Genomic DNA, 922,500 nt, shown 5'->3' on the forward strand with positions numbered 1-922,500 from the left:
GGACATTTCAGATTATATTTAGCCAGTAAGGTTATACACATTGTATATTCATTAACCGCTCGTCAAATAATTACATTATTGCAGTTGTATTCTGCATAGTGTTACGTATTCTTCTCAAATTGTGTTTGGTAGTTCAATCGGTCAACATGAATTTTATATGCCTTGTTGAACAAATTACAGATAAAAATAATTCTGTTGCATTGTTACAGAATTATGGCATTCTCTGTAATCCGCGTAGATGTTAACGCGGTCATGACATGATTTTACTAATGGGTTCATAGGATCGGTGCACGTACTCAAGGGATGGCTACAGGGAGTTCAAACAGCTGCAACTAGAAACATTTATCATTAGTTCAAAATTTCCTTTCTACAAAATGGTTTTTTTCATTTATTGTTGGGCTTTGGTTAAATTTTGAGAGGAAGAATTAAAAATAAATCAATACAGTAGTCAACTGGTGCAAATACACATGAGAGGTGTGCGCTTGTTTATTACTTAATGAACAATCATCAAATATCAGATAGAAAATACAAACCAGCAAGCCTGGCATAACTGTTGAAATTGACAAAAGCATATTTTCAAAATGAAGAATTATATCGGCTGGATACTACCTCAGCATTGGTTATTTGGAGAGTTTTGTAGAGAAACAAAGGAGTGCTTCATGTTCGTGATACCAGGTAGAAGTGCTGATTCATTGCTATCATTGGTAACTAATTACATAAGAGCAGGCTCTTATGCGTTACTATTATTTCAGGCGAATAGGATTCATAATCTGCTGGGAAATTACATTTCATATAATTGTGAATCGCTCAGAAAATATTTTTGATCTTCAAAAATATATACACATATACACACACCCCCAAACATTTGAATGCATGGGGAAATTGGAGAAGAATTGAATTAAGAAGCAGTTCAACAGCCAAAGGCAAAAGATCGATTTGTACCTGACAACGTGAGTTCATGTGGCGTCAGCGTAATACTGAGCATGATTTATTTAAGAATTTTGCCGACCACTTTATTCCAAATGTTTTCATTCAATATTATCAGAGCTATATAATCAATTTTTTTAATTTATTCGATATAGACTGGAGTGGATGTACATGTTTAACTGAATCGTTTAAATTATTTAATTTTTTCTGAACAGTAAGTATGTAGAGGGTAAAAAGAAACTGTTTGCAAAATAAACATCTAATGAGCCCTTATTGAGAGCTTTTCAACGATATATCATAAGCGGTATTTATTTTCATCGGTTTCAGAGTTATAGCCAAATGAAATTTTAGTTAATGAAATATTTGGATGTTACAAGGGGAAGGCACATCGGTTCAAATCTGACTTCCATTCTTTTTTAACAGTTTTTGAAAATTTTTTTTTAATTTTGATATATTGATTTGTTATAATAAATTAACCTATGATTGTAAAAAAATGTTACTAAAAAATGTAAACGTATCCATATATTGAATACTAAAAAGGCTACCTATATGATAAACTGAAGTCAGTGCACTGGTTTTCAATCAAATTTCCAGTGAAATTTGAATGAAAACCATTGATAAAACCATGAATAATGCTTTACCCTTCTTTATCATAATTATAAAGTGATTAAAGTAAAAATGTTATACATGCAGATATATATACTTTTATATTTTGATATATAACAACGATTTGCAATTAATTCTTATATTCAATGCATATCTAATTAGAACTGATAGCATTTTGTTGGAATAAGGAAACAGGAAATGTAAGAAGACTACATAATGTAAATTGGAGCATAAAATTGGTAAATAAGTACAAACATTCACATAAACAAACATTAAATAAAAACAGTTTTATTTTTATGTGACTGTCCTTGAACTGATATTTTCAACAAAACAATTAAATCTTAAGTTTTTCATTTTACAAATAACAAATTATGATGATAATATCAATTTTTGAAAATATAAAATACTGCTTGTCTGTGTTTAAAACAAGTTATCGCATGAATATACATTCCGTGTAAAATTTTTGAGCCGACTCAGCTTCACACCCACCTGAAAGCTGAACACTTTAAACTGGAGCTTACTGCTTCTCTTATCGAAGAAGATTTCTAAAGAGATAATCAGAATATCTCATACAACAAGAAAAATAAACAAAGCATACAAACATAGTTCTAGCTATCTGAAATTAACACATTGTTGTTTTTTGGATCGGGTAATTAGAATTAAGTTTTAATTGCATCATTTCTCTCATCTCACTGAGAAGTTTAAAATATGTTAAATATCCATTGGTCCCATTTGGAATTAAAATATATAAGTGAATTGAAAATATATATATATATATATATATATATATATATTGTCTTCAGTCATTTGACTGGTTTGATGCAGCTCTACAAGATTCCCTATCCAGTGCCAGTTGTTTCATTTCGGTATACCCCCCACATCCAACATCCTGAACAATTTGTTTTACGTATTCCAAACGTTTCCACATGCTAAACTATTATAGTTTACTTATCTTGTTGTGCATTGCCATTTTGGGAAAAATACACTTGATTTACAAATTGATATTTATATGATTTATGTGTTTTAGTAAACATTACATTAGTTTGTTATAGTTTATATCTACCCTCTATGATACATGAATATTTGTTAAATCTGGTACTTCAAATACCTTTAAATTGATTAATATTACTAGTCTTCACTAATAAATCAAAAATTCATAATTAATTTTCTTTTTATTATTTTCTATTAAGAAATATTTTGAAGTCTTTTTTTAAAAATATTTTTGAATTCTAACCTTCTTTTACATCTTCCAATAAATTCTAATTTGTTATGCAATTTTTTTATACTTCTTATCAAGTTTATCAATATCAAATTCAAAAATAATTTGTACCACCTCTGGTAAACTTCAAATGCATGAATTATGATTTAACAGTATGTCTGCAGCAAATACACTTTACATAACGAGATAAATTAAAACTAACCTTTAGCTACTGACTTATTAGCAATAATTACTAAATTAATTTTATTCTTTTTACTAGAATCAAATTAATTTAATTAAGAAATAAAGTTTTGTAAATTCATTAAACAACAGAAACATAATTTACTCACCCAGTACATATCCCAATTTGCAGAATAATTGGGGAGCATTGTGTATTATTTTGTGCACAATCTTTCTCCTACTCATATATATATATATATATATATATTTTTTTTTTTTGCTTGTATATTTTAAATTCTATTAACCCTTTGTGGTCGGATGACGTATTTAAAATTACCCCACTGAGGTTGGGTGGCCAGTAGTACTGGCCGCAGCCATTTTACCTATCAAGTCAGAACTGTTTGCACAGTCGTGTTCCTCACAGCTCAGATGGCCAGCAGTACTGGCCAATCAAAACATGCTGCTATAGAAACAGTGTATTTCTTTTGTGTTCTGTGATTAATGTTGTAACCTAACGGACAGCCTTTTAACTAATTGTGCAGTGTGTTTCCCGATCTTTTTTTACATTTCCCAACACAGGCTTTTAACAAAAGACTGCACTGTTTGTAGAGATAGAAGACCTGAAGGAGAAAGAAAATGAAGCAAATTTTTTACAAGACCTGTCAGAAACACCCTGGACTACACATGGGTGAATGCTTTGAAAAATACCATTCTGAAAAATAAACCACAATATAGCTAGCAAGTTAAACAAATGTGCTGGACAATTTTCTTATACTTCAAAGTTTCTTTTTAAATATTATTTTATTATGTTATATTCAGTAAAGTAAAAATTAATCAAAACTGTTTTAAACTATTCTTTGTCAATAAAAAAAAAAATGTAAATATTATTGTAAAATTAATGTTGTTTTTTTAATTAAATGCCCTATGTAAATATTTAGGAATGAATGATAAACAATTCTGAGCTGGTGGGGCAGAGCAGTCAGGATGGCAGTTGAGCCAACAACGACAGGTAAGTGGCCAGTCTTGCTGGCTGTCTGAGCTGTGAGCACTGTTAGTGCTGTATATATTGCAACAAACTGACCGAGAGCGGGCTGTGGCCAGCTATACTGGCCACCTGACCACAAAGGGTTAATATAAACCACCTAGCACAGAATATTGAGATAAGACATGTCTTATCTAACTTTATCACATCAATTTGTGTAGCAAAAACTTAGAATAGCATCACTACAACAACCTTCCAAATAATATTTTTTAAATGGGAGCAGAAAGTACGATTCATTTTTTCCAACTGTTTTGTGAAAAACAGCTACATGAGGAAACGTGTAGAAAAAACTACAATACATAACACAAAAAATGTCTTGTCTTTCATCCCAATAGTTCTAGTTTGAATCCTGTTCACCTCTTGGCACTTTTCAATCGCACTGAAATTGGACTCTCTTAACTGGTTTTAATTGGGCATTATAGCCTATAGCTGCTAAACCTATAAACATGTTAAATTATGCATATAAACATGCTAAAGTAAACATATAAAAATGTTATGAAAATCACATAAAAATTGTTTGAGAAATTTATCATTAAATCGCTTAGTTAATGTAACCCTTTACAACCTTATGGTTCTGCATTCTATCTGGAATGTCTTGGGCATCCTATAAATTGAAAAGTGAGAAGTAAACATAAACATGAAATCTATGCTGATGTCAGAAGCCACATTTTTAATAGACTGGTTACTATACAGAACACTAAATTTAAGCAAGTGAAAGGATTTTACCTTATCTAAAATTTTATTGGATTACTAGGTTTTTAACTTCCAAATTATAAAGACTATATCTACTGCTACTTTGCAATAAATATTCTATTAGAAGTTGCTATACATAAATGTTGTGCCCAACAGTATGAAATCTTACTTACAAAATTTTGTAAAAACTGGATAATGCACTTGGCCCAAAAACATACAAATAAAGAGATAAAATATTAAAAGGTTGAATTAAAACAGGATGTTATCATACAGATATTTTTCAACAAACTAGTTTTGAGAATATGAACAATGATTTAAACTAATTTAAAATTGCTCCTATCTGCGCATATAAGTGAATAAATAATAAAAGTTCACATTACTGTTAATTTTTTAAATTAACCAGTATTTATAACTAAAGTAGATTTGAACGTGTAATTATTCAAATAATAACGTAAATAATGGGAAAACTCATACATATGTAAAATTGGATTGCAGAAGGTTAATCAGCTAAAATCATTTTAGACATATGAATCATCAACTTAGGTCAAACACTTTTAAAACAGTATATATAATTTCTATTACTAACAAATTTAACAAAGCAAGAATGTCACACACAATTGTAACAATGAACAAGAAAACAGATACAACCAAAACTAAATTCAGAGGATTCCTTTTTACTTAAGAAAGCAGAAATGATTTTCTAATCAACCAATATTAAATTACTGACTTTGTAAACAGATATGATTATGTTACTAAACACGTCACAACTCACCAAAAAATACAAATGATAAAAAAATCCCCATTCAATCAGCAGTTAATGGTGGATGACATGCTTCATAAATAAGAGACTTAGCAAGATTTTTACTTAATGCTAATCTTATTAACTTTGTTTTTTCTGAATTATTTGATGAATGTTTTTTAGAATCAATATCTTTACTTTCTATTGTTAATTCTTCTAAACAAGATAATAGTTCACTTGTATCTTCTGATGATAAAATCGGAGGATCTTGCGAATCTAGAAGAGGCAATGCATCCATCAGTAGAGTTAACCAGAAGCTAGAAAAGTTAAGACAAAATACATTTATATTTCAAAGTCTGAATAAATTGCATAAAAAACCAAGAAATAAATAATTAGTACATTTCAAATTGCGGTAACATTCAAATCCAGGTAGACAGATCTTATAGCAGATGAATTGGTTTGTGACTGGTGAAAAAAAAAAATCACACTCAATGATAATTTTTAAAACTTTTGTTTCGTTAAGGAAATTCTAAAGCTTGATGATAATTATATAGGACTACTAATGACACTGCTACTGTTGATAGGGATGAGTGCAAGGTGGTTTTTAAAATTTTGCAGTTATACATTTGTAGAATATTTGAAATGTATTGAACAAAGTTAACTTGTAAAAAATTCAACTTTTGTAGATCATCTGTGAATCCTATTATCTTATAGCATTTAATTGTATTTTACTTCAAATCACTTATGGACACATCAATAAAATAGCAGCTTAATAAGAATATAATAATCTATATAATAAACTTTATTCATTCATCATCAGTTATATAAAATACTGTAATATTATGTAATGCATTACCACTGTTGAATGTAAACATTTATAATCGATTATAGCCCTATGGATTCGTGAAGCATAATATTACAAAAATCGGTAAGTTTTATATTAATCTTGTTAATTTGATGTGTACATAGGTGGTTTTTAATAGTTAAATACAGTAAACTAGATAAATTAAATTTGTCAGAGTTAGTCGTGAAGGAGTTTAGGGAAAATTGAGAATGGATCACTGTAACAACTCATTAAATTAAATAGAGCTCAAAACAGGGTGTCAAGCCTGAAAGAGAATTTGAAATCTGGCAACCCTTATTATTTATTATAAGGGTAACACTTACTGGTAGTACTGGTATTACTGGTCTTATGGTAACCAGTAATAATTACTTGGAATTATCTGGCTCACTTTCCAGGTTGTTCTTGCCAATATTTTACAAGCTACAAATTTTTATACCACATTTTTATATAAAATTTTATGTGGTGAATTACTCTTATGAAAATACCATAATAATTTTATAGCATATCTATACTCTATGTAAATTATAACAAGTAAATTTAAACTTAGTTCTAATAAACTTACTATTTTGGACAAAGTTTAGATGCAAACAAAGATGTTAACAGAGTAGCTGCTTCCCTCAATGCTCCATTTCTATAAAGCTGATGAAATTCACAATATTTACCTGAAAATATTCAATAATTATACAATAATTAGTGGGATAAAATTATTTCATGGTTTATTACGGATTTGTAACATTTTTAAAGATGAATTCATTGTCTATGGCTGCTGCATGAGGCAAGTTCAAAAGATTTGCCGTATGCAATAGAGATATGGTTGCCTCACAAGGCAGAGCAAACCATACTGTAAAATGATTATTTAGCTCCAGTGGCCAAGAATTTAAATCTTGTAGCTATCCTGGACCGAAATGGTTTCTCGAAAATTTCTGTACATTTTCTTTGTCAGTTTTAGTCGATGAGTATAATGTCATCTCTCGGCATTCAAATAAAATTTAAAATACTTCAATGTATGTTTTTTAATTGCTTAAGCCAGAATCAATGCTTTCATTTAGTTTTTTCTTAATTACATTATAAATTAATATAAATAAAATTACAATAATAGCATGTGAATCATGAATATGTTGTCAAATGACTGATGAAACTGGATCGCTTGTTACACAGGGTAGCTGTGCGCCTTTACAAAACCTTTAGGTTTTGTAACGTATGTAAGTAGTAAAAATTCAACAGAAATCTGATTACTTCATAACAGCTGGTAATTATAAAAATGTTCATATAATTGTATTAAAGTTATCTTACTTATGTGTTTATTCTGCATGTAATTCAAAATCCCCAACTTCTTTGTTAATTATGGTGGAATGGGAACAAGTAAAATGTTAACTTTAATACAAGTTTATTTTTGAAATTCCATTGAATTGTAATTAAATATCTTTTAGCCTTCAGAATATGAAGAATGCAACCCGATTAAGAATAACTGATTTTTTAATGAAGCAAAATAAAAAATAATACTGAACAAGATCTTACCAATGGTTTTGAAGAAAAAGCGAAGCAGGAAATGGTATGAAGTCCATCAATGAAACAATTTATTTACAGAAGAATAAATAATACACCTTCTACTGAAAGCCATCACTTTGATAGATTTTCTAATATACTGGATTATCAAATGTGTCAATATAGTGTGGAAATAAAAGTTTCAACTTTTATAATGCGCAACTTAAATATTTATGCAAACTCGCGTAATACTTACAAGTGAAATTTACATCACACAGAAAAAAAAGAGGTGTTTTTACAACACAGAATCACTGTATCTATTTATTCTGGTACAACAGTTAGTGGTATTTAGTTAAAAATAGAATAATACTGCTGCTAACATCGTAAAAATATAATAAAACATTGTAACTGAAATAGTCCTTAAATGATTACATACAGCTAAAAATATTCTTCAACTTTCCAACTCTACTCCCTCACCTCAAGCTTTATTGACTGACATTATTAGAGCATACCAAAAAATACAATTTACTCTTGATCATCTTAAAAGCAATACTGAAAAACCAATTATAAAAATCAAGGATGTAGAACATAATATTACATATCCTGAAAACAGTTTCAGCTTTTGAACTGAAATAGCATTTTTAAAATATATTAATTGAAATAAATTGATTTAAGTTTGTAAAATATGTTTAAAATTAAAAAAAAAAAAAAAATAATTTTGGTGTATAACCAAAGAGTTATACAATAATTAAGTTAAGAACTTTTGTTATAGTCTGTAGATAAAATTGTCATAATTTATCTGCAGATAAATGTAACTATTTTCCTAAAAAAGAAATTGGCAATTTTTTTTATAGAATTGCTAGTTCCTTTATATGTTCTGTAAAACAAATACCAGAATGCCCTAGAAATCTGAAATTTGGCAGATAGATTTTCAATTAACTCAAAATCGACACATAAATAAAATAAAAATTTATTTTATGGTGCTGTTCTGATAAAAGGTGTTAAAGCAATTCTTTAAAATGAGTTTTAAAAATAATTATTTTATATACAACAATCTTAATATCTAAAATACACACCTAAAAATGTTAACCGGTCACTGATTAACATACATGATCCAAGATTATCTAGTAAATCAAGAGAATGAAAACTTCCTTCTTGTGTATAATGATGAAGTAATGAATCAGCAATATATGTTGCAAATCCAGGATCTTGTGATTTAAGAGCCCAACATAGAGCCTGACCAACACATTTTCTCTGGAGACAACGCATACCTTCTACTTTACATATACTATTTACTGAAAAAAAAAATGTTAACAGAAAGAAAACAATAAATAAACCGACAAAAATGATGATGTGAAATATAAATTAACAGAATCTGAAGAATTTTACTACACAGATAGTAAAGTGATAAAAGATGGAAAAGGTAGAATAGATTTAAAATAAAAATAAAAAAACTAGTAAAAGTTAACAATTTTACACATAAGACATGTAAATGGCAAAATTGTACATAACGAAGATTAGATTACACAGGAGTTTAGGTGAATAGCCTTAAATTGTGTCACCACTGCTCAAGCACTAGAGATGAAGGGTCATTAAGAATTATATTCTTGAGTAGCAATTTACTATTTCAGTTTCCAGCCTCTGTCTATGACAGAAACTTAATTTTTAAAATTCATGGTTCTGTCATCAAAATGCAATGATTATTTTCAATATACTTCAAGCAATATCAAAATGCTAGGGTCCTAATAAAAATACAATTATGATAAAAGTAACAAAATTGTGAGCTGGAAGTTCAGCTAAGAAATTTAAACAGTCCGTAGTGAAATTTGCAGCATTTAAACATCACAAACACTGAAGAAGTGGGACATATGTTTGTAACCCAGCTCTGCAACATTCAGCCAGTAGGCAAGCTTATCAAGGGGAGAATTTTACATATCATCAACCATGTCTTGTTAATGAACAGTTTTCAGTGTACTGGTTAGATAACAAAACTCATGAAGAAAGCTTCATAAACGACAACTCGAAAGTCAAAATGTAAATGTTTATTGTTGCAAATTTTGGAGTAACAGCCAAGAACTCTTTGTTAGAGGCAAATGGTGGCAATCACATCCAACCATGTAAAGATGTCCTAAGAGAAAAGTATGACACTTCATGGACAGTATATTCACCCAACCTTGCTGGTTGTATTATTTTCTGAGGTGTAGGAAGAATGAATTTTTGCAATCATAGCCTGAAGAGAACTGACAAACTGAATTTAATACAAAATTGCGTTACTCACCTTGTCATTATCACCTGAGTGACGTAGAACTACAAGATAAGAATTTGAATGTTATAATTTTAATGATTCTTAGTGATTTAAAAATTTTACAAAGCTTAAAAAACCAAGAGGTAATTCTGGTATAATACCTGGCAACTTATTAGTATGTAATGAGGTATGATGTGATTTTATTTCTGCAAAATAGATATGATTGAAGAATTGATAAAAACAATCATGTGGCAAAAAAAAAAACATGTAAGTAGGTTACTTTCATGATGGTGCTACATAAATTATACTTAAAAAGCTAAACTACACTTAATCATAAGTTATTTTACTGATACAGAAGATTTCAAATATACATATATATATATATGTAGTTCAACCCTCTCTATGAATCATGAGATCTTGCCAATGGTGAGAGGGCTTGAGTGCTCAGTGATACAGAGTAGCTGGACCGAAGGTGCAACCAAATAGGAGAGGTATCTGTTGAGAGCCAGACTAAGGAATGATTCCTGAAAGGGCAGCAGCTCTTTCGGTAGTTGTTAAGGGCACAGGTCAGGAGGACTTAAACGGCCATATCGACATCAATCATTCTTCTGAGTACTGTGCAGCTAAAAGCAATGGAAAACTACGGCTGTTTTTTTTTCCAAGAAAGTGTAGCTCTCTGCATTTTCATTTAACAAAGATGGAGGCACCTTCCTTGGTAAAATATTCCGGAGATAAACTAGTCCCCTGTTTGATTCTCTAGATGAGACTACTAAGGAAGGATCACCAGAAAATTAAAAAATAATATTTTACTAGTTGGACCGTGGAATGTTAGAAGTCTAATAAAGCTTGGTATATTAGAAAATTTAAAGAGAGAAACAGGCAGGTTAAATGTAGATGTAGTGGGAATTAGCAAGGTTTGGTGGGAAGAGGAAAACGACCTTTGGTCAGGTGATTTTAGAAACTCAATGTCAAATAAAGGGCAGGCAGAAGTAGGTTTCATAATGAACAAGAAGATAGGGAAGAGAGTAGAGTATTTCAAAAAGCTTAGTGAAAGAATCATTGTAATAATGATAAAATCAAAACCTAAGCCAACAACAATAATTAACATCTGCATGCATGCAAGTACCCATGATGATGATGAGGTAGTGTATACGAAGAAATTGACGAAACAACTAAACACATAAAAGGGGATGAAAATTTACTAATAGTTAGAATGCAAGCATCGGAAAAGGCAAGGAAGGAAATGTTGTGGGTGAATACGGGATGGGCAAAAAGAATGAAAGAGGGGACCGACTTATTGAGTTTTGGACGAAGTATAATTTGGTAAATGCCAAAACCCAGTTTAAAAATCATAATAGAAGAATGTACACATGGAAAAAGCCTGGTGGTACTGCAAGGTATCAGGTAGATTATATCATGGTTAAACAAAGATTTAGAAATCAACTAACGATTGCAAAGCATTACCTGGTGCAGACACTGATAGCGACCATAATTTAGTGATGATGAAATGTATATTGAGGTTTAAAAACCTTCAGAAAAATCTTTGAAATTTAGATAAGCTTGAGAAAGAGGAGGTAAAGAAGATTTCTGAGGAGGACATTACAAGAGGTCTGAGTAAAAGCGATAAGGTAGAAAATGAAGAAAAACAGGAGAATGTTAAAAAGGAAATTCTTAAATCAGCAGAAGTGAATTTGGGTGGAATAATGAGAACTGGTAGAAAACTTTTGATGTCACAGGATATATTGCAGCTGATGGATGAATGTAGAAAGTATAAGAGTATAAGAGTATAAGTAGTTACCAGTTGCATACTTTGGGAAGCATGGTATATGAAAATCTATAATTAAAAAAAAAACAACTAGTAAACTTTGTTATCTTTATTTACAGTAACAGAATTTGAACAGTATACACACTACTACATAATTCTGAAATTTAACATAAATTAATTTTCCATATTTGTTTATTTTGTCACGCAAGAAGAGAATATCATAAAGGTTTTAAGAATTAAGTATTTTATTTATTCTATAATCTTTTTAATTAATCTTTTATTTATGTTCCCTATACAAAAAAAAAAATCATTATATTCATTCTAACTTGCTACTTAATCTGTTTTAATTTTTTTTCCTAAATTCTGCTACAGAATTTTTATTAGCTGGAATAAAAAAAAAAACTTTAATTTTCTCATTATTTTTATTATTTATCTTTATATCTAAAAAGAATTGACACATCTGTTATTATTAGTTTCAAATAAAATTTAATTCATCATTACATGGATTTAAAATTATTAAAATATAATTTTTAAATAAATGTTTAATTTTTATTTTAGAACGAAATATTATTAAAATCCCATCTAATATCTTAACCTTTACTAAATTATTGTAATTACTAAAATAATTTTGTTGTGAACATAATGCTCTCAATTACTTTTTGAAACCTACAATGAAGGTATGTATCTGAAAGCCAACATTTTTTTTTTTGTTATGTTAAAAGAAAAGATACTTTCTGAGTATAAAAGTATCTTTTATTAATTACAAGTTCAATGAAATTTTCCTTTTTTACGTAAAAAAAAAGAAAAAATTCACCTACTAATGTACATATAATGTAATACATTTCCTATAGAATGCCATCATAATCTGCATTGATCTAAATAGTCCCCACTGAATATAGAGTGATCTAGATCGACTTGAACATGAAACTGAAGACTGTGGGAGATGTATACCTTGCTGACATGACACTCAATGCCAATTTCAAGCTTTATTGTCATTAATATTCACCCAAGTGTTTCCATTCAGACTTCAAAATACTTCTCTTCACTATAAAGTAGTATGAGAATTCAAAGAAAAGAAGCAAGAATAAGATTATGGACATTGAAGTATTGAGGATAATCATGGAAGACTTTAACATTGATGCTCAAACAAATCTGTATGCACTTCATTGTATTTAGATTCAATTCAACTTAAACTTCATGGCGATGCAATTGCCAACCACACTAGGAAACACACCCAACCTTTGCAAGAAACATCAGCATCAGTCTCATGCCATGTATAAGTTACCTTATGTACCAATGATCCATTCTTATCAACAGCTTTCTCAGCCCAGAATAAATAAGCCATTTTTTCAAAACACATTACTCTCTGAACAAGGTTTCTGTAGGTGACCAAAAAAATTTCTCTAAATAAAAAGTTATTAATCCGCTTACCAACATCTTTTCTTTTGGAAAATTATTTCCATCTTCAGGGACATATTCTAACTAATTATATATATAATAATACTTCACATATTAAATGAGTTATAAAAATAAAAAATATTTAGAAAATAAAATAAAAAATAAAAATAGATAATAAAAAAAAAATATTTGTGTAAATATAACATGACTTGATTTTAATAACTGATGATCAATTGTTATATTTATACAAATATTTTTTTTTTAACTCATTTAATGTGTGATGTATTATTATTATTATATGTATAATTAGTTACGATATGTCCCTGAAGATGGAAATAATTTTCTGAAAGCGCTAGGATGTAAATTTTTATATTTACATATATACCAATGGGCCATGTTAAATAAAATTAATCTAAATCTCTCTAAACCTAAATTCTGCCTGTCACTGGTTTTTAAAATCCAACAACATGTTGTATTCTATACATAAAGGACCTGCATCCTTGGTTCCGACACAGCCCTTTTTCTGCTATTGCTATGTTACAGTTAGATATGCACACAGATACACACAAACCTCATTTTGGATTAATAGTTCATAACTTCCTGTTAATAACAACTTTTTTCTGGTCCTACCAAAAGCCTACAAGCTTTAATAGCTATTTTTTCAATATTCTCCAATAATGTTGAATTTTTCATTTTTAGAAAATGAAAAATGGAAACTGAATGGGTAAAGCCATAAATTACCACTTCTGCATGGGTACAGTTTTGTTTAACATTTTGCAGCTGACAACTATAATGCTTAACTACAGGATTTGGCGCAGTGAAGGTAACACTGCACGAGTACAGTATTTTTGCTGTTCATATTTGTTGTTGCTTAATATTAATAAATCAGTTAGCTAAATAAATGTCAACAACAGTCTCGGCAAAGAGATGCTCAACAAACCATGTGTACCTACAATATACCGTTGATAGTATAATTAAAATGTTATATATTTAAAATGCTTATCTTTAGCTGGTAAGCAAAGATCAAAGGAGTAAGCAAGTAGATATGATTTGGACTGTTTTATTTTCATAATCTGCCATCTAGAAGATTAGATTAGTGTGACAAAGGTAAAATTAAATACTCTTGTTTATAAACGTTTAGAATACCTAATTATTCCACTTTTCAACTCATATTGATGCTTTTCTTCATGCCAGTGAAGAAATGTAATGGCAGAGTTTAACAATGCTTTGTGTAACTATATATAACTTACAAAAATTTAATCAAAAAATGAAAGTAAACTTACCATGATTCCTGTTTATCTTTAATATCAAATTGCCCACAATAATACAATAAATTGGTTAGATGAGTTGCACACCAACCACTGTCAGACATAAAGTGAAGCTTTTTCATCACCTGTAACAATGTCAAACTCAATTTTTATAATTTTAAAATATCAGAAAAGCAATACAGAATAATAATAATAATTGATTAACGAGTATATTGCTTGATATGAAATTAACTTTAACTCAACAAAATGTTTTGTTTTTATAAAAATTTACAGAAGAAATATCTTTAAAAAAAAATGGGTAAACATTAGAATACATATGTAGGTCCTGAATTCACAATATGATTAGATTAAAACAGTATTTATAATAAATATATAAATAAAAATACAAAACAGAAAATAAAACACAATTTTTGTAATCATATTCATAATCTTTTTTGTAATATTATCATAAATTTTATCTAATCATTCCTAATAAAATTTTTTCATAATTCATAATTTCCTATTACACTCATTAGTGTCAGTTGGACCCACAAGAGTTTTAGCTCCATGGAGGCTATGTAATCAGATAATAACCTCAAGTGTTCAATGTAATAAACTAGAACTAATCTCCAGCGGTCAACCATGAACTATTTTTGCCTAATTTTATCTAATCATTCCTATTAAAAAATTATTATTATTTTTGCTTTTCTCGGAAGAGTTTCTTATGTTTCTACTTTGTATTTTTTCTCTTCTATTCAGAAATAAAGTGGTTTTCCCAAGCCTCATCATACATAACAATATAATTAAGAAATTTTCCTCGCTCTTTTCCAAAAAGAAGAAGCAAAACAATTGACCACATAATAATTTACCTTAAGTTTTGGCATAAGGTGAGGAGCTCACCTTGTATATTTGTTTTTGAACCTTAATTTCACTTTCAGCATTTCAAAATTACTCGGCACAAAATTCTAAGTTCTGTAACAGTTGTAAAGTGAATTTTCATCAACTTATCCTCACCAACATCAACAGTTATCCTATTACATCAAAAAAATGAACCTCCAAAATATTGCATTCTAAAACAGTCAAAATTGTTTCATCAAGTAACTTCAAACGATCTGAACCACCAAATGCCTCAATACAAAGATTTGAATTAAAGCTGAGATCAAATGATTTGATTGTTGGGTCTGTATAAAGTAAAACAGCAACCATTAACTGGTACCATGTATCACAATGTGATTTCATTTCATCAATAATGCCATCATCTCCACTTACAATCTGTAAATAATATAAATTCCATAAAACATTTTCCTTTTTCTAAATTAATAATGATAAAAATTAGTGTTTATTGATCACAAAAATAAAATTTATATAATACATACATGTTATAAATGTTTCTTCAATGGTAATACCATTATTTTGAAAAACACGATAATATAAAGATATGATAAAACAAATTAAAATAAATTGCATAAAATTTAAAAATCTCATGCAACAACTGTCACAATTAAAGTGTTCTTTTAAAATTGTACAGTGAACAAGAAGTGAGGAAAGTATCAATTTTATTGTTCTTATTAAAATAATAATTTCTATTATCTTTTCTGCTATTACCTTTCTTAGCTTCATTCTTTTATATGGTGACACGTTTTGGAACCAATCCACTGTCAAAACTTATTACTTATAGTGTGATAAGTTTTCTACAATACAGTTTTATAGTGCAATACAGTAATAATAAAAGAATGAAACATTTTATCTCTATCAATTTTGCCAAAAAATAAATTATTTTTGTTTTTATAAATATAAAATTTGAGTAATCCAATTCATTAATTTCCAAAATACAATAAAAATTTTATAATTTTTTTCCGTAGGATTGAGAAAAATAATATTTTAGCATATGAAAGCAATAAAATATTTACTGGTTCTATGTTTGCTTTTGATATTTATACTAATCTTAATAATTTCTCAATAAATTACTGATGACGGTAATTTATTTATTAATCAAATTTTATGGTTATACATTTTTAGTTTTTGTAAATGATTACAGAATATTCTCTCAATTATTTAAAATCAAAAATCATATAATTGCTTAACTCCTTCTTCATAAATAAATTTATTACCACATATTTATAACCTTTCAACTATATATTTTGATTTGCTTGCTGAAGTACATTAGAAGTGCATGATTAAATTGATGATTACGTTGATCCAATTACAGACTAGTCCAATATTAAGTAAATTATATCTAAAATAGGATTCTTTAAAAACTAGTTAAACAAAAAATATGAAACAAAACTACCTTCATTATAACAGTAAGCTGAGGGCTTGAAGAAAAAACACCAGCTTCAATTTTACTAGTTACATTTGTCTGCCATGTATGCCATCTTGTCTTGAATTCTGCAGTAGACAAACCACCATATATCTATTAAAAAAAAATCAGTTAACAGGATAGTGTCCAAATCACTAAAACCAAACTAAAATTAATAAAGAAAAAGGTAGAATTCATATAGCAATATAAAATTTTAGAGCACATATTAGAATTAGCTTGCGAAATTAAAATCTGACAGCCTCCATATGCACTAGATTTGGCAAAACATTTTCACAAATACAGGTTATTTATTTCACCACGTATGATGAACTGAAGGATGCAGTGATGTTGCGTGGATCAAGGAAAGACTGCCAGTATTCTTCATTGACTGAAAGAAAAAACTGGTTTACCATTGAAAGAAATGTGCAGTTGTAAATTGTGATGAAAAAAAAAGAAAAAAAAAGTAAAATATATGTAGAAAATAAAATGTACTTTGTACCGTATTTGTTTCATTTGACTATCTCTTTTCAATTGTGTTATGAGTGACTGTGCATTAATTTTCAGCACTCCTCATATAGATAATAATGATACAAGTGTACAAAAAAGATTCTCTGATAATGATGAATGTTAAATATTACAACGTAAACCTGCTGGTTGCTGAAAAATATGATATTCACTTAAAACTCTTTTAAAAATCTCACTTAAAACTCTTTTAGTAAATAATATTTTAGATTACAGTGAAAAAAATATACTAATTTTATTCTTTACTTTCATCAAAAGATCGTCAGTCACAATGGTGAATAATATCAAGATTATGATTTAAACATTGAAATTTCATACAGTGATGGAGCACAGTTGCACTTTCAACAATTAGAAACAGAAAAAATCAAAAATGTTTCTAGAGAAAGTTAAATGGTTTAGGAAAAGAAACCAGAAACTGTATATTTTTTTAAAAAGAAATAGTTCAAAAGAAAAATAAATCTGATTTATTCTAGGTAACCGTGTCCTAAGAATTGAGAGCCTAGCTACAGGCAACAGGTGTATCCCCTGGATTGTGGATGGGGGAAAGGCCATCAGTATAATGGGTAGCTGTGAATAAGGGGTGTCCCAAATAAGCATCTTGGACAGGCAGCAGCAGCACCTGTGGTATGGTGGGATACTGTGACCTTCAACCTCCTCGAACACTGGTCCTGACGATAGTTCAGAAGTAGATGTAGGGGTGACCCACCTGGGTACTGCCAAGAGGGAGAGGCAATGTATCTAAAAAATACCACTAAGCTGAAAAAGGTCTTGTGACATGGCGAGTGTCAGCTGCCAGTAAATAAATCAACATCTCCTTCAAGCGCAGTGACAAGGGTAGTAAATCAGGGGCAGTGCGTAAAAGGACCTGACAGGAGATAAAGGAGAGTGTGGAGAGGGTGGAGGCATTACATGTTAGAATCATACGACCCAGGTTATCAAAAGTCTATGCAGCAAAGGTGGGATGTGTTGAAGAAAATATGGAACAGTTCTTAGAGAAACTGGAAAGCTGCATAGACAATAAGGAGACAGTAATATCAGGAGACAGAGAGAAATGGAATAGAGAGGTATTGGGACCACATAGATATGGAGGAAGAGGTGGGAGAGTTAAAATAATGATATAGATTTGTGAACAGAATAACTTCATAGTGGGTAACTCATGGTTTGAAAAGAATAGAAACAAGGTTATGAGGTACAGATGGGGAGAGAAAAGAAAAAAATTGGTAATTGACTATGTGTGTTAGTTGAGAGAGTGAGAGAGAGAGATAAGGAGGGACCTAGTGGATGTGAGGGTGGTGAGTGAAGAAATAGTGATTGGAGTAGACCACAGGTTGGTAATGGGTAAGTTTAGATTTGGCAAAATTCCCAGAGTGAAGGTTATGAGGGGAAAAAATTAAAGTGTGGAAGTTGAAAGAAAACAACAAAAGGGAAGAGTTTAAAGAAGAGAAAAAGAAATGCTTACCTACAGTAGAAATAAGAGAGGTGGAGGAAGAGTGGGAGTGCTTCAAGAACGCCATATTGGATAGCAGAGCAGATATGTAGTAGAACCAGTGGGAAAAATAAACGAAAGGAAAAAGTGGTGAATGATGATGTAAGGACAGCAATTGAAAAGAAGATAGCGTGGAAGACATGGAGACAAAACCATAAAAATGAAGACAGAGATAAATGTAGGGAAGCTACATTTATGAATGTAAGAAAGTTGTAAGCAGAGAGAAGGGCAAATGTTGGAAAGAGTTCACAGAAGAGCTGGAGAGGGACTCACAAGGGAATAAGAAAATGCTGTTTGGTGCCATTAAAAGTAAAAGAAAAGGGAGAGATGCGCAAAGTTTATTAAAAATAATCTAAAAAACATCTAATAGTAAGAAAGGAAGAAGTACTTTTATATGGAAAGAATATTTTGGTGAACTCCTAAACCCAAATTGTTTGGAAGAAAGAAAGGAGGAAAAGGACAAAACAGGAGCAAGTGGCGTGAGGTCAGAAGAGGGATGTTATATAATAAAGGAATGTATGGTGCACAATAAATCTGTAGAGTGAAGAAATTCAGAAATTTTGGTATGAAGTTTAGTGCTGAGATAAGTACAGTGATTGTGCAAGACAGAAAAAAGGGAAATTCAATGGGCATAACTATGAATGGTAGAAAAATGGAAAGGGTAAAAGCGTTTACTTATCTGGGAACAGTTTTTTCGAAGGATGGGAGAATGGCTGAAGAAATAAGTATACGAGTACTGAAGGCAAGTGGATTTTATCAGAGTGTAAGAAGTCTAGTCTGAAACAAAGAGGTACCTTTGCAATGTAAGAGTTATGTGTAAAGCATACTTTGTACCAATTCTTACCTACACGGAAGAAACCTGGACAGGGTCAAGTAGAGGCAACAGAAATGAAATTCAAGAGAAGCATGCTAGTGAAGACCAGAAGGAATAGGGTAAGGAGCAGTTATCATTAGAGAGCAACTGAAATCAGGAAGCCTTGTCGAGTCAATTGGAAAAATCAAAGCTCAGGTCTTTTGGATATATTGAAAGAGGATGGATGAGGGAAGATTACCAAAGAGGATGATGCATAAAGAGGAAACAAACAGAAAGACCAAGGGTTAGACCAAGAATGAAATGGATAAATACAGTGATGGAGGAAGTGCATAAGAAAGGTGATGTGGTGAGAGTAATGGAAGAGAGATGGTTCATGGATGGAGGCAGATGGAGAAATTTTGTAGAAGGCCCGACCCAAGGAAACTTGAATCAAAGGGAGCTGAAAATGATGATATTCTTCAGAAAAGTATACATGTTCTTAATGTGGTACTAAATATGTACATTAGAACAAAGGTTTAAGGACTGTAAATAAAGATAATACTATCTGTAATTTCAGCAGGTTATAGTTATATGTAAATAAAATGTATTCCTAAATAGGAAAAATCTTAATTAATGACCTGATTTTTAAATTAAAATGATGTTTAGCTGCGAGCTACTTTAAATACAAAAAAAAATCAGTCCAAATAAATAAAAAAGCTGAATAAACAAAAATGATTGTGAACTATGCCTTGTTTTAATAAAATTTCAAGAATAGTTATTTTTAAATATATATGCAGAAAATATTTGATGAATGTGAATTTGGTTCTTGACGATTAATGAAATAATTAATTACTATTCTGTTAACATCAGAAGTGTTACAGTTCATAGTGTAAATCTGTATACTATAACTTACTTATACATTTCTAATTGGTTGGTAGGCTTTCATTCACTAACAAACTCCAAACACCATCTCTGTCGAGTTCTCACCAACAAGGGACTATAACCTTCACCAACCATTGCTCTTCATAAAATAAAGTACTCCTACTAACTACAAATATAATTTTGGGAAATGATTCTCAGTAAATTTCAAGAATATTGACATGATTTTATGTAATATATGTCTTACATAATACATTAATAACACATATTATAAGTTGTTATAAATCTTTGATAACATGAAAATACAAATTTTTAAAATAAAAATTTGTTAAATTATCAACAGCCAAAAGAAAAACTGTAATTATTACCAAATACATGCAAGTTTTTAACTGATCTAGCAAAAATAAAATACAACTTTGAATTCTTCCCATGAATTTTTTTAAGGTTAAATGATTGTGCACACTAAATTAAAAAAAAATTTCACTCAAACATAATTAGTTGTATGCATACATTTATATAAATCGTCACATATGTTCTCCATATCAGATTTTACATTGTTTAAAAAACATAAAAACCAAAAAACTGAGCATTTAGCAAAACTTCATGTTATTTATAAAACTGTGCATGACAAATTTATAAACTGAAACAGAATATGATTAAGTTTTGTGATTAAAATTAGCTTCTAACATGTAAAAAGTTGTGAAATGAAAAATTAACAATTTATCGTATTCTTTTTTATATGAAAACAAATGAGATATTATGAAGGACAGCTGAGAGGTTTACAGCCTGACACATAGATGGTGCCAGCAGGTCTAACTTCTTACTGGCATTCTAAATAGTACTATCCATTGCTAGCTTGTACACCAAATTTCAGGATAGTAACTCTGTTAGTCTATGTTTGACAAGCTACTGAAAATTACAACTTTGTTACTTTCAAGAAAGTGGAGAATCACTATGACAGTGCATCCAATACATTTGTCAATCGTCACAACAAGTAAAATCAATGAACTAAAGTTCCAATTGCTTTCCTAACTGCCTTATTCGACATATTTAACACCCAGTGACTATCATCTATTTCCTAACCTCAAAAAATGGCTTGGTGGATAATTTGAGAACAATAAGGAAGTCACTGATGCTATAAATGGGTATTTTGAAGATGCATTAAAGCATCATTATGAAAAGTGTGTTAGTCTTTGTGGAAATTAAACTGAAAAATAAAAGCAAAGAAGTCCAAAAAACCTGTTGCTTTCTTTGTCAGGCCAGAAACATTTCAGCCCACCCTTGCATGTACTGCAAAAAGATTAGTATATTTATTTTTAATTTCTGTTCAAACATGTCATCATAATTGAAAAGAGGTGTCTTAAAAATAACCTGATAGAAAAGGGCAGACAGAATGAGAGGGTCAATCTATTATTAACACATAACTGGCCCTCTTACTGGAAGTTCAGTAAGATCCACAAAATCTCATATACTAGAATGCCTCCTACTTTTCTGGAAAATGATTACCAATGTAGCGACACCAATCAACATTGTAGTCAGTGGATTAACTAATCAGCTTGAAATCTTGAAAACCTCCACGGATACTGGCCCAAAAGCTTATAGAGGATTTTAATACCAAACAATAATGGCAGATCTCATGGAATGGAAACTACAGCTGCCAATGGATAAAGGCAAACCATTATACTTTATAAACTTAAATTAAAATAAATAATAATGGTATGAATTAAAATGATCAACAGGTTACCGTATAAACAGGTAATGTACGTAACACAGATTCCGCTTGAAGAAAGACATTTTTATCAGCATCAGAATGTAAACGTAGAAGAGCCCGAGCAACTTCAACACTACCTTGCATAATGAGTCCAATAACAACATCCCAGTAATCATTATATCTTAATTCAGCACCCGGGTCTAATAGACCAGTTAATATTCTACCAGCAGCTCGCTCAGTATCTGGGAAATGGAAACGAATCCATTCCAACAGGTAGGGTAAAACAACATTACCTAAAAAAAAAAAAAGAACATGAATTCATTAAACATTAGTTTTTAAATGAATTGAATTAGCATAAGTTTTTGTACAGTAAAATCCCAACGATTCAAATGGATAAAATTGATGAAAAACAAACAAACTGGTATTAATAGAAAGCATGCTTTACTTCAAAATCTGTAACAGTAATTGCCTACTGACCAAATACCTGAATGATAAATTACATCTTACTGTATTATTAATGTATCTAAAATATGATATTGACTATTTTCAATCCTCTTAAATTAGTCTTCATACATATATTTAGGCTTTATGAATTTCTCTATTTGATCAAAATAAATTGAAATTGGATATAATAAAAGGAAAAATAATTAATACACAGAGATTTTTTAATTTCAGTAGATATCCCATGGGACCATATCAACCCTTGTAAATATGCTAATCAGATCCTTCTATTAAAGAGCAAAGAAACGGGAAGTAGCAACAATATTTCTCCAGTGTTTTATAAACTTAACATCGCACCTTTATGTGTTGTTCAAAATGGCTTAGAGGTACACCAAGTGCTTCTGTCCCTTTGGTACGAAAAAAATTCATTGCAGTAAGTAAAACTGATATTAAAAAGTATGTCAGTTGTACTAATGGTTTCCCTAGCATCAGTCATGGTTATGATTTCTCTGCCTGTAAATTTCATGACCACATTCACTGTTATTTACCATAAATCTATTTAACTGTGTGCCCATCAGATTGATCATATGGGTTCATGTTTGTAATCTTAAACCATAACTTTTCATAATTTTTTTATTTTATCACATTTTAAACATTCTAAGATTCACTGACATAGTAAATAATAACAGTTTTTAATGTATGAAGTACTGAAATGTTTTCCTTGAGTTTTAAAATATTTTCAAAAATTACTGAAATCACAGTTACTGAACGCTTAAATTGCCTAAAATATGCCTAGGTTAAAAGTTTCATAATAATTCAATAAAACCAGTTTTATTGAATTATTACAGGTTTTGAATTTAAAAAAAAATCTTTTGTTCATGCATATCATTATACCATGGGATTTAATGGTTCAAATCCATATCATCAAAATAATGATTAAAATCTAAATTAAAAAAAAAAGATTTAACTTCATTTAATAACATTCTATGTATTTGTTCCATTCAATAACACAATAAATAATTTACTACTTTTCCTTCAAGACCAACTAATTCTTACATATTCAACTCATTGTTATTTTAATTATCTTCATCTTGAAATAAAGGAAAATTTCTCCTGGTTGAAAATTATTACAAACAACATTGTTAAAAGATACATGGATATGATATCTTTTTCCTTTTCATAAGAAACAATGCAAATCATTATGTTTATATCACATCATGCCTTCATCAGGTCATATGAAAACTGGCCATGGTAAATACACAGATTCCAACAGATTATCAAAATTGAACAATAAAGGGTGGTATTTTGGTGTAAATAATTTGTATTTGTTAATGGCTGTAAATCATAACAGTCAAAGTCATTTAAAATATAAAAAAAAAGAAGAGATTTATTATTTTTGTACCTTTTATCAATTCTAAATCTTTTAAAAATTGTTTAATAAATATATTAGTGACGTATTTAAAAAATTAATTAATGGATATAAGATAAAAATGCGTAAACCTCTTTCCTTATTTTAAGATAACGGTATATGCAGAGAAAACATAGGAATATACACAATGAAATATAATAATAAATGAATTAAAAATGAAAAAATATAAATAAATATGAACTGAACATTCATTATCAAACCACAATAGTACAACAGTAAACATAACCATTAATATTGTTACTGTATTATAGACTGCCAAATCAGATGACTGATGATTTAGGTGAACAGTTATGTACATAAACATTATTTAGTTCTAAAATGCTATCCTAGTGTTTCACTTACTGTCAAAATTACTTTTAACTGTTCATCTAATATACAAATAAAAAATCAGTTACTGGTATCTTTCCATGCCTAACTAGAATAAAAATGTGTTAATGTAGAATTAATCTTAACTGATAACCATAAAGGGCTGAAGTTTTAACAATAACAATAACAATAACGATTTAAAAAAAATAATCTGTTCACCACTAATACATACACATATATATTAGGCGTATATTCATTAACACTACATTAGATTTTAAAAAAGGAAAAAAACAACCTCCAAGCATTAATGCACAGTCCATATACATTAGTACATTGAATAAGAATACTTTCAATAACAATAAAACAAAATCTGATAAAAAGAAGATCAATACATTTCTTTATTTAAATTATCTAATATCTCCTTAAGAAAACATGAAATTGTTTCGCTAATAACTGGTGAAGTACTTTCTCACAATTTCCATCTGTGCACAACTTACCTTCCAGGTTACCATTATTCCATTTGAACTATTTTCCTTCTTTATTCATCTAGTTTTCAAGACCTGAACTAAGGTATTAAGCAATAATCACCACACATACATGTTACTGTCCTAATCAGATATAGTGTTAACATAACTGTGAATAGTATATTTTCTTACTTAAAAAAATTAAACATGTGAAGATAGATAAGGTGTACGGAAAAGAGATGTGCAAAAGATAATGCCTCAAGTTAGCAAGAACTAAATTCTTTACACTTTTCAGTATATAGTGTTGTTGATTATTAAATTTCTTATATTAAGTTAATGTTTGTCACAGTACTTTTTTTAGAAAACTTATAGACCTGATATAACTTTAGGCTTGAAAGCTGATTTACATAGAGTTCACCAAATTAACACAATAAATTTTATTTGGATATAAAATAGTAAGGTACTGTCATTGTTTAAAGTAATAAGGAGAACTGCATCCTAGTATAACATAAGCAGAAACAAAGATATGAGTTTAAGGATATAATGAAAAAAAAAAATGTAAGAGTAATGTGAAATCTATCTAACAAATATAATAATGGTCATGAATTTTACGTAATGCTTTGAAGGCTATTTAATTTCTAAATAAGATAATATACACATTAATGTTAAAACACACGTTTATGTAATTAAGTTCAACAAACCTGGTACAGCATCAACATATAAAATTTCACATAAATGCCAAATAAGTTCTATGTTATAAAATATTGCTATGTAATCTTGTTTTTTATCAGTAGTTAATAATTCATCAGTCATTTGAAGATTTTCAATACAAGCTCTAAGAATTGATCTGAAAATAATAAAATGGATTTTTAACTCAGGAAATAATTTCAATAACTACTACCAATTAAATAAATGTATTAATGTGATGTTAATGATTAAACAATTACCTAATTAGTAGTTATATTCCAATTTGAGAATATAACCCGCTACCTCTTCAGCAATTAGGACCATCCACTTGCCGAAGTTTACAAAATTATTTTCTCTGGGAGAGAGGGCAATCATTACATATACACATACATAGACTCCTGTTCATCAAAAAATTGTCAATCTACAGAACAAAATCATAAAAAGAAAAAAAACCTAAATATTTTATACCTTTAATTAAGTAAAAATAACTAATCATCACATCTGAAGGTTCCACAACACCTCTGTCTCGAAGAGTAGTATCCCAGAAACTGAAGGATGTAAAGTAATGTTAATGGTCAAAACCCCATTCAATGAATTCTTAACTCATAAATCACAAAAGTTAATAAAGGTAAGTGCAATTCTTTATATATTGGTTATTTTGGTGGCAAATGACCATAGTAGCCAACATGCCATTTGTAATATACAAGATAAGTAATAAAATAAGTAAAACATAAATAAGGGCAACATAAAGAAGGTTAAACATACTAGCCAATTTATTCAAATTTAATATTTATTTTCTTAACTTCTTTTAATGTTAAAATTAATCATGAAATTGAAAAAAAATCAATAATAATAGAATAATTTTTTTAAAATCTTTGCATTTTTCCAATCCCCATACCTTTTTAAATACAAGGGAGGGGTAAAAAGTTCTCGGCCTCATACAGAGATGGCATTAGTATGCTTAATTTCTCAACAGCATCGTATGAATTCATTCTTCATTAGTTTAGTATAAGAGTTTCAAGTCGCTGCATGACTTAGTAAAGTATTTACAGTCCATCAAGGTGGAGAATTAGGGAGTTTTCTGGAAAATTTACTAGGAAATTCATGAAGTGATTAAATACTTTTTTCTGAAAGGCTTTAAGAGAAAGGAAATTAAAGAAGAGCTTGATACGACGTTGGAAAACTCTTCTCCATCTAATACAACAGTTAAAAGCTGGGTCACAAAGTTTTAAATGGGTTGAACACACATTCGCAATGAACCATGTAGGGCGGCCCTTCTCAAGCGATTATGCCAGAAATGATTAAAAGGTGGATAAAATTGTTTTGGCAGATCAACGAGTGACAGTGAACGAGTTAGCAGAAACTAGGCATGTCAAAAGAACATATGCACAATATTTTGCAAAGAACATTTGAGCATGAACAAGTTGTGCAGTAGATGGGTGCCGTGTTTTCTCATGCTCTACTAAAAACAGTGCTGAAAAAAACATTTCAAGCGACTGTCTCAAGCTCTTTCAATGTAATCCGGAGGAATTTTTACGTCGACTTGTGACAGTTGATGAGACTTGGGTTATCACTACACTCCCAAGACAAACGGCAGTTAAATGGGTTGAAAAAGGTCAACCTGCTCCAAGAAATGGGAAAATGATTTTGTTTGTACAAAATAATTATGGCAACTGTTTTCTGGGATGAACATGGAATAATTTTCATTGATTATCTTAAACAGGGTGAAACAATAAATGGTGAATATTATGCAACCCTACTGCACCATCTTGGTAAAGAAATTAAGGAAAAACATCTGCATTTGACAAAAAAAAAATGCTTTTCCATCAAGACAATGTGCAATTTCAGTTCAATCACTGAAATGGGAATAAAATCAATGAATTATGGATCGAATTGCTCCAAAACTCTCCATATTCACCTGATCTGGCCGACTATCACTTGTTTCCTAACCTAAAATAATAGCTTGGAGGGAAGAAATTTTTGACTAGTAATAAAATTACTGCTGCCGTAGATGGAGTACATCAAAATGTACCCAGAAAAATGTTATCTTCTTATCCAGGCCTGGAACTTTTCATCCTGCCTTCATAAATTATTAAATGAATTGACAGTTAATAAATACCAACTACATGAGACACGAGATGCAACATGATATAAATTAAAATTTTATTCAGATTAGAACTTAATTATAGATAAAAATGAAATTCTTCCTCACTATATCCAGAGAAAAAAAACTGTGAAAATCTTGATCAGAGAAGGATACTAACAACAAAATTAATAAAATAAAGAAAAGTATTCTAAGTCTATATTAATGTGTAAAAATATATATATATATGAAAACAGGAGTCAAGAATGTATGTGAATATAAATAAATAAATAAAAACTGCACAAAATAAATAAAAAATTTTGAAGGTAACATAATTGAGATTATATGAAAACAAATTTCTAAATGTGAAACAAGAATGAAAGAAATTCATGGAATTTTAAAATAAATATTTATAAAAATTCAGTATAGTAATATTTCATTAAATAAATAGTTTAATTTTAAATAATCTGGGAAGATTAATATTTACATATTTAACATTTATTTTTAGGCTGATCTAGAAATTTCATTAAAATTTTTATAATTACTATATTCAAGAAAATATATGACTTCCAGTTCAGTTACATGAAAAGTTTTTTACTTTTTAACTACAACTTAAAAATCTAACAATAATCATGTTTTAAACAAAGAAAATTATACAAATTTTAAGAAACAAATACAGTTTTTTTTTTCTAACAATGCAACATTTAAAAAAAGCAAAGTAAAAAATATAAAATTAAAAGAATCACTTAGTGTAAAGTTATTATATCTAAATTTATAATGTAATATAAACATATTTTACAAAATGATTGAAAAGATTAGAGTTGGCGACTTAAGTATTTAGGCAGTAATATAGGAATGACATCTTTATTCACAATCTGAAAAACCATTTTGATTCATGTATTAAACAGAATGTTTAAGGGATATTTAGTGTAGCTTTATTTAATCACGACAGTGACACATTAATCATGACATAAGTAACTCCATACAACGATACATTCTTTTTTCTTATAAATAAGCACAGGTGTACTTATAATCCTGGTATGATTTTCTTTTAGATGAGTTAAAATGCTAAACTTGGATACCAATTCATACTGTGCATGCTATAACTATTGTACTACATTAGAAAGACTCTGAAAAAAAAGAATCATTTCTAGTAAAATAATCTGGGTTTGACATTAACTAATACTTGTTTTTAGATGTAACGCAAAATTATTAAATTTTAATCTGACTTCATATATTACAATAAGACACTAACACAATAACCAACTTAACTTAATTAAGTTGTTAATAAAAGAGTGATGATTAAAAATTGAATAGCAAAAATAAAATCAGAATAAAGTAATAACTCTAGATGCAAGATGTAGAAGAGAGAAATAAAAAGTTATTCACATTTAAATTTAAAAAAAATACAAATAAAATAAAATATTAAAATTACCTGTACTGACGACTCAGTTTTAATGTTTCGGGTCTACTAGTCTTGCTTGGAGTTAATTTTTGACCAGACAGGAAAGTACCACAAGCCTCATTGACTATTTTTCTAATAACTGGTTCAAATAATATTGAATCAGGTCTAACCTGATGGACTTTAGCTTTAAGTGGTGCAAATCCACTTGGCTCATCTGTAAAATTAAAACAAAGAAAAAAATAATAAATTGAAATATTTATGTCATTTTATTCACATATTAATAAAAATTATTTTATTGCCGACATCCATGATGGAGTGGTAGCAACTCTATTTTTCATCTGAAAGGTAATGGATTCAAATAATAGTCAGGGTTGGCATATTTCATATGCTACAAAATTCACGTTTCATAAGTAACTATAATCAGGCAGGTAACTCTACTAATTTACTAAAATCTATAAATAAATACTTGATACAGTTCAATCTATGAATTTGTTTTTTGAAAAATCAGAAGAAAATCCAACTACTCTAGTGTGTTAATAGGATTCATATACATAATAGGTTAATCAGAATCCATATAAACAACTATACTGTAAGTAATTTAAATTTATTACAACCATAAAACTTTAACATTATTTTTTTATTGCATCTCAAGCTGTTACAACAACTTCTATTAAAAGATACAGCCCCCCCCCCCCATCACCTTTCAGGGACTCTCAAACTGAGAGTATAACAGGTCTTATAACCTTAGGGATCCTTAGCTGATTGTAACATTATCAGACTGAAATGGTATCTATACTAATACGTAATAAAAATGAACTAATGTATAATAAAATAATGCATAATGTTCTGATACATATACTATTTACTATTCTCTATAAAATTCTAAATTTAGAAAAAATAAAATTGATGTAAAAATTATTATTTCAAATTATGGCATTAATAATAATAATAATAATGAAAAAAAAAGATAAATAAATAAAATTAGTTCACAAGACACAGTAACAGGACCACAGGATAATTTATGATGACAGTTACATTTTTTGACAATTGAGGATTGTATTTTTGGTGTTTAAATATTCAGTCAAGTAATGATCTGAGTGCATAGTCTAATTGAAGTAAGATGTAGGAAGAGTTTTTGTGTAAAACCTTCGTTGTTAGAGGAAGGTGCAGGGAACTGCGCTTTCACAAAGAAGATCTTTGTAACTTGATAGTTGAGGGTAGTAAGTTATGAGGAATTTGCAACACTTGTTTTGTTGGCATGAGGATGGTATTTTTGATGTTTAAAGACTAAATTAAATAATGATCTGAGTTTATAGTCTAACTGAAGTTAGATATAGGAGGAGTTTTTGTGTGAAACCTCTGGTGTTAGAAGAAAGCATGGGAATCATGCTTCTGCGAATCAGTTAATTTGATAACTGAGGGTTGTAAGTTATGATAGGTGGTCATGGTTGGAAGAGGGAAAACGAAAGTGATAAAAGGTTGTGTAAATATACTGATGGAAATGTCTGCCAAGGATTTGCATACGTGGCATCCTGACAGAGGCCAAACTGATGACTGTGTTGTGTAATCAAGTTTAGAGGGTCTAAAAGATGACATCTGGTAAAGCCCATCACGGCTAAGAACAGAGGGGGTGGTATAGTGACTGGGATCGTCACAAGATGGATTTCTTCCCCAAACAGGGGTAAGGATGACAGTTTCATTTTAAACCCACTCCAAAAAAAAAAGGTGTTTTCCAAAGCATTAAAGGGAAATAAACTATGATGTAATTATTGCAACCAACAGATAGTTTTATATACTTACTGTATGTAACATACAATGAAAATAGATCACGATAATGAAAAAAAAAAAGGATTAAAAATAGAGAAAGTACAATTCCAGATTTATTTTTCATTATTTATATTCAATCTGATATTATATACCTTGAATACATTATATTGGGAACACGATATTTCTGTACTGTCTTAATGACACAGTTTGGTGCAAGAGATCAGACCTGTGGAAATCATGCAAGTGGGAGTAATAAATAACCCCTATCCATCACACCTAATCCAGGACTTCTTAGTCAAACATGCTATTCCCAGTAATGGATTGTTGTTTCTGGAAGTTGGTGCAGAAAGTGCCCTCATTTGACAATTAGGAAGAAATAACAACATGACAGCACAGTTGGTAACCATTCAAGAGAGGACTGCAAAAAATATGTTTCCTGCATTCAAGGACCACTGGAGATTGAATGCATGGACTTATAAGGGGCTTATTTTAAAGGAGTATAAGATTGGAAACCGCTATCCAAGCGTTTTTACTTTTTCTCAAAACCTATTGCTGCATATGTTTTGAACAGATGCCATATGTTATTATTTATTAGAAAATAGGATCTGTTTCACATTAACTTTATTATAGTACTACTGTTAATAATTTATACACAAATCTTACCATTGGAACTACCAAAGTTGACATGATTATATGCATCTATACCAAATTGTCCAATTCCACACCACTGCAGAGTTAAACCAGCTCTATCACAAATATCATCTGGTATTAGCTGTAAAATATGATAACTGATGATAAATAACAAAACAACAACAAAATTAAAAAATAAATAGTTCACAACAGCTGACTTTGCTATATTAATAAGACAGCTTTATTCAACCTATTAATAAACTCAAACTATTAGTAAATAAAATATTGATGGTAAATATTGATTACATTCTATAATTTTTTTTTTAATTCATGTTGAAAACCAATAAATTTCTTTTCTGAATGGAAGACTTTTCTTCTCTGTTCAAACCTATTTTTATCTTCTTATATTCTGTAATTTTACAACATAAATAACAAAATTCTTATAACAATCTACAGAATGATAATGTTTTTAGCTTTTACCTTCCTACATATCATATTTTTTTTTACCTTTGTTTCACACTTATTTATTTTCAAATTAAATTTCTCTCTATCAATGATGACAGATCATTTAGCATATTTGTCAAACTCAATTATAATTTTAGCAAAAAGGAATATGTTTTTTTATAAAATATTTACACTTACAAAAAATGTTTAATATAATTATCTGACTGCTTTCAGAGTCACTTCTCCATCATCGGAGATTATTTGAAGTTTTTAATTTAATATTCATGTATATAAGTTTTTATGAATAATTATAATTAAACTGAAGTTAAAATTGTTATATTCATAATAGTCAATTAATAAAATAAGTTAATAAAAATGTAACATCATGTCCGTAAAATGCATACAACTATTATGAGATATGAAATGAAATAGTTCTAACCTATTGATTAATAATTATTGTATAATTATAAATTCCCAATAACAGTTAAAAGTGAATCCAGAATACCAACATATCTTCTAACAATATTTATTGCTGCACTAGTTCAAACCTACTTTTATTGTACAGTTTACTACAAACATTTCTAATAGAACATCAATAAATCAATCACATATTTTATAAAAATATAATAATCACGCCTGCTTTATTAAAAATTATTGAGGAATCATTTGAAGAGGACCTTCACTTGGTGGACAATTAAAAGCTGGTCCTAATTCTTGCAAAATGTCTATGTACTGTTCTAAATAAATATTGTGTAACTGATTTTCATTTGGAGCACAAAGAATTAACCCTATTCACATATTGACAACTCCTGAGATCTAATATAAGACTAAATTTAAAAAAAATATATATTGTTGCCACATAAATGTTGAGCTTCATATTGGCGAGCGCAACAATAGCAGTATTCAGATGTCAGAGTGAGAGTACAGCATTATGTATGCATCTGCACAGTGCTACTTCCCACAAAGTTAGCTGACCATGTAAATCTCCCACCACACCAGTGCTGTGGCCCTACCTTTTATAGCCAGGCACCTATAAAAGAGTGAACGGCAAAACAAATTGGGTTGCGTGCACCTGCCTCATCGAGGACTCTTCAAAAGTATTTGTTGTTCAGGTTCTGAAGGGTGTGTAGCAAAGGAGTGGCAATGACTGTTGGTCTGCTTACTTAATACTCTGATATTTCTTTTCACGAACAGAGTATTTGCGTTGTATAAAGTCTTTTTCAGTGCTATTTTTGAGCTGGTGGTCGAGTGTGTACCTTCCCCATTTCACAATTTTGATGTTTCAGAACTGTTACAACAGTTTTGCGCCTTTATTGTTTAGACAGTTCATCTCCGTTTCATGGGGATTCAGAGTTTTGGTGTACATTTTGTTCGAGCACCCACCTCATCGTGGCGAAAAGAGTGGTGACACCTGGCCGTAAGTCCCTGTTATGAGCAAAGGAGAATACAGAAGGTCTCCAGCTGCCCATGGCTTGCTGCGTATAGTCATCATGCTTGTGGGCTTGTGCTGAACACTTTCTGGATAAAGGAATACAATGGCATTTCTGTTTGTATACTGTTAGGTCAGGAAATCTCCAACCATGAGTAATTTAGAAAGGTAGGCAAAAGGCCTGATCAGAGGAGGGGGGCCGGAACATTTTCCTTCGACCTTCTCAAATACTGGTACAGACAATGATGGTTTAGAAATGGTTGTCGGGGTGACCAACTAGGAAGGTGTACACCCAATAGTTGAAGAGTTTTCACAAGCTGGGGGCAGACCTGGCAGCTGTGCCCCATTGGCCCATGATGTTTTGGCAGAACTAGATGGCTTGGTTTCCTATTTAGCATACCCCAAAGGAACCAGTACAGCTACTAAAGAGAGATTATTGTCTCATGTGGAATTCTTCCAAGCAGCTTTCACAGCTCTTGTGGAAGGTTTCGAAAATCTTGCCTCAAGACCTAAAGAAATAACTGTAGCTCAGAAACCGGCCCCAGCCCCAATGCAACTGCATAGGTATGCTGAGGTGGTCAGGGGCAGACATGAAACCAGCCAGTCCTCTAAGAAATCTGAGGTTGCGTTTGTTAATAGGGCAGAGAGCTCAACTGTGTCCAGCAGTCAGCTAAAGAAGGACCTCCAGGTTGCCCTTTGGGGTGTGACTGGAAAGGTCTTAAAATCCAAAATACTAAAAAGATCAATAAGGGGTTAGTTGTAGTAATGGACAATAAAGAGACCATTCAGGCAATCCACTGCGGTTAAACAACTGAATTTAAAGGTAGACCCAAAAAGAATGTGTGGGCCCGCATTACAGTCTATGACATAGCCCGCAGCCTTACTGATGAGGATGGCTTGTCCCTCATTAGGAAGTAGCACCTGATTTGGAAAAAAAACACCTTCTGGCGGGACTGTAAGCTGGTCTTTAAAACAGGCAGGCGTGATACCCAAAATATCACGGAGTCTTTGAGGCAGGTTCTAGTCTCTTTCAAACATTTATGTCCGCGGACTGAGTGTTTATTGATTTTGGGCCCTGTCGAATAAATGAGTATGTGGATGTCCAAAGATGTTTAAGTGCTGCAGATATGGTCACAGGGCCAAATTTTGTAAGTTTGACTTGGTATATGTGTGGTGATGAAGGCCACAAGCATGACGATTGTTCACATAGGTCCCAGGCTCCAGCCTGTGCTAACTGTAAGATTGCATAGGAATCATGAGCACTTAGTTGTTAATAAGGAATGTGACTGCTACATAAGGATCATTGAGCTATACTTTAACTCCTTAGATGGTTAGGTTCGGTCAACTTAATGCCCAGGGTGCTTATGTAGTCAGCGTTAAGTTAGGTGAGGTTGTAGAGAGACGGAGCCTCAATGTTGAAGGATGCTGTCCTTCTGCAGCACCCATATGTAATTAGGGGTGATTGCCAGGTTTTCATAGCTGGAAAAAGTTTTATGTAGAGCATACCTGCATGTCTGCTATTCTGTGCAGGAAGTCGCTTGAAAGTGTCTTTATACTGCAGGTTTCTGACGCACATCATGTTGTGGTCAGGCTTGCCGTTTACGGACAGAACCTTACAGTTGTTAGTTCATATTTCCAGTACAGAGATCCATTGAGCAATATTTAGTGAAGTGGGATAGAATCCTTGTAATGGGTAGTGGTAATCCAATCCTGTGGGTAATGGTCCAATCCTTACTGGTACCGATGTTATTGCGAAGTCGCTTTTCTGGCACAGTGGAATTACTGATCATGGCGGTGACTTAATTGAAAGTTTCGTCGCGCAACATAATTTTGAGGTTTTTAATGTTGCAGACCAGTTGGCTACTTACGTCGGTATGGTTGAAAAAAAGTCCTTCTTAGGTACAAATATTGACATTATCATTAGTAGGAACACCCCTGGCAGGATCCTTAACTGGTATGTGGTCGACGACTGTTCTAGCGACCATCGGTTGACACTTTTTAAGATAGCGATTGAGCTGCGCGATGGCCATGAGAGACACTTTCTTGTTTACCAGGGGCACTTCCTGCGTAGAAGAGCGGACTGACCGAAATTCTCCTCTTTGTTGAACTCCAGACTGGAGATTTTTCTCGAGACCGTGACGGCCTGTCATTAGATGTCCTGGCAGAAAATTTCACTTCTGCGGTGGTGACGACGGATGAAGCCGCCATTCCCAGAAGCACTGGCCGGGAATGTATATCTGGTTGGTAGTCTCGGAATCTAACAGTAATGAAGCAGTCTGTGAATGGACTCAGAACGGCTGCAAAACGAGAGGGTGCTCCAGATCGGCGTGTAGCCCTGACTGCTGATTACTGCAAAAGGAGGGTAGGTACCTCCATAGCATTAGGTTCTCCAATCGTAATTCCTGGTGTTCCTTCGTTCGGGAACAAGGAAATACAGATCCTTGGGGTGTTGTGTATACGGTCCTTGGGCATAAGCGCAGGAAAGATGTCCTCTTGTTAGCTTTATCGACCCACGAAGGTGTAGTAATTGACAAGGCCTGTGTCTTTGATATTTTGAATGATTTACTCTCAGATGACGCAATGGTGGGTGAGGTTTTATACCTCCAGCGTCTCAGACGGAAACCCACCGGGTTGGTCTAGTGGTTAACGCGTCTTCCCAAATCAGCTGATTTGGAAGTCGAGAGTTACAGCGTTCAAGTCCTAGTAAAGCCAGTTATTTTTACACGGATTTGAATACTAGATCGTGGATACCGGTGTTCTTTGGTGGTTGGGTTTCAATTAACCACACATCTCAGGAACGGTCGAACTGAGAATGTACAAGACTACACTTCATTTACACTCATTACATATCATCCTCATTCATCCTCTGAAGAATTATCTAAACGGTAGTTACCGGAGGCTAAACAGGAAAAAGAAAGAAAGCGTGTCAGACGGGAAGTCACGGCTTTCGACACCGACTTACAATCTTCTGAGATCACTGAGGCGGAGGTGCGTTAAGTGATCTGCAGTATGGCACGGCACAAGGCCCCCGTATATGATTGTATCACGTTACAGCTCCTCGTCCGAGCGCTTCCAGTACTTCTTGGTTCTCTAACTAGAATTAGGTTGCTCTTCGCCAGTCATTTTCCGACATGTTGGAAGCGTGGAGATTTGGTATTGTTTAAAGGTGACGATAAAGATCCTACTGTTAGTTCTTCTTACCGTCTACTAACGCTCTTGCCTGTGATGCGTAAGGTTTTTGAGAACGTCCTATATTTGCGTATTTATGTTAGATTGGTCACTGATCATTTGCTAATAGATAACCAGTATGGCTTCCGACCGTGCAAGAGCACAGAGGATGCCATACTAAAGGTGATGGATGTAGCTTCCTTTAGTTAATGCAAATATGTATAAGGGATTTTTATGGACATGCGCGGGGCATTTAATAACTTATGGTGGTCCTCTTCCCTGTTTCAGATGAAAGAGTATATGTATATACTCTTCAGCATACGAAATGAATTAGAAGTGTTCTCAAGTTATTTTAGCCATCGGACTGTTTCCCTGCGTGATGGCGACTCGGAGGTTCTTAAGACCCTAACTGAAGGATGCCCTCAGGGCAGTGTTCTGAGTCCTCTTCTTTAGATTATAGAATTCGATTCCATGTTGCGTTTGATGTTGCCATGTGGTTGTCGTGTCATCGCTTATGCTGACGACACGCTGCTGTTGATTGAAGAGGATTCGCGTAACGAAATAGAGTTCCGAGCTGCTCATGCTTGTGAGACACTCCGACTGTGAAGTCTCCAACATAAAATGATTTTCAACCCAGAGAAAACCACAGTAATGTTGCCTAAGGGCTGATTGGCTGCTTCCAGACGAATCCGGGTTCAGATGGCTGGTCTCCCCACTCAGTACGTTACGGCCCAGAAGTACGTGGAAGTCCAGTTCTCATCATGATGATAATTTTCAGTTCAAGTAACATCAACAATATGTAGCAATAAAGGCCGTTGATTTTTTTAAAATGAAATTCGTAGTCATTCATCCCGATTGGGGGTTGGTTGAATTACCGTACCCTGCGCATCCTTTACAAAGGTGTCAGTGAAGCTATTATGCTATATGCTCACCGCTTGGCTTTTAGGGCTGTTAGGTGTTACGCGGACATTTTGCTGCGGACCCAGCGACTTCTCTTGCTGTCTGTTATAGAACAATCTTGCGGGAGGCAGTCTATGTTATAGCCGGAGTCAAACCAATCTTGGCTAATGAGTGTAAGGAACGCTACATTTCAAAGATAAATAATCAATTGACGTTAGAACGAAAGCAGCAGATTGAAGATCCGGGCCTTGGGTCTGGCAGGTCAGGTGGGACGAACCCCCACAGGTTGCTACATACATGGTATATTTCCTAGTGTCCGATTTAGGTGCGATTAGATGGGTTTCCCTAATCGGTATATCACACAGTTTCTCTCCGGGCGAGTTTGGTTAGGTTTCGTTTGGTGGATTCGAGTCATGTCCGGATAGTGGGACTGATGATACAGTGGACCATGACCTCTATGTCTGTCCTCGATACGAGGTCGAACGTTCACGAGCTGTTAAGGAACTTGAGAGAATACATTACTTTCTGGATATCCGTATTAACTGGATGATCCGCGAGGAGTATTCTATAGTGACTGGTTTTCTTCGAGCCCTTGAGGTATGTAGGTCCGCAGAAGGAGTTTAATCGAGGTATTTGGTCATGACAGGATCCGGGCCTAGGCATTGGATTGATTGGAGGTAGGCGCATTGGCATCGTGCCACGGTTATATTGGTATAGTTTGTAATTCATTTGGGGCTTCCACTGGCGGGGATGGCCGCGCTGTCAGGGTATGGTAGCCGATGCAACTGGGGAAGTGGCTTTTTTCCGCCGCTGGCGCTCCTTGATTATGACTTGGTAATGCCGGGTGAGACTCCATGGTAGGACCGAGTGGGAGTGCGGGATTTATCCACGGCTCCTGCGCGGACTGCAGTGAGGTTATATTCTCATTGTTAGGAGATTTGGTCAGCTTATCGGGTGTAAGTCTGAATTTCTACCTTGCGTAAAACATAATTTTTATTGGTTTGCGTGTAGCATTGATTTGACTTGCAACTCGTTCGTTTTCTAAGGAATTCACATTCATAAACGGTGTTGTCAAATTTAGACTAAGCGCGGGGTTCGCGCTTCCGCGGTCTCGATTAGTTAGTTTGAGAGAATCACGTTAGGAGATGTCCATTTGAGAGCTACATGAAGGTAAAATTTGATTTGTATTCTACTGTAATTGTCTGCCGTGGCCTAGCTGATGACTGTGAGATATAATCAGTTAGAGGGTCTACAAACGATCTACGGTAAAGTCCCTCAGGTCTCGGAATGGAAAGGGTGGTGTGGCCACCAGTTCACTATGGTTCACCACAATAAAAAAATTCAAACATAAGCTTCTACAAGAAAAATTCTCTGGAGATTACTCTCGGAACATGACATTAAATAATCTTAGTTGTTTGTATATTGTGTTTGACAACCTGTGAAGCTCAGCCACACACAACGCATGCAACCACTGAGGCTCTTGGAAGTTGAAATTTTAATATATTTCAACCTACATTTACCCATTGGGTTGGTCTAGTGGTGAATGTGTCTTCACAAATCATCTTATTTTGAAGTTGAGAGTTCCAACATTCAAATCCTAGTAAAGGCAGTTGTTACTTTTATAAGGACTTGAATACTAGATCATGGATACCAGAGCTTTTTGTTGGTCGGGTTTCAATTAACCACACATCTCAGAGATGACCTGTATAAGACTACACTTCACTTACACATCATTCTCTGAAGTAATGCCTGAGGGTGATTCCCAGAGGCTAAACAGGAAAAAACCTCTATATTTAGTACCTACTCTTAAAAAAAATAAAAAATTCATAGGGTAATTTATCATTTTTAATGACGCATTTCAAGTGATAGCATGACTAAATTTTTTAAAAATACTCTTATTTTATGCAAGAAACAAATCCAGAAAAAGCAACTTTTACGGTGTCTTTCACATTAACAGAAGACATTCAGAATCTAGCATATATATTTCTATCATTGCTTGACGTCTGTACATATTAATCTCACAACTCAGAATGATTAATTGTAGGGTGTTGAAATTTTGGATTTAGGACTGTTAAACATTGAGTTGTTCACCTTCCTTTTTTAATTGTATAAATTTGACCAAAAGTGCCCAAAAAACGGCAGTAATAAGCCATTATTGAGAGCTTTTCAACGATTTAAGTACTTATTTTCATTGGTTCCAGAGTTATGGCCGAATAAAAGTTTAATTAATGAAATATTTGGGTCTTATGGGTCGGCACATCGGTTCGAATCTGACTTCATTTCCTTAATTTAAATATATTAATAATTAAGAACCTCCAATTGTAAATAAAAATATTCCAATAAATAATAATAACAATAAAATAAATAAAATTTTACGTACTTTTCATTTTTTTTAAATGTGAACTGTAATTTAATAGGTCCACAAGTTAGTCATGTGGCTTCCATGTCAGATTTTTTCCAATTATGATAATTTAACCTTTTTATAAATGCAATGACATAATTTTTATGTATTTCTGAACCTTCTTTCTGATAAGAATGTTCTTAAAAATACACTGCAGTTCAGATTTTTTATTCTTTTACTTCAACAAGTATGCTTGCGACAGGGCTTGATCTAAGGTATCTGTACCAAGATGAAGGAATGCATGACGTACAGCAACCAGCATTTTAAGTGCATTATGATGCGCTGAAGAGTGAGTCACATAACCATAATCTAAACAGGAACGAACTAAGGAATAATAAAATCGCAACATATATGACTGATCAGATCTCCAATTGGTGTTGCTAAGAACTCTTAGCATATCTAGAAGTTTCATACTTCAGGCAAGAAAAGATTATAAATTTTGTTTACTCAGATGAAGAGGTGAAGCCAGTAATCTGGACCAAGCTTCAAGGTGAGATACAGTGTTCCGTAGAAGTCTCTTTGCTGTGGTTGTTGAATGGGATGTAATATAAATAGCAAAATCAACAAATAAAGAACATGAAACAGGTGGCTGCACACATTTAGTAATACTGTTGATGAATATACCAAAATAAGGTGGTGTTTAATACACTTCATTCTTCAAAGTAATGCTACTTGATAAAGAATCTCCAACACAAACAGGGAATGTTCAGTTATTTAAGAAACCCCTAATAAAAGCAAGCATATTGTCCTTGAACTCCATTCTTTAATGGTGTATAGAATACCACACTGCCAGTCTGTGTCGAACACCTTCCTGACAACAATGAAGATAACGACGAGGCGCTGGCAGAGTAGGAAAGCGTTTTGAATAGCTGTTTTCAGCAACACTAAATGATCAATGGAAGATTGTTCTTGCGCAAACCACACTCCTGTTCTGGAGATATAAGGCCATGTCCTCTTTAAGTAACTGCAGTTCCACATTCTTTCCATCACTTTGCATAAAATGCTTATCAAGAAGGCAGGGCAGTAGCTTGAGAGGTATGCTTTGTTGGGAAGACTTGTGCAGAGAATAAACCATTATAAATACACAACAGATGTAGCACCGAATTGGAAGGTGATGGCAAACTGAGACTAATGTTGTCAGAACCAGGGGAGGCATCACTTGTGTTTTTTAGTGCGTGTGACAATTTGTTGAAAGCAAATGGAACATTTAATTCACCAACCGAATCATCAATGCTTACTTTCATCTGTTTTGTACATCCGAAATTTGTTAGTGTATGATGAGGTGATACCAAACAGAAACTATCTGCAAAGTTAGCTGCAACTGTACAAGCTGATGAAAGAAGTTCTTTGTGAATAAGCCCGAGAATAGATTGATTCTGTGGTCTACAAATAGCAAGCAGATTCTTCCACACAATAGACGTGGGAATAGTGTGTGAGATGATGTCTATGTATTTCATCCACGATTTTTCATCGAATACTCAACTAAATAAGAAGAGATTATTTGGATAGTTTATCTTCATGTTTAAGGTTTATTATTTTTTTTTGATCCTTTTTTGTTTTTTAAACAATTGATTTTTTTATATAGTTAGTTTATTTTTTTGGATTTATTTATTATAAATCCTATCCCTATACTAGAGCTAGCTTCTAGCCTTATGGTACAAATTTAGATTTTCATTTGAAGGTCTGCGGTTAAATTTATGCAGTTCCTGTCATTGTTTCCTAATACCGTTTTGAAGTCATCATTCCACGAAGGAATGGAGGAACGGTCTAGGGTTTCCAGATGTTTGTGTTATGTAACTACTGTAATTTTCAAATAGTGGTTTTTTCAGATGGACCACCATTAATAGAATTTTTTAGAGGATTTAAAATTTTGCTCCCACAAAAATCAGAGAAATATAGGACCACCTCTGTAGAGCCCATGCACACAGAGGCTAGAGCTATATACAACTGAGTTTGCCCAGGTGCCCAGACAACATCGTTTGAGACTCACTAAATAGAGCCATTCACCCATCAGCATGAAAGTTTCCACCTTGAGTTATGGTTGCATTTTGTGAGATGTTGCAATATCAAGTGTAAATATGAGAAGAAACTGTGTAGCATGTTGTGTAGTTGTATATGGGTAGAGTATATCTATGTAGTGTATGTGTACAGTGTAAAAAATGTGTATAATGGCAAGAAAAGCTGAAGCTGCAGAGATTAGGGCCATGGGGACACCAACCCCCAAAGTCTTAAAGAATAAGACTCCCTTTGGAGACAGCTGATGCTGTAGATTGACAAAGAGTAAGCGCATTGTAGAAAACCATATAAGTTTTTTAAGGATTTTCAGTATAAATCATGCAATGAATTAAACACAGATGTTTTATGTACTTAATTAGTTTCCTAATGTAATTAAAATGCATTTTAATAAAATTGTTTTATATCTTCCATTGAATATATTATTATGCACCAGAAAAAAAATTTAATACCATATTTTTACTTCCTAAGGAGTTTGAAATGCACTAAATTCAAACTTTTTTTTAGGTTTTGAAAAAATGTTCTTACTGTTAACATTACAAAAGATATGGATTCTGTATCCCTTAAAATCTGTAAAGAAAACTTTCTGAGGAACAAATGAAAGCAAACACAGATATCTTATATCTTATAATATTATGAAATTAATACAAAATTATTAAAATACAAAATTTACTACTTAACAATAACTTAATAGTAATTATATAGTGACAAAATGTAACAAGTGTTTTAACATGTCTTGCAATTCAATGTGATACACACATAATATTAAAAACTTAATAAATTTTAAATGATGCAAAGTATTTTATTGCTCTTTGACAACCTCAACATAATTTCCTTGCCTTATTTTCAATAGTAGTTTTTACTGTTTAAATGTCATTAAAAACAACCAACAATTATAAAAAAGTGTCAAAATTACTTTGGCAGTGATGACAGGTTAAAATACCTAAAACATAAATAGTAAAATCATTAATAACAAGAAGTAGAATGATATTTTTCAAACAAGTCTTATATGGAGTTACAAGATAACAGAGAGAAATTATATAATAACTACCCACATGCCAATCATTCCTTTTTCTCATTTAATTCATTTGTTGTTTATTCTTTCTTACTGTTTATGTTATTTTTTGTTTGATTTTCTGTAATATGAACTTTATAATGTGGTAGTTTTATTTATCATTTCATTATCTTGGGTTCTATTCTTATTATGATAATACAGCTTGTTAATTATTAATTTCATATTTCTGTTCTTATTTTCTTCTCTATTTTCTGTGCAGGTTGTTCAGTTTATTCTATTATGAAAAGGAAGGAATATCTGCTTTTTAGTCTTGTTGAATTATGAATTTCACTCATCATGTGGAGGGGAGAGCTGTCCCAAATAATAACACATAAAATGTATATTGTTAGTAGGGGATTTTGTACATACAAGCAGTTGTGATAAGTATAGCGATAGCATGTACAGAAAGCACAGCTGGCTGATATTTTGGTAATATGTATCTTAGTACAGTTCCAAGCCCTTTAGGGAGGGTTGTATGTCTGTGTGGTAACATACTTAACTAGCAGACCATAAGTTATGCATATGAAACACAGCAAATCTGTGAAGAAAAAATAGCTGAAACTGAAGTGAGTGGTGCATATCATAAAAGTATCAAAAGACTCCAGCAATTTGGAATTTCATTAATAAACACACACATATACATATATATACATACACATATACTAACAAGAAATATTTTACTAAAAAATATTATCTTTATTAATCTCTTGGGTTAACCAATCAACTATACAAACTTACTACACTATCAAATACTTACAAATACACTATTTTTCAGTTAGAATTCTCTACGCTTCCTCTGGTGACAATACACATTCACACACATCATACAAAATTCTCTTACATATTCACTCACTTATTTCTCACATACTCTTACAGTATGTAAGAAAATTTTGTATGATGTGTATATGAATGTGTATTGTCATCTGAGGAAGCTTAGAGAGTTCCAATGAAATGTAGTGTATTTAATTTATAAGTTTGTATAGTTGGTTAACCTAAGAGATTAATACAGATAATATTTTTAAGTAAACTATGTCTTATTATATTTAATTCTATCCAATCAAGAGGAAAATAAACTTAAATTACATTTACGTTTATATATATATATATATATATATATATATATAGTGTGTGTGTGTAGGTTATTTTTCTACTACATAGTAAATATAAGTATAAATAAATGTGTAAAATAAATAGGTTAAATATAGCTACATCTAAACCTAGGTGATAAGGCTTGAAAATGTTTATGAATCTGAAATTACTTAACAAATGAGTATAATTGCTAGTAATATATTACTCTTAAATTCTGTATAAAAAATGTACTATTTAGTTCAATAACCAGTTATCAGTGAAAACCCTTTCCTGAACAAACATTCTTATTACAGTTACTGTTTTATTAATTAATTATAGTTATTGTCTCTTTCTTTCTTTTTCCTGTTTAGCCTCTGGTAATTACCGTTTAGATAATTCTTCAGAGAATGAATGAGGATGATATGTATGAGTGTAGATGAAGTGTAGCCTTGTACATTCTCAGTTCGACCATTCCTGAGATGTGTGGTTAATTTAAACCCAACCACCAAAGAACACCGGTATCCACGATCTAGTATTCAAATCCATGTAAAAATAACTGTCTTTACTAGTTATTGTCTTTATAGTTATTGTCTCTAATTTCTACTTACACTACACATGCTAATCTATTATAGTTTACTTATCTTGTTGTGCATTGGCAGTTTTATGGAAAATTTTCTTTCCAATAATTAAAAAGTTAGTTTGCCATTTTGGCAAAAATACACTTGATTTACAAATTGATATTTATATGATTTATGTGTTTTAGTAAACGTTACATTAGTTTGTTATAGTTTATATCTACCCTCTATGTTACATGAATATTTGTTAAATCTGGTACTTCAAATACCTTTAAATTGATTAATATTACTAGTCTTCACTAATAAATCAAAAATTCATAATTAATTTTCTTTTTATTATTTTCTATTAAGAAATATTTTGAAGTCTTTTTTTAAAAATATTTTTGAATTCTAACCTTCTTTTACATCTTCCAATAAATTCTAATTTGTTATGCAATTTTTTTATACTTCTTATCAAGTTTATCAATATCAAATTCAAAAATAATTTGTACCACCTCTGGTAAACTTCAAATGCATGAATTATGATTTAACAGTATGTCTGCAGCAAATACAGTTTACATAACGAGATAAATTAAAACTAACCTTTAGCTACTGAACTTATTAGCAATAATTACTAAATTAATTTTGTTCTTTTTACTAGAATCAAATTAATTTAATTAAGAAATAAAGTTTTGTAAATTCATTAAACAACAGAAACATAATTTACTCACCCAGTACATATCCCAATTTGCAGAATAATTGGGGAGCATTGTGTATTATTTTGTGCACAATCTTTCTCCTACTCATATATATATATATATATATATATATATATATATATATATATATATATATATATATATATATATATATTTTGCTTGTATATTTTAAATTCTATTAACCCTTTGTGGTCGGATGACGTATTTAAAATTACCCCACTGAGGTTGGGTGGCCAGTAGTACTGGCCGCAGCCATTTTACCTATCAAGTCAGAACTGTTTGCACAGTCGTGTTCCTCACAGCTCAGATGGCCAGCAGTACTGGCCAATCAAAACATGCTGCTATAGAAACAGTGTATTTCTTTTGTGTTCTGTGATTAATGTTGTAACCTAACGGACAGCCTTTTAACTAATTGTGCAGTGTGTTTCCCGATCTTTTTTTACATTTCCCAACACAGGCTTTTAACAAAAGACTGCACTGTTTGTAGAGATAGAAGACCTGAAGGAGAAAGAAAATGAAGCAAATTTTTTACAAGACCTGTCAGAAACACCCTGGACTACACATGGGTGAATGCTTTGAAAAATACCATTCTGAAAAATAAACCACAATATAGCTAGCAAGTTAAACAAATGTGCTGGACAATTTTCTTATACTTCAAAGTTTCTTTTTAAATATTATTTTATTATGTTATATTCAGTAAAGTAAAAATTAATCAAAACTGTTTTAAACTATTCTTTGTCAATAAAAAAAAAAATGTAAATATTATTGTAAAATTAATGTTGTTTTTTTAATTAAATGCCCTATGTAAATATTTAGGAATGAATGATAAACAATTCTGAGCTGGTGGGGCAGAGCAGTCAGGATGGCAGTTGAGCCAACAACGACAGGTATGTGGCCAGTCTTGCTGGCTGTCTGAGCTGTGAGCACTGTTAGTGCTGTATATATTCCAAACTGACCGAGAGCGGGCTGTGGCCAGCTATACTGGCCGTCTGACCACAAAGGGTTAATATAAACCACCTAGCACAGAATATTGAGATAAGACATGTCTTATCTAACTTTATCACATCAATTTGTGTAGCAAAAACTTAGAATAGCATCACTACAACAACCTTCCAAATAATATTTTTTAAATGGGAGCAGAAAGTACGATTCATTTTTTCCAACTGTTTTGTGAAAAACAGCTACATGAGGAAACGTGTAGAAAAAACTACAATACATAACACAAAAAATGTCTTGTCTTTCATCCCAATAGTTCTAGTTTGAATCCTGTTCACCTCTTGGCACTTTTCAATCACACTGAAATTGGACTCTCTTAACTGGTTTTAATTGGGCATTATAGCCTATAGCTGCTAAACCTATAAACATGTTAAATTATGCATATAAACATGCTAAAGTAAACATATAAAAATGTTATGAAAATCACATAAAAATTGTTTGAGAAATTTATCATTAAATCGCTTAGTTAATGTAACCCTTTACAACCTTATGGTTCTGCATTCTATCTGGAATGTCTTGGGCATCCTATAAATTGAAAAGTGAGAAGTAAACATAAACATGAAATCTATGCTGATGTCAGAAGCCACATTTTTAATAGACTGGTTACTATACAGAACACTAAATTTAAGCAAGTGAAAGGATTTTACCTTATCTGAAGGGAAATGGATATTTATTAATGACTATAATCATTATTTAATGCCATCCACTTTTTCTTTTTTATAACAAGATATTATGTAACTGTAAAAGGAACATACATTAAATTATAGAAAGAAAAAAAACTCAAATATGAAAAATGTTGTTCTAATGGTCTAAAACCTTTTGTTAATATAAATAATCCTCAAAATTACACCTAGGAAGATTATTTATGGATAAGAGACTTTATACTCTTGATTGCCAGAAATATGGTTTTCTTAGAAATTCTCAAATTGAAAAAAAATTCATGTGAAACCTCCCTTGAGTACTTTTACAAAAAGTATATGTACATTTACGTTAGATTTTCACTCATATAGCAATTACTGGCTAATTCAGATAATACTTTAATTGATGGTTGATGAAAGGTTTTGACAGAGGTAAGAAATATGCAGTGTATTTTCAAAAAAATAATCCAATAATAACATTAACCTCATTACTGAAAAAAGTAACATTTTTACAATAATTGTGTGAAAATTACTTTAAAGTACTAAAAATATACTTGGCAATCCACACGTAGATTAGTAGTTCTGGTCTTTAAAATCTAATTCTTTGGAGTGGAAACGGGTCAAAATTTTATTGGATTACTAGGTTTTTAACTTCCAAATTATAAAGACTATATCTACTGCTACTTTGCAATAAAGATTCTATTAGAAGTTGCTATACATAAATGTTGTGCCCAACAGTATGAAATCTTACTTACAAAATTTTGTAAAAACTGGATAATGCAGTTGGCCCAAATACATACAAATAAAGAGACAAAATATTAAAAGGTTGAATTAAAACAGGACGTTATCAATACAGATATTTTTCAACAAACTAGTTTTGAGAATATGAACAATGATTTAAACTAATTTAAAATTGCTCCTATCTGCGCATATAAGTGAATAAATAATAAAAGTTCACATTACTGTTAATTTTTTTAATTAACCAGTATTTATAACTAAAGTAGATTTGAACGTGTACTTATTCAAATAATAACATAAATAATGGGAAAACTTATACATATGTAAAATTGGATTGCAGAAGGTTAATCAGCTAAAATCATTTTAGACATATGAATCATCAACTTAGGTCAAACACTTTTAAAACAGTATATATAATTTCTATTACTAACAAATTTAACAAAGCAAGAATGTCACACACAATTGTAACAATGAACAAGAAAACAGATACAACCAAAAATAAATTCAGAGGATTCCTTTTTACTTAAGAAAGCAGAAATGATTTTCTAATCAACCAATATTAAATTACTGACTTTGTAAACAGATATGATTATGTTACTAAACACGTCACAACTCACCAAAAAATACAAATGATAAAAAAATCCCCATTCAATCAGCAGTTAATGGTGGATGACATGCTTCATAAATAAGAGACTTAGCAAGATTTTTACTTAATGCTAATCTTATTAACTTTGTTTTTTCTGAATTATTTGATGAATGTTTTTTAGAATCAATATCTTTACTTTCTATTGTTAATTCTTCTAAACAAGATAATAGTTCACTTGTATCTTCTGATGATAAAATCGGAGGATCTTGCGAATCTAGAAGAGGCAATGCATCCATCAGTAGAGTTAACCAGAAGCTAGAAAAGTTAAGACAAAATACATTTATATTTCAAAGTCTGAATAAATTGCATAAAAAACCAAGAAATAAATAATTAGTACATTTCAAATTGCGGTAACATTCAAATCCAGGTAGACAGATCTTATAGCAGATGAATTGGTTTGTGACTGGTGAAAAAAAAAAATCACACTCAATGATAATTTTTAAAACTTTTGTTTCGTTAAGGAAATTCTAAAGCTTGATGATAATTATATAGGACTACTAATGACACTGCTACTGTTGATAGGGATGAGTGCAAGGTGGTTTTTAAAATTTTGCAGTTATACATTTGTAGAATATTTGAAATATATTGAACAAAGTTAACTTGTAAAAAATTCAACTTTTGTAGATCATCTGTGAATCCTATTAACTTATAGCATTTAATTGTATTTTACTATAATTTTTCAAGTCTCTGTATAAAAATATTTCAAATCACTTATGGACACATCAATAAAATAGCAGCTTAATAAGAATATAATAATCTATATAATAAACTTTATTCATTCATCATCAGTTATATAAAATACTGTAATATTATGTAATGCATTACCACTGTTGAATGTAAACATTTATAATCGATTATAGCCCTATGGATTCGTGAAGCATAATATTACAAAAATCGGTAAGTTTTATATTAATCTTGTTAATTTGATGTGTACATAGGTGGTTTTTAATAGTTAAATACAGTAAACTAGATAAATTAAATTTGTCAGAGTTAGTCGTGAAGGAGTTTAGGGAAAATTGAGAATGGATCACTGTAACAACTCATTAAATTAAATAGAGCTCAAAACAGGGTGTCAAGCCTGAAAGAGAATTTGAAATCTGGCAACCCTTATTATTTATTATAAGGGTAACACTTACTGGTAGTACTGGTATTACTGGTCTAATGGTAACCAGTAATAATTACTTGGAATTATCTGGCTCACTTTCCAGGTTGTTCTTGCCAATATTTTACAAGCTACAAATTTTTATACCACATTTTTATATAAAATTTTATGTGGTGAATTACTCTTATGAAAATACCATAATAATTTTATAGCATATCTATACTCTATGTAAATTATAACAAGTAAATTTAAACTTAGTTCTAATAAACTTACTATTTTGGACAAAGTTTAGATGCAAACAAAGATGTTAACAGAGTAGCTGCTTCCCTCAATGCTCCATTTCTATAAAGCTGATGAAATTCACAATATTTACCTGAAAATATTCAATAATTATACAATAATTAGTGGGATAAAATTATTTCATGGTTTATTACGGATTTGTAACATTTTTAAAGATGAATAAATTGTCTATGGCTGCTGCATGAGGCAAGTTCAAAAGATTTGCCGTATGCAATAGAGATATGGTTGCCTCACAAGGCAGAGCAAACCATACTGTAAAATGATTATTTAGCTCCAGTGGCCAAGAATTTAAATCTTGTAGCTATCCTGGACCGAAATGGTTTCTCGAAAATTTCTGTACATTTTCTTTGTCAGTTTTAGTCGATGAGTATAATGTCATCTCTCGGCATTCAAATAAAATTTAAAATACTTCAATGTATGTTTTTTAATTGCTTAAGCCAGAATCAATGCTTTCATTTAGTTTTTTCTTAATTACATTATAAATTAATATAAATAAAATTACAATAATAGCATGTGAATCATGAATATGTTGTCAAATGACTGATGAAACTGGATCGCTTGTTACACAGGGTAGCTGTGCGCCTTTACAAAACCTTTAGGTTTTGTAACGTATGTAAGTAGTAAAAATTCAACAGAAATCTGATTACTTCATAACAGCTGGTAATTATAAAAATGTTCATATAATTGTATTAAAGTTATCTTACTTACGTGTTTATTCTGCATGTAATTCAAAATCCCCAACTTCTTTGTTAATTATGGTGGAATGGGAACAAGTAAAATGTTAACTTTAATACAAGTTTATTTTTGAAATTCCATTGAATTGTAATTAAATATCTTTTAGCCTTCAGAATATGAAGAATGCAACCCGATTAAGAATAACTGATTTTTTAATGAAGCAAAATAAAAAATAATACTGAACAAGATCTTACCAATGGTTTTGAAGAAAAAGCGAAGCAGGAAATGGTATGAAGTCCATCAATGAAACAATTTATTTACAGAAGAATAAATAATACACCTTCCTTCTACTGAAAGCCATCACTTTGATAGATTTTCTAATATACTGGATTATCAAATGATTATCAAAAAAAAAATAATAATTTTGGTTTATAACCAAAGAGTTATACAATAATTAAGTTAGAAACTTTTGTTATACTCTGTAGATAAAATTGTCATAATTTATCTGCAGATAAATGTAACTATTTTCCTAAAAAAGAAATTGGCAATTTTTTTATAGAATTGCTAGTTCCTTTATATGTTCTGTAAAACAAATACCAGAATGCCCTAGAAATCTGAAATTTGGCAGATAGATTTTCAATTAACTCAAAATCAACACATAAATAAAAAAAAAAATTATTTTATGGTGCTGTTCTGATAAAAGGTGTTAAAGCAATTCTTTAAAATGAGTTTTAAAAATAATTATTTTATATACAACAATCTTAATATCTAAAATACACACCTAAAAATGTTAACCGGTCACTGATTAACATACATGATCCAAGATTATCTAGTAAATCAAGAGAATGAAAACTTCCTTCTTGTGTATAATGATGAAGTAATGAATCAGCAATATATGTTGCAAATCCAGGATCTTGTGATTTAAGAGCCCAACATAGAGCCTGACCAACACGTTTTCTCTGGAGACAACGCATACCTTCTACTTTACATATACTATTTACTGAAAAAAAAAGAATGTTAACAGAAAGAAAACAATAAATAAACCGACAAAAATGATGATGTGAAATATAAATTAACAGAATCTGAAGAATTTTACTACACCGATAGTAAAGTGATAAAAGATGGAAAAGGTAGAATAGATTTAAAATAAAAATAAAAAAACTAGTAAAAGTTAACAATTTTACACATAAGACATGTAAATGGCAAACTTGTACATAACGAAGATTAGATTACACAGGAGTTTAGGTGAATAGCCTTAAATTGTGTCACCACTGCTCAAGCACTAGAGATGAAGGGTCATTAAGAATTATATTCTTGAGTAGCAATTTACTATTTCAGTTTCCAGCCTCTGTCTATGACAGAAACTTAATTTTTAAAATTCATGGCTCTGTCATCAAAATGCAATGATTATTTTCAATATACTTCAAGCATTATCAAAATTCTAGGGTCCTAATAAAAATACAATTATGATAAAAGTAACAAAATTGAGAGCTGGAAGTTCAGCTAAGAAATTTAAACAGTTCGTAGTGAAATTTGCAGCATTTAAACATCACAAACACTGAAGAAGTGGGACATATGTTTGTAACCCAGCTCTGCAACATTCAGCCAGTAGGCAAGCTTATCAAGGGGAGAATTTTACATATCATCAACCATGTCTTGTTAATGAACAGTTTTCAGTGTACTGGTTAGATAACAAAACTCATGAAGAAAGCTTCATAAACGACAACTCGAAAGTCAAAATGTAAATGTTTATTGTTGCAAATTTTGGAGTAACAGCCAAGAACTCTTTGTTAGAGGCAAATGGTGGCAATCACATCCAATCATGTAAAGATGTCCTAAGAGAAACGTATGACACTTCATGGACAGTATATTCACCCAACCTTGCTGGTTGTATTATTTTCTGAGGTGTAGGAAGAATGAATTTTTGCAATCATAACCTGAAGAGAACTGACAAACTGAATTTAATACAAAATTGCGTTACTTAGCTTGTCATTATCACCTGAGTGACGTAGAACTACAAGATAAGAATTTGAATGTTATAATTTTAATGATTCTTAGTGATTTAAAAATTTTACAAAGCTTAAAAAACCAAGAGGTAATTCTGGTATAATACCTGGCAACTTATTAGTATGTAATGAGGTATGATGTGATTTTATTTCTGCAAAATAGATATGATTGAAGAATTGATAAAAACAATCATGTGGCAAAAAAAACATGTAAGTAGGTTACTTTCATGATGGTGCTACATAAATTATACTTAAAAAACTAAACTACACTTAATCATAAGTTATTTTACTGATACAGAAGATTTCAAATATACATATATATATATGTAGTTCAACCCTCTCTATGAATCATGAGATCTTGCCAATGGTGAGGGGGCTTGAGTGCTCAGTGATACAGAGTAGCTGGACCGAAGGTGCAACCAAATAGGAGAGGTATCTGTTGAGAGCCAGACTAAGGAATGATTCCTGAAAGGGCAGCAGCTCTTTCGGTAGTTGTTAAGGGGACAGGTCAGGAGGACTTAAACGGCCATATCGACATCAATCATTCTTCTGAGTACTGTGCAGCTAAAAGCAATGGAAAACTACGGCTGTTTTTTATTCCAAGAAAGTGTAGCTCTCTTCATTTTCATTTAACAAAGATGGAGGCACCTTCCTTGGTAAAATATTCCGGAGATAAACTAGTCCCCTGTTTGGTTCTCTAGATGAGACTACTAAGGAAGGATCACCAGAAAATTAAAAAATAATATTTTACTAGTCGGACCGTGGAATGTTAGAAGTCTAATAAAGCTTGGTATATTAGAAAATTTAGAGAGGGAAACAGGCAGGTAAAATGTAGATGTAGTGGGAATTAGCAAGGCTTGGTGGGAAGAGGAAAACGACCTTTGGTCAGGTGATTTTAGAAACTCAATGTCAAATAAAGGGCAGGCAGAAGTAGGTTTCATAATGAACAAGAAGATAGGAAAGAGAGTAGACTATTTCAAAAAGCTTAGTGATAGAATCATTGTAATAATGATAAAATCAAAACCTAAGCCAACAACAATAATTAACATCTGCATGCATGCAAGTATCCATGATGATGATGAGGTAGTGTATACGAAGAAATTGACGAAACAACTAAACACATAAAAGGGGATGAAAATTTACTAATAGTTAGAATGCAAGCATCGGAAAAGGCAAGGAAGGAAATGTTGTGGGTGAATACGGGATGGGCAATAAGAATGAAAGAGGGGACCGACTTATTGAGTTTTGGACGAAGTATAATTTGGTAAATGCCAAAACCCAGTTTAAAAATTATAATAGAAGAATGTACACGTGGAAAAAGCCTGGTGGTACTGCAAGGTATCAGGTAGATTATATCATTGTTAAACAAAGATTTAGAAATCAACTAACGATTGCAAAGCATTACCTGGTGCAGACACTGATAGCGACCATAATTTAGTGATGATGAAATGTATATTGAGGTTTAAAAACCTTCAGAAAAATCTTTGAAATTTAGATAAGCTTGAGAAAGAGGAGGTAAAGAAGATTTCTGAGGAGGACATTACAAGAGGTCTGAGTAAAAGCGATAAGGTAGAAAATGAAGAAAAACGGGAGAATGTTAAAAAGGAAATTCTTAAATCAGCAGAAGTGAATTTGGGTGGAATAATGAGAACTGGTAGAAAACTTTTGATGTCACAGGATATATTGCAGCTGATGGATGAATGTAGAAAGTATAAGAATGCTAGTGATGAAGAAGGTAAAAGGAACTATAGACAATTAAGAAATACTATAAGCAAGAAGTGCAAATTAGCAAAAGAAGAGTGGATTAAGGATGTGTTCAAAAGTGGAAAGAGAAATGATCATTGGTAAAATAGACAGAGCACAGAGGAAAGGTAAGGAGAATTTTGGGGTATAAATTAAAATCTAATAATGTGTTAAATAAAGATGGTATACTGATTTATAATATGAAAGAAAAAGTTGATAGGTGGCTGGAATATGTTGAAGAGTTATACGGAGGAAATAAATTAGAAACTGGTGTTATAAAGGAAGAAGAAGAAGTCAAAGAGGATGAAAAGAGAAATACAATACTGAGATCTGAATTTAATAGAGCATTAAAAGATTTGAATGGCAGAAAGGCTCCTTGGATAGGCAGGATACCTGCAGAATTACTGTGCAGTGCAGGTGAGGAAGCGATAGATTATACAAATTGACAATATTTACGAAAAAGGGGAAGTTCCGTCAGACTTCAAAAAGAGTGTTATTGTCGTGATACCAAAAGAAAGCAAGAGCAGATAAATGTGAAGTATAGAGAACAATTAGCTTCACTACTCGTGCATCAAAAATCTAGAATTCTGTACAGAAGAATTGAGCAGGAAATGGAAGAAGTTTAGGAGACGACCAATTTGGTTTCAGGAAAAGTATAGGCTCAGGGGAAGCAATTTTAGCACTCAGATTAAAGTAGAAGAAAGATTAAAGAAAAACAAACCAACATACACAGCATTTATAGACTTAGTATTTTAATATTGTTATATAAAAAAAGCAAGAAAAAAGAATTATGTTCTTGATTAATTTTTCATAGTAAACTGATACACTATTTTATCCAATATCCTAGAAAATTTTGAATAGCTTGTGGAACTTAAATAATTCTGAACTCGTAGATATACACATCCTTATAGATGAAGTAATAACACCACAATAAATAACAAAACCATTAAAAAAAAATCACTTGCTAATAAAAGAATAGGGAAATAGTAAATAATGATTAGACCTAATAAAACAATTCTCAGTAAAATAAAAAAGTTATTAATTACCAATATCTGGCAAATCTCTATCAGCAGCAATCTGTATAATTTTAAGTGTTCTACTTTCTGAACCACGTTTTAGTCTAGGTAGAAGTAATTCAAGACAAGCTCGACCTTGTGTTGGACAATGATCTAAATATCTCACACCAACCTGCCATAAAGAATTATGTGACATTAACAATGATCCATATTCAATAATAAGGTGTTCATCTAATCGACTGAAACAAAATCATACAAAACATCTTTTACTCTTTTAACACTGCGGGGAAAAAAAAAAGTAAATTTCTAAATACAGTAAGATCATATTAATTTTATCATGTAGATTTAATGTATAACATGAAACATAAGGTTAGGTAAGAGGTCTTTGTTAAATTTATAAAGATATCAGTATTTCAGATATTGTTTCATTGAATGACTAATATTTGGAAAAGTAGTTACCAGTTGCATACTTTGGGAAGCATGGTATATGAAAATCTATAATTAAAAAAAAACAACTAGTAAACTTTGTTATCTTTATTTACAGTAACAGAATTTTAACAGTATACACACTACTACATAATTCTGAAATTTAACATAAATTAATTTTCCATATTTGTTTATTTTGTCACGCAAGAAGAGAATATCATAAAGGTTTTAAGAATTAAGTATTTTATTTATTCTATAATCTTTTTAATTAATCTTTTATTTATGTTCCCTATACAAAAAAAAAAATCATTATATTCATTCTAACTTGCTACTTAATCTGTTTTAATTTTTTTTCCTAAATTCTGGTACAGAATTTTTATTAGCTGGAATAAAAAAAAAAACTTTAATTTTCTCATAATTTTTATTATTTATCTTTATATCTAAAAAGAATTGACACATCTGTTATTATTAGTTTCAATAATAAAATTTAATTCATCATTACATGGATTTAAAATTATTAAAATATAATTTTTAAATAAATGTTTAATTTTTATTTTAGAACGAAATATTATTAAAATCCCATCTAATATCTTAACATTACTAAAATAATTTTGTTGTGAACATAATACTCTCAATTACTTTTTGAAACCTTCAATGAAGGTAAGTATCTGAAAGCCAACATTTTTTTTTTTTTTGTTATGTTAAAAGAAAAGATACTTTCTGAGTATAAAAGTATCTTTTATTAATTACAAGTTCAATGAAATTTTCCTTTTTTACGTAAAAAAAAAAGAAAAAATTCACCCACTAATATACATATAATGTAATACATTTGCTATAGAATGCCATCATAATCTGCATTGATCTAAATAGTCCCCACTGAATATAGAGTGATCTAGATCGACTTGAACATGAAACTGAAGACTGTGGGAGATGTATACCTTGCAGACATGACACTCAATGCCAATTTCAAGCTTTATTGTCATTAATATTCACCCAAGTGTTTCCATTCAGACTTCAAAATACTTCTCTTCACTATAAAGTAGTATGAGAATTCAAAGAAAAGAAGCAAGAATAAGATTATGAACATTGAAGTATTGAGGATAATCATGGAAGACTTTAACATTGATGCTCAAACAAATCTGTATGCAATTCATTGTATTTAGATTCAATTCAACTTAAACTTCATGGCGATGCAATTGCCAACCACACTAGGAAACACACCCAACCTTTGCAAGAAACATCAGCATCAGTCTCATGCCATGTATAAGTTACCTTATGTACCAATGATCCATTCTTATCAACAGCTTTCTCAGCCCAGAATAAATAAGCCATTTTTTCAAAACACATTACTCTCTGAACAAGGTTTCTGTAGGTGACCAAAAAAATTTCTCTAAATAAAAAGTTATTAATCCGCTTACCAACATCTTTTCTTTTGGAAAATTATTTCCATCTTCAGGGACATATTCTAACTAATTATATATATAATAATACTTCACATATTAAATGAGTTATAAAAATAAAAAATATTTAGAAAATAAAATAAAAAATAAAAATAGATAATAAAAAAAAAATATTTGTGTAAATATAACATGACTTGATTTTAATAACTGATGATCAATTGTTATATTTATACAAATATTTTTTTTTTTAACTCATTTAATGTGTGATGTATTATTATTATTATATGTATAATTAGTTACGATATGTCCCTGAAGATGGAAATAATTTTCTGAAAGCGCTAGGATGTAAATTTTTATATTTACATATATACCAATGGGCCATGTTAAATAAAATTAATCTAAATCTCTCTAAACCTAAATTCTGCCTGTCACTGGTTTTTAAAATCCAACAACATGTTGTATTCTATACATAAAGGACCTGCATCCTTGGTTCCGACACAGCCCTTTTTCTGCTATTGCTATGTTACAGTTAGATATGCACACAGATACACACAAACCTCATTTTGGATTAATAGTTCATAACTTCCTGTTAATAACAACTTTTTTCTGGTCCTACCAAAAGCCTACAAGCTTTAATAGCTATTTTTTCAATATTCTCCAATAATGTTGAATTTTTCATTTTTAGAAAATGAAAAATGGAAACTGAATGGGTAAAGCCATAAATTACCACTTCTGCATGGGTACAGTTTTGTTTAACATTTTGCAGCTGACAACTATAATGCTTAACTACAGGATTTGGCGCAGTGAAGGTAACACTGCACGAGTACAGTATTTTTGCTGTTCATATTTGTTGTTGCTTAATATTAATAAATCAGTTAGCTAAATAAATGTCAACAACAGTCTCGGCAAAGAGATGCTCAACAAACCATGTGTACCTACAATATACCGTTGATAGTATAATTAAAATGTTATATATTTAAAATGCTTATCTTTAGCTGGTAAGCAAAGATCAAAGGAGTAAGCAAGTAGATATGATTTGGACTGTTTTATTTTCATATTCTGCCATCTAGAAGATTAGATTAGTGTGACAAAGGTAAAATTAAATACTCTTGTTTATAAACGTTTAGAATACCTAATTATTCCACTTTTCAACTCATATTGATGCTTTTCTTCATGCCAGTGAAGAAATGTAATGGCAGAGTTTAACAATGCTTTGTGTAACTATATATAACTTACAAAAATTTAATCAAAAAATGAGAGTAAACATGATAGTAAACTTACCATGATTCCTGTTTATCTTTAATATCAAATTGCCCACAATAATACAATAAATTGGTTAGATGAGTTGCACACCACCCACTGTCAGACATAAAGTGAAGCTTTTTTATCACCTGTAACAATGTCAAACTCAATTTTTATAATTTTAAAATAACAGAAAAACAATACAGAATAATAATAATAATTGATTAACGAGTATATTGCTTGATAATGAAATTAACTTTAACTCAACAAAATGTTTTGTTTTTATAAAAATTTACAGAAGAAATATCTTTAAAAAAAATGGGTAAACATTAGAATACATATGTAGGTCCTGAATTCACAATATGATTAGATTAAAACAGTATTTATAATAAATATATAAATAAAAATACAAAACAGAAAATAAAAGATAATTTTTGTAATCATCTTCATAATCTTTTTTGTAATATTATCATAAATTTTATCTAATCATTCCTAATAAAATTTTTTCATAATTCATAATTTCCTATTACACTCATTAGTGTCAGTTGGACCCACAAGAGTTTTAGCTCCATGGAGGCTATATAATCAGATAATAACCTCAAGTGTTCAATGTAATAAACTAGAACTAATCTCCAGCGGTCAACCATGGACTATTTTTGCCTAATTTTATCTAATCATTCCTATTAAAAAATTATTATTATTTTTGCTTTTCTCGGAAGAGTTTCTTATGTTTCTACTTTGTGTTTTTTCTCTTCTATTCAGAAATAAAGTGGTTTTCCCAAGCCTCATCATACATAACAATATAATTAAGAAATTTTCCTCGCTCTTTTCCAAAAAAAAGAAGCAAAACATTTGACCACATAATAATTTACCTTAAGTTTTGGCATAAGGTGAGGAGCTCACCTTGTATATTTGTTTTTGAACCTTAATTTCACTTTCAGCATTTCAAAATTACTCGGCACAAAATTCTAAGTTCTGTAACAGTTGTAAAGTGAATTTTCATCAACTTATCCTCACCAACATCAACAGTTATCCTATTACATCAAAAAAATGAATTACCTCCAAAATATTGCATTCTAAAACAGCCAAAATTGTTTCATCAAGTAACTTCAAACGATCTGAACCACCAAATGCCTCAATACAAAGATTTGAATTAAAGCTGAGATCAAATGATTTGATTGTTGGGTCTGTATAAAGTAAAACAGCAACCATTAACTGGTACCATGTATCACAATGTGATTTCATTTCATCAATAATGCCATCATCTCCACTTACAATCTGTAAATAATATAAATTCCATAAAACATTTTCCTTTTTCTAAATTAATAATGATAAAAATTAGTGTTTATTGATCACAAAAATAAAATTTATATAATACATACATGTTATAAATGTTTCTTCAATGGTAATACCATTATTTTGAAAAACACGATAATATAAAGATATGATAAAACAAATTAAAATAAATTGCATAAAATTTAAAAATGTCATGCAACAACTGTCACAATTAAAGTGTTCTTTTAAAATTGTACAGTGAACAGGAAGTGAGGAAAGTATCAATTTTATTGTTCTTATTAAAATAATAATTTCTATTATCTTTTCTGCTATTACCTTTCTTAGCTTCATTCTTTTATATGGTGACACGTTTTGGAACCAATCCACTGTCAAAACTTATTACTTATAGTGTGATAAGTTTTCTACAATACAGTTTTATAGTGCAATACAGTAATAATAAAAGAATGAAACATTTTATCTCTATCAATTTTGCCAAAAAATAAATTATTTTTGTTTTTATAAATATAAAATTTGAGTAATCCAATTCATTAATTTCCAAAATACAATAAAAATTTTATAATTTTTTTCCGTAGGATTGAGAAAAATAATATTTTAGCATATGAAAGCAATAAAATATTTACTGGTTCTATGTTTGCTTTTGATACTTATACTAATCTTAATAATTTCTCAATAAATTACTGATGATGGTAATTTATTTATTAATCAAATTTTATGGTTATACATTTTTAGTTTCTGTAAATGATTACAGAATATTCTCTCAATTATTTAAAATCAAAAATCATATAATTGCTTAACTCCTTCTTCATAAATAAATTTATTACCACATATTTATAACCTTTCAACTATATATTTTGATTTGCTTGCTGAAGTACATTAGAAGTGCATGATTAAATTGATGATTACGTTGATCCAATTACAGACTAGTCCAATATTAAGTAAATTATATCTAAAATAGGATTCTTTAAAAACTAGTTAAACAAAAAATATGAAACAAAACTACCTTCATTATAACAGTAAGCTGAGGGCTTGAAGAAAAAACACCAGCTTCAATTTTACTAGTTACATTTGTCTGCCATGTATGCCATCTTGTCTTGAATTCTGCAGTAGACAAACCACCATATATCTATTAAAAAAAAATCAGTTAACAGGATAGTGTCCAAATCACTAAAACCAAACTAAAATTAATAAAGAAAAAGGTAGAATTCATATAGCAATATAAAATTTTAGAGCACATATTAGAATTAGCTTGCGAAATTAAAATCTGACAGCCTCCATATGCACTAGATTTGGCAAAACATTTTCACAAATACAGGTTATTTATTTCACCACGTATGATGAACTGAAGGATGCAGTGATGTTGCGTGGATCAAGGAAAGACTGCCAGTATTCTTCATTGACTGAAAGAAAAAACTGGTTTACCATTGAAAGAAATGTGCAGTTGTAAATTGTGATGAAAAAAAAAGAAAAAAAAAGTAAAATATATGTAGAAAATAAAATGTACTTTGTACCGTATTTGTTTCATTTGACTATCTCTTTTCAATTGTGTTATGAGTGACTGTGCATTAATTTTCAGCACTCCTCATATAGATAATAATGATACAAGTGTACAAAAAAGATTCTCTGATAATGATGAATGTTAAATATTACAACGTAAACCTGCTGGTTGCTGAAAAATATGATATTCACTTAAAACTCTTTTAAAAATCTCACTTAAAACTCTTTTAGTAAATAATATTTTAGATTACAGTGAAAAAAATATACTAATTTTATTCTTTACTTTCATCAAAAGATCGTCAGTCACAATGGTGAATAATATCAAGATTATGATTTAAACATTGAAATTTCATACAGTGATGGAGCACAGTTGCACTTTCAACAATTAGAAACAGAAAAAATCAAAAATGTTTCTAGAGAAAGTTAAATGGTTTAGGAAAAGAAACCAGAAACTGTATATTTTTTTTAAAAGAAATAGTTCAAAAGAAAAATAAATCTGATTTATTCTAGGTAACCGTGTCCTAAGAATTGAGAGCCTAGCTACAGGCAACAGGTGTATCCCCTGGATTGTGGATGGGGGAAAGGCCATCAGTATAATGGGTAGCTGTGAATAAGGGGTGTCCCAAATAAGCATCTTGGACAGGCAGCAGCAGCACCTGTGGTATGGTGGGATACTGTGACCTTCAACCTCCTCGAACACTGGTCCTGACGATAGTTCAGAAGTAGATATAGGGGTGACCCACCTGGGTACTGCCAAGAGGGAGAGGCAATGTATCTAAAAAATACCACTAAGCTGAAAAAGGTCTTGTGACATGGCGAGTGTCAGCTGCCAGTAAATAAATCAACATCTCCTTCAAGCGCAGTGACAAGGGTAGTAAATCAGGGGCAGTGCGTAAAAGGACCTGACAGGAGATAAAGGAGAGTGTGGAGAGGGTGGAGGCATTACATGTTAGAATCATACGACCCAGGTTATCAAAAGTCTATGCAGCAAAGGTGGGATGTGTTGAAGAAAATATGGAACAGTTCTTAGAGAAACTGGAAAGCTGCATAGACAATAAGGAGACAGTAATATCAGGAGACAGAGAGAAATGGAATATAGAGGTATTGGGACCACATAGATATGGAGGAAGAGGTGGGAGAGTTAAAATAATGATATAGATTTGTGAACAGAATAACTTCATAGTGGGTAACTCATGGTTTGAAAAGAATAGAAACAAGGTTATGAGGTACAGATGGGGAGAGAAAAGAAAAAAATTGGTAATTGACTATGTGTGTTAGTTGAGAGAGTGAGAGAGAGTGATAAGGAGGGACCTAGTGGATGTGAGGGTGGTGAGTGAAGAAATAGTGATTGGAGTAGACCACAGGTTGGTAATGGGTAAGTTTAGATTTGGCAAAATTCCCAGAGTGAAGGTTATGAGGGGAAAAAATTAAAGTGTGGAAGTTGAAAGAAAACAACAAAAGGGAAGAGTTTAAAGAAGAGAAAAAGAAATGCTTACCTACAGTAGAAATAAGAGAGGTGGAGGAAGAGTGGGAGTGCTTCAAGAACACCATATTGGATAGCAGAGCAGATATGTAGTAGAACCAGTGGGAAAAATAAACGAAAGGAAAAAGTGGTGAATGATGATGTAAGGACAGCAATTGAAAAGAAGATAGCGTGGAAGACATGGAGACAAAACCATAAAAATGAAGACAGAGATAAATGTAGGGAAGCTACATTTATGAATGTAAGAAAGTTGTAAGCAGAGAGAAGGGCAAATGTTGGAAAGAGTTCACAGAAGAGCTGGAGAGGGACTCACAAGGGAATAAGAAAATGCTGTTTGGTGCCATTAAAAGTAAAAGAAAAGGGAGAGATGCGCAAAGTTTATTAAAAATAATCTAAAAAACATCTAATAGTAAGAAAGGAAGAAGTACTTTTATATGGAAAGAATATTTTGGTGAACTCCTAAACCCAAATTGTTTGGAAGAAAGAAAGGAGGAAAAGGACAAGACAGGAGCAAGTGGCGTGAGGACAGAAGAGGGATGTTATATAATAAAGGAATGTATGGTGCACAATAAATCTGTAGAGTGAAGAAATTCAGAAATTTTGGTATGAAGTTTAGTGCTGAGATAAGTACAGTGATTGTGCAAGACAGAAAAAAGGGAAATTCAATGGGCATAACTATGAATGGTAGAAAAATGGAAAGGGTAAAAGCGTTTACTTATCTGGGAACAGTTTTTTCAAAGGATGGGAGAATGGCTGAAGAAATAAGTATACGAGTAGTGAAGGCAAGTGGATTTTATCAGAGTGTAAGAAGTCTAGTCTGAAACAAAGAGGTACCTTTGCAATGTAAGAGTTATGTGTAAAGCATACTTTGTACCAATTCTTACCTACACGGAAGAAACCTGGACAGGGTCAAGTAGAGGCAACAGAAATGAAATTCAAGAGAAACATGCTAGTGAAGACCAGAAGGAATAGGGTAAGGAGCAGTTATCATTAGAGAGCAACTGAAATCAGGAAGCCTTGTCGAGTCAATTGGAAAAATCAAAGCTCAGGTCTTTTGGATATATTGAAAGAGGATGGATGAGGGAAGATTACCAAACAGGATGATGCATAAAGAGGAAACAAACAGAAAGACCAAGGGTTAGACCAAGAATGAAATGGATAAATACAGTGATGGAGGAAGTGCACAAGAAAGGTGATATGGTGAGAGTAATGGAAGAGAGATGGTTCATGGATCGAGGCAGATGGAGAAATTTTGTAGAAGGCCCAACCCAAGGAAACTTGAATCAAAGGGAGCTGAAAATGATAATATTCTTCAGAAAAGTATACATGTTCTTAATGTGGTACTAAATATGTACATTAGAACAAAGGTTTAAGGACTGTAAATAAAGATAATACTATCTGTAATTTCAGCAGGTTATAGTTATATGTAAATAAAATGTATTCCTAAATAGGAAAAATCTTAATTAATGACCTGATTTTTAAATTAAAATGATGTTTAGTTGCGAGCTACTTTAAATACAAAAAAAATCAGTCCAAATAAATAAAAAAGCTGAATAAACAAAAATGATTGTGAACTATGCCTTGTTTTAATAAAATTCCAAGAATAGTTATTTTTAAATATATATGCAGAAAATATTTGATGAATGTGAATTTGGTTCTTGACGATTAATGAAATAATTAATTACTATTCTGTTAACATCAGAAGTGTTACAGTTCATAGTGTAAATCTGTATACTATAACTTACTTATACATTTCTAATTGGTTGGTAGGCTTTCATTCACTAACAAACTCCAAACACCATCTCTGTCTAGTTCTCACCAACAAGGGACTATAACCTTCACCAACCATTGCTCTTCATAAAATAAAGTACTCCTACTAACTACAAATATAATTTTGGGAAATGATTCTCAGTAAATTTCAAGAATATTGACATGATTTTATGTAATATATGTCTTACATAATACATTAATAACACATATTATAAGTTGTTATAAATCTTTTATAACATGAAAATACAAATTTTTAAAATAAAAATTTGTTAAATTATCAACAGCCAAAAGAAAAACTGTAATTATTACCAAATACATGCAAGTTTTTAACTGATCTAGCAAAAATAAAATACAACTTTGAATTCTTCCCATGAATTTTTTTAAGGTTAAATGATTGTGCACACTAAATTAAAAAAAAAATTCACTCAAACATAATTAGTTGTATGCATACATTTATATAAATCGTCACATATGTTCTCCATATCAGATTTTACATTGTTTAAAAAACATAAAAACCAAAAAACTGAGCATTTAGCAAAACTTCATGTTATTTATAAAACTGTGCATGACAAATTTATAAACTGAAACAGAATATGATTAAGTTTTGTGATTAAAATTAGCTTCTAACATGTAAAAAGTTGTGAAATGAAAAATTAACAATTTATCGTATTCTTTTTTATATGAAAACAAATGAGATATTATGAAGGACAGCTGAGAGGTTTACAGCCTGACACATAGATGGTGCCAGCAGGTCTAACTTCTTACTGGCATTCTAAATAGTACTATCCATTGCTAGCTTGTACACCAAATTTCAGGTTAGTAACTCTGTTAGTCTATGTTTGACAAGCTACTGAAAATGACAACTTTGTTACTTTCAAGAAAGTGGAGAATCACTATGACAGTGCATCCAATACATTTGTCAATCGTCACAACAAGTAAAATCAATGAACTAAAGTTCCAATTGCTTTCCTAACTGCCTTATTCGACATATTTAACACCCAGTGACTATCATCTATTTCCTAACCTCAAAAAATGGCTTGGTGGATAATTTGAGAACAATAAGGAAGTCACTGATGCTATAAATGGGTATTTTGAAGATGCATTAAAGCATCATTATGAAAAGTGTGTTAGTCTTTGTGGAAATTAAACTGAAAAATAAAAGCAAAGAAGTCCAAAAAACCTGTTGCTTTCTTTGTCAGGCCAGAAACATTTCAGCCCACCCTTGCATGTACTGCAAAAAGATTAGTATATTTATTTTTAATTTCTGTTCAAACATGTCATCATAATTGAAAAGAGGTGTCTTAAAAATAACCTGATAGAAAAGGGCAGACAGAATGAGAGGGTCAATCTATTATTAACACATAACTGGCCCTCTTACTGGAAGTTCAGTAAGATCCACCAAATCTCATATACTAGAATGCCTCCTACTTTTCTGGAAAATGATTACCAATGCAGCGACACCAATCAACATTGTAGTCAGTGGATTAACTAATCAGCTTGAAATCTTGAAAACTTCCACGGATACTGGCCAAAAAGCTTATAGAGGATTTTAATACCAAACAATAATGGCAGATCTCATGGAATGGAAACTACAGCTGCCAATGGATAAAGGCAATCCATGCGCAAGAGCTGGGCTTTAGTTTATCAAGACAATTATGGTGTAGAATTAATCATATAAGAATTGGGCATGGTAATGTAATTACTTTTTGAACAAATGGGACGAGTTACCTGCGGCTGGTTGTGAGTGTGGTGAGTCACTCCAAACTGTTGAACATCTAATTAAGTACTGTCCACAGCGAGCATACAAAGGAGATCCACAAAATGTATATCAAGCTACCTTACCTGGGCTGAAAAAACTCGATATCAATTTTTAGCTATATTGAAATTTATAACTACACCCATATAAATATTATATATGCTCCGATATTATAATTGTTTGAATATTTAAGTGAGAGTAAGAGGTCTGCCCTCTTCTCCCTGGTAGATCAGACCGCCCACAGCTACAATTTAAGCTAATGGCTTAAGAATTGATCATTGTGATCGCTACAGGAACCAGGTCTAAATCTCATTGTTGTGAAGAATATTTTCTTGTGGTACGCATTACTACTGAATAGACTCGTATTAAAGAGACATTTACAATCACTCACAGCTTGTTTAAAGTCCTAGTAAAGCCAGTTATTTTTACACGGATTTGAATACTAGATCGTGGGTACCGGTGTTCTTTGGCGGTTGGGTTTCAATTAACCACACATCTCAGGAATGGTCGAACTGAGAATGTACAAGACTACACTTAATTTACACACATACATATCATCCTCATTCATCCTCTGAAGTATTATCTAAACTGTAGTTACCAGAGGCTAAACAGGAAAAGCAAAAGCTTGTTTAAAGTATTAAACTAAGCACCAAATTTGTGCTTCTGCGAACTGGGTTAGCTAGTTACGAGGGCAACAATGTAGGACAGAGGAGATGTCCGAAAGAACCCTACAGTGAAGGTGAAGACCAAGTCAAAACTCACTGATGTAAATGTCTACTGAGACATTTATATCAATGGCATCCCAACTGGGGCCTGACTGGTGACTATGATATGTAATCAGTTAGAGGGTCAAAAGACAACCTCCATTAAAGCCCATCAGGGCTAGGAACAGCGGGGTTGGTACGGCAACCAGAATTGTCACAAGGCAGATGCTTCCCCTATGAGGGTTGGAATGTTTGAATATTTAGTTTTAATATTTTAGACACAACTCATCTATGTACTATACGATAAATAAATAATACTGGAAGTTCAAATTGTTAGAATCAGATGTTCATTTTCTCTTCTCTATTGTTTAATATTATTGGCAGTTTTGTAAACAAGTGCATTTATGCTACAACAAAACTTCAACTTTTCATTCAATCATTTTTGACTTGAGGAGGAAAATCCCATCTCCTATACATTAACAAGTATACAATTCATTTCATAACAACTGAAAACTATTTAAACAGATGAAACTTGATGGCTCCTGTTAAAAGTGTCTTGCAGTGAACTTGTTACAAACTATGTTTTTTATAGTGGACTTTATAAATTTAAATTAAAATAAATAATAATGGTATGAATTAAAATGATCAACAGGTTACCGTATAAACAGGTAATGTACGTAACACAGATTCCGCTTGAAGAAAGACATTTTTATCAGCATCAGAATGTAAACGTAGAAGAGCCCGAGCAACTTCAACACTACCTTGCATAATGAGTCCAATAACAACATCCCAGTAATCATTATATCTTAATTCAGCACCCGGATCTAATAGACCGGTTAATATTCTACCAGCAGCTCGCTCAGTATCTGGGAAATGGAAGCGAATCCATTCCAACAGGTAAGGTAAAACAACATTACCTAAAAAAAAAAGAACATGAATTCATTAAACATTAGTTTTTAAATGAACTGAATTAGCATAAGTTTATGTGCAGTAAAATCCCAACGATTCAAATGGATAAAACTGATGAAAAACAAACAAACTGGTATTAATAGAAGCATGCTTTACTTCAAAATCTGTAACAGTAATTGCCTACTGACCAAATACCTGAATGATAAATTACATCTTACTGTATTATTAATGTATCTCAGCTAAAATATGATATTGACTATTTTCAATCTTATTAGTCTTCATACATATATTTAGGCTTTATGAATTTCTCTATTTGACCAAAATAAATTGAAATTGGATATAATAAAAGAAAAAATAATTAATACACAGAGATTTTTTAATTTCAGTAGATATCCCATGGGACCATATCAACCCTTGTAAATATGCTAATCAGATCCTTCTATTAAAGAGCAAAGAAACGGGAAGTAGCAACAATATTTCTCCAGTGTTTTATAAACTTAACATCGCACCTTTATGTGTTGTTCAAAATGGCTTAGAGGTACACCAAGTGCTTCTGTCCCTTTGGTACGAAAAAAAGTCATTGCAGTAAGTAAAACTGATATTAAAAAGTATGTCAGTTGTACTAATGGTTTTCCTAGCATCAGTCATGGTTATGATTTCACTGCCTGTAAATTTCATGACCACATTCACTGTTATTTACCATAAATCCATTTAACTGTGTGCCCATCAGATTGATCATATGGGTTCATGTTTGTAATCTTAAACCATAACTTTTCATAATTTTTTTATTTTATCACATTTTAAACATTCTAAGATTCACTGACATAGTAAATAAAAACAGTTTTTAATGTATGAAGTACTGAAATGTTTTCCTTGAGTTTTAAAATATTTTCAAAAATTACTGAAATCACAGTTACTGAACGCTTAAATTGCCTAAAATATGCCTAGGTTAAAAGTTTCATAATAATTCAATAAAACCAGTTTTATTGAATTATAACAGGTAAAAAAAAATCTTTTGTTCATGCATATCATTATACCATGGGATTTGATGGTTCAAATCCATATCATCAAAATAATGATTAAAATCTAAATTAAAAAAAAAAAGATTTAACTTCATTTAATAGCATTCTATGTATTTGTTTCATTCAATAACACAATAAATAATTTACTACTTTTCCTTCAAGACCAACTAATTCTTACATATTCTACTCATTGTTATTTTAATTATCTTCATCTTGAAATAAAGGAAAATTTCTCCTGGTTGAAAATTATTACGAACAACATTGTTAAAAGATACATGGATATGATATCTTTTTCCTTATCATAAGAAACAATGCAAATCATTAACTTTATATCACATCATGCCTTCATCAGGTCATATGAAAACTGGCAATGGTAAATACACAGATTCCAACAGATTATCAAAATTGAACAATAAAGGGTGGTATTTTGGTGTAAATAATTTGTATTTGTTAATGGCTAATGCTCATAACAGTCAACGTCATTTAAAATATAAAAAAAAAGAAGAGATTTATTATTTTTGTACTTTTTATCAATTCTAAATCTTTTAATAATTGTTTAATAAATATATTAGTGACGTATTTAAAAAATTAATTAATGGATATAAGATAAAAATGCGTAAACCTCTTTCCTTATTTTAAGATAACGGTATATGCAGAGAAAACATAGGAATATACACAATGAAATATAATAATAAATGAATTAAAAATGAAAAAATATAAATAAATATGAACTGAACATTCATTATCAAACCACAATAGTACAACAGTAAACATAACCATTAATATTGTTACTGCATTATAGACTGCCAAATCAGATGACTGATGATTTAGGTGAACAGTTATGTACATAAACATTATTTAGTTCTAAAATGCTATCCTAGTGTTTCACCCACTGTCAAAATAACTTTTAACTGTTCATCTAATATACAAATAAAAAATCAGTTACTGGTATCTTTCCATGCCTAAATAGAATAAAAATGTGTTAATGTAGAATTAATCTTAACTGATAACCATAAAGGGCTGAAGTTTTAACAATAACAATAACGATTTAAAAAAAATAATCTGTTCACCACTAATACATACACATATATATTAGGCGTATATTCATTAACACTACATTAGATTTTAAAAAAGGAAAAAAACAACCTCCAAGCATTAATGCACAGTCCATATACATTAGTACATTGAATAAGAATACTTTCAATAACAATAAAACAAAATCTGATAAAAAGAAGATCAATACATTTCTTTTTTTAAATTATCTAATATCTCCTTAAGAAAACATGAAATTGTTTCGCTAATAACTGGTGAAGTACTTTCTCACAATTTCCATCTGTGCACAACTTACCTTCCAGGTTACCATTATTCCATTTGAACTATTTTCCTTCTTTATTCATCTAGTTTTCAAGACCTGAACTAAGGTATTAAGCAATAATCACCACACATACATGTTACTGTCCTAATCAGATATAGTGTTAACATAACTGTGAATAGTATATTTTCTTACTTAAAAAAATTAAACATGTGAAGATAGATAAGGTGTACGGAAAAGAGATGTGCAAAAGATAATGCCTCAAGTTAGCAAGAACTAAATTCTTTACACTTTTCAGTATATAGTGTTGTTGATTATTAAATTTCTTATATTAAGTTAATGTTTGTCACAGTACTTTTTTTAGAAAACTTATAGACCTGATATAACTTTAGGCTTGAAAGCTGATTTACATAGAGTTCACCAAATTAACACAATAAATTTTATTTGGATATAAAATAGTAAGGTACTGTCATTTTTTAAAGTAATAAGGAGAACTGCATCCTAGTAAAACATAAGCAGAAACAAAGATATGAGTTTAAGGATATAATGGAAAAAAAAAAATGTAAGAGTAATGTGAAATCTATCTAACAAATATAATAATGGTCATGAATTTTACGTAATGCTTTGAAGGCTATTTAATTTCTAAATAAGATAATATACACATTAATGTTAAAACACACGTTTATGTAATTAAGTTCAACAAACCTGGTACAGCATCAACATATAAAATTTCACATAAATGCCAAATAAGTTCTATGTTATAAAATATTGCTATGTAATCTTGTTTTTTATCAGTAGTTAATAATTCATCAGTCATTTGAAGATTTTCAATACAAGCTCTAAGAATTGATCTGAAAATAATAAAATAGATTTTTAACTCAGGAAATAATTTCAATAACTACTACCAATTAAATGTATTAATGTGATGTTAATGATTAAACAATTACCTAATTAGTAGTTATATTCCAATTTGAGAATATAACCCGCTACCTCTTCAGCAATTAGGACCATCCACTTGCCGAAGTTTACAAAATTATTTTCTCTGGGAGAGAGGGCAATCATTACATATACACATACATAGACTCCTGTTCATCAAAAAATTGTCAATCTACAGAACAAAATCATAAAAAGAAAAAAAACCTAAATATTTTATACCTTTAATTAAGTAAAAATAACTAATCATCACATCTGAAGGTTCCACAACACCTCTGTCTCGGGGAGTAGTATCCCAGAAACTGAAGGATGTAAAGTAATGTTAATGGTCAAAACCCCATTCAATGAATTCTTAACTCATAAATCACAAAAGTTAATAAAGGTAAGTGCAATTCTTTATATATTGGTTATTTTGGTGGCAAATGACCATAGTAGCCAACATGCCATTTGTAATATACAATATAAGTAATAAAATAAGTAAAACATAAATAAGGGCAACATAAAGAAGGTTAAACATACTAGCCAATTTATTCAAATTTAATATTTATTTTCTTAACTTCTTTTAATGTTAAAATTAATCATGAAATTGAAAAAAAATCAATAATAATAGAATAATATTTTTTAAATCTTTGCATTTTTCCAATCCCCATACCTTTTTAAATACAAGGGAGGGGTAAAAAGTTCTCGGCATCATACAGAGATGGCATTAGTATGCTTAATTTCTCAACAGCATCGTATGAATTCATTCTTCATTAGTTTAGTATAAGAGTTTCAAGTCGCTGCATGACTTAGTAAAGTATTTACAGTCCATCAAGGTGGAGAATTAGGGAGTTTTCTGGAAAATTTACTAGGAAATTCATGAAGTGATTAAATACTTTTTTCTGAAAGGCTTTAAGAGAAAGGAAATTAAAGAAGAGCTTGATACGACGTTGGAAAACTCTTCTCCATCTAATACAACAGTTAAAAGCTGGGTCACAAAGTTTTAAATGGGTTGAACACACATTCGCAATGAACCATGTAGGGCGGCCCTTCTCAAGCGATTATGCCAGAAATGATTAAAAGGTGGATAAAATTGTTTTGGCAGATCAACGAGTGACAGTGAACGAGTTAGCAGAAACTAGGCATGTCAAAAGAACATATGCACAATATTTTGCAAAGAACATTTGAGCATGAACAAGTTGTGCAGTAGATGGGTGCCGTGTTTTCTCATGCTCTACTAAAAACAGTGCTGAAAAAAACATTTCAAGCGACTGTCTCAAGCTCTTTCAATGTAATCCGGAGGAATTTTTACGTCGACTTGTGACAGTTGATGAGACTTGGGTTATCACTACACTCCCAAGACAAACGGCAGTTAAATGGGTTGAAAAAGGTCAACCTGCTCCAAGAAATGGGAAAATGATTTTGTTTGTACAAAATAATTATGGCAACTGTTTTCTGGGATGAACATGGAATAATTTTCATTGATTATCTTAAACAGGGTGAAACAATAAATGGTGAATATTATGCAACCCTACTGCACCATCTTGGTAAAGAAATTAAGGAAAAACATCTGCATTTGACAAAAAAAAAATGCTTTTCCATCAAGACAATGTGCTCTGCTCACAGTTCAATCACTGAAATGGGAATAAAATCAATGAATTATGGATCGAATTGCTCCAAAACTCCATATTCACCTGATCTGGCCGACTATCACTTGTTTCCTAACCTAAAAAAATAGCTTGGAGGGAGAAATTTTTGACTAGTAATAAAATTACTGCTGCCGTAGATGGAGTACATCAAAATATACCCAGAAAAATGTTATCTTCTTATCCAGGCCTGGAACTTTTCATCCTGCCCTCATAAATTATTAAATGAATTGACAGTTAATAAATACCAACTACATGAGACACGAGATGCAACATGATATAAATTAAAATTTTATTCAGATTAGAACTTAATTATAGATAAAAATGAAATTCTTCCTCACTATATCCAGAGAAAAAAAAACTGTGAAAATCTTGATCAGAGAAGGATACTAAAAACAAAATTAATAAAATATAGAAAAGTATTCTAGTCTAATTAAGTCTATATTAATGTGTAAAAATATATATATATGAAAACAGGAGTCAAGAATGTATGTGAATATAAATAAATAAATAAAAACTGCACAAAATAAATAAAAAGTTTTGAAGGTAACATAATTGAGATTATATGAAAACAAATTTCTAAATGTGAAACAAGAATGAAAGAAATTCATGGAATTTTAAAATAAATATTTATAAAAATTCAGTAGAGTAATATTTCATTAAATAAATAGTTTAATTTTAAATAATCTGGGAAGATTAATATTTACATATTTATCATTTATTTTTAGGCTGATCTAGAAATTTCATTAAAATTTTTATAATTACTATATTCAAGAAAATATATGACTTCCAGTTCAGTTACATGAAAAGTTTTTTACTTTTTAACTACAACTTAAAAATCTAACAATAATCATGTTTTAAACAAAGAAAATTATACAAATTTTAAGAAACAAATACAGTTTTTTTTTTCTAACAATGCAACATTTAAAAAAAGCAAAGTAAAAAATATAAAATTAAAAGAATCACTTAGTGTAAAGTTATTATATCTAAATTTATAATGTAATATACACTTTTTTTACAAAATGATTGAAAAGATTAGAGTTGGCGACTTAAGAATTTAGGCAGTAATATAGGAATGACATCTTTATTCACAATCTGAAAAACCATTTTGATTCATGTATTAAACAGAATGTTTAAGGGATATTTAGTGTAGCTTTATTTAATCACGACAGTGACACATTAATCATGACATAAGTAACTCCATACAACGATACATTCTTTTTTCTTATAAATAAGCACAGGTGTACTTATAATCCTGGTATGATTTTCTTTTAGATGAGTTAAAATGCTAAACTTGGATACCAATTCATACTGTGCATGCTATAACTATTGTACTACATTAGAAAGACTCTGAAAAAAAAGAATCATTTCTAGTAAAATAATCTGGGTTTGACATTAACTAATACTTGTTTTTAGATGTAACGCAAAATTATTAAATTTTAATCTGACTTCATATATTACAATAAGACACTAACACAATAATCAACTTAACTTAATTAAGTTGTTAATAAAAGAGTGATGATTAAAAATTGAATAGCCAAAATAAAATCAGAATAAAGTAATAACTCTAGATGCAAGATGTAGAAGAGAGAAATAAAAAGTTATTCACATTTAAATTTTAAAAAAATACAAATAAAATAAAATATTAAAATTACCTGTACTGACGACTCAGTTTTAATGTTTCGGGTCTACTAGTCTTGCTTGGAGTTAATTTTTGACCAGACAGGAAAGTACCACAAGCCTCATTGACTAATTTTCTAATAACTGGTTCAAATAATATTGAATCAGGTCTAACCTGATGGACTTTAGCTTTAATTGGTGCAAATCCACTTGGCTCATCTGTAAAATTAAAACAAAGAAAAAAATAATAAATTGAAATATTTATGTCATTTTATTCACATATTAATAAAAATTATTTTATTGCCGACATCCATGATGAAGTGGTAGCAACTCTATTTTTCATCTGAAAGGTAATGGATTCAAATAATAGTCAGGGTTGGCATATTTCATATGCTACAAAATTCACGTTTCATAAGTAACTATAATCAGGCGGGTAACTACTAATTTACTAAAATCTATAAATAAATACTTGATACAGTTCAATCTATGAATATGTTTTTTGAAAAATCAGAAGAAAATCCAACTACTCTAGTGTGTTAATAGGATTCATATACTACATAATAGGTTAATCAGAATCCATATAAACTATACTGTAAGTAATTTAAATTTATTACAACCATAAAACTTTAACATTATTTTTTTATTGCATCTCAAGCTGTTACAACAACTTCTATTAAAAGATACAGCCCCCCCCCTCCCACACCTTTCAGGGACTCTCAAACTGAGAGTATAACAGGTCTTATAACCTTAGGGATCCTTAGCTGATTGTAACATTATCAGACTGAAATGGTATCTATACTAATACGTAATAAAAATGAACTAATGTATAATAAAATAATGCATAATGTTCTGATACATATACTATTTACTATTCTCTATAAAATTCTAAATTTAGAAAAAATAAAATTGATGTAAAAATTATTATTTCAAATTATGGCATTAATAATAATAATAATGAAAAAAAAAGATAAATAAATAAAATTAGTTCACAAAATACAGTAACAGGACCACAGGATAATTTATGATGACAGTTACATTTTTTGACAATTGAGGATTGTATTTTTGGTGTTTAAATATTCAGTCAAGTAATGATCTGAGTGCATAGTCTAATTGAAGTAAGATATAGGAAGAGTTTTTGTGTAAAACCTTCGTTGTTAGAGGAAGGTGCAGGGAACTGCGCTTTCACAAAGAAGATCTTTGTAACTTGATAGTTGAGGGTAGTAAGTTATGAGGAATTTGCAACACTTGTTTTGTTGGCATGAGGATGGTATTTTTGATGTTTAAAGACTAAATTAAATAATGATCTGAGTTTATAGTCTAACTGAAGTTAGATATAGGAGGAGTTTTTGTGTGAAACCTCTGGTGTTAGAAGAAAGCATGGGAATCATGCTTCTGCGAATCAGTTAATTTGATAACTGAGGGTTGTAATTTATGATAGGTGGTCATGGTTGGAAGAGGGAAAACGAAAGTGATAAAAGGTTGTGTAAATACACTGATGGAAATGTCTGCCAAGGATTTGCATACGTGGCATCCTGACAGAGGCCAAACTGATGACTGTGTTGTGTAATCAAGTTTAGAGGGTCTAAAAGATGACATCTGGTAAAGCCCATCACGGCTAAGAACAGAGGGGGTGGTATAGTGACTGGGATCGTCACAAGATGGATTTCTTCCCCAAACAGGGGTAAGGATGACAGTTTCATTTTAAACCCACTCCAAAAATAAAAGGTGTTTTCCAAAGCATTAAAGGGAAATAAGCTATGATGTAATTATTGCAACCAACAGATAGTTTTATATACTTACTGTATGTAACATACAATGAAAATAGATCACGATAATGAAAAAAAAAAGGATTAAAAATAGAGAAAGTACAATTCCAGATTTATTTTTCATTATTTATATTCAATCTGATATTATATACCTTGAATACATTATATTGGGAACACGATATTTCTGTACTGTCTTAATGATACAGTTTGGTGCAAGAGATCAGACCTGTGGAAATCATGCAAGTGGCAGTAATAAATAACCCCTATCCATCACACCTAATCCAGGACTTCTTAGTCAAACATGGTATTTCCAGTAATGGATTGTTGTTTCTGGAGGTTGGCGCAGAAAGTGCCCTCATTTGACAATCAGGAAGAAATAACAACATGACAGCACAGTTGGTAACCATTCAAGAGAGGACTGCAAAAAATATGTTTCCTGCATTCAAGGACCACTGGAGATTGAATGCATGGACTTATAAGGGGCTTATTTTAAAGGAGTATAAGATTGGAAACCGCTATCCAAGCGTTTTTACTTTTTCTCAAAACCTATTGCTGCATATGTTTTGAACAGATGCCATATGTTATTATTTATTAGAAAATAGGATCTGTTTCACATTAACTTTATTATAGTACTACTGTTAATAATTTATACACAAATCTTACCATTGGAACTACCAAAGTTGACATGATTATATGCATGTATACCAAATTGTCCAATTCCACACCACTGCAGAGTTAAACCAGCTCTATCACAAATATCATCTGGTATTAGCTGTAAAATATGATAACTGATGATAAATAACAAAACAACAACAAAATTAAAAAATAAATAGTTCACAACAGCTGACTTTGCTATATTAATAAGACAGCTTTATTCAACCTATTAATAAACTCAAACTATTAGTAAATAAAATATTGATGGTAAATATTGATTACATTCTATAATTTTTTTTTTAATTCATGTTGAAAACCAATAAATTTCTTTTCTGAATGGAAGACTTTACTTCTCTGTTCAAACCTATTTTTATCTTCTTATATTCTGTAATTTTACAACATAAATAACAAAATTCTTATAACAATCTACAGAATGATAATGTTTTTAGCTTTTACCTTCCTACATATCATATTTTTTTTTACCTTTGTTTCACACTTATTTATTTTCAAATTAAATTTCTCTCTATCAATGATGACAGATCATTTAGCATATTTGTCAAACTCAATTATAATTTTAGCAAAAAGGAATATGTTTTTTTATAAAATATTTACACTTACAAAAAATTTTTAATATAATTATCTGACTGCTTTCAGAGTCACTTCTCCATCATCGGAGATTATTTGAAGTTTTTAATTTAATATTCATGTATATAAGTTTTTATGAATAATTATAATTAAACTGAAGTTAAAATTGTTATATTCATAATAGTCAATTAATAAAATAAGTTAATAAAAATGTAACATCATGTCCGTAAGATGCATACATCTATTATGAGATATGAAATGAAATAGTACTAACCTATTGATTAATAATTATTGTATAATTTGTTTACATAGGATATCATTATCGAATTTGACTTGTTTGTTCATTAATTTATTATTATTCAAATATATATGAGATTTTTCTAATATGCTGGTTTTATGTTGATTGTTAGTGTATTCTGATATTTTAATAAATTCGTTAGGGTTACAATTATATCCAGTTTCTAAAATGTGTTTAGCAAAAATAGTTTCTAAGATGTGTTTCTTTACTATTTTTAATTATACAATTAATATATAAAAGACAATAAATTTATAAAAATAAAGGATGCTACTAATAAAATTAAAAAAGAAATAACATCTAACAGTAAAAAAAGCAAATACATATTCGAGGATAAATACATCAAACAATATAATAAAACAACTAATACATATGCTCCAATATTAAAAGCACTACCTAAAATTCATAAAGACAACATGCCTATAAGACCCCTTATAAATTACGTTAATACACCTACCTATCAATTAAATAAATCTTTATCCAATACATGAAAAGAATACCTTAAAATTGAGAACAAACACAGTTTAAAGAATAGTTATGAATTAATAAATATAATCAATAATAAAATAATACAACCAAATTTATAACATTAGATACAAAATATATGTACACAAACATTGATACTAATAAAACCATACATATAATTAATAACAACTAAATCAGAAATAGACAATAAAATACATGAACTAACAAATTTATTAGAATTATGTATGAAATATAACTATTTTAAATTTAATAAGTATTATAAACAAGAAGAGGGTCAAGTATGGGATCTCCACTATCCGTTATTTTAGCCAATATCTTTATGAATGAACTAGAAAACACCCTGGTATCCAATATAATCAATAAACATCAAATTATTTTATATAAAAGGTACAGAAATGACATTTTAATAACATATAATCAACAATTTAACAACAAAGAAAACATAATAATTGAAGAAATGAATTCCTTAAATAATAATATTAAATACACTTTAAACAGGGAAAATAATAACAACATTAACTATATAATAATTTCCAAATTTGGACATTAAATTTAACAAAACTCTTATTACTGATAAAATCGATACAGACATATATAGAAAGCCAACCAAACAGGATACTATAATATATTTCACATCTTTTCATCCTTGGAGTCAAAAAATGGCAACCTTTAATTCATTAATTTACAGAGCAGTAATACTTAAAACAATAATATAAAATTAAATAACATTAAACATACAGCTCTAAATAATGGATATGATAACTTAATACATAAATTATATACCAGATTAAAAAATAAAATATAGCACAAAAATAAAATATATACAAGAGCAAAATAAAACTAACAAGTAGCAATGCAATAAATGAATACGCTAAAATTGAATACAATATAAATTATAATAAATTTAATAATATATTTAAAAAATTTTAATTAAAAACAGTGTATACAACAAATAATAAGGATCCTTCTATAACAATAAATCATGATATTAATTACAATTTAGAAAAACAAGGAGTGTGTATTCTTAATTGTGAAAACTGCGACCTAAAATATATCAGAATGACAAATTGTTCATTCTCCATAAGAATTAAAAAACATATTAATTGTGTAATTAAAAATAATAAAAATAATAGCATAAAGATCTAATTTTGCTAAACACATTTTAGAAACTGGATATAATTGTAACCCTAACGAATTTATTGATTAGAATACACTAACAATTAACATAAAACCAGCATATTAGAAAAATTTCATATATATTTAAATAATAATAAATTAATGAACAAACAAGTCAAATTCAACAATGATAGATATCCTATATAAACAAATTAGACAATAATTATTAATTAATATATTAGTACTATTTCATTTCATATCTCATAATAGTTGTAAACATCTTACGGACATCGACTATTATGAATGTAACAATTTTAACTTCAATTTAATTATAATTATATATTAAAACTTATATACATGAATATTAAATTATAACTTTAAATAATCCCTGACTATTGAGAAGTGACTCTGAAAACGCCCAGATAATTATATTAAAAATATTTTGTAAGTGGAAATATTTTATACAAAAAATATATTAATACCAACGGTGTCACATGTTTAGAAAATTAAATAAAAAGGAATATGCACATCAGCAAATTTTAATATATTCATTTTTTTACTTTGATAAATTACTGTGCTTCTTACAAAACTGTTTTAAATAATTTATTACCTCTTCTTCAAACAAGCTGCTAAAGTAATGTTGATAGACTAAATTTTTTACACAAGAGAACTTTGTTTTCTACTTTAATACGTGGAGTCTGCATGATAGAATCCTGTTTAATAAATTATAACAAGATTGTAATTTTTTTTTTTTCAATTAAATTAACTGAGAAATATATTAAGTTTAATTGATAAACAAAATATATATATATATATATATATATATATATATACACTCAGAAACATGCAGCTAAAAAGATAAAAAGCAATAAATTATGTTTATGTCTTTAGGTGGTGCTGCAATCTGTTGGGTTTTTTTTAATACAAGTTTTATTTCCTGCAGTAGGAGAATGAACAAGATCTGACTATTTTTTTATTATGTAACAGAAATCTGACACTTATAAGCAAATTTGGGAAACCTGTCAGGCTTGAGCTGAGACCAAAACATTAAATGTGCTCAAGAACATTGACTACAAAGTGCACTTAAATGTAAATTTAATGTAAAAATATGAATTTTTTAACATTATAAGTGATTTTATTTGATAATTATTCACTTTTATTTTAAAACAGATTTTAACATTTGCACTAAACAAATATTCAATCCATTTGAAGTGACCCACGGATGGTTGTTTGACCAATTAAAAAAAATCGCAACTTACCCAACTGTTTCCTACATGTCTCAGGACCTTAAAACGATTTATTTTTTTATTTTTTATTTACGCAGTTTAACTGTGGCGGCCATTTCTGTTATGGTATGCACACCTATTTTTGTGACTGTAAGAGTTTAAAGAAAAAATCATAACTAAACAACTATTGGTCTTGGAAGGATGAAACAAAAAGATTATAAAGGTAAAAGATTGGTCTAGTGGTTTATTTATCTATCTCTTTTCTTTCTATGAGAAAATTACCAATAAAGTTGAACATGAAAAACTGTGAAATTTCACTTTTGGTAAATTTTTCTCAAGAGGCAGTGATGGTGGTATACACGGTTTGAAATTTTTTTTTATATGTAGGTATATGTTAGTAGTTTTACCAAAAATAATATTAATGGTGATATACTTACCCCCTAAATTTTTATGAATTTTTGAAAACTAATATTTTTTTAAAAATTCAAATTTTGGCCTCAAATAACTTTAATGGGACTGGTGATAAAAATCTCAAATTTGCACAACTTCCCGTGTTTTTGTACATGTTTATGGAAAATAAAAAAGTTTCTTGTGTATTGTAATAATAAAAAAGTTATAACCTCTCAAAAATCATGAAAAACCTATTAAAAGTGATACCATTTTGACTCGCTAAATAAGTCCTCCAAGGGGGTTTCTTGTCTTCTTCGCACTTTAATATTTTTATACTTATTATACTATAGTTTAAATAGACACTTGTTTGGACCATTCAACTGTAGTGTTCATGTTATAACAGGCACTTGAAGTCACTTCCAGTCAGGAAAATTCATGTTGCAACATGCTCTTTTATGCTTGTTGCATCATTTTGCATTGCAGTTTGTAATGTCAGACTAGTCCGTCTGACATTAGTCAGTGACCTGTTCATATCTTTACAGAGTGTCTCAAATTTCATCCTTGTTTGGAACTGTTTATTTAATAAATAAGTTTTACTTAATAATATTATATTAGCAAATTTTAAAATCAGTTAAATTTTTACAGTATTTTCAAATAATTTTACATAAAACAATGCAAGACAATGTTCCATAGGAATTTATGCGAATGAAGAGTGTCATAAAACAGTGTATGGTACAGTGCCAAAAGAACTCATTAAAATTTGTGAATTTAGTGACAAAAACCAACAACTTATTTTTTTACATGAGATGTCACTAGTGTTTGTAAATATGAAAAATGTTTTTGTCAAATTCAGTCACCTGTATGGATAGTTCTGTTGTGATCCTTTCAGAACTCATAAAAAAACAGTTAAGAAAAACTTAGGGCAAAAAACATTAGAGCAAGCTCTCAAAGAACACATTTTTCCAAATTTAAATTTAGTTTCTGGAAAGTCTCTTTATGTTAATCGTTTGAAAAATATTTTTTCTCAGCAGGACAAAGAACTATATGAATGCGAAGACCAAGAGCGTACACTGCCTTACATTACAAAATAGAACAATTGGATGCTGCTTGAAGCATTATGGTCACATCACTACCTACAATGACGAGTCATTCTCATACAATTTCAAGAGAATTATCAATAGATATCACAGCTTTTGGATAACCACACTAAATAAGAAACTTGCATTGCTACAAAAACAGCTATTTCATTGAATAATTAAAATTTTGCTAATAATTAAAATATTGCTAATAATAATTACAATTTTTTTTCAACAAAAATAAACCATTGTAAAAATAAAAATGATTTCTTGAGGAAAGATATAGGCTACTCATTGAAATTTAAGTTCGGCTAAGTTTTACAAGCATTTTTGAATCAAAATTCTATTAGTTACTGATATTAGTTAAGTTATCATTATATTACAACTTATTAATAAATTTAAAAAATTGAAAACGCCAACTTCAACAACATAGATAAAAAAAAATATATAAATATGTAAAGTGCAAAGAAGACAAGAAAACCCCCTCAGAGCACTTATTTAGTGAGTCAAAATGGTATTGCTTTTAACAGGTTTTTCATGATTTTTGAGAGATAACTTTTTTATTAGTACAATACACAAGAAACTTTTTTATTTGCTATAAACATGTACAAAAGCACTGCAAGTTGTGTAAATAGAGATTTTTGTCACCAGCCCCATAAGAGTTATTTGAAACCAATATTTGAATTTAAAAAAAAAAAATAGTTTTCAAAAAATTTAGGGGTAAGTATAATACTAACATACCTACATATAAAATTATAATTCAAACTATGTTTGTCATCGTTGCCTCTTAAAAAAAATTACCAAAAGTGAAATTTCACAGTTTTTCATGTCCAACTTTAGTAGTAATTTTCTAATAGAAAGAAGAGAGATAGGTAAATAAACCGCTGGACCAATCTTTTACCTTGAGAAAATATGATTAAATTGCTTGTTTCATCCTTCCAGGACCAATAGTTGTTTAGTTATGAATTTTTCCATAAACCCTTACAATCACAAAAATAGGTGTGTGCACCATAATAAGAATGGCTGTCACAGGTAAACTGCTTAAATAAAAAATTTTAAATAAATTTTAAACAATAAATCATACTAAAAGAACCAGATGATTGTTCAAAGAATACCTAAATGTAACCACTACAAGCTTAGTAAAACTAAGCTTATTTAGGCTCAATAAAACTATCAGTAATCAGTAGATACATAGTCAACACTACTTTCTAACAGCTATTTTGTGATAAATTATCACAATTCAAAATCTGGATAAAAATATTTTTTCCTATAACCAAATTTATGATATTATGGTAATTATTTAGAAGGATGATGTATATTCAAAAGTCAATAATCTTGGCATATGTTGTTGTTTTCATCATGCTGATTGTAAATATACAAAAAAGTGTCACCTTATTGTAGTTTTTGACTTATAAAAAAATTTACAATGAAAAATCAAAAAATTACACATTCCCTTAGCAGTGAGGGTAATATTTTTAATTTGTGTCAATACTCTTACGTTTATGTTTTTTCTTTTTCATATAATTTTAATCTGATGTTTCTTATTGATTTTTAATACTTCATTAAAATTTGAATCGACTTATTTCATTTATGACAGATTGTAATAAAACATTAATGTGATTTCACTGTAAAAATGAAATTAAATAAGTTTCTGAACTTTGTACAATATTAGCAAACATCCTAATGCTTGCTAACCTTGTCTAATTAATCTTAAATATTAATTTGGCACTACCACTCTGCCATGAAGGTCAGAAAATATTCAAATATAATAAATAATATCAGTAGCCAATAAAATAATAATTTTAAAATAATCTGTAAATATTTGTGAATGAATAAGTACAAATTAAAGTTAAGCAAAAACGTCAGGCTAATCTAAGTGGTAGATATTTAATAACTCATTAAGAGTACAATACTTTAGCAGAAGGAACATCAATTACTGCTTCTAAAGGGAATTTTTGATTAACTGATTAAAATACTTCTTATATTGTTGGATAATTTATTAACAGAAAAAACTCTGTTAAGGTCCTTTCTTAGAGAAACAATCTTTTCACACTTAAAAAGAATTACATTTTCAATTTACTAAAAATTTGTCTACATAAATCTTTTATAAGATACATATCTTTCTAACTATGTAAACCAAAGAGCAAGCAATTCATTTTTTTTTATCTTGAAAAATTAAATCAAAATGTAATATGTTAGACAGGAATACATAAAGGTATAATATAAATACTTAACAATGATGATAGGCTTAGCAGCTGATTAAAGATGTTTCAATGTGAAAGAACAGAGTTTGATGTTATTGTAAAGAAGATTAGTTCAGTCATCCCACAAAAATGTATCTCATCTAACTTTTATCATATCCAGAAATTTTATTATGTACTATAGGTATCAGAAATACTACTTTTGTCATAAACAGAAAATGTATAAATATAATAAAAGGTCTATTTGGGAAACAAATTTTAACAGTTTTACCCACATTTAAAGTTAGGTAATTACTCAAAAAAATGAATTAGTTTTTGAACTGCTAAAGCATAGTTTTCTAACCCTGATAAGTAATTTACCTACTAATATAAATGTATAAATCTGCGAAAAACAATGAATACTTTTTTCCAAATAATTACATTTTATTTCTTGGCATATTTAAATTTTGTAATAATTAACAAGAAAATTTAATAAAACGTTAACAGTTCCATTAAAACTGCTATTTAAAATGTACCACACAATTTTATTTTAAAAAAATCAAACAAACTTTTGTAAAATTTATTTATTTCTCTTAAAGTAAAATGCATTATAACATAAATCTCACACTAAAAGAAACATTACTAACACTCGCACTAATCAGTTAATAATATAATGAAACCTATTTAAACCACGAAAGCAACCCCTAAAATAACACGAACCGGCAAAGGTTAGTTAACCTCAACTGATCAGTTTTCCCGACTGCTCGAAAGTTTAGCAAATAAAAACAGAAAATCCGGAAAATCGGAAGGGAACAGAAATGATGGTTTTTAGGATGACTCTGACTTGCAATAAAAATAAATAAATAAATCACTTAAATCACTTACAATCGTGTGCTGAGAACTATCCTGCTCTGCCATCCCAGTAAGAGTTTTATCAAAATATTGAATTACCATTTAAAAAATAGACCTGGTAAGTCTACGGGATAAGACCGATTTTCAGGACAGCTATTACGTTTAATAGTGAGATATACTCATTAAATTACAATATAATAAACACAGCGAAATTCGTTTACAAAACAGTCAAGAAACAGTAGCGCTTGTGTAAACTCTCCCGAGAAAGAAGAGAACTATAAGTATAAAATTAAGTACAAGCGTACTTAATTTTCTACGCGTTCACCACTAGATCAACCCGATGGGTTTTTTACTAAGTACTGCATATATTGTAACTTTTTCCCCATTTTTTTAACAATTTTTGACAAATTATTCATTTAAAAAGTTTCACTGCTACTTAACTCACAAGCATAGTAAATATATAATGGTTTAATAATATACATATTATGGACATTTAGTACATCTATTCATTTATGTAAAATACAAATAAATGTTTGAAATTTGGTCCTTCGGAATAGTGAGTAGAAGATATCACTGGTAGATATGCAAAATTCCTATGACTTCAAGGAGAGAAAGCTCAATAGCAATTAATTCTTCTATATTATATTTCTTGTTGGCAATCTACAACAGTTGCCGATCAGTGATACAGGAAAATTAATTGTTTTGTACTGTCTGAAAAAAATGACTGAAAGGAACTCAAACGCAGAACTTCCAGATAAAAGGCTTAGACGCTACCACTCCGCTACAGAGATTGCACATAAACATGGTATTTTAAATAAACTTCATTTTGTTTGCAGTTTTCTTTCCCTAAGTACTGTCTTTCTTTTTCCTATTTAGCCTCCGGTAATTACCGTTCAGATAATACTTCAGAGGAAGAATGAGGATGATATCTATGAGTGTAGTCTTGTACAGTCTCAGTTCGACTATTCCTGAGATGTGTGGTTAATTGAAACCCAACCACCAAAGAACACCGGTATCCACGAACTAGTATTCAAATCCGTGTAAAAATAACTGACTTTACTAGTACTTGAACGCTGAAACTCTCGACTTCCAAATCTGCTGATTTGGGAAGACGCGTTCACCACTAGATCAACCCGATGGATTTTTTCTTAAGTACTGCATATTTTGTAACTTTTCCCCCCTTTTTAAACACAACGGCGACCAGTAACCGCCTGGAAGACGTAACTTCGATCGCACCCGTGTGTCGTGGCGTAGAAACACTCCCCTGTCTTCGGACTCTTCCTTATGTCCGTCCATCTGGGTCCCCCTTGGAGGCAAACCGACAGTCCCTTCTGGAATACCAGAAAGCCCCTCACCAAGGAGGCTACCCAACCCGTTCCTATCCTACTCAGGGTCCGAGTATACACCTCATGCACCCTCCCCCCCTGTACAGCGCGCCCTCCCATCACACTTTGAGGGTCCTAAATGCTTCATCGCATGTTTTGTAACTGAATTCAGTTTTCTTTTCGTATTGGTTACTGTCATGAATTTTCAATCAGTTTTAGTTTACATGCCACTCTTACGTATGTCATTCATTTATACGCTTAAAAATGAAGCGCAAAAAATAAAACAGAAAGATAAATATACACGGATATTCAACATTTATTTTTATATTATTCAACAGGGGCTGGTGTACTCTGTGCATTTTTTTTAATTGGTCGAATTTTCTGCTCTATGCTTATATTTTAGGTACATATTAAAGAATACGATTCTGAACGACTTAAGCCGAATGACTTTATTGATCTTATTAATAAAAGTGGTATGCATTTATGTGGGTTTGTATGTGTATCTTCCACATACACCTTCTACTAAACCACAGAACCAATTTCAACCAAACTTGGAATAATTACTTACTAACTTCTACATTAACATTATATTATGATTCTGTGACGAGTTATTCATTTAAATAAGTTTTACTGTTACTTAACTCTCAAGCAAAGTAAATAAATAATATATAATGGTTTAGTAATATACGTATTATTATTATTATTATATATATATATATATATATAGACATTCAGCAGATTTATTCATATATATACAAATAAATGTCTGAAATCTGGAACTTCGTAACAGTGAATAGATATGCTGAATGCCCATAATTGACTTAAAGTAGAGGAAGCACTTTTATTAACATTATTACTTATTAACTGAGCAAAAATAATGTAGATGTTAGACATTTCTACCTTAACCACTGTGGAGGGGCCAAGGGTGAGAACACTATTACATTTTGTAAACTTGTATAACTTCCTAAAATTTCTGCAAGATTTTGGACCCTTCTAAATCATTCTGCAACATTATAGATCATTTTTTTATTGGAACTTCTACAATAAAATGAAATTTTTGTAGAAAATTCTGGAGCTTTCCTGTAATAGAAAAGATTCGAAAGCTTTTTACTAATGTAAAAGGTGAGATATCAGTTGCTTCAGTTTGAACGTAACAACGCAAAAATTAAGATCCAAATGCGAGGTATAAAACTTAGTTTCTTGATAGTGAGTAAATTCAGATTTTAGTGTTTAGTAAAATTATCAGCCTCAGATTCGAAGAATCTCAGGATAATAATTCTCATAATAACAATCTGATGAGAATAATCTAATTCTGTCAGATTCAAGCTGTAAAATGTACAGTTGTATTAATCATTGTTCTGTATATTGTTTAACAGTTTAAAATTCAGTTATTTCTTCAAACTCCTCGCGTTTTCATTCAAACTATATTATTGTAGGTCTAATAATATATAAACTATATATTTACAAACTGTTTATATTTTAAACCTGTTTACAAACTATATTTGTAAACAGGCCAAATTTTAAAGCTGAATTAAAAAAGAATACAATTTATGAAATCTTATAACTAATTTGATAAATCAGCACAGAAAGGAAATTTATGTTTGTTGTGGAAAGTTAGCGACAATTTTTGTAAAAAGGAAGTGGATGGGCCTATGAAGAAATTGTAATCCTGAGCAACGCTGGGTCGTGTGTTCTTTTAAGAATAGATACTTTATATGTTAAGTTGGTATAATAAAATACAGCTGGGAGCGTAGGACCTTGTTCAGAACGGAATTAGTGTCTGACGAAATCCTTCGAATTGTAACGATTGTTTTGATTTTAGGTTAACTTTTGTGATTTCTAGTGTATTATACTTTGAAAATATAATACGATGAATGCACCTCCAACATTTGAATCATTTTTGCTTTTTGAGGGCGAAAAAAAGTAAGTTTTTGAGGTATTTTTTCCCCTGGTGCTTAATTAAATTTATTAGATTGTAAGAAAATTTAAGATAAACATTAAATTTGGGAAATAGTTAATTATTGTTGGTTAGAAGCTATTAAAAGCTGTTTTCATTATTCCTATCTGTTGAATTAAATTTTCATTTATAATTTAAATTATCAGTATGAGTAGATTTTATCTATTTATTAATTTCTGTTACGGATGTAACGATCACAAATACAATAAATTTCTGTAAACACCAAATCATTTTGTAGGATTTAGAAATCTTATCACTAATTTGATAAATCAGCACAGAATTAATTGGAATTAATGTGGGTTAATTAAGCGCTCATCTTGCTACCTGAGTTCTTAAAATAGCAATATTTAAACCCCCAAAGAAAGTTACAGTTCATGAATATGTGTATCTAAATATTTTTTACATTGCTAAAATTTTTATCATTTGATGTACGTTTTTTTTTAGGATTATAAAAGAACTTGATACAAAAGTACCAAATGCTGCTATATTTACCATAAATAAAGAGGACCACACCCTTGGAAATATGATCAGAAAGTAAGTATGGTTAGTTAGAATTTGTTTTATATTCACTGAAGTTTATTAAAAGTAAATGTCAGTTTAATAGTAGCAAATAATATAACATAAAAGAATTAGGACTTTCTTATGAATATAACGATTATTATTGATTCTGCTTGCACTTCTGGGCAATGTCCAGTAAATTTTATGCCATAAAATATTTTTTGTATGTACCAAAACTGACCTCACTTTACTATTATTTTCTAATAATGAAATAAGACTAGTTAACTATTCAACATGAATTAGATTTGTGGTTCAGTTTTAAATCCCAGAAAGGCAGTAGAATGCTTTGTGTTAATCATCACTTGCTAATTTTTCAGCCTAAAATTCAATTAAAAAAAGTAGCCCACACCTTTCAAAATAGATTCATAGTAATTGGAGGGTACATTATACAAAAATTTCATTTTTAAAGTTCCACAAACAGAGATTTTTTGTCCAATTTGGTTTTAAAACAATTTCCTCACTGCAGAATTTATCTCTACATTACAGCTAAAGTGCTGGCCTTCAAGTGTTTCTATAATTTTGAAACAGATTATCACTAGTAGCCAGGTTTGGGCTATATGATGTATGCTGCAGTACTGAAAATCTGGGGGTCAAATTGCATCTCTTGTATGATGCGTGTTGTTCATGTGTTAAGCAGTGTTTGATATTATTCCATTCTTTTCTTAAAAGAGAAGAATAAAGCAAGAGAATTCTTCTCTTTATGTAGTAAGAGTTTTAAACATTCAGAGTTTATTAATCTATTAAAAATCTGAAATGACAAATTTTAGAATTCCTAATAACAGTCAAAATTGATCTCAGCAGAAGCCTGAGTTTAGTTTTCCTTTTTGTTGAGTTGATTTCCTTATGGTAGAATTCCATGGACTGCCTTTTGTTTTTTAAGGCAAGATTGCGGACCTTTGTCTTTAACTCATATTTTTCTTCAAATCATTTCAGAAGTTCTTGAGAGATCTTAACTATTTCAGTTTTCATGTTATCAGAAGCTTGAGCAGTATTCATCTGGCACAAATCTGTGAAACACTCAAGAAATTTAAGTGATCCACTCTCTTTAGAAATTGTAAATTTAACGGCAGTTTCTTTTTATTTGAAGTAATATGGTTTTTGAAGATCAGTTCTCCAATGTGAGCTTTTTCTTTTTCCATGATTAGAAATTCAATTACAGGATACTGTTTGATCTGAATGTCTACACTGTGCCTTCTGAAAGTGCACTGAGCAAGAAATGAAAGCATTGTGTTCTCTCCTTCAAATCTGATGATGGAAAGTATGATACAACTACATAGAACCAGTTTTATCAAGACATATTTGACCAAGAATATTACTGTGGAGGCAAAACTTTTCAAGTCATTCTAATAAATACTTAATTGGATTAGGTTCATTTTTAAAATAATTGTCTGATTTTACTAATTTAGCATGAGATAACAAAGAAATGTTAAATTTAATTAATCATAATATTTTTAACACATACTTATCATATATTAACCAATCATAATGCCTAGTATTTATATTTTTCATCTTATCCATTTTTTTTCAGTCAGTTGTTAAAAGATCCTAATGTGCTATTTGCTGGTTATAAATTACCTCATCCTTTAGAACATAAATTTGTACTTAGAATTCAGACAACTGCTGACCATTCACCACATGATGCTTTGATGAATTCAATTACTGATCTCTTAGCTGAATTATCTTTATTTGAAGAGCGTTTTAAGGTATTGTAAACTTTACATATTTATCTTCCTTCTAATTATTCTTAATGTTATGGAAAGTATTTAAAAGAATTATTTTATTAAAAGTTTTTTTTTTTTTTTTAATATGTTGTATTAATGATTGTTCTTTTTTAAATGTAATGAAAAAGTCTTGTAATATGCTTTGGATGGTGATTGCTGTTTAATAAGGGGTGCTTATAAAAGAACTCCTTGGTTCCAAAAATTGTAATGGATCTGACTTTTATATTTATGTTTATTATTAAATTTTTCATCACAAATATTCATCATGGCTGGCACCACTGTGTGACCTGCACTGCCTATCTGGTTGCCAGCTCACTGTGTCATTTCAGCACAAAGATCAGTGTTTGATTTGTTGAATCAAAATAAGATCGGTTATCACAGTTCAACGTAATTATTAATGTGAATATAGTAGGTGCTTTGCCTACGAATAAAACAATACTCTAGTGGTTAATTAATTTAAGAAAAGAGGCACTGTTTTGAAGACGAAGTCACAGGCAGGCTGTCCGTATCTGAACAGAATGTGGAATGGATCTGAGCTTCTTGTATCTGTAGCCCAAAAAAGTCATTAGCAAGGTGCAATTAAGAATTGGAAACATACCTAAATCTACAATGTACAATGTGGTGCATAAGTATTAGACTGTGGGTGTATGAGATAAAATTTTACATGAAATCAAACCCAAAGTGAAAAGTTTGCAGTTTCGACAGCTTAATGCTTAACATTTATGAAAATGAGGACTATTTGAAAAATGTCATGTTTTTAGAAGAGGCAATATTCAACATTAGTGGGTCAGTAAATTGACATAATTGCAGGATTTGGAGATCAGAGCCATTGCATGAAATTATGGAACATCAATGTGACTCTCCCAAAGTCAATGTTTGGTACAGGTTAATGAATGACTGTATTGTGGGCCAGTCCTTTTTTATAGAAAGTCCAATTAATGGGGTTATTTTCTGCAATATGCTCTTTCTACAGATTGACGATATTGAAGAAGAAAAAGGATTAATTTTCAATGGCTAGATGGTGCTGCACTGCATTACTGCAATTGTCACCATACTGCAATTTTGGTTTCAAAACAGGTAGATTGGAAGAGGAGGGCTGATCACCAAGAAGCCCAGACATGACCTCACTACATTTCTTTTTGTGGGGGCATTTAAAAAAATGATTTTTTAAAAATATATTTTAGTAAACAATAAAAATATTCAACAATTGTGTGTGTGTATGTATACACACACACACACACACACACATATATATATATATATATATATATGTATATATATATATGTATGTATATAAATGTGTGTGTATATCATAAAGGACTTTTACCTCTATATTGGTTTAAAAGCAGAAAAGTAATTTTCACATTAATTACATTAAAATATTAGTTTATTCTTTGTATAAGACTTTTTTCTTGGCTTGCTCAGAAAGTTGAGTCTGTGAAGGTAGCCAGGTGGGTGGCCACTTTTCTGGAACAATTTAATTTAATGTTACTAATATGTGACTAAAATTTGATTAATTTTTGTTTTACAGGAAGCCATCAAGGAAAAGAAAGAAGGACTGGATTAAATTTAAAAAGTTAATATTTTTAATATATCATAAAAAGATGAAAAATAATCCTGACAGGATAAAAAATCTGATTGTATATTTTATATAATTTACTGATTAAATTGTAATTTTAACCAATTAAACAATGATATAAATTAAGAAATTGTATATTGTTTTTTTTTTTTTAATTATGGAAATCAGTATTAAAATTTGTTGCTATTTTTTAACATAGATCTAAAATCTAATATTAGATTTTAGTACTGGAATTATTACTATTTATAATATTGATATATTTTCAACACATGACTGCTGAGAGAGGCTTGTGACATCTTCCAGGATAACATTTTCCTAGTTGAGTCACCATTAATTATATTCATCCACTATTTAAAATTTTAATAATTTCTATTCTATATCATAACACTTTTCTATTTAACCTTTACACAATTTTATCCAAATTGGAATTGTTAACTGAAAAGGAAGAATGGTTTTGTTTTAACTTTTTCTAGGAAAAATGATTTAAAAAATTATCAAAATTTAATGGATACCATCTATTTGTAAGTATTCTCTATGTTTAGTTTGTATTTTTAATTGATGTAATATTTATAAATAAAATATTTGTGCATACATCTTACATTTTATTTATTTTGTATTGATAAATCCAACTGCCACTGTCATCTAATACAATTTAATTATTTTATATATTTTCATAGGTCGTGCCCAGTAAGTAGTGATAGGATTTTTCTCTAAATTTTAACATTTTTTATGTTAATTCATGTTAAATAAATTTGGGAGGTCCTAATCATTTTGGATGAGAAATGGTTATTTGGCATTTACTTGTTCAAAATGAATTTTACAAAAAAAAAGATTTAATAATGTAAATTAATAACCTCTAGTCATAAATATATTTACCCATGGAATGATTATGATTACTCTTTGGTACAGCGGATTCGTCAGTTAATCTCTCGATCCTTCTTTCTTTTGCCATAATTGCAAATAAAATATATTTTCAGATCTACATAAAATTACATTTTCTAATGTCAATCTTAAGTTGTCTTATCTAGAGAATAAAATAAAAAAATTATGCTATTTTCAAATTTTAACAATGGTATTCAATAAAATTATAAAAAGGAAACACTTTTTACCTTTTGTGATTTTTTTTTTAAATTCATCGTTCTCTAGCTAGATATAAGTTAAAAATGTGCTCAGCAAAAGGAAGCAGGAATGCAATATGGCTAGTGCATTGTGTGTTAATATTATGCATTGCATTGCATCGCTGTTAATGATGGAGAATGACAAGTCAGAAGGTGTACATGATACCTCTACCAATTATCATTATACTGTAACTTACTATCTATGCAATATCTCTAGTCAAATATTAAATTTAATTAAAATAATGTAGCAGCAATTCTGATCACTATTTTTATTTCATTTTTCCTGTACTGACATTTTGAGATTATTCAAGCTGTCTTTCTCACTAGTGTAATTATTCATTCTGCATTTACCGTACTGAATTATTATTATTTGTTGATCTCCATGATGTAGAGGTAGTGTCTCGGCTTTTTATCTGGAGATCCCTGTTTGAATCCTGATAAGGCATGGCATTTTTCACATGCTACAAAATTCATTTAGCATTCATCAAGTAACTGTAAGAGGGTTTAAACCTACTGTTACTATAAAGTAACTTATACCAGCAGTATTGTATCTAGATGACTAATGTATAGAGTGATAAAGACATGGCAATAACAAAAACCCAACTACTAATTTTACATATCTACATAGAGTACTTATGAAAAATGAACAAAGAATAGTTAAACAAGTTTCTCTTTCTTTTTATACAGGCATTTTTCAGGATACATCCTAACCCATAGGGAAAGACACCCACCATGTGACAGTTGCAGTCACCATGCCACTCTTTCTGTACCTAGACCATATGGCCTTTACCAGAGGTAATCTTCAAAACCTTGGCAAAAGACATCTCTCAGCCTTGTTCTTGCTTCAGTCATGATGCCACTGATGGGAATGCCACATGTGACATTCTGTTGGTGTACTACTATCCCTAAAAAAAACAACAAAACACATCTTGCATTAGTCTTAAGCAAGAATAAGTAAACAAAGTAAGGAAAGGAACTGAATTCCACGCCTATCTCAGGGTAAAAAAGTGAGTTTAACACGCATCTACAATAAAACAAACCAACAATAAAAACTTAGGAACTACAAAACAATCAAAAGAACCGTGGGAAAGCCCAGGCGGCACCCTAAACCCAGAAAGATATTGCATCATGTACTTATTTGGTTGAACCAAGAGGCGCCCTGGCAAACTAACAACCAGGAAAGAGACCTTGCGTATAACATCTGCCTTCTGTCTCATCTCATCTGGCCAGCCATAAAGCATTACCACGTTTTTCAATTCCCCGAACTCTGTCAGAAGTTAATTCCCCTAACTTTTTGGTGACATAACACTCTGATGCAATCAAGTCTGTCAGTTTCACACCCACAATCACCAAGATCACCTATTGTGAAATTGTATGCTAGGTAAGTTAGTCAGTAATGTTATATTATTACTTCTACATTTTGTCAGGTTGCTAGTCTTAACAAAGTGGAGGCCATTAAAGTCACCATCTCATACAGCCTACACAGGCACCTGACTACAACATAAAATGTTGAAGTAATATTAAATTTCATATCGCTGCTTAATTTGTTGTATCCTAAAAAATGCCAGTAAGAAAAGAAAAAATAACTTGGTTAACTATTTTTTTCAGGTCTTCATAATTATTCTAGGTAGATATGTACAATTTGTAGTTAGGTTTTTTGTTTTTTAATAATTTTATTTTCCTACTGTGGAAGTTGGTGTTGATAGGGTAGAATGATTTCCATAACATGGCTCTTTGAGCACATTTAAAAGAGGTATTTTTTAAGATTAAAATGTTTCACTTTTACTTTAAAAAAAAAAAATTGTTTGGAATAATAGTTATAGATTAATGATTAAATCATTTAAATGGCTGACAACTAATATTTTAAACATGATTTATTTCACAAAAAATGTTAGAATAAACAAGTATACCAAATTTTAATAGACTTTCAATCTATCCTTGAGGTATGAATCTCAGCTTTATCATCAAACAATGAATAACAGAAAAATATGAAAATTTAGATTCACATGTTTACAGGATCTTTTTTCTTAATTTAACAACCTGATTTGGTTCCCAAAATTGTATCATTTATTCATGAGTATAAACAATCTGTTATTCATAGTGTATGAATACATCTTATATGCCAGTTTCAACAAAATTTCCCAACATATTTGCTTTTACCTGTTTCTATTTTTAATACCACATAAGTTGTCTTTGATATTAATTTGAATATAATCTCGTTTTGTAGTTTTAATAAACAATTTATGAAAAAATACTAATCCTTAGGTTTTTTCAGTACAGTTTTTTATTTACTGCTGTAATTACGTAGTTACAGAGTTTCTGAAACCTATATAAGAAGTAAAAAATAATATCAAAACAAAACAATAGCCAACAGCTTCAGCAAAAGCAATGCTGCATTTAGCTGATATCAATTTTTGTTGTGCAGGTGACTTATAAAAAGAAGAAAATACTAGTTCTTTTAATATGCAAATAGTTTGGCATGAAAATGATGTTGTCTCATTCAAAATATTACACTATAAAACCTTACCTAGCGGTCACGGAGTCAAGAATGTTATTCTGAATTCATTCTGTCTGCTGTTAGAGATTTAATAACAAATATAAATACCAACAAAAATAAAAAGAATCCAAAGAATATCACATTCATCATTAGTAAGCTGTTTATGATTTGGGCAGCAATACCAATTTCAAGAGAAATTCAATGAATGAGAATGTGACAACACAGTTATAGATATATTGTGAAATCATCAAAAGTAAAAAACTTATTTGTTAACCTGGTGTGTTCCAAAAAAAAGCAAAGACAATTCTGTTATGGTGACTGACCCACTGATGCCCTCCCTCATTCCTCTTATAAGTGTTTTGCAAAGCAACTACAATCAGAACGCTTCACGAATATTGGGTGAATGTAACTATAAAGTTGAGAGAGAAAGAACCTTAGCTTCTTGTTCAATTTTCTTAAAATTATGCAGAACATAGATAAAATCAAATCTATATTACCTGGAATAAATTTAAGATGCCCCAGAAATATTAGAAATTTAGATGCCCCACAATATTTTCAGCACCCATCAATGAATGAAATTCAGTAACAAAAATAATTAATTTCTAGCTCATCTGAGATCTATGTGATCTTTTCCTTAATGGGCCAGGAGCATTAGACAAAACAGGAGATTTTTTGTAAAAAATTGTACCACTCTGTAACTCAGCATGATAATGTAATCGATTAAAACTAACATTTCTAACAAAAAAGTAACATGAATCAAGCTTTGGAAGTAGTTGAAAAGGGGGGAAAATTGAAAAAATGACCTGAGTGATATGTGAAAATTGTGTATAGCTTGGCCAGAAATCACTTTAGAAAAGATATCATAGTAAAAAGTTTTAGGTAATTGCTTAACTTATAAACTGAGACGTAGATAACAATTTCGTAATTAGGTCATGTGCAAAATACGAAAAAATAAACCTGACATTTGACAACCAGTAGCTTTCTTTTTTTCAAAACACTTTAAATTTTGGTAAAAATAGCGAAAAAAAATTGTGCGAAAAGTATCCCTGGGCTGGATGCTGTAAGTTAATTTGTTACTGCAAAATAAACTCAAAATAACCATAATTTTTGAGCAAAGAGGAATTTCTGGGTCTACATGCGCTAAATTGAAGGAAGAGACAAAATGTAACTTTGTCTTATCAAAAACATTATTTTTCAGCTCATTTTTTATCCTTTATTAATGTCTACAAAATTTTTCAGTATTCTAAAATACAATATCTCTGTGAAAAATGCATATATTCAAATGAAACCAAACCCAAACACATCTGAAAGCACTTTTTTTACTTTTAATCTAAGCTTTGAAACACTTTAATAGGTTTAGTAGTTAGAAATATTTGCCATAATGTGCTTTTTATTACAGAATTCATATCTCAAAGTTTAATTTACATTAAGGGCTGACATTTACATTAATTTGATGTGTATTTCAAATTTTCTTTTGTGAAATTGTCCAAGAAACAGTGAACTGACCGCATGATCAAGTTTGCACTAGTAGCATAGCACAGCATTCATTGTATGCTTCAAGGCTCTCGAGTGTTCGCAAATAAGTGACCACAGGCTTCAAACTGTTGCAGTGATTGATATCTGTGGACCTAATCATTGAAAGCTGATGATTCTTTTTTTAAAGTGAGGTAGCGCATTGAGATAAACAGGAAAAAGCATAAAAACATGTAAATTACAACCTTTTCTTCATGACATAAGTCATTTTTATTATTTGTACTCATAATATTTGCAATCATCATAATATATACCAGCTGTAAACTACGATTATGTTGTTTTTTATACTATTAACATATAGAATGACTGATTTGTCTGAACTCATATTGTTTACAAAACAATGAAATATGCATAATAAATATTATAATTGAATTTTAGCCGTTATTGCATGTAATCTATTTTGTACGATGTAATCCAATATTACTAACAATGTCATTTTTGTATGTAATAAAAAAAGAATTTCAACAGTGAAAGCAACGTGAAATGAAAATATTATTATAACCGATTGAAAACTTGTTTTTATTTTTCATTACATATTATTATTCAGTTTACTCACCTGTATATAGTAGAGTGCTGTATTCACATGGGATGCAATAATTATAGACACAAAATGGAAAAAACAGAATATTTGAAATAACTATTTTTTGGGCTTGACGATATACCACATAAGCTTGAAGCCTGTGTATAGAATATGGAAATGGAATTTCCATGAAGACCAAGGTGCTACCCACTATGCTGCGAATATATCATTGTTACATGTAGTAACAATGATAAAAAAAACTCAATGCATGTGTTTTTACTTCTTACTTGCTTCACTTCTTGATTGCTTCAAATTTGACTGCATTGCTTGATGCTTAACAAGTTCTCTCTTGTCCTTGAGTATTACTGGGAATGCCTGGCTATGCTAATAGTGCAAACTTGATTATACGGTCAGTTTGCTGTTTCTTGGACAATTTCACACAAAAAAGTTTGATATGCACATCAAATTAATGTTTAAACATTACTTAATGCCCGCTCTAAATGTCAGTCCTTAATGTAAATTAATTTTGGAGATATGAATGTTGCAATAAAAATCACATTATTGCAAATATTTTGGTTACTACCAAACCGCCTTTTGATGCTAATTTTAAAAGTAAAAAAAGTGCTTTCAGGTGCATTTAGTTTCATTTGAATAAATACATTTTTCGCAGAGATATTATATTATAGAAAATTGCAAAATTTTGTAGACATTAATGAAGAATAAAAAAAATGAGCCAAAAAACAATGTTTTTGATAAGGCAAAGTTCATTTTCCCTCTTCTTTCAATTTAGCTCAAGTAGACTCAGAAATCCTGTATGCTCAATAGTTATGGACATTTTGAGATTTTTGTTTTACAAAATGCTCATTTTGCAATAACAAATTAACTTACAGCATCCAACTAGGGGATACTTTATGGACAACATTAGAGCTATTTTTCCCCAAAATCTAAGTCCTCTGAAAAATAATATAAAAAAAAACTACTGAGTCCCAAATGTCAGGTTCATTTTTTTACGTATTGCACATGACCTAATTATGGAATTGTTATCTACGTCTCAGTTTATAGTTTAAACGAATACCTAAAATCTTTTACTGTGACATTTTTTCTAAAGTGATTTCCAGCCAAGCTATATGTGATTTTTGTTGGTCACTCGAGCTATTTTTTCAATTTTCCCCCCTGCAAAACCTGATTCATGTTACTTTATAGTCAGAAACATTAGTTTACATTTTTTAAATCATAATGTCAAGTTACAGATGGTATGAATTTTTCTGAAATCAATGTCTAATGGTCCGTTCTATAAAGGAAATGGGAGAATTTATTTGAATTTTATTCAAGAAATATTTCATTCATATTTTTTTTTTTATTCATTTTATTAATATTATTTTTAATACAGATATTATAATTTCTTAGTTACAATTCCGTTTATTATTCTATACTTAAGAATACATAACTGGGAAAAAGTAGCTGTTGAGATTTATTTCAAAACAATTTCGTACTTATTTCTGATATGATGTAAAAAATTAATATTAATTTATCATCTAATTTAAATTACCACAATTTTATAATTATTTACAATAATCTATAATTAAATTAATTCATACACTTACAATATATACTACATAGTATTATAAATACATACACAGTACGTATTATAAATAAATAATTTAAAGTAATTAACAGAAAATGTTACAATTAAATAAGTAATTTTAGTAATGTTTATTCAAATAATTCATATTGAATAAAAAAAATAACAGTCAATTAATTCTTTTTTTATAATAGTATATTGGACATTTATGTACTTTTGAGCATTCAAAAATATTATAGCAAGACACGACACACACATAAAGAAATCCTTGCACTAAATAAAAACTACGCCAATCTCATAAAACCTGCAGTAAAAATTGTTCTTAATCAAAAGAGAGCTATGTGCTTTCACTTTGTAGCATTGAGGTGGCAAAAAATTAACTGATGTGCATTACTATCTTTTTTTAGAAACTTTGACAAAATATATTTTTGTGATCCAAAAATGAAAAACATACCAATTAACATTAAACGTTTTTGAAATTTGGGGCTTAGAAAATCATATCTTGGAAAATTACAAAAATGTATGATACCATCAATTAAATTTGTAAATTCATTTTCTTTTTTAAGATATGAATTCTACACTCATTTCAGATGACACAATTGTTCCTAAGTAATTTGAATATGACTGTTGATCAATCAGTGTATTGCAATTAAACTTTAACACATGCCCTATACTATGATGGTTAATGAATTTTCAACATTTTTAAAAATAGTTCATTTCATTTAAGAGATGTATGTTTAAAGTAAGGTCCAGTTGTTAATAAAAAGTGATTGATAATAAATAATAAGATTGTGTATATGCAAGTCTTCAATTTGTATATAGGTTGTTATGACCACTAGTTTGTCAGCAGTCTATTTTTGGCTTCTTGTGACAGTAATCAATGATAGCTAAAACAATAAATAATTTGCCAGTATGAAGAGTTATTTTTTATTTGATATCAGGAAGCAAATTCCTTAGTGCTTGTGGAATTACTGTTAAGAATTTTATTTATGGAACTTAACACCAGGCCTATGGGCCTCATTAAAACAAATTTTATTAGCATTAAATTACATTTTTCTAAATTTAGTAAATATTTATGCAACTGTGTAAAAATGATACCTTTCATTCCTGTAAAAAAACTGCATTTTTCTACTACGATAGTCAATTACAAATACTTTCATGTTCTGGTAGTAGTAGTCATTATTGTGGCAAATCAGTCTTGCTGTGATTGGTTTTTAGTGATCATTGTTTATAAAGAGGGTAGTAATTAACATGAGTCTTTCATTAAATATTGAATTTTTGTAATATTGGCAGTTTTTTTATTAATATATAAATTTCTGTGCATTTTTCATCTTGTACTTTTCTAGTATTGTTAATAACAATACAAACACAAATAAGAAACAAATAAATTTGGAACATTAATTTATTTTTATGTCAGAGAAGAAAAAGTTTTTTTTACAATGTATTAGGATAAAACATTATGCATCATTTATGTGATCTAATACTTGCCAATGGAGTCCAATCTGAGATATCATTTTGAAGTGAAACATTCTAACCTTAGTAAATTTTATGCAAATGAAAAGCAACAAAGTTACGCAAGCCCTTAGTGACGTTTGTAAATAAGTGGCATTAAGGTTAGCGTAAATCACAAGATATCCCATGGTGGCAGATTGTTTACAGAAGAGTGTTGAAAAATAAATTATTGCCATTACCGAATTAATTCCCGATAAAAAGTAAATAAAAAAACAGCAATTGTATGACTATTCATCACAGAATGACTGATAATATGTTGCAGAAAATATCTTTGAATTTGTCTTACTAATTTACTACTGATGAGAGTACAGAAGTCAAATATATTGTTTAAGTTGTAAAACTCTTAAGATGGGATAAATGAAAAATTTGAGATAATAGGGGAGCAAGCTAGTTTGCATCCAATAAGAGGAAAAATATCAAGGAATGAAGTAAGAGATATATGCAAAAAAAAAACTGCGGTTAAATTTTCATAATATAGTAATAAGTTAATTAGTCTTACAGAAATGTGTACAACAGAGTCAAAGGCAAGGAAATGGTATCTTCCCAAATCTTTTCAATGTAGCTGTGAAAGAAGCTTTCAGAGAACAAAGAGTTTAAAGAGAGGTGCAAATTGGAAGGGAACTAAACATATTGGCATTTGTGGATAATGTAACAATTATGTCCAAGACAATGAAAGATTAGAAGATTAGTGGAAACATTCATTAACCAAAGAAATTTGGCTAATTGTGAATGAAGAGAAAACTGAAATAATTCATTTCAGACACAAAGTAACTAGGGAGATAGAATTATTAATTACAAAATAGTAAATTTGACAGTATGTGTGAATAGGTTTAGTACTTTGGTCTGATTATCAATAATATAAATTCAGAAGATTAAGAGATCCAGTCAAGGTTAGTAAGCGCCATACATGCCTGGGTATGTGCAAAAAACTGATATCTACAAAGTCGTTATTTTATATGACAAAAGTGAAGGTATATAAAACTATCATTCAACCTGTTCAGACATGGGCAGTGAAACGTGGGTCATATCAAAGAATAATGAAAAACATCTAGTAGTTTTTAAAAATAAAATATTAGGAAAAATATAGGGTCTCATTAAAGAAGTAGAAGTATTGAAAATAAGAAAAAAACAGAGAACTAAGATGGTTGTATGAAGATCCTGATATTACAGCTATGGTAAAAGCAAGAAGGAACAAGACTAATAAAAGTAATGAGGGCTACACCGAAGTGAAGAAGACTGCTGGGTGACCAAAATTAAGGTGGTATAACCATGTTGTAAAGGATTTAAACCAATAGGGAGATGGAATTCACATGGCAGATGGCAGAGGGATGTGGAGAAATCAACTGAGATTTGTGGTGCCCTAGTAGTAATAGTTCGTACTGATGGTGTCCCATCTGTGTGTCTAAATATTATACTACAGTACCTAGGTAAATTTGTAACTGAATTATAAATATATTTTTAATTTCACTTACTGTTAATATATTAATGCACTATTGCCATCTCTTGAGTAATGAATTATGATTCTAAAACAATTCAATAATATTTAATATTTCTCATCTGGTACGTGGCTATTGCCCTCCTAAAATTGTGGTACACCAACTAAAAGCCAAGGGTTATGGTAAGCCACGAGCAAGAGTTAATTGCTCATGGTAGCTGATGTATTAAAAATAAAAAAATCATAGAAAAAAAATAGTCCTTAATTCTGTATTCTCAATCAATTTTTCAAGCTTTTACTGTTTATAACAAAACTGAGAAAAAATTAAAATCTTTTATTTTTCTTAGATAGCATTTTGAAAATACTTCATGGATATAAATAAATTAAAAAAAGAAACAAAACATGCTTTTGTTTATATTGATATGAGAAGAGAAAAAATTATATTTTTTCATTTAAGAATAAAATAAAAAAAGTAGTTAAGGGCATTTCTGTACTAAATATAGTTATCTGTAATAATAAATTTTGTACAAAGGATCATTTATAGTAAAAAAGTGTAATTTTCTGTTACCTTTCCAAGATAAGAAACATACTAGACTACAAATAGTTAAACAGTTTAATAGATTAATCAGTACATTTTTCTCACCAAATAATTACAAAATTTCTACTTTAATTTTTATGATCAATACTCTCTGTTATTTACCTTGTGAAAATTATTAAAAAAAAGTAATATTCAATGTAATCAACATTATAATATTAAAAATAATCCAATAAATAAATTCAACAAAAGACAATGAATATTAAAAAGTATCAACAAATATTAATAACGGCATTTTTTTCACAAGCAGCAATTCAAACCCTGTTAAAATAAACAATTAATTATTATTAAAATAAAATTAACAATAAATGAGTTCCATCATCTTTTAATGGTCTACGTGTAGGGTTATCTAACCCTACATGATGATCTTGGGCAAGGATTTTGATCTTAATTTCTGAGAGATGACACTAGCAATTCCTGTGTGGTTAATCATTTCTTCCATTTAACTCTTCTTTATTTTTCAATTCCTTTTCTTTTCAAATAGGTAAAATGGGAATTCGATCAGCAGCTCGACTGGCACAATCAGGAGACCTTTAGTGAATGGTGGTCTGGAACTCTTTATTTCCTATATTGGGATGGCACAAAGAGCCCAATTAAAGGCTAGGATATCTATCAGGTGAACTACAGCATCCTAACCCTCTCAATAATCTAAAACTAATCTACCTGATTAAATATGTACTCTGACATTCTAAATACGAAAGAATCATAAACCGATTTAAATATAAGTAACTGGTTTCCATTTTATTAAATGACCAAAATGCTATAAAAGTCATTTAAAATGAGATCTGTTAAATAAGACACCAGTTAAACTTTCCAAATTCCTGGCAGAAATACACAGATTTTTATATAAGGACACAATATATCATACTAAATCAGGTTTTTTTTTTGGATTAAGCGAGAAAGAATTTGGCACGATTTTTATGGCAAGATAGAAGTAACTTTCACTAATTCTGCTTGAATCATTTAAGATCACAGTTTAATAAACCTAGTCTATTATTAATACAACTAGGCCAGTGACAAATTTCAAGAATTTATAAATGCTAATGCCAATAACAAGCAATATTTATGTGTAAAATATATTAGTTTGTCTTGTTGTATTGCTTCCTATGATATTTACTGTAAATGCAATATATTGGTTGGAAATGGAAGGACCAAATTCCCGCATAACTGATACAATTATTCACATACTGGTTGATATAGAATTATGTACCATACACACTGTGCTGTTTATTTATAAAAACAAAAATAATGAAAGTTAATAAATGTAAAATTTACATTTTCTTTATTCAGGTACAGGATAAGTATACATTAAAAAATAAATTAAAATTATACAAAATCTCAATTCAATGTTTTCTACGATAAATGCTGCCTAGAAAATTAAACACAAGCAAGAAACTAACACTGCGTTCAATATTATACTAATGCATTGGAGTACAAATACTAGAGACAAATTAATCAATATTTGACAATAGCTTGACCGCAATTAAACAGTGAGCTACTACCCTATGTAAGCATAATTAACATCCCTTTCAGATAGCACCAATAAACTAGGACTATTGTTTTTCCAGTTTCATTCACTGCAAAAAATTTTATTCATTAGCTGCACTTAAATTTAAATAAAAAAATTACATTATTCAGAATTAATTCTTGGAAATAAAAACCATTTAACCCTTATGACTTAGCAGTTACTGAACTGAAATATTTATTCAAATTCTGTTTATATTAACAGATACAACAGCCATCAACTTATAAAATTTTAATACTAATTATATTGTTAGAACATCCTTACGTTCTCTATATTTTGAGCTAACAGTCCCAAAACTAATGGAAAGAAACAACCTATTTATTTATACCATAAACTATAAGTATTGTTACTACACTGCAACTATACAATGTCTTTAAATGGTTCATTAGTTTGAAAATTTGCAACCTACAAATATTGATGTTTTAAGTTTGGTTTTTTTTTTTAAACTAGTATGTGAAATTTCAAATTCCACTGATTCCAACAAGTGGAACTGAATTAATACAGTTCAAATTTACTTCAAGTAGAAATTTCTTAGCTATACAAATGGGAGAGAATAATGTAATTAATTAACATTATTGTAAGTTTTACTCGACTAAAACACTAATATAATTTATTCAACTTTTTAACCAATAAAAATTTTTATTTGTTACTAAGTAGGTAAATAACAAGATACATAATTATGAATTAGAAAAATTAATTTTAAGACCTAAAATAACCAAAAAATCTCTTTCATGTGAAACACCTATATGATTTTCATCAATAATTCATCTTAAGAGTAAAGCGGTAAAATTTTATAATATAATCAAATGGACCAGTGAATTTTTCAAGTATTTTAAGCATTACAGGAAATACATTGAATTCTTTCAGAGGTCATAAGACATTAAATAGATAGTAGTCTCAAACTGCATATTGAGAATAAATTTTGATGTTAAGAAGCTCACTTTATTACTATTATTAGGTGTGTTTCATGCTTTTATGTTACCGATATAAATATGAAATTACTGTGATGCAGTAATACCAATAAAAGTAATTTGCTTTCGATGTTCCTTAAACAAACTAATCTGTCTTTTTGATGATGATACTCTTATAAAGAATCCTATAGTTTATTTAAATGATATTAGAATCTTATTATATTTTATTATTTAGTAAAACGTTTTTCTTTTAGCTTTTTTTTAATAAAAGCAATTTATAAAAATGTAATAGTTTATTTTATTTTTATACTAGTAACAACCGAAACTAGAGTCAATGATGGCGATAATGAAAAATCAATTTTGTAGAGTGAAAAAAATGCTAAACCTAACTGGGATTTAACTCAAAATACTTTAGGATGAATGAAAGAAATACTAACACACACTTTCACAAAAGTCAGTAACAACAGATACTAGACTGTTACGATTGATGATAAGGAGAAATTCATTTTTCTGCATGTAAAAAAAAAAAACAAGCCTGACTAGAATTTAACCCGGAACCTTCTAACAAAAAGCAGAAATGCTATCACTATATCACAGTGGTCAGTAATAAAATCATACATTTTAAACAATACTTGTTTTGAACTTACAATTGCTGCAGTAGAATTTGTTAACTAGACTGATTTCATAACATGTCAACAACAAAAGTAAACATATTTTTTGAAATTTAGTTTTACTGTTATTCATTTCCTACTAATTCTATAGAATAACATAATATCTGTGACTATTTTACAATATATGTTTTCTCAACAAAAAAAATTCAAAAATATCTGTAGGTGTAATAGTAAGTTGTAAAACATGCCACAACCTAAAAGATTGGTGAATGAAATATTTTCAGATTAAATAAATTATCATTTTAATTTTTATTAAACTTTTGCATTAACGACTTATAGTTTTTATGTTTAATTTGACAAATCTTGGGAATTTTCAGAAGTAATAATGACATGAGATATACACCATTTCAATAATGCATTAAATTAAGTTCTCATGGTTAGAAACGGGATAATCACGAAGAATTTTATTACAGCGTAATGTCATTAACCAATCATTTGGTACAAATTAGGAAAAAAGAGCTTCTAAATATCCACTACTGTGAAGTATTGTTTAAGTATGGAAAGCAAATTATATTTATGTCCTATGCCATATTAACTAAAAATAAAAATAAACCACATAAGCTGATGATATTAAAAGTACAATGTTCAATACAAGACTCGAAGATGAGATTAGATAATAGATACATATTCAACAAACCTCCTGCTTCATAAAATTCAAATCAATTAGGCATTCTTTTATTACATGAAAAGAATAAAATTTGTTAAGCTTTATAATTTTTTCATAGTTCATTTATTATTTCCTCTCTCCAGTAACAAAAGACCTACACTCAATTAAAATTATCCTACTTTTTTGGGTAAGAAAAGAATTTGTATTTATTCTATCTCTCTCTCTCTCTTAACCACAAACCAATAACCAAATAACAGCCATTTAGATAGTATAAATAAAATAACATAAATCTTTTAACAATGAAGTCTCATACATATATGTATAAAAAATTTAATACTGATGGTGTTGCAATCTAATTAGGACTGCTGCTGCCATCTAATGATAAATAATTTCTATCAAAGAATAACAATCAAGTTTTAATTTATCCGACAAAAAAAAAAAACAACAAAAAACAAAAAAGACACTTTCTTTTTAATATTTGTTTTGAATTATATCTCTAATGATGGATCCATGAAAAATATGTTCCAGTATAATTAGCATAAAATTTTGGCAATTTTATATAAGTATGCTGTTTTTTGTTTTTAATTGCTTTTTTTAAATTTATTTTAATTAATATAGTGAAAATAAGTGGCAGGATGTTATATAAAAGTTTATTTATCAATGAATATATACTGAACTAGCAAGAATGTTATGTACTTGTATACCTAAACAAAAATTTTAATTTCTTAAACTTCAGAAATTACTAAAATAATACAGTCAAAGAGAAACAAACTACAATGTTTTAAATAATAATAACAGAATCCTTTTACCCATAATACACTGATACACACACAGAGGAGCTTGGTACTAAAGATAGACAAGTCCACTTTTTAAGCAGGTTTTATAATGGATTCCTACAATGTTTTAACCATATATTTTTAATAAGTTTCAAAACCAGGCAAAAATGGAAGAAAAATGGTTTATTTTAAAAACTCAGACAAGTCCATATTCAATAATTTTTTGGTATGTTCAAGTCCACTTCAGCCAATAGACTATTAACTGAAGGTCAACTGATTGAGTGAAATTTTTTTATTAGAGGTTAGGTGTTTCTAATGGGTATACATTGTTATCGTTTATCTATTTTAACTTTTAACAATCTTTATAAAATGGATAATGCTACTCTGAAATGTGATAACCACTTTACAGGCAAAAGAACTGAATTTTTCTAGAAGATGTTGATCAAAAGGTGAGTTGTTATGCATTACATGTTTAATTTATTATTGAAATTTAAATTGATGTTTTTAATCAGAGAAAAAGGATTTTTTTTTAATATCTTTACTTTACTGAAGGTGGAAAATGTAATAACAGTTATTATTGTAAATACAAAGTTATAGGATTTAACTCAAAATTCACACTGCATAACCTTTCCTAACCTTTAATAGCTATGTACTGTGTTATTGCAAACTTAATTCTTTTACAAAAATAATTTGCTTTTTACAAAAAGATAATTTTACTTATTATATAGTATGTGTTCAGTGACAATGAAAATAAAGGTTATATTTAGTTTAAAATATTCAAAAAATGAAATAGAAAATTATAAATGTTGACTAAAATTAGTTTTAAACTAATATATCTGAAGTTGACTATCTATGTTATTTTTGTTTTGAATTTGCATAAGTTATTACTTTCTTCATTTTTCTATACTGCAGTAATTTAATAAATTTACTTTTTCAATGTTTCAGTTATTCACTTACATGAATGTAAATTTACCCTTCTTGTTGCTTTTTATTCCATAAGATAAAAAAAAAAAAAAAAACAGGAAGCATTACTTTTAAAATTTATGATAAATATTTACCAGTTTTAAGCAGAAAAAGAAATGAATCCTTCATCTGATACAAGTAATTCAGTAGCATTCAAAAGCTGTTTTAATATTTGTCCTTCAGAAAACGATTTGTCATTTTCAGTGTTTGGTATGGTTATAATTTTGGAATGAAATTACTCTTACTAATATAACAACATTCTTATCATAATTTTTAGGAACAAGATAAATGTTTTTAGAATCAACTTTGAAAAAGCTATTATGATGCACATTTTCTATACTATGTGATTTTATACTGTGTGCATTATTGTTGATAATAATTTGATGTATAACTGGAACTAAAATATTTAAACAATCTAGAGGAGGTGTAACACCATCACCAACATTCATCTGATCAAAGATGACACTCATTAAGTAATGACACCATCAATTTGCCTTCACAATTATGTATTTCGACTTTGGGTGGTGTTTTGACTACTCCTAGGCTTTTATGTTTTTCAGTTTTATCTTCATCATTAGAACTATTTGTTGATAAAGAATTGCTTTGCGTATCGTCATCATATCATTATTTTTATTGATCTCTTATCTTAGAAAATCAGGAACAATAATCGTTTCATGTGCAGGTAAATTACATTTACTTTGTAATGAATGAAAGAAAGAACAGGCAGATATGCAGAAAAAGCTTTTTTAATATTTTAGGTATTATCAGTTTGAGTGTTCCAGCATTTAAAGAAATGATGTTAAAATTCCGGTTTGAAACTAGAGGGGTAATCGAAAAGAAAAGCATTTTAAAGATAAACATGAATCTGTTATAAAGTTCATTAAAAAAGTTCTAACCTCATGAATTGTATTATGGTAAAATTAATAGTATGGGTATATCTAGATTGAGAACTTAACATCAATAAGATATATAGAATTAAAAATAATTTAGTTCCTGAAATGCAGATAGTCATAGAATCATATTTTAGAAACAAAGTTTCTACATCAGTTTAACATGGTTTTTTATGTACCAAGTTTTGACTTATGTTCAACCTGTTTGTATTAGATGAAAGGATTAAAATAAAAATAGTGAAGTTAAAAACAACAGCAACTTTTAAACAAAAAATTGCTTCAGAAATATTAAGCAATTTTTTTAAACACCTGAAAAAAGTGAGGCAGGATTTTATGACAATTTCATTTGATAAATAGAAAGACGTTTTGTTAACTAAGGTTGTACATCAAATTGCATATTATAATAGACAGATTTATGGCTTTTATTTAGTAATTGTTATTGGGTCATCTAATAGCCAGATTAACAAACAATGTTTCTGATTTATACTCGAGGAAGGAGGAAATATGAAATGCTATACCGTCAAACTAAATAGTTTATAATGAACTTTGTAGCAGAGTTGAGGGTGGTTATCTTACTCCAGAAATAACATCAATAACCTCATGGCTTATGCGTGCTTTGGATAATATAACAATATTATGATGCTAATTATGCTAGGAAAATGGTTAATCAGGTACTTCCAACTGCTGCAAAATGTTGAGTTGGTATTTCCTGTGATCAGATATTCTTTTCTTCCATGAGATAGAGAGTTTAGTTAGATCAAAAAATACATGAAGTTAGATTATAGAAACTGAAGAATACCATGTGATTTGTTTTAATAACACGGAAAAGTCAAAATTATACAGAAAGGCTTTTAAGTGTATGACTGGCATGATGAAGCAAGATTTAATGTAAAAGGAACTGACCAAATTCATTTCTAGATTTCTTTTCTTATGTAAAAGAATCATATTAATATGAAACATATTTAAATAAATGGAAAATTAAATTTCAGTTTATATTTACAAACAAAAACGTTGATTACAATACTGACCTTTAATTTCAAGTTAGTTAATCCAAATCTTCTACATATACAGAATTAAATAAACCCCCAAAAAATTAAGATGTATTCCTTGCTAGAAAGAACAATTTTGTAGCTGAATAAAATTTAGATAGATATTTACATAGAAGTGAAGAAGAATTCGATAATTATAACGTATATCAAGATAATAGTGAATGTTAGTTCTAATTGTGTAACTATAAATTATGAGGATGTTAGAATAGTTGTTAAAAAAAATTTAAATGGGAATTGTTATTTAAGAATTTTTTTAGATTTTTAAAAAGTATTTTTTTTTCTAATTACAAAATTTTCTTCAAATGAGTGTATTTTTGTGGTAGTGTTCTTAAAATAAATTATTCTAGAATATTTTAAAAGTTACAGTTTTAGTTTCAAAAGTGGATTAGCCTACCTACCCCTTGGTTACAAAGATGGAAATGTCTAATATTTAAACTCAAATTACAAAAACACAATGCAATGTTTGTATATGAATTACACAATACATTAATATTATTAGTATAACACTTATACAAAAATGTAATGTCTTTCTCTGAGCCACATAAAAACAAGATCCAGCTTTTTGGCTCTCCTGAAAAATTTTGAGGACATGTTCATCTTTGAAATTAAGCTCTTCTTATCGCATAATTTTATAATAAATCTTTCTTATCCCCTTGCACATGAAATTTATTACTATTATTTCTTTAACAATATGACAAAATAAAATAACCTGAGCCACAATAAAAGATAAAAATTTTTTTAAAAAAAAGTAAATTTCAATTAACCCAATTCAAACAAAAAACTAAAATAATCATAACAATAACAAGCTTATTCAGATATCTAATTAATCTACACTCATTAGTATGATAATATAAATTTGCATTAACACTTAAATTAATTTTTTATATTAAAAACTATGTTAAAAAAGTCAACAAAAATATAATATCATAAATTTTAATACCATACCTTAATATTTTTATAACTAACATAAACATAAAAATACCTTTTTTTTATAAGTCCATTATTAATAAAGCACGTATCAATGAAATCAGTAACAACAAAATCCAACAGGTACTTTATTAAAAAAAAAAAAGAGTATCACAACCTTTCTAAAAATGACCATGATGTATTTTTATTCAGCATCAGTTATCTATACATTCTTTACATCTGTTACCTGAAAAAAAAGGAAAAGACATTAGTGTTCAAATTACTTTTTGAAACACGGCTAATCTTTATTAATATAATTTTAGAGCTTTTATACCACAATCCTCTAATAAGTTTGGGAACCATTTTTAAATATCAAATTTTTTATGGTCCACTTGACAAAGAGATGGAAGGACTGAATAAAATGATGTTTAATGTTTTAAATTAATTAAGCAACCTAAAAAATTAAAATGAAACATTTAAGACATATAAACTATGTTTTGATATATGAACACTGATTTAAAATTTGTTTTTGTCAGATAATGACGAGTAGGATGTGACGAGTGTAAATGTTTTGTTTTTTATTGACATTTTTTTTTGTCTTCAGTCATTTGACTGGTTTGATGCAGCTCTCCAAGATTCCCTATCTAGTGCTAGTCGTTTCATTTCAGTATACCCTCTACATCCTACATCCCTAACAATTTGTTTTACATATTCCAAACGTGGCCTGCCTACACAATTTTTTCCTTCTACCTGTCCTTCCAATATTAAAGCGACTATTCCAGGATGCCTTAGTATGTGGCCTATAAGTCTGTCTCTTCTTTTAACTATATTTTTCCAAATGCTTCTTTCTTCATCTATTTGCCGCAATACCTCTTCATTTGTCACTTTATCCACCCGTCTGATTTTTAACATTCTCCTACAGCACCGCATTTCAAAAGCTTCTAATCTTTTCTTCTCAGATACTCCGATCGTCCAAGTTTCACTTCCATATAAAGTGAGACTCCAAACATATACTTTCAAAAATCTTTTCCTGACATTTAAATTAATTTTTGATGTAAACAAATTATATTTCTTACTGAAGGCTCGTTTCGCTTGTGCTATTCGGCATTTTATATCGCTCCTGCTTCGTCCATCTTTAGTAATTCTACTTCCCAAATAAAATTCTTCTACCTCCATAATCTTTTCTCCTCCTATTTTGACATTCAGCGGTCCATCTTTGTTATTTCTACTACATTTCATTACTTTTGTTTTGTTCTTGTTTATTTTCATGCGATAGTTCTTGCGTAGGACTTCATCTATGCCGTTCATTGTTTCTTCTAAATCCTTTTTACTCTCGGCTAGAGTTACTATATCATCAGCAAATCGTAGCATCTTTATCTTTTCACCTTGTACTGTTACTCCGAATCTAAATTGTTCTTTAACATCATTAACTGCTGGTTCCATGTAAAGATTAAAAAGTAATGGAGAAAGGGAACATCCTTGTCGGACTCCCTTTCTTATTACGGCTTCTTTCTTATGTTCTTCAATTGTTACTGTTGCTGTTTGGTTCCTGTACATGTTAGCAATTGTTCTTCTATCTCTGTACTTGAACCCTAATTTTTTAAAATGCTGAACATTTTATTCCAGTCTACGTTATCGAATGCCTTTTCTAGGTCTATAAACGCCAAGTATGTCGGTTTGTTTTTCTTTAATCTTCCTTCTACTATTAATCTGAGGCCTAAAATTGCTTCCCTTGCCCCTATACTTTTCCTGAAACCAAATTGGTCTTCTCGTAATACTTCTTCCACTCTCCTCTCAATTCTTCTTAGAATTCTAGTTAAGATTTTTGATGCATGACTAGTTAAACTAATTGTTCTGTATTCTTCACATTTATCTGCCCCTGCTTTCTTTGGTATCATGACTATAACACTTTTTTTGAAGTCTGATGGAAATTCCCGTTTTTCATAAATAATTCACACCAGTTTGTATAATCTATCAATCGCTTCCTCACCTGCACTGCGCAGTAAATCTACAGGTATTCCATCTATTCCAGGAGCGTTTCTGCCATTTAAATCTTTTAATGCTCTCTTAAATTCAGATCTCAGTATTGTATTTCTCTTTACATCCTCTTTGACTTCTTCTTCTTCCTTTATAACACCAGTTTCTAATTTATTTCCTCCATATAACTCTTCAACATATTCCAGCCACCTATCAACTTTTTCTTTCATATTATAAATCAGTATACCATCTTTATTTAACACATTATTAGATTTTAATTTATGTACCTCAAAATTTTCCTTATCTTTCCTGTATGTTCCATCTATTTTACCCATGTTCATTTCTCTTTCCACTTCTGAACACTTTTCTTTAATCCACTCTTCTTTCGCCAGTTTGCACTTCCTGTTTATAGCATTTCCTAATTGCTATAGTTCCTTTTACTTTCTTCATCACTAGCATTCTTATATTTTCTACGTTCATCCATCAGCTGCAATATATCGTCAGAAACCCAAGGTTTTCTACCAGTTCTCTTTATTCCGCCTATGTTTGCTTCTGCTGATTTAAGAATTTCCTTTTTACATTCTCCCATTCTACTTCTACATTTTCTACCTTATCTTTTTTACTCAGACCTCTTGCGATGTCCTCCTCAAAAATCTTCTTTACCGCCTCTTCCTCAAGCTTCTCTAAATTCCACCGATTCATCTGACACCTTTTCTTCAGGTTTTTAAACCCCAATCTACATTTCATTATCACCAAATTATTGTCGCTATCAATGTCTGCTCCAGGGTAAGTTTTGCAGTCAACGAGTTGATTTCTAAATTTTTGCTTAACCATGATATAATCTATCTGATACTTTGCAGTATCGCCTGGCTTTTTCCATGTGTATATTCTTCTATTATGATTTTTAAATTGGGTGTTGGCAATTACTAAATTATACTTCGTGCAAAACTCTATAAGTCGGTCCCCTCTTTCATTCCTTTTGCCCAGCCCGTATTCACCCACTATATTTTCTTCCTTGCCTTTTCCAATGCTTGCATTCCAATCCAACTATTATTAAATTTTCATCTCCTTTTACGTGTTTAATTGCTTCATCAATCTCTTCGTATACACACTCTAACTCATCATCATCATGGGCGCTTGTAGGCATATAGACGTTAACAATTGTTGTCGGTTTAGGTTTTGATTTTATCCTTATTACAATGATTCTATCGCTATGCGTTTTGAATTACTCTACTCTCTTCCCTATCTTCTTGTTCATTATGAAACCTACTCCTGCCTGCCCATTATTTGAAGCTGAGTTATTATTGACATTATGTTTTCCTTAACATTCACATTGGTATTGGTAATTTTCAAACACGATGGATTTGATAATTGGAGATTATTTTTAAATTTAACTTGATTGTGGAGGAAAATGCATCTTCACACACATATACTAAGATGTTATAAAAGGGAATTGCAATTTTAAAGGTACGGTTGAAATGGTTAGATATGTATTTTGAAACTATACATATTTTAAAACTGTATTAATCTTTTTCTGAACAGATTCATTTTAAAAATGGCATATTCTGAAGTATCAATTAAGTCTTCAATATTTCAGTAGTCACATCATTCTGAAATAGGTTCACTACATCTATAGTTCAAAATTAATCTGAACCTTGTAAATATAAATACAATTCATTGAAAATATACCAAATATGTGAGCTTCAAAACAAACTTTCCAGCATTTTTTTTATCAGTATCCCAAATAATTGGTTTTCAAGGGAACAAATCTTCATTTCATTATTCCATATATCATGAATGAAAACCATCAGTTGGGGCAATCCTTGTAAGTCTATAAATTCAAATAATTGTACAACAAAAACTGCTCAACACTCAATTTCTCTTAAACACACAACATTTGGCCAGTTCTTTGTGCAAGGGTAAGTATAATATAACTGGGACACTATCTTTTATTTGTTGTAAGTATTAATGTTTAGGAAATTAAGCAACCTTTACTAATCTACAAACTAAAAAGATATAAAATGTCTAATGCGTTTTTATTTATGATAGTGAAATGAAAGAGCTTATTTTTTTAACAAATTTAATTCTGTTGCTCTTAAAATTCTGTAAAGGCTAGTTTTCAAATGTATTGTAGAGGCTATTTTTTAAATGTAGATGCTTTGTATCAATATACTTGAGTAAATTATTTGAAATATACTCTTGTTTGTGAAAATCTCTTAATGCACAATGTATTGTAGATGTGCATCTCCTTTGCTACTATTCTGTGTTAACCCAAACTGGAAATAATTGGAATCACACTTCTCACTATTTTTATAATTGAGAATTAAGTGAAAGTTTTTCATTATTTTCGTTAATGACTGATTTTTACTTTTCACTTCTACTTCAACAGCCTTCGCTTTAAATGTATTTTTTATTTAACACTTATCGATTATTATAGTAAACTAAATAAAATAACTGCTTTTTTCTTTGTTTGTCTTCAGTCATTTGACTGGTTTGAGGCAGCTCTCCAAGATTCCCCATCTAGTTCCCTTTCATTTTGTTATATCCCCTACATCCTATATCCCTAACAATTTGTATTACGCATTCCAAACGTTGCCTGCATGCACAATTTTTCCCATCTACCTGTCCCTCCAATATCAAAATCACTATACCAGGATGCTTTAATATGTGACCTATAAGTCTGTCTCTTCTTTTTTTAACTATATTTTTCCAAATGCTTCTTTCTTCATTAATTTGCCGCAACACCTCTTCATTTGTACTTTTTAACTTTTAATTTGTCACATTTGTCATTTTAACATTCTCCTACAGCACCTCATTTCAGAAGCTTCTTATTATCTTTTCTTCTCAGGTACTCTGATCATACAAGTTTCACTTCGTATAAAGCTATGCTCCAAACATATACTTTCAAAAAATGTTTTCCTGACGTTTTATTTAATGTAAGCAAAATTACTGATGAAATTAGTTTTTGATGTAAGTAAATTATATTTCTGACTAAAAGCTTGTTTCGCCTGTGCTATTCGACATTTTATCCTGCTCCTGCTTCATCCATCTTTAGTAATTCTACTTCCCAAATAACAAAATTCTTCGACCTCCATAATCTTTTCTCTTCCTATTTTATATTCAATGGTCCATCTTAATTATTTCTACTATATTTCATTACTTTCGTTTTGTTCTTGTTTATTTTCATGCAATAGTTCTTGCGTAGGACTTCATTCATGCCATTCATTGTTTCTTCTAAATCTTGTTTACTGTCAGCTAGAATTACTGTGTCATCAGCAAACTGCAGCATCTTTATCTTTTCATCTTGCAATGTTACTCCGAATCTCGATTGTTATTAACTTCATTAACTGCTAGTTCTATGTAAACATTAAAAAATAATGGAGTAAGAAACTTTCTTGTTGACTCCCTAAAAAATAAATTTGTTATGATTATTATAATTGTAATTGTTGTTGATAATAATATTAAGTTTCAAATAATTGGTTATATTTGTGGTATTTTTATTACGGCCTCTTTTTTATGTTCTTCGATTATTAATGTTGCAGTTTGGTTCCTGTAAATGTTGGCAATTGTTCTTCAATCTCTATACTTGAACCCAACATTTTTTTAAACACTGAACATTTTATTCCAGTTTACGTTATCAAATACCTTTTCTAAGTCTATAAATGCTACCTATATTGCTTTGTTTTTCTTTAGTCTTCCTTCTACTATTAATCTGAGCGCTAAAATTGCTTCCTTTGTCCCTATACTTTTCCTGAAACCAAACTGTTCTTCTCCTAAACTTCTTCCACTCTTCTCTCAATTCTTCAGTAAAGAATTCTAGTTAAGAACAGTATTTATTAAAACAAGATACTAATTATTAAAGTAATAAAATAACATTTCATTTAAAATAACAATCAACAGTTAGAAAATTTTCTTGTTAATGTTTAATAAGTTGTGATACATTTTTTCCTGGGCACACAAAGAATTGTTGCTATCAGAGCCTGGACACAATATTACTATAGTAAACAATTTAGATTTACAACACCAAACTTAAATATTAAATATGGTAATATAAAACAAATAAAATCAAAAATAGAACAAGAAATAACTCAATGAAAAATGTTCATCATACACTATAATACATATGTGAAGTGCTTATGCTGTATGTTAAAGGCAAAATAAAACCATAATAAAATATAATATTTAAAATCTAACTTAAAACAACAAATTTACCATCTGGCATAAGCCAAATGGCATAAATAGATAAAATATATAAAAGTAATAATTAAATATTTGAATACAAATGCATGGCCTTAAGAAATAGTAAGACAACTGATAACATTGTCTTAGTGTTGCATGAAATATTTCAAATGTTAGTACCTAATCAGTATTAATGTTAGTGACGAAAACACTGACAATGCTGCAAAGGCGAAACATATAAGTTCAATTGCCAACCACACAAGAATTATCATGTTCAGAATTTTTTGTATAAACTGCAGCATTAGGATTCATGCTATTTGCAATATTAAAATAACTTTTCTTGTAAGATAACCAGATTCATATACATTTTATGTTATTGACAAAGACTAAAGTAATAATTTACCAGAGAAGGCTGCCAAAGGGAGTAATAATATCAAGTAACAGTAAAAACTGGAGGTAATTGTATATTTACAGACAAGAAAAGGTAATGAGCTCTGATGCCTAGCAGGGCAGCAGATCTCAGCTGCTCCTGATATTGATTAAGATTTGGGTTGGAAATTACAGCATCAAACGTCAGATGATTTGGTTGCAGTTTAATGCGAGCTACATAGAAGCAGATTATTTGTATCAGAGATGGCTCACCACTACCTACCACCAGTAGACCTACCATGGGGCTTGAACAAAATGCACCTGTAGAACAAATGAATGATAAAAAATGTAGGACAAATAAGAATGACGTACTACATCAAACATCCTAAAAACAATGGCTTGTGTGGATGAATAAACCATGCAGCCATTGTCCAAGCAGGAATGGACCAGAGCTCAGTAGAAGGGCAACATCCATACTCAATCAGGTTCCCAACAAGTATTAGATACTTGTGATACACTAATCTGATTTAATCAAATATGAAGAAGCGTTACTTTAGATGTTCACTTAGCAAATACTGAAAAGTAATAAGGAGAAATAATCATTTTTGTGTGTACATCAAAAATTCGCCATTGCAGATTTCAATAAAAAATATTCAAAAAATTTTAAAGTAACTTTAAAATTTTTATGCTAATACCAAACATCCAGTGTGAAACTCATTAGATAGTCATGACCCACTCTTTGGAAACCTTAGTGCTACAACAATGTTATTAACATACGAGTATATATATTGAAATTTATTCAACCTGGTTTACTTATATAAATGTTATTATTTTTATTTTCCATGCAGGTTGTTATTAGCCTACAAGACAAATACAAAAGATAATAAATATTAAAACATTATAATATATTTTACACAACTATTGTTTTCTTAAAGCTACTTGTTATAGATAGATTAGAAGCATTATGAAAACTTTATAAATTTTACCCATTTTCTGAGTCCGGTGATGAAATTTCCTTACATCTTATATCAATAATGCATTATTTCTAACTTTGAGATGTAAATTGTTGATGGTGAGAAGTAAATTTTTGTTAACATTTAGGGAGGGAGTGATTCATTGGAAGCAAAGACAAAAATAATAGACTTTGAAGTTTTATAATTTAAAAGTTATAAAATTAAAACTGTACCACTGTTAAGAATATGAATGTTAACATTACATTTTTTCCAGAGATGAAAAATTTTGAAGACAACGATCAGGAGTAGAACTAAATTTACATGCATTTTAATCGTCTGAGATTTTTTAAAGATTAAACTGCTGTTATAATAAACATTATACAAAAACGCCCTTGATCTTGATATGTAACAAAAGGAATGATCTAGTAACTGTAAGAAAAAATTTAAATCTAAGTTCTAAAAAGCAAAAAATTCCTTTAAATTAAAAAACGACTTAAAACTTCAAAATGGGTCAACATAGTTAGAAAATATTTTGAGTGCAACAAAAAGAAGATTAAGCATCTAAGGATGAAAATGTTCCATGAAAGTAAAAAATATAGAAGTGACAACCATCTATCAACAAGTGCTGCAGATCCATAGCCTTTTATTTTATATTACAATTTGATTTCTGCAATTATAAGAAATTTGGATATCATCTTCTCTCAACTTATGGCTGCAGAAAAGAACTTTGAAAATAGTCTTTAGTTCCAGAAGAATCTTTGGCCTTTATCCCTGGAGTTCATGTATGCACTAAGGAACGAGATTCGAGAATCCAATTTTTCAATGGCTTGGTGTGTTTGGTACACTGTATCTTCCACTAGAACAATGATTCACAACCAAACATTCTTAACCTCTCAAACTTGCTACATAATTTATAACAGTTCAACTAAACAGTTTCCACCAAGAACTTAAACAACTTTTGGTACAGTAGAATCAGTTCATCTGATTATGTTGATGTAATTTTCTATCAATTTTTATTCTAACTCTATTCTTCTTCTATTCTATTAATTTAAAGAAAAATTATTTTCAAAATCCTTCATTTTAATTATTTCCTTAATATATTCTAACCTTTGTTTCTTAATACTTTTTGTAGTCTATACTTTCTTCCATTATTACATTAAAACTTTAATAAGGTCACATTTATCAAAATATTCTAGGTAGCTTTATATTTTAAGCCATATGTATTCATATTTAATGTAATTTTACGAACAAGTCAAAAATAAAAAGAATAAAAAATTAACAAGTTTTTGTCATTCCTGTATTGCTCTATAACATTAAGAATTGTGTATTTGGTTAAAGACAGGAAAGCAAGACGTAAATAGCAGCAATGCCCATTTTTTTTTTATCTGTTAGAGACTACTTATAAATGGGTAGGACTACCCAAGAAGTTAAGACTATTAACAATAAAATTAGGTGATATTGAGGCAGATAACATGAATATTTAATATGAATGATGAGCTTTAGAAAAAATTCAACAAAAAGCTCTGCTGTACAAACAGAATGAACATATGAGAGGTATTCCTGAACTAGATGGACAGAAGTTATTTAATTGGAATTGGTCTAGCAAAAAGGTTTGGTGTATTGTAAAACATGATGACAATGACCGGCATGAGCAAGTTTTTTCACAAACATTACTAGACTTGTTACAAAAAAAATTACATTGGAAACGTGAAAGTAATTAAAGAATAATTTATACATACTTCTATCAAGATACTACTCAAACAGTTTCTACTTTCCCTTTCCGCCTTTCTTGTTCCTTATCCTTACTACTATTATTGTTATTAATACTACTACTGCTATCTTGTTGTTCAGGAAAATTACTACTGAATGAAGTTTCAATACTTGAACTACTACTGCTAGGCATATTTAATGTTGTATTACTGATGGCTGCTGATACTGATTCAACTTGTGTTTCAACTGCTGAGGATGTTGATGCTGAAGTTAAACTATTTCTCTGCAACAATAAAAAAAACAAAAATGCTTGAAATATAAATTAGATCTTATCTGAAGTTCCATTCAACATAGATGATGTGCAACAGATCTAAACAACACTAATTAAACAATTTCATATTTAAACTACATAAATTTCAGAAGTACTTTTGACATACAGTCCAAAGCTGTACTATTAGAACCCATAATATTGAAACATAAAAATGTAAGTATTCTATTTCTAAATACAGTGTTTTGCGGTTATATAGCCTAAACAAAAGCCTTGCAAGATTGAAAGGATTAGATAAATAGAAAATTATAGAAAGATTGATTTATATATTTCTATTTCACTAAAAATTGGCTACACCTATTAAGTTTGAAGATCTTTCCTATATGTTCCACTACTCTGGGAGGAGAGTAATATATTTGAGTAGGATACCCATTTATTTGTCCCAAAATTACAGAAGAGCTGTATAAATTTTCATTAAATGGATATTTATCAAATATCCATATCTCAATTTCGCAAGTGAAAAATTTTAGAAAACAGATTGACAGACAAGATATTAAAAAACAATATTTGCTTGAATAGTAGTACTAGGTATGGAATTAAAAAAAATATATATTTATAGGACATAATCGTGAGATGCTAATAAAAGTAACAATAATTAAAATAAATTTCCAGAACTTAATTTTGAAAATATAATTTGGAATTTCTGAAGCTCTATAACAATTAACAGTCAAAATAATTTAATAAAAGAATCATATGGTTTTCTTCTTCCGCAATATAAGTAATTTATAAGCACATTTATTCAATAAATGAGAAGATATAATTCAGAAAATACTGATTATAAAAGGGACGTTTTATAATGCTCTTTCTTATTTTTAAAATTCTACTTGTTTTATGATAAAAAGAGATTAGATTTGGGTTTTACTGTTTAAATTTAATATTTGCAAAATTATAAAATGTAAAATTAATAAAAAAAAAACAAATAACTGCATAAAGAACCACATACATATATTATTTTATAGAAAATTAAATAAAAATGTAAACAAATGAAATTAAATGAAAGCCTTTCATAAAAAAAATCTGTTTTAATACATGAACCAGGACCAATGGAAGTGAAAGCGAACAATTAATAATGGGAAAAATTCAGATAAAATCAAAAGATAACAAAATTCAGATAAAAACACTATACTATTTATTATGAAAAAACAGCTTTTATTTGAAGAGCTTTAACTAACACATGATTAGATGTAATCTTGTGTAATGTTAAATTTTGTTATTTTTAGCATTTTTATAATGATTTGCAATTTATTTGGATAAACTTGTTAAAAAATATGGAAAATTACACAAAAAAAGTAAAGAGAGAGGAAAACTTGGTCATATTAAAAGTTATAATTTACCTAAGCATAGAATACAATACAGATCTTGCACTTGTCTTTAAAGCTGTTTTGCTGCAAAGTAATTGCATTAATTTCTAACAGATGGCTAATATTCCATCCCACTTTTAATAGAAAGTAGGAAATTACTTACGTTCAGAAAAATTCTGAAACTATAGATATAGAAACGGTTTTTAAATACATTTAAATATAACACAAATTTCTTGTATAATCCTCAATGAAGTTATGGAACTTTAAAACTGCATGATTAGGAAATTAATGAGAAATAAACTACTTTTCATGCATATTGTCACAATTTTTATAGGTTTCCTTAAAATAAAGTGGACCAAATGTAATTTATAAGTTGTTTATAAAACATACATTTTCAAAACTACCTTATTCTTTCACAATGAATAAAGCAGACTATTCTCATAATACTATCATATTAATAAATTGTGAAAATTATATTAAAAAAAAAAAAAAAATCATTACAATTTTTTCACTAAGTAGTAGTGTGGATTTAATAACTTAGAAAACATAACATTTAAAATATTGCTCTAAGCAGCACGTATGATACCTTAGTTGTAATATCTTCTAAAGGAATTTCTTCACTACGAGGACGAGGTAATTTAGGAGACCCTTCACGTGATCTTGGAGTACCACCTTCAACGCTACTTGTATTACTACTTCGTCTCTCTTTATCCTTCTCTCCTTAAAATAAGACAAAAAATAAATAAAAATTAATTCAAGTACTACCGAATAAATATACTACTGTACTTAGTTTCCTTACTTTAAAATACTTTTCTGGAGAAGGTCTTGATAATTGTTAGATCATTTTTACAAATATTTTTAAATCTTAGGGAATTCTATTGATTAATTTAAAAGTAAACAAAGTAACTTTAAAGCAAAGAGAATCAGGTATAATGGTAAACGAAATGGAGCAAAAACACATTCAGCTACAAATAATATTTTAATGAACAAATTAAATTAGTGCTACACTAACGCTCTCAAAGGAAATAAGTACTCAAGAAAATCTGATTCTGGAAGTGGAAAAATATTTTAAAGGGATTAATTACCAAACCCAATACCTTGAATGTCACTTAGAAGATAAAAATGGCATGCCAATATTTAGAAAATTAAGTTAACAGTGATGTGAATATAAGAAGATTTTTTGTGTAAGAAAAGGAATTTTAAATCAATTTAGAAGACAAGTTGGATAGTACAATACTAAAATAATAGATGAGGCTACAAGTTAAGACTTCAGAAGCTGCAGACTACTAAAACATTAGCTAAAATAACAGTAAAGTGAACTCTTTGCTCTTTTGACATCCATTCTGACAGTTAATCGCCGGTCGTACCACATCATGTCTCTGATTTGCTCAACACTGTTGTCACTTTTTGATGAGATTAATCTGCAACTGATTCCTGGCCATCTGAAAATGCTTTAAACCACCTAAAAACTTGGGCTCAATACAGAGCCCAAGTTTGTTTATGTCTCACGTGACAACAATAGACTAAAAATATTAATACCTAATATAAATCAGTTGTTCACACAACCATATGTTTAGTAGTAACTTTAAAATGTTGCCACTTTGGCTGTAAAAAAAAACTAACCTCATTACTTTATTTACAGACCTCATGTATATATAACTCAACTTGATCCACCCAAGTACAGAATTAAATAAAGTAAAATGACACACACCTTATTTTTTTGTAGTATCTACAATAATACTTTCATAGCAACCTACATCATCAGTTGTAGTTCTTCTTCATAAAATGTTTATTATCAAAGTACATATTAAACTCAAAATTATAATTAAAATATATAAAATTTATTATACAAGATAAAAAATTAAAACATTTTCAAATTTATAATTTTTAAAAAGAAATATACGAAATGTTCAAAATTAATATTAATTCAAATTATTGAAACTAAAAGTTACATATATAAAAATATGATGAAGTCAAATGATAAAATAAAATTATATAGGATAAAAACAAAATATATACTCCTTGTTTGGCCAGCTAATACTATAGTACTGTATGAATAATTAAAATTTATGTATTAAATTATCTTATCTGAAAATGTGCTGCCATCTATTGCCGCCCTTACAAGTGTGTCATCCTCATAATCTGTTTGCAAGTTCATGAAGTTGAATCTCTTCTTGTATTTATTTATATAATATTTTTCCAAAATATCTTTATTTATTATTATTATTTTTTATATCTCCTTTTTTAATTTCTAATATTTCATAATTAGTTTCAATAATAGAATGTTTATTATTAATGAAGTGGTCAGCAACATTAGAGAAACCCAAATTTTTATTTTTGTAATGTCTAAAATGCTAAAGAAATCTGGCTTTAAAAAATCTATTAGTTTTACCTATATATATGTGACCACAATCAATTTGTAAAATTGTAATTTTATTTTACAAATTCCACATAAATTATAAGAATCGGTATGATTATTGGTTTTTAACTATTTTATTATATGGTTATTTGTTTTATATACAAATTTAAATTTATTATCATAAACATTTAAACTAGAGTTTTACTACTAATTTTTGAAATTTGTTTTTTATATATATATTATCAATTAATAAGTCACTATATCAATTTGTTTTATATTATTATTTATTTCTATGTTTAACTTATTTTTATTATTTTGTGGGTAACTGATTATTCTATTAACCATGTTTGTATATGTGTTAATTTTGTGAGACCAAGGATGATTTGAATTTTTATGAATTTTAATATTATTGGCTGTGGGTTTCCAATATACTGAATTTGATTATTTTTATTAATTTCAATACTAACATATAGATAATTTATTGTTCTATTTATGTCTATTTAAAAGTGAATTTTAAATCACTACAATATGAACTGAGTTTATTTAAAATTATGAGGTGTTCAAAACATATAACGGGATTATAAATAACAAAAATATCATCAACATACAGAGTCAATAACAAGACATTATGTGTATGAATAATGCCAATAAATAAAACACTTGTCATTAAACTTAAAGTAGTTTCGTTGGGATACATTTCTTATAATATTGATTATGTTATCAATAAATTTAGGATCTTCATGATTGCATATTAATTTATTTTTTATTATGTGAATTGTTTTCTCAATAGGTATGCTAGGATACATGTTACTTATACCATAACTTACCATCCTAGTTTTTGCTCCAATTGTTAAGTTTTTTAATTTATTTACAAATTCAATTCCATTTTTTGTATTATAATAAAAATAATTCATTTTTATCCTAAGTATTTTATCTGTTATTTTAGAAATAATATACAATGGAACAGATGTAAAATTAATCAGAAGTCGCACAGAGATGCAGAGTTTACGTATTTTTGGAAGTATTGTTAATCTTGGGGCAAATGGTTCAAAAGGGTATATAATCTAGAGTGATATCTTAAATTACTGATACGGTTAAAAATATTTTGGTATTTTGTTATTAAACTTTTAGTTATTTTTAAAAAATTTTTAGCGGGGTTATTTATTTCTTTGAAATTATTTTCTATTATATATTGTTTCATCAGATTTTAATATAATGCAATTATTTTCATTTAATTTATTCTTCAAATGGTGAATTACTTTTTTACTATTATCAATATATTATATATAACAGTGGTTTATGGATCAAATTTTTCCTTTTATTACAATGAATTTTGCTAGTAGTGACATTACGTAATTGTTCTTTATCATTAGTTTTTATTTGATTAATATTTATTTCAGAATCAACTACAATATTTTTGATGATATTATTCTTGTTATTAACATTTAGATTAAATTTAAAAGCATTACCCAACAATAAATTGTTCTATATCATCAAAGTCAACATTAGTTAAATTTATCATATCAAAACTAATAGTATCAGCACATGATCCTGACTCCAGCTGTTCATCGAGTTTATTTTTATGAATTTCAACATTAGTTATATATAATTAACTTATATACATAATAAAAATTAAATGTCCTAAAATTTATACTAATTGAAGGTGTGTACTATATATATATAATTCAGTATATCAAATTTCTTTTAAAATATGCTAGTTTGATTTCCTGCTTCATTTTAAACCTTTCTGCAAAATCTTTTGTTTTTAATATATATTTATTAAATTGAGGATTTTTTGTTTATCCTAGCATATTTAGGAATTACATTTAATCTAAGGCAAGTTTTATTAAAATTTATTAAGTATATTATATTATGAAACTTAATATGCAATTTATAAAACCTAATGATAATTTTGCCAGGTTATATACAATAATTATTAGAATGGAGGTGATATGGGTCTTGAAAAGATAGATTTAAAATATATATATATATATATATATATATATAATATATATTTTAAATTTTATTAATATAAACCACCTAGCACAGAATATTGATGTACCACCTAGTATATCAATATTTTGTACTAGGTGGATTATTTAAATAGAATTTAAAATATAATTTAATAGTACAGAGGAATAATATGGATATTAAAGGGATTAATTTAAGTAAAAATTATATTGAATACATAATCTCAATTATTAAAGTGTTTTCTTAAATATCTTTAACAAGAAAAAAAATAGTAAAATAAATGGTATACAAACACATAATAATTCAGAATGAAGGGCAATTTATTATTTATAGAAGAAGACTGTATGATTTTTTTTTAAATTAATAAATATGATAAAAAAACTTTTTAGTATTTCTTTACAAATACATTAAATTTAAAAAAAATATACTGTAAAATGAACTTTTTGAATAAATATAGTTGTAAACGTATTCGCATGAATGTACATCACCTCTGACAATAAAAGGACGTTTCATCTTTATATATGAGATTAATGTAAAATATTTTACAGATGGGTCCCAATTAAATTTCAAAAGAGCTAATTTTTCATTGCTTCTAACACCATACCCTAAATTTAACAAATTAATAGCAATTTTTATTTTACTAATAAAAATTATAATATACAAAATAATAATATTAATAAAAAAGATTTAGTCTATAATAAAATAAATACCCTTAAGGGAAAAGAACTTTAATAATTCCAAATAATTAAATGTTGTCTTTTTTCCTTGACGCTAAATGAAGTTTCATGGACCACTTGCACTTAAGTGAAAATCCTGTCCATATATCCAAAGGAAACTGTTAGTTAAATGCGGAAAGCAACTGCTCATATAAATGTATATTAGAAAACTTTTGTCAGACCCATAACATACATGCCTTCTTATTAGCTACAAGATTTTCTGAAACATGTAGTACTGATGAAGTCGAGAGTTCTAAGGTTCAAATCCTAGTAAAGGCAGTTACTTTTATAGAAATTTGAACATCAGATCATGAACATGGGTGTTCTTTGGTGGAATGGTGACACATTTCTGAAATGGTCGGCCTGAGACTGTACAAGATTACACTTCTTTTACATTCATACATATTATTCTCATTCATCCTCTGAAGTAATATCTTATGGTGGTTCCAGAGGCTAAACAGAAAAAGAAAGTACTGATGACTATGCAGAAAGTACATTCATCAACAAAAGCTCAGCTGCATTAGTCAAAGAGATGTTTAAAATAATTTATATTTCTTATAATCCTACACAATAGAAATTTGTAAACGAACAATCAAAGACAGACAGACTCCAGAAAATCAAAAGAATTGGAAGTACCTGTATCAATAAAAAGTACCAGAAAGATGGGCAGTGGTGGATTGCGTCCAATAAAGTTATGTAAAAAGAATTAGAACCCATCACTGATACCATGCACGAGAGGAAACTAGGATTCTTTGGACATATCATGAGGATGTAAAATTCAAGACTTCTAAAACAGCTAGTACAGTACAATCTCAAATTGAAGAACACCAGGACAGGATGTACATGGATCAGAAAAATAAGAGAGGATCTGAAGTATATTGGTCTACACTAGAAGACACCACCACAGATAAAAAATTAAAGAAGAAAACCAACTCGCTTCACACTCAGAACATAAACATTTAGGGCACAAAGATCATAAAGTATGAAAACGTACTGGGAGGACCGCAAGGCCTAAACAGTCTCATTGAAGAGATTTGGATAATGGATTGACTAAAGTGATCCTATGTGGTCATAAATAATAACAGAAATTTGAAACAACTTAATAAATGTTTAATAATATTTTAACATGGACTCCTTTTGAATAGAAAGATTATTTTTGAATGAAATTATGAATAAAAAATTTTTGAATAATTTAAAGATTTGTGACTTTTACCCATAAAGATGAATCTAAACTCGACTAAAATTATGATTAGAATACAAAAAAGAAGAGCTAAAAGGTTCTGCCACAGGCTTACATCAGGTAACTTTTTTTTAAGTAAGCTGAACATATATCATGAACATTTTATTCTTAATAAAAGCTGAACATTTTATTCTTATCCAAATATATGTTTCAATTATTATTATTATTTTTATTTTGAGGAGAAAGTTTTTCTTATTGTCCCACAGCAAATATTTAAAACAATGAAAAAAATACATATCATGTAGATGATTTGAAGATATCTTTTAGTTGTCTTTATCCCTACTAGAAACCGAATTTTAATAACGTAATGTTATATCCCCTGAAATCATTCTGTTATTAAAAAAAAAATATTTTTACACAACACTTTAAGAAAACTAATTCCAAAATTTTGAAGTAACAAAATATATATTTTGGAATCTTAGAGCAGCCTTTGTTTATGTTTGCCTACATTATTTCTATACATTCCTTTTCTTTATTTTATCAAAGGGCATTTTATTCCTTCTAAATTTCTACCAAACAGCTTTTTTCGTACAGGTAGGTATAAAAACCTACCTGTATTAAGGATATTTATATTTTAAATTAAAATAAATCTATAATTTGATTTAAAATTAAATATTCATAGTAATTAAATAAACAAAAACCATGATTTATCTGCATTCCATTCAATGTGTATACAAATGTGTTTGCAAAATAATATTCAATAGCGGCATCTGAATTATGAATTATTTTGCAGTAATATTTTTATATGTAATGTATTTACCTAACAAGATTTCATGAGTTTGTATTTAAATAATTAATATGGATTTAAACACTCATATTTTTTATCTTAAAATTTGTTATTATATTTATAATTTATCTTACACCAACACGATCTATAAAATGTATTTTTATGTACCAATAATAAAGATTTATTCATTTAAAAAAAAAATTAATTTAGTAATTAAAAGAAATATCTACACACTTGTTTTTGGACTGGACGGAGGTTTGACAACAGCTGCAAAACCTGGTGGCCTATGGTTTAATAATGATCGACCTGAAGGAATTCCTGTATTAAAAAAAAATATTATATTATTAAATATCACAAAATATAAGTTTACCACAGAGGAATATTTCCTTAATTCTTTTCCTAAAAAATATATGAATAAACTATTTACTTAAGAAATAAATATAAACACAATTAGGCTAGGCATAGTACAACTGTTTTAAAAGGTAAGATGTAAATTAGTTTTCCATGCCATGATTGTTTCAACTTGTGAAACAAAATGCTTGTATTAATTTCAAGAAGTTTCTTCTTTTTGTCATATTTATACAGTTCTACTGATTAATACATGCTTATTGTTCATTCCGTTGCAGTAAGATTCAAAATCATGTTTTATTCAATATGATAAAAGAGTCCTGACTAACATGGCAAAATTGTATCCACTACAAACAAACTCATTGTGCAATATTGGAACATCTCATGGAGTAGAATCCTGTAAATTGAAGGGGATGAAGTCAGTTAATTTCTATAAATTACTGAAGTTCAATGTAAGCTGTTGGTATTAATTAGCAGTTAATGATCATAGCAGTCGATGCTATTTAATATTTATGTATGCATATTAACGCATAATCATAAGTGACTGCATTCAACCTTTTGAATCACGAATCGCCCAAAAATTGACAGTTAAGAATAACAATCCTGTGCATGGAAAGAAGTAATGGCATTATGTAATACTCTCTTTAGAGCAAGAGAGAGTCAACATCTGCCAACCATTTCATGAGCACAGATCATAAATCTACTAATGACATAACATTCTTTAAATACTTGATATTTTACACATACTCAAAAAATCTGATGTGGACACCACATGACTTCCTTGTACGTCTATTAAATTACATATATACATTTTTTGCTGCACTTCATTTAAACTTATTTCATTTGAAAGTGATTCAATCCTCCAATTCTTTTAATGAAGTAGACAGTTACAAAATTGCACTGTGGTGGACACATACTGCATCATTTTTTTTTGTGGTGTCCATATCAGCATTTTATATTAGTTTATACATTAATTTTGTTTCACGTCGCTCAAGTAGTTATGTGGTGTAAGTGAAAACATGTACCCATATAACCATGCATACACTGGTTCGAATCCGACTTCATATACATATATATTTTTTTAAATTTAAATATATTGTTTTATTAATAATTGTTAACCTCTGTAAACATTTCTGAATTAAAATGAAAAGTAATTAAATTTTATTTCACTAATTATCTCTGATTTTTTTCATATTATTTTTTTTTATTGTTATTATTAAATTATTATTTATTGTACAATTTTTTTTCACAATCAGAGGTTAATAATTATTAATAAATCAACATATTTAAATTTAAAAAAATATATGTATATGAAGTCACATTCAAACTGATGTGCCTTCTCCTTGTACGATCCTAATATTTCATTAATTAAAATTTTATTTGGCTATTACTCTGGAACCAATGAAAATAAGTACCACTGATATATTGTTGAATATCTCTCAATGAGGGCTTATTATTGCAGTTAAGAAAAAGTCCAAAATTCAAATTTTTTGATTTTTTTTTTGGTCCTGTCAATTGCAATCAAAGGGGAGGTGTACAACTAGATGTTATAACATTCCTAAATCCAAAATTTCAACAAGCTAGGGCTAATCGCTTTTAAGTTATGCAAGATACATATGTATGTATGTATGTACAGACGTCATACCAAAACTAGTCAAAATGGATATTTTGTTGAAATCTGAAATTTTTTGTGATCACAATACTTCCTTTACTTCATACAAGGAAGTAGAAAGGACCACATCTTAACACAGAAAATATTCTATAATTACAGAGCCCCAATTTGAATCTAAACACTTTTTGACCACATTCTACATACATGCCTGCCTAATTAAAAAGCAACCACCAGGAATAATAACAGTACAAGTCACTGAAGATGGTCACAAAGATGATTGAAACATTTTGATAACATTTTATCACTTAGTTATAAAAAACATTTTATTATAAATTTTTTTTTGGGTTTGTTAGACAAACTCATTTTTTTTTATTGTTATTGCTAAATAATTTATATTCCTGAATACACTCTACATATATTTAGATCCTTATCATTTAGATTCCATCCTAAAATCAGTCATACCATGGATTTTTACAAAATTACTTTTAAATGCATTACAACACATCTAAAAATAATCTCTTAAGATTCTCAGAAACTTAAAAATAAGAGGAAACCATAAATATACATATACATAGAGTTAATTTTACTTATACTTATTTCTATTTACTATGATGATGAGCTGACTGTCTTAATGCAAGCAAGTTATATGTAGGAGGTGAGGGTGTTGGTTGAGCATTACTAGGCAATTCCAATAAACGAGCAATTTGGATCATCTTTTTCTGCCTTGCCTTTAGTCTACCTTTTGTTAATCTGAAAAAAGTTAAACAATTCATTTAATAATTTGCATAAAACATTTAACTAAATAAAACAAAATAAATAACTGTAGGTGTAAAAAATTACAGTATAAAAATATACAGACAAAACAATCTAATGGTTGCAAACTAAACAAATAAAAAAGTAGAATCCATATGTTCAGACATGAAATCTTAATGATTTCTTTTTTCATTCTGCAAAGAGTTCTTTTAACTTTTAATTCTTACTATTCTTTATCTGAATATTAACAAATGCATTGTTCTTTATTTCTTTAGTCTTGAAATCTAAGTCTTTAAACAATATATCAAATGTTTACTAGTCAGAATTTAAATGGTGCACGAATTCTAAAATATTAAAATAATATGTTTTTCAATTTAAATAAATTACAGTCTAACCTATAAATATTTTGTTCACTTCATTATTTATATAACCGACAATTTTATACGATTCATTAGTGAAACAGTTAAAATACATTATAGATCAAAAGTTTAAATGGTATCAGCTACATATTACTGGTCAGTAAGTAATAACCAATGGAGAGGAAAACATAAGCTTAACTTCTTTGAATAACAATGTTTTCTAAACACGTCGTTGGCAAATATTGTTTTAATCTGTATCCTTTTATTTTCCAGGATGTTATTTCAAGATATAGTGGAAATCTCAGGTTGTAAGATGATGCATTTCATCATCTTGAACAATGTTATATTTTTTTTGATACCTTAAATCCATACTACATGGTAAAATTCAATAATAATTAATCTAACAGATAAATATAACTGATAATAAAGTAATATGTTAATATTTTTGTAAAATAACTAAACGCACTTAAAAAATAAAATATGTGAATAAAATTTTTCTTAAGATATAAATAATAAAAAAAGAAAATGAATAAACACCTTTGTTTAGCAGCCATACAACGTATATGATCATCAAAAACAAATTTTGCCGCTATAAGAGGGCCAGTAGTAGTATGGTGAATTGTGATGTGCAAGCATCTTGAATCATCTTTATCACCAATCACCTGTAAAAATAAAGCAAGAAAAAAATAATTCTCCTACATTTTAAACTTTCATGCTATAATTAATTAGTTTTCTTCTTTAAATAATTTTCTTATTATGCTTAGCAAAAGTGACAATGGACTGTGACTAGTAAATTAATAAGTCATTAAAGTATTCCTGTAAAAATCTTTTTGTTATTATCTGGCCATAAAATAAAATTTAATTTGCATGTAGTTTATGCCATTAGCATCTACACTGAACATATTTTTATTATTCGAACATAGAGTATTTGATTTTTGAATGTTTTTTTTTTTTAATATTGTTTTTAATATAATTGTATGCTTTTCACTATGGATTTTAAAGTGCTGTTTACAAGGTTAGAAATGGTGAATTGTTTCAAACTGGGAAGAATAACAACTGAGGACAATAAAATCTGGACAGTTATAAATTTAGACTGGTAATGACCACATTGAAAAAGGGTATGCTATTTTTTGTAACTAACTGGAATATTAGAAGGGGATTTTTTTGTTAAAATTTATGTTGTTTGATTTGACTGATAAACTGAACATTTATGAAATCTGTGCCATGGCCAGTTATGAAGAAAAACACACATGTGGACGTGTGAAATAAGAACAGAAACATTTTTAAATATTCATAATAAATGACAAGACACTGGTGTACAATTATAACATATAAATCAGAATGTAATCATTACACAAGTGAGAAAATCTTTTCTTGACCAAAAAACAACAAACTAAGTCATTCAAAATCAAAGTCATGCTCATTGTTACCTTAACATTTTTGTTTTACATCAAGAATTTGACAATGTTGCAAGAACATTATCAGACAATAAAAAATTTTACTTCACAGTAATACAGAATTTGTAAAAGACAATAAGAGAGAAGGAATCAGAGGGAAGCAACAGTAGTTCATGCTTGTTCCTTCTGCTCATGCACTGTTCCTTATCGGTGAGTTTCTGCTAAATACATTACATTTATAATTTTTCAACTCTCCTATTCACTAAAATTTGCTCCTGTAAATTTTCTTTTGTAAGAAATTAAATTTAACGATGGGAATGTAACACCAAACTCCATTCATTAAAAAAAAACAAATTTAATATATACGTCTCTGTAAAAATAAATACTCGCCACTTAATTACAAAAATCCAGCAGCAAAGAATAATTGTTCAAGTACTGTGAAAGTGGGGGGATAAAACATTCTCTGACACACTTGCATTCCATTCCTTCTTATATTTATATCATTACAGTAATCTAAAATTAATTACAACTTCATAATTTAGACATGTACTAACACAGGTAAACAAAAACAACATGATAAATCCTATACACTGAGGTATGAAAATACAAAATAAATGGAAACAACCATATCATACTCATTGAAAACACACACACACAAACTCAGTATCTGCATTGAACAGTGAGGGTGAAACACCACCACAGTATTCCCAATAATATGAGAGTTTATTGTGTTATAATCTTTGAAAAATGCCTAGGTGTCAGAAACACAGACGACACTTGTACAAACCGCTTTAATATGGATGATAATGATAAGAATATTTTGAAAAATATAATTGATGGAGATGAAACATGGTTTTCTATGATCTGCACAGTAAACATCAGTTGTCATAATGAAAACTCAAATACTTATTTCCTTGACTCCCAAGAGGTTCCACATGGAGTGGAACTTCAAGGAACTGCTGAGTAGGCAAATATTTAGCTCTCCTCTGTGCAAAGTTGTTTGCTACATAATGCAGTTGCTATGAAAATAAATTGTTTTTTCTTGCCATTTTTCATATCCTTTATTTTTTCCATTCTAGGTTCTGTGAGTGTAAATCAGTCTCTGCTAAACCATACTGAATGAAGATTCCAAGTCCATTAAAATTTGAATAATTTTGGTGTGATAATCTGGTAAAGGATGGCTGTGAACTTGTTCCTGTCCTGTGGCAGCACAGTAAGACTTAACAAGTAAAGTCTAGCTTATCAAATAAAGCTATACTTTCTAAAATATAAAATCCTGTTAAATACATCTCACAGTTACCCCGTGAAATTAGATGACTGACTCCATCTGCAATGAAGTGAAAAGAGACTCACTCTGAGCAGCGGGCATACATTCTGACTGCAATTCTTTGGGAAATTAGATTATTATAACTTAGGGCAGCAGATAACTGATGAAAAATTTACATTTTGCAATGCTACAAAAATTGTTTTATCTCCCGATAAAAAAATATCATTGTAATAGGCTTAGACATTTACAGAAACCCTTGCCCATCCCTGGAATTGTGCTGGTATGTTAGTAACCATATTAACTACAAATTCTTCAACAAGATATCCACTGGAGGATATCTTTGAGCATTACTGAAAGCCTTGGAATGAGAGATAATGAGGATTTCCTTGAGTAAGTCTTTATTTTCCTGACATTGATATCAAAATTATAAATACATGATGCGATTAAAAATTATAAATAAACATAACTAACATTTAAGAGTATATCTAAGTGTATACATGCAATTATTTTACACTTTGTCCAACTTATGATGAACACAGTTTATTTATTTTTTATAAATTTATTTCACATTTAAGTCTTTTTCCTCATATCAGTTAGGAAATTTAGGTTGGCAGTCAGTTAGTTTTATTATTATTAGAAGTACCTTCTGATGCTATTTTTAAATCCTTGGACTGGGTATTATTACTTGAATGCCTATTTATTTCTAAGTGTAAAGACGTGTGATGTCTAAGGCTATATTTCATACAGTCTTGTTTAGAATTACAATTACTAACATGATGTCCAGAATGAGGACAATTAATGCATAGTTTGCGTTCCTTCATGATATTCTGTTGTTGCCTATGTTGAATTTTGAACATTTAAATAGCGGGTGTGGTTTTCAAACAAAACACAATCAGTTACTTGTTTGGTTTTGGTTAAAAATGAATAATTATTGACAGATTTAACTTCAGAATTTATATAATGACCTTTAGGTACTGATTTTGATAAACCAGGGTGTGAATTTCAATGGCCTATTCCATGTTTGTGATCGCTCACATTGAATGATTTTATACCTCAGTGTCTGTCTTCAAGAAACGTACATAAATCATCTTGGATGCTATACATGGACCACTATTTCAAAGCTCCCATGATTTTTCAGTGGATATATCCACATTTTGTAATAAAATATGACTAATGAATAAACCGTGCAGCGGAACAGTTACTTCCTTCAATGCCTTAATTGCATTTATATTACCCTTAATATGATTTATAAGACGACCTAAGTCAGTAGCGGACTCCTTAAGTAATGCAGGCATCGAAAATAACGCCTTGATACGTTCTTGAACAATAATTTGAGAATTGTTACAACGTGAGTAAATTAAATCCCAAGTGACATTAAAATTATCACCCGTTCATGATTTTTTTTACAAATGATTTTTGATTTGAGTTGATTTTTTTAAAGAAAGATAATTTTTAATATTGCATAGAACCAATTTATGAAATAAATAAAAATTTGCATTAATTCAAACACATATTAGAAAAATCTGTTTTAAAATTAAAAAAAAATTAATTAAAGAACATTATATTGTCATGAAAATATTATATGGTGACAATATCTTTGAATATTTTAAAAAATATCACTTTTTGGAAAAAAAAATTAAAATCTATTTTAGCCAGTTTGACAAAAGTTAACCCAACCTAATAATTATTTTCACTTAGGAAAAAACATAAATATTTCAAGTTGATAATTTTAAATAGAAAGATTTATAAAATGTATAATGTAACTACAATATTCACAAAACCATATACGTCTTTTAAAGAGGGAAAATGAATTTACAATTATATAACGAAATAATATATATATTAAAAAAACATCTGATCGATAGGTCAAAACAATGAATGGAAAAATTTACAAAATTCAATTAGTAGTTTTATTTTTTTAAATTACTTTTATGGGTGGAGGATGCTTGAAAATTTTTTTTCAATTTTCAAAGATACTTTATATTTTTTAAAGCTAAAAAAATTTCTTAAAAATAATGTATTTTAAACAGAACAATGAAATTGAAATACCTCCATATCCTGTAAAAATCCAGCCATCTTAGCGACACCCCAACCAAGCCGCCTATTATCTGGTTCAACTAATATAAGCTGTGTAGAATCCATTACAAGAAAACGTCTCATTTTTGTACCATCTTTATTTACAACAGTGCAAGCAATTAAATCACTGTTATTTAAATCTAATACGTTATCAACTTGAACACAAGCATTACGATTTGTTAATGGTAATTGTGATTCAGTTTCTCCAGCCAATGTCAAGCTTAATTCACGTACCAATAAAAATACTCTTATTGCTCTTCTTGCTCTTTCAACCTAGTAAAAATATTTTTTATATAGAAATTACACTTGTCATAAAATCAGTAGCAATAATAATAATAATGGTATTTATCATGAATGTATAAGGATTCATATTTTCAACTACAAGTACATACATATTTTCAACTACAATTAACACTTATTACTTATAGAATAATAGAAACTAGGCAAACAAAATAAACAGTAAACAAGAAATGATTATAGAATTAAGACAGACTACGAATTTATAGATAATTTATATATATATATATATATTTTTTTTTTTAAATTCCAAAAAGTTTAATTCAAAATAATAAGTAGAAAAAGGAAACACAAAATATATACAATAACATAACAGATATTAATAACGTAATAACTCACACGTAATCAAAGATACTACATCCCGATAACTTACAGACAACAATACAGTGGGCACATTACTAGTGTGGTCATGAATGACACAGGCTCACCAACCTTAAGGAGAAAAATTTCCCAGCGGTCTTTACTTTAGAGATATCCCTTGTATATTTCTTATATTAAAATTACAAATATTTCAATTTCTTTTAAAATATCTGTCACAATTGATTACTGCTTCATAAATAAAAATAAAATTTTTAAAAGATTGCCTAGGTATTCTAAATTTCCTTATTCTTTACCGTATTGTCTAATAGCATTTTACTGTACTATAGAAAAAAAACTTTTTCTATATTTTGTTTACATGGTGGTCTTAAGTAAGATTATCAATATATAATACACTGCTCTTGTCACCAAGCCTAATTATTAATATTATATTTAAGCTTTTTTTTCTATGTAATTTATACAGTCATTCCAAGAGGGGTTATGATCGATCATTACACCTAAGAACTTTACTAATGATAACTTTATATAATGTTATTACCCACCATGACAATATCATTTTCTTGTTTGCTGTAATTACTTTTAAAACTTATAAAATTGGACTTGTTTTCATTTACTACTAAATTACAAGGGAAAGTTGAATTTATATGTATAAAAGTTTCTACTAAAGTACTTAAATTAGAACTATTACTGGAGATTATCACAGATGATGATGATAATAATAGAAAAAATATTCTTCTTACAAATTTAAATTTGCAAATAAAAAATAAAAACCATGAACAAGAGAACTTTATGTTCATAAAATATTATAAAGAAATTTAAAATTGTTATACTGACTTATATTCTTTCAAAATATCTAAACAGATTTTTCTTTATCAGCCCATAATCAGTTAGAGTTTAAATATTTTTACTAGTTTAATAATAAATTAAATTAATAATTGTAATCTCTACATCACTTTAAACTTGAAGTGATCACAAGAAACTCTTAAATGGGGAGTTATGTTTAATTATATTACTTGGCAATTTACTTATTAATAGATAATAAATCCATGAAATAGAGTAAATGAAGTTTAAATCACTTATATAAACATTAACAAAACTTATTAAAAGATGTAACATGCTGCTAATATCCAATAATAAAATAATATAAATTATAGATTATTACCTCTCCACAAGGTAATCTCCTTGTAAATTCTATACCAGTCATTGGAGTTCCTGTTGGTGGTAACAGTACATTAGAATCCATCATCAACCATTCAACATTTAATGGTCGCTTTTTCATGTCTTCATATTCATCTTCAAACATGTCAAGAAAGATATCTTCACTCTAATATAAAATAAATTTAAAAAAAAACATAAAATCAGACAGTTTCAATTTAATAAATGATAAAAAAATTTCATAAATATTGTCTTGATTGATGTAGATTTCACACTACTAAGACGTGTACTAATTGATTAGGTTAATAAGTGGAAAATGACAGCAAGTGGAAGAATACTACAGGAAAGATCTACAATCAGATGAACTGAGCAAATTAAAAAAAAAAATAAGGACCAGGAGGTTTAAAAATATTAAAATACAATGAGAAAACTAAATGTGAGGAAAAGATATCAACATAGATAGCTATAGAAAAGAACTGATAGCTATACTAGAAGTAGATACAACTTAAGAATAAAGGGGAATAAGTAAAATACATTAATTAGCGGTCATCACTCTATAAAGTTTTAAGTACTTTGTAAGAGCAAAGTCTGAAAATGCCGTAACTATTGTAAAGAATAAATAAATAACATTCCATGACATGCATCACTTACAAAAATAAAGAATAATTAAATGGTTTCCTTTGCGTTCTTCACTGGACTGATCCAAATATAAGCATATAAGGTTATATATAAGTATATAAGGCTCACTGAAATTCAGGTAACATTCAGCTCTATAAGTGATACATTACTCTATTTGTCACAGGTGGTAGTCATAAAATGAATATGATGACACCCAGAGAAGGCATATTTTCTGAGCTTTACATTTGGGTAAATCATAAGAAAGACTGAAAAAGATAATTTAAAACTATGAATTAACAAAATAAAAACACTGTAATAAAACCTTACATAAAACAACATTATATACACCATCTTTACTGACTAGATAATAAATCTGAGGTAATTTGAAAATTATTAAAAGTTTCATTGCATAATAAAGCAAATATAAGATAAAGGCCTAAACATGTATCAAATTTATAAAAATACAGATGTGATTCTGGAAAATTCTAAAATTTGTGTTTGTAGCCCTCCAAGTGTCAGCAATAAATAACTTATAGAAAACAGCTCACACCATCTTGACAATAAGTTATCATGGATACTGGAAGTCATGTGCAAAATGTTTTTACCATCAAAGCTTTTTAGAAAAGTTTTTGTTGCTGGTTTAATTTAGCATGCTACAATCATGAATTGTCAGCACATGCAATTAACATATGGATATTTAATTTTGAAAAAGCAGGTTCAGCAACAAAAAGAAACCTCCAGGTGGGTTGTGGACTGTTCCAATAGCAGAAAATATTTAGAGCTTTAACTGCTGTCATAAGAAGCCCACACCGTCCAATTTGTTGTCATGCAGTGTCTTTACAGTCGCAAAGTTCAAGTATTCAAAGAATACTGTTGCAGGACTTACTTTACCATCTGTGCAAGTTTCAGATCAACCAGGAACATCACAAAATATAGCATTAATTCTGTGAGCAAATGACTGTAATGATAAAGGAAGACAATGACTTTATTAACAACTGTGGATGTTGGATGAAGTCAATTTTCACCTTAATGGATTTGTTGATAAACAAAATTCTTGTTTTTGGGCCACAAGAGAACCCTACACAGCTACACCAGCACCCAATACACAGCAACAATGTTACAGAGTGTGTTAAATCATCATATGGCATAAAAAATCTTTCCGACTGAATATATATTTAAAAAAAAGAGAAAATAATCTTAGCTAGGTAAAGCATTAGCCGTGGAAAGAATACAATTTAGAAAATAGCTAAAAGAACTTGATATCTAATGGACTAAAGAAGGAAAAAAAGCAGATCATAAAATTATGCCCAATGAGGAACTTAAACAAATTTTAGCATATTAATATCAAACACCATTAAGAACAAATAAAAATCTAAATACACAATATTTTCTAAAATAAATACAAGAGTGAATCTAATCCACACAATTTTTAAATTATAACTAAATTTTGTATATCACATATCAGAAAGTGTTCATTTTCAATGTAGAAACTGCATACAATTATTAGCGAGCAAAAAATAAATGATTATAAAACAAAAAAGAAGAGTGCTTCCAGCTGCCCATGAAGGTTAATATATTAGTGAGTACAACGTGATAAACAAATGAAATGAATATTGAGAAAAGACAAATGTAGTAAATACAAACATAAAATAATTAAAAAAAACAACTTATAAAAAAATAATTAATCTACTATTACCTGTGTAATACTACATATAAAATCCTGAAATGTATTATTTACAGGTGATATCGGTTGATTAATAGGAGAAGAAGATGAAGAAGAGGAAGAAGTTAAAGTTTTCCAGCCCTTTGAGAGAGAAGTGTAAAATTTAAAAGGTAGATAGAGCATAGTCTGAAAAGAACATTTTAAATCTAGAATTTCAAAACTTAAATTCCTAAACCCTCAATGATTAAAACCTTAAAATGATATAATACATTAATGCATGCAAATTAAAAATAAATAAATGAATTGAAACAAACTTATAGAAATTTGTGTTACTAGAAACAATACAAAAAAAAAAACAAAATAAAAATAAGTTAATGAAGACTTACAATTTTTTTTAATTTTTAAAAGTTTTAAAAATATTGCTGAAACCCCTTCTATAAAACTTCTTTCAACTGCTTTATTGTATTAGTGATGGTTTTCCTTTTGTTAAAAATTTCAAACAAGAATCAAGTAAATATCAGCTGGTACCAGGTTGGGAAAGCAATGGTAAATGATCCGTTAAATGTAAAGTATTTATTATACAGCATGACTCACATGCTGATAACATTTTAAGAACAATGTATTAAAAACATGAAGAAAGTTAGATCATTAAAGAAAATATCGTGACAACCTAAAACTGATGTTATAATTTTTACAACTATTTCTATCTACAATTTTCTTCTATCACTTTGAAAACAATCAATTTTTCAGCAGTTTTCATGGCAAATGAATGCTGTAAATGAAATCATACTTACATAATCCTCACAAGAATGCTCGTGCCACTTGTAAACTTGTTTATTCATTGCCATCTAATGTCAATTATTTAAAAAAATATTAATGCCTCTGACATTTGAACATTTCAATAACAGAAATATTTTCAGATACAAGTATGTCAAATGCATGATACATAAATACATAGCTGTTACTATGATTGTAGAAGAAACAAGAATATAATACATCCACATTATGGCTATTTCAAACAGATGGTATTAACACTAAGAAGTAATTTAAGCTATCATATTTAAATACTTAATATTTTATCTTTAAATAATCTTTTTAATAAATCCATAATATTTTTAGGCACAATTTTTGTTTACCTTACATATAAATGGTTTGTCTTTAGGAAGAAGAGAATATTTCATAAGGTGAAATTTTTTTATTAATTTCATCTTAAACTATCTGATATTTATGGGATATTATGGTATTCTTTAAAAAAAAAAACCTTCAATTACCTTTGATTTGATACAACAGGTATAAGAAAAAACTACATGAGAAATACAGTTATTTTAAATTAGTAATATTTTAACAAAATTTGAAGAACCTTCCCATTTAGGGATTAAAAATATAGAGTAATGAATGCAATTTTCGAATAGAAGTTTTATTTATTTCTGAAATTTCTCAATATAGTGTTGAAAATCAAGAGATTTGAGCTACTTTGTCTTGTAAGGACTTTATCTGAGAGCATCTGTTCATAGTTAAGAAAGCCTCAGCTATGTTTCAGCTCACACTGATTACAACTTCTAGAGCTACTGCGTAAGTTATACTTCCTAGATAGATACTTCTAAATGGAAATACCATTCCAGGGTGGGTGACAATTTCCCTTAAGACTTAGCCTGTTTAGTATGTGAAGGAAAGGCAAATTCATTCACATAATTGAGCTAATCAATTTTAGAATTATACATCAGTAATAATATGTTTACAATGACGTTAAAAATTTTCCAATCTCCCAAGGAATTATATGTAGAAGAGCACCAACTAGCCTGAGAAGGAGCTTTGAAGTATGGTTTGTAAACTTTCTTTTACTTAATTTTTTCTTACTGACAACAGACTAACACTCACAGCGTTTCTACCCCACTTTTTAAAATGATTTCTATAATTTATCCAAAATGCCAATTCTGATTGGGATTTGGATTTGAATTCTGACTGAGATTATTAAATGTAAAGCTACCATTCTGTTGCATATGTCTCTTGAACCCTTCAATAACACAGGGTTTTCTTAGCTTATTATGGTCACACACCCACAGATTTGTGCCAAGAATGGGTACCTGCAGAGTTACTATATGTAGAGCTAGTGATAACCATGCAGTTAGTTTCAAAGGCTCTTCTGATGAAAATATTCAAGAATTCAGTTTTAAAAAAAAACATTCATCCTGACAAGGTGGATTATTGGGTGAACTGAAATATTAATTTTATTGAGGCTTAGTATATAAATACCAAACAACCACAAAAAATGCTAACCAGTAAGCAACAGTGACCAAGTTATGACAATTTTCTAACTATAAATTAATATAGACATTAAAAGAAATTTCTTAGAGCACCTGTGAGCACTTAAGAAATAAGTCTGGGATATATTTTAGCTCACTCTGATCACAAGTTCTGGAAATATTGTCCAGTTATACCTCCTAGACTGATTCTTATAATGTTAATGATGCTACTGCTTGCAGTCTGGAATTCAGGATTAATTAAACATTGGATTTTAAATAAGATAAAGAGATAGATGGATACATAATCACATAAGGTTACTTTTTAAATGTGTCTTGAGAATTATATTTTATATGATTAAAAAGCATGCATGTTTAAATTTTGAACTACAATTCAGTGAAGATAAGTAAAAGTTGTGGGAACAGAGCATACAAGATTACTGGCATAACATATATCTGCTGTAAAGATGTGCTGTTGAAGTTCTAACTTGGAAAATTTACTAAATGATGAGAATCATTATTTCAAAATCATTTAGAATAAAATTCTATAAAAATCAATTACACTGTTTTCAGCAAAGAAGTTACTAAATTTCAGGGAAAAAATGGAAACATTACGCATTCTCCAATTATTCAGAATAAAACACCATGCATTCATTTACAACTAACACAATTAAATTATGAAACTTCAAACAATAAATTTCTGCAACAAATTTCAGGTAAATAAATGGTATCTTACAGGATCAAGAACCTCTATTTAACCATTAATAGTTAAATAACAATATAAGTAAAAATAAAATAAAAAGTAACCTTATAAAAATTCCTGAGAAGTGATGTACTTTCTTCTTTAGCTCCAACTACTGCAGCTAGATGACAATCGTGCAATAAACTTGTGCCATCTAGCACAACAAGCCGTAGTAAAAATGCTATTGTTAGTTCCAGAGTTACTAACCTTACTCCACAACCTAAAAATAAATTAAACTGGATACAATAATTTACTTCAAAAACTATAACTAATAAAATCAGCAATCATGAGAGAGAGAGAGAGAGAGAGAGAGAGAGAGAGGGGGGAGAGCGAGAGGGGGGGAGTGGTTAAGTCTTTATGTTAAAAAAGTAGGTAGTATTCCACATATGATTACAGGAATACAATATAGTTCCAGAGCACATCTTAGTGGTATTTTTATTATTCACATACAAACTGTTATATATTGGGAAAAATCTTGATAAATTAAATTTAAGATAGTACAGTTTGAAATAAGTAACTTTTTTTTTATAAAATAAATATAAATATTTTCAAAGTAATTCCCTCTCTAATTGTTACACATTGTTTACATCTTTGATATAAGTTTTGGGACACCTTTTCTGGTATGCTACAGCTTAGCTGTCCTTTAATCACCCAGGTTGTTTGAGAAAACAAAAGGTGACTTGCAAGGGCCAAATCTGGAGAATGTTTTTGGTGACTGCACTAGCTTTTTGTGCAAAAAATGCCATATGTGTACAGAAGAACGGGTGGGGTGTTCATATGAAGCTCAGTTAATTACATCAAGAATATTTTTTTAATGAGCAGGTCTTTCTCAAAAATAAAAAACCTACATGAGCACTTGCGGTTACACAAACTATTATCACCTTAACGGTCTTTAAAACCTGTAGCAGTTAATGTACCACTCCTTTCTAACTTAAAATAAAAACTGATTATTGTTCCTTGTTCTATTTTAATTTTTTGACAACATGCTGTGAAACACCTTTATTATTTAATATAATATTATTTATACTAATATTTTTTCTATTATTTATATAATGTGAACACATTATTTAAGCACTGTACAGAAGGGTACTAAAATTGGACTTTTAGATGAACTTGATTAAGTACATGCACATGTAGATGTACTTGAACATGTACAATTATATTATCAGTAATTGTAATAGATCATTACTGAAATGAAATACGTTTATTTCAGTTAGTGAAACGAGAAGGAAAAACTATTAAATATTTATAAATTTAATAATCAAATATTATTAAATTAGATTATCAACATTAGTTATCAATCTGTGCCATTGTAGACAGACAAGTGATGAGTGTTTGATGATTTTTAAGGCACTTGACTTAAGAAAGTGGCATATAAACACCAATTTAAAAAAAAAAAGTATCACTTCTACCTAGGTATAGAAAATAATTAAAGAAGTTTATGTTGTTTAGTGTTTTACGATTTACACAATGCTAAGAGGTTTAAAAGGCTATCAGGAGCCAGTTGATAATAACACAGTCATTATGTTCAGTGATATCAATTAGTGATGCTCATGTGAGAAAAGTTATCAAAATCATAAGTATCAGTCAGATTTCAATTGACCAATGAGATCCTGACAAAAAATTGTGAATGTAATGCGCTACAGCTGAATTCAGATTGAGATTGATGGAATAGAAGAAGAAAGATTTAGTATTGTAATTCCAGAAAGTATTGATTAATATCTAAGGATATATTCATCACGTAAATCATAATATGGTTATGGTTATGCATGTTTGTTATGGGTATAATATTGATAACAAAATTCAGCTGTTATGGTGGAAGCAGGTATTCATAAATGTAAAAAAGCTTATCTTGTCAATTTAAAACATCAAAGTTATTCTGATAGTTTTTTTCAATACGGTCAAAAATTTTTACCAGAGAAAAAACTATACACAATGATACTGTCAGCTAAGTGATACGTGCATAAGAAAATGTAAGTATAGAAAACCTTGACTGTGAAAAACACTAACAACTAGGCACTAGTGCACAAATAATGGTGTGATGTTTTGTAAGAAATATCAAAATTACTTCCTCAATTTTTACATCCCCTTATCCTTTACAAGCACCTTTTTTTTTAAATTCCAAAGTTGAAATCCCCACTTGAAGGAAGATCATTTTTGATGATAGTGCATATATAACTGTGTGTAATCGCAAAACACATTTTAAGAATACTTCCTGAAATAGAGGCATCAATAGGAAGATTGGTATCTGCCATCCATATGAGTATGGATGGAAAGAGTTACAGGTAAATAGAAAAAAAAAGTTTAGGAACTTCTTAAGTAAACTTCTTCTAACTTTGTTCACTAGATAATAATTAATAGTGTGTTGTAAAAAGAACTGTGAGCTCAATTTATGATCAGAGAGAAATCAATGCTAAAATTTAATATTCCACAATTGTACAACCATCCAAAATGAAACCCACATCTAGTGCGATGAACCTGTTACAGAGTAATTTACTTTGTAACAGAAATAAATCATTATTTACTATTTTAAACTAAAAATGTGGAATAGACTCATTCACATATAATTTATCTATAAATGTCAATAAATAATAAAATAAAATAATCAAACATAATTACCAGGTTGACAGCTGAGAGTAATAATATCGATTAATTTTTCAACAAGCCAAGTATTATAACGCTGCTTAGCTTCAACATTTTTTGAAGGCAGTAATATTGTATCTAACAGCTCATAATCAACTCCAGGGTTATGTGAAATAGCGTGTAGAAGGCATAAGGCAAATAATGCTGAGTAGTCGTTTTCAAGACATACAAGATAACTTGTGATAGCTTCTAGGAATACTGGTACCACTTCTGTACAATATAGCATTATATTACCTGTAAACTTTAACTTGATAACAAATACAGTATTTATACATATAATTTTACTGCAAACCTTATACGATTAGAAATCATGTAACAGTTCGGTTATGGTTATTACAAAATTCATTTTACTGAACATTTTATACTAAAATCCTTAAAAACAATTAAATTAAATTTTTTATTATTCAATAAATATTTATAAGTAATATGTTATCTTAAAGCAAAACAACCACTTAAATCATTAAAAATTATATCCTAAGTAAAAAGTAATAAATTTTACTGTTAATAAAAGACCTTTAAATAAAAGATTATTGTGAAAAGCAAATAGAAATAAATATTAATATAAAAACGAAATAACCAAAGAAAATTTCATAATAGTGTTAATGCAATAAAAGTGTTCTTAACTTGACCACAAAAGTATAAAATTTGATTATGTGAACTCTTTTAGATGCATGTTTGTTTTGGACAAAACTTGAAAATTTCTTTATTACAACTTTATTATTTTACATATGACATTAGATATGTCAAATTTTGAAAAATGCAAAATGGTGAACTAATGAGAAACACTGTTTTGTTCAACTGAAAAATTAAAATTATTTGAAACCTTACAAAGAAATATGAACTAAAACATCATGGAAAAGTGTGGTTTAAGAATGTGGATAAAAATTAAATATTTCTATAACAGATTGTAATAAAACAGTAAAAAGATTTAAAAGTTATTCCATTATTTTTTAAAAAAATATTTTTTAAATGATAAAAATAAAAGAATTATCAAACCTATTTATCCATTACTATATACATTCTAAATCGCACTGCATAACCTGACATTTTTGAAGAGTGCTTTAGAAGGATAAACAGAGAGAAGTTTAATATTTTTAATGACCGAAATGATAAATATACTTATTACTTTCTTCAGGGCACAGTAGTAGTAGCAAGTTAAAAGTCTTCCGGCTACAATCCTATGATCATATACAATACAAATTCCAATATAACTGTCATCGCCAATGACCAAATTTTTAATCTAATGTTAGTGTCATGAGATTTAAATTTTATTTCTTAATATCATATTTTATAATAAATAACATAATTTTAGTTTGTAAACGTATAATATATAATTTGATTAAAACTTTCAGAATTTATAAAACAAATACAAATAGTTGAATGTATAAATAATTTTATCGAAGATTTTGTTCTTGACTGGCAAATACATTTTTCAAAATGCTTCATTCATAACATACTATGCAATCAGGATACTATGTTAGGCTGAATTATAGAGCCACATACGAGGTGTGTTGAAAAAGTAATGAGAGGTTTGAAATTTCGCAGGTTTTATTAGTCTGATTCTTGGAATTTTTTATTGCTGTATTGGTAACATGTCTGAAAAGTATCTGTATATTTTTAGCCATATTGGATGTTTAGTCTGTTGTCAGCTGTCAAAAGGATAACACGTGTTTTGATACAATTGGAGATTTTTTATCTGTATAAATAATGGATCAGAGAATTTGTATTAAATTTTGCAATAAGAATGGAATAAAGTGTAACAATGTTTTAAAAAAATTGTTAAATATTGCTTTTGATGAGGGCTATGAGTAAAGGTTTCCAGGTTTACGAGTGGTATAAGCATTTCCAAGAAGGTTGTGTAGACGTTGAAGATGACGAGCGCCTCAGCACATCAACAACTGATGAAAACGTGAAAGAAATGATTATGAATGATCACTGAAATAGTCAGAGAAGTCGCTGATGATGTTGGGATATCAACAGGTTCATGCCGTGAAATTTTTTCGGATTTTTGGGTATGAAACATGTGACAGCAAAATTTGTTCCAAAATTGTTGAATTTCAAACAAACTCAGCGGTGAATGGAAGTTGCTAAATGAAGTCAACAACGATGCAGAACTACTGAAACATGTCAACATAGGTTAATGGATATAATGTCGAAACTAAGACTCAATTATCCCATTGGAGGCATTCTGGATCACCAAGACTGAAAAAAGCTCAACAAGTACGGTCGAATGTGAAGGTTATGCTCACCGTATTCTTCAGTTTTAATAGCATAGTGCATCATGAGTTCTTGCTACAAGGTCAAACGATAAGTTCAATGCCATTTGCGTGAAAAAACATCTGGATTTGTGGCGAAACAATTCATGGCTTTTGCACCACGATAATGTGCCTGCTTACACTTCATTGCTTGTTCATCAATTTTTAGCCAAGAACAACATTGTAATGATATCCCAGCCACCATATTCGCCAGACATGGCCCACGTGACTTTTCTATTTCCAAAAATAAAGAGAACCTTAAAGGGCTGTCATTTTACAAGCATAGATAAGATTAAAAGCGAATAGCTGAAAGAGCTAAACACTATTCCAAAGACCGAGTTCCAGAAGTGTTTTGGGGATTGAAAAAGCACTGAAATAAATGGATAATATCTAATGGGGACTATTTTGAAGCGGATAACATTAATGTAAATGAATAAATAAAATTCTTTCAAAAAAACTAAAATTCTATTTTTTTTTTAACACATCTCGTACAAAAGTGGGAACGTCCAAGACAAACAGTGGCTATGTTATTTATTACATGTTACTCTGAATAAAAAGAGCTAATCCTAACATTACAAAAGCTTAGAAGATAAAGAAATATTTGACAATTTTTTTGTTTGTTTTTCACATTAAAAATATATTTCTTTTTGTTTTAAAATATGAATTTATAGCGTATCCTTTTTTTCTTTTTCTCCTTATCCAGAATCCTGGGCTAGATGTAATCTAGTATTCTGGACAGTTACCCTGTTCTAATTTTCTACTATTCTTTCTCTATTACCCTTTGTACTTCAACACTCTCTTAAACTTTATCCATAAATCTTTTTTCTTGATCTCTTCCTTACCTCTCAATTAAAAATTTTCAGTACAGCTCTTTTTTTCCTACTTCTCTTAACGTGTTCATACCATGTATGTCTTGCATTTCCTGTTCCTACCTTGTTATGCTTTCTGTGTTTGTTATGTTAGGAATATAGAAGGTCTCCCTTCGATATTCCTAACAATATTCCTCTTTGTCTTGCTTATAATGTTTTAAAGAGGTATCGTTTTCATTCAGTGTAGTTAGTCTTCTTAATGTCTTTTTGTAATTGAAGCCTCTGCATTGTATTTAGAATTAGAATCGTGTACTGAATTATAACCTATACAACATTATATTTCTCTTTTTAATGGCTTTGCATAAGATTCACAATTCAGCTTATGCTGATTGAATTGATAACTTTCATATATAACCATAAAAAAAATAAAACCAACAAACTAAATTTACAAACATAAAAAACACATCACCAGCAATCATTATTCAAATAAAAAAAGAAAATCACTTAAAATATTATTTAAAAGCAAAAATATAAGACTTCTTTAAATCTAGTTTGAACTTTAAATAGTTTTACGGTCTTATTAAAAATCTTAATATTACCTTAAATCTTAATATTTATTTATTTTTAAGACCTTATTATCTTACATGTCATGTATTTATTTATCTACCCGTACTAACTCAATATCCAAATATTTAAAAATTAATTCAACTTCCAGGACTTTAGCGGTTTTAACTTTCCTCTATGTCACTCTTTTCTGGTTATTACAAATGTTTTTTCTTTAATTACTTCATAACTTGTGCTTTAATCCATTCATTTCATACACTAAGGAATCTAAAGTTATTTCCTACTTTCACTCCATATAATTCTAATTTAAGCTTTCACAAATGAATCTATCCTGATCTTTTTTCATTTTGAAATCATAATTTACAACATTTTTTGATAGTAAAAGGTTGAAATAAAAAAATAATACTTATAGTGATTGTTTACAGTTGCTTATTTAGACCAGAAGCATTTACAACTAGAAGTAAATATAAGAAATCTTTTTTTCTTTTTTAAGGGAATATAAACAAAAAAGGGGTGATATCTTTTCCTGTTTTAATAAAACAATTTTATTTGAGTTTGTTAAAACAAAATAAAAATGTTAAACCAATGACTGAAAGAAAGTACGTATATAATCAAATCAACTGTTGAAAGCATCACTAATTATTAATATTCATTAGAACAGGCATGTGTACCACTATCCTTACTGTTATATAAAAACAGATAATTACTAGAAGCATATTTTTATTCATATTTCTTGGTAAGGCAGTGCTCTTGAGCAAATGATAGAAGCCTTTCTCAATTGTAATGAGTTGAAAATAATTCTATTTTTCAGACTGCCTGTTTAACCAGCTTGGCTAAAGTATTATTCAATATTTTACTTAAAAGAAGGATATGCCGAGGAAAATGCATAATTATAAAAAAATGTTTCACGTTGAGCATGGATCATGGAATTAATTATTTTCATGGGTATTTTTTTGTTTATTTTACATTTTAAATCGCCTACTGAAATCAACATTGGGGATGATCAGTTGGCTTATAACAAAATTTCCACAACCTAATTGGGAAATGAACCTGGAACTTTAGGCACAGCAGGCAACCACAGTATCTATGATCTGTACTACTGAGGTAGTCAAATATATTGTATTTTATTTCTAGAATCTTGAAAAACATAATAATAAATGGCATTCTTTACAATTGTTATATGTCCATAACAGATTGAAAACATCTGGAAATGACATTTTGTATAATTAAGTATATAAAATAAGAATAACATGTACAAAATAAAGCATTTTCCCAGTGAAATCAAATATGAAAATTAATAAAAGAAACATAACAAACAAAGCATGCTAAACTGAATTAAAAAAGAAAATAAAACAACTTAAAAAAAATAAATAAAAAGCCTAACATCGTAGTATTACCTTGAGCTAATCTCTCCTTTTCCTCATCAGTGATATTTAGATTTGTTGGTAATTTTGGAATCTCCTGTACAATGGTATCTGTAATATTAAAGGTTTACTTTTAATAGATATAGTAATTAAACCTGAAAAATAAATAATAATATATAACGAAAAATTTAATCACTTTTAAACAAAAATCCCCTGTTTACTTAAATGGATTCAAAATCATAATTCATTAATTAAATCTTGTAGAATTAGAAATAAATGGGAATCAAATTAATCCCAGAAACAGCGAGATTAATTTTTCAACAATTGCTACTAGTCTGCCATTGTTTTTCTTTCAGTAGTTAACTTTTCTGATTCAAAATCTACTTAATATAAATTTATCTCAAAAAAAAAAAAAAAATATATATATATATATATATTCAGCTAACACGTACGATATTAATTTCACTTATACATAAACAGAGATCTTTTTCATTTGTTTCTGATAAATGTGAAATCTACTAAACTAATCATTAAAAATTGTTTTACGAGTAAGTAACTTTCTTATGAATCCCCTCACAGTAATGTTTACCATTTTTCAAGCCTTACCAATCTCACCACTATATAAATCATAAATAACCTAGAACTTCTTTTATTAAATTTGATGTCATTGTCTATGAAAGATTAATTTGTATTACTGTCAAAATATAAGTAAAAACAAATTACTTTGAAAATAAAATTAAAGGAAATGATATCTATTTACATATTTAACAAAGTTTTGATAATTTGAGGAATATTGAATTTCTATATAAATACTCATTTCTTCAGAAAGTTATCATGTTTTACTAAATTTGGTAGCGACCCGTGAAAACTCATCCTCATGCAAGCAAAGTAGCATTCTGTGGATGGAAGTTTCATCAGGATGCCATACACATGATTGGCAAAGGTTTGCTTTCAATTTGGTAATAATATTTTTGTACAACTAGGTTGACGAGGTCACAGATAGGTAGAAGAATTTCTAGATCTACTAGAATTTTTTTATAATAGATGTGAATCTATGCCTGAGATTTCTCAAAGACTTTAAGAGCAACATATATGCTTGGCTCAAAATTGAGTTCAACTCTCAAGAAATATATTGTGTTTCAAATCAGCTTTTGATTATTACCCTGAAATTAACTACCTGATTTTCAAAGATATTCAAACAGGTAACATGATTAATGTATGCAACCACTGCAATATAAAAAATGGAATGATGATACTGCTAAACTTTGCTGTGCTGGGAGCACAATAGTTCTTGGACAACTTCAATATCATCCTGATTTCATAAGAAATTTTATTTTGGAAACACATCCTTTATCTAAACATTTTAATTGATTTGGCAAGTTGTGAATATCAATAACTCTGAGAGAAATAAGCCCACACACAATTACTAAAAAACTATTTCCAATTTTTTTAATTTTAAGTACATATAACAAAGGTGAAGTCATGATGAGGGATGCTCGTTAGTTTATAATTGATTACATATATATATATATATTATTTCCTTGTGTATTAAGATTTAGTAAATCATATTTTATTAAATCTCCACTATGCTTTAGATAGGTGAAAACAGAAATAAAATGAGGAATATTCTGACTGGCTATTACTGCATTTCCAAAGATCTTGAATTTATAAACACACCTGTCAGAGTTCACAGCGTAGACTTCAGCATACAAGTAAGTATAGTGTTTTAGTTTGGTATATATTTATTTACAACTTTGTTTAGAAGCACAATTTTAAATAATTTTTATTTATCTTTTTATTAAAGTTTCTATTTCTAAATTACTAGTATGTTAACCAGTTGTAGTACAAGAATATTTAATAAATTACAATTGGGTGATAGACTGTTTGAAAAAAATCTGGAGCATATGAATTTATTAACTGCAGTGCAATAATACTGTTTTGCAATTAAAAAAAATGGAAGCTAATCTAAGTAATTCTTTTAAAGTTCTATCTTTAAATAATAAAAAGTGAAATGGCAGATCATTATAAAATGATTGGCAAGAATAAATCTTGATCACTTCTTAATGATAATGTAGACCCAAACCACCTCTTTTAACTTTCTGATTTTTATGAAACTAATTATGCTTTAATTTATAGCTGTTTCTATTGAACAGAATCCAATGTACTTGTCCTGGAATTAATCTTTTTTTAATATAAAAATATTATACTAATTCATTTTTTAAACCCTTAAATTCAATAAAGAAATAAAAATACAACTCCATAATAAAATAAGCCATTAAAAAAAAAATGCAGTAAGTTTAAAACAGCAGTAGCAAAAAAACCAAGATAAATAAAAGAAAAAATTAATTTTTGTTTGTATCCTGAAATATTCTTCAATGTGTTTCTCAAGATTCTAAATGCTGATAAATGCATTGAAATCTCAAGTTAGTGTCTTACTTTAGAATAAAATAAATCTAAACTGATCATCTAAATATAAATTTGTAACTTCTATATTTCACTAGCACACTTATACATATTTAAAAATAGGCAATTTATTTCATAAAAACAAATGATTTGGTCAAATCAGAGTCTCTTCACTAATAATAATTAATGAAATCATCTATCGACTGTTCTTGACTTATAAAAATTAATTTAAAGAAGAAAAATTCTACAGATAAACAGTTTTTTGTTTCTCCCTCTAATATGTTAATTTTTATTTCCAAGGTATCACAATTATTAAACATATTTATCATACAATTATTTTTTGGAGTTAAAAGTACATGTTTTTTTATAAATTATATTTTTAGAATTTATCTATTTAATTAAAACAATTATTTAAAAAAATTTCTTTCAAAGTATTTAAAAGATTTAGTAACCTGACTATTTTTTAATAAACTGGATGGAAAACAACAACTTTCTGAGTCTAGAGAACAATGCAATATATATATATTAAAACTAAAGTTTTATTAAAAATAAGCTTGCTCCTCCACCATTTTCTCTCACAGCCTTCAACTTTTGGGAAAGCTATTAATGTCTGAAACAACTTACTGCCAAATTTCATCTTATATTAACATATTTCTGAGATGAGCTAGCAAAGTTACTAAGAAATAATTTACTACCATCATTATTACATCACCAACCTCCATATTTTTGCGCTGCAACTTTTCGGTTATCTACTTTCATTTAGTGAAAACTGCCTTATTCTAATCAACACACTTTTTTTTCTATCACTCACATAAACCTTTAATACAATAATTACACATGGTGTTAGTTATACACCCTGTAAAATAACTAAAAATGTAGAATTGAAAGGATAAAGATTATCTTTCAAATTCGTAAAAGTAATTATACAATTACATGACTACATTTAATTTAAATTGTTGACAAAGTCTGAACTGAAAGCTATTATACTAAATACGTGCATTTAAAATCTATGAAAACTTTTACAAGTTTTAAAAACATATCTTATTGTTACCATATTCTGTTACATACTTAGAATGAATTAAAAAAATTTCTCTTGTATCAAATACATCAATAAAGAGGAAAAATAATTTGATCTGTTAACATAAGGCAGTGTATATATAATAAAATGTTTTACAAAGAAAAGAGTACTATTTGTTATCTACATTCTTACAGCTGTGATGCATATAAAGCACAATAGGCACCAGTCAAGTTGCTTTCAGTCATTACTTCTGTTTATTATATAGCCGATCTCTGTGGTGGCGTGGTAACATCTTGATCTTTTGTTTGGAGGTTCTGGTTTCAAATTCTGGTTAGGCATGGCATTTTTAATACACTACAAATTTTCATCTAGTCTAATGACTAAAGTAGTTGAGCCCATAATCTCAAAAAAACCTGTATAGTCTGTACAGTCAGTCACTGTGTAAAGAGAATAAAGGTGTCACCACTTTTAGGGCTGGTACTTCAGTCGCCTAGGCATGTGATATTTAACTACATGTAAACTTAGCTCAGGACAATGGAAAATCACTAAACTCCTGACTTTCCCTATTCAGCCTGGTATGAAGTGCTATTAATTTTGAGAATGATATGTAATTTTTAGAAATAATTTATGTCAGATTAGCTACAAACATTAAGACTACGTATAACACTGAAAAACATAATACACTGGTAAATAAAATTCTTTTAAGAAAAAAATTATTATTTTCTAGTAAAAAATTTATATGTAGTACCAATTGTAGGGCCATTTGATACACCATCTAAAGATTCTTCTAAAGACTCTGTCGGAGCAACAAATCCTGGCTTAAGACATGGAGAACCCTAAGAAAGACAACAATTTATTTTTAATAACTATAAAATATTTATATAATCAAAGCTGAAATACAAATGAACAAATAATTTTAAAATAATTACCCAGCACAGTCAGTTTGAACAGAAATGTTTTCTCTTCAAACTAAAAGATTTTTTTCAAGAAAATACCTTTCTCGATATAAAATGAATTTTACAAATATTTAAAACAGAAGATAATAAAAATTTATATTTTGAATATTTTCAGTTGTCTGTCAAAATTTTATATTTTATTGATTTTTAATAGTAAAAAAAAAGAAAACTTTTTAATGACTAATTTTTAATACTGCTTTTAATTTTTATCAGGGCTTTCACGGTGACCACAATTTCATTAAATGAGTAGTAAATTAAATTTAAAAAAAAATTACTAATTTATAAATCAATTATTATAAAAATGATTTTTATATAAACTCAATTTTATACATAAAATTTAAAACGCAGTATTACGCCATTATATTTAGAAATTTCTTGTCTTAAAAGTAAAGTACATTGATTAAAAATCTAAATAACAATATTTTGGTTTTAGCAATGAAAATTAAATTAATTCATCAGTTTTAGAAAAAGTCATGTTGTAGAACAACAGTTTAGGTATTTAACTAATTAGTGTTCCAAGGTGTAAATTTTACACATAGAATTAAAAAAAAATGTAAATGAAATTTTCAAAAGATGAGTTCTTATGACTAACCGTATTCCATATCAGGAATTTCTACACAAATCCTTCATTATTTTCTTATTGGACGATCATAACATACATGTTTAAGTGGACTGTATTAGGTGTCTGAATAAATATCACTGGATGCGTGAATCAACAAATCTTTTATTCTATTATAAATTTAATGTTTCACATTGTTGTGTCGTATCTTTATAAAATGATATGAAGAAATATGTTTTTGTTATAAAGTTGTGTGAACAATATATAAATAATAATACATATATTAACATCATCTGTACTTGGCTAACTAGATTAACTTGAAAAAGAAGAAGATAAGACTGTACTAAATATAAATAATTAACATATGAGCTGAACCCAGACAGGCAGCATATCAAACATACCGCCCGCCAAAATACATCGTATTTTTACAGAAAGCAAAATTCTCACTGCATCACAAAGTCTGCTTCTTAATAATACTTTAACATATTGTAATAACTTTAAACACAGTTCAAAGCAAATATGACAAAAAGAAAAAACAAAAGACCAGTTAAAGGGTAAGTAAATACACAAAATAGGAATAAATAATCTTGTTTCCTTACAGGAAGCGGACATATTTTGACAATAGGTCGTTTAAACGTTGCACCTTGAGCTGTTCGAACTGAAACCACTCTTACATGGCCATCAGCACCTGAGTGAAGGTCTTCAATTACCGCTAATTTCCATTTTAACATTGGGAGTTGATCGTCTTTGATGAGAACGACTTCACCCTTTCACAGATTTGGGTTGGGATGATGACTATTTTCCTCGCTGCTGCAAAGATGTCAAATATTCGGTAGACCATTTTCGCCACAGTTGTCGAGTGAGTTACTGGACCAGTTGCCATCTACTTAGTCTATTCACATGCATATCACTCAGGTCAGGGTTTGGGAGGATGGTGAGAGGTTCTCCAACCAGGAAATGGCCAGGAGTAAGGTAGGAATGATCTGTAGGATCATCTGATAATTTGGACAATGGCCTAGAATTTAAACAAGCTTATACTTGCGTAAGTAATGTCATCATTTCTTCAAAAGTTAGACAATTATTACCAGCAAGGCGACTAAGATGGCATTTCATTGCCTTGACTGCACCTTCCCACATGCCGCCAAAATGGGGTGCGCTAGGAGGGTTAAAATGCCATTGACAACAATCCACTGACAAATTCTCCAAAATAGCTGTATTATTATTTTTTAGCATGGTATATATTTCACGAAGCTCGTTAGAGACACCGACGAAATTTGAGCCGTTGTCACTATAGATATTTGCACAGATTCCTTGGCGTGACATGAATCGACGAAGAGCTGCTAGGAAAGCATCTGCAGTTAAGTCACTTACGAGTTCCAAGTGAACGGCGTGCGTAACAAGGAAAACAAATACTGAAACGTAACATTTAATGCGAAATTTGCTGCGACGCGTGCCAGATTTTATGAAGAATGGGCCAGCAAAGTCCACACCCGTGTTAAGGAAGGGTCGTGTAAGAACAACTTGCTTGCTACGTAGACTTCCCATGAGCTGGCTATGTGGTAATGCTGATAACCGAAAACAACGTGTACATTTATGTAGAATGTTTCTTATAATCCTTCTCGTCGAAGGTATCCAATAGTTGGATCGAAGTCAGCTGATCAATAACTGTGGACCAGCATGCATAAGTCGTTTAGGCTCTTACTCAATTAGTAGTCGCGTAAGATGATGATGCGGTGGTAAAATGATTTGATGTTGTGTTTGAAATGGAAGCTCAGAATTTTGTAGCCTTCCTCCAACTCTAAGAAGACCAGCGTTATGAATGGGTGCAAGTCACGCATAGTTGATTTAGTAGCTAATTCCCGTCCACTTTCCAAATTCGTGAGTTCTTGGGAATAACAGACGCGTTGAGCTAATTTTATGCAAGTGTTTAAGGATGTTTTTAATTCCTTAGTAAAGAGTGGCCCAAAATTTCATGAATTCTATGAACCTTTACAATTTTTTATAAAACAAAGACAATATGCAATCTTTCGCTGGACTCGTAGAAGAGAAGATGATTCCTTCAAAATGTCATCTGAGCAGGTGGATGCTACAAAACTTACGGTAGGATGCATTTTAGGAACATCACTAAGTAAGGTTGCTGCAAATGTAAGTGACAGCCATTGTGATGGGGTTTCTGTCAACCAAGACGGACCATGTCACCATAACTCATTATTTATGAGTTCTTGAGGAGTGACTCCGCGTGACACCATATCTGCAGGATTGGATGCTGATGAAACATGATGCCAGGTGCATTCCTTTGTTAAATCTTGCACTTCACTGACACGATTTGCAACGAATGTCTTCCATGTAGATGGAGACCCTTTCAACCGTACAAGTAGAATGCTAGAGTCTGTCCATAGATGTATCTCATTTATATTTAAATCAATACTAGCCTTGACCTTAGCAATCAAACGAGCCAACAAAACAGCACCACAGATCTAAAGACGATGTAAGGAAACTTGCTTGAGTAGTGTCACTCAAGATTTCGTGCAAAGTAAATTAACGACAACATTTCCATCAGAATTGCAGGATCTGAAGTAAACACAAGCACCATAGGCTGCCTCAGAGGCATCTGAGAAGGCATGCAATTGTATGTGAACAGGATTCTTTATCATAATCAATCTATCAATATGAATTTCATTGAGCCGTTCAAGCAAATTATAAATGAGTTCCCAGTCTTGCTGTAAGTTCCGAGGGAGGATATCATCCCAATTAAGATTAAGTTTCCATAACCTTTGCATCAATTTTTGCAACGAATTACTGTAGGAGCCAATAGACCAAGTGGATCAAATATGGACAAAATGGTAGCAAGGAAAATTCTTTTTGTAAAACTAGTTGGCCGAAATTGTTGATGTGATGAGTTAGTTCCACTAACAATTTGGAGGTGATCCTGTGCAGGTTGCCATCGAAGGCCCAACGCCTTTACTGTAGCATTGCCATTGACGTCAATGCTGAACTGGTTTTCTTGAAATTCACGAGGAATTGTTTCCAGAAGTTGAACACTATTGGAAGCCCATTTACGAAGCTGAAAGCCACCACTCACTGGCGAGGAGAGATTGTAGTTCAGAGACTAATTTGACAGCCGAATCTAAATCACATGATCCTGAGATGCAGTCATCAACATAAAAGTCATGTTTTAAAATACTTATTGCACCCTTGGAATAGTTACATTGTTCATCATCCGCCAGTTTCTGTAGACATCCGGTTGCAAGATATGAGGCTGACGAAGTGCTATAAGTAACTGTGTTGAGTTGGTACTCGTGTATTTGATCTGCTGGGGAATTGCGCCACAATATCCATTGGTAATCATAATTGCTAGGATGTATTCTAACCTGTCGATACATTTTATTTATGTCTGCAATAAATGCTATCTCACGAGTACGGAAACGTAATACGATTTTACAAAGATCCTGTTGAACAACGTGACCGACTCTTAAAATATCATTTAACAAGATGTTATTAGATGTTTTACACGATGCATCAAATACTACTCTAGTTTTAGTAGTAGTACTGTCTTGTTTAAAGACTGCATGATGTGGCAGAAAATATGTGGGTTGACCAGTTGATGGAACGGGTTGCATGTTTACGGTACCCTAGTTTACGGTATTCGTAGAGAAAATGATGATATTCATCATGTAGTTGCTTGTCTGAAGAGAGATGACGTTCAAGTCTAAGGAGGTAATGAAGAGCCGTTGATCTGGATTCCCCGAGAGTTGAAAGATTCTGCTTTAGGGGTAATTTGACCACAAAACACCCTTGGTTATCTCTTGACGTATTAGCAATGAAATGTTCTTCACATTCCCTTTCTTCACTTGACTAAGCTGGAGTATTGATTTCCTGAAGTTCCCAAAACATTTGGAGCTGATCATTGATTGAGTTGCACTGTCGAGCGAAAAAACCATGCTGTGGGAATGAAGTTGCCTTCTCATCTGGATTACAAAATTCACCACTGACAATCCAGCCGAGTTGTGTTTTTTGTAAAACAGGGTATAAATCCGGACGTGTTTGTTGTTCCATTAACAATATTTTCATAAAAACCTGTGCCCCAAGCAGCAAGTTGATACGCTGTGGTACATTAAATCCTGGGTCCGCAAGTTCCATGTCAGGAGGGATGTTCCAAGGATCGTATTTAATTTTACTGGAAGGGAGATCCGTGGTAACCTTTGGAAGTACATTGATCTTCATAGAAAAATTTGATTTTAAAGAACGGATTTGTACATTAACATTATATTTGGACTCATATGCCAAGTTATTGAATGATTCTATTGGGACAGGATTCTTGAATCGTCTAAGTTGCAATTTCTGTACTATATCTTCAGTTATGAGGTTTACCTGTGACCCATTATCCAAAATAGCGCGACACGTAATGTAATTGCCATTTTCATCTTGCACATTAATCAAGGCAGTTGCAAGCAACACTTGTGTTTGATTACCAGGACTAACATAACTTTTTATTGACTGATCCGATTGATTAGGTGATTTATTTGCAGGGGTTTGTTTACTAGAGCCAGAAGCCTGATGTACCTTTGAGTTGTCAACCCTTTCCCAATGAAGGGATGTATGATGACCCTTGTTACATTTGAAACATAAGGTGGACGACAGACAATCTTTAGACATATGACCTGTATTGAGACAATTCAAACATAAACGGAACCTTTTGACTCGATTCAGTCTCTCTGACGGGCTGAGTGAGGTATACTTATGGCATTTGTATAATCTATGAGTACCCTTACATAAATTACAAAGGGATGAACTAGTAGCTACCATTGAATTTGTCTTATTTAATTTGTTATAAGAGTTTTTTAAACTAAATTGGTTTACTGTAGAAGGAAATCCCTGATATGTTTCATTATGAAGTACCTGCTCTGTTTGGCATTAATGTCTTAAAAAGGTTATAAGAGAATTTAATGTAGCGATCTGCTCTATTTTAACGGATGATTCGAATTTAGAACGCGTTGAAATATCAACCTTGCTTAATAATAATTAAACCAATAGTAATTCATCTAAGTTTACCTCTAAATTAAGCGCCTTAATAGCATCATAATTCGTTAGAACTTCATTAATTAATTTACGCAATTGATGAGGATTATTCTTGATAGCTGAAGGTAAATTCAATAGCGATTTAACGTGACTTGTGACTATAATTCTTTTGTTATTGTATCTCTCACAAATGACCCGATAAGCATTTTTTAAATTTGCATCAGTAATAGGAATGTTTTTTATTAACCCATGCGCTTCCCCATGAAGTGCAGACAACAAATAGTGAAATTTTTGAATGTCAGATAATCCCTCATTTTTTACTACCAATGATTCGAAGATGTCTCGAAAATGATACCAGTCCTTAAAGTTACCTTGGAATGATGGAATATTTATTGTTGGTAATTTTATCGGTTGGATTTTCCCATCTGAGCTGGATGTGGAACTACTGGTCCTACTACTACTACTACTAATTGCCCTTTGACGGACGATCGTTTTTAGTTCAAAGTTATCACTATCATCCTCACTGGCCATTATGACAAATAAGGAACAAGGTAACAAAGGAAAAATCTAGGCAAGTAAATAACGACACTAAGTGATAGCAGCTAATTAGACTAAATACCAAATTAAATTACTGATTTACTACTTATCTTGCTTTGTAGACAAATGATGTCATCGGTGATAAGTGTAATTGTAGTTTTGATAACACAAATAAATCTTTAAATTATTGTTACATAAAAAATGTACTGAGCACCAAAAAGACAACTGTCTTTTTTTTTTTAATATAATAATCGAAGAACACATTTTATTTCATCAAAAACTTAGAAACGTCTCACGCACATTGTATATTATAAAAACACAACGAATATTCACGCATCCGGCACGCGAAGAGGACCAAAAATATGGACGATCATAACACACATGTTTAAGTGGACTGTATTAGGTGTCTGAATAAATAGCACTGGATGCGTGAATTAACAAATCTTTTATTCTATTATAAATTTAATGTTTCACATTGTTGTGTCGTATCTTTATAAAATGATATGAAGAAATATGTTTTTGTTATAAAGTGTGTGTGAACAATATAATAATAATACATATATTAACATCATCTGTAGTTGGCTAACTAGATTAACTTGAAAAAGAAGAAAATAAGACTGTACTAAATATAAATAATTAACATATGAGCTAAACCCATACAGGCAGCATATCAAACACTAATTACAATAATAATTTTTACAAACACTTAAAAATCTTATGCAGTTAATTTTTATACCAGTTAGATATCATGTTTTACAGAAATAGAAGTTGTTAAACTAAGTAGAAGAAATATGACATGAATATTAAAAAATAAATAAATAAAAAAGTTAAATAACCTGAGAATTTTGTTGAGTCCAATCTGAAGCAGTGAGCATATCAGCAGTACCTCTTAAAATAATTTCAGCCAACACATTTACTAGTGGTCTTTGAGAACTAATAAGGAAAACTTGTGATAAAAGGAACAGACTAACAACACTACTCATTTTTGGCCTTCCATCCTGGAAAAAATATGAGAAAATAACAATAATGATATTTTTAATTAATAGATTACCACAAACTGTTTGGCAAAATGATTTGTTATCAGCGAATTTCTCAGACCTTAAATTATATTTATCAAAATCTCAATTTTTTTCTTCACAATACTGTTGGGATTCTCTTATGGAGTTTCCATTAACTGAAATCTACCTTAATCACCCTACAGAATTTCTTATAGAAATAAAATAACTTTCTGCAAATTCAATGACAATAAAACTTATACATCTAATGGACAACAACCTGCATAAAGAAGAAAATGACAAAGATGAAAACAATCTTGATGATATACAGGTGTATCACGAAGTTCTCCTGGGACTTTCATAACCTATTCTACTCGTGAAAATAATGGAAGAAGTTCATACAAACATATGTATTAAAATGTTTTGTTTGCGCATTACAGCAAGTGAAAGATTTCAGCTACCCTGCTGAAATGGGGTCGTACTGAAATTTTTAGGATGTTAATTACATTTTAGGATGTTTAATCGGGGAATTAGTGACTTCTTATGGTTTTTGACCTGAAAAATCAAATAATATTGGTCCCAGAACTGTACATGCAGTAGCTTTTGAGAAACCTGGGGTGAAAACCAATAAATTGAGGTAAAAAATATGTTTTTATGTTTGACATATAATAACTTTATTAAATAGGTAATAAAAATTATAACTTTTTAATGAAACTTGTAGAGAATTTAATACTGAACAAAATGGTGTAAGATAAATTGAATAAAACAATGAAAAGTTAGAGAAATTTAAAATTTATTTAGAAAAAATACACTAGACCAAAGTGCATTGTACGTACTAGTTTATAATAAATGTTCAAAAATGAACCTGCCATTTTCAACATATTTCTTGGCACGTTTCTGCAACTTTTTTCAGTTCTTCAGGGCTGTTCTTAAGTTGCTCAGCCACATCCATTATGTGAACATACATTCCTCACAAGAATGTAGTTTTGTTTTGTATACAAAATTTCATCCAACCCTAGATGTAAAAATCTAAGGTGACTGATAAATTTCTCAGAAAAATGATGATTTAAGTGAGTAGAAATGGCACAAGAGAAGTGGGGAGATTACTATCATGCTGGAAGTATACTCTGCATCTCAGTGCTAAAAGAATATCTTCAAGCAGCTGTAGCAATTCTTCTTGAAGAAAGTAGCATTTAAGGGACAGGTAATATGAACAGTTCAAAGGGCTGACTGTGAAGAAGGCCACAACATACACTGACACTAAATCCATGTTGAAAACTGCCTTCCACCATTCATGAGAATATACTTCTGCTCATATATGCTTATTGCATAAGTTGTTGATACAATCTAAGTTAAATATGCCTTGTCAGTAAATAAAACATACTTTAGAATTGTCAGTTTGTATTATTCCACCAATTGCAGAACTGCAAGCAAAGCGAACTGCTTCCTGGGTCAAAGCGAACTGACTGTTTATGATAAGGATAAAACTTGTTTTTTAAGTATACTCCAAACCATTGAATGTGAAATTGAGATCTGCTTAGAATGTCGTGTAATGACACCTGGACTGCGCTGAGCTCCATCGATAATAATTTCATCAATAACAGCATCTTGTTGGATAAATCTTTCTTAGCTGGTATGAATACTAGTGAACCTGTTTCCCGAAACAGGCAAAAGTCACGCTAATTGTTTTGGGATCTGGAATCCTGCAATTCGGAAAATATATTTCATATTTTACTACAGCAGCTGTAGCATTACCATTACACATACCCAAAGCAATTACCATATCAGCGTATTCCTCTGTTGTAAAGTACAACATTACTTCAACGGCAAACCAATCACGTTCTAACTAAAATTCACAGTAAACCTTCACTAATGACAGCACAGTTCACAGTTCCCGATATACTTCATGCACCTTGCCAACTTTGAAATAATAATTTTCCAAACAATTTATTGTATTTCTGTCATAATAAAAAAATTGTAATAAAAAAATAAAAAATGATAATAAAAAAATTATTATCTAAGAAATTTTTATTTATTTATTTTTATTTTACAATTGTTGTGTAAAATCCATTTAAAAGTAAATTTTGTTTTCATAATTTTTCTCACGACCAAAAAAGAATTTGGTTTTTGTTTACATTAAATAAGTACTTTTCTGAGAAATGTAGCAATAGTGTTGCTAAATAAAATTCTAATTTTTTAACATTTCTTGTTTTATTCAACTTACACCAATTTTTCAGAATTAAATTAAATTCTCTACACGTTTTACTTAACGTGTTATGTTTTTATTACCCATTTAACAAAGTTACTGTATATGAAACATACAAAACAAGGTTTATATATATATATATATATATATATAGAGAGAGAGAGAGAGAGAAAATATATATATATATATATAATCATGCAGAAGGAACAGAAAAATTTACAAAAATATTGACCAACTCGCAATAAATATATTATGTCCATTTTGCTTCAGATATATGTAACTGACATGATAGTACTGCACATATATCATGTTAACTAATAACAAAGTTATAACTTTTCTCATTTATAAGGTTCCAGAACCTTATAATCTTATAAGTAATATTTAAGTATTACACATATTTTATAACATATACAGTAGTTTTTGTGCACATCACAAAAGTAAGTGAAATTACATTGTATTCCATAATGCTGTAGTGTAGTTTTATGAGTACTTTCATACTTACTTAAACTAACAATGTACAAATTATACAGTGCTACATATAACATTTTTTATTATTAAATTGGACAATTTGTCAATTAACCCAAAACTGGCTGGATTTTATGTGAAATCCTTTAATTTTGATTGGTTTTATACAAATTTATTGTGGTATAAAGTTAAGGCTTTGCTAATAATAAATGAGGTACGAGTTTTTTAATATCTGAGGTGACAACACACCACCTCTGAAATTAGCTCATTTACGAGAATTTTCTACATCTTATTCTACAATTTATTTACCACATAAACTTGTTTCAAATATTAGGTTATTACTTTTTCAGCATCTCTGAAACATTAAAATGTAAACATAATAAAGTTTCAAATAAAATGTAAACATAATAAAGTTTCAAAATAATCTATCAAAAAATATAAGTACAAAATAACTGTACTGACCTCTGAGAGACCAGGCAATAATGAGAACACATAAAGTGGAATGAAAAGTCTATTCAATAAGTGATCAGTTAAAACTTCATTTAAATCTTCTATATTTAAACTGAGAATATCATTCAAATAATGAAGATGATCCAGATGTTCAGCAACCAAATCAGCTAACCGATTCTGACTTAAATGACTGCTTGAAGAACAAAAACAAAAAACAACAATTACACTATCAAATGAAAACAGACATTTTTAATAAATTAACAGTATATGTAATGAAACATGAAACTAATAAATTAAATAACGGCTAACCTTTTACAGTTTAACCAGATGTTTATATTTACAAAATAGTAATATTTAACCATTATCAGTTTTTTCCAAAATGTTAGAAAATATACTTTTTATTTTAATTTTTCATTCTGACTTCCTTGTACAAAGTAAATGAAGTATTGTAATTGCAAAAAATTTCAGTTTTCAGATTTCAACGGGAATATCTATTTTGACCATACCTGAATCCATTTTGACTAGTAGTAATCTTAACTGCAGTAATAAGCCCTCACAGAGCTTTTTAATGACATATCATAAGTGGTACTTATTTTCATTAGTTCCAGAGTTATAGTCAAATAAAATTTTAATTAATGAAATATTTGGATCATACAAGGGAAGGACACATTGGTTTGAATCAGACTTCATCTCCTTTTTTTAAATTTATTTTTTTAACGTTTTTAATTTAATAAATTGATTAATTAATAATTATTAACCCATGATTGTAAAAAGATTTTTACAATATATAATAATTCAATAATAATAATAATAATAATAATAATAATAATAATAATAATAATAATAATAATAATAATAATAATAATAAACAAATATGAAAAAAAATCAGAAGTTATTAGTGAAATAAAATGTTATGTACTTCTAAAATGCTGTATATAATTTAATAGGATTATTACGTATGTGTATATATAATGGACTTGGTGAAACATCTGTTATTTAATATTAATTGAAAATTATAATTTAGAATTGTACTATATTTGGATTTCTAGTTTAATTTCTTTTTTTTTTTTTTGTCTTCAGTCATTTGACTGGTTTGATGCAGCTCTCCAAGATTCCCTATCTAGTGCTAGTCGTTTCATTTCAGTATACCCTGTACATCCTACATCCCCAACAATTTGTTTTACATACTCCAAACGTGGCCTGCCTACACAATTTTTCCCTTCTACCTGTCCTTCCAATATTAAAGCGACTATTCCAGGATGCCTTAGTATGTGGCCTATAAGTCTGTCTCTTCTTTTAACTATATTTTTCCAAATGCTTCTTTCTTCATCTATTTGCCGCAATACCTCTTCATTTGTCACTTTATCCACCCATCTGATTTTTAACATTCTCCTATAGCACCACATTTCAAAAGCTTCTAATCTTTTCTTCTCAGATACTCCGATTGTCCAAGTTTCACTTCCATATAAAGTGACACTCCAAACATACACTTTCAAAAATCTTTTCCTGACATTAAAATTAATTTTTGATGTAAACAAATTATATTTCTTACTGAAGGCTCGTTTAGCTTGTGCTATTCGGCATTTTGCTATTCGGCTCCTGCTTCGTCCATCTTTAGTAATTCTACTTCCCAAATAACAAAATTCTTCTACCTCCATAATCTTTTCTCCCCCTATTTTCACATTCAGCGGTCCATCTTTGTTATTTCTACTACATTTCATTACTTTTGTTTTGTTTATTTTCATGCGATAGTTCTTGCGTAGGACTTCATCTATGCCGTTCATTGTTTCTTCTAAATCCTTTTTACTCTCGGCTAGAATTACTATATCATCAGCAAATCGTAGCATCTTTATCTTTTCACCTTGTACTGTTACTCCGAATCTAAATTGTTCTTTAACATCATTAACTGCTAGTTCCATGTAAAGATTAAAAAGTAACGGAGATAGGGAACATATCCTTGTCGGACTCCCTTTCTTATTAGGGCTTCTTTCTTATGTTCTTCAATTGTTATTGTTGCTGTTTGGTTCCTGTACATGTTAGCAATTGTTCTTCTATCTCTGTATTTGAACCCTAATTTTTTTAAAATGCTGAACATTTTATTCCAGTCTACGTTATCGAAAGCCTTTTCTAGGTCTATAAACGCCAAGTATGTTGGTTTGTTTTTCTTTAATCTTCTTCTACTATTAATCTGAGGCCTAAAATTGCTTCCCTTGTCCCTATACTTTTCCTGAAACCAAATTGGTCTTCTCCTAACACTTCTTCCACTCTCCTCTCAATTCTTCTGTATAAAATTCTAGTTAAGATTTTTGATGCATGACTAGTTAAACTAATTGTTCTGTATTCTTCACATTTATCTGCCCCTGCTTTCTTTGGTATCATAACTATAACATTTTTTTTGAAGTCTGATGGAAATTCCCCATTTTCATAAATATTACACACCAGTTTGTATAACCTATCAATTGCTTCCTCACCTGCACTGCGCAGTAATTCTACAGGTATTCCGTCTATTCCAGGAGCCTTTCTGCCATTTAAATCTTTTAATGCTCTCTTAAATTCAGATCTCAGTATTGTTTCTCCCATTTCATCCTCCTCAACTTCCTCTTCTTCCTCTATAACACCATTTTCTAATTCATTTCCTCCGTATAACTCTTCAATATATTCCACCCATCTATCGACTTTACCTTTCGTATTATATATTGGTGTACCATCTTTGTTTAACACATTATTAGATTTTAATTTATGTACCCCAAAATTTTCCTTAACTTTCCTGTATGCTCCGTCTATTTTACCAATGTTCATTTCTCTTTCCTTATTTCTTAATTTCTTTCCTTAATTTCTTATTAATTCTATTTAATTATTCTGGAATTTCTGTTTAATTTTATCTGCATTAAAGTTAACTACAGAGTGACTGAAAAATAGACTCTCACAAGAACAGCATATACACTGAGGCACACAGGCTCGATGTTTAATAAATTTCAAAAAATTCTTATCTTTTAGTTCATTACGCCTCTGACATTGTCGGATAATACTCTCCCTAAGTTGGAGTTGATCATCATTTTGTTTATTTGTTTTTTGTTGCCGATCATTTAATCGCTCTTTGGTTTGATACAATTTGATCAATTAATTGTGATCTGATCTTAATTTGTGTACATGTTCTCTAGTTTCAGCAATTGTGTAACTGTCCATTTTATTAAAGAATTGGAGGATCGTTATCTCACTTTCAAATGAAATAAGTGTAAATGAAGTGCAGCAAAAATGTGTGTATATAATTAAGTAGGTGTACAAGGAAGTTATGTGGTGTCCACATCAGACTTTTTTAATTGTTATAAAGTTGTTTTCTTTTTCAAAATTAAATTAACAAGATAAATATCTAAAACAAATAATAAATTATAACTAAACACTGAAACATGGCTATAATAATAATTATTACTAATGTAGTACAATGAAATGATTCAACACTGCACAAAAAAAATTTCAAGATTTATATATTTGTATATAAATACAGTATTTAAAGCAGAGATCTTATCCTACAAAGAAGGCCATTAATCTAATAAAAAAAAGTCAAATCCTGTAAAAAAAAGGAGATTTTATATATATGTACTGAAAAATAACAATAAAAAATCAAAAAATTGAAGAACAGGATAAGTGCAGTAGAACATAAGGAGGCAGATTATTAGGCAACTGTCACTGTAATTTTGATAAAAATTACAGATTGTAAAAAACCATGCAGTCATGTGGCAGGAGCTGTTTAGCAGACATCATGAGTGAACTTCAAGATAGAATATTATGTTTTATTTAATTACTAATAAACATTTTCTTTAATGAAGAATTTAATTTATTTATTTCATAAGATCTGCTGCTTAAATCAGAATAATTTTGAAATTGTGTTTAATATTTTATAATTTTTTTTAATAAAAATTTAAATCCACAATTAAGATTTTTCTATATGTCCTTCAGTAACATAACTGTACCAGTGAATATTATTTTTATTTTATCAAAGCTGGGAAAAAATGACAATGTATTCTATATTCATATATATATAGTATGTATGAAGGTAGGGTTTTGAGTATAAAGGAAGACTCCATCTTAAATGTTACGACCAGCAGATATACTATGAAGTACATCAATATGAAGCCTATGAAGTACTAGAGAGGCTACTCCTCAGTAATTATGTTTTGGGAGTCTTTTATAACCTCAGAAGTGTGAATTACTGACTAATGATTAGAAAATGACCAGATAATTATCTAAACTATAAAACTAATGCATAATTAATCTCTTACACTAATCAGTTAGCCTGGATTGCAGTCACAGTTAATAAATACTTAATTTAAATAAAAGTATGATCACTACTGATTTAGTATAATATATGTTGCGAATTATAAATATTAAGACAATAGTTAATTCTTATTATTAATAACAGCAGATCACAAGATTTCATTTTTTAGAATTGCTATTATACCACCACTGACATGAAACATATATTTTAACAAGTGGGATGAAACAGATAAAATGAATGGTGACAAGTGATATGAAGGTTCAACTTTACTTGAATGGCATCTCAGACGAGATCAGCTTCCTGTCAAACCCTCAGAAAAGAAATGGAAAGAGGTGCCAAAAGAAAGAGGAAAGAGGTGTGTGAAAATATAAATAGAAAGATTTTTTGGAGCATGTGAAAAAGACTGCTCCTGACTGGAATTCAAAGCCAGAACCTTCCAGATGAACAACTGGTACCATACCATTCAGCCATTCAAGTAGGATGTTTAAAACAGAAGTGAACAAATTGATCCGATGGCTCTCTCACAAAAGTGAATCTACAAAGGAAAAGTAACAAGCATTCAGGTAAAATACGTAGTTGTTAGGGTTTTAGAACAGAGATTGATGGAAGTATTACAGAAAACAAAAAAAAACACTTTCTCTTGCTGACAGGTTTAGGGAATGATACAAGCTTCTCAACGTTTTCAAAAATCAGTGTGGCCAAGGAACACTGCCTGGTAAATATTGACAGGCCATAAAAAATCCAATCATTGGTTATGGAAGATAAGTATTATTCTTGATCATACTTTATGAAGAGTATTAAAGGATTGTGAAGCTGATGCTTGCCAAATTCTTTGATTTTTCACAAGTGAAGAAAACTGTTTGAATATTTTCATGGAAGAATGTATGGAACTAAATGGAATGTAGGGAAACATATTGAATCAGAATAAAGTGATAGTATTATCCTGATAAGTTTTTTTTTGTTTGTTTAACATCCGATCTACAGAGGATGAGATGAATGTTTTGTAGCGTGTATGAAAAGTGCCATGACCGGCATTTGAACCCAGGACCTCAGGGTGAAAGGCCGAGATGCTACCACTCATGCCACGAAGGTTGGCACCACCCTGATAACTAACATTATTGATCAATGATTTTATGCCAATTATCTTAAAAATATGGTTAAAAAAAAATTGATTCCCATCCAGGAATTAAAGAACGATTTGTGAACAGATACAAGGTTTTTAAAGGTACAACCTTTTTTTCACCTCCGGGACCCCAGTTAAGTATTGCTTCAGAGGATGAGATGAATGATTTTGTAGCGTGTGTGAAAATGCCATGCGCCTGACCGGAATTCGAACCCAGGAAAGGTCAAGATGAAAGGTCCAGATGCTAATACTTGCGCCATGACACTTTTAGGCTTTAAAGGTACAACCTAGCCAATACCTACAATTTTACATCATAAGGAGGTATCAGACTGAACTACAGCAGATGACTGAAGAGAAAATAAAAATTTAGACAAAAGCTGTTTGCTAAAGATTAATCCATTTAATATATTAAAGAAAAAAAAAAAAATAACAAGAAAAAAGATAACAGTACTCACTCTGCATCATTGCGAACACATGAATCCAGTTCTAGAACATGATTTCCAATAAACCATACAAGATTTGAAAAATATGGAGCAGCCGTTTTATTTCTAATAAATTTTAACATGGATTTATCTTCAACTTTATATACATTTAATGTTAGTGTTCGAACTGCGATGCGAACCATTGATTCAGGGTGTTTAAAAAATTTAATCGCTTCAGTATATAAAGGAAAATCATTTGTGTGCTGTAAAATAATAAAAAATAGAATATAGCGGAATAAAAAGTCCAATAAAACTTAATACATTTTAAATCCTGGAAGTAACATAAGTTGATATACTGCAGAAATGGTGATGTCAGTATTTCAATACTTGACATCATTTAATGGCTTTAAATTCAGTTATCAGTAAATAAATCTCTTTACCAAATATTTATAAAAAAAGTAATTTAAAATTTTTATACTTTTTTTTATTCACCAAAGTTTTTGAGTGCATATTATTAATAGTGTCAATGCCAATTAAATCAAAAGTGAATGAAAGTTAAAATTACAAATTTTAATAAGAATAGAAGGAATTTTTAATATTACAGTATAGTATTTGCAAAGCTAAATATTAAGAAAGTAATAAATATAAAACAGCAGATACAATCCTTATACAAAGTTTATTACCTCCCTTCTAATTCTTTCCATTTTTCTCATCCTTTTTTCTTTGAATGAGTACACTGAAATTGAGTCAAACACTATCCTGGTTGCACCTGTGGCATCATGTTACCTCTTTCTAGTCAGTAGAGGGTAAGAGACTACACAATTTATTCATGTAATAAATTATTCATTTACTGGTTATGAATGCTAGTAATAGGTAAAGAAAATAACAACATATCCATGGTTTATTACGCTACACCAAAACAATGAATTACAAGTACAGTTATATTTAATAATAAACTTTTTTGTATTTTATAAAATGGGAGTATGCAAATGATTAATATTCTTTCTGATTAATACAATTACTTTAATTAATAGATAATTAACACCAGCATCAATTAATTAAAATGCATTGTTTTTAGAAATGAAATTACACAAAACTGATTTTATTATAATTTATTGAAATAATACATTTATAAAAGTTTTCACTAAATCACTATACATTAATATAAATAAATAGAATAATATAAGTTTAATTACCTCATTATAAAAGAAATGAACAGTATGAGCATTGAGTTTCAATGATAATGTCTTTAAAAATGATATATAATATGCCATAACCTCTTCATCAGAGAAATCAAATTTATGTACAATTATAAGATTTACATGATTATTGCTTAACAAATAATCTGAAAGGAAAAAACATTAAAAATATATAACACAAATATACACACAAAAAAATCATAAATCACCTGAAAATTACTGTTTATATAACTTCAAAGGAACATTTTATGAATACAGATATAAAAGAGAATCTACAGATGAAAGGAACGACAGAATTGTATGGCACTTATAACGCTAATGGTGGCTCAAAAGCTAAATACACATGCGAACATATATGCATAGAAAATAAAATGTATAGGATTATAAATAATTTAATTGATGTTCAATAACATTTATTTACATTCAATCCGAAAAATCCTTTTTTCGGATTGAAATAAATAAATAAATAATTTTATTTCATTGTAAGAAAATACATTATTTAATGCAGTTTTATTATATGGACATAGATGAATATTATTTTTTATTGACCAACAAAATTCTTATAAGAAGATAATTTAATGATAACAAAAATCAGAGTTTATTATCTTATAATAACCAATAATTTAATAAAGAAACTGAATCTTTTAAAAATATCAATTTTTATAACCAACCTGTTTTCCAAAAATAAAGAAAAATTATAAATATATATAAAAAATTTAATTTTGTTAGGTTTTGGCATTTTGGCGCAGTGATCAGTATGATGATGAACTTTTTGAATTTGCAAATATATATATATATATATATGCACAGTTGAATAGGATATTTATTGATTGGCTTATGTCCTTGTAACTGCAGAATAGTTGTATAATTTTTCATTAGCTAGATATTAAATTATTTATTTCAATTCTATAAATGATGGTTTGAAAAGCTCAAAATGGTAGGCAGTATATGCAAATTTTTTTTCTACTAAAATTATCTGAAATTGATCAAATTGAATATCTGGTGATATAAACAAGCAAAAAATATGAAATATAAATGTTTGAAAATTGTTATAAAACAAATGCATTCTACAATTCCGTAACAGTAATACCAAAAAAACTTATAAAATTAAAAAAATTATTTAACGAATTGGTAAATATCAAAATTACTACCAAGAGGTAATTTATAATAAAATTAATCAACAGAAATTTTTTAGAGAACGAGTTTGAAATTGAATTTACAAAAAAACAAAAAAAAACTTATGTTTGTTTTCTCATTTTCTAAATTAATAAATATGGATTATATAATTATTTTTTATACAAAGATGACTAATTCAATACATAAATTTAAAGCTTGTTTGTAGGAATACAGTAGAAAATTTTGTAGCAAATGAAAATTGTCAATCCAAGCAAGGAATCTCTAGATGAGACTGTAATGTTACTACACAGATAAAAAACTGCCATGAGAATTAGGATTTTCTCCTTCCTTATTACTAATACTACTTATTACTCTTTCAATAGATATAATGAAATAATTTAGTAAAGATTCACAACAAATGTGAAGTATTTTCCTGCTATTTTAAATATTTAAAATTTTAAAATCTTAATTACTAATAGTCTTTTTATATTTAAATGAATTAAAAATAATAGCCATACAGTAACAAAAAACCGGTTTTGAAAACTTAATAATGGCATTTTAACTTCTTATTCTCATGGAGATTAAGAGGACTAGTAAAATCCTAATTTATCTTTAAAAACAAATTTTCTCTCTTTGCGATGAATCAACAAAAAAAAAAATCAATATTTAAAACTGAAGAAACACTAATATTTACAAAACTACTGTTAAAACACTAATATCTAACAATTTAACAAAACATTACTTTTCAATAAATAAAGTTGTTAGAATAGTTATACAACAATCAGTACTACGCTATTAATGAAATTAAATAAACATACTTATGTGCACATTCAAAGTGATTTTTTTTTTTATCTCTAAGATAAATAACATTTAAAAGCAATATTGAATATATTAATAGTAGTAATAATAATAATAACATTGAAATGCCTACTCACATAATGATGTTTCCTTACGAATATTTTCAAACAATATATTTAATGTTTGTAAAAGCTGAACACAAACATAACTACCGCATTTCTGTTTTAATATCTTTAAAAAAAAAGATAGCATATTCTTCTCCAAAAAAAAGCTGAAACAAAAAAGAAATGCTTATCTAATTTTTAATCTCAATTTTTCTAATAATAATAAAAAGATTCTTTTTTTAAATCCAAAGAAAGCATACAAGTTCAAAACTGAAAGATATAACTGAAAAGAAAGTGGATCAAATTTTAACTGTCTACTTAACAATTCTTCTAGATGATCTGATGTGACAATAAAATCAAGTTATTCCTGAAAATGGCAAAGCCATTCACAAGAATAATAAACAAGGAATCTCATGACAGGCTTAGATAGTTGGAAGCAATAGTATATTATAATCTTTAAGCCTGAATTTTTAGGGATACTTTCAATCATATAGTAAAATTCTATCTAGCTCCTCTCAGGGGAAAAAACAAAATCATACATAAAAACAATCCATAATATCGTTAACAACTAAAAGAATCTCTTCAACATTCATAGAAATTTTAGATATAATTAAATTAACATCCTCAAACTTAATCTACATAAATAAATATCTGGTATCCTCAATATAAAAACATTACTACGGTCAGAAATACACCCACAGAACCAATAAAAGGAATGATAGAATTAAGGCTAAGGAAAAGGAGTGAATGGTGAGTAAGGACAATATACCCATTAGAGTCAGGATAGTTTATTGTCTTGCACAAATGTAAAATACAATATTATGGATGTTACGAATGACACAACTATAATGTTTTAGCATAAGAATTATTCTCTCATCTACTTTTCATAAGTCGGGTCAAAAATTTCTTAATTATTTTAATGAAACTTATGGCATGTAATATCAAATAAGGACTAAGTACAAATTAAATTTCACCTAGAAATTCTCTCTAGGATACTGCCTTTTAACAGGTTGTTAAAATTAATCCTTCTGTCCTAACTTGTACAACAGAAAGTGGCATTAACCACATTGTAAGTTTTCACAGATAATTTAATAAATTACATGAATCTGGTTGAAAACATGCCTCTTGCTGTTTTCATCCTAATATTTGAAAAAAAATGTGTCTTGCATTTATAAAGATGTAATAATACAATATGGAAAAATTTGGAAAAAATGAATTTTTTTTTTGGATGCAAGTTAACCAAAATATTAAAACAATTTTTTTTTTTTTGCTTTATACTGTATACACTCGTCACATTTCTTATAATAGCAATATTTCTCTTTGATTAATTTTTAAAGTTTTATGTAATCATATAAAGAGAACATTTCAATAATAAAATGAATGAATAATAAAATGAATGAAATAAAACATTTTTATAAGATTAACACTGCTATAAAAACTAATCTCAATAAATGTATGTAATTAAATCTTTCCTTAAACGGTATGCATAATTAGAATTAAAACATATTAATATTATCAACATTTTTTGAAGATAAAAAAGAAAGATATTCGTGAAAATGAAAACTAAAGTCTGTATTGTTTTTCTATTAAAGTGTTATTATTAATAGATAAATATTTTTAAAAAACTATTTCAATTTTACTTATTCTATTATTTGGGTTATTATTATGCTAATAAAAATTTATAGATATAGATATCATAAATTTATACAGATATCATTTACAGCAGTATATAATTCAAAATGTCAAACATTTTTTTAATAGCAATTTATTTTATTTTCCTAATGTTTATGTTCCAATCTGTTCAACTAATGAACGATAAGCAAAGTAGATATTAGGAAAATAAAATAAATAGTAACAATTTGTTATAATAAAAATAAGATTATTTTTATTCTTGAACAATATACCATATATTAACAATACATCAATTAACAAGCATTGAAAAAGAAAAAAAATTCTCCTCTTTATATAGGTACCATTGTTGAATCATAAACTTTATATCAATAACAAATCTGTAGCGTTTGTTCAGTACATCACCCACTCTGTCTTCAGGAATCTATTAGAAGTCAATTTAGGTCAATTTGTAATGATTTGATTAAAAAACTAATTAAAATTATACTATTGCACATATATTTATTCACAATAGCAACTACAGAATGATACCTAAGTACAATTACTTTATTTATTTCTTTGGATGAAATATACATTTTGTAAAGTGAAAAACATTTTGCTTGACCAGGATTCAAACCTAGAACCTTCTGGATAAAAGCCAGACACTATCATTCCACTGCAGAGGTCAAAAAATTATATATATATATATATATAATTTTTCTAAATAATCTTATAAAGAAAGTTTTTCCAAAAACGCAGTAACACATAGGAAAAGCATACCCCCCCCCCTTAAATTTACCAAAGCAGAAATGAAAAGAACAATCTTAATATTACATAAGCAGTACATTAATATATAAAAAAATTGTTGTTTGTAATTTGTGTCTGTGAGCCAGTCAAAGACTCTGATTACTTTAATCATTCATTCCAAAAAGAACAGTTGTACTTTTGTATGTAATGATAAAATCTACAGTTAGTTTATTGATAAATTAAATAAACAGTCTAATAAAATATAGATAAACTTCCTTATACATGAAGAGTTTGCATGATATTAAGACAACATTAGGCAGACAAATGACCTTGGTAGCTCATAGTCCAGACTGAATGATGTAATTCAAAGAAAAATGTTTGAAATAATAATTATAGCTATCTTTGCTTATTAGTTTAAACTTGTTATTAAAGATTTTTAATAACACTGTGATAAAATGCATATCATCCCACAAAAAGTGTAGCAACATAACCCAAAAGCAAATGATTAACATATTTCAAGGAAATCAAGTCTTTAGTCTTCAAAGACTCTAGTATAGTGTTTTCTAGATGGGAGCTGTAGGTTCTTAGTTCATAAAGTGTCAGATACATATAGCTGGATTATACTGTAGATTTGGCTGGCTAGGATGTGTTGTAAAAATTAGAACAATAATAAGCGATCAAGAGTTCAAATTTCACTACTGTAGCTAGATCTCAATCGATCAATTTTCACACAAGAAGGCATACATTTAACTTCTTCACATCACCATACAAAATGCTGATAATATATTGACAAGCTACCGATTAAATATTAAGATGAATAAATATTTTTAACACACAATGAAACTGTAGTACTTAAAAAAAATGATTGTTCCAATTACTTCCTACATAAAATAAAAAATTAAAAGTAAATTCTGCATTTGTATTAACATTAAAATAAATAACATTCAAAACCACAATAAGCTAGCAATTCTAGATGAGTAATTAAATAAAACTAGCATATTATTTTTAATAGATGACAGCAACATGATTTCAAAAGCCTACAAGGTTACTATAAAATATATAATTATTTTCCTTTCACATAAAAAAATTCTTTTTTCAAGAAAGCTTGCATCAATACACATGAAGAAACACTGACATAATGGGATTAAATAAACAGATATAAATGAAATCAAAAACTAATGAATTCAAACAGTGTAAGATAAAGTATTTTCTTTGTTGTTAATATGGAATGAACATAACCTTTAGTAGTAAACCGAGTAAAGAAAAGAATGCAAGGTAGAGGGATATAAATGGAAACTGCTGGATAAAAAGTAGTTAAAAATAAAGTACGGAAAACTCCCTTGGCTGCATTTTCAAAAAAAATTATCAGTTAACTGCACAACTGAAATGTGTTGTAAAACTGCATTTATGACATACTACAGGTACTATTTTACAAATTAAATAAACATTTATATAAAACCAAATAATTTTATAATTAACTAATTGAATTTTTAATTATTTCATAAAGTTCTGAATCAGCAAGATTTCTCTGAATGACGAAATCTAATAAAAATTTTTGAAGCCAGTATACAACACTTTTTAAAGTTTACATCAAGTCAAAAATCAAAATCATCTACCAGGGCAAAAAAAAAGTTATTTCTAATTACACTTTCAAATTTGATCTAAATTAATTCAACATTATGTAGTTCTGAGTACATATACATTAACAGTGATTTACATTATACTAAAAGTATTTTCTGAAGAATTACATTCTACAATTGAGTCCTTAAAAACAAAAATCTACCAAAATCTCAAAATTAAATTTTAAAAATTCATAATTTTAAGATATTCCTATTTAACTACAAAAATTACACAACAAAAGTAAAAAAAAAAAAAAAAACATTATTCCCCTCTTAACCTAATGGTTCTGCAATACCTACGACATTAAAAAGAAGCATTTTGTAAATTTCAACACCAGAGCCACATTTAATAAAAATCTGGTACCTGCAGATCAATGAAGTTAAAAAAAATATATGGATTGTTGTTTCAATATATGTTGTGGGTATTTTTATGCTAAGAAACATTGTTGATACCAATAAAAATTACAGGTCAAAAATAATAATCATAATAATGATAAAAAAACAAATTTATTACACTAAATTTAAAAATGGAAAACTCAAAACCATTTTCAAAAAAAATCTAAAACTACACGGTCATTTTAATTGTTAAACAATCACCATCAGTAGATAATAAGAAATTAGTATCAAGTATGAGGGTCGTTCAGTAATTAAAGGGATAAATAAATGTATGAAAGTTATTATTCTTTCAATGACAACAAACTAATGCTGTTTTTCAATCCTGGCTATGTTGAGGCATCTTTCTGTGGACTATATTATTCCAGTAATAAAGAATTATTCAACTCAGCGTCTGAGCCAATCTTGTACAGCATTATTGACCTGTTAATTGTTGCTGAACATGGAGCCATGTAAAAACTCTTTTAGAGGACCAAACAAAAAATAATGTTTGAGTAAGATCAGGAGTAAGGTGGATATGCCAAAACCTCACAAGCAAACTTTTGAATAGCTTCTCATTATTTTGACTGCTTGGGAGCAGAATAATGTCTGCCATGCAGAAGAATTACGCCTTTTGAGAGAAAATTCCCTCATTATTACGGGTTTCATTCAATTAATATAAATGAAACTACCTAAGGTAATTTAAAAATAACTACTAAAAACGGTGCAGTATTGTTTTAGACAACCAAAGTTGAAAGGGTTTCTAAGTGTTATTTATCATATTATTGGGTTTACTCACTGTTTAATGAAGACTGTTTAACAATAAAAATGGCAATCTAAGTTTAGACATCAAATCAGTTTTTGAATATTTTCAAATTACCTCAATAATCTAGTCATCATAGTTTTTTCTTTATTTACTATTAAAACAATGGTTATTACTTTAGAGATATTAGTGAAAAATAAATCATACATAATAATAAATACGAAAAATTAAAATAATGATTCAAATAATTACTCAATTTTAAATAGAGTAATTAAATGAAATTAAACCGTGAAAAAATGATTAGATTATAAATAATGGGAAGTATAATTTTATATTAAAAAAAAATTTTAAAACTATCATATATCACTGTATGTAATTTTTAAATAGAGTAAATTGTGATAAGGTAAAAATAAATCTTGTTTACCCATGCAAGCCAAAAATTTGATTATAGATACATTTTATAGAAATAAACATTTTTTTATATGATGCAATGAATCATTCTGTAAGACAATACAAGTTATGAAAATGAATGATGCAATAGTCTAATTTATAACAATTTTTTAATTAATTACCCTTAAGAATAAAAACATCATTTGAACAGATATTTCTTATTTATAATAAAATAGTTATCTTAAAAAACAATTCTAAACGGTGGCTCAATTTCAGCACGTTTGAATCAGAAGTATAATAATAAGTAATTTTTTTAGGATTATCAGTGACCGAGTATTTCTACAAGTATATTCATTTCTGTACTCTGCTAATCTTTTAACCTCATCATAATTACTACATCCTACATTCATAAATCAGCTTATTATTTAAATCTATATGCCTTAATACATGCCCACCAACCTAATTTTGTTTCTTTACAGGAGTCTGCCACAGATTTTCCTCCTCTTCTATTCAACTGAAAACTTCTTTATTTTGTACTTTGTCAACCCACCTAATCTTCAATATGATCTGATAACATCCCATCTTTAAGTTCTTTATCTTTTACATTTCTTATTACCCATGTTTTGTTACCGCTAAGTGCAAGGCTCTGCAGAAGTATTTTTAAATCTAAATCTTTGATTTAGTTTTAGATATGAATTGCATACTGATAGATTTCTTTTCAGACAATTATTTAATATAAATATATTAATATTTATTGCATATGTTTTACATAAATAAATAGTCCTAGAATGCTGATGAAATAGAAAGACACAGCTAAAAAATTCTAGTTATATTGCAATGACTATCTCAGATCAACATAAAATTATTGTTTGGTAAAAATATTTATAAAAAAATATACAGAATTTTAGTTTTCCTCCAAAAATCTTTATTTATTCAAATATTGATTTTTTTCACCTTCAAAGTACTCCTTTTCAGATATAATAGACTTGCACCTACACTTTTTCCAATCTTTGAAGCACCTCTTGAACGTAATATCTGGGATGGTGTTTAGCTCCTTCAGTGATTCTGTCTTTATCTCTTCAATGTTGGCAAAATATCATCTTTCATGGCTCTTTTCAACTTGGAAAATAGGAAGAACTCACAGGAGGCCATACATGTCCAGCAAATACGGAGGCTGAGGCATCAAAACAGTATTGTTTTTGGCCAAAAATTCATGAACATGCTGTGTGAGAAGGTGTATTATTGTGGTTCAATTGCCATTAATTGTTTTGCCACAAATCCAGGCATTTTCTATGGATTTTTTCACGCAAACTGTGTAGAACTTCCAGGTAGTAATCCTTATTAATCCTTAAATAGTGATTTGGCGATTGTCCATAATCATTTCTTCATTTTTTCGATGTTGTCATTCGTTGTCGTCATCTTCCATGTCTTCACAACCCTCTTGGAAATGTTTGTTCCATTTGAAAATACACTTTATTCATAGAACTACCAAAAGCAACATTCAATATCTCCAATGTAGAGCTGTACTTTATTCCATTCTTATAGTAAAATTTAATGTAAATTCTTTGTTCCATTTTCCCACAAGTTAAAAATCAATGACCATACCAAAACACGTGTAACCTTTTTGACAGCCAACATTAACTACGCTTTCAATATCACTACCAATGTAAACATATGTCAGGGACAAGTGTACCAACATAACAAAAAGAATTGTGACAATTGGATGTGTACAGCCTGGGAAATTTAGAAATTACGCATATTTCGTTTCAAACCTCATACTGTAAAAAATGATCCTAATTCTAAAAATCAGTACTGTACAAATATAGATTTATTAAATAATGTAATAGGATTTGTTTATTTTGAATATTTGATTTGTTACATTAATAACTGTTAATGGAACGATAAACTTTCATGCCAAATTCGGATCAATAAAGTTTCTACTACGTACAGCGTAAATAAAATAGTTTATTGAATAGTTAATGTTCTGTTTAATTTTCTGCAAGTATTTTTTTCACATGAAAAAAGATAACCATCTATGAGCACATAAATTAGTTGCGTTTAGACACATGTTCAATCAGTTTACTATTAAATAAAGTGGAACACAAAACAAAGAACTAGATATTATCTTTCAAATAGCAGTGAATAACGATTATGAAAAAGGAATAATAACGAAACTATTTTGAAAGATAAAAAAGGGATTTTTAAAAAAAATAAATATAACATAATTATAGCAATTACAACAAATAATATCAAATTTAGAAGTAATGTAGAAGAAAAGGTCAATTAAACCAAAAATGGAGTATAGCAATAAAATTTGAATATAATATGACATGATATACAGGACAAATATACTGAAAATTTAATGAGCATATAAGATCAAATAAACACAAGATAAAAGATTGAAATTATGAAATAATAAAATCCATAAAAATATTACATTTGCATAAAAAGGAAAACTTTAAAATATTCTAGAAAACATGAAAATATTCAAGCTAAAATTTAAGGGCAGGCAATAATTAATGAACAAATAAACACTCAATCTGAAGTAATATTTAACATTGTTAAAATGAAAAATCATCATTATTTTCAAGAAATTTTATAACTGTTTAAGTAGGAGGGACAATGACAGTAGTGATGGGGAGTGGAAGGAGCTTATCATCATTATTTATTCGATAATCCCAACTCAGGAAAACTCCTGGCAAAAGTAGTTTTGAGAATAGAGGTACTCTGAAATACGTCAACTATGAATGTTAGAGTGACAATGCTAGGAAGGGCAGAAAATAACACTCAAATCAATTTTAAGTAGAATTTAAAAATTGCATTTTAAAATTCCTAAATATGTATAATGTAAATGTGTAATACTATTTATTAAAACTTTAATTTATTAGTTAATGCCCCTATAAATAAAAATATAAGTAAATATTAGAAGGATAACAATATAAAAAGTTAACAAACTGGATGAAGACTTATGTTTTTGTAAGTAGTAATGTACATATTGTGTGGTAGGGATATTGGAATTCCAAGGCTGGGCTGTCTGTATTTACAATCAACTTTCAAGTAACTTCTCGCTAAAATGTTCTATTTTGTAAGAATATGCAGTTTACTGTTTTTGCATAGAAACCAACAGTTTACTGTTCACACAGGATCCTTTTTTTTAATCATCTCTAACGACTGATGACAAAAATAGATCTACAGCTAATGAAATACTCTCACTACTTCTTTTTATTCTGTATTCATTAGATATTCACAATGATCATTGTTTTTACAAACGAGTTCATTTGATTCAAAAAAGCATTAAAAATGAATAAAATTTAATAATGAAACAAATGCACTTACCTATTTCTATATGAGTTAGAACCACACGTAAAATTCTTTCACTTAAGGTTTTTTTATGTTTATAAAATTAAAAGAACTGAAAATTTTCCAAATAAGTGAATGTAAAGAAATCACAGCACAAGTAAAAGTATAATCTTCATGTATGAGAGGTTCAAAACCCAGACAGATCAATTACAAGTTAATGCTGATGGGTTATCAATGCAACCGAAAAGAAAAATTAACGTAAAACACAGACTACAAGTACATTCACCATATAAAGAGGAGACACGGATGTTGATCTAATACCTACAGAGCCACATTATTTCAAAATCGATGGAATACAATCAAAATCAATCATATTTTTATACTGTGAATTATCATATAATCTGTCAGCTTTTTAAAGAAAATTAAGGTATATTAAAAATAGATAATATGAACTTATACTTACTCAAAAACGCTACTATCATTTTGGTCACCCCAAATTAATATCTCTGCAATAGAACGTAATGTTTCAACTAATAAACCTCGATTGTTTTCTGATACAGTTTGATTTTTTGATAAAACATTGTATAAATACCTGAATAGAAAAAAAATTAGAAACAGCTTAAGTAAACAATAAGCAAACATTACAATGTACACAACAATACACACACTGTAAAATTAAGTAGGAATCATAATTTAATTTTTAAATGGTGTGTTAAGAGAGGAATCTAACATACACTTAAACATCAAGTATTTAAATAATTTAATTTACTCGCAGTCAATTAGGATCATAATCAGGTACAACAAAAAATGCCACAAGCACCTTCTTACTACAACACATCAATTTCATAATTACCAGGTATATGAATTTTTTATTTTGATCAGTACAAAATATAGTAATTTATTTAAAAGTCATATAAAAATTCATTAAGTCAACAAAATTCATATAAAGTCAAGAATTGGTAGCTAACAAAAGAGACTGTTCTGATTCACAAGTAATAAAAGAGATTGCTCTAATACTTGCATGAAATGATCAAGAAAACCAAAAGTTAACTGTTTGGAACTTTATGATGTATGTATGAAGCAAAGGAACGATAAACGATTTACACATAACTTTACAGAAGGGTTGCATGTAACACAAATATCGCTTCAAAGATTTTTTTAAAATTAATAGATTAAGTTTTGTACTTTTCTATCTGTACTCAAACTATGTTAAACAAACATTACTAAACGTAACTTGACATCATTACTGTTTAAGACTACTACTAAATGAAAAATGTTAAGCTTAAAATATCAAGAGTAATTAATAATAAATAATACATGTATTTTTTTCTAACCTGCCAAAAACCATAAAGACTAGGTACTTGTTGGTTAGTGTCCCACCTAATTTATTTTTTATTATGGGCACTGATAAAAAAAAAGATAAAGACTAAAAATCTTATCCCTCCCAAGAACCATATGAGTCAATCCATTTGGTGTCCCAAAAAAACATAAGCCGATTGCTTGACCAATTAAAAAAAAATTTTAACTTACCCACTTGTTCCCTCATGTTTCAGGACCTTAAAACTATTTTTTTTTAAATTTTTTATTTAAGCAGTTTACTGTAGCGGCCATTTTTGTCACGATGTGCACACCTGTTTTTGTGATTGTAAGGGTTTACAGAAAAAACAATAATTAAAAAAATATTGGTCCTGGAAGCCTGAAACAAAAAGCAATTTATTCATATTTTCTCAAGGTAAAAGACTGGCTCAGTGGTTTACTTACCCCTCTCTTCTTTCTATGAGAAAATTACCAATAAATTGAACATGAAAAACTGTGAAATTTCACTTTTGGTAATTTTTTTTAAGAGGCAGGTATGGCATACATAGCTTGAATTATCTTTTTATTTGTAGATAAATGTTAGCAGTTTTACCATAAATAATATTAATGGTGATATACTTAATCCTAATTTTTATGAATTTTAAAATCATGAAAAACCTGTTAAAAGTGATACCATTTTGACTCGCTTAATAAGTGATTCAAGGGGGGTTTCTTGTCTTCTTTGCAATTTACATTTTTTTAATATATTTCATCTCTGCTCTATCAGCTGTTACCTACTGTTTATATATTATTGAATCTGTTTACACATCATAATCTTCAGAAAAGATGAATATGTCAAACACTGCCTGCTTACCTCGACATTTGGTGCACACATTCATCATACAGTTGTAATTATCCTTGTCACAGACAAAGATGTCTACTATGTCCTTACAATCGACATTAAGTTTGGGACTATCAATTAACACTAAGTTTAGGAGTTTGATGTTCTGGTGGTGGGGCAGACACAAACTGTATGAGTTCTGGATGCACCAGCCAAGATACACCATTTTGGATGCAGAACTTAGATCTTCCAATTTTTTTCTCAGGATTTTCACTTTTAAAGGAGTCATACAATTCATCTAAGTTTATCAGAACAAGGTGCGTCTGCATCAACACTTTCCATCAACACGCGTGCTCAGCGCCCGCTCTAGGGGCGGGCAACCCGGACATTTGTAAATTTGGGAGCAGCATTTTGGCTGCAAGTAAGAGATAAATATTGACGTGTTAAATTAATAGAAAATTTCACATATCAATTTTTTCATTTGCTAAAAATTTACAGTGTATAGCGTATTTTATGTCTAAAAACTAACAATATTTACACTATTAACGAAAAATTTACGCAGAATTTGTAAAGATGCTACTTGAACTTGTTTGAATATGCATATACTTCTCTGAACAGAACAGCATTACCACATGAGAAAATCGCTGCTTCAACTTGTGTTTGAACATGCATAGATTTGCTTATTACCTCTACAGCAGTTTCATTACACAATAGCATTATTCTTGCTATTACATCGGTAGTGATAACAAGTGGAAATATATAAAATTTATTTCTGTGCGATTTATTCATTTTTAAAGGTAAGTACATCTATAATTAAGCTGTTGTTTAGTTTGATAGATACTAGTTTATTGTAAACTGATTATCGAATTGAAACAATGAAAGTGTTTTTAAATAAAATAAATAATTTATTTATCCAAAAAGGCTGTTTATTGAATCAATAAAATACTGTATCAAATTTGAACGTATTCGATATGTATAATTATTTATATTTTTGTTTTATGAAAACAATTATTTGAATCAATAATATATGACATTTATTAAGTTCATTGGTTTGATAAAACACATTTTACAATAATATATCTGAATAATTGAAATGAATAAAATCTCAAAATCAAGAATTGTAAAATTTTGTTTTATGACTAATTATGATTTGCTGAAATGTTATAATAAAATACATAAATAATAACACTAGACTTTCTTTACAAAAAATATTTTTTCTTTCTTACAGGATACAAAAAATATTTTGTGTCGTGCATAAATATTTTTTATGTCGATTGATGATATATAATTTTGAAGTTATGTTAATTATGATTTTGGCTTATTTAGAACAAGGATATCTCTTATTATTATTTTTTTTTATATTATTTTATAGTTTACATTGTTTAATTTGAGTTATGTGCATGTCTCTTCCAGAATGTTCCATAGTCAAAGAAAACTGTCTGGTTACCAGTATAAAAAAAGAAGGCTGGAAAAGGAAGCCGAAAGACAAAAACAATCTCGAGTGTTAAAAAGTTATATCCAGAGTTGTACCAAAACAAATGAAGACTCTGAGAATCCAACATCAAGTCTGGTTATAAAAGAAAATATGGATCGCCAGAGGATGATGATGATGACAAACAAATGGACAAAGTTTCTAAACTAATTGGAACTGATGACACTCTGACTCTACCATCACCAGATGAAAGCACAGAAAAAATTGACACCAACATAACACCCACAGAAAGCGTTCTACAAACTTTGAGTACAGATCCCGCATTGTGGCCAAGAATTTTGGGAGATGTCAAAAGAAGTTTTTTAGTAAGACAAAGTCCACCTAAACCATTGCATAATTACAAATTTCCTTCTAATGACACTGTTCAATATTTTAGCGCATATTATTATACATGAGTTTTAAGCAATGGAGAGCAAGTTTTACGGGACTGGCTAGTGTACTCTCTTTCACAAAACTGTGTTTACTGCTTCTGTTGCAAAATTTTCAGCTGTATAGTTAGTTCTCTTTCAAAGGATGGTTTTAAAAGTTAGAAGCACCTCAGTGAAACTTTAGAAGAGCATGAAATTTCCAAAAATCATGGCTAGAAATGAACCAAAGGTTAAAGTGTTATAAAATGATAGATGCGGCTGCTTAAAGAATTATTAATGCCGAAACAAATCATTGGAACAAAGTACTTCAAAGAATTGTAGCAATTACTAAAATGCTTGGTAAAAGTGGTTTGGCTTTTCAAGGTACAAGCAACAAGTTGTTTGAGTATAATAATGGCAATTTCTTAAAAATAGTTGAGTTGCTATCTGAATTTGATCCCATTATGAAACAGCATGTCCATAGAATGATCAAAAAAGAAGATACTAAAATAAAATAACACATTTTTATTAGCAATTAAAATTGTAAAATGGTTAACAATTTGTGATTAGGTACAGATATTTCTTAATTAATTTCTACTGTTTTGTACTGCTTGATTATCAATATTATGTTATGTTACATGTTTCTTTCTATATATATGCTTTTATTAAAATTGAAATAAAATGATTTGATTTTTATTGAAAATAAAAAATATGTACCTTTATTTAAAAAATAAAATATATATTCTTAAGGGACGGCAATTTGTCTTTTTGTCCGTGGCAATGTAACCGCTAGAGCAGGCGCCGGCATGCTAACACAATCCTTTTTACCAGGACACAGCCTGCTATTATCATCTTCATAAAATAACACAACTTTTTTAATTCCCATAAACACCTACAAAAGCACTAGAAATTGTGCAAATTTCAGATTTTTATCATCAGCTCCATCAAAGTTATTTGAAGTCAAAATTTGAATTTAAAAAAAAAAAATTAGTTTTCAAAAATTCATAAAAATTTAGAGGCAAGTATGTCATCATTAATATTATTTATGGTAAAACTACTAACATATACAACTATACATATACTACTACATATAAAAAAAACAATTCAAACTGTGTATGCCATCACTGCGTCTTGATAAAAATTACCAAAACTGAAATTTAACAGTTTTTCATGTTCAACTTCATTGGTAATTTTCTCATAGAAAGAAGATTGAAAGGTAAATAAACCACTGGACCAATCTTTTACCTTGAGAAAATATGAATAAATTAATTTTGTTTCATCCTTTCAGGACCAATAGTTTTTTAGTTATGATTTTTTCAGTAAACCCTTACAATCACAAAAATACATGTGCGCACTGTAACAAAAATGGTCGCCACAGGTAAACCGCTTAAATTAGAAAAAAAAAAAAATAGTTTTAAGGTTCTGAGACATAAAGGAAACAAATGGGTAAGTTTCAACTTTTTTTATTGGTCAAGTAACCACCCTTGGGTCACTTCAAATGGATTGACCCGTATATAATTTGTAGGACTGAAGTAATTGCCAGTTTCCTTTTTTCACATTAATATGTCAAGCCCCCATAATCCAATCTATAACAGTAAAACTTTACCAGTAAAACCTTCACCTGCTTATTAGAGAGAATGGCTGCAAAATAAGTAACATTAATGTGAGAAAGTAATTCTGATTATATTGCCTTGTTACTACAGGTGCTTTACATTCATCATAGTCATAATAAGGCTGGGATGGATGTATCGTAATAAAAAGGCTGGGGAAGACAAACAATGCCAAAGATAACATACTTCTTTCTGAAGAAAAAATTTTTTTTTTCTAAATAGAAAAAAGCTTATAAAAGATTTTACTAAAACTTAATAAATAAGGGCTTAATAAACAAGGTTTATTTATTGGAGTAGATTTAATAAATAATAAATATCTAACTTCTAAATTAATTATTTAATACATCAATACAATTATTTATATTAAAATACAAACATTTCACTTTTAAATAAAAAAAAAAAAATTGAAGTGGCTTTTGTTCAAAAAATAAATACTTTGCTGTACTTATAAAAAATACTTTAATGTACTTTTACTGTAGGCTTATCACTTACAAATTCATTTAATGGTAAGATTTTAAATTCTATATAAGCATACAACTCGGAAAATTCAACATAAATCAATCAAAAGACTTAACTAATTAAAAGTGAGAAAATATATTTTAAAAACTGTTAGGAGAGCTAAGTACAAGTCAGAATGGCAACACATTCACACAATCTTCCATAGGGCATAATAAATTAAGGCTAACATAGAAAAGCAATGAACTGCATGAAATAAGATTTTTACAAATACCTATTATTGTAAACCTGCGTATAAAACTTGCTAATTTTGTAAAGTTATTTTTTTTGCAAAAATTCAAAAGTGATTACTTAATGTTGAAGAAAGGTATACAACATATTTTACTGAAGTAAAATAAAAACACCCATATATTATAATACTCTATTATTTAAGTTTGATTGATTTTCTAAAGGATACTTAATATATTATGAAATATCATACAATCATAAATGACACATGAATGTAAAAAAAATGTAGTATAGATATTGCATTATTTATGTTTAAAATAACTAATTTAAGAATTAGCCAAACATTAAATAAACAAATTTAAAATAATTTATAAAATAGTAAGGTTATAACAACCTAGATGAAAAAAACAATACAAACTACATAATTCAACACCAGACGATGTAAAGACAAAGACTATTATGTAAAATGGATAAATTTAAAATTAATTTTTTGCGTACTTACTTTAAATGTTCTAAGGAATGTGGGTTTTTAGGTTTCCACAATACACCACCAAACCAGCTTTTACTTCTGAACATTTTTTGAGCGATTATAACCTGAAAGATAAACAAGCTACGTTTTTATAGTCAACAAATGTATTATTTAACAGTAGTATTAACAAACATCATAATAGATTCAACATTTATAAAATAAATTCACAAACATAACCTATCAAAATACATATAACTTCTATTCATGACTGACCCGTAATGATAGAAGTAGAGAATCGGACGCATAGGTAAAATTCGCTACTAACGGTGAACTTCCTAACTAGTCTTGGGCGGTTTCCATGACGATCTTTAAATGTTTTAGCAACTTACAAACTTTAAGGAATATAAAATAACAACTTTACTTTTAATAGAATTTATAAAAATTTAAATAATTAATCATGTCTGAACATGAGTGCACCTGTGGGCCAGTAGATGAAAGTCCAGTAAACTGTAGTAATGCAGAAACTGGTAAAAAACAAGTTACATTTGGAGACTTTTCAAAGGTAAAATCTCTTTAAAAGCAATTTTTTAGTACTGAATGATAAATTTAAGTAAATGTTAGACATCAAGAAACAGATGAAAATATTTTTTTTTAGATGTATTTTAGTGCAACATTTACAGCCTTCAATTTAAAAAAAATGAATTAGTACCAGGTATTCTGTAAAATGGTTATAATTTTAATAAAATTAATAAACTAAACTAATAGTTTAGTTTTAACTTTTTCAGAATTTTATAAAAATTTGTGAGATTTTAAACATTTTAGTATGTTTACCTTGGAAAACAACAAAGGACTTAAGAAATTTAGAATAAATGCATTTTTAAAGACTACCTATTTTTAATCAGAAAAACCAATGAAAATTTTGTTATACTGTAATTTAAACATCATTTTTGTTAGAATAAATATCAAGTAACATACATGATAATTTTATATGTGATCATGTATAAAATTCAAACTACAATAAAAAAATTATTTTCTCCATATTTAAAAATTCTGTATGATTTTTTTTGCCAGGTTTGGCCTCCATAATTCATTCATTAGATGTATATGAAAAAATATCCAGTAGGAATGTTTAATATACAAATATATCAATCATTTCAATAAAAAAAAATGTAAATAAATGTTATGTCTTTTAATTATTTTAATTTAAATATGTTTCTTTATTAATAAGCCTATTCAGAGAATTTACAATTTTCTCTTGTTTGTAAAAGGTGAAATAAAGTTCTTAACCAGCCAATAATTAATGAGATGAGTATAAGTGCAACTGATAAACCTTGGTAGGGCAGTATTTGGTAATGTTGGCATTACTTTGTATTACCTTCCCCTCAACTCTTTGTATTGCAGCATTGAAATAAAGAAAGATGAAATAAAGTAAAGATTCTTTATGAAACAATGGAACACTATTATAGAAATATCTTACAATGTATTTTATATATTAATTTATTTATAAACAGAGTTTGTTTACTTTTGTCTTCAGGGCTGTTCTAAATTGTCTTAATGTGAATTTGCATGAAAAAAAACATCATACAACAGTGGATCTGTTAAACTGGCTCAACTTGTTACTAGTTGGAATGAATGCGTATCAATATTTAGTTGGGGGAGGGGGTGTATAAGTTTGTTTGAAATAGTAATTACCTATAGTTATCTTTATAATTTCATCTATTCCTAACTAGTCCAACAAATTTAAGTTCACATGTTTAAACTATTAAACAAAAGTAATTAATTGTTATAATATTAAGAATGAAAGTAATAATGTACTATGACAAATTATTTTTGAAAGTAATAATGTATACCTTTCTATTCTCTTCACACTGTAACTACTAAATTCTTGGACTTAGCCAGTACCTGTAATTAAACTAGAGATGATCAACATGTTGAGTTCTTATCTAACTGGTTCTAGAATTGATTCCAAATAACAGTTTTTCAAAAATTTCATTTCAGCTAATTAATTATTTTCAAGTGATTAACAAATATTGTCACTGCCATTAATTAATATTTTTACACATACAACACATAATGTCACATTATTATACAAGTGGTTAATGGTAGTAAATATTATACAGGAATATACCACATTTATAAATAAATAAATGTAGTACAAATATGAAGAAAATGCTGTTAATATAAATGAATATCTAACAAAAATAGTTGGTAATTATTTAGGAAGATAACAGCCATTCCAAAGTCAATAATCTTGACATATGCTATTTTTGCTGGGCTGATTGTAAATGTACAAAAAATAGTTTTTTATTATAGTTTTTGACTTAAAAAGATTTTAAAATGAAAAATCAGAAAAATAATATTCCTGTAGCAGTAAGAGTAATATTTTGAATTTGTATAAATGCTTTTGTGTTTACATTTTTTTGTTTCTGTATAATCCGTATTTGCTGTTTATTCATTGACATTTGTATAGACTAATTTCAATTAATTGTCGATTGTAATGAAACATTAATATGATTAAATTACAAAAATTAAATGAGTTCTGAACTTCTTTGATATCAGCAAACCTAACGCTTGCTTCGCTAGCTAACCTCGTCTTATTAACTTTAAATATTAAATTGGCCTATTGTTAGACCAAATCAATAACTATACAGTAATCAAAATCTGAAAGCAATGTGTAATATTTGTATAGTACTGAATAACAGATGTTTTGGTGAGGATACTGTGTTAACTTAGAGGGATGTAGCTCAGTTGAAAGACGCCATATTGATGCTTTTTTGATACTATATATGAGTCATTTCCATTAGAATAGGGTATATAAAAATATAATTATTTGAAAACTAATGTTTGTGCCAAAACTGACTTTATTCCTTTATCATAGTAGGAAAAAAAAATCCATCAGTATTATTACAACAAAAGATGGTAAAATTTAAAAACTACGATAGAGCAACACTTTTCTTGTTTATTGGTGATTAACACGATGACTATAAAAAGATACGCCAAGATTATTAACTTCTGAATGTAGATCATCTTTCCAAATAATTATTAAAAAATAAATAAAACAATCACTATATTTTAAATCAGAAAAATATCAGCAAATTTTGGTGATTTTTAGAAGTTTAATGAAGTGTATTGATAGATGCATAAAATGTTGTCAGTTTGAGTACTGATCTCTAAAAGTCAATAATCCTTTAAAAATGTTTGATTATTTTATCTTTAATCCTGATTATTTTTTCTTTAATCCTGATTATTTTTTTAAAAAATTCATGTATAAAAAAATTCTCTCTCCCTATCTCTTTCTCTTTCATCCTCTCCCCACACACACATCTCACAATAGTATGCAATGAATTTTGTTGCTAGGGGAGTTTTATCCACACTACCTCATGAAAATCCTTTAGTCCTAAAGGAATGTTACAAATAAGGCATGATCTGTGATGAACTAGGCTCCCTTTATCTGTTTCATGCCTTCCTTCGTAAAAATTCTTGAAACTTTTTCATTCTATTTAAAATTATAAATTTTTAAAACCAAAAACTGAATGAAATTTTATAAATACAACATTTTCATCAATTTGTTTCAAAATGTTTTCAGCCAACCTTCAGTGATTGGTGTTGCTGTTTTACCTTGTCAAGAAGATTTGTGATGTGGAGGTCATTTCTTGACCTCACAATCATAAAAAGCAATAATCAAAAATACTGAAAATTTTAACCACAGACAATTTAATAAATCCATGTCACCTAAAGACCATGTAGAAAAGCTCAATACTATAAAATAACTTGCTCATTCAAACAGACATAATAGCACACTCACCGACACATTCCTACAAAAAATAAAAAAAAAATAAAAAAAAAAAAAATATGTCACATTAACATATATATAAACAAAGACAGAGGAACACAAAACTTCTGAAATTTATAAACTAAACTACTTCTGCCACAAATAGGATGCAGCTTCAACCAAAGATGCAATAACCCAAAGCCCTACGTGACAACATCCACCAACCAACTCATAGCTATAAAATAACAAATCGACAAGATTAACAATTTCCTTGGAATTATTCACACACATGCGCGCGCACACACTTAAATGTAATTAAATGCATAATATAAAGTATTACATTAACATTAACTGCGCAACAATAAAACTAAATGAATAAACAAAAAGAGAAATAAAAAAAGAGCAGCAGTGAATTACATTAATTGGTATTAGGGTTAGGCATTAACTGGTTAGGGTATTAGAACAGAAAACCCACCGTGTTGGTCTAGTGGTGAACGCGTCTTCCCAAATCGGCTGATTTGGAAGTCGAGAGTTCCAGCGTTCCATTCCTGGTAAAGTCAGTTATTTTTACACGGATTTGAATACTAGATCGTGGATGCCGGTGTTCTTTGGTGGTTGGGTTTCAATTAACCACACATCTCAGGAATGGTCGAACTGAGAATGTACAAGACTACAGTACTTCATTTACACTCATACATATCATCCTCATTCATCCTCTGAAGAATTATCTAAACGGTAGTTACCGGAGGCTAAACAGGAAAAAGAAAGGGAAAGGGTATTAGAACAGAACAGCAGTACCGGTTATTGAATTTTGGCGGTGGGAAGCGCGACTGAAAAGTTTCGAAGTAAATTATTAAAAACGTTATAATATTATAAATATTGTTTTGTCATTTAAATAACATTCATTGCCGACAGAAAATTCTATTTAAAAAAAATTCAGTAATTAGGAACCTGAGCCATAATAATATAAAATATAACTCTCGCGCAGTTCAATGTTAGAAGACCAAGACCAACTTTTCATTATTTTATTTTGTTTTCTTTTGAAAAATTTTCCACTCGCTCACCACTGTGACTCACTTAATTAGCGCATATGAAAAATACACCACTACACAGTCAACATAAACCTTAGATAAAACACATACCCACTTATCATGATTCTTAAAGTAGGTAATTTTGACCTACTGTAACGCGACGTGAGTACGCCGAAAAATATTGCTAATAATAGATACTGTAGATAAAGAAAGGTCAACGTTTCAAGTTACAGCATCATAACGAACTACGCTTCTAACTTAACCCGTTCAAATTTTTTCGACCTTAAATTGAGCGTAACTCGAACGAACCAATCAATCTTCATCAAATTTTCATATGAACCTTAGATTCACCGCTAGAGCAAATCTAAATTAGAATGAAATTGATCAAATAGTTAGAGATTTTTGCAACAATATTTTATACATAGGCCTATAAATAATTTCGTAATCCTCAGGCCTCAAAACGAAAGCAGTTTATTTTCACCCTTACTCTCACCATGCGACTGAAAGTAATACCGTACTTTTCTTCGAAAAGTCTGTAAAAGTCTCTGAAAACTGTGTTCGTAATTTTAATATTTACATCTTATCAATGATATGTTTTGTAAATATTAAAAGCATTAGTATTTCCAAATACACTATTCATTCAAATAGTTGTGTAGCACAGATTATGGTCTTAACTGCTTAATTAAGCTGTTCACTTTTTCTGGGTTTTTTCGCAGAAACTTATTAATCTACTTAATAGTTATTCTGGTTGTGAAGGTGAATAATGATAAAAAAATGTACTAACTAGTTGTAATGTGCTTAAATTTTGTCGAGGAAAAAAATTTGGAAGTCGTAAAATAAAATTGGACATTTATCAACAATTAGTACAGCCGCAATACTGAATACGCAATCACAACGGTGTTCTTAACGTGCTCTCTGTTGACTGGTTACGTTATTTACAAACTCTTTAACAATCGAAAGAATTACAAAGCGATTAAAATTCACCTATTACAGTTGTCAACTGAATCTCTATTAACAACATTCTGTTCAATCTAACCAAATTTTAGGTGTGAATAATAAATTCGAAAATTTTGCAATTTTTTTTAAAGAAAAACTAAGTTAAACAAAGCAAGAAAATATCGCTAAAATTAATAAGTACGGGGGAAACAATAAGTAACTATAACGTTTACGAGAACACGATATTAGTAGTTTCAATGAATTTATGTAAAAAATCATTCGTTATATCACATATAGCAAAAAGAAAAACAGAGTAATTTATGGTGTTTGTCTTGATGTTATATAACAATCACATTATTATTATTATCCATTCAACGACCCCAGGTGTACTTGAACAAATTAGGAAACACATTGGTTGTCAAAAAAGTAAATAATACGTCTTGGAAATTTAAATATATTTAATTATCAGCCTAAAACAAACTGTACGTCTGATTGGCACATTTGAAGTAAACTTTTGTAAAAAAAATCTTGCATTAAATATTAAGTTGCCATAACTGGATAGTTCTGATGGTACAAAAAAAAGCCTTGCTACCTACGTATTTTGTCCTGTTCCGGGAAAATAAATGGGAATCTGAAAAGTATGCCGTATTACACTGTTCTATGCTCTCTACATGAAGGGATTTAGTTTTAATAGTAACTATAACATAATTTTACTTACTCTGTAGCATTACTTTGCTTATTCGAAAAAAATTATTAAAAAATTATATTTTTTATAACGATAATTTTTCATATTGCAGGTCCAGCAACAGTTACTTCGATTAAGTATAGTCGGATGGCTAGGTAGTACAGTCTGATAATGAAACTAAATTTATTTTATTATTATTTACATATGTATTTTTCTCTATTATTATTATTATTATCATCGTTATTATTATTATTTACATAGGAAGTAATGGGAGAAAGTGGAAAAGATGAACCACCATTTCTAACGTTACCAGGGGATAATATTCCTTCGTCGACATCAGAGGGCGATGTTATGGGTCCAATTGGTCCCTGGGCAACCGGAAGAGTTGACTGGAGTGCACTTGCTGGTTTAACAGGAACGAGGCCAGTTGTTGATCATTATTCAATTACAAGATTTAGTCCAGCTGAATGGAGAAAACATAACAAAGATATTTTATGCGCAGCTGCCGAAGATCAATATAGATCCAATTTGTAAGTACGTGGTATATTACTATATTTAATGTTTTCTCTCTTAAATCCCTTCTTTCTCTCTCTCTCTCTCTCTCTCTATATATATATATATATATATATATATATATATATATATATATATATATATATATATATATATATATATATATATATATATATTTATAAAATCTTTTCCTTAATTTGTGCACGTTGTAATCTGTCTACTAGTGAACAATTAGCAACCCCCCACGGTCCCAATGAGATGAGAATGATGATGATATGTATGATGTATAAATGAGATGTGGTTCCGGACAGTCTCTGGCCGATCATTTCTGAGACGTGTGGTTAATTGGACTTCAGTCATCAAAGTACACCGGTAACAATGTCTAGTATTCAAATGCGATAAATGATAAATAAATATATAGCAATTTATTAAATATAAGTTACCGGTCATTTTATATATTCTCCAAATTAACATCGTATTTTACATATTCAAATAAAAACTCAATTATAATTAGTAATTAATTACTGAATATAATGCTTAAATAATCAGAACATTACTCTTGATTAGTCGAAGTTAGCGAGCAGTAGGTTAAATCTGGTCATTTCCACCGGGTTGGTCTAGTGGTTAACTTGTCATCGCAAATCAGCTGATTTTAGGAGTCGAGAGTTGTAAGGTTCATATCCTAGTAAAGGTTACTTTTATACGGATTTCAATGCTAGATCGTGGATATCGGAGTTCTTTGGTGGTTGGGTTTTAATTAACACTTCTCAAGAATGGTCGACCTAAGACTGTACACGACTACACTTCATTTACATTCATACATATCAACCTCTTAAGTAATAGCTTACGGTAGTTCCGGCGGCTAAACAAAAAAAGAAGGAAGGTTATGTTTGGAAGTTTGTTAATTGCGTGTACTTACCAATCGTACCTATATCAACGTAACCTTTTTTTGTTGTTTTGCCTCCGGGAATTACCGTTCAGGTATTACTTAAGAAGATGACTGAGGGTGATATGTATGAGTGTAAATGAAGTGTAGTCTTGTACAGTCTCAGTTCGACCATTCCTGAGATGTGTGGTTAATTGAAATCCAACCACCAAAGAACACCTGTATCCACGATCTAGTATTCAAATCCTCCGTATAAAAGTAACTGCCTTTACTAAGGACTTGAACGCTGGGACTTTCAACTTCCAAATCAGCTGATTTGGGAAGACGCGTTCACCACTTGACCAACCCGGTGGGTTAATATCAACATAACCTAATCAAACATAAATCCACCCTCGTTTCGCTCGCTAACCTCGTCTAATTAACGTTAAATATACAAATTATGTAAGTTTGTTGCTATTATTATGCACATTAACCGGTAATTATGCATTATCACCGGTTTAATCAAATTAATGTAACTATGAGAAAGAAGTAAAGTCGATAGATGGGTGGAATATATTGAAGAGTTATACGGAGGAAATGAATTAGAAAATGGTGTTATAGAGGAAGAAGAGGAAGTTGAGGAGGATGAAATGGGAGAAACAATACTGAGATCTGAATTTAAGAGAGCATTAAAAGATTTAAATGGCAGAAAGGCTCCTGGAATAGACGGAATACCTGTAGAATTACTGCGCAGTGCAGGTGAGGAAGCGATTGATAGGTTATACAAACTGGTGTGTAATATTTATGAAAAAGGGGAATTTCCATCAGACTTCAAAAAAAGTGTTATAGTTATGATATCAAAGAAAGCTGGGGCAGATAAATGTGAAGAATACAGAACAATTAGTTTAACTAGTCATGCATCAAAAATCTTAACTAGAATTTTATACAGAAGAATTGAGAGGAGAGTGGAAGAAGTGTTAGGAGAAGACCAATTTGGTTTCAGGAAAAGTATAGGGACAAGGGAAGCAATTTTAGGCCTCAGATTAATAGTAGAAGGAAGATTAAAGAAAAACAAACCAACATACTTGGCGTTTATAGACCTAGAAAAGGCTTTCGATAACGTAGACTGGAATAAAATGTTCAGCATTTTAAAAAAATTAGGGTTCAAATACAGAGATAGAAGAACAATTGCTAACATGTACAGGAACCAAACAGCAACAATAACAATTGAAGAACATAAGAAAGAAGCCCTAATAAGAAAGGAAGTCCGACAAGGATGTTCCCTATCTCCGTTACTTTTTAATCTTTACATGGAACTAGCAGTTAATGATGTTAAAGAACAATTTAGATTCGGAGTAACAGTACAAGGTGAAAAGATAAAGATGCTACGATTTGCTGATGATATAGTAATTCTAGCCGAGAGTAAAAAGGATTTAGAAGAAACAATGAACGGCATAGATGAAGTCCTACGTAAGAACTATCGCATGAAAATAAACAAGAACAAAACAAAAGTAATGAAATGTAGTAGAAATAACAAAGATGGACCGCTGAATGTGAAAATAGGAGGAGAAAAGATTATGGAGGTAGAAGAATTTTGTTATTTGGGAAGTAGAATTACTAAAGATGGACGAAGCAGGAGCCGAATAGCACAAGCTAAACGAGCCTTCAGTAAGAAATATAATTTGTTTACATCAAAAATTAATTTAAATGTCAGGAAAAGATTTTTGAAAGTGTATGTTTGGAGTGTCGCTTTATATGGAAGTGAAACTTGGACAATCTTAGTATCAGACAAGAAAAGATTAGAAGCTTTTGAAATGTGGTGCTATAGGAGAATGTTAAAAATCAGATGGGTGGATAAAGTGACAAATGAAGAGGTATTGCGGCAAATAGATGAAGAAAGAAGCATTTGGAAAAATATAGTTAAAAGAAGAGACAGACTTATAGGCCACATACTAAGGCATCCTGGAATAGTCGCTTTAATATTGGAAGGACAGGTAGAAGGGAAAAATTGTGTAGGCAGGCCACGTTTGGAGTATGTAAAACAAATTGTTGGGGATGTAGGATGTAGAGGGTATACTGAAATGAAACGACTACCACTAGATAGGGAATCTTGGAGAGCTGCATCAAACCAGTCAAATGACTGAAGACAAAAAAAAAAAAAAAATGAGAAAGAAACAGTTAATAAAGAAAACAGTCGTATAGATTCAGTATTTTCTTTTTACCAACTATCCCTTATCTTGTGTCTTAAGTAGAAAGTTATAAATCCAGAACGGATTGAGTTTTTTTAAATAACTGGCAAATTTCATTTGTCAGTAATAATTAAAATAAAAATATTATGTTTGAATTTTAATCAATTATCACCTGTTTAGTGATATTCAAGCAATATCAATTGTTTGCGTTGTACTCATTAATTTAATCATGTAATGGGGTGATAAAATCAGGCACGAAGTTATTTTGCAATTTGAGCGTGAACTCCGAATTAACATTATAACCAACTATTCAAAACTTTGATCTTAAAAAACAACGTGGTACTTTGTTAAATTAAAAGCTAACCATTTAAAGCAATAAAAAAATATTTCTTAATATTACAGTGTAGCCTGATTACAATGCATTATATAGATGAATTATTATTACAATTTTCCTATGAAATTACAATACCGCTCAACTGGAAGTGTGTGAGTAGTTGAACGATAAAACTACTATTACCCGAGCGCCTGTTTACTTAATAAAGTAGTTTCAAGTCTATGTCCATCAGGGTCTCCGTTATTTCATTTCGATTTAAAGTTGTTATAGTCAAATTCCTACTGCACTGACGATTTCAGCGATACTCAAATTATCGCAATATTTCAGTTAAATACCGGAATGACCTTCTTTTGAAAAAAAACTCAAGGGTGTTTTAAAAATCGTTTAACTGAACTGATACTCTGCAGAGTAATAAATAGGGTTAAACGAACACGTTAAAATAATATTTTTATCACAGTCTGTTAATTTTTTATAGCTGTCTAAATTTTACTTTCTCGAAAATCTCATGAAAAACGTATCTTTTCTTATTTTCACACTAATTTAAAGAAAACTGTAAACGACAAATCAGCTATCGCTGACTGGACAATTAAGATAACCGTTGTATAGAATTTACAAACATAAAATTTCGGTATTTATTATTTTCTTAGAGAATATTACTTAAAAAACATACGCCAAATTTCATTGCAATGATTGAATTCTTTCTGATATACATATCTTATTAAAAAGAAACTTGCGCAGTTTAGCGCAAGAAGACTCAACTTTTCGTTTCTGATTCCCTCACTATTTTGCAGTCAGAAAAGCACCGATTGCAGTGAGTCACTTTGACTCACTGCGTAAGCTTATATAAAAAATACACCACACAAAGTCAACATAATAGATAAAACACATACCTAGTCATCATGACCCTCGAAGTAGGTAACGCTACCTACATACACCGAGAAATATTGTTAAAAATAGATACCGTAGATAAAGAAACGTCAGCGTTCCAAATTAGCAGTGTCATAACGAACTACGCTTCTAACTTGTCCCGTTAAAATTTTGTTGACCTTAAATTGAGCGTAACTCGAACGAACGCACCAATCTTCATCAAATTTTCATACGAGCAACCTCATTCACTATTAGAGCATATCTAAATTACAATGAAATTAATCCTGTAGTTTTAGAGATTTTCGAACCACAATATTTTATACGTAGGCCTATAAATAATTTTGACCCTCAAAACGGAAAGAGAATTGATTTTCGCATCCTATTCCCACCAAGCGGCTGAAAGTAATACCATATTTTCCTTCGAAAAGTCTGTAAAAACACAAAGTGGTGGACAGACGGATGAGAAGGTATTCCGAAGGCTTATGTTTGTAGGAGTTTTTTTTTGTTTTGATGTTCGTGTGTATAAGAACACACTACCGAAATATTGTACGATATTTTTATACAGTCTCCATGTTCTTAAATGGATTCCAATGAAAATACTACTAGGATTTGACTTTATTCAGATAAAATTTTTTTTTTTAAATTATTTTAAAAAAGGTTAATTTTTAACATGTGTAGATTATGGTAGATTTTTTCTGAGAATCTTAATTTTAAAATTCGGCCTAACTAAAACTGAATTTTTAATTATTTATGAATAAATTATTTAATTTGTTAATTTTCATTTTAAGCAATTTTCATTATAGTTTTATCAAAATATTTCAATTTTTGGAGAATACAGAGCCTTTTACATAAAATAATGTATTTTCGTATAGAAATACTCACAAATAAGTAATTTAAATTTGCGTGATTCAACAAAAAACTTTTGTATATTGATTTTTAGAATAAACATAATATAAATGGGAGTTATCAGTTCGGATAAGTGGAGAATGTTTTTCACTACATAATAGGATTGAAATGGTGTTGTCAGATTATAACAGTTGTGTAATACCTTTACATAATTGATACGACTACTATCACTAGTTATTTTATTACTGTCTGTAAATATCAACTATAAATACAGTGTAATTTTACAAATAGTGCTTTAAAAGCGGTATGTACTTTGCTGCTACATCAAAGATCCCGGGTTCGATTTATAACCTTAGTAGTTTATGAAACTTAGTAGTAATAAATAAAGTAATAATAAATAAATAAATAAATAAAAAGTGGAATGTTTTTATTTTAAACCTTATTTAATTCGATTCAAATTTACAACTGTAATACCTCTTAAGTTACAGATGTTGCTAATAATTGGATTGGACAGTTGGGAAAGTATTAATAATTATAAATAAAAGAGCAAAATAAATTAATTTCAAGAAACTCAGTGTTTAGGTTATAGTTATAAGAGGAACAGATTTTCTTTTAAATTTAAAATAACATAATACGATCATTCTACAAGGTCTGTTCTCAGAAAATAACCGAATTTCGTTTTTTTAGTATTTATTATTAATTTTACAGATTATTGGCCCTTGTCTAAGTATTCTTCACTACTCACACGCTTTTCTCAGCGGTGTTTCTTCTTCGCAACGCAGTCCTGGATAGCTTCATTTGAAATTGCCTTTAAGGTCCGAGACAGATTTGCTTTAGTATCATCAATATTCTCAAAACGGCGTCCTTTCATCACCGATTTTAATTTCGGAAGTAAGAAAAAAATCGTTAGGAGCCAGGTCTGACATGTAGTGAAGTTGAGGGAGGACAGTGGTCTGATTTTTTATACAAAACAGACGGATTGACAAAGCCGAGTATGCGGGCGCATCGTGCTGATGAATGAACCATGAGGTATCGCCACAATTCCGGTCTCTTTTTGCGAATTTTTTCACGATCTTGTTAGAACGATTTGATAGTACGCACGGCTCACTGTTTCACCTTGAGGGAAGAATTCAAAATGCACAGTTCCGTTAAAATCGAAAAAACAGAGAGCATCACTTTGACATCGAATCGAGACTGACGTGCTTTCTTGGGGCGTGGAGAACCTTTGCCGATCTATTGTGATGATTGAACTTTTGTTTCGATGTCGTTGCTGTAAACCTAGCTTTCGTCTTACATTATGATCCTTGCATGAATGTTTCATCGTCATCGGCTTGTTCAAGAAGATGCCGACAAACGTCCATTCGATCTTCTTTATGCTGTTCGGTCATCAAACGAGGAACAAACTTTGCTGCAACTCGATGAATGTTCAGTTTTTCCAGTCAAAATGCCATGAAACGATCCAATCGAAATGCTAATCTCTTCTGTAAATTCTCTGACAGTCAATCGGCAAATTGCACGCACCAGATGGCTGATATTCTGAACGTGGGTGTTATCAGTTAAAGTCGAAGGCCTTCCTGGTCATCTTCGATTGACTGATGACCACCTTTAAATCGTGAAAACCATTCGTAAAGTTGGGTACGACCCAGTGTGTCATCTCCGTAAGCTTGTTTCAAAACTTGAAACGTTTCTGCGAAAGTTTTACCCGGTTTCACGCAAAACTTTACGTTGTATCATCGCTTCCGAAAATCGCACATTATAAAAATCGTTATTAACACTGAAACACGTTGCACTTAAATAACATTAACACGAAAACCGAACGAGATATCAACAATTCAACAACACGTAGTTACAGGGTTGGTTACGTAGAACACAATGCAGCCAACCGCAAGTCACTAAATATCTCCGGGTGCGTAATTAAAAATTTTCCGTTATTTTCTGATCAGACTTCGTATTCGGTTATTAAACGATGTTACTGTTTGCTTTATATTGAAGTAATTAAAAAAAATTCATAATTTCTTTTATAAAAAGAAGATAAAAACATGGAATATCTTATTTTATTACGCAAAATAACGTTCCTATTAACATACGCAACTTTCTTTAATCACAGACAATTTAAAAATTTAAATAAAAATCAGTGGTAAATTAAAGAAAGATGCTCTGTTTTGATTACAAGAAACTAAAACTATTCTAGTTTTAGACGTCAGCCTAAAATAAGCAATAAAGTTTTAAAAATATCTCCCATTAACTATTTTTCTTGTTCTTGCCAAAGTTTAGTTATTTTAGATCCAAGTTTTTCAGTCATCAACCGTTTTTCAATTAATACTTATTTCATATGTTTATTAAAAAAAAACAAACAAAATAAAAACCTAGTAAGCTTGTTTTGTTAAGCTATTTTGAGAGTATATCTAAGCCGATCGTAATAACGAAATTAATATTTATTATTAAGTGATGGATGAAGTAATATTTTTGAGTACAGAGATAAAATAATTAACCAGCTCCGGCTATGTACAGAAATTTGAAAGAAAATGATTAAACGGTGCATGGTATTATAAGAACATTTGATATGCAGGCTATGTGATCGTTACAGAATTTTTTTCTATTTTAGCCTTTATTTAAACGTATTTTTTTTTAAATATCCATTAATTCACCTCGTAATGGTTCCTTATTATTCAGCTGTTTCTTGTTATTCAGCTTAATAAAATTTATTATTCAGCTTATTAAAATTAACATGCTATTGATTTTTAAAAATTACCATTCCTGAACGAAATAAAATACTATAAAACATACAAATCCGGTGAAGAGAATGAGAAATTAAGTAGTTAAGAAAACGAGTAATTAGGATTTTCTTTTTGCGTAATTCATATACTTGTAAATTCGAGTTATATTTAAAAAAGAAAAAAAAACAAAAAGAATACGTTACTTAATTTATATTTGATATTGGGCCCATCAATCAATTAAAAATAAAAAGAGATTTTGCAAAGATATCTGTATCCAGCTGACAAAAAACGTATACCTTCAAAAAGAGACAAAAATGTCCCCAGGTCTAAATTGTAATACTTTGAAGAAGTTACATTGATAAACATAATTTTTATTTCCTAACATTTTATACATGATTTTCATATGTTTTTTGATGCTTAAAACGAATATGAACTCTGAATCTTTTTATCACCCACCATTTTTGAAAAAAAAAAAAAAATTAAAGGATTTTTTTCATTTTTCAACCTATAGTTAGCATTTTAAGCTTCTATTTTGCATTTTGTTAGCTTATTTTTTATTAACATAATTTTTAAGCTATAAATAAACAATATTAGACAGAGAAATAAATCATATCACAGTCACATATTATGACATGATCTAATACTGAAGAGTGAGCCTTCATGGACAAGATTAATCATGTCTGTGCAGATCAAAACAAGTAGCTGAAAACACAGCTGTGTTGTTTGTATTAAGCACTGAATTTAGGAATGAATTAATTTTGTTCTGTCTTATTGCTGTCTTAAGTTTGTTAACAGTACAGTGTTATAATGCCTCGAAATTGTGTAAATGATGTGGATGCCTTTTGTTATGTTTGTGGTGAGTCTACCGTAAAATCAAATAGAACAAAACATTACACTTTTAATTAAAAAAGCATATAATTTTTACTTTTAGTGTAAAATTGGTGATCAGGATAAGACGTGGGCTCCTCATATAGTATGCACTAATTGTTCTTTATATTTAAGAGAATGGCTGATAGGTACACGGAAGGCTTTGCCATCAAGCTAGGACTAATGAAAAATTTTGTAAAAGCAATGAAGAAGGATATTCTCGGATTTCTGTACATCAGGCAGAAATTTCCGAATGTAAGTGAAAGAGAAGTTAAAGAAGGAATATTTGTTGGTTCTCAAATGAGAGAGTTTGTCAAAGATTATGTATTTAACTCGGTGTTAAATAATGTAGGAAATGCAGCTTGGACTTCATTTAAAGACGTTTGCAAAACTTTTCTCGGCAAATAAAAATCCGAGAATTACCACGATATTGTTAATCAATTTTATACTTCATACAGAGCTATGGGATGTAATATGTTTTTGAAAATACATTTCCTCCAATCATATCTGGATTTTTTCCCAGACAATCGGAAACGTAAGTGACAAACATGGTGAACGTTTCCACCAAGACATTTCGGCGATGGAAAGCCACTATAAAGGGAAGTCATTTGGTTAGTTGACATTTCTCCCACCACCACCCCATTCGGTCGCCCTAGAGCATAGACCAAATGTTCCATGTCAAAAAACGGCTACTGTGCCTTTAAAAAACGGTATAGCGACCTCGATCCTATCTGCTCCTAATAAGCTACCTAACTTGCGTGAGCGAACTAAGCAGGGTGCCGTACAACACCCGCTTAAGTGTCCCAGTCGCTCACTTGTCAACAATAAAACTAAATCGGGGAGGCGCACCCCTTGTTACAATTAAAACTATTGAAGTTCTTATATCTAAAAGGCAGCAATTTAGGCTGCCACGCCTCGGTCGCTGTATGCCACCTAGTACCTGTCCACCATTTAACAGCGCTTGGAGCTAGTTTGGCTGGTGGCCAGCCATTACCTCAAGGAAGGATTCCTACAACAGAGCTTAGGAGTCATTATTACATTACACAACCCTTAAAATTAACGATGACGGTTGAACATAGCAACCTCATCGAGGAACTCCCACACGGTCCGACAATGCGGCTCTCGCCACATTGACTCGCCGTTTGTGAGCGGCCAAGTTTCCCCCCCGACCTCTAAGTTCCAGGGTGGCTCGATCTCTGCCCCCCTCCCCCAAGAGCAGGGCAGTCGAACATCATATGCACGTTCGACTGGACCTCCCCGCAGACACACAACTCATCAGCCACCAGGCGAAACCGAAACAGATATTAGTTCAGGTTTACATGGTTGGTGAGCACCCGGGCACCCGACGCCCTTAAAAACGAACTCGAGGCATACCATCTCCCCAGATCCTGTATAAAACTATACAAGGATCTTCCCTTAGTCGAGGTGTGCCATTCAAGCTGCCATGTCTCCATCGCGAGGCTCCATAGCCTCTTCCGCAAACGGGAGATGGGCAACTGTACGAAATTTTGTTCCGGTGGATTGTGATCACTGTTCCGCTCCGGTTCTAGCCCGGCTCGAAACCGCATCCCAAATGCCTCGGCCTCCCGATTAAGAACATCTCTGTTCTTCGGAGCATCTGGAAACAGAGTATCCAGGAACGCCCGGTAAGTCGCCACAGATGTTACAGTGTGGTCACGACCACCTAACCCGCACCGGACACTATAAAGGGAAATGGTCCTCGAGGATGATACCGGCCCTCAAGGATGATCCCGGCCCCTCGAGGATGATCCCGGCCCTCGAGGCGAAGAGAACCTTGTCGTGATCGTGCGGAGCGAGGGATGCTTAACTTGCGGAATGCGTTCGACTGAAGATTCGACTGTCCGACGCGGACGTAACTCCCTGAGGAGTCCTCGTCGGACAGTCGAATCTTTAGTCGAACGCATTCCGCACGTAGCCTAGGCGTTACTAGTAATAGTAACAGTAGAATCGAAAATGAAAACAATCGTACGAAAAAAAATATTTTTAATTCTAAATAATAAAATTTCACGCACCGAACTCTTCTAGCTTATTCGCTATTCTTTGACGAGCCAATCAGAAAAAGTTATATGACGTCACTCGTGTACATTAGGATAAAATTAAGAATAAATCAATTTATTTAACATTCTCCAATTTAAGGTAATAACAGACAAAATCAACCACTAGTTAAGTTATTTTTTTTTTAAATTCAAAAATAAAATTCTTGTTTTTGTAATCATTATTTATTGAATTATTAATACTAATTACGTAATAATGAATAATAACTACTGAAACATGAAAAGTGTAATAAATTAAAAGTGCATAAATAAAAGTATAGATTCCGTGTTGTCCTATTAAGTACGTGTAAATGTTTTTAGGTTCGGTAGTAATGAAGCCTCGATCTCCAATACAAGCTTTTATTTTAATTTCACGCACCGAACTCTTGTAGCTTATTCGCTATTCTTTGACGAGCCAATCATAAAAAGTTACATGACGTCACTCGTGTAAATCAGGATAAAATTAAGAATAAATCAATTGCAGAGAAAACATTTTTAAATTGTTTTAATTAGCCTGCGTTAAACAAAAAAACTGTTTTTTTAAATTGTTTGTTGTTATACATTCTATACCAGTATTTTTTCCCCTGTTTAATCTCCGGGAATCACCGTTCAGGTATTACTTCAGAGGATGATATGTATTAGTGTAAGTGAAGTGTAGTCTTATACAGTCTCAGGTCGACCATTTCTGAGATGCGAGTTTAATTGAAATCCAACCACCAAAGAACAGCGGTATCCACGATCTAGCATTCAAATCCGTATGAAAATCTGTATCAAATCCTTTACTAGGATTTGAGTGTTGGAACTCTCGACTTCAAAATCAGCTGATTTGCGAAGACGCGTTCACTACTAGACTAACCACCCCGGTGGGTTTATATCAGTATTTCTTTTATTGTTATACTTAAAATATTAGTAATTCTCCCTGACGATTTTACGCCAAGGTTGTGGTTGACGTTGCTTTTGTTTTAATTCTTTTTTGTAATTTTTTTAAATAAAAATAACTTTTTTATTAATATTGTAAATATTTGGTTTCTGCTACACGCAATACATTTTGCATGGTTTTTGTTTCATAGTACATTATAAGTGAATAAGTTTTATTTTTTGTAAAAGAAAAATATTTAAAAAATCTAATATTTTTGAATATTACAATGATAAGTTTTGATAAATGAAAACGTATATTTAAAAACACCTTTATACTTAAGAAAACTAAAACCATTTTTACTTTTTCTTTAACTCACAATATTTTTTTTCATGTTTGTCCCCAAATCTTGCGTCCTTAATTTTACATTTTCTGATATTGCCGATTGATGAATTTTGCACACTTACTAAGGTCGGGTGACAATAAAATATTCAACCATTACTTTTGCAAAATCCCCCGTACGGGGGTAAATTAAGGGTGTGGGTGTAAGTGTAATAATTTAACATACTTTCTGACATTGCTCATTGATGAAAATACTGTATATGTTTTGGTAATCTTTATAGACAAAGAGGCGCATTTCCTTCCTTGTGTTGGAGTTCTGTTTTCTATGAGTTAGAACGCCCCAATGTTCCTGTAGCCCTGCAGGCCGTAGTACGTGACTATTTGTCTAATCGTACGACTCTGTTTAAAGATGTGTACTTAGCTGTGGAAAAATCTTTCACCAGGGGAAGCCCGCAAGGTTTTGTTTTCGGTCCCTTGCTGTGGAACCTGGTATTTGACGGGTTTCTGGGGTTGACATTCCCCGAAGGGGTCATGGCCCAGGCTTTTGCCGATGACTGTCTCTTTTTAGTTCGTGGTATTTCACGAACGCAGCTGGAAAATCGAGCACAAGCGGCCTTTCAACCGCGGGGGGCTGGATGGACATTCAAAATTTAAAGATTTCTGTGCCCAAGACGATGTTTATGCTTCAAGGTTGCAGAAAAATTATCGTACAGTCGAAACCTCCCACATTAAGTATAAAGGCTGTGTAATCAGCCGAGTGAGAGTTCATAAGTGCCTAGGTGTTTTGTTTGATGAGAAGTTTCTGTTTAGCAACCATATTAGGCAAGTAGCGGCGCCGTCTCAGTGATGCACAAACCTCTTACGTGGCGCTCGTTTGGGCGCATAGGTTGGGTATGAATAGAGCACTTGTTCAAAATTTAAGGAGTGCCCAGCGCAGAGTTGTATGTACTGGTGTTTTAAAACATCCTACGAGGCTTATCACCATTTTGGAAAAGGCTCTCTCAATCGATTTATTAGTGAAAATTCGGGCAGCCATGTGGAGATTACGAAGAGCCGGGAGGCCGAGGTATTTTTGATGCGGTTTCGGGCCGGACCATTACCGGAACGGAACGGTGATCGCAATGCACATGATCTTAATTTCATTCAGTTGCCCATCTCCCGCCTGCAGAAGAGGCTACAGAACCTCGGGATTGAAGTATGGCAGCTGGAATGGGACCCGCCGACTAAGGGAAAATCCCTGTTAAGAGTTTGTACGAGATCTGGGAGATGGTTTGCTTTGAGTTGGTTTTTAAGGGCAATAGGTGCCCGGTGCTCACCAATCATGTTAATTTGAACGGTTGCGTTGTTCAACCGACATCAGTAGTTTACTTAAGGTAAAGACTCTCACCGCACTGCTATGGGAAGCTAACCTAGAGACGTATGGCTGACCACCAGCTAATTAAGGCTCCAAGCGCTTTAATATGGTGGACAGGTACTTGCTGGCATTCAGTGACCTATGGCAGCGAATTGCTGTCTAGATGAAGTAATTTTCAATTTATGGATATCATGTATATTACTAGTAGTTGATGGGTGTGCCTACCCATTTTAGTAAATATATGACAGGTGAGCGGTTGGGACATGTAAGCCGGTGGTGTATGGCACCGCGCTTAGTTCGCTCACGCTATTAGGTAAGCTAATAGCGTGAGCTATTTAGCTTACCAGTGTCCTACTTAGCTACCAGTGTCACTTAGGACACTTACCAGTGTCCTTTAGCTACCAGTGTCCTAAGTAGGACACTGGTAGCTAAACTTTTTCGAGGCTCAGTAGCTGTTTGTGGCACAGACATTCGGTCTTATGCTTTAGAGTGACCGGATGGGGTGGTGGCGGGAGAAATGCCAAGCAAACCAAAAAATGTAAACTTTTGTAATATATGATAATAATTTGATTAAAGTATGATTAAGTATATAGCAAGTTTTTAAAAATCTTGAAAAAAATTTATAATATTATTATTTGGCATATCTTTAAATTTTTCATTCAAAAGAATAATTTATAAAAATAGTTATTAAAAAAAAAAAAAAAAAACACGACTTCTAATTGCACACATCTACGTATAATTATGAAAAACAAACAAAAAATAATTTTCTTTCTTTTCTCATAGGTATTTTTTCCGGATAAGAAAGTTAGTCAGCTTGAAATTTAATTTTAAGTGTACATTCTATGTTCTATTCGGTTAGCTTACAGTCGAGAACATTGTATATTCGGGTGTCTGTTAGTTAACAAAGTAGAGGCCATTAAAGTCACCATCTCATACAGCCTACGCAGACACTCGACTGCAACATAAAATGTAGAAGTAATATTAAATATCATATCGCTGAATTACTGTATCTTGAAAGAATGCCTGTAAGAAAAGAAAAAAAATTAACTATTTTTTGTTCTTTTTCTTAATTATTCTAGATAGATGTTTACGATTAGAAGTCTTTTGATAATTATTTTATTTAGCGCTTTTTTGTTGTTTCCATAACTTTACCACTCAATATAATAATAGTCAACTAGATTCGATACTGGTATAAGTTTGAGTAGAAATATGAATCTTAATGATAATGAGCATACATATGCTAGCTGTAATGCATTCCAGGTTACTTTTGCTGATTGTGATGGTGACTTTTCGCTAATCTCGAGAACGATGAATTTTTTGAAAAAATTACAAACACAAAAAGTGTTTCTTTTTTATAGTTTTATGGAATACAGTCATTAAAATGTGAAAATTGAGGAATTTTGTCCCTCAGTGTAATGCGCCCCCTCTTCTAGATAAGACAATTTACGATATACCTAGAGAACGATGAATTTTTCGAGATTATAAGAGGCAAAAAATATTTCTTTTTTGTCGTTTTATAGAATATCATTATTAAAAAGTAATTTTTTAATTTTATCCCCTAGTGTAACACACCCCCCTTTTTGGTTACGACAATTTAAGGTAGCCAATGCTACTTTCAGATGAAGATCTATTATTACCAAAAAGTTGTTTGTAATTGGTTGAATCTTTAAGTTGCTGAAGGGAACAAACACCCAACCAGAGATACAAAACAGTTAACCACATTACAACTCCTCTTACTTTAATCTGGTAAAAATGATGAATTTTTTCTTCCCAAGCCAGTATTAACAAACTAAACATTAAATTTCTTTAATGCAGAAATAATTACAATTTCAACAATATTTTTTTTTTTTTTAAGTTCGGTTAACTTTACTTAACGATTTAACAAATATATTTTATTGCACAAAAAAGCCAAACACAGCAATGTGTGTGTGTGTGTATATATATATATATTTATATGTTTATACATATTTAATCTTAAGACTTACCTATGAATGCTAGTCTGTTGATACAGACTAGCATTGATGGTTGGGTTTCAACTAGCATTGATGGGTGGTTCTTTGATGGTTGGGTTTCGACTAACCACACCTCTCAGAAGTGTCTAGCCTGAGTCTGTTGAAGACTACACATTTACTGGTACATTTACAATTACATAACAGACTGTGTACAGATGTCTTGGCATCACAGAATACTGTACTGTAACATAAATAAATATTGGTATATATAAATAAATTAAATACATATAAAAGTTAGGTATTAGGAAGTTTATTTCAGTTATATTCCCAATAATTGAATTTGTACAAAAAAAACATGAAGTAGTGTTTTTATCCAGTTACATATTACTATATACTACTTGGATTAGAATGTGTGTTCGTCAATGCTGCAGAAAAGCCAATTGATGTTTATAAATAAAAAAATATTTGATAAATTAATAAAACAAATTATACTTCAAAATATCATCTTACCACATATTTTTTTGATTACACCTAATATATAAACATATCATATAGTTTATAATTAACAGCTCACATTATTAACATACATATGAGTATTCTTCAAAAAATGAATATCTTACTAAAAAGGTATCTGGTCCACGTACTCAGCATAAGACAGCGTCTTAATTTACTGTACTTGATGAATATAGTAGGAAAACTTCTGTTTAATACCTCTGGATGTGGATCATTTATAACCTAACATTACTATTTCCTCAGCAATACATTTCAGTGTTTGCCATTTCTAAGTATTACTAATATGTTAGTTTTAATAGTAAAGTGGTATGAATCTAAATTTTATGGATTTTTGCTTACATTGATTACCTAAATACTGAATTCAAAGATTGTCATTTATTTTAAATATTTTTTAAAAATTAGCATACTTTTGTTTACGTAAATAATTTTTGTATAAATCGGATGAAAAAAGAAAATATCAAAATATTTTCATATTTGTTTTTTTTTTGGTAATTTAAGGCTAATTTGAAAATTAATGCATTCTTACTACAGTTGAAAAAATGTAAAAGTTACGAAGTAAAATATTTATTAAAAGAGGTTGATAAAATTATCATTTTAGAATAAAGGAAAAATTTTAAATACATATTTATAAGGTTAAAATGCAATATACATATATACAATTAAGTAATAAATTAAAAAAAACTCTTGTTAATAGGAATTAAAAATGAAACCCTACAAATGCACTAATTAGGCTTATGTAGTCAATGTGGGATGTCATTGTTCACATTTGTCATGATACAGGTAAAATATATGTAGACAGTTCTAATAAAATACTAATTCTCTTGTTTATGTGACATCAAATTCCACCCAGTCAACTAGTGAAGGTCAAAATGATTACAGTAATTCTTTGTTACTGTATTTCTTATCATCTTTAATAGTGATATAAAAATGAAATTTTATCATAACTGTTTTAAAAAAATTCAAACAATCTACCAAAATAATGGTTTCTTTTATTAATACTGACTGTTATATAAAAGTATTTTGGAATCAATCAATACTCGGACATAGACGTCATCACAATAGATATTTAAATATTGGATTATTTTTTGAAAAAAAAAGTTCAACTTAAGCAATAAAATCTATAGATGATTGCTGGAAGCTGTTACAATATGGCAAGCAATAAAATATTTGTTATGGGGTAGATTGAAATTGAATGACTAAACTACATCTGATCAAAAATAATTATCAAGAAATTCATTCTGTTTTCTTATTTTTTCAGTTAAAATTTCAATTTTCTTTTTGTTACAAGTTTATAATCAACATTGTATTTTTCTAAATGCTCACAAATTCTAAATTCTGTGAATAGTAACTATTGATTTATTGTTAATCATGGTTTATTTATAAATAACACTCTAAAATAATTATATTTTTGTTATTATTTATTAGTAGTCTAACAGAAAGTGTACTTGAATTGATGAGTTATAGAGGATAAAAAAGATCTGTTGAAAGAGGAGCTGTCATGTAGTTGTAGGCCAAAGCTCAAATGAGTTGTAATACCAACAAAAAGAAAATAATACCTTCCCATATTCAGTAATACCCAGATTAGCAAAATAGAAGTTAGCTTTTTCAACTCAAAATCTATTTTTGTTATACAAGATTTAAAAATTTCAGGCTGTTTCATGTTTTAAAGCAAATTATTTCATGTTATCATTGTTGTAAGCAAATATTCAAATAGAAAATTTTACAAGAAAATAAAATGTATATTTAGTTAACAATATTATTAGAATTTTATTTTGTATTAGTTAAGTAGACTAAATATTATAGTGTATTTGAATTTAAATATTTAATAAAGCAATTGATATATTGGATAAACAATTTTATCAAAGTAGACTTTACTTAATGCTATCTATTTATTTGCATAGACAAACAAATATTATATTATGTGAAATTCATCTGAATATTTAAAATACTACTAATTTTTTATTTATGTTTTGAATTTTAAATGCGTATATACTTTTATTTGACATAGTTCTATTGTAACCGACTCATTTATAAAAAGCGATTTTTATTATGATTTATATATACATTAGTATTATTACACTAGTAAAATAATAGATGTTACAGTTCAATCTTAGTACGGCATTAATTATACTGCTTACTCTTTTTTTGAAAACAATAAATCAATAAAAATAATAAAAAGAGATAATTCTAAATTTAGAAAGTGGATTGATTTTGTTTATTTATTATTTTTAATTTAAGCACATTTTCTCATGCTCATCAATGAACTGATTAATATCTTTGTTTTAATTGATTAGTTCTCCGTGTGTAAGTATTCATTCTAAAAACAGGTTAATCTAATACTAATATCATTTTACTTCTACTTCAAACTAATTTATAAAATTTACTGGTTGCTAACTCCTGATATGTAAAAAGTCGGAATAGAATCAACAAGGATGGCAACTTCTGTCCAACTTATGTGAAGGATTTATTGCCATACTTTCTTTACTTATCTATTATAATTCATGTTTAACTAAGATTTTTATCTAGTTAAATTTCATTTTAACAGAATTTTTTATGAACGGTTTATAATTTAATTGAAATTACCTTATATAGCTTGTTCCAAGATGGGAAAGACTGAGCTTTATTCTTTGTTAGTTGCAGCTTATACTTAAGTTTGTATAAATGTAAAGTTATTGATCAGTAATGTATTGTTCCCATCCTGGATAAAAATGAACAATCTCCAATGGAATAACAGGCAATATGGGAACTATAAACACCGCTATCTAGGATGGGACTTGAGGTATGTAAGTGTAGCTTGTATAAGGTCATCTGTTTTGTTGCAGTTACTTAGTTGCTCTCTCTTCATCTTGCAGTCTTTTTTTTTTACTTTTGATATTCCTTCTTTACCATTTTGGATCTTTCGAAGAAGCACAGACTGTACAACTTCATGCTGAGAAGCCAGATTCATGTGATTGAGTATCTGTTATCCACTCTTTAAATTGTTTCTTATCTTGTTATTGCCCAACAAATGTAATAGTTGAAGCATCTGTTAGAAACATAGTTTGTTTGCTTAACTCCTCTTAAAATTAAAAATTTTATAACATTTTCATGTTACATGTTTAGGAAACATGTAACTGTTTTTTTAGATATGTCAGTTCAATAATTTAAAATTATAAACTTAGTTGCTGTTGATTTACATAATTGTTTTTTAATGTGGTAGTTACTATGAAACAATGTGATCACAAAATATATTGGATTTCAATTATGTTTGTTTAGTAAATTTTATTTTTGTGTGTCTGAACTAAAAAAATTGCTAGCAATAACATTAGCTATCACAGTGAGAGCAATACAACCAATCACTGAAGAGCTGAAGTCATGTTTTCAATTACAAGAGTGACTGAAATGTGTTTGCAAACTTTTACAAACATTGTACTTATTAAATTTGGCTTGGTTTGCTATTTCAAAAAGGTTTATAATTTTCAAATTAACAAAGATAAAAAAATTATAAGAAGCTAATATTTTTTGAAACAGGGTTGAGCTGTCAAGTCGTCAAGCAATGCAAACAATAGCAGCTACCGCAGATAAAGCGCAGTACAACAGTACAGTTCGTTTAGGAGAACGTGCTCATCATATTCATAGATGGAAAACTGAAATTGAACAATCTATTTTTGATATGATTTTAGAATTAGAATTACTTGAAACACAAAGACGTCGTATAAAACAAGCAAAATCAGTTCATGTTATTGTTAAATCTATTAATAGTGAATGTCTTTCAAGAAGATCATTACGTATGGAACCAGATCTTGTAAGAGACCTGGTTGAGGAAGAACTTATTAAGGTAAAATGTTGTTACGATAATAACAAGGTTTTTTCTTATTAGATATTACTATTTCTTTTAATTTAAATAAAAATGTAATATTTTTATAATAATAATAAAAGTTAGAAAACACATTTTTTGATGGTAGGATTCTCTAGCATGGAAATGGCTGATTTGAAATAACTTCACAAATACAAAGTTGTATGTTGAAACTTTTAGGTATAAAGCAAGAGTCTTTTTATGAGATCAAACTGCTCTAGATTTTAGATGTTCCGGAAAACTAGAAAGCAGACAGTAAAATAATTTCTTATATTGATTTGTAGGAATAAATATTATTCTGTGGACTGTGGTGAAAGCCAGATTTGTTGCATATGAGATAAAAAAAATTATTACTGAAACTGAGGACTTTTCTGCAAACTTTTTCTTATGTATAAAAAATATACATTTCTTTAAAGAAAATTGACAAAAAAATTGTGGTATTAATGTAAAGAAAAAAGAATAAAAGCTCACATTTTTTCAATAGAAATGAAGATATAGTATGTGTACAGATGAAGATGTAGTATGTATCACTGCAAAAACAGATGATTTTACGTTTTATAATATTACAGGATGCGAATCTTATGCCAAGATTTTTCACCCAGGTAGAGACCTACCTGCTTCCAAATACTGTTTAGCTGCAGCCAATCCTATAAAATACTGACCTATCACTTACTTTCCAACAGTCTATAAGAATTTTACATCCTGTATGCCAAAATTTCTGGGCATCTAGAGCGGCTCCAAATTATTGCAGAAGAGCAGAAGGGTTGTTGGAAGAACAGCAGAGGTGGCAAAGAGCAGTTTGTGGGGGATAGTGTTCTCTCTGCCTTGGGTAAAACGAGTCTGTGCGATCTTTATACAGGTTATATAGACTATAGAGAAGCCTTCGACTCTGTGCCGTATTCCTGGCTCGTGGACGTGCTTGTTTTGTATAAGTTTGACCCCTTGGTTGTGGAGTTCCTGCGATGCGCAATCGATAAATGGTGCACCTGTCTTGTGTTAACTGTCCCTAAAAACAAGAGCCCGAGAACATCGGCAAGATGGGGTGATTCGCCAAGGCAATATTTCAGGGTGATGCTCTTTTTGTGCTCTGGTTTTGTATGGCGCTGAACCCTTTGTCCAACATCCTGAAATTCTCCAATGAGGGCTTTGCAATTGTTCAATGTGCTTGTAGGTACCTCATGTACATAGATGATACAAAACTTGTTTCTGTCACCAAAAAGGGTGTCCAATGGTTTGTTATGCTGGTTGAGAAATTCAGTGTCGACATATGTATGAGGTTTGGCTTAGACAAGTGTAGGGTTAATGCCATAAGAAAAAGAGTTCGGTCGCAGATGGGTGATTGTAGTGTACCGATCATGGATCCCTGATCGGTGATGATAGCTATGCAGCGTGGGGAAACCTACCGGTATCTTGGCTTCATTCAAGATGTGGGAATCAGCCACAACCATGCCAAGGAGGTCTTTACATCTGGCCTCAAGGCTCATGAGCGTGCTGTCATGAAATTGCAATTAAGCGGGGACAATAAAGCGAAGAGCCTACGCCGTGCCACTGGTTGCCTACAGTTTTGAAGTTCTGAGATAGACGTGAACGGAACTTGAGAGGCTTAATCGCCTTCTTAGGAGTGAATTCACCGGGCACTGAGCGCATCAATTCCTTGCAATTATAAAGCTCGCTTCCATCTGTCCAAAAGCAGGGATGGAGGAGCTGTTTCAGATTTCCTTGAGGTTCATGTGAAACAACTGCACAACATTTTCAACAGCGAAGTGAATCCAGCGTGCTTCATCGGGAGGTGGTGAGAAGAGGTGAAAGTCTGACCCCACTCCGGCAATGACTATGCCCCCTTGGACGAGGTTCCCGATGAGAGACAGTAGATGGATGCATGGCGTGCAAGTGAGCTTCCTGGGAGATTTGCCGCCTCCATACTGGATGAGGGGGTTGACTTTTGCTGCCTTCTTTGCGTGGCTGAAGGACACCAAATTGTATGCTGAGACTGACATATTTGCGTTTGCAATCCAGGATTCGGTAATCAGCACGCTCAATTATCAGAGGTACATAGTCAAGGACCATACCATGCTCGTGGATAATTGCCATTTGTGTGGGAGTAAGAGCGAGTCCGTGGAGCATGTGATTAGCGGCTGCCAGAACCTAGCCTCAAAAGAATACACGTCCTGCCACAAAACGTGGCTCGCATTCTCCATCAGAGGCTGACTCTGGACTTGGGACTTCTTGATCTGTCTGTTCTTTACTAGAACTATGCTCCTCTGTCCATGTTGGAAAATGACTGCTATAAGATTTATTCCAATTTTGTGGTCCTCACTGATAAGCCTGTGGTCCACAATCCAGATATTTTTGCGATTAAAAAACAGGAAAACATCACGTGGATCATTGATATGACGATACCACTGGCCTCCAACATCGAGACAAAATATGGCAAGAAGCTGTTGAAGTAAAAGGATTTGACGGATCAGGTCAGGGAGGTCTGGACCCAGCAAGAGGTTATAATAGTACCCACTGTCATCAGCGCACTGGGAGAGATTCCGCATTCACTTCACAGGTCACTCAAGGCTATTGGCATTCAACCTCACCTCTTTCTGCCAATGCAAAAAACAGTGATTTTAGACGTGTGAATTGGTGAGGAAGTATATAACTTCCAAACTTGGTGGATGATGAACCTGGAGCTCTGACATATGCCAAGTTGTGATTGCCACAAAAGGACAAAAGGATATGTTGATTTTTCTTAGTTTTGCAATAGTTTTAACCCCTTGCTTTGCTTCCTTGAGGCAGGTGGGTCTATTTAAGGGTAAATAAAAAGTGACCATGATATAATAATAATTTAATTAAGTCTCTTTTTTAAAATAGGAATTTGTTTATGAAATTCCTATATATAACATTTCCAATATATAACATTTTTGATACTTAGAATCTCTGTAGTTAAATACAGACTACATTGCTGAAATTGCACTGTATGTAAATTATACTCTATTTTTTATCAACTATTTGACTGGTTTAATGCAATTTGCAAGTTTCTGTTTTATGCTAATCTTAGTCTTAAAAAAATATTTACATAATACATCGTGAAATTAAAATAAAATATGTAAATATAATTTTAATGTTTGATATTTATGTAATTTATTGTTTTAGGAGGCAGCTCTTATTAAAGAAGTTTGTGATTTAATTGACAGAACTACTGTTCAAATTGAAGAACAACTTGAAAGGAATAAAGCTATAAAAGCTAGACTTGAAGATGACTGGTCTGATAAGAAGGAAAGCTATGAAATTGAAACTTTGAATGTTAAATTAAATAACAAATCTCCACTAGTAATGTTTAAACCAGGAGCCACAAGAATTCCAGACAGGTCATACAATATATATCCAAATAAATCTGAGTATACATAAAACTAAGGTTATTTTCTAAAATTCAAGGTGATGCAACACACCTGTTCTCTTTGCCAAAGATGAAATATCTTATTTTTAAGTTAACATAATTTATAGTGTAAATGCAAATATTCTATTATATCTCTGTTTGAAGCAATTGGAACAAATTCATTGGTTGATTAGGTTGGGTATAAGTGCATACATAACCTGCCAGCTGTATTTCATTGTTTTGCATACATCCAATGTTCAAGGTGCAATTTTTTCAAAAACAACTACATCTTAATGTGATTTTTTCTTAATCTACAATTTTGCAAGTACCAGTTCAGTAGTAGCTAGTATAAAATTGAAACATTATGAGAAATGATTTTATCTCAATTTTTGGTTTAATAAACTTATTGGTGTCACAATGAATCTCAAAGCTTGAACTACGAAGGCTAGTAAGGTGTTTACTATCCAAACTGAAAACATTCAGCTTAGTTTTTACGTGGAGAAGCAAATTGCTTTCTTGTAAATATAGTTTACTATTATTTTATGTTACTGGTTGGTATTATGGATTACTTTTAAATATATGTTGTTTATGCTTATAAACAACTTTTTATTTGGAAAAATATAGTTAAAAGAAGAGACAGACTTATAGGCCACATACTAAGACACCCTGGAATAGTCGCTTTAATATTGGAAGGACAGGTAGAAGGAACAAATTGTGTAGGCAGGCTACGTTTGGAATATGTAAAACAAATTGTTAGGGATGTAGGATGTAGAGGGTATACTGAAACGAAACGACTAGCTCTAGATAGGGAATCTTGGAGAGCTGCATCAAACCAGTCAAATGACTGAAGACAAAAAAAAAATGCTTATAAAAGATTCAGAATTTGCCATAAAATTAAGTTAAATATTATGGTGTTATGGTTTAAATGTAGCCCTATTTTCAGCAAGTATTATAATTATGTCAACAGATAAACACTACATGATAAATTAACTAATTATAATTGTTGACATATATAAACATAGTTTTTAATCTTAACATGATTTTAAAATAAATATTTTTGACAAGCCAAGTATTATAACTCAGGAAATGAATCATCGTTCTTAGAATAGTGAGTTGATGAGTTTCTGTTGATTGAGAAAAGATAGTCACATTTTATAATTAGTTGCATGTTTTTTAGTGTTTTATAATTATGAGTTAACTTAGGTCTATCATAAAAATACAAAAAAAAAACTAAAACAGCAAGCTCGAGAAATAATAAATAGTTTGTATGAGTTTATGAAACAAGAAAGCAATTTATTTCCAGTTGAAAAAGGAAGGTAACATCCGATTCATATTAAAATGTGAAGAAAGAACAGTAGCTGCATGTGGGGTGTTGTGTTCCCAAATCCAAAAGTAAGAAAAGGGAAAAAACGATTCTAGAAAAATTAGCCGAAAATTGATTTGCATGTTATATCATTTTACGTGTAGGCCTACTATTGTACAATTCCCAGCATCACATAAGTGCTTCTATAATTCTTCTCACATTTACAATTTTGAAAACAACATATTTTTTTACAGAAAGTAATCAGGGAACCAATTAAATTTGACATTACATTGAGGTGATTAAAATTCAAAAAATTGTGTCCTGCAATCCAATAAGAACAGTGTAATACATCTTCTGAAGGCCCATTCAGTGTTGGATAATGAAGCAAATGTTATGCTAAAAGGATAGTAGAATGATTCAAAGTTTGGCTATCGTTGTGGCATCTAGCATCAAGATTGATTGGTGCTACCTGTACATTAATTATTTCTGTACGAGGAACAGCACATCAAAATATAGATGCAGGAACCTTGTTCATTCACAGCAGTGTATGCCTTACACTATTTTTTTTTAATAGAACTAATTAAGTAGATTTATATTTAAAGAACAATTAATTAATAACAGAATCCTTATCCGGTGCCTCTGTCAAAGTTAAAGACAACTATGATATTGCTAGGCTAGGTATTCCTAATTATGTTGAGATAAAACAAATAAACAAGAAATATCACTTAAAATATTCTTAAATTTTTTTATCAATGTTTAAATTTGTATTACAGTGTGGAACTCCACCTAACCTTTGCTAGGGGGTCTAAATTTGATTAGGTAAATCTTATCATGTGATGACAGTATGAAGTATTAACTGTTTATGTTGCATTTAGGCTTTTATACACAACAGCAAATCTATTCAGTAACACTAAAAAAGAGATATATGATGTCATGGCCAAGGGATTAATGTGGATAATTAAGGAGAAAAAGTTTTATAGGTTTTCCTTCTGATCAAAGTTTTAGCAGATTTATAATAAAATTCAGCATAAGTGAAATTGACTTAAATCTGGCAAAAAATCTTCAGCAAATTCTTGATGATGCAACTGGAACTTTGATGATTGCAAAGTACTTGTTAATTAGAAAATAATCTTGCTAACAAATTTATACCAGGCAATGAAGGAGTAGTATAGTTAATCTATAAATGCTAATATGATGAAGTAAGATCCTCCATGTGACCTTTTGTTATAACTTAGCTGAATGCATTTTTTGTTGTCTTTAACCAGCCTACACTCCACTTCTTATGTGAATCTTATCAGTTTTGACTATCAGCCATAAGTACAAGCTGAAAAGTACAAGCTGAATTATGTACTATCATGGAATGTAAGTTAAATAAAAATATTGCAAAATTCATAGTTATTGGGATCCTTAAAACTTTTTACAAGGTAAAAATGGTCCAGTTTTACCATTATTATTTCAGACTTAAAAAATAGTTGTGCTAATTCTGAAGAAACATCTTAAGTATAACAAGCAAAAACCCTGTTAAGATGTGTATTATTTCAGTTAATAGTTTAGCTAATATTATTATCAGAATTAATTACTTAATAAGAATTTATATTATAATCAAACTTCACTTTGCATTTAACTTAATGCTTGCTTATTTATTGTTAACATTTTTCTTTAAATATAATGCTCATTTCACTTTTCTAAAAAATATCCTCTCATTTCTAACTCTTCTCTGATTGCCACGTTACTCCCTATTTTAAACTGTTTAAACTTTAACAAATTAGAGCATTTCATAGCTTAATAAGCTACTTCTTACAAAGATAGGTCATTCTTATATAAAGGTTTCTTTTAACCATGTTGTATTTATCAGAAATGAGATAGATCATATTTTTATTATGGGTTTACCTTTACAGAGATCTGTAATTAGTGATTTTCTATGATAGAGTGTGAAATAATGTGACAACTTTTTTTAGGTTTCTTATTGTATTTTATAGTATTTATAAAATAATTTTTATAAATACTATAAGGTTATTGTATTGGTAGCCTTAATTTTTTTGATTTTAGCTTTTTGGTGTAATTTCATTTTGGTTTGTACTGAATTCTGAATTTTTCTGTTATCCTACCATACATAACATTTGGATGAGTCCTGGTGTCAAAGTAAATAGTGACATGCAAATTCAAATCAATCTGTCCATACCAAGGAGGCAGATGTCTATTGATATACTCCTTATGTCTATTGATTTTCTTTAATTTAACTTCCCATTTCAATTGTGTATAGACTCATTCATGTTACTTAAAATTCACTATTAATGAGAAACATTAATTTTCATTTAAAATAGGACTTTTAAATTTTAAAGAACTTCAGATTCACACTTGGCTCCTGACTATTCAGCGGCTCTGCACACAGCATATAAGCAGGCTCTGTGCCACTTCATTCAGGCAGTCCTCTTCCACTTTACTACTAGTCTCCAAGGACTCAACAAGTCTTCTTTCACTCATTACATGATATATTAATTACATATATTAATACAATAAATTTACATAAAGATTCACAAATTAGTAATGTTTACAATTTATAATTAAAATAATTATAATCGCAAGTACATAAAGACTTTGGTGCTGTTTCTTTAAATAAAAGTCTTTTTTTGACATTACATATTATGCTTCTATTCTTGTGCTAGACATATCCAAACCAGTTGATTATTAACTTCCTACCATGCATTTTACTTCAGCATCCTTTTTAATTTCTTGTAAAGGAATTATTGTGATAGCTAAAAATTTCAGTTTTCAGATTTCAATGGAAAAATCTATTTTGACTAGTTTCGGTGTGACGTCTGTATGTACGATGTACGAGGTCTATAAATAAAGTAATGGTTCAGAAAAACTTTTTATTTACAATCAAATTCGAAATAGTCCCTTGGAAGCCACACAATGCTTCAAATGGTTTTCCAACTCCTCATAGCAGTGTTGGAACTCAGAAACTGGAATATCCTTCAGATGGTCAGTTACATTAATTTTAATATTTTCTAGTGTTCCAAAATAGTGTCCTTTGAGGTGTTTTTTTAAAGAAGGAAACAGGAAAAAATCGCAGGAACTCAAGTCAGGTGAATAAGATGGTTGAGGAACTGCAGGAATGTTTTTCTTTGCCAAAAACTCATTAATTGAGAACTCAGTGTAACAAGGTGCATTGTCACAATGCAGCATCCAGTTGTCTTTGATGGCTGGCCTCATGCGGGCAATTCTTTTCCTCGGTCTGTCAAGAATTTCTCGGTAAACATATTGATTTACAGTCCGTCCTGTAGGGAAAAACTCCTTATGGACAATCCCATTACTATCTTGATTTGATCAAGTTTGAGTTTGAAGTGTGTCACTCCTTGCTGTGGTGTTTTGTTTCTGGGTCATACTCAAATATCTAAGATTAATCACCAATAATAACATTTTTTAGAAAATCAGGATAAATTTCAATTCACTATACAAAATTCGCTCAAAATTGTTGTCATTTTTTGACGATAACGATATTTCAGAGCATGGATTGTTCGCAACTGACTTCCAGCCATCTGAAAATTAGTCTCATTACTCAACTTACCTCATATATATTAGACCTCATATGTATGTATGCATGTAAGTATTTATCTCGCATAACTCAAAAACAATTAGTCGTATTATGTTGAAATTTTGGATTTAGGATTGTTGTATCATCTAGTTGTGCACCTCCCCTTTTGATTACAATCAACTGAACCAAAAGTGTCCAAAAAAGCCCAAAATCCCCCAAAAATTGAATTTTGGACTTTTTCTTACTGCAGTAATAAGCCCTCATTGAGAGCTTTTCAACAATATATCATAAGTGGTACTTATTGGTTCCAGCCAAATAAAATTGTAATTAATGAAATATTTGGATGTTGCAAGGGAAGGCAGATCAGTTCAAATCAAACTTCACCTACTTTTTTTTTTAACTTTTTTTGTAGTTTATTTTTTTAACTTTTCTTTTAATTTAAATATATTGATTTAATAATTATTAACCCGTGGTTTAAAAAAAAATATGAAAAATAATCAGAAGTTATTAGTGAAATAAAATTTTATGTACTTCCAAAAATGTGTATAACGTAATTTGATAGGTATTATTACATATGTGTATATGTAACAGATTTGGTTAAATATCTAATTATTTAATATTAATTGAAAATTATTATTTAGAATTCTATTATTTTTGGATTTTCTAGTTTAATTTCTGTTTAATTTTATCTACATATCTACATTACAGTTAACTACAGAGTGACTGAAAAATAGACCCTCACAAGTACAACATATACACTGAGGCATACATACCCAATCATTAATAAATTACAAAAGATTCTTAGCTTTTAGTTTGTTACTTCTCTGATTGCAAACATGCGTATATGTAATTTAATAGGTGTACAAGGAAGTTATGTGGTGTCCACATCAGGTTTTTTGTTTCTCTTGTAATTATTGTCATATTTCTGACAAATTTTATTTCTATTGTTTGATACTCTTATTACTCTCTTCAATGAATCTGGGTCAGAATTAGTATTATGTATATCTTACACAATTTTCTTCTTATTAAGCTTTATCCTAAATCAATTTTTACCCTCTAAATAAATGTTCTAGCAATTTTCAATTTTTTCTAGTTCAGTATTTCATCCTTTGATACTAAAACATCATGCTTGTTATGAATAAAATTATTTTCTACCACTTCATCAATGCTTTTCCATTTAATTCATTTTATTATTTTAACAACAATCTTTTTTATTCCACACTAATGCCATTCTTTAAAACTTTCTTTCCATATACTCAGTTGACTTTCTGTTTCTGCACTTTTCCAGACTAAAGTATTATTTGCTAACAGTCATGCTTTACTACGAGTATAATTTCTCTCTAGATTATATTTTAAATCTCTTTTGTGTATTACATAAAAATTTTAAACTAAATAAAATATACTATGTATTTATAAAATTTCAGCCAATCTACACCAAGTGGTTGGGAAGATAACTGTAAAGATATTTTACAAACTGCTGATGCTGTTAGAGCACAGTCATGTCAACTACGAGGATTATTAGATGGACCAATTCTTTCTGATTGTGTCAGAGATTTAAGAGCTCAAGCTGATAAAGTTGACAGAGCATTAGCCCAAAGAGTTGCTGAAACTGATTTATGCCGTCAAGCACTTGAAAATGAATTACTAGTAGTAAGTAAAACTACTACTACTCATATTATAATTATTATATATGAATATGAATGATAGTTTGGGAGATAGTTTAGCAATATTTCTGCCATCCTCTGTGGCAAAGCCTTTCATATGGAAGGGTGTCTAGTTTGAATCTCAGTCAGACTTGAAATTTTTTCTCAGGCTAAATAATTAATTTCTTATGATTACTATCATTAACTGTAACTGGGTCTAGTATCTATAATTATTAAAAGAATAAATAAGAATTAGTTAATAATGCATTTGATATTTGAGGGAGCCTCAAATACCATTACAGTTAGTTTAGCTGTTCATAGTTTCATAGTAATTATTAATACATCTGGATAGGATAACTGTCATATAAGGAACACAGTGTATTTTACACTGATTCAGATCTTAGGTGATCAAATCTGAGAACCTGCCAAAAGCTGCAGTAATGCCAAAAGCTGTAGTTAATTGTAAATATTTCTTGAGGGAATACTAGATAATGTTTCTAGTAATAATTATAAATAATATTGTTGCAGAGAGTATGAATTTAAAGGCTAATATCATTAATCTAGAATGTTTCTTAGAGGTTCTTAATTTACAATGTTGTTTTAAAGTGAATGTGGACTTGGACTTAATCTATTGAAAGACTACTACTACTTTTTATCATGTCATTATGAGATTGTAACAAACTATATATTAGTTTACTAGGAAGAAAATTCCTACCAGGATCAGCTTTTCCTCTTTATAGTTAATAATTACACGCTTGGAAAGATTTATGGGAAAATAGCCCTTAATTATACCTGATTTAATTAGAATATAAAAATATCACTAGAGTAGATTTCAAAGAATCAAATGTTGTTTTGACAGTGCCACTTTCAAAGATTTTAGTTAAACAGTTAAACAATAATGTTACTATTACTTTTAGTACCATTAATTGGATATAAAAAAATGGTTAACTGGTCATTTGAATTACTTATGAATTGTATATTTTGTCTCTTACCCACTATAGTTAGTCCAGAAGTTGACCAATTATAAAAATATAGTTATAATAATTTTTCACTACCATTAATTTCACAGTCACATTTTAATTAAAAAACTTAATTATCTTAAGTAGCAAGATGTACTCTTTAGATGAATAAAACAATGTTAAATACTTACAGAATTGTTTTAATTTTTTATTTAAAGGTTAATCGTAGGATGGCGGAGATTGAAAATCTAATAAAAGAACTTAAAGCTGGAATACGTGGAATTGATTACACACTGAAAACAGCGCAAACTCGTTTAGATAATAGACACAGACGTCCACGTATAGAAAATATAAGAGATGAAGTTCAATATGGGTAAAACTTATTCAAGTATTAAAAATTAAATTTTTGTGATCTATTATCTAAAAGCATCAAACTAGATACAAAGCAGACCAATAGAAAATATAATTGTTATATGTCCCTACAAATCATCCTTAATGAACATAAAGAAAATTATTCATAATTCTTTTACACAAGACATTATTACTTTAAATAAACTGAATTTTGAACATCCCATCCTTCTGTATTTTAATATGTGAGGTGCGGAGGTTAAAACTACTTCTCCAACAAGCTATAACTCCTGTTCATTCAGTTCCTTGAAGATTTCCTCTTCGGTGCAGTTCAGCAAGTCCCTGCACACAACTACACCTTACAATGTATTTAGAGTTCGTCTGATGATACTTAGTACCTAATGATGAGTTTGTCTTATGATACTTAGTGTCTAATGATGAGTTTGTCTTATGATACTTAGTGTCTAATAGTCTAATAGTCTAATAATCTTCTTTGCCTTTAGCAACTGAGGATTGTAAATCGTTGACAGTTTCAACGAACAGTACTACTGCAGTCTTCAGTTGAAACTTAATTCAGATTGTCTTCTCGTCCAAAAATTCAACACTCTATCTTCCTCTTCTCCTCTTTGTGAAATCAGAGACTTTCCAAGACAAGAGGGTATGGAAGTAAATGTGTCTATAACCTATTGTGTTGTCAACCAATATGTCTTAAGGTGCGAATGGAGAGATGGTTGGGGGTGCCCTGGAGGATAGACCTGACTGGGTTCCCCCAATCAGCCGCTTCCTACAAATTTAATCTGGGCTGGGGAGTCAGGTACTGCCTGAACCACGATACAAACATCCCAGGCCTGGCACATAGCAGTAAGGGCCCCGATTCACTTATTCAAGAGACAGTTTACCAAGGGCCAAAGTGACTGACTCATGCTGGACGGCGCAAGACTCAGCAGACCAAGCTTATAGCAGCCCACCCTCAATGCGGCTAGAAGAGGGATGATAGCAGCCCACCCTCAATGCGGCTAGAAGAGGGATGAGCACCCCCCATCCGCCCTCCGCCCAGCATCGGCATCACGGCCATGGCACCTGCCGTCGCTGCAAACAGCGAAACCGGAAGCACAACTGCAAATCCCTCAGACAGTTCGTGACCGCCAATTCCGTACGCCGCAGGGGAGCTCCTGAGCAAGACCACTGCCCTGTTGGCCGACATAAGTGAAGATACCGAAGATTGCACAGACGTGAAGTTGGATTTGTTCGGGGCATAATTTTTTGTTGTTGAGGTTGTAGGGACATCAACTGCTGCAGTCATTGGCCCCTTTACACATAAAAAAGATATCCCCTTCTTAGGTGAGGGATATTACCCTCAACAATTGACGAGTCTATAATCAGAGTGAAATCCCTTTTTTCATGGTCCTCCATGTCCTCTCCTCTCAACATCATTGCCGTTTCCAAGCAGACCAACAACTGCCCCACCTTCAGGAGCCTTTCACTGCCAAATCTGCGACTCTTGGTGCCACTTTACACACCGCCTCCGGTAATTTACTTTTTGGCCTGGTGATGTCAAAGACAACCGCAAGGTCCTTCTCTCTTTCTGTAAATATGGAGTCCTTTAGCTCCATTATCATCTGGAACCACTCTTTCTGCCACCTGGCCACCACTAAGGCATCAATTTCATCGTTCTGAACACCCTCCTCTAGCTGCCTCATCAATTTCTCACTATCAGCCACTGACCTGGTTTGGCATGCAACCTCTTTGGCCACTTTCTTCTCAAAAGGATTTTAATCAACAAAAGCCTGAAAGGTCAGTAATACTATCCCCATATGCCAGCGAGTTCCTTAACCTAAGATACTTAGTTCTGACTTGCAGAGCCTTATGACTGAAGACGCCATTCACAAAGATTACCTGAGCAGAACAGAGCCCAGTCCAGGCTTGAAAGATCAACATTCTGCCAGTCCTAAGCATAAAGGGGGACACCACTCCTCTATAAATTCAACAAATTTTTAAACTGATAGATTGTTTTTTAAACAGTTACAAAGTTATTATTCCTGATCCAAATGTATAACTCAAGAAAACTGCTAGCAATAACATCAACTGGTACTAGAGTGAAAAGCAGCAGAACTAATTACTGAAGGTTACCACAAACATAATTGAAACAATTATGAGGTATTTAATATATTTAGTTAAATGTAATAAAAAAAGATTAAAATTACACACTTTAACAAAAGATTAATTTTTAACTTCATTTTTTCCAGTTTGATCGACGAAGTAAAGTCAACAGCAGAACACGGAAGTACATTAAAACAACAATTACAACAAGCTGAACAAGCTTTAGTTGGATTACAAATTGCAAGAGGTGATTTAGAACGTGAAATTCAAATTAAATTAAAGTCACTGTACATTGACAAAGAGCGTTGTCAAGAAGTAAGATGTCAATATCCATCAGTAACTGCTTTGTCAGGACATTAATTTAAAGATACTCTAATTTTTAAGTGAAATTTTTTAATGGTTATTCAAACTATATAATATTACAGTTTACATTTTAACCACATTATTAACTGCTTGTCCTTATGTCTTTCTATATTTATGTATATGTGGAACCAGTTCAGTGTAATAATTCTAATCTAATTGTCTTAAAAATATGTGAGTTTTATATTTGTAAATGGTTTTAACTTCATTTAGTTAAGCAATATATTTTATACCTGTTTTTTATGTCCTCTGATTGACTACATTTTTATATCTGTACTTTTGTATTGCAAAATAAAACAACTTAGAAGTTTTAACGGAAGTATTATGATCGCAAAAAATTTCAGTTTTTAGATTTCAACAGAAATATCCATTTTGACCATCCTGAATCTCCCTGAATCCACTGAAATTAATTAATTTTAATTAATGAAATTAATTAATTTTAATTAATGAAATTTGGATCTTTCCGATTTATTTTTTTAAATTTAAATATATTGATTTATTAATAATTATTAACTTTGTAAATAATTTTTGTAATAAATAATTCAATAATAACGTTATTAATGAAATAAAATTTTATGAACATTTAAAATTTTTCTCATTAAAAATTGTAATAAATAATTCAATAATAACGTTATTAATGAAATAAAATTTTATGAACATTTAAAATTTTTCTCATTAAAAAAAAAATGTGTATATATAATTTAATTAGGTGTACAAGGAAGTCATGTAGTGTCCGCATCAGATTTGGTGAAACATCTGATATTTAATATTAATTGAAATCAGATTTGGTGAAACATCTGATATTTAATATTAATTGAAAATTATAATTGAATCTTGCTAGTGAGAAATTCGCTAAACAGGCTACACTGAACGCCTATTATAATCATGCCTCCATCTTCGTTATCATTGTTTTTTGAAGTTATACTTATTTTATAAGGAAAAATATTATAATAATAATATTAAATATTATAATTTTTTTTTTTTGTCTTCAGTCATTTGACTGGTTTGATGCAGCTCTCCAAGATTCCCTATCTAGTGCTAGTCGTTTCATTTCAGTATACCCTCTACATCCTACATCCCTAACAATTTGTTTTACATATTCCAAACGTGGCCTGCCTACACAATTTTTACCTTCTACCTGTCCTTCCAATATTAAAGCGACTGTTCCAGGATGCCTTAGTATGTGGCCTATAAGTCTCTCTTCTTTTAACTATATTTTTCCAAATGCTTTCTTCATCTATTTGCCACAATACCTCTTCATTTGTCACTTTATCCACCCGTCTGATTTTTAACATTCTCCTATAGCACCACATTTCAAAAGCTTCTAATCTTTTCTTCTCAGATACTCCGATTGTCCAAGTTTCACTTCCATATAAAGCGACACTCCAAACATACACTTTCAAAAATCTTTTCCTGACATTTAAATTAATTTTTGATGTAAACAAATTATATTTCTTACTGAAGGCTCGTTTCGCTTGTGCTATTCGGCATTTTATATCGCTCCTGCTTCGTCCATCTTTAGTAATTCTACTTCCCAAATAACAAAATTCTTCTACCTCCATAATCTTTTCTCCTCCTATTTTCACATTCAGTGGCCCATCTTTGTTATTTCTACTACATTTCATTACTTTTGTTTTGTTCTTGTTTATTTTCACGCGATAGTTCTTGCGTAGGACTTCATCTATGCCGTTCATTGTTTCCTCTAAATCCTCTTTCCTCTCGGCTATAGAATTACTATATCATCAGCAAATCGTAACATCTTTATCTTTTCACCTTGTACTGTTACTCCGAATCTAAATTGTTCTTTAACATCATTAACTGCTGGTTCCATGTAAAGATTAAAAAGTAACGGAGATAGGGAACATCCTTGTCGGACTCCCTTTCTTATTACGGCTTCTTTCTTATGTTCTTCAATTGTTACTGTTGCTGTTAGGTTCCTGTACATGTTAGCAATTGTTCTTCTATCTCTGTATTTGAACCCTAATTTTTTTAAAATGCTGAACATTTTATTCCAGTCTACGTTATCGAATGCCTTTTCTAGGTCTATAAACGCCAAGTATGTCAGTTTGTTTTTCTTTAATCTTCCTTCTACTATTAATCTGAGCCTATACTTTTCCTGAAACGAAATTGGTCTTCTCCTAATACTTCCTCCACTCTCCTCTCAATTCTTCTGTATAGAATGCTAGTTAAGATTTTTGATGCATGACTAGTGTTCACTAATTGTTCTGTATTCTTCACATTTATCTGCCCCTGCTTTCTTTGGTATCATTACTGTAACACTTTTTTTGAAGTCTTGACGGAAATTCCCCTTTTTCATAAATATGCTCTCTTAAATTCAGATCTCAGTATTGTTTCTCCCATTTCATCCTCCTCAACTTCCTCTTCTTCCTCTATAACACCCTTTTCTAATTCATTTCCTCCGTATAACTCTTCAATATATTCCACCCATCTATCGACTTTACCTTTCGTATTATATATTGGTGTACCATCTTTGTTTAACACATTATTAGATTTTAATTTATGTACCCCAAAATTTTCCTTAACTTTCCTGTATGCTCCGTCTATTTTACCCATGTTCATTTCTCTTTCCACTTCTGAACACTTTTCTTTAATCCACTCTTCTTTCGCCAGTTTGCACTTCCTGTTTATAGCATTTCGTCTGAAACCCAAGGTTTTCTACCATTTCTCTTTATTCTGCCTAAGTTTGCTTCTGCTGATTTAAGAATTTCCTTTTTAACATTCTCCCATTCTACTTCTACATTTTCTACCTTATCTTTTTTACTCAGACCTCTTGCGATGTCCTCCTCAAAAATCTTCTTTACCTCCTCTTCCTCAAGCTTCTCTAAATTCCACCGATTCATCTGACTCCTTTTCTTCAGGTTTTTAAACCCCAATCTACATTTCATTATCACCAAATTATGGTCGCTATCAATGTCTGCTCCAGGGTAAGTTTTGCAGTCAACGAGTTGATTTCTAAATCTTTGCTTAACCATGATATAATCTATCTGATACCTTGCAGTATCGCCTGGCTTCCAAGTGTATATTCTTCTATTATGATTTGGCAATTACTAAATTATACTTCGTGCAAAACTCTATAAGTCGGTCCCCTCTTTCATTCCTTTTGCCCAGCCCGTATTCACCCACTATATTTCCTTCCTTGCCTTTTCCAATGCTTGCTTCCAATCTCCAACTATTATTAAATTTTCATCTCCTTTTACGTGTTTAATTGCTTCATCAATTTCTTCGTATACACACTACCTCATCATCATCATCATGGGCGCTTTTAGGCATATAGACGTTAACAATCGTTGTCGGTTTAGGTTTTGATTTTATCCTTATTACAATGATTCTATCGCTATGCGTTTTGAAATATTCTACTCTCTTCCCTATCTTCTTCTTCATCTAATGAACTGACTAATTTGACTAATTTGTTTGTTATGAATTCCCGCTTAGATGTTGATGTTGTAATTTCAATCAATTCATCATCCAGCATGATTCGTTATTGGTTATAAGCAAGTATACACTGCTCATTGAACACATGTATTATTTTGTTATTTAGTTCTCTATTTTTTATTGTAGTACGTTTTCAGGACGTACTATTTACTGTACATTCAATTTTGAGTGTTTTATGAAAATCGTTAAACCATTGTTCCCGAAATTTAAATTACAGACGCTTGACATAAAAAGAAAAGGTAGCAGTTATAAATGTCTACGAAACAGAAAACTCAGCATGCGTGATATATTGGGTAAACTCAGATAAGCAATATCTTAAAAAGCAAACTTCATAAATTAAAGTCATTAACTGAATATGGCAATCGGTTAAGCAAACGTTCATTTCCTAAACCGCCAGGCCTATCGGTTGTCAATTTGTTCACTTATGAGAGGTTTTGCAGGGATCATCGTAATAACATTCCGGTCTCTGAAAAGTTGATAAATAAGAAATCCCTAGAAATTGCTTAAGAACTCATTTACGATGAGTTTAAAGCATCAGGAGGTTGGTTAGATAAATTCCAAATTAGACATAACGTTTCATTTAAAAATGTTTGTGGTAAAATGTCTGGGAGGCTCTTTTTAGATGAGAATTTGGTATCTGGAAAAGTTAAATGAAATATGCATGAGTTATAATGAAAATAACATTCTTAATCGGGGCGAGACTGGGCTTTTTTCCGGGCTTTGCCCAGTAAAACAATGTGTTGAAAGAGGAAAAATGCACAAGAGGGAAGAAACCAAAAGAGACTGACTGTTATGTTGTCTCTGAATATATTAGGTGAACTTGAAAAGCCATTAAAAATTGGTAATGCTGCAAAGCGACGATGTTTTAAAAACGTATAAATAAATTATTCAGTCGTTTTAATTAGCAATTAATCTTTTTTAAATTTTAATTTACATGAAATGAAAACGTAATACTGTTGTTCTATTCAAAATGGTTTTTTTTTCTGTACGGTAACTGAACATAAAACTGTATTCACACTTTTCTGAATAGCAGGCGCCTCGAAATAACAGACGGTATTGTAAATTACTTACCTTACATAAAAAATTCAAACTGCAACCCAACAAATTCAAACATCAAACAAAAACTATTCTCCTCTTAAATTCACATCAACAAGCAGGTACTCCCCATATGAGACAGTTTAAATTGATGATACCAATACACGTATTCATTTTAATATAAATGATAAAATAATATTAAAAAAAAATTAACTTTCTAAAAGTCTATACGTTACCTAAGTATTATTAGTGCAGACGGTATTTATTTCGGGTTAGACTCTTTCTAAGTGATCGCTAATTTTTGCTTTAATGCCTCCGTAATGTCATCAAAAATGATCATTTCGTTGTGCGGCAGTTGAAAAAGATGTTCTTAAAGTTTTTTTTAAAGAAAATGTAAAAAAAATCGCAAAAATACCATTTTTTTCTCCTGTTTCCTAGATAACTCTATAATGAACTGTTATTTTAGGGAAAACATCGAGAGAGAAAAAGGTTTTGTTAATAAATTTTACACACAATATCATCAGTTGCAAATCGAAAAATACGTTATTATTGATGTAAAAATAGCAATAACTGTCAAAAAAATGAAAAAGAGTGTACAAGTTTTTTGGGACTTTTTTCGAGTAGTTATACATAGAACCTACATATTTTGCCTCAAACAATTTTTTGATATGATAAAGCAACAACCAAAATTTCAACAAAATCGGTCTGACAGTTTTTGCACAATAATTTTGCAATCCAGATTTTCATCAGACGCTAAGTCTGATGAAGAATTTTGTAAAAGCATTATTAGATAAAGATGGCATTAAATATTAACCTGAAGTTTTTTCACAATTAAGTGAAACCGCATTAAAAGAGGGAATATTCATCGGGCCACAAATAAAATTTATTCGTGAAAATATATTTGACAGCAAACTGAATCCTAAATAACAAGCAGTGCGGACGTCATTCAAAGATGTCGTTACTAGTTTTCTTGGAAACAAAAAAGCCGAAAACCATGATTAGCTTATAAATGAACTCTTAGTGAACTAAAAAAAATCAGACGGCAGAATGTCGTTGAAAAATTAATTTTTAAGTTCTCATTTGGACATTTTCCCTTTAAACTTTGTGACATCAGCGACGAACAAGTAGAAAAGTTCCACCAAGAAATATTTCAGGTGGAAGAACGTTATCCAGTCAGGATGAATATATGATGAGTGATTATTGCTGGGTGATGAAGATTCCGGTGAACACAAAAGGAAAATAAGAAAAAGAAATTAAGGTAAATGTAAATATCTGCAACATAAAGGTAGGAATTTTAATTGTAATTTTTTTTTTTTTTGAGGTTTTTAGGGGCATTGACTACTTTGGTCATTAGCCCCGTCAAACTTCAAAAAAAAAAGAAAAAAAAAAGGTTCACTAATTCACATTTAGATATAACTTTCGAATCTTTATGTTTAACGCCTAGGCTTTCCTTTCTTGCACCGTTTTTCCATTCTTCGAACGGCATCAACTTCTGACGAGAGTGTGTCTGAGGCCTCAGACACACTCTCGTCAGAAGTTGATGTTCTTCTTCTCTTTCTGACGCCAATGACGTTCGCCGGCTTACATCAGGTGATGAAAGCTTAGTAGGTGCAGTTAGCATCGTTGCTATTGAGTCTAAACTCGCAAGCGATGCGTTTTCGGCGGCTGATAAACTGATTTCAATCTCTAAGGCTGTGCTTGGGCCGGCTGATATAGACGCTCTCACCGCGGCTGCTCTCTGAGCTTTTGGAGGCTCTATGCATACAGTTCTATTATCGTCTGTGTCTGGTGCTTTCTCAATAACGACTTGCACCTCCATTTCGGTAGACCGAGACTTAACAATTTCCTTAGCCTTTTGAGCGGATGCGCAGTCTCTTCACTGACTCCAGGCCCTTACACACCGAGGTTTTCAGGGCTCCCATGCGCCGAAAAACACGGGCACCTTAACTACATGCTTGCCATCGCGGAGGGCATGTGGACAGCGAAAGGCCTTCGTTACACCTGCAAATAACTTCGACCGTGGCCGCCACATCGCCAGCTCTAAAGGTGGTATCAATCCATGTCCTTAATCGTTAAAAATTTTGTTCCTGCAGGTGGCCGCGAAATCCAATCCTTAAATTCGGCCTGTAGATATAATTCGGCCGAAAATGAACATGTCCGAGAACAACACTCGGAACCCCGTTAGCCAGCTATAAGTATTGTACGTAAGTACAGCTGTTACCGCCCTGAACGTGGAACGTAGATGTTGTGTTCCGGACGTGGGGATTATCTACCTCAGGGATTATTATTATTATTATTATTTAGACATGTATAATGCATGTCTGAAGGCTGGGTGTTTTAGCGCCAGGTGTAAGGCGTCTTGTGCTAATTCCCAAGGGAAAATAAAACCCAGAGTCGCCGTCCTCCTACCGCCCATTGTGTATGCTCGACACAACTGGGAAGGTATTGGAGAAGTTGTTAAAGAAAAGACTGGTTACGGCGATGAATCAGGCAGTTGGCCTGTCACCTAGCCAGTACGGTTTCCGGCAGGGTCGGTCGACCCTAGATGCAATTCAGGAGGTTATTAAGGCAGTACGGCGAGCAGAGAACCACAATCATTTTTCGCGACGTGTGGTCCTATTCGTTACGTTGGACGTAAAAAACGCTTTCAACTCCGCACGGTGGAGCGATATGATTCGGGCCCTGGAGCATTCGTTACATGTGCCTCAATACCTTCTCAGAATGGTGGACGCATACCTGAGGAACCGCGGTCTCATTTACGAGACGGCGGCAGGCTGGCGTAGGAGTACGATCACGTCAGGGGCGGCGCAGGGGTCGATTCTCAGCCCCGACCTTTATAGAACGCCGTCTACGATGGCTTGCTGAGGCTGGAGATGCCTGAAGAATCTGCCTTGGTTGGGTACGCTGACGACGTTGCGCTACCTGTCGCAGACCGCGACACTCCAGTCGCGACTGAGCCAACCGAGGCTCAGTCGAGCCATGCACAGAGTCGGTGCCTGGTTGGACGACCGTGGATTGTCTCTAGCCCTCAGCAAAACGGAGATCGTAGTTCTCACGAAGAAGCGTATCGATACCCTTCTTTCCCTGCGGGTCGGGGTAGAGGTTGTCGAGACCAAGCCGGCCGCAAAGTACCTCGGTATGATGATCGACCGGAAACCCAGCTTTGCTGAGCAGCTTCGTACACCCGCCGACAAAGCTGCAAGAGCCGTAACTGTTCTCAGCCGGCTTTTGGCGAATGTCGGCGGACTGAAGACCAGCAGACGGCGATTGCTGATGTCCACGGTGCATTCCATACTGTTTTACGGGTCAGAAGTGTGGGCCCAGGCATTAAGAGTTGCGAGAAACCGGAAGCGGCTCGCGCATGTGCAACGCACCGCAGCCTTGCGAGTCGCTTCCGCGTATCGCACGGTCTCTGAATCTGCAGTACTTGTGGTCGCCGGCGTCATACCCATTGCTACTTTAGCAACGGAGCGCCAGGCGATCTACAAGAGACGACGGGCAGGCGAAGACCGGGTGACCATTGCCAACAAGGAACGCACTCGCACGTTCCTCGAATGGTAAGAGACCTGGGACCACGAGACCAGAGGACGATGGACCGCAAGCCTTATCCCTCTAGTCAGACCGTGGACGGACGACCGCATGGAGAGCCGGAGTACTACATGACCCAATTTTTAACGGGTCACGGGTACTTCCGCGCTTACTTCCATGTGATAGGGAAAGCGCCGTCCCCCGACTGCCTGTATTGCCCCGGTGTACGGCACGACGCTGAGCACACCTTTTTCAAATGTGCTCGGTGGAAAGACACTAGAAGCGGATTTTGGAGCACTGAGTCCCCACAACGTGGTTGCGATGATGCTCCGTGACCTGAGCAGCTGGGAGAATGTAGCCCGATTCGTCGGCAGCATTCTCAGGGCCAAAAAGGTTGACCTGGATAATCCTGAAAATTCGGTAGCGCCTAATCAGGCTAGTATAGGAGGAGTCGACCGGAAGTAATGTATTAAACGGTTCCGGGTCGAGTCCTGGTAGAAAGGGGAGGTGGTTTTACTCGGTAGTCTGCTGATAGTGATCGGATAATACCATCAGCGGGAGCCCGACAATCCGTGCGTAAATGCATTTCCACCTCCCTCCTCAAAAAAAAAAAATTATTATTATTTAATAAGTTTTTCAATATTTTAAAAAGTTATAACTAAAAATCTGAGGGTGATGAAGAAAATCTGATTTCATTTAAGATTCAGCATAAAAAATACATTCTAATTTTTCTATTTTTATTTCAGTTCAAATTATTATTTTTTTTTAACTGTGTTATTGAAAATAAATGTTTCTACTTGTAGTGGAATTTTCACTTCAAAAAAATATTTTATTCTCATACGTACAACTTCAAAGCTTCTACAAAAAGTTTATAAAATAAAAAAAATATATATTCTTTAATGGAAACGTACATTTCCTTTTATTTTTCCTTAAACTGATTCCTAAATAAATATGAAATAAAAAAACATTTTCTGCCAGAACAATTAATTCTAAAAATTATGAAAGTAATTTATTAAATTAATAAAAGTTAAAAATTAAATTAATCTATTTAAGTTTTAATTTCATCTAATATAGAAAATATTGAAATATTTTTGGAAAAAAAAATTAGAGTAGGTTTAAATTGAGATTACAGAAAAAACACATAGGCAGACATATAGAGAAAAACTGAGTTCCACGTGTTAAAAAAAACTGTTACTAAACTTTATAAACAGTGGATATCCGAGTAAAAGATAATGCGACTTCTTACGTAGAAGCTTAGTTATGATTGGTTAATATATTTTTGCTATCTTAACTGTTAGATGAAATAGTTCCATATATAAGGGTTCAATCTTGTACGTAAGTATATTTAATTTTTTGGTAAGTACTTATTAAAAATAATAATCATATGTTTTTTAATTTCATAAAAATACATATGAATTTAGTTAATTAAATATTAATTTAATAATTTATAAATTTTATAATACCTTATACCTTCGCACACCTTAAAAAAATCGGAATTAAAAAAACCCGAAAATGGATTTTAAATATTTACGTGAAGAGTATTTGCAAGCCCAAATCTACTGAATATCTCCTTTAGTATAATCGGTGTTAATTAAAGAAATGTTACAATAATTTTTCAATTTGTTTTTTTAACTTTCTTCATCCCCTTTTAAGATCAAATTTAAAAAATTAAAAAATTGGTTTATTCATATGAAGATTACAGTCACCAAAAATTAGGTTGATATCTTCATTTGTTACCCAGAAATTAAATAGAAAAAAATAGGGTTTTAAAAAAATTCAAACATTTATTTTTAATCCTTGAAACTCGGAATATCAAAAAAATCTAGAAATTGGTTTTTAAATATTCACATGAAGATTACACGCACAAAAAAATCATGCTGATATCTTAATTTGTTACCGAGAGATTAAAAAAATAGTTTCATTGTTACATCACTCCTTTTAGACTCGGAATTTCAAAATCGTTTTTTATTATTTTTTTTCCTTATTTTGTTCATAAAAATGCTACTAACTAAAATATTCACCACATTACACAAGCATTTATTCAAGTTCGTATTCTTTCATTATCATAGACCGGCTTCAATACGATATAGAATATACACGCTTATAATAATAAACAAATTGCTAATAATTTTTTTTTTTTTACAGAATACACGAGGAAAATTTATGAAATATCAACAATGATATTGGATATGGATTGTACCGCCTCGCTAAATATTAATTTATTTTAATGAATAAACATTCATTTGTATCATCATTACACAATTTTCAATAATAAATTTTATTGCAGAATTGTAAATATTTGGGTAGTTTTTAATATCAACTGTTTCCTTTGTCTGTACATTCTTTCCTTTGTATTCGTGCGCGCGTGTGTGTGTATTTATCGGTTACACGCTCTTTTTTTAATACCTTAACGATACTATTCTCGTGATATGCATTAGCCAAATATATGTGATGTGGATTAAAAAACGTAAATATTCTTCGGTTGAACTACTCTGTACAAACTTCTCCAGTACGATAATAATCAATATAAATCCATTTATTACAGTAGACCCAGAAAACTTTACACCGGCCAATCCTCTAAGAACCCCTCCACATATTCAACCGGAATGATACTTTCTAATTGCATACGCTATCCTTTGATCTATTCCAAGAAAGTTAGGAGGAGTAGTGGCACTAATTATATCGATCGTAATCATTATATCAATACCGTTATCGATAAAAAAAAACTTCCAAACAAGATCGTTTTACCCGATCAATAAAATAATATTCTGAACGCTAATAGGTTTAAATTACCGACATGAATTGGAGCTCGGCCGGTTGAAGAACCGTATATTTTAACTGGACAAATCTTGACGACAGTTTACTTCTCGTTTTTCGTTATAAACCCGCTTACAATTAAATTTTTAGTTAAAATATAAGTTAATAAGCTTTAAGCAATATAACTTGAAATTATATAAAAGTATAATATACTATTAACTTATATAAATACCTTAAAATAATGAAAAACAAAAACACCCTAAAAAAAATAAAAAATAAAATATAATTCAAAGCAACAGATAAATAACTCCTTCAACATAAATATATTAGCTTATCGTAACGATAACGAGGAAAAGAACCGCGAACTCAAACAAAAAATAAATAACAAAGATAACCTTAAAAAAAAAATTTATACAATCACCACCTAAAAAAATTAAACAAGATAAATATCTTATAAACATTATATTTCTATACTCGGACAAAAAAATAAAGAAAATCTAAAAGACCTATACTCAACATTAAAACCAGAAACTAACTCTGATTCACCTTCAGAAAAATCAAATGGAGAACGATTAGTCTCAGCTAAAATACAAGAAAGAAAAATTATAAATAAAGGTAAAGAAAAAAAACAAACAAACTTTTATATAATGGGTTTTCCTATCCCTGCTATCTCTCACTTACACAAAAAGCAACAGAACTTAGTGTATCCAAGTTAAAGTGCTATTGCTTTCAGAACTTCATAAATATGCCATAAATATTTCTCATACCGAATCCTGCTCAATAGAAGTTACGTATTTTCATAAGACTCCTTTATGTGAGCAGCATATGTTAATGGTGTTGATAGGTATTTATTTTCAATGTGAAGTAGAACAGCTTTCAAACTAAGCTTTGACGAGTCAATAAAAAGCTGTCGTTCGTCAGGATGGTGCATATCTCCCAAAGCTTCCAGTAAACAGTCCACATCATTACATATAGTGTATTAAGTCTACATACCGAGAGAAGAAATGTTCAAATTCTGACTGTCTGTCATGGAAAGCAGTTATTTTAGTGTTTGGTTTAAAAGATGCCATCAATTCAGTCTTGATGCCAATATTTCTGCTCGATTCTTTGATAAATTAAGATCACGAACCAGATCATTTAATTCTAATCGATTAATTAAATCGGATTCAGTAAATCTATTTTCTAAAAAGTCTGGATCTCTTTCTTCATCACCTGATAAGTCAGCACAAGTTCGACATTTTCATCGTCATCTAAGTTTCATGTTTCTGGTGGTACTGGAATTGGAAGCTCTTTGCTATATGGCACTGGCCGCATGGCAGAGGGAATATCAGGGTATTTAACATTACATCTAGTTTTAGCTGCTATTCCAGATATCTTTATTACACAAAAATAACAGCGTGTGGTGATCCTTCGGTTCTCTCCAAACCGAAGGATTGCAAATGGCATGTCAAGATCCATTTAGCCAACCGGTCAACAATGTTACCCAAGAAGCACAGCAAATATGAAGAGCCCAAGATTTATCCTGATCGACTAATTTACATCCAAAGTACAGTTCATACGACTTTTTTATCGGTGAACTTATATTTCTTTTCTGAGACTTCAACGTTACCTCACCACAGAGTAGCAGAAATTGTTTGGATGATTAATGCAACTACAAGGCATTATTAATATATTATAATAAATAATATCGTTTAAAAATTAACACTTTATAAATACACTAATTTAATAAACATACACTCACTTTGCTGAACAGAATATACCTGCAAATTCAAAAGCCAGCTACATAGCTGCATGTTACACACACAAGAACCTGCACTTGAATGAAAATTAAAAATATTTTTCTAGTCTGTTTGACAATTTGTAAGTAAATATAACTAATGAGCAGATAATATGTTTATTGTAAGATGAAAATAGGAAAATGAGTCACATTCTTGTTCATTTTATTTAGTGTGTAAATAATAAACATGATAACTAATGTCCAATAAATCAATGTGACAACAATTAAAAGGTACTGCAATAAATAAACAAAAGCTATTTAGTTGACAAATATTATAATAAAATGCATTCACAAAATGCTATGCTTTGAAGCATGATATTACCTGAAAATAAGATTGGTAATTACAAAAACATTAAGCCCGATAGAAAAATTCTGATTTCATATATAAGAATCAGTTATTCACTCTCATCTAACAAAATCATTGTTGATCAGTGTAATCTAATATGCAACAATTTATGACTTGTCACTGTTTGTGTGTGAGTATTGACACTTCAGGTTTAGGTGAGGGGTGTTAACGAGAGATTTGCCCTGAGTGAGGCAGAACTACCATAACCACTACCTAATTTAATGATTGCTGATCTAATTAAATGCCGATCTCTGTGATGGAGCGGTAGCATCTTGGTTTTTCATCCGGAGGTCCCGGGTTTGAATCCCAGTTAGGCATAGCATTATTCATATGTTAGAATATTCCATTTCCATGTCCCACGCATAAAAAAAATGAATTAATTAGACACTCATGAGTGTTTTTGTTATGATTGTTCAACAGTGGGATAATAGAAATATTATATTATTTAATTACAATTAGTAAATTGATTAATTCTATATAAATTCAGCAGTTTCAAAAGATAAAAATTTTAAGCAATCGTGTAACTGAAAAGTGGAGGAAATCAAAGAAAATAATCTTCTTGTAGATGATGAGATATTCATTAAGTTACCATGATTGTAAGTAATTATAGTTTATTAATTATGTATATTTATGTAAAATGCAGCAGATTGAAGTAATATTTTGGTAATGATGATCTATAATGTATTGTATAACGAAAATCCAATCAAAATCCTAAAATTTTTGGCCGTTTCATGAGTTGTGATTTTTCAAAACAGCTTTATCCCCAATTTTTCCATTTTTAACCCCAAAACACAATTATAACTTTAGATAAATCGTTTATATAAAGAATCATCGACGTCACTTTGGTGACGAGCATCTTGCTGCGAAGTACAAGTAGTTGGGCTGTCTGGCCTGAGGCCAGTGTGAGCGATCGTACGCTTATAACCTATGAGATCGTTTACAGAGGCGGTCTAAGAGCTCCAGATTCGGGTTGCTATAACCTAAGAGGCCTGGATCAGCATAGGCTGTGGCGCGAGTGCCTTGCAGGAGTTGAAATGGTGCATGGGTAGGAGGTGGAATTGAAGGCTGAGCAATTCGGTCAGGCCATCAAGACCGGCTGCGATAGGATCCTTTGGCAGCCTCGACCAATGGACGGACCCTTAAGCGGTGGCCAGTCCACTGATCAGACAGTGCCTGGAGCCTGGAGCAGGTGGAACCTGCGTCTAACAGACGGCATGTTATTAATAATAATAATAATGAATTTATTTCCAATATCTTCAGATATTTTACAATCGTTCATTATGATCATTTATTATAAATATTATGTAGCCTATTTAATCATTTACTCAAAAAGTTATTTTCACTATAGAAAGGATTGTTTGGTCATCTATAAATATTTAAATTAAAAACCGATTCTAAATTTCAGTTAGACAGAACTACTGACTTTTTACAGTTTTACTATGTATTCTACGTTACAGTACACTAATAGTATAGATTTGACTAAAAAAAACAGCCATCCCATACAGAATTTAGCACAGTTTAACTAAAATATATAATTTTCTATAATATATTACTGCAGTTCCTCTGTAATAAATATAAACCAAGCTATAGCAACAGTGTAAAGTTCTACATTAGGCAAACAGGATGTAGTATCAAACAATGAACAATAAAGACCAAAATCTCTTTTACAGTGATATACAGGCAATATTAGCTAGCCACATCATAGAAAAAGTCACAAGTACTATTATAAACAATCTCAGTTCTGTGTATACTCAAAAAAGGATAAACTTAGTTTAGTGAAACATTGTGAATACAATATAAAAAACACATAAAATTAAACATTAAATTAACAGACCATGTTGATTTAATAGACTATTAAATCATATCCCATGTAAAAAATTATCAATACCTGTGGCTATTGATACATGTGAAATGATACCATTAATACCATTTATAATGAATAGAGGATGGAAAGTGGCAAACATGGTTGAGAGAGAGAGAAGGAGGGAGAAATTATGTAAAAAAAATTCAGGCAAAATATCTTCTTTCTCTGAATTTAAAGAAATTGTTCGACGTATAACTCTCACTTTTAATTATCATGGATAACATCACATGTAATCCAATGAAAATTATATAATACAAAACTTCATCCGAAAGGTTTTATAAGTTGGTTTGATTGTTTTTGCACAATCTATAAATGCAAGTAAAGTAATGAGTGAATGCGCTTCATTTGTGCATCTAACACATGTTACCGTGACTAGAGTAATCTGAATAATATACTTACTTCATTGTCATCCAAACTTTGACAGTCCTTATTTCCTTATTTCTGTGCTGTGTATGTCATAAGGAGGCAAGACTTCGCACGAGCACGGAACTGAAACAACAGTACAGCTGTTTTTTGCACTGCAGTCTAACGTGTGACGAGACATGAATTCATCATTATGAACGGGAATCAAGAAGACAGCATAAAGTAAAAGCGTAAGAATTTACGGGGCAAAAATTTCCGAAACCGAACATCGGAAGAAGAAATCATGATGACAATCTTTTGGTATGCAAACACCTCGTTTTTTGTCGATCATCTAAAAAAAATCAACGAATAATAACTACCGCATACTTCTGTGACGTGCTTATTATTAATAAAGTTAAGCCAACAGAGTTGAAAAAACGCCCTGGATCTCAGCGCAAAGGCCATAATTCTACTTCAATATTAACTCCAGATTATTAGCAGACACTATCTCCCAAAGCGGATTAATGCCTTATCAGTTTACACTATTAATTCAAATAAATATATCCGATAACAATTTCAGCAAAAGTATATGACAGTATGAATATTTAAAATTATAAACTTCTAGAAAGAAATATATGTTAAAAAATGTAATATATTGAATTATGTACAGTTTTTAAAAAAATTGAGTAAATAATATGAATTATATAAAGGCTAGAAAACATTGTCAGAAATTTGTTGATCGTTGTACAGAGTTCAATAGATCAACTAGATCAATAGATCGATAGAAGTTCAATAGAAGTTCAATAGATCGACTAAATACAATAGCATATTCTTTTATGACGACAGTAAGCAGCTAATTACATCGTTTACTCGGGAAGGTGTATTGATGTAAAACAATTACATTCTCTCAATACAAATTGGAATAATCAAAACAAATAATTAATACATTTTTCAACGTAAACCGTGGCAGTTCTTCGTAGCTACAAAACTTTTCTTTTATTACACTGATGAATTTTAAAAAGATGTGTATGAATATCTATGTATCCTACCATCTAATATATAATATCTATAAAAGTAATTGATTTTTATAAGATTTTCGCCCCTGCCAGCATATAAATGAGATCGTGCAGGGAAATATAATGTTCTCAAAATATTGCTATTGTATAATGAAATATTTTACCTTTTGGTAATTATATAACTACGTGACATCGTATCGTCCCGTAACTCAGAATGAATTAGGAATTACGAATATAGGTTGGCTGTCATTGTTTTACTAAATAATGACTTATGTAAATGAATTGCATACTCTAATGTTAAAGGGCGTCTGTTTGTATGAGAAATTCGTTTTCTCTCTGGATGCGCATTCACTTTATATTTTTACTCTCCAAACAGAAATATTTAAAAACATTAAATATTCGATTACCATACCTTTTTACTTTAAATGAATTTAATGTTTTAACTTTTTTCAAAGTTATTTTATTTTATAAGTAATGAAGTTGATGCACTAGTTTTTCCAATTTGCGTCCGTGAACGGAATATTTCAAAATGTGTCACCGAAGCGAAATATGTCACGGGTTATTTCTTTTTGATTAAAATTACAACAATAACCCTAACACAGAACGTCAATTTCAAAATTTCATGAATTTGCACGAGTATAAATTTGTACACTCTCCTTATAAGCGTATGGATTTTAAAATAAGTTAATTCCTTTTCTAGTGCTTCTTTTATTTCTTCTCTACTTTCGGGAAAATAAATCCAGTCTGCATCATACGAAATATATTACAATACATTAAATACTGAATTTTAATTTCTTTTAGTAAAAATTAATCTACTTTAGCCAAAAAAAAAATTAATATTATGTTCATTAATTTTATATCCAAATACTGTATATACACAAGTGAATGTATTTAAAATATATATTTTAGATTATAACGGATAAATTACAAAAAAAAAAAATTATTTCGGTGTCGAAGACAGAAAATCATCACTCTACTATTATGATTTGATATTCTACATGATTTACTTTATCTAGAAAAAAAGTTGTACACTAACAACAAAAATGTATCCTAATTATCACATTTCAAACTATTTTAACTCTTTTTTTTTTTTTTAATTAAAAAGTAACCGTTTCAAAATGGTTATTATAAAACTTCTTTGGTCATTGATATACTCCAAACTTATCAGCATTTATTTTTTTTTTTTACTAAAAAATTCATTTAAACTACTATCCGGGATAAAATTTAAAGGTAAATAATATAAAAAAAGAACAACTCATATATATATATATATATATAAACCAAAAATAAAAATAATAAATTTAACAAACAAAGAGGATTGTAAAAGGCTCCTTCTCGGATAACAAAAAAATAAAATTTTTTAACGAAATTCGTAACAGTATTAAAAGGTATCTAATATACCAAACTTCTAAGTAATAAAAATACCCGGTCCACAACTTCTTTATCGTTACCCGGGATTCGACGAATGTTCCTGGGCGATTTAAATTTAAATCCTGGGCTGGATCTAAATGCACCTTTGGCAAGCCGAAGGAAAGCATGAGGTACAGCATCCGGCATTTTAAACACGGTATGACGCGCTGAAGAGTAGACGACACAACCGTAATATAAAGGATACCGAAATAAGGAATAATAAAAACGTATCGTACATGACCGATCGGCTCACCAATTAGTATTGCTAAGAACTCGCGGCATATCTAAAAGTTTGGAACATTTTGTTTTTAATTCTTTCATGTGTTTGACCAAAGTAAGGCGGCTATCAAAAAATAAACCAAAAACTTGATAAGTAGTTAGTCGGACTTTTTATTTTTACGTCGGTGAAATCAACTAGAACGATTACACAAGGCATTTTGATCATCGTATTCTATTTTTGTTTCGCGTCGATTTCAGCGGCAGTTCGCGGAAAATGGATCCGATCGGGAGCTTTTTCCGTTAACCTTTGCAGAACATAGTCGACTGTTTTACAGACGATAGTTCTATGTAAGCCACAATCTTTGCTGATGCCGCTTTGAAACCCCGGATCAAGAAATATTTTCATCTTCTGATAACAATTTAATCCTTCACCCTTTCCTTTATTTACCTCAGACAGAAACCGATTACATAAATATTCAACCGATTTTGTTTGAAGCAAAGATATTCTTTATATCTGCTAGCGCCGAAAGGATCTACGCTCTATGTAAATTTGCGATTACGCATAACTCATCCATTTTACAACGCTCAGCACTTGATTCTACTTTTTAGATCGATCTGAGTTAGCGTTAAAATTTTTGTAGTAATTATAAGAAGAAAAAAGCTTTTATTCGCTTCCTTTTTAAGTATTTACAGATACTAAAAAGTATTTTACAGAAAATACTCTTCAGGACGGTAAATACTCAAAAATTTATAAAAACCAAAAAATGTTAAATTTTTTTTTATTAGAAGATATGTACTTCATCGGTAGACATGTACTGCCCGTATTTTATGTAAAAGATGTTACATTGCGTGGAATATTATATTTAGCATTCCTGATGCTGAGTATATATATAAAATTTTTAAAACTTTACTGAATGACCGAAAATTACATTTTTGAAAAAATCTTTGTATTCATCACAACTGAATTTTCAAAACATACGTAGTCAGTTTTTCTTAATTTAATAAATATTACTAATACTGATTGTAAATGCCATGTTGTTTCATAAAATATCGATCATTGACGTTTCCAATAATATTTGATGTAACATTGTACAGCAAATATGATTATGCATTCGTATGTATGATTAAATTCCATAAAGCATAAATTTTTAGATGACCTGACATGAATCACGAGTTACTTCTAAAACTGGTAGAGCCATCCTCAAGAATAACAAACATTCCGTGCCGCATTTACTAAGAAATGTGAGGACTGAAATGTTTCCTGTCGCCTTATTCATCGCGTCAAACATATCAGCATGCCGAGTCCGCACAAAATATCAACTAATATTTAGCTGACAATGGACTTTCAACTGTGCTCCGTAGGAGTCGCGGCTGTAGAGCTAGGTCACTTTCATATCTGGAGTTTTCGCCTAATTAAGGTCATATGATTGTTAAAAATAATTGTTAACGATTAAAAAATAATATTTAAAAAAAAAAATTTTTTTCAAAAATCCACACCAACCTCCAAAAAATTCTGTTTTAGTCTTCTGCTATGTTTTGACGACACAGGTGAGCGGTAGAATTAAATAAATGAATAATACTTAAAGTGTAAAAAAGTAACTTGGTGTGCCCGGATTTCGAACTCGATCAACCGGTCGACTCGGTACCTGCGTTAAGCCTCGAATGTCACTTAATCCCACCCTTCCGCTATCGTTATCGTTCTGCCGTTTCTGGTTTTATGTTTCTTTTACTTATTTTAGTTTTCGTTTACATTATAGTCGGATCAGCTGTTTTAAGTTTTCTTTTGTACTTTGTCTCCTTTGGTTTTTAGTTTCTTCTAAACTTTAAAAAAAATGTTTAAACCGGTGGCTTTCTTTCATTTATGTGATACTTTAAGGTTGTTTCTTAGCTCTTTTTTTGTGAAGCCTCTTTTGGTTTTATAAATGTTCAACTCTGCGGTTCTCAAAAATACATTTTTTAAAGTCTATATTGTTAAACTTTCTTTTTAAAATTTTGATTTTTTTCATTATATCTAACGAAAATTATTCGCAAACTTTGTTAAGTTTGATAGTAAATGAATAATTTCAAGATAAATTTAATACAATTTAGAAATCAAATCTAATAACCCAATAATTTCATTGCAAAATCAATTTTATTTCACCCAAATCGGTTAAAAAAGTTTGGAAATATTTTAATATCTCCATCATAATATTAAAAAGTCCATCTGACGTGTTTTCTTTTTCTGAACGGGTAGGTACAGAATGCTCTTAATTATTAATTCAAATGTTAAATACATTTAGAAAAAATAAAGGAGTCAGAACAATCGACTAATAAAATTTTACGATGAGAAAAGATGCTAATCGAAGGATCGAAAACTGAGTTTTAGATTTTAAATCTGTTAATCCATATAGCTAATTTTTTTCTGCAATCTTTATGAACGTCTAATTTTTGTTAAAAAAAGTGGTCACTTATACTTTTAAAAATAACAATATCTACCTTTACCAAACCGGACAACGGAACTGTTTTCGTTTATAACTCGATACTATATTTACGAGAAAGGATCTTCTTATGCTATCGTTTTAATAAATTTCCAAATCATTTGAAAAATCTTCCAACCGATGTATTTAAAATAGAATAAGAGACTTTTTTTTACGGGAACGTTAATGAATTTTTAGATAATATTAATTAAAAAAACAACAAAAAACACCATTTATCTGTTTCCCGTTCAACGTGTACTAAAAGATGCGCTCAAAGTAATCTTTAATACCGAAATTTTAAATCATTTTGTAGTAATCTTTTATATTTAATGTATATTATACTTTAACATTATTTCACGCGTTTGTATTTAAATAATTAATTTGGATTTCAAACACATCTATTTTTTACAGAATTTTCGAAGAAAATTACGGTTCTAGTTTCGGTTACATGGTGAGTGTGGGATTGAAATTGAATTTTCTTTACTTTTTGAAATATCAGGAAATTTAATCGAAAAAGTAGCAGAAGAAAATAAACGTTAGAGAAATTAAAAAGACAGTACGAATAAACTGCACAGAAACATAACGCAAACAAAAGAATTTGGAAGTTTATTAAAAAAAATATTTGAAAATGCGCTAGATTTTAATCAGTATTAAACGAAACAATATGTTCAAAATTACAATACAAAAGAGTTAAATATTTTAGAAGTTCTTGTGAGAGTCTATTTTTCAGTCGCTGTAGTTAACTTTAATGTAGATAAAATTAAACACAAATTCAGAATAATTAAATAAAATTAAACAGAAATTGAAATAGAAAATCCAAAAATAATACGATTCTAAATTATAATTTTCAATTAGTATTAAGAAATCAGATGTTTCACCAAATCTGTTACATATACACATGTGTAATGGTGTGCCTATTAAATTACACATACACATTTTTAAAAGTACTTAAAATTTTATGTCAGTAATAACTTGTGTTTTTTTTTTTATTATTGAATAATTATTTATTGTATTTTTTTTTTTTTACAATCACGGGTTAATAATTATTAAAAAAATAATTATAATTAAAAAAAAAAAATTTTTAAACAAAAGGAGATGAAGTCTTATTCAAACCTATGTGCCTTCCTTTGTAAGCTCCAAATATTTCATTAATTAAAATTTTATTTGGCTACAACTATGGAACCACTGAAAATAAGTACTCCTTATGATTATTACAGTTGAAAATCTCTTACGATATATCGTTGAGGGCTTATTACTGCAGTTAAGAAAAAGTCCAAAATCAAAATGTTTTTGGATTTTGGACTTTGTTGAATACTTTTGGTTCAGTCGATTGCAGTCAAAAAGGAAGGTGCACAACTAGATTTTACAACAGTCCTGTATCAACATGCTACGTTTTGAGTCGTACATAATCGTTTTCGAGTCGTAATACGTAGGTACGTATTTGTACAGACGTCACGCCGAAACTATCAAAATGGATTCAGGGATGTTCAAAATGGATATTTCCGTTGAAATCTGAAAACCGAAATTTTTTGCGATCTCAATACTTTACTTCGTGCAAGGAAGTAAAAAGGACTATAAAAACACGCACGCGAATGTGCTTTTATGTATACGTGCAATCATCACGATATCATGTGCTGTTGAAATTATATATATATATAAATTGAATATTAGATAAAATTAAATAACTGAAAGCCTTACCATTACCCGTTCATGTACCGTTGGCAATGTTCTTCAGCTAATACATACAGGTTAATTTTAAAAGTCGCTTTCATTTATTATATTGTACATCGTAAGTTATCACGATTAATAAAAAGAAATCACAACAAAAATATCGGCTAAACTTTTGTCGAATAAAAAAATTAATAATAAATCTGACCATCTAAAATAAAATCCGACCGTTTTGATCTGCAGAATACATTAATATAAGTTAAAAAAAGTGCCAAAAATTTGTAAAACTATTTCGTACTGAACGATACAGACAATTTACCTTTCTAAAATAGATACCTAATTTATTAATCACGAAATGCAGACAGGCAAAAGATTTCGTTATTAACAGAAACGTAACTTTTAAAAAAGTTCTAGTTTCGGTTACATGGTGAGTGTGGGATTGAAATTGAATTTTCTTTACTTTTTGAGATATCAGGAAATTTAATCAAAAAAGTAGCAGAAGAAAATAAACGTTAGAGAAATTAAAAAGACAGGAATGTACAGATATTCACGAAAAATATAACAAACTTTCAGGACTTGTTCTAACACTGTAGGCACAAAACAACTCAGCTTACCGGTCTCAAATTAAGAAAAATACACTTATTGTATTTAATATTGTATTTAAAGGAAAACATTCAACGTGGTTCTAGCATTCCACATATCGGTTATCTGTTTAATACAGAGTGATTCATCAAGTAAATAACAAATATTTAGGACGTGAAATACCGGTGAAAATAAAATTTATACTAATATATGTTTGGAAACGCTTCGTTAACGAATGTCGGTTGGCGAAAGATTTCGCCCTGCTTTCTGTGCCTTCCATAAAATTAAGCTAGACTGTAATACTGGGATCCAAATTAAGGGAGAAGTTGTAGTTTTATATGAAATCTGACCTGAAAAATTGAAAAACGTAGGTCTTAGAATTGTATTTTTTGAGAAACTGTGTTTTTGAGAAATTTGGTGTAAAAAAACAAAAGATTGTAGTTGAAAAAAAACACACTATTTTACGTTTGGTTTAAAATAACATTGTTAAACGGGGATAAACACATTAAGGTTTTAAACAAAATCTGTAGAGAATTTGATTTCGAGTAAAACAGTACGAATAAACTGCACAGAAACATAACGCAAACAAAAGAATTTGGAAGTTTATTAAAAAAAATATTTGAAAATGCGATAGATTTTAATCAGTATTAAACGAAACAATATGTTCAAAATTACAAAACAAAAGAATTAAATATTTTAGAAAAATAAACGAAATAGAAAAAAAAATCAATAAAGCAATAAATTAGTTATTTTTAAAGCTAATTAATAATTAATTTTATTTAAATTTATTTAGATTCCAACGATTAAGGTTTGCATTTGAATAGCAGTAAATATTTATTGCTGTTAACATTTTGTTTCGTTTAAATGCCTAGTTAAAATCTTCCACATTTTGAAATATTTTGGTTTAAATAAACTTCAAAATTCTTACATTTATTAAAAAATAAAAAATAACTATTAATTTGTACACATACAACTTTACGTGAGACTACATCATCGTCGCTTCTCCTTTAAAACCATATATATATATATATATATATATATACATATATATATACATATATATGTACATATATATATATATATATATATATATATATGTACTCACGAAATTCCCTCTCTTTTCTATTTCACCTCTCCCCCTCCATTCCAATTCCATTTCGGTTGTTAATAATACTCTAGTCAATTCAACAAACTGAATATAACTGTCTTTGATTTAGCTTATCCCTTTTATAAAACTTACTAGTAAAACCACTGTCACACGTCGTATTTATTTATAAATAAAAATTCTTGTTCAAGATATGAATATAAATATTTTAGACGACAATAAACCGACAAATGAATATTTTTAACCGCCTTACATATAAATGGTTTTAAATCCTAGATAAATAAACACAATACGGTTCAAATTGAAAATATTTCATGTATCGACCGTATTTTCCTTAAAAGTAACAACATAAATACCGTTTTGAAAACGGAAAAAACAGATCGCTTTTCCACAGTGCATACTAATGTAGACAAACCAAACAAGCTTAAAAGTAATTCGACCATCACTAACGTAACTAAAATTAATTATGAAAATTTAAAATCGAATTTAGAACAAGAAATATAGATCAGCATTTACTCTAATAACTCGGATAATATAGCCGACTCGGTGAAAACTTTCACTACCACACTGACAGAATACATAAGAGATTACGCTTATACATTTATGATATCCCGTAAAAAGCAACCGCTTAAAAATGGACAACCCCACGCACAGGAAAGAAAGACAGTAGGTTTACCAAAAAAATTAAACAACCGTTTAATATCAAAATGAAAAAGAACTATAAAAAATACATTTATTTTGAATAATGTAATTTCAAAATAAAAAATTGAGTATTTTAATAATAAATCTGAACGTATAAGGTAACGCAAAGAAACCTTGCAAATATATTACCCAAATGATAAACCCGATAAACGGTGAACGTCAACCGAAAATCGACTCTGAAATCTTAAACGATCACATTGTGAGAAGTACGCCAAAAAATTATCGAACGATAATATAAATATTAAATTTTTTATATAAATATTACATCGATGACATCATGTCCTGCAGCTAGATTCGCTACCGAACCGCTGATACTAATGAAATCTATAATACATTATTCGTAATTTAAAAAGTAATTTATTTATCGCCAAGAATAGAGAATTGATCTGGAATCTGTCTGAATAAAATTCAACTTTTATTGTAAATCTATGGGAATCCACACAAATGCTAGACAGTTTTTTTTTATCCGCAGAGGAGCACATCTGCCATTTCAGTTTAATAAATTTATCAGAATAAAAAATGTATTTAGGAAATTCTTTTTTAATCATAGGTCCTAAGTCATTTTTTTTTAACCGTGTTCCTCAATCAGATAACGTACATAGGGAAGTGGTGTTTATAATTTCGTTGGCATGTTAAAATATCAATTTTCTTTTGTTATTTATTAATTTGTTTTTATCCAGATTAATTTTTAACCATTATTATTATTTATTTTTCCATGAAAATAAGTCATTACTTTAAATTATCTCAAATAAAAATATTAATTTTATAATTTATCAGAGAACAGAATAAATTTTTCCAAACATTTTTTACAAAAATACTCAGAAAAAAATTATTTCATGAATTTTATACGATCGCTTACTTAGTGATATCGTTAAAAATTAGTCTTATCGCTTGAAACATAGGTATACACTTTTACAGGTTTGAGAGTAAATAAATTAGTTTATAGTATCTTCTCTACGTTCTACTGAATGTAGCAAATTAGACGTGCATTAATAAAAAAATATAAAGAACACAAAACAGAATGAACCTTTTTAAACCTCCTCGTGGAAACTGAATTATTACGTAAAGTTACGAACCGCACCAAACAAATCTATATTTTAGGTTATATCGATGCTGACAAACCGCGATAGACAATAACGTATTAAAAAAATACCGGTAAGGAGTAACAAATCGACTCGCCCGGTATATTACTGCACTAATGCAATCGCACACGTTGCAGTAAAACTTACTGCTACAAACAGCAGCTAGGATAGCTCTTATCCCGAACATAATACAACAACGAATTTTTAACCGTTGACCTAACTTGCATTTCGAAACGGAAGCGGTTTATTGCATTGTTTCTCAAGCTGTGGAGCGCGCTTCGTAGGGGGGCCTGATAACATTAAATAAGAGCGCGAGCATATCGAAAAGAAAATATTATTAAAAAAATGTATTAATTTGCCGAAAGGAAAGCAAAATAAAATACATTCTTACATAATAAATAATAAAATATACATTTACACTGATATAATACATTTATAACTAGTTTAATAATTATTAGCGACTCCCTTGGGCCCGTCTGGCAGAGTTAAGTTTTTTAAAGGAAGGTTTAATATTCTTCGAAACAAACACTCTTCTTTTTTCTATATTTAGCCGAGATTTATATTTTGCCTTCAAAGCAGCCACCGCAGAAAATCCGGTTTCGCTAAGGTAGGGTGTTGAAAACGGTAACCGTACACGAAACGCTCTTGTTTTTTGTACAAAATCCATCTACCCCTAACAAAATTCAAACAGCGATTTTTAATAGATTGTCTTTTGCTTACGCCACTTTTTACGAAGACTATGAAGATTTCTTCGGCATTTGAAAGCCCTTAGGTAGTATTTTGGAACGGATCCCTAAGCTACTCGTAACTTGCTATCGAGTTTTCATCAGCAAGAAAAACTTTTTAAAATTCTTTGTCGGCACGGCTAAATGATTTTCAACGGTTACAAAAACAACTTTTAAATTTTTTTCTTCGGCCCTGTAAGTTTTAACACGTTCATTCGCATTTACAAATATTTCTAGATCTTTTTACTTTAAATTTCTGCTCCGCTATTCCAATTTTCTACAAAAACATTAAATTTATCACTCGTACCAAACATATGTGTATTTCCTCCGTGGAACTGAAGATTCAAGGTATTTAATTTCTCAAATATATCGACCGAGTAAGTCAGTTCCATCGTAAATAAACCATCTCGAAACTTCTCGGCTTCCGGTCGGTTTTCCTCTTCTACAAAAATAGTGATTTTATCTCTTAATTCATAAACACGTTGAAAAAATTTCCTGTGTGATAAACATATTGACCCGCAATGAAATAGTAACGCTGTGAATGTACTGCGGCCGTGTCTTTACGAAGTGCAGAAAAGATTCTTGATTTTAGGGGTTAGCACAATATTCAGACCGCGAATCATTTCTTTGGAAACCAGAGCTTCTCTGCGGATCATTCAATATATCCAGACACGCTGTGGAGATTTTGTTTCGTAAGTACTTTGGAATCTTAGAGACACTGAAGGAGCACCATCGGTGCATATTCCGACGCAATTTTTCTACTCTACGTTTGCCTCGTTTATAATATCATTTAAAATAGCAAATAATGCGAGCGCTGTTGCTTCGAGTTCTATCGGTTTGCATTAAAGGTGTTCTTCTACCGTTGACATACCATCACAAAATCGCAACATAGTCAACGAAATACTTTCTGCTATTTATCGCTATCTGTTATCTCATCAAACTGAATTGAAAAACGTTTAGTCACGCGACTTCCCGAAAAGCTGATGCTGTACATCTTCAGCTACATCGCCGATTCGACGGGCAACAGAGTAATTTGATAGAGGTATGGACTGTGATTGTAAGTTTTCACCGATGGTGTGAGGCTTTACATGAAACTTTGTAAGAGGCAAGTACGGCTTTTTTCACAAGGTATTTTTTACAACGATATTGTTTTTCATGATTTTAATTTTAATCCGAATAATTCTCGAGGTTTGTTACCGCACTCGCTATGAAGCGTTTCCAAATGTCGTTTAAGTTTATTAGGTGTCATGCTGACTGCTGAAAACCATTTGAGCAAATGACACGCACGGCTTTTCTTTTTTATTTACTTCAGTACTAGTAAATCCAAAATTTAAGATTTCTTGAGAATATTTTTTGATTTTATTTTCAGAACCACCCTCCTCTGTGCACCTGTTGATGCTTCAATATCGTCTAATGCTCGCTTACGCCCGCTTAAAAATTTATCCGTGATTCTGTATAAATTTACCGCCGTGAATATTTTATATCGTTAATCGCAATTAATTCGCAAATTACAGCATACGCATTCACGATAGATTCGAATAGCGATATAAGGATCGACTCGACCGAGACCGGCTGGAATCGAACGAGGTGCAGCATTTATACACGTTTGCGCAGACGTTCCAGAATTTTCGAGACGAATCGGAACTTATCGCGAAGTCGCGAAAATATCCAATATGGCGGACGTATGACTGAGAGCAATAGAGAGGCATCGATTCTGGTTTTGTCAATGCAGCGGGCGGATCGGAGTCGGCAAATATCAGTAAACTTACTTATTCTTGGCAATTTGTAAGGTTTATGTAATTAAGGTCGTGTGTAGCTTTCATGTCAAAATACATATTTATTGTATGAGAGGGGTGATGAAAATTATGATTGAAATTTGGGTCGCAAATACTGAAAGGTTGAGAAACGCTGTTTAAAGTAGTAAACCGATAACACAAAGAAAATAAATATTTCTTACATCAGTAACCATTTTAGAGCCGTAACAAAATAATAAATACAGTATTGCGAATCACGTACAAACTACTGACGCATCGTTATTTGTAATGTACGACATTATTTGTGATTACGCTTGACATGCCGACACCATCAAACAAGTAACGTAATAACATGTATCAAATTATTTTTAATTTATTTTTTGTTATCAAGATTCATTATAAATTATAAAATATTTAATAAAGATTACGAAATTCAAATAATGTGCAAACTACTTTAACATCATAAAAATGATTTACTATAATACTTTTGAAAATAATAACTATTAAAAATTAAATAATAATAATAATATGTGTGTGTGTGTGTGTGTGTGTGTGTGTGTGCTATACTGTAAAAATGATTACTATTTTTTCACTGAAATTTCGATTTTCTTTTATCTTCACTCTCGTGAAGAAATTAAATATATATATATATATATATATATATATATATTTAAGACCTTTGATGTAAGATGTAGTAAGCAAGCACGCTTTCTGTGACACCGACGCAGCGATATTACATTTTTATTGTTAATTACACTTCGATTTTTAAAATTCTGCTTTAAATTAAAATAATAATATTTATCAAAGTAAGTAATATTAGTAATATTTATCAAAACAAAATCTAATGTGGACACCACATGACTTCCTTGTACATCTATTAAATTACATATACGCATTTTTAAAAGTACATAAAACATTATTTCACTAATAACTTTTTTATCGTATTTTTTTATTGTTATTATTGAATTATTATTTATTGTATTTTATTTTTTATAATCAGAGGTTAATAATTATTAATAAATTAATATATTTAGACTAAAAAAGTTAAAAAAGGGAAGAAAATGATGCAAACAAAGAAAGGATAAAAAGATTACGAGAAGATGATAAATATAAAGAGGAAGAAAAAGTTTAAGAGCGGATGATGAATATAACGAGAGAGAAAATTTGAAAACTGGAGAACGTGTACGCAAATTAAGACCAGAAGAATTATATCAAACCAAAGAGCGATTAAATGGTCGGCAACAAAAAACAAATAAACGAAATGATCGACTCCGACTAAGAGAGTCTGACAGTATCAGAGGAGTAATGAACTAAAATATAAGAAAATATTTTGCAATTTATTAAAGATCGGGCATGTATGCTTCAGTGTATATGTTGTTCTTGTGAGAGTCTATTTTTCAGTCACTCTGTAGTTAACTTTAATGTAGATAAAATTAAACGGAAATTCAGAATAATTAAATAAAATTAAACAGAAATTAAAATAGAAAATCCAAAAATAATACGATTCTAAATTATAATTTTCAATTAGTATTAAGAAATCAGATGTTTCACCAAATCTGTTACATATACGCATATGTAATGGTGCCTATTAAATTACACATACACATTTTTAAAAGTACTTAAAATTTTATGTCAGTAATAACTTCTGATTTTTTCTTACTATTGAATAATTATTTATTGTAATTTTTTTTTACAATCACGGGTTAATAATTATTAAAAAATAATTATAATTAAAAAAAATAATTAAAAAACAAAAGGAGATGAAGTCTTATTCACACCGATGTGCCTTCCTTTATAAGCTCCAAATATTTCATTAATTAAAATTTTATTTGGCTATAACTATGGAACCACTGAAAATAAGTACTCCTTACGATTATTACAGTTGAAAATCTCTTACGATATATCGTTGAGGGCTTATTACTGCAGTTAAGAAAAAGTCCAAAATCAAAATGTTTTTGGATTTTGGGCTTTGTTGAACACTTTTGGTTCAGTCGATTGCAGTCAAAAAGGAAGGTGCACAACTAGATTTTACAACAGTCCTGTATCAACATGCTACGTTTTGAGTCGTACATAATCGTTTTCGAGTCGTAATACGTAGGTACGTATTTGTACAGACGTCACGCCGAAACTATCAAAATGGATTCAGGGATGTTCAAAATGGATATTTCCGTTGAAATCTGAAAACCGAATTTTTTTGCGATCTCAATACTTTACTTCGTGCAAGGAAGTAAAAAGGATTATAAAAACACGCACGCGAATGTGCTTTTATGTAACGTCACGATAACATGAGCTGTTGAAATTATATATATAAATTGAATATTAGATAAAATTAAATAACTGAAAGCCTTACCATTACCCGTTCATGTACCGTTGGCGATGTTCTTTAGCTAATACAAACAGGTTAATTTTAAAAGTCGCTTTCATTTATTATATTGTACAATCGTATAAAAAGAGATCACAATAAAAATATCGGCTAAACTTTTGTCGAATAAAAAAATTAATAATAAATCTGACCATCTAAAATAAAATCCGACCGTTTTGATCTGCAAAATACATTAATATAAGTTAAAAAAGTGCCAACAATTTGTAAACTATTTCGTACTGAACAATACAGACAATTTACCTTTCTAAAATAGATACCTAATTTATTAATCACGAAATGCAGACAGGCAAAAGATTTCGTTATTAACAGAAACGTAACTTTAAAAAAAGTTAGATTAGAACTTCAATAAATATTGATACACGAATTTATTAATAAGCAGCAATTATTAGAGCACATATAAATAGAAAGTTTAGTTTACCAAAGAATCCGCAACCGTCTTCTAGTTATCGGTACTTTTTTGAAAGCAAATTGTTTTTATAAAATTATCTATAATAAATTTTATTTAATTTAAATTAAAATAACAGGAATAAAAATATGTTTGGCTAAGTTAAAAAAAAAATATTTTTTAAAGCCTTACAAATTGTGCAAATGATAAAAACGTTTAGTTCATTAAACTACCATAATTCCTGCTAATACTTGTAATTAATCGCAATATTTAATAGCGTAATATTTTTCTTAATACAAAATACTGTTATTCAAAGAACTTACCTAGTTACATGTAGAATTCGTCGTTTAGATTCTCATAACATTTGATAGTAAACAAAATTTGATACGGTTTTAAATACGGTACTACATATCGTAAAGAAATACATATTATTACTGTATTTGACAACGTTAATCGTAAATAACACTTACATTAGATTAATAAGTTATCAGAAAGAAAATATCACATAATATCCTATATAAGTTTTGTTTATTTTCACTATATCGCCGTATATAATGAAAGGAGCTAATAATATTATAATCAAATATAATTTTTTATCAACGTAGCACCTAGTTTGACACACCAGTTGTTTTGACGAACCAGGTCGAAGGAGGAGAGCGTCGAATGCACTCATAGCAACTAACGCTATCTTGTGCCATTTCTATATACACTCCCTCTCACAATCAAAATTATGAGCAAAGTTATCGGTTAGTAATTTTTTTTTTCACTCTATGTTTGTTAAGAAGCCATCTTTTTATTTAAATTGTTAGGCTTTTTTACTTCCATGTACGAAATAAAGAAAGTATTGTGATCACGAAAAATTCCTGTTTTCAAATTTCAACAGAAATATCCATTTTGACTAGTTCGACGTGACGTCTGTACATACGTATGTATGTATCTCGCATAAATCAAATACGATTAGCCATAGGATGTTGAAATTGTGGATTTAGGACTGTTGTAACATCTAGTTGTGCACCTCTCATTTTGATTGCAATCGACTGAACCAATAAAGTCCAAAAAATTTGAATTTTTCTTAACTGCAGTAATAAGCCCTCAATGAGAGATTTTTAACGATATGTCATAAGTGATATTTATTTTCATCGGTTCCAGAATTATAGCCAAAAGAAATTTTAATTAATGAAATATTTGGATCTTACAAGGGGAAGGCACATCGGTTCGAATTCGACTTTATTGAATTTTTTTAACTTTTTTTATTTTAATTTACACGGTCTTAATGTGATGAATAAAACTGATACCCGGATAAGCATATTACGCTACAAGCTGAGAAGATTAGATTTTCAGCCTAAGGGTAACGTTTTTTTTAATTGATAATACCCAGAAAAACATTAAACATGTCAGCAATCGTTCAAGCCAAGAATCGGACCCAAAACCCTCAGTATATCATTCGGTTTTTCTGTTACGGAGATGACAAAATAGATTAAAAAAATCCAACAAAATCCGAAATCCGACTAAATTTAATTCCATATTATTTAATGAACTTTCAGTTTATTTTTTTGATTATTTCATTCATCGAGAGCCATGTATTATTTAAGAACGACGAAATATATTTTAAAAAATTTAAATAAAATTAAATTAGGATTTACACGTGTAATAAAGTGTATTAATAAATAGATCTGTGGGTGTACAATATCCATTTGATTTTGATATTGCAGACGGGCTTAACAGTAAAGTACCGAAATCGGCTAGATATGATAACTTAGAAATTCTGATTTAATACTAATCTTTGTTCTTTACGTACCATTTGTAGTTTTTATAATCTGTCATAACAGATGTGGCTTTGTTATTTTTCTTTTTGAGCTGATAACTATTAAATTAATTAGAGAATGCGCTATTATAAATTTTCCAGATCCTAACCGAGTAACGAATCCGGAACATTTAGTCTAGCAGGAAAGCAACTACCTCTCTAATATTGTAGAGGTCACGTTACATGTAAAAAAAAAATAATACTATTTTTTTTTTTAATCCCTGATTTCATATTTAGACAAACACAGTAATAGTTAATAATAAAAAATGTACGCGTGGGTGAGGGTCCGTTATACATGTACTATATGTACTATAGCTTGATTACGTATATAAACTGATTATTAGGTGTAATTAAATAATAAGTGAAAATCTCGATGTAACCCCTTTGTGTCTGGTTGGCTATTAGAGTAATACGTACATTTATAGTGTAAGTGAAAATTTATTCTCATTAATATAAGTTCCGCAAGATTGATAATAAATTTTAAAAATAACAACAGTAATTTAGTATTAGACAACGCCTAATTTTTAAAAAAACTTGATGGTGAAAGAAGCAGTTTGCGAACTAAATTTTAGATGGAATAATTTTGTTGTTTAAAAGTGTGGTTGTTGTGTCTTACGGGCGACGGTCGTTTGAGGAGGGGGGGAGGGAAGGAAGACAAACGTCATGATGGTAAACTAAAGAAATACAGGCAGTTGTTTACTCTTGCAGTTATTGGCGGGAAATTGTCGGACATAATTACTCAATTCACCGTACCTTTAAAGCCTCTAGCGAACAGTGTTGTTTAACCTAGCCTAATCAACGCATACATTGTACATCTCTATTGGTATATTCCTTATTACTGATTAAGGTAAGTTTTATTTGCTTTTCTAATATTAGAATTTTTTAAACAATTATTTGCAGTTATTTTATTCTTTGTTTATATTATTCAAATAAAATACGAGTAAATTAAGCAATATTTTTAACAAAAATTCTTTCGTATAAAGATTAGAATTACTGAACAAGAAAGCACTTCAGTATAATGTAAATACATCTTAAATAAAATTTCACATAAACACATACACAAAATATTTTATTAAACCTCCCCTTTGAGATTATTGAGTGCCCGATAAACCGTCTTATTCTGTTCGTTATTTACACACAACTACTGTCATTGTATTTACTAAATTAGTATCTACTCAATATTCCATTTTAAAAATATTTATTAATTAAAAATGTTAGAATCCAGTTTACATTTGTTTATTTTTACGAAATAAATTAATAATTATTTATCTTAATAATGTATCTAAATAGCAGTGAAACTGTGTCGAAAAAATAAATAAAACGAATCACGTTATATATTTGTTATATATATTAGGTTATTCGACCATTAATTAAGAAGGAAAGTAAAATATATTGTGTATCAAATTAACTGTCTCATATAAGAAAAAAGTATTTCACGAGGAAAAAGAGAGTTTTTAAGTATCGAATTTAATATTTCATTTTAGATATATTAACAAGTTTTAAGTCGGGTAACGAGAATGAAACGTGCTACGCAAGAAAAAATTTGCATCGGTATCGTTATCAAAAATATACTCTGATTTACTGGAGCTACTGAGTTCGATTCCCAAGTAGCTTACCGTTTGTTCACCGATCTCATTCGTGTCGTTAAATATTCATAAATGAATAGATTTAAGAGGATAGGTAGTTTGACGAACTTATCATTGTTCTGTCACTCAAGAAAATATTTTTAAATAGCGAAGGAAATAGTGAATATTTGTAAATAGTGATATTTTTTAAATAGTGCTCTCTCTCTCAAAAATTTGAAAATTTTATCTGATTTAATTTTTGTAATTACAAAGGTTTTGCTATAACAAATTTTGAGTGAGAAAAAAAAATTATATTTATATAGAACAGTATATTTCAGTATTTATATATAATTAAAATTGTGCGCGCGCGCTTCGGTTACTATACAGAGAATACTATTCTTAATAGGGAGGGAGCTTGTATATGAAACAATTCTAACATTTTGTGATTGACAAATGCTATGTTGCCATTTATACTGATTTTTTTCCTCCCCGTTGACTCTTTACCTGCCAAAATCGGCATCTCTTATTTTACTCCGTTGCGTTTGACTTATTCAATATACTTTTACATAATAAATCTTCCAACCAGTAAGGAAGATGAAAAAAAAAAAAAAAAAAAAAGTCTGTCTTAAATTCTCATTCAACAATATGGTTGTATAATGATTTAGTCGTTTATGTAGTAGTGTTAAAAAGTTTAAAAAATCATACTTAATAACTTTTTTGTTTATGTTAATTTTTTAATTTGTATAATACAGTTAGTAAAATGATCACTGATCTTATACATCCGATCTCCTGATTAACCAGACCTACATATTTTATTTATCCGTAAAATTTACATAAATCATTGCTTGATTTAAGTATTCGAATTATCAGAGAGATTTTCTTGTAACAAAATTCAGAAATAATTTGTGATTCAAATTAAATATAATCTGAGATTAATGTTTATTAAAACGTCGATTATTCGGACCTCCATATCTCAAACATTTTGCGACTTAAAAGCGATGACAAATCTAAGAGAACTTTAACAAATCTTAAATAACCTTTTTGTTTATGGTAATTTTTTAATTTCTGTAATACAGTTAGTAAAATGATCACTGATCTTATACATCCGATCTCCTGATTAACCAGACCTACATATTTTATTTATCCGTAAAATTTACATAAATCATTGCTTGATTTAAGTATTCGAATTATCAGAGAGATTTTCTTGTAACAAAATTCAGAAATAATTTGTGATTCAAATTAAATATAATCTGAGATTAATGTTTATTAAAACGTTGATTATTCGGACCTCCATATCTCAAACATTTTGCGACTTAAAAGCGATGACAAATCTAAGAGAACTTTGACAAATCTTAAATAACGTTTTTGTTTATGGTAATTTTTTAATTTCTATAATACAGTTAGTAAAATGATCACTGATCTTATACATCCGATCTCCTGATTAACCGGACCTACATATTTTATTTATCCGTAAAATTTACATAAATCATTGCTTGATTTAAGTACTGGAATTATCAGAGAGATTTTCTTTTAACAAAATTCAGAAATAATTTGTGATTCAAATTAAATATAATCTGAGATTAATGTTTATTAAAACGTCGATTATTCGGACCTCCATATCTCAAACATTTTACGACTTAAAAGCGATGACAAATCTAAGAGAACTTAGACAAATCTTAAATAACGTTTTTGTTTATGGTAATTTTTTAATTTCTATAATACAGTTAGTAAAATGATCACTGATCTTATACATCCGATCTCCTGATTAACCGGACCTACATATTTTATTTATGTAAATTTACATAAATTATTGCTTGTTTTAAGTACTCGAATTATCAGAGAGATTTTCTTGCAACAAAATTCAGAAATTAATTATAATTCAAATTAAACATAATCTGAGATTAATGTTTATTGTCTATTATTCGGATCTCCATACCTCAAACATTATGTGACTTAAACGCGGTGAGAAATCTGAGAGAAAAATAATTATTAAAATGCTGAAAAAATCGCTTGTTGAACCAAGACTCAGATTTAAACAAGTTTGTATTTATAACGAAGTTATTAGTTATGTAATTTCACAACCGATGGTAAATAAGTTAAATGTTAGCGCATTACGCCATTATCACTCCTTCATTCTCCTTCATTCGAGATTTGTAGGATATGAGAAATACCAAATCTTGCTGGGATTAAACCCAGAACTTTCCATTGACGCTACTACTCTCTCCGTCGTACGTGTTTCCTCAGCATCATTCAGGAAATGCTATTATTCTGTTTTATATTTGGGCTAGTTATAGGCTGAAATTTTTTCATTGTATTTTATTCATTTATTAATTATTAACTCGTAACAAAAATAAAGCTAATTGGCCAACCCGTTAATTTAAATAATTATCGATTCCTCGACTGTTCCGCTCACAAAATCGTTTTTCTGCATTTACACTCTCAGGCTGTTCCTTCATAAAAATAAAGATTATAGGAAAGTAATTTGGAAGTCATAAAATCTTTGTAGGCATTTTATTAAAAGTGAATTAAACTTTAAAAATTAATGATTGTCTCCACCAGTAATATTTTATGGGGCCCGGTGTATATGATTTTTTTGGCATCTTATAAAATTGTCTTTTATAAATTTTTTATTATTATCATTTTTTTAATTTCAGAAATTAAAAAATAATAAATTGTATTATTTTCTATTGTTATATTTATCAGAGACATGATTAGTCATAAATGTCCCGCAGGGTTGAACAGTCAGCAGCATCCGTGCGAAGTTAGGTACGGTAACTAATTGTACTATACTGCATCTTAAATGAAAAATAATATTATTGTCTCTTTTACCTCATACGGAGCGTGGGAACGCATGCGCAAGTAAGGAGTATTTCAGACTCTCTTTTGTAAAAAGAGTAGAAACTCTTTCTTTTGTAGAAAGAACCGGTTATAAATATTCGTTTAATTTACTGAGATAATTTTTTAAATCATACTGAAACCATCGACAAAATTGCTCGCCGACGCGCTGTCCACAATTACCGTTGCTATGAGACGTCCAAGCTGTTATAGGTTAAACTATAACTGCCAACCCGTACACGTATTGCGTAAAGCACATTTTAACTGTAATATTTATTTACGAGTTACAACACACTGAATAAAATAAATCGTTCTGTTCATTTGTTTCTCACGCCCTCAGGTTTTTTGATTTTACTTCTTTATAATTTTTATTCATTTATTTTATATTTTAAATACACGTATAAGCAACATAGATGTAAGCTGGTGTCGAAGCCCATAATATCGAACCTTAGTTATTCAATATATAAGCGATTTCAATATATAAGTGTTTTTTTTTTTTTTAATTAGGTTTAAATAAATTTTAACTTGATTAGTTGATATGTGCTGAAGTATTAACTACATTAACTTACTGATAAACTTAAAAGAATAGTAATAAAAAGAACATGTGATTTTTAATAACGATCTAACAAAATAATTAAACAGTTTAGAAATATGTAATTTTAGTTTGTTTTCACCGGCTGATTTTATTTGTTTAATTAGTTTTTTGTTGTCTCATAATAATTATACGTAGATGTAATTATTGAGAAAAATACTAATTCTAAACCGAGAAATGAACCTGAGACCTTTAGTTTACTCTTTTTTTTTTAATATGTGAAACCTGGCTAAAAAAAATTGTGATAAGGTGTCCGAATCGAGAATCAAACTCGTGACTTTCAATATATCACTCGGTTTATCTTTTGCGTTACCGAGGTGACAAAATCAGTTACAAAAATTCAATGAGACGCGAAAAATTTTATAAGTTACTTTGTGATCTCTAAGTATAATTTTTGAATTAAATCGGTGCTAAATATGTCTGCGAGTTCGTGTTCGTGCGCGTATTTGTATTATAGACGGGCTGGGATCTACTTTGAAATACGGTAGTCGGCTTCATGTGATAAATTTAGAAATAATCGTTTTATATTTGTATCATAACAAAGAAATAAAAATTACTGCACAACTTAAACGAACTGAACTCGTGGGATAAGTAAAGTACGATTAATGTGTTAAAAACAATTATTTTAGATAATTTAAACTCTTTAATCGCATGTCAGCAGTCAGGGGCCGATTCGTTACACACTTCCTGGATCCAAACCGAGAATCGAACTCGAATCTTCGACAAGTACGCCTGTACCATCGATGTGGTGATAAATTAATTTCTAGTTTTACTGATTTCAATCCCTAGCAATATTTACAATTTATAAAATAATATTGCTTTCCTAACCTACAAAATTTTATTCTAAAATCAAGTCAGATTCATGCCACTACAACTTTTTAATTAAACTGTTCAATAGTCTAGAGAAATTATTTTTTTTTTAGATATTTTTATTTTTTCATTTACAAAGATACTACTAAAAAAAGATCTTAATCAAACCACACTGTTTTCATGTAACCCGACACAACACTTCAAAGGTAGAGAAGCAGCGGTTCATTTTTCTTAGTGTATTACTAATACAGCAATATAAACCTCTTTTTTCCTTGATTTTTTTTTTCTTTCGTTCATTAAAACTAATTTTGTAATTCACAAACAATTTTAAATAAAAAAATCATTATCAAACTGTAAAGAAAAGTTTTTGCTGGAATTACTCGTACGCATTTTACAAGTAATTCACCGTAATTTTACTACTTTAAATGTATAATCTTTATTTTTTAACTCGCTAGTTCGATTTTTTCTACAAAACTGTTGTTCGTTTTATGAAAAAAAGATTACGATAACATTTGTTATTAATTTTGTAAAAGTGCTTTTTAAAAAATAAATAATTATTTTGATATAGGCTTAATTACTGTACATTCCACATAGACTGGAGACTGTGTGTAATACATCGTTTCCTGAAGAAAGAGCCCATTAATTTGTCGCATTCTTTCTTATTTATGGTTGTGGTAAATGTAAACCGTCTGCAGTATAGGTATCACTATTAAGAATTACTTTCTTTGATAGTAATGATGCTCGGTATATACAGCCTTCCTTGCGGTGAAAAAAGTGAAGGTGTTATTTGTACGACCTCATATCATTTTCGTTTTCAAAAGGTTAGTACATCAGCTACATAAAGAATCTAACGGGAAACGGCTCCCTCCTAATTCTACTTAGCGAATTCGCTAGCCGTAACTCTATAACAAACTGCTTTCGGACTTATGTTTTTAGAACTTCTCTTCTTAATTTCAAGCTCTAGAATCGGTTCCCAAATTATTTCTTTTTCTTTCTGTATCATTTTGTGTAGGTATATGTATATATAATTACATAAATTAAAATATAAAATCTATAGTTTACATTTTTTATTGTTGTTTTTAAAAACATCATTTACGGGAAGATATTTTCTTAAATAAAAGTTTATAAATTCAATGCGTTGATGAACTTGAACGTTTAGAAATATCTAGATGGGATTGCTCTCCTGTCGCAGTGAGAAATATAATTTTTTTTATTTTATGAAATAATTTAATCGGTACACGGTTCATAAAAAATATGTCAGATTAAAATTAAGTTTGATTTGGCTATATTTATTCCTTATAATATTTAACAGAACTACGATCGGTATAAATATGCTGAAGGTCCGATAACGAAATTATTGCTGCAGTGCATTTTTAGTAAGGAATTAAATGATCTTTCGACCCCTCATAATTTGCGGGCACCCACACGCACCAAAGAGAGAGTGAGAGCATGAGCGAGAGAATTCTAGCGCTGTCTGAGGTAGACTACTGTTTAAGACAAGGGGTGATGATACTAACTGTGATGTTACTGTTGCTTTCCAAGAGCGACTCTTACTTTTATAATTGTGTTCTCTAAATAAGTATACGTTTTCATACTAAATTTTTACAGTATTTTGTATTTCATTTTATTCGCTAGTGAAATATTAAATCTCACATTTTAAAATATTTAAACGTTAGCAGAGTGATAAATTATAATGTTATTACTTGTATTTACGAGCGTAAACAGTAAAAAAAAAAAATTTTTACTGTAGTTAAAATGTAGTACTAAGTACTACCGGGTTCGAATTCCGGTCAGAATTGGCTTTTTTATACGTTTTATTAAAATTTAAAAATAAAAGTAAATGAACTGGATGTCGGTATATTGTCGATTCAAATAAAAAAATAAAAAAAACGTATTAGATATTAATATATATAAGAAGAATTAACAAACATAATATGGACGATTATTAACCGTTGGTAGCCGCTTTATTATGGAGACAACACCGCCCTTCTGTCGCCGGTTTCTCGCCGACAGACTAATCGTAGAGCGTTAGAACAGCCTTCAATAAACACATGCTTTACACGCTACAATATAAACTCATATTTTGATAAATAATTCAACGATTCTATAATATACATTATATTAAATTAAATTAAAAATTCCAACCGCGCCTGAGATTCGAAACCGGGACCTTCCGGACGAAAGATCCCACCTAACGAGGTCAGTCGGCACACTATTTAGTTGTCTCGATGCTTGTTGAAGTATTAAACAACATTATATTTTTTGTACTTATAAACATAAAAGGATTACATAAATGTAGGAATGTAGGTTTTTTTATAGCGTCTAACGCAATGTTGTATTTATCTGGCCGTCTTACTTCTATGTATTAGAACCTTAAATTTAATCGAGTTAATTACAAGTTTTACCGATTACTTTTTTTATCCTTTAATGCTTTATTTCATTTTATAACATTCTATCGTATTAAAAACTGGCCGACCAGTCGATATATTTGTTAGCTTCTAAATATGCTGGTCCCGGGTTTGATTCTCGGCAAGAATTTGGCTTAATTTTTAAATATCTCATTAATTTCATCAACCTCATATTCCTTAAAATATACGTGTAGGATATTACGAGGTCGTATTGTAAATAAAACCGGAAAAATTTATCTGTTATTATTTAATATTAAAATTTTACTTTACAAAACGGATAAACTATCGTAATATTTTTAATATGTTTATTAAAATTAAAGGAGATTAGTTATAATTTTTATAAAATGTAGTTAGTATAAAATAATAGACTAATCTTAATTTAATTTAATTATACCGAATGTCTACATAAGAAATAGGACTACTAACAATGTTACTCGCATAGCAATATTGACCGTTACACGGTTGTATTTAAATTGTATCGCGTGATGTAGTACTGGCCTACGGTAGCCAATCAGAACGAAGGAAGCCACCTGCGTTTGTAACCCCTCTCTCACCCTCCCAACATCGTCGCATTAGTCACCGACTGACAAATCTCTTATTTGTTGTGTCCAGCTACTAAAAAAAATTAAACGAAAAAATTATTACCTCTAAAATTCCTCTTTACAAAATAGTCCTCTTTCAGCGTATATCGATACATTTTTACTAATTATCATATTTATCATCGGCTATTGAACAACTTTTTTATTTATTAAAACATTTGTTACTATAAAAAAAATATTTTATTAATTTATCATTAATCATATCGTTTTAAACTTAATCTGAATTTTTTTTAAAAATATAGCGTAAATAATATATTTACAATAAATTAAATAAAACTGTACCTTCAAAACTAAAGTGATATACCGATAGCGCACAAAGAGGTGATGAAGCTTTCTATTATTTAATCAAATCTAATTTCCGTCTTGATAGAACTCCGCGTGTACATGTGTTCATCAGTAATCAAAGAATTGAGACGCACGTGCACATGTACACGCGCAAAGGGAGAAATCTGTTACCAGATTTTTGCTTTTAAATTTTAATTAAAATAATAAATAGCGTTTACTTCTTAGCAAATGTTACGCATTTGTAAATCTCAATGCACGGAAACATCAGAATTTTTAATTTACTAAACAATTTACACGAATTACATTTACCGGTACAAAACAAAGTTCTGATAGCCCATTTTAGTATTTTTTTTTTTTACTTTTTCAAATAATCATAAAACATAGTATTATATTTTATTTTAGATAGGGTATTCATAAACGTAATAAATGATAACGATGATGCAAGGTTAGCATTTCATTAAAACGCTTGAAAGAAACACAGTGTGATTTGACTCGCTGTAATGAAATCGGTTTAGTCGTCTCATGAAAATTTGCTACTTAATTAGACGGTCCAAACATTTTACATAATGTACTACAGAGATGTTACTATTAATGGGAATAATATTTATACAATTAGCAATGTTATTTCTTATTGAGAAGTGGATCGTACAAACTTTTTCTTATTTAAAGTTTAAAGTTAGGATTTGCACGGCGGGTCGGTAACTTTATGTAAGAATTCATTTTCCACGTGAATGTTTACAAATGTTTATTCTGTTTTGTGATTTTGTTTGTTGATTTATGCACGTCCAAGTCGGTGATACAGTGAAATGTAGAACAGAGACTACAATTTAATTTATACTCAAATTAGTGACAGCGTATATCTAAGTAGGTTTTCAAACAATGAGTTATTTTCAATTGCAGTATCTGTAATACCACTAAGTTAGCAAACGTATCAAAGTTCTGAAAAAAAGTTGTTTTTTTCTTCGTATATTTCTGTAAACTATGTTTGGAAAAATTCTGTTTGTTTTTCGATAAACGGTAAAATTCTTATTTTTTTACGTTAGGGAAGGTAGGCGACTGCCTACGGCGGCAAAATTAATTTTTTAGTAAAAAAATAAACACAACTCACAAAAATATATTTCGATTACTTGAATCTAGAAAATAATATTATTTACTATTTATTAATAGTTTTGTTAATTTTTTAAAAAGAATATTTAAATCATCTCTGAAAATAGTAGGTACTAGTTTTAGTTGTTAACTCGTTAAAAAAGTAATTTTTTTTCTCGATAAAACAATTTTCCGTAAATCGTATTAGTATTATTGTCTTAATTCAGTTATATGCCATTTTTCTGGCTAACATGGTTTTTTTATAATTCTGTTTTTTTTTAATTTTTTTTAAGCTTGGGGGGCGGAATTTTTGGGGTTTGCCTACGGCGGCAAAAACGCTAGGGCTGACCCTGCGTGTTTATCTGTTTTAATTTGACGCGTTAACTTTATTCTCATATAAAATGGAAGAGTAATAATTCAAAATTAATCGAGATAAAAGCTAATTAATAAATAACAAAGGAAAATTTATATTTCAAAAAAGTCGATATTTTAACGCGCCAACAGGAAGCGTTTACACCGCTTTTAAGGCCGTTATCACAAGATCTGACTGACAAAAACTGTGTTAAAAAACTTGGCACTTAATTAAAACCCGGAACCTGTAGGTGAAAGGCAGAGATGCTACCACACCGTCAGGAATATCTATGATATTGTTTTTTCAAAGAAATCTAACAAATCATATACATCTCCATTTTTACTTTCCCGTTTAGATAGCGCTATAGGTATAGAAGAGAAAGTATTGTAATCGGTCCGATTTGGAAATACGCGGTTTTCACTGGATCTTGACATTTTGATACCTAAGGAACCGAATAAACCAAAAAGCTGGATGTAAATTTTTCGGATGTGTTTGGGGTCGGCCCCTAAATTACTTTATATCTCCAAAACTACTGGACCGATTTTGACCAAATTCGGTCAGATTACTTTTATATATGAAGCATTGATTTGACTACTTTAGAGTTATTTTTGTGGGGGTTGTTTTGTAGCAAGTCTATAGCAAAAACCACAACCATTTGATGATTTCAAAGCAAATATTCGTTTTATTATTTATGGAATTCAATCTGATTTAGTGAACGAATTATGCAAAATTTTGATATAGACTTTGGTTATGTCATGCAAAGCCGTGGAGGCCATACGATTGATATTGATTTTTGGACATAATGTAACATTGTAAGCTTCGAAATAGAACACGATTGGTTGATATTAGACGTATTTTTTATTTTATAGAAATTTTACTTTTTGCGTTGAAAATGAAAAAACCCTATATACAGACAGGATATACAAATAATATAAATAAAAGGTTAAACTAAAAATTTTAATTTACTAATTATCGGCTTAAATCAGTCACAATTTTTTAATAACAATACATTAGTTCGTCCAGCGACCAAGTGGTGGCCTGTCCCAATCCCCCGTCCACCGTACGGAGTCTGAAAGTAATGATGTTTATTAATTAAACAAACCATTTGGCGAACGTTATTAATTAAACTCTTTGAATCGGTATATCAATATATAAAACGTGTTTTGTGAATACAGGGAACCGTTTCATTTCTCATTCTATATTCCCTAGTATGCTTGAAAAAAGGTTTTTTTTATTGAAATTTTTTTGTTATAATTGTTCGTACAAAAGTTATGTATATATATTAAAGAGAGTTCATGAGCAATTACAAAACTAAGATATATAGTCTAAAATTCATTTTATAATTACACTGCTACTTGTGCTAGAAAAAATAAAGTTTTATTAAAACGGATAATAGTCAAAACAAACGCTATTATATGTAAAGATTTCAAGAAGTGATAATGTATAGAAAAACTATATAACAAAAAATCTTGTACGTGACCACTTCGTAAACCAGCGTTGGATGCACTAATTTCAAAGCTAAGTAATTGATATGTTATAGAAAATAATTTAAAAAAAGTTAATTAAATTTATTTTAAGTAAAGGTTATATTTAAAAATAAAAATTCTAATTCAAATTAAATTAACTTACATCTTGCATTCCTATTTTAATAAAAGAAAAAATATTTAATTAAAATTAAAATTATTGAGATACTTCTTTCCATGCAGTGTAAACATTTTATTTGCTTTACTATGCGCGCGTGTGTGTGTGTGTGTGTGTGTGTGTATGTATGTATTCAAACATAATGGACGCACACTTAGATCGCATAGACAAAAAAACAAGAGGAATAAAAGAAGTGAACAGATTTGTTAGTTATTTATAATAAATCGTTAAATCACAGTCTGCTTACACCCTAACATCTGTCTCTCTCTCTCTCTGCACAAATATATATATATATATTAAAACGTATGAACACTTGTTACATGAGATACAAAACATCAACCTTGACTTGTTATTAGTAATATACTGGACAGCTGTCGTTATTTTGTCTATGACACAATGTTAAATGATTTATGTGTTTATTGGTTCTCTTACGGTTTCACTTCTTTTTTTAACGGTATAGTTTGTTAGTTGCTTTATATCTTCCTTTGCTAATGTATTTAAACCGGTCGTATTCTTTCTAATAAATGCAATAACATTTCTTCAAGGCTTCTTTTTCCTTGAAAGACATCTTTACCACCATTTGAATTATTAAAAAAAAAACACAATCATTTCTTTAATCTTTTCTCTGTAAAATATTTTTTTCAATTTCGGACAATTTCTTAACTAATAACAGGGGATGATTTTTAAAAATAAAATATTACTTGTACGTATATCCGTTTCTTACCCTGATAAAGAAAAAAAATATATAGCGTCCCTAAAGTCGCTTGACCGAGAATTGCAGTATTTTAAAAGCTGAAAACAATACTTGTGGTTTTAAATCGACAATTTTTTATAGATAATAAAATCTTTTATACTTTTGTTAAAAACAAAAACAAGAATTGCTCAAAATGCTCCCCATGTACTCGTACTTCAACACATTTTTACAGCGTTTTTTTACATTTGTATCAATCTTTTGTACAAATGTTTGTTTCTGTTTAACACTTCTTCATTTTCTGGATATGGCTGGAGTTTGAGGAAATTTTTCTCCTAATTGCTGAACGACTTCATCGCTATGGTCTTCCACCATTTTAGGAGAAAAACGTAAGTTAGTTTATATTTCGTGGTTAATTTACAGATCAACACTGGTAAACATGAACAGTGAACTACTTAGTCGCATGGGAAAATGAAAACAATGTAAGTAGTGTGTCATCAACCTAACAAATATGAAATTTTTTAAACGACATTCGTCATATGACATAAAAAATATAAATATTTTATTTCACCGTCAAGCGACTTTTGGAACACTATATTAGTAATTAAAATTGATTATTATTATGAAGAAAATGAACTGGTATTTGGAGCTGAAAACATTTGGCTATATATATATATATATATATATATACAGGTGTATCACGAAGTTCTTCCGTAACTTTCATAACATATTCAAGTCGTGAAAATAATGGATAAAGTTCATACAAACATGACTTAAAATGCTTCGTTTTCGAGTTACGACTAGTAAAAACTTGCTCGGATTTCAGCTACCCGGTGAAATGAGGTCGTACTGAAATTTTTAGGACGTTAATTAAGGAGTAGAATTACAGATTTGTTATGATTTTTAACCTAAAAAATGGAATAAAATATGTCCTAGAACCGTATTTGCAGTTTTTTAGATATCTGTGGGGAAAACAAATAAATTAGGGTAAAAAACCTGTTTTTATGTTTGATGTACAATAAGTTTATTAAACGGGGTAATAAACCATGTGTATATATGTATGTGTGTGTGTGCAGATGATCCATTTAACTCGACAACCACTGACGTGATCTGAACAATTCTTTTACCGATATTTTAATTAAACCGAAAGAATGATTTTAATTAGAAATTTATCCAGGTATCTCCATTATCGTGGAAGCTTGAACTTTAAACGTAATTGCGGTAGTATTTTATAGCGTCAATGTTTTTACGGTATAGTTTTAGTCGTTGAATAAATAATTTCCTAACGAAAAGCTGCGTTATTTTACATGCTGAAATTTAAAGGTGAAGATTATATTTATTTTAATAGTTTATTTATCAAAGTCGGGTAAATTGTTCTTGTGATGTAAACTATTAAAGAAAAAACCGATGCGGGCACTACATGACTTCCTTGTTCGACTATTAAATTACATATACGCATTTTTAAAAATTGAAAAGTACATAAAATTTTATTTCATTAATAACTTATTGAATTCGAATTTATCGTAAAACACTTTACAATTAAAGATTAATAATTATTAATAAATTAAATGTGAACTTTATTTTTATAATTAACATTATTACAATCGGTATACTTCAACTAAAATAATTAACTTTCCACATAATTTTGCGTATATGTTAATGATAAGTTAAGCAGGACGATGAAGTGCATCGAACGAGTACTGCAATAGAACTTTACTCGATGAGAGTCTATTCAGAACTGAATAATTATTCTGTACACTTTGGATGCAGTTGCATCGGTAGATTTCTAAATATTAAGTGATATGAAGCACACGTGGCTTATGGAATGCAGTGCGTCAGGAGTTTACGGTAACATAACTTCCCCATCCCCAAATCAAACACCGTGGGTTTGATTATCAGGCACAGGTGTTTTTTCCTATAAATATTTCAATATACAATACAATAATAACAATTACAATTAATATACAGTATAATATTATTACCCAAATCGATATATCAGCTGTGACCGTGTTATTTTTCATATTACTTTTTTTACAGATATTAAAAGGAAGAGTTTAAAGAAAAATAACAGTTTAAGTCTCCAAGATTTAATTCATAATTTTAGTGAAAAAAATCTTGTCGAAGGTAGATGTGCTGAATATGGAAACAGATTTAATACGTAGAATGGAAATTCATTCTTTAGGAAAACTGTTGATCACTTAAACAAAATTATTCGAAAACGACGGAGTATGTTTACGCAAAATAACTGAAACTAAAGGAATAAGATAGCGTCTAATGATGCTTACAAACTATTCGGGAAAAAATATAAAGTTAAGTGCAATATTTCATCACGGGCAGTCAATGAAGAAGGACGATCATACTAGCACGATCAAAATTGGATTAAAGCTAATGATTCATTTATAGCAAAAAAAGGTTGGCCACGAAATTCCAAAAAACGTTTACGTTTTAGTTTTACAACAAATTTGCTTTTTTATTAGATAACTGAATACAATCGACGAAAAGTTATTAGCAAACGGACGACAGATACCGGAATTATTATAAACATAAAAATAAAAACAGTTTCAATTTAACGAATGCACAAAAAACAAAATACAGATGATATCAAAACTCCCTAAACAATAAAATTGTTAAGGTTTCGATGAGAGTTTGTTGTCGATTGAAAACATCGAAAATCCAAATTCAACAATTTATTTAATTATAGCACTTCAAAAAGATATTGTCCTAATTAAAAACGTACAGTTATGTATAAAAGGCGTCATAATAATTGTTATAACGTAAATTGAAAACATTAAAAATCGAAAATGCAAAAACTCTTGCCGGCCCAATATCGTACTTTTAAGAACGAATTTGAACGAAACTTCAATATTTTACGCTTACCATTATCATTTATTGTTCTACGTAAATGCACTGCGATCTCAACAGTAAGTTCAACTTTGTCCGTTACGGGGAAAAAATTCTATAAAGAACAATAATCAATTTCTGATTTCAATAAAAAGATCAGTGTTGATCAAATATCAATATCAGGGGCAGTACGGGTCGATGTGACAATTTAAAGTGAATGTTACACACCTTAATATGCGAATTAATTATCATTTATCTAATTATACATTTACTAATTATACATTTACTAATTATACATTTTTACTAATTGTCTATTTATACATTTATCATATATTCCTAACGGTTAAAATGTCACATAATATTAATCGTATGTATTTTTACCTTTAATAAAACGGTTCCTTGATATTTTGAAAATTCAAAGTGATGAAATCATTTCTAATGTCACCTTCACTCTAAAGTATCATAACTTCCGGTATCGCCTCTAATTGTGTATTAATTAGCTTGGAAAATGTTAACTTACTGAATAAATATTAATTATTAATTATATTTCAATTTTGTGCACGAAATTTACGTTTTGTTTTGCTATTTTCAAATTATACAACATTTTTTTCTGGAATTGAATTAATTTTTGAAACAAAGAAAATTACGAACCGTTAATATATTTTTTTATCCGATTAATTATTTTCAACGATTGAATCATTTGATACTGTCATGAATTAAAAATAATAATCAAAATTTTTTTCATTAACTTTAAACATCGTTAAAAATTAAGAGATAAAAATGTTAAGTATATTTTCAAGAAAAATTCGAAAAAAATATATAAAATAAGATGCACATTATTTTGCATGATACTTCCGAATTGCATAAAATTATTTTATAACGTACAACTTCTTATAAATGACTAATTAGGATTAGAAATAGAGAATGATCGCTCGTATGATTTGCATTGTGAATTATCACCTTTGAAAAACAAGTCAGGAAGTAGAACACTCGCTTACAGATCATTAATTATTACGATTTATGAAGTCGTTTAAAGTATGAAATCGGGCCGGCAAAAGTTTTTGAATTTTCGATTTTTGATGTTTTCAATTTAAGGCGTAAAAATTATTATCTCGTCTTTTATACATATCTGTACTTTTTTAATTATAACGATATCTTTTTGAAGAACTATAAATAAATAAATTGTTGAATTTTGATTTTCGATTTTTTGATGTTTTCAACCGACGGCAAACTCTCGTCGAAACCTTAACAATTTTTTTATTTTGGGAGATTTGATTACACATTCACATATGTAATAATGCCTATTAAATTACACATACGCATTTTTAAAAGTACATAAAATTTTATTTCACTAATAACTTAAGAATTTTTTTATTGTTATTATTGAATAATTTATTTATTGTAATTTTTTTTAAATCAGGAGTTAATAAATAAATCAATATATTTAATTTTAAAAAAAGTTAAAAAAAATAAAAGGAGATGAAGTCTGACTCGAACCGATGTGCCTTCCCCTTACAGATCCAAATATTTCTTTAATTAAGATTTCATTTGGCCATAACTCTGAAACCGTTGTAAACAAATACCACTTATGATATATCGTTGAAAAGCTCTCGATAAAACCTTATTACTACGGTTAAGAAAAAGTCTAAAATCCAAAATTTCCTTGGATTTTAGGTTTTTTTGGATACTTTTGGTTAAGTCGATTGCAGTGAAAAGGGGAGGTGCACAACTAGATTTTACAACAATCCTACATCCAAAATTTCAACATACTACCGCTAATCGTTTTCGAGTTATGCGATATACGTTTATACATATATACATACGTACGTACAGACGTCACGTCGAAACTAGGCAACCTGGATTTAAGGATAGTCAAAATGGACATTTCCGTTGAAATCTGCAAACCGAAATTTTTCGCGATCACAATACTTTCTTTAGTTCGTACAAGGAAGTAAAAATAAGAATATACAACGAAACTCTTAATATAATTCGACGCAATATTTCGGCGTACGAGAAAAGGCTTTTATCTATATATATAAAAATGAACGTTTGTCTGTCTGTGTGTTTCTTATGCCTTCCTAAACCGTTCATCCGATAGCGTGAAACTGTGGTTGAGATATTTAGAAAAATTGTATTTTTGGACCGATATGGCTCATATTCAAAATATACATTAGTTACGTGAAAAGAAAACTTTATTCAAAAACTATACCCGCTAGGTGGCGCCGGTGTCGTGATATTTACGAAACAAATATACAAACAGACTTTCTTTTTCTATATATACATATATATATATATATATATATATATATATGTAAGGCAATGTTCATATGTCCGCTATAGACTAAAAAACTACTGGACCGATTTACGCGCGGGAAAAAAGGGAAGAAGGGGAAAGGAAAAGGTTAAATTTTGTGAAGTTCCTTAATGTTTTATCAAACTTTTAATTATGTTCATTTAAGCTATATATATTCTCAAATCTAGCAATAGCGAAGCAGCGTCGTGTCTTCTAGTATTTAATAAATTTACCTTAGGATTATTACGTATTAATACATTTAAATAATTAATATGAATTTTAAACATATCTGTTTTCATTTTATAATGACGTCACTTATATAACGCATTATTACACCGATAAAAATAAATTTATTTACCGCCTACATCACATTCGACATAAAAAATGATAAAAAATAAACTTATTGAATTTCTACTGTCGGGCAGAATCGGAATGTTTAATTAAATTTATAAATTTTATATAAATTACTCAAAATCTGAAAACCAAAAAAACCGCTCAAAAGAATTTTCGGTACTCTTCCTTTAACCGTCAAGAATAGAGAATAGTTATTAATTAATTAATCTAGCAGTAATATTGAAGTTATTGATGTATCAAGTCGTTTTGTATTTAAACGATATCAATATAGTCGGCCTCGTTGTACTAGTACAACACGTCCACACTGTTCGCGTTCATATAATTCCGTATCTAGCCGGTTATTAAGCGCCGATTAAACGACATTGTCCAGTATTATTTTTGCTTTCCGTCGTCTATCGTGAATTTTGTGCGATTACAACTAATTAATTTGAGCCCGTATACGATTTAATACCTGTAGGGATGGGAACGCGATCCACAACTCCGTCCGTAAACAAAACCTATATCTAACCGACTTTAATAAACAAATAGCCGCCCTATATCAAGAAAGGCTCGGCAACAAGAGACTATTGACCGTGTTTTGCGATTAATAGCGGGATATACATCTTGCGTTCCTTTGCGTTCAGGAAGACTCGGTGCTAAAACTCGTAGCGGAAATATAGAATATTGTGCAAACATTAATAGAATTTTATCGCCGAGCGAGTAGAAGGTTTAAGTGAGTTTACATATTTTAAAACCGCATTTACTTTTTGTTTATGATGAACCGATCGGGGGCCTTTTCTGTTTCCCCTCAACGGTTTTTTTGCGTTACGTATTACGTATTAGTAATCGGTCATGTCTGGTTATTTGGTACAGCATTACTAGACATTGGTGTCGCTGCCTGTAATTAGTCTGTGTCGATTTTATTCAAACGTTGATCTTCCAAATGTACCCGAGAGAGGTACATTATAAGCATTATCGCTTATAATTATAATCTTTTCTTTCTTTTTCCTGATTAGCCTCCGATAATTACCTTTCAGATAATACTTCAGAGGATGATATGTATGAGTGTAAAAGAAGTGTATGTAGTCTTTTACAATCTCGGTTCGATCGTTCCTGAGATGTGTGGTTAATTGAAACTCAACCGCCAAAGAACACCGGTGTCCACGATCTAGTATACTCAACTGTGTAAAAATAACTGACTTTACAAGGAATTGAACGGTGGAACTCTCGACTTCCAAATCAGCTGATTTGGGAAGACGCGTTCACCACTAGACCAACTCGGTGGGCTTATAATTATAATCTAACCAAACTTAACGTACGCTCGCTAACCTTGACTAGCGAGCGTTGGTTAAATTTGGTTAGATTATATTTATAATTTCTCTTGTTTGAGCGATTACTAAAACGTAATACGTAAGTTAAAAAAAAACATTGCGGGAGGAAAACAGAAAAGGTCCGATTAATTCACCACAGAAGGTTTTGCAACTTGTAAGAGAGAATATGGAAATGAAAATTCTTAGCGCATGAAAAAATGTCACGCCTACCGGGATCGAATACGAGACCAACGGAAAAACGCTGAGATACTACGGAAATATTTTTATTAGAATATCCTAGAACGACAAAAGTTATTTATCTGATTTCTTTTATTCTAAAATCAGTCTAGAAATACATTTTTTTTTTTTTTTTAAGTAAATTTTGTTTTTAAGATTATTTTTGGAGCGTTTGTTGTTACTTCCTTTTATAAAGCAAAGGAAGTATTGTAATCGCGAGAAATTTCGCTTTTCAGATTTCAACGGAAATATCCATTTTGACCATCCCTGAATTCATTTTGACTAGTTTCGGCGTGACGTCTCCACGAACATATCTCGTATAACTCAAAAACGATTAGCCTTAGTATGTTGAAATTCTGTATATACGACTATTCAAACATAAATTGTGCATCTTTCCTTTTGGTTGCAATCGACTAAACCAAAAGTGTCCAAAAAAGCCCAAAATCCAGGCAAATTTGGATTTTGACTTTTTCTTAACCGCAGTTATAAGCCCTCATTGAGAGCATTTCAACGATATGTAATAAGCGGTACTTATTTCATCGGTTCCGTAGTTATAGTCAAGTAAAATTTTAATTAATGAAATATTTGGATTATAGGCGTAGGCACATTGATTCGAATCAGACTTCATCTCCTTTTTTTAACCTTTCTTTTTTTATTTAAATATATTGATTTATTAATAATTAACCTCTCACTGTAAAAAAAAAATTACGATGAATAATAATAATAATAATAATAATAAAAAAGAAACAACAAAGTGAAAAAATATCAGCAGTTTTTAATGAAATAAAATTTTATGTACTTTTCTTGTGTAAATGCAATTTAATAGGCGTACAAGGAAGTCATGTTATTATTATTAGGAGAGCGGTTATTTGTTTAAAGGACTAAAAGAGCAAAAAACTGTATCTACAATTTTTAATTTTACTTTCTGTTATTGTTCTGTCGTACGAGTATTAAAAAGCTGTTTTGATAATGCATACATCTCCGCAAATGTTCTTGACTAGGAATGAACTAATATACTTCAATTAATTTTAATATAAAACATGTTTTCACAGCGATTGTAGTAGTATAGAAACCTCAGCCTTTGGATCTGGCCGACCAGTTCTGAGCACAAGTCACTGATCTAGAACCTGAGGTTTTTTTTCACGGAGAGCACCGCCACTTTCCAGTTAAATTTTCACCACGAAAGCGTCTATCTACTACAAAAAGCACACCAAAACACGACTCTGTTTTCTTCAATAAATCAACACGTTAAAAGATTGATCCAGAACCCGAGTAATTTATTCAATACATTAAAGAAGATCGATCCCGTATACGAGTAAATTATTCATTACATTAAAAATAACAAATAAAATAATTTCTACTTATGAAGGTTGTTTTATTACTTTTCCGGTTAACGGCGAGTAAGCCGCTACATTTTCATATATTAATAAACAATACGCGATTGTATTTGGTTTAAAATTCTCTTCAACTTCAGTATTAATTTCCCTCTAAATCTTCGTACGGATAACAGTTTGAATTTATAAATACTTTAATATTTTTAACGTTGCACGAATCAAATTCCGATGCATTTTTAGTAGCTTTAAAATCTATCGGTTTGAAAGTCTACAATAACGATCTAGATTTGTCCAATTGTGATGATGTTTTTACATTCCAAACCGTAGATTTTGTCTGTGGCACTATTGGATTCTGATGAATTTCCTAACTGCAAAACGGTATGCGCAATTCGTCATTTTTTTCTCTCAATTTGGCCAATTCCAACCGATATTGACGCGATACCTTTTAAATATGGTACAAGCCATGCAACATCTGTTATTTCTAGTCTAGATTTATGATCTGAAACCGTGGTCAGTATAGCGTTTACATCATCACTAGTTCGTTTCAATAACAATTCTTGCCTGTTGTTTTATAATTATTAAAACGCCCCGTCGTCGTCTGTATTAATTTTATTTGAACCAGTAACAATTGAATCGAATTGCTTGTCATTAAAATTACATTTTTCATAATAGAGGTCACGGCTACGTTCTTCGTGCTGGCCACCTCTTGACCGTTATTTTGTAAACAATCTCATCGAATAGAAAGGCCCCGCCAAAATTAACCAATTCTGGTGTTGTTGATTTTTTATTGTTTTCACCAAGTTTCCCACGAATACGGTAGACAACTGTAGCCCGGAACGGTATACTCCTCCGGTTGATTTATTATTATTATTATAATTTTATCATCCGTTTTAAAGTTGTTTTCAAACGGGGTGTGTTTATATGTTAACGATATCCGTTTTAAAGTTGTTTTCAAACGGGGTGTGTTTATATGTTAACGATTCGTCAGTAGACGCGACTTTAAATAATTCATCTCTATATAAAAATAAATTATTTTTCATTTCAACAACTTATTGGTGCTTTTTAATTTTCCATCGACAATTTCAAATCCTAGAGATTTTAATTTCTTAATGCTTTCCTCTTTTAACATCGTCATCACAGTCACTTTTACATGGCATTTCTAATAAAAATCAAATAAAAATCAAATTGCAACAACTTATTCGCATTCTCTCAATACCAACGACATGCTTACTCGTTCGCCGCGTAAATTTAACAACTGATCGTTTTCATCGGTCAATTTTATTATCAAGTTGGTAATTTCTTTTTCATCTACCGGTACGAGTGTAATATAAAATGGACATTTTTCAATCGTTTCACCAGATCGACACTCGGTGGGAAATCATACAAAATGCAATCTTGTTTCTCGTTTTTATATCCGCCCGAAATAATATTACATTTTACACGTATTACATTTACAGAAGCGATATTTATTATTCGATCTGAATGATGTGTTTGATTTGGTTTGCAAATTCTCGCCCCATAGCCCAATAGATTGCCAATACTTGAATCTGTTCTGAAAAATCTATCCACACGGTGCTTTTAATTTCACATTGTAACGTATTGATATTCGCCTTTAACGCGATTGATTTTTTAATTTTCTTCATTTCATTTTGTATATATTCACCGACATCTTCAATTTCATAACTACCCGTCGGTATTATGTAATTTTTCTTTGTAAATTCATAATTGTTATTTTCATCTTTTTTAACGTCCTTGTCGAACGCAAAACACAATTTATTATTTTTGTTTTCTTCAACATTTGGAATCGTGTTGGCCGTCATCGACGGCCATCACGTCTTAAGCCCGTGTCGTCAACAATTGTTAATGTCAACACGTTTTAAGCCCGATTCGTATTGGCCTTTTGAAAGTTCTATCGGAGGAAAAAAAATGTTTTTTTAATCGACGAATCGTTTCCATCGATCGACAATAAACACGACATGTCTAAAATGAGAAAAATAAAAATTAAAATGTACAATTTATTCCGATAAAAATTCCAAACACAATCGACCACAAATTACAACATCATCATCGGCTTGATATCTGTTGTCATTGTACGTTACGTTATATTATAAAGCTTCTTCTTCGGCCAAACCCATTATAAAGGCTGCATGTTTATGTTTAAAATTTGTATTAAGTTTATCAATTTCAATCATTTGTTTCTCCCTTTTTCATTGCTCTATAAAGACAAAAAAGGAACTTAAAAACGATCATTTTATAACTTATACGTTACGTTAGAATGTTAAACATTACGTTATACGTTATGTTAAACGTTACGTTCAATAATGATGAATTTATCGATATTGTTTCCATATCGACCTTTATTTTTACCCTTTTTTTGTCGATGGCTAGAAAATTATATCGGTTTGTATTCCAAACTTGATCGCACATAGATTTAAAATCATCAAAAGACATGTCGACGTTTACATGATCATCGTAAATGTGTTTTAAATTTAAATTGTCTTGTTTGAATAAAATTAAAAAATTGCAATTGTCACGTACGAGTTGTTTTGGTATATGTTTGTGTTAGATAAAAACAATCAATTTTATTACGACGTCCCCGTGCAAAATAAGCACCGATGTTATTTTGTTTCTCTCTATTACATCATCAAAAATCATTTTTGAATGCGGTTCAATCGCCTCTGGTTGAGGGACTTGATCGTTTTCAGTATATTCATAATAGCCCGTTTCAGGATTCATCATCGTTAAATTTGACAACATTCTATAGAGAGGTTGATGAAGCGATTTTGAGAAAATGTACAAGTTTTGAAAACGAACATCGTTTTCTTGAACTGAAAGATTAAAAACTACATTTGTTCTACCACAATTAGATGGGCCGCATACAATACATCTAACGGTGATTGGTAATAGAGAACCATGTTTACATTTGTTTTTAAATGTACATCCACCCAAAACATTTACAATAGGGAGAACAATGGAAACAATCGCCTTTCCGTATCTCGCTATTCATTTACCATTCAACGCCATCAGAGATTAATCCAGTAACAATGTAATCAAAATAAGAAAGGCGATAGATAATATTTAAAGCAATAAAAAGAAGCAATCGCCTTTTCATATCTCGCTATTCATTACCATTTGGTGCGTTATTGAACTTTAAACTTGGGTGACGAGGCAGATGGGGTGAATTTATGAAGAGTGACTACTTCTGGATAATAAAAAGAGAAGACTTCACCGAACACAAAAGGAAAGTAAGAAAAAAAAAAAAGATAAAAGTAAATGTCTGCAAAATAAATGTAGTAATTTTAATTGTTTTTTTTTTTGTCTTCAGTCATTTGACTGGTTTGATGCAGCTCTCCAAGATTCCCTATCTAGCGCTAGTCGCTTCATTTCAGTATACCCTCTACATCCTACATCCTTAACAAATTTGTTTTACATATTCCAAACGTGGCCTGCCTACACAATTTTTTCCTTCTACCTGTCCTTCCAATATTAAAGCGACTATTCCAGGATGCCTTAGTATGTGGCCTATAAGTCTGTCTCTTCTTTTGGCTAAATTTTTCCAAACGCTTCTTTCTTCATCTATTTGCCGCAATACCTCTTCATTTGTCACTTTATCCACCCATCTGATTTTTAACATTCGCCTATAGCACCGCATTTCAAAAGCTTCTAATCTTTTCTTCTCAGATACTCCGATTGTCCAAGCTTCACTTCCATATAAAGCGACACTCTTTTAAGTATTTACAGATACTAAAAAGTATTTATGTGTATTTTACAGAAAATACTCTTCAGGACGGTAAATACTCAAAAATTTATAAAAACCAAAAAATATTAAATTTTTTTTTTCAACACGTAGCCGAATTATGTACTGAAAAACGGACCAGAAAAAATAAATACTTTTTTTATTCACTTCACCAAGTAATCGTTATAAATCCCAACACAGGCACACTTTATGTAAGCGATTTTCCAGAATCGGCGTTCTTTTGAATCAGAAAAATAAGTGTATCTAAATGGGTCAGTTTTAGCACGATAGCGATACTTTTCTTCGTAATTTTCATCTCAACCAATTTTTTTTGCAACAAAGTTAACTAAAATTTAAAATCACAACTATATAACCCACCAATCAGGGTTGTTTTTTTAATTTAAATCTGATATAAGCTTCATTTTTCTTAGAAATTACATTTTTATCACGAATATTAAAAGCATGGAGAGCGCTTTCATTGTATTACATAGCAAATTATGACTGAAATGTATATTAAATATAATTAAGGACGCCCCTAGGCTTTTATTATTGGTGATATAAGATGTAAAAAGAATTATAAATAAATGTTCACGTAAAAGTACATTCACTATTGCGAATAGAAAACAGATTTATAGACCATTTTCAATATAAAATATTATTTGAATTTAATCGAAGATGTTATATAAATATTTATTCTTGAATTAACATGAAAGTGAAATTATTTTCCTTTTTTTAGTGCACCTTTTAATAAAAGCGTATTTTAAATTTATTTATTATTTTTTTTATTCGTTTTGAGAACAATATTTGAGATTTATTGTAGATGTATTATAAACTAATTGTGAAAATATTAAATGGCCACCATTTTTATAGGGTTGTCGGAGCCCGAAATGTTTTACCCCAAGATTTTTGTTTTTTAGAGCGTGCGTGTATGGTAATCTAATACCGAAATATACATCGTTTTCAGGTTGGAACGTTTGCTAAATTTTATTTTATACATTTATTTTTTGGTGTTTGATTGTTGAACAGCTATGTAACAGGTACTGCAGATCATTTTTGTAATAAAATCTAAAAAACATTCGATGACCGCAATTTTAATTAGAGTTGACGTAGCCAGATGGTTTTACATTAACATTTCTGTTTTTCAATGCCCTTTAAAATTATGTGTCATAACCTTTCTATTTAAACATTTGAGTAGCTCTTCCATGGGAGTCCTCTGCTGACTTAAGGTGAAGTGGCTCATAACAAAAAAAACTAGATCATTTTAAATTACTAGAATTCGCTAAATTTAACTTTTCTATGTTTAACTGTTGGAATGGAATGGAATGCAAAGTTGGCAGGAGTCTATTACTCCCTACTTTATCGCAGAACCTGGACAGAGTCCCTTGCTGCTGGATCATTCTAATCGGGCTTGTTTTTAAAAGGGTTATTTTTTTAATCTCGGATCTAATTTTTCAAGTTTTGTCTATTATTATTTTAGTGAATTTAAGACGGATTTAATTGCATTCTAATCCGTTGTTAAACCAGCGTTATCGAACCCATTTCATGGGCCGACCGCGGAAGGCTACGCTTATAAAGCCTGTCCTCCCGACGTAATTCCCCTTCAGACCGTCCACTGAAGTCCTTTCGGTGCTAACTCTTTAATAGGCTAGCAGGAATACGCCACAACGGGGCACTAGCTATAAGGAGGGAGCAATGCGTCCCCTTTTCCGGAGGAGTTGCAATTGCTGGGATATTTTGTCTTACTGTAAGCTTTTTTTAAATTTAGACCGCGTTTTTGTTTTATGCGCGACTTACCGTGTTTGACGTCTTCAAACTATATAACTCGCGAAAACTTTTCACTCGCGACCCCGGAAACGCGTCTGACGCACTATTCCGTTTATGGCTCATGCGATATGGAGGCCCCTAAGCCTGGTTTGTCGATTTTCGGCTACCGCACCGCACCATCACGGTGGTTCGTCCAGTACGGCGTGAGGCCGCTTCCTTACAACTGTCGGAGTTGGGTCCTCTCGGCAGATGTCCCGAAGATGACTGTGTTCGGACACAGCCGCTCTCCCGAACAGTCTGCGCGCCTGCCTCACCCCCACCTCGGACACGGATTGAAATCTCGCATCAGATCGGAGACTGGCGTTCCTGCCGAACCACGGAGCTCCAAAGATCGTCCGCAACGCGATGTTTTGGACGGCCTCGATCTTCTTTTGAAACGAGGAGCTCAACACTGCCCCCCATGCCGGGTAAGCATATGTTAGAATCGGCAGTACGTACAGCCGAAAAATGAGGAGCTTAGTTGCCAGTGGGTACGGGCTGGCACTGTTCAGCACTGGGTATAGCGAGGCTCTGGCGGCCTTAGCCCTCCGGGTCGCATAATTTACATGTTCGCCGAAGGTAAGCCGCCTGTCCAACACGACCCCCAGGTACTTAACTGTTTTCTCAAAAGGGATTTTCTCCCCTGAGATTTCCAGCTCTCTGGTCGGTTTTCGTGTCTTGCATGTGAACATCACGGCCACCGATTTTTCACCGTTGACCCTGATTCTCCACATGTCGAGCCACGGTTCCACTAAGTCCAGCTGCCTTTGGAGCCTCCGGACCGCGTAATCCACATTTGCGGATTCGTAGAAATATGCCGTGTCGTCTGCGTAAAGGGCCGTTTTGACCCCTTCCGACAGCGGCATATCGTTCACGTACAAAGTGTACAAGAACGGGGAAAGTACTGCTCCTTGGGGAACCCCAGCGGCTATTTCTCTGGTAGAGGAAATCGTTTCCCCTACGCGCACGACAAAATGTCGGTCTAGCAGATATGACCGCATCAGTCTGACATAGCGGTACGGGATCGCCGATCGCGCTAGCTTATAAAGCAGCCCGCTATGCCAAACTTTGTCAAAGGCCTTGGCCACATCCAGAAAAACGGCTGCAGTCACCCGTTTCCTGTTCAGGCCTCCGACAAGGTCGTCTATTATTTTTACCAGTTGGAGGGCGGTTGAGTGACCCTCCCTGAACCCAAATTGCTCGGGCCGCACTTCTCCCTCCATGTATCGCCTCAGTTTTTCGAGAAAAATCCTCTCGAACAACTTAGACAATACCGGTAACAGGGAGATTGGCCTATAATTCCGTGGGAAAAGTAAACTTTTCCCCGGTTTGGGTAAACATACGACTTTGGCCGTTTTCCAACAATTCGGGAAATATCCAACGTACAAAATGGACGTGAATATCACCGAAATTGCTGTAATCACGGAGGCCGGTATGTTCCGGAATGCACGGGCGCTGATCCCGTCGACACCCGGGGCCTTGTCGGGGCTTGTGGCCTTAATGGCTGCGGAAACTTCCGCTTCAGTGACTTGGTCAATCTCTAGAGGGGCGTCCTCCACCTGTGAGAAATAATCTACAAGAAAGGATTCCACCTCGGTTGCGTGCTCGTCGTTCGGGGAGGGAGGGGGGTTTGGAGTGAACTGCTCCTCCAAGGTATCGGCGAATACCTCGGCCCTCTCCGCCTCCGAGTATGCAAGAAAACCTCGCTGCCCCACAACCGGATGGCGAGGCTTCTTCCCTTCTCGCAGTCTCCTGTTCAACCTGAACACCGAGGAGATGTCGTCAGAGACCGAGGTGAGGTATTCGTTCCACGAATCCTCTCGATGGCTTGTCAGCAGTTGTTTTACCCTGTCCGTTTGATTATAAAAGGCCCGCTTATCAGCGGGGGACAGGGTGATTCGATATCTCCTCCTCAGTCGTCGTTTCTCCGTTATGGCTTCGGAGATATGAGGAGGGAGGTCGTTTCGAACAACTGCTCGAGTTTTGGCCGATGAGCTGCCTGCCAGGGCCTCGGTCATTGACGACGTGACGCGCCCGACAGTGTCGTCGATTTCCTCCGGGGTGTTCAGGAGCTCAGGATTTACCGGCCTCTACTCCCGCTGGAGGGTCTCGTAGAACCTTTTCCAGTTGACTGACCTTCGGGGTATAGGCGGGGGATCTCGGCCACCCCCTGCCTGACCTAGTTCCAACAGGACAGGGGAATGGTCCGAACTGAGGTCTTCTATCGTTTCAATCATGAATGGGTGGGTACCCCCCTTCATGACTGCGATATCCAGCACGTCAGGCCTAGATCTGCCTGAGCGATGCACGAACGTGGGCACCTAAGGGCCTACGACGACCAAGCGGCGGGCTCTCGCCCTTTCGTACAGCAATCTGCCATTCGGATTTGTCAGAATGCTGTTCCATGACACGTGTTTGGCATTGAGGTCGCCCATGAGTATCACGGGCCCATCCCAATTTTCCAGCACGGCATTGCGCCGGTTACCGCGTCGTTCGGCTTGCTATAAGCCGAAACCAGCCGATACACCGTGCCCAGATGCTCCACATGCACACACGTTTGCTCCATCACGTTTGTATGAAGAACAACGCGCGTATGCATGTGGCGTCTGTGGACTAAAACCGCAGTTCCACCAGAGGTGCGAGAACCGGGTCGAACTGGCCTATCCGTCCTATATGTAAAATAGTTCCGAAGGGTCAGTTGCTTGTTTGGGTTCAAGCACGTCTCAGACAACAGTATCACGTCTATCAGTAGATCCTCGGCCAGACGGCATAGTTCCTCCGTCCGGCCTACTACTGAGTTGGCGTTCCACTGCAAGAGTCTGAGGGTGGGCCTAACCATACCTGGACAGTACAGCCATGAGGCACTCTAACTGTTGAAAAGTTATTTAAGGATTGCCATATTTTGTTAGGATTCTGTATAATAGTCCCCATAAAATTAACGGTAATTTTTATAAAAACGTTACTTTGATACGAAAGTAGTACTGTAGCGATTTTTTAATTTCTTAAATGAGTAAAGATTTTTAATTTTATATATAATCGATTTCATATAATATATGCTGTTATAAACACAAAGATTAAAAGACAGACTCGATGGAATCGTGCTCGGTTATTAAACCGAAACGTCTCTGGTTTGATTCCCGGCTAACTTTAAAAAAATTGTAAATAAATAATCAATAATATAATGCTAACGATTTAAAAAAAAAGTTGTCTATTAAAACGAGACAGCATAATTTTATTTATGAACTCACCGTGCGAAGCCGAGTAAAAATTCTTATTAAAATCTGTTTATGAATATTTAGTAAAATTTATCAATTAATAAAGACTTACATATGTAAACAAATAAATAAATCTTTATTCTCATCGAAATATAAAAATACATTATATACATCACGTTAGTATAAGTTATAAATATAAAAAGAAATTATAAGATAAAAAATACACACTGGAAATTGTTTTAAGCACATATTTATGTACGCGTTGAACGGAATGCAGAAAAATCATCTTTTTAATTAGTATTATTTAAACTTCATTAACAGAATAATATTGTTCCCGTAAAAGAAAGTACAACACAGTTGATGAACAAAGCCCGTGCAAAGCCGGGTACAAATTCTAATATTTTTTTTTAACCTTTAGTACAATCTACTGCTTACATTTGATTATTGTTTTTATATTATCTATCTTTATTAACACAACACACAGTAAAACTAAAAATAAAACTGTTAATAAACGTTCGTGAACGTAGACTTACCTTTCAGTTTTAAAATTTAATAATAATTTGGTTAAATTGTAATTAGGTATATTTAATTATTAATAACCTTAAAACCGTTACAAGATTTTCTTAAAATACTGGTACAACCATTTATTTTTTAAACGTTCTTTCAATCTTTTTGCTCGTTACAATAGATTTTAATTTCACCTAACCTATCTTTGCCCAAAACATATGATCTAATAAAATCTATATACAGCTGCAGTGATCACATTTTTTTTATTGATGAATATTTCTATAAAAATAGAGATTGAATTATTTTTTAATTTATTATAAAATAGATATTAAATTATATTCATAAATAAATAAAAGAAATTAAAATTATTCACTGATTAAAATTAGAGATTATAAATGCAATTAAGAAAAAGAAGAAAGTTAAACGGGTGATAACACGATCATGTATTCGACGTTATCGGTTACCATACGTCTCTTCGTCGTCAACTACCGAACCGTTAACGTTGTATCCGTCGCACTTTAAAATAAAATGTAAAACTGAACAGGATTTTAAGGTAAAGTTAGGTAAGCTTATTGAACACAACATATTTATGCGATGAATAATGTTATTTTATAGTTTTAAGTATTTTAAATTGAATTATTTAACTAAAAGTTTAACGTAAATGGTTACTGCGTTTTAATAGACAACAGTGGCACATACATTTGCCCAAAATTATAAAATGCACTGATGCATTAAATATTCATTTAATATTTTATTTATTTTTTATACAAATATGTATTGATAGAGTTATGAGATGATATATTTTTTGTTATATTTGAAATTAATTTAATATGTTTGATAAAAATAGTTTTTCCACAATGTTCTATGCTTTCATGGTGACATACTCATTCATTTTTTTTTGTATTATAGTAATTTAATTAAACATTTTTATGCATCAACATTTTCAATTTCTTAGGAATATTTATATTCTTTAATTCAATAAGATTATTTTTTTCTATATTTTTATTAAATTATAAAAAAGCTGTTGCAATTAAATGCCTGATACCTTACATAATGAAAGATTATTCATTGTAGACTGTGAAATTTTGCTTTCCATTTTAATTAATGTGAAACTGAATGTTTCATATCTTAATTTACAGTATAGTTGTTATGATTGCAGCAGAATGAAACTGGCTGCTACCTTACATAAAAAAAGATTATTCATTGCAGGGAATTGTATTTTTTCTAAATCTTATTTGATGTGGAACTGAATGTTTCATATCTTTATTTACAGTAGGATTGATAAAACGTGAGGAGCAGAATGAAATTGGCTGCTAACTTACATAATCCAGGATTATTCATTGTAGGCAATTGAAATTTTGCTTACAATCTTATTTGATGTGAAACTGAATGTTTCATGTCTTTATTTACAGTAGAGTTGTTACAATGGTTGCAACAGAATGAAATTGGCTGATAACTTGCATAATCCAAGATTATTCATTGTAGGCAATTGACATTTTGCTCACAATCTTATTTGATGTGAAACTGAATGTTTCATATCATATGTTACAATGGTTGCAACAGAATGAAATTGGCTGCTAACTTGCATAATCCAAGATTATTCATTGTAGGCAATTGAAATTTTGCTCACAATCTTATTTGATGTGAAACTGAATGTTTCATATCTTTATTTACAGTAGAGTTATTACAATGGTTGAAACAGAATGAAATTGGCTGCTAACTTACATAATCCAAGATTATTCATTGTAGGCAATTGAAATTTTGCCTACAAACATGAAACTCACCTTGAAACTGAATGTTTCATATCGTTATATTTACATTTGAATTTTTAAATTTGTTACAGCAGAATGAAATTGCTGCTTATTTACATCAATTATTGAAAAAGACTGGTAGAATTTATGCTATTTTATAAGCAGTAATTTGAATGTCTTTATTTGAGTTTAGATGACCTCTTGTAATTTTAAATAAACAAAATAAATAAAAATTATTTATTTTTATTTGGGCATAACATAAACCATTGTTTTCTGTTATTTCTTCTTTTTTATAAAAGTATTTATTGATTTTATTTCACGAGTACTTTTTTTAATAATTTTAAATAATAGTAGCTTTATAAACATACTAATAATGTTATTTACTAGTTTCCTATCATTCATCTAACCTTTTTTTCAAAATTTCTATAACTTTTAATTAACGGAAACCTGAATATAACATAACTTTCAGAATAGATTACACTTTATGGAAGATTCTATCAAATACAATGTCCCAAGAGTTTACTTTTTCCAAGTATTACTTTGAAAAATTCTATATTGAATAAACAGGATGTAATTTCAGACAAAGATAAAAATGAGAAGATATAACTGTTTCTTCATCGTAAATAAAAACAAATCATTCATTAATATATATGTGCTTTTTCGAAAGCTTATAGAAACTATATACTTAAATATATCATAATTCATATTTAAAGATTTAAATCGTTTAAGAGAAAGAAACATGCAGCAATTACACCACATTAACTATTTATGCTCTAAGCTATTATATTTTTCATTTATATCTCAAGAGATTTTAATCTCTATAAAAGAATTATATTTTCTTTTAATTAACTAATTAAATTATTATATAATTAATTTAATGAAATATAATTTAATGTTTACATTTAGTTTCTTTCATCTCTATATTTCTGGAAATGTGGAAACAGAAGCTTTTATTGCATATCTATCACAATATGTAAACTCTCATAAACTAACCTCATGATTTTTTTCCATAATCCTTTCTTTTTCCTTATCCTTTTTAAAAGGATATAATAATCCTTTTTTTCATTTTCCTTTTTTCTTTATTCCTATAATTCTTAAAAATTATTTTGTCAAACAAATCGATTATAGAAATATATTGCCTGACTTTTGTTTTATGTCTGATTTTCTCTTATTATATGAATTCTATTGGAAAATAAATAATTTTAATCAGATTATATTTAATAAATAATAAAAGATAAAATCTGTATAAAAGGGAATTCATGGTAAAAAGTTAACATTTTAGTAAACTCTCCCTTGTTTCTTTTTCGTTTGGACCGTCTATGTATCGCATTAAAAAAAATATTCTCTGAATTTTCTTTCCTTTTCAGCCATTATTTTTTTCATTCTTTGACTTCATCTCTTTCTTTGTGGGAAAATTTTCTTCCCCATTTTCCTCTTTGTTTTTCCTGAAAACTATTGAAATTGTTTTTTATTTCTAAAAGTATCGGTATAAAATTTTTATTCTTTAACATTTAATTCTTTTAGATCTTTCTCATTTTCATGAAACCATCTATTTTTCTTTTTAATTTTAGAAATTTAATTAAAGATTTTTTTTTAATTGGTTGTCCATTATGTTTTTTTTTAAGTTTCCATATAAGCCCTGCACTTCTTCATATGATTTTAAGATATTTTGATTATTTATATATTTGGATCCTGAAATTTTTCTTAAATTTTCCTTTCTTTTTTCCAGTATCAGATTCTTTGATCGTTATCATCATTTCTGCAGGTTATAAACGTCTGTCCTGTTTATTCAGAATTTTTCATTTTTCCCCAGCAACACAAATTTCCAAACATTTTTTGATGGATGACTATCCCATGTCCTTGAGAATCGTGAAATAATTTTTCGTCATTTATATACACAATTTTACGATTTAATTTTTTTATTTACCCTTAGTAAAATTTTGAATAGTCATTTTTATATGTTCATATTTTACATTTACGTTAATTATTCCATGGCCAAATATAACAGCTCCTTTTATTTTCACAATTTTTTAGATTTCTAATTTCATATATTTCTCAAATATCTTATGTACCCTTTCTATACAATATTTTTTTTTTTTTAATTTTCTAAATTAATATTTTTATAGTCTTCATATTTATTCTTTGAATAATTATGATTTATCATGCCATTCTCAGTTTGATATTCATTAATGACAGGCATATATATATATATATATAATAATAATTATTATCTCAACCTTCCAATCAGATTGAAAGTTGTAAACATACATTTTCAATATGTTAATGCTTAAAACTTTTTTTTTTTTTGCTGAAATATAGCAACATTAATATGTACATAAAAAAATGTAGTATTACTTAAATGCAGTATTGTAGTATTACTGACAATTAATGTACTAACTACTAACAATGACTAACTATTAACTTTAACACTAATTATCACAATATATGTGTTTATAATGGGTTATATGTATTTATAATGGTAATGGTTTTTTTACTAACTTATATTCTTCTTATATTATACTTTAACTTTATATGTGTTTGTAATGGATAATGGGATTTTTATGTACAATATTCATGTTGTTATTAAATATTTAAGTATAGATAAAATTTTAGTATAACCACTGATGAATTTATTTGATAACTACAACATATTCAAAGAATTTATCTGATTGTTTGAGGTTATGATAATATAATAATTAATTATATTATAAGAAACTTCTTGAGAAGTTTACTGTTTTTATTAATTTTTTCATCTTTGAATTAATGTTTTATAAAATATTTATAATAGAATCTTTTAATGAAGTCACTATTTTAAAATAAGAAAACAAATATTTTCTGATTCGTTTAGTTTCATCTATCGCAGTTCAAATTTTCATAATATAAATTATTATTGTTATTTTTTTCATATTTTATGATCTGTTTTAGTATTTTCACTATGAAGTCTTTCTATTTTCCGATTCTCTTTTATTTGTTAGTACTGCTTTGGGACAGAGCATAACAAATTAAAAATTAATGCTTTTCAACCTGAAGTTTCTAGGTTCAATCCCAATCGTTTTTCTTAAGCAACAGAATTCATCAGTTCAAGTACGGGCTTAAGCCTGTTAATGGTTTGAGAAAAAATAAAAAGTAAATAATTTTATCCCACCCGGTCCCATTAGTGTAGATGTTAAAATATATTGACCAAAAGTTATTTTAAATATGTTGCTGGTGTAGATGTATAATTTATTTGTGAATTTAGAGATTTGTTTTAATTTTATTGTCCAGTGTCGGTAAACAAACACTTATATATTGTTTAAATCAAATAAATTAATATTATTGTTATTATATGGATCGTCCACTTTATTTGGAAATAGATTTATTATTCTGTTTTATCGCTTCCTTTATATATTCAATTATATTTTACTTCTATCCGGGTGTTTTGTACCATGAATTCGATAGAAAAACTTTTTCTTCATTGTTTAACCTATTTTGCCTTGAGTAAGCCGAGCAAAAACTCTAGAACCAAAATACCTTTCTAAAAACATTTAAAATTTATTCTGATAAAAAGATCGTGTAGTTATTTTGAGATAGAATTCATTTGTTTTATAATTTGCTTCATAATTTTATTTCTTAAAATTCTGATAAAAGTTTTTCATTAACCCCTAATAATTCATACTATATTATCATTTGAAAACAAGGTTAAAAAAAGAGGGCGATGCATGAAGCTGTACGTGGAAACTTCTAGAATGACCGAGATGAAAGATAAAAACATACAAATCTTATTTTTATTTGTACCGTACTTGTCTAATCATAAAAATTCATAAAATTAAATTTATCAGAAAGTTCCAAAAAGCTAAATCCATCTGTTTTATAACAGCTGTTGCAAACTCAATTTAACCAGTAAAATTTATAGATTTTTTCCTATTTATAACTTGTTCTACTTCTAATTTCATTCTCATCACGCTGTCATATTCATTGCAGTCTTCCATTTTTATGGGAATCGGTTAAACTGCTGTTTCTTATAATTAATTATTATTCGCTAAATACAACTACGATTTCAAACTTTGGCTTTTTCACTTAACAATAATTAATGGCTATTTGTATTCAGGTTTTCATTTCTTCATTTGCAAACCGTCAAATAAATAACTTTACATGACGATGTCAGTACATCGGTTTCATAGAATAATTTTTTCTCTATTAGTGCATTGAACATCTGCATAATACAATAAGCCTCAACGATTGTGTTATGGATTCATATGTAACATAATCGTGTATTAAATTTAATCGGCTTTGTTAAAGTTATTTGCTATAGTTTTTTATCTAAAGGCATTCTTATCTGCTAAAAATGGTATAAATATTCTACCGGTTGTATGCTCTAGTTTGAATGAATTGTAAGGTTACAATTCGATAGTAAATTAAACCAGTAACCATTATAGAGTTGTGTACTGTACATCACAGTATTAGCATCATCATTCTCTGCTCTGCAGGGTCAGATCTCTGCCGTGCAGGGATTGATATATTATCATCTGCAACAGATGTGCTTTGCTTTGCAGGGTACATATTTTCTACCTTGAAGGAAATTATACAATATCAGCCATAAAAAAGATTCACTCTGTACTGCAGGGTCACCCGTTTTAAAATATAATACTGGAAAACAAATCTGTAGACAAGACAGATCTCTGTCTTGCAGAAAATATTGAATATCAGCTATCAGAGATGTGTTCTGCTTGGCAGGATACATGGTGAAATCAAAATATTCTCTTGCTTAGCAGAGAATATTACATTTATGTATAAGCTCCGCTTATAGAGTTTAATCGGTAGCTTTACTTGCTGATATGTTAAAATATGTATAGTGTTCTAAAAATGGCTTTAAGACCTTGTTTGCATATAAAAATTAAACTCTGTGAAATATTTTGGGTTCTTTATTTAAAACTGAAGTACTACTATTGGCTTGATTGCCTTGAGCCGATGATTCTTCCGGATTTTAAAACTCACAAAACTGAACATTTTTGCGCATAAGTTTATCCTTATCACCTTATTAGAAGGTCCTTCGTGAATCATTCTAAGGTTTTCTTCCCCATCAAATGCGACAGAAACATCAGATGCGTCATTGAATGCATCAGATGCGTTTAATGAGAAACGAGCATCATCATTGCTTTTTTTTTTTTAATTATCCAAGTAACAAAATTTCTGCATTGCTGATCGTCCACCACCATTAACTCTTGTGTCAGCTGAATTTTGTATGCGTGTAAATGCAAATCCTTGAGTGAGATTCTCATAAATTGATCCGAGAAATGCATAATTCTTTAGATAGCTCTGAAATTGATGTTTATGCTCATTTGCGATACGTTCTCGAACAAAATCGATGCTTTCAGCAGAATGTGCAGCTTTTGGCCTCCCTGAGTGTAGTTGAGAACAGACACAGCGTTTTCAAATTGTTTACAAAATTTCAAACTGCTTGTTCTGTAGGACGATCAGAAGCTCCGAAAAAATTACGATTTTACGATATATGTTTCTTTCATGAACTGACCGTTTTCAAAATAAATTTGTATGATTTCTACACGCTGTTCTTGCTAAATCGCGGCCGTGGTTAGTTTTTTGGAGAACATAACTTTGTATATATAAAAGTTTGCCTGAAAAAAAAATCTCTGTAGTTTTAGTTAATATCAATTAAAAACCCGAAGCCATTTTTGGAACATTCATTATATTAAGCATTAGTGTAATAAGCATAAATATGTTGTTAATTCAATAAGCGAGTGCGCGACGCGTACGTGTGAACGCGATCACCCGTGTCGGTCACCGGCCGTCCTTCGATACGGGGTCAATTCGTTAATGTGAATTACGCGAATGATATAAGATGGGTGTTACTAACGTTAACACCCATATGTATTTTTATGTTGTGTCTTTTCAGGTGTAATTCCAGCTTCTGCAGCAGCAGCCTTTCCAATTGCCCACCCGCAGGGGGGGGGGGAAATAAACCCATTTTTCAAAATTATTTTTGTTATTTAAAGATAAGTTTTCTTTGTATTAATACGTTAATGAAAATTATTTTTTTTATTTTAGTTTAAGAAATCTATAAAATTAAACGTATAGATTATTTAACATGTTTTTTATTTCTTTAAGGGTTGTGTGGTTTCTTTAAGGGTTGTAATTTTGTATTTTTTTAAATGTTTGCTATATTAATCGATTTAATTAAGGAAGTAATTTACAAATTTTTAATTAATGGGGGGACAATCCACCTTGGCCCTTGTCCTTATCCAGCTAATTGCAGTCAACTTTCATCAGCGTTCTTCAGTTCGTCACTTCAACTTCGGCAGCAGTCCTCCCTAATACCCACCCAAAATAAAAATATTACCTAATTTTTCAAAATTTTAATTTTTGTATTTCTTTTACTACTACTATTATTATTTTTTTTTTTTGTACAGTTTAATTACTAAATGGAAATTTAATTTTGTTACAGAATTAAGTTAATGATAAATTTGGTTGAAGTTTTAAGAAGTATTTTTTTAAATTATGAATTTAAAATTTTTTTATCAACTGCAGTAGCTTTTTTAATTTTATTCAACTTTTTTTTTAATCATAAAAAATAATTTTATTTTTAATTTTTATAAGGGATGTAAAAGTTTCTTAATATTATTTAATTATAAAATATATTAAGTGTAAAATATATACGTTATCATTAAGGAGGGGGAATGTCCACCCTGTCCCTTTTACCCGATCAGCAGTGAGCAGTCGATGTGCAGTCAACATCTTCAACTTCAGAAATATTGTTTATTTTTTTTTTTGTGTGTTTTAGTTTGAATCAGGATAAGCTCATATCGGTTCGATGAATTTGATAAAAAAATTTACTAATTAAAACTATTAATTAAAGATACTTAATAAAAATTTTAAATAGTTTTTTTATTATTTTAAATGAAATAGTCGTACGTGTAAATGAATGAAAATTTAGCGGATGCAGAATGAAATCGTGACGTTATTGATAACTGTAATTATTTCCATGGTTATTCATGGAAATAAATAATAAGAGCCGACCCTGATTTGAAATTTCAGTTTTAAAGAATAGGTTCTGCGTTACAGCGGTCTTATTTTGCAGTTCTTCAGCATCTGTATCTACCGACGCAAGTCTATGCCGGTGGATACCGCTGATGTTCTGGCAGATGATAAAGCAGTTTGTTGTTCGTTTACCGGTAGACTTATCGGTTGATTATAAAAATGAAAAAAGAAGACGAATCGACCTGGTTGTTATTAGCAGGGCTGCAACTATAAGACCGCAAAAGCAAGAGGGCTAAAAAATTAAGGTAATTTTTACTCGTATCATTAATGTAAAATACGGTATTCAGATCACGTGGCAGTAAAAGCATTCAGTGAAGCGATGGCTAGAAAATTCTGATGCTTCTTCAAATTTGCCATATAATCTTTGTATTGTTTTATATTTATAATTTTTATTCGTACTTCTATTATTAAAAGTAAAAGCGTATGTGTTAGACGTGACTCTTAAAATTGATATTATTTCATCTATAGTTTTTTTTTATTGATAAATTGGTCTTGTTATCCAAATCAGCCTTTTAATCGCTTTAACTTTTTTTACAAAAGTTAATTATAAACAAAGTCGATTAAAAACAAGAATATTCTTTCTGTCTTGATTATGTAATACTTCCTAATTTTATACGTTTGACATTTTATAATCGACTTAATAATGTGGTTCCGCATTCCATTTCAGCGAATGTGGAAATGCAGAACCAGGTGAAGAAAAAAAAGATGCCAGAATTACAGTTTATTTAAAATGAATTTTGCCTTTCCAAAACAACCTGAAATGATTATAGAGAAACTTCAATACAACTATATTTACTGTGATTTTCTCTGAAACGTACTAGCAACGAACTAAATGAATCAAAGAACTAGCAATTTATAATATTAATAATGAACTTTCTAAATGTAACAGAAACTGTATTTTTAATGACTAATCGTAAAAAGGTTGGTGAATCCGGTATTCATAGTCGTATTAGTATTGAATAGACTCCCCACCCTGACAACAATGACCGATAAGGCTTTATCTCTTATTGTTAACTTTTGTCATGTTGTGTTAATATGTGGATAATGAGAAAGTGATAATCTACCCGTTGATGAATAATGATGAAATAAGACGAATAAACCTACCCGTACCCTATTTAGGTAGTAGATACCGACCTAATTTGCAATTTTTTGAGAGATCAGATTATTTTTATCCTGAATAAGAATAGAAAACTAATAATAGATAACTTTGTTTTAACCGGCTCAAAGATATGCTGTATAAAAAATTTATTTTCCTCAAGGTATAAAAGAACTATCTTAAATGCAAGCTGAAGCTTATACTTATAAAACATTAACTTACCGAAACAGAAGACATCATCCGAAATGGCATAATCCAGTTATGACTAGTATTCCAGTGTCAGTCATATTAGGGAAGGAACAAATCTGTTTCACTTGTCATTTTCATGGAAAAAAAGAAATTATATATCAATGTCATCATATATCGTTATCATCATATCATTTGAAATTATAGATCATTGTCATTATCAGTGATAGAATGAGACAATGGAAATGGTTTTTATTGTTTTTCTCTGTTATGTGCTACTTTTCTCTTCTTATTCTTGTAATCTCGTTTACCCTTAATTCAATTTACATCCGATTTCTTCTTCATCAGCTTCTTTTTCCAGCCATCTTTTTTTGTTTCAGAGCTTTTTTGCCCTATCACCGATTAGCTTTCCTTTTCCTAACAGACTTTATTGTATTTCTTTTTTCCTTGATTTTTGTAAATACATCTATATTGATTATTTTGATCTTTCTTTCATACCTAAATCTCAAAGCTTTCAAAATAAGTTGCTCAATTTTTTTCTTTTATCATAGTATTAACAGTCTGATAATATAATAATTAACTAATCTTTCTTAACTCCATGTGGATATTTTTCTTTCTTATCAGAGTGCTTAATTTCCAGCATGTCAGCTTTCCTTGCCCTAACCTGGTTTTTACTTTCTCTGTGTGATCTTGCTTGTAATAATACTTACTAAATACTTAAAACTCTTAAGAACTTATTACAACTTGTTTCAGTTGTTTTCCCTTTGATTGTTAACTGTTAATTGTTAACTAACACACATTCTCATTCATTCTCTCTCTCTCTATATATATTATATCTGTACTTTACTTTTTGCAATTATTACCTGATCATCTGCGTATATTATCTCTTCTTCTTCCACTGATATCTCATTTCTATAAATATTGAACAGAAACAAAAGAAAATATTCTACTGTTATAAAATATAGAATATTATAAAATATTCTACTGTTAGAATATCTTTTCAGATATTGAAAATTAGCTAAGGCGATAAAATATTAGAAAAGAGGTCTTATGACAAAGTAAGGTGTATGATCTGTAGTAAGTCTTATAAAGAGATGAATTACGTTATTATGTTATATACTAAGACAAATAGAATACAAAAAACAAAACTTTAGAGGAACATAAAAACTGGAATCTTTGAAACTGTTTAAGTTATAGGGTGAAGTTATTATTATTAAAGTTAAAAAAATTGCACAGAATACAAATGAATTATTATTTGTACTAATTGATTATACTACTACATTGAGACTGGTTGTGCAGATCTGTTCTTTTCATTAAATTATTTTAAAAAATATTAAAAGTATTACAAAAAATACATCTTAACACAATTCGTTTTTTCTTTTGTTACAGGTACGACACCGGTCATTTACTACGTAGGTTAAAAAGTGTGGATCACTTGAACAGTGTTAACGTGACTTAAGTAATTATTACTCTAGTAATGTAATGTAACAATAATTGGAAGGAAAACTACTTACTTTGTAAGTCTTTTTTTCAGTATATGTATTTTTTTACAGGTACATCAGCGTTTAATTTATTTATTTTTGTTAATATGTGCATGTTAGAATAAATATATGTATGTTAGTTTTAAGAAAAATATCGCGTTCCTCCCAGTAGGCCCCTTTGTAGGTTTTGTTTAAGTATAGTTGTATATGTGTATTTTTTCAGTTTTTACATGTATTTTATTTATTAGGTTAAGTGTTAGTTTTAAGTCGCGATTGTGTCCAGTAGGGTATAAACATGTGTGATTTTTTTCTGGGTTGGGTACAAAATTTTTTTACTAGAATTAATTTAGTTTTAATGAATTTAAGTTGCGTTAACCTGTGGGGAAATTTATTGGGTATTTGTTTGTATGTATTTATATTTCAGGTTTAATTGATTCCATATTAATTATTTTATACTAATTTTTGTTCAGAATATTTTTAGTTTGTTTCAGCTATGGACAACTGTGATATTTTAAATAATTGTCATGAGACGATTAAAAAAAGTATAGATAATAAATTAATAAATAAAATAATAAAGAAAAATGGAAAACTGGTTTCAAACTGAACAAAAATTATAAAAATATTACCTACAAAACATGAAGTGTTGAAGAAAACTTAATGATTTCAAGTAAGTGTATAATTTAATTGTAACTTAAGATTGATTATACTGACATACCTCTTTCACAAAAGTGTTAATTTTTTATTTCTTATTGTTGAGAAGTTTTAATGACACAATAGTTATGATTTGTAAAGTATTTTAGAAAATTAGTTATATTACTACCAAGATATTTATGCAACAGTATGTTTTTATTTTAAGTTTAATTTTTACTCAATTTACTAGCATTTAGATTTTTTCTCAATTTACTGAGCTTCAGATTATGCAAGGTATATGAGAAGGAATGTTATAAGAGATTATGTTTGTCTTTATACCTGCAGTTTATTTTTTTGAAATGCTGTTAAAGAAGTGTTTTACCAAACTTGCAACATATGTTAGTGACTGATCAAATAAACCCTCTTTTTGTTAGCTTCACGACAACTTTAGTCCTCTTAAGAGTAAAATAAATAACAATGTGTTTCATGTATTAATGTGTTAATGAGTAAATAAATAATGTGTTTCATGAATAAAATCATGGAAAAGGAATGTTTTGGAGTAAATAAATTTCAAATGGTCAATGAAATGGTCTCTATAGATCATCCACGTTAAAAATGTTGGATGCATTGTCCATAATAGCAAATAACATGATTTATAAATTGCACTACTTTAGTCATAATTCTTTTTATATAATTAGTTATTTTGTTCCACAGTCATTTGACAGGTAATATGTGGGTATTTCGTTGTACCTTTTGTAAGTCTTCTGAACACTATCAAATCGCTAAGGAAACTGACCGAGAACTTCTCCTTTTTTTTATTTTATTACTTTTTTAATATTTATTATTTTTTAATTAAAAATAAAATATAATTTTTTTTAATGATTTTTGTTTTATATTAGTGGACCCGGCAATGTATTGCTATTGCTGGAATGTATACCACAGTTCAAACCTCACCAATCTCACTACTATATAAATCATAAGAAAAAAATGTATAAATAAATAACAAAATTTCTCTTGCCAAAATTAATGTCATTGTATATATCATAAATGTAGTCTTATATATAACTTGTGACTTTAATTATAAATTGTGTTATCTTTTAAACTGTGAAATTGTCAGTGAAATCGGTTAAGTAATTTTTGAGCACACACAATTTTTTAATTTAGAGCATACACAAAACGAAGATTATATTTTATTTATATAGATGCAGTATTATTTTCCTTTTTGTTTTGTCTCTCTTTCACCTTCTGCCACTCTTTTCTCTTTTTTATCTGTTTCTCAAACTGACAGTTTACAATTAAACTCTAATATCTTCATTTTCTAGTATTTTTATACCCCACTGGAAGTTTGTTAAAATTTTCTCTTTTGTATGATTTTTCAATAGTGTTTTTTACAACAATACTCACCTATCTTTTCTGTTATCTTCTGTTATCTAACTAGATAACAGTTTGTTTTCACATAACACAACAAATACTTCAGTTTGCCAAAATGTGATTATACTTTTATTAAGAAAAATGAATACAAAGCGATTAAAAAATTACACTTCCAATTGTGTTTTTAATTAATTATTAAACCGTTTAAAATATCTCCCCAAGTAATATATTTAAAAGCGATATTATTATTGATAAATTTTTAATTACACTTATTAAAGAATTTGAAAAAACTCTGAATTTTCTTTATTCAACTTTGTAAATAAGTATGTACTCAAATAATTTTTCATTAATGTCTTTGAACTGTCATTTATTTTGTATTCTTTTTTATTTAGTATCTTCATCATTATTTTACCAGATGATCCATCCAGGTAAATGTTGGGAGAGTACTTTATTCACCCATGAAGTAAAACATGTCCAACCATTCCTGATGTGATCTATATCATATATTATGCATCTATCAGAATGAAAGATTTATTTATTTACTTAATTTATGTACTGGCCACAGTTGACCCAGTTTTAGCAATCATTCCGCACACATTTAGATTTTTATTATAAAATCTTGATATTTCAGTTGTTTTTTACAGTTTTACTTGTGACTAGTAATCAAAATGACAAGTTACAAATGTGGTTACTGTTTCTTTAAGAGTAATTGTGTTATGCTTAAAGACCCAATTCACCTGTTCAAAAAAAGTTTGAAATTATTGTTTTTTGTTTTTTTTTACAGAATCTTATTAATAATTTGTCTCTCAGTTAATGATAATCTACAGGATCATAATTTACTGGATGTGTGATACTGACCTACTATAAAGAAGAGCTGAGATCACAGAAATAATTAAGAATAAAAGTAAGTTAAGAAACAAAGGATTAATAATTTCCAATTCTTAATATTATAATAATTTATAATGATAGTCTCAATTCATAATATTACATGAGGTATAAATTTTAAAATGACAGATAAAAAAGAGAAGAGTTTTCCTTATTATGATTTTAATAACATTATTTTATATAATAATACTGGAAAAAGAGCTTCTTAAATTTGTTCCATGCCAAGGATTGTACAGTAAATTAAATAATATTATTTGAATTTCTGTTTATAAATTATTTACAAAAGAAAAAAAACACAATAATAATTTTACTTCTGTATGCATACGTATACAAATTATAATTAACAGAATGCAATAGGTTGGGAAAGGGTATCTCAGGCAGTCGTTAACTTTGTCTCATGAGGAGATATCAGCAATTATGGTAAAGCTGAATAGTTAAAACTGTTTACTGCTTCTTTCCTTTCTTTCCTTAATTCTACATTTTTTGTAGTTTCCTATTAATAACAGGTACTACCTAGACAGAATATTACACAGTGAATCTGGTTAAAGAATTTATGTTTTAATCTGATTCTTCTATAAATTACACATTTCTGGGGATGGATGAGGGAAGGTTTTCTTTGTGATCTGTTGTTTTAGGGTGATTCTGTAACATTAAGAGGAAATATAAATAATTACAACTATCTCTTTCACCGGTTAAAGCAAATCATCAATTGTTCACATGCTACTGTCATCCTGGATAAAATTGTTCAATCTACCAATAAATTGTGAATAGAATGACCATTCCTGAACTAGAGACTTTGAAGAACACTTTTTAGGTAGATTTTTTCATCTTGTCTGTTGTCAATTCATTTCTCATTCATTACATTATCATTTTGTCTCTTTATCTTCAAACCTGTCTTTTCCAAGATATTTCATAGGTTTTAGCTTTATGTCCACTTGATAAGTGATTTTAACCCGTTTATCAAAAAAGAAAATAAGTATTTGATATTCTATGACGTATTGATACCCATTATTCCAATAGTGACAGTTTGTTGTTACAAATAAAACATTACGGTAATTATATACAATTGTGGATTTGCCTTTTTGCTGTGGGCTTTGCTTGTTATTCACGATAGAATTACCAGAGTTCATTGCAATAAAAAGAAATTATAAGAGTTGTTAACAATGGGGGAGTCTGCTCTGAGAGGATAAATCCGATTAAACAACTAATAAAATAATTTTGTTAAAGTTTGGTTTCTCTTTGGATGTACCTCATGCGTGGTGAAGACCAGAAAAGTAATTGCGACTGATATTTGTGTGATTTGAGGGAAAGCCTTTGCCCGTTAATCCTATCCAGGGACTTTATTTTACTATTGTAAAATAAATTAATCAAAGTATTCTTTGATTAAATAAAGAGCTCTACCGGGTACTGAAGAGCTCATCTAGATAAAGTCACGTTTTCCATTCCTTCTGTACATACACACCAAAGAATACTCAGCTTATACCGTATATATATATATATATATATAAAACAAAAAATAAATGAATATGGATATAGGTAACTCTGTTGAACTTAACTGAATTTACATTACACTCTGTGCATCTTGAAAGCTTTCACATTATCATTCTCTATCTCTAGGAAATTTGGTATTAGTAAAGACTGGTGTTTACTAATTTAAAATGATTTGTAGTTAAGAAAGGGAGGTTACTTAACATAACAAGAGGTTATGTTAAGTAACCTCTTTCAATAACTAAACTTTAGCCTACTTTTAAGTAAAAATATGACAGTATTCATTTGGTCAGTCGATTAGGTGATTAATACCATTTATTTAAATATCTAAAATAACTTTTAAAAAGTTAACTATCGAAAAATCTGTTTTTTTTTTGGCATGAGACTACTACTTGGGTTACACTGTCGTCATTTTTGAAACTAGTTGAAAAAAAAAAAATTAAATAGTTCCAATTTGGATTGGAACTATTTTGTTGTAACTTATTTTGGATTGGAACTTATTTGGATTGGAAGGGTTGTTGTAAAATAAAGTTTTATTTGTGTAAAAATTGTTATGATGTCTCAACCCTACCGTATGTTTAAAGTTTTTGAGTTACCCCTTATGGGTGCTTGAGATCTGTGTTGGTCATTCTGAAAAAGTAGATTATTGGACAAAGGGGATTTTCTATTTTTTGTCTCTTGTGGGCATTTAACGGGTACTGTAGATCAATTTTGAAACTTCATGTGAAAAAAAAATTAAATTTACAACATTCTGGATAAAAGTGTTGTAACCCAATTTTTTTTTTTTACATAAAAAGAATGTTATTTCAATGCTATTTAAAATGATTATAACAATGCTACTCATTACATTTAAAATTGTTACAGGAGCACAGCTAGAAAATATGAAATAATATTTTGAGTACCATTATATTATAAAAAAGGAGTAGTTATGAGAAAGCAAAACTTATGGAAAAATCAAGGATTTACATTTTTCATCAACGTGACTCTCTGTCTAGCAATGGATGTGAAAGGACATATTTTCTAGTGCTCTATGTTGTGTGTGTGTGTACCTGAATACCAGTTCCACTGTCGTCACCGATTCCGTTAGGACGCCCAGTCCAGCCAGTAGCAGCGTTGTATCTTTTGTTTGACCTTCCGGTCAAACTGGATAAGTTTTAGCGTAGTTTACATTTATTCTATTTTAAAGAAGAACTAGTGTATTAATTTTTATTAAAAAACTATTCTTTAATATTCAAATGAGTATAACTAGGTTATAAATGTTTATCTAAATACTACTAAAATTACCTAAATTTATTTTAAATACGGTTCCCTTTTTACCAGTGTTTAACGATTAGTTAAAAATTTAAATTTTATTTTTAGTCTTACGACAAAGTAATATTACTTTATTTTATAGATTAAGTAGTGATTATTGGTTTGCTTGGCATTTATCCCGCCAACACCCCATTCGACCGCCCTAAAACATAAGATCGAATGTCTGTGCCATAAACGGCTACCGAGCCTCGAAACAGTTTAGCGACCAGTGTCGTAACTAGCTCCTAGAGCTAACCAAAAAGCGTAAGCAAAATAAGGGGGTGATACCATACAACACTCGCTTGCGTGTCCCACCGCCAACTTGTCAGACATCACAAAATGGGTAGGCGCACCCCATCAACTACTAAAACATAATTTATCTCGTCAAAGACAGCAATTCGCCGCCACGCCTAGGCCGCTAAATGCCAGCAAGTGCCTGTGCACCATTAAACCGCTTGGAGCCTTAACTTAACCTGGCTGGTATACACCCATGCCACTTGCTTAGTTTCCTACAGCAGTGCGGTAGGAGTCTTTTCTAGGTAAACTACTCATGTCGGTTGAACAAAGTAACCGCATCAAATAACTCCCACACAGTCCGACAATGCGGCTCTCGCCACTTGTGAGTTGCCAATTTTCCGCTTGACCTCTTAGCTCCAGGGTGGACTGAGTTCTCGCCACCCAAGAGAACATCATGAATTCGTTCGACAGGACCTTCCCGCAGACGCATAGCTCATCAGCTGCCAGGCGGAACCTAAACAAATACTTGTTTAAATTAACATGTTTGAAGCGCACCCGGGCTTCCGTTGCCCTTAAAAACGAAGAAGAAGCATACAGTCCCCCTAGATCCTGCATAAATCTATACAAGGACCTTCCCTTAGTCGTGGGGTGCCATTTTTTGCTGCCATGCTTCCATCGTTAGGCTGTGAAGCCTCCTTCACAGGTGGGAGATTTCAACTATTTGAAATTTAGAATCGGTGCATTGAAATCAATTTGCTCCGGTACTGGTCCGGCTCGAAACCGCATCCCAAATACCACGGCCTCCTTGCCTCTTCATAATTTTCACATAGCCGACCGAACTTTCACCAATAAATCGATTTGGAGGGCCTTTCCCAATACAATGGTAGCCTCGTAGGAGGTTGTGTTAAAAAAAACCAGTGCATATAATTAAGGCTCTGCGCTGGGCACTCCATAAATTTTGAATAAGTGCTGGATTTCTTTACAACCTATGCGCCCAAACAAACGCCGCGTAAGAGGTCATACTTTCGAAGACACCTCGATATACTATGTACAAATGACGGCCCGACAGCTCGTAATCTGTTCTAGCAATCCTCCTAAGCTTGTGATTTACAGAGACGGCGTCCGCCGCTACATTCCTAATGTGGTTGCTAAACAGTAACATCTCATCAAACAAAACACCTAGGCACTTATGAACTCGAACTCGGCTGATTACACAGCCTTTATACTTAACGCCGGGGTTAAGACTGTATGATAATTTGTCTGCACCCTTGAGAATCATAAACTTCGTGTTGGGCACAGAAATCTTACAATTTTGAATGTCCATCCAGCCCTCTGCGGTTGATAAAGCCCTTGCGCTCGGCCTAATAGCTGCGGTCGTGTGTTACCACAAACTAACAGGAGACAGTCATCGGAGAAAGCCTGGGACGTGACCCTTTTGCGAATGTCAGTCCCAAAAATCTGTCGAATACCAGATTCCACAGCAAGAGACCGAGAACAGAGCCCTGCGGGCTTCCCCTGGCGACGGATTTTTCCACAACTAGGTGTGCATCCTTAAACAGAGCCGTGCGATCAAGCAGTCACGTACCACGGCCTTCAGGGCTGCGGGAACATTGCGGCGTCCCAACTCATAGAGACCTTGATTTAGTAGTGAGTTCATATCGATGTTGTCAGAGAGCCGTTCCACAACCAGCCTTTCTAACAACTTGCCGATTGCCGGCAAGAGACTGATGGGTTGATAACTGCTGACATCACTCGAACCTTTCCTCATTTTAAGAGCACCCTCACCAAAGCCACCTTCCAACAAGTCGGAAAGCAACTCCAGCTTAGGCACCCGAGAACAGGCTGCTAGGCAGTTCTCTTGTGACAGGCAGCAGATGATAGAAAATATCCGGATCAAGTTGGTCAATCCCTGGTGCCCTCCGGTGTTTAATGTATTGTAAAAATACTAGTCATTAGCATTGTTTCTGAATTGAATAACGAATTCGTGAGATACTATTTTATTATTTTTTATTTGTTAAACAGCAGGTAATAGTTTATTAGTGACGTTAAGTCGAGTAGGATTGTTAGCATCGGCCAAAACACTGTAAATAAATAAAATATCTTTCTTATTTAAAAATTTATGAATGTATTGATGATGGAACGGAATGGAACGCACGGATAACGGGAGTTGTTTTCTCTCTACTAATTGCAGAACTTGGACTAATATCTCTTGCTGCAACATCTTTCTATTTTGTCTGGCGGGTTATTATTTGCTTATTGGCCGTAATAGATTTTATTTATAGACGGATTTGGTATTTGCGTTCTGATCCTTTAAACCAATGAGAAATAATTGACTGCGACTGATACGGGGAGACTAAGCGTGTATTTGCTTTGTATCCTGGCAATGTTCCTCTTCAGTCCGTCCGCTGAAGTCCTTTGCTAGAGCCTTTCTGTCTAACAGGAATTTTCCTTCTGTGGGGGCCCTAGTGTATGGAGGAAGCTTGCAGAAACACGGGTGTCCGGGGTATCAGATGGCCACCGTCATTGTACTGGTTCACCTGAAACAGACATAAAAAGAAGGCATGTTCTATATTGTAAGAAATATATAACAGATCTTGTTAAGAACAATATGACAAACGTGTCGTTTTTCACCATTGTGTATCAATTAGTTAAGTATGTAAATTTAATTTTTAGGCTTATAACAAAGTAATTCTATTACTTTGGAAGCTAATGTAAGCCATTTGAAGTTAATGTAAGCCATCTTCCACTTAACGTTTTTATTATTAAGTTGATTTATTCCTTTTGTGAATCTAAACTTAAGCTAGTGTTAAAATTTAGACTTAATTTTTAAAAATTTAGGCTAATGTCGACTAATTGCCCACTACCTACTCTTTTACACTCCCGGAAATTTCCGGTGGAGGAGAAATTCTAATCTTGGGAGCGCATAAGAGTGCCAAGTGCGGTTCTTTGGTAATCATGGACATTGAGTTCATGGAGCCAACCACAACCGAGGGCGGCTTCCTCACAACCTCCAGTCGAAAAGCGGGAGAAAATCCCGCCCATAATGTAGAACTTCCCTAGGGAGTGGCCCACGTTGGCGAGAGCCATATCTGCCTTAGTCCGCGGGCGCCTGGTCGCAAAGAGCACTGGACTCTCAGCAAGGATGCAATTAGGCAGCGAACACGATTTCTGGCAAGTTCAGAACGTTCTGCACTTGAAGGGGATCGCCTTCCACACTTACCAGCTTCCTAAGGGGGTGGGACCTTAAATCCTTGTGGCTTTTAAAAGAACGCCAGCCACCAGGGGTATCTATAACCTGGACCACAAGTTTACTGTTGCAAACGGCACTTGACTCTTAGCAAGGATGCGATTAGCCAGCGAACACGATTTCTGGCAAGTTCAGAACGTTCTGCACTTGAAGGGGATCGCCTTCACACTTACCAGCTTCCTAAGGGGATGGGACCTTAAATCCTTGTGGCACTTAAAAGAACGCCAGCCACCAGGGGTATCTATAACCTGGACCACAAGTTTACTGTTGCAAACGGCACTTGACTCTCAGCAAGGATGCAATTAGCCAGCGAACACGATTTCTGGCAAGTTCAGAACGTTCTGCACTTGAAGGGGATCGCCTTCCACACTTACCAGCTTCCTAAGGGGGTGGGACCTTAAATCCTTGTGGCACTTAAAAGAACGCCAGCCACCAGGGGTATCTATAACCTGGACCACAAGTTTACTGTTGCAAACGGCACTTGACTCTCAGCAAGGATGCAATTAGCCAGCGAACACGATTTCTGGCAAGTTCAGAACGTTCTGCACTTGAAGGGGATCGCCTTCCACACTTACCAGCTTCCTAAGGGGGTGGGACCTTAAATCCTTGTGGCACTTAAAAGAACGCCAGCCACCAGGGGTATCTATAACCTGGACCACAAGTTTACTGTTGCAAACGGCACTTGACTCTCAGCAAGGATGCAATTAGCCAGCGAACACGATTTCTGGCAAGTTCAGAACGTTCTGCACTTGAAGGGGATCGCCTTCCACACTTACCAGCTTCCTAAGGGGGTGGGACCTTAAATCCTTGTGGCACTTAAAAGAACGCCAGCCACCAGGGGTATCTATAACCTGGACCACAAGTTTACTGTTGCAAATGGCACTTGACTCTTAGCAAAGATGCAATTAGGCAGCGAACACGATTTCTGGCAAGTTCAGAACGTTCTGCACTTGAAGGGGATCGCCTTCCACACTTACCAGCTTCCTAAGGGGGTGGGATCTTAAATGCTTGTGGCACTTAAAAGAACGCCAGCCACCAGGGGTATCTATAACCTGGACCACAAGTTTACTGTTGCAAACGGCACTTGACTCTTAGCAAGGATGCGATTAGCCAGCGAACACGATTTCTGGCAAGTTCAGAACTTTCTGCACTTGAAGGGGATCGCCTTCCACACTTACCAGCTTCCTAAGGGGATGGGACCTTAAATCCTTGTGGCATTTAAAAGAACGCCAGCCACCAGGGGTATCTATAACCTGGACCACAAGTTTACTGTTGCAAACGGCACTTGACTCTTAGCAAGGATGCAATTAGCCAGCGAACACGATTTCTGGCAAGTTCAGAACGTTCTGCACTTGAAGGGGATCGCCTTCCACACTTACCAGCTTTCTAAGGGGGTGGGACCTTAAATCCTTGTGGCACTTAAAAGAACGCCAGCCACCAGGGGTATCTATAACCTGGACCACAAGTTTACTGTTGCAAACGGCACTTGACTCTTAGTAAGGATGCAATTAGCCAGCGAACACGATTTCTGGCAAGTTCAGAACGTTCTGCACTTGAAGGGGATCGCCTTCCACACTTACCAGCTTCTTAAGGGGGTGGGAACTTAAATCCTTGTGGCACTTAAAAAAACGCTAGCTACCACTGGTATCTATAACCTCGACCACAAGTTTACTGTAAAATAAGTGGCTTTTAATTACTATAAAATAGTGTAAGGACGTCCTGCCCGAAATTTAGCTGCATTGCCCCGCCTGTTACTGGCAAAATCTATTAGGGATCTACTCCAGTCTTTGATTGAATGCGGCATGACCTTACTCAACCGATATGGCTACGCAAACTTTGCAAACTGCTGCAGTGGAACGCGCCTTCTGTAGCAGGCAAGACGGCAGACTCATGCCGTCTGGCCGATGACCTACTCATGTGATACTGTCAGCAGAAGGCCATAAGTGGGATGTTAGATGAGATGCTTGGACGAGAGTAACGCTGCGGTGTCAGCCATAATTCGAAACAAGGCAGCATAGGAGAGGGGCAGGTAGGCTCAGGTCAACTGCAGTTGACCTGAGGCGTAGCGACCGATGCCGGACGGCTGTCAGTGGTCAGCCTTAGGGGTGGGCGGTGAGGGCTCCTCGGAGTCTTCGTTCGTCGATGATCCCCTGGGGACGTCGCTCTGGCTATTCTAAATCGGTGACAAGAGCGCCCGGGTGATTGTGCAGGAGCTGTGTACATAACATGTGGATTAGGTCTGTTCCCCTGCGTGGCTAGAGGGGGAGTTATATTAGTGGGTGAGAGCGCCCCACACTTGCCGCCAGAGCGGGCCTGGCTGGGAGAGCTTTTTCCTCCCCTACGGAAAAAAAGCCTTCGATAAAGTTTGGCACGACGGCCTACTACGTAAACTTGCCCATACGGCGGTCCCTGGCTATCATGTCAAGCTAATAAGTTCTTACCTACTGGGAACACAGTTTGCGATACGCGTTAGGGCATCCTTATCAACTAACAGGGTGATAATCGCTGGGGTACCCCAGGGGGCAGTCCTTTCGCCGATTTTGTACACTGCATATACAAACGATATGCCGTTGTCGGAAGGCGTCAACGCCGCTTTATACGCCGATGATACGACATATTAATACACAATCCGAAATATGGATTACGCGGTCGAGAGACTCCAACGGCAACTGGATTTCGTGGAGCCGTGGCTTGATATATGGAGAATCAGGGTCAACGAGGAAAGGTCCGTAGCCGTGTTATTCACACGGACCGGCGAGACAGCTGGAAATATCAGGAGAAAAATAACATTTGAGACCAATAGTTCAAGTTCTGGGAGTGGTCCTGGATAAACGGCTGACATTATGGTAGCATGTAAAATATGTGGCTCAGTGAGCAAAGGCCGCCAGTGCATCCATATACCCAGTGCTTATTCGAGCCACCCCACTCCGTTGGCGACTAAGATACTCTTATACCGACTCTACGTCTTGCCAATTCTAACATACGCCTATCCGGTACGGGGATAAAACTGGAGGCCGTCCAAAACGTGGCGATGCGGACGATTTTGAATTTGATGAAATTGTGTGGCGTTTCTGACGTTTCGCAGAAACGGCTTTTAGGTTTTGTTGTATTATGCTCCGTAGGTGTACTCAACAGGAAATAAATAAGATGCTACCTGGCCGGACCCTCTTCATTGACTCCGGTCAAGCGTTTGTAGAAGTCTTCAGATAAATAAATAAAAAAAAAATCTTTTAAAACTTTTATTCAAAATCCATTGACTTTGTATATGTTGATCCCATCCTTATTTATTATTCATTATTACTATCGGAAATATATTTTACCTGACCAGTGTTAACTACTAGTAGAAACTTAATTATTCCAAATGATAAATTAAATAAGTTGTTGGTAACTTTCAACTTTTCTTGAAAACATCTGAATCTAAGCCCATACCTTCCTAATTAATATTTTTCAACATTATAAGGTTTTGTTTTTGTTTTTTGCGCGCGCGCGAACGGAATGGTTGGGAACGATTTTGCCGCGCTTTATAAAAATTAAATTTTTTGATAATTTAATGTGCAGGTAGGTAGAAATATGACAGATTTGTCATATTGTTCTTAACGAGATCTGTTATATATTTCTTGCAATATAGAACATGCCTTCCTTTTTATATCTGTTTCAGGTGAACCAGTATAATGACTGTGGCCACGCGATCCCCCTCGTACCATTCCCGGACACACGTGTGTCTGAAGGCTTCCTCCATACACTAGGGCCCCCTCGGAAGGAAAATTACTGTTAGACTGACTTAGGAAAGGACTTCAGCGGACGGACTGAGGGGAATATTGCCAGGATACAAAGCAAATACAGCTTAGTCTCCCCGTATCAGTCCCAGTTAATTATTTCTCATTCGTTTAAAGGATCGGTACGAAAATACCAAATCCGTCTATAAAAAAAAATCTATTACGGCCACTAAGCAAATAATAACCCGCCAGACAAAATAGAAAGATGTTGCAGCAAGAGATATTAGTCCAAGTTCTGCAATTAGTAGGGATAAAACAACTCCCGTTATCCGTGCGTTCCATTCCGTTCCATCATCAATACATTCATAAATTTTTAAATGAGAAAGATATTTTATTTATTTACAGTGTTTTGGCCGATGCTAACAATCCTACTCGACTTAACGTCACTAATAAACTATTACCTGATGTTTAACAAATAAAAAATAATAAAATAGTATCTCATGAATTCGTTATTCATTTCAGAAACAATGCTAATGACTAGCATTTTTACAATACATTAAATACCGGAGGGCACCAGGGATTGACCAACTTGATCCGGATATTTTCTATCATCTGCTGCCTGTCACAAGAGAACTGCCTAGCAGCCTGTTCTCGGGTGCCTAAGCTGGGGTTGCTTTCCGACTTGTTGGAAGGTGGTTTTGGTGAGGGTGCTCTTAAAATGAGGAAAGGATTCGAGTGATGTCAGCAGTTATCGACCCATCAGTCTCTTGCCGGCAATCGGCAAGTTGTTAGAAAGGCTGGTTGTTGAACGGCTCTCGGAAAACATCGATATGAACTCACTACTAAATCGAGGTCTCTATGAGTTGGAACGCCGCAATGTTCCCGCAGCCCTGAAGGCCGTGGTACGTGACTGCTTGTCTGATCGCACGGCTTTGTTTAAAGATGCACACTTAGTTGTGGAAATATCCGTCGCCAGGGGAAGCCCGCAGGGCTCTGTTCTCGGTCTCTTGCTGTGGAACCTGATATTCGACAGACGTTTGGGACTGACATTCGCCAAAGGGTCACGTCCCAGGCTTTCGCCGATGACTGCCTCCTGTTAGTTTGTGGTAACTCACGACCGCAGCTAGAAGACCCAGCGCAAGCGGCTTTGTCAACCGCAGAGGTTGGTTGGACATTCAAAATTGTAAGATATCTGTGTCCCAACAAGAAGTTTATGATTCTCAAGGGTGCAGACAAATTATCATACAGTCGTAATCCCCGTATTTAGTATAAAGGATGTGTAATCATCCTAACTTCGTAGGCGGAAGACGCCCACCTTGTGATGTTACTGGTCGTTATACCATCCCCTCTGGTCCAAGTCCTGAGGGGCTTTACGGGAGGTCGTGTTTAGATCCTCTAACTGATCCGACCTAGCCAGGCCTCGGTCGGGATTCCACCGATGTAAATGCTTCGGCTGACATTTGCATCGGTAAAATACATATCAAATTTCGCCCTCACGTAGGCTTCAATCGGACATCTTCACATCCAACATAACTTGATTCCCTCAAACTAAATGACCGCGAAGCGCGGTCAGAAGCGCGAACCTCTCGCCTAGTCCAGATTTGACAACAATTTCGTGACTGTGAGTGCCTAAGAAAACGAACGAGTTTAAAGTGAAATCAGTGCTACCCTCATACCAATCAAAATTATTTCTTACGCCACATAGAAATTCAGACTTACACCAAAGTAAATCGACCAATTTAGGTCACCTTACAAGGGGAACGCAACCTTATTCCGGTCCGTACAGGAGTCAGGGACAAACCCCGCACCGCCACTCGGTCCCAGCATGGTGTCTCACGTGGTATTACCAAGTCACGATCAGGACCGCCACCGGCGGACGGAAGCCACACCCCCGGTCACACAGGTTAACATACCCCGGCGGGGCAGCCATTTGCTGCCCCACCCCCACCAGCGGGAGCCCCAAATCGAATCACAAACAATACCAATATAACCGTGGCACGATGCCAATGCGCCTACCTTCAACCAACCAATGCCCAAGCCGGAACACTAGCCACCCGGACTGCTACCATGATTAAGTACCTCGATTAAACTCCCTCTTCACACATATATACTGCAAGGCGCGAAGAAAAGCAGCCACTATAGACCACTCCTCGGGGATCATCCAGTTAAAAGGGAGATCCAGAAAGGAATGTATTCTCTCAAGTCCCGTAACAGCTCGTGAACGTTCGACCTCGTATTGGAGACGGACTTAGAGGACGTGGTCCACTGTATCATCAGTCCCGCAATCCGTGCATTGACTCGAATCCACCAAATGAAACATAGCCAAACTCGACCGAAAGACACCATGCTCGGAGAGAAACTATGCGATATAACGATTGGATGAGACTCATCTAATCGCACCTAAATCAGATACTATGGGAAATATACCATGCGTGCAGCGATCTGTGGGGGATTCGTCCCACCTGACCTGCCAAGACGCAAGGCCCCAGTCTTCAATCTTCTGCTTTTGTTCTGACGTCAGTAGGTTATTTAGATTGGAAATGTAGCATTCCTTACGCTTATTAGCCTTGATATCTATTTGTTTGACTCCGGCTATAACCCAGACTGCCTCCCACGAGACTGTTCTATAACCGCTTATAATAGCCAGCAAGAGGAGTCGCTGGTCCCGCAGCAAAATGTCCGCGCAATACCCAAAAGTCATGCCGTGAGCCCAGACAGCCGCGGCATACAGCATAATAGCTTCGCTGACACCTTTGCAAACTATACTCATGTACCAACCCCCAATTGGGTTGAATGACGCTACGAATTCCATAAAAGGCATCATTGGCCTTTTTTGCTACATACTGTAGATGTTCCTTGAACCGAAAATTCTCATCAAGGATAACACCCAGGTATTTTTGGGTCGTAATGTACTGAATGGGGAGACCAACCATCCGAACCCGATTCGTCGGGAAGCAGTCAATCGGCTCGTAAGCAATATCATTGTGGTTTTCTTTGTGCCGAAAATCATCTTATTTTGGAGACCCCAGAGTCGGAGTGTCTCACAAGCACGAGCAGCTTGGAACTCTACCTCGTTACGCGAATCCCCTTCAATCAGTAGCAGCGCGTCGTCAGCATAAGCGACGACACGACAACCACATAGCTACCTTAAACACAACATCGAATAAAATTCTATGATCCAAAGATAGAGACTCTGAACATTGCCCTGAGGGCATCCTTTAGTTAAGGTCTTTAGAACCTCTGAACCGCCATCACGCAGGGAGACGGTCCGATGTCTGAAATAACTTGAGAGCACTTCTAGTTTATTTCGTATACACTTACGCTTCTGCATCTGAAACAGTGCAGAGTGCCACCAAAAGTTGTTAAATGCCCCAGATATGTCCAGAAAAATCCCTAATACATATTTACATGGACTAGAGAAAGCTATATCCATCACCTTTATTATGGCATCCTCAGTGCTCTTGCCCGGTTGGAAACCATCTTAGTTGTCCATTAGCAAACGATCAGTGGCCAATCTTAAATTAATATGCAAATATAAGACCTTCTCAAAACTCACATGCGGCAAGTCAACGTGGTGAGAGCCGCATTGTCGAACCGTGTGGGAGTTTTTTGATGATGCGGTGCTTTGTTCAATGTTTGCTGGCATTCAGCAGCCTAGGCATGGCAGCAAATTGCTGTCGTTACAAGATAAATTTAATTATTGATAGTCATATGTTTTAATGTTGATGGGGTGCACCTACCCATTTTTGTGATATATGACAAGTGGGTGGTGAGACACGCGAGTGTTGTATGGTACCATGCTGTTAGGTTAGCTCTAGGAGCTAGTTAAGACATTAACTAAACTGTTTCAAGGGTTAGGAACTGTTTGTGGCACAGGCATTTAGTCTTATGCTTTAGGGCGACTGAATGGGGTGCTGGCAGGAGCAATGCCAAGCAAAGCAAACATATTAAACAAGTTGCTTAATAGTAATTTTAGTCATAATAAAGGTAAGAAAATAAGAAAAATAAATAAATTTGCTCAGTGTAATTTCAACAACCTAATTATATTATCATGTATAACATTGTTCTTAAACTCAAAGTATGAATATCTAAAATCTATATAATTGTGGTAATTTGGGTAATTTTAAATGATATACATATGTATTGTTTAAAGTTCAATATATCAAGTAATCTGTGTAAAGTCTTGACTTCAATGTATCTAGTAAAGTTATACTGAACTATCATATAAAAAAAATGTTTAATGTTATCAGGAAAAATGAAATTGCTTCTTTTTTGTTGTTGTAGGATCATTATCATTAAATAAACACTAAAATACTAACATAAGAAGAGGATAAAAATGTAGAAAAAATATATATATTACCACAAGCAAAAGAATTATAAACATCAGGATAGATTTAAAGCTCAAGCCTACAACATTAGTGTGGAATTTACATAGAGACCTCTTCAACAGAAGATGCAAATATACATTAAAAGATAAAGGATTGAAAAAATTAAATAACAAGTGACTGGAAATTGTAGCAGTAAAAGAACAAAAAGGGAAAACAATTAGAGAATATGGTCACAGAGAAATAAATGCTGGAAATTTGTGGCAGCCTCTTTTATAAAAACTAACTAGGTTGGTGGCTCATATAGTAGACATCTGGTTTTAGTTAATTTGATGATGGAGAGAAGTGTTTAAAGTAAAAACTGCAGATGAAGGTAAATAATTATATAAAACAGAAATCTGAGGATGTAGGATATAGTAAATAAATCAAGATTAAAAGATTCGTACAGAACGGAAAGGAATTGAGAATTGCAGTAAACCAAGAAATGGGCAAATACTTATACTTACATCATACTGCAATAATACTTCACGTAAGTATAGATATTCAAACAGAATTATAAGTATTTATTCTTAAAATAACGAAATAGATTTAACTTGTAAGAGTATGTATTTCAGGGCAATGATTAACTATGTGTTTCCATGAAAAAGGTTATTAGATTGATATCTTGTTGAAATAATTGCGTTTCAATATTGTTCATTCTCATTCGTGTCTCTTAATTATTATTTGATGTAGATTTCTATACCTGCATGATAAATCGAGGTAATAACACAGCTAATATGGACTTCCTTCACTCAGGTGTGAGAGAATGAATTATTGTCTCAAAAATGAATGAATTATTGCCTCAAAAATTTGCTACATCTATTTACTTTGCTAATCATCTTTTTTTTTACCTACTGTGATATTTTTGTCAGTTGTTTATATTTCCTTGTGAAAGTGTTTACTGAATATCAAGGTAAAGTCATGTTTTACATAATTTCAGTAAAATCTTGTCTAAGTTTGTTCCAAGACATTCCATTTTTCATCCTATAGATTAAAATTTTCCAATCTCTTTTTCATATCAAAAACATCCTCTGGATAGATGGCATCTCAAGTAACAAGCCTGTTACAACACAAATTGATTTGCTATTTTTTCTTATCTTAACTGAATATTTTTTACCTTAAAAGCCATCCATCTATGTTTTATTCTAATTTGCAGACAAGTTCAGACTGAAAACATAATTTTTTTTTTAGAGTGAAAACAATTCATAAAATATTTTCATTCTTCTGAAGTGTAACATAGATGATTTCATCAAAATTCTTATCACTCAAGCTATTAGTTAAACCTTAATATTCTTTTGACCTTCAGAAAATGTCATTTGATGGCTAGCAGACATGAAAGTTTTTAAAGCTTAACGAAAAAAAAATGTCATAAAGATGTAAAACTAAAAATAAAAATAATTAAGACAAAAATTAAAAGTTGTTACATATTTATGCGTTGTTTTGTCAGTTTACAACTAAATAATTTTGTAAAAATAACTATGAAAATTATTATAGCAGGATTTTATTTGTTTTTATGGCTTTACTCCATGAAAAATGACCCAGCTAAATGCCAAAAAGTACAGTTGAAATAGAATCAGTAGATTCAGTCATTAAATGTAGTACTGTAAATCATCATATTCAGTTAGCAGATATGTCTGTCATTCTTATACTTTGAGAATTGAAATTTATATATTGGATTTATCCACTGTTATTGTTTGTATTTGTGATAAGGTGTTCCTTTTATCTCATCTGTCAGGTTTATAGACTTCAGTCTAACACATTAATAAGAGTAAACATTGTTTCTCAATTTTTAGTCATGAATAAGATGGAAAACCACTGAATATAACCTGGTGGTCAAACGACATTTAAAATGTCTCGAAGAATACCATCCTGGAAAATGAAGGGTTTGAAGTAAGGCCAAATATAAATAGCATTAGCCGTATAAAATAAACTGGTTCCTATAGATCATCAGAGTTAACAAAATTTTTTAACTGTTGAGATTTATCGGTGGATAATGATACAATAATATAAAATGTTGCTTTACATTTAAATGTTTAAGTAGTATGAAACTATATCATAGTCATTCATTTGAATTGTACAAAAACATGTGTAAAATCTACTTCTGTAATGCAACACAATAATGATTTTCGTAACATTTCATTCTGATGTGAGAAACCAATAAGTTTTTTTTGGTTGGGTAAAGGAGAACAACTATTTGAATCATTAAAAGCAATTTTCTTCTGACATTTTTGGGCTAGAATGTCCAATATGGGCTTATTTTAAGGCTGATGAAATACTTTCCATACGACATGCATTTTCCTTTTTTTTCAATATTTACCATAATAATTTCCAATGATTGGTTTTCACATTATCCACAGCTTCAATTGGTATTAAATTCTCTATCTATTACATTAAAACATATATTTTAATAATTTGTCATTTTTATTTGAAGTTATGTTTTCTATTCTGAATGATATTATGAGTGTATGTGTAAGTTTTCCTGTTCAGTACTGGAATTATATACATATATATATATATATATATATATATATATATATTTATTGTATAATTTTTTTATTTTACATACTGTTGGCTGGCAGTCAAAACCTGCTAAATTGTTTCACTAGGAAGCTAAAAGTTATCCTCATTATTAATTCATAATTTTTCAAATATTATTAAGTTGTAGTGGTCTCAAATATTATAAAACCGTGATAGTAGCCATATTTTCTTTGTAAATAAAACTTAGCAGATTTTGCAATGGCACCTAAAGCAGACATAACAGTTTTTTCAAATGCTGAAGGAAATTTAGCCAATAAAAGATCATAATAACAGTAAAATTTTTTATTGTTAAAATTACAAGTTTTATAAAGAAGAAAATTGCATACTCATATAATAACTTTTTAAACATTTCTTCTTAACTTCACTGTACGTACCAAAGTTAATATACCAAACGCACATCAAAAACTTTGATTAAACAAAATAAAAAAATTATAAAAATTAAAGAAAAGAATAATAGAAAAAATATTAAAAACAGAGGTAGCAGAACTTGCAAAAATATGAGAATTTGAACTCCTTGAATATAATTATTACTCATGATTTAAGCTGTCATAAAATGAATTGTAATCGGTTGGAATGAACAATTTAAACTGTTGAAAGATGGTTGTACTTTTGTTCATAATTTTTCTAATCTTGTGAGTATAATGCTTTCAGAAACTTTGTATTTTCTTCTCCAAATTTGCTGAAATGCCTAGGAAGAGGTTTCCACTCACATATTTTAATTTATAATAAATTCCATCAGAACTGTATCTCATAGATCTGATATCAGTTATGTTTGGATCTCCTGCACTACATCCTGGCCAAATAGACAATACATAATTTAATCCTGACCTTTCCCACAAAATTTTTGAATAATTACAATATTCAGCTTTTGACTCTGATGAATAAAAAAACATTAGATAATGTCAAATTCCTATTCTGATAGGGGCAACCATCAGTAAATAAGATGACGGTTTCACCTGATTTTACACAAGTCTTTTAAAAAATAAAATTGCAAACAACAAAAGAAAATTCTTGGGAGATGATACCACCTTCTGATTCATGTCATAAGTAGCAATCCTTTTTTTGTAACTATAAAATGTAAAATTATCCACACAGAGTTGTTTGTAATAAATAGCTGAAATTTTAAGGTTTGGTTCCATAAGCACTTTTCCGAAATCCATTGTGAACACATTAACCCCTTCATTACTCAAATTATCTTGTTCCTTCTCTTTCCTAGCATCCCTTTTATTTTTTATGTAATTATTATAATCCTCTTTAGTTGTGTTTATAACTGGTGTACAGATGACACTGGTCCTTTTTCACAGATACATGACAAATCTAAACTTTTTCAACATTTGTCCAACCGTCTTGAATCTAAAAGTTGTTCTTTCTTGTGAATACACTTCTTTATATTTGAACAATTCCACTTTTGAGTTCCAAACTGTTTCAAAGTATATTTTCTCAGTATCATGACAGCGATAATGGGATTCCATTTTGAAAGGTCATAACTAAAAATCTGAGGGTGATGAAACTGCTTTCAGTTTTAAGATTCAGCATAAAAAATAGATTTTAATTCACCTACTTTTACCTCAATTCCAATTTTTATTTTTAATTATTAAATTATTAATTATTATTTTTATTTTAAATTAAGTTATTCTGTTTTATTTTGAAAAACTGATAAATAATAATGTTTTATGACGAGGGGAAAATTTGTTTTGCCTACAGTAAAAAAAAAAATCAGAAACAAGTTGAACATAAATCCCCTTTTGATATTTTGTCAGTGTGTTGGCAATAAATGTTAAAACAGGACCATTTGTTTAAAAAACATTAGTTTTAACATCAGGATCAAACTTTGTAAATCACCTATTACAGGTTCAAAATTAATGAACAAAGATATTAACCATAACAGGAAATTTAACATATAGCATTTTATTGTAATTGCAAAAATGGTGGAACAGAATGGAGTTTAAAAATGCACTAAATTTGACTTTGACAAATGCAACATATTATATGAACTGACATAATGCGGACTAAATAAACTATTTGACTACATATTATACTTAAGATAGATAACATCACAATAGTGGTGACTTTTCTTTAACTTTATTTTTCTTTGACTTTCATTTTTATTATTTAAATTCATTCTATCACCTTCTATGACGTCAAAGATTTATTTTTTGTTTTGAGTTCACTAAGCTCAAAAAAGAAACTAATGTCAACATGCAAATTCTGTATTTATTACCAAGAAAATGATTATTTATTTTACATTCCTGTTGTAAATTTTCAACTCTATTTTTCACAAAAACAAGTTTTTTAAGTGCAGCTAGAACGATTATAATAAAATGTTAAGTGGAATTTGTTTGATTTGTACTGTCTCTTAATAAATTAGCTGAGTTACAAAACTGAATTACTCTTAATCATTCAATCGTGTATTTATCAATGCAAGACAGTCCCAAATTGAATGATGTTAATATGTGTTTGATTAAAAGTAAATTTTCTTTTTTTTAAATGGGTTTGAATTAGATGTTTGTTATTTTTTCTTTTGTGATCCCTAGTTCTAATCTTGCCAAGACCTAGCATCCTTTTATCTGTCATTTAAATCCATTTTATCTTTCTTGTCGAATTTGTGTGTAGTATGTCAGCCTATCATAATACAGAACTGTATTAAATGTTTCATCTTAATATTTTATTATTTTTTTTACAGGATTTAAAGGATGTATGATATTCAAGAAGTAACAATTAAAATTCAGCAAATTTTATTGTTTAAAAGCTAATTAAATGTATAAATAATATACAGTGAATGTATCACCAATAGTAAAATATGCATTTAATACTGCAGCATATTATAGACATAAAACATTGTAAGTTGTTCTGACCAAGGTTTTTCCACGGTTTCCCTTGGTCCAATAGGGTAAATGCCAGAACAGTTAGTTTTACTTTCCGTGGCTTAATGAACTTTATTATATTTGAAACAATAAAATATTATTAAATATTTAAATAATTGTTTTTTGTGTATTTTATTGCCTTAATCCGAAACTGTTAGTTGTTAATGTTTATATATTATATATATTTCTGCTGTTTTAATAGAAAAATGAGCTCAAATTATTGTCAGACTGATACAAAATCTTGCTGCTCTGATCAAAATTTTACCGTGGTTTCCCTTGATCTATCCAGCTAAATTGTGTAAGAATTCCTTTTTTATCAGTGTAGTGATGTATTAGAAAATAGTTATGGTGCTAGAAAAAAAAAATTGTGATGTTGCTATAATTATTTTATTTTACATAATCCTAAATCTTCAACTAACTAGTCCATGTATGTCTACAGCCTTGGCATGTTGATATGAACTAGCTCAACTATGTTACAGTTTTATAGTCAGGTTTATATTTTAGAAGTAAGTTATATAAGAGTTTGTGATGAACAGGATTAAAGTAAAGAAAGAACGTATTAATTTAAAAAAGTATTTTTATTAAAAAAAAATTGTACAATTTACAAATTAGGAAGAAATTTTCAAAAAATTGTTATACTACAGATTACACTTTACAATGAGTAAAGTGTAAGTTAAGCTCATCGAGCTGGTGTAATGGTTAACTCGTCATTGCAAATCAGCTGATTTCTAAGTCAAGAGTTCTACAGTTCTTGGATACTGGTGTTCTTTGGTGGTTGGGTTTCAATTAAGCACACATCTCAGGAACTGTTGACCTGAGACTGTAGAAAACTACACTTCAGAGATATACTTGTAATATAATGGTTTAAGGATTGTGATGGTGTTTGATAAATTCAACAAAGAATTTCTATCATCATAGTATGGGCTACTATATTATCGTGTAAGGAAAACAGGTGCTGAAATTTTTGGTGATTGATATGATAGTGCCCCTTTTGAAGAAGCTCCAGGTCAGTAAATTACTTTTTTGTGTAAGTTTGTGAGATTTAGTGCTCTTACAACTAATATAGAGTATAATATCACTGTATTATCGCTTTTTAAGAGTCAAGGTTAAAGTATGGGTTGGAGTTTACTACAGTGTTTTAAGATCTGTTTATATTGCTATTTGCTGTTTATATTGCTATAAGCAAGCAGTACGTATAATATTGGGGTAAAAGTAGATGCATGAATCCTTCCCATTATTCAGAAACTTAAGATCTTGCCACTGCATCATATGTATTTCTATAGAATACCAATGACGTATTATGAAGGTTGTAAACAGGATAGGATCCTTGGTACTTTGGTTAGAAGACTTCATGGCAATCGGATAGTGAAGTTCCTCCTAGGACAAGAATTGAGTTATTTAAATGTTATTCTATTTTTAAGTCCAAAAATATTTAATCACTTACCAAAGGAATTTAAATCCATAGAAGTGAAAACCTTTTGACTGTTGTCGATTGAAGATTTAGAGCTTTATTGATTTTCATTTTATTAATTATATTATATAAATATTTTATTATACTAATATGTATAATATATGAAATCTATACATACGCATTGAAGGTGTATTTGATTGTATATTTTTCAAATTATTTGATTTTTTATACAATAAATCTTTTTTTTTGTCAGTTAATATAGCTTCATACTAATTTTAATTGCTACGGTTAAAGTTCCAGGCCGGGATCTTTCTGTTTTTTTACCTACAATTGAACCAATTCATTATACAATTCTGTGTTTATATCATTTTATTATATATTAAAACTAATGTAATTAATTTACAAAAGGTTAATCAATGTCCACATCCCACCGCTGGCAATGGTAGATGGTGTGCTCAACGATATCCTCAAGATCGCAGTACCTGCATAGAGGAGACGCTCTCCTGCCAAATCGATGCAGGTAGGCTTCAAATTCGCCATGTCCAGAAAGGAGCTACCTCACCCAGTCCTCTCTGCATCAATTCTCGGAAAATTAATTAATTTACTCGTCCATACACCAGTAGGTGAGATGTTCCAGGCCTCCTGCCACTCGGCCAGAAGTAAGTCCGATAAAGCTTATCTTGTGCATTCTACTAATACGTGCATTCCCGAGTATACTTATACTATAAGTGCAACACAAGTAAATGTAATTAACATTATGAGATGGACGTAGGTACCTGTTGAACGTAAGTGAATAATATACACTGTATCTTGGCATACAGATTATAATTCTCTACCTTGAACAGAACTGTTATTAATTAATAGAATGATTCGTAGCTAATAAAAGGAGTTAATTCTACGTTAACTTTAACCTTTTAAGTAAAAAATATATGATAATATTAAATTGATCAATCAGTTAAATGATCAATTATTATGCTAGAACACTTATTAAAACCTAACATGGCTTATTATTATTATTAAATATGTATATATATATATATATATATATATATATAAAAAAATATTATAACTATATAATATTATAACTAAATATTTTACAAAAAAGAAAAAATCTACAACTGAAGATGCAGGTTGCCGTGAAAGTGCTTTTGTAGAGATTATATGAAAAAATAAGGTGTCATTTTATTTTATTCAATTATGTATTTGGGTGGATCAAGTTGAATTTATTTTATGCTATATTGAAATTATATTGATATTATAAAGTTGAAAAGATCAACTTTAGAAATATATATTTTGTAATTGAATGATCTTGAGGGAAAAACTGTTGTTTAAAAGTTTTCAACCGATCATAATAATTGCGTTGTAAATTATTCCATATGAACTGGAAAATTTCATGCAGATTTTTATTTCCTCATTTATAATTTAAACCATTTTATGATTTTTTTTAACAAATTAATACACTGAAAAGTTGTATAACCTATAATAAAAATTATCAAATTGCACTCTAAAAGGATTAAAACATTCACCCATATTTTATAGAACTTTCAAAATTTTTCTTCATATTTAATATTAAATATTAAATAATTGAAAAATATATGTTGCTAAAAACATAATACCACTAGAAGCAATACCCTCTGAAAAAAAAGAAAATATGAAAATACATTTAGGCAGCCTTCTATTTTTAAAAACTTTCAAATATGTGCTTTTCATTCAATTTTAACTGAACATATTAATAATTATTGATAAGTTGCAGGATGCATGATAACATTTATTTATCAATAACCTTGAGCATGAAGCAGAAGTAACTTTTCTTACATGATGTAGGAATGACATCATGTTTTATTTAAATTAATATTATTTATAATAGTTCTATCTACGTACAATGTTTTGTTTGACATTTTAGGGGATATTCTCTGGTTGTCTGCCTAAACACAAAAAAAGATCAGTGGTTGTAATCAAATTTAATTTTTAAGTTATTTATTTCATAATGAATAATTTAAGAGAAAGTTGTAAAAAGTTTACCTCAGTTTTAGGTAGTTTTTGATCAAATCAGTCTTTTTTAGAACTTTACGTAGTTTTACAACTTTCACCATAAATTAAGGTATACCAAATTCAATTTAGAAAACAGATACATTTTTAAATTTTAACATTTAAGCAAACTGAATTTTAGAAACTGTTATTTGATTAATTACATGTTATTTATTTATTTATTTATTTATCATATAAGTCAGTAGAACTATTGTAATTTATTATTTATCTAATTGATGTTTTCCATTTTATTTCAACCACCACATTTCATTTTATTCCAACCACTGTCAATTTGTTTTTTAATTATTGATAAAGTTGCATATATTATGTTACTGTTAGTTTCTTACTGCATGAAGTTTTTAATAACTTAAAACTTAAGATAAATTGATTCATGGAAAGTGTTGAACCATAAAAGTAGAAATTACTGGATACCTAAAAAAAACTCTTCTGCCTTTTCTTTTAAATCAATATTACTTTTGATGAAGTTAATAAATTTCTGTATTTTATTAAATAGGCAGCAAGTAAAATAAAAATGTTTTGTCACTGTTTCTAACAGTAATGGTATAATATATTAATAGTTATTTATTTACACATTTTGTAGCAATATGCAGTTTTTTAATGAATGAACTGTTTTGTCATGTTAATATTTGAAATCTGTACTTGTAATTTATTAATAATGTTAACTAACTACCAAAACACAATATATTTTGTTAAAGTTGCAAGTCATCAAATGCAGTAGATTTTTTATGAGGAAGTTGATACATATACTTATAACACTATAAAATTATTCTTAAAAGTTAAAAAATGCAAGAATCTATTATTTATAATTGACGTATACTGTGCCACACCTCTAGTATAGCACCATATTTTGACAAAAATATCTGTCAAATGTAATAATTTATAAATAACTGAAACTTTCAGTAGTAACATTAAACTGGAATAGTTGGTTAATGTTCACGAACAAATACAAAAATTGAGAATTAATTGCAAAGTAGACTTTTAAAATAGAATTTCAGTTGGCCGATCCTCCTTCAGTAGTTACCAACAGTGCTACTGATGGCAACTCTCTGAAAAAGGTTAGAAACCCCCAAAACCTTTAGTATCATATTATATTAAATATATTTGATCTATGTTGTTTGTTCATTTACAAGTAATATTATTTTTGTTAAATTCGCATTTGCCATTAACAGTGATATTGATAACCCAATTGTTTAACATACTGCTAATTCGCTCCAAAAGATTCTTACAAAGTAAAAGTTTCAGTACTTTCAGACTGGAAGGAATAATTAATTATCAGAAAGTATTTATTATGAAAAAGTAACTATGTCATTAATTAACTGAAAGTTGATCATTAATTATGTAATAATTTTAAATTATCATCATTTTGAATAATGTTGTTCATCAAACTTACTTAAAATACCAATGCTATGATAGAAAATAGTTTTTATATAATACCAGTATGCATAGATTGCATGAAATAATTTTATGCATACAGTCCATCTTTTAACATATTTCTGTTTATATAAAGATACCTCTAAAGACGAGAACCTGCTTGAAAGTGCTCCTGTTCTGAAAAATGCTAAGACAGTATGTTGATCATAAATATGTTTTAGTAGTATGTTTTAGTAGTTGTATAAATTATTAAAAAACATAAAATATGGGTAATAATACTCATGGCATATGGTAAAAGTTGATTAAAGAGTAGCAACAATTAAATAAGTTATAGAAGAACACCTTACATTCTGAGACAAGTGTACATTATTGACATAGGAAAAGATGAATTCAGTTGTTGAATTGAGATGTCAATTTTATCAGTATGTGAAAAAATGATGTATATCAGTATGTCACCTGGCTAGACAGTAATCTTATTCTTATCATTTCTGTCCTTCATTCATTATTTTGATTAATTTATTCTCTTTAAGCTAATCAGTGCTGTTCTTCAGTAAATGGTGATGTGATATTTTGTTAATAAACTGATCCGATTAATTATAGCAGTAATCATGTTCGATTCATTGTCAATTTTCTGTTTCATAAATTATATTCAATCATACATTCATTTAACAGTTTGATGAAACATAAGTCCATTGTGTAATATAACAAGCTTGGTTATTAGTTTGAAAAGTTTGACGAAAATTATACTTTATTTTTAAAATTTAATTTGAATTTTATTTTTGAGTTAAAAAGCTTAAATTTAGAAGAGGGACGATAAGACCCTATAGATCTTTATTTTGGTTACAAATTTTTTTTTATAGACATAATATTTCCTGGTAAATGAAAATGTGAACTTATCATTGATGTTTTCTTTACACGTATAATCTTGTTGGCTAAAGTTGGCTGAAGTGATAATAACTTGCAACAAAAATAATAAAAAAAAAGTTTTAACTTTTTACTAGAGGAAGTTTGGAAGAAAGAGTTAATAATCTGTAATCTATTAATAATAAAACACATAGATGTTTATTTCTAAATAAGAAAGCAAAGAAATTTTTATATTACCATTCCCATTATATTGATCGGCACCTTCGACTTAATGTTCAAAATTGGGTGCAACTGGGGCAACATATGGCAGTGTTTTAGAGCTTACTACATATTCTAGGATAATGTAATCTTATTAAAAATAATCCATTTGTTTTATTTTTATTTTAGAATATAAAATAAACTCAGGACAGTACATTAGCCCCTTTAGAAAAAAATCATTTACATCAAGTGACAGAAAGCAAGCACCGCTTTGCACTTTACTTAAACTCAAAATCTTTATTACAAATTAATCTAAATATAATGAGAACATAGTAATTACTTTTATCAGGTAGGCAGAAAATTAACTGAATCAAGGACTGAAGGAATGATATTCTATATTAGTGTTGGAATAGTCAGAAACGTGTATCTATGTATTAATTAGTTGAATTAGCTTTACTTTACAAGCCCTTCAGTCCCATACTAGAGTTTTTATTGAGTTACCAGATAAGAAATGTAATTCAGAGACAGGTAAATAAGAAGGACATCCCCACCAAACCTCTCAAATGCCAAGATAAACATAATAGAGATACACCTTATCCTTTTAATTTATCTCCTAGCCGTGAAACTAAGATCCAAAAAACACCCTCAAACAGAAGAATTCTAAGTTGAAGGAAAGGGTTGAATAGTGAGAAAAAGAAAACCTACTCGCTAAAGGACTGAAAGAACAGTAAACAAACCCAAAGGGATAAAAAGATAAACACAGGTTTGCTCCAAATCCCCTCCCTTATCTCACTTACAATTCCTTGAGAGATTGTTTGATTTACGTATGACTGAAAAAGCATATTAATGATTTTGCATTAACTAGCTTAAATATATCACAGATAACCTCATTCCTTTTCTTCCAGATACTTAAGAATCATCCAAGAAAATACTAGGCATTCTTAAGGAAAGGCCACACCCATCCCTAGAATTAGGTGGCACATGGAGGTATCAAAATGTACAACTCAACAGACTATATAAGACCAGATTATATGCTCTTGCTATTAGGATTTATGTAATCTGATATCACTAAATAATATAACTTTTTCTCATATTTATAGATTGTACAATATATTATAGATTATCATTACCAAAATGTTACTCCAATCTGCTGCATTTTACATAAATATACATAATTAATAAACTATAATTACTTACTACTGTCATGGTAACTTAATATCTCATCATCTACAAGAAGGTTATTTTCTTTGATTTCCTCCACTTTTCAGTTACATGATTGTCTGCTTAAAATTTTTATCGTTTGCAACTGTTGAATTTATATAGAATTAATCAGTTTACTAATCGCAATTAAATAATATAATATTTCTATTATCCCGCTGTTGATCAATCATAACAAAAACATTCATGAGTGGCTAATTCTTTTTTTTTCTGGACGTGGTGATATTGCCACATAAGCTTGACGCTTGGGCGTGGGATATGGAAATTGAATATTGTAGCATATGAAAAATGTTATGTCTAACTGGGATTCAAACCTGGGACCTCCGGATGAAAAACCAAGATGCTACCACTCCATCACAGAGATTGGCATTTAATTAGATCAGCAATCATTAAATTAGGTAGTGGTTATGGTAGTTCTGCCTCACTCAGAGCAAATCTCTCAACACCCCTCACCTAAACCTGTGTAACAAACACATCAATACTCACATACAAACAGTGGCAAGTAATAAATTGTTGCATATTAGATTACACTGATCAACAATGATTTTGTTAGATGAGAGTGAATAACTGATTCTTATATATATAATCAGAATTTTTCTATCAGGCTTAATTTTTTTGTAATTACCAATCTTATTTTCAGGTAGTATATTATGCCTGAACTCCAAAGCATAGCATTTTGTTAATGCATTTTATTATAATATTTGTCAACTAAATAGCTTTTGTTTATTTATTGCAGTACCTTAATTGTTGTCACATTGATTTGTTGGACATTAGTTATGTTTATTATTTACAGACTAAATTAAATGAACAAGAATGTGACTCATTTTCCTATTTTCATCTTACAATAAACATATCTGCTCATTAGTTATTTTATATTTACTTGTAAATTGTCATACAGACTAGAAAAATATTTTTAATTCTCATTCAAATGAAAGTTCTCATGTGTAACATGCAGCTACGTACTTACTGGCTTTTGAATTTGCAGGTATATTTTTTTCACCAGAGTGTATGTTTATTAAATTAGTGCGTTTATAAAGTGTTAATTTTTAAACAATATTATTTATTATAATACAGACATTAAATAAACAGACCATGTTCACAATGTTGATTTAATAGACTATTAAATCATATCTCATGTAACTTACTAACTAAAAAAAAAACCATTATCAATACCTGTGGCTATTGTTACATGTGAAATGATACCATTAATACCACATAATGTCATATAAACAGAGGATGGAAAGTGACAAAACATGGTTGAGAGAGAGAGAAGGAGATATTATGTAAAAAAAATTCAGGTGATAGGGTCCCAGTATGTTTCCCCATTGATAGGATATGATTTTTTCAATGTATTTGTGGTTAGGTCCAATTCCTATGTCATAAAGGGGGAGGGTTTTTAGTTTGTGAGAGCCCGACACTACAGTCTGTTGCGGTTGCAGACGTTGGCTGGCAGAGCTTTACCCTCCTATGCAAAACAAAATAAAAAATAATAGAAGGTTCATCTAAATTTTGAGGGTTTGAAAATTGTTATCAAAATCGTAGAAAAAAAAAATTATACTTTCATTAAAAAACCGGTCTAGATAAACAAAAAGAAATTGAAGAATAAATTCTATGACAGCTTCCATCATTTCTAGTTGCAACAGTGAATTCTGAATCTATGTTTCATAAAAATATTTTGTTAAATTGCTAAATGATATTTTAAGATTCATTTCAATATTGGTAGGCCTGTTAAAGTAATTCTAAAAAAAAAGGCGTACATTCATAAATAAATCATATATATATATACCCATACACAAAAATATGTTTACCACTCATTAGTGTATAGCACATTATCATATTAGAATAAATAGTATTCATTTAAATATGAGTATACATATTAATATTAAATACACTGATAAACATAATTTTTGTTTCCTAACATGCGATACATGATTTTCATCTGTTTTCTGATGCTGAAAACAAATATGAACTCAAGACCCTTTCTATAACCCAACATTTTTGAAAATTTCATAGATGTGAAACACGTAAAGAGACATCTCCAGTTGAAGCCTACAATTAATTAAAATTTATTATTTCAGATCGTCAAAGTATTTTATATTTTTCAGAAATTCTACTTTTTAAGAGTAAAAAATTCAATTAAAAAATTTTGGGATATTCTGTCCTTGGGCACGGTGCATCATAACCTGATAACTAACTGCATTCTTCTTTCAAATGAAGAGCTGAAAAAACAGCGAAGGGGAACTATTGTTGTATTTGTTGGTGCGTTGATGGAACTGAAGTCTCCAATTTAGATTGGAGAGATAAAAAAGTTTTCACAATTTTTTAATCGTTTGTTGGAACCCGACCTGTGAAGAATGAGATGCGTTATAATAGAAAAACAAAGTCCCATGAATACCTTGTCCAAATGTGATCGTGACATAAACACGTGGCTGGAGTGGACTTAATGAATAGTTCAAACAGGCGATGGGGATGAATTGTGCAGAGAACAAGAAAATGGTACTATAGTTTGTTCTATCATACAATCGATATAACTGTTGTAAATATTTTGTTTTACAGGAGAGTTTTAGAAAATAAAGTTACCAGTAGTAAACAAAAAACCCTGTCATCATTTGCTTTCAGACTGGAGATAGCTTAATTATTATATAAAATTGGTGTAAATACTACATTGACTAGAGGTCATACTAGTTCCAGCAAAGAAAAGATTAAAATTTTCAACTGATACTCCAGTTGATGTTCGTTTGGATAAATATGAACACTGGCCTGTACGTATCAAAAAATAAAAATTCCAAATTGTAAAGGATTTACAAGAGTGAAGTGCACAGTATTTACTTTATTTGTGTTTCAATAACAAAAATAATTGTTTTATGAAATGTCGTACTGTTGAACATAATTAGACTGTTTATTTGTGAAGATAATGTAAAGTGATTAGAGAATAATTATTGTGTTGGCTAATGGATAGTATTATTATGTTAAAAAATGTCAATATAAACTATTTTAAAAAATTAGCTTGTGGCTTATCAAAAATAGAGAATTAATTTTTTTAAAAGTGTTTTTTCTTAAAGTCTTTGATTATAGGCGTCGAAAATCGGTTAAAAACTAAAAAATAATTAAAAATAAAAATAATTTGAGATTCATTTTTCAAAAATATCTAACATTTTTATTTGTATATTTATATTTGGTTAATTTTTTCAAATTTTTAAAATTGCATATTTTTAATTATATTGTTGAGAATGACTGGAGATTTGAGCACATGTAGGACTATTCGCCGTAGTCCTGCTAAGGCGATTAGTCCAGCTACTCCTAGGGCAAGCCTAGCTAGAAGTCGCCGCCATACCTCTGGCAAACCATTGCTCGTTACAGGGTATTTACACCAGCAGTCGTTGCCACTTCTTCGCCACATGTCTTGTAAAATAAAAACTCAATCACTTTAGAAGGCCCTCTCCAAGGCAGATGCATGTCTAAATCAAACACCAGATACCTAGAAGGAACTCAGCGAAAATGGACAAATCATGAATGCTCCACGCTTAATAGTAAATTGTTAAGGTTTCAGCGAGAGCTTGCCGTCAATTGAAACATCAAAAACCAAAATTCAACAATTTATTTATTCATAGTTTTTCAAAAAGACATTGTCCGAATCAAAAAAGTATAGATATGTATGAAAGGCAAGATAATTGATATATATTTTTCCTACTTCATTTTCTCAAACAAAAATGTACACCATTAAATATTTTCTTCCTGCTCTACTCTTATTGTAACTTCTTTCTTTTTCCTGTTTAGCCTCTGGTAATTACCTTTCAGAGGATGAATGAGGATGATATGTATGAGTGTAAATGAAGTGTAATCTTGTACAGTCTCAGTTCGACTATTCCTGAGATGTGTGGTTAATTGAAACTAACCACCAAAGAACACTGGTATCCATGATCTAGTATTCAAATCCGTGTAAAAAGAACTGATTTTACTAGGACTTGAAAATTGGAACTTTTGACTTCCAAATCAGCTGATTTGGAAAGACGCATTCACCACTAGACAAACTCAGTGGGTTTATTCTTATTGTAACTAAATGATAGAACTTTTTTAATGTAAATCTAATACGAAATAATCAAGAAATAATTGGAGATAAACTCCAACTTTTTTACATACTTGAATATATACTCAATAACACAAATCGTATAATAAAAAATTGGTCAAATTTTCTCAAATATGTTGATTGAAAATGCAAAAACTGTTGTCAGCCCGATTTCATAATTTTAAGAACGAATTTGAATGAAACTTCAATATTTTATGCTTAACATTATTATGTATTGTTTACATAAATGCATTACAATCTCAAAAATAAGTTTAACTTTGTCCGTTACAGCAAAAAATTTCTATAAAAAACAATAATCAATTTCTGATTTCAATAAAAAGGTCACTTAATAAACAGATCAAGTGTTTATCAAAGATTAACAGAGGGGCAGTACGGGTCGTTATGACTTAAAGTGAATGTTACACACCTTAATTATGTGAACTGATAGGTTTCTACGATATATTTATCATATGTTCCTATGGTTAAAGTAACACAATATTAATCGTATGTAATTTTACCTTTAATATAAAAAATGTTTCCTTGATATTTTGAAAATTAAGTAACAAAATCATTTTTAATGTCACCTTCACTCCAAAGTATCATAACTACCAGTACTGCCTCTAATTGTGTATTAATTAGCTTGGAAAAATTAATTTATTGAATAAAAAAACTCTTAAAACATATTTCAATTTTGTGAACGAAATTTATGTTGTGTTTTGCTATTTTGAAATTATACAACATTTTTTCTAGAATTGAATTACATTTTGTAACAAAGAAATGTACGAACCGTTAATATTTTTTCAGTTAATTATTTTCAATGATTGAATCATTTGATACTGTCATGAATTTACAACTAGAGAATGATCACTTATACGATTTGCATTGTGAATTATCGACTTTCAAAAGCAAGTCAAGAAATAGAACACTAATTTATGGATCGTGAATTATTAGGACTTATGAAGCTGTTACTTATGAAGTATGAAATCAGGCTGGTAAGAGTTTTGCGTTTTCAATCAACATATTTGAGAAAATTTCAGGAATTTTTTATTATATGATTTGTGTTATTGACTATATAAAGTATGTAAAAAAAATGTTTATCTCCAGTTATTTCACTATGATTTCGTATTTTTTTTATATTAAAAAAGTTCTATCATTCAGTTACAATATTAGTAGAGCAGGAAGAAAATATGTAACGTTGTATATTTTTGTGTTTGAGGAAATGAATAAGAAAAATGTATAACAATTATTATCTCGCCTTTCATGCATGTCTGTACTGTTTTGATTCGGACAATGTCATTTTGAAGAACTATAAATAAATAAATTGTTCAATTTTGATGTTTTCAACTGACGGCAAACTCTCGCCGAAACCTTAAAAATTTTATTATATTGGGAGTTTTAATAAAAGTAACAGTCTTTACTAGGATTTGAACCTTAAAACTCTCGATTTCGAAATCAGCTGATTGGCGATGACGAGTCTACCAGTCTAGTTCAGTCTGACTAATAAATGTAAATATTTTAAAAACATTTTATTGTTTTGCCAAATAAAAGCGTTTTCCTATTAAATAAAAATCTATCGTAATAATACCTGATAGGGTTATTTGGAGAAATTTTAATTGTGTATTGATACATTATCGATTACATACTGGTAGACATTTGGCAACATAATGCATGCACAAACCATATTTGAGTGCAGTTTGAGGTTATATATACAGATTGTTTAAGTAGTGTGTATGTATATACGTTGTTAACAACTGATTTAATCGTATTTTTTACTATTTTTAATACATTAAGTGTTTAAATTTAATAAATAAAAATGAATATTGAATCAGATGAAATGTATGTCTTTGATGATAATGATGATGGACGTTTGAGAACAGTAACTGTAAAAATGTTTTCGAAGATATTCCTAGTGAAAGCGAATTTAGTGATGACGATGATGAGATAAATCCTAATTTTAATTAAAATATATTTAATGAATTAGATGCCGTGGATAAAATTGATGTTTACTCTTATGAACAAGTACATTCTGATGTTGAAGGTACTGCCTACTGCCTTGTTAGGCCAATTATCTTTGCAAAAGAAGAAAATTCAGGAAAATTTCAGTGATTCTAATTTTCGTAAAGTTAACGTGAAATTATTAAACCTGTTAACTGACCAATTTTATTGAAAAGTAAATTTCTTGAAGTTAATGACACCAGTGTATCAAGCACCGATTTCCCTGATGAAATACATTTTTTAAATACACCTTATGAATTTTTCAGTTATTTTTTTGAAGATGAAATCTTAGAACACAGTTCATTATACAGTACATAAAAAAACCCTGAAAAATCAGTCAAAATTACAAACAAATGAGAAAAAAATATGCATCTGCATAATTACAAGTTTGACCTGCATTAAAAATATTAGATACTATCGGCATCCATTAATTGGTATATCGTTAGTTCAAGCGACAGTGACAGTTAATAAATTTTAAACTAGGTGTTATATTCATTTAAATGATAATAACAAGTTAGTTCCTCAAATGCAGCCTGGTCATGACAAACTAAATTAAAAACAGTGATTTGGCACCTTTTGAAAAGTTTTCTACAGCCCCAGTAGAAGAATCTTTGTCAACTGTTGAACAAATGTTCCCCACTGAAGCAGATCATCATATATACAACAATTACTGAATAAGCTTCACAAAAATTGGGTAGAAGTTATTTGTACTGAATAGAGTATCTGGTTTCACTTATAATTTTGACATTTATTCTCGACAAGAAAATGATGTTGATAGACGTAGAGATGGTGAACCATATATGGGTTCAATGTTTGATGAATATGTGAGGTCATCCTATTTCTAGCAAAGAAGAACCGCCAAAGAAAAGATTTAAACTAATATTCCAGCTGATGTTCGTTTGGATAAATATGAACACTGGCCTGAATGTTTCATCAAAAAACAAAAATCGAAAATTCCAAATTGTGAATTATTTACAAGAGTGAAATGCACATAGTGTTATTTTATTTGTGTTGTTTCAATAACAAAAATAATTGTTTTATGAAACATCATATGATGAACATATTTTGGCTATTTATTTGTTAAGATAATGTTCAAGTAAGCCGAAAGATCTTGCGTTCATATCAACTTGCTGGTAAGATGGGTTTCATTAATTGTTTATTTATTTATTTAACATATCTGCATTCCATATTAGAAATTAAATATACATTTTTTTTAATTTCTCGGCCAATTTTTTTTGTTGATATATTGTTCACAATATACATATTTTTCCTTTTTTAATAAAACTAGTATATGACCTAAACAGGTTGAAGATTCATGATATAATATTGCATTGATTTTTATCATACTCGTGGACACACTTTTTATATTTATTAAGTGAACCATTTTTTATCTCTCTATCAATTAGTGAAATAGTTCTAATTTTAAAATAAAAATTTTACTGATCTAGTTTATCTGTGTTTTATGTAACAAACCTTTGTTTGCCACATTTGCAACACTTTCCTACTATTTCTGTTTTTTGTGCCTTAATAGCAGCTATAATCTCTTGTAAACTAATACTTTAATTTTTTTTTTAATGCAAATGAAATTGTTTCATCTTCAATACTTTCATTTACATAAGGGCATTTACTATTAAAACAAGCTGTAGTATATCTTCTTTTTAATTAATTTTATTAGTAAAAATTTTATTAGTAACTTTTTAATTAAGTTTTTGTATGCTACCTAGTACTATCAAGTACTGCTACCTAGTGGCGTGATTCATAAAACCTCTGTTTTAAGGAAAAATTGGCATATTCAATTCTGCGGTTCATCAAATGGAAGAAAAAAACATTTTCTAACAAATTTGAGGTTTTCTTTGAAAGTATTCTTTATTACAAATCTAATTGAACTGAAAGATAATGTTTTCATGCCTATTTTTAAAATTGTTTCCCCATTTTCATTTCACTTTTAGGTTAGGTTATTTGTGGAACTGTAAACATAGTTGGTTGACTTCATAATTCCATCCAGTTCTGCAGAATATTACTGACGAAGTGAACTGTAAACGTGGTTGACTTCATCATGCCATCCAGTTCTGTGGACTATTTCCAGCGAATTTGTGATCAAAATGAAATAAGTGAGTTGTTAAAAAATTTCTTTTCTACAAATTCAAGTATTAATGTAGTATATATTTTAAAACATAGTTTATACAGCATGCTTTCTGGTGACACAAACATCTGCAGTATGAATTTATTTGCATTAAATTGATCTTTGTAATATTTTTATTAAAGTAGCTTTCAAAATGCAGATATTTGTTTAATTTGGGTTTGGTTTAATTGCATTTATTGTCTGCAGTCAATTTTTAATATTATGAATTAAAACATATTAAGGCCTGTAAAGGTTGAACTAAAGGAATAGCATTTTAACCTGGTTTACTCATTATATTTGTTAAACACATTATAAGTTGGCTGACATTGTTTTACTAAATTACTTATGTAAAAGAATTGCATACTATAATGTTAAAGGGCGCCTGTTTGTATGAGAAATTTGTTTTCTTCCTGGATGCACATTCACTTTATATTTTTACTCTCCAAACAGAAAGAAATATTTAAGAAGTTTAAATATTTGATTACCAAACCCTTTTTTATTAACTTTTCTTAATGTTATTTTTTTTTATAAGTAATAATGTTAATGTAATAAGTAATAATTAAGTAATAATGTATAAGTAATAAGTTTTTCCAAATTGTGTCAATGAACGAAAGTTTTTCAAATTGTGTTACTGAAGGAAAATATGTTACAGGTTATTTCTTTATGATTAAAATGATAACAATTATCCTAACACAGAATGTCAATTTTAAAATTTCATGAATGAGCATGAGTATAAATTGCACACTCTCCCTAGAGAGTGTATGAGTGAGTATAAGTTGCATCAAGTGTATGGATTTCAAATTGAGTTAATCACTTTTCTTGGGCTTCATTTTATTCTTCTATACTTTTTTGAAAATAAATCCACTCTGCTTCATACTAAATATAGTTCTTTATAATCTAAATACTGAATTTTAATTTCTTTTAGTAAAAATTAGTTGTTTCAACTTTGGGCTTGCGGGACATCTTTGAGGGGATTGTCCGACAGGGGCCAAGTGTTCCCTGTATAATGTTCAGCGTCACTCTTTGGGAGGACCTGACTGTGGAGCCAGCTCCAGAAAATGAGACCCGTCGCCTGTGCCTTGGGGAAGACCCGCGTTGGCACAGCCTTGTCCAGTAGGGGTAGGCTGCTTAGGTGTTCCACCCCTCCCCTAATAGAGAGCTTCAGAAAACACTAAAAGTCTCTGGTAAGCCTTACACAACATACAAATGGAAGGGAGGTTAATTGGTTAATTGGAGGTTAATGGAAGGGAGGTTAAAGAAGATTGCAAGTAAGTTAGTTTAGTTTAGTGTTTTAATAACATTATTTTGATAACAGCCCTGAAATTTCTTCTGTCTGATGTAAAATTACATATATATATATAGATTTAATAATTTTTGAGGTTAGGTTTAGGTGTAGTTACTTCTTGCATTGGATATAGACAATAAAAATATACTTATTGCCATTATATACGTAATATAATTATATACTCATTGCTATTAGGAATTGCTTGCTCTGGGATAACATAAGCTTACTTTAAGAGTAGACCTTTTTATCAACACCCATTATAATGGAGGTCTAGTTATGGTTCTGTTAGACATAAGTAATAACAATTTTCTAATTGAACTTTAAGCATACATGGTATTGGAAGAGGAAGAATACGTAGAATTAAGGAATTTATAATGAAGAAAAGTATTTCTCCCAAGGACTGTGAAGGAAAGCATACTAATAGACCAAGTAAGACACCAAAACCTCTGCTGGACCTAATTCGTTGACATATTAGGACATTCAGAGCCAGATAATCACATTATTCCCTGAGAGAAAATCCTAAGAGAAAGCTTTGCTGGAATCTTTAAATGTAAATGTTATGCACAAACTATTTTTGCAAGAGTATCAGATTAATTTACCTTATTTAACGTAGTATTCTATTTTCAAAAATGATTTTAATATCAAATTTGGAATTCCTCATTCAGATACCTGTAGTATTTGGTAGTATAAGTATAAACTAAAATTGCTTGTAAAGAAAGCCCAGACATATAAAAACAAAATGAAACTGATCATATGCTGCACTTACATGAATTGAAAAGTTTTTTCAATTAAAATGCAAGTACAATGTGCTTGCACAAGCAGGTGATTGTGAAGTGTTTCATTTGACTTTATACAGAACTTGCCTCTTCCACACATTAAAACATGTGTTGTATTTTATGCATGCCAACTATGGCATTATGTTTTTGTGTCCATGACCTATCAAATGAAAAGGCAACTATGTTTACATACAGTAAAGTAACAGGAGAAAAAGGCTCAAATAATGCTCTGTAAATGTTACTGAAGCATTTTAATACATTTGGTGCTTCAAAAAGCAAACTGATCCTTTTCAGTGATGGATTTAACTGACAAAATAAGAACAGTACAATGATTCTTTTTTGTATAGTATTGTGCATATACTGCGCCTATATACTACAGAAATAGTTCATATTTTTCTGTTAGAGGTCATTCTTTCCTTCGAAATGACCAAGATTTTGCTCACATTAAGAAGCAGAAGAAAGTGAATGCTGCTGAAGACCGAGATGACTGGGATTCTTTGATTTTGAAAGCATGGCAAAATCCAAAACCTTTCATTTTGACAAAGATGACACGAAATGATTTTTATAATATTCAAAGTGCATTGGCATCATATTTTTTAAAAGCAGCATGCTCACAACTCTGTTTATGATCAGCAAGAATGTTGAAGGTTCACTCTGACAGTCATGTTTTTATTCGAGACACTTACTCATGCCCATGAATAAAATGCACTGTGAGAAGCGGCAAATAGCTTGCATTAGGATTAGATCTTTCACCGTTGTACACTTCTTTGGTTCTATTAAATAAAGCAAAATGTATTGATTTTAAACAATTAAGTTTGTGCCTAACAAAACCTAGCAGTAAGCAATTCTATAAAACATTTTGCGATGCAACAAATTTAATAGATAATGACGTTTGAGTGTAAAGTAGATAACGATGATAACATTGATGGATGTGAAGATGTGTAAGCAAATTTTTCAAAAACTATTACTATATTAAGTATTAATATGTAGACATTGTACTTGAATATTTTATTAACAGCTGCCTTTTTTAACTCTGAAGTAATGTTTTCTTTTGTTTTCATGTTATTTTTTCATTTTGATTTATTTTTCTATATATTAATGAAATTTATTAATTAGATAAAATTTATTTAATATAGATCTAGTGCACTGAATTTTAGTTTCCTAGTAATTAATTAAATTTAAACTCAGAGCATAAATAAAAAAAAAATAATGGACAAAACATTTGTTTTTTTTTAATAAGTACCATTTTTATGAGCAGAAACAGCCTTTGTCAAAACATAAAACTGAAATTTCAAAAATGTTAGTAACGTTTTTATTATTGCACTGTAGCAGAAAAATAGCAAAAAAATAGTTAATTTCAACAAGCAAAACAGTTTAACAATTTATGCGATAAAGTTTATTTTGGGAAGTTATTTTTGCTTTGTCAACAATCAAGTTTTTTTGACATGGGTTGTTTTCCTAAAAACCCTTCATTTGTATAATGTTCTAGTTGTAAAATCCTGCAGGGGACAAAATTAAGTGATTAAATGTTGAGATAAATCTTGAGTAAATTAATCTTAATTAAATCTTGAGTAAATCAAGATGAAAGAATGTATTTTCAAGTTCTATAATTTATGTGAATTAATCAAAAAAGAGACTTTATTTATCAACATTTGCAATCTGTTGAACCAAAATACAGAAATGCCAAAAGTAATCCTAGAAATTTATTCTATTGCAGATAATTGAAAAATGTGGGTGTGAATTTTACTTTTACAAAGCAACTGTGAACATTAATGTAAAAGTTACAACTGAGTTGTAATAGTGATTAAAAATTTAGGAGATAATTTTGAAATACTGGAACAATAAAAAATCTAGATTTAGTATTCTTAAAGATAATACTGCAGTTATAGATTCAGAAAAACTTTTTAAGATATTTATAATTATTTTTATGTTTAACATAACTTGAAAATAAGTTTAAAAATATTAATAATTATTATTAATGATCTATTTTCATACCGCTAAGATATTCGTTTAGTTGGAAGATCTTATTAGAGCTAATTATGCAGCACCTTCATGAATGGTGTTTCTATTGATTATTAACCAACACTATCACCAATAATTCACTGTTGAAGAGTTTGCATAAAAAAAATTGTTTGTTTAAAAAAAATTTAAAACTAATTTTCTTCATCAAAGAGCAATTTCCATGTAATCTGACAGCGTGAAAATGATTGTTTCTTAATATTTTTAAATCTTGTTTTTTTTTTTTTTTAAGGTACCGATAAAAAATTACAGAGATAGTTATTAATTTTTTATATCGTTTGTTTCAAGAAGATTAAGAATAATTTGAGAAGAAAACTGGATTCACAACCCAGAAAAGACAAAGATTTTTTAATTTCCTAAATGGTTTACCAGCCATGTTTGAGTATTCGGCTTATAAAATCCTTAATTCTTTGCAAATACAAAATTTGATCAGGTATATGAGTTTTTTAAATATATTAACAGTCATTTTCTTTATTATGTCAGCATCTGAAAGTATGCTCCAAGAACTTTCAACTTCTCAATACTCAGTATAAGTTAATACTTAAAAATAGTAAAAAATAGTAACTCTATTTCACTGTATTTGTGGTAATGAATAATTAAGAGTTTCTCATTAAGGATCAGAAAAATTAGAACTCCAAAATCCAGCATTTTAAATGTCCCTATAGGGTTACCTGCCTTTTCTCAATGACTTAGTGAACTTTTGAGTTCCTCAAAAATCTCATTTTCTTTTCGATTATCTGTAATTTTTCCTCATTAAAAGAAGGTGCAAAGGTGATCCAATCCATTTTATATACTGTATCTTCTTTTTTTCTATTAAATGCTTCTTTTGATGTCTTTGTTCTTCTATCTCTTTTTAGTTCTGCAGTCTTCTTTAATACGCTCTATAATTATGTTTTTTTTACTCATTAATTCCTACTTTCTTTCATATGAACATTTTTTTGGCATATTGTCTCTTTTCCCCATTACTTTTCTTTTCTTATTTTAATTTTTTTATTTTATTTTATCATAATGCTCAGCACTAAAATCATCTGTTAAATATTCTGTGATTCATCACACAAAATTACCGCGTCATCTACAAAAGTTGTTTGGTTTGTTTTTCTTCCTCCAAAATTAATCCCTTCTACATATATATTAAACAATAGGTTCAGGGCAGTATTTACCTTTTTACTATTTCTGAAATTTTTTTTTTTTCAGAAAATTTAAGAATATATTAATTGGTTGATGCAGTTTAAAAGTTTTTTATTCAGTGCCAGTCTTTTAACTTCAACATTTTTATGTCTTGTATTATCTATTATCTGTTTCATATACTCTGCTGTACCTTTAATTTTTTACCCTTCACAATTCCATCAAAAACCAAATTCTTTCCAGCCATAAATTTATGTCATGCTATTTCTCTTCAGCTCAGTTGTTGTCGAGCAACTAGCAATTCTATACGTACATAATTTGTTTACCTTTTAATATCCTTTTTGATTTTCATGTTCATAGTGGGTATCTGCCTCTTAGAATATCAGATTTCAATAACAGTGATTATCTGAATATTATTTCTTTCTTTGCTTGAGTGAATTTTATTGATATTGGTATTGGTAGAAGTATTATTAACTTTCTATTTGTGTATATAAATAGGTTTCCTTTTCATAGTAAATCATTTTCTTCATTATAAGCCTTCCCTTTCCATATTTCAGTCCAATTTTCTTCAAAATTTTAAATGTTTTGTTCAGTCCTACATTATCAGATGCATCCTCTGCATTATTAAATTTTTAAATAATGTAACTTTGTAGAAAAAAGATTCTTTTTTGTTTTGTTATTTAATTCATTGGTTCCCAAACTTTTCCAAGTCATGGCACCCTTTTTCAATTAAAACTTTTCCACGGTGCCTTACCCTAAGTAAAATTATGACTACTCGTAAGTAAGAAATAAAAATAAATGAAAGTCATGTATCTTCATTATTTTTTTACGTTATTAAAATTAAATGAATAATTATATATGTCTTGGTTCAATTAATTATGAAGTTTTTATAGTATTTCATGGCACTCCTGTGAAGAGGATATGGTTCGTCGGGGCACCATGGCACACAGTTTGGGAATCATTGATTTATATGATTAATCTTAGCAATTTACCTGAAGAAATTAATAATAATGTGTTTTACTTCTTTTATTAACAGGGAAGTTAATGGAACAAATTATGATTTAATGATAGTTGAACCATCTATTATTAATAGCTTTTTAGGATTTTATGATATGATTGGAAATCCACCAGTTGTCGGCATCATAACATTTCCTTCATTGTTAAATATTGGTATTGAATATGGTAATCTTGTAATACCTTCTTATATGCCTGTAACATTGGGGTTATACTCTGATTGTATGTCACTGTGGGAACGTTTCATAAACTTATGGATTGCATTATATCAGAATTTATATATAATAAATATGTATATGCGACCAACACAAGAAAAAATAATGAGACAGTATTTTGGAAATGTTAATAGAAATTTATGGGATCTAGAATCAAATAAAAGTCTACTGATTGTTAGTTGCGACTTATCTACAAGTTATCCTAAACCACTGCATCCTAATACAGTTTATGTTGGACCGATGCACATAAAAATTCCACCACCACCTTTACCAAAGGTTTGAATTAATATTTATACAATAATTGTTACTATAACCTTCTGAAAAAATATAGGGAGATTTTATATATATATATATACTACTAGAAGATATTATAAGATTTTAAATACAAGTAAAATAAATATTAAATTAGTTAACAATACCTATTGGTACTAGCACCATGTTATTCAACATCTAAGTTTCAGCCTAGAAGCAGATCCAATTCACCATGAACATTCCTCCTCCTCTATTCCCAATTAAACATTTTGATCCTCATAGTACTCATTTCCTTTCAGATCATCTAAAATTTTTATTCTTTTCTGGCCTCTAATTTTTTCACCTTTCTACTGATTTTTCTAGCATTGTTTTAATCAATATTTCACCTCAGTGGTATATTCCGTCCATTTAGGTTGTAGGTCTTGTACTAAGTTGATCTTTCTTAGCTTCTATTCTCATTAACTATCCACTTCATTTTTTTACTTTTCTGTCCATTTAACCTTCCACAATATCCTGGATGTCCTTATTTCAAATGATCCCAGCCTTTCTTCTCTTTTTTCTTAGTGTCTTTGATTTACAACCATACAGAACACTCCAAACGTAACATTTCTTTTAGATATAACTGTTTCATTCTGTTAATCGCTTCTTTATCATTGTTATGATTGTTTTCATTTTATTCTCACTTTCTCAATCTTCTGTTCATAAGGTACTTAGTATTTGTAAAAGAGATGAACCCACTTTACCCAAGAAATGCCATGTCTGGCATCAAGTTACTGAACGTAGTATTTGAGATTACACCTGAGTCCTCTTGGTATTACATACTACCAGTAACATTAAAAAACTACAAAATTCCCTTTGAAAATTTGGTTACATTCAAATAATCTAATTCTGTGAACTTTTCATATTCCTTTTTATTAAATTTCTCTTAAAATAATTATGAGTGTTTAAATTTCCTCTAAAAACTCTACTTATAATCAATTCTTGTTTCATAAATAAACAATGAAGCTGTAGTAAATAGTTTTAGATTTTTTAATATATTATTTACAGGTTTCTTAAATTAACTGTATTACCTTACAGTGGTTCTGGAGGCTAAACAGAAAAAGAGAGAGGTTTCTTAAATTGTTGCCCCTACTTACAGTAACGTGAAAATAGTCTGAAAACCGATATTATTTAATAAAAAGTAATTTTATTTAAGTTAAAAATCATATCTGGTCAATTTGTGAATATCTAGTAATTAATATCCTTTACTCTTAATCACTTCATATACATGATTTGTCATTGCTTCAACAATTGTACTATTCATTTTTTTGTCTACAATTGTACCATTCACAGTATGCTTTCATCATGAAACCATACTTTTATTATTGCTTTAATGAAGTCAATATAGTGGAACAATTATTTTTTGAGTAATTTTTTGACTATTGTCTAAAGATTTTCAATTTGGTTTCAGTCTGGGCAGTTGCCTGGACACAGGAGTACTTTAATATTTTGTTCTTCAAAGAATTTTTCCATTTTTTTGACAGTATGGCATGGCACAAAATCTTTCTGGAACATTCTATTGTCTAGTGGAATTTTTTTAAAGTTGTGACAACCCTTTCCTTCAGAATCTTGATATATCCATCACTTTTCTACATACCATCTACTGGAAGAAATAAACAAGGGTCATCAGACGAGAAACAACCCCAAAATATTACTTTCTGCAGATGTTTAACAGGTTGTTGTATATGAACCAGTGATGTATTTTCATCTAATGCATTTCTAACATACAGAACCCTTTGCCCTGGAACATAAAAATGAGATTCACCAGAAAATAATATTTTTCTAGAATTTTTTGGTCCAGGTAACATGTACTTTGATCCTCAAGAACCCTTTTTTGTATATTGCTGATGTTAAAAGCTGCTTTTTAGCTGACTGATGAGCTTTCCATCAAGCTGCAACATGTCTGTGTTTAACAGTTGTCACATACAGATGTGCTCTAATAGCTCATTCACTGTCTCTAATCCAACACCATCTCAGAAACTGTGTGTTGTGTTATACTGGAATGCTCGGAAAGGGATATAATTTACAAACAATTTTGTAGATATGTTCATTATTACGTATTCAAGACACACAGGAATATGAAGATATGATTTTGTAATAAAACATCTGATATGGACACTACATGATTTCCTTGTACGCCTATTAAATTACATATATTTGTTATATATTTAGATTTTTTATTACATTTTTTTTTGTTATTGAATTATTATTTAATATAATTTTTTTTTACAAATCACAGATTAATAATTATTAATAAATCAATATATTTAAATTAAAAAAAAAATTTTTAAAAAGTAAATGAAGTCAGATTCTCACTGATATGCCTTTCCCTTATAAGATTCAAATATTTCATTAATTAAAATTTTATTGGGTTAAACTCTGGAACCAATAAAAATAAGTACCACTTATGATATATCATTGAAAGCCGCAATGAGGGCTTATTATTGCAGTTAAGAAAAAGTTCAAAATCCAATTTTTTTAGATTTAGGGCTTTTTATTGGACACTTTTGGTGTTACGACAGCCTTAAATCCAAAATTTCAACATCCTACGGCTAATTGTTTTTGAGTTATGAATGTACATATGTATGTATATATGTACATTCATACAGACATCACGCCGAAACTAGTCAAAATGGAATAAACTTTCACAAAATACTATTTATAACATGAAAATTGCTAAATAACTTAAGAATAATAACGTCACATTATACAGACAACTTAAAAGATGAATATATTTTTGATTTGGTCAAGCAGTGTAGCCACAACATAGAAATGAATGAAAAATTCCTTATGTTCAGATTAATTGCCCACTACTGAATAGTGGCAGTGAAATTTTCTTGTGAGTTACAGTTACATTTTAAGCTTATAAAATTTTCATTTATTATTCAGTTACACTGAATGAGATGTTGATCAGCTGTACATTTGAAATATTTATCTCTAATGTATTTACATAAGTATTGGAACCTTTCAATATTTTGTTATCTGCCTATACTATCAAATTGCTTTTTAATAACTGATGGCGGCAGCATATTATATTTATTAGAAATGAAGATGGGCCTAGTAGTGGATTTTATAATATTCCGATAAAATATTCTTTTAGTAAACAAAATTTTAAACACAAATACGTACTAAATATGCTTTGCCATCTGCTTAAAAGTGATCACTTGGCAGGTAAGGGAAGCTATGCCATTAGTAGTAGAGGGTTAAAATAACTGTAGTTAAAAAGAAAGTTTAAACACACGTAAGTTAACTATATGAATTGCTATATGATAACAATCTCACTTTTTATCTTTTAGTTTTTCCTGTAAAGGCATTTAAACTTTTTAATAATATTACCACTAATTAAAATTGTTAATATAATGTTATAGTATGATTAAATACTTGCATAGCCCATTTATATTTTTTGAATCTTCAGGAAATGATGGATAATGCTGAAGATGGTATTATATATTTTAGTCTCGGTAGCAACATGAAGGGTAAGTCAGTGCCTGAAGAGAAATGAGAAGCATTCATTAAAGCTTTAAACAATTTCCAAAAACAACAGTGCTATGGAAGTAGGAAGCAGAGACAGATTTGCCTGGAAGACCCGAAAATGTTATAACAAGAAAATGGTTACCACAACAATCAATTTTAAGTAGGATGATGTGTGTTAATACTCAACCGTAGGCAAATGCATGTTTTATGTAACAAAATAAATATATATATGTTTTATGAAATGAAATGTTGCTTCAATTGAAGCAATTATCTTTGTGATTATATTGTTTCTCACTTTCGTATCTAGTGATATTACATACAGTTTTCTTGTATTAATATTTGTTTCGAAATTTCTCAAAAAGTAAGTTAGCTTTGAATTGTTCCATTCATTCAGTATATTGTTTATGTTAAAGTGTGTTTTTTATATTATCCTTATTTTAATTTGTATTTATTTTATGTAGGAGGGAATCGATGAGAGTGGATATCCATTTATGTTAATAATTATTCACATTGTTTTGTGTTGCTGACTTACATAATAAGACTATCATCAGTATACTGCTTTTTTTATTGAGATGATCCATAATAAATTACAAAAAACGTTCCAGTCACCAAATAAACAGATTTGATAACTCCTATAATGTGAAATAATTAATTTCTACACTGTACTTGTTGTGTATTAATAGTAATCTGTGGCAATAACCAGAATAATGCAGTAATTTTCAATTGCATTATGTATGAGAGGAGTCTCCAACAACACAGATAACACTGATTTAGCTAGAGTTAGTTCAACCAATTTTTTGTAGTTTTAGCTTATAATTGAATCGTAGCTCCATTTGTTTACTATGTAAATTAAAACCAAAATTTCAAATTGCCATTAGTTAACACTAAATAAATAATTATTTGCTTTTTATAGACCATACAGGAATGATGTGTTATTCTACGCATAGTAAAAGGAAACTTTTCTAGATTTTGCAGAAATGGATCAAGGAAAACTATGGATAAACCTTGTTCAGGTTTTATGTATTAACATAAGGAAATGAATTATGAATAATAGAGAATGTTATAGTTATATCAAATAATAATGATGCAACTACATGAATATAAAAATATATATATAGTGATTAAAATTGACGTAAAATAAAATAAAAATTTTTAAGGTATAAATTGCTAAATATTTATGTACTACGTTTAAGTTCACTGTACATGAGTAACATGAGAAGATTCAGTATACGTGATAAGTTATCAGTAAATCTTTTGCTACTGCAAAAGTAAATCTTTTACTTTAACTTAAATAAATTAATTGGATGATATTTCAGATCAATTTGTATTTTATTAATTTTAACATCAATCATTTACTTTCATCTCTCATTCACAACCCAGTCAGCCAGTCAGTCCAGTGGGATTTATTCAAGAATTATAATAATGAAGAATCTGAATCTGCCGTTCTACTAAAACCATCTGTTTGTTGCTGAAGAGTTCATTACAATTGTACCAGCGGCCCTGCTCAGCTAATGTACCATAATTATACTTGTAATATGTTCTTGTTCTAATTCTATATTTAATCTTACCATTACAGGCTAGTTGTTCGATTAATATGGCTTTTTTTATAAATATGAATTACTGTAGCACTGGAAAAATGTCAAGCCTAAATGGGATTCAAATCCAGTAGCTTCCAGATGAAAGGCTAATACATTACAATCACAGAGGCAGGTGAGTTGGTGTTACCTCCACAGCACCACATTTTTCAACAAAGACATTCTAGATCGATGTCAATAAAAAGAATTTATTTTTAAATAGATTAAAATGATTCGTATGATAATTTAAATAATATTCATTTGGAAATTATATATGCCAATTAAATACACACAATTGCACAGTTTACAAAAAATAAGATGTCTGTTAAAACATAAACTCTTTCTGCATTACTTCATTATTAAACTAAAAGTTAAGTCATAATCAATTAAAATTTATGATTAACTTTTAGTTAATTAGGTAACATACTGAAAAAATATTTTAAATACAAACATTTTAGACATATAATCATAACTCAGTTGTTTTTGCAACCATCTTCAGTGACTGTTATTAGCCTGGCATCTGCTAGGCTAATAACAGTATTATTACTTAGGCTTTTATGATTTGGCAGACATACAGGTAGAATGTGATTGAAACAGGTGTTTTATCTAAATTATGCTTATTCATAAAGTACATTACAGTTGTGTTTGTATTTATATAATTAATTATGTTATACTCGAACATAATTTCGAGTATAAGATAAGTGATACTCTATAATATATAAAAAGGACTACATTTTAACAGGCATGAACAAAATATTGTACTTTTTTAAAGTCAAAATTTATAAAATGTAACTCAGGTGAACAACTATAATTTAAAACATGTACTTAAAAATGTTACTAACTTTTAAATTACTACTGTTATAGCCCATCCAAAGATGAAGGTTTTTATGTCAGATTGGTCTTCAGAATTTTCAAGAAGCAGTTTATTATGGTGTACCAATACTTGGTGTACCGTTGTTTGGTGACCAAGATTTCAATGCTAAAACTTTATTGAATGCTGGTGCTGGATTAAAGGTTGAATTTCAGGATATGAATTATATGAAGTCAATATTCTTTTAGGTTGAATACAAAAATTATTAAACTCTTTTAGATGTAAGTCAAGATATTTTCTGAAATCCGAATCATATCTAATTGGGAGAAGAAGGTAGTCAGAGAGAACTATATAAGATAGTTTGTATTTAGCTATTGGATGGAATTAATTAGTATGGCTGCACCCAGTTTGTCCTTATGCCCAACAATGGAGGTTTGATAGACACCAGATAGGAAACAATGTTGCTGTATAGATCAGTAGGAAAAACTAACCCCCTACTGACCTCTGCCTAAAAATTAAAAAAATTATTAAAAATATTTAAAAAAAAGACAAATAATTTAATTCAGAAAAATACATATTAGTCAACATTTACATACCAGTTAAAACTTTAAGAAAAGGGGTGTGTTATAGTAATTGTTTTTAGGAGGACAATTGCCTTCACCTACTACTCATTGGGTATACTTCTTTTCAACACACAATATAAACTAGTAAAATATTAATTCAAAACCAAGGTATATGTTAATCAACACTTAGACATTGTAAATGCCCAAGTACACTGTAAATGGGTTGAATGTGTACAGATTTATTTTTTATTAATATTTATTAATGTTACTGCATTTAACAAAATATGTTTAAGGCAGTCTAATTTTTTCTTATTTCAGTTATAAGAAAAATTTGATGCGATTATCATTAATAACTAAAGATAAACCAATGTCAGCTGCGGATACTGCAGTCTGGTGGGTGGAATATGTACTAAGACATATCAGGTGCTTCACATCTGAAGCCGGCTGCATTAGACATAACTTTGTACCAGTACTACATGATGAATATTTTTGTTATCTTAGTGTTCATCATTTTGATGACTTTATTGTCAGTTTATTATGTTTCAATTATTGTCATTCTGAGTTTATTTTCAAGAAAAATTAACACTAAGAAAATTAAAAGAAACTAAAATGAAGAGATTTCTTTCAAAAGTAATGTAAGCAGAAATATTTTTCAAAAATTTATTGCTTATCTCATCAATGACAGGAGAAGAATTATTTTTAAGATATTTAATAAAGTTTAAAATTTCTGTTAAGTTCATTGGAGATAGAAAAAAGGAGTTTGGAAAATTTATTTCCATAACAGGGTATGGATTAGCGGAGGGTGCTGGATTATTAAGATTTTCATTTAATTTTTCTGTGTAGCTTTTACCTACGTGTGCAAAAAATGGGTGTTTAAAATATTGGGATCTATAGTAGGTTTTGATCTGCATTTACTTCCAGTTCATAGCATCTTTTCATGATTGCTTTATAACCGGTACCCACCTCATCCTTTTGATCGTTCAAACATAATAATTTTCATTGTCTGCGCTTTTTATGCTTTTCTCTAAGTCCTCGTCTGGAAAGAATCCCTTTGTTGTTCCTTCTAGATTCTTCCTTTTTTATTTCCTCTCTCTTATTTCTGAAGCTTCTCTAACTGTTAAAATATTTAAAAGTATTTGGTATCCATATTACAAATGTCATGATATCAGTATCCACTGTTTTTGTAATACAGGAAGTTCTTTATTTACGTTTATTTCAAATTGTCAATTTATATACCATAATGATAATTGTGTGAGTACCTAATATACTCAGTACATCATTTGTTTGCATAAATTTCTATTTAAATTATTATTTTCGTGTATTTTTGAAAAATTATCTTTTTTAAAAGATTGCAAAAGATAACTTTCCTGGTTTTTCACTTGAGATTTTTATTTCAAATCAATAGGTTTTAAAATATTAATGATCTAATTATGCAGTAACTCTATAAATGCAAATATCAGAATGTTTGTAAAAAAAATTTCAGTTTAATGTAATCTCTGTGATCCAGGATGGCTTTATCTTAAAAATCATGGACAAAATTAAAAAGTGGAGAGGTAGTTTTCAACATTTTTAATTTCTGGCTTCGTATAATAGTTGTAGAAGATTGAGGTTTAATAAGATGAAAATGCTTTGTAAAGTTATTCAAAATTCCAAAGTTTTAAGTTAGTCTGCAGATATTTCTGAACAGTTTTTGCCTTGTACCTCAAATAAACTTATAAAAAATTTTTGACAAAATTTACTATAGGAAGATGAAACAAAAAACAAAAAAACATTTTAATTTTAAGAGGTGGGGGTTGATTTTTTGAAAATTGTTTTCATTATTTATACATTATAGAAAACAAATTTGATTATGCATTACATTATATTTTGTAGATGAACAAAACTATATTGGTCTTTCATGACATTTTTTGAGGATATTTTTTATATATATATTTTCTATAACTATAATTTCTATAATGAACAATATTTAAAAAATTAACTAGATAAAAAGATTACTGTTCAAACTTGTAAAGGAAAAAGAAACCAATAAAAAGAATTAACACAATATTTTTAAAATGTGATTTTTATTTTATGTATTTTAATTCTATAAATTATTTTTCAAATACAGAAATATTTATATTGTATTTTAATTATATTTTTATGTATGTTTTGTTTATTATTATTACATTTCATGATCACATAGGATTACTTCAGTCAGTCTATTATCCAAATCTCTGATGGGACAGTTTGGGCCTTGTGGTTCTCCCAGACCTTTATCATACGTGCCGATCTTTGTAGTGTCCTTTTCTAGTGTTGAAAATGTTTGAGTTGAAAAGTTAGTGTTGAAAAGTGAGTGATTTTGTTCTTGATTTTCTTATTTAATTTTATGTTACAAAAATAAAATAACAGATATTCTGTAGTGTCTTCTGGTGTAAGGCCGATTTCCTTCAGATACTCATTTCTCTGATCCATCTGCATCCTGCCTTAGTGTTTTTCTAGTTGAGATTGTACTGTACAAACTGTTTCAGAAGTCTTGATTCTTGCATCCTTGTTTTATGTCCAAAGAATTCTAGTTTCCTCTTATGGGTGATATCAGTGATGGTTTCTAACTTTTTGTACACAACTTTGTTGGGCACAATCCATCACTGCCTGTCTTTATGGTATTTTTATTGATGCAGGTTGTTCCAATTTTCTGGAATCTTTCTGTCTGTTTGTCTGATTGTTTGTTCAGGTGGATGAGTGTTTCTGCTGCATAAGGGACTTCTGGTTTTATAAGTGAATTTTTGCATTTATTGTTAGGCATTTTTTATTGTAGATGTACCAGGTTACTTTGAGCTTTAGCTAGCTTGGTTCTTCTTATTTAGATTGAGGTTTTTTCGTTTAGATTGTTTATTATTTCTCCTTGATATTTAAACCGGGTTACTATTTTGATTTTATTACCGTTTATGTTTACTTCTTTTAATTGTGTTTGTTTTTGGGGCATAATTTCTGTCTTTTCGAATGATATTTTGAGACCAATTTTATTTGCAATGTTTTGATAGTCTAATATCTGTGATTTAGTTGTGTTGATGTCGTTTGCTGGCAGTGCCAAGTCGTCGGGGAATCCAAGATAATTCGTTTTGATTTTTCAGCCTATTTTTACTTAGGGGGAGGGGCGGCATTTTTTGAGCCATTTCCTCATTACTACTTCTGGAACATGTTTGAGTAATAGCGATGATAGCCCATTGCCTTGGCTTTGATCTCAAATGGTTTTGAGAGCTTGCCTCTGAATTTTACCTTTAACTTAGTTTTTGTGAGGGTCAGTTTTGTCATGTTTATTAATTTGGTATGTCCGAGGTGTCTTAGAATTTTTAGTAGGGATTCTCTGTGGATGCAGTTATAAGCTTTCTTGCTATCTACAAATGTCATCACCATGTCTGTTTCTTTTCCTATTGTAATCCATTATTAGCTTGAAACTCATGATCTGTTCTGGATAGCTTTTCCAGAGTTTGAAACCTTGCCGGTATTCTACTAGTTCTTTCTTGAATTGTGAACCGATCCTGTTGAGGATGATTCTTGGAAGAATTTTGTATGTTGCGTCTAGGAGTGAGATTCTGCTGTAATTATTAGGATCTGTATGTCTCATTTGTGTAGCAGATGAATTAGAGCTGTCATACAGTGTTCTGGTAGTTCTCTTTGATCCAGATGTTGACAAGCTAAGGAAAATTTTTGCTGATCTTCCTACATGTCTCCAGATCTCTACAAAAGCCTCATCTAACACAGTGCTTGGTGGACTTCTTTTATTGTGGGAGGGTTGATGTTTTCTGGTGGTGTTATTGGGGTGAAATTTAGGTGTTCAGTCGGTTCTTCACAATTTAGGAGTTTGAAATATTTAGCTAGGATTTCCGTGTTGTCTTTATTGTTATGGACCAGTTTACTGCTTCATTTTTTATTAGCATGGTTGGGGTTCGCATTTTTTGAGCCAATTTTTGAAGGTTTTGTAATAGTCTCTCAACTGAGAGATTCTTCTATCGACTAAAGTGTATATCTTTATGGTGTTTTATTTTTATTCTCCTTGGTTCAGGTGTAAGTTTATGTATGTTTTGTTTAAATAACAGTTAAATTTTTTCTTTGTTATACTGAATATTTGGAATATGAGCAGAATATTGTTCTGTGCACACACACACACACCCCGCCCGCACTTCTGGAGTTTTGGTGCGTGTATTCTTCACGTGAATAACTAATAAGAGATTTCTAGATTTTTCGAAAGTCAACCTTAAAAGGGATGAAGAAAGGTAAAATAAATTGCACCTGCCTCTAGTTACTTGGCTAAAAATCAAAATAAAAAAAATTCTTTAAATGTGAAATGAAGTACTGTCACCTCCTATTGGTGTTTGTCGTGTAACTCTAAGAACCGGTCGAAATATGTTTTTACCTGTATGAAGAACGGATAACCAGCTATAACTACTATTTTTAAAATAAGGCTGCTATTTTCAAACCCGCATTCTTCAGATCATTCAAAATTTCGGTTACCTGTTACTGTGAAGAAATTACACTACACTGATTAGTTTTAATTGAAAACTATAAATGAAAAATAGATATATTTATAAATGCTGAAGAGGGAAAATATTACAGCAACATAAACATATAACTATTGTTTGCTAGTATTGAATATTATAAACTTGATAACAAAATTACATAAAAGAATTAATATTTAAATTTTAAATATTTTAATTAATTGTTATTAATATAATTTTTTCTTGGCCAGGCATGGCACTTTTTATACACTACCAAATTTCACCGGGCTGATGTCCATAGATGTTAATGCCCACTCTTTCATTAGAAATTAAACTATTACAATTAAATCAATTTTAATAAAATTAACACGAATATTTTAACTAATTATTTTTTATATAACAATACTATATTATATATTAATTATTTCTTTTACGTATCCAAAGGGGTTCATACATAATAAGGTAATAATTTTCGTAAATCTATTTTCCATGACATTATTAAAATTATACATAAATAAATATATACATTTGAATGTTAAAATACCATCAAAACTTAACTGCAATGTTTCTTTCTTATTTATGCTTGTTCAATAAAGTAAATACTATTTTTTAATTGAATTTATTGTAATGCAATATAACTTAAGTTTCTTTATATTAATTAAGATGTACAAATAGACCAATAAAAACATTTGTTACCGTTTTTAAAAACAAAGTTTACCTTTATTCATCTTCATTGAATATTATTGAAATTACTCATATGGCAATAATAGTCCCAACGAAAATTCCAATCTGGGTTAGGATGTTGCTTCCCACATTCTTCCAAAAAGACGTAAAGGTGAAAGAAGCAATATCCTAACCCAGATGTATGAACCCCTTTGGATACGTAAAAGAAATAATATAATATAGTATTGTTATATAAAAAATAAATAGTTAAAATATTCGTGTTAATTTTATTAAAATTGATTAATTGTAATAGTTTAATTTCTAATGAAAGAGTGGGCATTAATATCTATGGACATCAGCTCGGTGAAAATCTCTTTTTCTTCGGATAGAATCTTCCTTTTTCAAATTCGGATGAAAGTGAACCTTTAATTTGTGACATTTACTTATTGTTCTACAAACGTCGCAGTCGTCCTTGTTATGTGGTTTTTTTTTAAATATAGACTTAGGCATGTTTTTTTTTTAAATCAAAAGTTGAAAATTTATTTAAAAAAATTTTTTTAACAAAAAAAAACTTGTTTAAAAAAATTTTGATCACAACGCCAAAATGTTCTAAAAAAATAACTTTAAATTTTGATAATTTAAAATTTTAACTTAAATTAAATTTTTAATCACACAATGTATACCCTAAATTTACTTAATAAACTAAAGAATTATGTAATAAATTAGTTTTTCATTTCCATAGTAACACAAATGAATCAATATCTTAACAATGTAAATAATTTTGTCATGCAAATATATTGTTTATACATCTGTTTGATATTTCATATAAACAAGTGATTTTCCTGCATACTTCTCACTATTCCCCCACCAAAACCCTCACAACCACCACCCATCCTTCATTCATTGCCTTCTATGATCACACTCTAATATAACCAACTTTGCTCCCTCATCTTGGAATTTCCCTTTTTTCCCGGTGAGAAATTCCTTTTTCTCATAGTTCCTTTACATACGTAAAGTACCATAACCAAGTTAATAATAAAACTTTAACAAAAATATATTTACGTAGAATATTTACTACACATCCCTATCGTAATGAATTAATTTCTTAAGAAAGTTATATGTATATGTTAAACACTCTCCTCACCATTCGCAATATAATTTGACAATTAACAGATCACATCGCTGGCCTTCGAACCGTTTCATACAGCGATGCTAATAACTATTATATTAAATAAAACAATAGTCGTATATTACTGTATAGGGGTTGTTTTGTGTGTGTGTAAGTTTGTGTTGTATGTGTAAATGTGTGTTGAAGTTCTGAAAAGGACGTTTATTATTGTTGATGAAATATCCGGTTCGATGAAGTTGAACATACTTCATGTTGTAAATAGTTCTTGTACATTACAAAATAAATTGATGCTAACGGATATCAGCGTTCATATTTATCACTTTCATTATAATTTATTTTAGATAATTCTTCTGTATCATATGCAACAAGCAGTGGTCCCTTTTGTTTATTATAATGTTTATTATTATCGGAACAGTAATCTTTTTCTTCACAAGCTCTCCATCTATCAGTTACAATACGAGAGGTAGTGGTGAATCTCTTTCCTTTGCGGTACGGACTTTAACAGCGAAAACATTATTTTTCAGACAAGAAGTAGTTAGTCTGTTAAAAGTAATTGTATCCAACTGCATATTCAGTGAATCGTTACTTAAAGGAATCTACAAGTTTTCGTTCTTGTTTTGAAAACCAGAAAATACTGTTTCTGTTTGCCGATGAGACCGATCGAATTGCTCCCACATTCAAAGACACAATAAAATTTGTGATTATTCATCCGATCGAACATAATCTTTATAATTACATTATCACCATCTTTATCAAATACATGTACGCTAAGATCAACAATGTGTACATAACTGTACTTTAATTTGAAACACGTTGGTAGCAAATGTCGTTTACCAACCGTAACATTATTTGCTAAATTTTCTCCATAATACATACGACGACGATGTTAACACCAAATTTCACACTCGTAATGAGGTAATTTACAGCGTCTTTAAGGCTCTTATCAGTTATGAACAACCTTGAACATGTCCGAACATGGAAATCTAGGAGACGCCCGCACACATCTTTTGTAATAGCCTAAAGTAACTCTTAACTTCCTGTTGCAAAATTGAACAAAAGAAAATTAGCACAAGTAACTTATTCTAAATCTGATAACTTTTTGAACAAACACAATATGTCTTTGTCATTATTGAACGCATGATTAGTCTCTATGATTCTATCGTTTAACGTTTTTAATTTCTTCTATAAAAATATACGGATATCACACTCGATCACCAAAATCCAATTCATGATGCCTGGTAAATCATATTCCATATCTTCTACGTTCGTCTTATACAGTAGCATATTCGGTAACGTGTTGTTCAATTCGATTATTTAATTTGGGAACAGACGGTTAGAATATCTTTATGTGGCTTAAGTCTGTGATAGGACCTTGTAAGAAAGACACTGTCCGCAGAGGCGGAAACCTCCGCGATCCCCAGCTTTGTCTAGTTGCGATTTTTCCTTCTGGGCTATTTGTAAATCCCCATCCTAAACGATGAACTGAAGGCGAACATTCAGCAAGAAATCGGTGAAATTGACAACAATGTTTTGCGTCAAGTGACTCTCTTTATGATCATTCGAACAAAAAATACATCGCTGCGCAGGGAGTTTTTAGAAAAATCTTTTGTAAAAATATGTAAACTTTTGCTAATGTAAGTACAGAATTTTATATAATTTACGTTTTCGTTTTCTCATATCATTCATAAAGTGTCACACGTCGCAATTTTCTTTATTCTATAGTAGTCGGTTTTAAGTTCACTCGATTTACAGGTCGTCAGAAAAGTTTCCAGAGATTTAAAAAAATCGTATCTCAGAAACTACTAGACATAATGAAACGAGTATTTTTTTTATATTTCCCAACTGAAAAGGTTTTTTTACATATCTTAGAATATTTCAATATGAGCTCCACCGGTCGCTCTACAAACACCCAAACGATATTCGACTTCTGCTCACATCCGCTGGACCATCACAGGCATAACTGAGGAAATAGTAGCGGTGATCAGTTGTCTTAAATATTGTACATACCAAATTTGTTTCATTGTAGACGATGTGTTTAACGTATCCCCATAGAAAAACGTCTAGGTGAGTCAAATCAGAGCTTCTCGGAAGTCTAAGCACAGGATCGGCCCTACCGATCCAACGATTAGGGAATCTTTCAGTGAGAGTGCGTCGAACGCCTAGGTTAAAGTGTGCGGGCGCACCATCTTGTTGAAACATTACAGCAACGTTACTTTCTTATTCAATCTGGTCAAGTAGCGGGGAAACTTACAGTTGTAGAATGTCTAAATAAACATTTCCTGTGATAGTAGGCTCGTGAAAAAAAAAAAAATGGGCCGATCACACGATCGGACATAAAAGCGCACCACACGTTTATTTTTGGAAAATCTCTGACATATTTATTAATTTCATCGGGTTGCTGATATCCCCATATCCTACAATTATCCCGGTCGACACAACCATTAACATGGAAAGTCGGTCATCCGTAATCTTAACACATTTTAAAAATGTTTCGTCATCGTCAATGTTATTAAGCATCTTTTTACTTGCGAATTAAACACGTTAAGGACAATCCGTAGGTTTAAGGTATGTAAAAAAACTTTTTAATTTATGAATTTAAAAAAAAATACTTGTTTATCTCTAATAATTTCTGAGGTACGATTTTTCAAATTCTGCAACTTTTTGCGATGGCCTGTATATTTCTCCTATGATTTAATCTTTATTTTCACAAGCAGAGGTTATATTAATGGCTGGTCATATTTATTTCTGTATTACGAGATTAAAACTGCTTTAAAATACTATTTCATCATGAAATAAAATATGTAATTCAATAACGATTATTTATTTAATTCTTCAGTATCTTGGATATCACTGTCCCTTTCCATTATAAAATATTCTACATAAGTTTTGGAAATTTGAAAATAATGGAAATACAACCTCAACGATTATGTTTAAAAATTTTCTTCATAAAATAGTTTTTAAACACTTGTTTAACGTTTTATTATGCTATAAATATTTAACGTTAGGTGTCATTATAACGATAATAATACTTGATAAATTTATTCAAAGAAAATTATTTGAATTAAAAAAGTATATTCACATAACTTATATGTTTTTTATCCTGAATCTAATTTTGCTCCTATTTTACAGTTTTCGTTCATTAGGTTACTAGTATTAATTTTTTTTTTGTTTTATGTGAAGAATTTGCGTTTATTATGAAGTAAATTATGATAAAAGTATTAAAAATAAAATAAAAAATCGTGTACTGCTTTTAGTTGTATTGGATAGTAAGAAACAAGTTCATTAAATCCCTACTAGATAACGGTAGTGGTCTTTTTATACAATTGTCCCTGCTAACCAAAACCAACGTAGCGTTGCAAGACAATTCGTGCACAACTCTGTTATTTAGTTCTGTTCGGATTCTGTTGGAGTTTGGTTGTGTGTGTTGTATTAGTTCGTTATACGTTCTGTATGTGAGTTTTGAATTAAGTTTTTTTTGTTTAATTAAACAAAATTTTTAATTTGTTACCAATAATGTGCTAGTTATTAAAATTAATAAGAAATGTGACAAATTTAATAGTTGTGTTTTTTAATGATGTTAAGTAATGATGGGTTGGACTACAAGAAATTATTTAACTTCTGTTTATTTTTTATGTACGCTGATCATGTTTTTAAGCGGTATATTGGAAATGTCTTCTGCTAGATTAACGGGTAAGTTTTTGTGCATTTTTACACTAATTTAAAAAACAAAACAATGTAGAGCGTATTTTTGTTTTGAATTTTATAAAATAACCAAATACCGTTGAGTGTATGTAATTCAGCACTTCAAATAACGGTTTAATCTGTGAAAACGTGCATGATTCTGTTGTATATTTCTGGAGGATTTTTTGTTTATTTTAGAATCGGATAATTTATTTCTTAACTACTATATTTGGTAATATTTAAAAATATTGTTATTTCTTATTATATATTCTATCTATATATATTTTCAATCGATCAAAACATTAAATCGCTTGTTTAAAATAAAAGAGACAATTACATTTTAAGTTTTAGTTACAAGTACAAGTTTTTAAACAGCTTGTTTAAAAATATACAATATTAAATTAACTATATAATGTACCGTCTACTTTTACCTTGTTCCAGTCTATCTGGTTTACTTTTATTGAAACATTATTTTTGGTAAAGGAAAATAAGAAATATCTTTACAAAGACATTTAAGTTGTACGTCTAAGATAAAATGGTTCTATATTTATTTTTCTTTACTTAAAACTTTCGGGATAGCCTAATAAATTACCAATAACATTTATAAACAATATTATTTATATATTATTAATAGATTCTGTCTAGGTACGATTGTTTTTAGTTATATACATAATTTTTTACATATATATATATATTGTCATTTTCTTCTGCATATATATGTAACTACATAAAAAAAAATCCAAATAAATTTACATTTTTGGTGGGTTTTAAAGGTTGCCTATTTCTCCGTCACCTTTTCCGTCCGTCACAGCTAATTGTCTTTAAAAGCTTACCCCTTATAAACATGAAATTATTTCTTAACGATGACCCCTAAGCATAGAGGGTGTAATCTTGAGTTAAAAGAATTAGGGTTAACTGCAGCATATGGTCTTATTTGTTATACCACCGTCACTTCTAGTTCCTGCGTTTTTCCAGTCAACTCGGTGCATTTTAATTTATCTTATATGATTTATATTTTAACAGTTTTATAATAAAATATTATTCCCTATGAAATACTATATCATTATTTATGACGTCATTACCTAAGTACGAGGAAAAAGATTTGTTTTTGCAAACTTTGCAGGCATTAACATTTTTTAGCTGCAAAAACAATTAAATTTCTGACAAAATTAATTTTCTTATAAGAAGTAAATTTATATTTTTGTTTATTTTCTAATAATTTTTCAGATATTTATTGTTTTCTTAATATTCTCTAATAAATTAATCAATCATCAGTTCAATAAATAAAAATCTTAAGTTACAACAGAAGAGATGACTGCCCAGTATGTATGTTTGTTTCACCGTAGCAGCTCAACTGCTGAACCGATTTAGATGTATGACCCCTCGTTGTAATCCTTACGTTACAGGGAATGTCATAGGTTATATATATATATATATATATATATATATATATATATATATATATAATTTTACATTTTGTGTGTGTGTGTTTAAATAAATTTAAAAAAGTATATACATATACTAGATACAAAATTGTCACCCGCACGCACTTTAATTATCCTATATTAAAGAGCAACTTTAATTTTCTGGCATTCGTATTTTTAATATTTATCTCTTTTTTTTTCTTTTTTTAATGAAGTATTAAGGTAAGAATTTTTTATTAGATAACCTCGAATAAGCGTTTGAAACTATTGTTAGTTTTGTTGTGAAGCGACCGAATAAGACTCACCTCCGGTATCACCGTTAGGTATTACTTCAGAGAATTAAATGAAACAGCGATCTTGTAGCGAGTGAAAATGCCATGCCTGACCGGGATTCAAACCCGGGACTTCCGGATGAAAGACTCAGTACCTTGATCGGTTTATATTTCACATTTAAAAACCCCGATCGCAGATAATTTACAGGTTTCAACATTCTTAATCACAGTTTTATCAGGATCTGACTTATATTCATCGAATCAGAACGGGGGAATAAAAGATTCAGTTTAGATTAAGAGATGTGAGCGGCTTTAAGTTGACAAATTTAAATTTGTTTTTCACCCTAAAAGTACAAGATTCTTTGTTAAACAATCTCATTCATCCCGGAATTTTTTTGTATTAAATAACGTAACTATCAATCGTTTAATTAATCAGGTTCCCGTTAAAGGTAAACTTCGGAATAAAAATAAAAATTAAAAAATGTCTTTTTTCAAATCGTGACGTGAAGAATTTTAGTATTATTTTTATTTTTAATTAACGTAGCTTATTTTTGGTAAAAAGAGACAATCGTTCTTTTTCTATCTACGAAATTATTTATATTAAAAAAGGAAATATTCATAATAGTTTAATAAATTATTAAAAATAAACTTGTCGATGGTACTAATATGTTTTGTTTTAATTTTAGGTAGAACGAATTTTTGCTTCTACTTAACTTAATCTCGTGAATTTTAACGACTATAATTTGAGCATAAAATTTATGCGTATTATCGATTTGATAAATATTAATATTTTAATATCAAATGTTATTAATTTTCGTGCGATAACATTTCAGCCTTACGATAAAATATTCATCTATTATTTTACTCTACGATCACGTTTGAGCGCGTACAATTACGCGCTCAAACTAATTAACTTAATTTTGGGAATAGTTTTAAGTAAAGATTAGAGTTCCGTTAGTTTTAGTAATTTAGGAAATTTTATGTCTTATAGTATTTTTAATTATAAATTCCTCTTTTACTGAAAACTTTGGAAAACAAAATTATATATATTTTCCGATCTAATTAGAATTTATAAGTTTTTGTCGTACTCATTTTCTCTGTGTAAAATGAGCACGCCAAAAACTTTTTTTGTAATTTGTCATTGTTTGACATAAAATTGTAGTTAAAAATATTTTAAATTAACATTTTTCTCTAAAATAAAATGAAGCAGCTGCGTGTGTTGTACGTTGTCTTGGTAATAGAAAAATTTATAATATTAAGTTTGTAAAATCATCTGTTTATATAAAAGATACTTTTCTTTTTCTTTACATTTTCTGTTTTTATTTATAATTTACTCTTTTGAAAAAAATAATTACGGTATATTATTTTATAATCATTAATTAAAATTTTATTTTACGTTTTATTTAAATATATATATTTATTTATTTATTATTTATTTTATATATATACATATATATATATATACACTAAAATAACTGTAATTTTTACTGGAATTGACTTGACTTAAGTAGTCGATTAAAAAGTAAATGCAATTTAAAAAAAGAAAAAAATTATTAAACGATAGATAATTGTTTTTCTATTTATTTTTTTTTTCACTTTGTTCTTGAAAAAAAATTAAGGATATATACTAATGGTTTTCTTTCTTTTTTTTTCCTCATTTTAATTATGATCAGTAAAACCTTGTAATATTTTTTTTTTATGAGCTAATTTATTTATACGATCAAAACATGTTTAAAAATGAAAGTTTTTCCACAAGTCTTTCAAAGTACATAATCCATTTTCGCTAAAACTGACTGTTTTATTTAATCTTGACGTTTGATTCCATTTTAGAGGCTATTATATAAATAAAAAATGTAGCTGGCATCGCCGGCATATTTGAATATCGTTTGCGGTAAAATATTTTATTAATATATAATATAATTTCAATAAAATTTCGAGAAATTTTTTATAATTTGATATTTTTCCGGTTATTCTGTATTATTTATCGTTAGTAATTAACGATTTCAGTAATCGGTTGTAGTGATTTGCGAATCGGCTTATATATCAGCCGGTCTGGGTTTGATACCCGATAAGTCAGCCGTCCTTTTCATCTTAGTTTTTAAAATACGGGTTTTTAACACTAGTTTTGCCATTTTAATATTATATTAGTATTCACAGTAAATTGAAAATCACTTTAAGTTTGTTAGTGGAATTTTACTTTGCCGGTATCATAGCTCTAGGAGCTATGTTGCAAGAAGAAAAGTACGGTAATCAGTAAAAAAATGGGGTACGGGTTTTTTTCATCTATTGAAATTTCTTGATCCAGGAATCCCAAAAAACACAAAGAAGGGGTATAATGTTGCCTACTTTCATGTGACGGCGTATTTGAAGCTTAATCATTTTTGCTGCACAACCGATTTTGATAAAATTTTGTACAGAGACTCATATATAAATAAATGGGAAATGTTTTTGGTAAAATTTTGAAGTCGTTATCTTCATGGGTGGCGGGGGGGGGTCAAATTCTCACAATTTTGAAATCATAACCCTATTTATCAGTACATGAGTGCTTGATTATCCTAGCATTTAAAAAAAAATTGCTCCAAAATTCCTCCTTCCCAAAAAATCGAAAAAACTATCGTTTAATATACTGCATATGTTTTAACAAAATTTTATTTAAATGACTTCCTAGACATAGTGAAAAAAAAATACTTTGCGGTAAATATTGGTGGGGGTGAGCGGATCAAAGTTTAAAAATATCGATTTTTTTTTTTGTTTATTTAAACGTTTAACACTATTAAAGGTTTAAATAAACTTTTAGTAATAATATTAATTAAAATTTCATCGTAATTTCAAACTTAAAAAAATCTTAAAACATCATCCCCCAAACTTAAAAAAGAAATTTTAGGTAACATTTTATTGGTTGTACGCTTTTTAGTGGATGTTTTTTTTTTCTAGTTTCTTCCATTTAACATAATAAACGTGGGAAAATGAAAAAAAATTTCTGGGAAGGCGATTTTGAAGGTGGGAGAGCTTAAAAAAATTATAGTATACCGATTTTTTTAATTTTTACAAAATTTTTATTTTACTTAAATACATAATGATAATTTTACAATAAAACTTCATCATAAATTACCTCCTCCACTCCAAAAAAAGAGAAAACTTAGGTAACGTTTTTTACAATAACCAATGTTGGAAAAGTATTACGACTTTGTCGTCAGCTTTTTTTTTTAATGATAAAAGCTATGTGAGAATTATAATTTCTAAACAATATTTTGAACTTTTAAAAATATTTTCTTAAAATTTACATACATCTGATGTTTTTTCGCAGTATTGAGATATAATTACGAATTTATATCGTATTCATTAAAATTCAAAGTTTATTATTATTATTTAGTTAAAAAAACAAAGTTTAATCGTTTGTTTTTATCTTACTACCAAATTTAAACTGTGTTTTTAAAAAATTAAAATTAAAACTAGGATCTGGGTAATAAATTGGGTACTGTTTACATAATATATTTATTTTTGGTCAAAATCCGTTATATGTCCACAACGCTAAAACATTTTTCTATAGATACGAGGGTTATTATTTTTTTCAAGGTCCGATCGGCCACGAAATTAAAACCGTAGTGAAAATAAATTTTTTATTTGTAAGAAGTACTTACATAGTTACGCTATTTCTCTACGTAGTCGCCACTCCGATTTAGACATTTGTCGTAGCGCGGTACCGACTTTTCAATACCCTCGTCATAGAACGGAGCCGCCTGTGTTCTCAGCCGTGTTTCTACGCCGGTCTGCAGCTCGATGTCTGTGCCAAAATGTTGTCCTAGCCGGCATTTCAGGAAACGAATCTCTCGATACAGAAATTGTGAACCGAGGATTTTCTCGAATCGCTTCATCCACTCGCTCAACGGGATCATCGGTTGACACTCGCTTTCTTCCCTGACCGCCTGCATCGTGAACATCTGTACGTCCTGTTTTAAAGTTCCTGCACCATTGTCGCACTTTGCTGTCACTCGTTGAAGTTTCACCGTACACATTACTTATTCGTCGATGAATTCCAGTCGCATTACACCCCTCGGTCTGAAGAAATCGAATTACCGCACGCACTTCACATTTGGCGGGAGATGCTATTGTTTTAGACATGTTTACGTGCTAGCTGCGTGTTTAGAAATAAACGAAGTGAGGCGGCGTGATTGAAGGCCATACTAGACACGCTGCGCAACACATATGTGCAAAGATTCATACGGGTTTTTCGCGGGTTTTTATTTCGCGACCGATCGGACCTTGGAAAAAAAATAACCCTCGTACTTTATTAAGTTAGGTTGGGAGTCGAGTTGAAAGCGAATAGTATGGCGGATGCGTGCTTTTGGTGCTCCGAGTTTTTCGCGAAATTTAATGGTAAAAAGTTAGTTTTCTTCAGTTTTTCTCAGAAGAACTATTAGTGCTAAGTGCGGGGAACGATTTGATGTATAATCGATAAACGACGATTGACTTAATCGTTCATTGATAACAGTAGGTCTACGCATCGCCGTACGTCGTAACTGGTCGATCTTAGTAATGATAACGATTCATTTTTAAGCCTATTACTCTTTCTTTCTTTTTCCTGTTTAGCCTCCGGTAACTACCGTTTAGATAATACTTCAGAGGATGATATGCATGAATGTAAATGCAGTGCAGACTTGTACAGTCTCAGTTCGACCGTTCCTGAGATGTGTGGTTAATTGAAAACCAACCACCAAAGAACACCGGTCCGCGATCTAGTATTCAGATCTGTGTAAAAATAACTGACATTACTAGGACTTGAACGCTGGAACTCTCGACTTCCAAATCAGCTGATTTGGGTAGACGCGTTCATCACTAGACCAACCCGGTGGGTCAAGCCTATTACTCAGCTCTGTCCTAGTGCTTGTTGTGTTAACCGTGGCTTTGCCTACGGAACTGTTAACCGTAGTCAGAATTTTATTGATCCGGTAACAGGCGTACACACCAATACAGTGAACAGTATGTGGGGATGTGCCTAAATCAAGTTTTATGCACCGCTTTGGTAATCATTCACAGATGCTGGATAGTTATCTGTGTGAATTTGTGGCGTAAACGACTTCCAGCAGAAGCAAACCCATTTCAGATAAAACTTCAAGATATAGCTAGTTATTGGCAGTATATACCGCATATGACTAGTATAGTGGTCATAATCAGTGTTCCTTATCAGGTATATAATGTATTTTCAAGATTTATGTTTCAGTTTCTATTTACGGGGTAGTTTTTTTATTGACTTTTTTAAAATAATATAATATATAACTATATTACATAGTTTTTATATGAATGACTGAAGAGGTGAATATGTGCTTAAACCTAATTAGTGTAGAATTGTTCCAAATATTAATATAATTTATAATATTTGTCTCATAACCTAAAGTTGTGTAACATATTATCGGTATAAATTATATTCATGTTAAAAAATTAAAAAATAGCCAACTTTTGATTACGAACAGAGACAGTATAGAATTTCAGTCGGTTAGTCTGTTTGTAGCAGCTAGCTTTACAAAGACAATCATGTTAAACATACGCATTCGATCGCTGCTAGACTCGCTCCATTCCTTACAGCTTCTTAGAACTTGAAATAAATTAATATATTGATAAACAATATTTTTAAGAAAGTCTAGTAAAATATGCTCCGTTTCTTATATATATATATATATATATATATATATATAAAGAAGAGGGTTTTTTTGTCAATTGACTTGTTTAACGCAGCTCTCCAACATTCCCTATCTAGTACCACTCGTTTCATTTGGTATACCCTTACATCCTACATCTCTAACAGTTTGTTTTACATATACCAAACGTTGCCTGCCTGCACAATTTTTCCCTTCTACCTGTCTCTGCAATATTAAACCTACTATTCCAGGATGTCTTAATATGTGGCCTATAAGTCTGTCTCTTCTTTTAACTATATTTTTCCAAATGCTTCTTTCTTCACCAATTTGCCGCAACACTTCTTCATTTGTCACTTTATTCATCTATCTGATTTTTAACATTCTATAGTATCATATTTCAAAAGCTTCTAATCTTTTCTTCTCAGGTACTCCAATCATCCAAGTTTAACTTCCATATAAAGCTACGCTTCAAAAATCTTTTCCTGACGTTTAAATTAATTTTGATGTAAACAAATTATATTTCTGACTGAAGGCTCGTTTCGCCTGTGGTATTCGGTATTTTATATCGCTCCTGTTTCGTCCATGTTTAGTAATTCTACTTCCCAAATAACAGAATTCTTCTACCTCCATAATCTTTTCTCTTCCTATTTTTATATTTAGTGGTCAATCTTCGTTATTTCTACTACATTTCATTACTTTTGTTTTGTTCTTGTTTATTTTCACGCGATAGTTCTTACGTAGGACTTCATCCTACGTTCATTGTTTCTTCTAAATCTTTTTTAGTCTCGGCTAGAATTACTATATCATCAGCAAATCGTAGCATCTGTGTCTTTTCACTTTGTACTGTTGCTCCGGATCTAAATTGTTCTTTAACATCATTAACTGCTAGTTCTATATAAAGATTAAAAAGTAACGAGGATAAGGAACATCCAAGTCGGACTCACTTTCTTATTACGGCTTCTTTCTTAAGTTCTTCAATTATTACTGTTGCTTTTGGTTCCTGCAAATGTTAGCAATTGTTCTTTTATCTCTGTACTTGAACCCTAATTTTTTTTAAATGCTCAACATTTTATTCCAGTCTACGTTATCGAATGCCATTTGTAGGTCTATAAATGCCAAGTATGTCGGTTTATTTTTTTTAATCTTCCTTCTACTATTAATCTGAGCGATAAAATTGCTTCCCTTGTTCCTATACTTTTCTTGAAACAAATTGGTCTTCTCCTAACACTTCTTCCACTCAAACAAGAGGTAGTAGACAAAACAGAAATTACCATGAGAAGGATACTAAGAAAGATATTTGAACCAAGGAATATGATTGAAGGTTGGAAAATGCGGTAGAGCAATGAACTATACCTCAAAATATGTAAAATCACAGACCTTATACAAAAACGAATACAAACCTTTTTCGAATTTTACAAAAATTAAGTCTAACAGACTAAGAGGTTCTTTGACAAAGGTAATGAAGATAGAACTAACTCAGCTGCTTCAAGTAGATGAAAAAAATCTAAGATTTGATGGTAAAAATAATACAAATTAGAGAATCTAAACATATTTAGAAATACAAGATGATGAACAGATCCGGAAAGGAAATAGAGTATAGAAATAAGAAATCGTTAGAAGAGAGAAAAACAAAACAAATTGAAAATTAAGGACTGTTGGACGAATAGGAGACCAAATCGAAATTAACCGTTTTACCGGTAACCGTTAGGATAAAAAATATATATACTTTTACTTTAGCCGCTTGAAAGGTATTGTTATTCTTCAGAAAATATTTTACAAACTTAAGTAAATGAAATTTCCTTGTTTGTAAAATAAGTTGGCTTATTTATTTTTTGTATTTTATGTGATGATTATCGAGTTAACCTTGATATATAGGAATGTAAAATATTTTTTACTCGTTTATATTATTAATGTTTCTGAGAATTTTTATGTAAGCCTCAATCATTTTACGAAGGCAATTATTTCTGCTAGGTAATAAATAGTTAAGGTGTATTTCATTAATCTTTAAAAAAATCACTATGTAACATTAGAATGCGTTTATGAATTATCGGTTGATATATATAACGCTTACCGTCACATTTTCCGGAAGGCCGGAAAGTATGATAGTATTATTATCTTTTTGAATTAAATCATTTTTTTCCGGGTGAAAAAGTTCTTGAAATTTATAATTTTAATGATTTACCAAATCAAAACAAATTATAAATAACTCGAAGTTTTCTTAAAATCTAATGTGTTTAAGCGTCCAAAGAATTTTTATTCCTTGAAAACAGGATATATTTAATCTTTACGACTAAAATATTATCATAACCTTACATAATATAATTTATTTTCAACTCTGTTTGCGTATCTTGAAAGAATTCAAAGGTTAGTTTTTAAATTTCATATCGCATGGATAATGTGGCACCAGGAAACGGGAAATTATGAACTCTCACAACAATAAAAAATCTGATGTGGATACCACATGACTTCCATGTACGCCTATTAAATTACATATACAAAATTTTATTACATATTAAAATTTTATTTCATTACTAACTTCTGATATTTTTCGTATTTTTTTATTGTTATTATTGAATTATTATTTATCGTATATTTTTTTTACAATCACAGTTTAATAATTATTAATAAATCATTATATTTAAATTTTAAATAAAAAGGAGATGAAGTCTGATTTAAACCGATGTGCCTTCCTCTTATAAGATCCAAATATTTCATTAATTAAAATCTTTTTTGAGTATAACTCTGACACCGATGAAAATAAGTACCACTTATGATATATAGTTGAAAAACTCCAAATGAGGGCTTATTACTGCAGTTGAAAAAGAGTTCAAAATGAAGATGTTTTTGGATTTTGTGCTTTTTTGGACACTTTTGGTTAGCTGATTGCAATTAAAAGGGGAGGTGCACAACTAGATGTTACAATAGTTCTAAATAAAAAAATTTAACATCCTACTGCTAATCGTTTTTGAGTTATGCGAGATACTTACAGACGTCACGCCGAAACTAGTCAAAATGGATTCAGGGATGGTCAATATGGATATTTCCGTTGAAATCTGTAAACCGAATTTTTTCGCGATCACAATACTTCCTTAACTTCGTGCAAGAAAGTGAAAAATAAATTTACAAGTTTTGTTGTTGAAAAAAAGTAAATTACATGCCATTAAGTTTCTCGATACAAAAAATTTCAATTTCTAAAAACAATGTCCGTAAGATGATGGCCATTTGAATACTGAGATTTTGCATGGCACTTTGAAACACTTCCACGGGAATTCATGGGACCACGTATTCTGATGGTTTCAGTTTCTATGCGACTTTAATTTTGTAACGGTGAAACTTCAGATCACCGTGGAGTATTCAGTTCAGTTTAGGTTCACTGTTGTTTCCTTGCCGAGTGTAGCGGGCTCCTTCCGATTGAGGCTCGAACTGTTTCGATGTTTTCTGCGGTTCGTTGGCCTCCTGGTGGTTTCGTTTTCACAGCTAGATCCGTCTCCTCGAAATTCTCAACCCGTGTTTTGATGGCGTGGCAAGATGGAACGCGATCATGACGTCCTAAATTGTGATGACGTCAGAATTACCGTTGAGCAGCAGCCACACTCTCACCGTTCTTGTTAAATGTCATCGCGGCAAATGCACGTTGTCTACCGATTACTTATTCACGATTACTAAATGGTAGGTAGTTGTGCAAAGACGAATGCCGCTCCCACTCATGATGAAAGTAACAAGGTGTCGCACACCCAACGTTGCGCAGCGGCTCGTCCCAAAATCCTTTTCCCGCCATGATGTTTAAATTCGTTTATGCGGTTGGCGCACAAACAGAAGCAAGACATCAATGTGATTAAAGGCAGAATTAGACAAACTTTTGAAACATAAAAGAATAATATTTATTGACGTATATGAAAATTGGCGTCGAAATGTGGATTTTTACTCTAATATTTATAAATAGGAAGGGCCGTACTCACGTGTGCGTGTACACGCACTTCCAAATAAATATGGAGTGTAGGTTTTTTTGTTTATTTTATATAAAATTTAATCGACTGTATGTGGAGTCGAGAATTATGATCTGAATGATTAATTTCGTTTATTTCTTAACGATGTAATTTTTTCTAATAATGTTTCTTAATAAACAATTTACCTTGAATTAATTATTAAAGTACTATTAGATACAGAGCGGTTCAGAATAATTAACTTTAATTATTTTAATTCAAAATGAAAATATAATGGAAACGTTTTATATGAAATAGAAAATAAAATAGTTTTCATTAACATAAAAACCAAAACCGACCCTTTTGCAAATATAAATAAAAATAAAAAATGTTAACAAAGAGGACAAAACCGACTAGAGTTCGAAAGAATTCGAAAGTATCCAAAATAATACAACTACATGTCTTATTGCCAATTTTTTTTTTTGCATTTAAATATCAATATTTTTTCCAATAAGAACATTAAATAGAAATTGAAGTAGGTTATTTAAAAAATTAGTCAATTAAATGAAATTCTATGATAACACTTCGTATATTTTCGTATGTTGTAATACACATAACAGATAAAGTAAAAACTCTTAGAAAAAATTTTTAGGCAAACTTAAATAAATTAATACTTCGACTAAAACCTATATTAAAAATGAAACATCAAAATACGACGGACTAGATTTTTAAAGGAATTTCTTTCAATAATTCTTTTGCGATAATATTTTTAATTAAACTAAAAAATCATCAATTCCGAAGATCGACCAAAATAAATAATATCAGATCTTTATTTATAAAATTTTGAAATATGTTATCTCCCATTTAGTTGATTTTCCATTTTAACAGCATTAGTTTCACATAATAAATGGAAAATAATATTAGTAAAAAAAATATGTTATGATTCGATACCGAACACCACGAATAGCAAAAGGAGTCGTTACCATAGAGCCACACACGCTACACGAAGACTTTGTGTCAGTTGCACTTCATAAGATGTGTCCCCTGTTTGTTTGTTTAGGTTTTCATTCATTATTTTGAATTTTATCTTAATTAACAATCGATTTCAATACTCTTATGAATCGATAGACTCGTATAAAATATTTATTTTTATTAAGGATTATTAAAAAAAATTTTTTTATTATTTTTAATAAATATTACGACTTTATCAGTACCAAATAATACTAATTCATATTGAAAGTGAATAATCATTCATAAATATTCTATTGTTAGCTCGTTAAATCATTATCATGTATTTAAAATTTTGTAAAATTTTTGTAGGACTAACAACTTTTGTCCCAAAATCCCTTACTTATATGTTCAAATAACCCGGTAGAAAATGAGATTTTGGGACGAGCGTATTCGCATGCGCGCCGAATACTGTGCGCAATGCTACACCTTGTTACTTTCATCATGCTCCCACTTTTCTACAAGTTTCTCAAGGCTGCCACTACTACTTTCAAAATTTCCCGTTTCCCTGTCCAATTTTCTACATCCTTTCCTATCAGGTACGGAAAGATCATATCTGTTGTAAACCGTATTGTACTATTATATTATTAAAGCATGTTTATTTCGTTCAAAATAATTTAAAATATTTATTTTTAGTTGTAATCTTAGAGAAGTAATTATTTTTAATATTATTTAAAGCTTATTATTAAATTTGTTTACCGTGAGTGGATATGTTTATTAAGTTTGTTAAATTATGAAATGTTTTTTTAAAACTTTCATTTCCAATAATGCTAACTTTGTACTGGTTTCTAGTAAATCAGTGGCGGTTCTTAGCTAAAATTAGCGGGTGTGGCTGCTCCAGAAAAATGTTTTCTGGCCTTTTCAAGACCGCGGTTAAAGTTTCCTGTAAAATAAAGGAACCGAAAGAAAATTGATCAAATAGAATAGCTGGAAGCAGGATAATAATCTAATTCTACACGTTATCACATTCAAGAATACGGTACACGTATTCGGTTTAACCGAATAAATAATAAAATGTCAATACAGATAATATTTTTTAGTATTATTAGATAATAACTTAATAGAATGTCCGGTTAAAAACACTGTAGTCCAAGGTGCTTAATTGAAATTTCTACGTACACACAAACAAATACATAATTATTTTTTACTAATTAACTTCTTTGTCTCCCTTCCAGCGTGTTTTTGGACAGATTTGGCAATCAAAGAGAACTTGCTTTCCGCCGTATTCTGATCGCTACTGAAAAAACAACTAAACCGCTTTCATATTCCTTTTATCGACTAAACTAGAAAAGAGAACGAACAAGAAACCTTCCATACAAAAAAAATCTACCTTCCACCAGCACGCCAGGGTCGGTACTACGGGAGCGACAGTATCTCTCTCCCTCGCAGCCTCGCGTGCAGCTTCCTATGTGCGCATGCGCATAACAGCCAAACACCACGCTGCTGGAACTGTGAAGTGTACAGTTCCACACAAAGATTTTTGTATCTTTTTTTTATAACCCGGGGGATGGCTACTGACATTAAGTTTAAGGATTATATATTGTACAAGTATAAAGAAGAAAGGACTCATTCTATTAAATGTTATCGATAATATCAAATGGAAGTAGGGGGTGCTGCAGTTCCACAGTGTCTATACGCGAGCCGTCACTGTAGTCAATGCCGGGCTACCGTCGATTTATCTCTTCTTCTATTTATAATGAGCCAAATATTCCTTTATTCTAACTCCAATATTTCTTTTAGTTTTCCCTAGGTATACTAAATCGCAATTATTGCCGTAAAGAATCAATTAATAAATGTGCTATTTAACGACTGTAGTTTTCTTCCTAGAGCAGAAGCCAAAATTTCCTGGCTATAGTCATTGTACTTTTTAAAGTTTTGTTTTTTTGTGTCCAAAATGAATAGGGATTATTTATATAAGGGTTGTGTCAAAAATAATGCCCAGTTTATTAAGTTTCAAAGAAAATTTTATTTCTATACACCAGATCACGTTTACAGCTCGTTAATATAATCCATCATTTGTAATGCACGCTCGCCAACGGTCTGGAAGCTTTTAGATTCCTGTCACGATACGACCTTTGTTGAGATATCGAATTTCCTTTTTTAAGAAACTGAAAATGAAACAGGAATAGCAAAAAAAACTACATTACACAGCAACATTTACATTTTAATAGAATAAAAAGGTCATTTACATTTTGCACATAAAATGGTCGCAGCGTAATGTGTGCCGTTAGGACTGAACGGTCAAAAAGCGACGGTTCTCGAAATCGCACGAGAACTACTCTCAAATTACGGAAGGGACTAACCTACCTAAACTGCTAAAACTAATTCTGCGGAACGGTTATTTCAGCTTCGGAAAGAAATTTAATCCCGGTGAACTCATCAGTGCTGTCTAGTGGATGGCGAAACATTTTTCGAGTACGATCGATAAAAATATCAGGACAAAATTCACAGTATGCAGGCGCGCATTGTCATGCAAAATTAACACACCACTGTCAATTTTTCTGAACGCGAGTTTTTGAAATTTCAGTCGAAAAATCTTCCGAATGAAGTTTCTGTAGTAAATAACAACCGTACTAATAACATTTGGTACTCTATCTGTAGCAATAACATCATCTTTATCTTAGGCGAAAATTATCATTTGCTTTGCTTTTGATTGCATGCGACATTTCTTTGGTCACGGAGAATGTTGAATCGTTTAAAGACTGTTTTATGACTTCAGTTCTGATTCAAAATCACGTATTCGTAGTTCATTAGTAACGATTATTCGATTCTAAAACTGCTCGCCTTTCTCTTTCCTAACGTGTAAGCAGTTCTCTTGTGATTTCAAGATGCGTCGCTTTTTGGTGGTAATTTAGTCGTCGGAACGGTACCCATCTCGCGAGACCTTTGCTGTAATTTTGTTAAACGTTTCAGAGTACTGTAGTTTTTTGGTATTCCGGTTTCATTTTCGATTTTTCTCACCGTCATGTGATCATCTACATCAATTACCGTAGTAAAAATAGGAATGCTTGTGTCGTTTTAGCAGTAGACGAGGGGTCAGAGCGCGGCTCATCTGTTGTACTTCTTTTGCTCTCCCTAAACCTTTTACGCCAACGCTGTACGGTGGTGCGATTTACAGTATCATCACCGCACATCCTGTAACTATTGATAAATTATTAGCGCGATATTGCAGCTTAAAATTTCGATTTTAATAAAAAGTACGCGCTTAGCTCAAAGTTTTATTATATGACCGGAGTTCACTTCTTCCTCGTCTTGGACTGTACAGATATGTTAGACACTTAATATACCCCGAATAGCTTATACGGTCTGCTTCCTGACATTTGGCCGGTTACCAGTAGTCGTAACGTGTCTTCGTTTTGCGCGCGTGCGTACAGTGCATATTTTTGGAATAATCCTAGTAGATAGTTGAAAGATCTACTTTTTTACCGTTATGTAGAAAGTTCATCGTTAGTAAAAATAAAGAACCATTACCTAATAATCTTTTAAAATTTATTACAAATATTTTACGAAAGATTTTTATTAGAAGAACATTAAACGGTTATCCCTATTCCCTGTTAAATTTGTTTTAAGAGCGGTGATATCTTTTGATCGGTTTAAGAATTCACGCTACCTTTTATTTTTCTCAAAATAAAGTTTTGTCTTATCCAACTACATATAGGAATCTTTAGGTCATTGTAGGCGTTCTAAATAGTTTTAAATTTGGCTCAAATATTTCTATATACGGGACATTTATGCTATTAAAATTTGAATTTATTCAGACAAGAGGTCGGATATTTACAGAATTTTTTTAATCTTTAATTTTCTGTGGAGGCATAGCAGGAATTTGAATTTCAAACTTTTGTGAGTTGTTTAGAGTAATGAAATTTTATTTCGATCTATCTTATCAGTGAGAATATAATTAGCTTAATTGTTATATAAAATTTTGGTTATATATTTCCAAGACTGATTACTTACTAAAACTCATGAAACTCGAAAAAATATTGATCCATATAAGTTGTAAATTTTTATATTTTAGTCCCCGATCCTTCAAGAGGATACGGCTGTACCAAAATAATTACTGTATTTAGATTTTGATTAAAAAAAAAGAAAGAAAAAGATTTTGATTAATATTTCTAAACTGGCTTAACCTTTAAGCCCCAAATTAGACTTAAATTAATTAATGTACACGAGATTTTGATAATTATGTACAACTAGTGGACCAGTCAATGCTTCGCTATTGATAAATTTGAGTATGAATTAAATAAATTTTATATTATATTTAACAATTATATTACGAAAATAATAAAATGTACAACTTCAATTCAATATAAATTGTATTTCAATTAAATAAATCAGTCATTGCTCTGGGATGTACGATGTTTTTGGTGATTCCATCTGATATATATATATATATAAAAACAAATCGACTGGTTTTCCTACTTGGAGCATATAAATATTAATATTATTATTTATTTTCTGTTTAGCCTCCGGAACCACCTTAACGTATTACTTCAGTTACTTCAGAGGATAATATGTATGAATGTAAATGAAGTGTAGTCTTGTCCAGTCTCAGGTCGACCGTTCCCTTGAGAAGTCGGGTTGATTGAAACCCAACCGCCAAAGAACACCGGTATCTAGTATTTAAATCCGTATAAAAGTAACTGCCTTTACTAGGACATTAATGTAAATATTATTATTTACATTTGAATAAATAAATAACCTAAAACTTCTTTTACTAAATTTAATATCATTATGTATATCAAGAGATATCGTCTATAACGATTGTCATTGCCGATTGTTATCTATGTCTATATCGACTTACTTAGACAGTTGTTATGCGATTAAATATCATGTTATTATTAAATTATTGCAATAATACGGTAATGATAACATTTAAACATTCCCCGGACAAATGATAATAAATTGTAAATTTTCAGCGAAATCGGTTAAGTAGTTCTTGAGTTTAAATTAGAGTACACACAGACCGAAGATGATCTTTTATTTATATAGATCACGTTTTATTTTGATGAAATTTGTAATATATCTTATTTAGGATCCAAATTATTTGTTACAATTGAAATTATTTGTAGGAAACCTCTTTCATTTGAGTTACGTCCCTCGTAAATTATAATGTACAGTCACCAAAGATTTCGTAATTCAACACTGAACGACCGTAATATACATTATTTTGTACTAAATAATTTGTTTTCACTGAAATTATGTTAAGAATGAGATTAGATTCACTTAAGACTAAATTAAGTTAGGTTATACTTAAGGTGTGGGTTTTAGTAAATATTTTGCTTGGTTTAAGTGAAATTTAATTGAGGATAGTAAGGTTTAGGTCAAGGTTAAGGTATAATTAGGCGTAATAAAGTATAAAGTTTGGTTATCGTTGACCTCTAAATCACCTTATATCTCCAGAACTACTAGATAGATTTTGACAAAATTTTGCCAAATTACTTCTATATATGGGGCAATGATGTTATTAAACTTTCAACTTAATTGGTGAAGTGTAGAGCAAGGTCACCCTCAGTATTTCGCTTAATTAAAATCGTACTTTTGAACTCAAAAAAAAAATGTTTTTGCGAAATTGCACCACCAATCCAAAAAATGCTGTTGTAGTCGTTTGCTACGTTTTAACGTCACAATTGAGCGGTAGAAATAAATAAATGAATAATATTTGAAGTGTAAAAATGTAGCTAAGTCTGAACGGGTTCTCGATCGCCCGGTTGACTCGGTATCCAGTGCGTTAAGCCTCGCGGCTACTATAGTCTTCCGACCGTACAAGCGAAATTTGTTCTATGTAAGTTGTGAAATTACGTTAGTTTAGTTAATGCCCACCGTCGCCGCTAGTACCGCCACACCAGCGCGAATTAAATACGGTATGGGCGCGCGTGCTTTAATTAGAATCATCGAATTAAATAAACGAAAAAGTATTATATTTAAATTAGCCGATAAATATTTTTAATTAAGTCGTGTGTGTAAGCCGTGCATCAGAAACACCCTACAGTTATAGGACTTTCCCGGAACGCGCTAACGCCGCATTACGGAAAAGCCCTACAATCGTGTTATCAGATTCTTTTTTACACGAGGTAAATATTGTTATATTCTGCACTTTTTATCACCCGGTGAAATATCGCAAGCACATTTGGAAGCGCTCTGTAGAAGCTGGTTTCTGAAATCGTTTTCAATTTTATATCTAATAATTGATTTGATCCGTTTTAAGTAATAATGATAAAATCTTTAATATCTAAAAACTCTACGGCGTGTTTAATATAAGGGCGAAACCAGGAAAGTTATTCAAACGTGTGGCGAAGTTTTACGATCAGTACAAAGTTGTTTTTTTTTTAAATATTATTGACGCTTAAAAATATTCAGTTTTTAGTGTTTCAGATTTTGTATTAGCTATTTTAATTTATTATTATTTTTTGTTTCTTTTAATCATTTTCTATTTACGAATTCAGTGTTATTTACCGAACAATAAAAATAGTCGAGTAGTTAGATTTCAAATCTTTTATGTTATTATTTTCTTTTTTTAGGGTTTTAATGCTTTTTCGTTTTCCAGTACATTAAAGTAATTGTTTAGCATTCGTCTTTATTTATATGAAGTAAATCGTACAAAACCGTATGGTAATTTACTTATTTTTACGATTTTCTACCTTAGAAAATTTAATTTATATATATATTATTTATTAGACCGGAATAAATAACATTTTTTCGACGGTTAAAATGTACGTACGAGTATGTGACTATTATAATTTTCTGTATTAATAAATATGAGTAGGTTATATTACATAATGGTTGTTAAAATGATCGAAGTAGACATTGGTAGTCGTTGCAGCCTACTGATTTATTATAGTATTATGTTGTTTATAAAAAAGAAAAATTGTCACGCAAGGTAACTTTTAGGTATGAGTCATTCAAAGAAAAAACGTATAGTTGTTATGGTAACGGTGTTTACGAAAGAGGGTATTGGTTTTATTGTTTTCATGATAATCTTATCAAATGCGGGCATTACTTTAAATTATTATATCGTTATTATTTGATATATAATAGTAAGCGATGATTTTTTTCTTATAATGGGGATCCTTAGATCAAGGTTCTATAATGCTAAGTAGATCGTAATTTTTTTAAATTTATTAAAAAGTTATTTATTTATTTAATATTTTTTAAGTTCTGTTAAGTAAGGATTTTTTTTTATGCGAGTCAAGTAGTATTTTTAATTCTTGATAAGAATCGGTTATAAAATTAAATGTTGTGGGAACTTCTTTCTCTATTACCGGTTGTGGTAGTTTTTAACGTGTTTTATTATTCTTACTCAACATTTCCACCTCTCTTTTAATTTTTTTTCTTGACATTTACCGCTACCTCATCGTATGACAACAGTTACTGCTATTTATTATACAGAATTTCTTGCTTAGCGTTTTTTAATGTTATTTAAAGATTTTTTTTAATAGCGATATGAACTCTTTTTAAACCTTTTAATTTTGTAAATTAAAGCTGAAGTTATTATTTTTTTTCATAAGATTTATATTTTTTAATATAGAACAAATTTTGTATTCCTTTGATTTTGGTAATGCTAAATTCATTTGATCGAAACTCTTTTAATCAGATTTTCAATTTATTATTATTTTTATATTTTAATCTTTTTTTATTTTTTTTTCTTCCTGGTGAGGGGAGGAATGCTATTTACGCACTGAATGTCGGACTCTCTAACAGGTTCCGCTAGATTTAGTGAAAGTGTGTACGTAAACCTGCGCCCTACCGATTAAACCTCAACCTCATCGTTCCCCTTCCGGTACAGGATCCTCGGTTAAGCATTACGCAGCCCTGGAGGTGCCTTCGAGTGCGGAAGATCCAGGGTCCCCGTGCTTCATCACCGTCGCCCATCCGCGCAACGCGCACGAACGACGGCTCCGCAGGAGGCTGCCAGTTACCCCCTCACTCACCGGTCCGTTTTCTTAACCTCAGACGTTGTAGGTTCTTCTCTTCCGATCTAACTTCATATGAGTCTTCCTTATCTGTCCGTCATTCCCTGTATTCCTCTTTCTTAACCTTCAGAATGTGCGATGCCGATATGGATACTGCCTACAATGCTTTCAGACCCCTAAGCGAATAACCTACTGCGTTCTCGGGAGCGAGCCAACCTAGGCCTCGACATCTTTTTGTTACGTTGTTTATTTACTTCCGGTTTATTTTCACTCCTTTCTACAGAGCTGTTAACAATCTTTGAGGCGCGTTTGTGCCATCGGCTAGAATTACCGCATCATCAAGAAATCTTTTGAATATTATTTTTCGTGTCCTTTCTATTTCCTTTCTTGTAATATCTTGTAGTACAAGTTGTGAAATTACATTAGTTTAGTTAGTGTCGACGGTCCCCGCTAGTACCGCCACAGCCGAGCAATGAAATACGGTAGCGCGCGCTTTAGTTAGATTTTTTTAATTAAATAAACGGAAAAAAATATTATATTTAAATAAAATGATACATATTTTTAATTAAGTTATGTGTATGTAAGCCGTGCATCAGAAAAAATCTGTGCACACACTTTCCCGGGAAAGTCCTACATCTCTGTCAGCTTTTTTTTGTTTATAACTACTTGTTTGTCTTTTACAACTTTTCTTTATAATTTAATTAATTTTTTCCACATTTATTTATCGTATGCCTGTTACTCTTTTTATTTCGGATACGATAACGGTAATCTGTTCGATTATTTACCATTGAAATAAAAAATATATATATATATATTAATTAAAAGATTTAAATGGCAGAAAGGCTCCTGGAATAGACGGAATACCTGTAGAATTACTGCGCAGTGCAGGTGAGGAAGCGATTGATAGATTATACAAACTGGTGTGTAATATTTATGAAAAAGGGGAATTTCCGTCAGACTTCAAAAAAGTGTTATAGTAATGATACCAAAGAAAGCAGGGGCAGATAAATGTGAAGAATACAGAACAATTAGTTTAACTAGTCATGCATCAAAAATCTTAACTAGAATTCTATACAGAAGAATTGAGAGTGGAGGAAGTGTTAGGAGAAGACCAATTTGGTTTCAGGAAAAGTATAGGGTCAAGGGAAGCAATTTTAGGCCTCAGATTAATAGTAGAAGGAAGATTAAAGAAAAACAAACCGACATACTTGGCGTTTATAGACCTAGAAAAGGCATTCGATAACGTAGACTGGAATAAAATGTTCAGCATTTTAAAAAAATTAGGGTTCAAATACAGAGATAGAAGAACAATTGCTAACATGTACAGGAACCAAACAGCAACAGTAACAATTGAAGAACATAAGAAAGAAGCCGTAATAAGAAAGGGAGTCCCCCTTTCTTATTACGGCAAGCAACTAAAGCAACAGAGATATGGAACAAGGATGTTCCCTATCTCCGTTGCTTTTTAATCTTTACATGGAACTAGCAGTTAATGATGTTAAAGAACAATTTAGATTCGGAGTAACAGGACAAGGTGAAAAGATAAAGATGCTACGATTTGCTGATGATATAGTAATTCTAGCCGAGAATAAAAAGGATTTAGAAGAAACAATGAACGGCATAGATGAAGTCCTACGCAAGAACTATCGCGTGAAAATAAACAAGAACAAAACAAAAGTAATGAAATGTACTAGAAATAACAAAGATGGACCACTGAATGTGAAAATAGGAGGAGAAAAGATTATGGAGGTAGAAGAATTTTGTTATTTGGGAAGTAAAATTACTAAAGATGGACGAAGCAGGAGCGATATAAAATGCCGAATAGCACAAGCGAAACGAGCCTTCAGTAAGAAATATAATTTGTTTACATCAAAAATTAATTTAAATGTCAGGAAACGATTTTTGAAAGTGTATGTTTGGAGTGTCGCTTTATATGGAAGTGAAACTTGGACGATCGGAGTATCTGAGAAGAAAAGATTAGAAGCTTTTGAAATGCGGTGCTATAGGAGAATGTTAAAAATCAGACGGGTGGATAAAGTGACAAATGAAGAGGTATTGCGGCAAATAGATGAAGAAAGAAGCGTTTGGAAAAATATAGTTAAAAGAAGAGACAGACTTATAGGCCACATACTAAGGCATCTTGGAATAGTCGCTTTAATATTGGAAGGACAGGTAGAAGGGAAAAATTGTGTAGGCAGGCCACGTTTGGAATATGTAAAACAAATTGTTAGGGATGTAGGATGTAGAGGGTATACTGAAATGAAACGAATAGCACTAGATAGGGAATCTTGGAGAGCTGCATCAAACCAGTCAAATGACTGAAGACAAAAAAATATATATATACATATATAAGATATATTTGTACTGTAATTATTTTTACATAAATGGGAAGATTTAATATTAATTTTTATATGGATAAAGTTCAAGAAGTATTTCAAAATTATATGATAAAATATCGCCTACGGAGATTTTAGCATTGACATTGCTAATTTATAGAAGTGAAAGTTCTTTAGGTTAAATACACTCCATATATGTTTTATATGTATATATATATATATATGTGCGCGTGCGTTTGTGTGTGCGTGTGTGAAATAATGCCTATTAAACAAAACCCACTGTTTTTACGAACATACGGTGATAAATGTTAGCTTGTACTTAAATTTACTGTTAGCATTCATTAAAAAAAAAAGTTCATTCTAAATTCGAAATGTTTACAATCTATTAATATTGTTTATATTAATTAATTATTTTATTGATTTTTATTTATTTAATGTTATTATTTTATTTAAAATAATTAATTTGTTATAAATTAATAATTATAATATAATAAATTACCTATTAATTTATTAAAATTGTTACCTTTTGTTAGTTTTATTATTTTTTAATAGTTTGTTTTTTTGTTTTTTTTTTCTTTAATAACCTACACTACGTTATTTTAGATATGAATTGATGAAATAACATTCGAAGTTGTTATTTTATAAACTAAACAATGAAACGTGACAACTTTCTACTTTGTTTTTTATGTATTGCGTAGTGAATGATTGTATAGTGCGTACGTATCTGTATATAAGTGTATCAATAAATTATATATATTTTGTAACTGATAAAAATTCAAATATACCGTTGCTGTTAAATTCTAATAATATATGCCCAAATATTTATAACGGGTGAACAAATGAAACAGGCGATTAATTAAAAATGTAATAATTATTTTTTATTTATTCATATAAAAAGCAGCTTTTATTACGATTTGGTGGTTAACATTTAATTGAAACTTGAAATAATTAATGTTATGTACTTTACATCACCCGAGGGTGATCACTGTTTCTTCAATCAAGTCTTTTGATGTTTGTAACCCCCCCTCCCCATCACACAATCAGTAGTCACTGACAGAAACATACGCTAAAAATACAGTAAATATTTAATTATTATGTTATAAATAAAGTAACCGGTGTTATTTAGCGGTAGGGTTTCAATTAATCATACGTCTCAGGAGTGGTCGACGTGAGTCTGTTTCAGACTATATGTTTATCGGTACATTTATATTTTCATTGTACTACATCTGCAGCTTCGTCAGGTCTGGCAAGCCGGTAGCAGTAATTGGATTTGCCTATACACTCGCATACACCAAAATATCAGTTATTACCTTTAAATTATTATATAAGAAATTATGAATTATAATGAGTGTAGTCCTAATAGACAACATAAGGTATAATATAAAGCGCGTTCGAAAAATAATAATTATATGCGTATACAAACCCGACTGTACGTTGAGGGATTGTATTCCGTACGCTGCGAGTAATGCTTTTTGTGTTGGGTGCAGTTTACTTCCGCGAGCCAGTCACGTCAAGACCAGCATTATTTATAAATAAATAAATAATAAATTTGAAATAAATCATTAAATCCTGATTAAACGGTAGATAAGAATTTTTATTAAGAATTTATAAGGAATATACGATAAACAACGAATTCTTACCCGTCGCTTAAATATATACGGTCCTGATAATGGCCGATTTAGAATGTAGCGCTGAAAAGTGCTGTTTGAGATCTTTTTATTTCAAGACTTCCTTTTAAACTACATTTGTTTTTTTTTATGGTACTACACTGAATAAGCTGCTTTTTCGTGTAGCATCTGTTTATCTCGCTCGTTGTTTTCTACGTGTTGCCTTGCTAACAGATGACTGTATCAAATGTTGGTACACAGTTAACGGTAAGGGTTCATATGCCTCAAAATGATCGGTGGATAAATCACCAGAGAAGCGCATTCTTAGTACAAGGTAAATGTCGTTACGGAAAGTAGTATAAATTTTACTATTGCGGTAAACCTCGAATACAGATGGAAATAATCTACCGGCTCACACGATTCACCGTAAGTCGAACCTCTGGACATTTGAACGAAATATTCATCGCAGTTCGAATAGTTGTAACCCTAATTATTTTCCCTCATAGTTGAGGAATTCCTACCGATTCTCCACCACATGTGACCCGATTATTTCCCGCACTTCGGTCGCCAACATGAGATGAGAAAGAGGTCTGAAAAGACACGCACCATCTCCTACAATGGGTATGATTGTATGAGGTAACAATTCTTCATTAAAACTGAAATATTCTGTGCGAAATTTTACGCGTTAAATTAATTAATTAATTTTTTTGCATTTCTAGCATCCCCAACCGTATACGGTATACGGTTGCTTGTGTTTCCCGTCCCGGTGAGGGTACATTTAGCCGGTCGTGGCTCTCTTCGTCACCCTTCCCGTTTAGTCAGAGGGCTCTGCCCCTTAGACTCCCCTGTGTTCATTAAACTCGTGCTTGTGAGAATAATAATGATAAATAGAAATTAATGTCTGTTCGATTTATAGAAAATATCAGTGTATTGTAATTTTTTCAGAGCAACAGTTTGGTCAGTACAGGATCCGAAACTTTCGTACTTCGTACAGGTAAAAATTGTATTTTTCCCGATTCTTAGCGTTACCCGACAAACACAAGATTTAATCTGAACAGTATTTGCAGGGCCGTATCTAGTAAATATTTCGTTTAGTATACTCGGAAATCCGGAAAATGTTTTTTTTACTTTTCTTCACTCCTTTTAAGGTCGAATTTCAAAAAATCTAGAAATTTGTTTTTAGATATTTATATGAAAATTACACGCTGCAAACATCAACTTGTTATCGTAATTTGTTACAGAAAAATTAAAAAAAACACCAGGTTTAAAAAAAAATAATTCAAAATCCATTTAACCCTCTGAACTCGGAATTTCAAAAAATCCTTCTTAGTACACTTGCTCAGTAAAAAGAACATATATACAAATTTTCATCAATTTTTCTTAAGTATTTTTTGACTGGGCGTTGATGAATCGGTCAGTCAGTCAAAACAAGTTGCTTTATAGGTATAAATAAATGTTTCTTCTATTTTATACTTTATCCAGTTTTTTTTTAGAAAAGTGACAAAACAGACACTTTTTCTGATTATTATCTAGAAAAAAAAACAATTAAACGCAAAAACTAACAAGTTAAATTTTTATTTTAATTCAAAAAATGTGATAATCCATTTCCGAAATATTATAAAAATTTTGTATTATTTAATCGGATATCAATCAAGTGATTACTGATAACAAAAAGGAAGAAAACTATATATTAAATAACCAAAAGGTATAATAACTGTGATGTGTCTACAAAGTAAATGCAAAACACGAGCGCACAGTACGTGTACAGCATACAAAATAATCTGATCTGGCTTGTTAAGTATAGTGCAACATGACTTTCTCTTAAAAAAACATCAGTAAATCTAGAACAACTAGAAATCGTTTCTTCCTTCATTTTCACCGTAAATAAATATCTTTCATACGTTTACCAGGAATCTTTTTTTAACCTTTTTTCTTAATCGTAATAAAAACAACAAGAAAGATATCAAAATAAAAAGTAATTAACAACGTATAATACTACAATTTTTTTTTTCTAATTTCTGACTACCTCCAGTTAAACGATCAAAATAATAAGTTCTTACGCTAAAATATGTATATATAGATTTAAATAAAAGTTAGAAATTTTATATCTTTATATCAAATAAATTCAAAGTCCAAACGGTCTGCTCGTCGTAAATTCAATTTCATACGAAGGATTCTTGATTACGATTTATATGCGCCTTCAAATAAAATTCAAGTTATCTAAACATTAAATGAAGCAGATCTAATAAAACGTATGACTTTTTTACCGTCAACTCTTGAATACTATAAACGTAAACGAAGATATGCTTATTTATAATATGCTAATTAGCAGTGGCGGCTCGCGTATCGGCACTGTGGTACTGCAGCACCCCTATTTCCATCAGATATTATCGATAACGTTTAGTATAATGAGACCTCTTTTCTTTACGTAATTCTTTCTTTATATTTATACAATATATAATCCTTAAGCTTAATGTCAGTAGCCGTCCCCTAGTTTATGAAAAAGATAAAAAAATCGTTGTATGAAACCGTGCGCTTCACAGTTCCAGCGGCGTGGTGTTTGGCTCTTTTGCGCATGCGTGCATAGGAAGCTGCACGCGGGACAGCGAGGGAGAGGCAGCACTGTCGTTCCCGCCGTGCCGATATGCTGGTGGAAGGTAGTTTCTTTTTACTCCGCGTGTGTACGAAACGTTCCTTGTTTGTTCCCTTTTCTAGTTCAGTCGGTGGAAGAAATATGAAAGCGGTTTAGTTTTTTTTTTTTTTTTTTTTTTTTTTTAGTAATGATCTGAAGATGGCGGAAAGCAAGGGCTCTTTGATTGCCAAATTTGTCCAAAAACACGCTGGGAAAGCGAAAGAGAAGGTAATTAGTAAAAACTAATTATGTATTTGTTTCGATGTACGTAGAAATTTAAATTAAGCTCCGCTGGACTATATATGAAAGAAGGTAAGTGTGATAGTCAGTCAAAAAATGGGGGATGGTGTTTTTAGCATTTCTTGACGTTTTATGACCCAGAACCACCCCCCCCCACCCAAAAAAGGGGCTAATGTTCGTATATATGTACGTGTGTTGTTGTGTTTGAAGTTAATAACTTTTGACTGGATTAACCTAACCGCTGAAATTTTGTACAGAGATTTGTGTATGTGGAGCAACCTGTTAGTAAAAATTTGGGGTCAGTATTCCAGGTAGGGAATAGATAGTTTCTTTGGGGGTCAGTATTCTCAGAATTTTGTAAACGTAACCCGACTTTATATTTAGCTCAGTACAAAGTACAAGCATACATGCTTATCTTATCATTTAAAAAAAAAAAAAGTTGACACCCAAATTCTCCCCTTTCCCACAATTCGGAAAAAATATTTATTGTATATTTTTAACCAAATTTTCTTCTTACCTTTTCCTAGGCGTAGTAGTTGTGCAAACGACCCAAAAAAAATAATAATTTGGGGGCAATATTGGGAATACGGTAGCCGATCAAAGTTTAAAAATATCAATTTTTGAAACTTCTTAAAACTTATTTTGGTTTATAAACTTTTAATAAAAATATTACAATAAAATTTCTTCATTATAATTCATCAAAAAAATACATTTTTGGTAACTTTTTATTGGTTGTACATTTTTCAGCAAACTTTTTTTATTTCTTCCATTTTACATAGTAAACGTAGAGAAATAAAAAAAATTTTAGAAAGGTTATTTTGAAGGCGAGGGAGCAGAAAAAGTAAAGAAATATCGATTATTTTTTTTTTTTAATTTTCTTTAACTTTTTTCATTTACAATTATTTTTCCACTACGTAAGAATAAATAATCGGCGCTAGGAAAGTATTACAACTTTAGTGTCGGCTCTTTTTTAACGTAACTTTTGCAATATATCGTTTTAAAATTATGTTATGATCTACCCTTTTTATGTAAACTTTTTGAGTTCCTTTCCTTGGGCGCTGAAGGTGTAGCGGTCTCTATTTTTTGAAATTTTCTCTATTTTTTGAAATTTTCTCTATTTATTAAAAAGTTATTTACTGGTTGTCATACTTTGTTAACATTCGTTGCATAATTTTTTTTATATCGAAATCTGTTAAATGATTTTTATTGAATATCGAGATAATAATAATTAAAAATAAATAAATTACTATCAAAATTGCTCTTTTTGTACAGGATGAGCAGCATAAACCCGAACCCATAATGAACTCCGTTTCCGACACTATTTAAGAAAGACACTTATACAACTATCGCGACTAGTGGATGTATATGTTACTACAGTATTCTGAGTGCGGTAGTGTTTTTTTGTAAATCGGCTTATTGAATCTAGGAGAGGATAGCTATAGTTGAGGCGTATATTCGTTCTGGATCGTTTGAAGAACCACGTCCAAGTACGGTAGAAAAATTTCCGAATGACTGTATCCCAATCGAGAGTAGCATTCAGGATTTAGTTAAAAAACTGCATACGACAGGTTCGGTTCAAATGAAAAACGAAGTAGGCAACCTTCCGTTAGGACTACACAGGCCATTGTCGATACTGAAAGGAGAATTACTGCCGGTCCAAAAAAATCACCCCCCAAGTTATTCCAAATATTCTGGTTTTAAATACATATCTTGTAAAATTCTTCACGAAATAAAATTTAAACCGTATTACAACTGGCTTCTTGAAAACATCGGTGGTAGACAGATAGACCCGATGTCGTGTCGTGATAGATACGATGTCGTATTTCATGTCAGACGAAGAATAGTTTCATTTATCCGGCCGTGTTAATTCGCGTAACACTGGATAGCGAGGAATCGTCACGAGATATTCGAGCGTTCACTTCACGATGAGAAAATTGGTGTGAGGTGTGACGTTTCCGGTAATCGTATAGTGGGACCGATATTTGTTGACGGCGCTGTCAATACATCAGTCAACCTCACGATTTTCGAAGAATTTTATGCGCAATTTACCGATAATGAAAAAGAATACAGCTTCTTCGAACAAGACAGAGCAACCTGTCACACAAAAACTTTTCACTGATTCGCGTTTATACAACTTTTACAAATGAACGAGCTGTCAGCAGAGAGTGGCCTCCACTTTCCGCAGAGTTGTTTACTTGGTATTTTTTCCTTTGAGGCTACTTAAAGAAGGATCCCCGCAATATTGATGAATTAAAGCTGAACATTCAACGAGAAATCAATGAAATTGACTACAACGTTTTGCGTCAAACGACTCTCTAGTACGATCAGTCGAGCGTAAAAGTGCATCGACGTCCAGGGTGGTGATTTTGAACATCTTTTGTAACAATAAGGTAAATAAATGTAACATTTAAATTACGTTTTATGTTTTTCTTATTTAATTCATAAAATTTCATTCCAACATAACCTATCGATTCTGCAGTGGTTATGTTATGAGTTCGAGTTATAGGTTATATTTTCGATTAAAAAAAACGTTTCGTAGCCATATCATTACGGATTACCGCTTCATTTGATCTGACATTTTAGCATCGTATTCCTAAATCATTACTGTATACATACACGCATACAAGAATTCTATTTTTATTTTTTAAGATCAGATCAAGTCACATCGGTTAGTTAACTCTAACTGGTACTGGTACTGGTACTGGTTATGTGTGTATATTAAACCGATAACCAGTTTTTTCATTTTGTTTTTATTCTCAATGTCTGTGCCTGTAAATATGTGTTAGTGTATACGTTTTATAAGTACGTATTCTTCGAATTGTGACCGGTTTAGCTTAGTTCAGTTCGCATTTCTGCGTTGTCTGCTACTCCGTAATACCGAGTACTGTTAACTAAACCTCATTTATTTACTCTACCTTCACTGTCCGCTAACTTATAAGTATGTTGTAATATATAGGTCTCCTCTAATTTTACATTCATGTCATTCAATTATATTTATATTAATATATTATTACTGCGTAAAATATATTCTGTTATAAATTATAATGCAATTTACGGTCATGTATTATTATTATTATTATTTATATACAATGAACTGTTAAATGGAATCAACATTTTATTGTAATATACTTATACATTGTATATTATTTAAATTGAATATAAGGCTTTCAAAAAGAAAAAAAGAAGAATGGAAATAAAATTCTAACGTGTTCTGTTAATGGTGCTATATATCTGTTAAAAAATACTTTTTTTTTGTTTAAAGGCCTTCCTTCTCCAGCCATGACCTGGATGACTAATTCTCCTATTAATTGGATTATTACAGAACTATCTGTTGTAATTCTATCGATTAAATTATTAAAAAAATTATCAAATTTAAATAAAAATAAACTAAATAAAAATGACCAGTACTGCTGTTTCCAATCTGGCATCAACTGGTGCTCACGGGATTTTTTCTGTTATATTTTGATAGACACGGGTAGTACCCTACGATTAAATTATACCTTCCTATATTTTTGATGAAAAATTATTTCTTATACGTAACAAATTTTTTTCTTATTAAAAAATTTAATTAATATTATTATTATGGAATTATGTTGAAGATTTAAAAAAAATACAAATAGCGATTCAAAACTTATAAAGAAAATACTTAGAAGAAATTTTACCGATTAATGAGAAAAATATGGAAAAAGAAATTAGAAAATTTCCAGCTCTCGTTCGTTTTCACCTACTAATAGTTATAATCAGTGTAAAAATTTAATACAAACGTTTGTTGTGTAGCGGCTGGTAATCGGTAAATCAACTTGAAGAGTCAATTGAGTAAAACCAGGACAAAGATGTCTCTTTTTCTGTTTAGCTTCCTGAATCACTGTAAGGTATTACTTCAAAGGATGAATGAGGAATGAGGATGATATGTATGAATGTAAATGAAGTGAAGTCTTGTACGGTCTCAGGTCGACCGTTCCTGAGATGTATGGTTATTTGAAATCCAACCACCAAAGAACACCGGTTTCCACGATCTAGTATTCAAATCCGTATAAAAGTAACCGAGGTTCAAATCCTAGTAAAGGCAGTTATTTTTATACGGATTTGAATACTAGATCGTGGATATTGGTGTGGATTTTGTTGGGTTTCAATTAATAGCACTTCTCAGAAACGGTCGACCTGGTGTACAAGACTACACTTCATCTACATTCATATCCATCATCTTCATTCATCCTCTGAAGTAATTCGTTTCGGTGGCTCTGGACAAAGGACAAAGATGTCAGCGATCACAAAGATAGAAAATGAAAATTGATAATGACGTAATTAATATCTTTTCAGTCCAAAACTTTTTCTAAATAAATTTTAGACTGAAAAAAATATTATATAAAAACGGAGATCAAGCGATTCATCAAATTACTCTATTACTACACACAGTGATTTAAAAAGGACTCCACAACTTTAAAAAGCATATAAAAATTTATTTATATAACCTACAGATTCGGTTGAGGTCCTTTTCATACAAAACACATCATGTTTTGAGTCGCGTAGTTCATTAGTACCGAATACGGCCAATGGCGTGTCATCAATGTTGTTAAAAATTTATACATTTACTGGTGCGGAACATGTTCGCTGTGTTTTTTTTTTTGGTTTCACTATTTGCCTTCAGCAACTGGAGTTGAACGTAATTTTAGCACAGAATACGGTAGGGAGCTCCTTTTTCTTTTTCCTGCTTAGGTTCCGGTAATTACCATTCAGGTATTATTACTTCAGAGGATGAATGAGAATGATATGTATGATTGTAAGTGAAGTGTCGTCTTGTACAGTCTCAGTTCGACCGTTCTTGAAATGTGTGGTTAATTGAAACTCAAACGCCAAAGAACACCGGTATCCACGACCTAGCATTCAAATCCGTATAAAAATAACTGTCTCTACTAGGACTTGAACGCTGGAACTTTCGACTTCCAAATCGGCTGATTTTGGAAGACGCGTTCACCACTAGACCAACCCGGTGGATTGATAGGGAACCTCGTAGTAAGCATAGAAGTTACTCTTGGTACCAAACCTTCGTTAAAAATGTTTTGTTGAACAAACAAAATCACCAAGACGTCCACGCGTCTCTGAAGCTACTGTGGAACAACTCAGTAACAGCTTTGTCGTACTAGTCCGAAGAAATCAACTCGACATGCGTTACGAGAGACTGGCATTTCACAAACGACTGTTTTACGCTTATTACACGAACGATTGCTCTTGAAGCGATATAAACCTTATTTCAACACATTACAGGTGACGATAAAGTTATTTGGCTGCAGTTTTGTGTGGAAATGATGCATAGAATTGGAAACGATACATTTTTAGACAATGTAATTTTTAGTGATGAATCGACATTTCACATCGGAGGTAAGTGAACACTCACACCTGCCGAATATAGGATAGCGAAAACTCTCATGAAACGTTTCACGAAGTAAATATATCCATTTTTAACAACGCTTATGGCCGAATTCGGTACTAATGAACTAGTGAGTCTAGAATTGATGTGTTTTCCTGTGAAATGAGAACTCAAACGAATGTGCGTGTTATCTAAATAAATTTTTATATGCTTTTGAAGTTGCGAAGTCGTTTTGGATCTCTCTGTATAAATTGTACAAATTCCTGAATAAAAGGTAATATTCTACAAAGAAAACTATAAGAAACGTAATCAGACTTTTTATAAAAATAGTCTTTACTAATACAACTGTAAAGCTAATATAAGAAACGTATTTAAATTATTTTTTGTAGATTTGAAAAACATTTGAGATATTTTTTTTTAAATAGACTTATAAATGTCTTTTTGTCAAATTCGAATGTATTAAGTAATAAAAAGTGTGCTTTTTTTGTTTCAATAATATTTCTGTATATGAAGTAAATATGTAGACCATTATTTAATCAAGAGTAAAGTAATTTCAATTACTAAAAAAAAGAAACATTCTTGAGCCTTAAATGGTATTTTATTGGTATAAAAATTAAAAATCTCTCAATGAGAGCTGATTACTGCATTTAAGAAAAGTACAAAATCCAGATTTCTTTTGAATGTTGGGGTTTTTTTTGGACAGTTTTGGTTCAGTCGATTGCAATCAAAACGGGAGGTGGACAACTAGATGTTACAACAGTCCTAAATCCATAATTTCAACATTTTACGGCAAATCGTTTTTGAGTCACCGCGAGATATATACGTACGTACGTACCGACGTCACGCCGAAACTAGTCAAAATGGATTCAGGGATGATCAAAATGAATATTTCCATTGAAACCTGAAATTTTTCGCGATCACAATGCTTCCTTAATTTCGTACAAGGAAGTAATAAATAAATAAATAAAAAGTAGTTTTTTTTTATTAATGACAGAAGTACAGTAAATTATTTGAAAAATTATTATTTCAAAGTCGGTAACAAAATAACAACAGCCGATCAACAATGCCGTATTGGATTTATATGGGCGCCAGATGATGATCTGACTGTCCATTTTTGTTTCTTAAATACTTGTTATGATTTTTTTGAGAGAGCACCAAGGATAATAATAGACTTCAGATCAAAATAAAGTAAGCACAATAAATACGAGTTTTACTGATGACGACAAGCTTAGCCTTTTATTAAGGCGCTTCAAAGCAAAATACTAATACTAAAAATATTATCTTAATTGCCTTTCGTAGGTAATTATCTGTTATTATTTATAGGAGTTTCCGGTAACGGTGTTACTGGTATCTGTTTTAAAAACTTTAAAATACCTCCTTAAGTTGCAATCGAGAAAAAAATATATTCGATGCACGTTTTGCTTATTATTATGTCGGTTTTTGTTAAACGTAGTGTATTTACGTGTAGTATATAATGCGTTGCTGTTTTTTGTACTCTGTATGGCGAATGCTTTGATAATGTTTTGTGTAATCGTGATATTTTTCCTTTTTTTTTTAACGACTGAGTTTCTACTATTTGAAGTTTAGTACATCGGATTAAAAGATTGTGGCGAATGCGTAGTTACGAAAAAAAAACAAAAATTATTATTAACTTGCAACTGCAACCGATAAAACAGCTTCTCGTGACTGTAGACGTGATCTGTTTTAGTCACGCGATGATCTCTTAATTAAATAAACTTTGAATAAAAAATCTTCAGTTTTTTCTTTATACAAATAAAATGACGCGGGTCCATTTATTAACGTTCTTGTTATTTATTACATTTTGTAGTTAATTTACGTTCCAGAAACTTAAAATATAAAATTAAGCGAATTATTTACAATTAGATTTGTTTACTTTTACTGTCGGTTTGTGTAAGTAAATGTAGGAATAAATAAATATTACTGGCCGTTTGTAAAGTAATGTAAAGTATTTGCGGGGAAATCAATTAACATTATCGATTCAAAAAAAAAATTGTTATTTCAAAATATGGACTGCGCTCTAACGATTACTTTTAGGAATAACATATTTATATGCATATATAACATAACGCTTTTTAACACTTCGAAGTTGCTATTCAAAAGACAGCTTAAATTTACTCCATGAAATCTGTTTTTTTTTTATCTTTATTTGAGTTAATTTGCTGTGGAATAAAATAAGAAGCGGGTTAGATTCATTACTGAATGTAATAGAATATATTATTGCTTTAATTTAATTTTTTATTTTTAAATATTTTTTAATTCTTGTTCTCGGTATTTCCTTAAATTTTTCCGTCGTGTATAAAATGTTTTCGTATGAAAATTAAACGTAATTAATTTTGATTCTATTTTCTTATCGTCTGGTACCGTTGATATTATACAATTTATACAAAAATAAAGTATCCATTTACCAACAGTTGTGAATATTGACTAACCAAGCGCTTTTGGATTATTCCTCCATCATTAGGAATTACTGATTAAATATGAATTTTATAGTTGTGCATATAAATTTTTATAAACGGGAATTAAAATGAAACAAAAAAAAAGAAAAGAAAAATGTCTTGTCAGTATAACAGCTGTAAAAATCTTACTGACAAGACGTTTTTCTTTTAACGTTGACTTATTTCAACTATTGACGACATTCAACTGTTTTTTTTTTTTTTTTGTCTTCAGTCATTTGACTGGTTTGATGCAGCTCTCCAAGATTCCCTATCTAGTGCTAGTCGTTTCATTTCAGTATACCCTCTACATCCTACATCCCCAACAATTTGTTTTACATACTCCAAACGTGGCCTGCCTACACAATTTTTCCCTTCTACCTGTCCTTCCAATATTAAAGCGACTATTCCAGGATGCCTTAGTATGTGGCCTATAAGTCTGTCTCTTCTTTTAACTATATTTTTCCAAATGCTTCTTTCTTCATCTATTTGTCGCTCTTCATTTGTCACTTTATCCACCCGTCTGATTTTTAACATTCTCCTATAGCACCACATTACAAAAGCTTCTAATCTTTTCTTCTCAGATACTCCGATCGTCCAAGTTTCACTTCCATATAAAGCGAAACTCCAAACATGCACTTTCAAAAATCTTTTCCTGACATTTAAATTAATTTTTGATGTAAACAAATTATATTTCTTACTGAAGGCTCGTTTAGCTTCTGCTATTCGGCATTTTATATCGCTCCTGCTTCGTCCATCTTTAGTAATTTTACTTCCCAAATAACAAAATTCTTCTACCTCCATAATCTTTTCTCCTCCTATTTTTACATTCAGCGGTCCATCTTTGTTATTTCTACCACATTTCATTACTTTTGTTTTGTTCTTGTTTATTTTCATGCGATAGTTCTTGCGTAGGGCTTCATCTATGCCGTTCATTGTTTCTTCTAAATCCTTTTTACTCTCGGCTAGAATTACTATATCATCAGCAAATCGTAGCATCTTTATCTTTTCACCTTGTACTGTTACTCCGAATCTAAATTGTTCTTTAACATCATTAACTGCTAGTTCCATGTAAAGATTAAAAAGTAACGGAGATAGGGAACATCCTTGTCGGACTCCCTTTCTTATTAGGGCTTCTTTCTTATGTTCTTCAATTGTTATTGTTGCTGTTTGGTTCCTGTACATGTTAGCAATTGTTCTTCTATCTCTGTATTTGAACCCTAATTTTTTTAAAATGCTGAACATTTTATTCCAGTCTACGTTATCGAATGCCTTTTCTAGGTCTATAAACGCCAAGTATGTTGGTTTGTTTTTCTTTAATCTTCCTTCTACTATTAATCTGAGGCCTAAAATTGCTTCCCTTGTCCCTATACTTTTCCTGAAACCAAATTGGTCTTCTCCTAACACTTCTTCCACTCTCCTCTCAATTCTTCTGTATAAAATTCTAGTTAAGATTTTTGATGCATGACTAACTAGTCATGCTTAGTTAAACTAATTGTTCTGTATTCTTCACATTTATCTGGCCCTGCTTTCTTTGGTATCATAACTATAACACTTTTTTTGAAGTCTGATGGAAATTCCCCATTTTCATAAATATTACACACCAGTTTGTATAATCTATCGATCGCTTCCTCACCTGCACTGCGCAGTAATTCTACAGGTATTCCGTCTATTCCAGGAGCCTTTCTGCCATTTAAATCTTTTAATGCTCTCTTAAATTCAGATCTCAGTATTGTTTCTCCCATTTCATCCTCTTCAACTTCCTCTTCTTCCTCTAGAACACCATTTTCTAATTCATTTCCTCCGTATAACTCTTCAATATATTCCACCCATCTATCGACTTTACCTTTCGTATTATATATTGGTGTACCATCTTTGTTTAACACATTATTAGATTTTAATTTATGTACCCCAAAATTTTCCTTAACTTTCCTGTATGCTCCATCTATTTTACCAATGTTCATTTCTCTTTCCACTTCTGAACACTTTTCTTTAATCCAGTCTTCTTTCACCAGTTTGCACTTCCTGTTTATAGCATTTCTTAATTTCCGATAGTTCCTTTTACTATTCAACTGTTACGAACAATAATTTTAATTTTTTTTTTCATTTAAATTTTCACTTACAAAAATTTATATACACAACTATAAAATTCGTAATTAATCAGTAATCCCTGATGATGGAGGAATAATCCGAAAGCACTTGGATTGGATACTCAATGTTCACAATTGTTGGTAAGTAAATACTTTATTTTTATTTAATTTTTTCTTACTATTTTATGCACATTTTTTCTCTTTAAACAGACTAAATTTTTTTTTTAAATTCAATGTACTTTTGAAAAAAATGGTTGAAAACAAATATATGAAATGTTATGTAATGTATCACAGCCGTTTTATTTTTTCAATTCGATATATGTATATATATATATATATATATTATAAAATGACCAAGAGGGTTTTTGTTTGTTTAGGATAAATTAAAAAAAATCAATCGATCCATCGCCACTAAATTTTTACCCGTGTTTCTAGGCATAACCGAGAAGGTTTTTAAACATATTTTATCTCGAAGAACCAACAGATCAATTTTTTTTAAATTTTCAGGATACATTCGTATTATACCAGGAAAGATTTACGACACAGACCAAGATCTTAACTCGCTTGAAGGTTAAAATATTAAAGATAATCATTATTTCTTTATCTCCAAGGAGGGTAGAGTTGTAAATTAAAGATATTCGTTAAAGAAAAAAAAGATTAATCCTTTTACTTCATTATTATATTTCTGGTAACACGGTAAAGATATGAATTTTTCGTCGCCGTGTACTTTATTTACCGTAGTTATTATTATTCTATCTTTTGTAATTTAGTTTTTTTTTCAGGTTTGTATAAAGCCAGAATACTTTAATTGTTATTTATCACTATTATTCTCGTAATCATGAGAATAACGAACAGTGTGGGGTCCAGAGGGCGGAGCCCTCAGGGTAGACGGGAATGGCGACCGAAGCGAGCTCTTCAGTTGTCTAAGGCGCTGTTTCCCTGTAACACGGGAAAGACGAGAGAAACGAGCTTTGCGGCCCTGGGGTAGGCTCCGTGGCTCTGATTTGGTTCCGAACCTGGGTCCTGAGGATCCAGTTCTGGCTTGACGGGCCGGCTAGTGTAGTATATATGTATGTATATATATATATATATATATATTTTATATATATATATATATACTAGCCGCTTTATATATATATATATATATAAAGTTTGCATAGTTGATTGGTTAACCCAAGAGATTAATAAAAGTAATATTTTATAGTTATATATATATATAAAATAAGAAGACATATTTTACTTAAAAATATTACTTTTATTAATCTCTTGGGTTAACCAATCAACTATGCAAACTTATAAATTAAATGCACAACGTTTCACTTAGAATTCTTTAAGAATAAGAAGAAACTCTAATATAGTAAAAAGGAAGTGACAGCGCTCAAAAAAACATACAATAGAACATGAACACTCGTTCGATATCAACAGCACCAAAATGTTAGACAAAGAACAAAATGCATATAAAAGGACATTATATACATAGAAATGATATACATCAAGAAAAATACAAACGCTGTCAACAATAGAACGGACATAGGCAGATTAAGCGACATATATATTAATTTAATTTAAAAAATCAATCATATTTATATTGTAAATTTAGTTTTAAGGAAAATAGTGTTTCGTCTAGAAAGCGCTATAGCTCAAGAAGGGAAAGTATTGTAATCGGTCCAATTTGGAGATATGCGTTTTTCACCGAATCTTTGACGTTTTGTTTGAATCTTTGACACCTTTTTTTGTTGTCGTTTGACTGTTTGACTGACACAATTTAGTCATTTGACTGGTTTGATGCAGCTCTTCAAGATTCCCTATCTAGTGCAAGTCCTTTCATTGCGGTATACTCCCTACATCCTACATCCCTAACAATTTGTTTTACATATTCCAAACGTTGCCTGCCTGTACAATTTTTCCCTTCTACCTGAACCTCTAATATTAAAGCGACTATTCCAGGATGCCTTAATATGTGGCCTATATCTCTCTCTTGTAACTATATTTTATCAAGTGCTTCTTTCTTCATCTATTTGCCGCAACACCTCTTCATTTGTCACTTTATCCTCCCATCTGATTTCCACCGCATTTCAAAAACTTCTAATCTTTTGTTCTCAGGTTCTCCTAAGGAACTCCTTTTGACACCTAAGAAACCCAATCAAAAACGTATGACAATTTTCAATGTTAAAGTTTGTACGTACATACAAACATTAACATTAGTGTTGACTCTTAAATCACCTTATATCTCTGGAACTACTGGACCGATTTTGACCAAACTTGATAAGTTTACTTCTACATATGAGGCATTAAAGCATTAAATTTTTAAATTAAAGGTCAAGGGGGTGAGACTATATAGCAAGGTCTTCCTCAATATCTCGAGATTTCGTCTAATTAAGTTCATATTTTTCCTAGGTACATTTGTTAACAATTAAAGAATAACAGTATTTGTAAAAAAAGTTTTGCAAAATCGCACCTCTTCCACACAAAAAAAGCTCTAAAAACTACTGCTATTTGTGAGGTCAATGGTGAACGTTAGAATTAAATAAATGAATAATATTTAAAGTATAAAAAAGTAACTCGGTGTGGCTGGATCTCAAGCCCGATCGTTCGGTCGACTCGGTACCTGGTGTATTAAGCCTCGCGGATACACCAGCTGCCGACCGTACAAGCGAAATTTGTTCTATGTACGTAAACTGTGAAATTATATTAGTTTAATTAGTTCTGACTGTCGCCTCTAGTACCGCCACACCCGCGCGAATTAAATACGGTATTCGCGCGCGCTTTATTTAGAATCGTTTAATTAAATTTATGAAAATATAATATATTCAAATAAAATGATAAATATTTTAAGTTAAACTGTGTTTGGTGTAAGCTGTGCATCAAAAACAATCCGCAATTTTAAGTCCTACAACTTTGTTGTCGGCTTTTTTATTTTAATTAATCGTATGTCAAACGGTGAATGAACTTCCGGTTTCCTTCTGTCCAGTATACCGTCAAATTATGTATTCAGCATTGTACCTTTTAACTGTTAAATTTTTTTACTACTGATATGTTTTATACTTGGTTACGTTTATTTTTTTTGTTTTTGTTTCTTGTAATTTTTTTTTTGAAACTGAATATAAAAGGTAGACAGTCTGTTCTTATAAAGTACATATTTTTTAAAATGTATACATGCGTTTTTAAGTGTGTTGGTTAATGTTTTATATCATTATATTAAAGTTTTTTGTTAAATTATTTCTGTTTTATAAACAATAACAACCCTACTGCATCAACCCTTAAAACAAAAAATTAATTATATTTCTTATAATATCTTTCATCAAAAAAAGGATAATATTTTTACTGAACTACTGCTTTTAAAAGTTTATTTATACATCGTCCGATCTTACACACAGTTTACGAACACATAGAAACAAACATTCTTCTTACTTGCGTTTATTGTTTATAAAAGGGTTTTGTTTTACTTTTTCCTACAGGCTATGGGAAGGCAATCTACATTTAAAACATTCTTTTTCTTCAAAATGTAAGAATACAATTTAAAAAGTTAACGGTTTTCATTGAATAGCAATTATTAAATTAATTAATTACTATTAAAAGAATTCGTGGTTCTATTGTATACACATTATTTTCACTAGCTAAAATGGCTTTAACGTCTTAGAATTTCTGTTTTAATATAATCAATTAACCGAATCTGCCTATTCGATCGAAACTACTACGGAATTGGAACTACTGTATATACGAGAGGTTAACTTTAAAGTAAAAACCGTTTCATTGTAAAAATATTTATTCTGAAAATTTTATAAATTTTTTTTTATTTCTCTTAAACTACATACTTATACTTCTTTCTACATATTCGCCACATGAATTAAGACAATTATCGTAGCGATACATCAGAGTTTCGGTATACCTTCATCGTATTCTTTAGCCGCCAGTCCATTTAGCCACTGATTAACAGCATTTTTATACTACTATTTTTTTGTATAGTTGGATTTAGTTTTTGAGATATATTGCTAGTTGTGTTTCATACTTTGCTGTTTATTATTTACAGAGTATAAAGACGTTTTGTATTAAATGAAATTTTAATTGAATACCTCGTAAGTTGTTATTGAAATCTTTTCTTGAGAGATCTTATACTTTTCTTTGGTATGTAATATCGAAGTTAAGGTAGATATTCTGCAAGCGCTTTGTTTTGGCGATATTCTTTGATAATTAGTATAATTATTGTTTATAGCGACATCCAGTAAATTAATATTGTTATTCGTATCAAAATTGCTTTTTACGCGTATGAAAATACATTAGTGTAGTACTATCTATATCAAAATCAATTCGGGGTTTTAAAGCTATATAATATTTCTTAAATTTCACGTAAATTGATTAATTTTACAAGAAACGAAAGAGCAGCTAAAACCCTTTTACCTGTATACAAGCTCATAAACTGTTTCCTGTAACTTCCGCTTGAAAGTGCTAGTAGCAAAGATGGTGACCTCCACCAGAAAGCGTTCTTTTTTGTAATTCGCAAAGTATGAATCTGTAATTTCCCCATCTATAAGCAAACACTCATAACGTGCGTATCTGGGTGTCAGAAATTCCTTATGAAATATTTCAGTGTAAACGAGACTCCAAAACTGAATGTTTTTTGTTCCGTATCTCGACGGCAAGTTACTTTTACGCGTTCTTTTTCGCGGAAGCAAGTGTGTGTGGAATGAATTATCTTGATTTGCTTCTAATATGGCTCTTTCCTCAAGTGCAATACGAACCGCAGAACTTTATTTGGCAACAAGATGGTGCGCTTCCTCACTGGCATAACGATGTACGTGATTGGTCGAATAAAATTCTCTCCGATCGTCGGATCGGTCGTCGAAGACCAGATGACACGGGTTGTTTGCCTTGGCCTCCACATTTGCCCCTTCTGACCCCGTGTAATTTTTTTCTTCGGGGTTTATAAAGGATCAAGTTTATTTGCCACCTTTACCAACTGACCTACCTGACTTGGACATAAGATTGAAGTATCTGTCGCATCGATTACTCCAAACTTGCTGATTAAAGTATGGGATGATCTCTTCTATCGACTGGATGTGTGCCGTGTGGAATGATGCTCACATTGAACATTTATAGGAAAACCTTTTTGAGTTGCTCTTTCATTTCATTTTTAATTTATTAATGTAAGTAAAACTTAATAAATATTAAATAAATTTAAAACTCCCGTATTCATTTTGAAACAAACTGTATTTTACCAAATACAGGTTCTCTTTACCGATTTCTTTCATTACCAAAATGAAAGCCAGACATTTTTTTTCCAAGTAGTCTATGAATTCCACATCACAAGAATCCGTAACTATAATTTTTGGAGCATTTCAGTTGTTCCCATCCATCGTTTGGACTGTTTTTATTTATTTAGATTACGGGCTCAACTGCTATGTTCATTATCCCAGATGGAAATTTATAGCGTATGAAAAATGCCATGCCTAACCGGGATTCGAACCCGGTACCTCCGGATGAATGGCCTAGATGCTACCACTCCGCCACGCAGACCGGCAAGTTTGGACTTTGGTGTGCGATGGCTAATCCACGTTTCATCTGCTATTATAAAACGTTGAAGAAAATTGCCGGAATTGGATTTAAATAACTCTTAACACCATCGGAAAGTTTTAGTTGAATGCATTTTTGGTTGGTTATTAACAAAAGCGGTATAAATCGAAGCGGAAAGGTTTTTCATACCCAAAACTTTGTGTAAACTGTAGCGGAAATGATCTGTAAAGATGTTTGGGATATCGCAAGTTCGCGTAACTTCAGTCTGAGATCATTTAATGCGCTATTGTTGATTTTTGTGATGATTTCGTCGACCGATCGTAGCGTTCATCTTGAACGGTTGAAATTTAGCATCCGGTTTACTTATCGTCCAAAACGAAGGGAAAAATTCTTTAAGTTGGAATTTAATCAACTTTTTGTTTGTCCGTCTTATTAAACCTTTTAAAACAAAGTACTTTATAACACTTCGAATTTTTCTTTTTACTTGATCGCCACAAACAATGCAGCTAAACGTACAGGTGTGAACAATATTTGACAAATATCATAGTCGTTCGTACTCGCACCAATTCTGTGTTAGGCGGGGAACTTTCCAAACGATCCTAGTAGTTTTGTTATAACGGTGAGTATTTTAATTTTTTGCTTTGTATTAAAAAAATTCTCCTTTCGGCACGCTGGAAGGCGGGGGTAGATTCCACCGGTGCTAAGCAGGGGAAAGAAAGGTGTAGAGAGGTAGGACCTGCTAGCAGGACAAAACAGCTAATCCCTGACCTTGAGAGTTGGATCAATAGGAAACACGGGGAGGTGGACTTCTTTTTGTCGCAGTACTTTACGGGCCACGGTAATTTTTATTACCTTCACAGTGTTGGGAGAAGACAAACGCCGGCCTGTATGTACTGCGGCATTGAGGACGATGCAGACCATACCTTCAAGGAATGCATCAGATGGATACAAAATAGACGGGACACAAATTTATCAACGATGAGACCTGAGGAGATTACGAGTAACATGCTACATAGTGAGGACAATCGGAAAAGAATTGAAGGAACTATCAGGAATATCTTAACAGTAAAAAACGAAGACGAGAGGAAACCGGGCTTCTGAGTGAATAGATTAGGGTAGGGTGGATAGCCCCAGTGGTGAGGGCCGGCATGCTTAGGTGTGTCAATTCCAAGGATCCACTGCGGACTCCGAGGGAGAATAGGTCTATACAAGTGTAAAAGACCCATCGATGCGTCACGACTTTCCAAGGTATGGCGTAGCGATACAGAAGGGCAAATGAGACTCAAAAGACCTGACCCGGTCTTAATTTAAAAAAAAAACCCTTTCGACACGCCGGAAGGCGGAGGTAGATTTCACCGGTGCTAAGTAGGGGATAAAAAGATTTCTACCTTAAAGTTAAGAAAAACTTCAAATTTACTCAATACGACAATGGTTGGATGTGTAAAAAAGCTTCACATATTTAGCATACGATAAGCCCCATCTTCTTACAATTCCAGCAGTATTTTGGTTATCCTTTGCTGTAAGGGTTAATCATATACAAAATATTTTCAGACAAAAGTTTTAGTTAATGTTTACAGAACTAACGAACACTTTAAACCGATTCAATACTGTGCCTATTAAGGGAGGTATGATTTTTTTTTCTCTTCGAAACCCCATTTTTTCACCCCCGGGCCAATGAAAAAAAATTTTACTTAGATAAGTTTTAGGTCCTTATCCAAAGAACAGTAAGAACTTTAAACGAATTCGATATTTTACTTAATAAGAAAGTTATCGCGATATTTTGTTTTTTTAGGAAAAAGCCCACCTCCACGGTCCGATTTTGCCCGTTAACAACCTCGACCGAGATTTCGAGTCGTTATATTTTATGTGTTTTATATTTACATGGAACTAGCAGTTAATGATGTTAAAGAACAATTTAGATTCGGAGTAACAGTACAAGGTGAAAAGATAAAGATTCTACGATTTGCTGATGATATAGTAATTCTAGCCGAGAGTAAAAAGGATTTAGAAGAAACAATGAACGGCATAGATGAAGTCCTACGCAAGAACTATTGCGTGAAAATAAACAAGAACAAAACAAAAGTAATGAAATGTAGTAGAAATAACAAAGATGGACCGCTGAATGTGAAAATAGGAGGAGAAAAGATTATGGAGGTAGAAGAATTTTGTTATTTGGGAAGTAAAATTACTAAAGATGGACGAAGCAGGAGCGATATAAAATGCCGAATAGCAGAAGCTAAACGAGCCTTCAGTAAGAAATATAATTTGTTTACATCAAAAATTAATTTAAATGTCAGGAAAAGATTTTTGAAAGTGTATGTTTGGAGTGTCGCTTTATATGGAAGTGAAACTTGGACGATCGGAGTATCTGAGAAGAAAAGATTAGAAACTTTTGAAATGCGGTGCTATAGAAGAATGTTAAAAATCAGACGGGTGGATAAAGCGACAAATGAAGAGGTATTGCGGCAAATAGATGAAGAAAGAAGCATTTGGAAAAATATAGTTAAAAGAAGAGACAGACTTATAGGCCACATACTAAGGCATCCTGGAATAGTCGCTTTAATATTGGAAGGACAGGTAGAAGGGAAAAATTGTGTAGGCAGGCCACGTTTGGAGTATGTAAAACAAATTGTTGGGGATGTAGGATGTAGAGGGTATACTGAAATGAAACGACTAGCACTAGATAGGGAATCTTGGAGAGCTGCATCAAACCAGTCAAATGACTGAAGACAAAAAAAAAAAAATATTTTATGTATCAATTTGAAAGAGATTGGTGCAAAATTACGGCAGTTATCGTGTCCACAAGAAAGTAATATATATATGTATAAATGAATATATAAAATTTTAAACCGATACTGGTTTTGGGGTCTGAAACGCGAATATATATCGAAACTTTCCGATAGTCGAATCATGGTATTCATTGCAATAGCTAAATTTCTTATGATATCTACCTAATAGTTGATTTGAAAAATAAATTTCTCCTTTATTATTAAAATTTGAAATTTAATGTTGAATTATTAATTTTGTTACATCATTTTTGAAATACAATAATTATACTGTGACCGGTACTGTTTTGTGGACTAGATAACAAATAAATTATCTGATATATATACATATTTTTTTTTTTTTTTGTAAAAATATTTACGTAACATAATTCCGATTACGTTGAATATAAAGTATTTCAATTTTTCATAGATCCAAGGACTTGTTCAGTGAAATGTAACATTCTGTTTAATATCCTATTTTCTTATCCGGTCCCATTGTTGCCGTTATTGTTTATTATTAGCAAGCACTAACGATTGTTTCTTGGTATATGGTTTTTTTATTAATTTAGTTTTAATCTTTATATTAAACTATAATTTATCAGTTTTAAGTTTTTATATTTGGAACGTCTGATTTTGGTAGAGGTAATTACGTCATCAAAATTTCCGATGATTACGGTAAAAATTAATAAATCATTATTGTTTAATTTGTATTGATGTTAAAGAAATTATTGAATCGCAATTACAATTAGATATTTTATTTTGTCCAATTATATTGTATTTTTAAAAGAAATTATAATTCAATTTTGCCTAACGTAAGAAGGAACTTAATTTTATGAAGAAGCAAAAAATAATAATTTTTTTACTGCCTTGTTCGAAGTAAAGTAAGTATTGTGATCGCGAAAAATTTCGGTTTTCAGATTTCAACGGAAATATCCATTTTGACCATCCATGAATCAATTTTGACGAGTTTCGGCGTGACGTCCGTACGTGTGTATCTCGCATATCTCAAAAACGATTAGCTGTAGGATGTTGAAATTTTGTATGTACTACTGTTGTAACATCTAGTTGTATACGTCCCCTTCTGATTGCAATCGACTGAACCAATAGTGTCAAAAAAGCCAAATTTAAAAAAAAAAAATTGGATTTTGAACTTTTTCTTAACTGCAGTAATAAACCCTCATTGAGAACTTTTCAACGATATATAAATGGTAGTTATTTTTATTGATTCCAGAGTTACAGCCAAATGAAATTTTAATTAATTAAATATTTGGATCTGTAAAGGGAAGGCACATCGGTTCGAATCAGACTTCATCGCCTTTTTTTAACTTTTTTTTTTTAATTTAAATATATTGATTTATTGATAATTTATTAACTAACCTCTGATTGTAAAAAAAACTTCTATGATAAATGATAATTCAATAATAAAAATAAAAAAAAAAATATGAAAACATATTAGAAGTTACGATTTGCTGATGATACAGTAATTCTAGCCGAGAGTAAAAAAGATTTAGAAGAAACAATGAACGGCATAGATGAAGTCCTACGCAAGAACTATCGCATGAAAATAAACAAGAACAAAACAAAAGTAATGAAATGTAGTAGAAATAGCAAAGATGGACCGCTGAATGTGAAAATAGGAGGAGAAAAGATTATGGAGGTAGAAAAATCTTGTTATTTGGGAAGTAAAATTACTAAAGATGGACGAAGCAGGAGCGATATAAAATGCCGAATAGCACAAGCGAAACGAGCCTTCAGTAAGAAATATAATTTGTTTACATCAAAAATTAATTTAAATGTCAGGAAAAGTTTTTTGAAAGTATATGTTTGGAGTGTCGCTTTATATGGAAGTGAAACTTGGACGATCGGAGTATCTGAGAAGAAAAGATTAGAAGCTTTTGAAATGCGGTGCTATAGGAGAATGTTAAAAATCAGACGGGCGGATAAAGTGACAAATGAAGAGGTATTGCGGCAAATAGATGAAGAAAGAAGCATTTGGAAAAATATAGTTAAAAGAAGAGACAGACTTATAGGCCACATACTAAGGCATCCTGGAATAGTCGCTTTAATATTGGAAGGACAGGTAGAAGGAAAAAATTGTGTAGCCAGGCCGCGTTTGGAATATGTAAAACAAATTGTTAGGGATGTAGGAAATAGAGGGTATACTGAAATGAAACGAATAGCACTAGATAGGGAATCTTGGAGAGCTGCATCAAACCAGTCAAATGACTGAAGACAAAAATAAAATCAGAAGTTATTAATTAAATAAAATTTGTTCTACTTCTCATTTTAAAGAAATGTGTATATGTAATTTAATAGGCGTACAAAGAAGTCAAGTGGTGTCCACATTAAATATTTTTATCCTCATAATTTAAATATTTAATTCATTTTTTGTTTTATAATTTAAAAAAAAAAACAAAAAACAATTAATCGATTAAAAATAAAAATAACCCACCGGGTTTGTCTAGAGGTAAAACTCTTCATCGCAAAATCAACTGATTTCGAAATCGAGGGTACTTAGGATAAAATCCTAATAAATTTAAGTCGCTTTTATTCGGATTTGAGTACTAGATCTTGGATATCGGTGTTCTTTTGTGGCTGGAGATTCAATTAACCACACATCTCAGGAGTGGTCGGCCTGCGCTGTTCAGGACTACACATTTACCGGTATATTCACAGTTACATTCCCGTCGCTAATGACTTTAATTATTGATTCGACTATAAATTAAAAGATATAAAAAAAGATGTTAAATTGACACGTTAATAATTTAAAATATAAGTAAATGGAGATATTAAATATATAGAATACATAGAAATTCAACGAAACGGGAAATTTTTTAAATTAAATATTCTTAAGAAAAAATTGTATTAAATAAATTTATTTATAACGTTTAACGTTTAAATAGAAAAAAAAACTATAAGAATAAATATTCTTATCAAATTAATTTTTGAAGATTTCATCTTGCAGGTGAACTCAATCTCTGCATACATATTACTACAGCCAAGATCCGAACAGTAAATGATATTCTGATTTTGGCTTTTAGTTCTTCTGTCACAGCAGTTCGACTACTATACTCTTTGCTTTTAAGGTGACCCCCTCCCAGAAGAATCAATCGCGTACCAAGTAATCGGGAGACCAAGGAGGCCGTGAAATGTCACTATATCTCTAAATTATACAGTTGCCAAACGATCGGCGTACAACAACCATCGATATTCGTGTTGTATGTAATGTCGGTTGATCTTGTTGAAACCAAGAGTTATCTAAACATTTTCCAGTATTGTATCGATCTGATATGATTGTATTCATAAATCCATCCTCGTTTTCAAAAAAAGCAGGGCCTGTTATGCCATACCATCACACAGCATACCGTAAGGTAACCTAGTTGCTGTGTAGCGAGCGCTGGAGTAGCCGTGTAGGATTATCTGTGGCCAAAAATGAAAATTTTGTTTATTAACTGATCCGTTATGATGGAAATGGGTTTCGTCCGACATTCACTTTTTGCTAACAAAGTCATTGTCCTCGTTTGTCTTGACAATCATTCCTTCACAGAATTGATGGCGCATTGTATGATCGTTTAGTTTTAGTAGAAACCAAACTTACTCGTTAAAATAGTTTACGTGGCTTACGGATGGTAAAGTATTCTTCGAACACTTGAACTATGCGATTGTAAAGACACTGCAGGGGCGAACTGAACAGTGTAGGCTTTTTATGACAACAGCTCGAGAAGTTTCGATATTATATGCTTACAAACAGTCCACACAAGGCCTGGAGATTTCTTTTTCGTCGCTGAACCTATTTCCTCTTAATTATGTTTCCGTGTTCTGACGGTACATCATTGAGGCGTTCTAAATTAGACTGGGAGCGAAATTTACTACGCACATCTTCCAGATTCATTTTTTTTAATCAAAAAGCTTTCAAAAAAAGCACATTGTACACCACCAAGTGACCATAAATAATCCACCGGGTCGGTCTAGTGATGATCTCTTCGTCGCCGATCAGCTGAATTCGAAGTCGAGAGTTCGACTAATCTTAGTAAAAGCAGTTATTTTTATACGGATTTGAATACTATATCGCGGATACCGATATTTTTCGGTCGTCGGGGTTCAATTAGGAATTTACAAATTAATTAGGAGGTTACGTTAAAAATGTGAATAAGTAATCGGAGAGTTTTTTTCAAATAATTTTTGTGTTTTGATGAATTATACATTTTTTTATTCTAATAATGATATATAATGAACTATTAATAAAAAATCAACAAAAACTATTTAATAATACTGGAGAAAAGCAGCTTTTGCTATTGTAAGAGTTTGTCAACGGGGTCCGCCTTAGTTTATAAACGAATTACATTATATTATGATTCATTTATGAGACGTGTTGGTGGTACCTGTACCATATAAGAAATATGTACCAAGCCCTTTTTATTTATTCACATTTTTATATTATGTTTATGATAAAATATATGAAATTTATATTTATAAATATCTTTATTATTTTTAATAATTACTGTTTGACATTTTTTCATCGTCTCAATTTTTTTTTTAATGATAATTATTGTGAATTATTAGCTATTATACTGTAAATTATTGGTAATTTAATGTTATTAAGAGTTACTTTTTTCTATTTCTTGAATTGTTACGTATATTTGCAGGTCCTTAGATTACTTAAATACCGTTTACGTTGTACTTGTGTGTTGTCAATGTGATTATCTATTATTATCACTTTTTTTTTAAAGTTAAAGTGAGAACGTATTGGAAGTTTTCTTTGCTAATCCTTACATAGGTATATTACTGATTGATTAATTATTGTTAATGAATCAAAAGGTACCTTTCTTCAGAATTTTTAATTTATGAGTATTTTTGAGAAATTGGATCAAACAATATAAAGATTTCTGTTTCAAGATTTATGTACCGTATATATTCATTTTGACCTCAGGATTTATATATCGCATTATTTAGTGATATGGTAGACCTCTAACACAAAATATTCGAGGTACTAATTTAAAAAAAAAAAACGATCAGAAAGTGGGGGAAGGAGAGATATGAAGGATGTGCTTTTAAAAATTTTCTCTCGTACGCGGTTTTTTTTTTATCTTGTAAGAAAATAATATCATAATAAATAACATTGAAAAATCTTAAGTAAATTTCATAAAATCAGTTAAACTCAAAAACTAGATCGTGGATACCGGTGTTCTTTGGTGGTTGGGTTTCAATTAACCACACATCTCAGGAATGGTCGAACTGAGAATGTACAAGACTACACACTTCATTTACACTCATACATATCATCCTCATTCATCCTCTGAAGAATTATCTAAACGGTAGTTACCGGAGGCTAAACAGGAAAAAGAAAGAAAGAAAGAAAGTTAAACTCAAAAAAATAAATTTATTTATCTAAAAAGGGATCTAGGAAAGTTTTACAATAAGACGGAACGGATCATCAGAGACAATTACAAGTTAGCACGCGTTTAGACGTGTCTCAACCTGCGCTGTATCCACCTTAGTCACTGTTTCAGTGTCATTTGCTTTTCAGCCGCGTCATTTACTTCGCTTTTCAGTGAAAATAGGTAGTAATGTCGCGGTCGAAAACTGAATATGGGCAATTTTGCGTTACAATTTTGCACGTGGGTAAAATGTTGATCAATGTTTACAAGAAATGACTCCTGTGCTTAGAGAGGATTGTCCTAGCCGGTACCAAAAGCTGGTATCTTAACTGATACCAAAAGTGAAAGAGGAAATTTTTGTATTCAGTGTGTTCCAAGGTCAAATCGATCTTCTTTGTCTGCGACTGAAAGAAACATTGCTGCAGTACGAAAAATGTTTGAGAGGTAGAGACGTGTTATCTAATACCAAATAGAGGTTTCTTTTCGCATTAATTCACCAGCAGTTCGCGGTATTCTGCGAGATCACCTTCAAGTTAGAAAGTTTTGTACCCTTTTGATTCCGCATAACTTGACCGATGATTAGACGGCACGTCGTGTTTCAAAGAGCCATGAAATATTGAAAAACTTTGAAAACGGGAAACTTCTCTATATGAACATTAGTGTGACAGGCGACGACACTTGGCTGTACTGTTATGACGTTCCGACCAAGGCTCAGAACAAAGTGTGGGTGTTCGAAGGTGAGAAGGCCCCGTGGCTGTTCGAAAATCTAGATCGGTGAAGAAGAGAATGATGGGCGTATTTTTTTTGTAGTGAGAGGAGTTTTAGAGCGAGTTGTGTTGAAAAAACGCAGTAGTTATAGGAAACTGGTTCACCGAGAAATGTCTACATAAAATTGTCAAAGCTCTCAAGAAACTGCACCCAAACTCAAAATGGACACATGGTTTTTCACCATGATAACGGTCCAGCGTACCGCTCCAAAGTTTTCTCCGAGTATTCGGCCAGTACTGGAATAAAACTGTTAAGAGTGCCTTTCCTACATTCCTGACCTCGCTTCATTTGACTTCATGTTGAACCTCCAGTTGAAGAACAGACTGAAAGGGAGGCGTTTTACAAGTAATGATGACCTCTTAAGTGCTTGGGACGATAAGTGTGCCCAGATTTCCAACGAAACATGGCAGTTTTTTTGAAAACTGGTTTCGAAGGATGGTCAGTGTAAATGTGTGGTGAAATTATTTGAAAAATTATAAAAAATATGGTTGTATTGGAACTTTTTTTTTTCTTTATAGGTGTATATTTATATAATATATGTTGGACATGTTCTACAAGTAAATACAAAGAAAATAATTTTTATAAACAGCGGGGAAATGCTTCGTTTTTTAGGTATAGGTTTCAAAAACTTCTACCTTATTTCTGCATCGAGGATAAAACGAAACATTCTGAAATTATTGAAAATTAATTAAGTAAATTTGATAGCTTATATGGTCTTTAACTTTGAAAATTAAATAAAACAGGCCGCAGAACTGTAACGCCCTAGTAACGTTAAAGAAAATTATTAAAACACAAAATATTGATGTTGTAAAACACAATTTTTTAGGATTAACGTGAAATTACCTCGTTAAATAACAGATAAATAATATCTTGTAAAAATATTTGTAGAGAATCTAATTCTGAAGAAATCTATGTAACTATGCTACGTTAAGTCAAATTTCCTGAATTGTTTTCATGTTTAATTACATTAGAAATTTTAGAAAAAAAAATATTAGAAATAGTTCTAGGAACTATTTTATTCGAATTTTCACGTCAAACACCGTATGAAAACAACAAATTTACATCTTAATTTAAGTTCTACGAATTTTAGTACGGCTTCATTTTATCCTTGCGGAAGAAATTAGGACAAAACTTATCGGAAACTAAACTTGAAAACAAAACTTTTCCTGCCTTTTTTTTACATTAAATTTTTTCTCTATTTTTTAATTGCAACGGATATAAAAGTTTATTAACTGAAATTTGTAATCATTCTCACCAATTATGAATTATTTACAAAAATAAGACTTCAGCATTCGTTAAGTATACTTAACATTAATTAATAATTAAAAAACCCACTTACCAACAATTCTTTTATATATACGTTCAAGCGCTTTCAGAATGAAATTCCATCATCAGGAACTTAAAAATGTATGTTATAATCCTAATAAAACTAAAACTTCTTCGTCCTGTAAATTTGTTTATGTAACGTAATATAATACTGTGGTCGTCAAATATTTAAAATTATGTCGACTTAACGTCCTGTTATTATGAATGTCCCCATCGTTATCGGTGGAGGCCTACAACTTAATTTTTATAGGCCCTATCGAATTTTACCATTACAAGTATGTTGAAATAAAAAGGTGAAATGAGGAGTTGTATTGTAACAAATAAAATAAATAACAAACTCTCTTTTTTTCTGTTTAGTCTCTGGAACCACCATAAAGTATTACTTCAGAGGGTTATATGTATGAATGTAAATGAAGTGTAATCTTGTACAATCTCAGTTTGACCGTTCCTGAGATATGTCGTTAATTGAAACCTAACCACCAAAAAACACCGGTATCCAAGATCTGGTATTCAAATCCGTATAAAACTAACTGCCTTTACTAGGATGTGAACCTTAGCACTCGAAATAAGTTGATTTGCGATGACGAGTTCACCACTAGACCAGCCCGGTAAGCTAACGTAATACAAACTACATTTTTGTAAATTAACAGCTGATTAAAATCAAATATCAGATGATATTAACGCTGGAAGATAAAATATCGGTTGATATAGCCGTTTAATTTGTTGTGTTGTTAATTATTAGTTATTGTTTTTTATTATTATTAATATTATAGCACTATGGTACGCACTAAGTACGTAAAATGCAATAAAATCTTTCATGCAGCGCGTGTTACCTCGTTTTATTGTTAATACGATTTTTTCATCATTGCAACTTTGAATTCAAATAACTCGATAACGACGGCATTAACCGAAAAATGGGTTTCACTATTGTTTTTCATGTAAAATTTTAAATCGAAATCATGTGTCATATGTCCAACTTCCTGTTTAAAAAAAATTAAGTTTGATTCAAATTGACGGATCCAAAATGGTGGTCAAAAATTAATAATACAGATTTTATTTAACTATGTACAACCTCATTTCTTTCTGCCTCCAAAAACCTGTCAGATATTTATAGTTTTTTCTTGTTTAATCTCCGTGACCACCATTATGTATTACTTCAGAGGATGAGGTGAATGATTTGTACCGTATGTGAAAAATGCCATGCCTGACCGGGATTCGAACCCAGGACCTCCGCATGAGTGGCGAGACGCTACCACTCGCGCAACGGAGACCGGCAAGATATACATTATAAACCCGTTCCCGTACTTAAATATCACCCGATATAGAAGAAAGTTAGAAAAGAAAATTTTCCCTTCAGTACTTTTATTAACTATTATATCACTTAGTTCTGAATTCCTCTGTCTCTAAAGAGGGTTTAAAAAAAATATGAATGATATAACCGACAATCAAAAGTATAAATAAATAAATTTAGGCTTCTTATCTTTTTGTAAGTTCCGCTCCTTTTTCTGGGTTGACCGATTGTATTTACTACCTACATACTATAAATACATGTGTTACTCCCTATTGTCGCTCGTTATCTTTCTGTATTTTATCTCTTTTGGTTTTTGTACATCTTTTTTATTTATGTACTTTTTGGATAGTTTAGTTTAGTTCGTAACTAACTACTGTGTAACAAAACGGCTGTTGTGATTTTTAAACAAATCTTTTGTGAAAATGAAATAAAATATCTTGTTCTTGTGTTAATCAACAAGTCATCCTAACAAATTTGCAAGTCTTTACATCATCTTTTTCCGTCCGAACACACACACACACACACACACACACACACACACACACACACACACACACACACACATATATATATATAAATAAATATATAATACTCGTAAATTCTTTTTAATTTTTTAATATTTTTTTGTAGCTGCTTTTTTATCGGATCTCGATGTTTCACGGCCAGCTGAGTCAGAAAATGTACGAGTATACAATATAACTCAATCGCAATACTTTCCCTCTATTACATTCTGTAATAACCGGAAAAGTAAAAACCCTAAAAGTAAATTTGATATACGCGTTTGAAAGCCAAACTCTCCCTCTTTAAAATGGTTTCTCTCTTTCATTCTATAAATAAATTTTTAATGAAGTTATGCATTATTAAACTAAAAAACTACACGTAAAAATATAAATTTTGTGGTTTATCTATTCATTCGTATTTTTTGTAAAATAATTTCAGATGTAATTTATAAAAAGAAAAATTGTTGTACTTAAATAATAGTCATAAAGGAAAAGACCATTTTTATGTAAAATGTTCTTCTTTTCTCGGTGTAACCACACTTTTTATAACTTTTTTTATTACTTTCCCGGCCATAAATTTATATTATATAGTTGTACAGTTTACATAGTGTAAGGATCAGTGGCGGCTCGTACCTAAGATTAGTTATGGGGGGGGGGGGTGCTGCCTCAGAAAATCTTTGTCTGAGCCTTTTCAAGGACATTGTTAAAATTTTCTATAGAATAAAAGAAACTAAAATAAAATGAATCAAATAGAATAGCTGAAAACAGGATAATAATATAATTGTACATCTTATCACACTCAAGAATATGATACACGGTTTTTAAGCACAATGCGCTTAAAACCCGTATTCGGTTTAACCGAATAAATAATAAAATTTCAATATAAATAATTTTTTTTTAGTATTATAAGATAATAACCTAATAAAATGTACGCTTAAAACTATAGTCCAACGGTGCTTAATTTAAATTTCTATGTCCATAAACAAATACATAATTAGTTTTTTCTAATTACCTTTCGCCCTTCCTGCGTGTTTTTGGACAGATCAAAGAGTTCTTGCTTTACACCTTCTTCTGATCGCTACTGAAAAAACAACTAAACCGCTTTCGTATTCTTTCCACCGACTGAACTAGAAAAGGGAACGAACAAGAAACCTTCCGTACCAAAAAAAAACTACCTTCCACCAGCACGCTAGGGTTGGCACTGCGGGAGCGACAGTGCTTCCTCGCAGCCTCGCAGCCTCGCGTGCAGCTACCGCAATACCACGCCGCTGGAACTGTGAAGCGCACTATTCCATACAAAGATTTTTGTATCTTTTTATAAACCGAGGGATGGCTACTGACATTAAGCTTAAGGATTATATATTGTACAAGTATAAAGAAAGAATTAAAGAAAAGACTCATTATATTAAATGTTATCGATAATATCAAGTAAAAATAGGGAGTGCTGGAGTTCCACAGTGCCTATACGCGAGTCGCCACTGATAAGGATACTTATATAAGAAATCATGTAAGGATTTTTGTAGATCTTCGTATTCTATGGCCAATCCTCTATGAAAAAAAAACCATTATTGCATTGATAAATTCTAGAAGGATATATGTAAGTACGTTGACCCGTTTTTTGCATAATATCTCCGTTATAAATAGACCGATTTGAATGACATTTGAAGCGATGATTTCTTTAATATCACTTAATTTCGATCTCAACGTTCAACAGCGCAAGAAAATATAGTTCTTATGGATCCCTTGTAGCAAAATTTTACTTAAAGTTTACGTAAATATTTTCATGTAATTTAACGCTCCTTAGGTATATTTTGATGTTGTTTATTCAAATCCCCACGCACAGGGGTGGCGTTGAAGGAAGGGTAAAAATATTTTTCTTTTTTTTTTGTATTCAAGAGTCGCATCATGAAGCATTACTTAAATTTAATGATTCCATCGAATTAGTATTTCACTCTTTTTGTATACGCGTTCAATTTCATTCTGGAGTGCGGGTCTATAAGCCTATTTTGTTTTGTTTTTTCCGTCGGTTTTCATTTTGATTGGTATTTCCAGATTGGATTAACCGAACCCGACGATCGATCAAGCGGTGAACACGTCTTCGCAAATCAGCTGATATTTTGTTAACCGCTGGTTTATTTAAATATTATTTTATTAAAAATAATGTTAAGCGTTTTACGTTAAGAAAATGACACCGTATTTACTAAAATTTGTTCATAAATAACATATTATAGTAATAATATTTTATTTTATCGTAATATTCTCAATATTATTAAATTATTATAATATATTATATGAAAACGTTATTAAAATTATTCCGGTTGAGATCGTGTCGAGTTAATTAATTTTATTCGGGAGGAAATGAAAACAAGTTTTTTTAATCTAGAGTGACTCGCTTCAAAAATGTTTGCCGTAACTTTGTTATTTATAAACAGATTTGAATAATTAAAGTGTTTTTTTCTTTATCGTGAAACGCGTAATATTTTTTTGTAATAACATAATATTTAAATAAACCAGCGGTTGCAAAGATATTTACAAAAATCTGTACGGTTGTTATCTTGAATAGGGTTGTGAATCAGGTTCATTATTTTTATAAAGTAAACCTCTAGGTACCCTAGCAGTGTATGAAATTTAACCTCGCTAGATTAACCGTTCTTGAAAAATAAATTTTTACGTTAAAAATAAAATACAAAATGGCTGTCATTTGTTAAACTAAGCGGTTGTGAATTTATATTGATATAAAGCTTTTTATATTTCCATGTGAGGGACAATACCCTGAATTCTTGAAACGGTTTTTATGTATGATCATATCTTAACTGGATATTGATAAAATAATCGTACACCGTTACATGTTGTTAAACAATGCATATACAGAAATCGATTGAATATAAACGTAGAATATTATTTTTAACGACTTGAATTTACGATTTAAGCTTTGTTTTATTTACGCATACGTAATATATAAATTATGTACAGTACAATTTTTATGATCGCTTTAGTGACATGTTTATTTGTTAAATTTTTATTAACGTTCGATATAAGCTACTCGTATAATAATACTTATTTATTAATGTTTTATTATTAATGTTCAAGCGTTAGGTGATTTAAATGTTTTATTCATTTAATATAAGCTTATATAGTATTTTTCTAATGTTAATTTACTTGTCTACTAACTTAAATACTAGCCAAACAAATATAAACGGTATTGGTCCAAGGTCATTTGATATATATATATATGTAACTCGAGTGGAAGTAACAGGTGTGGCAACCTTTCTCAAGCGAGAGGGTGGTTCAGTTATATCTTGAAAATTAAGTTTAACTAATTTTTATTATGAATGATTTTACAACTAAAACTTTCAAATGACCTTTTAAATTTGAATTAAGTATTTATTTTTTTTATTTTTACTTTTTATTATATTCTAAAAAAAACTTATTGTTATCAGTCTTTTTATTTTATTTGATATTTAATTTAAATTAAATAATTTTACTTTTTCGGCTGCTGTAACAGCTGTTATAATACAGGACGAAAGTATTAAGAAACATTTTAAAAACAAATTGAACAGTATTATCTGGGTTTTTTAAAATTAAAAACAGATGGTTTTGAATACGGAAGAAAGGATTTTTATTGTAGAAATTAATTTGACAACAAAATCTTATGTTCCGTGCCAAGAAACTTTTCAATTGCAGTTCCCAGGTGAGAATATACAAAATAAATCATCAATTCATTGTTTCATAAAGAAATATATAGGGACTGGTTCTGCTTGCAATCAAGAGTCATAGCCGAAACGTTCAGTACTTAATGACGACAAAAAGGAATATCTCTTCAGATATTTTTTGGTTTTAATGCCATCAATAAAATAAAACTTAAAAATTCTGATGTGGACACTACATGATTTCTTTGTATGCCTATTAAATTACATATACACATTTTTTAAAATGAAAAGTACATAAAATTTTGTTTCATTACTAACTTATGATATTTTTTCATATATATATATATATATATATATATATATATATATATATATATATATATATATATATTGTTATTGATTTATTATTTAACGTATTTTTTTTACAATGAGAGCTTAATAATTATTAATAAATCGATATATTTAAATTTACAAAAAAGTTACAAGAAAAGAAGTCTGATTCGAACCGATGTAAGGGCATATTACTGCAGTTAAAAAGTCCAAAATTCAAATTTTGGTGATTTTGGGCTTTTTTGGACACTTTTGGTCTAAAATTGCAATCAAAAGGGAAGGTGCACAACTTAATGTTACGACAATCCTAAATCAAAAATTTTAACATCCTACGGCTAATCGTTTTTGAGTTATGCATGAGTTATGCAAGATACATAAGTATATACGCACGTACGTACAGACGTCACGCTGAAACTAGTCAAAATTTATTCAAGGATGGTCAAAATGGATATTTCTGTTGAAATCTGAAAACCAAAATTTTTCACAACGCAATACTTCCTTTACTTTGTACAAGGAAGTAAAAAGAATAAAAACATATTTGACCGGCAAAAAATAGTGTACTAAATGTGATTTTAACCACGTTTTATAATAAATTTAAAAAAAATTACTTTTCTGTCAATCGTTAAAGCAGAGCTATAACTTTAGAAGGGAAAGTGTTGTAATTGGTCCAATTTGGATATATGGAGTTTTCACCGGATCTTGACGTTTTTGACACCTATTGGGAAAACCCAATAATCCAGATGGAAATTTTCCGGATGCTCGTATGTATGTGTGTGTGTTCGATATCGCACCCGAAATCATCTTATATCTCTAGGACTATTCGACCGATTTTGACCAAAGTTGGTCAGATTACTTATATATATTGATGCCGTAAAATTTTCAACTTAAAAGGTCCAAGGGGTGAGGCTGTAGAGCAAGGTCACCCTCAGTATCTCGAAATTTCGCCTAATTAAGGTCTAATCTTTCTTAGGCGCATTTGTTAACAATTAAAAATTAATATTTCCAAAATAAGTTTTTGTAAAATCGCTCTCCCACGCCCAAAAATGTTGTAAATAAACTAGCGGCTAAGCGGGTGTAGTGTATCATTAGTTAACCCTTTTCACCACAAGGAGCGCTAGTGTAGCATTGACACACCCCTGCTGTAGTCGTTTGGTATGTAGTGACTTCACAAGTTTTCGGGAGAATTTAATAAATAAATAATATTTAAAGTGTAAAAAAAGTATTTAAAGTAGCCACTAGTACCGCTACACCCGCGGGAATGAAATACCGTATTTTTGCGCGCTTAGGTTGTATCATTTAATTTAATAAACGTAAAAATATTATATCTAAATAGAATGATAAATATTTTAAATTGTGTGCATATGTATATGTAAGCCGTGCATCAGAAAAAACCCGCGTGACAGGAAAGTCCTACAACTGTGTTTTCAGCTTTTAGGTAGAATTTCATAAGAAAACTTCCTATTGTAATGGGTACCGTTATTTGACTTACGGAAAATTTCGACATATCTTCGCGTTGTTAACACCGTAATTTTCCGCCAATCACTTTCAAATTGTTACGTAAAATATAACGACCAAAAATCTTGGTCGGGGTTGTTAATGGACAAAATCGGACCATTCGGGTGGAAATAAGGGGGCTTTTTCGAAAAAACAAAATATCGCTATAACTTTCCTATTAAGTAAAATATCGAATTCGTTTAAAGTTCTTATTATTCTTTGGATAAGAGCCTAAAACTTATTTAAGTAAGGTTTTTGATATCATCAACCATTGGCCCAGGGGGCGGTAAAAATGGGGTTTCAAAGACAAAAAAATCATACCTTCCTTAATAGGCACAGTATCGAATCGGTTTAAAGTTGTCCGTACCCTTGACTATGACTAACCCTTACAGCAAGGGATAACGAAAATGTTGCTGGAATTGTAAGAAGATGGGGCTTGTCTTACGCTAAACATGTGAAACTTTTTCGTATGCAACCGTTGTCGTATCGAGTAAGTTTGAAGTTTTTCTTAACTTTAACTTTTTAAGATGGAAATCTTTTTTTCCCTACTTAGCACCGTGAAATCTACCTTCCCCTTCCGGCGTGTCGAATGGAATTTTTTTTCTTTTATTAAATTTCCGTTAATTTTTATTAGCTTTTAAAAGCGAACTATGATGGAATATTTTATATATATTTTTTTTTTATAAGAATAAATAAAAAAATAAGTATTTATTCTAAGTGCAATAATGATTCAACTCATTAATGGAAGAATGATTAAAATTTAAGCTCAATCAAATGCGAAGACAATTAAACAACATCGTTGCCAAATATTTTCCATAAATTATTTTTTATTGTTTGATATATTATTACATTTATGGATCTTTGTTTTGCCTAATTTATTAAATTTTTATTAAGCGCAGTTAGTTCGTATATACCTGGGTATTTAATTTGTGAGAGTTATCTTTTTCTTGTATGAATTTTTTTTAAATCTGTGTTTTATTGCGTTATTACATATTTGACATTATAAAATTTGTTTTTAATTTAAATAAAATTTTTGATGACTTTTCTTTGGCAGATTATCTTTCAAATAACGGTATTTTATCTTTCGGTATGGAATTTCAGTTATGTTGTAGTTGTAATTTTATGTATATATATTATAATTATTGTTTGTTCAGTGGGCGGTTAGAAACACGTAACTTCAATTTTTTAACTTCTTCCCACCTAGACATCATCATCATCATCATTATTTTCTAAAACCGTCGGGTAGGTCAACACACTTAAAAAATGATAATTATTATTATACTCCAGCTTCTGCAGCCTCAGGAATGATAATAACTTCAGGTAAACCGCTAAATATTTATTTATTTTTTCTTTTTGCATAGATTTACATATGATGGTAGTAGATTATTGTATATATTTTACATAAAATCATCTAGAATTTTGAGTTCTTCTAAAAAATATTCATGATTTTATAACCGCTGACCTGTTTTAATAATAATTTTAAGTTGTTTTAAATGAACGAAATTATAATATAACTTTTATAATAATTTATCACTTCATAATTCATAACCTTGGATAAACTTTATTTAAAACGTATATTTTAATTATATTTTATTTATGTTAGCAGTGTTTATAATAATTATTATTATCGTTATAATGGGATAACGGGAAAACGAGTTTATTTTATCTAAATTTAGACTTATTATTGAATTCCATTACACTCGTATTTCTGTTTTTCATCATTTTTTTATTGTTGTTCATATATCCACAGGATTCATAAAATATACTAAGGTGCAAAAGGAAAACTTAAATTCTTAAAAGCCGAGACAAGGAGGATAATGACAAGGGGATCGGAAGGGAATTGTCTGGGCTAAACGGTTTTAAAGATTTTCCCTTATAACTGTTGTTATATGAAATTTAAATTTCTGAAATTAAAGCGATCTTTGTTATACACAGTAATTCAAAATGATAGACACAAATTTCATAACTCTGTATTCCAAATTAGTAACTAATGACAAATGTGAAATAAATTATAACTGATTTATACTCACAATAAAGTTTATCAAATACAATTCATAAACGTTCAATACGACCCGCTCCGCTGCACGACACACATCTAAGCGGTAGCTGAACTCGTCTCAGACGCGAGTAGGCTAATCTTTTTTTCTCTTTTCTTTTTCTCTTTAGCCTCTGGAACCACCATAAGTGATTTACTTCAGAGGATGATAAAAGAGAATGATATGTACGAATGTAAATGAAGTGTCTTGTACAGTTTCAAGTCGACCGTTCCTGAGACGTGTGGTTAATCGAAACCCAACCGGCAAAGAACACCGGTATCCACGATCTAGTACTCAAATCCGAATAAAAGTAACTGCTTTTACTACGGTTTGAACCTTAGAACTCTCGACTTCAAAATCAGCTGAATTTGCGATGACGAGTTCACCACTAAACCAACCGGGTGTGCTGAGGGAGCATATCTGAGTATTACTGAGTTCACCGCAAATGTGATAAGTTTCACAGGTTGGCTAGATGTGGTGGTAGAGTCGGTACGTAAACTGTATCTTTCACAAATTTCCAGAAGAAAAAGTCAAACGGGATGAGATCAGTTGATCTTGGAATCCAGAACTGAAGAGCCAGGTCTTCAATCCCGATGCGTCCTATTTATCGTTGAGATAGAAATTCATTCAGATAATGTGTGCCATCTGAATTCCAATTGAGTAAAGCTCGGTCCGGTTGAAAAATAATGTCTTGTGAATCTTCATCAAGTTGAGGAAAAAATCGGTTTTCCTGTATGTCCTGGTACGTTATCCCAGTAATCGAGAAATTTTCAAAAAAGAATTGCCCGTAAATCTTTGCGATAGGGTGCAAAAGATATTAACCTTGGGAGAGTATCTCTCATGTTACAGTGCGTCATGGGAATTTTGTAGATTTCGTATGCTAACATTACGTCTATTCACCTTTCCGCTGTGATGGAACATAACTTTACCGCTAAAAATTAAACGTGGAAGAGAAGTGTCATCCTCCATGTTTTCATACATTTGGTCACAAAATTCAACACGCTTCGGTTTTTCAACTTCGCGATGTCTATAAACGTTGTAAGCGGTACGACTTGAAAAGTAAACGACGATTCAAAACACGCCAAACATTTGGTTGAGGTATTTCAAGTTCTAGGTTAAAAAAAAGATAAAAAGTTTTCTGCTCGCTCTTTGGGTTGACTTTCTTGGGCTTCGTACAAAACATTCTTCGATTCGTCTCACGTTCTCCTCCGCCACACGCGGTCGGCCCGTGCTTTAGCCTTTCAGAGACACCCTATTTGTTTAATCTGGTGAAACCAGTTTTAAGTCCTACAACTGTGGGTTATTTCTGACGCACGGCTTACATACACAACTTAATTTATAATATTTATCATTTTATTTAAAGGTAATATTTTTCGTTTATTTAATTCAATGATTCTAACTAAAACGCACGCGCGTACCGTATTTGATTTGCGTGGTTGTGGCGGTACTAGCGACGACGCTCGGCACTAACTAAACTAATCTAATTTCACAAGTTACATAGAACAAACTTCGCTTGTCCGATTGACTGTAGTAACTGTCAGGCTTAACGCACCAGCTACCGAGTCGATCGGGCGTTCGAGTTTGAGATCCAGTCAGTCCTAATTACTTTTTTACGCTTTAAGTATTATTGATTTATTCAATTCTATCGCTCATCTGTGACGTCACAACATAGCAGTAGTTTAAAGCATTTTTTGAGGTGGGCGTGCGATTTTGAAAAGACACTTTTTACAGATATTGTTATTTTTTAATAGTTAACAAATGCGCCTAAGAAAAATATCATCTTAAGGCGATAACTTGAGATACTGACGGTGATCTTGCTTTACAGCCTTACCCTTTTGACGTTTTAAATTGAAAATTTAATGACATCAATGTCTTATATACAGAAGTAACCTGACCATGTTTGATCGAAATCGGTCTTCTAGTTTTGGAGATATAAGGTGATATAGAGGCCAGTGCCGAACACACACACACGCACACGTACATACGGAAATTGACATCTGAAAAATTTGCATCCGTTTTATTTGGTTCCTTTGGTTTCAAAACGTCAAGATCCGGTGAAAACCGCATGCGTCCAAACTGGACCGATTACAGTACTTTCCCTTCTAGAACTATAGCTCTGCTATATCTAGACGGTAAAATAAAAATTACGTATAATTCATCAGTAATAAGAGCTGTCTCTTATGTCCTCTTGTACTAGAATATTTTTAGTTATATGTTATAATTTATCCTTTATGTCTCGTAAAATAAAAAGCGTAGAGTGAATGAAATTACTTTAAGAAAAAGGATTTTTTAAATGATACTTCTTTTCCTTTTACTTTATTTTTTACACGTATCTTTGTCATTAGAAAAATAGAATGAATTCTGTTAAGCAATAATGTAATTTAGACCTTTCTATCTTGTATAAAATATATGTATTGTTCATTTCTTCAATTCGGTAAGGAACAAAAAAAAATTCAGTGACTGAAACAATCTGCATTAGTTTCTTTTTTTAGGAAAGCATTTCTTTTTTTGTAAATTCAGCCTCTTTCATTTTTTTATTCCCTTTTCCCTTTTTTTAATTGAAGTTAAAAAAAGTTAAAGAAAAGTTAAAAAATATAAATTTTATATTTAAAAAATAAAGATAAAAAGGCCGAATCGTAAGAAAAAAAAATTACACATAATTATACTCTATCTAGGTTTATCACTAAATAATTTTTTTTGCTTAAAAATAAAATATATGACCCGAGTACTATATGGAGAAGGAGTCGTAGGAGGGAGAGGAAAATGAAAGAGACCTTCATGGATAACGAGTTATGTTACTATGTGTACAATTACTATTATTGTTCTTGTTAGTTTATGTTGTCACCAATTACGTATAACATATATATTTATGTTTATTACAAGAAATAAATGCTATAATAATATTGCAATAATATTTATATTTTATATATGTTAATTTTATGGGTTTTCTTTGAAATTTAAGTGTGTGTATGCGCGGGCGCGCACACACACAGACGTGAATATTTTTCCTTCAGATTTATTTTATATAAAATAAGGAAAAAGAGAAGAATCTCTTCTCTTAATATTTCTTTCTCGGTAATATTACCGAGCATAATGTACTGTAGGCCACTTCTGAAACTAACTGAGAAAACTATTAATATGGCTGCCATTTTCATTAGTGTTGTCACGGCATGAAAATTTTTAAGGTAAACTTTTTTTTAATGCTATTTCTGTTTTGCGATAATCTTACTCTTTAAATTTAACATTTTTAAGTTGCCACTACCGGGGAACTTGAACGGAGGAGCATTGTACTATTTTAATTTTTCTATGTTCAGCGGTTGAAAAGTTGTCTAATGGTTTTCATCATGAAACACCCAAATATTAATTTAATATTTTATATAACAAATTTTCATTAAGAAGTCAGTACAACTATGATGTAAAATATTTCCTAAAATCAATAAATGTTGGTTTATTTTATGTCGCTTCGTAATTAATAGAATAAAAAAAATAAAAAAATTGACGACACAGTTGCAGGACTTTCAAGGAAAGTCGAAAACTACTGTGGTTTGTTTCTGATGCACGACTTACATACACAACGTAATTAAAAATATTTATCATTTTATTTAAATATAATATTTGTTCGTTTATTTAATTCAGTGATGCTAACTAAAGCGCACGCGCGCATACGTATTTAATTCGTACGCGTGTGGTGATACAAACTATGACGGTCGGCACTAATTAAACTAACGTAATTTCACAACTTACGTAAAACAGATTTTGCTTGTACGGTTGGCAGGCCGGTGAAGCCGCGAGGTTTAACTCGCCAGGTACCGAGTCGACCGGGCGAGTTAGTTTGAGACCCATCCGATGTTGTTTGCAACAACAATTTTTGGGATAAGGGTGCGATTTTACAAAATTCTTTAAATATTGTTATTTTTTGATTGTTAGCAAACTTACCTAAGATAAATATGACCTAATTAGGCGAAATCTTGAGATACTGAGGGTAACCTTGCTGTACAGCCTCACCGCCTTGGCATTTTAAATTGAAAATTTAATGGTATCAATACCACATATATAGAAGTAATTTGACCGAGTTTGGTCAAAATTGGTTTAGTATTTCTGGAGATATAAGGTGATTTAGAGACCGGCACCCAACACACACACGTACATACGAACCTTATCATCTGGAAAATTTCCGTACATTTTTTTTGGGGTTTTTTATGTGTCAGAACGATCCGGTGAAAACCGCATATGCCCTGATCGGACCGATTGCAATACTTTCCCTTCTAGAGCTATAGCGCTATCTAGACGGGAAAGTAAAAAAATATATATATTTTATTTTTTCAGTATTTATTAATGATAATTGTTAACAAAAAAAAAAACCGTCTGGTTTTGGATTCTAATTATTTTTCTTTTGAAACAACTTTTTAAATGTTTACTTTTGTTCCAAATCTTAAAAAAATGTATATATATGTGTCATGAAGAAAATATTCTCCATTGAGTATTTTATTAATGTACAATTTTAAAAAATAATATCATATAAAAAGTATTAAATTTTTTAAATTTAAATAGTACTTAAATGTATGATTTTTTAAAAAATAATAGTTGATAAATAGTAAAATTAAATTCGAAAATGAACTCTATTAACACTGGGGAACAAAATAAATGTTTCTTTTGTTTCAAGAAGAAAAATATGTAATTCTGATTGTAATTTTTCCTACTGAATTCAAATATGATATCGGTTTTTCCCCATCACGCAAGGTTTCCGAGAGACAGGCATTTATAATTTCAAACATTTTAATACTTTCTGCATTCTGAACTACACAATATTCAAACATTTGAATCACATAGAAAGAAAGAAATGACGATTTTTCGCCTGTGGGCATTCCTCTTGATGGTCTAACAATAATCGGCCAGCATATTAGGATTCCTTTTGCATTGATACTTCTTTTCCGTAGCTGAAATCTTCTGATGAAAGTGTTCCCCATGCTCATCGCTCACTGCGCCAAGGTTTTCGGGGAAGAAATCTAGGTGCGAGCGCAGGAAGTGTACTTTTAAGTACATATTACAACCCAAATTTTTGTAAGATCGTTGATGACAATATCACGGTAAGTTTCTGCCTTTCGATTTCCCAAAAAACTCTAAGTAACATTTTTGAATTCTTGTCAAGCTGCTTTCTCCAGCGGGTTCAATATTTCCTCAAACCTTTCATCGTGCATTAGCGGTCGTATTTTTGAACTCACAAATATCCCTTCTTTAATTTTTATATCGCTAATTTTAGGAAACTTCTGTTTTAAGTATATGAAACCAGGATTATTATCCATTGTCTTTACGAAATTCTTCATTAATCCTAGTTTGATATGTAACGGAAGTACATACGTATTTTTAGGATTACATAACGGGTCATGTTTCATAATTTTCTGTTCAGGAACGAGTGATTTGCGTTTGGGCCATTCTTTTCTAATGAAGTGGTTTTTCTGTCCCTACTATACCATTCACACAAAAAACAATAGTACTTTGTGTAACCAAGATGCAGACAAAGATTAAGTGCAATTACCTTCAAATCACCACAAATATTCCATTCATACACTGCATATTGAAGCGTTTCCAATATAAATTTAAAGCTTTTATATGTTTCTTTCATACTAGTAGTGAGGCACAGGTGTTGATAGGAATTTATTGTTATTATGCAGAAGCACAGCTTTTAACTAACTTTACAGCAGTCGATGAAAAAGTGCCATTCTGTTGGGGTTTTTTCATTACGAAGTGTCTCCATAAGAGAAGAAAAAGTTTTTCATTACAAAACAAGCCATATTCTTCAGAAAAATAGTCTTTAAATTCAGAATGACGATTATGATAATTATATATCTTCGTATTGTTTTAGCTGATTACATCCTTTGAGCTGGGAAGTAAGCATTTCAGACTGTTTTTTGGATAACTTTAAATCTCGTATGAGATCGTTAAGATTTTTTTGAGTCGGTAAATTAGGCTCAGATGAACTGTTTGTTCAAAAGTTATATCACCAGAATCTTTTTCTTCCTAACTTCCATCAGACTTTGAGCTCTGTTCATCTAATGCCAAATATTCTGGAGGCTTTGGTACGGGCAATTCTTCGCAGCGCAGAACCGGTCTCATTACAGATTGCAAGTTAGGGTACACCACAGTATGTTTTGATTTTGACGTAATCCCTTTAATGTTTGTTAAGCAGAAATAACAGTCGAGAAGAGTGTCTTTGGATTTCCTCCAAATCATAGGGATAGCAAATGGCGTGTTCCAATTTTCCATGCAATGAGATGCCTAGAACACGATAAACAACAGATATATGTGGCCCAGGCTCTTCTTTGGTCACCGACCCAAATTAAAGTTCATAACACTTTTTTACTAATGGAGTAGGGTTTTGCCTTTAGAAATTGAGCGTCACTTCACCACATAAATAACAAAAATTGTTAGGATGATTTAAACAGACTCTGGGCATTTTGTAACTAACGACTAATTAAAAGAAATAAAGTTGTAATTATGTAATACACAATAATTCAAACGCAAAAGTATTCACAGTGACTTGTTTACTTGTTCGCTACTATCTCATAACTGGCATCGTTCTTTCTGATGAATGTGTGCTACAGTAGATCACATTTGTACATGTCTATACACGTCTGAACCTGCACAACAGTAGCAAGACTACCCTTTAAGTTAGCCGATTTGGTTCCATCATATTTACAATGCTCTACGATATTTTACTTGACAGTGGACAATTAGACGAAAAAACGTTTTAAAATATTTAAAAAAATTAAAATAACAAAAAAAAATTTGTGAGTGATGGAGAAATTGCGAATACATATTTGAAAGCAGGATAAAAAACTTCATTAAGTACACCTATCGGTATTCGTGAGACAAAAATCATGTTTACCACTGTAATATTTCGTACGATTTTTTCTTTTCTTATCAGGTTTCAAATATTTCATTAATCCTTGGAAACGGGAAAAATAATATTTGTTATAATTTTAAACACATTCTTAGAACAGGACTAAAATTTTACTAATAACGGAAAAAGATGCCGATCTTCGTAGCGAAGTGGTAGCGTCTCGGCTTTTCATTCGGAGGTCCCTCGGTTCGATTATCAGTCTATCACGGTATTTTTCATACACTATAAAATTCTGTTTCCATCAGTTACTCGCAATCTTCAACCTTATTTTCTGAGATCATCAAACAAAAAAAAATATATATATATATTTCTATATAATTCATGAAAAAACATTTTCATTTTAAGTTATATGTAGTTCAAAATTGATTTACGTAAGAAAAAACTGGTTAATTAAAAAAAGAAAAAAAAGATTTCAAACGAGCTGTGAGAAAAAATCTTTGTTAAGATACCGGCTTTAAAATTAGGCTTTATTACTTTTTTTTATATACTTTGATAAGTAATTCTTGTTGACAAATTTACGTTTACAATGTTTTTACGTTCATTAGTAAACTATTTACGATCTTGTTTGTATTCATATACTGTTACGAGAAAGTTTTTTTTTTCTTTATTCATCTAATGTAATATTTTTAAAACGGGATGCGAAATTTTATTATTAGAGGAAATTTCTTTTTATATATATTTTTTTGAATTTTAATTTTTAACCTTTTATCAATGATATTATATCATAATTTATTATTTTATTTATTAACGCACAGTGAAAGTATGGCTTATTATTTTTCTCTGTTATATTATTTTAATGTCTTTAACATTAAAAAAAATTATAAATAGTAAATAAATTATTTTGAATTTTAGTTTGCTATGAATCGGTCATCTCGTGATAATCATTTCTTAACTTTCGATTTTTTGTTTTTAGTTTTTTTGAATATTTAATTATTATTAAATTTTTATAAATTATTTATTTTGCTATTAAAATATTTGACATTTTTATTTTCAAGCTATTGAATAAACTATTATTTTTGTTAAATTCTTACTTTAATACTTTCTACTATGTATATGTTTAGCCGTTGCTTTTATTTATTTATTTTTTATTGGAATGTTAAAGGTGACAAAAATGGACTTGAAATATAGTTATAATAAAAGATAATTGATAATTTTTTAATATAATATTTTTATCCCAGTTGAAAAAAAAAAAATATGTTTTTAAATCCTAATTTCCTAATGTGTACGTTACAATCTGTTTAACTAGTTCAACAATAAGAACTCCCCACGTCCCACCGGTATGAGGATGCAAATGAGGTGTAGTCTTGTACAGACTCAGGCCGACCGTTCCTTAGACGTGTGGTTAATTGAGCCCCAGTCACCAAAGAACACCGGTATTCACTGTCTAGTATTCAACTCCGTACACAATTATTAAAAAAAGCAAAAAACAAAATGGAACCGACATCAAGACCGTGTAATGCGATGCATGAATATAGAATTTTAATATTCACTGTCCCTACCGATACTTTATATTATATCTATTATATATTGTATCAGAAAGGTTTTAGATGAGATATCTCGATTTTTTAATTTTTATTTACTGTTCTGCATATCTTGTTTAGACATTCGTATTACCTGCCTGCAGAAGTTTCGGTGAAACTTCTTTCACTTTGTGGAACGAAAAAAATCCTGTTATGAAGGATTTCAAGTTATCAAGGTTCGCGTTATCGAGAGTCGAGTGTATTTTATATTATATAATTTCTTTTTAATGTTGTTATCTATGTCAAGGTTTTCTTCCAATTTTTTTATCGTCGAGCTTCAATTCCGAACAAAACAGTTACTGCCGTTCTGATGGCTTTCCGATAAACACGGATATTATGTTACAGTGATTTTCATAATTTATCGATAATTGGAGATATTCCTCTCTAGAAAAAGAGTATAAATAATAAACATAATAAATTTGTCACGAGAGTCCGATATCGTTTGTCTAATACAACAGGGAAAGGTCGGATTACTGGAATTGTGTCGGACCAATGAACGGACGAATTACAAGATGTAATGTTCTTGGTCGATATTCACTTATTGCTTTTGTACAGAATATTTATTGTAAAAGATAGATATCCGGAATATACTCAATCTGATGTATCTGCTATAATTTTTATATATTTATTAACTAGAATAAAAATCTTACATCATTGTACGTTTATACCGATTTATGCGAAAGTAATATGCTACCCTATTTAAAATTGAGTCCGTTTTCAAAAAAAAAAAGAAAAAAAATGCCTTATATGTTTTAGAAGACCTGATATGAAAATCACAAAAAACAAAATTTTTATTCTTAACAATAACAGATGTTCTAAGCCAGGCTTGTTAAATAGATGGTTTTTACTTCCTTGTACGAAACAAGGAAGTATTGTGATCGCGAAATATTTCGATTTTCAGATTTCAACGGAATTATCCATTTTGACCATTCCTGATTCCATCTTGACTAGTTTCGGCGTGACGTCTGTACGTACGTACGTATGTGTCTCGTATAACTAAAAAATGATTACCCGTAGAATGTTGGAATTTTGGATTTAGGACTGTTGTAACATCTAATTGTCTACCTCCCCTTTTGATTGCAATCGACTGATAAAAAAAGCCCAAAAAACCCAAAATCCAAAAAATTTGAATTTTGGACATTCTTAACTGTAGTAATAAGCCCTGATTGAGATATTTTCAATGTTATATCATAAGTTGTATTTATTTTCATTGGTTCCAGAGTTATAGCTCAATAAAACTTTAATTAATGAAATATTTTGATCTTACAAGGGGAAGGCACATCGGTTCGAATGCGACTTCATTTTCTTTTTTTTAACTTTTTTTTTTAATTTAAATATATGATTTATTAATAAAATTTTTTACTATAAATAATAATTCAGTAACAAAAAAAAAAATTATGAAAAAATATAATAAAAAATATATGTAATTTAATAGGAGTACAAAGAAGTCATGTGATGTCCATATCTGATTTTTTTCATACAAAAATTTAAAATAAAACTCATTATTTTGATTGGTTTCTTATCCAAGGATGACGCATGAAATCAGAATATATATAAATATATTTTTAAATTGCAGTGATCTTATCTTAATTTGATTGAAATGTTAACTATTTTTTTAAATTCAAAATAATATATATATATATATATACACGCGCGCGCGCGCGCGAGACTGAAATATTCTAACAATTCTGTAAAAAAAAAGAATATAAAATTTTAAACAAGCACAGTGATACCTTTTCAGTGAAAGGTTTTTTTAAGATTTAATCGGTGAAATCTCTGTAAATATATTATGTGATATAAATTTTAAGCTATTTACATGTTTAAGCAATACATGTTTTAAATTTATCTATTTTACTTTTTAATTTTATAAGGGGGGCCCAAAATATTAAATATTTTAAAATTTTGTAATGTCTTTCATTCTAGATTAATAGGTGAGAATTGATGTCTAAAAAAATTTAGGTAAATTCAAATAATTTGTAATTTAAGAGTAATTAATAAAATATAAAATTAAAAAAAAACAATTATTAATGGATTAATCAACATATAAAAATGTAAAATTTAGTTTTTTATTAATCTTATTAATAAAATAAAATTTTTAGTTCATTGGCAATAAATATAATGCATATATATATATATATATATATTTTATTGCAACATCCTACACAATTGTAATAAGTAATGAATTATATAACGGTTTTTTGTTTTTCCTTCTGGCATCCCGATGACAGCAATTTGGCCGTTTGACCTCGACAAATCGCTTCCACGTCCACTAACTATTACGTTGTATAGCATAAGTAAAACGAAATATGGATGTATATACGAGTAGATATATAAGCACACAAAACACGTCATGTTTTACGTGTTCAATTTTTTTAGGTTATGTATTCTGCATTCCACTAATCTTGTTTGTGCGCTCATCTGTTAACAGCTGCCAGTTAAATATCAGTTTTCATCGGCAGTATATGACCTAATATTCATGTATGTATATTAACACCTACTATTTTTGATGCCTCAATTTTAATATTTAATTTTTAATATAAACTAGCTGCTTAATTCGCTTCGCCTAGATTGTCTATCGGCTCTGTCCCAAATATTAGTATTAATTCACAAAAATGTCATGTTAAACCGGACTGAAGTTGATGCCTGTCACAATAACCTCACTTAGGACTATAAATCGATTGTATTTAATGCGGGTGATACTGAATTAACCGGTCCGGTAGTTTTAGAATTTTGTAACACCTCTTTCGCAATTTTGTGCAACAAAACATTTTGTTAGGTCGAGCAATGTAGAAATTAAATTAAATATATTTGCTTTTATGTTTGCACAAATGAATGGATTGGTAATGCTTGACCTTATAGTAATAACGAATATACAACAACCAAGTAATCTTTTTCTGTCAGTGTCAGGGTCTGTGTATAAAAAGATTATCGTGCATTTCACGCAGTGCGTATTCACGTCGAGCAGGAATTGTAAATGCCTTGAAAGACATTTCCATCGGTGTTAATACCGTTTCAATTTACAAAATATATTTTTCAAATTCACCTCGATCAAATTTAAATTAAAAAAAAACTGATTACCAATAAAAATGTAAAAATTGAGCTACAACAAAACATTCATCTCATACGCTCAAACATTTTTCGCAACCTTGCAATTTTGACCTTCCATTCAAAGCAACCAAAATTACTAATCAATTTACGAGCATACCAAACAATCGGGCACAATTTCCGAATGATGGAAAAGCATTCAAACGGGTTTTTAGCCACCCAGGCTACTATTCTACACTTAACACCCTCTGCGTACTTTCGGCCCCAAAAATCTTAAAAATCTTTCAACAATGCCCCACTAATCTTTAACCTTCCAGTTAGCCTGCAAATCCAGACTTTAATCAATACCTTCAAGCTCCCTGACCACCTATTTTTTTTTTAAGCTCGCCTAAACTCATATTTTTATACTAAGGACGCTGACCCGAGCCAGTCAAGCCAAATCGAGCCATCCTGTTCATATAATTAACTTCATAGAGCTGCAGGAAGAAGATGAACGCGATTGCTGGTTACAGCAAGACGATGCAACAGCCCCGCAGCAAATAAAATAATGTTGCTTCTACGCAGTTTGTTTAGAGATAAAGTAATCCCCTGTGGTCTATGGCTACCTAGATCGCCAGATTATCTTCCACGGATTCTTTATTTGGGGTAGTTTAAAGGAAAAAGTGATAAAAAATATTGCACAAATTTCGATTCAAACGGATCGCTAAAGTTAAAATATTCTATATCATCTCTGTTAACATAAAAAAACATGTCGATGATGCTTGTACAGCTGCAAATGGAAGTCATTTCGATCATTTAATAAAAATATTGTACGTTTTGAAATTATTTAACATTTCTTTCTTTCTTAAAATATAATATATTTTTTCATTTATTGATTTCCATGAATATTTTTTTCGGGTTACATAAATTTCAGCTCATCTGCATATATGAAATAAAAATAAAGCGTAAAACAGAGTTTTCGTTCGTAATTGTTATAGAACCTCTATCTAAGTATCAAAAAATAGTCATACTGCTTAACAAATCATAAAAAATGGTACCTCAGACAACGAAAATAGATAATTTAAGACTGCTACGGAAGTATTTTCACTATTGTCGAAGCGCTTACATTTTCTACTTTTTTTGTTAACGTGTCAAGGGGAAGCCCATAAAAAATAATTTTATCGAAAACCGATTTAAGATTGACTATTAACCATTACTGAGAACAATGATTTAAAGTAGTGGAAAATTTTCTCTTCGGCAAATGATACGTTTAAAGATGGAATAAAATGTTTTACAATGAAGTATCTTACCCATAGCCGATTACAGACGTACCGGAAGCGGTGGGTAGCATCAGTAATGAAGAAAAGACCGACCACGTGTAAATGGTGTAACGAAGGAAAGTTTCCCTCCAACGCATCTCTTTAAAAAAAAATTCCAGTCTAAGAAAAAAGTAACTGTCATTTTGAACGAAAAATTTATTTAAAATATCATTACGTGTACATGGTTTCACTTAATAACAAAAGACTTTTCAGTAAAATTAAAAAAAAAAAAAAAATCGGAAAACGCTTTGACCGTAATTGCATCACAAACTACAAAGAGATAAAATGACATAAGGTCGATTTAAAACAAGATTTCGTCTCGGTGGGTCATTTATTTAGCGCCACCAATTTGTCGAAATCTATGACGGAGAATGCTCTGTCATGGATGGAAAACATTACCCACATTTCAAGTTGTGTTCAACATTCCAACTTGAGAGTTGGAGATGTTTCATTGGGATTTGAGATGTTCAGATCCAATGTTTTGGGTTTGAATCCCAGTCAAGTTTTACTTTTTCGCATAACTATGAAATTTATTTTTTAAAAAAAGTATGCCGCTTATAATTAGGCGTTTAACTGTATTTATAAACGTGCATAAATAAATAAATAATTGCATTATTTTAAATTTAAATACAACATATAAGATTAAAAGCGGTTATAAACTACGGTGCATAACTCATAAAGAGCGCGATTTCGTTCAATAGTACATTTTTGTTATACTTATGAAGGATAAATTTTTTTTAGCGTGTGAAAATGCCATGCCTGACCGTGATTCGAACCCGGGACCTCCGGATGAAAGGCCGAGACGCAACCATCGCGCCACGGAGGCCGGCTAGCCCACCGGGTGATCTAGTAGTGGTTAACTCGTCGTTGTTACACTTGGGTTGCTGATGTTACAACAGTCCGAAATTAAAAATTTCAACATCCTACGGCTAATCGTTATTGAGTTATGCGAGATACGTACAGACATCACGCCGAAACTAATCAAAATTGATTCAGGTATGTTCAAAATGGATATTTCCGTTGAAACCTGTAAACCAAAAATTTTCGCGATCACAATACTTCCTTACATCGTAAAATAAAGTAACAAATAAACAAACGAAACCCACGCACCATCCTTTTTACTTCCTTGTACGAAGTAAAGGAAGTATTGCGATCGCGAAAAAATTCGGTTTTTAGAATTCAACGGAAATATCCATTTTGACCATTCCTGAATCCGCTTTGACTAGTTTAGGCGTGACGGATGTACGTATGTACGTCGCATAACTCATAAACGATTAGCCGTAAGATGTTTAAATTTTGGATTTAGTACTGTTGTAACATCTAGTTGTGCACCTGTCCTTTTGAATGCAATCGACTGAACCAAAAAATGTTCAAAAAGCCCAAAATAAAAAAATTTGGATTTTGAACTTTCTTAACTGCAGTAATGAGTCCTCATTGAGAGATTTTCAACTGTAATAATCATAAGGAGTACTTATTTTCATTGGTTCCAGAGTTCTTGCCAAATGAAATTTTAATTAATGAAATATTTGGATCTTATAAGGGGAAGGAACATCGATTCGAATCGGACGTCGGTTCCTTTTTTTAAAATTTAAATATATTAATTTATTAATAATTATTAACCTCTTATTGTAAAAAAAAAAAAAAAAATTGCAATAAATAATAATTCAATAATAACAATAAAAAATATGAAAAAATACCAGAAGTTATTAATTAAATAAATATTTATGTACTTTTCAATTTATAAAAAATGTTTATATTTAATTTAATAGGCGTAAAAGTAAGTCATGTGGTGTTCACATCAGATTTGGTGAAACATCTGATTATTCGTTTTTGTTTTCATTTTGTTGATTGTTACATCATAATAATTAAACAAAAACAAAAAAAACCGTAGTATTAGATAGATATAAGATATACATTTATTTATAGAGTAATACAGGGACTTTTACTCTATCCTAATATTTCAGGTAAAATTTTTGAATTAATAATTGTATAAATATTTGATATTAAAAAAAAACGAATATTTTAGCAGTTGTGTTACTGTCCACTTTATTAAAAAATTGGAGGATCGTATCTCACTTTGAAATGAAATAAATTTAATTGAAGTGCAGTAGAAAATGTGTACATGTAACTTAATAGGCGTACAAGGAAGTCATGTGGTGTCCACATCACATTTTTTTTTTAAGAAAGTGATATTTCATTTATTTATTTATTTTTTAAAAGAGAAATACTTTTTTTTTAATTGTTCGTATTCTATTTTTATTTTATTCATTTAACTGACATTTAATCTTTCTTTTAGATATATTTTAAAAATATAACTTTACTTTTGCTAATTCTATATCAGTTAATGATAACTGTTTAATTATTGAAATGCGCGTGTATTTATAGTTTTAGTAGACGGTTTTCTTTATTCAATTTTGTTTTTATGTTTTTTAAGTAACCGTTTAACATTATTTTTTTTATATCAGAATACAAAAAATTAAAAATTTATTTTTAGTAAAAATTATTACTACTGTGTTTCTAAAATTATAAAGTAACCGTTATTATTTTGCTTCTACGAATTATAATTCTTAGCTCGAACAGCGGGTAGGTTATAAAAACGTGATTCAACATTCAGTATCTCTCTGTTCATTACACACACGCATACGTATTCCTACATACTTCATGCGCATTCATAACCTCATATGCACTTGTAACTTGTTTAAAAAAAGAATGTTAGTTTAAAAATCGTGTGCCAACTACTGTATTTCGCATTTTATATATAAAATATCTCTGTTTGTTTATCTTTCCCTATTAATTATATACTTATACGTTTAGCATACTTGTGTTTGCGTTGTTATATTTTATATAATCGATTCGTTAATATTTTATAAACTAAGAGGAATTATTATCTAATCGAAAAATACTTTAGTATTTTGCACATTAAGAGAACACCCACATTAGCAATTTATTACGTTTATTACAAAGCTGTACCCGCACGCGTAGTCTCACATATTCACTGACTATTATACAAACTTTTGTTGAAGAATATTTTTATTGTGCACGCCTTTCATATTTTGTGAATACAAACAGGTGTTCTAGATGTGTCACCTGTAAGAATATAATTTAATTTGTAATAATTTATTTTAATGAAAGACTTTATAATAATATCTAAATAAGGTAGAACAAGAATTAATTGCATCATTTAAATCTGCTACATCATATCTAACCGTAAATAATTTGTTTTTTTTTTATGGTAATAAATTCTTCAATTTAATGGTTGTTATACAAAAAGTAAAATAACGCAGTTAAAATATTTAAATTTTATTTCAATACCGTGTAGGATTTTCTGCTTGATAATGTATGTAACTACTCATCCGCTTTGTTAATATTTATTACTTTTATTTTTATTTTTAGAGACGATTAATTTATCATATAAGTGGGAATACGATATGGAAATAATCATGAAATTACAAGCCGGAAGCCAAGTGCGGTTTTATGGATATACGTGCGCCACGGCTCAATTTGGCTCATTTTGTATGCGTCGTTATGAGCGACGATATACTGTCCATAAAGTCACGTGACCCGCATGTAAAAACTAAATGAGAAAAATAATTTAATTATGTGTTACAGGAAACTAAGCAGACTATATTTTTAAATGTTTTTCCTACGTATATGTTTTAATAAACGTTCAAAATTTTCTTTTCGATCCTTGATGCAATCGTCAACTCCTCGTTTGTTAACGTTCAATGCAAATGTCTTTAAAGTTTCGACATTCATGTTAAGAGATGCTGTCTTTGATATTTTCTTTTAATTCATCCAAAGTGTCCACGTTGTTCTTGAAAACAATACTTTTCGAATGATCCTGTAAATGAAAATCTGGTGGTGAGAGATCTGCGGGAAATTACACGGTCGTCGAAAAAAATCACGAGAAATTCTTTAGTTCGATTGAGAGGAAGGTATGTAGTAGCTCCTCACTAAATTATTAAAAATTACGTTACTGAATTTGTAATAGTTTTTGAATAACGTTCTGCAGTTAATATTTCTGTGAAAAAATTGGTATTAATTTGAAAACGCAAATTAATTAATTAATTAATTAAAAACCCGAATTAATTAAAAAAACCAGAATTAAAAACCAGAAAAACCAGAATTAATTAATTAATTAATTAATTCTGCGATTAACAAATACGAGGGCCTCCTTTTTCGGTTTTTTCAAAAACAATTTTTTGATACAAATCATTTTATTGTTTCTCAAAATCTTCTCATTTAAGATTTATACACTTTTGCATGTGTCGGAACTAATTCTCGAAACATTTTTTTCCACTCTGAAGTTGGTACCTCAAACAAAATGGTTTTGGAAGGATTCAACAGCTTCTTGAGGTGATGTAGCTCGCTATCCACGCATTTTTTGTTTGACATTCGGGAACAAAACGAAGTATTTCGACGATAAAACAGGTGAATACGGGAGATTTGACATTAACTCGATGTTTTTCTCTGTCAAATAATCAATTGTTTGACATGCTGTGTGAGAGCTAGCATTGTCATGATGAAGAATATGATGTGACGTTTTCGATTATTTTTCCTGATTTCATTGATGACTTCTGCAAAAATATTGTTGTATATCATACAGAATTAACTGTTCTTCGATCTTCTAAAGCGACGGTTGCTACATGTCCAGTATAACAGCAAAAACACGCGATCTTTTTCTTGGAAGTGCTTCGCGAACAAACCACTTTCGTTGGATTCGGTTCAATTTGAAACACTCAAACGGTTCATTGTTGCTTAATTTCCGGCTTTTACGAATATTTCCGAGTTAAGTCTCCTGTTACGATGTTGTATACGGGATTTCATTTCCTCGGTCGAATTTTTTGAGCATTTCCTTACACCGTTTGGCACGAGTCTGTTTTTGAGCTTCGGCTAAATTATACGGAATCCATCGGGAAATGATTTTTTTCACAGCTAAATGTTCGTGCAAAATCGAATGTACTCTAGTCTTCAAAATGCCTAAGGATCTTCTATCTCACGGTAAGTCGCATGCCAATCCTCTTTAATCATGTTGCGCATAGCATCCGTGTTTTTTTTTGGAACAACGATATCAGTCGATCTTCACGAAATTCATCGCTGACGGAGGCACGACTACGATGAAATTCTGAAAGCCGATTGTAAATAGTCTTTTCTGATGGTGATTCATTACCAAAAGTTGAACGAAGCGATTCGAGATATTGTTGTTCAGTTAGGTCCTTACTAAAATTGTAAAAAGTCCTCCAACGAAAACCTTCACGTAAAATTTCTACTTTTTCACAAAACTTTTTTTTTAACGCTCCTTGTAAACAAATTACTCGGCCAATTTCTGAGCTGCCATTGTTGTAACAATAAAAAAAGTCAAATTTTACAATAGTAATGTCGTATCTCAATAGCACCATCTAGTGGTCGTTTGTAGGAACTTAAAAGGCGATCTCCGTATTAGTAAATTTTCGAAAGGGAAAATTGGAAAAGGTTTGATTGTGTCAAATTTTATTTGTTTTCATTCTTGTTCTATGAAATTTTTTTTTTTTTTGTCTTCAGTCATTTGACTGGTTTGATGCAGCTCTCCAAGATTCCCTATCTAGTGCTAGTCGTTTCATTTCAGTATACCCTCTACATCCTACATCCCCAACAATTTGTTTTACATACTCCAAACGTGGCCTGCCTACACAATTTTTCCCTTCTACCTGTCCTTCCAATATTAAAGCGAATATTCCAGGATGCCTTAGTATGTGGCCTATAAGTCTGTCTCTTCTTTTAACTATATTTTTCCAAATGCTACTTTCTTCATCTATTTGCCGCAATACCTCTTCCTTTGTCATTTTATCCACCCATCTGATTTTTAACATTCTCCTACAGCACCACATTTCAAAAGCTTCTAATCTTTTCTTCTCAGATACTCCGATCGTCCAAGTTTCACTTCCATATAAAGCGACACTCCAAACATACACTTTCAAAAATCTTTTCCTGACATTTAAATTCATTTTTGATGTAAACAAATTATATTTCTTACTGAAGGCTCGTTTAGCTTGTGCTATTCGGCATTTTATATCGCTCCTGCTTCGTCCATCTTTAGTAATTTTAGTTCCCAAATAACAAAATTCTTCTACCTCCATAATCTTTTCTCCTCCTATTTTCACATTCAGTGGTCCATCTTTGTTATTATGAAATTTTTATTTCATAGAAATTATTTTTTTTCTTTTATAGAAATTCATCCAAAACTCGTTAATAAGAAATTCTCCCGGAAGTTGACATTTAAAAAAAATTCGTTTATGTGTACAGTTTTAAAAATAATTGTTTACAATCATATACAGCTTTCATTTTCATTGCTTGTAATTTTGTTACAAAGTTAACGGACAATATAAATGAAGAAATTAAGTTCACCTTTATCAAAAAAGGAAGCGAATTTATTTATATTTTTTTCAATTTCACTGGGCAAAAAAAAATTGTTTCAAAATTTTATTATTACCTTAAAAAGTAGTTAAAAGATAGTTATTAAATATTTTAAGCAAAGAAACTTGTAATTTTGTTACAAAGTTAACGGACAATATAAATGAAGAAATTAAGTTCACCTTTATCAAAAAGGGAAGCGAATTTATTTATATTTTTTTCAATTTCACTGGGCAAAAAAAATATTTCAAAATTTTATTATTATCCTTAAAAAGGAGTTAAAAGATAGTTATTAAATATTTTAAGCAAAGAAACAGCAAATATTGTTTATGATATCAATCTTGTAAATTATTACGTCTACTTAAATTACGTACGTTTACTCTTTAGCTTAGGTTGAATCATGCTATATTTAGTAGTACAGATTTAATCCATACCTAATTGCACCAAACGAAAAACTAAGACAGTGAAGTAAAAATTGTTTTACTTTAAAAATTTTTTATTTGTTTAAAAAAAACGAATGGAAAACAAAATACGACTCATAGTATTTATTTACTCCCGTAGTTTTTTTTTAGTTGACGGGCATCGACTGCTTCGGTTATTTTGCCCTATGAGAATTGAAATTTGTAGCTTATTACATAGTTGATAAAGTATAAATTAGCAGTATTTTATTAATTACTCACCGGTTTGGTCTAGTGGTGTACGCGTCTTCCCAAATCAGCTGATTTGGAAGTCGAGAGTTCCGGCGTTCAAGTCCTAGTAAAGGCAAATACTTTTATACGGATTTGAATACTAGATGTTGGATACCGGTGTTCTTTGACGGTTGGGTTTCAATTAATCATACATCTCAGGAACGGTCGAACTAAGACTGTACAAGACTACACTTCATATCTACTGATACATACCATCCTCATTCATCCTCTGAAGTAATATCTGAACGGTAATTCCCAGAGGCTAAATAGGAAAAATAAAAGAAAGTATATTATTAATAAAAAGCAAAAATAAAATTCAGTTTTTTATAGAAGCATGCAGCTAGTTATCTCTCTTACAGAATAGAATTTAAGCCAGCGGCTAAAAATATAACTGTATGAAAAATTATACTGTAAAATACGATACAATCTCTATTTAAGCTTTAATGTTAACCAAATAGTGGTTAAATTTTCTGAAAAAACCTATTTTTAAAGTTTAATTAAAACATTGGTAAAAGAATAATTCAGATCGGCTCAGAGATTCTTGTGTTTTAAGCAACATCGATATAGTTAAATACACATTTCGTTATCTGCTTTATGTATATGTATATAAGGATAACAATAGACAGGATATTTGATAAAATTGGATATTATGTATACGATATATATACACACACGCGCGTGCGCGTATCATATTACTTTTTGGTAGAATACAATTTTCGATTCAACCATGTTTTAGCTGTAAAGGGTTAGAAAATAATTATTTAGGTTAACAGCAGACTGCTTTGCATATTACCTTTCTTGGTATATTACGGTTAGAAGAAAAAAAAAATGGTTTAACAATTCAATAAATTTGAAATAATGAACGAGAAAATTTAAAAAAAAAGAAGGGAATAGTTAATTGCTGCTGTTAATCGTTTTTATAAACTTTTTATATTCGCTATTTGTTTGTAATATAAATAAGGCGATTTAATAGTAGTGCTGGCTACACAAATTTGTTTAAAAATACATTTTCACACCGAATTAAAATTAAAATAAGTATGAATAAGATTTTCAGTTAGCATTCTATTTCTTACCGTGTTTGCAATGTGTGTTGTGTCGGTTAGTTGGCGCGTAATGTCGTGAATAACACGTAGGTGTTGTGGACAAGGTCGTCGGCCATTAAAATCTATTTTATGCATTTGTACTGTATTATGTATATGGTATTTAAGTTAAATTACGATAGTTAATAATTGTGTCACCTATATTCATTTTTATTTATAATATATTATAGGTAAATTATATATTAATTATAATATATTATAGTTACGTCGTTAAAAATCAAAGATTCAATAAATATAAAATGCTTTTAATTATATTATAATAATTGCCATCTGGGGAATACCAAGGGGGATTTAGGCCATGGAGAGGTTGCCCGGAGTAAATGATATCCTTAAAACTTATGATGGACTTATATAAAAGACGGAAAAAACAACTAATAATCACCTTCGTCGACTTTAAAAGGGCCTATGATTGTATACACCGACCATCCATGCTGAATATTCTCAGAAACCTGGGCCTTCACCCTAAACTCGTAAACATGATAAAATTAACTTTAACCAATACCCAGTCCAGAGTGAAATTCAGAGGTGAACTCTCTCAACCCTTCTACATAAAAACTGGATTGAGGCAAGGAGACGGCCTCTCACCACTCCTTTTTAACTGCGCCCCTGAATTTGTCATGAGAAAATGGTATGAAATAAATCCCAAAAATATAAAAATGGGTACTAAGAAAAACTCCATCACACTAAATCGCCTAGGATTTGCAGATGACCTCGCTCTTTTAGCAAATAATATTCAAGAAGCCAAAACACAAATCATGAGCCTTCAAAACCTAGCACAAAAGATAGGGCTTCATATCTCTTTCGAAAAAACTGAACTAATGGCCATAGATCCTCTGGTAATAGAGCGCATTACGGTAAACAATCAGAAAATTAAAATAGTAAAACAATTTAAATATCTAGGGGAAATAATAACTTATAATTTAAATGAAAAAGTGACATGGCAAAACAGGACAAATAAAATGATTAAATCCCAAAAATTAACTCGGTCAACATATAACAAAAAATGCCTTTCTGCTAAAACAAAACTTAAACATTATAAAACTGTAGTACAGCCAGACGTCACCTACGGAAGCGAGACCCTTTTCAAAATCACTCAGAAAAACCGAATCGAAAAAATTCTGAAAATAGAGAGGAGAATTGTCAGAACGTGTATCAATAAAAAACACCAAAAAGAAGGCCGATGGTGGAATGTGCCAAATGAGGTGGTGTATCGAGAAATAGAGCCTGTTACTGATACTATGCGGAAAAAAAGAATCTCTTTCTTCGGTCATCTCATAAGGACACCGGAAACAAGACCGTCAAGAAATATCATTGAAAAGCTCTGGTTCCAAAAGCTAGAAGTAGGATGGATCAAAGAAATTAGAGAAGATATGAAAGAATTGGGAATTTCCCTGACCGACCTACAGAATAAAACTGGAAAAATTACAAAGCTAAAAGATAAAAGCATTAGATTTAAACAAAAGACAGACAAACGACAAAATACAACGAAGAGGGTGTTTACGGATGAAGAAAAGAAAGCAAGATCTGAACGGATGAAGAAATACTAGGCAGCTCGAAAGAGTAAAATAGCACGCTTTTCTCAGAAAAGATCCAACTAAAATTGACTTAAGTGGTCCCATGTTGCCCGTAAAAGCATAATAATAATAATAATAATAATTGCCATCTGATCGTAGACTTTAAAATTAAAAAAAAAAACAGCGGTTTATTTTCAATAATATTTTTGTATTATTACATGCTTTTTATTTTTAATGGTACAAGCGTTAAAAATAAGTAACGTAAGATATTTATGTAAAATTATTAACATTTTATTCAGACCTGTTTACAAAAAATATTTCAGATTTTTCTAAATTATCTTTCAAAAATATAATCTTTTATCAAAATAATAGCAATTTTTACAGTAACGATTTAGGCTGAAAAATGTTGATCATTTTAACCCGATTATACTAGTTATTAAAAAAAGAATATCGGGGGTTTAAATTTATTAAAATATCTCTTGGATAAGGTGTACAGTGTTGGAGTTAAGGTTAGAATCAAAGAGCAAAAGGACAGTTTTAGTTGGGTGCACGGCCGTAGATTGATTCCCTTTCTTTCTGCTTGACAGCGCTACTAGCAAAGATGACGATTATTGAACAGAAAGGTTTCTGTCGTTTTGCAATTTGATAAACGTGAATCTGTAGTTATACTTGAATGTCGGTTCCTTAGTAGAAAGTTTGATCGATTTTTAAAACCGACGGATGTCAGTGTGTAAACACACCGGATTGGTCTAGTGGTGAACTCGTCATCGTAAAACAGCTAATTTCGAACTTGAGAGCTCTAAGGTCAAATTCTAGTAAAGGCTGCTGCTTTTATACGGATTTGAATACTAGATCGTGAATACCCCCGGTATTCTTTGGTGGATGGGTTTTCAATTAACCACACGTTTCAAGAACGGTTGACCTGAGGCTGTATAAGACTGCAGTACTTCATTCATTCATTTCATCCTCTGAAGTAGAAAAAGGGAGAGGATGTCAGAGTATAGGGAAGATTAAGGGGGCGATCAAGGTTGTCTGAAAAAATGTTGAACGTGTCAGGGAGTCTTTCTTGCGTAATCCTTAAAAATCTGTTAGGGAGACCGGCTATTAACTATCGATAACGATGATGACAGTGCGGTATGTTTTAAGGAAACTTTTACATTTGCATCCGTACAGTATACAACATACTGTTACAGGATATGAAGCCTATCGACTATACTGTGCGGTCCCAACTTCGCAATCAAAATGTTGCAGTTTGAAAACGATGAATTTCTTGATGATATTGTGTTTATTGATGAGTCAGCATTTCATCTTAATAGTACCGTATCTTCGTTGTGCGGGGGGGAGGGGGTGAAAATCCTCATGGACTCTTACAATGCGATAGAGACTCCTAAAATTAAATGTTTTCTGCGAAATATCCTGATGGTAAGTTTACATATCTTTTTTGCTGAAGCAAGCGTATCAGAAGTTGTTTATTTGAATATGTTGCGTACATGGCTGTTTCTACAACTGCAAGATGGACCAAAGGATTTTATTTGGCAACAAATTGTCGAGCCTTCTCGTCGGTATTGTTCTATACGGAATCGGTTGAATAATGTTTTCCACGACTGCTGGATCGGTCGGCACGGACCCGCTTGTTTGCTTTGGCCTTCAAGGTCACACGATCTGATCAAATTTAATTTTTTCCATTTGGATTTTATAAAGGATGTTGTAAATGTACTTCTGCTTCCTACTGATGTACCCGATTTGAGGAACAAGTTTGAAGCAAGTGTCACTATTATTACTCTAAATATGTTGGTTAACGTATGGAACTAATTCTCCTTTTGACTGGATGGATATCGTGTGATGATAGATGGCCATATTGAACACTGATGGTAAGTCACAGTTAAGAGATATGTAGCAAGTTTTGTACATTCTGTATTTACGCTCCAAGTGGACTGAAATTGTGTTTTTTTTGTGTGAAAAAAATAATTATAAGATTAATGTGATTATATATTCGAATATAATTTAGAGGTTTTATTTAAAGGCTTTACAAAAGATGCGATGAATAATTTTTCCCTTTTTTTTTGCTTGATGATATCGCCACATAAGTTTGAAGCTTGTGCGTGGGATATGGAAATGTAGCATATGAAAAATGCCGTGCCTGACGGGGATTCAAACCCAGGACCTCCGGATGAAAGGCCGATACGCTGCCACTCGCGCCACGGAGGCCGGCAATTAATTAACATTTTATGTGTGTTTGTGTGTGTGTGTATATATATATATATATATATATATATATATATATATATATATGACGTAAATGAAATATCTACCGATATATCTGTTTTATAATTGATATTCGAATACTAGGAGAGGAGATCTGTTCAGTAATGGATTGCGGAAAAGGGTTGTGCTTAGTAGATAGTATCGGTTTTACCGATCGACCGTTAGTGACCCACATTTCACTTTCGCGACCTTATATTTTTATATACATACACATACACATCTACTATAGTACAACTTAACACAACCGTTGTTAATTTGTGCCTTTCTATTAGACTGACCGTCAGGATATAGACTATCGTACAAGAAGAAAGTTAACTGCTGTTTAAATCTACTATTATTATAATTTTATTATTATTATTACATTATCTATTGTAATAATTATAACGATAACAAATTCTAATAACCATTTTAATAAGAGTATGTTGGTGTCATTTTATTGTTGTTTTTGATATATACTTTAAGAAATATATATAAGGTCTGTTGTTTCAGATAGTTTCTGCCGTGCTTTATAAATGGATTTCCTAGTAAGCATAATGAAAAATGTTCATAGAAACGTAGGTCTAAAACCGCTTTGTTTTTGAGTTACAGCTAGCTAAAGATTTCGACCCAGATCTCTTTATTAAAAATCAAATAATATTATACTAAAACTCCATCGACAGTAATTATTTTTAAAAAAGTATGTGCTATTTAATATGAAAAATTAAAAAAAAAACGCATAGCTCCCAGAAATGTTTTTTTAGTATTCCATAGAAAATTGTTGTAAATTAAAAAAAAAACTGGAGTACAAAAGGACTTTTTTTAATTTTAGAGCAAATTTACTCTGCAACCGAGTTTGAAACCAAAATTTATTGATAATTCTGACTAAATTCATGCAATTAAGTCAATAAAAACTTAAAATCTTTAAAAATCAATTTTTATTCGAATCAAACGCAACAACAGAAATTCTGAAAACCTTGCATTATAAATAAATTATGATTTAAAAGATAGGCTAATATATTTCTCTCAAAATAATTTTATAACAAAGCCAAAATTATGTATTAAATTATTTAAGTAAAATTAAATTACTTTACAATGATAATATTACATTATGTACTAAAAATTACCTTTTACAGTAGCAATGGATATTTCACAACATTGATTTACGATGGATGTACATGATTCATTGTAAAATTCTATTTTCATTGTCGGATTTTTGAACATATGTCATCTACGTATAAGTATAACTTCATACAAAGAAATGTAAAGGTTTCAAATCACAGAATCTGTCTGCTATGCCTGACTTTCTGGTTATGTATATAGTAATTTACGCAATGATTTACATTTGAATTGATTTGTTCGCCGACAATTATAACGCATTATAGTAAAAATAAAATTCTGATGTGGACACAACAAGACATCCTTGTACGCCTATTAAATTACATATATTTATATTTTTTATTATATATATATATTTTTTTTCATATGTTTTGTTTGTTATTATTGATTTATTATTTATTGTAAAATTTTTTGTACAATCAGAGATTAATAATTATTAATAAATTAATATATTTAAATTAAAAAAAAGGATATGAAGTCGGATTCGAACCGAAGTGCTTTTCCCTTTTAAGATCCAAATATTTCATAAATTAAAATATTATTGGGCTATTACTCTGGAACCATTGAAAATAAGTATCATTTATGATATATCGTTGAAAAGCTGACAATGAGGGCTTATTCAATTTATTAAAAGTCCAAAATCAAATTTTTTTTTGGATTTTGGGCTTTTTTTGGACGCTTTCGGTCCAGTCGATTGCAATCAAAAGAGGAGATGCACAACTAGATGTTACAACAGTCCTAAATCCAAAATGTTGACATTCTACGGCTAATCGTTTTTGAGTTATGCGAGTATCGCGTGACGTACAGACGTCACGCCGAAACTAGTCAAAATGGATTTTGTACAAAGTACAGGAAAGTAAAAAGGTAATAAATTACATTAATTTTCCGTCTTTGCCCTTAATATATTGTATTCTAAATTAAACTATTAAATCAAACAAAAGTTCGTGAACATCATTTGTAATCCGTGTGTTTGATGTTTTTGGTAAAAGGGAGAATTAAAAGAGGTGTATATATTTTAAGGTTTTTTTTGGTTTTAGATTAATTTGAAGTAAAGTTTATAGTAGATTTTATTTTAGTATAATTTCAAGTTATAATGCTTAAAACTTATTTGCTATTAACTTATATTTTAAAGATTTTCCTCAACCATTATCGTGTTGATGAGTCGATAAACAGGTAACAAAGAAATATACTTTAATGTAATCATTATCTCATAAATGGAAATCATTTTACCAAATGCTGTTGTAATCTAAACGTAACGTAAGAGTTCCCGTTAATTTACTCTTTACCCTCATGCGGGTAAATTATGCCCACATTTACCAACATGGGGGTTGTGGGTAAACGAGGGTTTATCCACATGCGGGATGATGATGATTTACCCTCGTTTGTATATGATGACACTAAAAAATCCTTGACTAGGTTTTACTTAAGGCAGCCTGATTCTACTTTAGTCGGCTTTGAAGTAGTATACGGAAGAAAGTAAATTTCTTTTAAAATGTATTTCAGATGATAAAAACAAAAGTTTTAATCGATTATCTGAAATCGCGGTAAATGTTACCCCTTCAATTTCCCGAAGAATTGTGAGTGGAACGGATATACTAATATACAGAACGTTCGGATAGTTGCTTTGCAGTGGAATTACAGAATTGTAACGAAGAAACTTTCTTAAATATTACTTTGTATTTTTATTTCATTACTTTATAGAACGGATATTACAATAACCGGAAATTTTATAAAAGCTATAGAAAATGACCACTCCAACATCAATACAACACTGCGTACGTTTCAATTTGTTTTTAAATGCTTTAACCTGCTGATGTACTGGAATGTCTCGTACGTATGCCGTACGAGACATACGAAATAAACCGTTATTTCGGTTTTTAGTTCATTAATCGTGCGGGATTTGTTTCGAAATAGTGCTTGTTTTGCTTCCCCTCATAAAAAGCAATCTGGGGAGTCGGATCGGTCGATCTTATCATCCACAAACTCTTCAAAATTATTCGTTCACCAAAAGTCATTTATAAAAAATCTTTTTTAAGAACTCAACCTCTTAGCTGTGAGCGCTGTGTCGGCATCTTGTTGGAACCAGTCGTGATTGATTTCCCCTTCTGTTAACTAACTATTGAAGTTTGTTAAACAGCATAATAACTATCACTATTAATCGTATTTTTAAAAAAAATTTGGAACATCAATGCGCGTTCTACTCACACCCGACCAAGAATACAATTTTCGCATCGTGTAAAGATTGTTCGTGTAATTCAAGTGGGTTAGTTGTTAACCACAGTCGTGTATTTTGTAAATTAATATACTCTCCCAGATGAAACTGCAATTCATCTGTAAAAAAACCGTAATTTCGAGGATATCTGCGGAATTTTGGTCGGTAAAACGTTTAAACCGTTGACAATAATTTAATCTTTTGGCATGTAGGTTTTGGTTCTTGAACGCATATTACTTTGCAGGGAAAAGTTTCAGTTCTTTTCTTACAGCTTTATGCCCGGTAGTAAGTCAGATATCTCGCTGCTTTGCTAACTTACACGTTGACTTTGGCGGACTGTCAGCCATAGCAGCCGAAATATCAAGGAGCTTTTATTCATTTAGTTTAGCTGTTCTTCCACTTCGATCAGCGTCTTCAACAGAGCCTATTGTTTGAAATTTAGCGATAAGAGTTCGAACTGCACTGCAGTGAGGAACAAAAGTATCTCAGAAAAGAGGACAATTTCAGGAACAGGAGTATTTTTTTAAAAAAATCGTGTTTAATTAAAAATCAGTACACTTGTCACCTTCATGAAAGATGTATTCAACGAGAAAAACGCGTTCCTCTATGAAAAGAATCATTACGATTCTCGCAACTATTGATTCCGATAACCTACTGCTATGTTGTGACGTCACAGATGAGCGGTAGAATTAAATAACTGAATAATATTTGGTTGGGTCTCGAACTCGATCGCCCGGTCGACTCGGTACCTGGCACGTTAAACCTCGCGGCTACACCAGTCTGCCGACCGTACAAGCAAAATTTTTTGTATGTAAGTTGTGAAATTACATTAGTTTAGTCAGTGCTCACCGTCGCCGCCAGTACCGCCAAACCCGCGCGAATTAAATACGGTATGCGCGCGCGCTTTAATTAGAATCATTGAATTAAATAAATGAAAAAATATATTTAAATAAAATGATACATTTTTTAAATTAAGAGGTGTGTGTGTGTGTGTGTGTGTGTGTGTGTAAGCCGTGCATCAGAAAATAGTCGTGTGACGGGAATGTCCTACAACTGTGCTGTCAGCTTTGTTATAATATATCAAAAGAGAAAATATCACACATGACCTCAAAGAAAAACTAAATTGGAAAGAAAGAATACAAAAACTCATTTATGCACAAAATACCACCAAAACAACATATAACAAAAGATGCAAACTCAAACAAAACTATAAATAAGCAGACCTATAATATCATATGGAAGCGAAACACTCTTCAAACTGTGATCCAGCATTTCCTACTCGGCAGAGACGCAAAAAAATACAAAGAAGAATTCTAAGAACATGCGTAAATAAAAGACGACTTACTGATGATGAGGGAGAATAGAGACTCATACCAAACCAAGAGGTAAAGACGTAGAACCAGCTCCAGATTACTTTAGAAAGAAAAAAATCTCCTTTAGGCGTATAATAAGAACAGAAACGAACAGGGTCGTCAGAAAACCGGTCAAGAAATACTGGAAAATGTCCAAAACACCGACCTGGATAACCGAAATTAAACAAGATATGCAAGAACTAGAAATTACAATAGAAGATTTACGAAATAAAACTGACAATATAAAAATACTAAAAGAAGCAAACTCCAGATTTAAAATTAAAGAAAAGAAAACAACAACGAGAGTTTGTTCAGAAGAACGCAAAAAAGCAAGATCTGACAGAATGAAGAAATATTAGGAAGCAATCGAGATATGAAAAATGAAAAGAAAAGACAAACCAGAGTCGACTGAAGTGGTTCACTGTGACCTCAAAATCCTCAAAAAAAATATATGAAAAGATTTTTGCAATAAAAATGTAAAACGGTTTTTGTAATTTTATAACATTTGTCGTGACTTCACATCATATAAAGTGTAGACAGATCATTGATAAATCACAAATTATTACCCGTACTTAAAGGCTATCGACCCTTATCATCTAATTTTAGTGAAGGAGTTGATGCGTTTAAGGATTAGTATATACAGACACATTAAAAGTGTAGTATTAATTGTTATCAGATATATAAAAAATAATATTTTTTCTTACTAGAAAATGATAATGTTGGGATACAAAGATGATAATAATCATTAAAAATAAGAAATAAAAAGATTAAAACATAATATAACTGAATAAATATACATTTTATTTGATCGATAACATTATTTCCTGTCAAAACAAAAAAAATAAATAAAAAAAGAATTATAAAACACCATTCTACTTTACATACTTTACATATCTTTATAGTTAAAATTTATATAAATAATATTAAACCTTTCAATTATTTTCTAAGCAATAAAAGAAATTATATTTAACATTAAAAAAATGTAATAATTTCAACTAATATAAATGAGGTTTTAGAATGATAAGTAAGTACGAGAAAAACTAAACACATACTAAAACTAAACACCGTCACTGAATATCTTAAATAGTTGGCTGCATATATGCCAACGATGTAAAGAAAAAGAAAAGCTGACAACATAATAATAGGACTTTCCCGTCACGCGACTTTCGTGCTTTGATCAACTTAAATTAAAATATTTATCATTTTCTTTAAATATTATATTTTTTGGTTTATTTAATTCAATGATTCAAACTAAAACCCGTGCGCATACCGTATTTCATTCGCGCCACAGTTACCAGTTTAAACGGGCGATCGAGTTTGAAATTCAGCAAGACGAGTTAATTATTTAAAATTTAAATAGTATTCATTTATTTAATTCTACCGTTCGTTTTTACTCTGTTTAGCCTCCGGGAATCACCGTCAGGTATAACTTCAGAGGATGATATGTATGAGTGTAATTGAAGTGTAGTCTTGTACAGTCTCAGATCGACCATTTCTGAGATGTGTGGTTCATTGAAACCCAACTACCAAAGAACACCGGTATCCGCGATCTAGTATTCAAATATATATAAAAGTAACTGCCTTTACTAGGATTTCAACGTTACAATTCTCGACTTCGAAATCATCTGATTTACGAAGACGCGTTCACCGCTAGACCAACCCGATGGGTCTACCGCTCACCTGTGACTTCATAACATAACAGACGACTACAACAGCTGTACGTCAGTGTTACACTAGCGCTTCTTGTGGTGACAGGGAGTACTATTGACGCAGTATACCTACTTAGCCACTAGTTTAGAAAATCGTTTGGGTTAAGTGCGACTTTGCATACAACGTTTTTGTAGCTATCATTATTTTTTTAGTTGTTAACAAATGCGCCTATGAAGTGTATATAACCTTAATTAGGCGAAATATCGAGATACTGAGAGTGACCTTGCTCTACAGGCACGTACCCTTGATTTTTTAAGTTGAAAGTTTAATGGCATCAATGCTCTCATATGTAGAAGTAATATGACAAAGTTTGGTAAAAATCGGTCCAGTAGTTCTGGAGATATAAGGTAATTTGGAGGGTGATTCCGAACACGCACACTTACATAAAAAAATTAATCTCTGGAATATTTCCATCTAGTGTTTTGGGTTCTTTAGATGTCAAAACGTGAAGATGCGGTGATAATCGCGGATGTCCAAATCGGATCGATTACAATACTTCCCTTCTACGCTATCTAGACGCTTCTAGCGCTATCTAGACGGGAAAGTAAAAGTAGATTTGTATTATCATTGTAAATTGTCTTATCAAGACCAGCTATTATTTACTATTATAGTTGTCAACGAAAATATTTTATTTGAAGTTGTATCTTTCTATCCAGCTGATGGGAAAAAATAATATTTTATATAGTTTTTTGTTTTTTTATGCATAAAATATATACTCCCATTTTTTCATCGCTTTCGCTTGTATTTCAGTTTCAATTTTTCTTCTATAAATACTTTAATAAATTTTCTTTCTTTTTTTCTTTTTCTTTTCTGTTTAGCCTCCCGAACCACCGTAAGGTACTACTTCAGAGGATGATATTTATGAATGTAAATAAAGTGTAATCTTTTACAGTTTCAGGAAGACCGTTTCTGAGATAAGATGTGCGATTAATTGAAACTTAACCACCAAAGAATACCGGTATCCACGATCTAGTATTCAAATCCGTATAAAAGCAGCTGATTTTACTAGGATTTGAACGTTAGAACTCTCGATTTCGAATTCAGCTGATTTGCGATGACGAGTTCACCGCTAGATCAACCCCTATCCGTTGGGTTTTGATAAATTATTTTTAAAAAAGTAATTAAAGGGTTGAATAAGATTCCCGGCTTCCTCCTTCATAAATTTTTATTTCAAATATGGTATAGGGTTTTTAAATATTACTAATTTAATTATAAAACATTTAGAGTATAATTGTGGAAAAATCAAAATGTTAAATAAAAAAGATTTTGGGTCCCGTTTGATTCCTTTGATCAAGAGAAAAATCAAAATTCTTAGTAAAAGATTTTGGCGTCAAGTTCTCATTGACAACATGACGTTTTTATCATCAAATTAACTTGTATTTATAGTAAAAAAAAATATATTATACTATATTATTATATATATATATATATAATGTTTTTAATTGATAAAAAAAATCAAAATTTGTTATACAAAAATTTGGGTCCCATTTGATAACTTCCTTGCTCGACAATTACCTCGTATAAAATATTATTGTAGTGAGGAATGGAAAATAATATACTACAACAAACAATATTAAGAAATTGATTGACCTTGATTTCTGTAGGTGTACCAACAATTGCAAAAATATATATACTAAACGGTTATAACTTTCAAGATAATCGGTATACTTTCAAATCGAATTCACATGTAAGATTCTTAATTATTATTCGGGCAGAAGTGAAATTAGTGAAACGTTTACACTTATCGAAATTATAACTTACTTTAGATAAAAATACTATCTAATCCCGTAATTATTACTTAAAAAAAAATATTAATCCTAATTTAGGAATGGCTTTCGTACTCAAAATAATTATCTATATTATGCAATTTAAATTGTTAATTATTACTTCAAAATTATATTGACAAGCCTGTTTATTTATTACTATTCATTTCATTATCGATGTATTGATCGTTCTATGATTATTTATAAAATATTCGGAGTGTTTCTAAAATGGTGAGCTGGCTATGCTTTTTCGGATTCTATTTGTAAAACTACACAAAAAATATCTTTAGGAAAAATGGCAATTTCTCCTTCGTTCTCCCTCTCTCTGCCATTTTCTTATTTTCATATAAAAATTTATATCAAGTTCGGATAGAGGAATCACATTAATATTTTGTAAGCGTCTTTGTAATAAAGTTTTAAAATTAGCAAAAAATCAGGACTTAAATACCATCGCAAATTACAAAATGGCGGCCATGTTTATTTTCTCAATTCATTACATTTCCATAAATATGAGTTTTATTAAAAAGGATTATTTGCTAAAATATTAAGCCTTTTATTTTGAACACAATGACATTTAATTTTTTTAAATCGGTTCACAAATAGTCGAGTTACGGCAGAAAATTGATGTTGTAATTTTGTGTCTGTTTTCGTCTTCCACTTTACAGTCAAATCGATTAAATATTAATTCTTTTTGTTTATTGTTAATTCCAATATTGTAAATTAGTGTTAAATTAAGTAATAATTTTCGCACAATAATAGACCTCATAATTAAAAAAAATGAAACACGATAATTGTTGTATAACATTTGATATATATATATTTAAATAAACTGTTAACAGTTGTTAAAAGTTATAAGAGATGCTCAAAGTGCCCACCATTAGAAATTACACAAGTCTCTAGTCTTTTTCTGACAGATTGTGTTAACCGTTCAGAAATTCCGTGAGAATTCCTAATTTCTTGAAATCCATTTTGGATCCTTTGTTGAAAATCCTCAATGTTGAGTACTGAAATTGAATAAACAATATGTTTCAAATGGCATCACAGGTAGAAGTCAAGGGCGTTTAAGTCAGGTGATCGGGCAGGCAGGGCGCTACCCGTCCGCGGCTTAACCATTTTTTTCATGGAAAGTTTAATGCAGGAAATCTGATAACAACTTACTGAAATGTGCTGGAGAACCATCGTGGTGAAACCGTACATTCTCCTCTTAATTGAAGAGGTTCCAAAAAAATGTGGAAGATTTTCGGCAAATGAGCAAGATAATTTTCTCCATTTAAATGATTTGGTAGAATGACAAAACCCAAAAGATAGTCGTTAAAAATACCTGCCCGTATGTTCAGGAAAAATCTTTGTTGATGACTACTTTGGAAGGTACCATGAGAAATCTCGTCGCTCCAGATACGCCGGTTGCGATGGTTTTGAACACCATTCCTATTGAAAAAAGCTTCATTTTTACATTGTTAACGTAATAAACAGTAATAGTCATTGTGTAAAATTATTCAAAAGTGAAAAATTAATATCGATTGTTTTATTATTATTCTATGTTAAATTTTATTGTGAGAAAATTATTACTTAATTTGATACTAATTTACAATACTAGATTTTTTTTTGTCTTCAGTCATTTGACTGGTTTGATGCAGCTCTCCAAGATTCCCTATCTAGTGCTAGTCGTTTCATTTCAGTATACCCTCTACATCCTACATCCCCAACAATTTGTTTTACATACTCCAAACGTGGCCTGCCTACACAATTTTTCCCTTCTACCTGTTCTTCCAATATTAAAGCGACTATTCCAGGATGCCTTAGTATGTGGCCTATAAGTCTGTCTCTTCTTTTAACTATATTTTTCCAAATGCTTCTTTCTTCATCTATTTGCCGCAATACTCTTCATTTGTCGCTTTATCCACCCGTCTGATTTTTAACATTCTTCTATAGCACCGCATTTCAAAAGCTTCAAATCTTTTCTTCTCAGATACTCCGATTGTCCAAGTTTCACTTCCATATAAAGCGACACTCCAAACATACACTTTCAAAAATCTTTTCCTGACATTTAAATTAATTTTTGATGTAAACAAATTATATTTCTTACTGAAGGCTCGTTTAGCTTGTGCTATTCGGCATTTTATATCGCTCCTGCTTCGTCCATCTTTAGTAATTTTACTTCCCAAATAACAAAATTCTTCTACCTCCATAATCTTTTCTCCTCCTATTTTTACATTCAGCGGTCCATCTTTGTTATTTCTACCACATTTCATTACTTTTGTTTTGTTCTTGTTTATTTTCATGCGATAGTTCTTGCGTAGGACTTCATCTATGCCGTTCATTGTTTCTTCTAAATCCTTTTTACTCTCGGCTAGAATTACTATATCATCAGCAAATCGTAGCATCTTTATCTTTCCACCTTGTACTGTTACTCCGAATCTAAATTGTTCTTTAACATCATTAACTGCTAGTTCCATGTAAAGATTAAAAAGTAACGGAGATAGGGAACATCCTTGTCGGACTCCCTTTCTTATTAGGGCTTCTTTCTTATGTTCTTCAATTGTTACTGTTGCTGTTTGGTTCCTGTACATGTTAGCAATTGTTCTTCTATCTCTGTATTTGAACCCTAATTTTTTTAAAATGCTGAACATTTTATTCCAGTCTACGTTATCGAAAGCCTTTTCTAGGTCTATAAACGCCAAGTATGTTGGTTTGTTTTTCTTTAATCTTCCTTCTACTATTAATCTGACGCCTAAAATTGCTTCCCTTGTCCCTATACTTTTCCTGAAACCAAATTGGTTTTCTCCTAACACTTCTTCCACTCTCCTCTCAATTCTTCTGTATAAAATTCTAGTTAAGATTTTTGATCCATGACTAGTTAAGCTAATTGTTCTATATTCTTCACATTTATCTGCCCCTGCTTTCTTTGGTATCATAACTATAACACTTTTTTTGAAGTCTGACGGAAATTCCCCTTTTTCATAAGTATTACACACCAGTTTGTATAATCTATCAATCGCTTCCTCACCTGCACTGCGCAGTAATTCTACAGGTATTCCGTCTATTCCAGGAGCCTTTCTGCCATTTAAATCTTTTAATGCTCAATACTCTCTTTTTTCCTGTTTAGCCTCCGGTAACTACCGTTTAGATAATTCTTCAGAGGATGAATGAGGATGATATGTATGAGTGTAAATGAAGTGTTAGTCTTGTACATTCTCAGTTCGACCATTCCTGAGATGTGTGGTTAATTGAAACCCAACCACCAAAGAACACCGGTATCCACGATCTAGTATTCAAATCCATTAATGCTCAATACTAGAAGTAACAATATATTAACAATTAATATTTAATCGAATTGAACGTAAAGTAAAGGACATGAAAACAGACACAAATTACAATATCAATTTTGTGCCATAACTCCGCTATTTGTTAACCGACTTAAAAAAATAAATATATAAAATGTCATTTTGTTTATAACAAAAGGCTTCATATTTTAGCAATAATATATCTTTTCATAAAAGCTATATTTACGTAGATATAACGGATTGAAAAATAAACATGGCCGCCATTTTGTAATTTGCGATGGTATTTAATTCCTGATTTTTTGCTAATTTTAAGTACGTTTAGTTTTCAAGTGGAATCCGAAAAATTATAGCCAGCCCACCATTTTAGAAATACTCTGTATAATTACGTAAGGAATTTTTTACTATATTTGAATGTTTTTTCCTTTTTTTTCATTTTATTTATTACTTTCGTACGAACGAGTTCGAAAGAAAGTAAGTGTTGAAAAAATTAAAAAAAAGGAAAAAAAGAGATAAAGTGATAGATGACCGATGAATGACCTCTTGTTTTGGAGTAATCAACCGTACTGAATTACAGCATTTTTGTAATGATATAAAGGAAACAAGCGGGTCCTACGGGTCCTTGGTCCATCTTATTATTGTTAATGGTACAGTTGTAACAATGATGATAGTTATTTTTATAATGCTATACGGGTGTACTATCCGACAAAATTTACTTTTCGTTCTTTTTATTCGATTCAGTTGAGGACGAAACTTCATTACTGACAGCGCAGCGTAGCGGTTAGTTATTTTTTTTCTTTGTAGGTATTTATCGTGTCATTATCCATGTCTTTCTTTTTTGTTGTTTTATTTTGTTTTGCTTTTAACGCCGTGTCGAGTCGCTAAAAATTTGATCGTATAACAATAATTAACTTACTGTTGTAAGTAGTAAAGTAATAACATTTTGTTTGATGCAACGTTATATTATAGCGCAGTATAACCGAACTGTAATCATGAAAGAACCGTTTCTTTCAAGGACCACCTGGTGATGTATTTAATGTAAATATATTATCTCCTTCTTCCAAATTTATAGTTCCGACAAGAAAAAAAATTACCACATCACGAAATAATTATAATAATTTGAACAAAACAAAAATACGATACGTTTTGGTATTAAATGTTCTAACTGTGTATATATATATAACTGTGTGTGTGTGTGTGTGTGTATATATATATATATATATATATATATATATATATATATATATATATATATATATATATATAATTCTTTATATCAAGATTTTAAATAAAGTTTATTTTAAAAAAAAGTAAAATACATTTGTTTTAACTGAAGATTTAAAAAAAATATTTTTTGCACAGAAACCACATCTATATTTAATCTTCAAATCTGCCACTGCAGAAAATCCGGTTTCACAAAGGTAGGATGTTGAAAATGGTAATAAAATACGAAATTATTTGCAGTGCAGAAAACTCATTATCTACTCCTTCCCGAAATACGAAGACTGATTTATTACTAAATTGTATTTGATTTTGTCCCTTGCCGTGAAGTCTACGAAGATTTCTTCTTCGGCAGTTGAGAGCCCTTCGGGAGTATTTAGAAATGGATCCCTAACCCGTTCGTAACTTGATACCAAGTCGTCGTCAGCAAGAAAATACTTTTTAAAATTCTTTGCCGGCACGGTTAAATTATTTTCACCGGTAACAAAAACAACTTTCACTTGTTGTTCTTCAGCCTTTTAAGTTTTAACACATTCGTCCCCATTTGCAAACATATCTAGCTTTTTTGCTTTAAATTTCTGCTCCGCAATTCCAATCTTTTACAAGAAGCATTAACTTTATCGCTTGTATCCAACGTATGTGTATTTGCTCCTTGCAGTTGAAGATTCAAGGTATTTAATTTCTCAAATCTATGTCGACCAAGTAGCTCAATTCTGTCACAAATAAACCATCTCGAAACTTCGCGGCTTTCGGTCTTCCTCTTCTAGAAAATTGGCGATTTCATCTCTTAATTCATAAACACGTTGCAAAAATTTCCTACGTGATAAAATAGTAACGCTGAATGTACTAGACGCATGCCTTTACAAAGTGCAGAAAAGATTCTTGATTTTAAGGGTCTCATTTTTATACAATTTACTACGTTTACAACTGTCAGCACAATATTCAGACCGACACTCATTTCATTGGAAGGCAGAGCTTCTCTGTGGATCATGGGATGTGTCCAGAAACACTGGGAAATTTTTGTTTCACAAGTACTTGTATATTTTGGAATCTTCCAGACATGGAACGAGCACCATCGGTGCATATTCCGACTCAATTTTCCACTCTGTGTTTTCCTCGTTTATAAAATTATTTAAGGTAGCAAGTAATACGAGTTCTGTTGCTTTGAGTTCTATCGGGCGGCAGAAAAGTAGTTTTTCTACTGCTACATAACATCACAAAATCGAACATAGGCGATGAAATAAGCATCTTTATTGCTACCTGCTGCCTCATCAAGCTGAATTGAAAACAATTTGTCACGCAACTTGCCGAAAAGCTGATGCCGTACATCTTCAGCTACATCACCGATTCGACGGGCAACAGTATCATTTGATAGCGGCATAGACAGGAATTGTTTGGCAAAATTATCTCCAAACATAATTTCTACAATCTTAATTGCTGTTGGCAAAATTAGCTCTTTACCGATGGTGTGAGGCTTTTATATCTGGCTATTTTATATGAAACTTTGTAAGAGACAAGTAAAGCTTTTTAAAGAATAATGCTTTTCATGTGATTTTAATTTTATTTTCAGGGTTTGTTAACGTACACACTATATGGAGCGTTTCCAAATGTCGTTTAAGTTTATTATATTTCACGCTCTCTGCTGCCAAAAGTTTTGAGCAAATGACATACAGAGGCCTTTCTTCTTCGTTTACCTCAGTACTGGTGAACCCAAAACTAAAGTATTCTTGAGAATATTTTCTTACTTTTATTTTCGGACCGCGTTCATCCGTGCGTTTGTTGATGCTTCACTATCTTCTAATGCTCGCTTACGCCTACTTAAAAATGTATCTGTGATTCTGTATAAATCTACTGCCGTGAATATTTAATATCGTGAATTGCAATTAAAATGCGAATTACAACTTACACATTCACGATAGATTCGATAGCGATAGAAGGATCGACTCGACTGATAGTGGCTGAAATTGAACGACATGCATCCACCTTGCAATTGTGTGCCGAGTTTTTCCACCCCGCTCTTTAGGCCATTCATCACGCGTAAGAAAAAACTGGCAAAAACAACAAATTTTTAACTTGAAGCTATGACTTTCGCATAATCTTACATATCACCATCAAAGTTTGTTGTCAAATCCGTTTCCGAGATACCGTCCTAAAATTATTTTTACATTTTAGTGCGTTTAATTTAATAGTGATGTTTTAAATTTTTTTTTTTAATATATTTATTTTCTACTTTTTAGTCTTCTTAAGTTTATACTTTACAGCTGCGCTAGCGCACAGGTTTGAGCTTATTTAGCGAAAGATCGGATCGGTACGTTTTACGGTCGATGAGTGCAATAAAAACATAGGGTTAAACGATTTAATTTCCGGATAGCCAAGATCCGGTAAGTGCACCCGATGCGTGAAAAAGTTAACTCATGACCTGCTGATTCATACGCCGTTTGGATCGTTGAGATATTACGTTGACACCCCATCAACCCACCTCTATAATTTCCAAACTGCGCCCCGGGGTGGCACTTGAAAATATTATCATCCGACGGGTATCACTAGAAGCGGATGGATCTCGTTGAGGGGGATCGAAATAATTTTTCAGAGCAGAAGGACCGACCGTTTTCGAAATATTTGTGATTTTCGTCCGAAAATTCGGATCTGGTTAAAAAGTACTAAATTCCCCAAAAATTTGATATATATATATATATATATATATATATATATATATATATATATATATCGATATATATACGGTATGACGTTATATAATAATATAACAAATACACACTGACTACAGCGAGATATGTACTTACGAATCGGGGGATATTCCGCTAGTGATCGGTATATTCCGGTGCTAAGCTAAGAGGGACGCGCGCGCCCGCGCGCGCACACACACACACACGCACGCGCGCGCACGCGCACACACGCACACACACACGCACACGCACACGTACACGTACACGTACAAATGTCATTTAGTAGGGTAGGATAATAAGATTTCTTTAAAGAAAGAAACTTTGCTTATTGTCACTTATATTACTTTACGTCTCATTTTCTTATAAGACGCATATAAATCATATCTGATCGGTGTCCAATCGCAGTTGATTTTTTTAAAATTAATAATTTTTACTTAAATACCCGATTTCAATTTTTAATACAGGTAAAACAACGCTTCTGTAGCTAAACATTTATTCAATTTCAGTCGACTTGATATGCCGATGTGCGACAGTATTTATCTCTGCGGGAAACAAATCACTTCTTATTTTCCTTAGTAAATTTAGAATAGAATAATTTTTATCTATAAAATGATTTTACCAGTTTCAGAAGTATCATGTCGCTTTATGAAATTTAACATAAATTTATACGTTAAGTGTTTGATAGGCATAATTTCCATAATTAATAAGAAAATAATGAAAATCAACAAATTACATTTTGTATATGTTATGTAACGTAATAGAGATAAATTTTTTTAAATGTTCAAGTGTTATTTTTTTAAAAAGCTGATAATGCAGTTGTAGAACTTTCCCACCACGCAGCATTTTTCTGATGCACGGCTTACACCGACAACTTAATTTAAAATATTTATCATTCTATTTAAATATAATATTTTTTGTTTATTTAATTCGGTGATTCTAACTAAAGCGCGCGCGCATACCGTACTTCATCTGCGCGGGTGTGGCGGTAGTAGCGGCTTAAATACTTCTTTTTTATTTTTAAATATTATTCATTTATTTAATCCTACCGCTCATCTGTGACGTTACAACATATCAGAAGACGATAAACAGAAAAAGAAATAGACGACTACAAAAAAAGTAGTAGTAGCAAAGTAGTAGTGAAAAGAGTAGCAAAAAAAGTTTTTTTTGGAAATATTATTTTTTAATTGTTAATAAATGCGCTTAAGAAAAATATGATCTTAATTAGGCGAAATCTCGAGATACTGAGAGTAACCTTGTTCTACAGCCTCACCCCTATGACCTTAAGTTGAAAAATTTAATGACATCAATGCCCCATATATAGAAGTAATCTGACCAAATTTGGCCAAAATCGGTCGAGTAGTTCTGGAGATATAAGGTGATTTAAGGGGCGACAAGCCGAACACACACGTGTATACGAACATCCATAAAATTTCCATCTGGTTTTTGGGTTTTTTTTGGTTCCTTAGGTGAAAAAAAGTAAAGATCCGGTGAAAAACGCAAACGCCCAATTTGGACCGATTACCGTTCTTTCCCTTCTAGAGCTTCCCTTTTAAAACAAAAATATTACTGCTACTTCACCCACTTATATGAAAAAAGGGTTGTTTTTTAATATTATAAATTCAAAAATTTTATTTACAAGAAAATTAGAAAAAAGGCAAAACTGGGAACGGACGAAGTTTGAGCAGAATATATTTCTTCATAATAATAATAAAATATATTGTGCTTATAGTTTAGAAAGTTAGAATATCTTATTTAGCGTCCATTAAAACAAAAATATTACTGCTACTTCACCCACTTATATGAAAAAAGGGTTGTTTTTTAATATTATAAATTCAAAAATTTTATTTACAAGAAAATTAGAAAAAAGGCAAAACTGGGAACGGACGAAGTTTGAGCAGAATATATTTCTTCATAATAATAATAAAATATATTGTGCTTATAGTTTAGAAAGTTAGAATATCTTATTTAGCGTCCATGCCATAAGAAGCGCTCTGGTGGGTGAATCCTACAACAAAAGGTATTCCCTATTTCTAAAGATAGAAAATATTATTCCTGTTGGATAATACTTTATATAAATTAAAGTAGTACTTAAACAAGATTATTACTTACATTCTTTCGTTATTTTTGTAATTATTTTTTTTTTTTTTGTAGCTGTTTATAAAATATGGGCTGCTACATAAATTATAACAGTATAATTTATAACTGTTGTAGATTTTAATAAATAATTAAGCACGTCTAGTTCTGAGAATTTTTTTTACAAATGTTTACATTTTTTTCTTTTTATTTTGTATTGTTAATATGTTAAAATTGTTATAGGTGCAATTAGGTATATTGTTTGCTGTAATAAAATTGCATTGTAGTTATTCGTTGTTTATTTAAAGCAAATTAATACTGTATATACCATTAATTTTAACGACTGTATTTAAGTATTAACTGTTTAACCATTTATTCTTTATTTATAAATAACTCTCTTTACTACTATCCGATGTTTATATAACTCAAATTTGTTTCAATTTAACTGTACTTTTATGATATTTGCTTTTTTAAAAGCAATAGATTACAATTTTTCTTCGTTTTTAATTTTAATCATCTCATGTTTAATATTTAAACTTTATATTTAACCCCAATTTTTTTTTCAGTCATTTGACTGGTTTGATGCAGCTCTCCAAGATTCCCTAACTAGTGCTAGTCGTTTCATTTCGGTATACCCCATACATCCTACATCCCTAACAATTTGTTATGCATACTGTATACCATGCCTGCCTGCACAATTTTTTCCTTCTACCTGTCCATCCAATATTAAAGCAACTATTCCAGGATGCCTAAATATGTAGCCTATAAGTCTGTCTCTTCTTTTAACTATATTTTTCCAAACGCTTCTTTCATCTATTTGCCGTAACACCTCATCATTTGTCACTTTATCCAGCCATCTGATTTTTAACATTCTTCTATAGCAGTACATTTCAAAGGCTTCTAATCTTTTCTTCTCAGATCGTTCAAGTTTCTTTCCATATAAAGCTACGCTCCAAACATATACTTTCAAAAATCTTTTCCTGACGTTTAAATTAATTTTTGATTTAAACAAATTATATTTCTGACTGAAGGCTCGTTTCGCCTGTGCTATTCGGCATTTTATATCGTTCCTGCTTCGTCCGTCTTTAGTAATTCTACTCCCAAATAACCAAATTCTTATACCTCCATAATCTTTTCTCTTCTTATTTATACATTCAGTAGCCCATCTTCGTTATTTCTACTACATTTCATTACTTTCATTTTGTTCTTGTTTTTTTTCATGCGGTAGTTCTTGCGTAGGACTTCATCCTTGCCGTAAGTAACCCCCAGTAAGATACATAATAAAAACTAAACTTAGTATATATAATAACATTTCAAGTTATTAGTGCTTGTCAAATAAAAAAACAAAAGTTAAGCTTTTGTTTAAGGTCAGATAGTAGAAGACTTATGTTTTGACGTACCTTCGTACTGCGCGGATTTGTACTGTCTGAAAAGTTGGATATGTGAATGCAGCATTCTTTGTATTAGTAGAAGTATGCATTTATATTAATAATATCTTATTAGAACGGTTTTTTTTTTGTAGTGTAACTGCTAGTGTTTTCTGGGCCTTTTCAAGGTCAGCTTAAAGTTTTCCGTAAAATAAAAGAACCGAAAAAATGAATCGCATAGAATAGCTGGAAGCAGGATAATAATCTAATTCTACACTTTACCGCATTCAAGAATACGGTACACGGTTTTTAAGCACAATGTGTTTAAAACCCTTGTTCTGTTTAACCGAATAAATAATAAAATGTCAATGCAGATAATATTTTTAGTATTATTACATAATAACTTAGTAGAATGTCCGGTTAAAAACACTGTAGTCCAGCGGTGCTTAATTTAAATTTCTATGTCCACAGAAACAAATACGTAATTGTTTTTACTAATTACCTTCCCTTTTCCCTGCTTTTCCCTTTTTACTAGTTAGCCTTTCTCTGCTTGTTTTTGGACACGTTTGGCAATCAAAGAGTCCTTACTTTCTACCATCTTCTGATCATTACTAAAAAAAAAAAACTAAACCGCTTTCATATCCCTTACACCGAATAAAGTAGAAAATGGAACGAACAAGGAACGTTCCGTATACAGGCGGAATAAAAAGAAAACTACCTTCTACCAGCACGCCAGGGTCGACACTGCGGGAGCGACTATGCTGTCTCCCTCGCAGCTACCTAAGTGCGCATGCGCACTTAGGAAGCTTATATCTTTATCATAAACTGGGGGAAGACTACTGACATTAAGCTTAAGGATTATGTAATGTACAAATATAAAGAAAGAATTAAAGAAGAAAGAACTCATGATATTAAATTTTATCGGTAATATCAAGTAGAAATAGGTGGTGCTGCAGTTCCACACTGTCTATATGTGAGCCACCACCGGTAACTGCTTCTGTCTGACTAAAACACACTGAACTATACGCTGTTAATCAAAAGTCGATTAATTTATATAATATCAATAGCAGTGTTACCGATAGTACTCGCGTATTTCATTTCTTCCCTTTCACATCGCATTTACAGAACGTTTGGATTAGGTTAGTATTAATCATCAAAGTTTAGAAAGCTCGATTGACGTTTAGAATGGAAATGTATTGTTGGGATGGCTACTACCTTTTATTCTGTTTAGCCTCTGGAAATTATCGTTCAGATATTACTTAAGATGTTGAATGGGGATGATATGTATGAATGTAAATTAAGTGTAGTCTTGTACAGTCTCAAGTCGACCGTTCCTGAGATGTGCGGTTAATTGAAACCCAACCGCCAAAGAACACCGGTATCCACGATCTAGTATTCAAGTCCGTGTAAAAATACCTGGCTTTACTAGGACTTGAACGCTGGAACTCTCGACTTCCAAATCGGCTGATTTGGGAAGACGCGTTAACCACTAGATCAACCCAGTGGGATAAAAATGACTACTAACTGTAATTATTATCGCAGTACACTGTCCTCTCCACCGTACTATTAGCAGTATCAACACTGCTTCGCAAAGCCCAGGTAGAATTACTCTTTTTTTTCTGTTTAGCCTCCAGAACCACCGTAAAGTATTATTTCACAGGATAATACGTATGAATTTAAATGAAGTGTAGTTTTGTACTGTCTCAGGTTGACCATTCCTACCTACCGGCTTGATCTAACGGTGAACTCTACATCGCAAATCAGCTGATTTCAAAGTCGACAGTTGTAAGGTTCAAATCGTAATAGACGTGGTTGCTTTTATTCGGGTTTGAATTCTAGATCGTGGATACCGGTGTTCTTTGGTGGTTGGGTTTCAATTAACCACACATCTCAGGAACGGTCGAACTGAGACTGTACAAGACTACACTTCACTTACACTCATACATATCATCCTCTGAAAGGTAATTACCGGAGGCTAAACAGGGAAAAAGAGGCTCGCAAGGAAGAGTACGACACTACTATGGGGTACGAGACCGCATGTTGCCTATGAAAGGATCCCCTCCGCCGAAAAAAAAATATTACCACCAATCGACCGTTCCAAAAAGATGATTTACTTTATGTCGTAATGTAACCCTACGTATTCACTCAGTCCTTCATTGTATATTATAATTTTAATACTGCACAATTTTTAAGGTAAAAACGTCGTTTGATCAAGGAAGTAAATCAGACTCAAACGTTTTACTGAATATTTTTGATCTTTTTCAAATTTACACTTTAAATACCGCATAATTATTACATTAATATTAAAAAACCTTATTCCGTATTTCAAATAAAAATTTGTCAAGCTCTTTGCCGCTTTTTAATTTAACTATTTTCGTTCTAATGTTTTTAAACAAATAACGATCGTAAGGTTTATATTGATTTTGATCGATAAAGTTTTATTTTTTAATTAAAAATGTTTAAATTGTATTAAAGAATATCGAGTTCAAGTTATACTAATTAAATCTTTGTACTCATTTGAAGGATAAATTTGACAGAAATAATTTAAAGAATTTTATTTTTATAAAAATAATTCGGTTATTAAAAGTTTTACGATTACACGCATATACAAATTCTTATAACAGTTATTGTATCCTTGACATTATATATCATCCTTGAGATATCTTTTTTCTTTTTTTTCTTTATCGTTATTATCCTTTAATTTTATTTCTTTCGATATGAATTCATCTGTCAAAATTATTTCACATGAACTGTTGCAAGGATTTTTTTTTGTACATACGTGATGGTATTCAGCGAGGTCTTTGCCCTTTTTTTAGTCACGTATCATATACTTTATAATGTAAGGGTATAATAATGTAATATCGTTGTACTTTATATACGGTAAACGTATTTGAAAATATAATAGTTTGTATTTTGTTATCGATATATTTATTATACGATTTATTAATAATTTATTCATTTAAATATCCTTGCTAAGTACGCATCTTATTTATTTCGAAATGTTAATATTGTAAAACAAGAAAATAAAATGAAGAAATTAAGTACAAATAGCTTTCTATATATCAAGACAATTTTGCCCTCAGACCTTTTAGAAGATGGAAACTTAATTGCGATCCTTAAATCAAAAGAAGTAGCTTTAAAACGTACAGTTTCATTAAATTTTGAATTGAAAGATACGGGAAAATAATCTATTTACAGAATTTTATCTTTTAAAAGTTTGTAGACATATAAATAACTAGAAACCCCGTCGCGGCTTCGCTAGCGCTATGTGGTTACTTGAGTTTCCCGTCGCCGGCATATTTTTATTTTATTTTAAGCTTTTTAGTCAAAGTATCCGAAGGCAGGTGCAGCCAGCCGCGTCGCACATACATATATTTTAAGGGGTGCTGTACAACGTCGCACCTCTTAAAAAATCGAAATTAAAAAACCCCGAAAATGATATATAGTTATTTATCTCAAAAGTATTTGCAAGCCAAAACCGAGTGAATATATAGTTTAATATAATCGAAATTGAGGGGAAATTTTAAATCGCTATTCAAAATATTTTTACCTTTCTTCATCCCTTTCAAGGTCGATTTTTGAAAAATCTAGAAATTAGTTTTTAGAAATTCACATGAAAATTACACCCAGGGAAAATCAAGTTGATATCTTAATTTATTACCAGTGTAATTAAAAAAAAAATATTTAAATACATTGTTATTCCATGTTAACCCTTCAAACTCAGAATTTCAAAAAATCCTTTCTTAGTGTTAATTTACACCGTAAGACGAACGTGTAAATAAATTTCCATCAATTTATCTTTGCTGGGCGTTTATTATGAATCGCTCACGATATGTTCTTTTATATAAAATAGATTGTCATTCTTATAGTAGACAATTTTAAAATACACTAAAAGGCCTGCATCATTGGACAACGCGTTTCTCTGTCTCTTTACTCATAACGTTTGTGTTTCAATCAATCCCCTTTTATTACGAATATCTTTTTAAACCGACTCTGATAAATTTATTTTACAACTAGATTCTAAACTACAAACAATTTCTCTGCTTTTGTTTACTTACAGCAAACAAAATGCCTTCTATATTCTAATCTCATTTTTTTAAATAATAATTTATTCAAAGTTTAAATTCAAGTTTTGTGTGTTTTAATTTTTATAAGAGATGTGCGCACAACAGAACGAGGTGACCAGTCCAAGCTTTTAAACGATAGGATTATGTCATTATATAATTGTTACATTATATTATTATCGTAAGTTGAATCTTTAGCTTCTTTCAATTGTACTTCTTATACAGATGAATATAGGAAAAACCCTTTTCGAAGAAAAATACATATTATTTTCAACCGCACGGTGGGAGTGTGGGGTGAAATTTTCACTACGTTTGAAAATGAGGAGTACGAAAATATCATTCACTTAGAATGAAATTTCCTTATATACAGAGTGTCCCATATAAAACGCAACCCAACCTTATATTGGTAGGTATTGAAATAATAAAAAGGCATGTGTAAATGTAAATGTAATTTTTATTATTACCATCCATTACCTTACATTTAGAGTAAATGTTGGAAGTGGCCGCCATCTTCTTGAATACAAGCTTCAATTCTTTTTACAGCGTTTCTTGCAACTTTTTTCAAAGTTTGCGGCCGGATATTTAATACGGCTTGTTCAATATTGACTTTCAATCGTTCAAGTGTTCGTGGTTTGTTGCTGTAGGCTTTTTCTTTGAGGTAACCCCGTAGAAAAAAATCCGCCGCAGTCAAATCTGGAGATCTTGGTGGCCACAAGCCTCGACCGATAACACGATTACCAAAGAATTCCTCGACGAAATCAGAAGTTGAACCTGCGTAGTGCGATTTCGCACCGTCATGTTGTAGCCGGCAGTGTCTGTCTTCCTCTTTCAAGTGTGCGATGAACGGAAATAAAATATCCTGATATCATTCAGCATTAATGGTGTACTCGAAAAAAATAGAACCGAGTATTTTCTTCCGCGATATCGCGTACCACACGCCCGACTTCTGCGGGTGCAATTGTTTTTCGTGATAAACGTGGGGATTTTCAGCGCTCCAAATTCTACTGTTTTGGCTGTTTACGTAGCCATCCAAATGAAACCGTGCTTCATCTGTGAAAAATAACGAATCCATAACGTTAATTCGCTCGCGCAGAAATCGACGGAACCGTTGACAATATTGTAGCCGTTTTTCTTTGTCGGGCTCAAGAAGTCGATGAACCGTTTGAATGCGATAAAGTCGTAATTGTAATCGTTTGGTCGCCCGATGAACAGTTGATTAAGACAAATTAATTTCAGCAGACAAACGTCTGATCGATTTATTTGGCGAGGCGAGTAATCGGTCTTTGATTTCAGTGACTGTATCTGTATTCAACACCGACGCAGATCTTTTGTGTTCCTTGTTATTAACAGAACCGGTCTCTCTAAATTTTGCGACTAACCTTAATACTGATGTTTTGTTAGGAGCCGGTTTATCTGGGTACTTATGGCGAAACAAATCTAGCACTGGAACCGCTGATTTCGTACTGAAGTACGACTCGACAATGAAAATACGTTCATCTAGCGAAAACTCCATCTTGTCTCTAGCAATATACTGAACGTTATGATCGCATTGTTGTTACTATCGGTAGTGTTCTACTGCGTCGCCGCGATGTTCAGATGTTGGACGAGTCCATTTCAGTAACGAGTAGGGGAGTAGGCTTGACTTTTGAAATTTCATGGATGAGTGATTGATGGGTTGCGTTTTATATGGGACATCCTGTATATATATTTACATATATAAGCCTATGTATAAAATTTGTGGCTCAAAAATTTCCAAAACTACTCCATCAATTTCATTGAAATTTATATATGCTGTAGTAGTGTATTCGAAGTTGTGTATGTGAAAATTTGATGAAGATTGGTCGAGTCGTTAGTGAGTTACGCTCAATTTAAGGTCGACAACAAACAACATAGCCTCAATTTGAAGTTATGTTGACTGTATTTTTTTCTTGTTTAACCTCCGGGACCACCGTTAAGTTTTGCTTCAGAGGATGAGATGAATAATTTGTAGCATGTGTGAAAAATGTCATGCCTGACCGATATTCGAACCCGGGACCTCCGGATGAAAGGTCGAGACGCTACCACTCGCGCCTCGGAGGCCGACTCACTTTGTTTGAATCGGTGTATTTTCATACACGCTTATGCAGTGAGTCACAGTGATGAGCAAATTTAAACTTGATGCGTAGGTGTCGGGTCTACTCTTTATTTTTAAATATTTCATCAAATTACGATTATAATAATTCTATTTTCTTATTAATAGAAAATATATTTTAATGTTAAATAAAATTTAAAAAAATATATCTCTAATTTTTCTCATATAATTTATGTTTCGTATATTTCTTTCACAAAAAATTATACAAAATAAAATAACGAAAAGCGTTATTTTATTTTGTTGCACAAAACTGCGAAAGAAGTTTTGTATATTTTTACGGGAATCTATTTTAATTGAAATACTGGAATTTGTGTTGCTATAAATTATGTAAAAAAAAAAGGTTTGTACCTTGTAGCGTAGTCTTAAAACCAGCTATACCTTTGTCGTATAAGACCACTATGTCAACTGCTTCCGGTAGAGGTCAGATTCTTCGATATTGATATCAGTAAGTCGACTATTAATTTTTTCTATCGTTTTAGATTACGTGTTAGTAACTTAAACTGCAAAACATTTGTATTTTCATCCAGTATTTTAATGTTGTACATTCCAACTCATCTGCTAAAGTAGTCAAATCACCCTTCGATAAAATAGAACGCTTTCTGTTTCATATCGTAGTCGCTTTGACGTCTAAATTATTAACAATGCCTAAGTAGAAAGCAGTCGACTCACTGTATTTGATAGTTAAAGCTTTTCTAACAAAATTTGTCTCCACCACTGGTATGTGACTTTCACCAGTTCCTATTTTCTTTAATAGCACTTCGTATTTGATTTTAAGTATTCTTTCTTCTTGTTTATTAAGAGTTATTTATAATTTAATTCCGTAATTACCATTTTATGAATATTTTATTTCGTATCAGAATCTCTTCGTTTAAAAATTGAATATTCATATTCTAAATGAGAAAACTTATTTATTTTGTAATTCCCGACAGTATTTACATTGTTTATACTACAACAAAGGGAAAATAAATTCTACCAAATATCAACTTTCCATTTTTTAGGTTTTTTTTGGAATCAAAGGGTCAACAAACATGCAAAAATGGGAAAAAAACGGGAAAGAGATGTATTCTTTTCGTTTTTATTAATTTATATGTTAATTTATATATTTATTAATAATTTCGGATTAGATAGACCAAAATTCGTGAAATTTAGCATAATGATATCTGAAATGGGAAATTAGTTTTATTAAAAAATAAATTCTTGGTCTCTAAAGGAATAGAGATAAGGAAATCTTATCTTCCCGTCCCTACTTTCGGGGCTAAGTCTCAAATTATTTTTTAAAAAGAATTTAACAAAGTTATTACTGTGTTATTGATTTCCTTTTTTTGCAGTTTATTATTAAAAACTTATTGTCGGTAATTTATTTCTTACTTCGACGAATATAATATTATTTTTTTTCAAATCTGACAACACAGTTGAACGAATTTCTTGTCACGCGGCTAAAGTCGCGTTCCGGGAAAGCCCTGCAACTATTGTTTCTGACATACGGCTTACACATATATACACACACAACTTAATTTAAAATATTTATCGTTTTACTTAAATGTAATATTTTTTTCGTTTATTTAATTCAATGATTCTAATTAAATCGCGCGCGTATACCGTATTTAATTCGCAAGGGTGTGGCGGTACTAGCGGTGACGGTCAACACTAACTAAACTAATGTAATTTCATCACTTGTGTAGAACAAATTTCGCTTGTGCGGTCGGCAGACTTGTGTAGCCGCGAGGCTTAACGGACCAGGTACCGAGTCGACCTGGCGGTCGAGTTTGGACCCAGCCAGACCGAGTTACTTTTTTACACTTTAAATATTATTTATTTACCTACCGGGTTGGTGTCTAGTGGTGAACGCGTCTTCTCAAATCAGCTGATTTCAAAGTCGAGCGTTCCAACGTTCAAATCCTAGTAAAGGCAGTTATTAATTTTATACGGATTTGAATACTATATCGTGGATACCGGTGTTGCTTGGTGGTTGGGTTTTAATTAACCAAAAATTTCAGGATCGGTCGACCTGAGACTGTACAAGACTACACTTCATTTACGTTCATACATATTATCCTCTGAAGATCTGACGGGAATTCCCGGAAGCTAAAGAGAAAAAATAAATTATTTATTATTTAATTCTACCGCTCACCTGTGACGTCACAAAATAGCAGGGGAATACAAGAGCTGTACGTCAGAGCTAACAACCTTTGAAATATTAACTAAATTAAATAATATTTAAAGTATAAAAAATAATTTCGTTGGCAACCCGACCAAATTGGAATTTAAAATTTCCCGGTCCAACAGGGCGAGGGAAAACTGAATTTCCCACATTGAAAAAGGAAATTTCCAAAATGGCGGACTGCGACACTAGGTTTTTCAATCTTAAATAAACGTTATAATTCATTTTCTCATGAAATCTGAAGAAGTTTCACAAAAAAAAGGGAATAAAAATGGCTCTGCGATAACAACCTTTTTTTTTTAATATAATAATTAATATTAATGATATTAAAGTATGGCTTTTATTTTATTATATAATGTAGTGTATTATGCACAAAGTCTTAAGTTGTAAACATATAAAATTTATAATAAATTTAAAGTTGTTAAAATCGACTTCTGTACTTACAACCGGCACGATACGAGTAAAAATTAAAATTTTAGTTTATAATAAATATATCGTTAAATCGAGGTTCGATCACGGACATAGATGTACTTGGAAGGTAACGTATGTTAAAAATATATATATGAGATTATTGTCAGTAGATGATATTATTTTCTTTTATTATTGTTATTATTATTGAATTCACATATGTATAAATTTAATACCCTGATGATATTACCCTTACTAAGATAACACTTTCTACTTGTTTATTATGAAAGGCTTCCACAAGTATAGTTAGATATATATTTACTTTCTAATAATAATAATAATTTCATTCTATATGCATTTTTTTTTAATTGAATTTCCTTTATAAATGGATTACTTTAATAAATAAAAAATAAGGGCTAATCGTGTGAAAAGATAAGATTTTACGAGGCTAAAAGGTAGTAGAATTGTTCCTGTATTTTACTTAATATTCAGTTTACTTAACAAAATCGATACTGTACACGAATACATTTTTCTTATCAACCATTTTATAATTCCAGTATTTTTCTTTATACAGAGTCTTTGTAAAAGAATAGTAGGGTTTTGAACACGAATTAAATAAAAATAAAAATACTTACACTTGATTTGTTTATGTATAGAATTTGCCATTTAAAACAGTTTTTTAAATAACTAAAAAAAATTTCAAAATGTCCACCATTAGTCACTCTTCAAATGTCCAATCGATGCTCAGTTTCTATCCTTACCCGAATTAACATATCTTCTATTAACAGTCGCTTCATTAATCCTTTCCTTAACCGACGTAGGTAGTGTATATTTTTGCGAATAGATGATGTTTTCTATATACCCCCACAAGAAAAAAATCGCAACGTATCAGATCTGGACTCCTTGGAGCCCAGGGTATAGGTCTTTGCCAGGCTATTCATCGATGTCCAAATTTTCCGTTCAAATCCTGGCTGAAGAATGCATTAAAGTGCGGGGATGCACCATCTTATTGAAAACGAATTCGTTATATGTTTTCGAATTCAAGTGATCGAGAAAAGCAGTAATTGTTTAACATATCGAGATAAAAATTTCCAATAGTAGTCTTTTCAGCGAAGAAAAAAGGCCCGATCACATGATTTTTCAACACACCACACCAAAAATTAACTTTACTCGTATCGCGTCGTTTCTTAAAAATTACATGTGGGTTTTCAAATATTCGTGAATCATGTCTGTTAACGCACTCATTAATTTTGGAATGTAGTTTCTTCCGTAAAAATTATTATATCGTCTAAAAATGATTCGTTTTCTTTAATTTTGTGGAAAATTTCAATAGCGACATTGAAACATTTTTCTCCATCATCAAATTTCAATTCCTGCAGTAGCTGCATTTTATATGCGTTTAATCTTTTGTGTAAAACTTTGTGAATTATTGTTATCTGAATATCTAACTCGAAGCTTCGACGAGAGATGGATTTATTAGGACTTCTGATTGCAGATTGTCTAATTCGTTTAGCAGTTTCGTATGATACGCACGGTCTGCCGGTTGATTTTTCCTTGAGAACAGATTCAGTTTCTTCGAACTGTTTGAACCAACGTCGTATATTATTTTCATGCGGTGGCTTTTTCCACATCCACATCAAAATTCACGTTGAACTAAAATTACGAACTTTTATTCAGCCTACCACAAAACACACGTTTTTTCTTGAACATTAAACATAGTAACGAACTAAATACACCTTAGCAACAATAAAAAAACTTGTGCGGTAGTTTGAATTGCTGTTACGTAAACGTTTGGGTTTGAGGCTATCAGGGCTACTAATATAACTTCTCAGAATTTCCCTACTGCCTTGATTTTTTTCTTGTTTAGCTTCCAGGAATATCTGTCAGGTGTTATTCAGAGAAAAAATGAGGATATGTACGAGTGTAAATGAAGTATAGTCTTATACAGTCTCAGTTCGACCGTTCCTGAGATGTGTGGTTAATTGAAACCCGACCGCCAAAGAATACCGGTATCCACGATCTAGTATTCAAATCCGTATAAAATTGACTGCCTTTACTAGTATACGAACGCTGGAACTCTCGACTTCGAATTCAACTGATTTGCGAAGACGCGTTCACCGGTAGACCAACCCGGTGGGTCAATACTGCCTTGATCTGAATTACAGAAACTGCACCGTTTTTTTACGAAGACCCGTACACGATCATGATGTAACGATTACGAAATATCGTACTTGATCCTCTACCCGTGCAAAAAATAGAACGTAACCCAGTATCCTTGAAGTAATAGATTTGCATATTACAAATTGAAAAGGATTTAAAACATCATCCCGCAAAGAGTCATGAAAGACCTGCAAAAGTTTCTAATATAAAATTTCCTGTAATATCAGGTTCGTCCGGGTTCTTAATCTTCCAGGTTTTAAGGCTTAATCTCCTAACCAGGGAATGTGTTTTGTTTTTTACGGTAGCATATTATGAGTGATTCACGAAGAATGTAACAAACTTTTAGCATATGTTCTATTGGTAAAAATGAAGAAATTTCATATAAACATAGATTCGGAAACGCTTTGTTAGCGAGCGTCAACTAGTGTAAGATTTTGTCCTGATATCTACGACTTCGGTAAAAATAAGCTGCTTATCTTTCTTTACCGTTTAGGATTGGTTAATTGGAAATCTTAGGCTTTCAAAAAAGCAATACTAATATGAAAAAATCGTTTGTAAGAAATTCCAAAAGGCAAGAAATTTTTACCTCGATAAGATAAAAAAGTTATAAAGAAGGAACGTTGAGGATTTGATACCGACCGTAGATTAAAATATCTGAAATGCAGAAATACTTAATATTTTTTTTTTATTTCAAGTTTTTTTTTTAGTCTATTTTATTTCATTTACACCGGAAAATATCTTGATTAATAATTCAAAATAGGTTACATATCATTACGATATAAGAATCTAATTCTAAACAAACATATCGAAATATGAAAAACATCTTTCTGAATCTTTAAGAAGGAGAGTGGTTTGAAAAACGTTCCATTTAAAATATGTAAAAAAAATAAGAACAACAGGACTACCAGAGGAAGTTAGTTCTTCCACAAATAAATCAGTAGTTTTAGACATAAATTTATATAAAATTAAGTTTTTTAAGCGTGGCACATTCGGTATATAATATTATTTATATATAAATAAAATGAAATTCAACCTTACCAACAATTCATCCGCGTTCTCTTTTCTATCGCTTTCGGTCATTTCACCATCCTCAACAAAAATTATTCTTCAATGTGAGATCATTAAAATTAAAGTATGTAGAATGTAAATTTATAAAATGTTAAAATCACAACTAGTCGTCACAGTATGAGGTTAGTCATGTTTGTTATGTAAGAACGTCGCAGTTTTTATAATTATATAAAATTATAATTTCCTTAAATCCCTCACCCCCCCCCCCCCCAAAATAAATAAAGTAATATAACAATTATAAGAGTTATATGTTGTATTTTATTTTTGGGTGGTGAGTGTATAACTTTTTTTAAATCCTTTTTGTTATTTATTATTTGTTGGTAATTTTGTAGATGAATTAACTACCTCGTAAAATGAATCAAGAATTTTCGAAATTAATCCTTTTCTGAAAGATTAACTTTGAATATACATATATAAAAAATGCTTCTTTTTTTGGAATCGCTTGACAAATATTACTGTAATCAATATTTTTGTTAATAAAATCTATTTTGTTAATTTTATATAAATAAAATTTATTTTTATTTCTTCTACAGCAAAATACGTTTGTGGAAATCATTTCTTGTTTGTGTTTATTTCGTTTAATAATTAAATGTATTTAATTTAACGATAGGTTTTTAAAAATTAAAAGTTGGTCATTTAAATGATTTAATTCTTTTAATTAATTTTAATATGAAAATTTGAATTTTACTTAGTTCTTTTAACAATTTTAATTAAGAATATTATTTTAAATTCCGGTTTTCTTTTTGATATATAAAAAAATTCTCTTGAATATTATAAACTTGTATTTATCACCTAATGTAAAAAGAAAGTTTGTTTGTATTCCCTTTTTGTTTAATTGTCCAGATTATTTTATTTTATTATCTAGATAGTTGCGTAATAATGAATACTGTAATTTATTTCTATGGAACATCCGTTATACGAATTAATTACTACATATGGTAATGATTCATCTATTCGGTAATTTGTACAATCAAATTAATCTGTGTGTATTTCCTGTTTACTAAGTTTAGAACTCACCTTATCGATTTATAAATCTATACTAAAAAAGTCACACGATCTTTTAGATCTTCTGTAAATTTTCACTTCAAAAAACTGGAATAAAAAAATTAATTTACTTAATTTGGTGCCGACTTCAAAAAGTTAAAATTTAAAGATATTGGAAGAAGTATAATAATTGTTTAGATTTTTAGTGCGGATTTTTGAAACCGGTTTTATTTTTTTAACATCTGTTTTATAAAAAGAAAGAGTAACGCTAAATAGTTTTGAAACAAACCGGGTAAAAGACGATATAAAAAAAAATTAAATTATTTAAGTCTAAAACTAGACGGCTATTATCTCTATTGACAGGCAGTAAATATCAATACGTACTTATGAAATATAAAAAAAAACAACACGCGCAGTTCTGCGAAAGGAGACCGACTTTTCATTAATTTTTTGTTTTAATATTATTTTTTTAATCCGGTTTAATATCGCTAACCGCAGATAAAGAAACGTTCCAACTTGCAACATCATAACGAATTACGCTTCTAACTTGTTCCGCTAAAATTTTTTTAAATTTAATTTGAGTGTAACTCAATAATGACTCGATAAATCTTCATAAAAAATTCATATGCACAAGTACAGATACATTACTACAGTATATCTAAATTTCTATGAAATTTACGTAGCGGTTTTAGAGATTTACGAGCCACAAAACTTTATACATAGGCTTATAAATAAATTTATAAGGAAACCACAATTTTAAGTAAATGGTATTTTCGAACTCTTAAATGATTTGAAAAAATCTATCGGATGAACGAGTAGTTTTTGAATAACTCGTATCATTCTGAACGATTCGAAAACCTCGTATCTCATACGTATGAAGTTTTTAATGTGTATGATTGTTTGTTCCACCAAAGCAGCACAACGGCTGAACCAATTGTCACCGTCACCCACTATAATTATTATCCTACATCAGAGCAATTTTTTTTTTTTTTTGGCAGTAGTGTTTATATTTCTTTCAACGAATTAAAGGAAGTATTGTGATCGAAAAAATGTTGATTTTCATATTTCAATGGAAATATTCATTTTGACTAGTTTCGGCGTGACGGTCTGTACGTACGTATAGTTTTTGAGTTATGCGTATGTATCTGGCATAGCTCAAACTTGACTTGGGCCCTGGAAGTCCAGGGATTGGAGCCTTCTGGCCAGACGCTGGGGTGAACGAAGCGAGCTCCGATCGGATAGTATAGTAATAAAATGCGGCGAATGTAAAATAATTTATTAATAGTTCAACTTAGAAAAATGAAATTTAACAAGAGCTCTTACCTTGAAACGATGTATTTTTTAGTATATAAAGGGCAGATTAAAATTTTTAAACAGAAAGTACAGGGCTGTCGCACAGTAATTTTAAAGACATTGGAAAAAATTTGATTTAAAAACCTTAAGTCTAAGAAAATTTTTTTTCAGATTATAATGTACATAAATAATTAATAATAGAAAAAAATATTTGACAGAGAGTTTTTTTATGTAGTAGTTATTTAAGCGGTAGTGTATTCCATTTTTAAAACTAGCTGTGAAAAATTACGTGGCCGCCATTTTAATTAGGTTTGTTGTAAACTGAGATATTTTATTCAAAATTTTTATTTTTCAGTGACTTTAAGGACTTTTTTGGTAAGCGAGTACAACATCTTTTCTCAAAAATAACAATAAAAACGCGCATTTTTATTTTCTTGTACGAAGTAAAGAAAGTACAGAGTGATTCAAAGAAACGGGAAATTTAAAAAATTAAATAACATTAATGAACATTTTTTTTTTAGAAAATAAATTTTATTTCATGTAATTGTACAAATGTTGGCATTTTAGGATACATACATTTTAGTTTATTTTTAAAGATGACATCTTCCAGTTGACCTCCTCTTCTACATAAACACTCACGAAGTCTCTTCGTTAAATTGTTCACGGTTTGACGTAACACCTCAACTGGAATTTCCGCAATTGCTTCTCGAATCTTTGCCTTCAGTTCTTCCGTTGTAGCAGGTCTACTGTGGAACACTTTGCTTTTAAGGTGACCCCACAAAAAGTAATCGCAAGCTGAGAGATCAGGCGATCTGGGAGGCCATCTAATGTCGCCATTTCGTGAAATGACACGTTGTCCAAACAATCGGCGTACAACTGCCATCGATATTCGTGCAGTATGTGACGTTGCTCCGTCTTGTTGAAACCAAGCTGTGTTAAGAATCGGTGAAAATCTTTTTTGTTGTTCCACAAAAAAGGTTTCAAGCACGTCTACGTAACGAGCCGACGTCACTATAATCGCAAGACCGTTGTCATCCTCAAAAAAGTATGGGCCTATAACACCGTAAGATGACATAGCACACCACACGGTCACTTTCTGGCTGTGCAACGGACGCTGGTGTAGCTGCGTAGGATTTTCTTGTGCCCGTATCTGAAATTTTGCTTGTTAACAAATCCACTGAGGTGGAAATGCGCTTCGTCTGACATCTACAGTTCGTGAACCAACTCTTCGTTATCGTTTATCTTCTGAAACATTACATTACAGAATTGTGCTTGCACAACTGCATCGTTCGGTTTCAGTTCCTGGACGATCTGCAACTTGTACGGATGGAATTTCAAGTCCTTCACTAACATTCTTCGAACACTTGAACTATGCGATTGTAAAGATGCTGAGAGACGACGGATTGACCGATGTGGACTTCGTGTGACAGCATCTTGTAAAGCTTGAACATTCTGTGGTGTACGGACGGTTCGCTCACGGCCTGGAGGTTTCTTTTTCATCGCCGAACCCGTTTCCTCAAAATTAGATATCCGTGTTTTAATTGCATGTGTTTATGGAACACGGTCGTGCCGTCCCAGATTAAAATGACGGCGAAACTCTCTACGCGCTCCCTCCACACTGTCATTGTTTTTGTAAAACGTTTTGATAGCAAATGCACGTCGCGCACCACTCCAAGGATCCATGACAACTAAATGGCAGGTTAGGTTAGAGATGCTGGCGCCACTTATCAAGCGGTACCAATCGCCCACGGCTACCAACACAACTATCAAAATTTCCCGTTTCTTTGAATCACCTGTATTATTATCACGAAAAATTTCGGTTTTTAAATTTCAACGTAATATCTATTTTGACCATCCCTGAATCAATTTTGACTGGTTTCGGCGTGACGACTGTACATACGTACATATGTATCTCGTATAACTCAAAAACGATTAGCCGTAGGATGTTTAAATTTTGGATTTACGACTGTTGTAACATCTAGTTTTGCATCTTCCCTTTTTATTGCAATCGACTGGACCAAAAGTGTCCAAAAAAGCCCAAAATCCAAAAAAATTGGATTTTGAAGTTTTTCTTAACTGCAGTAATAAGCCCTCATTGAAAGCTTTTCAACCACATATCATAAGTTGTACTTATTTTCATCGGTTCCAGAGTTATAGCCAAATAAAAGTTTAATTAATGAAATACTTGGATCTTACAAAGGGAAGGTACTACGATTCGAATCCGATTTCATCTCCTTTTTTATTTAAATATATTGATTTATTAGTAATTTATTAACCTCTGATTGTAAAAACATTTTTACGATAAATAATTGTTATTCAATAATAACAATAAAAAAAAATTAAAATCAGAAGTTATTAATGAATTAAAATTTTATGTACTTTTCATTTTTTTTTAAATGTGTATATGTAATTTAGTAGGCTACAAAGAAGTCATGTAGTGTCCACATCAGATTTTTAAAATTTTAATATTTATCTCATGTCTTGTATTCTTAAAACGGACCAAACGCTTCTCTATGTAATTTGAAGCTTTGGGTTGGTTTTTTTTTTACAAATAAACTTATTATGTTCTATAAATCTCTATAAGAAATTTCGATAACTTTAGTTTTATCGCGTTTTCGAGGGATGTCAATTTCAAAATTATGATCTAAAAAAAAATTTTTTTCCTTTAGTGTTTAGTAATTTAATGCTTGAAATTCGTGTTTTTTCTCAGGTACTTCTTTTCTATTAGACTAAAATAAGGTTGTCTTTTTTTTGGCTTGATGATATAACCATATAAGCTTGAAGCTTATGCGTGGGATATGGAAGTGAAATTTTGTAACGTATGAAAAACGGCATGCATGACCGGGATTAGAATCCGGGACCTCAGGATGAAAGGCTGAGACGCAATCACTCGGCCACAGAGATTTCGTGTGAATGTTCTTTTAAATTAAAACTATTGAACTCGATTTTATTTTTAATAAAATTAATTTCTCTGCGATAAACAGAGAAATAAATAATTATCTCATAAAAAACGATGGTATCTAACGCAGTATAGGATGAATATTTTCCTGGCATCAAAGCGCTGGAGCTGTGTTTTAAAAAGGAAAGTATGGTAATCAGTAAAAAAATCAAGTATTGTTTGTTTTTTTTTTTTTCATTTCTCGATGTTTCATGACCTAGCGACCCCAAAAAAAGAGAAAAAAAGTGGGGATAATGTTCGATTATAATGGATGTAATTAGTAAATACTTGTGATGGAGTGTTTGAAGCTAAATAACTTTTGATCGGATGAATCGATCTTGACGAAATTTGGCACAGAGACTCGTGTTTATGAGATAATTTGACGATAAACGTTTGAGATCAATTATCTACAGGGGTTGGGGTAGATAAGAATTTTTCCAAACATAACCCCATGTATATGCTTATCTTACAATTTAAAAATAATTTGCTCCCCGATTCTTTCGTTCTCCAAAAGTCGAAAAAAGCTATCTTTTTATTTATTGCGTACTTTTTAACCGAATTTTTATGTTTTTCGTAGCATAATAGTAGTAGAGTACTCTGTTCTCTGGAAGAGCTGAATTCCGGAAATAATCTTTCCCTAGCCGTAACTCGCTAGCGAAACGTTTCCTGACCTATGTTTATGTGAACTTTATTAATTATTTTGATGAGAGGAATACACCTATGAAGTATATTGGTTTTAATCTCCAAATTACTCAATAAATTTTGTTGAAATTTAGATATGTTGTAGTAGTACACCTGAAGTTGTGCACGTGAAAATTTGATGAAGATTGGTCGAGACGTTCCTGAGTTTTGCTCAATTTAATGTCGAAAAAATCGGGTGGGGCTTTTTCGGGGCGCACGGCCATTGGCTTAACTTGAAACGTTATGGACCTTGGATGAAGTTGCTCCGAGCTACAGACCGACCAACTTATCTGTAGAGTTAAATGGGAGAACCATTTGAACAAAACTGAAAGTCTTCGATGAAAAATTTTAGTTTTTTCATTTGGCCAACTCTACAGATGTAGTGGTCAGTCTGTATGTCATGGAGTCACCTTTAGTGTATTGGATTGAAATAAAATCGAAAATTTGACTGCGTATACTAAATTTAATTTTAATATAAAACACAGTGAATGGTACTTGATATTTATTTCGACTAATATTTGATACTATTTTGTTTAACACTGGTCTGTGATATTGAGAAGTAAGAGACATAAGCAACGGTAGAGGTGCTCGCGCCCTCGGCGTCGTTCACTGAACGCGCCGTGGCAGCTTTGCGACGCTCCCGAAACATTCTCGCTCGCTCGACACCGGTCATTGGAAACCTATGCGTAGCCCATAACTTCCGGTTTCCAACGATATACGTAATTTATATTTCACGCTGGCTTTTGCGCACGTTGAGGTTGACGAATTGAATTATTATTCATTTTTACATGTTTACTTTAATTTTTTACACATAAATATCGTCCAAAATACACTTATTATTACTTAAATCGATCTATCTCGACAAACTCTACGAACAGAAACATACGAATCACCGCGCTATCACATCTAAGTCGTCACTTAATGGAAATGAGTGAGAGCACCAGTATCTGCTTTGTGCCGACTCCCCGCCAACCCGCTCGACAGTGACGTAAACTCGTATCGGTGAGCCGATCAAGTAACTTATAAAAGGATACCGCATTTACGTCTCTAAGTCTAATAGTTAGGGAGTTATTAAGGCAGGACGATACGCTACAGATTTCTGTTCTGGTACTCGTATGTTCGGTGTGATTTTAAAACCGTTTCACGTCAAAATTTTGAGGTTATGTTGACTGTGTATTTTTTTTTTCATATCCACCGGTTTGGTCTAGTGGTGAACGCGTCTTCCCAAATCGACTGATCTGGAAGTCAAGACTTCCAGCGTTTAAGTCGTAGTAAAGGCGGTTACTTTTATACGGATTTGAATACTAGATCGTGGATACCGGTGTTCTTTGGCGGTTGGGTTTCAATTAATCACACATCTCAGGAACGGTCGAACTGAGAATGTACAAGACTAAACTTCATTTACACTCATACATAACATTCTCTGAATTAATACCTAAGCGGTGATTCCCGGAGGCTAAACAGGAAAAGGAAAGAAAAGGTGTATTTTTCATACGCGCTTATGCGGTGTGTCACAATGAAGAATGAGTTGGTAGTTGATACATGTGTGTAGGATCTACTGGTTTATCGAATTTATTTAGTACGTTTTTCTGTGAAAATCAGTGTGTTTCTGACTGCGAACAGTGAGGACGTCGGAAATAAAAACTCGGTCTTCCACAGAGTTTATTATTTACAATTCATATGTAGGTAGCTTCTATTTATGAATATTAATATGTAATATAACTTGTACATAAAAAATACATTTTTTTTCTTTAAACATCAAAACTTTCTTTTTACTACAATTTGATTGAGAAGTGGTCATTTTTTTGTTCTTATATGCATTTTATTGTGTGTGTGTGTGTGTGTGTGTGTTTTCACTGCACATACATATTAAATAAATGAATAAATGTCAGTTTACATCCCGAGAGAGAGAGAGAGAGACTTATAGTTAATAACGGAAATTTAATAAAGATATATATATATATATATAGAAATATAAATCAACGGTACAATTTAGAGATGAAGATTATGTGTTTACTAACAATGCGGTCAAGGCTGCTTTCACTTATGTAGTTCATATCCTTTATTTTTTTCTTTCTTTCTACTTTTATAAAAAAGCTATCGTTTCTGTTCTAAATTAAAGAAAAAATGTTGGTGCTTGTAATTTTGTCACTATTAAAGTAAATAATTATATGACATATTTCACGTACACGGATGAAGTTATTAAGTATCTATCACTTTATAATTTACAGAACGTATACGGGTCATTTTTCTATTAAATTTTATTTATTTAAAAGTTTTTCTCATACATTTTTTTTTCTTTCAAGTAAAAACCGGTCATGCTCTGTAAAAAAAAAGGAGAAGGTTCTCAGATGGATCTGTTTCATATTTTTTTTTTACTTTCTTTTTTTTCTCCGCGAATAGGCCTTCAAGGATTACGCTAATATCATTTCACGTAGTTTTTTCTTTTTCTTCCAGAATTTCTTTATTCTTTCGGACTCTTTAGCTCTTCTTTCTTCAGTCCATTCTACTTTGCCGAGCTTTTTCTTTTACCTATAGGAACCTTTAATTTAAAGATTTTCTTTCTGTATTCTTGATAGTCACTTTCTCTATCCTCCTTACTACATCTTAAAATTATGTCACCGCCAGCACATGCGACTCCCTCCGGAACGGGGAGCGCATTGCATCCTCTAAACACTAAGGCCCTGAAAGACGCATTCCTGTTAGACCGGAAGGCTTTAGTACCGAAAGGACTTTAGGGAATCGAATGGAGTCGCGTCGGGAAAACGAAGTTCATACGCGGCTCGTCTTCCAAGGTCGGCTCCGGACAAATAGTTTCTTCCCGGTGTAAAGGATTACAGCGCAGAAAATAATTCCGTCCGTGAATAAAACTAAATTTATATAATTACCCGCCCGATAAAAGAAACATACAATAGCAAGGGATTTTTGTCCGGGTTCTGCTATTAGTAGGGAGATACGTAATCTCCCGCTCTCCTTGCCTTCCGTTTCGTTCCGCTTTTTTCTTCTACACATCCCATTATATCAACTGCGTTCCGTTCCGTCATTTTCTGATATGTTGAAATTTTTGAGATCTTCCTTCGTCTGTTTAATATAGCCACCTGATCTTTCTAATCTCATTATTTATTGAAAATTTATTTGTTTTACATCGATCGGTTCATTCGGAACATGCGTCCGTAGAATTTTATTCGTTTTCATATTGTTACTTCCAGATCTTCAATTTTATCGTAGATCTCTTTATTTGAGCTCAGTCTGTGGCTTTCTTGTGTTCTTCTTGGACCGTAAATTATTCTTTCTATCTCGAGTAGGTTTTCTATTCCGTTATATTTGTAGTTTCTATGCCGTACAAGATTACTGGTCTTACATCTACGGTATAATGCCTTAATTTTGCATTTATAGAAAAGTTCTTTTTATTGTAAATATTTTTTGTGTAAAAGTTTACTAATAATTTGTGTTTTTTTGGTCTCAACCACTAGTTTATATGTTCCCTTTCTATTAATTATTTACTTTCTTTTATTATATATATATATTATGCAAGTCGTACTCTTTATTGTACTGATCGGACTTTGATGTTTTTTTTTTTTGTTATCTCTTAATAACTTTTATTCTTCAAAACTTAACTAGATTTTATTAACAAAAAAAGTCCAAAAAAAAGTTCTAGTCCAACCAAATTACACTTGAAGAAAAAAAAATTGTTACCCGGACTTTTATAAATGGAAATGGTAAAGGGACTTATAATAAACGTAAAAAAAATAAATGCGTGAAAGGAGGTGATGGAGAAATGATTTGCGGGATTGAAAAAAAAATTTTCCAATTTAAAAATCATTTTTCATGCAAAAATCAATTTTTGTAGAGGTCACTTTTTTAACTTAACCTCAAAATTTCCAAGGAAAATGCGAAAGTCGTTTTTTTTTTCGTTTTTTATTTTTAATTTCCGCAAAAATAATTTAATTTTGACGAAACTTGGTGAAAGTATACCTTTCTGTGTCTTAAATAACAGCAAATTTTTTTGACGTCAACTTTCTTCGGGAATCGCAGTAATACCATTTTTCACCCCTTTTCAACCCCCCAAATCAACCCTCCACCAATCTCGCTCACGCATTTATTTTTTTTACGTTTATTATAAGCCCCTTTACCATTTCCCATTATAAAAGTCCACGTAACAATTTATTTTTCCTTCTAAATGAGCTATTTCTTTTATTTTTAACAGTCTACTCTGCGTAAACGAATTAAACATATTTTTATCACCGTAATTTAATTTTGTATTGGTATTATTATTATTTTTTAGGCATATTATTATTATTATAACTTAATGAAATATAGCCTTAATATCATTTAGATATATATTTAAAATTTGCCGCATTTTGATATGTTTTGTTTTTAATAAAATTAGAAACTTTCTCTCTGCATTTATTATCTATGGACTTTATTCATATCACTTTACCCAAATTTCTACAAGTTATGAATCAAATTCTTCGCAAGATCTGTTTAAAACGTTACGTTTCTATTTGCTATTAGTCATTTAACAAAATTATTTTACGTCAATCATAAAAGTGTATTTAACCTGAATATTTTGTATTTTACCCCGGCTTTCTCAAAAACTACTAAAAATATAATTTTGGGACGTATTTTTTTCAAGTTTTCAAGTTTCATTTTAAATAAAACCGCTAAATTTGTCCCTTAAATTGGGTCCCTAGAATTAGAGTCTCTCTCTTAATTTTGCCAAAGGCGCAGAAACCAAGGCGAAATCTTTTGCCGGCAGTTATTCGCTAATGAAGCATTTCTGAACCTAAATTTATTGGAACGTTATTTTCACACGTAGAGAATTTCCTGAGTTAGTTAAATTTTTCGTGAATCCCCTGCATTTTACCTTATTCTGTAGAGTTTTAGGTGATATAATCCGCAGTAATTACTTTAAGTTTTTTCTCTGATCTAATTTGTTCTCTTTTTTTTTTATTCAAGATGGAGATTTCTTACCTATATATTTATTAATAATTGCTTTTTTCTTTACTCGGACAGGTTTTTTGTATAACCATATATTAAATAAAAGTAAAACAAAAATAAATAAGTTTTTAAAAAAAAATTGTTTAAAGCTAAAATAAATAGTTTTTTTTTTTTTTTTAATTTGGCCCTAAAATAAAAATTTAGATACGTCAAAAATTTTATTTGTATTTTTAATTAGCTGAATTTTATATATATATATATATATATATATATATTTTTTTTTTTAATTTTATTTTCAGTGCTATGTACGATTAATTTTCCTTTCTCTAAAAGAATTACTTATATATTACATTGTTTTTTCACAAATATATACGCTTTTTTAAATATATATTTTAACCTCATACGATTTATATTTCGACCGCTTTCATCAGTGTACACTTTTTTCTTTCGACATTAGAACATGATAAATTGAAGTCGTTAGTAGGAAGAGTTCACTTTCACTTTTACCGTATGTCACTTAAATATATGTGCATGGACTTACTTTTACTTTTCGTTTGATTGTTTTCTTAAAATTTTTTAATTTATATCTTTTTAATTTTTTATATCCATATTCTAAAGAAATACCATGGTAAATTAAAAAAAAATGTTTTTCGTTTAAACAGTAAGAATAAGTAAGAAATTGAATAAAAAATTCAATAAATAAATCGACAATTTATGATTGTTAAATTATTAAGAAATTATTTTTATTTTTCAGTTAAGTGTGTAGGTTGGTTATATCTTGGTTCTTATCATATATCTAGGTAACAAAAAATTAAATTTTTATGAAAATTATATCGTAATTTAAGAGTTGATGTTTTAATGGGCTTTTGGCAAATTGGTCTCTTTACTTTTGCCAGGAGTTTTGTTTCTGATGCGTTTGCTGACATTGTCATCGTGAGTTTACGTAAACTTCCGTCGTATCTCGTACGTACATGGAACGCAAAATATGTTGCGTTTAAAATGTTAATTTACTTTTAATATAAAATTAATTAAATATTGTAATAATGAATAATTACAATCACAAATTGTATATTAGGTATAAAGATTAAATCGAATAAAATGATCGAATCATATTTATCACTATTATCATAGATTTAATAAACTAAAAAAAAATTTCATCATATATATAAAATTAAATTTAACACGGATTATCTTTTATCGTACGATTTTATAGTATTTAACGTATGGAATATAATTTGTTTCGTACGCGAGCGTTTACATTTACAAATTTGAATCCCACCGTGGACTTATATAAGAGATATAATTAAGATATCCAACGTAAAACACAGAATTCGGTGTCGAAAAACAAGTTTTTTTTAGGTTTGTAGTACAATAAAATCGTTGAATGTGTAATAAATGTGAAAGATTTATTAACAAAACTTGTAGAGAATTTAATTCTCAGAAAATAATGTAAATACATCCAATAAAAAGTATATAAAACTTTTAAAAATCGGTTTTTTATTAAAGCAAACATAGATGAGAAATAGACAGAAAATTGTATTATTCCTTTTGTACCTAATAAAAATTATTCTAATAGCAAAATAAAAAAATAAAATACTTGAAATGATAAATCGTAACTGTATAAAACTAAGTTACAGGAAGTGGGATAAACGACAAAAGATTGGGATCGAAAGATTTTATGTTTGGTATAAAATAGAATTGTTAAATGGGTAATAAATACAGAAAAGTTTAAAATAAAACTTGTAGAAAATTTGATTCTGAGTAAAATAGTATGAATAAATTTCACAGAAATTAAATACAAACCTAAGTATTTTGAAGTTTAACACAAAGCATATCAAAATATGACAAATTTTAAATAGTTATTAAATAAAACAAAATTTTCAATATTACAAAACAAAAGAATTAAATATTTTAGTTAAACAAACAATCTTAAGTCTAAAAAAATAAAAATAAAATGAAACATTAATAAAACAATTTATTAGATATATTTAAAGCTTATTAAAAATTAATTTTACCTTCTTTCTTTGTATCTTTAATCTTTTGTTTTTTACCCCAGATTTCTCGAAAACTAGTAAAAATATAGTTCTGGGACATATATATATATATATATATATAAAAGCCAACCGTGTAGCAAGAATCCCGGAGCCAACTTAGGGGCTTCTCGGGGCCATGGGGCCTACCCCAGGGCCATTCCCATCTACTCGGAGGGCGGAGCCCTCCGAGTAGATGGGAATGGCCCCATCTACTGTTGCGGGGGAAAACCCCCGCACTGTTCGTTATCCTCTTAGTTGAGAGAATAATACTGATAAATACAAGTCGTTGGATGAAGTACATAAGAGCGCTACCCGTGGATTACTTATGGTAAACTCTTGGTTTGTAAGCCATAAGAGGTTCAACCTAAATAAGTCGAAATATATATCATTCTCGCCTACTGAAACCGGCAAACCCCCTCGTGAATTTCAACTAAACTACATGTTCAGTAAATAATAGCGAATCGATAAACAGTAACTGCCGTTGTCAGTTAATAGACAAAGTCAGTAAAATATCTCGGAATAATATTGGACGATCGTATGAAGTGGAATGGCCGGGAACAGTATTTAACGTCAAGACTGAAATACCTTATTCGTACTTTTTACAAAATAAACAAAATTAAAGATCTTGAAATAATAAGAATTATATATTTTGCATATGCTCATTCGCTTTTTCAATATGGAATCGAGATACGGGTAGAAACATATGACGTATATACGTCTTAATAAATTATTTATGTTCTAGAAATATTTAATTAGAGCAGATCTTGGTAAACCAAGGTTATATCCCGGTACACGCTTATTTGAAGAACTTAAAGTACCTACTTTTGAGATAAGTATATGTCAAGAAAGTAATAATACTACACATTAACAAATATATAAATGATTTTGAATTTAAAAATTCACCGTACAATAATCGTTCAGCAGGAATAAATACTGATGACATATTTTTTTCAAAATTAACTTTTTGCAAAAGTTAATTTTCGTATTAATCCGGTATATTTTCTAACGAAGTCCCCAATCATTTTAATGTACAAAAAATAAATAAATAGTTATCTAATCAAAGAAATAGATGAATGGATGAAACACAATATACATTTTAAATTATCAAATTGATAAACAAAAATAATCCACAGTAATAACAATAAATTTAATGTATTATTATAATGAATAGCCTACAACAAAATAAATTAATATACTAATTAACATTAAAAAATTTACATATATAAAACTTTGAATCGTTAAGTGAATGCTAACTACGTATAAATTTTCATAACACTATTCAGTTGTCTTATCTTATGAGCATTTCTTGTTCTCTTATCATATTTTATCTTATGTAGTTTTTTATTTCTCAATTACAAAATGTTTTTTTTTTTTTTTTTATATTATGAGTTTATTTTATTTTATTTCAATGTAAATTTAAATAATTTTACATTCTGGTTCTATTTTTTTTCTCTTTCAGTCTATTTTATTTAAGTTAATTTTTCAATTTAAATCTTTTATGTTTTTTTTTTTATGTATCATGTTACAAAAATGATATATTTTTATTTGGTTAAATATTGCATTCCTAATTATTTCTTTTAATAATCATCGTGTTATAATTATATGAACTCGCGGCCAACGCTCAAGGTTTCATTTACTACCTGCGTCAAGGAAAAGTATGTTGAATAAAATTGTATATGTATTTTTCTATTAACCATAAATATTACCTATTAAATAATAATGTATTCAGGCTTTATAGAAACCCGAAAAAGAAACTAAATTACAAAAAAAAAAAAAAAACAGAATAATAGTAATTATGGTAACTAAAGTACACACTCTTTTACAACGAAAATTGCATAAATTTTTTCCCATGATAGTAGAAATGTAATAATGTATTAAAAGGATTAATCTTCCTTTTACTTAATGGATATTTTTAATTCACATGTTCGCCCTCTTTGGGGGTGAAGAAATAATGAATATTTTTAATATCCTAATCTTCAAGGCAGTTAGGGCCTCGGTTTATGGCTTAAAACCTTCCCTGGGATAACACAAATGTACCCTACAAAGTTGAAAGCAATCGATGTTCGCATACTTCAACATTCTAGCCTCACACGCAGTCCCCGCTGGAAACCCATTACTGTTAAACAAAAATTTGTTAAATTCAGTTAATATTATTTTATTTAACGTAAATTTAATTCTATTATTTTTGTAATATTATTCATTCGATTGATTCGAATCATTGAGTTCAAAGCCAGTTCACAAAGAAACAGAGACTTATAATTCATTAAAGTTTGTGCTTCAACCGGTAAATCTCCACTATAGAAATGATATATATTTAAAAACCTTCTCAGTTATGCCAAGAAAGATGGGTAAAGATTAGGTTGCGATTGATCGAGTAGTTTTTTTTTTATTCCGAACAAATAAAAAGCCTCTTCTACTTTATATAATAATATAGATATATATTTAATTTTTCAGGTTAAATTTATTATAAAACCACTAAATTTATCCCTTAATTTGGAATCCAAGAATTATAGTTTCTTTATTTTACGGAAAGCGCAGAAATCAGAGCAAAATCATTAGTAAACTGACACTCGATAACGAAGCGTTACCAAATCTATATTTAGACGAACTTTCTTCTTTATTTTCACTAATAGAACGTGTCCTGAAAATTTGTTATATTCTTTGTGAATCGTCGAACTTTACATTCACACTTTATACTTTACGTTCATTCATTAGGAAAATAAAAATATTTTAAACGATATAAAATTGTATAATTATTAAAAATAAATTTATAAAATTTCCGAACATTACGTGTTCAAAATCTCATTGGTGAAATCTTATTGCATTTTAAATTTATGATGCAGAATATTTGTTAAATAAATATTTTTTTAAAAGATTCCAGAGGTAAACAGAAATGAAATAATTTGAATTTCAACATATCTTTAATATTGATGAGAATATGAAAAGACCTAGCTTTGATTCCAAGAATAGATTTAAAAATCTGATGCGGACACCATATGACTTTCTTGTATGCTTATTAAATTATAAATACACATATTTTTACAATCGGAGGTTAATAATTAATAATAAATCAATATATTTAAATTAAAAAAAAAGGAAATGAAGTCGGATTCGAACCGATGTTCCTTCTCCTTGTACAATCAAATTTATTAAAGTATATCATTAATTAATTAAAGTTTTATTTGACTGTAACTCTGGAACCGATGAAAATAAGTACCACTTATGATATCGTTGAAAAGCTCCCGATGAGGGCCGAATACTGCAGTTAAGAAAAAGTCCAAAATCCAGATTTTTTTTGAATTTTGGACTTTTATGAACAGTTTTGGTCCAGTCGATTGTAATCGAAAGGGGAGGTAGACAACTAGATATTACAACAGTCTTAAATCAAAAATTTCAACATTCTACGGCTAATCGTTTTTGAGTTATGCGAGAATACATACGTACGTACAGACGTCACGCCGAAACTAGTCAAAATAGATTCAGGGATAGTCAAAATGTATATTTCTGTTGAAAACTGAAAACCGAAATTTTTCGCGATCACAATACTTCCTTCCTTTACTTCGTACAAGGAAGTAAAAATTTGAATAAATTATTTAAATATACTCTTATAATATCTGATTTTTATTTTTTGTTTTTGTTTATATATTAAAAAAGTGAGTTTGAAACCAGTTCTTTAGTATCAGTTTACAACTTTCTGATGATCTAGGACAACATCCGTTATTTAAACCACAAAACCACTGATATTGATCTCGGTGAAATTAAATTCGCATGCATGAATAAGGTATTTTATATTACAGAACCATACCTCAATAAAAATTATATATAATATAATTAAGAATTACGGGTAATTATTTAACATATTAAATGTACTTTTTTTTTGTAGTAGAAAAACGCTTTCACGTTATCATCCATCGCCCGACTGATAGATAATTTAATAGGTAAAAATTTAAAACCAAAACGAGAACAAGAACTAAAACTAGATTAAAATTGAAGTATAAAAAAACTAAACGAAGTATAAAACTAAGAACTTACAACTAATATCAACACTTAATACCTTATAACTAACACCTAATAATTATCCAATAATTAATACCTTGTGTCCGGAGGGGGTGTGGGGGGTGTCATACTTGCTCACTCAGTTCTTCTCGGGCCACTGGGGATTTGGGGCATACCTATACAGGTTCAAAAGAAGATTCTCACCTGACTATTTGTATTCCGGAACATGTGTTCTTTGTTTGTGACAGATGAAAAGCTTTTAGGGTCTCGCCTGAACCGGTTGCAAGCCGGCTTGCAACCGGTAAATGTATAGAATTTATGTTGAAAGATACAAGACAATGGGAACCGGTATCAAGAACGGTAGCAAATATTCTCAGTACGTAGGAAATAGAAGAAAGAACTGGAATACCGGCTGACTGAGCCGGACACTCGGTAGGATTTCTACAGTGCCGCCAGCGGAATGATAGTTTCTGGGAAAAGTCCACCGAAAGAAGCAGAAGAGCACGACCGGAGGACGAAGGGTTGAAGGACAGCTCCCCGCTGAACTGCCCACGGGTCCGCGCTTGCGTGGATCGGCGACGGTGATGACGCACGGGGACTCTGAATCCCCTGAGCTCGAAGGCTCCCGCCGTGGCCGCAGTAATGTTTCAACGCCGGTCTGACCCCGGACGGGGGGAATCGGTGGGATGGTTTAGGTTTAGTCGGTAGGGCGCAGGAACACATACGCACTTTAGTTAACACCTTGCGGAACCTGTGGTGAGTCCGACACTACTCATTATGGGGCGTACGTATTCCCATTCCTCACCCAAAAAAAAAATAAAGAATTAGCAGATTAAGAATCTAACGGTAAAATAAATTTATTTAAAACGAAAAACTAAAATATAAAAAAATTTAACAAAATCCGAAAGGGGTGTAAAGAGCCTCTTCACGGATAACAACGTTCTGAAAAATTACAACTAATCTACAAACACTAAATATCGGTATATATTATATTTTATTAAACATATTTTTTTTTCCGTAGGAATAAAAGTATCTGATCTACGGAAAATGTTTCGGGATAATTTTAAATTTGCGACGTAAGGGCGCATAAAATGAATCTACGTGTGGCGCACATCCTGTAAAACGGCCAGGATGGCTGTCGCATCTTAACGCATAGTGGTGCGTGTCCTGCTGACATGAGGTACTCGTGTGTGGCTGTGGTATAAGTCTACTAGTACCATCATTAATCGCTAAATAAATTTTAACAGCATTGTACAGTGAAGGGGTATTCGGCATTGTTTTTTGATTTATGATACACGAGGACTAGTATTATTAAATTTGGCTTCAGATGGTGAGAATTTATAATGTTTTCTCTCTGAGATGTCTTAGTTGTAATAAATCCATCGGATGTAAGCAAATGCGGTTTACGATCTTACTCAGGATGTTTAATATTATATCCTTGTTTATTTTTTCCATTAATTTAACATTTTTTAACAAAAGGTTCTGGGATCTTATCCGTTAAAAGCTACATTGAATATTAGTGAAGTTGTAAGAGGGTGTTTTAGTATGAATTCTTTGGATTATTCGTGATAAAAATTCAATAGTGCAAACGCTAGTTCGAGTTATTATTTTTTTTCTTGATTTATTTGGCCAATGTTTACAACTTTTATTTCGTTATTTTGATACTTTATGTTTTTCCTTTCATTTCACTTGCCGTTTTTATTTCTTTGTTATGATGATTGAAACTTAATTCGTAATTTTTTTTAAATCTTTGGCTTGAAAATGTCACAATTATTGGATATTTTCCTAAAAATATTTCCTGTCCTGGATTTCCTCTATTCACAATTTGTTTTTTTTTAAAATTGTTTCTGACTTTTGAGAACCAAGTTAATTTAGTTTTTCTATATTTAAAGAATTCGAATAATATATATTTTTAGTTATATTTTTCTTCATTCTTAAAATACTTTATATATTATATTTATTAATATTTTCTTTCTTATGTAATAGGAATTTTTTTCGTTTTTTACCTCCTTGTATGATGTAAAGAAGTATTGTGATCCCAAAAATTTCGGTTTTCAGATTTCAACGGAAATATCCATTTTGACTACCCCTGAAATCATTTTCACTAGTTTCTGCGTAACATCTGTACGTACGTATGTATTTTGCATAACTCAAAAACGATTAGATGCAGGATGTTGCAATTTTGGATTTAAGACTTTTGTAATATAAGTGGTATTTATTTTCATTTATTTCAGAGTTATAGCTAAATGAAATTTTAATTAATGAAATATTTGGATCTTAGTAGGGAAAGGCACAACGGTTCGAATCAGACTTCATCTCCTTTTTTCTTTAAATTTTTTTATTTAATTTAAATTATTGATTTATTAACCTCTGATTGTAAAAAAAAATTACGATAATAATAATTCAATAACAACAAAAAAAAGAAAAAATATCAGAAGTTATTAATGAAATAAAATTCGATGTACTTTTCGTTAAAAAAAAAAAATAGTGTACATCTCATTTAATAGGCGTATAAGGAATTAATGTGGTGTTCACATCAGATTTTTTGGGTTAAAAGTTCCAACATGATCCGTAAAACCTATGCAGTTGATGATTTTTAATTCTTTTGTTTTTCATTTCTTATTTATTTATTTTTTAAATTTCATTTAGCCTTTGTTAATAATATTAGTTTTTAAATTTAATATAATTACGTTAATTTGTTTCTGTTTTACTAACGGTAGTTTTGTCGATTTATTCTTACCACTATTACTAATTGATTTCTTCAAAGTTGTACAGGGTGATTCAAAGAAACGGGAAATTTAAAAAATTAAATAACGTTAATGAAAATTTTTTTAGAAAATGAATTTTATTTCATGTAATTGTACAAATGTTGCCATTTTAGGATACATACATTTTAGTTTATTTTTTAAAGATGACATCTTGCAGGTGACCTCCTCTTCTACGTAAACACTCGTATTGTATTTGTACAGTAGTGTGCCGGGCGACTTAATTTGTTAATTCTCACCAGTATCTATATAATACTTTATTGTCTATCGTATTTTTGTTAAAAGTGATATAACTTTAAATACGGTTGCGTTGTAATTAATTCGTAAATAACTTGATTCGGTCGAAGCCAGATGAAAACATCAAACATAAAACATATAATTTGTACGCGTAAACTTCGAGACGGTCTATTACAACGCCACACGGTTTGTTTATAACAGCGCAGTTCATAAAGTGAATCGAGTATTCCATTTGTTTCAATCTTTACAGAACACTCTTAAAAGTATAAAGTAGACTTCAAAAGAGGCTCGTGAAACTCTTTTAACACAGTTTTTGGCCAGAAAAAGGTCTATTTCGATCTCATCTCAGAACGCTCAAAAGGAAGTTGATCAAAATGGCACACAATGGGTTTAGCAGACTTTCAATTGAAATAAAAAACGTCTTGGGTTCTTTTTCGTTTTATGTTACCCAAAAAAGTTTGCCCAAATAAACTGAAAATCAATCAAAAATACTTATTATGTTGAAAAAAAGAAGATTTTTAGAAGAGAAAAAAATTAAAAAAACTTTTTGTCAAAAAAGATTTATTTCCATTATTTTTTTTTTTTGAAAATTGTAGGAATGTAAAATTATAATCTTACTTTGATTACCCTATATTGTAATCATCAGGGAAACTACTTTCCCCCCAAACCACCTCTGAACAATCATATTATATTTCGTTGATTTTGGGCATAAAAATAATTTTAAAAACAAAAAAATTGAGAAAAATTTTTTCAAATTTAAAAAATCATTTTTCCTCGCCAAATCAAGGTGTGAACATGTTAAGACTCCATTCAATATAATCATTTATATTTAATTATTTATTTTATATATATAATTTAACCAAACTTAACCTACACTCGCTTCGCTCGCTCACCTTGACTAATACACAGTAATGTTTTGAGTATTTAAATAATAAATTCAGTTGTAATTGCAATTATTTATTTTTTGTTAACCTCCGAGACCACCGTTACTACTGCTTCATAGGATGAGATGAATGATTTGCAGCGTATATGGAAATGTCTTGCCTGACCGGGATTCAAACCCGGGACCTCCGGATGAAAGGCCGAGACACTACCGCTTGCGCCACGGAGGACCTTTATTTAATAAATAATAATAATAATAATAATTATTATTATTATTTATTTTTATTACGATAGATAATTTTTTTTCCTGTTTAGCCTCCGGTAATTACTGTTCAGATAATACTTCAGAGGATGAATGAGGATGATGTGTACGGGTGTAAATGATGTGTAGTCTTGTACATTCTCATACCTGAGATGTGTGGTTAATTGAAACCCAACCGCCAAAGAACACCGGTATCCACGATCTGGTATTCAAATCCGTGTAAAAATAACTGACTTTGTTAGAACTGTCAACTTCCAAATCAGCTGATTTGGGAAGACAAACCCGGTGGGTCAATTATTTATTATTAAATGATCAAAACATTACTGTTAATTAGTCGAGATTAGCGAGCCTAGGTTAAGTTTTGTTGATTTATATATATAATTATAAACAATAATGCTTATTGCATTATTTGTCAAAAATTTTTATAGAGATAAGTTAACAAAACTTAACCTACGCTAGCTTCGCTCGCTAACCTTGACTAATTAACACAGTAATCTGTTGAGTATTTAAATAATAAATTCAGTAATTATTGCGATTATTTATTACATAAATAATGAAAACATTACTGTTAATTATATCAGGTTAGCGAGCGAAGCGAGCATAGGTTAAAAAAATTTTTTCAGTTTTTTCTGGCCTGAAATTTTTTTTCAACATAATAATTATTTTTGAGTTGGTTTGGGCAAGAGGTTTTGGGTGGCAAAAAACAGAAAAGTACCAAAAGTACTTGTACTTTTGTATTGGAATACGAACAAATGTTTTCCTCAGCCAAGTGTTAATATAATTCATTATTTTTATCAGAGGAATGAGCCCATAAAATATGACAAAAACTTCCTGAAATTCCTCACCCTTTCTCTCTGTACATTTATATATATATATATATATATATATATATATATATAAACTAGAAGTTTGACTTATGTAATGTATTAACATACTGTAATTCAATGGAGGCTTAAAAATAACTATTATTTATTAAGATCAAGTTGTGTGTAAGTATGTAAAAATATATAAGGTGTAAAATAAAGCTATGTAATATTTATAAGATGAAATTTATGAATAGACACACCTACTCTCACCGCTTATTTAACTGTATTTTAAACTCCTGTTTTAGTTATATAAAATAGAATAACACCCCGCTATTTTATTTATTCGTTTCATGCATTTGTATTCCATATTGTGCATTATAATTTTGTAATCTGTATGTGTATCATACTGTACGTTATAAAAGTAAATGTAATTTACTTTATCGTTCGATGATATAATTTTTTTTTACTGAACGCACAAACACGGGTAGTATATGGGAATATAATAAACGCATACATAACCAACCGAGTAAAATACCGCATTTCACTTCCTCCTTTCCTATAGATAATATCCCTTGTTCTTATAATTTTTTTATTCTTGGAATTTTTTATTGTAACTATATATTTATTTATTATATTATAAATCTTTATCTTTTGTTATATGTCATTTTAGTTCTTATACATTTTATAATTTATTAGTAAGAATTATTTCTCACGCGACTTCAATATTTATGATGTAAAGACGATTACAACATTATGTATCTTTGTATTTTTCCGTTTTTTCCATTTGAATAATATTTCTTGTAGTTTGTAATATATTTCATTTTATTTTATTGATTTATTATTGTGGTTATATAATCTATTATGTTTTTTCTTTTAATATATAAACGTTTTTAACAAATTTACTAGTTTAAATAATTTTTGTTTCTTTATTGTGTAGAAAAATTATGCTTGATGATCTTATTTTAAATTTTTTTTCACACATCTAAATATAAATATTTATTAATTTTTTTTTTGTTACGAAATATTACGTTTATTTAAAAATAATTTCCATTTTTACTTTCTCACCTATCTGTACCTATATCTTTATCGATATTATTATATAAAGAGGAAGAAAGTTTTTGTTAGATCGGGATAAACAAAACTCTACTGGATGAATCGCAATCAAATTTTTAACCGTGTATTAACAACATAACTGAGAAGGTTTTTAGATATATTTCATTTCGAAAAATCTCGAAAAAAAAATTGACGTGTAGAAGATTAAGTCTGATTCGAACCGATGTTCCTTCGCCTTAAACGATCGAAATGTTTCATTAGTTAAAATTTTATTTGGCGATAACTCTGAAAACAATGAAAATAAGTACCATTTATGATATATCGATGAAAAGCTCTCAACTAGGACTTAATAATGCAGTTAAGAAAAGTTCAAAATCCAATTTTCTTGGATTTTGGGCTTTTTTTGGGTACTTTTAATCCAGTCGATTACAATTAAAAGGGGAGGTGCACAACTAGATGTTACACCAGTCCTAAACCCAAAATTTCAGCATCCTACGGCTAATCGTCTTTTAGTTATGCGAAATACATACGCACATACGTACGTACAGAAGTCACGTCGAAAGTAGTAAAAATGGATTCAGGGATGGTCAAAATGGATATTTCCGTTGAAATCTGAAAACCGAAATTTTTCGCGATCACAATACTTCTTTTACTTCGTACAAGGAAGTAAAAATACTTATATTATGGATGCAGTACTGGAGATTTGCCGGTTGTAGTACAAACTTTAATGAATTGAATTAATAAACTGTCACTGTGTGAGCCTGGTTTGGACTGAACGATTCGAATCGATCGAATGAATATTACATTACAAAAATAATTACGTTAAATAAAATAATATTACATAAATTTAACAAATTTCTGTTTAACAATAACGGGTTTCCCGTGGGGACCGGGTGTGCGACTAGAGCGGTGAGGATGCGAGCACCTCGTGGGAGGCTAGACCGATCATCATCATAAACTGATAACAGACGGGATACACCTGGGGCGCTGTTTTTGGAGGTGCAATGGGGTGCTCTTCTAATATCTCTGCAATCAATCGTCCGATTTTCAAAATTCAAACGGGGTATTTGTTACCAGGTTGAAGGCTAACCTTAGCGTGCATCAGGTACACTCTCGATATAACATATCACAGTATTCGGAAATGCGTGCATATATTATACTGTTTAATAAAGTTTGTATGTTTATTTGTTATCGCATCACGCGAGAAGCAACCGACCGATTACTTTTAAATTTACAGGATACATTTACGTTATCCCAAGGAAGGTTTTAAGCCATCGACCGAGGTCCTAGCTCCTTTGAAGGTTGGATATTAAAAATATCCTTTATTTCTTCACCACCAAGGAGGGTTAAGTTGTGAGTTAAAGATATTCATTAAGGAAAGAATAGATTAATCCTTTTACTTCATTATTATATTTTTGCCAACACGGAAAAGAAATAAGTTACGAATTTTTCGTCCTCAAAGGTATGTCTACTTAGTTAACGTTGTTACTATTATTCTATCTTTTGTAATTTAGTTTCTCTTTTAGGTTTCTATAAAGCCTGAATACTATAATTATTATTTCTCACTGTGCTCTAAGTAAAATCTTTGGAACTTATTTTTTATAGTCGGCCCTAAATATTAGAATCAGGTTTAAAATTTAATTAAAATAAATTTCTTAATCCGTATCTCGTACATTCGTAATTCATTTAAAATTTGCCACGGATTTCAAAAAATATATTTCAGAAATCGTGTTGAGAGGGTACCGGAAAAATTATTTTTTTCCTGTCACTGTATGTCTTTTTTATTTTTATTTTTTGAATCGATTCAGTTAAAAAAAAAAAAAAATAATAATATTAATATTTTTTTTCGATTACTTCGCCATATAAGATTGAAGCTTGTGCATGATAATATAAAGTGGAAATTTTGTAGCCTATGAAAAATGCCAAGCGTGATCGGGATTCGCAGGATGAAAGGCAAAGACGCTACTACGGAGATCGGCTTATTTAATAACATTAATTAATTTAATTAAAGTTATAATTTTCATTTCTTAAATAATTAAATAAAGACGATTATTATAATTTAAAATTCTATTAATAATGCAAATTGTTCGTAGAATAATAGCTATAGTTAATAATCTTACAATTAAAATTGTTAAAATATGCATTACTAATAATCCAATAAACGATAATTATTAGTATTTAATATCGTATAGATTTATTTAATTTATTATTACCCATAAGGAATAAGTAGTTAATCTAATAAATTTTCTTGCGTTTTAAATTTTAAAGGTCGTTTTCATTCAGCAGTAAAATAATTATTTGTAATAATTTATTAATTGCTTATTGAATACTGTATTATTAGATGTTATGTTATTTAACTATGATGAATGATTTATTTGGACGTGAACCGGATGTATTATTACTTTACGTATATACTTAGTACTCCTACATATAATACTTAAGTATAAAATTGCTTAAAGGAACAATCATTTGATAAAAATATATTATTTTCTTTTACAGTACGTTATTAAATAATGTGTTTTATTTTTATTATGCAGTACCTTATCCAAAATACTGCTTTGATTCGAAAATTTTTTCTTGTTAAACCGAGCTGAAAAAATACTTCAAATCACACTTACGATATATTAAATAATGGGGAATATTTTATTTGAATCTATTTTACGCGTGATACTGGATCAACCGGCCCAAAAAGTTTTATTTTGAAACATCTTCATCGTAATTTTGGAACGGAAATGGTTTTACGGGTAATATAGGAATATTAATTCGAAATATAGGAATCAATAATTTAGGTCGTAATAATATGTATACCAAAAATAAAATCAATCGTTCGAATAATTTTCGAATTTTAAATGTTCCCGATTTTTTTGTGTCGGTTAACTGTCGGGTGGGGATTAATCGCTGAACCAGCGACTGGCTTCTTGCTACCTACTTTTTTCTTTTTTTTTATACCATCTTTAAACTCAAAAGGAGCGACCGGCATTCGCCTAAAAGACATTACCTCAGTCGCATCCGTGAGTCGTGGCGGCGAATAAATTTACCCTAGCTTAGGGCCCTTACTGCCCCCCCCCCCACCGACGGGATCCCTCCTGGCTCATCAGAACTCTCTGATTTTCCGCTTCTGGAAGGCCAGGATGCCCCTCCCCGAGAGGACTGCCCTTTCCGTGACTATACCTACTCAGGGTCCGGGTGTAACCCACCGGGTTGGTCTAGTGATGAACGCGTCTTCCCAAATCAGCTGATTTGGAAGTCGAGAGTTTCAGCGTTCAAGTACTAGTAAATCCACCTATTTTTACACGGATTTGAATAATAGATCGTGGATACCGGTGTTCTTTGGTGGTTGGGTTTCAATTAACCACATATCTCAGGAACGATCGAACTGAGAATGTACAAGACTACACTTCATTTACACTCATACATATCATCCTCTGAAGTATTATCTAAACCGTAGTTACCGGAGACTAAAAAGGAAAAAGGAAGGGTCCGGCTATGCTTTCCACGCATACCCCCGTCTTGCTACCTACTACGAAGTACTTCGCCTACAGTATCCTCTCTATTTTAGTTTATTATCAACAGTGTTACCACTACTTTAAACACCACAGGCAGAACTACTGTGTGACGAGTTAACTGAAGATTAAAAAAAATAAAAATATTAAGAGTTAAAAATTAAAATTATTAAAATATACCGCAAAAAAACCAATTTCGATTTCTTTAGACATAAAAAACGTTGTTAAAACAAATGTTTTACGTAATATTTATACACAAACAACAAAAAAAAAGAATTTTCAAAAAAACAACTCCCACCTCTTAAAATTGATATATATATTTTTTTTGTGGTTTTTCTCTACTTCCCTTCGGTTTAAATATTTTTTAAAACTTCTTTGAAATTTTGTACTTCATATATAAGAAGAATTCTAATATAAGATATTAAGAAATGACAATTTTTTTAAATTACAGACCCCGGACCTAAAATGCAAAAAAGTATTTTGAAAATTTTATTTTTAAAATTTTATCCTTTATTGAAAGGGGTATTAGATTTAGAGAAAACTTATTTAAGCAAATTTGTTAAGCTTTACATATATATAAAAAAAAGAATGTCCTGACTGACTAGTTTTTGCTGGGCGTTGATGAACTCATCAACGCCCAGCAAAACCTACTGAAGATAGATTGATGAAAATTTGTATACATGTTCTTCTTAAGCTGAGTTGCACATTAAGAAAGGATTTTTGAAATTAAGGTTTAGAGTTAAAAGGGACTAAGAATGAGATTTACTATTTTTTGGGGGGAGATTTCTCGCTATCAAATGAAGACTTTTTGGTGTGTGTACTCTTCAAGTGAATATCCAAAAACCAATTTCTAGATTTTTTAAAATTACGAGTTGAAAGGGTTAAAATGGATTTTGAAATTATTTTTGAAACCCGGTAATCTTTTTTAATTTCTTGGTAAAGAATGAAAATATCAACTTGATTTATGGTATTTGTTATTTTCATGTACATATCTAAAAATTAATTCTAGATTTTTCGAAATTCGACCGTGAAAGGGATAAAAAAAGGTAAAAATATTTTAATAATACTTGCAAATTTTTACCATTTCCGACTATATTAAACGAGATATTCACTAAGATCGGGGCTTACAATAATTATTCAGAAAAATATCTAAAAATCATTTTTGGGTATTTTTTTAATTTCAATTTTTTAAGGGGTGTGACGGCGACGGCTCAAAAAACACAGTCACTGTTACTGTACAGTACGTACGACGCAACTGGCTTCATTAGCCTCCGGTTACTTGGCTAAAAAACATAAAATAAAATTAATCATAAAACAATTAAAAAATGAGAAACGAAATCCGGTTACCTAATGGTGTTTGTTAGGAAGCGCTAAGAACCGGGCACAATGCATTTTTACCTCTTGGCTAACCAATCGTAACTGATATTTTTGAAACGGCGGCCGACTGTTTTGAAACCCACATTCTTAGATTACAAGACCAAATTGTTGCTGTGAAGAAATTACAATACCTTGCTAGTTTTTATAAATTGAAAATGCTTTAATTTTTATTTATTATTATTATTATTATTGTCACAAGCATGAATTTAATGAACACAGCGGAGTGCACCTAGACTGAAGGGCAAGCAAAGCGAGTCCTGACCGCGTCGGGAGACGCAAGTAACCATATAGCGCATGTGAAGACACGATGGGTCTATATATATTTACAGGGTCATTCACGGGAACCGGATATTTTCGAAGTGGGTTGTACTCGGGCGTTCGTGGTGGGAGGGGCACGTGGCTGGTGTCTGACGTTTCCTTTGTTCATAGCATTTACATTTTAGTCGTTGAGATGGAGCCGCGGACGCTAGAACAACGCCTGTACGCGCGACAGTTTTGTGCGAAATGACTAATCCGTAACTGCTGTTCAGCGAGATTTCCGCCGTCAGTTTAATATCCATCGTAATGCAAGCGTCCCTTCTCGTAACACAATATTGCGGTGGGTAAACAACCTTCGAACAAGCGGTTCAATATTGAAGAAAACACCACCGGGTCCCTGACGAACTGCTAGCACTCCGGAAAACATCGAACGAGTAAGGGAAGCCATCGTCAGAAGCCCACGCCGCTCTATTCAGAGGCATTCAGCAGCGCTTCCAACGAGCACAAGTACGGTAAGACGAATTCTGCATACAGACCTGCATTTCCATCCTTACAAGATAGCCGTCGTGCGGCAGTTAAACGAGCAAGATTTCACGCAGCGATTACAATTTTGTCGACAAACGTTTTTGAAGAAAATGAAAATTTGTTATTGTTAATGAGTGACGAAGCCCGTTTTCATCCGAATGGCTTCGTCAACAAACAGAATTGCCGGTATCGGGCAGAAAGAAACCCGCATCGGCTTCACGAGAGACCACTTCATAGCCCAAAGGTGACTGTCTGGTGTGCAATAGGAAAGGTCGGTGTTATCGGACCGTATTTTTTTGAAGAAAACGACGCTGCCGTAACTGTAACAGCTGATCGTTACATTGCGATGTTGAATACGTTTTTCATCCCTGAGTTACGAAACCGGGGAATCGATTTTCAAAATGCGTTATTCCAGCAGGATGGAGCTACAGCGTATACAGTGAGGGCAACGATGGCTGTTCTCCGTAACTTGTTTCCAGGACGGATCGTTTCCAGATTCGGCGACATTCCTTGGCCCCCTCGGTCCCCTGACTCGGGTAGTTGTGATTTTTTTCTGTAGGGGTTTCTAAAATCGCGTGTGTACGGCAATAAACCGCGTACATTGGAGGAACTAAAGATCGCAATTCGTCATCGCGTCACCCAGATTGATGTAGACATGCTGCAAAGAATTGAGGCCGGTTACCGTGAAAGGCTACAACAATGTATTGCCCAAAATGGACATCACTTGCCGGCATATTTTTTCGTTCACGAGTAAGTAACAAATGCTTTGATTTAACAAGTGTTTCAATACCGATAAAACTTTTTTAAAGTAAATATTCAATTTTTTATGATTATTTTAAAAACATCCGTTCCCGTGAGTGACCCTGTATATATATACATATATATTTTAGAAAAGATTTTTCTTAACATTTATTCCCCATCTTAGAAAAATATATTTTTTGTTTTTTGCCTAATTCTTTTAATTTTTTTGATTAATAGCCGGGAAAGTCATCCTTGCATGTTATTTTATATATACAAAAAAATTGACTTTGTAATTTTTCTTTTGTTCCAGGTATGTTCGTTTACTTTATACAACAGTCATAGATATTTTTGGGATTACATCACAATATTGAATGTATGTATGGACATTATTGATAATTTTTTTCTTTTTTTAATTTATGTGATTTGAGAATTTCTTACGTGATTTTTTATAGAAATTATGTATAATTAAGAATCTCTATAATATACGTTGTTGATTATCTCTTCAAATATTCATATCTTAAAGTTTTTAATATGTTATCTAATTATTTCAGTCGTTAGACGTCTTAAGTTGATCGGCAATGAATGAAAAACCTTATTACCATCGTAATAATCTTGCTAAAAAATAATAAAATAAGTATTAAGAAATAATATTAAAAAAGTTTGATTTACGCAACATAAAATCATAATTTTTTGTTGCGTAAAAATTAAATATATTTCGAAATAAATTTTTTTCATAAGATAAGTACTTAGATGTGACGATCTAAATCGTTCGTTTTTTATATTTTTTCATAATTTGAAGACTACTATTGATAAAGATTATGGTCGACAGGCTATCTTGATGATAACGTTAACTAGCTGATGGGATTTTTTATGCTTCAAAACAGAACGTTTTACGATACAGTAAATAAATAGATATTTTATTCTGAACGGTATAAAGATGACGTCAGAAATAGATAGGTCTTCCGGCCTCCGTGGTGCGAGTGGTAGCGTCTCGGCCTTTCATCCAGAGGTCCCGGGTTCGATTCCCGGATAGGAATGGCATTTTCACACGCTACAAAAATTGTCATTCATATCATCCTCTGAATTAATATCTAACGGTGATTCTGGAAGTTAAAAAAAAAGGGTAGATAGGTCTGTTATTCGTGCCCTCCACGAATAAAAAAGAAACTTTCCCACCGTTATTTGCTTGGATGGATCAAGGGAAACTGTAGTAGACCAAGACTAAACTTTAAGATAAGCCGATCACCGTGGCGGAGTGGTAGCGTCTCTGTCTTTCATCCGGAGGTCCCAGGTTTGAATCCGGTCAGGCATGGTATTTTTCGTACGCTATAAAATTTCCATTTCATATTCCTATACGCAGACCTCGAGTCTATATGCTGAATTAATCTTCCTCATCCCGTAAAAATACACGCAGTTGAAGATAAGGTTTATAGTGTTCAAAACGTGATGCAACCTTACGGTAGAATATTTTATTTTTTCGTTGCAAGTTTAATCGAGGAAAAATGAGTTGCACAGTACAGCCGACAATATTCATTATTTTCTAATACATTAGATGTGCCGGTTATGCCCAGACCCAGAATGCCTTCACAGAAAAGTACGGTGTGGATGCGCCAAACAAATCCTTCATCAAACGATTATACAAGTTCCAAGAGACAGGTAATGCGGCAGATACAGCCGAAAATGCTAACACAAAAAAATTGATCGTCGTGCAAGTCGCATATTCTGTTAGTCCCAAGAAGTCTGTGCAACGTCTATCTAGCAGGTCTAGTCTCTCCGTTGATAGTGCCTTCACGGCATCGCGGAAGTGTTTAAAAATGCGTCTGTATAGAATTCGTGTTGTTCACAAGATGTTACCAGCAGAGACCGGAAAACTGTAGTATATTTTCTTTTATAAATTTTATTATTTCAAGTTTTTGTACGCTACCTGGTACTATCAAGTACTGCTACCTAGCGGCGCGATTCGTAAACCAACCTTTTTGAGGAAAAAGTGACATATTCGAGTCCCGCGGTTCATCAAATGGAAGAAAGAAACGTCTAACAAACTTCGAGGTCTTTTTGAAAGTATTCTTTATTACAAATCTAATTGAACTGAAATATGTTTTCATCCTTATTTTTTCCTTCCATTTTCATTTCACTTTTAGGTTAGTTCACGTTTAGAACTGTAAAAATAGTTCGTTGACTTCTCCGTGCCGCTCAGTTCTGCGGATTCTTTACGGCGAAGTTCTAACGAAATCTTGATCTAAAAATTTATCGACAGAGTAATAAAGTTTCTATAACAGGAAATCTTCCAATTTTATTTGAAATAAAATCTTTAGATTTTTTAAAAAACGGTTCGGTAATTTATTAAAAATATTAATGGGAGCATAATCAGACCCTTTATCATTCACCGAATTATTGTATTGCGTTATATACAAAAATATCTTTCGACACAAACGTAGGAATTTTCTGTCACGCAGCTAAATCTGCGAACCAGGAAAGTCATACCGCTGTGGGTTGTTTCTGATGCACGGCTTACACGCACATACACGCAAATTAATTAAAAATATTAATCATTATATAAATATAATATTTTTTCGTTTATTTAATTCAATGATTCTAACTAAAGCGCGCGCGCGTACCGTATTTAATTCGCGCGGATGTGGCTGTATAAACGGCGACGGTCGGCCGTAACTAAACTAATATAATTTCACGACTTACATAAAACAAATTTCGCTTGTACGGTCGACAGCTGGTGTAACCGCGAGGCTTAACGCACCAGGTACCTAGTCCACCGGGCGATCTAGTTCGAGACCCAGCCAAACCGAGTTACTTCCTGCACTATAAATATTATTAATTTATTTAATTCTACCGCTCACCTGCGTCGTCACAACATAGCAGATGACAACAACAGCATTCTTTTGAGTGGGGGATAGAATTTTCAAAAAATTTTTTTTGTAAATATTGTTGTTTTTTAATTGTTAACAACTGCGTCTTAAGAAATATGATCTTAATTAGACGAAATAACGTGATACTGAGGGTGACCTTGCTCTACAGCCTCATCCCCTTGACTTTTTATGTTAAAAATCTAATAGCATCAATGTCCTGTACATAGAAGTAATCGGACCAAGTTTGGTCGAAATCGGTCAAGTAGTTCTGGAGATATAAGGTGATTTATAGGCCGACACCGAACATACACGCGTACAAATGAACATTAACATCGGAAAATTTCCATCCGGTCTTTTGGGTTCCTTACGTGTCAAAACGTCAAGATCTGATGAAAACCGCATTTGCCCAAATTGGACCGATTACAATAATTTCCCATCTGGAGCTATAGATCTGCTGTAAATATCTAGACGGGAAAATAAAAGTTATATTGTTTGGTTTGATATAGTTGGATATCGCTTTTTATTTTAATAAGTGATAATTCTTTTTTCAAAAACTGCACATTCATTAATATAAACATTTGGATAAGTTGCATTTATAGTTATCTGAACTCCGGTCTTTACGAGGCATTCTTATAATTTATACGGAATAAATCACAGCTTGAATTCACTTAACGTATTTTATAAATTTTCATTATTTTTTAATTAGAGTTTATCACAATATGCTGCAGAGTTTGGCTCCATAATCCTTCTTTTACAAAATCTACGGTTATTTATGAAATTTTTATTTCGTCTATGGTTTGGGAGAGATTCAAATTATCGCATCATTGATTAACATTGATTTGATCGTCTTTAGCTTAAATATTCTCACTGTTTGCATATCGTAAACGAAAACTCAACTACCGTAACCCAGCGTACTCTTATTCATATGTATCATCTAAACATAAATGTTCAGAGAAAAAGTTCTTTTTATACTGACGTCGAAAATCCAGTTAATTTCTACATATTTTTTTAAAGAGTATATTCCAAAAAAGGACAGAATATGGATAATAAATGTAGATTTGTAATCATTATGAAAGTAATTTTTAAAATCACGCTTATTTACCACGCAGTGATGTCATAATTTTAAAATAATAATCAATAATTTACTCGATCTTTGAACATCTGTTTAAATAATAAATAAATAATTTAAAATATTTAAAACCGCTTCAGATTATCTGTATGCTGTTATTCCCATTGTTATACTACTAATATAATAAAAGTAATATCTTACACGTCAAATGTAATAGTCTGAACAAAAACAATAACATTATATATAAATGTATTTATGACAACTGCAACAAAGCAACTAAGTTACATTGCAGATGTTCATATTATTGTGTTTTAAAAAATACATCGCGTTTATTAGAAATGCTTGTATGTTTCCAAGTAAATGATTTATATACTGTAGGATTTGGTTCAAATTTAACTTAATAAAAAGACTGATTCAGTCTAAACACACACACCACACACACACACACACACACACACACACACACACACACACACACACACACACACACACACACACACACACACACACACACAGACATATATATATATATATATATATATAAATATATATGTAGGGTCATGATGATGTGATAAAGAGTATGGAGGAGTGTGGTTTTGTTGGTCGAAGCGATCCAGGATAGGAAGGCATGTAGAGTAGGATGCGGGAAATGGCCGTAACGGTTGTAAAAAAAACAACAAAAAAAAACGCTAAATAACAATAATAGTAATAATACAGTTAAACCTCCTTAATTCAAGTAACTTCTTAAATCGAATACTTACTTTGTCCTCTTGAAAAATCCCCTTCAAATCGAATTAAATCATCTGCTTTATTCGAAAATTTCGAGGACTTGATATTCGTATTATTTCTTTGACGATAATGTTTTTTTAAACGTTTTTAATAAAGAATTTACCTACTGTGCACAATTTCCAAAGAAGCTTAGATAATAGTCAGTTTAATTGTGTTTAGCGATCGTTAATGTGGACCAGGAATTTTATCCGGTATTGTATGCCTAATGTTAATCGACTTCAGACTTGTTTATTTCCGTTGCCGCTCGCCGGAGTAGTCGATAACAAAACTACGTGCACGGTGCCACTATTTGATGAATAATATCCGCATTTATTCCTTCTCTGACAAAGCCTGGAAGAATGTCTGCCCGGAAACAATTGTTAACCGCTTCAAAACTTGTGGATATTCATAGGGAAAAAATTAAAATGAATTTGTAGACTCTTTCTCAGTTTCCGAAGAAAAATGGAGTGTAATTTGTAAAAAATTTAACATTAGTACGGACGAAATTTCATTTTATTTGTTCGCACATTTTGATGATGATATTGCAGTTAGTTCCACTTCGACCGATGATGATATTAACGCGTCTTTGTCACATTCAACCGTTCATAAAGATTTCGATAAACAAGACGAAACGGAACAAGCAGAAATTATAATTACAACAAAAGACGAAAATTCGGCAGTATATAACCTTGGAACATTCTTTGAAAGTTCAAGCGAAGTAGAAGATAGTGTACTTATTGCATTAGTGAAGATTGAAAATGCCCTTGATTTTTAAATCTGCCAGAAGAAAACTGAAAAAGAATTACAGATTTTTATCAAGAAATAATTAAAGGTATTGTGGTATTGTACTGTATTTCATTAAATTTTTTTTTATATAATACTCTATACATTTTGTCTTTTCTAACTTTATTTAGTACTGTAGTGTATTATTATAAATTAACATAAATTTTTATTGAAGTATGAAATTTTCCTTCACAATTTTTGAGTTTAATTATTTTACCTTTTCAAATAGAAAACTCCCTAAAAAAAATTGGTCCCTTGAGATCCGAATAAGAGAGGTTTGACTGTATATACAAAAGCCGTTAATGGCGGTTATAGAAGATTTATTTATTTATACGAAACAATCAAACGTTTTGGAGCAAACTAAAAGAATTGTAATAAAAAAAATATAAAGAGCAATTGCAACTAATAATACAAAACTGTTTATAATGAAAAGTAATACAGAATAACCAGTATCGATATATAGGATAGGAAAGTTGAGAAAAGATTTTTAACTGGCGATAAATTTCAAACGTATTATATTTTAAAATGACATTACATTACAGTTACACTCGATTTCTTTCATCATGCAAAGCGTATCACGCAAAGGCCAGGAAACGAATTAGATAAACGGTACGGAGTTCGTGTGTTATTAAATTTTCTAATTGTGGAGTACATTGCGAAGTTTATATTATTAGATAATTGCCACGAATTTCAGGAAGCCCGGTTATTATGATTCTTGGCGTATCTATTTCAAAAAATCTGATAGAATAGGTGGAATTTAATCGTATCGAAATTAAACACTTACTCTTTTTTAGATTTACAAATAAGGATACACACGAACCCATAGAACACATGAAATTTGGATTTGTCTACCGGTGAAGTTATCAAAAATCAGCTGATTTCGAAGTCGAGAACTCTAAGGTTTAAATCCTAGTAAAGGCAGTTACTTTTATAAGGATTTGAATACCAGATCGACGATCTAGTATTCGTGGTTACCGGTGTTCTTTGTTGGTCGGGTTTTAATTAATCAAACAACTCAGGAACGGTGGAATTTTTTTTTTCTCAGCGAGTCTGAGGAACCCCATACGGGCAGAGTGTCGAACTCGCTAACAGGTTCCGCAAGATGTTACTAAAAATGCGTATGTACGCCTGCGCCCTACCGACCAAACCAGGAATGATCGACCCGAGACTGTTCAAGCTACACATCATTTACATTGATACATATCATCCTTATTCATCCTCTGAAGTAATACCTTATCGTAGTTCCGGAGGCTAAACAGAAAAAGAAAGAAAAGAGAGAGAGTTACTTTTATACCAATTTGAATATTAGATCTTGGATACCGGTGTTCTTTGGCGGTTGGGTTTCAATTAACCACAGACTGTACATACTCTGAAGTAATACCTTACGGTGATTTCGGGGCTAATCAGAAAAAAAAGAATAAAGGTATGCAATTGAAATGTTATATCTGTAGAGTCTACGGAATGGTTCAATTTTTCAGTACTGCAGCGGGGCCCTTCAACATATCGGCGAGCCTGCATAGTACTTTCAGTTGGCAACAAGACTCATTTGATGCAATCATTATTCCAATAATCGATACCTAGTCTTCTAGATATTTTCAAGTAACAATAAAAAATTAGTTTCTATATAAAATTGTTTAACATTAATGGAAGATAAAAATAAATTCATGAACCGACAGGAGCACCTTGTTTTTTTTTTTAATAAAACTTCAAACGTTTTAGTTCTTTTTGCAACTCAGATACGTATACAAATAAAAAAAAAAAAACCTTGTTTATTGGAACTTGATTCTATGTTTGCAGGAACTAAAAGAAAAATAATTAAATTATAGCATTTAAACTCTTGTATCGATTTATTTTAATACGCACAAAGAATTAACTAAAATAACACAAAGGAAACTAACAGATACAGAATGTTGTTTAATTAATTTAAAAAAAAAGAGTAAATGTATATTTCGATTACCTAACAATGAAATAATTCTGAAATTCCTTTTTCCATTCATTTGTTGCATATTTTATAACAAAAAAAAATTATAGAATTAAAGTAGTAATCCTGTTAATTATTTCTGTGAATTTCATTCTAGGTTTTTTATATACTTCTTATTTACATTAACTTTTGCGTGAGTGAATGCATTAAATAAATATTTCGTTCATTAATTATCTACTTTGTTAGCGTTCTCTTTATTGTTTATTTTAATTTATAGTTACTATGTTTATTTTACGATCTTTATAATTTTATAAATAAATACGTGCATTGCTTTACAAATAATTCTCATTATTTAAGTTATGTTTATAAATATTTATATAAAAAATCGATTAAATTGGAATTGTTTAGAACCATTTTCTTTAAATTATTAATGAAAATATAGTGTAACTCCAAAATATCACAAAAATTTCAAATAGGATGAATTTGACGATCATGTCTTATCGATTTTTTTATATATTAATATAAAAAAAATCGTATAACTTTCAGTTGTGCGTTTAAAAAATGATAGAAACCTTGTTGTAAATATTTTTAAAAATAACGCAAATTACAGTTTTCAAAAAAGGTCACGTGTCTAAGATGTTAAACAAGTTATACGAGGTGTGGCTACTAAATAACGAGAGTAATGGTGTAAAATATTTTATTTTAAATTTATACATCTTCAATGTACACCCCTCCTCTATCCCTACAACGCTCCAAACGAATTTTCCATTGTTCGAAACAGCGCTGGAAGTCTTCTTCTGTAAGCTCTTTCATGATGCGTGCTGCTTTTTCTTTCACAGCTTCAACGGTCTGAAATCTTGTTCCTTTTAATGCAGATTTGACCTTGGGAAACAGATAAAAGTCACATGGGGCCAGGTCAGACGAATAAGGCGGATGGTCTAACACTGGGAGTTATACTTGGCTAGAAACGTCTTGACTGACGATGCAGTGTGAGCCGGTGTGTTGTGCTGATGAAGAACCCGTGACTTGTTCTTCCACAATTCGGGTCTTTTTTTTCTTATTTTTTCACGGAGTCGAATAAGGACCTAAAGGTCCTTAATTTTGATTAATAGTTTGACCTTCAGGAATCCAGTGAAAGTACACAATTTCATGAATATAAAAAAAATCATCATCGCTTTGAATTTTGATCATCTTCAAAGTTTTCTCGGCCATCTTGGAAACGCTTAAACCACTCAAAAACCCTTGCACGTGATAAACATTCATTACCATATACTTTTTTTAATAAAAGATATGTTTTAATAGGGGTTTTTCCAAGTATCATATGAGATTTCACGACAATTATTTGCTGTAATAAAGCACTTATAATTTGTTCGACAAAAAAAAAAAAAACAGATGTTATCCAAATGAAGGCCAGACTAATATGTCTACAGAAACTGGAGTAGCAACAATCGAAAGAAAGGGCTTCACGCTGCACAGCTGTCGGTCGTATGAATCTGGGGCATCCGCAGTTCTTCAGTAACAGCACTAGTCTCTTTATTTACTAAACACACTCCATAGTTATTTAATGACAAAACTAGCTTATTTATATGATACGGGAAACTAAAGACTATATTTAAAATCTTTTTTCTACTTATACAGGCTGTCCGACGAAGAAACAAAGAAACATTCAGGACAAGTTCTGGTGAAAATAATGAAAAACGTTCATATAAAAATAGGTCTGGAACCCTTTGCTTTTGAGTTATTGCTAGCGAAAAATTTCGTCCGGATTTCATCTCTTCTAACAAAAGAAGCCCTACTGTATTTTTTTGAACCGAAATTAAGGAATAAAGTTGATGGTTTCTTACGTAATTTAAGCTGGGAAATTGGATAAAAGAGATCCCAGAACTGTAACTCCAGTAGTTTTTAAGAAATCCGACGTATAACAAAAATTCGATATAGATAACAAGTTTTTTTTAGATTTTTTTGTACGGTAGCTTTGTTAAATAACTATAAATGCGGAAGATTTAGTAACAACTTATAGAGAATTTAATTCTGAGAAACGTAATGGAAATACAGACAGTAAATAAAAACTTTTCAGAATCGGTTTTTATTGAAGCAAAAAAGAATAAAAACAAATTGAAAATCATATTATTCTTTCTGTATATAATAAAAATTATTCTTAATATAGCAAAACAGAAAAATAAAATACATGAAATGATAAATAGTAACAGAATAACAGATCTCAGTTAAAGTAGTTTGAAATTCCCTCCTTCACAATGTACACAGCACTCTGTTGGACGTAAAACATTTCCGGTGGCTTTCCCTATCATCTCAGGATCGTTTCGATAATTATAAATTCAATAGCATTTGGTATTTTAAAGAGTAAAACTTCCTCAGTATTAACTTTTTTTCTACGGTTTTCATACGGCTTCAAATGAAATTCTCTAGTGGCGTTAAGTCAGGTGATTGTGGTGGCCAATCGATTGGTCCATCAAGTCCAATCCGGTTTAAGAAATTAGCATTCAAGAGATTTCTAACGGCTAAAGAAAAATGTGGCGTTATACTATCGTGGTGCAAAATCACTTTTAATTTAGTTTGTAAAGGTACATCCAAAAAAGCAGTCAAATAATTTTTCAAAAAATGAACGTATACATCTCCCGCAAGGTTTTCATTAAAAACAAATAGTCCTCAGCATTTTTTCGTAAATAATGCCACACCAAACACGTGAGATCTATGTTGGGACCTAGTTTCCACAGTACCATGTGGATTTACTTCGCCCCATAAATGACGTATTTTAAAATTAAATACTTCTTTTCTCGTAAAAGTGACTTCATCAGTAAATAAAATTGATTATATCTTTCAGCGTTGTCTAGATGAAAACGGCATAAGTTTAACCTCAGGGGTAATCTGTCGGCTGAAAATTTTGAATCTTCTGCAGGCGGAAAGGATAAAATTTTTCTTTCCATAGGATGCAGTGGGAGTTTAATCGAGGTACTCGATGGTGGTAGGATCTGAGGTGGCTAGGGTTCCGGGCTAGACATTGCATCGGTTGGAAGTAGGCGCATCGGCATCGAGCCGCGGTTATATTGGTGTTGTTTGTGATTTGATTGGGGGCTCTCGCTGGTGGGGGTGGCCGCGCCGCCGGGGTATGTTAGCCCGTGTGACCGGGGGCGTGGCTTTGTTTCGCAAGTGGCGGTCCTGATCGTGGTAATACCACGCGAGACTCCATGATCGGATCCGCGGGGGGAGGGGTTGTCCCCGGCTCCTGCGCGGACCGGAATGAGGTTACGTTCCCCTTGTTAGGTGTTGCGCAAGTCGTAATTTTGATCGGTAGGAGTGTAGCAATGATTTACCTTTCAAGTCGTTCCTTTTCTGAGGCATTCACAGTCACGACGTTGCTGTCAGATCTGGACTAAGCGCGGGGTTCGCGGTTTCGATCAGTTAGTGTGAGGGACTTATATTGGGTTGGATGTAAAGATGTCCGTTTGAGGCCTATGTGAAGGTAAAATTTGATATTATTTTACTGATGCAAATGTCTGCCGAAGCGTTTACATCAGTGGTATCCCGACCGAGTCCTGGCTGATGACTGTTAGGTGTATTCGGTTAGAGGGTCTAAAGACGATCTCCGATAAAGCCCCTCAAGTATCGATCGGTAACGTTACAAGGTGGGTGTTTTCCCCCTACGGGGTTGGGATGCGCCATACTTTGTTTTTTCGCAAACCAGTGCGAGACGCAATTCGCCTTGTACTAGCGGCTGGGCTACGCTGAATATGCTGAATTATATGATGTTCATCATTAAGACAATGATTTACTTAGCGTTCAACAGAAAACGAACACATGGGAAACGATCCTTTTGTTTGTGAATGCTGATAAATGGAAGAATGTTTCAAAAGAATATTTACTAGGTATAGAAAGAATAATTTCCTGTCTATTTTTTCTTGTCTATTTTTATATGAACGATTTCCTGTCTATTTTTTCTTTGTTTTGCTTCAATAAAAAAGCGATTTTTAAAAGTTTTTATTTACTTGTTATTGGCTGTATTTACATTAATTTTCTAAGAATTAAATTCAGTACAAGTTCTGTTAATAAATCTTCCGCATTTATTACACATTCAACGATTTTATTGTACTACAAACTAAACACCTTGTTTTTCGACACCGAATCCACTGTTTTAGGTCGGATATATTAAAAACTACTGGAGTTACAGATCTAGGACCTGTTTTATCTTAATTCTTAGCTTAAATTACATAAGAAACTATCAACATTTCTTCTTAATTTGAGTCCCAAAAATTACAGTAGAACTTCTTTTATTAGAAGAGCTGAAATCCGAACGAAATCTTTCGCTAGCCGTAACCTAAAAACAAAGCGTTTCCAGATCTATGTTTTTATGAACGTTTTTTTACAATTTTCACCAGTAGAACATGTCCTCTGTTTCTTCGTGGGACACTCTGTATATAGAATTTTTAGATACACTTTTTTAAGAATTTATTGTGATCCACAACATTAAAGTGTCATCTTGAGGATTGATGCAGACGTCAACTCCTTTCTTCATGTTCAGTATAACTTTTTTTAGATTTGTTACATTGATATTAGAGATACTGTCTTCGAATATTCTTTTGCTTCTTCCAAAGTGTGACGACGTTCATGAAAAGAGTATCTTTTAGTCGATAAATAAAAATGTGGTGGTAAGATACCCGAGAATTGTGGAAGCCATAATCAGTTGGAAATTACGCAGTCATCGAAAAGTTCACGTAACTACTCTGTAGTCGAATCGGCAGTGTGGGATATTACTGTAACCAGTAGTTTTGCTCTTCAAGTTTCAAATAAGAGTTTGAAATTGGTAATAATTTCTAAATAACTTTCTGCAGTTAATGGTTCTGTAAAAAAAAAAATATATATATTAGTCTAAAAACCGAGGTCTTTTTCCGATTACCAGATTTTATTTAATACTTTTTATTTAATAATATTTTAAATTGGTCAAAATTTAAAAAAAAATAATAAATAAAATGAAGAAAATCGTTTCAGATTTTATTTGCTTTAAATCTTGTTTTAAAATATTTTACTAAAATTCGTCCTAATATGTAAATAATAAATCCCCCGTTAATGAAAATAAAAAAATATTTCTGCACACAATTAAAAAAACTCTTGCGCAGTTTTACCCAAAAAGACAGACTTTTCTTTATTTTGTTTTCTTTTGCCCCGCTCAAACACATACCCTATCATCACATGATCCTCAAAGTAGGTAACGCTGTTTGAATACGCCGAACAATATCGCTAACAATAGGTACCGCAGGTAGAGAAACGTCAACATTCCAATCTGTAGCGTCATAATGAACCACGCTTGTAACTTGTCCCTGTCAAATTTTTCCAATTTTAAGTTAGCTGTAACTCAAGAACGACTTAACCAATTTTCATCCGATCTTTGCGTACACAACTTAAGATACACTATTAGAGCATATCTAAATTTTAATAAAATCGATATAGTAGTTTTGGATATTTTTCAGCCACAAAATTTAAACATGAATTGTATTTCGTAATCCTTATACCTTAAAACAGAAAATTTATTTTTACCCTCCCACTTTCACCATGTGACTGAAAATAACATCGTACTTTTGTTTGAAAAGTCGATAAAAAGTTGTAATCGATCCGATTTTATTTCATTGTCATCGGTTATAATTTTGATATAATGAAACTGAACGTAACCAACATCGAAAAATTCACCTAACGACTTAATCAAATAGGCGCCGTGGCAAGAAGTACCATATTATTGTACGCAACAGTTTCATTTTTCAGTTTTAAGCAAGGCTTCGAAATTTATAATAATTTCTGAATAACGTTCTGCTATTAATCTTTCTCCGTAAAAGAGTAAATCCGTTTGACCGTTCTTCATAACAAAATCGCCTACTAAAAACTAACTTTTTAAGGAAGAGGTAATTTTACATAAAATATGTTTGATTGGTTGTTTCTATAAATGCAGTAGTTTTTCAAACAAAATGCATTTAAGGTTGTTTTCATAAAAAATGGATAAAGCGAGAAATTAGAAAATTTCAGGTATTTATGGTAGCATATTTTTGTAGATTATAATTATGTATATTATCACGCCATGATAATACAGTATTAAACAATAATAACGAACAAATTGTCTTTACTACGTATGCAGTATAATTTTTAATTAAAAAAATCTTGTATTATTTTATCCGGGAAAACTTTAAAGTGGGACCAGAAATAAAATAATCAGTAACATAATAATAATAAAAAAAATCTCTTTCAGCACGCCGGAAAGCGGAGGTAGATTTCACCGGTGCTAAATAGGGGATAAAAAACATTTCCACCTTAAAGTTAAGAAAAACTTCAAATTTACTCAATACGACAACGGTTGCATGTGAAAAAAGTTTCACATGTCTAGCATACGACAAGCCCCATCTTACAATTCCAGCAACATTTTGGTCATCCCTTGACGAAAGGGTTGGTCATATAAAAAATTGTTTCAGAAAAAAGTTTTAGGTAATGTTTAGAGGACTAACGATCACTTTAAACCGATTCGATACTGTGCCTATTTTTGTTCAAAACCCCATTTTTTTCACCTCCTGGGCCAATGGTTGGTGATACCAAAAATCTTTACTTAAATAAGTTTTAGGGTCGGTCTAGTGGTGAACGCTTCTTTCCAAATCAGCTGATTTGGAAGTCGAGAGTTCTACCATTCAGTCCTAGTAAAGTCAGTTATTTTTACACGGATTTGAATACCGCATCGTGGATACCGGTGTTCTTTGGAGGTTGGGTTTCAATTAACGACACATCTCAGGAACGGTCGAACTGAGACTGTACAAAATTGCACTTCATTTACAATCTTGCATACCATCCTCATTCAATCTATGAAGTATTATCTGAAAGGTAATTACCGGAGGCTAAACAGGAAAAAAAAGAAAGGCCATTATCCAAAAGATAGTAAAATCTTTAAACGGAATTCGATATTTTACTTAATAAGAAAGTTATGCGATATTTTTTTCTCTATTTTTTTTTTGTTTTTTTGTTTTTGTTATCCCTTACCATAAGGGTTGGTCATATCAAAAATTGTTTCATACAAAAGTTTTAGGTAATATTTAGAGAACTAACGACCGCTTTAAACCTATTCGATACACCGAGCCTATTAAGGGCGGTATAACTTTTTGTCTTCGAAACCCCATTTTTTTCTACCACCTGGGTCAATGGTCGGTCATATAAAAAAACGTTACTTAAATAAGTTTTAGGCCGTTATCCAAAGAATAGTAGGAACTTTTAACAAATTCGACATTTTACTTGACAAGGAGGTTATAGATATATTTTTTTCGAAAAAGCCACCCCATTTCCACCCCCATGGTCCGATTTTGGCCGTTAACGATCTCGACCGAGATTTTGGGTCGAGTTATTTTTAGGGAACAATTTGAAAGTGATTACGTCTGTTATCATGTCCATGAGAAAGTGAAATATATATATATATATATATATATATATACTTTTGAGGTGACGGTGGTTTTGGGGTGTGGGGGATGTGAAACGCAGACATGTCGAAATTTTCGGGAAGTCGAATCATGGTACCCATTACAATAGATAGTTTTCTTATGAAATGTACCTAATTATTAATGCGTCTGTCTAGTGAAAAATAAGGTTATAAATTATATAACCTCTTCCTTTATGTAAAAACATCTATAAGAAAGTTATTAGAAAATAATAGTTTTTAACTTTATCGTAAAGGTGATAAATTATTCCAAGTGTTTTGCAAAACTTTTTCCGGCTTTTTTTTATACATACTATTATAAAAATATTTTTAGAAAAAGTAACACAATATTTTTCTTCAAAAGTTAAAACATTTAACAGGGTGTATGTTTAATTTCGTTTGTTTATAAGATTCTAATTTAGTACATATAACCAATGTCCTGGTGGTCGTGTATGTGCATGCGGGAACGCATGGTTATATTAAAAGAGGAACTTTAAACAAACTTGATCTGAAGGTTAAGGTTTTTGTTTGGTAGAAATCAGTGGAATTTGTTTTACTTTTCTTTCCAAAATACGTTGAAATTTTTATTTTAATCGACCTAATTTATACTTAAATTGTTCATTTAATTTAAGTATTTTCATCTATTTGAAAATTAATTAATTTTCTAAAAAACAAAAAAAAAAATCACTGTTCTAATGGAATGCCACTTTTTTCTGCATTACGTAAATAATTTACTGTTTTATTTATTTTATGATTTATTTAAAAACAAAATAACATAACATATATTCTAAATTATATTCATTTATTTAGGTTAATTTGCACTAAAGAATTCTAATTTTTATATATTATTTACTTTTCAAATAAATTTGATTTCTTTGTCGGCTTTAAAAAGTTGTTTTATTTTTTGCCGTTAAATAAATCCTGCATTCTTAATTCTTTGCGTGAGTGCGTGTGCATTATTGTAGATTATTTTTTGAGCTTGTTGTAGAGTGAAAGGATTATTGAAAATATTAACTTTAAAAATTATTCTGAAAATTTTTCACAATATTATTACATTATGATCTCCATTTTCAGTAGTCTCCTTGATCTCGTTTCTTTACAGTATTACTTTCTCAGATCCTAGCTCTGTTGCTGGTGCAACAGTATAAAGGAAAAGTATACCGATCGGTTACATTATGGGTATCGTAGTTTTTTTAAATTTCGATGATTCAAGGCCACTTTAATCTTAAAACAACAAAGAACGATAGAAGTTTCCGGAAGATGTATTTTACTTACTAAGGTGTACGTGTTAGCTTATATTTTGATTAATAACTACGGACCGGTTCAAAATAAATTCTTTGAAAATGATTCGGACAATTTCTACATAATGGAACGTTGATGAAATTCTATTTTTTTAGTAAATTATAATTTTTTTTATCCTTTTTTCAATTTATCGAAGTAAATTTATTCGATAATAAACCTTTAAGCTCCAAAAAACAAGGGAGCGGAATAGTATCCATACTTAAATTATTTTTTACTGCCGCCACCACTCTATTCGCTCGCCTTAAAACATAAGACCGACAAAATGAACATTACGGAACTTCAAAAAATACAACCTTTCCCTTTTACCCTTTCTCCCTTTCACCTTTCTTTTTTCCCCTTTAACCATATCCTTTTCCCATTTTCATTTTACCATATTCTCTTTTCTTTTCCCCATTTTCCTCCCCTTTTCCCATTTATGTTTCCTTTGTTTCCCTTTCCTTCTTCCTCTGTTCCCGTTTTATCCTTTCCCTTTTCCCCCATTTTCCCCTTTTCTCTTTTTTACATTTTCTCCTTCTTCCCTACCTTTTTCGATTTTTCCCTTTTTTCCCGCGCGAAACTTGGCCCGGTAGATTTTAGTCTACAGTGAACGCATATATCGGAAACATCGAAATGGAATCGTAAAATATTTATTATAGCGTGCGTTGCTTTTACCTCCAACAGATAGCGCTGTTTTTCAAAAAACAAAAAAGCATGTTTTTACCTGTCATAGGTGTGACATCTTACTTATGTAAATAGTAGGTATATAAAAACACGCGCGTATTCGAATGCAAAGTTGTGTCAAAATTTCAAAGCAATTTAAGATTTTAACAAACGAACATTTACATTTTTATTTATATAGATATATACATATAAGAGTTTGTATGGTTTACGTTTGTAGCGATTACTTTTAATTTAATAGATTATTATTAAATAATTAATTTTTAATGATTTGTTGCTTTTAATTTCCGATTAGTTCTCTTGATATTTTTTTTATTCCAATATGAAATTGTAGAATATTACCTGCTTAATTGGGTTAATAAATTAAAAGATTAAAACTGCCAATCGGAATTTAAAATATGTTATAAAAAAAAAAACTTGAAAATAAAACAACTTTTTATTATTAAATAGCATTTAGTTAAAATGCCCCTAAAAACCAAAAACTTGCTTTTTTGGTTTTTTTTTAGGATATAAGACTTAAAGTAAAATTTATAATTAGTAGATTAAAAAGATTAGATGTTCATATATATATATATATATAACCGTGTTTATTTAAATTATAGCTTTGTCTTAGGTTTAACGAGTGCTATTATTAATTTTTTTCTGTATAATTATTTTACTTTGTTTTATGTAATTTATTGAATGTGCGTGTATGTATGTATATATATAATTTTATTATATTTTGCGATCTAGTATGATATTAATAATAATAAAAGAAATTTATATAACCTATAATTTTATTTGAATGAAACTTTTATGTTATTTTAAAGCTGTTTAACAAAATGTTAAATTCATTTTTGTGAATTTTAACTTTTCAGAATATCTTAATTATGAATTCAGCAGATCGTAAACTTTCTAATTCAATAATTATACAGATTTGTGAAAATGTATGGGATACGTGTTCTATCTAGGCTTTTAGTTGATAATACATTTTGAACAACATCTAATGATTTTGTTTTATAAATAATTTTTGTTACTTTATTGAAAAAGTATGTTTCATTGCAAAACCAGGTAACACAAATGAGACGGCTGATTTATTTTTAAAAAGTATATTAACTTTTACGGTTGAATGTTAACACCTATAATATTAAATAAATAAATTGTAAAGAAAGCGATACCGTTTAGATATTGAACAGCTGTTCAATGGCAAGACATAAGATGAAAAGCTGTATTCGATCGCCACCATCGCTACAGACCAAGGCTAAATCCGCTCTGTTTAACATGCACACTAATCGTCCAGCATTCATTTAATTACATCTTACATTATATTTATAAAAGTCTAACGTTTTACAGTTGTCCCAATATCCTACATTACTAGTACACGTATAGTGTAACCTAATTAATCCATTTATATATATATATATATTTTTATTAATTCTTAAAAGTTGTTTATAGGAAAAAACTATTCTTCTTTTCTAGTTATCGTGCGTTAATCATTGAATTTGTTACATTGAAAAAGGACCGTTTTAAAACAATTAAAAAATATGTGTATCTAATCATTATCGACCTAATAAATTAAGTAATAAAAAATACTTATAACTACACAGTAAAAAAGTAAACTGGATTGTTTAATTAAAATGTCGATAAACTACGGTACGCGTGTCAAACGTCGTGCGTGGGATGATTTTTGTGACTATTTTGAATCATTTTATTGCGATGCTGTTTTCCATTATCCGATTTAGAAATATTTAGTAAATCCTACATTCTCATTTATTTTTACTATACGAGGTCTGTAAATAAAGTAATGAGCCCGGTTTGTTTTTCGCAGTCAACGTGGCAACACTGTAAAGTTACTAGTAAACATAGTTATATGAACAGCTGATTTATATTATATATTAATATTTTTAGTTTATTGTTGCCGCGTGTGACGTAAACAAATTTTTCGTGAAATGAGTTTTTCTTGTGCGTTACAAAAATGAGTGATACTATTTATGAGCAACGGTGTGCGATCAAGTTTTATGATAAATTCGGTGAGAATGCTACTCCATACTGAGCGTATGGAGATGACGCTCTGTCACGAGCCCAAGTTTTTAGGTAGTTCGAAGTATTTTCAGACGGCAAGGAATCAGTTGCGGACGATTCACGCTTTGGAAGACCGTTAACGACAAAAAGTGAAGACAATGTTGAGCGAATCAGAGACTTTTGGGGTGTTTTTGTCTACAGTATCGACTGTAAATTAATATGTTTACCGAGAAACTAAAAGACTGCGGAAAAGAGTTGCCCCCGTAAGACCGGCCGTAAAAAACAACTGGATGCTACATTATGCACTATATCACATTGCACTGTCGATTAATGAGTTTTTGGCTAAGAAAAACATTCCTGTAGTACAGGCTAGGTTTCGTTTGGTGGATTCGATCGATCCCCGGATTGTGGGGCTGATGATACAGTGGACCACGTCTTCTATGTCTGTCCCCGATATGAGGTCGAACGTTCACGAGCCGATAGGGAACTTGATAGAATACATTCCTTTCTGGATCTCCGTATTAACCGGATGATCCGCGAGGATCGGTCTGTAGCGGCTGATGTTCTTCGCGCCCTTGCTTGTTTCGAGGTCTGCAGAGGGAATTTAGACGGGGTATTTGATCGTGGCAGGATCCCGGGTAGCTAGGGTTCCGGCTTGGGCATTGGATTGGCCGCCGGGGGGCGGGGGCGATTCGATTTGGGGCTCCCGCTGGCGTGGGTGGCGGCGCTGTCGGGGTACGGTAGCCCCTTGCGACCGGGGGCGTGGCTTCGTTCCGCCGGTGCCGGTCCTTATCGTGACTCGGTAATGCCGCGCGAGACTCCATGATGGGACCGGGTGAAGGTGCGGGCCTTGTCTCCGGCTCCTGCGCGGACCGAAATGAAGCTACGTTCCCTTTGTGAGGTGAATTAATTTGGTCGACTTGTTTGGGTGTAGGTCTGAATTTCTTAGTTGCGTTAAGCATAACATTGATCGGCATTACTGTAATCCCTCAACCACCTTATTCACCTGACTTGAGTCCCTGCGACCTTTTCCTGTTCCCGAATTTTAAAAAAAACACCGGAAAGGACATTATTTTCGAACAGTAGCAAACTTTAAAAAAAATGTAACCGACAATCTGAAGGATATTCCGTTTCTAAGTTCCAACACGAAGCGTTGCGTGGCTTCCCAAGGGAACTATTTCAAAGGTGATATAGTCCATGTATAATTGGATTGTAAATAAAGTTTTTCTGAACCGGTTCGCTATTTTATTTACACACTTTATATATTCCAATTTTGTTTTTCTCTACTATTTTTTACCTTGCAGATCTCTTTTTTTTAAATATAAATCTGGGTTTCTTAATATATTTCCAAACGACGTAGTTTCTCTCGTTACAGGATTGTGGCAGATTTATCTTCTTGTTGTGTGTTCATCTTTGAATTTCTTAATTTCGTAAATTATCACTCCACTTTATTCTCAAATATGGTTCTCACAGGCAGGAAAGGTCAGGAAATGCAAACTTAGTCAGAATAAGTCAGGAAGTTATAGAAAAAAATTAGGAAAAATTTCAGAGAATTGTATTTTCAGAAGTAGCTTTTTCAATAATAAATCTCATGTTATTGTAAATCTGCACGAAGAGACAATATTTATCAACGAAAAGTTTTTGTTTAATTGTGAATGCTGGGGGATGCATAACTCAAAAACGATTAGCCGTAGGATGTTGAAATTTTGGATTACGACTGTTGTAACATCTAGTTATGCATCTCCTCCTTTTATTGCAATCGACTGGAATAAAAGTGTCCAAAAAGCTCAAAATCCGAAAAAAATTAGAATTTGGACTTTTTCTTAGCCGATGTAATAAGCTTTCATTGGTTATTACAAGAGGTTACAGATCTTACCAACGATATATCATAAGAGGTACTTATTTCAATGGTTCCAGAATTATAGCCAAATGAAATTTTAATTAATTAAATATTTGTATCTTATAGGGAAGGCACATCGGTTCGAATCAGACTTCATCTTTTTTTTTTAATTTTTTTTTTAAATTTATATATATTGATTTATTAATTATTAACCTGTGATTGTAAAAATACTTTTACAATATATAATAATTAAATAAGACAAAAATTGGAAAATTAGACCCGTCATATAAAATAAAATAAACCTTTAAAAACACGCCCGATAGAATCATCCAGCAGCAAGGGACTTTATCCAGGTTCTGCCATCCGTAGGGAGAATCTACAAACTCTCACCAACTTTGCATTCCATTCCATATAATAATTCAATAATAATAATAATAATAACAATAACAGATAAAAATATGAAGAAATATCAGAAGTAATGAAATAAAATTTTATGTATTTTACATTAAAAAAAATGTGTATATGTAATTTAATAGGCGTACAAGGAAGTCATGTCGAGTCCACATCAGATTTTTGTATTTGTGCAACGACATCTTAATAAGCCAATAACAAAATAATATTTTTTTTTAATAATTATTAATATATTTTATTACTGAAATATATGCTTTTAAATCACAAAATAAGACAAAAATAGGTGAACGTGGAACTATTATAGAAATTGATGTCTCTTCTCTAAAAGAAAATATAAGAGGACGAAGAATGTTACCACAACAGTGGGCTTTTGAAGAAATTTGTCGTAAAACAAAAAACTGTTTCACGTATGCTGTTCCCGATTGAACAAAGGAGACATTAATTTTTACAGTTGTAGCATGTGTCGAATCAGGTACTAAACTCTTATCAGATTTATGGAAAGCGTACGATTGTAGAGAAGATTTCGAAGGTATAAATTACATACTTAAAGGAACGACGGTAGAAATAGAGAAGTCGTTATTTTCAAATGAAAGTAAAACAGAGGAGAATTCTTCCAAATCGGTGATTATTTGGAGGTGTTTGCAGAGAAATTATAAATGAAATCTAACTAAAGTTATCTTACGCTCGCTAACCTTGACTAATTGTAAACATGTTACAGTAAATCATTGCGAAAACTTTGTTAATTCAAAAACAGGTGTACACATCCATAGTATTGAAAGTTTATAGTGGCGAGCTAAAAAATGCAATAAGAAGGAATGTGGTACTACAAGGTTATCGGTTTCGGAGGTTAATTTGGTTATTAAAAAACAAAAAAAATATCGGATTATTTGGTTACTTTTTGAAAAAAGAGAAAAAAGTTGTACTCGTTTACCGAAAAAGGACCCACCTTCTATTTCACCACCTTATATTTCATAACGCTGCCCTTTATGTAAAATCATTGAGTTGCTCCTCATGGAGGCTTGAGGTACCGCATTCTCAAACCGAAAAATAGTTCCTTTTAAGATAGGAGCATTTTCTAAATTCTATTTTTCTATGCCGGAGTGTTGTATTGTTATTTAAGTTTCGGAAACGCTATTAACATAAACATGTACATAACATGTAACATTCTGTACATAACTAAAAATAGATCTTGTAAAAATTATTATTATTGTAAAACTTTTTTTTTAAGATAGCCGAGGTAATTTTAAAGGCCTATCGTTGTTGAAAAATTTAGAAAACGGCCTTAAAATTTAACGAGTGTAAAATAAAACTTACATATTTTAAAGTAAGCTGTATTAACCGCATATCGTTTGTTAATTTAACTGTTACGAAGAAATTTATTTGTAAAGAATAACTTCATTCATTAAGCAGATATTTCTATCAAAGAATCTGTTGAAAGCGAACAAAATCATAACGGTTCTATTATGTACGACTTTGGCTATAGAAACTTTGAAGTAGACGTACAACGAAGACGTGGTGGAAGGATGTACGGCTAGCGATGCAGTCTAGTGAGGCCTTGTATGGTGTGGGATGACCGTCACACAGAGTAACCGAGATGTGAGATATTCACGGATGAAATAATTTGTTATTAGTACAGATAATATGCAAAAGGTTTCACAAAGAAAAAATGTTGGCGTTAGTATTAAAAATAAAAATATTTTCTTAAACGATCAAATATATTTTCCTTATCTCTTTTCTTTTTTTTTGGTTAATAAAGTTACTTTCAAATTTTAGACAAGGTGGCGCCTCGTAGCTAAAATTAGTGGGGATGCTGCTCCAGAAAATTTTTTTCTGGGCCTTTTCAAGGCCGCGGTTAAAGTTTTCTGTAAAATAAAACAACCGAATAGAATAGCTGGAAGCAGGATAAAATCTAATTTTACACTTTATCACATTCAAAAATATGGTACACGGTTTTTAAGCACAATGCGCTTAAGCGTATTCGGTTTAAACGAATAAATAATAGAATGTGAATACAGATAATAATTTTTAGTATTATTAATTAATAGCTTAATAAAATGTACGCTTAATAACACCGTAGTCCAGCGGTGCTTAATTTAAATTTCTATGTACAAAAAAACAAATGCGTAATTAGTTTTTTCTAATTACCTCCTCTTTCGCCCTTCCAACGTTTTTGGTTAGATCTGGCAATCAAAGAGGCCTTACTTTCCGCCATCTTCAGATCACTACTGAAAAAACAACTAAACCGCTTTAATATTCCTCCATGTACTAAACTAGAAAAGGAAACGAGCAAGGAACGTTCCACATTCACGCGGAGTAAAAAAAAAACTACCTTCCACTAGACGCAAGGGTCGGCACTGCGGGAGAGACAGTTCTCTCTCTTCCTCGCAGCCTCGCGTGCAACTTCCTATGTGCACAGAGGCGCATGAGCCTCTGGAACTGTGAAGCGCAAAGTTACGTACAAAGATTTTTGTATATTTTTCATAAACCGGGGGATGGCTATTGACGTCAAGGTTAAGGATTATATACTGTACAAGTATAAAGAAAGAATTAAAGAATAAAGGACTCTACATTAAATGTTATCGATAATATCAAGTGGAAATAGGGAATGCTGCAGTTCCAAAGTGCCTATACGCGAGCCGCCACTGTTAAAGATTTGTTATTGAAATAAATTTACTAGTAGAAACGCTAAGGAAATATTAAGAATGGATAAGTAAATAATTTAAAATATAAGAAAATAATTACCTATAGACAAAGAACTTCTAAATATAAGTAACTAAACATTACTAATGAAAAATTAGAAAAATAAAACTTTTACTGGTGTTTAAAATTTAAAATAATTATTTATTAAAAAAGATGCGGTATCGTTTTAGAAAATCCCAGTAGAAAGTTGATAGTTAGTTACAAAAAATAGTACCTAGGAAATGGATTAAACTACGATCGGAAGTTTAAACCACTGCAAATTGACGTGGTTTGATCTCTCAAATCATATAGCCCATCACGACGTTATACATGTCCTCCACCCGATATAATCGAATACGATAAAAGTTTATTTCATGAAAGGCAAAGCTAAAAGATTAAAGGTGTTTAATTTAGAAATCAGGTTAAGTTTATATTGTTTCTAAACTCATTATCCGCTTTCAATTTGAATCACCTAAAACTGTGCTACATCGTTTTAATCGACTATAGTTTTATTTTAATAAGACAACCGATCGGAAATAACCTTATTATAGAGTCGCATAAGAATTTATTTATCATTATTTCATCATAATCGTTCATTTTGCTTTCCCATCTAGATAGCGCTGTAGCTCTAGAAGGGAAAGTATTGTAATCGGCCCAATTTGGGCATATGTGGTTTTCATCGTAACATTGACGTTTTGACACCTAAGGAACCCAAAAAACCGGATGGAAATTTTCCGGATGTTAATTTTCGTATGTACGTCTGTTCGGTGTTTGACTATAATCACCTTTTATTTCTACAACTGCTGGACTGATTTTGACTAAACTTGATCAGATTACTTCTATAAATAGAGCATTAATGTCATTAACTTTTAAACTTAAAAAGTCAAGAAGGTGAGGCTATACAGCAAGATCACCCTCATTATCGCGAGATTTCACCATACTTAATGTCGTATACTTCTTAGGCACATTTATTAACATTTAGTTTGGAGTGTCGCTTTATATGGAAGTGAAACTTGGACGATCGGAGTATCTGAGAAGAAAAGATTAGAAGCTTTTGAAATGTGGTGCTATAGGAGAATGTTAAAAATCAGATGGGTGGATAAAGTGACAAATGAAGAGGTATTGCGGCAAACAGATGAAGAAAGAAGCATTTGGAAAAATATAGTTAAAAGAAGAGACAGACTTATAGGCCACATACTAAGGCATCCTGGAATAGTCGCTTTAATATTGGAAGGACAGGTAGAAGGGAAAAATTGTGTAGGCAGGCCACGTTTGGAGTATGTAAAACAAATTGTTGGGGATGTAGGATGTAGAGGGTATACTGAAATAAAACGACTAGCACTAGATAGGGAATCTTGGAGAGCTGCATCAAACCAGTCAAATGACTGAAGACAAAAAAAAAAATTAACATTTAAGAAGTAACAATATTAGCAAAAAAAAAAACATTTTTGCAAAATCGCGCTCCCACATCAAAAAATTATTTCTGTGTCGACTATCATGTTGTGACAACACAGATGAGTGGTATAATTAAATAAACGAATATATTATTTATATATATATATATGTTTAAAGTGTAAAAAGTAATATGGTCTGGCCGGGTCTCGAACTCTATCGCCCGGTCAACTCGGTACCTGGTGCATTAAGCCTCGTGACTACACTAATCTGCCGACCGTTTAAGCAAAATTTGTTGTATCTAAGTTGTGAAATTACATTAATTTAGTTAGTGCTGAACGTCCCGGCTAGTACCGCTACAACTGTGCGAATTAAATACGGAATGCGCGTGCGCTTTAGTTAGAATCATCGAATTAAATAAACGAAAAAAAATATTATATTTAAATAAAATGATAAATATTTTTAATTAAGTTGTGTGTGCATGTGTATGTAAGCCGTGTAACTGAAACAACCCACAGTTGTCCTACAACTGTGGGTTGTTAAAGTTAAAGTTTTCCGGAAAGTCCTTCAAATGAGTTGTCAGCTTTTTTATGTTCATTTTAATTAAGCGAATTTTATATATAAATTTACTATCAGTTATTCCTGATTTATAAATCAGGAACACATTTATTTATAAAATAAATGTTTATTAATAATCAAAGGGGCCATTCAGATGTAGAGTATTTAATGCATGTTGTGTGTGTGTGTGTATGTGTATGTGCATGCGCGCGCGTGTGTATAAACAACGATTTTTGAGATATTTGAATTATTTCGGATTTATTACCATATATTTACCATTTCACAGTAATTTAAACATAAAATAACAAAAATTTATGTTGCGATATTTTTTATGATCATTGAAGAAAAGTAAATCGGTAATTTAAACCTACATTTAAAGAATTAATAATTATATATATTTATATATAATGTGTATACATTACATATTAAGGTAAAGAGTATACCTTTGTTTTGGATTAACATTTTGTCCTTTCCCTTACTATTTTTTCCTATTGCTTACTGTCATTCTTTTTCACGTATTACGTTGACTTATGTGCGTGGTAAATGATATAATCAATAATTCCATACAGTATTAGAATGAAAAATACTTATTCGATTCGTGAATTAACTTGCCCTTCCCATAGTAAGTGGGTATATCTTTACACCTACTGCTATTTTTTTAAACTTATTTACTTCTTTTATTTTCTAAAATTTCGTTTACTTGTGTGTATGTGTGTGTGTGTGTGTGTGTGTGTGTGTGTGTGTGTGTGTGTGTGTGTGTGTGTGTATGTGTGTGTGTGTGTGTGTGTGCATACAATTTATATGTAGTTATAAGTACATAAGTACATGCACGATTTAACCTATATGTAGGATTTCATATACAGGACATATACACGTGGGTTAAATGCTGTGATACATTGATTTGTTAGTCGATTTTTAAAAACAAAAAATTTCTTCTTTTATAAAACGATCGTAGTAATGTGTGGCACAAATTTTTTGTTTTAAGTCGATGTAATTTTTCGTTTTAAAAAAATGTTAACGAAATTTTTGATAAGATTCATAAATTTAAGAAAAATTTTGTTATATTTGTACGAATGTTCATACAAAATATGTCCGTATCTGTGTCCTGGAATCTGACAAAAAAATTTTCCTAATGTAAAAAGTATAACTAGACTTTAATTTAAGTTTTTATTACGATACGTACAAACGAAAACCAAAATATCGGATCGCTGTATTGTCTGTTGTATTCTCTTGAGAAAAGCTTCTTAGGAATTCATTTAAGATTCGCCGAAATTATGCTATTTATATCTATATTATTATATAAAGAGAAACATGTTTTTTTTTGGTTCGGGTTAAACGAAAATACTACCCGATCTATCGCTACTAAATTTTTACCCGTATTTCTTGGCGTAACCGAGAAGGATTTTGGATATATTTCATCTCGAAAAAAATAATATTGTACGTGTAGTAGCGGAAGTTTCCCGGTTGAAGCAAAAACATTAATGAACTGTGAACAGGGTTTGAACTGAACGATTCGAAACAATTGAATGAATAATATTACATAATAATAGAATTAAATTTACATTAATGTAATCTATCTACACTATTATATAGATAGGAAGAGGGTTTTTTTTTGTCCGGAATAAACGAAAAAATTACCCTACCCAATCTATCGCTAATAAATTTTACCCATGTTTCTTGGCATAACTGAGAAGAGCTTTGGATATATTTCCTAAAATATATGTGTAAATAAATAAATAAATATTATATATATAATTTAATAATGTCAATAAATTGTAGATTTTTGAAATTCGTCCTTGAAAGGGGATAAAGAATGGTAAAAATCATTTTGAACAATGATTGTAAATTTTCCTTATCCCGACTATAGTAAAGGTTATTCGGTAGATTTTGGCTTGCAAATACTCTTCAGATAAATATTTAAAAACCATTTTCGGGGTTTTTCTTTAATTCCGTTCTTTTTAAGGGGTGCGAAGGTATACGGCGCAGTGGCTCAACCACCGCAGCCGCTGCCACCGCTACTGTATGTGTGAGCGGCTGCACCTGCCGCCTCCGGTTACTTGACTGATAAACAAAATTAAAAAAAAACCGGTACGGGAAAACAAGTAACCATATAGCGCGGGCGAAGCTGTGCGGGAGCTAGTCTAATTTTACAATATGAATTATAGAGTACCATATAGTTTTACTATATAGTAGCTGGTTTTATACATCAATAAGTTATTAAAAAATCCCTACTTCAGAAAAAATGTACTTAAGGATAGTTTTGGAACAAGCTTTGAAATATAGGTTACAATTTATTATAATTTATGTGATATTATATTATAATAACTGCTGAACCGATTTTCATATTTAAAAAATAATTATATACATAAAAGTTGAGATTACTATTAATTATCAAGGTAACAATATTTTATAATTGCGTGCAGATGGATGACGCGCATACCTTACCGTTTTTTAAATAATTTATTTTACGACATTAGGAGTTTCTCTATTAATGTACCGTTAATATTTACGAAAAACGTTAGAAGATTTGTAAGGTAATTACATTGTTTCTACGCTTATTTAATTCTAATTATTATGATTATATACAGTATAATGTTTATTACCAAATAATCGAATAATTTTTATCGTAACTAATTTTAAAACGAGTTAAGAGAAATTTATTTTAATTAAGTAAATTAGTTGTAAACAGTTTTAATTTTAAAAAAAAGTGGTATGTAAAAATTAAATGGATAGACAGTGTTTTCTTCTTAACAGAATATAAATGCCTTCATGTTCATTATGTTATATACTTGTCAATTCATAAGAAACATATATAATCCAATTATTCGGATTTTTCGCTTATCCGAATTATCTACAGTCTAGTTAATCCGAATAATTTGTAATTTATTGTATAATTTTGCTTTTATAATTAATTGTACATTTATTCGTTAAATAATGCTTTATCATTTTAAATAATCTATAAAAACTTTTATTAATATATTATTAAAAAAAATATGAATCCTTATTACAAAGATATTAAGATCGTACTATAATAAACGTAAAATTAATTTAATTAATTAAAACTTTAATTCGTAAAACGTAAAACACAAAAGATAATTTATATAATAGATCAAATAAATAAATAAATTAATTAATACGCTAGAATATATAATAACAGATGAAATAAATAATTAATAATAATTAAATCACAAATTTAAATAACTAAATAATAGCAAAAATAAATGAATATGGTGCAATAAACAATAATAAAAATAATAATAAATACAAATCTGTATCGTTTGGTGGCTTACTTTTGTGGCATACTGGTTATCAAGTGTTGCACGTGTTGCGCATGCCGAATTATAAGAGTGGTGGTAGAGGATAGAAATAGCGGCAGGTTGTATGGAGAACCCGTCTTTAGATTTTGCATGTACTATAGTAATAATAATAATAATTAGTTAAATAAATAACAATTATTGTAAAATAGGTTTTATATTATGAATATAAATTAAAAAATTGTATTACCATCAATCCATTTCGAAATGTTTCAATGCGAGTTTTTTTTATAACGTAAGAATGATTAAATCAGCAGAAAATTAATTCTGTCATAATAACATAAATGTATTATTTATTTTATTTACCTCTATAACGAGTATATGAATAGTAGAAAAATTATTTATATGAATGAAAATGCAGACATACAAATCTATTTCTTATTTATTTTTTCCTTTTTATTATTGTTATTGTGTTCTTTAAATTGACTAAATATATTAAATAATAATGTATAATTTGTAAAATAATCTCGCATTCTGTGAATTTATAACTCGCTCATTTTATATGTTGTCGAAATATAAATATGTATATAATTTGGTAAATTTGAAAGTTGTTTCAAAAATTTATCTGTATTATTTTTGTTATTATTATTATTATTATTATTATTATTACAAAACAGTATTGCTGTTATTGTTCTATTGGCTTATTTATTACAATAAATGGTCGCACACTTTCTACATGCTCAGTTGGTCACATATGTATAATATTAAAAAATCGACCTAGAGAATTCAACAGGTTCTTTTCTTTCTTTTATAATATTATATTATTGTCTTCCTCTTTTATTATTATTCTCCTCTTCTTTCGTTCTTTCTTTTTATTATAATTTATTTGATCATTCACATTCCCCTCCTACAGAGCAGACACTTCACCTCAACTCTTTGTTATTTACGTCATTATATATATTTCTTTTCTTTACACCTTTTATTCCATCTTCTCCTCTCATCTTTTGCTTTCTTTCATTTTATTATGCTCAGTCATTCTTCATTGTCCATTCTTTTTAAATTATAATTAACCTAATTTACATACGCGAAACAATTTTTTTTCTTTTTTACTCTTTAGTTTATTATTGAATATATTTAATTACGTTTTATTTTATTCAATTGACATTTGTTTTCTTTTTTTTTAATTATAATAATTAGTTTAGGCGTCCTTCAGTTCATTTTTATGAAATATGATTTTTTTTTAACGTTTATTTTATTTTCAGTTTGATATTGTTTAATTATAAATCGAGTTATTTTATTGTCGACAAATTAAAAGCGATATAAATAAGTTTCGTAGACTGTTTTCAGAATCGTACGTTCCTTTCGTATTTATTTTTTAACGTACAGGGTGTTTACCAATAAAAGTAATTAGTTTGGATTTTGCGGCAGAAATATTCAAATTATATTCCCCAAATATATTTCGTAGAGTTTACTCTTTGTTTGATAACTTCAGTCTTCGTTTTATTGTAATAACATTATCCACGTAAGAAACAGTATTTTGTTATTTTATGACTTAATTGAATTCCCGAGTTAAAAACTAAGGTACAGCGTCATCCAAATAAACGGTAAAAAGAGTCGGGGGGAAATGGTAAAAATGCTCGGATTTTACAGAGTCCCGTCTTCTACTACGCTGGTAGGCCCTCCTCGTGGCCCATGAACGCTTGTGCAACCTGTCAATTTCCATACTCCACCGAATAAACGCGCCGTCACCTCGGTCGGGTGTAAGTCACCCGAGAAAGCCTACACTCGTCCGCTACTATCTCTGCAAACCGCTCAGGAGACTCAACTCCGATCAGGTGGCCTCCAATTCTCCGGGAGAACTCGATGCAGTCTACCGGTCCGTTCAGTTTGAAGATAGTTTTCAAAAAGTAGTGTGACGTACGTATGTACATTAATCGATCTCCTAAAAATGTGTTTTATGTCTTAATTTTGTTTTTAGGGTGTTAAACATCGTTTTTGAAATTGAAGGTTTTGAGGTTCAAACCTAGTTAGGGTAGATTACTTTTATACGGATTTGAATATTAGACGCATAGACGCAGCGGATGTATTTTAGCGGTTTTTTTTTTTTTTTTTTTTTTTTTTTATTCCACCTACTCCTCTGGAATGGATCTACAATCAAGTTTGACTCGCGCCAGAGAAGTGTCCTTTACTCTAGCTCCTCCTCTCCCCGCCCGCCGTTTGTATGTCCGGCACGCGGCAGGTCAGTTCACCGGTTAGCTCTTTTATTTCGTAGGTGGAAATTCCACCTACGACAAGCCGTCATCAGCGAGCGGTTTCTTCTTGACGAGCTTCCTCATCTTTCTTCTTTATAACTGCGGTTATAAACGACAAGATCACATTAAAGTTATCCTCGTTAAGTAGCATTTTATCCACCGCATTCTCCGTAGATAATGGCCCCATACGTCTTACACAGGATTGCCAGCTTCAAGTCCAACGGTTACATTCAAATACTACATGTTCAGGGGAATCATATGCCCCACAGTAAGGACAGTTGTTGTTATCTACCCTTAGTCTCGCACATAAATAGGACCTGAACGACCCATGCCCTGTAAAAAATTGCGTTATCCAGTAATTTATGTCCCCGAACTTCCTTTCTATCCACGGTCGGATCAAAGGTATCAAACGATGTGTCCATCGTCCCGTGTTGGCTACATCCCAACGATGTTGCCATTTTATTGTTGTATTACAAACAACGATGTTGTTTGTTGTATTTTAGCGGTTGAGTTCGATTAACCGCACATCTCGGGTACGGTCGTCCTGGGTCTGTACAAGACTGCATGTCACGAACAAGGAGCGCAATCGCCTATGTTCCCCGAATCCAGAAAGCCGCACGGGTTTTCTGGAGACTTCGGGAGTATTCATACGAGAATAATAAGGGTAAAGATAGCATCCGCAGTTGACCGGCCTTTCCTAAATCCTACTTGGTTTTTGTCAACCTTGGAACAGGTTTTAATGATTCAGGGTGTGAAATATTTTATACGACGACCGAGATGTGACAAATAAACTTAATACGTTTAGGAATTTATACGGAACAATTAATACAAAATAAACGCAGAAAGAAACTCTTAAAATTCTGTAGTACGGCAGTATTACTATCCTATGGCAATATCTGTTCTGCCGAATAAGAATGAGAAATGTTCTCTTTCAAAGAGATATCAGGATCGAATGCGAATTATGAAACGATGATTTTTAAGGATAGTAAAAGGCTGCGATCGGTTTTAAGATAAGGTAAGGAATAAGAATACAATACAGAATATAAAAATTTATTACTGGACCGATAAGATAAACGATTATAAAATTACCGAATGTAGTCGTTTGGAACGCACGGAAAAAAAGTAGTAATCAGGATCGACGAGACACCGACCTTGTGATAACAGAAATGTGGTTCGCCCAAGAAAAAGAAGGTTCCTGGAACAGGAAGAGTTTGCTACCAGCGAGGTGAAAAAGAAGGCTGTTTTGAAAATTTATTTTCCGATCGCTTTTCCGATTCAATTTTATTTCATTACTAAAATTTTTCTTCAAAAATTGAGAAAAACTAAGGAAAATAACCATTCTTTTATCTCTTTGTAACCTAACACGAATTTACACATGTAAAACGTGGAATATAATTCTAAAAATATACTTTATTAATTACTTAATAAGTATTCTATAATTGTTTTGTGTAAATAACAATAAACTAACTTTTTCTCAATATACTTGAACAGTTTTAATGTTTTTCGACCGTAATTTTTCTATTATCGACTGTTTTTAAAGTAACGGTGTTTAAGCCGGGGATTTAATTTTTTTAAATTAAACTATAACTACTGGTGTAATCATTTTGTTAAGTGTAGCAGTTGTTTTAAATTATTATGAAAATTTTCTTTTTAACTTATTAAACATTCTAGTGTGACTTCTCTTTGTAAAATTGCTCTGCACGATTCATTTTCTTATTTTAAATCGAAATGCAGTTTTCTCGTTTTTTTATTTCTTACTAACATTCATTCATGCAGTAATCAGTTTTTATTTATAGACGTATCCGCATTTTACATAAAAACAATACTAAAAATATAAAATAAAAAATATTCCTTAAGAAAGTAAGAAAATAATTTCAATAAACCAACTAATAGCATAAAATAATAAATATTTCAGTTCTAAACTAAGCTTCAACTTTTTGAATTCGGTGCCAAATCGATATTAAATATATTAAAAATATTTTCCCTCGTAAAAAATATTGTAATTAAACAATTTAATTAAAAAAGATATCTAATATTATTAACAACAGAATGGAATGAACAATAAAAAATAGCTGTTAGAAATCGGGCAAACAAAATGGAGTACGACTATCGTTTACACAAAAATAAAATATATATCATTAAATGTGCAAAAGTCATTTGAATACGGTGATTCGTCTAAAAGAGTTGCTGCTTCAGTTTGTTTGATGATTATCAATACAGGTCTTTTAAAAGAAATCCAGAAAAAGAAAAGAGATTTTTAAACAAAATATTTAGTGCTTTAAAGGACTACACATTTAATATATATGTATATATAAACTCTTCATGAGAGTAGATTAGTTTTCATCGATTATATTTTGAGTGATAATACATTTCAAAGAAAATCGTCCTGTTTTATCTAGAAAGAAAAACTAAAACTGTATTTTTTGATAAAATTATTAAAAAAAGCAGAAATAAAAATTATGGACTTACAAAATCGATAAATAATCAAGAAAATATTAAATTGAATTGAATCATGAAAAGGAGCGGTTTTCCACGATTGAATGTTTCAAAATAAAAATAAATTAGTAATAGAAGGTTAAGGAAGAAGGCCTGAACTCAGGAGAAATTTAAAAAGTACTGACAAAAAAGGAAAGAGAAGAACGCTAAGAAAAGTGTTAAATATTGTCCGTATCAGGCAAACGATAAACAAAGATCGTAAGGATAAAAGTAATTTTCAAATAGCGGTTTTATTTAAAGCTTTATAACTTTGATGAGGAAATTTAGCAACATCTTTTACCGGTTAGTTGAAGATTGTATAAATTAAATTTTCACTTACCAACAATTTAAAAAGTGTAAATCCTAGTACTTTCGGACCTGTTACTTCATCTTCAGGGATTTTCTAAACGATGTTAATTTAAATTGAAATCGATAATCGCTTTTAAATTAAACTGTTATGTTCATAATAATAGGTCGTCAAGAATATTATTTCGAATCGGACCTGTTCGTTCATCAATTTATTATTATTTAAATATACTAGCAGACCCGGCAATGCTTCGCTATTGCTAGATTTGAGTATATTAAATGAATACGATTGAAAGTTTGATAAAACATCAACAAAATGAACATTACGGAACTTCATAAAATTTAACCGTTCACTTTATCTCTTTTTCCCTATTTCCCTTCATCCCTTTCAACTTTTTTCTTTATTTCCCTTTTCCCTTCTTCTCTTTTTCCCTATTTCCCTTCCTCATTTCCCCTCTTTCCTTTTAAATCGGACCAGTAGCGTTAATCGGTCTGGTAGTTTTTTAGTCTACAGCGGACACACGTACGAACATTGCCTTTTATATTTATAGAAGAAGAAAGTCTATATATTTCTTTCTTTGTTTCGTAAATACCTCGACACCGGCGGCACCTAGCGGGTATAGTTATGCAAAAATTTCTCTTTTCGCATAACTAATATGTATTGTGAATATGAGCCGGTACATAAATACAATTTTTCAAAATATCTCAAATCCAGTGCCACCTAGCCGGTCCATTTTTTGCAGAGATATTTTTTTCCATGTAACACATATTATGAATATGAGCCAAATCGGACCATAAAAACAATTTTTCAAAATAACTCGACCACAGCGCCACCTAGCGGGTCCAAACTAATTCAGAAACCTTCGCGGGCGTGCGTACAACAACTAACCAAAGTTTCATCGCAATCGGATGAACGGTTTAGGAAGGCATAAAGATGTATAGACAGACAAACATTCATTTTTATATATATATAGATATATGAAATTTTTCTAAGATACTGGTTTATAATAATTAATTTTTTTTTTGTCTTCAGTCATTTGACTGGTTTGATGCAGCTCTCCAAGATTCCCTATCTAGTGCTAGTCGTTTCATTTCAGTATACCCTCTGCATCCTACATCCCCTACAATTTGTTTTACATACTTCAAACATGGCCTGCCTACACAATTTTTCCCTTCTACCTGTCCTTCCAATATTAAAGCGACTATTCCAGGATGCCTTAGTATGTGGCCTATAAGTCTGTCTCTTCTTTTAACTATATTTTTCCAAATGCGTCTTTCTTAATCTATTTGCCGCAATACCTCTTCATTTGTCACTTTATCCACCCGTCTGATTTTTAACATTCTCCTATAGCACCGCATTTCAAAAGCTTCTAATCTTTTCTTCTCAGATACTCCGATCGTCCAAGTTTCACTTCCATATAAAGCGACACTCCAAACATACACTTTCAAAAATCTTTTCCTGACATTTAAATTAATTTTTGATGTAAACAAATTATATTTCTTACTGAAGGCTCGTTTAGCTTGTGCTATTCGGCATTTTATATCGCTCCTGCTTCGTCCATCTTTAGTAATTTTACTTCCCAAATAACAAAATTCTTCTACCTCCGTAATCTTTTCTCCTCCTATTTTCACATTCAGCGGTCCATCTTTGTTATTTCTACTACATTTCATTACTTTTGTTTTGTTCTTGTTTATTTTCACGCGATAGTTCTTGCGTAGGACTTCATCTATGCCGTTCATTGTTTCTTCTAAATCCTTTTTACTCTCGGCTAGAATTACTATATCATCAGCAAATCGTAGCATCTTTATCTTTTCACCTTGTACTGTTACTCCGAATCTAAATTGTTCTTTAACATCATTAACTGCTAGTTCCATGTAAAGATTAAAAAGTAACGGAGATAGGGAACATCCTTGTCGGACTCCCTTTCTTATTAGGGCTTCTTTCTTATGTTCTTCAATTGTTATTGTTGCTGTTTGGTTCCTGTACATGTTAGCAATTGTTCTTCTATCTCTGTATTTGAACCCTAATTTTTTTAAAATGCTGAACATTTTATTCCAATCTACGTTATCGAAAGCCTTTTCTAGGTCTATAAACGCCAAGTATGTTGGTTTGTTTTTCTTTAATCTTCCTTCTACATCTCTCTTAATATATGTTATATTAATAACCCTTCCTTCTCTCTTCTTAATATATGTTATATTAATAATTAATATAACATTTAATACATAACAGTTGAATACAGAACATAACATTTCCTTATAGTAGAGAGGAGATACAAACCCCGTAAAATCGCAGCGCGTTAAAAATACGACTACCGAGGGTCTACGGAAAAATTTCTCATGGCCGCGAATTCAAGATCTTAACTTATTGAAAAAATGATTTCTCGAGAGAAATTCGGAAAAATATCTACAATATCCGGCTTTGCTAAGGAAAAAGTATTCTTAAACAAAGGATATATTACTATAGCATTATGTTCACTTTTTTAACAATTTAAAAATATACATATATTCTTATTATTTCCGGTTTTAGTTTTAATAATAATAAATATAAATATGTTATATTTTTTATTATTATATTTAAATCCTAATTTTTTTTTTAAATTCAATATGTAATTAAAAATACACTTTTTTAACACTTTTATTTGACATCGCAATTTGATTAATTTTTGATATATTGGTTTTTTGAGTTGAAAAAGTAGTACGAACTACTCACTCTATTGTTTTCTTTGAGTTTTCATAAACCGGTTTTCACTATCACGATTTAGACAGATTATTTTATGCCTATTTCATGTAAATCAAGCTGTTTATAATTACGCTGAAACGAATACCTTATTTTCCTTGTGGCGTAATCGAGTACAAAAATAGCATTCATCAAAGTTGAGGATAATTAATTAGCGAAGACTCATTGAAGTTTTATATTACACCATTATGTTATTTTATCTTTGATTTGGTAGCCTTGAAATAAAAATTTAATTAACCGTTAATTTTTGCCGGATAAGTTTCACATTATTATTTAACCTTTTAACTTGTCTAGGTTCATTCCATTTGTCTTCATCATAATCTTCATCGATGTCATTATGACGTAGGTAGTATGTCTGCTTTATAAAAGCAGTTCTAATTTTTGTAATTTACCAAATCTCATTTTATTATTACAAATACTACTGTGAATATATTTATTCTTTTATCATTTTCTATCTGTCTTCGTTTGGTTTTTGATTAAAACATTAGAATTTTTAACCGATTTACAGTAGCACTGTAAGATTATTCTTTGTATTTTTGTTGGCTAAAATCGTAGTATATCTAATCAAATTCAGTAACGTTTGCGCGCGCGCGCACATACATACACACTAATATACATCTTCCCAAGAGGAAAACACCCATCATGTGACGGGGCGGACCGTCACTCCACCCCCTTACATAATCCTTAGGGGCTTTACCGGAGGTCAGCTTTAAAGGCCTCAAGACGTTTCTCAGTCTGGCCGCTATCAACATGCCACCGAAACAAATTTTACTAGACACTCACATCGGTGTAAAACGCTTAACTAGAAAGAAACTTGCAACCCATCGGATTGGCCTAGTGGTGAACGCGTCTTCCCAAATCAGCTGATTTAGAAATCGAGAGTTCCAGCGTTTAAGTCCTAGTAAAGGCAGTTACTTTTATACGGATTTGAATACTACTAGACCGTGGATACCGGTGTTCTTTGGTGGTTGCGTTTCAATTAACCGCACATCTCAGGAATGGTCGAACCGATACTGTAAAAGACTACACTTCGTTTACACTTATACATATCATCCTCATTCATCCTTTGAGGTAATTTCTGAACGGTAATTCCTGGAGGCTAAACAGCAAAAAAGAACTAGAAACTTGTAGGCAACAAATGTAGCAGGTCTCAAACGGGACCATCCTACCGAGCTAAAACCCCAAATACGCCTGTAAATGGCAAGTGAGCTCAGCACGTAACTCCGGCGTACAACATCTCAACTAATAAACAAAAAGTAATATAAACACAAACAAAGTAAAAGAGATAAAATGTAAATTGAACACAAACATAACTGCAATAACTATCAAAATTAACAATCATTAACTAAAAAATCTAAACAAAAACAAACTATACTGAAAATCACGCAGTAAACAAAAACAAGGCACAATAACATCAAATAGACTACAAATATAAACACAAACAATGTGTAAGCTCAAAAACATGAACGTTATTCTGGTTGCTATATCATAGCATCGGTTACTACGGATCTAAATTGTTTTGTAATATCATTAACTGCTAGTTGTAAAGATTAAAAATTAACGGGGTTAAGGAACATCCTTATCGGACCCCCTATTTTATTTCGGCTTCTTTGTTATGTTCTTCGATTATTACTGTTGCAGTTTGGTTCCCGTATATGTTAGAAATTGTTCTTCTATCTCTGTTCTTGAACCCTACATTTTTAAAATGCTGAACATTTTATTCCAGTTTACATTATCAAATGCATTTTCGTAGTCTATAAATGCCATATATGTCGGTTTGTTTTTCTTTAATCTTCCTTATACCATTAATCTGAGCACTACTATTAATTTTTAAATCAACTTTATTTAAAGATAAAGATTTTGTATTATTTACGAATAATTTTTTTTTTTAAATGGAGCAAAGTACAACGATTACTGATAATGTTGAACTTAATCTTATAGTTTGCTATCGGTTCATAAATGGGCAGGTTATTTTAGGGTTAATTTTTCAAGCTTAACTGTAATAAGTAGTAAGAAGTTGGCTAAAAAATTAATTTAAAGAAGAATCAATTCATTGATTCTGTTTTAAATTAATTTAAAAAGTTTTTTAAAAATAAAACGCCCTACAATACAATGACTGACGATTCCCGGCCAAACGTTCACTTTCTGAGAGTGTATGAGCTTCCGACATCCGTCTGGGATTATTATCCTTCCAATATCGACAGTTTTGTTTATTCCCATGGCTATTTAACAGAAAAGTCGCTTCATCAGTGAATATTATTGAATTAGAAAAATTGGCGTGTATTTTAATTTTTGCACTATAATATTAAAATACCCGACTCGGCGGTACAGATCTTCCTAAAGTTTTTGCACCAGATGTAGCATGTAAGCGTGAAATTTATTTGTTTTAACCACTTTCTGAACTGAAAGATAGGTAATGTCATATTGGACAACAGCTTTCCGAATCGATGAATGAGGGTCTGCAATATATCTAATCACTTTGCATCAATTCTGATAGTTCTTGATCTACCGGTGCAAGGACGATTCTGTACAGCACCGGTTCTTAAAATCGTTGTACTGCCTTGATCACAGTTGATTGCCTTGATCACCCTGTGCACACGATGCAACTGCCGCGTGACCGTGCACCACATTCTCGTGGACTGCGTATGTTATGCGGCGTTGCGTCGTCAGTTTAATATACCCAGCAACATTCGTGATATCTTGTGCAACGATGGCGGGATTTTGGAACGGATGTTTCTCTTTTTACATGGTACTGGGTTACCGCAAAGGATTTAATATACTCATATATGTTTTTCTGTAAGGAGAGTTTTTTTAATAATTTTAACCTTTATTTTCGATTTTCTATTTTTTAGTTCTATGTGTTTAATTTTACTTTCCGGGGAGGGGATTTTTGCACAACCCATCGGAGTTGGGTAAGTTTTTATACTTTCTTTATTCTATTATTTTAGCTTTTATATTATATCAACTTTGTCTGTGGTATTAGTTTTGGGTTTTGTTTTGCCTTCTTGGCATGTTTTAGTAAATTTTTATTATACGGTTAATATTACGTTTACATCCTGTATGGTTTATTATTTTGAAGTTATTTTACCCTTTTAATAATAACTACCGGGCGATGATAACGCCCAGGCGTTTTTCGCCCACAAAAAAGACAAAAAAAAAAACCGGTTGATTTATTTATTAAGCTTATCAGAATGTTATCTACTTAATTATGATCTATACTTGATAGATATTAATTTTTAAATGACATCTTGTTGTATTAAATGGACTCTTTTCAAACGTTACTAACTTCCACCGGACTAATGATCAAAGCTGTTTATTGATGGCCGCCCTTTCATAAAAAAAAATAATAATAATGTACAATTCAGAAGGCGTTATAATGAAAGTTATTTTAGCGCATAATCTATGTACGCGTTGAAGGGAAATTAAAAATTTTTACATTTTTAAAAAATAGTATTATTTAAAAATGTATCTATAAAGACATATTTTAATTGTATTTTAAATAAGTTAGTGAAAAGATCTGTTAGATAGTTCGGTTATATAAAAATGCCAACGAAAGCATAATAAGGCTCTTAATGGTAACTTGAAGTGTTGGGTTGATTTACACGAAAATTTTATACATTATATATATTTATTTAATCTAGTTATCATTAATGTTATCTACTTAATTAGATGTTAATTTTCATTTCATTATAACATATTTTTAAACAAAGAATATGTTATTAAAAGAGATAGATAAGTTAATGAACTTTAATAAAATTATATAAACTTAATTTTCTTACAACAAATTAGTTAAATTTTGTTTTTAATTTTATTTATTTAATCAAACTAAGAAAACGTTTTATTTTATTAATTCTATTTAAATTTAATTAAATGGTTCGGTTAAGGTTGAGTAAACTTACATAACATCCGACCAGGTTGGTCTAGTGGTGAACGCGTCATCCCAAATCAGCTGATTTCGAAGTCGAGAGTTCTAAGATTCAAATCCTAGTAAAGGCAGTTATTCTTATATGGATTTGAATACTAGATCGTGGATACCGGTGTTTTTTGGTAGTTGGGTTATAATTAACCAAACATCTTAGGATTGTCGACCTGAGACTGTACAAGACTACACTTCACTTGCACTCATACATATCATCCTCCTTCATTCTCTGAAGTAATATCTGACGGTGATTCCCGGAGGCTAAACAGGAAAAAACTTACATAGTAATTTAATGAAAATTGTGACCGTAAATAGGTTAAAACAATAAATACTTGTAAAATAAATAATTCGTTATGATTGGTCCATTCTTTATTAACGTAATATTAACCCACCGGATCGGTCTAGTGATGAACGCGTCTTCGCAAATCACCTGATTTGGAAGTCGAGAATTCCAAGGTTTCAATTATAGTGAAGGCAGCTACTTTTATACGGAGTCGAATACTCGTGGATACATACTAGATCGTGGATACCTGTGTTTTTTGGTGGTTGGGTTTCGATTAACCACACATCTCAGGAACGGTCGTGCTGAGACTGTACAAGACTACACTTCACTTACACTCGTACATATCATCCTCCTCACTCATCCTCTGAAAGTTGATGATATAACCTGACGGTGATTCCTGGATGCTTAACAAGAAAAAACTTACATAGTAATGAAAATTACGAACATAAATAGGTTAAAATAATAAATACTGGTAAAATAAATAATGCGTTATTATTGGTCCATTGTCCACGCAATAGCTAAAATAAAAATTACAATGTGCTTTGATAGGTAGATTCCTCTCCTATCTGTTACTTTTCAGAATTTAAAAGGGAGTTTTCTACAGAATACATCTACTTAACTCAACTTATTGATTAAATTCATTAGAGGACAGTTTGTCAAAGATATCAGGACGAGGAATTTTTCAGTAGTAAGGGAGTAGACAACTTTACTTTTATCTTCCAACCGACCAGTCAACCACTTAGGGTTATACAAAATGTCACTTCAAGCCAACCTATATAAAGATTGTACTAATATAATTTTCATGTGATCATTGTTTGATGTCTATTGGCTAATTATACAGACCTTTATTTAGAAAATTACAAATTTTCTTTATGAACGTGTAATTTTTGCTAAAATGAATAGTCACTTATTCTTAAAAAATCAGTAGTATCCATCTAAACTAAACCAATGAATAATTTAAAGGTTTAAACCGGTCAAACCTTTAGTAAAAACTAAGGGACATGTTTTTTGGTATGCAGGCGGAAATATTTTTTTGCCTAATTCATGTTAAAAGTTTTAAAATTTGCTAATTCAAACATTATTAAAAATAAAATAATTAAAATAAAATCCAATACAAACGTGTTTTAATCTACAATGAACTTCAAATGATAAAAGACATTAATCCAACAAAAGAAAAGAATAAATGTTGTTCTTTTGAGGGTATATTTTTCAGTCGCTCTGTAGTTAACTTTAATTTAGATAAAATTAAACAGAAATTCCAAAATAATTAAATAAAACTAAACAGAAATTAAAGTAGAAAATCCAAAAATAATACGATTCTAAATTATAATTTTCAATTAATATTAAATAATCAGATGTTTCACCAAATCTATTACATATACCCTTATATAACAACGCCTATTAAAATATATATACACATTTTTAAAAGTACATAAAACTTTATTTCGCTAATAACTTCTGATTTTTTTCATATTATTTTTTATTGTTATTATTGGATAATTATTTATTGTGTTTTATTTTACAATCACGGGTTGATAATTATCGATAAATATTACAAAAAAAGTTTTAAAAAAGTTAAAAAAATAAAAAAGGAGATGAAGCCCGATTCGAGTGCCTTCCCCTTTGAGATCCAAATATATTTCATTAATCAAAAGCTCATTTGGCTGTAACTCTGGAACCAATGAAAATAAGTACCACTTATGATACATCGTGGAAAAGCTCTCGATGAGGGATTATTACTGTAGTTAATAAAATGTCTAAAATCCAATTTTTTTTTAATTTTGGGCTCTTTTGGCACACTTTTGGTTCAGCCGATTGCATTCAAAAGGGAAAGTGCACAACTACATGTTGTTACAACAGTCCTAAATCTAAAATTTCAACATTCTACGGCTAATAGTTTTTGAGTTACGCGTGATACATACGTCATGCCGAAACTAGTCAAAATGGATTCAGGGATGGTCAAAATTGATATTTCCGTTGAAATCTGAAAACCGAAATTTTTCGCGATCGCAATACTTTTTTTACTTCGTACAAGAAAGTAAAAAGAAAAGAAAAATGAAATTTTCACTTCATCCAGCGGCAGCGATGCACAAAAATTCGTCGACTATCATATAAAATTAAAGATTCCTCTAAAAAGATTTAAAAGCCGCCCATTCATTTATCAGGATACCAAACCATTCATCGGTTCGAAAACAGAACTTTTTTCGTTTAACTCAACAAAATACTTCGGCTTACGACTAAGGATTTTGTTATGCTTCCAAAGTCATTTTTAATAAATTACCGAGCCATTTAAAAATCTCTCTATAAATTTGTATAAAAAAATAATTAAACGATTTGCTTTTACTGAAGCAGTATTACTGTCGGTGAATTTTCTGCATCCCGTTCAACGTGTACATAAATATGTGTAGAAATAATTTTCATTAACGCCTTCTGTATTGTGATTTACTTTGTAGTAATTTATTTAAAATCACATTTATTTTATTATTTGTGTATTTTGTGATGCTGCAGCCGATCAAGGTTTTACTTCATTTTCCCTTTATAAATTCAAGAAAATCAGGAAAATGGTAGGCAGTTTCTTTTTTATACGTGTTACAGCATATCTATGCGTTCATAATGTGATCGATATAAAGTGCCTATCAGAATAAAAGATTTACCTATTTAATTAAAATAAATTTGAATTCTTAATTAAATAAATATTTTTTATATATTCTGCTTTTATATCATCAACAATTTGATTCTTCGGTGCACTTTATTATTCTTTTTATCCTTCTCTGGTCTTTTAATATTAACAATTGTTTATACTCTAGATTTTCACTTATTTGCCTGTTGTATTATACGAGTAATTATAGTCTCCCTTAGAGATATTTTATTTTTTTAAAAATTCATTCTTTAATTAAATTAACCAACCTTGGATGTCGTAATAAAATCCGTATAAACTTAATCATCTCCACCATACTCTAACCCACACATATATGTGTGAATTAGATTTTGGTGGAGATACACGCGCGCGTGTTTGTGTCCACCAAACATTAGCAACCAACTTTGGTAATATATTTTTTTTAATGAATTATTAAATAATGAATCAATGTAATGAAAACCTCTCTAATCACTTCTTCAAAAAGAGGATTTAACAATGTGAAATCTTGTAACTAGGAAAGAGACGTTTTATTAAAAATAATTATATATATATATATATATATATATATATATATATATATATAAATACGTACGCGCGCGCGCGCCGGTTCCTATCAAAGTATGCCAATCTTTAAATTAACGTTCAACAATAAAACATAGAATAATGAAATTTACCAAACGCTCTCCTAAACATCGAGAGGAGGCAAATCAAGCTTTAAACAGAAATGGTTGTAACTTATCACCTTAAAGGACATTGAGAAACAAAAGTTTTGACTTAAAAAACTCGGATTACGATAACTTTAACCAAAATAGTGGCCGTATAATGTTTTTCATACCTAGTCTCAAAAGCAGTCTGCACTACCTATTATTTAAAAAAAAACCCTTTCGGCACGCCGGAAGGCGGAGGTAGATTTCACCGGTACTAAGTATGGAATAAAAAAGATTTCCATCTTAAAGTTACGAAAAATTTCAAATTTAGTCAATACGACAATGGTTACCCGTGAAAAACTGTTTTTTCATGTTTAGCATACGACAAGCCCCATCTTCTTACATTTCCACTAAAGTTTTGGTCATCCCTTACCGTAAGGTTTGGTCATATCAAAATTTGATTCAGACAAAAGTTTTAGGTTACGTTTAGAGGACAAACGATCGCTTTAAACCGATTCAATATTGTACCGATTAAGTGAGGTATGATATTTTTTAGCTTCGAAACCAAATTTTTTCCTCCCCGTGGGCCAATGATTAGTGATATCAAAAAACTTTACTTCAAAGATAAGTTTTAGGCCCTTATCCAAAGAATAGTAGGAACTTTAAACGAAATCGGTATTTTACTTAATAGGCAAGTTATAACGATTTTTTCTTTCAATAAAGCCCTCCCATTTCCATCCCCATGGTCTGATTTGGCCCATTAACGAACTCGACCGAGATTTTGGGTCGTTATATTTTACGAATAAATTTGAAAGTGATTGGCCGAAAATTAAGACAATTATCGTGTCACAAGAAATTAAATATATATATATATAATCCTTTGGACTGACATTGATTTTTGGGCCTGGGGATTGTGAAACGCGAAGATATTTTCAAATTTTCTGGAAATCGAATCATGGTACCCTTTACAATAGATAGCTTTCTTATGAAATCTACCTTAGAAATAAAAAATAAATTAGGTAAATGCTACTATTCAAAACTTTATTCTGTAGTATGAGATCACTATATGAGTAATACTGTAGTCTATTTTTGAAACTATGTGTAAAAAATATTATATGGCTGCTGTTTTGGTTAGTCTTAACTCGAATTTTTTTTAGTTAAATATTTTTTCAGTGTCCTTTAAAATGATCTGTTAGAAATTTATCTTTTCCAATTAAATAAAAATGTTTGGGTTTCTCTCTCACATGACTGATTGGAGTTATAATGGTCTCAAAACAAAAAAAAAATCTGCATCATTTCAAGATAATTCATTCATAAAATTTCATCTTTCTGTGCTTAATAGTTGAATATTATGCGTTGTTATATTCCCGGTATTGTTAACTCGTGATACATATAAATAGATCCATGTAATACTTAGAAAGGGAGGGTTCCAGATCACCAAAAACTTTTTTTTTTCTAAGAGAGTTTCAATTTGTTGAAGCGGTATTACTTGACCGGATTTACGGTTGAATTTGAATAAATATGTTCAGGAAGTGATTTAACTTCACACTATCGTAAGGGTTCCTACATTATAAGTTTTAATGTATGTGTGTGTGCGCGCGCGCTAGTTAACATTGTTAGCCACTTTTAAATGAACGACAGATGGAATTAAATGATGCGTTAGTAGCTCACTTTCTTCCGTTTGATTAATGGATTTACTTCGTTACTTTTGTTGTTAACGATTTCAATTTATTCAGGATATTTCTTAGCTTCTTCCTCATTATGTTACATTGAGAAATTCATTTAATGATGATGAAGCTTACGAGTATATTTATATCGTTAAATAGCCTACTTACTTAACGCTTACCTTATTTGCCCTTTTCGAAATCACGTTCTTAAGCTTCACTTTCTTATATGAAATCTTTAACACGCGTAACTTTTACTTATATATTTTGTAGGACAGATTAACTGATGCTTATTACTGATCATCAAAGCCGCAAACTTTTAGCTTCACAAAAATTCGAATACCGGCTGAATTTTTGTAAACGGGTTGAATTTATTTGTATAAATTATTATCTAAAAAAAAATCCGGTGCTAAGTAGGAGATAAAAAAGATTTCCATCTTAAAATTAAAAAAAAAACTTCAAATTTACTTAATACGACAATGGTTGCACGTGAAAAAATTCCACATGTTTAGTCTATGATAAGCCCCATCTTGCAATTCTAGCAACATTTTGGTCATCCCTTGCCGTAAGGTTGGTCATATGAAAAATTGTTTCAAACAAAAGTTTTAGGTAATGTTTAGAGGACTAACGTCCACTTAAAACAGATTAATTTTTTAAAACTTTTGCCAACATAACTCCATTTTATAATAAGCTCAGTATATTCGTGCACGCTTATCTTACCATTTTTTTTTTTTTTTTTTTATTAATTTGACCCAAAATTCTCCCTTCCCCAGAAATTGAAAAAAGCTATCCTTAATTATTGCATATTTTTTAATCGAATCCTTTTATTATGTCTTAGTTGTAGTACAAATGACCGCAAAAAATTTTTGGTGGGCGAGCTAATCAAATTTTAAAAATATTGAATATTTTTTTTCAATACTGTTTTTGCTTAATAAACATTTAATAATAATATTAGAATAAAATTTCGTCATAAATTACCATCTGCTGAGACGCACCTCCTGGCGACTCACACAGCTCCTGGCGGCTAACTCGGTTCTATCCACGCTATAAAAGCTGGCTCTGCACAAGAATAAACCAGTCTCTTCCCATCGTTCGAAGACTCAAATTGTGTTTGTTACAATTGTATAATTAATTTAAATAATGATATATATATATGCGAATTACACGATGAAGATTATAATAAAAATAATTTGTATTTTAATTGGAAGTAAAGCCTATTATTTACTTTGAATGAACCAGCAAACACTGAGGTACTTCACCAAGACGGCAGTTATTCATCATCTACCACCAAAAAAGAAACTTAGGTAACTTTTTATTGGTTGTACATTTTTATGGTTCCCAAGACAGTAAAAGTCAGGAAATATAAATTTAGTCAGGAAAAGTCAGGAACTTTAATAAAAAATCATGAAAAATTGCAAAAAATTTAAGAGTTACATTTTTGTTGCCGAATTAAGATTATTTTAGTTATAAATAAAGCATAAGTAATGCCAAAATACATTTTATATACTTTTCCGGCATCGGGAAGTAGCTACCTCATCGCCCAGCATATTGCAACTATGTGCTTCAATCAGCCATTAACATGTCCTGTTCTTTCCTACATCCCTCAATTATTCTTTTATATTGAAGGAGGAATATTACAAATTGCACTTAATTTTTTCACTGCTGAAATTTTAACAAAATGTTACCGTTGAAAAAATTAAAGATTAACTGTTTTCTTGGAATTTCTCTCAAACCACCATGATTTTTTTATATTTTAGGTAATTAATTGGTTTTAAAAGGCAACTAAAAACATTCTGTTTAAGAACCAGTGGTTAGATATAAACTTGCACCCAGAACTCAATCGGTTGCGAAGAGGTAGAATTGATGATACACATCTTTGTGTGATGTGTGTTTTTTACTAAATTGATCAGGAAAAACGTATCTTAAAATTCATTTGGAACACTGATTTTTCAGTGAAATTTTTTTAGTTTCTTCCATTTAACGAAGTAAAGGTAGAAAAATTAAAAAAAAATTCATTGAAGGTGAGGAGGAGAAATAAAAAAATAATTTTTTTTTTTTTTTTTTTTAGCTTTTTTTTATTTATTTAAACATTCGTCCAAATGATAATTTTATAATAAAATTCATCATAAATTACTCCTACTTCAAAAAATAAATTTTATATAACTTTTTTTTATGTATAAAAAGTACTGGACCGATTTTGACCAAACTTGGTCAGATTACTTCTTCTATAAATGGGGCATTGATACCGTTAAATTTTCAACTTAAAAAAATCAAAGGGTGAGGCTATAGAACAAGGTTACAGTCAGTATCTCGAAATTTCGTCTAATTAAGGTCTTATTTTTCTTAGGTAAATTTGTTAACGATTAAAAAATAACAACATCTACAAAATTGCACCCCCATCCTAAAAAATCCTCTGGCTACTGCTACGTTACGACTTCACAGGTAAGCGGTAGAATTAAATAGACGAGTAATAATTAAAATGTGAAAAAGTAACTCGATCTGGCTGAATCTAGAATTCGATCGCCCGATTGACTCTGTATCTGGTGCGTTAAGCCTCACGGCTACACCTATTGCCGATCGTGCGAGCAAAATTTGTTCTGTGTACGTTGTGAAATTACATTAGTTATTATCAGTCTTCCTAGTGCCGCTACTTCCACGCGAATTAAATTCGGTATACGGGCGCGCATCGGTTAGAATCGTTAGATTAAATAAACGAAAGAGAAATTATATTTAAATAAAATTATAAATATTTTTAATTAAATTGTATGTGTATGTCGTTCATCAGAGACAGACCGCAGTTGTACATCTGTGCTGTCAGCTTTTTTTTCTAAATGATGCATTAGAAAGAAAAGAAATGGTTTTTTAAAACTTATCAGAATTTTCGGGGTTACCACTCCTGAAAATAATAAATATGTTCTGTAATTTTTTTTTCATTTTTACTATTTATAGATTTGACAAAATATATTAATTTTTCTCCTAAATGTGATTAACAAATTACAAAAATTTAACTGAAAAATATTTCCACTCTTAAAATTATAGTACATTTAAAAAATAAATTAAAAAACATTTTTTTTACGTTGTTTTCCCTGTCTGTCTGTCTCTCTCTCTCTCTCTCTCTCTGTATTATTATATGGTAAACTTTCTTGTATTAATTTACATATATATTTATATAATATTACAAGATATAACGATATTAAAAGTGAAAAAAAAAATTATTATAAAAAAATTCGTAGGCTAAATTAAAAAAAAAACCAGTTTTATATCCGATATGAAATAATATAATAAATTAATAAGTTGTATTGGAATAGTGATTGGAAATCTTACCCTCTTTCATCAGGAAACAAATTATATTAAAACAATATATTTATATTTTCTTTCTATAGAATATGTAGAAGTCTTAGTGAAAGTTATTTTTAAAATTACTTTCAAATCGATACACACCCACCCACACACACACGCGCGCGCGCGCGCGCACGCACGCATATATATATTCACAGAATTCATTTGAAAATGCATATTAAATTTAAGTAAAACAATTGGTTTTAAAATCCAAAGATTTAAATTTTTAACGTAGCAGCAGTTATTTCCTCATTATACATTAGGAAAATGCTTCATTGATTGCATTATTTATTCACGACCAGTTAAAAATGACTTAATCGTAAGTAAAAATTAGTCTTCGTTTAAATTAAACATTGTATTCTGTCCACCGTAAATAATAACAATTTTATTTACGAGCAGATTGAACCGCTAAAATCCTAATAAAAAATATTATTCTTTGAATATAGATTTCATTATTTTAACAGAATTCAAAAAGGAAAACGTTCTCAATTCGATTCGGTTTCCTTTTTTTATGATTATCATGAATAAGTTAAACAAATTGAAGAAATTGGTACAATAGAATTACTTTTTGGAATGTAAAGCAAGGATGTCGGGGATGGTTCATCCCCCTATTTACTGCAGAGCCTGGTTATCAGTCCCTTACTCCTGGATCTCTCTGTTATCTGACGGGTATTTAATTTTTAAATGAGGGTTATATAATTATTTTTATTTTCGTTGGTTCCAATCCTTTGTAGATCGTGCTTGTTTAAAGTATTTTTACTCTCATTATTCTTCGGGTGTTTAGCAAGGTAGTTGGGTTTTTTCTCGACGTCAACTGAAGCCTTTTCTTTATCAGTGCCTTTCGGTCTAGCGGGAATTAATGGGGTCTGAGTTTTGTGGAAGATCTAATGCACTCTCTTCGCGGAGGGAGTCGGATATGTTGCGTGTAGGCGTAGCCTAATTAGTTATTCCATTAGAATTTAAAAAATTGCTTTATAAAAATAGGACACACGTACAAAATACATTAGTAAGAGTATACAAATTTTACATATAGCACCGAAAAAAAAACTTAAGATTTCAGCATTTATGAACGATGTGAAATGTATATAAACATACAACATATGAGAAAAATAACGTTTCGGATAAACAAATGAAAAGAGATTATATTTTTTTGTTGTATATTTAAGAATTTTCTTAATCATTTTTTAGACGCACTTTAACAACAACGCTACATGATACTCAAGGAAAAGATAATTACTTCCTAATAATAGTAATAACAATAATAATTATAATTTTGAGGTTATAATTGTCTGCAAAAGTCTATAATGGAACAAATTACAGTAATTTGAGATCGAGTCTTTCATGTGTTTAATGTGTCAGTACATTCGTCATACTGTTCAACGAATTTCGTGGATTTTTTTTTAACTTATTTTTTTTAACATGGTATTCATAAATTACTAGTATTTGAAGATTTAAAAAATGTTTCCCTCATCATCATTATTTAGTATTGGACTGTTATAACATTAGTTATATACAATCTTGTCATTACTGTATTAAAAATATTTAAAAACAGATCGTTAGGAAAATTTTTGTAAAAAAAATTTAAACAAAATTATTTTACTTTTATATATAGAGTGTTACAGCTGGAAAGAACATTATTTCCGAAGGTGATTCTAAAGCTGAAAATAAAAGGGGAAAAACAGTCGAATAAACACATCTATGGAAAGATTTGTTTTCAAGTTACAACTGCTGGAAGTAGACTTAAAAATGATTAATAAAAAGATTTCCTAGAACTGTACCCTTAATATTTTTTTGTTGGAAACATCATATAAAACTCAAAAAATTAAAAATAGAAAATAATGTCTACATAAATTTTTGCAGAAAGTTTTAACTGGCGATTGAACAAAGTTATTTTATATCGAAACTAAAAAATCGTATTTTTTGAACTTAATGTTTTGAATTTTATTTAACTTTTCTAAAAAAAACAATTGCGGATTATTTTTTGGGAACCATTTTAAAAATATTTTCAGATCAAATGATACAAAAAATGCTCAAATTTTTTACCATAATTAGTACTGCATTATATTTTCTAAGAAGCGAAAATCAGAAATCTTTCGGTAGACGTAACTAATATAACAAATTAATTTTATTAAGCATGGCCCGTTGGTATTAATATATAAATTATTTATATAATAGTTTCCACTTACCAACACACTTTAATAGTAATATTCGAGCGCTTTCGGATTATTAATCCATCCTCAGGAACAGTGATGTGTTATACGTTATAATTATTTACTTCGCATATCATTAATTATACTAAATTGAATTTTATAAAAACATAAATATAACAATTGATCGTGAAAAGTAAATGAAGGTAAAAGTATGAAGGTTAACCGTCACACTGTCATGACGGATAACGTTATTTTTATTTTACCTTTTGACGATCAATTGTTGTATTTATAGTTTTTAAAATTCAATTTAGTATAATTAATTATACGTAAAGTAAATAATTATAGTGTATAACGCATCATTGTTCCTGAAGATGGATTAATAATCCGAAAACGCTCGAACAATACAATTAATTAATTAAAAATATAATAATTTTAATTTTTATCTGATATTTTCCTTTCTTTTTCTAGAATCACCACCCGAAGTAGTGTCCTTTTCTATAGTATTTCCAACAATAGCCTTAACTAACTCTTGATAAAAGTTTATTTGCACTATTTCTCTAATAGCGTTTCTAATTTTTTAACGAGAATATATTTTTTTAGATCTATATTTATGATCGGTAAACGAGATTTCGCTCTAAGAATGTTTTACAAAAGATCTATTTCTATTTTTCTTTTTTTTTATCTCTGCCTTCCGGAACCAGATCCCCCAATTAAACACGAACACGGTTCCGGGAGGTGTCTTTGCCTCTAGCCGTCAGATGAAGGAAACGCCAGGCCCGGCTATGCCGTTTCCTGACCTCCATCACCGAGCAACCGTGACTCAGTACTTTGTGCTTTGCCTCTAACGGGGACACCCCGAAGGGACGGCCCCGTCGGGACTCAGTCTTTTAGCTCAGGGGCTCGAGAGCCTCCGCACATCATCACCAACGCCCATCCGTGCAAGCACAGTCAAACGGCAGCTCTGTACGGAGCTGGCCCTCCACCCCTCGTTTCCAGATGTTTCATTTTCAGTATTCCTGACACGAAACCCGTCACAGTATCGAAGTCCACCGAACTGCGTAACATCGTTTCAACGATGGTCCCCACTTCAAGATGTCCAGTTACGGCACTATAGTCGCGGTGTTCCTTGTTCCACCGCGGGCCCTGGAATATCACATGTTTCGGCGTGTCTAACCCCCGGCAGTAGGGACAGAAGAGATCTTCAGCTCTTCTTCGTCCACACAGGTACGAACGAAAGACCCCATGGCCGTTCAGGAATTGTCTCGGCCAGAATCCCAGTTCCCCAAACTACCTCCCGGCCCACGGCTCAATGCGCGCGATCAAACGATGCGTCCACCTCCCTTTTGTGGACGCATTCTACCTGGCTTCCCAGTCCCTGTAGACAGTTGCGTCGGCATCGTCCTTACACACCCTGATAAACTTGCTCACGAGCCGCCACCAGCTGCTGAAATGGCGGCATCTCAGTCACCACCAACACCACCTCAGTCGAGACCGAGGCGTATGCCGACGCCACCTTAAGAGCCATACATCGCTGTACTCCCTCCAGTACAGCGACGTAAAAATTAAAAACGACTTTAAAGTTCGATAAAAAAAATATATATTTTTTTTCAATTATTTTTACATTTTTCTTTTTTTTGAAGTTTATATCAAGTTGTGAAGATCAAGGAAGTTGTTTAATTTTTAGTTGATGCAGAATTTAAAAATTTTAAATTTAATGTCAAATTAAGAAGGTATATTTTTTATTTTGTATCATTTATCTTTTAATCAGCTCTATTATTTAAATGTTTATTTTATTCTTTTTACTATATTTAAATAATTAGTAAATAAATCCATTGTAGTAATTTTACTATAAAATATAATTAATTATTAATTAATGAAGTACTTATTATTGATTAATTACTTATAATAAGTTACGTTATAATGGTGAAACCGTGAATATCTTTAGTTAGTAACTAGGTTAGAGATTATTACAGTATTAATTGTTGATAAAATCTGAAAGTATAATTTAAAAAATGGATTGCATCAGTTTTTAATCGTACTGGCTAATATCTGTTGTACGGTTTGGTACACTTATGGATTTATTCGCTGGTAAATTATTGCTCAATTTAAAAATCATTATGTAAGTTATAAAAATTAATTAACCTAAATAAAGTATATTGTAATTAAATATTTTTTTTTAAATAATCATTTTTAATAAAAAGAATAAACAAATAAATCTTGAAAGTTTCACTGTATTCTCGTGTGAAATATCTTAATTTTTTAATTTACAAGGAAATAAAAATTATAGTAAATACTCGTATATCCAATTAGATAAATGATTTTATGTAATTTTGTCATTATATATAGTGCTGTAATGTAGTCTCCCGTTGCTTTCTTTATATAGCAAAATTTATGGTTGCATATCAAAATGACAACCCCACCGAAATGCTTGTAAATTCAGCTCTATAGATAAGACATGCTAATTCTGTTCCGCAAAAAAGTCTGCCTTATGAACAACCCGATCCTTTTAGGGGAAGATCCCCGCCTTGTAACGATCCCGGTCGCCACACCATTCCCTCCGTTCCTAGTCCTGATAGGCTTTACCGGTGGTCGTCTTCTAGATCCTCTAAACCTGATAACACAACACTGTCATCAATTTCACCTGTCAGGATGCCACCGATGCAAATGCTTCGGCAGACATTTCCATCAGTTTGCACAACCTGCTATCGCCTTATATGGCTCTTCCAACCTCGACCACCTTTCGTAACTTTCAACTGTCGACTATCAATTTAACCGATTCGCGGAAGCTCTAATCTTATATCAAAAGGTTTCACGTAAAAAATTTCCTATATCTAACTGCAATTAGATTATGCACTCAGATCATTACCTGATTGAGTCTTGAAACAAGTATCGATCCCAACAACAATTTTGTCCTACAAGTCGATTTACTCAAAATCCTGTTGATTTACTTAAGAATCAAGAAACATATTCACAAATTTAGTGTGTTCTTGTCCACCTTTGAGAGCGAAGTCAATGCCTACACCCTCCCGGACCGCAACATCATCACCGTACATCCATTCTCATCCTAACAGCGAATATCTCAGTTAATCGGAGCTGGATGCCAAAATGCCTATCTTGGTTAATTAAACACCCAGGCGGGCCTCTAGCCAAACGGTTGCTATTCTATCTATACGTCTGTAACAGCATCAGACCCCCTCATATATAATGAACATCATTACGATCAGAGAAAGTAACTTTGATTAAAGTTCCTTATATCTCAGGTTTTATTCGCGTATCACAGACATAAAAAATAGGGGGCCAGATAGTTTAAAGCACAATCTCTTGTGCAGACGGTTGAGGAGGTCTTGGTACGGAGACAGTCGGGGCACCCAGGGGTCGTCACTATCGTTGACGTGCCGAGGAATCTCCGATTCATTCATCTAGAAGCCCGCAAGGACACAGCAGCTCCTGAGTAATTCTGAAAGGCGTATATCCGAGCCGCTGCATAACGGAAAGATTTTTTAGCGGTGTGAGCCTCGCACTTTTCGTCAGAGCGGGCCTGGCGGCGGCTGGCAGAGCATTTTCCTCCCCGTACGGAAAAAAGTTAGTTTAAAGCAACGTACCCCTTTGCCTCAAATCAATAGAAGATTAACTGTTCTTAATATAACAAAGTATATGTCTAAGACGTACTTATCCCTGCATTGAACTTAAAAATAATTGGAACATTTGAAACAAATTTTATGAAGGAGCATTAAAGATAACTATTTCCAAATTTATTTCGCCTCATTTTTAAAACAAAATGTTTCAATGTTACATTTGGAAAGTAGATAATTATAAACCAAATATTTAGAAGTTTTGGGGTGTTTTTTGAACTGATTTTCTCTTCTTTATACAAAAATACAGCGGTAGTATTTATTTCAGTGTTATTATTCCCGGTTACAAATAGGATAATATTGTTTCTTGAAATCCTAATACCTATGCAAAAGTTAAATTTTCATACATCGTGATTTCATTAGAGGTACGTCATCCACTGTATCTCTCTGTTCCGTAAATAAGTTTTTTCAGAAAATGTAATAGACAACCTCTTTTTAGGCAATTTATCACTCAAAATTCATGATTTTAATAAATTAGGGGTTTTTTTTGTAGATGAGTCTGTAGTTCCTACAGTTCTATATTTATCCGTTTGATTTCAAAAAGAGTGTTATAGTCATGATACCAAAGAAAGCAGGAACAGATAAATGTGAAGAATACAGAACAATTAGCTTAACTAGCCGTGCATCAAAATCTTAACTTGAATTCTGTACAAAATAATTGAGAGGAGAATGGAAGAAGTGTTAGGAGAAGACCAGTTTGGTTTCAGGAAAATTACAGGGACAAGGGAAGCAATTTTAGCTCTCAGATTAATAGTAGAAGGAAGATTAAAGAAAAGCAAACCGACATACTTGGGATTTATAGACCTAGAAAAGGCTTCAGATAACGTAAACTGGAATAAAATGTTCAGCATTATAAAAAAAATAGGGTTCAAATACAGAGATAGAAGAACAATTGCTAACATTTACAGGAACCAAACAGCAACAGTAATAATTGAAGAACATAAGAAAGAAGCCGGAATAAGAAAGGCAGTACGACAAGGATGTTCCCTATCGTCGTTACTTTGTAATCTTTACATAGACTAGCAGTTAATGATGTTAAAGAACAATTTAATCCTGAGTAACAGTACAAGGTGAAAAGATAAAGATGTTACCATTTGCTGATAATATAGTAATTCTAGCCGAAAGTAAAAATGATTTAGAAGGAACAATGAACGGCACGGATGAAGTCCTACGGAAGAACTACCGCATGAACATGAACAATAACAAAACTAAAGTAATGAAACGTAGTAGAAATAACGAAGATGGACCACTGAATGTAAAAATAGGAAGAGAAAAGATTATGGAGGTAGAAGAATTTTGTTATTTGAGAAGTAGAACTACTAAAGATGAACGAAGCAGGAGCGATATAAAATGCCGAATAGCACAAGCTAAACGAGCCTTCAGTAAGAAATATAATTTGTTTACATCAAAAATTAATTTAAATCTCAGGAAAAGATTTTTGAAAGTATATGTTTGAAGAGTAGCTTTATATGGAAGTGAAACTTGGACGATCGGAGTATCTGAGAAGAAAAGATTAGAAGCTTTTGAAATGCGGTGCTATAGGAGAATGTTAAAAATCAGACGGGTGGATAAAGTGACAAATGAAGAGGTATTGCGGCAAATAGATGAAGAAAGAAGCATTTGGAAAAATATAGTTACAAGAAGAGACAGACTTATAGGCCACATACTAAGGCATCCTGGAATAGTCGCTTTAATATTGGAAGGGCAGGTAGAAGGAAAAAATTGTGTAGGTAGGCCACGTTTGGAATATGTAAATGAAATTGTTAGGGATGTAGGATGTAGAGGGTATACTGAAATGAAACGACTAGCACCTGATAGGGAATCTTGGAGAGCTGCATCAAACTAGTCAAACGACTAGACAAAAAAAAAAGAAGAAAGATGAGTCTGAGAAATGCCATTTACCCACCCAACATAAATGGGGAATTGTCGGACTCGCACAGGTTCGGCTAGATGTTATTAAAAGCCTATGTATTCCAGCACCCTTTCGACTAAAAATCCTATCTCACCGTTTCTTCCCCACCGGGTCCGGTACTGAAGTTAAGCATTGCGCGGCGCCAGGAGTTGTAATATTAGGTTACGTATTCGCAACAGTTTGGTTAATCGTTTCTGAAATTCAGAGGAAAATAAAATTAAACACCTTTAATACATAATGGTTTTTTATGAATACTTTTATAATCCTGAATCCGAGGATCATCGGAAAAGTTTTCGGTTTGATAAAGAAGCACAAAATTTTTCAGAAATCTTTTATTTTTTAATGTAATCGTCTTGCAATTTAAAATATTTATACCACTGATTTTTTAATAACCTCATTATAATGCGATTTGTCTATCTCTACAAAATAAGCGGTTGTCTCAACTTTGACCTCAACATTTGAAGTGAATCTTCATCCAGCGAGCTATCTCTTCAGCTTTGTAAAGAGAAAGTAATCGCTGGAAGTCAAATCCGATAAATAAGTGTATTTGGAAGTACTTAAAAACAGAGTTTTTCAGAAACCCGTGAAGTGTAAGCAATCCAATTACCATGGTAAAAGAGCACTTCGTTTTGGTCAGATACGGTCGTTTATACTGAATAGCATTCTTCAATCCGTCCAGTAATGAAGTGTAATATTCCCCAGTGATGGTCCTGCCTTTTTCTAGGTAGTCTATGAGAATCACACGACAAGAATTCCAAAACCCCGACGCCATGACTTTATCTGCAGATGAGCCGGAACCGTTTTCGCTTTGGCGCGCTGTTTGGACTGTTTTTTTTAATCTACCGTGGAATGGTGAATCCGAATGCGTTCATTTGAATGGGGTTATGTTCGACCGTTGACATTCGCGGAACCTATCGAGCGGAAAGCTTTTTCATACTCAAAACATCATGTAAAATGTAGTGGACATTTCTATGTCCACTACATGTTTATGATGTCAGCAAGTTTGCGTACCTTAAATTGTCAATCATTTTATACACGGCGTTGTGGGTTTTTTTGACGATTTTGTCGATCATATAATTGTTGGGCGTCCCAATGGGTTCACATCTTGAATGGATGTACGACCACTTTAAAATTCATCAGCTTACTTTTTAACTGTCAAAAAAGAAGGGGAAGAATTTTTTAAAGGGGAATCTAAATCTCTTTTATTTAGTTCGTCGGGGTTAAACGTTTTACAGAAAATTACTTTATAACAGCTCAGGTAAAAATTTTATCCGTTTTTCAGAAAATGTCAAAACTTACTCGATATAATAAGCGGTACTTATTTTCATCGGTTCCAGAGTTATAGCCAAATAAAATTTTAATTAATGCAATACTTGGATCTTACAAGGGACACATCGTTTTGAATCACACTTCATCTCCTTTTTTTAAATTTAAATATAGCGATTTATTGATAATTATTACCCGTGTTTGTAAAAAAAAGTTTTACATTAACTAATAATTGAATAATAACAATAAAAAAAAAATTAAGTTATTAATGAAATAAAAAATTTTATTAACTTTTAAAAATGTGTATATGTAATGTAATAGGTATTATTACATATGTGTATATAGATTCAGTGAAACATCTGATTATTTAATATTAATTGAAAATTATAATTTAGAATCTAATTATTTTTGCATTTTCTAGTTTAATTTAATTTAATTATTCTGGAATTTCTGTTTAATTTTATCTACATTAAACGTAACTACAGAGCGACTGAAAAATAGACTCTCGCAAGAACAACATATACACTGAAGCATACATAACCGAACTTTAATAAACTGCAAAATATTCTTATCTCTTAGTTCATTACTCCTCTGTTATTATCGGACAATATTCTCCCTATATCAGAGTTAATCGTTTATCATTTCATTTATTTGTTTTTTGTTGCCAATCGTATAATCGCTCTTTGGTTTGATATAATTCTTCTGATCTTAAATTGTGTACACGTCCTCTAGTTTTCAAATTTCTCTCTCTTTATATTTATCCTCCTCTGTTAACCTTTTTATTATTTCTTTGGTTTTAACTTCCTCTTTATCATCTTCTCTTAATGTTTTTATTCTTTCGTTGTTTGCAACAGTTTCTTCCTTTTTTTTTCATTTTCCTTTTTTTTAATTTAAATATATTACTTTATTAATAATTATTAACCTCTGATTGTACAAAAAAATTACAATAAATAATAATTTAATAATAACAACAATAAAAAAATATGATAAAAATCAGAAATTATTAGTGAAATTAAATTTTATGCGCTTTTAAAAACGCGTATGTAATTTAATAGGGGTACAAGGAAGTCATGTCGTTTCCAAATCACATTTTTTAATAGCGGATTTAGCTAAACAAAAAAAAAATAATGAATTTTTTATACGTATGTTTTTTACTTATTATAAAGGCTTGATTTTAATCGAACCAGGTTTAAATTGTTAAAACAAAGTATATCGATATACGATTAATAAATTAATCGATTAAACCAGAATAAAAAGATTTATTTCTTTTTTCATTATTGTAATTTTTTTTTGTTTGTTTCAGGTATGTTTGTATTTCTTCATAAAGAAAACTGTTGGAGATATTTTACGATATTAATCATTTGGTAACGTATTAAGTTTAATTATTTCTCGTTATTATTTTTTAATTTTCCGATTTGGTTACTATGCGCTACAGTTACAACTTTATAACTTTTTATCGCCCAATTATGTTTTTCTTTTCCAACATACTTCAACAATTTTTGTCGTTTCTTTCTTTCTCCCAACCATTATTAGATGTTAATTTGTGTTTTTTTTTTTTTTTAGTTTTGGGAACGTTCCAGTTTTCTAAACATTTTGTACTAATTTTCTTCTTCAGACATTTGTTTTTCTCTCAAGTTTCTTTTTTTGACTTCTGAGAACCAAGTTGTTTTAGTTTTTATGCTTTTAAAAAATTCGAATATTTTCTTGACGATCTATATTTTCCGTTATTGAAAGATGACTGTAAAAATTAATCTAACTGAATCGTGTACTTTTTCGGGTTTTTTTTCTAAATGTATATTTCGGAATTATATTTTTATAATTTTATTATTTATTCATCAGGTTTTGTTCTGTTTTATAGGTCCTAAAAGTTTTCTTAACATTCTTCTTTCTCGTTTTTACTATTTCTCTTTTACTGTTTAAATTTAATTATTCCGAAGCGTAAAGACTTCCGGGTTTAATTACTATGTTAAAATGTTTTATTTTTACATTAATGAAAATACTTTCTTTTGTCGATCCATAATTTTGTACGTTTTCTACAATTTTTTTAATTTCTTTTACGGGTACATATTTTCTAAACTATTTTGTCATATCGGTTTCTCCTAAATAGTTCTTCCTTTTCTAATGTGTACGTTGGAATCTGTTCAGTTAGTAAACCATAAGCGACCATCCCTACGCCCCGATTAGTCGATGATGAAATGCACGAAATATAAATGAAGTCTATTCTCGTACAGACTTAGACCGACCGTTCCTGAGATATATGTTAATTGAATCCCAACCATCAAGTACATCGGTATCCGCTGACTAGTGTTAAAATCCGTATAAAAGTAACTAACGTTTAATAGGATTCGAACCTCAGAACCTTCTACTTTAAAAATCAACTGTTGACTGATTTGTGACGACGCGTTAACTACTAGACTAGCTCGGTAGGCTTCCTAAATATTTACATTTTTTAAATCTGTATTTTCCCAAAGTTTAACTGATTCCATGCATTTTAACTTCCTTGTATGAAGTAAAGGAAGTATTGTGACTGTGAAAAATTTTAGTTTTCATATTTCAACGGAAATATCCCTTTTGACCATCCCCGACTCCATTTTGACTAGTTTTGGTGTAACGTTTGTACGTACGTATGCGCATATGCATCTCGCATAATTCCAAAAAAAATTTGGATTTTTTTCTTAACTGCAGTAATTAGCCCTCATCGAGAGCTTTTCAACGATATATCATAAGCGGTACTTATTTTCATCGATTCCACAGTTACAGCCGAATGAAATTGTAATTAATGAAATATTTGGATCTTATATGTGGAAGATACATCGGTTCAAATGAGACTTCATCTCCTTTTTTTTTAACTTTTTTTTTAATTTAAATATATTGATTTATTAATAATTATTAACCTCTGTAAAAAAAAAATTACGATAAATAATTCAATAATAACAATAAAAAAAAAAGTAATAATATGAAAAAATATCAGAAGTTATTAATGAAATAAACTTTAATGTACTTTTAAAAATGTGTATATGTAATTTAATAGGCGTAGAAGAAAGTCATGTGGTGTCCACATCGGATTTTTTATTTTTTTCAGGAATTTATTTTCTCTTTGGATTTTTTTATACGGTTTCATTTGCTATTTCTTTGTGAAAATTAAGTTTGTAAAATAAACTTAATTTTCATAGTTTATAAAAATTTGAGATAAAAGCCGTATATTAAAAACCGTATTCCGTTAATGTTCATGCATAACTTATATTACTATTGTCAGCCAGCTACGAGAACTGAACTTCGTACTCTTTTTTTTGTTCTTGTGAAATACCGAAACATCTGTGTGACGTATATCTTCTTCTTTTACTTTTATGTAACGACTAGTTGGGTTTACAAAGGATGGATGGTGGGGAGGGATGTTAGGTGAGATTTTATACTGTGGAATGTGGGTGTGCATTGTGTCACTTATGGTAGATAATATCCCTGGTACACGTTAGGGTGTTAATTTTATCGTAACATGATGCGTAGATTATATATTTACACCCTGTTATTTATTATTGTTTTATTCTATTCCGCGTTTTATTACGCGTATAATGAAATAAATTAATTAAAGAACCAAAATTAAAGAATTTTATAATAAACTAATTATTGTAATTTATAGATTATTTTATTTTTATTATATAAAACTAATTATAACCAAATTAAAGGAAAAAAAACTCTCGTTTAAGTGTTTTGTATTTGTGTTTAGTTAACCAGAATGTAAATTATTTTTTATGTTGTTTTATTTTCTTTAAATTACGGCTAACATTAGATTTAACTACGAAGTTCAGGTACTTTGTCTTGATGACGTAAGCAAGACGGCTTAACTATTGAGTAATAATTTGTACCTTAGACGTGTTATTCTATCTGTCTAAAATAAAATTATCAGTTTACTATTAAAAAACATAAATCTGATTTCCACAGAAAAACATTTTATAAAAATTTAAAAGAAAGTAAAAGACAGGTATTAAATAAATTTAAAAACTCAGTCGGAATTAATAAATCTTTGAACCTGTATTATATTTCTTGTTTTTGTTACTTTGAAATAGTATAATGGATGGTTGGTTGGGACCTCTTTTTAATACCACTTTTACTGCGTATCATTCAGGAAATTTCCAGATTTCTTTTATTACAATAATGTTATATCGTAAAACTTTTCTTCTTTAAGAGTTTACTATAAAGATTATCTGCTTCTTTATTCTCCTCCTCTTTCTCGTGTTATTCCTATTGTTCTTTTTCTCGTTGTTACCTTTCCTTATCTTTCTTTTCTTTCAACTTCACTTATTTCTGTCTTATTTTATTCCTTTTCTTATTTCTGCTTTTATTTTTATTTTCGTTATTTTCTTATTTCTCTCTTCTTTTGAAACTTTCTTCTTTCCTGTTATTCTCTCCGATCCTTTTCTCCTTTTCTTGTCCCCTCTTATTTCTCATTCGTAAGTAGAAAAGCGAATGGGATGCTAATATTAACGATAGATTACGTCCTGTTTAGAATACTGTACCGCCGTGAAGCTCCTCATGAAGGAATAACCGTTGAGAGGAGGTTATTATTTGCCGTTTGCGAATACGGCACAGAAATAGTTTGCCGACGTAAACAGATGCACCCATTTTTGTACGTTGTGACTGCCAAGTAACAGCGCACCACATCCTTGCGGATTGTATCTGTTATGCGGTATTGCGTTTCAAGTTTAAATTAGGGGCTAACATGCGAAGTATATCGGGAACAATGCGATGATGTTATCGAATGTCTTGCGATTTATAAAGACCGTGCATCTTGATTCAAAAATTTAATTACTTATACGGTGCTTATCGTCTGTGGATACCGTTTGGCGTCTCCCGGATGTTAATTTTATTCTTTGAAGTCTTCTTTTTTAATACGTAGTGGAATCTTTCCGTATATGGAAAGAGTCGATTTTATTATCTTAATTAAGATTAATAATGCGGTATATCTTTTTGTTTTTATCTCTTAGCATACGTAATAGTTATTTTCCTTTTATGATGTATTTTTACGTTCCTGAGTTTAAGTTTTTAATTATCAATTTTTAAAATTTATTTATTTATACCAAATATATCGTGTCCTGGCGATGATAACGCGAAAGCGTTTTTCGCTCAGAAAATCAAAAAAAAAATATTCTCACTTATCTCTTCTTCCTGGATTTTTTCCTCAGTTTTCTACATCCTTTTTAACTTTATATTTTTCTGTACCTTTCACCACTTCTTCCCCTTTTTCTTTTTCTTCTTCCATTCTTCTGTTCTTATCTTTTCCTTAATCCGCCTTCTTAGTCTCTTCTTTCTTCTCATTTTTGTCTTAATTGTTCTTTCATTTCTTCTTATATTTTTCTTGTAATAGTTGTCTCTTACCTTCTTTTTCTCTTTAGCTTATTCCCTTTTTTCTATTCCTTCTATTCTCCATTTTCTTCCTTCTTATTTTTTTATTTCCTACTACTTTTCCCATCGCTTATTTTTTCTTCTTCTACGCTTCTACTGGTCGTTTTATTACTGTGATTAGTTACAGTTTCACGTGTCCTGTGAATTTCGGTTTGAAAATCTTCTCTACTTGTTTGGGGCTTTTCTTTTTAACTCGGTTGAACATTGTTGTTAGTTATTGATACGCGATATATCTTTTACTAATAATAATAATAATAGTATCGTGTTTATTTCTAACTAAAGAATACATTAAATTTAAAGAAAAAACACAACATAATACAAGTATATACTCGTTAGTAATCTCATATATTATATTTATGAAAAATGAATATTTTTTTGTTTTTCCCATATGCGTTCTTATACCATTCATCCGATTGCGATGAAACTTTCGTGACTTGTGCGCACGCCCGCGAAGGTTTCTGAATTAGTTTAGACCCGGTAGGTAGCACTGGGGTCGAAATATTTCGAAAAATTGTATTTACGGTCAGATTTGGTTAATATTCAGAATGCGTGTTACTTTCACGGAAAGAAATTCTTCTTCAAGCAAAAAATTGATCCGTTAGGTGGCGCCGATGTCGAGATATTTACGAATCAAACAAACAAATTTACAAACAGACTTTCTTCTTCTATATGTATGAAAGGCAATGTTTGTATGTGTGTTCACTATAGACTAAAAAAACCACTGGACCGATTTATGCGCGGGAAAAAAAGAAAAAGGGAAATAGGAAAAGGGGAAAATCGAAAAAGGAAGTGGAGAAAAATGGAATAAGGTAAAAAGGGGAAAATGGAAAAAGGGAGAAAGGGAAAAAGGGATAAAGTGAAAGGTTGAATTTTTTGAAGTTCCGTAATGTTAATTTTTTAATGTTTTACCAAACTTTCAATTGTGTTCATTTAATCTATATGTATACTCAAATGTAGCAATAGCAAAGCATTGCCGGGTCTGCTACTATAACAATAAACAAACTGAAAATAGTTTCTTCCACACGTGGACATAAGGTCGTCTGCCCGGTTGGCAACGAATTTAGGTATTACTAAATTACTCATTATTACTTATAAAATTACTTATACTTTTGCATACAATTCAAAATAAAAAGTCTGCCTTTACCCCCTCATCTTTGACTTTTTAATGCAATATTCATACAACGGGCATGAAGTGGTAATAAAGAAAAAAAAATTTATAATAATTTAAAAAAAATTAGTTATTAGTTGAATTCCGTTATTAAACGTTTCCTATAGGCTAATGCTCCGTTGAAATCTTTCACTAGAACTTTCCAGTCACTTCCATTCAGCAGCCGAACTATATTTCCTCTGTTAAAAGTCCCTTTCCTAGCCGTAATTTCCTAATATCCGATAAAATCTGATACTTATCTACATAATGAGCATATCCTCCTGTCATTCAACTCCCTACTAGGATTAGAATTGAGAGCTAGCATGCCCTCTCTTGCTTTAAAAATAATACTCGTAAAACGCCTAGTATTTCTGTCGTTAATATGAATATGAATTTTCTAGCTTAGTTTTGATAAGTATTCAAAATTAATCAGCGATTGAAAATTGATTTATCTTTTACAATATAATGTCTTTCACGCCTTAATATTTTAAACGGTAGGTAAATAATCTTACAGATAGTAGGATAAAATATGTAAAAATGTGGATGGATAGATTTCTAAGACTTCAATCGAATTCTGTCACGGTTATGAGTCTCAGAACTCTGTCCTTTTTCTCATCTGGCATGGACACCTATTAAATGAAAGTTTTTTTTTTTTTTTACTTGAGTTTTATGCTCTAATTTTTATTAAAGCTCGTAGTTATTTAATTAACAAAACAAATTTTAATAATATACGTTATAATGCACCGTTACTTGCTATGAACAACTTTAATAAAACCTATTTTTGCAATTCCTTGATATATATATATATGTGCGTGTGTGTGTCTTTTTAGAGTAATGTTTTGAATCTTCAAGTTTTAATACTACGATAAAATCGATGCAATACTTAATTCCGTGATAATAGATTAAATATTCAGACCTCTTTTTGAAATATCTACATTCTTCCTGCTTATTTTAGTTTCTCTTTTTTTTAATCCTTATTAAAAAATTTCTCTCTTTGTATATATCGGAATGTGGTATTTACGCTTTAAATAATTCTTTAAATAGAAATATTCTAGCTGATATATTTCGGTGTGTTTAGAAAAAAACTTTCTTATCTTAACTAACAGTCGATCAACTTGACTAAAATTTAAACATAAAATTATATTAGAGTAAAATATAAATTTTTCTAATGAAATTTTATAAAATCAAATTATCAAAATTTTAGAAGTAATTGCAAGCTGTATTATATAATTTCTTTTTAAATAAATGTAATTAAGTAGATGAGGATTCTCTAACAAATGTATGAAATTTTTTTTGTATTTTAAATATTAAACTGATGGATTTTTTGTTTTTATTATTTTTAAAACATCACACCTGTTTAGTAGTAGGGAAAATATTTTTGTATGGATTATTAGAATAAGAAAAAATTATATAAGGTTGATGATGTAAGGAATATAAGTAACAAATATTTTATCGAGATTTCTTCTTTAGTTTCTTCCTGCGTTTATGTCGTACCGTATCTATAAGTGGTGTCGTATATTTATCGACTATGAAAATAAAGGCTGAAATTGTATATATTGTGTTTCTATTGTATTGTATTTTATTGTTGTAGATCCGCTTCTGAACTTGTATAAGGATAGAGGTTTGATTGTATAATTTGCATTGACAATTGGTATTGCTCTCTTTGTTATGAATATCCTGCTGTTGCCTCGTGCTCAATTCGATGACAATATGATGACGGAGATCTGATCGCATATTTAATGATAATGACGATGATGATGATGATGGGGTTATGTTGTGATACAGAGATTACTCCTTTCCTTTACTAAGTTACCGTTCTCTTAGCTATTTTAATAACTCCTCCCATTTAATAGACGTTTACGAGCATATTCAGTACAACACAATCATTTATTGAATAAATATTTTAATTTAATTTAAATATTAGTCACGATTCCATTGTGTTTTATATATATATATATATATATATATATATATTTTGAGGAAAATTAAAAATGTTTTTTTATATTTGATGAACAGAATAAACCTAAGCCCCAGAAAGATACAAGTGAAATATGGATGACATCTCACGAGTACAGAGCGTTATAAATAAAATGAAAACATGCCAATTGTTTTCGGCTAGTTGTCCAAAACCCTTCGTACATTTTGAAATCATAATTCTTCTTTAAGGAGGGAAGTCCTACAAAAAATCATTTTTTGAGCTTTATATATTACAAGTCCAAGGTCGTTATAATTAATTTCACTATTGCTTTACCATTATTTTTATTAAATATATAATCAAAAAAATCTCCCAACCCCCCTCCCCAATATTCAGTTAGGGGTGAAAAATTAGAAAAAAAAAATTATAACTAATTTAGTTTTAATGCTATTTTTACATTTTTTTTTTTTTTAATGAAAGGCAAAAAAACTTTGTTCTACCTTCCCATATATTTTAAACAATTTCTCCTGAATCAATATTTTACCGTTACGATTTACTTTTAGATTTTATTTTTAAATTTTCGTTGCATCAATTTCAGTATATCCATACTTCGAAAATTAGAACAAGATCTTGATTTGGACACTACATGACTTCTTTGTACGCCTATTAAATTACATATACACATTTTTTTTAAATGAAAAGTACATAAAATTTTATTTCATTAGTAACTTCTGATATTTTTTCATATACATTTTTTTTAATTATTGAATTATGACTTATCGTACATTTTTTTTACAATCAGAGGTTAATAATTATTAATAAATCAATATATTTAAATTAAAAAAAAAAAAAAATTAAAAAAGGGAGATGAAGTATGATTCGATTCGCCTTCCCCTTCTAAAATCCAAATATTTCATTAATTAAAACTTTATTTGGCTATAACTCTGGAACTAATGAAAATAAGTACCGTTTATGATATATCGTTGAAAAGCTCTCGATGAGGGCTTATTATTACAGTTAAGAAAAGTCCAAAATCCAAATTGTTTTGGGTTGTGGGTTTTTTGGACATTTTTGATTCGGTCCATTGCAATCAAAAGGGGAGTTGCACAACTAGATGTTACAACAATTCTAAATCCAAAATTTCAACATCCTACGGCTAATCGTTTTTGAGTTTATGGAAGATACATACGTACGTACATACATGCATATGTACATACATATGTCACGCCGAAACTAATAAAAATAGATTCAGGGTTAGTCAAAATGGATATTTCCGCTGAAATTTGAAAAACCGAAATTTTTCGCGATCAGAATACTTCCTTCGTACAAGGAAGTAAAAAGTAAAAAAAAAAAATTACGTCTATCTGTTCAGGAACTTAAGTTATGATTTTTTTCTTATCCAAGAAGACAAAAAAAACTTACAGGAAATTACATTTAAAGTTACAATGCCATATGCAGATAATTTTCCTTTTTCTTCGGTGATCGCGTCTACTTGCTAAGATTCCACTGATTTTCCCTGCAGATACACAAGCTCTTTTCATTCTAACTATTACAGTTGTTACCAAAATTAAACTCATTTGTTGCCTCTGCCAATGCTGCTTCTATTACCGATCGTGAAAAACTTTAAGTTTTCTAGCACTTTTCCATAAAAAATTGTGAAAACTCTCATTGGCGTTTTGGGCTCTTTCTTTCAGTCGCAGATTTAATAATTTTCTTCAGTGAGCCTCCGATAAATTGGTGCTTTGTATCTTAATACAAATTCACTGATAAGTGTTCTAACAATTCTGATATGCTTACTTGGTTTTCCATTTTAAGCTCGTTTGTAAAAACACCAACCGTCTTGTCCTGTAGAGCATTTTTGTGTTTTGGCTTATTGTCGGTTGAAATACAATGATGCAGCGTAGATAAATATTTCTTGTTTCATAGATTTGGCATCTTTACTTGTATAGGCTGCCATAGTATTACCGTAATACTTGATGAGTTTCAAAATTGTGCCCTCTTTTTAAATTTCTGTAATCGTTTAGGCCCTACAAACCTTTACTATATTTCGTAATGGCGTCCCTAAACGCAAAGGTCTAATGCATAAATGCAACAGTCTAGTGCTGCTAGTACGGCTAAATACCAAACAAAAAATTATGAATGTAAAAAATTCAAATTTAATAATTATTCATAAATCAATATACTTAAATTAAAAACGAAGGAGGTGAAGTCTGATTCGAACCGATGTGCCTTCTCCTTCTAAGATCCAAATATTTCATTAATTAAAATTGATCAAATAATATCATTAATTAATTAAAAAACCGCATCATTTTATCTTGTTTCTAAAGGAAGTTGCAGTTTATGAAGTGTAGGAGTTATATTCAAGTATAGAAGTTATATCCAGTGAGGACATGCACTTGCAAAAATGCCTATAACTTGATTTTTTAGCAACGTAGAATTAAAATAAATACATCCATTTATTCAGGAGATTATAACCTACACAATAAGCTAAATTTTTACTTTCCTATCTAGATAGCGTTATAGCAGAACTGTAGCTCTACAAGAGAAGGTATTGTAATCGGTCCAATTTAGGCATATGTGGTTTTCGCCGGATTTCGACATTTTGACAGGAAACTCAAAATACCGGATGGAAATTTTCCGGATGTGGGTATTTTTTTATCGTTCGTATGTGTTTGGTTTCTAGATCACCTTATATTTCCAGAACTCCTGGACCGATTTTTACCAAACTGGGTCAGATTACTTCTATATGTGGGGGGTATTGATGCTATTGAATTTTCAACTTAAAAGGTGAAGGTGCTGAGGCTGTAAAGGAAGGTCCTCCCTTAGTATCTGGCGATTTTGCCTAATAAAAATCATAGTTTTCTTAGGCACATTTGTTAACAATTAAAAAATAACAATATTTGTTAAAAACAATTTTGCAATATTGCACCTCTACTCCAAAAAATTCTGTAGTAGTCTGTATGTTATGTTGCGACGTCACATGTAAGCGGTAGACTTAAATAAATGGATGATATTTACGGTGTAAATATCATCATAACCAGCGACTGGTTCTCGAACCTGATCGCCGGGTTGAATCGGTACTTGTTGCGTTAAGTCTCGCGGCTACACCAGTATACCAACTGCACAAGTGAAATTTATTCTATGTAAGTTGTGAAAATAAATTAGTTTAGTTAAAGCCGACTGTCATCGCTAGTACCACCATATTCACGCGAATTAAATACGGTATGCGCTTTAGTTAGAATCATTGAATTAAAGTAAAGGAATGAATATTATGTTTAAATAAAATTATAAATTAAGTTGTGTGTGTATATGTGTGTAAGCCTTGCATAAGAAACATCCCACAGTTGCAGGAAGCTGTGTTGTCAGCTTTTTTTTTTCTTTTTTTTGAAAAAGAAATTAGGTTTTAACCTTTTTTTGACCGGAATTCCCCCCTTAAGAAAGTAAAATTGTAAAATATTAAAAGACTATTAAATCCGATCAGGATACAAATTTGTAATCGAGCACTTTGAAATACTTCAAAATTCTCGGACTTTTTCCCGGACCCCATATGTCTCAAACGAAATACACAACCTACGCATTAAAAGAAGAAATGAAAAATAAACCAAAAATTAAAAAATTTTCTAAATATCTATGCAGTCGACTTCTTAATCAAGACATTAATAGATGAAAATTGTTTAATTAAAACGAATGGCCGATCACCTAATTAAACATTAATATTAAACGATTGAATAAATGAAATATATGTAGTTATGAAACATCAAATCGGGGCTGTTTTCAGCAAAAATAAAATATTTTATTATAATTTTACAAATAGGTTGATTGTAAATAATTTTATGAAAAATTGAATTCCAAAAATGTTTTTTATATTACATAAATTTATATAAAAAATGCTGACTGCACAGTAGTAGGATTTTCCCGTCACGCGGCTTTTTTCTGATTCACGGCTTAAACACCCAACTTAATTTAAAATATTTATCATTTTATTTAAATATAATATTTTTTTCTTCCTGGTGAAGGGAGGAATGCCATTTACGCCCTGAGTGTCGGACTCGCTAACAGGTTCCGCTAGATGTAGTGAAAGTGCGTATATATACCTACACCCTATCGACTAAACCTCCACCTCACCAACTGCCGTCTCAGGGCCGAACCCGCAGTTAAGTATTACGCAGTCCTGGGAGGCGCCTACGAGTGCGGGGGATCCAGGGTCTCGGTCGCCGGTCCGCGCAACGCGGACGAACGACGGCTCCGCAGAAGGTTGCCCGTCACCCACTCACTATCGGGTCCGTTTTCTTCACCTCAGACATTCGAGGCCTTCCTTTTCGATCTAACTTCATATGAGTCTTCCTTTTCTGCCTGTCATTCCTGCTCCTTAACTCTTAGAACGTCCGATGCCAATTTGGATACTGCCTTCCATTCTTTCAGGCCCCTAAACATATATTTATGTGTTTTTGGGAATAAGCCAATCTAGGTCCCGATGTCTCCTTGTTACATACCATATGTGGCATACATAAAAAGTGTGTTCAGGCGTATCAACCGACGCACAGAACTTGGTGATTCCCTTCGTTTAAATCGGTATAAGTACGCCGAGAATTCCCCATGACTGGATAGGAGCTGGGTGAGATGGAAATTCACCTCACCATGCCGTCTCCAAATCCATGGGTATAAATTAGGGATCAGCCTTTTTGTCCGTGCTCGTTTTGTCGAGTCATTTCATCCCACCTGCCAGTCTTGGAGCAGCTGTTTGTTGGACGCATCTTTTGGCATTCCATCATAAATTCTTGACAGTTGTTTTGCTCTAATGCGTATCGGGGAGGGGGATGCCAGCGATAACCTCAACTGCATCACGTGACACTGTGCGGAGACCGGACGACACTTTCGGTGCTACTAGCCGTTGAAGAGAGGAAATCTTACTGACATTCCTGTCAAGGGTGTCACCCCAGGCTGGAGCGGCATAAAGCATTATGGAGGTGACAACCGACATTATCAGGTTCCTTTCACCAGCATGCGGTCCCTTCCTGTTACACAGCAATTTGCTGAGGTGATTCATTGCGTTCTCAGCTTGGTCTGTAACGTTATGTTTCCATTATAAAGGTCCGATCTCTGTAGTCTGACTCCTAGGTATTTTACACTCCTTGACGTAACTATTCTGATTCGATCTACACTGATCTCTATTTCTCGGATGTGTTTCCTACCGATCATGTCAAGCATTGAAGTATTCTTATGGGCCTAGCACATGCCTCTATCTTTGAGCCGGCCGCTCACAAACGCGACGGCCTCATTGGCCGTATCGTTTATTTAATTTAATTCAATTATTCTAGCTTAAGCGCACGTGCATACCGTATAACATTCGCGAGGGGGTGGGCAGTATTAGTGGCTCAACGATGTAGGACAGTCAAGATGCCCGGAAGAGGCTTGCAGCGAAGGCAAAAGCCCGGTTAAAAATCACTGTTGTAAATGCCTACCAAGGTATTTACATCGGTGGCATCCTAACCGAGGTCTGTCTTATTACTGTGAGGTGTAATCAATTAGAGGGTGACGACTGAAATCGTCACAAGGTGGGTGTCTTCCCGTACGGGGGTTGAAATGAATTAATTAATTTATTAAATGAATAATTAATTTATTTAATTCTACCGCTTCCTGTACGTCACAACATAGCAGTCGACTACTATAGCTATACGTCAGCGATTCTTATGGAGAGAGGGGGTACTATTGAGGCAGTATACCCGCTTAGCCGCTAGTTTATTTAGATAATTTTTTGTTTTGGAGATGCGATTTTGCAAAAGAATTGTTTTGATCTCGAACTAAAAAAGTCACATTGATCTTTTAAGTTGAAAATTTAATGGCATCAATGCCCCATATATAGAAGTAATCTGACCAAGTGTGGTCAAAATCGGTCCGCTAGTTCTGGAGATATAAGGAGTACAAGACCGAACACACAGACATACGAAAAATTTCCATCCGGTTTTTTGTGTTTCTTAGATGTCAAAACGTCAATATCCGACTAAAACCGCATATGTCCAAATCGTGCCGAAAACGATACTTTCTTTTCTAAAGCTACAGATCTGCTATAGTGCTAACCGGGGAAGTAAAAATATTCGCGTGGGAACTGAAAATATATTAATTTTGTAACTATTTTTATATTGTTTTTCCAATAATTTAAGTTAATACCGCTTAGAGCTATCAATTTCTTTATCCTGAAATGTTAGTCTGATGCAACCAATGTCACTACTGGTTCTAAAATTTGGACAGATTTATGTAAGGGTAATCGATCGAGATTTTTGAGGGAGCTGTACAATTTCCCCTTTGTTATAAGTATCACTTAATAACTAATTGAGCAATACTGAAACAGAAATTAATCGTTCAATCGTTCATACGAATAATTAGTATATGCCTTCCCTATATTACGATTAAGAATCATTTGTCCTGGGGTTAAATCCATGACTTCTAACCTATGATTTATGTGTTATTTTATGTATATATGTATTTTAATTTAAAATGAATTATAATTAACAATCAACCATAAAATTATACCGTAACAATTTATATTTTAGTATTGTATTCTTTTGTATATGGTTATAACATAAACTTTAAAAAGATTTGAACCCCAACGTATAAAACCGCTGTCAGTGAACAAAACCACTAAAAAACAATCTAAGTTATCTTGCGGCTAATAATTCAATGCCATTTATGGCTGGTAAAGGTGATATGTGTAAGCTTTTATTGCATGCGGTTAGTTGAATTTTTCAGTTTATCATATCGTATTTTATTTTATTAATCTATTTCTTTAAAGCAATTAATTTACCTATTTAAAAAAAAGAAAAAATCTTGTAATTATGATCCGATTCTAAAAATAAATTAAATCGTAAAAATCTAATATCAAAAAGGTTTAATTATCTCATTTTTTTCCAGCCATCTAAATCTGAGATTACTTATTTTTAAGTTTTGTATTTATATATAACTAAAAGAAAAATGATTTGTAGAATTTGCCGATCTCTAGGGAGGAGTGATAGCGTCTCAGCCTTTCATCCGGAGGTCTGGGTTCGAATCTCGGTCCGGCATTGCTTTTTTTCCAATTCCATTTCCATATTCCCACGGTACAAGCTTTTAACAACAGATTCTGCGACGACTTAATGAATTAATCCTTCAATTTAAGAACAAAAGTTTTTTGTTTCAGTTAAATATTGACTACTTTTAATTCTTTTCTTAGCTCTCTCTTTTTTCTTTTCTGCCAGTACCTTTAAATTTTCCTGAATTTATTTATTGCTATTCTTATTTGTTTTGGAACTTCTTCTTCGTAAAAATCCTCCTTTATGAGATTTCTGTTTATGTTTCCTGATTTGTAAGTTCGGAATTTCTGTTTCTGGTTTTACTTTCCCGTGTAGATAGTGCTGTAGCTCTAGAAGGGAAAGTATTGTAATCAGTTGAATTTGGGCATATGCAGTTTTCACCGGATCATAACGTTTTGACACCTACGGAACCCCCCCCCCCAAAAAAAAAGGGATTTAAATTTTCCGGATGTGAATGTTGGTATGTACGTACGTACGTACGCGCGCGCGCGCGCGTGTGTGTGTGTGTGTTCGGTGTCGGCCTCTAAATCACCTTATATCTCCAGAATTACTGAACCGATTTTGACCAAACTTGATCAGATTATTTCTACATGGCATTGATGCCATTAAATTTTCAACTTAAAAGGTCAAGGAGGCTGTACAGTATGTCCCCCTCAGTATCTCGAAATTTTATCTAATTAAGTTCATATTTTTCTTAGGCACATTTTTTAACGATTAAAAAATAACAGGATTTGCAAAATCGCACCCCCACCCCAAAAAATGCTGCTATGTCGTGACGTCACAGGTGAGTGATAGAATTAAATAAATTAATAATATTTAAAGCGTAAAAGAGTAATCCGGTCTGGCCGGGTCTCAAACTCGATCGCCCGGTCGACTCAGTGTTTGGTGCGTTAAGCTTCGCGGCTACACCAGCTGCCGAACTTAGAAGCGAGATTTGTTCTATCTAGAATGTGAAATTACATTAGTTTAGTTAGCGCCAATCATCACCGCTAGTACCGTCACAAACGCGCGAATTAGATACGGTATACGCGCGCGCTTTAGTTAAAATCATTAAATTGAATAAAATATTTAAGTAAAAGGATACGTATTTTAAATTAAGTCGTATATGAATGTGTGTGTAAGCCGTACATCAGAAGCAACCTACAGTTGTAGGACTTTCCTGGAACGCGGTTTTAGCCGCGTTCAGGGAAAAAGCCTACAAATGTGTTGTCAGCTTTTTAAATCTTTCTTAACTTTACTACAATATATACATTTAAATTTTCTTTTTATTTAAAAAAAGAAGGATTTTCTGGGATTTACTATTGTCATTTATCCTAAAAATGTGGCCTACGAAAGAAAGTTTCATTCTGTTTATTTCCTTAGATTTCTCGTATAGTATTTAGTGCAGACTTTACTTTTATTAAATGTATCGTTCTTTATAACCCACATTTTTCCGTAAAAAAATTTTTTTTTTTTTTTTTTATTTTAAAAAGTCCCTGTTGGTCGTTCTCAGTCGTTTTGCGTAGTGCTATACTTAATCGTCATATTCAAACGCCTTAATTTTGAATTTATAGATATAAATGGAAAATAAAGAAATGCATTTGTAAAGATAAATATAATTCTTATTTACTTATTGAAATAATAATAATAAACGAAATATTAAATGAAGGCATTAATTTTTTTTAATTTTATTTATTTAATTTTAAAATCTGTTCTGTAACACTTGAGTCTGATAGCAGGACAATTTTAGTAATTACAGTTCCAAGAATTTACAAAGTATCAACGTTAAAAAATATTTTAAAATAGAATTGATTAGGTACGTACAAAAATATTAGGTTTAGAAAATAATTAACTGAAAAAAAAGTTAAATAACAAAACAGTGTCGTATAGATTAATCGCTTTAATATTAATTAGATATTTATCTTTCTTGGAATCAAATGCTAGTTGACTAAGGACACACCCTGTTTCCCCCTTTTGGATAGAGAATTACCCTTGCCCTCTGTAATTAATTAGAGAAAAACCACTGTAAAAAGTTAATAATATTTCCCCAATTTTTTTTCAAAAAATGACTTGAAATCGGAACTAAATGATGGATTAATACATTTTTGAGTACTGGATTACAACATTGAGTTCATACGACAAATATTATAGACTAGTATAACCTAATCTAATATCATTGCAAGATTAAAATTATTTTCACGGGATGATTTGTGGAAATTAATCGGCAAACTTATTGGATAAAAACAAAATAATAATAAATATTCTCGACCTTAGATCATATCTGCAATTAGTCGCATTATATCATCTCTCTTTATACCTTTTCCTAGTTTGCAAGCGGCTTCTTTCGTTTATTTTTTTGCATTCAAGCGACCGTATCTTTTTTCCTTTTTCAGTTAGAATATTAATAAAAATTAAACCAGAAATATACATATAATAATAATATTTATCGATTTAATTAAAAAGGCAATAATCAGATTTTATTCAAAAATTAAATTTAAGGGTCTGAAATAAAAAACGGTGTAAGTTAGGGAAGAAAAATAGTTTACCTCCAATTCTCATTACAGTAGCGTGCAAATTAATCCGAACGCGTAATATTTTTGTTTATTTCTATGATGCGGCTAACTGCTGCAACACCCATTCTTTAAGTTGTCTGACTAATGTGAAGTTCTTTAGTTATTTATCAATTCTCTTGTTATAAATAACGTTTTGGGAGGTTTATTTCATTTTTTATTACAAAATCATATTTTCATTTTTTTTTGTTCTGTGTTTTGAATAATATATTAGCGACAAACATAACTCCAAGAAAGGTTGAATGCAATTTAAAATAATTAAAAGGAACTGTTTCTTTTCACTTCAAAGGAAAGATAAATGTGGCCGTAAAGTAAAAATTACTTCAACGCAGGATCAGATATTAGTGAAAAGAAAAGTAAACTTGATCCAAAGTTATCTGTTTTGGACCTATATAAAAAATTATCACAAATGAGTAGTCACGCGTAAATCTGTTTCACAACTATTAGATCCCCGACTTCTTTTAGCAAGACGGAAAGCTCATCAGCCAGCTAAAAAGCAATTTTCATCACCACCAGTATGCAAAAAAAGGTTGTTGCGGGCCAAAGCGCACGCTAATAGGATCAAAACACCATAGAAGTACACACCGGGACAACACACACAACTTAACTTAAAATATTTATCATTTTATTTAAATATAATATTTTTTCGTTTATGATCCTAACTAAAGCGCGCCCGCATACCGTATTTAATTCGCGCGGGTATGGTGGTGCTAGCGGTGACGGTCGGCACTGACTAAACTAATGTAATTTCCGAACTTACATAGAACAAATTTCGCTTGTACGGTCGGTAGACTGATGTAGCCGTGAGGCTTAACGCACCATGTACCGAGTGAACCGGGCTAGCGAGTTCGAGACTCGGCCAGACGGTTTTACTTGTTTACACTTTAAATATTATTAATTTATTTAATTTTATCGCTCACCTGTGACGTCCAAATATATATGAACAAAGACGTAGTTTAGAGAATTTTTTGAAGTGGGGGTGCAATTTTGCAAACATAAATTTTTTGCAAATGTTAAGAAAAATATGACCTTTATATGGCGAAATCTCGAGATTCTGAGGGTGACCTTGTTTTACAGTCTTACTCCCGACCTTTTAAGTTGATAATTTAATGGCATCAATGCTCTCCATATATAGAAGTAAACTGACCAAGTTTGATCAAAATCAGTCAAGTAATTCTGGTGATATAAGGTGATTTAAATACTCTAACAACGAACACGCACACGTATATGCGAACATTAACATCCGGAAAATTTCCATCCGGTTTTTTGGGTTCCTTAGTTGTAAAAACGTCAAGATCCGTTGAAAACCGCATATGTCCAAATTGGACCTATTATAATACTTTCCCTTCTAGAACTATAGCGCTATCTAGACGGGAAAGTAAAATTCGAAAAAATTAAAAATTACTTCTATTTATTTTTTTTTAATTTTATACGAGTATATATGCAACTTTATCTTTTTACTATTAGAAATATTTGTATACTATCCATTATTCATATGTCATTATATATTAAGACGATAATTTTGAGCCTGAACGTCTTCAATCTTAATATTTTTCAAATTGAAGTGTCTTGAAGAATATGTTATATAATTAATAAAAATACAAGTTTGAAAAGTCGGAAGAGTGAAATTACTTTAGTATCCGTCCTCAGAATCAGTAATGGCAGTAGCGTCAGGATACAAAGAAGCTGTCTACTAGCCACCTAAGTAGGTAAAATATATATGTAATTTGTATATTTAACGTTAATTAGACGAAGTTAGCAAGCGTAGGTTATATTTGAGTAGGTTATAACGATGTAGTGCGCGATACGTCATTACACGGAATCAACAAAATCTAATCAAACATAACCTAAGCTCGCTTCGATCCTAACCTCTCTACTTTTAAAATTATATACAAATAGTTATACGTATAGGTGATTTTATATACGCTAACAATTAGCTTAGGGATCCCAGTATAACCGATAAGTATCGATATTTTTTTGTACACCGTGTAATTTCAAATTACTGTTTCAGATTTTTTTCCCAAATCAATTTTAATAATTTTTACTTTCAACAATATAATACCTTGTAGTGTTAGCTATCACACAACGCCACCTTCTTGCCTATCAAACAAAAGTATTTTCTTCCCGGTACAATAATTGTTAGCGATTGCTGGAAGACATTATAATTGTTTGCAACACGAGGGCTACCGACATTTAGCGATGAACCGCAAAAATAATTTTTTACATCCGGACACGGGAGCTCATACACAGACAATCGAGCGTGCGTGGAGAGAAGTGCGTTCAAACGTTCCTCGGTAGAAAATTGTAAGAACCGCTTGTACGGGCATCTGGTAGAGTTCTTTTTCAAAAGAAAATACAGGAATTACAAGACCCGAGTACATCATTTACGGTCCAGTCTTGCTTCACTGTATCCCGACTATACGATGAAGTTGCCCAACAACGCTACTGCCATTTACAGATTCTGAGGAAGAATAGTAAGGTAATTTCATTTTTCCGACTTTTGAAACTTGTATTTTTATTAATTATATAACACATTTTTCAACATACTTCAATTTCAAAAATATTAAAATCGAGGAAGTTCAGGCTCACAATTACCATGAAGACTATTACTTAGTCCTTAAGTGATATCATGAGGCCGGTCTCCGTGGCGCGAATGGTAGCGTCTCGGCCTTTCATCCGGAGGTCCCAGGTTTGAATTTCAGTCAGGCGTGACATTTCCACACGCTACTTTTCATTTATCTCATCCTCTGAAACAATACCCGACGGTGATCCCGGAAGTTGTGATATAGTAAGAATAATGCCGGTCTAGAAGAAAAGGAAGATAAATATTCAAAAGTTACGGAGGAGTTTCAAACTAGTATGAAAATATGTTTTGTCAGTATTGTTAATACGTCAAATTATATACATATTTATTCCTTATAATAAACGGTTTATATTTAAATAAGCATAAATAATGATCCGTAAAAACGTAATTTTTTATTGCGTCTATATTATTTATATTTATTTTTTCCCGCATTATAAATATATTAATTATATAATACGTATTTAATCGATTAGTTTTAGTTTTATGCGTGAAATTTTTATATAGTGTACTAATTTTACTTCCTCTTTCTTTTGCTGTAGTTTTTATTATAATACAAATATTTGTTATTGAACGCCTAATATTAGGTAGGCATTTTTTACGTTACGTTTTATTTATACAATAGTAGGGTAGTAGACACGTGTGAACTGAAATTTTATGGTTATATAGGAAGGAAGTTAGGGATTTACGGTTTGCGACTTATACGAGGGAGAACTAAACGCTCTCTTCTCCCACACATAAAATATACATACGTATATATCGCTTCCTAAACAGTTCTCCTACATTAAATGGCATCAACAACAATAAAAACAAAAGATAAAAATAAACATTATAAACTATCTTAATTTAATTTTATAACAATATTTTTATTTAACGATATTATTACAAGATTTAATAAATTTATTTATTTATTTTATAAATTACACGGTTTTAATTAAGTAATTTTATAGTTTATTTAACTTAAAAATTAATCCTGTTTTTTCTTCGACTGTTGAAAGAGGGGTTTTTCTTTTACAAACTGTCCAAAAAAGTGTTAACGTATTTAGGGTGACAGTATGTATGTTTGTTCAACTACAGCAGCTCAACTGCTGAACCGATTTAGATGTATGACCTCGCGTTGGAGTGTCATAGGCTACATAAATATGCAGGTGATTCAAAAGAAAAGGGAAATATCTTAAAACCGATTACAGAACATGAAATAAGGAAAAAGGTTCATACAAAATTGCGCCCGAAAATGCTTTGTTATCGAGTTACGGTTAGCGAAAAATTTCGCCTGGATTTTAGTTCCCCGGTAAAATTTCAGTACATTAGAGATAAATGTAACGGTTTATTATATTTTTTGAGCTGAAAAACCGGATAAAACAGGTTCCAGAACTGTATTTTCCGTAGTTTTCGTGATAGTCAACGAAAAACATAAAAATTCGGCGATGAAAATATTTTTTTAGATTTGAAGTACAATAACTTTGTTAAGTGACTAATAAATGCGTACATTTTATTCCAAGAAAATTGATTTAATAAAGTTTATGAAAAAAATAAAAATAAAATAAACGTTTATTAATACAACAAACTTAACAAAAAAAAATCTTATGAATTGCGTAAAAATTATAAACAGCTGTTTTTAGTACAATAAATTAAGATCTTTGAAAAATTAAAATATTTTTAATTTACCTTTAAAAAATATTCACTATACTCTAATAATTTATTACACGACTGCTCAAAAAGGAGTGTAATACATTTTTTTAGGGTGTATATATGTATGTTTATTTCACCTAAGCGGCTCAACGGCTGAACCGATTTATATGTAAGACGCCGCGTTCGAGTCTTTACGTAATCGGGAGTGTCATAGGCTATATATATATATTTATGTTTAAGTAAATTTAAAAACTTGAAAAAATATAAAATAAATGGTTTACACAAAATCGTCACCCGCACGCTCCTTAATTATCCTATATTAAAGAGCAATGTTTGTCAGTAATTTTTCTTTCTTTGGCAGTCGTTTTTTTTTAATTCTTAATATTTATCTTTTGTTCTGTTTGTGTTTTCTAAGTGAAGAACGAAAACATCGATTTTAATGAAATCAAAAATCAAACGATTTGTCTCAACGAGGTAAATTATTTACCCGTTATATGACAATTTATGTTTTACTTGGGACTCATTCACTATCAGTTAGTGTTACTTTTATTTTTTTATTTGTTTTTTTTTTAATTAATTTTATTAATATCTCTCAGTATTAAATAAAGAGAAAACGTATTTTTCGTTTGTTTCTGAGAACTGCGAAAATTACTGAACCAATCATTACGAAATTTTAAATGTACCTCTTATTAATTTTATGACCCACGAAATGTTTACTACAGTTCATATCTCACAAATCTCACTTCTATGTAAATCATAAATTTAAAAAGACGTATTAATAAATAACCCAAAAATTCTTTTACTAAATTTAATCTCTATATCGATTATCATTTTCTATATCGATCGTTTTTATGTAAGTATCGACTTCTTCAGAATATTATTATGCGATTTACTAAATTAAATATTGTGGTCTATAAAAGACCGGTTAGTATTATTATCGTAATATACGTAAAAACATATTAATTTGATAATAAAATTAAAGGGAATGACCGTTATTTACATATTTAACAATGTTTTTGGTGTTTGAGAAATATTGAATTTCGATGTCGATATCCAATTCCTCAGAAAGTTTTTATGTGTTCTAGGAATGGAATGCAAAAGTAGCGGGAGTTTCATAAATTCTCCCTTCGAATCGCAGAGCCTGGACAGTGTCCCTTGCTGCTGTATGATTCTTTAATCGGGCGTGTTTAAGGGTTTATTTTTAATGACGGGTCTAAGTTTTAAGTTTTATTATATTTTATGGACGGATTTATGATTTGCATTCCATATCCGTTTGGACCGGCGTTCCCAAACCCGTTTCTGGGTCCGACCGCGGGAGGCTAGGCTTTGTGTTCTATTGAATTTAATATCGCTGTGTAATCTAGCGGCGACCCGCAAGAACTTATCCTCACGCTAACGCAACAGCATTCTGTAAATTTTTAAAACCTGAATTAAGAAACTCCATCAGGATAAACCGTAGGAAGAATAAGGATTGGAAGGGGAGTGAACGGGGATGCTACACGTCACCAACACTGTTTAGTATATATCTGTAAGAAATAATTAAATTCTGTCTGAACGGGAAAAGAGAAATAAAGATCGGAGAAAGAAGAATAGACTGTGTAGGTTTTACTGATGACTTGGCGGTACCGGCTGAGATCTCAAGTAAACTAAATGTAATGCTTGATGATTTAAATGAAGCTTGCGAAAGTCAGGGTATGAGAATCAACAAAAAGAAGACTAAATGTACGGTATTAGGTGAAAAGGGGGAGAGGATTGAGATTAACAAAGGAAATTAAGTTTTAGAGTAGATAAATTTCAGTACTTAGGGAGCTTTATAACTGATGATGACTAGACTTGCACAGTAGAAATTAAAACAAGATTATCAAGAAGTAAGCAGGCATTTAATAAGAAAGGAAAACTGCCGTATGGAAAGTTAAACTTAGCGTTAAGAAAGAGATTAATGAAATATTTTATTTGGAGTGTGATACTCTATGGAGCTCAAACGTGGACGTTGTGAAAGACGACAGAAAACGAGTTGAGGCTTTTGCGATACGGGTATGGCGCAGAATGATAAATTTTAGTAGATGGCAAGATCATTTAACAAATGAAGAAGTATTAAGGAGAATCACAGAGAACAGGAAAATGCTAAATGTGATTGAATACAGGAAAAGGAACCGGCTAGAACATCATATGAGAAAGAAGAAGGTGTTTATTGGAGGATGCGATAGAAGGCTTGTTGAATGGAAAGAAAGGAAGAGATTTCAGATGATGGAAAAAGGAAAATGTACTGAAACAAAGAGGTTAGCAAAGGATAGAACAAGGTGGAGAGCAGCAGCCGTGACAGGACCTGTCCTAATGACGAATACTGAATGAATGAATGAATAACGCCTATGTCAGCGAGATCACATGTAGGAAGAAGAATTTCTAGGGGTATTAGTTTATTATCGTAGACTCACCTTTATCCAGTTCTTTGAGGAGAGCTCCTCAAAGACTTAAAGAGCAACGTATACGCTCGGTTAAAAATCGAGTCCAATTTTCTAGAAATATGTTAGGTCTTAAATCAGCTTTTGATTATCGCTATGAAATTTGAGAGATATTCAAATAGTTAACGCGATTAAAATATGTAATTTTCGTTGAAATGAAACAAAAATAGAATAATGAAACTCCTAGACTTTGGTGTACAGGAGGCAAAGTAGTTTTTGAATAACTTAAAACTTTAAAATTTCTTTTATTATGAAATCACTTTATGTATTTTAGAAATTTCATCCGATAGTGGGGGATAATGAGCCTAATTTTTTTGCTTTTACTGTCAGTTTTGCTAGATTTTTTATGAAATCTTGTTTGATTAATTTTAAACACGGGTCGTTGATGCGATTTAATTTGGTTGATAGGTCATGGGGGTGGAAAGAGACGATCGCAGTGAGTACTGTATCTCAGGATTTTTTTACATTAATTCTTTAAGTACTTTTTTGTTTCATTCTAAGTAGTTGTCTGTGAACGGGGAAGCAGTCGGTAGCTAAAGTTTCCAGTTTGTTTTAATAACGTTTCGGAATTGTTGGAGTTATTTCTTTTCAATTTACTTCCAACATGTAGATTGTCACGTCAATTCATACCCTCAGGTCCACGAAGAAATGGAAAATTTTTCAGGACTGTTCTTCTGGTGAAAATAATGAAAAAGGTTCATATAAACATAGGTCTGGAAACGCTTTGTTTTTGAGTTACGGCTAGCGAAAGATTTCGTCGTGATTTTAGCTCTTCTAATAAAAAGAAACACTATTGTAATTTTTAAGACCAACATTGAGGAATAAAGTTGGTGATTTCTTGTGTAATTTAAACTGGAAAATTGGATAAAACAGATCCCAGAACGGTAACTCTAATAGTTTTTATGATATCTGACGTAAAACAAAATTCTGTGTTGAAAAACTAGTTTTTTCTTTAGGTTTGTAGTACAATAGCTTTGTTAAATGATTAACAAATGTGAAAGATTTGATAAAAAAAAACTTGTACAGCCAATAAAAACGTTTAAAATTTGGTCTTTTATTGAAGCAAAACGGACGAAAAATACACAGAAAATTGTATTATTCTTTCTGTATCTAATAAATGTTATTCTCAATATAATATAGAAAAACAAAAAATAAAATACATGAAATGATAAATTGTAACAGAATAACAAACTTCACAGTAATAAGTCCCTGACGGTGGCCTACTCTAAATTTTTCTGTATAACCGAATTAAAAAAAAAAAAAATATTTTAAACCATTACACATTTTTTTATACATAATTACCGATGTTATCATTTTTTTGTGATTTTCGTTGCTTCATATAACCTGATGTCATTTCTCCATCTATTTCTCTTGATGTATCACGGAAGAATACATGAACTGAAATTTTAATTTTAATAAAATTTTTTACCTGTATCTTAATCCTGTATTAATTCTTGGTCTGTTTAGTTTGTAAATATTCACCGTAGAAGAAGTTACCATGATCAAAAAAAATATGAAAAAAATTACATATTTCGGTGTGCCTTTTTAATTGATAAAAATGAAAGATCATATATATAAGCGTATATAAATGGAATACAGTGGAATTGTAGATACAATTATACTATATATATTGTATTTGGTTACAAGTATAGATATGAAAAAAAAGACGAATTGAAAAGTAATATTTTTAGCAAAATTGTATTTTTTTGTTCTTATTTAATGTTTTCTGTTTAATTTTACTAAAGTTAATTTATTTTATATCTCTTAGGATGCAGTAGTAAGTACTTGGCAACAGTTTGTTTATTACTGTAATTTGGCTTGTTACGAGTTCTATATGTATGTACATATAATAATTACATTTTACTACAAAAAAAACAGGATAAATGTTCAATTTAATACGTCTAAAATAAAATATCTTTAATACGTGTGTTATATACATACACACGAGTATGTAAATACATATTCATTTTAAGTATTAACATGGACTTATGAATCCTGTTTAAGGAAATCATGAATTTAAACACATAAGTAAATGTATGTTATACACTCTTTGAATAGCTCAGCTGATATTTCAAAACATTTGTTTTTCATCGTTGTGTGCGCTTCTACATTGCATATTATTTATTCAGTAATAAATACGGCTAAAATTCAATTGCCCTTTTGCCGACTAAGCGGCTTTTGAAAAAAGTGAGAATGTTAAAAAGGTCAAAGACGTTAGACAATGAAATTTGTAACACTACCACCAACGAGATTATAAACTGTAAGAATTCGTGACAAGTTTGAAGCTAATGGAACAATGGAAAATGTAAACAAGGGACGATCTAGACGAAGATAAACCACTACCGCAGTGATTCCGAAACTTTTCCCGAATCGCGACGCCCTTCCCGAGTCATGGCGCTTTTTTTCAATTAAAATTTGTCCACGGCGCCCTACCGTAAGTAAAAGTTGACTACTCGTAAGTAAGAGGTAAAAGTAAATAAAGCTCCTGTTTATTCGTTATTTTTTTACTTTATTAACATTAATAATTATAAATGTCTTGGTTATATTAATTATGAAGCTTTTACAATATTTCGCGTCCCCCTGTGAAGAGGCTGCGGCTCCCCGGAACGCCGCGGCACGCAGTTTGGAAATCATTGCTCTACAGTATTGTCTATATGGTTAATGAAGATCCCACTTCAGTAAAACAAACCTTTTCACGTACCCCAAAGAAATCTCACCGGCAATTTCTTCATGAGACTGATACTAAAAAAGACAGTATTTTTAGAATTTTACGAGCTAATTAGCGGAGAGACCGTACGTCCTAAGTCTTCTACACGAGTTAAAAAAAAAATGATTCAGACAGGCGATTACAGCTTTTGTAAACGGTATCAATATGAAACAAATGAAGGGTTTGGAGATTTCATTGTTCGGTCGGATGAAGCCGCTTTTAAGTTTAATGTAACAATCAATAGGCATAACAGTGTTTATAGCAGTAACATAAATCCATATATAATTGAACAGAAACCGTAAATTTACCAGAACTAACAGTAAGGTGAGATTTATTTTCTAGAAGGATTATTGGGCCGTGTTCTTTGAAGAGATTGTTACCGACATCTCTTACTTTCGTTTACTACAAAACAACGGTATCCGTTCTCTACATAACTTTTTTGTTTTTGAAGAAGCGTGCTGTTTTTTAAAAAAATGGGGGCTCCACCCCGCTGTCATCGTGAGAAGATGGAATTTCTTAACAGAACGATGGATAGGATAAAGAGGAACTGTTTCGGAGTGCCCGGTTCGATCTTCAGCATAGACCAGCTTTTACCATTGGACTGTCAAAACCGAGGACATTGAAACAGCTGAAATAAAAAATTTAGTTCATATGTTATCTTTACCTACAGTACAGTCACCATATCGCTGTGTATTAAATCGTTTTTACGGGTGTTTGAAGTTAAAGGTGGTCTTTTTGATCAAATACAAGTTTAATTTTAAAAACAACACAGTTTTGACCTGTTTTCTTTAATAAAATATAACTGTTCAAACTGTGTAAACATTTTACTTTTCCGTCTAGATAGCGCTATAGCAGAGCTGTACCTCTAGCAGGGAAAGTATTGTAATCGGTCCAATTTGGTCATATGCGGATTTGGTCATTTCACCGGATCTTGACCTTTCGACAAGTAAGAAATTAAAAAAAATCGGATGGACATTTTCCGGATGTTAATGTACGCGCGCGCGCAATATTGTCCTCCAAATCACGATATATATCTCCAGAACTACTGGATCGATTTTGACCAATCTAGGTCAGATTAGTTCTGCAGTATATATGAGACATTGATACCATTAAATATTCAACTTAAAAGGTCAAGGAGGTGAGACTGTAGTGTAAGGTCACCTTCAGTATCTCGAGATTTTGCCTAAATAAAGTTATATTTTCTTAGGTAGATTTATTTTCGTTAACCATTAAAAAATAACAATATTTTCAAAAAAAAAATTTTTGTAAAATCACAGCTCCACCACCAAAAATGCTGTTGTAGTCGTCTCCTATGTTGATACGTCACAGGTGAGCGGTAGAATTAAATAAATGAATAATATTTAAAGTCTAAAAAAGTAACTCGGTCTGACTGGGTCGCGAACTCGATCGTCCGGTCGATTCGGTACCTGGTGCATTAAGCCTTGCGGCTACACCAGTCTTCCGACCGTACAAGCGAAATTTGTTATATGTAAGTTGTGAAATTACATTATTTTAGTTAGTGCCGACCGTCGCCATTCTTGAGCGAATTAAATACATTATGTGTGCCCGCTTTATCTAGAATGATTGAATTAAATAAACGAAAAAATAGTTTATTTAAATAAAATGATAAATGTATTTAATTAAATTGTGTGTGTAAGGCGTACATCAGAAACGTCGTAATTTTACGACTTTCCCGGAACACGGCTTTAGCTGTATGATGAAAAGTCCTACAACCGTGTTGCCAGATTATTTTTTTTAAAGTATATATAATAATTTAACGTTCACTTTATTCACGTTTCACATGAATTGTTTTATTGTCATCGACTAGTTTTGCTTTATCTTCTAGGACATCTTTCTTTTACCTGCATGTTCTCAGTCGTAGATTGTAATGTTGTTCTTGCATTTACTTGTTGACTTGATGATTTACCGTTAAATCTATTTTCTTTCATTTCAGCTTTGTTCTCTCTGTTTTATATATATATATATGTTCACGTAAGGGTGTTGCATATTATATTGTTTAAATGCGTTTGTTTATTTTTGCTCCTTTATTAATTTAGTCTTAAGTGTAGCCATTTAATTTACCTGGCTAAATAAAAAATACTGGAAGCGTAATATTTTTCAACATACAAACTGTTTTTTTTTTATTATTATTATTATTATTATTATTATTATTTTCACTTTCATATAATCTTTACTTCAAATCACCATCACAATATGTTGTTAACCTTCACTATTTCAAATCTCTTGCATTATGACGTCAAGGCCATATTCATTCTTCTCTATTCCCTGGTAAACCTTTAAGACATCCCCCATTTCTTTTTATTTAGATCGCCTATAATTTTTATCTTTTTTTTATACTTTCTATGAATTTTTCGAGTAGTTATTACTTTCCATAGCTCTAAAGCTATTCTGCAAGAAGGAAAGTGCGGTAATCAGCCAAAAAATGGGGTATGGGCTTTTGCTTTATCTATGTTTCACGACCCAGGAACCCTAAAAAATAAGAAAACGTGGGACGGTAATGTACGTTTGTACGTATGCACGTGTGTTGGCGTTTTTGAAGCTTAATAACGTCTGACCTGATAAAGTGATTTTGAAGAAATTTTTTAGAGAATAATGTATATAATAAAGTAATTTTTTGGTAAAATTTTGACGTCAATATCTTCAGGGGGTAGGGGTTTTTGGGGTTTGTTTTTTAAACATTTTGCAAACATAACTTCACCCATGTATATTAAGTTAATATGCGTTCGTGGTTATCGAACAGTTATTAAAAAACATTAACACAAAATTTCCCCTTCCCAAAAATCGAAAAAAGTTTTTTTTTTATTTATTACATATTTGAAATTTTTTTTATTAGAATTTTTTTAATGATCTTTCTAGGCATTAGTATTAGTTCAAAAAAAATACTTATAAAAGTATCGATTTCTTTAAAACTTTTCAAAAGTTTTTTCGGTTTATTTAAACTTTTAATATTACTAAAAGTTTAAATAATAGACTTTTAATCACAAAATTACAATCTCATAATAATTCACCCCCCCCATACACCCACAAAAAAGAAATCTTTGGTAAATTTTTATTCGTTGTACATTTTTAATGAGTTTTATTTTTTGTAATTTCTGTTATTTAACATTTAAACAGAAAAATCAAACATTTTCTTGCAAGGTGATTTTACAGGTGACTTTAGGACTTTCAGACGAAAGTCACTTTTTAGTGACTTTCAGAAGAAATATAATAACAATGAATTTTGAAAACTTTTTTTGGTTTATTTAAACATACAATGATAATTTTACAATAAATCTTTCATCATACATTACCCACCCCTCAAAAAAAAAAATAAATCTTAGATAATCTATTTCATGTTTAATTATTTTTCTACCGTTTAAGAATAAATAAATAATCGATGCTAGGAAATTATTACAGGTTTGTTTTTTCAAGTCAAAACTTGAAAAAAGCTTTTTTTCACTATTTCGTTTTTTTTTATTTTTTACGTTTTCTGTCCATTTAAACTTCTGTATCCTCCTACACGCTTACATTTAAAAATCTTTCTTTGTCCTATTTTCTTAGCATGTTATTTTACATCCGTACAGAAGTACCACTAATAACATAACACGTTATTAAAAGATGCTTTTTCAAATCTAACTATTTAGAAACTGGTTATTTTTTTTTTTAACTGAATTTTTACGGGCATCGATTGCTAAGGTCATTAGCCCTCGTCACATTCTTTAAAAGAAATTATTATCTCCATCAGGATCGTCATATGTAAGGGTGTAAAGGGCCCTTACATTTTATTTAAAAACACAAACTTCACAATAAACATTAAAACATGAAAGACAAGGACAATCAAAAACTTACGGGGTGTAAAGGGCCCCAATATTAAAATTTGAGATAGGTTCTCAAAAGACCATGAAATTAAAATTAAAATTAAACTTATCAATACCATATCGTACATGTTTTCTGTTAGACAATAATTCAATTCCACTTTGTTCGCCCTATTTCTTAGAGCTATCTTTTTTTTAGTTCGTTCCCTTCTATCATTTTGGAAACATTAAAACCGTTTTACTTTTTCTATCTTTTCAATCCTGGTTTATAAAAAAATTGAAACGTTCTTTATTCACCATTTACTTCCGGTTCTTTATTTTCCGCCTTATTAAAAATAGAAACCGAAGCATAACACAGTACTTTTTCTAAACTGATAAATTGTACTGCGCATTATAAAAATAGATGTGTTGTCTGTTTGATACGACAAAATTTAATCTGTTAATTTTTAAGAATATCTTAAGATAAGGTACGAAATTCGTAAATGTAAACGCACGGAAAAATCAGAATTTATAATTTAATAAAAAAAGGTTTCCGTTAATTATAGTTACCGACATTAAGCAAAGGACTGATAGGTTTATTTTTATTTCCTAAAATTCCTTTTATTAAAACATTGCAATACCAATTGTTTTCAATATAAGTCGACTAATTTTATGTAAGTATTTGTGTTTACCGATAGATATTTCATGATTTCGTTCAAAATTTTCAGTTCGACTGAAATACTTACTCCGGAATAAGAATGTTCTGTTTGAAATATTTTTCTGTTTTATTTAGAATCGTCGGTATTCAGATGATTCTGAATACAACGGAAGTAACAAATTATTTGTTAAAAATGCGTAAAAATTAATAAAATAAAATACGTTTTGTTTTTAAATTTAAAATCATTTGTTTTTTACTGTACGGTATTTGATCGTTATAAAAAAGAAAAGAAAAAACACTGCTGCCAACCAATTGGTAAATCATTATAGATAATTTTTCTCAATTGTTTAAATTGCATTGTTCTATTGAGTGGAACGATAAAAATAAAAATCTCTTGGAATTTTTATAATGCAACAGACCAGAACGCTCGCAAGTTTTAGTATTAACAAATTATTACGTACTTGAAAATATACATTGTGTATATGTATACACTTATATTAAATATTTTTATTTTACTTAAGTGTTTTTTTTTCTGATTTTGAAATTGCAAATGTATTATCATCATTATTATTGAAATAATTTTACTGATTTTTTATTTCATTTTGTTGTAAAAGTTTTATATTTACGTTTAATATTTTTATCAATTTTACACGGTATTTTTGACCTAGCAATGAAAAATGTCGATAATAATAGTTTCGGTCAGTATGAATTCATACGTATATTTAAAAATGAGTCATTTTTAATATACGTTTTTAATAAACGGACCGAGTTCGATTCCTTTTTTTTATTTTGTAGGAAAAGTTACTTTGATAGACTCTTTTATTACAGGTAATATTAAAGAAAAATCTTTTTACACGATGGCCCAAAAAGGAATATAATGTATGTTTGTTCCAACGTAGCAGCCCAACCTGAACCGATTTAGACTTATGACCCCGAGTTGGAATCTGTACGTTACCGGGAGTGTCATAGGCTCTATAAAGTAAAAAATATAAATATATATATTTATATTATGTAGTTGCTGCAGAGGTTAAAAAATTAGGCACGCATCCACCTACTTTTTGGTTATAGTTCATTATTTTACGAAGAAAAACAATCACAGAAACAAAAAAAACATATAATTTATATTTCGCATATATATCTTAAAAATGTGACAAGTATACACCTGATCACCACGAGATATGTACTAACTAATCGGGATTTTCCGCTAGTGATCGGTACATTCCGGTACTAAGCTAAGGGGGACGGACACACACACACAGACCCACATACAAATGCCCTTTAGTGGGGTAGGATGTATAGTATATATGTATATATATGCAGTTGATTCAAAAGAAAGGGAAATGATCTGAAAACTGATTCTACAGCTTGAAGTAAGGAAAAACGTTCACACAAACTTATGTCTGTAAACGCTTTGTTATCGAGTTAGGCTAGCGAAAAATTTCTCGCGGATTTCAGTTCCCCCGCTGACATTTTAGAATATTAGGGGCAAACTATGGGGTTTACTATGTTTTTTGACCTGCAAAATCGGATAAAACAGGTTCCAGAACTGCATTTCTCGTAGTTTTCATGATATTCAACGTAAAACATAAAAATTCGGTAACGAAAAACTGTTTTCAGGTTTGAAGTACAATAACTTAGTTAAATAACTAAAAAATGCGTACATTTTATCAAACCTTGTAGAAAATTTTATTCCGAGATAATTTATTTAATAAAATCTATGAAACATAAAAAAATATCAACTTTTATTACTATAACAAACTTAAAAAAAAAATCTTATGAATTAAAAAAAATTAAAAACAGTTATTTTTAGTACAATAAATTTAGACCTTTTTGAAAAATTAAAATATTCTTAATTTAATTTAAAAAAATGCTTACTGTGGTTTATATTCTAATAATTTATTTCACGACTGCCCAAAAAGGAGTGTAATGTATTTGGGTTGTATGTATATATCTTTGTTTCACCACAGCAGCTCAACGGCTGAACCGATTAAGATTTATAAACCTGCGTTGGAATCCTTACGTTACTGGGGGTGTCATAGGCTATATAAATAAATAAATGTATAAATAGATTTATATTTTTTTTTAAATAAATTTAAAAAATAAAAACAAATTTTTTTTTAAGTGTTATATACAAAATCGTCACCCACACGCGTTTTAATTATCGTATATTAAAGACTAAAGTTTTTTTGGCAGTCGTCTTTTTAATTCTAGTTATGGGATTTGCGTATTAAATTTTCAACAGTTATTTTTTTTAAATTAATTTGCTTCCTGTTCCAAGACATTAATTTGACGAATAATACAAACTTATTCAAGTAACAATATTCTGATAAAAAAATATAATTTGTTCATATGAGAAATAATTAAATAAACAATATAATTTAATAAGTTATAATTTTAAATATCGTTTAATAAGTTTTAATTATAGTTTATAACTTAATAAGTTTATAATATAAAATTATTATAATTTTATATTATAATAAGTTACGTTGTACTCACAATAACAGTGGCAGTGACTGTGTTGATTGAGCCGCTGCGCCGTACATCGTCGCATTTTTAAACGTATTTTTATCGGTAACCGAAAAATATATCGAAAAAGACCGAGAATTTTTTTTTGTAGAAAATTTAATTTCAAGTACTCTATGTGGTTTCCGAATTCGATTTGACCAAAGATTTTGTCGTAGTAAAGTCGAGTATCGGCTAGGAACGTAATCTGAGAGTTACCGGAAGCCATTAAACGTCCACCATCTTGAAACGGTGAAACATCTTGTAACGGCGATAGTGCTTTCTTCTTTCCAGGTATAAAACTTATATTCTTACAAAATTTCAGGTCAATCGATTATGTAGATTTTGTTTGAAAGCGTAACAGACTCACAGACACCATCAGATTTCTATGTATACGAGTATACTATACATTTAAAATAAAATCTAGAAATTCCTTGAAACAGTAAAATGAATTTTTCTAAATTAAATGTTTAATTATATATTTTAATTATTTAAGTATAGATTAATAATAAATGGAGTAGATATTGTAAAGTTTTATTGTGAATAATTTCTATTTTGTTATTTTCAGTAAATTATTTTATTAAAAGCGTATATATAAATTTCTAGTCTGGAATGTATAGATTTAACCGTTTGTTACAAATACTGTTTATTCTGTCTATATCCATTATAAATTTTAGAATGCAAAGAATTACAAGGAAATGAATTGCAATGAAACAATAAATTACATGTGATCGTAAAGGAATGAAGTTCAATAAAGTTACTTTATAATTTTCATCCTGTGTTAGAAAAAACATAACTTGGAATACACTCATCGGGATTTTAAAAAACATTTTTAAAAGATCACATCTGGACCATGGCCTATAGATATTATAATATATATATGTATGCGTGTGTGAAAACAGTTAATATGTTTTGGCTTTACTGACGTGAAAAAACTGCACAATAAATAAATATTTAAATTTACCTACAAATAATATCCATAATGAAAATTGTAATTAAACGAAGAATCGGTTCTCTTTTTTGCGTTATGATATCGCCACATAAGCTTGAAGCTCTGTGGGAATAAAAATGGAAATTTTTGTAGCGTTTTAAAAATGCGTGACTAACCAGGATTCGAATCCGGAACCACCGGATGAAAGGCCGAGACGTTACCATCCGCCACGGAAATCTGCATTTTATTACTGTTTTACCCCGGAAATATTTCTTTTACGTGTTCTAAGGAAGAAGTTAGGATGGTGGAATATTGTATGAAAAATATACTACAATTGAACCTTGTGATTAACAGATTTTGTTTTACCACCATTAGGTATTGTTTCATCCTGATACTCCCGTAGGGGAAGATCCGCTTTGTGACGATTCCGGTCGTCACTTTACCCCTCTGTTTCTAGCCCTGATGAGCTTTACCGGAGGTCGTCTTTTAGATCCTCTAAACTTCACAACACAGTCATAAGATTGTTCTCTGTCAGGATGCCACCGAATCAAATACGTCGGCAGACATTTCCATCAATATATTTATAGAACTTACACCAAGAGGCCTTGGTATGGCCTCTTCTAATCACGACCTCCTACCATAACTTACAACCCTCAACTATCAAATTAATCGATTCGCGGAAGCGCTATCTCCGCCCCTTTTTCTAACACCGATGGTTTCACAGGAAAAATCTTCCTAGATCTTAACTTCAGTTAGATTATGCACTCAGATCATTACTTGATTTAGTCTTTAAATACCAAAAATTATATCCTTATACCAAAAAAACAGTGTTGATCGCAACAACAAAAATTTTGTCCTACGATTTAATTTACTCAAGGTCCTCTTGATTTACTTAAAAATCAAGAAAGTAATTCACAAATTGAATAAGCCTCTAATAAAAATATACCCTATCTCTCTCCACCGGTTCGTTTTCAGGAGTGAGGTCAGTACCTACAACCTCCCACACTGCAGCTCCATCACAGGCTTCTCCACGTATCCATTCTAATCCTAACAGCAAATATCTCTGCTAACCGGGGCTCGATGTCAAAACTCCTATCTTGGCGAAGTAAGCACCCAAGCTGACCCCTAGCCACCCGGGTTGCTACTCTATCTATACATCTACACCAGCATTAGAACCCGTCAACCATTCTTCACAGAGCTAAGAATCTAAGAAAGCCAACAAATATGTTTCATTCCCTTACGGTTTTCCAGTTAAGTTACAGATCAAAACCACAATTAATCCTCGCAAGCTATCTTAACTATTTTTGGACTTCCAGCTGTGTGGTCCTACACTCCGGACGCAACCCTGAATTAATCAAACTAAATCTGGTTAACGTGTCTTGAAAGCACAATGTCCAGAAAGAAACCGAGTATGATGTCGATCGGGGAAATCCACCTACATACTTCTCACATCAGGAAAACTTCCATGCGTATAACGGCCATCGGACGATTCAGTCCTTCTTACCTTCCGTAAATGGAAACGTCGGTCAAAGGATGAGATGAACTGGCGGTTTTTGTAGCGTCTGAAAATGTCATGCCTGACCGGGATTCGAAGTCGGTACCTCCGGATGAAAGGCCGAGAAGCTATCACTCGCACCTCGGAGACCGACTATCAATTCTAGAAGCCAGTATGCTAACCGTTACTATAATTTGCTAATCTAAATAAATATCTTTTTAAGTATTGCTAATTTTGGAGGTGATGAAAAGAAAGTTTTTTTTTATCGTTTATTATTTGTTTAATATATTTGGTTGTCCGTGTATGTAATTTATATAGGTATGAAATATATTTCAAATGATAATTACAGAAGAAATTAAATGTTTTTAGCAACAGCATATTTCATATTTTATTACCTTAAAAAAAAAATTAGGAGATCTGACTTGATATATAAGTTTTTTTTTGTCATTGCTTTTTTTTTTGTATATTGCTCTTCAAGAAATGAACCGATTATTTTTTTTTTTTACTTCGTTCGTACAAGGAAGTACTGTAATCGCGAAAAGTTTCTGTTTTCAGTTTTGAACGGAAATATCCATTTAGACAATCCCTGAATCCATTTTGACTAGTTTCGGCGTGACATTTGTACGTACGTACATATGTATGTATCTCGCATAACTCAAAAACGAATACTCGTATAATTTTAAAATTTTGGATTTAGGACTGTTGTAATATCTAGCTGTACAAATTTCCTTTTTATTGCAATCGAATAGACCAAAAGTGTCCAAAAAATCTCATAATCCAAAAAAATTTGATTTTGGAGTTTTTCTTAACTGCAGTAATAAGCCCTCATCGAGAACTTTTCAACAATATATTACAAGTGGTACGTACTTTCATTGGTTCCAGAGTTATAGTGCAATAAAATTTAAATTAATGAAATATTTGGATCTTAAAAGGGGAAAGCACATCGGTTCGAATCCGACTTCATTTCCTTTTTTTAACATTTTTTTTTTTAAATTTTAATATATTGATTTATTAATAATAACTAACCTCCAATTGTAAAAAAATACAATAAATAATAATTCAATAATAATAATAATAAAAAGAAAGTACGGAAAAAAAATTAATTTAATAGGTGTACAAGGAAGTCATGTGGGGTCTACATCATATTTTTTAATATTTAAAAAATGTCTACTACTACCGTTATGAACTTTTACAGAGAACTGGACTTTTTAAATTAAAATTACATCTACAATTTTTCAACAGCTTTTATTTAGGTTTTTTATTATGCATAATACAAAGTTATTATTCTGATATAAAAAAATCCCTTTCGGCATGCCGGAAGGCGGAGGAGGTAGATTTCACCGGTGCTAAGAAGGGGATAGAAAAATATTTCCACCTTAAAATTAAGAAAAACTTTAAATCTACTCAATACGACAATGATTGCACGTGAAAAGAGTTTCACATGTTTAAGAAACATCATCAATCCCATCTTACAATTCCAGCAAACATTTGGACATCCGTTGCCGTAAGGGTTGGTCTGAAACAAAAATTGTTTCAGACAAAGGTTTTAGGTAATGTTTAGAGGACTAACGACCACTTTAAATCGATTCGATACTGTGCCTTTTTTTTGTTTTCAAAACCCTATTTTTCCCACCCCCTGAGCCAATGGTTGGTGATATCAAAAAACTTTACGCAGATAAGTTTTAGGCCCTTATCCAAAGAATAGTAGGAACTTTAAACGAATTCGATATTTTTCTTAATAAAAAGGTTATAGCAATATTTTGTTTCTTCGAAAAAGCCACTTCATTTCCACCCCCGTGGTCCGATTTTGGCCGTTAATGAAGTCGAGCGAGAATTTGGTTGGAGTTTCTTTAAGGAACAATTTGAAAGTGATCGACGCAAAATTACGGCAGTTATCGTGTCCACTAGAAATATATATCTATACATAAACGTTCGATCTGACGGTGGTTTTTCTTTTTTTTATGGGCACTTGGGTCCCTGTTTTTTTATATTCGATTTTTTGTATTTTTTCTTATTTCAAATATTATTTTATGCATACAAATCAATAAAATAAGCAAAATTCTTATTTTAGAGACAAAATTAATTCTTTGGATTAAGCATTACTCGCCGAAAAATCCGAAGTTTGAAGTATTTTATAAAGATTATTTGTTTTTTGTTGGCGGTGTCTAGTTATTATTAAAGGGGAATTTAGAGTTTACATAGGGAAATTTTGTCGGTTTTAGTTAAATTTAAAATTTTGGGCTGTATTCAGAAGGGATGGGTTCACGATTTTGAAAATTCCGTGGAGACTTGAAGGATGATTTGTTAGAAGATGGTAAAAAAATTTTAGGAAAGGATCAACCGACAGATAAACCTATGAATGAAATTCAGGGCTACTACGGTGTTGCTATAAGAAAAAATACACATAGTATGAAGACATGAACCCACCGGTTTGGTCTGGTGGTGAACGCGTCTTCCCAAATCAGCTGATTTGGAAGTCGAGAGTTCCAGCGTTCAAGTCCTAGTAAAGCCAGATATTTTTACACGGACTTGAATACTAGATCGTGGATACCGGTGTTCTTTGGCGGTTGGGTTTCAAATTAACCACACATCTCAGGAACGGTCGAACTGAGAATGTACAAGACTACACTTCATTCACACTCATACATATCATCCTCTGAAGTATTATCTAAACGGTAGTTACCGGAGGGAGGCTAAACAGGAAAAAGAAAGTATGAGAAACATGAAGCGTGCAATAGAGCTTTTTATTTTCATAAAATCTCGGCCGATAAAAACCTTTCACATCGACTTTGTCCATGTGTTTTCATCAGCCGGGTTGTATTTACGTGATGTAAATATAACCTAGCTAAAATAAATTTAAAAAAATATTCACATAAATCACCTATACCTAAACCGATTGTCACAGTAATAAAGCCAATAGTTTAGTCTTGCTGATATTACTCTTCTAAGAAAATGTTTGTTTGGTGTCACACAGAACCCCGACGATTCTTATAACAATGTATTACGGTCCAGAGTACCAAAGCTTTATATTGTGGTGCTAATGATGTTGCGTAACATACAATGATGGGAATGCAGAACGTTTTAAAGTTATTCAAAAGATTGGAATCGAACCGGGTGAAAACACATTGTGCATCTTAAAAAAAAATCGACTATCATCGAATAAAAAGTGTTGATAAGGAAGCAAAAATAGTTTATTTACATGGAACTAAGAAACCTGGAAAAAATACTCAACCGGAATATAAGGATATAAATTCGGTGCGGGATGCAATGACCTGTAATAATTTATGTTTTTAATTGTTTGCCGAAAATTTCTTTTTTTTTAACATAATACTCGTTATCTCGTGAACCGCTTAAACTAGGAAAATGAAACCTTTTCCATTGAGTTTGTGTATGCAAAACACAGCTACCGAATTTTTTGAGACCTAATGATCTATATTTTCTAAAATACATAACTTTTTGTGCAAAAAATCACCTTCAAAAATAGGAAAATTTAATAAAAATTGTAATTGAATAATATTTTGTAGTAAAAGTATTAAAAAACTCATTAGCTAAAAAAAAAACGTTTGAATAACTGTGAAAAATTTCCTTGCTGAATTCCTGTTGTGTCCTGAGATAATCGGTCTTAAAGTTAGAAAAAATAACATTACCGAGATACAGGTGCCCTTAAATTCAAAATTTGTTTAGTTAATCTGCTGTCATACATTCTATACAAATGTTAGTAAAATTTTTATCTTCTCTTTCTCAACGTGTTTCTGTTTTTAGAAAACTTGTATAAATTTATTTTCTTTTACTTAGTTTAGGTAAATTTGTTTTCTTATGGTTTTTGATCTGAAAAATTGGATAAAATAATTTTCAGAACCATACCTCCAGTAGTTTTTATTATATCTCGCATAAAATAGGAAAAAATTATTGGCCAAAGACACGTTTTTGTACGTTTGTAATACAAAAACGTTGTTAAGGGGGGTCCGAATGTATATCCATCTTCATGTTAACATTTGACCCGTTTTCTCCATCACTTTTAAACTTATCTTCAAAATTTTTCACACTTAATTTGTTCCTTTTTAAAACTTTTACCCGAACCGTTTTTCGATTCATCAATTTTAAAGTTAGAAAAAATTTTATTATTCAGAATGTTTTTCGCTCATTGGAAAAAGAAAAAAAATTTATAACTTTTTTTAAAACAAAAAAACTGACAATCCCTTATGTCTATCTGTGTAATTTACTACCAAGGACGCTTAGTAAAAGTTTTTAATTCAATATATTTACCGATTACTAAGAAAACTGTTCATTTATATGTAAAAATATGGTTTTGAGAAAACCATACAATTACCGGATGTGTGGTTCTGAAAATTATTTTATCCAGTTTGTCAGGTCTGCAGTTAAAAAAATGCATTACGTATATGCAAGTTTAATTCACCTTTCTTTTTCCTGTTTAGCTTCCTGGAATTACCGTTCAGGTATTACTTCAGAGAATGAATGAGGATGACATGTATGAGTTTAAATGAAGTGTAATCTTGTAGTCTCAATTCGACCGTTTCTGAGAAGTGTGGTTAATTGAAACCCAACCACCAAAGAACACCGTTATCCACGATCTAATATTCAAATCCGTATAAAAATAACTGACTTTACTAGGAATTGAATGATGGAACTCTAAGACTTCCAAATCAGGTGATTTGGGAAGACGCGTTCACCACTTGACCAATGGGTTAAGTTTTAATTCACCTAACACATGCAAACTAATCTAACTTTTACGTTCAAAGGCTATAAAATTGTTTATTTTACACTTGAAGTAACAGAGTAAAATTTCCCTCAATAAAAGTGAAATTTCCCGGCTCAACAAAAAATTATTTTTGAATAAAAAAATTGCGAAAAATCAAATAATTACAAAAAATCCGCAAAATGCTCCCAGTGATATAGATTTCTTTAAGAAATCATAAAACATTTTTTAGTCATCACGTTTTCATAAATACGGTCTTAAGTTAAAGCTAAAATATTAGCAATCATTTGGCGCTAAAATTCAAAAATCGAAAAAAATTCGATCTTTTTCATTCAGATTAAATGACTTATGAATGGATAAAATTTGTTATGAAAACTTGTAAAAAATTTAATTCTGAGAGAATTAATGCATTTATCTATTTAGGTTTATATTTCAAAAGACATTCAGTTGAAACGGACCGATGATTAATCGATCGAAATTCAAGTAATATTCAAAGTTTTACAGTAATAAATTATTTCAAAACGAATTAAATAGAATATGACGTTAGTTAATTGACATTTACTGACTTTTTTTTTCAAAGTAATTGAAAGGTAAAATAAAAACAAAAGAAATTCTTGTTCATATTAACCTAGTTTTGCTCGTAAAATAATAATATACTATAAAAAGGTATTGCATAGATAAGAAACAACGCTAATAAGTAGTTATTTTCTTCGCTACTTCTATTTGTGATCTATTACGTAATATTATAGGAACAAACATGTGAGCTATTATATTTTTTTCTGCTATAATTAAGTCTTTTTGCCATTGCATTATATTTATTATAGTATATATCGTATTACGGATTTCGAAGTTTCCCAACATTTCCCGAAATTTATCAACATGCATGTTAAAATACAACGTAGATTAAGCAGTAATATTTAAGCAAACAAATCTCTTTATAATTACATCGTATTATTTCAAAGGAACCTTTGTCCCACTGGACTAACATTCTACAAATTTTAAACCAAGATTTGAAACAAAAATTCTGGATATTGGCTAACGTTCCAGTAATATATATGGATGTATATTACGTAAAAATTAAGCTTTTTTTAATTACCGTTGAACAGTTAATTTTTAAATGTTTATTTTTGGAGTTAAAACAAGAAAATAACTTATTTTTCGGGCTTAACAACTGATACTTAATTTTGATGATATTTAAAACAAAATTTGTTAATACTATTCATATCGATTAATTGTTTATTTTAGTTTTAAATCATCTAATCGTGTTTTTAATCTTTAAATGAGTTTTGATTAAATTTGTCGAGATAAGTCTTTCTTTATAATCAGACTTCCGAAAATCACACATAATTTTGTTGGTTTTATTATTATAGTTTTGTCCACTTCGTCAAGGTCGCGTTTAATCGTAGAAAGAAATTTACTTGAACATCAAAACGCGTAATTTATTAATAAAATAAAACGGAAATAAGTATAAAACTTAAAACAAATTTATATTTAAAGAAACAAAAGAAAAACCTTTTCCACGGACTTACTTTGGAATAAAACCTTTCTCTATCAGATTTGGGCAGCAGTTCCACTAATCGTAAACCGTATTGTATGCTAAACATGGTGACTCTTTTGTAAAGGTTTTACACATCTTCTGAGGCCTCTACTCCCGGATGTATTTATGTATTTGCTTTTCTGATTGCCGGTTAAATTTTAGTTCATCAGAAGCATTGAATTATATAGGTCGGTTAGTTTTTGGAAGTGTAAAACATTAGTATTTAAAAAGTATTAATGTGTCTAGAATCACCGTGAAAAAAAAAATTAATTTATATCGATTAGTTCTAGTATTATTTTCAAAAAATATTATGGCAGAAATCATGTATATATAGAGTAAATTGAAACAAGCAACTTAAATCTCAACAACTTTAAAACCGTTCCGGATAGAATTCTATAACTTTCAGGATAAGGTATCGGTCAGCTACTTTACCTTTTGACGAGAAATAGAATTTCAACACTTTCTTGGATAGTAGCCCAGGGGTTGTAACTAATAAATGATGTATCAGACAGAGGGTGTTACCATTTAATGGTCTCTTTAAGACAAGAAGATTAGTAAAAGCTAGTTGCTTTTATACGGATTTGATTACTAGACCAGTGGATATCGGTGTACTTTGGTAATCGGGGTTCAATTAACTACACATCTCAAGAATGGTCGGCCTGAGTTTGTACAAGGTTACACCTCATTTACATGTTCAAATCTCATTTGAACGTGAAGGGTTTGCTTATTTTTCACTAGTTGACAGTTGCAAACTACTCATTTTGGGGGGGAATTATATATATATACAGCTGGCGCATAAGTTGACACATTTATAAAATTGATTATAAATAAATATGTTTTACTTGTTATTTCATATTGTGAATGCGTAATTCCTTTTTGGAAATACCGGTAGATGTCGCCTAGTCTTCATATTCGCTTTTGATTCTGCAACAAATCAGTTAACCGTTGAGCTATGGCCGAACACGGACGTTTGTCTAATTCACAGTGCGGTAAAGTTGTGCTTCTTTGTACTGAATTAAAAGGTTTTGATTCAGCGACAATTTCAAACTCATTTTAACACTCGGTTGACTCCAGCAAGAAACACCATTCTCTGTTTATGCCGTAAATTTGAGGAAGAAAACAGCATAAAAGATGAGAAATAACCTAAAAGACCTCCCGTTCGTTCTCCGGAAAATATCGAATCACTTTGCGTTGCCACGCATCGTAGTCCGAGAAAGTCTACACGGCGAGCTTCACAAGAAATGAAGCTCGTTGTACAATACAAAGAATATTGCACAGTGATCTCAGGATGTTTCCATACAAATTGATTGTCCTGCATAAGCTCCCGTTAAAGCCCAACAGGGCAAGGAGCAGGGGGGAGGTTGTGTGGTGACCGGAACGTCACTAGGTGGGCGTCTTCCACTACGGGGTTGGGATGTCATGCATAAGTTCAATCAAGATGTCCGAAAGAAGCCTACAGCGAAGGCGAAGGTTGAGTCATATTTCACTGATGTAAATGCCTACCAAGACATTTACATCGGTGGCAACCTAACGAGGCCTGGCTTATTACTGTAAGATGTAATCAGTTAGAAGGCGAATGACGACTCACGTTAAAACCCATCAGGGCTAATTACGGGGGGTGGGGGTGGCGATCGAAAGCGTCACAAGGTAGCATGTTCTGCAAAAGTTACCGCAACGTAACAAGCCAAAACGATTGGAGTTTACACAGCGGTCGGAACGGAAAGATTTTCTGTTCAACACTTGCTTTTCAGACATGGCCTATTTTCGTATCGAAGAGACTTTTAACAAACAAAATGTCCGCTTTTGGACGACAGCAGCCCTGTAAATCCTAGATGAAAAACAACACGGGCAACTTTATCTAGTAACGGATCGATTGGGCCACTGTTTTTCGACGATACAATTAATTCTCAACGCTGGTTGGATATGCTAAGAAATGATTTTTTTACCCAAACTGCTTGTGACCGAATCGTCTATGGATACTCAGCGGTTTATGCAAGATAGTGCAACCCATCACACCGCTAATGCTATGTTGGACTTTTTAAATTCAGTTTTTGGTAATCGCGTAATTTAAAATCGATATCCGTGTTGCCACAACGGAGGTTTCTTTTGGCCACCTTTGAGCTCGAATTTAAAGCCTTGTGACTTTTTTATGCGGATATTTCTAAAGAGAAACTTTTTCCGTTAAGAACTACAAATCTTATAGAAACACGTGCGCGGATAGTTCAGTTGTGTGAAGAGATTCAAGAGGAATTGTAACGCAGTGTCATCAGAAACGTACACACTTGTCTTGAAGAAATTGTTAGGCGTAAAGGCGGCCATATTGAACAAGTCATGCGATAAAAGAATTTTCCACAAATACTCTATTTGGTACGTAAACTTGTAATCATATTAAATTTAAAAATAACTATGCGATTCAAAATTCAAATTTGTCAACTTATTGTGCGCCACTCTGCATATACATATAGAGCGAGAGAGAGAGAGTGTGAGAGAGACTTTCGGAATATACGAATAATATTAGATTATTAAACTTTATGTACTGGTTTATTTAAAAATAATTTTATCACCGCTGCGTATAATTTATACTTAAAAATACAATTTAAAAAATCCCGTTACTTTTAGTAATCTTTTTTTTAATTCCAAATAAAATAATCAGTGGTAATAATGTTTATATGTGTGGCGCGTTCCCACGCACGCTAAAACTTGTGCGTCTACATAAACATGAAAACTTAGTAATAAACTATTAGTTGACTGAACGACCAAATAAACTGGAGAAAAAACAAAAAAGATTATATATTTAAACCGTTTTAAGACATTATTGTAACGGTTTATTAGAATTCAAATAGTGAACGAATTTGAAATGAAGTCAACCAGAAATAAGAGTAGTTATTTATTTTTATTTTATTTGTTTTCTTTTTTAAGATAACTTTTTATTTGTCTTCTTTGAAAATAAAACAGTGATAAAAATAGATGACAGTAGGTTAACGTAAATACCCATCTGTTAAACTGATATAGTCGTTTTTTATGTTTTATTGTTTACAATCTGTTAGTTTTACGTAATTTTACATTCAAAATATATTTTATTTTGGTTCCGAGTTTGATGAAATTAAATTTTAAATGCCAAGACCTATTTATTACGTCAAAATGACACGCGTACGTCGATTTCATAGTTCTAATTTTATATTTTAAGATTTGCGGAATTATTATTTGTAAAAATTGATAGGCTAATTTTATTTGTCCTCATTATTCGAGCAGGTTTTTCCTTCTGTTTGTTTTATTAAAAAATGAATAAATAATTAAAATCAATTTTTTTTTTGTCTTCAGTCATTTGACTGGTTTGATGCAGCTCTCCAAGATTCCCTATCTAGTGCTAGTCGTTTCATTTCAGTATACCCTCTACATCCTACATCCCTAACAATTTGTTTTGCATATTCCAAACGTGGCCTGCCTACACAATTTTTCCAATATTTCCAATTTTCCTACCTGTCCTTCCAATATTAAAGCGACAATTCCAGTATGTGGCCTATAAGTCTGTCTCTTCTTTTAACTATATTTTTCCAAACGCTTCTTTCTTCATCTATTTGCCGCAGTACCTCTTCATTTGTCACATTATCCACCCGTCTGATTTTTAACATTCTCCTATAGCACCGCATTTCAAAAGCTTCTAATCTTTTCTTCTCAGATACTCCGATCGTCCAAGTTTCACTTCCATATAAAGCGACACTCCAAACATACACTTTCAAAAATCTTTACCTGACATTTAAATTAATTTTTGATGTAAACAAATTATATTTCTTACTGAAGGCTCGTTTAGCTTGTGCTATTCAGCATTTTATATCGCTCCTGCTTCGTCCATCTTTAGTAATTCTACTTCCCAAATAACAAAATTTTTCTACCTCCATAATCTTTTCTCCTCCTATTTTCACATTCAGTGGTCCATCTTTGTTATTTCTACTACATTTTATTACTTTTGTTTTGTTCTTGTTTATTTTCACGCGATAGTTCTTGCGTAGGACTTCATCTATGCCGTTCATTGTTTCTTCTAAATCCTTTTTACTTTCGGCTAGAATTACTATAATTAATAAAATCAATAAATATAATATAATATAATATTGATTGATTAAAATCAATAAATATAAAAAAAAACTGACGACACAGTTGTAGGACCGGGTTATTTCTGATGCACGGCTTGCACATACAACTTAATTTAAAATATTTATCATTTTATTCAAATATAATATTTTTTCGTTTATTTATGATTCTCAACTAAAGCGCGCGCGCGCATACCGTATTTTACTTCGTGTGGGTGTGGCGGTAATAGCGGCGACGGTCGGCACTAACTAAACTAAGGAAAGTTCACAACTTGCATAAAACAAATTTCGCTTGTACGGTCAGGAGACTTGGTTTAGCTGCGAGGCTTAACGCGCTAGCTACCGAGCCGACCGAGTGATTGAGTTTCGAGACCCAACCAGATCGAGTTACTTTTTTACACTTTAAATATTATTCATTTATCTAACTCAACCTCTCACCTGTGACGTCACAACATAGTAGACGACTACAACAGAATTTTTTGGGCTGGGTGTGCAATTTTGCAAAAATTATTTTTTTTTGCAAATATTGTTATTTTTTAATTGTTAATAAATGTGCCTAGGAAGAATACGATCTTAATTAGGCGAAATCTCGAGATACTGAGAATGATCTTACTCTTAAAAAGGTCAAGGTCACTCCCTTGAGCTTTTTAAGTTGAAAGTTTATTGACATCAATACTCCAAATACAGAAATAATCTGACCAAGTTTGGCCAAAATCGATCGAGTAGTTCTAGAGATATAAGGTGATTTAAAAGGCCAATACCGAACACACACACATACATCCGAACATTAACATCCGGAAAATTTTCATCCAATTTTTTAGGTTCCTTAGATGTCAAAACGCCAAGATCCGTTGAAAACCGCATATGCTCAAATCAAACTGAATACAATACTTTCTCTTCTAGAGCTACTCAACACGAGACTGATGCTCTAGACTTACAAGGTCTATCTAAACAGGAAAGTAAAAGAGATATGGCGCACTATTTATTATTTATGTATTATTTATTATTTATTAAATATTATTATTTATTTATTTTATTCCGTTTGAGGTTTGTGATTGCCGATAAAGAGCATTAATATTATTCCGTCATTTGTCTGCTATTGTTTAATTCAGAGTTGAAAAAACACTAGAATTTGTGGAAGATGAACCAATGCGTATCAACTGCTTTATCGGTATTAGCCGTTGCCATAGCAATAAGCCGACAACTCCTACACAATAATTTATATTTTACTCCAGATTTCTCAAAAATGATTAAAATTACAGTTTTAGGAACTATTTTTCATTTTTTGAGTTAGATTTCATATAATAGCCCTTACTTTGGGTTCCAAGAATTATCGTTTGGCTTTTACCGCAGGCGCAGAATTTTAGGCGAAATATTTCGGAAGCCGACATTCGCTAACTAAGCATTTCTAAACGTACGTTTATATGAACTTTCTTTTTTATTTTCACCAATAGAACATGTCCTGAAAGTTTGTTACTTTCTTCATGAATCAGTCTGTACAACGCATTGTTTCTTATAATTATAACATATTTAAAATACTTGAGATACAACCAGCACTAGTTATTTTCTTTCTCTGAGAGTAATGTTGTTCATTATATAACTGTTGATAAACAGAATTAATTTATCACTTTTAAGAGCAAAGTATCACCTGAATTTTGATGTCATGATATCTTTTTTCAACACCAAGACCGGAAATTACTTTTTAATGATCTCAATAACTTGTGTTACTAATGAAATACCGTCTGATATTTAAACCTCGTTGAATACACATTGTCTTAAGAAATTGTCGGTGAATGAAACATTTTTTTTATCTAGTTTGTAGATCGAAAATTATAATTTTTAAAAAGACAAATGGAAAATGTGTACTGATAATTTTATCTGGTAAGTAATGAGTTTTTGTTATGATTTATTTATTTACTACGTGACGGGCTGATTGTTCAAACCGTATTCATATTTTTTATCTTCTTTATCATTTAATGTAGATCTATATATTTTATAATATTACTGAATTATTTTAGATGATGACATCATTTGACAGCTGATCTCCAGATGATATTTAAACATATTAAAATGTACTGTAATGACTGTATATAATGATTAATGATTTAATAATGTTTACTTGCAACACCTAATAAACAAATATATTTTTTTAGGATAAGAAATAATGTATTATTTGATATCTAAAAGAATAGATAAATATTTAAAAAAAACCACTTAATTTTTTTTACACGCCTAGATTGCAGGTTAAATAATTAACATACGAACATGTTTTAATGCATAATGTTCAATATGAAATGTCATGATTGCCACTGATGAAGAGGATGACGTAGGCAGATTTATTTAATCATGTCATTTTTATATTATTCATTTCAAAAACATTGTTTGATCCCTTACACTCGTATGTGTGTTGTATTTTTATTTGCACTTTAAGCCATAAATGAAAAGGAATTATAATTTCTTATTATTTTATTTTATGATACAAATTTAAACAATTGTAATTTTTTTACTAACAGTTTTTTTTCTATACTGATTGCTAATAAGAATAGCAGTCAAAGAAAAATATAAAAATATTTAAATGTACTCCGACATTATTTATTGTTTTTTTTTTGTCTTTTTTTTAATATGTTGATATCCGTAATTCTCTTTAGATATCGCTTAGGAAATTAATACAATTACATATAATAGTTAACAGCTGTAGAGACATTTCTTTATGTTTTTGTAAAAAAAAAAAATCTTATATGGATAAATGACTTCCTTGCACGCCTATCAAATTACATTTACGCATTTAAAAAAAATGAAAAGTACATAAAATTTTATTTCATTAATAATTTCTGATATTTTTCTTTTTTTTTATTATTATTGAATTATTATTTATTCTAATTTTTTTACGTTCAGAGGTTAAGAATTATTAATCAATCAATATATTTAAATTAAAAGAAAAAGTTAAAAAGGACGTGAAGTCGGATTTGAACCGATGTTCCTTCCTGTTGCAAGATCCAAATATTTAATTAATTAAAATTTCATTTGGCTATAACTCTGGAACCGATGAAAATAAGTACCACTTATTTTCAACAACACTCATTGAAAAGCTCTCAATGAGGGCTTATTACTACAGTTAAGAAAAAGTCCAAGATCCAGATTTTTTTATTTTTGGACACTTTTTGGTCCAGTCGATTGCAATCAAAAGAGGAGGTGTACAACTTTATGTTACAACAGAGCTAAATCCAAAATTTTAACTTCCTACGGCTAATCGTTTTTTAGTTATGCGACATACAGACGTCACGCTATAACTAGTCAAAATGGATATTTCTGCTGAAATCTGATAACCGAAATATTTCGCGATCACAATACTTTCTTTACTTTGTACAAGGAAGTAAAAAAGTCCAAAAATGCTTGGTATCTCATATTTTAAAATTACAAACTGTTCTAGCAATGTTCTTCAAATCAGAAACAATATTAAATTATTTTTATAATTATTATTCTTCATAATTTAGAAAGCCTAAATTCATAGATGCGCAGTAGTTCTGTCTAGTGTCTGAAGTAGTGTCGGCACTGCTAATAATGGAGGTACTATATAATGGAAAACTATGATGCAGTGGAGAATAATATGCACTTCGAAGGTAAAGTAGCAAAAACCCAGTCGTTTTAACCGGAGGTCCCGGGTTCGAATCCCGGTCAGGTATGGAATTTTCACACACGTTACAAATCAGTCATCTCATCCTCTGAAGAAATACCAAACGGTGGATCCAGAGGTAAAAAAACCCATCGGGTCGGTCTAGTGGTGAACTCGTCACGGCATGAATGATTTACAGTGTAGCGATATTTTTAAAGAAAAATATTTAGTCATCATCGCTGAAATTTTATAAATCTTTTACTCACACGGTTTGATCGGTTACATAAATTTGCTTCTGGCTTTTTTCCGCTTTCAGCACTACTTATCTGTGTGAAAAAACATTCTCCAAAATGAAATATACAAATGATCCAAATTAACCGATGAGCATTTGAAGTCGTTGCGGATTATCGGATAATTTCCACTAGTAAACACGATCCACAACTACAAATAATTGGCAGTGGAAAGTAACAGCTACATAAATCTCATTAATCGTAATTATAATGTTTAATTTCGTTATGTCACTTGTAAGTTTTTAGGATAAATATCTCATCATTAATTACAGTTAAAATATTAAATTTCATTATGTACGTCTGTTATTATGTTTCCTAATAGATCGTTAAATAAAAACATCTGATTAATATTTTGTATGATTTACTTACATTGTAAATTTAACAATTGGCAGGCCGGATTGGTGGTACTCGCGGGCTGTAGTTTCAAGACCTCTGTTCTAGAAAATCAGTGCTTATTAAGAAAGCGAAGCCAACAGTGTTAAAAAAAAACGCCCTGGATCTCAGTGCAAAGGATTTCCGATAATTCCCTACATCATACAGCTCAGGTAACTCGAGAAACTTTCTTCGGAAAGTACTACTTCACCACCCTTCCAGTACATTCCTGACTTGGCCCCGTCGGATTTTTTTTTATTTGTTTGGTCCACTCAAGGAGATGCCACGTGGAAAAACGTTTAATGACAATGACGACGAAGAAACTATGCTAAATTCACTTCGACATCAAGACAAAGATTTCTTTGCAGCAGGCATAAATAAGCTAATTTAGAGATAAGAAAATGTATTAATGTTGATGGAGATTACATTCAAAAGTGAAAAAATATCACATTGATTAAATAAATCTTTTTAGCTCCAGAGCAGTTTGCGATTTCTAATTATTGAATGAGCCTCGTATAACGTGGAATTTTTTTAATTTATTCAGGTTATGAAGAGTTTTTTATTACAATTAATGTATATACTAAGCATTTTCATAATTATATTGGATGCTAATGTCATTACGTTACGATTTGGGTAATAATTGGGTGTATTTCCCCCCTCGAAAATTGATTGTGATGACTTCTTTATTGTTTTTAATTTTTCTGTTAAAGGAATATATTATTAATTATTTTATGATTTGTTATCTTTTTTCTGATTTATATCCATCCATACATTATTTTGGGATTACTTTACTCTGGGTTGGTAGAGATATACATTTGCTGTTTTAATAAACCACAATATGACAATCCGAATTTTTTTTTCAATCTCCACGGATTCATATGTATGCCAATTTCTGTGGTACGTGAACGTTCAACTAAATATATTAACACATAATTACTGCTAGTTTTCATATTTCATTTCTTAATATATCAAAATAATAATAATAATATATAACGATGGGAAATAGAAGTAGTTCAACGTAAAACTAAACTTAAATAACACTATATGTCGAGAAAATTTAATTCATTACTGTGTATACGGTCGAGTGGTTTTTTTTCTCCAATAGTCGTACACGTGAAAATATGTACGATTTTATAAGTGCACGTATAAAGTTATTCATATTCTAGAATTAATGATACAGCATTATCTTTATTACTACACTTTAATCATGAGTAAAAATATTTATTAGAATTCACTAATAGAAATAAAACCGATTTTCTGCACGCAACGTGAAACGACTTGGTTCAAAGCCAAATAGAATTTAATTCTCTATCTACTACAATTAATTAATACTGAAATATTTTTGTTTGCTACAACACAAATAATAATAATAAAAGGAAACAGGTAATTAAAACAATATAGGTCATTTGCTTTTGTAAGAAGCTTGATTTTTTTTTAGTTAAATTACGTAATTCCTCTGTATACATTAATAAAATTTGTACAGCGAATATTGAATTTATACGATAAATATTTCTTGATATTTTTTCAAGAGATCACGGAGATCTTAAAAATCCCCGTGGCGGAGTAGTAGCGTCTCGGCCTTTCATCTGGAGATGCCGGGTTTGAATCCAGGTCAGGGATGGCATATTTCACTCTTACAAAATTCATTTCCATATCCCACGCGCAAGCTTCATATCTGTTACTTTCTTACATTTCTTAGTATAATTTTTCAGATTTTACAAATTTCTTACTCTATCAGATGATTTTTGATCCAATGAAATGAACATAAGAACAAAAATGTTCACCGTTTACTAATTAAAAATATAAAACCGCCATTCCACCGATCTTCGTGGCAGAGTGGTTGCGTCTCGGCCTCGGGTTCTTTTCGGCATGTTTTTTTTTTTTCATTCGCTACAAATTTCCATTTTCATATTCCCGTAAAGCTTCCCTATTGAATTTATCATAAAAAAAAGAAAAAAGTTCATTAGCGAATTAAGTTCAAAATATAAAAATTTCATTAAAAGTTACCACATTACGTTGTTTGGGTTTCCAAAGTAAAGCATTTATATGTTGACGAGTTTTGGAATAACTCCATTGTGGAAACTTATTGTTCTGGTACTTTTAAATTTCTGTTAAACTCTACATATTGTATGTTCCAATAGACAATGCAACATACAATATACTGAATGAGCAACATAACGTAACCGCTGCAGAATCGGTTGGTTATGTTGGAATGAAATTTTATGAACGATACGAATAAATTAAATAAGAAAAACGTAAAACGTAATTTAAATGTTCCATTTATTTATCTTATTGTTGCAAAAGATGTTCAAAATGGCCATCCTAGGCATCGATGCAAGTTTGTGCTGGACTAGTCATATTGAGAGTCGTCTGGCGCAAAACGTTGTTGTCGATAGCGTTGATTTCTTGTTGAATATTTTATGCATAATCTCTCTCCTTTAAGTAGCTCCAAAGGAAAAAATAGCAAATAGACAACTCTGGGAAACGTAAAGGCCAATGTCCTCTGCTGAGAGCTCGTTCATCTGTGAAAGCCGCATGAACGCGATTCAGCGAAACGTTTGATGTGTGACACGTTGATCCGTCTTGTTGGAAGAAGCTATATTCTTTTTCATTATCGGTTAATTGCGAATAGAATTCTTCGAAAATGGGATCTTCTGGACTAGCAGTAATTCTCCTTTCAATATCGGCGATTTTCTGTGAAGTACTAACGGAAAGTTGCCTATTTTGTTTTGAATTTGAAACCGAATCTGTTGTACGTCATTTTTTAATAAATCGTATATGCTACTCTTCGCTGCGATAGATTCATTCGGAAATTTTTCAACGAATACTTGACGTGTTTCTTCAGAAGATCAAGAACGAATATAGGCCTCAACTATAGCTATCCTATCCTGGACTATATAAGGTGTTTTACACAAACACAACTGCACTCACAATACTGCACTGCAACAATAAGTATGCTGTACTGACACGTAACCACTTGACAAACGGCAGAAAAAATCTGAAGTAACACACATATCCACAAGTTTCGTTAGTTGCCTTAGTTGTGTGAGAGTCTTTCATAAATAGTGTTTGGTAGCGGTTTTATTATGGGTTCGATTTTATGTTGCCAACTCTGTATAAAGATGTATTCCTTTCATCCTTTGAGAGTGTTGTTCGTTCTCTTCTTCTATTTTCTTTCTTCTGTCGGTTAATTTTTTCCTGACAAACCTGCCTTTTGAGTAGCTTCATAAAAACGTTCTTTGTACCTTTTCCAGCATTTTTCATGTTTTTTTCTTATTTACCGGAACCATGTGAGTTTGAATTTGTGTTTGCTTATCAAATCAAATATTTCGTTAACCATTCTATGTCTGTCCGTACAATTGTAGACTTTTTATCCAAATTTTATATGTATTTCTCTGTTGATCTTAATTTTTATTCTCAATTATTGTTAATTTTATTTCCTAGTATTTTTCTAAAGATTTTCTTTTCAAATTTTTCAAGACCTAAAGTTTCAGTTAATTTATTTTTTAATTTTATTATTAATTTTTAATAAACGCAATTTTCTTAGGTGTGATATTTTAACAATCAAATTGACCGTAGGTTTAGATTTTAAATAAAATAATTTTAACGATTTTCGGAATGTAAAATGTTTTTTATGTTTATTTTTAATTCAACGTTAAGTTTTTTTATCCATTCTCGTATTTTATAAATAAACGAATGTTGTAAAACTCGTGTGTTATCTGCATTAAAGAATTAGAAGATGACCCTATAAAATTTGAACAATTAAAGTTTGACCAAAAATTTGAGCTAAGTGAATATTTTAGTGGTAATTAAAAATCTATTTTAAAATTGTAATTAAAAGAAATAAAGAATCGAAAGCCATACTTGCTAAATTTACTTTAATGTAATTTTTATCTGCTTGTTTAAAGTAGGCTATGTAAAAAGATTATTGAATTTTCATACTTATTTAAAAAATAATGTTTATAGGTCTACTTTATACGAAACTGTATAAAGTGTAATCCAATATCCCATTACTCATAAATTATATTTGGCGATAGACATTAAACGTAACGACTACTCAACAATCGATTGCCTCTAGTAGTGACCGTAAAAAAACTACAGATTACGCTCGTACATCTATTATTGAATATTGTATAGAAATTCCTAATGTTTCTTTTGAACGTTTTTTTAAATTATAATGTATAATATTAGTAATTAATGAGATTGTCTGTCAGGTTGGAAAGGTTAAGATTAAGACTGTTGTATAAAGTATGAAAATCGTATGCCGTACCAGGATTTGTTATTGCTAGGGGCCAGTCTCCAGATTCCAAAGAAAAATGTTTCTCAATATATCGTAAGAAGTTTTCTTCCTCTTTTATGCAATTCGCGATATAAAACGTTTACAAAGATATGATATAAGTTTTACAAAGTTACACTGTGGGTTGCTAATAAAATAATATTTAATGCGATTTCTTCGGTGATATAACTTTTTTTGAAGTAAATTGAAGATTCTGCTATTTAATTTTTTAATATTAAAAGTGATTATAATTTTTACTATGATTCTAGTTGCGTCAGAGTAGTTGTATCTTATCCTTTCAGTCAGAAGGATTTCCCGGTTTCGAATCTTGGCATTTTCCATATTTTACAAATTTCCTTTTCCATATACAAACTTTATCAAGCTTTATACAAGCTTTATCTTTTACTATATACAAGCTATATTTTACTATTTGTATATTTTACGCTTATATATTTATTTTATGCTTGTATATTTTACTATATACAAGCTAATTTTGGTCAAATTTTTTTTTTTTTACTATATACAAGCTTTATCGGAGAATTAATCATCTATCACCCAAATTATTATTTTAATTACGTTTTAACTTTAAAATTTAATTTTTTTTAAAGCTTTTTTTTTTAAACTTTGACCGTGATTTATTATGGTTTTTTATTTAGAATCTAATTTATTATATTTAATTTCTTTCCCCAGGATTTCGGTCCGGTCCAGTCTTGATTCGTTGTAGGAACAAGACCTGCTTCATGGTGTGGGATTTTTTGAGCGGGATTGGATTGCCGGTGGTCCGCTTGACTGAGTCATTATTATTTACGGTGTTCCCGTTGACAAATATACGGAAGTATGCTTGAAGAGATTACATTTTTTAACTTGTTACTGTGATCTGATTCGGTATAATTTTGAAATATTTTATTTTAAATCTAAGTTCAAAGGATACAGTAAATAAGGCTTTACTTGAGACTGTTTTATTATATCTCCGCCCCTTTCTTGGCCAGGTATTCTTCTATCCTGTATTAAAGTTTGTAAAGGAAAGATGGAAGGATATCGATTAAAGCATATAAAGTAGAAAAAAGTTATTAATTCACCGGTAATGTAAAGACTTTAAGGATAAAAAGGGTGCTCTTCAATTTTTTCAAATTTATTTAAAATTTAAATGTTTGAGTATTAGAGAGATTCATCTAATAATTTCTAATGCAGATAGAAAATATTATTTCTATGTTGAGTACTGTTTACCTTTCTTAGCTTTATTCATTATATGTTGACGCGTTTCGGAATCACTCCATTGTCAAAACTTATTGTAATGATACTTTTAAATTTCTGTTAGTCTTTATATAATGTTTAGTCAACGGCCCTCCTTTTATTTGACGTCATGCCTTATCTTGTTTATTTGTTGTTAGTGGTTATACTTATCTTTTAATTTTACGTATCTATTTCCTGTTTACAGTAAATTGAGGTTCTTGAAAAGGGCACCCGCTTAATTGTTGATCTGTTCATTTATGATCATTTTATTGCTACTTTTTAATTTGATTTCTAAATTTTTTAAATTTAGAAATTTTCCAAAGCTTTAGAAATCTTCAAATTAGTGTATCCGGACCCTTGTTTAAAAATATGAACTTTTTCTTTATATTCACTTGCAAAACTTTTCTAAAATCTTTCAGTTTCTTCGTGAGATATGTGAAATATCGAATGAGCAACTTAAAACCGAACAGCTACAGACATTTGCGCATGTAACATTTTACGTATGAAATGACAAATAAACATAAATTAAATTATATTCTGTATTTATATTAGCAAAAGTTTACATATTTATCATATTTTCACGGCATACGTCAAACAAATTGGCTCCACTATATGACTACCAGAAGCAGCACAGCATACACCGATCTTCTCATTGCGAAGTGGACGCTCAAACACCCAGTGAGAATTTTCAGTTGTGTGAATTAACATGTCTAGACAAATGCCTCGCCTGAAATGAGATTCAGCATCGGGGTCTGTCTATCCATCGACAATATTTTTGAGAAGCTAGTCACAAAAATTAAGACATTTCGATTTGTCCTCTTAAATTGCAGCACGATACGGTTTCAAATTTAAATCAGAAGAATCTTACATCAAAATTTGTATTTGCACCACTTTTTTGTGATAATTTGCGTATAGATTTTTCGGACGGGCAGAAATTTTTCTTTGAATGTCGTCTATGACCTCTGGAGTACAAACGGACGATCGCTTATTTAATTTTACATTTGAAACCGACTCCATTATAATAATTTTTTAACCGAATCGTGATGTTACTCTTTGTTGGGATACTGGCATTTTAACATTTTTGCGCGAATATTTTACGTGTTTCTTGAAAGAATCCAGAACTAAAATAAGCTTCCACTATAGCAACCCTTTGCTTGATCGAATAAGACATTTTAGAAAAACATAACTGCAAAGACCGAAACTACACTGCGCTGAAGTATGAACATTCTATAACTGACTAAAATAGACAAGAGTAGTAATATAAATATGTAATTAATCGTGACGCTAGTAGTAGCAGCAGCGTTAAAAGTAACCTCAAATAACTTCATTTCGTGCCGGCTCGATTCGGTTTTAAATCGTTCACCCGCTATATAAACACAGAGTCTCCCATTTAAAACGCAACCCACCAGTCAGCCTTCTATGATATCGGAATTGACTGCCTAACTCCCTAAGTTATACTGGAATGGACTCGTCCGACAAGTGAACATCGCTCACACGTAGTAGAATGCAATAAGGCGAGCGATCATACAACGCTCACCACATTGTTGGAGAGAAGATGGTGTTTTCACAACAAGAACGTGATTTTATTCGACTCGTACTTCAGTAAGCGATTAGTGGTTTCATTGCAAGAATATTTCTGCCGTTAAGAGTCGTGATAGACAAGCACTTAAGATAATCAGTTTTGCCTTTAGCGGCTAAATTTAAAAAGACAGGTTCTGTTGATAACAAGGAACAAAAAAGATCGATGTCAGTTTGAATGCAGACACAGTTTCTGAAATCAAATACCGATTAACTGCTCCGCCAAAAAAAATACACAATTAGACGGTTATCGGCTGAAATTAATTTACAAAAATCAACCGTTCATAGGGCGAAAAAAAAATTATACTTACTTCCACATCGAATTCAAACTGTTTATCGACTTCTTAATCCAGACAAAGAAAAACAGTTAGAATATTGGCATCGATTTGTCGATTCGAGCGTGAGGGTATTCATGTTACGGACTAGATTTTTTTACAGAGACTAGGCGTGGTTTTATCTGAACGGCTACGTAAACAGCTGCAACAGTAGGATTTGGAGTGCTGAAAATTCCCACGCGTATCATGAAAAAAATTGCACCCCTAGATGATGAGCGCGTGTGGTGTGCGATATCACTAAAAAAATTATCTGTTCTCCTTTCTTCAAGTTCACCGTTACTGCAGAACGATATCAGAATATTTTATTGCAATTCATTGCGCTCTTGGAAGAGCAAGATCGATACTGCTGTTTTGAACATGACGGTGCAACATCACACTACGCACATTCACCTTCTGATTTCGTTAACGTATTCTTTGGTGATCGCGTTTTTGATCGTGATTTAAGGTCACCAAGATCTCCAGATTTGACTGAGCCAGATTTTTTTCTTTGAGGTTATCTCGAAGAAAAATCCTACGGCAACAAACCACGGACTCTTGCAATACTGAAGGTCAATACCGAATAAGTTCTTTTAAATGTCAAGTCAAAAATTCTGAAAACAGTTACAAGAAAAGGGTGGAAGCGTGTATTCGTAAATATGGCGGCCATTTCCAGCATTTACTCTAGAATTTAAGGTATTGGAAAATTTTGAAATAAAATATTTAATTAAATAACTTACAAATGACGTTTTTATTAAATATACCTGCTGACATACGAGGTGTGTGAGAAAAGTAATGAAATTGGTAACACTGCGAGCGATCTGGCAACGCTGTGTCTACCGGCCTGTGCTAGACCGGTTTGTTCATCCCTTCCCCATGCTCAGCACGAGTTTCAACTCCGTTAAGCCAACACATTATTTTTGGCAGCGCCATCAGTGAAGTTGTGTTTTTGTTGTGCGTTACGAAAATGGAGCATCGGAATTTAGAGCAACGTTGTGCAATCAAGTTTTGTGTTAATCTTGAGGAGTCAACGAGTGTGACCTTTGAAAAGTTGAAACAGGCAAGGGGGAACATTGCTTACCAAGAGTACAAGTTTTCCGCCGGCACAAATCATTTTTGGAAGGCCAAGAACACGTTGAAGATCAACCTCGCTCAGGGAGACCTTCAAATTCAAAATCTGACGAAAACGTTGAGCGTGAGAGGGTTATTGTGAGATCAGACCGTCGTTTAACACCCTAAGGATGATGAGTGAACACTTACATTTAAACACTTTTACCGTGCATCAAATTTTGACAGACGATTTTGACTTGCGAAAGAGGTTTGTGACATTTTCATGTCAATGGCCCGTGTCACACGGCCATTTCCATCACGGAATTTTTGACCTCAAAATGCATTCCTGCGGTTACTCAACCCCCCCCCCCTATCACACCTGATTTGAGTCCTTGTGACTTTTTCCTGAAATTGAAACGTCTTAAAAGGACGTCATTTTGGAACTCATGAAGAACATTCAAGACTGTGACCGACCGGTTAAAACCCCTACCAGTTCAAGCCTTCCAACGCTGCTACCAGGAGTGCGAACGACTCCGCCGGTGTACAACAGCCCAAAGGAGCTACTTTGAAGGGGATAATATTGTTGTTTGAAAAATATAAAAACTTTTGGTAAGTAAAAAGTCAGTCTCGTTACTTTTCTCACACACCACGTAGATTGATTGCATTTTATATAGGACATTTTGTATATATATATATATATATATATATATATATATATGTTCGGATCGAGTGAGAATCTTTTTTCGAAATAAGCTAAACATACGACTTCTTGAGCTTTTTTGTTTAATGAATTTATGCAACTAGTAAAACATTTCATCCGAATTGTTATGTTTATTTTTATTTTGGAAATACGAGTTAACACATTTAGGAAGAGATTACATAAAACGCAAAGATATAATAATAAAAAAAAAAAAAATAGTCATGCTTTCCTATAATTTGAACTATATCGAGTAGTATTCAGTGATAGCGTAGCGCTTTAGTGGTGTGAAATCACGCATTCATAGAATAATGGAAAATAGGAAGGAGACAGTCAAAACCTTTTATAAACTCAATTTTCAATAGTTTTTTCTGTGTGTTCTCCATTATTCTTTATTCCCAATAATTGTTTTATTCTTTTAGAATAAACGCCCAAAAAAGTACTATTCAATACAAGTGTAACCCATTTTTGTAAACGAAGTTTAAAATATTTCTATTAAGAGATAAGAAAAAAATTCGACAAAATTTAGTCTAAATTATTTAGATGTGTTTAAATTAATGTCAAACAAAGAAATAGCAATAAATCAAAATAATACCTACACTTTATTTTGTTCCGTCAATGAACTGTAACTTTCCTTTCAAATGATTGTAAGACATTTTCTAAAAAAAATAACCGAAATCGATTTACAAAAAAAAAGAATTTTTTTTATTGTAGTAATTTTTTTTTTTACTAAAATAAAATTAGAAAAAACATGACCCTTCTTCCAAAAAATAAATAATAAAAATTTATCCAATTTTTTTTAAATAAAAAAATAAACTTTATGAATTACTTTCAGGTGTGTTTTGTACAATAAAATTAACTTTTTAAAATGCACAAAATTGTAAAATAAATAAAATAATATTGACTAATAAGTATGTAATATTTTTCCTGCCGATTCCGCTTTATGTTTTGAATTTCTAAATACTGGAAACAAATTAAGGTCACCAACAGATTGGGCTATTAATTTTTTATTTACCTCAAATTTTGAAAAATTTTAAATTAAATCAAATATTTTAAAACATAATTTACCTGTGTACTAACATTATTTTACATATTCTATTTTATGATGTGTTTTTTAATTTATTACCAATTTTCTTTTTTAATAAAATAAAAATTATTTTACATTCTTAGTTTTATTTCTATGTATAATATAGGTACGTTACTAAAACGCTGCACGTGTAAAAAATAATAATTTCTAAGAAATACAGACCCGATAAACCTGTGTGTTTATACAAATAGAAAGAATCCAGACAATACAAAGAGAGGGCTACCGACTGTATGAATCAATTTCTGTGAAATGTTATGTGTATTTCTTTTTAGTGGATTTCCAAAAAAAAAACAATTGGAATACGCTACTACACCCGGTAATGTTTTTTTTACATACGTATGTTTTGCGCGCGTTTCATGCGGCTCGATCAGGATATTGAGAGATTGACAATTTAGAATGTTTATATAATTACAGTTTATCGATTTAAAATGTTCAAATTACAACCGAGCAAATTAATAATAATAAAATGGTGGGTGTGATGAATACAATAATAATAAGTGACAATAATAAAACAGTTAATGAACGCAAATATTAATATAGTAATTACAACCACAATAGTAGTAGTAAACGATAATTACGTGATGTAAAACACATCATAATCAAAACGGTAAGCGTGACATAAAAACAGAGTAAAATACATAATAACGTAATCGACAAAGAATAACAATCAAATTATTACACATCAATTAATAATGTTAATAGTAAGTAATAAATGCAGATTACTCGTAACACAGAGTTCAAAATAAATAATCATTTGGAATTTATTCCAGGTAGATAAATATAAAACTAGACCTATTAACAAAAGACCCGTTAGTCTTAATCCTTTTTAACCGCTAGTCTTATATTAACAAAATCTTATAAAATCCACTTGCAAATCCCTTTTTGTTGTCGAAGAACGAAGAGGTCTTCGGAAGAAGAAGAGGGAGAAGAAGAAGGAAGACCAACCACTCGCCTCAACATCACGGACTGGAGTCCGGAACAGAGCCCAGCATAGATGCGTCCTGAAGGGCAGCCATACCAGAAGCGGATGAAGAGCTTCTACACAACCTCTCCTATTTCAAAACTTACAATAAGACAAAATAACCCAGCAATTGCGACTCCTCCGGAAAAGGGGACGCATTGCTCCCTCCTTATAGCTAGTGCCCCGTTGTGGCGTATTCCTGCTAGCCTATTAAAGAGTTAGCACCGAAAGGACTTCAGTGGTCGGTCTGAAGGGGAATTACGTCGGGAGGACAGGCTTTATAAGCCTAGCCTTCCGCGGTCGGCCCATGAAATGGGTTCGATAACGCTGGTTCAACAACGGATTGGAATGCAATTAAATCCGTCTTAAATTCACTAAAATAATAATAGACAAAAATTGAAAAATTAGATCCGAGATTAAAAAATAACCTTTAAAAAAAAAAACAAGCCCGATTAGAATGATCCAGCAGCAAGGGACTCTGTCCAGGTTCTGCGATAAAGTAGGGAGTAATAGACTCCTGCCAACTTTGCATTCCATTCCATTCCATTTTTGTTGTCTACCCTAAGAGTTTACGAATGAAGTCTATCGCATTATTTCTTTCCCTTATACGCTTATAGTTTTACTGTAAATCACCGATAGTATTTCTTGGTTACTGGAATTACTCGTAGCGTCACCTTGATCGTATCGAAATGGATACTCTCCTCGTTAGACCGTCGTCGTAACGTGTTGTTGGACCGATTCGCAGAACTGTCCTTGCGGGACCGATGCCGTAACGCCTAGCAGACTGATCCTAATAGAACTCTCATTTAGCTGGTCTTACCGGGCTATTTAAAGCGCTAGCTTCTTTACTTGTCGGACCGGACCCAAATCGAAGCGTCAGAAGAGTTGACCGAGGCTTTTCTTCCGTGAAATCCAAACCCTGTCTCTTCTCACCGTACTACAGGTGTTTGTATCTTAGCGGGCAGTATAACAAAGGACGATTGTTAAACGGACCTAAACTTTACAAAAAGGGTTCTCCTTTCTGGATTCTTCCAATATTATACTAATTATTACTTTCATAATAATCGGTAGGAATCCGTTACTCAGGCCAGATATACCGGTCGGTCCTGTTACAGTATGTATGTATAAAAATTTTTTTGTTCGCCTAACGGAAGCACATCTTACCCGATTTTGACGAAACCTGGTGAGGTGATGTCAACCTATTGGAAATAGAGCCTATTGATTTCAAGCGATTCGATTCACAGAAACCGAAGTTAGAACCAAAAACGTGATTTTTGGGTACATTTTCAGCTTTTTTCCGTTCTACTATTAAATCGTGAACTTAAGTTAACGCTTTCATGAACGATACAGCTCCATTAAGTATAAATGAAATATTAAAGTAATTATTTTAGAATGTACTGTATAATACATTTTTTTTCAGATCTTAAATTGAGCGTAACTCAAGAACGAGTCATCAAATTTTCACATGCTCGACTTCAGATTCACTACCGCTGCATATCTTAATTTCAGTGAAACTGATTTAGTAGTTTTGAAGATTTCTGAACCGCAAAACGTTTTGATCAACAGTTTCTTTTTTATAAATAGGCCTATATATATATATATACATATAAAGAAATTCCAATTTAAGTAAACGGTATTTTCGTATTCCTCATACCTCAAAACGTAAAGAAGATTAATTCTCACCCCCTACTCAACCCTACGCCCAAAAGTACTTCTCTTCGAAAAGTCTGTAAAAAAGGAACGCAATTACATCAGTGAAAACAAAGAGCTAGTTTTGCTGTAGCACTTTAATTTCGCAGTAATATCCAAAATGTGATCTGATGTGAAGGAAAAGAGTTGCTGTTCAAAAAATCAGTTTTGAAGTTTCAATCGTTTTGAAGCACATGATACTAAGAATAAGATGAAATGCAAATAAAAACCGAAAGTTAGGTAAAACAAAGAAAGCAATTTTATTTTCAAAACCCGTTTTTTATTTCTTAACTAAAACTGGAAATCCGATCTTCTGATGTATTTATTGTGACAGTGTTTTTTCTTTACTTTATGTTTTTCAATTAATATTTGTGTGAAAATACTGTGAATTACGTAATGAAATCAGACTGTACATTGTTACGTTATAATTATCCAATATTATTATTTCATCGTGAAGTAATTGATGACAAACTAACCGGTAAAGAGTAATTTTTAAACATATACAGAGCGATTTCAAAATTCACGGCAATCTTTCAGGAGATGATTCTGTAGCAAAAAATAAGAAAAAATCATATAAACATAATTCAGAAATTTAGTGAGTATCGGCTTACGAAATATTTAATTATTTTTTCTGCTCCCTCTGTGTAATTAAATCCTACTGAAAAAATTATCGGGGAACAAATCGAGGGGTGAATTTAGTACTCTCTTATAATTCTTGATCTAAAAATCTGAATAAAATTAGTTCCAGATCTCTATCGTAGTTAGGTCTTAAGAAAAACGGGATAAAATATGAAAAGGTTTTGTCGGAAAATACACTTTTTTAACTTTGGAATAAAATAGCTTATTAATTTACCAATAAACAAATAAAATTTACTAGTAAACTTTGTAAGGAATTTAATTTTAAGAATATTGGTGTAAATAACGTCTATTAAAATTAAAAAGAAATCTGAAAAATTCAACTTAAATAAATAAAAAAAAACACTAAAACAAATTTTTTTTTATGAAAACAATTTACATAAAAATGTTGAAAATTATAAAAATAAATTTGAGACATCCTTCTAAAACATATTAAAAATGTTTATTTTTTCATAGGTTGGCAATAACAACTGATTAAAAATTAATCTTAATATCTTACACTTGAATATTCATTTGAGCGATGTTTGTGTATTGTTCGGTTAGTCATTCAGCGGGTGATACCACAAATTTGTTTTCATTTACAAAAAATAATTCTTTTCTGACCTATGTTTATATGAATTTTTTTAATATTTTTGGCCATAGAATCAAATCCCGAGAGATTTCCGTGCAATTTGGAATCACTGTATATGTAAAGGATTTTTTTATTAAAAAATATTGCAGTTAAATTATTTCAAAAAATTAAAACCAGAAGAAATTTTTATGTAAAGGAAAAAATCAAGGAATTGTTCCGTTTAGGGAAAAATGAGGCCAAATATACATTAAAAAAATTTATGCTATTCAAATTGCTTACTCTTTTTTTAATCAACCATTAGCCATTTATTGAACTTTCATAGAACGTTTCAAGATAAGAATTTCTTTCAGGATTAATAAGAAAGATGTAAGCAGAGAAGCGGTTTCCCGTTCCTTTCTTAATTGAGGTAAACTATTGTTTTCATTTATCAGATCAATCCTATGGAAATTCAATAGACGTCAAGTCATGTAAATGTTACCTTTACTCTGTTTACTGCAAGGACTATTTGCTCTATTACTCTCAGAGAAAGCAACTGTGAGTAGCGCCTATTTTATTTATACAGCCTATTACATTACGAACACAATAAAAACTGATACAAATATTTTACTTTAGCCTAAAATAATAAATTATTTTACCTCTTTCTGTCATGAAACAATAAATTATATACGTTTTATTTATTTATATAAGTGCCTTATAAATCAGCGGATAACTTTGTCGTTTTACTGAATGCAAGAGTAAGTTTGTCGTAGCAAAGAAAGAAAGAAAGGGGAATTAAAAAAAACGTAGAAAAAATCTAATTCCACTATTAGAATTTTCAGTTTTTTCTTCGTATAATGTATCGATTATGAAACGTCGAGAAATTCTCTAAAAAATAAGTCATACCCCATTTCTTGACTGATTATCATATTTTTCTTCTTGCAGCATAACTCTAGAGCATTCGTTCTCAAAGCGGCTGATAACGCCTCTTTCTGGGTGCTGGATACCTTCAGGAGGGCGGTAGAAGGCCCACAGGAAATTAAGGGCGTTCAGGCGGTCTAGGAAGGCGATGGCTAATTAAAAAAAAAGGCAAAGATTATATTTTCCTCATATTTCAAACTAAATTAAATACCTACTACACTAGTACAAAAAATTGAAAGGGACACCTATAATTTATGATAAAAATTATTGTATTCAAACTACTTTAACTTTACGACGAAGAGGCTTAGAGAAACGAATAAAAAAAGAATTAAAGCTTAAATACTCTACGTTTTGACATTATACTTCAGATTTCAAAAATAGAATTATGATGGCTCCGGTGCGGGATAGCCTTGTCCAGAAGGGGTGGGACGCTTTAAATTTACTTCTTATTCGTTCAGTATAAAAAATTCGATTTTACTATTTATTTATTCGACCGACAAACCTATCTATATACTAAGTAACTTTACAGAAGAATATTGCTCCCAGAAACTTATTCATAAACGTTTACTGTTTCGTAATAAATCTAAACCTAATAATAATCATTCCTGTTTTCCACCTGAGGCATTATTTTAATGTAAAATCGTTAAGAAATAGAATACCGTTTCTACAAACAAGTATAACTCCGATAAATAAATACGTCAACAATATGGAGATGGTAATTTTATAGAATTTATTTTGAATTATTATTAGAATAATATTCGTACATATATTAAATTACCGGTATATCTTTTGATTTATTGTATCCTCTATATAGCGCTATTTTTATTTAACATCATAACAAAACTATCCTATGCTGATAAAAAGCATTTAACACTGCCTATTATTTGAAAAAAACCGACCTTTGACAAGATCTAAAAGAGCCGAAAGCATATATTATTTATATTTACGTTTTAGTTTTGATTATTCTTTATTTTTTCACTGCGTAATATTTTTACAGCTCATAAAAAAATGCTGAGTTAATTATATATATACATATATACATAGTTTATCACGAAACTTTCACATAAACATATGTCCTAAAATGCTTCGTTTGCTAGTGAAAAATTTAGCTCAGATTTTAGCTACCCCGATGAAATGAGATCGCACTGAAATTTATAGGGCGTTAATTAAGCGGCACGATTAGTAATTTATTATGGTGTTTGAAATGAAAAATAGAATAAAATAGGGCTCAGAAACCGTATCTGTAGAAGTTTTTGAGAAATCTGGGACCAATAAATTGGGGTAAAAATCCTTGTTGGTAATATCCAGTTTTTAAAAAGTGTTTTTAAAAGCAATTAAACATTTTGTTAACAGCAGTAAATTTTTTTTTTAATTTTTCACATCCAAAAAAGCATTCGGGTTTTGTTTACATTATATAAGTACTTTTCTGACAAATGTAGTAAAGTATTGTTTCTAAATAAAATTGGAATTTTTCTAATTTTTATTTTTTTTATTTTTCAAAAAACTACTGCAAATACGGTTTTAAGACCCATTATTCGATTTTTCAGTCCAAAAACCATAAGAAACCAATAATTCTGTACCTTAATTCAGTACGACCGGATTTCACCGGGGTAGCTATAATCCGAGCGAAATTTATCGCTAGCCGTAACTCGCAAACGAAGCATTTTAGCAGATATGTTTACACGAACTTTTTCAATTATGTTCACCAGTAGAATAGGTCAAGTATGTACCGGAAGATCTTCGTGATACACTTTGTGTATATATATATATATTTATTTATTTAAATTAAACTTTTTGTAGTCCATATCTCCTCTGTACGTAAATTTTCAGCTAATCATATAATACAATACTTTTCAGCCACTCTAAAAAGAACAGAATTAAAGAATATTCTTACCTTTACTTTTTTTCTCATTGCGCTTTCAGGCAGAAGCCGCCCATCTTCAGTAATTTTTCTTTTTTCTCTACAGTACAAGTATTACTTTCTTTATTACAGTACTGTATTAAAATACAAATGGAATATATAAGAAAGTTTTAAGTATTAATAACGTTTTAAATTTAAAAAGAAAAATTATTAACTGAATAAATGTTTATTCTATAAATTTTTATGTATTGTATTTTATTTTAACGTGTAAATGTAAAAAAGAAGTAAAATTTTAAAGAAAAATTACTGAAGATGGGCTTATGCCTGAAATCGTTATAATGAGCAAAAAAAAGTAAAGGTAAGAATATTCTTTAATTCTGTACTTTTTGGAGTGGCTGAAAAATAATATATGATTAGCTATATTAATTATATGTAAAATAAATATAAATGTACGTGTATCCTGTTGTTAGAATATATATATATATATATAAACTCGAATACTATGTATATTTGATTGATTTTGGCAAAAAGAGTTTTCGTAAACTACTGAGATAAAAATCTGGGACTTGTTTTATTGAATTTTTCACGTCAAAAAGCACGTCAACAAAACAACAGAATTTTCCCATTAATTTTTTGAATCAAAGTTTTGAGTTAAAAAACTAATATATATATATATATATATATATGTGTGTGTGTGTGTGTGTGTGTTTTATGTGCTTTTTGACGTGATAAATTCAATAAAACAAGTTCCAGAATTTTATCTTAGTAGTTTACGAAAAAACCTTTTTGCAAAAATCAAACAATTAAATAAAATAGTGACGTTTTTTAAATTCTTTTACGATACCATGAATTTATTCTGTTGCATTGAAAATAAACTAATCCAAATTATTATAATTTGATTCTGAAAGAATAAATTTAAATTAAATTAATTTAAATCAAATTAGAATATTAGAAATTCAACTTTAATTTAAATCGAAACAAACCAAAATGTGGCAGAAAATTTTGTTTTTTAAACAGAAAAAAATCTCCTTCATGATGCTAAAATATTGTCAAAAAATGTTACATTGATTTCAAAATACATAAAACATTAAAATAAAAAATTTATATTTGTTACTTTTAATTCAAAGAGATTTAATATCAGAAAAATTATTTGTTTAAAAGTACTATACATACAATCAAAACAGTTGTTCGATTAACCGCCATTTTTTTTTTTTTTACAAAAATACATAAACCCACTAAATTAACTCGTTAATTAGTTTCTCAAGAGTTAAGTCAATATGGCTTCATTTTATCGTCGGAGCAAACATTCGGGTGAAATATCTCGCTAACCGTTGCTCGAAACAAAAGATTTCCGAACATATATTTGTAGAAATTTTTCTGTTGATATTAATATCCGAAATCTGCTGCTCATCAAGTAATTCCGTTCAATTTTGAATCAATTTTATTTTAAATTTATTATTTAATAAAAATGGAAAAGTATCATAATTTTCCCGAGTTCACCGTCAAAGGGACCTATTAGTGTATAAAAATACTAGCTCTACCCGCCACGCTTCACTGTGGCACATTGTGATCGCACGGTTGAAAAATGACAAACAAAAAAAGCATACGTTTCATAGAAGTTTAATTTTGCAATACTTGTGGATATACAATATTTTTTGTTGTTTCACTGTCTGCGTAGATATAAAGGCTATCTGGTTTGCCGACTCGAGAACACGCAACATACAGTTGCCCGTGTGAGAAGCAATCCGCATCTAAATCTAAACCGCAAAATTCTAAAGATTGACCTTGAGTTTTATCGATTGTGATTGCAAATGCCGATAGAATTGGGAATTGCAATCTTTTAAATTAAAATGGTGTATCGGTCGGGATTATGGGTATTCGAGGAATGAGAACATCTTCACCTTTGAAAGGCCCCGTTAAAATCGTTGCTTCCACTACGGTATTCATCAATTTCTTAACTGCAAGTCGCGTGCCGTTGCAGAGTTTTGGCCGATTAATATTCCGCAACAGGATAATTGTCATTTTTTGATCGAACCGTTGCTAGAATCAATCTAATGAGGAATGTTTTCCCAATTCCTCCTGGCGCATCCAAGAAGAAGGTCCCCCCCAACTCCGTCATTTATCATTTGCATTATGCGATCGTAAATGCCTTTCTGTTCACGCGTTAATTTGGGAATGTTTGATCGGATATATGACTGAAGATCACCGATGTTGTAACTCTGTTCACGGCGTAAATCCACATCAAATGAAGCGATCACAGCTCGGGTGGGTGCTGGCATTCCAAATGGACTAAGAACTTTATTCGCAATAGCTAAGCACTTGTCTTCAATATTTATCGATGCTTCGTTGTAAATGCCTTCTGTAAATTCCACGGTCATATTGGTATTTTCTAGCCGTACTCTATGCAAAATATCCTCAGCCATATGCGATCGATATCTTTCCCGTAACTCTGTGGGAGATGAAGGGAAGCAAGCGGTCAATATAATTGCGAATAATGCGCGAATTTGGTTTGGATGTGCAGTGTTGCACGCGTCATTAATATATACATCCCACTGTTGGTCCTTTTCTAATAAATTCAGAGCTTGGTGAAAGGCGCAGCTCAATCACGACACGATCACACAAAAGTACCTCCATTAAAGTAAATATTTAATTCAGATTGTACAATAAACATTGTACAAACATTGTAAATTGTTGTTAATAAACAATGTAATTGGCAACAGGTATTGTTTCACATGTCACTGGGGTTGTCGTTAGCTAGTATGGCGAGTGTTCCCCTCGCTTCCGGCAGATGGCGCGGTCACTGGTACACAACTGACCGTTAAAAAAACTGTTTTCTCGCGGTCGCGGGTATGTGACTGATGCGAAAAATAGATAAAAACAATCTTTGATGCGGGTTATATATCGTGCTAAAATTTGAGCTCAATCGGTGCAGAACATTTTGAGTTTTTGAAGCGTATACAAACGAACTTAACATTTTTATATATAAAGATTTGCGGGCTGCGAAAAAAAGCCCTTAAGTCGTGTGAAAAAACACATCATATTAAATGCTTACAAAAGCAGAGTAATGCTTACAAATTACAGAATAATCAAACGGCGTTGATTTCAGATGTTAATAAACTGCTAACGTAAGTAGAAGTTGTGCTGCTTCAATATACAACGTGATTCTCGAGTATGAATCTACTAATGAATTACGGTCACCAAAGAAAACAAAACCCCGCAGGTCAATTGAGAAAAAGGTGAGATTTTGATAAAAACGCGATTCGTAAAAAAATTAATTTGAATTATTTAGAAATAGTTTAGCGGTGTATTATGTCCTTTGGAAGAGAATTCGGTTATTGTCTTCGACAACGCTTCTTATCATTAAACGAAAAGAATTCCAGCCGTGTTATAGAAAAACAATGCGGCTTAGTTCAAAAGGAATAATTTTTGAAGAGATTTAAGTTAATGTTCAATCATTGCAAAGGGTTTCGCGTATTAAAAGTAATTATAGTCCGTATAAAATTGGTTTGACACACAACGCCATATATGTAAGTCGTGTTTTTATTCGGCTCCTGACGAATATGTTTGCCGGCCTCCGTGGCGCGAGTGGTAACGTTTCGGACTTTAAACCTCTGGTTCCGAGTTGGAATCCCGGTCATACGCGATAAATCATTCATATCATCTTCTGAAGCAATGCATAACTGTGGTTTCAGAGGTTAGAAAAAACAAAAAAAACTAATACTTAGTTGTGTGGTTTCAGTGTTACTATTTGTGAATTTTGTTCTTTGCTTTTACATTGCAAAGAACGCTAAATGACCAAAAAACGATTGTTTGGTCATATATATGTAAAAAAATAACCTAACAAAGGATTTTTTGGTCATTATTTAGGGATATTATTTTCTGTGTATTTGGTTATTTCGACTTTTTTTGTTTGCATAGTCTTAAGTCTATCTGGGCTATAAGAAAGTTCGGTGTTTTAATTTATTTACTGTAAGTCATCCTTCTTGGTGGCTTTTCTTTTTGTTTTGGTGTTAATAAAATACAGATGTTTTAGCTGTTAAATATAATTCAAAGAAATTTTTTACTTAATCAGTTGTGATTTTGTTTACATTGGCAACGGCTATACGGGCTCTTTGTGATCGGTCGTTGTGTTTGACAGCGGCCATCTTGCATTTGATCTGATTGGTTTTCCTTTGTTTACATTTCCAAATTAAAAATAGATAGATAGATTTATTAAAAATAGAGATGAATACAGTCTTTGATGCGGGTTGTATATCGTGCTATAATTTGAGCTCAATCGGTGCAGAACATTTTGAGTTTTTAAAGCCGTACACAAACGAACATAACATTTTTATATATGTAGATGTTTGTTGTACAAAAATGTGACCGATTCCGGAAACGACAAAAAAGAAAAAATATTTTTTGATTTAACCACTTTCTATCGTTTGAATAATAAAAGATTTTATTATTTTACAAAACATAACAGAAATTTTCTTAGATACCTAATAATAATACAATTATGTGAAAAAATTACCCTTTCCTTAAAACTGAAATACGGGATCAAAAACCAAAATACCAGTTGAACCCAAAAGTAATAGCATCAATACTCTTATTTACAAAATCATTTTGCCAGATTTTCATCCTATCCCGTCCATTCAGTCTGGAGATATGAAACAAATATCAGGGCAACATACATACGCTTAAATTCTTTTCGGATTTCTTCAATGCTAAATTGTTTTTTTGAGAGAGTTTAGAACGACAAATGTTAGAGGACACTTTAAAATTTGTGAAAACCCCAAAATTCAAAATATGGCCGATTAGCCTACTTTTCCTTATATGATAAACTGTTTAACAGCTATATACTAAACCTATGTAGCCGGGAAAGTAAAAATCTAATCTGCTTAATAAAAAAACGGCTAATCAGTTTTAAATCGTTTTTTTCTTAATTTCATTTTTTTATAAGAGAAAGTTAGTAATTAATAATCATATTTTTATGTTAATTCTATCTACTGATCATAGCTGTATTTTTAAAAAAATATACCAAGCGGATCTTTTAAATTAATAGATTTACAAATATTTAAGACTAAATAGTAATATATATAAAACTGATACATATATAACTATAATAAAAACTGATAATTTTTATTAATTTACCATTATTATTTATTGCTAATAATTTGTATTACCTTTAGTGGAGGAAATAAAAACGGGCAAAAGATTATCAGCTGGCAGTACAATGCGCAAGCGTACAATGCCGGGGTAATTGTCTGCAATAACTCGATTGTTTGTCAACGAATTTTTACAAGTGAGGTGTCATTTTATTTAAAATAAAACGCTTAATAAATTTTGTAATAGTAAAAATTTGATCAAACAAATAATTACTAAGATATTGAAGATTAAAATATTAACATGGCCGCCATTTTGAAATCTTTGAAGGTAATGTTTTGAAATCTGTTTTTATTATAAAATCAGTTTTTGCTAACTTCGTCTAATTAACGTGAAATATACATACATTTACCTATTTATGTGACCAGTAGACAGCTTCATTGTATCCTGACTATATGATGAGAGTTGCTCAAAACAGCTGATAACAACGCTACTGCCATCACAGATTCTGAGGAAGAATAATAAGGTAATTTCACTCTTCCGACTTTTGAAACTTGTATTTTTATTGATTATATAACATATTTTTCAAAATATTTCAATTTGAAAAAAATCAACATTGAGGACGTTCAGGCTCACAACATTTTATCTTATTTAAATAGAGTGTAGATGATTACTACATAGGATTAGATATTACTGTGTAAAAGAATGGCTATTTAGGTGTATGATTTATTATCAAATTTCCAGTCGGGCTGAATAATAAGAAAAGTGAAGGGTATTAACCAGTGCACTATTGTAAATGGATCGGTCCAATTTTGTTGATCACATGATTAAGTTTTAATCGTATAATTATGTTTTTGTTTTGGCTTGACGATGTCATTACATTTGCTTGATGTTTGTGCGTGGGATATGAAAATGGAATTTTGAAGCTTATGAAAGATGCCTGATCGGGATTCGAATCCGGGACTTTTTCTGTTTGATAAAGTTTCGTATTTGAAGCGAAATGTTGTGTTATTATTTTGTTTATTTTTGTTTCATGTAATATTGTAAAACGGTTATTATTACCTGGTGATTTATAAAATAAAATATTTAATGTATTAAGTATTTTATCTGCGTATTTATATTTATTTATATTATCTACGTAGTGACTTATTGAGATCTAAGTATTTTAGATTACTGTTATTATAACATTCAACCTAGAAGTTTTCATTTATGATTTTATATATGTATATCTTAACTTTTACTTTTAACGGTTGCAGATCATGAACATGTAGGTTAAGTTAATTACTTTCAAATTACTCGGTATATCACAATGTTTCTATTTCTTTCAAATAATAAACTACAAACACTGTAACTTATTATTTATTTTAAATGTTTAAATATTTTTTAAATGAAAAATACTTTTTTAAATGAACATTTTTAACAAAATAAATTATATGTTATAACTTTTTTTTATCTTCAGTCATTTGACTGTTTTTATGCAGCCCTCCAAGATTCCCTATCTAGTGCCAGTAGTTTCATTTCGGTATACCCTCTACATCCTACATCCCTAATAATTTGTTATACATATTCCAAACATGGCCTTCCTACACAATTTTTCCCACCTACATGCACCTCCAATATCAAAGCGACTATTCCAGGATGCCTTAATATGTGGCCTATAAGTCTGTCTCTTCTTTTAACTATATTTTTCCAAACGCTTCTTTCTTCATCTATTTGCCGCAATACCTCTTCATTTGTCACTTTATCCACCCGTCTGATTTTTAACATCCTCCTATAGGACCGCATTTCAAAAGCTTCTAATCTTTTCTTCTCAGATACTCCGATCGCCCAAGTTTCACTTCCATATAAAGCGACACTCCAAACATATACTTTCAAAAAACCTTTCCTGACATTTAAATTAATTTTTGATGTAAGCAAATTATATTTTTGACTGAGCTCGTTTCGTCTGTATTATTCGGCTTTTATATCGTTTCTGCTTCGTCCATCTTTAGTAATTCTACTTCCCAAATAACAAAATTCTTCTACCTCCGTAGTCTTTTCTCTTTCTTTTTTTTATACTCATCTACATTATTTTACTAGATTTCATTACTTTCTTATTGGTCTTGTTTATTTTCATGTGGCAGTTCTTGCGTAGTACTTCATTCATATCATTCAGTGATTCTTCTAAATCTTTTTTACTCTCAGTAAGAATTACTATATTATCGGCAAATGGTAACACCTTTACTTTTTCACCTTTCACTGTTTCTCTGGATCAAAATTGTTCTTTAACATCATTAACTGCTATTTTTATCTAAAGACTAAAAAGTAATGGGGATAGGGAACATCCTTATCGGACTCCCTTTTTTTATTACGGCTTCTTTCTTATGTTCTTCGATTATTACTGTTGCAGTTTGGCTTCCTGTAATTGTTAGCAATTGTTCTTCTATCTCTGTATTTGAATCCTAATTTTTTTTAAATGCTGAACATTTATTCCAGTCTACGTTATCGAACGCCTTTTCCAAGTCTATAAATGCCATGTATGTCGGTTTGTTTTTCTTTATTCTTCTTTCTACTATTAATCTGAGTGCTAAAATTGCTTCCCTTGTCCCTATAATTTTCCTGAAACCAAGTTTGTCTTCTCCTAACACGACCTTCACTCTCCTCTCAATTCTTCTGTATAGAATTCCAGTTAAGATTTTTGATGCTTGAGTAGTTTTGTATTCTATTGTATTATATTGTTTTGTATTCTTCACATTTATTTGCTGCTTTCTTTGGTATCATGACAATAACCCTTTTTTTGAACTCTGACGAAACTTCCCCGTTTTCTTAAATATTACACACCAATTTTTATAATTTATCTATCTCTTCCTCGCCTGCATTGCGCAGTAATTTTTCAGGTATTCCGTCTATCCCGGAAGCCTTTTTGCCATTAACATCTTTTAATGCTTTCTTAAATTCAGATCTCAGTATTGTATCCCGCTTTTCATCCTCTTCAACTTCCTCTTTTTTCTCTACAACACCAATTTCTAATGCATTTCCTCAGTACAACTCTTCGGTATATTACAACCAACTGCCAACCTTCTCTTTCGTATTATAAATCGGTGTACGATCTTCATTTAACACATTATTAAATTTTATCTATGTACCATAAAATTTTCCTTACTTTCCTGTATGCTCCGTCTATTTTACCAATGATCATTTCTTTTTCCACTTCTGAACATTTTTCTCTAATCCTCTTTTCTTTCGCTAATTTGCACTTCCTGTTTATATAGTATTTCTTAATTATCGATAGTTCCTTTTACCTTCATCACTTTCTTTCTTTTTCCTGTTTAGCCTCCGGTAACTACCGTTTAGATAATTCTTCAGAGGATGAATGAGGATGATATGTATGAGTGTAAATGAAGTGTTAGTCTTGTACATTTTTACCTTCATCACTAGCATTCTTATACTTTCTACGTTCATCCATCAGCTCCGATATATCCTTTGACATCCAAGGTTTACCAATGTATTATACATAAGGAGTTATTATTTTATTTAATAGTTAAAAAAAAAAAACATACCTTAAATCATAGATAGCCCATCGGACTGGTATAGTGGTAAAATCGTCGTCGCAAAAACAGTATAACAGCTGATTTTCGAAGTCGAAGATTCTGATAATCAAATCCTACTAAAGGTTAGTCGCTTTTATACTGATTTGCAGTGGCGGCTCGCGTACAGGCACTGTGGAACTCCAGAATTTCCTATTTCCACTTGATATTATCGATAAATTTAATAGTCCTTTTTGTCCTAATGCTCTCTTTATACTTGTACAATATATAATCCACAAGCTTAATGTCAGTAGCCATCCCCCAGTTTATAAAAAAAATACAAAACTGAACTGTGCGCTTCACAGTTCCAGCAGCATGGTGTTTGGCTGTTGTGCGCATCCGAACATAAGAAGCTGCACGCGACGCTACGTTGGAGAGAAAGAGAGAGAGAGCACTGTCGCTCCCGCATTGCCGACCCTGGCGTACTGATGGAAGGTAGTTTTTTTACTCTCTCTCTCTCTCTCTCTCTCTCTCTCTCTCTCTCTCTCGCGCGCGCGCGCGCGTGTGTGTGTGTGTCGCTTAAAAACTGTGTACCATATTTTGAATGTGATATAAAGTGTAGAATTAAATTATTGTCCTGCTTCCAGCTATTCTATTTGATTCATTTCTTTTTTCAAAACAAGAAGAATGGATATTATTTTTAAATGAATTGATCAAGCTTGAACTGTAACAATTTAGGTTAAAGTAAGTAAAAAATGTTTGATTTTGTTCTTTTCGGATTTTATAAAGTTTCTGAATAAATTTCCTTTTACACAATTTTAAAATAAAGGCTAAAAATTTTCTGCAGCCGCAGCTTCGCTAATTTTAGGTACGAGCCGCCACTGCGTGATTTGAATAAGACAGTGGATACCGGTGTACTTAAAAGCTTTGATTCGTTTAACTATACAACTCAGGAATGGTCAGCCTGAGTCTGTACAAGAATACACCTTACTATTACATGTTGTACATATCACCCTCATCTGATTGGGCCGTGGCGGGGTTGCTTCACTTGTTGAACAGTTTACAATATACGCCCTAGGAAAATAAAAAAAATTTATCGGCTAGAAAAAAACAATTAAATATTCCAGAAAAAAAATCGTTAACGTTTTATAAATAATCAGCGACATAAAATTACATCGATACGTTAAAGAGAAGAAGAGGTTGTTCATATTATTATTTTTTTTCAAGTCATGACATATTACAGGACAACAGGTCAATTCATTTAACCTTTTGACTCTTGGTTTTAAAAGACAAGATCTGAATATTAGTTGACAAAGAGTACTTACTGATTAGTGTTGTCTATTATAAGAAAGAATCTTCCTAGTCGCTAAAATTATCTAATAATATAACAAATTTCAAATTGATATAAAAGACATTACTTGAAATATTTTCTTTTCTTATACTTTTAAATTACTAAATTATTCAAGATATTTAAAAGTCCATAAAGGAATGACCATAAAAGGCAGTTATATATTAATTTATACCTCTATTTTGTTTATAAAACTTTTTTTTTATAAATGTAAAACTACAAAAAACATTTTAATTATTTTGAAATTTTAAATTTAATAATGTAGTTTATGTAATTTTAATACTATATTAAAAATAAAGTTCCGAATAATAAGATATTAGTTAAATTGCGGTTGATAATTTGTATTTCTTTCTTTGTCTGATTAGCTTCAGGAATCGCTGTAAGGTATTCAAAGAATCAACGAGGTTGATATATATAAAATGTAAATGAAGTGTGAACTTCTGTAGAATCAGGTCTACCATTCCTAGCCTACCGTGCCGGTCTAGTGGTTAACTCGTCTTCGCAAATCAGTTGATTTTAAACTCGAGAGTTCTAAGGTTCAAATCCTTGTAAAGGCTTTTGTACGGATATGAATACTAGATCGCGGATACCGGTGTTCTTTGGTGGTTAGGTTTCAATTAACCACACATCTCAGGAGTGGTCGACCTGAGAATGTACAAGACTACACTTCATTTTGCATTCATACATTACATCCTCTGAAGTAATACCTTACGTGGTTCCGGAAGCTAAACTGAAAAAAGAGAAAGGTTGATCGTTCCTGAGTTGTGTAGTAATTGAAATTCAATCAACAAAGAACACTGGTATCCATGATTTAGTTTTCAAGTCCGTATAAAAGTAACTGCCTTTATTTGGATTTGAACCTTAGAACTCTCGACTTCGAAATCAGCTGACTTGTTATGACGATTTCACCACTGTATCTATTGTTCTGTATTTGTATATATCTCCTCATTTTTTAACAACTTCAAAAAAGGACGGGATTCTCAATTCGACTGTATTTTTAATATAATATATATATATATATATAGGTACTATATACCAATAAAAATTGTAAAATGAAATAATTAAAAAAATAAAATAAAAACCGGCTTCAAAAAATAATAGTACTAAAAAGTTACCGATAATTATAATTTTATTTATTAACTAAAGTAAAACCGTTTACAACAAATAACTATTTTTTAAGTCGGTGCCAGTTAACAAAAGTTAAACGTAAAGTTTGTACCTCAACCTACTGCTAAGCGGCTAAAGCGACTAAACGGGATTCGCACAAGTAAATAGGATTCCAAGAGCATATAAGAGAGAGCATCGTACAATCATAAAATTTGAGTTCGCTAAGGCATATATATTTTTTCCCCTTGCCACTGAGGTATAACCTGCGTCGGATACATTGCACAACCCCACGAGGGTCGCGGGACTCGGTCTTTTCTTTGCCAGGCCTTAAAGCAGGTCCCACTCAGGTTAGTCATCAAGGACGGCTCACCTCAGAGAACCCCCTCTCATGAGCAGGGCTGCCCTCGGAAATCCCTACCTGCAGATCACTCACCATTCCGTTCCGTAGCTTCCTTTGCTTTGGTACCTGGTATTTTTGTGACCGTTGTTGCAACCTGGTCCCATTCACGACTACCTTTCCTCATAAATGGAACAGTCTCTTCTGGTGTTATATTAGGAAGTCTCGTTCTATGACGAATCTCGTCTCATCTGCTGTAAATATAGATTGTATGTTCGGCATATACAGAGTGTTTCTAAATTGGTGGACTGGTTATACGTTTTTGGATTATTCTTAAAAAAATAAACGTAAAATATTCTTAGGAAAAATGGCAATTTCTCCTTCGTTCTCCCCCTGTCCACCATTTTGTTATTTTTGTATAATAATTTATATCTCAAATTCGGATAGACGAATTAGATTAATATTTGGTAAACGTCTTGGTAATAATTTAAAATTAGCAAAAAAATTAGGACTTAAATACCTTCGCAAATTAAAAAATGGCGGTCATGTTTATTATTCAATACGTTATATTTCCATAAATATTAATTTTATCAAAATTTATTTTACTTTCCAAAATATTAATCCTTTTATTTTGAACAATGTGTCAAATTTTTTTAAATCTATAACAAATAGTCGAGTAATGGGAGAAAATTGCTATAATTTTGTGTCATAATTATTAGGTCTATAATTGTGAGAAAATATTAATTTACTTATTTTGATATTAATTTACAATACTAGAATTAACAGTAAATAAAAACAATTAATATATCGAATTGAACTTGACAAGTGGAGGACATGAAAACAGACACAAAATTACAACAATTTCTGCCATAACTCGGTTATTTATTAACCGATTTTCAAAAATAAAATGTCAGTTTGTTGCAAAATAAAAGACTTAATACTTTGGAAAAACATAAATTTTAATAAAACTAATATTTATAGAAATATAACGGATTGAAAAATAAACATGACCGCCATTTTTTAATTTGCGAAAATATTTAAGTCGTAATTTATTGCTCATTTTAAAATTTTATTACCAAATATTAATGTGATTCGTCTATTCGAACTTGAAATATAAAGTTTTATATAAAAATAACAAAATGGCGGACAGGGGAAGAAGGAAAGAGAAATTGCCATATTTCCTAAGGATATTTTTTGTATAATTTTACAAGTAGAATCCGAAAAAGTATAGGCATTCCATTAATTTAGAAACACTCTGTATACTTGGCATATATATTTGGTGATAATATATGAACCTAAGCATCTGTAAGTATTGTTATATCATATTTTTACTCGTCGAATTTTATTGTTATATTTTATTTATATGATTTAGATTTCATTTTATTGTAGTAAAACTTCTATTACCGATTCTGAATTGTTTGAAGTAGGATTTATATTATATAGATCATAGTTTTTTGTTTGTTTTACTTGTGTTGGTTGGCACCGACCTCGAAAATAGTTATTTGATGTAAATTCTTTTACTTTAGTTAATGAATAAATATATAATTATTTATAACTTTTTGTACTATTGCGTTTTTAAATTATTGTTATATCGCTTAATAGTCTCAGCCATTTAATAGGGGACATGCGACCCCGGTCCCAAAGTAGTCCCGTTATTCACTGTAATAACACCCGCTAAACAAGATGATAAAAAAGCACAGTGAAAAACGAATATTTTTTATTAAAATATATTTAGTTAAAAAAAGTTCATTAATCGAATCGAATAGTATAACAGAATAAATATTTGAAAAATCTTAAATTCCAACTGAAAAAATATATTTATGTTAGTAATAATACCTTACTGGAATACAAAATACAGAGAAAGTGAAATGTTTAAAGCGTTACTGAATCGTTAATTCAGTCGGATGGAAAGTGACTTTTGTCCAAGGGAGGTAATAAAACCAACGCGTTATGTAGTAGTACAATAATGCAAGGACACGTAAACGGTAATAAATGTCCGTTTTTTAATACGATCCATCAATCTCTTACTTTAAAAAATTTAGATACAGTTATAGAAAGCGTTTATAAATCAGGAGTTTATATTATTTAAAAAAAAAAATGAAATTCCTCATCAGCTTCCTCTTGTTTTATTAGGAATACCTACGCTTAAATAAAACATGTAAGAATATTATATTTATAAATATAAAAATATATTACTATTATACATGGTGTCCCACGAAGAAACAGAAAAACATTCAACCATATTTTACCGGTAAAAATAATGAAAAAAGTTCTTATAAAAATAGGTCTAGAAACGCTTTATTTTCGAGCTACGACTAGCGAAATATTTCGCCCGGATTTTAGCTCTTCTAATAAAAAGAATCCTTACTGTAATTTTTGGGACCGAAATTAAGGAGTAAAGTTGGTAGTTACTTATGTAATTTGAGCTAAGAAATAGAATAAAACAGGTTCCAGAACGGTAACTCCCGCAGTTTTTAAGAAATTGTTGAACGTAAAACATAAAATTCAGTGACGAAAAACAAGTTTTAGGTTTCTAGTTTAATAGGTTTGTTAACTAATTAATAAATGCGGAAGATTTAGTCATAAAACTTGTAGATAATTTAATTTTGAAAAAATTAATATAAATACAGCTAATAAAAGGTAAATTAAATCTTTTAAAAATTGGTTTTTTATTGAAGCAAAACAGACGAAAAATAGATAGAAAATCATTCATATTCATTCTGTACCCGATAAACATTATTATAATATACCAAAAAACAAATACATGAAATGATAAACGGTAATTGAATAACAGACCTCAGTTAGAGTAATCGTTCGAAATTCTCTCCTTTACAATGTACCCGACATAAAATATTAACGGTAACTTTCCGTATCGTCTTAGGATCAGAATAAATTCAGTAGAATTTTTTTCGTATAAATTCAATAGCATTTCATATTTTAATGAGTAATTCTTTTTTAGTGTTAGTTTTATAATATAGTTTTCATATGGCCCCAAATGAAGTAATCTAATGGAGTTAAGTCAGGTGATCGTGGTGCCCAATCGATTGGTCCATCAAGTCCAATCCAGTTTAAGAAAAACTGCTAAAAAAAAATGCGGCGTTACACTATCGCGGTTCAAAATCATTTGCAATCTAGTTTGTAAAGGTTCATCCTCCAAAAACGCCGGCAAATTGTTTTTCAAGAAATGAACGTATGCATCCCCCGCAAGGTTTTCATTGAAAACAAATAGTCGTCAGCATTTTGTCGTAAATAATGCCACACTAAACATGTGAAATCTATGTTGGGACCTAGTTTCCACAGTACCATGTAGATTTACTTCGCTTCATAAATGACTATTTTTAGAATTAAATACTTCTTTTCTCATAAAAGTGGCTTCATCAGTAAATATCTTGATTATATCTTTCAGCGTTGTCTAGACGCAAACGGCAGAAGTTTAACCGCAGGGGTACTCTGTTGGCTGAAAATGTTTAATCTTCTGCAGGCGGAAAGAATAAAATGTTTCTTTCCGTAGGAAGCAGAGGGGGTTTAATCGAGATACTCGATCGTTGTAGGATCCCAGGTGGCTAGGGTTCCGGCCTAGACTTGCATCGGTTGTAGGTGGGCGCATCGGCATCGTACCGCGGTTATATTGGTGTTGTTTGTGATTCGATTGGGGGCTCCCGCTGGTGGGGGTGGCCGCACCGCCGGGGTATGTTAGCCCGTGTGACCGGGGCGTAGCTTCGTTCCGCCAGTGGCGGTCCTGATCGTGACTTGGTAATACCAAGCGAGACTCCATGATGGAACCGGGTGGGGGTGTGGGGTTTGTCCCCGGATAATGTTCTCCTTGTTAGGTGACCTAAATTGATCGACTTATTTGGGTGTAGGTCTGAATTTTATGTTGCGTAAGACATAATTTTGATCGGTATGAGTGTAGCAGCACTGATTTACCTTTCAGCTCGTTCCTTTTCTGAAGCATTCACAGTCACGAAAGTCGCTGTCAGATCTGGACTAGGCGCGGGGTTCGCGCTTCCGCGGTTTCGTTCAGTTAGTTTGAGGGATTTATGTTAGGTTGGATGTGAAGATGTCCGTTTGAGGCCTATGTGAAGGCAAAATTTGATTTCTATTTTACTGATGCAAATGTCTACCGAGGTATTTACATAGGTGGCATCCCGACCGAGACCTGGCTGATGATTGTAAGATGTAATCAGTTAGAGAGTCTGAAGACGACCTCCGGTAACGTCACAAAGTCTTCTTCCTTCGGGGTTGGGATGCGCCATACTTTGTTTTTTGACAAACCAGTGCGATATGAAATTCACCTTATACGTGTGCTACAATGAATATGCTGAACCATTATGTTCATCATTAACATTATGATTTACTCGGCGTTCATCAGAAAACGAACACATTGGAAATGACCCATCTGTTCGTAAATTTTGATACACCGAAGAATCTTTAAAAAGAATGTTTATTATCTACAGAAAGAATAGTACGACTTTCTGTCTATTTTTCGTTTGGTTTGCTTCATAAAAAAATCGATCTTTAAATTTTTTATTTACTTTTTATTGACTCTATTTACATTAACCCACTTTGGTTTAGTGGTTGGTCTATGAGTGAACGCGTTTTCGCAGATCAGCTTATTTAGAAGTCGAAAGTTCCAGTATTCAAGTCGTAGTAAAGTCAGTAATTTTTATACAGATTTGAATACTAGATCGTGGTTATCGGTGTTCTTTGGTGGTTGAGTTTCAATTAACCACATATCTCAAGAATGGTCGAATTGAGACTGTACAAAACTACACCTTATTTACACTCATACATATCTGTTTCTCATTCATCCTCTGTAGTAATTTATCTGAACGGTAATTACCGGAGGCTAGGCAGGAAAAGAAAGAAAGAAAGACTCTATTTACATTAGTGATTTCTAGCTACTAGAGAAAACCCACCGGGTTGGTCTAATGGTGAACGCGTATTCCTAAATCAGCCGATTTGGAAATCTAGATTTCCAGCGTTCAAGTCCTAGTGAAGTCAGTTATTTTTACACGGATTTGAATACTAGATCGTAGATACTGGTGTTCTTTGGTGGTTGGGTTTCAATTAACCACACATGTCAGGAACGGTCGAACTGAGACTGCACAAGACTACACTTCATTTACACTCATACATGTCATTCTCATTCATCGTGTGAAGTATTATCTGAACGGTAATTACTGGAGGCTTAACAGGAAAAAGAAAGCTGCTAGAGAAAAATGTGGCGTTGCACCATCGTGCTGTAAAATCATCTGCAATCTAGTTTGAAAAGGTACATCCTCCAACAGAGCCGGCAAATTATTTTTCAAGGAATAAACGTATGTATCTCCCGTATGGTTTTAATTGAAAACAAACGGTCCCAGATTTTTGTCATAAATAATGTCACAGCAAACATTATCGTGATATCAATGTTGGAAACTAGTTTCCACAATACCGTGTGGATTGTCTTCGCTTCATAAATTAATATTTTTAGAATTGAAGACGTGGTTTCTCGTAAAGGTTTTATTGGTTTAAACATTTTTATTGCCTGCATTTATATTAATTTTTTCAGAATGAAACTCTCTACAAGTTTTTTTTTTATAAATCTCCCGCATTTATACGAGGTCTTTAAGTAAAGTAATGAGATTAGTTTTTTTTTTTTGCCAGCCAAAGTGTCAAAACTGTAATGTTACCAGTAAACATAAGGTTATATGAACAGCTGATTTATATTAGGTATTAATATTTTTGGTCTATTGTTGCCACGTGAGACGTAAACAAACTTTCCGTGAAACGAGTTTTTGTTGTGCGTTACAAAAATGAGTGATATTAATTATGAGCAACGTTGTGAGATCAAGTTTTGTGTTAAATTCTCTGAGAATGCTACTAAATTTTTTTATAAATTGAAAAGGGCGTATGAAGATGACGCTCTATCACGAGGCCAAGTGTTTAAGCGGTTTAAAGCATTTTCAGACGGCCGGAAATCAGTTGCGGATAATCCACCCTCTGGAAGACCGTTAACATCAAAAAGTGAGGACAATGTTGAGTGAATCAGAGTTTTGTCTGTTTTTTTGTTTTGGAGTATTCGTCTACAGTACAGACTGTAAATCAATATGTTTACCGAGAAATTCTTGAAAGACTGCGGAAAAGAGTTGCCCGCTTGAGACCAGCCATCAAAGACAACTGAATGCTGCATCATGACGATGAACCTTGTCACACTGCACTCTCATTTAATAAGTTTTTGTCAAAGAAAAACATTCCTGTACTTCTTCAACCAACTTAATCACCCGACTTGAGTCCCTGCCAATTGTTTCCTGTTCTCGAGTTTAAAGACCACCTCAAAGGACACCTTTTTGTAACAGCAGAAAATATGAAAATAAATGTAACCGACCATCTGAAGGATATTCCGGTTTCTCGGTACCAATACTACTATAAAGAGTGGGAAAACCATTTAAAGCGTTACTCGGCTTCTCAAGGGAACTATTTCAAAGATGATATGGTCCATGTATTATTTGATTGTAAATAAAAGGTTTTTCTGAACCAGACTCATTACTTTATTTACAGTCCTCGTAAATCATTTAACAAAGCTATTGTACTACAAACCTAAAAAAAAAACATGTTTTTCAATACCGAATTTAGTGTTTTGGTTGTCTTAAAAACTAGTAGATTTACAGTTCTGGAACCTGTTTTATCTTATTTCCCAGCTTAAGTTACATAAAAAAACCATCAACTTTACTCTTTAATTTGGGTCTCAAAAATTATGGTAGGACTTCTTTTTATTAGAAGAGCTGAAATCTGGGAGAAATTTTTGGCGATCTGTAACTCGAAAACAAACCGTTTCCGGTCCTATGTTTATATGAACGTTTTTCATTATTTTCACCGATAGAACATGTCCTTAAAGTTTCTCAATTTCTTCGTGAGACACCTTGTATAAATATACATATATTCTTAAATATTTTATAACGATTACTGAATCTAAATAACACCTTTTTTGTTAGTACTTAATATTAATAAATGGTAAAATAATTATTTTAAATCTTTTGAAAAAAAAAATCGATCAGTTTATTATCAATTAAAGTATTTAAAATTATTTTTAAAAAAATGTCGTAACGTTAAAGGTTTGAAGTGTTTTTACCTTGGTCACTTCTTAGTTTATTACACCTACAATGTTACTTTAGAATATACTTCTTCATTTCCACCATTTTTTTTTTTATTCTGTTTGTTGGAACTATGTAAGATATAAATATGGCAACAACGCATTCACTTGTATGTATGGGTATACGTTTTGTGTATATCTGTGTGTGTTTGTATGCGTCGTGGACACAAAGGATCCGACAGGTATAGATGATGATGACTGTATAGTAAGAGGACATTACGATGACCTGTTGTTGGTCTCTGTGTATCTCCTTTTTTTTCATCTTTGTGAATCCCTGTTGTATTTGTAACCGCTTACTTGTTCTAAAATACCACCCCACTAGGACCGGTATCGCGCTCTGATATTTCATTCATTAAAGAACTGGTTGAAAGAAGAAGAGAAAAGATAAAAGCAAATAGAAAGGCTATCGTTTATTTTTATTTATTTTTTTTGTATATTTATTTATTAACTTGTATTAAATTTTCGTAAAAATCTTCTATATTTAGAAAATATAAAAATCCTTTACCAATTTTATTATCACTTTTAGGTGTCATTCTTTATTTTATTAAACGTTTAATCTTAACAATTTTTCTTTGTGTAGTTTATTTTATTTTTACCTGACTACATCACGAGTAGGTTCATGTTTTGGGTCGGTATGTTGGTTCATTTGCTATACTGATTTTCATAACATAGGTGTCAAACTTCCTCCATTGAATTCTTTTTTACAAACAGGGTTTATTAATTTGGTGTTTTACTCGATCTACTACCGGTATTTTTACGGCACTATTTTGCTGATAAAATTAGAATTGTTCAAAAATACCTTTCTCTGTGCGTAATTATGTTTATTTTACAGTCCATCCTTGTGCCGATGAATATTTGTCGGGCTAACTTTTAATTTGTACTGCTTCGTATAATATACATTTCAATAGGCTTAGCGTGATGATATTCAAAATGTTTGGCTCGGCGAGGAAGAAAAAAGAAACTAATCTATCGCTTTTAAATTCTTCTATCGCTTGTTATTTTTGAGAATAATCAAGTTGTTTATAACAATTACGGTTCTGATATTTAATATGCGCTTATTATACTTATGATTCATCTTAATTATGGATTTGAATGTAAATACATAACGATTGTAAAAAAATAATTGACGATAGATACCAAATTTTACCGGTTATAAAATAAAAATGACAGATTTTGAAAATTATCGAGAATAGAATTAGATATATGAAAACGCTTGAACAATGGATTCTATTGAACTAAAATTTATTTAACAACAATAAATTATTTTATCTGATAATAAAATATTATAAAAAAAAATTATAGTAGTTGTTGAAAATGGCGGCCCTCATTCAAAGTATATGCATCCAGGCGTTTTTTGATTGACTGCCGGACTCTTTAAAAGATGCCAAGTGTCTGACGAGTCCTATCAATCTCATTTAGAATTCTTGTGCGCAATTCTTTGAACATATGTTGATTTAATGTTTTTTCTTTATTTCGATGTTGGGGATCATCCCCTGAATTCTTCAAAAGGTTTTTATAAACACTCTGTAAATACTAGAGTAAAACTTACAAAATATAAAGTTCTGATGCTACAGTGCAAATTTAATTCGAGGAAAACTGCTTGATTTAGAAGTAAGAATAGATAATTCTTATAAAAATTAAAATAAATAAGGAATACAAATTATTTAACCATTATAAATACCGAAAATTTCCGCGGTGGAGTGGTAGTTACTCGTCCTTTCGTCCGGAGTTCCTGGATTTGAATCCTGGTCAGGCATGGTAATTTTCACACCCGGTTTTCAGATTTCAATGGAAATATCCATTTTGACCATCCCTGAATCCCTTTTTACTAGTTTTGGCGTGATGTCTGTATGTATCTCGCATAACTCAAAAAACGATTAGCTGTAGGATGTTGAAATTTCGGATTTAGAACCGTTGTAACATCTATTTGTGTACCTTCCCTTTTGATTGTAATCGACTGGACCAAAATGTACAAAAAATCCAAAAACTTTGGATTTTGGACTTTTATCAATTGTAGTAATAAGCCCTCGATGAGACCTTTTCAACGATATATCATAAGTGGTACTTATTTTCATTAGTTCCAGAGTTATAGCCAAATAAATTTTAATTAATGAAATATTTGAATGTATAAGGGGAAGGCATATCGGTTCGAATCGGACTTCATCTCCTATTTTTATAACTTTTTTTAAAATTTAAATATATTGATTTATTATAATTATTAACGTCTGATTGTAGAAAAAAATACAATAAATAATAAGTCAATGATAACAATAAAAATAAAAAAAATATCAGAAGTTATTAGTAAAATAAATTTGCATTTAAAAAAAATCTTTATATGTAATTTAATAGGCGAACAAGGAAGTCATGTAGTTCCCGCATAATATTTTGTTAAACTATGTAGAACTCCATTTCTTTCTGTCTCCAAATATCTCTCAGATATGCAGTGAAAAGATGTTTCACCCGGGTGATTGATATCACCCGGTATATACAGGTAAGTATATAAGAAAAGAATTCAGTAAAAAATATATTGTGGTTATAAGATTAGGACAGAACAGAAAGAAATAGAGAAAACATCAATTCAATTGACTAATTACTCAACAAAAAAAATTATTATACAGTAAATAACGATATAAGTAAATAGAAGGTTTAATCATCATCTAGATGCAGTAGTAATAAAAATTAAATGCTAGGAAAACCCATATTGCAATTGTAATTGAGAGCAATCTTGATTCATTAGGGTATGATCGTACAAAAAGATATGTTATGAATAAAAAATGAAAAATGTCTTAGAATTTAGTGAAAATTTTAATTTTATTATTTCGAATTTTAGGACGTCTGGGGACCCACATGGAAAATTGATTAATGCACTTAAAGGGGAACGTCAGTTATTGATTTGTGTTATTTTGGATAGTATAAACGTTTTTTGAATTATTTTCCAAAAGTTTTCATCGACAGAAAAATTATTTTAGATTCTAAATCTATTTCGTACCACTGTAATTTAAATTTGGCGCTTACGGAATTGTAGAGGGCTGTCAACTGCAAACTTTATTATACTCATTTATCTTATATTTGTACATAATAGGCTCTCATCGAATGATTTTGGACTGCGGTAATCGCTTCTGACAGCGTCCGCTATGTTAATACAATGCCAGTAACATACAGTGATAAAAATAATAATTATAATTACTCTAAACATTATCATATAGAATAGGATTAAGATTTATTATTTTTTTTATAAAAAAAAAAAAGTGCCTGGTGGTTACAATTTATATAACAGTATTATATATTATATATATTTTTAGTAAATACTGTTTATTTTTATATTTTAATAAAAATAGTTTGATGAAATTCTTTAACTTGCTACATAAAACGTGAAATTATTTCCGTCATTCCTAATGTTTGATGCCTAAATAACTTTCATTGTATTTTTAATATCTTACGGCAATCATCTCAATTTGTATAGTATACATTTAAATTCTTTGTGAAATCAAATTTTTTCTCATGTCACTAATAATTTATGTGTTTACAGAGACGTAATTCATTCACTCTTATCCATAGGTTGAGAGTGAATTACGCCTCTGTTACGTCAAACTCTTATCGAGTTTGAATTTAAATACTAATAAATAAAAAAAATACTGTTTGCAGAATTTTATTTTGTTACCAAAAAGGTTATTGTATAAATATTTTTATAGCGCATATTTATACATTTTTATATCCCCGTCTAGATAGCGCCATAACTCTTGAAGGCAAAGTAATCGATCCGTTTTGGGAATATGCGATTTTCACCGGATTTTGACGTTTTGATACATAAGGAACCCAAAAAACCGGATGGAAATTTTCCGGATCTTCGATGTACGTGTCTGTGGTTCGGTGTCACACCCTAAATCATCTTATATCTCCAGAACTACTGGACCGATTTCGACCAAACTTGGTCAGACTATTTGTGTATATGGGGGTCATTGATGCTATTAAATTTTCTATTCACACTTTGGAAACTGTAAAAGTTTCAGAACGCTTTCGTTTGAGAGGATCATAGTGTTGATCTCGTTATCGCAAAATTAGCTGATTTCGAAGGTTCAGATAGTAGTAAAGGCAGTTACTTTTATACGGATTTGAATACTAGATCGTGGATACAGGTGTTCTTCGTTGATTAGGTTTCAATTAACCAAACATCTTAGGAATGGTCGTCCCGAAACTGTACAAGACTAGACTTCATTTACACTCATACATATCATTCTCATTCATCCTCTGATGTAATAACTTACAGTGGTTCCGGAGGCTAAACAGAAAAAGAATGGTTGAGGAGTCACCATTTTGCTTCTAGTGCCTCCAAGCGGAAGGTACAAGAATAGTTTATGAGATTACGCACAGCTAAAACTGTTTGGTTGTTCTTTCATTTCATATGTGGATGAATTAATCAATGTACGTGAAACTTGAGAAATTATACATTTTTAAAATTCCGATATTCATTTTGAAAGATGCTATTTATAAATAAATACCACGTTAAATTTAAATTCTTTCTCAAAATGTTTTTTCTCGTTTTTTTGAAAAATTATTTCTGTTGCGGCATCTGCATATAATAATAATAATAATAATAATAATAATATAAAAATATAATTTTATCTTTAACCCGCACTTCTCTATAAATAAATCTGTTTTATTTAAAAATTTTTCCTGATACGTATCTTTTCTTTGTTTAACATTTTTATTATTACTTTTACTTTCTTTTTTAAATGCCGCCTCTTTTCTCTTTTATTTCGTAAATCATACTTAACCTTATCTACGTACGTTTAAAATAATTCTTTTAGATTCTTTAAATTTTTATTTATATAATCGTTTTAAATCAAGCTACATATTTTTCATTCTTTGAATGTTTCGTATAAATTATTTACTTATAACGTATAATAATAGTTAAAGTGACGGGGTTTTTTTACTCACGACATTTTTTTTTTATAATTTATATTGTAATTTTATTTTATTTATTATATTTATTTTTTAAATGTATATATATATATACACACGAGTATTTTATTTTAGTTTAGTTATATAATAATAAATATAATTTTATTTAAGGCGGTTTCTTTTGTAAATAAACTTAAAAGTCATCTAGTGAACTATTTGCATTAATCCATTACTATTAGAGACCTGAGTTTTGATAATCGTTAACATTTTACTATTTGAATATTCTTTATATATCATTTAATAATAATAATGCGTTAAATTATGCGGTTGTCATTTTTTTTCGACTGTACTATAACATAAGAAAATATTATGTACATCTCCTATGATAAAGCAGCGTTTATAAATATAAATATATAGGTACAGTATTTATTTCATAAATTCCTTGAAAGATTTCAAATTGTAGTGATAAGCATATACAAATAATAAATTAAAAAAATATGAAAATATATAGCATATCCCACGAAGAAAGAGAGAAACTACCTGCACATTTTCTACTCGTGAAAATAATGAAAAACGTACATATAAACTTAGGACTGGAAACATTTTGTTTTCTAATTACGGCTAGCGAAAGATTTCGCCTGAATTTCATCTCTTCTAATAAAAAGAAACCCTACTATAATTTTTAGGACTCAAATTAAGTAGTAAAGTTTGTGGTTTCTTACGTAATTTGAGCTGGGAAATAAGATGTATGTGCAAACGTATGTATGTATTGCATCGTATTGCTTTTGATCTGATATCTCAGGATTTATCTAACCGGTTTTCTTCAAACATAGCTCAAATGTTTCTATGTATTGGGGTAATTGATCATACCAATTTTTTTTTAAAAATTCGTATGGTGATGGGGATATCGAGAAAAAACTGATCTCGATTTTCTTCGGAGGTAGTTTAAAGAAAACTTTATTAAAGTAAATTTGTTAATGAATATATAAAAACTCAAAAAAATTTTTTTTAAATTCAACTTCCCTGTTAAAAACTGAAATATATGATTGTTGTTCTTTTGCTCTATCTCCCTTCAATTTAAATATGTTCAAAGTTTGTTTGTAAAATTTTATATTTCATATATATATACGTTTATTCCTAATGTACGTTGCAATCTGTTTAACTTGTGAACTGTAAGAAACCCCCAGTCCCATGACCCAATGGAATAAGGTTTACATACGTATATAAACATGTAAAAGAGTTGTAGTGTTGTACAGACTTAGGCTCACCATTCCTGAGACGTTTAGTTTATCCTAACTATCAAAGAACACAAATATCCTCGGTCTAGTATTCAAAACCTTGTCATAGTAATTAAATTTGACTAGGATTCGAACCTCAGAACCTTCAACTTGAAAAATCAGCTGTTAAGTGTTTTGCGACGTCGACTTTATCATTATACCGGCCCGGTGGGATATACTTCATTTATTGAGCTGTTAAAAAATGTTTACAATTGTTTTAAATTGTAGACCCTTATCTAAAATGCAGAAAAGTTTTTTGAAAATTTAATTTTTTTTAACTTTATTCCTTATGGAAGGGGTGTTAAATTTAGTGAAAACTTTTACTTAAGCCAATTTTTTATAACGTTATATATGAATTTTTTTAGAAAAGGTTTTTCTTAAAATTTATTCCACACTTCTAAAAAATACATATATTCTGTTTTTGCCTCTAATTCTTTTAATTTTTGTTACTAATTTTTTTTTTTTGGAGTTTTAATCATTTAAAGGGCTATTAAAATTAAAATAACTTTGGCACCTATATTATATTCGTGTTCCAAAATGAGAAACAATTTTTTTCACACTTCATAAAAGTTAAATTTTATTTTTTCAATAATTATATACAATTTTCTTTTAATTTTTTTAGGATCTCTTCTTTTTAAATAAATTTTTCCTAAATTTTCTTTATAAAGTACAAAGACCTTAAAATAAAAACAGAAATTTATTCGAAATATGGGAATTTTGATGCTTAAATCTTAATTTGGGGAGCAGGATTTGAAACAACCAGGAAAATCAAAACTTTGCCAGTTTTTTATTTTTGCCAAAAAAAAAAAAAACAATTACATTGGTAACCTTGCGGTTTTTCCATTTGATAGTTATCTCATTCTTAAAATTTGTATTTCAGTTACTGTATTGCTTTTATGTAAAAATTAAAAAGCTCAAGGACAGATTGCATTCTTGTCTCACTTCTTCCTTAATCAGTACTTGCCTCGTTTTTTTATACTCTTTTATACTCGCAACTAATGTAACCTGATTTTCTTTTTATACTTTGCATGCATATCTTCTTTCCAGTTTTGTTTATATATATTTTCCTTAATTTGTTAAAAAATCTCTTTAATGTATGAAATAAAAATTTCAAGTTACAAAATCATTTTTATTTTAAAGTGAATAAAAATGTTTTTGTTTTTTTTGACTGATTCTATTCAATTGTAAACAATAGATTTAAAAAAAATTAATTGCTAACTATTTTATTATTTAAACTGTTTTCTTCATATTTATTTTTTCTCGCGTAATATAAATTTCTTTGAAATTTGCTCATTTATTGTCAATCAAAAATAAAAAAATTGTATTTAAAGATTATTTTTTATTATTATTATTATTATTATAATGAGGTAAATTTATTAACCTTCACAACAACTGTTCTCAGAAAACAAATTACTTATATACAAATATGTGTAATAAAACCTGTTTTACAGTATTCAACTGTGGTTGTTCGGTCTGTGATTTGAATTTTGCAATAATATAAATGTTTCCATTAACAAACTCTTTGCATAATTACAAACTGTCCTATGGTATCTCAATAATAAAATTCTTCATTTAGATTTAAAAAACCTACAGTGAAAGAAGAAAAATTTTGAAATATCATGAGACATTGGAAAGATACCCTAATTTATAGGTGGTAACAAATTGCATTAGATAGTGGTAGACTGCACCGAAGAATATATTGAATCTATAGCTTACGTATTAAATTGCAAGGAAGAAAATAACCAATTGATTGCATTATGATCTTAATTAGTCGCCAGATAATATTAAAACTTGTAAATCTGTTCTATGTATTTATTTATGTTTTTAATAGATTTTAGCTGAAGGTACTTTTCATGATTGTTAATTAATTGATGCATGATCGGATTGGTTCATACAAGTTAACAACTAATTGTAAATAATATATAGTTTAATTTATTTAAACATTTGCTCGCGCGTGCGTTTATTTATATATATATATATATATATATATAGCCTATGACATTTCCGATAATGCAAGGATTTCAACGCGGAGTCATACATCTAAATCGGTTCAGCCGTTGAACTGCTACGGTGGAACAAAAATACATTTATATGCTGTAAATACATTACACTCCTTTTTGGGCAGTCTTAAAAAAAGCAGCATTTATCTGTCTTTCTGAAAAATGATCTGTTATGGTACGATTATTATTTTTCATTTTAATAAAATTTAAATTCTCTAAAATCTTCACCGAAATTTTTTCGTTATTCATCCGCTTAACAATTTTCATAACTGTAGAAATTTATTCTTTATTAAGTATTATAAAATGAATAATTTAACTTATACGCGTGAGTAGTCCATGAAATTCTCTTTTAATTTAAAACAAAATCGGGAGACCTAAATGTAATCGTCCAAAGATCGAATAATCTGGCTTCTCATAAGGAAGATATATAATCTAGTTAAAATACGCCTGCATCGGTAGATAATCTGTGAAATATTTTGAGAGAACAACGATAGTTTTACACATGTTTTTTCTTTTTGTTTCTTTTTCGAACAGCATTGTAAAAACTCATCTGAAAATAATATGGAAGAGCTGGGTAGAATAATAACAATAATGGGTACCACCTCCAACGTAAAATTTACGGGAGAAACGTCAGCACCGTTTGAGATACAAACAGGAGTCAGATAAGGAGACAGGCTCTCACCACGGTTATTCAACGTGGTCTTTGACAAAATTTCCCTTGACATGTCAAGGGAATACGTCTGGGAAGAACACAAAGCCATCATCAGATGCCTGGCATTTACAGATGACCTGGCACTAGCAACAATAATAGACAAGAAGAACGAAAATCACTGGAACTTTTACACGAAATCGTTGCCAAAACGTGGGTGTATATATTATATGAGAAAACACAATACATGGAAAGGCAAAACAACGACACAAAAACCGTACGTACAAAACAGGGAAACATAAAAAGAGTCGAAAATTTAAGTACCTAGGGGAGTATACAAACGGGAAGAACAAACAAGGCATCCGACATGGAAAGAACAGTAAAACTTCAGAAGGCATACAGACTCACATGGTCGCCCCATAACAAGCGAAGTATATCGAACCAGTCGAAACTCAGACAGTCGTGCTACCAGAAGCACTGTACACATCAGAATTACCACGATCGGAGCATCAGACACCACAGAAACAGAAAAAAAATAGAACGAGAAATACTTAGAAAAAGTTTTGAAGCGATACATAGAAATGCCATACTGATGAAGAGACCAACCAAAAAATTATATGAAGAAACGAACATACTAATAAGCACGATCAGAAGAAGCAGACTTAAATTCTGCGGGCGTATACAGCGAATGAACAGCAACAAGATCTATGATGTGATGAACGGCTCAATCAGGAAAACCAATTTGCATCATGCAATAGAAGAGAACCTAAGACAAGCAGGGATCAACGGGGAAATGATGGTAGAAAGAAAAAAAGAATTAGAAACAAATTATGAATAAAAAATTTTAAGTGAAAGAAAAGAGAAAAATCTGTATCAGTTACTTGAGTTTGTAGGTTTTTTGAGTATTTTTGTTTCTTTTTTTTTATGTAAATCTCTTTTTATTGCATCAGATACTGACGTTATTTTACCTCAGTTATTTATAATTGTTTATAGATCCGATCTCCTACATTTTATTAAAATAATTTAATGGAAGGAAATAAAAAAAAAAAAAAAAATTGTTTAAAATAAGAACTGACTAAAATTAAAACTGACTAGCGGCGACTAACTAAACTAATATTATTTCACAACTTACAAAGAACAAATTTCGTTTGTACGGTCGGCAGACTGGTGTAGCCGCGAGACTTAACGCAGCAGGTAACGAGCCGACGGGGCGATCGAGTTCGAGACCCAGTCAAACCGAGTTACTTTTTTATGCTTTAAGCATAAAAAAGTAACTTTTTTATGCTTTTACCTGTGACGTCACAATATAGCAGACGATTTCAACAGCATTTTTTTGGGGTGGAGGTGCGATTTGGTAAAAAAATTTTGTTTGCCAATATTGTATTTTTCAATTTATAAAAAATGTGTCTAAGAAAAATATGACCTTAATTAGGTGATATCTCGAGATACTGAGGATGACCTTTTTGAAAATTTAATGTCTACATTGCCCCCATATATAGAAATAATCTGACCAAGTTATCAAAATCTGTCGTTTAGTAACGGAGTAGTAAGGCGATTTCGTGGCCGATACCGAGCACACACGTACACGTACATACGAACATCTGGAAAATTTCCATCCGGTTTTTTGGGTTCCTTAGGTGTCAAAACGTCAAGATCCGGTAAAAACTGCAATGCCAAAATTGGATCGATTTCAATACTTTCCCTTCTAGAGCTATAGCGCTATCTAGACGGGAAAATAACTAGTTTTAAACGTGCCTGCAATATAAACGAAGCAGTCGTCCTTTACCGAAAAATAATTTTCACCAGAAGGTTTTACGTTAAATTTTTTTTTAATGCACTTTAAAATGATGTACCACACGCTACAATTTTCATTTTTGATTTTTTTCCTTGGGTCCTTAGGTTTCGTATAGAAAAATAAATTGTTTCAAGGTATGTGAATTTGGTAATTTTTTTTTTTGTGGTTTAACTGTTGAAAATTTATTTAAGGGTTCCTATATTTTGTTAATTCCCTGGTGTATAATTCCAATATTTTATTTATATAATAGTTTTCACTTATCAACAGTCTTTAATAGTATGTTCGGACGCTTTCGGATTAGTAATCCATCCTCAGAAACATTGATATGTTATAATTATTTACTTCACATCATTAATTATACTAACTTGAATTTTAAAAACAAAAATTATAAATTTAGCAATCGATCGTCAACGTTATTCGTCATGTCAGTATGAAGGTCTCAATTGTGTTCGTTAGTATGAAGCAGTATAACCAACCTAAAAATAAAAATTATCGTTTAATATTTGTTTGAATAATACATCATTTTCAAATATCGTTTGCTCATTTATAAAATTTTTATTATTTAATTATGTATAATATTTTTCTATATTTGTTTTAAGAAAGTTATCGGAATATTTAAGAATATTAATAAAATTATCTGGGTTGTATTTATGATTATTTTCTAACATATGTTTAGAAAAATTGGATCGTTCTTTATTTCCCTTATTTATACCGTTAATGTGTTCATTAATTCTAATCGAAAAAGATCGGTTTGTCATCCCGATATATTCCAGATCTTAATTTGCGCATTTAAGTTGTTGAGAAGTGGAAACTATTATACGACTGTAAATCTAAGAATACGGGTTATTTTTATTTTTTTTTTAAATTATGTTAATACAGAGAGCATGTCAAATAATTGATGAACATAAAATTTTAATTACTTCACTGGTATTATGATAATTACAAGCAACGCCGTTACTGTTACGTATATGTTATATGGAGCAACATGAACTCATCTGGCGTAGTATAAGATTTGATATATTTTCTGTAATTTAACCAATTGTTTTTGAAGTTTGTAATGAAACACAAAAATTCTTCCCTGTATAAAATTCCCTCCCACTTCATCTTATTCTATAACGCACACACGATTTAGTACAGGTTTATCAAAATAATTATTGTAGTAGATAATACTTATTGTAATTAAACTATTTTATATTACCTAAATTAAATAATTTTCATCCTCTACATTAAATAAAAAACAACATATATAAAGTTTATTTAATTCTTTTTTATTTTTTTGCGGGGGAGCGAAAAACTTTCGCGTTATCACCACCAGGGTCAAAAAGTAACAAAAACGCCCCTTCTCGGATATTAAAATATTAATAAGAAAATCTGACGTGAACTTCACATGACTTCTTTATACGCCTATTAAATTACATAAACACATTTTTTTAACGAAAAGTACATAACGTTTTATTTCAATAATAACTTCTGATATTTTTTCGTAATTTTTTTTATTGTTATTATTGAATTATTATTTATCGTATTTTTTTTTACAATTAGAGGTTATTAATTAATCGATATTATTTAAATTAAAAAAAAAAACTTAAAAATAAAAAGGAGATGAAATTTGATTCGAACCGATGTGCCTTCCCCTTATAAGATGCAAAGACTCATTAATTAAAATTTTATTTGGCTATAACTCTGGAACCAATGAAAATAAGTACCACTTATGATACATCGTTGAGAAGTTCTCATTAGGGCTTATTTCTGTAGTTAAGAAAAAGTCCAAAATCCAAAATATTTGGATTTTGAGCTTTTTTTGACACTTTTGGTCCAGTGGATTACAATCAAAAGGGGAGGTACACAACTAGATGTTACATCAGTCCTAAATCAAAAATTGCAGCATCCTACAACTAATCGTTTTTGAGTTATGCAAGATACATACTTACGTACAGACATCACGCTGAAATTAGTCAAAATGGATTCAGGGATGGTCAAAATGGATATTTTCGTTAAAATTTGAAAACTTTACTTTGTACAAGGAAGTAAAAAATCAGAATTTATGGTTGATTATCATTACATTTTATGAAGTATGTTAATTATTCTCAGAAGTAACAATACCCGGTCTAATACATTCTTATCAATTCCTAGGATGCGCCGAATTTCCCTCGGTAATTTAAATTTACGACGTAAGGCCACATCACATATGCAATCCAGAAGGATACGGCGCACAGTCAAGAGGCAGTCTAATCGTACGCATAATGGTGCGTTTTCTTCCGACATCAGGTATTCTTGAGTAGTTCTGGTATGTCCTAATCTCAATCGGCACAGAACCACTTCATCTCCGAAAACGTTTTCTGCATGAAGAGTCTCATGGTAACAGCGTATCTTTATGTCGGAGTTTATTATCCGCTGTAGCAGTTCAGTTGCCTTTCCAAATTCTTCGAAGTTTTATTTAATAGGATTAATGAAATCGGTAGTTCCAACTGCAGTGGTGAAAGACGGTCGGCTACACGCCATCCGCATGTTGGTTACCTAGGATTCTCACATGACTAGGAATCAAGCAGAAATTCACTTTTGTGTTGTTGACGATTCATTTCAGCGATTATATTATGAATTTCGGTGACGGTAGGATGTCTAGAATACAAATCCTCTAAAGCTTGGAGAGCACTACTTGAATCGCTACAGGTAAGGATATGACGACGTTTTGATTTAATGATATTCAAAGCCATATTGAACCGAACACAAATTTTGTCATTTACAACAAAAGCGCATTCAACAGTATCATTCTGCTTCGATCCATGCTCTATGTATACTACTACGAGGTGTGTGAATAAAGTAATGAGATTGATAACACTGCGAGCGATCTGGCAACGCTGTTTCTACCGGTCTGTGCTAGACCGAATTATTCATCCCTTCCACATGCTCAGTACGAGTCTCAACTCCGTTCAGCCAACACATTATTTTTGGCAGCGCCATCGGTGAAGTTGTGTTACGAAAATGGAGCATCGAAATTTAGAGCGATGTTATGCAATCAAGTTTTGTGTTAACCTTGGGGAATCCTCGAGTGCGACCTTTGAAAAATTGAAACAGGCCTATGAGGAACATTGCTTATCAAGAGCACAAGTTTTCCGCCGGCACAAATCATATTTGGAAGGCCGAGAACACGTTGAAAATCAACCTCGCTCAGGGAGACCTTCAACTTCAAAATCTGACGAAAACGTTGAGCGAGTGAGGGTTCTTGTGAGATCAGACCGTCGTTTAACAACACGGATAATGAATGAACAGTTAAATTTAAACGCTTTCACCATACATCAAATTTTGACAGACAATTTGGACATGCAAAAGGTTTGTGTGAAATTGGTGCCGAAGAACTTCACAACGGAACAAAAGGACAATCGAAGAAACGTGTGCGTTGATCTTTTTGAGAAGATTGACAATGACCAATCTTCAATCGTGTGATCACAGGTGATGAATCCTGAATATTTGAGTACGATCCTAAAACAAAGCCAAGAGTGGCACACTTCGTCATCTCCTCGACCAAAAAATGTCAAATGAGCAAATCAAAGATCAAAACCGTACCGATTTTCTTTTTTGTCAGTAGGGGTATCGTGCATAAAGAATTTGTTCCTCCGGGACAAACTGTCAACCAAATGTTTTACAAAGGTGTCCTTGAAAGGTTCAGGAAAAGAGTAATTCGCGTGAGACCAGACATTACAGATAAGTGGATGCTTCATCATGACAATGCCCCGTGTCACACGGCCATTTCCATCAGGGAATTTTTGACCTCAAAACCCATTCCTATAGTTCCTCAATCCCCCTATTCACCTGATTTGAGTCCTTGTGACCTTTTCCTTTTCCGGAAATTGAAACGTGTCTTAACAGGACGTCATTTTGGAACGCTGGGGAACATTCAAAAGACTGTGACCGACCGGTTAAAAGCCCTACCGGTTGAAGCCTTTCGTCGCTGCTACCAGGATTGGGAACAACGACTCCGCCGGTGTATAACTGCCCAAGGGAACTACTTTGAAGGGGATAATATTGTTGTTTGAAAAAAATAAAAACTTTGGTAAGTAAAAAGTCAATCTCATTACTTTTCTCAAACACCTCGTATTTTTGGGTTTGTCTTAGATAGAAAATGGTAAAATATTTGCTAAAGGTCGAGAGAGGTTGTTAATATTTTATTATATACGGTGAGCATTAAAATTTACGGGATCGAATTTCCATAGAGGGTATGAACAGGGGTAGGTTGGGATAATAGAAGATGTGTCAAAATTTTAAATGTACATTAAACGCCGGGTGCGGACGTCCATTGGTGTTATATTACGTGGATAGTTTTCATACCGCGTTGGAAATGAGGGTTTGCGAGGACTGCTTTGTGAACCGGGCGATTTGGTTGTCCTTTAGACGAGTAGAGTAAGATAAGATGCTAGCAGCTGGTTCCCCCTATCCCAAAGCGATGGCTCATCGCAATCAACAAGTATGTTTGCGACCGATCTTGATCTAACCGCACCAGCGGGAAGACGAAGGAATTAAATTCAAAGAAATTATTTAATTCTGGAAGTTACATGATGAACACTGTACATGTTAAATAATATTTATAGAATTATGCTAGGTATATTCTAAATATAATGTTTTAAAGAAAATAATTTTACGAAACCCGATATGTAAAGCATTCATAAATACAACAACGAACGGTATAGTTATATAGCTTTTAATATCAGAGTTATTATTTCAGTTAAGTACAATTAAAAATGAGAACAGCTTCTTTATTCTAGTAAATTTCTTAGTATTAATAATGACGGATAATAGTGATTTTCATGTGAAATAAATTCACGTAATAATATATCTTAATGATCGATACCGAGGAATATTTAAACTTTTTAATGTATTAGCTGGGAATGAATACTCAAATAGTAAATTATTTTATATCGCAGTTATGAGAGCCGGGAAGTTGTTACTTAGTATTAATACAATAATAAAAATAATAAATCGGTGAGAAATTGAAAGCAAAATTAAATTATGTACATTCTTATGCTGATTAAAGGGTGAATGATATTACCGTGAGATTTAATGTGGAATATGGGTGCCGAACCTTTGTTTAATTAATACATCATCATTAAGACCTGTATTCAATTAAGGTATATATGTCGTATAGTAGTTTACGTTTATAATTTATTCGATTTAATTTTAATAACAAAGATCTTTACGGTTCATAGACCTTTCAACACTAAACATTACCGATAATATATTAACACATTTCTTTAAATGCGTATAAAATATTGTTTTGTTATTATATATACCGTTACTTATCGTTAATGAATCTGTTTTTCCTTCTTTCCAAACAAAAAAATTAACTTTTTTTAGTTATATTTATTCTATAGTGCTGTAGAGAACATCGTAAAACAAAAATTTTAAAACTGGCATTGATTCTGAACTTTTTCGTTTCTTTTATTAACTTTTAAAATTATTATTATTAACTTTATGATTATCCTTATTTTTACGGATAATAGTCACAGATGATCCTACGCTGATTATATACAATTGTTTATGTTTGACTGGGTATGAATGTTAAAGTTAGAATGAGAAGATTGAGCAAATATAAATTAACTCGTTAAATAAATATCAAAGTTAGATTTCGTAAGCGCCTCTCTACTACGCGATCAAAAATATTTTGTAACAAATTTGATATTTTTTTTAAAATTCTCGTTGCCTCTAGGTCCATGAATCAGAGATTTAAAAAAAAGCTGAAAACACAGCTGTAGAAGTAGTTGTTCCCGTCACACGGCTAAAGCTGCGTTCCGAGAAGTCGTGTAACTACGGGTTGATTCTGAAGCACGGCTTACGCAAACAATTTAATTAAAAATGTTTATCATTTTATATAATTATAACATTTTTTCGTTTATTTAATCCAATGATACTAATTAATCGCGCACTCATACCGTATTTAATTCGCGCGGGTGGTGCGGTACTAGCGGCAACTGTCGGTTCTAAATAAAGTAATTTAATTTCTCAACCTACATAGAATAAATTTGGTTTGTACAATCGGCGGAATAGTTTAGCCGCGAGGCTTAACGCATCAGGTACCGAATCAACCGGGCGATCGTGCTCGATACCCAGCCAGACGGAGTTATTTTTTTACGCTTTAAATATTATTCATTTATCTAATTCTACCGGTCACCTGTGACATCACAACATAGCAGTCGATTACAACAGAGGTACGTCACTGCTTCTTGTGATAATAATCGGTAAAATTGACGCAGTATGCCCGCTTAGCCACAAGTTTAGAGACTTTTTTTGGGGTGAGGGTGCGATTATGCAAAACTTTTTTTGAAATATTTTTATTTTTTACTCGATATTAAATATGCTTTAGAAAAATATAACCTTAATTACGCAAAATCTTGAGATACTGAGGATGACCTTGCTCTACAGCCGCACCCCAAATTTAATGACATTAATGCCTTATTTTTTGTTTTTTGTCTTCAGTCATTTGACTGGTTTGATGCAGCTCTCCAAGATTCCCTATCTAGTGCTAGTCGTTTCATTTCAGTATACCCTCTACATCCTACATCCTACATCCCTAACAATTCTTTACATATTCCAAACGTGGCCTGCCACATAATTTTTCCCTTCTACCTGTCCTTCCAATATTAAAGCGACTATTCCAGGATGCCTTAGTATGTGGCCTATAAGTCTGTCTCTTCTTTTAACTATATTTTACCAAACGCTTCTTTCTTCATCTATTTGCCGCAATACCTCTTCATTTGTCACTTTATACACCCGTCTGATTTTTAACATTCTCCTATAGCACCGCATTTCAAAAGTTTCTAATCTTTTCTTCTCAGATACTCCGATCGTTCAAGTTTCACTTCCATATAAAGCGACACTTCAAACATACGCTTTCAAAAATCTTTTCCTGACATTTAAATTAATTTTTGATGTAAACAAATTATATTTCTTGCTGAAGGCTCGTTTAGCTTGTGCTATTCGGCATTTTATATCGCTCCTGCTTCGTCCATCTTTAGTAATTCTACTTCCCAAATAACAAAATTCTTCTACTTCCATAATCTTTTCTCCCCCTATTTTCACATTCATGCTCTATGCCAATTCCCTATATATACAAGTAATCTGACCGAGTTTGGTCAAAATCGGTCCGGTAGTTTTGAAGATATAAGATGATTTAGAGGCCAACACCGAACACACACGCACATACATACGAACATCCGGACATCTGGAAAATTTCCATCCGGTTTTTTGGGTTCCTTAGGTGTCAAAACGTCAAGATCCGGTAAAAACTGCAATGCCAAAATTGTACCGATTGCAATACTTTCCCTTCTAGATTTAATAGCGCTATCTAGACGGGAAAGTAGACATTAAGGTTTTAGCTTAAATTACCGCACGATTCCTGAAATTTATTCGTAGTTAGATGGTAATAGATTGTAGATCGACGCCATAGCCGGGCCTGGCGTTTCCCTCATCTGGCGGCTAGAGGCAAAGTTACCTCTCAGAACCGTGTTCATTCTTAACGGGGATCCGGTTCCGGGAAGCAGGCTTAACAAAGAAAAGAATATCGGAGCCAAGAATCGTTAATAGAATCTCCGACAGAATCTTTCTTGTTTCTTTATCTAGAGATAGTGATAATTACATTGAAGATAGCGATGTCAGCGAGGAAAGCAGATAATTTCTAGCCGAGGATTTAAACAGATAATTTATTTTCCAGTAAGTAAAGTTACAGTAATAACCATCTATCGCAATATTTACCGTATAATTAGTAATAGATTATATTGTGTCATCCATATGTACAGTACAGAATTAGTCGGCTGTATTTTATTTCAAAATTGTTGCATTCATTTGTTAAAAATAGAACAATTATTTGGTAAAGGGGATTTCTAAGAGCGAGGAACATGTTTTTACGTCGGGGAGTAATCGTCACCACTCCAAGCCGCCGTAATTTAGCAGCGACTATATATATATATAAATCTTAGTATATATATATGTATAAATCCTAGCATATATAAATCCTTCCGAAATTTTTCAGTGCTAAAATTGTTTTTTTTAGTTAGAGGGAGGAATGAAATGACAAGATTTGCAAAAAAAAACCCAAGCGTGTAAATTTTCGTCCGATTAGCGTACTTTCCCTTATATAATTTAGTAAATTGTGTACGAGTATTTATATAATTTAAACGGTCAGAAAAGTAAAATTTAAATATTAAAAAGCCTTAAAATATTAGATAATCAGCTTTCACCAATATTCTTTAAAATTTAAATAATTATTTTTTTTTACATTTAAAAATTTAGATATTTTAAAAATTAAACAACTAGTACTAGATTTTTTAAGCGTTTTGTATATGGTGAAATTCATCTGTTAAGCCTAACTTTTAACAGTACAAATAAATGCATTTTAAAACAAGAACACAATAGACAAAAGAAGAATGAGTCGTATTTCTTAAGATAATATTTTGCAATAAAATTGTGATACGTAGGTATTGTCTTTATTAAACAAAATACATAGAAGTTTGAAGAATGAAAAACATTTAAATCATGTCAGTAATCAGTAATTTGTTTTAATTTATTTATTTTGTTGTTTTTTTATTTTAAGGAAATAGAAATAAACTTTCTATTTCATTATATTATTGTGAGGGATCAAATACCGTATAATTAACTGGATGCATCCAACTATAAACATTAAACAAATATAATCCAACTTTTTTTACTAAGCGCCACAATTATTTATTTTTTTAAATTGTGTTGTAAGCAGAATAAAAAACTGATTTCATAATTTTATTCATTAAATTTCTAATTTTCTATTAAATAAATAGTATAATTAATAAATTATTTATATTTCATGTAGTTACGAGATTTTTTAATGGTGAAATACAGAATGACGTCTAGATGTACGGAATATCGTGGATTTGATATATAGAATAAGATCTTTTAAAACAGCTGACGTTAAAAAAAATCGAAAATTATTTTTTTAATTATCTAATTCAATTTTAATTTTATTATCAAATAAATGAAAACCTCTATTTTAATTAGATTAGAAGTATTTGCATTACAATCGAATACTTTATAAAGTAAAATACCGACAGAACCTTTTTAAAAAAATTCGCTACAAAAAGTTCTACATTTATGCTGTGTACATAGTTTATTATATTAGGGGATGTCTGCTAATCGGGTAAAATTTTACATGCCGGGATTTTAGCAGATTTCGACGTTTCATAACTGCTGTTACAAAAAAAAAGTTTTTTAATAATATTATAAAATTAAATAAACCAAAAAAAAGTTTTTAGAGTTAAAAAAACGATATTTTTAAACTTTGATCGGCACCCCCACTCGTAATATTCCCCTCAAAGTATTTGTTTCTGGTCGCTTGCACCACCACTACTGTGCCTAGGAAGACATTAAAAAAAAAGTTCTGTTAAAGACTATGCAATAAATAAAGATGCTTTATTTCAATTTTCCGGAAGAGGGGATTTCGGGGTAACTTTCTTTTAAACGGTAAGCTAAGCTTTCACACACGTAGTGAGCTTAATGTAGAGTAGGCTATGGTTGCAAGTCGAGCACTGGACTCGAGCAAGGAAGCATCGCCATTAGTCGGCTCCGGTTAGTTTAGCTTTTGGTGCGGTAACCCTGTGGTTTTAGCCTTTATTGTTTAGTTTTATAAAAATATAGAGTAGGACAAGTGTTTTGGTGTATGAATTGTTAAATTAGGTTAATAATTGGCTGAGATATAACGTTTTTAGTGTTAAATACGGTGGCCGCGTGGCGGCAAACAGTGAGTTACTTAGATTTAATTTTTAAATACTATATATCGGCGTTAAGTTCTTGTAGATTGTAGGTTTTGTTATTTGAAGTGCAAAAAACCAAACCCGGTCAAAAACGGTTCGTTAGTTATTTAATTATTAATTATTTTGTGTTATAAGTGGTGGACCACGTGGCGACATTTTGTAAGTACGTTCTATTTAAGTTAATTTTAGGGCCAGACGCGGGAAAAATATATATACTTTTTCGTTTTTAGTAGTAGTTTTTAGTTGCAAAGGAAAAAACAGTGTTTGTTAAGCGTAGAATTAGTAATTAGAGTTTTTAAGTGATTTTTTAAGTTAGGTTAAGCACGTGGCGAGAAGGCGGAAGCGTTGGTAGCAGGTCTGCCAACGTGTTTTTTATCGTAGAGATAAATTATCGTAAACTCTTTTTACGATAATTTTTATCGTCAATCGATTAATCGATTATTTTTTATCTTGTACGGTTTTATTGTCTTTGCTCGTCCAGCTTCGGGCGGGCAAAATTCAAATTGAATTTACGGACTTAGAATATTTTTTCGATTTCTTCAAAATTTTTTCTAAGTCCTCACAACAAGTTTATATAGGGAAACCTTGTTTGCCCTATATCTCAGGCTAGGGGACACCTAGCCCCAAACCCTTTTGGGTCTAGGCCGGACCCCCCCCCCTGACCCCCCCCCCCACCCCCCCCCCCCTCCCCCCCTCAAGTTTCGCGGGGAGCATTTTTCTCACCCCCCCCCCGGACCAAAAATTTTTTTTCTACCCCTCTCCCCCAAAAAGTTTGCCCTTCCTATAGAGATCACTTTCCTTCCCCGCACTTTTTTTTCTCCCTCCACCGGTTCGCCCGCTAGAGGCATTTTTTTCTTATTTTCCCATACTCTTCCATTCCTTTTTACTGACTCCTTCCCTACTTCACGTCGGCATGCCGAGGAAGAGGATACGGAGTGCAGGCAGCGACGACTCTGCGGAGGAGGGCCAAAGGGCGTCGCACCCAGATCTTTTGGATCTACGAAACGAAGTGAATAAGCTGCTGGCCTTGATTCGCGATAATAACAACACCAAGCGCGAGATCAAGGAGGCAGCTTGGATTCTCGACAAGCAGGTCGATGCCGTAATGGACAGGGTGGACGGCCTGCTTGTCAAAGAAACGAACGAGATGGCGACCCAGACGGAGCCGGAAGTGGGTGCCATGGACGTTGCTGAGGCCTCTGGAGAGGAGGTTGAGGCGCAACTGGAGACGGGAGTCGCACCGGAGCAGCTTCCGGGCCTTGTCTCCAGGAAATGGCCCGGGAGATGTTTCCGGTTCACCGAGGTAAAGGAGGGGTTTCCGGAGGAGGAAGCCGGTCAGCGAGTCGCCGTGGTGCTGGACTTGGGTGGCAACAAAAAGGGTGACTTTGCGCGAGGGGTATGCGACAGGGCGCCGCGCATATGCAGGATGCTCAATGACCGCAAAGTCACGCCTGGGAGTGTTCTTCGGGACTCGGTGGGGGCGGAAGTCTTGCTCGGGGAGGCGAATGGGACCCTGAGTGAGACGTTCGTCCTGGCAGTGGACCTGGAGTTGCCGATGGGAGAGATGGCTCGACACGTCGTCGAGGGCCTGCAGAAGATAGAGGGCGTCGCAGGTGGAGCGATTCCGGTGGCGATGGTCGCCGGGAAAGGGATGAGCTGTGTGCGGCGCCTTCAGGAGTACATGGCGAGGAGGGACGGCGTGCATCGGGTCATCTATGCAGCCAAGGAGGAACCAGGCCGCAGGAGGACGGCTACCATACCATCTAAACCGGCGACACCGACGAGGACAGTCGTCATCCAAAAGGAGGGACTGTCGTACGCTCAGCTGCTCCGAGAGGTTAAGGCGGGGACTGGTGACGAACTTGCGGGGGCGGTAGTCTCTGCGAAGAAGGGACGCGGAGAAGGCCTTGAAATTAAGATCACCGACACGGCGGGTGAAGCTAAGGCCCTCTCCGAGAGGATACAGGGACGCCTCCAAGGAGTGAGGATCACACCGGGGGGCCGAGGGGAACGGCCGATTCCGGTAGTAGTAAAGGGCCTGGACTGCGAGGTGACCAAGGAGGAGTTGCTGCAGGCGGTGAAGGTGGCGTTGCCGGACGAAGAGCACTGGGCAACGAAGGTGACTTCCTTGCGATCTGCGTACGGGCAGGCCCAAAACGCGACGGTGGTCCTCGCCAGGAGGGCAGCTGAGGTACTACTGGCCAGAGAGAGGTTGCGCATCGGGTGGCAGTCGTGCCGTGTGCTCAGATGGGAGGAGGATCCCAGATGTTATCGCTGCTGGGAGCAGGGGCACAGGGCGGCGACCTGCAAGGGGCCGGATAGATCTAAGGCCTGCTACAACTGCGGAGGGGCGGGCCACTACAAACGGGATTGCAAAGAGCAGCCGAACTGCAGCAAATGCAAGATGGCCGGCCACAGCTTTGGCGATAGGTGTTGTAAGGGTACGACCGGCCAGAAATGAGGCTGCTCTACATCAATGCAAACAGGAGCGGGCTGGTCCATGACCTCCTGTGGGAAGCTGCATCTCGAGACTGCGCCGACTTCGTGTTGGTGTCTGAACCGAATGAAAGAATGGTCAGGGACGGGGGCTGGCTGACTGACCGACGGGTGGACGTTGCATTGAGGGACCTCACAGGGAAACATGCAGTCTCCAACAGACATCCTGGGGACGGGTTCGTTAGGGCGAAAGTGGGGGAGATTTACATCTACTGCTGCTACATCTCCCCCAACTCCTCGTGGGAGAACTACGTGGAGTTCCTTAGCGGACTCGGCGACGATCTCCAAAGGGCTGGGGTTCCCGCCCTTGTTGTGGGGGACTTCAATGCAAAAAATGCTGAAGTAGGTGGTGAGATAACAGACGAGCGAGGAGAGGAGTTGGCGGCGCTGACCGCCTCGCTCGGGTTGGTCAGCCTCAACGACGGCACCCCTACCTTCTGGAGGGGTACTAGGGGTTCGGTCCTTGATCATGTCTACATCACGGACACGGCGGCTCGGAGAGTGGAGAGATGCGAGGTGTTGGAGGAAGAACTAGGCAGCGACCACAGGGGAATCTGGATTGAGCTGGGTGGCCCGCGACCGGCGGAGCGGCAGGCGACGTGGTTTGTCGGCGAAAGGCATCTACCGGGGCTCCGGAGGCGGCTTGCGGACCGCTTCGATGAAGCTTACCCGCAACATCCGGAGGAACTGGCAGTGGCGGTTCAGCAAGCCTGTGAAGAAGAACTGACGGCTGTAAGGAGCCCCAGGAGGAAAGTGTACTGGTGGACCGCGACGATTGGCGAGATCAGGGCTAACGTGCAGCGTCTGAGGCGTCGCCTCAACAGGAGTCGAGCACGGGAGAGAGACGACGTCGAGGAGCTGGCGCGCGACCTGAGAGCTGAGAGGAATCGTTTGAAGAGGGAGATCCGGAAGGAGAAGAGCGAGTCGTGGAAGGGACTCCTCGACCAACTACAAGATGATCCTTGGGGGCAAGCCTACAAGCTTGTCACCAAGCGGTTGGGGAGAAGACTGCCGGTCATCGCCGGGGACATGATCGGCGGTATAGTTGAATCGCTCTTCCCCAGTTTACCTGAGGTGGAGTGGCAAGTGGCACCGATGGACGACGCCAGACGGATCTCCCTTCCAGAACTTCAGGGAGCCGCTGCGAGGATTAACATCAAGAAGAGCCCGGGCCCAGACGGGGTGCCGGGGGCAGTGGCTCGGATGGTCGTGGAGGCGTTCCCATGGTTGGTGCTGGACTGTATGAACAGTGCCTTCGTGCGGGGCGTCTTCCCGGCCTGCTGGAGGGTCGCGCGACTGGTCTTGCTACCAAAGCCGGGCCGAGCCCAAGGCGATCCTGGAGCATTCCGACCGGTGTGCTTACTTAGCACACTAGGTAAAGTTTATGAACGGGTCGTCGAGGGTAGGCTGACGGCGGAAGTAGAGGCGGGGGGAGGCCTATCCCCTCGCCAATACGGATTCAGAAAAGGCAGATCCACGGTCCATGCAGTACGGGATGTGATGCAATTCGTCGACACTGCCGCGGCAGGCACTTGGAGAACCAGGATGATTCCGGCCCTGGTGTTGCTCGATGTCCGCAACGCCTTCAATAGCTTGCCCTGGGAGATCATTGGGCAGGCGTTGGAGGAGAGGGGAATCTCCGGTCAGCTCCAGCATATTTTGAAGGAGTACTTGAGCGACCGGAGAGTGTACGCTGATACTGATGCCGGACAGCGGATGTTCCACATGAGAGCGGGGGTCCCCCAGGGTTCTGTTTTGGGACCGCTCTTGTGGAACATCGCATACGATGGAGTGCTGCGGCAGCAGTATCCCGAGGGGGTGGAGGTCATCGGATTCGCGGATGACCTGGCCCTGCTGATAAAAGGAGCGACGGAGCGGGAGATCGAGACGAAGGGGAACGAGGCGCTGAGGAGAGTTCACCTTTGGATGGCTGCGCACGGGCTGTCGATAGCCCCAGAGAAGTCGGAGGCTGTCATCTTCACCGGGAGGCGGCCACTGCGAGACATTCGTCTGGCTATCGACGGCGCAGAAATCAGAAGGGTGCGAAAGGCGAAGTACCTCGGGGTCTGGGTGGACAGCAATCGTTCATTCGGGCCCCACGTCGAGGAGGCTGTCTTGAAGGGTGAGCGCCTCTTAGCGGCGATCTCCCGCCTCATGGCAAACACGGCAGGGCCGACGGAGAAGAAGAGGAAGGTCATCGCGACAACGGTGACTTCCGTACTGCTCTACGCGGCCCCAGCATGGAGCAGGGCTGTGGGCGTAGAGAAGTACCGTCGGAAGCTGGAGTCGATCCATAGGAGGCTGCTCCTGCGCACATGTTGTGCGTATCGAACAGTCTCCTACGACGCGATCTGTGTCGTCGCGGGATCCCCACCAATCGACTTACTGGTTGAGGAAAGATGTATGAGGTTTGGTGGGGTCTCAAAGGAAGAGGCGAGGGCACGGATCCTGGATCGGTGGCAGGAGAGATGGGCAGTGAGCCAGGCGGGCCAGTGGACCAGGCGCCTGATCCCGGACGTGAGAGCTTGGGTGGGGCGACGGCATGGAGAGGTGGACTATTTCCTCACCCAGCTGCTCACGGGCCACGGCGATTTCGGCAGTTACCTGCACAGGTTTAAACGCAGGAGATCAGCGACGTGCAGGTACTGCGACGAAGTGGACACGGTCGAGCACACTTGGTTCGACTGTGCCCGGTGGGACGTCGAGAGGAGAAGGGTAGCGGCGTTCTCACCCGACGATGTGGTCAGGCGGATGGTCGGGTCCTCACAGGGATGGCAGGAGTCTGCAGACCTGGCTCACACCATTTTGGACTCGAAGGCCAAAGAGGAACCCCCTCGGTTGCGTGCACGCCTATGAGATGCGGCTTCTGATGGATGACAGTCGGTGTCGTCATTAATATTGTGTATTTCATTTATTGTGTTTATTGTGTTTATTAATATTGTGTTAATTGTTGTTTGTTTTTGGGGATGAATGTGATTGGAATGTATGGGTTTGCTCCCCACGGGCGCCCTAGTGGATCACAGGGCGGCGTGAGGAGTATGCTTCGAATGAATGGGGAAAAAAAAAAAAAAAAAAAAAAAAAAAAAAAAAAAAAAAAAAAAAAAAAATTATATTTATAAAATGTGATACATAGAGTGATTGATTTTTTAATTTTATGATGATTTTTTGTTCTTTTTTTTGAAAATTATGTACTAGTCATTCTGGTCCGGGAATGTGGTGGCCAGACCCTGAAGGTACCTTCGGGCTGGCGGACGAAAAGAATGTCAGCAAAATGACACATGGAAAAAAAAAAAAAAAAAAAAAAAAAAAAAAAAAAAAAAAAAAAAAAAAAAAAAAAAAAAAAAAAGCCTTAAAAGATTTGAAGGCTGGGGATGAATCGTGGCGACGATTAGGGACCAGGGAGGTAGCCTTCTTGCCTAGGGTGTTCTGGCTCCACTGGCAAGTGTAGTGGGGTCGGGGCTCCCCGATGATGGCATCAAGGACCCTCAGGTATGAGAGGAACGCGTGGGGGTAGCGGTACGCGGAAGGCGTGCCGACTACATGTAGGTTAGGGACGGGGAGGGTAGCCCCATCGAAGAGGGGGGAGTTAGCTGCCCAATGAGGTGGTTGGCTCACCCTGAAGAGGCTTTGGGGACCCCGGCGGGAGATCCTCCGTAAGGAGGCAGTTAGGGTGGGCAGAGACTGCTGCCACGGCACTGCAAGGCGACCATGCTATGTCTTAACAGGCGGAGGCTGGTTGCCTTGGGGTGCTTAACAAGTTAAAAAAAAAAAAAAAAAACAAAAAAGGCTATGGTTGCAAAAATGTTAAAAATTACCCTCCAAAAATACCTTCCCACCACCGACGATATCGACCAAAAGTAAAAATGCCCCCATATACATGAGTCCCTACAAAATTTTCTCAAAATTGGTTTTTTCAGTCAAACGTTAAAGCTTCAAACAAGCCAACACACTTATTTTTCTTTTTTTGGGGTTGCTGGATCATGAAACGTCGAGAAATGCAAAAAACCCATACTATATTTTTTTAACTAGTTACATACTTTGCTTGTTGCAGATAACTCTAGAGCTATAATACCAGCAAAGTACAAAAAATTAAAAAATCTTTAAATAAATGTACAAAAACAATTTGATGTGGACACCATATGACTTCCTTATAAGGCTATTAAATTACATATACACATTTTTTTTAATGAAAAGTACATAAAATTTTACTTTATTAATAACTTCTGATTTTTTTTTTTAATTGTTATTAAATTATTATTTATCGTATTTTTTTTTTACAATCTGAGGTTAATAATTAATTATTAATAAATCAATATATTAAAATTAAAAAAAAAAAGTTAAGAAAAATAAAATAACGAGATGAAGTTTGATTGGAACCAATGCGCATCCTCCCTTGTAAGAATATTTCATTAAATAAAATTTCATTTGGCTATAACTCTGGAACCGATTCAAATAAGTAGCCTACAACTTATGATATATATAACATATGCAAAACTTTTTATTGAAAAAAATTTGACACCTTATTTGTAAAACTTTGTTGTTAAACAATCGAGTTATTTCAGATAATTAACCCGGCAGAACGCTTTCGCACCGTAATACAATCTGGTAAATTTTGTGTTTGTTTTTATTTCTTCCACCTAAATGTAATAAAATTTATTAATAATAAATAGTAATAGTAAATTAATAAATATAAACGGAGTTTTACAAATTCGTTCAAAAAATTTGTGACATCTTGTAATAAGTAAAAATAAATAAATTTTGTAATAAGTAAAAATATGATCAAACAAACAATTACAAAGATATTTAAGATTAAAAAATTAAGATGGCCGCCGTTTTGAAATTTTTTATTTTTTAGAATAAAACACTAGTCTTAGATTTACCAAATTTATTATTTTTTATTTATTTAACTTCCGGGACCACCGGGATACTGCTTCACAGGATGAGATGAATGACAAGTAGCGTGTGAAAATGTCATGCCTGATCGGCATTCGAACCCGAGATCTCCAGATGAAAAGTCGAGACGCTACCGCTCGCGCCACGGAGGCCGATAGTCAAATTTATTTAAATTAGATTTATCCGTTCCTGAAAAATATTTTCTTTTTGTTGAAAATCACAAAATGGTGTCCAAAAGGAAAACAAAGCAAAACAGGGCTTATGTCGATATGAACTTTTTTGCTCGTTTTCGTGTCCTGAATCGGTACCCGAAGTTCGGGGAATACGTTCCCGGCACACTCCGTATGTCGTCAAATAGAGATAAGCTCTAGTGGAGATCGAACGATAATTAGAAATTTAAAAAATCACCCGGTACCATTCTCTAAGGTAAATAAATTACGAGAAACCCTCCTTAAAAAAAAGAAAGTTTTAATTTAAGCCACACGTAAACTACGCTGTATTCGCTCGCTAACCTCGTCTAATTTGTGTTAAATATACAAATTATATATGTTATTCTCCAACAGCGGAGGCGATTAATCAAATCCACCATATTTCAAAACTATTTAATAAAATTTTCAGCATTTTATAAATTGAAAGGGCCCCTCAAGATATACAGAATATGTTAACGGCATGAATGAACGATAACGGTACAAATAAACGGTCAGATGGTTTGCCCTTTATTTTTTTATAAAAATATTTTTATTCAACTTTCACCATCTGTGCACTCTGAATGCGGTTAATTTGATTAATCGCATCCAATATTGGAAAATAATATGTTTAACGTTAATTAGACAAGGCTAGCGAGCGAAGCAAGCGTAGGTTTTTGGCTTAAATTTAAACTTCCTTTTTTACGAGTGTTTCTCGTAATTTATTTACCTTAAGAGAACGGTAACGGGTGATTTTTTTTTTAATTTCTATTTATCGTTTCGACCCGCATCAGAGCTTATCTGTGTTTGACAGACGTAGACCGACGAAGGTCCGAATAAGCAAATATTTCGGTCTTTCGCCGACGTATTCGGTATGTATTTATATTTACTGGAGAATTTCAACAATTGCCAGCCAGATATCGATCTTTCACGATAATTTACAATAATGATTCGGTTGGATTTATAATCGGTTTTAGAATATACCATAGCAATTTTAACGTTTATTACACGCTAGCAGACCCGGTAATGCTTCGCTATTGCTAAATTTAAGTATTTAATTTAATTATATGTAATATATATACATTTAATTTATATATATAAATTGATAATTTGAACATTTTTGATAAAACATTAACAAAATGAACATTACGGAACTTCACAAAATTTAACCTTTCCTTTTCCTTTCCCCATTTTCATTTTTACCATATTCCCTTCCCCTTTACCATATTTCCTCTTTCATTTTCCTCATTTCCCCTTTCCTTCCCGCATTTATCTTTCCCTTATTTCCCTTTGCCCTTCCTATTTCACCATTTCCCCCCTTTCTTTTTTCTCCTTTCCATTTTCTTTCCCCCTTTTCCCTTTTTTAATTTTCCTCTTCTTCCCTTCTCTTACTTCCTTTCTTCCCCACTTTTTTCGATTTTCCCTTTTCCGATTTTTTCCCTTTCTCCTCGCGCGTAACTCGGTCTAGTAGTCTATAGCGGACACACATATCAGAAACACTGAAATGGAATCGTAAAATATTTAATATAGCGTGTGTTGCTTTTAAGTCTAACAGATAGCGTTGTTTTACAAAACAACGCATGTTTTTACCTGTCACAGGTGTGACATCTTAGGTATATAAATACTAGGTATATAAAAACACGCGCGTATTCGAATGCAACGTTGTGTCAAAATTTCAAAGCGATCTGTGAAGAACTTTCGGAGATTTAAGATTTTGAACAAACGAACATTTACATTTTTAATTATATAGATTACTAGTTTAATTTTTTTTTTTCAATATAAGGTCTTCTTTTCATTACATTTTTTTAGTTAACTTGTTGCCGCCGTTGCAGAACCGTGGTGTACCGAAGTATCGGGTTTCCTATTTGACGGCTCGGTACACGTATTTACCACTACGCATGATTGTTGTAGGACAACGTTGCACACTGGTGTGCCGAATGACAAAGCTCTAGTCGAGTAGGATCCGCTTTAGCTGTAATCTGTTTAGAATTGTACGCGCTGAGTTTATTCGACCGGTGGAAATATCTACGCATCTGTAAACCGTACCGGCGCTCGTTTGGACTTTTATAACATTCAAAAGGCGCTTTTTTATTACAATATAAAAGTCGCCTTGGAACAGAATCATGTTAAGTCCAAAAACTAATTTTTTTAGGAGAGCTCAATTAGGCTACTTCTGCACGAAGGAAATTAGTATTTTTTTAAAATAGAATACTTCTGTTTTTTTTTTTTTAAGTAGCTTCTTTGTTGAATATTGGACTTAGAATAGTGCTGCACTGAAAAGGTATGCACCCGAAGAATATTTACACGGAATATCTCAAAATTGAAAATTTTGGACTTAGCATAGTTCTGATCCAAGCCAACGCAATAACAAAAAGACAAATTACTTTTATTTACTTCTAATATAATTAATTACAAAAGACAAAAATAATAAAAATATGATAATAAATGATTACACTAAGTTTTTTTTGGATACGAAAAGAAATTGTAAATTTATTAAAATTGTAAAACTATGGAAAATTGAAGGCTAAACTAGTTAATAATTTAAAAAAGTTTTAAACTTTTGAATTAAACATCTGAATAAATTAAACATCTGAATTTATACTGTTACTTAGGCTTTAAAAAAAAATTAGATGTGGACACCACACGATTTCCTTGTACGCATATTGAATTACAAACACATATTTTTCGCTGTGCTTCATTTAAACTTATTTCATTTGAAAGTGAGATACGATCCTCAAATTCTTTAATAATGTGCACAGTTATGCAATTGCATTGTGATGGACACCACAATGCATCACATTTTTTTATGGTTCCGTATCAGCATTTTGTATTAGTTCATGTATTAATTTTGTTTCACTTCGCTCAAGTAGTTATGTGGTGTAAGTGAGAACGTGTCGTATTCGTAACCATTCATACATCGGTTCGAATCAGGCTTCATTTACATATATATATTTTTAATTTAAATATATTGATTTATTAATAATTATTAACCTCTTTAAAATGTTTGAATTAAAATGAAAAGTACATAAAATTTTATTTTACTAATAACTTGTAATTTTTTGATATTTTTTTTTTTATTGTTATTATTGAATTATTATTTATTGTAAAACTTTTTTACAATCACAGGTTAATAATTATTAATAAATCAATATATTTAAATTTAAAAAAAAAAAAGGACGTGAAGTCGGATTTGAACCGATGTTTCTTCCTCTTGTAAGATTCAAATATTTCATTAATTAAAATTTTATTTGGCTATAACTCTGGAACCGATGAAAATAAATACCACTTATGATATATTGTTGAAAAGTTCTCAATCAGGACTTATTATTGCAGTTAAAAAAAGTTCAAAAATCAAATGCTTTTGGGTTTTTGACAGACATCACGGCGAAACTAGTCAAAATGATTCCAGGATGGTCAAAATGAATATTTACGTTGAAATCTGAAATCCGTGATTTTTCGCGATGTTTCCTGTACTTCGTTCAAGAAAGTAAAAACAAAACAGTAAAATGTTCACAAACTGGACCTGTATATCTTTTTGCTTTTGAATCTGCATACTTTCTAACCTTTCTTTTTCATAGATATTTGTATAGCAAAATAAGAGTGTGTCTGCATATTTTTGCGCACTACTCATACTTGCCCGGATAATTTGTTCTTTTTCTGTTTCTGGCTGGATTCTTACTAAATTCTTTCCGGGAAAAGTCTAATCTGTAGGAAAAAACTTGGGAAACTAAGCGTTGAAATTTAAAAAATCTTTCGCAAATTTGGGCAAAAAAATCGACTTTTCGTTATTTATTATTCCACGTTCCAATTTGCAGCATTGTAACGAATCGCTATTCAACTTGCCCCGCTCATATATTTTCGACCTTAAATTCACCTAAACTCAAGAACGATTCAATCGATCTTTATAAAATTTCCACATGCACAACTTCAGACACACTACTCTCTCTTTTTCTGCTTAGCCTCCGGTACCACCGTAAGGGATTACTTCAGAGGATGATATGTATGAATGCAAAATGAAGTTTAGTCTTGTACAATCTCAGGTCGACCGTTCCTGAGACGTGTGGTTACTACAGCATATCTAAATTTCAATGAAATTAATCTACTAGTTGTGAAAATTTTCGAGCCACAAAATTTTGTACAGTAGACAGGCATACATGTGTACATATATATATGTAAGGAAACCGAAATTTAAGTGAATGTTTATTTTCGTACTCCGCATACCTCAAAAAGTAAAGAAAATTCGTTTTAACCCCCGCATCCACCACGCGACCGAAAGTATTACCGTACTACCATTCGTTTTTTTTAGTCAATTATAACTTTAACTGAGTGTTTATATTGTTTTATGTAATACATAGTATAATATTCCGATCTGATATAACTAAAAATTATCTTATAACTTATCTTTTTATTTTATAACTCATTCCTTCCTTCATTTTGCTATGGCTTCCTTACATATATATATATATATATATTATTATTATAAGTCGAGAACTTCCCAATAGAAGACGCTAAGCATTCATGATTCATATTTCTTTCACTTGGCATTCTGATTTTCCCTCAAAAATTCCTTCATTCTTTCGGAAAAGGCCTTGTTCAGTTCTTCAGACCATTTCGGACGATGTTGTTTAGGCTTCGTTACTTCTGATTTAACTTCCCGTTTATCTATTTTATTTCTGTGAGTGTTTCTGTCTATGATCTCCTCCAGCGTAATTCCGGCGTGTTCTAAATTTTTTCGTATTTCTGCGAGCCAGGGGATTGCAACTTTTAATGATGTTAAGTACGCGATTATTTTTTTAGACAGTCGGTTTTCCGGCAGCCTGCAAAGGTGTCCGAAGAATTTCATTCGTCTTTTCCTTATCTCACTTTCGATGTTAGAATATGATTCAACAATTTCGTTCGGTTGTAATCTGTATCCTTCTTTAGTTTCTCTCGGTCCCAATATTTTCCTTATAATCTTCCTTTCCTGTATCTTTATTTCTTCCATTTCGGTTTTCGTATTTAAGGTTAGTGTTTCATTAATGCTGTGGGTTTAATAACTGTGTTGTAATGCCGGATTTTCGTTTGGCGTGAGAGGGATTTCTTGTTGTAGAGATTTTGCACTAAACCTAGAGCTTTTCCTCACCTTCTGCAGACTGTCCAATATATATATATATATATATATATATATATATATATATATTATATAGGTCTATGTGTAAAATTTTGTAGTTCGAAAATCTCCAAAACTACAGGATCAATTTCACTGAAATTTAGATGTGCTATAGTAGTTTATCTGAAATTGTGCATGTGGAAATTTAATGAGGTTGCTTTCTCCCCCCTTTTCCCCTGAATCAGATTTTGCAGTTAAGTATAACACAGCCCAGGGGAGTGTCCTATATTCTAACGAGCCTCCCTGTCTCGGATCTTAATGAAGATTGCTTGAGCCGTTCTTGAATTAAGGTCAAAAATATTTGAACGGGGCTATTTAGAAGCGTGGTCGTTTATGATACTGCAATTTGGAACTTGTAAACAAAATAAAATAACTGAAAGTCTGTGTTCTCGCGAAAAACTGTTAAAGATTATCTTTTTCATTTATTTATTTATAAAATTTAACTCGTCTGGATAACATTTTACATCTGAAATTTTTTTAATATTATGAAAAACCTTTCACAGCGGATGTATATTAAATGTATTTTATCCTAGGAAAAAATATTTTGAAACTTAATTTATTACTTCGTATTTTGTGTGTGTTTATTTGTTTTTATCGTGTAAATTGGTTTTATATGTTTTTTATACGATCGCAGTTAATTAATCTAGTTTTTAAAAAAGGGCCGACTATATGGCTGTAACTACAATTATGTTATTAAATAGGTAATAAATCAAATTCTAGTATAAAACCAGTCTTTTTCTTCTCTTCAGTTGTTAGAAAACAAAATCTTATTCTTCCTTTTCTGGAAGAAGACCTAGTAAGTTCTTTACGAATACCTCTTTTGGTAATGTGTTATGTTCACTTTCCTATGGGAACTAATTTGTAATATATAATAAATTGTTTTTCATTAAATGTTTGTTATGTCTTCGAGCAGTCAAAAAAACTTAATCTATGAATAATCTATATACATATATGTGCGTGTGTGTGCGCACACGCCCATATGTGTGTAGTGTTTGTTTAAATAGAACTATTAGTTACATTTCTAAACCAGCCGTCAATTATTTTCATTAATAAATTCTATCGTATATAACTTTTTAGACTTTTTCACAATCTCTGTTGATGGACTTCAAAAAAGAGGTTGTTAGTCAGTTTGAGCTTTATATTTATTTTTTTTGTCCGGCCTTTATTGCTTCTGTTATTGCCTACATTTAGTATAGTGCTGGGTATTTTAAGGTTATTACGTTTTATATTTGACGTTTGTTATCACGATTCTGCATTTTGGAACGTTCTAACGGCAGGGGATTGGGGATGTGATCAACTGCACGTGTGATCTGCGATATACAAAGTAAGCAACATGAAACCGAACCCATAACGTAACCGCTGCAGAATCGGTTGGTTATGTTGGAATGAAATTTTATGAATGATACGGATAAATTAAATTAGAAAAACGTAAAACGTAATTTAAATGTTGTTTTATTTACCTGTTTTCTTTACTTGTTTGGCTGTATTATTTTTTATTATCGGTTAACCGCGTATAGAATTCTTTGAAAATTGTGAGGTAAATTTGTGTATTGACAGTCCGGTCAAAAAATGTTGGTCCCGCTATATGATTAACGGAAACGGCACACCAAACACCAATTTTCTCATGATGAAGTGGACGTTCGAATATCTCGTGAGGATTCCCCGACATACAATACCTAGTGTTCTGCGAATTAACATGGCCGGATAAATGAAACCGTGCCTCGTCTGACATGATATACGACATCGGATCTATCTGTCCCCCCAACATGTTTTCGAGAAGCCAGTTGCAATAATCAAGTCGTTTTGGATTGTCTGTCTCCTTCAGTTGTCGCACGGTTGCAATGCGATACGGTTTCAATTTTAATTCGTAACACCAGATTTCTGGGATAACTTGTGTGGTGCTTGTTTTGGACCGGCAGTAATTCTTTCAATATCGGCAATGGCCTGTGCAGTCCTAACGGAAGGTTGCCTATTTCGTTTTGCATTTACAGTCACATGCGTTAGTTTTAAATTTGATTAGGCGCGGACCCCGCTCCTAATCCAATTTTCGAGTTGTTCCTATTCCAATAATCCGAGTTCCACTACCGCGGACTCGGTTAGCTAGTTCAGAGGGTGATATTGTAGGAAAAAAAGAGTGAAGATGTCCGAAAGAAGCGTAAAGCGAAGGCGTTGACTGAGGTAATAATTTTTACTGATGTAAATGTCTGCCAAGGCATTTTCAACGGTGGCATCCCGACTGAGGCCTACGTGATGTCTGTGAGAAGCTATCAGTTAGAGGATCTAAAGACGACCTCCGGTAAAGATCCTTAGTGCTCGGAAAGGAGGGGGTATTGTACGCCATTTTTTAACTAATATGTGTATGCTGCTCTTCGCTGGAATACAGACATTCGGAAATTTTTCTACGAATACTTGACGTGATTCTTCAAAGGACTCGAAGAAGAGAATGTAGGCTTCAATTGTAGCTATCCTCTCCCAGACTGAATAAGGAATTTTACAAAAACACAACTGTACTACATGTTCTCGGCCAGATCCTCGGGGAATGGAACAATCAGCAGCTGCTACCACCACAGAAGTAAAGTTTTCTACCGGGTCATCCAATGGGAGCTCATCCAGGCTCCGAGAAAAGACTTCATACCCGAACTCAATAAGATTAGAAAACCTAGGCCAATCCGCCCTCCTGTGCAGGAAGCGCCCTTCCGGAACAGGAAAATGCCTTCCATGAACATCGCGCAGTTCAAAAAAGTATTAGTTAATGATCGCTAGAGCAATCATCAACCGCAGACTAGTCCAGGATCCTACCAGGGATATTTCTACCGATGAAAATACCAATAATAGTGCCATGAAAGGCCCTCCGTTTATCGACTATGCCGACGTAGGTGGCCAACCGGTCTGCAACATTAAAGACCTCAAAATCATGCTGCGCGATGAAACCTTCAACTAATTCACCACTAAAATCAGTGATACCACTGTGAAATTTTGCTGAAAGTCGGACTGACTATATTTTTAGTAAAGCTCTAAAATCACTTGTATATAACTTTGGCAAATAGATTAAATTTCTTCGATTTAATTACTTTTTTCCTCAAACTTTTAATTTCTTTCCTGAGACTGATTCCTGAAGTGATTTATTTATTAACTCGTTCGTTGCAATTACAGTCTTTTGAGATTTAGACAGAGTCTGAGGCATCATGAACTTTCCTTCGAGTGACTCAATAACACTTGAAGTATTGCGTCTCAAACTACGCAGAAATTGTATCAAAAATATTTTGATAGGTAGACTCGCTTCCAGTTATCGTGTCCGACAAGTCGATTAAATGCACAGACTGTGTTGGATAGTGTGCAGACTCGTCTCCAACCTGTCGCCTCCCGACAGATTGTTTTGTTGGATATTGTATACAGTCTGTTTTAGTGTGCCTTCTCCTTGAGAAGGCACACAATTCCATCTGTTGTAGTAAAATATTTTTGACAATTTTTATAATTAAGATTCTATTCCCATAGGTTTTTTTTAACGTAAGAAATATTAACGATTATTCAATTCATTTCTTTATCAGCGACACCTTGAGCCATTCTTGGTCATTATGTTTTATGAATGAGTTTTATTAATGAAATGACCTTTAGAAATGAAAATTATGATTTTAACAACTATTTCAGTGTACAATTTCAGGGCCAATTTTTTTTATCATTCCTTCAGAAGTTTTAAATACTAATCTCAATAAAATTTAAGTTTCGTTTACGTCGAAAGTAATGAGATAAATTAATAACTTAGGAATGAATTTCCAAATCAAAGCCAGGAATATTATGTATACCATTTTATTTCTCCTACAATCTGATTAATAAAAGGAAAATGGAATTTACCTGATCAAGGAATAAGAACACAAATAATATAATCAAATATAAAATAACATACATTGTTTAAAGTTACAGTAAGTTAGTATATAAAATAGCACTGTTTAAAGTTCTTTATCGTGTGCACTATGAATGTAAAATGCAAATAAAACTGTTCATGCAGCGCGTTTTATGTTGTTTTATTGTTATCGCGATTTTTCCATCATTACAAATTTGAATGCATATAACTCGATAACGAAGGCATTAACAGAGAAACGGGTTTCACCATTGGTTTTTTTTTGTAAACTTTTAAATCGAAATCAGATGTTATATGTGCACCTTCCTATTTAAAAAAATTAAGTTTCATTCAATATGTGTTTTCTAGATTGGGGATAAAAATTAAAAACCCACCATAATGCAGATTTTTTTTTAGCTATATAAAATCCCATTTCTTTTTGCCTCCAAATACCTTTCAGATATGAAATATACAACCGTTTTCATACTTAAATATTACTCTCTCTCTCTCTCTTTCTCTCTATATATATATATATATATAACATTTGCGTGATTCGTAAACAACATCCAGTAAAAATTATTCAAGATAAATTGATGAAAATTTGTAAACATGTTCTTCTTCTTACGGTATAAGTACAAACCGTAAGACTTTTTGTAATTCGGAGTTTAAATTTTTAAAATTGAGTAAAAATGAAATGTATTTTTTTATCATTTCTCTGTAAGAAATGAAGTTATCATCTTGATTTATAGTGTGAGTAATCTTCATGTAAATATCTATAAAAAAAATTTTTAGATTTTCGAAATTCGACTTTGAAAGTGGTGATAAAAAAGAAAAACATTTTGAACAATGATTGGAAATTTTGTCCATTTCAGACTATAATAAACGTAGCTTTGGGCTAGCAAATACTGCACAGGTAAATATCTAAAAACCATTTTCGGGTTTTTGTTTTAATTTCGATTTTTTTTTTAAGCGATGCGATGAAGTACAGCCTGGCGGCTCAACCAGCCCAATCACTGCCACTGTTACTGTATGTGCTACTGACTGGCTGCACCTGTCTTAGGTTACTTGACTAAAACATCTGATGTGGTCACCACATGACTTCCTTGTACGCCTATTAAATTACATATACACTTTTTTTTAAATAGTACATCAAATTTTATTTCATTATTCATTTTGATATTATTTTTTTTATTGTTATTATTCAATTATTATTTATCGTAAAAATCTTTTTACAATCAGAACTTAATGTAATTATTAATAAATCAATATATTTAAATTTGAAAAAAAATTCCCATCCCCAGATAAGATCAAAATATTTCATTAATTAACCTTTTATTTGGCTATAACTCTGGAACCGATGAAAATAAGTATCGGCTATGATATATTATTGGAAAGCTCTCAATGAGGGCTTATTACAACAGTTAAGAAAAAGTCGAAAAATCCAATTTGTTTGGATTTTGGGCTTTCTTGGACATTTTTGGTTCAGTCGATTACAGTCCAGGGAAGCTGCACAACTACATTTTGCCACACTCCTAATTCCAAAACTTCAAAAACCTACAGCTAATCGTCTTTGAGTCATGCGAGATACATACGTACGTACAGTCATCACGCGGAAACTAGTCAAAATGAATTCAGGGATTTTCAAAATGGATATTTCCGGTGAAATCTGAATACTGAAATTTTTCTTGATCACAATACTTCCTCTACTTCATACAAGGAAGTAAAAACATTAAAAAAAAAAAAATTCTTTCGCGATGGGATACTCACGTAACCATATAGCGCGGGCAAACCCACGATGGGGGTGCTAGTTCTTTAAACAATAATTAATTTTTAAAAATCAGATAGGTGGATAAAGTGACAAATGAAGTGGTGTTGCGGCAAATAGATGAAGAAAGAAGCATTTGGAAAAATATAGTTAAAAGAAGTGACAGACTTATAGGCAAAATATTAAGACATTCTGGAATAGTCCCTTTAATATTAGAGGGACAGGTGGAAGAAAAAAATTGTGCAGGCAGGCAAGGTTTGAAATATGTAAAACTAATTGTTAGGGATGTAGGATGTAAGGAGTATAGCGAAATGAAACGACTAGCACTAGATAGGGAATCTTGGAGAGCTGCATCAAACCAGTCAAATGACTGAAGACAAAAAAAAAATTGATTTTATTTTATATATATATATATATATATATATATATATATATATACATATAGTTGAAATTATTTTTTTCCTATTTGATTAATGCGTCCAGTTTCTTATCAATTCGATTAAATTATTTATCCTTATACTTTTTTCTTGTAGGAATTTCGTAAATAAATGAGTCGTACTTAACCAGCTATGCGGTATGCAAGTTGAATTATAAACTCTTTGCAAATCTTTCTTCTTCCTAGTGTTATATTTTCATATTTCCATCTTCAATACGTTAATTTTCTTCATTTATCTTATTTGTGAAATGATTTTGTGAATTGGAAGTGTCTTCTTCAATTTATTTTATCATATTTAATCATAGTTTTGTGTTAAAACTGATTTTAAATAAAATTACGTCTTGAAAAAATACATAACATCTTTTATCAAAATTCTGATATTACTACTGTTGTATTAAATTTAATAAAGGACCTTGGTTCAAAACGAATTAGAATTTACAGTTAATTTTAGACGATTTTTATTACAATTTTATCACTTTTCTTTACTTATTGGGTTCAAATTAACAGTTCTTTCTCCATTTCTCGGTAAAGAAATGTGAGTTATCTTATTTTTTGCTGCTAGAAGCTGACAGTATACCCATTGTTCCGGGACGTATTCGCCGAACTTCAGGTACTGATTCAGTACACCAAAATGAACAAAAACGTCCACATCGACATAACTCCTATTTTGCTTTATTTTACTTCTGGAGGCCATTTTGTGATTTTCAACAAAAAAATCATTTCTCAAGAACGGATAAACCTACTTCAATTAAATTTGACAAATCTAAGATTAGTGTCTTCTACAAAATAAAAAGTTTTGAAAATTTCATCTTCAAAAATTTCAAAACGGCGTGCATCTTAATTTTTTAATCTTCAATATGTTTGTATATATTTGTTTGACATATTTATACAGACGGATCATCAATACAGGAAACAGGAGAAACAGGAGCCGCCACTTCGAGGAGCGTCTTGCAATCGGCACTCCACAAAATAATTATGACGGATAGATTGCCGCGGTTCAGGTAACCGCCGCCACCCAAGTTGAAATCCTTTCCACACGGAAGGCAGTTTTCTTTGTCGATTCGCAAGCAGCCATCCGGAATTTGTCATGTAACACTACAACTGACTCCAGAAGAACTTAGGAGTGCAGGAAAACCTTAAACGAACTGAGATATCAAGGCTGGCAATTGAAATTCCAGCCGTGTAAACATATATTGTAATGAAACGGCTGACAAATTGGCAAAGCCGGGAACCTCTCTGCCTCAGCCATCCAGCAGTCTTTCTCTTGACTCAGTCAAAGCGTAAATAAACTCATCGGTCAATAAATGGATTGGCGAAAACCACAAAGATCAGCGGCAGACAAGAAGTGGGAGAGCTTTGTCACACATGGCCCTATAAGTTATAGCCTTCCTCAAGCGGTCAGCGTTGCTGCATTTAACTTAAATACCGGACATGTCTATCTGGCCTCGCACCTACACCGGATACGGGTTCTGACCTCTCCAGCATGCCAACTCTGCGGGCACGAAACTATGGATGAAGACCATCTGGGGACTTCCAGAGTTCTGGACAACTCGCAAGAGGGATGATGAAGGCCCCGTTTACACAGAAGCCCATCTATACTGTTCAGCGCGTCACAAAATGGCTCAACAGCAAAGAGCGGGCGTCGGCTAGTAATTAAGTAATTTATTTGTTTGATAAAATGTTTACTTTTACAAAATTTATTAAGCATTTTATTTTGAACAAAATGCCATCTCATTCGTAAAAATTCGTTGACAAACAACTGAGTTATTGCAGATAATTAATCCGGCAGTATCCTTTCGCATCATAATTCAAGCTGATATTTTTTTGCCTGTTTTTATTTCCTCCACTAAATTTAATAAAAGTTATCATCTTGCATGTTCAGGGAATACGTACCGGAACACTCTGTATATATAGTATTTGATATATTATACTAAATAGATGACAAAAAGACTGTCGGTCTTACCACGTAAAAAATAAATCGAATCTAATCTCAAATTTCTCTCAAGAATAAGGTGTATCCACAAAAATGACAATTCATCGAATTAGTCATCATTACGGTACATAATTTTTTTTTATCGAGTTGAAATTATATCATTTTCCTTATAATTATTGACACGCTCGTGAAACAATCGAGATTTGCTAAGTCACACTGTAACTGTATTACATTACAGTAAACAAAAATACTTTACTTCCTCCTATCGCTTCACTTACTGCTTCTGTTTCTTTCTCTTACTTTATAAGTGTACCACACATTTTAGAAGTGGGCTGCGTATATATCATTTTATTAGTGGAAGATAAATTCATTGCTTACACCCTCTATTCCTTCGAACATAATAAAGATTATATGTTAGATATTAATAGATGGTCAAATTTGGATTTACCTCTTCAATTACTGGAATTTTTATAACGTAAATTTTACGTAATCTTACTTTAATGAAAGTATTCATTTAATATTTTAACGCTAAATTAAGTTGTTTTCATTCACAATGAAACTTTTCAAATCTATTAAATTTCCAAATCGCTGGATAGGTCGTAGAAAAGCTATAGAATGGGGTGCCAGGTTCCGAGACTTGTCTCCTACGGACTATTTTTTTGGGGGTATCTGTATCATAACGTTTACAAAACAAAACCTGCAGACATTGACGAATTGAAAAGAAGAATAATTGACGTATCTGCTCGTATACCACCAGACATGATACAAATTATAAACGTATATTACTAGAGGTTAGCACTCTGCCAAGCTGTAGAGGGGAAGCATTTTGAACATCTCTTATAGAACAGTATGCTTTTAAAATTTATTTCATTAGTAATTTACGATCAGAAATATTTAAAAAAATTTTTAAAACAAAAATTGTAATATACTCGTATAAGGTAAATAATATCAATTAATATAGCCATTTAATTTGTTGTTGTGTTGTTAATTATTATTTATTGATTATTATCACCAATATTATAGCGCCGTTTAAAGTTCGTTATTGTATGCATTATGGGTATAAAATGCAATAAAAGGGTTCATGCAGCTCGTTTACCTCGTTTTATTGATAACATGTTTTTTCCGTTTTTGCGACTTTGAATGCTTATAACTCGATAGCGAAGGCATTAACACAAAAACGGGTTTCACCATTGTTTTTTTTTTGTAAAATTTTAAATTGAAATCGTATATGGTACGTGTTTGCCCACCTTCCTATTTAAAAAAATTAAGTTTGCTTCAAGATGGGGATCATAGATTGCGGACAAAAATTAAAAACCCACTATAATGCGGATTTTTTTTATTATATAACAACTATATATATATATATATATATATATATATATATATATATATATATAAAACTATACAGAATCCTATATCTTTCTGCCTCCAAATACTTCTCAAATATGCAGTATAAAGCTATTTCCATAATTATCACCAAGTAGTGTTTCACGAAGAAACGGAAAAAATGTCGGTACACGTTTACGCAAAAATAAAGCTAAAAGTTCATATAAACATCGGTTTGGAGTACTTAAGAAATACGTTATTTCGTTTCCGTCATTTTTAGTTTTGGTAAAAGTTAAACTTTTCTTCATAATCAGCTGAAGTTACTTACATAAATTTTCTCAGATTTAAACTGATTTCAACCTTTTGTTGAAATTTTATTTTACTTTAGTGGTAATTTAACAAAGTTGTACGTCAAACATAAAAAAGTTTATTTGCGACAAAATGTTTTTTGTTTTACAACATTTTCTAAAATTTACTAAAGATACAGTTCTGTATTTAAATTCTCCGGTCAAAATTTATCCCGTAATTTAAGTTCTTAGAATTTCAAAATGGCTTCATTTTATCCTTGGAGCATAAATCAGGGCGAAATTTTTCACAAACTGTAAGTCGTAAACAGAGCGTTTCCGACTCATATTTAATAAACTATTTTTTTTATTTTCACTTTTAGAACGTGTCACTTTCTGTTTATTCAGAACTAATTATTTACTGTATCGTTAGTTCTGATAGATCATCAAATCTTGTATCAAATTTTGATAAAAATAATTTTCAAAATATAATTTAAAATTAAGTAGTTCAGAATTTTTAATAAGTTTAATACTGTGTAGAAAATTACGATATAAAAATATATCCATGGTGATCCATAAATAAATGAAGATATTTAATGTAAATGAACGCTACTTTTAACAAATTTCTATAATTTATCTTCTGTGAAAAATTACGGGAAGTAAAGTAAACAAGAGATAAATATTAAAAATTCAAAAAAATGACTGCCAAAAAAACAGATTGCTCTTTATATAATTAAAGAGCGCTCAGGTTACAATTTTGTATACACCCTAAAAACTCCCTATTAACTCCTGTGTATTTTTTGTGTACAGCCTATTAACTCCTTTTTGGGCAGTCGTTCAAAAATACTAGTAAGACTTCACAGGTATGAGATATGAGGTGTCTGAATCGTTCAGAATGAATCGTTTATGAATGAAGATATGAGGTGCGAGTTATTCAAAAACGACTCATTCATCTGATCAAGTTCTTTAAATTTATTTAAATATATATATATTTATTTATATATGTATACTTATTTATGTATTGTTGATTTAATAATATTAGCTTATGGCATTCTTTATTAATACTACGGCCGATTAATAATATGCTTATGGCACTCTCGGGAATCTAAGTTCCAACGAGGGGTCATACACCTAAATCGATTCAGCCATTGAGCTGCTACGGTGGAACAAACATACATATACAGATCCTAAATACATTACCTTCTTTTTGGGCAGTCTTGTAAAGAACCTGATTTTTGCTTAAAGAAAAAAATATTTTATAGGATTTTTTTGATTGTATATTTTTTATAAAATGTTATTTATTTTTAAAAAAAATAATAAGCCGTAGTCTTGTCTGACCCTTGGCGTTTGCAATTCCTTTGAATTTTCCAAGCTGGAAGTTTTCTTTGGAATTTTACGGGCGGTTTGCCAAACCATCGTAAAATCTGCCAGGAAAATTCTAAGGAATTGGAATCGCCAAGGGTTGAGCACGACTGAACGGTTAATTTTTTTTTAATTTCTTTTAATCTGTTAATAAAATTATACATTACTTTTTACGATATAAAGTAATTTTATTTATTTGTTTCAGGTATGTTGATCCCTTCGTAAAATTGAGTAATATTTCTACATAAATGATTTAAGGTAATTTGTATCTATGATTATTTATTACATATTTTATTATCATTTTATTTTTTTTTTATATTTAGTTTCATTATATGTAAATCGGTAAAAAATTTGAATAACTGTAAACCAAATTTTTTATTCGGAAATGTAGATTTAATAGAATCATTTTGTTAATGATGTTTCTCATTTCCTTACCGTTAATGTGTGGCTTTCTCTATAAAAGTTATTAACTTAAACTTGTCAGATAAAAATATGTCAATTTCCGGTTTTCGATCTGATACCTATCCTGAATTATAAAAAAAAGACTTTGCGGTAAACTAGTTTTGACTAGTGTACGGCTCGTACACTTTCCTTATTTTTTCTACATTAAATTTGTATAAAAGTTGATAAATACATAAATAGCATAGAATCAACCGCAAAAAAGTTTTTAAATAATTATTTTAATATCTTCTAATTTTGTTTTTTTTTTTTTTTAGAAATCAAAATCCCCAACGTATCATTAAAATCGATCCATTTTCCTAAATGTAAGACTTAAAAATGATTTTTAAAAAACATACTGATGGATGGATCGTATACAGAAATTGTCCTTTTTTGTTTATGTTAATTAAAACACATTAAAGTTAATTAAACGTAAAAAGTAATATTTAATATCAAAAGGTTATAAAAGAGATTTGCTACATACTCGTGCGTAAACATTTTTCAAGGTTTTTTCCGTCAGTTAATAAGTAAATTTATTAAACAACAAGCTAGGTAAATAATTTTTTATTTTCCAGGAATTTGCAATGAGCGTAAAATTTACCTTATAAAAATGATAAAATTGAAAATGATTATTATTTGTGCGAACTTAATTATTTTTTTTTACTAGTATATAATAGGGAAAATTTTTCAGATTAACTTACTGAAAAAAAAGAAATCTAAAAATTAGTACAAACATAATTTGATGTTTTAGGCGGTTTACATATAACATAAAAGGTTAATTTTTAAAAATAATTTTTCAAATATTAAAAATTGACGATCCTCAGTTAAATTATTATAACTATTACTATTTTTGTAATGTTTAATTAGTAAACGTTACATTTAATTAGATTAATTTTTAAAGAATTTGTTAATATTAAATTAATTTAAAATCAAAAAATATATTTTTTTTAACGCTTACGTTATAATAAACAATAAATAGTTGAAAATTTTAAATTATTATTTTATTGTGATTTTTATTTTATTTTTAATTTTTAAAAATTAAGAGAAGCGACTAAAAAAAAGTCATATATAATTTCGCGGGAGGGTGAAGTATAAAAATCAAAATTCGAACGGCCTCACTTTAATAATAGTGATTACGTACAGACGTAGAGGTTCTTTGAAAAGGGATGAAAATAAAGTAACACCCAAATCGTTAATAAAGGATAATAATTCCTCTTTAAAAAATGAATAACGCTTGTTTTTTAATTCTTTCGATGCGACGTTAAGTTATATGAACATTGAATTTTTAAAATACATCCATTTTACATTAACTTTTTTTTTTAAATAGCACTACAATAAACCGTGACGCTACATAATTAATGCAGTTTTAACATTATACAATATTATTAAATAAAACTACTATTGTCATTGTATATACGATAAAAAAAATTGTACTTTTTAATGATGATCACGATTCTAATGTCACGCTCACGCAATGCGTCCAAGCGTGACTCACTTACAGTTAGCATTATTACGTGCGTATGTGCAAACAATAAAAATCAATTCTAGTTGTTTTTAACACGTGATTTGAAATGCGGGGTATTACTTGTGTACTCGGTACGTAGTAGATGTATGTATACAATAACAAGCAATTTTGACCATATATATATATTATAACGTTAGTTACACTTAGCTTATTACTGTGTACACGGAAGCGTATTATTAGTACCTTAATAATATATTACTCGGTTCATTTTCTGATTCGGCTTTTTTTTCTTAATGTAATTTTGTTTATATTTAATCTTATTCGCTGAACGAAAATTTCTATCTGCTTGATACGATGAGATGCCAAATAAGGGCGGAGTTAAATATTTTTCTCGACCAATTAGAAACTAGGCCTTTGTTTTTCTTATCGATGAAAAGTTATTACGCGTTACTATTATTATTCATTTAGTATCAGTTTATGAAGGTTTTTTTTACATATTAACAGCGTAAAGTGTATGTTATTATAAGCGGGTAGTATAATGATATGATAAGTTATTTCAAAATACATAGTAGGTCAGAAAAGTTCTCAAACTAAATTTCTGTGGTCGATACAAGTAGCGCCATCTCTTGGACAGCCAAGTACCTATGGAACTATGAAGTACGATGTCTGACGACATGTGTACATGACGACGTGTACAAATTTTCATGACGTTCGTCAGTCAAGTCTCGAGTTATATTCGGCCGCGTATGTTGAGTTCATGTGACCTTTCGCGGGCTCGCGACATGAAACAAAGAATTGGTATGGTTGGAATTTCGTTCCTGATAATGATAAGAATTACTCTCACCTTATGATCGGTTAAAAAACAAAGAATACGATTGGTTGGAATATTTTGCCTGATAATGATAAGACTAACTCTCACCTTATGATTGGGTAAAAAACAAAGAATTCGTATGGTTGGAATTTCGTTCCTGATAATGATAAGAATTACTCTCACCTTATGATTGGTTGGAATTTACTGACTGATAATTTATCTATGACTTTTAGAGTTGTGATATGTGGAATTTAGTTCTTTTTAATGGGTCAGTCGTATTTCTACTTGTGATTCGTTGAAAAAATACGATATTTTGACTGCCTAGTTCCTGATGTAATCTCTGGAGGGCGGAGAATGATAAGTATAATCTGCGATATGCTTGGATGAATGTCGTCAATTGCCGTCGGTTTATTTTTATCGGCTTGCCTCTGAGTGGATTGGAAATGTATTGGGTCTTATTTCATTGTTTTTTTGTGTACTTTAAGTGAATCTGATGAAGAGCCAAACTTTAAATAAATTTTCATCAAATTGCACTATTATAAAAATTAATTCGTATCTTAATATTTTACATATTCTTTCGTTAGTCTCCGTTATTGTAATATTTAACACAAACATTATTTAATATAACGCATGAATTTTTACGATAACCCATTAAAATGCAGTTACTTTTGCATGAAAATTGATATAACTTAACCTGAAAATTTATTAGGCTTCTATATTTACTGTGAAATTTTACACAAATTTATTTCAAATTATTAATATTATATGTACCGTCAACTCGTTATCACGCTTGTTCTGAATTTAAAAACTATAAAAACTGCAATACGATTTGTGATTTTTAATATGAATTTTTTAGGTAGTGTTTATTTATAAATGTGTATATGTTTATAAAATATAAAGTAATTAACATTATTCATCATTAATAAATAAAGAAAACAATTATTTGATTGCTTGTCTTTAACTACATACAGAGGGGGGGGGGCTTAAATTTTCTGCTTTGTGAAAAATTCTTCAAAGAAATTCAATACTACACAGTTCGCGATGCGTTTAGTCATTAAATTATTAATATTTGTGGTTCCGCGACATGAAACAGAGAAGCGTGATAAAATTTTGTGTTCGATTTCAAAAATCTTTCGTTTAAACTTATAGAATAAGTTTATGCTTACTATAAGTTTAATGCTTGCTGTATCATAGAATAGCAAGCATTCAATGATGAAGCCGCATCTTGTGCTACAATATACACTTGGTGGAAGCGGTTTAAAGAGGTAGAGAGTCATTGCATGACGACGGACGAAGCGGGAGGTCGTCAACAGCTGTTCACGACGAAAACGTTGCGAAAGTGCGCGCGCTCCTGCTCGAACAACCTCATCTTACCTTTCGGGCCATATCAGAAGAGCGTAACATTGATAAAGACGCGGTACGTACAATTCTAACAGAAAAAATGAACCTCCGAAAGGTGTGCTCTCGTTTCGTTTAACGCTTCTTGACCGAAGAAAAAAAACAAGTGCGTCTTTCTTGCGCTCAAGACATCGTTTAAATTGTCGATAGCGACCCAATATTTTGGAAACAATTGTAACTGGGAATAAAAGCCGGTGCTTCATGTTTGATCCAGAAACGAAACGTCAATCCGCTGCTTAGTTCAGTCCTAGAGCACAAAGACAGGCGAAAGACATACTGAAAAAATCAAGAGTGAAAACGATTTTGATTGCATTCTTCGACTCAAAGGGCCGATTCATCGTGAATTTGTCCCAACGCCTCAAACCTTGAATTCTAAATTCTATTTGGAAGTAATGAAACGTCTGATTTGTTGTATTCGTCGAATCCGGTCCTAATACCGGGATCCAGGCAGTTCGACTCTTGCATGACAATGCCCCGGCACACATGAAAACAGTTTTAACACGTTATTACGCCGTAAATGAAATCACCGTCTTATCTCACCCACCCTATTTACCCGACTTGGTTACAGCAGACTATTTTCTGCTTTCGGAACTCAAGTCGAATATGAAAGGCCGCTTTTTCGACGACATTCCGGCCATCCAAAAGGCTTGCAATGAGCGTTGAGGGCGATCCCACAAAGTGATTTCTCCGGAGCGTTTTACGGGCTGTAACGAGTGTATAACCAGAGAAGGGTTCTATGTAGAGGGCTGATGTGAGTAAATTCGTTTATCTTTAAATCTGTATTTTTATCTAATTTAGTTCGAGAATTTTCATACGTACTGTCTAGATACAGTTTTGAAATTATACGTATACTTTAATTATTTTTTTTTTTATAAGTTTCAAATTTCAAAATTATTCAGATATCAGATACCTTCAATTTCCCAACAGTTATTAAAAGTGTTTCATCTACCTGGAACCAGGTTCTAACTCTTTTCACGGGTAAGGATTTTTTTCGTAATTTTTGTTCATAGTTTTTAACTTATCTAGTGTGAGAATTTTTTTGGAAAATAATATTTCCAAAGGAAAAACTTTAATGATCTTACTGACAAAAGTCTTTTGAGATTTTAACTATTACGCTAACACTACATTACCGATATTTTGATTAAAATCATCTTGCTGAAACCAAAATTCTTCTCTTTTTCTTCAAGAAATACAATAAAGGAGTGGATTAATTCAAACAGACATTTTGTATACAGACCTTTTTTAGGTTTTATAGATCACTTTTTTAGGTTAAAAAAGTAACGGTGATGTCAGAAATTGCATACCAAACACCAGTTTTAATGTACGGGTAATGACTTTTAACGAAAAGTTTGGTGATCTGTATCTTCCATTTACCGATTAATTTGATTGTTAATTGTTCCTGTAATCAATCAAAAATGAAATTAAGCCACTTCTCCGAATTAAAAACGATTCAGTATCTTTATCTCGTCTTTATCAGAAGAAAATCAAAACCAGTGTCAATATTTTAAACATTCTTCACAGTCCGGTATTTTCAACAAATATTTTGCCTGTTTTTATTTCCTCTATTAAATATAATTATTATATTTAATACGATTATTTTATACTATTATTACTTTATACTATTATACTATTATTAATAATAAATAATAATAGTAAATTAATAAAAATTATCAGCATGCATTGCGGTGCGCAAGCGTACTTCCAGGTTAACTGTCTGTCGGCCTCCGTGGCGCGAGCGGTAGGATCTCGGCCTTTCATCCGGAGGTCCCGGGTTCGAATCCCGATCAAGCATGGCATTTTCACACTCTACAAATCATTCATCTCATCCTCTGAAGCAATACCTAAAATTATTTGCAGTAACTTGATTGTTTGTCAACAGAGTTTTACAAATGAGGTGTCGTTTTGCTCAAAATAAAATGCGCTTAATCAATTTTATTATAAGTAAAAAATTGATCAAACAAATAATTATAAAGATACTGAAGATTAAAAAATTAAGTCGGCCGCCATTTTGAAATCTTTGAAGGTGGCATTTTCAATTTTTTTTATTTTGTAGAACAAGTCTTAGATTTGCTAAATTTAATTAAGCAGGTCTACCCGTTCTTGAGAAATAATTTTTTTGTTGAAAATCACAAAATGGTGCTCAGAAAGAAATAAGGTAAAATAGAACTTATGTCGATATGAACATTTTTTCTCATTTTGATGTCTTGAATCAGTATCTAAAGTTCAGGGAACTACCCAGGACGTATACAGAATAAAAATTTCTTTGACCCCGAAATTAAAGATCTGCCTGAGAATAGAATTTTTAAACAAATGTCATGGCCATATGAAATGTAATATTCAACTGAGTTAAAAATAAATAAATATATTTTAGTCAAACGATAAAATAGTTATTTATTACATAAATCCTCCAAAATAACTGGCGTGCTGTTAAAAGAGATAAAAAAAGGAGTTTATCGATGTTTTACCTGGAAGGAATAAGGGAAACCACGGAAACACCTTAAATATAATGGAATTTAAAAAAAATAATACATATAATAAGTTATAAACAACACATTAAAAAATAATAATTTTTAAAGCATTAATTGATAAATAAACTTATTTGAATAGTATTTAAGAGGAACATGGAAACGAGTTATTTGAAAAGATCAGGTTTTTCTAATTACGAATTAAAACTTTAACAAATTAATTCATCGACCGAATAATATTGTTTGTAATTTGAAATTAATCAGGCGGAAGATGTTTAAGGTCACTAGGTAATTGATTATAAATAGAAACTGAAGTATAATAAAATCCTTTCTCGTAGGCTGAAGCACGATGCTGTGAAACACGAAAGCAGTTTTTTCTGGGATTTTTCAAATGAATTTGTTTGTTTTTTTTAAGAAGTTGTTTTTTTTTTTTTTAATAAATGCAAATTTAAACGCATGGAAAGTCAGATTATGAAATTTATTAAATTCTATCTCTTAATGTTTACTAATTATATTTCTTAATATTACCTTAGAGCAGCAGTTGTATCGTGAAGACATATTATAACATTTTTAAGCAGACTTTTTAAGATGTAATACTTTATTTTAAACGTGAGTCCGTCGGTGTAATATTTATTCAACGATGAGAAGATATTCGGTTGATTAAGATACTTTTAAGCAAAACAGTATGATTTGATCTTGTTCCAAACAAATAAAATTTGGTCATTCCATGTACGCCACGTCGGCCTCGATGGCGAGAGTGGTAGCGTCTCGGCGTTTCATCCGGAAGTCCCGGATTCGAATCCCGGACAGGCATGAACTTTTCATACGTACAAAATTTCATATTCCTACGCACAGTTTCTGTAGTGGATTTCATCAAGCAAAAAAAAAACCACGAGTTTTACAGTATGGGCAACAGAAATAGGTATTTTTAGTATCATTTATAAAAATATTATTTATGTGATTATTAATTGGTACAACTACCTGATAAACATATTAAAATGTTTTATACCTCAAACCACTTTTTAAGTTACGTAGTTTATTATAATCGATCCGATAAATTATTTTTTGAGCTGTTAACTGAGAATTTTGCAGTTCTTTTAAGTAATTATTTTCTGGTATAAATACAACGGTATAATATGCGAAAATAGTAATGGTAAGTTACATAATATACCTTTACTAGAGATTTTAAAGTTTAATGAAAAATAAAACAGGAAAGGACTTCACTCAGGATCGTCAGTTGTACGCATGGGATGTTTGTGGTTCTTGAGTATAGTTATCCGACGTGACATGTCTAAAATCATTACGCTTATTCCTCAAGGTATATAGTTTACTGTACATAATTTTTTTTTAAACGATTTAGACATAATGGAAAATGATGATTTTTTTCCTATTTTTCACATTTATAACAACTGAAGCCTAATTTATGTTTTATACATAGTAATATTTTTTAAATACTTTTATTTTTATCTCTAATACAGAATGTTCAAAAAGTGACGCAACCTTCGAGAAAAATGTTTCCTTTCTTTGTTGGATTTTTAATTGAGGAAAAATGGGTTACACAATCCAGCAGAGAATATTCATTGTCTCCCGATATATTAGATGTGCCACTTATGCCCAGACCCAGAATGCCTTCACAGAAAAGTACGGTGTGGCTGCACCCTCTTATAGCTAAATTCTGTAGCTAAAAATAGGAAAAAAGTTCATATAAATATAGGCCCGAAAACGCTTCGTTAGCAAGTAACGGCAAGCGAAATATTTCGCCCGGATTTCGGTTCCTCTAAGGAAATGAGGACTTCTTGAAATTCTAGGAAGGTAAATTAAGGAGCTAATTAAGTTGTTGCTTATGGTTTTTGACCTTTTATTTTTCTTCCTGTTTAGCTTCCGGGAATCACCATTAGGTATTGCTTCAGAGGATGATATGTACGAGTGTAAGTGAGGTGTAGTCTTATACAGTCTCAGGTCAACCGTTCCTGAGATGTGTGGTTATTTGGAACCCAACCACCAAAGAACACCGTTATCCACGATCTAGTATTCAAATCCATATAAAATTAACTGCCTTCACTAGGATTTGAACCTTGGAAATCTCGGCTTCAAAATCAGCCGATTTACAAAGACGCGTTCACCGCTAGATCAACCCGGTAGGGGTACATAGTTTTTGACTTGAAATATTAAAAAAATGAGTCCCAGAACTGTACCTCCATTTCTTTTAAAGATATCTGACGTAAAGTACACAAATTAGTGGTAAAAATAACTCGTTTTTTGGTTTTAACGTAAGAAAGCTTTGTTAAATGTTTAATTAAGTAAGTTGTATTTTTTTCAATTAAAAATGTAGAAAATTAATTCTGAAAAGATTCATATAAATTACTTAAACTTAAACACAGGATATTAAAATTTAACTTTATTAAAAAAAACAAAGAATGAATTGTGAAAAAAATTTTAACAGCATGAAATAACTGATTTTGTTTATAGGTTGGAAACAGCTTTTAACATAGAATGTAATTTAACTTTGAAAACAACGGAAAAATGGCATTAAAAATTATTGAAGATGTTATTAATTATCTTCAAATTTGCTAGTTGTTTTGTTCAATGTACGATTTCGCTCGACAAATCCATTCTTTTCTAGAGCGTCTTGTAAGGTTAGGAATATTCATAATAATTATAACTATAGAATTAGCTCCCTAGAGTGAACTCTAGGGAGATAGTGTTTTCAGTCGAGTGACTGAAAACACTATCGATTATCCATTTAGAATCATATATATGATTTTTTTGTTTGTTGGACTTGTAGTTACAATTAAACACACTTATAGGCAAAACACGTGGATCAAATCAAATGGTATACAATAAAGGTGAAAATTAGAAGAATTGTAAATCCTATATATCCCCTCCTTAACGATTTATTGATTTTGAAGCCAACTTCTCTTTTGTTATTGTGTCAAGGAAGGTTAGTTTCCTATTACGAAATTAGTTTTGTAAATTGTATATAATATAATATACGAATAATATAATATATAAATTAATTAATTAAATTTTTATTTAAGCTTCTAGCTCTTGTAATGAGTGAATTTGTATATGGATCTTGTTGAAAATATTGAGTGTGCAATCTTTAGAATATGCTTAAACCGATCTAAACCAAATTTAATCGGGAAGATTTGTTGATATTTTGTCGCTTTTCCTTGATGCATTTTCATCATTCAAAAAATAAACATTTTTACACAAGAGGTAATCAATTTTGGACACCTATAATCCCCCATTCCGAGACGCCATCCGTCAGGGCAACCCGCCTGGAGGGCCTAGCTGCGATGGCGTGTTGCAGGCACGCCCTGCAGCTAGTACTTATAGATGATATGCTGTTGCAGCATATCTATAATAGAACTATAAACAGGAAAGTAAAAATGATTAAAATATCAATGTTCGAAAGAATCTCTTCGATGAGACATTTTTTTTAAAAGACAGGAAGGAGAGATTTATAAAAGAGTTTTAAGTATAAATGAACCGGAAGACTTTAATAAGTAATGTTTTTAATAGATATATAAAAATTTAGGCCTATAAAAAAAAAAAAGAATCTACCTTTTTTCCGTAACTTATACGGTACTCGTTTATTTTATAATACTTTTAGGGCTTTTTCTTTTTTGCTTCCTTCGTTTGTTTCCTGTTCTTATTGCTACAACATTCACACATAAATTTTTTTTACAAGAACAGCTGTTTGAATTTCTCAGTCTACGTCTCTCTTTTTATTCACTTAGCTATCTCTTTCGCTCTTACATCTGTCTATAACGGTACAACTCTTTCTTGTGTGTATATGTATATATATAAAATACGTAGTAAAGACTATGCTCGTTCTTCGACTAACGATAATTGCTGTTTTACTGAACATACACACAGCAGATGTTCATTAACCAGTCATCTCTCTACATATATTACTTAATTACGCTCCCTCCTTCAAAATGGTCTAGACCCTTGTCTTATATTAACTATTTTATGTCCAGTCGCGACTCTACTTCATACAACAAAAAAAAAACACCCAATAATAATAAATAAATGCATAGAATAATATTATTTCTTACTTCATTGTATATAAACTCATATTGATCAAACTAAAAATAGAAATATAACGTTCATAAATATGTGTTTGTAGTAAAAAAAATCAGTTATACAGAGTGATTCACGATTAATGTAACAAACTTACAGGACATTTTTTACTGATGGAAATGAAAAAGAAAATTCATAAAAACATAGGTTCCGAAACGCTTTGTTAGCGAATGTCGGCTGGCAAAATAATTCGCCCTGATTTCCGGGCTTTCGTAAAATTAAGCCTCATTATAATTCTTGGGACGAAAATTAAGCGATAAATTTAGTGTTTTTATATAAAATCTGACCTGACAAATTGAAAAAAATACCTCTCAAAAGTTATTTTGATAAGTTTTTAAGACATCTAGGGCAAAGTCAAAAGATTAGGGTTGAAAAACCATACGATCATACGAACGGATTAATATATTTTAATGAAATTTGATGTACATGTACCAACAACATTTTCTAAAAACTAAATGAAAATTTTTACCTTTGAAAATTCCAAAATGATGACATTAAAATTTTATAGTCTTTAGCTCCATACATATTAATTTTATTGAATTATGTTTTATTAGATAAAATGTTAACGCTTTAATTGTGAACAAAATGACTTCTTATTTGTTCAAAACACACACACACACATATATATATAATGTAAAATCTGCTAAGAATTAAACTTAATTTTAATTATGACTAAAAAGTATAAAATTAAAAAAAAACTATTTATTTTAAAACATAATTTTCTTCAAAAAATAATTTTTATTTTTTTGCTTCAGTCATTTAACTGGTATGATGCAGCTCTCCAAGATTCCCTATTCAATGCTTGTCGTTTCATTTCGGTATACCCCCTACATCCTACATTCCTAACAATTTATTTTACATATTCCAAACGTTGCCTGCCTGCACAATGTTTTCCTTCCACCTGACCGTCTAATATTAAAGCGACGAAAAAATAAATAAATAGCAACAAAAAAATATACTTATCCTTCAAAATAAAAAATCTGATGTGGACACTACTTCACTTCCTTGTACTATTAAATTACATATACACATTTTTAAAAGTACATAAAATTCTATTTCACTAATAACTTTTGATTTTTTCTTTTTTTTTGTTATTGAATTATTATTTATTGTAAAACTTTTTTCAATCGCAGCTTAATAATTATTAATAAATCAATATATTTAAATTAAAAAATAAAAGTAAAAAAAAAGGAAATGAAGTCTGATTCGAACCGATATGCCTTCCTGTTGTAAGATCAAAATATTTAATTAATTAAAATTTTATTTAGCTAACTCTGGAACCGATGAAAATAAGTACCACTTCTGATATTTCGTTGAAAAGCTCTGAATGAGGGCTTATTACTGCAGTTCAGAAAAAGTTCAAAATGCAATTTGTTTGGATTTTGGGCTTTTTTTGGATACGTTTGGTCAAGTCGATTGCAATGAAAAGGGGAGGTGCACAATTAAATGTTACAACATTACAACAGTCCTAAATCCATAATTTTAACAACCTACGGCTATTCGTTTTTGAGTTATGCGAGATATATACGTACAGACGTCACGCCGAAACTAGTCAAAATGGATTCAGGAATGGTGAAAATGGATACTTCTGTTGAATTCTGAAAATCAAAATTTTTCGCGATCACAATTTAAAATTACTTTAAAATATTTTTATTTATGTACGACTAAGAAGGAAAGCTTGCGGCGCGCTTTAATTGTAATGTTGTATATGAGAACGCGCCCCACGCTTTTCTTTTTAGTCATGGAAAAATAGAAAATTTTTTTAAAAGTAATTTTCATGAAAACAAAACTATTTTTTAATACGATTTTTATATTAATATATTTTTTTTCTAGAATAAAAGCATGTTTTAAACTTTTTTTGTTTAATTTCATATAGAGAATGATTTTCTGATCCGCTTCTGTGTGCTGTTATCATATTAAATAATTAAATAAATTTAAGAGAATGTAGGTGAAATAATGCGACCAGAAATAAAGTGGTTAGAAACTAGTTATGGAAATGACGTGTCACTATACAAAGAAATGATGTTATTTGGGAAACATCTGCGTGGTTTATTTTTTAACTGATATGTTAAATCGCGTGGGTGCCTTCTTGTTAAAGGAATAGTATTTTGCTGAAATACGATACGTCCCAGGTGTTTCTTCATGTATTGTTATCTTAATGTTTTATATTAAATTTATTTAATAATCAAGCATCTGAATTTATGTTTATATATATATTTTTTTTTAAGCAGCTAGATCATTACAGTATTTCTTCAATAAATCAGGTGGATAATAAAATTGAAATTTTTTATTTTTTTTTTCTATGACCGTAAATATTTTCAAACGTTATTTCTCTTTAGTTGCATTATCAATATATTTTTTTATTTTTTGTATTTAAAATGCGACAATTATTTTCTGGTAGAAGAGAGAAATTTAAAAAAATTCTTTAAGATCCTTGAGATATTTATAAAAAGAAGGTAGATGGTTAATACTTCTTACGATTCATTTATAACCTATAACATAAATAATGTTATACTACGGCTCGTAAATAAATCATATTTAATTTTATTACCGTGTTGCCAGGTTGTTATTTTTATATTTTTCTGATAAAGGTACGTATGTTAAAAGTGTAATTATAAGTCGTAAAAATTTCCTGTGTTTTTAAAAAAAAATCTTTTGGTTTTATCATTTTATTTTACTAATATAATTTTAATCTTTTAACAAGATTAGTTTACAGCTAAGAATTATACGTTACAATAAATTTATATAATTTTTATTTAAATGTCGAAAAATTAAATACTACACCTGTTTTTATAAAATTAAAAAAAGTACTTAAATTTTTTTTATCGTTATAATTGATGAAAATACTTTGTTTCATAGTCAGCGATACATAATTGTATTTATCTTACCATTTTCGTTGTTTAAACTAATATAATGGCATTCCCCTTTTCAGAAAGGTTTAAATCTTTCAAATTAGCCGATTAAATTAACTTCGGTACAGGATTTGCATTTACGATAACTTTACCGAGATAACATTATTTTCTATCTATATGCGTGGGTTTTTGTAAATTTTGTTCGACCGTAAATTTTTTAACTATTGAATATAATTCAAATATGTTTTGCACATATCTTATTAAGGGCGTGTACACATGAGAGCGGTTGATCGCGCGTCAGGCCAACGCGCGATGGCGAATCACTAGTGAACAAATGGCAGCGAACACATGGAATCGCGTGCTCTTACTCGACGCCGCGTCCAACGCGCTTCTCGAGTTTCCCCGTGGGATGTGCGATCGCAGTGCACCTCGAATTTACTAATTTTTGAATTAAACTGGACACATTGTTCAGTCGAGCGCGCGTTTTCAGCAAGTACACTCGTGGAATTTGACAATTTTGACAGCGAGATGTTTATATTAAAGTAGAAAAGCGACGAGCTATATGGGATATGGAATATTCCGATTACAAGTACAGAGTTATAAAAAGATTAGCTCGGGAAAAATTAGTGAATATTCTTTCTGAAAAGGATCGTTCAGTAGAATGGAAGAAAATTCTTAGCACGTTTCATTTATTGAAAACAGTATATTATTAAATAAGAAGGCAGTAGAGGAAGTGCTGAATATACCTAGGTCAAGCACAGGCACTCCAAGCAAGAAAAAATCAAGTTAAATCCAATAGACGAGCGCTTTTCTGACATATTAACCAAAATTCTATTGTCAAGGGATAAAGAGAAACTGAAAAACACAACCAGGTTGAGGGCAAATTGTTTTGTTTATCTTTGTATAAAGCATTAAAAAAGGTTCCTGAATAAAGCAGAATACTGTCGCGTGTTCGCGGCTCGATCAGGATATTGAGAGATTGATAAGTGAAAATCTTTATTTAATTACTATTTATTATTGTAAGAACATAAAGAAAATAAGAATAATCAATGATAATAATAATAGAAAAACGAAAAATATTACATTGAGAAAATGCTCTTCTTTTTCATTTATAAAATCCAAAAACCAGGAAAATCAATGTCATATAACTGATGCATTGCATTAACATTGTACGGGAATAGTTTCAAATATTTATTCTTGATTTTTACGACTACTACTTCACATTTTTGCTTGCTGTGCAAACTTCTGTTGATTTTTTTTTTTGACTTTGTGAGTTATGCATCAGAAATATCATCCAATCTTTCTTCCGTCAGGATTCGGACTCGGGTTTGTCTATGTCAGATCTACTTTTTACCGACCTTAATTATCAAGTTTCGCATAAAATTACGATATGGAACATCGATGTCTAGAAAACTTTAATAAAACCTTTACGTATTCTATGTACTTACCACTACAACGAGACACATTTTCAAACCAAAAAATGCGAACTGTTAAAAACCATTGTCGTAAACGTAAAATAAAACGTATTGTCAAAATAAAACATAGAGATGAGCTGTGAAAAAGTCAGGTAGCTCTTAGTTTTACTGCTGATAGTGAAAAATAAAACTTAAATCGTATTTTATTGATCGAGATCAAGTTGTTTTTGTTTAGATATATAGTTACACTTGGGACACTCGGTATATATTGTCGCATGTTCACGGTTCGACCAGTTTATTGAGAGACTAACAAACTAAAAATTTCTTATAAATGCAATTTATTACTCTAGAGATATATAAAAAAAAATAAATCAAAAAATAATTACAATAACAATAATAATGACAAAACATATATATAACATATAAAAAAGGACAACATTGTTTAATGATAGTTAAATTATAGAAACCAGAATACGGTCGAATTTACTAAAATCATTATAATGACCGCTAGAATCTAATATTGCTTAACAACAATATAACAGTCTGAAGTTCATACAATTTATTTTCTGCAAATATTATTCCTTTTACTTTTTACAACAGACCTACCCTACACTTTGTGAATGAATGGAATACTGTCACTTTCTCTACCTTTTACCAATAACTTACCGAACAAGTTCCTGTATTCATTCAACCACTGTCCACACTGGAATCCTGATGACGTATTCATTCGTTGTTAACACACGCTTACTGATATTGCCTCAACGCAACTGCGTCGAACTCGAGCTTGCGAAATTACTCACTCTTATCGCTTGTTATCAGGACTACGCCGATCACAGCCTCGCATAACGATACACTCTCTCCGCTGGTCCCTGGCAGAATTTATTTCCCCTGGCCTATAGAACCAGTACCCGCCTCATCCCTTTAATTGTTGAAGCCTAATAATCTTCATCGTCTGCACCCTTAAGTTTTTCTATAAATTCTTTTTCCGTTAACCCTTCTCGTCGAAGAACAGCGTTTGGAAATGCCATTATGTGTATAACAAAGAACATATTGTTAAACGGACCCGCTCTGAGAAAAGAATCCGTTTTAGTTTATTTTAGATTCTTCTTTTCATTATTATTTTCTCTTTCTTTCTTCTTAATCGGAAGAAATCCGTTACCCTGGTCCATTATACTGGTCCTGTTATAATATTTTTATGCGGATCTACATCAATCATTGGTGGTTGATTAGTTTCTTAACGAAGTTTTTCACCTCTTCAATTATTTTTGTTTTCCTGTAGTTTTATCAATTTCAAATCCCTCTGTTACCTTTTCCATTTTTTGTTGGGGATGATTAATTCACAGTATAAGCTTCGAAGCTTGTGCATTAAAATATAAAACGGAAATTTTGTAGCGTATGAAAAATGCCATTCCAGACCGGAATTCGAACTCGGGACCTCAGTGAAAGACCAAGACGCTAGCAATCCGCCATGAAGATCGGCCGAATTAAATTAACTGTTCGGTCTTAATATATATTTCCTAGAAACTTAATTACTCTGTCAGAAATTCTTTCCTCTCGTGTTTGATTTCATATATTCGTATTTCTAATTTTGTAATATTGCGTTTAAAAAGCCTCTAACATTCCTTTCTAGATTCATACTTCTTGTGAGGGTTTTGCATCTCCGTACATCATAGAAATATTTTTAATAATTTTTTTCACTCCCAAATCTTCTTTCAATACCTTCTTTATGAAAGCAGACTTTAAATAGCTGTATTGTTTGTGTCAGTCTTCTTTAGATATTTTTCCTACTTCTTTCATCCTTACTATTTATATTATATATAATAAATAACATTGATAATTTTTAGATTTGATTTTTTTCAACTACAATAATAATAATATTCTTCCTGGTAAAAATTAATTGTCTGGAACAGATCGGTTGTAATTTATAACGGTTATTGGCAGTGAAGAACATGAAAAGTTGTTTATTATTTCCTTCCGATACTTAGTAAAGAATGGCAGGCTAGAGAATCGCTTGTTTTGTCGTAATCATTTTTGATTTTGTTTGGGTAATTTATAGTAATTAGTTAAATAAAAAGACTCGTGAAAAATCACTTTCCTTTTTCGAAATAATATATATATATATATATATATATATATATATTCGAAATATATTTTATTTTCTAAAAGATTTTTTTTATTAGTTTTCTCTAATTTTTATTATTTTTTTCTTTGATATGTAGTTTCCTATTTACGAAATAGTTCTTATAATTTTAGATAAATATTATTGATAATATGGTTGAAATTGATGTGAAATTTTTTTTACGGAACTAGTGAGAATAATTGATTAAATTATTTCATATATATAAAATAACATGTCCTGATTGACTAATTTATCAACGTCCAACAAAAACTACTGAAGATAAATTAATAAAAATTTATATACGTCTTCTTCCAGTGTAAGTGCGCTAAGAAAAGATTTTTCAAATTTTGAGTTTAAAGGATTAAAATGGAGTAAATATGAAATTTACAGGTTAAAAATGAAGATAGATATCAACTTGATTTTGGTGTGTGTAATTTTCACATGAATATCTAAAAACCAATTTCTAAATTTTCCGAAATTCCATCTTGAAAGGGATAGAAAGTTAAAAAACATTAGAACAATCATTGTATTTCCCATCTCAAGCTATACTAAACGATATATTTACCAGATTGAGGCGTGCAAATACTCTTCGGATAAATATTTAAAAACAATTTTTGGGTTTTTTGAATTTCGATTTTTTAAGGGTGCGACGGAGTACAGCGCGGTGGCTCAACTTATATAGCCACTGTTACTGTATGTGCGACGCGCCTGGCTGCAGTTACTTGCCTATAAAACAAATAATAAACGTAATTAAAAAAAAAAAAAAGAAACGAAGTGCAGTCGCTTCCTAGTGGTGTTTGTCGGGAAACGCTTAGAACTGGACAAAATATAGTTTTACCAGTACGAAATACGGGTAACCGCTTATAATTAATATTTTTAAGATGAAGGCCAACTGTTTTAAAACTCATATTTTTAGATCGCTCAAAGTAAAGGTTTGTACTGACCAAACTGTCGCTGTGAAAGAAATTACAATTCACTAATACTTTTTATAAATTGAAAAGGCTTTAATTTCTATTTATTATTATTATTCTCACAAGCTTGAGTATAATGAACACAGGGGGTCCAGGATGCAGAACCTCCTGACTAGATGGAAAGGACGAACGAAGCGAGTCCTGACCGGCTAAACTTTCCCTGGCGGTGACGGGAAACGTCAGTAACCATATTTGCAGGGGTGCTAAAAATGCATAAAAATTAATTAATTTAATTCGTAAAATTTCGCATATTTAAATGTTAATGAAGAATTGTTACCTCATACGATGAAACCCGTTTTAGAATATAGTGCGTGTCTTTTTCGATCTCTTTCTCATCTCATGTTGGCGACCGAAGTGTAGAAAATAATTTTGTCACGTGTTGGAGAATTGAGAGAAATTCTCAACTACGACTGAAAATAATTGGGGTTACAACTATCGAGCTGCGATGTATAATTCGTTCAAACGTCCAAAGGTTCGACTTACCGTAGATTATATGAGCTGATAGATTACTTTCATTTGTATTCAAGGTTTATCGCTATCGTGAACATTTAGTGCTACTTTCTAAATCAACCCTTATAAGGACCATATATATATATTTAAGCGTTGGGCATCAATTTGTTGTTTATCGTTTAGCCCGATATAATTTATAAAAATTTTTATTTACCGTTTTATCAGGATTTAATGAAAATCTAAAAGCAATATTCTTGATTAAATAATTTTTATTCGTAAATAAATAAGTTTGGTATTCGAAAAATATTGCTGGTGAAGCCGCATTGATATCGCGAAGTACGGTCATTTCGCGATACAGGTGTTCAACCGATTAAAAGCCTTTCCAACCACTAACCAATCAGAAGCGGGTATCGTTTAACGTATCAGCTGTTTTTTTTACTTTGATTTTAATCCGATTTAGTAATAAGTATGCAGAGGTTAATTTGAAAGTACATCAGTAGATAACTAAGTTTCTATAATACACTGTTTGTCCTTTTGTTAATCATGCCGGATTCTGATGGAGAAATGTCTTTAACACCGATTTATATTAAAGAAAAGGTAAATTTTATGACTAACAATCTTTTGCCTCAGAAATGTGAAAAATTTAACTTTGTTTTAAACGTGGTACTGTATAAAATGATCCAGTGGTTTTTGAATTTTGTTTAATTCTGCTTCTCAATTTTGTGTCCCAGACCGTACAACGGGTTTAAAATATACAAATCAATAATTTATGTTGTACTTAATCCAAAAATAAGATTCGGACCAACAGATTTAGAATTCTAAATAACTCCTCTTTTTGGGGATCCTAAACGCATTTAAAAACAGTTTGATTGCCTAAAACCCATTTGGAGGGCAAAACTGAACTATCTTATTAGTTTCATGAAATTCGAATGGGCGGCTCAGACGTACTGCTCCAATGGAAAAACATACTTTTTCATACTTATTAACATAGATGAGATTTTATTAGTATGTAAAGTGAATATGCATTATATTTAATATTAGAAATAATTAACAGATTCGCTTTATTCGTCGATTTTTCAATAATTTATAAGTTATCATAATATTGCGATGAAAGATGTTGATCTTTATGGAGGAGTGGCGGCGTCTTTGCTTAATATCCAACGGTTGTTGGTTCGAGTCCCGGTGAAGAATAAGTTTTTTACACGCTACAAAAACATGTATTAACATCCATCCATTGAGTAAATGAAATATATAGATGAATTGCCATCTTTTTTTCAAATTTATTTTAAATATGTATAGAGAAGCCTCTTGGATAATCCAAACTAAAAAAATCCGTTGCTGTACAGATTACGAAAAATTCGGATTATCGAGTGTTAAATTTAACGGTACAGGATAGGGTATCGAGGCGATTTTTGAAAGTAGTAATAAGTCCTGAAATTTTCTTTTAGTATGCAAACAACGCTTATATTACTATATCGATAACGAGTACATTCTAAAAATGGATTTTACTACTGTTTATTTAAAAATTCGGTTATTTTTTACTGTTTCATTGAAATTAGTGATTTTTCTACCGCGTCTTTTTGTATTTGAGCCAAATAAAAATAGTTTATACGGTAGAATATTGTTCTTTGTTGCCCACTGAATACGAGTATGTATTAAAAAACTTTACAACTTCTTCATGCTTTATCCTCTTCGCTCGTACTTCTATTTCATCATTTTCAACCTTTTCATTTGTCGGTCTTCTTCAATAATGTCATCGTCAGATTTAAGTTGGTATCATTCTTTCACTTCTACGATAATCCGATTAGTAATATTTTCTTTTGTTAGTTCCGGTTCAAGGTTCAGTTCTAGTCACTTTTATTACGTTTTCTATTTGTTTATTTAGATTAACGCCAATATTTTCATTATCTTTTGCGTTCGGATTATTCAGGGACTTCTGTATTTACATCTACTTATTGTTACAAGGAAATAAATGTTAGATATTTAATGATAAAAATAAATTAAAGAGTTACTATGTACTAATTAAGAAATAATAATAACTGATAAAAATAAAATTTCAATACCAGCGATGTACAAATAAGTTAGATAAATCTTTTTATTTTTGTACCAATAATTTAGGCATTTATGAACTTCCAAATAAAGGTTTTTCGGTCTTTTAAATCACTTTTAGTTTAAATATATATATATATATATATATACACGAGTATACACAAAATCTCAAAAGTTATTAACAACTGTTATTTACCTTTTTTGACTTAATTTTTCCTTTTTCTTAACTTTATTTTCATGTAAATTAAGAAGAAAGAATGAAAGAAAAATATTCAACATTCTTGTCTCTCTTCTTTATAACTGTTTAGCTTTCTTGGCATTCATTTGTGTTATAGCGCTACCTGGTTATTGTTAAAAATCGTAAACATTTCTCTTTTCACTATAAATACTTCAACCCTAAAGTTTTTTTACAATATTTTTTTAAATATATTATTTCTGTTCTAAAATCGCCCCTAAAGAATCCATAAACAACCATATATTATTCCTGTAAATATGTGATTCCTAAATATTAAATAATTATTCATTTAGTTTTACGTCAATATTTAATTCTGCTACGTAATTTATATATATATTTATTTTCTTTTATAAATCGATAGCGGATTAATTTAAATATCATTTTTATTACTTGTTCAAGTTATTGTTTTATCTTTTCTGAGGTAACGAAAATAAAATTTAATCGGTGATTTTATAAATTATATTTTTACCTTTCATTTGTGATAGTATTTACTAAAGGATTTATTCCTCTTATTCTACTTATGATGATAGTTTAATAATCGAAATGCGCGCGTAATAAGAGATTGTTTTTAACTATCTATGAAGGTTTTTTTGTGTTATTTTTAATGAATAATTAGCCGATCTATTAAATTCAGATGAAGTAGTTTTCACTGATGACGTCTGTTTGCATACGCTTAGTTATTTAGAAATTTATAACGTGTTGTTTTGTATCGGTGTATGATGTTTTTCGTACGAGGTGGACACATGTTATATATTATCTTTCTTTCTCGGAAGTTACAGGAAATTAGGGATCCCTGGGGGTTAAAGCGTCACTTCCTTCATATGCCTCCTACATTGATGTTACGGATACTGTTATGTTCCACATGTGTTCTATTGAAGGACAATACTTGTATTTACTACGTCCCTTCAAGGAATATTGTATTATAAACATTTATCGGTGTTTTAAGTTGCGCACAATAAAGCTTATATAAATAGATAAAAACAGAATACTTTTATTACCAATAATGCTTGATTTTTTAGTAAGATTTGTAAAAAAAATTGCTATAACAGAAATGATTTTTTTATAAAATTGGAAATTTTACACGTAAGTATTACATTCATAAAATGTTAACACGTTTTAAATATGTTAAAAATTCAAAACTCTGATGTGTACATCACATGACTTTCTTGTACGCCTATTAAATTACATGTACGCATTTTTTTTAAAATGAAAAGTTCGTAAAGTTTTATTTCATTAATAACTTCTGATATTTTGTCAATTTTTTTTTATTGTTATTGAATAATAATAATGAATTATTATTTATCGTAAAAATATTTTACAATCAGAGGTCAATAATTATTAATAAACCAATATATTTAAATTAAAAAAAAAAGTTAAAAAAAGGAGATGAAGTCCGATTCGAACCGATGTACCTTCCCTTAAGATCCAAATATTTCATTAATAAAAATTTTATTTGATTATGACTCTGGAACCAATAAAAATAAGTGCCAGTTATGATATATTATTGAAAAGCTCTCAATGAGGGTTTATTACTGCGGTTAAGAAAAAGTCCCAAAATCAATTTTTTTTTTGGATTTTGGGCATTTTTGGACACTTTTGGTCCAGTCAATTGCAGTCAAAAGGGAAGGTGCACAACTCGATCTTACTAAATCCAAAATTCCAACGTTCTACGGTTAATCATTTTTGAGTTACGCGAGATAAATACGTACGTACAGACGTCACGCCGAAAATAGTCAAAATGGATTCAGGGATGGTCAAAATGGATATTTCCGTTGAAATCTGAAAACCGAAATTTTTCACGATTACAATACTTCCTTTACTTCGTATAACGAAATAAAACACAACTGCCAAAAAAAAAAAAAACACAAGAAAACTAAAGTATAGAAAAATAGGATGTCCGGTTAGTGCAGATCATTCATTACACGACAGTACTGTGATGGGAAACGCAAGTAACCATATAGAGCGGGTGAATTTGCAACGGAACAGCTACTGAGTAGCTGTTTAATGATCGGAAAAAATCATTTTATCATATCTGCTAGTAAAGTAATCCTACTCTACCAAACGGTATTTGTGTGTGTCTGTCTCCCTTAGTTTAGCTCCGGAATGTAACGATCACTACCGGAAAATCCCGATTCGTTAGTACATGTATCGTGGTGGTCAGGTGTACCGTAAACTTGTATTATTATATATCGACATACTGTATATATATATATATATATATATCTCGAAGTTTTGGGAAAATTACTTTTTAACCGGATTCGAATTTTCGGAGAAAAATCGCAAATATCTCAAAAACGGTCGGTCCTAGCGCTCTGAAAAATATTTTCCACCCCCAGGTTGATAATTACATCCGCTCGTAGTGGTACCCGTCGGATGATAGTATTTTCAAGTGCTCCCGGGGCGCCGTTCGGAAATTGGTGACGGAGTGCCACCGTAATATCTCTGCAACCGCTCATCTGATCTTCACGATTCAAACGGCATATGTATCAGCAGGTTGAGCGCTAACTATTTAACGCATCAGGTACGCTCTTAATCGATCGGATCTTGCTTATGCGGAAATTAAATCCTTTAGCTTTATGCACTCCCCCACCGTAAAACGTACCGATCTGATCTTTAGCTAAATACTCTCAAACCTGTGCGCTAGCACAGCGATAAAGTATAAACTTATGAAGACTGAAAAGGAGAAATTTAAAAAAAAACTTTTTAAAAACCACTCTTAAATTAAATGCACTAAAAAGTAGAAAATAAAAAAATTTTTTAAAAATGTTAAAACAGCACTGTTAAATTAAAAAATGTTAAAACAGCACTGTTAAATTAATCGCACGAAAAGGTAAAAATAATTTTAAGACGGTATCTGAGAATGGATTTGATAACAAGGTAAAAGAATGGAGGCCTAAAGAGAGGGGTGCCGGCCCTCACTCTTTAGACCATTCATCACGAATATGAAAAAATTGTCAAAAACATCTAATTTTTAATTTGAAACTATGACTTTCACATTATCGTACGTATTACCATCAAAGCTTATTGTCAAATCCATTCTGAGAACCGTTTTAAAATTATCTTTTATCTTTTAGTGCGTTTAATTTAACAATGGTGTTTTAAAAATTGTTTTTACATATTCCTAATTTATTTATGTAATTGTTTTTCTTCATAAAATAATGAACTATAACCGCAATGTAGGCACCGGAATGTACCGATCACTAACGGAAAATTCGCTAGTATCATTTTCTAGAGTTAAATTTCCAATTTAACTTTCGTTATATCAATTTTCATCATTCAAAAAAAAAATATTTTTACACGAAGTAATCAATTTAGAACACCTAATAAACCCATTCCGAGATGCTGCCCGCCAGGGCAACCCGCCCGGATGGCTTAGCTACGACGGCGTATCTGAGGCACGTCCTGTAGCTAGTATAGAATTAACGCTATCGGAGGTGCAATTGGGCATTTAGTAACTTGTGCGCATGCTCGTACCAGTTTTCTTAGCAGATCGGATTACTTATACTCACTTGTACGATTTATGGTAATTAATACACAATAATAATAATCTGGTTATTATTAATAATACACAGTAATAATCTTGTAATCCCGTTATTTGAATTCGATAAATACTTTTAAAAAGTGAACAATTTCCTCGTGCGCGTTTTTTTTTTAAAGAGAAAAAAACAACTAGCAGTAGAATTACTAACTGAACAGAATTGCGAATATTATTTAGCAATTTTTAAAAGTATTGTATATTATTTGACCACCTGCATAAAGAATAATTTACAATACTGGTTTGGACAAAATGTATTCTTATATTGTAATCATTCCATATATTGTTCATTTTTATACGGTTTGATTATAAAATTCTATTCTTTTTTTTCTTATAATGTACTGTACAGTTATTTGAAAACTAATATTGTAATGTCAAAGGCCAAATCCTTTTTAAGTATAATGATCTTATATATTGCTTTACTACTATTGTGGGTGTGGAGAGAAAATAATCTGTTCCTGTTATTATTCGTACGATAGAAAATGTCACAATCAAAAAATTATTTTATTTATAAAAAATAATTAATTAATTTTGTAAATATAAAAAGGAAAGATTATGTACAAAAATTTAAATTAAAGTAGTTATTACGTTTTAATTTTTAATTTTGAAATAAATTTCAAATAATTTATATATTCTTTAATTATGTAACATATCGAAAATGGAATTTTATTTTTTGTTAAAACGTGAGAATTAATTCTATTATTTCAAAATAATTAAGTGATTTATTTTTACGTTAAATTTTATCATCACTAATAAACTCAAATATAAATCGTTACGAATAATACGGTAAAAAAACTTTCTTTAAATTTCTATTATACATAAAACTTAAAATTTGAAGAAAACCAATCAATTTTTTTATTTTAAAATTATTAACTTTGTGTTCTTTTCATGACTAAAGAAAAAATAATAAAAAAAGTGCTTTATAATCTTTAGTTAAAACTATTAAAAAAAATTCAATTCTAAACAATGTATTCTGTTAATGATATAAAACGCATTCGCAATGTAACAGATTAGAATATTTTGGTTATTTTTGAAAAAGAAAATTAACATTTAAACGTTTCAAAGTTTACTTTGTTTTAATCCTAATGATTTTGGGGAAATTATTCCTTATATGATAAAAACATAATTTAAAAATAATTATAAAAATGTTTTAAAAATAAATATACCAAGTTAAACAGTTTAAACTTTAAAAAACTAATAATTAACCTATCTTTAAAATATCTTTGCTAAAAACTTTTTAAAAAATAACACTTTCTTTAATTTTGAATTTTTTAAAGTCCGAGCCAAATAAAAAAAAGAAAACAAATACACCAAGATTACTAACTAGTAATTCATAATTTAGCGCTGTTTAAAAAAAAATTTCGAAACTTAAAAAAAAGGAATTGAAAAGAAGGAATTTTTGATTTTAGTGTTGTTAACTTGATGTGTTGTTTTATTATTAATTATACATTTATTAGCCTTATTGTAACTTAACATTTTTTCTACGAAAATCCATTAAGAATATGGCAAAGACCTATCACAAGAATTATTATTACAAGAAAACTATGACTTTGTAAGAATTAGAAAACGAGAGAAAAATTACACATCCTCGGAAAGTGAACTAAAGCTCTCAAGAATGCAAATATTTATCTTTTTGCCCTCAAATTTTCTCTTTAATTTTTTAACAAAAATATTTTGAATATCAGAATTATACCTCCTCTAATATAGAGGAGGTATATATCTCGAGGAGGTAATATCAGAATTACCTCCTCTATGAATCATGAGACCTTGTCGTTGGTGAGGGGGCTTGAGTGCTCAGGGATACAGAGTAGCTGGACCGAAGGTGCAACCATATCGGAGAGGTATCTGTTGAGAGCCAGACTAAGGAATGATTCCTGAAAGAGGGCAGCAGCTCTTTCAGTAATTGTTAGGGGCGTCAGTCAGAATGACTTAAACGGCCATATCAACATCACTCAGTCCTCTGAGTACTGCGCAGCTGAAAGCAATGGAAAACTATAGCTGGGAAAACTATAGATAGGGAATCTTGGAGAGCTGCATCAAACCAGTCAAATGACTGAAGACAAAAAAAAAACAGAATTATATTGGGTTACTCATCATTGTGCTATTGTAATTTTCTTTCTTTTTCTATTTAGCCCCCGGAACCACCGTAAGGTATTACTTTAGAGCATTGATTGTCTCCTGTGTCTCCCCGTGGACCCCCAGGGGTCCACCAGAGACTCAACGGGGTCTACGTTGGCGTGACAAAAAAATGGGGGTTCTCAATTCGTAAGCGGGGATCCACGAAAATTTTCTTGGAAAATTGAAATTTACGAAGCAAAATATTAGTCGGCGCGTATTTTTCCACTTTTCAAACTTGTCACAGGTAGAATGCCTTGATGAGGATATTCAGACATACGTTCAACATTTAATCGCCCTGCATGATGACTTCAAAATCAGATTTGAAGATATTCTGACGATGGAAATACCACCACGGATCATAAATCCATTTGATGAAACGGAAGTGGAGAACGTATTACAAGAGGAGCTACTCGAGCTTAGCACTAATGAGGAGCTGAAGGTGAAATTTAAAAGAGGGTATCAAACATTTTGGCTGCAGGCACAAATATCAGAAAAATATCCTGGACTGTGAGGAATTGCGAGAAAGCTTTTGATAGCGTTTCCCTCGTCATATCTTGTCGAAAAAAGTTTTAGTGTCGTTACAACCTTTTATCAAAAAAAGGAGCAGATTCAATATCACAGAAAGTGGAGATTTGCGCTTATTCCTAACAAAACTGAAGCCAAATATTGATAATTTGCTGTCAATCCATTAAGTACATCCCTCCCATTAAAATTGTAACTATTTTGTGATCGTCATTGTAGAAGTTACATTACGTTATTAATGTTTAATTTTAATTATATTACGACAATTTTATTACGTTACATTGCAATATGATAACAATAATAATTAATAGGGTAATGATTACATATTTGAATAAATGCAACACAAAAAAATATACTATTTTTCTTTTGCTTTTTACCACTCTGAATGGGAAGTTTTCTAAATAAAATAAGTGAGAATCGATTGCTTTCTTGTGCTGTGAGTAGATTTCGAAAATGTAAAGTCGAATGGAAGCATTTTTTTTTGATTGGCCAATATTACTTTTTTGACATCCACTCACAGCACAGTCAATCAAAAATTAACCGATCAATTCTCACTTTTTTTCGGCTTTTAGTTCGTGCAACTCAGCCGTAACGCAAATTTTCATAGTTAGATCTAATCTTCACATTTTCCGTCGACTGGAAATACGGTAGAAATGTAGCTTCAGGGGGTCCACCGGAACCAGCAAAATTTTGAAAGCGGTCTATGAGAAAAATAAGTTTGGGAATCTCTGCTTTAGAGGATGAATAAGGATGATATGTGTGGTTGTAAATGAAGTATGAATGAGTGTCTTGTACACTCTTCCAGAGATGTGCGGGTTAATTGAAACCCAACCACCAAAATAATAAAATCAAAGATAATAAACAAGAGATAAATATTAAAAATTAATAGACATGACTGCTAAAAAAAAAAAAAAAAAAAAAAAAAAAACATTGCTGTAATATACAGAATAATCACTAATATAGGATAATTAAAGAATGTGTGCGGGTTACAATTTTGTACGTATTTTTTTTTTCAAAATGTTTAAATTTATTTAAACAAACATACAAACCTCTATTTTTCTTAATATTTTTTTTATTTGAAATTTGCAGTTAAAACGCAGTCTCAACTGAAGGAAAGCGGATTTAATTTTTATCGTATTACATAATTTCATCGTTCAGATGGGTGACTTTTTCCTCCCGTAAATATTTCTCAAGTCAAGATATAGTAACTAAAATTTAAATCTTGTAAATTTGTATGTCTTTACTATGTAATGTCATTCTCCAAGAGGTTTTGTTAACAGTTAATAAGGACGTGTACGCTTAATTATATAAAAATAAAAAAACGGACAAAATCAAGATAAACACAATTGAAATAAAGAAACCCATTGAAACAAAATCCCATTTGCTTGGGAATTTTGTATAAACCCAAAAATATCGTGAAAAAGAGATACCTTAGTAATTATTTAAAAAATAATTTTAGTTATATAGTATAGTAAAGTGTACAGTATACAGACAGAGTTCGCTTCAAAACGTTACCTAAGTTGCCTTTCTAAGAAAATTTAGTACAATGTAATTCTTTATTTGTAAAATATTTTTCCCGAATTTAATGAATAAATTATTAAAATAATTTTTTTTTCACTTGACGCCAGTCATAATTTAAAAAAAAAATAATAATACCATTAAGTCACTTCTCAAAATATGACTAAATGAAAATTGGTACTGCAATACAACACGCTCTCTGCTTCAGTTTTAATGTTCATCCAATAGTGTACTTATTTGGATATATTTTTGCCTAAAACCATTCAAAGTTTTCTAAAAAAAAGTAGTTAATATAATCGTTCAGATCAACCCACTAGTTCGTGAGTTTTAATCGTTATATAAGTAGATACAGAGACTAATAACCCTAACTAACCCGCTCGAAATCAGGAAATAAAAATTATCATTAGATTTAAATATTTAGGAAAAATTATCACTTACAATTTAGATGATTTCATGGAACAGCAGAGCCAAAAAACTAACAAACGCACAAGAACTCACCAAAAACCTATACAATAAAAGATTTCTTTCCATAGTTACGAAACTGAAACGTTACAGAACTGGGATCCAACCGGAAATAATGTACGGGAATGAAACTCTGTTTAAAACAATTAAACAGAGACTTATTGGTTAATAAATGTTAATAAAAGATTTAAGAGAAAAAACAAACGAAAGTAAGAAACTGAAAAAAAAAACTATATTACAACCAAGAATGAATAGTCAACAGGAAGGAAGAGTGATTTTAGGGAGAGGGAAAGACAGGTAAGGTCAGGACGAAGAAATAATGGAAAAATAGAAGACTAAAAAATCCTTCTTATAATTGACTAAAGTGGTCTCATGGTGGCCATAAAAGCAAAAAAAAAAAAAAAAAAAAAAATACGTATATGTATCGTTCGAGTAAAATTCCATTAAGAACTATAAAACAGACACAAAACAAGATAATGGCTACAAAATGAAATAAATGTAGCCATTACAGCAAAAACTCTTTTTTAAAGATGACTTACAGACATAAAGACGCAAAGACAACGTGAAGATCAAACGCAGCAATTATATAGACATGAAATGTTAATTACCCATTCACGATGCGCACAGATAACGCTTATAACGAAACAAATATGTCATTCACCTAATTATGAAAATAACTAATATCTCGAGAACTGTGTAATAAACTTTAACGCTTTAAAACAGTCGGCCATATTTGAAAGTTTATTCGAAGGGAACTGGGAGGTTTTTGTTTTTTTCAAAAATTCGGAAAAATTGTTTGCGTTAAGTTACATATTAATAACATATATAAAAATTAAATTTTTTTCTTTAAAAAAATAGTAATTATGAAGAGTTAAAAATTTCTATATAATTTTTTTTTTGGGAGGGGCTTCTTCAAAAAGTTAGAACCAATTTACAGGATACAAAACGAGCTTTCAGAACATTATTTGGCGCCAAGTATGGATTATGTAGACCAATATTTAGTAAATTAAAAATGATAGATTCCTTATTGTATTTTATATTAATGAATTTGCAATTTGTATTAAAAGAACAGGTTACTTATTTTTTTTTTAAATTACAATATTCACCTCTACCAAACCAGACAAAACTACTTTTTTTTTCTTTTCCGTAGCGGAGGAAAAAACTCTTCCAACCGCCGCCAGGTCCGGTCTGGCGGCAAGTGCGGGGCTGTCACACGCTAAAAAACCTCCCCTTCCAGTCGCGCAGGGGGCCGGACCTAATCCGTATGGTGTGTACTCAGCCCCTGCGCGATCACCTGGGTGTTCTTATTGCCTCCTTGGGATAGCCCAGGCAGCGTCTCCGAGGGGCCATTGACGGACGACTACCTCGGAGAGCCACCGCCCACAACCATCCGGCAACGGTTATGCTGTCTCGGATTGACTACCTCCTTCCAGCTTGCCTTTTTCGTTCTTCTGCTGCCTTAGATCTAACTATGGTAGTTACCGCAGTCGCTATTCTACTTCAGGAAACTCTGTCTCTTAACATTATGCTGATAATAGTATCTGCATTTACTGGACCGAATGTTTTCATATAACTCGAAGCAATACTTCAACCTACAAGAAAGAATCTTATTAAACTTCCATTGTCATTTTTTGTTAAATTAAAAGAACCATTTGAAAGATCTTACCGATTTATTAAAAACTTTTTGTCGATAAATTTTTAAATAATATTCATGAAAAAATAAACAAATAAAAGCCTGAGTTTTTGCATACCATTGGTGTAGATAAATATGTGCTCATTAATCCCTTCTAAATTGTGAATTTGTCTGTAGTTTACCATCCCGTCTAGATAACGCTATATTAGAGCTATAGCTATAGAAGGCAAAATATTGTAATCTGTATCTAATTTAGCCATATGCAGTTTTCTTCGGATCTTGACGTTTTGACACGTAAGGAACCCAAAAAACCTAAAAACCAGATGGAAATTTTATTTTAATTATGTTCGTATGTACGTGTTACTTCTAAATTACCTTATATATCTTGAACTACTGGACCGATTTTGATCAAACTTGGGCATATTACTTCGATATATGAGGCATTGATACCATTAAATTTTTAACTTAAAAGATCAAGGGATAAGTCTGTAGAGCGAGGTCACCCTCAGTATTTCGAGATTTCCCCGATTTAAGGTCATATTTTTCTTAAGCACATTTGTTAACAATTAAAAAATAGAAATATTGCAAAAGTAAATTTTTGCAAAATAGCACCTCCACCCCCAAAAAAGCTGTTGTAGTTGTCTGCTATGTTGTGACGTAACAGGTGAACGGGAGAATTAAATAAATTAATAATATTTAAAGTGTAAAAATGTAGCTCGGACTGGGTGGATCTTGAACTCGATCGCCCGGTACCTGGTGCGTAAGTTGTGAAATTACATTAGCTTAGTTACTGCCGAATAATTACGGTATGCGCACGCGCTTTAGTTAAAATCATTGAATTAAATATACGAAAAAGTATTATATTTTAATAAAATGATAAATATTTCAAATTAAGTCGTGTGTGTAAGCCGTGCATCAGAAACAACCCACAGTTGTAGGACTTCCCCGGAACTCGGCTTTAGCCGCGTGATGGGATAGTCGTACAACTATTTTGTCATTTTTTTTGTTGTATTTATTATGTTCATCTATTAACAGAATATTATTTATTAGTCAGTATGGATTTCAATCACACCTATTTCTTATTCTATTATTACTTATATATTTTGTCATATTGATGTGACCCAGGTTTTTACCACGTTTCCCTTGATGCATCTAGCTAAATGCTTTGTCAGTTTTTTTTTTATCAAACGAGTAGTACTCATTCCTAGCATAATTTATTTAATATATATATATATATATATATATATATATATATATATATATATATATATATATACTATGTACCGACCAGAATAAAAACAAATTATATATTTATAATTAAACTGAATAAATAACTTTTAATGTGTTGCTCAAAAATGGCGATTATCATAGCTGGAAACAGAATTTCGTAATTTATTTAAAGGGAGCTTAAAATTAAAAATAATTTCTGCCTTATTTTACAATAAAATTGTACATCAGAAACAAAAACATAATTAAAAAAAGATACATATATATGTATAAATACCGTATATACAGAGTGTACAGAAAGTGACGCAACTCTATGGAAGAATATTTCCTTCCTTTGTTGCATGTTTAATTAAAGAAAAATGGATTAAACAATGAACCAGAGAATATTCATTTTCTCCCAATAAATTAGATATGCACCAAACAAGTCCTTCATTAAACGGCTGCACAACAAGTTCCAAGAGACAGGGAATGCGGCAGCCAAAAGTGATCGACCGAAAGTGCTAACACCAGAAAAGTTGATCGACGTGCAAGCTGCCTGTTACTCCCAAGAAGTCTGTGCAACGTCTCTCTGGGCAGTCTGTTCTCTCCGTTGGTAGTGCCCACATGGAATTGCGCAAGATGTATCCGTACAGAATTCTTTTTGTTCACGAGTTGCTACCTGTAGACACTGCAAAACGTATAGCTTTCTGCCAGCGGTTCTTGTCATCTGTAACGCTAGATGGGAAAGAACTTGATAACTGGTTTTTGTCCGATCAGGTTTGGTTCCGCCTTGATGGATGTGTGAATGCATAGAATTCACGCATTTGAGGTACGAAAAATCCAGATCAGCTGTACGGATAAAAATGGGTTTATGATGTGCAATGTCACGTAGGTCAATTTACAAGACATTCTTTCACGGAACAGTGAAAGAATGTCTTGTGAGCATACAGATAGTGCAACAGTTTAACATTATACCTGCAGATCGGCTAGAATACACGTGGTTTCAGCAGGATAATGCTACGGCTTATACAACCAATAACATTATGATTTTCTTAGATCTTTTTTTTCACGGACAAGCGATTTCGAAGCGGTTGTGACCTCCCCCGATCTCCTGATTTATCACCACCTGACGTTTCCTTGTGGGGATATCTTAAAAACGCTGCTTACAAACCTCATCCTCACACCATTCCCGAATTACAGAGGGAAATTGAACGATGTGTCGCTGCAATTCGTCAACAAACGTTACATGTGTTTAAGAGCATGCAACATCGTATTCGGTTAAGTGAATCGCATAATAGAGGTCACTTTCAAGTACTATTGTAACTTACTTTTTCCCCATAACGTTCGTCATTTTTTGAACACCTAACATTATATATATAATGTTTTAGCTAAATCAGTTAATACTTCTTGAATTGAGATATTACGAATACGGGAAGCCATGTTTTCATGATTACCATAAAAAAATACATGTATCCTTTGGAAGGTGATATGATTAATAATTTGAGTATAAATTGATGTTATTAGAGTTGTACGAAAAGGGAAACAAATTTAGAAACTTAACCTCTATGAGACTCAGGCATCTTTCAGTATATTAATGTTTGCTGTCGGTGTGTTTTACGAGCTTAGTGCTGAAAGTATTAATAAATTAAATACGAAAATAACCATTTATTTCATTTTTACCAGTATATTCACTTGTCGGAACCGTGTAACAATCTTTTATAAAATTTGGTGTAATCAGCATCTCATACTATTATTACAAGAAAACTCATCCCGTAAAATTCATTAGCTTTCTTTTTTTAAGCTTTGCCGTGCACTTAATTATGTAGTTATATGGAAACTTATGTCAAAAACTATTCTCATAATTCACTAAATATATATTAGTAGAATATTTATTCAGATTTACCAAGCGGTTGTTGAGTTCAAGCAACATCGATATAAAGTATAACAAACACTCAGATATATATGTATTAAGATCGTGCGCGTGCGTGTTTACTTTAGCATTTTGTAATAGCTTATACAGAGTAGTTCATTATGGATGTTACAAACTTTCAGGATATATTATACTGGTGAAAATAGAGAAGAAAGTTCATAAGAATTCGGAAACGCTTCGTTAGCAAGTGGCGGCTAGTGAAATATTTCGTCCTGATCTCTGTCTTCGGTAAAATTAAGCCCAACTGTAATTTTTAAACCTAAATTAAAGGGTAAATTTACTGTTTTTATATGTAATTGTACCTGAGAAATGTAAAATACGTTCCAAAACTGGTTTTTTAAATAATTTTCGAGAAATTTGGAATAAAAGACAAAAGATTGGGATCGAAAAACGTACTATTTTATTTAACGTATAAAATAACTTTGTTAAATAGGTAATAAACAAAATTTATAAAAAATTTGAGTGATAAGAATAAAGTCCACAGAAACTAATTACAAACGTAAGAATTTTGAAGTTTAAAACAAACTACCGCATGAAAATAAACAAGAACAAAACAAAAGTAATTAAATGTAGTAGAAATAATGTAGATGAACCACTGAATATAAAAATAGGAAGAGAAAAGATTACGGAGGTAGAAGAATTTTTTTATTTGGGAAGTAGAATTACTAAAGATGGATGAAGCAGCAGCAATATAAAATGCTGAATAGTATAGACGAACGAGCCTTCATTCAGAAATATAATTTGTTTACATCAAAAATTAATTTAAACGTCAGGAAAACATTTTTGAAAGTTTGTTTGAAGCGTCGCTTTATATGGAAGTGAAACTTTGACGATCGGAGTTCCTAAGGAGAAAAGATTAGAAGCTTTTGAAATGCGGTGCTATGGAGAATGTTAAAAATCAGATGGATGGATAAAGTGACAAATGAAGAGGTGTTGCCGCAAATTGATGAAGAAAGAAGCATTTGGAAAAATATAGTTAAAAGAAGAGACAGACTTATAGGCCAAATACTAAGGCATCCTGGAATAGTCGCTTTAATATTGGAAGGACAGGTAGAAGGAAATAGTTGTGTAGGCAGGCCGCGTTTGGAATATGTAAAACAAATTGTTAGGGATGTAGGATGTAGAGGGTATACTGTAATGAAACGACTAGTACTAGATAGGGAAATGTAGAGAGCTGTATCAAACCACTCAAATGACTGAGGACAAAAAAAACAAAGAAAGCAAATCATATCAAAATTTGAATCACACTGAATATTTATCACCAAATTTAAGTTTTAAAGTTTTTTTTTTTATACAATCAATCTTTCCGTAATTTTTACTGAATTTTAGATACGCTCTGACCAATCAGAATCCAACAGACTGCTTAAGCGTCATACGTCATTGTACCATCGTTATTTTCACCGTTCTTAAATTGAAATAAAAAAAAGAAGCCAAAGATCATTTTCACTGGTTTACGTCTGTGCTTTATAAATAAGGTGTAATCTTTATAAATACCATAATATCTATGATTCATTCACCAGTAAACTGTAATTAAGTCGTGCAACTTAAAGTGAACGCCGAATGTTAATCTATAAGTAAACGTATTTTTCTGTTATTATTATTATTTATTTTTAATAGATTACGTAATCCGGATATTCAGTTGTATAAATTTATTTTAGATTATTAAAATCGATCATAAGTTAATATATTTATTTCTTATCTCAGATATACGTATCCGTATCTTTCCTGTATAATTGTAACTTTTTTTTTCTCTCTTTTGTTTTAATCGATATTCAAGGTTTTATCATAAAAGAATGGTAAGAATTTATTTGTCCTTTCCTTTTACAAGCTATTATAAAATATTTTTTTCATTTATTCATTTTTCCTTTTAATTTTCTTATCGAAAGGCGTCGCTAGCGTTTCCTCGTGATAAGTATGGCAACTTGACAGACAGACGTCGGCGTTACTCTGTAGTCTTTAAAGTAGGGGTTTTCGACACAATCCGTATCTTCAGATTCATTTTATTAAATAGATAAGAGTGTTGTGAAATGATTATGTTTAAGAATCCTGAATAAAAATGTAATCTTTTGCGCACAACAGTTTTTCGATAGCTTTCTTGTTTTTTTATCGGAGAGCATCAAATTCCCACAGTAACTAGTATAAAAATATTCAAATTTCAGTAGTAGTTCGTTCGAGATCAGATGACCTTGATCGGGCAAGAATGACTCAGGAACCACTCAACTAATCTTCATCAAATTTTAACATGCATGTCGAAATTTCAATGAAACTGATGTAGTAGTTAGGAGATTTTTGAGTCTCAAAATTTTATACATTGGTATATATATATATATGTATAAAATATCCCGTCAAGTATTTTTTATGATTTATTTAATATTTATATTGTCTCATAATTTATTTTCAAAATAAGTGATCATTCTTTTTTTTCAAAAAACGATTATGTAGAAGCAAGTAAGACTTTATCTACATAAAACTCTGTGGACAATTCTATCTTCAACTCTATGCAAAAAATGAAATCAAACACATTCTATCAAGCTTAAATTTTCACTTGATCGTTTTTATATTACATTAAGTTTCTTTTATATTTCAATATAAATTTTATTTTCCATTAAAAATAAATCGATTAACGAAGCGGGTTACTCGGTCGATTCCATTTTTTCTATAGGGATCCCATTTTAATACGAGACATATTTTTTTATCCTACAACGAATTCTGCAGAATAAATTCAATAAGATACGAAACACTACTATGAATACTATTTAAAAATAATTTGTAATACATTTTTGTTCTACACTTCTCTTCGTTCAGATCTAGTATATAAGTAGTTTACAAAAAACATTAGCTCAACGTAAATATTTTTAGGAATAGGGTTATACGTAGAATAAAGTTTCTCGTATTGCAAAATAAAAGAAACTTCATGTAGTACGAAAACGATCAAGTGAACGTTTAAGGTTGACAAAATGCGTTTTGATTTCATTTTCTGCATAGAGGTGAAGATGAAGAAAACGTCCAACAATTCTAAATAGAAATAATAAAAAGGTCTTGTATTGAAATGAAAAAGAAACCTTACGTAGTAGAAAAAATTATCGAATGAAAGTTTAATCCGCAAAGCAGTGCGGACCACAAAAGTCATACGTGCTAATAAATAATTTTTATTCTAAAAAGGATTGATCGCTAAATTTATTAAATTTTTATTAAATAACTATATGTTCAGTTATATATTTTATTCATAATAATGTATATTTTATAAAAATTTGTCTGCTAATGATGGAGTTAAAGCTCTGAAAGCACTACAGACATATAGGTGAGTGTTACCAACCTTAACTGAATATCTCTGGTGGAGACAAATATTTATTTGGTGAACCAATGAAAAAGCGCATTCTTCGTACAATATCGCAGAATACGCTTAATATCCACCGCCCTCGCAGAATTATTATCCAATAACAATAGGAACGCAGACAAAAAGTAAACATATCAAAACAAATGTTCGCATTTCAATAACACAAATTACGCGTAACTTTTACCTCCATCACAGATTACTTCAGCGACTATTAGGAAAACAGACAAAACCACACATTCATTTTTAATATCGCCGATTACACTTAGTATGCAACGTCCTTCGAGATTCTTTCAATAACTATCAAATCGCAATAGGAAAGCCGATAAAAATAAAATCGATGAAAACACACATTCTTTATTCAACGTCGCAGATTTTACTTAAAATGTGCCGGCCTTCTGATAAAAATGTATTATTATAATTTGATACAGTGGTACATAATATTCAAAGAATTTTACGTACATACCCACACACACACACACACACACACACACACACACACACCCATACACGTGCGTTCAATTGCTTTTGGTACAACAACTTGAACCCAGTCAGTTTTGCCAAATTTAATGACCTATACATATATATTATATAAGTATTTCTGCATTTTGTAAAGAAAAATAAAACCCGAGCAAAAAAAAAAATCCGTTACATTTTCTTCTTAAAAACATAAAAATGTGAAATTATAACTGGTTTTTAACAAATTAAGACCATATTTGTCTACTTAACCTTAATTTAAAAAATAAATGAAAAACTGATAGCTTTTGAGGCAAAAAATAATGACCAAATTAAAACTGAAGATGATTAGGTAATATAATTATACACCTATCAATTCCTAGGTTTGAAAATGATGACAAGGTAGCTGCAAAAGTAGAGAAGAAAATTATTATAATTTTCGAGCAATTTAATTGTAAAAAATAAATCTTGAACAATAAGAATAATTCCGACGAAAATGATAATGATAATGGTGACATAAAAAATGAAATATGAAGATTGTGTAGCAAAAAATTGTCAGATACACTTCTTAACTTTTTTTTTGTTAGAAAATGATGATTCTTCAGTAGTTGTTTTTGTTTTATAAAGCTAAAGTCGGAAAGGTTTATCAGGTAATATTTAAAATACACAGTTCATGCCTTCATCGCTGAACCGCAATTAATGTTTGATTAAACTTTTATTTTAACATCGTATATTTAAAATCCATTTAAATTGAAGATTTAAACAACCAACTTCCCGATTAGTTCACTAAGAAATGGCAAGGATTTCAGTATATATTCTTTAAGTGAAAATAAATAATTATTCTGTCATAAAATAATAATATATTCTGTAATTTCAAATAAACATAGATTCATAAACATTTCGTATTCAAGTTACATTTTGCAAAACTAGACTACTAAAATATTGAATACTAGATCGTGGATACCGGTGTTCTTTGATGGTTGGGTTTCAATTAACCACACATCTCAGGAATGGTCGAACTGAGAATGTACAAGACTAAACTTTCACTTCCACTCATACATATCATCCTCTGAAATATTATCTGAAAGGTAATTGCCGGAGGCTAAAAAAAAAAAAAAAAAAAAAAAAAAAAAAAAAAAAAACAGGAAAAAGACTACACTACTATACTGTACTAAAAATATTGTTATTTAAAAAAAAAAACTAATTTTAAAAATAAGTTCAGAGACAGATTTTTTCTGTTTTAAAAAAGCGTGGTTGTATGCATGAACAGTTTTCAGTATAAATATTAAATAAACCATGAAAAATACTTGAGATGTGCTTTGGTTTCATTTTTAATTATTTTGGCATTTCAAGTTTTATTCATTATTTTTGTTTTATGATTTCTGAGTTTTTAACAGTCCTTTTAAATATTTTAAATATAAATGAGAAAACTGTTACTAATTCACTGATCCTTAATTTTTATGTACAAATGGTTTCACGATGGAAAATTTACACCTTTCTTTGAAGTCATAAGCTATTTTATCAAGATGGAATCTTTCTCGACTCTTCATTACATTTCGGTCATCCCTTTTATTAAAATCAATCGTCAAAATTAATTCATCAGAATGACTGTCTCGTACTTTTAATTTCAACCGCTGAAGTCCTATAGATGACTAAAGAATATTTGACAAAAAATTAGAATCGCTTGGGGCCAGATCAGGATTGTACGGTGAATGGTGCGGTGTACGTTGCGCTAACTCAAAACAGAGATCTCGATGGTAGTTTTCAACACCGAAGATTCACCTCGTCTTTTGGATTTGATTTTTGCCTTCAGTGATTGCAGTAGCCGATTGGTATGCTTGGAATTTCTCCTGCCACCACCCCATTCGGTCGCCCTAAAGCATAAGACCGAATGTCTGTGTCACAAACGGCTATTGAACCTCGAAAACCTCGAAAAAGTTTAGCGACCGATGTCCTAAATAGACCGGGATTTTTAGCGCGCTCTTGTAATTCAACTACTTGAAAGTCGGACATTGTGGACGGCTTCGTGATACGGGGCTTCTGAGTAAAGTGAACTTAGATAACCGGTTGTCCACGTTGCCAGGTACTGTTTCGGGATTCCCGGGGTTCTCCGGAACTAATACCGGCCGTCGTCTACTTGGGTGGGAAACAAGTATCTCCCTGTCCCCGTTTAGCGGACCGGTGTCCTAAATAGCTGCTAGAGCATACCTAACAGCGTGAGCGGACTAAGTGCGGTGCCATACACCACCGGCTTACGTGTCCCAACCGCTCACTTGTTATATATTTACTAAAATGGGTAGGCGCGCCCGGGAAACTACTAAAAATGTATATGACATCCATAAATTAAAATGTACTTCATCTAGACAGCAATTCGCTGCCACGCCTAGGTCGCTAAATGCCAGCAAGTACCTGTCCACCATATTAAAGCGCTTGGAGCCTTAATCGGCTAGTGGTCAGCCGTATATATCTTTAGGTTACCCTCACACAGCAGTGCGGTAGGAGTATTTTCCTTTAGATAAACTACCGATGTCGGCTGAACAAAGCAACCGTATCAAGGACTCCCACACGGTCCGAAAATGCGGCTCTCGCCACATCGACTCGCTGCTTGTGAGTAGCCAATTTTCCCCTTGACCTCATCTTCCAGGATGGCCCGGTCCTCTGACCCCTCCAAGAGGAGGGCAGTCAAATATCAGGTTCATTTGACTGGACTTCCCCGTAGTTACACAGCTCATCGGCTGCCAGGCGGAACCGAAACAGATATTAACAGATACAGTAGCCGATAATGATTTTCACGTTTCATCATTTCACTTTCAGATATCAAGTGAATAAAAACCGGACTGTCAATATCTCAAAAGTCAACTTATCTGCAGACGTGTGAGTTTTGAATTTTAACCGTAGGGAAGGATGTTAGCAAACTTAATTTTGTCGCTTTCTTTCGGTTCAAATTAATTGACTGTACGTTTAACGGTTGCGTTTAGAAATGCATCTTTTTCATCTTCATATCGTTTCAGAAGATTCTGAGAAGTATTTAAACAGTACTCTTTTTGGTTTCTGTCGCTTTTCGTGAAATCCAGTGAGCACAGATTTTTCGATACTTTAATAGAATCGTAGATAATTGAGAACGCTAGGTCATAGTTATATTCAACTCGCCTAAAATTTAGTCGCTTTTAATCGTTTAATTATTATGAATCATTTGTTTAACCGCTTTGATATTGTCATTATTTTTTGAACCGAAAGTCCTACCTAACCTAACCTAACTGTGTTCATAATGAACAGAAATGCTATTTTGATTTTTATACCTGTTTCAAACCGTTCATAGATGTTTCTTTCATTCAAATAATTATTTCCATATTTTTGCTACATTATACGAACATCTTTGATGGTTTCATCCCTTCCGAATCGAAAATACGTATCGCTGCTCACTTTTCTTTCTTGGTGCATTCAATCAAAGAAATACTCATTTTAAATGTTAATTCTATTTTAAACACAATCACTAACAGCTAACAATGAAACAGTACATCAAATTAACAAATGAAATGAATTTATGATTTATAGCTGAACAGTAAGCGTCGATATATAATTGGAAGGAAATAAAAGATTTTCTTTACTTTTTGACTTGCTCTCGTAGTATTTCTTACATGCAATGAGCATTAATTACTATCGTATTGATAATTTCGATTGAAAACCTTACTTCGATAGGTTTTTAAAAGAATTTTAGATAAAATTTTGAGGATCTAAAATCAAGGGTTCTTAAAATTAATAATTACGATGTTATTACTTAAAATTTATCGGTCAGTAATAGTAACCGATTATCATCGTCATTAGAAATATACATTTATATGCAAAATTTCAAATTAATTGAATGAAAAAAGATTCCGTGATATGATACGGAATAAGAGTGGGAGTTAAAGGTTAGTGTTAAAAAAAATCAGGAGTTTGCAGAAAAAATGTGAAGCCTTTTTTAAAGATGTACCGTTTTTGTTTGTTTCTTAAACGCTATTTTAAATTGTTTTTATTATTTTGAAATTTCCGATTTATGTTTTATAATAAAAAAAGAAAAAGGTCAAAGGAAGTTGTAACAGCATTGTTGTATTTAAAGTACAGTAATATTCTAGGAAAAAACTTTAAGAACAGGTGTACTTGTATATCAACATTAATTATTTACCTTGAACCTTGTTTTGTTTCTTTTTCTTTATAAGTTTAGAAATACGAAATTTTACGAGGTAACCGGTCCGCTGGAAATTTGTCAGCTTAAAATAAAACAGTAAATAAGTTTAAAGTTTGATGAAGTGTGACGTCACGTCTCTTTTTAGTTAGATTCTTAGAGAATTTTACAGAAGCTAGTTACTTTGTATCCAGTATTAACTCGAAGTGTGTACGGTCCGTTGATTATCGTATACTAAGAAGAACCAGGTGACAGGTGGGGCAAGAGTAAATGAAGCAGAAGCGAAGGTAACACAAGACTCAAGATGGAGAACCGAAGGTGAATGACTGGTCTTACACGACTGTCTGTATACTACACTCTTATGTCGAGTCGTCTCTCGGACGAACCGACAACGTAACATACGGCACGAGAGATGGCACTGCGGCAAACAGTGTATATTATGGTTAAAGCTGTAGAACTACGAAGCTGCGTTGCACGTGGTAGTCGGTCTGTGTCTGTACGTGCTGGAAGCCGGAACTGTTCTTGTTGATTCATCATTACAATTGACATCATCGTGATCTTTCCTTAATTCGTGTATTTCTTTTTACTTTTTTTTATTGTATTCTTTCTAATTTTTCATCATTCGTCTGCACGTTAATACGTTAGGTCACACATGACAAGTTCACAGAGTCTTTTGTTTATAATCATTCTTAACGACCATCAGTTCATTGTATTACAATTATTTTTTTAAATCTATAAAAAAATTATTAAATATACAAATTTAATATTATATTAAAATTTTTAATTTAAAAAAAATAATAAATTTTGTATAAATTATAAAATTTTTAAATTTAATTTATATTTATAAAAATTTATAAAATTTATTTATTTTAATGTTGCAGAAAATTAATTTTTTGAAATGTTATAAATTGATAAAAACTTTCAAAATTCCGTCCTATGCTAAGATACTTTACACTAAGTTATAATCAAAATATAATTAAAAATATCCTAAATTATATTTTTGACGTGAATGAGCCCTTTTTTTATATTTTCCATCATATCTTTATGGTAATAAATGAAAAAACTATTTCTAAACTTAGAAGTAAGATTGAATTAAAAAGATATAATAATTTAAAACCAAAAATAAAATTATTTAAAAATATATATTTGTTCAATAGTATTGTTTTTGATGATCTAACATTCTAATTCAAATAAAAACTACGTAAAACTGTAGTAAACATAAATTGGAAAAGTAGATTACGTTAATAACCGTTTCAAAATTAATTGTTACTTACAATATAAACATAGATGATAACTTCGCTATTTGGATGGCTAAAAAATAATGATTAGTAAATACTCTAAAAAAAGCTGACAACAGAGTTGTAGTCCGGGAAAGCCCTACAACTGTGGGCTGTTTCTGATGCATGGATCGCGCGCGCACACACAGAGAGAGAGAGAAAGGAAAACTTGTATATGTTGTGAGCGTACTGTTACATCTAACGGGAAAAATGTGAGCCAGAAAGAGATTTTCTATTGATCTCGTATCATACACACGCGCGCGCGCGTAATTAAAAATATTTATCATTTTATTTAAATATAATATTTTTTCGTTTATTTAATTCAATTATTCTAATTAAAGCGCGCGCCCATACCGTATTTAATTCGTGCGGGTGTGCAGGTACTAGCGGCGACGGTCAGCACTAACTAAACTAATGTAATTTCACAACTTACATAGAACAAATTTCGCTTGTACGGTCGGCATACTGGTGTACCTGTCAGGCTTAACGAACTAGGTACCGAGTCAACCGGACGATCGAGTTCGAGATCCAGCCGGACCGAATTACTTTTTACTATTTTGTGATAAGTAAAAATCTGATCGAACAAATAATTATAATGATATTGAAGAATAAAGAATTAAAATGGTCGCTATTTCGAAATTTTTGAAGGTGTAGTTTTCAATATTTTTTTTATTTTTTAGTCTTAGATTTTACAAATTTAATTAAAGTAAGTTTACTCGTTCCTGAGAAATATTTTTTTGTTGAAAATCACAAAATTGCGTGCAGAAGGAAAACAAAGAAAAATAGGATTTATCACGATATGGACTTTTTTGCTCATTTTTATGTTCTGAATCAGTACCTCAAGTTCAGCGAATACATACCGGAACATCTGTATAAGATTTACTATTTATATTTTTTTTCCGTAATTTCTAGCGATATTAGTGTAACGAAATGGGCAACATCTGGGTTTAGATTTTCGGTTTAAACATCATGTTTTTTTATAATCTAATACTCAACATTACCAATCAATATCTCCATCTCTGTTACACGATTAATAAAAAAAATAAATAAATTAATATAAGGGATTAAAAATATATGTATTGAGCGAATTGTGATTCGCTCAATATAGCTGTAAAATAATAATAATAAAATCTCTAAACGTGACCATTTTATTTTACGACAAAAGCCTTGCCCTCTAGCATATGCAGCAATGAACTTGTTCATTCTTCTAATTTTAAGAAAGTACTTTGATATCATCCTTGAAAAATAAAATACACACAAGTATAACTAAATCCACAGTATGTAAAATCAAAATTACTTATAATTTCTTTCATTTTTGCTGAAGACAATTCAATTTTACTTCTCTCAAAAAAATTATTATCTACTCTAAGTAATTCGGCCAAATTTAATATTCTGTTAGTAAAAGTAGTATTACTCGCTTATAAGCTTCTCGGTCTAAAGTTTCTCATCTGATAACTACTGCTTGTTATATATAAATTGAAGCGATATATACGGACTTGAAAGCGCAATAAATACGAAATATTAATGATGATTTTTATAAGAGATTCCTGAGAAAACTAATATAAAAAGTCATTCGTCTACTTCCCTATTTCCAACTTTGAATTCCTGTCGATCTCCCACGACGAATTGAAAAGAATTTAAAAACAGAGACCTATTAAATTACTAATTTAGAAAATGTTACAGTTAAAATAATAAATATATGATAAATTGTCCATGAAGCTCTATCGCTGGGCGGTCGACTTTCACATTTAAATCACTTTCATTTTATAAATCGGCCCATGTTTTTTCCACTTAAAATTTTAAGAATTTTATAATACACAAAATGCTGCAACACGCTCCATTGTTTTAATTTAAAACCGTTGATGTGATAAAATAAACACCTATTCATTTTTAAATAGAATTTATACTTTCCCGTCTAAATAGATTTATAGTACAGCTATCTCCGTAACGGAACTATTGTAATCGGTCCAATTTGGGCATATGCGGTTTTCACCGGATCTTTACGTTTTAAAACCTAAAGAACCCAAAAACCGAATGGATATTTTCCGCACGGTAATGTTCGTATGTACGGGTGTGCGTGTTCGGTGTTAGCTTCTAAATCACCTTAATTTTCCAGAACTACTGGACCGATTACGACCAAAATTGGTCATATGACTTCTATATATGGGGCCTTGATGCCATCGCATTTTCAAATTAAAAGGTCAAGGGGGTGAGGCTGTAGATCAAGGTGACCTTCAGTATCTCGAGATTCCGCCTAATTAAAATCATATTTTACTTAGACGCATTTGTTAACGATTAAAAAATAACAAAATTTATAAAAATAATTGTTTGCTTAATCGCACTACCACCCCAAAAAAATATGTTGCAGTCGTCTGCTATGTTGTAACGTAACAGGTGAGCGGTAGAATTAAATAAATGAATATTATTTAAAGTTAAAAAAGTAGCTCGGTCTGGTCGGGTCGACTTGGTACCTAGTGCGTTAAGCCTCGTGGCTACACCAATCTGCCGACTCTAAAAGCAAAATTTGTTCTATTTAAGTTGTGAAATTAGAGTAGTTTAGTTAGTGCCGACCGTTGCCGCTAGTACCGCCACAACCGCGTCAATTAAATACGGTATGCGCGCGCCCTTTAATTAGAATTCATGAATAAAATAAACGAAAAAATATTATATTTAAATAAAATAAAAGTTGTGCATTTATGTGTGTGTAAGCCGTGAATCAGAAACAACCCAGAGTTGTAAGACTTTCCTACAACTTTAAATTGTTTTATAGTTTTTATATTTTTGGAACCTTAAACCGTCGAAATCTTATATTTATATATTATATATAAAAATGATTATTTGTTTGTCCCGTATACGTTCCTATATAATTCATTCGATTGCGATGAAAGTTTGGTAAGTTGTGTGCACGCCCGCGAAGGTTTCTGAATTAGTTTGGACCCGCCAGGTGGCGCTGGGGTCGATATATTTCGAAAAATTGTATTTGCGGTCCGACTTCGCTGATATTCATAATATGTGTTACTTACGTAGAAAGAAATACCTCTGCAAAAAATGGATCCGCTAGAAGGTGCTAGGGTCGAGATATTTGGAGAAAAAAAACAAATATACAAACAGACTTTGTTTTTCTATATATATATTTATATATATAAAAGGCAATGTTCGTATGTGTGTCCACTATAGACTAAAAAACTACTGGACCGATTTACGCGTTGGAAAAGGAAGGAAAATTGGGAAAAGGGCAAGGGAAAATGGGGAAAGTGAGAGGGGAAAAAGGAATATAGAAAAATTAAAGGGGGAAAGGGAAAAAGGAAAATCTAAAAGGGGAAAAGGGAAAAATGCAGAAAGGGAAGGTTAAATTTTGTGAAGTTCCGTAATGTTCATTTTGTTAATGTTTTATCAAACTTTCAATTGTGTTCATTTAATCTATATATATACTCAAATCTAGCAATAGCGAAGCATTTCCGGCTGCTAGTATAAATTTTTTTTTTTTTTTTTAATATTCTTTAACGATACATCCTCTGTTGTAATCCAGCTTATCTCTGTTATTATATGTTTTATGTTATTATCATTATACCTCTGTTAAATTATAATTTATTCTAAAAGCAGAATATACACTGTTATTTTTTAACATAGTTTCCGTCCTTTTTAATTCACAGGCGCCATTTTTCGGTTTCCTGGAGTAAAAAATTCCTATGGGTTGCTGACGGACCCATTCTCGAGCAGGTTCATCGACCACTGGAACAAACCTTTTTGCTTCCTAGAGCTTCTTTTAAGTACGCAAACTCACGGAACTCAGAGGGATTGAAGTCCGATCTATATAGAAGATGTTGCAGTATAGTTCACTTTAATTCTCTGGTTGTAGTCGTGGTATGAGCGGTCACCTGAAGGCATGCATTATTCTGTAAAAAACAGACCGAATGTTGTCTTTTTGTTCTTTTGTTTCGGGCGGCTGTTTTACGGGACTATTCAGTAAATTTGAGTAATGCTCGGTATTTTTAGTGCCCTTCTCTATTAAAAACCCGATGTGTAGAATACCCTTCTGATCCCGAAAGCGTAATTTTTCCTGCTGAAAAAGTGATTTTTACTTTTTTCGAATATTGAGGCTGTCACCATTGCATTGATGTTCTTTTGCTTTCTGAGGTAAAATAATGAACCAAAGTTTCATCAGTAATGACAATAGACTAAAAATTCATCGCCCTTTGTTCATATTAAGCCAGTTGCAGGCGTGCTTGCTTCTGTCGGATTATTAGCATCCGTAGAATCTAACGTGCCCGTACCTTTCAGTAATAAAGTTGATTTCTGATGCGACTATCCTCACTGCCGATTCTAATATTGATGTAGAAGCAACATTCCGCATTATAACTCTATAATCATTTTGAATAAGTATGTTAAATCTGTTAGCTGTTTCTTCTATTATCGATCTTTTTTGTCGACTTGAGAGCGGTTCATTCTCTACACAATCTCGACCGTTTTAAAAGATTTACTCCATTTGTAGATGCTTATGTTTATCAAAGTTTCCTCAACAAACTGTCTCTTACGGCTTCACATTTATTTTTGTTAGAATTTTTATAATAATACGCTACTCGGTACTTGGATGCATTTTTTTTTCACTCGTATTTATAAAAAAAAAAAAAAAAAATAGTATATAAAAGCCGAATGTTGAATTACTGGAATAGGTTTATTTCCGCCTATCTGGCAGTGCTACTAACTTCATTTATTTTTTTATTTGGCGCTAAATTCAAATGATAGTTTAAATTTGAACACTTTTGTTATTATAGTACTCGAGAGAAGCAAGATACTCGAAGTAAAATAAAATTTAAAAATTATCGGAAAAGTAAAACGTTCAGAAACAATAAAAATATGGGAAAATGGTTAGAATAAGATCAAGGATTAATTAATACGAGATTGTTTTTTTCGAAATATTTTACTATTACGTGTAATTTATTTGATCCTTTAGTACGGCGGTAGTTTTGATATAGTAATTATTATTATTTAGAATGTCTATTGGATGGGGACATTGGCTTAGGGTTAAGAAGGGGTATAGATTACCGTATAATATAAAGTATACTGCTACTGTTAAATAGGTTTAAACGGTCTATATATGGTTTCACCAATTGAATTCATCGAGTCTCTTTTTATTTAATATAATTTAACACTGATCTTTTTACATTAAGATATAGGGGCTGTAACCGATGTAATTTGTATGTATTTATTTCGGTGGGTTTGCGCGCGCTTGGCAATGCATGAACGTGAGAGATAATATGTGTATAATATCAATTGTGTATGATCGTTACAAAATGCAAGATTAAATTTAATTTTGAGCTTAAATTCTCTTATATAAAATTCTCTTATATATTAAATTCTCTTATATAAAATTCTCTTATATATATAAATCTTATATATAAATAATTATTTATTTATGCGGCATTATTGATGGATAATAATGAATTTTTTTGTACGTTAAAAATGCCATACCTAACCGGGACTGGAACCCAGAACCTCCGGATTAAAGTAAGAGACGCTACCATTCCGCCTCGAAAATCGGCCGTGTGTAAAAATAATGACGGTAATAATAAAGAGAATTTATTGAATTTTATAAATTAAGAAATTGTATTTTTATAATTAGTAAATTGCTGTTTAGTAAGGTAGCCTACAAAAGTTTAGTAAATGTATTAGAATAATAATTCATATAACATTTAGTTCCTCTTTGTTGATTACGTTCAAATTATATTTCTTTCTAAGACATTATAATTAATGTATATTAACAGACCGTGATCATCAACAAACAGGAAATTAATGTAGGTTACAAAAAAAGATCGATTGGTCTCTCTCACACACACACTCTCTCTCTCTCTCTCTCTCTCTCTTTCTCTCTCTATCTATCTATCTATCTATCTATTTATCTATTTCTCTGTGTGTCTGTGTGTGAAAAGGAAAAAATAATCTTACGTTTATTTATCTTGCTTTAATAAGCTATTTTGATTTCTTATAGATAAATGTAAAGTCTAAAGAATTAAAGAAAAAAATTGAGGGTACAAAACAGTGTAACTTTCTTTATTATTTAATAATTAGTTTAAGAAAGTGGGCTTCGGGTTGTGATTTTTTTCTCTAAAATACATCTCCACATAAAGAAATCTTTATTAGTACATTATAAAAGACAAGAATATAGTACTGCTTTTGATTAATAGTTAATGAAAATATTTTGTACCGTACCGACATCAACCAGATGAAGAAGCACGGTGCGTTGGTTTATTTGCTATATGTCCTCACACATTTTTATTGCCGATTTGAAGCAAAAACTTTAATGAATTGAATGAATGAACTGTGAGCTGTGAGCCTCTGTTACTGTGTTCTCACTCTTTTTTCTGTTTAGCCTTCGGAACCACCGTAAAGTATTACTTCAGATGATGAATGAGGATGATAGTATGAATTTAAATGAAGTGTAGTCTTGTACAGTCTCAGTTCGACCATTCCTAAGATGTGTGGTTAATTGAAACCCAACCACCAAAGAACACAGGTTTCCACGATCTAGTATTCAAATCCGTATAAAAATAACTGCCTTCACTAGGATTTGAACCATAGAACACTCGACTTCGAAAACAGGTGATTTGCGATGACATGTTCACCACTAGACCAACTCGGTAGGTTCTGTCACTGTGGTAACTGGGTTTTAACTGAATGATTCAAATCAGTTGAATGAATAATGTTACAAAAATAATTGTTGAATTTTTTTTTTTTTTAATTATTTTGAAGCTTCTCGTTGTAAACGTTTTTGTTGTTGTTAGTACGATAAATTCATGAACGTTATTTAGTTATAATTGGCAAAACCATTTAAGAAAATCATGTGTAATGAAACATAAACCGTGTAAAATTTCGCGGCGGGTCAAAGGCACGCCTTTTTTCTAGTTTTTATAATAATTACCGTTACGTAGGAAATTTGTATTTGTGTTGGAATTATGAGGAGGCTTGGCTTACACACTTCAGCCGTTAGGTTTGCGGAGGGTTTCCGGATCGGTCCAAAAGTAGTCTTTCCAGACGAGATCCATCCAATAAAGTACTAGTTCTACAGGCATCCTTAATATGAATCTTGTAGGATACGACAAACTTTCACTGGAATCCCAAATCATGTGGAAATATTAATATTAGTAAATAAATAGAAACCGTAATATGAGATAGAGAACTCCATCAGGTTGTTAAAAATCAAGAGTCCCTTCACGTAGCAGGTCCTATCCTGCTCACTATCCTTAAGGAGATCTTCTCCAAAAGACCCTTCCACAATTAAAGCAGCACATCTAGAAACGATCATTACGCATTAATCTGATGAAATGTACTCTTCTTATAAAATAAAGTTTCCTTTCCTCCAAAAATTAAATAGAGCTATTTAAGGACAAATTGAAGATTCCTAAAAGTACAACTTCGTTCATCCGAAAAATTATGTGGCTCGTGTAAGTACCCGATTGAACTATAAAGTTTTCAACAGGTTCTCCCAGTTGAAGGTCGTTAAAAAATTTGAAGTTGAATCTGTCGTTCCGCGATTAAAAAGTATATTAAAATATTTAAATAGACTACAATACTCTTTACTATAATAAAAAATCTGTACGTGATAAATTTCTCTTTAAATCAAACTTCTTCAGAAACTTCGAAGAATATTTAAAGGTTTAGAAGGACCTTTTATGTTTTATGGACCAATTTTTATGTTTTATCGTAAGTTATATATAATCGATTGTAATAACTACAACTGTAATCGATTATGAGGAATGAATAATTTTGTTTTCGGTTTTATTTACCACAAAATATGTTACTTACAAAGTACTGGTCTGAATGCATTTAATACCCGGATATGAATCATTATTATATTTCAGAACTGGAATATCAGTAAACAATAACGTAAATACTGATAATAGTTGCAGTGGGAGAATATTTCCCGTTACGCTGTTACCACTACTAAACTTCGTTTCACACAAAAATTGATTGGTTTAAATTATGCAAATTAAAGGAAAAATACATACCGACTAAACAAGCTTTGAAGGCCAGAAGATATAGTATATTTATCCAGGGAAGAAGGAATTAAGGATAAATGAAGAGGATATGGTTACAGAAGAGTGCTAACCTTAAAGATATATCCGAAATTAAACTCTCTTTATAATATTTTCTTTATCCAGCGAATGTATATATATATATATATATATATATATATATATATATATATATATATAACAATTGAACCATAACGAGATTAATCGCCCGTTTTAGAGATTGCGAATTAGTTGTAGACAAGAAAAGTACCGGGAGACCGGCCGTTTTGACTGATGCTGAACTGGCTGAGGTTAAGAATGTGATGCTGCGTTCGCCTTTAAAACGCTTTATCAGCGCACTCCCAGTTTTCATATGGAAGTGCTCAGAGAGCGATGAAGCGGTTACACTTTTGCGTAACATATTTGTGAATAACATATTCCTGAACACCGCGAACGAATAATATTCGCGGTGTTCAGGAATTGAAGGAGCCGGATAAAGAAAAGCGCGTAGTGTACTGTACATGATTTCGGTCATTTGTTGACAACCGTGGAATTGCATAGCTTGACCGTGTTTTTTTCACTGATGACGCGTGGTTTCACCTTACTGGCTACGTGAAAAGTCAAAACACTAGAATTAGGTCGACTAAAAATCCTCATGGTGTTACATGAAAACCCCTTACACTCTCAGAAAATGGGAGTATGGTGTGCCGTATCACGTTGTCAAATAGTGGGCCCCATTTTCTGTGAAACTACAGTCAGTGAACAGTGTGTTGTGTTCCAAAACATCATTACACACCCACCGGGTCGGTCTAATGGTGACCGAGTTTTCCCAAATCAGCTGATTTGGAAGTTGAGAGTTCCAGCGTTCAAGTCCTAGTAAAGCCAGTTATTTTTATACGGATTTGAATACTAGATCGTGGATACCGGTGTTCTTTGGTGGTTGTATTTCAATTAACCACACATCTCAGGAACGGATGACCTGAGTCTGTACAAGACTACACGTCATTTACACACATACATATCATCCTCATTCATCCTCTGAAGTAATACCTGAACGGTAATTCCCAGAAGCTAAACAGAAAAAGAAAGAAAAGAGATAATTACACAGTTTACGTACGCATAACGTACGTATGTACGCCGCGTATTTACGTGCGTATGTATCTCGTATAACTCAAAAACGATTGGCCGTAGAATGTTAAAATTTTGGATTTAGGACTGTTGTTACATCTAGTTGTGTACTTCCCCGTTTGATTTAAATCGACTGGACCAAAAGTGTCCAAAAAAAGCCGAAAATCCAAATATTTTGGATTTTGGACTTTTTTTTAAACCGCAGTAACAGCCCTCATTGAGAGCTTTTCAAGGCTATATCATGTGGTACTAATTTTTATCGGTTCCATTGTTATAGCCAAATAAAATTGCAATTAATGAAATATTTGGTCTTACAAGACACAACGGTTTGTATTCGACTTCATACATATATATATATATATATATTTTTTTTTTAACTTTTTTAAAATTTAAATATATTGATTTATTAATAATTATTAATCTCTGATTGTAAAAAAAATATTTACAATAAAATAATAATTCAATAATAACAATGAAAACAAAAACTCAAAGATATCAGAAGGTAAATTTTATATTAGATTTGTATAAAATTACATCACATCACACTAAATTTTATATTAGTTTATATATTAATTTTGTTCCACGTCGCTGAAGTAGTTATGTGATGTTAGTGAAAAAGTGTCGGATCTGTAACCATGCACACCATCGGTTCGAATCCGACTTCGTATACATATACGTATTTTGTTTATTTAAATATATTGATTTATTAATAATTATTAACCTCTATAAAAATTTTTGAATTAAAATGAAAAGTACATAAAATTTTATTTTTAGTGAAATAAAATTTAATAGGCGTACGAGGAAGTCATGTGAGGTCCACATCAGATTTTGTTTACATGTAGAATGAACTGCCAAACTTATGCCTGATTACATGACTGTTTTACCTGATTATTATTTTTATTTCATTTAAATTTTTTTTTAATCCTGTATTTATTTATAAATAATAAGGATTATAATAGTAATTTATTTTTTAGTTTTATTTATTGTTTCTTTTAAATCTAACTTAATTCCAGATTTGATTTTATATTTTGCCCCCGATTCTTCTTAAAACTGTTTAATAAACCAAATTTTTAATAATTCGTTAAATTAATTTATATATAAACTTTATTTATTACTGGTTTATTTTAAAATGATTATTTCATTTAATTATAAGCGATTACATAACGTTTAATTGTGAAAGTATCTTTTGTTTTTTTTTTCTTTTATTACGAATCTTGTTCGTTGTATTTTTTCTTTAACATAAAATTATATTTATTTATTTATAACATATAAGATGTATAAATTATTTTATAATTTATAATAGATTATTCCATTCCCTTAATGTTTTTACTTTCATTTTAATAAAAAAAAAACATAATTAAAAAATAATCTTATTTTATTTTATTTTACAATAGAGTTTCATATCTTACCTTACAGTTATTACTTTTCTCGACCGAGTTGTATTTTATAACTAGACAAAATACTATATAAAAAAAATTATGCAAATCGAATCAAATTTTGTGTAGTAGGGTGTTGCACTACCGCTCAAATTAATTGGAAAACTCAATGAAAAACAACAAATTCCTTTTAATTCAATATTTATTAACAATAAAGAATATAGACATATACTAATAGTTGATATGAGCTCCCTTGTTCTCTGTTACCGTCTGACAACGTTTAGGCATTAATTCTCCCTATATTGATCTTCGTGGAGGAATGGTAGCGTCTAGAATTATCAGCCGGAGGTTCCGGATTCGAATCCCGATCGGGTTTGGCATTTTTCATAAGCTATAAATTTCATTTCATATTTCCATGCAAAAAGGCAACATAGTGGAGAGAAAAACTGTTTTTTCACATTTTTTTTCAGCTCGTCGTCATGAAACCGCATTCTAATTTTTTAAGAAATCATAGTTTTACCTTCTTCTTTGGAAAATGTTTGCTTAAAAATCGTCTTCAGATTCTCAATCGGTTCTAAGTCTAGTAAGTTGTTGTCAGGTTATGGAGGATATTATTATGGATTATGGATAAAGCCACCTGCACGATAAGTTGCCTCTTGTACGCCCGCGGTCCTTTACGGTAACTTATGGGAAGCCATAAAGGACCGCGGGCGTCCAAGAGGCGAGTTATCCTGCAGGTGGCTTTATTCATAATTTTCTATGCGGCCTCTGCCTGGATGGATGCATTTACTAGCAAAAGGAACGTTGATAGGCTGTCTTCTATTCGGCGGCGAATTGCCGTAAAATTTATTGCGGCATACAGGATGGTTTCCCGTAATGCTGCTGAAATGGTTTCGGGCATCCCTCCTGTTCTGCTGAGGGCTCAAATGCTGTACAGGGTGTATAACGAAATGCCTAAAGTTGAGGTTAGACAAATCCTTTTGAGAGATTGGCAGGACGTCTGGAATGCTTCTCCTACGGGAGAATGGACAAGACGCATTATTCATAGCATTGAACTGCGGGTTCACCGTGGCTTTGGGAAGGTGGAATTCTACCTTTTCCAGCTGCTAACCAAGCATGGGGAGTTTGAGGGGTATCTGTGCCGGTATGGTAAATGCGCTACCTCTGTTTTTAGATACTGTGAATCACAAGACACACCGGAGCACACCATATACCACTGTTATAGGTGGAACGGTGTTCGACAGGATCTGGGTTTGACCTTGCTTACTCCAGAGAGGACTATGGGTTATATGCTTTCCGGTAGGCAGGCCTGGGGAATTGTAGAGAAGCTAGCTAGTAGAATATTGAAGACAAAATCCCGTGACGGTTGGGACCTCGGTCATGTGTAATCGTGCGTGTGTTTAGTTAGGGAGGGCAGCCTCGATCTGGAGAGGACGGTTCGCCGAGGTGGGCCGTTTTTGATGAGGGATCGGGAATCCCTTGTGGTAGTTTTTATATAATGACAACTGGAAACTGGATAGCCTCATGTAGAACACCGCACAGGAAGTGGGGTACTCTAATGTGTTGCTAATAGTAATGGCTTATTAATATAATATAAAGATCCGACTGGCAGCCCGACCTGCCATGCTGGACATACTGCCGGTAGGTGGGAAGGGCTGTTAGAGTAGAAAGAACATCCCCTACGCTGTTCCATGCTTAAATGCGGGTCCAGCTTAGGGGAGTAAGGAAACAAAAGTTACGGAAGAACATTTATAAAACTTCAATGAAGAAGTTTTTTCCATTTTTTAAATGTACAGCTACGTGAAAGATTTTGCTGGAAAATCTAGTCGCCAGCTAGAAACAGTTTTTTTGTAAAAGTGAAACAATTTTTTTTCTTGAGTAAAAATATATTTTGTCAAAATACATCATTTACTCTACTGGAACCGGTTGTTCTGATCCCTGAAAAACGATGTTGTCTCTGATATTTTACAGCCCCCAAATAATTTTCTTTGGAGGATGTTTTGGTGTTTGCAGGATATTCTTTTAGAATATAAACTTTACTTTATGCTCCTGGACTTTAAAATCATATTCTTCAAAAAAAAGAAGTCTTTCCATTTTTTATCGTACACTCTTAATAGGTTTTAACCAATTGTTGAAATTTCTTGCCATTATTGCTGTGAGCAGTTGCTTTTTCATCGTTGGTGTACCTCTGACCGTCATACCACAGCCTTTGTTTAAAGTACTCACATGGACATTAAAACCTTGTTTTATTATTCTTTTCAGTAAATTTACAGCAAATAACCTAGATTCATTTTGCTTTCTTAAATGGCCTGTCTAAGGAGTAGTTTTCCTTTTACGACCGCATTTTCCTTCTCCTACGAGAGAAAAAGAGTTACTATTTTTAAACTGCTTTAAAATTCTGTTTACAGTAGCCAAGCCTACCTTACATCCTTCAGCAACCATCCTGTGTTGCCTGCTTTTAGGTTGAGATTAAGTAATAATTCTAACCCACCGGTTTGGTCTAGTAGTGAATTCGTTATCGCAAATCAACTGACTTCGAAATTGAGAGTTCTAAGGTTCAAATCCTAGTAAAGGCAGTTACTTTTATACGTATTTGAATACTAGATCGCGGATACCGGTGTTCTTTGGTGGTTGGGTTTCAATTAACCACACATCTCAGGAACGGTCGATCCGAGACTGTACAAGACTACTCTTCCTTTACATTCGTATATATCATCCTCATTCATCCTCTGAAGTAATACCTTACGGTGGTTCCGGATGCTAAACAGAAAAAAAAGTAATAATTCTGCTACGTTTTCCAATGTGTTGTGTTCAACTTGATAAATGGAAAACAAAACTTAAAAAATATTATAATATAATACGGTATGTTTGACAAAAAACTGAGAAAATTCGGAAAACGATATAGGATAAACTTAACTCTCATGTGTATTAACTGTCTGAGAGGTTATGCGTAACAAAAACATCTGTCTGGTATAACAATATAACAAAATTTCCATAGAGATAATTTCCAGCCGTACTGTACATATGCGTGTTAGGCTGTTTTTTGCTTGATATCTCCAGACTAGATCGACCTATTTGGATGAAATTTTGGAATTTTTTTTTTTTTAATTTTTATAATTTATTACCTCTTATGTAGCCAAGGTACTTTGTGATGTGTTCATTTTTATTCAAACGCTTATAAAGGGATGGGGCAAAAAAGTTATATTGGTTTATATTTAATTTTCTAAGCATTTGTCACCGTTGGTATTAATATATTTCTTGTATAAAATAATATTTCCACTTACCAACAATTTTTAATATATCCGAGCGCTTTCGGTTTCACTTCTCCATCATCAGGGATTATTTGAAGTTATTAATTTAATATTCGTGTAAATAATTTTTTATGTATAATTATAAGTAAATTGAAGACAAAATTGTTACGTTCATAATAGTCGATTGTCGATTAATAAAATAAGTTATACGTTAATAAAAATGTAACGTCATATCCGTAACATGTTTACGACTATTACCTAGTAATAGTAGTAGACAATCGATTATTATGAACGTAATAATTTTGAATTCAATTTATTTATAATTTACGTAAAAAATTATACACATGCTAAATTAATAACTTCAAATAATCACTGATGATGGAGAAGTAACTCCGGAACCGCTCGATTACTTATATTAAAAATTGTTGGTAAGTGGAAAACTGTTTTATATTATATTACGTACGATATATAAATATGTAAATTATTTTAACTTACACATACGTAACGAGCTAAATATTAAATTTTACATATATTTTAATGGAAAATCCAAATGTGCGATGTTTAAAATTAAAAAAAAATGATTGTTAGTGTAAGTATTCAAATACGAATATGGTATTTGTATTTATATTAAATCTCAAACTAAAGTCAATCATTATGATTATTATTTGGAATTATTTATTATTAATAATATAGTTAGATTATCTTTTGTTAACATAAAAATTATGTGAAATCCCGCGCGCGCTCAAACACATACAATTTCGTTGAGGCAATATATTATCTGTAAAACTTTCCTGTTTCATATCAGTGTTTTGTATTTTTAGTCATTTATTTCCCTTTAAAAAGAGAGACCGTAGGAAAAAGACAAAGAAAACTGGTTCAGGTTACATTAAATTCTGTTATCAACAATGAATTATTTCTTTTTTTTATATCTCTTACTGTAAACGTTGTAAATTTGTTCCATTAATTTTTTCTCTGATTGAAATATTTCTATTATATATAATTTTAAAACAGCTTACCAAATTCCAATTTAATGTACTCGAACGCTTTCGGCTATTCTGCCATCTTCAGGAGGATAATTATGATTAACATATATATATAACAACTGATCGTCTTTTTTTTTTTAAATTCGTCAAAACTACTACCGTAGTGTAATAGCTTCTCAATTGTTATCTCACAATTGTTGAACGGACGTAGTACCTTTAACTTTTGACGAATTTTAACAAAGTGACAATCAATTGTTTTATAATTATATATATATATATATAATTTATATATAATTTAATTAGTAAGATTGTAATTTTATATATGTTAATCGTAATTACCCTGAAGGTGGCAGAATAGCCGAAAGCGCTCTTGGAAATCAAATTGGAATATGGTAATCTGTTTTAAAATTATTTATAATAGTTATTATACTAAACTGTGCCATGTTCGAAAAACTAAATTTGAAATATCTCTGACAAAACTTTTATTAGTCATTTTTCAAATTAAATAAACGGCTAAATGTTTGTATTTTAGATTTGAAATTTATTTATCATCCCCGTCGTGGTCAGTTTTTGAAACCGGAGGCAGGTGCAGGTAGTCGCATAGCACAAACGTACACTAATAACGGTGGGAGTGGCTGTGTTGGTTGAGTCGCCGCGCCATACACAGTCACACTTCTTAAAAAATAGAGATTGAAAAAACCCGAAAATGGTTTATAAAGTTAAACGGGGTTAAAATCTCACTAATAATCTAGTTTGTAATGGGAAAAATATGCAATCATTGTTCAAAAATGTTTTACCTTTCTTGTACCCCTTTTAATTCGAATTTCGAAAAATCTAGAAATTGGTTTTTAGATATTCACTTGAAGATTACACACACCAAAAATCAAGGTGGTATCTTCATTTGTTATCGAGAAATTATAAACATAAATTTCATTGTAACTCTTAAAAAAATTCTTTCTTAGTATGTATTTACACCGAAAGAAGAACGTGTATACAAATTTTCATCAATTGTCTCCAGTAATTTGTGCTGGGCGTTGATTATGAATCACTCACTTGTTGTATATATATATATATGTACACATATATAAAATATGTGTATATTAAATCATGAATCTGTGTTAAAGAAACAAATATGAATGTTTGTTTGTAGAGACGTGGATTGTTTTACAGGGATGTAATATTGGTCACCCTTAATTTTCAATAACCTCTTTTTTTTTTCTGTTTAGCCTCCAAAACCACCGTAAGATATTACTTCAGAGGATAATGTGTACGAATGTAAATGAAAATCTTATACAGTCTCAGGTCGATCATTCCTGATACGTGTGGTTAATTAAAACCCAACCACCAAAGAACACTGGTAACCACGATGTAGTATTTAAATCCGTATAAAAGTAACTGCCTTTTCAAAGACTACCTAATTTAACTTAATTACTTAATTTAAGTAAGTAATTTACAAAAACTGCCTCGATAAAATGTATCGTACGTGATAAATATTAAGAGATTGATTTTCGTTTCGATTTATTTATTTTTTCAAATAGTAATTTATATAATTTCGTTGTTAAATTTTTATGTTGCGTCTTCGTAAATCGGTTTTTTGACGATATTATTTGCAATACGTAAAGGAAATTAAGCAAATTTATAAAAATTGAGTTACACTTTACTAGAGAAAATAGTTTTTAAAACATTATATATTATCGATTTTATACATCGTAACATTAAGATTATCGATTTCACGTGTCTACCTGAAAATAAATTTATTAGATAAAAATAACGATAAATTTCTGCACGAAAAAAATTGTATAAGTTTATCGAAAACATTTTGATATTTCTAAATTTTACCAAGTTATTTTTTTTTATTCGCCTTACAATCTGCTGAATTCGGTTACCAGTGACAAGAAACAGTGTTATAATGCATTTTTCCCGTACAAAGCATCTGAGACTTGTACAGGTAGCACTAATCCAGACTTTCTTTCTTTTTTCCTGTTTAGCCTCCGGTAACTACCGTTTAGATAATTCTTCAGAGGATGAATGAGGATGATATGTATGAGTGTAAATGAAGTGTTAGTCTTGTACATTCTCAGTTCGACCATTCCTGAGATGTGTGGTTAATTGAAACCCAACCACCAAAGAACACCGGTATCCACGATCTAGTATTCAAATCCATATAAAAATATCTATCTGGCTTTACTAGGACTTGAACGCTGTAACTTTCGACTTCCAAATCAAGACTAATCCAGACTGCTTTCTCTGAATGTAACGATCTTCATTACACAGCCAGTCTCTTCGTAAACGAAATGAAAATATCACTTGACGGAATGTAAACATTACGTAACTACTGTGCTTTTCAGCGGGCTTGACATATTGATATTCAACATTATATTTAACTAGTAAAGAAAAATTGAAAACCACTTCTCTCCTCAATGGCGTTAGATTAATGTGTCGATGCAGGATCTCATATGTCAGCACCTAATATACGTACAATGTATCGTATTCTTTACGTTGATCTTTAATCCATTTTAGTAGGTAGTAACCTGTACAAGCTATGAACCGTTTCTTTACGTAATGGATCAGCGATCCTGTATGAACAGCTGTAGTGAAAGATGTTTTGAATTAGCCTTAGGTTTTGAATATTTCGATGAGTTTTCATATCCAAAAAATTTTACGGAAATTTATCTCCTCTTTTGTTGCGGGGAACCCGATATTCCTGAGTGAAGCCAAGATATATTATTATTATTATTATTATTATTAAGTTAAAATTTTTTTCGAAGGAATATGCTTTGATTCATTTTATTAATCGTGGCTAGTTAGTATTGATATATAATTTATTTATATAATAGTTTCCACTTACAACAATCATTAATAGTATGTTCGGGCGCTTTCAGATTAGTAATCCAAAAATTATAAATACCGTCATGTCAGAATTCTGACATGACGGATAACGTTTACATTATTCATTACGTTAAACGTTTACGTTTACATTATTTATTCTGACAATCAATTGTTTTATTTGTAATTTTTATTTTTAAAATTCAAGTTAATATAATTAATGATTTGTGAAGTAAATAATTATAATTATAATACCTCAATGTTCCTGAGGATGGATTACTAATCCGAAACCGCTGGAACATACTATTAAAGAATGTTTGATAAATGGAAACTGTAATATAAATAAAAAATTAAATATGCTTTGGGAGGAACAGACTATTTCTTTTATGTCTGTCATGTTTTAAACGGCGCCCGTGTAGAACTTTATCAACAAAAATAACAAAACACAAAACGTATATTTTTTAAAAAAAATTAATAAGTAATAATTACAATAAAGTTTTAAATTAAAATTTTATCGAACCCCCAAACATGATTATTTTTAGTAAAACTTGTTTATGTTGCGAGTCCATTATTACATCTAACAGGAAAAATTTGAGGCCAGAAAGAGATTTTCTGCTGATCTTGTATGACACGCGCGCACGCGTACTCATGAGAGTGAAGAAGATAACATAAGAGAAAAAGGACATCGTAGAGAGAACATATACACGGCAAGAAATCTTACTACGCATTTATCTCGAGTGAATTAAATATTACATAACAATTCTGTAGACTATAGACTTATAATGAATAATTTGGATTGTATTTATCTGCTTATCACCTTACGATCTCGTTACGTTGTTTAAAGTCATTGTTAAACATTTAGTTACCGATACTTAATAATGCCGTTAAAACTATCCTTAATGCATATCGTAATAAAAATGAAATATTATGTTTACTTTACGTTTACTTATCATTTTTCTCTTTATTTAAGAATTTTTATTTTATTACACCCTTTGTAAGTATAACTTAAGTAATAAAAATGTTTTAACATACAACACACACACAAACACTGATAATAACGTAACTACGAAGCTTGAAAATCTTGAACGGTGTACTTAAGTGATTGTTCTCCAGTAATGAACAGAATAGCTTTTATTATTGACAATTGTTTTATAAGATTTTTTAAAATTTTAACCGTGTAGTTTTTAACAATAGTTCTCTGATGATGACGATGATGATGAAATAACATTTCGAAAAACGTTTAAGGTGTTTGATAAATAAACCATTTATTCGTTATGTCTTAGTTATTGCATTACTCTTATTTTTTTTAAATATTTAAGAAAAATTTTTAATAAACTACTTGGTATTTATAATTGGGAAAAAATTATAATAAATTTTGTTCAGAGTATTAATTAAAACGACATATATTTGGCATTATATTTTTCCTACAAAAAAAGAGGTATTCAATTACTAATCAATTAAATAATTACAAATTTGTAATTAATGTAAATTTTTTTTTTTTGAACTCAAAAATAAGGTGTTTTATATCTTATTTTTTCTGTAATTAGACCTTCAAATTTTACCTGGTTATAGAAAAAATGGAGATGATTGATATTGTACAAGAAACCTGCCTCGGGGCAGATAACCGCGTAATGATGATGATGATTTTATATATTGTCGCCGAATGGCTTCGACGGCTCGTAATTCATAACCTTTTGGTAGCCCTAAAAATGGCCGTTTTTGCGTTAGCTCTGAGAAGAGCTGTTGGGTCCGGGAGCTGGTCTCCGGCGAACGCTCTTCCTGTAAAATACTAAAGTCAGAAAAGCGCATGAACGAGCAATGAAATTTTCAAAGACCGGTTTTTTTAAGGAATTCATTACTTCAACAGAGAGTTTTTAATGAAAATAATTTACCCGGAAAAGCGGTTTTGTTAGTAGATAATGCTCTAACGCATCCTGATGCAGAGGAGCTTCAAAATGGTGACATTAAGGCACAATGTATTCGCCACATGGCAACCTATGGATCAGGGCGTTTTGAAAACGATATAAAGGAACTATCGCAGGAAGCGCGGTAGTAGAAGAAATTGAAGAAGGACAAAACACGATTGAAAGATTGAAATGCGTCATTGTAAAAGATATTGCGTATCGGGTTGGACGGGCCTGAGCTGATGTATGGTCTACAACAAATGCCAAATCATGGAAGAAGTTGCAACGCGATGATGAAAGTATGAAAACCAAAATCACACGTGAAACCTGCAACGTACCTTTAGTGCTACGTATCCCTGGATGTGAGGATGCATCTTTGCAAGAAATCGAAAGATGGATAAAGGATGATGATCAGTATGATGAAGAAATTCTCGCTGTTGTCAGTTGGGACGACAACGAAATTAAAGATCAGCATCAAGCACCGACTATTAAGCCTTGCAGAATTTCACATAACGACGGAATTAAAGATATAGAAATTGCAGTTAAATACGTCGAGCAATAAGAAGAAGCTATAGGAATCGACATAATAATCCTGAAAAGGTGGCGAACTTGGCAGCGAAAAAACGGCACTCGGCAGGAAAGCAGACTACAGTCAAAAATTTCTTTCAATCATCACAGGATTGAACTTCTGAAGTACTGTACGTACTGTATTAAACTCAAGACAATCTTAACTGTAAATTCATGTTTTCAGTTCACTTTTCCCGTTTTGTTTTGCTGTAAACACTTCCCTATTATTCGATAACACACACACGTGTGTGTGTGTGTGTGTGTGTGTGTGTGTGTGTTACCATGTGTTACCATTTTGTATTTTCTAATATTTTAATATAGGTCTTCATAAAAGAATGGTGTGGTTTCAGCAATTCAGATCAGTTTCAGGCAGTAGGGAATTTTGAGAAGTTTTGATGGTAGCCTTGTAGCCTCCAACCCAAAAGTTTGTATAACAGCAGTCCAAACCAACACACCAATTTTTTGTGTTATTTCTGAGATGTGTTTAGTTCGTTACTATATCCACTGTTCAAGAAAAAGCAAAGTGTGTTTTGTGGCAGGCTAAGTTAACGTTCGTAATTTTCTTTAAAAATGCATTTCGACGTGAATGTGGAAAAGAGGCACTGCATGAAAATAATATACGACATTGAGTCAAACAGTTCGAAGAAACTGAATTTGTTCACAAGAAAAAAACAACAACCGGCTGACCACGAATATCAGACAAAACTGTTGAACGAATTAGACGATCTGCAATCAGATATTCGAACAAATCCATCTCTCGTCGAAGCCTCGAGTTAAATATTCCGAAAACAACAATTCATAATGTTTTACGCAAAGGATTGAAATTACGCACATAAAATCCAGCTACTGCAGGAATTGAAACTTAATGATGCAGAAAAATGTTTCAATTTCGCTGTAGAAATTTCTCACAAAATTAATGAAAACGAATCATTTTTAGACGATATAATTTTTTGCGGATGAAGCTACATTCCATCTTAAAGGGTGGGTTAACAGACACAGTTCACGAATTTTGGGATGTGGATACCCACATGTAATTTTTGAGAAACGACGCGACACGTCTAAAGTTAATTTTTGGTATGGTGTGATGAAAAATCGGGTGATCGGACCTTTTATCTTAGCTGAAAAGACTATTAATGGAAATGTTTATTTTGATATGTTAAATATGACTGCTTTCCTCGAATGAACTCGAAAACATACAACGAATTCATCTCCAACAAGATGGCGCACTCCGCAGTTTAATGCATTCGTCAGCCAGGCTTTGAACTGAAAACTTGGACATCGAAGGCCGGCCACCACCTATATATGCCCTGGCCTCCAAGAAGTCCAGACCTGACACTTTGCGATTTTCCCTTGCGGGGGTATATAAAAATCATTGTTTATTCCCCAAAAAATACGCGATCTACGACACTTAAGAAAAGAATGAAGCAGTTGTAACTATATCAGAAGATAGATTAATTCGGGTAATGGCAGAAACTGAGTATCGATTGGACATTTTCCGAGCGACTAATGAAGCACATAATGAGATTTATTAGTGTTGTAAAAAACGTGTTTAAGATGCAAAATTCGATAAATAAACATCAGCTGTAAGTATTTTTGTTTTCATTTTTTTTTTTTGTCTTCAGTCATTTGACTGGTTTGATGCAGCTCTCCAAGATTCCCTATCTAGTGCTAGTCGTTTCATTTCAGTATACCCTCTACATCCTACATCCCCAACAATTTGTTTTACATACTCCAAACGTGGCCTGCCTACACAATTTTTCCCTTCTACCTGTCCTTCCAATATTAAAGCGACTATTCCAGGATGCCTTAGTATGTGGCCTATAAGTCTGTCTCTTCTTTTAACTATATTTTTCCAAACGCTTCTTTCTTCATCTATTTGCCGCAATACCTCTTCATTTGTCACTTTATCCACCCATCTGATTTTTAACATTCTCCTATAGCACCGCATTTCAAAAGCTTCTAATCTTTTCTTCTCAGATACTCCGATCGTCCAAGTTTCACTTCCATATAAAGCGACACTCCAAACATACACTTTCAAAAATCTTTTCCTGAGATTTAAATTAATTTTTGATGTAAACAAATTATATTTCTTACTGAAGGCTCGTTTAGCTTGTGCTATTCGGCATTTTATATCGCTCCTGCTTCGTCCATCTTTAGTAATTTTACTTCCCAAATAACAAAATTCTTCTACCTCCATAATCTTTTCTCCTCCTATTTTCACATTCAGCGGTCCATCTTTGTTATTTCTACTACATTTCATTACTTTTGTTTTGTTCTTGTTTATTTTCACGCGATAGTTCTTGCGTAGGACTTCATCTATGCCGTTCATTGTTTCTTCTAAATCCTTTTTACTCTCGGCTAGAATTACTATATCATCAGCAAATCGTAGCATCTTTATCTTTTCACCTTGTACTGTTACTCCGAATCTAAATTGTTCTTTAACATCATTAACTGCTAGTTCCATGTAAAGGTTAAAAAGTAACGGAGATAGGGAACATCCTTGTCGGACTCCCTTTCTTATTAGGGCTTCTTTCTTATGTTCTTCAATTGTTATTGTTGCTGTTTGGTTCCTGTACATGTTAGCAATTGTTCTTCTATCTCTGTATTTGAACCCTAATTTTTTTAAAATGCTGAACATTTTATTCCAATCTACGTTATCGAAAGCCTTTTCTAGGTCTATAAACGCCAAGTATGTTGGTTTGTTTTTCTTTAATCTTCCTTCTACTGAGGCCTTAATCTGAGACCTAAAATTGCTTCCCTTGTCCCTATACTTTTCCTGAAACCAAATTGGTCTTCTCCTAACACTTCTTCCACTCTCCTCTCAATTCTTCTGTATAAAATTCTAGTTAAGATTTTTGATGCATGACTAGTTAAACTAATTGTTCTGTATTCTTCACATTTATCTGCTCCTGCTTTCTTTGGTATCATAACTATAACACTTTTTTTGAAGTCTGACGGAAATTCCCCTTTTTCATAAATATTACACACCAGTTTGTATAATCTATCAATCGCTTCCTCCCCTGCACTGCGCAGTAATTCTACAGGTATTCCGTCTATTCCAGGAGCCTTTCTGCCATTTAAATCTTTTAATGCTCTCTTAAATTCAGATCTCAGTATTGTTTCTCCCATTTCATCCTCCTCAACTTCCTCTTCTTCCTCTATAACACCATTTTCTAATTCATTTCCTCCGTATAACTCTTCAATATATTCCACCCATCTATCGACTTTACCTTTCGTATTATATATTTTTCATTTTTCATATAGTTTTCATTTAAACATGTTCTAAAACCCCACCGTTGTTTTATGAAGATTTTTTATTCATTATATTACTCAGTTCGTTATTATAAAGTACGAGTATCCTGTTAATTTTATTTAATCATATCGACTTGTAAGAGAATTTCTGTTGCATTTTTTATATCTTTTTTTTAGAAGTAACCGGTTAAATTAGATCTATTGTAATGATACTATGAAGGTTTTTCTAGCATTACGGAAGTACAAGAGTGTTACATAATCGTGCTTACCAAGGCAATAACGTCACGTGACCAGCTACTTTTTTATAATGACATTTCGATGCTATTTTAATTAATCAAACGAAGCTGATGGATACCTTTTTTAAAAATGTTACGTATAACTTTTAGTGATATTTAGATTATTTATATTAATGCCTTTTCAAATTTTGAACATTTATAAAGCTTGAAAGGTCTATCCATAAACCACGCCTGTCGTGCATATCTTTTAAATTTTGTTTATTCATTATAGTAAATTTATATCATGCGCAACTCTTAGTTAATATGATTCTTTTTTTTGATGACGTAATTGGTAGTTTTTTATGCATATTTAAAACTTTTGCATTAGATCAATGACCGTAATTATATTATATTATAATTTGATGACGTCTTAATGACATCATGTTGCACGAATGCAAGGACATTTGGTATTCTATCTTAACAAACAACTAGTTCTGTCTTTTCTTTAACCGGTAAATATATTTTTTAAGTTCGAAAATAGTAAAAAAATATATTTCTCATAATTCTGTATTCAATCTGGTAATCAAAATGTTTTATCGTAGGTATTTAATTCAAGGCATTTCTATTGTAGAATATATCTAGACTGTTTTTAAATTTCAACGTTATGTATTTTACAATAATTTACAGTTATTTTTTAATTTTATTGAAAATATTCCCTCTGCCCTTTCAAAATAATAACGATGTCAAAATGAAGCGTTAACTTTTGAAAAGCTAATGGTGTAAATATGCTGACCTCCGTGGCGCGAGTGGTAGCGTCTGGGCCTTTCATCCGGAGGTCCCGGGTTCGAATCCCGGTCACGCATGGCATTTTCACACACGCTACATATAAATCATTCATATCATCCTCTGAAACAATACATAACGGTGATCCCAGAGGTTAAAAAAAAAAAAAATTGGTGTAAATATGCCGGCTTCCGTGGCACGAGTGGTAGCGTCTCGGCCTTTCAGCCGCAGGTCCCGGGTTCGAAACCAGGTCACGCATAGCATTTTCATACGCGCTACGTAAATCATTCATCTCATCCTCTGAACAATAATAACTGTTTTCCCGGAGGTTAAAGAAAAAAATGATGAACCTCTTTATGTCTGATAAAAATTTATTTTCCTCGGCCATTTGGTTGATATTTCATGCTTTTTTTTTTAATTTTTTAACCTAATTTTTTTTTGTAATCACCGTTCTAGATTATTATAATTATTATTTTTCCTTACACTTCTCATTATCGATAATTTTTCTTTTATTACTTTTTTTTTTACTAAATGTGGGTAGTTTAATTTAATTTCGACCAATAAAACATACTTATTCTCGTAAAATAAAGTTGAATGTGGTTAAAAAAGGTAAGTTGGAGTTGATCGGTTAAAAAAAAGAAATAGCGGTAATGTAGGTAATGCATATTTAATGTTTAAAGGTACTTTATATTTTATATTATAAAACAATTTAATTGTCCATCGTATCCAGTAATCCGATGACTGATACTATCCAAATAAAAATATTTTTTATATATAAAAAATAATCATTTAGTGAATATGTTGAATTCATATTATTATTTACGTGGAAAATAAAACGTAAAATTGTGCAATAATCGTAACGATTATAGGCGATTTAACGGGATAACAAATTCCCGAGAATAACAAATATACACTGTACAGAGTGTTCGAAAAGTCACTGTGCAGTACGCTTTAGAATTACATGGGGCATTCTGTTCTTTCGCTGTTAGGTCGGTTACCCTGTGGGTTAGTTGAACGTTGCTCAATAATAAATCAAGACGTCAGTTGTTGAATTGTGACTGAACGTGTTTCGTTTCGTTTCGTTAATGGGAACCAATAATCGAGAGAAATGTAATGGTTTTTTCGATAGAGTAACGCATTTTTCTCGTTGAACACGTCTTCGTGAAAGTGACAAGTATACTGATTTAGTGAAGCATAAGTTTTCTGAAAAGTTTCCAAATTCTCCTCTTCCTCACCGTAATAGTCTTACCGAAAAAGTTTTGGGCAACAGGCTCTGTTAAAGACGCTATTCGAAATGGAAGACCAGCTAAACTGAACGAACACAAACTACTTGATATTTCGGTTGCTACGGCTAATAGTCAATGCGTAAGTTAGTACAGCAGCAAGATATCGTACTTAACTCTTAAGGAAAAAGAAGATATCGGACTTACTACCGCACATAAAGTTGTAAAAAAAGAACTGAAACTTTTCCCCTACTAAGTAATATATGTTCAAGAACTGAAATCTACAGATCGTGCCAAAAACTAAATTGTCAAATGTTTAAACGTTTTATTGACCAAAATTCCGTAGGTATCCTCGAAATTACGTTTTTTAAGATGAATTGTGGTTTCATCAGAGAGGACATATTAATCCACAAAATACATAATTGTGGTTGACAACTCTAACCCCCATAATAACACGAAGCGAAAATTGGAGTCTGGTTCGATGTGAGTAGAACATGCTCTCTTGGTTTTTATTTTGACAAAAGGTTTTTTTGGGGTTCTTTTTTGAAAATACAGTTAATAGTGATCGTTATTGTGCTGTTTTAACAAATTTTATTAGTCGGTTAACAGAAGTGGAAATCAATCACGGTCGATTCCAACAAGATGAAGCCACAGGGCTCACGGCTAACAGGTCGATGACTTTTTGTATGAAATGTCTTTGGTGGAAGAATCATTTTGAGAGGTTTGTAGCCTGCACGATCTGACTTCCCCAGATTAATTTATACGAGGGGTGGGCAGCAAGACAAGCAGTGAATTACAACAAACCACGCACGATTGACGAACTAAGAACTGCAATAACATCATAAATACGGGACATTCCAGTACATCAGCCGGATAAAGTGTTTGAAATAAATTGAAACGTATGCAGTGTTGTATTGATATTGCAGGAGCTCATTTTCAACAACTTTTATAAAATATTCCGGTTATTGTAATATTCGTTTCTATAAAATAATGAAATAAAAATACAAAGTAATAAGAAAGTTTCGTCATAACACTTCCATAATTCCATGCACAGCAACTTTTCGAACGCACTGTATTATTTATTAGGTAAAGTTAATAGTGAAGTGATTTCCGATTGCTTTTTTCAGCGAGTTGAACGTACTGTCGTATATAAGCACGGTATAAAATTACATAAAATGACATCACGACTCTCAGAGAAAACTATTCTTAATTAGTAGCTTGCATAAGATGTATATCCATCACAACCGTAAGAAATAGGTAGGCTATCTATTACGGAAACGTAATAAGGCCCTTTCTCACACACCATAATATTGTGTTAATATATACGAAAACAATTCTGTTGTCTGATTTGCTAAAGGCAGATATCGCTTTTTTTTTAAGTGACTTCTTTTTTTTATAAAAGGTGGTACAATCGTTAATACAAATTTACGATAGAAAAGTTATAATTTTTAATTTATTAAATATTGGTTTATATGATTCATATTTGTAGTTATCAAACAGCGATCTGATAATTAATTTTTTTATTTTGAAAACATATTCTGATTTTTTTTGGGGAAGCTCAAAATTAAATTACAGTTCAAACGGAAGTATACATTATGCAAATGAATTTTATTAACTGTTTTCATTTCTTAGGAATCAAATAAAAAAAATTGTTAATATCCTCTTTACATAAAAAAAACCTTTGAAGATGAGTTTGCACTGAAGAAAATCGAGTTTTAAAATTATTCAATTAAATTCTTTATCTTGAAAAACATTTGCCTTATTAAAAAAATTTAAAACGGTTGTTCGTTGTCTCTTCTTTATTAATGTATTTAATTTCGTATTATTTACTCGTACAATATTTTACAGTTCGACATCGGAATGGTCGTACGTGTTGAACTGTCAACGAAGTATCTTGAATAAATTCTGTTTTTTATTGCGATATGCTTGCGTTTAATTTTTAAATACTTTTATATTAGATAAGTGTACGTTAAGATATATTATAATTTTCTAAGTGATATTTACACTTTCTGTCTATATCAACCCCCTTTTGGCGTCATAACCATCCATCCCAAGTTTTTTTCTATTTCAAACGACTGGTATATTTACTTACTCGGCGAATATAACTAAAACAGTATATTAAAGGGGAAAGTATGGTGATCGTGTTAAAATGGTGTATGGTGTGGTTTTTTCAAATCTTTACATTTTACGGCCTAACTAGTTCATCTAGAAAAAAAAACAATTATATATATATATATATATATATAATATGTAATATAAGTACACATATAATCACGTGTGTACGTATTAAAAATCGCTCTACTATTACCGTTATATCTCAGGATTGATTGAATCATTTTCTTCAAATTTGGCTCAAATATTTCTATTTATAGATCATTTTCTATGTATTAATATTTTTTTCCAAATTTTTAAAGGGGTGGGGAATATCGCGAAAAACCCAATTTTTATTTTCTTCAGAGGCACTTTAGAAAAAACTACTTTAGAAAATTTGTTATCTGCATTGCATATAACAGGTGTCCCATATAAAACGCAACCCATCAATCACTCATCCATGAAATTTCAAAAGTCAAGCTTACTCCCCTACTCGTTACTTAAATGGACTCGTCTAACATCTGAACATCTCGGCGACGCAGTAGAACATTACCGATAGTAACAACAATACAATCATAACGTTCAGTGTATTGCTAGAGACAATATGGTGTTTTCGCTAGATGAACGTGTTTTCATTGTTGAGTCGTACTTCAGTACGAAATCAGTGGTTGCAGTGCAAGGTTGTCTGTGCTGAATATAGATACAGTCACAGAAATAAAAGACCGATTAAAAATAAAGAGTAGACCTACGCATCAAGTTTAAATTTGCTCATCACTGTGACTCACTGCATAAGCGTGTATGAAAATACACCGATTCAAACAAAGTCAGTCGGCCTCCGAGGCGCGAGTGGTAGCGTCTCGACCTTTCATCCGGAGGTCCCGGGTTCGAATATCGGTCAGGCATGACATTTCTCACACACGCTACAAATCATTCATCTCATCCTCTGAAGCAAAACTTAACGGTGGTCCCGGAGGGTAAACAAGAAAAAAATACAGTCAACATAACTTCAAATTGAGGTTATGTTGTTTGTTGTCGACCTTAAATTGAGCGTAACTCACTAACGACTCGACCAATCTTCATCAAATTTTCACATACACAACTTCGAATACACTACTACAGCATATATAAATTTCAATGAAATTGATGGAGTAGTTTTGGAAATTTTTGAGCCACAAATTTTATACATAGGCCTATATATGTAAATATATATACAGAGTGTCCCATATAAAACGCAACCCATCAATCACTCATCCATAAAATTTCAAAAGTCAAGCCTACTCCCCTACTCGTTACTGAAATGGACTCGTCCAACATCTGAACATCGCGGCGACGCAGTAGAACACTACGATAGTAACAACAATGCGATCATAACGTTCAGTATATTGCTAGAGACAAGATGGTGTTTTCGCTAGATGAACGTATTTTCATTGTTGAGTCGTACTTCAATACGAAATCAGCGGTTCCAGTGTTAGATTTGTTTCGCCATAAGTACCCAGATAAACCGGCTCCTAACAAAACATCAGTATTAAGGTTAGTCGCAAAATTTAGAGACCGGTTCTGTTAATAACAAGGAACACAAAAGATCTGCGTCAGTGTTGAATACAGATACAGTCACTGAAATCAAAGACCGATTACTCGCCTCGCCAAATAAATCGATCAGACGGTGGTCTGCTGAAACTAATTTGTCTAAATCAACTGTTCACCGGGCGACCAAACGATTACAATTACAACCTTATCGCATTCAAACGGTTCATCGATTTCTTGAGCCCGACAAAGAAAAACGGCTACAATATTGTCAACGGTTCTGTCGATTGCTGCGTGAGGGAATTAATGTTATGGATTCGTTATTTTTCACAGATGAAGTACGGTTTCATTCGGATGGCTACGTAAACAGCCAAAAGAGTAGAATTTCGAGCGCTGAAAATCCCCACCTTTATCACGAAAAACAATTATATCCGCATAAGTCGGGCGTGTGGTGCGCGATATCGCGGAAGAAAATAATCGGTCCTATTTTTTTCGAGTACACCATTAATGCAGAACGATATCAGGATATTTTATTTCCGTTCATCGCACACTTTGAAGAGGAAGACAGACACTGCCGACTACAACATGACGGTGCGACATCGCACTACGCAGGTTCAACTTCTGATTTCGTTGAGGAATTCTTTGTTAATCGTGTTATCGGTCGAGACTTGTGGCCACCAAGATCTCCAGATTTGACTGCGGCGGATTTTTTTCTACGGGGTTACCTCAAAGAAAAAGCCTACAGCAACAAACCACGAACACTTAACGATTGAAAGTCGATATTGAACAAGCCGTATTAAATATCGGGCCACAAACTTTGAAAAAAGTTGCAAGAAACGCCGTAAAAAGAATTGAAGCTTGTATTCAAGAAGATGGCGGCCACTTCCAACATTTACTCTAAATGTAAGGTAATGGCTGGTAATAATAAAAATTACATTTACATTTACACATGCCTTTTTATTATTTCAATACCTACCAATATAAGGTTGGGTTGCGTTTTATATGGGACACCCTATACAAATAATTAAAAAAATCAACTTCTCCACCACTTAAAATTGAAACATTTGCATTTTTTTATGTAATTTCCAATCGGTTTTAATATTTTTTTTAAATTCGGTATTTTATATATCATATAAAGAAGTATCAAAAAATTTGTACAATATTCCAAAATTGTATACCCCGGAAACGCAGAAATGTAGAACGCAGAAAGATTTTCTGAAAACTTTTTACGTTCTTATTTTAGCCTTCATTGGAGGAGTCTTAGATTTAGAGAAAATTTTACTTAAAGAGATTTTATAAGCTTAACCTATAAAGGAGAATTATCAGAAAAAATATTTTAATTATTATTCTATGATTCCAAAAAACATACACTTCTCTTATTTTCTTTTTCTCCCCTCTAATTCTTTTAAATTTAATTATTAATTTTTTTCATTTTTATTTTTAAGGGCGATTAAAATTTAAGTAGTTTTGGCCCCTGTAATATACCCCGGTTCCAAAATAAGACCCAATTTTTTTCTTTGCTATCATAAAAATTTTTATGATGGTAATAAAATTAATTTTATTACTTTCCTTAATCTAGATAGCGCTATAGCAGAGCTTTAGCTCTAGAAGGGAGGGTATTGTAATCGGTCCAATTTGGGCACATGCAGTTTTCACCGAATATCACGTTTTGTACCTAAGGAACCCAAAAAACCGGATGGAAATTTTCTGCATGTTACTGTTTGTATGTACGAACAGGATTTTTTTTGGATTTTCGATGTTGGCCACTAAATCACCTTTCATCTTCAGAACTACTGGACCGATTTTGACCAAACTTGGTCAGATTACTTCTATGTATGGTGCATTGATGCCATTAAATTTTTAACATAAAAGGTCAGGGAGGTAAGGCTGTGGAACAAGGTCATCCTCAGTATATTCAGATTTCGCCTAATTAAGGTCATATTTTTCTTAGGCATATTTTTTTTTAGTAATTAAAAAATACTCGCGAAAAAACTTTTTTGCAAAATCGCACCCCTACCTTAAAAGCAATGCTGTTAGAACATAGTAGACTTCTAATATGTTGTGACGTCACAGGTGAGCGGTAGAATTAAATAAATGAATAATATTTAACGCGTAAATAGTAACTCGGTCTGGCTGGGTCTCAAACTCGATCGCTTGATTGAATCGAAACCTGGTGCGTTAAGCCTCACGGCTACATCAGTCTGCCGACCGTACATGTGAAATTTGTTCTATGTAAGTTGTGAAATTACAATTAATTAGTGCCGACCGTCGCCGCTACTATTGCCACACCCGCGAGAATTAAATACGGTATGCGCGCGCGCTTTATTTGAACTATTGAATTAAATAAACGAAAAAAAAATTATATTTAAATAAAATGATAAATTAAGTTGTGTATGTAAGCCTTGCATCAGAAACAACCCGCATTTGTGGAACGCGGCTTTAGCCGCGTGACGGGAAAGTCCTACAATTGTGCTGTCAGATTTTTTTCAATATTTTTAATTAATTGTTTTTTTAAATTTATTCTTTCTGTTAAGATGACGTCATAAAAAATGAAAAAATTGTCCCCAGGGCGTAAAAGAGCACCCAAAAGTAAAATTTTAGCAGATTTTAGAAGATAAGTCATTGATAACAGTGCCCAACATCCCAACCCCGTAGGGAGAAGACACCCACCTTGTGACGTTACCGATCGCCACACCACTCCCTCCGTTCCGAGTCCTGAGGGGCTTTATCGGAGGTCGTCTTTAGACCCTCGAACCGATTACATCTCAGTCATCAGCCAGGCCTCGGTCGGGATGCCACCGATATAAATGCCTCGGCAGACATTTGCATCAATAAAATACAAATCAAATTTTGCCTTCACGTAGTCCTCAAATGAACATCTTCACATCCAACCTAACATGGTCCCCTCAAACTAACTAACCTAAATCACGCGGAAGCGCGGACCCCGCGCCTAGTCCAAATTTGACAGCACCGTTCGTGACTGTGAATGCCTCAGAAAACGAACTAGTTGAAAGTTAAATCAATGTTACACTCATACCGATCAACACTGCCCAAAAATGAAAATCTTTCGGGCTCAAAAATATCTTATTCTTATATATTTCCATCTGCTGAATTCAAAAATCACCGTAAAATGACCGATTAGCTCTTGCTTTGGAGATACAATGACATGTCATTTTTTACTCGATACACATTTTTGGTTTGCGGGTGATTTTGTTTTTGTAGTTGTCACACCTGTTAAATGACAAAACACAACGTTTTCCAGCTGTTTGTTGGTTATAAACATTATCGCTGTTGCTGTGACTGTTTCATATTGTTTGTGTTGTAATTAGTGCACAATTTCTGGTTTCCGAATGTTTTGAAGTGAAAAATTTGTTAAATCAAAATGCCACGAAAATTTTTAAATTCAGTGAATAATTTTTGTTATATTTTGTGGTGAAATAAAATTTTCGTCACAGAAACGCAATCTGACGCCTCTTATGAAGACTGCCTATCAGCATTATTTTGGTATGAAGGTAGGGGACCAGGATAAGTCACGGGCTCCACATGTATGTTGCAACTCTTGTTCAGTTATACTACGAGAATGGCTGAAAAAAAAAACTATCTATTGCTTTTGCTGTGCCTATGGTTTGGCGGCAGCCTACAAACCATGCAGATAACTGCTATTTTTGCTTGAAATACCTAAAAAGGCCGTATTGTCGATGAAGAAAAAAGGAACAGTTAAATATCCTAATCTTCCACCTGCTATTCGACCTATCCCACATTCAGTTAGTTTACCACTTCCTACTTCACCCCAAAATTATGAGCTTGCAGTATAAAATGAAGACAGTGTGGAAGAAGAAGAATCCAACAAGCCTTCCGCATCGCATGAGTCTGATTTTGACGAAAGAGATGATAAACCGCACAGATTGAGTCAAGCGGAATTGAGTGATTTCATTCGAGACCTTGATTTGTCGAAGGAGGTGGCAGAACTTCTAGGGTCAAGACTAAAGTAATGGAATCTTCTTAAACGTGATGTCAGGGTCTTATAGTACAGACATCTTCATAGGATCTGTTTTCTTTTTTTGAGAAGGAAAACAATCTTGTTGTTTGCTGTGACGTTAATGGCTTGATTAAATGTTTGAAACTGAATCATGATCCAACTGATCGGAGGCTATTCATAGACTCCTCCAAGCTTAGTTTGAAAGCTGTAGCGCTTCACAGCGACAACCGTCTTCTTTCTATTTTTTTTTTGTATACAATTCACACGAAGGAAAGTTATACAAACATGTAAACCCTCTTACAATCTTCAAATATGCTGAACACAAGTTGAAAACTCTGTGGCGATCTAAAAGTCATTCTTAGGAATGCAACTGGAGTACACTAAATACTGTTGCTTTTTATGTATGTGGAACAGTAGGGATAAGAAAAAACATTATATCCAAGTAGACTGGCCTACTAGAAATCTTAACTCTAGCGAGAAAAATGTCGTTGCTGAGCCTCTCGTGAACCCAAAAGAATTTTTCTTCCATCCCTTATAAAGCCGGGTTTGACGAAACATTTTGTCAAAAGTATGAACCGAGAAGGACAGACCTTAATAGACAAATTTCCTCAGTAAGTGATGCAAAAGTTAAGAAGTGTTTTTTTTGGGGCCACAAATTACAACGTATAAAGGATGCTGCGTTTAACCGAATTTTGGAAGGGAAAGAAAAGGAAACTTGGGGAGCCTTAAACGGAGTCATTCGTAGATTTTTAGGCGACAAAAGAGATGAAAACTACAGTCATTTGTGACAGTACTTCTGCAAAAATACCATCAACTCGGATGCAACATGTCCTTTAAAGTTCATTTTCTCCACTCACACCTGAATTTTCCCTTCCTAGTAGTGGAATTGTCAGCGATGAACATAGAGAAAGATTCCATCAGGATATTTCTGTAATGGAACAAAGATATCAGGGCCGTTGGAATGAAGCGATGCTTGCAGAATACTGCCGTTCTATGTGTAGAAATGCTCCGGAACTTACTTACAAAATGAAAGCCAAAAAACAACGATCTCATGAAGCCACTACATGATGCTCTTCAGACCCGACCGACTGACAGATATTCTTCCATCAATTAAGATCTCTTAGAATGTAACTGTCCTTAAAAAAATGTCAAATGGATTTTCCATATCGGTATATGTAATTAAAATGTACCGTTTTCTCTTAATCCGTTAAAATAATATACTTCCACCTATTGTATATCACAGAAACTAAAATTTTTCTTTGTCACATTCATTTTTCTCAACCCAAAATTAGTAAAATATGACTCGTGAAATGAAGGAAACATTAAAAAAAATTGTCGGTGAGCGGTGTAATTTAATTCTAGTTACAATCGATCAAGGGCTTGTGGATGTACAGTCTCCCGAGGGTGAAGCCAGGGTTGGAAGCCGATAGTCTTTGCCGGATTTTTATTATTGTAAAACTTAAAAAAAATAATCCTTTAAATTTAAAGGGAAACTGTTTAATTTTTATTAAGAACAATGAATCCAATAACCAAGTGTTATAAAAATAACTAATCATTTTTCCAATGCTCCTAAGTCCAAAAAATCTATTTTTGCCTAAACGGACGTTTGTACGTAGGTACTTATCTATGACCGTATGTTGGCCTGTATTTGGTTTTATAACTCTGGACCCTGTTGACCGATTTTCTTCAAACTTGGTTGACAGGTACTACCTTCGGGGGGAAAAGAAATATTAAATCTTTAAATTTGAAAAACTGGTGGAAGTGTTTTAGACGAAATAAATTTTCAAATCTTTACAGGGGCTGCTTAACAAAAACAATTTCATACAAAAGTTAAAGTTTTTTTTTATTAAGGTCACAAATTACGAAAAATGTTTATTTAATATTCACCCTCCTTCCCAAACAGAAAATTATAACTTTGTTTAAAATTACGGCTGTATCTTTGTATTTTTTTAAACAATTTCAAAAATATCTTTTTTTAAATTTATTATCGCTACTTAGGCATTATTAGCTTAAACATTTATTTTACCCGAACGCTTCCCTTTGAGTATGAGAGCCGATTAAATGAAAAAAGTTTTTTTGCAATTTCAAATTTTTAATGCTCAAAGTATTTTTCAAAAATGAATTATATAAATTGATCGGTGTCCTCATTGCAGGCTTTTTATGTATTTTTTTTTAAAGAAACAATTTTATGGTTTTTTTTAAGTAATAAAGTTTATATTATTTTTATCTTAAAAGTAATCAAAATTTTAATAATTATTTTTAGGTTTATTTTATATATGTACACGAGGGATGTTCAATAATTAACGAGACAGATTGAAGTAGAGAAATAACGGTTTATTCAACGACAATGAAAATTTCTGAGGCTCAAACCGGCAACCTTAGGAACATATTTAATCAGCTGTTCGATCAAAGTTAATATTAACCCGTTTTGTTGATATCTGAATATCAGTATACTGGAAGCAACATTCAGTAATAAGATTATTGCTATCAGACGGTATAAAACCGACGGAAATTTACTCAATAATATTGAAAAGTGTTTAAATCACAGTAAGCGGGTGGAACAGTTTAATTCGGGCAGAACAAGTGTGATTGATTTCCATCGCTCTGGAAGACCGGTTGAAGTTTCGACTACCGAACTGCAAAATCGCATAAATTATCTTATTCGCAAAGACAGGCTAGAAAAAATTACCCAGATTACTAGTTCGTGTAATATTAGTGTTGGAATCGTGCATTCATTCGTTCATGACGTGCTGAATTATCGCAAAACGTGTTAGAGATAGGTTCCAAGAAAATGACTCAAGCTCATAAAGACGCCCGGATTCACATTTGCTCTGAGCTCAAAGAACAGTTTGAAGCGGAAGGTTTATTTATACTTTTTAGATCGTATAATAACCTGTGATGTAACGTAGATACACCATTACGAGCCCGAATCCAAACGGCGAAGTCTTGAATGAAAACGTACGGATTCGACCACCAAAAAAAAAAAAACAATCAAAAATAACGAGTCAAACGGTAAAGTGATTTTGACGGTCTTCTGATATTCGCAAGGCCCAATTTTTAGCGAATATTTAGAAGAACAACGACCGTGAACAGCGAGTACTATTTTAAAATGCTCCAACAGAAATTGGGACCCGCAATAAAACGTCAGAGCGGTCTCTCAAAACGTGTGATTCTTTTGTATGATAACGCGCCCCCCCACATAGCTCAGAGAACGGAAGAAACGCTCGAGAAGTTAGGTTGGGTTGTTACAGCCCAGACCTCGCCCCTTCCGATTTTCATTTGTTCGGCACGCTCAAAGACTTTTTACGCGGCAAGAAGTTCCAACGACAAAGAAGCGGTACACGAATGGTTCAAATAGCAAGGTAAAGACGCTGCGGGGATCAGAAAGCTTACAGAATGTCGGGACAAGTGTCTAAAAGTTGTTGGATACTACGTCGAAAAGTAGTGTAATTTTAATTTTTATTGAATAAATCTTTTTTTTCTCTACATCAGTTTGTATCGTTAATTAGTGAACGTCCCTCGTACATAAATATATGTATGTGTATACATACTATTTCAAATAAAACACTACATAAAAATAGTACTTATGGTATTCATCATCTTTATAAAAATAAAACAGAAATAAATTGTTTAATAAAAAAAGGCCTAGTTTATTTCAAGGTTATAAAACAAGGTCATGGAACGAACCTTGAATTAAATTAAATCTTTAAGAATATTATTGAGTTTATTTGCCATTTTACAAACCTATTTTAGTTTATTATTATTATATTTCTGTAATAATAATAATGAAATTTTTAAAATGAAGTCCCATCAATTCGTCTGTACTGTAATAATAAATAGAGATAAAAAAGAATTCCATCGATTCCAGTTCCCAAATTAACGGATTTTTTAAAAAAAGGTTGTAAAAAATGAAGCAATAATAAGACGAAATTATGTGTTTTACTGAAAGAACGAGAGGGGGGACCAGAGAGAGAGAGAGAGTGAGAAGGAGATAAATCTGGCATTCTTATTTTAAAAGCAAAACTAAATCTATTATTCAGATCATATATTAATAATGGTTTATTTGCATTATATTATTAATAAACTACTCCGAGAACATAATTGAAATTTTTTAGTGTTTTGTATTACCATATTTATACATTATTCATAATTTATGTTTTACCGGCTTATTGTAAACGAGTAATTCTACAATTAATATTAATTTTTAACATAATAGAATTATGAAATAGTTTAATAAATATGTATATAAGATTGTGAAGGACAGAGAGACTAATTTTTTTTTCAATTTACTACCTTGGCATTTATATTAAAATTAGTCTTTTTAATTTTTAACCTTATTTTTTATTTTTTTCTCTACTTATGAGTTAACGTTTTTATATCCTACTTTAAATATATATATATATATGTATATGTAAATCATAACTTTTGTAATAATAACCCGCTCACCTTCCTGCTTTTTAATTCCTTATTGCTCATAAAGTGCGCTCTCATAGTGATCGCAATTTTATCAAGTGCATTTGTTATTTAACAAGAAAAGCGGTAAAGAATTGCATTACATTCCTAATTCTATGATAGCATCTTCCCATCGCTTATAAAATTTATTTATTTGTCGGCTCAATGTACTCATATATAGAAATTATGTTACAAAACTAGATATGAGTAGCAACTGATGTCTTCTATTCTCTCTACTTCTTTTGAAATATTTATCAAATTATGACTATCCACTTGTAAATTATATTTTACACCAATAATAATTCACTATTGTATTACGATGGAAATTAATGAAACCATCTCTGATTTGAATTTAAAAAATTTTAATATTTTAGGGAAAGGGTGGTTTTTAAAAATTATTATTATCTGTTAAAATTTAGAAAGCGTAAATAGGTACGCTTTCTAAATTTAGGTGTAGTATCTACTACACCCTACCTGGGATATCTGAAGGAGTACTGGTAATACAGAGTGTTACAATTTTATGGGTAAATGAATAAGATACTGTCACGTGTTCGCTTCTCGACCAGGATATTGAGAGATTTAAAATTGAAAATGTTTATATAATTACTATTTATTACTTAAAGAACATAAGTAAGACAAGACAAATCAATAATAATGACAGTAGTAATATTAATAAGCGACAACACATCATAGATTCTACTCGCAGAACTGATTTCAACTGGTCTTCCCCAGAGTATTTATATATACTCCTCCTATTTTCTTTACCTGCCGGACCAAACCTCAATTGAGCATGAGAACGATCGACCGACCCCTTTCATTCCCATGGATTCCTAGCCTGGGCCCAGTAACTCTTTCCAGGGAGCAAAATTTGCTTAGGTGTGTCTCAGCGGGCACTATTACAAAAGACGATTGTTAAACAAACCTTTTGTTTTACTAAAAGGATTCCTTTTAGCTCCTTTCTGGATTCCTCCCGTTATTATATTTTCTACTACTTTCTTCCTAATTGGTAGGAATCCGTTACTCAGGTCCATTATACCGGTGTATTTCAATACAATAGTAGTCGAAAGTGGCCTCCATTGCGCGATTCACATAATTGAATACGATGTCGCAACCTCTTACACACATGTTGTAGCATTTTTAGAGGAATTACAGTGACATATCGTTCAATTTTGCACTGGAATTCGGGACTGGTGTGAGGATGGGTTTTGTAAGCAGCGTCCTTAAGGTTTAAAGCAGCCCTACAAGAAAAAGTCAGGAGGGAATACACCAGGGGGCCATAACCCCTTCGAAGTCACTTTTCCATGAAAATACTGATTCAAGAAAGTCGTACCGTAGTTAGCTGTATGAGCCATAGTATTGTCCTGCTGAAACCACTCTACTCTAGCCAGTCTAGTCATAGCATTTACAAGTTGTTGAAGTGTCTGTATGTAGCATTCACTGTTCACTGTGCCATGAAAGAATGTCATGAAGATTCGCCTACATGATATTGCGTTCCAAACACCCACTTTCTGTGTTCATATAGAAGAGACTCGTACAGCTGATGTGGATTTTCAGTACACCAAATGTGTGAATTCTATAGATTCACATAACCATCACGGAACCATGCCTCGACACACCAAAACCAGTCATCGAGTTCTTTCCTTTTGGCATTACAGATAACATGAACCGCTGACAGAAAGCTACACATTTTCCAGACTTCTGTAGTTTAACAGAATTATGCAGCTTGCATGTCGATCAACATTTCGATGTTAGAAATTTCGGTCGAACACATTTGGCTGCATCTGCCACGTTCCATGTCTCTTGGAATTTGTCAAACAGCCACTTGATGGAGGACTTGTTTGGTGCATCCACACCGTACTTTTCTGTGAAAGCATTCTTGGTCTGGGCATAGCTGGCACATCTTATGTATTGAGAGACAATTAATATTCTGTGCTGCGTTGTGTAACCTATTTTTCCACAATTAAACATGCAACAAAAGAAGGAAACATTCTTCCATATGGTTGTGTCACTTTTTAAACATGCTGTAGTATAGTGGAGGGTATAGTGTACTGTGACAGGACATCATAAATAGCAAGAAGTCGGTTGCTGCTCCATCAGTCTACCCCCACCCTGCTTATTACAGTTGACAATAGGGTGGGTAAAGCTCAGCAGCTTTCTAAATTTTGTTGAATAATAAAGTTACTTAGATGAGTAACTCTGATGAGTTATATGAAAGAGGTAATAAATAAGAAAAGAAAAAAATTTGCATCTCTTGACATTTTTCAATCTTTTCAATCTTCAATCTTTCAAGGCAGATATTTTCAATGATTTAATTTCATCAATGAACTACATACAGATGTCATCGTCCCAAATTTTAATTTTATACATCTACCTCTTTTTGAAATATTAAAATGAAATAGGGATTAACACAAACATGTTTCTGATAGCAGGTTTTTTACTAGATTCATGGTCCCCACTGATTATTTACTATTAGTATTTTGGTTCTTTATGCAATTTAAAACTTATATTTTAGATGGTTTTATTTATTAAACAGGAATAAAAATGTAGTAAGGTGATTTTTTTATTAAAATAAAATAGTTTTTATATTATATTCTACTGTTAGGATACTTAATCGTAAACTATTAAATAAATAAATTAATCTTTTATTCTATTTGGTTCATAATAATATATGATATTTATCACATCAGCAATGGGTAGATATACTACTCCATGGATAAAAAAGGAACTGCCCTAATATTTGATTGGATAGATTAAGAAAAATTGTGATAAAACATTGATCAGAGCAGCATCACAATATATATATAGTTGATTATCAAATAAAACTTGGATGTGATAAAAGTTTGTATTAATTTTTAAAATATATAATCATATGAAACAATATGCATGAAGATACTAAATATAAAAATAATTCACAGATCAGAAGGTTGTAACAAAAATTATATAAGTTGATGTTGTTATCATTATAATAACATGAACTTAAATAATTTTTGTAATAATTAAATTTAATAAAATTAGTTAATTTTAACTAGTTAATTACTAACTACAAAATTACTAAATTATTAGTTAATTTATTATTATTAGTTTTTATTAGTTATTAGTTTATTTAGTTAATTTTTATAATAATTTTAATTTTAGTGTTACCATTGTAACATTAAAAGAAAGCCAGGAAGCCAGGAACTTTATGCAACTTTGGCTACCGAGGGCTTCACCCTCAACATAATACTTCTTAGGAGGAGATTTGTTGAACATTAAAGTACATACAACTACACAAGTCAAAAAGTATATAAGGAGATTATCCTACTCTGAATAAAATTTTGAGATACTATCCATATCTCAAAATTGACAACAAAATATCCATATCTCAAATTTGACAATTTTGAGATACTATCCATATCTCAAAATTTTACCCTTTTTCTTCACTACCTTGACCAATTGTAACCAAATTTAAATGTTGTTAAGTAATCATATTTGTAAGTCAACATACAAACTCTAATAAAAGTTGACTAATCCAATCTGAAGATATCAAGCAAAACGAATACTGTAGAAAAAACCCAAAAATTTAGGTTTATTATCTGTCACCCCTGAATGAAATCACACAAATACATAATCAGAGTGACATACTAACCTAAAGGCATCTTCTCATTACTACAAGAAGACGAAAAAGAAAAAATGTTTTTTGCTCACACCCCTTTCTGGGTTTTAAAAAAGATTGAATACTACAAAAAAAAACCTTAGCTAAGGGAATTAAATTATGTGAAAAAATTTACCTACTCTTTGAGTAAAATTTTAGGATAAGGGACCCATGAGACCCATACCTTCCTTCTCTCTAAACCAATTAATTGTGTCAAAAATTAAATAGCATCAATACCCCCAAATATAGAAATCATCATAGTTTATTTCATCCAAAAGCAGGCAAAAATGCATCCATCTTTTTTGGAAATTTTCAATGCCAAAATTTTGTTTTTCATTAGAGGGAAGTTATAAAACAGCAAGATCTATAATAACATGGGCGTGCAAAATTAAACCATATTAGCATACTTTCACTTATATGAGTAGTACATTATAAAGTAATAATCCAACTTTTAAAAAAAACTACGCTAAAAATAGAAAAAGAAGAATACTTTTTAATTTCTTTATTCAAAAGTTTACTCATAAATTTTTTTTAAGTTAAAAAAGAAATAATGGTAGTTTCTTTTTTAATCTTTTTCTAAACTTCTAATCAGGTGAAATTTAAAGAATAATCTATAAAATAATATCTTTTCAACACTTTCATTTTCATTTTTTATTATCATTTTTCTTTTTTAAAATAAGTATTTTATTAACCTGATAAGAAGTTTTTAAATTATTTAATAATTATAGTTTACTTTTAGCCTTAAGTAAGTACAGTATATACATGCCATTTTTTATTAATCAATTACTTTTCCCTATTTAAGTTACAAGTAGTGTTAAAACAACTTAGAGAATGTCATCATAAAAAAGAAACTTCTTTTGTATAAAAAAGGCAAATATGCAATTATTTTCTTTTCTATTTGAGATTATTTCGAATTTTGATTATACTTAAATATTATAAAATGAAAGGAATAAATAACTATATATTATCTTTAAATATAATAAAATATCTATTATAATCAGATTTATCCCTATATAGTCTACTACATAAAAAAGGTAGTTTAAATAAATGTACAGATTTAGTTTATATAAAAAAAATAATTCACGACATATATTTTTAAAATGGTTAACGATAATTTTGTTTTTGTAATAATTAACTGCAGGATGTGAATGTACTTTCTAATGAAGGGAAAAATATTAAAAAAGTGTAGACTTTGTAAAAAAGAGTAAACTAAATAGAGTTGTTAAAATAATGGGTTTTATTTTTATTATTAAATAAATAAATATTTTATTCTGATCGGTATGTAATAATAAATTAAATAGATCACGTCACGAATGGGTAAATATGCTATTACATGGGTAAATAAAGAAACTCTCTCAGCATTTGCCTGGATGGGTTGAGAAAACCATGATCAGATCAATGACATTTCATCATAGAAATGGCATTTGATAACGTAGATGGGAATAAAATGTTCAGCATTTTAAAAGATATAGAGTTCAAATATAGAGATAGAAGAACAATCGCTAACATTTACAGGAACCAAACTGCAACAGTAATAATCGAAGAACATAAAGAAGCCATAATAAAAAAGGGAGTTGGATAATGATGTTCCCTATCCCCGTTACTTTTTAATCTTTACATAGAACTAGCAGTTAATAATGTTAAAGAACAATTCAGATCCAGAGTAACAAACAATGTCCAAAGATAAAGATGCTATGATTTGCTGACAATATAGTAATACTAGCCGGGAGTAAAAAAGAGTAAGAAGAAAAAGTGAATGGCATGGATGAAGTCCTACACAAGAACTACCACATGAAAATAAACAAGAGTAAAACGAAAGTAGAAATAATGCAGATGGACCACTGAATATATAAATAAGATGAGACAAGACCATGGAGGTAGAAGAATTTTTTTATTTGGGAAGTAGAATTACTAAAGATGGACAAAGCAGGAGCGATATAAAATGCTGAATAGCACAGGTGGAATGAGCTTTCAGTCAGAAATATAATTTGCTTACATCAAAAATTAATTTAAACGTCAGGAAAAGATTTTTGAAGCGTAGCTTTATATGGAAGTGAAACTTGGATGATTGGAGTACCTGAGAAGAAAAGATTAGAAGCTTTTGAAATGCGGTGCTATAGAAGAATGTTAAAAATCAGATGGATGGATAAAGTGACAAATGAAGAGGTAATGCAGCAAATTGATGAAGGAAGAAGCATTTGAAAAAATATAGTTAAAAGATGAGACAGACTTATAGGCCATATTAATTAAGGCATCCTGGAATAGTCGCCTCAATATTCGAGGGACAGGTAGATGGGAAAAATTGTGCCGGCAGGCAACGTTTGGAATATGTAAAACAAATTGTTAGGGATGTAGAATGTAGGGAGTGTATCGAAATGAAACGACTGGCACTAGATAGGGAATCTTGGAGAGCTGCATCAAACCAGTCCAATGACTGAAGACCAAAAAAAAAGGTAAATACACAAAAGTACTAAATATAACTATATAACTAGAAAATAGTGTACAATTCAGAAAGCATTAATGAAAATTTTTGAGTACATATTTATGTACACGTTAAATTGGATGAAGAAAGTTAGGGTTTTAAAAAAATGTTTAACTAGTTTTTAAAAATTAATAGACAGATAAATGTTATTTCTGTAAAAGAAAATATTTTACCTATATTTTAAATAGATTTATAGGAAGAGTTTCTGAATGGTTTATTAATTTATTAAAAATAACAACGAAAGCATAACACAGTCGTTTCTTTTAACCCAAAATATAGTTTTGAATTTCACAAAATATATAACTTGTAAGTAATAATAAATAACTTAAATATGTATAATAAATGGATACACGTTTAATTAAGTAATCCTTCATTTTATTGAAATCAGTTTAAAAGTATAGAATTTTTATAATTTTTTAACAATAGAATGAAATATTAAGAAAAGAATTATTTTAAAAAATCCAGTAGTTATATATAAGAGTAGAAAATGAGTAAAGACAAGCTGCTCTGCAAAAGGGATTGAGATAAGTATGTAGCCTGTAACCTAACCCTCTGCTTTTTTTCCAATTTGTATATGGAAGAAGGAGTAAAACAACTAAAATAATAATTTTAGACTGAATTTTTGTCTAAGGACAAAAAAATAAATGTATTTGCCATTATACTCCTATTTTGACTGAATCTAGAAAGAAAAATTAATTAATATGATGGACAGTAAACAATTTCAAAATAAATATGAGTAAAACAAAGATAATGAGATTATGAAAAATTATTTATATAGTCAACATTAAGCTTATTTTATTAGAGAATAATGACAGCATATTTGATATTAGTAAATTTTTCCACAAAGAGTGGCTAATTTGATGATTTTCCAGTACCTTCCCTAATCTTTTTTATGTGCTGTACATATGAAGTATATATGTATGTACATAAAGCATATAAATTAGGTGCAACGCTGGTTAACATTTTCTTTCTATGAGAATGATGATTTCCATTATTCAGCCATTGCTTTTAGTGAAAAGAATGAAAATTTCACTTGTAGATCTGAATATAACCTTCATTGGTAGAATTGGAACATTGTATATATTATTATTATTATCTTTTATGATCAGATAGGATCCCTTTAGTCAGTCCATTATACAAATCTCTTTGATGGGAGTGTTTGGGCCTTGCGGTCATCCCAGTACTTTTCATATATACCAATCTTTGTGCCCATACTAGTGTTGAAAATGTTCATGTTGTGTGTTTTTTCTTGTGAGTGTAAAGCGAATGTTTTTGTTCTTGATTTTCTTGTTTAATCTTATCTTATCTGTATTGTCTTTTGGTGCAAGGCTCAATCTCCTTCAGATCCTCTCTTAATTCTCTGATTCATCTGCATTCTGTCTTGGTGATTTCAAGTCGATATTATACTGTATTAGCTGTTTCAGAAATCTTGAATCTTGCATCCTCATGATTTGTCCAAAGAATCCTAGTCTCCTCTTATGCATGGTATCAGTGATGGGTTCTAACTCTTTGTACATAACTTTGTTGGGTATAATCCACTATTGCCTGTCTATCTGGAACTTTTTATTGATACAGGTTCTTTTCTGGAATCTGTCTGTCTTTGATTGTTCGTTCAGGTGGAAGAGTGTTTCTGCTGAAAAGTGGCTTCTGGTTTTATAACTGCATTGTAGTGACATATTTGTGTTTATTGATGGGCATTTTTTATTGTAAGTGTACAAAGTTAATTTTTTTTTCTAGCTAATTTGTTTCTTCTTATTTAGATTGAGGTTTTTAATTTAGGTTGTTTGTTATTCTTTCTCCTTGATATTTAAATTGGGTTACTATTTTGATTTTATTGTCGTTTATGTTTACTACTTTTAATCGTGTTGACTTTTGGAGCATAATTTTTGTATTTTTGAATGATATTATGAGGCCAATTTTATTTGCAATGTTTTGAAGTTCTAATATCTGTGATTTAGCTTTTTTTGTCTTTGCTAGCAGTGCCAAGTTGTCTGTGAAACCAAGACAGTTTGTTTTGATTTTTTGGCCTATTTTTACTTTTGGGGGCATTTTTTGAGCTGTTCCCTTGTTACCATTCCTAGAGTGCAGTTGAATAATGGTGGTGAGATTCCATCACCTAGGTACAGTCCATTATATATATATATATTGCTATATACACCCTTTCATTAATTAGTACACTAATATCCCCCTACTGCATTATATATTCACTACTGTTAACATGGTATATATATATATTTTGTTTTTACTGAAATTAATCTTTTTAAGATTCATATTACTTCTTTGTACTATTAAATTGTATTTTAGATTCTACAATATAAGCCACCTAATTCAGAATATTGAGATAAGACATATCACCTTAATTTTATAATAAAAGTATTTTCACGGAATCCTGGATCCTCAGTCATTAATGAATTTTTTAATTAAATTCCATATTAAAAATTAAAAATACTAAAATAAACTATGTACTTGGTGTAATGTTTGTTACATTACTGTAATATTGAAATAAAATTTGCCTTTTAATTTATTACGTGAGAGCTGCTATCTGCTGCAGTTTTTATAACACTGTCTGATGTTTTATCAGATTGAAATTTTGAGATTTCTTGAAATTGAAATTTTTTTTTAATGAAAGCAAAATTTAAATAAAAACTTAAACTTTAACTTTTTACTTATTTAAATAAAAACAAGATTTCAATTATTTATATAACTTATTAAAAAGGTAATGAGGAACCATTACACCTCTACTGTTAAGTTGCAAAGAGGGATTTGTGTCTCATATCTAATCACTTGAACTTATTTGGCAACTCCTTAAATGCATATTTTTAATAATAAATTTATTATTTTCTTTTGTGAAGTAAATTACAAATGATTTAAATTAGTACTTTATATAAAATATAAAAACTATAAAGCAAAATATATAATAAAATATATTTGTGGACTTCAGGATATGTGATGAGGAAAAATTAAAGGAAGTGAATCAATTATCATTATAATAACAATAGATATAATGTTATTTTGATATTATTTTATTCATCCTTTTTCTACATAAAATAAAATACCATAGTATTATTTAGTTTGTGAAATTAAAAATATTCTCATCTTCAAATAATTATTGACTTTTATTTTATTTTTATACATTAGCTTTTATTTTTATAGACCACAAAAAGTGATTACAAAAATTAAAGAATGTAAAATTTGGAACAATTAACTTTTTTGGAATGTTTTAATAAGGAACCTGATGCTTGTTTTATAAAATTTGTATTATTCATTCAATATATATTTTACTAAAATATTAAAGGGTAAAACATTAATCAACTAATTTTTAAACAACTTTTGAAGAAAGTATTACTGAAAAATATTATCTACGTTTTATAAATTAAATTTCCCCAACTAACAGAGGAGGCAGTATAGTGATACGTTGTTTCCCACTGTAAAAGATGTATAAATATGTTGCTTTGAATATAAGAGTCTGTTCAGAAAATAACCGAACTTTATTTTTTTAATCTTTTTAATTTTACAGATTATTGGACCTTGCCCTTCAAAGTACTCTGCTCCCTTATTCACACAGTTTCCCAGTGGTGTTTCCATTTCGCGAAGCAGTCCTGGATAGCCTCATTTGAAATGGCCTTTAAGGTCCGTGACGAATTTGTTTTAATGTCATCAGTGTCTCAAAACAACGGCCGTTCATCACCGTTTTTAATTTCAGAAATAAGAAAAAATCGTAAGGAGCTAGGTCTGGCGAGTAGGGAGGACAGTCATCTGATTTTTGGCATAAAACTGACGAATTGACAAAGCTGAACCGTATTGTCGTGGTGAATGAACCATCAGTTGTCTTTTTTTCACTTAACCGTTGTAAAACGCCTTGTTAGAACCCATGGTTCCCCGATCCATTGGTTCCTTCCCCGATCCATTGCGCTGATTAAACTTTTTTTTCGTGTCGTAGCCGTAAACCCGACTTTCGTCTCCCGTTATGATCCTTTATATTAATGTTTCATCGTCATTGGCTAGTTCAAGAAACTGCCGACAAACATCCACTCGATATTCTTTCTGCTGTTCGACCATCAAACGAAGAACAAACTTTGCTGCGACTCGATGCGTGTTCAATTTTTCGGTCAAAATGTCACGGAATGATCCGATTGAGATACTAACCTCTTCTGCAAATTCTCTGACAGTCAATCGGCGATTTATACGCACCAAATCGTTGGTTTTCTGAACGGGACATCGTCAGTTGAAGTCGAAGGACTTCCTGGTTGAGGGTCATCTTCGATTGACTGACGACCACTTTTAAATCGTAAAAACCATTCGTAACGTTGCGTACCACTCAGAGCATCATCTCCGTAAGCTTGTTTCAAAAGTTGAAACGTTTCTGTGAAAGTTTTTCCCAGTTTCACGCAAAATTTTATGTTGTATCGTTGCTTCCGAAATCGCATGTTACAAACAAAAATAGCTACAACGCTTAAACATGTCGCACTCAAATAACAATTAAATGAAAACTAAACGAGATATTTACAAATCAAGAACATGTTACTAAGTTTCTTCGTTGGCGCGTAAATAAAATGTTAGGTTATATTATGAACAGACGTCGTTTCTTCACAGTCTTTCTTATAGCTGTGATGTAAAATATCTGAAGTACCCTTTCAGTAGTCAGAATTTCTTTTTCTAACAGTAATGATGTGCAGAATTCATTCAGTTCCTGTGATGAATAGATTAAAGGTACGACTTGTAGCGCTGAATAACACTTGCATTTCGGTAGACTTGGCATACTGATATACAACAATTTATTTAGCTCGGTGAAAAAAATCAATAGAAAATCACCTTTTTCCTAATTTTACTGCTGTGCCTGACATGGGATACTTGCTTTGGTTAAGTATAGTTATCCCGCTTTAAGAAATGACTGACATTTCATGTCAGAAAATTAACTTCTGAGAATCTATTTTTTAATTTTGTACTGTAACTGCATTTACTTGTAGTAATTTGATGTAAAATCATGTTTACATTTCAGCTGTTTGTTAACAATTTATCGTAGGAAACATTAAGTTTATAAATAATTTAAATTAATAGGTAAACACATGTATCAATATTTCTATTTTTCTCTTTTCAAGTAAACTTTCCAATTCCTGTTAGCTCCCATTTCCTTTAAGAAGATTTAAATAATTTTTACCTTTTTTATCGTTTCTCCTTCACATGTTTACTGATTTAATGAACCCTTATTTTTTCACTAGTTCCAACGAATTATTTTTTTGTTTCAAACTGTTCTAATTAGCTTCAATTCTCTGTCTTATACACTGTGTAAATTCCATTTCTTTGATCTTTACTATGCTCACATTTCAAATACTTCCTCCAGCCTCTGTTTTTCTTAGTATCAGTTTTATTATTACAGAGAAGTACACTTAAAACAATACTTTGCAAGATGTTTTTTTAATTCTGACTCCATTTTACTACTTAATGACAGAATATTTCTTTTATATGGTTTCTTACCCACAGCTATACTATTTTTTATTATATTTTCATTTTTCCAAATTTCTGTTAATATCAGTCTAATTATGTGCACTGTTTTACTTGTCAATTCTTAATTTTTTTGCATTCATTAAATTCTTATTTTCTGTCGTAATGACCTTTGTTTACTAATATTAATTTTCATTTCAAGTTTGTCACAGTGCTTTCTAATTTTGAAATCATCAGTTATAATCTTATAAAAACTTCATGTCTTAATGTTAAACATATATAATTTACTTTCCCTTCTCTCATAGTGATCCCTTTAACCTCTTTTTCAGCATTTTTAATCATATTTTCAATATACATATTACATTTTTGAAGATAGGTAGCATCATTTACTTTACTCGTCTTCCTCTGTCAAACCATCCATTTTCCAGTTTTCTTTATTTTAATATTTCTATTCTGATTCAGGTACAATTCTTTAATTAATCTTGGTTTTTTAATTATTCTATTAGTTCATTTCGTTTGGCGTAGTTGAATGGTGTTTCCACATCAGGCATACATTTATTTCAAATACCTCCTTGTATATAGATTTCTCCAATAATTTTTCTTAGCTCAATCACATCCCTTGTGTCTCTTCCCTACCTCAATCTATACTGTTTGTTCTTTTATAATCATTTGCTTCATATGTATACATACACATATACAAATGTGAAAAATATGACTTTTTTTTTGCTTTAAATGAAATATTACAGTGATAAATTGTTCAGGAAATTATATTGTAGGAACAGAATATATAAAAGCACTAACTTATTAAAGCAGCAATAAGTGGAAAAAAATTAATTTTATGGATATTTTATAGGAGTATAAATGTACATTTAATGATAAATTGACGCGATGATAGTGGATATGCATGAGATTAATAAACCAGTCATGGGAGATCATTTTATTGGAATAACTCAATTCTGTAGAAAATTCTATCCGCTTTAATTTAATTTTATTTTTTCAAAAAAAGAAAATTAATTTTTAATTGTTTTAATAGATTTAAAGAGATTACTTTAATTACTTCACACACATGGACAGCCTTTGTCATTTTCTATTTGTGTTTTTATATATTCACGTTGATATATGCCTAGACTGTACAGCATACACGTGCATATACATCTGTCTTTTACATTTCTCTTTTTTGCATTGTTAAGTAAATAACCTAAAGATAATTGCAATTGTTTAAAGATATCTTAAATAAATATTAATGAAGATGAGTTCATTATACAAAAATATATGTTTTGTTTAACACTGATTAATATTATGTAAAAATTATTTTGTATTTTTCTAATATGGCTTTTAAAAATATATTGTAACAAAGAGAAAGTAAGTGTATGTCAAAAAATTTAATATTAATGTTACATTTTTTTCTTTCTGAAACTTTTTCAGGCCATTTTATTTAAAAAAAAAAAAATTAGTAGTAAAATAATTGATATAAAAGTCTGCATAGATGTGGATGTGTAATGGTATTATTTTTTATTTATTAAGAACAGTTTAACCTAAAATCATGAAAGTGTGTTTAGTAATCTATGTACTAGAAAGTTACATTCTGTTAAATTTTTACAAAATCTCATAAAAAGTTGAGAAAATATAAAAAAAGTACTGTAATAGAAATATACATTTAAAATTAAAAGAAAAATTTTTATTTATTTATTTTTCTGTTATTTCCTTCAATCTGTCAACTTTTAAAATATTTTTCCTACAAGTTATCACTGAATAGTTTTGCCATCAGAGTAGAAATTGCTTTCAGTCTTTAATTGCAGTAGTAATCACTTTTTAAGTTTATCTTTGCTTAAAATACTATTGTTTAATGGTTTATATCGAGAATTCCTTAGTTTTCTTTGGATTTTTGAAGAACTTGGATAGCAATAACCTATATTTAATTTTTTAAATATATCTTTTGTACTTAATGAAACTATAGAAATTATTATTAATTAAAAAAAAACTTTTAGTTCATTTGCAGCTGGTTATTCAAATCCAGGTGCCTGTTTTTTAAAGTACTTTTTATCTTTTCACTTCTAACTTTTCATGCTGCTGAATTTATGTGAGAGTGATTTTGTTTGTTTTTTTAGAACATTCTAATTTTTTATTTTGCATCGTTTAGCTCTGAGAACAGTCATTATTATAAGTGAAAAAAAGTAGCAGAGTTAAAAATGAAAGATTAAAAAAATGTGCACATTGTTTTTGCACTCAGTTTTTTTGAACATCAGTTGTTTGAAAACTTTTCATGATTACTCTCCAACTCTGCTCATTACTTAGCAAAGTTAATTTTGTGTTTGTAAATGACCCTGTTATATAATTTTTCTTAAATTTTACCAGAATTTGTTATTACAGATTAAAAATAATTGTAGAAATCGCGACTTAATTTTCATCTTTTGGGTTATGCTCGGTTCAAATTAAAAAAAAAAATGTTCCTCTGATTATGATTGATTTCAAAAACTATCATTTAATAGTCGCTGTTTCATGTTTTTCTTTTCCCAAAGAAATTATTATAACATTTTTTGTTATATTTTTAACATGCAAACAAAACAACTAAGTGAATTACACTCGAAGTTTTCCTATCCTTAACTTTCATAGTTACTCTTTAAAATGTTATTATGAAATGTCTATAGAAGGAAAAAATTGTGCAGGCAGGCAATGTTTGGAATGTTTAAAACAAATTGTTAGGGATGCAGGATGTAGGGGGTATACCGAAATGAAACGACTAGCACTAGATAAGGAATCTTGGAGAGCTGCATCAAACCAGTCAAATGACTGAAAACAAAAAAAAAATGAAATGTCTGAAAACCTTTTTCAAAAACAGAGCAATCTTCATTCTTCAATTTTCATTGATCAAAACATAAAATATGTAAAGCTTTTACAAAACTAATAGCTTCTTACTCTCTACATTTCTAAAATTTTCTTTTAAAATTTTCTCTACTGTCTTTCAAACCTTTATTTGATAATAAGAAAATAGCCAAAAAAATGACAAGTAAAAGATAATTTCAAAAAACAGGATCAGTAGATTATTTGGTACTTTCTGTTAACTAAGTCCCATTATGAAATCCTTTGATTAAGATTTAGCACCTTTAATTTTGAAAAATATAAACTTACTTGCCGAGGAGGCGAATAATTGCTATATCAAGTAAAATTTATTTAAATGTCTTGAAATCGGGAGAAAAATATAGCGCCGTAAAAATTAATGTAAATAGTTGCCCAATACGACATATGTGCCACTTTTGAATCTGTGTTGAGATTTGGCGGACCTCCCCAATTTTCATTGGTTTGAGTATGTTGACCGAATTTGGATCAACAAATTTTTTAGACTTTAAAATATTGATATCGATTATGATTACAATTATGATTACGATTATCGTACACTATTGTTTCCGGGGTGCTATGATCGCAAATAATCGACACAAAGGTATCACGGCTACGATATGAAACCGCAAATAAGAATTTTTTTTGTTAGCATGCTTACTCCGCTGAACAATCGTTGGTGAACTAGTAACCTCACGACATTTTATTGTCTTTGTAAATAGTGAATCATTACAACTTCACCCGGATCTTCAACAATTGCAGGATACCAACAATTTAGACGCAACTTGCGTAAAAAAATTGTTCCAATCTACAATCCTGTTATGATTGGGACAGGTTCCCTTTCACACAATTTGATAGTTGTCAGTTCAAACAAAATTACAACTGGTACACGGTATATAACTTACTAATCTTACTGAAGAAATAGGCTTAATAAAATTTGTTCTCTAATTAAATTGATAATGTTGTTTTAGAGTAAATGGAAAACGATCATCATTTGAAAGGTTTATCTAATATTCGCCCCCTAAATAAATATGTATTATAGTAATACATATCTAAGTAATTCAGATCTTATACTTTAATAACATTAATAAAGAAACGTAAATATAACTATTTATTTTTAAGCTGTGTTAGTTGTATAGTAGATGTTTTCATGATGAGAAATAATAAACGGAAAAGTACCGTAATCTTTTTCCTGTTATCATTACCATTAGCTTTGTACCTCAGAATAATCGGTCAATAATACTACTTTTGTATATTAACATAGTTAAATTTGTGTTTTTATGTACTCGCACGCGCGTGTCTGTATGCGTTTATTTTAGTGTGTTACTTTTGTTTTATTATTTTTTTACGTGAAACTTAACAAACTGACACAAATAAAATCATTAATATATTATAAATTTAGCCAAGTCTTTTTACTTTACTTTTTACCATAAAATGCCATTCAAAAAATAGGCCTAATATTAATAGATTAAGTCATTTTAGTATCGTATACACGATACGATTTTAAGTGTACATTATTAATAAATATGTATACTAAGATTAAATATTTAACATGTACACTAAAATTTAGTGTACATGTTTAATAATAAAAAAGTATGTTAAAAAAGAAGGTCAACGGTCGACGTAAAACGAGTCTACAACTGTAGGAGGTAGAGGTGATTACGGATTCAGTTGTGAACGCATCTATCTGACAGTTTAGTTAAAAAAAAAAAAAATTGTGGTTTTAGAACGGTATGCCGCTGTAGTCCAGTCTCGTAGTACTAGTATTTAATGATGAACTGGTTCAGTCTTCTAGACAGTTGGTCTGTCGAAAAGAACAAAAATAATTATATCTTTATTTGTTTATTTTTACAACTTTGTTGTGTACGATTATATGAATACATGATTTTCTGTTGGTCAATAATTTAAATTGATCAGTTCAAAAATATCCTGAAACAAATTGCTTTTCCCCCAGATATTAGAAAACTTACTAAGACTTCCCTAAGAATATAATTTCATAATCAAAATTGTGAAGCATGTAATTATTCCTTCAACTAGCCCTTGCTGTAAGCTAGAATTTTTTTAGATAGGTTTTTCTTGTATCTGTAATAATGTCCTAATATTTTTATAGTGTAAAGTTTTATTTTTCATTTGATTCAAAACTTTTTAAGCCATAAATAACTGGATGTATGACTGACTACAACAAATATTGTAATTTTTTGTTTTTGTGAAAGTTAAAAGTGTATAATTCATTTTAATTTTTTTGTCATTCTTTATTAAATCTAGAAAAATATTCACATTTTTATTTGAAAGTGTGTACTAATCACTGGGGAGAGCAGCCTATGTTTAACATATCCGTACCGTAAAATAGACTGCAAATTAATATCTTTTACTTTTTTTAATGCAGGGATGCAGTTTCACTAATCTTCTATTAGAACAACCATTTTTCTTCCTAAAGAAGGGTAATACCATCTCAGAAGTTTACTTTTATTTTGTACACTAAAATTCAGATTGATTTTTTGTGCATGAGTTTATACTTTTTCTAATTAGCCTGCTCTAAATCTTGACCGGATTTATTATATTGTCTCACTGAGAAATTAAAATACGACTTACGATGGCATGTTTGCTCGAAGTAAGTAATTTTGAAGAACAACGTTCTGTGACCCGATTTTTAGTTTCGGAAAGTGTACATCCGTCAAAAATATTCTCTCGGATGAACGGCAGTAATTGAACCGTGCGAGTTTTTACGCGTGGGTGGAAAAATTTTAAAAGTTGCCACAAAAGCGAGATCGACGAGCACCGCTCCGGACGTCCGGTAACAGTGTCGATCTCGGCGTTAGATTCTCATGTTGATTCACTTATCCAAGAAGACCGACGACTTACAGTTGAAAAATTGCTGAAAAATGTCGAGAAAGTTTGGCACATCCATGTTACAATACCGTTCACCAGCCACCTCCTCCGTACTTAGCCTTTATGGGATTTACCGGAGGTCATCTTCAAAACCTCGGCAAAAGGCTCTCAGCCTTGTTTTGCCTCAGTCAGGATGCCAAGTGTGACATTCCCATCGGTTTACTACTATCATTAAGAACTCTCAAGAAAATAAAACAAAATACATCTAACCTAAGATTCAAACAAGTCTGAATAACAAAAATAAGAAACTGAAATCCACTAACTACCCGAAAGGTAAAGGTTTGAGATCAACATGCAATAACCAAGAATATGAGAACAACAACAGACAAAAAAATACCATGAATACTAAACAACAAAAACAGAAAGCGGGAAAACCCAAGCGGAACCCTAGACCCCTTCAACAATCCTTTCTTTTGCCAAGTAATTTACAAAGTTCTCCACTATGACCTATTCGGCCTGGGTTTCACCAATTAACACGGAAATCTAACGCCGATCCTATAACATCGAACCGACAAATAGTCTCCTTGCACATTTACTCGTACTTAGAGCATTCAAACAAAACATGATGAACGTCACCCAATTGTGGTTTAGACTGGTGAACTCAGATTCCTGAGTCCACCAGTCTAAACCTCTGCAGCCTGTCCCTAAAAGCACCGTGCCCTTTCTTTTTCCTGTTTAGTCTCCGGTAATTACCTTTCACATAATACTTCTGAGGATGAATGAGGATGATATGTATGAGTGTAAATGAAGTGTAGCCTTGTATCTCAGTTCGACCATTACTGAGATGTGTGGTTAATTGAAACCCAACCACCAAAGAACACCGGTATCCACGATCTAGTATTCAAATCCGTGTAAAAAGCGCCGTTCCTAGAAAGATATTACGTCACGTACTTGTTCGAGTTTACTCAACAGGCGCCCTGCAAAGTAACCCCGCAAGGTAACGCTGTTGCCTCTCTGACACAAGCAAATCTGTCGGTTTCACGCCTGCAGTCACCAAGATCACCTCCCGTGAAATCGTGTGGTAGGGTTGGATGTTGTTTTATTGCAGCATCGATATGTTGTGTCTGGTGAACTGCCAGGTTTCTCTGTTTGGAAGAGATTCTATTGTGGTTTTGAAAGCATGTTCGCTATTGTGTGCAGAAGGGAATTAGATTGTGTCTTTGTTCGACAGCTCTCAAATAATCATCATGTGTTGTCCGTGGTATGGTAGATGGGCGTCGACTGTTTGATGGAACGAACATCGATATCACCATTGGTAGGTTTATTCCTGCCAATGTTTGTGACTGGAAGGTAGTGGATGATTGCTCGAGCGATCATCGATTGATTGTTTATGAAATTGTTGATGGTTCGAGTGAGCGCTACTGTAGTATTCCAGTTCAGCGGGATCGTCTTCTCTACAGGCATGCGGACTGGATGAAATTTTTTGATTTTCTTTCGGCCAGACTTCGAGTTTTAACCTACCGGGTTGGTCTAGTTGTTAACGCGTCTTCCCAAATCAGCTGATTTGGAAGTCAAGAGTGACAGCGTTCAAGTCCTAGTAAAGCCAGTTATTTTTACATGGATTTGAATACTAGATCAAGTGGATACCGGTGTTCTTTGGTGGTTGGGTTTCAATTAACCACACATCTCAGGAATGGTCGAACTGAGAATGTACAAGACTACACTTCATTTTCACTCCTACATATCATCCTCATTCATCCTCTGAAGAATTATCTAAACGGTAGTTACCGGAGGCTAAACAGGAAAAAGAGAGACTTCGAGTTTTAGATCGGGGTCTGGAGTCTTTGAATTTGGAGGACCGGCAGAAAGTTTGTCGGCTGCTTTCATCGATGCCGCCGAGTGTTCAATTTACCGCAGTTCTGATCGAGAGAGGCTTGCCCTATGGTGAAGGGAATTGTCAACTTTAAAACAGACTGTCTGTCGCTTAAGGAGAGCGTCTCAGCGTGACGGTGATCCTGAGCGGCGGACAGTCCTTGTAGCTGAATATAGAGATCGTAGGTCTCAGAATTTTCATAAAGTTCGTGCAGCGAAGTGGGATTCCTGGCGTTCCTTTGTGCATGAGCATGGGAACAAGGATCCCTGGATATAGGGTTTTGGGACAAAAACTTAGGAAAGACTTCTTTCTGCTCTCTCAACCCGGCATGGTGTAATTTCAGATAATATTGAAATTTTACATAGATGACTTGGCGATTTACTACCTGATGATGACAAAACTGGAGAGACCTCATACCATCTGCGGGTTTGGCGTGAAATCGGGCATTTTCACGGGGGTGCATTGTCCTTAGAGATTACAGAGGCCAAGGTGAGTCAACCTGTCTGTAGTTTAGGTTGGGGCAACGCTCCGGGCTTCGATGTCATAACGGTGGATCTCCTTGTTTGCTCGGTTGGAGTGAGCGTAAGAATTATCATGCATGTTTACAACTAATTGTTGTTTGGCGGATGCTTCCTAGCTTGTTAGAAGAAGGGAATTGTATAATTATTGTTTAAAGGTGGCGACAATGATCCTACTGTTAATTCATCGTATAGGCCCTTGACGCTACTACCGGTTATTGATAAGGTTTTTGAAAAGGTTCTGTAGCTTCGTAAAAATGGGAGGTTAACCTCGAGCAGCTTATTGATTGAGAATCAGTATGGGTTTCATCCTGGAAAAGGCACTGAGGACGCTATACTTCGTGTGATGAGTGTGGTAACAACCAGTGAAATGGAATATGTCCTGGGAATCTTCCTGGATATTTTTGGGGAGTTTAATAATCTGTGGTGGTTCTCGGTCATTTATCAACTGCAAAGAAAAGAATGTACTGTGAGTGAATTTCAGATCATACAAAGTTACTTCAATGATTGGTACAACTGATTCCATCATTCAAAACAAACAGAACTACCATAAGACTTGCTCAAGGTGGGTTCCCAGAGAGCTTACCATTCATCACAAAGCCAAGAGATTTCGAATTTGCACCGAACTCAAAAATCGCTTCAATAACTAAGATAGTGCATTTTTGGACAGGATTTTAACCTGTGATGAAACTTGGTTACATCATTTTGCCAGTGTCCAAGCATCAAAGCATGCAATAAAAACACTCTGAATTACCTGTCTGTAAGAAATCCAGAATGCAACCATCAGCTGGTAAAGTCATGTTAACCATCTTTTGGAGTGCCCATGGACCGATTTTCTGTGATTATTTAGGTTGATAACGGCACTATCAGCACCCTATACTACTCAGCCATGATTGAGAACAAAGTCAAGCCTGCATTGAAAAGGAAATGTCCAGATAGACAGAGGAAAGGCATGCTTCTTCTTCAAGACAACGCTCAACCTCATACAGCACAACTAACACTGGAAACTATTGGAAAAGTGGGTTGGGAGCTCCTACTTACAGCCCTAACCTGCTCCTTCATATTTTTATCTGCTTGGCCAGTGAAAGAAGCTTTGCGTGGCATCAAGTTCAACAACAATGAAGAGATAAAGAAAAAAGTACAAAACTGGTTTCGAGGCCAAGGCAAAGAATTCTTTGCTAAGAGAATAAGAAGACTTGTAAAAGAATGGGACAGTAGCAGAGAAGTTGGTGAGGATTACATGGAAAAGTAGACAAAAAGATTGTATTTATTTAATAAACCTATTTTTGCTGTAAAGCTGTTTGTTTAATTGTTGAATGACACTTTTTTTGCTACTGCATTTTTGCTACCTGAAACACTTCTTGAGGATTTTTTAAATTTTATTTAAATAACTGATAAACATTGTTTATTCTATTGGAATAATTTTTTTTTTAATATACTGTATAATTCTTTATTTTTTGTAACTGATATTTCTGTTTAAGTAATAGATTTATTTCTTCTGTTACAGGGAACCAACAACAGTGTGGTAAAAGCTGTTTAAAATGTGATTCAAAAGTACCTGGTCAAAATGGAACAGTAGAAGCTCGTTGTGTTAAATGTAGTCACCTTATTGTTTTACACACTAGGAGGTGTGTAGATGAATGTCCTCCAGGTTATAGTGAGGAATGGTCTTCACTAGTCGATTATATGGGTAGAGTTTGCAGAGGTTAGTATCAAATAGTTGTTTTAGTTATCAAAATATTAAAATTATCAAAATATAGGTTAGTATCAAATATTTTAGTTTCTGGAGGCCCTCATGTTTAACTACTAATCCTTGTGTCACAAAACAATGCAGCAGATATATATGAACTCACCATGTTTGAGTTATATCTCAGTAGTTTAGGCTGAATTATTCCGTCATTTTCATATTCAAGTAGCAAGTACAACTATTGTTTTGTGCGTATAATAATGAGGTATAAGCTGTCACTTGTCTGGCACCATGGATGTCAATGATAAGCAATTAAAGATTTTGAGTCTTTCTTACTGATGTTTAATAATGATAACATCATTTGTAATGCTTTGCACCATTATTCAGTTAGTGAAAGAAAATATTTCAGTCTATGTTATGTTACTCCATATAGTACAATACAGTTTTATAGTTCATTTTTATAACAATTTTATTCAGTGTTACTTTGATTAATTGTAATTTACCCCATGTAGGTTTTAACAATGAGTGATTCTGTTGTGAAACATAAATCAGGAAATACCTTAAGTAGATCAAAAAAAAAATAATAATCAGCAATGTATAACCTTAAAACAAGATAACGCTGAAACTGCAGTCAGAGACTGCAGTCAATAACATGTTTTAAAACTTGTTGAGTTTTTGATGTTGATTATTGTGGCAAAGTGGTAGCATCTTGGTCTTTCATCCGGAGGTCCCAGGTTCGAATACTGGTCAGACACAGTATTTTTTGCATGCTACAAAGATTCATTGTCATCCATCAGTAACTGTAAGTGAGGGTAATTCTGTTGTTGCTGTTGTGTAATTAAATAGATTATTGTAGATATACAATCCTTGAACATCATTTGAATTTCTTACCAGTTTACTTTTATTCTTATATTTGTTCAGGGCTTCTACCCACCCTCCAAAATATTTTTTCTGTTTTACTTGATGAAATTTCAATATATTGGTAACATATTTTAATAAAATTTTTATTTTTAAAATAAATGTATAATTTTATTTTTATTTTTTTGTATTACAAGCTTTTTTCTTATTTTTTTTTTTTGCCCACCTGACTGATTTAGTGGTTAACATGTCTTTGTTGCAAATCAGTTATTCAACAGCTAATTTTCAAAACTGAAGTTTCTGAAGTTCAAATTCTTGTAAAGTTTATTACTTTTATACAGATTTGAATACTAGACATTGGATATCAGTGTATTTTGGTGGCTGAGGTTCAATTATCCACACATCTAAGGAATGGTCTGCCTGAGTTTGTTCAAGACTAGATCTCATTTACACGTCATAAATATCATCCACATCTCATTGGGCCATGGAGGTTGCTTATTGTTCACTAGTTGAACAGATTGCAATGTTCAGATTAGAATATATAAGTAAAGAAAAGTAGTTTTTTTTCTTGAATGGGTTGCCCTAAATTAAATTAAATTAGAATCTACATACTATTATGTTTTGGTTTACTGCATGCTTTCATGAAACAAATAATAAATAAAAGTATTCAGTTACCATTTACTCATAGTTAGAATTAAGGCAAATACATTCCTTGTATATGAATGCAGTGCTTGAAATAATACAAAAACAAAATTTTATTTTAGGTTTTTTATTTTAGGATTAAAATACAAGTTTTCTTTATTCTTAATCCAGGTAGGACTAAAAGATGTGATTTTATGTGAATTTTTATATTAATCAATATAAATTCAGATTGTGTCCATATGTAAATTAATTTATTAAAATTGTACTACTTTATTTATGAGTTGTAGGTTATATTTTTTGAAAAAAAAATCATTAAACAATACTCTTGGATTTTTTTTGGATTTCGTTTTCTTTTTTATGCCGATTCATCCCAGATTTTCAGGGATTAGGAAGGAGGATTTTTTTAGTACTTTTACATCCAAATGGCCATCCTGTGATGTCAATTGCTAGTGTAAAACTCCCATGTCTGACTATGATTTGAAGCCAGAATCCTAAAATAAAAATGAAAATGCTACCACTTTTCCTTGAAAGCTAATTTTTCTTCAATATTTGTTATTTCAACTGTAAAAATTGAATATTTTTTTCATTCTAAAAAGCACTTTCAACCATACAACAAGAATTGTAGATAAAAACCCCTGGCCCAAAAAAAAATTGTATAAATTTTTTTAAGTTATATAAATATTTCAGATTATCAACTTAAAATTTTGTAACTAACTCCAAGAGATGCCTTGGAAGAGCAATTCTGTTAGCTTAGACCAAACTGTTAATAATTTGAAGTGTTGTGTTCATCATGCTGTTTAACTGTTTACTTAATTAATTACATGACAAGAGCTATGCTAAAGGTATATTAAAATAAATTAAAAAACTAGAAAAACACTAAAACCTATCTTATCATATCAGAAAAATTTGATGAATGAAAAGAAGCGGGATTTTTCAAAACAAAGAATTCAAAACAAAATTTTACGTTTTTAAATTCAGAATCAGTTAGAAAATTGTAGGTACAGTTTAGAGTACAACAAACACAAAAACTCTACATTACTTGATTCACCATAATAATTAAACACAATCAAAATTATGTTAAAAACAACTAAAGCACCTAACGTTTATTATTAACATGTAATGACAATTTTATGACAACAGTGAGTAGTATTCATTCAAATTCATTTCAAAGTATACAGTTAGAGTTGCCAACCTAATTTTTAAAAAGTCTAAATTTACTGTACTTAAAACAACTATTTTTAATTTTTACAAATTCGTAAAATTTTTTTTTTTTTCTTAGACTTTATTACATCAGTTTTCTCAGAATTAAATTCTCTGCAAGCTTTAATAAAAAAGTATTATGCATTTTTTAATCATTTAATTAAGTTATACTTTACATCTTATAAAACAAAAAAAAAAAAATATGTTCTTCGCTACTGAATTTTTCTGTTTTACCTCAGATATCATAAATACTACGGGAGATACAGTTCTGGGACCTGTTTTATTCAATTTTTCAGGAAAAAATCAGAAACTATCAAGTTTATCTGTTACATAATGCCATAGTATTTTCAATATGACTTCATTTTCACCAGGAGATCTGAAATCCTGGGGAAATTTTTCGCTAGCTGTAACTCAATAGCAAAATTTTTTCAGACATATGTTTGTATAAATGTTTTTCCTTATTTCAATCTCTAGAATCAGTTCCAAAATTATTTCCCGTAACTTCTGAATCATTCTGCATATGTATGTATTAAAATTATCTCTGACAGCAACCTTTGACTGAATAATTTGATATATATTAACCATTAAAATTATTCAGAAGTTCAAAATATCAACTTATATATTATATTAATAATGAGAAATATTAAGTTTGTCAAACAGAGGGTTAGAAACAATGTAGGTGAATAAATTTTCATTTAGTTGTTAATGTATGATATGCGTGTGTTATTAATCATTGCAAATTATAGATGTGACCTTTGTGGGAATATAGGGCAATTTTCTTTAGCTACTTTGAACATAAAAAGAAATTAAAAATAAAAAGATATTATGAACAATACATTATAAAATATAATTAAAAATTTAGAATTTTTTTATTTCCTGTGTACATTACAGTTAAGTAATAATAAATAAATGAATAGTAATATGTTACTAGTGATCTCATTATTCTACTTGGCTATTTTTTATGTTAAATCTCAGCTTATTATTATTATATTTTAGTAGAGTTGTCTACATTAATATACAGTCTTGAGAAAAAATTTATATTTGCTTACTGTTTGCTTTCTCTTCTAGTTAGATATTAGTTTGCTATTGTTGTTTTACTCATCGTTGATGTTTTTATTCTTGAATAAAAATAAGCTACTTTCTTTCATTCTTTCTTTTTTCTGTCTATTGTATATCTTATTTTTTAATGTTCCTGTTCATTTTTTTAACTGTTACATTTACAATTCTGATTATTAAAAATTTCTATCTGATAATTTTAATAAATTTTGACATGTATTTCTATTAAAATATAGCTATGTAAATAATAGTATAGATTTACATATAACTTATTTAAGAATTTGAACTAGATCCCTGAAATATGTTGATCATGTGATTATATTATTAAGTTATTTTTGTCTAGTTTTATTTTTACTTAAAAATAAAGATTGTGACAACACCATCTTTCTTGTCATATTTATATGTAAAAAGTTATGTTAATTGAAAAATGTGTTATTAGTTTCCTGTCAAACTAATATCTGTTTGTTTTTTATGAAGAAAAACGTATTTTATTAAACAATTTTTTTTTAAGATTGATCATATTTTAAGGTGTAATTCTATTTCTATAGACTGACAATGTTTTACCTCCATTCATAGTCTAACAGTGTTTAACCTATGTAAATTATAATTATGCCTAAATAGGCTAATTAACATACCTATGTATATCTGTAAGGTTTAATTATCCTTTATAAATACATTGTGACATATTCTATAAAATAAATAAAATTAAAATAAACTTATAAGAATAAATTTTATAAACAACAAATCAAATTTAATAAAGATTTTTCAAAACATATGTCATAATATCTTCAACTGATCTTGCAACCAACTTCTGCAACAGATACTGCTAATCTCACTCTGAAACACCAGCTGACATAGTTTTTGTTTTTTAGTTAGGTTATCATAATGTATTTGTCGGCCTCCGTGGCACAAGTGATAGCATCTCGGCCTTTCATCCAAAGGTCCTGGGTTCAGTTCCCAGTCAGGCATGTCAGTTTCACATGCCATAAAATTGCCATTTTATCTTATCCTCTGAAATAATACCTAATGGTAGTACCAAAGGTTAAAAAAAAAAATTATATGTATTTTGAATATGGCTTTGAAAAAGGTGTTGGAATTGAATTGTTTGTTTATTATTTCTTGTGTATTTACGATGTATCCTTTTTGTATTTTATTATGTACCCTTTGTATTATGATGATGCATAAGTTTATTATGATGCATAGTTTATTAAATGCCATGTTGCAAATTTTAGGTTCATGTTTATTAAACTTGGTTCAGTTTATTATTTAAAAAGTTTATGTTTTCATATAATTTTTACAGGCAATTTTTTTTATAATTGCTAATGAAAGAAAAATATAATGTTTAACTGTAAACAACATTTTTTTTCTATTTTATAGAATTTCTAATAAAATAAAATAGGAAAAAGTGTTGTTTACATTTAAAGATATATTATTATTTCTTCAGTTTTTTATGTTTATTTGAAGATTTTTCTTTATTTTTTAAATTAAAATTGCTGTTTCAAAGTATTAAGAATTCTATTCCCTAAGATTTTTTAAAGGTACACAACTGCAGAAGTAAAAAGCCAACACAATAAATAAAAAATACACATACATTCTAAAAGTTCATTTTCAGATCTTTTGAAAGTTGTCAGTTTAGTTTTCTTATGAAAATATTAACAAAAAAATGCAAACGTTATATAAATTATATAAATAATTGATCATTTCTGTTAAAAAAAAATATAGGTTTTTATGAATGAATAGTTGTTTGGTTAATGTTTTCAGGATATCTAATAAACTATTGGTATTGATTTTTATGAAACGTTCATGCTTACATTTTGTGTAAAACATTAACGTTTTTGGTGACAAACAAATCAAATACTTGTCTCATTAATGTTTTTTTTAACTATTGATTTTAATACTTACAATCACTCTTGTGTTTTCCTTAGCTGATACTGTTTGCTGAATCATAGCAGTAATTCTGTGGAAGATAATAAGAGAAATTGGAAGAAATCTTAATGTGTAATCACTTATTTTAAATGTTGTTTAGTTTGTTATTAAAAAAAGTAGAAATAGTTCTACATAGTTATCATCAATTAAAATAGACACAACTTTGTACACTTATACATCTTTAGACTAAGGCATATTTAAAATAGTTTTCATTACTCTTAAGTAGATTGAGATGTAATAGAAAATAAAGTATTTTTAAACATTGTAAAAAAAAATTGTTGTATCAAAGCAGCTAAGAAATTCTACAATAAATTACTCTGAACGACAGATTCATTTTCATTTCAAATACTATTTGTATTAAAATAGAGAAACAAAAAATTCAGAAATAATTATTTTACAATGTTTGCAGAAAGCAAAGAATTATTTATTTTTTGGAAATGACAAGTTTTATTGTGTTAAAATACTACACACGATTTGAACTGTTGTAAATATTTGGTGTATTAATTAATTGATTAGCAACAGGAATAGGAGGCTGAATTTTATTTAATAGGTATCTCATACACTATTTTGGCTTTTGTACAACCTCAGGATGGGAAATACAGACTTACACAGTAATACTGGTTTACAGAGCTGCCACCCTACTAAACTACATTAAAGAAGCAGCTTCCTCATCAGTACCATTTTGGCACTGTTTGGTATCATATTCCCTGTTTGGTACTGAAAATGGAAGCGGTGTAGCTGATCCAACTTCCGTAGCACGTACTCAAGGAAGAAGGAATAAGTATAATTAAAGGATTGGAATAAGGAAAGGAACCATCAGCCTGCTGTGGGACTTGGTATTGATGAAGATTGATTGACTTACCAGTCGATGTGACTATGATGAAAACACAGACTATGGTGAAAACATAGTTTTATTGAGAACTTTCAGATGACTTAGATCATAAATGGGAGGCATCTGTGACCCTAAAATCTATGAATAATAATATATAAAAGCATACTTTTAAAGTATAGAAAACTAAAATGTCTAATCATGGGGACTTTACTTTTAGTATAATACTTAATTTTATGACTATCATCATTGTTCACTTTTCCATTTCATTTTTGGTACAAATAAAATAAATGTCTGCTTTCATTGAATTACAATTATTAGCTTCGTAATTTGGTCATGACAATGGAAGATGCACATATTTATCTGATGTTAAATTCAGAATGTTATTAGATAAAAGTATGATGTTGTTAACTTCCAAATTAGACTTTGTCTTTCATCTTGAAAGACAGTTCTGGTATCTATTTTTATTTATGTTTGTAATTTTTCACATGTTACAAAATTAATTTCTAATAAAAAAATTTTGGTGACTCTAATTAGATATCAGACTATAGTTTCCAGTATGTAAAAAATAAACCAGAATGTTTCATTTAGATTCCAATCAAGAGATCTCTGAAATCTAAATATTTTAAAATTGAAGTTAATTTAATACTTAAATAATTATTTTTTTTTATATTGAAAAAATAATGAACATATTCCAAAACAAATTAAGGTAAACCTAGAATATTGGATTGGTTGTATAATCATTAAAAAGAAAAGAGTTGTGTCTTAAAATTATTCAATATTAAATCAGGGGATGTTTTTTAATGTTTAGGTAATGAACTATGACAAAAATAAAAACATGAAAATTAGAAAGATAGAAAGTTTCAAAATACCCTACATTCACCTTTACTTATTTTAATTGGTAAACTTAATTTTCTGTAAATTTAAAAAAAATAATTATCTAAATCACAGTAATCTGAAGGATTTACATTTTTAACATGATACTACAATCTTCCTTTTAAAAACAAGTGAATCCAGTTCATCTGAAACATCTCAAAGAGTCACACCCTAATATATTTCTACGTAAAAGGATGTGAAATAATTATAAAAACCATTGGCGTATACATGTTTCATAAACCAATTCCCTTAGATCACTGACATTAAGCAACATTGGGTGTAGTTCCATTCACAGTAGGTGAATGCATAATGTTGTCATGATGCAGCTTATTTCCATTTCACTTTTGGCACTAGAAAAATAAATGTTTACTTTTGTTGAATTGCAACCAACTGGCTCAATACAACAATATATTCTCTTTTTTATGTGATAATTTAAGTAAATGTCTGTAACATGACAAAAATTGAACCAAGAATTTTAATTAAATTTATTTTAAAAATATTAGCTGATAATTATTGATCAGAAATACAATTTCCAGTTATGTGACCTTTGGTTAGTTAAAACTTAGTTGACCCCATTAGTTACATGAACAGTCGATTTGATGTGATATGAATTAACAAATTGAGCCTTATAATAAAATTCAATTAATAAAGTAAAAACTGCTAAAGCACAAAACTAAATTGTTGATCAAAAGATCATGTGATTATGGAAGATGTAGTAGTACCAAATATAACTATACTCTATTAGCAGTATAATAGGCATTATTTGCAGGGACACCATTCAACACTGACTTATGACTACCGAAGAGGTACTTCTATTACATAATGGCTTTATTGCCTGCATTTTTTTATATTCTTACATTTTTTTTAAAAATAATGTGTTTGAAGGAAAATGGTTAATAACTTTATTGCAAATCAAGATGAAATAAAGTATTTAATAGAGTACTGAGAAATCTATGATGTTCTACAGTCGTAGAAGAAAAGTCTCTGAGACAAACATTACAATTAAAAGATTAAGTAAAACATGAAAGAATGAGGTATCTTTCCTCTTGAAGCTGCAAGTGACAGACTGAAATTTATTGACGGGAGATCATAAGTTCAGTCTGTTAATGAGCAGTGGTTTGCCAAAATAAACCTCCTTTCATCATTCTTCTCCTTTGCGCTAGTCATTTTCTTTTAAGAAAAATATATCAGTTCCCATTTTTAAATTGAAAATTTTTTAAAAGTTGTTACGTGTACATAGATATTGCTTTTTAGTAAGATAATTTTTGTTGCAAAATTTCATAAAAATGAGAAAATACTTTGGCTGTATCACTAGCAAATTGTATCATAACCACACAAATTAACAAAATGTCAAAATATTTAGTTAAAGCATGATCTTGCTTCGTTTTGGTCAATAATTAATCAAAGAGATAATTAACACAAAACAATTAAACCAGCAAAATAGTGACAGTTACTTTAATTTTTTTTCATTATTAAGATTTCATATATGGAAAAATAAAACTAAACTCTAATAAATTTATTACAGACATTATAAAAGACTTTTATTAATTTGTTTTTATAGACTTAGATGTACAGCAAACCGCAGCAATGCATATGCAATATGCAATGCATCTCCTTAAGAGTTGTTTATGGAATAGGTTCCTTTTTACCAGAAGCAACTTTGGAGCATTACTCTGAATGAGATTATTTGTCTGTTTTGTTTTGGTCTCTTTATGGGTAATCATAACTTTCTCTTTTCCTAATCATTGATTCCTTTTTACTAAAAGGGGTATTTTGAGGGTTTTGGCTTGAGCCCAAATCTTCACTAAGGATTTGCAATTTTATTATATTCATGATATCTTAGTTTTTTAGCTGTACTAAAAAAGGATGATACCTTTGACCATCCAGGAGCTCTTTTTTATCTGGTGACTTTGAGATTGGTAATATATACTAGGAATAATAATAATGAATAATTATTATATTTACCACAATATGTTTATTAAAAAAAATTATTACATTGTCAACTAAAACGTAAACTATTATTTATCACTGAGATGTTAATGCTGTTTAATGTCAAAAATTAAAATGAAAGAGTTAATTTTCCATTACTCTTTTTTTTAAATCTCAGTACTACGAACTATAAGCCAAAGTAATATTTATAACAATAATAATAATAATAATTAATAAAGATACTAGCCGAGTTATGTTTTAATGATAAGTAAACACGAGTACTGTAGTTATTATCCTTCAGAACTGTAGGTACATAACTAAATATTTATTTTTATTTTGAAATTGTATTGTCTTATACATTCTGCAAGCCTAGTTATAGTTTACCAGTTACTCTTGTCTAGGCTTACCATACCTGGGATGTGATGTTAATTAACTCTCAATTACTAACAAAATTGATTACATAACTGTCCTTATGAAGTTAAAAATAATTATAGCTTTTGCTGAATTTAAATCAAGATCCTAGACCATCACAGAACACCTGAAATAACAACTGGTTGCCTATAACCACTTTAGGTATTAGAGTGCTTCAAATATAGTACACAAACTTATTCAATACTGAAGTGACTTTTTATAACACACTAGCAACATGTTCTTTTGTAGACCAATATTTTCAGTGAACTAGATGATAATAAAGTGGTTAGATTCTGGCTTTTCTATCAGTAACATTGAAGTGAATTTAATTTTTAACTGAGAAAACAAAAATATATAACTAATAACAAAATAATTGAAGTAGCTTGAAATGATGCTTAATCTTTTCTTTCTCTTCCTTTTTTTCATTAAACACAAACTCATTCACAAGATATGACTTTCCAATTTAGCCAATTTATAACCACAAAATTGTGTTCACAATATATATGACCAACCAATTTTTAGGTTGGTAAAACATAAAAATGCTTAAAGAAATAAATATTTTAAATAACAGCTACTCCATTTCTGGTTTCTGTAGATCACTAATCATATTGATCGACCTGAAATTGTACAAGACTATACTTCATTTACATTCATACATATCATGCACTGAAATAATACCTTATGATGGTTCAGAGGCTAAACAGAAAAAGAGAGATCACCACCTGCCGGGTTAGTCTAGTGGTGAACTAGTCATTGCAAATCAGCTGATTTCAAAGTCGAAAGTTCTAAGGTTCAAATCCTCATAAAGGCAGTTACTTTTATACGGATTTGAATACTAGATCATGGATACCGTTATTCTTTGGTAGTTGGGTTTCAACTAACCACACAATCTCAGAAATGGTCAACCTGAGACTGTACAAGACTACATTTACAATCATTTATATCATTCTCATTCATCGTCTGAAGTAATACCTTATGGTGGTTCCAAAGGGTAAACAGAAAAAGAAATATCACTAGTTATAGATTCATTTCCCAGCAAGGGTGTAGCACTTTTTTACCCAATTTTAATCATCACTCACATTTTTCTCATTAATATGTTTGTAAATGAATTTTCAAGTCATAATAACAAATATAAAATTAATTTAAATTTAATTATTTTCAATCATTTAAATTATTAAAAGGCTTGAATCAAGATTATCAGTCCCAACTCAATCAAGTATCCACTAACAATGTTCTTAATGGAAATGAAACCTTTTAAATTTAATTTATGACTGGTGCCATTTACAACATGCTCTACCAAATACTCCACATAGGAAGGTACTGAAAATTAGCTCCTAAAATTTTTGGAAGATAAAAAAATTTCATTTATTTTTAAAGGAGTTGTTTAATGTTTAAGAATTTTTAAAGTGTTACCATGTTTTGTCATTCTGTTCAATGTAGTACTATCCGTAAAAAAAAATAATAAAAAATATGTTTTCCATAAAAAAATATAAATTTTTGGAATATAAAAAGTATTATTTGTTTTAGTTTTTTTAACTTTGTCTTGGAATCATTGGTTTATTGTTATTTTTACTATCCCATGGTATGAATTTTGTCTTAAATGTATTTTTGCCTCAATTTTTTAAGAGTATTTTAATAGATTTATTTTTTACAGACTTTCAGGAAAATAAGTAACGTTAAATAATATTATAAATTAATAGATTATATTAAATTAAATTTTTATTACAGAAAAATGGCCCTTTTTAATGCATCTAAAACTTATAAAACTATTCTGCATTCAGTTCCACCAATCCTGATAAAATTTATAACTAAAGAATGTGTTCAAACCGTTTGCGAATAATGCTTCCAATCTGTTATCGGTTTTGTTACCATGCTGAGTTCATTGATGCAGAATTTGGTCATGGCATGTTCTTTACATCAGTAATAAATAAAGAATGCAATCTTTTTAAACACTAATTTTCTGTTCTGCACATTGTACTCTAGCATCTCCAACAATTGGTCTGTGCAGTTATGACATAACCATTTGATGGCAATTCAAATCAGGAAAGGTCACATCAATTTGAAATTTCTCATTGCTGAAAGTACTATATTGCATTCTCGAAAGAGAACAAAATACTAGAACCATACAGTAATTTTTTTCTCAGTAAGTTCAAACAAGAACATTCTACTTCTACCCTTCCTCTACAACAAACAAACCCAATTAAAGCAAAGTTATGCGTTAGCTTCTATAAAAAAATTAATCAGAAACTATAAGAAACAATTAATAATTACATTTCATGTGAAGGGGAACATTTTAATATCCCTGATAACAGAACAAAAATTTGTTTGAATAAGAACACAGTCACATAACTACAATCCATAAGTATGGTAAGATATTACTTATGAACACAAGTTGCAGGATATTTCATAAAAGACTTGAAAAAATGTACTAAGTTTAATGATATATTTCATATTTAATTCTGTTTACTGAAAATGCTTGTGGTTAGAAATAGTATTAATAGTAAAATAAGTTTTTTATCGTGAACATATGTTGTAATATTCTTGAAGGTCAGTCATTAATCAGTTCTTTTTATTATGAAATTAGAGGAAATAAATAGAATCACTTGAAGAATAAAGTTACTGTTAGATACATACTACATAACCTAGTTGTTATAAACAAATATAAACTTTCAGCTACTTATTATTTATTACTACTGTGTTGCTTAATTTATGAATTAATTTAAATATCAGGTAGCTTTTTCTTGTATAATTTATAAAATATGTCACTCTTTTCCTCTTCCCCCTCAAACTTCCATTCTCATTGTTTAATTTCTTGTTTATGAATATATGATTTCTTATTACATAACAAAACATTATGTCTTTTAATAACATATACAATAATTTATGCTTTAAAATTAATTTTTTTTTTTTCTTTTTGTCAGAATTAGTGTTAATATAATGAAATCCCTTACGGTGACTACATTCCTGAGATATGGTCTCTATGAAAGATATTGAGTGACAAAATATGATGCCTATGAAGGCATCATTATTTCTTGTCAAATGTAAATAAACTTTATTATTCTTTTATAATGGTATTGCCCCTAAGACAACAGCATTTTAATCTGACCTCAACCATCAAATTTTTATCATGGTAAATGAATAGAAGTGCAGTTCTGTTCATTTATCTTGATAAAAATTTACCTTTTTCATTTACCTTTTCATCTCTATTTGAAGCAGTAGAGATGAAAATACATAGAGATATAAATAAATAAAATCAAAGTAAAAATTGATAAAAATTTTGAAGAATATTTGAAAAATACTTTGTTACTGCAAGTATTATTTATAAACATTAAATGAGTATAACATATTCTGGATTGTTTAAGATATTTACCTCAAGAATTTTAAAAGGATTTAAAATTAAAATAAAGTTTAAGGTATACCAAGATGAGTTTAGTACATTTGTAAGTTCTTACATCTTAATAAAAAATATGAAATTCCTTTTCCTAGATGTGAAATTATGTTATAATAGTTTTAATTATTAAGTTTTTAACCCGCATGACCTTTCAATTAATTAACATTACAAAGTAAAGTGGGTGTTATTTAAGTTCTTTTTTGTCTCTTGTGTATATTATGTACTTCTTCAACTACTTTATTGTTTCCTTCCTTTTCATGTTGTTTGAGTTATTAAAAAAATAATTCATAAGAATATATGATGGTGTTCACTAATTTTGTCTTTAGAATAAGAATTAATCCAAAATAGAAGTTAGTAAATTAGAAAGTTTCTTTTGAAAAACTTTAATAAAAAAAAATTGAAACAATCGTTTTTCAAAATACAAGAGAATATCTAAACATTTCTTTTAAAGTATGTATTATTAGTGAAAAAAAGTAGCTGTAAACCTCTCTTTAAATATGTTTTGCAAACTACTTCAACATGTTATACATGAAACTACTATTATTAAAGATTTTTTATTTTTTTATTTTCATTTGTATTGACTTTATTATCATGGTATTTAATGCAAGTTTTTCCTGTAACCTTTACAACACTGAAAAGTTGTAACATATCAAAAGCAACAATGCATTCTTCATATCTGTTGCATACAGTAATTATTTGATGTTTATTATACAAATTTTATACTTTTTAATTTTTTTTCATTTATAACCTTTAATTTAAAAAAAAGTAGAAAGTTATTCATCATTAAAGAATGTAAAATTAATGACATGATGAAATGAGTACTAAATTAATTATATGGTGTAAGCTTTGAATTTTGGTGTATGGGAAATTTTTGATTACAAAAAATGTTCAGGCTATCAAAATAAGTTTTAAATTCTAGAAAGCTTGTTCTTCTATTTAATAAAATGGGCAGCAGACTTCTTTTCTTTTTTTTTTTGTCTTCAGTCATTTGACTGGTTTGATGCAGCTCTCCAAGATTCCCTATCTAGTGCTAGTCGTTTCATTTCAGTATACCCTCTACATCCTACATCCCTAACAATTTGTTTGGCATTTCCCTTTTTAAATTTTCTAGCCTACCAACCTTTTTTAAACTTCTAACATTCCACGCTCTGACTCGTAGAATGTTATTTTTTAATTTTCTGGTGACCTCTTCCTTAGTAGTCCCCACCCGGAGATCCGAACGGGGGACTAGTTTACTTCCGGAATATTTTACCAAGGAAGGCGCCTCCATCATTGCTATATGAAAATGCAGAGAGCCACATTTTCTTGGAAAAAAAGCAGCTGTAGTTTTCCATTGCTTTCAGCTGTGCAGTACTCAGAGGACTGAGTGATGTTGATATGGTCATATTACCATATGATATATGGTAAGTCATTCTGACTCACACCCCTAACAACTACTGAAAGAGCTGCTGCCCTCTTTCAGGAATCATTCCTTAGTCTGGCTCTCCACAGATACCTCTCCGATATGGTTGCACCTTCAGTCCAGCTACTCTGTATCCCTGAGCACTCAAGCCCCCTCACCGACGGCAAGGTCTCATAATTCATAGAGGAGGGGCAGCAGACTAGTACAATTAAATACCAATGTGTTCACTGTTCGAAGCAGATATGATGTCAGGTGTCACATCATTTTTTAGTACTTATAGTACTTAATCCTTAAATGAACTAGTGTTAAGGTACAGTTGCATCTTAATTAATGTAGCTTTCTACATGTTTTATTATCTAATACCTTTATGAACAAAAGCTAAATTGAAGAACATAGTATGAAAAAAAAATCTGGCACATATTAATGGCTACCCACATATACTTACAGATTCAGAATAAAATCAAAAACACATCAAGTGATGGAAATTAGGTAATTTAAATGTAATAAAAATGTTACAGTGTGGTTTTCAAAACTAAAAATAAAATATATAAGATTATATAGTAAATTATCAGAACAATCACTGACAAACATAAAAACCCAGAATGATAGAAACTGAACTGCAGTATAGCAACTACTACGTGCAATCAAATTATCATATCATTGCAAGTGGAAAAAAAGTGAGCTAAAGACTTCCAAACCACCAGTGGACTCAACAGTCATTTTGTTACGTGTACAGATAAGTTTTAAGCACCTATTACAGCTGTTGATGTGTATTAAACATTGCTTTTATGTTTTATTATTAATAATAAATATTACAAATTTTTATTATTATTATTACCGTTTCTATTCAGTAGAGATATTAATATTTAATTTTGCATTGTTTATTTACTGAATTTTCATTCATTATAAAATTTAGTAATCTAGTTCTTTTGTTATTTTATCACTTATCTCACAGTTTTTTTAGTATTTATTTCACATAGATTAAAACTGTAAACAAGGACAAGTCTACAACATGAGAAAACCATATATTCTTTGTGATTATGGAAATATTACCTTGATGAAGAGAAAAAAATAAATAGATTCATTACTTCATCTATTTTAATTCCAAGCTGTAGTTCACATTTTCCGTGCATGTGAAGTTAAGTGAGTTGCATTGTAGATTGGTGTTGATCACAGCACTAAGTTGATTAAGTCCAAAATGCAATATTAATTTGGTCTGTATTGACTGACCAAATCAATCAATCAATGCAGTCTGTATTGACTGAATATAAATTCACCCATGGATTAAGGAAAATATATAGGCAGTACATACAATAGAATCAACATTTGCAAATCTCACAAAGAAACAGGATCCACATATAAAAATTTAACTGCAATATGTAAATTTTACACATAGCATTTGATAATTATGATCTCATCACATTTGAATTATATGTGTGAATACAAGCAAACAAATTAAATTTTTTGAATAGCATAAGGAAATGTAATAATACTTTAAAATGATTAAATATTAAAAAATTCACTCTCAGAATAAAGAACGTATTATTTCATTGGATGTTGTGTAGCTAATTAATAGTATCTTTTTTATTGGAATTACCAGTAGCACAATTATAATATCAACTTTAAAAAGGTTAAGAAATCCCTTAAAAATATAAGCAAGTAATATATTCAGTTTATAGTATGTTTATTTAATAATTTTTTTCATCATATTTTGTACTTTTATAAGCTATATATCATTCAAGTAGATTGATGATGTCTTGGTTTTGCAAAATTTGATTCTGTTATGTGAATATGTTCCTTGAACATGTAGGTATAAGTGTGCTCAGTCTATCTGATATAATATTCATTGTAATCATTGTAGTTTAATTCACATATGCCTGGATTGAGCATGACATAAAACTCACAAAGCATACACTGTTTGTCAGTGTATGTTTTGTAAGTTTTATGTTTGAACTTCTCTATGTTGTTTTTCCTTCTTATCTAAAAATGTTGGCAAAGATGTATGATTAATGGTTGATAAATTTTAATGTTACATATTTTCTGTTGCTCTGTGTTTTTTATTTTGTTTTCTACGTTAGTATAGCATTACCCTCAAGTATGGGTAGGTTTTTAAATCACTTCTTAATATGAAACAATCTTGTAGGACACATTCACTGAGATTAACCATAACGTGCAAGATTATGTTTTATACATATAAACAGATACATATAAGCTTGACAGATTTGAATTCAAAGACCAGTTCAAGATTTCAACATAAAATTTTTAAACAATACAAAATTTCATAAAACAATTAATTAAATGAACAAACACAACTTAGATCAAATGTATTGCTCAGTTGTACACTTAAGGGATTACTTAGCCTTCTTAAGATAAGTCTCTTTAACAACTACACCATCTGATAACTTCACTAAAGAAGGTACTTTTGATAAGCTATGAAAGGTCCTATGGAAGAAAAAGTTATAGTATTCTTTGAAGATGATTTTTTTAATATTTAATGTTTTAGTTACTAAATTTAACTAAAATAATATATTAACTGAACACCTCTTAAACTGAATACATTATTTAACTAAATATTAAAAGGATTTCATAATGTTTAGTCATGTACTTCAATGAAAAATTAGCTTCAAAAGCTCCTTTGAAGAAAATTTCTATCAGTATGATGGTTGGTTATTTAATAATTAAAAAAAAAAAAAACTGTAATGGAATTGGTTTGGATTTTAAAGAAAATAAATGTTGAAAAATTAACAATGTGCTTAAAAAAATTATTAATATACTATGACTGTGCTTTTGCATCTCCAGTCCACTTCTGGAACCTTGACTATCTTCTTTTGAGATAAGTATGAAATGTTTAAATTATAATTATAGTAATAAACTAACATTTACTAGTTAAAATTATCTGCATTGTATGCCCAGTTTTTAATAAAGCATTGCATATTCTATAAAAAATGGACAGTTATAAGAAATAATTTATTAAAAATTTAATTCAATATTTTTTTTCTTCATAAAAAACTAATTGATAAATTTCATTCTTTGATAAATAATTATTTTTATTAAATTTTGTTTCAGAGAGTCTATTTCTTGGTGGAATCGCTCTTTCTGGTCAGACGTTAGCAGTAGTTGTTGGAGCACTAGTAGGCACTGTAATTTGTTTTGTTCTTGTATTAGTGGCAGGAATTTGTCTAAAATATAGAAGGTATAGAGCAATGCGTGCCAAAGCGCGTGACTCATTAAGTCTTTCACATTTAACTGGCACTCAACGAAGCCAGGGTAAGTATATTTAAAACTTTGCAATTTTAATATCATTATTAAATATTAAATAAGAAACTATAAAATGAAATTAGTGTTATTTTTGTCTGGTACAGTAATTGAATCTTAAATTCTCTAGAAATGCAATCATAAAAATTTCTAGTAGAAGATTATGGTATTGACTGCTATTTAATTTTAAAATTTTACATTTTAACTATTATGTATTTTTTTAATGTTTGCTTGTTAGGTGTAATTTCTGCTCTTCATTTTCTACAGCTGAAATTACTACACTTGCAATGAATCAAAGTTAATTATTTATTTAATATTTATTTGTTAAACATTTAATAGTTTAATAATTATTTAAATGTTATCGGTTAATAATAAACAATAATTTAATACATTAACATCACATGTAGTGTATTATATCTTTCATCATTAAGTTATATACACTTTAAAATTCTTTTCTTCTTATTCTTCTCATATATAGACCTACAAGATGACGCAAATTGCACAACATTTCCCTCCAATTGTTTCTATCCAGGACTTTTACTTACCAATTTTCCATTTGCAGAACTTTTATGTTGAAACTAGTCCGATCCTACCCATCTTAATATTGGTCTGTTTGCTGGTCTTTGTCCAAATGGATTAGCAGAGAAAATCTTCTTTGTCAGTCTTTCATCATCAAATCAGTGCAAATGTCCTAACCTATTGATCCGTTTAAGATTGTGAATTACCATTTCTTTTATGCTAAGCTCACAGTTTTTTCCTTGTCAACATTTATTTGTAGCAGTATCTTTTATCATTCTTCGCCATGTTTCAACATTTCTACTGGTATGGCATCTGCTCCTGTGCTCTTATTTCTGTTTCATCCATTCATTTGACTCCTAATTTCTTAGAAGGTTGGTGGTTCTGAGGAACTTTTTACTTCTATCTTTACTGTAGCGACTGATTCATGTAGTAGTCTTCAGTTGAGCAGTTCATCAAAATATTCAGTCAACCAGTTTTTAATGTAATAAATAAATTTTCTTTCAGTATTCTTTGTTATTTTATTTTATACACAGCCAAATATCCTTAATTATCTGCTGATTATATGTAATTTGTATTGTTCTGTGAGGAAATAAGTAATATGTTTTGTAATTTATTTTTATTTTTACAGACAGTGATGATTCTGAAAGGCCTGAATTTTTAAAGCACCTAGCATCTTTACGGCCAGATGCACCTATTTTCTTAGCGATGTTAAATGAGACTCGAAGGCAAGTTCGAGATCTTAGGAAACCTAGTCGGCAGGATTCTGCTATACAGGCTTACAAGTTTGTATAAACAGTTTTCAGTTGTTTAAATCCATAATTTAGAAATACATTACTTTAGTCTATATTTACATTAATCCTTTGTATTAACGAAAATTCCATGTAATATTGCATACGACATAAACAGAACTCCATGATTGTAACTGGTTCATGAGATATTATTGAAGTCTCCAGATGTCACTGGAATTTTATTGATTCAGGAACCGATGAAAGGAGCTGGAGCCCTTGTTCATGTAATGAATGTAGTTGTTGCTTGTTACTTTCTTGGACTGCCAGACTGTGATGTGTTGTTAATCAGAACCCGATATGTATGGTGGATGTAAAACCTACCAAGGAAGCTTAGTTTAAGTGTAACTAGCTTAGTCTGATCTCAAGCTTTGTATCTGCTAGGAAGACCAGCATTAGCATTCTGTACTGTCCTCAGACACATTACTAATTTAAACTATTTTAAGGTGGGCCTTCCATAAGGATAATAGAGTTAACCCCTTATTTAGGAACTACAATAAATTGAGAAGATGTTGAAGTATGAATGTATAATATTTATCTTATACTATTTGCAGATTAAATGACAATGCATTACTGGTATGTAAAATGCTAAATAGAACTTAAAATTAGAGATACCTATAGTTATTCCAGAAAGGTAAGTGGTTGGTTAAAAATCAATCTAAAATCTTCATATAATTTTAAGTTAGGCATTTTTTATCGTAAAGAAATGGATAGTTATTTATTATTAGGGGCCCCACTTGTTTTTCCCTTTACTTATAACACGATTACTGCCATGAGTTTTACGTAGATAAACAGTGGATTATTTTATGGTATTTATAGCTTTGCTTAAATCATAAATGAAATGAATTGTCATTAAAAATGGAGACTGTGAATTCTTAAACTATTTACCTGCTCACATGATTACTTTTATAAGACAAAACTGCTGTTACAGAATCATAAAGTACAGCTTCATTTCAAACCTGTTTTTACTTTTATGCATGAAAGGAAGAATTCTGTATTCATTTAGAAATTCAACTACTGCTTACTTAATTGAAGTTAAATCCAAAATGTTTATTTTAGAGAAAATTCAGTTGATAATACCTTATTGATACTATATTTAATGCTGTTATACATCTAGCACAAAACAAACTGAATTAAGCATCTAGAGTTAACTGTAAATTGATATTATAAATTAAAAATTACGAAATATATAGTCATATATTCATTACAGACTTTTAATAAATCAGATTATTATTGTAACAGCTTAATTGATAATATATTTGGCTGCATTGTAGAAGTTTTGAGTTAGAAACAATAGCAGGTATCAAATGAAAAATTAAACCACTCTCTGTTAACACATAGGTAACAAGAATTGAAATAACAGAAGAAAAGACTGATATAAAGGTAAAAGAAAACTTTATTTTCAGGCCTACTTGTTTCAGATTTGATTGGTATTTTATATTGAATTTAAAATAATATATATTTGACAGATTTTTTAATATATTAAAGTACAAAATTGTCTTATATCACTTATTTGATTGACTTATATAAATATAATGTTTAATTTTTCAGGCCAGTTTTAAAAGACCTCTCTAGAATACTAATTCTATTGAATAGAAGAGAGGAAAGAATTGGTTCACCACCAGCTGATTGGGAGACACTGTTAGCATGGGGTGAACGTGTTCTGCGTCGATATAAAAAACAAAACCCTCATCAGGTAAATTAATTTTAGTAATCATTTTATCAATAAATTAACTTGCCTTTGGTCCTAATTCAAGAAATAATTAGTTCTAGATTAATAATAATAATTGCACTGAAATAACCGAAGCAGACAAGCAAAAACTATTTAGATTTAAATAAAACTGCATCGTTTTTCAATTTCAATATGGTCATGCAGAATCACAAAATAACTATCATAGCAGCTAATTGGAATCGATTTAGTTTATAATATCATCAATAGTAATGAACTTAGGTTGTTATTAAACTATTTCTTCTGTTTACTTAAGGAAAACGATGTATTGTACAATGGTAAACAACTTTAAACCACCTTTAAATTATGCTATTAAATATTAATAAAATATTGCTAGTTATATAGTTTTCATTTTGCACATGATTGTACAGTATATATAAAAACCAATTTTATATTTTGAAAGAATATGTAGATCCTTAGAGCACTGCACCGTGAAGGGCAGCCATCAAAGAAGTGGATGAAGAGCTTCTCCTAACTATCCTATAAAACTTACAATTAAATTAAATCAAACCAGCAATTGCGACTCCCTCCGGAGAAGGGGGCGCTTTGCTCCCTCCAAACAGTTAGTGCCCCGTTGTGGCGTATTCCTGCTAGCCTATGAAGTATTAGCACCGAAAGGACTTCAGTGGACGGTCTGAAGGGGAATTACGTCGGGAGGACAGGTTTCAAAAGCCTAGCCTCCCGGTCGGACCATAAAATGGTTTCGAGAATGCTGGTAAAAATGGATTGGAATGCTATTATTAAATCCGTCCTTAAAAATTTTAAATATTAAAACTTAAAATTTAGACCCGTCATTTAAAAAGTAAACACAAAAACACGCCCGATTCTAGAATCATCCAGCAGCAAGAGACACTGTCCAGGTTCTGCGAATTATAGGGAGAATTAGTGAAACTCCCGCCAACTTTGCATTCCATTCCATTCCATTTCTTAGAGCAGAGCAATTTTATCATAAATAAATAAATCTTTTTTATTCTGATTGCCATGTAATAACAGATCATATAGATAACTTCAGGATTGATATGCCACTTTTTTCTACAGATATAAAAGGATAAGAAACTGTTCTAAAACCTTGATCACAGCATCATCATAAAATAAAGAATTAATTAAAAAATTAAAAAATAGATGTAATTAAAATCCATATTAATTATTTAAAATATTACCACATGAAATAATATTAATATAAGTTCATACATTTACTAAATATAAAAAAAATAACTACAGAATAATTCACAATTCAGAAAGCATTACTCTTTTGAGCATATATTTATTTGTACATTGAACAGGATGCAGAAAATTCAGTTATAAAAAAAATTTCTATTATTATTTTAAAATTTATCACCAGAGTAAAATTTTTTCTGTAAACTAGAACTTTTTAATTGCATTTTAAATAAGTTAGAGGGAAATTTTTTTAATTAATTTAATAAAAATGCCAATGGAAGCATTGTAAGGCCTTTTTTGTAAGCTGAAGAATTGTGTTAACTTATATGAAAATGGTTTTGTTGCCTAGTTTGGTAGAGAACATATTGTAATTTTTTAAGAATATGTGAGTATTCTTTTTAGCAAAGATTGCTCATTCATAAATATAAACAAGTAAATATTTTTAATTTTCCAATTATATTGGTCTATATGATTATAGTTATGGGTGCCAAACAATGCCTATTTTTATATCTTGAAAACTCATACTTTTTGAGGAGGCCCCATGAAATGATACTATACTTTAGATGGAAGTATATAAAAAACATAAAAAATATTTAATAATGATGACAAATTAAAAATTTTATTAAGGCACTTTGTAGAACTTTTATAGCCTCATTAACAATCTCATTATCCATTTATTCTGGATAAAGTATTTTCAGTAGTTTTGTAAATATAAATAATAAATTAAAATAAACAAAATTTTATTTACATTTCTTCATAGATTATGCATTTACATTAAAAATGGTTAGGCAAGCTGCTCCATAGATAAAAAAGTAAGTACACTGAATGACTACTCAGTGCAGGTAATTCGGACTTCTCCCATTAATTCAAAGTAAAATTTTTGCCTAGACTATAAGAATAGTCTACACAATGTATTCAAAAGTAACATTATGGTGAAAGAATGCTAAGATCAATTGACATAGTGTCATGTGTCAAGTAGTAATGTTGTGAATGGCAGTAGTATAGAGATTAGATTCAGAAATAAAGAGAGGAGCAGCAGGTATGCACATTGAGAAGGAAAAGAGCAGAATTTAATCATAGCTGATAAATTCATTCAAAACGTTTAATAGATTGTATTCCATTTATTTATAAAGTACAGATATCTTATCCAAGTACAAATTGTACTCATTATGATTTAGAACTTACAACTCATTTTCATAAATTTTCAGAATGACAACAGATTCATCATCATGAGTAAATTTATCATTTGATATTAACAAATAAGCCCTCTTTATCCAAATTGGTTTTGGTTTGACAACTGCAAATCATAGATGTCAATTAACTCTGTCTCTCTGCCATTTTCCTTAAAAACTATCTCCTGTTCTTTTTTTAGGTCTTTCTCTATACAGTCTATATTTTTTTTCTTGGATTTACTTCTTTTTCTTATATTCAAATTAAATATTTCTTTTGCAATTCTTTGCGTCCAAATCATCTTTGTCTTTCCTGTTCATTTCTGTTATGTAGTGCTTTCCATCTTATGTTTTTCTTACTTTGCCTCTTCACAGTTTCCTTTCTTAGAAACTTTTTTTTCATTTAATTCACCTTTTGTATTATCATCTCTTACTACACTCCCCCATAACTGTGAAACATAAGTTAGAATACACAGTAACTCATAAATAATATCCATTTAAAAATTCATTGGCATTTCTTAATCCTGTATTAAACTTGTAATGTTTTGATAAAATCCACCTGTCACTTCACTCTGTTGCTATTAATTGAATTTCCCATCCTTAGATATTTCACGGCTAAATACCTTAAACTTTAAACAATTTTCAATGCTTCTGTTTGAATTGCAACTTGTTCTTTCATCATTCCTTTTTATTACCAACATTTTGCTTTTTTATGTGATTTTATCCAAACTCTTCAGACATCAATCCAAAATGCATGACTCAGATAATTCACATAAGGAAGTTTGTTCTGCAGAATATTTTTCTTACACCATAAGTTTGCATAAAAGTATTGATTCTTTTTCAGGATTCAACAGCCACTTTTTTCAATTTTTTTAAGTACGCTTACTAATTATAATTAATTAGTAATTTTTTTCTTCCAAATCAGTGGGTATTTGGAGGTATTGCAAAGACATTATAAATGCAAGCAATAATGCTTATATTGCACTAAAAAGTTGTGTTTTGTGTTGGTCTTAGTATAAGTTTTGTTTTTTAACAAAAATATTTTCTATGAATTTATCATTTTACCTCTATTTCCCCAACATATTTTTGATTAAGCATTCAAAAACAAAAGTGATTATTTGGTTAGTTTATGTTAAGGATTATTTTTTTATTTTCTTTGATACTTTTTTGTTTTTTAAATAGCTATTTTACAAGTATTAAGTTAAAAATCTTTTTTTTTAAATTGGTTGTCAAATTCCAAAAAATACCATGGTATTATTTAAACCCTTGAAAAGGTTTCTGACAACTCCTCTTTAGCCCAAACTTGGTGCTAAGTGAATACTGCCTTTTAATTAACATGAAAGTCTACTTTGCTACTCACAGCTTTAAAACTAATGAGAACCTTATCTATGGAGTAATAACTGGCTGGACTAAATTTTTTGATGGAATTTGCAAATGCTGGTGTGTTTCAATAAGTGACCGAATGTGAGCATCAATATTGTAGAGAACTAACTTACACATATAATCATTCTTTGGTGCTTTACTTAAATTAGCCCATCGACCATAACCATAATGATCCCGTAACTTTGAAAATATCTTAACTTTAGGGATCATTAACATATTTTACATATTAAAAATAGAAGCATTATTGCTTATGATTATAGATATAAATAATAAACATATCCAGGCTCGCTAACCTTGTGTTAATTAGGTAAGGTTTGCAAGCAAAGCAAGCATAGGTTAAGTTTGGTTAAACTATATTTATAAAATAAATAAATATAAATGGTTATAAAAATGGTAATATAATGATTATATTGGATGATATTAACAATAATCCAAAAGTTTGTAATTTATTGGTCGACGGTCTAATATGTAAGTACCCATTTTTTTAATCAGCCAATAAGAAGTTAGTTTTAGAGAAGTCCTCAATCAATAATATTAATAATAAAATCAATGAAATTTGCCTTGAGAATTCAAAGAAAATTTAAAATTTATTAAACAAACATTATTAGTTAATAGGCTAATTTTAATAATAAGTTACTGTTCTAAACTGCATAGTATGTTATTTCAACAGTATATAAATTGATAAAATATTGAGATTTGATACGACTAACAATAATTATTTTCTGTATATTTATTTAACCTTTGTTTCAGGTTGCACAGTTAGTCAGTTTTTTACAAGTGCCTGTACAAACACATCCAACTCCTTCACCTCCTGCATCACATTCCCCATACCCATCACAGTTGACAACATTTGTTCCTGTTGATAAACGTGATTCATCTGCTGCAACAACGCCATCACCTGTTGCCATGGCAACAACAAGAATAGCACCTGATTTTCAACAACTTGCTATATCAGCATTTGATGATAATTATAATAATAGATCGTCAAATAGGTACTGTATATTGAAGTTTAGTACTATTTAAATTATGCCTTAACAAAACAATGAAAAGCTTCATATTTAATTTAGAACATTCTTGTTATTTGCTGTGATTAGCAAGACTTCATTGGTTGAAAAAAGGGCTAAAATGCTTAATAATAAATATGAATATATTAAAGCAAAATTAGTACATTTTAGGCGTAAAATTAACTATACATATTTTTTAATAAGTATCTTTTTTACTACACTTTCTTTTTTAATTCTATCCAGAATAAAAGTATCTCTTGCAATCATTTGAAATATTCATTAATAAATATTATTACATTATCTGCTACTGAAGATTACTGAACACTGAAAAGTGAATTTTTTGTTATTTTTGTTTATTAGACACTGTCTTTTTTTAGATTTTAAAGCTGTTAATGATATGACCAAACTCCAACCTGGAGGATTAGGGTTTTTGTCAGGGATTTCTTTTCCTTAGCCAAAAAGATCCAGTTTTAGAGTGCTGGATACTTACCCTTACATGTCACCATCCAGGATAGTATTTGCTGATTACATAACCAGATTAATTTGCTAATTAAAGTAATCCCTGGTAATTGATGGTTACATTTATTCAACATCAATTCTCTCACTGGGGCTTAGTAACCAACTATTTACCTTTTTTTTTACAACATTGGTTTGCAACCAGCTTTGGTGAAGTTGTTAATGTCTATGTATTAAATTTTCTTTACTTTTCATTAATCTGTTTTATTTAGTGTATACTGTTTGAAAAATACTTCCATATTTTACTTATTTGTTATTATTATCCATTTCTTTATAAGGGATTATAATTATTTCAAGGTTTCTTCAAAGATGATAGGACTCTTTCATTGGATTTAACTTACTCAAAAACTTTACCAGACTATCGTGTCACTAAACTCATAACTTTATTTTACAAATTCATTATATAATTACTTTTACATTCATAATTTGTAGCTTGTTATTTATCTTGCTTACAATTCATACTACATTCGAAAGTATACAAATAATGCAGTATAAATTATAATTATGTAATTCTGTCATCTACTAATTAACAGAAATAGCAAAGAAATACTTCATGAATAACAAGGGAAAATGTATACATTTAAAATGTACACATAAAATTAGTATATTGTATGTTGTACGTTTTTCCAGCCGTTCCCTCAGTAATTTCGGGTCATCATAAAATTTTTCTACGCAGTACTACAGTAGACTCTCGATAATCTGACACATATCGGGCAGCCCTGGTGTAAGATTTTTGGAATTTGTCAAATTACTCGAATTACCCTAATTTCAATGGAATAACCAACAGAAAACGTTATGTACTTTCATATACATTTATTAATTTGAATAATTGATGTAATTTGATTAAGAAAATAACAATAATTCATCTAACTACTTACTTAACAGAAAAATATTGGTCAATAGTCTTTTTGTTTTTTGCTTTAATGGACAATTTAGAATTATTTTCTCGCAAACGTTTTAATGTTAAAATATCGACAAGTTACCACTTCATTTTCTTCAGTCCACTTGATACACACGTTAAATGCTCTCAAAGCACTTTCATGACCTAAGGTATTTGTCATCTGTATTTCTTCATTTTCCAATTGTTTTTGCATTTTTCATATAAGTGTGTACGTAATATGAATGAGTTGGCCACAAATTTTTCCAAGAACACACTATTGTTTTGGCAGGAATTTTTTCCTATGCTTGTGGAAGATCATGACGTTTTTACGATCACTTTTACCACTGACATTATCTTCTACTAATTTTTCTATTTCTTTGGAAGTAATAAATCATTGCATGTCCAACCGTACAGTAAAGCTATGTCAACAATTTTTTCACCCTTGTCAATTCTTTTAAAAATGAACTTTTTGAAATAAACTTAGTGCGATGTGCTTTTGTTTTTGTGATTTCAACATCTTCAAAACTAAAAACGACGAAGTTCGGTTACTATTTAAAATACAGATAACTAGACACTTTAAGATAAGGAAAACTAGACTCGTTAAAACGAATATGACAACTAAACATGGCACACAATCATGTGATACTGAGACTTGTAGTAAGATACTTAAGAAGTTTAATGCCATCTGCAGACTTCGGTACTGTAACCACGGCCTTCTCACTTAAAACATCATGTTCACCTCTTAGTCATGGCATCTCTTTCTTTTAACAGTTGTGACAGTGTGCATAAAAGTCAGAAGTAAAAGAAAAAGTGGCATTACATGAATTGCCTCAGCAGTTAGATGAAAAGTGTCAGATTACTGGAGGTGTCATACTAAAAATGTCAGATTATTGGGGATTGACTGTACCTTGTTAGTCTTAAGTCTGAAAAGTTTTGAATTCCTCCATTATTTTCTGATTTAACATAGAATAGCTCTCTCCCTCTCTCTTTTATGTATTAAAATATTTTAATACATAAAAATATGCTTATATTACATGCAAATATGCTTCAATACATTACAATAAATTCTTTATTCAAAAAATGACAGAACAGTAATGTAGTACTTTTATAGTAAAGTAGTACTTGAACAGAACACCTTGTTATGGTGCCAGTTAAAACTGACATATACTCCATTCTTTTCTTTTCTTATACTTGAATATTATTATTTAATTTCCTATTTTATATTTACTTCAATTTTTTATAAATTAACGTATTTATATTGAAACTGTAAAATAATTTTAAATTGATAATCAATCATATTACCTCCCATTTGATTATTCTTCTCTTGGTTAATTAAAAAATGTATTTTTAAACTATTAAATAACAAACTTTCAAAATGATGAAATCTTTTCTTCCAAGGTTTTTTTCAGTAGATTACTAATTATTTTCTCAGAGGAGCATCTCATAGCATTATTTGTAATGATTTTTTTATGAAAGTTAGGAAACCCCCTATAAGAAGTATAAATTTCAGTAATTTATTTGATTTTTATCGTGCTTGTTCATTTATTATACCCTTTTGATAAATTTCAAGTGTGTTAATAGATTTAATATTAATCTGTGTATTGACATTTTTGTTTTTAATTATTTATTATTTGTAAAATTTGCATGTTACTTTTAATAATTCTATGGTGAGATCTAACTTCAAGGGGTATTTTGTCGAATGTGTTCCTTATAGTGCTTGTATCATTATTGATAGGGCTATATTACCTTCTGATGTAGTATTTAGTGTAATCTCTACAGATTAATTTGCATAAGTGGTATGCTGTGTTTGTCAGCGTCCATTTTGTTAGTACACTGTATTATCTTCTGTATTTTGTTCTTTATTCTGAAACTAACTTATAAATGTTAGAAATTTTGAATCACTGTTGGTTAATGCACTCTATATTTTCTGCAGATGTGTACTTCTCAATATTCAAAAAATGAGTCGCATCTAATTTATTATTACACAAAACTCTAGACTTCATTTTGTTTACCAGAATTACATATTGAAATCCATATTCTAACAATATTCTGGCCATGTTCTAACAGTAGTAGAAAAAAACAGAACTTTTAAATTATGAAATGTATAGAGAAATTATAAAATATATAGTTTTCTGTTCTCAAATGGCATTTAAAATTAATAATAATAATAATAAGACATATACTACTTTGAAAAATTATTATTTTTATTTCAGTCTAAACTTTAAAATTCTCTAAACCTGGCAGTAGTGTGTCCTCCTATTGTTACATCAGTGGTGAGTAGGGTGCCTCACACCCTATATACCAAAAATGTTCTGTTCTTTGATGCAATTAAAATATTTTTAGGATAAATAAATTAATAAATAAATGTTTACACAGAATTTTGTTACAATTTTGATCATTAATTATTTTTGAAATCTGTTAAAAGGTTAAAATTTAAAACTTAAACAATTTCGTACAGTCTATTTATTTTATATCCATGAAACATATAATATTAAAACAATGAATTATTAAAATAAATATATATATGTGTGTGTGTGTGTGTGTGTGTGTGTGTGTGTGTGTGTGTGTGTGTGTGTGTGTGTGTGTGTGTGTGTGTGTGTGTGTGTGTGTGTGTGTGTGTGTGTGTGTGTGTGTGTGTGTGTGTGTGTGTGTGTGTGTGTGTGTGTTATTAATTAAATACATTGATTAAAATTAAAGATATAAATAATTTCTTAAGAAAGATTTTTTTATATAAATTGAAAACATTATTATTTTAATTTTACTTAATTCACAAAATCTTGCTCTCTACCCTCTAATGGAGGGCAGAGAGGTGCACATCACATTTCCAGCCTGTCATCTTGCTTTTCCGATCCATTTTCTTTGGCCGTTTCACGCATCTCCTTTGTTTTTGACGAGCAGTTTTTGATGAGAGCTGACTTGTTGACAAGTAGGCAATGCAAAATGATTGATAGCAATTGTTAATTGCTGTGGAAGAACTACATTTTGCCACTCATGTATCTGAATTTTTATTAATTGGTATACTAAATCCTTTAGAAATGTCTTCCGAACAATTCATTTCTTTCATTGACAAAATCCTCTGCTTCCTGAAGAAGTATCATGGTCTAATAATAGATCAGGTTCATCCTAACAATCTGAATTTACAGGCTCTTCATTAAATACCTAGTCAACAAGTAACCTTAATCTCTCTTATTCAGCTTCAAACAGATCCATCTGTAAAATTAAAAAACTGAACAAAATTATATAAAAAATTAGGTTTGAAAGAGTAAAAACAATAGGACAGTTTGATATGTGTAATAATTCATTAATAAATTAATACAGAACAGTATAAAAAATGAAAAGTAAAAGAAAAAATAATTCTCCACTATTTATTTTATTTTAAAATCTCACACAGTACGAAAATATAACTTTACTTACCTTCATTAATTTTATAACATGACTGGTGTGTTGGGGTGTAGAACATCCCAGATGACTTCAACCGCTCAACACAGATATTTGACAACAACTGGACACAAACTAATACTACTAACACTCTGGCAGAAGTTATGCAAAGATACACTGAGCCATGACTCTAAAACATAATGTACATAAAATTAATAATAAAAGAAAAATGGAGTGGGTTGTGTGAAACCCTACACACCACTGTCAGGAAATAAATGATCACTTCAATTATTGTTACAAATCTTAATTCTGTGAAGGAAGTTCTAGATCATCATTTTCACATATTTTTGATGTTCTCTTAGAACAATGGCTTGAATATTCTCTTTAAGCACTTGAACTGTTTGTGGATTATTGGTGTAGACTTGTTACTTCATAAACTTCCAAAGGAAAAAGTCAAGAGGTGTTATATCTCATGATCTAGGCGGCCAATTGATGTTTTCATTTCATGAAAAACCTGTCCTGGAAATTTCTCTTGCAATAATGAAATCATTTGATGGCTCATAAAATACCGTTCTACTGCAAATAAACATTAACGAAACTCATTTCATCAAATGTAGGTGCCAATGTGCAGTAGTGCCCTGCACTGATTTAACCACAGCATCTTTATCATTCTCAAAATATATAGCCTGATCACTGAAATTTTACCAGTCAAAGTCCTACGAAACAGTCACTTGTGAACAGAGACATTGCTTGAAATTATTCTAAGATTTTCAGGGCACAAGCAGCAGTTCTTTTTATTCCCAAATCTATAAAATTAGAAATCTTTCTTGTTACAAAGTATAATTTTTTTTTTTAAATCTGGCTTACTTACCTGCCTGCTTTCCAGTAACTATTCAATAAATAGTCGACTTTGAGTATGATCTCATAGCTGCAATTGTTCCATCACTTTGCAAGCATATAGTCCAAAATCTTTAAGCAAAATGTGATATAGGTTAGTCTTTCTAATGGCTAATTGTGATAATCTTGGGATTGACAAAACTGGGTTTTAAGTAACAGTAATAATGTTTTTAGCCGACCTGGCACTTCATTGATGAATTAACACATTAGTAATTCAACCAGTTTTCTCAAATTTAGAATTAGTTTACAATTTTTCTATGAGAGAGTGCTTCATTATTGACCAAAAACACCATGAACCCTTAACAAATTGTCTCTGAGATATTTGTCGTAAATTTTCATAATTTTTTTGCATTATTGGAGAAAATATTGTTCCATTTTTACTTTTTACTCAACTGCTGTTAACATATAACACTCTTTATATGTGATTGTGGACAATACACCAAGTATATTAATAACCAGTATATATATTACAAATTTATGTTATTTAATATTATATTTTTTTATTTTATAATTTTTATTTATTTTATAGAAAATCTGAGGATGAGTTAAGAAGAAATACAGCTGCATCAATGCTTCAGCAACCATCACTAATAGATTCTGGAGTAGATTTCAGCTCAAATTGGGAATTTAACCCTAGTAATTATACAATATTAGCTGAATGGTCAGCTGCTGCTGCTGATAATAGCCCTACTGAATATGCTGAATTTGGTAATAATGATGAAGATGATTTTTTCACATTAGGATTTCGACCTCAAGATGAAATTACAACAGAATTATGATGGCACGCAATTTATTTTATTACAGTAATATATATTTATAGATAGTATTTCATAATATATTTACAAGTATAATTATAATAAAAGAAATCCTCAGGGTGCAAAATATGCTGAATGGGATTTTACATTCCACTTAAAAAATAATAGATGTGTATATTTTTTTAATTATAAAAGAATAAAATGTAAAGAAATGAAAAAATGTAAAGGAATTTTTAATATAAGTAAAAAATGAATGAATTTTATTACTTTGTCTATAAATATGTAAGGTTATTCAGAAAATACAGTTTACATTCATATGGAAAAAATATTGTATCGCTTTCAAATATTTTAAGACTGGACTGATGTTTTTCTTTTTTTATATTGATAGCACATAACTCTTTTTTAATCATTCATGAAATTACGGTATATGAGTTTTGATAAAAAAAATACATGGAATTTTAGTTTTTCTCAAAAAATCTTTATTTATTCATCAATGTTGATTTTTTCATCTTCAAAGTACTTCCCTTCAGATATAATACATTTGTCCCAGCGCTTTTTCTAATCTTCAAAGCTTCTCTGGAACGCAATTTCTACTATGGCATTTAGCTCCTTCAGCAAATTCTGTCTTTATTTCTTTAATTTTGGCAAAATTTAATGTTTCATAAATATTTTCAACTTGGGGGGTAGGAAGAAGTCAAGGGGACACAATGTCCAGCAAATACAGAGGCTGAGACATAATAAAGGTGTTGTTTTTGGCTAAAAATTCACAAACAAACAGTGAAGTGTGAGCAGGTGTATTGTCGTGGTGCAGTTACCATTAATTGTTTCACCACAAATTTTTCTTTGGATTGCTTCAAGCAAATGGCATAGAACTTCCAGGTAGTAATCCTTTTTGACTCTCTGATAGTGATTTGGTGATTGTCCATAATCAGTTTCTTCATTTTTTCGACATTATTATTGGTTGTTGATGTGCTGGGACATCCAGGTGCTCATCATCTTCAACATCTTCATGGATTTCTTGGAATTGTTTGTGCTCCTTGTAAACAGTTGTTTTATTCATAGAAGAATTGCCAAAAGCAACATTTAAAATTTCCAATCCGGTGCTGCACTTAATTACATTTTTTAAGCAAAATTTAATGCAAATTCCATTTTTTCCACAAGTTAAAAATTACCAACCATATCAGAATACATGTAACCTTTTCTACATAATAAACCAATGTTTCTACAACCAATAAACCAATGTAAACATATGTTTGGGACGAGTGTACCAACAGAAAAAAAAATTGTCAGATTTGGATTTATAGAGCTCGGGAAATTTAAAAATTCCACGTATTTTTTTATCAAACCTTATATTAATCCCAGTTTACTGGAAATCTACAATCAGTAGAGGTCTATTCTCAATGATATGAAAACGATACAAACAATTGGTACAAATGACTAATATAAGGTATTAATGATAAGTTCAGTATCCTTCTTAATTAATTACAGAATATTAATTTATTAACAAAATCTTATTATTTTATTGTAGTTATCATTGCTTATATTATCAACCATGTTTACTCATATGTAAGACTTTGTTCTTTTCTAAAAGTTTAATAATTATAAGTTAATGTTGTCAATGTATAAGTGTTTAATTGTAAAAACAAATATTTTTAGTATTAGAATGAATTTTTGTTTCAAGATTCTACTACTTCAAGAGGCATTATATAATCAGAGCTTTTGTTGGAATATTTGGTTACTGGAAAGAAATATGTTGTGTGATGTAATACAGCAGTATCAATTTTCCACTCATAAATAACAAAATCCAGTAATCATGTCATCAATAATTCAGATCACTTCATTGCCAAGTAACATGATCTCATTTTCTTTTTTCTTCTTTTTGTCGAAAAAACCATAGAGTTATTATTATTTTAACTCATAAAAAATCAATAGTGATGGAGTGTAGTCAATAGAACTTTATTATAAATGCAGTATGACTTGATGACTGAGTATGATATGTTACCAACTGATCAAAAAATACATATAAAATTACATTTATACTATTAAAACTATCTATCTTTCCCATATAGATAAAATTGTGTATCTGTATTTTGTTAATAATTAATTTTTTTTTAGTATACAAAGAAAAAACTCGTTAAGTCAAGTTTGATTAATATGGTGATTTGAGGATAAGATCTTACAGAGTTCATTTATCTAACCCTTACTTATATTTCTATAAAGCACCAAATTATTTAAAAATGTTTTAGGCTAATTTTTGTAAAAGAAATACATTCCATCCTGAAATTTTAATAAGTAGAATGGGACTAATGTAAAATACTTTATAGAGATCTTCAGAGACCGTAGCAGAGGTATATGAGTACATGATATGAAATACAAATCTACCCAGTTTTTTTAATGTAACAGGTTTATATGATCATGTCCAGTGTCTGTTATCAAATATTTATTGAGCCCATTCAATTATTTTTAAGTCTGTCTGGCTGAATTAATATTATTGCGATTATTCATATCACACTTTTTTGCATATACTATGAATTTTAATAATTTTTTTTTTACTTTCAGTTTTTTTTATAAATTTTAGTATGGAGACACGAAATATAAAACAAAATTCATTTCTAAGAAACACATTACCTTAAAGTATACAGAATTAATTCTGTACCAGAATTATCTTTATATTTGTCTTTTGAAAGCACTTGAGTAAAAATTTGACATCAATTGCTAAATATTATTATATCTTTAACTAATAAAATTTGATAATAACATTTTAAAATCAAAACAGAATTGTGAAAATGGATTTGTAACAAAAATATAAATTAAAGCGTTGGTATTATGGTTCACTAATAAATGTATAGTCCCAGTTGTAAACTTGTTCATCAGTATTTAAATTTTATTAGAGTAACATTATTATGTTACTCTTCTTTGTATAAATTTAAATTTTATTCTTAGTATATTTTATTCATATACATTTATATCCTGGTTACTGGTGATCTTTTTATGAAATAGTTCAGTGAATATAAATCATATCATGTAGTATGAGTTTTGTTTCTTGTCATAAGGTATATGTACTTGTAACACATGTTTTTTATCGAGATAAAAAGGGATTACTTTTTCTAGAGTAATAATGTACACTGTACATTAAGCTTTAAATATATGTTCTTATTAAATTTTTAACTGGTTATACTTGCATGTTCATGTTTGTTTGAATCTATTATATAGTTGTCAGTGCATTCATTAAGTTTGCATTAAATGTTTATAGAGAAAAATTTTAGTTGTTTTAGCAGTTTTTTTTTTAAATAAGTTTTTTAACTAACATCTTTTTAAAGTAACATATATTTTTATTATGGTATATTTTCTGTTTAAAAATATGACTTTTTCCTTTCAATAACTACAAAAAATGATTGAGAAATAATATGTAAATATAATTTTATATCTTACAAACAAAAAAGATTGGTCTTTTAAACAATAAAATTCAATTTTTAAAACAATTTTCTTTTATAATGTAATAACATCCAATTAGTTGTCAATTGATGTATACTGCAGTGATTTTTATTATCTCATTTTCAGTTATCAAACTTATTTAAACAGATTTTAATTTTAAATATTATAAAATGTAGTGTTGCTAGAAAATATAGACTGGGAACGGTTACTTGATCAAACTTAATCAGGTTTATTCATTTTACACCAGTGCTTTTAAAACTGGCTCTTAATTTTTCTGATCAGATAGTTAGTTTTAACTGATGCTTATTATTTGTTGTTTTGAATTCATCGCATATGTACATGTGTGTTGTGTGCTTTTAACCATTTTTTCTAATGAACTTATTTATTTATTTTATTTGTAATTCAACATTTGTAGTTGTACAAAACATGTGGGAAATATGCTAATGATAACTCTTTACTTCTATCTTAAAAAATATTTTTGTTTTTAAAATGATTAATATGTTTAATAAGCAATTACGTTTTAAATATTTTTTTAGAATAGGAGAAGAGAATTATATTTGAGAAACATGGTAAATAAAATTTTTAATAAATAAGAAAAATAATTCTATCAAAAATAGAATTATTATGAAAATATTTTTTTTTAACACATTAGATTCTTGTAAGAACATTAATCTTTTTGTACATTAATTATTATTGTAGCATCCCAGACAATGTAAAGTAATAATTAGTAAGTAATTGTGATATATTTTGAAGAATTCATTCTAAAATCATAATTGTAAATCAAATACTAAGGAAAGTTGTACACACAATTTCAAGTTTTATCAAAATATCTATCTTTTTCATGGATATATTTTATTATAACCCCTACTATTTGTAGAAATAATGGTAAGAATCGCTACCATTATCTATTTTGAAGTATTTATTCTTAATAAATATAGTTGTCAATTATCAATTAAATGAGCAACGAATTGGAAACATACCAATTTAAATAATATCTCCAGTATTAATCTAAATTAAAAAGTAGTATGGATCATTGCTACTCAGTCTCATTGATGTCTATCATAATGATGTATAAAATTTTCTATTGCTTACATCTATTAAAACTACCTATCAATTTATAAATCTGTACGCATCCCAATCAATGTACAAAATAAACATTATATTTGCTCAGTTTAGGGAATATCTTTTAAAATAAACATGGAATTTTAGACATAAAAAATTTCAGTCACTTTAAAAATATCACAGATAATTCCTTATATTTAATCATGTTACCAGTCATCCATTACTGAATATTATGTAATTTCTTACTAACTATTCAATTTAAAAAAATATATATATATTTTTTTTTTAAGTTTATATCAACTTTCAACAAATCAAGGCATTTAGATCTCTTCCACTTATGATGTAATCTGATTCATTTTTATAATACAATGATCCACTTGTACTAAAGTGATAAAATTGCAAATTACTTTGTATATTATCAATTATTCTTTTAATACATCATCCATTCCAGTTAATTGTCCATTCCTGATGGGTATTTTTATTTTGAAACTTATCATTGAAGATACAGAGATCATTACATGAAAATAATAATATTCAAATGTGATTTATTATTTATTACTCTAAATGCACGTTGTTGATAATTATTTATTACAAATCCATCAGTTTTAAATTTTATTGAATATGAAAGTAATTAACAATGGAAATAGCTTCATATTTGGTGCCAATAATTTTAATTGTTCTCAAATTTACTTTTGAAAATTAAGTTTTTTAGGTTCATCACTGAACATCTTCATATTTATTTTCTTTCTTTTATTAACATTTATTTTCTGTTGCTTCTGCAAGGTCAGACAAAATTAGCTATTCTTTTTTTTATTATTTTTGTAGAAATAAGTTTTTGTAAACTATTGTCCCCTGAAAGATAGACCTTAAATAATGATGTTTATTAAAATTTCAGAAATATATCAGAAACAGAGATTTATGTAATACATCACTCCATGAGTTTTCTTCTACTTTTGGAATGGTTTCCGGAGATCTATTTGTGCTGTAGTACATAGGTTATGTAGCCAATTTTCCTTAATTTTTTGCGTTGTTTGAAAACCTTTCAAGGTTTATTTTAGCTTAATTAAATAATAAAAAGTTTATAGGAATCAATTCCAAAGATTTTGGACACTGAGAAATAAACACAATCGCATGTTTTACCAAAAATTTGTGGTTATGGAATAATGTGTGTGGTTACATTATCGCCATGAAGTACCTCTGGCCATTTTTTCTACTGCCCCTCTCAAACATTGCATTATGATCAAATGAAATTCACTGTTGACTGTGAGACTATATATGGATGTTCATGATGAACATATGAGTTCATCAGGATGGATTACTGATAAATGAAATTCTTTTAGTCAGAAAAGACAATCAACATAACCTTCACACTGATAATTTAAGCATGTTTGTCTAATTTTTTGCATGTAGTGATGATTTTCCCAACTACTTTGTTGATAACGCTTGTTTTCATATTGTAACTGCAACCCATGTTTCACCTATTACGATGTTTTTCAAAAGATTTTCATTATCATTTAATTTATTCAGAAGCCAACTGACAACAATATATTTTTTTTTATTCCTTAGGCAACAAATATGGCAACAATTTTGTTGCAATTACATACATGATAAATTTTTTAGTAAAAATCAAGCAATACAAATTTTTGCAAATATACATTTCTGAAAATCATATTCTAAATATTTTCTAACATATCACACATTTTAATGTAATAAACAGTCGTTTTTACTCACCCAGATTTTTCAGTATTCTCAATATTTCTTTGGCTAATTTAAAAAGCAAAAATTATTCTATCTATGGTTCACACATTTTTTTTGTCATTTTTTTTTGTTTTGTACATAAAATAGGTATGTCTGAAATTTTCTCCAATTTATCCCACATATGTGGTTCTTTATATTATTTCTCTTTAATCACTAATACTAAATGAAACTCATTCAAGTTATCACATAAAAAATTATATATTCAAGAATTATACATTCATATTCTCATAAAATAACTAAAGCTCCCATTACGCAGTACCACAAAGCATATGACATCATGTCATGTAACTCAGGTATTGTTATCAAATTCAGTTTCTTTGTGGACAAATATATTTGTCTATAATGTTATTATTATGGTAAAATTGCTTTGAAAATATCAATATGTCCACATTGCATCTAGTGTGGAAGAGCTCTTGGTCAGTTTTTAAGTACAATTACTTTATGAATTCTTTATAAAAAAAAAAATTAATAATAATAATAAACTAGATGCACCCTTCATAAAATAGTAATATTCACATGATATTATTTTGTTTACCAGACAGATTTGGTTGAAAGCTAGTCACTCACTCTATATATAAATAATATTTTTAATTTTGTTTATTTGTCCAAATGTAGTGTTGTGTTTATATACTGTATTGAATGTTTGTATTACGTATGCATAAGGAATGAATGTTTTTATTAATAAAATAAAATAATGAAAATATATTTTTTATTAAATTTAATGTACATAATTATTATAAATAAATATGTATAAATAATAATAAATATTAATTATCTACAAAATGTACATGTATATATTACATTTAATAAGTTAATTTTTAATTAACTTGTAAATTTATCTCACTGTTTTATTATATATACATATATTTTTATGTTCTTAATTATAAAGACAAAGTGTATTTATAGATTTGTAAATATTTGTATTTTATGGTGTAGCTTAATCAATAATGTATTATTTAAAATGAAATAAAAAAAAAATAATAACTTTTAATAGTGTAATTATATAAATTTAATATTAGATTAGTTTATTGAATTATAGATAAAAATAAACTACCTGTCCTTTTAAGTAGGATTATTTTAAAATGTCTTGGCTCCATTTTTATTGAATAGAAGCCATGTTGATCAAATTGATTATTATTAGTATGTTAATGTAACTGCAATCAATGAACCTTGTTCTTTATGTGGGATCTTCTATCGAAGGTAGATTCTAAGCAATTGACCTGAACCATTCTTTCAGACAACTCAGGTAAAACATTCTTTTCCTTTCAAAGCTTTATTTACAATTTAGTTTACACTGAATTGACTGCAAGTAATATTTTCTCCTTGTATATGTCCTGGATAATCATCTTCTCATCTCTTCACAAATTTCTATAATTATCAATTCTTTATGCATCAAAGACAAAACATAGCTATTAGTAATTTATAACATCTTGTTCACATTGTATGCAAACACAACTGATGGGCTTTATAAAAGCAATTACATTATTCACAACTATAAATAAAGTTGATGGAATTATTGTAATAAAATTTCTACATGCCTTATAGTGTTAAATCACTGTATTCCTCTTAAAAGTAATCTTTTAGGAAAGTTACATACCATTCCCAGTATCTAACCCACTCTTCAAAATAGTTTCTGAAATTGATTTGCAGAATAGCCTTCAAAGCTACTGTTGTTGCTTTGATGTCATCAGTTTCATAGAGATGTTTACCTTTCAGTGTCTCTACACAATAATTTATTTTTTAGCTAAAACCCTTCTTTTACAGAGCGGTCAGGAAGTCCCTTTATGCTAGTTATGAAATTATTAGGATAGGTCCAGCTTACATTTTATATGTGAGTTCCACCATGTTGAAAGCACAGATGTATGCACCTCCATGTCCAGTTAGTTGTTCAACTACAACAGCATATCAGGGGTGATCATTTCAAATGCTGATCAAGCAGTATCTTTGAGTTGCTCGTTGTTGACGTTTCTACATTTTTGTGTTTCTTCTTTTACAGAACCCCAGAGAACATTATCAGGTGTGGTGAGGTCAGGGCTTCTTGCTGGTCAAATGATAAACTCGTTTGAGCCATATCCAATCAAGCGATTCAGAAAAATTTCATTGAGGCGCCTGCAGACATTCAAAGTAAAATGCACTGGAGCACCATCTTGCTGAAACGTAATGGTGTCAGCAATCCCTTTTGCCATTAATTCTGGAAGCAACCACTCATCGATCATTTTCGAATAACTGTGCTGATTAACTAAAATCAAAAGAATAAGGACCAAGAAGATGTTCAGCTGACATCCCAGCCCAAGTCGTAATAAGAGGCAAATGGTGCTCAAATTCCTCAAAAGAGTGAGAATTATCTTTCACCTAGAAAAAAACATTTTAGTTACAGAGCTTCAATAAATCACACACTCGTCTGAGAATATGGCTTTCTTTTTAATCATTAGTTCTCGGAAAGTGTTCTAGCAATAACTGCCATGCATGAATCAAGTTCATTGTTACTTAACTCATTAACTGTGGCTATAAGAAAAGTCCTTTTGCATATGATCTCACATAGGCGATCTTGGAATGTCTAATTCTGCAGAACATTTGCACATTGAATCGATGCCTCCATAGCAGCATACGTCTCAGCTTGAGTAATTGGCCTCCCACTGTGTGATGCATCAAGAACACTTCCCATTGTAAAAGACTTCTACTCCCATGTCAGTAATGTTTACTATGATGGTGATAATTTTCCAAAATGCACAAAGAAGTTATTCATAATGCTCTCCAATGTTTTACCAGTGTGTAGACTGTGGATCCATAAACAAGCTAAGAAACACTCTTTGGCAGTGAATGCACTCGTATCCACCATCATTCCACACTTGACTGCAACTAAAGGTCATCCAACCACAAATTAACACACTGGATGATCCCTACCATGGCTTATCCTCGCCATCTTTTCCAGCAGCAGTGAGTGATAACAGCGATGAGAACTGGTAGCAGTAGAGCCCAATTAAGCTGGATATATTACAGTGTAAAGGGACTTTCTGCCCACACCATAGATAAAGCCATTTGAATAGGTGTATGTTGTCTGTTTAAAACTATTTTCTTCAATCTTGAACATTTAAAAAATATTTTTCAGTTGTTTCGTTTGATGACCAGGAATGTACTATAATTAATTGACTCTGTAAACCGTCATCACAAGTTAGAACTCTAAACTGTTATGGCAACTGCATAATAAAACAAAACCCATGATTTGTTTTAGAAAAATTATGTAATATTTACTTTAAGCCAGTTGTGTATAACTTAGAGTAACACCCTACACATATTAAAAATACAAAAACATATTTAAATAGGCACAGTTAAATTTTTTTTTTTTTTTTTATTAAAAAAATGTTTGATAAAAAATATTATCAATCATCTCAAAAGGATTGAATTCTTAACACCTCAAGTAAAATGTAAAATAAATGGTTACAATGAACAGATTTCACTTACTGGTTAATCAGCATGATTTCTTGAGATGCACATTTTAAACATGGTACTCTGATATGTGTACCAGCAATAAAATCCCTTAATTAAAGTAAAGCTAACAAATTAATCAAACAGCCAGATGCATGTTGTTACTTTTGAAATAATATATCACGACAGGCATTCTTACAAAATTAATTACACTAAAAAGACCAATTAATACAAATAGTTATTTAATTGATTAGAATGTGCACACCATACAATGTGAGTAGTTTCAAGGTGACAAATAGGATCCTTTTTTTTAAAAAAAACTATGGATGCTGTCATCTACCAAGAAATTATCCAACAGTTCGTAGCCTTACTGCAAGGGGATGAGCGTGACTGCTGGTTGCAAGAGTACAGCGTCACTTCATACAACTTACTGTGCTATGGAGATGCTACAGGATTTTTTTGGTGGAAGAATCATTCCTAAAGGATTGTGGCCACACAAGATTCCCTGATATGATTAGTCCAGACTTCTTTCTGTGGGATTATTTAAAAAAATTGTTTATAGGAGCAATCAATACACCCTGTGGGAATTGAACACAAATATTATCAATGTCATCCAGGAAATAGATGGGGTACAGCTTACAAGAGTAATCAGGAATATGGTCAAACATATTGACAAGTCCATAGAAGTGAATGGATATCATTTTCAACACCTTCTGTAAATTATGTAAGTGTTTGCTAACTGATAAATTCTGAATTATAAAAAAAAACTGTATGTGAATGTTTTCATATTATTATTCTTGTTAGTATATCAATTTTTGATAATTTTATATAAATTTTCATGTAGAAATATAGTTTCTGAATAGTCCCTTAGCCATTTCATCATACCATTGAATATCAAGTTGGAAGTAGCACTGCAGGTGAACAAAATTTCAGAATAGGTGATAAAAAAATGGAACAAAACCTGTAGAAAGACTGCCTGTCATCAGGCAAGCAGTTCCAGTTGTTGACTGAAAACATGTCCTGTAGTATTATTACAATTAGAATCGTATTGACAACTGAATGATGGTAATCATACAAGTGCTGTGCTTTGCTGAAAACCAATAACAACCTTTAAATCAGTAAACTATCTGAAAGTAATGCAAGTTGTCAAGATTGTGCTCTTATGAAAAAGTAAAAGTTGGAAAAATTCTTTTATGATAACATAATGTATTTAATTTTGCTGTGATTTTTAATAGACTTTTTATTCTTGAGATTTTGTTTTTTATTTTGTACTCAATACAAATTCAGAGTTGTACTATACTATTATTGATGCATAAATTAAAAACCAGGAAAAAATTCAAAACCTGTTTACAAATTCACAAAGATTTACATTAAATCTAAAGGTTGGCCATTTTGATTGTTAAAAAATGTTCAGAAAACATTAAGAAAATATTATATAAAAGATAATAAATTAAATAAATGAAAAATTAATAAAAATTGATAATAAAAAGTCTTTCTTACTTACTAAACAAAACCATAAACAATGTTTGGCCTGTATTGCATCTATTTTTCAATCAATATATTTTTTTTTATAGTTTCTTTATTTATTTACATTTATATGTTCTTTTATATTTTGACTGGGAATTTCTCAGCCTGACAAAGAAAACAACAATTTTTTTGAATGTTTTTGTTATTTTTCAATATAGTCACCTTGCAGTTTGACATATTTAAACCAACAACTTTCTTAATATGTTCAAATTAGAAAGTTTACATCTTAACTGATTGAATGTAAATATTTTATTTGGAGCCAATTTGGCTAAAATTTGTAAGAACACCAAATAACTCATAATAAAGTAAATTTTAAAAGTATAATAGAACATAATTCAAGAATAAGTATAATAGAACATTAAGCAGCATTGAATAGTTGAAAATCTGTAATTAGTTCAGGCTGCAACCTTTGATTTTTTTTAAATTGACAGCCTTTAAATTGATAGAGAGGATTCTCTAGATTAAAATAGGAAATTTTAAGCTTGTTTGTTTACTGAATATAAATATATATATATAATGTTTGAATGTGTTTAATTTGCCATTGAAGTAATGTCGTACTTATTTACAACAGACAAATATGCTGACATGATATTCATTTTGGGTGTGTGTAATGTTAATGCTACAGCTGCTGCAGTAGAATATGAAATATTTTTTCCGAATCACAGGATTCTAGATCTCAAAAAAATTAGCGCTACTTTTAGCAATGTTTGGGAAACAGGTTCACTACCTATAATTTGTACTGGCTACGAACAATCTGTCCAACATGAACTGTTGTTGATGAAATTATTATCAATGCAATTCAGCATATTCCTGGTGTCAGTACATGATATCTTTCTAAATGGATCAGAGTTTCACATTCTATGGTTTGGAGGACACTTAGTGAAACAAGTTTTATCCTTATCATATACAGCAAATTCAACATCTACACCCAGGAGATAGTCTGCTCTGGTTGGGTGTTCTACAATTGGTAGAATACAAATCAAAAACTCTACAAGTAAGTTTTGCTAACTGACAAGGTAAATTTCACTTGAGTTGTCGTTAGTAACTTATGCAATGAGCCTACTCATACATGAGCAGAAGTAAATCCTCATGAAATGGTGGAAGGCAATTTTCAACATTGATTTAGCATCAGTGTATGGTGCAGCCTTCTTCACAATCAACTGTATGGACCATTCATGTTATGTAGCTGCTTAATGCTGAAGATCACTTACACTTTCTTTAAGAAGAATTGCCACAGCTGCCTGATGTTCCTCTAGTGCTGAGACGTAAAGTATACTTACAGCATGATGGCACGCCTCCCCACTTCTTTTGTGCCATTTCCATCCACTTAAATCATCATTTCCCTGAGAAATGGATCAGTGATGGAGGTCCACATTCCTGTCCACCAAGATCACTTGATCTTTTTTTTTTACTGGCAGTGAAGCAGTGTCGGACTTGCTAACAGGTTCTGCAAGCTGTTACAGAAAATGCGTATGTATTCCTGCGCACTACCGACTAAATCTCTACCCCTGGTGACCCCACCTTCTGGGAAACCGCTAATAAAGCGTTACTTAATGAAGGGGGGATAAGCGCCCACACACACATTCGGTCTCCATAAGCAAATATCATCCATACCAAACCACTACATGTACACACTGTTTACCACAAGTATCACACCCACCATCTAACACACACACACAACTTACCAACTTATTACTTACCCACACGACTGTCAGCCATAATGCCATAATCACTGAAAACATGAGCAATGCTCTCAGGCAACAGGAGTAGAGTGTCTACAGCCTCACCACACCAAAGCTACCCCCTCATGCTCGAGAGGGCCCCCAAGGCACTTAGTCACAGACCTCTCCAACCCAGCACCCTGTGACACCTCTTTCCCTTGCAGGCCGTGCCAATGCTCGCTATTCCCTGTGAGTTTTTTCTGTGTTTCTAAGTTGTTCTAAAACTTTTCTATTATAGTTCACAATAATAGTCCACTGCTTCACATTCTGAAGAATTATCTGCTAAAAATCCTCAGGTCTGAACATGTCCACCCAACCCAGGGCATCCAGCATGCACCTTCGAGCATCCTGGAACCTCATTCAACTGAAGAAGACAAGGTACAGAGTTTCCTTCACACTGAAGGCCAGACAGCGGTCTGAATGTTCAAGAGCAAAACTAAAAGGATACAACCTGTAACCACCATGCCCGGCCAGGAATTGCATAAGACTATAATAAATTGATCCGTGAGTCCTACCGCACCAACTCCTCACATTCCCAATCAGATGGTAAGTCCACCGACCTTTCTCTCCCACATCCCACCATTCTTACCAAGTATTCATCAACTCTTGTAAATTGGCCACAGTCAATCTCTTCTTCTCCGAAGAAGGAAACATCCTTAATTCTTTACGCTTCCTTCTGTGAGCAATTAGCAGGTCAGTTGCATAACATCCGCCAGCACCATTGCAGCCTCTCTTGAGATAGTATGATAAGCTGCCGAAATCTGGAGGCAGCAACTCCTAAGCAGTGCAGCAAGTATTCCCATATACCTTTTATACCTCAGAACATCTGCACAGATCTCTGCCCCGTATAAGAGGGAAGAATACACCACACTTGATCCTCCTGAGTTCTCCAGGCCGCCTGGTGTTTGGAAGTTAGATAGCAACCTCACATATTGTCCTCTCCGCTCTCTTACAACTTTCTATAACATGGACTCTGTACCTCAATTGGGCATCAATCCAAATGCCAAGGTATTTAATGGCCATTCTGGAATCGACCCTCCTTCCTTCCTTCCTGCCAGTTCCAATGACAGTGTTTGATGTCTTTTCATAGAAGTGATAAGGACTATCTCCGTCTTTTCAGGGGCCAACCCCAGCCATCCAAGTGCTGCAGGGGCACTTGGTAAGTGTGGTGCAGGGGTCGGTCCAAGGACCGATCGCTGCAGTACACCCAGATCAATAGTCCTTAACAATCATGCCATTCTCTGCCGTATAAGTCATTCACCTATCTCTTAAGTAAGACAATAATTTTAACAAATATGGAGGAACCTACAGATTCCGGAGAGCATTCTCAATGGCGACGTCAGAAACAAAGTTGAATGTGTTTCTCACGTTCAACTCCACCAACACACAACATTTTACGTTCTGCAAGATACACCTGAGCTGTGCCTATCACCTCCACCACATGAAGATTGCCTGATCTAACATCTTTATATTTTTGCGTCTAGGGTTGGATGAAAAATGGTATATACAAAACAAAAATGGATTCTCTGAGGAATTAATTGTCAGTATTATGGATGTGGCTGAGCAACAAAAGCAGTTTAGAAGCTTGCCAAGAAATTTGTTGAAAATGTCAGGCTCGTATTTGAACATTTATTATAAACTGGTATATATAATGCACTTTGATCTAGTGAACTGTTTCTAAATAAAATTCAAATTTTTTTAACTTGACTTTCTTTTCTTTTGTCCTGTTTAGCCTCCGGTAATTACCGTTCAGATAATACTTCAGAGTATGATATGTACGAGTGTAAATGAAGTGTAGTCTTGTACATTCTCAGTTCGACCATACCTGAGATGTGTGGTTAATTGAATTTTAACTTGACTTAGTTTTATTCTAATTAACTTACACTATTCTGTTCAGAATTAAATTCTTTACAAGTTTTGTTTCACAAGTTTTATCCATTTAACAAAGTTATTATACATTAAATATAAAAAACATTGTATTTTTACCCTAATTTTTTGTTATCATCCCAGATTTCTCATAAACTACTGCAAATAAGGTTCTGGGACCTACTTTATTTCATTTTTCAGGTCAAAACCATAAGAAATCAGTAATTCTGCTCTTTAATTAATGTCCCAATAATTTCATATGACCTCATTTCATTGGGTAGCTAAAATTAAAGTGAAATCTTTCATTAGCCGTACTCAAAAACATAGCATTTTAAGACATATGTTTATGTGATCATTTTCCATTATTTTCACAAGTAGAATAGATTATTAAAGTTCTGGGAGAACTTCGTGTTATACTTTGTATATATATAAAAATTTTTTAAAATATGTATATTTTTAAATTTCTTTTCTGTTCATAACCAACATTTACTCTCTAAGCAGAAGGAATAAATTTAATTTGTTCCTTTAGACCATTGATTCCCAAAGTGGTCCAGGTGGACCTCCAGGGGTCCACGGGAGACTCGACGGAGGTCTACGTTGGCGTGACAAAAAAATGCGGGTTCACAATTTGTAAGCGGGGTTCCACGAAAATTCATCTGGTTTCGATAGTGAAGAACTAAAATGTTGGCTTGACTTTGCGTATCAATCTAGGCAGATAATGTTTTGAGAAGCTCAGCGACTGTTACTTGTAAGGAAACTTGCATATTCCATATTCAGTACAACGAACGTGTCGAGACTTGCAAAGCGCCGCCGCTGCCGCCCGCAACTCTTGTTCAGACGTGCAAAGGGACGAAATACGACTTGTGGTGTGTGTGCTAGCAATCTTGCATGAACTTGTTTAATTCTTCACTAATATAAATACGATTGCCAAGGATAAACGTTACTCATTTGTTTCCGGAATTTCGAAAAGAAAAGTAAAGTGAATAGATGTTAGCGTTTGCCAGTGTCGGAAAAAGTAGTAAGTACTTACCTGCTTTTTTGTTATTCTTACTTTTATTTTATTTATTGTTTATTTATTTATTTGACAATTTATTATACACGTCAGTAAACAAAAAATGCACAAATTACAAAAAATACGTAGGTACAAAAGGCGAGGCTTATTCCTAAAAGAAATCTCTTCCGTTTAAGGATTTATTAATTTTTGGTCTAAATTTTTTTTCAGATATATAAAAAAAAACTATTGGAATCGACTTAAAAACTGATCCTGAACATACCATTTCTCGGTTGTAACCCTTATTCTGTAACACGTTGTATATTTTCATAAATTGTACCTGTCTTTACATACTCGTAAAGTGCATCAAAGTAATAAATAAATGATTAAAATCGCAGAGTGTGATATATAAATATTGGTTATTTAAAAGTATTTTCTATAGAATTTACAGAAATATATCAAAATATAATTAATGAAAAAATGTTTTACATCACATTAAAATCGGTTCAGCCATTTACATAAAACTTTATTATGGATCTTACCGATTTATTGCTTTTAATAATTAGAATCAGATTGCCGCTGGTACTTTATTTCATTGCAATAATCAATTAATCCTATCCTGTTAAAATAGTCATATCCTGTTAAGTAAGACCGCCTTGAGATTATTAAAACAAACTTTTTTTTTATTTACCGGTAGGTAACTGATACGAAACATTGCTGAATCTAAGAAGAAATGTCGACTGTAGAGTGTTGATTATTTAAAATTTGGATTTCTTCCAACAAAGGCAGACAAGCGATTGCCTATATGCCTTTTCTGCAGCAAAATTTTGAGCAATGACTCTATGAAACCATCGAAGCTCGAAGATCATCTAAGGTGTCATCCTGATAAAATAGGTAAAAATTTGAAATATTTTCAAACATTGAAGGAAAAATATGAAAAGAGACCTACGTGCACAGTATGTTCGCTTCAACGTCTGAAAGTAACGGTGATGGATTGCGGGCATCGTACAATATTTCATTACTTATAGCGAAATCTGGAAAACCGCACACCATTGGAGAACAGTTAATTTTACCCGCTGTTGAAGTGGTTTTAAAAACTGTTCTGCACAAATCTCCATTTGACATACTCAAAAGAATTCCTTTGAGTAACAACACTGTACAAAGACGTATTGATGAAATGAGCTCTGATATTGAAAGTTTCTTGTGTAATTATCTGCAAACAACTCATTTTTCTATTCAACTGGATGAATCAACTTTACCTGGTAATGAAGCATTATTATTGGCATATGTTCGATTTGTTATGGACAAAGAAATTCATGAAGAGCTACTATTCGCAAAAACTTTGGAGACGGACACTAAAGGTGAATCAATATTTAATGTCCTGAGTGATTTTTTTAACGAAAAATCAATTCCATTCACAAACGTCATTTCGGTGGCAACAGATGAAGCTCCCTCCATGGTCGGGCGATATCGTAGGTTTAAAAGCCATCTTAAAAGAATTATACCAGAGGTAACTGCAATTCGCTGTGTCATTCACCGACAACACCTAGTAGCGAAAAATCTGAGTGATAGATTGCACCAATCGTTTCAACTTGCAATTAATGCTGTTAACAAGATAAGAAGCAATGCACTGAATACGCGTTTATTTGCCCAATTGTGCGATGAAAATGATGAAGACTTCCAACTATTGCTCTTACATACTGAAGTACGTTGATTGTCGAAAGGTGCATGTTTAACAAGATTTTACTCACTTTTTGAATCGGTTTTAGAGTTTCTGGAAGGTAAAGATTCAGATTTAAAAGAAAACCGGATCACTTTGAAAGCTGACATCGCGTATTTGACAGATTTGTTCAAAAAATTTAATAACATTAACTTACAATTACAAGGGGACAGTCTCAATTTAATAAAAACAAAGGGTGTAATTTCAGCTTTTCTTGGAAAATTGAAATTTATGAAGCAAAATATTAGTCGGCACGTATTTCCCAGTTTTCAAACTTGTGGTAGAATTCCTTGATGAGGATATTCAGACATATGTTCAACATTTAATTGCCCTGCATGATGACTTCAAAATCAGATTTGAAGATGGAAATACACCACGGATCATAAATCCATTTGATGAAACGGAAGTGGAGAATGTGATATTACAAGAGGAGCTACTCGATCTTAGCACTAATGAGGAGCTAAAGGTGAAATTTAAAAGAGGGTATCAAACATTTTGGCTGCAGGCACAAATACCAGAAAAATATCCTGGACTGTGGGGAATTGCGAGAAAGCTTTTGATAGCGTTTCCCTCTTCATTTCTTGTCGAAAAAAGTTTTAGTGTCATTACAAACCTTTTATCAAAAAAAGGAGCAGATTCAATATCACAGAACGGGGAGATTTGCGCTTATTCCTAACAAAACTTAAGCCAAATATTGATAATTTGCTGTCAATCCATCAAGTACATCCCTCCCATTAAAATTGTAACTATTTTGTGATTGTCATTGTAGAAGTTACATTACGTTATTAATGTTTAATTTTAATTATATTACGACAATTTTATTACATTACATTGCAATATGATAACAATAATAATTAATAGGGTAATGATTACATATTTGAATAAATGCAACACAAAAAAATATACTATTTTTCTTTTGCTTTTTACCACTCTGAATGGGAAGTTTTCTAAATAAAATAAGTGAGAATCGATTGCTTTCTTGTGCTGTGAGTAGATGTCGAAAATGTAAAGTCGGATGGAAGCATTTTTTTTTGATTGGCCAACTTTACTTTTTTGACATTCACTCACAGCACAGTCAATCAAAAATTAACCAATCAATTCTCACTTTTTTTTGGAAACTGTTAGTTCGTGGTACTCAGCCGTAACGCAAATTTTCATAGTTAGATCTAATCTTCACATTTTCCGTCGACTGGAAATATGGTAGAAATGTAGCTGCAGGGGGTCCACCGGAACCAGCAAAATTTTGAAAGTGGTATATGAGAAAAATAAGTTTGGGAACCTCTGCTTTAGACGAATTAATGACTTTTACTTAACCTCTTATAATACTTTCTTATGAATCTGATGCATAAATCACTAAAAGTACAAGAGGCACCAGTCAGAGTTCATTTCTTTGAGAGAAACAATGTTCACTGAACAGTCAATTCCTGTGATGAACAGAATGAGTGTATGTGTCACCTGCACAGCTGAACATTTCCTGCGTTTCAGCAGGTTTGGCATCCCAATGTGCATCAGAATGTTTGGTTCGGTAAAGATGGTCATGGAAAACCACTTTAAAATAGCTTTCTTTAGTAAATCTTGCATGAGACTTATTACCTTGAGAATGACTACGAAAGCTTCAGGGTTTTAGGGTGCTCTCCCCCCCCCCCCACCTTACAGACAATGCTTTTGGTTATGGATCATTACATACAAACAACTCACACTGGAGACAAGGTTTCAGCTATTTATTAATTTTTATGAGAATCTAAATACATAAACCAATTTTATATAGAATAAATTAAAAAGTAAAAATATGATGTGGACACCACATGACTTCCTTGTTTGCATATTAAATTACATCAGGATGCCACCGAAGCGAATGCTACGTGTGACATTCCCGTCGGTGTACTACTATCATTAAGAACTCTCTGAAAAAGAGAAGAAAAGAAAAAACACATTTAAAGTAAGTCTCAAACAAGACGATAGGTTATGTACGATCACGAAAAAAATGTCAACTTATAATTCAACTAAGTTTTCACATCAACAATCTGCTATTTATTTTTTCAACTATTTAATACAATAAGATTTTCCAGTTTGCTGCCTCACTCTTTACAGTATAATTATTGCAAATTTGGTAAAGCAGGCTTTACAGTTATAAAAAAAAAAAAATGACCAACGGGCTACATATTCCAACAAAAATTACTCATAGCGTAACTTTGTTGGCCATTACGGGCAACAATGGGTGGTAAATATTAAACATCTATACTTCATTCTCTTTGTACATGTCATAAACGAAATTATCTGCGCGTGGTATCAAACTACTCTACGCCTCAGGAACCACCGTAAGGTATAATTTCAGAGTAAGATGTATGTATGTATTGAGGATAATATGTATGAATGTAAAGGAAGTGTAGTATTGTACAGTCTCAGGTCGATCGTTCCTGAGATGTGTAGTTAATTCAACCCAACCGCCAAAGAACACCGGTATCCACTATCTAGTATTAAATCTGTATAAAAGTAACTGCCTTTACTAGGATTTGAACCTTAGAACTCTCGACTTCGAAATCAGCTGATTTGCGAGTAGTATCAAACTGTGGGCGGATCACATAAACGTAGGCACGTGTCTTGACAGAGTTTTTAAAGACAACTGTTGACCGGCGATATCTTCAACTACCTCATTAAGGTTATGTGCTGATGTTTGCAAAGTATTTCTGTTAGTTATTTTTTTCTTTTTAAGAAGTTAATAGACCTTAAATCGTTTTTATCTCTGAATACAGCATTTCTTTCGGTAAAGTAGGTTGATGCTCTATCTAATTTGATTGGAAACGGCTATCGAATACCACATTTTATCTTCTAAAGACTAGATATGATTGAACGTTGGTGAAAAGGAAAAAGACCACTTTAAATTATTAAAGTGTGCAAAAAAAAAATTATCGTGTAAATGAAGTGAGTATGAAATCTTATTTTTTTTTAGTAAAATTACATTGCTTTAAAATCTTAGTGCCTGAACTATTACAAAAATGTTTTCACAAATTTAGTGATTATAGTTTATTCTTATCTTGTTTTAATAATCTTGTGTGTATTTTTAAAAATATATTTAAACAACTTTTATGCACTGTAATATTTTTATCAATATTGTTAATAAGGATAACATTTTCTTGGATTTATGTTTTTTTATATTATGTCAGGTTTACTTAAAATGTGTAATTAATTACACTACTGATACTGTTTCAAAAGTTTATTCAGATAACTAAAATTTCTTGGAACACAGCGAGTATTATTTATTTTTACAATAAGTTTTATAGCACATTAATTATGAATGTCATCTTACATGTTTTTTCTTGACAATAATGAAGTTATTTCTGTATTTCCATACATCTAAAAGATAAATAATGTTTATATCTGTCTGGTTCTGCAATTAAACAGTTCTAGACAACTTGATATGATGAGACACAGTCATTCAAAAAGTGACATAGCTGCCTTCAAGAATAACAAAATCTTGTTGCAGTTTATTAAAAAGTTAATCTTGTAACATAAAACCACTTTGCAGGAGCAAAGTGGTTTTATGTTGTCTTCTATATTGATCAGAATATATTCTTTTATTTTCAGATGCTAATCTCAGACAGGTTACATTTGGCATCAACATACAATTAATTTGTACTATAAGTAACACCATCACTTGATACATCATGAAGTGTAGCTGCATAATGAGTATTCCCAAAAAATGAGAATAATGTATCCCTTTCTGTCATGAAAATAATTTAAGTTATCAAATTAATGTAATTTTTCTGTAATACCAACAGACCTCAGAAATAATAAAAATTAATAAGTTAATTTTTGTTTATCGGCTTCAAGTCTATTTTGTGATTACATTATTAATTAGTAGCTTTAGCTATTCCATACTTAATTGGCATTATAACCAGGTTTGAGAATCATGTCTGGATAGTAATATAATGGCCGTAGTGTTTATTAATTTCAGTTTAGCGAGTTGTTAGTCACAAAAAAGTATGATATAATCCAATAAACTGAAAAATTTAATTCATTTCAAAAAATGTAACTATGACTATTGTTTCAACACTATTTGACTGATTTTTAACTGCTTATAAATAAATATCTCTTCAATCAACCATTCTCAGCAATTGTTTGTGATTTCATAAAATAATAATGAGATTTGTTACAAGCTTTTATAATTCAGTAACTAACCTATCTGCCATATGTTTTACCAAGGTAATATATTTTTATTTGTTTTTTCTATTGCTTTGGAAGTGTAAGTAGTTAATGGTAAGTATGAAATTTAATTATGAACAACAGTTCCTTGTGTTGTTAATTTAAATATAATGCAGCTATACTGTTCATAGAAAGAAACATGCAAACAATAGTATAAATTGTTCAGTCTTATTTACATAAAAACATATGCATGAAACTAGTCTGTTCCTTTATCAGCTTAAACAATTCAATAACATTAGTTTTTGTATTTGTGTGGTAGTATGTGTTTCATATCTGCACTTCTATGATTTTCCATTTATGAAAGATTTTCCATGTGCTATTTGTTAAATTACATTAACAAGAAAGATTTTATATTGAGAATTAAGACCGAATAGAAAAATATTATTGTGTGTTCTCGGCTCGATCAGGATATTGATAGATTGACAAAAATGCTTATATAATAACAATTTATTAGTTAAACATAAGTAAAATAGGGCAAATTAATAAAACGGCAATAATAAACAACTCACAATAATCAAAATAATGACAACAGCAAATAATAATAGTAATAAATAACCATATTAAACAATAATAATCATAGTAATCACAATCACAATAATAATTATATACAAAACAGAACTTAAAGTAATTGTCAGGATTTATTTACTATCGTAAATAGTTAAATATTGAAACCAGAACTATCGTCATGTAGTTAAATATTGAAAAGCAGAATTCAGTCCTATTGACAAAAGACATTAGCATGACCGCTAGTCTTAACAATTTTAACCACTAGTCTTACGTTAACAATAGTATAATAGATAAGACAAGTATAAAGTTCTCTGACTGCAAACAACTGAACTGTTCACAAATAAAACTACCCTAACCATTTATAAATGAAATTTAGTGCATTATCTCTTTCAATTATAGTCTAACAATAACTCACTGAACCACTTCTTGTTTTCATGTACTGGAATTACTTGTGACATCACCTCAATCGCGTCGAACCTGCACTAGAAATTCACACCTTCACTAACCTCCTTGCAGAATACTCTCTTGCAGACACATTCGTCCTGCAGAACTCACATCTCACAGACTGATTGTCAACTGGTCTTCCTCAGAGTATTTATGCTCCTTACCTGCAGGACTGGACTCCAACTTGAAGCGTGAGAATATCATCCACCCTCACATTTTCCCATGAAATTCCAAACTTGGGTCCAGTAACTCTTCTTCTCACAGTACATCTGTTTAGGTGTGTCGGTGGGCATTATTACAAAGGACGGTTGCTAAACTAACCTGTTACCTTTATTAAAAGGGTTTCTTTTAGCCTCTTTTTGCATTCCTCCCGTTATTATATTTTCTACCATTCTCGTTTTAATTGGCAGGAATGTGTTATTCAGGTCCATTATACTGGTCTTGTTACCATATTTTTAAGTTGTTTTTTTTATAATGGCCACCTTAAAAATTTTAACCAATGCACCATTTTTGATAAAATTTATATTTTAAAGAAAGTTCTACAGTAATAATACTATGTAAAATGTTGTAATTCAGTTAGAATGCCTTTTGTGTTCTAATAAACATGGTCTTTGTTATAATTTGAATTTTGTATATCTTTTTATAAGATTTTACTTCACAGTCATGAGAAAAAAATCATGAACGTAATTCACATAATGCAAAGGATCACAGTTTTCTTAAAAGATAACATTATCTCCAATTTGAGAAAATGCATAATGTTAAACGTTTCTAAGTTATTATTAGAATTAATGTGTGGTTCCACAAAAAATAAAATCCAATTACTTGGTCCTGCTTTGAAAGCAAATATTTGCTTTCAGGAAGTAATGTTTATGTTCATTGAAGTCATGTAAATCTTCCTTAACCCAAATTCTGATAATGTATCTGCAAACATAAATACTGGTTTGATCATAGACAATATAATTAGTAAATTCACACCTCTTTAGGTTTTCTCTTGGATGAAACTTTTGTAATAATGCAAGTTTACATTGTGGAGATGAAGGAATTTTTTTTAAACACCTTATAACTTGTTTTGTCCATGTAAGTTCATATGCATCTAATTTTATAGTACTAAATAAATATTTTATTCAGATTACAACATAATTATAAGTTATATACATCATATCAGGTATGGTAAATTTGCTGTTCTTTGGTGGATAAAAAAAACTGCATCAGTATTTACTTGGAAGGATCAAGAAAAACCTTGATTATTGTACTCTTAGTACTGCAAAGTATAAAATTATAAATAAAAAAAGAAGTAAACATAAGTCCATATTAATAGATAAAAATAACTATTTTAGATTGTTAAATAACGATGTAAATAAGTAAATACAAGAAAATAATATTTTAAAGGCATTAATTGTAATATACAAGTAATTGATTGAAGTGTTTTAAATAAATGTTAAATGAAGCAAACAAAAAATTCAGGTTTATCTAATAGACAATTATTATTTAATAACAGCATCAAGGTAATATTGTTTCTGTAAAAGTAAATCTTTTAATTTAATTTTAGATTGCCGGGTAATTTATTTAAAATAGAAATTGAAGGAGAATAAAGTACCTTTACAAATAATTTTTTTCTATTGTTAGTAGAAGGGAAATTTCTTTGCCCATGTTGATGATAGTATCTGATTTTCACAGACTAAAAATCTCTTTCCCTTCTTCACATAAAAACTGGACCTAAATAATTGTTTTGCTTGCTAGAACTATTTGAATGCTGTAAAACCATTAAAATTGCTATTTACCAATAGCATGTCCTTTTTTTCTTACCATTTTACGTTCAAATATTATGTGTTTTGCTGTATTTAGCCTGCCTCAGTGTATATGCATAAGTCAGAGTCACTCCTCTTAATTTTTAGACAGCTTTTACCTGTGGTCCATCAGGAATTGCATTACCTCATATCCAACTTCTACAAAATCCCTTTGGACTTGTGGTTTAATTGCCTTTATGAGTGTCCTTGTGCATCTGCCCTTACTAGATGCATCCCTCCTGGCCTGCCATCTGCTCAGTAGCACATCCTCTATTTTGACCTTCTCCGTACCATAGTTACACTCGGTAATTATGCATTTTTCGCATCTAGAAGAATTACAGCAGGGACCATTCTTTTATGTTGATTCCCTTCTGCCACCGTATCTGTAAGTCTCGCTATCCTTCTGATAGCATCGATGGTAGACATCCTGGCCCTAAATCCAAATTACCTTTCTCTTCTAACCTTCTTACCACCATCCTCTCAAATAGCTTCCTCAAATTTTGTTGTCTGGTTTAAGACAAGTGATCATTGTTATTCCTTTAGGAATAATGATTGCAAAGATAATTTTATTTGATTTTTTTAAAATGTTTACATCATTGAGAATGGTTTTTCTAAATGTTTCTTATATTCCTGTACCTTACCTTCCTGTACTTTTCAACTGCACTACCCATAACTGTTATTTTAATGTGGAGTGTTTTTGTAGAATGCAATGATATTTTCTTTTCATTATGATGGTGAATTTGAACTTGTTAGGCATATGCATTAAATCTCTGTATTTTAACAACCTTTACTACTGGTAGAGGTATTGGTCATGTTCTGTATATGCAGTCTTCTCTGCATGTGCGTGTTTTCCAACCCAACTTCAATCATTATGAGTATTAAATATATTTCTTTTTAATTTGATGCATGTTTTATGTCTCCATTGATTTTCCTCTCTGCTATAGTAATTTAAAACATAATGATTTAGGATAGTGTACATTATTTACAGGTACCATTTTATTCATCATCTGTATTTATTATTTCTTTACCCCTAATTATATGCCTGATCCAGTTTCCTTTCCTCTTTCTGATGGTCGCGAATATGTTCTATCTTTATTTATTCTTCTTAATACTTCTATGTGATACTACTACTCTGTCCACACATTTTATCTTCTCCACCCTCCTCCAGGTCCATATCTCAAAAGCCTTGACTATATCTTTTTCCTTTTTTCCAATGTTCATGTTTCACTACCGTACAAAAGTATACTCCAAACATAGCATTTACCATTCTCAGATCTATGTTACTGCAGAATAGGTTTTTCTTTCTAAAAAAGGCTTTCTCTGCCATTGCAATTCTCATCTTAATCTCTTCTTTTCTTCTCCACTCTTCAGTTAGTACCGTCCTGAGATATCTGTATCTTTTTACTTGTTCAAATTTTCCTTCTGCTGTTACTCTATTTCTTCCCTCTCATATTCACCTTCATAATTTTTGTTTCCCTCACATTTATTTTCATCTCATATTCCTTCATTCCTCCTTCAAATGCTGTCATCATTCCTTGTAATGTCTGATTGTCTTTAGCTACACTCAACAAATCTGACACAATTTGTATTTCTTTCACGTATGCTTACTCCTTTTTGGCCATCCAATATTCCTCGACATAAAGGGTGAACAGTATTGGTGATAAACAGCAGTCTTATCTCAGTCCTCTGCCTAATTCTAAACAATCTATAACATTCTCATTTATTTTCTCAGCTGTGTTTTGTTTCATGTACAATTTTCTGATCAGTCTCCTATCCTTCCAGTCAATTCTCTTTTCTTTCAGAATCTCAATTAATTTTTCCCACTGTACTCTGTCAAATGCCTTTTCCTTATCTGTAAAACACAAGCTCAAACCTCTTCCTCTTTCAAAACATCTGTCTTCAATCATTCTGATCAGTCCTACAGCTTCCCTTGTTCCTTTTCCTTTTCTGAATACAAACTATTCTTCCGCGGCATTCTCCTTCCTTTTTGTAATCAACCTACTGTTCATAACTTTCAGCATTATTTTTTCAGCATGTGATATTAACTCATAATTTTATGTTCTCATTATTACAAATTAGAAATAAAATATAATAATCAAATAAATCCAGTAAGTAAACTAACCTGCAATTCTTTTCTTTGGTTCTTTTTTGATAAGAACAACAAAGTATGCAGTATACATACAATGAAAACGTTTCCTATAGATTATGGTACATGCTGTTTTTTGTATGTATAATATTTATAATGGCTATTACTTCAAGTTGTAAAATATGACTTTTGATTGGTACAATTAAAAAATTAGAAAGCATAAGTAAAGTTCATGGCATCATATTGAATTTTTTCAAGGTACTTCATAGTATTCTGTGAACTGAATTACAGCTACTGATGTTAGATTAGTTATTAATTACACGCTACTTACAATTTTGTAGTTTACATTTTTTGCAGAGAATTTCAAACAGTGTCGCCCAAAACCATTTTATTTTTTTCAATGGAAAAAGTAGTTTTAAAAGTCATTAATGTAATGATTAGCAAGTAGTATCCTAATTGCATTGATAAAAATTAAAAAAATACAAGGTCTACTCAGAAAATAACTGAACTTTATTTTTTTAATCTTTATTATTATTGTCACATCGATAGATAAAAAAAAGTTTTTTTTAATGTTTCTCTAAGTGCGATACAATTTCTTAAATTAATTTTTTGTATACATTACAGATCTGTAAATATAATTTTTTTCTCACCCTTAGTTTTAAATAAATTATGCTTCAAAAAAAATTAAGGGAAGATATAGTTAAAATCTGTAAAATTTATAATTTTACTGTGTTAGACTGATTTCACTGATTCTTTTCTTTTATAAATAGCCTCAGGCACATCCCCAATTAATGTCCAACAGTAATCGGCTAGCATGTTAGTATTGTATTTCCCTTTATAGCGGATGTCTTGGTGGAAACATACATCGTGTTCGTCACTTACGTCTCCCAGGTTGTCTGGAAAATATCCAGATGCGAGTGGATTCATTGCTTTTACAAAATTTTTCATTAATCCTAGCTTGATATGGAGAGGGGATAAAAGTATTTTTTTGGGGTTCAACTAATATTTTCCTGAATAATATTTTTCCCATGAGTTAAGTTGTCTCGTTTCTTCCACTCTTTGGTAACATAATTTTTATCCCTAGCTTGGCTGTCCCATTCCCAAAGAAAACACATGTACTTAGTATAGCCTAACTGCATGCCTAACAAAATAGCTATAACTTTCAAATACGAGATATGTTCTTGCTATGTTTTTTATAATTTATTTTTTCAAGAAAATCTTTCATCAAGTCGTATTTCTCTTTCAAATTAATACCATAAGCGATTGGTGTCGAAGGATATTTGTTACCGTTGTGTAGTAGAACCAGTTTTAAACTATACTTGGATGAAAAGGCGTTAGTCCTCAGGTTTATGAACTTGTCCTAAGTGCAACATAAGCTCATCAATATTTGTGCAATAAACCAAATTATTTTCATCAATAAAGTACTGAGAAAGTTCTTTTTGTTGGCTTTGAAAGCCTGAAACTTTTATATTTTTTTTAAGTATATTCCAAGCTTAACAGTTCAGCTTGAGTTTTTTGATAAATTTAAATCCCTAACCAGGTCATTTAATTCACCTTGTGATATAAGATATGGCTGGCTTATTTTTAGATAATTCAAAAACAAAATTATTGTTGTTCTCTTCAGTACTGTTCAATTCTTCATTGTTGTTTCAAAACATATGAGGTGTGTTCAGAAAGTGACGAGAATTTTTGTTTTTTGGAAAGAATTTTATTTATTTATCTACATTAATGTTATCCCCTTCAAAATAGTCCCCATTAGATATTACACACTTATTTCAGTGCTTTTTCCAATCCCCGAAACACTTCTAGAATGCTATCTTTGGAATAGTGTTTAGCTCTTTCAGCTATTCACTTTTAATCTCATCTATGCTTGTAAACAAGCAATGAAGTATGAGCAGGTGCATTATTGTGGTGCAAAAGCCATAAATTGTTTCGCCACAAATCTGGGTTTTTCAGATTGCTTCACGCAAATGGCATTGAACTTGTAGGTAATAATCCTTATTGATCGACATTTGACCATCGAGATTTTTTCGGTCTTGGTGATACAGAATGCCTCCACTGGGACGATTGAGCCTTAGTTTCAACATCATATCCGCAAACCCATGTTTCATCACCTGTTATAACATGTTTCAGAAGTTCTGCATCGTTGTTGACTTCATTTAGCTACTCTGGAGCAACTTCCATTCACCACTGTTTTTGTTTGAAATTCAACAATTTTGCTGTCACACGTTTCTTATTCGAAAAGATTTCATGACATGAGCCAATTGATATCCCAATATCATCAGCGACTTCTCTGATTGTGATTTGGCGATCATTCATAATCATTTCTTTCACTTTTACCACGTTTTTCATCAGTTGTTGATGTGCTGGGGCGCTCGTCATCTTCAACATCTTCTTGGAAATGCTTATACCATTTGTAAACCCTTGCTTTACTCATAGCAGACTCACCAAAAAGCAATATATAACATTTTTAAAACATTGCTACACTTTATTCCATTCTTATAGCAAAATTTAATAAAAATTCTCTGATCCATTATTTATACAAATAAAAATCGCTGATCGTACCAAAACACATGTTATCCTTTTGACAGCTGACAACAGACTAAACATCGAATATGGCTAAAAATGTACAGATACATTTCAGACATGTTTACCAATTCAGCAATGAAAAAATCCCGAGAATTGAACTAATATAACCTGCAAAATTTCAAAATTCTTGTTACATTTTGAACTCACCTTTTACATTCATAGGTAGCTCAGGAACTGGAATAATTTCACTGTGAGATACAGGCCTGATTGCAGATTGCAATGAAGGATATTTTACAGTATGTTTAGATTTTTTAGAAATTTCAGACACACTTGTTAAACAAAATTAACAATCGGTTACATGATGCTTTGGTTCATGCCAAACCAAAGATACACGAAATGGCAAAGCCTTCCTTGTACCTTTCAGCACCATCCTCTTAAATATACAGAACAATTAGAGCATACTGTATGAGCATACTGATCCCCAATTTTACACTGAAAGTACAAATGATAAGCTTCTTTAATTAAAGGTGTAATGTTTTTTTCTGTTTGATTTTACGGTAAACTCACCACATACATAACAAAAGGCATCCGCATCATTTACACAGTTTCGAGGCATTATGACACTGCACTGTTAATAAACTTAAGACAGCAATAAGACTGGACAAAATTAATTCATTCCTAAATCCAGTGCTTAATACAAACAAACACAGCTCTGTTTTCAGCTACAAGTTTTGACCTTCAAAGACATGATTAATCTTGTCCAAGAAGGCTCACACTTCAGTATTAGATATGTCATAATATGTGACTATGATATGATTTAATTCTTTGTCTAGTATTGTTTATTTATAGCTTACAAATTATGTTAAGAAAGTTACAAGATCTTAATTACAAGAGCTTAAAATTATAACTATGCGTTGAAAAATTAAAAATCCTTTAATTAAAATTTATAATTTTTTCAAATTGGGGGATAGAAAGATTTTAAGTTGATATTCGTTTTCAGCATAAAAAACAGATTGAAATCATGTATCGCATGTTAGGAAACAAAAATTATGTTTATCAGTGTAGTTGTTGGTCCTTGTCCCATATACTTTTCCCAGTGATGTTTCCACTTCACAAAGCATAGTGTCATGATGTCAATGATGTCATGATGTTAATGTCCATGATGAATTTGCTTTAACGTCATCAATAGTCTCAGAATAGCGTCCTGTCATCACTGATTTTAATTTCAGAAATAAGAAAAATTGCAAGGAGCCAGTTCTGGTGAGTAGGGAGGGTGAGGGAGGACAATCATCTGATATTTGGCACAAAACTGATGAACTGAGAAATCTGAGTGTGCGGGCACATTGTTGTGTTGAAAGAACCATGACTTGTCTCCTTGTCTTAACTCTGTTATCTTTTTGCAGATTTTCATGTAACTGTTGTAAAACACCTAGATAGTATGCTCAGTTCACTGTTTCACTATAAAACAATTCAAAATTCACTATTTCATTAAAATCGAGAAAAACAGAGAGTATCACTTCTACATTGGATCGACTGACATGCTTTCCTGGGGCGTGGAGATCTTTTGTCAATCCATTGTGATGATTGAACTTTTGTCTCAATGTCATAGCTATAAACCCAGCTTTCGCCTCCCATTATGATTCTTTGTGTGAATGTTTCATGTACATTTCACTAAGTCGTTGGTTTGTTCAAGAAGTTGCTTACAAGCGTTCACTTGATGTTCAGTCATCAAACGAGGAACAAACTTTGCTTCAACTTGATGTATGTTCAATTTTTCAGTCAAAATGTCACGGCTTGATCCAATTGAGATACTAACCTCTTCTGCAGGTTCTTTGATAGTCAATCGCACCAGATCATTGATTTTCTGAATATGGATATTATCAGTTGAAGGCAAAGGCCTTCCTGGTCGAGAGTCATCTTCAGTTGACGATGACCACTTTTAAATTGTGAAAACCATTCGCAATATTGAATACAACCCAGAGAATTATCTCCGTAAGCTTGTTTCAAAAGTTGAAACGTTTCTGTGAAAGTTTTTCCCAGTTTCACGCAAAATTTTACATTGTATCATTGTTCCTGAAAATCCACTTTATAAAAATTGCTACTAACACTTAAACACATTGCACGCGAATAACAATGACACGAAAACTAAATGAGATACTAACAATTTCATACATGTATCTTCTGTGTAGTAATTCTGCTTGGTGTCTTGCATAAGGTATCCATAAAAAATTACACAAACTGTACTGTTTTCAGTCAATGGTCTCTGGCCAGATTTTAAAAATATTTCTTTAAAAGTATTTACCCTGGTTCGAAATAATTTTATTTATATTTTTATCTCTGAATTGATTAATAAAAATCAGAAAGCATTGCAATCAAAACAGACTACTTTTCTGAAGGTTAAATAATTTTCATCGTAGACCAAGCAGTACAAGATCTTGTTCTAACTCATTTTGAGGCACTTTGTGCGTATATTGGTGATGCAGTTATAAGAAAATGTTTTTTCCAGTTTTTATGACATTTATCAGTATGATTCTTTGCTATTTTGGGAACAGTTTTTGAAAATTCATAATAAAAATTACCATTTCAAGATGCTGTCTTTCATAGATCATAGGAGAAGTTTTACATCACCAAGCAGCTGCTGCTAATAGATTGAACACATCTAAATGACAACAGGAATAGATTTCCCTCTATTCCTGTTGTCATTTAACTTTTCTACTCTATTTCTTGGTGCAGAAGATACTTCTTATGCAGCATTTTACTGGATTTTAAACCCTGATCTTTACCACCAAGACCATTCTCATTTTGCTCTACAGAATTTTCTTACATTGATATTCCTTTACTTAATCTTTTATTTTCTCCTTGGACACTATATTTATGAAAAAAATTGATAAATCAAAAAAATTACTAAAGAAAAACAGAAAAATAATGCAAGTTTTCTAAAATCATTAGTTTTATTATTTTTGCTACTAACTGAACTTTCCATTATCAGATAGGATCCATTTTCTATTTTAGCTTAATTTTATTAATTCAGTTTCATTGTTTTGTTCAATTTAACAAATTCAGTATAAAATGAGGGAGCCCTATTGTTCACAGATTTATTAGTTTTGTAATTATTTGAAATAATTCATTTTCTTGCTAAGTGATATCAGCATGGATTTGAAAATAAAAAGGAAAAATGATACACTCAAAAACATTAAACGTAAAAAATGTTTAAAAAATAATAATGTCAGAAATCAAAAACATTACAGATTTGTAAAAGTTGTGACTCAACTAAGGAGGCCTGGTTGGGGGGGAAAGAGTATTTCATTTACAAACTAGTTGATCTATTCTCTTAAAAGGTCTAGATTTAAATTTAATTAAAGCATAATTTCTTTTAATTAGTTCGTATTGTCAATTTTTCCAATCTAATTTAGTTGAGATTAATTTTACATGCTTTGCATGTTACAGACATGTGTTGTATATCTATTATACGACTAGTGTATTGAATGCTATTTAAGAATAGCAAAACTAGAAATTTTGGCCTCGAAAATCAAATCTTATCAATGTTTAATTGTATACGAACATGATAATGGTTTAAAATTTGTAAATATTAAGATTAACTTTCAAGTTAACAGAATAATCTAACTAATAAGAATAATAACTAATACACTTTCAAATTAACAAAATGTTTTCTTCAAAATCAAATTTTGCAAATCATCTCAAGGAGCCAGAGCTGTGTGTAGTATTTTAACATTTTTAATGTATTGCATTGCAATGGCCCATTTATGGATATAAAAACAATTTTTTTAAGTAATTAAAAAATTACTCACTTATGAACCACCACTTGTAATTTTTTTCTACCACTTATAAAAAAGTAGAAGTAATAAATTAATTAAATTTACTCACATTTTACTAGTAGGAGGGTAATTCTAAGTTGCCCAGCTTTTTTTGCTTAGGTAAGTGTGGTGAAATCATGAATATATTCTTCATTAAGTTAAGTAGATAGAAAGGTTCTCAAAAATTGGTGTTATATTAAATAAATTCTTATAATTGTATATAAAAATTAAGAGTACCTTATAGTACTTGTAAAGATTGTATTATTTTTATGACAGATGACTAAAGTTTAAACATGATTAAGGTTTTTTAATCTGGTTCATGTTTTACCTACGTTACAGGTAATCTTCATTTGACTTTTAGCTGTAATCACAATAGTAAACTGCAGCGCTGCTCATTATTGATATCTAGCTCTATATGACTGAAACTTTTTAAAGTAAAAATTGCCTATTTATCTTAAAAATAACTATTTTGTATAATAAATCAAAGCCAAAAATCAATCCTTACTATTTAGTGAATATTTAAAATACGATGTCTGTAAATAAAGTAATGAGACAGACTAGTTCAGAGAAACTTTTTATTTACAATCCAATTGTACATGGACTCTATCACCTTCGAAGTAGTTACCTTGGGAAGCCATGCAATGCTTCAAACGGTTTTCCCACTCTTCGTGGCAGTGTTGGAACTCAGAAATTGTAATATCCTTCAGTTGGTTGGTTACATTGTTTTTTAGGTTTTCTACTACTCCAAAATGGTGTTCTTTGAGGTGTTTTTTTAAAGTCGGGAGCAGGAAAGAGTCGTACGGACTCAAGTCAGGTGAATAAGGTGGTTGAGGAACTACAGGAATATTTTTCTTTGCAAAAAACTCATTAATTCAGAGTGCAATGTGTGCATTGTCATGATGCAGCATCCAGTTGTCTTTGATGGCTGGTCTCATGCGAGCAACTCTTTTCCACAGTCTTCAAGAATTTCTTGATAAACATGATGATTTACAGTCGCCCTGTAGACAAAAACTCCTTATGTACAATGCCATTACTATCGAGAAAACAAATTAGCATGGTTTTGATTTGCTCATTTTTGCTTTTTTGGGATGTGGTGAGTTTGAAATGTGCCACTTGTTGCTGTGGCGTTTTGTTTCTTGGTCATACTCAGATATGCAAGGTTCATTACCAGTAATAACATCTTTTAGAAAATCAGGATCAGTTTCTATTTGCCTTAGAAAATCATGGCTCACTTCCACCCTGTTGTTTTTCTGTTTGAGGTTTTTTGGGACCGATTTTGCATAAACTTTTTTATGTCCAATTCATTTGTCAAAATTTGTACGGTTCAAATTCAATTCTGCACTGTAAGTTCAATTCTTCTGACAGTTAATCGCCGGTCGTACTGTATCAAGTGTCTTTTTTGCTTAACATTGTCGTCACGTTTTGATGTTAATGGTCTTCCAGAGCATGGATCATCCGCAACTGATTCCTGGCCATCTGAAAATGCTTTAAACCACATAAAAACTTGGGCCATGACAGAGCATCATCTCTAATACACCCTTTTCAATTTTGAATAAGTTTCAGTAGCATTTTCACCAAGTTTAACACAAAACTTGATTGCACAATGTTTCTCATAATTAGTATTCCTCACTTTGGAATACACAACAAAAACTCATTTCACGAAAAGTTTGTTTACATCTCATGTGGTAGCAATAGACTAAAAATATTTTAATATGTAATATAAATCAGCTGTTTATATAACAATACGTTTATTACTGTAGTAACTTTACAGTGTTGCTACTTTGGCTGCCAGAAAAAACTAGTCTCATTACTTTATTTGCAGACCTCGTATATCACCATCTCTTACATCATTCCTTATATCGCTAAAATCATTTTGTTTTGTTAGTGTACGCAATCATAGGTGATGACAAAGATCAATTTGGTGTAATCAATCATATTGTATTATAACAGGAGACCAAAAAGTATATCATTCTACTAATTTAAAGACTAAAAACATTGAAATTTTCTTAACCTGTTTTAGGTTAGCTCTTCTCATACACTATTATTCTAGTCTATAAAATCACTATTAATCCACCCTATATATTTAAACTAGATACAAGTTAATATTGCAAAAAAGAACTGTTCTTCCTGTATTGATATATTTTTTTTCTGGGCCCACAATAAAGTGTCTTTCATTATGTGTCTGGACACAATATTACTATAGTAAACAATTTAAGTTACAACCAAAATCAAAAATTAAATATCACTAATAAAAAAAAAAAAAAAAAATTAAAACACACAAGCATAATGAAAAATATTCAACATACAGTATAGCATAGATCTTAAGTGCCTATGCTGTATGCTAAAGGCGAAATAAAACCACAATGAAATATAATATTGAAAATTTAACTTAAAACAACAAAATTAACATTGGGCATAAATAGACAAAACATATTACAGTAATAATTAAATATTTGAATACAGATGCACGACCTTAAGATATAGTAAGATATTCGATATCATCATATTGTTCCCTAAAATATTTTGGAGGATAGCACCGAATTTAAATTTCAGATGCAATGCCACATAAGAGACACAGTCAGTCTACAAGGATGTGATGTACTGTTAGTTGGCAATTCAAACAATAAACGGGTACATCAGTTTAGTTCATGAAATGTCCATGAGTTAGTCTAGTGTGCCCTACTCGAAAAACAACAAATAATAACCTCCTCTCGACGGTTATTCCTGCATGAAGAGCTCCATGGTGAGTGACACAGTCTTATTAACTGGATGAAGTTTATTGTTGATGGTATCATTCCATTCACTATGCCACTCATCACGAACCATCCTCTTCAGAAAACAGATGAGATTGTCTTAAACAAAAGAGCTAAAAAACAGGATTGAATTCAGTGTTTTCAATGCATCACTGTTTTCTTGCATTGCATTTACAATTTTTTTTTTTTTCAGAAATTTGAATTCATGTTCCAATTTGAGAACTGCTGGTATGGAAACAGAGATCACTGGATTCAGGTATTAATTGCAAACTATTTTATAGAAATTAATAAATGTAATTTTTTTGCTAAATCAATGAAACCATTGATGTTATAATATATGTACTTCATAGGTAAAAAGTGATTTCATGGTGTTAACATAACACACATTTTGTACTTTTTGAAGTTGGTTTTTTTTTTACAGAAAATAACCGATTAAAAAAGTATCTTTATTGGTTCTTGTAAAATGACTACTGCACTGTTTACAATGTTGAATTGGTGAGAAAAAATAAATAATTCAAATATAAACATATCTGAAAATTTGAGTATAATTATTGTTTAATACTTTAATTAAATTTATTGGGTAAATATTTTTTTGGAAAATCTTGAAATGTAAAAAAGTACAGTAAAATTTTAATGAAAAAATATCTTTTTACTGTAACAAAGAATTAATGAATCGATTCGAGTAAAGAAACCAAGTTAGATAATTACCCCTTTTAATCCTTCACTGTGTTGTGATGTATAAAAATAAAAAGTTTGTATTGCACACTGGTATATGCATATGTTTAAGAAATCACTGTTTTCAGGTAATGATGGCAATTATTTTATAAGACTTAATAAATAAATGTATTTGTGATTGCACACAGGTATATGCATATGCTGTAGATTAAGGTAAACCAATGATTTTTATGTACGATTAAATGTTGGTCTCCAGTAACATAAAAAAAATGTGCTACACTTAAAAAATATATTTTTTGAAAACTTTTACAATTTTTAACAAAATTTCCATATTTTGCTACAGCATATTTTGTATTGCAGTGGTTTTCAGGCAGTATTAACCTGTCTATTTTATCGCTTTTTAAAAATGCTAAAAAATAATCAGAAATGTATTATAATTTTTACTTTATTTTTTCATAACTCCGTAGATTATAAAATACATTTATGACAGGTTGTTTACAACATTTGAAAGTGGTACTTGCCGAGTGTTGTTTTTATCTTTTGTGCTGTACATTAATCATAGAAGCTAATTAAGAGAATTATGCAAATCTGTTTGTAAGTTAGTTTTAATAAAGTTTCAACTTATCTTCATTGCTAGTATCAATGATACTCCTGATTGTTAATATATTTAAAACAGTTGAAAATTAAAAAAAACATTATTTCATTTAAACTCTGCTTTTAATTCTTTATAAAACTAAAAAGTTCATTAAACTATAGAAAATGTGTTTTGTTATATGCTTTCTCTATGTATTTTCTGAAATATCTTTAAGGTATGCGGTAAAATAAATATGAAATTATTTATTTATTAGAATACACAAAGACAACATTAGTAGAAAATCTGTACTCTTACTGCTGTGACTGCAGGACGTGAATATTATTTTTAAATATTATCTACAAACAATTTTTGCTTAAAAAATAGAAATACTTGTTTAATTTTTTAAATAGATCAGAAAAAAATTGGTAATCTTAAGTAAATTTAAAGAAAAAAATTAACTGTTATAAAATAAGATTTGAAAAACTAAAATCCATAAATAATAATAAAAATCTCTTGCACAGTTCTGTGTGAGAAAACTGACTTTTTGTTTCCAATGTCCTTACTGTTTCACACTCAAACACACCAGTTTTCAGAGTACACTACATATATATTGCGTTGTACTTGTTAATCAAAATTATGTTCGATAACAATTTTAATGTGCGATTTTTAAAAAGAATATGTTTTATTAACTGATGATGAGGAAGGAAACCCCCAAGCACTTTTATATAATAACAACAAGTATAGGGTAAGAGGCATTATTGAATTCTTTATTCTTGGTGGTAAACTTTTTATACTGTTATATATATATATATATAAGAAATTACATTTTAAGTGAATGATTTTTTTGTATTCCTCATACCTCAAAACATAAAGAAAATTCACTCCCTTCAACCTACATGACCCAAAGTAATGCACTTTTCTTTGAAATGTCTGTAAAAATAGATATTAAAAATATACTATAAAATATTAAAAACGATGAGTTTAATAGTTCCAATAAGCAGAATAATTATAAACATAAGAAATAGTTGTAAAAAGATTACAAAAAAAGAAGATATAAAATAAAACTATGAAAAACTATTTGATATAATATATGTAAAGTTATTTTATCAGTTACTCTCAAGGAAATATATAAAAACACATGGATTGCAATATTACGCATTATATAAACTCTTAAATTTTCAACAGTTACATTTATCTATATGAACACTTAAAATACAGAGATAAAACTTATTCATAACAAATGTTTACATTTGAATATTACTAAATTATTTATTAAAAAGAGATTTTCAAACCTAGATAAAATTCTAACACTGAGCAAGTATAAATATTATTAAAAAAAATTACATTTTGAAAATAAGTAACTGACATTTTGATATAGAAATTAAATATATATAAAAGTAAAAATATTCTTAGCTTATTTATTCAAAAGAAAGTTATTTATATTTATAAAAGTTTGAAAATTCGAGAACAAATGACCAAATATTTTAGAAATTCAAAAGAAAAATGTAGTACTTTTTTTAGTCAGGAACAGTAAACACAAAAGCACTTTTTGGACTGTCCTAAATGACACTGAACTAAGTTAAAACTCTTTCATTAGATGTTGAGTTGAAATATGAAACATTTATGGATTGTAAAGGGGCTGATTCATTATATTATGTTATCCCAGTATGGTATAACTGCTCATTTTAACCAGACTACCAATATCATTTATATGGTATTGGTAAAATTTATTAAAACTATGAATTATAACATTTCTCCAACTTTTTAATTTTGAAACTGAAATAGTATGGTGCCATATTATTATTCAGGATAAATATATATTCTTCCCAGAAAGAAAGATTGGATTATTTTTTTATAAATCAGATGATTTGTGTTTCATGTAGTATATTTAAAATTTTTGATTCTATTTTTATACACATTTGAAAAGGAGCATCTGATAAATAAAATAGTCATAACACAGGTTAGATTTTATCCAACTTTATTTTCTGAAAAAAAAAGAGAAAGTATTTTGTATGATTATTAAAATTAAAACTGTAAAAGGTGTTGCATTTGGTACAGATGTATCAGCAAAAGAAATAATTAGGATTCATTTTACTTGTAAAAAAAAAAGAAAAAAGTAAATTTCATATTTTTTTTATTTATACATGTCCATCACATAAAATCATCCATTTCTAAAAATGCATTAGAGTTATCTACAATTCTAAAGGAGTTTATATATGCATATCGAGAAAATTTTATGTACAACTTTCTAAACCACACATTCTGACTTACATGTTTTTTCATTGCATTTTCTATAATGCAGTGTTCCTTTTGTTTTATTTGACAAACATAATTTGATGTTAAATATGTCAACAATGCATCCATGTAGTTTGTATATTTGCGGAAGAGATTTACAGATTCTAGAACATATACTTTACAATATGATGGAAGTTGTTGTTTTAATATTAAAAAACAAACTGCATTAAATATAGAGATATGATTGTAATGCCCACTTACACCATCTTCATCAAAAGTTACAAGTGCATCGATATCTAATTTTTCGGTATAATCCAGAACAACTTTAGCTACTTCTTCTTTTTGCCATAAGACATTTGGATCATCTTGTATGTTATGATGTCTACATAAAAATATATTACTCAAAGATATACCTAAAACCTCACAACTATCCCACAACTCTTCTTTTCTTTTAGAGCCTTCTTGGTTAAAACTACCATTTGAAAGACATAATAAAAATATTTTACAATCTTTATTTTTCAGAACATTTATTATAAATGGTCCAAAAAACATACACTCATCGTCTGGATGAGCTGTTACGATTAAAACACGTCGAAAATTTTTAATAAACTTATTAACATTAGTAAATGCATATTTTGCATTAAATAAATAAAATAATAAACATATAATTAAATAAATAAATATTAAATTACCGAATGCTTTAAACGTATCACGAAGATATTTCAATAATGCATCCTTTATTTCACAGGTAAAAATAAGACATGTTCTAATTACTTCATATAAACTTAATTTTTCAGTCATAATTAGTATTATGTAGAAAATATAATTCGTAGCACCAACATTTTTTTTTTAATTATAAAAGTCACATTGTAGAAAATGAACTAACAACTTCGTAAGTAAAAAACTTAAGTCTACGGACTTCTTTATAAAAACAATCACTTCGTGACTACGTTAATTTACACATGTAAAAATTCATTAACATAACCTACAAAGTATAACCAATTATCACCGAATGTCACTGCTTAATATTAAATATTTTAATGTTATTTTCACTGACATATTCACTTAATAATTACATTTACTTTCTTATCATAGGTGTATGTAAGTTTTGATTAGAACATTTTCCTTCAGCTACTAAAATTAGACGATCCACGAATCCCTTGACAAATTCGAGGTCTGCTTAAAGCTATATCAGCTGATTTTACCTAAAAAGTTACTGCTGTGTGCTGCTATCTACATACGTGTAACGTGTTTATTGGTGAACCAGGGAACAAAAAACGGAATATTGCATACACCGGTTTACTTTAAAATAATGAACTACTTTATTCATATAAAAGATTTATCATAAAGTGAAATTCACCTATTAATTTTGAGAGAATATTTTTTTAAAGTCTTACTTATAAAAATAGTTTTTGAGTATTGTACTTAATTCAGTACTTTATGTACTAAATTAATACAGTTTTCGTATTTTTTTTACCTTGAAAAAATGAACAATATTTGTATAAAATAGCATAAATCGTTTTAACCATATTGCAACAAATGTACTGAAGGAAACATTTCATTTGATATTGTTACGAAATCCCTCTTATAACTGCCATGTAAGGTTACTGACTCATGAAAATACTGCCTATTGATTGATACCTGATTTGTTAAACCTTGTTAACTTTAGTTTTATTTCATTTTAAAGATAAATCTACATATTGTTCAAATAAATATATTTTTTATGAGATAGTTCCATGTTTGATTAATGTTAACTGAAGGCTTAATCCTTCATAATCCTTATAATTTCAGGGATTGATAAAGAGTATATACAACTTCTTTAACTAGTTCATTAGAGGACTAATTAACTAACTGACAAACTCATTCTTTATTCGGGTAATTATTAAATTTTGAAGGTTTAAGGATTTCCTTTTTAATTCCTTAGTGATTTTAATCAAAATAATTTTTGCTTATATTTCCTCATACACATAGTGATGTAGCTAAACCTTATTTCAGTTTTCCGCTTTTTGGAAAATCTGAAGATTAATGAGGAGCTAGTCAGTGAGGCTTTTCCCTTTGAATATTATAATATAGATTTAGTACCTAAGTCATTGTTAAGTGATAAAACTGAAACAGTTGTAGGCGACTTGATATGGGTTATAAATCACAATCAAAAATTGCCAATTTACTAGGGAATAACAGGAAAATGAGGAGCAAGTTGGATTCCTGCTATCTTTGGAGTTGTCTAAACTGACCTATTTTCTTTTAAAAGTACTTTGAAATGTTTAAAAAAGTTTTGGGAACTTTTTTTAGCTACTTGACATCATGTTGTGTAAACATGTTGAGAAACTGGAAATTTCTGTTGCTTATAACTGAAAGTTATACTGCTAAAACTTTTCTGTTGTTTATATAGTTTTATAACGTAGTGAAGTCGTATTAAAAATAAACTAGAATGCAGCGTATGGGGTATCAAAACTACGTGTTCAGCTGTTAAAATATTAAATACATTATTTTGCACTTCTCTTTTTTTATATGATGTGAATAGATAAAACTAATAATCTTTAGAATTCATTTTAAATATTGTAAAGTAAAATCTTAAGATAAATATCTGAAAAGATCAGTTTAAGGTAAATATATGTTTGAAATTATTTCTTGTTAACAATGTTTTTGATAATGAGTATTGTTTAAACAAACAAACCAAATTATGTTATTAGCATTTTAAAAATTATTGATTTTATAAGAAACTTCTAGTGATTAATACACAAATTCAGTATTAACAAATGATAAATATTATAAACACAATTAACTTAAGAAAGTTAATGTCATTCAATTATAGAGAAATGATGACATCATTTTTACAAATACTGTCAGTTTATGTTTTGTAAAATTTCCTCATACCTTAAATTAAAGCTTTTTACAAACATGACCTACTTAGTTTTTTATTTTTGTGTATTTATGTTTATTAAGTAAATTGTTGGAAATAATAGGCAAAAATTGTAAGTAAATATTTATTTAGTGTTATTATATTATTTGTATCTCTCTCTCTCTCTCTGTGTGCGTGTGCATTTGTGCACACGCACGCATGCAATGGTTTCACTTTTAGTGAGGCTGGACTGTGAATAATAATGGCAGTAACTTAGTTGTTGCAACTTTCACCCACCCTGATGCTAGTAAGTTACTTTGCATATGTACACTTTTATGCGTGTGTAACAACGATGTCTAAAAATGTATGCTGAAATGATGTTCAAATTTTTAATTTGGTATTGTTAGGGTGTGTCGGTTAAAGAATGTATTATTCAATATTCAGGTCAAAGATTATGTATTTATTTATTTAAGGAAGAATTTCCATGTAATATAATAATAGCTACTTTGATTGTCAAACAATATACCTTTGATTTGTGTGGTTTGGGCTGAAAATAAAAATTAATATTTTTAATTTGTCCGATTTAAAAATGTCAGACCGTTTCAAAAGTGAGAACTTTTAATTTAAATTTATTCATTTTAATACTTATTCTATTATTATACTTCTTCTATTTGTTGGCCTCTGTGGCACAAACGGTATCTTCTTGGCCTTTCATCTGGAGGTCCTGAATTCCAATTCAGGTCAGGAATGGCATTTTTCATTCGCTACAAAAATTACATTTCATATTTCTGTGCACAAGCTTCTGTAGTGAATTTCATCAAGCAAAGAAGCAAAAAATGAAAATTGTGGTAGTTTGTTAATTATTATTAATATTATTTAATAGTATATTTTAACATATTTATTTATTTAATTTTTAGTTCGTGAAATTACACAGAAGCTTTGAGAGCGTGGAATATAGAAATGGAATTCTATAGCGTATAAAGATTGCCATGCTGACTGGGATTTGAACCTGGGATCTGCAGATGAAACGACGAGATGCTACCACTCCGCCACAGAGATCGATGTCGTATTTGAGTAGGTATGGTATTAGTCCTTTAGCTGATTTTTTTTAAACACTTTTTCATTCACTACTGACAGGGTTATTCAGGTTCATTCGCTTTTTCATTCACGATGTGACAGGGTTAACATTTTCATTATTATTTATACACTGTACTTTTCTTTTCCATTTCCAGAAAATTAACCGTATGAACTTAGTTTTCTTTTAGTAAGATTTTTACAACATTTCCATTTTTTGAACTTATACTATTATTGATGGAATTTAACTATATATATATATATATATATTTTTTTTTTTTTTTTTTTTAATTTTTAAAAAGTTACTTTTTTGCTATTTTGGAGTCTTAGACTTGATTTACAAAATTGATATTTATATATTTTATGCAGTTTAATAAACCTTACATTACTGTGTTTTTTTTTATATCGCCACACAAGCTTGAAGCTTTTGCATGGGATCAGAAATTTGAATTTTGTAGCGTATGAAAAATGGCATGCCCTGACATGGATTCAAACCCGGGACATCCAGATGAAAGGCCGAGACGCTACCATTCTACCACGGAGACGGGCGTTTGAACCAACTTGATAGTTTAAACCGTTATTGCATAATGATTATTATAACATTTTAATTTTGACAGCCATTTTGAGGTGAACCTGATGGCCGATCACGGCCATTCATGAATTTTTGTGATCTCCTAACGATCCTTAATCTGAATTCGAAAACAAAATCCGAGACATAAAGTGTTCACACACTTACAAACTGAATTCAATAACCAACTGTTCATTCTATGAAAAACTTATACAGTCAAACCTCCGTAAATCGAACCTCCTTTATTCGAATAACTATCTAAATCGAATATTTATTTTGTCTCCTTAAAAAATCCTCTTTAAATCCAATTAAATCACTTCCTTTATTCGAAAATTTCGAGGACTTGATATACGTATTATTTCTTTGATTAAAACGTTTAAAAAAACGTTAAAAGAATTTACTTACTGTGCAAGATTTCCAAGAAAAAGCATAGGTAGCAGTAAATTCAGTTTTTTAGTGTTTAGCGGTTGGTAGTGTGGACTGTGAATTTTATCCGGTACTGTATGCCTAATGTTAATCGACGTTCGACTTAATATTTCCGTCGCCGGTCGCCGAAGTAGTTGATAACAAAACTACGTGCACGGTGCCACTGTATGATGAGCAATATCCGGTCTTATTCCTTACAGTGGGCTATGCGTAACATAAGCCAGATTTTACTACATTATGCGTCTTGATTTTACGTAGTTAACATTAAAACTGTCGTTACTAATTGTGTTTTACTATTTACATTTACGATGTACTAGTTTTTCTCGCGGAATTTAAGTTTTATTTCATTTAAAAATGTATGATTCTATTACTTAATTTTTGTGTCCTCTTCTCGCTCCTTTTTGTTTAAACTTTAATAGGTAGATTTACCGTACGTTTTTAGTAGCAGCGTTTTATAATGAGCCTACAGCGGAAACATAAATCATTATCTATCGGTGATAAAATAACGATTATAAAAGAGATTACAAAATTCGCTCACGAATTTGGAATTCCGTCAAGTACTTTATCGGTAATTTTCATACCGGTATTCTTAGAATGTGGACCGCAAAAGAATAAGACAGGTAGAATTCGCAGGTGTTAATGAATGCCTGATAAAATGTTTCAAACAGTGTAGAGATAATACTGTCAATGTAGGTGGTCTAATCATAAAAAAAAAGCACAGATGTTTGCAGAGGCGTTGGGGCATAAAGAAGTTAAAGTGAGCGACGAATAGTTAGGGAAATTCCAAAAAAGATATGGTATTGCGTTCTATAAAGTTAGCGGTAAAAACGTTAGCGTTTCTTTTTTCAAGAGATAATTAAAAATATTGTACTGTATTTTATTTTATTTTTAATTCTTACATAATTCTATACACATTTTTTTCTTTTCTAAAGTAATTTAATACTGTAGTACATTATATTATAGATTAACGTAAATTTTTATTAAGTTGTGAAATTTTTCTGTACAGTTTTTGAGTTTCATTATTTTACCGCTCTAAATAGAAAACTCCCTAAATCGGGAAATAATTGGCCCCTTGAGATTCGAATTAGAGAGGTTTGACTGTATATGTATGAGGTCTGTTAATAAAGTAGCGAGACTGGGTTTTTTTTTGGCAGCCAAGGTGGCAACACTGTAAAGTTCCTAGTAAACATATGGTTATATGAACAGCTGATTTATATTACGTATTAATACTTTTAGTTTATTGTTGCCACAATATTATTGTTGTTTTTTTTACGTGCGACGTAATAAAATTTAATAGGGTAACTGGTATTTCAAATCTTACGTTTTAGGGTCCATCTATTTCGTCTACACAAAAAAATATATATTTACGTAAGAATGTATATGCGTACGTATATAGGAATTTGTGTCTGACGCTTTTGGCCTTATATCTTAGATTGACCGACCGATTTTCTCCAAATTTTGGCAGAAGAAATTGGTGTATTGATCGTGTTAATTTTTTCTAGGGGATTGGGGATATTGTGAAAAAAATCAGTTTTGAGTTTCTTGAGAGGCACTTTAGAAAAACGTTTTCTTTGGCATATTTTATACCTAAATTGTATAAATGGATCAAAAAACCTTTTTTAAAAATAATCAACCCCGAGCTCTTAAAACTGAATTATAAATAATGTATTTTTTTTGTCTTTTGCTGTATCTCCCTTCGATTTTAATATATCTTTTTTAAATTTTTTGGTATTTTGTAAATCGTATTACGTAGGCCTATCAAGAAATGTATACAATTTTTCCAAAATTATAAACCCCGGACATTAAACACGTTTTTGAACATTTTTACGTTCTTGTTTACTTTTTAATAGGTAGGATGTTAGATTTAAAGAAAATCGAATTAAACCTGAACCTATGAATGAATATTTTTTAGAATTTAAAAAAAATTTATTCCCCACCTTTAACAAATGTAATATTTTGTTTTTTGTTTTTAATTCTAACTCGTTTAATTTTTACTTCCTTACACGAAGTAAAGGAAGTATTGTGATCGCGAAAAATTTCGGTTTTCAGATTTCAACGGAAATATCCATTTTGACCAACCCTTAATCTATTTTGACTAATTTCGGCGTGATGTTTGTACGTACGTACGTATCTGGTATAACTCAAAAAGGACTAGCCATAGCACGTTGAAATATTGGATTTAGGACTGTTGTAACATCTAGTTGTGCACCTCTCCTTTTGGTTGCAATCGACTGGACCAAAGTGTCCAAAAAAGCCCAAAATCCAAAGAAATTAGATTTTTGACCTTTTCTTAACTGCAGTAATAAGCCCTCATCGAGAGCTTTTCAACAATATATCATAAGTGGGACTTATTTGGATTGGTTCCAGAGTTAGAGCCAAATAAAGTTTTAATCAATGTGGATTTTATGAGGGGAAGGCGCATCTGTTCAAATCCGACTTCATCTCCTTTTCTTTTTTTAACTTTTTATTTAAATATACATATTTTATATAATTGTTAACCTCTGATTGTAAAAAAAAATTAAGATAAATAATTATTCAACAACAATAAAAAAAAAAATGAAAAAAATAGAAGTTTTTAATGAAATACAATTTTATGTACGTTTCATTTAAAAAAAGTGTGTATATGTAATTTTATAGACATACAAAGAAGTCAGGTGTTGTCCACTTCGGATTTTTTGTTGTGATATATAACCTGATGGGATTCTAACATTTAAAGTATTTTTACAGAAAAAATGAATAAAATCAATTTTAAAACTGTATATTAATATTAAATATTACAATATTCCAGGTAGTTGTATTAACTTTATCCTGATATCAGTGTTATTTTTCTGTTTTCCCCTTTTCATAATTTTTATAGGTCATCTTAGTGATTCCTGTAAAAGATTTTTCTTTAATACAAAAGGGGATTTTTTTAAGCTTATCTTGTCATTTGTTTTTGTTTAGCCTCTGGAAATTACCACTCGGGCGTTACTTCAGAGGATGATATGTACGAGTGTAAATGAGGTGTAGTCTTGTATGGCCTCATTTTGACCATTCCTGAGATGAGTGGTTAATTGAAACCCGACCACCAGAGAACACCGGTATCCACGATCTAGTATTCAAAAAAAGGTATAAAAATAACTGCCTTTACTAGGACTTGAATGCTGGAACTCTCGACTTCCAAATCGGCTAATTTGGGAAGACATGTTCACCGCTAGACCAACCCGGTAGGTTTTTCTAAGCTTATCTACATTAAAATAAGTATAAAATTATAAAAATATCAACCAAACAATTATATAATTTACTTCTTTCCATTTTGACTCTTTGAAGTTTGGAAATACTAATATTTGTTGACTATTGCTTTTTTTAATTAAAAATCAAGTTCTAAAAGCCAAAGTTTAAAAAAAATTTATTAAAGTGTACTGAAAATAAACATTTTTTTCAAGTAACGACAGTTCATTTTAGTTTGGTAGAAGAAAATAATTTAAAAAGCACTTGTCTTTCTAAATTTATTTAAATGTAATCTTCTTAAATGAATAATATAGTTGAAAGTAGGTGCCCTACGCTTTTGTTTTCAATAGATATGTTAAAAATGTTATTTATGTATGTATTTTTTGTTTCATTCAACGTATTCATTTTATTTTCATCTCTTATTTATTCAGTATGTATATGATTTTCTTAACGATTGACTTGTACTATTTTTTGGCCCGGTTTTAATGCATTGATGTAGCCTACATCACTACTGTTAATATTATTTTTATTGAATATAATAAATACAAGTGTAAAATAGTCCCTTACGTATTCATTAATTTCTAAAACGTTTTAATACATTACTTTCAGCTTTTTTTTCTTCAAACATTTATATTTTTAAAATATAAATTTGAATATATAAATCTGATGAATATTTTTATAAGTTAAAAAAAAATTTTCGATGAAAAGATTCTTTTTTTGATACTCATATTCTTTTACAGTTGCGTTGGCTGAGTGTATATATATATATATATATATATATATCTCCCAAATACACTTCCTCTTTCTGTTAAAGACTACAGCCATATCCATCAAAACCCTTATAAACCCTTATTCAAAGCCCTTATAATTATTGTTCTCTTTTGATTTCCGCCCAAGGACTCTTTAACTTTTAAGAATATATTTACTAGTGATCCCAAGGGCCTCGGTCATTTGTTGTTTGCTTTCTCCTCGCTGTTCTTTGAGTTTCATAACAAAGAAATATCTGATGGAATTATCCTCCTCGATACGATGTTGTAAATCTTTAGGTTGATTATAGATTTTTTACTTTACTTTATTTTGTCGTAAAAATAATTTATTAAAAAGTGTTTTGAATAGCTGTTAGAACTATTACTTGAAAAATAGTCGATGACTATAAACTATTTGTTCAAATTGAGGAAGTCTTTTTTGGAGAGGGTTTTCTGGATGAAAAATGCTTTTGCGTTATCGTCGCCCAAACGCAACATATTTGTTATAATAAACGAAGATATATCACATTATATGTATATCAATTATAGTAATAAAATTACATCTGCTTTGTGGCAAATAGCGTGAACAGCTGGATCGCACTGCAAATATTAACCTCCTCTTGACGATTATTTCTGCACGAGGAGCTCCACAATGAAAAATTGTTTTTAATCTGGTGAAGTTTATCGTTCACGGTAGCATTCCATTCACTCTGCCGCTAATCACGAACCAATTATTTCAGGAAAGACCGTTCAAAGCGATGCGACCGGTGAAAAAAGACCGGAAACAAGTCTCATTTGCTGCGTTATCAGCGCTCCTTACCTGAAATTCCAATATGGCTGGGATCCAGCAGAAGCTCACAGTTGTATTGCAGCGGTTCATTTGTGAAATAACACACCGATTCTCACAGACAACAGGGTGTCTGGAATACACATCGATAATTGCCTGTAAGGCGCTTGTGGAATCAGAGCAAATAAATACGTGAAAAAATGTCGGGTTAATTATACGTAAGGCCTTATTGATAGCAAAGAGCTTGGTGATGAAAATACTGGGGATGTCAAACACGTATGTTCTTTTCCCGACCGCAAAAGCACAACGTACAGTGTTAACGGTTTTAGAGCCATCCGTATTAACTGTAACATCAGGATTCACGCTATTTATAAGATTATAAAATTTGTTTTGCAAAATAACCGGATTTGTGTTCTTTTTAATATACCGACAAAGATAAAAGCCGTAATTAATGAGAGAAGGCTGCCAAGGGGTGTAATAACACGTAAGAACTGGAGGTTATTGTATGTTTAGAGCTGAGAAAAGGCAGTGAGCTGTAATGTCTGGTGGAGCAGTAGATCTTGGCGGTTCTTTGTATTCAATCAGAAGTCGGTTAGAGAGCAACGCATTAAAAGTTGGATGATTTTGTTAAAGGAACAATTAAAAACCACTTATTAAGCGATTAAAAGTGTGTATTTTTAATTTTTCGTAAGTGGAATATGATACTGTATTAAAAACGTGACTGATGTCTACCTCACTGACTCCCTACAGCATCTTTGCCTTTTATTTGGAAAGCTACGGCTTCGAATCCCGATCCGGCTTGGAATATATCATGTTTTATAAAATTTTGTCTAATGAGTAATTCTAATCGAATGTCAGCCTTTTGTTAATAGAGACGATCAAGAAATAAATATCACTATTTTCGATAATTTTCTTTTTCTATAAACAATATTATAGAAATTTGTCTTACGGTGTTACTTATATTATAGACCGTTAATGTAATGATTTATACGGTTGCTTCCAAATCATCCGGTTTTGGATTAAATTTCTTTTAAGGGTCTGTCATTTCTTCATGGATTTTTCCTCAAGGTTCTTTTTTGTTATCTTCCCCCAACCTTCTAACCTCCTTTCCGTTATTGCCCCCCAATGTAGCTTATGATTTTGATTTATTAAACTTAATAAACTTTATTTAACTTCATGTAAACTTAATTTTAAACTTCTTAAATGAAACCGGAAGATATTGCCGCTTAATTATATCTAATAATAAGTTATAAGATTTGTAGCAGTAGATTTCAGTTTATAAGTCACTTTAACTTTACTTGGTTTCAATGTAATATTTTGTTAGTTTTCAACAGACGAATACATAAGGTAACATAAATATAGTTTTGTTTTCTTTAAATACTTCCGATAATTTAATTAATCTAACAAAACCTGTCTGCAATGTATTGTATATCACGCTACAATGTTTGTTTAATTATAAGCTACATTAGGGGAGGGGAATAACCGAAACAAGGTTAAAAGATTGGGGTGAGGATAACGGAAAAAGACCGATCTTAACTCCCTTTATATATGTTAAGGTTGTAATTTGTAATAATTGAAATAAATAATAACTGTCTTCATATAACGTTGCAAGATGAAAAGGAATGTCAAATAATCTGGCCTCTGTATTTGGCAAAATTTATATAGATATTTCTTTTTACAGTTATTAGAATAAGTAGAAAAATCAAGCCTGATTAACTTAGTACGGCTGTTTTAGAATCTTTTATTTTTTTTATTTTTATGGATATTTAGTCGATTTTTACTTCCTTGTACGAAGTAAAGGAAATATTGTGATCGCGAAAAATTTCGGTTTTCAGATATCAACGGAAGTATCCATTTTGACCATCTCTGAATCCAATTTTATTAGTTTCGGCGTGACGTCTGTATGTACGTATGTATCTCGCATTACTAAAAACGAGTAGCCGTAGGATGTTGAAATTTTGGATTTAAGACTGTTGTAAATCTAGTTGTGCACCTCTCCTTTCGATTGCAATCGACTGGACCAAAAGTATCCAAAAAAGCCCCAAAAAAAATTGGATTCTGGACTTTTCCTAACTGCAGTAATGAGCGCTCATCGAGTGCTTTTCAACGATATATTATGTGGTACTGGTACCGATATATCATGCGGTAGTGGTACTTATTTTCATCGGTTCCAGAGTTATTGCCAAATAAAATTTTAATTAATGAAATATTTAGATCTTACAAGGGAAGAATCTTACATACTTACATCGGTTCGAATTCGACTTCATTTTTTTTTAAATTTAAATTTACTGATTTATTAATAATTATTAACCTCTGTAATAAAAAAAATTACAATAAATAATTCAATAACAATAAAAAAAAAAAAATCAGACATTTTTTTTTTTTTGTCTTCAGTCATTTGACTGGTTTGATGCAGCTCTCCAAGATTCCCTATCTAGTGTTAGTCGTTTCATTTCAGTATACCCTCTACATCCTACATCCCTAACAATTTGTTTTACATATTCCAAACGTGGCCTGCCTATACAATTTTCCCCTTCTACCTGTCCTTCCAATATTAAAGCGACTATTCCAGGATGCCTTAGTATGTGGCCTATAAGTCTGTCTCTTCTTTTAATTATATTTTTCCAAATGCTTCTTTCTTCATCTATTTGCCGCAATACCTCTTCATTTGTCACTTTATCCACCTATCTGATTTTTAACATTCTCCTATAGCACCGCATTTCAAAAGCTTCTAATCTTTTCTTCTCAGATACTCCGATTGTCCAAGTTTCACTTCCATATAAAGCGACACTCCAAACATACACTTTCAAAAATCTGTTCCTGACATTTAAATTAATTTTTGATGTAAACAAATTATATTTCTTACTGAAGGCTCGTTTAGCTTGTGCTTTCGGCATTTTATATCGCTCCTGCTTCGTCCATCTTTAGTAATTCTACTTCCCAAATAACAAAATTCTTCTACCTCCATAATCTTTTCTTCTCCTATTTTCACATTCAGTGGTCCATCTTTGTTATTTCTATTATATTTCATTACTTGTGTTTTCTTCTTGTTTATTTTCATGCGATAGTTCTTGCGCAGGACATCATCTATGCCGTTCATTGTTTCTTCTAAATCCTTTTTACTCTCGGCTAGAATTACTATATCATCAGCAAATCGTAGCATCTTTAGCTTTTCACCTTGTACTGTTACTCCGAATCTAAATTGTTCTTTAACATCATTAATTGCTAGTTCCATGTAAAGATTAAAAAGTAACGGAGATAGGGAACATCCTTGTCGGACTCCCTTTCTTATTAGGGTTTCTTTCTTATGTTCTTCAATTGTTACTGTTGCTGTTTGGTTCCTGTACATGTTAGCAATTGTTCTTCTATCTCTGTATTTGCACCCTAATTTTTTTTAAATGCTGAACATTTTATTCCAGTCTACGTTATCGAATGCCTTTTCTAGGTCTATAAACGCCAAGTATGTCGATTTGTTTTTCTTTAATCTTCCTTCTACTATTAATCTGAGGCCTAAAATTGCTTCCCTTGTCCCTATACTTTTCCTGAAACCAAATTGGTCTTCTAACACTTTCTCCACTCTCCTCTCAATTCTTCTGTATAGAATTCTAGTTAAGATTTTTGATGCATGACTAGTTAAACTAATTGTTCTGTATTCTTCACATTTATCTGCCCCAGCTTTCTTTGGTATCATAACTATAACACTTTTTTTGAAGTCTGATGGAAATTCCCCTTTTTCATAAATATTACACACCAGTTTGTATAATCTATCAATCGCTTCCTCACCTGCACTGCGCAATTCTACAGGTATTCCGTCTATTCCAGGAGCCTTTCTGCCATTTAAATCTTTTAATGCTCTCTTAAATTCAGATCTCAGTATTGTGTCTCCCATTTCATCCTCCTCAACTTCCTCTTCTTCCTCTATAACACCATTTTTTTCTAATTCATTTCCTCCGTATAACTCTTCAATATATTTTCCCATCTATCGAATTTACCTTTCGTCTTATATATTGGTGTACCATCTTTGTTTAACACATTATTAGGTTTTAATTTATGTACCCCAAAATTTTCCTTAACTTTCCTGTATGCTCCGTCTATTTTAGCAATGTTCATTTCTCTTTCCACTTCTGAACACTTTTCTTTAATCCACTCTTCTTTCGCCAGTTTGCACTTCCTGTTTATAGCATTACTTAACTGCCGATAGTTCGATTTACTTTCTTCATCACTATCATTCTTATATTTTCTACGTTGATCCATCAGCTGCAATATATCGTCTGAAACCCAAGGTTTTCTACCGGTTCTCTTTATTCCGCCTAAGTTTGCTTCTGCTGATTTAAGAATTTCCTTTTTAACATTCTCCCATTCTTCTTCTACATTTTCTACCTTATCTTTTTTACTCAGACCTCTTGCGATGTCCTCCTCAAAAATCTTCTTTACCTCCTCTTCCTCAAGCTTCTCTAAATTCCACCGATTCATCTGACTCCTTTTCTTCAGGTTTTTAAACCCCAATCTACATTTCATTATCACCAAATTACGGTCGCTATCAATGTCTGCTCCAGGGTAAGTTTTGCAGTCAACGAGTTGATTTCTAAATCTTTGCTTAACCGTGATATAATCTATCTGATACCTTGCAGTATCGCCTGGCTTTTTCCAAGTGTATATTCTTCTATTATGATTTTTAAATTGGGTGTTGGCAATTACTAAATTATACTTCATGCAAAACTCTATAAGTCTTTCATTCCTTTCATTCCCTCTTTCATTCCTTTTGCCCAGCCCGTATTCACCCACTATATTTCCTTCCTTGCCTTTTCCAATGCTTGCATTCCAATCTCCAACTATTATTAAATTTTCATCTCCTTTTATGTGTTTAATTGCTTCATCAGTCTCTTCGTATACACACTCTACCTCATCATCATCATGGGCGCTTGTAGGTTGTCGGTTTAGGTTTTGATTTTATCCTTATTACAATGATTCTATCGCTATGCGTCTTGAAATACCAGACGTTATAAGTGAAATAAAATTTTATGTACTTTTCATTTTAATTCAAAAATTTTTACAAAGGTTAAGAATTGTTAATAAATCAATATATTAAAATGAAAATAAAAAAATGAAAAAAGTATATGTATATGAAGTCGGATTCGAACAGATGTGTGCACGGTTCCGGATCCGACGCGTTCTCATTTACACCACATAACTGTTTGAGTGACGTTTAATAAAACTAATATAAAATGGTGATACGAACGCTAAAAATAAATTTGATGCAATGAGGTGTCGTACCTCACTTTGAAATGAAATAAGTTTAAATGAAATGCAACAAATATGTGCTTTTTTTAAAGCGCGTAAGGGTTTTCTGGAAGCTATAAATACGTACAATTAATATGAATTTAAATAATTAATTACGGAAAATTTTTAATTTTTCTAGTCCATTAATCAGAAGGTTCGGTGACAAGAATTCAGGGTACGCACGTGTATTTTAGGAAACAGTTTTTTTGTTCCTGTTACATCCTTTTCATTCTGTCTTATTATTTCATTTTTTATAGTAAATTGATGTAATAACAAGTAGAAGATAAAAGGAAGCGTAACAATGAATACATTATTTACTTGTTCCGGTTAAGAATCTAGTTCAACATTTTATTGTTGCGTAATAATTAAAGTACGTAATTTAATTTATAAAAGTGTAAATTTACATAGCGTAAAGATTTTTATATTTTTTTCTTTATCGAAATTTATTATCTCTTCTTTTTAGCAGTGAAATAAAATTCCTGAATTTCATCATAATATTATAAAATGTAGTTTATAAAAGATGTTGTCTACTCCTTTATCATCAATTTTTATCAAATCATAACTGCTCAGTTTTTTTTTTCAACTAAAATGTTGTGATGCCAGGCTTAATTAGTAGTATTTTTTTGATGGTTCAGATTTATGAGGGGGGGGCGGGATTAATGAATAATTACGTAGAGAAGTCCAGCCAGGACTTGTTTTACTTTTCATTATTTATGGTTTAATTGCATTGCATTAAAATTTATAAGATACAAAAATTATGTTGATAATTTAAACATTTTAAATTACACGTTTAAAAAGGATGTGTGTGACCGTTATAATGCCGGCGTATAACTTCCGCTTAGATAATTTTTTGTTACTCTTATTATTTGGTAACATTGTATTCAAATTTAGTAGAATCTTGACGTGCACTTTACTGTATTCGATTAGCTTATAGAATAAAGAATAACAAACGTTGCGTTTGTGTGAGCGAGTTCATCGTGATTCTGCCGAGCGATTCCTTGTATCAGTTCCGATTCACAACGCGGCCATATCTATATACAATACTATAATCATTAGTGGTTCCTTGATTTTACAAATTTCATTACTATAAAATATTAATATTTCAAACGAAGTTTTAATTATAAAACAGATAAGATGGTTTTTTATACAAAAAAGTTATAAGCTACATTCTTTTTTTTAATACAAAACTTTATAATATCCTCGATTACTTAATTTAAGTCCATATAGATTAACAGCATTCCATCCAAGTATTTTAGGTAAAAATTCATTATAAAGTGCGTGCTGATAGATAGCAATGTTAATTTTCCTTCCGGTCTGAAATAATCGCTTATCACCCCGATGCACTTCTCTTAATCCAGATACTAATTTATTATGTTCACGCACGTACAATGTATGAAGTGAAGTCAAAGCTGGCTGTTCACTTGCACGACCATCCCCTAAAATTAAACAAAAACATATATTACAAAAAATTTTACTTATTAACGATACAAATTTATTTACTTCAAGATTATTTTTCCTTTTTATAATATTTTTATTTAATTTTCTCCTACTAAATAGAGACAATGTGTCTCTATGCGACTATACATCTCAACCTTTCTTATGACTGTAACATTTCTAATGTATCTGAGGTACAAGAGACGCTAATCAGAGAACTGATTTCTCTGAAAATAATGATTTTCATTGTACAGTTAGCCTCTGTAGCAAATAAAATGACAACATCACTTAAGGAATAAAGCATATGCAACTCGGAGAACATTTTTTTTTTTTTTTTTTTGGGCAATGATGGCGGGGTTTTGGAGCGAATGTTTTTCTTTTTGCATAGTACTGGGTTACTGCAAAGGATTTAATATACGTATATGTTTTTCTGTAAGGAGAGTTTTTTAATAATTTTAACCTTTATTTTCGATTTGATTTTTTAGTTTAATTTTACTATCCGGGGTGGGGATTTTTGCACAACCCATCAGAGTTAGGTAAGTTTTTATACTTTCTTTATTCTATTATTTTATCTTTTGTATTTTATCAACTTTGTCTGTGATATTAGTTTTGGGTTTTATTTTGCCTTCTTGGCTTGTTTTAGTAAATTTTTATTATATGATTAATATTACTTTTACACCTTGTATAGCTTATTATTTTGGAGGTATATTACCCTTTTAATTATAACTACCGGGCGATGATAACGCCCAGGCGTTTTAAAAAAAATAAAAAAATTACTCATATAGTAGTCGTGTAGTAAAAATTTTATTTATCTTAAATTATATTTTTGACAAATATCTTTCGATCTTTTCATACGATCGCTTTTTTGTTCTCGTGTTCAATTTTTGTGTTTTTTTAAACTTATTTATTTACTTTAATGTTATTTACAGTTATAACGCATTTTTTAAGTTTACTGGAACGTGTGCCTAGTGTATTCGTAGATTTGTGTCTGTACGACTTGAGTTACCGTTATTTTGACACCATGTTTGATTCCGATTCGGCCGATAATAGTGCACGATTATTGATATCCCCTTCGATAAAAAGGCCGTGACAAAAGCTCTTAAGTCTTGCGGTAAAAGACGTCATTTTAAACGCTTACAAAAGCGAATTACAGAGTAATCTAACTGCGTTGATTTCGGATTTCGTTAATGAAACCGCTAACATAAGTGGAAGTTTTGTGGCGCTTCAGTGTGCAATATGATTCGCGAGTATAAGTCTACTAATGAATTACGGTCTTGTAAGAATACAAAACCCCGCAGATCAATTGAAGAAAAGTTGACGATTTCTTTAAAAATGCGATTTGTAAAAAAGTAAACGAATTTTATTTATTGAGAAGCGGTTTAGCGATGTGTTACCTCCTCTGGAAGATAATTCGGTTATTGTCTTAGACGACGCCCGTTATCGTTCATGTAAAAAGGAAAGAATTACAACCGCGCCTTGTATAAAGAACGATATCAAAATATCGGTTAGTTCAAAAGGAGTTATTTTTGAAGAGGATGAACTTAAAGTCCGATTATTGTAAAGGATTTCGCGTATTAAAAGTAATTTTAACGTATATAAAATTGACGAGTTAGCACAATGATTACCAAATTGTGCGCCGCGGCGTCCCAGGGAGTTTTATTTATTTTTATCTCTTACTTACGAGTAGTCATACTTTTACTTAGGGTAGGGCGCCGTGGAAAAGTTTTAATCGAAAAAGGGCGCCGCGACCCGGAAAAGTTTGGGAACACCGAGTTAGTAAGATCTAGTGGCAAAAACGTTCTTCGATTACCTCCCTATCATTGTGAACTCGACCCGGTCGAGTTAATTTGGAGACAAATAATAAGTTACGTAGCGTCAGAAAATACTTCTTTTAAAATATGTGGTGTTAAAAATGTACGTTTAAAGCCATCGATAAAACAGGCCTGCAGAAATGGAAAACCGTATAAAATGTATAACGTATACTATTTAACCAAATTATTGAGAATTTGATAATATAATAGGAAACAAAATTGAACCTTCCATTGTATCTCTTAATTCTGACAACATTACGGATGTATCGCAATCAGATGACGAAAACCGAATTGAATTTTTATTTATTATTTTTATTTTATTAATTTTTAATTATTATTTATTTTTTTTTATTATCGTAGACGTTTAATCTAAAATATATTATTGTTTGTGGACGATTGACAATTTCATTACTCTTATAAAACTCAAATAAAATGTCTTAATTTATTTAAATTTAGTATACTTTTTTTTTTTTTTTTGTCTTCAGTCATTTGACTGGTTTGATGCAGCTCTCCAAGATTCCCTATCTAGTGCTAGTCGTTTCATTTCAGTATACCCTCTACATCCTACATCCCTAACAATTTGTTTTACATATTCCAAACGTGGCCTGCCTACACAATTTTTCCCTTCCACCTGTCCTTCCAAAATTAAAGCGACTATTCCAGGATGCCTTAGTATGTGGCCTATAAGTCTGTCTCTTCTTTTAACTATATTTTTCCAAATGCTTCTTTCTTCATCTATTTGCCGCAATACCTCCTCATTTGTCACTTTATCCACCCATCTGATTTTTAACATTCTCCTATAGCACCGCATTTCAAAAGCTTCTAATCTTTTCTTCTCAGATACTCCGATCGTCCAAATTTCACTTCCATATAAAGCGACACTCCAAACATACACTTTCAAAAATCTTTTCCTGACATTTAAATTAATTTTTGATGTAAACAAATTATATTTCTTACTGAAGGCTCGTTTAGCTTGTGCTATTCGGCATTTTATATCGCTCCTGCTTCGTCCATCTTTAGTAATTCTACTTCCCAAATAACAAAATTCTTCTACCTCCATAATCTTTTCTCCTCCTATTTTCACATTCAGTGGTCCATCTTTGTTATTTCTACTACATTTCATTACTTTTGTTTTGTTCTTGTTTGTTTTCATGCGGTAGTTCTTGCGTAGGATTTCATCTATGCCATTCATTGTTTCTTCTAAATCCTTTTTACTCTCGGCTAGAATTACTATATCATCAGCAAATCGTAGCATCTTTATCTTTTCACCTTGTACTGTTACTCCGAATCTAAATTGTTCTTTAACATCATTAACTGCTAGTTCCATGTAAAGATTAAAAAGTAACGGAGATAGAGAACATCCTTGTCGAACTCCCTTTCTTATTACGGCTTCTTTCTTATGTTCTTCAATTGCTACTGTTGCTGTTTGGTTCCTGTACATGTTACCAATTGTTCTTCTATCTCTGTATTTGAACCCTAATTTTTTTAAAATGCTGAACATTTTATTCCAGTCTACGTTATCGAATGCCTTTTCTAGGTCTATAAATGCCAAGTATGTCGGTTTGTTTTTCTTTAATCTTCCTTCTACTATTAATCTGAGGCCTAAAATTGCTTCCCTTGTCCCTATACTTTTCCTGAAACCAAATTGGTCTTCTCCTAACACTTCCTCCACTCTCCTCTCAATTCTTCTGTATAGAATTCTAGTTAAGATTTTTGATGCATGACTAGTTAAACTAATTGTTCTGTATTCTTCACATTTATCTGCCCCTGATTTCTTTGGTATCATTACTATAACACTTTTTTTGAAGTCTGACGGAAATTCCCCTTTTTCATAAATATTACACACCAGTTTGTATAATCTATCAATCGCTTCCTCACCTGCACTGCGCAGTAATTCTACAGGTATTCCGTCTATTCCAGGAGCCTTTCTGCCATTTAAATCTTTTAATGCTCTCTTAAATTCAGATCTCAGTATTGTTTCTCCCATTTCATCCTCCTCAACTTGCTCTTCTTCCTCTATAAAACCATTTTCTAATTCATTTCCTCCGTATAACTCTTCAATATATTCCACCCATCTATCGACTTTACCTTTCGTATTATATATAGGTGTACCATCTTTGTTTAACACATTATTAGATTTTAATTTATGTACCCCAAAATTTTCCTTAACTTTCCTGTATGCTCCGTCTATTTTACCAATGTTCATTTGTCTTTCCACTTCTGAACACTTTAGTATACATATATATATTTTTTTAAATTTATTTTGTAAAATATGTAATTATTAAATATTGTAATTTTTGTAAATAATGGTAATTTTTTAAAATACAATAGCGCATGGTTAATGCGCTATTGTATTGCATTGTTTATTTTACACGCATCAGAATTTACAGGAGATGCTTGTGAATCGGCCGCCTGAACACTCGTACGCGCAGTCTGTTTACTTGAATTCTATTAGGTAACAGAAGTACAGTGTCATTTCAGAATCAGGTTTTTTATTAAGCCACCTAATAAAATCCTAGTAAGGATTCTGCAAATCCTAGTAAGTCAACAACAGTGGCGGCTCGTAGCTAAAATTAGCGGTGCTGCTGGTCCGAAAATTTTTTCTGGGCTTTTTCAAGGCCATAGTTAAAGTTTTCTGTAAAATATAAGAACCGAAAAAAAATCAAATAGAGTAGTTGGAAGCAGGATAATCTAATTCTACAGTTTATCAGATTCAAGATACGGTACACATTCGGGTTAACGGAATAAATAATAACATTTTAATACAGATAATATTTTTTAGTATTTTTAAATAGATAGTAACTTAATAAAATGCCCGCTAAAAAACACTATAATCCAGTGGTGTTTAATTTAAATTTATATGTACATAGAAACAAACACATCATTAGTTTTTAGTAATTACTTTTTTCGCCCTTCCAGCGTGTTTTTGGACAGATTTGGCAATCAAAGAACCCTTGCTTTTCGCCATATTCATTTTTGAATTTTTGAACATATTTTTAAAAAAAACACTTCATATTCCTTCCACCGTCTAAACTAGAAAAGGGAACGAACAAAGAACGTTCGATACACACGCGGAAAAAAAACTATCTTCCACCAGCTCGCCAGGGTCGGCATTGCGGGAGCGACAGTGCTCTCTTTCCCTCGCAGCCTCGCGTATAGCTTTCCTATGTGCGCATGAACACAACAGCCAAACACCATGCTGCTGGAACTGTAAAGCGCACAGTTCCGTACAAAGATTTTTGTATCTTTTTCATAAACTGGTGGATGGCTACTGACATTAAGATTAGGGATTATGTATATTGTACGAGTATAAAGGAAGAATTAAAGAAAAACGGTCTCATTATATTAAATGTTATCGATAATATCGTGTGGAAATAAGGGGTGCTGTAGTTCCACAATGCTTATACACGAGCCGCCACCGGTCGACAATATATGATCGCTGTTAATCCCGGAAGTTTTTGTTTGTATTGAAAAATAAAACACTTTTAACTCGCTCATTCAGATAATCTCATAGAACGATATTACAACTGTCAACACCTACTTTTAAGGCTACAGAATAATTAAAATTGTATGCTTAACGGTATTATTAAAAACTGAATTAACCGGTCCGTGAAAAACGTTTTAAGTGTGTGAAGTGAGAAAACTTGGCTTTTACTTTTCGGTTAAGCGTACCGAACAGAATAGCCGATTGAGGAGCGGTGAAATTCCTTACGTTTTTCATGAACGATCAATATATCCATACAAAATCGGTGTGTTTGTATATTTATCTTTCCACCGTGAAATAATTACTGTTGAAAGTATTATTTCAAACGTTAGTCGACAACAGACGTTACGCAAAACGTCTGAAAATGCTATGAAATCGGTTCAAACCTCTAACCAGGTTAGAGGAAATCACTTTCAGCTTCCATTGTGTAATTAGATTTACATGTGATCTGAATATTTTTATAACTCGAATCTTACGTATTGAAAATTATTTCAACGATATCAAAATTACTTTAACAACTTTTGCAAATGTTTGGTATATATTTGCGCGTACGGATGTGGGTGCGCAGTCGTTAACGTTGTGTTTTTAAATAAAAAAGCTGACAATTGTAGGATTTTCCCGTCACGCGGCTAAAGCCGCGTTTCGATAAGTCGTAATTTAATTTATAATTTTATTTAAATAGAATATTTTTTCGTATATTTAATTTAATGATTACAACTAAAGCGCGCGCGCATACCGTATTTAATTCGCGCGAGTGTGGCGGTACTAGCAGCGACGTTCGGCGCTAGCCAAACTAATGTAATTTCACAACTTACATAGAACAAATTTCGCTTGTACGGTCGGTAGACTGGTGTAGCCGCGAGGCTTAAACGCACCAAGTACCGAGTTGACCGGGCGATCCAATTTGAGACCCGGCCAAACCGAGTTAATTTTTTACACTTTAATATTATTCATTTATTTAATTCTATCGGTCACCTGTGACGTAACAACGTAGCATTAGTTTAGAACATTTTTTGGGGTGGGTGTGCGATTTTGGAAAAAAGATTTTTGCAAATATTGTTATTTTTTAATCGTGTCTAAGAAAAAAAGACCTTAATCAGGCCTTACTTACTTGTACCTTACTGTACAGCCTTACACCTTTGACGTTTTAAGTTGAAAATTTAACGGTATCAATGGCCCATATATATAGAAGTAATCTGACAAAGTTTAGTCAAAATGGGTCCGGTAGTTCTGGAGATATAAGGTGATTTAGAGGCCAACACCGAACACACACGTACGAACATTAACATCCGAAAAATTTCCATCCGGTTTTTTTTTGGGTTTTTAGGTGTCAAAATGTCAAGATCCGGGTGAATACCGCATATGACCAAATCGGACCGATTATAATACTTTCTCTTCTAGTTCTAGTAGAGCGGTATCTTATAGCTTTGCCATAGCGCTGTCTTGACGGGAAAGTAAAAATTGACAACGGTGTTTATAAATGACACGAAATAAGAATTCTGATGATTTTCTATTTCCTTCTTCTTTTAAGACCCTAATTCCAAACTGTTATGACATCACTGCCCCATTTATTGAAGTTACTGTGCATATTTGAAGATTTTGGTCTACAGATAATTTCGATTTATCTCAAATAGACGTGCGCGCGCATGCAGAAAGTATTTACCCCCTTGTTTTGCATTTCTTGATTGGGGGAAAAAAAATTGGAAAATTGATTTTTTTCATGATTACTATGCTTTCGCCTTACATAAGTATGAATTACCGTGAAAGTAGAAATAAGTTATAGATAAAAATCTATGATTAGAGGATCTCTTTAGCTGCATTTTTGTTAAAAAAAAATTTTCTTTATAAGTTTATATTTTGATATCTATGACATGTTGTTTTTTTTTTATAGTTATCACTATTTAAAGATCGTTCTGTAATAACTTACCCGTAAAATTTTCATTTTCTGACTATTTACTTCATTACTTTAAATTTTTTTTTATAACTCTTGAGGTAAAACCTCTACTTCCTGTTTTTAAAAATTATCTTTAAAAAAAAATTGAAAAAAAACAGCAATTTAAAAAAATGCGTTTTCGTACCTTGTGTGAGACGGTAATATGTATCCCTTGCAACTTGATTGTTTGACAATATGTTGGACGTCTCACGAAGTAGTTATTTTTGAAATTAAAAGAGCGTAAAGCGAGGTAACATGTCAAAATGTAAAGCCATATTTGAAAGATCGGCCCCTGTTATATTCATCACTGGCATCGAATAATTATTAATCTGTGATTAATAATTATTCGATGATATTGATATCAATATATTAAAATTTTAAAAAAAGAAAAAGGAGATGAAGTCTGTTTCGAACCGATGTGCCTTCCCCTTATAAGATCCAAATATTTCATTAATTAAAATTTCATTCGGCTATAACTCTGGAACCGATGAAAATAAGTACCATTTGTGATACATCGTTGAAAAGCTCTCAATGAGAGCTTAATTGTCAATTACTGCAGTTAAGAAAAAGTGCAAAATCGAAATCTTTTGTATTTCCGGTCTTTTTGGGCATTTTTGATCCAGTCGATACAATCAAAAGGGCAGGTGTACAACTAGATATTACAACAGTCCTAAATCCAAAATTTTAACGTCCTGCGGCTAATCGTTTTTGAGTTATGCGAAAGACGTTTCGCCGAAACTAGTCATAATGGATTCAGGGATGGTCAAAATGGATATTTTCGTTGAAATCTGAAAACTGAAATGTTTCGCGATCACAATACTTCCTTTACTTCGTACAAAGAAGTAAAAATAAGAATTTTTTTTATGAAAGATCGGGCATCAACCGTAGCTTTTGGTAAATCTGTTGGAAATTAGTAGGGCTTGTAATGATGCTATTCTGACCGGAATTCGATCCCGCGATCTCTGCAAACGCCGAGACGCTACCTACTTAGCCTTGGAGGTCGGCAGAAGTATTTTTGATAGTTGTTAATTCACTTAAGAAAAAAAATTGTCAAACATTAATTGAGATATAACTTTTGGTATCTAGTTTTTAAAATTATTGAGATCAATTTATTTATAAATTGTCTATTAAGTTATTTGTTTCCATAAAATTACAGTATGATATTAATTAAAATTTGTTGCAGAAATTTAGAAATAATTTTCGATAATCGTAACTGGAAAACGGACCTGATTTTATCATGACTTTTTTCCTTTTTTTCTAGTATAGTTCACCTTGGTACACGTTAGATCATTTATTTATTTGCGATTGTATTTTTTTCTGTTTTTTACTTCTTTGTACGAAGTAAAGGAAGTATTGTGATCGCGAAAAATTTCGGTTTTTAAGATTTCAACGGAATTATTCATTTTGACCATCTCTGAATCCATTTTAACTAGTTTCGGCGTGACGTCTCGGCGTATGTTTGTATCTCGCACAACTCAAAAACAATGAGCCCTAGGATGTTGACATATTTTATTTAGAACTGTTGTAACATGTAGTTGTGCACCTCCCCTTTTGATTACAATCGACTGGACCAAATAAAGTCCAAATACAAAAAATTTGGATTTTGAACTTTTTCTTAACTGCAGTAATAAGCCCTCATCGAGAACTTTTCAACGATATATCATAAATTATACTTATTTTCATCGGTTCCAGAGTTATAGCCGAATGAAATTTTAATTAATGAAATGTTTGGATCTTATTAAGGGGAAGGCACATCAGTTCGAATCAGACTTAATCTCTTCTTTTTTTAATTTAAATATATTGATTTATTAATAATTATTAACCTCTGATTGAAAAAAAAAATCCTTTTGCGATAAATAATAATTCAATAAAAATAATATGAGAAGTTTTAATGAAATTAAATTTTTTGTACTTTTAATTTAAAAAAATATGTATAAGTAATTTAATAGGCGTACAAGGAAGTCATGTGGTGTCCATATCAGATTTTTTTATCAGTCCAGTACTTCTTCGTTCTTCAGAAAGTTCAGTTCTGTTGTTGTTTTATTTTGGCGCATCTTGGAACCTTTTATTTTCAACTTTTATTATTCTTTAAAACCTTCCTTTCTCTTATTATTACTTCATTTCGTTTAGGTCTTCTTGTACTTTTGTGAACTTTTTGGCTTTAGCTTTTTTTTTATTGGAAGAAATCAAAAATTTGTTTAGTCAATCTAATAGGAATAAAACGCAATTTGTCGTTTCCTTATCGTGTCTGACAGTTTTCAATTTTAGTATAAAGATTTTTATGTGGAATTAATTTTAACTGATTATTTTGAAATGTAGGACCTAACATTTTTTCTAGTAATTTTCTTTTTTTTCCAGATTTTCTGATATACCTTTGTTGTACAGTTTTAGGGTTTCTGCTACGTAGAGTGCTTCTGACTTTTATCACAGTTTTATACTTTTTTCTTTATTTTAACGTGAATTCCTCCAGAAATACATCTTAAGGAGATTCTGTTTGCCGAGGTGTAAAAAAATCTTATATCCTATTTTTGTGACCGATTACCATAGTTTTCTTCTTACAGCATAATTGTAAAGGTACGATGCAAGAAAAATAAAATTCCAAATGGAAGTACGTAGTAATTTTTTTGTTTGTTTTTAATTACGAGTATTTATCGTAAATTGTACTTTTATTTTTAATTATAAAATTATTTTTGAAAAAATTATCGACGATTGGAATTTTAATAATTCTACACGTAAATAACGAGAGTGAAAGTGACATGTCTTTTAAGCTATTTGTGTGTACGTATTAAGTAATATGCTAATAATAATCTAAAAACTTTCCTTAAGTGAATACACGTCTACTAAGGCGGTACGAGTTAAGGCGTGCTTTGTACCCGCGTACGTAAGTATCATTTACTATTTGTTTATACATCATTGTTAACTATCGATTGTGGAAGAAGAATTACTACAACGGTTTTCCCGTCTGATTACATTACATTTACTCTTAAATGCTCTTAGGCTGTGCAGTATATTTATTAACAAGAATTTTGTATGAGTAATTCATATAATACGCTACTGCGGTATTTTTTTAATTGATTTTCTTTCTTTTGTACATGTTCTATGGCTTATTTATGTAGTATATTATTCTTATTGTTATTACTTCATTCGTAATTTAGTTTTATCTTTTTTATTAACTTCTATTATTTCCGAACAAAGTGAAGTTCTACGTAAATGTTTTATTCATTAATAGAATGGATGTTTCTTCCTGTTAGTTGTAGTAAATTATTATTAATTAATTTAAATTAAGATTGAATTAAAAGAAAATCGATTTAAAAAAGTTACGATAATAAAAATTAATAATCTTTCGCCACGTTTAATTTTCCATTCCGTAAAATAAGCTTCAGTTTAATAGATAACAAATTACTAACATCGGTGTGATGTTCGTTCATTACCTTCGTATCAACTTCAAAGAATCGAATTTAAAGGATTCCTTGTACGAAGTAAAGTTAGTATTATGATTGCGAAAAATTTCGATTTTCAGATTTCAACGGAAATATCCATTTTGCCTACTTAAACGGAATCCATTTTTACCCGTTTCGGCGTGACGTCTGTACGTACGTATGTATCTCGCAAAACTCAAAAACGATTAGTTGTAGATTGTTGAAATTTTGGATTTAGGGCTGTTATAAGATCTAGTTGTGCATCTCCTCATTTGATTGCGATTGACTGAACCAAAAGTGTCCAAAAAGCCCAAAATCCAAAAGAAATTGGATTTTTGATTTTTTTTTTAACTGCAGCAATAAGCCCTCATCGAGAGCTTTTGAAGATATATCTTAAGTGGTACTTATTTTCATTGATTCCATAGTTATAGCCAAATAAAACTTTAATTAATGAAATATTTGGATCTTAGGGGAAGGCACATCGGTTCGAGTCAGACTTCATATCCTTTTTTTAACTTTTTTTTTTTAATTTAATTATATTGATTTATTAATAATTGTTAACCTCTGGCTGTAAAAAAAACTTTTACGATAAATAATATAGTTCAGCGATAACAATACAAAAAAATATGAAAAAATATATCAGAAGTTATTAATTAAATTAAATTTTATGTACTTTTCATTTAAAAAAAGTGTGTATATATAATTTAATAGGCGTACAAGGGAGTCATGTGGTGTCCACATTCGAATGTTTTTTTTTTTAATTTCCCGTCTAGATAGCGCTATAGCAAAGTTATAGTTTTAGAACGGAAAGTATTGTAATCGGTTTTCACCGCATCCTGACATTTTCACACCTAAGGAACCAAAAAACGGGATGCAAATTTTCCGGGTGTTAATATTCGTATGTACGTTTGTGTGTGTTCGGTTTTGACCTCTAAATCACCGTATATCTCAAAAAAAAAAAAATTCTGGACCGATTTTTCCAATCTCGGTCTGATTTTTTCTACGTATGGGGCATTGATGCCGTTAAATTTTCAACTTTAAAGGCCAAGAGGTTGAGGCTATACAGCAAGATCTCCATCGGTATCTCGAGATTTCTCCTAATTAAGTATGAAAAAGTAACTCGGTCGTCTGGGCCGGGTCTCTTATTCGTTTTCCCGGTCGACTCAGTATCTGGAGTATTAAATCTTGCGGCTACACCAGTCTGCTTACCGTATAGGCGAAATTTGTTCTATGAAAGTTATGAAATTACATTAGTTTAGTTAGTGGCGACCATCGCCGCTAGTAACGCCACACCCGTGCGAATTAAATACAGTATGGGCGAATGCTTTAGTTAAATCATTAAATTAAATAAACGAAAGAATATTATAATTAAATAAAATTATAAATATTTTTAATTAAGTTGTGTATGTAAGCCGTGAATCAGAAACAAACGCGTGATAGGAAAGACCTACACTGTGTTGTCAGCTTTTTTTTTTTTTACCTTTATGTGAATATTCGAACAGCGAAAGGAGTTTCTGTTTTTAGCTCTTTTTAACGTCGTCTTCATTTGTGATGCATTTTTCAAATTTTTATAAAATTTTTCCGTAAGGTTTCTTGTTATCAAGCTGAATGACGCACGTGTAAGTATTTTTCACAAAATTTTCGTTTCGAATCGGCTACTCCTGTGTTTTCTTAAATTTTGACGAAGGGGAAGTTTCCGTCACCAAGCACCGCTGCTACAGCGTTAACACATGTTACTTGATCCGTTCCTGATGTGACTTACTCTTATGTTATAGGCCACCGGTCTTTAACACGCGAGCCTCATGCTGTTCGCCTTTAAATTCTGTTTTACCTACAGACTCAAAAAATTAAGTTATAAAAATATATTTTATTTTATTAAAAATGTTTGTGATCGATCGGGACGTAGCGGTAACAGCGTTCCGATTCGCTGACGGTTAAATGTTTTACGTCTTGCGATCGGTAAAAATTTTGTACATTTTGTTAGGTCAATTTCATTCTGCGGTATAATCAAAATTTCGTAGTAGAAAATGAGGAGTTGTGATTATTTGAAGTCTATCGACTTGCGATCGATCAGTTCCTTTCAAACTGTGATCGGTGTAAAAATATTCTGTTTTCCGATCGGTCAAAGGTTATCTCACCTATTCCAATTTAATATATAAATTTTTGTCATTACGTAATGTCAGCTACATAGCAAATACTAAATCTAAATTTAATACTATTATACTATATAAGTTTATATAACCTATATACATAAAAATATAGTATATATATAGTATACATTAATTTTTATATCAAAATACTAATAATATTAAATATTAGCAGACCCGGCAATGCTCCGCTATATATATATATATATATATAGTAATAATGTTTTTGTATTATAAAGAGAGAGAGAGAGTGGTAGGAAGAGAGTTTAAATGAACACAATTGAAAATTTGATAAAAAATTAAAAAACTGAACTTAACAAATTTTACCTTTCATTTATTCTCCTACCCCTTTTCCCTTTCCATCTTCTTCCTTTCACCCTTCTTCCTTTCACGCTTCTCCCACACCCTCTCCAAGTTTCCTTTTTACCCTTTTCCATTTTCCCTATTTCTTTTCCACCTTTTCCCCGTTTTCCATTTTTCCCTTTTCCCTTTTGCCCGCGCGTAAATCGGTCCATTAGTTTTTTGGTCTTTAGCGGACACACTTACGAACATGCCTTATATATATATATATATATATATATAGAATAAAAAAATCTGTTTGTATATTTGTTTGTTTTTTCGTAAATATCTCGACACCGGCCCCACCTAGCGGGTGTAGTTTTTGCAAAAATATTTCTTTTCACGTAACTAATATTCATATTCTGAATATGAACGAAATCGGTCCATAAATATAATTTTTCTAAATATCTCAACCCCAGCGCCATCTAATAAGTTAATTTTTTGCATAGATAATTCTTTCCATGTAAGTAACATGTATTCTGAATTTGAGGCAAATCGGACCGTAAATACAATTTTTTGAAATATCTCGACGCCAGCGCCACCTAGCGGGTCCAAACTAATTCAGAAACCTTCCCTGGCATGTGTCCAACCATTCCCCAAAGTTTCATCGCAATCGGATGAACGGTTTAGAAAGGCATAAGAGACATACAGACAGACAAACATTCATTTTTATATATATAGATTAGTATTTAAAAAATTAAACGAGTGATAGATATTAAAAAAAAAAAAAAAAAATCCTTTTCGGCACGCCGGAAGGCGGAGGTAGATTTCACCGGTGCTAAGTAGGGAATAAAAAAGAACTTCAAATATACTCAATACAATGGTTGCGTGTGAAAAACGTTGTACATTTTTAATATACGACAAGCCTCATCTTCTTACAATTCCAGCATCATTTTGAAAGGGTTGCCGTAAGGGTCGTTCATATCAAAAACTGTTTCGGTCAAAGGTTTTAGCTAATGTATAGAGGACTAACAATCGCTTTAATTCGATTCGATACTTGCCTTAAGGGAGGTATGATTTTTTTTTTGTCTTTGAAACCCCATTTTTCCACCTCAGAGGCCAGTGGTTGGTAATATCAAAATACTTACAAACACTTACATCGTTTTAGGACCTTATCCAAAGAGTAGTAGGTACTTTAAACGAATTCCATATTTTACTTAAGAATGTTATAGCGATATTTTGTTTTTTCGAAAAAGCTCCCCCCCCATTTCCACCTCCATGGTCCGATTTTGGGCGTTAACGAACTCGACCGAGATTTTAGGACGAATCATTTTTAAGGAAAAATTTGAAAGTGTTTGGCGCAAAATTACGGCAGCTATCGTGTCCACAAGAAAGTGAAATATATATATAAACTTTTAGTTGACTGTGGTTTTGAGAAATGGTGGATGTGAAACGCGAAGGTAAGTCGAAATTTTCCGGAAGTCGAATGATGATACCCATTACAATAGGTTTTCTTATGAAATCTATCTAAAACACGACTGCAAAAATAAAACATTACTGACAAACACTGCTCATTAATATGGTAATTAAAGAGTGTGCGTTTGACAATTTTCTATGTATTATATATATTTTTTTTCATTTTTAAATTTATTGAAACACACACACACACAGATATATATATATATATATATATATATATATATATATATATATATATATATATATATATATTTTCATTCAACACTTCCGGTAACGTAAGGATTCCAACGCGGAGTCATACATCTAAATCGGTTCAGTCATTTAGCCGTTACGGTGGAACATATACACCCTATCGGAGTATCTGAGAAGAAAAGATTAGAAGCTTTTGAAATGCGGTGCTATAGCAGAATGTTAAAAATCAGATGGGTGGGTAAAGTGACAAATGAAGAGGTATTGCGGCAAATAGATGAAGAAAGAAGCGTTTGGAAAAATATAGTTAAAAGAAGAGATAGACTTATAGGCCACATATTAAGGCATCCTGGAATAGTCGCTTTAATATTGGAAAGACAGGTAGAAGGGAAAAATTGTGTAGGCAGACCACGTTTGGAATATGTAAAACAAATTGTTAGGGATGTAGGATGTAGAGGGTATACTGAAATGAAACTACTAGCACTAGATAGGGAATCTTGGAGAGCTGCATCAAACCAGTCAAATGACTGAAGACAAAAATATATATATACACCCTAAATACATTACACTGCTTTTTCGGGAGTTGTGTAACAACTTGTATAATAAAAATATTTTATTGAACATTAAGATTTAATTAATAATCTTATTGCTGTAAACTTAATGAATATAAGTTCAAATTGAATAAAATTCTTACTTAAAAAATGCAGTGATATCCTGTAACTAAAAAGTGAAATTATAAATCATTTGCTCGCTTCCGTGACGGAATGTTAGTATTTTATTCTTTCATCCAGAACCTCTTAGTTCGAATTTCGATCAAAGTTGATGTTTTTTATGCGTTTCAATATTTCCATACCGGATTTTCTGTTATAACTTTTCAGCTTATACTGTGATAATTATTTAACAAAAAATCATAGTCTGTCTATTAAAATAATGGTAAAAATCTGAAACTAACTTATCATGAGAAATAAAAGAGATGTTCGTTTGTTTATGTTGTACATCTGGTGAGATATTTTTTTTATGGAACAAAAAGTTTATTTTGTGTGAATGCCGGAAATATACGTTTATAAGAGCTAAAATCATATGACTTTTTTTAGATTTTTTTTGTAGTTTTGTGAATTTCTTTATTTTCAAATTTCTTTACATAAAGATAAAGGCTTTACTTACCGGCTCTGTTCGAAACAAAACCAAAGGTTTCTTGCCTAGTATATAGCAAAGAAAATATAATATGTAATAGAAACATTAGGTTATGTGCTTAATGACACTTCCACACATATGTATTTCAGACAATTTCACGCACATAAATTTCACCCTAGCTTGGAATTCGTAGAAAATAACGGAAACTTTATGCCAGAATGGCGTAAACATATATATTATTACGTAAATATATACTATGTAAAATTTACGATAATAAAAAACTTTGTAAAAAAAAAAATTATAATACCGGCCAGTGTTCTCCAGGCCTGATAAGAAATGCCGGTTAGACCTTGCTAAGCAGTTTAACTCTGAGTAATTATTTTCACGATATACAAGATTGTTTAATCGTTTACAAAGAAATGCTGTGATGTCTTGCTTTAGATGCAGCTGCCTGGATTGCATATACCGTACATTAATGTTTTGATTCCGGGAATGAGTGTCGTGCTCTTCACGTAACTCAAGAAACGCTGCCAGTACATCCTGCGTCATCAGAATTATTTTTTTTAAGCTTTGATATTACGTACGTACGGACCGTGTATGAAAATCGACTAGATTTACTAACCTTTAAAGTCTAGACAATGTTTTTTACCGGGCCTAAAAATTAGTTTAAAAAAATTGTTTTCGGTTTCTGCAGTCGATTGTTATTTATACTTGTTCATAGTTACGTGTAATTTTTTAATATTTATTAAATATTATTATTGTTTATTTATTCATTTTTGAAGTCGCCAGTCAGTTGAATAGTCGGATGTAATTTTCAATTTTTTTTCTATTTTGTGCTCATCTTTACTACATCCTCAGTTATCTGTTTTATGTATTCCAGTTTTTGTCTTCTTCTGCTGTTTTTTCCTTTCTACAAGTCCAGTTATCACCAAATTAACTGCATTTAGATGCCTTAATATACTAGAGTCGTTCGGAAAGTTCTCGGCTTGGTAATGATGGCGTAAGTATAACTGAATGATAGATATCGCTCAAATACAACCATTCAGATGGGGTGCTACGAAGTTTCAGACGCATGCGTTTAGTTACTTTTTTGTAGCGGTCAAGTAAATCGAACAAGTTTTGACAATTTTTGAAAAACGGATAAAATTGTAATTCGAACTGTAATAAAATACTTCGTTTTGGATATATAAAAAGAATTAGATTCCATTTAATGAATTCTTCCCCTTTCTTTTTGACAGTAAAAAAATGTTATGAATTTAAAATTGGTCTTACATCCATTCAAGATGATAACACGCTTAGGACGCCCAAAAATCACTGCGACCGATGTAATCGTCACAAAAATCCTTAATGCTGTATCGAGTGATCGCCGATTGACGGTAAGCGAGCTTGCCGATATCTAAAAATCTCAATAGACACTGCCCGCTACGTTTTACACGATATTTTGGATATGAAAACGCTTTCCGTTGTACGGGTGCCGTGTTTGTTAACAGTCGAACAAATACGCATTAACTTGAGGGACTTATTTAAATGCGGTTCCGCTGAGTTTTTTTGGACGTTTTATAACAGTAGATAAAATAGGAATTTCTTCATTACAAACCAACCAGCGGGTGGGAATAGATGAAAGTGCGTCAAGAAAGCGAAAACGATTTCATCTGCAGGAAAAGTCACGGCTGAAATTTTTTGTGATTCCCGTGATGTGGTGCTCATAGACTTCCTGGAAACCATCAAAGTATTATGCTCCACTACTGAACCGATTGAACGGTGAAATTCAGGCTAAACAACGTGTACCTCTGGCCAAAAAGAAAGTGCTTTTTCATCCCGGGGAATGCCCCTGCACAGTCGGGTTGTTGCCGCAGAACTCTATAATCTACGTTTCGAAATCCTTCCGCTTTTGCCGTATCCGCCGGATTTGGCTCCATGCGATAACTTCGTTTTTCCATATCTGAAGAAATGGCTTTCTGAATGAAGAATCATTTGAAATGAAGTGGTAGTAGCTGAAGTATCCGCTTATTTTACAGAGTTGGAGACATCAACTGCGGTTGGAGAATGCAGAAGCTATAATACCCTCCGTATTTTACTGAGAGCATTAAAAATTTGGTAATTCGTTAGTCTAAATGTATCGAATTGCAAGATGGACTACTTTGAAAAACAAAAAATAAACGTTCCGAAAAAAATCTTGTTTTTTTGTCAAGCCGAGAACTTTCCGAACGCCCCTCGTTTGGTCAACAAACTAATTTTCTACAAGATTTTGTGGTAAATTTCTTTCCTCACCTATTCGTTTTAAGACATCTTCATTGCGAACCACCTAATGATCCGCTGTTATCCATCTACCTATTTTTCAACAATCTCCCTTATAACTAAATTTCAAAGGCCTGTATTCTTTTCTTTTCTGATTTTCCTATTGACTATTTTAGTGTAATATTGTATTCCGTTCAAATATTTTCACTTATTCTATTTTGGACGAAAACGTTTCTTGTTTTTAATGTTTGCATTACTAAGAATAAATTATTATTGTCTTTTATAAATCGTTTGTGTTAATTTGTTTTTTGTTTGTGCCAGAAGAACGGTCATCAACAAATTCTATTTTTTTCTTTTTTTGTATAAAATAATGTACTTACCAACAATTTTAAAAGTATATATCCGAGTACTTTCGTAGCCGTTACTCCATCATCAGGGATTTATCAAAAGATGTTAATTCAAATTTAAATGGATAATTGTATTTAAATTAAAATTGTTACGTTCGTAATAGTCGGTCGTAAAGAAATAAAATTAAATTGTACTTCAAAAAGATTGTATCGCCATCTTCGTAAGATGTTTGCCACTATTAACGGTTTTTAATTTTTTTTTTTAGATAATATTCGCAAATATATTAATATTAATATTAATATTCGCATGTTGGTAAGTGGAACTTTATTTTATACATTTGTATTAATACCAACGGTGCAAATGCTTAGTAAATTAAATCTACTTTTTTTATTTTATTTTATTTTCTTAGAAGTTATTCCGATTTAATATTTTGTCTTTTCTTTTGCGTTGCTTTTTCTTGTCTTTTTGTATTTGCATCCTTGACTCACACCTTTCTAAATAGTAGCCCTTTTGCCTTTCCTCATTTCCTACCCTTCTAATTACCATTGTTTTGTAAACTTTGTAAAAAGCTCTTCTTTCCTTAAATTTAAATCAGATTTTTTTTTTAAATCGGATTTTTAGGTTATTTAATTTAATTTTGTGTTATAAAATGCTTGTCCGGTTTTATAAATGTACCGTAGTGGCTTTAAAATTTTTTTAAGTTTACTTTCAGAAATTAATCTGAAGATCAAAATGGACTTCCTTGTACTCGTGCTTTTTCTGAAACCGAACTTATCTTTATCGTACAAATTGTCTTGTCTTTTACCGATAGAAATCCTATTCGTTTACTACTCGAATGAGTATTTACGTTGAACGAAACGTTAAACAGATGATGCTATTATTTCTTATATGTTTTTGCTCCACCTTTTTTTGGCATGCAAATAATTACATGTTTTCTTTTTATTTAAATAATAATATATTTACACAGTTGTCGCATAATCGAGGTCGACACTGCAGATAAATGCTCAAGGTCGGTTCATTTACAGCAATATGATTTGTTTCGTAATAAAAACACTTCCTGTACTGTATAGTTTTCATTTACTTTCTAGTCTTGTTTCTCTTGTAATAAGTAGATTACTTTAACTACGTTTCCCTTCGATTATAAGGGACATATCGATTTTTACTTCCTTGTACGAAGCAAAGGAAATATTGTGATCGCGAAAAATTTCGGTTTTCAGATATCCGTTTTGGCAATCCTTGAATCCATTTTGACGTCTTTACGTACGTATCTTGCATAACTCAAGAACGATTAGCCGTAGAATATTGAATTCTTGGATGTAGGACTGTTGTAAAATCTAGTTATGTACCTCTCCTTTTGATTGCAATCGACTTGACCGAAAATGTAAAAAAAAACCCAAAATCCAAAATTTGGATTTTTGACTTTTTCTTAACTGCAGTAATAAGCCTTCATTGAGAGCTTTTCAACGATATATGACTTAATAGACAATTTATAAATAAATTGATCTCAATAATTTTAAAAACTAGATACCAAAAGTTATATCTCAATTAATGTTTGACAATTTTTTTTTGTTAAGTGAATTAACAACTATCAAAAATACTTCTGCCGACCTCCAAAGCTGAGTAGGTAGCGTCTCGGCGTTTCGTGCAGAGATCGCGGGTTCGAATCCCGGTCAGAATGGCATCATTACAAGCCCTACTAATTTCCAACAGATTTACCAAAAGCTACGGTTGATGCCTGATCTTTCATAAAAAAAATTCTTATTTTTACTTCTTTGTACGAAGTAAAGGAAGTATTGTGATCGCGAAACATTTCAGTTTTCAGATTTCAACGAAAATATCCATTTTGACCATCCCTGAATCCATTATGACTAGTTTCGGCGAAACGTCTTTCGCATAACTCAAAAACGATTAGCCGCAGGACGTTAACATTTTGGATTTAGGACTGTTGTAACATCTAGTTGTACACCTGCCCTTTTGATTGTATCGACTGGATCAAAAATGTCAAAAAAAAACCAAAATCCGAAAAATTGGATTTTTGACTTTTTCTTAACTGCAGTAATAAGCCTTCATTGAGAGCTTTTCAACGATATATCATAAATGATACTAATTTTCATTGGTTCCTGAGATATAGCCAAATAAAATTTTAATTAATAAAATATTTGGATTTTACAAAGGGAAGGCACATCGGTTCGAATTCCACTTCATTCTTTTTTTTAAATTTAAATATACTGATTTATTAACCTGTGATTGTAAAAAAAATTACAGTAAAGTATAACCAATAACAAAAAAAAAAAAATGAATTTAGTGAAATAAAATTTTACGTACTTTTAAAAATCTGTATATGTAATTTAATAGGCCTACAAGGAAGTCATTTGGTGTCAACATCACATTTTTAAAAGTTATTTTATGAAAAAATATTATGTTTTATAATTGAAAAAAAAAATTAATAAAATGTTAGGTGAATATCACAAAAAATATTTTTTTTTTGTTTTGTTTTGTTTTTTCTTGGCCAATTCTAATCGTTGTTTTGAAAGCTAAAGATTTATTTTAATAGAATTTATCTTTGTACTGGTTATATTAAATAACCAGCGGACTCGGAAATGCTTCGCTATTGTCAAATATGAGTGTATAAATTAAATAATTGTTTTATTATATTTGACAATTACGAACGTAATAAAACGTACAATATTAATTGTATTTCACTTTAATCAGTCAAAATCCTTGTAGCGGTCTGGTTTTTGGCGATACCATTTGGCGCATATATAAACAAATCGCTAAGTTTTCCTATACGGGAACATGCCGAAATTCAATTCGATCAAGGGTTACCACGTTATTCATGTGATGATCCTGCAGCCCGTAATTGCGACATACATAATCTATTTCTCATTCTCTTGCCTCGAATTGTGTGTCGATTTGTCGTTTTAGACGCATTGTTATCTTTAAACTATAAAGGTTTTATCTTCTATGTGGATATTAAAATTATTATTTACGTTTTTGTAACTTACGAAAACAACGGAACGGACGGTATTACAAAAGCAATTGTACAATTTTAATTCACTATTAATTTTCTTTTTATTACTTCACCAATCTCACTGCTGTTAATAAAACACAGCTGTATAATCGACTGTGTTATCGGCTGTATAAAAGCTGATAACACAGTTGTAGGACTTTCCCGAAAGTTTGTAGATCGTTTCCCTTGCAGGGTTTACGTACACATACACAAATCACTTAATTTAAAATGTTTATCGTTTTATTTAAACATAATATTTTTCGTTTATTTAATTCAACGATTCTAATTAAAGCGCGCGCGCGCACACCGTATTTAATTCAGGCGATTGCGGCGATACTAGCGGCGACAGTCGGCACTAAACTAATGTAATTTTACAACTTACATAGACCAAAGGTCGGCAGACTAGTGTAGCCGCGAGGCTTAACGCACCAAGTACCGAGTTGACCGGGCGATTCAGTTCGAGACCCAGCCAGACCGAGTTACTTTTTTACATTACAAATATTAGTCGTTTAACCCGCCTGGTGGTCTAGTGGTGAACGCGTCTTCCTAAATCAGCCGATTTGGAAGTCGAGAGTTCCAGCGTTCAGGAGCTATTAAAGTCGGTTATTTTTACACGGATTTAAATACTAGATCGTGGATACCGGTGTTCTTTGGCGGTCGGGTTTCAATTAACCACACATCTCAGGATTGGTCGAACTGAGAATGTACAAGAGTACACGTCATTTACACTCGTACATATCATCCTCATTCATCCTCTGAAGCATTATCTGAACGGTAATTACCGGAGGCTAAACAGGGAAAAGAAAGAAAGAAATATTAGTAATTTGTTTAATTCTACCCTTCACCTGTGACGTCACAACATAGCGATAGTTTACAGCATTTTTTTTGTGGTAGGGGTGATTTTGCAAAAAAAAAAGATCTTTTTGCAAATATTAATATTTTTTAATTTTTATCAAATGCGCCTAAGAAATATAAGACTTGAATCAGGCGAAAACTCGAGATACTGAGGGCGACTTTGCTCTACAACCTCTCCCCGTTCACCTTTTAAGTTAATTATTTAACGGTATTAGTGCTCCTATGCAGAAGTAATATGAACCAAGTTTGGTCAAAATCGGTCCAGTAGTTCTGGATATATAAGTTGATTTGAGGCAACACCGAACACACACGTGCATACGAACATTCACATTCGGGAAATTTCCATCCGATTTTTTGGGTTCCTTAGGTGTCAAAAACAGTTAAAAACTTGTGCGGTCTATTCAGCCCTGCTATATGGCACCGAGTTGTGGGTGGGCGTTGTTAGATTTGCCAAGTACTGGGGTAAATTGGAATCCATCCATCGGAGTTGCGTAAGAGTAGCGGCCGCCTGTATGACGGTGTCCAGGGAGGCGGCTGAGTTGATTGCTGGATTCCCGCCTGTAGACTTGATAATGCGGCGTAGCTGAACTAGGAAACTGAGAACACTTCCATTACAGGAAAGGAGGCGTTCTGCCGAAGAACTAGAAGAAGAGATCGCACAAACACGGCAGGAGCGGTGGGATCGCGTCACGAAGAGTAGGTAGCTTTATTGGGGACATCAGGGGGATGTGCCGTAGGACCCGTGGCACGCTTAGTTTTGAGTTAACGCAATTTCTGGCGGGTAATGGGGGATTCAGGTCTTATTTGTATAGATTCGGGCTCGATCGATCTGAAAATTGTCCGGAGTGCGAGGTGGAAGAGACCCCCCTGACGTGTTTTCTTTTTGTGTCCGCGATTCGCCATAGAGCGTAGAGAGATGATCGGCAACCTGAGACGTGAACACATAATTCCCCCTGAAGATAACCTACGAGTCCTGTTACTAGGTGAGGCGCAGTGAAAGACTGTGAAAAGATTCGTGAGGAAGCTCCAATTAAACGAGGAGTCCCGGACAGGAGAATGGCGCCGGAGGGTGCGGGGGCGGACAGGTCCTCGGCTGAGTGCCTAGGAGCCCCTCTCCCGTACGTGTGGGGGTTGCCTTGGTGCGATGAGGCCGGGGACACTCTGCACGTGCGTGTGATGGTGGTTACTGATAAGCGGTTTGACTATTTAAGATTTCTGTCTTGACGGCTGTGCGGGTGTTGTGGATGTTAGTAGCTTGTCCTGTTTTCTGCAGGTTCTTATGTGTTGTTGTCGTCGGTGTATGTATTTGACGTGCTGTATGTGTTGCTTTCAGTAGTGTTGTTTGTGTGGTGTGCGACATTGTCGGTGTGTTATGACTGTGTGTGCGGGTGGGCGATTTCCCCCCTTCTTCTGATGAAATGTTTTTATAAGCGGTCTCAGGTAGGGGGAAGCCAAGGGTGGAGGTTTAGTCGGTAGCGCGCAGGTGTCAAAACATGAAGATCCGGTGAGAACCGCATATGCCCAAAATGGACTGATTAACAATACTTTCCCTTCTCTGATATAGGGCTGTCTAGAAGGGAAAGTAAAAAAAAAAAAAACTTATAAATAAATAACCTACAACTTCTTTTACTAAATTTAATGTCGTTGTATATATTGAGAGTTATTGTCTATATCGATTAGATATAGACAACCTCAGGAACGGTCGAACTGAGAATGTACAAGACTACACTTCATTTAAACTCATACATATCATCCTCATTCATCCTCAGAAGAATTATCTAAACGGTAGTTACCGGAGGCTAAACAGGAAGAAGAAGATTAAATATAGAACTAGCAATATGTAAACATTCCCGGGACAAATAATAATAAATTATAAACTTTTCAGCCAAATCGGTTTGTTAGTTTTTGGTTTATTAGGGCACACGCAAAACGAAGATTTTCTTTTATTTATATAGATTAAAAAAATTGTAATAATAATAATAAGTATTGTTCCCGCTCATCAATTGCAGCTCGGATCTAAATGATTATAACCGATATGGATATTGGTTATAATCGTAAATTTAAAATTTGTTATAAATAAACTTCATTCTGCTGGGACGGTTCAGAATTTGAAAAATTATTATTTTTATGTTGTAATTAAAAACGAATTGCATTCAAAAGAACGGTTTTTGAAAAGCGGTAGTAAAATATTGTGAATGTAAAGTAATACCGTAGCATTTTCAACGAACTATCGTAATAAATAATTTGTATTTTAAATGATATAATATTAAAAAGAAAATGAATTTAAAAAAATACTTATGCAGTTAAAAAAATTATTTAAACACCTTTATCAAAAGAATTGGCTTAAAAAAAAATTGTTCTTTCGAATAATACGGTAGATTATTATTAAAATGTAGGAAATATTATTTTTCGTTAATATTTTAAAGTCGTTATCTTGTATTGTTGTTATAGATGTTATATTGAAAGGGAAGTGCGGTTTTTATTTTTTTTAAAAAAGACTAATTTTAAAGAAATCTTTCACTTTCACACGAACAGACAAAGTCACCGTCTCTCACCTGATCAGGCTAAAAATATTTCAAAACATTACTTTTTTTATACTACATCTTTTAGCGTTATTCATTGCTGCTCTATGATTATGTACGTTGTAGTATTATGATGGATAAGTAATGACAAGATAACATTTCATCATTGTTGTATCTAAATATATGTTCACCATTATTATCGGAAATTTTCAATTATTTTTTATAAAATCATGAAAAATATATTTTTATTAACTAATAATTAAAATGTTTTTGTATGCCTTTACCATACAAACGGATTCATATATATATATATATATATATATATATATATATATATATATATATATATATATATTTCTGTGCTATTATACAGGATGCAACATAAAACCGAACCTATGGTAAAACTGCTACCCAACACTATGAAAGAATCTCATACAACTAGCGCGACTGGTGGATGTATATGTTACTACAGATTGTAGAACATTTTTGAAAATTTGTTACTTTCTTCGTGTATCACTTTGTACATGTGTTACACAAAATTTAAGTAATCATCAGAAACTATTTTGCTATTTAACATTAATGAAATTAGTTGCCTCAACCCGCAGCTGAGATTATCGTAACTTTATAAAAAAAAAAAAAAAAAGATACAACTTGAAAATATAATTTTTTTCTACTTACTAATCACGATTTATAAAGTTGTTCAGGTTAACTTGTAAGGTTTGGATTCCCTTATTTATTTCTTATTTTGAAAAAAAAAATGTTACATTAGATAAACAAAAAGAAAGATTTATACTTGAGTTCGAAAAAATTAATCAGAATTAATAAACTTAATCGACCGTTCTTTTGAATAATAGAAATTTATTAGTTTCATTTTCCTTAATAAACTACGAGACTTCTTATAGATCTTAGGAGCGAAATAACGAAAATTCTTTTTAAACGTTTCACTTTCGGATTTAGATAAAGGTTAATTATTTGCTGCCGTGTTTAAATTTGTCGTTTTTACATCGAATTCGCCGTTATTATTATTTCCGCTTCTAACAAAAAATATTTTAAAAACTTTATAAATGAATAATAATTATCTAAGAGGTAATATATTAAATTCACAAACTAAATGGAAACTCTAAGCTCTGCTTATTTGTACTAAATGTATAATCTCTTTTTTGTCTTTTACTTTCCCGACTAAATAGCACTATAACAGAGCTATAGCTCTAGAAGAGAAAGTATTGTAATCGGTCCAACTTGACGTTTTCACACCTAAGGAATCCAAAAAACCGGATGTAAATTTTCCGGATATGCGTGTTTGGTGTTGGCCGCTAAATCACCTTATATTTCCTGAACTACCGGACCCATTTTGACCTTACTTGGTCAGATTACTTCTACGTACGGGACATTAATGCCGTTAAATTTTCAACTGAAAAGTTCAAGGGGTGAGGCTGTAGAACAATATCGCCCTCAGTATTTCAAGATTCCGTCTAATTAAGGTGATATTTCTCTTAGGCGCATTTGTTAACAATTAAAAAATAATATTTGCAAAGTCGCACCGCCGCTCCAAAAAATACTCAAAACTACTGTTATGTTGTGACGTCACCGGTGAGCGGAGAGTAATGGACACTCCCTTGTGCTGCGTTATACTCAATTATTGGTCCGGCTCAGGGGAGGGGTAAAGTAAGAAAAAATGATGAGCGGTAGAATTAAATAATCGAATAATATTTAAAACGTAAAAATGGAACGCAGTGCGGCTGGATTTCGAACTCGATCGTCCGGTCGACACGGTACCTGGTGAATTAGCCTTGCAACTACACCAGCCTGCCGACCGTATAAACGAAATTTGTTCTATGTAAGTTGTGAAATTACATTAGTTTAGTTAGTGCCGACTGTTGCCGCTAGTACCGCCCCAGCCGCCCGAATTAAATACGGTATGCGCGCGCGCTTTAGTTAGAATCATTGAATAAAATAAACAAAAAAATACGATATTTAAATATAATTATAAATTAAGTCTGGTGTGTATGCGTGCGTAAATCAGGCATGGCCGCATAAATTCATGACCCGTGCCGAAACCGGCCCGCGAAAAGTTTTTCAGTATTAGATTTTTTTATAAGCGATTGAATAATTGAAAATACGGAAATTTGAAAAAACTCGCCAAGAAATATTTAGTAATCTTCAGCTCAACTTATATTTGCGAATAAACTTTTACTTTAATGAATCTAAATAAAAGTACAACGGATTTTGTTTACTTAAACGAATCGTTTTTTTATTTAACATTTTTTCATTTTAATATTTCGTTCGACCCGTGAAAAAAAGTTGTTTTTCCAATTCGGTCCGAAGGAAATATCTGTTGGCCACGCCTGGCGTAAGTCGTATAGCAGAAACAAACCGCAGTTGTAGGACTTTCCCGAAACGCGGCTTTAGCCGCGTGTCGTGAAAGTCCTACAGTTGTGTCGTCAGGTTTTTTATAATTTGTTTGATGAGGCAGCAGTTACTCGCATAATTATTGATTAATATAGTATACAAAATAATATTTTATAGATCTTTTATTTAGACATTTATATTGCTCAAACTCGAACGTTTTCTTTCGTTAATTAAATTAGAGTATAATGCAAAACTATTATATAAGATATTTAATTATTTTTAAAAACGTTACCGTCTTTCAGGTTTATAAGTAATTATCTTAAACTTACTGTTCCGTTACTGACATGTAATAATAAATTATTATTATTATAAAATATTTATAATAAACATTCGTACTGTAAAATTATTATGTCGTGTAATTTATTATAATATATATGACGTTAATAAATCGGTTTAACATCAGCCGTTAGATAAACGTCACCCTAAATTATAAGTTTACGGTCCTAAAAATATAATTAATAAATTAGTATTTATCTTCAGGTTACTGTAATATTAGTTTTTATATCTAGGAAGTAATGCCATGTTACTTCCTTAAAAGTGGTGTATAGTGAAAATAATAAAATCGGAACAAAATTGTTAGTACGTCTTCGTTATTATTATATTTTTGTTTTACCTTAACTACCGTGTAATTACATTCATATACCTTTGTGATTATTTTTTATTAATAAAAATTTTGTATTAAAATGTTAGAGAAATTTTTTATTATTTCTATATATGTTGCGATGACAATTAATCAGTTTGACATATGCTGCTTTCTCTTATAAGTTCATTAATATAATACAATACAATACAATAATTAGTTGTAGTTTTGTAACCGCTTAAAAAAAATATATGCTGAATAGAAAAAAAAATTATCTTTTGATTTTAACGAAATCGATTGGCTTTCAGTACTTAAATACTTGCTGAGCATTTTTTCTTTTAATTTCATTTAGTTAATTACACGTATTCGATTTTAATAATATGATTTATGAATGTTTACTGAATGAGATTCATTTTTCATTAGTAATAAATTATTATCATCATCGTTGTTATTTTTAGACGTTTGCATTTCGTAATGCTTTTTGTGTACGTTTTATTTAAGCTTACAGGTTTTACGATTTAAGTTAATTATTTGATTCGTTCGCTTATACGAGCAAAATATTATGTAATTAAACTCCGGTAAAGAAACTGTTAACAAATCTTAAACGTACGAGGTGTGATAAAAATAAGAACGAGAATTTTAATTTTTAGAATTCATTTATTCTTTTGTATTGATATTATATCCTTCAGAGTAGTCCTCCAGGAAGTATTGTACACTTATATCAGCGTTTCTTCTACTCTTCAAAACATTTGTAGAAATAATTTTTGTTATAATCTTAAATTCACTTTGTGATTTTTTCTTTATTTCATCTATTATTACTCCGAAAGGGAATATCCCGCCATGTGACGATTCCGGTCGCCAAGTCATCCGCCCCGTACCTCTTTCTTTCTTTTTTCCTGTTTAGCCTCCGGTAATTACCCATCAGATAATTCTTCAGAGGATGAATGACGATGATATGTACGAGTGTAAATGAAGTGTAGTCTTGTACAGTCTCGGTTCGACCGTTCCTGAGATGTGCGGTTAATTGAAACCCGACCGCCAAAGAACAACGGTATCCGCGATCTAGTATTTAAATCCGTGTAAAAATAACCGACTTTACTAGGAGTTGAACGCTGGAACTCTCGACTTCCAAATCAGCTGATTTGGGAAGACGCGTTTACCGCTAGACCGACCCGGTGGGTTAATCCGGTCGCCGTTTCATCCTCCCCGTACCTAGCCCTGATGGGCTTTAACGGAGGTCATCTTCTGAACCTACAGACTGAATAATATCTCCCGCTTAACAGCTTAGCTTGGCTTCCTTCAGATGCCACCGATGTAAATGTCACGAATGACATTTCCATCGGTGTAAGAACGTACTATCAATAAACACAAAACAAAACCAAAAACAAACTATTCAAGAGTAGAAATAAAATATTTAAATTTTAAGGTGTAGCCTTACCGCCGAAATAAAACGAACATCACGGAATAACAGAACAAAAACAAAACTACAGAGTGCCTTTCTTTGTGACAAGAGAACGCCCAAGCGGTTTCTAATCACGACTTTTTTATGTTCTACTTTCCCGAATAAATAGAACTATAACAGAGCTATAGCCGCAGAAAAGAAAGTATTGTAATCTGTCCAATTTAGGCATATGTGGTTTGCAACGGGTCTTGACGTTTTCCCAAAAACGTCAATAAATAAAAACCCCAAAAGCCGGAAGGAAAGTTTTTCGGATGTTAATGTTTGTACAAGTGTGTGATCGTTTTCGGCCTCTAAATAAACTTATATCTACAGAACTACTAAACCGATTTTTATCTAACTTATTCTGATTACCGTATTTATTTGAGTACCCCCCCGCCACAGAATTAGACCCACACCACCATTTTCCGGACCGATAATCTAAAAAAAAACTCGAGTATATACCGGTATTGTAAAGCGCAACAAATATGATAAAATAATACGTAAATACGAAAATATTCAGAAAGTAAAGCGTTTAATTCGTTCATTTAAATTACAATATTAATATTACATTAATAATTAAATACTGTAGGTACTAGTTTAGTTTAGAACCAGTAGGCCGGTAAAACGGAAAGAAAGTATCACGTTGTAAAGGATCATTTAAATACGCATTTTAATATGGGATCTTATTTTTAATAATTCAGTGTCACTGTCAATGTCTGTAGAAGAGTTACCGGTAGTCTCTACGTCGCTCTGCCAAAGGTGATCGTCTTCACGACCATCAAGTTCATTCATTAGATATTCCGCATTTTTTTAAACTTTTCCTTACTAATTCCGTGGAAATACTTTCCTAAGTATCTTTTATTCAAATACAAATCCGGTTAAAATGCGGGAGTTTGATTCTTCCTGTAGGCGTGAGAAAGAAATTTTCATCCGCCATCCATTTACTATACAGTTGTTTTAATGCAAATTTGAAAGGTCGCAATAGAGATGTAAATCCGCCTGGAATTATTACTTAGTCTATCATACCCTTTTTTTAAATGTCTTTCACTTTATCAGTCGTATGCCTTAGATAACTATCCGTTACTAGCATACCGGTATTTTTTTTATTAAGTATATCTCGTGATCGCTTTTGCCATACGCACCTTTTTTTTTTTCTTTTTTTTCCCTCCTCTCCCCGACCGGATATCCAATTAAGTATACTCAGTCGGGGAGAGTGTCCTTTTACTCTCAAAGGAGGCGTCCCCCACCCGCCGGCTATACGTCCGGCACGGCAGGTTGGTCTCCCCGGTCTCGGATCTTCTGTTTTACATTGCCTGCCTCTAATCCCCCGCTTTAGAGCCAAGGTCCGGCTATGCCGTCCCCCAGCGCCTCAGCAGGGAACCGGGACTCGGTCTTTACGCCTTTGGCCTCTAATCGACAGCGCCGACCCCACAAAGAGCCTAGGCTCCCGCAGGGACGACCCCGCCGACCGGGACTTGGTCTTTTATTTTAACCCAAACTCAAACTCCCCTGGAGTTCACCCCCTTCTCGGGTACCCGCACACCAAGGCGTACAGGCTCTCCATGGAGTGACTGTCCGCCCTACCCTACTGTTTATACTCCCATTCTTCTGTCTTCATCCTCTTTGGCCCGCAGGACCTCCCCGGCGAACCTGCGGAACCATTCCCGGTTCTCATTGTTGTACCCCGACCGGTTTATGAGATTTTCTGGTGTAAGACCATTAATTACTATTTGACCTCTGTTAACGGCCCATCTTGGACATATGAACAACGTATGTTCGGCATCGTCGTTCTCTGGACAATAGATGCACTGCGGGGTGGCTCTCTTCCCGATCCTATTCAGATACTGACCGAAAGAGCCGTGCCCCGTCAGTAATTGTGTCATGTAAAAATTGACATCTCCGAGTCTATTGTTATTCCAGGTTTTAATATTAGGGATTAGGCGTCTGGTCCATTCTCCCACTCTGGACCCTGTCCACTCTTCTACGCACCTGATCCGATCTAAAATTACGGTTTCGTCCATCCAACCTGATTCCTGTGCTCTGATAATAACTCCATTTAAATGTACGGTAGGAAGAGTTTTTCTTTTAAAAACAATGTACGGAGGTAATTTTGATTCATCAGAAGTAATGCAAAGCGTAACACTACACCTTTGTTTTTCATTACCACCGGTGCGAATCGCAACACTTTTTTCACCTTTTTTGTTTACGGTTTTGTCAAATGGCATTTCAAAACATACGGGGGTTTGATCGGCGTTTCCTATTTGAAAAAGCAAATAGCCTTTATCTTTTCTAAGATTTATTATGTATTTGTGAAAATGTAATATTTTTTGTTCATTAGCGTCTGGAAGTCGTTGAGAAACGGTAGTTTTTCGTCTTATTGACCAATCATTTCGTGCAAAAAATCGTGTTATCCATCCACGGCTTGCTTTAAAATCCGGAGCTAGCCTATACAGAATGAATCGGTTTTATAA

At 31.2% G+C, this 922,500-nt stretch overlaps 7 protein-coding genes, 1 long non-coding RNA gene and 1 pseudogene across 13 annotated transcripts in view; 5 read left to right on the forward strand and 4 right to left on the reverse strand.

Annotated features, from left to right (window-relative positions):
• The window catches only part of LOC142329961 (uncharacterized), a 37,996-nt gene extending 34,186 nt beyond the window's left edge, over window positions 1-3,810 (forward strand). The window contains exon 3 of the long non-coding RNA XR_012757640.1: window positions 3,521-3,810. This is a non-coding gene — a long non-coding RNA (uncharacterized LOC142329961). The remainder of the gene's footprint in view (window positions 1-3,520) is intronic.
• Window positions 3,811-5,249: 1,439 nt separating this feature from the next.
• On the reverse strand, window positions 5,250-35,352 carry LOC142330400 (nuclear pore complex protein Nup85-like). The gene is made up of 13 exons (XM_075375625.1): window positions 35,230-35,352; window positions 31,305-31,413; window positions 28,905-29,088; window positions 25,401-25,546; window positions 22,093-22,352; window positions 16,660-16,782; window positions 15,423-15,641; window positions 14,406-14,515; window positions 13,927-13,992; window positions 12,964-13,103; window positions 8,791-9,009; window positions 6,792-6,891; window positions 5,250-5,702 (listed from the first exon to the last, which is right to left on the reverse strand). The coding sequence occupies exons 1-13, from the start codon at window positions 35,350-35,352 to the stop codon at window positions 5,450-5,452; spliced, it is 2,052 nt and encodes a 683-aa protein (XP_075231740.1). The 3' UTR covers window positions 5,250-5,449.
• Window positions 35,353-42,244: 6,892 nt separating this feature from the next.
• Window positions 42,245-84,753, reverse strand: LOC142330226 (nuclear pore complex protein Nup85-like). Of its 2 annotated transcripts, XM_075375378.1 has the most exons (13): window positions 84,533-84,753; window positions 76,303-76,411; window positions 73,909-74,092; window positions 70,401-70,546; window positions 67,110-67,369; window positions 60,246-60,368; window positions 59,009-59,227; window positions 57,989-58,098; window positions 54,912-55,120; window positions 50,898-51,116; window positions 49,415-49,514; window positions 48,011-48,294; window positions 42,245-42,569 (listed from the first exon to the last, which is right to left on the reverse strand). In XM_075375378.1, exons 1-12 carry the CDS (start codon window positions 84,599-84,601, stop codon window positions 48,042-48,044), a joined length of 2,001 nt encoding a protein of 666 aa, XP_075231493.1. In that variant the 5' UTR covers window positions 84,602-84,753; the 3' UTR covers window positions 42,245-42,569; window positions 48,011-48,041. The 2 variants fall into 2 exon arrangements, with proteins under 2 accessions (XP_075231493.1, XP_075231494.1); XM_075375379.1 differs by lacking the exons at window positions 42,245-42,569; window positions 49,415-49,514 and having other exon boundaries at window positions 48,176-48,294.
• Window positions 84,754-87,456: 2,703 nt separating this feature from the next.
• Polr2J (DNA-directed RNA polymerase II subunit RPB11) lies at window positions 87,457-92,237 on the forward strand. The gene is made up of 4 exons (XM_075375464.1): window positions 87,457-87,747; window positions 88,226-88,315; window positions 89,868-90,042; window positions 91,592-92,237. Exons 1-4 carry the CDS (start codon window positions 87,695-87,697, stop codon window positions 91,625-91,627), a joined length of 354 nt encoding a protein of 117 aa, XP_075231579.1. The 5' UTR covers window positions 87,457-87,694; the 3' UTR covers window positions 91,628-92,237.
• Window positions 92,238-98,680: 6,443 nt separating this feature from the next.
• Window positions 98,681-190,509, reverse strand: ema (C-type lectin domain containing ema). 4 transcript variants are annotated; one of them, XM_075375980.1, is made up of 19 exons: window positions 190,257-190,509; window positions 183,948-184,076; window positions 174,719-174,852; window positions 172,665-172,813; window positions 171,502-171,731; window positions 165,660-165,837; window positions 162,368-162,529; window positions 155,209-155,296; window positions 151,073-151,150; window positions 146,024-146,257; window positions 143,470-143,624; window positions 138,149-138,310; window positions 136,345-136,644; window positions 132,169-132,293; window positions 131,127-131,269; window positions 128,794-128,877; window positions 122,133-122,266; window positions 119,947-120,200; window positions 98,681-110,976 (listed from the first exon to the last, which is right to left on the reverse strand). In XM_075375980.1, exons 1-18 carry the CDS (start codon window positions 190,328-190,330, stop codon window positions 119,964-119,966), a joined length of 2,796 nt encoding a protein of 931 aa, XP_075232095.1. In that variant the 5' UTR covers window positions 190,331-190,509; the 3' UTR covers window positions 98,681-110,976; window positions 119,947-119,963. The 4 variants fall into 4 exon arrangements, with proteins under 4 accessions (XP_075232095.1, XP_075232093.1, XP_075232092.1 ...); XM_075375978.1 differs by having other exon boundaries at window positions 146,024-146,281; XM_075375977.1 differs by having other exon boundaries at window positions 146,024-146,281; window positions 165,660-165,840.
• A 6,489-nt stretch (window positions 190,510-196,998) lies between these two features.
• Window positions 196,999-230,367, forward strand: Tektin-A (Tektin A). Its single transcript, XM_075375959.1, has 6 exons — window positions 196,999-197,177; window positions 216,427-216,733; window positions 219,893-220,107; window positions 226,381-226,606; window positions 227,777-227,931; window positions 230,153-230,367. The coding sequence occupies exons 1-6, from the start codon at window positions 196,999-197,001 to the stop codon at window positions 230,364-230,366; spliced, it is 1,296 nt and encodes a 431-aa protein (XP_075232074.1). The 3' UTR covers window position 230,367.
• A 115,281-nt stretch (window positions 230,368-345,648) lies between these two features.
• Window positions 345,649-355,701, forward strand: LOC142330401 (UDP-glycosyltransferase UGT5-like; annotated as a pseudogene).
• Window positions 355,702-365,515: 9,814 nt separating this feature from the next.
• T48 (FU domain-containing protein T48) lies at window positions 365,516-842,501 on the forward strand. Of its 2 annotated transcripts, XR_012757635.1 has the most exons (8): window positions 365,516-365,806; window positions 803,143-803,340; window positions 820,909-821,109; window positions 822,245-822,398; window positions 823,953-824,097; window positions 828,591-828,832; window positions 835,045-840,998; window positions 841,334-842,501. XR_012757635.1 is itself a non-coding variant. In XM_075374926.1 (7 exons), exons 1-7 carry the CDS (start codon window positions 365,701-365,703, stop codon window positions 835,292-835,294), a joined length of 1,296 nt encoding a protein of 431 aa, XP_075231041.1. In that variant the 5' UTR covers window positions 365,516-365,700; the 3' UTR covers window positions 835,295-842,501. The 2 variants fall into 2 exon arrangements, 1 of the variants encoding a protein (XP_075231041.1); XM_075374926.1 differs by having other exon boundaries at window positions 835,045-842,501.
• A 31,765-nt stretch (window positions 842,502-874,266) lies between these two features.
• Window positions 874,267-875,604, reverse strand: PIG-L (phosphatidylinositol glycan anchor biosynthesis class L). Its single transcript, XM_075375166.1, has one exon. The coding sequence runs from the start codon at window positions 875,183-875,185 to the stop codon at window positions 874,301-874,303; it is 885 nt and encodes a 294-aa protein (XP_075231281.1). The 5' UTR covers window positions 875,186-875,604; the 3' UTR covers window positions 874,267-874,300.
• Window positions 875,605-922,500: the final 46,896 nt, after the last annotated feature.

The sequence above is a fragment of the Lycorma delicatula genome, chromosome 9, assembly GCF_047948215.1.
Source record: "Lycorma delicatula isolate Av1 chromosome 9, ASM4794821v1, whole genome shotgun sequence".
In the NCBI taxonomy this organism is placed as follows: domain Eukaryota; kingdom Metazoa; phylum Arthropoda; class Insecta; order Hemiptera; family Fulgoridae; genus Lycorma; species Lycorma delicatula.

Excerpts from the sequence above, each read along its gene's own strand:
- LOC142330400 (XM_075375625.1), bottom strand. The coding sequence starts at position 35,352 with ATGGCGGCTTCATCCGTCGTCACCACCGCAGAAGTGAAATTTTCTGCC. Across the intron at positions 31,414-35,229 it reads CAACAAAGAGGAGAATTTCG|CTAATACCAGATGATATTTG; the intron begins GTCAGTCCGCTC and ends CATATTTTACAG. Across the intron at positions 22,353-25,400 it reads ATATGTTGATGCTGTACCAG|GTAATGTTGTTTTACCCTAC; the intron begins GTTTGTTGAACT and ends TTTTTTTTTTAG.
- LOC142330226 (XM_075375378.1), bottom strand. The coding sequence starts at position 84,601 with ATGGTAATTCAATATTTTGATAAAACTCTTACTGGGATGGCAGAGCAG. Across the intron at positions 58,099-59,008 it reads TAGAATGCAATATTTTGGAG|GTGATAAAAAAGCTTCACTT; the intron begins GTAATTCATTTT and ends ACATTGTTACAG. Across the intron at positions 49,515-50,897 it reads TGACCGGTTAACATTTTTAG|GTAAATATTGTGAATTTCAT; the intron begins GTGTGTATTTTA and ends GAATATTTTCAG.
- Polr2J (XM_075375464.1), top strand. The coding sequence starts at position 87,695 with ATGAATGCACCTCCAACATTTGAATCATTTTTGCTTTTTGAGGGCGAA. Across the intron at positions 88,316-89,867 it reads CTTGGAAATATGATCAGAAA|TCAGTTGTTAAAAGATCCTA; the intron begins GTAAGTATGGTT and ends ATTTTTTTTCAG. Across the intron at positions 90,043-91,591 it reads TATTTGAAGAGCGTTTTAAG|GAAGCCATCAAGGAAAAGAA; the intron begins GTATTGTAAACT and ends TTTGTTTTACAG.
- ema (XM_075375977.1), bottom strand. The coding sequence starts at position 190,330 with ATGTTCAGAAGTAAAAGCTGGTTTGGTGGTGTATTGTGGAAACCTAAA. Across the intron at positions 172,814-174,718 it reads TCGTAAGGAAACATCATTAT|ATTATTTGTTAAGCAATAAT; the intron begins GTGAGTAGGCAT and ends TTTTCCTTTCAG. Across the intron at positions 171,732-172,664 it reads TTCATTTCTTTTATAATGAG|CACACAAATGATTTTCCTTT; the intron begins GTAATTAAACTT and ends ATTATTTTACAG.
- Tektin-A (XM_075375959.1), top strand. The coding sequence starts at position 196,999 with ATGGGTCCAATTGGTCCCTGGGCAACCGGAAGAGTTGACTGGAGTGCA. Across the intron at positions 197,178-216,426 it reads GATCAATATAGATCCAATTT|GGTTGAGCTGTCAAGTCGTC; the intron begins GTAAGTACGTGG and ends TTTTTGAAACAG. Across the intron at positions 216,734-219,892 it reads TTGAGGAAGAACTTATTAAG|GAGGCAGCTCTTATTAAAGA; the intron begins GTAAAATGTTGT and ends TTATTGTTTTAG.
- T48 (XM_075374926.1), top strand. The coding sequence starts at position 365,701 with ATGATGGGTTGGACTACAAGAAATTATTTAACTTCTGTTTATTTTTTA. Across the intron at positions 803,341-820,908 it reads TATGGGTAGAGTTTGCAGAG|AGAGTCTATTTCTTGGTGGA; the intron begins GTTAGTATCAAA and ends ATTTTGTTTCAG. Across the intron at positions 822,399-823,952 it reads TCTGCTATACAGGCTTACAA|GCCAGTTTTAAAAGACCTCT; the intron begins GTTTGTATAAAC and ends TTAATTTTTCAG.
- PIG-L (XM_075375166.1), bottom strand. The coding sequence starts at position 875,185 with ATGACTGAAAAATTAAGTTTATATGAAGTAATTAGAACATGTCTTATT.